Consider the following 1153433-nt stretch of genomic DNA (forward strand, 5'->3'; position numbering starts at 1 on the left):
AAATTTCAGATGGGTACAATGTTGTATGACTGAGTAATTGTCATTCAAATTGTGAGAGCACCGAAAGCTGAAAATTGGTCTGGTGATTAAGGGGGTTTTCGTGCCCAGTGGTCAAGTGGTTAAAGCAAATGTTCAGCTGTGTATATTTACCACCAAATTCATTTAAAAAGCATTCTGTACTACATATGTATAAAACAGATAAGTTACTTCAATTGCAGAAGACAATTCTTCTTTCTTGTGCTATGGGACTATAAATGCAACAGTGAACACATTTCATTAACTTTAGAAACACAGCCTAAAAAGGGCTGGAAGGTTTTATTTCCCCTCGAGTCACTTCTCTTACTATTGAGGGACATTTTCTGATGTGTTGAATGTGCAAATCTAGAACTTTACAAGGTAATATTCCTGTTTTTGGTATAATTTCCTATACTTTTGCATTGGCTCCCTTAAAACCAATAACAATTAAACTGCCATTTTAGTTCCAGAATAGGTATTTGAATTTGTATATGCTCAGTAAATGTCCGTACGCCTACAAATAAAAGGACATAATTTCTTCTTCCAAGTAAATGGCGTAAACGGTATTGATCTTCAGTACAAGGTTTACTGTGCTGAACATTCATGTCCTTTGTTTGATGTGTAAATACGTCTTTGATTTATTTTTGAACCTCATTCAACATTTGTAACACAGTATTCTCATTTTTAAGGCTATTTGATACCAAAAGAACCAGGGTATATCCTACGGATGGAACTTTTCCATGTTGTCTCTGGAATAAAAAGGAATAATCTTCTGAAAAGAGGTTTTCTGTTTCTATGATGTCTGGAACTAAGAGGTAAAACATTAGGAAGGAAAATCCTCACATCTTCAAAGGTTTAGCAAAGGAAAATGAAAAAAGGTAAAATAGTTAACAAAAAGAAATGGATAACTTCAAAGTATTCATGTGATGTTGCTTTTGTGAATGCTTTTCAAAATCACAGACATGGTACCAAAATAATAGATCAGCACACTTAAACTAATTTCAGCACATTGTTGCAGGCTTTCAATATTTGGTATGTTTAAAATTCATTGTTGCAGTTTAATGTAAATTGTTTTTATTAGTATGATAATATCCTTTTGTTTCCTATACAGACAAGTGGATTGTGGTATATATTCTTGAAAAAATTGCTGTAGCACAGTGGGATATTAAGAGTGTCACAATCTATTACTCAATAGAGAGATTGATTTTGAAGATAAAACCACTCAACCAAGTCAGCAGCTCAAAAATTTCACAGATTTACAGGGTAACAATTTGCTTTCCTAAAAATAGTCAGTTTTACTATTTTAGTATGCAGAATTGTAAAGTGCATGTTATTTGCAGGACATAGCAATGCACTACAAATAATATGTACTTGAAATAAAACGCGTTGGGAAAAAAGTCAAGAGTTAATATTGCTTTGTTGTCTGGAGTTTCTAAATGTCACTTTTTTGTTCATCTAGAAAACTAAAAGCGCTTATCAAAGTTAATGTTAGCTTAGTGTAGAAAACTGAAACAATGCTTAATCACTCGATATGCAATTTTAAAAATGTGCCTGCACATGGCTGGGTATTCAAAGTAATCATGGCTTTATTTTTATAATATTAGTTTACTGTGCCTAATGAAGACCTTGTTAAATTAACATCCTATACTACTTTTGTCCATCAATCGAATTATGTAGGTGCTAATGCATACTCTGGGGTAGATTCAGGTAGCTACGCTATAATTTACGGCGGCGCAGCATAGTGTATTTACGCTACGTCTCCGCAACTTACAGGAGCAAGTGCAGTATTCACAAAGCACTTGCTCCATAAGTCGCGGCGGCGTAGCGTAAATGGGGCCGGCGTAAGCGCGCGTAATTCAAATGGGGAAGGGGGGCGTGTTTTATGGTAATATGTGATGACCTGACATGATTGACGTGATTTACGAACGGCGAATGCGCCGTCCGTGTACATATCCCAGTGTGCATTGCTTCCAAGTACGGCGTAACAACGTATTGGTTTCGACGTGAACGTAAATTACGTCCAGCCCTATTAGCGAACGACTTACGCAAACGACGTAAATAATTCTAATTTTGAAGCGGGAACGACGTCCATACTTAACATTGGCTGTGCCTCCTAATAGCAGGAGCAGCCTTACGCAGAAAAAGCCTTTACGCAAACGATGTAAAAAACTACCGCCGGGCGCACGTACGTTTGTGAATCGGCGTATCTAGGAAATTAACATATTCTACGCCGACAACAACGGAAGCGCCCCTAGCGGCCAAAGTTATATTGCACACAATTCTACGCCGCCGCAATCAAGTTACGTCGGTGGAGGAAGCCTATTTTTTCAGCGTAACTGCCTTTGAGAATCGGCATAATGCTACGCGGGCGCGAATTTCAAATTACGGCAGCGTATCTGGAGATAGGCCGCCGCAAAAGGTATGTGAATCTACCCCTCTGTCTTTTGTTGAATAAGGCACACAGAAATGTGCACAGTAAATCAGCCTCTACAGATTTAAATGCTTCCGGATAGCCCCACATTCATTTATTGCAGCAGGGCACAATAAAGCGACAATTTTGAAAAAAATTCAATATTTTTTACTTTTTGCTATAATAAATATCCCCCATATATATATATATATATATATATATATATATATATATATATATATATATATATATATATAAAAAGTCCTCAGTTTAGGCCAATACGTATTCTTCTACCTATTTTTGGTAAAACAAATCGCAATAAGCGTTTATCGATTGGTTTGCGCAAAATTTATAGCGTTTACAAAATAGGGGATAGTTTTATTGCATTTTTATAAAAAAAAATGTTTTACTACTAATGGCGGCAATCAGTGATTTTTTTCCATGACTGCGACATTATGGCGGACACTTCGGACAATTTTGACACATTTTTGGGACCATTGTCATTTTCACGGCAAAAAATGCATTAAAAATGCATTGTTTACTGTAAAAATGACAATTGCAGTTTGGGAGTTAACCACAAGGGGGCGCTGAAGGGGTTAAGTGTGACCTCATTTGTGTTTCTAACTGTAGGGGGGTGTGGCTGTAGGTGTGACATCATTGATTGTGTTTCCCTATAAAAGGGAACACACGATCAATGACGGCGCCACAGTGAAGAACAGGGAAGTTGTGTTTACACACAGCTCTCCCCGTTGTTCAGCTCTGGGGACCGATCACGGGACTCCAGCGGCGATCGGGTCCGCTGGTCACGCGGTCACAGAGCTTCGGACCGGGTCGCGCATGCCCGCAACCCACGGCTGGGCACTTAAAGAGGACGTACCTGTACGTGTTTGTGCCCAGCCGTGCCATTCTGCCGACGTATATGTGTAGGAGGCGGTCCTTAAGTGGTTAAGGTCAGATTTGTCCACCGCAATGTTGCAGTCCCGCTAAAAATTTCAGATTGCCACCATTACCAGTAAAAAAATAAAAGTCCCTAAATCTAAGTTTGTAGACGCTATAACGTTGGGATTTTTTTTAGCCAAAAGTATGTAACAGAATACATATTGGCCTAAATTGATAAAGAATTTTTTGTTTTACTTTTTTATTTAGATATGTATTATAGCAGAAAGTAGAAACTATTTATTTATTTTTTTAAATTGTTGGTATTTTTTTGTTTATTGTCAGTTAAAGCGACACAGTGCCGCATCATAAAAAATAGCCTGGTCAGGAAGCGGGTAAAACCTTGCTGAAGTGGTTAATTATAAAACAAGTAAATCTAACTAAATGTATTTTACTTTTTCCTTTCCATATCAAAGCCAGAAATGTTGTTTTAAGTCTGTAAGCACAAAAAGGACCCCTCTCTTAGTTGAGGGACATGAATACCTAGAAGGATGCTTAAAGTAGAACTAAAAATTGCAAGAAACTTTTTGTTCCACACTATCAATTTTTAGTTTCAATGTACATAAGCACGTGCCATGTACATTCCAGATCACTCTTAGTAAACTGTGAAAAGAGACACATTTCAGGGAAATGTAACTCTTGTGAACATGTGCAGGAGTTACATCATCAGTGGCTGTCTTCTGACCAAACTGTAGCATCAGAGGGACCCTGTTAGAAGCAGCAAGAAGATGGTGGCTTTGTCATACATAGAATGTAGAATGGCAGCTGTTGGAGGAAGCACTGTGTGAAGTAAGTATGCCATTTAGTGATGGGCATACAGTATCTACCCAGGTTCAATTAATTAAGGATCCAGTGAAACTGGTTCAAACCTGAACTTTGCAGGGAATCCTATTAAGTCTATGGGAAGAATACCTTGTTGTTAAATTCTGGTAATTTTTGGGTTAAAAGGCAAACTATTGGCAAAAAAAACCTTCCCACCTAAGCAAATTTAAAATTTTCTTTCCGACATGTAAAAGTCTGTATTTTTTTGCTCAGAACCCCCAAACATATTTTTTTTTTATAATGTATAAAAATGGGGGTCCATTTATTGCAGCGTCAAAAGTAAAATGAAAAAACAGCACGCCTTTAAATTACATGCTTTTGAGATGCCTTTAAGATGTACAGTATGTGATATCACTGAAAAATACAGACGCGCCCTGCTGGCCTGATTGGTGCCGTGGTGCGGCGTCTCCGTGTAACCACAGAGACATCGCAGAGAAGGGCGGAGGGGTAGAGGAGAGGCAGTGAGAGGGACGCCTGACGTCACCGCGCTTGAGACCTCTACCCCTCCGCCCTCCTTGTACGTCACAAGCGCGGTGATGTCAGGTGTCCCTCTCACCGCCTCTCCTCTACCCCTCTGCCCTTCTCTGCGACGGAGACGCCACACCACGGCACCAATCAGGCCAGCAGGGCGCGTCTTTGCCCCCGCCCATCCCTGTACACCCATTGAGCTATTTAAACCCCCACTGCTGCCTAAAATGACAGTCTTGGCAGTCGGTGGTGGTGATCATTTGTACACTCTCTACACCAGGTACAGTAGGTGATATTGTGTCAATCTCGCTCCCTTTCTCGGCGAGATTGACCACCTACGAGCCCCATCGCGGGAGCCAGCGCCGAGCTGGCTTGCCGCGATAGAGACAAAGCCGTCATAGAAGCGACGGGAGATCCGACTTGGATTCCCGCCAATTCTACACGTGTGCTGCGTTTGTTATGAATCCTGAGGGGGAAGTCCCCGCCGGATTTTAAATAAAAATCCGGCATGGGTTCCCCCCTCAGGAGCATACCGGGCCCTTAGGTCTGTTATGGGTTGTAAGGAGAGCCCCCCCTACGCCGAAAAAACGGCGTAGGGGGTCCACCTACAATCCATACCAGACCCGTATTCAAAGCACGCTACCCGGCCGGCCAGGAAAGGAGTGGGGACGAGCGAGCGCCCCCCCCTCCTGAGCCGTACCAGGCTGCATGCCCTCAACATGGGGGGGTTGGGTGCTCTGGGGCACGGGGGCACACTGCGGGGCCCCCCCACCCCAGAGCACCCTGTCCCCATGTTGATGAGGACAGGGCCCCTTCCCAACAACCCTGGCCGTTGGTTGTCGGGGTATGCGGGCGGGAGGCTTATCGGAATCTGGGAGCCCCCTTTAATAAGGGGGCCCCCAGATACCGGCCCCCCACCCTAAGTGAATGGATATGGGGGTACATCGTCGGATCTCCCGTCGCTTCTATGACGCGCTTGCTGGAATGTGCTGTCACCATTCAAGCGAGTGCGAGATGTCGGCACCCTGTCGACGAGAATCAGCGCGATGCTGTCGTGCAAAAAACACATTCTCGGCGGCAGGTACTGTATGTCCATTTCTTGTATTATCCGTATTACAGACAATGCTTGGCATTCCTGCTCCCTGGTCAAACTAATATGTTTAATACCTGCCCACATACTTTTGTCTCTTACAGAGTATGTTCAAACATAGTGCTTTTACACTGAGGTTTCTTCTGACCCCTTTTGGCTGTATCTGGTACATCCTTTGCTCCACTGCAGGTATGCAGTTCCATGCATTGTTCTTTTTTGTATACACTGAGAATGTCAGTGCCTCTTGGCTTATCCTCATACATTATGTCCAACATTTTTTGTGATATTGCATATCCTTTATATATATATATATATATGTATATATATATATATATATATATATATATATATATATATATATACCTACTTACCCCTTTATATGCATTGTCTTTTGCTCACACAGGAGCTCTGCATATATATTTTACACCCCAGATTGTTTGCCCCGGGTTTGCCGCACGGTGATTGGGACTCCATCTGTGTCCTTTGGTTGTTCATGTTTTTCAAACTCAGGAATTTAGTACATCCTTCGCTCCACGGCAGGTATGCAGTTCCACGCATTGTTTTGTTTTGTATACACTGATAATGTCAGTGCTGGTTTGGCACATTTGGCTTATCTAAATACATTATGTCCAATATTTTAATTGTTACTTTGTATATATATACCTACTTACCTCCCTATATGCACTGTCTTTTGCTCACGCAGGAGCTCTGCATATACATTTTGACACCCCAGATTGTTCGCCCCGGGTTTGCCTCTAGGAGATTGGGACCCCATCTGTGCCCCCTGGTTGTTCCTGTTCTCTATCCCAGGAATTTGGTGTCACCACTTTGGTGCTCTCCGGTAGTGTTGCTCACGAATATTCGCATTGCGAATATTCGACTCGAATATAGCATATTCGAGAAATCGCGCTATATTTCGAAATTCGCGGTGAATATTCGCAATTCCGAATATTCGATTTTTTACAATTTTTTTTTTTAATCAGATCACATCCTAGATATCTCCATCGACGTCTAAAAGCATTGCTGGTATCATTAGAGACCCTGGGCCGAGTAGCTGAAGCGTTCATTGAATTTTCCAGAAAGATCGCAATGCGATTATTCGGCAAACGCAATATCGCGCGATTATTTTCCTCGCCCCGATCTTCCGCATCAGAGCGATTTTTACAGTTTCATTTTTAAAACAGATCACATCCTAGTGATCTCCATAGACGTCTGAAAGCATTGCTGGTATGATTAGAGCCATTGGGCCGAGTAGCTGAAGCGATCATTTTATATTGCCGAATATTCGCAATGCGAATATTCGGCAATAGGAATATTGCGCGATTATTTGCTCCGCCCTTTTGCATCAGAGCCAATCAGAGTTCTCCTTCCACACTCGTCACAGGTTAGCAACCAATAGGAACCTGCCTGCATGGACATTATATAAGCTCACTCCCAGCACCATTTCATTGCAGATTCAGAAGCTGGCTATAGAGTGTGGAGGCTGTTTCTGTGTTCCTGGTTTCCTGTGTCTTTGTTCTTGATTGATTTAGATCATCACCAGCATTGCTATTTAGTGATTCCAGTGGATCTTTTCCAGTATATCAACTGCTTTTTTCAAAGCAATAGACCCAAGAGCTTTTTTCAAAGCTACGTTTTGTGCTGTTTTGTGCTGTTTTTTTCATTTGTGTTACTGTTTGATCCTGCAATCCTCCCTGTTCAGTTATATTTGCAAGAGATTTCAGAACACATTTTGCTGAGCTTTATAAAAGAGCTTTTCTAAAAGCTAAGTTTTGTTCATCTTGTGTTACTGTTAGCTTTTGCAGGTTCGCTGTTCAGTGATATTTGATAGGCATCTCAGTTCAAATTTTGTTTAGTTTTCCCTAAAGAGCTTTTATAAAAGCTAAGTTTTGTGTTCAGTTTAGTTAAATTTTGTGTAGTAAGTGTACACACTGTTAGTGTACATTTATTTCATCTAGCTTAGCTTAGTGTGTGTTTAGTGTCTGTGTTTTGTGTTTAAAAAAAAAAAAAAAAAAAAAAAGTTAGTGTTTGTTTAGTGCTTTTTTTTTTTTCTTTAATTTTGTAGTCCTTGTCTGGTGTACTACTTTTCTTATAGTTTAGTAGCTGTCTGTGTACGTCTTTGTCTGCGTGCCTGTCTTGTAAAAAAAACACAAAAACACATTTTGTTCACATTTTCCCCCCCCAATAAAGTTTACCCCCCCCACACACATATCAGCAATAATGAGCGGCATCCGTGGCCGTGGCAGCAGGGGTAGGGGAGTTACTCCCAGTGCTGGATCGCTGCCAGCACGGGGTACCTCTCGTGCCCCTACTAGTGGTAGAGGATCGGGTGCAAGGGGAGTACGCCTGATCCGGGAGTTCTTCCCATCGGGCAGCCGCCCGATATTGCCATCTCAGGCTCAAGTAGTGGTGGACTACATGGGGCACAGCAGTGCCACTGAGTCGTCGGTCCCGACTCACAGTAGTACCACCATTACACCGTTGCCTGTACTACCCCCCCCCAGCCCCCAAGAGTCCAGCATCTTACTGTTCGACAGCGACAGTGATAGGGATCTCTTGGGGGAGGCCATGCATCAGGCAGACCTCCAGCTCTGTCCTGATGGTCAGGACCTTTTTGAAGGGATGGATGAGGAGGATGGGATACCTGCTGGCAGTATCCCAGAGACATCCCTTCAAACTGGTGCTGCTGTTTTGGTGCAGGAAACAGCAGCACCTAGTCAGACCCAGGCGTGGGTGAGGGGACAGCGGAGCCAGGCTAGAGGCTCCATGTCACGTGGTTCCCTCAGACCAACACATCTCAGCCCTTGGTCTGACATCTCTGGGGGCGAAGAGGGTGACCCATCATGGTTGCCATCTGACGCGTCGGCTCACTACGTCAGTGACGACGGGGAAGGTAGGCACCCTGGTGAAACGGTGCGCCAGGTCACCACCAGGGAGACCATCGTCAGGGTCTCCACTGGTGATGGCAGCAGGAGGTGTCAGGAGGAGGAGCAGCAGCAGCAGCAGCAGCAGCAGGCAGCTCCACCTGTGCGCACCGAATCCCAGCAGGTGCAAGTAAGCGTCACCCCATCTGACAGGAGGGCGGTGCTGAAGTCACCTGTCTGGAATTTCTTTACCCTGGTGGCAGACAACCCTACCGTGGCCATCTGCCGGATTTGTAAAGTGAGGGTGAAGAGAGGGAAGTGTTTGGCTCGGGTGGGTACCACAGCCCTGAACCAGCACCTGAGGATAAACCACTGGGCGTTGTATGACGAGATGAAGCGTGGTGGTGGTAGCAGCGCCACCACCACAAGTGAGCAGGGTACAGCAGCCCCTGCCACATCTTCATCTGTTTCCAGCAGGTCATGCCCCCCCGCTCCCTCTAGTAGAGGTACTGGTACCGGCAGCCAGACCTCTACTTCCACAGCACCCTCCACGTCTGTGTCCCGCACTGCCGTCCGGCGCCAGGCGTCGATTTCAGACGCCTTTGACCGCACCACTCCCTTCCCCCCTGGAGACCGACGTGTGCGTTCCCTCAATGGGCTCCTGGCAAGGGTTATTGCCCAACATCTGCTGCCCTTCAACATAGTTGACAGCAACCCCTTCAGGCAGATGTTGGAGCAGGCCCAACCCCAATGGCGTGTCCCCAGCCGCCATTTCTTTGCCAGGACTGGTGTCCCTGCCCTACACCAGCACATTGTGCAGAATGTAACCCTGTCGCTGGATCACGCTGTCAGCGACAGGGTTCATCTGACAATGGATGGCTGGACCAGCAGGCATGGGCAGGGACGCTACATCAGCTTCACGGCCCATTGGGTTTCCCTCCGAGGCGTCGGTGAGGGATCGTCGGCAACCGATCTTGTGGTGCCGCCCCGGGGTGTCCAGGGGAGAACTGCTGGTCTCCCTCAAGCCACTGTCTCCGCAGCTGCTGAGCCTCCCAGCAAGCGCCCCCGTAGCTACTCAAGTGTGGGGCACGTGCGCTGTCAGGCCGTGCTCCAGCTTGTTAGTTTAGGGGACCGGAGACACACTGGAGAAGAAGTGCTGAAAGCACTTCAAGCTCAGGTCCAGAAGTGGCTGACACCCCGAAGGCTCCAGCCAGGTATGGTTGTCTGCGATAACGGCAGCAACCTACTCGCCGCCCTCCATGCTGGCAGTCTGACGCACGTGCCCTGTCTGGCACATGTCCTCAACCTGGTGGTGCAGAAGTTCCTGCGCACTTATCCAGGGTTGAGTGACATTGTGGCAAAGGCGCGTAGGATTGCCAGCCACTTCAGGCGCTCCCCAACCGCTACCGCGTCCCTGTCCAAATTGCAGCGGAAGTACAATCTGCCCCTTCACAGGCTGATTGTGGACAGTGTGACGCGGTGGAACTCCACCCTCCACATGCTGAAGAGGTTGTGGGAGCAGCAAAGGGCGGTGAGGGAGTACCTGATGGAACTAGGCACTGAGAGGGCTTCACCACAACTCCCTTTCATCGCCTGTGCGCAGTGGGGGCAGATAAACCAGGTCTGCCAAGTGTTGTCCTCCTTCGAGCAGGCGACCAAGATGGTCAGCAGTGAGCAAATTGGCCTCAATAGCGTGCTGCCAATACTGTTCATGCTGGAGAGGACACTAGATCGCCTGCTCGAGGCTGGGGAGAGTGCCTTGGTGGAGCAGGAGGAGTCAGCAATGCTCCACCGAGACCAGGGCCAGGACGAGGAGGAGGAGGAGGAGGAGGATGATGATGAAGAGGAGGAGGAGGTGGTTGCTGGTGTCGTCCCGGAGTCAGGGCCTGGTCAGGAGGGAGAGCCGGTGTTGGGGGCACCGATAGTCCGGGGGTTGGGCATGTCTGAGTTTGACCAGCAGCGCCTCAGGGATGAAGAGTCGCACCTCATTCACCTGGCCAGCATTGAGGAGTCACAGCGGGCTGTGCTCTTCCCCATGGCTGCCCACATGCTGAGATGCCTCAGGAGGGACCCCCGGGTTAAGACCATCAAGACGAGGGATGATTTCTGGATGGCCACCCTTTTGGATCCCAGGTGCAAGGGGAAACTGGAGCAGTTCATCCCAGCCAGCCGGAGGCAGCACCGGATGGAGGAACTGCAGGCAGCCATTGTCAGACGGTTGGAGCAGGAAACTCCCCGGCCTCCAGTTGTCCCCCCTCATCTCACCCAGCAGGTGGCTGCACCCAGCTGCAGCCGAGCAGGGGACCTAATGGAAGAGATGAGGATGTTCTTCCAAACCGAGCGACCCAGTACCACCACCAGCAGCAGCAGCAGCAGTCACCACCAGCGGCTGGCCCACATGGTGGCAGACTACATGGCGTCCGTCGGTGCTTCTGACAGTATGAGCACCGACGACCCCATGGAGTACTGGGTTGCCAGATTGGACACCTGCCGCGAGCTCGCTCAGTATGCGCTGGAGTTATTGTCTTGCCCCCCCTCCAGCGTACTATCTGAGCGGACATTCAGCGCGGCAGGTGGGGTGGTCACGGACAAGAGGACCCGTCTGTCCACAGACTCCGTGGACAGACTCACATTCATAAAGATGAATGAGTCCTGGATCGGCGGTGACTTTCTGGCACCCGTCGTCGGTTCAGGGCGCTGAAGGGTCCCTTGCCATGCATTCCCTGATGAAGCCCCGGACCTGATGTATTTACAGTGCTGAATATAACTATTTCAACATCAGAGAAAATCAATGTTAATATTTGGTACAGTAGGCTTTCTTTGCAATTACAGCGGTCAAACATTTCTTGTAGTTTTACACCAGCTTTGCACACACTGGAGGAGGGATTTTGGCCCACTCCTCCACACAGATCTTCTCTACATCAGTCATGTTTCTGGGCTATCGCTGAGAAACACGGAGTTTGAGCTCCCTCCAAAGATTCTCTATTGGGTTTAGGTCTGGAGACTGGCTAGGCCACGCCAGAACCTTGATATGCTCCTTACAGAGCCAATCCTTGGTTATCCTGGCTGTGTGCTTTGGGTCATTCTCATGTTGGAAGACCCAGCCTCGACCCATCTTCAAAGCTCTAACTCAGGGAAGGAGGTTGTTGCCCAAAATCTTGCAATACATGGCCCCGGTCATCCTCTCCTTAATACAGTGCAGCCACCCTGTCCCATGTGCAGAAAAACACCACCAAAGCATGATGCTACCACCCCCATGCTTCACATTAGGGATGGCGTTCTTGGCATGGTACTCATCATTATTCTTCCTCCGAACACGGTTAGTGAAATTATGATCAAAAAATTATATTATAGTCTCATCTGACCACATGATTTTCTCCCATGACTCCTTTGGATCAGTCAAGACAATTATGTCAGCAGTTATTTCACACCCTATATACTCTTATTAAGACTGCTGTACATCATGGCAACTCCTGCCCATGTGATATGACTCTGTATCAACTACTACTGTTAATACTACTACTGCTGCTTCAGCTGCTGCTGCCGCCCAGTCAATACACCTATGTCAGCAGTTGTTTAACACTCTATATACTCTTATTCCTACTGCTGTTCATCATGGCACCTCCTGCCCATGTGATATGACTCTGTATCAACTACTACTGTTAATACTACTACTACTGCTGCTTCTGCTGCTGCTGCTGCCGCCCAGTCAATACACCTATGTCAGCAGTTATTTCACACTCTATATACTCTTATTAAGACTGCTGTACATCATGGCAACTCCTGCCCATGTGATATGACTCTGTATCAACTACTACTGTTAATACTACTACTGCTGCTTCAGCTGCTGCTGCCGCCCAGTCAATACACCTATGTCAGCAGTTGTTTAACACTCTATATACTCTTATTCCTACTGCTGTTCATCATGGCACCTCCTGCCCATGTGATATGACTCTGTATCAACTACTACTGTTAATACTACTACTGCTGCTTCTGCTGCCGCCCAGTCAATACACCTATGTCAGCAGTTATTTCACACTCTATATACTCTTATTAAGACTGCTGTACATCATGGCAACTCCTGCCCATGTGATATGACTCTGTATCAACTACTACTGTTAATACTACTACTGCTGCTTCAGCTGCTGCTGCCGCCCAGTCAATACACCTATGTCAGCAGTTGTTTAACACTCTATATACTCTTATTAAGACTGCTGTACTTCATGGCAACTCCTGCCCATGTGATATGACTCTGTATCAACTACTACTGTTAATACTACTACTGCTGCTTCTGCTGCTGCTGCCGCCCAGTCAATACACCTATGTCAGCAGTTATTTCACACTCTATATACTCTTATTAAGACTGCTGTACATCATGGCAACTCCAGCCCATGTGATATGACTCTGTATCAACTACTACTGTTAATACTACTACTGCTGCTTCAGCTGCTGCTGCCGCCCAGTCAATACACCTATGTCAGCAGTTGTTTAACACTCTATATACTCTTATTAAGACTGCTGTACTTCATGGCAACTCCTGCCCATGTGATATGACTCTGTATCAACTACTACTGTTAATACTACTACTGCTGCTTCAGCTGCTGCTGCCGCCCAGTCAATACACCTATGTCAGCAGTTGTTTAACACTCTATATACTCTTATTCCTACTGCTGTTCATCATGGCACCTCCTGCCCATGTGATATGACTCTGTATCAACTACTACTGTTAATACTACTGCTGCTTCTGCTGCTGCTGCCCAGTCAAGACACCTATGTCAGCAGTTATTTGACACTCTATATACTCCTATTCCTACTGCTGTTCATGATGGCACCTCCTGCCCATGTGATATGACTCTGTATCAACTACTACTGTTAATACTACTACTGCTGCTTCTGCTGCTGCTGCCGCCCAGTCAATACACCTATGTCAGCAGTTATTTCACACTCTATATACTCTTATTAAGACTGCTGTACATCATGGCAACTCCTGCCCATGTGATATGACTCTGTATCAACTACTACTGTTAATACTACTACTGCTGCTTCAGCTGCTGCTGCCGCCCAGTCAATACACCTATGTCAGCAGTTGTTTAACACTCTATATACTCTTATTAAGACTGCTGTACTTCATGGCAACTCCTGCCCATGTGATATGACTCTGTATCAACTACTACTGTTAATACTACTACTGCTGCTTCTGCTGCTGCTGCCGCCCAGTCAATACACCTATGTCAGCAGTTATTTCACACTCTATATACTCTTATTAAGACTGCTGTACATCATGGCAACTCCAGCCCATGTGATATGACTCTGTATCAACTACTACTGTTAATACTACTACTGCTGCTTCAGCTGCTGCTGCCGCCCAGTCAATACACCTATGTCAGCAGTTGTTTAACACTCTATATACTCTTATTAAGACTGCTGTACTTCATGGCAACTCCTGCCCATGTGATATGACTCTGTATCAACTACTACTGTTAATACTACTACTGCTGCTTCAGCTGCTGCTGCCGCCCAGTCAATACACCTATGTCAGCAGTTGTTTAACACTCTATATACTCTTATTCCTACTGCTGTTCATCATGGCACCTCCTGCCCATGTGATATGACTCTGTATCAACTACTACTGTTAATACTACTGCTGCTTCTGCTGCTGCTGCCCAGTCAAGACACCTATGTCAGCAGTTATTTGACACTCTATATACTCCTATTCCTACTGCTGTTCATGATGGCACCTCCTGCCCATGTGATATGACTCTGTATCAACTACTACTGTTAATACTACTACTGCTGCTTCTGCTGCTGCTGCCGCCCAGTCAATACACCTATGTCAGCAGTTATTTCACACTCTATATACTCTTATTAAGACTGCTGTACATCATGGCAACTCCTGCCCATGTGATATGACTCTGTATCAACTACTACTGTTAATACTACTACTGCTGCTTCAGCTGCTGCTGCCGCCCAGTCAATACACCTATGTCAGCAGTTGTTTAACACTCTATATACTCTTATTAAGACTGCTGTACTTCATGGCAACTCCTGCCCATGTGATATGACTCTGTATCAACTACTACTGTTAATACTACTACTGCTGCTTCTGCTGCTGCTGCCGCCCAGTCAATACACCTATGTCAGCAGTTGTTTAACACTCTATATACTCTTATTAAGACTGCTGTACTTCATGGCAACTCCTGCCCATGTGATATGACTCTGTATCAACTACTACTGTTAATACTACTACTGCTGCTTCAGCTGCTGCTGCCGCCCAGTCAATACACCTATGTCAGCAGTTGTTTAACACTCTATATACTCTTATTCCTACTGCTGTTCATCATGGCACCTCCTGCCCATGTGATATGACTCTGTATCAACTACTACTGTTAATACTACTGCTGCTTCTGCTGCTGCTGCCCAGTCAAGACACCTATGTCAGCAGTTATTTGACACTCTATATACTCCTATTCCTACTGCTGTTCATGATGGCACCTCCTGCCCATGTGATATGACTCTGTATCAACTACTACTGTTAATACTACTACTGCTGCTTCTGCTGCTGCTGCCGCCCAGTCAATACACCTATGTCAGCAGTTATTTCACACTCTATATACTCTTATTAAGACTGCTGTACATCATGGCAACTCCTGCCCATGTGATATGACTCTGTATCAACTACTACTGTTAATACTACTACTGCTGCTTCAGCTGCTGCTGCCGCCCAGTCAATACACCTATGTCAGCAGTTGTTTAACACTCTATATACTCTTATTAAGACTGCTGTACTTCATTGCAACTCCTGCCCATGTGATATGACTCTGTATCAACTACTACTGTTAATACTACTACTGCTGCTTCTGCTGCTGCTGCCGCCCAGTCAATACACCTATGTCAGCAGTTATTTCACACTCTATATACTCTTATTAAGACTGCTGTACATCATGGCAACTCCAGCCCATGTGATATGACTCTGTATCAACTACTACTGTTAATACTACTACTGCTGCTTCAGCTGCTGCTGCCGCCCAGTCAATACACCTATGTCAGCAGTTGTTTAACACTCTATATACTCTTATTAAGACTGCTGTACTTCATGGCAACTCCTGCCCATGTGATATGACTCTGTATCAACTACTACTGTTAATACTACTACTGCTGCTTCAGCTGCTGCTGCCGCCCAGTCAATACACCTATGTCAGCAGTTGTTTAACACTCTATATACTCTTATTCCTACTGCTGTTCATCATGGCACCTCCTGCCCATGTGATATGACTCTGTATCAACTACTACTGTTAATACTACTGCTGCTTCTGCTGCTGCTGCCCAGTCAAGACACCTATGTCAGCAGTTATTTGACACTCTATATACTCCTATTCCTACTGCTGTTCATGATGGCACCTCCTGCCCATGTGATATGACTCTGTATCAACTACTACTGTTAATACTACTACTGCTGCTTCTGCTGCTGCTGCCGCCCAGTCAATACACCTATGTCAGCAGTTATTTCACACTCTATATACTCTTATTAAGACTGCTGTACATCATGGCAACTCCTGCCCATGTGATATGACTCTGTATCAACTACTACTGTTAATACTACTACTGCTGCTTCAGCTGCTGCTGCCGCCCAGTCAATACACCTATGTCAGCAGTTGTTTAACACTCTATATACTCTTATTAAGACTGCTGTACTTCATGGCAACTCCTGCCCATGTGATATGACTCTGTATCAACTACTACTGTTAATACTACTACTGCTGCTTCTGCTGCTGCTGCCGCCCAGTCAATACACCTATGTCAGCAGTTGTTTAACACTCTATATACTCTTATTAAGACTGCTGTACTTCATGGCAACTCCTGCCCATGTGATATGACTCTGTATCAACTACTACTGTTAATACTACTACTGCTGCTTCAGCTGCTGCTGCCGCCCAGTCAATACACCTATGTCAGCAGTTGTTTAACACTCTATATACTCTTATTCCTACTGCTGTTCATCATGGCACCTCCTGCCCATGTGATATGACTCTGTATCAACTACTACTGTTAATACTACTGCTGCTTCTGCTGCTGCTGCCCAGTCAAGACACCTATGTCAGCAGTTATTTGACACTCTATATACTCCTATTCCTACTGCTGTTCATGATGGCACCTCCTGCCCATGTGATATGACTCTGTATCAACTACTACTATTAATACTACTACTGCTGCTTCTGCTGCTGCTGCCGCCCAGTCAATACACCTATGTCAGCAGTTATTTCACACTCTATATACTCTTATTAAGACTGCTGTACATCATGGCAACTCCTGCCCATGTGATATGACTCTGTATCAACTACTACTGTTAATACTACTACTGCTGCTTCAGCTGCTGCTGCCGCCCAGTCAATACACCTATGTCAGCAGTTGTTTAACACTCTATATACTCTTATTAAGACTGCTGTACTTCATGGCAACTCCTGCCCATGTGATATGACTCTGTATCAACTACTACTGTTAATACTACTACTGCTGCTTCTGCTGCTGCTGCCGCCCAGTCAATACACCTATGTCAGCAGTTATTTCACACTCTATATACTCTTATTAAGACTGCTGTACATCATGGCAACTCCAGCCCATGTGATATGACTCTGTATCAACTACTACTGTTAATACTACTACTGCTGCTTCAGCTGCTGCTGCCGCCCAGTCAATACACCTATGTCAGCAGTTGTTTAACACTCTATATACTCTTATTAAGACTGCTGTACTTCATGGCAACTCCTGCCCATGTGATATGACTCTGTATCAACTACTACTGTTAATACTACTACTGCTGCTTCAGCTGCTGCTGCCGCCCAGTCAATACACCTATGTCAGCAGTTGTTTAACACTCTATATACTCTTATTACTACTGCTGTTCATCATGGCACCTCCTGCCCATGTGATATGACTCTGTATCAACTACTACTGTTAATACTACTGCTGCTTCTGCTGCTGCTGCCCAGTCAAGACACCTATGTCAGCAGTTATTTGACACTCTATATACTCCTATTCCTACTGCTGTTCATGATGGCACCTCCTGCCCATGTGATATGACTCTGTATCAACTACTACTGTTAATACTACTACTGCTGCTTCTGCTGCTGCTGCCGCCCAGTCAATACACCTATGTCAGCAGTTATTTCACACTCTATATACTCTTATTAAGACTGCTGTACATCATGGCAACTCCTGCCCATGTGATATGACTCTGTATCAACTACTACTGTTAATACTACTACTGCTGCTTCAGCTGCTGCTGCCGCCCAGTCAATACACCTATGTCAGCAGTTGTTTAACACTCTATATACTCTTATTAAGACTGCTGTACTTCATGGCAACTCCTGCCCATGTGATATGACTCTGTATCAACTACTACTGTTAATACTACTACTGCTGCTTCTGCTGCTGCTGCCGCCCAGTCAATACACCTATGTCAGCAGTTATTTCACACTCTATATACTCTTATTAAGACTGCTGTACATCATGGCAACTCCAGCCCATGTGATATGACTCTGTATCAACTACTACTGTTAATACTACTACTGCTGCTTCAGCTGCTGCTGCCGCCCAGTCAATACACCTATGTCAGCAGTTGTTTAACACTCTATATACTCTTATTAAGACTGCTGTACTTCATGGCAACTCCTGCCCATGTGATATGACTCTGTATCAACTACTACTGTTAATACTACTACTGCTGCTTCAGCTGCTGCTGCCGCCCAGTCAATACACCTATGTCAGCAGTTGTTTAACACTCTATATACTCTTATTCCTACTGCTGTTCATCATGGCACCTCCTGCCCATGTGATATGACTCTGTATCAACTACTACTGTTAATACTACTGCTGCTTCTGCTGCTGCTGCCCAGTCAAGACACCTATGTCAGCAGTTATTTGACACTCTATATACTCCTATTCCTACTGCTGTTCATGATGGCACCTCCTGCCCATGTGATATGACTCTGTATCAACTACTACTGTTAATACTACTACTGCTGCTTCTGCTGCTGCTGCCGCCCAGTCAATACACCTATGTCAGCAGTTATTTCACACTCTATATACTCTTATTAAGACTGCTGTACATCATGGCAACTCCTGCCCATGTGATATGACTCTGTATCAACTACTACTGTTAATACTACTACTGCTGCTTCAGCTGCTGCTGCCGCCCAGTCAATACACCTATGTCAGCAGTTGTTTAACACTCTATATACTCTTATTAAGACTGCTGTACTTCATGGCAACTCCTGCCCATGTGATATGACTCTGTATCAACTACTACTGTTAATACTACTACTGCTGCTTCTGCTGCTGCTGCCGCCCAGTCAATACACCTATGTCAGCAGTTGTTTAACACTCTATATACTCTTATTAAGACTGCTGTACTTCATGGCAACTCCTGCCCATGTGATATGACTCTGTATCAACTACTACTGTTAATACTACTACTGCTGCTTCAGCTGCTGCTGCCGCCCAGTCAATACACCTATGTCAGCAGTTGTTTAACACTCTATATACTCTTATTCCTACTGCTGTTCATCATGGCACCTCCTGCCCATGTGATATGACTCTGTATCAACTACTACTGTTAATACTACTGCTGCTGCTTCTGCTGCTGCTGCTGCCCAGTCAAGACACCTATGTCAGCAGTTATTTGACACTCTATATACTCCTATTCCTACTGCTGTTCATCATGGCACCTCCTGCCCATGTGATATGACTCTGTATCAACTACTACTGTTAATACTACTGCTGCTTCTGCTGCTGCTGCCCAGTCAAGACACCTATGTCAGCAGTTATTTGACACTCTATATACTCTTATTCCTACTGCTGTTCATCATGGCACCTCCTGCCCATGTGATATGACTCTGTATCAACTACTACTGTTAATACTACTGCTGCTGCTTCTTCTGCTGCTGCTGCCCAGTCAAGACACCTATGTCAGCAGTTATTTGACACTCTATATACTCCTATTCCTACTGCTGTTCATCATGGCACCTCCTGCCCATGTGATATGACTCTGTATCAACTACTACTGTTAATACTACTGCTGCTTCTGCTGCTGCTGCCCAGTCAAGACACCTATGTCAGCAGTTATTTGACACTCTATATACTCCTATTCCTACTGCTGTTCATCATGGCACCTCCTGCCCATGTGATATGACTCTGTATCAACTACTACTGTTAATACTACTACTGCTGCTTCTGCTGCCCAGTCAAGACACCTATGTCAGCAGTTATTTCACACCCTATATACTCTTATTAAGACTGCTGTTCATCATGGCACCTCTTGCCCGAGTGATTTGACACTGTATTGTCAATGTCTACTACTACTATTACAGCTCAGTCAAGACACCTGTGTCCCAATTTTTTGGTACACTATTGACTACTATGACCACTACTGATGCTGTAAAGTATTCCCCAAGTGTTTTTATGCTATGTATTACTATTACCACTACTGCTTGTAAATCATGCCTGTGTGATACTTAGTGGGAATGCTTTAATAAGCATTCCTAGTATGGATACCCGTAAATGTATTAATCTTAATTAGTGTGAATGCTTTAATAAACATTTCCAGTATTGATATCCGTAAATTTAGTAATCTTATTATTCCTTACGTTTTTTGGTTCTGCGTAACTTCGGCATACTTTCAGCTATTGAGACCATTCAACTGTAAAAATGTTCGTCTCTTTCAGCAAATGATGGGACTTGTTCAAGTTTTTTCCTACTTTTTACACTTTTATAAATTTTTTGCTTTTAAGACCGTTTTTTTAACAATGAAGTCAATGAGAACATCCTTTTCCCCTTTGAATTCACATGCCCTGCCAAAAGTTTCAGCTACTTCATACTTTCACTTACAGACACTGAAAAAACTGTAAAGCGGTCACAAAATATTTAGCTATCCGGCTATGACTTTTCAGATCGTTATCGTTTACAATTTTTTGGTGAAAACGCAATTTACGTTTTGCGAATTTTTCACAAAAATGCGATAGGTTATAATGTAATCCTATGGAGGGGATTTAGAGTCTGTCATGTGACCTTAACATTCTAGATCTTTGTAATTAAAAATATCTTTACAAAAAGGGGAAACAAATTGTTCTCACGCCCACAAGATCTACTTTTCATACACAATTTTTATATCAAAACGTAGCTATGCTTGTCTGGTTTATGGCAATGTGATCAAGTCTGCGATACGTATTTTAGTTTTAGTTATTGGAGCAACAGCCAGAAATTATGTCTCATAGACTCTCATGTTAAATTATCTAAAAAATGTTGCTGCAGAACTCACAAAGGCGCTCTTTTCTAAATCGCAGACATGGCCACATTTTTAAGTTTATCTACATAAATTTCATATCGATGCGTTTACAAGGGCCGTGTATTTCAAACGGTGTAGTCGTTGTATCAATTGCATGTACGTTTGAGGATTTATTAAGCTTTGTTTGGAGGCTTAAATCATGTATTAGATCTGTGAATTAAAAGCGTTTGTAATGTTATTTCTTTCTATAAATCACTTTCCTGACCTCAGTGCAATATTCCTCCTCACTGACCTGGGGGGGAGGGGAAACCTATTGAGGGGGGAGGGGCGACCAGGAAGTCAGCATACGCTATACTTTGCAGATAGAGAAAGAAGCTGTGTGTCCTAAAGATAGTGTAGTGGTTATGGTGAATGTCTTTGGCAAGGGGCTCACCAATTAAGCTATTCAGCATTCCCACTCGCATTTTCCTCAGGAAATGCATTGTCTAGTTATATTATATTTTAATACTCCTGCTGCTGCCTCCATGCTGAGTAAAGCTTCATGACCTCTCTGGCACAGCGGATCCACCAACAGCCTCCGCTACAAGCTACCAGACCGGATCTAAACAGCAAGTGTAACTATAACAATGAACCTTATGTTAAACACTGTTTTGCGGCATTTATACTGCAACCATTGGGCTGTCTGCAAGAGCTCATCTGCATTCTCTCTCTTTCTTGCTCTCCCTCTCTCTCTCTTTGTATATATATATATATTGTTGCTTTTGTTATGTTCATTTTTCAACTGTTTATTTTGTGTTCGTCGTGTCTGTGTCGTGTGCTTTAGTTTGTCCTAGGTTACTGTTAAATAAAATAATAGTATAAAATGTTTTTGCTTATTATGAAGTTAAATGTGTTGATGTTGATTTGTTTGATGTTAAGTTAGATGTGTTGAAAAACCTACAAATCTATCTCAAAAAGAAATGAAACATTTCCAAAAAATAATATTTATTAATAAAAACATAATTTCAGATATAACTCTGATTGAGCTTCTGAAGGCGCTCCAGCTTCTCTATATTTTTTAATTGCTGCTGCTCCAGCAGCACATTTTGCTGAATAAGGTAGCGGATCTGGCGCTGATTTGCCTGGATCCTCTGGTGGGTTGTCTTTATGAGCGCGGTCTGCCTCCTCATCTTTCCTGATACTGTTAGGATATAATAAAAAAAAAATTTGGATTTAAAATAACGTTACCAAATAAATAAAAATTTTTTTTTGCTTATTAATCAATCATTATCATGTGTATACACTTGTTATGTGTCTAACACATCCCGGGAGTGCAGAATTATTAGGCAAATGAGTATTTGGACCACATCATCCTCTTTATGCATGTTGTCTTACTCCAAGTTGTATAGGCTCGAAAGCCTACTACAGATTAGGCATATTAGGTAATGTACAACTCTGTAATGAGAAGGTGTGTGGTCTAATGACATCAACACTCTATATCAGGTGTGCATAATTATTAGTCAATTTCCTTTTCTTTGTCAAAATGGGCCAAAAGAAGGATTTGACAGACTCTGAAAAGTCCAAAATAGAGAGATATCTAGCAGAGGGATGCAGCACTCTTAAAGTTGCAAAGCTTCTGAAGCGTGATCATCAAACAAAAGAAGCGTGTGGAAAAACAAAGGTGCAAAATAACTGCCCATGAACTGAGAAAAGTTAAGCGTGCAGCTGCCAAGATGCCACTTGCCACAAGATTGGCCATATTTCAGAGCTGCAACATCACTGGGGTGCCCAAAAGCACAAGGTGTGCAATACCCAGAGACATGGCCAAGGTAAGAAAGGCTGAAAGACGATGACCACTGAACAAGACACACAAGCTGCAACGTCAAGACTGTGCCAATAAATATCTCAAGAAAGATTTTTCTAAGGTTTTATGGACTGCTGAAATGAGAGTGAGTCTTGATGGGCCAGATGGAAGAGCCCGTGGCTGGATTGGTAAAGTGCAGGGAGCTCCAGTCCGACTCAGACGCCAGCAAGGTGGTGGTGGAGTACTGGTTTGGGCTGGTATCATCAAAGATGAGCTTGTGGGGCCTTTTCGGATTGAGGATGGAGTCAAGCTCAATTCCCAGTCCTACTGCCAGATTATGGAAGAGACCTTCTTCAAGCAGTGGTACAGGAAAAAGTCACCATCCTTCAAGAAAAACATGATTTTCATGCAGGACAATGCTCCATCACACGTGTCAAAGTACTCCACAGCGTGGCTGGCAAGAAAGGGTATTAAATAAAAAAAAGTAATGACATGGCCTCCTTGTTCACCTGATCTGAACCCCATTGAGAACCTGTGGTCCATCATCAAATGTGGGATTTACAAGGAGGGAAAACAGTACACCTCTCTGAACAGTGTCTGGGAGGCTGTGGTTGCTGCTGCACGCAATGTTGATGGTGAACAGATCAAAACACTGACAGAATCCATGGATGTCAGGCTTTCGAGTGTCCTTGCAAAGAAAGGTGGCTATATTGGTCACTGATTTGTTTTAGTTTTGTTTTTAAATGTCAGAAATGTGTATTTGTGAATGTTGAGATGTTATATTGGTTTCACTTTTAAAAATAAATCATTGAAATGGGTATATATTTATTTTTTGGTTAAGTTGCCTAAAAATTCTGCACAGTAATAGTAGTCACCTGCACACACAGATATCCCCCGAAAATAACTAACACTAAAAACAAACTAAAAAATACTTCCAAAAAAATTCAGCTTTGATATTAATGAGTTTTTGGGGTTCATTGAGAACATGGTTGTTGTTCAATAATAAAATGAATCCTCAAAAATACAACTTGCCTAATAATTATGCACTACCTGTATACTTCTAGCATCAATACCATATTATGGTTCTACAATCTGACAGGTGCGCTTTATATGTTGTCCATTTTTATATCTACATTTTATTGTTGAAATGTTATTAATCATTGTGCACATATTTACCTTCCTGAACGAGGCTCACAGGACCGCTCTCTTCCTCCTGCTCTTCTGCTTGAGAAGTTGGGGTGGTGGGGGGGGGAAGCTCCTCAGCTTGCTCCTCAGCAGGAGCTGGGGTTGGGGAGTGGGAGGGCCCTGGCTGCTCCTCTTCATCCATCTCCTCCTCTGCCGCATCCTCCTCTGCCGCATCCTCCTCCTCCTCCTCATCGGCCTGGCGCCTTCTGCGCTTGGCGCGGATAACTGGCATTGGAGCTCCTATAATAACACAATGTTCATATATTATAAAAATGTTTTCTAATGACGTATGCAAATTCTGTGTACTCTGCTGTATTGTATATGAATACAAATTGATTTATATAGACAGTTAACCAATGGGACAATGTTATATTAAAGGGTCTTGTGGGCACTACAGGGGACTGAGCGTGAGCTGGGATGCAACCATGTTAAAATGAGCTGTTTTTGTCTCCTTTGTTTTGTTCAGACCATCTCATGTTAAAAAAAGGGCCTGATGGAGCACACGGGATTACTATAACAACCCCACTCCTAACACAGGAATTTAGTGGTAATCTATATATATAAAACTCAACGTGTGTGTGTGCATAAATGTATGTATGTATGTATGTATGTATGTATGTATGTTCCAGCATCACGTACAAACGGCTAAAGATATTTATATGAAACTTGGCACACAGGTTACTTATATGTCAGCCACAAACATAGGATAGGTGGTTTAAACCTTACCCACCCCCACTTGCCATGGTCGGGGTTTTTCTTTAAAGTCCCATGCAAAGCAATGGGAAAATTATGTTCCCACATAACTTCTGTGTTCCTGTCTGCTGTCCCATGTCTTTTTTCAACAGTACTATGAATACCTTGGCTGGTGGTGATATATGTTAGCACAACATGGCATCTTGGTTAACAACATCTGACCTTACATGAATTACATATGACCTTACATAACTGTCACCAAAGGAGCTGCGGTGGCTCCACACGATTGCCACTGCACTGACAAGTGATTCACCTCTGCAGCTAGGGGTTCGGATCCCGCTCTCGGCTACCTGTGAATTGAGTTTGGTGGTCTCAGCCCCGCCCCTGGTGGGTGTGCTATGCGAGGTTGGGTTGGGAGGACCCCCTCACACCCGCCATTGCCAACCGGGGCATGGAGAAAGGTGGCAGATTGCCTCTGGGGGAGGCCTCCCAACTCCTGCAGGCCGGCTCCTCTCTCTTTCGAGTTCACGCACAAAATACACTTTTTAAAAAAAAAACATAACTGTCAACAATAACTTACCTGGATGATATTTAGCCCGAAGACGTCTGACCTGATCCATTTGGCGCCTCTTCAGGTCAGACCACTTCTTAACAATTGCCTTGTGGTCATGTTGGCCGCCAAAGTCAGCGATTAGGGCGCTGACCACAGCCCTTTTCTCTGGCTGCCTCTGCAGCTTATCGTATCCTGTTTCCAGGAACTTCTGCAAGATGAAGAACAAAGTATATTGTAATACTTCTGTTGACAGCCTTATGGATATATGACGTAAATGTATGCTATTCAACAATTGGAAGCATTCTCGCCTTATTAATCAATGACAGGGGTAACATGAAAGATTTTATATCCTGCCATTTCGGTCGCCACCTTTTTTGCATAAATATAGCAGCCATTATCATTTGCATAATTATGAATATATTATTAACAACACAGGATACACGTATAGGGGAGATATGCGTTGCTAACTCTTTTCCCTGTCAGGAGCCTAACGCCCCGGGGGGTCAGAGACGGGACCTTTTTCGGAGGACCACTGACGTATGTACCCGTCGCAGTTTTTTGTGATGTCACTCTTTAGGTGTGTGCACATTTTTCACTGCATCCGGGTGGAGTTTTTGGGTTGTGTTTTGCACGCCACAGGCTTTTCAACAGGAAAAAAACAGCTGGAGGCAGAATGGTTGCAAAACACTACGTGTTTGTTACTTAACTCTGGGTTTCAAGACCAGTCCACCTCCAGCTGTTGCAAAACTACTACTCCCATCAGCCACGGTCTGTCAGTGCATGCTAAGAATTTTACTTTTGCTGCATCTAGGGTGCCACAGTTTAGAGACCCGTGCATAAAGGCCTGAAAAATGGGGGCCTGCAGAACTTACAATACTAGAAGTGCCAGCATTCCCAGGCATGCTGGAAGTTGTAGTTCTGCAACATCTAAAGGGCAATATGTATTCGAACGTCCTTGGGCCTTGAGGACACTGAAGTCAGGACGTTCGCATACGTCCTATGTCCAAAAAATTTTTAAATTCATTATGCTAAATAACAAGGAAAAGTGCCTAAATACACATTTGCCAACCAGGGTGTCTGCAGCTGTCCAGGCATGCTGGGACTTGTAGTTTTGTAAAAGCAGGAGACACATTTTTTGTGAAATACTAATATATGATCATATATACTAACTTTTAAACTAGACTAAAATGCTGGGCTGGGCTGGGACTTGTAGTTTTGTAAAAGCAGGAGACACATTTTTGGTTAAATACTAATATCTGATCATATATACTAACTTTTAAACTAGACTTAAATGCAGTTGAAGATGATGAAATAACAGTGGTCAAAATACTTACACAAATCAGCAACTTTTCCTCAGACTTAGTGAAATTGCTTCCAACCATGTTGCTGTAATATTGCGCTGCGATCATAAGTTGGAAACTGGCAAGGCTCCAGGAAATGGTCGCGTGTTGTTCGCGCAATTGCGCATGCGCGATCGAAAAATCGCAATCGCAATATGTATTTCGGTTAAAATATCATACATATTCGATTTCAGAGTGCTGCTACAGCAGTTTTCGAAATATCTGCAATCAATTTCGCATTCGCATGTTGCGATATTTCGATAAAATATCAGGAATATTCTGAGCCAATCAGAGCGCTCCTCCAGCATATCTCGAAATTGCGCAATAAATATCGCATTCGCATGTTGCGATATTTCGATAAAATATCACGAATATTCTGAGCCAATCAGAGAACTCCTCAAGCATATCTCGAAATTCCGCAATAAATATCGCATTCGCATGTTGCGATATTTCGATAAAATATCATGAATATTCTGAGCCAATCAGAGCGCTCCTCCAGCATATCTCGAAATTCCGCAATAAATATCGCATTCGCATGTTGCGATATTTCGATAAAATATCACGAATATTCTGAGCCAATCAGAGCGCTCCTCCAGCATATCTCGAAATTCCGCAATTAATATCGCATTCGCATGTTGCGATATTTCGATAAAATATCACGAATATTCTAAGCCAATCAGAGCGCTCCTACCGCAGTTATTAAAAAAAAATCGCAATTATTTTCGCATTCGCAATAGTGAAAAATCGCAATCAATTAATTTCGATAAAATATCACGAATATTCGAATTTAGCGAATATATCTCGAATATTCGAATATATATTCGAGATATATCGCGAAATCGAATATGGCATATTCTGCTCAACACTACTCTCCGGTCCTCCATGGTTCATGTACGTGGTGATGGGTACGTTATGTGTATTGTGTAGATTTTACCTCATGCTCTTTCTGTTATGTACCATGAACACTTTTTTGTAATATGCTTTATTGTATTTTCTATTGCATACAGTACAACCCCACACAGATTTTGCCCCTGAAGAAGGGACTTTATTCCGAAACGCGTAGGGCCTGAATTTATCCCTGTGGATGAGTCCATCACGTATCTATGCACTTTGTTCTTAAACAAACTGTTTTTTTTCATATTTTGTGTATTAAATTATATAATACATTTTATTGAAATCACATGTTGCCTTAATTAACTGTTACTGTTAAAGCCCCACCCTGGGGGAATTCCCTTTTTTCCTATGTAACTCAGGGGTGTTGGTAACCTATTAGGGTCTCCCCTTTAGATACTTTCCCTTTGCAATTCCTCTTTGCAAAAGGGCTTCAACTTTATATGGTCCTCTAACTCATTTAAATATTTAGGAGTACATATAACTTCCTCACATAAACTCTTATATAAGGCTAACTATCTCCCTCTCTTCTCCCACATAAGATCGTAAATCAAAATTTGGTCCCCCTACTATATCCCCTTTTTAGGCAGGATTTGTGCCTTTAAAATGAATATCCTTCCCAAGCTCCTATATTACTTTAGAGCACTTTCTATCAATGTTCCTAAAACACATATAGAAGCCCTTCAGCGGGAAATTAATAGATTCATATGGAATAACAAAAAACCCAGATGTAGCTACACTCTCATGCATAACACACAAAACAAAGGTGGTATGGGACTCCCACATCTCTGGCACTATTTCCTAGCAGCCAGACTCACACATATGGCACAATGGCACTCCTCTGATGCCCATATCCCCAGGCTCAATTTTGAGTCCTCATCTATTACACCATTGTTTCTGAAGGGTATACTATGGTCTAGCACAAAACCTGACCACACTTTACTCATGATTGTGGCCCACTCTATACAACTATGCAACAAAATTAAAGATTCTTATAACCTCACATCGGAAACCCCCCCCATTAGCTTCATATCTAGGAGACCCTAGATTCCCTCCCACTTACTCGGACAATACTCTTTTCTATAACTGGATTCAAAAATATCTGATCACTCTTAGATCTTTAGTAATAAATATGAAATTCCCCTCTTTCCCTTCGCTACAATCCATATTTAAACTCCCCTCCTCAGAACTCCCTCAATATCTTCAAATCCAGGACTTGTATGCTAGCCATTACTCCCTGAATACCACTCCCCCTAGTACTGTATTCGAACACATCTGCATTTCCTCCTCTAGCGACAGGGGACTTATCTCACAAATATATAATTTCTTAAATAACCTTCATCAACCAAAGAAATCTGCTCCAATGCTACATTGGGAGGCAGATTTAGACTGTTCTTTCCAGATAGAAACTTGGTATAAGATGATCTACACAAAAGCAATATTGCTGCAGATTTCAGAGAATCCCCATTGAAACTGGTTACTAGATGGTAATGACACCTGTCAGAATCCACTCTTTCTACCCTACAGCTTCCCCTGCCTGCTTCAGAGGGTGTCCTGACGAAGGTAATTACCTTCATATCTTTTGGAGCTGTAAACTTCTAAAACCCACATGGCAGGCAGCTACAGATAGACTAGAATTCTCTTTTAAAAGCAAAATGACCCTATCTCCACAAATCTGTATACTATTTGCTGAAGCGCCAGATATCCCCCCCACCATGCAATAGACTGCTTCACTCGTTGATAAGCTCCATACAATGGATGATAGTCTTGAACTGGAAGTCACATAACCTACCTTGGTCCCAAGTCTTATCCACAATGGACTCTCTTAGACTATCTGAAATGATCCATCATACACTCTCAGACAGTATGCAAACCTTCAATAAAAAATGGATCTACTGGACTCTACCTCAACACTAATTCCCACATCTTACGTAACTCATCTTACGGCTTCTCTTACACATTTCCTTACTATTATACTGGCTCTTATTAACAAGTTGTCTTATGCTAGAACACCTATATGTATAGTCTGAATTATTTTGCCTTATACCTCATCCTGTACCTCTTATTATCATGGTAACATACCGATTGACCAGTGTTTGATGCCTTTTTCCTGCATAACTCTTGTACGACACCTCATCAATATATATAATGTATCTCTGTGCACTGTTAACTTGTCATTTTCCTGTCTTCCAAATAAAACTTTTGTAAACAAATATATATTGGTATCAGATAATATTACTCCTCACTCTTGCACACCACAACAGCAGCAGTAAAAATCAATGGCAGAAACCTGGGAAAAATATAAAAAGCACAAAAAAACTTAGGAAAGCTCAGGCTGACTGCAGTCTAGCTGTAAAAACACTTAATCTAACTAGAGACACTTCAACTTAAAGGAGTTGTAAAGGCAGAACTTGTTTTATCTTAATGCATTCTATGCATTAAAATAAAAAAACTTTTGTCTGTAGAAGCCCCCCCCCTAGCAACCCCCAAATTACCTACCTGAGCCCCTTCTCTCTAGTGATGTCCACGATCCCCGTAGCATCAGGAAAATCCTCCTGATTGGCTGAGACAGAGCAGCGGCGCCATTGGCTCCCGCAGCTGTCAATCAGTCAGCCAATCAGGGGAGGGGGGGTGTTGTCAGGTCGGGACTCCATGTCTGAATGGATACACGGAGCTCTGACTCGGCTTGGCTGCCCCATAAATAAAAGTACATGCACATCTTTTTGCAGTAATTTTTTTTTTTTTTTTTTTTTTAAACAGGAGCCTGAAAAGCATTGCACCCACAATCAGCAGATCTTGGGTGCAATATCAGGCTCCTGCACACACCGCCTACAGCTCTGTTGCCCATAACTCTGTATGGGCTGTCATTGCAGAGCTATAGACAGTGTGAATGAACTACAGGCATGTTGATCAGTGCACCCACAGTTCATTCAAACTACAAGCATGCCTACTGTGATGGATGACAGTACTTGTAGTTTATTTATTCACAGTATTCGGGTCCTCCTAACTCTCTTATATTGAATTGATTTGTAACTGTGAAGTTCTTCTTATTTTGTAAACTGGTAACTATTGGCACTATACTGTACAACCCCTGTATAATAAGAAGAGCAAAACTATTAGTAGATTCTAGCAAAGTGGAAATTGGGTTAAGCCTGCGAGTGGAGTTTCTGCTTCAATTAACTGAGATAGAGAAAAAGACCCATTCCAATGATTCACACAAAAAATATGATTCGTCTAATTATCTCACTTAAAGAAAACATGTACTGTGGAAGCTGTTCCCAAAAGAGGCAAGCAGAGGACAAAGAATTAGTCATCAGTATTGCCTAAAAGGCTCCTGCAGCTGATCTCATTCCTATTACAGACTTCCTATGCATACTATGCCTCTCTGTAGAGACAACCATCTTGTTAGATGCTGGACTTTGCATTATCATATCAAAGCTTTCCCATGATAACTGCTGATCTGATGACATTATGGTGGTAACAATCAATATGCAGCATCAGAGGTGGAGAAAGCACAGATTCAGATGGACAAAGCAGAACCAAAGAAATCCTTGCATGATGGGAACCCCCTTACTTTAGGAGGCAGATGTCATGCCCAGAATGACTCTGATCTCTCCTTCTCCCCCCTCCCCTGTCCGAGCCAGGAAGTGCTGAATAGCTGAGCTGGATGCCGGATGGTGAGCCATCCCTGTAGTCTGACTGTGGCGGCTGTTGGGTCGGTTGGTCTTCCCCAGCTTTTCCCCCAGCCGTGCATCTCCTCTGGCCGTGCTTCTCCTCCCTCCTCCCCCTTGGCCAATAAGATCGCTTATTCTATATATATATATTTTTTGCAACTCTATTCTATATTTGTGGATCATAGACCCACTATGGATAACATACTGAAATAGGGTGCCCACGTGTCCCGGATTGCCCAGGACTGTCCCGCAATCGACATATCTGTCCTGGGTTCCAGGCACCTTCATTCCGGGACAATACAGTGACCCAGAAAAAAATTGAGGACACAGCCACCCCCTACTAACTAGTAACTACATTTCCGGAACTGGTTGCTAGGGCCGACGCTGCCTGGCGTCTTGCAACCAGTGACAATTTACTCTCAGACAGTGAGGCCTGCGCCTAGTGCAGCACTGCTGTCCCCACCCACCGCGGCACTTCCTCCTTCTCCGGCACCCAGCGGCAAGCAGCAGGGACTGGTGTGATCTTTACTCTTCAGATAGTGACTCCACTTCTTTCCTTCAATGCAGAAGGATGGCTCATGCAGAGGGAGTGACAGCAGCACTGTATCTGGTGGCAGGCTATGGGTGGCAAGCGGCACTGCATCTGGTGGCTAGTGGCACATTCACCTGACAACTAACCAACCGCCAAATTCCCCATCAACCCAGACGATACATTTCCCCCGCCCCCCTCCTCTTTTTTTTGAGAAGGGGAGAGAGAGGGAGTGTGTCCCTGAATGGCAGTTTGCAAATGTGGTCACCCTATACGGAGATCCAAATTTATATAATTCAAGTCCTGTGCAATTAACGATTTACCCAATTTTTTGTAATAGCCTGATACATAGTGATTGCACATCTCAATTTTGTTGTTTGAGAAGAACTATATTGCTAAAGTAGTGAAGTCATGTGACCAACTTCGCTGTCAGAATGAGGTTTGAGCCGCATACACCCGCTTCCTTTGCTGACGCTTTGAAAGTATGGCAATGATGTAGCAGTAGTGTGTTGTCCACCCCGGTATCATACCAAGGCTTGACCGGCACGCACGACGTGGTGGTAGCATGTTGTCCACCTCAATATCGTAGCAAGGCTTAACCCACACACATGATGTAGCGATCAAGTATTGTCCTGCCTCTGTATCATAGTGAGGCTTTACCGGCGTGCATCTTGTTGACATCCAGGTAGTGGATGAGGAATACAGTAGGTGAACCCGATTTTGTGTCAATCTCGCTCTCTTTCTCAGCGAGATTGAGCACCTACGAGCCCCATCGCGGGAGCCAGCGCCGAGCTGGCTTGCCGCGATGGATACAGAGCCGTCATAGAAGCGACGGGAGATCCGACTTGGATTCCCGCCAATTCTACACGTGTGCGGCGTTTGTTATGAATCCTGAAGGGGAAGTCCCCGCCGGATTTTAAATAAAAATCCGGCATGGGTCCCCCCTCAGGAGCATACCGGGCCCTTAGGTCTGTTATGGGTTGTAAGGAGAGCCCCCCTACGCCGGAAAAAACGGAGTAGGGGGTCCCCCTACAATCCATACCAGACCCGTATCCAAAGCACGCTACCCGGCCAGCCAGGAAGGGAGTGGGGACGAGCGAGCGCCCCCCCCCCTCCTGAGTCGTACCAGGCTGCATGCCCTCAACATGGGGGGGTTGGGTGCTCTGGGGCAGGGGGCGCACTGCGGCCCCCCCCACCTCAGAGCACCCTGTCCCCATGTTGATGAGGACAGGGCCCCTTCCCGACAACCCTGGCCGTTGGTTGTGGGGGTATGCGGGCGGGAGGCTTATCGGAATCTGGGAGCCCCCTTTAATAAGGGGGCCCCCAGATACCGGCCCCCCACCCTAAGTGAATGAGTATGGGGTACATCGTACCCCTACCCATTCACCTGCAAGAAAAGTGGTAAAAACACAAATAAACCACACAGTGTATTAAAATATTTAATTTTTCTGCTCCGGAGGCCGCCCCCTGTCTTCTTTATTAGCTCTTTTACCAGGGGGGGCTTCTTCTTTGACGTCTTCGGGTGGGTGGGGGCCGCCGTCTGGTTCTCTTCCACCGCCGGGGGGGGGGGTGGCTTTTAAAAAAGCCCCCACCCCCCCGGCGGGTTTCCTCCGGCGTCTTCGGCGGGGCTCTTCTTCTTCCGCTATCCCGACGGGTCTTCTCAACTCTCCGGGGTTCTCCTTCTGTCTTCGCCGCTCTCCGTTGTTGACTCGGCGCACCCCGGTTCTTCGTCTCGCTGTCCGGTGTCTTCTTCCGTGATGTACGTCTTCTCCTTTCCGTGCTGTGATGAGTTCTTCTTCCGTGCTGTGACGTCATGTTCTTCACTTCTCTCCTTCTCCCGATGTTGCCACGCCGGTCCTCCTCGCTGAAATGACGGATGCGCGCCTTGCATCGGACCTATATAGGCCTCACAGTCCCATCATGCTCTGTACCTACCCATGTGATACCTACCCACGTGGTAGGTATCACATGGGTAGGTACAGAGCATGATGGGACTGTGAGGCCTATATAGGTCCGATGCAAGGCGCGCATCCGTCATTTCAGCGAGGAGGACCGGCGTGGCAACATCGGGAGAAGGAGAGAAGTGAAGAACATGACGTCACAGCACAGAAGAAGAACTCATCACAGCACGGAAGGAGAAGACGTACATCACGGAAGAAGACACCGGACAGTGAGACGAAGAACCGGGGTGCGCCGAGTCAACAACGGAGAGCGGCGAAGACAGAAGGAGAACCCCGGAGAGTTGAGAAGACCCGTCGGGATAGCGGAAGAAGAAGAGCCCCGCCGAAGACGCCGGAGGAAACCCGCCGGGGGGGTGGGGGCTTTTTTAAAAGCCACCCCCCCCCGGCGGTGGAAGAGAACCAGACGGCGGCCCCCACCCACCCGAAGACGTCAAAGAAGAAGCCCCCCCTGGTAAAAGAGCTAATAAAGAAGACAGGGGGCGGCCTCCGGAGCAGAAAAATAAAATATTTTAATACACTGTGTGGTTTATTTGTGTTTTTACCACTTTTCTTGCAGGTGAATGGGTAGGGGTACGATGTACCCCATACTCATTCACTTAGGGTGGGGGGCCGGTATCTGGGGGCCCCCTTATTAAAGGGGGCTCCCAGATTCCGATAAGCCTCCCGCCCGCATACCCCGACAACCAACGGCCAGGGTTGTCGGGAAGGGGCCCTGTCCTCATCAACATGGGGACAGGGTGCTCTGAGGTGGGGGGGGCCGCAGTGCGCCCCCCTGCCCCAGAGCACCCAACCCCCCCATGTTGAGGGCATGCAGCCTGGTACGGCTCAGGAGGGGGGGGGGGGGCGCTCGCTCGTCCCCACTCCCTTCCTGGCTGGCCGGGTAGCGTGCTTTGGATACGGGTCTGGTATGGATTGTAGGGGGACCCCCTACGCCGTTTTTTTCGGCGTAGGGGGGCTCTCCTTACAACCCATAACAGACCTAAGGGCCCGGTATGCTCCTGAGGGGGGACCCATGCCGGATTTTTATTTAAAATCCGGCGGGGACTTCCCCCTCAGGATTCATAACAAACGCCGCACACGTGTAGAATTGGCGGGAATCCAAGTCGGATCTCCCGTCGCTTCTATGACGCGCTTGCTGGGATGTGCTGTCACTATTCCAGTGAGTGTGAGATGTCGGCGAGATCTCGGCACCCTGTCGCCGAGTATCAGCGCGACGCTGTCGTGCTAAAAGCACAATATCACAAACACCTACTGTACAAGTATTTGTCATATTTCTTATATAAATGCAATGGCAGAGACAGTTTGATACCTCAGATGATCTCTGTTTAAGACTAAACGCGTCGGGTCTTAGTCTTAGAATATTCTGATATGCACTTATATATCTGCTGAAATGTGAGTGTTTTACATTATTTAAATTAAACTCCTGCCTATGATTTTACACCATGTCAAGCCTTCTGTTTTTCCTCCTTAGATTTATGTGGTAATGGAATGATGGTGAGAGGATTCTACCTCTGAAACTCACCTCGTGGTCCTGCATAGCTGTGTGTAACTTTTCTGCAGCGATTACGATGGAAGTCGATCATCCCCCCAAGCGGTTTAAAGTTTGTCCAGTGACAAGTGGAAGGGTGACTCTTTACTAGGTGTTTATACAACCACCTGTAAGGACCCATTTAGTATAAGCTAATTGGATCCACATGTTCCGGTATGCCTTGTTGGTGGTAGACCCTTCCACTGTGGTGACTCTTTATCTTCTGGTGTTATTCCTCATTTCTCGGATTACCATTTTTGATCATCTACCTCACACGCCTAATTGGACTTGTTCACCTTATCTTTTACATTTTTGGACTGTAGCTCTTTTAGCCCACACATCTTGTTAGCATGTGTGATAGTCACTCGCTCATGATCAGTTATTCACAACTTTTGAGTCTTACTATTCACATAAATATCACTATTTTTCTTGTTTTATGTGTGTTATTACACTGATTTTCAATATTTGTGAGCACTATATAGTCACATTTTATTGTGTGTGTGTGTGTGTATATATATATATATATATATATATATATATATATATATATATATATGGATTTTCTAATTTATGTGAATAGCGCTGCACTGTTTTTCAACACAAGTTGCCCGTTGTAGTTGCCCACTCTTTATTAGAACGCAAACATGGAATTTTTATTGACTTTTTTTACTACATTACTGCACTTCTCCTTTTCGCTATACTCACAGAACTGGGTGGGCTCGGAGCGCAGTGCTCTGAGCCCCGGGCCCACCTTTTTTTGAAGCCTATTAGAGTCCCTGGCTCTAATAACATGCTTTAAAAAAACACCCCCCCCCCCATGAAATCCATGCATACGGCACCATGCATGTAGATTAGGGGCCGGACCTATGGATATGAGGGGCGGCGCCTGTGCACCCCTAATAGACTAGGCTACTAGGCCCCAATAACATTTTTAGATGTCACCTTTAAGATAGCAAACCTTAAATTTTTTAGATCAAGCCCACTTTAATAAATATCTACAAATACTGTAGCTCTATATTTTATGGATCACTTCTGATACTTGTTGCCTTTAATAATGAATGTCAGGAAATATTTCTTCTCCTAAACTCTGCCAGGCCTATCAAAATTTGTTACTGATGATTTTGTGATGCCACAGTACTCATAGAAAAATTGCTTTATATAAACGATCTATTCTATATTTCTATTTTATGATAAACTCTGACATTGATGTGCTGCTTTGAAGATAACACAACACTGGAAAAATCTTTATAAAGAGAAATGTTCTTGCCTCTTTTTGAAATGATCTGCTCACAGAGGCCATGTTGATCCATAGGTCCTTAAATGTCTCCTGGCTCAGAGTCAGCTTTGAAAAAAGTTTTGTCTATAACACAAATACATTTAGATGTTTGATATTTTTAACATCATATTTGAACTGTTTTTTTTTTTTCTCTTTACAACAGTGCCAAGATCTTTCACGATATATGATGATTATATGGAGCATTAAAAATAATTCAAGTACCGGTACATGAAAACGTAACCACTAAGAACACATGTAAGCTGTTGGCAGATTTAAAGTTGTTTTCAATCTTTAAAAATTGCAACTTTGATAAAAATAATAACCTGGTTAATTTGCCATGAGTGTCCTTGTATGGGTATTTCCTGTTATGATGTCTCACAGTTGTACTAATGCTTTGTCACCTTGTCACATGTACGCCTGATAGGAACTACAACATGCCATGCAACTTGAGAAAGAGTTACATTGTGGGAGGGAGAAGGTAAATGGTGTGCGAGGAACCAAAAAAAAAGCATGGCTAAATTGCACTGAATTTTAAAAGACAGCTTAACCACTTCAGCCTCGGACAATTTGGCTGGCCAAAGACCAGAGCACTTTTTGCGATTCGGCACTGCGTCGGTTAAAAAATGACAATTGCGTGGACGTGCGACGTGGCTCCCAAACAAAATTGATGTCCTTTTTTTCCCCACAAATGGAGCTTTCTTTTGGTGGTATTTGATCACCTCTGCGGTTTTAATTCTTTGTGCTATAAACCAAAAAACGCGACAATTTTGAAAAAAAAGCTATATTTTTTACTTTTTGCTATAATAAATATCCCCAAAAAATATATAATTTTTGTTTTCCTCAATTTAGGCCGATACGTATTCTTCTACATATTTTTGGTAAAAAAAAATCGCAATAAGCGTTTATTGATTGGTTTGCGCAAAAGTTACAGGGCCAGATCCACATACATTTACACTTGTGCCGCGTATCAGAGATATGCTACGCCGCCGTACCTTACCTGGCGTACTTTCAAATCCACAAAGATTTTGCGCCTTAAGTTATGGCGGTGTAGTGTATTTCTGGCGGCGGAATTCAAATCGGCGATCAGGGGGCGGGTTTCATTTAAATGAAGCGCGTCCCCGCGCCGAATGAACTGTGCATGCGTCGTCCAGAAATTTCCCGCCGTGCTTTGCGCGAAATGATGTCGCAACAACGTAATTTTTTTAACTTAGACGTGAGTTACGTCCATCCCTATTCACGGACGACTTGCGCAAAAAAACGTACTTGCTCTGTGGATCTGCCCCACAGCATCTACAAAATAGGGGATAGTTTTATGGCATTTTTATTAATATTCTTTTTTTACTAGTAATGGCGGCGACATGGGACTGCGACATTATGGCGGACACATGGGACACTTTGGTGCTATTTTGGGACCATTCACATTTACAAAGCGATCAGTGCTATAAATATGCACTAACTGTATACTGTGTAAATGTGATTGGCAGTGAAGGGGTTAACCAGGCGGGACGCTGAAGGGGTTAAGTGTGTCCTAGGGATGTGTTCTAGCTGTAGGGGGGTGGGCTATGTGTGACACGACACTGATCACCACTCCCGATTACAGGGAGCTGTGATCAGTGTCCTGACACTAGGAAGAATGGGGAAATGCTTGTTTACATTAGCATTTCCCCGTTCTTCCTCGGCGTGAGACGATCGTGGGTATCCCCGCAAACATTGAGCCTGCGGGACCCGCAATCAAACTCACTGAGCTTACGGCGGGCGCACGCCCACAAAGTCGTGTCTTAACCACTTAAGACCTGGACCATTATGCAGGTAAAGGACATGGCCAGTTTTTGCGATTCGGCACTGCGTCACTTTGCACTCTTCCTGGTGTGTGGATTCACCTTCTGGTTCTACACCCTCATGACCCTGCCCCTAACCACCCACGAGTGTAGGAATCTTCCACTGATGAGCAAGCCATAGACACTCTGCTACAGACCAAACTGAACCAGGGGTTCATGATCGGCCCCTTTTCTGCATCACCATTCAATACCTGGAGAGTCAGCCCTATTAGCTTGTTAAGAGTTCTCCAATAAACGTTACTTGGTTTATGATTTGTCCGCTCCTCATTCTTCCCACATTCCTAGTTTAAAGTGGAGTTCCGGCCACAATTTCACTTTTTAAATAAAAATACCCCTATAATACACAAGCTTAATGTATTCTAGTAAAGTTAGTCTGTAAACTAAGGTCCGTTTTATTAGGTTATTACAGAATTTTGAAAGTTTATAAACTTGGCCGGTGATCGACCATGATAGTTGTACATAAGTGGAGAAGCTGTTGGTTTGTTGCTACTTCTTTCTCCCACTACACTAGCGTCCTGCTCAGCCGCCCCTCTAGACACGACTGGCCAATAAGAAAAATGGGAGGGGGTGGCTTGGGCAAATCTGTGTATAGCAAACTACTGCCACTCCCACTTCCACTCTCAGGGCTCTCGCCGCGGCGGAGGAGATCCATATAACTAAATAAAACTGTGAGTTTAAAAAAAAAAAAAAATAATAATATGCCAAATGTGTTTAAGGGGACAGAGCAGCAGGACATGACGAGGACTTGAAAAAGAGTGTGGAACTCCACTTTAAGTTCATTAATTCCACCTGAGGAGTTCTCCCTTAAGTATGCTTCCGTTGACCTGGCCATACAGTCCATCATTAACATAGGCACGGGCACGTGGCTGTCCAAGACAAACATTTTGGATGCCTTGAAACTATTGCCTAGCAAGCTATCCTTGTGGCAATGGCATGAAATCAAATGGAAAAGCTTGTACTATTTTGCCACTAAACTGACTTTTGGCTCAAAGAGCAGTCTGTGCCTTTTCAACGCTTTCGCTCAGTCCATCACCTGGATCTTATTCGACCAGGCGCAGTGCCAGAAATTCATCCACTACCTTCATGACTTCCTACTGATCGAACGGCCCGGCGAGTCCCCTCAGATCTGTATATGTTAAGGGTAGTGTTTGGCAACCTGAACATGCCCATAGCAGAGCACAAAGTGGAAGGTCCGGCACAGTCCATCACCTTCTTAGGCATTACTCTAGACATCCACTCAATGCAGGTAAGCTTACCTCCCAACAAATTGTCCTGGATCAGGCCGGTCATCCATGCCTTCACCCATTCACGAGTTTGTACAAGGAGACAACTGCAGTCCTTTTTAAGGATGTTTAATTTCACTGTGAGGATTGTCCATCAGGGGCATTCCTTCATTTCACGCATACTGGTTTTCCTATCACAGGCACAGGACCCTGACCATGTCCTCAGGCTGGACCAAGCAGCAACCGCCAATCTAGCAATGTGGGACGGGTTACTGGAAAACTGGAATGGCATGTCCATGTTTATCCCAGTAGCATTGGCCTCGTCACCTCGGGTAGTGACAGATGCAGCGGCCTCCACAGGGTTTGCAGCAATTTTTGGCCCTCACTGGTTCACAGGACCATGGACACAAGATATTCTCCTAATCCCTGGGTTTAGCACGTTGTCCTCCTTATTTGAGTTCTACCCATCATTGCAGCAGCTCAGGTTTGGGGCACCCTCTGCTACGTCACTGGGGAAGCCCAGTCTCCCCCTTGCTTCAGAGAGGGTGCAGGGTCACGTGACGGCTGGCCCCGCCTCCCCTATATAAGAAATGTCAAAGCTCCAGCCGCGTCATTCCGCTGGGCTGTGTCCGGCTGAGAGAGGCGGCCTCCTATGCTGTGCTCTGGAGCTCTGGATACCGGAAGATCTTCTCATCGCTGGACCGGAGAGGAGATCACCCGTCGCTGGATACAGACAACGTTGGAGCAGGAAGCTGGGACCGAGTGGATTACCACCGCTGGATTTTTTTATTTATTTTTTATTAATAAAGGACTTTTTTCTACGGTGTCTGTGTGTGTTTTTTCCAACTATTTACACTTCCTTCATGAAATGGTAGGGGTACAATGTACCCCATTACCAATTCACATAGGGGGGGCCAGGATCTGGGGGTCCCCTTTGTTAAAGGGGTCTTCCAGATTCTGATAAGCCCCCGGCCGCAGACCCCCACAACCACCGGGCAAGGGTTGTGGGGATGAGGCCCTTGTCCCCATCAACATGGGGACATCCTCCCCATGTTGAGGGCATGTGGCCTGGTACGGTTCAGGAGAGGGGGGGGCGCACTCTGTCCCCCCTCTTTTCTGCGGCCGGCCAGGTTAACGTGCTCTGATAAGGGGTCTGGTGTGGATTTTGGGGGAAACTCCACGCCATTTTTTTTTTAATTTGGGGTGGCGTTCCCCTTAAAATCCACACCAGACCTGAAGGGTCTGGAATGGATATTTGGGGGGAACCCCATATCATTTTTTTTTTAAATTGACGGGGGGGTTCCCCTTAATATCCATACCAGACCTGAAGGGCCTGGTAATTGAATTTGGGGGGACCCCCAGGCTATTTTTTTTTTTTTAAGAATGAATCCTCTCTGAATTGCCAGAGCCGACAATTCATTATAGCCGAAAGTCCGGTTTTAAATGTATTTTTTTCTTTCAGAAATGACACTTTGTGCAGTGACAGTTCTAAGTACGGGGAAAATGCGATATTTCACATGCTAACTTTACACCCCACCTTGGTACGAAATTTAAAGGAATATTTCACTTTTATTGTTTCACTTTTAGCATTATTAAAATCACTGCTCCCGAAAAAAACATCAGTTTTAAAAAAAAAAAACTTGCATTGATACATGTCCCCTGGGGCAGGACCCAGGCCCCCAAACACTTTTTAGGACAAAAACTTGCATATTAGCCTTTAAAATTAGCACTTTAGATTTCTCCCATAGACTTTAACAGAACACCCCAAATTGTTCGTTGTTCGCCGAACAGGCAAACAGGCAATGTTCAAGTCGAACATGAGTTTGACTCGAACTCCAAGCTCATCCCTAATCAATACACAATCACCATATAGAATGACTGGAAATCTGTTTCACTAATTCCTTGTGTAAACAATAGCTTAAGCTCAGGTTATATGAAAAGAAAAGTGTCACATCCCTGCCTATCCTGCAACATAGCAATGCCACCAATCTAATGCCTCTCCATTTGTTTCCAATTAGTTGTTGATGTAAACACCGAGCTCCTGCTGCTGTAAAGCAGACAGATAATAATGTCCAATGATACACTTAAGTACACCAAATACAATCTAGTGATGAAGGTCAAGCTTTAAGCAGAACTATTATTTTGTGTTAAATGTTACTGAATAGTCAGTCAGAGATGCTATACATACAGTTGTGCTCATAAGTTTACATACCCTGGCAGAATTTATTATTTCTTGGACATTTTTAAGAGAATACGAATGATAACACAAACACTTTTCATTCACTCATAGGTAGTTTTTGGCTGAAGCCATTTATTATAAATCAATGGTGTTTACTCTCTTTAAATCGTAATGACAACAGAAACTACCCAAATTACCCTAATCAAAAGTTTACATACCCTGGTGATTTTGGCATGATAACATGCACACAAGTTGACACAAAGGGGGTTGAATGGCTATTAAAGGTAACAATCCTCACCTGTGATCTGTTTGCTTGTAATTAGTGTGTGTGTATAAAAGGTCAATGAGTTTCTGGACTCCTGACAGACCCTTGCATCTTTCATTCAGTGCTGCACTGACTTTTCTGGATTATGAGTCATGGGGAAAGCAAAAAAGAATTGTCAAAGGATCTGCGGGAAATAGTAGTTGAATTATATAAAACAGGAAAGGAATATAAAACGATATCCAAGGAATTGAGAATGGCAATCAGCAGTGTTCAAACTCTAATCAAGAAGTGGAAATGAGGGGTTCTGTTGAAACCAAACCTCAGTCAGGTAAACCAATTTCAGCCACAACTGTCAGGAAAATTGTTCGGGATGCAAAGAAAAACCCACAAATAACTTGAGGTGAAATACAGGACTCTCTGAAAACGTGGTGTGGCTGTTTCAAGATGCATAATAAGGAGGCACTTGAAGAAAGACGGGTTGTCAGAAGAAAGTCATTACTACGCAAATGCCACAAAGTATCCCTCTTATAATACACCAAACAGCACAGAGACAAGTCTCAATCCTTCTGGCACAAAGTCATTTGAAGTGATGATACCAAAATTGAGCTTTTTGGCTACAACCATAAACGCTACATTTGGAGAGGAGTCAACAAGACTTATGATGAAAGGTACGCCATTGCTACTGTGAAACACGAAGGTAGATAGCTGATGTTTTGGGGATGTGTGAGCTACAAAGGCACAGGAAATGTTGTCAAAATTGATGGCAATATGAAAGCAAATGTTATCAAAAAATACTGGAAGAATTTTTGCATTCATCAGCCAGGAAGCTGCGCATGTGACGTACTTGGACATTCCAACATGACAATGATCCAAAACACAAGGCCAAGTTGACCTGTCATTGGTTACAGCATAATAAAGTGAAGGTTCTTGAGTGGCCCATCTCAGTCTCCTGACCTCAATATTATTGAGCCACTCTGGGAAGATCTCAAATGTGCAGTTCATGCAAGACAGCCCAAGAATTTACAGGAACTGGAAGGTTTTTGCCAAGAGGAATGGGCAGCTTTACCTTCTGAGAAGATAGAGAGACTCATCCACAAATACCATAAAAGACTTCAAGCTGTCAAGGATGTTAAAGGGGGCAATACATGGTATTACTGTAAGAACTGGGGTATGTAAACTTTTGATCAGGGTCATTTGGGTAGTTTTTGTTGTCATTATGATTTAAAAAGAGTAAACACAGTTGATTGATAATAAATGGCTTCAGCCAAACACTAACCATGAGTGAAAGAAAAGTTTTTGTGTTATCATTTATATTCTCTGAAAAATGGCCAAGAAATCATAAATTCTGCCAGGGTATGTAAACTTATCAGCACAACTGTATAATATTTCTTACTTAGTTTTATGAATGCTAACAGTATTTATTACTTATTTACAAATGCAATTAGAGATGTATTACTATATACTGACAAATAATAATTTTTAACCAACCAATATTCAAATAGTTAAAAAGGGGTAGACTTTGTGATTTGTTTTCTCATTGCTTTTTTAAAGGCAACTGGGCCAAGTCGGAAGAATAAAGCTAAAGAACAAAATCAAATATATCCTTGTGTGTATTGGCAAGTCTTTCATGTTCTTATGCTTCAGCTTGTGATGAAAACTTCTAAGGAATTGTTTATTTAAAATCGACTTCTTTGAAAAAGTGTAAGAGGATAGTAAAGGGGTGGACTGGAAAAGAGAGAGAGAAACTGTCTTTTACTATTTGTTTTGTAATGATAACACATGTTCATTGCTACCTTTCTGGATATAAATAAGTTTTGTATTATTTATGACATACTGTAAATACTATTGGCACTGTGGCTTGACTAAACCAAGTAATGTTTAAGACCCCTTTTTACACTGAAGCGTTTTTACAGCGTTTTAGTGTTAAAAATATCGCTATTAAGACGCTCATAAAATGCTCTCCATGCATCTCAATGGACCCTTTTACACTGAGTCCTGCAAGCAGCATCTTTGGAGCAGCATTTGGGCGCTGAAAAAAACGTTCCAAAAACGTCTCTCTCCATTGAAATTAATTGAAATCGCTGTAAAAACGCCTTAACCTTTCACACTGAGGCGTTGCACTGGCGGGGAGTTGAGAAAAGTCCTGCAAGCAGCATCTTTAGAGCAGCTTTTGGGCGCTAAAAAAAATGCTCCAAAAACGCCCCTCTCCATTGAAATGAATTGAAAGCGCTGTAAAAACGCCTTACCCTTTCACACTGAGGTACTGCAAAAATGCCCGAAAACGTTAGGGTCTAAGACCCCTTTCACACTGAGGAGTTTTTCAGGCGGTACAGCAATAAACATAGCGCTGCTATACCGCCTGAAAAGCTCCTGCACTGCATACTCAATGTGAAAGCCAGAGGGCTTTCACACTAAGGCGATGCGCTGGCGGGAGAGAAAAAAATCTCCTGCCAGCAGCATCTTTGGAGCGGTGAGAGGAGCAGCGTGTATACCGCTGCTTCCCATTTAAAACAATGGGAAACCGCGGCAATACTGCCAGCAATGCGCCTCTGCAGAGGCGCATTGCGGGCGGTATTAACCCTTTATCGGCCGCTAGCGGGGGTTAATACCACACCGCTAGCAGCCGAATCCCATGGCAAATCCGACGGAATAGTGCCGCTCTTTTTAGCAGCGCTATACCGCCACCGCGCCTCCTGCCCCAGTGCGAAAGGGGCCTTAGCGGTGCTTTACCAGCACATTGGGATTGCAGGTGAGACTTCGCTCGAATAACGCTCAAACAACGCCTGAATAACGCTCGAAAAACGATTGAATAACGCTCGAAAAATGCCCCAGTGTGAAAGGGGACTTAATATTGTTATTTCAAGGTCATAATATATATTACATATGATGGATGCTGATAATTCCAAATTCTCAACTCGTACAGAGCAACCCAACTGCATTCTACACATGAATATCCTATAGGCAATATTGATCCCTCAGCCAATACAACATGAACACACCACGAATAAAGCATCTAGCTTCTTAGGTGTATCAACCATTTGATACAATACTAAGGTATGAAATCAGCCTGCATGCTAGAGATAAGAAATGTACGTGGTAAGTCAAGGCCGCACTCAGATAGTCATGACTAAGCACCAAATTCAGGTGTGAAACGCGTTAGCTGCTTGCATCCCCCCTTCCTGTACTGTATATATTGACTGTCATGTGCTCGATTTTACTACAATAAAGTTGTTGCATCAGAGTGCGGATGTCCAGGTTTACTCGTTTGTCTTCTGATCCCATGCAGAGCCTGCACCTGCGTGCTTCATAAGGATGTGTACAGGCCTGGATTTCCCACAAGGCCAACAAGGCCAGGCCTCGGGGCGGCACTGTGTGCTGGGTCGGCGGAGAAGACAAGTAACTTTTCAGCAGTGCGGGCCGTGATTCTCTCATTGCCCGCACTGCTGTTACAACTTCCGCCCTTACATACAGGCTGCATGACACAGAAGAGAGAGAATGACGTCATCTCTCACCGCCCGCTCTCACTCTCCTCTCTTACTCTCATCTCATGTGCCTCTGTTTCACAATTCACCTGCAGCTAATTTCCCCGCGTGGGAGGGGAGAGGCTGACAGCGTTGTACCTGGCTGCAAGTACTCTGTAATGCTGGTGGGGGGTTATTTTACATGCAATTGGTGACAAACTGTTTTTTTTTTGGGTGGCAGCCAGGTAACTATGGCAATCCCCATCTGGTGGCAGGCAGTGTGGCAAGTGACATTCCCATCTGGTGGCAGGCAGCATGGCAAGTGACATCCCCCATCTGGTGGCAGGAAGCATGACAAGTGACATCCCCATCTGGTGGCAGGAAGCATGGCAAGTGACATCCCCATATGGTGGCAGGCAGCGTGGCAAGTGACATCCCCATCTGGTGGCAGGCAGCGTGGCAAGTGACATCCCCATCTGGTGACAGGCAGCATGGCAAGTTAAATTACCATCTGGTGGCAGGCAGCGTGGCAAGTGACATTCCCATCTGGTGGCAGGCAGCGTGGCAAGTGACATTCCCATCTGGTGGCAGGCAGCGTGGCAAGTGACATCCCCATCTGGTGGCAGGCAGTGTGGCAAGTGACATTCCCATCTGGTGGCAGGCAGTGTGGCAAGTGACATTCCCATCTGGTGGCAGGCAGCGTGGCAAGTGACATCCCCATCTGGTGGCAGGTAGTGTGGCAAGTGACATTCCCATCTGGTGGCAGGCAGCGTGGCAAGTGACATTCCCATATGGTGGCAGGCAGCGTGGCAAGTGACATCCCCATCTGGTGGCAGGCAGTGTGGCAAGTGACATTCCCATCTGGTGACAAGCGACGGTGGAAGGTGACACACTCAGGGCTCCCACTCATTCTGCTTTAAGGGGAGTTGAGCTATTTCATTTTATATTACAATGTAATGATGGAAATAATGCTTTTTAATCATCCTGACACCCTAAAAACCATGGTGCCGGAATGATTGAAGCACTAACACCAGTCATTGTCTGCGAAAAATCGCTTACCCACTTTGCGTCGCTCCCAGCCCCCCTATGTGATGATGGGTGGGGGGGGGCGGCATTGAAGGACCCGGCCTTGGGGCGGCAAAAGGAAGTAAATCCGGGTCTGGGTGTATATTTCACGGAACTCATGCTTTGAGAGCGGCAATCTCCCTCTCTTCTTCGCTTCAAGTAGAGCTGTGTTACAGGAAACCCAGTTTTTCTAACTGCTAAAATTAAAGTATATGTGTAAGGTATAAGTGGCTTTAAGGGGTTGTAAAATCAAAAGTTTTTTTTGTATCCTACTGCTTTCTATGCAGTAAGATAAAAAGCCTTCTGTGTGCAGCAGCCCCCTCAGCCCCCCCCCCCCAACACTTACCTGAGGTCCCTCTCTGTCCAGCAATGTCTACGGGTGTCTCATCTGTCTGAGATTCTCCCTCCTGATTGGGTGAGACACAGCAGTGGTGCCATTGGCTACCACTGCTGTCAATCAAAGTCAGCTAGCCAATCAGAAGAGTGAAAAGAAACATAAGGTGCATAGACCTAGCACATTATCCTCAACCAGAGATATTTATTTGAATTAGACATGTGCATTCGTTTTCGTCCATATTTCAGGTATTTTCGTTATCGTTTTAACAAACGATAACAAAAGCACAGAAAACGAAAAAAACAAACAAAAGATCCGACATAAACAAATGCTTTATTTTCGTTTTCGTTACGGTCGAATGTGCCTAAGCTTAACTCTATTAGTCCAAAATTGTTCTACATAAAGAGAAAAGATTTGACATAGAGAGAAAAGATTCGACATTATGGAGACATGAAGAAGAGTCGACATAGAGAGAAAAGATTTGACATAGAGAGACATTAAAAGCCAAATTTCTTTTTAAGCGTGACATGTTGGGTATCATTTTACTCGGCGTAACATTATCTTGCACAATATATAAAAAAATTGGGCTAACTTTACTGTTGTCTTATTCTTTAATTAAAAAGAGTGATTTTTTTCCAAAAAAAGTGCACTTGTAAGACCGCTGCGCAAATACGGTGTGACAAAAAGTATTCCAATGATCGCCATTTTATTCTTTAGGGTGTTAGAAAAATATATATATAATGTTTGAGGGTTTTAAGTAATTTTCTAGCAAAAAAAACTGTTTTAGTCCTGTAAACGCAGAATCTGAAAAACACCCAAGGTTTTTAAGTGGTTAAAGAGGTTAAGGTCGAATCTTCTTCTTTTTTTTTTTCTTAGAACATTCGACAGACACCATAAGCCTTCAATGACAGATTCAACCTTAATTTGGATTTTCGGACGAATGCATTTTTTTTTAACGAAAAACAAAATAAATAAAAACGAATTTCGGGAGTAACTAAATACATTTATTTTTCGGACGAAAACAAAATTACGAAACAAAATATTTCAGTGTGCACATGTCTAATTTGAATACGAAGGTAGGTATTATACTCACAAACAAAGATGTGTTAAAAGCATGTCTTATTGGTCCTCCACATCAGTCGGTGAGACTGTCTCTGAGGAAGAGAGATTTCTCGAAACGTGTTAGCCAGTCTACGCATCCACAGAGATAGTCCCATGTGATGTGGACAGTCTCACGGACTGATGTGGAGGACCAATAAGACATGCTTTTAACAGGTCTTTGTGAGTATAATACCTACCTTTGTATTCTAATAAAAATCTCTGGTTGAGGTTAATGTGCTAGGTCTATGTGCCTTCTGTTTCTTTTCTTGTTCCAGTGTTTTGGATTCCCCAGTCTACTAAGTGTAAAAAGAAAAGAGCTCACAGCTGTACAGAGGCACACTGCACAGTGCAGGAGATTTATTTGTGTGGTTTTTGGATGAGCCAATCAGGAGAGAGAGGGGGCAGGGTCAGGTTGGGGCTCCGTGTCTGAATGGACACAGGGAGCTGTGACTAGGCTTGGGTGCCCCCATTACAAGTTGCTTGATGTGGGGGCACTGAACAGGAGGGAGGGGCAAGGAGCACCAAAGAGGGACCCAAGAAGAGGAGTATCCGTGCTGTTTTGCGCAAATCCACTGCACAGAGCAGGTAAGCATAACATGTTTGTTATATTTATAGGAAAAAAATAGACTTTACAATCACTTTATTAAAATGTACACCCAACCACTGCAGTCTTTTTTAAAGTGGATTTTTTCCATTAGAAAATGAGCAGGAAGGATTTTTATTGCGAGAGAGATTTTCTGTCAGGATAATTCATTAAGAGTGCCTCTGATACTCTATATAGAATTTTGATGTGCTTCTGCAACACAAATGTAAGTGCAGGCGACAAATAATGTATTTGTTATAAACAGGTACCTGAATTTGGGGCAAGCACCACATGTGGAGACACACTGAGAAGCAAATATCTATATAACCTTTCTGCCCTCAGTGCGGCTGAGCTTTCTCCTGCCACTGTATCCATCAAAGATTTTTAAAGCTGGGTGGACAGAGCCTGTTGGGGATTCACAGATCCTAGTTATCCATGATTAGGTCTTAACCCCTTTAGATTGACAGCAGGCAGTGGACAGATCCACAGTCAAAAGGCAGCCTGCTATTGGCTATAGAATGTGCCCACTGCCTGATGTCAATCACAAGGAAAGAGTGGACCTGTTGGGTGAACTAGGGTCTCAGTCTCCCCATCAGACTTTGCTCACTGTCAGACTTACTGGTTACTAGGTATGGGGGCCTGGGTAGTGCCCTGGGGGACATTTATCAATAAAACTTTTTTTAAAGTTTTGCCCAATCAGGGTGCAGAATGCACTGTGCAGCGCTCAGTTCATTGCAGGGTGTTCGTCGGGGCGAACACCTGCAAATTCTGGGTTTGACGAACAGGCAGATGTTCGGTCTAAACTCATGCTCGGGTCAAAACGTTCTCCCATCCCTACTGGTTACTAGAAGGCTGTTGGTTGTGAGATCAACAGTGTTTTTAACAGCCAGTAGCAGGTGGGAAGGAGGAAGTAGTGTTGAATATGCTGTCTGCTACACAGTGTACAGAGACAAGCACGCTGCCAGTCTCTGTAAGCAAACTTAGAGTTGGTTCTAATTACCTCCAGTTTCATTAAAGTGATTGTAAACAATAATCCTTTAAAAAACAACCCATTCAAATTAAAAATAAATAAACATTATAAATACCTTTTTTATAAGTGATCTCATTCCCTCTGTGCTCAGCTGCATAAGAGCTGGTAGAGGAGAAGCAGCAGCACACTGAGCTTCCGAGTGAATGGCTGTGCAGCAGGTGGGTGTCAAGACAAATCTGATCATTGGAGGAGGGTAAACTGAGTTCCCAGCATAGCTAGAGAACTGACCATGGTGTGCTCTCATGCTTAGTGTGGTCAGTTTTTAATAGGAAAGCAAGGGGACTGGCAGGAACACCACGGATTTCACATAAAGGAAGAAATATAAAGAGAACAGGATATTTTATCATACAAGTACATGGTACAGCAGTCACATATCAGGAATAGGGTTGAGCGAACCCGAACTGTAAAGTTCGGGTTCGGTACGGACTTTGGGTTTTTCCCGAACCCGGACCCGAACCCAAATAATTGGAAAAAGTTCGGGTCCGGGATCGGAGTTGGGGAAAAAAAATGCGTGGAGGTCCCCGCAAATTCAATAACCAGACCCTTCTCTGGTATGGATATTAAGGGGAACCCCGCCGTCAATTTAAAAACAAAAATGACGTGCGGTTCCCCCTAAATATCCATAAGCAGACCCGTTATCCGAGCACGTTGACCTGGCCGGCCGTAGAAAAGAGGGGGGGACAGAGTGCGGCCCCCCCCCCTCTCCTGAACCGCACCAGGCCACATGCCCTCAACATGGGGAGGATGTCCCCATGTTGATGGGGACAAGGGTCTCATCCCCACAACCCTTGCCCGGTGGTTGTGGGGGTATGCGGGCAGGAGGCTTATCAGAATCTGGAAGACCCCTTTAACAAAGGGGACCCCCAGATCCTGACCCCCCCCGTGTGAAATGGTAATGGGGTACACTGTACCCCTACCATTTCACGAAGGAAGTGTAAAGTCTTGTAAAAAAAAAAAAACACACACACACACACCGTAGAATAAAGTCCTTTATTAATAAAAATAAATAAATAAAAAAACTCCAGCGGTGATAATCCACTCGTTCCCGGCTTCCTGCTTCAACGTTGTCCTGATCCTGCGATGGCTGTGGGTGATCTCCAGCGATGAGAAGATCCAGCGACGGGTGATCTCCGCTCCAGCGATGAGAAGATCCATTCATCCGGAGCGCAGCATCCCCGACCTCCTCTCACCGCAGGACACAGCCCAGCGAATGACGCGCTGAAGCTGTGACATTACTTATATAGAGGAGGCAGGGCCACCCGTCACGTGACCCCGCACCCTCTGACGTACCCTCTGCTACGTCACTGGGGAAGCCCAGGAAGAGGGAAGACTCTGGACTTCCCCAGTGACGTAGCAGAGGGTACGTCAGAGGGTGTGGGGTCACATGACGGGTGGCCCTGCCTCCTCTATATAAGTAATGTCGCAGCTTCAGCGCGTCATTCGCTGGGCTGTGTCCAGCGGTGAAAGGAGGTCAGGGGATGCTGCGCTCCGGATGAATGGATCTTCTCATCGCTGGAGCGGAGATCACCCGTCGCTGGATCTTCTCATCGCTGGAGATCACCCGCAGCCGTCGCAGGATCAGGACAACGTTGAAGCAGGAAGCCGGGAACGAGTGGATTATCACCGCTGGAGTTTTTTTATTTTATTTTTTTTATTAATAAAGGACTTTATTCTACGGTGTGTGTGTGTGTGTTTTTTTTTACAAGACTTTACACTTCCTTCGTGAAATGGTAGGGGTACAGTGTACCCCATTACCATTTCACACAGGGGTCTTCCAGATTCTGATAAGCCTCCCGCCCGCATACCCCCACAACCACCGGGCAAGGGTTGTGGGGATGAGACCCTTGTCCCCATCAACATGGGGACATCCTCCCCATGTTGAGGGCATGTGGCCTGGTGTGGTTCAGGATAGGGGGGCCGCACTCTGTCCCCCCCTCTTTTCTGCGGCCGGCCAGGTCAACGTGCTCGGATAACGGGTCTGGTTATGGATATTTAGGGGGAACCACACATCATTTTTGTTTTAAATTGACGGCGGGGTTCCCCTTAATATCCATATCAGACCTGAAGGGTCTGGTTATGGATATTTAAGGGGGAACCGCACGTCATTTTTTTTTAAATTGACGGTGGGGTTCCCCTTAATATCCATACCAGACCTAAATGGTCTGGTTATTGAATTTGCGGGGACTTCCGCGCATTTTTTTTTTCTAAAAGTCCGTGTCCCATTGACTATAATGGGGTTCGGAGTTCGGGTTCGGGTTCCCGAACCCAAACTTTTTTTTTAAGTTCGGGTTCGGACCCGAACCCGAACATCCAGGTGTCTGCTCAACTCTAATCAGGAATATGAAGTGTTAAAGTTACAAATGCTTTAACTATGTACTAGAGGTAATTATTTTTGAATTGGGTGCAGTTTCTACAGCCACATTGTAAAAGTAGAACTTTTAAAAACCACCTGAATCTGTCATTAGAGCTACCAAAATGGGCAGCAGGGATTTTTCATGCCATCAGAAAAGGGTGACTAGGACTTTATTGAATTTGACATATGTGTCTTCTGCAATGAAAGCTTCTAAGCTGCTTGTTTGCAAAATTCTTTAGAATGTAAACTGTGCTTTGCATACCACAGGACGGCAGAAGATGTCGAATCCACAAGAAGACCAGGCAAAGATGTCAGCAGTGGCAAGGGAGCTTGCCAACATTGTATGACTGGATGAGAGATAAAGCAAATGTTATGCCGCATACACACAACCGTTTTTCAGGTTCTAAAAAAATGATGTTTTTTTAGAAAAAAATAAGTTTTTTTCAACCCGATCATTAAAACGGCCTTGCTTACACACGATCGTGGAAAAAAATGCTCTATCAAAGCGTGGTGACGTACAACACGTACGACGGCACTATAAAGGGAAAGTTCCATTCGGATGATGCCACCCTTTGGGCTGCTTTAGCTGATTTTGTGTTAGTAAAAGATGACTTGCGCTTTTCTGTCTGTTACAGCTTGATGAATGTGCTTACTCCATTACGAACTGTAGTTTTACCAGAACGAGCGCTCCCGTCGTTAAAGCCCACACACGATAATTATTTACAACCTTAAAAACGACAATGTTAAAAACGTCGTGAAAAAATAGAGCATGTTCGTCTCACCGATTTAGATGGTGCCATTGCCGGTAATTGTAACGATATTGCGCACTGGACATGCAGTGGCCATGTTTGAAAACCATACAGCAGCCATGTTGTTTGAAAACAGTGTAGCCGTAGACATGAACTCACTCCCTCCCTCCCTTATGCTCAGGAATTCATAGGCTTCTACTTCAAAGGAGTTGTTATCTCCTCAGAGAAACAGAACCAAGCTAGGTCCCTGGCAGGGTTCCTGGCCTGTCGTAAAACTGTCACCCTCTCCCCTCAGAGAATCATCAGACCCTGGTTGTAAATGCCTTCCTACTCATTAAGCTTTAACTAGGGAAATAAGTATGAGAATTGAGCATGTTTCATAACTTCAAGCTAACTCATAGCACAGCCAAACAACGGACATTTTTAGTTTCCTCAGATAATGTGTAACGTTTCAAGCCCAGACATAAATATGATCAATTATGTGGAAGGCCCCTGGCCCCATTTATTCGTCCTAGGTAGAATAACCAGGGCATACTTGTCATGTTTGGACTTTTCTTAAAGCAAATATCACGCTGAACAATAAAACGGATATTGGTAGTCTGTAAACGTTAGAGCTGCAGAAATATGAATATGTATCACAAAAGTGTACCTGGGATATGGGCGTGAATGTGGACCCCTCCCAGTAACCAACCCCTAAATAAGATGACCAGACAATTGGTCACTGGTCGTGTCAACGCCCCTTTTGATCTGACAGAAAAGAGGAGATGCCAAGTCAATAGGGAGTTCTCCTTTTACCATCCAAGCAGGAGCATCTGCCAAGTTTGAGAACCGATTACCCAGTTCATCAATCGAACTCTGATTAACCCTTGGACATTAATTGCAAGTATTCTTCTTCTTCAATTCTACCTTATTACTTTGTGGCTGTATATTGTCGTGATCTCTTTAAAACATATTATTCTGTAACACTTTATTGCACCAAGTTTGCCCTTTTCGTAATAAACCCTTTATGTTGAAAAGTGTTAACCTTGTCTCTAAAACTCTTAATGCAAGCTATAAACGAACCTCTGCCTCGTGAAGGGCGCTACTGTTGTAGAGTAAGGCCTCTGAGAAGACCTGTCTGTGGTGACAGTGTGTGCTGCAGACGCTTATTCTAAAATCATAATTGGTATTGCTAATTGACGGGAGTACCAACAATCCATTATCAAATGTTGGTGGTGGCAGTTAAAGGGTTAATTGTGTCATTAGCCCAGTGACAATCGCTCTCAGGCTACTAGCACTTAAATTGTGGTCCCGCAAGCTGGAAAATCTTTGTGCTGGGAGCAGCTGAGAGTGGCATTGATACGTAAGTGACAGCGTGGTGTGAGGTCGGCCTGTCCTTCGTCGAAAGTTAGCGCGGAGGGCGGAGATCTGACACTCGCGTTCGTCACAGTAATAGCCGCTGATTTGACATGCGATTTGACATGTCAAATTGCATGTCAAATCGCATCAATGTGAACCTAGGCCTTAAGTCATCAGATCCTAGGCCATAAGTCATCAGATCTCCATCCAGGGAGATTTATTCCAGTCACACCAGCCAGCACAATGATATCACATGTTGCTCAAAAGTAAAATATAAACAAATATAGTTAAGTAATTGTTTTAAAAACGCTCTCTTCACCACAGGAATGTGAAAACCCACTGTGCGCAATTCATATGTGCAAAAGCACACAAAACAAAATCCGCCACCCTTACAGAGTGCACACTCACCACACACATGTGGTGTCAAAGCATATTTCATCAGGATAAGTGAAAATGATGGTAAGACTTATTCCTCTTCATCAATCCAGGTTCTTCCACTGTTCCACTCTCACAGTAAAAAACACCCCCCAGGCAGACCAAATAAAATTCCAATACCTGTATAGTGTAGTATTTATTTAACAACCACCATAGCACACATAGATTTAAACTTGCCTGTAAAACACCAATAGGCGACCCGCATATACAAATGTAAAAAACAAGAATCAGCCATCTGAAACTTACATCACCGGCTGCCACTCTGAGCGAATGGATGCTGTGGTGTGACAGACTGCTTTGGCATAGACCAAACGTGTTTCTCACAATCGTGCATCCTCAGGGGATGCACAAGCTGTTTGGTCACACTGCACAGCAGCCACTGCACATATTTGAATGGGATTAAGTGTCATGTGCACTGGGTCCCTTGAAAGGTTTGATAAAGCATTTAAAGGGTAACTCCACTTTCGCGGGGAAAAAAATTGCAAATAAAGAAAAACTAATATAGCGTATTCAATTGCGAGACAAGTCATATTGTAATTGAATATTAATAAAATTGACCTTTCCTTTTTAATCTGCAGCCACTGTAATTTTCTGTCAATACAGTGCAATGTGGATACCTAGAGTTGTTCTGTACACAGAGTGTGTACTGACCACCCCCAGAAACATAATTTCCTGCTTGTGTGATTGGCTCACCAATTTTCCCAGAAGTCTGTCTAAGATACAAGTCAGATTTTAGGCATCCCTTCCAATAAAAAATGCATTTTTGGTGACATAGTCCCTGTAGGAACACATCTAAGGCTGGATTCCCACCTATGCAGTTTTAGTGCTTTTTGCATTTTGCAGATTTGCACTACAGTCCACTTAACATGTTTTTTTATGGAACACGTTCTGTAGTGCAAATCTGCAAAATGCAAAAAGCACTTAAAATGCATAGGTGTGAATCCAGTCTTAAAAGAGGAAGGTCCAGCAGATTTCCTCATTAGAGCCCTGCAGGTGCAAACCTGATAGATAATTATGAAACCACTCCCATTAGACCCACTGCACACAGAGGCACAGACAAACACACATGGATTTCTTCAGAATAAAAAAAGGTAGGATTCTGTAACAAAGGTTGTTATAATCCTTGCAATGTACATAGATCACCCAGAGGGGAATGTTTTTTTCTCAACAAAAGTGGAGTTACGCTTTAAACTTCTGATAATCCTTTTTTTTTTTATAACATTTAAAAAAAAAGTTTTTAATGATACTTCTTCTTTACTATAATTGTGAGCACTCAGATAAGGATATTGAGAGTTTCAGGAAAGACATACCCTTTTAGGAAACACAAGATGTTTAAGTTTACCTGCATACCTATTCCCAGTATTACATTCATAATGAGGGGGCCACAAAAAAAATCTGAATGCTCATGTTAAAATGCAATTTCATTTTTTTTATTTGACCAAGAATAATTAATTAATAAAAGTGGTGCAGAGTCAGCAAAGAAATAAATAAAAATAAAGAGTACTTAGCATTTTAAATGTAGTTAAGTCTTACTTGTAGAGAGTACGATTTTGGTTACACTTCAATACAATGAAAATAAACCAATGTTAAGCAATTCGGGATGCTTCTTGTAAGGTGGACATTTTGTGGAAAGGAGCATTAATTGCTGCAATAGCTTTAGGTGTTGTATTGTGCTCCAGGGAATTATGCACCATACTGTTTCTGAATGACACAGCCATTTCTGACTCCATTAATATGGAAGATTTCAGCCAAATGCTTTTAAACGATAGCTTCTCCTTATTTGTAATTTCAGACTCTATTGATTTCCTTCTGTTCCCTTCATTATGATTTCAATTGATTACCTTGGCAACTGCAATAGCAGTGATTGCACTTGACACTGTCTGATACTCTTGAGATGGCATTTGAATAGAAATGGTATGATTTTGGGAAAAATGCCTGCAAGAACCTGACATTAGTGTTGGGTGACCACCTGTTCATTTTGTATAAGCATTTGCATGTTTTTCTGTATTGTTTATTTCGATCATTTTTTTTTTCCCAAACTTATTTCTATTTAAAATCAAGATAACAGCTAAATATCTATTCAGAGGCACATCAATACTTAAGATAAGTATCTACAGAGAACAGAACAACAAATAAAAAACATGCAAATCAAGTAAAGAAACAATAATATAAAAATTAGAACAAACACTGAAAACGGCTCTAAGCTCTTGGAGTAAATAATACAATATATTATTTTAATAAACTCCTGGTGTATGTTATTCTGCTTTTAAATAAAGAACATTAGAAAATGGGCGCCAGTTTGTAAACAGGTACATTTAGGCTAAATGGATTTTATGCTGTGACAATCAGACAATGCTTTACCTGGGCATACCTTATTTCGTCAAATGTACCATTTCACTAAATTGGTCATGGGAGAAGGCAGACCATCGTAAAGCAGTATTAAACCCAAAAGCAAACATTTATTATATTGGAGTTCACCAATTCTTATGCCTTGTACACACGACGAGAAAACTGCCATTTTTTATATTGGTCGTGAAAACCGGTCGTGTGTATGCTCCCTAGCAGTTTTCTTGACGAAAAAACTGCCTGCAAAAAATTGAAACCAGCTCTCTTTTTTCCCGTTGTGTTTCTCAAAAGCAGCCCAAAGGGTGGTGCCATTTGAAAGGAACTTTCCCTTTATAATCCGTTGTACGTGTTGTATGTCACCACGCTTTGGTCGGACGATTTTTTGCATGAACGTGTGTATGCAAGTCAGGCTGGAGAGGAATCAAGTCGGGAAAAACGTTGTTTTATTTCCTGACGAGAAAAATGGTCGTGTGTACGAGGCATTTGATGTGGTGGCAGCATTCGTTTTTTACTTTTTTAGGTTTTCTTTCTTCTATTTTCATCTGGTGATAAAGTCAGCAAGTCTGTTGTTTTTTTTTAACAGCACAAACTCCCAAGCAGAATGTATTAGTTTACATGGATGAGACAAACCACCACGGAAATGCAAACATTTTAGTAAATATAAACTGCTAAATACCTTTTCTCCTCAGCAGTTAGAACAGTCTTGTGACTTCTATCAGTTCCTGATTAACTGCTTAAGGACCGCCGCACGACCTTTTACGTCGACAGAATGGCACAGCTGGGCAAATGGGCGTACAGGTATGCCCCATTAAATTTGGCACTGTGTGGTCGCTCGCGCACCGCTGGCGGCGTGCTCGCGAACCTGTGGCAAGCTCCATGACCGTGCCTGTGGGACCCGTGGACTCGATGTCTGCCGGTGTCTGGCGATCAGGTCACAGAGCTGAAGAACTGGGAGCTGTCAGTGTAGACACAATATCCCCCCGTTCTTCATAGTGACATGTCACTGATCGAATGCTCTCTATCATCGGGAGCAGCGATCAGAGACATGTCATTTGTGACACACCCCCTAATAGTTAGAATCACTCGCTAGGACACACTTAACCCTTTCAGCGCCCCCTACAGGTTAACCCCTTGACTGCCAGTGTAATTTTTACAGTAATCAGTGCATTTTTATAGCACTGATCGCTGTAAAAATGACAAAGGTCCCAAAATGGTGTCAAAAGTGTCCGATGTGTCCACCATAATGTCGCAGTCACGATAAAAAATTGCTGATCACCGCCATTACTAGTAAAAAAAAATATTAATTAAAATGCCATAAAACTATCCCCTAGATGCTTTTGTAGACGCTATAACTTTTGCGCAAACTAATCAATAAACGCTTATTGCAATTTTTTTAACCAAAAATATGTAGAACAATACATATCGGCCTAAACTGAGGAAAAAATACGTTTTTTATATACTTTTGGGGGATATTTATTATAGCAAAAGGTAAAAAATATAGTTATTTTTTTCAAAATTGTCACTTTATTTTGTTTATAGCGCAATTATCTTGGGCTCCCCTTTGTTAAAGGGGCTTCCAGATTCCGATAAGCCCCCTGCCCGCAGACCCCCACAACCACCGGGCAAGGGTTGTGGGGATGAGGCCCTTGTCCCCATCAACATAGGGGCATCCTCCCCATGTTGAGGGCATGTGGCCTGGTACGGTTTAGGAGGGGGTCCGCTTTCTCTTTCCCCTACGCCATTTTTTTTTATAATGGCGCGGAGTTCCCCTTAAAATCCATACCAGACCTCAAGAGTCTGGTATGGATTTTTGGGGGAAACCCCACGCCATTTTTTTTCAATGACTTTCAATAACTTTTATCTGTATTGCCGGGACCCGACAATTCATTATAGCCACAAATAGTTTTAAATTACTTTTTTCCTTTAGAAATGTCATTTTGTGCAGAGACTGTTATAAACATGGCAAATATGCGCTAATTTACAGACATACCATAGACACCCCCAAGGTACGAAATTTAAAGGAATATTTCACTTTTATTGTTTCACTTTAAGCATTATTAAAATCACTGCTCCCGAAAAACAGCCTTTTTGAAAACTTTTTTTGCATTGATACATGTCACCAAGGTCAGGACCCAGGTCCCCAAACACTTTTTATGACAATAACTTGCATATTAAACTTTAAAATTAGCACTAGATTTTTCTCATAGACTTTTAAATGGTATTCCGCGGCTTTTCGAACTTCCAGCAAACACCCCGAATTGTTCGCTGTTCGGCACCCTGGTATCTGTGGTCCTATCTCTAGCATATGAGACTCTTAAGCTAACTATAGGACCACAGATACCAGGGTGCCGTGACAAGGCTCTGTGGCTTACACATGTATTTGCAAATGTGTGCAGACTAAACCCCTGTTTTAACGCATACTGTTAGATTTTCTATTTATCTTTTAATTCATACATTGGGAGACCCATTGACATTGAAGAACCCAGATACCTACACCATTAGCAGCAACCCCTCTCCACGATATCAGGAGCACGGACAACGTTTGGAGAGGTAAGCGCTCTGTGAGCATTTAGGATTAAGAAGACGCCCCATATGAAGATTTGTTTGACACATGATTTAAATCATTGGTGACACTTTCTAGAAGACTTTTTGAACATTGGGACAGACAATTATCCACCCCAGCATTCCCATCTTATTTGGATTTATTATCTATGTGGACTTATTTTGCACTTTTGTTCACTTGACTAGTGTTGAGCAGAATACGCCATATTCGATTTCGCGATATATCACGAATATATAGCCGAATATTCGAGAAATATTCGCTAAATTCGAATATTCGTGATATTTTATCGAAATGAAATCTTTGCGAAATTTGGCTATTGCGAATGCGAACATAATTGCGAAATTTCGGTAGGAGCACTCTGATTGGCTCAGAATATTCTTGATATTTTATCGAAATTTCGCAAAATGCGAATGCGATATTTATTGCGGAATTTCGACAAATGCTGTAGGAGCACTCTGATTGGCTCAGAATATTTGTGATATTTTATCGAAATTTCGCAAAATGCGAATGCGATATTTATTGCGGAATTTCGACAAATGCTGTAGGAGCACTCTGATTGGCTCAGAATATTCGTGATATTTTATCGAAATTTCGCAAAATGCGAATGCGATATTTATTGCGGAATTTCGACAAATGCTGTAGGAGCACTCTGATTGGCTCAGAATATTCATGATATTTTATCGAAATTTCGCAAAATGCGAATGCGATATTTATTGCGGAATTTCGACAAATGCTGTAGGAGCACTCTGATTGGCTCTGATGCAGAAGAAGGGCGAAGAAAATAATCGCGCGATATTCCTATTGCCGAATAATCGCATTGCGATTTTTCGGCAATATAAAATGATCGCTTCAGCTACTCGGCCCAAGGTCTCTAATCATACCAGCAATGCTTTTAGACGTCGATGGAGACCTCTAGGATGTGATCTGTTCTAAAAATAAAATTGAAAAAATTTGAATATTCGGAATAGCGAATATTCACCGCGAAATTCGAAATATATCGCGAATACTCGAATATGCCATATTCGAGCCGAATATTCGCAATACGAATATTCGTGAGCAACACTACACTTGACGTTTACACATGTTATTCACTAGTTGCGCTGATCATTATTTATCTTTAACCTTAAATAACATTCACATGTACTAGGGCCAATTTACCTACAATCATGTCTTTGCAGTGTGGGAGGACAGGGAGAACGTGCAAACTACATACAGGTAGTGTCACAGTTGGGTTTTAAACCCTAGTGCTGCCAGGCAAAAGTGTTAATCGTTAAGCCGCTGTGCTTCTCCATATGGAATATTTTTCAGAATTTCCTTACATTGGACTGAAGGGCATTCTTTACATAGAAATTATCACTTTTTAGCTCCTGACATTTAATTAACTAGGTGTGAGAAGCAGCATAACATTTATTTTGTCACAATCCTTTAAATCTAGTATATAAATTCTAGTAGGAAACCTTACCCTTCTCTGCACTACAGAAACATAGATTTTTTCAGTCTCATAAAAATGTGATGGAGAAGCAGACAAAAAAAAGCATTTAGAATTTAACAGATGTATGGCTTCAGATAAAAACAAAGGATGACTGATCAACAGTTCAATTTTTTTCTTCAAAGATGTAATAACTGGATTTTAATCCAAGTAATATGTTTTAGACATAAAGAGATTGAAAACGGGATTTCTAGATATGTAAACATTTTTGAACAACAGCTACAATTTCACAAGCCATAGAAATTCAGGCTTCTTAATTCCCAATATCACTTGCCAAAATTATTTTGTTCCAATAAGACATATATTTTCTTTTTTTCTTTCAAAAAATCTTTATCATAAATCTGTTTTAAGCCCACTTCAACCATGTTTAACCAGTTTTTGTTGTCTACAAAGGATGGGCCCGATGTCGAATGTAAGTCTAACATCGGGTGTTCGAACAAAAAAACTATCGGGGTGCTCGTGGTATGTTCACCCGCCGATGAGCACCCCATAATGCACTGCAAGTGCACTACAGTACACTACAGTGCAGAGTATATAACACAGTGTAGTGCGGTGTATATAACACAGTGTAGTGCAGTGTATATAATACAGTGTAGTGTGGTGTATATAACACGGTGTAGTGCAATGTATATAACACAGTGCAGTGTGTAGAATACAGTGTAGTCTGGTCTGTATAACACAGTGTAGTGTAGTGTAGTGTGAATAACACAGTGTTGTGGTGCTACTGAAGTTGGTGTGTACAACACTTCTGTCACCACTAATTCCATTTTTTTCATTAAATATATATATTTATTTTTTTGCAGTATCAGGTTTTGTTGGTGCATTATTAGTACTCCCCCTTCTGTGTCGCTGGTGTTATTCCTTCTGCATCAGCACAGCAAAGCAGTGGAAACCTTTTTTTTTTTTTGGATTTTTTTTTATTGGCAGCGTAGCAGCGCCAAGAATATTTAGGGCATAATTCCTGTTCCCCTTCTACGTCGCAGGTGTTCCTCTTTTTGCTTTAGCAGTGGTTCTCTTCTCTTTTTGGGGCGCTTTTTGATTTTTTTATTCAGCAGCAGCAAGTCGCATGTGGTCTTCCTTCTGCGCCATCACCGTTTTTTTGGCCTTTCTTATTTTTTTTTACATTTCTTTTATTTTAGTTTTTTTTTGCAGCACATCACCCAGTGGGACTGCCCCCTTCTGACATCATGTGACATCATGTGACATCAGAAGGGTCGTGTCATCAGGTGACGTAACCGGGTGGCACTGCCCCTTGCCTATAAAAGAGCTGTCAAAGCAGAGAGGAGGCAGATGGCCGGTGGCCTCCAAATTGATGACATTGGGCTTTTTTTTCTTTCTTTCTTTCAGAGCCCCCCCACCCCAAAGCACCCACCCCCCCATTTTGAGGGCATGGGGCCTGGTATGGTTCAGGTATGCCTGGGGCCTGGTATGCTCATTCCCCCCTTTTCCTGACCTGCCAGGCTGCATGCTCAGATAAGGGTCTGATATGGATTTTGGGGGGACCCCACACCAGTTTTTTTTTAAATGTTGGCGTGGGGTTCCCCTTAAAGTCTTTACCAGACCTGACAGTGTTTTAGGCAAGACTGTGTTTTAGACAAAGTTAGGTTAATATGTTTAACCACTTATCGACCACTCGACATCGTTATACGTCAGTATTTTGAAAAGGAATTTCATTGTTATGACAGCAGCTAGCTGCCATAACCCTGGTGTCCTCTTCTTCAGCAGGCGGACTGCTTCAAGATAAAAGTGGTCTCAGTGGCGGATTCGCCGCGAGATCACTTTTATCGGCAGCGGGAGAGGCCCCCTTCTCACCACACTCTGGTGCCCTCCCCAGGGACGGAGGCGATCGGGTTGTCTTCCATTTGTGGTATTTAGCTGAGTGAGGGGAAGATGGCCCCCACCTAGCTCCATACCAATGCAGGGTGGAAGCATCATCAACGCAACAGTGTAAAAAAAAAGTCAAATAAATAGGAAAAAACAAATAATAATTTTCAAAAGCGCCACGTCCTGCCGAGCTTGCGCGCAGAAGTGAAATCTGAAGTGAGTAGTGCCCACATATGAAAATGGTGTTCAAACCACACATGTGAGGTATCATTGTGATTGTTAGAGTGAGAGCAATAATTCTAGCCCTAGAACTCATCTGTAACTCAAAACATACAACCTGTAGAATTTTTTAAACGTTGCTTATTTTTAAGGGTAAAAATTTGTCACCATTCCACGAGCAGGCGCAACTTTGAAGCATGACATGTTGAGTATCAGTTTATTCTTCATAAAATCATCTTTCACAATATAAAAAAAAATGGGCTAACTTTACTGTTGTCTTATTTTTTAATACATTTTTTTAACTTTACTGTTGTCTTATTTTTTAATACATTTTCTTATCATTCAAAGTGTATTTTTTTCCAAAAAAGTGCGCTTGTAAGACCGCTGCACAAATAACAGAAAGTATTGCAACAACCACAATTTTTTTCTCCAGGGGGTTAGAAAAAGTCTATATATAATGTTTGGGGGTTCTAAGTAATTTTCTAGCAAAAAAAATATTTTAACTTGTAAACAAGTTTGAAAAATAGACTCGGGGTTGAAGTGGTTAAAATTGCTTACTTGATCTTTTCTGTGCTACAGTTATCTGATGTTATTTCTTTAACCACTTCAGCCCCAAAAGAATTGACCCCCTTCTTGACCAGGCCATTTTTTGCGATACGGCACTGCATCTCCTTAACCACTTAAGGACCCCTTCACGCTGATATACGTCGGGAGAATGCCGCCGGCGCGTGCACGCGACCCGGTCCAAAGTTCCGTGACCGCGCCCGCGGGACCCGATCGCCGCCGGTGTCCCGCGAGCTGAAGAAAGGGGAGAGGTGTGTGTAAACACACCTTCCCTGTTCTACGTTGTGGCAGTGTCATTGATCGTGTGTTCCCTGATATAGGGAAACACGATCAATGACGTCACACATCCAGCCTCGCCCCCCTACAGTTAAAAACACATATGAGGTCACACTTAACCCCTTCAGCGCCCCCTTGTGGTTAACTCCCAAACGGCAATTGTCATTTTCACAGTAAACAATGCATTTTTATAGCATTTTTTGCTGTGAAAATGACAACGGTCCCAAAAATGTGTCAAAATTATCCGATGTGTTCGCCATGTCACGGTCATGAAAAAAAACGCTGATCACCGCCATTAGTAGTAAAAAATAAATAATATTAATAAAAATGCAATAACACTATCTCCTATTTTGAAAACGCTATAAATTTTGCGCAAAACAATCGATAAATGCTTATTGCGATTTTTTGTTTTACCAAAAATAGGTAGAAGAATACGTATCGGCCTAAACTGAGAAAAAAAATGTTTTTTATATCTTTTTTGGGGATATTTATTATAGCAAAAAGTAAAAAATATTGTTTTTTTTTTCAAAATTGTCGCTCTATTTTTTGTTTATAGCGCAAAAAATAAAAACCGCAGAGGTGATCAAATACCACCTAAAGAAAGCTCTATTTGTGGGAAAAAAGAACGCCAATTTTGTTTGGGAGCCGCATAGCACGACCGCGCAATTGTCAGTTAAAGCGACACAGTGCCAAATCGCAAAAACTGGCCAGGTCCTTAACCTGCATAAAGGTCTGGGTCTTAAGTGGTTAACTGACAATTGTGCGGTGGTATGAAGTTGTACCCAAACAAAATGTACGTCCTTTTTTCCCACAAACAGAGCTTTCTTTTGGTGGTATTTGATATCCCACAATTAAACGTTTTTTCCCCTCAGTTTAGGTCGATATGTATTCTTCTACATATTCATGGTAAAAAAAGTAATTGCAATAAGTATATTGATTGCTTTGCGCAAAAGTTATAGCATCTACAAAATAGGGGATAGATTTTTGCATTTTTATTATTATTATTTTTTTTAACTATTAAGGGCGGCGATCAGCGATTGCAGCGGACAAATCGGACACTTTTGACACATTTTTTGGACCAGTGACATTTATACAGCAATCAGTGCTATAAGAATGCACTGATTACTGTATAAATGTCACTGGCAGGGAAGGGGTTAACACTAGGGGTGATCGAGGGGTTAACTGTGTTCCCTAGGTGTGTTCTAACTGCGGGGGGAGGTGGACTAACTAGAGAGTTTACACACACACACAGATCTCAGGTTTTCGCTCTGTAACAAGCGATCACGGGTGCCAGGTGGTCATCGCGCCCGCCGAGCACTCGCGTCGGCTCCAGGGACATACAGCTACAACGGCTCGCGCAGGGGAGCCAACCTGCTGCAGTATAACTGCCACGACTGGTCCGGAAGCGATCAAAGCAACAGAGTATGGACAATAAGATTCACATTTAATTATTCAAAGAAAGGATACAGACAAGGGGATAAAAGGAACCAAAAAGCAACACACTTAATTAGTGATGGAAAAGCAGGTGAGCCTTTTAAGGACAGATGATTATTGCAGGACTCACTTCCATTAAAGTCCAAATAAGGGGTTTAATCCTTATTTTCAGTTGAAATAAATGTCTCTATAATATCAAGCTGTGTCTGTGCTGTAAACCATTGGTTCTGTGTGCTGTTGGTCACATAAGCATAAAGGAACGATTTAAGAAAGTTGCCAGACCCTATTTATGAACTGCTCCTCTCTGATTTCACCCTAACAGGCTTAGCCTTACAGATCTGTATGACTAAACCCATACAGGTGTTACATGCCAGTCGGGAATTTCAGGCAGGGGTTGGCAACATGGTAGTCTGGCTGAAAAAAGTTTTATACAACGTAGTGATGTCATCAGTGTGCAACCCTCTGTTTTTTTGTATCAGTAGTGCATGCAATGTGGATGGGATTCCCTGGCTGGCACCTTTGAACCACGGTTTGGTAGAACAATGAAGTTTTGGAGAGGTGATGTTTCTTCGCAGTTCTACCAACTGTAAAACTTCATGTTCTCAACCATCATATATATTTTTCAAGCATTTTGGTCAAGTTAGCTTCCCTGTATAATATAGTATAGGACAAAAAAAAAAGCTGTAATCCATGTGAAGAGTGTTTAATCACATGTGTAGGGCCCAGAAAGAAAAGGATTATTTGTTTTGAAAAAAAAAGAAAAAAAATGCATTAAGGAACTGCCTAAAGGTGAACGAATGTTTGAAAAGACTGTGGTGTCATATCTATATTGTAAAACATTAAATTCCCATCATTCACAGCACTGCAAGTTAATGACCTGTTAAAATCAAGGTGCTTTTTGTGTGCCTGAAATAGAATTTTCCATCCTACTTTTCTTATGAAATGCCTATAAACTGTCAAATAAATATTGAAAATGCTTTTTAATCTGAGAATGAAGTTATCTGTAAAAGATGGAAAAGTTGGAAAAGTACAGACTTTTATAAATATATAAATATGAAATGATTTCACATTTCCTCAGCCTGTAAAGAAATAATTATGTTTAGCTGCAGTACTTTCAAGTCTTTTGGAAAAAGACTTTTTGTGTGATCTGGTTTTGTAAAGTATAATTATCACTTTGTAATTAAAGATAGTGGGCAATAGGAGATGTATTAAGTATAATAATAGTTCTCTCCAAAGAAGATCTTTCAGCCACAGTAAAAAAACTTAAAGGTCATTATAGTTATTACATTAATAATGACTCTCTTTGGTGTCTGCATTGCTTTTAAGAACTTGTATTTGTTTTACACAAAGATAATGTTGCTTCCCAATGCTGATTATATGATTAGGCACTAAAAGTGCTTCATTTTTATCTGAGCAATGATCTGTAATCTATGTACTGTAATAATGTTTTTTCCCTATATTTTGATGCAGATTTTACAGCTTTTGGAGTTTATTTACTGAAGGCAAATATGCTGTTTACTTTGCAAGTGAATTTTCCCTTAGCTTAATAGGGAAATTAACTTAGCAAGAATACCCAATAATGTGCAAGGAAAAAAAATAACATGTATAATTAGAAGATGAAAGTCAGTAGAGCTTCACCTCATTCACTAAGCTAGGGAAACATTTTCTTGCAAAGTGAACAGCCTATGTGCCTATTAGTAAATCAACCCCCATTATTACAAGTGAGAAGACGGGTAACCGCTCAGATAGACCAAAGAACTTTCTCACTGGATCCAAAACCCAGGGTGCCGGCAATGCAATGACATGCAAAACTGAAGAGGAAGACTAGGACAGCCGCACTCCAAAAAACGTTCCTTTTTTTAATAAAACTGGTCACAAAAATAACATGTCAGAGCAAAAATGAGGGAAAAAGCTGACGCGTTTCACACTGTCATACAGTGCTTAATTATAGCTCTGATTAAGCACTGTATGACAGTGTGAAACGCGTCAGTTTTCCCTCATTTTTGCTGTGACATGTTATTTTTGTGACCAGTTTTATTAAAAAGGAACGTTTTTTGGAGTGCGGCTGTCCTAGTCTTCTTCCCCATTATTACAATGTGCGCATGTACAGTGGGGAAAATAATTATTTGGTCCCCTGCAGGTTTTATAAGTTTGCCCACTTACAAAGAAATTAAGGGTCTGTATTTTTTATCATAGGTGTATTTTAAATGATAGAGACAGAATATCAACCAAAGACCCAGAAAAAAACACATAAAACAAATTATATGAATTAAATTGCAGTTCAGGGAGTAAAATAAGTATTTTATCCCCAAGCAAAACATGACTTAGTACTTGGTGGATCAAAACCCTTGTTGGCAAGCACAGAGGTAAGACATTTCTTCTAGTTGGTGACCAGGTTTGCACACATCTCAGGCCTCGTACACACGACCGTTTTCCTCGAAAATACATCAAGAAAAATGCTGGCAGAGCATTTTTGCCAAGAAAAACGGTTGTGTGTATGTTTTTCGTCGAGAAAACTGTCGTGGATCTCAACGAGAAAAAAAGAGAATATGCTCTCTTTTTTTTCGTCGGGAGTCTCAATTTCCTCTTCGTGTTTCTCGTCGGGCTGGTCTACAATGAGAAACACGTTCGTGTGTATGCTTAGAAACCCACGCATGCTCAGAATAAAGTATGACACGGGAGCGCACCTTTGGTAAAAGTAGCGTTCGTAATGGAGATAGCACATTCGTCACGCTGTAAAAATTATTGCATCTTTAGAATGGTACAAAAATGAACAATAATGAACTTCTGACTAGTTCTGACTAACTTTTTGTAACATTTTTCATGCTGATCTCATGAATAACTTTGATTTATTTATATAGCAAGATATTATTATTTATTTTTTTAACCTCCCTAGCGGTATTATTATTTCAGATTTTAGGTGCTGAAAGCGGTACCATTATTTGCAAGGAAATTTGGCGTTTTTTACTGTAGGCCTGTAATTCTTGGGAATAACTCACTTAAATCTGACCAAACAAGAGTCTAGTAGGCATCCCGGGTATGAAATTTTTTTAAAAACAAATTTATAAATTATAATATAATAAATAATTATAACAAATAATAATATAATTATAATAAAAATTATTCAATAATGTAATCAACTCAAAATCACTGAAATTTGCTCAGTTGCAGAATTGTCGCTGTCATTACTTTTATTTTTTTATGATGAATTTCCCCACAAATCGCTATCGCTCAATTCTGCAAGTGATTTATTATAATAATTTATTATTGCTGTTATCTAGCTGATCTAAAACCATTTTTGACATAAAGGGACACTTTCGGTTGCTATGGACAATCTACAGTTTGCAGGCAGAAAGAACAGTTTTTATTATATAAAAGAACATGTAGAGCACTGGGAAGACCACTAGGGACAAGGGGGGTGTGTATTTTTTACATACAGTACTGTAATCTGTAAGATTACAGTATACTGTATGTAAGGTGTTTGTTTACCTTTTTGAATTTGGCGCCGTTTTCCACCCCCCGTGCGTCGTAACGTCGCAGGGAACGGAGATCGGCGGCACACAGAGGCACTGTGTGAATCGAGCGAGCACCCGCTCGCTCACACACCTCGGTGGCATCGCTGGATCCAGGGACAAGGTAAGTAAACACTGCCTGTGGATTCAGTGAGGCGAGCCCGAGTCTGACTCGGGGTTACCGATCACAGCACAGAAATGTAACCCCGAGTCAGACTCGGGAATACCGCCAGGGGGGTTAAATACAGATCTTATTATTTAATTTCTAGTCATCTCCATGATTTTATTTTTTAATTTTGTTGTGTCAAGTTACCACAATTTTAACATTATTGTTTGGTGTTATCTGATCTGTCCCTTTATAAATAGACCTTTTGTAGTTTTTTTAAAGTTAATCTGCCTACTCACAAGCTAAATGTTTGGGTTGATTAAAAACACATAGGCAAGTATGAACTGTAAAACAAAATGACCATTTATTCTGGTAAAGAATATAAATAAAATAAATAGAAGGCAGCACTGGAGAACCTGCTGCCATTTGTGCAACTCTCTGTGGACACTAACATTGGGACACTGAGAAGCACATACAGGAGGGAGCCCAATCTGGTCCTGGACTCCCAGAGTTCAGGAACAGCAGCAGGTGAGATATATGTCCCAAGTTTGTGGTACTACAGCAGGCTGCCTTCTGTCAGACCACCTTGAAGCAAGGCCATCACTTCTTGGTCTTCTTGGTAGCCATCCCTGCAGTCTTCTTTGCTGCCTTCCTTGCTACCTTCTCTGCAGCCTACCCTGCAGCCTTCTCTGCATCCTTCTCTGCAGCCTTCCTTCTCCGCGTAGCTTGAGCCTGTGCCTCTGGAGGTGTACTCATGCCAGGAGGAGGAGAAGAAGGTGGAGGAGGAGGAGGTAGAGGAGAAGAAGGTGGAGGAGGAGGAGGTGGAGGAGGTGGAGGTGGAGGAGGTGGAGGTGGAGGAGAAGAAGGTGGAGGAGAAGAAGAAGGTGGAGGAGAAGAAGGTGGAGGAGAAGAAGGTGGAGGAGGTTGAGAAGAAGAAGGTGGAGGAGGAGAAGGTTGAGAAGAAGCAGGTGGAGGAGGATGGCCGTGGCTACAAATGACCGTGTCCTTGGTAAGTGCCCCCGTCACCCCCTTTTTCAGCAAACTAATTAAGAGGGGCTCAAATATGAGGCATTGGTCCTCGGACATCTGGCTAATTTTGGCCATTACGAGGGTGCCATAGCCCTCTTCAGGGGTGGTAGGCTGCTGGAGGGTGGCCTGTGCCTCTTTAATCAGGGCCAGTGCTGCCTCGCTCACCCTCCTATCCCTCCTGGCCCTTCTTGTTGTAAGGTGGATGGGAGGCACCTGGCACCTTGTTCTGCCACTTGGCCCTGCCACCTCCTCTGTGCCACTCACTCCTGCCACCTCCTCTCTGCCACTCACTCCTGCCACTTCCTCTCTGCCACTCCCCCCGGCCTCCTCCTGCCTGACACTTTCCAGACCCTCATCCTGGCTGATGTCCTCCTGTGTATAAAAAATGGACCGTTTGAGTTTTGGGTTAAAAAATCACACACAATTTTCAGCTCATGACTGTTGCAAATTGATTGAAAATAAATAGAAAAGACAATCATTCTGACCCCAGCAGTTTTCATTCTTTTCTCCCCAACTTTTTGGGCCACTACTGTCTATTGATATGGAAAACACTTTTAGATCAAACATTATATATTTTTTACATATTAACATCTATTTTACAGCATTTTCTTTCCACAATAAATACATTAAAAATACTGTACCTGGCTCCAGACAGCCACATCCAGGTCTTCCTCCAGGATGGAAGGCTCCTCTTGCTCCTGAGAAGGATCAGCTTGGCTGCAGGGAAGGCTTGAGGGTAGGCTTGAGGGAAGGCTGGAGCTTTTTCTGGAGGGAAGTCTGGGGGGAAGGCTGGAAAGTGATGGCCTTGATTCAAGGTGGTCGTCAAGAAAGGACAGTCTGCTGTAGCACCACAACGACGGTACATATACCTTCCCTGCTGCTGCTCCAGACCTCTGAGAAGCCAGAACCTTGTTACGCTCACCCCTGTATGTGCCTCTCAAGGTCCCAATTTTAGTGTCCAGCTGTTCAGTGGTTACATGGGGCATGCGAGTGTGCACAAATGGGAGAAGGCTCTTCAGTGCTGCTGTCCTTAGGCCTTTTTGCCAGTGGATGGGGTCTTTTGTCGCCCAAAGAGCGGGCAACTCCCTTAATCTATCAATAAACTCACTAAGGAACTCCCTCTCGTTAAATGGATTCATATTTTCTGCAAGACAAGATAAAAGACAACTATACTAATGTCAATCACAGTCTATAAACTCTAGTAATCTTTATCCCCATAAAGGCCTTCAATATCTTTGCAGTAGATGCCACTGATGTCCCAAGTCCTAATTATACCTTCGTTCACACGTTCCTCGCTTTTACGACTTCCTCCGCACACCGAACGTAGGCACAACACATGTGTGTTATGCTTTATATACACTATGCATGCGTGACACTCCGCACACGTCACCCGCACATGACGTTCTTACTCAATGTTTCCCCGCCCCTTCTCTTTTGGCGCGCAAACGACATGGCGGAATCAGATGAGCAGGTGTCTCCAATTAGGCCTAGTTCATCCAATAGCGACGACGTGGCGGAGTCTGGTGAGCAGGTGTCTGTAATTATAAATTTGTCGAATGACGACACAACAAGCCCCGGAGCCTGATGGGGAAACGTCACAAACGAGGAGCAGATACAAGGCATCTAACATGTCCTACGTGGAAATGGTGGACATATTGCTAAAGTCTGATTATGATGCCAGGCATGGGCCCTATACCCACCCTAATTTAAGGGAGGCCAAAATTATGGAAAAAGTGGCAAAAAGTCTGAGGAGACATTTTGGGGTGAAAAGATCAAAGGAGCAGCTCAGAAAGAGGTGGTCAAACCTCAAAATGAGGGAGCCGGAACAGTTAAGGCGCATTAAGAGAATGCTTGAAAAAAGTAAGTACTTCTCCTGGGTCCCTATTATTATTGTTTTTCAGAACTTGCATGATGCTCCATGTTGTTGCTTTTGAATATAGGACCTTAGAAAATAACGGTCGTTTAGACACATCGTTCGGCGATTTACCTTTTTGTTTGTATTTGGTTTAGGGGATGAACATGTGGCTAAAGAAAGGTCTCGATTCTCCCATTCGAGGGCCCAAAACATCCTCCTCCAAATCAAGGCGTGCAGTAGGGAGTTGTACGTCATCAAACAAAAAATGGCCTTTATCGAGGAAACATTTAAGGACATAATTGATGACTTTGGGGGAAACTAATAAGACCCCCTTTTTTTTCCTCCTATTTTTTTTGCACTTTTTCAAACAACCCAAAATTTGAAGATGCACACAGTGCAACATGTGCTATCTGCCATCTCGGGATATCTAGATTTTGCACCCACAAAACACGTCCATTGATCACCCATGATTGCAGATAGCACATGTTGACAATAGGGATCAGGAGGGAAATACCCATTTTTAACCCTAAAAAGACTGTGTGCATCCTCAAATTTTGGCTTGTCGAAGGGTGACAACAACCCATCTTATTATGGGCAGGTAGACAATTTAATAAAAATGAGAATGTCTGAGTTATTGCCTAGAGGTTTACATTTTTGTATTTTGTGGTATGTTATTTTAATATATATATATTTTTTATTTGAAGCTATACTTTAAAACACATTTTAAGGGGGGGGGGGTAGATGAGTTTGGGACCTCAAAAAAAAAGGTGAAGCTATACTTTAAAACACATTTGGGGGGGGGAGGATAATGCGCTACAATGGATCTTACAAAATACATTGGGAAGTGACTAGGCTAGGTGTGTTTGGGCTCAGGATAGCATACTGGAGAGGTTAGTGAAGGGAAATATGCATGTAGGCCAAAAAAGGAGCATTAAAAGCTTACAGCATGCATGGGGGAAAAGGGGACATTCACAGCATATTACAATCATGGTAATTAGAGAAGGAGGAAATAAATACAATACATTAGCATACATTAAATACATTGAATGTGATATTAAAGGAGAAAACTTACCCTCATATAGTCCTCCTGCAGGACTTGTATAATGGCAGAACAGGTATCTGGGATTATGAGACCCAGAGCCAGGGGGGAGATGCCTGTCGTGAACTTCAAGTCCTGCAAGCTTCTCCCAGTTGCCAGATAGCGTAACATGGCAACTAGCCACTGCTCAGCACTGATGGCTTCCTGCATAACGGTGTCCTGCCTGGTGATATAGGGAGACACCAAAGCCAAGAGCTGCTGGAAAACGGGGTCAGACATCCTAAGGAAATTCCTGTAATCATCAGGATTATTCTCCTGGATCTCCCGCAGCAGAGGCATATGAGAGAATTGGTTCCTACGGAGCAACCAATTCTTGGTCCATGAACTCCTCCTCACCCTGTTCATGGCCTCATCTAGGTCTAAAACAATAAGACCAACACAAACCGATTGCACAACATGAACGAGCAGGTGCATGCAACATGACTAGAAAACGAAAGTCTAATCCAGTGGTTCCCAACCTTTCTAGTGCTGTGACCCCTTGATAAAATTTCTCAAGTTGTGGGGACCCCTAACAGTAAAATTTTAATAGCATGGGTAATTGTCAGCACCCAAGGCAAGACAAGGAATTTGCACCCCTGACCCACGGATATTTAGCCCCCGAGTCCCTTCCACTCGTACAGTATTAAAACCCCTTATGGTACATAACTGTTCTTTTTTCTTTCCCTTTTATCTCCCTCTATCCTAATCCCCCCCCATTTATCTCTCTAGCCTTCTTTCTTGTTCTCTTATTCTTTCCCTTTTTCTTTGATCCTCTCCCCCACTTTTCCTCTCCCTTCCATGTATTCTCTTTTTATTCCTTCTCTTATGCCGCGTACACACCATCACTTTCTGCGATGAAAAAAAACGACGTTTTGAAAAACGTCAATTTAATTGACCGTGTGTGGGCAAAAACGTTGTTTTATGTCTTTTAAAAAACGACCAAAAAAAATTGAAGCATGCTTCAATTTTATGTGTCGTTTTTGGCCCACGTCGCTTTCTGTGTTCTAAACATTGACCGTGTGTACGTAAAAAAGTCGTTTTAAGCACGCGCATGCTCAGAAGCAAGTTAGGAGACGGCAGCGCTCATTCAGGTAAAACGACTGTTCAGAATGGAATAAGCACATTCGTTAGGTCTTTTTCAGCTTATATACAAGAAAAGAAAGCGCTTCTTTAACCCTTGCTTTTAACTGCTACCCAAAAATGGACGTTTGTTGCGGCTGATCTTGTTACATAGTTATGACAAGCTTTTAAGTATTTTCTTTCTTGTTTGATAATGTTTATGTTTGTGTTCTGTTATTTAGTTGTATCTTCCATCTTCAAAATTTGAAATATATATATTGGGCAACCTTTTTTTTTTTTTGATTTTTTTTTTGTCACCAATTTTAGTGGAAATCTCTATTTTGTGTTGATTTGGGAGTGTGTGAAGTGGCTGCAACAACATAATTTTTTGTGGAACTCACCCACAAGCATGTTTTTTGACCTTGTTAATGTTTCCAAAAACTTTTCGGGAATGGGTCTGCCCACTCACTAATGATCTCTCAAATCTACAAAAAAGAAACATGGTCAAATTTGGCTCATAACTCAAAAGTGCATTTATTCTGCACAAAAATTAACAAATAAAATGGTGACAACCCAAAAACACAACTTAATAAAAACAAAGATGCCAAGGAAGGCAGCACTTTAGAGCGTGCTTGAACTTTGCTGAAAACAAGGGTCCCCGAAGCCACCAATTCAGCCTGTGAGTCAACATAAAATTCCATCAGGGGCACCGTTTTATTTTTTGGGCTTTTTCTTCCCAGCAGCCTTCCCTGCAGTCTTCTCTGCAGTCTTCCCTGCAGCCTTCCCTGTAGCCCGAGTCCTTGGGGGCTGGGTTCCTGGAGGCGATGTAGTGCCAGGAGCCAGAGCAGCCTCATGAAGAGGAGGAGCAGGAGGAGCAGCAAGGACAGGAGGAGCAATCCGCACAATGTCGGTGTCATCATCGAGCTGCCCCAGGGATGCCATGCTTATGGCTTTGAAGATGAGGAGTTCGCAGCGCACACGCTGGCTCTGCTCCAGATTGTGGAGCTTGGCTGCAATGAGCGCTGCGAACCCCTCTTCTTCACTGGGTGCCTCTCGGATGGCCGCAGTAGCTTGGCGAAGCAGGCCCTGGGTCTCCTCCTCCATTTGGCGCAGACTCCTGACCCGTTTAGCGGGATTGCGGAATGGAGGGATCCGGCAGATGGTATCCCGCCGGCGTGCCTCCTGGGTCCCACTGGGGCCTGCCACCTCCTGGCTCCCAGTGGGTTCTGCCACCTCCTGCCTTGCAGTTGGCCCTGGATCCTTCTGGCTCCCTGTGGGCCCTGGCTCTTCCTGGCTCCCTGTGGGCCCTGGCTCTTCCTGGCTCCCTGTGGGCCCTGGCTCTTCCTGGCTCCCTGTGGGCCCTGGCTCTTCCTGGCTTTGGTCTGCCTGTGTATCAAAAAAAGGAACATAGTTTATTTGTGTTTGTCATTAATCACACACATTTTTAAAATCATGAGTGATGCAAATTGAATGTCAATATATATTACACACAGGGTCGCCATCCCTAATTATGTGGCCCCTTACACACCTTCAGACATGGTCCCCCTGGAATTATGTGGGTTGTTGCAGACCTAATTTTAGAAATAAGTGGCCTTTTCCCCCAAAAATTAAGTAGTCAATTTCGTGTCAACTAGATTTTACTCAAAAAGGGTGTTTTCCATATGGGACCCCTTGCAGGTGTATTGCGTTACCCCCCCCCCCCCTACTGGCCTCTCCGAAAATGCCACCCACTCCTTCAGAAACATTATTAATTGGCCAATTTTGGCCCCATCCTGTTTTGCCACTACTGACTATTGATCTTATCCCAAAACTTTGGAGATTCACTTAGAATTTCGAACAATAGTAACAGAAATTTAACATTATTACTAGACTTGTCATATACTAACTAAATTCAGACAAAAAACACATACCATGCTCCATGGGTCACAATTGGGGTCCTCCAGGAACTCGTGCTCTTCCTCCGAGCTTGCCTGCTCTTGTCTGCAGAGAAGACTGGAGGATTGGCTGCTGGGAAGCTGGGAGCTACCTCTTGGGGGAAGGGTAGACAGGGATGCCCTGGTCTCAATGTGGTCGTCCAGGAACTGCAGCTGACTGTAGTACCACAGGGTTGGTTTGTAGATGGAGTCAGCTGCAGCCCCAGACCTCATTGAGGCCAGGACTTGGACCCGTTGGGCCCTGTAGGTGCCCCTGATGGAATTAATTTTGCTCTTCACTGTGGCTTTTGTGGCGTTGGGGACCCTTGTTTTCAGAAATTCAAGCATGCTCTCTTTTGCTTTTTCCCTGGCATCTTTGTTTTTATTGATGGTATTTTTGGTTTGCCACAGAACAGGATGTTCCTTCCATTTTTGGATAAATTCTGTCAGGAACTCCGCATCCTTGAAGGGATCCATTCTTTCTGCACATGAAACAGAAGCCAAAACCTAATGTAATTAAAGCCACTAGCTTACTTCCCCTAACTAGCCCACAAACTCATTCCCTCTTCACTATAATAAAGTCGTAAAAAATAACTTGCGTATCGTCGTTAGCAAAGATCGTGACTTCCGCCTTCTTCAACAGACTATGCACGCCGTTTACAAACACGTCCGATCCCTTTTTACACTACGCACGCGTGACGCTCTGCACGACACCCCGCCCCTGACGTTCGGTATCGTCCTTTCCACGCCCCTTCTCTGTCGTTTGGTGAGGGAGAAAAGATGGACAACATGGAGGTCTATTCCAGCTCAAGCCAGGAGGCAGGCCAGGCCCAACCATGCCGCAGATTCAGATGCAGAGCCTCCAACATGTCATTCAATGAAATGGTGGAGATGGTCACCATATTGAGGAGGGAGGACTATGATGCCAAGCATGGCCCATACATGCATCCAAATAAAGTGAAGGCAACAATAATGGAGAAGGTTATCCGTAGGCTCCAGCGGAAGTTTTGAAGACGCAGGAGCAGAGAGCACCTGCACAAAAGGTGGTCAGATTTAAAGAAGAGGGAACCCCACCAACTCGCCAAAATAAATAGGGTGATTCGAAGAAGAAGTACGTTTTTTCCATGTGTATTAATTATTTGGGTGTGTTCTTTGTGCCATGTGGTGTTTTTTTGCAGGTTGACCAGAATTAATATTATGAATGTGGACGCATGATTCAGTCGTCGTAGTCGTCGTTCATTCGCTGACTTTCAATAATCCAATACCATATTAGTGCGAAATGGCATCATGCCTAGTTTGCATGTGCAAAGGGGAGTTGAAGCACTGTATCATAAATAAAAACGTAATTGTAGGAATTGGGGGCGAATGAACGACGACTCCTAGGACCAATTATTCTACACAAACATGAAATTTGTGACATTTTTTGGGGTTAAAGGTGTCTTCAATTCTGGTATTGATGTAAATGTGTTTCTGCTTATTTTTGCCCAAAATTAAATACCGTGAGATACCGAAAAAGGAGCGTTTGCTCTGCATTTTTTTATTGAACATGTGTACTCAGTAGCACAATTGTTTGTCACAATCACAACCTATGTTGGGTGACACACAGGGGTGAGCAGATCCAGGGGATACTTGGTTAGCTTACATATAGAAAAATACACCAATTGTACCCAGATTTTAAATTACTTTGTGAATGGATTAAATACTGGTCTATCTTCTTTGAACGCTTTTTAAAAACAACAATATTGCCATATTTTCTTTTCTTAAAAATATTTTTGGGTCCTTTCAGGCCGCTCTAATGTTTTAACCTCCTGTTTTCCCTTTCTTCAATCTCGTAGGGCACAATGAAGCAGCAAGGCAGGAGGCACAAGCCAACCAAGCCACACCCCCGAGGGATGTAGATGTAGATGAAGGGGAACCTGCCAGTAACATATACCACATTTTCAGGGAATATAGATATAGGCATACAATCTTTTAACACATGTTTTGGTTCCACATTTCAGGAGGAAATCGGGCTGGTCAGGGACTGGACACGTATAGTGCCCAGCTCCTCATCGCCGAGGTTCTGACATGCAGGGCCCAAGTCGAGGACATACGTCTGGCCTGCCGGGAAATTCGCCACAAGGCGAAGACGCTGGAACGTCAGCTCAAAAATTGTATTAATGTTTTGGGGAGGGTTTAATTGTTTGTGGTCCTTTTATTTTGTTTGTGAAAAAAAGGCTTTTAGATGTTAAAAAAAGAAAAACATTATATTTTGTACTAATTTAAAAAAAAAAAAAAATATATATATATTTTGTACTAATGAAAAAAAAGACAAAAAAATAATACAAAAATTCTATTTTGTACTAATTAAAAAAAAGACAAAAAAATAAAAAAAAGATTCTATTTTGTACTAATTAAAAAAAAGACAAAAAAATAAAAAAAAGATTCTATTTTGTACTAATGAAAAAAAAGACAAAAAAATAATAAAAAGATTCTATTTTGTACTAATTAAAAAAAAGACAAAAAAATAATAAAAAGATTCTATTTTGTACTAATTAAAAAAAAGACAAAAAAAATAAAAAAAATTGTACTCCAAAAAATGTGTGTGTAGTTATTGGTATCAATGCTGACTCATTAAATTACTCAGGCATATTTGTAGAGTTATGAAGATTTACACTCATGGGAATTTAGGACATCCCAAACACATGGCTGGATGAGAACCTAGGAAAAAGAAACAATACACAAAATAAAAAAAAAATATGATACAAAATAAATTAACACTGTTTAATCAAGAAAAAAGAATATATTTTTTTTTAATGAAGATCGGGCATTTCAATGGCCCCCCTCCCCATAAAATAGTCAACATAGGATTGACGCACTGCACGTGCGGTTTGGGGGGCCAAGCCTCTATGGCTAGCCTCACGTCCCGGCTCCGGAGCCACAACATCTGCCTCATCAGGCAATACCGTGAGGTAATTGTGGGAATGTCTTTTTAAAAAATTGTGGAGAATGCAACAACATAAAATAACGTGATTCCACTTGTATTCCGCAAGGTTGATTGCTGTTAAAAACAATCGGAATCGGCTGGCCATGATTCCAAAGGCATTCTCTACCACACGTCTTGCTCTGGCCAGCCGATAATTATAAACCCTCCTCTCATGGGTGAGGGTGCGTAGGGGAAATGGCCTCATGAGGTGGGGACCCAAAGCAAAAGCCTCATCTTCAACAAACACGAAGGGCAGACCCTCTTCGTTCTCCTCCGCAGGTGGCAAGGCAAGGTTCTCCGACTGAAGCCGTTGGGCGAACTCCGTCTCCGCAAAGACACCGCCGTCCGACATCCGGCCATTTTTCCCAACATCCACATACATAAACTCATAGTTGGCAGAGACCACCACCATCAAAACAACGCTGTGGAACCCCTTGTAGTTGTAGAAATGGGATCCACTATGGGGTGGGGGCACAATGCGGATGTGCTTGCCATCAATGGCTCCTCCGCAGTTCGGAAAGTTCCAACGCTGGGAGAAGTCCGCTGCCACAGTCTGCCATTCCTGTGGCGTGTTGGGTAACTGGATAGAAAGATAAGAAAAAATACATTCAAACAAACATTGTGAACAGAATATATCTACAATTTCAAGGGATCCCCCCAAAAAATGAAAAAAAAAGGTTAAGATTAAAAAATAACATGTGAACACTAAGCATATTAATCACCCCTCTGATGTTCAAAAACTATAATTAGGGGGAGGGGGGGCCCAAGATGAGTTTGTCACCTGAGAAACCTTCCCCAAAAAAACTAACAAAAATAAATCAAAAATAAATATTAGTATGTAGTCAAACAATCTGGGGGGGGGGGGGTTTGGACAATGGAGGCCACAAATAAAGGGGGATATAGGGACACACAAAATGCAGCACTACAATGGAGGCCACAAATAAAGGGTGATATAGGGACACACAAAATGCAGCACTACAATGGAGGCCACAAATAAAGGGGGATTAAGGGACTATGCTAGGTGGGTTTGGCCACAAAATAGAATGATGGACAGGTTGGCTAAATACAATAAACATGTAGGGCTTTACAAATTGTGTAGAACAGCATACATGGAGACAAAGTGAACATTCTGAGCATATTAGAAACAGGTTTTTTTTTTTTTTTTGGGCCATAGTTTGACCATTGAAAGAACACCACTTACCTTAACATAGTCCTCCTGAAGAACCTGAATGATGGCCGAACAGGTATCCGGGATTATGAGGCCCAGAGCCTGGGGGGGGATGCCCGTCGAGAACTTCAAGTCCTGCAGACTTCTCCCTGTTGCAAGGTAGCGCAACGTAGCAACTAGCCTCTGCTCAGCAGTGATGGCTTCCCGCATAACGGTGTCCTGCCTGGTGATATATGGCGACACCGAAGCCAAAAGCTGCTGAAATACGGGGTCAGACATCCTAAGAAAATTCCTGAAATCATCAGGGTTATTTTCTCGGATCTCCCGCAGCAGAGGCATATGGGAGAACTGGTCCCTGCGTAGCAACCAGTTCTTGGTCCACAACCTCCTCCTCACCCTGTTCATGGACCGTCGCCGGGATGCAGCACACATCCTAACAACAAGCACAGCACGATCTCGGCGACGAGTTCGTACCCGCAACATGGCTAGAAAATGGTTGTCAAATCAGATCAGACTAAAAATTACGCCCTGAAGTACAGAATGGCCTCTGAAGAACGACCTGCTAAACAGCACTGTGCACACAAAAACGTAATGCCAAAACAAATGCGTCCTTAGTACAAGCACTGTATCACAGATCCGACGACAAATACACAAACTGTACGACAGAAAACGAAATTTAAAGCACAAACACTGAAAATCACGAATCGTCTCTCACCAAACTTTTACTAACACGCAGCAACACGATATCAGCAAAAGAGGCCGTCTTCCGCATGGAAACGACCCTTTATAGTGACGTCGTGCGTGATTGACGGAACTGCGCTTTGCTAGAGCGTTGTGAAAAAGTGATGGTGTGTATGCTACGTCGTTGTTCAAATTGAAGTTTGAAAAATGTCGTTTTTTTCAATCACATAAACCGTCGCATTTTTTCATCGCAGAAAGTGATGGTGTGTACGCGGCATTACTCCTTGGTGAGGGGAAATGTGATGAGTGGTAGTGGGCAGTGCTGGGGCGGGGGGGAAGAGTTCTGATCAGCCAACTTAGGTGCTCTTGATCAAGGTCACCTGCTGATCTGAGAACTGTAGTGGGGACTTTTAATGGCACTTCTAATCACAGGTAGTGTTGCTCACAGTGTCTCCAGCTCTGTGGTGAAAGAAAGAAAGGGTTGGGACTTTAAATGAGATGCGTGTTGATGCAAACAGTATATATAAGTAAATAAGTAAAATTGTATAGCGTAATAACCAGGCTCAAACTTACCAACCAAATTGCAAGCCGAATTCAACTGACTAACTTCGTATGTTAAAAACAGAGGATTGGTTGCACACATTTGCAAATATATGGATAAGCCACAGGCCGCTTACAAGGCTCTCTGTATTACTGTGGTCCTAACTAAACCAGCTCTGTGGTGTCTCGCAGCAGTGACACCTATGCCGAAATCAGGAGATACGGTCTCCTCCAGCCTCTCCCACTTCACATGCCGCACCAGTCAGCTGACCTCTAGTCTCTGCCCCATGCTGTGAACTGAATGGGCAGCTGTGAAAAGCTCCAGGAACAGCCCAGGATTTGGTGACCCCTGGCAAATAGTCATTCGACCCCTGGAGGGGTCCCGACCCCCAGGTTGAGAACCACTGGTCTAATCAGAACAAACTAAACAGAACGCACTGAATAACAGCAAGTCCTATGAAGAACGACATGAAAATCAGAAATGAGCGGACAGGAACGCACTGTAAAACAAATACGACCTGACCACACGCCCTGAAAGACAAGATACAAACCCACAAGCACAAACTGAACCGTAGAAAACGATCTGAAAGCACGAAGACTGAAAAGCGCGAAAAGTCTCTCACCAAACTTTTACTAACACGTGGTAACACGAAATTAGCAAAAGCAGCCCCAAGGGTGGCGCCAATGGAATCGAACTTCCCCTATATAGTGCCATCGTACGTGTTGTACGTCATCGCGTTTGAGAACAACGAGATTTTGTTTTGATAGTGTGTATGCAAAGAAAGCTTGACAAGATTCTCGACAAGCTTGACAAGAACCTCGTCGAGGAAAACAACGTTTCTTTTACGACGAGATTCTCGGTCGTGTGTACCAGGCCTCAGGAGGGATTTTGGTCCACTCTTCTTTACAGATCTTCTCTATATCCTTAAGATTTCTTGGTTGTCTCTTGGCAACTCAAAGTTTCAGCTTCCTTCAAAAATGTTCTATAGGATTAAGGTCTGGAGACTGACAACTCCATGATCTTAAAGTGCTTCTTCTTGAGCCACTGCTTTGTTGCCTTGGTCGTAGGTTTTGGGTCATTGTCATGCTGGAAGACCCATCCACAACCCATCTTCAGTGTTTTGGCTGAGGGGAGAAGGTTCTCATCCAAGATTTTATAATATATGGCCCTCTCCATTGGTCACTCAATGCGGAAAAGTACCTTTTTTCGGATAATGGTCTTAAAATAGCATCAAAAGTGTCCGATGTGTCCACCTTAATGTCGCAGTCACGAAAATTGCAGGTCGCCGCCATTACTAGTAAAAAAAAATTATCAACAAAGATGCCATAAAACTATATGCTATAACCTTTGTGTAAACCAATCAATATACGCTTATTGCAATTTATTTCCCCAAAAATATGTAGAAGAATACATATCGGCCTAAACTGAGAAAGAAATTTGTTTTTTTATATATATATATATATTTTGGGGATATTTATTATAGCACAAAGTAAAAAATATAGGGCCAGATTCACAGAGCAGATACGACGGCGTATCTCCTGATACGCCGACGTATCTGTTGTTCTACCTATGCGACTGATTCATAGAATCAGTTACGCATACTGTAGATAGCCATAAGATCCGACAGGTGTAATTGTTTTACACTGTCGGATCTTAAGATGCAATACAGCAGCCGCCGACCAGCGTCGGGTATGCAAATTAGGAGTTACGGCGATTCCCGACGGTTTTTCGTGTTCGCTACGTCGCCGCTAGTCTAGCTTCCCTTCGCAAAGTTAGTCTGTTTTTTTGGTGCCTTAACTTTACACAGCAATCATATTGCTGTATAAAGTATGGCCGTCGTTCCCGCGTCGAAATGTAAAAAATAACGTCGTTTGCGTAAGCCATCCGGGAATACGGAATTACGCTACGCGCGTCGCCGTTCGAAAAAATTATGTCACTTCGCGCAAAGCACGGCGGGAGTTTGGAAACGGAGCATGCACGGTAGGTCACACACGCCCATTTAAATTGGCCCGCCTTGCGCCGGAGGCCGCCGGCGTAGGTTTTCATCGCAAGTGCTTGGTGAATCAGGCACTTGCGATGAAAAATTGCGGCGGTGTAACGTATCTACGATACGTTACGCCGCCGCTCTTCTATGTGAATCTGGCCCATAGTTTTTTTTAAAAATTGTCGCTCTTTTTTTTGTTTAAAGCGCAAAAAATAAAAACCACAGAGGTGATCAAATACCACCAAAAGAAAGCTCTATTTGTGGGGAAAAAAGGAAGTTTGTTTGGGTGCAACGTTGCATGACAATTGTCAGTTAAAGCGATTTTTCAAAATTGTCGCTCTTTTTTTATTTATAGCGCAAAAAAATAAAAACCACAGAGGTGATCAAATACCACCAAAAGAAAGCTCTATTTGTGGGGGAAAAAAGGAAGTTTGTTTGGGTGCATGAAAATTGTCAGTTAAAGCGATGCAGTGCCGAATCGCAAAAAATGCTCTGGTCTGGAACGGGGTAAATTCTTCCCGGGGCTGAAGTGGTTAAGGGGCAGATCCACAGAGAGAGTACGCCGGTGAATCTACTGATACGCCGGCGTACTTTCAAATTTCCCGCGTCGTATCCTTGTTTTGAATCCTCAAAACAAGATACAACGGCATCTGGGTTAGATCCGACAGGCGTACGGCTTTGTACGCCTTCAGATCTAAGATGCAATTCTTCGGCGTCCGCTGGGTGGCGTTTCTGTCGTTTTCCGCGTTGATTATGCAAATTAGCTATTTCCGACGATCCACGAACGTACGAGCGGCCGTCGCATTCTTTTACGTTGTCTCTAGTCGGCTTTTTCCGGCGTATAGTTAAAGCTGCTGTTTTGTGGCGTATAGTTAGACTTGCTATGTTAAGTATAGCCGTCGTTCCCGCGTTTAATTTGAATTTTTTTTTTGTTTGCGTAAGTCGTCTGTGAATCGCGGGATAGACGTAATTTACGTCCAAGTCTAAACAATGACGTCCATGCGACGTCATTTAGCGCAATGCACGGCGGGAAATTTAGGGACGGCGCATGCGCAGGTCGTTCGGCGCGGGGACACGCTTCATTTAAATGAAACACGCCCCCTAGCCGCCCAACTTGAATTCCGTGCCGTTACACCGCTTGAGATACACTACGCCGCCGTAACTTACGGCGCAAAATCTTTATGGATTCGAACCAAAGCCAGGTAAGGTACAGCGGTGTAGCGTATCTCAGATACGATGCACCGGGGTAGATCTTTGTGGATCTGCCCCTAAGGATTTAGAGAAGACATGTTAAAAAGAGTGGACCAAAATCCCTCCTGAGATGTGTGCAAACCCAGTCACTACAAGAAACGTGCTTACCAACAAGGGTTTCTCCACCAAGTCATGTTTTCTTTGGGGATCAAATACTTATTTTACTCACTGAACTGCAACTCAATTTATAAAATTTGTATCATGTGTTTTGTCTAGATTTTTGGTTGATAGTCTGTCCCTATCATTTAAACTACACCTATGATAAAAAATGATAGACCCTTCATTTCTTTCAAAACAATAAAACTTTGGTCAAAGAAATAATAAAATAATTCGGCCAGTTGCCAGCAGCAGTGTGAATGTGAGCTGACTAGCAACACTGTAATGGTGAAGTAATTAAACACTGCGCATAGCTGGTACAAAAATCATACATGTTAACATAAATTGGTGAATCAAACATTCTATTGTAAGCGTCCCACAATTGTGAAATAAAGTGCTCGTGCATTGATAAGTAATCGGTGCTCCAATGCTCAGTGTTCAGACAGAAGTTCCCCACATGGATGTACACTAACCCTAGAAGTTGACCACCTGTCGCTAGAGTGGTCACTTGCGCTTTGTGGGGAAAAGACCCCTGGATGATATATTTCAAGATCTGCTGTACTTAAGATGATCCTCCATTTCTTTGTAAGTGGGCAAACTTACAAAATCAGCAGAGGATCAAATAATTATTTTCCCCACTGTATACACTGGGAGAGATTTACTAAAACTGGAACACTGTGCATGGTAGCAAATCAGCTTCTTACTTCAGCTTGTTCAATTAAAGTGGAGGTTCACCCGAAAAGTTAATTTTTAACATTAGATTGAGGCTCATTTTGTCAAGGGGAATCGGGTAGTTTTTTTTAAATCAAAGCAGTACAGTACTTACCGTTTTAGAGAGCGATCTTCTCCGCCGCTTCCGGGTATGGGCTGCGGGACTGGGCGTTCCTATTTGATTGACAGGCTTCCGACAGGCTTCCGACGGTCGCATACATCGCGTCACGATTTTCCGAAAGTAGCCGAACATCGGTGCGCAGGCGCCGTATAGAGCCGCACCGACGTTCGGCTTCTTTCGGCTACTCGTGACGCGATGTATGCGACCGTCGGAATCCTGTCAATCAAATAGGAACGCCCAGTCCCGAAGACCATACCCGGAAGCGGCGGAGAACATCGCTCTCTAAAACGGTAAGTACTGCTTTGATTTAAAAAAAACTACCCAATTCCCCTTGACAAAATGAGCATCAATCTAATGTTAACAAAAAAATTTCGGGTGAACTCCCGCTTTAAGCTTTGACAATAAAACCTGGACGATGATTGGTTTCTATGCAGAGCTGCTCCAGATTTCACATGCTCCAGTTTTAATAAATCCCCCAATCCTCCCTATGTATTTGAGGAATAGCAGAAGCACTCACAGACAAATACTATGGCATTTTTTAAGCTATATCAGATACATCACAATTAATTGTTGAGTAGCAGAGCACATGATCAGAAGAGGTAAATTATCAATAATAGACAAACTCATGTAAAAGATTTAAAAAGTCTACAGCATACTGTACTTGTTGAGACGCTGTCTGTGATAACCATTGGGATTCCAGTTTTCATTTAAAGCAGGTTAGATGCTTGATGTTTATGGTGGAGGGTACCATGATTTCTTCTTTTTGATCTACAGTACTTGTTGGTCTGCCTCAACTTGCAAATTACTGCTTTGTGGGAAATCACTTTGGGGCTTGATATTGAGACCAGCATAAAGATTTCTTAAATGTGTGATGTTTTTGATAAACTTTTCCTCAAATACGTTTTCAGATTAAATGCATTTGGTCGCTAGACATTGTGTACCACGGTTTTCAGGTTTAAAACCTTTATAGAAACCTACATTACTGCCGCTTGGAGAAATTTATAGCAGAACAATTAAGTAAACTGGGACATCAAGGATTGCTTAGCAACCTTAATGTGCATTGCTAGGTCAGTCAGGTTTTATTTTATCAAAATTGGACCTAGTATGTATGTTCGCATGACAGTGATAGGTAGCTGTTCCAATAAGCCAAGCTCTGGATTGAACAGTTCTATGTAATATACATTTATCGGCCACTTTATTAGGTACACCTTGCTAGTACCGGATTGGACCCCCCTTTGTCTTCAGAATTGACTCAATTCTTTGTGGCATATATTTAACAAGGTGTTGTAAGCATTCCTCAGAGATTTTGGTCCATATTGACATAAAAGCATCACACATTTGTTGCAGATTTTTCGGTTGCACATCCATGATGCACATCCCAAAGGTGCTCTATTGGATTGAGATATTGGGATTGTGGAGGCCATTGGTGTATAGTGAACACATTGTCATGTTCAAGAAACCAGTTTGAGATTATATGAGCTTTATGACATGGTGTATTATCCTGCTGGGAGTAGCCATCAGAACATGTGTACACTGTTGTCATTAAGGGATGGACATGGTCAGCAACAATACTCAGATAGTCCTTGGCATTTAAATGATGCTTAATTGGTACTAAGGGGCCAAAAGTGTGCCAAGAAAATATCCCACACACCATTACACCACCACTACCAGCCTGAACCAGTGATACAAGGCAGGATGGATACATGCTTTCATGTTGTTTATGCCAAATTCTGACCCTACCATATGAATGGCACAGCTGAAATCGAGACCCGAATCAGACCAGACAATGTTTTCCCAATCTTCTATTGTCCAATTGTGAGCCAGTATGAATTGTAGCCTCAGTTTCCTGTTCTAAGCTGACAGGAGTGGCACCCGTTGTGGTCTTCTGCTGCTGTAGCCCATCTGCTTCAAGGTTCAATGTATTGTGCATTCAGAGATGGTATTCTGCATACCTTGGTTGTAACAATCGTCATATGAGTTACTGTTGCCTTTCTATCATTTTGAACCAGTCTGCGAAAAGAGAACTGGTTTAAATTTTTTGGGGGGCAGTTTTTTCGTTGAGAAAACTGCTAGGGAGCATACACAAGACCGGTTTTCACGACCAATATAAAAAAATGGCAGTTTTCATATGTGGGCGGGACTTGCGTATGCGTTTGCTTCTGTGTGCGAGCACACAGGGACAGGGGCACTTTATTTTTTATTTTTTATTAATTTTATTGTAAAAATTTTACTTTGACACTTTTTAAAACATTTATATAATTTGATCACTTTTATTCTTATTACAAGGAATATAAACATCCCTTGTAATAGGAATAAGCATGATAGGTCCTCTTTACAGTGAGATGTGAGGTCAATAAAACCCCACATCTCACCACTAGGCTAGGAAGCCTGAAATAATAAAAAAAATGATCACCCCCGCTTCCCAGCCAAGGCAGCGCTGTTTTTTTTAATGCAGAGGCCGGGCGTGACGTCATAACATTGCGCTCGGCCTCCGAACAATCATAGCGACTCTGGCGACCATCTGGTCTGCCAAAAATCTCTATGGTAGGCAGCTGGGGGCCAGTGGATCTGTTCTCCGACTCACCGGTACATCAGTACCATAGAAGCACCGGAGTGCGTGGGAGGGGGGTGTCCCCTCTCGGCGCCTGTAAGAAGGATTAAGCAGTGGAACAGCCGCTATGATCATTCTTACGGTGAACAGAATCGCCAGCTCTAAAAGATGATATCTGAATGATGCCTGTAGCTGCAGGCATCATTTAGATATCGCAGCTCAAAGTCAAGGACATCCATGGACGTCCTTCTGGTACGAAGTGGTTAATGACCAGGCCATTTTTTGCGATAAGGCACTGTGTCGCTTTAACTGACAATTGTGTGGTCGTGCGATGCTGTACCAAACAAAATTGATGTCCTTTTTTCCCCACAAATAGAGCTGTTTTTTGGTGGTATTTGATCACCTCTAGGTTTTAATTTTTTTGCGCTAAAAACATAAAAAGACCGACAATTTTGAAAAAAATATATATTTTTTACCATAATAAATACCCCCCAATAAAATTAAAAAAAAATGTATTTCTTCATCAGTTTAGGCCAATATATATTATTTTACATATTTTTGGTAAAAAAAATCAGAATAGCGTGAACTTTGAAAAAAACACAATATTTTTACCTTTTGCTATAATAAATATCCCCATTTTTTTTAAAAAAAGGGAATTTTTTCTCAGTTTAGGCGATATGTATACTTCTACATATTTTTGGTAAAAAAAATCACAATTAGCGTATATTAATTGGTTTGTACAAAAGTTATAGCATCTACAAAATAGGGGATAGATTTACGGCATTTTTATTATATATATTATTTTTTTACTAGTAGTGGCGGTGATCAGTGATTTTTAGTGGGACTGCAACATTTCGGCGGACATATCAGATACTTTTGACACTTTTTTGGGACCATTGACACTTATATAGTGATCAGTGCTATAAAAATGCACTGATTACTTTATAAATGTCACTGGCAGGGAAGGGGTTAACACTAGGGGGTGATGAAGGGGTTAAATGTGTTCCCAGGGAGGTATTTCTAACTGTGGAGGGAGGGGACTGACTGTAAGTACAGAGAGATCGCTGTTCCTGATCACTAGGAATAAACGATCACTCTGAACTCCCCTGTCAGTACGGGTTCTCTTTGTTTACATTGACAGATCCCCTTTCCAGCACTCTGTGGAGGAATCGCGGGTGGCCGGCGGACATTGCGGCTGCTGGCCACGCACATCGGCTCCCTCGCCACTGTAGCTGTTAAAGGGACTGCCGTACTGCTATGGCGATTTGCGGGAATGAGCCGACCTGACACCGTATAATGATGGGGGCTGGTCGGCAAGTGGTTAAGGCGGCACAAAGATTTACGAAGAACAGCCTGGAATTAAAAAAACTGTCAAAGGAAAACAATTTTATTGTAAGAACAAAAACCCACCCACAGATTGCCTAATTTTGAGATGAGAATTTAGTTAGAAAACTGGACAGATTAGCCTGTGGGAACATGCTGCAGGTGTGATCCAAGAGCCTTTTTCAAGCTGATCAGTTTTGGACTGGCTAATAAATATCTTACTTTTTTGGGGCTAGCTATAACATCAATAAATCTAAGGCCTTTTCTGGTCTTAGAATTATTTAGGACTAGCCTAGAAACTCTCATGTCTCGTACACACGACCATTTTTCTTGGCAGGAAAAAAAAAACAAAGTTTTTCCTGGCGTGATTCCTCTCTAACCTGACTTGCATACACATGTTAATGCAAAAAACATCCGACCAAAGTGCGGTGCGGTGACCAAAGTACGACGGGGCTATAAAAGGGGAAGTTCCTTTCAAATGGTGCCAGCCTTTGGGCTGCTTTTGGGCTGCATACTTGATTCTGAGCATGCGCATTTTTTTCCCCCTGGAAAAGCATACACACGACCATTTTTTGCAACGAGAAAAAAACTGATGGGAAACACGTTGAGAAAACAGAGAACTGGTTTCAATTTTTTTGCGGCCAGTTTTTTCGTTGAGAAAACTGCTAGGAAGCATACACATGACTGGTTTTCACAACCAATATAAAAAATGGCAGTTTTCTCGTCGTGAAAACCGGTCATGTGTACAAGGCATCAGAGCAGCAAAGAAACAAATAGAAAATGAGGTTCTAAATAAGCATGCCTCATAAGGAGAAAAACAAACCATATTTCGAGATATTTCATAAACCTAGCAACATTTCTGTAGTAATAGGTCTTCTCTTATTCAAAGATTAATGAACTTTCCTATCCTATCCTTATCCTTCATTGCCTGACGTATTGAGATAAAACTAAAACAGGATGGTAAAAAATGCAATTTCAGAAAAAATGACACTCCCGGCAAGATTTTACTTATGTGAGACCAAGCATGTTTCTTAGTCATTAAGTCATTCAAAAATAATAACTTTGGTTGTGTGAATTAAGAAAAGATAGCCATAGCCACCATGATGTAGTATAGCCTGAACATGTAGAGGGTGCCAAAGAATTGACAATGTTGTCTGTGACTAAACTTTTGGGGCCAGATTGAGATACAAATGCGGCGGTGTAACGTATCCCCTTTACGTTACACCGGCGCAAGTTTTCAGCGCAAGTGCCTGATTCACCAAGCACTTGCGTGTAAACTTACGGCGATGTAACGTAAAGCCGTCCGGCGCAAGCCCGCCTAATTCAAATGGGGCGTGTACCATTTAAATTAGGCGCGTTCCCGCGCCGAACGTTCTGCGCATGCTCCGTGTGAAAATTTCCCGACGTTTTTTTTGAACGGCGACATGCGTTACGTTGTTTCGTATTCCCGGACGTCTTACGCAAAAAAAAATTGAAATTCGATGCGGGAACAACGGCCATACTTTAATATGGCTGTTATAAATATAAGCCATGAAAAAGCAGTCCTAAGTTTGCGACGGCAAAAACCGACTAGCGACGACGTAAGAGATTGCGCGTATCTTCGTGGATCGCCGTAATCAGCTAATTTGCATACCCGACGCTGGAAAACTACGCAAACTCCACCCAGAGGCTGCTGGAAAATTACACCTAGGATCCGAAGGCGTACGAAGCCGTACGGCTGTCGGATCTTAGCCAAAAGCCGTCGTATCTTTTTTGTGAATTACAAATAAAGATACGACGCGGCAAATTTGAAAATACGCCGAAGTATCAGTAGATACTCTGGCGTATTTCCTCTGTGAATCTGGCCCTTAGTCACAGACTAAAAGTCTTTTATTCCTAAAGTGAACCCCCCAAATTTCAATAGCTAGAATTATGGAAAAAAATTACAATAACACCACATTTTTAAGCAAGCCCTTAATTTTCCAATGTGTGTTTGTCAAATTGTGGCAAAACCCAAAGATCCTGCAGAATCCATAAACAATTGAAAATCCTGATCTAAAATTAAATCTTCATGACAAACTGATCTCCCATTAAAATCTACTTAAAACTTCTGCCAGACCAATACATCTTCTTTCATGTCTTGCGACATCCTTATATGAGAATAAGGATTCTTAAAACCTGAAATAGACAGGTAAAGCCTTCTCAAAAATATATGACCTATTGGAAGTACCCTAGTTGCAAATATGAGGAGGTCTAATAAGTTCTGCATAACTTTCAGATAAACTTTTTTTGAGCGAAGAATACTAGATATTAACTGCTTGCCGACCAGCCGCCGCAGTTATACGGCGGCAGGTCGGATCTGCTGGGCGAGATCATGTAGATCTACGTCATCTCAGCGTTCAGCCAATATGGGCGCGCATGCGCACCCCCTGCTTGCCCCTGACGCTGATGCGCGTGCCGGGCGGGCGCGATCACCGCCGGGCACCCGCGATCGCTCATAACAGAGCGAGCACCGGGAGCTGTGTGTGTAAACAAACAGCTTCTAGTCCTGTCAGGGGGAGAAATGCCTGATCGTCTGTTCATACAATGTATGAACAGCGATCAGTCATTTCCCCAAGTCAGTCCACCCCCCCTTCAGTTAGAACACACCCAAGGAACATACTTAACCCCTTCCTCGCCACCTAGTGTTAACCCCTTCCCTGCCAGGGCATTTTTATAGTAATCAATGCATTTTTATAGTACTGATCGCTATAAAAATGCCAATGGTCCCAAAAATGTGTCAAAGTGTCCGAAGTGTCCATAATGTCGCAGTAAATTACTAGTAAAAAAAATATATTAATAAAAATGCCATAAAACTATCCCCTAGTTTTGTAAACACTATAACTTTTGCGCAAACCAATCAATAAATGCTTATTGCGGGTTTTTTTTACGAAATAGTATTGGCCTAAACTGAGGAAAACATTTTTTTATATATATTTTTGGGGGATATTTATTATAGCAAAAAGTAAAAAATATTATTTTTTTTCAAAATTGTCGCTTTATTTTTGTTTATGGCGCAAAAACTAAAAAACCACAGAGGTGATCAAATATCACCAAAAGAAAGCTCTATTTGTGGGGGAAAAAGGATGCCAATTTTGTTTGGGAGTCACGTTGCATGACCGCGCAATTGTCAGTTAAAACAACGCAGTGCCGAATCGCAAAAAGTGGCCTGGTCTTTGACCAGCAATATGGTCCGGTGCTTAAGTGGTTAATATGCAGATTTTATCAATCTTTTCTTGATGAAGTCTAAACTCCATAGCCATGGTATCGATTGTTATACCTAAAAATTCTAGGCATTTGGTGGGAGTACCAGTTTTATCATGCTCCAATGGGATGCCAAAATTCTTGCATATAACAAAAAATATATGTAATACACTGTAAATCCTCACAATTAGCTGAATCTGCTGGACCTAAAAATAAAAAATCATCCAGGTAGTGTAATATATTGTCTGTATGTGCTACTTTTGACCCCTCCATTCAATAAAGGATGAAAAGCTCTCAAAATACAAACAAGAAAGTGAGCATCCCATTGGCAAACATTTATCAAAAAATGTTGACCCTCAAACTGGAAACCTAGGGAGCTGAAGCTATCCGGGTGAATGGAAAGGAGTCTAAAGGCTGACTTTATATCTGCTTTTACAATTAAATCTGCACGACCGAGCTTCTGTAATTTAATAATAGATTCCTCAAATGATGTATAAGAGACTGAACATAAATCATCTCCAATCTGATCATTACGGTGATGATCACGTGGATATGACAAATGATGTATAAGTCTATAACTCCCTGGATCTTTTTTAGGAACAATGCCCAGCAAAGATAGACGAAGATCATCAAATGGAGGGGCATCAAAAGGGCCAGATATCCTACCCTCCTGTAGTTCTTTACAAATATTCTTCATAACAATGACTGCCAAACGCATCAACCAATCTCAAACTTTTAACAAATGCACAACCAGAACCACTAAATTTAGTAAATTTAAAACCTTCTCGAAATCCCTTATGCCACGTACACACGATAATTTTTCGGCATGAAAAAAACTTTTTTTAAAAATGTAATTTAAAATGACCGTGTGTGGGCTTCACATCATTTTTCAGGTTCTGAAAAACGAAAAAAAAAAATTCAAACATGCTGCATTTTTTAATGTCGTTTTAAACAATGTCGTTTTTCAGGTTGTAAAAAATGATCTGTGTGTGGGCTAAAATGATGTTAAAAACCTGCGCATGCTCAGAAGCAAGTTATGAGTCAGGAGCGCTCGTTTTGGTAAAACTACCATTCATAATGCTGTAACAGACGCTGGAAAACTACGCAAACTCCACCCAGAGGCTGCTGGAAAATTACACCTAGGATCCGAAGGCGTACGAAGCCGTACGGCTGTCGGATCTTAGCCAAAAGCCGTCGTATCTTTTTTGTGAATTACAAATAAAGATACGACGCGGCAAATTTGAAAATACGCCGAAGTATCAGTAGATACTCTGGCGTATTTCCTCTGTGAATCTGGCCCTTAGTCACAGACTAAAAGTCTTTTATTCCTAAAGTGAACCCCCCAAATTTCAATAGCTAGAATTATGGAAAAAAATTACAATAACACCACATTTTTAAGCAAGCCCTTAATTTTCCAATGTGTGTTTGTCAAATTGTGGCAAAACCCAAAGATCCTGCAGAATCCATAAACAATTGAAAATCCTGATCTAAAATTAAATCTTCATGACAAACTGATCTCCCATTAAAATCTACTTAAAACTTCTGCCAGACCAATACATCTTCTTTCATGTCTTGCGACATCCTTATATGAGAATAAGGATTCTTAAAACCTGAAATAGACAGGTAAAGCCTTCTCAAAAATATATGACCTATTGGAAGTACCCTAGTTGCAAATATGAGGAGGTCTAATAAGTTCTGCATAACTTTCAGATAAACTTTTTTTGAGCGAAGAATACTAGATATTAACTGCTTGCCGACCAGCCGCCGCAGTTATACGGCGGCAGGTCGGATCTGCTGGGCGAGATCATGTAGATCTACGTCATCTCAGCGTTCAGCCAATATGGGCGCGCATGCGCACCCCCTGCTTGCCCCTGACGCTGATGCGCGTGCCGGGCGGGCGCGATCACCGCCGGGCACCCGCGATCGCTCATAACAGAGCGAGAACCGGGAGCTGTGTGTGTAAACAAACAGCTTCTAGTCCTGTCAGGGGGAGAAATGCCTGATCGTCTGTTCATACAATGTATGAACAGCGATCAGTCATTTCCCCAAGTCAGTCCACCCCCCCTTCAGTTAGAACACACCCAAGGAACATACTTAACCCCTTCCTCGCCACCTAGTGTTAACCCCTTCCCTGCCAGGGCATTTTTATAGTAATCAATGCATTTTTATAGTACTGATCGCTATAAAAATGCCAATGGTCCCAAAAATGTGTCAAAGTGTCCGAAGTGTCCATAATGTCGCAGTAAATTACTAGTAAAAAAAATATATTAATAAAAATGCCATAAAACTATCCCCTAGTTTTGTAAACACTATAACTTTTGCGCAAACCAATCAATAAATGCTTATTGCGGGTTTTTTTTACGAAATAGTATTGGCCTAAACTGAGGAAAACATTTTTTTATATATATTTTTGGGGGATATTTATTATAGCAAAAAGTAAAAAATATTATTTTTTTTCAAAATTGTCGCTTTATTTTTGTTTATGGCGCAAAAACTAAAAAACCACAGAGGTGATCAAATATCACCAAAAGAAAGCTCTATTTGTGGGGGAAAAAGGATGCCAATTTTGTTTGGGAGTCACGTTGCATGACCGCGCAATTGTCAGTTAAAACAACGCAGTGCCGAATCGCAAAAAGTGGCCTGGTCTTTGACCAGCAATATGGTCCGGTGCTTAAGTGGTTAATATGCAGATTTTATCAATCTTTTCTTGATGAAGTCTAAACTCCATAGCCATGGTATCGATTGTTATACCTAAAAATTCTAGGCATTTGGTGGGAGTACCAGTTTTATCATGCTCCAATGGGATGCCAAAATTCTTGCATATAACAAAAAATATATGTAATACACTGTAAATCCTCACAATTAGCTGAATCTGCTGGACCTAAAAATAAAAAATCATCCAGGTAGTGTAATATATTGTCTGTATGTGCTACTTTTGACCCCTCCATTCAATAAAGGATGAAAAGCTCTCAAAATACAAACAAGAAAGTGAGCATCCCATTGGCAAACATTTATCAAAAAATGTTGACCCTCAAACTGGAAACCTAGGGAGCTGAAGCTATCCGGGTGAATGGAAAGGAGTCTAAAGGCTGACTTTATATCTGCTTTTACAATTAAATCTGCACGACCGAGCTTCTGTAATTTAATAATAGATTCCTCAAATGATGTATAAGAGACTGAACATAAATCATCTCCAATCTGATCATTACGGTGATGATCACGTGGATATGACAAATGATGTATAAGTCTATAACTCCCTGGATCTTTTTTAGGAACAATGCCCAGCAAAGATAGACGAAGATCATCAAATGGAGGGGCATCAAAAGGGCCAGATATCCTACCCTCCTGTAGTTCTTTACAAATATTCTTCATAACAATGACTGCCAAACGCATCAACCAATCTCAAACTTTTAACAAATGCACAACCAGAACCACTAAATTTAGTAAATTTAAAACCTTCTCGAAATCCCTTATGCCACGTACACACGATAATTTTTCGGCATGAAAAAAACTTTTTTTAAAAATGTAATTTAAAATGACCGTGTGTGGGCTTCACATCATTTTTCAGGTTCTGAAAAACGAAAAAAAAAAATTCAAACATGCTGCATTTTTTAATGTCGTTTTAAACAATGTCGTTTTTCAGGTTGTAAAAAATGATCTGTGTGTGGGCTAAAATGATGTTAAAAACCTGCGCATGCTCAGAAGCAAGTTATGAGTCAGGAGCGCTCGTTTTGGTAAAACTACCATTCATAATGCTGTAACAGACATTACGCTGTAACAGACAGAAAAGCGAGAATTGTCTTTTACTAACACAGAATCAGCTAAAGCAGCCCAAAGGCCGTCATACATGTTGTACGTCACCGCGCTTTGCTAGAGCATTTTTTAAAAATGATGGTGTGTGGGCAACGTCGTTTTAATGATGAAGTTGGAAAAACTTTTTTCATGCTGAAAAATTATCGTGTGTACGCGGCATAAGTGATTAATTGGGCCATCATGTGGTCTGGATACAGTCGCTGGGGTGTTGGCTCTTAAGAAAGAAATTCTTACTCAGCTGATACATATTCATTGATGATTTTTTAAAACATTTACTGACCGGATGAGGCCCTGAACAAAAGGGCACACTCATGCAGGAATCTACAAGAATTCGGCCATTTGCACTGTGTGTCATTAAAAGAAAAGCAAATGCCTTTCTTATATGTACCTGGCGGATATGAAGGTAACGTGTTGGTTTGGACTTTCACACAAAATACTTGTATAAGTAGAAAATGCCTGAAGCAAATTATTAAATGTTCTAGCAATTGGCTTTCTTTTGTCATCCTCTCCTTTATCCTTATCCAACCTAGAATAAAAAAAAATTGTGAAGGGAGTAATGATAAAATGTCCATATATTCCCCATGCCAAATCTTCTCTTTAGTGCTGGCTGGCAAATGAAAACCCAATGGGGACAATATGCAAGGCTCTTTCCCACAGCTCTCACGCACCTTGCTTAGTGTAGAATAACTCTGAGAAAGTACCTGTGCTGGATAAAAATCAATCATAGCCTAATTTGCAATCTTTCCAAAATCAGCAGCCCCCGAGTTACCTGCCCACCCAGAAGCTGCAGCATCTTTGTCATTTGACCTTGAGGTGTAACTGCAGATAGATTAGAAACCAACTGAAAAAGAGTAGAAGACAAAGAGGACAATAGACTAAATTGATCAGACTCAAAAGCAACTTCTGGTATCCCGCACACTGGATGGCACAGAGCCCTGCAGCAGCTGGGAGTAAGGACACTGAATGCACTGTTTTGGCTAGAACCCATGCTTCTGACAGCTGCGCCAGTATCCCAGGTTGTCCAGATGACGATCGACCAATCTGTGCTGCCGGGTGGGGCCAGCTCTGATCAGGCTCTGCCCTCTCTCGGCTCATGTTGCTGAATCTCTTCTGGTGGACGGAGACAGCCACCTCTTCACTCCCTCCAGTTCTCCTGGGGGAGGCCGGTGGACTGTACAGCCCCTTCTGGCTTCTCCTTCTCTGTTCCCACCTCGTGACCTTGACAGCTCCTTCTCTAGCAGCTCCTTCATGCCGACCTGGAACCAGAAACTCTGGCATCTCTTCCTGCTCCGTCCGGGGGGACTCCCTATGCTTTTCTCCTGCTTCAGCCGTTGCTTGTTCCGCAATAGGTTCACTGCCGCTGTCCTCCAGAGCCTCTTAACCCTCAGGTAGGGCAATGATATTATCTTGATCCAGCCCTTGCCACCTTCAGCCTCAGCTCCAGAAGCTGCCAAAGCAGGGTCTTCATGCCATCTTAGGAGGTATTATTGTTGCGGGATCAGAGGGGAAGCTCTTTTGCCTGAGCCCCTGCAGCTATACCGTCCACCAGCGATTGGCACTAGACCCTGTATGTACCCCCTTTATATAAGACCCCTAAGGGGTTTCAGAACCTTCCATAAATTTTCAAGGCTCCTCCAAAGCCACGAGCCCCTGACATGAGGGGGACTTTAAACTCCTACTGATGTTCTCCCACGAGGAAAAGGGGGCCCTTGAAATCCCGTTTCCCTTTTTCCTCACATTTAGACCCCTTTCACACTGGAGCATTTTTACAGCATTTTAGCATTAAAAAAAGCGCTCATAAAATGCTCTTTATGCATCTCAATGGACCCTTTCACACTGAGGCGTTGCGCTGGCAGGGCGCTGAGAAAAGTCTGAAAAAAATGCTACAAAAACGCCCCTCTTCATTGAAATGAATTGAAAGCGCTGTAAAAACACCTGAATATCGCCTATAATCCACTCTGAGCTGTAGAAAAGTCACATGATCTCCCAAAAATGTAAACATGCAAGCAAAAAAAAGAGCATCTACAACAGCAGGACTGAAATTGCCCATGCTTCAATAACGCTGTAAAAACACTGTTAAGACGCCTGCATCGTTGCGTTAATTTTACTGCTAAAAACGCGGTAAAAACACAGTAATATCGCTAAAGGCGTTTTAGGACGTTTTTGCAGCGCCTCAGTGTGAAAGGGCCCTAAGAAAACCATGTTGAAAAAGTCTGATGCTTCTAGACCATAGTAGCTTAAAGTGGAACTCCATGTTCCGCTTTAAGTCCTCCTCCCCTGCCACATTTGACATGTTAGTTTTTTGGGGGCAATGGGTACCTAGTTTTGATAGTTACCTGCTCATAGTTCCACTCAAATTGCCCCTTCTTGGAAAGTATATAATCTAAGGTATTTAATAAGAGTATTGAAGAGTATTGAAGTTGTAATTTTTTGTCCACATTTTTGGGGAAAATATTAAATAAAAAACAATTGTTTTCGTTTTTCCACAATTTTTTTTTTTTTTACATACTGTCACCAGAGCAGTACAGCATAATCATATAACTGGTGTTGCAGTGATCAGGGACACTGACTGGTGACAGTTTGTAAATAATAATAATAATAATAATTTCCAATTTTTAACATTTTTTTTGTTTTTTATTACAATTTTCTTGTAATACATTGTACTGCTGGGTACAGCAAAGGTGAAACTCCCCTTTCTCTAAACCATGGCTCAGATACGTGACTAACTTGATCCTTCTGGCTCATCAGGCAAGCATGTAGTAATAGTTATATGTTTAGATGTTTGTATGGTGTCTGTATGTCAATACACATTGCCTACTATGTAATATATACAGGTGATATTCGAAAAATTTGAATATCCTGCAAAAGTTAATTTATTTCACTAATACAACTTAAAAAGTGAAACTAATATATGAGATAGACTCATTACATGCAACGCAAGATAGTTCAAGCCGTGATTTGTCATTATTGTGATGATTATGGCTTACAGCTCATGAAAACCCCAAATCCACAATCTCAGAAAATTAGAATATTACATGCAATCAATAAAACACGGATTGTACATAGAACAATATCGGACCTTGATAGCTCAAGTGGGATATGCGATTTTAAGCGATTCACGCCAGTCCAGAACTATATTTAAGGGCCTGGTAGCCCATTTTTATTAAAGGCAAAAATAAAAGTCCAAACAAAATAATGACTTCAGCCTCCTGGCTCACACATGCAAAAGGAAATGCCAAGCCACCTGGCTCTCTTCAGCAGTAGCACCACTGCTCAGCATAAAGCCCTCCTGACGCCTGTCAGCAACCTCAGATTTAGGTCCTCGGGAGGGTGGAGCCCAGAATGCTGGTCCTGAGTCTCCTATCAGGCCCACACACACCTGCACAATCAGAGTGCTGATCAGCTCTAAAGCCTGAACTCAGGACTGGGGATTTCATCCCACCCGGATCTCTGCGAAATCCCCGGGCTCCAGGTCCCAAAGTGGATTTTAGTAAATACAGAGGAAACTGAAAAGCCAGTTTCCTCTCAAACCAGCAAATACCCTGAGCCCCTCAACCTGCCTGGTTGAGAATCCTGGGTCACCACACCCCTGGGGTACGACACTACTACATATCTCCCCCCCTTGTTTCGACCCAGAGGGCGGAACACACCAGTACAACCTCCTCACTTTGGCATAACCATGCAAGCTGCCACCCACATGGGCCAAACCTTGTCCCATCCGGTGACTTTCTCTGCGTCCCCCTGCTACATTTACTCGGGGTCTGCAAAGACACTCCCATGCCTTTTTACGTGTACGCTTCCAAAAGCGCTGCCCTTCCATTTCCCTTGGACCTACACTAGCTTCCTTATCAGTAGGGAGTTTACTATTCTTGGCACCTTTTTGCACCCAAGGCTGATTTCTGAGCTTTGAGGGTCCGATACCATTAAGGTTACCAAGGGCTCCCTCAATTTCCGAAAGACCACCCCTTTTCCATTTATTTAATTTGTAAGGGATCAGATTTTTAAACCCTTTAGCGATAAGCGAGGGCTCTTTTATTGGGGTGACACTGGTCCCTCTCTGAGCTCCCACTTACTGTCCAAACTTGTCGTCACTTGTTTCCCCATGTACACTGCATGCTTCATTCTGTCAGTTTCATCACTAACACCCTCATAAGACTGCAGCCTCGTCCTAGTCTCCCTCTGAAGGACATCCTGACTGTCTTGCCACTCTGAGGTTTCTAAGTCATGTGACACCTTGCTGCGCTTTGGGCTATTTCCTTCCGACCATTGTTTATCAGGATCCTTCTCAGATCCTAGAAGCTCCTCAAACCTTCGGAAACCTTCCCCAGAATTACCCTTCTGAACCTGTAGGGGGCCTAATTCTGCTTTAGCTTTTACCTCTGTGTCAAACCTATCTGTCTCACTACAATTTTCAGGGTTTGCTACAACCAGATCAACTTGACCAAGACCATCAGGTCTACCATTATTTCTGTTGTCACCCATGGTAACCAATCCATCAAAAAATCGCCAACATGCTGCATTTTTCATCATGGTCAGAAATTTGAATGCATGTGTCATATTTAATTTCACCCATGTTTGGCAGGGCAGTGTCTGGAGAGGAACTGCACCCAGCGGAGTGGTTATCTATGGCAGCTTCGGTATACACAAACTCCATTGGCATGAGATCCTCTGCCAGCAACTGTCCCGACCTCTGAACATCATCGCATAACACAACATTTGGACCTTTGACTACAATCACTTCATTTATTGCTGTGCCATCTGGCACTTCCACCAACATTAGCTCATTTGGCACGGCACCATCCATTACCACATCATTAGAACCTGTGTGGATCACAGACATGACCTCTTCTGTGCGTTCGCCGTTACTTGGCGCTTCCATCTTGTGAGCAACATCATCTGCAGCAGCAAATGCACCATTGCATACAAGTTGCTCTGCAGGTCCTTCAACTGGCACTGCAGAAATCATGTCTGCTCCACTGTTACCAACAGAGGCCTTATCCAACAAAGCCAACAGGCTTTTTGCCCATCTGTCCCAGTCTATTATTTCTGCGCTATCAGAGGGACAGAGTGGCTCAGTAACAGACACCTTGCACATGTCACTTTTGTTTAAACCAGACTGAGGCAATACATTTTGAACCAGAGCAGACTGCAATACCACACTCTCACCTTCTGGTGGCGCTTCATTAAATGCATGAAGACCTTCACACCTGTCATTGCCATACTGCATTAACCCATTTCCATCATGAGTGTTTCCAAACATATTAGTTTTAGCATTTAACATTTCGATATTACTATGATCAGGTACCGTCTTATCCTTCAGAGTGGCACCATAGCTGTCCCAGGCAACCTCCGGCTCCAAAACGCAGAGCTCCCTGGGGGTTTCTAGGGACACCTCTGTGGCATTCATCACGGTTGCTAGGGGAGATAACACATCTTTAACTGCATTCATAGCAACATTTATATCTCTAGTGAGCTGCACTAGCCCATTAGCAGCTGGGACATCAACTTTAGCCAACACAATATTATCAGTTTTACCCTTCACATTGTCATATTTAACTTTACCACTTGCCTCCCCACTGGACAGGGCACTGCAGCGAGGCAAGTCCTTTTCCACACAGACAGTGGATCTCCCATTTGGGGTCATTTCAACTCCAGTGTGCACATTCACATAGTCAATGGTTTCCATGTATTTACCATCAACAGTCTTACCGATCACTGTAACAGGGGCTGCCATGTTCATTTGAGTACGTTGTCTATCCTTTATCGCACTTTCACTGGCCAACTCTCCCTGGTGGCCATGGGATGAAACTGCAGAAGCCACTGCTGACTCCTTAGCACCCCCTGCAGGCACAACAGGTACTTCCTCACTGTTGCCAGAGGGGATTGCAAACATGCTTGCGAAAAAATCTGGGCTTGCAGACAAAGACTTGTACCCAGTAGCCATATCTTCAGCCATGTTCCATAACCTGGAACAAGAAAAAATGCCATGCCCCAGCTGACCACATTCAAGGCATGGTACATTTTTGCAAACATCTTTAGTGGGACGCCTCTCCACATCTCCACTGTAGCTCCTCCTTCCGGTTACTATTTGATCTCTCGTTGCTAAGGGAGACGGCGCTCTTCCAGCTGTACTTTGCTGACTCTCCCAAACGCAGCGACTTTGCGATCCTTGACGCATTGTTGCTTTCAACTTACTACGCTCCTCTGTCCGCAATACGTTTCTCACGTGGTTTGCAGACTTTATATCACCACCGTTGCTACGGGCAACCACATACCTCTCGAACTTCGAATTCCGATTTTTGGACACTCCTGGCACTCAAATTAGGTTTTCCAAACATGGTCGCAGACCTTTGTCGGGCCATGCCACCTTGTCTTGGCGACTGAGACAAAGGGCACTTGGAGACAACATGCCCCCACTCTCTGCACCGCAAACAGCGCTCTTGCTTCAGAGCCTTAGCAGAATGTCCCCAACTGCATCCTCTTGTAAGTATGGGACTTTGCATATTAACAGCTGGCCTGCCTGCACCAGCGTTGCCAGGGGCAATCACATGCACTTCCCCTTTAACTGGCGTTGGTGTAGCAAAAAACTGTCTGCAATAATCTCCGGCAGGCTCAAACCCTTGCATCATCTTTACAGTCACTCCACCAAACTTTTGCGCCGTCAAACAAAAAAAATGAAGCACTGTCACTTCATGCAAGCTCTCCTCAGCTGCACACAGATTGTGCGGTCTCAAGCACACAAACACAGTTCATATAACAGATGAACTTACATTTCCAGGGATCTCCAGTTCTGCCAAGATTCTCCTTTCACAGGTACAGAACCTGCAACGTGCAATGCCTTTTGCCTGGCTGCACACAGCCAACAGTTCCTGACGTGAATTCACTGTAGAGCAAGGACCCGGATTTCACCGTCTTGTGCCCGCTGAATCCACCACTTGTAATATTGGGGTGTTTAGCTCAAGTGGGATATGCGATTTTAAGCGATTCCTGCCAGTCCAGAACTATATTTAAGGGCCTGGTAGCCCATTTTTATTAAAGGCAAAAATAAAAGTCCAAACAAAATAATGACTTCAGCCTCCTGGCTCACACATGCAAAAGGAAATGCCAAGCCACCTGGCTCTCTTCAGCAGTAGCACCACTGCTCAGCATAAAGCCCTCCTGACGCCTGTCAGCAACCTCAGATTTAGGTCTCTGGGTTTCACAGTGCACAACTGCACTCTACAGCTCTCTAGCTACTTCCTTGCACACCTGCACTCTCTGAGTTCTCCCTTCCAAACCTGGACTCCTCGGGAGGGTGGAGCCCAGAATGCTGGTCCTGAGTCTCCTATCAGGCCCACACACCTGCACAATCAGAGTGCTGATCAGCTCTAAAGCCTGAACTCAGGACTGGGGATTTCATCCCACCCGGATCTCTGCGAAATCCCCGGGCTCCAGGTCCCAAAGTGGATTTTAGTAAATACAGAGGAAACTGAAAAGCCAGTTTCCTCTCAAACCAGCAAATACCCTGGAGCCCCTCAACCTGCCTGGTTGAGAATCCTGGGTCACCACACCCCTGGGGTACCACACTACTACAGCATGCATATGTACTCAGTACTTGGTTTGGGCCCCTTTTGCAGAAATTGGCAGACAAATTTCTCACAGCTCCAGGTGAGCCCTGTAGGCAATCAAGGGCTGTTGAACCACCAAGGTGCTGGCAATGCTGATGATAGCAAATGGAAGGATAAAACTGGATAGCCGCACTCAAAATCACTTAGAAATAAGTAGTCTTTATTTTTCAACCGTACACACAGTCACTGCAACCAACAAAGAACAGTATGGCCGACGCGTTTCGCACTTACATTTAGTGCTTAGTCATGCCACTGCCTCAATGCGGCGTGGCATGGAAGCTATCAGCCTGTGGCACTGCTGAGGTGTTATGGAAGACCAGGATGCTTCAATAGCGGCCTTTAGCACTTCTGCATTGTTTGGTCTCATGTCTCTCATCTTTCTTTTGGCAATGCCCCATAGATTCTCTATGGGGTTCAGGTCAGGCGAGTTTGCTGGCCAATCAAGCACAGTAATTCCACGGTCATTGAACCAGGTTTTGGTGCTTTGGCAGTGTGGGCAGGTGCCAAGTCCTGCTGGAAAATGAAATCAGCATCCGCAGAAGGAAGCATGAAGTGCTCCAAAATCTCCTGGTAGACGGCTGCGTTGACCCTGGACTTAATGAAGCACAGTGGACCAACACCAGCAGATGACATGGCTCCCCATATCAACACAGACTGTGGAAACTTCACACTGGACTTCAAGCATCTTGCAGTGGGTGCCTCTCCATTCTTCCTCCATACTCGGGGTCCTTGGTTTCCAAATGAGATTCAAAATGTGCTCTCATCAGAAAAGAGGACTTTGGACCACTGAGCAACAGATCAGGTGTGTTTTTCTTTAGCCCAGGTAAGACGCTTCTGACTTTGTTTGTTGGTCAGGAGTTGGGTGACAAGAGGAATACGACATTTGAAGCCCATGTCCAGGATCCGTCTGTGTGTGGTGGCTCTTAATGCACTGACTCCAGCCTCAGTCCACTCCTTGTGAAAGTCTCCAACACTTTTGAATGGCCTTTTCCTGACAGTCCTCTCCAGTCTGTGCCGTCATCCCTGCTGCTTGTGCACCTTTTTCTTCCACACTTTTCCCTTGCACATAACTTTCTATTAATGTGCTTTGATACAGCACTTTGGGAACATCCAACTTCTTTTGAAATTACCTTTTAAGGCTCTCCCTCCTTATGGAGGGTGTCAATTATGGTTTTCTGAACAACTGTCAGGTCAGCAGTGTTTCCCATGATTGTGATTCCTATGGAACCAGACTGAGAGACCACTTATGGCTAAATTAGCTGATTAGAGTGGCACACCTTGAGCCTAGAATATTTCACCTTTTCACAATATTCACATTTTCTGAGATTGTGGATTTGGGGTTTTCATGAGCTGTAAGCCATAATCATCACAATTATGACAAATCACTACTTGAACTATATTGCTTTGCATGTCATGAGTCTATCTCATATATTAGTTTCACCTTTTAAGTTGCATTAGTGAAATAAATTATCTTTTGCACGATATTCAAATTTTTTGAGTTTCACCTGTATTGTAATACTATGTATACTTATGGTTATCGTTTCATTGTTTTTAATTTTGTGTTAGCACCTACCCAATAATGTCTTGATGAAGCAGTTTGCAAAACGCTTTGACAAGAGCACATGGAAATTTATGGACCTTATCGATTGATATATTTGTACAGTATCTATGTCCACATGGATTAAACCAATATTCATATTTCCATGTTTAGCTTATTGGGTACTTGTTGAGCCTGTCAGTCAGTTAGGTGTTTTTGTCTGTTAAACTTTATTTTAATTAGCATATTTTGTAATAAAGATTTATATTTTTAATAATTCAGTCTCATGTTGTGCCCATAAAATCTTTTTTGTTTTGTTTTGTTTTTTGTTGATATTTCAATCCTTTTTCTATAATATTGGATGTTGGCACAGTGGGGGTCTTCCCTTTCTATGCGACCAATCACAGAGATCAACACAATACTACAGATGGCACAAAACAAGTTATTAACATTACAGGAATTAAAAAATAAGAAGGAAATCATACTGATTGATGAATGGCGGTACATGCAATTGAAGCATTTTTTTGAAAGTCTTCCACAGCCGATTAGGTCAAAATCAAACCTCCGGCCCTTTGAAAAACTATGTGTAGACAAGACTGAAAAGGAGACAATTTCTAAAATTTATAAAATCTTGAACTTGGCAAAATTACAGAACGTACTACCATTCATCAAGGAATGGGAGGAGGAGTTGGGCTCATCTGTAAATGAACATGAGATTAGGCAGTTAATTAAAAGAGTACATGCGACATCAGTAAACAATAATACTATGGAGCAGAACTACAAATGTTTGGTACGATGGTATATCACAGGATTCATACGAGCTTAGGAACCACAAAGCATCTTTGTTGGAGAGGATGTAATGAAATTGGTACAATGACCCGCATATGGTGGACTTGTCCCAAAATCAGAGTATATTGGAAAGAGATAAGACAAAAAATTAGAGAAATATCAAACCTAGATCTCCCAGATGACCCGTGGGTCTGTATTTTACACGGAACCCAAATGTCAACCAAGGAGTACCTGAAGACATTATTCCCACAGTTCCTAAATGCAGCAAAGAATCAAATATCTAGTAACTGGCAACAATCGGAGAGATCAACAATGATAGGGTGGTCCAAAAAAATAGACGAAATTTATAGTATGGAATATTTGAGATTTAGTGATGGAGGAAATTGGGCGGAATTTGAAGAGAAATGGAAAGGGTGGAAAGGGTTCAAATCAACAATGGAATATGCAGAGATGTTGGATGCTTAAAATAATACACTATAAACGATAATAGTTAACACCCATAAGGGCTAGAGCAGGTGAAACCCGATGACACGGAGATAAGAGAGAGGCCGGGGGGATGGATGGGGGGAGGGAGATGGGGGATGGGAGGAGAGAAGCGAGGGGGTAGGGAAGGGGTGGAGGGAAGGGAACCAGACTGTAAAAGATACTGGTATATGAATGATCCATGTTTACTCTCCCTTTCCAGAGACAAAAAAAAAAAAAGTAAAGAAATAAAATAAAAGGAATAAGAAATAAAAAGAAAAGAAGTATAAAGATAACTATAACAAGGAAAAGGGAAAGGAAAAAAAATAACCATATATGATGCGAAACCATGAAGGAGAAGTGGCGGGCAAATGAATGGCAGGCAAGACTCGCTACCTTCTTTCTGTCTATGGTTAAGTCTGAAATGGGAAAAAAAAACCACAATACTACAGAATGAATGGTATAAAGGAACCCATCCATTGTGTACAATTGCCATGTGATCTGCTGTGATTAGTCACAGCGATCACATGGCACTGGCAGCAGGTCGGTACACTGATCTGTCGGTGACAGATCATGCCAGACCATGGGCTGTGGGGTGTGTTCAAGGTGTGATCCTGGAAGGGCGTCATTAGATTTACAGTATAGACATCAGTTTCAAATCTCATATTCATAATTTATAAAACAAAAGTGACCCAAAAGCTTTATAGTTCCAATTTTAAATATTATAACAACAAAATGTACAAGATAGTTCAGCCTGTAGTTCAGATTGTCATTTTTATCTTTTCTATAACAATAATTTGAATTCTTGTATTCTAGCAAAGATTTCTTTATTTCTCACACAGTTTTCTCTGCCAAACTGCTAAGTGAAGCAATAATTCAAACTGAAGGTAAAAGTAACTGAATAATAATTTTACACAAGACATTTAACATAAGCTAGCATTGGTATAAACGTTTTAATGACTTATACATAGGCTACTACAGATTACTATAAGGCCCATCAGCATTACCCCACTCAGATTATGAGCATTTTTGTGAAGACTATGTTAGCTGCAACACAAGCAATACAATGTAAAACTAGTAGAATTGTAATTGTCAATATTATTGCTATAGCAATACTCACCCAAAGAAAATATAATCAAAAATATACAACATCAAAAAGGACAGTATGATATATTAAAGTGATATTAAAAATAACAAACGTATTTTCCTTAACTCCTCTGTACAGTGGTCTTGCACAGATCAGCCCAGATCCTCCTTTTCTCAGGTCCCTTCCTGGTGCTCCTGGCCCCTCCCTTCTGCCGATTGCCACCACAGCAAACAGCTTACTATGGGGGCACCCGAGCTTGGCAATGATAATTCAGAAAATGTGTCTATTTATGTTAGCTAATGGGAAGTACAGTGAGGCAGCAAGCAATTAGACAGTTGCCTGCCCAAAAGAAACAGAAAAACTGCAAAACTTTTTTTTTTTTTAATAGAGTGGAGTGGGATTAGAACACCAGTCAGTATTTATCGCTGTCTGTGCTCCTGCTTGCCAGTTATCATTGTCAGAGAAAGTTAAAAAAAATCCCAAATTTTGGGTTGACACCAGAACAGTAATATAAGGGAAGTATTCCAATGGGTACACTAGTCTTGGGGGCTCTGGTGACACCTTGGGATTCCCTCACTTTCTGTTTTGGCTATGAGACCCGAAGTGAAGAGAAATTTCCTGAATGGGAAAAAGAAAGCAAAAAAATTACGGGGTAAGAACCCTCCCTTTACCGTATCCAAAATTAAACAAAAAATGTTGCCTTAAGTTCTACCTTAACCATTTCAATTCAAGTAACATTTACCCCCCTGGCCAATTTTCAGCTTTCAGCGCTGTCACGATTTGAATGACAACTGCACAGTCATGCAACGCTGTAAACAAACTACATTTTAATTATTTTGTTCACACAACTAGAGCTTTCTTTTGGTGGTATTTAATCACCTTTGGATTTGTATCTTTTTTTCTAAATAAACAAGAAAAAAATGAACATTTTAGAACATTTTGCGAATAAATAATTGTTCTTCATAGATTTAGGTCAAAGTGTATTCTGGTTACACTTTATTTGGTGGAAATAACCAACATCCGTGTATATAATTTAGTCTGTGTGAAAGTTAAAGAATCTCTTTTCTTGAGACCACAAAATGCCAGGACAGTACAAACAGCCCCCCCCCCCAATGACTACCTTTTCAAAAATAGACAGTCCAAGGCATTTGGACATAGCGAGCTTTCTGAAGTTGTAATTTTTTTGTCAGAATATTTTGGAAAATTAAGAAATTAACAAAAAAAATCATATCATTTTTTTACATACTGTCACCAGTGCAGTACAGTATTATCATATAACTGGTGTGACGGTGACCAGGGACACTGGCTGGTGACAGTGCAAAAAAATAATAATCAACTTAGTACATTTTTTGAGGAATTTTAATTTTTTTTTAACACTGTGACCAGAGCAATATAATGTTACTATAGTAACATTGTACTACTCTAGGATTTTTTTTACACATTATGATTGCTTAGTTGTTATACTTAGTTGTTATAGCCAGTGACAGATCACGCCACTACTGACGTCCACCTAGATTGACGAGAAACAAAATTTAAAACCAAACCATTTTTTTTATTTTTAAATGTGTGGGGTCCCCTCAAATTTCATATCAGGCCCTTCAGGTCTGGTATGAATATTAAGGGGAACCCTGCACCATTTTTTCTTTTAAAATGGCATAGGGGTCCCCCTCAAAATCCATACCAGACCCTTCAGGTCTGGTATGGATTTTAAGGGGAACCCTGTGCCAAAATAAAAAAAATTGTCATGGGTTCCCCCCAAAAATCCATACCAGACCCTTATTTTGGCGTGGGGTCCCCCTTAAAATCCATACCAGACCTAAAGGGTCTGGTATGGATTTTGAGGGGGACCCCTATGCCATTTTCTAAAAAAAAAGGTGCAGGGTTCCCCTTAATATCCATACCAGACCTGAGGAGCCTGGTAATGGAATTTGGGGGGATCCCCACGCATTTTTTTTTGGTTTGGGGGTTTCCCTTAATATTCATACTAGCCTCAAAGGGCCTGACAATGGACTGGGGGGAACCATGTCATTTTCTTCAATGACTTTTATCTGTATTGCCGGGACCTGACAATTTATTATAGCCGTGAGTAGTTTTAAATGCCTTTTTTTCCTTTAGAAATGTCATTTTGTGCAGGGACTGTTATAAACACGGGAAGCATGCGCTACTTTACAGGCATACTATAGACACCCCCCAGGTACAAAGTGAATTTGAACTTTTATTGTTTCACTTTAAGCATTATTAAAATCTCTGCTCCTGAAAAAAAAACTTCAGTTTTTAAAACTTGTTTTTGCATTGATACATGTCCCCTGGGGCAGGACCCAGGTCCCCAAATACTTTTTTTTGACAATAACTTGCATAATAACTTTGTCCCATAGACTTTAGCAGTGTTCGCGTGTTTAAACAACTTTTTTGCCTGTTCGCATGTTCTGCTGCAAACCGAACCGGTGGGGGGGGGTGTTTGGCTCATCCCTAATCATAAATCATACAGTATATACGGTTTACATACATTTCACTATATCCTGCAACAGTAAAACACCAAAAGTCAGAAGGAGGAAGCTCTTGCTTTTTTTGTAAGCTAACCATTTTCCCTTGATTTTGTAGCCAAAAATCTATTGTGAACCTATTATCAGTTACAATGCATGAAGGAATTCATCTGCTAATCAAGACTGTAACATTGCTCGTACAGCATTATTACAAAATGCAAGGTCCGCACACAAAGATTTTGTTTACAAATTGTTGTACTAATGAACATGAAGTATCGCTACCAGAACTAATGTAAGCTGTGAGATTGAAATCCTCCCTATCATTATATGACATTGCAAAAAACTACATTGTACAATATAATATCCATTTTTATAAATGGCCACTTTAAATTTGCTAATATAGAATGCTATTGATGAAATCATGAGATTTTGGTATGTAAGTGTTGCGCAAATTTTATTGAAATTGATGAGATTTAAAGGCTGCCATTTTTCATTAAAAGTAGGTAAGCACAAAGCATTATATGTGAATAATGTTTTACATTTTTTTTTTATAATTAACTAATTTATATGTCCTTTTACAGGGTCAGCACTTGGAGGCTTCATTCTAATTTTTGTTTGTGTATTTTACATAGTATATATCAGTTGCCGCCAAGGACTTTGTATCAAAAAGATAACATTTCTTCTTTATTGAGCTCCATGTAATGACAGGCAAACCATCTGTTCAAAGCAGAAAAATAAAAATGTGTTCCATTGTATAAACATGCAAAGTTTTGGTTTCTAGCCAATTTTTTTTCAAGCCTGGACTATAAAAAACAATACAAACAAAAAGCATATTCAAGAAATAAACGGGCATTCACAACATGATCAAAGATTACCAACATTTTTAACCACTTGACCTCTGGAAGGTTTTACCCCTTTATGACCAGGGCGTTTTTTGCTATTCAATAATGTGCTAATTTAACAGGCAATTGCTCGGTCATGCAACACTGTACACAAATGAAATTTATATTTTTGCAATTTTTTGTCACAATTGTTTGGAAAACTATTTTTTTTTATAAATATTGCTTTGTATTTCACATTTAAAAAAAAAATACAAACTGTCACCAGTGCAGTACAGTGTCATCATATAACTGGTGTGGCAATAATTATTTATTACATTTTAATAATATATATATATATATATATATATATATATATATATATATATATATATATATATATATATATATATATATATATATATATATATATATATATATATATATATATATATATATATATATGAAAAACTTTTTTTACTATTTTTTTACATAGATTCATCAGAGTAGTTCAGTGTCACCATAGTGACTCAGGGGGTCATCAGGGATTTTTTTACACTTTAATTGCTGTTACAGTGATGATCTGTGGTGATGGGTTACATTCATAACAGCTACGATTTACTATCGTGTGCTCTGATTGGCCCACAGCTATCACATTGAACAGGGTGCTGTGAATGGCCCAGATACCATATGATAGCTGTGGGTCTATTACAGCATCACTATAGGATACACAGCTGTTATTAATGAAACAGCTTTGTTGACGATGTGATTGTATGATAGCATAGAAATTACAAATCGCTCAAAGCAGCCAGGTACTGGGAGACGCAATTAGCTGTTTCCGATGCTGCCGTGCACCTCTAACCCAGCAGAGGCAGGATGAAATACGTGTACGTGATCCTGCCTGCCTGTGCCGGCCTACCACAGTAAATATATTGTGGCTGAGCAGCAAGCAGTTAAGCCCAGCTGGCCATTTGTGTTTTGTCTGGAATGTAACTGTTTGAAGTAGGACTGCCATCAACTAAAGAGTGGATGTCTTCATTATCTTGTTTATTTTTCCAGCAATGCTTCGGTCCAACTAGACAGTGAACTTGAATTGATTGCCATGTTCCTGTAACTGTTTTTGTTTGGGGACCCTTCCTGATTTGGGACTCTAAGCAGACTGATTTCTTTTCAGGGGTAGTTTGAAAGGGACACTTCTTGCCCCTGGAAACATCATAAAGTTGAGTTAGCAGACTTCTTGTGTGCTGTTGGTTTTACTTTTGAATTGTGCTATGGTGTTCACAGTTCTAACACTAACTGTAGTGGTAAAATATTTTCCAATAGTTTGGTGTAGTGGCAGGGACTACAAATTTAGTTTTGGAAATTAAACTATTCAGGAGATTCAACTTTTTACTTTTGGGAGAAACATTTTTATTACAATAATGTGATTGAAAAGGGGAGTTTAAGTTGTTTGGTAAATAATGAGAATGTCATCTGGAAATTGGTAAATTGGGAAGATGCTGGGCTCATACTAATGATCGGGTACCGGGACTCCAGGTTACTAAATACCTAATCTGTGATAGCTTCCGATTGACTGTCATTAACAAGTCCTCCCTGTAACTTATTTTTTTACCTATTGATCCTGCTGTTTTTTTCAACTTCCTTTAACAGACCAAGCTGTACAGCAAAAGTAGAAGTTAGGGAGTTGGGACAAACCATTTAACACTGATAGGCAGGCTTTCTTTGGTAATCACTTATGTAAAGTTCATCTAAATTTACTAGTTCTTCCAACACTACCCTCTCCAGACAATTATATATTTAGCCACTTCACCCCCGTAAGAATTTGCTGCTCAATGACCGGGCCATTTTTTGCGATTAAGCACTGCATCAATTTAACTGACAATTGCGCGGTTGTGCGAAATTGTACCCAAACAAAATTTACGTCCTTTTTTTTGCCACAAATAGAGCTTTTTTTGGTGGTATTTGATCATCTCTGTGATTTAAATTTTTTGCGCTATAAACAAAAAAAGAGTGCCAATTTAAAAAAAACACAATATTTTGTACTTCTTGCTATAATAAATATCCCTATATGTATTCTTCTACATATTTTTGGTAATAAAAATCGCAATAAGCGTATATTGATTGGTTTGCCCAAAAGTGTCTACAAAATAGGGGATAGATTTATTGCATTTTTATTATTATTCATTTTTAACTAGCAATGGCAGTGATCTGTGATTTTCATCGGGACTGCGACAATATGGTGGACACATCGGACCCTTTTGATAAATTTTTGGGACCATTGGCATTTATACAGCGAACAGTGCTATAAAAATGCACTGATTATTGTAAAAATTTTACTGGCAGGGAAGAGGTTAACACTAGGGGGCGCTCAAAAGGGGTTAATTGTGTTCCCTAGTGTGTTTCTAACTGTGGGGGGATGGGACTGACCTAGAGGAAATGACAGATCATGGTTCCTAGCTATTAGGATCTCACGATCTGTCTTTCCTCACAGAACAGAACAGGGATGTGTGTGTTTACACACACACGTCCCTGTTCTGCCTCTCATGCCCACAATCGCAGCAGGCACACGCACGCCTCCGATGGTGCGCGTGAGCCTGCTATCCCACTTAAAGGGACCAACGTACAGCTACAACGGTCCTCAGGATCATGGAACTTCAAAGTTACCAGAATGGATGAACGCTAGTTATCAATATGTGCTCCTAATCATCAAACTCTATAAAACAAAATAAAATTCAAAGAAAATGTATGTTGTTATACCAATTAAAATAATACTAATGCTCAAAAAAATTATAAATGTCCGTAAGTGTCCATAAGACAAAAGTTCATACAATGTGCCCTTAATAGCATCTCTGCTCCCCACAATTCATGCAAAGTACTCTGCAAATGGTGCTCTTCAGTGATTTACACCCCCCTTATACACTGAGACTCACCAGACTTCTAGACTCTGGGTTTAGGTGGGTCTATATATGCTTGTGTTGGTTTCCGGATCAGGATAACTTTATATCCACATCCCTTATGGTCCCTTTCTCTGCCTTTCTGTGCAACTCAGGGATAGAATGCCAAACACAGGATAATTGTGCAACCGGTTTAATAAAATTAGTAAATCTTATACAGGGGTATAAAAGTTGACTAACGTGCTACAGTGCCTCCACCAACACCCAGCAGAATCCATCAGTGTAATATTCCAAATAATACCAACTGCCGCCCTCCCAATTTGGCAGACATTTTATCACCGCCTCAGCGCATTTTGCAAGCTTCCTGATGATGCTGATTACCACTAAACGCGTTAAAGGAGCCTTTTTATGGAAATATTGCATTGGTAGTCAACTATATAACTACTGTATAATATTATCCCATGATATGACCTTCATTTTAAATACCTTTTTACAATCCTCCACATTTTATTTTAAACAATCACCCACAAATTAAAATCTGTTTTTAATTAACCATTTCAGGGAGTTTATATATAATAGTTTCTATTGTTCTCCCCGAACACAATTTCAGTTCACGGCTTCTTAATTAATTGAATTAGGTCTGTCACTCTGATATAAGGAGACATTTGGGGAAAATCTATTAGTGTGTCAATGAAATAAACCATTGCCATACTGATAACTTCAGGTGTACTTTTAGGCGTGCATTCTAATAACACAGTGTCACATATCTGGAGGTATCACTGGCACAATTGTCCAATAAACATATACAAATATGGCAACCAATTCATACCATTCAAGCTAAGGCTGGCCAAGTTCAAAATAATTTTCATTTGAAAATCTGAAATTTTGTGCGTTTTGTGATCCGATGGTGCCACCATTGATTTCGAAATTCGACCAATCGAGCCTTCAATTTCATTTCTTGTTGCTACATATAATAATTTTCCTGGCTGGGAATCTTCTTTTCTTTCCAGAAATGTTATTTTCTTGCACATGCACATTTCTTCTGAGCGAGTGGATGCTTGCTCGATTCACACAGCGTCCTCCTGTGCCGCCGATCTCTGTTCCCTGCGACGTTACGACGCGCGAGAGCGGAGAACGGCGCCAAATTCAAAAACGTAAACAAACACATTACATACAGTATACTGTAATCTTATAGATTACAGTACTGTATGTAAAAAATACACACCCCCCTTGTCCCTAGTGGTCTGCCCAGTGCCCTACATGTCATTTTATATAATTAAAACGGTTCTTTCTCCCTGCAAACTGTAGATTGTCCATAGCAACCAAAAGTGTTTCTTTATGTCAAAAATGTTTTTAGATAAGCTAGAAAACAGCGATAATAAATTATAATCACTTGCAGAATTGTGCGATAGTGATTTGTGGGGAAATTCGTCATAAAAAAAAAAAATGACAGCAACAATTCTGCAACTGAGCAAATTTCAGTGATTTTGAGTTGATTACATTATTGAATAATTTTAATTTGAATTATATTATTATTTGTTATAATTATTTATAATTATTTATTATATTATAATTTATAATTTTGTTTTTAAAAAAATGTCATACCCGGGATGCCTATTAGACTCTGGTTTGATCCGATTTAAGTGAGTTATTCCTAAAAATTACAGCCCTACAGTATAAAACGCCAAATTTCCTTGCAAATAATGGTACCATTTCAGGATCTTTTTTCTGAAAGAATCATACCGCCAGGGAGGTTAAATTTGATTGCCGCACGGAAATTGGCTGTTGCAGCAGCCCACTAATGGTGCGAAATTCGAACAAAAATTATTAGAAAAGATTAAGTCTAAGTCATGTGAATTGTGTTGAAATTTTATTTGACTTTAGTTAAGTTTTTTGTTATGTTTATTAATTCAAACTCTGGCCTTATCTTCATGATGTATTAATGTGATGTACATAGCTCCGTTTTACAAATAAATACACTAGGGAATATTTATTAACCAAATTGGTGAAACAATTAATCACAAGTTAGGCTGCGTATCTTTTAACAAAGTCTCTTTATGAGTTTTACAGACATGTGTGTCTGTAGTCCTGGGCAACCAAGTGTGACAGTTTGAATAGTTCAAAGATACATTTATTAACCACTTTAAGCCCAGGCCTATTTTTCAAACTTGTTGTTTACAAGTTAAAATCTTTTTTTTTGCTAGTAAATTACTTAGAACCCCCAAACATTACCATATATACTCGAGTATAAGCCGACCCGAATATAAGCCGAGGCACCTAATTTTACCACACAAAATTGGGAAAATGTATTGAGTATAAGCCTAGGGTGTCCATCTGCATCACTTTGCCTCACTGTGTCCATGTGCATGCCTCACTGTGTCCATGCCTCACTGTGTCCATGCCTCACTGTGCCCATGCTTCACTGTGCCCATGCCTTACTGTGCCCATGCCTCACTTTGCCCATGCCTCACTGAGTCCATGCCTCACTATGCCCATGCCTCACTGTGTCCATGACTAGACTGACGTTTAACAGGGAAGCCCGGCTTTGAAAAAATCGGTGCTCCCAGCTGTAGGTCCCCCAGACAACAAACTTTGCACACTTGTAGAGAATGGGGCTACATGTGTGCCAAGTTTCGGGTTCAGGGGACCTATGTCTGGCCGGTACCGGGTTCCCAAATTCACAGGAGAAATTAAGGTTTAACATGGGAGTCTATAGAAGGGGTTCCTTAGCATTGAAAAATCTGTGCTCCCCGGCTGTAGGTCCCCCGAACAACAAACTTTGCACACTTGTAGAGGAAGAGTGAGGCTACATGTGTGCCATGTTTGGGGTCCAGGGGACCTGAGGTCGGCCAGTACCAGGTCCTCAGATTCCGGGAGATCAGGCATAAAAAGGTTACTTGAGTATAAGCCGAGGGGCATTTTCAGCACAAAAAATGTGCTGAAAAACTTGGCTTATACGCGAGTATATATGGTATAAAAAAAAGACACATTTTATTCTAAAAAGACATCAAATTAAGAAGACTTCAGGGCCAGGTTTCATTCAGTTGCAAGTGCCACTTTAGAGTAGGCAAAGGAGAAATGTATGACTCAAGCCTATAACCTTGTAATTAATCTTTCTTTTGATATATCTCACTACTCCCATTTAACATTGTTTTGCCTTGTGGCAGGATTGATAAATGTCCCTAATTCTCTTTAATATGTGCACATTATTACACTCTTAGGCCCTCTACACACGATCAGTCCAAACTGATGAAAACGGACTGAAGTTCAGTTTCATCGGTCCAAACCGACCGTGTGTAGGCCCCATCAGTCTGTTGTCCTTCGGTCCAAAAATGTAGAACTTGCTTTAAAATCGGACCGGTGGACGCCTGACCGATCTGTCAAAACAGATGGTTAGTACGCAAAAGCATCAGTTCCAAACCCGCGCATGCTCAGAATCAAGTCGACGCATGCTTGGAAGCATTGAACTTCATTTTTATCTGCACGTTGTGTTTTACGTCACCGCATTGGACCCGGTTTTTGAACTAATGGTTGTAGTGATATAATAAGGTGTGTTTCCAATAAATGTATTGATATAGATGTATAGTATGATGACTTATAAATTACAATGTTTGGCAGCAACACACAGGCTCTCCAGAGAACGCAAATTTAATTAACTTCCAATAACCTACAAAGTCCAAAGTCCACAGACGATACAAATCCAACAGAGTATATAATTCCTAGACATGTGCCACATTTCTCATTGAAGACCAGACTGAATGCCAGCTTGACTGCCTCAAATGCTGGTCTCACACTGGAGGGAGTGGTTCTCTGAATGAACACTTCCCTAAGTCCAATTACCATCAATAAACACTTCCTTATGTATGTAAGGAAGTACCAGGCAATCTCACACACCTAGTCTTAGATAATATTACACATCAAAGGGTCCTCAGCTGTTCCTTTGATCTGTGTTTGACCACTAACCCTTTTGGTCAGCAAACACCTTTTGATGTGTAACCTTGAATGTCTGTATATAACACATAAATACCATGCCATACACATAACACAATATTTTAAATACCTACACATATATATTAATATTACAACAATGGTGTGTAGGCACATCAGACCTTCAGTCTGCTTCATCAGTGAACCAATGAAACTGAACTTCAGTCCGTTTTCATCAGTTTGGACTGATCGTGTGTACAGGGCCTTACCCTCCAGTGTACTTTTCCCCATCAATATAAGGGCTTGCCTGTTCACTGCCATTTTCTCCAATCTTCTTATGGGTTCAGAGACTTCTGTCTCCAAGTATTGATCATCAATGTTTGACGTAACACCTGTTCATCTGGGTAAAATAATGAGATTGCAAACTACACTATGAATGTGAACTAAAAAACAACAATTGCTCCACGCTTACCAAAAAACAAATATAAATGTGAAAACATATAAGTGGTGCAGCCAAGCACACACGTGTGTTCCATCACCTATAAGCAAAAACCTCAAATAAAGTGCAGCGCAACCACAACCATGCTACAATGACATAATAAAAAATCACTAATTGTCTCCACATAAAAAAATATGGTGAAGCTTGGTAATATATATACCTGTACAGAAAAAAATATAGTCTACAATATGTGAATATTTTTATAATTGTATACAGTATCACACTCAATGTGTTTTTGTGCATAAGTCCTCAAGTGAAATGTATAAACAATGATCTTGCAAAGCAATGGTGCTCCAATAAACTTCAACAAAGTCTTCCGTGAAGGAAGCGCTTTAAAACCAAACTCTTGCACCACAGTGTATCACCACCTCAAACTCTGGCCACTTACCTCACATTTAGATCTGCACAATGGTAAGGTCTAAAAGCGCTTGTCCCAATAATGGGTATAAGTCCACAGATATCTGCAGCCCCACTGGTATGCTGTATATACTAGTGTAATCTGAAATAAACCAATGAAAAGTGCAAAGTCCATATGAGTGGATGAATCGTAGAGAAAATCAAAAGAAGGCAGAAAATTCTCCAAATGGGTGAAAAGTATCCTGGCAGTATCCCGTGAATCTGTAAGACAGATGAACGTGTCCTCCACCAGTATATCCTAGCTGCTTACCAGATAAATGAAATAATCAAGCATGTAGCCAAGTAAAACCAAGACGGTTTCCAGGATCTCCAGGGTACGTTTTCAATTTCATAAATCAGACCACTCAATCTCCATAGCATAACCCAAAAGAGAGAAGGCTGACATAGTGTATTACCGTAAAAAGGGTTTTTAATAATAAAAAGTGTTGCACTTACAATTATGCAGTTAAAATCGTGCGTGTGATATATTTAGCCGGCCGGCTGTACTGTCCGCTCGTCCTTCCGGATAGACAGCGCAAATCGTGGTGACGTCAGCACGCCGCTCTTCCCAACGCCGTTTCGTCCAATGACTTCTTCCAGGGGTACGAGCGGCGTGCTGACTCGCCACTCTTTTAAAGCAATAACAGCGTCCGGGACCGCCCAGCTTTGAGCTTCGGATATCGCGGGCGCAAGCCGCCATATTTGAATTGGGATCCTTGCCCTTATTACGCGGCAATAAAGGAAAACTCAAAGGCAGACATTAAAAAACCATAAGGTATATTAATACCGTATAATTCATATAGTTTGAACAACTAAATGCTCAAAAAGCTAATTGAGAAGCTAATTAAAAAGGGGATAGGTTAAGTAAAAATTAGAACATTTCACTTAATGCCCAACCCCAAAAAATCAAGAGGAAATATGGAAATATAAAGTAAAAAATTAATTTTATAATAAAAAGAAAGAAAAAACACAAAAATGTAAAAGGGAAATACTAAAAAATATTAAAATAAACCCTATATGTATTATCCATCACAGAATATACAACATTGTTGCTAAATAGAGAGCAGTTAGAATACTGCCATCTTGTAGCCACAGCGATAAGTTAACCACTTGCCGTCGCCGCACCGTCATAATACGTCCACAAGGTGGCTCTCCTAGACGAGATCACGTATTATGACTTCCTGCCTTTTAGCCGCCACTAGGGGCGCACCCTAGCGCCCCCCGCTCGCCCCCGACTCCCGTGCGTGTGCCCGGCGGGCGCGATCGCCGCCGGGCACACGCGATCGCTCGGTACAGAGCGGGGAACGGGAGCTGTGTGTGTAAACACACAGCTCTCGTTCCTGTCAGCAGGGGAAATGCTTTTCTTCGGTTCATACAATGTATGAACCGAGGATCAGTGTTTCCCCTAGTGAGGCCACCCCCCCCCCCCACAGTAAGAACACACCCAGGCATACTTAACCCCTTCCCCGCCCCCTAGTGTTAACCCCTTCACTGCCAGTGGCATTTTTATAGTAATCTAATGCATTTTTATAGCACTGATCGCTATAAAAATGCCAATGGTCCCAAAAATGTGTCAAAAATGTCCGAAGTGTCCGCCATAATGTCGCAATACCGAAAAAAAAATCGCTGATCGCCGCCATTACTAGTAAAAAAAATATTAATAAAAATGCCATAAAAATACCCCCTATTTTGTAAACGCTATAACTTTTGCGCAAACCAATCAATAAACGCTTATTGCGATTTTTTTTTACGAAAAATATGTAGAAGAATACGTATCGGCCTAAACTGAGGAAAAAAATGTTTTTTTATATATTTTTGGGGGATATTTATTACAGCAAAAAGTAAAAAATATTCATTTTTTTCAAAATTGTCGTTCTATTTTTGTTTATAGCGCAAAAAATAAAAACGCAGAGGTGATCAAATACCACCAAAAGAAATCTCTATTTGTGGGAAAAAAAGGACGCCAATTTTGTTTGGGAGCCACGTCGCACGACCGCGCAATTGTCTGTTAAAGCGACGCAGTCCCGAATCGCAAAAAGTACTCTGGTCTTTGGGCAGCAATATGGTCCGGGGGGTAAGTGGTTAAGCATTAAAACTTTTCACATGGTGATAAAGCCCTGGAAAATCAAAAAATTGGAACCTCTAATTTAGGAGGATCCAAAAAGTTATCATTCAAGGTATATTATTATTCTCATTAAAGATTATTTGAATCTAAATGTCCCTGGTATACTTAAGGGCAGATTATTGAATGAATGAATGAATGAAAAATTTATAGAGCGCAACACATGCGAACTGAATCGCTTCTGGGCGCTAGTTGTCTGTGACTCATGACCTCAAAAGAGCAGAGTTTTGATCCGTCTTCTGAAAATCAGGTGGTTTTCCTCCAACCGAATGCTGGTTGGTAAAGCGTTCCATAGTCTAGGACCCTGGAAAGCAAACCTTCTTTCTCCTTTGGACTTGTATTTAGTTTTTGGTATCCTGACCAGATTTTGGTCGGTGGATCGCAAAACGCGATTCGAATTGTGAGGTTCTATCTTGTCGCAAAGATATTGCGGAGCCTTCCCATGGATGCACTTATGTGTCAGGCAGAGTGCTTTAAATGCAATTCTGTCTTTTACTGGCAGCCAGTGAAGGGTTCTCAGCGAAGGTGAGATTGATTCCCATTTTTTTTTCCCAGTCACCAGTCTGGCGGCCGTATTCTGTACGACTTGCAGGCGGGAGATTTGGTACTTTGGGAGTCCGAGGTACAGTGCGTTGGCATAGTCCAGTCTGGAGTTTATGATTGTTCCCACCACGACTGCTACGTCTTCTTTAGGGATAAATGGAATAAGTCTGCGTAGTAGGCGCAACAGATAGTGCGCTCCGCTGACTACTGACCCTATTTGTGCGTCCATTGTCATGAAGGTGTCAAAGATGACCCCGAGACTTTTGACTTTGGAGCTAGGGTTGATGATTTGCCCCAGAATGGGCGGTGGAGTCCAAGTTGTTACCACTTGACTCTTTCGGCTGGCCTGAAACACAAGGAGTTCTGTTTTAGAACTGTTGAGTTTAAGATGGCTATTGGTCATCCAGTTGTCAATCAAAGCAAGACATTTCTCTAAACTTGGATGATGATTCTTTTTGTTGCAGATGCGAAAATACAGTTGCGTATCGTCTGCATAAGAGTGATAAAGTAGTTCTTGGCTACTGATAATATCAAAGAGAGGGCGCAGATAGATGTTGAAAAGCACCGGTGACAGGGGGGATCCTTGGGGGACTCCACATGACACCGTGCGCCTCTCAGACGTGAAAGAACCCAATTTAACTGTTTGTGAACGGTTTTCAAGAAAGGAAGAAAACCATGGTAAATCACCTTCTGCAACTCCTGCTACCGAAGCTAGTCGCATCAGTAACAGTTTGTGATCTACCGTGTCAAAGGCTGCGCTTAGGTCCAGCAGAATTAGGAGACAAGATTCTCCTTCGTCTGCGGCCTCGAGGGCGTCGTCCCATATTTTAAGTAAGGCCGTTTCAGTCCCGTGTCCGGGACGGAAGCCTGATTGTAATGGATCCAGTAGGTTGTGGGTATCTAGATGCTGTTGCAGCTGTTGTACCACTACTTTCTCCATTATCTTAGAGAGAACGTTTAGGCCTGTTATGGGGCGGCGGTGAATTGGGTCCTTGGGATCCAGATTCGGTTTTTTCAGGATGGGCTGGATTATGCCCTCTTTCAGCATGGATGGCACTATGCCTTCCTTAAAAGATTGATTTATAAGCTGTGTGATGGGTGGTGCCAGAATGTCGGCACAATCCTTCAACAGCTTAGTAGGGATGATATCATTGGGCGATGTGCTGTTCCGCAAGGCAACGATGATATTTTTTGTGGTGTCGCTGGAAATAGGCTCCAGAGTGAATTTTGTCGAGTGCAGAAAATTTCTGCGGGAATTTTGTGGCTGATTGATAGCCGGATTGAGGTGGGTATTGTTTTTCAGAATACTTTCCCGGATTCTTTCAATTTTACTAATGAAGAAATCCGATAGTTCATTACAGAACTCTTGGGTGTCTGAGTTGGGGACTTCAAGACATCCCGGATTCATGGTCTGGGTGACCATTTTGAATAGTTCGCGGGGGCGATTTAGGGAACTGTTAATTGCCATAGAAAAATGGTGTTTCTTGGCTTTGAAAATTTCTTTGTGATATCGTGTTGTTATTGCTCTGTAGGAGATAAGATTATCCTCTGCAGGGTTTCTTTTCCAGGCGGCTTCCGCCCTCCTGCGTTCTTGTTTCAGAAGCGATAGCTGGTTGTTATACCAGCCAGACTTTTTCCTGCGGCTACCGAATTTGCGTTTCGGTGCTACTAAGTCGGCTGAGTGTAGTAAGGCTGCGTTTATGGCGTCCAGTGTATCAGCGGCTGTTTGCTGAGGCTGGATTGTTTTGATTTTGTTTCTCAAGGTAGATTTGAAGAGTTCCGAGCGGAGCTTCTTCTGAGACCTAGCCCAGTGTATTGTGACCGGTTTTGGTGCTTTTGACACTGGGGGGATTTTGGAGATTATGAACTTGATTGCATGGTGGTCTGTCCATGGCAATGGTTCATTTTCTAGAATGCTTATTTCCAGATTTTGTCTGAAAATTAGGTCAAGTGTGTGACCTGAAGCATGAGTGGGCCCGCATATAAGTTGCTGTAGTCCTAATCTATCTAGGTGCTCAATGCAGGCGTCCGCAATGGGATCCTGTGTGGAGTTAGCCCACAGGTTGAAATCCCCGAGTAGCAAAAGATGTTTGCTGTTGAGGGTATAAGTGGATATAAACTCCGTTAATGATGGCAAAAACTGCGATTTAGGCCCAGGTGGCCTATAGCAGAGGAGAATGTGAACAGTCTCCTGGGGGGAGGTTTGGAGCTGAAGAGTAAGGGTTTCCATGAATGGAAGAGGATTTTGCAGGGCTGGTTTAGTGATTGCGATGTGATTCTTATGGATCACGGCAAGGCCTCCTCCTCTTTGCCCTATTCTGTTTTCTGTTATTAGGTGATAGTTTTCTGGCACCAGTTCATCGAGAATGGTGTTACAGTCGTCTGAGAGCCAGCTTTCTGTAATAAAGAGGCAGTCTAGATCGTTTTGTAGTAAGAAATCGTGGATTTCTGATCGGTGTTTTACTGCCGATCTTGTATTAATCAAAACACATGATATGTGTTTTGGCTGTGTCAAGTGGTTAAAATTTTTTTTTTTTTTGATGATCGATCGTCGATCGACTCTCCAGAGTTGGTCTATTTTTAAGGCCTTTTTGGTGACGGCTGGTAATGTAGTTGCGAATTGTCTCAGATCACGAATGGAGTCCGCAGAGTAACGCAGATTACCCATTATTGCCTGTCACTGTGGGGGGGTTGATGATTTAAGTTATAATTGGAGGGAGGATTCATAGAGTCCTTCCTCTTGATCTTGGTCCGGAGGAAGGCGAAAAAACCCCTGGCAGAGCTGAGCCAATATGCTGTCACGGGGAAAAATTCCTTCCTGATCCCTGAGGGGCGATCGGCTGCAAAGCCCTGGACCAAGTATCGTAGGGTAGAGGGAGGAGAGGAGGGCGACAGGTGTCCCTGTTCTGAGGGGGTACCAAGCCTCAGATTTGTCTGGGTAGTGTTAGCTTTTTCTTTTATTAAAAAGCAAAAAAACACTGCTGATTGCTAATCCCGGGAGGACGGGGTCCTCCAGGGATATGGGGGGGGGGGGAGTTTCTTTCCTAGGACTAGCGCATTTGTTCCTGGCTGCGGCGCGCCGCTAGGCCGCGGCTGAAGCCGCGGTGTTTCCTGATTACGGCGGCCGCGAAAGAGTCAGGCCTGGCGCGGATGCGGAGAAAAACGGCCGCCCACGCAGTGCAAGAGACGTGCGAGATGCGGGGCGATCGTGGGTGGTTGTATGGGAACCAATGTGGGTTGCAGTAAGCAGTGTCCACAGTGTCCACAGTTGGAATCGCTGGGGTGGCTGTCCTTACAAGGACGGTTCTCAGTGATTCCAGGGGGATAGCCCTGAGAAGCAGGGATAGAGTCTTACCAGTCTTACCAGTGAGAGAGCTGGTCAGTCCAAAAGCTGCAGGTGGGAAAACGGCAGCAAGGCAGCAAGGTGCTGGAAGCGAGCGGAGGCGACGGAGAGGAACCCCTGCCTGTCTGGGACCAGGAGCCACACGTCCTACTACTAGGGCCGTGCGCCGATTACTGCTGGCCCAGTTCTAGCCCTGGGGAGGAGTCAGAGTCAGAGTGCTTCTGCTTCTGCTGATTGCGTGGGGGAATCAGACTGTGCAAGTTTAGGAGAGTTTATTGAGAGAGTTTATTGGAGAAGGGTTATGACCCTTTAACCTTAGATAACACCTATAATGAAGTTGCTGCAATCGATAGGAACACACTGTTGACATCTGTTGCTAAGTCGAGTGGGGATAGACCTCTGGTACCATTTATCACTACTTATTCCAGCCAGCACTACGCCATTAAATTTTTTTAAAAAAAAACATTGGCATCTGTTATCCAATGATAAGATCATTAATACCTTTTTACCAGCAAATCCTCATGTGATTTATAGAGGTGTACCCTCACTGCGGGACAAGATAGCCCCCAATGTTGTGGACCCTCCCACCGAAAAGGTTTCTTTTTTCCAACGGGACATTAAGGGCTACCATCAGTGTAGAAACTGTACAGTTTGTAAGGTGAACAAGATTAAATCTAAGAAAACCCTATCCTTTGTTTCAACCAGCACTTTGAAAGAACACAAGATCGAACCTTTCATTACGTGCAGCACGACGGGTGTTGTGTACCTTCTAGAATGCCCATGTGGGTTGCAATACATTGGCAGGACCAAAAGACCGATGAATGTTAGATTGGGTGAACATATCACCAATATTAGGTCTGGATTCCTACAGCATTCAGTGTCCAGCCATTATGATCAATACCATAACCGCAGACCTGAAGGCACTCTTTTTATTGGGATCGACAAGTTCGACCCCCATTGGAGAGGTAATTCATTGGTGAGAGAACTATCCAGGCTAGAAATGGCCTGGATATATAAAACCCGTACATATGTCCCATTTGGATTAAATATAGAGACTGATGTTAATGCCTTTATAGATAATGGTTGATTCCGATATTTATATTATTATCTCTTGTAAACCAGCTCTGAGTTTCGGTACATCTGGGCTTTTTTATACCTTATATCTTTCTTCATGGTTTCCTTTTAATTTAATTTTTTCTCCAAGATTCTATCAAGGATACGGATATTTATATAATCCAATTTTCTATTAAATATACCTTGGTACAGGGACATTTAGATTCAAAATAATCTTTAATGAGAATAATAATATACCTTGAATGATAACTTTTTGGATCCTCCTAAATTAGAGGTTCCAATTTTTTGATTTTCCAGGGCTTTATCACCATGTGAAAAGTTTTAATGCTTAACTTATCGCTGTGGCCACAAGATGGCAGTATTCTAACTGCTCTCTATTTAGCAACAATGTTTTATATTCTGTGATGGATAATACATATAGGGTTTATTTTTATATTTTTTAGTATTTCCCTTTTACATTTTTGTGGTTTTTCTTTCTTTTTATTATAAAATTAATTTTTTACTTTATATTTCCATATTTCCTCTTGATTTTTTGGGGTTGGGCATTAAGTGAAATGTTCTAATTTTTACTTAACCTATCCCCTTTTTAATTAGCTTCTCAATTAGCTTTTTGAGCATTTAGTTGTTCAAACTATATGAATTATACGGTATTAATATACCTTATGGTTTTTTAATGTCTGCCTTTGAGTTTTCCTTTATTACCGCGTAATAAGGGCAAGGATCCCAATTCAAATATGGCGGCTTGCGCCCGCGATCTCCGAAGCTCAGAGCTGGGCGGTCCCGGACGCTGTTATTGCTTTAAAAGAGTGGCGAGTCAGCACGCCGCTCGTACCCCTGGAAGAAGTCTTTGGACGAAACGGCGTTGGGAAGAGCGGCGTGCTGACGTCACCACGATTTGCGCTGTCTATCCGGAAGGACGAGCGGACAGTACAGCCGGCCGGCTAAATATATCACACGCACGATTTTAACTGCATAATTGTAAGTGCAACACTTTTTATTATTAAAAACCCTTTTCACGGTAATACACTATGTCAGCCTTCTCTCTTTTGGGTTATGCTATGGAGATTGAGTGGTCTGATTTATGAAATTGAAAACGTACCCTGAAGATCCTGGAAACAGTCTTGGTGGTTTTACTTGGCTACATGCTTGATTATTTCATTTATCTGGTAAGCAGCTAGGATATACTGGTGGAGGACACTTTCATCTGTCTTACAGATTCATGGGATACTGCCAGGATACTTTTCACCCATTTGGAGAATTTTCTGCCTTCTTTTGATTTTCTCTACGATTCATCCACTCATATGGACTTTGCACATTTCATTGGTTTATTTCAGATTACACTAGTGGCTTGTGCATGCAGCACCTATTTATATTGACTGTCATGTTGATAATTTTTCACATTTGCAGCACAGCTTTTTTCTAAATCATTTGTATTTATGTCCATCTAACATATGAGTTGCAGCAGCTTGTTTTTTGTTTTTCACAGTTATTTTATTTTTATTATTTTTATGTTTTTCACCCAATCGTGGATGGTCTCATACCATTTATGTTTGAATTGACCAGCGCAGTATTTATTCCTATATACATGCTGTATATACTCTCTTTAGATGGCGGAACTCTCATCAACACAAATACATGGGGAAAAAAAAAATGTTATTTAAAAAGGGGGTAAAAATACTCACACATGTAGTGTACTAGTAACATACAGTGCACTAGATGATACACATGTCACAGTAATAATGAGATGAGAGTCCCCTTAAGGATGAGCATCCCTGGATGGATGCTGGAGTTGGCTGAGAAGCACACGAACAAGCGTACAGACATCATGTGGCCCTACCTCCTGGTGCATTTCTTCGCTTATCCTTAATGGTACTCTCATCCCATTATTGCTGTGACATGTGTATCATCTAGTGCACTGGATGTTAATAGTGCACTACATTTGTGACTATTTTAACCCCTTTTTTTTATAAAATAATTTTTGGAGATACTGCACGATGATTGCCTCTGCATTTTTCCATGTTTTTGTGTTGATGGGAGTTCTGCCATTTAAAGAGAGTATATACACCATACCAGTGGGGCTGAAGATATCTGTGGACTTATACCAATTATTGGGACAAATGCTTTTAGACCTTACCATTGTGTTGGTCTAAATGGGAGGTAAGGGGCCAGAGTGTGCGGTGGTGGTACACTGTGGTGCAAGAGTTTGGTTTTGGAGCACTTCCTTCACGCAAGACTTTGTTGAAGTTTATTGGCGCACCATTGCTTTGTGAGATTATTGTTTATACATTTCACTTGAGGATTTATGCACAAAAGGACATTGAGTGTGATATTGTATACAGTTGTAGAAATATTCACATATGGTAGACTATATTTTTTTCTTTACAGGTATATATGTTACCAAGCTTCACTATATATTTTAGTCTAAGCTTAATTTAACTTTACCAGCACAACTTCTTCCAATATTTTTTTCAATGACATTAATATTTGAAAATAGAAAGAAGTTAAAAACTACATAATTAAAATAATTATTTTCCATGGCCCAAATAACATTTACAAATCTTAAATCTTTCTATTTGTAGAAATCTACGTATTGTTTGAAAATGCAAAATGACAAGTTGCACCTAAAAAAAAAAATCCTTTGTCTCAGAAGGTTAAATGTGTCACACTGTAGAGAAAAACAAAGTGATTACATGAATATTAATAAGTTCTCTGCACTGATGCAGACTTAAACAAAATGGTGACGAGGCACAGTCTAACTAATAAAATAAGTATTTAAAGATAATCAAGAGTCTTCAAAGATAGCATTCATCTTCTTTATAGCTGATTTTTGTGCACTGAGTTCTAGAAGGTGGTTAAATTGGGGAAGCTTCATAATATACCTAACCAATTCTATTACAAAGAGAAATAAAGTAAATGTCTTCATTATAAACTGTATCAAGGGATAATAGTAACTATTACAGCTAATGATTTCAAATAAATTACTCCTTTTAGATGAAATTTTCTTAAGGAGAAATAATAAGATTGTATATGAGAATGACATAAGCGTTTTTCATTAAATGAAATCATTAAAAATACTTCTTAACCATTTCAGGACCACTGCCTGATCTATTTGTTGTTAGTGTCAGGAGCCTTCTGGTGATAAAAACTAATGTGTATAGTGTGACTGACCATTTTTTTCCAAATTCCTGGCTGTATCTAGTAAATCAAAGCCCCTAATACTTAACCTTCCTTTTCATATACTGTATACAGTATATTGTATGTAGGGATCTGCTGCCCTCTGCTCGCTGTATGTGTAAGCTAAGTGTCTGTGCTTATTATTTACCACAGAGTTAGTTGGTTATAGGTACATACTTACTGTCCCTGTTTGCTGGGTCAGAAACCTTGATTGAAGGATTGAGATTTTTTATTTTACCGAGAATTAGAGACAGAACTGAGCCTTTAACACAAAGGGGCTGCTGCTGTATTTCACCCAGACTAGAAGCAGAGACTATTTGGCAAATATTCATATGTTCTAATAGTTTAACTGCAGGTGCCCATAACTTCTTGAGTGTTAATTATCATATTTGTGATAGCTGTATCTCTGTCCTTTTGTTAGATAGTGTCAGATAGCTAAATCTGTGCTACTGTATATGTGTACTGGTCTCCTTCCAGTATATTAATGGGTGGATCTATTTATTGTAATAGAGTTTATGTGCATTCCATATTGTTTTAGTTAGCCCTGACCCTTCTGGACTGGGTTTCTATAGCTAGTTTTAGCTAAGGGTTCAATAATCATCATAGCCTAGAGCCACGTTAGACATCCAATGGCAACTTGAAAGTTAGGTCCGGTTGCATGACACATAAGAAGCTACTAGGGACTAAGATGCAGAGTAGATAGACTAACCCTGAGTTCCACTGCCACACCACAGTTTCTGATAGTGAAGCCTCGTACACACGACCGAGAAACTCGACAGAATCCATCAAGATACTTGGTGGAAGAGCTTTTTTGCTGAGGAAAACGGTCGTGTGTACGTTTTTCATAGAGGAAACCATCGAGGAACTCGACGAGGAAAAAAAGAGAACAAGTTCTCTTTTTCCTCGACGGGAGTCTCAATTTCCTCGTCATGTACCTCGTTGGGCTGGTTTTCGACAGGAAACTCGAGCGTGCTAAGAAAACCGCGCATGCTCAAAATAAAGTATGAGACGGGAGTAAAAGTAGCATTTGTAATGGAGATAACACATTTTTCACGCTGTAACAGACTGAAAAGTGCAAATCGTCTCTTACCAAACTTTTACTTAACACGCAGTAATATGAGATTAGCAAAAGCAGCCCCAAGGGTTATACCAGTGGAATCAAACCTCCCCTGCCATTGTATGTGTTGTACGTCACCGCGTTTGAGAACGAGGAGAGTTTGTCTTGACCGTGTGTACGCAAAGCAAGCTTGTCGAGTTCCTCGACAAGCCTAACAAGGAACTCGTCGAGGAAAACGAAGCCTGAGAAGCTGCATTCCGAGCTGGTTGGACTTTGATTGGAGGCTCTTCTCATCACTGTTGATCTTTTCTTCAGGTCTCTGACGCCAGGATGGACATAACATCACGATAATTCTTGGAGCCCCTGAAACTGGATTTTGCTGAAACATTCATCTATATATGTGCACAATTTCACCAGGACTCTTGCTGGGCCATTTGATGTTTGTACATGAATGTATGTATTATTCAAAAAAAATCTTATATAAAGCTTCTATTATTTCCATACTGGTGTGCATCTTAATGCTTATTGTTAATATGATATGCTGGCTTCAGTACAGTGTTAATTGCGTTGACTAAAACATTTTAGTCGACTATCTTAATACCATTTTAGAAAAAATGGCCTAGACAAACAAAGGGAGGTGGCTGCTAGTACCACCTATACCCAAAAATGGTTGCCCAGAAAAGTAATTGGACTTTCTCGGTACTGATGACAAAACAAATAACAAAATGAAATAAAATGATTTATTACACATAAAAATATACAAATGCTAAAAAGAACACTTGAGTCCAGCCCCACAATACAGTTGTAACTGACGAACATCACGTCAAGTGACTGTTGCAGTAGAGAAAGGCCAAAGAACCTCGACCGGTTTCGTGGGAAAACCGCTTCTTCAGGAGGAGTATCTACATAAAATAATGAACAATAAACACAAAACTTGCAAAAGAAATTGGTTGTTTACACAGAAATATATAATGATTACGTATATTGTATGCAGTCAAATGTCAAATAAGGTATGAAAAAAAAATTGCTCACCAAAATAAGTCCATGACCAGGACTACAGCTCGAAAAAGACCCCCCTCAGCGGACCAGGGGGAATGCAGGTCATTCTCTAATAAGGTAATTATATACTGGTAAAAAATTGAGCATATAAAGGATTGCCAAGAAAAGGGATCACACCACGTGATTGGGAAAACAAGGATCACCCAGGTTGTGTGGAGAAGAGGGGGGGCAGAGAGGAATGGGGGGAGGAGGGGCAAAGGGGGGGAAAAGGGGGAGGGAGGGGGGAAGGAAGGTAGGGAGGAGGGGGAGGTGGGGAGGGAAAAGAGGGGGGGAGAGAAAAGGGAGAGAAAGAGGGGAGGGGAGAGGAGAAAGGGAGGGGAGGGAAAGGGGAGGGGAAAAAGAAAGAGGGGGGAAAGAAGAGGGATAGGGAAGGAAGAAAAAAGGGGGAGAGGGAAGGAGGAGAGGGGAGAGGGAAAGGGAGGGGAAGAAAAAGAGACATAGGGGAGAAAGGGGGGAAAAGTGGGAGGGGGAAGGGGGGAAAAGTTAGTGATGGAAAGGGTCACAGGATGGGGATGAAGGTGAAAGATGAAAACCAAAGCTGGCAATGTAGGGTAAAAATCCACCACCTACTGTAATGGGTAGAGACTTACCAAAGTAAAAAATGGATTAAGTAAACTGTGACAAAGCTGTAGCAATTGAGGGCGGAGAGATGGAAATACTGAGGCAGGCAAAGTATAGTGGCATAGGTAGTGCCAAAATACAGCACAGACACAGCAGCCTATGAGGCGACCCTGCCTCTTATGACGTCCCAGTCCCGGGGCATGATGGGACTGTAACATCATAAGAGGCGGGGTTGCCGGGGGACTGCGCCCCATGCCTATATAAATCGTTGCGCACCGCGCACACGGCATTACAGCGGGAGAGAGCATCGTGTCAACATCGGAAGAGGAGAAGAGGGAAGAAGACCGGGCCACCGCTAGTAAAAGAGCTGGAAGAAGATAGCGGAGAAGTCCGGCATAAGGTAGAAAGCACCGGATAGCAGGAGTAGAACCGGAGAGCGGGAGAAGAGGCCGAAGAGAGCGGAGAAGTCGGAAGAGACCCCCGAAGTTGGAAGAAGACCCCCAGAGCTGCCTAATAAATGACTTTAAAAACATGTGTAGTGTGTATAATGTACCCCATACTCATTCACATAGGGTGAGGGGCCGGGATCTGGGGGCCCCCTTATTAAAGGGGGCTCCCCGATTCCGATAAGCTCCCTGCCCACAGACCCCGACAACCAACGGCCAGGGTTGTCAGTAAGAGGCCCTTGTCCTCATCAACATGGAGACAAGGTGCTTTGGGGTGGGGTGCCCCAAAGCACCCACTCCCCATGTTGAAGGCATGTGGCCTGGTACGGTTCAGGAGGGGGGGTGCTCGCTCGTCCCTACCCCCTTTCCTGACTGGCCAGGCTGCGTGCTCAGATAAGGGTCTGGTATGGATTTTTGGGGGACCCCCACGCCGTTTTTTCAGCGTAGGGGGTTTCCCTTAAAATCCATACCAGACCTAAGGGCCTGGTATGCTCTTGGAGGGGAACTCATGCTGTTTTTTTATTTAACATTTGACGTGGAGTTCCCCCTCATGATTCATACCAAACACAGTGCCTGGCATTATCTGTATTTAGAGAAATAGTACCGGGGGGCGCATGCGCGGCACAATGCTAATGGGACCTGCCTGAGACCAGCTCTGTCGTACCCGGTCCTCTTAGACAATATCCCCAGGGCTATTCAGCACGGATCTCGGCGAAACACACCAGCATCCCTGAGGGAACATAGCGTGCATGCCATCCGCCGGAAAGAAGTGGATTCGGAGACCCCAGCACAGCCTTACAAACTTTCTCCTGGACATGGAGCAGAGGAGCGGTAAAGCGGCCCAAAATGGCGCCTGCAGCCATGCGTGGGGAGAAGGAGATCTTGTCTCACAGCCTCCTAACAGCCAGGACAATCGTGAGTACAACCCTCCCCTCTCTAAGGCAGACTTGGATGAGAGTCTCACATCAATCTATATTAAATTGGTAGAAAAATTGAGAAAGAAGTACACAAATCCACAGCTGCTCTCTCACATGAGATTGCTAGCATTGCCAGCCACACCGATCTCCTTGAGACCAAACATGATGAACTTTCACTGGCCCATAATGACCTGAGAAAGGACTATGAGAACCTTGCTGACAACTTTGCCTTTATGCAGGCCCAGGTCGAGGATTTAGACAACAGAAACCGCCGACAAAACATCAGGGTGCGCGGCGTCCCAGAGTCAATCACAGATTTAATGCCTGCAGTGTCTAAAATCTTCCATGATCTTCTCCCAGACAAGCCAATATCAGCATATGCCTGTGACAGGATTCACAGAGCCCTCTGCCCCAAACCCACCCCTGATAACCCCCCCAGGGATATCATTATGTGCATGAAAGATCTTTTGGTGAAGTAAGACATCATGCGTGCCTCTAGACATACTCCCAACATCTCATTTGAGGGCAAAAGAATCCAGATTTATCCTGATATTTCACCTGCCACCTTGGATAGGAGACGCAGGATGAAAGAGGTCACCTCCGTCCTACAAGCTGACAGGATAAGATATCGCTGGGGATTCCCCTTTAAGCTTACCATCCCACACAATGGCTCCACATACACAGTATTCAATGTGATTGAAGGCAAGGAGCTCCTGATAAAACTGACGCATGACTACTGACGCATGACCCTCATGCTCGCCGCCCAGTCACACCAAGACCCTCACCAATCTGGTCTACCCCTTCCACCAGGCGCAGCCAGAGAGATCAGAGAAGATTGATTAACTCTTTTCAGAATCAACCCATATGACTTAGCCTGGGTCCTACCAGGCTTCCCTCATACATTGTTTGATTTTTTATTTTCTCCTGATAGATGGACCTCCACCTGATCTGCTAATAGCAGTTCTCGTTTTTATGCATCTCACAGGGACTCTCCCATTAAAAATTCATTTGAAGAAGCACTTTATATTTCTTATGGACGTTGCCCCTTTTTTTTCTGTTTTGGTATCCAGAACTATCCTATTCCCTCTTCACCTGCTCCAGGTTGTATCACGTTTTACCACAACCTCCAGGATCATATCCCAACATCCCCTAACCTCACAGAGTCATATGTACAGAAGAATGTATGTAGGAATCCTCTGAATGAGTAGTTAGTTGTGATAATGCTTCTAGCTATTTTCATATGCATTTCTAACAGATATGTCTCTGCATTATCTTACCGTGTTTCCCCGAAAATACACCCTACCCCGAAAATAAGCCCTACCTGGATTATTGGGGTGGGCTGCAATATAAGCCCTACCCCGAAAATAAGACCTAGTCAATCTCCGTGAATTTTTTTTTAAATGCTTGTTACTGTTTGCCTTTTGCTGCTACCGGTATAAATAAGAAAAACGTGATTGCACCCACTGCTGCCCCGCCGGAGGTCCTCTTCTCTCCTCCCGGCTGATGCTGCCTCCTGTGCGCGCATCAGCCAGGGATCTCAGCTAATGGGAGAGCTACCGCCAATCCCCAACGCCCTCTCCAAGCCTCGTTCCTGCTCTGCTTTCCTGATTCGGCGAGACGTCCCGACCAGGAAGTTGCCGGTGCACACGTGAGTGGAGTTAAACTACACAGCGGAGCGGAGATACCACCGAGCCCTCCACAGCTTCGGTTCCCCCTTCCCATCTGTCTCCCGTGGACCGGGTAAGAATGTCATAGCACAGACGTGCTGCCTCTGGGCTCCATACGCCCCCTCCCTCTGCCAGTGGAGCTGTGCCTGTGGGTGACAGGTGCTGTACACTGCAAGGTAGATTGACTGTGTAAATTTCATCACTACACTGATCCTGTTGTCAGTTACATTATTTACAACACAGAGTATTGCTGGAATTTTTACGTGTTCATAGCAATAAATATTACTTTGTTTTCACTATTGTTGTTCTGCTCACCATTTTCACATGACTCCTGATGTGCCACACCATTTAGCTGCTGATCAATGCCTGGCAGAATCTTCCTAATTATTGCAGCCAACCATCGATTAATTTTCTCGATTTTTTTATTGTATAATTACTTTTCCAGTCTTTGGCGACAAACTTGTTTTGTTGTTTATACGGTACCATAAATAAATAAGCGCTACCCTGAAAATAAGCCCTAGTGTGATTTGGTGACTAAAATTAATATAAGACCCGGTCTTATTTTCGGGGAAACACGGAATTATGATACCATGCACAAGAGAAATTATATATATTTGAATCTTTCACCTCCTAATGACCGGGAGCGTCCGCCGTTGTTTGACCCCACACCTGCTTATGGGATCAGCTGTACCACTATTTCTAATGGTGTTCCACCCAAACCTGCTGCAGGATAAGGACTCTTTTTTTGTCCTTTGTTTTTTTTTCTTATTTACATTGTTTGTTTGACAGGTATTACCCTGTACCAATGTTTCTGGTATTCACCAGTATAGCTACTCTTAACTCTTTCAAGGCTATGTTGGCCTGTCAGTATATGACAATTAATGTATGCGGTATTTTAAACATATCTTCACTCAATGGTATTTGCACTTCTCAATGTTTGTGTCCTCCTATACTCAATAATGGTGAATTTGCTATGACTGCTATGCTTTGTGATGGACCCCTGTCAATGTCTCTGCCCATTGCAATTGTGATTATCACTCAGAGACATGGAGGGGAAATGTCTTTTCTTACTGTTTCTATGCTAATCGTTATGTTAGATATTGTACTGTCGATAGCACACTTTAAATCGCAAAATGGGTCTTAAAATAATCTCACACAATACAAATGGTTTCAACTCTCCCCACAAGTGCAAAAAAGCGTTCCAACAGTATAAAAGACTTGGATCGGACATTATTCTGCTCCAAGAAACCCATTTTGCGACCTCTAACCACCCTAACTATTTCCATAGATCGTATGACCAGGTCTACTTCACCACTTTCACTAACAAAACTAGAGGGGTTGCTATATTTATCCGCAACTCAAAAATCTTTGACATCCACAATATTTTTAAAGACCCCGATAGTCGTTACATTATTCTCAAAGGGATCATTAATAATCGTGATATAACTATTGCCTCTGTCTATGCCCCGAACGATTCCCATACTTCCTTTTTTACCAAATTTTTTTTAATCCATAGACAAATATCACTCCCCTCATTGAGTGATTGGTGGCAACTTTAATCTGGCCGCCCACCCTGTTTTGGATAGAAGCAAGGTCTCTCCTCACACCAAATCCTTCTCCAAGACTATAAACAGCCACATCAACAAGATGCAGCTGATTGAGTCTTGGAGAGCCCACAACACAGACATTAAGGCTTACACCCACTACTCACATCCACATGATTGCTACGCCAGGTTGGACTATATATTCTGCACTCCAATCCTCCTGGCTAACTCCACTCAGGCTCAAATACACCCATGTCCCTGGTCAGATCATAACGTTACATCATTAGATACATCCTACATAGGCCTTGCCCCTTCCCCCTACAATTGGCGCCTTAATAACTCTCTCCTAACTGACCCTATAAACAACTCGACTATCTCCACTCATATAGAAAATAATTTTGCAGACAATGTAAACGAGGATACAATGCCTACCTCACTATGGGTAGCCCACAAAGCGGTCCTAACGGGCCATATCATCAATCTAGCAGCGACTAAAAACAGAGAGAGACAAGCTGACATTAAACGCCTTACCACTTATATAACAAACTTCAACATTCCCCCAACCCACACATCACCCAACATATACAAGAGAAATGCCAAGCTCTTGATCTGATACTATCTGCAAACGCAGAGAAATCCCTCAGATTGTCCAGGGCCAAATTCATGCTCCACAGTAACACTCTCCAGGCAATGTTTGCCAGAAAATGTAATCAGGATTGTAAACCCACTCATATTTACAAGCTCAGAGATAGCAATGGCAGACTAGTTACTCACCCACAAGAGGTTCTGGAGATTTTCACCTCTTTCTATAAAGACCTTATGTCAAGCCCCAAAAACCCACCGGGGACTGCCTCCAAATCATGATTGGAGGGCCTTCACCTCCCTTCCCTAAACCAACAACAAATAGACTCCCTCAACTCCCCCTGTACAGTTGAGGAGATAACCCAAATTATAAAATCCCTCAAAACCTCTATAGCCCCTGGCCCTGATGGCTACACATCCTCATACTACACAAAATTTGCCCCACTTTTAGCCCCAAATCTAATGAACCTGTTTAACTATATTTTAGAAGGTAACAACCTCCCAAACGAGATGTTATTGGCTAATCTTTCCCTTTTTCCCAAGCCTAATAAGGACCACACCCTTCCGCAGAATTTCCGCCCGATATCGGTATTGAATAATGACCTTAAGATATTCAGTCGGATTCTTGCGGACAGACTTGCAAAGGTTATATCACCACTTATACACATCGATCAATCCGGCTTCATTCCTAATAGACAGATCACGGACAACATTAGGCTAGTATCCAACATCATTCAGGATGCCAACCTCCACTCACGTCAGGCCTGCCTACTCAGCCTGGACATTCACAAGGCTTTTGATAGCGTCAGCTGGACATATTTGAATCATCTCTTACCTAGATTTGGAATCTCAGGCAAATTTTTACAAGGTTTTAATGCCCTTTATCAAACCCCTCAAACTCGCATTAGGATTCCTGGTAACAACTCAGAATTCTTCCGTTTGGGTAGAGGAACTAGACAGGGCTGCCCCTTATCCCCACTCCTATTTGCACTGGCCATCGAACCCCTTGCACAAGCTATAAGATCAAATCCTGATCTTCTTCTTAAGGAATTGAACCTCTTCCATGATATCTCGGGTCTCAAAATTAATCTAAATAAATGCTCAGCTCTACCCATCAACATTTCCCAAAACACCTTCAACCTTCTCCAATCCAACTTCCCTCTAACCTGGAACTCATGCTCGATAAAATACTTGGGTGTCAATATTACTCCTAATCACAACTGTTTATTTAAAGCCAACTACATTCCCCTCTTTACCCACATTAGCTCACTCCTAGGTACCTGGTCCACCTACCATATATCTTTCCTTGGCAGGATATGTGCAATCAAGATGAACATTATTCCAAAACTCCTATACTACTTTCGCACTCTCCCCATCAACATTTCAAAATCTAAATTAGAATCCATTCAAAGGCTTATCAACAAATTTATCTGGGCAGACAAAAAACCTAGGTACAGTTACGCACTACTACATAGGCCCCAGTCTAAAGGTGGTCTGGGCCTCCCTAATCTATGGAAATATTTCTTAGCTGCAAGAATCTCTCAGTTGTCCCAGTGGTTTTCTTCCTCTCAGGATATCCCTTGGAAAAGATTTGAATCTACTTCAGTTAACCCACTCTACCTCCAGGGGATATTATGGTCCAATTATGTCCTATACTGTAACCTCCTTAAACGTAATATAATTGTTGCCCATTTATTTAAACTATGGCTTAAGATAAAAGACTCATTTTTATTATCCTCACCCATTTCACCACTCACCTCATTTTTGGGTGACCCCAGACTCGCCTCGGCATATAATGATAGATGCTCATTTTCCTTCTGGGTGAATTGCAAAATTACCACCCTGAGTTCATTACAATCCAGATGGAAATTTAAACCCTTTGAATCTCTTCAGAGAGAGTGTGATCTCCCTTCCTCTGAATATGAGAGATACTTGCAAATTAAATCTTTTTTTTCTACATACTTCTCACTCTCCTCCCACTCCACCATCACATTATTCAAGAGAATATGCCTGTCTTCTTCCAGAGACAGGGGTATGATCTCTAGTTTATATCACTACCTTAACAACATTTCCATTCCTGACAAATCTCACACAATGCTCCAATGGGAAGCGGAACTAGGACTTACTCTCCCTCCTGACACCTGGTACTCCATGTCAGAGAACCTTCGGGAATACAACAGGGCAATTTCCTTCAGGGAGACCCCGATGAAGCTGTTTTCTAGATGGTACCTCACCCCATCCAAAATCCATACCTACTATCCATCAGTATTCCCTAATTGTTTTAGAGGCTGCCCTGTAGAGGGCTCATTACTACACATATTTTGGAGCTGCCCGCATTTAACTCAAATTTGGATTGAAGCATCGGACAGATTCGAAAGATCCTCAAAACACAAATTCACTCTCACTCCCCAGATCTGCCTACTGTATGCTAAAATTCCAGATGTCCCTCCCCCTGCAACAGATTGTTTCACTCTCTTTGTAGCTCCATCCAATGGATGATAGCTCTCAACTGGAGATCAGATACTGTAATATGGTCGCAGGTACTGGAGAGAATGGAGTTGCTGAAATTATATATTATATATTATATTATATATATATCAATGGATCTGTATACAGTATAGTACAGTACACTAATTTTCTTGATTGTATATATGATTTGTCTCTATTATAGTCTTTTGACTAGTGGTGGTCTGCATATCCCCTGAAGAAGCCAACTCTGTAAATAAACTTATAAATTCATAAGAATATAAATCCTGTATAATAATAATAACAATAGTAATATGTTTTATACTTAAATTCTCACTATTTATAATCCCACAAAATATCCTGTTGTCCAATAAATATTACATGGGGATGAGGTGCCGGATATAACACTGTCACCCAGCTTTAAGCTTGTTTAATATGTAAAATATTCTTCTAACAACAAATTAGATTTTTATGTTTATTTTTGTGTTGCAAAATTATGGGTGTGATAGATTGCATAGGGCAACACAGAACTCTCTATTTACTAAACATTACATAAATCCTGCCCTATATGTTAAAAAAACAAAAACAAAGCAATCAACCATTTGTAAACGGAAAATATTAAATAATATTAATATTTCATTGTATACCCTTAAAGGGTAACTCCAAAAATAAAAAATTGCAAATAAAGAAAAAATAATATAGCGCATATAAGTGTGATACAAGTCATATTTTAATTGAATGTTATTAAAAATTAGATTTATTTTTCAATCTGGATCCGCTGTCATTTTCTGAAAATGCATTGCAATACGGCTACCTGGAGTTTTTCTATACACATAATGTGTACTGGAAACACCCCAGAAACATAATTTCCGGCTCACCAATTTTCCCAGAAGTGTGCCTATGATACAAGTCAGATTTCAGGCATCCCCTGCAACAAAAACATCATTTTTGGAGAGATACATTTAATAGGAACATGTCTAAAGGGATGCAGGCCCAGCATATTTACTCATTTGTGCTCTGCAGCTGCACAACTGACAGATAATTATGAAACCACTCCCATTAAGCCCACTCACAACAGAGGCACAGATTAACATACAGGGATTTCTTCAGTATAACAAAAGGTAGGAATCTGCAACAAAGGTTGTTATAATCCTTGCAATGTACATTGATCACCCAGGGGAGAATGTTTTTTTTTCTCAACAAAAGTGGAGTTACGCTTTAAGTATTTTTATATCTGTGATACCTTATATAATTTGTACATATAATTTATAAAAGGTGAAATGAGCAGATATAAAAGGTCATAATGTAATCCCCTTCATTGTCTGAATCTACTGAATCTTTTTGTCTGCCTCCTGTAGTCCAATGGACAGCAGCTTCCACACTAGGAAGGGGATGGGCAGGATTCTAAGCCAGCTAGGTTCTGCTGAAATGCTGTTTTGTCAGTCTAACTTTTAGAACGAAGGATCTAAGCTTTTTGAAAGAAGGCTGGAGCAAAGTAATGATCTATCGCATCAGTGTGCCATTGCTTCTTCAGTGCCTGGTTAGAGGCTGGGGAGGTCCTAGAGCAGACTAAGATTCTCAACTCTATTTTGTTTACAAGGATGACTCAGGGCAATGTAGAACCTGGATGTTTATGGCAGGATTATCTGGGTGGCATGATGAATTAAAGATTTCACTTTTATATTTTTTGGTAATGTTTGGGGGTTATTTAGCTTAAGTGTAAAGCTTACCAGAGAGCAGAGTTAAAGGAAAATAAAAAGTACAACAGAACAGTTGGTCACGCAGGGGTATCCACCATCAATTCAAAATCATGTTTAGTCTCCTGGCTCTCTTTAGCAGCACCACTGCTCAGACTTTATGCCTTGCACCTCTTGACCATATAAAAGAGTCTTGTATTCCTGTACAAACACTGTACATGCTTAGCACTCTTTTTTCAGCTTCCTTGCTGCTCCAGCCCAGAGGCTTGGGCCCTCTGCACACTTGTGGCTACTCCCTATTTCCACATGGTCTCCTTGGGAGGCTGGAGCCCAGAACCCTTGTTCTGACTCTCACAAAAAGCCCCACACCAACCTGCACAATCAGTGTTCTGGCTATTCCCAAATCCTGGTTCCAGAACTAGAGATTTTCTCCCACCCAGATGGATATACAAAATCTCCAGGCTCCAGGTCCCCAAATGGATTTTACCAACCATGGAGAAAACTGAGAAAACAGTTTCCTCCAAATAAAATAAGCATCTCGGAGCCCCTCAACCTGCCTTGTTGAGAATCCTGGATGACATACACCATGACAGGGAACCGTATTGTCACAATATCAAATGCATAATTACCTGTTTGAATTTTACATACACTGTAAACCTGTGTATTGCCTGTTTAACATGCTGGAAATGTAAAAATAATATAATAATAATAATAATACATGACTTGCTATCCTTTTTATTTTGATTTGAAAAATGTGCAAGTTCTGTGTAACTCGTTGTATTAAATGTGAAGTCCATTTCAGCAATGTAATTGTGTTTCACAGAAAAGAAACACATCCAGGCCCCTATGCACCTGTTTGATTGTCCAGCTGCATGAAATGAAGAAATGCAAATTATTGGACCTTGTACCACTTATAAGCCCAGAAATAATATGTATAAATCCCCTTTGTTGGAATGAAAATAATACTTGGCAGTGTTCTGACAACCAGCTGTATATGTAATGTTTTAACTTTTTTGTTACTAATGGTTGCACAGACTCTATAAAATGTATTGCATTTTGGCATGATCCGAGTCCAACTCATGACACACAGTAAAATATGCTCCTAATGCCTAAATGATGTGGAAAATGTACAGAAATGTAAGTTGATGTCACTATCTGCACATAAACACTGACAATATTAAAGCATAACCTAACCATAAAGTTCTAATTTCTCCATATGCGCACACAAATTTGTGAATTTATTTGAAAAAATTGGAATGCATGTTTTGTTCTTGAAATTGACAGTGGGCATAATTAACACATGTGCAACATAACTACTGAGCCTTTTTTAAGAGGTCACTATATCGGAGGGTTAGAGCACACATATTGCACCCAGAAATGAAAATGTAGATTATGTTTGCTTTTATTAAAAATAAAATAATGTATAGATTTGCACCACACCTTTGCAAAAATGGCAATGCACTGTAATAAAATGCAAACATTATTGGCCAATGCAAAGAACTAAGGGCCGGATTCAGATACATTGGAGTATCTTTCGGCGGGGCGTAACGTATCTCAGAGCACTCTCAGATACGTTACGCCGCCGTAAATTAGGGCGCAAGTTCCGTATTCAGAAAGAACTTGCGCCCTTAGTTACGGCGGCGTAACGCATGTGGTCCGGCATAAGCCCGCCTAATTCAAATGTGGATGATGTGGGCGTGTTTTATTTAAATTCACTGTGACGCCAGGTATTGGACGTATTTTACGAACGGCGCATGCGCCGTTCGTGAAAAAATCCCAGTGCGCATGCTCGAAATTACGCTGCAAATCGTCATTGCTTTAGACGTGAACGTAACTTACGTACAGCCCTATTCGCGAACAACTTACGCAAACAACGTAAAATTTTCAAAATTCGACGCGGGAACGACGTCCATACTTAACATAGGATACCCCTCATATAGCAGGGGTAACTTTATGCCGGAAAAAGCCTAACGTAAACGACGTAAAAAAATGCGCCGGGCAGACGTATGTTTCTGAATCGGCGTAAATACCTAATTTGCATATTCCTCGCGGAAATATACGGAAGCGCCACCTAGCGGCCAGCGTAAATATGTAGCCTAAGATACGACGATGTAAGACACTTACGCCGGTCGGATCTTAGGGAAATTCTAGCGTATCTTGCTTTCTGAATACAGAAAGAAGATACGCCGGCGCTTCGTAGCACTTACGCGGCGTATCAATAGATACACCGGCATAAAGGCTATCTGAATCCGGGGCCCAAGTGTGAATCAAAAAATCAATAAATAAAATTGGATCTTGGCTCAACACCCTTCATTGGAATATAAATGTGTAGCGCTTAAATGATAATCAATGCTAAAAATCAAATACCAATAAATATAGAAGTATAACACACAAAACAATAATGAATAAATTGTGTTTGAATCATATATGAGTCCCTTTCCATAGGAACATGTTATGCCTGTTGGCTGATGGCCAGACACAAAAGTTGTTATGATCAACTGTTATTAAACAAAAAAGTTCATCAAAAAAGTCAATCAAGTGAATAGGTGAATGGACGAAATAAAGTGACTTCTCCAATGTGATAATCCCACCACCAAAAGCAATGCAGGCTTACCGGAACTCGTTGACCTACGATGACATATGCCACCGAAAGTCAAATAAAGCTTGATATGACTGATGTCATGGACGGTCCTTAGCAGAGTCGTGTATTAACCGGACGTCATGTCTTCAATAAAATGGATATATGGAGACCAACTAGGAGATATGCTTGAAACTGGATCCCCAGGCTGATTGACTGGGAAGCTGACGAGTGCCGTGACGCTTGGCCTGCAGCTTCCCAGTCAATCAGCCTGGGGATCCAGTTTCAAGCATATCTCCTAGTTGGTCTCCATATATCCATATTATTGAAGACATGACATCTGGTTAATGCACGACTCTGCTAAGGACCGTCCATGGCATCGGTCATATCAAGCTTTATTTGACTTTCGGTGGCATACTGTATGTCATCGTAAGTCAACGAGTTCCGGTAAGCCTGCATTGCTTTCGGTGGTGGGATTATCACATTGGAGAAGTCACTTTATTTCGTCCATTCACCTATTCACTTGATTGACTTTTTTGATGAACTTTTTTGTTTAATAACAGTTGATCACAACAACTTTTGTGTCTGGTCATCGGCCAACAGGCATACCAGACCACTTTGCATCACGTACCAGCGGCACAATTTTTGTTCCTATGGAAAGGCACTCATATATGATTCAAACACAATTTATTCATTGTTGTTTTGTGTGTTATACTTCTATATTTATTGGTATTTGATTTTTAGCATTGATTATCATTTAAGCGCTCCACATTTATATTCCTTTGTCTCCTTTGCTTTCCTCATACGAGCCGTGTTAGCAGCTACCATCTATTTCATATTGGCAGCGCAGGGTATTCACCTTTTTTCAACACCCTTCATTCCCTGTGTCATAAACATTCATTAAACCGATCCAATACCACAGATGAAGATGAAGGATCCAGGCCATTGAATATTCAAAATAGATAATTGTTAATGGTCAAAAAAATAAACATCGACCAGTTATCATATAGGTTTGCAATCCATAGAAGCATTTGTTTTTCAACTTGTATCCAGTATCAATACAGGTGTATCTCCAAGTAAAAAAAGGAATTATGTTGACTACAAATGATGGCTGTAAAGTGCTCAACAGCCTCTCTAAGAATATGGATAGAAGATACCAACTGAAAGATTTTCAAAATTGCTTCTTAACAGGGCCGAAATTATCATAGGGGCTATTGGAGCTGCAGCTCCAGGCCCCTTTCTTAAGATAGGCCCATTTGCCCAAAAAAAATGTTGGGGTATGTAGCTGAAGGTCTACCCCACCACTGGTTAAAATATGGGGCTGCTATCATTTATGGTTCCAGAGATATGGGGCTCCTTGCACAGCCTGTCAGAAGCTACATACAGAGCGGCCAGTATAAATACAAACTGACACACTCTGCAGCAAACTGAGAGGACAAGCTCATAGTGCTAATACAATTTTTTTGTATATAACTTACTTATGGTAATTAATCCCTTGCCACCCAGGTCAATTCTGACACTTCTCCCCTACGTGTATAAATCATCATTTTTTTTTTGCTAGAAAATTTCTCAGAACCCTCAAACATTATATATACTGTTTTTGCAGACACCCTATGGAATAAAATGTTGGTCTTTGCAACTATTTATGTAGCACGGTATTTGCACAACAATTTTTAAACTTTTTTTGGAAAGAAACTGTTTCATTCATAAAAAATAAACACTAAAGTTAGCACAATTTTGTTTTTTGTATACTAAGTGATGCTTTACATTTTTTACAGGTTACATGTTTAGAGAGCCTACCCAGCCACTGACTAGTATCTCTTCCCATCCTGTCCCCACACACCCTCTCACCTGCTGACCTATGGATGGGGGAATCACTCCTGCAGTGTTATTGTGTACATACTGCTCACTGTCATACCCTCCACATTACTCTCCTATATATAGTGCCCACTGTCATAACCTCCACACTCCTTTTCTGTACATACTGCTCACTGTCATACCCTCCATACCCCTCTCCTATACATAGTGCCCACTGTCATACCCTCGACACTTCTCTCCTATACATAGTGTCCACCATCATACCCTTTACACTCCTCTCCTCTACATACTGCTTACTGTCCTACTCTCCACATTCCTCTCCTGTACATACTGCCTACGGTCATACCCTCCACACTCCTCTCTGGTACATTCTACCCTCTATCATACCCCCCACACTCCTCTCCTGTACATACTGCCCACTGGCATACCCTTCACACTCCTCTCCTGTACATAGTGCCTTCTCCCATACCCTCCACATTCCTCTCCCTCACCTGCACATACTTCCCACTTTAAAACCGTTCATACTCATCCCCTATGCCTCTTACCCACAAAAACAGTTCTTTAAAATTATACTGAATATCCTCAATGTTACCAGCTCTAGAATGGGCACATTTTTGTTAGTTCAACTAAAGGAAATCTCATTCCTCAAATGTTTTTCTGCCCCATTATTAGTACTCATTTAATTTTGTGATTACTATTGTGATGTATGAAGGAACATAGGGGATCTCAGCTACTCTAAATATAGCACTTGTAAAAAACAGTGTCCCTGAGGGGCGTGGCTTGGATGGCAGCGGGTTCGGACGTGCATTGCTGAAGCTCCTCGCCTGGCCTGCCTGCATAGCCTTCTTTAATACCGCCCGCCTGCACGATCATGAGCAAACCCAAAAAACAAAAGGACCCCAAGCCTCTGGGACACAAAACCAGGTCCTCCTCTGCATCTCCACCGCTCATCACGGAGTACTTTGGTCCGGAATCACCGGCGGGACACCACGAGGCCAAGATGGCACCGGCTTTGGCCTCCAAGCCTGCTTCCTCTATGCCTTTCTCTCCGGGAGCCGGGACTTACAGGTATGGCTCGGAAGGGGACCTCACGGCCGCCTCCACTCTGGACACCACCTTCCGCCCTCAGGCCAGATCCCCCACCTCCTGCAGCAGCCATCTCCTGGGCAGTCTCTCCCAGCCATTCCCCCCTTGTCTTGTGGAGCCCATGACTGTCACACCATCCTCATCCTGGAACTCCCCCACCCCTGATTGGGACCCTCGCTCTCTACCGCAGCGCTCCCAGCCACACAGGGATGGAACACAGCGTCCCCAGACACACGGGGATGGAGCACAACGATCCCAGATGCACAGGGATGGAGCAAAGCTCCTCTTTTTGCAGCCTCCCCCCAGCTCCAGCAAACTTCGGGGCCCCTGGGGACTCACTCCCACCCAAGGTATGTGCAAGACACCCCTGCACAGACCAAATGTCAGCAAACTACTCCCTACCATCCATCCCTGGGAAACTATTCACTGCCTTCAGCCTGCCCGGCTCCTGCATGGGTTACCCTGCCCGTGTTACCCCTGCCCATGTTGCCACTGACTCGGATGCGGACCCTGAGGCATATAACTCATGGCATGACTATGTTCGCTGTATGCCTACTAAGCAAGATTTCCGTATGCTCATCCAGGAGGTATGTGAGACCTGCAGATCTGAGATCAACATGCTGCGGTCTGACCTTCATCATCTCTCTACCAGAGTTACATCTCTAGAGGAAGAGGGGGGCGACATTAAGCACGAAATCTCCCAAATCCACTCCCAACTAGCCTCACAAGCATCTACCCTCCGGGACATTCACTGCCATCTTGAGGACCTGCATAATAGAGGCAGACGCGAAAACATTAGGGTCCGAGGCCTCCCTGAACGACTCAGGATGAAGATCTACCTGTTACCCTACAAGCCATCTTCAACAGAGTCCTTGGCCACCCTGAACACCAAAAGGTTAAGCTGGACAGGGCTCACCGGGCCCTTCGTCCTCGCGGGCCAGGATCTAGACCTCGGGATGTGATTTGTAGAGTCCACACCTATGTCCTCAAAGAAGAAATCATGAGGAAGGCTTGCAACATGCGCACCATTGACTTTGATGGTGCCCCCATACAGCTCTTCCCGGATCTGTCGTAGATTACTCTCCAACAACGGCACTCCCTACAACCACTTCTTACCCTACTGAGGGAGCACGACTTCCGCTACCACTGGGGTTTCCCCTTTAGTCTAATAGCAATGAGAAATGGGAGGTCCACCACACTACGATACCCAGACGATCTTCAATCCTTTTGCAAGGACTTGGACATTCCGGTTCCGCCTACCTACGGCTGGGATCCTCTGCCACTTCTTCCGCCGAGTCCGGCCCCTTGGATCCAGGTCACCGGGAGGAAATGTCCCTGGCCCCTTTCCTCCGGCACCTCTCCACCTCCTTCCCAGCACTAACTCCCTACTTCTGCTGGGTCCCTCCATCTTTGATGGTCTGATGCCTGATTTTCCTCCTCTCCCCCCAGTTTGGGGTCTCTAGACGAGATCTGGTTACTCTCCATTATTGGTTTGTACTGTATCTACCCCTTGTAGATCATCCTACTACAGATGATATCCCCTTCCCTTTTGTTTGTTGTGACCTTCCCCCCCTGGTGCCCCCTTAGGGGTCGCCGGGTCAGGGGACTCGCCTATGTTGATTGTTAAATTTTGGGTTCTCCTGTTGCCATTTATTCCAGAGCGAATGGCTCGCTAAAATGTTCTTGGGTTTGAGTTAAGTTGCGGATATGTATGTTTATTAAGTGCAGGTTTCTCACCAGCTCCTCTCGCAGGCAGGCCTGGGAGCGGCTAACTCCTCCCCCGGTCACGCATCCCCCCGGGGCTCTCCGAATGGTTAACTACTTGATCGTTCTGTTTTGCTTATGGTCCGATGACCGGTTCCTTTTTTCCACCCCCATTGAGGGGGGCTTTTTCGGAGACTCCTATACTCCCACCTTTTTTCGTTGGTTATACTGTGAGATATTATTAGTATCTGAATGTGTGTTTTTTGATTTTGACATGTGTGTTTTATTTGTTACTTTTTGCCTCCTCCTCTGCACCTTTCTCTGGTTTCCCCCTTTTTTCTCTCTTTCTTTTTCTCATCTACCTCCCCCCCCCCCCGGATGCCAACCACCTCCGGAGGGTGGGCTCTGGCTACCTGACCCTGGCCCTCCAACCCGAGAACATTCCTGGGAATCAATTGGCAGACCCTCTGAAGATCCGGTCATTGCCTTCTAGGATAGGTAAGCAAACACGTCTCTTATTTCTGTATGCACCATGATTGACATTCTGTCGTTAAACGTGAAAGGCCTCAACTCCAATATAAAGCTTAATTTGGCCCTCCGTGAGTTTAAATGGTCCGTAGCGGACATTATCTTTATCCAGGAGATGCACCTTGCTAAATCAGGCTCTATGGCGTTTGCTCTCAAGCACTTCCACCAAACAGGCAGGCGTAGTGATCCTCTTTAAACAGGGATCCCCCTTTCAATTGCAATCCCTGTATGCAGACCCTATGGGCCACTATCTTATTCTCCGAGGCTCTTGGAAGGGTGCCATCCTTACTCTATGTAATATTTATGCCCCAAACGTTAACCAGCACTCCTTTTTATCCAAAGCATATAAACGCCTATTTGCAGCCCCCCATCAATATCTGGTTATAGGAGGAGACTTTAATTTGACCTACTCCCCAAGTCTAGATAGGCTCTTAATGGGTCCAGGAAAATCCTCCCTAGCTGCTGATAGGAAATCCACCCTTTTCCACCAATTAACTAGGAAATACTCCTTATTTGATGCCTGGCGCACCACATATCCATCAACTAAGCAATTCACCTTTTACTCCCACCCCTACAAATCCCATTTGCGTCTTGACTTTTTTTTTGTTAATGCCCCAACCCTGAGAGCCTGTACTGGCTCGGATATCCAAGCAATCGCTTGGTCGGACCACGCTCCGATTAAACTCTCCTTAGCACTCTCTCCTGGATCCTTTCGAGTCTGTCACTGGCGTCTAAATGAGTTCCTGCTTAAGCATGATCTCTCCAAAATCGAATTGGAACAAACTTTGAAGCGGTACTTCGCCGAAAACAATTCCCCTGAGGTCGCATCTGCCTCCTTATGGGAAGACCATAAAGCAGTTTTCCGTGGTCAGTGCATATCACTCTCTTCTGCCCTAAAACCCAATAACAATGAAGCCAGACGACTGTTGCTGGACCGGCTTCGTCAGCTGGAGATACGCTTACTGTCATCCCCCTCCCTGCGTACGCTGAGGGCACTAGTGAGCACTAGGACCAGTCTGCGAGACATAGACCTGGGGAAAAAAAAGAAAGCCCTTCTCCGACTGCGCCAATCCTTTTATGACAAGGCTAATTAGTCGCACACCCTCCTAGCAAGACAACTCCAGGACAACTCACCCACATCTATTAAAGACGCAAATGGCACTCTCCACTCCCATCCATCTAACATTGCTCAGCTCTTCCCCTTCCTGATTTATCCCAGGCCATCCACTCCTACCTAGCAGACTGTGACCTTCCAACTCTTTCCCCTTCCGCCCTTACTAGCCTTAACTCCCCTATCTCCGAAGAAGAAGTAGTTGACATGGTTAAATCTCTCCCGAATAACAAGGCCCCTGGACCTGAAGGTCTACCATACCTCTATTATATATACTCCTTTATGACTAACACACCAATCCCGAGGGACATGCAGACCTCTTTTCTCACAATGATCCCTAAGCCAGGAAAAGATCTTACTTTGTGCTCGAACTACAGACAGATTGCACTTTTGAATGCTGACTTAAAGATTTTTACTGAGATACTAGCTAACAGATTGAATGACTTTATGCCGTCGCTGATCCATAAAGATCAGGTGGGGTTCATCCCCCTCCGACAGGCTGGGGACAATACTCGGAGAGTAATTGACCTTGTGGAGGTAGCGAGGCATTTGAGCCTCGACACGGAAAAAGCTTTTGACAGGCTGGTTTGGCCTTTCCTCTTTGCTACTCTCCGCCGAGCCGGTATAAAGGGCCCCTTCCTATAAGCCATCACTCATCTGTACTCATCCCCTTTGACCTTAGTCAGGACTCAGTTTGCCTCCTCGTCCACTTTACCTATCTCCAACGGGACGCAACAGGGCTGCCCGCTATCCCCTCTCCTCTATGACCTATGTATCGAGCCCCTAGCAGCTCATATTAGACAGAATCCAAACATTTACGGCATCCCGGTCCGTACTAGGGACTTTAAGATGTCCAGCCCCTTATCTCACTTCCGAATTTACATGTAGAATTAGATCGCTACAGCACTCTTTCAGGTTATAAGATTAATAATTCTAAGACAGAAGCCCTCCCCCTTAACATGACCCCTCAGACTTTACCTCCCCTCTCCCAATCATTTAACTACACATGGAAGACGTCCATCCTAAAATACCTAGGTGTCCATCTTACGCCCTCTTTTGAACCCCTATACAAAGATAACTTCCCTCCACTATATAAGTCTATTAAGGTCTCCCTAGAAAAATGGAAAACCTTAAAGCTATCTCTCTTTGATCGTCTGGTGACCATTAAGATAGCGATCCTACCTAAACGCCTCTATCTCTGTGAGACCATTCCTATCCCTATTCCAGCCATGCATTTCAGATCCCTTCAGGGTGACTTGCTCAGGTTTTTTTTAAATTAGAAGAGGCACAGGATTGCTAGATCAATATTGTACGCCCCCCGCGGCCAAGCCGGTCTTGCCTTTCCCAACATAGCCAAGTACTACCTGGCAGCTCAGTTGTGCCCGGTAGCTTCTTGGTGTACCCTTCACGCATACAATAGATGGACACAAATAGAGAAGCTGTGGTTGGCCTCCACCCATCCCAACTCCATGCTATGGAGTACAGATGTGCCTCTCGGTAGGTCCCAACTATTAGGGCCGATGGCACTGTTACGGACGCTATGGCGACGTGCCAAATCGACATACCCGCTCACCTCCACCACCTCCCTGGTCACCTCCTTTTGGATCAGTAGGGCCTTGTATCGGTAAGGTCAATTGGTGGATACCAGAACCAGAATCCTGAGGTCCTTCCAGGATCTGAAAGACGCCTTCGATCTACCTAGACAGGCCTTCTTTAGCTTCCTTCAAATTTGCCATTTTGCGCAGTCTCTGGCGCCAAATTTACAATTTTCCCCCCTAACCGAGTTTGAGAAAATATGCTTAGAAGGTTCGTCCCCTAAAGGTATGATATCGTGCACCTACCAAATCCTGGTTACGGATATGTCACCAAATGCACCTCGGCATGCTTATATGCGCAAGTAGTAGCAGGCCTTGGATGAGGATGTACCCTTGAAGACATGGCAAATAATATGGTCACAGGCTCCTAGGAGTTCTGTCTGTACCCTTTACCAAGAAAACCAATACAAAATATTACTTCATTGGTACCAAAACCTCGAAAGAACTCTTAGTCCAGGTACTAACGGCCGGGAGATGCCTGGTAGTCCTGAAATAGAAAAGGAAGGAACCTCCTTCTCTGTTTGAGTTGCACTCCAGTATTAGGGATGTTAAGCGGATGGAATATATGACAGCCTCCCTGAATGATACCCTTGATAATCACAACCAAATATGGGAATTGTGGGACAAGCCGGAAGCCCCTAATGCTGGCTGACGCACGGTTGGCGCCCCCAGGTGGCGAGGAGGCCCTGGGTCAAGTGGTTGTCCTCTCTTTTTCTACCTTCCAACCTTTTCTGCCCTTCCCCCTTCTCCTCTTTCCTACCTTTTCTCGTCTTCTTGGCTCTTTCTAGCTTTTCTTTACTCTTCTCTCTTTTTTTTTTGTTACTGTTATTGATATGTTTCAGTACTAAGTCGAACATAGTGGTAATATTGAAGCCTTGATGCTAACTTCATTGCCCGGTTTTGACCATACTCAGCTTTTTGCATATTTGTTTCCTATACATCAGCTCTGTTTCCTTTTATTTCACACTGTACGTGGATAGTTCACCTGTTGCCAACCACTTATTACAAAATGTGCCTTTTTTTTCATGTATGTTTTGTTGGTCTTTTGCTGTTGGAAAATATGCAAACTCAATAAAAATTGTGTCCCTGAAAATATTTTTGAAATGTTGGCAACTATGCACTTAGGGTCACCGGGTCAGTAGGGGGCCCCATGAGAGGCTCCTGGGATCCTGTGATAATAAAGCGGTAGTAAACTTTGCTAACATTACTACTTTTTACAGGCCCTGAGGTAGGTTATGCCATAATGTACTAGTATGCACAGCATACTTAGGGTACACTTACCTGTCAGACTGAGCCCTCCAGTGCTGCGCTATGTTCAATCCGGTGGGGCCTGGGCGCTTCCATCTTTACCTGCTTTACCTGGTCTTCCTTTTGGGTTCTGTGCCTTTGGTCACTTGCCATGGCCGGGCTGCGTTGATGTTATTCCCACGCATGCTCATGCACATCCTCTCTCTCATCCCCCTTTCTCTCTCATCCTCCCTCTTTCTCTTTAATTTAATTTGTTATAACAAAAGGCCAAAATCCTCAGCACCAGGCCCATGATGTTCTTAATTTGGCCCTGGTTCTTAACAGTGGTCTGGAGCAGGAGCATGGGCCAGCTATTATTGTATAGTGTCAGTTCACAAAGAAGGAAACCATCACGTGAAGTCCTACTCCAAATCTCTCACACCGTAAATATACAATTGTGTGAAAAAGTATTTGCCCCTTTCTGATTTTTTTTTTTTTTTTTGCATATTTGTCACAATTAAATGACTCAAATCATCAAATTTATTATTACACAAAGAGAACCAGAGTAAATACAAAATGCAGTATTTAAATGATGGTTTCATTTATTAAGGCAAAAAAGCTTTCCAAACATGCCTGGCTTGTTATGAAAAAGTAATTGCCCCCTAAAACTATTACCGTTAACTGGTTGTGCCACCCTTGGCGGCAACAACTGCAATCAAGCATTTGCGATAACTGGTAATGAGTCTTTAACATTGCTTTGGAGCAATTATGGCCCACTCTTCTTTGCAGAATTGTTTTAATTTAGCCACATTGGAGGGTTTTCCAGCATGAACGGCCTTTGTAAAGTCTGTATACAGCATCTCATTTAGATTTAAGTCTAGGCTTTGACTAGGCCACTCCAAAACCTACATTTTGCTTTGTTCGAACCATTTGTAGGTGGACTTGCTGTTGTGTTTCGGATCATTGTTCTGCTTCATAACCCAAGAGCATTTGAGCTTGAGGTCACAAACTGATGACCGGACATTCTCCTTTGGGATTTTCTGGTAGAGCTCAAAATTCATGGTTCCATCAATTATGTTAAGTTGTCCAGGTCCTGAAGCTGCAAAGCACCCCCAGACCATCTAACTGCCACCACCTTGTCTGACTGTTGGTATGATGTTCTTGTTATGAAATACTGTATTCATTTTATGCCAGATGTAACGGGACGCACACCTTCCAAAAAGTAAAATTTGTGTTGCATCAGTCCACAGAATATTTGTCTAAAAGTCTTGGAGATAATGAAGATGTTTTTTGGTAAATGTGAGATGAGCCTTTTTGTTCTTTTTGGTCAGCAGTGGCTTTGGCATTATAACTCTCCCATGGATGCCATTTTTGCCCAGTCTCTTTCTTAATGTTGAATCATGAACACTGATCTTACCTGAGGCAAGTGAGGCTTGCAGTTCTTTAGATGTTGTTCTAAATTCTTTTATGACCTCCTGGTTGAGTCGTTGTCATGCTCTTGGAGTCATTTTTGTAAGCTGTTTCTAATCTGTTCTTGATTTTTTTTGATTGTGGTATGATGTGTGACTTTTTGTGATCTGTTAGCGTGCTTCACTTTGTCAGACAGCTTCTATTTATGTGATTTCTTGATTAAACAGGTCTGGCAGTAATCAGGCCTGGGAGTGGCAAGTGAAATCTAACTCCGTTTTCTAAAAAAAATATGGTTAATCACAGTTCATTCATGAGTCAGCATGGGAGGGGGCAATTACTTTTTCACATAGGGCCAGGCAGGGTTAAACAGATTTTTTCCCCTTAATAAATTAAGTAACAATTTAAAAACTGCATCTTGGATTTACTCGGGTTATCTTTGTGTAATATTAAAATTTGTTTGATTATCTGAATCATTTAAAGTGGAGGTTCACCCTATAAAACATTTCTAACACTACATCCAGCCCAGTTCTGCAAATAAAATTACACTGACCTTTTTTTTTTTTTCGCCGTAGATAGCGTTTAGCCTTAGAATTCACCGCGGCTTCCAGTTAGGGAATCCCGCGGGAGTGGGCGTTCCTATTGACATGCAAATTGATTGACATGCTAAACGACGGCACACACATCGCGTCACGACTTCCCGAAAGAAGCTCGGGTCGGCTCGGCTCTATTTGGCGCCGGTGCGCAGGCACCAAATAGAGCCGAGCCGGCCCAAGCTTCCTTCGGGAAGTCGTGACGCGCTGTGTGCGCCGTCGTTTAGCATGTCAATCAATTGGCATGTCAATAGGAACGCCCACTCCCGCGGGATTCCCTACCCGGAAGCCGCGGTGAATTCTAAGGCTAAGCGCTATCTACGGCAAAAAAAAAAAAAAAGGTCAGTGTAATTTTATATGCAGAACTGGGCTGGATGTAGTGTTAGAATTTTTTTATAGGGTGAACCTCCCCTTTAAGTGTGAGAAATATGCAAAAAATAAAAAATAAAAATCAGGAAGGGGCAAATACTTTTTCACACAATTGTAGCTATAATCAATAGTGTGCCTTTTCCATGGCTATTGTTCTAAATTATTCACAATTCATATGGTCCAAAGGAGGGGATGAGATCTGTAACGTATAAGGTACCACAACAAAGAGTTCTGGTCTCAATCACCCTCCCTTGCACAGCCAGCAGAAGTATTATCAGTAAACTGGTTGTATTGCACCATTGGTAGACATAATTATATTCAGAATAAAAGAAAAACACCAAGTCCACACTGATGTACCAAGAAGAGACTTCTTCATTAGCTGTAGCTGTATGTGCTGGTAAGAATATGAACTTAAACTCAATTATATATAATGTACATTTTTGTCAGGAATCCCACCCTTTTTAAAGGAGCAGTGTTTAAGGGGAAACATTTGACTTGAGCTTTGTCTATGTTATGGCAGCAGTGTAACATGGGTGCACCAGTCTATAGATCTCAGTACTGCTGTGTAAAAGGGAGTATGAACGTATCGTGTATATTAAATATAAAAAAACAATCATAAATAACAAATAATTTTAGTGTTAGGTGTAATAATGCTTCTGAATTACAGTATATATCTTTAAAATATTTTAAATAAAAGCAAAACATAATGCTTTCTAAGAAAAGAGAGCAGAAGTACTCATTCCATTAACCTTGTTTGCAGGAATTACAAAAAATCTCTACAGGCATACTAAATAGACATTTTGCCACAAGAGAATTCCTTAAAAACAGTTTAATAAGGCCACTAAATATATTATGTGGTGTTTTATGGCAAAAAAAATCTGTTTGTTTGCTATCCCAGTGTGATTAAAAGCTCTTTTTTAATATTCTGCTGACTGAAGCAAACGGATTGCAATTTTGGTTCAAAGGCAGTACGTTTAAAACCCATTTACAAAATGATCTCTATTCATGGTAATGTCTTATTTGTACGTTGTCATTTCAACTTTCACTATAAACAACCGAGCAGATGTTCTTCTTGTGTTCAGTCCTGCGGCTTAAGACAGACATGTTTAATTTTTCTGCAGTTTCACTGCTTGAATACACTGAAATACGAATACATGCCCACTTACGAATCTACAGGTATATGTTTATTGTCAAGCAATTAAGTGAGTGTATAGGGTAGTGTGGTATGAGAGAACAGTACAAAACAGGAGATGTAGGTCGCTCATCTGATGCCTTGTTGTTGCTATTAAAGGACATGTTCTCCTAAATTGTTCTGTTGAATTGTTCTGTTCTGTTGCAATTTGTGAGAAGCCATGTGGGGGACACAGGAAACATGTGGAAGAAGGTTCTCTGGTCAGATAAAACCAAAATGGACCTTTTTGGCCTAAAAGCAAAACGCTATGTGTTGCGGAAAATTAACACTGTACACCACCCTAAACACACCATCCGCACCATGAGCAATGGTGGTGGCAGCATTGTGTTGTGGGGATGCTTTTTTTCAACAGGGACAGGAAAGCTGGTCAGAGTTGATGGGAAGATGGATGGAGCCAAATACAGGGCGAAGGTTCACCTTCCAGGAGGACAAAGACTCTAAACATTCAACCAAAGCTACAATGGAATGGTTTAGATCAAAGCATATTCATGTGTTATGCCGCGTACACACGATCGGTCAAACCGATGAGAATGGTCTGATGGACCGTTTTCATCGGTTAACCGATGAAGCTGACTGATGGTCAGTCGTGCCTACACACCATCGGTTAAAAAAAACGATTGTGTCAGAACGTGGTGATCTAAAAAACGACGTGCTGAAAAAAATGAAGTTAAATGCTTCCAAGCATGCGTCGACTTGATTCTGAGCATGCATGGATTTATGGTTAAATTAAAAACAAGATTGCTTCTTTTTAACCTATGGATAAATAACCGATGGGGCCCACACACGATCGGTTTGGTCCGATAAAAACGGTCCATCAGACCGGCATTAGAATGGCCAGTCAAAGTTCAGACCTAAATCTATTTGAGAATCTGTGGCAAGACTTGAAAATTGCTGTTCACAGATGCTCTCCATCCAATCTGACAGAGCTTGACCTATTTTGCAAAGAAGAATAGGCAAAAATGTCACTCTCTAGATGTGTAAAGCTGGTAGAGACATCTCAAAAAGACTTGCAGCTGTAATTGCAGTAAAAGGCGGTTCTACAAAGTATTGATTCAGGGAGGCTGAATAAAAATGCACGCCACACTTTTCACATATTTCTTTATAAAAATATTTAAAAAACATTTATCACTTTCCTTCCACTTCACAGTTATGTGCCACTTTGTGTTGGTCTATCACATAAAATCCCAATAAAATACATTTATGTTTTTGGTTGTGACAGGACAAAATGTGGAAAATGTCAAGGGGGTATGAATACTTTTGTAAGGCCTACATATACTAATATATATCTATATATATAGATATATACTGTATGTAGCTTTAGCTATAATGTGAGAGGGAGGCTGGTCAAGTTTCCTTAATATATTTTGGCCAAAGTTTTTTTTTTTATTATTGTGTTTTGCTGTATTTTTAGGCGATTCATAATAATTTCAATACAAAAAAAATGTATATGGTTTGTGATATGTGAATCCTAGGATATACAACATATTGATCGATTTTTCATAATAGGTTTTTGTGAATTTGAGTGTGAGCCTGGTTTTTATTGTTTTTTGGTGTTGACATATCTTTATACTATTGTGTTTCAATAATTCCTTTACGATCAATTAAATTCAGTTGAATTAAAACAGAATATGGGATTTTATCAGCCGTGAAAAGGAAAATACAGTGCCTTACAAAAGTATTCATATGTGATAGACCAACACAAAGTGGCACATAACTGTGAAGTGGAAGGAAAATGATAAATGGTTTTCAAATATTTTTATAAATAAATATGTGAAAAGTGTGGCGTGCATTTGTATTCAGCCTCCCTGAATCAATACTTTGTAGAACCACCTTTCACTGCAATTACAGCTGCAAGTCTTTTTGGGATGTCTCTACCAGCTTTACACATCTAGAGAGTGACATTTTTGCCTATTCTTCTTTGCAAAGTAGCTCAAGCTCTGTCAGATTGGATGGAGAGCATCTGTGAACAGCAATTTTCAAGTCTTGCCACAGAGTTTCAAATAGATTTAGGTCTGGACTTTGACTGGCCATTCTAATGCCGCGTACACATGATCGGTCAAACCGATGAGAACAGTCTGATGGACCGTTTTCATCGGACCAAACCGATCGTGTGTGGGCCCCATCCGTTATTTATCCATAGGTTGAAAAAACAAAATCTTGTTTTAAATTTAACCGATGGATACCTAACCGATAGAACAAAACCGATCGTTTGTAGGCACGTTCATCGGTTAAAAATCCAGGCATGCTCAGAATCAAGTTGATGCATGCTTGGAAGCATTGAACTTCATTTTTTTTCAGCACATCGTTGTTTTTTACGTCACCGCGTTCTGACACGATCGGTTTTTTAACCGATGGTGTGTAGGCACGACTGACCATCAGTCAGCTTCATCGGTTAACCAATGAAAATGGTCCATCAGACTGGTCTCATCGGTTTGACCGATCGTGTGTACGCGGCATAACACATGAATATGCTTTGATCTAAACCATTACATTGTATCTTTGGTTGAATGTTTAGAGTCTTTGTCCTCCTGGAAGGTGAACCATCGCCCTGTATTTGGCTCCATCCATCTTCCCATCAACTCTGACCAGCTTTCCTGTCCCTGTTGAAAAAAAGCATCCCCACAACACAATGCTGCCACCACCATTGCTCATAGTGCGGATGGTGTGTTTAGGGTGGTGTGCAGTGTTAATTTTCCGCAACACATAGGCCCGGATTCACGTACGAGTTACGCCGGCGTATCTCCAGATACGCCGTCGTAACTCTGAGTCTGAGCCGTCGTATCTATGCGCCTGATTCTTAGAATCAGTTACGCTTAGATTTGTATTAGATCCGACCGGCGTAAGTCTCTTAAGCCGTCGTATCTTAACTGCATATTTACGCTGGCCGCTAGGGGCGTGTACGCTGATTTACGCCTAGAAATATGTAAATCAGCTAGATACGCCAATTCACAAACGTACACCTGGCCGACGCAGTACAGATACGCCGTTTACGTTAGGCTTTTCCCGGCGTAAAGTTACCCCTGCTATATGAGGCGTAGATGCGGCGTGCCAATGTTAAAGCGGAGTTCCGGCCACAATTTCACTTTTTAAATATAAATACCCCTGTAATACACAAGCTTAATGTATTCTAGTAAAGTTAGTCTGTAAACGAAGGTCCGTTTTGTTAGGTTGTTACAGCATTCAGACACTTTATAAAATAGAAATTGACTGGGGCCATCTTAAGTGTGGGCATCATGAAGCCAGACTGTATGACTTTCTAGATTTCAGCCTTGCAGACCTCGCACATGCTCAGTGCTGCACAAGCAGTGTCAGATCAGGTTTCAGCACCTGTGCTGTCCAAGTCACATGATTCTTTGAGACTGGGGAATGCACAGACTCCTGGAAAGTTACACCCACTACATTCCCAGGAGTCTGTGCGGTGTAGGTTAGGAAGCTTAAGCACCTAGGTGCAGGAAGTGGGAAGATTAACTATTCTGCCTAGCAACAACACTTTGAAGACATCTAAAAAAATATATATTTTTCGTAAAGGACTAATGACATTTTTTTAAAACTACTGATGTAATGTTATATTTATGGGTGGAACTCCACTTTAAGTATGGACGTTGTTCCCGCGTCGAATTTTGAAAATTTTACGTTGTTTGCGTAAGTCGTTTGCGAATAGGGCTGGGCGTCATTTACGTTCACGTCAAAAGCATTGGCTTCTTGCGGGTTAATTTGGAGCATGCGCACTGGGATACTTTCACGGACGGCGCATGCGCCGTTCGTAAAAAGCGTCATTTACGTGGGGTCACATAAAATTTACATAACACACGCCCACATCTACCACATTTGAATTAGGCGGGCTTACGCCGGCCTATTTACGCTACGCCGCCGCAACTTTCGTTTGAGAATATGGCACTTGCCTGTAAAAGTTGCGCAGGTGTAACGTAAATAGGATACGTTACGCCCGCACAAACATACGCGATTCTACGTGAATCCGGGCCATAGCATTTTTCTTTTAGGCCAAAAAGGTCAATTTTGGTTTTATCTGACCAAAGCACCTTCTTCCACATGTTTCCTGTGTCCCCCACATGGCTTCTCACAAATTGCAAACAGGACTTCTTATGGCTTTCTTTCAACAATGGCTTTCTTCTTTCCACACTTTCATAAAGACTACATTTGTAGAGTGCATGTGGAGAGATTCTCCCACCTGAACTGTGGATCCCTGCAGCTCCTCCAGAGTTAACATGGACCTCCTGACTGCTCTGATTAATGCTCTCCTTGCCCGGCATGTTAGTTTAGGTGGACAGCCATGTCTTGGTAGGTTTGCAGTTGTACCATACTCTTTCCATTTTCAGATGATGGATTGAACAGTGCTCCATGAGATGTTCAAAGCTTGGGATATTTATTATAACCTAACCCTGCTTTTTTTAACATGACAAAATGTGGAAAATTTCAAGGGGTATGGAGACTTTTTCAATGCACTGTAAATACTTAATTCCAAATTGTGAATTTAAATTTAATATCTCTGTCATTTTTCTTGGAACTATATTTCACAATACTAACCTAGATCTACCAGGAACTTTACAAGTCAGCAGGAATACATTTTTCACATGTCATTAAACACTATACAGCCACAGTATTTAAAAACTGAACATTTAAAGCTTTAAGTTATATTAAACTTTAAATGAGATGCGATTTGATGCAAACAGTAGTACTACTACTGTTTGCATCAAATCGCATCTCATTTTAAGTCCCAACTTCTTCTTTTTCCATTTTCGGAGATGAAGGCATGTGTCTATATGCCTCATTCAAAGTCCCAAACCATGTTCTATGTCGTTAAGTTATATTAAAGGTTTCAGTTTTTTTTTTTTAAACAAACATGTCATGTTTACCTGTGCTCTGTAATAGTTTTGCACAGAGCAGGCCTGATCCTCTTCTTCTCAGGTCCCCTGTCGGTGCTCCGCTTTTTACCCCCCCCTGGTAGAAAGATGCTTGCTATGGGGGCACTGTTGCACGCTTGTACTGAGCCCCGTGCCCCACTCTCACCCCATTGGCTCACTGTCTGTGATTGAATGCAGTGGCAGCCAATAGCTCCTGCTGCTGTGTCTCAGCCAATGAAGAGAGAGAGACCCAGGAAAGCTGAGGCAACTCAGCATCGCTGGATCAAGAGGGGGCTTAGGTGAGTATTGGGGGGGGTATGGGGAGAGCAGCATACAAAAGGTTTTTACCTTCAACCTGTACTGTACTTAAAGTTTAGCCTAATTTACAAACATAAAAATCAGCACAAGGAAACAGTAACTTAAATTTAGTATGATATGTCCTTTGTGCTGATTCTTCTTGGTTAAGGAGACATTTTTATCTTTCCTATTCTCCCACCAAAATATTTCAATGCAGCAGGGGTAAATAAAATAAATTGTCAAGAAACTCTCTTCAAAGATCTTGATTCTGCCCACCCTTTTCGCTGCGGTGTGCCATTCATAGAAGCCGTACTACAGCTTCTATGAATGACCCATTTTCTGAATGGGGGACAGGAAGGTGATTAATAGCTCCACCCCCTCCATTGAGAGATACTGAGCCATTCAGAAGCTGTAGTACAGCTTCTATGAATGACACAGTGGGGCAGAAAGGGCATGCATAGTTGAGCTCTCTAAATGAGTGGTCCTGACTGCCCCTCAGTTGTATTAACACCCGTTGCCCTGGATGGGCCAAGAGGTGTGAATTAGGAAAGACAAAAATTTCCAATAACACAAGAAAAGTCAACACAAGGGACACATCTTATTTAATGCAAGTTATGTCCCTGGTAACCATTTTATGCTTGTAATTTAGGCTAAACTTAAACTTTAAATATAAAAAAGCATTTCTTGAGCTCAAAATATGTAATAATGCTGCCGAAACACCGACTTGTGACCACTCATGTTCTATTAGCAACAAGACTTTTGATTGCCAAAAAATGTAAGACGAAAGATGCCCCTAGACTCACAGAAGTAGTCACCTTGGTACAAACTCAATATACCTATGAAACTATCCTATCTCAAAGGAAATCCACATCCACTAATCTAATGAACCTCTGGAATCCGTGGACCCTTTGGTACACAAACAATTACAATAATTGATGACTTCATGACATATACTATGATCTCCTGATGGTGCTCTCCCCCCCTCTACCCTACCCCCTCCTCCCCTCCTTCCTTCCACTTCTTAGCTCCATTCTTGCTGTTACATATGCATTTTGTTACTTACACAACTTACTACCAGTATAGTCTCAAACGGGAATGCACGCACCATGAGAGGTGCTCGCCTATTACATGTTTAATGTTCAATTTCAATACATTGCCATTTCTATATTGTTTATTGCATTTCATTACTGTACTTGCATACCTGTACACTTACAAAAATTTCAATAAAAAAATATGTAATAATGCTTAGCCCCATTTCCTCAAGCTCTTATCTAAAGAATATTGGTACAATGATGTCATAAATTTTCTGCAGGCAGGAGGAAACATTTATTCAGTCTTACTTCCCTAGGAATCACTAAGCTAAGCAGCTTACAGGGTAATATACAGATGTATAGGGTTATCTCTGTTATGACCTTTAGACTGTGATGGAGTTTTATACACACAAATGTCACCCAACATACCAGTTCAACAGAGAACTTTAGCTATATGCTATAATATGCAGCAAATAGTGACTTTCATAGTGAATTATATACAGTACATACTGTAACAATACAATGACATGCCCTGGTGAAAAATTACAGTTAGAGGTTTGGCAGGTGAGACTGGATTGCAGGATCATAAAATGTAGTAGTTGTCACCTAGGGTCTCCACCTATTCAGCTTGAGGGGCTCCAGGACATGTGTTGTATGAAGATAAAACATGCTTGTTGGTTTTCTATTGGCCTGATAGGTCCTGGTTTGGGTCCTGGAGCTTGGAGACTTTGTAGAGGCTTGAAAGGGATAAAGCCTCCAACCCTAGGTCCACATTTTGTGATTAACTAGCTGCCATTGATTGTGCAGCCCTGCACAATCCTTTTTAGTTTTGGAGTGACTATGGATAAGGGTTCCACCCTCCCCAGGTGCATGTGTGCACAAGAGGGTTTGAGTACTGTCTGGAGGAACACCAAAGGCCTAAGCCTGTGGGCCAGAGCAGTAGCCCCCTGAAAGTGCATGCCAGGAGGCTGAAAACCCTTGTGTGGTAAGCCCATAAGTTTTGTGAAACATCTTTTGCTAGAAGGTAAGCAATTAAAAAGTATATTTAAGGGAGTGGTTTATCATTAAAGCTTATCATTTGTAGTTAAAGGAGAAGTCCAGCCTGAGCTTGTTTGTCTGGGATTTTCCTGTAGGTCAAAGGTGTGCAATTTGTTTTGCACTTCTGTCACCCGTTTTTAGCAGAGTGGTCTGAAGTCTCTGCTGATGTCACTGGAATCAGTCCAGGCACCATGTCATCATGACAATAAAATATGGACTGATGCCTGTCTTAGCCTCTCAGCGAGCCACTCAGAGACTGAGACGGCCGCTCCCCGCCCCTCCACAGCTCAGCACTCCAGTGAGCGTGGAGGAGCAGAGAGGAGACCTTTTTTAATGTGTACAACGAATAAAAAAATTTAACAAAAAGGCATGAGGTTGCCCCCAGATTTTATACCAGATTGTTATCTGGCCTGTTTGGCCAGAAGGAATGAAGGGAAGTGAGCATGTGACCCCTATCTCTACCATAGCATGTCACAAGAAGCCCCCAGATAACTGCCCCCTTCCAAGAGAATAAGTACAGGGGTAAATTGGTAGGCCATATGTCAGGGTGTTATTCAGAATAAAAATGCGCATGTGCTGAAAAGGAGACAGAAGAATAAAAATGTGCAGGTGCTGAGGGAAAGACCTGGCATAGACAGGGACCCCGTGATGAAGTCGGATATGATGAAGCACATCTGGGCATGGCTATGCGGCAATTGGATGTGAAGCACTAACGTTGGGAGAACAAGTGGTGAGGTCTGTACAGTGGAAAAGAAAATGTAGCGCCCAAAAGTATAAAAAGACCCCTAAAAAGGGTGAATATGGTGTGTACCCTGAAGGTGGATGACTTAATAACTAAGCCTAGTACCTCTTAATACACAATGGTGAAATTGTGAGGTGAGCATTGGGAGCTGTGATGTGAAAAACTGCTCCTGTATAGCAAGCTTACATACAGATCCGTGCTATAAAAATCAACAAGCAAATATACATATGTGAAATAACTATGGTGTGATCACCATGCATGTGTAAAAAAATAATTATGTACAACAAAGTGATAAATAAAACTAAACTGAATGTTTAGTGATAAAAAGAAAAAGGTCAGTGATAGAGACAGTCCTCCAAGGCCAACGTTCCACTGTTGATCAAGTGTGCCTTAATATTAAAGGCGTAAACACAATCCTGCAAATATCAAGAAGTCTGCTGGGAAATGTGGAGTCTAAATTGTACATATAAACTTCCAATGTTGGGTGGAGCAGATATCTTCAATACCAAAAATCTTCAATGCTGGACACGTAAATAAATAAATGGGTGGGTACCCTTACCAGAACTGGTGGACCCTCTCAACCACCATACGGTGGGAGGGTCGTCAGGGCTTGTATAGACCGATTGTCTGGGTCCAGGGGTCCTCACTCCGCGTCTCCAATCCAGAAATGGTTAATGAAGCACTTGTTCTTCCAAGATAAATAGCCAAGGTTGGTTGATCGATAGTAGCTCAAAGCACCCAAAGTGGTAAAAAAGGAAGGAAAAATATAGAGGTGCTCCTCATAGTGTAAAAACATTTAATAAAAAAGCATTGCAAATACACACACGTGGCAAAGAATGCAGTAAAAATATGAAAAAACTTCAAATAGCCACACAAGAAATAGATCACTCTGCTAGCAATCAAAAGAAAAAATAGCAAAAGTAAAAATGTAGCAGCAAGCTCCCACCTTGGATAAAGGTGTGGGGAGTGTTCCAACAAAGTTGAGAGTGCAATGGGGATGCAGTGGAGTAATCACTGCATTACTCCACTGCATCCCCATTGCACTCTCAACTTTGTTGGAACACTCCCCACACCTTTATCCAAGGTGGGAGCTTGCTGCTACATTTTTACTTTTGCTATTTTTTCTTTTGATTGCTAGCAGAGTGATCTATTTCTTGTGTGGCTATTTGAAGTTTTTTTCATATTTTTACTGCATTCTTTGCCACGTGTGTGTATTTGCAATGCTTTTTTATTAAATGTTTTTACACTATGAGGAGCACCTCTATATTTTTCCTTCCTTTTTTACCACTTTGGGTGCTTTGAGCTACTATCGATCAACCAACCTTGGCTATTTATCTTGGAAGAACAAGTGCTTCATTAACCATTTCTGGATTGGAGACGCGGAGTGAGGACCCCTGGACCCAGACAATCGTCTATACAAGCCCTGACGACCCTCCCACCGTATGGTGGTTGAGAGGGTCCACCAGTTCTGGTAAGGGTACCCACCCATTTATTTATTTACGTGTCCAGCATTGAAGATTTTTGGTATTGAAGATATCTGCTCCACCCAACATTGGAAGTTTATATGTACAATTTAGACTCCACATTTCCCAGCAGACTTCTTGATATTTGCAGGATTGTGTTTACGCCTTTAATATTAAGGCACACTTGATCAACAGTGGAACGTTGGCCTTGGAGGACTGTCTCTATCACTGACCTTTTTCTTTTTATCACTAAACATTCAGTTTAGTTTTATTTATCACTTTGTTGTACATAATTATTTTTTTACACATGCATGGTGATCACACCATAGTTATTTCACATATGTATATTTGCTTGTTGATTTTTATAGCACGGATCTGTATGTAAGCTTGCTATACAGGAGCAGTTTTTCACATCACAGCTCCCAATGCTCACCTCACAATTTCACCATTGTGTATTAAGAGGTACTAGGCTTAGTTATTAAGTCATCCACCTTCAGGGTACACACCATATTCACCCTTTTTAGGGGTCTTTTTATACTTTTGGGCGCTACATTTTCTTTTCCACATTTTTTACCTTACATCCATTTGGTATGTTGGCAGCCTGATCTACGCTAAATATTTGGTTTGCGCATTATTATATATACACTTTTTTTCAGGTCTGTACAGTGGTCACACCAGTGTGGAAATGATGATATGACTATAGGACTGATACTGGACTGCCTTTTTTACTTTCATTGCTGCATTTTAATGTTTTAAATGTGAGTGGATATATGTGGATATCTTTTATTTAAATAAATTACTTGGTGTTGAAGTAATTTACTTGATGAGATTTAAAGTTATAAGGAAGGCAGAGTGACGAGCTGGTTTCCCTATAAAGGAGTAATAGCATCTACTTTTAGCACTATTGCCTACCCAAGAGAATGGGTTAAAATATGGTCTGGTGAGTTATGTTCCTAAGGGAGAGGTGCTCACAATATCACTTGTGGTGGTGGATTCAAGGTTGTTATGTTTACATTTAAATTCATATATATATCACTACATCCATATACGTGCAAATCAAATAACCAATATACAAATAAAAAGAGCCGCTGCTCCAGGTGTATTATGATAACCTGAGGTGGAATGTCTCGTAGAGTGCCAGCCTCGGCCCGACTCCGTGGGAAACTTAATGGCTGCACATCCAGGAATTCCGATTGCATTTTATTGTTCAAAGTGATAACACCAAAGACATCAGCACAAGGTCACGTAGACGCGTTTCACACAAACCAAACCAAATAACCATATAATCAAAAAAGTGGTAAAAACTTAGTAAATACATATTCAATTATAAAATGTCCAAGTGCTTTCAAAGTGCTCAGTGTTCCAAAAATATATAAAGTGCTCCAGTGCAATTAAAGGTACTCTTTAAAAACATATAGTTTGCCTCTTACCAAACAGGGGAGATCTTAAATTATAGAGATCAAATTGTGCTAAAAAAAAATCCTGGATAGAAGAAGCTATCACCATCAGGCATCAGATTAGCTCAGTGACCCATCAGTAAGATGTAGCCACAGTGTCCCCACTGCTGGAGTGTATGCCCGGTACCTTACTCTACATCAAGTTAATAGCCATGCATATTTACATCTTAACGCCAGCTCCTCCCGACACTATAAGATGTTTATGATGCTGGGAGACAGGGTGGGGCTTATGAGCACAAGACAGCAATTCACACAAATATGCGGCCCCTCTGCGCCAAGGACCAGGCGTGGAGAGGCCACATGGTTAAATGCAATCCCAGAAAATGGCAGTTGTGGGAAAACAGAGTGTGACGTCACCATGCACAAGCCTGCCGGATGGTCCTGTGGCCATGCTTTGTTACATTGCATTTGAGTTTCTGAAAACATATAAGCACAATAAAAAAAATGTAATAAACAAAGATTCAAGCTGTATAACGCTATGTGTCTTCTCCTTCCTTGAATTTTATTTGCATGGCTACTGACTGTTTGGAAGTAGAGTAAGGTACCATGCATACACTCCAGCAGTGTGGCTACATCTTACTGAAAAGGTCACTGAGCTAACTGAATGCCTGATGGTGAGAGCGTCGGCTATCCAGGAGAGATTTTTAGCGCAATTTGAACTCTATAATTTGAGATCTCCACTGTTTGGTAAGAGGCCAACTATACTTTTTTATAAGAACCTTTATTTGCACTGGAGCACTTTATATATATTTTTGAGCACTTTGAAAGCAGTTGGACATTTTATGATTGAATATGTATTTACTAATTATGGACTTTTTTGATTATATGGTTATTTGTTTTGCACGTATATGGATTTAGTGATATATATATATGAATTTGTTGGGACATGATGCCTTGCAAGAAAAATGCTTTGCCAGAAAGGAGGCTGAGAGCTGCATGCTTGATGCCCTCCTTTTCCTGGCCATCCAGACTGAATGCATGGATAAAGGTCTGATTAGAATATTAAGAGAGACACCATGCTGTTTTTTTTTCAATTTTTTTTTAAATGTCAATTTTAAAGGACTACATTGTACTGTTCCATAACAGCATTTGCAGTCTTAAGGTATCCTCCAAAGATATTATTTAAAATATTTGTGCATTTTTAATGTTGCCCCTTAGGCCGTGGGATAAGAAACAGCATTTCTAAAAAATGTGTTTTGCATTGGTACATGTTCCCAATGCCACTGCTTAGCTACCCGCGAATTTTTTTTAACAAATCGACTCCCATAAACTTCAGTGAGGTTCAGGGAAAAGTTTGGGGTTTGGGGAAGTGTGGGGGTTTGCAGACCAAATTCAGCCTGGTTCACTCACATCTATCTTTTGCCTTTAGTACATTTTTTGGCCATAAGCCCCCCCAGCCATTATAATGTCTTGTTGCTGGACACAAACAAACAAACATAAAAATGTAATTATAGGTGGCAAAATGGCTGGGACCAGCATTTGGCTATCCGCTCCATCAAAGGTCAGATTTTTGCATATTCAATCCTTTTCAGACAGTTGGCTTCTTGTTAAAGGGTAACTCCACTTTTTGTTGAGAAAAAAACATTCCCATCTGGGTGATCTATGTACATTGCAAGGAATTTAACACATTTTGTTGCAAATTCCTACCTTTTGTTATTCTGAAGAAAAAAAAAAAAAAAAATATATATATATATATATATATATATATATATATATATATGGAGTGGTATTATAAATATCAAGCAGCTTCTGCACCGGCGGGACTCTGAGGAAATTGGCATGGTCTGCATCCCTTTAGACATGATTTCCCTTTGGGAGTATCTCACCAACAATTATATTTTTGTTGCAGGGGATGCTCAAAATCTGATTTGTATCTTAGTGCGGAGTTCTGTGAAAGTCAGTAAGCCAATCATTCAAGCAGGACATTATGTTTCTGGGGGGTTTTCTGTACACCATTTGTGCACAGAATGCCTCCAGGCTGCCATATTGCATTGCATTTTACAGAAAACTACAGCACTGCAGACTGAAAGGGGTAAAGGTAATTTTTAATAACATTTGGTTACAATATGACTTGTGTCACAATGGTGTACACTATACTACAATTTATTTGCTATTTTATTTCCACAAAAGTATAGCTGCCCTTTAAATAAGGCCTAACCTGGTTCCCCCTGCTCTTCAGAAATGGTATTTTCCACTATTAGAGACCTCTCTCTCTCAACTTCCTTGAAGCTCAAAATGAGGTTTCTTTCACACTATCATACTTTAGTTTTTATCTCGCTTAATGTTTGTTTCGATAATGGATATTGCCGAGGGGAATATTACATGTGCCACATGTTGTTTTTAAAGGGGCTGTGTGTAGCAAATGGTAAAGCATTGCTTTTTGTAGGGACTGTAATAGCATTGATCTCTAGCAGTCTTGTGTAATGTGTATCCAGACTTTGGAAGTCTTCTGAAGTACATCACGTTCTGTGTAGCATTAAGTAAATATTATGTGTGGCTGGTTGGTCATTTTAGGGCCCCTTAAATGAAATGAGTTGGCCACCACTGTTTACTTCTCTGACTGGTAATCTTTGTAGCCATCACCTCTGCATTGTGAGTTTCTGAGCTGGTAGCCATATCTTGCAACCAACACTTTTTGCTTGGGACAAAGTGTTGAGTTCTAGGACTTCCTTCTAGTCCAAGGTAGTACCTAGTCTGCATTGCTGTGCTGCCTGTGTTTGCTTGAACAGCTCAAGGACAGCCTCACATACTAGTGGATGGCAGGGATGGCCTTCTGTTCATAATAATGGCAGCTGGGGAATGGCCTTCTGGGAAAAATAATGACCTGACCCTGTGGTGCAGCATGGACCACAAACTCCTGGAAAGAGGTATTTGGCAAAGCAGGCACTAAGACGCTGGTCATAGAGTTGGGGGCAATTTTTTCTACTGCTGCAGCAACAGATACGTTATTAACCACTTCAATACCGGGCTTTAAAACCCACCTCCTTCCCGGGCCTATTCTGGCACTTCTCTCCTACATGTACAAATCGTCATTCTTTTGCTAGAAAATTACTCAGAACCCCCAAACATTATATATGTTTTTTTAGCAGACACCCTAGGGAATAAAATGGCGGTCATTGCAACTTTTTATCTTGCACCGTATTTGCGCAATAATTTTTCAAACGGCTTTTTTTTGTAAAAAAAAATGGTTTCATAAATTAAAAAATAACAAAACAGTAATGTTAGCCCAATTTGTTGGTAAAATATGAAAGATGATGTTACGCCGAGTAACTAGATACCTAACATGTCACGCTTTAAAATTGCGTACACTCATGGAATGGCGCCAAACTTCGTTACTTAAAAATCTCCATAGGCAACACTTTAACATTTTTACAAGTTGCCAGTTTAGAGTTACAGAGGAGGTCTAGTGCTATAATTGTTGCACACGCTCTAACGCACGCGGCGACACCTCACATGTGTGGTTTGAACGACGTTTACATACGTGGGCGGGACTTACGTGTGCGTACGCTTCTGAGCGCAAGCTACCGGGGACAGGGGCATTTTAATTTTTTTATTATTAATTTTTATTTTACTTATTTCTTTATTTTTTACACTTTTTTTTACACTTTTTTTTTTCAATCGCTTTTATTCCTATTACAAGGAATGTAAACATCCCTTGTAATAGGAATGTGTGTGACAGGTCCTCTTTAAGGAGAGATGCGGGGTCAATAAGACCCTCACATCTCTCCTCCAGGCTGGAAAGAATGAGATCGTGAAAAAAAATTCACAGATCTCATTCAAACTAGCCGCAATTGCGGTTTGTTTACTTACGGGGACCCGGGCGTGACGTCATCACATCGCGCCCAGGCCTCCGACGGTCATAGAGATGACTGGTGTCCATCTGGTCACCAGTCTTCTCTATGGCAAACATCCGGCGGACGGCGATCATCTCTCCGGGCCCCCGGTGGGACGGGGGAGCCCGGAGAAGCACCGGATGGCGGCGGGAGGAGAGGGATGTCCCCTCCCGCCGCCTGTAAGAACGATCTAGCGGCGGAACCGCCGCTATGATCGTTCTTACGGTGCGCAGGATCGCCGCCGCTAAAAAATGATATCTCAATGATGCCTCTGGGTGCAGGCATCATTGAGATATCCCCCCGCAAAGCCCAGGACATCATATGACGTCCACCCGGGATAACAGGTCCCCGTTTTGGACGTCATATGACGGCGTGCGGGTGTCAAGTGGTTAAAGGTCCCCAAAATAGTATTTTGGATGGGTTTTGGTAATAACAGTGATCAAAAAAGTGCTTACAGACAGTTAGTGGGGCTATGGCAGGAGTAGCAGAAAAAGAGGTGCATAAGCAGAACTTGAAGACAATGGTTGCAATGCATCTTTAACCAGTTGCTGACAGCCCACAGTACATATACAGTGAGAAGCAGCTACAGGCTAAGTGATGTAGTCATGACGCTACATCGGTTGCCGTTGCCCAGCCACTTTGATTGGCTAGGGAATCACGTCAACAAAACTGTTATGAATGAAATCATTCATAACAGCGGTGTTTCCTATGCTGTGATTAGCCCTCAGCTATTACATGTAATGTGGGCCAATCACAGCACCCTGTACCATGTGAAAAGCTATAACCAATCACAGATCACTAGTAATCACAGCTGTTATGAATGTTACCCATTCATGACAGTGTATAACATTGCTGTAACAGTGATCATCATTGTAACAGCAATCAAAATCCTGGATTGCCCAACCCCCCCCCCCTTCCCAGTAGTAAAGTGTTACTATGATGACACTGAATTAGTCTGATGAAAATATATAGTTAAAAAAAGAAAAAGAATGTTTAAAAAAATTTACTGAAAAATTATCTTTTTTTTTAAACTTTTTTAACATACATATTGTCACTAATTAAAGTCCCTGATCACCAACACGACACCAACATGATGTTGCAATGAACTGGTGACAGTATGTAAAAAAAAAAAAAATGTATGTAAAAAAAAAAATTATGACATAAAATTAAACTTTAAAAAAACTTGCCATGCCTCTTTCTAAATACTAGTGTTGCTCACGAATATTCACATTTCGAATATTCGTTACGAATATGGCATATTCGAATATTCGCTAATAACTCGAATTTCGCGGCCAAAATTCGCTATTCCGAATATTCGTATTTTTTCAAATTTATTTTTAAAACAGATCACATCCTATCGACGTCTAAAAGCATTGCTGGTATGATTAGAGACCCTGGGCCGAGTAGCTAAGCTGAGGCGATCCTTTTATGTTGCCGAATATTCGCGAATACTTTCTCCGCCCTTCTTTTGCATCAGAGCCAATCAGAGTTCTCCTACCACAGTTGTCAAAATCTCGCAATCAATTTCGCATTAGCGAAATTTCGATAAAATATCACCAATATTCGATTTCCGAATATTCGCGAATACTTTCTCCGCCCTTCTTTTGCATCAGAGCCAATCAGAGTTCTCCTACCACAGTTGTCAAAATTTCGCAATCAATTTCGCATTCGCATTAGCGAAATTTCACAATTTTTTTTTTTTTTTATAAAATATCACGAATATTCGATTTTAGCGAATATTTCACGAATATTCGTCTATATATTCGTGATATATCGCGAAATCGAATATGGCGTATTCCGCTCAACACTACTAAATACCTAAGACTGTCAACTTGCAAAAAAGGGGTATTAGGGAGTATTTGTACAGTCCTGTCATTTCAAGGGCCTCAAGAAATGAAATTGGATAGCCAGTACATCAGAGCTGATTGATTTTCCAATATATATATATATATATATATATATATATATATATATATAAATAAATAAATTACACTTTGCTACAATCTAAAGCAGTGAGTGTACAGCAGTGAGTGTAAATGTGTTGTCCCCTCAAAATAACTCAAGACACAGCCATTAATGTCTAAACCGCTTACAACAAAAGTGAGTACACCCCTAAGTGAAAATGTCCAAATTGGGCCCAAAGTGTAATATTTTGTGTGGCCACCATTATTTTCCAGCGTTGCCTCAACCCTCTTGAGCATGGAGTTTATCAGAGCTTCACAGGTTGCCACTGGAGTCCTCTTCCACTCCTCCATGATGACATCATGGAGCAGGTGGATGTTAGAGACCTTGCGCTCCTCCACCTTCTGTTTGAGGATACCCCACAGATGCTCAATAGGGTTTAGGTCTGGAGACATACTTGGCCAGTCCATCACCTTTAAGTGTACACACGACCGGTTTTCTCGGCAGAATACATCTCCCATCCAGTTTCTGGCTGAATTCTGCCGAGAAACTCGGTCGTGTGTACGGGGCCTCAGATGCTGGTGGAAGGCAAGAAGAAAAGAGACAGGAAATGACTTTTTAAAAGCTGGATTACTCTAATTTGGAGGGGAAACGGAAGGACAAGGTAAGTGATATTGTAATGCACTAGCTTACAGCAAGCAATTTAGGCAATAAAAAACGAACCTTTAGTGTTCCTTTAAGGAAGAAGAGCAGAACAATGGTGCATTAGCAGCACTATAAAGGTAAGTGGCTTCAATACATTCTTGGGGGAAAAAAATAACATTACCAGCAGTGTAAAATAAAGAGGATGCTCTGTTGCCTTGAGAAGGAAGAAAATGGTGCATGAGCACACTTGCAGGCAATTGGAAGTTATTCACCCTTGAGGAGGAAGCAAAGTAAAACGGGTGCATGGGCAGCTATAGAAAGTAATCTGGCTGCTCTGCACCCTTGAAGAGGAGGGCAGATTATTACCCTTTCAGGCCAGTTGCTGCTCTGTGCCCATGAGGAGGGTTGAAGAATGCATCAGCGGCCCTTACAGGCAAATGGCTGATTTGCACACATGAGGGTAAAAGAGTGCAAGAGAGCAACACCTGTAGGCAAGTGGCTGCTTTGCACCTGGGAAGAGTAATAAGAAAAAGTCTTTGTCAACACAAAAAAAACAACAGAAAAACAGGTTCACAAAACATCTCCAGACTGCCTTTCTCATATGATTGAGTGTTTCCGATGTCTGATGGACTTTTTTCATCAGAAAATACGATTGTGTGTGGGCCCCATCGGACTTTTTTTTTCCGTCGGTGTTTAGAAATAGAACATGTTTTATTTTTTTCCTCTTGAAAAAAAAATGTTAGGAAATTCGATCTGTGTGCAACTCCAATGGAGAAAAACCCACGCATGCTCAGAATCAAGTCGACGCATGCTCAGAAGCATTGAAATTCATTTTTCTCGGCTCGTCGTAGTGTTTTACACCACCGCATTTTGGACGGTGTGTATGCAAGACAGCTTGAACGTAATTCCGACGAAAAATTCCATCGGATTTTAGGCCATTGGAAATTCTGATCGTGTGTACGGGGCATAAGAGGACATGATGGTGGATGAGCAACAGCACAAACCACTTACAATCTCCACATGCATCACCTCTATGTCTCCTTTTATACCTGCATTTAAAATGTTTTGGTAAGTCCTGATTTAACCACTTGGAGACCAAGCCTTTTCTGGCACTTTTTGTTTACAGGTTTAAATCCATATTTTTTGTGAGAAAATTACTTATAACCCCCTAGAATTATGGGCCAGATTCTCAAAGGACTTACGACGGCGCAGCGCCATGTACGCCGTAGTAAGTCCTAATCTGGCTCGTCGTATCTATGCGACTGATTCTTAGAATCAGTTACGCATAGATAACCATTAGATCCGACAGGCGTAAGTCTCTTACGCCGTCGGATCTAAACTGCAATTTTTTTTTGCCCGCTAGGTGGCGCTTCTGTTGATTTCCGCATTGAGTATGCAAATTAGCTAGATACGCAAATTCCCGAACGTACGCGCGGCCGACTCAGTAAAGTTACAACGTTTACGTTAGGCTTTTCCCGGCGTAAAGTTGCCCCTGCTATATGAGGTGCAGCCAATGTTAAGTATGGCCGTCGTTCCCGCGTCGAAATTTTAAAAAGTTACGTCGTTTGCGTAAGTCGTCCGTGAATGGGGCTGGACATCATTTACGTTCACGTCGAAACCAATGAGGTCCTTGCGACGTCATTTGGAGCAATGCACACTGGGATATTTTATGGACGGCGGGTGATTTACGCTACGCCGCAGCTGTACAGGCAAGTGCTTTGTGAATAAAGCACTTGCCTGAATAACTTGCAGCGGCATAACGTAAATCGGATATGTTACGCCGCCGCAGAGATACGCCCAATGTACCTGAATCTGGCCCTATATATTTTTTTAGCAGAGACCCTAGGGAATAAAATGTCAATCGGGAAAAATACACTTTAATGAATTAAAAGAAGACAAAACACATTATATACCCTATTTTTTGTCAAAATTTGAAAGATGCTGTTACACCGAGTAAATAGATACCTAACATATCACGCTTTAAAATTGCGTACGTTCATGGAATAGCGTCTGTGACAAACTCAACCGGGACAGGGGCTTTTGGAGGGGACTAGGGGCTAGCTTTTATACCCACTGATTATGGCCCATGAAGGAGACCATGGATTTTGTCTGCTTCTCCTAGTCAGAGCATTGAAAAGAGCTCAGTTCAGCCTCTAGTGAGATGTAGTCTCCTTACCGAATCCACTGACCGTTAAAACAGCGGTCAGTAAGGCACAGGGATGATTATAGTCTTCCCAATCAGACTTTCTCCAGCAGGTGGATGAAGGGCAGATCCTCAGCAACAGTCCCCAACACATGGAATAATATGGCTCATATATAGTGGAGAAATGAACAAAAACACTCCATAGTGAAGTCCTGCAAAATCGCGGGTTTAATAAACCCTCTCCTCGTAAGCGTGATCACGTTCCACGCAAAATCCGTCCGGATTTTGCGTGGAACGTCATCACGCTTACGAGGAGACACACACACACACGCGGAAACCAGCTGACAGGACTGGATCGGACGAAAACGCCGCTTTCTGTCTATCCCATGCCGTTTTAACTCAACTTAATTGTAAGTGCAACCCAAACTTTTATTAAACCCGCGATTTTGCAGTACTTCACTATGGAGTGTTTTTGTTCATTTCTCCACTATACATGAGCCATATTATTCCATGTGTTGGGGACTGTTGCTGAGGATCTGCCCTTTTCATCCACCTGCTGGAGAAAGTCTGATTGGGAAGACTATAATTATCCCTGTGCCCTACTGACCGCTGTTTTAACGGTCAGTGGATTCGGTAAGGAGACTACATCTCACTACCTGGGTGTCCCTTTTTGGTGGAAGAAGATTTTTTCAGTGCACCTCTCTTCTCTTTTCAAAACCATTAACCACTTCACTACTTGGGACTTTTACATTGATATAATATTGGTTTTAAACGTTTGTTTTATATCATCTTATTCACTTTTTACTTTGAATTTGTCACATTTTTCACGTATTTTGGCTATCATCACTCAATATTTTAGCGCTGTACCTTTTTTGTATTTTATGTCTTTTTTACTTTGGGTATCTTGAGTAATAGGTACTGGCGGCTTCTTTAATTAGGTTAATTTATATACATTTATTCACGTGTTAGCGCAGTGTTTTTTCCCCAGACAGATGACAGATTACACAAGTTAAGTTGGTTAACGAGATTTGGACAGCCCTGGGTCTTCATTCTGGGGAACTGGTGCACAACTGTCCGGGCACTGCCCTGAGTACCCATTCTTATTTGGGTGACTAGTTGTTAATTAGCTTACTGTGTAATTCGATTACTGTTTATGTATTTGTTAGCTGACATGAACGGTGAACCCTATTAAAGTCTATGGGACTCAAAAAATCAAAAGTCTCAAATTTGAAGGCTTTTATGCAAGTTATTGGCCATAAAAAGGGTATGAGGGTCTGGGAGCAGTGATTTTGCTTAAAGTTAAACAATAGAAATGAAAAAATCCTTTAAATATAGTGCCTGGGGGGTTCCCTTAGTCTGCCTGTAAAGTGGCGCATCTGTATCGTGGGTAGGACATGCTGCAGAAAACTGACATTTCTAAAGGAAAAAAATGAATGAGGTGACATTAAAATTTCTGACAATACCATTGCCGGCAATAGAAACATGTTAAAAAAACAGCGTGGGGTCTGGTAAGAATTTTAAAGGGAAACGTCATGCCACAAAAAAACTGTGCAGAGTCCCTCCCAAAATCCACACCAGACCCTTATCTAAGCATGTAGCCCGGCAGGTCAGGAAAGGAGGGGGATAAGCGAGCGCCCCCCTCCTGAACCATACCAGGCCACATGCCCTCAACATAGGGGGGATGTTTTTCGAGCAGGGGGTCTGCCCCCCCACCCTTTTTTTTATCCTGCCTAAAACACACTGGGGCAGATCCACAGAGTGAGTACGCCGGCGTATCTACTGATACGCCGGCGTACTTTCAAATTACCCGCGTTTTATCTTTGATTTGAATCCTCAAACCAAGATACGACGGCATCTGGGTTAGATCCGACAGGTATACGTCCTCGTACGCCTTCGGATCTAAGATACAATACTTCGGCGTCCGCTGGGTGGCGTTCACGTCGTTTTCCGCGTCAGGTATGCAAATTAGCTATTTCCGTCGATCCACGAACGTACGAGCGGCAAGCGCATTTTTTCCGGCGTCTCTAGTCTTTTTTTCGAAAGTCGTTCGTGAATCGGGATGGACGGAATTCACGTCTAAGTTAAAAAACGACGTCATTTAGCGCAATGCACAGCAGGAAATTTTGAAACGGAGCATGTGCAGTTCATTCGGCGCGGGGACGATTTGAATTCTGCCGCCAGAGATACACTACGCCGCCATAACTTACGGCGCAAATTCTTCCAGGATTCAATTTAAATTCAGGTAAGGTACGGCGGCGTAGCGTATCTCTGATACGGTGCGCAGGTGCAGATATCTGTGGATCTGCCCCATTGACATTCTAATTGAAAACATTTTTTTTTTTTTTTATCCAAACCAAAATATACTGACCCTGACCTGTTACCATGTCATTGATCTTTGACCCTTATCTCAACCCTAACACTGACCTACATCAAACCTTGATCTAGCTATTTTATTCTTGATTTTTGTACACATGTTTGTTTACATTTCTCTCTCCTGGAAAGAAGAGAAAAAAACACATGGGTGGGCTAATCACTGTAATAGAAATTTAGAGACTACCACAGTGATCAGCTGATCAGGAATCAGGATTCTTGGTTGTTGTTCATTAATAAAAGAAGGCTTTCGGTGAGAGCCTGATCACTGTGACTGGGAGCACGTTGTGCAGTGGAGAGAAAGAGGGTAAACATCCAAGGTATGGGATGATAGAACACTGTTCCTGACATTGTCCATACAAATCGCACTGTTTTGTAAAATCACATACAGCTTAAAAGAAAGTCATTTAAAGGATTGGTGTTTTCCCATAACAGCCTCAAAAATTATATTAAAAGGAGAGCCCTCTCCCTGATATACAGTAATTGATACAATTGTGTTGCATTTGTGCATGTTCCCTATAACAGTACTTCAGTAATTTTTGACAAACCTTGCCTATTAGCTTTAAAAAATAGTCAGAATGTAGTACCAAGGTTTGTCCCATGGGCTTCAATGATGTTCAACTTTAAGTTCAGATTTTTCAGACTTCATGCAGGATTCATATGAACATATTCGCCAGCACACCACGGATCGTACAAAACGTCCAAAAGTTTTAATGCAATGAAAACATCACAAGGATTGCAACGTTTCGAGGCCACGCAGGACCTCTTCGTCAGGCAAGTGATGAAGAGGTCCTACGTGGCCTCGAAATGTTGCAATCCTTGTGATGTTTTCATTGCATTAAAACTTTTGGACGTTTTGTACGATTCGTGGTGTGCTGGCGAATATGTTCATATGGTTTGTTGTTCCAGTGCCCAGCTGGTGATCGCTTCAGCTCCCATTTTTGTAATTTTGAGCCGTTTCTCCAGAAAGGTGTGCAATTGGAATATTAACTAAGATTCATGCAGGATTCAACTAACCCCCCTGCAAATTGAACCCAGGTAGATTTGCTTATTCCTAATTATGAAATAAAATTAAAAGATGATAGAAGTGACTGTTGCAAAATGGATACAATAAAAGTGTTCTTCTTAGCAAGAATTTGAATTTACATTTTTACAAAAAAAATGATTAACAAAATAACAGTTTCCCAATAAGTATTCACAATTTTTGATATTAATAGAAAGAAATAGAAGAAACTGACAAAGGATGTACATATCTAAAATTATACTGGTTCACCCATGTAATTACATCTGTAACCAAAGTGGCAGAATCAAATTAAAAAAAGATAACCAGGACTGCATAACACTGACATTTTTATTAGAATTCATTTGTAACAAATGGAACTTGTGTCAGCAAAGAACTGATTTTCAGACACACTTCTTTCGCCACCGATGTAACGAAGTAAGAAAATAAAAAGCACGCCTTTCATCTTGTAAAACATTTACGCGTACTACTAAGTAGAGGTAATTGTATTTTTAACAAGCCATTTTACAAGTTTATTTTTTATAACTTTTTTTTTTCAGTCTATGCATCCAAAACAAGAGCAAAGAACACAATTTGTATTATTCTTGTATAGACACTCCAAGCTTCAATGGCAAAGCCACAAAACATATGTAAAAGGTGGAATTGTCAAACTTTTCTTGAATTTTTTTTGGAGTATCGGGAAGATGTTTTTTTTTGTTAGCAAGGCTTGCCATTGAAATGGAAATAAAGGGAGAAAAAAAGCATCTGCACTTTTCTTAACACAAAACCATATTTTTTTAACGTATTGTGTTATTTACACAGATGTGGATTCTATAGCACAATTGGTTGTTTTTGTTGCTGTTTAAAGATGGATTCAAGTAATAACATTACTGGGTGTAGAATCAATAGGGCAGTGCATAGTACAAAGTTTTAGAAAGTGCAATTCTCCCCAAAGGGCCCACCTCAAAGTCCTCATCTTCTTCAATACTAACCAAGTGTTAAAGAAAAAAAAAAAAAAGAAAAAGAAATTGAGAGCTATAATGTAGTTCTATACAAATTGTGTTTATGTTTTCTTTCAATGTAACTAATTACAAAATTATACATAACTCTACTAATATAGGTAAATTATAGCACCGTACCAATAATGCTTAATAAATGCATTTCTGCTTTAGATGTATTTTGCAGATAAAGATGCTTTTTTAATTAAGTATCATGATAATACAGACAATACACAGAAAGTGGAATGCACATCAATGATTTTAACTAAATCTACATTAAGTAAATGAGAGAATGGGTCTAAGCAAAAACAAATGTTTTTGTAACACAATGTTTTAAAACATTTCGTTCTGTTGCAGTGACTATAAAAATATGATCTATGCAATAATAAATATTTAAAGAGATGATATAACTTCTATTCTTGATTGCAATTGCTTAACAAACACATTTAGAACAATTTCATGAATATTGTTCAGACAAGAAAAATAATAACAAAGATACCCCAAGAAAAGCACATTCTTTTTTTATGTTGCTTTGATATATGTCTTTGAATCCGAGGTAGCCTTCCATTATTATTAACAATTACAAAAGTGCTATGACAACCCTTCACAGAGGCTATTTTTCAAAATGACTGCCAAGCATGAAGTGAGCACGTGTGGATAAAAAAGAAAAAAAAACTGCACCTGTAATGAATCCAGAAATGCAAACATTCTCAAACCTGCTTGATAATACTTTGTTTTACATTGTTTATTTCATGTAAGACAGCTGGCTAAAATGAGCAGTGAGTCAACACAATGGCACAACATATTTTATGTAAAAAAGAAGTTACTGTAATAAAGTGCCTACTTGTGCTATTTAAATGGCAAGTCTCATTCCAAAATGCACTCCAAAAAGTGCTCTTTTTTGACTTCACACACTGGAAGCAACCATATTTTTGGATGAGTTATTAATCATAAGAACACACTTTACTAGGACCCACTTATGCTGCGGCCAACCAATATTCTGGGCAGTGCAGCCAATCAATTCATTAGCACCTAGTGATATCACAAAGGCACACCGATTACCAGATCATTTTCCAGTTGCTAGATACTACTGAAATGATAAGCTACATTAAACACTATGCAGGTAGCAAGTAAAGTGTTGTGTTTGATAGCTGAAAGATGATTGAGAAAAGAGCTCTTGCTAGTGTAGAAGTGCTAATAATAATTACTCATCTCTTACATACTGCTTTCACTAAGAAAAAAATAAATGGTTAATGTGACATAAAAGAAGTAATTTAAAAATACATATTTCTAAAATAAAACAGATATGACATTATGGAAAGCGAACCGAGAAGTCCAAAAAAATAATGTAGCTTAAAAGCATTAAATATAAGGCACTCTAAATGCAAAAAGAAAAAAAAAAGCATTTCAAAACTGCCATGATGCAAAAATCTACATTATTTCTAAGCAGAGCAGTGATTTTTGGCTTTGCCCTTGTGTGATTTTTTTAGTTTTTCATTTTTTTTTACATAGTTTACAAATTATATCTTTAATTATATAGCACACACAGTAAATGATTTGATACAATTTGCATGAAAACTCTTTCATACATCTTATAATACAATATATTTCTCTTCCATAAACACTGACCTTTCTTGCATGCACATACGCTGTATAATATACAAGATGGTTTATTATTGCACTAAAGGGATAAAAATATAAAGCGGTTTCATAAAATACATACATTGGTGAGCACATAGAAATGTGTCTATCATCTTTTGGGTGGCGAACCTAGCATATCACTGATGTGCATTCCTCATTTCTTTCCAAATAAATGCCAAAAAGAAAAAAAAAACATTGAAATGCAACCTTCAGGTTGACATGAGATGGTCTTATGGATTGTAAAAATCTCCAGACTGATTAACAAAACAAAAACATGGAAGAACAGATATATATGTGTATGTGTATATATATATATATATATATATATATATATATATATATATATATATATATATATATATATATATATATATATATTGTGTGTGTGTGTGTGTATTTATATACATATACGGTATATATAATTTTATATATAATCAGGTTTACAGCAGCTTTATACTTTGCGACTCCCTGTTGATTCCAAGCAAAATGAAAAAAAAATAGCTTGTCTTGTTGCAAAAATAGATATGTTAAAAATGTCATAAAGTAACTGGAAATAGAGGCTGTGATTAAAATTAAAAAAGGGATGAAAGGGATGATTTCATGTGAGGGTGCACAAGAATGTGCATAATTTTCAATGTTATAGTGTCTCTAATGAGAATTATTACATATAACAGTTCTACCGCATAAAAAAAAATAATACAATTCTTGATCGAAAATTAACAGTTATGCAATGTTTTTATTTACTTCTTATAAATTTTTTGTTAAAAAAAAAAGAAAAAAGAAAAGAAAGTTTACACAGTTAATAATGAAGCACAGGTCAGCAGTATCTTTACAATACTAAAAAACTAAATAAATGACTTTGATTTTCTTTAGACACTTCCCACCCATTTGTTTTACTAATGCGTCATCATGATTGTTGATAGAGAAGGGTTGATATCGCTGCAAAGACTGCACTTGTCTTAGGAAGGCGAAGCTGACGTATTTAACATCCTGCTGTTGTATTCCTAAGCTTCAATCTTTGAACACTCATGCGGTCTCAGAGAGAATAATGTTTCTCATTCCACTTCTTTCCTTCCATAGCATTTGATTCCTTGAGACATGTTGGTGAAATGAATCCTTCAGCTGTTTCACCAGTCTCAAATTTTACATTTGCTTAGGTTATTGAACTGTGTATTCTTGGTCCACCCCAAAAATAGTTTGTATTTTTCTATTTTTAATTTATTTTTTGTCTGGTTCCAATTATTGTAATTGGTCTTTACCTAGGAGTTATCAAACACTTCCCAAGCACACTTTATGGCTCAGAGGAGGCTCTCTGGATCTTGAAGGGCCTGCAGGTGAAATCCAGCATGGGACGAAACTTCTACGTTGCATAGTGATCAAAGCTGCCCAAATACTCAAGCCCTGCTCGATAACAGAACTGATACTGGTCCTACAAAAGAAGAAAATGCTTTTGAAAACAGCTGACATATGAGAGAGAGAAAAACAAAGGATGTCATAGTTCAGAAATTTGGCTTAACCAGAGCATAGTAGGTTAAACATGTCAAAAATAAATCACTGCTGACTGTCTTTGGATACTGCACTTTTTATATTCTATTCAACTATAAATGTTCTGTAATGTCAGGGCTCTCTTTTGTTGTTATAAATGTGTTCCTTGCAGTTGTTCAGAATACATAAGAGAAAATTAATACCAGAAGTCATGACAAGGGTACAAATTGTAACATTTGCAAAAAATCTAAACAGGCAGACTAGCCCATAAATTAAGATATTAAGGGCCAGATTCAGAGAGAATTACGTTGCTCCACAACGGCGTAACGTATCTGATTTACGTTACACCGCCGCAAGTTTACAGCGTAAGTGCCTGATTCACAAATCTCTTACCAGTAAACTTGCGGCAGTGTAACGTAAATCCGTTCGGCGCAAGCACGCCTAATTCAAATGGGGCGGGCAACATTTAAATTAGGCGCGTTCCCGCGCAGAACGTACTGTGCATGCTTCGTCTGGAAAATTACCCGACGTGCATTGCGCTAAATGACGTCGCACGGACATCATTTGTTTAGACGTTAACGTAAATGGCGTCCAGTGCCATTCATGGACGACTTACGCAAACAACGTGATTTTTTAAATTTCGAAGCGGGAACGACGGCCATACTTAACATTGCTTAGAACACCTAGGAGGCAGCCCTAACTTTACGACGCGTATCGCTACGGAAACAACGTAAATTTAGGTCGACGGGCATCGCGGATGTTCGTGAATCGCCGTAACTAGTCATTTGCATATTCTACGCCGACCGCAATGGCCTCGCCACCTAGCAGCCGGCCTAGAATTGCATCCTAAGATCCGACGGTGTAAGTCAATTACACCTGTCGGATCTTAGGGCTATCTATGCGTAACTGATTCTATGAATCAGCCGCATAGTTAGGACGGGCGGATCACAGAGATACGACGGCGTATCAGGAGATACGCCGTTGTATCTCTTTTGTGAATCTGGCCCAGTATTTCTGCATACATCTGTAATGACTTGTGTGGATCTTAATCTTAAAACTGTGGAAATGAGAGGTACGTTTTCCAACTGTATTTCCCTTGTCTTTCCCAAAAATGCAGGTTTGCTGATTTCTTATAAACAACTGAAATCCAGGCAAACTGTCAAGTACACAGATGAAATACATATATAAGAGCTGGTTTAGCTGTCAAAGAATTAGCATTTCTGAGATTCACAAGGCAGGAGACCTGATAGATCTCCATTTCAGTTAAGAAACACTTACATATCTTGTCCCCCTCCTAGTCTGTGACTAAAGAGTAAGAGAAGAAACAAAAGGGCTTGTCTGTCTGACATTCTCCTTTCCCCTATCAGCATGTGCACATGGGCACTGCAGCACAACTGACTGGTTCCTTAAACTGCTTCTACCCCTCCCAGTCTGACTTTTGCAATACAGTGAATTGTGGGAAGCTGATAGCAAGTATAAGTGAACTGAAATGAACAGCTGGAAAAGTCTAATACTGGAAGAAAAACAATAATATTTCAAAGGAATAGAAAAAGATTTGGAGTGGAATCTTTAGTCGTTGTTTGGTGTTTTCTCATGTGGACTAATATACAAGTATGAGTATTATTCAACAGAACAGAAAACAAAGGGCCAGAGGAGATAATGCTTACATTGTAGAATACACTGTACTTTTAATGCAAAAAAACAATGTCAAAAGTGGGCATTTTTGTTCATTTTCACAGTGTTTAAACAGAACCTCCAGAGAAACGCTGATTTGTATTTTCATAGCGTACATCAGAGTCCACTGAATTGTAAGGAAATAGGCCTCATTTTGCAAGCACTTGCAGTTTTATAAAAACAGAAAGTATTTCAAGACTAATGGAGTTTACAGGTCAAGGTTTTCATTAAACATAACTTGTCGATCTCACTTGATTATCCATCCTGAATTGGTGTTCGGTGATAAACTCACTACATTAATTCAGTAAAGCTTTACAGCTCGGGATGAATATGACTTTCTGTATCAACAAGTACTTTGGCAAATATGCAGTAGTGTCAATATCCAAAAGGTACTAGCCTGTGCAGTGCAGTATAGTTTCTCTGGAGGTTCTATCTAAATACTGTGAAAATGAACAATGTGCACTTTTGACATACAGCTTTAATGCAATAAAAGTATGGTGTATTCTACAATGTAAGCCTTATCTCCTCTGGGCCTTATGTTGGCAAGGAAATACATTCCAGGAACCCATAGTTGACAGTCCTGATGCCATTCATAAGATGTGTGGTAGGTGTATGACATGTCCTTAAGGCACGACAGAGGGAGAATGACATTCCCACAGAAGGTGGTAAAAAAGCCCTAGGTGAGAAAAAAGGACTGGCCTCCAGGATACTTTGTTTATATGCTACATAAACTAGAGAGGTCCCAGGAAGAATGTAGAGAGAGCCAAAACAGAACTAGAAGAGGAGCTGTGGTGGCTCAACGCGATTGGCACTGCGCTGACAAGCCATTCACCTCTGCAGCTAGAGGTTCGGATCCCGGTCTCGGCTTCATGTGAATTGAGTTTGGTGGTCTCAGCCCGGCTCCCGGTGGGTGTGCTATGCAAGGTAAGCCTGTGCTTAGTACCCCCCTCCCACAAAAACCACCACACCTACACACGCACTCTAAATTGGGTTAACACACTCACATTGACCATGCGGTCTCTAAAAGAGAGGCGAAGGACTAATGGGGCTGGTTGAGCGGGCTAATCCTCTCACTCCCTTATAGGGAGTCCCTCTGCCCCGTTGGGCTTCAAAGCGGAGCAGGTAGGGTGGGCTGTGTGGGAGGACCCCCTCACACACCCGCCATTGCCACCCGGGGCATGGAGAAAGGTGGCAGATTGCCTCTGGGGGAGGCCTGCCTACTCCCAACTCCTGCAGTCCGGCTCCTCTCTCGAGTACACGCACAAAAATACACTTAAAAAAAAAAAAAAAAAAAAAAACAGAACTACTGCTGTTAGGGATAATGGAGGTGAGAAGCTCTAATAGCTTTAATAGCTATTGAACACCAAAACATCTGGTAACAGATGATAGGACACCAGAAGACCCATATGTCTAAATTCCAGCACTTCATGCTCTTGACAGCATAAAATAACACTGCTATTTCAATAAAACAAACAGTTAAGAAGAGACATTAAAGCGGAGTTCCGGCCACAATTTCACTTTTTAAATATAAATACCCCTGTAATACACAAGCTTAATGTATTCTAGTAAAGTTAGTCTGTAAACTAAGGTCTGTTTTGTTAGGTTGTTACAGCATTTAGACACTTTATAAAATAGAAATTGACTGGGGCCATCTTAAGTGTGGGTATCATGAAGCCAGACTGTATGACTTCCTGGATTTCAGCCTTGCAGATCTAGCACATGCTCAGTGCTGCACAAGCAGTGTCAGATCAGGTTTCAGCACCTGTGCTGTCCAAGTCACATGATTCTTTGAGACTGGGGAGTGCACAGACTCCTGGAAAGTTACACCCACTACATTCCCAGGAGTCTGTGTGAGAAGTGGGAAGATTAACTATTCTACCTAGCAACAACACTTTGAAGGCATCTAAAAAAAAAAAAAAATTCGTAAAGGACTAATGACATTTTTTTAAAACTACTGATGTAATGTTATATTTATGGGTGGAACTCCACTTTAAAGAAAAGATGCACAATAAATGATGGCAATAAATCTCATATGGGCATTGTTAGTTAGCAGCCCACTCACCTCTGTCTGTACCATTGCAGGTCGCTGTGTTCTCAGCATTTTGACAGTCTGGAAGATATCTACAACACCTTCATATCTCATCCTTTCCAATACAATACTCAGAGTTATGAATACTCCAGTCCTTCCTACACCAGCACTGTTACAAAAACACAAGAATGTTAATAGATTGTCGGATGAAAAGTGTTTAATTTAATTACAAGCAAAGCAAAAGGATTACAAGATAATATGTGACTTATTTTACACATTAATGATTTTTTTGTTCAACTCATACTTTAGCTTTTTTGAACAACTTCTGCTAATTGCTTAACATTTGCTAAGAAGATTCCAAAATACTGAAGATAACAGCAGAAGTTGAAAGGAAATACATTCTTAAAAACAGAAAAAAGAGCTTTAATACAAGCCTCCACTGACCTCTGTAGCTGCAAGGAAATTCATATTTAAAGGCACTGAAATTTCAGCTTTCCCCCCCTTTTTTCTGGCAGCAGGGACATGACAGTCTGCCAGCCTTCTAATGTAAACAAACAGCAGGTGCTGTAAGCACAGACTAAAATCTGATTTCAGAGTCTTTTGTGATTTTGAGGATACTTTACTCCAGATTGTCTACAGCTACAAAAGTCAGGGAAGGCTTATTTTAACCACTTAAAGACCGCCTCCTGCAAATTTACGTCGGCAGAATGGCACGGCTGGGCACATGCACGTACAGGTACGTCCTGTGCTAGTACCCAGCCCGCGACCCGGTCCGAAGCTCCGTGACCGCGGGAGCCACGGACCCGATCGCCGCTGGAGTCCCGCGATCGGTCCCCGGAGCTGAAGAATGGGGAGAGATGTATGTAAACACAGCTTCCCCGTTCTTCACTGTGGCAGCCGCGGCATTGATCGTGTGATCCCTTTTATAGGGATACACAATCAATGACGTCACACCTACAGCCACACCCCCTACAGTTAGAAACAGACATGAGGTCATACATAACCTCTTCAGCGCCCCCTTGTGGTTAACTCCCAAACTGCAATTGTCATTTTCACAGTAAACAATGCATTTTAAATGCATTTTTTGCTGTGAAAATGACAATGGTCCCAAAAATGTGTCAAAATTGTCCGTCATAATGTCGCAGTCATGAAAAAAATTGCTGATCACCGCCATTAGTAGTAAAAAAATAAATAATAAAAATGCAATAAAACTATCCCCTATTTTGAAAACGCTATAAATTTGGCGCAAACCAACCGATAAACGCTTATTGCGATTTTTTTTACCAAAAATAGGTAGAATAATACATATTGGCCTAAACTGAGGAAAAAAAATGTTTTTTTTTATATATTTTTGGGGGATATTTATTATAGCAAAAAGTAAAAAATATTGCATTTTTTTCAAAATTGTCGCTATATTTTTGTTTATAACGCAAAAAATAAAAACCGCAGAGGTGATCAAATACCACCAAAAGAGAGCAAAACATAAAACTGGTCCATTTACAAGTCTTCAGCTTTAAGAAATACCTAATCCGTTTTTCAAAGAAAATCAATTAGCTTTCACACGAGGCGCTTTACAGGTGCTATAGCGCCTTAAAGAGCCTCTCCTCTCACTCCAGTGTGAAAGCCCGAGTGCTTTCACACTGGTGCGGTGCACTGGCAGGATGCCAAAAAACCCTGCAGCAGCATTTTGCAGGTGCTTTTAACCCTTTTATGGTCGTTAGCTGGGGTTAAAGCCGCCCCGCTAGCGGCCGCAAAAACAACCGCGGACACGCCCCCGATGCCCCAGTGTGAAAGTAGCTTAAAATCAATGAAAATTTTCACACTTCCACTGTGGGCTCAAAAGGACAAACTCTCACCTCCTTAGTTGGACCTTTAAATTATAATAACTCAAATTGGGAAGGTCCTCCTTTAATTAGCCAGGATAGAGGAATATAAACTCTCCTTTTCTTCAAAGCCATCTCCATGACCAATGTAAACCAGTACCAAACAGAAAGAAGAACAAACCAGTGCCCTCACATTTGCATAATAAAACCAAATTTGTATCAAAATACACTCACATTATATAAAATGTAACAATCGCTCTGTACAAGTACACAGGAGCAGGGATTCTCCCTGCTGCTCAACGCTCTAATGAAACAGACTGACAGCTCACGATCCTTCGTATTCAAGCAGGACTGCTGTGAGCGATCTCTCTTTTGCAACTCAGTGTAGAAACAATGTTATGGAAAAGTTAGGAAAAGGAGGGGTATACCGACCACGACTGTATTGTTAGTAAGATGGAGCAGAACGTGCCATCGTGGCTAACAGAGGCCGAGTCAAGAAAAGACTAGAAATGCTTAACACAAATAAATCTCCAGGACCAGATGGCTTACACCTGAGAGTCCACAAAGAACTCAGCCAGGTTATAGCTAGACCAGTATTCATAAACTTTGGAGACAGCATACGGACCGGAATTGTACCAGCTTATTGGAGAAATGCCAATGTGGTACCAATATTCAAAAAGGGGCAGAGACATATTCCTGGAAACTACAGGTCAGCATAACATCAAAAGTAGGTGATTGGAGGGGATGATAAGGGACTATATCCAAGAATTTGCTGATGAAAACAGTATCATTAGTAATAATCAGAATTGGTTTACGAAGGGTCGTTCCTGCTAGACCAATCTGTTAACATTCTATGAGGAAGTGAGCTGCCATCTAGATAGAGGGAGGCCTGTGGATATGGTGTTGTCAGGGACATGTTGGCCATAGTGCCACGGAAGCTCCTAGGCAGAGGCATATATGCATGCGCAGACGTGCATCTACAGGTGGCCGCCTTGCCGGGCACAGGCTAACGCATATGCGCATGCAGGGAAATATTAGCACGGCCTTGCAAACGCATGCGCATGTTAGCCATCAATGCTGTCGCCAAATGCCCTATAAGGGCAGCAGCTGCTTATCCTGACCACACTTGCTCTCCTCCTATTCTGACCTCGGCATGCCTTACAGACTTTGTTAGATCTTCCACCAGCCTGATATCCTGTTGCCAACCTCTTTGCCAACCTTGACCATTCTCTGCCTGCTGATTATGCTGATACCTGATCCCCTGTTGCTAACCTGGCTTGTCTGAGTCTGCATCCAGTTATCCATCTGTCCTGCTCTGCATAGTGCCTGGGGATACTGGTCCTACATCTGCATAGTGCCTGCATCTGCTGTTCCTGTTGCCATCCAGCCCAGCTCAGGTGACATACCTGCCACACACTTCTGCAACCAACGGAAGATCCTGCAGGCACTCTTACCTCTCCGTGCTCTTGCGGTCACTGTTGCAACTCCAGTGGTCCTTGAGCTGGGGCTGTACGAGAGGTTTTCCTCTACACATCAGGCTCTGCTATGAGGTACGTGACAGGTGTATTTGGATTTTGCAAAGGTATTCGATACTGTTCCCCATAAACACTTAATCTACAAACTGAGGTCTGTAGGCATGTACTATAGAATTTGTTCCTGGATAGAAAACTGGTGACAGGGGCTTGTCCAAAGGGTGCTGATAAATAACATGTACTCAGACTGGTCGTGAGTGGTAAGTGGGTTACCCCAAGGCTCTGTCTTGGGAACAATTTTGTTTAATCTATTCATAAATTATATAAATATTTGCAGACGACACAAAAAAAGCAGGGCAATAACTTCACAGAATTTTTACAGAAAGACCTAAATAGAATAATGGAATGGGCAACTACATGGCAAATTAGGTTTAATGTGGAGAAATGTAAAGTAATGCACTTGGGGGCTAAAAATAAATGCACACTACTCACTAGGGGGAGAACCTCTGAGGGAATCATGGAAAGAGAAAGATATGGGGGTCCTAGTAGAAGACAGACTAAGCAATAGCATGCAATGTCAAGCTACCAAAGCTGGCAGACTATTAGCTTGTATAAAAAAGGGGATACACTCCAGAGATAAAACTATAATCCTGACACTTTATAAAACTCTGGTCAGGCATCTGGTGTATTCCATCCAGTTCTGGTCACCAGTCCTCAGAAGGGATGTGCTGGTGATGGAGACAGTCCAGAGAAGGGCAACAAAATTAACAAGTGGACTGGAAGACTTCAATTACGAGGAATGGCCACAAGCACTAAACTTATTCTCACTTGAGAATTTGCTTGAGAAGGGACTAGATAGCGATTTACAAATAAAAATCCCAGCATAGGAAAAAACTATTTGGTCTCAGGTAGTGTAAGAGAACCTGAGGCCACACAATGATATTGGAGGAGAAGCAGTTTAACCTTAAGCTGCATAGGGTGTTTTTCTAGGTCAGGGCGATACGGATGTGGAAATCCCTTCCACAATTGGTGGTGTCAGCAGGGAGTATTGATATTTTTTGAAAAGACTCTTGGACGTGCATCGACATACAAGTATATGGGAACACTTACACAGGTTGAACTGGATGGACTATTGTATTTATTCAACCGTACCTACTATGCAACTATGTTATGCACTACACGTTACGTCATCAACTTCTTGAAGTCTTGAATTTAAAGGTGCAACTAGAAAGGTGAGAGTTTGCCTTTTTGAGCCCACGGTGCAGGAGTGAACATTTTCTTTTTTTTTTTTTGTTTAATCTTTGTTTTTTATTAATAAAGTATTCAGAATGAAATTAACATACACGCCATCAAGAGGCACCAAGTTGGTAGTTACAGATATTTGTACAATACTAAGACATAACAACAGGAGTGAACATTTTCATTGCACTGATTGATTTTCGTTGGAAGGGGGATTTAGTATTTCTTAAAACTAAAGACTTGTAAATGGACTGGTTTTGTTTATTGCTCTGTGTTTGCCACCTTCACAAGCACTATTCATTGCCCCTTTCCTAGCAGTTAACGCATGGACTATTTTCAAGTTTGCTGTTTGGGATGAGATCATTTATGTTGTAACTGCTTATTAATCCATGACGTTGGTTCAAATAGTCAACATTTTCATTGCAGTGCAACTTTGCAAAGGTATTGTTAACCTAGCGTAATGTATAAGCTAAAGCTGTTATTGGTTCAAAAATCAAACATTGTTAAAGAAAAAAACATTTTTTATTTTTTTTTGCAGAGGTTTGGGTATTCAAAGTAAACACTGCTTCATCATATTCACTTTACTAAATAAACATTCTATATTCCTCTAATAAGTCAACCCCATTGAAATTTTTAAAACGTTAATAAAACCTGTAATTCCCTCTTATAAATGGCTAAATAATAATTGTTTCACTAAACAAAAGCGTTAACAAAAAACATATAATCTCCAGAGTGTGGAATGATGCCTACGAAATGGTATCAAACAATTAATTTGCACCCAACAAAGTATTACATGCTTCTGTTTTAATTAAAGAAGGAAAGCATGTCAGTTCCAAGACATTAATAATTTACCCACAAGCTACTGTCCAGTCTAAGTCAAGAGATAACCAAAGTGATTTATGAAGCCAGAGAGAATAAATAACCAATGTTTCCAGTAGACAATATAAATGTTACCTTTGATTTCTTTTACCAACAAAAGCAAATCCAGAAAGAATTAAACTTGCCACTGGCTGTTTCTCTAGCAGACAGAGCAGTTCTATCATGTGTGTTATGTACCGTTTTATGACTATCTCACAACCTTGGCAACACCTTTCAATTGTAAGACTTACATGTAAATCTTACTTTTTATTATAGGAAAAACTTTATTAAGACTGTGTGATGCTCCAAATGTACATTCAGCATACTTTTAATGTAAACCAAGCATATTAAATGTGCACCTTTCTGTGTTATTTAGCAGAACAAACATTATTTTTCTGGAGTGTAACGAAAATAAATAAGTAAAATGATCTACTCATAGAGATTTAACACTATGCATTCATTAAAAACTCAGAAAGCACCTGATGCAGAAGATACTGGTGGCATACAGACGGGGGGCTTGTACATTATTCTAACCTCTGTTCCCTAGTTATTCCAATCTATAATTAAAAGTCCTAAATAATTTTTTTTCTTTGATATATCTAAACCCAAGCACAAAATGTGATGTACTGCAGATTGATGGTCTTTAGACATGGAGGCTTTATTTTTCTCCTTTATTTTCACCTGATGATCATGCAAAAGACACACATTCTGTCTTAGGATGATAATGCTCACCCACTGTACTGGACCTATGAAGAATAGGACTACAAAACAGTTGCCCATTCTCCATAACATAAAGGACAGGGGTTATGTATGCCTAAAAAGAATTGAGAACAATACTAATAGCATTTAGTACAAGCTGAGAGTGCAAGTTATTAGCTGTAAAGATTTCTTGCAGGACAAACAAACATTGTTTGCACTTATTGAACATATATAACAAAACGTTATCAATAGTATATTTCAAAGACCAAAAGGGAGGAAATAAAATAAGTTTAATGTTAGGGTTTACATATACTCTAAACTATTGGTTGGCACTTTGACATTTTTGGGTCTTTAATAGTTTTATTGGGTCCACATCTGTTAAGAGAAACCTGAAAGAATTTGAAGACTGCCCTGTAATACTGAACCATTAGCTTCAGTACTTTGTAAAGCATCGACCAGGACAAGCATGCAGATCAAGAGCTCTAAAGTGGCCTTTCAAAGAATCATGGACAATGATGAGGACAGATGGACACTTTTAAGCATAATCTCTTCTCCCTCCTTCTAATTATCTATATTTGAATATAAATACTCATATATATATAGTATAAGGGGTCATTGTATATAGCAGAAACATGCATCATATATATTTAGATCCTTGGACCGATTTTACAGAAAGGGTAAATTTAATAAAGGAAAATAGAGTTTTTACTTACAAAGTAAACATTAACTTGGCTTAGTAAATAAGCTGTGTTCTCATCAGTCATCCAACCATGTGCAAGTAAACATTTTTTTATTTTTACTTTTCTTTGGTTGACTGTGCTTAAGCTATGTGATTGTTTACTTTGCAAAACTAGCATTCTCTTCATATTTATCACTATTTGACACAAATCTAAAGAAAAGTTAACTAAATGATAGAAATAGATGAACAGTTTTTGTCTGAGTTATAAGTAATGTAAAAAAAAAATGCATATAACCCATATCACACATTATTGTATATTCAGAGATGCCTCCCTGTTGGGTTAGTTGAATGTAAGCTATCTGGTTCCTGATCACAATCTGTAGATAATGTTCCCATGCACAATGTGTTGTACTTATGATGTGTTAATCTATGTCATTCCTTTGAAAGCTGCCAGCCAAATGTGTGAAACTGATAGCTGTCAAACCTGGCTGCCAATGACAATTTTGGTTCCTACTGACAATCATGTGATAACTTTGTCAGCAATGATTGCAGAGACCCCTATCATCTGTAGAAGTCAATGCACCTTTGTTTAATAATATAAAGTGTCTTTCGCGCTATTATGCACTAATAATGATATGAAACCAAACAAAAGGTGAAAATGCAGAAAAACCTAAAAGTGTTTACAATACACAAGTGGAAAATTATTGGAATAGGGGTTTTCCGCAAAAACAACACGCTATCAAAAATAAGTGACGGTGATGAGTATTGCTCAATCAAAAACAAACGAATGATAAAGTGTGCAAAATTATATACATGGATATAAATGAACTCTAAAAAATAAATAAATATAGTGAGGTGAGTAAATAAGTGATATGTGTCCCATAAAATAAATTGCAGTGACAAGCTGCCAAAAGGGGTGCTTGTCACCCCTTTTGAGGTGCCCCAGATGAAGCCAGGTGACCGTGTCGTAACGTGTAGGGATTGGACGGACGTACACCTGGAGTGACGTAAGCAGGCGCAGAGGACGTTTATGTTATTGCACGATTTTTTATATTTGATGTAAGTGCAGGTTTTTCTATAATAAATTCCCCCTGGGTTTACTTACTTCACTATTGGAGGCTCTTTGTTCTCTCTCTCTCTCTCCCCCCTCCTCTGGACCAGAGTGTTTATTAGGGATTGATCGAGGTGAAGCACCATTGAAGTGAGACAGGTGGGAAGACACTTTGGCTGCAAGGAGGTGGATGACACTAAGGATATCTTTGATGCTCTATATTTATGTCATTGAGGTGAGAGTTCTGGGAGCCCTTTTATGGATAATACCATTCATCTGTCTGTCATTTACATACACCTGGCCTAGTGGACATTCAGCTGCATCTGCACCCCTTTTGGCAGCTTGTCACTGCAATTTATTTTATGGGACACTTATCACTTATTTACTTGCCTCACTCTATTTATTTATTTTTTAGAGTTCATTTATATCCATGTATATAATTTTGCACACTTTATCATTCGTTTGTTTTTGATTGAGCAATACTCATCACCGTCACTTATTTTTGATAGTGTGTAGTTTTTGCGCAAAACCCCTATTCCAATAATTGTCCACCTTTGTTTAATAATGTAACTGTCTGATACAATCATAACATTGAAAAAATATAAATATAATTTTTTTACCTTGTTGTTTATTTGTCTATACTTAAAACAGGGCCAGGTATTGATTTAAACATTGTGATGATGAAATAATTATATATATTTAACAAAATAATAAAAATGATTTAGATAAGCAAATCAGTTATAGTAAATTTAACCAATACATACTGATGCTTTTAAATTTGGCCTGGCTATAATCCATGACATATATGAAGTACTCCTGAAACATACCTGCAATGGACAGATATTGGCCCATCCTGACCAAACTGTTCTTTTGTTTTATGCACTTGTCCTATGAAGTCGATAAATCCTTCTCCAGACTTTGGCACTCCTTGTTCTGGCCAGTCAGTGAACTGAAACTGTCTTACTGTCCGTGACTGGCCATCCTGTAAAAACAAGTTTATTTTTCATTAAAACTCTTTAAGAAACCTCAGAATGGCCATACAGACTATCTATTGTATTACTATATTGTTTCTTATGCAAATTGTCAGCAAAATCTGTTAAGCAAATAATATAGTGTATTTTGAAGAATAAGTAGACATAAAGAACTATGGCCAAACTAAAATGTTTCCAAAATGAAGAAAAACAGCAGAGTGTATCTGTAAATAACAAAATTAGTTGTTGGATTTAGATTTTATTTATTTAATAAATTAGTTCATATTTCATCTCTTTTATTGAACTCACAATGTTTACTTAATTTTGAAAAATTATTAATTCTTGTAAACCCAGTATACTGCTGGCACATATTATATATATATATATATATATATATATATATATATATATATATATATATATATATATATATATATATATATATATATATATATATATATATATATATATATATATATATATATATATATATAAAAACATAATTAGAATAATGATTTAAGATGAAAAGCATAATGTGGAGAACTCCACTTGAACTACTTCCAGATCAACTTATGTACATTGACCTCAGCAATTTGAGGTGTTATTCCATGATGATGCCTGCAGCCCGCTGTCAGCTGAATATGGGTCACAGGAGTGCAGAACTAAGCTTTGGCCCTTCTTCCCCTTTAACTTGTTGTAAGTGAACAATATCATGCATATTATTTTCAAATAGCATGTTACAAAACTGTGGTGTTATTTTTGTATTACAACAAAAAGATGCATACTATAGTAAAATTATAGTACACAGAAATTTAATATGAACACTATTGTACTATTATTGATTTACTTTAATAACAATTAGCTCCTCATTTTGTTGAAGTGAGCAGAAATGAGAATTTAAAATTCTAAAATGCATTGTGCAGTAAATACAGAGCAGAATGAGTGAAGGTTTGAATCAATAATATTTTCTTATTAGGTTGGCCTTTATAATAGGGCAGAGTCAGGTACCAGTCACATAAGGTGAAAATGATTACAGGTTTTGCCGCATTAAATGTAAATTGGTTGGGAATACAAGAAGATAAGTCTTAGATTATTTCCGAATGGACAAAAAGAAAGTTAGAACACATCAGAAGACAAACAACAAACACTCACACTTTCTGCTCATGAAAGAGAAAATATAGTATTTAGGATATTCCCTACGTCCCCCCAAAAAATAAAAACTGTAACTGGATGTTGACATAAAGCTATCAATTATGTTAAAAAATAAATAAATTTAAATAAATTTAATAAGGTAATCTGGTATTGCAACAAATGTTAATCTTAAACTTATTTTTTACTTTATAGGACATACAATGTAACCTAAGATACAAAATATAACAAGGTTAAAACCCTCACCATTACCTCAACTGATGTAAAAGAAAAATATACCTGCAATGGACAGATATTTAATTACATTTTTCTAAATATTCTCCAAATCAATGGCTCACCAGCAACTGATTAATCACCAGAAGTTAAATAGGATGTCAGTGTTTTAAAGAATTATACTTTGGCAACAGAGTCCACGTAAAGGGAAAGAGTGTCTAGCGCTAATTCTCATGGTGTATAACAACCTTAGATTCTTTATGTTTTAGTATAGTAATTGTAATTTTCAAGGAGACGAAAAGGTGCTCCATTCTCTTAAGCCTGTTACACATACGCCAAATATTGACTGGTGTCAGCCAGTTCAACAGAAACCGGCCGACATTCAGCCCATGTGTACAGCAGCCTGTCCGACAGAAGCCGGCCGAATGTGCGGAAATGCCCATTAACATACTGTAGAAAAAGAATGTGAGAATAAGTGTTTGCAAAAATGTGCGCAAATTAGCGCAAAATTTTGCGAAGCATATGCACGAAAATACACGCAAATACATACAAAAAAAAAACACCTGAAGGAGTGGATGCTCAAACGGGAGTATCATGTGAAAGAAGCCTAATTGTGTTTAACATTTGATTTCTGTTCCCCAATATATCATATGAGAATGTATGGGAACATGTGAATTCATACAGGCATTATGGTACGCTGAAGAGCAGACTGACAATGTATGTGCTTTGGGTTGCTATACAAAATGAATAGCATTGAACCACACCACACATACACATTCTGCACATGTGAAAAGTGTGTAAATTAATAGATTAAACAGTCTGTCTATTAAGCACATTGGAGTGAACATGTATTGTAAAATGTCATTGTAAAATTAATTTTCTTTAGGTAGAGAAATGGATAACATTTTTTTTGTGTATGTGTTCCTTTGCGTTTTGGCAATCGTATCACTATTAATAACAGACAGATTGGATGCTGGGTTTGATCCCACTGCTGCGGAGAACCAAAGCTGGCAACAGGTACAGCTAAGTAACTGAGTAACTGAATAAGTATGATAAACATGAAATTCCATGACAATGAGAACATTTTGGGTTCTGTGTGTAAACTGAGTAATCTAGTTTTCCAGCCAAGAAGTTCAACATGTGGATAAGTGAATGAGGAAATGTCTCCAAGACACTGCTACAGCCAGAATCAGCAGTATACACTGTAAAGCTTGTTAGTATTTAGTACAGAATGTCATGTGTGGGTTTTAAATCGTGCAGTTCTAGCTTACAGACTATACTGAGCCTGTTTGTATAAAATGTACACATTCTGACAAAACCAAAAAAGGCTGCCTATCATATACTGTGTTTCAAAGTGTCCCGATTTCTGTAATTTTTGTTGCTAAAACAAATGAACAGTATTTATTTTTTCATGCAGCAAAGATAACTTACCCGAGCATCTGTTACTTTAAATTCTCGGAGGATGTACTGAGGCATGTTATATTCTGCCATTGGATCCACCACAAAGTACTGATACCGAGCAGACCGTTCTGCGGGCCAATACTGATGGCACTTTTCCTGGAAACACGTAAATTCATTATGTAAAGGATATAAATAATAATAACACAAACCATTATATGTTAAACAGAACCTGTACTCCCCATACTTTGTTTTAACATTTAGAAGTCCTGTCTACAAACAGATACTACATGATGCCTGCTGTTAACTTTGTTAGCTAGAAAAGCCTTGATATTTTTGATCCTGACTCCTTAAATTTAACATACAGTATGTCTATGCTATAGACTTTTAAGTGTTTACATATTTTTACATGCATTAAGTGAACCTTAACCACCCCAGGGCCTTCCTCAAACAACAGAAGAAGAGGAAGGAGGAGATTGGATGAATTTAATGGATTAATCCATTTACTAAATTTCCCAGGCTGCAGCAGATGGAGGCTTCAAATCAAGGTAGAGGGAAGGGTTCAAGCACTGCTGACTAAAGTTTTGTGGGATCGTTTTGGGAGGAGTCAAAGTACCACTGAATACCAATAAATTAAGGGAGGGGGCATTGGGGTATTTAAAAAGTTCTACTGACCACCAATGATTGTGGGACTGCTTTGGGGGGTGAAGTGTTTTGTGTCCATCCATGACATTTAGTCATTGCACACAATGCAATGTCAGTGCAATACAATTTCATTCCACGGGTTACTTTCTTCTTTTAATGAAAGATTTGCACTTGACTTTAGTGGGCAACTTTTAAAAGGCTAAGCACACCTTAAAGTAACATTTAAGGCTTTTAAAAAAAAAATAACAAATATGTTATGTTTACCTGCTCTGTGCAGTGGTTTTGCACAGAGCAGCTCGCATCCTCCTTTTTGTGGGTCCCTCACCGCTGATCTTGGCCTCTTCCACATGCTGAGTGCACCCAGAGCAAGCAGCTTGCAATGGGGGCACCCAAGGAGGCTCGTCCTGAGCTGCAGCCCTGTGTGTCTATTCACACACAGAGCCACTGCTCGGCCCCGCCCCCTCTTTTTCCTCATTGGCTTACTGGCTGTCATTGACAGCTGCTGTCTCAGCCAATTAGGAGGGAGAGTCCCCGAAAAACCAAGGCTCTTATGCACATCACTGGATTGAGATTGGGGTTAGGGCAGGTATTAGGGGGGCTGCACAGAGAGGGTTTTTTACTTTCATGCATAGTTCTGTTATGAGCAATAAGTAAAAACAGGTACTCACTCTGCCCATTTCTCTGAGCTTTGTTAGCATAACAACAATGGTTGAGTTGTGTTCCCATAGCATTCTCCAGAAGTCTTCCGTTGTCTCTGCCAGGGGACCTTGTGTCGCTATATAGGCTTTTTGTTGTCTGTTTGAACAAAATATATTGGTAAAAATGTCTTAAAGGTACAGATGCCTGTATAATATCATTAACAGCTTCAACAGAAATCCTTTACTGTGTAAATATAAACAGTATCAAAGGATATCAGTGACTCCTTCAGTCACGTGACAGTGCTCGAGTCTATTGATTGGTGGCTAGATCAAAGCACAGTCACATAGGGAAAGGTCACATTCTCCCCCATACCCAGAAGGCACAGTAATTGCCCCTGGCTGCTATGCAGAAAGGTGAATCAAGGGAGCACTGGTAAAGTGGAGCAGGGGGTGGGGGAACCATTACAAGGCCACTATCACTACGCCCTAAACGAAAGTGGTTAAAGTGAAAGAAAAGTTTAGTTTTAAAGACAAAGGTGATGGGCAGATAAATATATATATATATATATATATATATATATATATATATATATATATATATATATATATATATACAGTACAGACCAACAGTTTGGACACACCTTCTCATTCAAAGAGTTTTCTTTATTTTCATGACTATGAAAATTGTAGATTCACACTGAAGGCATCAAAACTATGAATTAAAACATGTGGAATTATACATAACAAAAAAGTGTGAAACAACTGAAAATATATTTCATATTCTAGGTTCTTCAAAGTAGCCACCTTTTGCTTTGATTACTGCTTTGCACACTCTTGGCATTCTCAAGAGGTAGTCACCTAGCGCAACACCCCATCACTCTCCTTCCTGGTCAAATAGCCCTTACACAGCCTGGAGGTGTGTTTGGGGTCATTGTCCTGTTGAAAAATAAATGATGGTCCAACTAAACGCAAACCGGATGGAATAGCATGCCGCTGCAAGATGCTGTGGTAGCCATGCTGGTTCAGTATGCCTTCAATTTTGAATAAATCCCCAACAGTGTCACCAGCAAAGCACCCCCACATCATCACACCTCCTCCTCCATGCTTCCCGGTGGGAACCAGGCATGTAGAGTCCATCCGTTCACCTTTTCTGCGTCGCACAAAGACACAGGGGTTGGAACCAAAGATCTCAAGTTTGGACTCATCAGACCAAAGCACAGATTTCCACTGATCTAATGTCCATTCCTTGTGTTCTTTAGCCCAAACAAGTCTCTACTGCTTGTTGCCTTTCTTTAGCAGTGGTTTCCTAGCAGATATTCTACCATGAAGGCGTGATTCACACAGTCTCCTCTTAACAGTTCTAGAGATGTATCTGCTGCAAAAGGTGGCTACTTTGAAGAACCTAGAATATGAAATATATTTTGAGTTGTTTCACACTTTTTTGTTATGTTTAATTCCACATGTGTTAATTCATAGTTTTGATGCCTTCAGTGTGAATCTACAATTTTCATAGTCATGAAAATAAAGAAAACTCTTTGAATGAGAAGGTGTGTCCAAACTTTTGGTCTGTACTGTATATACATATATATAAATGTAAATTGTAAATTTTCTTGTCTCACGATTCAGCACAAGACTAGTCCATGACATGTGATGGACAATTAAAAGTATTGTGAATAACTTTTCAGTTGAAAGGTAAACATGACATCTGAGTTAACACATAGGATGCAACTGGATATACTGAAAACAGCTATAGGGGTTGATTTACTAAAGACAAATAGACTGTGCACTTTGAAAGTGCACTTGCTCCAAAGCTTAGTAAATGAGGAAGGGGCGTATGAGGATGGGGATCTCTGCTGACTTCAATCAACTAGTCATGTGGAAGCAACAATTATGTTTTTTTTTTCTATTATTTTCCTTTCATGTGATTAGGTATTCTTTGCAAAGTGAAACATCACCCTAAGCTCTGGAGCAAGTGCACTTGCAAACTGCACAGTCTATCTGCCTTTAGTAAATCTTAGTTATAGTGTCTGGGTACACTAAAAAAATCGAGAGAACATACCAAAATACCAACCAATTAAATTTGTTTCTTAGATGCATTTAAAAACAGTATAATATTTAATTTTATACATCTTTCATCCATTTAGCTTACACTAACATAAGCTTTAAATTACTTAGGCTAGACATGCTTTAATCTAATGCATATGCTTAATGCTGATGCCTTAAATGCAATTCAGGTCACATTATTCTGCTGGCAAAATCAGACAGTACAAAATATAACCAAGAAGAAAAGAATTGCTGAATTACTGTACTACTATATAAACATTTTAAGTGCAAATGTGCCCTAATCGTGACTAAACCTTTCCGGATATAGCATTTGAGCCATTTTTTTAAGTATTTATTTCTCTGCAAGTAGTTCACTGTGTAATCATGATGCCAAAGACCAACACAGGACCCATTTTCTTAAATGCTTTTCACTTGGGTAATTAGGATGTTTGGTGCACTGTTCCTAAAATCTACTCATAAAAATGTAAAAGTTGCTTCTGTCTTCCTTTTCCATGTACATAACAGTTTCATGAACACAAAATGATAATTTATAGTTAAAGGAGGAGACAGCAAGGCTCATACTGGAAATCTCTCAACTTTGGCATCCGCCAAAAGAAAGGAACTGGAACTTGTGGGCATTAGCCTCCCTGGCAGTATTCCCGAGTGTGGCTCGAGGTTAAATTTCAGTAACATTAGCGGTAACCCTGAGCCACACTTGGGATTGCATTGCAGGATCGTGGTGCAGGTTACTTACCTTGTCCCTAGGATCCTGCGATGTCCCCCTGCTGTATCCGGGGGCTGTGTCCACCGCCCGATGCCTCTGTGTGCCAGGCTCCATTCCCTGCGAGCGTTGCAATGCATGGGGGTGGAGCCTGGTGGCAAATTCAAAAAGTACTAAATTCATTATACATACAGTACACTGTAATCTTACAGATTACATCACTGTATGAAATCATTTCACGTCCCTTTTGTCCCTAGTGCTTTGTCCAGTGCCCTCGATGCAGTTTGATATTATATATACTGTTCTTTCTGCCTGGAAACTGGAGATTGCCCATGACAACCAAAAAGTCTCCCTTTACGTCAAAAGTGATTTTAGAACAGCTAGAAAACAGCGATAGTAAATTAGAACACTTGCAGAATTGAGCACTAGTGAATGGTGTGTAAATACATTTTATTATTATTATACATTTTTTATAATTATTTATAGTTATTTATTATATTACAATTTATGATTTAGTGTTTCAAACTTTATCATACCCGGCATATGTACTACACTCTTGTTTGGACAGATTTAAGTGCGTTATGAATAAGAATTACAGGCCTACATTTAAAACGCCAAATTTCTTTGCAAAACAATTGTACCGCTTTGAGTCGCAAAAATCTGACATAATCATACTGCCATGGTGGCTACAGCACCAGCTAAACAGATAAACAGAGGAGTTGATTTACTAAAGGCAAATAGTGCTCTTTGCAAGCGCAGTTGCACGCTGCACGTGCAATTGCCCTCAGTTTCCTTGGTAAATATAATGTGTTAAAGCTTCATTTTGTAAAGAATACCCACTCAGGTGCAAGGAAAATAAAAAATAAATAAATACATTTACTTGTACATGATTGGATGATGGAAATCAGCAGAACTTTACCACATTTACTTAGCTCTGGGGAAAATGAGTGCAACTGCACTTGCAAAGTGCACAGTCTATTTGCCTTTAGTAAATCAAACCCAAATAAATACCATAGATCTTTACTCTTTTACCTTTGTAATTCATCCACTTGTTTCAGCAATTGAGCTTCCTCTGCCATCTCTCACCCTCAGACACTGTCGGTAGACAGTCATTAGACAGTGAATCAGTATCATTACCTCTGCCAGCCAGAGGGGAGCTGGTTCAGGAAGTGGTAATATAGTACAGTAATACCTTGGTTTGCAAGCATAATTTGTTCCAGAAGCATGCTTGTAATCTAAAGTACTCTTATATCAAAGCAATTTTTCCCATAAGAAATACTGGAAACTCAGATAGTTTGTTCCAATGCCATTTATTCATATAAAAATTATCAAAATATGAGAAAAAGCTCATAATACTACTGTACAATACTGTAGTAGGAATACTGTACTGTACCTCTGTGTTAAAAATAAATAAATAGAAGAAGCACAGTTACACTCACAATGTTAATGAGTCTGGCGCTCATCCATGCAAAGCCACTGTGTATATTACAGTAAAACCGCTGGTGTACAGTATTAAGCGCTATATGTGGCCAAAAGTTCAGGGGCGATGCCTCCCATCGCTTCCTTAAGAACTTGGAGACACTCGGGAACTGTTAACATCACTTCCGGGTGGTCCAAACGCACATTACGTCCGCCCCATCAAGCTGGGAGTGTCTCTGGGTGTCTCCAACAGCTTTACTGTACATATACACACCAGCTTTACATGGATGAACACCAAACTCCTTAACACTGTAAGTGTAATTCTTGTTTTTACAATAAAACTACTGCTCGTATATCAAAAACACAAACAAAAATTAAAAGCAACCCTGACATACATGTTAATGCAAACGTGCACATAGAGAGTGCATGTGTATACATACAAACATTGCACCACATAAGTGAGGTGTAGCAGCAAAATGGGGAGCAAGAGTAGTAATTCTAGGACCATTCACGGTAACACTGAACAGATAAGCTGTAAATGCTTTTAAAGCATCACCTATAGACAGATTTGGACCATGTATATTTCTGCAATTTCAAAGGCACTAGCAATTTTAAGGCTTTAACATGTTTGGTATAACCTGTTTACTGGATGCAACCTCATCTTTATATTTTACCAACAATTTGTATTATATTGTGTTTGAGTATTTTAAAATTAATTTTAGTCTATTTTTTACAAAAATATGTGCTTGTCTTGTACACAAGTTAAAACGGAACTGCGGCCTCGCCTGTTTCTGTCCCATCAGCTTCTGTCTCTTGTACTCATTGAAAAACTGTACAGCATAGAGGAATGCCTGGTTCACACCTATGCATTTTTTAGTGCATTTTCAATTTTTGAGAAACCCACTACAGTCCATTTAAAATGGTTTCCTATGGATCACGTTCACATCTGTGCATTTTATGGAAAGGGCCAGGGAATTTTTTTCTGTTTTTTGGTTCCATAGACTTCAATGGATCAAAAAGTGTGTTGAAAAATTTGAAATGCACCTAGAATATGCAAACTGCAACCAGCATAGGTGTGAACCAGGCCCAAACGACACCTGTTTCTCTCCAGTTTTAAGTTATAAAACCTCCGATCAAGGTTAAAATAATAGCAAAATGCGGGTTATGAAAATATATATTGCTGCATGCTGAAATTTAGCATTAAACATTGATTTAACACCAGCAAAATTGTATAAATTATACAATTTTTTTCTAGATAATAGATAATTTCTAGGCCTTGCATCTCAGATTTTTACCAGTTTTTTTTGTTCACAGTCCTTATCTAAACCTAATCTGCGCTTACCAAGAAAGAATTTCTTTCTACATTGCATTCATAATCGTTTGCATTAATTATATTGCTGATGTTATGATTTATATGATCATGCTCATGTTCCTGTTACTGTTAATGGAAACGACTCTCAGTTCTACACTGTTAAAAATTGTGTAATAAAACACTTAGCTGAAAAATGTTAATAACTGTCTGCACATCAATCATAGTTTGCTAGTATGGAAAAAACAAACCATGTTAGTAGCTGCTGAAATAAATCACTTTTGTGAAACATAAAATAAACTTTTTATTCCAATTATCTCCTATGAGAGCCAAGAAATAGAAATAGATACTGATTGAATTATGTCATCTGGCATCCCTAGAGCTAGCCAAAACCTGGACAAGTTTTAGTCTACAACACTGGTAGCCATTAGAGTCATTAGTCTTGTAGAGTCCAGAAAGAAAAGACCCTGCAACCTTGCAAGATCCAGTCACCTAAGCAGCATTGATTTTAAAATGCTGTACTACAGAGCTGATCTGCACCTACACATATACTCTGGCATTGCCATGTGTCTCACATGTATCTACCTTCGAGTAAAAGGAAAATAACAAAAACAAGGTTATTGGGTAGATGACCTGGTGAGACCCAGCAGTGACAGTGAGTATGACATAGAAGATGTAGCTCATCTGGAACACAGCAGCCAGGCAGAAGCAAGAACTTCCACACAATTACAGCTATCCACCACAGCTTATTGTCATCTCCTTTTCTTCCTAAACCTTATTGGCATTCTGTAGCAGGAAGAAGATAGTGTGAGTAAACTGCAGCACAGGGGACATAAGGAACACACTTACAGTGTGCAGTAAAAGTTATGGAGGTCTTCTACAGTCTGCTTGACTGTGTAAATATTATTTGCCTAGGTACCTTGAAATGTGTTTGGTTAAAATGGATTGTTTTCTCTGACCCTCGAGAGATCTGTGTGCACATTGCTCATGTGTAAAATATTTCACAGTCAGACAGACTAGTGAATTGCTTTTTTAATTCAACTGCCTACATGCACACATACTTGCCTAATCTGCAGAGAATCATTCAATTTGTCCAGTGCAGGTACATGTGGTGACCAATAGCTCCCAGTACCCTTGTTACTTATTGACGTCTGCATTTCTATGTACCCTGTGAGGGGGGGGGGGGAGTGGCGCCTGCAGTGTTAAACCAACTACAGTTTAAGCAAAACTGTAGTGCTATATAACAAATCATATTTAATCACTCATCAAACATAACTTGTGCAAAAGAAAAAATATATATATATTTAGATATGGGCCATAAAAAGTCCCCTGGGCATTTGTTTCTATATATCTTGCTTATATGTGTTAATGTGCCCTTCATACATCAACACCAAACGTCATCCAAATAGCTTCACCCCTACGCATTTTGTCACCGGGACATGTAATCCCAGAGGAAGTTACATGCCCGGTGATGAAACATGTAGGGGAGGGGCTGTCTGGATGACATCATCGTGTACATAGATTACAAAGAGTGTATTGTTTAATATAGCAGCAATCTGCCTTTTGTTGATGCCTATTCATTGTGGTGAAGTGTACGCACAAAGTTAATGTGGGTGACATTTTATGTGAGTGGAGTGAATAAAGTATTTTACAAGGTAAATAACTATTGCCTGTTTTCTTTTTTCCTTCTTGATGCTGTATTGTGGATGAGAGCAGCATGAGTGGCATATCCAGCCAAGCACACAGAATTTATTTTAAAAGGGACTGGTGCTGTATTGTGCTGAGGGTGTGCTGGTGCTGTAAACTACTGGACACACTGAATTCCATTTAAGTAAGACTGGTGTTAGCATCCAATGAGCATATAGGATTCCATTTAAAGGCGACACAAGATAATTTTGACCCTTGCATTTTTCTGGAGGTCATATAAACCAGGTGAAAGCACAACTGGTGGTGTTAAAGCACTCAAGTTGAAGGAGTGGAAGAGTGGACATGGTTTGGTGTTGAAGTATGAGCAGCACATTAAAAGATATAAAGAAAAAAGTATAGAGACTGATGCATGTGGGTCTTTTTTAGTCCCAAATATCTAATATATATTTATTTTTTTCCCACAAGTTATGTGTTGTGTGTGTAATATTGATTAAATATTATTTGTTCTATAGTCCACCATTTTTATGTAACTTGTAGTTGGTTTAACACATATGGGAGTGTTACAAGGTGGGAGTAGCTTGTTTCACATGAATTGATGTCCTTGTGAAATAATGTCCTCAGGATGGCCTCTGCTTGGGGCAGCCTAAACAATTGCTGCTTTGCAATATTGTTTTGAGCGGACAGACTGACAGCTGTTTAGGACACTTATGGGCACTGACAGGCAGCATTGACAGGCGGCACTGACAGGCAGAACTGATGGGCACTGATAGGTGGCACTGATAGGCAGCACTGATTGGCACTGACAGGTGGCACTGATGGGCAGCACTGATGATGAGGTACTGACAGGTGTTACTGATGGGCACTGAGTGGCAGCTGATGGGCACTGATTGGAATTGTTGTGTCACCTCTCATGGGGGCTGCTCTGATAATCAATGTGCTGATTATCAGCGCAGACCCCCTCCTCTAACAGGGAGAGCAACTGACTGGCTCTCCCTATCAGCATGAACTGAGGAAAGCCATTTACTGGCACTTCCTGGTTCACTCTGTAATCAGCTGTGATTAGTCACAGCTGATTACGTGGTAAGGAGCCTTCGTCAGAGGCTCCTTACCACGATCTGGGTTGCGGTGTGTCAGAGGCGGGCGCCGGCATGTTATCCTGCTGGATGTCATATGATGCCCAGTCAGGATAACTGAACGACCGCCGGGCCATCATTCTGCTATAGGCCGGGCGGGAAGTGGTTAAATGATTGGGTTTAAGTAAATTTTTTGTAACTGGATATTGAATTTTCTCACTAATATGCCCCAGACTGTTAAAAATGTAAACCACTACTACCTAACACTGTTCCTTAGTACAGTATGTACAAGGTTGAGTAATAAATCCCATTATGTTTTATTTGTATACTTATGACTGTGTTTCCAGATATGAGTCAAACTCTGTAAAAAAGTTTGCAGGTGGCATGATTATTATCGGAGAAAAAGGGAAGGCAACTAGAACGCAAATAGGCAAGAGATAAAGAGTTGTTAGGTTGGTTTAAGAAGAATAATCTTGAGCTTAGTGTGAGTAAAATTAAAGAGCTGATAAAAAATTTAAAAGATAAGAGGAACTTTTTATGCTCTGGTCTTTATAGATATGAGGCAAATGTTTGTTTGGGAACAATTACAGAAGAATTATCACAGTCAGTGCATATATTTTCTCTGGTTGTTAAAGCACACCAGTGGTTATCTTTTTTTGTGAAGCTGAAAAGGACCAGGTTTTCTAAGCAGTTCTGTTTAGCTTTTATATGGGTCTATGGACATGTGATGACTTACCATGTCACTTTGTGACAGAGTATGTGCATAGTCCAGGATTTGAAAGCTCTACAGAGTGATAAAAACTGCACAAAAATTCATAAGTGTAGCTTTCCCTAGTATTGATGAGCTTGGGGAAATGGGGTGTCTTCAGTAGGCCCACAATATTGTGGGAGATATTTCCCATTCAAGTAATGCCTTGTTTAAGTTGTAACCATCTAGTAGGTGGTACAGGAGTATTGTCTACCACACGACCAGATTACAAAATAGTTTCCCCGCTTGGCAGTATAATTGCTGAATTCAAGAAACAAAATAACATGGACGCTTAAGCATTGTTACCCTTTTTACTAATGATAAAGAGCAAGCTTTAGTGCGGTAACTATAGTGTAACTGTGGTGTTTGTTGTTGCTGTATATGATTTGTATGGCTATACATGTATTTATGTGTAGCAGTGAATGAGATTATATACAGTCTTACAAAATGGCAATACATTTCTTTTGAATCTTTAAATATTTGAATCATGGTTGTCTGGATTTGTGAATTAAATGCTTCAACACAGATCAGATCTGCATGGAAAAAATATACATACTGAATTGTGCCCTAAAAGACAATCTTTAAGCTCACCAGAACTATGGCATGGCTCACTGGACAGGGTTGATCAAAGATGTTGTATTGAGCTAGAGACCGATTTAAGTGTAATCTGTACCTTGTACCTTGGTTCCATTCTGTATAAGAAGTACAAGCAAGCAACACATCATCTGCTGCCTGCATATATACACACATTTATCTGCTTGCAGCCTGTGCCAGTCTAAGTACAGCCTCTATTTAAAAATCAGGCAAGATATTTTCCTGTTAACAAATTAATGCTAGATAACAGAAAAAAAATACTCAGTTATACAGTGCTAAGAGTTTCTGCATATATGGTTTCTTGCTATACAATAAAGATCATTTTGCACACTGGGAGGGAAAGAGGGTTACTTTAGGTACAGTGGAGGGTATCAGGTGCGCTGGGGGCCTGCCATTAACAACTTCCCTTACAATGAGGTGTAAGGGGCAGGACGTAGTGACCTGTGAATGCTGATGGAGACTGTGTCTCCAAAAAAACAATAAACAGGCTAAAACATCCCCTCAAAACCCCAACATTTGGGATTACCTATTGGATTCATTTGCACCTTGCCCACAGCACTTAAAGCTGTGTCATGCTTACTTACATCGCAAACAATTACAAGTTAAATTTCATGGTAAGATTATGAAAACATTTTTGCTAATGGTCAATAATATAGCTTGTGCAGAAATCATATTTACCTGTATCCATCAATAAAACTTGCATTGATATAGTCGGAGCCCTCCACACCGCGTATTGGCTGAAGACACACCCTTGTGGACTCATATGGCATAATATTAACAAGGCGATTTTTAAATTTATTACATGGAAGATTGGCACTGATAAACCGTGACGTGTGAGCTTTAGAACTAGCGAGGCGCTGTTAAAAAAATAGTAACACTAGAAATTAACATCTGTCTATCATCCAAAACATTTTACATACTGGTTATAGTGTATAGCCAAAAGTTAAAACAATACAAAGAGTGGGGAAGGGTTAGAACTTCTGTCAGGTTTTTGTATTGCTGGTGTGGGTGCTACATTTAAAATTTGTAGGTTTTCACATCTCAAAGTGCATTAACTCGGGATATGCAGCTTTCAACTTAAAAAGACAACTAGGTGGTGTTTCAGGCAAAATATATATGAAATACACAAGAAAGAGATTTAAACCAGCAGTAAAGTCCACATAAGAAGGTCCATTGATTGGGGAAAAGTTTGTTAAATAGACAGTTTTTTTTTTCTTATTTGCATTTTACCACTGGTTTAAAGCTCTCTTTGCTTTGTAAGTCACTGAATTTTATTGAATGAAAAAATGGTACTACAGCGCTACTACTAATAAAATTCACAAGAGAAAAAACACACAGCAAAAATACCCAAATTATAAAGCTGCAAACACAGGGCGGTGTACAAACCAATATAAAATTAAAACATAAGGTGCTGCGCTGATACCAACAATTGCTATTGTGAATACAAATAGTGCTAATGATACCTCGTACACAACCTTCTCAGGAGGTATCAATATATGCAAATAAATTGCATGCAAATGAAAAAAATGTGCAAATAGGCAGATATGTGCAAATAACAATTAAATACCTGACCAATAGGATGGAACAGCGTCCCTCCTAACTCAACCTTGTGCAAGTGCATAAACCAAACCAAAGAATAATGGCACACTAAATCATGGAAGTCCTAAATCAGTCTATGGACAATGCACACACAGACAGGTTGAATTGAACCGAAGGGATCAGTCCCAGATTAGCTTGATGGTACTCTGATGTGATACAACAAGTGATCATCCATTCATCCATCCAGATTTGACAGCTCATGTAAATAAAGGAAACAAAACATAGTGCAAGACTGTATGCGATAAAGGTAGCAGAGTATTCGATACGATAACCCACGCTCAGCGTTGCGATCTCCTCATTCGGACGGATCTCCCGTCGATCGCGTCACTAGGCTCCTTCCCCACGCGTTGCGTCACTAGGCACGTGACTTAGTCATGGGTGCTAGTCACTAGGCATGTGACTAAGTCACGTGCCTAGTGACGCAACGCGTGGGGGAGGAGCCTAGTGACGCGATCGACGGGAGATCCGTCCGAATGAGGAGATCGCAACGCTGAGCGGCTTATTCAAACATTGCCTTGCTGAATGCTGTGATTGATCGGGGGGTTTCGTGAGTGTTGAATCGTATCGAATACTCTGCTACCTTTATCGCATACAGTCTTGCACTATGTTTTGTTTCCTTTATTTACATGAGCTGCCAAATCTGGATGGATGAATGGATGATCACTTGTTGTATCACATCAGAGTACCATCAAGCTAATCTGGGACTGATCCCTTCGGTTCAATTCAACCTGTCTGTGTGTGCATTGTCCATAGACTGATTTAGGACTTCCATGATTTAGTGTGCCATTATTCTTTGGTTTGGTTTATGCACTTGCACAAGGTTGAGTTAGGAGGGACGCTGTTCCATCCTATTGGTTAGGTATTTAATTGTTATTTGCACATATCTGCCTATTTGCACATTTTTTTCATTTGCATGCAATTTATTTGCATATATTGATACCTCCTGAGAAGGTTGTGTACGAGGTATCATTAGCACTGAATTTTATTGTTGCCTGTGTCCCCACTGGTGACCATTGTCTTGGAAAGACAATGAGGAAAATGTAAACATTTTGTCATTGAAACAGTAGGTGAGGGTAAATCTTTCAATTGAGTTAATTTCCCCTCACTTTGGAGAGATTTTCTCAAATGTCCTGCTGTTTCCAGAACAGGAAATGCAATGTGTAAAAACTGACAGGGTTTTAACCATTCATTGCTCTACCCAAAACTATTATGGCTGTAGATATTTTAAGACTGATTAACTGGACACACAGAATTTCAATATGATTTATAGTAAATCCAGTATGGCCATTTAAAAATAAAAATTGTACTGCATGACAGAATAAAAATTAGTAACATTCACTTTATACAATTTATTTTATTTACAATTTATAGATAGTAAGAATAATAAATATGTCATTTCAAACTCATTACTGTCAGAATTTTACCCATATATTATTATCGTAAAAATAGGAAAATAGACTTAACTGTAAATTTCATATTATGGAGTACTGTACAGGACATAGGACTTCTGTTCATAGACCATGGGTTATATGCAGGCTAACTTCAGGTGATTGGACATTGCAAAAAAACTTGCTAGGGCTGCCCCTAGTGCACACTCATAAAACTCTGCCCACACCGGCATGGGATGCCAATCTGTCAACTTCAAGGATGTGGACGGCCAAGTTTCTGGAATGTACGTAAGCATGTTTTTTCTAGGGCAGCTTGACCTCTGATGCCCCCTCATGGTGTGTGTAGGCCACTCCTGTGGCATTGTCTGACTAAACCCTGACTGGCTGAACTTGCATTCTTGCAGAATTTTGATTGAGCTTTAACTCCTCTAAAGACCATGTTCCCCTGCGTCTCCTCTCCTTGAGTCTCCTCCCTCCTCCGTGAAGCGTAGCTTCTCCATTCGGCTAATCGGAAAATGGGTCTCAGATCTGCTTCCTGATTGGCTGGGAGGAGAATAAGTGTGACACTAGTAAATATTCATTAGCTAGTGTCACACAGCTGGGTGGGCTCGGCGTGCAGTGCTCTGTGCCCCCAAGCCCACACTATTTTGAAGCCTATTAGAGCCCCTGTTGTTTAAAAACCAACAAACACCCCCCATTGGAATCCATGCATCCGGCACTGGACGCATGATTAGATTATGGGCAAGATGCATGGATGGGGGTGCGATGCCCATGCACCCTTTATGGATGGGCCACCACGGGTAGGATGTTAGCCAGGTAGCCTGCAACATAAATGCCATGGGTTTTCTGAAAAGCCAGAAGTGGGTCAAGCACCTTTGGGTGAAAACTAGAGTGCAGAGTATAGCCCAAATAGTATGCCACAAATTGTGGAAGTGTTGATTTCCCACAGCAAAAAAACAGAAAATGTTGACATAAAGGAATGATGAGTAAGTGCAGGTAGGCATCTTGTATGCCTACTGATGCTGGTAGTCACCTTGTCTGAGAGAAGCAGTAACTGATCTAATTGATTCCATCCAGAATTTGGTACATAAAGAAGTCTGTTTAGAGATATTATGTCCAGTACTGGGTGGATGATCCCATATAATTTTGGGATAGTAAAGGTTGGAATAAAAACCTTGAAATCCTTCATGAAAATAAACTGATACATCCACTCTTTGTGCTTGACGTTAGTGTAAGACGGAGTGTGAGGAGAAGGCAGGGAAAGAAATTCTATTTAGTACCCATTTGAAATGACAAATTGTACCCAAAAGCCTATGATGTTTTAGATCCAGACTGGCACAAACATCAACAGATGTCCCCCTATTCTGAGAACTGGGGATGCTCCTTCATTGTGAGAATGGCTTCTGGGTAGGCTTTGTGGACTTAGCTGGGCTTGTAATGAAAGGAAGTGAGAAACCCTTAGTTCTGAGGCGTATTGGGGGAAAGCGAAAATACCCCTTTCGTTGAGTAGAAGGAGAAGCGGTAGGAGTAGCAGATTTAGTTTTTTTCTTGTGGGGTAGGAATCCTTTAAATAGGGAACATCCTCAATAACAGAAAGGTGTTGATGGAGAATAGAAATGTCAGGATCGTCTACCATAGTAGCCAATATCCTCTAAAGATCCTTTTTCAAAGGATACATTTCAGCAAAACGCTGGTGAGGGTTAAGTCAGTGAAGCAGGGACTTGCTTTGTCTGCAAAGAGTCAGGTGCTGTTAAGCAAAAACTAATTCACACCATGTCAGTTAATGTGTCCACAGTAGAGAGCACTAGGCCTGAAGCCATAACCAGTGCTTCATAAAAAGCAGGGGAGGGAAAATTCTCTTTTGTCCTCGCTTCAAAATCCAGGTCCTCAATACTTTTCTCTATAATATGCTCAAAATGATTTATAAACCGGATTATGGGGAATAGAAGATGTGTAGTGGATCTGGTCTCTAGAAATGGAAGTTACATTATCAACAATTCTGGGCCTACTAGAGTCAAGGCTTCCCTGTTATGAAGAGCATACCTACCAAGGCATCTTCAGGGACTTTGAACCATAGATACTGACCACCGCTCTGGACTTTTATAACACCCTGTGGATAACTATACACATTGGACTTAGTGCCAAGGTGAGCATCTAATGCAGGATCTACTGCTCGAAGCAAGCATTATAGGCTGGCCCCCCACAGTGGGATCTGAGTTGGCCCCCAAGGTAGACATCAGGGGTCACCAATTAGAAAACTTGATAGCACAGGGCAATCAGATCTTGGAAGCATCAGATACACTGAATGGTTTAAAAAAGAAAAATAATTCTCCAGAAGACAACAGGTCCCTCACAAAAAACGAGTATCTCAAGGAGTGGGTGGGGTTTTATGAGTAAATACTATGGGTGGGCCTAACAATTTTTTACCAGTGTCCAATCACCTGAAAGTAACCATGGTCTATGAATACAAGTCTTCTGTCCTGTACTGTATGATTAAGGTCATCTGCTCACATTGGTGATGTGCAGGTAGCACTACTACTACACCTTTTCACTGGCTGTGCACTGCTTATTTCATTCACCACCTTAAAGCCCTCCTTATTGTTCTTAAACATAATCATACCTCATTCTGCCTAGTTTGCCTTGGGCTGGACTTTGTATTACAGGCTGAATCGCCAGCTTTTTATATACAATACTTAAGTACCTGTATTCAAACTTGCATTTCCATAGAATGTAATGGGCAAACTTTCCACTGGGATGATGAATATGAAGAACTTTGCTTGTTCAGGCATTTGAGTGGCAGACTTTTAGTTCAGTTGAATGTCAGATATAGTAGAGGTTTTTATACCATTACCATATATAATAGCTTCCTTATTCATCTGTCAATGATTGTTAAGGAGCAGAGAATGCTGCATTTATTTTCTGCCACCCAGACAGATGTGGTTGACAATTAATTTACATTATGTGACATTTTTGGTCTTTTTTTTTTTATAAAACACTTGTCAAAAAGTGTGGTGTCTTCATTTGCATTTTTTTTGTGAATGAGTAAGGGTTCTACATACCCCTTACGCATTATTTTCTTTGTAAATGTCAGTTTCGATGTAGTAGGTTACATACATCCTATAGTTGCACCACTTGCCAGGTAGGTCAAAGACCTCCTTTAGGCATGTTATTTAAAGGAATTTTGCATTTTGCCCTTTAAATGAGAAGTAGGGGTATTTATTTTTTCCTCCTCATTCATACTCACATAGGTGGATGCAGCATCGGTCTGATGCTGTATCTGTCCCCTGGTGCCTCTACACTCAGCGATCGAACACCGCAGATTGCTCGGTTTTCAGAGCTCTGTGAGCAGAGAGCTGTAGACTGTCAGCCACAGCTCTGTGCTCATCTCCCTCCATGCTCATTGGAGCGCTGAGCTGTGGAGGGGGCGGAGCAGCTCGCTGAGAGGCTGAGACATGTGTCAGTCCAGGCACCTGGCGGATCCAGACGTTTTCGGGATGACATGGTGCCTGGACTGACATTGGTGACATCAGCAGCGAGCAGACTTCAGTCCGCTCTCTGCTAAAAATGGGTCATAGGAGTGCAAAATGAATTGCAATCCTGTGATCCATAGGAGGAGTCCAGCCAAACAAGCTTTGGCTGGACTTCTCCTTTATGCATGAATTAAAAACCCTGGTCCCTTACAAATGGAATAAAAAAATGTTTTTGCTTTGGTACATATTCCCCAGTCCCCAAGCTATTTGTTTGACAATTCCTTGTCTACTACCCTAGAAAAAAAACATTACTGCTTTTTAACATTTAGCTGCAATTGATTTTAGTAAGGTTCAAATTTGGTGCCTGAACTTCAATAATGTTTGGCAAACTTGCCCCCTAACCAAACCCAGGTACATTTGGCTCATCTCTACTCGTCGCATGCTTTCATTACAAAGGAATTTCACCCTAACTACAACAAAGTCACCTTTAAAAATGTTTAGTCATGGCAAAACACAGTTGGTTATAGATAATTGCAGACTTTTAATTATTTGCATACCTTATTTTTATTTTCCTCCATAACTTAATCAAAGTAGCCCTTTTTACTAAATGGCAGATGAATCTATCGCCCTTCCTGGAACTCTGGGTCTGCCTCTTGGAACATGTGACAGTACACTTTATCTAAGTAATGTAGCCTTCTTATGATGTAGCTGTAAGACCAGGGCTACATTACCAGTGCCTCACTCAACCAAGAAGCAGAAAAACAGTAATTGTAAGTAAAACAAAACATGTTTTTAACTTATGAACGTAAGATGAGTTCACACCAGCATGCAGAGCCACATGCCTATGTATTTTAAACGAAAGGGGGGAAAGTCTGCTTTAAGGACACCATAATTATCTAGGGACGAGCAGTGTAGTTTGGAAACTCAAGAATAGTAGAGAAAAAAATTGAGCTGATTCTCATAAGGCAACCATCAGCCTTGGCAAAACTGTGTAGTGTAAGATGGGGGAAGGTAGTGAGATGAATTTTTAAAAGTGCACTTACACTTTTTATATGGTAGCATTCAACCTAAAAAGATATGTGCAAGAATGTATGTAGAGGTAAGAGAATGTTCAAAAAGGATGCTTTAAAAAGAGTTGTGGAAGGTCTGCCTAAGTAAACATCCATTTCTGTGACTTGGATATAGATGGAAAAAAAACAATGGTATATATTTGTTGTTTTAAGCTGAAGACAATAGAATACTTGTACACATAAGCATAGACTATCCATAAAACTAGCATTCATATTTTTATTAAATTAGTTTAAACTTTCTCTGCATGTTGAATGTTTTTGGTTTGTCTTCAGGCTGCCAGTAAGCTAAGTTCAAGTCAAACAGACTCACCTTAAATTCTAACTCCATCCCCGTGACGTTTTCTCCCGCCTCTATCTGTGTCAGCTTTTGAATATATGCATACAAGTTTCTAGCTGGCACTTCGGTATTTCCACAAGTCACTGCCTCTAGCAGTGCATCATGGATAAAGATATATTGGTCCTCTGTTTGAACCATGTAATTTCTCTGAGCTCTCATTAAAGTTACATGACCATAAATATCTACAGTTTTTTCATGTCGTATCCTCTCCAGCATGGCATCTATTACGATGAAGCAGCCCGTTCTTCCCACTCCAGCACTAGAAAAATAAGAGAATACAATTATATTGATGGTAAAAGCCTTTTATACAGAAAAAAATAAACATTAAACCAAAATACACAGTGATCCCCACACATGGCTAATGTGTAAGGTAAAGTCCACAGGCTTGGTAATCAGTTTGGAAATGTATATAAAACTGACTAAAAGACCTTATTCAGGGAGTATTGGTTAATAATTCTTACTCTGAATGGTCTGGGGTTGTTAGTAATGTACCCCAAGGTTCGGTGTTGGGACCCTTACTTTTCAATCTCTTTATAAATGATATAGGGTCTGGGATTAAAAGTACTAGTTCAGTGTCTGCAGATGACACCAAGCTATGCAGTGGAATAACATCCTTACAGGATGTCTCCCACTTACAAGCCAACCTCAATGCACCGTTTAATTGGGTAACTGTGGCAAATAAGGTTTAATGTTGATAAATGAAGTTATGCACATGGGGGGGTTAAGAATATGCACACATCATACATACTAAGGGGAGTATAACTGGGGGAGTCAATGGTGGAGAAGGACCTGAGTGTTCTGGTAGATCATAGGCTTAATAATAGCACGCAATGTCAAGCTACAGTTTCCAAAGCGGGCAAAATTATTTCTTGTATTAAGAGAGGTATGGGCAGCAGAAAAGGGGTATAATTTTACCCCTGTACAAATCATTAGTAAAACCTCATCTGCAATATGCAGTTCAGTTTTGGGAAACACTTCACCTAAAGCAGTGATGGCGAACCTTAGCACCCCAGATGTTTTGAAACTACATTTCCCAGAATTCTCTTGTACTCTGAAGTGTAGATGAGCATCATGGGAAATGTAGTTCCAAAATATCTGGGATGCCAAGGTTTGCTATCAGTGACCTAAAGATATAGAGGAACTGGAAAAAGTGCAGAGAAGGGCAATCAAACTGATAAGAGACATGGAGGAGCTCAGCTATGAGGAAAGATGAGTTCAACTGTATGTAAAACAACAAGGGGGCCAGGCGCATAGATGTGTCCAAAGATACCTATATACTGTATGAGGTAATATTAACCTTCGACCGCTGCTCCCAGACTCAAGAGACCAAATTAGATAAATGAAGAAATGAAGGGGAGCTGTTCCGGTAGGTTAGTTGAAACAAGTGATACAATTGAAAAAGTTCCAATCTTTAATTGCAGACAAAACAATTTGTATATCAGGAAACAAAATATCACGTGTTATGCAGAGGGAAAGGAATGTGCCCTGTGAGCACAGTAACTGACGGCATCTGTGGTGTCCTCCGCAAAGCCAGAAGGGAAGGATGACTGTCACAAACCCTAGTGCTGTGTAGGAGGGATGGTGAGCCGGGAGAGTGCAGGCTACACTCCCGGGTCTTAGACAGTGCCGGTTGGAAGAAGACTGTGGGAAGTCCTGGAGCACCTGGGTGGGGGCTGCAAGCCCAGGAGAAGCACGCTCCGCTTCCGGTGGTCAGGGAGGTAGTGCAAGCCTAATCGGTCCCGATCAAGGGGATGACAGGCGCAGACAGAGGAGCTTGCTGCTGGGTCCGTGCACACAAAGGTAACGGCAATCACAGGCAGGCTCTGGACGGTCACCTGTCCACAGGGCAATGGGATGGGAGGTGGATGGTGTGGGAAGATGTCGGAGCTCAGTCAATCTCGCACTACATGTTTCGGGGATTAACCCCTTCGTCTGGCCACGTGATCTGAGCCGGCAAGAGATAGGGATATAAATACCAATACTAGGGGGTGGGACAGCCATTCAGCCCCATACACACTACCATATGTACATGCAATTGATAGAAAAATAAAAGGCATTTCTAACACTAACTGTAAGAATCATTATCAGATTGCAAAGTCCACAGTCTATTTTATTTTAGTAAATCCACTCCACTGTGTCTTTCTCTGCTTGCTAGGGGAGAAAAAATGTAATAAATCATAGTTTGTGTAAAAAAAATAATAATAATAATAATAAAAGGAAACACTAGAGCAAGCTTGGGCCCAAAGGACAAGGTTGGTATATTTTAGGTAGAACTTTAAAAAGAAAGTACCGTATTTTTAAATTAGTCAGTGTGTTTCAGGTAGTATATAAAAAAAAGAAAAATGTGCACTATTGTTTCTGAACCCTACTACATGTTTTGGGTTGTATATATATATATATATATATATATATATACAGTATATATATATATATATATATATATATATATATATATATATATATATATATATATATATATATATATATTTATATATATATATATATATTTTGTTTTTTATTTAGGGTCAGTTTCCATACCAGTTACCAAATGAAAGCTCAAGTTGTCCAAGTGCCACTTGTGAAAGTTGGAAAATTATGTTTTTATGCATTATAATTTGTTTTACCCTCATGAAGTGGTTAAAACAAATATATTTGTGTGGTTAATTTAAAGCACTGTACTAAATGACTTTGATTGCTTTAAGTAACAACCATTAAGTGCATCTTCAGATCACAGCACATACTCATTGTTAGGGAAATAATCAGTTGATCCCAGCTGGATTTTTATGGCCGATTACAATTTTAACTCTCAAGATAAGACTAGAAATGCAGATCTATAGTATGTTCATTGTATAGCCATGCACATGTAGGTAATGCAACTGTGCATGTTTATTCCATTTACCTGACAATAAAAAATTTAAGTGCAAAAATATGGTACAGTTCAGTGATTGGCTCGAAAATGGATACCTGACTGATACATCAGACTAAACAAGATCAGGATCTTTACTTAATATATTTAGCAAAAATTCACTTCAATTATCCAAACATGTAAAATACTAATTCCTGATATTTTCCTAATTTCTTTAGCAAATCAAAATCCTTATGTCTATGGTCACCTTTATAAATAAAGCTTTCCTATTTCTTGTGTAATATGGAATGCGGAAAGTTAGAATTAGATTTGCTGTTATAGTAAACAACAATACATTCAATCAGACTCATGGAGCGTGAGTATCTTGTAAACACCAGTAGTTCTAGTGTTTTATTCTAACTGACTTATAGCAAGAAATCAAATTTCAGTTTGCTGTATTCCACTTAGTTAAGAGATGATTTCCAGTTGGTTACTCTGGGCTTGTAGATTTTTTACATTCTTACTGCTTTGTAAGAATAAGCGAGAATATCCTTTGTTCTGTCCCATGGCATATTTTTTAATAACACATACTTTTTGGCTTTTGACTAAATTGTGTTGAATAATAAAAGACAGGAATCCAGCTCAAGACAGCGGATCCCAAAATAGTCTGCATGCAAGCCAAATGTCTTTACAAATAACTCTACAGAGTCTGTATAAACTATGCATTGTGTTATAATAAGCAATCTTGATTTGCATATACAAAAGGGAAGAGACACATTGATATTTAAGTAATATCTTGATAAAGATTGCGTAGGTAATGGGCTATTACAATACCCACAGATTTCCTTGGGCATTAATTATCTATTAGATCTTCATAAAACATATGGCCAGGAATTCATTATTCAGACACAAATACATGTGGAAATGACTGTTAATTCTTGGTAGAAGTTTCAAAGCTAAATACTACTTTGTGTTACTTGCCCACTAAAGAGACTAATCAAACGATAACAGGAGCAGAAAAAGAATAGCATCTTAATTAAGTGCAGATCCTCGGAGTGCTTTAATATGAATTCACACAAGTCAGTGTCATAATTAAGACTGCTTGGTACAGCCATGAAAATGCTAACCGATACCTTTGCTAATGGCTTCAAGGAGATCTCACATAATAAGATGTGACATACCAGTATGACATTTACACTTTTTCCAAAGTAACCCAGAAATGGCATTAGTCACTGTTATCTGATCATTAAGAGGAAAACCACAGGGATTGTGGTTTCAAATTACTGTTGCTTCACACGGTAATAATTATGAATATGTTGTCTCACTAATGTCTGGCATGCATAGAGATGTTTCACTCTGTAGAAGCAATACTATGTTTTCCTATGAGCAAAATGTGTGGTTTTGTCCTCATGAGCAAGTGAACACTATTGTGGCACATCAAAAGTAGCAGTGTAATGTTTTTTTTATTATCTTGAGGCAAAAAAAATGTACAAAATTAACTAATTGAATATTTTTTTTGTTTGAATTATAATAATGTGTTAGATTTAAAAGTCTAAGGCTGATGACACTTTTCAAAGACATTAATTGTTACTACAAATTTATAAGGTCAGCGATTATCAGACATTTGTATATAGCGATTCAATCGCTAGAGTTGTTGGCAATTTGCTGCAGTATTGGACTGTGCTTTGCTACAATTTCCTCTCCTTCAGCAATTCGTAGCTAAGCATACTGAAGCTGAAACATTTAATAGAAAAGCAATACAGTATAAGTAAAAGCAACGTTATATTTTTTTACGTTTTGGATAGAGTGGAGAGGGATTAGAAACCCTGACAGGTTTTATTGTTGTCTGTGTCCCCGTTACAGAGATTCCCCTCTCTATTTTTCCTGTTTACCATGATCATTGATAATGTAAGTAACAGAATATCCTACATTTTGGGTTGACATCAGAACAGTAAGGGCTAGTTTACACCTGCTTCAAAACATGGCGTCGGACACGCTTTGTTAAAGCTCCCTGAACACCAGTCAAAGCTCCTGTCACAAAATAAATTGTTTAGCTTACTGTCCTGTTTACACCTTGCTTTTGCTTGGTGCTTCGATGAAGCTTTGGTGGAGCTTAGATGGGGCTTAGATGAGCCTTTGGTGGGGCTTTGATGAGACTTCAGTGGGGCTTCAAGCGAGCTTTGCCATATACTTCTATGGAGGCTTTGAAGAAGCTTTGAAGCACCACTAAAGCTATATGGGGTATAATTTTTAAAGCAAAAGCAAGGTGTAAACAAGACTGTAATCTAACTATTTTATTTAGTGACAGGAGATTTGCCTAGCGTTCAGAAAGCTTTAACAAAGCCTGTCTGAAGCCTTGTTTTGAAGCAAGTGTAAACTAGCTGTTAATGTGTGTTGAAGCCAAAGCAAGTGTAAATGAGCTCTAATAGAGAAAAAAATCTTCCAATGGGGACACTAGTTCTGTTGACCATGGAGACACCCCAATATTCCCTCACTTTGGAAGGATTTTCTCCCACTTCCTGTTTTGTCCGTGGGACAGGAAGTGATGGGAAATCTTCCCTATGGGACACCGATGGCAAAAAACAAAACCAGACAGGGGTCATAACCCTCCCTTACTCTACGCAAAGTTTTAATAACACTTTAAGATCAATTCTTGCTAGCACTGATGAACTACGATTTCTAAGTGTCAGAGAGACAAATCGCTTTAAAGCTGAATTCCAACTTTCTTTTCACTAGAATGGAATGGAATAATCTGTACAAGCATAGATCATACCTCTGTATCATGTTACTACATTGTCTGCAGATCCCCTAACATTCTGAGTTTAGTTGTGGCTTTGTATAATGTGACACTCTGTATATCCTGCTGATAGACTTTGTTCTTTCCACAGCCACTTACTGCAGCATGTAGAATTTATAACACAACTCTTTGTAGTCTTTCCGATGCAAATTGTGTAAATTCATTCACATTTCTGATGGTGGGTGGGATTGTATACATCCTTATTCAATCACACCCAGTCACATCTACAGCAGGAGTCCAAACCTTCCAATCCCACCTCCCAGCATTATTCAAGAAGGAAGTTGAGTGCACATGCTCAATGTCATACCCAGAGGTTGTCCTTGGGAAATAGACGTATGAGTGCTGCCAGCATTTCTACAGAGGTTTAAGGGGTGGGGGCAGCTTGTCAGTGCTCAGACCATACACTGCACATTGCATCAAATTGGTCTGCATAGCTCTCGTCCCAGAAGGAAGCCTCTTTTAAAGATGATACACAAGAAAGCCTACAAACAGTTTGCTAAAAAAAAGCAGACTAAGGACATGGATTACTGGAACCATGTCCTGTGGTCTGATGAGACCAAGATAAACGTATTTGGTTCAGATGGTGTCAGGCGTGTGTGACGACAACCAGGCGAGGAGTACAAAGACAAGTGTGTCTTGCCTACAATCAAGCATGGTGGTGGGAGTGTCATGATCTGGGGCTGCATGAGTGCTGTCGGCACTGGCGAGCTACAATTCATTGAGAGAACCATGAATGCCAACATTTTCCATGACATACTGAAGCAGAGCATGATTCCCTCCCTTCGGAGACTGGGCCACAGGGGAGTATTCCAACATGATAACAACCCCAAACACACCTCCAAGAGAACCACTGCCTTGCTAAAGAAGCTGAGAGTAAAGGTGATGTACTGGTCAAGCATGTCTCCAGACCTAAACCCTATTGAGCATCTGTCGGGCATCCTTAAATGTAAGCTGGAGGAGTGCAAGGTCTCTAATATCCACCAGCTCCGTGATGTCATCATGGAGGAGTGGAAGAGGACTCCAGTGGCAACCTGTGAAGCTCTGGTGAACTCCATGCCCAAGAGGGTTAAGACAGTGCTGGAAAATAATGGTGGCCACACAAAATATTGACACTTTGGGACCACTTTAGACATTTTTATTTAGGGGTGTACTCACTTTTATTGCCAGCAGTTTAGACATTAATGGCTGTGTGTTGAGTTATTTTGAGGGGACAGAAAATGTATACTGTTATACAAACTGTACACTCACTACTTTACATTGTAGCAAAGTGTAATTTCTTCAGTGTTGTCACATGAAAAGATATAATAAAATATTTACAAAAATGTGAGGGGTCTACTCACTTTTGTGAGATACTGTAGGTCTTGCCCACATATGTAAATGGAAATCATCACAAATGTTAGCACTAGAGAAAAAATTCCAGGGCCAGACCTACTGTCAAACTCTGAACTGGTAACATGTAAGAGCTTTTAAAGCGTCACCTACGGATAATTTAATATTGTAGTTTGTCACTGTTAAACAAGCGTCCATGATTTTAAAGCAAGACATGTTTAGTATTTACTTAGCGTAACATAATCTTTTATATTTTACAAAAACATTGGGTATTATTGTGTATTTGTGTTCACTAAAATGTATTAATGCTTATTTTTTTCCAAAAAAACACTGCACAAATATTGAGTGACAAAAAAAATCGCCACATCCGCAATTTTATTCTCCTTAGTGTTGCCAGCCTAACTAAAGTTTGAATTCTGGCAATGTTGTAGATTAGGCCCTACCTAATACCAGGTAAGGTCTTTTTCACAGTCAACATAAAATATATATTTTTTGGTATGTGTAGGCTGGATGTTAGTTCAACTGCATACTAGGCCTTAATGCATTTTCCTGGTGTTTGGTAAGCATAATGTAAGAAGTTACACAAGTCTGTCAAATGCTGATAAAACTGGAAATAAAAAGAAATGGGTTGTTGGCTGCTTTGTAAGCTTCCCATTACCAGTTTGCTAACCAATACTGTTTATAATACTGGTGCAAGTTAGAGGATCACAACTAATTAACAACAGCTGTCAGATATGCAAACACCATGAGCGATGCCCATCTGACTGCATGAAAACTAGCTGCTGATCAATCACCTGTGTATAAACTGTGTGCTTACCGCCTAAAACACCAACCTGGAGCACCTAGCCTTAAGCCATGTACACACGATTGGTTTGTTTTCCATTGGTGAAAAAAAATAGAACATGTTTTACAATGTTCCTATGGATAAAAAAACGATAGAAAAAAATGATCGTCTGTGCGGAAGTCCATCGGTCAAAAATCCATGCATGCTCAGAATCAAGTCGACGCATGCTCGGAAGCATTGAACTTCATTTTTCTCAGTACGTCGTAGTGTTTTACGTCACCGCGTTTGGACACGGTCGGATTTTTGACCGATGGTGTGTAGGCAAGACTGATGAAAGTCAGCTTCATCGGATATCCGTCGAAAAAATCCATCGGATTAGATTCCATCAGATATCCGATCGTGTGTACAGGGCTTAAAGCGGAGGTTCACCCTAAAACATCTATGTACCATTAAATCCAGCATACCTCCGACATGTACAGTATGCTGGTATTTTTTTTTTTCGCTGTACATACGTCTTATAGTTCTTTTTCACCCGGCTTCCGGGTTCTCACTACCGCCGGGAGTAGGCGTTCCTATGAAAAGGCATAGATGATTGACGTGCGGATAAGGCGCTTCATGCATTCCGGAAATATCCAAACTGGGACTCAGCTCTATACGGCGCCTGCGCAGTCAGCTCTACACGGCTCCTAGTCTGTGCGCAGGCGCCGTATTGTGCCGTATAGAGCCGAGTCCCAGTTCGAATATTTTCGGAACGCGTGACGCGCCTTAGCCGCACCTCAATCATGTACGCCTCTTCATAGGAACGCCTATTCCCCGCGCGAGTGAGAGAAGAAAAAAGCTATAAAACGGTATGTACAGCGAAAAAAAAAAAATACCAGCATACTGTACATGTCGGAGGTATGCTGGATTTAATGGTATATAGATGTTTTTTTTAGGGTGAACCTCCGCTTTAAGAAAGATCTTTGCCTGCCAATGGGTGCAATCATCTAAGCTGGACATGATTTTTTGGAGTGGCTGTTCCTCAGTATCTGTCTGTGTTCATCTGTCAGTATGTGTAAGATGATTTTTGGTATATAAGAAGGAATAACATCCCTAGAGAATGTTAAGAGTCACCTCAGTGCTTAGTGACCTAAGAAATACATTCGGCCTGCAGCCCTGTTCATTTATATGGTGACTGAACTCCTTAGCGAGTCCTGATGTCCTTATATTTTCCAGAGCATGGTGCATTATTTAATAAGTCCATTTAAAAGAAAAGCATGTTGAAATTCAGATTCAAGATGTGGCCCATTATTTTGCTACAGTAAGTAAAAATGGGTTGTCTGTCCTGACCAAAGCTTTCCTTACTAACCCTAAAGCTTTGAATTCAATAATATTATATAATATTGGAGATTGATAATGGAACTGTGTTTTCTCTTCAGCTGCTTATTGCTTATCCTCTTTCAACTAACGTAATGTTTTATGCCACAGACTAAGAGATGCACATTTCCACTAAAATAAAATGCAGAGAGAAAAAAAGCAAAAGGATTTCAGTGATCAATAACGCTCACACATTTTATAAGATAGTCCCAGCTGTATTTTTGAAAAAAAAAGAAAACTACAAAACACTTGAATGGAGTGACTGAAGCACCAGAACATTCAGCAATACAAAAATGTGTGTTATATAGCAGAAATGTATTTTGTGGGAAGTGTGTGCATAGCTGAAATAGCAGTCTTGGGTTGGTGGTTACTAGAAATGGTTTAGTGCACAGAATTACTTTTTTAGCCTTGTGACACAGATGCTTGATCTATTAAAAACAAGATCTCTGGGCAATATCACATGGTGAGAAGCATCTTCAGGATCAAATGAAGCATGTGCACAGTTATGACGCCAGAAGAATAGAAGAAAGATTCTCCTAGGGCAGTAAATCTCTGCATTCTGTGAGATAGTGAGAAACATGTAAAGATGGAATCTGGGAATTGCAAATCTTGAGTGATGGCTGAGTCAATATCAAAAGTTGCCAAAGAAAATCAAATGAAGATAAATGCCGAAATATTTTATACATCTTTGTCTTTTATGGTGGGAGGTTGAATAATTGTGTCAATTCATATATGGTATTCAGCTAGAGGGTATTCTAAGCTTTTCTTCTCCCCCTTACTCAATTAGTTAAGTGTGCAAAGCCAAATTGGTAAGATGACCTAGATACACACCATACATAATAATGTTGCTAGCTTTGCCTTGGTAACAGATGTGTGTACGTTTTTCTCATTGCATGTGGCAAACTCGATAATTCTCATTTTATTTATCCAATAAACTTCCACAACTAGCTTCATAATATCCTTTGAGTCCCAAAAGTCATAAATCACTAACATTTCGTTGGAGCCTTGCTGTCAGTCAGAAGTATACTTCCTCCACATTTCCAAACGGGTTTTCCCCTGTGGTGCATTTACTGCTAGAGTAACCTGGGAATGCTCAGCTTATTTATTACATTTTAAAGAGCCTCCCAGTCCAGCACTAACATAGGTCTGTCTATAGGCCTTTGAGGGAAATATTTTTAAAATAAAAAACTTTTTGCTTATTTGATTTATTTCTTTCAGTATTTTTAAGGATCACAATATCCACCAGCTGCTGTTAACTTGGTTACCAAATCTTAAGTGGTGTTGTTTTTATGCAATTTAATATAGCTGAATAATTGCATGATGATTATTTTTGTTTAACATAATGACTTGATTTTGGTTTCAACCCAAATATTTTCAATCCCAGCTGAGCATGACATGTTTCAGGATATTGTATCTACACAGAATATATGTGTAAGGGATATAAGTACAGCTGGAAAAGCTCAGCGTTACCCCTGTCCAGATCACCGTTATTGGGTTATAAAAACATTTTTACATTTCCTGCAGATGGTCAAATTCTTTTCTTTACCAGTAATGCTCATTCAGAATTCATTATGGACAGCTGCTGGCTTTGATATAACAGAATTGCAAGCACACAAAACTCTTCAACAGTCGCTTATATCGCTTCTGTCTTATAGGAATGCACTATGAGTAAACAAAGACCCGCTGATGCAGTGTGTGCCCACAAATAAAATAACTCATTATGTGAATTTATGTGGATAAAATGGCTTATTATACATCTAATAAAATAATATAAGGAAACTGAAAGCAGCTGTTGGAGGATTGCAAAGTGTAACTACAGTGCTACAACATTTATCATAAAAGACTGATTCCTGATGTAGAAGAGAAAAAAATCATAACCTCAAAATATAAAACATATTGCCTGCTTACACATCCTACCATGTATCTGCAACCGCCCTCTGCATACCATACTGGGGTCCTCAGTTGGTCTAAGGATTTAAACTCAATGAAGACCCAGATCTTCTTCTGTTGCTAAAGGCTAAATTTCCTTACATCATTTTACAGGAAATTCTTTTGCTGGAATAACATATTTTAAGTTGCCATTGTTACTATAATTTTTTCTACCAAACCACTATATATATATATATATATATATATATATATATATATATATATATATATATATATACACAGTGGGGCAAAAAAGTATTTAGTCAGCCACCAATTGTGCAAGTTCTCCCACTTAAAAAGATGAGAGAGGCCTGTAATTGTCATCATAGGTATACCTCAACTATAAGGCCTCGTACACACCACTGTACACACCATCAAACCGAAATCCCCGCGGACAGAGAATGTGGTGACGTAGACGACACCTACGTTCTCTATCGCGCAAGTTCAATGCTTCCACGCATGCGTCGAATCAATTTGACGCATGCGCGGGATTTCGGTCCGCTGGTTAGACGTACTAACCAGCGGACATGTCCGACGGACAGCTTTCCAGCGGACATGTTTCTTAGCATGTTAAGAAACATTTGTCCGCTGGAAATCTGTCCGCTAGCCTGAACACACGATCGGATCTGTCCGCTGAAACTGGTCCGTGGACCAGTTTCAGCGGACATGTCCGGTTGTGTGTACGAGGCCTAAGAGACAAAATGTGGAAACAAATTCAGACAATCACATTGTCTGATTTGAAAAGAATTTATTTGCAAATTATGGTGGAAAATAAGTATTTGGTCAAGCAACATTTCTAGCTCTCACAGACCTGTATCTTCTTCTTTAACCACTTAACCCCCGGACCATATTGCTGGTCAAAGACCAGAGCACTTTTTGCGATTCGTCACTGCGTCGCTTTAACTGACAATTGCGCGGTCGTGCGACGTGGCTCCTAAACAAAATTGGCATCCTTTTTTTCCCACAAATAGAGCTTTCTTTTGGTGGTATTTGATCACCTCTGCGTTTTTTAGTTTTTGTGCTATAAACAAAAATAGAGCGACAATTTTGAAAAAAATGAATATTTTTTACTTTTTGTTATAATAAATATCCCCCAAAAATATATATATATAAAAAAAATTGTTTTACTCAGTTTAGGCCGATACGTATTCTTCTACATATTTTTCATAGAAAAAAAAATCGCAATAAGCCTTTATTGATTGGTTTGCGCAAAAGTTATAGCGTTTACAAAATAGGGGGTAGTTTTATGGCATTTTTATTAATATTTTTTTTTTTACTAGTAATGGCAGCGATCAGCGATTTTTTTTCAGTACTGCGACATTATGGCGGACACTTCGGACACTTTTGACACATTTTTGGGACCATTGGCATTTTTATAGCGATCAGTGCTATAAAAATGCATTGGATTACTATAAAAATGCCACTGGCAGGGAAGGGGTTAACACTAGGGGGCCGGGAAGGGGTTAAGTATGTTCCCTGTGTGTGTTCTAACTGTAGGGGGGGTGGACTCACTAGGGGAAATGACTGATCGCTGTTCATACATTGTATGAACAGACGGTCAGGCATTTCTCCCCTGACAGGACCGGGAGCTGTGTGTTTACACACACAGCTCCCGGTCCCCGGGTGTAGCTACGTGCTCTCGCCCAGCAGAGCCGACCTGCCGCCGTATAACTGTGGCGGCTGGTCGGCAAGCAGTTAAGAGGCTCCTCTGTCCTCCACTCATTACCTGTATTAATGGCACTTGTTTGAACTTGTTATCAGTATAAAAGACACCTGTCCACAACCTCAAACTCCACTATGGTGAAGACCAAAGAGCTGTCAAAGGACACCAGAAACAAAATTGTAGACCTGCACCAGGCTGGGAAGACTGAATCTGCAATAGGCAAGCAGCTTTGTGTGAAGAAATCAACTGTGGAAGCAATAATTAGAAAATGGAAGACATACAAGACCACTGATAATCTCCCTCGATCTGGGGCTCCACGCAAGATCTCACCCCGTGGGGTCAAAATGATAACAAGAACGGTGGGCAAAAATCCCAGAACCACACGAGGGGACCTAGTGAATGACCTGCAGAGAGCTGGGACCAACGTAACAAAGGCTACCATCAGTAACACACTACGCCGCCAGGGACTCAGATCCTGCAGTGCCAGACGTGTCCCCCTGCTTAAGCCAGTACATGTCCGGGCCGTCTGAGGTTTGCTAGAGAGCATTTGGATGATCCAGAAGAGGATTGGGAGAATGTCATATGGTCAGATGAATCCAAAGTAGAACTGTTTGGTAGAAACTTGTCATGTTTGGAGGAGAGAGAATGCTGAGTTGCAACCAAAAAACACCATACCTACTGTGAAGCATAGGGGTGGCAACATCATGCTTTGGGGCTGTTACTCTGCAAAGGGATTAGGATGACTGATCCGTGTACATGAAAGAATGAATGGAGCCATGTATCGTGAGATTTTGAGTGCAAACCTCCTCCCATCAGCAAGGGCATTGAAGAAGAAACGTGGCTGGGTCTTTCAGCATGACAATGATCCCAAACACACCACCCGGACAACAAAGAAGTGGCTTTGTAAGAAGCATTTCAAGGTCCTGGAATGGCCTAGCCAGTCTCCAAATCTCAACCCCATAGAAAACCTTTGGAGGGAGTTGAAAGTCTGTGTTGCCCAACGACAGCCCCAAAACATCACTGCTCTAGAGAAGATCTGCATGGAGGAACGGGCCAACATACCAGCAACAGTGTGTGACAACCTTGTAAAGACTTACAGAAAACGTTTGACCGCTGTCATTGCCAACAAAGGATATATAAGAAAGTATTGAGATGAACTTTTGATATTGACCAAATACTTATTTTGCACTATAATTTGCAAAAAAAATCTTTCCAAATCAGACAATGTGATTGTCTGGATTTGTTTCCACATTTTGTCTCTTATAGTTGAGGTATACCTATGATGACAATTACAGGCCTCTCTAATCTTTTTAAGTGGGAGAACTTTCACAATTGGTGGCTGACTAAATACTCTTTTGCCCCACTGTATATACACAGACTTCAGTAAACATACCCTTTCCCAAGGCAAATTCTACTCAATCCACTGTTTTTTCTTTTTACATTTCACATGCCTTGTTTACTGGTACCCATGGTTTGCCATAAGAAAGATCTACACTGAGCAAAATCAAAAATCCAGGCTGCACTACGGGAAACCTACTGGTAAGTTTATTGTGTGTAGCTGGCTGTTGACACAGTCCCCAGCATTAGGCCACGCCCCACCTTGAATTATATGCCCTAAAAGTGGGGATGGTGTCAACAACTAGCTACTCACATTAACTTATCCCAGTAGGATTTACATGGCGTGCGGCCTAATTGTTTGATTTTGCCATGCATATTTAGCTAGATGACTTGCAGTGGTGCAGTCTTTCTTTAGGCATCTACACTCACCCATTACTATAAGGTCGGGAGACCCTCAAGTCACTTACACATCACTGGATTGAGATCGGGCTTAGCATTAGGGGGAGCTGCACACTGAAGATTTTTTACCTTCATGCATAGAATGCATGATGGTAAAAAACCTTCAGCCTCTACAATAAATTTAAGGCATCTAATTTACCTTGATAGAGAGTTGAATGGGTTTGAGGTTTGCGTAAAGGTATGACTGCATATTAGAGACTTTAATAAAATATTGCTTACTCAATGTGTGGTAAGTAGTCTAACTTCACTAAGGGACCAAGATGGCACATTTCCTGCCAGGATCACACTGAAAAGGACATTCAAATGCCTGCTGCAGACCCACAACAATATAAAACATTTTTTTTCTTTTAGTCTGCATCTTAAAGTGCATTTAAAACCCACATTTTTTAAATTAGGTTTTGGAGGTGAGGGGTCTTTGTGATGTAAATAGTTCAACTGAAAAGAACTGCTTTTTATCCTCATAGCAGCAGAAGTTACACTTTAGTTATAGCTACCCTCCTTAGTGGAAATTATTTTTTTCCACTGAATAACAGTTTTAAAGTGCATCATACCTGCAATGGACAACCATCGGTCCTGCATCTGGAGGATTACATGTTTTCACTCTTCTTAGGAATGCTAGAAAAGGTGTTGGGTGTTCTGGTACGCCGTGATCTGGCCAGGCTGTAAACTGAAACTGTCTGACTTCTCGCTTTTCACTTGATCCATTCTGTCAAATAGAGAACTTGGCTTCAGAACAATGATTTCCCATAAGCATATCAGTACAATGAGTAATGTTTTTTAGAGGCCTCACAGTAAGCATGACATGTTATTGTTGCAGACTGAAAGTATTGTGGATATTTGACACAAAAATACAGTGTCTATCGTGTGTAGGGTCTTGTAACGTCTGTCCTGTAAGTGTTTTTACAATATATTTTCATGTATTTTATGACATCTTTAAAAAAAATTGTATGTGCTGTTTGAATTGCATGCTATACATCTATGACACTAGACATCCATCGTTTTTATAATTATAGGCTTTTCAAGAGTCAATTATTCAAAATGTAACATTATTTCCTACATTAGTATTTTCAGGAAGCTATAAAACTCAAAATGATTTCATTGTTTTGCTTCTTGTTTTCTTGATTGTGGTACATTTTTCTTAACTGATTAAGTTGCTGCGAAAGTCATGAAAAATAGGAGGACAATTTAAATGGGTACTTTGTTAGCATTTGGAGGAAATCACATCATGTGCCTCCTGTGTGATTATGTTAGCATTTATTTTTTTAAATACAACAGAGAGAATGTCTAGTTTGATCAAACTGTTTTGGTAAATTAAGCTAATAGCTTCAGGAGTGACCAATAGAAGCTTACTATACGAGTTTCCTCTAGGAAAGTAAAGAGAGAATCGTATCTCAGGTGGCATGCTCTAAAGCCCCATACACACGTCAGGAAAACTGCGTGGAGAGCTTTTGGCCGGGAATCCCGGCCTTGTGTATTCTTTCTCGCAGTTTTCCGACAGGAAAACTGCCGGGAATCCCAGTGGGAAAATAGAGAACCTGCTCTCTATTTTCCCACTGGGATTCCCGGCGGTTTTAAACCCAGCAGTTTTCCTATGGGGAAACACTACGAGGGAGTATACGCATGGCCGGGATTCCTGGCCAAAGCTCTCCCCGCAGTTTTCCCGACAGGAAACCTGGCCTTGTGTACACGGGGAAACTTACTGAGCAGGTTCTCAGGTTTTTAACGCCGAGAAAACCGAGCATGTGTTGTGGTAGTTTAGTCATTGCTTGGTGAGCATTAATATGCCAAATACATTGCCAAAGACAATGGGAATGATACTGGGCAGTCAGATCTATAGAAAACTTTTATTTTATTTGATTGATTTTATTAATGTTGTTTAGGCAGAACAGTATCTGTATACAAGCATGTAGCTAGTGATTACTGCTTTAATCTCATGTAAGTTATAGCCTTTTCTACTCTGCATGTTTTTTTTTCTTTATAAGCCAGTTTACACTGTAATAAGCTGATGTTTTTCAGAACTGGAACCCTCTGTTCAATTTAATCAGTCCTTCCCCTTTCTAATATTTGACAGCCAGGGTCCTGATTTGTGCAGTAAAGCTGCCACCATCAGCTCTTTCAATGATGAGTGCTACAGAATCAGTGTGTGTGTGTTTTCTTATTGATACATTAGTTGTGGCTGTGAGAAGCAGCTAATTACCACAGCTTTCTGAGGCTGTGTTCACAATTAGCATATAAGAAATCAAGGGCAAAAGCGATTCCAGATTGTGCTAAAATCACAGCAAAACTCAAAACAAATGCTCCACACCGAAAATGTGCAGGAGCTTCTTTGGCAGCTCATTCAAGTGAATAGGCTGCCCTATGCATGAAACATGTTAAAATTGCACAAAAGATGTGAGCATGTTAATAAAAATCTTTATTATATAACCCTGGTTACTTATAACATGCACTAATTAACGCCTCCATCTTCCTGCTCTCTTCCATTTCTGATTGACATTTTGTACAATCATTATTATTATTTTTTTAAGCTTTAGAGATAGACCCTAAAGCCCCTCAACCAAGCAACACATTTGTAAGCTGAGGCACTTAATTGAACACATCAGTTTGTGCTTGTTGCAAAACGCAGCATGCACACGTGTGAACCGGGCCTTAGTACATTAGCTCTAACAACTTGTTGAATCGATATCCAATATTCACTTTCTAAAACATATGTTTTCTAAGATGTCTAAAAAGATTTACAAAATTTGAAGGTATGTGCTATTTCTGATAAACTCCTTCTAAGTTTAAACATATACCTTGTATAGAGCAAATGTCCTGACACAGTAAGTAGCGAGCTCAACTGTGTCCAGTAGAGTCACTTGAATAAGGCCATATGTTTCTGTTCCTCTGCTTGGCCAGTACTGATCACACTTTATCTAGAATATAAGAAATGAAAACCGTTAGCACAAATGAAATATATCCTATAAACAAGGTAAATCCAAAGGTTCTTAAAAAAATATTTTTAACTCTATTAAATATAAAAAGTGCAGAATTTTTTTGAAGACCCCTCATATTTATATTTATCATCCAGATGCAGATATGAAGAAAAAGAAATACAAAGGGACATGGTAAACAAGAGGGAAAACTCATACAAAAACCTTCTAAATATTGACATGGTATTGTACCAGCATAGCAACAGTGGCTGGTCAAACACAGGAAAAGGTAGCCTCATGATGCTACTAGTTCTAGCAAAAAACAATGAGAGCCAAACAGTACAATAGGCGAGCTGGTTTGCTTGTGATACAAATTCAGAGTCACTGTTCACAACATATGCAGTGCTGACACCACACATTGTGGAATTTAGATATGGGTTCAAAATAATCATATTATTGTGAATGCAAAGACTGTAACTTTTTTCAATCCATCCAATTATGAACTGTAAAGAGTCCCAAAACCACACGTATTGTTACTATTATTTCACAGTCAGACCAGGCAGAGTAAATAATACATTTTAACCCCTCATGCAACAGTATGAGTACAGCTAAATATTCATGAAATGACTGTCAAGAAGATGATTAGTCCATAAACAAAATAGACAAAATGCCTCTGTCCAGTGGCCAAATAACAGTAAGTACTTGTCTGCCAAAAAACCCATAAAATGTTTCATCAAATCAACTGAAAGACAATGAAAAGGACTTAAGGAAGTCAATAAATGGTAATGAAAAACATCTATAAACAATGCTGCCAACCAAAGTACTTATGTACACCAATGAGAATGCAATTACCAAAATCTAAACTGCTCTCCGAGTCCATAATAATAAGTATTTTTTTTCCTATTGAAAGTATTGGCTTTGAGAGATGTATTGAGGATTAAAGTGACACTAAACAAAATCTTTATTCTCCAAAAATAATCAAGTATAAGTATAGTAATGGCCCTGTAATCTATTTTTCATCACATTATTTTCTATTCTGTTGTTCTGCTTCTCTTTTTCCCCTCTAACTTCCATTTGTTTGGCAGGAGCAGTGGACTTTAGTTGTGGTCATGTGTACTTCTCTATCCAAACTACAAAATCCCAGAGCCCATATTCCATTTTGGGAGCCGAGCAAAAGAGTGTGACTATGTTTCAACATACAGTGGGACTATGGAGAACAAATTTAGCCACCTTCTAACAGGAAGTAGGATTTCAGCAGCAAAAAAAAAAGGGAATTTGTAGGAGGCTGAGAGCAATAGAGGGTACTTTTGGAGTTAGGAATACATATTTGAATAGAATTTATTTTTTAACCAAAGTTTTGTGCCACTTTAAGATAAGAATGTGATATTAATCTCTTCAACATTTTCAACAAATAAAATTAAAAACATGATATCGTTTTAGCTAAAGAAGCTTTTTTTTTTTTAACAGCATTATTTCTGTACAAACTTGTAATTAAAATTTTTGTAATTTCTAGCTTTAAATCTCAGGGATACAAAAAAAAGTGTGTTAACAAAATGACCTTGTTTAATAAAACTGCCAGTTTCTAAGTATTGGACGTTCAAATTGTTATTAACATGCAGTGTAAGTGGAAGCAGCATGCATTTTTTACACATGCCTATTAATAAATAATGTGCATAAAACATTTTGCAAAGTAAAAAAAAAATGGGAAAAATCCTTTCACCACATTCCCAACATGTGATAAGGTAAAAAGAAGGTCAGATGCTTTTTGTTGTGTTGTGGTATGTGTAAAAAATGAGTTGAATATTATGAAAACTATGTATAATAAACATTTTGTTGCTCAACAAAAGAGTACATTAGCTCAAAAGGGATATTTCAACTGTAAGTAGAGACTGTCAGGCTAGGTCACCACATAGTATAGACTTTCTCAAGAACAAGTTCTGGCCAGCTCAGTAGATCACTTTAAAAAAAAAAGAAGAGCTGGATGCATTCCTAAGGCTGGGTTCACACTGCTTGCTCTGGCATGAAAGTCCCACAACTTCTGATCCTACTTCGCCCTGCAACATCAGTCAGACATTGGTCAGATATCAGTTAGACTTTATTGAACAGGATCCGACTTGGGTCTGGTATGGATTTTTTTTTTATATATATATATTTTGCAATGCTAACATTGCCTCTGAGCACAAGTCACATATCAGAAGTTGGATCAGTTAAGATGCTGATCCGACTTGGATACAACTTCAATAATATTCAATGGGCTGAAACTGGACCAAAGTCAGACCAAAGTAGTGCAGGAACCTTTTCCAAAATCAGACCAACACAAGTCAGACCAGTTACAATAAGATGGCTCTCATAGGGAATCATTGATTTACACACATCATACGACATGGGCTCTCAAAGTCAGAGGGTATGTTGCACCAGTGTAAACCGGGCATAAATGGATGAAATATAACTAGATATTAAAGTGGTATTAAAGCCAAACTCTTCTGACATAAATGCTTTCTCCTGCCTGTCAGCTGTAATGTACACTGTGCCCAGCTCAGCGATGTGACTCCTGTGCACATGCATAATATCATTGTGGCCTGGCCATTAAAATGGCCGAAGACACAGGACCTGAAAGGGAGAGCGGATGAAGATAGAAGTGCCGGAACCAGCCTAATCGATCACAGATTAGCGCTGGAGGGCTCAGTTTGACAGGTAATGTACCATAATATGCTAGTACTGCTGTGCATACTAGTACATTATGGCATAACCCACCTGGGAGACCCTAAAAAGAAGAAAATACAACAGACTTTATAACTACTTTAATATTTATAGGTAATAGCACCGGGATTGAGAGAAAATCTGATTGCCTCCTTGAAGATCAAGAAGGAATTAACCACCTCCCCCACTGGAGCAAATTGGATCATGTTTTATTGGGGTTTCTATTGACCTTCCTTTGGATTAACTGTGTGCATAGGATTGTGAATATGGAGGTTTTGTATTAGTTTGTTTTTATTATTGGTTGGACTGGATGTCTTTTTTCAACCTGACTATGTAATTATATAGTTTCAGGAATTATGGCAGCGAAATTGCCCTGCCACAGTTCTTGGCTCAGTTTCACTCCACCTTGATTCAATTCCCACTTCTCTTGGTGAATTTCTACGACATCAAATAAAGTCCAACAAAAAAGTGGGTCCTGTCCCGGCCACGGCAGATAAATGTACATGAACACTCAAAAACAGACATTTTAACACTTAAGCCCCCAAACAATATAAGGAACTGTTAAAAGAATATTCCAGTGCAAAGGGAAAATGAAACAATGAGATCTGTACAGGAAGCTTGACTGAAGCGCATCGAGCCTGCATCGAGCCTGTGTCAAACCAGCATCACTCCTGGCATCTCTTACCCAGCCTTATGCAGGATACACAAGAGCAGGCTGAACAAAAAAACTAAAAAAACTAGTGATCTCCATACTAACGCAAGCGATGTTAGTGCAGTGATCTCCCCCACTGTGCTATTGTGTTCTGACAGGTTGACTGCTTCACCCACCAGAACACACTGATCAGCCAGCGCTCGCACCATTATCATCACTATATAAATGCTACTAATAAATATATTACAAAATAAACTACAGCCAAAACATTGCTTTAAGCTTTGGACAAAATATGTGCTAAAACAGACGTGTCATACTTAGATAAAACAGCGAGCTAAATGGATTGAAATAAATCTTTAAGGTCCATGTTATGTCTTCTTATGCCTACATAGTTCCAAAAAAGATGATAGCACACACTTTATCCCCAAATAAAGGAGATATAAAACATGTCTTAAAGTACTGAGCGGCAAAACTATGTAGGGCAATGTAGTACTTATCAACTGGACATATGCTGGGGCCTCATTTATTGAAATGTAATTAGAACTGTAAAGAAGGAGTGTGAGAACGACATGTGGTCCAAAAAATAAATAAAAAATCAGTTGACATGCCATGGTTAGAACATGTGTCACGATATTTTTGCTTACTGGGGAGATTTCCCATTACTTCTTCTTTGCAGAGGTATCTTGTTGCAAAATGTATATAACAAGAACCTCTGTTTTAAACTTTGAGGACTCACATTTTTGTGTTGCGGCAACATGTGGTTTACTGTGAATGACACCCCAACACAATGTACAGTAGAGGACAATGCACAACACACCACAATATACATACTGAAAGTGAGGACAGAATTTAAAACCATACAAACGTTTTAAGGCTTTCCTGCTATATCCAAAATTTTGAGAGCATTAAGCTATTTGTTAAAATTAATAATAACAAAAACAATCTATCATTTAATAAAGGGGATTTCTGATTGTAAATGAAAAATAATGCATATGGTTGCTAAAAAAAATCTTTAGTGACAAAAGTGATGCTTTTGCAACTGCAATCACAGCATGCATCACATTTTCTAAAGATTTCCATGTAGCAAAAAAGATGACAATAAAACCACTATTTTCACTGCAATCACCGTTTATTGAAAAAAAAAAGATTATTACTGTTATTATTACATCACAAACCATTATATAAAGAAAATGAAAATTGCTAGTATATGCAGAAAAAAGCTGATAGGCGTCTTAAGATTCAGTTAAAAGCATGGCTAGGCAAACACATATAATTCTTCCATTTTAACGCTGACAACTTGGCACATCAACATTTGGGTAATGTGTTCATGGGAAGAATAAGTTATGCATTTATAATGAAAAATGTCTGTCTAGAATATTGAATGGCATTAGCTATTTCAGCCTTGTTACGCTTTTCTGGATTCAGCATTTGACAAACGTTTTTGTGCATTTGATTTCCATTCATATAAACCCAATATTTTACAGCTATAATGTATACTTCTGTATTAAACTGCACAGATAAAGCAGGTGGCCATAGGAATAATGCCATCTACATACAGATAAAACTGCGTATTACTAATGCCAATGAGTCAAGCAGTAATACAAAAATAATAGTACTGCAAGTGGGTCACATGTGTACAGAGAAGGGGACAGAACAGCAGAAACAGACCTTCACAATTTAATTTCACAGGACCAGCTGCCATAAAGGCTCCAGAGCGGTGTGGCTGTGAAATACAGCATTTAAGGTGTTTTGGTATATCTGTTTGATAGGTTAAACGGTTAATATTGACAGAAATCTTGTGGGCTGACAACTTCTTGCGCTCTCTGCCTCTAATGACTGCTATAAATCACATTGTTCTCTGAGGACTACAGAATTGTGCCCCTCTATTTTATGGACAATATGAGAGGTGTGCGTTTCTGTAGTCTTATCTTGTTTCTGACTGTAAAACAAGGTGGTGGCATCTTGAGGCTGCAAGTGTGTTACTGACAGAATCCCCATGTAAATATAAAGGAAAAAACTTGAATAGAGGATAATGCAGTCACCACATGTATGTACTACTAAGCTGCAATATATTATATTTTGGTATTTTCCATATGATAATAATAATAATAATTATAATAATATTTTTTACTTTTGGTTATAGATATTCATGATCATGACAGAATCATTTTAGTTCCCTGTCTAACATACTGAAGCTTTGGCTCGAATACTTTCTGAGTTTCTCACCTGGAATTCTACAAAAAAAATAGTGCAGCGCAAACCACTTATGATAAACCAAATGTCATAAAACAACTCATGTAAATAATAATATACTGATAGACTGTGTATCAATAGCCCAACTCAATAAGACGTGTACATAACAACATATGAATTACATAAATACCTGATAAACCCAAAATATAACTTAAAGGAGATGTTCAGCCAATGCTAATTTGGCTGGGCTTCTCCTATGGATCACAGGAGTGCAATTTGTTTTGCACTCCTGTGACCCATTTTCAGCAGAGAGAGGACCAGCAGAGAGCGGACTGAAGTCCGCTCTCTGCTGACGTCACAGAAATCAGTCCAGACACCGCGTCATCCTGACAATGGGAGTCTAGATCTGCCAGGTGCCTGAACTGAACTACACAAGGCTGGAATGGGTTACAAGGCCATCACCAAGGACTTGATGAAAAGGTGACACCAGTTGGTGAGATTATTCACAAATAAAAGAAACACAAATCTGTCAATCTCTTTCGATCTGGGGCTCCATGTAAGATCTCACCTTGTGGAGTTTCAATAATCATGAGAATGGTGAGGAATCAGCCTAGAACTACATGGGAGAATCTTATCAAGGCAGCAGGGACCATAGTCACCATGAAAACAATTGGTAACACACTACGCAATGAAGGTCTAAAATCCTTCAGCGCCACAAGGTCCCCCTGCTCAAGAAAGCACATGTACAGACCTGTCTGAAGTTTGCTAATGGACATCTGAATGATTTAGATGAGAACTGGGTGAAAGTATTGTGATTAGATGAAACCAAAATCGAGCTCTTTGACATCAACTCAACTCGCCATGTTTGGAGGAGGAGGAATGCTGCCTATGACCCCAAGAACACCACCCCCACCATCAAACATGGAGGTGGAAACATGATTTGGGGGTGTTTTTCTCCTAAGGGGACAGGACAACTTCTCCACATTAAAGAGACGATGGACAGGGACATGTAACATCAAATCTTGGGTGAGAACCTCCTTCCCTCAGCCAGGGCATTGAAAATGGGTCGTGAATGGGTATTCCAGCAAGACAATGATCCAAAACACATGGCCAAGGCAACACAGGAGTTGCTCAAGAAGAAGCACATTAAGGTCCTGGAGTGTCTATACCTTAATCCCATAGAAAAAATGTGGAGGAAGCTGAAGGTTCAAATTACCAAACGTCAGCCTCAAAACCTTAAAGCGGGAGTTCACCCGAAAAACAAATTTTAACGTTAGATTGAGGCTCATTTTGTGAAGGGGAATCGGGTGTTTTTTTTTAAATCGAAGCAGTACTTACCGTTTTAGAGATAGATCTTCTCGCCGCTTCCGGGTATGGTCTTCGGGACTGGGCGTTCCTATTTGATTGACAGGCTTCCGACAGGCTTCAGACGGTCGCAAACATCGCGTCACGAGTAGCCGAAAGAAGCCGAACGTCGGTGCGGCTCTATATGGCGCCTGCGCACCAACGTTCGGCTACTTTCGGAAAATCGTGACACGCTGTATGCGACCGTCAGAAGCCTGTCAATCAAATAGGAACGCCCAGTCCCGCAGCCCATACCCGGAAGTGGCGGAGAACATCGCTCTCTAAAACGGTAAGTACTGCTTCGATTTAAAAAAAAAACACCCGACCCCCCTTCACAAAATGAGCCTCAATCTAATGTTAAAAATTGAGTTTTTGGGTGAACCTCCACTCCACTTAATGACTGAGAGGATCTGCAAAAAGGAGTGGGACAAAATCCCTCCTGAGATGTGTGCAAACCTGGTGGCCAACTACAAGAAACGTCTGACCTCTGTGATTGCCAACAAGGGTTTAGCCACCAGGTGCTAAGTCATGTATTGCAAAGGGGTCAAATACTTATTTCACTCATTAAAATGCAAATCAATTTATAATTTTTTTGAAATGCGTCTTTCTGGATTTTTTTGTTGTTTTGTTTCTCACTAGTAAAATACACCTACCATTTTAATAATATGCTGATCATTTCTTTCACAGTGGGCAAACACACAAAATCAGCAGGGGATCAAATTTTTTTTTCCCTCACTGTATAAATATACAAATAATTGTAAAATTATATACAAAGCCACTACAAATGTGTGATCACACTCAGTAGTGAATGAATACATAAAGTAACCATGTGACGTCATTATGCCCAGAAGTTGGCGAGAGGCCATCTTAGCTGTTCTCTCTATGGATGTCCATGTTGATGGGAGCAATTTCCATGCAACTTAAACAGGTGATTTGTATTCAGTGCACTAGATTAATTAGAATGTGCACCTACTTTGGTAATTATTTTTTTAAATAAAAAAGCAAAGTGGGTTTACATACTACACCATGAGAGTTTTTATTCTATACATCCCTTGCTGAGTTGGAAGGCAAAAGTGGAGTGTAACCTGGTTCTGGAGCTCTTGGAGTGTCTTTTGGAGTATTCCGGCAATGCTAATACCCAGGGATCTGAGAAGGCTATGTCTGACCCTACCATTGGGTCTTTCCATGAGGTAAGAAGCACCTTGAACAGGTGGTGGAGCACAACGGTGGAACACTTTGTCCACACATGCAGTTGGATTGAAGCATGCATGTCTTGATGCAATTTCCTCAATTGTGGTTGATATTGACAATATTAGTGGACTATTATTTGCAATTATAATTTATTTATATATTCATTCACTACTGAGTGTGGTTTTGTATGTAATTTTACAATTATACATTAATTTATATATTTATTTGTATTCACTGTAGGATTTTAGAAAGTCATGCATTTTCAATTGTTGATCACTGATATGAATTGCAAAAATATTTTTTACATTTATATATAGTTTTGGTTAGTTGATATGATTTTATATTGATATTAATTTTGTTGCGGCAACTGAACATGCTTTTTGCACATTAGTATCACTCACTCATGTGTATATGTACAGTATATATATATATATATATATATATATATATATATATATATATATATATATATATATCAGTATTTTTAATTTTTAGTGCAGTGGTTTTTGGTTTTGTCTGACTAAGCATATGCCTCAGCAATGATCCACGAGTTTGTCACAGGCTACTGGCTCCCCTTTCTTACAACACAAACAATTGATGTGAAGGCAGAGCTCAGGAGTGCAATCCAGACATGGTTTCTCCTCACCTGGAATTCTAACACTCATTTATAGTATGCATGTTCTAGGTCTTTGACCCAAAAGTCTGGCAACTAGCTTTTTAAAAAGATGGCCAGCAATGGGAGCTTCAATACTTTTCTCATGCCAGAATAAATTTTAAACTGAAGTTTAGGTATAACTATTTTTGCATAGTTACATTGGTCCAGCTCATAACTATGCATGTGCCATATATGTGGAATCCTCATGGAAGCTGGGAATCACTGTAGTAGACACTCCTATTGCAGTGATTGTTGCTTACTTCTGGGTTTTGTACCAAGTGGCTGCCCCGCTGCTTAGTGAACACCAACAGGTCACTCGTTCAGCAGGGGTGTCATGTAAAGAAAATGTTGCATTTCCTCAATTAATGTAAAGCACTCTCTGTTTGGGTATGGTGGAGAATATGATGTCACCAGCCCACTTCTACATCAGTGGTCATCAACCCTGTCCTCAGGGCCCACTAACAGGCCAGGTTTGCAAGATAACTGAAATACATCACAGGTGATATGATTTGCTGCTCAGTGATTGCAGTATTCTAGTCTGCATCTCCCCAAGGTAATACATAAAACCTGGCCTGTTAGTAGGCCCTGAGGACAGGGTTGATGACCACTGTTCTACATGCAATCAGAAAAAACCTTTGCATTCATTGAGAAAGGGGTTTCTGAATGCCGTGCCAAGTGAATGAACTCCTTTCTTCACTAAGCAGTAGTGCAGGCTTCATGGAACATTAGCATGGGACCTGGAAGCTAGTGGAGATCACTGTAGCAGTGTTGTCTACTATAGTTTCCAGCTTTCACAGGGACCTCACAGGTATAGCAAATACATAAATACATTGGTCCAAGCTTTAAAAGGTTCTGTAGGTCCCTATTTATACTGGACTGTGCTCACTCCTAGATATGTATTGAGAACAACAGTGGCCAGCACAGTCTTCTAATAATGTACTACACATGTGCACATATAGTACTGGTTCCATGATCAGTTCCTGCATTAGGGTCTGATAAACTATAAATAAGATTATAAATAAGATTTTAATTTGTAAGATATGTTTTTGTCACTAACTGCATCAGTGATAAGCACAGCCCCATTACTAATCTCATGTAATCTGAAAGTGTGTTTTCAGATCTTGAGTAAGAAACATGAGCTGGGGCAAATCGTTTTTACCACAGATTAGAAAAACAAAAACATTTGGTAGCCTACCTTGGAATTTACAATTTAACTTAAAATTAAATAAAATAAATTAAAAAGCATGTGCACACACTTTCACTCCATTTCCTATATATTCTGTGGTCTTGTACAGTCACATCGCTGTGAATACTTTAGCATATATGCTTTGTTTATTCCACTGTAGGGGAACCCCAAACTCATTCCCCTTAGATCATGTAGGAAATTGTTCTGTTCATAGATATCTAAGCTCAGGATATAGCATTTGCAGAGCTGATCTAACAGAAGTCTGTGTGGACAGAATTGATCTGGGCTTTATAAAACCCACTGGGGAATGTTATCAACATTATGCAAGGAGGGATAGCTGAGCCTGAAAGGCTTATCACAAGCCACATACTGGCTCAGACTTTACCCAAGAGAAAGCTTTGGCTAGATTTTTAGCTGCCATTCATTTATGGCTGTTGGAGAAGAAATAGTTAATCTTCGAAAAAAATCCACTGCTGATATTGAACAATAATATGGAGTCACACATCCTCCTAACATTTGCAAGCTAAAGTTATGGCCATTATTAATGTAGAAATGAAAGTGACTGGAGCATAAACTAAATAGTGGATAAAGACGGCATGCAATGCAGCACATTCACTAATGAGAGTAATGAGAACATCTCACATAGAAAGTGACCTTGCGGTGGAATGAAGCTTGCCATCCACAAAAAAAGATTGATGTGTGATGTGATTAATGAATTCCTTACTTTTACATTCCTTTGTCACCAACAAAAACTGCTGAGTAAGCAACATCTATGCTTTAACACATATTAACTGGAACTGTAGCCATATGGCTAAATGCCAGGTTGAAGCATGCATATATTGTATGTGACTCTATTATAGTGGAAATAAGCCTAAAGCCCCGTACACACGGGCAGAATGTCAAAAGACAAAAAATACCAGCCGACATTCTGCCCGTGTGTATGTCGGATGTGCATGCTGAAGCCGAATGACTCCTGATCAGCACTCTCAGGCAATGGCAGAAAGCAGGGGAGATCCCTGAGCTAACCTTGCATGGTTAGTACAGCGGCTCCTGACCCAAGGTGTTTTTTTTGTGCAACCTGTGGGGTTGCATGAAAAAACAAATTGTAGTGTGTACCAGGCTTAATTGTGGCCAGTGTTGCTGTTTAGGTCAAAAATAGCTTGAAGAAAAAATATTTACCTTTGAGAAAACCTTCCTTGCTGCTTTGCAATTGTTTTAATGCCCTTCAATCTACTCCTAGCAACCAATCAGTGACTGGCATGCCACATAGTATTAAAAGTTTTAATAGCAGTGCGTGTGGGGAGTTGTGGTGCAATAGTTAGATAGTGACAATAACTAGGCAAAAAAAAAAAAAAAGAAAACCTGACAACACATGGACAACGAACAGGCAACTGTTACTATATACATGTTAAAATATGTACCCAACAAATAGGCAACTGTGATAAAACGTAGGCAACAACTGGACAGTCATGAAAGATGAAGATTTGACAATATGCAAACAATAAACAGGCAATAGTTACAGCTTCCCTAATATACAAGCACCATTAAAAGATAATTTCACCCCTTAACCACTTGAGATCCGCGCTATAGACGAAATATGTCCGCAGCGCGGCTCTCAAGTGCCAAGTGGCCGTTTAAAAACGGCCTTTGTGTGCATTACCCGCGCGCGCCACTGGGTGGCGCGCGGCGGGTAAAAACTGTCCCGACGCATCGCCGAAGACCCGATGCGTGTACCTGGCGGCCGCGATGTCCGCCGGGTACACGCGATCGTCGGTGACACGGTAGGTGACAGCAGGAACGTGGAGCTCTGTGTGTAAACACAGAGCTCCACGTGCTGTGAGAGGAGAGGAGACCGATCTGTGTCTCTTGTACATAGAGACACAGCATCGGTCCCCTCCCCCAGTCACCCCCCTCCCCCCACACAGTTATAACACACCCAGGCTACACAGTTAACCCCTTCCTCACCCCCTAGTGTTAACCCCTTCACTGCCAGTCACATTTATACAGTAATTAGTGCATTTTTATATCACTGATCGCCGTATAAATGTGAATGGCGCCAAATTTGTGTCAAAAGTGTCCGATACGTCCGCCGCAATATCCCAGTCCCAATAAAAATCGCAGATCGCCGCCATTACTAGTAAAAAAAAAAATAATAAAAAAAATCATAATTCTGTTCCCCATTTTGTAGGCGCTATAACTTTTGCGCAAACCAGTCGCTTATTGTGATTTTTTTTTTTTTTTTACAAAAATACGTCGAAAAATACGTATCGGCCTTAACTGAGAAAAAAAATAGTTTTTTTAAAAAAAATTGGGATATTTATTATAGCAACAAGTAAAAAAAATATATATTTTTTTTAAATTGTTGCTCTTTTTTTGTTTATAGCGCAAAAAATAAAAACCGCAGAGGTGATCAAATACCACCAAAAGAAAGCTCTATTTGTGGGGAAAAAAGGACGCCAATTTTGTTTGGGAGCCACGTCGCACGACCGCGCAATTGTCAGTTAAAGCGACGCAGTGCCGGACGCTGAGATTTCGCCTGGGAACGAAGGGGGTTTATGTGCCCAGTAAGCAAGTGGTTAAAGAAAAAAAAATACCCTAAATTGTTATGCCTACTTACACCTAACTAGCTTTAATACTTGCTGATTGGCATGATTTCACAAAAATGTCTGCAGATTTTTCCATGAAATTTTAGCAAAACCCCTCAATTTAATTTCTTCCAATTAATCACAGGTCATATAGTCATTCCATCTGTTTAGCTCAGGATCTTCCTCTGTCACCTCCTGCCTTCAATCTCTCACTGGTTTAAAAACAAGTATCCTTTTTGTCCTATACCCTGTCTTATATGCCCACCTAAAGATCTCTTCCAAACATAGTCCCTGAAATAAGTTATTATTAGCACACTTGCACGTTTAGATTGGTTTTTGACATGAGGGGAATATAGAAAGTTAATGTAATGCTATACGAATAGTTACAGTGTTTAAATATACATTATTTGTATATGAAAAGCTAACTAGAGTAAACTGTGCTTTTAATATTTGCTTTGAGTTTTACTTTATCCGCTTGCAAACCAGTGCACGATGATGTACATTGACACAATGGCACGGCTGCGCAAATGGGTGTACCTGTACGTCCCCTCTAAATCACGGGCTAGTGCGCGCACGCACGGAGAAGCAAAACGGGGAGATGCCTATGTAAACAAGTAAATTCCCTGTTCTGCCTATTAACATGATAGGGATCTACTGCTCCCAGTGATCGGGAGCAGTGATCTCTGTCATGTTCTAGTAAGACAATCTCCCCTACAGTTAGAACACAGTGAGGGAACACAGTTAACCCCTTGATCGCCCCCTAGTGTTTAACCCCTTCCCTGCCATTGTCATTTACATAGTAATCAGTGCATATTTCTAGCACTGATTGCTGTATAAATGCCAATGGTCCCAAAATAGTGTCAAAAGTGTTCGATATGTGCACTGCAATGTCGCAGTCATGATAAAAATCGTAGATCGCCGCCATTACTACAGAAACATTATAATAAAAATGCCATAAATCTATCCCCTATTTTGTAGATGTGATAACTATTGCGCAAACCAATCAATATACGCTTATTGCGATTTTTTCCCAAGAATATGTAGACGAATAGTCATTGGACTAAACTGAGGAAGAAATTTGTTTTTATATTTTTTGGGGGATATTTATTATACCAAAAAATAAAAAATATATATTTTTTTTTCAAAATGTTTTTTTTTTTTTGTTTATAGTGCGAAAAAACGCAGATGTGATCAAATACCACCAAAAAAAAGCTCTATTTGTGGGGGAAAAAAGGATGTCAATTTTGTTTGGGTGCAACGTCGCACGACCGCGCAATTGTCAGTTAAAGCGACGCAGTGCCGAATTGCAAAAAGTGCTCTGGTCAGGAAGGGGGTAAATCCTTCCGGCACTGAAGTGGTTAACAAATAATTATTTATACAGGCAGTCTCGGGTTACAAACAAGACAGGGACTGTAGGCTTGTTCTTAAGTAGAATCTGTTTGTAATTTGGAACAGGTACATTTTTTAAGTGTAGCTCCAGACAAAGAATCTATTGTTAAGCTTTTTGGATAGCATAGGGAAGAGTTATCACCCCTGTAACATTTGTTTTGTTGTCTGTGCCCCTGTTCAGAAGATTTCATCTCACTTTTTGTCCCAATGACAATTGGATTTTGAACATTTTGGGTTTTTAGGGAAACAAGGATTGGTGATAAAGCATCAATGGAGACACCATTTTCCCATATTAACTCTTAAGCCTCGTACACACGATAGGTTAACCAGAGGACAACAGTCTGAAGGACCGTTGTCATAGTTTAACCAATGAAGCTGACTGATGATCCGTTGTGCCTACATACTATCAGTTAAAAAATGATCGTGTCAGAACACGGTGACGTAAAACACAACGACGTGCTGAAAAAAACGAAGTTCAATGCTTCCAAGCATGCGTCGACTTGATTCTGAGCATGCACGGGTTTCTAACCGATGGTTTTGTATACTAACGATCGGTTTTCCTCTATCGGTTAGCAATCCATTGGTTAAATTTTAAAGCAAGTTGCCATTTTTTTAACCTAAGTTTAAATAACCTATGGGGCCTACACACAATCGGTTTGGACCGATGAAATGGTCCTTCAGACCGTTGTCCTCTGGTTAACCTATCGTGTGTATGAGGCTTTAAGCCTCGTACACACGATCAGTCCATCCGATGAGAACGGTCTGAAGGACCGTTGTCATAGTTTAACCAATAAAGCTGACTGATGGTCGTGCCTACACACTATCAGTTAAAAAAACGATCGTGTCAGAACACGGTGACGTAAAACACAACGACGTGCTGAAAAAAACAAAGTTCAATGCTTCCAAGCATGCGTCGACTTGATTCTGAGCATGCATGGATTTTTAACCGATGGTTGTGCCTACTAACGATTGTTTTTTTCCCATCAGTTAGGAATCTATAGGTTAAATTTAAAGCAAGTTGGCTTTTTTTTAACCTGTGGTTAAATAACCTATGGGGCCCACACACGATCGGTTTGGACCAATGAAAATGGTCCATCAGACCATTGTCCTCTGGTTAACCTATCGTGTGTACGTTGCCTTACAGGAGAGAATTTCACTTTCTAGGGGTAGATTTCCTCTCACTTCCGTTTGTAAGTAGGAGTCGTTTGTAAATTGGATGTTTGTAAATAGGGGACCGCCTGCATAGTGACATATTTCTTTCAGGTTCTTGCTCTGTTAGATGATTATTACGACAATCCAGCTTAGAAATAATTTTTTTCAATTATTGTGGTAGGCACATTAGACCGTATGCTCATTTGGGCGGAGACTAATAAAAATAATTTTTCATATTCAAAAAATATATATAATTTAAACTGGTATATACTGTATTTCGTATTCCAAAGCAGAATCACCAGTATGCCCTGAATGGTGAAAATATACTCTTCTACTAGTGTTATATTGTGTGAGCCACTTGCATGTATAATAAGTGTTAAAAATACAATGGAGAGGTTGGTGGTCACTGATTTATATATCTATAAACACAAGGTGTGTTTTGAACTGCGAAACTGTGAGCTGCCTCCAAAATCATGCAGACACATAATTTTTTATAGTCATAAACACCGTGGGGATGTATATACTGTAAACACACATAAATAAACGCATGACTAGACAGATTAGAATAATAAAACAATTTACCCTTGATCTTTCTTCCAGTTTGGTCATCATTACGACTGTAGCACTGCGTTGCTCCCACATCATTCTCCAGAAATCTCCAAAGGTTTCTGGAAGAGGTCCTTGAGTTGCTATATATGCATTCTGTTTTCTGTAACCATCAATGTAATTGGAATTGATGTAGTCACTTCCTGGTATGCCTGTAAAACAAGGACAGCAGCAGTATGGGTTATAATGTCCCATAAGAATTTCTTGTAAAACAAATGTTTTATTTTGTTATAGTTTCATATTTCCTAGAATTAGCTTAAGATGGAAAATGTGTTCCATGCTCACAAATCATTCCTATTATTGTTATTTATTTAGACTAAACACAAGCACACACATAGCTTATCTAGTTTAAAATTCCACAAAGTAAAATATCAGGCAAAGGTTTACAATACATAGAAAGAAAAATAATATGTCTAGTGTTATGCAAATAGTAGATATTAAGGCCAAAACACAAACTTAGTGATTATTCCTATTTAAAACTTGAAATGCAGCTATGGCATTTTCCAGAAGGCCTGGCATATTGCAAAACAACAAGATTTACTGCGGCCAAAATGCATTCTTCTCTTGATCTCCAGATAGTATATTAAAGTATACATACACTTGGTACCATTTGATGCCCTGTACACACGATCGGTTCATCCGATGAAAACGGTCTGATGGATTTTTTCATCAGATATCCGATGAAGTTGACTTTCATCAGCCTTGCCTATACACCATCAGTTAAAAATAACGATCGCATCAGAACGCAGTGACGTAAAACACAACGACGTGCTGAGAAAAATGAAGTTCAATGCTTCCAAGCATGCGTCGACTTGATTCTGAGCATGCGTTGATTTTTAACCGATGGACGTGCCCACAGACAATCGTTTTTTTCTATCGTTTTTTTAACCATCAGAAATTTTTAAAACAAGTTCCTAGTTTTTTCACCGATGGATAAAAAACCGATGGGGCCCACACACGATCGGTTCGTCTGATAAAAACGGTCCATCATGGCGTGGCATTAGAGTATCAATACAGAATAAATAATTCTCTTAAGGATCTAGAAGAGCAAAAGTCTGTGGAAAAATCAGTACTTATTAAAAAATATTCTCTGCCTGAAATTTCCAAGCACGCCAGTCAGGGTGATACAAGTAAAATTCTGCTGATTGCCTTCTAACTGATCATCTGTTCTCATTATAGTGGACCCTGAAACTAGAAGCATTTTACCTACTTCTGTCCAACAACGATGTCACTTTAGCTATTTTATAATTATGTAAATGTTAGCTTTAACCTCCCTGGCGGTATGATTATTTCAGATTTTAGGTGCTGAAAGCGGTACAAATTTGGAGCACAAATTTTACTGATGGCAAAGCCAAACGAATGGCTCAATGGGAATAGGAGGTGATGGACCTCTGCAGCGAGATCATTGATCCACACTGAGAGAAAGGGTAATTTTCTACAGCATGCTGGCAGGGAAAATGTTTTTTTTTACAGGCTGTGGCTGCTTTCTAAAGAAAACAAACTGTAAGACCTTGCACATCTCTTGTTTTGATGCACCTGGAATAGATTTAGCTGGTTTTTTTTTCCATTAGCTGTTTTTATCTAAACATTTTATTATCCTTGTGCAGGCATGCTAACATGCAAGCGGCAAAACCATGAGGGGATTGACACTTTCCTACGTGTCCCCTGGGTGTAATTTGTTTTAGAAAAAGCAAGAAAAGCTGTCTTGGATGAGTTGCATTTCATACAAGCTTTAAAGTGATATTAATGTCTTGTTTTTTTTTTGTTTGAAAATAACAAACATGTTAAACATGCGTACTTGTTATACACCTGCTCTGTGTTGTGGTTTTGTACAGCACAGCTGTACAAAACCTCCTCTTTTTGGGTCCCTCGCCGGTGCTCCTGGCTCCTCCCTCTTGCCGAGTGCCCACACAGCAAGCAGCTTGCTAGGGGGTACCCGACACAAAGTCGTGGCTTGGCCATACCCCCTCTCTTTCCTCATTGGCTCACTGACTTTGATTGACAGGCACCCACTGCTGTTTCTCAGTCAATCATGAGGGAGAGTCCCAGACAGCTGAGGATCTCACGCAACATCGCTGGATCGTGACAGGGCTCAGGTAAGTATTAGGGGGCTGAGGGGGGCTGCTGCACACTGAAGGTTTTCATCTTAATGCATAGTATGCATAAAAAAACTTCTGCCTTTACAACCACTTCCCATACATGTAAAAGTATATTATCAATCAGTCTTAAATATGTCCATTCCAGATAATCCCTCAGTTGAAAATGATCATTAAACTTTTGAAAGTCTTATGAAAGTCTGACTTATTCACATTTGTCAAATTTTCCACGGAATCCAATATTTTTTCTCAATTAACTAGGTAATATATGTACTGGATCATCTATTTACTGAAATTAGCTGTTGAAATATATGATTCCTTCATTAAAAAAAATCATTATATTGAACAATCATAATGTTACAAATAAGGACAGCATAACTCTGCTCACTTCACATCTTTTTAATGATCAGAACAAAATAATACAATCGGTTAAAAAACCTTGTTTATTTTATTCACTGTGCATGTTGTACTTATCTGTCAGAATGCATTGAATAATCACAGACCAGTATCTGATTTTCATTCTAGGGCTGTCTATTTACAAAACAAAACTCAAATTTGGGTAAGCTGTTTGTGTGCTTTCCAATCAATTGCAAGTTAATGATTTTTGTCTATATATAATGTATAATTGGTTTGTAATAAAAATCACCCCATGAGTTATGGTAGATCTAAACAATACACTTATCTTTTAATCAATAGATCGTTAAAGGAAGGTCTATAGCTGTAAACAACAGTTATTCTCATGCTGATTATTTGTAAAAATATTCCTGGCATAGTGAAACTATTTACTGGCAATGCTGCTGGAAATGCACTGAATTACTAGGGTAATGGAATTGATAGTTTTTTGTTTCAGAGAGGTGCCAGAAAGCAGTGTAGGTTATCAATAGTATCATTATTTTAATTCTATGCTTAAGGTGCTAGACAGGTGTTTCTAGACACATTAACTTCCTGAGCTGGAAACTGGATAGTCAACGTCTATGAAACCTCTAATGCTGTGTATAACATTACTAGAAGACAACAAAAAATAAATACTTTTATTGTGGCAAACAGGATTAAAATTGAACAGTTAAAAACAGATTTACTGATGTATTGCTATAAACCCCTAAGGTTTTCTTACACATGCAAGTGTTGGAGGGCTGAATGAATTGTACAAGATGGCTGCACACATTTAAAGTGATCTATGCATGAAGGTAAAAATACGTCTGTGTGCAGCTCTTCCTGCTGCAAAACAAAAACCTTTAATATCACTTTAAACAACCCTGTTGTATTTTAGTATGTATGGGAAAAGCACAATTGCACTTTTTGAGTTAAAACAATACCAATTGTTTTAGCACAAAAAATAATCAAATTTTTACCTGTAGGAGGGAAATGTCAGAATTGGTCCGGCGGGCTAGTAAAAAGGTATGCACTTGAAAAACTCAAAATATAACACAATAAAATTCCCTTTAGAAAGGTTAAACCCTCTGGATGATTTTTATTGTTATCTGTGTTCCAGTTTTCTTACTTTTTGGAGCAGGACTTTACCAAAAAAATCCACTTTTGCAGTTAAATAATAATAAAAAAAAAAAATCCCACTATAAAGTATGTTAGTTATGTATTCAGATTCACAAAGCATACCATTTTTCTTTTCAACATTTGTTTTTACTTTATGGTTGACCTCAAAAATCTTTTTTTTTTCAATAGATTTTTATTAGGTTTTAATACATGTCAGACAGACCAGGTACAGATTAACAAATTTCAGTGGTCCACGTAACATGTATGCACAAGAATGAAGCATGTATCATTATACTAGCATATCCAGGATTTCCACTGTTTAAGAAATCTAGGAAATCTGTTGTTTCTAAGAGCCAATAAGCATTCATTCTTGAAATTTGTTTTTTAGAATCTCTAGTTTCCCAAGGGTTAGATGCTTGCTTCCAGCTTCTAGTGAAGGTAGTCCTAGCCGCAAATACAATGTACAGTGCATTCAGTGTAGACTATATATACAGCGCAGGCAGTCTAGTATATATATATATATATATATATATATATATATATAGAGTGCAGTCAGTGCAGAATATATATATATACAGTGCAGAGTATATAATATAAGTGGTTAAGGTGAACCCTATGACAGAATAAAAAAAAAAACGACATGAGGCCCCCCGAAATCCATACCAGGCCCTTTGGGTCTGCTATAAATTTTAAGGGGAACTCCATGCCAAAATGTTTTTGAAAAACCGAATGCGGTCCCTCCCAAAATCCTTACCAGACCTTAATTACGCCGCCCTACGGACCCCGAAAAACAGAAAAAAAACAGAAAAAACTCTGCCTCCATGGGAGGCCTCCCAGCGACTGCTGTCTCTTGGCTGTGACAGCTGTTATATAGGCAGGGGCAGGGCTACCTGGTGACATAACCGAGTGACTCTGCCCCCTTCTGATGTCATGTAACATCAGACGGGGCAGGGTCTTTTGGGTACGTCAGTGGGTGGCCCGCCCGGGTGGCCCGCCCTTGCCTATATACCAGCTGTCAAAGCCAAAAGACAGCAGTCGGCGGGAGGCCTCCCATGGAGGCAGAGGGTTTCTGTCTGTTTTTTTCTCTTTTTTGAGCCCGTCGAGCAGCGTGATTGACAAAGGATGTACATCGCAGGACCCTTTTTTTTAATAAAGGAATTGGCAAAAACTGTCTGTTGTGGTTTTAACTTTTTGACACTTTTTTTGGTGAAAGGGTAGGGGTACAATGCACCTGATACCCATTCACATAGGTGGGGGGCTGGGATCTGGGGGCCCCCTTGTTAAAGAGGGCTTCCAGATTCCAATAAGCTCCCCACCTGCAGACCCTGACAACAAATAGCCCCCAAAGCACACTCCCCTTGTTGAGGGCATGTGACCTGTCCTCCAGGCTTCTTGATCAGATAAGGGTCTGGTATGGATTTTGGAGGGGAACCCATGCCAATTTTTTAAAACATTTTGTCAGGAAGTTCCTCTTAAAATCCATACCAGACCCAAAGGGCCTGGTATGGACTGGGGAGGAAGGGGACCCACGCCATTTTTTTCCTTTATTTTTTATCTATATTGCAGGGAGTCGGCAATACAATACAGCCACAAGCAAGTTTAAATTACATTTTTAACTTTAGAAATGTAATTTTGCTGTGGCACTGTTCTACACATTGCACATATGCACCACTTTACAGGCAGAATAAGGGGAACCCCCAGGCACGATATTTAAAGGAATATTAAAATGTTATTGTTTCACTTTAAGCATTATTAAAATCACTGCTCCAGAAAAAACTGTTGCTTTAAAAACTTTTTTTGTATTGATATATGTCCCAGAGGGCAGTACCCAAGTGCCCATACACTTCTTATGGCAATAACTTGCATATAAGCCTTTAAAATTAGCACTTTTGAGTTTTCATGTTCGTGTCCCATAGACTTTAATAGGGTTTGCATGTTCGCTCCAACTTTTTGCCTGTTTGTTCTGGTGCGAACCAAACCAGGGGTGTTTGGCCAATCCCTAATGTTGACAGGTCAGACTCCCATTGGAGCATTGCATAATTCTTGACAAAAGTTAATTTATACTGTCAGGCCCCGTACACACGACAGAGGAACTCGACGTGCTTGGCACGTCGAGTTCCTCGTCGAGTTTTGGGATGAAGCCGCCGAGGAGCTCGGCGGGCCGGCTTCTCCCATAGAAGAACGAGGACAACGAGAAAATAGAGAACATGTTCTCTATTTTCTTGTCGAGTTCCTCGGCGGCTCCATCGAGCCAAAACTGTACAGACGACAGAGTTTCTCGGCAGAATCCGGGTTTTGACCGAGTTTCTCGGTGAATTCTGCCGAGAAACTCTGTCGTGTGTACGAGGCCTAAGAGGTTCTATAAATAGGATGTCAGTTTATTAGGGTGCTCATTAGACGACAGGGCTGTCCAGACCTTATCAACCATGTGAGTTCTGTAAGGAGAGCACATAAGGCATGGGTTATCTGCTGGTATTGATGTCTTTCCTTACATAGGAGCCTACATTTTTCCTGAATGTTTCCTAAATTTTAAGTTTATTATTGGAATATAAGTCTAAGATATTCTTAAGACTTTGACCATGGTTGAATGGTGAATAAGGTAATACTGAATTCCATAGGTTTTATCAGGAATGGTAATAAATAGATATGGGTCGCTACATGAGAATTGGTTAGCAACGTTCTCCATGCTAGAAGGCTGCTATGGATAGTGGGCAAGAAAGTTTTCAGCTTTCAGTGTTTCCAGGCACAACAAGGAATGATAAAGGTTTCCTCTGGGAATAAGTGTAGGCTCGGATGGAACCAACTTCTGAGCTGTCCTAGACAGAGAGCAACTAAGTAGTCTGCAAAATCAATATAGGCAGCTCCTCCTGCACATCTGTGTTTGAGAATAAATGAATTTGATGCTCTAGACCAGTGGTTCTCAACCTTTCTAGTGCCGTGACCCCTTGATAAAATTTCCCAAGTTGTGGGGACCCCCAACAATAGAATTATTTTCGTAGCGTGGGTTGTCAGAACCCAAGGTAAGACAAGAAGTTTGCACCCCTAACCCACGGATATTTAGCGCTCCCAGAGTCTCTTCCACCCGTACAGTATTAAAACCCCTTGTGGTACATTTTACGTGTACCACTCTCTCTCTTTGTTCTCCTTTCTTTCCCTTTTATCTCTATCCTAATTTCTTGCCCCCCCATCCCTCTCTAGCCGCCTTTCTTGTTCTTTCTCTTATTCTTTCTCTCCTTTTTATTTATTCCTCCCCATCTATTCCTCTCCCTTCCATGTATTCTCTATTTGTATTCCTTCTCTTACTCCCTATTGGATGGGAAGAGTGGCAGTACTGGTGGAAAGTTGGGATCAGTGGCAGCACTGGGGGGAGTTCTGATCAGCCAACTTAGGTGCTCTTGATCAAGGTCATCTGCTGATCTGAGTAGCGGGACTTTTAATGGCAACTATAATCACAGGTAGTGTTATTCAATGTGTCTCTGGCTTCCCTTTGTCTCTGACTTTGCGGTGTCACCTATGCTGAAATCAGAAGATGGGGTCTCCTCCAGCCCCTCCCTCTTCACATTCCATACCACTCAGCTGACCTCTAGTCTCTGCCTCCCAGCAATGGCATGAACTTAATGGGCGGCTGCGGGCTCCAGGGATAGTCCTGCTGGGCGGTCGCGTGAAGCCTGGGAGAGCGGTGCGAGCTTCAGGAACAGCCAAGGATTTAGGGACCCCTGGCAAATTGTCAATCGACCCCCAGGTTGAGAACCACTGCTCTAGACTTTTTGTCATTCCAAAAGAATCTTTTATAGAGTCTAGTAAGATTTGCTAAATATTTTGGGTGTACCAGGATTGGAAGTGTTCTGAATACATACAACATTTGGGGTAAAATCTTAATTTTGAACAAGGTTTGTCTTGCCGTCCACGTCAAATTAAGAGTTCGCAGTCGGGTAAGTTCACTAGTAATTTTCGTGGTTCTGGGAGGCCCAAATTCCAAGATAAGAGACTTTGAAAAGTTCACCTTGTAGTAAGATACAGTGCTAAACATTTGCAAAACCTGATGTTCATACGGGAGAGTAGTATGTGGATTAGTTAGTAGCAAGATTACATCATCAGCAAATAACTGAATGGTATGTTGTAGTTGCCCAGTGTGGAAATCTGAGATTTTTGGATTTCATCTGATCAATCCTGCAAATGGTTCAAAAAGGTTCAATAATCAAAAAAGGTTTTGACAACATTTCTGATGTGTGGAGATTAATTTGAATAGAGAGTATGAATGGCCTGATACAAACACCCTTCTCAGCATCAATTGATAACAGCAAAAATGTATCTGAGCAGTTTTGGCATAGTGGATGGCATTACATTATAAATCTTGTGGTAGCTGAAGACTAGAAAATCCAGACTAGCCAGTCCTTATCAGCAGAGGAAGTATCCTTATAAGGCGCTGTGCTATTCATTTGGCATATATTTTCACATCTAGGTTTAGCATCGATACAAGGCAGGGATTTTGAGGGACTGTCTTTACTGGGATTCAGGTTAGTTACTATGTGTGCTCTGGGCATTTCTGGTGAGAAATAAGAGGGGGAGGCCGCTGCATCAAATAGGGACATAAGGTGTTGTGCCAGAGTATGCTAAAAAGTTTTGTAGTACTCAGACACAAAGCCAGTAATCAGTCCCAGTGACTTGCCATTAGAGTATATATAGTTTTCAACATTTCCCTCAGCGTGAATGTCAAGTTAAGATCTTGGAGTTGCATGGAGAAAGTAAGTTCTATCTAGGAACTCTATTACTGCTAAGTCTGAAGGTTGGATAGTGGTTGGATAATTTGTCTTTCGAATTCTATAAAGAGCTGTAATAACTGGCAAATGGGTCTGCAAAATCCTGTGGGTTGCCTATTTTATTGTTATCTACCGAGTGATATAGGAAATACATTTTTGCTTTGGGACTTTGAGTTGCAAGTCTTTTTGCCAGTAGTTTACCAGCTCAATTCCCCGAGTTGTAGTAATTAAGTTTAAGAACTCTAGTATGACATTCATAACCCTCCATCTTGTACATTATAAAGTGAGGGGTCTTGAACTACGATGGTCATACACACACTACCTCTTGGGGATCAGGTAGAAGCTGTTGTAGATGTAGCAGTCCGACCGCCAGATGATTTCTTGGCAACTTGCTATTCTACCGACAGGTGAGTAGCAGGGGTAGGTCCTGGGCCAGAAGATGAAATCTCAGGGAGGATACCCTTTTGCCTAAGGAATCATAGTCCCTCTTTCAGTGTGGAGAGATTAATTGTGTTGTTCCATTGAAGGTGACCAGCGGGTGGTTCGGGTATCTTCATTTGAATGGAATATGAGAGTTATGGAGAGCCTTGCTCACTGTAAGCATATTTTTCCTCAGCTGCATGATATAGCGGAAGAAGTCAAGAAACATTTTACAGGCTGCAGATAGTGAAGGCACAGACTGAGGACTTCTGAAGAGTTACAGAACTTGCTCCTTAATGTGGAAGAAATGAAATCACGTCCCTCAGGATGTTGTCAGGAAAGTGGGACGGTCTTGGGAGACAATTAATTCTGTCCACAACTAGTTCTGTTACAGGGATGTTAGGGAGGATGGAGTGATGCATCTGTTGAATGTATGTGAGTAGTGGATCCTGAAGCAGAGACTCAGAAATTCCCCTTATTTTTACGTTGTTCCTCCTGGATCTGTCCTCCAAGTCTGCAAGTTTAGCTTTTAGCCATGCAGTATTCGAGTCAACCAAGGCATTGAAGGAAGAGGAAAATTCTTAAATTTTTGTCTCTACATAACCCATCCTTTCATCTAGGTCATCTACATTGTCTCTGACCCTTCTCAGGGAGGAGGTGATGTCAGCATGTAGAGAACCCCGCAGAGACACCAACATTTCTTTCATTGAGGAGTGAAGTATATGGGTGTTGGTGTTAGGGAAGTCAACTCTGGGATCTCTATGAGGATGGCGTCCTCCATATGGTGCTTCCCTTTGCATGGCCAAAATTGGTGCCTTCATTCACGGCTTTGATTTAACTAACAGGTCTCCTGGTGGAAGGGGTAAAGGAATCCAAATTGGTCGGTGATGCTGCCATAGAAGGCCAGTGGCCCTGCTGTAGTGAGGCCGTAGATGCCAAGGTAACTGTGCATGGCATGCAGTTGTGGCCATTTTGTTAAAGCCCTATGAGTTTCGCCACAGGCACCATTTTGGTATGGATTGTGGCCAGCAGGCATGAAGAAAACAGACACTTTCTGAGGCTGTGCCCGGTCTTTCCACTTTCGGGACATCTCCACAGAATGAGAGATGGGTAGCAGCTTATTGACAGTGGTAGTGTTGCCAGATCAGGATCAGGATCTGGAGTACCCAGTGATGGAGTGGAACACTGTCAATAAGTGGTCATCTCGACTGCTTTCGCCCCCCCGTGCTATGTGAATGAGAACATTTATCTGGCTGTAAAAGTGGAAATACACTTTGGAGCAAGTTTAAAAATAAATGTATCTTACTATAAAACCATAAGTTGACAGTAACACTTAACCCCCCTTTAACGCTCAATCCTAACTCTGAACGGTCTTTACAAAGTTTTGCCTGAATTTAATTTTAAATACACATCCTTATATGTAACCTATTACTTAAAGTATAGTATATCTTTGCCCAAGAACAAAAATACAATATATTGGAAATTACTGGTCCTTAGTTATGGTAGCTACATTGGTTTCCTTTTTCAAGCCTTAAGCCTCGTACACACGGGCCAGAATCTCAACAGGAAAACAATTTTGTTTTTCCTGACGAGATTCTTGAAAATAATCTCTTGCCGACCGAGTGTACAGACTCTCCTTTTAAAAAAAACGTGGTTCTCTTGAAAGGCAAGAACACGGTGACGTCATCGCGTACGACGAACATGCGCTCGTCACATTTGATGCTGTCGCCGCCATCGCCGCCATCTTGCTGCACCCTACCTATGCCTAGGAAACTACCGCACATGCGTCAAAGTAATTTTGAGCATGCGCAGGTTTCCACGGCGACCAGGTAAGTATACACGCTCTCAGTTTTTTTGGCAGGAAAACTGCAGAGAATCTCATGACGAGAAAATAGAGAACATATTTTTCTTATCTATGATTCTGGGCAGTTTTCTTGTCGAGAATCCTGAAAGCCTCGTACACACACTCTGTATACTCGGCAACAAAGCTCTGCCAGCAGTTTTCTTGCTGGTTCTTGCTGAGTAAACCGAGCATATGTACGAGGCCTTTGTTTTTTATTTTCATCTGGTTATCCTGTCACCTATTTTCCGTCCTAAAATAACAGCATTTAATCACTATACTGTATCTTTGGAGAAGCAGAGCTGTGGCCATAGGGCAGGAAGCCCTACAGCACTACAGAACACCTCCCCTTCTCCTCATCTCTAAAACGTAGAAAAGAGGTGCTCTGTAGCCCACAGACAGAGCTGCAAACAATGGTAACTGATAACAGTGCAACAATAACAAACAGAAGAGTAAGCCATGATTTATGCCATGATAAACAAGTATTTTTTTGCACTCATCTAACAAAAGTTTTAAATAATTTATTTAGAGTCTAAAGGGAGCAAATAAGAAAAGTTCACTGCTAGGGTTCACACACGTGTTTACTCTTTAAAAACTACGTATAACGCTTAACCTTAACCACTTCAATACAGGGCACTTATACACCTTCCTGTCCAGACCAATTTTCAGCTTTCAGCGCTATCACATTTTGAGTGACAATGCGATGTTGTACCCAATATATTTTTTATAAAAACAATTCACACAAATAGAGCTTTCTTTTGGTGGTATTTGATCACCTCTAAGGTTTTTATTTTTTACGCTACAAATAAAAAAAGACTGACAATTTTGAAAAAAAAAGTTGTTTTTCATTTTTGTTACAAAACTTTGTAAATAAAAATGCTTTCTCCTTCACTGATGGGCACTGATGAGGCTGCACTGATGGGTACTGATATACAGCACTGATGGGCACTCATAGGCAGCACTAATGGGCACTCATATGTGCAACTGATGGGCACTCAAAGGTGGCACTGGAGGGCGCACGTATAGGCAGTACTGATGGGCACTGATAGATGGCACCGATAGGCAGCACTGATCAGATGCACTGGCAGGTATCACTAATGGGCAATGATTTCCATCCCTGATGGGCTCTAGTGGGCTTACCTGGTGGTCATGGGTGGGCATCCCTGCTGGCCATGGGTGGGCATCCTCAGGGGGGCTGCACTGATAATCGTCTGTCAGGGTGAGTGGAGGAAAAGCTGATACATGGCTTTTCCTGTATACACTGTGATCAGCTGTGATCCGTCAGAGGCTCTTTACCTCGATCTGAGATGCAGTGTGTCATACTGACACACCACACCCCCGATCGCCACGCTTGTGGGTGCGTGATCACGGCTTATCATGCTGGACGTCATATGACGCCCAGTCAGGATAATGAAACCAAGTGTCACTAAACTCACATAATAAACAACTATCAATAAATGGTGTATTATATGCTGTTGATAATCACTCAGTCACCATGGGATTTGTTGCCTGTAATACTCAGTTTTCAGTGAGTTTCTATGCTGAGCATTTCCTCCCTATCACATCTGAGCAGCCCATTTGACTATAGAGTCACACAGGGGGGTCTATACATAGTGGTAAATGGCAGCCCACTCCCTCCTTCCTCCCTCCTTCCTCCTCCAAGCTAAACATAATGGGGGTGGGATATTACATCTTGATTGATGGTGGCTTCTCCTCCCAATTATTCTAAGGCACAGGCTGGAGGGGTGTGGCACAGCTTATGGCGGGCCAAAATCTCCCACATTTATTGTTAACAGGGAAAGATTTAACAAAAGGCATTCAAGGTCTGTGCATCTAGGTGCTAGTGTAGCATGTTTGTTTATTCCTCTGGTAATATAACATTGTGTTGACTCCGTAACATGGCCTTACTATAAACAGGCTTTTAGCTCTTTGGCATGGTATAACAAAGCTTAATTCACATCTTCCCCTAACAGTATGACTGTTGGGTGTTTTTTTTCTTTCTACATTTTAGTAAACTTTATTGGGCTGAGATTTATGTGGTTTAAGGTATGATACAGTGATTGCCACCTCATAGTTTTCCTGCCTATAGGCTCCTGATACCCAAGCCAAATGAAAAACACACATAATAAATGGATAAATAGAAAATGGGATAACATTTCAGCTTCAACTTGTTTTGAAAATGATTTGGGGCATGTAGAAGACTGAAGAATTGCTCAGCTATTCTGTCTTTCCCATGTACAAGAAATCAACTGTCTCAGTTTAGCTGAATGATCTTCTTTAAAGATGGATTAGTTACTGGTGTAGGCAGTAACATCACCAACCTTGCATATTGCTTTAGATTTGCAATATGCATAATTCAGGAGTAAAAAGAATATTCATTTTTCATTCCTGGTATCACAGATTCAGTGATTAGCAGTCAATCACTTACAGAAAGCTATCATGCAAACAATCATGAGAAACCCAAGTCAAACTAAGATGCTTTTGATTTAAGCAGCAGTGGATATATATCAAACATTATTCTGGCAAGGAATTGTACAGATTAGAAGAATAATGAGCAGATGACCTTGGTCGACTTGGTCCATGGTTGATATATAGACAGAAAATATGACGGAGCTTTCCAAGTATAGGCAATAAAAGACTCTAAATAAATCATTTTTGCATTTACAGTAAAGACGTGATGTGGTTTGTGCAGGTTTATATGAAAACTAATAACACACGTTTTAAAGAGCAGGCAATATGATAGCTCAGCACATTATTTGTATAAACTTTAAACCCATTTAGTAGGCACCGAGTGTAACGGGATTGCATTGGGAATGTCAGTGACTGTACAGCACATAGACAAGATGATTACAGACTAGATTATTGTGAACTAGTTTTGACCTCCATGCTTAACTCCTTCATTGTCAGGCAAAATGGTCATATATATACACAAGTATAACAAATATACACTACAACAAAGCATAAATTGTCAGGATAAAAAACATTAACAACACATTTTTACTTCATAAATCTAAAGGCGTAGTGACACAAATCAATAGGATGCAGCCTTATGAAAATGTACAGGATACAAGGACTTATGCCGCGTAATTGAGTGAGTAACTTGTATAGCGCAACAAATGCGAACTTAATTGCCTCAAGGCGCTTTGCATCCAGTGTTATCCTGATCCATTAGAAGAGGTGGGTCTTTAGTTTTTTCTTAAAAGCCCAATGGTTTTCTTCCAAGCGGATGGCCGTGGGTAGAACATTCCAAAGCCGGGGTCCTTGAACTGCAAATTTACGTTCTCCCATAGATTTGTAGCGGGATTTAGGGATTTGGAGAAGGTTTTGGTTGGCTGACCGGAGCATGCGCTTGGTGACGTAGGGTTTAATTTTCTCGCTTAAGTATTGAGGAGCGTTTCCTTGTGTACATTTGTGGGTGAGGCAGAGCGTCTTGAAAGTCACCCGGTCCTGTATGGGCAGCCAGTGGAGGGACCTCAAGACCGGAGCGATAGATTCCCACATTTTTTTACCTGTTACCAGGCTGGCTGCCGTGTTCTGGACGACTTGTAGATGTGAAATCTGGTATTTCGGTAGTCCTAAGTAGTCGAGTCATGAGTTGATGATGGTTCCAACCACTACTGCTGTGTCCTCTTCCGGTATGAACGAGATGAGTCTACTTAGCATGCGGAGAAGATGATGAGAACCGCTGACTACTGACCCTATTTGTGCATTCATAGTCATGTCTGAGTCAAAGATGACTCCAAGACTTTTGACTTTGTTGCTTGGCGTGATGGTTTTGACCCGCCAAATCCATTGGAAAAAAATAGAACGTGTTCTATATCTAAAGTCTGATGGAATTCTCGGAATTTCTGATGAAAAAACTCAGATGGGGCTACACACAATCAGGAAATCTGATGGAAAAAGTCCATCTGACTTTTTCCATCGGAAATTCCAATCATGTGTACGGGGCATAAATAATCATTAAAAATCTGCTGAAAGAAAAAATATTATAAAGCATCAGAAGTATTTGGCTTATTGCTTGTTGTTTTCTTTTCAGAGAGCAAAGATGAGCTGGGCCACATGATTTATTGCCTCTGTGGTACATGTCTGTCCCTCACTGAATAGTGAATGTGGGACTAAGTATAGAGTTGCAACTTTTCCTTCCTAATTAAAATAGCAGGTTACAGAAAGGGGCAATATGCTGGACTGTGTTTAAATGACAACTAAATAATAAGAAATCTAAAGGCAACATAATGCACTTAGGTTGCATTCACACTTTGGTATTTTGTGAATGTCCGTAAAATCGTGTGATTTGTGAAATGCCTGAAAAACACTTGTCATGCTCGCATTGCCATTTATTGTTAATGGTAACCCAAATGCAGGAAAAAAAATAGCTTTTGGTGTGAAAACAATTTTTGTGCGAAGGGCAACTCATTGAAATCAATTTGCCCTATACCTAAAACACCAAAATGTGGTGAATTCACAAAACGCAAAATGTGAATGCAGCCTTTAAGACTTGGACTGCAATTGTATATTGATGGATACCATTCAAATTTGGTGGGATACAATATGATATGATATGCTTTTATAGTGTAATATCGCTTGTTGTGCAACAAGATGGATATATGATGATGCTACATTACAGCCCTTTAACAGGATCTGGTTAGTGTGTCCATAGAAGCCCAGACACTTACTGTATATACAGTTGTGCTCATACGTTTACATATCCTGGCAGAATTTATAATTTATTGGCTATTTTTCAGAGAATATAAATGATAACACAAAACATTTTCTTTCACTCATGGTTAGTGTTTGGCTGAAGCCATGTATTATCAATCATTTGGGTTTACTTTTTTATATAATGACAACAGAAACTACCAAAATTACATTGATCAAAGGTTTACACACCCTGGTGATTTTGGCCTAATAACATGCACACAAGTTGACAAAAAGAGGTTTGAATGGCTATTAAAGTGGTTGTTAACCCTTAGTGGAAAAAAACCTGCAAGACAAAGGCATAATGAGCTCCGGCGGCCGACATCTCACCCGGGAATTACTTCCGGGTGAGAACTGGAGCTGCAATGATGTCACTCCCGTGCATGCGTGCGGGAGCTGCAGGTAACGCCACACAGACTGAAGCAATGGCACATACGTGCCATTGCTTCGATTTGCCCCAGTGCGCATGTGCCAATGACATCGGCACATGCAGGGGACATTGAATATCTCCTAAACCCTGCAGGTTCAGGAGATATCCTGGGTAGCTACAGGTAAGCCTTACCTGTAGCATAAAGTGGTCTGTAAGGGTTTACAACCACTTTAAAGGTAATCATCCTCACCTGTGATCTGTTTGCTTGTAATTAGTGTGTGTATAAAAGGTCAGTGAGTTTATGCACCTTTCATCCGGTGCAGCACTGACATTTCTGGACTCTGAGTCATGGGGAAAGCAAAAGAATTGTCAAAGGATCTGCGGGAAAAGGTAGTTGAACTGTAGAAAATAGGAAAGGGATATAAAAAGATAAACAAGGAATTGAGAATACCAATTAGCAGTGTTCAAACTCTAATCAAGAAGTGGAAAATTAGGGGCCTGTCGAAACCAAACCATAGACAGGTAGACCACTAAAATTTCAGCCACAACTGCCAGGAAAATTGTTTGGGATGCAAAGAAAAACTCACAAGTCACAAGTAAAATACAGGACTCTCTGAAAACATGTGGTGTGGATGTTTCAAGATGCACAATAAGGAGGCACTTCCACCTCAATATCATTGAGCCACTCAAAGACAGCCCAAGAATTTACAGGAATTGGAGGCTTTTTGCCAAGAGGAATGAGAGCCTCATCGACAAATACCACAAAAGACTTCAAGCTGTCAAGGATGTTAAAGGGGGCAATACACGGTGTAACAGAATGACCCGTGACACCCAGAGACTTTGGAAGGATGGGGGGTACTCCTGTGCCAGTGTCACTAATGACTCTTGGGTCAAGGGTCACCCTGTGCCCCTTTTGGGCATAGGGTGACTGAGAAATATTAATTATAAATTACATGAGATGGGACATTACTGATAATTCATGTATTGCAGGAAATCTGGACATATTACAGGTGATTTCATTCTGACCCCCAACCGGTCAATAAGAGTGTCACCTTTAATGCTAATACTGTTTTTTTGTGAAACGTCTATTGATGATAGAGGTGTTGTGAGTTAGCAGTCTAAAGGTCAGATGTCTCCTTTCAGGGGTAGGAAATTAGAATGTCAATTATGTTTAGTAAAGGAATGTGACTTGTCAAGCTGTAGTAATTAACCCCTCTAAATGCAGAGACGGGACGTCTGGGGGATGACTAATGATTAGCTCAACTGGATGTCATTGTCTAAGAGAAGGTGTATTAAAGCCCCACCATTGTGTGCTGTGTGGGTGGAGAGTTCTTTGTCCCTGTGATTAACTTTAACATGCTGTACTGTATATAAGAAAGTTAAGATACCATTAAAGGCGTTCATACATTTTGAAACCAGGGAAGAGAGCGTATGTCTCGTTTATTCTGGGGAAATCCATATGGATCGTGTCTGCTGGATTGTAGATTGTCGGATAAGCTGTCGTGGTTGATGGAATGGGAATATCGTAAACGGTGGTGACCGTTACACACGGTATTAAGAATTGGGGTATGCAAACTTTTGATCACGGTAATTTGGGTAGTTTCTGTTGTCATTATGATTTAAAACGAGTAAACACAGCTGATTGATAATAAATGGCTTCAGTCAAACACTAACCATGAGTGAAATATTTTTTTTTGTGTTAGGATAAGAAATCATAAATTCTGTCAGGGTATGTATACGTATGAGCACAACTGTATAACTGTCCAGTGCACACATTCATTGGATGTAATAAGGAGGACATATTATTCTACATACACACCCTTGATTTATTCTTCACTCTTAGATGTGTTGCAAGTGAGCAATTCATTTGACATTATAGACCTTCTATGCATGTTTATTTAGATGGATTAACATAGGTTATGCTCACTGCATTCACACAGAGCTCAGAAGAGAAAGTGATATGCTCTCTGAACTTTACATCTGGGATTGTTCCACCATGTCAGCAAAGTGTGTCATTTTCAACATACAGAGAATAATTGATGGATGGAGAATGGATAATCTACAGTGCCTTGAAAAAGTATTCATACCTCTTGAAATTTTCCACATTTTGTCATGTTACAACCAAAAACATACATTTATTTTATTGGGATTTTATGTGATAGACCAACACAAAGTGGCACATAATAGTGAAGTGGGAGGAGAATGATAAATGGTTTTAAACATTTTTTACAATTAAATATGTGAAAAGTGTAGCGTGCATTTGTATTCAGCCCCCTTTACTCTGATACCCCAAACTAAAATCCAGTGGAACCAATTGCCTTCAGAAGTCACCTAATTAGAAAATAGAGTCCACCTGTGTGTAATTTAATCTTAGTATAAATACAGCTGTTCTGTGAAGCCCTCAGAGGTTTGTTATAGAACCTTAGAGAACAAACAACATCATGAAGGCCAAGGAACACACTAGATAGATCAGGGATAAAGTTGTAGAGAGGTTTAAAGCAGGGTTAGGTTACAAAAAAATATCCCAAGCTTTGAACATCTCACGGTGCACTGTTCAATCCATCATCTGAAAATGGAAATAGTATAGCAAAGCTGCAAACCTACCAAGACATGGCTGTCCACCTAAACTGACAAGCCGGGCAAGGAGAGCATTAATCAGAGAAGCAGCCAAGAGGTTACACTAGAGGAGCTGCAGAGATCCACAGCTCAGGTGGGAGAATCTGTCCACAGGCCAACTATTAGTCGTGCACTCCACAAATCTGGCCTTTATTTAAGAGTGGCAAGAAGAAATTCATTGTTGAAAGAAAGCCATAAGAAGTTCTGTTTGCGTGAAGCCATGTGGGGGATACAGCAAACATGTGAAAGAAGATGCTCTGGTCAGGTGAGACCAAAATATAATTTTTTGGCCTAAATGCAAAACGCCATGTGTGAAAACTAACACCACATATCACCCTGAGCACACCATACCCACAGTGAAACATGGTGTTGGCAGCATCATGTTGTGGGGATGCTTTTCTTTAGCAGGGACAGGGAACCTGGTTAGAGTTGATGGGAAGATGGATGGAGCCAAATACAGAGCAATCTTAGAAGAAAACCTGTTAAGCCCTGTACACACAATCGGATATCTGATGGAATCTAATCCGATGGATTTTTTCGTCGGATATCCTATCCGATGAAGCTGACTTTCATCAGTCTTGTCTACACACCATCAGTCAAAAATCTGATCGTGCCAAAACGCGGTGTCGTACAACACTACGACGAGCCGAAAAAAATGAAGTTCAATGCTTCCGAGCATGCGTCGACTTGATTCTGAGCATGCGTGGATTTTTGTCCGATGGAGTTCCACACAGACGATAAGATATTTCTATTGTTTTTTTATCCATAGGAAAAATGTAAAACATGTTCTATTTTTTTTCACCGATGGAAAAAAACCTGATGGGGCCCACACACGATCGGTTTGTCCAATGAAAACAGTCCCATCTGTCTGTTTTCATCGGACAAACCGATCGTGTGTACACGGGTTCAGAGTCTGCAAAAGACTTGAGACTGGGGCAGAGGTTCACCTTCCAGCAGGACAACAACCCTAAACATACAGCCAGAGTGAAAATGAAATGGTTTAGATCAAAGCGTATTCATGTGTTAGAATGGCCCAGTCAAAGTCCAGACCTAAATACAATTGAGAATCTGTGGCAAGACTTGAAAATATACACTCTCCATCCAATTGACAGAGCTTGAGCTATTTTGCAAAGAATGGGCAAAAATGTCACTCTCTAGATATGCAAAGCTGGTATAGACATCCCCAAAAAGACTTGCAGCTTAAGGTGATTCTACAAAATATTGACTCAGGGTGGCTGAATACAAATGCACGCCACACTTTTCTATTTGTAAAAGAAAATTGAAAACCATTTATTATTTTCCTTCCACTTCACAATTATGTGCCACATTGTGTTGGTCTATCACATAAAATCCCAAAAAGATACATTTATGTTTTTGGTTATAACATGACAAAATGTGGAAAATGTAAAGAGGTATGAATATTTTTTCAAGGCACTGTACTTTTCCTGATTTACATGTGTTACTATATGTGGGATACTTACAGAGTTGATAGAATGTTTTCTAACTTCATAGTGTGGATATCATTATTGTGAGTGATACTTGCTGAAGTTAAGCATAGTACAGCAAGGAGGTCCAATAATAAGTGCTCTATCATTCGAGCTATTGCTACATTGTATTGCACTTAGTTTATGAATACGGATTTTAGGGAACAGATTGTTTGGGGGAAACTGTTTTATCTCTTGTAAATCATAGGGCTGATTTACTAGAGAGTGCAAAACCTGGTGCAGCTGTGAATGGTAGCCAATGAGCTTCTAACTTCAGCTTGTCCAAAAAAAGCTTTGATCAAAAAAAAAAAAGAAAGCTGATTCGTTTCTATGCAAAGCTACACCAGATTTTGCGCTCTCCAGTTTTAGTAAATCAACCTCCATGTCCCCCCCCCCCCTTTTTTATATTGTGCATGTGGAATAAATAAGTACAATAAAACCTTAATGAAAGTAGAAACATCTGAGTATGCAAGCATCCGGGTTAAAGCTATCCACATAGACCGTCCTCCGCACCGCCAACTCTCACTGCTGTCAGTCTGCAATCGTGACCGGGAAGCCTACCCTGCAGTAGAGCAATCTGAAAGTGAGGCTTGAAGTGTTTCTGGAGCGCAGTGTGAAAGGGATGATGTCGATGGCGATGCGTAGGGTGGTCTATGTGGACAGCTTTACCCCGTATGCCTTCAAACTTAGATGTGCCTGTTTTAACCCCCTTCCTGCCCAGACCAATTTTTAGTTTTCAGCGCTGTTACACTTTGAATGAGAATTGCGTGGTCATGCAACACTGTACCCAAACTAAATCTTTATGTTTTTTTCCCTCCACAAATAGAGCTTGCGTTTGGTGGTATTTGATCATCTCTGCGTTTTTTATTTTTTGCGCTATAAACAAAAGAAGAGCCACAATTTAAAAAAAAAACACAATATTTTTTACTTTTTTATTTAATAAATATCACAATTTTTTTTTACAAAAAACATTTTTTTTCCTCAGTTTAGGCTGATACGTATTCTTCTACATATTTTTGGTAAAAAAAAAAATCGCAATAATCGTATATTGATTGGTTTGCGCAAAAGTTATAGCGTCTACAAAATAGGTGATAGATTCATGGCATTTTTATTTTGTTAATTTTTTTACTAGTATTGGCGGCGATTTGCGTTTTTTTTACTGTGACCGTGACATTGCGGCGAACACATCGAACACTTTGACACATTTTTGGGACCATTCACATTTATACAGCGATTAATGCTATAAATATGCATTGATTACTGTGTAAATGTGACTGGCAGGGAAGGGGTTAACCACTAGGGGGTGCTGGAGGGGTTAATATGTTTCCTAAGGTGTGTTCTAACTGTAGAAGGGAGGGGACTCTCAAGGGGAGGAGACCGATGTGTGTTCCTCTGTACTGGGAACACACATTGGTCTCCTCCACCGCTGACAGGAGGTGGATCTGTGTGTTTACACACACAGATCCATACTCCTGCCGTGATTACAGACAATCGCGGGCACCCGGCGGCAATCGTGGCCGCCGGGCACCCGCGACATCATATGGACCTGGATCGGCGAGGGGTTCCTGCCGCCGTCATTTCACAATGACGCGGTATGGAAGTGGTTAATCAAAAAAATTAGTTGGTAAATGTTGTACCTTCATTAAATGTAACTAGATTGCTACACATTTAGAGGCGCTTCTCTTCTCTTTTATACTCAGTTGTGACATGACGCTACTTGTATATCAAGACATCGATTGTTTACCAAGTCAAAATGTATATACAAAATTTGCTTGTCTTGCAAAACACTCTCAAACCAAATTACTCTCAATCCAAGGTTTTACTATAAACTATAAGATGAAGCAGCTTCACCGCCGGTGATTGTTATTATTCATTAATATTGTTTCATGAAATCAGGAGATGACTTATAGAGCCCATATATGATGTGATAATTATGATGGGCTCCTTGTCACTAAATACTGACAATCTATGTGGTGCTCTGTGAGACTTTGAGGCAGCAAAATATTTTTTTAGGAAGAATTCTGTCTAAGCTATGCCTTATATATCACTGAAAAATATCTTTTATTACATATATAAATACTGAATAATAAAATTTAATATCACTATAAAAAAAATATTAATCTGTTCACAAAGTATCAGAATAAACCATTTATGCTGCCTGCTGAGCATTTGACTGCTGGATTCTGTGCATGTGAAATAATTGGTGAAAAATGGATAGTATCTTTATGCACTCCTATACATGGCTTAGAAGCCCCCTCTCCTCAGGCTAATGTTCTCAGAGATTAAAGAAAGACACAACTGGTTTGTTACTAATGACCTAGTACAGCTGAGATCATTTGTTTTGAAATAATGGAATAAGATAGCAGTGGGACTTTTGTCATGTGTGCCTGATGCAAGGAAATGAGAAAATATTTAATACATTTTTATTAGATTTTTGCATTGCCTTTTTCTTCCTTAACATGCATCAACAGAAATGCTATAGATTTAAAATGTCACATCTTTTCCAGGACTTTGAATTCAGTTGCACAGTAGTACAAACACATCATGGCTGACAAGGGACATTTAGAACCTAATTTATTATCTATATTCCGAAAATATATTAAACAGATTCTTTGCTCCATTATGATCTCAAAATATATGGAAATTCCTTTGGAACAAAACAAGTAGCTTCTTGACTTGTTTTATTATGTGTAACTCAATTTGCACTATTCCCTGCTGGACACATTACAATACTTTTTCCCCCAAGGTGCTAAACTGTTCTTCATAACACCATCCATAAAATTATATATTAGGGATATGTTGTGTGAATGGATATTTGCAAATACCCATTGTTAAAAGCATATTTGATGATGTTTGTTAGAATGTGTTTTATTTATAAAATAGGGTAACCCATGGAGCAACGACAAGATGGCAAACAAGAGTGGGCAAATAATCTGAAAATTAATCCTACATTATAGACTGTCACTACAGAGTATATAGGCGACAAACTAATACTTTGTGTGCAGTGATTTTAAGCACTATGACATCGCCGGATTTGGTATTTTCTCAAACCTTTTTTAAACATCTTCAGGGTTTCTATAAAAACTCATGAAACTTTTACATGTTTAGTACTTATATATAATAACAGATATTGGCCCAGATTCTCGTACGAGTTACGCCGGCGTATCTCCAGATACGCCGTCGTAACTCTGAGTCCGAGCTGTCGTATCTTAGCGCCTGATTCAAAGAATCAGATACGCCAAAATTTCACTAAGATACGACCAGCGTAAGTCTCTTACGCCGTCGTATCTTAACTGCATATTTACGCTGGCCGCTAGGGGCGTGTACGCTGATTTACGCCTAGAAATATGTAAATCAGCTAGATACGCCAATTCACGAACGTACGCCCGGCCGACGCAGTACAGATACACCGTTTACGTTAGGCTTTTCCCGGCATAAAGTTACCCCTGCTATATGAGGCGCAGATGAGGCGTAGCAATGTTAAGTATGGACGTCGGAACAGCGTCAAATTTTTTACGTTTTACGTTGTTTGCGTAAGTCGTTCGCAAATAGGGCTGTGCGTCATTTACGTTCACGTCAAAAGCATTGGCTTCTTGCGGGTTAATTTGGAGCATGCGCACTGGGATACATTCACGGACGGCGCATGCACCGTTTGTAAAAAGCGTCATTTACGTGGGGTCACATTAAATTTACATAACACACGCCCACATCTTCCACATTTGAATTAGGCGGGCTTACGCCGGCCTATTTACGCTACGCTGCAACTTTGATTTGAGAATACAGCACTTGCCTGACAAAGTTGCAGAGGCGTAACGTAAATAGGATACGTTATGCCCGCACAAAGATACGCACTTCTACGTGAATCCGGGCCATTGTACTTAAAGCAACACTAAATTGGTTTACAATCATTTTGTCATGACTAAGAAAAGAGCATACAAGGAGATGCAGTTATCACATTAGATTTGTGTCTATTGCAAGGCGAGGCAAACAACAGATCTTCAAGGTGAACACATGATTTAGTATATTCAACCTTACCACTTGAATTCAATACTAAAAGTGAACAGCAGCACTAAAGTATAAATGACATGATAAATGACGTTATTGCTTAATTACAAACATGATGCATAAGGACTTTAAAATATTTTCAAAAGAGTGTCAAAATATTACAATTACTACAGTGTGAAAAATAAAAAAAATGTGTGGAAAATCTATAAAGGATGAATAAGGTCCACAAAATAAACAGTTACAAAGTGAGGTAAAACAGATGCCAAAGTGCATGGAAGCGGTCCTCCAAAGGGTGACAATATCTTTAAACAACACCATAAGTGTATCAGACACCTCTCCTCATTAGTTGTAAACTCACTGGAGCTATTTGCCCCACACTCGCGTGTTTGGCATAAGAGCAGTTACCCCCTTGGGTTTACTATCTCCAGCACACCGCTCTCCACTTTATGTAGTCATGGTATAACACACTCATAGGAGAGAAGAGACAAAAAAAAGCTCCACTAGTGTAATATGTCTAAAACTGTAATCCATTTATTAAATAAAATCTTCAAACATTGCACTTACAAATTCCACATATAAAACGAGCATTGAGTGTAATAAAGCCCAGTGTGTTGTAGCGGTTACAGTCAAATAGCCAGCAGGCAATGGCTCACTGAGCTGGGAACCTCACCGGAACGTCTCTCCCGATAACCTAAACGTCCCTTCTAGTTGCCAGCCACATCCCGACATGTTTCATCATCACGACTTTGTCATGGGATTCCCAGGACAAAATCTTGATGATAAAAGCTGTCGTCATCGGGATGTCATGAACCTGTAATTCATTGTGTTTGTAATTAAGCAATAACGTAATTTATCATGTCATTTATACTTTAGCACTGCTGTTCACTTTTAGTATTGAATTCAAGTGATAAGGTTGATTATTTTATGTATTGTAAGTCGCGGCTTTAATTCACTGATTGTTATATGATAATTTTTTTCATTCTTTGGCACAGTGGTAAATGAGTGTTTTTAATTTGGTGGATCATTTGTTTGCATAGTATTTTATGATTCAGTATAAATTGTTACATTTTTAGAACTGTATCTTATGCTGCTTCCATTACAGATCAAATGCAGCATACTAAAACACGGTCATCATATAGAATTAAACTGTGATAAAATGTAGCCTTAGTATAATTGATCTATCACAGGCATCTTTTGGCTCCCTACTAATTGCATGCTCATTTCTCTTACAGAAACACTTTAAAGGGATATTTAAACCAAAGAACAAAAATGTATATATAGTAGCTTACCAGTCCCTGACCCTTTTTTAAAAACACAATGTATGGAACCACATGGTGTGCGGGTGCCAATGCATGGGGGTGCCATTAAGAATGAATGACACCTCTGTGTGTCTGCTTAACAGTAGTGGGGTTGATTTATTAAAAGCAAATAAACTGTGCTCTGCTAGTGCAGTTACTTCAGAGCTTAGTAAATGAGGTAAAGCTTTGTTTGTGCAAAGAGTACTCAATCATGTGCAGGGGAAATAAAATAAAAAAACAGCATCTTTGCTTGCACATGATTGGTTGATGGAAGTCACCAGAGCTTCTGCTCATTCTCTAGTCTCTGGAGCAGCTGATCTTGCAAAGCGCAACTGCTCTTTGTGTATTTCTGTGTGGTTAGGGAATGCATGTAATTATGCATGCATTCTTGACCCTCACATATGTAAACCTAAAGACTGGTGCACACTATGGGCCCTTGCATCACATAGTTAAGGGTAAATCTTAAGGAAATTGAATTAGAAAATTGTATAATAGCTTATGAATTGTATAATTCAACCCAGCAAGTTTAAGGGAAAAAAACGGTCAGCTCCACCGCTGACCTGTTGAGTTCTGACAAGGGGACAGTCTCTCCGCCAGAACACTCCGAGCGCTGATCGGGAGCCGGTCAGCTACTGTTTTTTCAGCATACTCATCCGACAGAAGCCGGCCAAATGGCCAGCCTCTTTTGGACCAGTTGCTATACACATGGGCCGAATGTTGGCTATTTTTTATTGAACAGGCCGATGTTGCCTGGCATTCGGCCCGTATGTAGGGGGCTTAAGCTCAGTGGTAAGTTCTAGTGAATTTAACTGGTATAGCAAACAATGTTATCTTCCTCCCAAGCAACTGCTCCTGCGTAATTAGGTTGAAGAGAGGATTTTGTGTGTTTTCAGTTCTGTCCTACAGAGACTACCGAGGCTCCCTCCACAGATAACGTTAGGTGAGTAAGCACAGCCACCATAGGCCAGAAAGTGTGTTATTCTCAGGATTGCCAGGTAAATATAAATGAAAAGAAAACTATAAAAAATAAACCAATGCCGATTCCACATCTATGGACTGATATTTTGCAATAAACCACAATTTCAGTGTAGATACACTTAAATGCATGTAAATTACTGGTAAAATGACAATCAGACAAAATATATACTTAAATATGATGCATTCAGATTTGGAAAAAAAGGTATAAAATTCAGCAATCTCAGTCAATTGTTCATTTTCCACCACTCCTTTCACTTCCACAAGTGAATAACTTTTGTAAAGTGATAGGTTTGTGTAACTCAATAGACCTTTGTCACTTTGCATCTCCACACTGCAAGATCTTAGACTGGATTCACACCTATGCATCTTTAGTGCTTTTTGCATTTTGCAGATTTGCACTACGGTCCATTTACCATGGTTTTCTTATGGAACGAGTTCTGTAGTGCAAATCTGCAAAATGCAAAAAGCAATAAAAAGCAATAAAAATGCATAGGTGTGAATCCAGCCTTATTTGGCTGACTATAGCAAATGCTTAAAGGCTATGTTTATTTGTATGTAATGTTGCCCAGATCAAAATGTATATAAGAACTCACCAGTCACTGATTAGCTTAGTAGCAACAGAAAAATATAAATTAAATCTACTGATTTCTAATGTCCTACTACTTGGAGACGTGGTTAGGTTGTAGCGTGATAGCAGACATTTTTGTGAATTCTCTGGAAAATGGATTTGTATACTTTAATCTCTCTGACACTTGACTTGGTCCGGCTCAGCTTTATGGAAACAAATAGTGTTACCACATAGCTGCTCTGTACAAAGAGGAAGTGGCTGGGGCTGCTCTGATCTAGTTCTCTATTACTTCCCAGTGCATCCTGGGATACATAAACCTACACTGTCTCTCCTCCAATGCCCAGTTAGTACTTTATAAATGCTTTGCTAACATGCCATAAATGCTATAGGTGATGTTAACGTATGGCCACTGAAATCAATGGAGGTAGCTGATTTTTAACACAACACAATGCTACTGCTCCTGTGTAGCGCCACTGTAATATTCATGGCGGGCATTAATGAGGCTTTAAAATGCTGAATAAATGCTGCATAAACACAGGGTATTGACGCACATGTGAACGAGCCCTAAGTCCCAAATTATGAGTTTAACAGAGTTCAAAACTCTTTAGCTATCTTCTTCGGAGTACCCAAAGCTAACTGTTTAACCACCAGCTCAGCATGTAGACACAGAACATAAAATGCAAATCTTGATAGAATGACTAACTGAATGTTGCAAAGCAGCTGTTTGTTAAATGATAATAAGTTAATACTGCAGTTACTGAGGGAAGAAGCATTACCTTACCTTCAATAGCTGAAAGCAGAACACGTGAGTGATCATATGCAATTACATTTGCATATCTGTTCTTTGGTTTATTAACTTCTAGGTTTGAGTGTTCCCATGTGAACTGTTGTCCTGGGTCAATAGACTGTAAATGAAACAAAAGGCAACATAATGGAACACATAATGGATTTGTTATTTTAAAAAGATTTTAGCATCAAAAATGACAAACTGTACCAATGCAATTTCTTGTAAAAAGCATACTATTCATGGTTCAGTAATTAACATATTCTAAAGACAGATCACAAAGATATGCATAGAAAACAAATCTTTGGTTGAAAAGAAATTAAAAAGTTGTCCTAAAATAGCTTTCACTGGTGTGTGAACAACAACACCATTTTAACTGTTTTACAATTGAGTGTACTTGTTTTTACTGAGATGTAGATAAGTTTATTTAATGTTAAAAGTCCATAAATCGTGTACAAAAATCCTTCAGTGTAATAACTGAATGTAAAAAAATGCATTATAATGTGATTGATGTCATTGTTTACATTAATGTACAGTGCCACCTCAGATTACGAGCATAATCCGTTCCAGGAGAATGCTCGTAATCCAAAGTACTCACATATCAAAGTGAGTTTCCCCATTGAAGTCAATGGAAACAAAAATAATTTGATCTGCATTGACTTCAATGGCATGCAATACCGCATGCGGCCACAGGTGGGGGGTGCCGCAAAAGGCCCAAGGACAGCTCGGCTGACCTTGGCAAATATCGGAAAGGTTCGGGAAAGGCGTATTTCCGAGTCTTTCCGATCATTTCAAAAATGCTCCGAACAGCGCCAATCGGCTACGATCAGCGTGGTTCAGCTCCTTCTGCCCACCCACCTCAGGCCAAACGTGGTACTGCACACTGCTTTGGCTTGAATCCAGCTCGTTTTGCGAGACAACACTCGCAAACCGAGTTAGGATTTTAAAAAAATACAGTGCTCGTCCTGCGAAATGCTCGTTAACTTTACTTGCAATCCGAGGTTCCACTCTATAAAAAAATATCAGTCACAGTTAGGGTTTATGCACCCTGGCTTAAAAAAATGCTGTTTTTACAGTTTTGCCTGTAGAAGCATCCGAATGTTTTCCTATTTGTCTATGCACATTAGGACTGCCAAATGCAAAAATCTCAGGGTGCAGGAGAAGCTCTGCTATTTAACAAGCGGGGTTGGGATTATGAGTTTTGAGGGGACCCTTGTACAGTCTGGTACAACAATTTTTTAGGGGTTCCACTGAAAATGAATTACCTTAGGCACCCATTTGATCATGACAGGTTCACCTTTTTAAACAATACTATGCAGATATCATATTGTGTGATGATATACCGGTGTGTATTGCTTGTATTGTAGTACGTTCATATTACAATTCTAAGCAAATTTGTGTGGATTTCCAATCTTTTTTTGCCCAAACAAATCAATATTTACAGAAATTTTTTTTTTTCCAATTATAGCATTGTCGGTTACATATATCATATTCATATGCAAATCTTACTGCCTATTCTCTTATGTAAAGCCATATTCAGATTAAATAGCCATTTTAACCTATAGAAATAATAAATACCATGTTTTACATAAACTATCTTAATACAGCCATATCAAAATAAACTGTATGTGCTTAGCCTTTGTCCTGTAAGTACTGGTGATAATATTTTACTGCACGTGGATGCACAGGTGCTCCCACTGAAGTATTACTGCCCATTAATCTTTCTCAATGCTTTTACACAATAAAACAGGTTAAAACATATTATTATTGCAGCTCAATAATTATGGTAAAAGATGGATTAGCCTGGTGCCATATTCAAGTTTCACAATTCATCCTTCAGTCAGTGCAAGGAGAATGATGAGTAACTCATAGCAAGTAATCCGATTTCAACTTTGTTTAAAAAGTCAGAACAAAGAAAGGAAATTGATTGATATGATGGGTTACACAATTTTCCATATAAATTGTTGAGTTACCTATTTGCCGCTAGGCCCAGAATGACTACCTGACTACTTGGCTATTGCCGCAAGGCTTCTTGTGTTTCAGATTATTGCTGATTTGTTTTAAACTCCTATGCGCTGCTCAGAGTGCTTCAGATTAGAAAATAGCATTATTCACTGCAGGTTACCCATGTTGTGAGCTCAGCCTCCATAAACGAGCCTATGCATGTATGCGAATACAAAAGTTTCTAAAGGATTTATTTATGTTTTCCTATTTATCTTTACTTTCTTTGTCTTCAGATTTGTCTGACACTGTCAAATATTAGATCTCAATACCTAAAGAAAGGTGAATAACTACAAGGCAACTTTAGTAGACATGTGCATTCGTTTTCGTTAGAATGCATTTTCATCCGAAAATCTGTTTTTTTCATTATCGTTTTAACAAACGATAACGAAAGTGCAAGAAACGAAAACCAAAAGATCCGACATAAAAAATGCTTTATTTTCGTTTTCGTTGCAGTAAAAATTCGATATAGAGAGATTCGACAATATAGGGAAAAGATTCGACATCATAGAGAAAAGATCCGACATTATAGAGAAAAGATTCTATATAGAAATAATAGATTTGACATTACAGAGAATAGATTTCGATTTATGAGAAAATAGATTCGACATTATAGAGAATAGATTCGACATTATTACTAGTCATACAACATTAGAATTCTTGTAGGCAGAATATTCGAACAGAAATGTACGATTCAATGTAAAGATTCGACGTTCCGTCGAATCGTTTGAACAATCGATGGAAACTACAAATATTCGACGTTCCGTCGAATATTCTTTTAACCATTTGACAGAAACCAAGTATTATTGGATTTTCGGACGAAAGCTATTTCCCAACGAAAAACGAAATAAATCAAAACGATTTTTGGGAGTAACTAAATAAATGTATTTTCCAAACGAAAACGAAAAAACGAAACAAAATATTCCAGTCTGGTTAAGGATTTACATTGTAAGCTCCTTGAGGGCAGGGACTGATTTAAATGTATAATATATATATATATATATATATATATATATATATATATATATATATGTAAAGTGCTTAACAAGAGTGAAAAAGTATATATCCAAAGCAATAAGCTAACGAAAATTAAAATGAATAGTAAAGCAAGTTATATGCAACTGTGAAAAAAATTAACATAATATGTGAGAAGTCCATCCAATACGTAATCTAAAAGTGTACTATGGGCTCACCAAAGACATCAAAATATCACCCTCAGTGGTCCTCACCTTCTGACCGCACATACCAGGCCAATGTGAGTACTAAGGGTTGCTATTTGTCGGCAATTATCCCATGAAACGCGCCAGGCTTACACCAATGCCACATGCTCCACAGATGATTATATATGTTTTTACTGTAATTACTACAGACTATACTACAATATGTTGTCCCAAGTGGTACAGTATGTTTATGTAGAGGATAGTCTCTTTCATTGTACTATGTAATATGTTATGATATTGCTGACATGCAGCACCATTACACACATGGCTTTGCTATACCACACTTTTCCATGTTTAATACTATTATATTTTTTGCTATTCATGGTTGTAGAATAATAACATACGTTTTTTCCTACTTTGACTGCTTGCTAGCCTTGACTTCATGCCTCATCCAAAGTCCCAAACCTCTCTTTTCCTTTAAGTGTACTATGCACTGACCAAAGACATCAAAATATCAAGCAGAAAGTGGTATTCACGAATATCACCAAGATCCGCAATGAATTTCTGTGCAAGTAAACCTCCTCCTAAAATATGCACTGACCAGAAATGAGACATACAAAAGCTCCTTGCATGCCATATCTTAAATATATGTAAATCGCTGCCTAAGTTTACTATATAGGTACATGTAAAAAATAAATAATTGTATCATGGAAATCAGCAGAGCTTCACCTCGTTCACTAAGCTAAGAGAAAAGTGCAAATTAACGTTACCAAGTAAACAGCATATTTGCCTTTATCAAACCAACTCCTATGTAAGTTTAGCCTGTTGATGAGAAGCAACTGTCAGCTTCAGGTAACCTCCGATCCATGATTTTCAAAAGTTGTAAAACATTTTATAAGTATTTTTCCTTAAATGTATTAATTGTATTAATTTTATTTGTAATATTACTTCCCATACAGGAGGCACATTTGTATTTGAACTAAAAAGCATAACAGGAAGTCAACCAGTGCTTGAAGATGAGGAAGATTGGCTTAAAAAGATAACACTAAGTACAGATATTATGCCTTAACCCTTTCACTGACATGCCCTGCTCTCTACTTTTAACCTCAGGTAAGTATAAGGGAGTGGTGATACAATTACTAGGTTATTTTTACCTTAATAGAGAGAATGCATTAAGGTAAATCCAGGAGCCTGCATTCACTATATCTGGTCTCCCACAGTACACAGAACATGGAAATGCAATTATTTTAGTAAATATAAACTGCTAAATACCTTTTCTCATCAGCAGTATATAGCAGTCTTCATTCTTCTCTAACTGTCCTATGAGGCTGCAGGACCACTGACTCTCTGTCTGGACAGTGCTGATTGGCCTTGTGCCAATCACATGCACCCTCCCAAGAAAAAAAAATATTTCTAGCAATACACACCATACTGAGCATGTGCAGAGTGACTCCAATGCTCTGTCTTTTCAGAAGATGGACTGGGGGCAATGGAAGAAGGGGAGGATCAGAGAACATAGGATCAAACAGCCTTTTTACATAATGCAGATGATTAACCCCTTGGGTTCCAAAGTGAGTATAACAAGCATGCTTTACTGCATATACAGACTGATTTTACTGTTGTGGGTTTAGTAACACTTTAATGAGTAACACATATTGAAAGAAGTTAAATTGTGTCTTTTTGTGAAATGGTAAAAATCACAGGTATGTAAAGCTGTAAATAGGCAATTTATATTAAATACACAGTGCTATGTATGAGCTATGTTGGTGTGCATTTTGATAAAACAATGCAGGCATCCATTTTATCACAGTTTAGTGCATTGCAATGTGGGGTATTGCAGTGGGCTGCTATGCACGGAGTTAAATAAATATTATAAAAAAAACACAACAACCGTGATGCATTGCAGCAAAGCACTGTGCACCAATAATCTGCTGTGAGGGGATACATCCTGTATAGGTGGGGGGAAATCCTGGTGATTGCAGGGCAAGATACAGAGATGGAAGGCGCAGAGAGGTCTATCGGAAGGCACAGAGAAGCTGGGGGGAGCATCTGGGATCTGAAGTGCACAGAGGGGGTGAGAGCAGTGTGGATCAGAGGGCAGAAAGGGCAGGGGAAAAGCCTTAGAGGGATTGGGAGGCACAAGGAGGTATGGGGGGGGGGGGGGGAAACAGCAGGCAACAGAAGGTACATGATGGACACACGGACAGACAAACTGTCACAAGTAGGGCACAGAGTGGGGTAGCTGGTGGTGGTGTTGTGTGTGTGTGTATGTGTGTGTGGGGGGGTGTTAATAAATGTTTTTGATCAGGAACTTTTCAGCTCTTTACCACAATTATTCATTATTGAGCAAAGTCAGGGCGACCCTTCTGTTATAAGCTCATGGTTGTTGAATTAACCATGAGCTAATAAGCAGATGAGAAATCCAAGAATGTAAGGCTTACTTAGCTAGTCAACTGGAAGTATTTTTTTCAACAGAAACCTTACTTCCTTGGCAGCAAAAGGGTTCAAATTAAACCCGGAAATATACTGTTACTATGGATGTAAAACAATGTGTGAGTTTTACAGATTTCATCAATAATTATTCTAGAAATATTTTAAATGCTTGTGATACATTATCTTCCTAATTCATGCTCCTGCATAAATAAGCTCAATAACAGTACACCTGCCCCATGCCTGAAATACTAGAACTTACAGATACTTATCACCTGGCACACCCGACCCTACCAATCAATGACCAGTAAATCAATAAAGGTCTGACAATAGTTTCTGATGCTGTGGCCTGCTAGTTTCCAAGAGCGTGCAGCTGGCATACTATTGACTAGACTAGTAGCCAAACAGAGCAGTATTTTAAATGTGCTAGCATTTGTTAATGGAGAGGGAGAGGTGTCAGGAAAAGCAATATTAAATGTTTTAATAGTTCAGTCATGGGAGGGCTATCTGCATCACTGCACTGGTACTCAAATATGTCTTGTGCTGCCACTCTTTCTCTTAGCTGTTTTTCATGAGCTGTCTATATGAAAATATTGTTGTATTATACATGTCTAATAAAGATAAAGGGTCATGCTGTTATTATTGTATACATGACAGATTTCGCCAAAGCTATTGAGAAGCTTTTTAAAGCTGATGCCTTATAGTAATTATTTCTTTATGGAGTTTGTGGGCTTCTAGTGGTTAGAACAGTGGGGGATCTAAGGTTGGCCATAGATGTTAATAATATTTATTCTTTACACCATGGGTGGAAGGAAAGAAAATCTCTCAATTCCCCCATTAATACAATCATTGTTGATGGGGGAATGCCTCCCACTGTTCTATTGTATTCTGCCAGTGGGGGGGGGGGGCATGGGGAGCATTCTCGACAGGCAGAATACAATGGTTACTGGTAGCGGGCTATAGACGTTGGCAGTAATCGCATGTAGAAAAATCCAACATGCTGGTTGTACACAAGTCAATCAATCAATCGCCTTAGGTACAATCAGCCTGACCATGGATTGAAATTTGGCCAGTCCATGCAGAACCAGCCAAATTTCAATTTATGTATCCATGCTGGCTTAAGGGAACTTTTTTTTATACATGTTTACAATAGAAATGTATTATCCACATGTGCTTCAATATTCAAGCATTCTGTTAGTGCATGTACATATTTTAAGCCAGAGAAAGTAGCCCATTCAAAATGATATGAAACCATTATTACGGACTTGTATCAATTCAAAATATATTCTAGTTAAAAAATACAAACATTTCCTACCAGAATATTTTTCTACTAGCCATAAAATTATGCTTGGAAACATTTCTGGCTTAATCCACATTTTTATGACTTGATAAAGGTGACTCAAATAATCATTACTTGATGAGGGAGCAATGTAATCATACAATCAATGAGGCTGGCAAGGATGTGCGTCACACAATCAGCATTCTCACAACGCACTTTATTTATTTTTATTTTTTGCAAACTTGAAATGCAGGTTTGTGCTCTAGTCCAATACCGATACATGCCATGTCAAATATACTCCTAGCTACAACAGTGGCGGCCCGTCCATAGGGGGCGCATGGGCGCCGCCCCCCCTCTCCCCAAAGCCAGTAAAAAAAAAAAAAAAAAAAAAAATGAAAAAAAAATTTTTTTTTTGGGCCCTTTAAGAAAAAAAAAAGGTCCTTTAAGACGGTGCATGTTCAGGGTGAGCGCCGGTCAAAGACTCAGAGCACTGCTATAGCATCATTGAAGCGTCATGCCAATGCAGCAGGCAAGACGCTTCATTTGCAGTTTTTTTTTAAGCTCTGTGGCTATGTGCTGTGCGCCATGAGCCAATCACGCTCCAGTGTCTCCACTCTCCTCTCTAATTGGGTCCTGCTGCTTCCTCACTGCAGAAGGAAATGGGCGGTGCTTTCCCCAGGGCAGTGTTACTTCGCTTTTGACTCCAGGAGGAATCAAGGTAAGAAACTTTATTAAAAACACTTTATTTGTCTCATTGTCTGTCCTGTCCAGTGTCCCTGTCCACCCCATCCATGTCCAGCACCTTGTGCTGTATGCTTAGCCTGTACTGTGATCGGACTGAGAGAGGACAGGAGGAGGGGGAGGGTGCCGTGCTTCACATCTCCTGTCTGTGTGTGAGGGCTTAGAGTACCTGCGTCCTGCAGCTGTGCTTTACATATCTCTTATCTCTGTCTGTCTATCTAATCTATCTGACTGTCCTGCCTGTCCCCTATCTCTCTCTCTCTCTCTCTCTCTCTCTCTCTCTCTGTCTCTCTCTCTGTCTCTCTCTCTGTCTATCTGTTTAATTATCTATCTATCTCTCTATCTATCTATAGCCATATCTATCTATCTATCTATCTATCTATCTATCTATCTATCTATCTATCTATCTATCTATCTATCTATCTATCTATCTATAGCCATATCTATCTATCTATCTATCTATCTATCTATCTATCTATCTATCTATCTATCTATCTATCTATCTATCTATAGCTCTATCTATCTATCTATCTATCTATCTATCTATCTATCTATCTATCTATCTATCTATCTATCTATCTATCTATCTATCTATCTCTCTTTCTATAGATCTATCTATCTATCTATCTATCTATCTATCTATCTATCTATCTATCTATAGCTCTATCTATCTATCTATCTATCTATCTATCTATCTATCTATCTATCTATCTATCTCTCTTTCTATAGATCTATCTATCTATCTATCTATCTATCTATAGCCATATCTATCTATCTATCTATCTATCTATCTATCTATCTATCTATCTATCTATCTATCTATCTATCTATCTATCTATCTATCTATCTATCTATCGCCATATCTATCTATCTATCTATCTATCTATCTATCTATCTATCTATCTATCTATCTATCTATCTATCTATCTATCTATAGCTCTATCTATCTATCTATCTATCTATCTATCTATCTATCTATCTATCTCTCTTTCTATAGATCTATCTATCTATCTATCTATCTATCTATCTATCTATCTATCTATCTATCTATCTATCTATCTATAGCTCTATCTATCTATCTATCTATCTATCTATCTATCTATCTCTCTTTCTATAGATCTATCTATCTATCTATCTATCTATCTATCTATAGCCATATCTATCTATCTATCTATCTATCTATCTATCTATCTATCTATCTATCTATCTATCTATCTATAGCTCTATCTATCTATCTCTCGATCTATAGATCTATCTATCTCTCTCTATCTATCTATGTCTCTATCTATCTATCTATAGCTCTATCTATCTCTCTCTCTCTCTATAGATCTATCTCTCTCTCTCTCTCTCTCTATAGATCTATCTCTCTCTCTCTCTCTCTCTCTCTCTCTCTCTATCTATCTATGTCTCTATCTATCTATGTCTCTATCTATCTATGTCTCTATCTATCTATCTATTAGCTACCTCTGTCTAATTATCTATCTATTTATCTATCTAATTATCTGTCTGTCTATCTATATTTATCTGTCTGTTTAATTATCTATCTATCTATCTATCTATCTATCTATCTATCTATCTATCTATCTATAGCTATCTGCCTAATTATCTGTTTATCTATCTAATTATCTATCTATCTATCTATCTATCTATCTATAGCTCTATGTCTCTATCTATCTATCTATCTATCTATCTATCTATCTATCTATCTATCTATAGCTCTATATCTCTATGTCTCTATCTATCTATCTATCTATCTATCTATCTATCTATTTGTCTGTCTATCTAATTATCTATAGCTAGCTGTCTGTCTGATTATCTATCTATCTATCTATCTATCTATATCCATCTAATTATCTATCTATATCTATATATCTGTCTGTTTAATTATCTATCTACAGCTCTATCTATCTATCTATCTATCTATCTATCTATCGCTCTCCCTCTCTCTCTCTCTTTCTCTGTCTCTCTCTATCTGTTTAATTGTCTGTCTGTCTATCTATCTATCTATCTATCTATCTATCTATCTATCTATCTAATTATCTATCTATATCTGTCTGTCTGATTATCTATCTATCTATCTATCTATCTATCTATCTATCTATCTATCTATCTATCTATCTATCGATCTATCTAATTATCTATATCTATATGTCTGTCTAATTATCTATCTATCTAATTATCTATCTGTATGTCTAATTATCTATCTATCTAATTATCTATAGCTCTATCTCTCTCCCCCTCCCTTCATCTATCTATCTGTTTAATTATCTATTTATCTATAGCTCTATCTAGCTATGTCTCTCTATCTATCTATCTGTCTGTCTGTCTATCTAATTATCTATCTAATTATATATAGCTCTATCTCTCGCTCCCTCCCCCTCCATCTATCTATCTATCTATCTATCTATCTATCTATCTATCTATCTATCTATCTATCTATCTATCTATCTATCTACCTAATTATCTATTTATCTATCTAATTATCTATCTATCTATCTATCTATCTATCTATCTATCTATTTGTTTTATTATCTGTCTGTCTATCTATCTATCTATCTATCTGTCTCTCTGTCTGTCTGCAGGTCCCATTGTCTGCGAGTGGCGGGGGGGGGGGGGTTGACTGGGGTTTTGTTTGCGCCCCCCCAAAAAAATAGAGCACCAGCCGCCACTGAGCTACAATCAACTAAAGAAGCTTAGAAGTATAACAAGTCAAGCAGATGTCTTTATCAGCCATTCAGCAGTTCATCTCTGTACTAGGGCATGACCATCAGCATTTTATGCAACACTGTATATTTCTATAAGATTAAAGTCCAGATGGTCAAATCTACTGAATATATCTAAAGCCTGCAGGGAAACACAGTGGAGTAAGGTACTAAATATTAAAATACTGTCTGTTGTATCTATATCAATAAATGCACTACCAATATATTCTAAAAATGAAACCAACAGCAATGAGTAAAATATGAATATATGCTTAGATTAGTCTCTCAGATGTGGCAGACCTATAATCCATCAGCAGGTAGCTCATATTAAATATATAACAATAAACTACATTTTAATGGGCTAATCTTTAAAAGAGATCAGCGGAAATCAAATGTTGCAGCTGTCCCCTGCCGACACAACAATAACTAAGCTTTCAATGACAGCTGATCAGTTACCACTTTGTGCTCTGCCTCTCCAGCGATCACTGAAGAGCTGGGCTATGGAAGGGGAGGGAGAGGCTGGCTCAGGCTCTAGGCCAGGGTTGGCAAACTCAAATTCATTGGGGGCCGCATTAGCAGTATGGTTGCCCTCAAAGGGCCAGTTGTATCTGTAAGACTATGTGTCCACTATTATCATAAATAATTGTCACTGCATTTGTTTATTACTGGTTTTATGGAGCGCAGGGTTCAGGAGTTTACTGCGTACGAAATGCAGGATACAGGAGTATGCTATGGACCGTGTGCAATATCTGACCTCTGCACCCTCCACTCTCCTTCCATCCACACTGGGATGGGGTGGGGTAGGATGAGATGGGATGGGGTGGGGTAGGATGAGATGGGATGGGGTGGGGTAGGATGGGATGGGGATGGGGGTGGATGGGATGGGGTGGGGGGTGCCGTAGGATGGGATGGGGGTGGAGTGGGATGGGATGGGGTAGGATGGGATGGGGGTGGGGTAGGATGGGACGGAATGAGATGGGATGGGGTATGGTGGGGTGGGATAGGATGGGATGGGCTACCTGACATACATGGACCTACTTGGCATACACAATGACGTCACCTACCTGACATACACTGACCTCACCTACCTGACATACACTGACCTCACCTACCTGACATACATGGACCTACCTGACATACAAAGACCTACCTGACATACACTGACTTCACACGTTTCTAGCTCTTTTTTTTTATATGTTACTTTTGACTAGACTAGTAGCCAAACAGAGCAGTATTTTAAATGTGCTAGCATTTGTTAATGGAGAGGCAGAGGTGTCAGGAAAAGCAATATTAAATGTCTTTATAGTTCAGTCATGGGAGGGCTATCTGCATCACTGCACTGGTACTCAAATATGTCTTGTGCTGCCACTCTTTCTCTTAGCTGTTTATTTAATTCACAATAGAAATTAGAAAACATATCAAATGTTTAAACTGAGAAAATGTACTATTTTAACTACTTGACCTCCTGAAAATGTACCCCTCTTCATGGCCAGGGCATTTTTTTGTGATACGGCACTGTGTTACCTTAACTGACAATTGCGCGGTCATGCAACACTGTACCCAAATTAAATGTATGTTCTTTTTTCCCACAAATAGAGCTTTCTTTTGGTGCTATTTGATCACCACAGGGTTTGTTTTTTTCACTAAAAACATAAAGGTTGACATTTTTGCAAAAAAAAAAAGTTTTACTTTCTGCTATAAAACATCCAATACAAAAAATGTAAAGAAAATCTAATTGTTCCCATAAATTTAGACCAATATGTACTCTGCTACATATTTTTGGTTCGCGTAATTTCAAATTTTGCGCATCGTATCTTTGTTTTGTATCTACAAAACAAGATACGACGGCATCTCGGATGGATCCGACAGGCGTATGTCTTAGTACGCCGTCGGATCTTAGGTGCAATTTTTCGGCGGCTGCTAGGTGGCGTTTCAGTCGAATTCCACGTTGAGTAGAAATTAGCTAGTTACGGCGATCCACGAGCGTACGTCCGGCCGTCACATTTTTTTACGTCGTTTGCGTTCGGCTTTTTCCGGCTTATAGTTAAACCTGCTATTATGAGGCGTACTCAATGTTAAGTAAGGCCGTCGTTCCCGCCTCGCATTTTTTAATTTTTTATGTCGTTTGCATAAGTCGTTCGCGAATAGGGATTTGCCTAGAATGACGTCACTCGTTGTAAGCATTGGCTTGTTCCGGTTTAATTTCGAGCATGCGTACTGGGATACCCCCACGGACAGCGCATGCGCAGTTAAAAAAAAAACGTTGTTTACGTCGGGTCACGACGTATTTACATAAAGCACGCCCCCATCACATCTATTTGAATTCTGCGCCCTTACGCCGCCAAAGATACACTACGCCGCCGTAACTTATGGCGCAAATTATATGAGGATTAAAAAAAGTTATGGCGGCGTAGTGTATCTTAGATACGCTGCGCCCGGCGGAAAGATGCGCCGAGGTACGTGAATCTACCCCATAGAGTCTACAAACTACAGTATGGGATATATACTGCAATTTTTTTTATAGTAGTAAAGGTGGCGCTCAGTGACTTATAGCAGGACTGCAATATTGTGATGGACAGTCTGACACTAACTGACACTTTTGACACTCTGTGGGTACCAGTGACACACTGGCTGGGGAGAGGGTTAAACATCAAGGGCGATCAAAGGATTAAATCATGTTTTGTAACCAGTGTTTTTATGTACTATGAAAAACTAAGGTGATTTTGAAACTGATGGCAGCAAAATGTCTCATAAAAGTTAGGACAGAGAACAAAAATCTGGCAAAGAAAGTGGTTCCTAACAAGGAAGAGCTTAAATAAACATTTTTAACATTAACTAATTAGGTTAATTGGTATCAGGTCAGTAGTATAATTGAGTGCCTCAGAACTAAAATTGCAAATACTTTAAAGGCTAAGTTCACCTTTTTGCCTTACTTCCTGGACAGACTTAGGGCATGACACAGGAAGAAGTTAACCAGTTGACCTCATTAGCACACACCCTGCTTCCTCTACCTTCAGCCGGTCAACTACTTTCTGTGCCATGACCTAAAGTCTGTCCAGGAAGTAAGGGTGAAGTATTTTCAAACAGCCATGAGCGCAGTGAGGTAAGTGTGTGTAGAATATATATATATATTTTTTTTGCAAAATAAGTACATTAACCACTTAAGCCCCGGACCAATATGTTGGCTAAAGACCCAAGGTGTTTTTACAGTTCGGGACTGCGTCGCTTTAACAGACAATTGCGCGATCGTGCGACGTGGCTCCCAAACAAAATTGGCGTCCTTTTTTCCCCACAAATAGAGCTTTCTTTTGGTGGTATTTGATCACATCTGCGGTTTTTAGTTTTTGCGCTATAAACAAAAATAGAGCGACAATTTTGAAAAAAATTCAATATTTTTTACTTTTTGCTATAATAAATATCCCCCAAAAACATATATAATTTTTTTTTTCCTCAGTTTAGGCCGATACGTATTCTTCTACCTATTTTTGGTAAAAAAAATCACAATAATCGTTTATCGGTTGGTTTGCGCACAATTTATAGCGTTTACAAAATAGGGGATAGTTTTATTGCATTTTTATTTTTTTTTATTTTTTTACTACTAATGGCGGCGATCAGCGATTTTTTTCGTGACTGCGACATTATGGCGGACAATTTTGACACATTTTTGGGACCATTGTCATTTTCACAGCAAAAAATGCATTTAAATTGCATTTTTTATTGTGAAAATGACAGTTGCAGTTTGGAAGTTAACCTCAGGGGGCGCTGTAGGAGTTAGGGTTCACTTTGTGAGTGTTTACAACTGTAGGGGGGTGTGGCTGTAGGTGTGACGTCATCGATCGTGTCTCCCCTATAAAGGGGATGACGCGATCGATACGCCACCACAGTGAAGCATGGGGAAGCCGTGTTTACACACGGCTCTCCCCGTTCTTCAGCTCCGGGGACCGATCGCCGCACTCGAGTGGCGATCGGGTCCGCGGGACCCGCGGTCCCGGTCCCGGAGCTTCGGACCGGGTCGCGGGAGCGCGCCCGCGACCCTCGGCTGGGTACAAGTACAGGACGTATATATACGTGCTTGTGCCCAGCCCATTCTGCCAACGTATATGTGCAGGAGGCGGTCCAGAAGTGGTTAAAGCTATAGTGGTACATAGGGGAGACGGCATTTGGAAAAAAAAGTGAACAAAGGTGAACTTAGCCTTAAAATATATCATCTTCTATAGCACATAATATCATCAAAAGATTCAGAGAATCCAGAGAAATCTCAAGGGCGCAGGGGACAAGGCCGAAATGCAATATTGGATGCTTGTGATCTTTGGGCCCTCAAAGCATTGAATTAAAAGCAGGTAATACCTGGATGTGCAGAGAGCTGTTAACAACTGGGGGCACTGGTGACCTTCAATTATAGTGAACGGTTTTGATGGCTGCACCTAGATGCTCAAAGCAGCGGTACAAAGCAGAAGATTCCTGTCGCTAAAATTCGCTGGTGTGAATGTAGCCAAACAGAAATTTCTGACATAGGAATGTGAAGATATTTGACTACAGGCTGTGTGTACAGAGCAACAGATGAAACTGTGAAGTAACATGATCAATGCAGATAAAACCACAAGGTATAGGTAAAAAGGTTTATAATGTTTTTAAAGAGAAACTTTATTCCCTATGCTTTTTTTAAAACCCCATATTACCTATTATTTAGAGTTGTCCTCGATTCACATATTCACCTGCTGATAAAGCACATAAACAGTAAGTAGGTGAAGCCTCTGTTTATTCCTAGTGGGACTAAACAAAGGCTTCACCTACTTACCTTTTGTGGGGGAGTAGTATCTTATAACATTCCAAAAAAAAAATTATGTATTTATAATATTGATTTTGGACTGAAGTGTGTTTAGCACAAATCGGTGACTCATGCAGGAAAAATATATTTTGATGGGAAATTACTTTTGAGATGGCATATATAATACAAAAAAAAAAACAATAGGGACAAAAGATGTTCCATTAAAGAACCACTAGTCAGCACAGGTCCTTTTAGGAGCAGCCATTTAAAAAAAAATACTATAAATAGAAGCAGCTTACAGAATATTTGCCATTTAGGGGGGTATTTTGGCTTCACAGGATAGGTTTTGGTGCACAATCACTTCAACATGGGGATACATTTGGTGGGGAGGGGTTTTGATCAGTCTGGCTAATTTCCTAGATCAGGGATAGGAGTGATTAGTATACTGCAGCATAGGACAGTTTTTGGGTCCAGTTAGAATAGGAAGATTAGGGACACTTTTCCAGGAGTGCCTTTGAATAGAGAGGAAATTTAGTGGCAGGTAATTCTGAGATCTGCCCAATATACTCCTTCTAATTGCTACAGTGTAGATAGAGGTAACCAGACGGAGAGGAATGTTTTGAATATACCCTCTCTATAAGTGAAAACGCACACATCCAACAAATCAATCTAACAAAGTCCTAATAATCTTTAGGCATCGTCCCTGGGTCTCTTGGTGTGTGGGCATCAGGCTTGCTATGGGGACACCCAAGCCAAGTCACAGCTCCCTGTGTCCATTCAGACACGGAGCCCCGACCCAGCCCCATCCCCTCTTTCCCCTGATTGGCTAGCTGACTTTAATTGACAGCAGTGCGAGCCAATGGCGACACTGCTGTGTCTCAGCCAATCAGGAATGAGAATCTCGGACAGTTGAGAAACTTGCAGATTTTTCTGGACAGAGACAGGCCTCAGGTAAGTGTTAGGGGGAATGAGGGGGGGGGGGGATCCTGAGCAGAGAAAAATAAAAAAATATAAGCCTTTAAAACCCCTTTAACATTTAACAATGCATGACTTTGTACATTGGCTTGTGAATTTAATTGACAGCAGCAGGAGCCAATCGCTCCAGCTGCTGCCTCTCTGTGCTGGGAGTAGAGAGAGAGCGGAGAGAGAAGTTGCTCTCTGGCACAGCGCTGGATCAAAATCAGCCTCAGGTAAGTACCGGTATTTAGAGGGGCTGGGGGGGATACTGATCACAGATTAAAACCACTTTAACATTTAACAATGCGTGACTTTGTTCATTGGCTTTTGACAACTGTATATATACTGTATAACCTGTAATACTTATAGTTCTTATATTTTTGTTAACACTTATGCTTATCCTGATCTAAATGGTGTTATCACAGCATTATTCATTGTATTGGCCATTATTGCCCACCTAATCTGACCTTGCAGAACAAGATTCTGATATCTCACCAAAATACTATTCTTTGAAACAGGTATTAGGCAAAATGGAAAATGCACTGCATTGTTCCAAATACAATAAAAAGCCGCTAATGTGTTAGAAACCTCCAATTTAATTTTCCTAGTAGGAGCATACTTGTGACTATTAAGATAAATGACAGAATGATACTAGTAAGTTTATATCACATTAGGGACACTAATGTAATTAGCAAATCAAGGGGAATGTAATGAATGAATTAAGCTTAATGGTAATCGCAGTAATGCATTTTGCTCATCAACACAGTAATAGAGTAGTGGTGTTTGAGAAAGAGTATTGAAAATGCTAAAGGGTGCCCATTTTAAAAGAATAAACATAAAATTAGCATCATCTTGATTTCTATATAATAAAATTAAAGATTCCTGGTTAAATTGGAACTTCATCCAAACAGCTAAACACAGAGTTCAGATACATATATATGAACAGTGTTAGTGACCACAATGTTAGAAATTCTGTGCAGCCTTATTATTCAAGTACTATGTCATATGTAAATCTTCATTAATTTTGTAATCATTGACAACCTTAGCATAGAATAAAAAATAAAAAAAATAAAATAGTTTTTTTGATTAGCCAGTCTGTTTCTTAGAGTATGTGACACTGATCTTTAGCAATTACCATGGGCTATATGCAGCTACCTTCAGGTGATTGGATACTGGCAAGGTTGCAGGGACACCCCCCTATACAAGCCATTCTTTTCACAGTTAGCATCCATTCTGTACCAAACAATAGGAAGATCATGTTAACAGAGGGTTAGATCTAGGTTCTGTACCATACTCCTATTTTCTTGGTCTTAAAGCACAGGCCTGACACAGCCCTGCAAATCTGAGAATAAGATGGTTGATGCTAAAAGCCCATGAAGCACTAACAGATCTGTGTCTTCATAGGGATGAGAGGCCAGGGAATCGTCGGAAAAATTCAATCAGACGTGGTTACCCTGGGTGACGTTCAGGTATTCTGATCAACATTCACAACTCGATACGGGATGAGATTGTTGTCTTGGCTTTGATCATTTCCTTTTCACTCTTCTTGGTAGGTAGAAGACATTAGATGGTCCGTTCACTACGGTGTCTTTGGCCCCCCCTCTTTTTCTTTTCCTCTTTTTTTTTCTTCTCCTCTCTCTCTCTCTGTTTCCTTTTTTCCTAGTATTAGCTAGTAGCGGGTAATAGCCTAGATAGTGATGTTTTCCTTTGCTTTTCTTTGTTATACGATATAAAAGTTGCTTACTTTCAGAGTATGTATTTGACATGTTTTGACAATGTGCTATTGTGTGGTACTTAGGTGCCCTGGCTGTAATTTGTACTCTGATTTTCCTTTTCTCTAATAAAAAAATGGATATTCATAGAGATGAGAAGAACCCTAACTTTCAGACTATAGGCTTGAATTATGACTTGTCTAATTCACCTATAAATGATGGAGTGCAAAAAGGGAGTCCCCTTCAAGTGTTCTCTGGAATAACAAAAAATAAATCTGCCTAAAAGAGGCCATGGCTGAGAGATATACTATAACAGAGCATACGATGTCAAAACAGTTGAGAGAAATGTCCTTTAGATGTTCCAGAGCAGGACAAAGAGAGTGAAAAACAATGTCTTTGTTAGGATGGAAGGAAGCGACCATTTTGGGGAGGAACAAGGCTTTAGGCCTCAGGACAACATTGTCCTTGTGTAACACTAGGAAGGGCAATTTACAGGATAAGGCTGCTAACTCAGAGACCCTGCCTTAGAGTTTTCTTTGATTTTACAGAAGGCCAGATGCTTATCTAGACAAGACTGGAGGAAGGAGGCCAGATGCTTATCTAGACAAGACTGGAGGAAGGACAAGATGCTTCCCATGGAGTAACTCCAAAGATTAAATTTGCTGGACTTGCACCACAAAAAAATAGGCTTTCAAGGTAGACATTGACTTCCCAGGCCTCAGTAATAGGGATGGCAAAATGTGATAGCCTCTGTCCCCTAGAACTTGAGCAACAGTCATGTCTTTAAAGCAAGCCACTGAGAAGCAGGATAATGGACCGATCTTTGATACAGAAAGTCCAGAAGAACTGCAATGACCCATGGAGAGTCTGCCAGGAATCCGAGTATGCCCAAGTACCACTTTCTTCTGAGCCAGTTCATTGCAATGAGTATCACCAGAATGTGCTCCATCTCACTTCTGCAGAGCAAACAAGGGGAAAGCTAGAGTGGAAAAAAGGTATAGAATTACTGGTTCTATCTGATCCTGCAGAGTAAACATTGTGAAGGCCTGAGGGTCCCTGGACCTGGCAAACTTGTTGAGTTTGCTGATTCTGGATGCCAGGAGGTCCACATCTGATATCCCCCATCTGTGGCAAAGGGCTTGAAACCCTTCTTGATAGAGAGCCTTTCCCCCTGGATTTAGATGCTGATAACTGAGAAAGGCCACCTGAAAATCTTCCACGCCTGAAATGTGGATGGGGGGCAGGGACACAGCACAGTTCTGCCCAAGAGAGGATCAACTTCACTATTTCTTGAGTGGTGAAGATTCTGGTGCCCCCTTGATGGTGCCCCCTTGATGGTTTATGTAGGTCATGGCCATGGCATGTTCAAAATAGATTCTCATCAGGAGTCCTCCAACGTACTCTGAGTTCCAAGATATTGATGGGAAAATCTGAAGACCAAGTTCACTGCATTAAGGACTCCTCCCCAGCCCAACAGGCTAACATCAACTGCAAGCACTTTCAACATTCTTGACGAAAAGATATTTCCTGACTCCAATGCTGAACTGGAAATACAACACGTCAGAAGGAGTCTGGCCTTGTGGATCAGATGCATGGTGCTGTCCAAGGACTGGGTCTGTTTATCCCATGCTGCTAAATTTTTGTGTTGCAATGGTCAGGAGTGAAACTGGGCATTTGGCACAACCTCGAAGGAGACAACCATGACAACTAAGGCCCCGTACACACGACCGAACATGTCTGCTGAAACTGGTCCACGGCCACCATCCCTCGCATGCGTCGAATGACTTTGACGCATGTGTGGAAGCATTGAACTTCCAGGGCCGCGCACGTCGCTGCGTCATAGTCGCGGTGACGGCGCGGCCTCGTCACCGCGTATCGTGTACGCGCGGATTTCTGTATGATGGTGTGTACAGCCATCATACAGAAATCTCCGGGCGGGCATGTACGCTGAAAACGGTCCGGCGGACCGTTTTCATCGTACATGTTTGCCCGTGTGTACGAGGCCTTAGATTCTCATGCAGGTATGAAGTGAGGGTCTCCTTTGGGCTTTGAGGGGCTGGACACAAGTTTAGAAGGGGCAACGTGTCGAAAGATACTGGGCAAGGTTGTGTTTAACATCAGGCCCAAGAATTTCAATCTCAGAAAAGATTCCAGAGACTTTCATTGAAAATTGGCTCACAAAGATATGAAGGGCTGATTATTTAGTAGGAAATTGTACAGGTAACCCACACTGTGTATCTCTTGGAAGCAGTGCACATAAAACCAGGGCAAACTCCTTGGTGAAAACCTGGGGCCTGTGCACAGACCAACGTGTTGATGGGAAGTCTTGTAGGCAGGAATAAAAGGGGGCTTTGCATTCCAGGTTAAGCATACTCCCTAAGGGATCTTCAGGGTCATAGCTCTGTCACCGGCAGACCATGGCCCTGGACCTGTATAGCATCCTATGGCTAACTTCAATATGATGCCAAGATGAGCACCTAAGCAGGATCCAGTGTTCTTATGAACATTAAAGGCTGGCACCAAATTTTCAATTTAGCAGGGTCTAGGTGTGAAACCAATCCGGAAGCTGCAGTAGATGCCGCAGCAGCTATGGTGCAGCCAGGGATCTTGAAAGACAAACAATCTTGATTATCATAGAAAAGAGAAAAACTCCATAGGATGAAAACAAGCTTCTAGTACAGAGACAAGTGTCCATCAGCCAAAGACATTAGCAAAATACTGAAGCTACTGTAGGTGGGAATGGCAGGGCTTATTTAGGGGGATGTCCCTGAAGCCTTTGCTTTTTGGCAGTCTTTAATCACCTGAAGGTAGCTGCATTTAACAAACTGTAATGACTAAAGATCCTGTGTCCTGTACTGTATGACTAATAAATAAATATAACTAATGTGCACCTATTTTTTTTATAAATTGTTATTTTAAGAAGAAATAAAGATAATACCTCATACTCTTGAGAAAACTTTAAGTTGTCATTAGCTTTCAATCTTTCGATGTGATCAGCAAGTTCTAGTATAGGTATGGGAGGATGACTGGCCATGCCTAAAAAGGAAAGGGGATACAATTTGAAGAAAAATGCACATGTCAAATCATACACACATACAAGGCACAGTAAAAACAGCAACATGATTATTAATGTGTAAGTAGTAAATGCTGCATGTGTGAGAAGCAGGCAGATAAGTTTGGTTACTTAAAGCTGGACATGCTCTGGAAGGATAAGCTTTGATGCAAGACACATTACTAGAGATGAGCGAACCAACCGATAGATTTCAGGATTTGTCGCAGATAAGGTTGATTCATAACTTACAAATATCCACAAACAATTCTACTAGCCAACCCACTGGATTCATTCTTCTGATTTTCAGTTTGCACTCTCTTATAAGACATCAGACCAGCACCTCAGGCTTACAGGTTGACACACCTATAATTAGAGGTGTAAACCCCTGCTATGTCAAGTCAAACACTTTGTCATTGTTAAGAACCCCTAATCCAAGTAGTAATCAGCAATCGTCCCTTCTGACCCACTGTAGGATTGACAATGGAATCCAGAAGGAGTTTTATATTCAATTAATGGTCTTTGCTGTCCTACAATGCATCTCCTACTTAAAGCGGAGCTCCACCCTAAAGTGGAACTCACGCTAATCGGAACCCGCCCCCCCTCCGGTGTCACATTTGACACCTTTCAGGAGGGAGGGGGGTGCAGATACCTGTCTAAAGACAGGTATTTGCACCCACTTCCGGCCACACGCTCGGGCAAAAGACGGGTTTTTCCTTACTTCCCGTCTGTCCCCCGTTGTGTGCTGGGAACACTCGGCTCCCAGCACACAGCGTGTGAGCCAATCGGCGGGCGCAGCGCGACTCGCGCATGCGCCATAGGGAACCGGGTAGTGAAGCCGGAGCGCTTCACTTCCTGGTTCCCTCACTGAGGATGGCGGGGGGAGCAGCAGAGAGACGAGCGATCGCTCATCCTCTGCTGCGGACGGCGCTGGACTCCAGGACAGGTAAGTGACCTAATATTAAAAGTCAGCAGCTGCAGTATTTGTAGCTGCTGGCTTTTAATATTTTTTTTTACTGGCACATCCGCTTTAAACAACCTGTTTACGGTTGAAGCTGAAAGCAACACTGTAATAGAATGTTTATTACAGTATGAAGTCATTCAGAAAGCCAACTTGTGAACTCTGGTGAATCTCTATTAGATTCAATCATTTTGGAGCTGTAAGTTAGTTAGGGGAAGAAATGTAAGGTACCTATAATCTCAGATTTTTTAAGGAATTGAAGACCCATTCTATTGGCTATTTGGATTATTTTTTTCACAAAGAAGTGAACAAAGAAGGGAATAACTTTTTGACAATTCTATCCTATTATTAAAATTATTAAAATCTGTACCATCCCAGGGGCTTTTTTCTCCTACAAATTTCCAAATTTTGCCGGGATGTGATTGTGATTCCTTGGACAACTGATCTAGCTTCACTCTTTTTTCTTTAAATAATTTTTTCCCTAACCAGATGAAAACCTATGAAATATCTTGTACATCCCAGAGCCTTTCCCAGCTGACCACATGCCCTACATGTAGCTAAGGCAGTGTTTACCAACTCCAGTCCTCAAGGCACACCAACAGGTCATGCTTTCAGGATTTCCCTCAGATGAAACGGCTGTGGTAATTACTAAGGCAGTGAAACTGATCAAATCACCTGTTCAAAATAATGGAAAGCCTGAAAACATGACCTGTTGGTGTGCTTTGAGGACTGGAGTTGGGAAACACTGAGCTAAGGGACCTGCTGTCAGACTGTTATCCTTGTAGCAGAGCTGCTATAGAAGCATTAACACATGTTGGAAGATGCATGTTTTACAGTGTGAGTACTTGTAAAAAAGTAAACAAAAATTGATACTATGGGGTTGATTTACTAAAAGCAAATAAACTGAGAACTTTGCAAATGCAGTTGCACTCATTATCCCCATAGCTTAGTAAATGTGGTAAAGTTCTTGCTGATTTCCATCACATTTTTTTCCCCCCTTACACCTGATTGGATATTCTTTACAAAGTGAAGCTTTGCCACATTAACATTTTTCAAGGAAAATTAGTGCAGCTGCACTTGTCAAGTTCACAGTCTTTTAGCCTTTAGCCAATGTAGTTAGATGCAGCTCTTAGCAGCAACTAATACTACGTTTTTTAAACTTGATTCAATTACTAATTCATTATCAATTAAAACATTGCTATCCTTTACTATCCCTTCCTAACCCCTACTCCCCCTGCCCTCTTTTACTATTTTGTTTTGGCAACTTTTTTATACTGTCTTATGAATATGCTTTCTTTGTTTTCATAAATTTTATTGATCTAGTTATTTGTAGTGTATTCCTTTGTCAATAGCTTGGCCCCATTGCTCTGTACTATAAATATAGTATGTAGAATATTAATAACCAACTCTTGAAAGACAATACTACTAAAAAAAACTGTGTTTGATATTGCTAAAGATAGTTGCCATAGAAAAATGGCCCTGGTTTGGATTAGGTCATTTTAAATAAGTTTTTTTTTTCTTCACTTCACTTTGCATTTGGTGAATGTAAAAGAGGAAAGTGACTCTTTTATTCATTGACTAGAGATAGGAATTTCAGCCTAGGTAAACTGAACATAACCCCCCCCCCCCCCCAAATCCCACACCATATAATGAGTCTTATTATCACCATACTGGTGCTTTAGGGCACTCTTATTTTTGAAATATCTGCCCAATGCTCAAGAACATAAAAGTGCCATGGTATTAGCATAGAAAAGCAACCATATACTTGCAGGACATTTGCTGTGGGGATGACAACTTCTAAGCCTGATGTCCTGGAACACTCTTTTACTTGGTAAGGCAATTCTTTTTTTATAAAAAAAAAAAAAAAACCTGACTGATGGAATCTAAACAGCTTGTGGAAACTATGTTATGAAATTCGTTCATCTCCAGTGGTCACCAAGAGTATTCCCAAAGCCAACTCGCCTAGCTTGAAGACCAATATTGTGCATTGAATCATGACGTTAGCTAAGTAAAGGAATGTGATACAGTTAGACCACAGGTAGAGGCATTTATTTTACATTGTTTCAAACCCTTTGTTCTGCACCAAATGATATGGAAACTTTGATTAAGTGGTGAAAAAGTAGGGAGCTAAGAGAACATGAAAGCCTCTTAAAAGAGAAGAAAAGGGAGAATTGACATGACTAATGCATAATGAATGAAACTAACTTGAAGAATGGAGGTTACCAGTGTAACCGGCGACACCTGAACCTGAAAAGCAAATGAGTGTATAAATAAAAAACGGGATAATGTTATGAAAAAATTCAGTGGGAAACCTATGTTGTTTTGATAAAATGAAATACTTCAGTTTTGAAGACATTTGTAAAGCAAAGGGGTGATATAAAATTAAAATGTGTTAATGGAAAGACAAGTGATTTTCACATTAAACCAGTATTATAGTGTGGGACATTAACATGCAAAACACTCATAATTTAGCATGCACAGTAGTTGTGTGATAATAGTTATTAGAAGAAAACAATGATAATCAAAAGCCTATTTTTTTTCACTATTAGCAGATTGTAGAGTGAGGGTTACAGCTATGGACACAGAAAAAAAGGGTAGTTATTCTTTAAAAATTATAAGCCCCGCCCCTGAAAAATGTCTACAATATACTTCAGGTGTAAACATCTTTGTCTTATTAGGACAGAAACACACAATAAAGTGGGACTACAGCAACCTGCCAGCTCCAGACATGTTCACTTGCATTAACATTACACAACACTCAGTATAGGTGTTTAACATTTTCAAGGAGACACAAACTGACCAAGTATCATTTGTATTAGGTTCAACAACAGCTGGAGGCTGGAAAAGCACACCCATGACATACCACAACCCAACCACATCACATAATGGTGGAATTACTGGCTAGAGGATTTGAATTAGCACATCTCAAATAATTTGTTAGCAATGGAAACAAAACACTGATCAATTTTGGGGGCTTAAAGTGTATTTTTAATGGTAAAAAATCCACCATGATGCAAATTTACTCTAATAATGTATTTTATTTCCTAAATGACTATTAAAAAAGTGTCTACTGAACAATCGGAAATCTGTAACCTGAATGGCTGTATTCATTATAAATTTATGAAGCGGTGAGCCAGGTACCAGAAATGCATTTAGTTGGGATAACAACTGGGTGCTACAGCTACATGGAAAAAAAGAATGCATCATGCTAATCCAGATCAAGCACCCCTATAGAGAAATGTGGGTTGTGCATAATCAATATAGGACAATAAAATACTTTTTAAAACTAATGGTTGATTGATGTGAAGGATGTGTACTTGTACAGCAGACAAAGATGTTTAGACCTTTTTGAGCGAATCATGGGAGAGAGTTATTATCATATAAATATTAAGTGGTAGTTTGACTAGAGGGGGAAGACACAGAGCCAATCAGGGAGGCGTATGGGACTGAATTACTGTTCAAAGCTGTAAATAGCAATAGCCAATTGAAGACGGGAAACAAATTAGTGACAACAGTAGAATCAGATTGTTAAGCACAAATTCACAGACACAAAATCATGCACATACAGTGATGTGTTACATGACTAATAATATTAATTATATTACTTTAACAAAATCATGGCGCTGCCTAATGAACAAAGGATTTGGCTTTTTCATATCAAAATGTAGGCGTTACAAAGAGACTCAGGGCTAGATTCAGAGAGGAGATACGCTGTCGTATCTCCAGATACGCCGTCGTATCTCTGAGTCCGGACGGTCGTATCTATGCGCCTGATTCATAGAATCAGTTACGCATAGATTTCCCTAAGATACGACCAGCGTAAGTGTTTTACACCGTCGTATCTTAGGCTACATATTTACGCTGGCCGCTAGGTGGCGATTCCGTATAGTTAAGCAAGGAATATGCAAATGAGCTAGATTCGCCGATTCAGAAACGTACGTCCGGCCGGCGCATTTTTTTACGTCGTTTACTTTAGGCTATTTTCGGCGTATAGTTACCCCTGCTATATGAGGCGTATCCTATGTTAAGTATGGCCGTCGTTCCCGCGTAGAGTTTTGAAAATTTTACGTAGTTTGCGTAAGTCGTTCACGAATAGGGATGTACGTAATTTACGTTCACGACGAAAGCAATGATGTTTTGCGGCAGATTTTCCAGCATGCGCACTGTGATTTTTTCACGAACGCCTCATGCGCGGGGTCACAGTTAATATACATAAAACACGCCCACATCATCCACATTTGATTTAAGCGGGCTTACGCCGACACAGATACGTTACACCGCCGTAACTAAGAGCGCAAGTTCTTTCTGAATACAGAACTTGCGCCCTAAATTACGGCGGCGTAACTTATCCGAGATACGTTACGCCGGGCATACAGATAGACGAATCTATCTGAATCTAGCCTATACTGTACAAGTTGGCATATGTGACCCACTCCAATGCTTGTACTAAGTGGGTTTGTTATGTTATGTAGTCCCTCGTGGGTCTTTATACCATAAACTACAGCTGGGAGCATAATGTTAGTAATGTGGTTTATTTATAACATAAATGCATTTTATCGACTTAAAATGAGGCCTAGATTAAAAATAAAAATACATCTAAATTCAAAAATATAATGTAATACTCCAAAGTTGATCCAGCAGACAATATAAAGCTGAACTTTAGGCAAATATAAAAGACACACATTAATACAGCTCTGTAGTCATTAATGCATCACTAGGTGTATTTGTCAACTGTATGCACATGAAATCCAATTTACAGCACATCTCAGACTAGGAGAAACCCAGTAAGGAGTCAGTGAGTTGTGATACAGTGCCAACAAAAGACATACTGATAGGAGGAGAGAGCAAGGTGAGACAGAGAGATGAGCTTATCAGTGTGCAGCATCTCCTTTAACTGTCCAGTCACACAGGCTGGGGGGGGGGGAACAAATCCAGAAAGTGTTACTTCACCGCAACAGATGAAAATCAGGCCTTGGCAGATGGGAATGTGATATGTGGCTCAGTTTTTTTTAAATATCAGGACAGGATAACAGAAATAAAAACCCTTTGGCAGGAGAACCATCCTTTTAATTATTTTGAGTATGTATTTAGCTTTTTGGGAAAAAAGTACATAGTTCTAGTTCCTTAACCATTACATTATCAGGTCTTTTTGCCTCTAAACCTCCTTAAATCCAAGAGCATTTTTTCATTTTTGATAATGTCTTGATTATATTTTAAGTGTTTTTAGTCTATCGTAACTTATTATACACTTTTTTGGGGCAGAAAAGGCCTAATTTGGTAGCACATTTGGATATATTTATCATTTTTTCCTGGTTTTATTTTGAGAACCCCCATATGTATACCACAAAATATAATTAACAACGTTTGCGAATTCAAATATAATAATGTGTACATTTTATGTAATGCAGAGGGGTGGTAAAAGCAAAAATATATGTTTTACTTTAGGATAGCTTTATTCCCATTTCGATGCTACACTGTGATGCAGGTAGCAAATACTATTTGTATTTATTTTTAGGATATGTGCTTTTAGGATATCCGTAAATGTGCTTTTAGGCTATCCGGAAATAGTTTAATGTCTCATTCCTTTCGATGTAAACATAGGGCCTGATTCCCAAAAGAGATACGCAGGCGTAACTGCTGTTCAGTCTGTGCCTACAGTAGGTGAACCCGATTTTGTGTCAATCTCGCTCTCTTTCTCGGCGAGATTGAGCACCTACGAGCCCCATCGCGGGAGCCAGCGCCGAGCTGGCTTGCCGCGATGGAGACAGAGCCGTCATAGAAGCGACGGGAGATCCGACTTGGATTCCCGCCAATTCTACACGTGTGCGGCGTTTGTTATGAATCCTGAGGGGGAAGTCCCCGCCGGATTTTAAATAAAAATCCGGCATGGGTTCCCCCCTCAGGAGCATACCGGGCCCTTAGGTCTGTTATGGGTTGTAAGGAGAGCCCCCCTATGCCGAAAAAAACGGCGTAGGGGGTCCCCCTACAATCCATACCAGACCCGTATCCAAAGCACGCTACCCGGCCAGCCAGGAAGGGAGTGGGGACGAGCGAGCCACGTGGGTAGGTATCACATGGGTAGGTACAGAGCATGATGGGACTGTGAGGCCTATATAGGTCCGATGCAAGCTGCGCGCCGGTCATTTCAGCGAGAAGAGCCGGCGTGTAAACATCGGGAGAATAAGCGAAGTGAAGAACATGACGTCACAGCACGGAAGAAGAACTCACAGCACGGAAGGAGAAGAAGACGTACAGCACGGAAGAAGGCACCGGACAGCGAGACGAAGAACCGGGGTGCGCCGAGTCAACAGCGGAGAGCGGCGAACATAGAAGGAGACCCCCGGAGAGTTGAGAAGACCCCCCGGATAGCGGAGAAGACCCGTCGGGATAGCGGAAGAAGAAGCCCCCCCGCCGAAGACGCCGGAGGAAACCCGCCGGGGGGTGGGGGCTTTTTTAAAAGCGACCCCCCCCGGCGGTGGAAGAGAACCAGACGGCGGCCCCCACCCGAAGACGTCAAAGAAGAAGCTCCCCCTGGTAAAAGAGCTAATAAAGAAGACAGGGGAGGCCTCCGGAGCAGACTAATAAAATATTTTAATACCCTGTGTGGTTTATTTGTGTTTTTACCACTTTTCTTGCAGGTGAATGGGTAGGGGTACGATGTACCCCATACTCATTCACTTAGGGTGGGGGGCCGGTATCTGGGGGCCCCCTTATTAAAGGGGGCTCCCAGATTCCGATAAGCCTCCCGCCCGCATACCCTGACAACCAACGGCCAGGGTTGTCGGGAAGGGGCCCTGTCCTCATCAACATGGGGACAGGGTGCTCTGAGGTGGGGGGGGACGCAGTGCGCCCCCCTGCCCCAGAGCACCCAACCCCCCCATGTTGAGGGCATGCAGCCTGGTACGGCTCAGGAGGGGGGGGGGGCGCTCGCTCGTCCCCACTCCCTTCCTGGCTGGCCGGGTAGTGTGCTTTGGATACGGGTCTGGTATGGATTGTAGGGGGACCCCCTACGCCGTTTTTTTCGGCGTAGGGGGGCTCTCCTTACAACCCATAACAGACCTAAGGGCCCGGTATGCTCCTGAGGGGGGAACCCATGCCGGATTTTTATTTAAAATCCGGCGGGGACTTCCCCCTCAGGATTCATAACAAACGCCGCACACGTGTAGAATTGGCGGGAATCCAAGTCGGATCTCCCGTCCCTTCTATGACGCGCTTGCTGGGATGTGCTGTCACTATTCCAGTGAGTGCGAGATGTCGGCGAGATCTCGGCACCATGTCGCCGAGAATCAGTGCGATGCTGTCGTGCTAAAAACACAATATCACAAACACCTACTGTAACTTTGGAAACGATCCTCAAAAGGCTTTTTCCAAAGTTAGGCAGAAAATCTGACATGTGTAAGACACTTACACGGTCAGATCTTAGGATGCAGTACCGCATCCGCCGCTGGGGGCATTTCTCATGGAAATGCAGCTTTGAGTATGCAAATGAGGACTTAAGCAGATCCACAACGCTTTTCATCAGCTTTTCAGCACTGTGATTTCTGCGTAGGTTCCCATTTGCTTGCGCAAAACTAGGGCTGGTTTTACAATGTGGAAAGTTAGTCACACCTTGTAAAGGCCCATTCAAGCGACGGCATTTGGTATGCATTCCTGAGGGAGAACTCCACGGCAATTTTTAAATTCAAAACCGGCATGGGTTCCCCCCTCAGGAGCATACCAGGCCCTTAGGTCTGGTATGGGTTGTAAGGAGACCCCCCCTACGCCGAAAAATCGACGTAGGGGGTCCCCCTACAATCCATACCAGACCCGTATCCAAAGCACGCTACCCGGCCGGTCAGGAATGGGAGTGGGGACGAGCGAGCGCCCCCCCCCTCCTGAGCTGTGCCAGGCCGCATGCCCTCAACATGGGGGGGTTGGGTGCTCTGGGGCAGGGGGGCGCACTGCGGGCCCCCCCACCCCAGAGCACCCTGTCCCCATGTTGATGAGGACAGGACCTCTTCCCGACAACCCTTGCCGTTGGTTGTCGGGGTCTGCGGGCGGGGGCTTATCGGAATCTGGGAGTCCCCTCAAATAAGGGGGCCCCCAGATACCGGCCCCCCACCCTAAGTGAATGGATATGGGGTACATCGTACCCCTACCCATTCACCTGTAGGCAAAAAGTAAAAGTTATTAAACACACAACACAAGGGTTTTTAAAATAATTTATTATTCTGCTCCGGAGGCCCCCCCTGTCTTCTTTATTAGCTCTAATACCAGGGGGGGCTTCTTCTTCCGCTCTCCGGGGGTCTTCTTCCACTCTCCGGGGGGGGGTTTCTTCTTCCGCTCTCCGGGGGGGGCTTCTCCGCTCTCCGGGGGTCTTCTTCTATCTTCGCCGCTCTCCGCTGTTGACTCGGCGAACCCCGGTTCTTCTGCAGCTGTCCGGTGCCTTCTTCTTCAGCGCTGGCTGCCTGCTATCTTCGTGTGTTAGCTCAATTACTAGCAGGCAGCCATCGCGGTCTTCTGTGACGTCAGGTTCTTCTCTTCTGTTCTTCTCCCCTCTTCCGATGTTGACTCGTCGCCTCTTGTCACTGCAATGATGGAAGCGCGCCTTGCATCCCATTTATATAGGCATCACCGTCCCATCATGCTCCGGCAGGTACCCACGTGGTGGGTGCCTACCCACATGCACCCACCACGTGGGTACCTACCGGAGCATGATGGGACGGTGATGCCTATATAAATGGGATGCAAGGCGCGCTTCCATCATTGCAGTGTCAAGAGGCGACGAGTCAACATCGGAAGAGGGGAGAAGAAGAACCTGACGTCACAGAAGACCGCGCTGGCTGCCTGTTAGTAATTGAGCTAACACACAAAGATAGCAGGCAGCCAGCGCTGAAGAAGAAGGCACCGGACAGCTGCAGAAGAACCGGGGTGCGCCGAGTCAACAGCGGAGAGCGGCGAAGATAGAAGAAGACCCCCGGAGAGCGGAGAAGACCCCCCCCCCCCGGAGAGCGGAAGAAGAAACCCCCCCGGAGAGTGGAGAAGACCCCCGGAGAGCGGAAGAAGAAGCCCCCCCTGGTATTAGAGCTAATAAAGAAGACAGGGGGGGGCCTCCGGAGCAGACTAATAAATTATTTTAAAAACCCTTGTGTTGTGTGTTTAATAACTTTTACTTTTTGCCTCCAGGTGAATGGGTAGGGGTACGATGTACCCCATATCCATTCACTTAGGGTGGGGGGCCGGTATCTGGGGGCCCCCTTATTTGAGGGGACTCCCAGATTCCGATAAGCCCCCGCCCGCAGACCCCGACAACCAACGGCAAGGGTTGTCGGGAAGAGGTCCTGTCCTCATCAACATGGGGACAGGGTGCTCTGGGGTGGGGGGGCCCGCAGTGCGCCCCCCTGCCCCAGAGCACCCAACCCCCCCATGTTGAGGGCATGCGGTCTGGCACGGCTCAGGAGGGGGGGGGGGCGCTCGCTCGTCCCCACTCCCTTCCTGACCGGCCGGGGTAGCGTGCTTTGGATACGGGTCTGGTATGGATTGTAGGGGGACCCCCTACGTCGATTTTTCGGCGTGGGGGGGTCTCCTTACAACCCATACCAGACCTAAGGGCCTGGTATGCTCCTGGGGGGGGGGAACCCATGCCGGTTTTTTCTTTGAAAATTGGCATGGAGTTCTCCCTCTCAGGAATGCATGCTGAGCGACGCTGTCATTTTTTTTATAATTATTTGTTTTCCCGGCGCATATATTTTTTTTCACCCGTCGCAACTTTAGTGTCCCGTCGCAATCCACAAAGCCGCCCGGCGTCAATTACGTTCGCGCGCTGCACGTCGGGAAAATTACGTCACACGCATGCGCAGTACGGCCGGCGCGGGAGCGCGCCTCATTTAAATTTTAAACGCCCTCCCGGAGAGGAGGACCGCCTTGCGACGGCGGCACTTAAGTTACACGGCCTGAAATTTCTAGGTAAGTGCTTTGTGGATCAGGCACTTAGGTAGAAATTTTAAGTCAGTGTAACTTAACTGCTGAAAGTTAAGTTAGGCAGCTTTTTTGGGAATCAGGCCCATAATGTGGAAGAACTACGTTCACAGCAATCTGCTACAGGCACTCCTATGGAGCACTGTATAGCAAGATCAAAAGTCCAAAAAATGATTGTTTCAGCTCCTTGGCGTAGTGCTGGACCCCAACTATAACGAACAGTTGTCGTTTCCAGTGCCACTGCCAATGGGGGCTGCAGAAACTACTGAGGCTGGGTGACCATTTCAAATGGCACTGGGGTGGCTAGAGAATATATCGTCACGCTCGCTGTGCCATTTTTAAATGCTGTTGTGGACTCCAGTGGTTATTAAATACAATTTAATTTTGTAGGCCTATTCTCATACCACAACTGGTTGACAGTCATATAGGAACAGCCATGTCAATACATCTACTCTGTGTGATGTAACCATAAATATATATGTTTGCAGAAATTTCAAAGCCTTTTAGGCAACTATTGAATAATCGGCTTACCTTATTTCCTACTTTATATATATTCAGAGCTAATAGACATAATGCCCTTTGTGTCAGGTCATTCCATGTAGTTTAATAACCCGTTGAGTCAGTAAAGACTGCTAAATGAAAGACCAAACCATCTCATCTATTTAAATATTGATGCAGCCTAATTAGCCATTCTTACCTAATTAATAAACACTGAAAGCTGTTATTTTTATATATAAATGTATACATGGTTTCATGGCTGGAGGATAACTAATATGTTTAGGCAATCACCTTGAAGTCTCATTGATTAAGTAAAAGCTTTCTTTTTGTGGTTTTAAATGGGCTTTAACATAGATTTATGACGTCTAATAACTGTAGTCTTATGAGGTTCTGGAATAGCAGTGAAAATACTTAAAGGCACTGCAATTTTTAACAGTATTTGGAAAGGCAACGGTGCTGGCCAATATTTTAATAACCCACTACTACTATTACAACTAATTTATAATAATATTCCCAGATTGTATATGCTAAATAAATTAAAGCAGTTTCTCCAGCATTTTATACAGTAGTTAGAAATATGACACAATTAACCACTTCAGCTCTAACACTTGAATCCCCCCTTTAGACTAAAAATATATTGTTTTAAAGGACAAACACTGCATCCTTTTCTGGTAAAAACAGTGTTCAGCTGCATGGTTCTACAAAGTCATAACCGGAAGTGTAAACCTAGCCTTAAAGTGATCATGCCATACCTCAAAAACACTAAACTTTAGGTTGTTTGGGGAATTTATAAGAAAATACTGAAAAACAAAAGCCTAATGTTAGATTTATATTTTTAAAATATGTGTATCAAACATAGTACAGTATGTCTCATAATAAGTATTTCCAAATATGTAAAAGACAAAAATACTCCATATTTGACATACATACACAAGTTTTGGTTTACAATATAAAAATAGACTTAAATGATCAGATTAAAAAAAAGACTTGGGATACTTTCATTGTAAAGTAGGGGTTTCCAAACATTCTAAAGAAAGGGCTGGTTTATTGTCCTTCAGACTCTAGGAGGGTCGGACTATGGCCAGCGGGATTGGAAAGTTTCCTGGCATAAGTGGGAGTAAGCATTGACACATTTGGTATTAGGGGGAGGAATAGCGCCCAGTCCTTGGTATCATATGGGGGAATAGTACCCTATTTTTGGTGTCAGTGGGAGAAATGGTGCCCCATTGTTGTGGCAGAATAGTGTCTTGTATAAGTGGGAGGAATAGTGCCCAAAGGGCCGGAAAAACAGAAGCAGAGGGCCACACCCGGCCCTCGAGCCGCAGTTTGGAGACCACTGGTGTAAAGTAATGATTGAGAATCATACTACTCACCTGGTGTCTGGAAATTAAGACGCCTGAGTTCAACAGGATCAGTGGGATGATGGGATGGGATCTCTTTATTGTTAGGCAAACTGCTCTTCCTCGAGTCTGACTCCGTCCTTTTCCTGTATAAGAAAACTTACAGTAAAAGACAATCTGCCAATGTAGCTTGTGACATTACAACAGTATAGGTACACGATCATATAAGTGCAACAAAAATATACAGCACCAGTAAACCTATATATTAATATATTAATGATTTTTACTAAAACTATTAAATAAATATATTTTGAAAAACCAAATGCTATTAATTAAAAAATGATCAGGTGTTTAACCCCGTCCCGCCGACCGTACACACATATGTGGCCTCGCCTTTAAGGGGTCATACTGGGATGATGCATGCAGCTGCATGCATCATGCCAGTACCGTTTTTTAAAAAGGGCGTTTGGCTCTTCAGAGATAACAACCGATGTGGATAAAAGCCACTCGGCTGTTATCCTGAAGGACCGAGAGGAAACATCCCTCCTCCCGTGGCCTTCTGCCGCTCTCTCCTGTCCTATTGGGAGACCCGATCCATGATCTGGCACTTCCGCCAGCTAGAGTAAGACTGGAAGGAAGCCAGAAACGGCTTTGTTCCGGTCTTCTTTCTAGAAACACGGAAGCAACATCACAACGTCACTTGCAGTTTACTCGGCTGCCAATGGCACCATTTTAAAAATAAACTGCCACCACCTATTACTGTCACAAGGGATGTTTACATCCCTTGTGACAGCAATAAGTGTGATCAAATATTTTTTTAAAGTGACAATGTAAAAAAATAAATAAGAAAACTTTTTTCTTTTAAAGCGCCCCGTCCCTGCGAGCGCCCGCATATGTAAACTGTATTTAAATCACACATGTGAGGTATTGTCGCGATCATCAGAGTGAGAGCAATAATTCTAGCACTAGTCCTCCTCTGTAACTCTAACCTGGTAACCATTAATTTTTATGGAGATTTTTAGGTACTGTAGTTTGTCGCCATTCCACGAGTGTGCACAATTTCAAAGCATGACATGTTAGATTTCTATTTACCCGGCGTAACATCATCTTTCACATTATACAAAAAAATTGTGCTAACTTTACTGTTTCTGTTTTTGGTATTCAAGAAAGTGTATTTTTCCCCAAAAATTGCGTTTGAAAGATTGCTGCGCAAATATCGTGTGACATAAAATATTGCAACAATCACCATTTTATTCTCAAGAGTCTATGCAAAGAATATTAGCACACTAATGAAAATGGACACAGAATGGACTGTTTATGAGTTTGCTTTATTATATTATATTTGTGACACACATTTATTATGAATTGCCCCCATTGTAGCTATGGCACAGAAAGCACTTTACTGAGCACTTGAAATTTGTTAGTATTTTCCCCTAATTGCACTTTATTAATTTCACACTATGAAGATTATAGTAAATCATTTATTGCACAGGCACAGTATTTATTTTTATTTTTAACATTTTAAAATTTCCTTTTAACCACTTAAGCCCCGGACCATATTGCTGCCTAAAGACCCAAGGGGTTTTTACAGTTCGGGACTGCGTCGCTTTAACAGACAATTGCGCGGTCGTGCGACGTGGCTCCCAAACAAAATTGGCGTCCTTTTTTCCCCACAAATAGAGCTTTATTTTGGTGGTATTTGATCACCTCTGCGGTTTTTATTTTTTGCGCTATAAACAAAAATAGAGCGACAATTTTGAAAAAAATGCAATATTTTTTACTTTTTGCTGTAATAAATATCCCCCAAAAACATATATAATTTATTTTTTCCTCAGTTTAGGCCGATACGTATTCTTTTACCTATTTTTGGTAAAAAAAATAGCAATAATCGTTTATCGGTTGGTTTGCGCAAAATTTATAGCGTTTACAAAATAGGGGATAGTTTTTTTTTTTTTTTTTACTACTAATGGCGGCGATCAGCGATTTTTTTCGTGACTGCGAGATTATGGCGGACACTTCGGACAATTTTGACACATTTTTGGGACCATTGTCATTTTCACAGCAAAAAATGCATTTAAATTGCATTCTTTATTGTGAAAATGACAGTTGCAGTTTGGGAGTTAAACACAGGGGGCGCTGTAACATTTAGGGATCACTGTGTGTGTGTTTACTAGTGTAGGGGGGTGTGGCTGTAGGAATGACATCATCGATCGGATCTCCCCTATAAAGGGGATCACCCGATCGATGCGCCGCCACAGTGAAGCACGGGGAAGCTGTGTTTACACACAGCTCTCCCCGTTCTTCAGCTCCGGGGAGCGATCGCGACGGAGCGGCTAAAATAAAATAGCCGCGCCGTCGTCCCGGATCGCTCCCCGAGCGGACCCGACCTCCGCATGTACCGGGGGGGGGTCCCGATCGGACCCCCCACCCACGTCTAGCAGAGGACGTACAGGTACGTACATGTGCCTGTCCGTGCCATTCTGCTGACGTATATGTACATGAGGAGGTCGGGAAGTGGTTAAAGGGCCAGGAGATGGTTGGCGGGAAGGAGTTAAAGCTGGTAATGCAATAAGGTAAATATCTTTTGAGTTTAGAGCCAGAACCATTTTAAAGTAATTCTGGCACTTGCTAAACTAAGTAGACAATTGTTTTAATTTAAATCAATTTACTTGAGTGAGTTGCTATTATATCATTTACTTATATGTACTTAGAAAACAAAATTCTGAAACTGTTTTATTAACCACTTAAGACCCGGACCATTATGCAGGTTAAGGACCTTGCCCCTTTTTGCGATTCGGCTGCGTCAATTTAACTGACAATTGCGCGGTCGTGCGACATGGCTCCCAAACAAAATTGGCGTCCTTTTTTTCCCACAAATAGAGATTTCTTTTGATGGTATTTGATCACCTCTGCGGTTTTTATTTTTTTGCGCGATAAACAAAAATAGAGCGACAATTTTGATTTTTTTTCTATATTTTTTACTTTTTGCTATAATAAATATCCCCCAAAAATATATAAAAAAACATTTTTTTTTTCCCTCAGTTTAGGCCGATACGTATTCTTCTACCTATTTTTAGTAGAAAAAAATCGCAATAAGCGTTTATCGATTGGTTTGCGCAAAATTTATAGCATTTACAAAATAGGGGACAGTTTTATTGCATTTTTATTAATATTTTTTACTACTAATGGCGGATATCAGCGATTTTTTTCGTGACTGTGACATTATGGCGAACACATCGGACAATTTTGACACATTTTTGGGACCATTGTCATTTTCACAGCAAAAAGTGCTATAAAAATGCACTGATTACTGTGAAAATTACAATTGCAGTTTAGGAGTTAACCACTAGGGGGCACTGTAGGGGTTAAGTGTGACCTCATATGTGTTTCTAACTGTATGGGGCGGGGCTGTACGTGTGATGTCAGTGATCGTCTTTCCCTATATCAGGGAACAGACGATCACTGACACTGCCACAATGAAGTACGGGGAAGGTGTGTTTACACACCTCCCCCCGTTCTTCAGTTCCGGTGACCGATCGCGGGACACCGGCGGGTCCCGTGCTCGCGACCCCATGGCTGGGCCTTAAAGAGACACGTACAGGTACGTGATTGTGCCCAGATGTGCCATTCTGCCGACGTATATCGTAGGTAGGGGGTCCTTAAGTGGTTAAAAATGCTGCATGCTCAGATGACCTTCTTCAAAATATGATTCCTTTTTTATGGACATTTATCCAGAATTTCATTGGAACTGTGTCTCAATTTTCTTAAATGTATAGTAGATGTCAGTGAGAAAAGTATTACTTTTTGTTAACAGACCACTGGCAAAGACAGATGGAGGCCTACAATAGCATATTAGCTCATTTATATGTTGTCAATTTACTAGGGTTTTTCATTTGTGTTAAGGAGCCAAGACTATTGCTTTTTGTAAACATATGGCTAATTGTTTTCTGGACAACACTGACTGATTCCCCTTGCAATTGCTTCTTTGGCTTTGCATGCTTGAAATCATCTACCACCTTTTGGATGAAGAGAGTTACAATGAGCTCAAGCCATGGCTGAGTTGTTTAATGTGTGACAAAGAACTCATCAGTTTCCTATCTTAATAAAATCTCATGCCAGTGCCATTTTCGGCAAGCATTTTCTGTGCACTTTTAGCATAACAAAGACGAGGAGTTTATTACCTATACAGAAGTATTGGAAACATTTAATTATTTGTAGGTGACGATATCAGCAAGCTGAATACTAATTACAGAAAGTAAGCCCCGACAAGTCTTGCAAGTGAGCTCAAGAAGAGAAAATTAATAAATTCTGTGACTTGCCGGCAAGGTCTTCACTTCGAATAACAAAGCTAAATTAGAATAGGAATACTGAATAATGGTTTGGTAAGTCAGCTATAGTGTATTTGTTAGCATTACAAAGGTTTCTTGTTTATTTTTCACCCACAGAAAATATGGTTCAACTATATACTAGTCTCAGTTGCTCTCTAACAACATGTTTTTACATTTTAAATAGTAAAACATTTTTAACTTGTACTCTTAGACATATACACTGTATTATGCAGATATTCTAAAATGTTATTTTTTTTACAGCCAGAAGAGTATGGCATTTATTGGGATGCACTTATAGTTTACAATTCTGAAGAACCTTCTTATAGTTTTTATTCATTGTTGAAGATGAGCAGCTAAAATGTCTTGAGCTGTAATATAGGCTCTGAGCCAGAAATCTTAAATAGTATCATGAGTGAGTAATAAAGAAAAACGTATAATAACGCATGTACAGTATGTGCTAAGTGTGCATGATAAAGTTATGTACATGAAGTCATACTGCATATGATATTTTGTGGTTTCTCAGTGTTTCTCTGTACAGTGTCTGGGTCCCAGCCATTTCACACAAAGGCAAAGAAGAGAAGTATGTTATAAATATTTATCTTTGTCAGTAGATTTGTGTGCAGTGAGTCAGTTTGCTACGTAGTCCTCCAAACTTCCTTAGGGCATAGACCCAGGAACATCCGGTAAAAACCTAAATGCATATATGTATATACAGTATACACAAACACACACACACACTGGTCAGTTATTATACTACTGTGAAACAATTCTCACCTGTCTGGTTTACTGCTCCATTTTAAAGAAGCACAAAAGAAAGGGTTAAATGTTAGATGACAAGTAAAGCTCCAACACACAGAGATTGCTACAGACTCTTATATTATGTGCAAGCAATTAGGCACAAATAAAATCAAAACATAATGAACCTGAATATTCCATTATTATGCGTTTTAACAGAATTTTCACATATGCTGACCATAATTTCCCTTTATGTACACAACCACAATTCACTGGTGGGGAAAGTATGTTGAAACTATCTACAAACTTAAAGTTCTAGACATATAAATTGTAGCGCTAAATGGTAACCCAAATAGTGAATAACTATAAATGACATACAATTAAACATATAATGGGGTATGTGAAAATCATAATATGTTGCATCATCTGGGGTATTGGGGTCTGGGGTATACCCCAGACGATGCAACATATTGCAAAACATGTCGGGAGACTCCACTGCTGCTGTGTACATTTGATCAAGCGCTAATTGCCTACATTGATGTAAGTGTTTCCATCTTTATTAAAACACTCATTGCCTACCGTTTTACACTATGTGCCTCTTCTTTTCCTATTTATCTTTCAACATCATCTGATTTACTGTTTGACCGCCTGTGGGTCACTACCTCCAAGCACGTTCATCGGCTTACATTGATCGATATCTTTGGAGTTATCTGTTTATTGCTGTTGAAGATCTGGTCTCACATGTGATACATCCAGGGATTTTATCAAGCTCTGTTGACCCTCTGAGCGTATGCTCTTTAGGGTTCAACATTTCTGGTAAGCCTTTCTGGTAAGCCTCAGTGTATTTGGTGGCGGTCCATTCACGGTGTATGGGAATACTATTTGGCTTCATTGTCTACATAGGACTATTCACTCATTGGACGTTCATGTTTTCCAAGCTATATGGTTATATAGGATTTCTTTATTGGACATTCACCTACTTATGTATAATTTTTTCACATCATTTATTGTACACCATTCACATGGTGATTTTCACATACCCCGTTATATGTTTAATTATATGTCATTTATACTTATTCACTATTTGGGTTACCATTTAGCGCTACAATTTATATGTCTTGTTTGTTTCTTTCCATTTGTCTATTGGTTTTTGTAGCTGCTCATATATTTAGGATAGCGCGGATTTATTTTGTTTTAAACTTAAATTTCTAACCCATGATTTGCCATGAGCCACCTTAGAAGCTGGCAGCAAAGCAGTCTTGTCTCACAGAGAGACAGTAGCTGGTTGGACTGTGAAAGAGCGTGGGTAAATATTGTATGATTCTAAATGGTAATGCTCATAACAGCAGGAAAAAGCAGTGTAACTAAAGTACACTTTTGACGTCAGTTCAACTTGAAGTGTTAGCATTGAAAAAAGTTATTTAAACACCAAAGTGAAAAGGCCAAGGTGCATTTGTACATAGGCAGTTGGTTTTAAAACTCCTTCACTACCAATAAAATGAGCTGTGAATCTGAATAAGCTAACATAGATAGTCTTCATTTATAATATGAATTTGAATATTATTAGTATATTAGGTTACACTAAATGTGAATGTACTGACGTGATCTTATAAAGCATATACATTTAGAGGAGAGGATCACTGCTATTCCTGACTAGCCCAGGTGAATAAATGATAAAGAACAACCTCAACCTACCATCCACAGCTGCACCAGATTCTGTGTGCACTAGTTTTAGTAAATCTCACCCTCTATGTCACTTTTGTACAAATACCAATAAAATTATGCTGCATGAACTCCAGGTGTCACTTTTATTGCGCACAATTACACAAAAATCCAGTAAAACTTACCTCTTATAAAGAAGAATTGCTATGACAATACAGATGATAAAAACCACAGCGAGAACTGGTCCCACTACCCATATCAATCCCTCTTCTTCATCTGTCATTGGCTGTGGATCAAGTTCCATCGAGACAACTGGATCTGAATAGGGGCTTGTGGCATACATGGTCTGAAAATATGTAGTTATGTATCAGTATCTAACAGTTTTGTTTATATCAGCTTATATACAGTGATAATACTATAAAAGTTCAATGCAAGTAAAATTTATGTAAATAGATCAGTATATTCTCTTGTGAATCAAAAGCATGGTATCCCTCCTTCCACCACTTCCTGTGCTTTTGAGCTCCATAGAGAGTTTCAATCAGAGAAAAAGGCTACTGCTGTGCTTCCTCTTTAGAGAACCCAAAATACTTTCCCCAACTGGTGTCATGGATGCTCCCAGTACTACAGGTTTACTTGCAATTTTATATAATTCATTAAAGCATATGTAAAACATCTATTTAAAAACTTGTAAACTTAAAGTAATCTTGTGCTTTGCCCAAACAGGGGAAATAAACAAGTAAACATTGCTGCCAGCCCCCACATCATATTATACTCACCTTTCCCTAGTTCTCCTTCTGGGGAAATCCAAGTTCATGGGGGCCAATGGGGCTTTCTTTCCTCACACATGATAGCACTGATGCTTAGCGATTAGATGCTTAGGTAGGCCATCATTACATGGAATAAGTAGAGTCATTATCCTTGTGTGGGCTCTAACTAAGATTGACTTGGGGCTATGCAGGGCTTCTTCCCCACACTGCCAGCAACAGGGAAGTAAATTGAAAATACATATAAGCCATTATGGGGTCATAGTTCATCTTTACCAAAAAAAAAAAAAAGATTGTCTATTTAGGTAAGGGGTGTCTGTAGATAAAAACAAACTATGCAGCTTTGATCCACGTTAATAATACCCTTGAAATAGGTGTAGGTAATTTATGTACCTCCTGAACCATGACTGAAAAACTCCCAGAGAAGGCATCAGCCCATCCATCCTGCCTTGTTGCTAGGATATTGCTAAGGCACTACCCACTGTTACCGTTCACCCCCAACATCACAGGAGTAAGCTCTAAAATGCTAAGCTTAAAGTTACTACATCAGAAGAGAGAAACCACATGTGAGGGTGTTTAAAATAGAGAAATAATTGGTTCTGTGATGAACAGTAACAGTCTTAGCAATGTCCTAGCAACATACCAGGATGGGGTGATACCATCTCTGGGAGTTTTGCAGTCAGGCTTCAGGAGCTACATAAATGACCTACTTCTATAGCAAAGGCATTATTCAGCTTTGGTCAAAACTACAGTTTTATTTTTTCTACAGACACCCCTTACCTGTGTAGGCAGTTTTTCGGTAAAGGTTAACTATGTCTTTAAAGTGAACATGTTTTTTTACCATGAATATGCAACACACAGATTCATCCTAAATAGTTAACCACTTAAGCCCCGGACCAAAATGCTGCCTAAAGACCCAAGGGGTTTTTACAGTTCGGGACTGCGTCGCTTTAACAGACAATTGCGCGGTCGTGCGACGTGGCTCCCAAACAAAATTGGCGTCTTTTTTTACCCACAAATAGAGCTTTCTTTTGGTGGTATTTGATCACCTCTGCGGTTTTTATTTTTTGCGCTATAAACAAAAATAGAGCGACAATTTTGAAAAAAATGCAATATTTTTTACTTTTTGCTGTAATAAATATCCCCCAAAAACATATATAATTTTTTTTTTTCCTCAGTTTAGGCCGATACGTATTCTTCTACCTATTTTTGGTAAAAAAATCGCAATAATCGTTTATCGGTTGGTTTGCGCAAAATTTATAGCGTTTACAAAATAGGGGATAGTTTTTTTGCATTATTATTTATTATTATTTTTTTACTACTAATGGCGGCGATCAGCGATTTTTTTCGTGACTGCGACATTATGGCGGACACTTCGGACAATTTTGACACATTTTTGGGACAATTGTCATTTTCACAGCAAAAAATGCATTTAAATTGCATTGTTTATTGTGAAAATGACAGTTGCAGTTTGGGAGTTAAACACAGGGGGCGCTGTAGGAGTTAGGGATCACTGTGTATGTGTTTACTAGTGTAGGGGTGTGTGGCTGTAGGAATGACGTCATTGATCGTGTCTCCCCTATAAAGGGGATGACGTGATCGATGCGCCGACACAGTGAAGCACGGGGAAGCCGTGTTTACACACGGCTCTTCCTGTTCTTTAGCTCCGGGGAGCGATCGCGGCGGAGCGGCTATAAACAAATAGCCGCGCCATCGTCCCGGATCGCTCCCCGAGCGGACCCGACCTCCGCATGTACCGTGGGGGGTCCCGATCGGACCCCCCACCCACGTCTAGCAGAGGACGTACAGGTACGTGATTGTGCCTGTCCGTGCCATTCTGCCGACGTAAATGTACATGAGGAGGTCGGGAAGTGGTTAAGATTAACCATTGGGCTATAAATATAAAAAAATATTTTTGCTACTGAAATAAAAAGCTTGTTCAACAAGTGGTTGAATCTTTCAGCAGCAAATACATTTAAACAACTGTGTAGTTTTAGACTTGCAAATCACTATAATATAGACTCGTCAGTATATAACCATCTACATACATTGGCAATGGCCCCTACTCAGTGCATCAATGCTCATGATACTATAATAGACAGTAAACATAATTTCCAGCTAGCAGCATACAGCTATATGGATAATGAACAACAAATATGTGATAAAACAAGGAAAAACGCATATATGGAGTCCGTGTGCCGCGCACCCCGAAAATGCAAAAACATAAATATAAATGGGAAGGTCCCCCAGTGGGGTTTTTTTAGCGGCATGATGTTCTCAATAAATAAGAGTGGTTGGATGATATTGAAGTTAAAATCTTTACTTGGTTTCAACATTGAATTACAATAAAATGTACAACATGGTTGGAGCATTTGTAAAATAATGTAGATAATATACATATAGTACACTCTGATTATACATGAAAATAAAAATAACAGTGGCAAAAATCAACAACAATACAATACACGTTACATCATGATTCAATTGTTTCCATATGAGTACCCCGACGCGTTTCGACCTAAACTGTCACGGTCTTCTTCAGGGGAATTGTACTCACTCAAGGGTTAATGAATTAATATGTAATCAGAGATGGTTGCTGAGAAGTAAAATGATCCGAAGACCCCCATAGCAAGAGAAACCCCCGTTCCGCTTGACGGGAACCCACCAAACCGGGCTTACAAGGAGTCACAAGTGTGGACCATAGGGGGGAGGAGACGACCGGAAGACACATAGGCTCCATCCTAATGTATATGTGGAGGGAGCTGTCCCAGGATCACAATGTGTATTGTATTGTTGTTGATTTTTGCCACTGTTATTTTTATTTTCATGTATAATCAGAGTGTACTATATGTATATTATCTACATTATTTTACAAATGCTCCAACCATGTTGTACATTTTATTGTAATTCAATGTTGAAACCAAGTAAAGATTTTAACTTCAATATCATCCCACCACTCTTATTTATTGAGCTCACAAATATGTGATATGGCTCTACAATAATAAAGAGAAATAAATTATCCTAAATAAATTTACTGACATCAGTCATTATGTTATTACACCTGCATGATTCAATTCTGCACTCTAGCCATATGTTTAAATCCATATAGGCACAATCATTATTTTGAAAAGCTGAAGTGCTCAGCATGTCTGTATAATGCAGTTTTATTCACATGTTTAAAAAAAAAATATATATGTTGTGCGCAAACAAATTAGAGTGCATTCTATGTTGAATCTTTTCCCAGAAAGCTGTAATTTGCTTACATATTAGCTATAAATTTCCAGAATATAACTTTCCGTTCATGTCTCTTATCATGTGGCTGGAATGATGTTCGCCCGTAAAAGCTATTTATTCATGCAATCCCCAGACAAAGCAGGAACCTTTCATTTTCCACAGACATTTTAAAATATATAACTGCTGGAAAGTTCATGCCTCAGTACTTTCTGTAATAATCTCTGAGAGGAAGGTCTATCAATTGCAGAGCATCTCTGAACAGGAAATGAGGAAATTGGTACCACTCTTCACATTTGCAAGAGTCACACACCATTCAGATATTATTCAATACACTGCTAATTACATTCTTAGGTATTACAAGTGGAAAAATAGAAGGTTAATGCAAGTCATATCTAAGGTAATTAGAAGTAACACAAGGCAGGTTTTAATCTATAAAGCTAGAAGATTCAATGAAACATTTTGCATAGTATCAACAGTCAAGGAAGCTATAGGAATTGTTTTCATTGGAGCTATTTTAAGCAGTTACACCTGGTTGGAGAGCCTTGAACAGACTCAGAACATGCTTTTAAGAGTAAATATCCTACTTGGTCTAGGAAAGTTCTGGAATCTTCCAGAGGGAAATAAGCCCAGTACCTGGTAGTCTGGACTTGCCTGCTCAGTTTGCTTGCCAAGAGCTCTAGCCCCACTAGGACAATCACAACAAAAAAGTAAAAGGTAAAGCAAGATTTATGATATGCTAATTACGTTTAAGGTATATGTAAAAGCCATTTTCTGGGACAGAAAATGGTAGGGTTACAAACTGTCTGTTCTTTTTTTGTTTTTGTTTTGCCATCTATGTCCCATTATTGAGGCAATTTATTAAACATCCCAATAGAGACACAACAAGAAGTGAGAGGGAATCTCAGCAAAGTGAGGTATTCCTCTTTTATAAAATTGTTACTACAAGTACCTCCATTAAAAGATCTTCCCTCTATTTCTGTTTCAGGGACAACTTAAAGTTTAGAATTTCCACTGTGAGGACACAGGCAGCAATAAAACCTAGGAGAAACTAGGTACACTCACTCTTCTACTGTATTTATGGAGGAGCAACATAGCCACCCTTGGACAGCCACATTGTCCACCATGGAAAGGGTAGGGATAGATGGACTGGTAGATTTAGATGGACCTTACTTAAGTGAATAACACTTTAAAGTCTAACTCTAGCTATAATTTTTTTAAGCAGTTGCAGCAACGGTTTATTTTTCACTTTGGGATAAAGATTTTAACTATCTTAATAAAGGTCAATCATAGTAAGCATCATGTCAGTGTTAAATGGTTTGTCTTAACCTTATAACGTCCATTTTTGCTGGACGGCATGGTCTAATTAAAGACTGGTACACACGATGAGATTATCAGATTAATTGCCATTTGTTTTTTGTTTGTTTTTTGCATTCTAGTCTCCATATTGAAAATAAAGAGGTTACTAAAGTTAGAAAATTCTCGTATGACAGAATAAAAAAATTGAAGTTATGTAATATATTGTATTTTCGGACGAAAACTGTACTGATTAAATGAAAATCGTATAATCTGGTATCACACTCGAAAATGTTTAGTGTTTGCCCCTACAGATAATTTCGGATGAAAGCTGCGTACTAACGATCAGATTATTATACGATCGATTCGAAAGCTGTGTTTTTTTGTAGGATTTTCTGATTGTGTGTACGAGCATTTAGCAAGTAGAATCTTAAAAGACTTACTGTCAAGATCAACAGATAATAAAACTATGATACAGGGAGGACTCAGAAAAAAATCCTATGCTAATGCTGTTGACAGACTGTATCATATATTTCATTTTTAATTTTGCCCATTAAGAAAAAAATAAATGTGGCGCTACCTAAAAATAGCTAATACACCTAGTGCCCACAATAATTAATATTGTGCGAAGCGCCTGTAAAGCACCTCTCCTATCACTCCAATGGGAAAGCCCAAGTGCTTTCACACTGAATCGGTGCACTTGCGGGATGCAAGTAGCATCTTTGAGGCGTTTTAGGAGCGGTGTATACTAACTGTGCAGTAACAAATAACTTGTGCTTCAGAAAAATAATAAAAACTATAACAAATAAAAATTTTAGGAGGGAAGTTTCAGGATAAAAAAGAATAAAAAAAAATAATAATTTTGAAGCAAAATAAGGGTCAGTGCCCATCAATGCAGCCTTATCAGTGCATATCTGCAGCCTTGCCATTGCCCATTAATGAAGTCTGATCAGTGCCCATCTGCAGCCTCGCCATTGCCCATCATTTCAGCCTAATCAGTGCCCATCTGCAGCCTTGCCCATCATAGCAGCCTGATCAGTGCCTATCTGCAGGCTTGCCATTGACCATTAATGAAGCCTGATCAGTGCCCATCTGCAGCCTCACCATTGCCCATCTACAGCCTCGCAATTGCCCATCATTGCAGCCTGATCAGTGACCATCTGCAGCCCTGCCCATCATTTTAGTCTTATCAGTGACCATCTGCAGCCTTTCCCATCATTGCAGCCTGATCACTACCCATCTGCAGCCTTGCCCATCATTGCAGCCTGATCACTGCCCATCTGCAGCCTCGCCCATCATTGCAGCCTAATCTGTGCCCATCTGCAGCCTTGCCCTTCGCTGCAGCCTGATCACTGCCCATCTGCAGCCTCGCCCATCATTGCAGCCTAATCTGTGCCCATCTGCAGCCTTGCCCTTCGCTGCAGCCTGATCACTGCCCACTGCAGCCTTGCCCATCATTGCAGCCTGTTAACTGCCAATCTGCAGTCTTGCCCATCATTGCAGCCTGATAACTGTTTATCTGCAGCCTTGCCATTCCCGGAATATACAGAGCCTGATCTCCTGTGTACTCGGCTCAGCTCACAGTCACACCCAGTCCAGCCCCTTGGCCCGACTCCTATGATGGACATAACACTGTCCAATGCCGGGACCTCAAAGCTAGGAGCTGTCCACGGGGCGTGACTATGAGCTGAGCTGAGCACACAGGAGATCCGGCTCTGTCTATTTCGGCAGTGCTCGTTTCATCCGAGGAAGCCCTATATCGGCATATAACATGCACACACAATTTGCCCACCTATTTTAAGGGGGAAAAAAGTGCGTGTTATACGCCGATAAATATGGTAATTAAAATCTCTACCAGCAAGCTTACATACTTCTCCACTCCTCTATTCAACAATGACCATTGGAGAAGTATAAGAGCTTTCTGGGAGAGATTTAAGACCCCTTTCACACTAAGGCACTTTTTGCACTAAAATAAATTGCCTCTTCTGCAGCCCCAGTGTGAATGATCAAGTGATTTCACGCTGGGGCGGTGCACTTGCGGCATCTTTGGGGTGGTGTGGGAGCGGGGTGTACACCGCTCCTCCACTTCCCCTGCTCATTGAAACAAATGGGTGCCGCTTTCATAGCACCTTAAAAGCACTTTCAAAGCAGTGCTAAGCAGCCAATTTTAACCCCTTCTAACCCTTTCTGGGGGTTAAAAGCACCCCACTATCAGCACCAAAGTGCCACTATAACAGTGGTAAAGCGCCCCTAACACTAGCGGCACTTTACTGCTAACGCCCACACCGTGTGAAAGGGGTCCTAATTACCTCAAAATTGCCTCATTCATCAAGGCACTGCTAGACCCTTGTGGTCTCTTCTTGAGGTGAGCTACTAGTACTCACTGGGTGAACTCTGGATTGTGAAAAGAATTGTGACCACATTACCCTGGATGGGAAAAGGAGTGTGACCACAACACTTTATTCTGATTCTCGTTTTCATCGGTCCAAACCGATCGTGTGTGGGCCCCATCAGTTATTTATCCATAGGTTAAAAAAAAACAATCTTGATACCTAACCGATAGAAAAAAAAAGATCGTTTGTAGGCACTTCCATCGGTTAAAAATCCATGCATGCTCAGAATCAAGTCGACGCATGCTTGGAAGCATTGAACTTTTTTTCAGCACGTTGCTGTGTTTTACGTCACCGCGTTCTGACATGATCGTTTTTTTAACCGATGGTGTGTAGGCACGACTGACCATCAGTCAGCTTCATCGGTTAACCGATGAAAACGGTCCATCAGACCATTTTCATCGGATGGACCGATCATGTGTACAGGGCTTTACAGTCTTCATGCTTTGCCCTTACCCTATCTGCCCTACAATGCCCAATGAAACAGTTCTTGTCACCACAATCACCACCACCACCACCAAACCAAGTAGTCCATTAAAAATGCATATAATACAAAAATTGTGACTATTGGGATATTTAAATTAGTTTGCCACTAACTCCCAATTGGCTTAGGTGGAGATTGTGATGACTTCTTACCACCTTTCCACCTTGGCAAATCAGAGGAAGCCTTGCATTAATTGAAAAATTACAAGGTACAACCGACTCTCTATATATCTGGCATTGTGATGCCGGAAAACAGCTCTGCACACAGTATGTAGCATAAGCAACTACAGTATATTACAGCCATAGCAGCAGTCAGTCCGTTCTGGCTTGCAGATAATTTGTTTGATCTGCGCTGGGCCAATTTATTTTTAAAGTGTGAGACAGCCTGGGATTTTCTTTTAAATATACAAACCTTATGTTTGGCAAATATTTTCCAAATTTTATTATCCAGTCTTTTAGCCCTCAAATTCATAGTACTCCCTCTGCCCCATGAATCACTGTCCTGCACATACAATACATCCATAAACAGATAGATATATAGATAGATAGCCATTTCAAACTAAAATTAGATTTAACAAAGGCACCGCTATCCATTTGCAGGTGCTATCAATGTGCATTCCTCCTGTGAGCTGGGAACACCAAAAGCCAATTTTTCCATGCAGGTTTACCATCAGAAATAGATTGTGATAACAGGCTGGTGGCATCAAAACCATTAATAATATGCAAGCTTGGGACATCTCACTAACTGCTTGACTGATTTCATTTTGACTGGACCGGTATTTTATAAAATTACCCAATAAAAGCTTTTCATCATGTTTGTTATTATAGGATAATTTAGTAGAGAATCACTAGTCCAGCAAGAATGCACTTGCTTCAAATAAAGAAAAAAAAATGAATCCTAACTTGAGCTCAGTGAACCTTTACTAATTTACCCCTTATATATTCTTTAGGTATTTACATTATATTTTGCCATAATAGTTCAATAAGAATTTAATACTACTCACCATTTCAGTGTTTTCTATGACAGCTAGCACAAAGAACACATATTCTTGTCCATTCTGCAGTGGCTTATTCTCAAAGCTGCCATAGTGTTTCTGATCACCCAGGGTAAACTCCGTTGGAAGAATATCAAAGTGAGCTGCAATGTAGGGTTTTGAGTCAGCTTCTCTCTTGAAACGAATACTTCTTCGCCTCCGTGAAATGTCTTTCAGCAGCTGAAAACAGTCAAGGAAACAGGAATATTACGTTCAAAGTTAAGATACGGTATTGTCCTTCTGTGCATCCACCCTTTGAGGTATATCCCTTATATCCATTATCCACAGAAATGGATGAACAGTAAGGCAGATAACTTCTTAACAGGCTTACCTGGCAAAATCAATGCCCCAATGTGGTAGCACAATGCCAGATAGGAAAATAAATAACTGTGCAAAAACAAAAGGCATCAGGGGCATCACTAATGCATTAAACATGAAACCTTGAAATGAATAAAAAGAGTGATCCACTCACAAGGGTTCCATGGAAAACATACCTATCATTTCCTTAACATGTTGCTATGGGATACAGTAATCTGCCATTCAGTACAAGGACCATCATCACAACTGGTCTAGTAAAGCATGTGAAAACTGCAGTGTATTAAAAGCGAACAATGTATGTAGTAAACAATGACTGAGCCCATTTATTTCCAGAGGTAGAAGTGCTTGTAAGTGAATGTAGAAATAGCAGCCTGCTGTGGCCAGTGTACAGTCTGTGATCAAGAAACAGTTTTTTCCAGTAGGCCGCTGTAGTGTTGACCTGCCAAAAGATAGCATGGAGAAGTGCCCTCTCAGCTGTGGAACACGCACAGTGTCTGCTTCCGAGTCTGGTTGCTTAGGTGAACAGTTTTGGGATCACTCTTTTTCAAGCCTCTTTTGGACTAAAGCACCATCATACACAATGTTTGGGGGTTCTGAGTAATTTTCTAGTAAAAGAAAATTATTATTTTTACATGTAGGAGAATAGGCCCGGTATGGAAGTGGTTAATACTAAAGGTAGTAAAAGATCTGCCTTCCATCTGGTCCTGACTCTAAGCAACTAAGAGCACAAGCAAGCATAAGCAAAGAGCAACCAAGATATATTCTACCTGTATAGATTGAATGTGGGGGAAAAAAATAAAACAGAACATACAGTATGTCTTTTTTTGTAAATACAACAGATTTTAAGACAACCCAAAAATCAAATTCTAAAGGAGTTACATAGGGGTTGGTTTTCTAAAGGCAAATAAACTGTGCACATTGCAAAGTGCAGTTGCACTCTACATGTGCATTTGAGCTTCTGCTCATTTTCTAAACTCTGGAGCAACTGCACTTGCAGAGTGCAACTATACATTCTATTTGCCTTTAGTAAATCAACCCCTTGGTGCCAGGGCTGGTAACTATGTGTCAGCACCAGACAGTCCAGTGGCTCTCCTCTGTGTCATGTAGGCATATGTTTTATTTTCATATTTAATTTCACAGATCCTTTAAACTATACAGTTTATTTCAACCCCAACTTCAGGAAATTTTTAAATGAATTGCTTGTTTGGCCTATGGGAGAGGAGAAACACTTGTAGCCTCACTGAAAGGGATACTTCTTTAGTTGCTTGGATTTGGGTCTTAACGACAAGCAGGGAAAGTGTTAAACATAAAAACTGAACAAGAAAAGTGTTAAACAAAAAATTAAAATTAAAAGGGAAATATTTAAAACAGGAAAAACAATGTAATACCCAAATAATTTTGAATATAAAAACCAAATAAAAAATATCTTTTTTATTTAACTTATAATCTAGCAATAACTCTCCTCCATGATATAAATAATGTATTCAAATTAATGCAGTTGAGAGGTTAATTGAGGAACTGGTCTCTAGCTAAATCAACTGCAATCCACTGACTGCCAAGAAGGAAACAGCATATTAAATGGTACATTTTGAAGAGAATGAAGTAACATGACTGAGACATCTTAACAGTGTTAAAGTAGTACTTGTCTTGGGAAAGACAAAAAGATAAACTTTCATTTTAAAACACTTAGGGGGTTATTTACGAAAAGGCAAATCCACTTTGCGACTGCACTTTCAAGTGCACTAAGTGCAGTCGCTGTAGATCCGAAGGGGACATGCAAGGAAAATAAAAAAACATAATTTTAGCTTGCACATGACTGGGTGATAAAATCAGCAGAGCTTCCCCTCATTTCAGATCTTCCCCTCAGATCTACAGCGACTGCACTTTCGAATGCACTTTCAGTGCACTTGTAGTGAAAAGTGGATTTGTCTTTCGTAAATAAGTTAGTTTTCCCTAAATGTACATTAGCATCCTCCCACTTCCTTTGTACCACTTCCTGTTAGGTAGTGCATACACCTTACATTATTACTATCTACCATAGCATATTCTTCAGGACTACATTTTTCATTATGCCTAGCGCAAATGTGCATGAGCCTCCCAATTACTGATAAAAGTTTGTAGGGATGCGGTCTGCACCAACATACAAAAGCAGAGGAAGGACATCATAGGGTAGACATGCCTCTGCTCTTCCTTGCTTTTAAAGTGACAGCTCTGCCTCTGGAGCCATTGCCAGTCATACCAATGTCACTTTGTAGTCTGATGATGGGAACACGCATGCAAAGATAAGCCCATTCAAAGAAAAGGGGCCACCCTAACACTGTAAAGTGAGGCCAGCACTATAGGGACCATTTGGGGCAGGGGAATGCACTCTTCACAACACTGAAAAGCAGTGTATAATATAAGTTGGCATTAGCAGTAGAAATATCAAAAGAACATGTAGGGCCAGATTCACAGAAAAAGTACGCCGGAGTATCTGCTGATACTCCGGCGTACTTTCAAATTTGCAGCGTCGTATCTTTATTTTTAATTCACAAACAAAGATACGACGGCATTTGGCTAAGGTCCGACAGGCGTACGGCTTTGTACGCCTTCGGATCTTGGGATGCAATACTTCGGCGACCACTGGGTGGAGTTTGCTTCGTTTTCCGCGTCGGGTATGCAAATTAGCTGTTTACGGCGATCCACGAAGGTACGCGCGTTCGTCGCATTCTCTTACGTCGTCGCTAGTCGGTTTTTCCCGTTGTAAAGTTGCACTTGCTATTTAGGTGGTGTAATATTAGACAGCCCATGTTAAAGTATGGCCGTCGTTCCCGCGTCAAATTTTAAATTTTTTTTTGCGTAAGACGTCCGGGAATATGAAAGGACGTAACGCACATCGCCGTTCAAAAAACACGTCGGGGCGCCGTAATTTCGCGCAAAGCACGGCGGGAAATTTCCTAACAGAGCATGTGCAGAACATTCGGCGCGGGAACGCGCCTAATTTAAATGGTACACGCCCCATTTGAATTAGGCGGGCTTGCGCCGGACCGATTTACGTTACGCCACCGCAAGTTTACAGGCAAGTGCTTTGTGAATCAAGCACTTACTCTTAAAACTTGCGGCAGTGTAACGTAAATGACATACGTTACGCCGCAGCGCAAGTACGTGAATCTGGCCCGTAGACTTTAATATCACTTTAAGGAACTAAAAGGGTATTTATGGTACTAATGTGTTATTTATGGTAAAAGAAGAAATATGTTTTCCATTCACAAAATGTTTAAATGTTTTATGTGATAAATGTACGTAGACAATAAATATATATATATATATATATATATATATATATATATATATATATATATAAAAGGACTCTGGGTTTATTGAGAATCATTTTCATTTTCCAGTCAATGCATATCTTATTTCCTCCACCATTAATTCTACAATGAGGCCTCAACTCTCAATTATTCTGGTACAAAGTGGGCAGCAACCCATTCTGACCCAAAAAATTCTGAATTAATAAATGTTCTTTATCAAATCATTACACACATTAACGCACCACAAAGTACAGAATGATTAAAATGGTCCTTTGTTATGGGAACCAGCTTCACATACCCATACAATGTAATTTCCACAAAGTTCAATGTGACTCCTTTTTATTCCTTTGAAACTTTATATTGTAGTAGAAATGTTCAAGGTTATACCGAAGCGTTTGTCTCACAATGTTTCTGGATATTAATAGTGTTTGAGACTTTGTGTGTTATTATAAAGAATGTTGATGTACAGTATGTGGGTTGTTTAGCGATTTATATTTGATGGGTTACCCAGGGTTAAATAATGTCTTTAATTTGTAATACTGTAGTGTGTCTTCAGCATTTCATCATAGTATTAGTAATGTGCCTTATAATAGTTTATATTTAATCATCTGCATGATTTGCTTTACTTTTATCCATTTCACTTCTTTTATTATTTAGGAAACAATGTGGTCTTTAGTTACCTAGGATAAGAAGATACTCATCCCCATTAACCCCCTGCCTGATCTATTAAATTGGGTATTTGCTCACATTTATATCAAATGTTATATCCTTAAACATTTTAGCCTAGTTCATGGTATAAACTGCTGGTAATGATATTCTGACAGCAATAATAATCCATGATATATACAATGCCAGTCTACTGAATAGCAGATATAAATCGTTCCACTCTGAACATGGGAAATCCTCCAAAATTGCTTTATAGTGATAAATGTATACAAAACATTTTTTTAAAGCCTAAACAAATTGTATGTGAAAGCCAATATGTTTCCCTGGTGTTGTAAATATATACATTAAAGTTGACGTTTGCTGGTGTAGATAAAGGGGTAGATTTACCAAAACTGGAGAGTGCAAAATCTGGTGCTGTCTGTGGATGGTCACCAATTAGGCCGCGTACACACGGTCTTTCCAAACCGATGAGAATGGTCCGACGGGCCATTTCCATCGGTTCACCGCTGAAGTGGCCTGATGGTCTGATGTGCGTACACACCATCGTTCCAAAAACCGATCGGGTCAGAACGCGGTGACGTCAAACACACGACGTGCTGAATAAAACGAAGTTCAATGCTTCCAAGCATGCGTCGACTTGATTCTGAGCATGCGCGGGTTTTGAACCGATGCTTTCTGTACTAACCATCGGTTTGGACCGATCGGGCAGCAGTCCATCGGTTCGATTTTGAAGCATGTTTTAAAATTTTGGACCGAAGGAAAACAGACCGATGGGCTATACACACGGTCGGTTTGGACCGATGAAACTGAACCTCGGTCCATTCTCATCGGTTTTATCCGACCGTGTGTACGCGGCCTTAGCTTCTAAGGTCAGCTTGTTTAATTAAGCTTTGACAAATACAAAAAAAATTTAAAATGGAAGCGGATTGGTTTATGCAGAGCTGCACCAGATTTTGTATTCTCCAGTTTAGGAAAACAACCCCAATGTCTTTCAACTCTCCTCAAACAATATCTTCAAGCTGCTACAACCGAGTAAGCTTTAAAAAATATTTTTTTCACACCGAACCGCGTCAGATGTGAGTGTAAAAGATATGTGGTTATATATAGATATGTATTGCATGTATTTTAACTCTAGGGTTCTGTACTGTAGGGTGTCGATATTTTACTTGTACTTATCTTCGCCATAGTTTTCACTCATCGACATGTCATCATTGAATAATCAAAGTGCAGAAGTCAATGCTGGCTTGTTTCATATCTCATGAACTGCCTGGGAGTGATCAGCTTTATCAAAATCACACAGAATTATGAAGGCACATATTAATAAGATACCTGATAAGCTTTTGTGAAGTGTTGTTATGGTTACCTTCTATTTGTGTAAATAATAGGATCCTGGCAGGCATCATCATCATCTATGTGAAGGTTAACCCGATGCCTGCTATTGCTCCCTGCCTGCTTTATAATATCATAAAATGATTTTTTTTTAACAAAATGTTAATTATTTTAAACTTGTGTTTGTTTATACATACTGTATATACAGTGCCTTGAAAAAGTGTTCATACCCTTTAAAAAGACACATAAGGACAGATCTGTACTAGAAGTTTGTATTACTATACAGTTTTTCACCCCAATCTTCCTACATACCCCCAATTTATTACACCCAAAGCTTTATCATCTGACACAGCAGCAGCCAATACTGTTAAAATGGAAGCTCAGTCAAAAACTAAAACCCACTAATCAAAAATACAAGTTCCAAATAATGATGAAAAATTGGGCTCACCTGACAAACCATTTTTACGTGACTTTAAGAAAACTGAACACTAAAGCCCCATACACACTATCAGTTTTCCTGCTGGTTTTCTCTTCAGGTTTACCAAAACCATGTAGTAGAAGGGCCTGCCTGATTGCATTCAAATTGAAATGCTTAAGGTTTGACCTCAAATTAGATGGTTTTGGTAAACCTGAAGAGAAAACCATCAGGAAAACTGATAGTGTGTATGGGGCTTTAGATCTGGGGCTGCCCTGTTTGCTACTGTTGCCTAATTGTGCCCTGCTGCCTCTTAGCAATTTTCAAACTGGATCATAATGCTTCCTCATGTCTCTGCCTGTAATTGTAATGCAACTCTGTCCTGGCCAGACATGCTGTTCTGCTGGTGGGCAGAGCCAAACATTTTGTACTCTGGCTGTCTGGCCATCTAAAGACTCCACTATTGACTGACACAAGGAGACTGGGCAGTTACATACTACATGGGCAATTCTTTTGTAATCCAGGAAAAAATTAACTGTAGTGACATCACAAGTAGGAACTATTTGATATCCTACATTGTGCAACCCAAACTTTGAAGTATTACAGCAATTAAACCACTAAACTGCACTTCAAATAATTTCTAAAGTTTTGTATATTACTACCAGAAACTATTAAGCCGCATACACACAACCATTTTTCATGTCATGGGAAAAAACGACGTTTTTCTCGACGTGATTCTTGTCAAGCCTGCCTTACATACACACGATCGTGAAAAAAATGCTCGAGCAACACGTACGACGGCACTATAAAGGGGAAGTTCCTTTCGGATGGCGCCACCCTTTGGACTGCTTTTGCTGATTTTGTGTTATTAAAAGTTTGGTAGGAGACGATTCGCGCTTTTTAGTCTTCGTGCTTTTCAGTCTGTTACAGCGTGACGAATGTGCTATCTCCATTACAAACGCTAGTTTTACCAGAACGAGTGCTCCCGTCTCATAACTTGCTTCTGAGCATGCGCATTTTTTCCCTGTCGTTAAAGCCTACACACGACCATTTTTCACGATGACATGAAAAACTACATGAAAAATTATAGCATGTTCTAAATTTTTTATACCCATTTTTCACAACGAGAAAAATTCTCCGCAGCCTACACGGTCGTTTTTAATGACCAATTTAAAAAATGGCATTTTTCTCATCATGAAAAACGGTCGTGTGTACGCGGCATAAGGCTTGATTTTTTAAAATAACCTCACATTTTTCTTTAAATTGCATTGCTTAAAAAAGATTGCATAACTGTTACTGTTCATAATATAAGAGAAATGACTATCAGTGCATTACAACCGTATCTTAGTCTGATGACGATCGAGCTGATTTATGCTTTACAAAACATTATTTGGAAAACATCTATGCCAGTAAGCACAATTATGCCAGCATACAAATAATGTCCAACGTGTGCACTGAATAATTGTTAACTCACAATATATACATATAGTTCAAGTATTCATGCGTAAAACTGTACAGGCAGTTCCTGCATAAGCATGTTTTCTGAAGCAGGTCGAAGGAAACCAAACCAGGTGTTAGCAGCAATTTAGACCAGATGTTCTGGAAATCATGATTGATATCTCTATGCCGACACATCAACTCTTTAAACTTTAATATCAGGTTAACATAGGATACCCAATGTCTCATAGTAGGATGAGATAGCACTTATTTCTGTATTATTCATTTTTGCACCAGAAAAAGGCATCTGGTCAGCACTTTATGGATGTGGTCGTCATAGTCTGAAATACAATAAATATCCAGTATGCAGGGTAAAGTGCCAGCATCAAATGAAAGAGAGCTATAGAATTCTAACCCCATTATATAGTGCAAGAATTATCTCTCAGCCTGGAGTATGCAGTAATTTTGGTGTACTGTACAGTGAGGGAAAGTTAGTTAAGCTTTGGAAATGGGAGCTAGAAGCGGATTGATTACAAAGGCAGTACTTGTAGGGTTTCTTACTGTTTGCCTGTTTTAGGAATCAGTTCTGCATTTCACTTTGCTCTTATTGGGGGTATTTTGCTAAACAGTTAAAACATATCTGTGCAGAACAGTTGTTCTTTTAACTTGTACACTGCATTAAGAAAATCAGCAGTTAGGTTTCCTGACTGAGCTTGGAATGCATGATATAACTCTAGGTATTAAAAATAAATAATTTCTGTACTCTGCATAAAATCATTTCTTTGGAGTTTATTGAGGGACACAGGAAGTCATAGACTGTTTGATTACACTGCTGTCTACAGGCACATTGGACACAGGCAAACCATTGTGTCCCAGCTCAGGCTAACCCCCTCCCTTTGCCAGCACTAAGCAGTACCAGACAGAGCATTATCATAAAGACAAAGGGGTAAGACCTGTGTCTCTTATTGGACTCCAAGAAAAGGATTTTATGCGAAATACTAAAATCTTTTTTTCTTTATTGTACCTTGAGGGGCACAGGAAATCATATACTGTCGGGACATCCAAAAGCAGTCAAACTCAGAAATGGGCAAAAACAAATAACCGTGGATAAGCTAAACATAGAAGCTTACGCCTAAATCTGCCACTGCATGAGACCAAATTTAGTAGGAGGATGGCAAAAGTTGGTGATAAAATCTTTTGAACTAAACTTCATGTCAGAGACAAGACAATTCACACCAATCAGCTTCTAACTTCAGCTTGTTCAATTAAGCTTTAACAAAAAAAAAGTAAAAAAAACTGAAAGCTTATTGGCTTTTATGCAGAGCTGCATCAGATTTTGCACTTTACGGTTTTAATAAATCAACCACACAGTATGAGAGGAACCCCTAAACCAAGACCATAATGAGGAACTGGTCAATCATTTCAAAGCAGGATTTGGGACAAAAATAATACATTTTCCAACAGGGAACAACTCACTAAGCATGAGAGACATGATGAGGGAACACCTTTCCAAGGACTGAGATTGGGCACAGAACTGACTGTCCTAGCAGAGAAAGGCTAGAGAAGGCTCTACACCTCAACTGACCCCACGATCCAAGGAGAAGTGGAACAACAATTAGGAGTCTTATCGTGATGGGAAATAACATTCACCTGATTAAACCCAAGTCAAGGTAGCAAGGCCTACACCCTAGTGGTCCTATTTAGTTTTTAGGGCACTCCCTGTAACAGTCAGAGGATACCTGCATCAAAAAAACTAATTTTTTAGTATGCAGATGAACCAGGGTATTATGGGGTTCACCTCTGACATCATCCATCTACAGCACACCTTAGTGTGTGGACCATTTTCCCATTTACAGAAGTTGTAAGGAGCTTGCCCTCTGAAGACCAAACTGAGTAGAACATGATTTCAATCAAGTCAGGAACCAAAACAACTGCCTCAATACAAGAAGAGCTCATGTTCCTTCTAGTTGGTAAGGGTATGTTAGGTCAGGAGACCTGCTAAGGTAATTATTCCACCATGTAAAAGGAACTACCTTTTCTGGGAATCCAAAGTATAGTCCAGGAGATGGGCATTCTCAAATGGCAGGAGCTTACCAAAAGTGGGAAGCCTTAGAACTGGGGACTGGTTAATCAGCCCAGGGACTACCTCATCCTCAGAAGTACTCCATGGATACAGCATCTGCCTCCCAGCACCTTAACCAGAGTGATCTCTGCTTTTGTATGCACAACAGACCAATATAGGACACAAATATACATGCTTCCAGCAGGTTATCACAGCTGAAACATACAGCCCCAGACATCTTCTTACACTCTGCTTTAAAGAGGCTTCTAGCTGCTGGTTAGTAGAATCCTTAAAAATAAGGCTTTTGTCAGACTGGCATTTCGATCAGGTCTGCTTTTCAGTTTTTCAGGTGAACCTGATAGGAAGGTCAGTTCATCCTTATGGACAGGTTGGTGTAAACAGACTTGTGTCCACTTACACCTGCCTACTTCCGGGTCCAATGAGACACACTAAAAAAAAAATGGAAGAGGACTCCGTCCTCTTCCGTTTAGACTGAGAAAATCGGAGGCAGCCAGGTGTAAACACTCAGTGTAGTCTGTTTACTCCTAACCAACCATAAATCAGAGCAGGTTCTACCTGTGTCTGCAGACACTGAGTGGACATGGTTGTGTCATCTGCCCGCTCTGCTCCAATCAGCAGGGGACCAGGTCAATGATTCACTGCTGATCACAACAGAATCTGGCATGTGTGGGATCCTAGAAAGCACTGTACTAGCCTAGTTGTTTCTCTACTAAGGTGGGCCGCTGGCAGATTCACAGTTGATATTTTGAAGTTCTAGTCCAAAGAGGAACAGATTCAGCAATTGCTCAGGGGGGGTACAAGCCCCCCCCAGGGTGCTTCCAATCCTTCAAGAGGAATACCTTAAATAGTGAGTACAATGAGAAGGTCTTTGTAGCTGTAGGAACCCTTAAAAGGCCCATGAACGGAGATAGCATGCTGACCCTCCAGATACAGAGTAGTACATACTCTTGCTAGGGAAGACTCTGATGAAGTAGACCCTATAATCACAGAGCAACTATATTTCAGATTAAAGACACCAGTGCTTTCAGATGCACAGGGTAAATATCCCTGGAATTGTCAAGAGAGTAGGAGCTAGAGTCACCCACTGCAGCGGGACTGACCCTTCTGTCTTTAGATACATATTGTGACCATATGAATGAAAGGAAAATCCAGATGACTGAACACCAAACTGAGATCCAAATGCCTTTATTCGCATAAAACCATGAAGAACATGAAGAGCACTAAATGTACAAGCAAGGGAGGGAGCATGATCAGGGAACATGAATACCCTGCAGTGAGGAAATCATGCTGTTGGAGCTGGCTCATTAGTGAGTAGCGTGGGTGTTTTGTTTGTTTTGACCATATGAAGGTGATGCAACTAACCTCAGGGTACAAGGCAAGGCATCAGGCCTTTGGTAGCTGGTGAGGATCTGGCCTGCATATTTTATTTTTTTGCCAGTGTTCAATCCTCCTATAGGCAGCATGACCTGGCAATTATGACTTTTGACTTCCTATTTTTCTCAATGGATGAAAAGGAAACAACATTTACAAATGACAGGTTTTGTGGGAGGGTATAAGTGACAGATACACACAACCTTCTAACATATAGGCAACCACAAAATATACACCTCCCATTCACTTGCTGCATGTAACCCTCGCTGGAGAGGCATGCTAGGCAGTTCCACAGCTCCAAGCTGTGACAACATAAATACACTGTGCCATGTTACAAAAGACTATACAGAGGAACATAAGGTGAGAGACCTATGAAAAAAGCAACAACTGAGTTTAAAATGCAGCACAGAAATGTTTCCCCGCTATCACGTTACCACAGAAGTATCACATCAATGGACAATTGATTGCAGGATAGAGAGGGCTTTGTTATGACTGTTACATAGTTTGCAGGTTTGTTTTATATTGATTTTTTTTTACTTGTTTTCCCAACTTTTACCAACTAACTTAATTGTTAGTTGGTAAAAGTTGCTAGGAGGTTCTACAATGTCTAATATCTGTGTAGTCTAAGATAACAGTACATAAGTGATCATGATCTTATTCAATTATTTGGAGAGGCCTTAATTGTTAATACAATGTAAATTAAAGAATGATTTCTCCAAAATGAAAACTCTGTGAATTGTACGTTTTAGTAAATAGTATACAAACAATCTCTACATATTTTTTTTAAGGTGGGGCATTCTTTTTACAGGCCTTATACATGTTATACATTGCATTACTCAGAGGTTTTTCTCTTTTTAAAGGATACTATTTGTATTATTATTTTTAGGATAGCTACAGTAGGAGAGATTATTATAAATAGGAAATAAAGCAGAGAAAAAGGGGTTGCAGGCAGTATATCCTGCTAATGCTGGACTTTAATGGCATGACTATAACTATCCTGTCCCTGACCTGACAGGACCCTTAACATCCCTTATCCTACACATCTGTACATTGACCCCTTCATCTTCAGCCCTCTATCATATGTGACCTGCACATTAACCATTTCACTTCCTGATGCCTCTGTATAAAACCTGTAATGTACCCTTGCCAAGTGTCATATTTTAACCCCACTAATTCTGGTATGTTTTTTCATTTGAAAAATATTGTGTCACCTTGGGGTGACTACTTTACAAAAAGGGTTAATTTTTTAGTTTTTCATATTGACCTGCCATTTTTGTTTGCTATTAACCAGTTCCAGACTTTCCACTGCAGATATACTGTAGCAGCCGCTCTGCAATGGATCACTTACCTAGTATGTGATCCGACACTTCTAGATCTGTGGCATACATGCACTCCACCGGCGACCCGCTCCTGCAGTGATTAGACACAGCAGGAGCTGATCTGCAGGTACCATAGACTTGATGTACGCCGACACCCGTCGATCATTAGGGCAGAGTGCCAGAACAGCAGTCTGCCTATGTAAACAAGGCAGATCGCCATTTTGTCAGTAGGGAAGGCATTGATCCTGTGTTCCTGCTAAGTAAATGCACCTATCACACAGTGAGATAACACTGGTTAGGCATACAGTTAACCTTTTAAATGTCCCTGCTGTTTAACCCCTTCTCAGCCAGTGTCATTAGCATAGCTCCCAACTGTCCCTGATTTGGAGGGACTGTCCCTGATTTAGAACAATGTCCCTCTGTCCCTCTTTTCCCCTCCATTGTCCCTCATTTTGGTCTGATCTATAGACTGTATATAAAATGCACTTTTTATCTTTCAAAAAGTGTTTCTCAATGCTAAACCTTTCATCCAAATTCTAAATGGTTGCATTTGTAAATTTTAAAAGCCAATATAAAGGTATAGTAGTGGTAAAAAAAAGCCCTTATGGTTTTAATTAAAGTGGTTGTAAACCCACATTTTTGACTTTTACCTACAGGTAAACCTATAATAAGGTTTACCTGTAGGTATAAAGAATATCTCCTAAACCTGTACGGTTTAGGAGATATTCCCCCCGCAATGCGCCACTGATTGCAGCGGCACATGCGCAGCGGGGATCCTCGGCTAAAGGACCGGCAGCCGCCGGATCTTGCCGAATTAAAGTCTCCCGCGCGCATGTGCGGGAGTAACGTCTTTGCCGCTCCAGCTAATCACAGCGCTGGAGCAGCGATACCCGGAAGACACGCCGAGTCAAGATGACATCTCGCTCAGCGTGGACCAGGTAAGTTCCTTTCACCTTGTTCCGAGGTAAGTATTTCATAATGAGCTAATATGCAGTGCATACTTGCTCATTATGGCTTTTGCCTTTCAGGTGAAAAAAATAAATACAAATTAATCGCGGGTTTACAGACGCTTTAACCTTTTTTTTTATTAATTCTCCTTTAAGGGTGTGTGGCAGAGGGCGTGTCCTATGCCTACGTACGTTTTCCAGTAGGTGTCCCTCATTTCCATCTCAAAATGTTGGGAGGTATGCATTAGTACAGTGACAGAGCATATTTTTAGCACTGATCACTGTAATCGTGTCACTGGTCCCCAATGTGTACACATCACTGAAACTGAAAAATGATCTAGTAATGACGGGGATGAAACATGCTGATACTAAAGTGGTAAATAATCCCACTGATGGGTTGGCAAAAGCGATTAAGCCAGCAAGAGAGGTTGACATTATTTGTTTCTGCCTAGGACAGTAATATAGGCCTGCGAATGCTATACTGCGTAGTGCAAGCATTAACACATTTTAGTTCATTTTTCTAAATGTACCCTGAAAAAAGATTTCATAAGCTTAATCATGTGGTTAATAAGATGATGGATTCTACCATCCAAACCACAAAGTCACATTTGTTTCCTTGTAACTTTTTAACCATGGCGCAGACATACCAGGAACATTAGTTGGTAAGAAAAGAACCACAAAGTGCAGGTCAAAAGTTAAACTGCATTGCAAATTGCAATTTAGCATTTGTTTCAGATTTAGCCGATTCTACTAATGAACCCGACCTTTAATGGAGTTCATATCCATAGAGATTAAGCCATTGCTGTATAATCATTTCACCTCTTTGAACTTTAACATCTTTCTTTGCATTGAGCAAAGAATAAAATATTTATTACAAAGAGAGGAGATCAGGACATTTTTGTGCTTTAATTTAAGTAATTAAACATTCTGTCCCTGCAGGCGTACAACACAAATTATAAGTCCAGGCTGCAATTCATATTGATGTTATGTAGAAGTGGCATATGGACAGTGCCAAGAATCTTCTTTTAATTTTAGCCAAAAAGACTGTAAACAAACTGCTTGAAAATCTTCAATAAAACAATGGATTTTGCACAACAATAAAATAAAAAATGCATATTATTCAACATTACCTCATCTAGTTCCATTTCGTCTGGACTCTCCCATGGCTTAGTAAACTTTCCACGGGATTTCTTCAAAGGTACAATAACAATGTAATAGCCTCTGTAAGAAAATAATAATTATTCAATAAATATATAAATATGATGAACCAATGAAAAATCAAATAAATCACGTTTATATATAACTTTTACAGATACCAATATTTACGGGTTACGGGTTTTACGGGTTCTCCTTACTCAAAGGTCAGGTCTATTGCGCACAATACAATGGGGATCGAAAGTTTGGGAGCCCCAGGTAAAAATTTGTATTCTTGTACATAACGAAGCTAAGGAAAGATGGAAAAATCTCCAAAAGGCATCAAATTACAGATTAGACATTCTTATGATATGTCAAAAAAAGTTTGATTTTATTTCCATCATTTACACTTTCAAAATTACAGAAAACAAAAAAATGGTGTCTGCAAAAGATTGGGCATCCTGCAGAATTTATAGCATGCACTGCCCCCTTTGCAAATCTGAGACCTGCCAGAGTCATGGATTGTTCTCAATCATCGTCTGGGAAGTTCAGGTGATATCAATCTCAAAGGTTTTAAATGCCCAGACTCATCTGACCTTGCCCCAACAAATAGCACCATGGGTTCTTCTAAGCAGTTGTCTAGAAAACTGAAACTGAAAATAGTTGACGCTCACAAAGCTGGAGAAGGCTATAAGAAGATAGCAAAGCGTTTTCAGATGTCAATATCCTCTGTTCGGAATGTAATTAAGAAATGACAGTCATCAGGAACAGTGGAAGTTAAAGCAAAATCTGGAAGACCAAAAAAAATATCAGACAGAATAGCTTGCAGGATTGTGAGAAAAGCAATTCAAACCCACGTTTGACTGCACGATCCCTCCAGAAAGATCTGGCAGACACTGGAGTTGTGGTACACTATTCCACTATAAAGAGATACTTGTACAAATATGGTCTTCATGGAAGAGTCATCAGAAGAAAACCTCTTCTACGTCCTCACCACAAAAATCAGCGTTTGAACTTTGCAAATGAACATATAGACAAGCCTGATGCATTTTGGAAACAAGTTCTGTGGACCGATGAGGTTAAAATATAACTTTTTGGCCGGAATGAGCAAAGGTACGTTTGGAGAAGAAAGGGCACAGAATTTAATGAAAAGAACCTCTGTCCAACTGTTAAGCATGGGGGTGGATCAATCATGCTTTGGGGTTGTATTCCAGCCAGTGGCACAGGGAACATTTAACGAGTAGAAGGACAAATGGATTCAATAAAATTTCAGCAAATTTTGGATGGTAACTTGATGCCATCTGTGAAAAAGCTGAAGTTAAAGAGAGGATGGCTTCTACAAATGGATAATGATCCTAAACACACCTCCAAATTCACAGAGGATTACATCAAGAGGCGTAAACTGAAGGTTTTTTTTATGGCCTTCACAATCTCCTGACCTTAACATAATTGAAAATCTATGGATAGACCTTAAAAGAGCAGTGCGTGAAAGACAGCCTAGAAATCTCAAAGAGCTGTAAGACTTTTGTAAGGAAGAATGGGCAAAGATACCTCAAACAAGAATTGAAAGACTCTTGGCTGGCTACAAAAAGCGTTTACAAGCTGTGATACTTGCCAAAGGGGGCAGTACAAGATATTAACTCTGCAGGGTGCCCAAACTTTTGCAGACGCCATTTTTTTTGTTTTCTGTAATTTTGAAAGTGTAAATGATGGAAATAAAATCTAACTTTTTTTGACATATTATAAGAATGTCTAATCTGTAATTTGATGCCTTTTGGAGATTTTTCCATCTTTCCTTGGCTTCGTTATGCACATTAATACAACTTTTTACCTGGGGTGACCAAACTTTCGATCCCCACTGTACACAGCTGTCATGTACAAATGTTGGAAATGCAGGAAAGATTTCCGACCTAGCTCAATATGTTAGAGGGAGTAACCTGCTTAGGACTAAGAGCCTGTGATGAGTAACATTGGTCATAGGACTCATTTTGAAGCACAGCTTGGGCCAGGCCACATGACCCATTTCTACACCTGTAAACGTAACAACTGACCGCATCACTAGGAGGAGGGGGGGCACATTTAAAGCAGAACTTCACTGTATATGATTACCACAAAACAAAAATGCTATTTAATTCATTTTTAATATTCAAAGCAAACTCACCCATCTATCCATGATGCAATGCTATATTTTGTTGAAAAATCACTTTGAAAAGACCCCCTAACATCTCTGGCCGTTGCCATCTTAAATGAAGGAAGATGATTCATGTACCATTTACTTCCTGGAATACATCTGCCTTTAGCTTAGGCATGCAGGCAAGAGGGAGTGCTTAGGTAAGAAAAAACCCTCCCCCCCTCCTGAAGACTCCTGGGATGTATGACATTATTTTCCTAGGCATGCAAACCAGGAAGTAATGGAAGAATTTTTTTTAAAAAAAGTTTAAAACAAGTATGATATAATTTCCTATCTTTTTACTAATGTTAGCAGCATAAGGTTTAAAAATAGTCAATGATGATTTAGAGAGTGAATTTCTGCTTTATGTTGATTTAATACATGCTGCTTTTACCAAAATATGCCTAACATTTCAATATATTTTTCACCAACCACAAAAATGATGATTTTTTTTTTAAATATTATTAATAATAATAATAATAATAATAATAATAATAATAATAATAATAATAATAATAATAATAATAATATCAAAAACGTAATTTAAATAAACTAAATGTCAACATTCCTTTAATCAGCTTCAAATGTCTGTTGTTTCATTCTTGAGTGGCACATGAACAATTTACATTTTGCTCTATATTACCATAAATTAATTCTTTGAATTAATTACAGACTTAGCAGTTCTTCCGCTACAGCACACCTTTAGAAGCAAACGTATGAATAAGGAATTACTTTTTTACAATGCACCACAGGCAACTACTCATTAATGCAGACAACAAGCAACTGCATTTCCAGTGTTTACGTTTACATGTGACTTTTTTTTTTTTTTTTAAACACAACTTGTATACATTAGCATCTATATTTAGCCTTACAACTTTCACAAATTGTATTTGGAAATTAAATAGATGTTGCCTCTTCTATTCCTATATGCATACATGTAACCTTAGGCCCGGTACACACGAGCAAACATGTACGATGAAAGCGGTCCGTCGGACCGTTTTCACCGTACATGCCTGCCAGAGGGCTTCTGTACGATGGTTGTACTAACCATCGTACAGAAGTCCGCGCGTAAACAATACGCGGGGCGTGTCCGCGTCGTCGCCGCGACGATGACGCGGCGATGATGCGGAGACGTGGGCGGGCCTGCCATTTAAAGGCTTCCACGCATGCGTCAAAGTCATTCGACGCATGCGAGGGACGGCGGGCGCTCGGACATGTACGGTAGGTCTGTACTGACGACCGTACATGTCCGAGCGGGCAGGATTCCAGCGGACGGTTTTAAAACACGTCCAGGAATATTTGCCCGCTGGGAAAAGGCCCGGCGGGCAAATGTTTGCTGGAATTCGGCCCGCTCGCGCCTACACACGACCAAACATGTATGCTGAAACTGGCCCGCAGACCAGTTTCAGCATACATGTTTGGTCGTGTGTACGGGGCCTAATAGTTAGCATATTAATGCCAAGATGCATACATTGCACTTGTTTCTTTCACTAATTTAACTTTCAGTGTCATGTTGTAAGCAGCTGTCCTATCAACAGCATATTAAAATAATGGTGCTGCTTGATGCAGGTATCATAACGTTACCTATTACCACCTTGCCACTGCTCCTGAATCATAAACATTGCAGCGCTTTTGGGTATAGGGCAGACACTACATAACTCTCTGCCTCTCACAATATAGTTTGTGGACAATTGCCAGGATCAGGAGTGATGTTATGTGGGATGTAAGTTCATATGCTTATATGCTTAGCCATATGCAAACTTTTTCAGAAAACTAGCTTTTTGGAGATCTGGAGTGGTGGGCCAGGTGAGACGAGTGCTGGCAACGTAGAAAAGTAGGCATCTAAGCAATACTGTTATTTTACAGTGCTTAATACAATAATGTGCCAGCATAAAATAGTACACTTGTACAATCTGGCGGGTTAACTTCCTAGTCTGCTCTCCTCAAACACTGATAGCTCTATGCTCTCCCTCACTGTTCCATCTGAATCCATCTTCTCCATCAGTTCGCCATGTACAATGGTTTCTCTCACTTGGGAGACAATGAGCTGGATACAATGGGCCAGATTCACGTAGGGAGCGCGTATTTGTGAGCGGGCGTAACGTATCCTATTTACGCTACGCCTCCGCAACTTTGACAGGCAAGTGCAGTATTCTCAAAGCAAAGTTGCGGCGGCGTAGCGTAAATAGGCCGGCGTAAGCCCGCCTAATTCAAATATGGAACATGTGGGTGTGTTTTATGATAATTTATTGTGACCCCACGTAAATGACGCTTTTTACGAACGGTGCAATGCGCCGTCCGTGAAAGTATCCCAGTGCGCATGCTCCAAATTAACCCTGCAAAAAGCCAATGCTTTCGACATGAACGTAAATGACGCACAGCCCTATTCTCGAACGACTCACGCAAACAACGTAATCAACAGAAAATTTGACGCTGTTCCGACGTCCATACCTAACATTGGTACGCCTCATCTACGCCTCATAGAGCAGGGGTAACTTTACGCCGGAAAAAGCCTAACGTAAACAGAGTATCTGTACTGCGTCGGCCGGGCGTACGTTCGTGAATAGGCATAGGCATATCTAGTTTATTTGCATATTCTAGGCGTAAATCAGCGTACACGCCCCTAGCGGCCAGCGTAAATATGCAGTTAAGATACGACGGCGTAGGAGACTTACGCTGGTCATATCTTAGAGAAATTCTGGCGTATCTGATTCTTCGAATCAGGCGCCAAGATACGACGCCTCAGACTCAGAGATACGACGGGATATCTGGAGATCTCCTACGTGAATCTGGGCCATACTATATAACTTTCCTTTAGATTTACCTTTAACTATGTAGTGCAAGGGCCTGTCTGATTGCAAATTGAAGGTGTTTAGGTTTGACTTTATATTATATGGTTTTGGTAAATCTAAAGGAAAAAATGGAAAGAAAGTTGTATAGTGCGTATCCAGCTTTAAAGGCCTCTGGAGTTACATTGTCTCAGCACCTGGCTAGATTCTTAAAGATGCAAAACAAAAAAAACAAAGGCTAGTGCTGCACCTGAAAAATAGATATAAAGATAATGGGGTAGATTCAGGTAGGGGCGCGCACTGCTACGGCGGCGCAGCGTACCGTTTTTACGATACACCTCCGTAAATTACTGGAGCTACGCTTCATTCACGAAGCATTTGTTCCGTAATTTGCGAAGGCGTTTCGTAAAAGGGGCAGGCGTAAGCGCGCGTCATTTAAATGATCCCGTAGGGGGCGTGGATCATTTAAATTAGGCGCGTTCCCGCGCCGAACATACTGCGCATGCTCCGTTGGGAAAATTTCCCCATGTGCATTGCGGTAAATGACGTCGCAAGGACGTCATTTGCTTCGACGGGAACGTAAATGGCGTCCAGCGCCATTCACGATCCACTTACGCAAACAACGTAAATTTCGAAAATCGCGACGTGGGAACGACGTCTATACTTACCATTGGCTGCGCCTCCTAATAGCAGGAGCAGCCTTACGACTAAAGCGACAAACGCAAACGACGTAAAACACGACCGCCGGGCGCACGTACGTTTGTGAATCGGCGTGAGTATGCAATTTGCATACTCTACGCTGACAACTACGGGAACGCCACCTAGCGACCAGCGTCAGAATGCAGCCTAAGATACGACGGCATAAGAGCCCATAAGAGCAGTTCATATGTAAACAGATGAAATAAAGACCAGTATCCATTTTGCTTGTAGATAAAAAGGCTGGAGGTGAGGAAAAAAAGATAGTCCTTTGCACTAGATGAGATCCTGATTTCACACCCAGGTGAAAATAATTATATCCTGCTTACCAGAACTCTGTGACCACTAAATAATGGTCTCACCAAGTGCAGGGAATAGGGTCTCCATAGGAACCTTATCTCTTGCTAGAATCCCCACTGCTCGTATGGATCTCGGAAGATGGAAAGCAAAAAAAAAAAATGCTCCTATAGTGCAGTCCTTCAAATGTCCAAATTTAATGGTATGTAAGTTTGCACTTACAGAATAAAAGGCTTCAAAACAGCATGTGTAATAGGAGAAGTTTGGAACCACCAGGACTCTTCCTAGAGCAGGCCACCCGGCCAAACTGAGCTATCGGGGGAAAAGAGCCTTAGACAGGGAGGTGACCAAGAACCCGATGGTCACTCTGACAGAGCTCCAGTGTTTCTCTATGAAGAGAGAAGAAACCTCAGGTCTGTATGGTAGAGTGGGCAGACGGAAGCAGACATGTTTTTTAGTGGCAGGAATGGGGAGACTAGTCAGGATCAAGGGAAAGATGAATGAAGCAATGTACAGAGACATCCTTGATGAAAGAGCGCTCTGCACCTCAGACTAGGGCAAAGGTTCATCTTCCAATAGGACAATGACCCAAAGCACACAGTCGAGATAAAAAAGAAGTGGCTATGGGACAACTCTGTAAATGTCCTTGAAAGGCCAGCCAGAGACCAGACTTGAACCTGATTGAACATTTCTGGAGAGTTCTGAAAATGGCTGTGCACGGACACTCTTCATCCAACCTGATGGAGCTTGAGAGGTTTTGCAAAGAAGAATGGGAGAAACTGCCCAAAAATAGGTGTGCAAAGCTTGTAGCATAATACTCAAAAAGAGGCTGTAAATTGTGCCAAACGTGCTTCAACAAAGTATTGAGCAAAGGCTGTGAATACATATGTACATAGGATTTTTTTTAGTTTTTTACTTTTAATAAATTTGCAAAGATTTCAAACAACGTTCTTTCACTTTGTCATTATGGGGTACTGTTTGTAGAATTTTGAGGAAAATAATGAATTGAATCCATTTTGGAATATCACTGGAACATAACAAAATGTGGAAAAAGTGAAGCACTGTGTGTTTATGGATGCACAATATTTACATTATGCACTAAGCATGAGCAACAGGCAGTGTACAAAAATGTGTGCAGTGCAGAAAAATTAAGCATGCTCCAACAAAACAACTCTTTGTCCAAAGGCATTCAACAAAAATGTGAGCTAAGCCAAGGTTCTGTTCACCTTACCCACACATCTCACTACACCAAAAGCTTCATAAAACTAAGGAATCTGGGCCATCAGGGTCAAAGGTTGTTGGCATGTAGGATTCAATCCACAGTTCCCATTTTGCAGAATTTTGCCATTCTGTCATTTTATCTAACAGTCATTTTTACAAACAGCATAACTTGAGAGACTCAGTGTTTGACCTCTGCAAAAGACACAGTCTGGGTACTTGATGCTCTAGCTATAACCCAATTCACTGCTGTAAGAATGTGCATAACTATCTTAAACTGGGTGCTAGCACACTCCTTAGGCTGCCTGTTCAAAATGGCTACATAGATGTCCTTGCAGGATGATTTATCAGTAACAGTATAAAGCATTTGATAGACCCTAATCCAAAACCTATACCCCTTTGGACAATCCCAACAAATATGTCAAGAAGAGCCATCCACATAACGTACATGCACATGTGGGGAACCATTAAGGACCCTAATCCAGGTGAGGAAATGGGGACCAAAGCCACAACATTGAAACATAAACTTCAGATAATTCCAACCCAAAGAATCAAATGTTTTTTCAATGTCCAAGGAAATAAACATTAACAGGCTTTTCTGTTGGCTGGGTATATGGAGCAGGAGAGGAAGTACATTATTGCTTGCTTGTCTGCAAGTGATAAACCCCAACTGATCTTTGGAAATTAGCCCTATTGATGCCTGGCTTATCCATTTTTTGATAATGAGTCTCCTGTAAGCAGACCACATCAGAATGACAAGACCTACAATAACGACAAGCTTTAACCCTATTTTGGAGGTAATTAAGACCCTGAGTATTTAGAGAGATTACGGTCAGGTGATCATTGACATTGTCAGGTGAGATCAGAGAGGAAGTGGAAAAGGCAGGAACAAAGGTGGAAGGGGAAAATTAATAAAATATAAAAAAGGGTTAACTAGTTCTGCAGGGGGCACACAGGGTCAAAAAGGCCTGGATAGAAAGGGGGGGGGGGGGGAAGTAGTAGAGCACTAATCAAAAGGGCATCAAATAGGCACCAATTATGGTAGTAACATGACAAACCAGATCGGGACAATGGAACACACTGCAGTGCTATAGCGTAAGTGTTGCAAAGACACAAGCTAATATAAGATAAAGACATAGGGCACCTATTGTTTTAAAAAAATATATAAAAGCTACCTTAAAGTGGAGTTTCCATCCCAATTTTTTTTTTCATTATTGTGCTCATTAGACCTAAAAAAGTAAAAAAAAAATACATTTTTTTTTTACTCAACTGGAAATGCCTGTTGCTATGCGGTCCCACAAAATCTGACTTTGAAATCACCTAGGATTCTGACATCATCTCCCTCTAATGCTCCTGGGAAATGTGTGTCATCATTTCCCAGGATGCAGTGCGCTGTCCAATTATCACTCCCCATCCAAGACTTCCAGGAAGTAAGTGCTTGTAAGCTTCACAATGCCCACAAGCAAAATGACAACGGTGTAGACATAGTTTTATAAACTATCTTTTTTGAATATCTATGCAGATCGGCAGCGGATTGTAAAATAGTAAGTGACCGGATTTATATTATAAAAACGCAGGATGAAAGGACATACATTTAAAAAATGCTAATTGTGGTTGGAACTCCACTTTAAGATTTCCAGTAGTAAGGGCTAAATATTCTAATAGTAGCGAAACAAAATGAATGAAAGCAAACTGGCAAAATGAAATGTATTACAGGTCTCTCTGCCATGGGAACTAACGTACACCAGGAAAAAACAAGCTCATGTAGCCTACAACTGCAAATGCACTATTATATTACCATAGGGTGGTCAAAAACAAGATAAGGTAGTTCCAAGAAACTCTATTGTGGTACACCTCCGCCCCCACATCAAGAATCACCAGTCAGGCTACCATATAAAATTGCTGAACACCCTTACTGCAGGGCTCCAACTGTAAACCCTAGTGCAGGAAGAATGTTCAAAATATGATATTACCTAAACGTTTGTATAAGTGGGATGACTCATACAAAAAAATATGTCAGCATAACAGAATGTTAACAAGTGGCCCTGCCATAAAGAAAATCCAGAACGTAGTCATATTCAAGTATAATACTCTGAGGCTGAGTGTCCATGGAGGGTAGGAGATAACTAGCAAAGAGACTGTCACAAACTATGGTGAACGTCAGTGAACCACAACTGCGGTTAAGGAAAGAATTCAATGCACCTCCCTATGTTATGTGAGATCTCAGTATCGGACCCCAGGCGTCACTCCAATCAGAACACAGGAGTTTGGGGGTTCACTACATCATCTTTCTCACATATAGGAATGCGTTGAGCTACTAAGGGTGGAGGTATTACAACATACCTTCAACCTCTTAGCATAGAAAATTACAATGCACGTTTGATTCCAATGCACTTCTCTATGCAGGTGATTATCAGTACGGGACCCCAGGTGTCACTCCAATCTGAGAACAGGAGTTTGGGGGTTCTCTACATCATATCACCATACATAAAGGAATGCATTAGGCCACTAAGGGAGTAGGTATATTAAATACCTTCTACCGTTAGCATAAAAAAGTTAAAGCGAACATGTTCAAAGATTTAGGGCACATACCCAGTTTCTTTTAACAACATATGTCAAGCACGTAGATAATAAGAATACTGTAAGCAAGTAATATTTGCATAAGAGAGGCAAGTGTAGCTCAGCTGAGTTGAGAGTATATATCCCGTTAAGATATTCCACAGCGAACAACTAAAGGCACAGTAATTGATCCCAAACAGTAGCTTAGTATTTAGTAAGCCAGATTTAAATAAAATACTACATAGAAGCAGGTAATTCTAGAGCAGTACAGTAGAAGTAAATGCTACTTATCCATTTGCAGAGGATGAGCTTAGCAGCAATGGGATCCTGTAGTGTAGGGTGTCCTGGAGGAAGATATATTTTAGGGTGTCCCCAGCAATGGCAGCATGGATCCAGTAAAGGCAGGGTCTGCAGATTGGGGATTGATGCTGTTGTTAGTTTGTAGCGTGGCAGGCTACGGCTGACATGGATAGTAGCTGTAGCTTGTCTGTAGCCAGGCCGGCTACGGCCGACAATAATAGGACAGCGTGTACTATGCACGCTGTCCTGTTTATAAGAGGGAGGCAGGTGTAGTGCATAAGCACTAATTTGTGGTGTACTTCCGCGTTCCACGGTGGAACGCACGCGGCGCCGGGCGATGACGTCATCGAAAAAGGGAGGGTTAACCTATTCACATCTATAAGAAGATGGAAGAAAAAACAACAACTTGGCTTAGACTGAAACATGAAGACCACCAGTAGTTCAGGCATACTCATCCTGGTTCTGTTAGATCAGCCACTGAGATTGTGAATCAGGAGAGTGAGATCCTTCAGACTAAGATGGTGTACCCTCCGAGGGCAGAAGATTTAAGGATTCCAGGAAATGATAGGCCTCATGATCTGTCGTAAGACTTGCCATCGTGCAGAAATTGTAGTTTGAATGGGAACACCCAGTGATACATTTCTGATTAGATTGTAGCACTTGCAGGATGGGCTTGAATTCACTCCTACTAGCCATAGTAGCCGGGGAAAGGTCATTGAACAATTAGTATGTGTGTCCCTGGAACTCCAGAGAGGACCGGCACTCACTAGTATGCTAGAAGTGGAGGCACACAATTATGGTTTATGGGGGCCATCAGCAGATAGTCTGATGGGGCCCTGTGTATCCTGTCAAGTTCAGATTTTTTGATTGGCAGTTCAGGGGCCAGCTTTTGAAACAAAGCAATCATTAAAAACTGTAAATGCACTATTGTTTCCCAGGAACCTGGTTTTGCCTTTTCTCCATTGCGCTGGATACACCATAACGGTCCCGGAGTGATGCAGGAGTGTTCTCATCTCTGGTTGAGCAGACAACGCTAGCGAATCAATCATCTAGTGACCTGTGTGCCTGCTTTTCCTTACATTCTGGTGTGGAGCTGATTATAAAGCATCTACCATGGTCAGCTGCGTGCATGAACCACATGCCAAGAAAAAAAAATGTAAACGTTTTGTTCTGCTTAAAGTGGCACAAGCATTAAAAAAAGAAAAAAAAACCCTCAAGATTACATGTAGGGTAAACAAAAAAGTATATTTTCATCATACAGCACAGGACACAGGCAAGTGTTCATAGACCCTGGGTTACAGGCATGTTCCTTGAGATGATTGGACACTGGCAAAGCTTTTAGGAAGACACCCCCTGGTTTCCTCCCCTAAAACCATATCCCTCCCAATAGGATCCTCAGTTTTTTGCTGCTGTCTTAGGGGATGGACTGCTTGTTTTTCACAGATAAATTATTCTTAGCCTAACCTTTTTATTTGTATGTATTATTTTATCTTTGCCTTCTATTATATTGCAGATGGAGCTTAACACATCAAGCTTGTAATTGTGCAGCTTGTTTCTCCTCTATCTTACATTGCTCCTTTGGGTACAAAGAGACATGCTAAATCTTTCAAAATATTCCCTGCTCATAAACAGATAAAATGTGTAGTATATGACTATTGGATCACTCCAGGCAGGTTGAATTACCCCAGGGAGGATTTCCTTCCAGAAAAGAAAATTATTTGGCTCAGAACCCACACTAGATAATTGAGATCAAACAGTGATGCCAAAATAAGATTTTTCATGAGCGTTACAGGCCTCATGGTAGCCTTCTTCAAGAATGTACTATTTGTCCAATTTTAATCAAGAGCTCTGCAACACAACATCCTGTCAACCTGGAACAGTCCCTCATGGTCCAGGGAACATGGTCACCAGTGGAAACCAAGCTCCCAATCAACACCCTGGAGCTTAGAATAGTTCAATCCTCTAGCCCCAGTCTGTGATGCCTTTATAATTCCCAGGTCTCAGTTCAGGCCAATCTATACCTTCCCTCCGGTATGAATTCTGCCTCATCTGCTCAAAATGATAGCGCACAAGAGGAAAATGGTGATTCTAATTGCACCAAACTGGCCTAAAATGATGATGATGGGAGTCAGTAGAGCTTCACCTCATTCACTAAGCTAAGGAAAAATCACGTTACAAAATGAACATTTTCTATGCAGAGTGAACAGCCAATTTGCCCTTTACTAATTCAATTCCATTAAGTCAACACCTATTTATTATGTACAGCACATTACATCACCAGAGAAAACTAAACACATTTAACTATAACTACATAGAAGAGACTTACTTTATTTTATGGTTGGCAGGGACTTCTGGTAACTCCACAGTTATCATGCCATCAGAATTGGTTTTCCCTATAAAAACAGGTTTTGTTCTTAGGACATCAGGAGCTGTTCTTGCTGCCACTCTGTGCTGTAGTCCTCCTGCACTGTTCCCCCGATTCGTAAGAACAAATGAGTATAATGTTTCTGGTTTTAGGTTTTTGATGAGCTTCTGGGTTGCCCGACCATCCACTTCATCAGCTTTCTTTCCATCATCGTAAAGGATCTAAAAGGTGAATTATTTGTTAGATTATATAGCTGGCAGAGCATAACCCTTTTTTTAAACAGCATTTCTATGTTTAACTAAAAACAAGTTACGCTCTGTGCTGGAGGGAGTGTGGGGCGGTGGGGAATATTATGCATGTGTTCTGGTCTTGTAAGCACTTAACCAGCTTTTGGAACAGCATATTCCGACAGATCTCCTCCATTACAGGCATCTTTACAGCTCCAAACCCTGGGCTGGCTTTTTATTAAACCTGGGTGTTGAGACTTTCCCTCCATACTTTTGCACTGTGGTCACACATATACTATTAGCAGCCAGATCACTAATAACAAGAAATTGGAAATCCAATACAGTACCCAATGTATCTGAAGCCCTCGAAGCCGTGCAGTCTCACTATACTTATGAATCCTTACTGACCAACAATTGTGGCACTAGAAAGAAATTTGACATGCAGAGGAAAAGGCTTAATACAACCAACTGATTTGTTTGGACTGATTATGTTTCACTACTGATAGCTATATTTTGATTCAGGTGCCTTCCTCTACTCAATTGAAAGCTTAAGAATGTCCATCTCAAAGTTACTTCTATTATATTTTTATTACTACTTTTATCATACCTCCATTTCGCTTACATTTCCTTTTTCTTTTTTTTTTTCACTTTCATTTTTATTATTTGATTAATACTCTATTACTATGGCTAAATGTTCCCTGTACATTTGTAATGTTACAATTGACTCTGTTATTTATCTTTTGGAGATTACCACTTCTCTTGTACCTTGTATGCAGTTGTATACTCTGTTTTAAATTGTGAAATTTCTCAATAAAAACAATAATAAAAAAATAAAAAAAAACAAGTTGCCCTTTGACCTCTCATCCATATAAATATAATTTTTAGTACTATTTAGAAATTTAGAAACAGTACTATCCCATTTTGCAGCTATATCTGTTTAATATAGAGGTGGTAGGTGGTCCATTGGAAAACAATGATTGTAGTTTGCTTGGAAATAGTGAACAGTGAAGTTTGTAGAAGTGTGGGACACAAGGAAGAGAAATCCTAAATGTTATGAAGTAAATATAATTCAGTAAGGCCACTTTAAAGCCTTGATGCTAGCCAAACCCTTTTATAGCGAAAAATAACACTTTATCAGACTTAATAGGTTATATATAACTTTTTTTGAAAGAGCTGTGATGATTTATTTAACCACTATGAGAAGAGCAGGGGGAGGCTGCAGAAAGACATTCTGGTCTATGGCTGTAAGGGAATCACACAAGGCGCAGCAGTAAACTGTTCTATGATATGATTACACAAACCCTGTTCATTCTGAATTGATATATTGACTTAAAACATTTCAGCAAAACACACAAACACTGTTTCTGTTATAATCATAACCGTTAAACCCTACATATTTACGCCTGGCTTTGTATGGCCAATCACTGTCTGACATTTTTTAAGTCATAATGTACAAACAATAGATGGTATAGATGGTCTTAAAATGTCTGTGTACATTTCTTTATATTTCCGAATTGTTTACTTGTAAAAATTGTAATGACAATCTTCTCCATTTCAACATGTCTGACCCACTGGACTAAAATATAACAAATTGTTGACTGCAGTTTGGCTTCAATTTGTTTGGTGCATCTAAATCTGCTAGTTCATCTAACACTCCCCTCCTCCCAGACTGAGAATGCTGCTGTCCAAAGGTGGTCCTGTACTCCTTCATCCAAAGTGTAAACACTAATACAGGAGGTGTGTTACTGGTAGGGATGAGCCGAAAACACCCCCCCCCCCCAGTTTGGTTCACAGCAGAACATGCAAACAGGCAAAGAGTTTGTTCGAACACACAAACACAGTTAAAGTCTTTGGGACACAAATGTGAAAAATCTATTTTAAAGGCTAATATGCAAGTTATTGCCATATAAAGTGTTTGGGGAGCAGTGATTTTAATAATGCTTAAAGTGAAACATTAAAAAGGAAATATTCCTTTAAATTTCATGTCTGGGGGGTGTCTATAGTATGCCTGCAAAGTGGCATATTTTTCCTGTGTTTAGAACAGTCCTGCAGCAAAATTACAGCAAAATTAATTTCTAAAGGAAAAAAGGTAATTTAAAACTGCTAGCGTTTGGTTGGGGGAGGGGCAGCTGTGTGATGGAGTGAGCAGGCCCCAATGGTGCTGAGAGAGTAGCGGTCCGATAGGAGTACGTCTGGAATAGAGAAACAAAGTAAACCCCCGAGAAGCCCTGCGAGCCCCCATGGAATGACATTGGGAGCTGCTTGTGTAGTTGCGCGTACAGTAGGTGAACCCGATTTTGTGTCAATCTCGCTCTCTTTCTCGGCGAGATTGAGCACCTACGAGCCCCATCGCGGGAGCCAGCGCCGAGCTGGCTTGCCGCGATGGAGACAGAGCCGTCATAGAAGCGACGGGAGATCCGACTTGGATTCCCGCCAATTCTACACGTGTGCGGCGTTTGTTATGAATCCTGAGGGGGAAGTCCCCGCCGGATTTTAAATAAAAATCCGGCATGGGTCCCCCCCTCAGGAGCATACCGGGCCCTTAGGTCTGTTATGGGTTGTAAGGAGAGCCCCCCTACGCCGAAAAAAACGGCGTAGGGGGTCCCCCTACAATCCATACCAGACCCGTATCCAAAGCACGCTACCCGGCCAGCCAGGAAGGGAGTGGGGCCGAGCGAGCGCCCCCCCCCCCCCCTCCTGAGCCGTACCAGGCTGCATGCCCTCAACATGGGGGGGTTGGGTGCTCTGGGGCAGGGGGGCGCACTGCGGCCCCCCACCTCAGAGCACCCTGTCCCCATGTTGATGAGGACAGGGCCCCTTCCCGACAACCCTGGCCGTTGGTTGTCGGGGTATGCGGGCGGGAGGCTTATCGGAATCTGGGAGCCCCCTTTAATAAGGGGGCCCCCAGATACCGGCCCCCCCCACCCTAAGTGAATGAGTATGGGGTACATCGTACCCCTAACCATTCACCTGCAAGAAAAGTGGTAAAAACACAAATAAACCACACAGTGTATTAAAATATTTTATTTTTCTGCTCCGGAGGCCGCCCCCTGTCTTCTTTATTAGCTCTTTTACCAGGGGGGGCTTCTTCTTTGACGTCTTCGGGTGGGTTGGGCCGCCGTCTGGTTCTCTTCCACCGCCGGGGGGGGTGGCTTTTAAAAAAGCCCCCACCCCCCCGGCGGGTTTCCTCCGGCGTCTTCGGCGGGGCTCTTCTTCTTCCGCTATCCCGACGGGTCTTCTCAACTCTCCGGGGTTCTCCTTCTGTCTTCGCCGCTCTCCGTTGTTGACTCGGCGCACCCCGGGTTTTTCGTCTCGCTGTCCGGTGTCTTCTTCCGTGCTGTACGTCTTCTCCTTCCGTGCTGTGATGAGTTCTTCTTCCATGCTGTGACGTCATGTTCTTCACTTCTCTTCTTCTCCCGATGTTGACTCGCCGGTCCTCCTCGCTGAAATGACGGATGCGCGCCTTGCATCGGACCTATATAGGCCTCACAGTCCCATCATGCTCTGTACCTACCCATGTGATACCTACCCACGGGTATCACATGGGTAGGTACAGAGCATGATGGGACTGTGAGGCCTATATAGGTCCGATGCAAGGCGCGCATCCGTCATTTCAGCGAGGAGGACCGGCGAGTCAACATCGGGAGAAGAAGAGAAGTGAAGAACATGACGTCACAGCACGGAAGAAGAACTCATCACAGCACGGAAGGAGAAGACGTACAGCACGGAAAAAGACACCGGACAGCGAGACGAAGAACCGGGGTGCGCCGAGTCAACAACGGAGAGCGGCGAAGACAGAAGTAGAACCCCGGAGAGTTGAGAAGACCCGTCGGGATAGCGGAAGAAGAAGAGCCCCGCCGAAGACGCCGGAGGAAACCCGCCGGGGGGGTGGGGGCTTTTTTAAAAGCCACCCCCCCGGCTGTGAAAGAGAACCAGACGGCAGCCCCCACCCACCCGAAGACGTCAAAGAAGAAGCCCCCCCTGGTAAAAAGAGCTAATAAAGAAGACAGGGGGCGGCCTCCGGAGCAGAAAAATAAAATATTTTAATACACTGTGTGGTTTATTTGTGTTTTTACCACTTTTCTTGCAGGTGAATGGGTAGGGGTATGATGTACCCCATACTCATTCACTTAGGGTGGGGGGGCCGGTATCTGGGGGCCCCCTTATTAAAGGGGGCTCCCAGATTCCGATAAGCCTCCCGCCCGCATACCCCGACAACCAACGGCCAGGGTTGTCGGGAAGGGGCCCTGTCCTCATCAACATGGGGACAGGGTGCTCTGAGGTGGGGGGCCGCAGTGCGCCCCCCTGCCCCAGAGCACCCAACCCCCCCATGTTGAGGGCATGCAGCCTGGTACGGCTCAGGAGGGGGGGGGGGCGCTCGCTCGTCCCCACTCCCTTCCTGGCTGGCCGGGTAGCGTGCTTTGGATACGGGTCTGGTATGGATTGTAGGGGGACCCCCTACGCCGTTTTTTTCGGCGTAGGGGGGCTCTCCTTACAACCCATAACAGACCTAAGGGCCCGGTATGCTCCTGAGGGGGGGACCCATGCCGGATTTTTATTTAAAATCCGGCGGGGACTTCCCCCTCAGGATTCATAACAAACGCCGCACACGTGTAGAATTGGCGGGAATCCAAGTCGGATCTCCCGTCGCTTCTATGACGCGCTTGCTGGGATGTGCTGTCACTATTCCAGTGAGTGTGAGATGTCGGCGAGATCTCGGCACCCTGTCGCCGAGTATCAGCGCGACGCTGTCGTGCTAAAAGCACAATATCACAAACACCTACTGTAGCTGATCATAGACTTTGCTGGGACTGTGTGCGCCCCTGGATACCCCTGTGAGGAAATTTAACAGGACCGCTCCCTTTTGCCCCCCTTAAAAGAGTCCTCACCTGCTGGGATACACGGACCATATTACCGCTCTAACCACCGCTGAGACTTCCCGTGCATGGGCAGACGTCGGGCGGGCTCCCACGCTCAGACACCCGGCGGATGAGGGTTGAGCTGGCTGAGGAGAGGAGAAGCGGTGACCGGAGTGGGAGGCTGGAGATCGCCGTCAGAAGAGAGGGCAGCCCTCGATGATAAACGCGGCGTGTGACGCTGAGACCGAACAGGACACTGGGAAGTGTAGTCTCTGAGACTTGTGGAGAAGGTCCCCTGTAGTGGAAGGGGGGCAGCAGAGTCTCACAAGTGTTGATCCCCTGCGTATAGCGCCATGTCTGTGAAAGGAGTCTGAGAGAAGACCCAGAAAGACCGGAGGATAGAGACCACGGAGGGGGGCAAGGTGAATGACAACATCTATTCCCATATAGCCATCTTTGCTTAATTAAAAGTGCAACAAAAAAGCTGCTGTATGGTCTTTGAAAAAGGACAAGTAATTATTTAATTCTGTAAATGACACAGGAGAGACTTAATGAACTTAATGAACTGTTTGAATCACTCTGACTGAATTGTAGGATTATATTTAAAAGAGCATACTTTTTCAAGGAACCTACTGTGCATAATCCCTGGTCCCTAGGTTTCTAAGGTATACAGGTATACAGGAGCTGAATTCTTACTGTGCACATACTAGATATCTGAACGTCTGAATCTCTTTGACCCCCGGACCTCTTGAGACCCCCTATATGTATCTGTCTTCAAGGGAGCTTAAAGCAGAGATTCACCCTAAAAAACATGTATATACAATTCCATCCAGCATACTGCCGACATGTACAGCATGCTGTTTTTTTTTTTTCGCTGTACATACCGTTGTATAGCTTTTTTCCCCCCGACTTCCGGGTAGTGGCTCCCGCAGAAGTGGGCGTTCCTATTCAGAGACTAAGTGATTGACGTGATGACAAAAGCTTCCCCCCGGCGCAGAATGCACGTCACCAGTTTCCGAAAGAAGCTGAACGTCGGTGTGCAGGCGCTGTATAGCGCCATATAGAGCCGACTCGCAGTTCGGCTTCTTTCGGAAACTGGTGACGCATATTATGCGCCGGGGGGAAGCTTTTGTCATCATGTCAATCACTTAGTCTCTGAATAGGAACACCAACTCCCGCCGGAGACACTACCCGGAAGCCGGGGGGGGGGGGAATAGCTATACGAGGGTATGTACAGCGGAAAAAAAACCAGCATACTGTACATGTCGGCAGTATGCTGGATGGAATGGTATATACATGTTTTAGGGTGAACCTCCGCTTTAAATACATGGAGGATTAAACTGATTTGAAGGGCAGTGAAGGTAAACTAACAAACAGGCCCTCTGCTTCCTGGGAGAGTTGCCCATAAAGCAGCTCGTATTTTTGCTTGGGTAGATATTACTACCACCAATCTCACCATCACCGTTACTACAGCATATTACCGTTCATGCAAAGGAGGGGGAAGAGGGGGAAGAGCAGGACAAGTGGGACTCTCTCAGGAGTATCAGCCCACACCTACCCTACCCGTTATATGTCGGGGAGACAGGATCCCCAACAAGACCTCTGTCAGGAGGTGAGGAGAAGCACAGGAGGAGACAGGGTTTCTTTGATACGGGAAGCACTGCCAGAAGTCTCAGCATTGGCACAGGCGATCTCTCTCTCCCAACAGGTGCAGCAACCGCGGAGTGGAGTAGCTTCGGAGGCAGGAGAAGCTCTAGTCGCCATGGATGAGAATGCAGAACAGGCTCAGTGGACCCCCTCAAAGACTCAAAAGAGTGCAGAGCTTGACATACAGGTATGCCTGACAAATGCCCAGGATAGTCAGCAAACTGTGAAAACTGAACATGATGGAGAAATGGATATCAGAAAACTTTTTCAGCTTATTCAGACATTACCTACTAGGAAAGATATACAAGAGATTATGGTCAATCTAACAGGTACACTCCATGGGGAGATAGAGGAGGTCCAAACCCAGGTAGGGCGGGTGGAGGACAGGATGTGCAAAGTGGAGAATGAGAAAAGCACAACAGATATGCGTCTTAGGATGCTGGAAAATAAAGTCTATATACAAACACAGCAGTTAACTATGCTACAGCTCCAAGCGGAAGAAAGTAAAAATAGGTGTAGGAGAAATAATATCCGCCTCAAAGGGGTTCCGGAGAATCTGGACGGCCCAGAGCTAAGAACTGTGGTGATGGATATTCTGAATCAATTATTATAAAACAAAACAAAGACTCATATTGAGATAGATCGAGTGCATAAAGTGCCCACCACAGTGAATCGCACCCAGAGTAATCCACGAGACGTCTTATGTAGGATACATTTTTTTCGGGTAAAAGAAGACATTCTTAGAGCAGTATGGCAAGTGGAAACATTGGAATATGAGGGGGGGCAGATACAATTTTTCCAGATTTGTGTAGACAAACGAAAATGAGGAGACGAATGCTGAAACCAATTTTGGATTATATATTATTGAATGGTGGTACATATAGATGGGGTCACCCGTTGGCTGTGCTTGTGAAAAAGGAAGGACGGAGCTTTAATTTACGAGAACCTGCACAGCTTCCTGAATTTTTTAAATACCTGGGGGGGAGGGGGGCCCCTCGAAGTACCCAATTGGCTAGGACTACCAGAACGGATGGAATATGCCCCACGCCCGTACAACAACTACTCCGTTTAGGAGGCCAGTGGATAGAAGATAACGGAGCGAAAGAGAACATGCCAGAGGGAGGCCCCAGAGTGTTGGGGGGCAAATCAGTAACATAAGAAGAACACAGACTATCAAAAGAAAGGGAAAGGGAAAACATTCTCTTTTTTTTTTTTCCTTTTTCTCTTCCCATCCGGAGGAAAAATGTGTTTAATAAGAAAACAGGGAGACAATAAAGAAAAAGGGGGGTGAGAAGGAACATTTTTTTTTTGTTTTTACCTACCTCCCCCTACCTCTCCCTTGACTCCATCATCTGCTTAAGAGGGGTGTAAGTGGAGAGGGTGGATGGGGGATTGAATATTGTTTTTTTTGTGTTATGGGGGGGGGGGGGGGCTAGGATAGGGGACAGATGGGATAGGGGCGGCTGGGACAAGGACAAAGTAAGCATATTGGAGAGTTCCCTGCAGCAGCGAGTATAGGGGGGGTAATGTTTTTGTATAGACACTGTACCACACATGATAATATGGGTGTGTGTTTTTTTTCTGGGGTACGTTTGGCACACTAGGGTAGGAGGATACCACCCCCTACAAGGTGGAATACACATACACATAAATAGACTAAGGGTTAAATTAAAGATTGGGTAGGAAAGGAGAAATAAACTAAGAGAGGAGGGCAGGGGCCCATTGGAAGCACATGGGGTGAATGCGGCACACATAGCTTACACGTGGGTAGGTACCGGAGCATGATGGGACTGTGACATCATAAGAGGCCTATATAAATCAGTGCGAACCGCGCACCTGGCATTACATCGGGAAGAAGCGTTGTGTCAACATCGGAAGAAGGCAGAAGAAGGCAGAAGAAGAGCGGGCTGGCCGTCGCTAGTAATTGAGCTAACACGAAGATAGCGGTGGCCAGCCCTGAAGAAGAAGGCACCGGAGAGCGAGCGGGAGAAGAACCGGGGAGCGCCGAGATGACAGCGGAAAGCAGAGAAGATGGAAGAAGACCCCCGGAGAGTGGAGAAGACCCCCGGAGAGCGGAGAAGACCCCCTGAGAGCGGAAGAGAACCAGACGGCGGTGAAGACCGACACCCCCCCCTCGCCGAAGAAGAAGGCCCCCCCCTGGTAAAAGAGCAAAAGAAGAGAGGGGGGCCCCCGGAGCTGACTAATAAATTACTTTAAAAACCCTTTGTCGTGTGTTTATTTTCTTCTACACTTTGCCTCCAGGTGAATGGGTAGGGGTACGATGTACCCCATATTCATTCACCTAGGGTGGGGAGCTGGTATCTGGGGGCCCCCTTATAAAAGGGGGCTCCCAGATTACGATAAGCCCCCCGCCCGCAGACCCCGACAACCAACGGCCAGGGTTGTCGGGAAGAGGCCCTGTCCTTATCAACATGGGGACAGAGTGCTCTGGGGTGGGGGGGCCGCAGTGCGCCCCCTGCCCCTGAGCACCCAACCCCCCCATGTTGAGGGCATGCGGCCTGGTACTGCTCAGGAAGGGGGGGCGCTCGCTCGTCCCCACTCCTTTCCTGACCAGCCGGGCAGCGTGCTTTCGATACGGGTCTGGTATGGATTTTTCCGGCGTAGGGGGGTTCTCCTTACAACCCATACTAGACCCAAGGGCCTGATATGCCCCTGGGGGGGGAACCCATGCCGGTTTTTTATTTAAAATTTGGCGTGGAGTGGTCAATCTCGCCCAGTGGTCACCCACTCTATCCCTATCCCTATGTCGATGGAAAAATATAAAAATTAATTGTTGAGACATTTGCTGTCGACAGCAAAAGCATGCATTCCAGCTCTTTGGAAAAGTAATGTGTCTCCAAGCAAAGCACAGTGAATGGCAAAAATATCAGAAGTCCAATTAATGGAAAACCTCACTATGAGTATGAAAGAGCAGGAAGACAAGTATCTGCAGATCTGGGCTCCATACCTTGCATACAGGGAGCGGGAGAGATGAGGGGAGGAACCAACAGGAAGGAAAGAGTTAAGGAAAGAAGGAGAGGGGAGGAGAGGGTAATTTCTCTTTTTTTTTTGTGTTTAACTATTCTAAGATTAAACTGATATTTTCACAAAGAAATAACTAAGGATAGTATTAAAATAATATAAGCTTAAAGATAAAGTAGAAACCTGGGAGAGGAGTAACTAACAGTGTGGAGAAGTAAAATAAGTAGAATGTATGTATAAGATGGTATATCTGTAAAGATGTATTATGAATATCTTTGTGAAAAAAAAAGGAAAAAATATTAAAATAAAGAATCGAAAAAAAAAATGCTAGCGGCTGTAATGTTTTGTCGGGCCCCGGCAATATATATATAAATCATTGAGAAAAACTCATAGGTCCCCCCCCCCCCCCCCCCATTGGATCTGGTATGGATATTAAGGGGAACCCTGCACCCAACATAAAACTGCATGAAAAAAATCACTATGAAAACACCAAAATTAATGTTTGTACTATACACTGTGTAATGTGTGTTTTTATGTTACATTTTTAGGTTTGGGGCAGGGTTCTACCAAAAAAAAAACAGATCTTACATTATATCTGCAATGTAATCTGGAATATCTGCATTAAATCACCAGCACATTCAAATTCAGGCTTCATCTGAACAATGTGTACCAATTCATTCACAATTATGTATTCCTAGTTTGGTGTGTGGAATACAATATTCCACTTTATGACCACCTTAAGTTTAAAAGAAAAAAAACTTACTTTAAATGGTAACGCAGAATTGTAATTTTCTGGAATTTCCCATGATAACAACACTGATGTCTTCATGACAGCTTTCACGTGGAAATTTTTTGCGAACACTGCTGGAAAAGTATAAAAACGGTATTTAAATGTTCTTTTTTTAAACAGAACACCCATCTGCTTCTGAACCATTTACAATTATGCACACCACTCCTGAAATAAGCTGAAGGAGAAATGGGTTGACAAGAACCTGCAGTATGGTTTTCGTGGCTCCACCTAAGTTAAAATGTTACCTTACCTGAAAGAGTTACGCAGGAAGTAGCGATACAATGAAAAAATGCCTTTAAAATGTATTAAGCTTGTTGTACTTTACCTTATGGAATTGTAGCCCTAATAACATAAGAAGTTTCTCCAGGATTAGCAAGCACTTCCATACCCAAGAAAATAAATTCTGCTAAGGACAGAGACTTAAGCAGACAAATCCTACCTTGATCTACTGGCAGCGTCCTGAATTGGACACTTGGACTATAAGGACCAGGACCCTTGCTTGTGTAAGCACGTATTTTAACATCATAAATGGTATCAGGTTTTAAGGTGGTAAGAGTCACAGTTGTGTCAGCAGGAACAATGGGCACTTCAGCTGGATGATATGGATTGTTGATATCCCTGTACAGGAGAATGTATTTTGTGATTACACCATTCCTTTCTGCTAGGATGGGAGGTTGCCAAGTTATCTGCACTGAAGTTGATGACATGCTGTCACAATGCAGGTTTTGAGGAAATCCACTTGGAACATCCTCTGGTATAGTAATTTCTTGTATATTTTCTTCCCCAAAGCCCACTTTGTTTCTGGCTGATAGCTTAAAGACATATGATGCTCCTTTGTGAATTTCTTTGGCTGTGAAGTGATCTTCTTTGTCTGAGAACTCTAGTGTAGTGAGAATATCCACATCTTTGCGACCATATTTCAGACGATAGCCCATGAGAGGACCAAATGATTCCACTGGGGCATACCACTGAACGAGAGCAGTATTCATCTGGGTGTGGTTAATGACAAGCCGAGGTTTGCCTGGAACTGAAAAAATAAATAAACATTGTTTAATTCAGGCATGCTAACTTAGCACAGTTCACTGGAAAAAAATGGCCATACAAGTCAGTTGAGTTTGTGATGTCAGTGACATGACAATCATAAGTGAAACAATCTGTATGGAAACTTTCCCCATAATAATAATAATAATAATAAAAAAATAATAATAATAATAATAATAATAATAATAATAAAAGCTTTACCATTAGTAGATGTGTTTTTCAAACAAGGATTCAATTTGTTTCCCCATTTAAATAACAATTCAGAAAAATATGGATTTTTTTCTATGGCATGTACTAAAAATAATGTTAGCTTTCTAGATTTCAGGGTAGCACATTCTAAATATTGCCAGTATTTGCAAATTCAGTATTACCACAATTCTTATAGAAAAACTAAGTACCTCTCATAGTAGTGCTAAACATCATTGTAAAACCTTCATATTTCTTACAGACTTTAGAGAATCAGACACACTTCTACTAAGATGTAGAAACACATACCGTTAAATATCTCTCTATACCTGTGCCAGCGGAAGTTTGCTAAAGGTAAAACATTACAGCTTCTCCCCAGACAATTTGTCCATTTACATGCAGCTGCTGGATTACAGAGGCAAGAATCAGCAGATTCTTACTGCTGGAATGACCAGGACATGCGATCCGTTTAAAAACTAATGGCAGTGGCCATCGCTCACTAGTACAGGCCTTAGTCATCTCACGCCTTGACTTTTGCAATGTTGTATACCTTGGACTACCTATTAAATGGCTCTCCAAGCTGAAGCTGGTGCAGAACCAGGCAGCTAGGTTGATTACGGGGACCTCAAGATGGGACCATATATCACCCGTTCTCAGACTACTTCATTGGCTCCCATGCGCAAGGAGGATCGAATTCAAGGCTTTGTGAGTTATGTTCAGGGCCTTCAAACAACATGGCCCATTGTTCATTAATAACATGGCCATACATTACCATCCCCCCAGGGCACTGAGATCGGCCGATCAGGACTTTGCTGCCATCCCTCCAGTAAGGTTGATTTTGTTCGGTGGCCGATCCTTCAGAGCCAGAGCCGCCTCGCTTTGGAACCTTCTCCCGTTGCCTTTGAGGAAGTCTACTGTTCTTATTACCTTCAGAAAGGCTCTGAAAACGTTCCTCTTTGGGGCAAGTTGATTATGACCACGCCTAATTAAACTGACCTGGCCCCTCCTCCCCTTGTCCTATGTCCCCCTCACTCCAAACCCCCTGCTACCGTTTGTTTTTATTGTTGATATTTTACATGGTTTCTCTTTTCTTTTATGTACACAAGCTATCTGTTCGTCTATGAAGTCTTTTTTCCTTTCTTTTCTTGGATTGCTTTTTGGTCCAGAATAGACCAGCGGACCTCCTTCCAGCGCTTAGACACACCCTTCAGGGTGTATGTGGCGCTGTAAAGAAATATTAAAATCAATCAATCAATCGCTGTTCACATGTAGTCACACAGAGCGGATACCTACCATGAGGGGCAGATGTCTGAGCCTGACCGCAGCTGACTGCATGTAGGACTGAAGATCTGTGCCTAATTGCAAGTAACTGCCTTGTGTGTGGCTACATGTGAACATCATCGGCCATTGTCAGCCTGTGCTGTTAAATAGGCTGAAGGGCTGTTGCTATTCACATGGCCCTCTCATACCAGCTGCAAGAATACACTGGTGTTTGCAGCTGGCATTTAGTGGCTGCATGTAGATGGCTGTGTGAATGTGACTTAAATATTTACCCTACATAACTGATGTCACTTTTCCATACTAACATTTTTCACTACACATTTTCAGAAAAGGAAGCAGTCCCAGGATTATACTGTTGGGAATACATATGCTAATCTATTAAAGCTACTTATTCTGCATTTTTCCATTATTTCCTGTTATTGTTGACATATACCTGGCACCACAAAGCCATGGGACCACTAAACTTGAATTCACTGACTGTATTTCTAAATTGTTTGTTATAACTTCTAATAGACACATCTATCATCTTAGAAGATCTGCAGTTTGAGTTGGCAGACTGGCACATGCCAATCATATTTTAATAATAAAATCTGTTATCAGCTAATAGTAATCAATGTACAGATTCTTGTCTCTCATCTTTTATCAACCTTGTAGGCTCTGTATAACAAACGTAACTGTCACTCATTATAGCTTGAGGCTTTATCTAGAACAACAAAAATATCTGTATATTTCCTGTTCCTAACACTTTATACAATTAAAAAAAAAAAAAATCTCAGGGTATATTTAAACACCTGCCTATACGGGTTGGCCCAAAGTTGAGAAAAGATACAGATTGTGTGTCACATGATTTCAAATAATTAGACTGAAGTATGATAAACAGAACTATAGGGCTCTTTAATTAGTTTATTAGGTTTGTAATTTACGGTAACTTATGCTGCCTTTCCTTGTGACCCATGCTATTGCAGTTATACTATTTGTATTAGCCATTGCTATTACACAGTTTATATTTGGCTTCACTAAAATAAAAGGAAATAGTAAAAAACTTTAAGGAAAGCGTGTTTAGAGAAAATAATTCCCAGCTTTATTCTTGTTATGTGTTCGAACCAATATTAAAGCCATTGGAGCATAAGCAAAGCAAGGAGAGTCCACAGAAATAGAATAATAACTCCTTCAAGTTTCCAGTGAAGAGATTGCTAGAAGCTGTCACTAAATTATATATGTCATAAATTGCTTTTATTCTAGCAGCAGCCCTCACATTGATGACAATTTTTTTAACCTTGATTGGTAGTGCCTTTAAAGAAAATAAGAAATACAGCTGAACTTCCAAAGAATTACATCAGAAACGAGTTTGTTTATTAAAAATAAATAGCTTTGTCTACCTGGCGGCAAAGTGAAGTGTGTATCCTTGATATTTTGAGCCTGGCGTGTAATAAAGTGCATGTAGGTAGACCCAATTAAACCAAAATACAATAGTGACTGTTAAAGATCACATATTTAACTGTACAATTCCTGATGTCTTTTTTGGACAAAATATGTTGGGCAGACAGACCCCCAGTGACAGATTAAATTATACTATATATATATATATATATATATATATATATATATATATGTCCAAAAGTTTTAGGCAGGTGTAAAGAACTGCTTTGAAGTAAGAATGCTTTAAGAATATATATTTTAATGGTTTACTTTTATCAATTTACAAAATGTAAAGTGAGTGAATAGAAGAAAAATCTAAATCAAATCAATATTTGGTGTGACTACCCTTTGACAAACCATCATCAATTCTTATGCCGTGTACACACGATCAGTTTTCTCTTCGGGAAAACTGTCATGTTTTCTCTTGGATGAGAAAACCAGCCGTGTGTAGTCTCTCCAGCAGTTTTCCCGACGAGAAAAACGCTTAGAATCACAACGGGAAAATTTAGAACATGCTCGCCAGGGAAAGCCTACACACGGCCAGTTTTCTCGACCAAGAGAAAACCTGTCAGGAAAACCGGCCGTGTGTACACAGGGAAAAGGGACCAAGCCAGTCCTCGGTTCTCCTGTCGGGTTTCTCGGCGGTGTTTTCACCACCGAGAAACCCGATCGTGTGTACGCGGCATAACACTTGCAAACTTTGTACACTTGCACAAAGTCAGGAATTTTGTAGGATTAGGGTTAGGTGCATAGTTAATCAATTATACCAAGCGGGTGCTAATGATCATCAATTTCATATGTTGGTGGAAACACAGTGATTAACTGAAATATAAACAGCTGTGTAGTAGGCTTACAACTGGGTGAGGCACAGCCAAACACTGCTAATAAGGTGAGGTTGTAGAAGACAGTTTCAAGTCACAGGTCTTCCACCATTGCAAGACTGAGCACAGCAACAAAACACAAGGAAGTTATACTGCATCAACCTCATGTGAGGTTCAAGGGTACCACAAGAAGATTGGGGGGAGGGGATTTCTGATGGGAGGGGGTGGCAGGAGGTAATAATTGTTCTAGGAGGCACAATTTGGAGAGGTGTTCCAGAAGTGTTGATTCGGGGGGGGGGGGTGTTGGGAGATGGGTGACATTATGTTTTTGCTAGAATGGGGTATTTGGGGGGTTTGTGCTTGAAAAGGCAATATGGTGGGGGAGGAGGGATTTGTGCTAGGAATTTTTTTTTTTTGGAGGGGGATTTGTGCTAATTGGGATTATGGGGGCATTTGTTCTGGGGGGGGGGGGGGGTTTGGGTAGAGCGGAGATTTGTGCTAGGATGGGGGTTGGGGAAGGGGAATTTGTGCTGCGAGGGGGAATTTGGAGTGGAGGGGTTGTGCTCGGAAGGGTAATTTGAGTGGTAGAGAATTTGTGCTAGGAAGGGGGATTTTTTTTGGAGGGAGGGAATTGTACTGGGAGCATATGTGGAATCAGAGGATTAGAGCTAAGCAATTTTTGGGGGGAGAGGATTTTTGCTGACACATAATGCTTTTTTTAAGGGTGCAGAGAACCTTTTTTACTTACGTGATCCCCTGTTCCCCCAGCAGATGGTGCTCCCCTGTGCTCTGGCAGTGAACTGTCCCTCGGTATCAACATGTCCAATACAGGGTTATTGACCCTTTTGTCAGGATGTTAGACAGATGAAACGTGGGGGGATGCTGAAGAGACTGATCTAGCAGCCTGGAGTAGCAGAGGATCAGGTAAGCAAATCTTCTTTTCTGTGTCCCCTAAATTTAAACAAGCTATTAACCCCTACAATGTGGTTGCTTTTTTAAAGAAAAAAAATAGTTTGGATTCACAAAATATGTAAAGTGATGGGGCTTTTTTTTAGCACACATTTCCTTTATTAATGAGATACCAGAATAATCGTGAGTCACTTCTTGAAACTTGGTGTTTCACTACTAAAATATTTGCAGCTGGTGCATTGATTTCACATACCTGGCATTCCTTTCTTATTTCTACATTTCTAAAAACACAGGTCATTCTAAGATCTAGTGCAATGTACTGTATATGACACCTGATCATAAAGGCAGGGTTTTTGAGATATAGCTGTCTGCTTCCCAGGTTCACATAAAATAAAATATTACTTGAATGCATTTTTTTGCAGATGGAAGAGGTTTCAGGGTGTAGCTATATGACAAGAATTAAGTACTGAGAGCTTTACCTGCACCACTTGTAGTCACAACTTTAGGCTTGCTACGAGCACCATCCCCTTTTGTTGTATAAGCTGTCACAGTGATGGCATATGCTGTTTCAGGCTGCAGTCCAGAGATTAACATTTCCTGAAATTGGGTAAAGGGAAAGGGAAAATTCACTGTCAGTATGCTTATTGTTGTTTTCTTCTTTTTATTACATTCTGAGTACTGTTTTGTTCTTATTTGTGTACCTACATGGAAAATATTCCTTCACAGCAATTAAACAAATGTACTTAATTTATCCTATTAATTTTACATACTAGTAGTTATAATAATAGTTTTATCTAATCGTATGATTTTCTAACAGAATAATTATAATGGGGTTTGGTTGGTTTTCCTTTTTTCTCTTTACAAGTTTTTCAATCTATGGTTTATGAGTTAATTATTAGCATATTTTTTTACAAGAATAACTAGGTATAGAATACATCCATGACAATTAGTTTGTAAATTAGTTTGTAGTGTGTTGGTTGAACGGGATGTATTTTTTCAACCAAACTAACTATGTAAAGGGTTCTGGGCTTTTTGTGATTGGTGTCAGCTTGTGGGAATTTACCTGGTCAGAAAGAAAACAAAATAAATAAAACATAGTCCAATACATGCTGAATAATGAAAATCACTCTAAATGTATTTGACTATAAATATACAAATATATAATTTCTGTGGATAATTAAATACAGTATTTTATATAAAAAAAAAAAAAATATATATATATATATATATATATATATATATATATATATATATATATATATATATTGTACAGGACACCGGGGGTGGGTCCTGGACGGGTGCTATACGGCACCACTGTTTGGACTATGGTCCATTTAAATAGAGGTAGAAGGTTCAGGGGGTCACCCAAAAGTGGGTGAAAAGTTCCAGGCAGGCGCTAATTCAGAGAGGACTGGCTCGCAGTTTGGGGCCTGGAATTTTGGAGGCTCCAAAGTGTTATTTGGGTGGGATGGAGCCTCCACTCCTAAACCCTGGAAGCCAGCGCACAAGGGGTTAAAATCTCACAGACAACCACCCATTAAAGCAGGAAGTGATGCTGGAGGGAGTGAGTGAGTTGGGAGAGTGCACCTGTGAGGACAAGATGGAAGTCTGCTAGCTGCTCAGAGAGGACTTTTGAGTAGTTTCGAAGTGAAGCTGTGTCTGCAGGGAAGGTCTGGAGGACTTCTTACTAAAAACGTATGTGCCTTTCTTTTGGTTGTTTTTTCTGAAGAAAGACTTTTTCCTAATTTATGCTGGAAACAAGCAGGACTTTTGTTGTGACGTTTTGGATGCTGAAGAAAAGCTTTATTTTGTTTTGTTTGGTCACCAATAAAGACCCTTTGCTTTACTGACACGGTTTTACGCACTTGTCTCGCGGAGCTTAAAGACCCCCAAAGTTTACAATATATATATATATATATATATATATACATTTATTGTGAGGTCACACTAAATTTTAATGCAAGCTCAAGCTATGTAAATGACCTGGTCTCCCATGCCTTCTCTTGCTCTTCCTTGCTAAAAACTAGCAATAAAAGGCCCCTACCTTCCTAGTTACTGCTGCGAGACTGAACTAGATTCCAGCCTACATAATTGTAACTAAGATGTAGTGGGTCACCAATAAATAGATACAGCCTGATCATTAGTTATAAACCTATAGGTTCTATTATCGTATTATCGATTGGCATAACTAGTTAGGTGCCAAGTAAGGAGGAATTGAAATCCCAATCAGTTACAAACTTTTGGTTCTCCTTAATTCATTTTTTTTTTTGGGGGGGGGGGTGTGTTATGTTAATGCCAAACATTACAATATCACAATATGTTGACAATAAAATCCTTGTTAATCCTCTAGTTAACTTGAACAAGTCATGGTCCATAAGGGTGAGTTTAAATTGAAAGTTCCTGTATTTATCTTGTATTTATCTTGACCTTAAGCTATGCATATGCAATCCATTTTTTCACAGATTTCAGCATTCTAAATTGTAATCACTGAAGGAATTGCTTTTGATGTACTGTATATATGTAAATAAAAAAAATATGTAATTTGTCAAAGCTAACTGTTATAGGTTGCAAGTTTTACTCCCTACTTTCAAGGCCAACTAATATTTTACTATAGGAGTTTGCAAACATTTTCAACGTTGAGTCATAAAATATGTAAATGTTTGGTGTGTAAAGCAACACATTTTTGAGTGAACTCATGCATCACTCAGACTGCAAGAATAATAAAAAAAAACACATAGCTGTAGAACTGAACATTAAAATAAAATTGTATCATTAATGCATATCAATGGTCTTCTTACTGGAGATGCAGCCCAATAAAGCAACATTAATACAAGCCATTCAAACAGCAGCCATTTAATCAACACTGCATATAATAGTTTGTTGTTGTCACTGTATTTATTTTGGCTATTTTTATAAACATGAACTTCATGCCAAATCGAAAAAGTCAAACATAAAACCAATGTGGAATGTTAGCGCATGCGTCTGTGCAAATAACAGAAAAAAAAAGTAAAAAAAAATACACACAGCACGCTGAAAATAAACACCTTAAAACCAGCAAGTCCTCATTACTCACATGTTCAGTAGTATCATCATATTCCCACTGTTTTAGAGTAAAGGAGGTGGAAAAGAAAAAATAACAATAATACAATTATGAAGAGCTATCTGTGCAGTTTGGGGATTTTAAAGAACTTTTATTTCCCTATCTATCAAAAAGGAGTATAATAGTAAGCTATTTCAAATTATAGCATACATAGTATAGTGATGTTAAAGTGATTGTAAATTAAATGTTCTTTTAAAATAACAATGTACTTACCTGCTCTGTCAATGGAATTGCACAGAGCGGGCCTAAACCACCAATTTCCAAGTCCCCCCGCTGACGCTCCTGGCTCCTCTTCTTCATGAGTGCCCACCATAGTAAGCTGATTCTTAGGGGGGGCACACATATGGGCTTGCTCCTAAGCCCCTCTGCTTGCATCTATAGACACAGACAGCGGGGCTCAATCCCACCCCTCACTCCCTCACTACTGGCTTTGATTGACAGCAGCAGAAATCAGTGGCGCCCACTGCCTCAGCAAAGCCTGTAAAAACCAGAAAGTGAGGGGAGAGCTACTGTAGCACAGTGCTAGATTGAGTGAGGATACTACTACTTAAATATTTCTTACCCTAATGCAAAGAATGCATTAAGGTACAAGATGTTTAGGCTTTATAACCAATTTAAAGTACTGTGTACATGTTTACAATTATCAAAATGTCAAATTTTTATGGAACAAAATATTTAGGAAAAAAATTTAAAAAAAACTATGAAGGGGAAGAGGAGCTTTCATAGAAACAAATTCCTTACAGAGTACAATAAAATAGACTTATATTCTAGCTAATAAAGTAAATGAGCCAGCATTATAAAAAGTACAAACAAATGGCAACTGCCCCACCTATATCTGGCCTTTGCCGCAAGGAGCACATGGAAGGGTGACGTACAGTTAGGTCCATATATATTTGTACAAAGGTGGCATTTCGTTTTTCAGGTATTTACCAAAACATATTCAAGCTATGGTTATTTAATGGATATGGGGGAAAGTGCACACTCTCAGGTTTAATTTGAGGGTATGTACATCCAAATCAAAAGAAGTGTTTAGGAGTTACAGTTCAAGGGACCAAAAGTAATTGAACAGTTGAATCTAAAGCTGTTTCATGGCCAGGTGTGAGGGCTACTCATTTGTTATTTCTTCATCAGATAAAAGGTCTGGAGTTGATTCTAAGTGTGGTATTTGCATTTGGAATCTATTGTTGTGAACCTACATCATGCGTTCAAAGGAGCTGTCCATGAAAGTGAAACAGGTCATTGTAAGGCTTAAAAAACAAAACAAATCCATCAGAGAGATAGCAGCAACATTATGAGTGGCCAAATTAACAGTTTGGTACATTCTGAGAAAAGAAGAACACACTGGTGAGCTCAGCAACATAAAAAAGCTTGGACGTCCACAAGATAACAGTAGTGGATGATCACAGGACCCTCTCTATGGTACAGAAAAAAAAAACATTTACAACATCTAGACAAGTGAATGACACCCTCTAGGAAGTGGGGATATCATTGTTAAAGTCTACAAATCAAGAGAAGACTTGACAAGAGCAAATACAGAGGGTTCACCACAAGGTGTGAACCATTCATAAGCCTGAAGAATAGAAAAGCCAGATAACACCTTACCAAAAAAACATCTAAAAAAGCCAAACCAGTTCAGGAAAAGCATTCTTTGGATGGATGAAACTAAGATTAATCTGTACCAGAATGAAGGAAAGAAAAAAGTGTGAAAAGGCTTGGAACAGCTCATGATCCAAAGCACACAACGTCACATATAAAACATGGTTGAACTTGCAGTGTGATGGCATTGGCATGCATGGCTTCCAATGGCACTGAGTCATTGGTGTTTAATGATGTTGTGACAGAAGACAGAAGCAGCCGGAGGAATTCTGCGGTGTTTAGAGATATACTGTCAAAACAGATACAGCCAAATGCAGCAGAGTTGATTGGATGGCGCTTCACAGTACAGATGGACAATGATCCAAAACACACTGCAAAAGCAACCCAGGAGCTTTTGAAGGAAAAGTGGTGGAATATTCTGCAATGGCCGAGTCAATCACCTGATTTCAACCAATTAAGCATGCATTTCACTTTCTGAAGGCAAAACTAAAGGCAGAAAGACCAACAGAGAACAACTGAAGACAGCAGTAGTTAGAGCCTGGCAAAACATCAGAAAGGAGGAACCCCAGCCCATAGTAATGTCCATGGGTTCCAGAGTTTAGGCAGTCAAAGGATTCTCAACAAAATATTAAAACGGAACATTTAATTTATGATTATATTCATTTGTCCAATTACATTTGAGCCTCTGAAAATAAGGGACTGTGTATAAATATGGTTGCAGTTCCTAAAATTTGTACTTGATATTTATGTTCAACCGATTGAAATAAAGCTGAAAGTCAGCACTTCAAATAAATTTGGATTGTTTCATTTTAATTTTATTCTGGTGGCATACAGAGCCAAACATATTAAAATTATGCCTGTGTCCAAATATACAGTATCTCACAAAACTGAGTACACCCCTCACATTTTTGTAAATATTTTATTATATCTTTTCATGTGACAACACTGAAGAAATTCCACTTTTCTACAATGTAAAGTAGTGAGTGTACAGCTTGTATAACAGTGTACATTTGATGTTCCCTCAAAATAATTTTAGTCATTTTCCCTCCCCGGTGTCATGTGACTTGTTAGTGTTACAAGGTCTCAGGTGTGAATGGGGAGCAGGTGTGGAAGTTCAACATGGCACCTCAGGGCAAAGCACTCTCTGAGGATCTGAAAAAAAAGAATTGTTGCTCTACATAAAGATGGCCTAGGATATAAGAAGATTTCCAAGACCCTGAAACTGAGCTGCAGCATGTGGTGGCGATTACATGTCTTGATTGCACAAAAATAACAGCATAAATGTCAGTACTTGTGGTTAACTTGTGTATTCGTAATATAGCATTTTTATATCCTTATGGTTTTATTTCAGATATTCTGTTCCTAGCTGTCTATATATAAATGATGATGCACAAGAAAGCCTGCGAACAGTTTGTTGAAGACAAGTAGACTAAGTACATGGATTACCGGAATAATGTCCTGTGGTCTGATGAGACCAAGATAAACGTATTTCGTTTAGATGGTGTCAAGCGTGTGTGGTGGCAACCAGGTGAGGAGTACAAAGACAAGTGCTACAGTAAAGCATGGTGGTGGGAGTGGTCTGGGGCTAAATGAGTTCTGCTGGTGTCCTGTCGAGTAATGCCCCTATCGAAAAATGCCCGGCCAGAACTGCGCATGCGCCGCGCATGTGCAGAACGGACCCTCAGAACAGCTGAGTTTACATTAGCTGTTGTCTCGCATTGCCAAGGCACATTCAAGTAGGAGGGGGCAGATATTTACATGAAGGGGGTGGATATTTACATGATGGGCAGTGCTGGGGTGGAATTTTTATCGATGGCCAAACAAATCTACTAAAGAAATCTTTATCTAATATAGAAAAAGCTGCCCTTCAATTCACTAAACACGCCCTGCAAGCGTTCAAAATTAATAGCAGATAAAGATTTCTTTGGCAGATTTCGTTGGCCATCAATAAAAATTCCGCCCCCAGCACTGCCCATCATTGAAAAATCCGACCCCTGCAAGTAAATATCTGCCCCTCACCTACATGAACGTGCCTAGGCCATGCGAGACAACAGCTGATTGTAAATTCAGCTGTCTGTGGCTCCGTGCGGAGCATGCGCTGTTCCCTTGGGCACTCTTCGATAGCCGGGCACTTCTTGACAGAACACAGTCACTGGGGAGCTACAGTTCATTGAGGGAACCATGAATACCAACATGTACTGTGACATAATGAAGCAGAGCATAATGCCCTCCCTTCGGAGACTGGGCCACAGGGAAGTATTCCAAAATTATAACGACCCCAAACACACCTGCAAGACAACCACTTCCTTGCAAAAGAAGCAGAGGGTAAAGGTGTTGGACTGGCCAAGCATGTCTCCAGACCTAAACCCTATTGAGCTTATGAGAGGCATCCTTAAACGGAAGGTGGAGAAGCTCAAGGTCTCTAACATCCACCAGCTCCGTGATGTCATGATAGAGGAGTGGAAGAGGACTCCAGTGGCAACCTGTGAAGCTCTGGTGAATTCCATGCCCAAAAAGGTTAAGGCAGTGCTGGAAAATAATGTTGACCACACAAAATATTGACACTTTGGGCCCAATTTGGACATTTTCACTTGAGGGTGTACTCACCTTTGTTGCCAGCAGTTTAGACATTAATGGCTGTTTGTTTAGTTATTTTGAGGGGACATCCAATTTACACTGTTATATGAGCTTTACACTCACTACTTTACATTGTAGCACAGTGTAATTTTTTCAGTGTTGTCACATGAAAAGATATAATAAAATATTTACAAAAATGTGAGAGGTGTACCCACTTTTGTGAGATACAGTTTATGGACCGAACTGTATGTCAAACAAAAAACAATGAAAATTCTCAGCTCAACTTACTGACCAGTCTGCAACCAACCAAGTTATCCTGTCTAACAGTATGTGTTAAAAACAGGGATTTAAAGCGGTAGTTCCCCCTCAAAAAAAATTCTAACAATACATTCAGAAGACTGGCTACACTGCGGGTAGGCTGGTCTTTTTTTATTTTTTCCGTACATACCTCGATATCGCCGTTTCATCCCTCGGCTTCTGGGTATGATTCTTGTTGGGCTGGGCGTTCCTAGTTGATTGACGTTCCTCCGACCGACGCATACTTGACATCACGACTTTCCGAAAGAAGCCGAACGTCGCTGCGCAGGCGCCGTATAGAGCCGACTCTATACGGCGCCTGCGCAATGACGTTCGGCTTCTGTCGGAAAGTCGTGACGCGCAGTATTCGCCGGTCGGAGGAACGTCAATCAACTAGGTTCAGCAAGAATCATACCAGGAAGCCGAGGGATGAAACGGCGATAACGAAAAAAAAAAAAAACAGCCTACCCGCAGTGTAATCAGTCTCCTGAATGTATTGTTAGAATTTTTTTTTAGGGGGAACCTCCACTTTAATTTGCACACATTTTCAAATACATACTCAAGCTGCAGAGCCACTTCGGGGGGCCCCAGTATTATCTGCAGTCCTAACTCTACATTTTGAGAGCCTTAACAAAGCATCATAATGCATGTACTTCTACTATGGAGACTACAAATTTAGAGTTAGGACTGTAGATAATATCGGGGTGCTGTGAAGTGGCTCTACAGCTTGCACATGTATTTGCAAATGTGTGCAAACTAAACCCCTGTTTTTAACGCATACTGTTAGACAGAATATGTTGGTTGGTTGCAGGTTGGTCAGTAGGCTGGGAATTATTTTTGGTTTTAGTATTATAAAAATTGGGCGTGCTATATAGCAGGGATATGCAATTAGCGGGCTGTTGCAGAACTACAAGTCCCATAGGGCATAGCAAGACTCTGATAGCCACAAGCATGACACCCAAAGGCAGAGGCATGATGGGACTTGTAGTTTTGCAACAGCTGGAGGTCCGCTAATTGCATATCCCTGCTATATAGTATAGAAAAACATTACCCAAACTTGAAGAAAACCAAATAAGTTCTGGTGAACATCATTATTGTCCTATCTTTGCACATCTCACAAGATTGTAATATAATAGCATCTGGAGAACTTGATGCTGCTTAGCCCCTTTGGTGCTACATAGTCATTAGTCTAAGTATTCCAATCTGCTATCAAACTGCCCAGTGTATTAATTCCTTTATTACAGAAGAACTGAAGGTCTCAACACACCTTGGGGGTGTGAAAACCAAATGGTGGAGGTATAGGGCTGAATATATAAAAAAAATAAGAATTATTTTTTATTATTGAACTTGTAATTTGGCTTGATGCGTCAGATGGTGTGTGAGTTACATTGTCAATGCCTCAATTACATGTCTTGATTGCACAAAAACAACAGCATACATGTCAGTACTTGTGGTTAACTTGTGTATTCGTAATATAGCATTTTTATTTCCTTATGGTTTTATTTCAGATATTCTGTTCCTAGCTGTCTATATATAAAGTAAAAAACACAACTATTGGTATCTTTTAAAATCATAATGGTACCTAACAGAACTTGTGATGATAATGATTTTTTGACAATCTGTTGAAATGGATGTGGAGACATATTGGCCAATCCACTGGGACTAAAAGGTTAGGAATCCCTGGTTTATTGGTATGGTATTCTACAGGGCTTTTAGTAAATTATGGGGCACCATATTTTTTTTATTATTTATTAGATTGAAATGGTTCATTAACCACTTCAGCCCCGGACCATATTGCTGGTCAAAGACCAGGCCACTTTTTGTGATTCGGCACTGCGTCGCTTTAACTGACAATTGCGCGGTTGTGCGACGTGGCTCCCAAACAAAATTGGCGTCCTTTTTTTCCCACAAATAGAGCTTTCTTTTGGTGGTATTTGATCACCTCTGCGGTTTTTATTATTTGCGCTATAAATAAAAATAGAGTGACAATTTTGAAAAAAATGCAATATTTTTAACTTTTTGCTATAATAAATATCCCACAAAAATATCTAAAAAAACATTTTTTTCCTCAGTTTAGGCCGATACGTTTTCTTCTACATATTTTTGGCAAAAAAAAACCACAATAAGCGTTTATTGATTGGTTTGCGCAAAATTTATATAGCCGGATTCACGTAGAGCGGCGCATCTTTAGACCGGCGTAGCGCATCTAATATGCGTTATGCCAGCGTAAATCAGTGAGGCAAGAACATTATTCACCAAGCACTCGCCCCCAAACTTGCGCCGGCGAAACGTAAATTGGCCGGTGTAAGCCCGCCTAATTCAAAGTAGGAAGGTAGTGGGCGTGATCTATTAAAATGAAGCGTGACCCCATGTAAATGAAGGGCCGAACAAACGGCGCATGCGCGCGCATGCTCAGAATCAAGTCGCATATACTCCCTAAGATACGACGGCTCAATGCCTACGACGTGAACGTAACCTACGCCCAGCCCCATTCAGGTACGACTTACGTAAACGACGTAAAATACGAAGGCTGTTCCGACGTCTATACCTTTGCATGGGATGCGCCTCCTATATCGTGGTTTAACTTTACGCCGGACGTACGCCTTACGTAAACGGCGTAGATTACTGCGACTTTTGTGAATCGGCGTATCTTGCTCATTTACATATTCGACGCGTAAATCAATGGAAGCGCCCCTTGTGGCCAGCGTAAATATGCGCCCAAGATACAATGGCGTAGGAGACTTACGTCGGTCGGATGAGGCCAAAATTCAGGCGTACCTTCTATTAAGAATTAGGTGCAGAGATACGACGGCGCATCCGTGCATTTACGCGGCGTATCAGAAGATACATTGGCGTAAGTGTCTGTGAATCTGGGCCATAGTGTTTACAAAATACGGGATAGTTTTATTGCATTTTTATTAATATTTTTTTTTTTTTTACTATTAATGGCGGCGATCAGCGATTTTTTTCATGACTGTGACATTATGGCAGACACATCGGACAATTTTGACACATTTTTGGGACCATTGTCATTTTCACAGCAAAAAATGCTAGAAAATCCATTGTTTACTGTGAAAATGACAATTGCAGTTTTAGAGTTAACCACTAGGGGGCGCTGTAGGGGTTAAGTGTGACCTCATATGTGTTTTTAACTGTAGGGGGGCGGGGCTGGACGTGTGAAGTCATTGATCGCCTTTCCCTATATCAGGGAACAGACGATCAATGACAGCGCCAATGTGAAGAACGGGAAAGGTGTGTTTACACACACCTCTCCCCGTTCTTCAGCTCCAGGGACCGATCGCGGGACTCCGGCGGCGATCAGGTCTGCGGGTTCCGCGGCCACGGAGCTTCGAACCGGGTCACGCCCGCGACCCACGACTGGGCATTTAACAGGTACGTGATTGTGCCCGGCCGTGCCATTCTGCCGACGTATATCGGTGTTAGGCGGTCTCTAAGTGGTTAAGAGGCCATAGATATTTCATCATCACTGACACAGATTTTTGCAATTTAAAAAAAATTATAATAACACAAACTATTATCGGTCATGGAACAATATCTAAACAATAATTACTTTGCAGGCATTTATCTATTAAATACTGTATGTTTTTTTTTTTTTTTATATATATATCTATGTCAAAAATCTTATCATCTCAAATCACATAGTTAGAAATGTTTTTAGATTTTGCAATTGGCAAAGTGCATGATTGACCCTAGTAAAAGTGACCACTGAATGCAATATTGTGCTCTACCGTTATACAAAGGCAAAGAAGCAATATGTCAAAACAGAAAACCAGATTAAAAAAAAAACATTTTTATAATTACTAATGATTTGCTGACTTCGAGCTAGGCTATAGACCAGAGAGTAAAAAGAGAAAAATGTATTTAATCACTAGTAATAAGCTACAGGAAAACATGTGTCACTGAAAAGGAAAATCTCACATCTTGGATTTGTAGTTTCCTGTGTAAAGGAAATCAATTTCCAGATGTATGGGGGCTGCTACTGCTAATCACTGTTGACCTCTCCTGAAACTTCTATAGCATCAGTATTTTGTGGGTCACTGACAAGTATAGAAATCAGAAATTGTAACTTCACTTTTTCACTTTCTTATAGCATGCTTGTACCAAGCCAGTAAGTCAGTGACAGGTATAACATTTTCAGGAGGAAGTCAGCAATGGCAGCCACCTTATTTCCCTTGGTTTATGTTGTTACTACATGTTTAATCAATAAATATTTTTAAAAAGTGCATCACAAAATTATTTTTTTATTTTTTTAAGCTGTTAAAAAATGTTATGCCGTGTACACACAACCGTTTTTAATGTAAAAAACGTTTTTCTCGACGTGATTCTTGTCAAACCTGTCTTGCATACACACGATTGTGAAAAAAATGCTTGCGCAAAGCGCGGTGACGTACATCACGTACGACAGCACTATACAGGGGAAGTTCCATATGGATGGCGCCACCCTTTGGGCTGCTTTTGCTAATTTCGTGTTAGTAAAAGTTTGGTGAGAGACGATTCACGCTTTTCAGTCTGTTACAGCGTGACAAATTACATCTTCATTACAAATGCTAGTGTTACCAGAACGAGTGCTCCTATCTCATAACTTGCTTCTAAGCATGTGTGTTTTTTTTTCCGTCGTTAAAGCCTACACACGACCGTTTTTCACGACGTGAAAAACGACAAGAAAAAATAGAGCATGTTCTAAATTTTTAATGCCCATTTTTCACGTCGAGAAAAATGCTCTGGAGCCCACACATGATCGTTTTTAATGACCAATTAAAAAAATGGCATTTTTTTTGTCGTGAAAAACGGTCGTGTGTATGCGGCATTACATGTGTTCAAGTACTAGGAGAAGAGGAAGAGAAATGCATCAAAAATATTGGTTGCTCACTTAACTCCATATATTAAAATTGCTTGCTGGAAATTTCTGAACTGATTAAGGACTGATTTTAAATTTTTTAAGCAAAATCGTATCCCCCTGTGCTGCAGGATAAAAATGATCCTACTCCCTTCATGATCTAGTTACTACTTAGCATAGGTGTAATATATATATACATCTATGATGGCTACATGGAAATGCTTTGTTTTGAACAAAATTAAATCTACAAATCTCAGTTTTGAGGATTTTTTAAAGGTTTGTGTAATCTTTTTTGTAGTGGTTTAACTGAAATTAGTTTTTCTACACTAATAATATTCAGTTAACAGAACATTTTGCATATAATTTAAAATTTTCATTTCTGAATGGATATATATACAGTATATTATCATTTTTAAGTTACGAAAACCTGTAAACCAAGGAAGTACAGCTAAATGTTTGCCAAAGAAATGTAACAAATTAAACATACCATAGATTTTCATGTATATGCCTCAAGTGCATTGAAAGGAGTGTAGTTGTGTGTGGTTGTTAGAGAAAATGCTGGCTTCTCTTATTTTTTTCAGGAACTCCCGTGGCAACACATTTTCAACAAACTTCCAAATTTACCCAACTGCTTTAGTCATTAAAAGTGATTGAGTAACTGTCCTTGTTGGAGGGGGAAAAACATACTTTTGGAGAAATCTAGTCCTGACAGTTAGTACACTGGTACCTAGGCAAGATGGAGGAACTCTACAGAGATAAATAGCCAGATTCAGTAAGACTTACGACGGCGTATCAGTAGATAAGCTGTCGTAAGTCCGAATGCGCACCGTCGTATATTTAAGCGTATTCTGGAAACCAGATACGCTTAAATTTGGCCAAGATACAACCAGAGTAAGTCTCCTACGCCGTCGTATCTTGGCTGCATATTTACGCTGGCCGCTAGGGGCGTGTACGTGGATTTACGCGTTGAATATGCAAATAACCTAGATATGCCGATTCACGAACGTACTTGCGCCCGATACGCTGTTTACGTAAGGCTTTTTTCGGCATAAAGATAAACCACCAAAAAGATGGCGCAGCCCATGCAAGGTATGGATGACGGAACAGCCGTCGTATTTTACATCGTTTGCGTAGGCTACGTGAATGGGGCTGGGCGTAGGTTACGTTCACGTCGAAAGCAAGAAGTATTTGCGATGTGATTCTGAGCATGCGCGCGCATGCGCCGTACCAATGGCCTTCATTTACATGGGGTCACAGGTAATTTCCATGGAGCACGCCCCCTACCTGCCTATTTTGAATTAGGCGGGGTAACGCCGGGCCATTTGCGCTACGCCGACGTTACTTAGGGAGCAAGTGCTTTGTGAATACAGTACTTGCCTCACTATGTTACGTCGGCGTAGTGCAAATGGGATGCGCTACGCCGGCATAAAGATACACCGCCATACGTGAATCTGGCTAATACTCTTTAAACTTTCATGGCAAGGACTTCATTATCATGCATGTTACTGTTGTTCTGTGGTAAGTTACACACTGGGCTTAACCACTTAAGACCCGGACCTTTAGGCAGTTAAAGGACCTGGCCAGTTTTTGCGATTTGGCACTGCGTCGCTTTAACTGACAATTGTGCGGTCGTGCGACGTGGCTCCCAAACAAAATTGGCATCCTTTTTTTCTCACAAATAGAGCTTTCTTTTGGTGGTATTTGATCACCTCTGTGGTTTTTATTTTTTGCGCTATAAACAAAAATAGAGCGACAATTTTGAAAAAAATTCAATATTTTTTACTTTTTGCTATAATAAATATCCCCCAAAAATATATAAAACATTTTTTTTCCTCAGTTTAGGCTGATACGTATTCTTCTACCTATTTTTGGTAAAAAAAAATTGCAATAAGCGTTTATCGATTGGTTTGCGCAAAATTTATAGCGTTTACAAAATAGGGGATAGTTTTATTGCATTTTTATTAACTATTTTTTTTTTACTACTAATGGCGGCGATTTTTTTCGTGACTGTGACATTATGGCAGACACTTCGGACAATTTTGACACATTTTTGGGACTATTGTCATTTTCACAGCAAAAAATGCATTAAACATGAAATTACATGCATTACTGTGAAAATGACAATTGCAGTTTGGGAGTTAACCACAAGGGGGTGCTGAAGGGGTTAAGTGTGACCTAATTTTCAGGGTTCCATCCAATCTGGATGTGGCGTTGCTCACCTTCCTTTGGGAGGCTAGTACAGGCGCACCGCCAGTCGTCAACCTCGGGATCCACTTCATAGTGGCTCATCATGCTGACAAACCCGGCGAGGGCTGTTCCACATGCTTTCAGGCCCTTTTCTATCCCCTCTTATCTTCTTTTTCTCTTCTGTTTTTCATCTATCTTAAGCTATCTCTCTTCTCCCCCCCCCCCTATTTCACTGTTGGTTGAGTATCTGTTTTTTTTTTTTTTACTGTTATTGCTGCTGTATTACATTTTTGCGTGCGGGACACGGTGGTGTCTTTCTATTTGCATTTTTGGGGCTATTTGCATTATTTGGGCTACCTGGACGGCCTTCAGGTTTCTGGTCGTCTGGGTACTTCAAATCTTTATTGTTGCTCATTCATATGGGGGCCATGTTTGTCGCCGCCCTAGGGCCGAGCGTTGGGACATCTTGCCCTCCTTCTGTTCGGGGGGAGGCCTGCCCACATGGATCGAATATCCGGGCCAGACGGACGAGGTGCCCCGGCGTTTGGACGCTGTTTCCGGGGGGTTTTCCCCTGAGTCGTGAGATGGCTGTCCATGCTTGGACTAAGCTTATACACCCCCCTGGGGTTCCTGCCCCCCTCATCACCCTCCCTCTACCCCCCTCATTACTCTCCCTCTACTCCCAGACCCCTTGTCCTTACCCTGGTTTCCTACCCTTCCCTTCCCTCCCTGGTTGTTTTGGCTTTGTTGTGAAGTCATGCTATTCTGTTTTATTTTTTCTGTTTTGTCTTTCTCCCTTGTAATGTGAAAAAGGAAAATTAAGATTTAAAAAATAAAATAAAAAATGTTGTGTCCAGGGGAGGGGAGGGATGTACCTAAGTAAATCTTTCACTATGGCCTGTATAAGTACTTTTAAACTGATTTGGGATAAAACCATCAGGGTGCTTTAAAATTCTTCTTTTATATATTCATTAGGGTTTCACAATACAGTTTTTTTACTGATGAGTATGAGTACCATGCAAATGCTTATTATCAGCACCAATACTGATACCGGTATCGTTGTAACCTTAAAATTCATAAAAATAAACCAGACACAATAGGTAAACAATCATATGCTAGCTAATAGTAAGCTATTGCTATAAAAATATATGCAAACACTCATATTAAGACATCTTAATATGCAGATAAAAAGCAATTACCTGTGCATCAGCCAGCATGACATCCTTTAGCATGGGTGGGCCTTTGGATTCTCCATTTTCCATCCTCACATAATGAACTTGGTATCCACGAATTTGACCATGTTGCTTGTTAGGCACCGGGGAGCGCCAGAACACTTTAACAGATGTCGAATTCACAGCCTCTACCTCGACTTTGCGAGGAGGACCACTAGGAACTGGAAGAACATCATTTGATAAAAACAAAATTATAGCCACCAGTCCCACCCATTGAATAAAAAGCTTTTGATGCAACAAATAAAAATTCAAAACTATTATTTTCTACTAAATAGTGAAAAGATCAAAAAACATGACTGATGCAAAAATGGAAGAAAAAGGGTATCTGGATAAGAGAAAAACATGTAAAAATGTAAAAAAGCCAAGGAAGATGCTTTGAAAATTCAAAGCACTTTAAGTTGAAAGGTTGTACTGATCAAAATAATAAGACAAAAACAAAATGTTTAAAAAATGATTGGTTTTCACGTAAAAAGTTGAAAGATTACTAAACTTCTTTTTTATTCTTTCTGGTAGTACAATGATCACAAAATACAAAAACAGGGTAGAAAAGAAAAAAAAAATCAAGAGGAAAGGAAAGATTGAGACATTTCAAAGAAATCGAAATGTCAAGATTAGTATAAAAACTGAGGTGGGAGAAAACAAGAAAATAAAAACAAGAAAAAAGCCAAGAATGTAGGAAACGGGAAGAAAAAAAATGTTTCCAGATATTTTTAGTCAGTAGAAGACGAAAAATGAAGATTGCCAAAAGGCATTGTAAAAGAGAAAAAATAAAGTGTTGAAAAAAAAATCTTCCCATTATTTAATGGAAATACAGAGGCTTGGAGAGAAGCAACAGGTATATACTGATTGAGAGGAGGAAACATACCATCTTCATCTGTCCGAACCAATACGGAGGCACTCTCTGGGCCTTGTCCAACATCAGTGTAAGCGATCATAGAGATATGGTACTGAGTCCATTTTTCCAGCTGTTCCAATAGGTACTCTCTAGTTTCTGAGGAAATGCCTGTAATTTCATGGGGGTTGTTATCTTCTCCATCAACTCCAGTGTATTTGATGGAATAAGCTGTGATTGCACCATTCTGCTTGTCCTCTGCTGGTGGTAGCCAACTTACCAAGATGCTGGTAGAGCTTTGGCTGTTACATCTTATGTCTTGTGGAGGAGCTGATGGCTCTGATTTCAGTAAAGCATTACAGGGAAGTTGAAGTGTATAGAAAGGAATGATCCAAAAAAAAAAATGAGGAAGAAAGGAAAAAAAAATAGAAACAAAACCAAAAAAAATAATAACTAAATTGGGCAACAAAATGATAAACCAAAATATAATATTTTAGGGAACAAAATGTACCTTGGCTTGTTAAAACGAACAGACTCAAATAAAAATAAAAATGGACAAAGGGGACAACGTGGATGAGGACATATGATGGTGAAGCCTGACATTTAAATTACCTACCTGTACAACATATTCTCCTTCAATAAATAACCCTACTAAATTCCTTCCAGTATCTAATACTGGAAACAATTAAAGCATGTTACGTTCAATGATATTAGGTAGTCTGTTTTAAATGACTACATGAGTGAACACGTACTTTCAATTACAAAAATTGAGTTTTAGGCTAATAAGTAGTGATTTAAAAACATGCTTTAAGTGTCAAACCAGCAGGAAAAAATTACTGAAATTAAACAGAACTTTTACATAAAACAACCCATTTCTCTATAGGCTTGTTGAATCCCAAATAACAGTGGAAAACAATCACTGAAAATTGGATCTACGATAAGCATGCAAACTTATTTGTGTAATGAAAATCTAATGCAAAAGGTTACCTACCAGCAAAGAGAACGGCATTGTTGGTTTGGACTTTTTACTTCTACTTACCAAACTCCATCAGTTGCTATACCAGCTCTCAAGATTATTGTAATTATTAATATATATATTTTTTTTTATATTCAAGGGGACATTTTTGCTAACAATAAACATCTACTGCCATGTCTTTTCATAGTATTGAAACAGTGATATCATTAATTTCATTTAGGTACTGAACTATTAACCAGAGTTACTGTTAAAAAAAAAAAAAAAAAACTCGACATCATTTAAAAAAAAATATATATAATTATAATCAAAACTCCCTGTACAATGAAAAATCTTGGTCAAGGGCAGGAACTATAGGGTTTAGGAGAAATTTTTATAGGTCCTCGCAAAATCTGGATGGTTATTACCCATGCAGTGGGAAATTCTAGTGTTTTAATTAAGAATGCCAGGAAGGTGGAGAATTAGACTTGCACAAAGATGCAAAAATATCCAATTCAAACAGCTAGAAAAGCTAAACAAGTATTTTTTTTCCCTCAATCTGTTTAGCTGTTTGCAGTTATCTTGGGACATTAGTCAGGATTATTCTTAATAACTCATGCCTATAGTTTCCAGACCAAACTGATGTGACCATTGATTGCTAACAATTGCAACCTTTTTGACAATGGGCAAATAAAAGGATTTCAAAGACCCCTATAGAATATTTAACGTTAACAAGATCACCTGAATTGTCAAAGGATATTGATTTGAATAAGATTATTAACAATACATTGTGACACTTTGTAATTTGCATGGTATGAAACTTAAACTCTTTAACTTGGATATTACATTATAGATATTTTCTGCATTTCCTATGCTGTATTAAATATTTTAAAATGATTTCTAAGGAAATTATGTAGCTGAGTTTGTATGTCTATTCTCACCACGTAAAATACTGTCTTGTGACAAACATTGAGAAGGATACATGCAAGCATGGCTTGTTTATTACCCTAGTTCAACCGCTTGCCGTCCAGCGCAAATGGGCGTACACATACGTCCCCTTTAAATCATGGGCACGTCGCCAATCTGGTGCACGCCTGCAGCCCGCTGCAGGAGCACACCCGCGGGTCCCACAGACACGATGTCCGTGCTTCCTGTGAACACAATGTCCGCCGATGGCCCGCGATTGTGACATGGAGCGGTAGAACGGGGAGATGCCTATGTAAACAAGGCATTTCCCAGTTCTGCCTAGCAACATGACAGGAATCTACCGCTCCCTTTGGGGACCAGTGACACTAATACAGTGATCAGTGCTAAAAAATATGCACTGTTACTGTACTAATAACACTGGCAGGGAAGGGGTTAACATCAGGGGTGATCAAAGGGTTAAATGTGTTTCCTAGGAGTGATTGCTAACTGTGGGGGAGGTGCTTTGACTGGGGGATTGTAAAGATATGTATTCCTTCTTAGCAGGAATACAAGATCAGCACATTTCCCTCTCACAGAACGGCAATACACCTTGTTTACAGAGGCAGACCGCCATTCTGCCTTTCTCCTGAACTGATTGGCTCCTGCTGTGTCAAGATCTTTTAGATCATGTACTGTACCATTGCTTTCTTCATAATGTTTTGTTACAACTTAAATGGATTGTCTTGTAAGTAAAGCACCTGTGTGATTAAAGCATATCTCCAAGCATGTTCTTTTCCCAGTCCCTGGTAAAAGAACATGTCTCCCCTGGGGAAAGAACAGCCTCCAAGCATGTTCTTTTCCCACACCAATGACATCCCTCTGTCATCACACAAATGGCAATGACATATTTTTGTCTACCTTACCCCAGCGCCCTGTAATATACTTTGTAATGGCCACTGATGTCATCAGCCACTCCACTCATTCACAATACCGGTAGGTGGCGTGGGATCCACAGTGGACTCTGCATCTCCCAAGTGTCATGATAACAGGGTAGGCATAGTGGGCAGTAGATGCTGGATATGGTTGGGCAGAACTGGGTAAGAAAAATCATTGCTAATCTACTTAAAAATCTCCCATTAAGAGCTGACGTGATGACGTCAGTGCTGCCTGAAATTAAACTACAGGTGAATGTTAAAGCGACAGGTCACCTGGAGCATAAACATCAGGTGAGATGATTGTTCTTCTAAAAAAGGAAATGCTAGGATTACACTGGGGTCAATTTACTAAAACTGCTGCACTCAGAATCTTCTGCAACTGTGCATAGTAGCCAATCTGTTTCTAACCTCAGCTTGATCAACTAAGTTTTGACAATAAAACCTGGAAGCTGATTGGTTTCTATGCGGAAGGGACCCTGATTTTGCACTCTCCAGCTTTAGTAAATAAACCCCACTGTTTGAAGACTATGAATAAGGATAGCTGAAGTTTGCAGTAGAAGATCTACAATATAAAAACACATACTACAAAGGCGAGAAATGTATTCAAATGTTGGGAAATTCAGGGCAGCACTTCAGTATATCTGGATTCACTGCCACAGAGCAGAATATGGAACATGGGTTAGGGAATCACACAGATGTTTCTTGATCATTTGGATTATGGCTGCTCTTATATTGCTCCTAAAATGTTTTGCTTATTTATAATGACTGTATAATAATAATATCCAAGTCTAGAGTTTATACATCAGTCATGCATATCCAAACTTCCTGTGACTTTCAGGATTTCTGCATTTCTCAAATTACCCAGTCCTTTCACATCCTTCCATAAAAATAGTTTGCATACTAGTTCACTGTTTTAAAGTAGAGCTTTAGCAAACCTTGTTATTGTATTTTATTTTATTTTAGATAGAGTAATGGAGGGTTATAACAACTGACATATTTTTTGTTTGCCCTCTGAGCCCATTTTGGAGATTTACCTTCACTTCCTGTCCAATAGGCAAACAGGAAGTGAAGTCACCAGAACTAGTGTCCTACATTGGAAGACTTCCCTTCTATTACTTTTCTGGGGACAACCCAAAAATGTATGCTTTCTTTTACTTTCACTTTCAATGATAATGGCAAACAGGACAAATAGAGAGGGTAAATCTTCCTAATAGGGGCACAGACGGCAATACAAACTGACAGGTGTTCTAATCCCTCTCCCCTCTATCTAAAACAAAAAAAAAGTTTTGGCTTTAGTTATATTTTAAGTAAGGATAATTTTCTAAAAAGATGTGAGGTAAATTTATACAATGCCTGTTAACCCAAAACCAATGAATCAGAACGTTAAATTGTTTTGTTTTCACAAATGAATGACTTATACCTTAAAATCCAATTACATCTTAAGAACTTGTGCACAGTAACAGATTAAAATTGTGTAATCTGTTCCACAGCAGTAATCAGACCAAATGCAGATTTAATTTTACCACACAAATGTAATATATAGATCTGCATCGCAATCCAAAAGTATGCAAATGAGAAGTCTGTTACACAGAAGGTTCTATACACCTGCTAACATCTGCAACCAATCATCGGTTAGCACAGTTAGAAAAGAATGCACACCATACAGGTCAAAAACAGAAAAGCCCACACACCTTACAATCTGAATGTACATTCTTGTTATGTAACAGGAGGGCTTACATGACTGATCATTTAGGTAGGCCCTCAACACAGTTTTTGGTAAATCTCAAAGAGATTTTACAGAGATTGTACAATCTAATTGTAACATAGGAGGCCAGTTTAATCATCAACCCAAGATAAATGTTCTTTATCCTGAAGAAAAGTGACATTGCTAGCCTCTATTAATATCAGATATTAACTGATTACATAGAGAACAAAAACAATTCAGGAAAGACACCTACTTGACTGCAAGGTTTTGGCAGAAATTTCTGTAGTTGAGGCGCCAAGGCCTAGCGGAGCACGAGCAGCTAACCGGAAGTAGTACAAAGTATTTGGCTTCAGAACTTGCAATCGATATGAAGAGCTTGGATCAATTGTGATAGATAACTAAAAAACAAACAAAAAATAATAATTCAGGAGACAAAATCTGTAGAAGGAACCCTGTAAACATTTACTTGCTCCCACATAAACACAACAACAGCTACCAGGTGAGAACTTTAAATGTAATCCATTAAAGCAAACTGTATGTATCATAAAGCTCCAACCTACTTCTAGGTGATCAAGCTTAAAAAGGAATACATGCTACAAGAGTTGTTATATCGCTGCTAAAAAATAAATAAAGACAAAGTTACATGAAGTCAGTACAACAGGCATATTTTAAAGTTCAACAAATTATTAAACAATAGTTTGCCATTTTATTTCTCTTGTTTTTTTTTTAGCAAACGGGGGAGATTTACTAAAACTGGAGAGTGAAAAATTTGGTGCAGCTCTGCATAGAAACCAATGAGCTTCCAGGTTTTTATTTTTCAAAGCTTAATTGAACAATCTGAAGTTAGAAGCTGATTGGCTACCATGCACAGCTGCAACAGGTTTGCACTCTCCAACTTTAGTAGGTCAATCCCAATATTTATTTTAGGCCCCTTTTAAACCTGCGCCTCTGTGTAGCGTATTCCGCTTTCTTAGCGGGGGATTGCTCCACTGATCCCCACTGAACAGGCAGACGACTGGTCAGTGTCCACTCCCCTGTGAAGAGCGGACACGCACACAGTCCCGCTCTCTTCTATATGGAAATTGGATGGAAACGGACCGCCATCTGTTTCCATCCGATAAACAGGACGGATGGAAAATAGGACCACCATCTGTCTGTATTTTACAGGTAGGATTGGACCGGATGGTGGCGGGTGTCAGCTGACACGTGGGTTCGATCAGGTCTGCCTGAAAAACTGACAGGCAGACCTGATCAGACAGACTGTGTGAAAGGGTCCTAAAGCATTCCAGTTAGCAAACATAAATGTCCCTGACATAATCCAAAATGAAATATAACACAACCCAACTCCATTGACCACATAACACAATAAAGAACATAAACCAGTATGGGTCATAAAGGAGCCAACATAAAACAAGATTTTCTCAAAAAGAGATGCTGACATTTAGAAAAAACCTTTTAAAATGTTTATATCTAAATTTGACTGTTTTAATACTCCTATCATGTGGATCATCCAAAGAAGCTTTACATATGAACTGCCTGCAGGTATAAATGCTGATTTTACCTGTGAAGGAAATAGTTTACGCACTTATTCAGTGCATCTAAACCCCAAAAATTGTAATATAATGCAGCTTTTCAGTTTTGAGTTATACAAGCTGCATTTGTTTTTTATATGCAGGTGTTTTTCTTTTCCTTTTACCTGGTGATCCTACCAGTAACACACTTCTTGTCCTTGAGTGATAACACCCACTTACTGTACTGTGTCTTTTAAGAAGCAGCATTGTCACCCAATGCTGCATACCTGTGATTCAGACTTTAGAACACCTCCACTTCTTCCTATCTCCATCACATTGGGGGAAAGTTTTCTGGCTTGGAATTTCAGTGCAACACAGGCATAGTGCACAGAAACATAGGACCCAACTAGAAATCTGGTAAGATCAAAAAGTATTTTTCTGCACTATTTAAAGAAACACAAACTACAGAAATGCTCATGTATTAGAGAGGTCTAAAGAAATTGTCTTTTTTAACACAGCCATATATTCTAACTTTAAAGTCGTTCTAAAGACAATGCTTTTTAATAAAAAAAAAAAAGGTTATGCTTACTTGCACTGTTGCAGAGCAGTTGTAGTTGCAGAGACAGATTTGGCCCTCAGCAAGCCGCATGCTATGGGGGAACCACTGTGGGTACCCTTCGAAGCCAGGCTGTGTGCACCCATAGATGCACACAATGTGGCTCAGCTATACCCCCTGCTCCCTCCCCACAGGATTTGACTGACAGCAGCAGGAGCCAATGGCTCCCACTGCTTTCAGTGTAGCCCTTGAGAGTAGGAAGAGGGGAAAGAGCGACTATAGCTGGACACAGTGCTGAATTGATAGAGGTCTAAGGTAAGTGTGTGGGGTGGTGGGTGGTTAGTGAGGTGTGTTTAACCTAAATGCAGGAAATGGATTCAGGTAAAAAAAGAAAACAAAAATTTACTTTGGAGCCACTTTAACCATTTGCCAACCACCACATGTACATCAGCAGAATGGCACGGCTGCGCAAAGGGACGTACCTGTATGCATCCCTACCGCGCGCGATCGTCTCACGGAGCGGCAGATCGGGGAATGTAAACAAGGCATTTCCCTATTCTGCCTAGTGACAGAACAGTGATCCACTGCTCCCTGTCATCGGGAGCAGTGATCACTGCCATATCACTTGTAGCCCAGTGCCCACACAGTTAGAATCACTTCCTAGGACACACTTAACCCCTTTCTCGCCCCCTAGTGGTTAACCCTCTCCCTGCCAGTGTCATTTACACAGTAATCAGTGCATTTTTATAGCACTGATCGCTGTATAAATGACAATGGTCCCAAAATAGCATCAAAAGTGTCTGATGTGTCCGCCATAATGTCGCAGTCACGATAGAAATCGCAGATCGCCGCCAATACTAGTAAAAAAATATATATATATATTAATAAAAATGCCATAAATGTATCCCCTATTTTGTAAGCGCTATAAGTTTTGCGCAAACCAATCAATATATGCTTATTGTGATTTTTTTTACCAATAATATGTAAAAGAATACATATCAGCCTAAACTGAGGAACAAAACATTTTTTTTTATATATTTTTGGGGGATACATATTATAGCAAAAAGTAAAAAATATTGATTTTTTTTTTTCAAAATTGTCCCTCTATTTGTTTATAATGCAAACAATAAAAACTGCATAGGTGATCAAATACCACCAAAAGAAAGCTCTATTTGTGGGAAAAAAATGACGTCAATTTTGTTTGGGTGCAACGTCGCATGACCGCGCAATCGTCTGTTAAAGCCACACATTGCCGAATCTCAAAAAATGGCCCGGTCATTGGGCAGCCAAATCCTCCGGGGCTGAATTGGTTAAAGTACTGCTTATTGTTCTACTGACTTGTAAGGCTACAATATTTCTTTCTTCTTATGGTTGTGTAGCTATGTTTGCACCAAGCACACGTTAGGTAGTTATGCTTATAAGTTACAATACCACATTTCTTTAAGATACAATGTATATAAGCTTGATAAGACTTAATTTCTCAATAAAAAGAAGCATCTGTATCTTAACAATCCATAAATTACCTCCTCTGCTTGATCTCCTTCTTTGTAATAGAGCTCATAGCTGGATATTGTGTCTGACCGTGGGGGGGTCCAGGATAATAATATACTTGTTTCTGACTCTGCTTCAGCTTTGAAGTTGAGTGGCTGACTGGGAACTGAAAGGATAAAAGTTGTATTACCTCTTAAAACACAAGCATTAATAGATTCATTTACTAGAATTTATTATGTAACATTATGCTTTTATTTTCCTGTCACTATGGATCAATTACTACTGAAGCGGTGAAACATTTTTAAGACTATATGATGACACATTTTTTACTAAGCACAAATAAAAGCACATAAGCCTCAGGAGAACTTTTTTTCCTGAAAGAAATACGTTCATGGGAAAGGATGGAGACATATACTTTTCATATACTTTTCCAGTGCTACAAAATATCATGACATGCATAATCTTCCTCCTTGTAATAAAAAGCAATATTTATTTTAGTGTCACTAGAGCAGGGTGTAATATTTCAGGGTTCAACCAACTCCCAGGCGCCAGGTTGCCCTTGGCCACTAGAATTGGCGACCTGGCACCTGGGCCATCCTGTGTTTCCGTGCGCCCCCGCCATGCGATCGTATCGGCACGCGCCAGTCGGCCGATAATTGAGGCCGTGGCTTTGCGGCCTTCTGCATGCCTATGCTTTCTTTTTTGTGATCTTGCGCCATTTGGTTGTGGCCATTGGAATGACAACACAACCAGCAGTTCTAATGGTGCTTCCCCTGTCTGTTTTCACTACCATCTCCTTCCATCTAATTAGAATCCCCAAACATTATATATATATTTTTTATTCTAACCCCCTAGAGAATAAAATGGTGGCCGTTGCAATACTTTCTGTAACACCGTATTACCCTCTTACAACAGCACTTTTTTGAGAAAAAATATACTTTTTTTAATAAAAGAATAAGACACCAGTAAAGTTAGCCCATTTTTTTTTATATTGTGAAAGATAAAATTACGCCAAGTAAATTTATACCCAACATGTCATGCTTCAAAATTGCGTCCGCTTGTAGAATGGCAACAAACTTTTACCCTTTAAAATTTCCATAGGCGACATTTAAAAAATTCTACAGATTGCATGTTTTGAGTCACAGAGGAGGTCTAGGGCTAGAATTCTCTACCAATCGCGGCGATACCTCACATGTGTGGTTTGAACACCGCTTTCATATGAGCTCGGCGGGACGGGGTGAGTTCCTGGCTCCTAACTTTTTTAGCTGGCTCCTAGATTTCAAGCAAATTTGTCAAGCCATGTAATATTTATTATTGCTTGCAATATTGGTTAGTACATGGGAGATGAACAATGAGTAATGGTCATTGTAAAGTGTTGTAAAATCTGTAGCATGGTTCAGAAAAATGTATGGTAGTGTAAGCATTTAAACAAAAATATACATTATTGTATATTGGTCAGTGTTACAGTACTGTGGCGAGAAAAGGTCGTCCAGTGCCCAGGGCAAAGATGGCAACCTATCCTAATGGTGTCACTGGAAAGAAACATTTCCCTGTGTCAGTGCTGTCACTGGAAGGAAAAACTTTCCCTGTCTTGGTGGTGTCAATAGAAGGAAACAGAAATTCCATGTGTCAGTGGTGTCACAGGAAGGAAAAAAATGCCCATGTGTCAGTGGTGTCACTCGAGGGAAAAAATGCCCCAGTGTTGGTGGTGTCACTGGAAGGAAAAATGCCCCTGTATCGTTGGTGTCAATGGAAGGAAAAAAATGCCCATGTGTCATGGGTGTCACTGAAAGGAAAAAATTACCCTGTGTCAGTGGTGTCACTGGAAGGAAAGAATACCCCTGTGTTGGTGGTGTTACTGGAAGGATAAATGCCCCTTTGTTAGTGGTGTCACTGGAAGGAAAACAATGCCCCTGTGTTGGTGGTGTCACTCGAGGGAAACAATGCCCCTGTGTTGGTGGTGTCACTGGAAGGAAAAATGCCCATGTATCGGTGAAAATGGAAGGAAACAAATGCCCCTGTGTCAGTGGTGTCACTGAAAGGAAAAAATGCCCCTGTGTTGGTGGTGTCACTGGAAGGAAAAATGCCCCTGTGTTGTTGGTGTCACTGGAAGGATAAATGCCACTGTGTTAGTGGTGTCACTGGAAGGAAAAACATGCCCATGTGTGTCGGTGGTGTTACTGGAAGGAAACATTTTCCTTGTATTGGTGGTGTTGCTACTACTGTCACATACTACTACATCAGTGTCAGTGGGGGGAAAATGTGACTGCATTCTTGGTGTCAGTCTGGGGAAGACTAATTGGCATCTAAGTTTAAGGGATGAATAAAAGAAAGGGGAGATGGGATCTGAAGGGGGGCTTTAAAGGAGTAAGGGGCTATTGGCCTGAAAAATTATCTGGGGCAGATGACTTTTCAGAGGGCATTTGACAGGTGGTGAGAAGGTGCTATGTCACCTACTCACTGCTTGTTTTAACACTGAAAATGCTGACCCACTGCACTGCAGCCATGTGCACTGCACATAGTTGCCACATGGACCCATTCTGATAAATTTTTGCTGTGGTGGCATGGTTGAGGGTTCATAAAATTGAGGCCAACCACTTTCTTTAACTGCCCTCCTTCTTTCCATGTGAATGAGCCCTAAGACTGCAGCTGAGGGGGGAAATAAAAACAGGTGGAGAAGCAGAGAGTAGAATCCTCCCTCCAGCAACTATCAGCCCCTGCTCTTTCTGACAAAAGTGATGCTGTGGTCACTCCTGTCAGTGAGGAGCAGTGCAAGCAGCTAAATTCCTGTTGTGCACCCCTTCAACACAGTGCCCAGGGCAGGTGCCCCGTCTTGGTTCACAGAGAACTGAATAATGCTGGCTGACATTAATGTCAGAAGTGAGAAACAACCAGACACAGTGGAAGAAAGCACTAGGAAGGGTGCAAAGTGAAAACATAAATAAAAATTATTCAGGAAAACACCAAGGGACAAATAAATAGACAACATTTTCAACTGAAGCTCCACACCACTGCTAAGAGGTCCAGATAAAACTCTGTTCCGATAAAAGTCAGAGGTACAACCAAAAAAGTAGCCAACTTATTTTGGGGGTCCAAGAGCGCTGTCTTCACCAGGGCTTGATTGACAATATGAACAAACCAGATGTGAGCTAGACCCACAATTATACTTTTAGCAATGTTAATTACAAGCACAGGTCTTTTTAGCAGCTTATCTGGCAGCCAATGAGACTGTGGAGATTCTATGGGATGTAGAAGCTGTCTGCCCAGGAACCAGATCGTTTATATAAATACTCTTATAATAATACCAGCATGGTAAACCTACTGATCCGCTGCTACAGTAGGTGAACCCGATTTTGTGTCAATCTCGCTCTCTTTCTCGGCGAGATTGAGCACCTACGAGCCCCATCGCGGGAGCCAGCGCCGAGCTGGCTTGCCGCGATGGAGACAGAGCCGTCATAGAAGCGACGGGAGATCCGACTTGGATTCCCGCCAATTCTACACGCGTGCGGCGTTTGTTATGAATCCTGAGGGGGAAGTCCCCGCCGGATTTTAAATAAAAATCCGGCATGGGTCCCCCCCTCAGGAGCATACCGGGCCCTTAGGTCTGTTATGGGTTGTAAGGAGAGCCCCCCTACGCCGAAAAAAACGGCGTAGGGGGTCCCCCTACAATCCATACCAGACCCGTATCTAGGGGTGCAACGGATCGTCACCGATCCGTGATCCGAACGGGTCACCCCGTTCGGATCGGCACACCATGCGGTCCGCGGAACGCTCCGGAGCCTCGGCCGTAGGAAAGTCCCCGGCTTCGGCCTAGCTCCGGAGCGGCGGCTATCTTGCTCCACCCCCGTGTGCTTGTCAGAGCCCAGAGCACAGCGTGACACGCCTCCCCGCCTCAGCGCGCAAATGGAGCGGACTAAAGCAGACAGCGCAGGATCATCCACCGGCAGCTACAGGAAAGGTCCAGGGGCTGAGAGGATCATTGAGGCGGGCGGTGTATAGTTACAGAGCTGTGAGCAATCTGCTATGGGCAATGGTGACCTTCCCCAGTGTGCTGCGAGTGTCTCTCTATTGAGAATAAGCCAGAGAGAGAGGACACTGCGATCACCTGCCAGCCAAGGAGCTCAGAGTGATAGGGGGGGGGGGGGGAGATCACCGGGAACTGTGTCCATCAACCCTGACATCTGGGAGCATCCCTGCAGAGGAGATCAATGTGTCATCTGTACGAGGATATTCCACAACCCCCCCCCCCCCTCTTTTCTATACAAGAAACCCCCCCTCCCTGTGCGATTGAGGATGGATATGCCCCCTGCTTTTTTTCCTGTGTGCACTGTACTAATCACAGTAATGATAGTTATTAGGGGGGCAAGTGGACACCCAACAGAGTTTTAGATTCAGTTATTTTCATCACAAACTGAGCTTATACGCTTAAATACAGTTTTTGTAAATCCGACGGACTGTTTAAATGTTAAATTTAATGTGAAAATCAGAGGTGTTCTGTCACATTAGCAATAAACAGTCTGTCGGATTTCCAAACACTGTATTTAAGCACATAAACTCCGTTTCGTGTTGAGAATAACTGTGTTATCTAAAACTCTGGTGGGTGTAACAAGATTTGTGTTTATTTTTATTTTTTTGTTGATCCGAAAATGATCCGATCCGTGACTCCTGATCCGAGGATCGATCCGATCCGTGAGTTTTTTGATCCGTTGCACCCCTACCCGTATCCAAAGCACGCTACCCGGCCAGCCAGGAAGGGAGTGGGGACGAGCGAGCGCCCCCCCCCCTCCTGAGCCGTACCAGGCTGCATGCCCTCAACATGGGGGGGTTGGGTGCTCTGGGGCAGGGGGGCGCACTGCGGCCCCCCACCTCAGAGCACCCTGTCCCCATGTTGATGAGGACAGGGCCCCTTCCCGACAACCCTGGCCGTTGGTTGTCGGGGTATGCGGGCGGGAGGCTTATCGGAATCTGGGAGCCCCTTTTAATAAGGGGGCCCCCAGATACCGGCCCCCCCACCCTAAGTGAATGAGTATGGGGTACATCGTACCCCTACCCATTCACCTGCAAGAAAAGTGGTAAAAACACAAATAAACCACACAGTGTATTAAAATATTTTATTAGTCTGCTCCGGAGGCCGCCCCCTGTCTTCTTTATTAGCTTTTTTACCAGGGGGGGCTTCTTCTTTGACGTCTTCGGGTGGGTGGGGGCCGCCGTCTGGTTCTCTTCCACCGCCGGGGGGGGGGTGGCTTTTAAAAAAGCCCCCACCCCCCCGGCGGGTTTCCTCCGGCGTCTTCGGCGGGGCTCTTCTTCTTCCGCTATCCCGACGGGTCTTCGCCGCTATCCGGGGAGTCTCGCCGCTCTCCGCTGTTGACTCGTCGCACCCCGGTTCTTCGTCTCGCAGTCCGGTCCCTTCTTCCGTGCTGTACGTCTTCTTCCGCGCTGTGACGTCATGTTCTTCACTTCTCTTCTTCTCCCGATGTTGACTCGCCGGTCCTCCTCGCTGAAATGACGGATGCGCGCCTTGCATCGGACCTATATAGGCCTCACAGTCCCATCATGCTCTGTACCTACCCATGTGATACCTACCACGTGGTAGGTATCACATGGGTAGGTACAGAGCATGATGGGACTGTGAGGCCTATATAGGTCCGATGCAAGGCGCGCATCCGTCATTTCAGCGAGGAGGACCGGCGAGTCAACATCGGGAGAAGAAGAGAAGTGAAGAACATGACGTCACAGCGCGGAAGAAGACGTACAGCACGGAAGAAGGGACCGGACTGCGAGACAAAGAACCGGGGTGCGACGAGTCAACAGCGGAGAGCGGCGAGACCCCCCGGATAGCGGAGAAGACCCGTCGGGATAGCGGAAGAAGAAGAGCCCCGCCGAAGACACCGGAGGAAACCCGCCGGGGGGGTGGGGGCTTTTTTAAAAGCCACCCCCCCCGGCGGTGGAAGAGAACCAGACGGCGGCCCCCACCCACCCGAAGACGTCAAAGAAGAAGCCCCCCCTGGTAAAAGAGCTAATAAAGAAGACAGGGGGCGGCCTCCGGAGCAGACTAATAAAATATTTTAATACACTGTGTGGTTTATTTGTGTTTTTACCACTTTTCTTGCAGGTGAATGGGTAGGGGTACGATGTACCCCATACTCATTCACTTAGGGTGGGGGGGCCGGTATCTGGGGGCCCCCTTATTAAAGGGGGCTCCCAGATTCCGATAAGCCTCCCGCCCGCATACCCCGACAACCAACGGCCAGGGTTGTCGGGAAGGGGCCCTGTCCTCATCAACATGGGGACAGGGTGCTCTGAGGTGGGGGGCCGCAGTGCGCCCCCCTGCCCCAGAGCACCCAACCCCCCCATGTTGAGGGCATGCAGCCTGGTACGGCTCAGGAGGGGGGGGGGCGCTCGCTCGTCCCCACTCCCTTCCTGGCTGGCCGGGTAGCGTGCTTTGGATACGGGTCTGGTATGGATTGTAGGGGGACCCCCTACGCCGTTTTTTTCGGCGTAGGGGGGCTCTCCTTACAACCCATAACAGACCTAAGGGCCCGGTATGCTCCTGAGGGGGGGACCCATGCCGGATTTTTATTTAAAATCCGGCGGGGACTTCCCCCTCAGGATTCATAACAAACGCCGCACACGTGTAGAATTGGCGGGAATCCAAGTCGGATCTCCCGTCGCTTCTATGACGCGCTTGCTGGGATGTGCTGTCACTATTCCAGTGAGTGTGAGATGTCGGCGAGATCTCGGCACCCTGTCGCCGAGTATCAGCGCGACGCTGTCCTGCTAAAAGCACAATATCACAAACACCTACTGTATCTTTCCACCTTCCTCTACAAATAAAGGGACAACAGTGTGAAACCACCAGGCTCCTTGCATTGCATAGTGCTGTCTATTTAACACATAAGAGTTTGCTTACAAAAGAGACAAGGGTGACCTGTACAATCAACATGGGTAGCCACAAACCATGCAAGCTAAAGAAAAACCTTTTTCTATAGTCAGAAGTATAAATATTATAATATATACTGTAAAAAAAAATAAAAAAATTAAAATATATATATATATATATTATTTCTACAAATCCGTAAAGGGGTGATGGACTTAAATGACGATATTTTGCAACAATAACAATATAGCTATGATTAGAAGGTGATTAGGATGTGTGAAAAAAAAAAAGTGTTTCTGACATGGTTTATTTTGATGTAAGTTTTTTTTTTTGTTTATTTATTTGAAATATTTTATTTTAGAAGAGAAAAGGGGGTTCCATCCATTAGAAAATACATATTTAAGGTACAATAATACAGGACAACAAACTCATATCCAACAAGTTGGAGTTGGTTTATCAAAAAATATAATAATTTGTATCAACATATTAGTCGAAAATATCAGCCCGGATTCACAAAGGACTTACGCCGATGTATCTCGAGATACGCCTCGTAAGTGTAACTATGCGCCGTCGTATCTATGCACCGTGCCCACAATCTGAGATACGCCTAAAAATAGGCTTCCTACGACCGACGTAACTTGCCTAAGCCATCGTATCGTGGGCGCATATTTACGCTGGACGTATTTGCCGCTCCTATTGATTTTCTATGCACATATGCAAATGAGGGAGATACGCCGATTCACGAACGTACTTGCGCCCGGCGCATAATATACGCGGTTTGCGTAAGTCGTACGTCCGGCGTAAAGTTATTCCCCATATATGAGACGCAACCCATGCAAAGGTATGGACCAGGGAACACAGCCGTCGTATTTTACGTCGTCTACGTAGTACGTGAATAGGGCTCGGCATAGGTTACGTTCACGTCGTAGGCAGTGATCCGTCGTATCTTAGGGAGTAGTTCTGACGTGATTCTGAGCATGCACACTGGGATACGTAAACGGGACGACGCATGCGCCGTTCATTTTAAGTACTTGTATGGCACTCGGCCCATCATTTGCATGGGGTCACGCCTCATTGGCATGGCTCACGCCCACTTCCACCTACGACGGCTTACGTCGAGGGAACCCAGCGCAGTTTGGGAGGCAAGTGAGAATTCGGTGCTTGCCTCTCTGCGCGACATCTGCATAGCGTATATTAGATACGCTACACCGGCATAAATATGCGCCAATGTATGTGAATCCAGGCCATCTTTCCCATCTTGGTCATGAAATCAAAACACAATCTAGACCCAGAATCAAAGTACTAGGGTATCACAGGGGTACCTCTATTTAATAAAAAAAAAAGTGTTAAGCCATCCTCTCCCTTCCCTTTTTCTACTCTAAAAAGCAAGACAAAAGAAAATGGGGGGGAAAAAAGAGAAAGGGGGGGGGGGGGGGACAATTCACAATATTTTTTTCAATGAAACTCGAAGCAAAATAAATGTATTGGTCCTTTTATTTTTCTTTAAGTTTCATAGAAAGAATTTTGTGAATTTGGCAATAGATAACCATATGGTATTTTTTTTTTTTTTATTATTATTTCAAACATGCTTTTCACTGACCTAAATTTGAAAGAAATCTCATCTATGCTTTCATTTTTTTTTTATTATTATTATTATTATTATTATTATTATTATTATTATTATTTGCACTACACCATTTTTACTTTATACATGGTAAAACCAATGACTTAATGTATTTTATCTAAGGTATTCAAAATTGTTCTCACATCTGTATGTAAACACTGAAAGAAAAGTAATAAATGATAAACAACAATTTATATTTCCAAATGAACTCTAGGAGACTGTAAATATAACACAACTAGTAACATAAAGTAGTACCTACCTCCTGTCTGCGTTATGACTTGTATTTCATTAGAAAGGGGTCCATCTCCAACTGAAGTAAATGCTAAGACCTTCACTGAGTATGTTTTTTGAGGCACTAGATTTCCTATGGTAGTAATTTGACTGTCAGCCACATTGTATTTAGTCCAACTATTTATGTGTTGTGTTGGCTCCATAGTGTAATAGACTCTGTAACCTTGTATCTGTCCATTGGGTTCTTCAGGTTCTTCCCACTGAACAAGTATGGTGGTTGAGCTCAGCATGCGGGCCTGCACATTCCGAGGAGCACTGGACGGAGCTTGTTCTGAAGTCCTTGTTAGGACAGGTTCACTTGGTGGACCGCGTCCAATGTTATTGACTGCAACAACTCTAAACTCATACTCTGAATATGGACTAAGACCTGCAACACTATAGCGTGTTGTTGCTACACCATCAATTTCTTTATATGATTCTTCAGAATTCTTCGGCTTATGCTGGATGATGTAGTAGGTGACAGGTTCAGGATTTCCAGAATCCCAAGTTAATGTGATACTTGTAGCAGTGCTTTCAGTTACCACAGGAGTTCCAGGTGGCCTTGGTAAGGCTTTAAATAAAATGAAGACACTAGGGTTAAATAATGCACTATTGCGCTTAAAGCAGAAGTTCACTTTCTTTGTAAACATTGACTATTTTGTAATCCTAAAGCTTCATGCACACTGAGCATTAAAATGCGGCTTTTAGGGGCGTCTGGCATTTTTGTTCAGTCTCTAAACGGGCTTCCTTGTCAGACTATGAGTCCATGCACACACAGGTGTTTAGAGCCCAAAAAAAGAACAACCAAATGTTGGATGAATGTAAACGTATCTAAACGTGCATTATGGCTAGACGCACTTGAGCATTCATTTATTTCAATGGTCAGAATAAATGCGTTTACATGCATTTAAGAGAAACACCTTGTGTGCATAGGGCCTTATGCTGCTAGTATTAGCAAATAAGAAAGTATATCAGGTTATTAGTAAAAAAAATAACAAAGTATATCATATTATTAGTAAATAAATGAGAATATATATCATATTTACTTGTCCTAAAAAAAATTCAGGAGGGGATGACGGGTTTTCTCAGCTAGGCACACCCTACTGCCTAGATACCTGAGCTATGGGCAGATGAACTCCAGGAACACAATGCTACATTAATGAACTGCCCTTACTCAAGATGGCCATAGCCAGAAATGCTAGGGAATGTTTTCAAGAATGAGGTTACAAACAGGTAATGGGTAAAGTAGTTATTCCTGCGCTACAGTGGAAACTATGTGTGCAGAGGGTAAAGGTGCAGCAACGACTGTATGGGCCAACCACTACCCACAGTGAGACATGGAAAAAATCAAGAGATGGTGTTGCACTCCAATAGCATAGAATGGTGTAAGTGGTAAAATGTATAAAAGACCAAAATAGTATAATTAATAAATAAATGTGCAAATATGCAAATAGACTGACTGAAAGATAAAAAATCACTATAAATGCTAAGATAATGTGCATCAAAAGGTGAACTGAATGAATGTGCAAACAGTGCAGATAAGGTGACTTTCAGTCAGTCTATTTGCATATTTGCACATTCATTTATCAATTATAATATTTTGGTCATTTATACATTTTACCACTTACACCATTCTATGTTACTGGAGCGCAACACCATCTCTTGATTTTTTACAAACAGGTAATACAGCACGCCCAGCTTAGAAACTGTGCAAGTAGTGACATTTCAATTCCTGGTTTAGCTGTTGCACTTGCATATTAAAAATCATGCATAAGCATGATTAATAGGTTGCTTCCAGTCTGACAGTGTTTCCTGCACAAGACTTTTGGTGCAAATACATTGCTAAATTTTCCTCTTTATGTTTATGGTTAACGTGGCTTTCTATTTCAATGAAAAAGTGTGTACATGATTGACATTGCAAGTAGAATTCTAAATTATTTCTGCAAGACTTGCAATGTCTTTTAAGCATAAACCAGATGTCTTATAGTACTCTACTCGGCCCCCTCTTATATGACAGTGTGTTATCTAAAAAGTAACATTTAATCTGCTTAAAGCACACAAGTGTACATGCAATGAGAAATGCATTTCTGCTTAGAAACAGGGAAAGGAGTACTGACATATGAGGCTATTTTCCATTAAGAGTGACAAACCCTGGTAGAATGTAAGCAGAGTGCTATCTGTAACTACAAATTTACATTACCTTTAACGGTTATTTGTGCTATTGCTTCTATAACACCAAGGGTTGACATTGCCACACATGTATAATTAGCCGATTGTCTGACATCAGTAAGCTCAAGTACATTTCGTCCAATTGGCATATCATCCTCAGGTGTAAGATCTTCTGCACCCAGCATCCATTTCACATACGGCATTGGTGACCCTACTGCAACGCAAGTTATATTGACACTTCCACCTGGCATGATCTCGTGATTGGTGGGTGGGATAGAAAACCTTGGAGCAATTCGACGAACTGAGCAAAATAAAGAAAATAAATACATGACAACATATCCAACATAGTATATGAATCTTTAGCATTATGACATGCACATCAGAGAGACATATTTGAATCTCAAGGTTTATATCACATAATGTATATAACAAGTATATACACACTGATTCTTCTAAAAGAAAAAAACATATTACAATATACTGAATTCAAGACATTTAAACACATTTACTTGCACCTATCAGGCCCCAACAATTTACCAACTACTGTACAATACACAGACACCATGCAAATACATATGTATATATACATATACATATATATTCAATAAAAAAACTGGAGGATTGCCAGCATGCTTGTATTCCATAGCCTCAAGTGCTGAGTTGCTTCCAGTCAATGTGGAATAATGTGATCAGCCACATTGTCACATCACAGCCCTGACTCAGTGCTGAAAGTTTCGGTGAGCTCACTTTCAGTCTCAAAACTGGATGCAGCCTACAGGCCTAACACTAACACTAAAACATGAATTAATATATACAGAAAGACTGATCATCACAAGGCAAAGCCAGTTCTGGACTGGACTTAGTCATGCATGCAAGCAAATGACCGAGGTCTAGGCAACCATGCTTTGGGAGCTGTTTTTATCAATAAAAATACCATTGATTTCTAAATAACTCCTTTATTTCTTTTCTGGATTAATAAAAAAGGAATATATGTGTGTGTGTGTGATACTATAATACACGGCTAAAACACTGACTAGGACAAGAGTTGGGTTTTAGAGAAAGAGAGGGTAACACAAGAGGGGCAGTATTATTAGATTAGGATTAGTTTGTTAAGTTGTTAACATGTAACTATTAGACATGAGCGAATCAATGTGCTAAGATTACAATTCAACATGCACTGCAGAGATTTGTACATATCATTCAAATCACCACTAATCTGATTATATTCAAACTGCCAGCTTCCTTTTCCAGAGTTTTCCTAAAGTTTAAGCAAAACATAGTGGTATTGATTTACTAAAGGAAAATAAATATGCTCAATTTGTAAAGTGTATACTTCTCAGTAAATGAGGAGAAGCTGTGTTCACATCAATTATTAAATCATGAGCAAGTAAACTTACAAGTAAAATTAGTTTTCTGGAGTATGATGCAGGACACAGAATCATCAGTTTTAAACCATGGGATGCAGCCCCCTTTAGGTGATTGAACACATGCATAGGAGAAGCATCCCCTATATAGTTCCTCACACCCCTAGATAGCCTCAGTTTTGTAGCAAGCAATAGGGAGAGTCGAAAAAAAAGGGGAGGGGCCCGTGTTTTTTACTATACTCTAGGATTTTGAAAGTTAAAAATCTTATTTTCCTAATTGTACAGCACAGACCACATGGTCTTTAGTCTGGAATGTCCAAAAGCAATCCAACTGATTGGTGAGCAACACAGCAAACAATGCCAACAGGTCCACCCATGTCACAGGTCAAGACAGGCTCGACAGACTCTGACAGCAGCAGCTTGTAGTACCTTTTACTTGAAACTGCCATCAAAAGAGGCTTGAGCATTCTCCTTATAAAACTTAACAAATGTGTGAACTAAAGACAAGGTGGCAACCGTGTAACTATGACAAACAGGTGCCTGATGCTTATATACAGTACCAATGAAGCATTAATGGATCTGGTAGAGTGCACCTTAACAGGTAAGGGAGGAACCCTATTCTTTACACAATAGTCTTGAATAGTGACTTGTTCAATCCACCTTAGCTATGGTACAGCGAGAAGCAGGCAACCCAAACAGGAAATCTGATTGTCTACAATAGGCTGTGGCCGAGTAGTAGACTGTCACAGTGAGAACTGCATCAAGACAATGGAGAGGAATTGAATTAGGATGTTTCAAAGCAGGACATAAGTAAGGAAGAACAATGCTCTGAGTAAGGTGAAAGGTGGATTCTACCTCAGAGACCTTCTGTACAGAGGTGACAGCGGCAAAAAGGCAATCTTGCAAGCAAAGTCAAATAATGGAATATACCTAATGTATTAGAAGGGTGGCTTCAGGGGGCCTAGGGAACTAGATTGGGGGTTTAATGAAACTAACCAGCATTTAGGCAAAAAAATGATCTGCATATGGACAGAGAGAAGCCTCATCCCGAATACATGAGTGTATCCGCCATGGTGTTAATGCAGTAACATAAGGTATTGGGTTAAAGTTCTAATTGGTGGTGTACAGAAGGATCTGATAGGATGGAGCTAGGGTCTTAGTACAAACAGCAATGATCCCACAAGCTTCCAGGGAAGCAACAACTACAGGGACCATTTCTTTTTTCAGGAAACTTTCTTCAATAGGATAATGTGAGCAAAATATTTTGGAGAAGCAAATAATTTTTTCAGGGTGAGGCCAGTCACAATATAGTACAGGCTCTAAAAGCAATTTGACTGGGAAAGTCTTAGCAGGCTTGGGCAATTGAAGGGATTCCCTCAAGGTGACTCTGGGGTGAGCAGACTCAAGCTGCTCTAATGCTAAACACGTGTTTATAAGATGTCAACAAGGGTAGCAATGGTATTCTAGTGTGGATGAAATTTCAGCACCTCATCCTGATCTGAATCCTCAGAAGAAAAGGGGGTTTTCCTCAGCTACTTCCTCTTCAGGGAGTATGTCTGTCTCAATTCACAAGGGTAGACTGAAGAGAAAGGCTTGTGACCCCTGTAATCAAAGGCCTAAGAGTCTGCCCATGAAGTCAGACACTGAGGAGGAATCTTCCTTTCTAGATAAATAGGTGGAAATAAAAAGCCAGCTGAGTGTCCAGAGGAAAGAAGAGAATCAGACTAGGGGAAACTATCTAAAAATAAGACATAGAGCCCCTGGAGATAGACTACCACCACCTAAAGAACCATGTACTTATTCTGAGCTACCTAACCCTTGTCCCTTGCACTGGTGATCTGTAATGTGCAATGCAAAAGTTGTCATCGGAGGGGTACTCACAACCTCCGCTGATGTGAGAGAGGTGAAGGCCACTTGTGTCAGGCACTGTAGGCCACTGATGATTCCGGATACAGCATTCTGATTGCTGTACCATGCAAAGTTTTAACTTGTTGCTGGTGTCCAATCACCTGAAGGCAACCACATATAACCCATGGCTTAAGACTAATGGTCCTGTTTCCTGAACTATACAATTAAAAATGCTGTTATTTTTTTTTTCCTCTTGTAAATATTTACTAAGCCAAGTGAACATTTGCTTTGCATTCATTATGGTAAGTGATCTTCCTTTAGTTATTTAGTAAATCAATACCAGTGTGTATTGTGTATTATTCTCCAAAAAAAATCCAACTTGGCACACCAGGCATATGGACTGGTCCCCCTGCTGATCAGAGGCTGTGAGCACACAGCTACGCTGAAACCAGCCTTTTTGTTCATCAGAGGCTGTGAGCACACAGCTACGCTGAAACCAGCCTTTTTGTTCATCTGCACTGGATCAAAGTTTGAAGAGAGAGACCTACTTATTCTAATGTTTTCAGAGGAGACTCAGCTACATGCCTGGTAATGTAGGCTGGTATCTTTGGGGCACACAAAACACTTTAAATCTAAAACTTGACTAGAAATAGATACAAAAGAGACAGTGTAGCAGTGTTAAATACAGCCATATCAGTGGAAGCAAACCCAGAAAGAATAAGAGCACTGATTGGTCAGAGTGACCGAGAAGCACATTTTTGGGTACTCGCTCATCTCTAGGCACTATGATTGTGAATGTATTGAAAAGAGGAGTATGGCAGGGTAACATTCGTAGTTTAGTTACATCCAAATCTTATAGGATAAGGATCATCTACCAGGAACATTGGATTACTAATAAGGCGTCCAAGGCATAATGTATGATGGAAACTAAAAGGTTAAAAGTAGTTATGGCAAGCATCTGCAGGACCTACACCAGTACACTAAAAGAGACATATATTCCTGCTTCAAAAATTCAGCTGGATATTTAGATATATGGATAATGTTTCACGCAATAAACTTATGGTAATTTGGATACATTTAAATGAAAAATAACATATGTTAAACAATAACGTTGCCCAAAAATGTTTTAAAAATTTGGAGAGCATATCCCAAAATGTTAATGGCAGATCAAGACTAGTCCTGATATGATGAGTCAATGCCCACTTAAAAACGTTCACATTAAGTTTAATATGACAGCAGGGGTGGGGTGTTTTTGGCATTTCAGTTCATGGTAAACTGCATTGCCCATTTTCTGGCTAATTAATGGAAAATTTAGTTACATAGAAAGGTTATTTAATATCAAACGTCTGCCAACACATACAGTATTCAACTAATCACAACATATCTTCGATCATAAAAGTGCAAGGTAAATTAAAGAAAGCAAAGATGTGATTAGGTCCTGTATGTTGGAGCAACAACACATTTGTATGCATTCAGGGCTGTTTTTTTATATATATAGTTACACTTGGCACGTGTCTGTATCATAAAAAATACATGGACCTATATTACTTTCATATTCAGCTGTTTGCAATTACATCTTTTCTTTAATCAAGGCCAACACTGCTATTATTTGTCATGTTTAATCACTGCAAACCAGATTTACTCCTATAAAATAATCCAAGAAGGGATGAAGGCAGAGGCAGGAAAACCTGGGATGCAGATGCATAATTTAAGAGAGAATCGCTTAAATATCAAATGCTTGTAGATTTTCAAACTACAGCCCTGCATGCTAGTTTATTAAATAAACCTTTGTTTATAGCCAGCAACACCAACCCCCGCTGGATCGAGAAATTCAATTTATAAGGGTAGGCAAGCAACTGTTGCATTAAAAAGAAAACTTGCCTATATTTAGCGTGAATTATTGAAGAAGGTAAATATATGATGATCTTGTGAAGGTGTAGCAGGCAGGAGTGTGGGGAGAGCAAGAACATTACACTACCACAAGACAAGCAGTAACTAAACATGCAAAGACACTACAGTATTTAGGTATATCTTAAAAGCAGCCCTTAGAATACACAGCATGTTCCCATGCCTGACCAATATGCACTACATCATTACTGTGTATGGCAAAGCAGCAGTCTAAACAGGCATTAAACTGATATCAGAAATACTACTGTATGAAAGGTTGCCATGCACTCAAGATCATTCTCGCATGCATCGGAATTAAATAACAGCAAGCATAGAAGCACTTCCAAAAAAAAAAGCTAAGTAAAAAAAATATATATATATAAAATAAAAAAACACAATGCAGCTACATTCATTTCATTTGTATTCTTTGTTATTGTTGAATTATTATTTTTGTATGGTGGGTAAAAAGTAAAAAACACACCAACCTTCTCGCAGCTCTGAGGGATGTAGGGGTTTGATGCAGAACACAATGAAATGAGGAAAGGAGAAAAACAAGGGAAACACAGAGAGAGTAAAAAGGCCATATCAAGGCTTTCAACTGCTAATTGAACATCTTTTACTTATTATATCTCCCTATACTATAGCATTGCTCCAGTTTAGACACAATAGCTAGCCATTGTTTTTAAACTCCATACGTGTTCCATTAAGAGTCCTCTGTGGCGCATCAAATCTGCTTGTATTTTGAATGAAAATAAGGAAATAGTAATAGCATATGACTATGTTACCTAGTTTTGTTCCAAAAACTGTTATCACTACAGCAATGAGCTGACGCAGGTTAAACTTTGGGTAGTCCGTTTCATACGCTGACATTAAGGACATGCTTTATTATTATTTATTGCTTTTGGTCTGAACAGAATCCTCACTCAAAATCATTACAGCAAATTTGCTTTTTCTTTGTAATGATTAATAATGATTACGGTAAAATGCTATCGGAACGCAGCCTCATAAATCATGTGAGTTACCAGTATATTTTGATGCAAGTCAGTTCATTACTGTAGTTTAAGGGGTTACTTCTATCAACAAGTATGTGAATTAATAAAAAATAAAAAAAATATATAAAGAAGAAGCAAAGTAGTAAAATAAGAGTGATGAATATACAGTTATGCTCTTTAAGGCTCTTTGAGGTTAGAAGGTTATCTCACTACACACTGAAGTGAACATTTGAATCCATCATGATGCTTTAAAACTGCAACCCAGTAGAAAATCAGCACAAATGCTATTAATCTGGGATTAATAATTAACTATGTTGTCAATACATAAAATAACTATAGAAAACCCCCAAAAAGTAAAGCAAGACACACATGTAAAGGCAAAAAACAACAGTTTTAGTGTAAATATACTTACAACCCATAGGTAAAGACCTATACATTTTTTTTTCGTGGATATTCATTGATTTGCTCTTCACTTTTTTATTGTCATGGCAGTGACTGTGAACATCCTGAAAATAAAAGCCCCAGTGCTTGCAGAATGGGGACACCAAGGGTTTGTCATTCCTACCTCTTACATATAGATTTGCAGGGGCAGAATAGCGCGTCCCAGCACTGTTGGTCGCAACACACTCATATTTGCCCTGGTCAGATTCTTCGCTCTGCTCAATTTGAAGTGCACCTGTTCAAATATAAAATATACAGCCAAGAACAAAGTCAGAAAATGATGACACTTATCTCCCATCAGACATTACCAACACAGAAAACCATGACGGTCCAACCAACGACGATTCTTGGTAAGGATTGCACATAAAGAGCAATGCAATGGTAAAATTAACATTTTGGTTTATCAACTGCTATTTTAAACTAAAAAGTACATATAAAACAGGCATTTATTGTTAATTTTTAATTAAAATGGAAATGAGTGAAACTGCTTCAAGAAAGTATGGCTTTGAAATAAAAATATATCCTATGTTTCGTCAACACAATTTAATTAAATGTGTTCATATAAAATAGGTGCATTTAATCAAGCAGGGGTAAATTTAAGAAGTGTCAAATTTCATCAAACAGGGATAGATCGTTAAGAAATTTTTATTTTTAGGGAAACTAAAAAATGTGCAGCAAGATCAAAAATGCTGCTTTTCATAAAAGAAAAAAAAAAAGATTTATTAAATGACAGTATCAGTAAAAAGATACATACTTCAAGAAACAAAACTCCTTTAAGACATGCAGACTCTAAAGAGAATCAGTTCAGCCCCACTTACAATTTAAGAATGTTAGCTGGAAAACAAAGAGTTAGAAAATAAAATGTAGAAAAAAATGGCTGCTGCCAAGACCAGAAGAAACCAACCAAACACTGCTTGAGGTCCTCAGTAGGCCCCCTAAGACACCCATCAAAATCCACAGGTGGGATTAGCAGTGTGGTGTCACAAAACCCAAGAAAAAAAAAAAAAAAGGGAACAAGAAGAGTTGTAAAACATTGCTTTAACATATTGAAAAAACAGTACTACAAGCATTTTTGTAAGATATAATGTTGTAAACCTGGGGTTTCCACCACCTGGAGAATCGATGATCCAAAAAGTCAGTGAAGAAATTCAAGAATATTTAAGTGAAAGGAAAAAACAATATTGTGAAATTGCAAGAAGATATGTCAACTTTTTTTTTTTTAATTGTGCTACAAGAAAAAAAAGAAAAAAAGAAAAAAATAGAAGAACAATACAAGACCAAAACCAAAAACATCTCTTTATTACAAGATCAAAAAGACGTTATTCCTGGTTGTCTTCTGCATGTCTCCAACTGTTCCCTAGACCAAGTGGCTTAGGTCCAGAACATGAACAGCTAAGGAAGAAAAAAATTATTTCTTTCCTCTCCAATCAGTCGGACAAAAAAAGAAGAAAAAAAAAAAAAAAAGAAGAAGAAGAAAAAAGAGGGACAAATGGAAAGCTGTGACTGGGCTTTGGCCAAAGGACCTTGATATGCTTTCTTTGAAGCATATCACAACTTAAAATTATTGTATTAAATGAAAACAGAACTGATGAAAAAGACACATGAACCAGTGGTAAAATAATACATAATAAAACTACATTGTTTTTAATGATAAATAACTGATACAGGAATAATGGAAAGACAAAAAAAGAGTGAATAAGATCATTCTGCGACTCTTAGTTCAGCAATCTTACCTCTTATTGGTGTACCACCTGGGTGGATAATATGAATGCAAATAAGATTAGAAAGAAGAATCATTAGTACCAGAAGAAGGAGGCTAATGTTTTGGAAGAAGAGTTAAATTAGATTTACAGAATAGAAAGGAAAACAGGAGTATACTATGTGCCTATAGCACTGTACCACAAAAAGCAAAGGACCCAAAGCGGCACTAAGCTTCTTCAAGTAGTACAAAAAAATAGACTACTGGGGGCTTCATACTATATTTTTAATCTTCAAAATACATTTTCATAGCGGTTGGTACTATTTACAGGACTTTTGTTTTTATATTTAGCTAATAATTATGTGAAGGAAGATTGGGTAACAAACACTGTGGTACAGGTTAAGGAACAACATCTATTTTAGGATAAGTGGAGCTAAAGGACAATTCCTTGAAGAAAGGTGTTGGATAAGCTTGCTACGACAACAATACTTTTGTGAAGGTGTGCGCAACACTACAAAGGTCTTGTGACTACACTGGCTGAAAGTTGTAAAATGCATGCCATGCATTTTAACAGTATTATAAATACTAGGGCTTGTCTAAGCATGGAGGCTGGTGGAGGAGTTTAGTGCGTTGGAAGACTAAGCACTTACCAATAGATTCTGTAGATTAACATAGAAAGAAGAAAGACAGCATAAAAATATGATTATATTCCTTGTTTCGGCACTTTTTTTAAAGCTCTATCATTCTACTTTATCTATGTCACATTGTGAATATATTAAAATTTGACACTGATATGTAAACACAGGCTCTGCTCACAACAATCTTAACAAGACAATTTAAACAGCACAGGACATTTTGGAAGGCCATACATCTATCAGTATTTTTAAATTTGGATTGTTTTGTTCATTTTTTTTCTCATTTTATTTCTCATCTACAGCTACATTGATTATTAAATTAGTGTTTACAATGCTGAGATAAAGTTTACAGAGATCTAAAATGTTGATAGTAAGGATGAGAATAGACAACACAACGTTCTATTTGCAATTGATGCTAGTGATCCGAGCATCATTTACAATATATGTCCATCTGTGGCCTCATTGAAGGCAATAAACACTTGTTATCCTATTTGGATATTTTGATATGTGTTAGAAAGTAAATATTCAGCATACAAGGCCCGCAAACATCAGCTGAATGGTGCAGCGAATCCCAGTGCTGGAATTATGAGTTTTGAGGATACTGATTGTTGCACAACATGCAAGGGGCATAGCATGCTGCAATCCCATCGGACAAAGCAATAGTAATTTCCTTTAGGAAACCAGTGATGCCTTGTGCACACAAGCGGAATTTCTGACGGAAAAAGTCAGATGAAAGCTTTTCATCGGATATTCCGTCCGTGTGTATGCCCCATCAGACTTTTCTGTCGGAAATTCTGACAGAATTACATAGAGAACATGTTCTCAATTTTTCTGATGAAATTTTTTTTTTCGTGCGTCTGGATGCAATTCTGACGGACTAAAAACCTTGCATGCTCAGAATCAAGTGGACGCATGCTCGGAAGCATTGAACTTCATTTTTCTCGGCTCGTCGTAGTGTTGTACATCACTGCGTTCTTGACGGTCAGAATTTGGTGTGACCATGTGTATGCAAGACAGCTTAAGCAGAATTCCATCAGAACTCCGTTGGAAAAACCGTCTGAGTTTTTTCTGACGGGAAAACCGGTCATGTGTACAAGGCATTACAGATGACACAGAGATATTTTTAGCTGACTTCTGTTCTTGTTACCTGATTGAGACAGGATGAGAGCAGAAGATAGTGCATATGGACCATCTGCCCAGCACTGACCAAATAGTTAAGTGAAAAGGAAGGTCCCAAGGCTCTGAGTGTTTCCCAACAAATAAATGGCCCTGTATAGGACCAGGATAAGAAACATATATTATCTGATTTTTTTTTACTTGGTAACAGGTACCCCTTCTCTGCATTTTTTATATATTTTTTGATAAAGGATTCCTTTTATAAGGGACAAGGAATTTTTATATGTAAGCCAAACTAGGTGCAACCGTATAATTAAAGCAAGATCAATCCCAAAACGAAACATGTCATATATTTCAGCTTACCAATAATTTGTGATCTTCATTCCCCGTTTTCACCTGGTGATCTAGACCAGTGATCATCAACCCTGTCCTCAGGGCCCACTAAAAGGCCAGATTGTATGTATTACTTTGGGGAGAGGCAGACTAGACTACTGCAATCACTGAGCAGCAAATGATATCACCTGTGATGTATTTCAGTTATCTTGTAAACCTGGCCTGTTAGTGGGCCCTGAGGACAGGGTTGATGACCACTGATCTAGACAGTAACAGACCACCTGTATTAGAGTGCCTCCACTCAGAATGAATGAACACAGGGGATACCTTTGAACGGCAGCATTGTCAGTCTTATGGGAAGGGAGTGTCAAATGGACTAGCAAATTTAGATAATTAACAAACTGAAGCTGAACTCAAGCTCACACTTTACAAGCAGTTAGAGCAATCGTTGATTTTCCTTTTGGGATAAAGGTTTTACTAAATAAATAAGAGCTGACTATTGTAAGCAACCCTGCCAGTCGTAAATGGCTTGTTCAATCTCTGTAAATGCTACATCTGCAGCGGAGTATGTTTTTTTTTTTTTTTAAAACTGATTTACTGGCTAGATCAACACGTGGAAAAAAAAAGAAAGAAAACCTAAAAAAAAAATGGTGCACCCACCATATCCAAAAATTGGTAAGTTGCAATATAATAAATGTTTGCTTTTGGGGTTAATACCATTATGGGCCTCAATAGTCTTTGTCTTGTCTACAAAGAAAAAAAAATAGGACTCAAGAGTCCTCCTGCCTACAGGATAATTTATCTGTAGTATAAGAAAAAACTTACTTGGTAATTTATTAGGATAAAATTAATGTATATCATAGTATATATAGTATTTACTGCTATATCAGGGTTTTATGTTAATGTTTAGTATGCCACAGTTAGTTAGCAACATAATATGAGTCTCAGGATCTGTGAGGAAGCTGGAGGTTAGTCGAACATGGGTCTATATATTTAACTACAGTAGTGTGCTGGCACTGGTGTGAACAGTGCCATTACTCCTACATTTTGTGTAAACATGCCTACATTTCTAAATAAATGTTTACTAAAGTGCGCTGGTATAAATGGCCCCTTAAGGACTCCTGCAGTGTATATGTCACATCTTCCATAATGTTTTGAACTAACAAAGAAAAAAGGTAAGTCAGGAATAACATGAAAAACACTGAGAAAGTGCTATAGGTTCAGAGAATAGAATGTGAAGCCATATGAGGCTAGGGCACGCACAATTGTTATTACATTAATTATTTGTTATAAATGTTTTTTAAAAAGTATGTCTGGGCAAGAAAGAAAAAAACAAAATGTAGTACATCTCTGCAACACATTTCCATTTCCCATGTGCTGTCTGTTTCAAAGTCCAACATGGGACAACTGGAAAGGGCTGACAACAATGTTTGGGATTTCAGTGCAGAGCAGCTCACTAAAGAAAATTAGAGGCTTACGAGATTTTGACAAGATGTGCAGGTCTTTTTATGCCTTTGCAGCATTTTTACATTGGAAAAACATGAAGAAAGGTAAATTTGTTGCAGAGATTTACTGAATAATAGTTTTTGTGTCTTATCTTTTTTGGAGTACATTACATGACACAAGATCCTTCATTCTTATATGTAATGCAGCTACCTTTAGGTGACTTGACATTGGCAAAACAAAATCATTCCACTCCCAGCTAGCCTCAATTTTGAGGCTAGCCTCAATTTTGTTATCAAGAAATAATAGGAGTGGACCAAATGAACATAAGAGAGGGAACCTGTGCCTAGTAATGTACTCAAGGAAAGACTTTTACAGGTAAGACAAAAATTAAATTTTCCCAATTGTACATTACAGTACATTAGACCAGGGGTCGCCAAACTACAGCCACGGGTCAGATGTGGCCCTTTGATTTCCTTTATCCAGCCTTTAGAGCACTATTCCTCCCATTGACACCAATGATTGGGCACTGTTCCTCCCACTGGCACCAGTGATGTAAACATATTTACTTATTTTTACCACCAAGCCCATAGCATTGTTTACTCCCACCAATGCCAGGGCATTTTTTACTCCCAATGGTCATAGTCTGGTCCCCCTAAAGTTTGAAGGGGGAAACTGGCCATTTGTTTCAAAAGTTTGGAGATCCCTGCATTAGACCATTGGGACATTCAAAAACAGTCCAACTGAGGGGTGGGCAACACAGCAATGAGACACCAATGATGGGGCACTATTTCTCCCACTGACATCAATTATGTAAATGTGTTTACTCCCAATTACCACCAAGACCATGGCATTGTTGACTCCCACTGTTGCCAGTGCATTTTCTACTCCCAATGGTCATAGACTGACCCCCTTAAGTTTGAAAGGGAGTAAACTGGCTGTTTGTATAGAAAACGAATGAAGTAGGAATGGACTTGAGAGCAGCTTATAAACCAAACTTGCACCAGAGGAGACTTGATCATCATGGTAGATCTTAAAGTTCTTGAGTTCAAATGTTTTTTTTTCCCTACCTTAATGCATTCTCTGCATTAAAGTATAAAATGACCAATTATTTTTTCCTAGCCCCTCCCGCCTCCCTTTCAATAAACACTTACCTGGATCTTCTTATTGTTCCAGTGCTATCTCAGGTGCAGTACTGCTCCCCTCACATCCATCTCACAGGACACTGAGGGAAGTTGGGCCAAAGGCTCCTTCTTTTGTGAAAGACTTGTGAGGGGGCATGGCTTACCGGCACGGTGTACGTCTACACAGGAAGGGGGGTTTAAGCAACACCCTGTATAAATGCCTTTACCAAGGAGTTAAAAAAAAAAAGATTGGCAAAGTAGGAAACCTAACCCTTGAAGTTATTTAAGGCTAGCCACCGATCAAGGAGGAAATTCAGAATTTGTGCTACATAGAACTTTCTGGTATGGAAGTCCCAGGCTTCACACAGGAGAGGTAAGCTTTCCAAGTGCAATGATAGACTTTGTGAGATCTCAATTTCCCAGCTTTTAAAAGCATAGGGATGAACCAGTCTGGTAGGCCCTTGTATTTCAAGACCTGGGCTTCACCAGCCAAGCCATTGAAGCCAGTGACCAAGAAGCAGAAGAGTAAACAGGTCCTTGGGACAGAAGATCTGAAAAATCCGGGAGGGCCCACAGAGAACATTTAACAAATGTCTCCTTTTGCTTTGGGAGATGTAAGAAGAATTAAATCAATTTTAAACCCAGATTCAAAATACTATGTTGAAGTTTACCAATCCCTAAATGTGGTGTCTGCGTTAGCTGTCTTTTTAGGATATTTTACTTTGTCATCTGTTGATCCTGCCAGTAACACACTTCCAGTCTTAAGGTGTATCTGCTCCACTGGAGGAGAAAAATTAAACACCTTTGGACAGCAGCATTGTCAGTCTAGGGAGAGGGTAGTGTTAGATTTGCCCAAGCACATTTAGGTGGAATTGGCTAACAAATTAAACTTGAGCTCCAACTAACATTGGCGATTACAGCAACTGTTTTAATTTTGGTACTTTTGGCATCAAGGTTTTACATACACAAATAAAAGCTGATCAATATAAGCACCCCAGTGCCAGTGTTAAATGGTTTGTCTCAATGTTCTTATTGTCACTTTTGCTGAACAACAAGGAAGATAGAAAAATACTTACTGTCTAGATCAACAGGTGAAAATAAACAACAGACCCTAAAAAAGGAAATTAATGCAGCCAGTCATCACATCTAAAAACTGAAAAGCTGCATTTTACCTCCTGCACAAGGAGCTATGGTATGACAGCATGTAGAGCCGCCACTCTTTGTAGAGAATCTGTCAGGTTGGAAAGCATGAATGGATATGGTAGCAAGGACCAGAACTCCAGTTTGTAGTCCGTGGATGGAATGTTCAGAATCAAAGCATTAGAGACATCTAAGATCCAAATGGACAAGAAGGCCGACATATGCCCCCCCCCCCTTTTTGACAAATGGAGGCACCACCTCACTGTTGCCTTCCTTGGCCAGTTTGGAGAATCAAGTCATGTGGCAGAACAGAGTACCAAGTCTTAGGCTTAAAACCTAAGAGCTGAAAGAAACAAAAGGAATACTTATTGGTCAATGGCGTTGAGGCTTAATAATAACATATCTTGCCTCCGTTTTTCCAAAAGGTTACTCCTGTGCTCCCCGAACTCACCAAAAGGGAAAACCTATTAAAGGGCTTCACAAAAGATGCTTCTTGCAGGTGAGATCAGCAGACCTACATTTGAGCTAAAGGGTGCCCCATACATAAATTTAGAGACCCATTCTAGAAATCTAGTGAAGTGTGCTAAGCCATCCATACACTAATGAAAGGCCATAGCTAGGAGCGAAAGTTGCTGGGAAGCAGAAAGATCTATACCAGGGTACCAAGGTTCCTGACCGATGGATCTTGAACAATCAGTAAAGGTCCAACAGCCAGCAGCTGTAGTTTGTATGGCAAAGTTTGTCAGAGAAAATAAATCCTTAAAAGGGGCTTCCAGCCTTTTGTCCACTTTTTAAGGATAGTCTACTTTTTAAAAGAACCTTTCTTCATAGGATATTGCTGTGCAAATTGTTTAGAAGGGGTTGAACCTCTTCTTCAGGAGTATGAGTCCCTGAACAGCACAGGCTTTAATAGCAAAGCAGTCTAGGTCAAGGCACTCGCTCACTGCCTTGATAAAGACAGCAACAGTATCCCTGGGAATTGGAGAAATTACTGTGGGTTGGGATTCCTTCTGCACTCCTTCTGAGGAGGAACCATCTACATCCTTTCCTTCAGGAAATGCAGAAAATAAGTCTCAGATATTAAGGGTGAGGATGATGGGGCCCATTTGTAGCCCCTGTTGTCTGATGCCTTCAAGGTCTGAGGCAGACTGGGGACAGCACCTGAGGTATTAGGAGTATATCCTGAAGGAAAAATAGCATGATACCCTTTTAATCTGTGCTAGGGGCACTAAGTACTGTTGCTTCAGAGCAGGAATGTTTAAATGTTAGCAGTCATTTGTAAACTCACAGGTGCATCCAAATATTGTGATGCCAAAGCCAGCAGGGAGCAGAGAAGGAAAAGACAGGTCAATGGCATGCACAGAACAGTGACTAAAGTGAAGGGGTGTGCAGTAGCACTCCTGGTCCTGGCCCTAAGGCTAAGGAAAAAGGCATCAATTTAAAGATGCAATGCAGTCAATCTGCTTCCACCACCACTTTTGGTCATCAGTCCCCACTCACCAAACTGGCTAACTCATCGTATTGCACCACATGCCAAAGTGAGAACCTTTACGCGGGATTAAATTGCATTTTCTTTCAGCCAGAGTCCAGGTATAGTGTACCCAATCTGCACCATAGAGTCAGCCTATTGGAAGCTGCAAACAAGCAGTAGTTGCTATGTAGCAGTCAGGAAACCTGACAGCAGAATCAACCCGAGATTCACTGAGGAGTTAACCAATCCAGAAGTTACAAAGATGCAGTAATTAATATATAGCAGCCAGGAAAATTGACAACAAAGTCATATTAAGAAAAAATCCAAGAAAAAAAAAAGGAAGATTGTTTTTCTGACATCACTGAGAAGATGTCTCTTCACTCAAGAACACTAGCAAAAAAATATGTGGCTTGCTGGGAGTAAAAGGTGCCACACAGGGCTGTCCTTACAGTTTTATTATTATTATTATTATTATTATTATTATTATTATTATTATTATTGTATGCCAGTGTCAAATCACCTGAAGGCAGCTTGACTTACTTAATGGCCTAGGAATTAGAGGAGATTGTGTCATGTATTGTACAATTAATAAATGTTGTTTTTTTTTTTTGCTCAGTTTTAAATTTAAGCAAACTACATACAGTAGTGGAAACTGTATTGGCTGCTATTATTTTCTGGCTAACAAAAACATGTACATGTGCCTATGTGTGAAAACGTTTGTGTAAAAGATAATGTAAGAGCACATTTTTAGGTGTACTGTTAAATGGCTGAGCATTTTTCTTGCTGACTAATCATTTGTTTAGCATTGGGAAATTACTATACTATATACTTCTAATTTCTAAATGAAGTACAATGTTAGAGTAGATTTGTTGAAATTAAAGAAGAAAGAAAGAAAGAAAGGAAGAGGAATGGATCTGTCAGCGCATTAGAGCAATAAAATAAATGAAAGGTATTGAAGTACAGTCACAGCAGTGGCGAATGAGGGTTAAACAGAAGCTGCAGAACACACACACACACATCCGCACACAGATAGACTTTGGTTATGACAACACCACAGACATGGAAAACACACTTAATAAGACGCCAGAAGAAAAGGAGGAAGAAAAGTCTTTACCTACAAATAAAAAGCAAACAACAAAGTGAGAGAAAACAGCTTTTGGGGTTAGCAGCACTGAAATCCTACCTGATCTCAGTTGTTTAATACGCCCATTACTGTTGCTCGTATCCACAGGTAAGTAATCTTTGAACCAAGTAATTTCAGGGTCAGGGTTTCCACTGGCTGCACATAACATGGTGGCTGTACGTGTTCGTTCCACCACTTTTAACTGAGGGCCCATGTCTATTGTGGGAAAACCACGTGGTATTTGATCCTCTGAAAACAGAAATAAAAGAATATTAGCAAAAATACGAAGGAAACTTGGACAGCCGCACTCCAAATATTTTCTTTTAATTAAAATCGATCACAAAATAAACATGCCACAGCAAAAAAAATGGAACAAAAGCTAACGTTTCGCACTGTAGCTTCATCTTGAGACCATTGAATAAATATGTCCATATCACAAAAATTAAGTGATTATCTTACAATATGAATGTTACTACTGTGACACTCTGTTTTTGCTATTTAATCAAGCATGGCTCTAGTAAAGTCAGCTACTTACTGGAAAGGTCCAAGCATCCCTGCCCATTGGTAATGCCAACTGCAGGTTGTAAAATCTCCTGCCCAAAGTCCACTGGACCAAGAATGACAGCAGGCTTCCAGGTTTGGACCTAAGCCAGGTTTCCGAATAAATGCAAACTTAATTTGAAATTATCGAAGGTGCTGAATAACAAAAAATGTAAAGGCTGTGAATGCTGAATTTGCAAAATATAGTAAATTACAGTAAATAAGATAAACCTATGTTCACTTTGATAACCCAATTATATGTGAGAGATTTCTGCTAAAACATATTTGACTGAAGTGAAAACAGCTTCATCCTATTAAAGAATCTCAGTGAACATTTACTTCTCTAAGCAAACAGGTTGTATTCCTTTATCAAATTAAGTCCATAATGTATGCATGTATATACAAATATACTCATACATTTATCTTGCAAAACTACAGTAGTGTTAGATGTAAATCATTTCTCGTTCTTGTTTTCTAGAAAGGGCAATTGCATAATTTTTTCCAAATGTATATATTATTTATTAGTAAATACAGTGCTATATTATATTGTGAGAAATGTAATACTATAGCTATAAACTTACATCTAAACCAGCTTACCTAATCTTCAAGCTACATATTTTAGAGAGGGTTCAGTCAACTTGGTCCCATTACTACTTATTCAAATACTGAAAGTGCACTCTATACATGAATGATAATGTTCTACCCCTCTTAGGATTGTAAATTACCTTCCATTACATCACATGTAATTTACCATGCACCAGATACTGGAAAATGTATTTTAGAAGAGTGAAGGATGAATTTCACTATATACTTACATCCTATCGGTTTTTTTTTTTCCAAGAAACCTCTGGAAACATTGGCTTTCGCTCTGTAAAACCCTGCTATTATGCTTAGATTCCATTGGAGAAATGCTGGGGAAAAACACTATAATTTTCAGTATTATACTACCTGTCACTGAGATTACAACACCTCTGCTATCTGAAGTATAGACCATTGCTATTGTGAACTGGGCTGGATCAATATGTTCTGAAGGATTAAATAACAGCAGTGTGCAATACATGCAGGTACCAATGAACAGAATGAAGAGCTCCTCTTTATTCAGCTCACCAATAATGTGGACATCAGATCTACATTGTACCAAGATAAAAAGTAGACAAGAATAAGACACCAGTGATCTCCCATCTGTTATTACACAAGGTGCACACTGTATACGCTATACCACTATCCAATAGCACAATCCAACCTTTCCTAGGTAATACAGTAATACCTTGGTTTGCGAGCATAATTCGTTCCAGAAACATGCTTGCATGTCCAAAGCACTTGTAGATCAAAGCATTTTTTTACAGGGTATACAAGTGAAGAGAAGCACTTCTAAGGGTAGCAATAAGTTGCTAAATGTTGTACCATCATTAAATGTAACCATATTGCTACACTTAGAGGCTCCTCTCTTCTTTTTTATATTCAGTTGTGATATGACGCTACTCTTATATCAAGACATCGCTTGTACATCAAGGCAAATTTTATTAAAACATTTTGCTTGTCTTGCAAAACGCTCTCATACCAAGTTGCTCTCAAACCAAGGTTTTACTGTATCTGTTCATTTCTGTTGTGCTAGCTAATGTTTTTACCGCTGTTAAAATCATATTTACATGTCACATGCCTTTATTGTAATAGCTGTTTGGTTTCGTAACTTTTTGAATACAAATATATTTTTTTCAGCTCAGCATCACTTTTTTTAGAGGAAATAAGCCATTAAAAGACACAAACATAGCATTCTAACAAATCCTATGGCTGTACAATGTTGAATCTTGTAATTTTCGTGCGCCATTTAAAAATTTCCTTCCCCGCCCATAGTTATATGATGTCCACAGATGGGATATCCCAACCTGGGTGGGCATCATATGAAGTCCTCGGCTTCATGGCGGTATAGGGGGGGGGGGGCGCATACGCCCACTGCAACACAGAGGAGCTGATGTGCGTGGCCGCAATGTCTGCCAGGCACCCACGATCACTCGTGACAGAGGAGGAACATGGATCTGTGTGTGTAAACACACAGATCCACGTCCTGTCAGGGGAGAGGAGACAGATCATGTGTTTCTAGTATATAGGAACACTGATCGGTCTCCTCCCCTAGTCAATCCCATCCCTCTACAGTTAGAATCACTCCCTAGGTAACACATTTAACCCCTTGATCGCCCTCTAGTGTAAACCTTTTCCCTGTCAGTGACATTTATACAGTAATCAGTGCATATTTATAGCACTAATCGCTGTACAAATGTCAGTGGACCCAAAATAGTGTCAAAAGTGTCCGATCTGTCCACCCCAATGTCACAGTCACGATAAAAATTGCAGATCACCACCATTACTAGTAAAAAAATATATAATAGAAAAAATGCCACAAATCAATAACCTATTTTGTGTATAACTTTTGTGCAAACCAATTCTTATTGCAATTTTTTTTAAACAAAGGTTTGTAGAAGAATACAGATTGGCCTAAACTGAGGGAAAAAATACAAATATTGTGTTTCTTTCAAAATGTACGCTCTTTTTTTTTTTGCTAAAGCTCTATTTATGGGGAAAAAAATGCTAAACATTTCATTTGGGTACAGTGTTGCATGACTGCACAAATGTCAGCAATGAAAGCTGAAAATTGGCCTGTGCAGGAACGGGGTGAAAATGCCCGGTATTAAAGTGGTTAAATAGTTCTATGTATATGTTGTATTGTGTTATAAAATGCCAGTTTTCTTTCATTTTAAAAGCAAAATAAAAAAAAAAAAAAAAAAACAAGGCTAAAAAAACTAGTTATGAGACGTGTTGCTAATTTTTGAATCTTTATCTACTAAAATATAATGCAATATTATTATTTTGTTACATTATACTGTATTTAGCAAGATCTAACAGAAATGTGCTAAGTTATCCAATCTGCATTTATAATTCATTCTCTGGATCTCCATAACAATATTGCTTAATTTCAATAGACCACTATAACATTAAAGCTGAACAAAAATAACTCTAGGCCCTATGCAACAAAAAGGTCTTAACCTCCCTAGCGGTATGATTATGTCAGATTTTTGTAGCTCAGTACATTGTTTTGCATGGAAATTTGGCGTTTTATATTGTAGGCCTGTAATTCGTAGGAATAATTCACTTAAATCTGTCCAAACAAGAGTCTAGTAGACATCCAGGTATGATAAAGTTTGAAACAGAAAATCATAAATTATAATATAATAAATAACTATAAATAATTATAAAAAAATATTAATATAATAATAATAATACATTTTATTCAATAATGTAATCAAATCAAAAACACTGAAATGGCTCATTTGCAGAATTGTCGCTGTCGTCACTTTCAGTGTTTGATGACAAATGTCCCCACTAATTACTATCGCTGCAAGTCAGAACTCCAAGGGTGACCATGCTTGGCTACTGCTCCATACAAGCATCTTCATTGTTTGTTTTCACATTCTGACAACTAAGATTATAATGCTCACTTGGCATCATTGGTTTATCTGCATTTCAATAGTTTATGCTTCGGGTCTGATTGGGCATTCATTGGCATTCACGTGATTGTGGTGATTGTTGCCCCTTACCTGACCTCCGGCTGAAGGCAGAAGAGCCCGGATGTGGTGCTACATCTTTTGTCTTTAATATAACCCCTGAAGAAGCCCAGAGTGCCGAAACATGTCAGGATAATTATCTGATTGTCACCCCGAGTGACTAGATCAAAACATTTCTGAAGATATGTTCCCATGTTTATGTCTACCTAAAGCATAACAATCTTTTAAATTATGTGTTGTATGTAATAATACCATTTTTGGCATATACTATACTTTATTAGTTGCATTCACTGTTTAGTGGCACCCCAAAAAATCTCACAAAAAAATCCCTCTGTCCATACTTCAATTCTGCAAGTGTTCCAATTTACTATCGCTGTTTTCTAGCTGATCTAAAACTGCTTTTGACATAATGACCAGTAAATATAATATAAAAAGTGCATGCAGGACACTGGACAAAGCACTTTTTGATTTGCAGCCGGGCTCCGCACCCGCGCATTGCGACGCTCGCAGGGAACGGAATTCGGCACAGTAAAGAATCGAGTGGAGTACACAGCCCACAGACACCGCGGGGGCACATCGCAGGATCCTGGGGTCAAGGTAAGTAACTTTACCAGGATACTGCGATGCAATCCTGAGTGTGGCTTGGAGTTACTGCTTTTAGTAATAAAAATTCACCCCGAGCCACACTCGGGGTTACCGCTACGAAGGTTAAAGGAAGGACCTGTGTAGCCCACAACAGTCAATTTCTTCTTCAGTAACAAGACAGACAATCTCATATTGTACGTGATATGTAAAGTTATCCTTCACTGCCAAGCTTGCTACCACCGTTGTTTTCTCCCAAAGCTCAGGTGCCAGGCTGAAGGCAGATGTCCATGTTCCAAGACCGATACAAGGCAACAAACAGGTCACACTCTGATGATGTCAAACACAGTTGATCTTTACTGCAAAAAGCCATAACAAAAAGTTCCTGCCTCAGGACAGTTCACCCTAATGCATTTCAATTATCAGTGCTTTTTTGTAGATGATTATGCCCTGATTGATCAAATACATTAGATTGGGTGGTCCCGAACCTGGGACTTGTTATTGTGGCTTTGTGCAATAAACATTAGCTGAACATGACATCATCAGAGTGAAGCCTGTTTGTTTCCTGGCCAAAAAATGGTAGTGAGTATTTAGATAATAAGAACAGTATTGCCTAGCCTATACATCAAGAATTCTAACATTTACAAGATTAGGAATACCAAAAAATAGTTTTGGTCTGCTTTATTTTAAAAGTTTAGGAAATTTATATTTTCAAAATATGTTAATCCCTTTGTGGACAGCCACTCATTAGTAAATACTTGGTTAATTTTCATCTTGCCTTAAAGGAGTTGTAAACCCTCATGTTTTTTCACATTAATGCATCCTATACATTAAGGTGAAAAAAATTCTGACACTGACTGGACCCCTAGCCCCCCGTTTTACTGACCTCAGCCAGTTCGTTCCCTTGGCAGAGACGAGTTTTACCTCTCTGCCTGGGGTTCTCAGCTCTTGATTGTATAAATTGATAGCAGCGCAACCATTGGTTTCTGCTGCTGTCAATCAAATCAAATGATGCGGGCACCGGGGGGCGGGGCCGAGTCAGGCATTCTGTGTCTATGCACGCAAATGCTGGACTAGGGAGCACACCTGCAAGATCACCCGCAGGGAGAGCACTTCTCCCAGGGGGTTTACCAATGCGAGGAGGAGCTGCAAACACTGCTGGGGGACCCCAGAAGATGAGGTTTGGGGCTACACTGTGCAAAACAAACTGCACGTAAGTATGATATGTTTGTTATTTAAAAAAGGGGAAGGGGCCACATGTGACGTCAACCGCGATCGCCGACCTAGACTGAAACCCATGCTCTTATGGATGTTTTATGCTGTTTCGCTGCACTCGTTTGAGAGTGCTTATACAGTGAGTGTATTCGTTTTTTATTCTTAAATAAATGTATTTTGGCTTCAGAGAGCACTAGATTTCCTCTCCTTTGTTTTTTATGCCCTGATTGCCATGTCCTGATCCTGAGTCTGACTGATATCGTGGTTCTACTGCTGCATTGCTTGCTGTCCTCTGAGAACAGGTGGTTCTCTGATTATGCTTTGTGACCTATTGCAGGTCGAAGTTGTAAGGTGAGAGGCCATTCCTGCTATTTGGTGGAGGTTCCTTCTGGATATCACCCTTTGGATTTTTTGCACTATTATATTCCGATTTGGATCATCTTTTTGCACTTGAGCACTTTACATGGACTTTATTATATAATTTTTAATTATATATCATATATCATATGTTTTAACTTTCTGTATGTATAGTTTAAAATTGTTTGTTTTGCGCTGCACTATTATTATTTTATTTAAAAAAAAAACTAGGGTTTACAACCCCTTTTAAAGTGGTTCTAAAGTCAGAAGTTTTATTTGTATCTTCTCTGTGCAGCAGATCCTCTAATACTTACCTGAGTCCCATCTCGATCCAGCGATGTTATATGAGAGTAACAGCTGTCCAGAACTCTCCCTCCTTATTGGCTAAGGCAGTCAGTGAGCCAATGCAGAGAGAGAGAGGGGGGCAGGACTGGACCATAGCTCCGTGTCTAAATGGACACACAGAGCAGTGGATCGACTTAGGTGCTCCTATAGCAAGCTGCTTCCTGTGGAGACATGAGGGAGGGGCCAGGAGCACCAGAGTGGGGCCCAAGAAGAGGAATATCTTGGCTGCTCTGTGCAAAACCACAGCACAGAGCAGGTAAGTATAACATGTTTGTTTTACATTTAAACAAAAAAACGAAGGGCCAGATTCACATACAAATGCGTTACACTGCGGCAGCGTAACGTATCCCATTTACGTTACACCGCCGCAAGTTTACAGCGTAAGTGCTTGATTCACAAAGCACTTACCTGTAAACTTGCGGCAGCGTAGCGTAAATCCGCCTAATTCAAATGGGGCGGGGACCATTTAAATTAGGCGCGTTCCCGCGCCGAACGTACTGCGCATGCTCTGTCCCTAAAATTTCCCGACATGCATTGCGCTAAATGACGTCGCAAGGACGTCATTGGTTTTGACGTTAACGTAAATGGCGTCCAGCGCCATTCACGGACGACTTACGCAAACGACGTGAAATTTAAAAATTCGGCGCAGGAACGACGGCCATACTTAACATTGGTTAGACCACCTAGAGGACATGCTTAGTTTTACGCCGCATATCTCTACAGAAACAACGTAAAATTACAGCGACGGGCAAAGCGGACATTTGTGAATCGGCGTAACTAGTCATTTGCATATTCTACGCCGGCCGCAATGGACTCGCCACCTAGCGGCCGGCCTAGAATTGCAGACTAAGATCCGACGGTGTAAGTCACTTACACCTGTCGGATCTTAGGGCTATCTATGCGTAACCTGATTCTATGAATCAGGCGCATAGATACGACAATCGTATTTCAGAGATACGACGGCGTATCAGGAGATACGCCGTCATATCTCTTTTGTTGAATCTGGCCCTAAGACTTTAATATCACTTTAAGCTGGTCATATATTATACAATTTTCTAGTTCAATGTTCTTTAGATTTATCTTCAATTATGAAGTGCCTGATTGCATACAAATTGAAAGTGTTTAGATTTGACCTCATATTATATGGTTTTGGTAAATCTAAAGGAAAACTGTACAGGAAAATTGTATAATTCATGGCCAGCCTAAGTAGAAATGTGAAAAATAGAAAAAAAACTCAAAAGGCGGGATTTTCAAGGCAACAAGAATTAAACTCAAAAAATCATAAAAAAGTATAAATGTATTACATAATATAAATACAAATTGAAAATATCATGATGTACAAAGTAAAATATGAATAAGATTCAAATTGGAGATGTAACAATGATACTGTCCGTCATTAAATACATGTCACCAGACCAACTGATGACAAGTAAAGGAGGATAATCCTGAGTAGAAATGTTCTGCTCAATTTTAGCTATTTATATTTGTAATATTCAGGTTAAAGGATAAGTTTATCTTTGGAGCATGTTACATGTTACAATCATACTTAGGGTGTAATATGTAACATACTCCAAGACTCACCCCCCCTTCCCTGTGACAGTGGGCAGGGGTTCCTCTCCCTGCACTCCCTGTCATATTTAAAAAACAACATGGTAGTGTGGGGCTCCACCCTTACAGCCACATCATTTATTCACAGAGATCTGTGATTGAGAAAACATGACAGGCAGCTTGTATTTCTTAATGAACTGTACGGATGTTGTTGAGCATCCTCGTAGCTCATTCACAAGCCAGCAGCTTTTAAAATGACAGCCCCATCTACTCATTGCTGCTGCAATGCTTTTGCAGAATCATTGGGGACAAAAATTGAAATGCACTTTTTTTTCTGAAAAAAATTGCGCATTTATTATTTTTTCCCCAAAGTTGAACTTAACCTTCCCCTAAAGTTAAAATGATGTCTCTGTTAGGAAGGTGTTCTTGCTATTTGATATATTGGCATAATTAAAATATTCTATTATGAATAACATTAATAATAAGTGAACAGTGTAATGGAAATACATAATTCTGAGAGAACTAATTAGGGGTTTATCTAGAGAAGCATATTCTAGACAAAACATAAAAACAAAAAACAGTTGAGCCTGCACCTAAAAATATGATGTATGGAACACTTTACATATATAAATTATCCACAGTGGTGTGATTTGTATGTAGGATAAACATATACATCAATGGTGCAGCCTTATTATTGCGTTGTTGCGTGTTGCAATAAATTGGTTATAAACAATGCAGGGTTTCTATGAGCTAAGAAAATCATCTCCTAATGATGCTGTGTTCCTTTTCACATTGTCTATTCAGTAGGCAGTCATGCACTGTATCACGGATACTGGCTCTCCAGTGCATGCCAAGCTGGTGATGTCATCTTTTCTTCCTCTGTTTTTGTTCTACATTCACAATCCAAGTTCAGAAGAACCTGCTAACAATCTAATGTCTGTGTCCACACTTGGCACATCACTGAGAAACAGCAAACACATAAAAAGGTCTTTTAACTCGCTGTGAGTGACAGATCGGGAATAGCGTATAGCCTACAGCATTGAGTCAGATTGTCTTTCCCAATTGAATTATACTAATAGTCAGTTCTCATGGTGACTTCGGCAATCAGTTGCTTTTGGCCATTGTTCAATATTTCATTGCTGCGCAACTGTTCATTATTTCATCTTTGTAAATTAAAGGGTTGCAGGAAATAGTTACTGCTTCCCATTAACTAAAATATACTGTATTCATTAGCTAAACTTCAAGCCCTGGCAAAGAAAACTGAGACATTTTTGTAAAGCCATTACTACTAAGATTTCTTTATCAATTTTTAAAATGTTCGGTTTTTAAGATTTATGATTTTTTACTCACCAATAAAATATATTTCTTGGAGTACAGTGCAGGACACAGGACCTTTAGTCTTTAACCATGGGTTATATGCAGCTACCTTCAGTGGGTTGTACACTGGCAACAAAAAAAAATGCAGGGACATCCCCTCTCCACCTCCACCCACTCCCAGCTACCCTCAGTTGTAACGCAAGCAATAGGGAGATCACACAGTATAGAGGAAAAGGACCTGTATCCTGTATTGCACCCCAAGAAGGAGATTTTACTGGTAATTTAAAAATCAATTTTTCTTTTTTTTTGTACAGTACATTACGCATGGTCTTTAGTCTTTAATAACTGAGGGTTGGGCAACAAAGCAAACAAATATCAGCAGGAACGGACTCAGAGAGCAGCTTGTAGCAACTTTTAGCATAATTGGCATCAGAGGAGGCCTCAACATCAATTTAGTGGAGATAAGCAACATTTTATAACAGGACATAATAAGTAAGGAAGGAGGAAAACCACCTTAGAGATAAAAGAAGCTTTAAGCTTCAGGACAACCTTGTCTTTGTGTAACAACAACAAAAAAATGATTTCCAGGATAGGGCCACTAAGTCAGAGACCCTTAGCACAGGGGGGATAGCAGCAAGAAAGGCCACATTGAGAGTAAGGTTAAATAAGAAATATCCCTGATAGGTTCAAAGGGCCAAAAGAAACAGGTTAACATCCCATAGAGTCACATGCAACTAAGAAATGAGAGTCCAAAAGTCTCTGGTACACAAGGCCAGATGCTGATCTAGACAGAATGGAGGATGGGCAAGACATGCCCCATGTAATACTTCCTAGAATGGAATTTCTTAATCTTGCAAAACATAAAATATGCTATCCAGTTGCAATGCTAGATATGCAAGATGGCAGGTTCCTAGACTTCAAGACGGCAGGGATGGAGGGCTTCAACAGGCAAATGAGAAGCAGTATAGTGTGCTGTCTGCTGGGAAAGAAAGTACAGACAACCCAGAAGGGCTCACAGAGAGTCTGTCAGGAGTCTGAGTTAGTCCTCTTGAGCCAGTCTGGTACAATGGAAAAAAAACAGCATGTCCTCCATCCTGAAGCTGTAGAAAAGGTGAGTGAGAAGCTGTAGAGACAAGAAGGCACCAATCTGGTGGAAAGAATACCACAGAGTCCCTGGACCTGGCAACAAACCTGCCCTATTTTCTTTTAAATCTGGATGTCTGAAGATACACATCCAGGATTCCCCATCTGCTTAAAAGGGTTTAAAACCCCTGCGGATGGGGGGCTATTTCCCCAGATCCAGATGCTAATGACTAAGTAAGTCTGTTGGTCAATTTTCTATGCCTGGGATGTGGGAAATTTCTGGTGCCTTCTTGATGGCCTATATGGGCCATGGCCATGGCATTGTCTGACTGGATTCTTTTGCAATTGAGGAATTTAGCATTAATGGGATTACACATCCCCTTGAGCTCTAGAATGTTGATGACCTTCCTCTAAGAACCAAGTATTTTATACCCAGGGGGCATGCATGGCTCCTCCCTATCCTAACAGGCAGGCATCCATCATGAGAAGGCTTTCCTTAACTCCAGTATTAGGTTGCTCCTCATACATGCAAGAATTGATGGGAGAACACGAAGGTATATATCCAATGTCGGGACAAGGTATTTTAATTGGTGAGTAAGGTCCAGTGGGGACTTTCAAAGTTTGAGGATCCAACCAAATCTCTGCAGGGTCCACACTGTCCACTGGACATTCCCTGACTGAGATAGGCAAGATTGATTCCTTAGTTAAAGACTGTCCAATTAATGATATGTATAATATGTAATATAAACATCATGATGAAACCCTGGTGGGACCATGGATAGGCTTAAGGGTAGAGTGATAATTTGGAAAAGCTGATCTCCCACAGAAAAACGCTGATGAGGCAGAAATAAAGGGAATGTGCAAGTAAGCATCCTGAATGTCTACCGAAGCCAGAAAATAACCTGGAAGGAGAGAGGCAATGACTATCTTGTCTAATCCCATGCAGAACTTTGATCTCACAAGGAATACATTGAAAGTCTTTAGATCCAAAATGGCGTGTCCCCCTCTATTTGGCTTGGGAATTTTGAAAACATTCCTAATGTGGTAAAGGGGTGATTACCCACTGTGACAGAAGTTGCTGAACAGCAACAAGTAGATTCACCTGTTGTGATGGGGAGAGTGCCAAATCTGGGAGCACAAAGCATGGAAGAGGCAGAGCCTGAAACTCCAATTAGAAGCCCCTGAAATGAAATCCTGGACACATGTTCTAGTGCCAGAATGTTGAAAAGGCTGACAGACATCTCCCCACTCTGATAAGTGTGTGTTTGTGTGTGTGTGAGGGGGGGGAGGGGGTCATTGAGAAGGGGACTTGAAGCCAGGGTGGCTTAGAAGACCACAGCTTCTGGCAGAAATTGGAGATGGAGGTCTGAGAGGGGTAAATGGAAAATTTCCTGGCCTCATGGAAAGAGACCTGCATATGCCCAAGTCTTTAGTAGGAGAATAATCTTACCCCCTGTGATCTCCCAAAAAGGGACCAGACATCTGTTCTCCCTCAAAGAACAGGCATTCAAGAATTCCTCATATGGGAGTTTTGCTGACTAGCATTTAAGCTAAAGAATCCTCTGCATATGGACAAACAGAAAGCACATTCTGGATATCTAGTAAAGCATATCCACCGAGCTGCTCAGGTGGAGGAGTAGGTAAAAGCTAGTTGGTGGTAAACAGAGTGATCAGTTAAAATGGAGCTAGAGCCTCAGGATCTAAAGATCTGTGAAACTGCCATTGAAGCAACAGCTGGTTGCATAGTGGGGCCTGCTAAGAAAAAATTGCCTTAAAAAGGGCCTTTAACCTTTTGTGCAGTAGGTCCTCGTCCTTGTCCAGTAGGTCTACATGAACTGTAAGCACTGTATGCAATGTTTTGCAAATCTCATAAATCCATTTTATTCATAATAGAAAATAGAAAACATATCAAATGTTTAAAATGTACTATTATGAGAAAAAAATAAGGTCATTTTAAAATTGATGGCAGCAACATGTCTCAAAAAAGTTGGGACAGGACAACAAAAAGCTGGGCAAAGTGGTACTAAAAAAGGTACTATAAAAAAAGATACAAACTTTGTTGGGAATTGGGCATAAAGTTTGTGGACTGGGAAGGTCTTAGCAGACTTGGACAATTTTATACTCCAGCTGCTTTAATGCTAAACAAAAGTCTACACTGTCAATAATGGTATCCTTAAAGAGGATCTTCACCCAGTAAACAAGAGTTTAAAAGGCAGCTGCTACAAATACTGCTGACACTTACGTAAACTTGAAACTCACCTGACCCAGCACTTTGCTATTTTTTAGGTGCAGGCGCCGACTGCGCAATTGTGAGTCCCATGAACGGTCCCACAGTTTCCTGTGACATGTCCCAAGAGGCTGAGGGGGAAGGGGGAGGGCAGAACTTCTGCTCAGATCGTCTTGGCAATCCGACAGGCAGTGGGAGCAGGTACCTGCCATAATCAGATACCTGTATTCAGCCCACCTGAAGTCTTTTTAGGTATGTGTCTACTAGCTTTGCACATCTCAAGAGTGACATTCTTCTTTGCAAATTAGCTGAAGCTCTGTCAGATTGGATGGAGAGTCTCTGTGAACAGCAGTTTTCAAGTCTTGATACAGATTCTCAATTGGATTTAGGTCTAGACTTTGACTGGGTCATTCTAACACATGAATATCCTTTTATCGGGGGCGTGGCCTGCAGCCGAGGCGGATGGCTGTGTAGAGGAAGAGCTCCAGAGACCCTCGAGAATCCAGCTCCATCCAGCGACTATCCGCAGCATTCCGGGGCACCAAAATACCTGGCTATACTCCTGGGCACCCGAGTGAGACGATGGGCAAACGAAAATCCGAAAAAGGCCCGAAGAAACTGACGGATTTTTACCCGTCGGCGAGCACGCCTAGGCCGCAAGATGGCGCCGAGGCCTCGGACTCGCGGTCGGGCCCGCGCCGCGACGGGAGCGGAGGCTCCACACCGCAGCACAGACAGGACACCTATCCTTCTCAAGGAGCCAGCGGAGGATCTTCGCCAGACACATCTCCCATAAACAGCCCACAGAAATCGGCGCAGAGGAGATCTACAGCCCACACATATGCAGGTGAGCCTGGGGATGGGTGCAACTCACAGAACAGTACTAGTGTCTTTATTGAACAGCTAACCGAGTTCCCCACCACTGGACAGCCCCTCAGTGATACCACCATGAGAGATATGTTGATTACCCTCAGGGGTTCCCTGCACAAGGACATGCTGATCTGTGTAAACCAACTAAAGGGTGATGTGTCAGCAATAGGAGATAGAGTATGCCACGTGGAGGACAAGATGGGGGATTTCACAACAGCTCACAATGAGCTAGTAGATGCCCACAATGATGCAGAGAATGAAATGCAGGCTATGAGAGAGAAATTAGCAGATTTAGAAGACAGATCAAGAAGAAATAACATAAAGATGAGAGGTGTAGAAGAAACAGTGACCCCGGCGGAACTACGCCATTATGTTCAGGACTTCATTGCTGCCCTACTTCCTGACACCTCTCCCACAGAGGTGATTGTGGACAGAGCACACCGTCTCCCCAAACCTAAATACCTACCAGAGGGGGTCCCGAGGGATGTCATAGCCCGCATCCATTATTTTCATATCAAAGATGACCTCATGCGATACTCCAGGAAGAACCAACCACTACCCGGGCCATACTCTGGCATCTCGGTGTTCGCTGACCTCTCCAAGCATACCATGCTAGCACGTAAAAACCTATCCTCCATGACCAAAATTCTCCAAAACCACAAAATACCCTACTCGTGGGGATTTCCTACTAAATTGCTTATAACGAAAGATAACCGCACCTACGCTATTAATAATATTGATGATGGGATTGCCCTGGCCAAAAAATGGAACCTCATTCCAGAGGAATCTACGGCTCCACCGCTGGACCGACACCCCGCAAAGATTGCCCCGGAATGGCGACAAAAATGATTCCATGACACTGTCCTATTTTACTTAGCCCAACTTCTAGCATAGCTGGATATGGGTCTCAGGGAGTAACTCCCCCCCTCAAGAAAATGGCGAAAATACTCGCACATAGTGATGTCTTTCACTTTACATTTATGTTTGTGTTTCTGTTACTTTTTACGTTCTTTTTTTGTGTTTTAAATGCACCAAGGGACATCTGCATCACAGGAAATATGTCTACAAATTTACTGAAAACCACCAATGCCTTCAACCTCATAAGAATATGGATCTGGACTTTTGGAACAACAGCACCACCTTCAGGTAACTTTAACTTACTACACCTGCTTACTGGAATCATGCTAGCTAGAATAAAGCAATCCCATAAACACCTAAAATGACCTTATCGGTTATATCCATGAATGTGCATGGTCTCAATAGCCCCTTTAAAAGGTCCTCTATGTGGAGAGAAATGACCAGTCTCAAGGGAGATGTCGTTTGCATACAAGAGACCCACTTTATGTCATCTAAAACACCCCGATGCTCTCATAGGGCGTACCCACATATTTTCCAGGCGAACGCTCCAGTAAAAAAAAGAGGTGTCATGGTGGCCATCAAACACTCTGTCGCATTCCAACTCCATGACCTCATTAGTGACCCCAATGGCAGATATATAATAATGACTTGCGACCTAAACAACGCCCCATACACTTTGGTCAACCTTTATGCACCAAACAGAAGACAGCCCAAGTTTCTGAACTCTTTGCTCAAAAAGGTAGAACGGGTCAAGAAGGGATCTTTACTCATGTGCGGTGATTTCAATGGCGTCCCAAATCAATCTATGGACTGCTCTTCACCCCCAGTTCCTCGAAGACTCGAACTTAGCTCCCTAATTTCCAATCACAATCTATATGACACCTGGAGGTGCCTCCATGCCTCAGAAAAAGACTACACCCACTACTCGTTCCCGCATAGAGCGTACTCCAGGATAGACTTAATTTTATCGGACCTACCTCTATTGCACAGAACACTATCAGTGTCTATCCACTCAATAACTTGGTCGGACCATGCTCCGGTGTCTATAACCCTACAAGACCGGAACTCAGCATCTCCAGCCTACCTGTGGAGGAACAATGTGGAACTACTGTCTAATGCCGCCCAAGCGGATAAGATTACTTTACAACTGAAAGAATTTTTTATGTTTAATGATACTGTTGATACAAATATAGCATCCTTGTGGTGTTCACACAAAGCATTTAGCAGGGGTATACTAATCCAAGCAGCGGCTAGGGAGAAGAGGAGGAAGGCAAAGCTGTTGAGTGGATTGCTGGAGGAGCTTAAAAAACTGGAACTTCAACACAAACACCATCCATCTCCTAGTTCGGAGTCTAGCTTATTTTCCTGTAGACATACACTTCGCATGCTATTGATCAATACCCACCAAAACCACCTTAGAAGAATAAAAGCGACATACTATGCACATGGTAACAAAGCAGGGAAAGTCTTAGCGAAGTACCTGAATAAACGCCAACAACAAGCTAAACTTACCCATATCATAGACCCCCACTCACATACCCTAGTACACCACCCAACACATATTGCTAACGCTTTCATGAAATATTACAGAGACCTATACAACCTACACGTAGATCCCAATACCCCACAACCCACTGACTTCAGTATTAATTCATTTCTTAGCAAACTTAACTTACCCAAGCTTCAGGAGGATCATTTATCCACACTAAATGCCCCGATCACTCTTAAAGAAATAGTAGACACCATCCAAGCCCTCCCAAACCAAAAGGCCCCTGGTACGGATGGATTTTCCTCAGAGTACTATAAAACCTTCTCACAAATCTTGGCTCCATATCTGTGTACCCTATTCAACAGCGTTGCCTCCTCCTCCACATTTCCTGAAGAGATGCTGCAAGCTACCATTGTAACCTTACCTAAGCCGGGGAAAAAACCTGACTCCCCACAAAACTTCAGGCCGATTTCACTTCTGAATACGGACCTGAAGGTATATGCAAAGATTATCGCCAATAGACTGGCATCTATTACCCCTTACCTGGTCAGACCAGACCAGGTGGGGTTTGTAAAAGGGCGACAAGCCCCAGATGGCACAAGGCGTCTATTGAACCTAATGCATATTCTAGAAAGTAGGAAAACTCCAGCGGTATTTCTGGCACTGGACGCGGAGAAAGCCTTCGATAGGGTGCACTGGGGCTATCTCAGGGCAACCCTGCAAAAATTTGGCATACAAGGCACCATTTTGTCCGCAATCTCCGCACTCTATACCTGCCCCTCGGCTAGGGTCTTCTCGTCCAGTGCCATATCTGACCAATTTTTCATAACTAATGGCACGCGCCAGGGGTGCCCACTTTCCCCCATAATCTTCACCCTTGTAATGGAACCACTGGCCGAAGCCATTAGAATGGCTGAAACAATCTCAGGAATCCCTATAGCAGGAGAGGACCACAGAATAGGCCTTTTCGCAGACGACGTAGTTCTAACACTGACCAACCCAATCTCCTCCCTAACGGCAGTACAGGATATTTTACAACAATTTGGAGAGGTGTCGTACTATAAACTAAATATCACCAAATCATGTATCTTACCCATAAATATGTCTAGGAATCTAACTGCAAAACTCAAGGCAAGATTCCCATTTCAGTGGATGACGGAATCACTAGCCTACTTAGGTATAAAAATAGCTTATCCCTCAGCGAAGACTTACGGCATTAATTATGACGCACTTCTTCACACTATTAAGTCAGACTTGGCGCATATCACGACCCTAGAATTATCTTGGATAGGTAGAATAGCAGCATTGAAAATGACCCTACTACCGAAGCTGATCTACTATTTTAGGACCATCCCGATCACAGTACCGGACACATTTTTCTTAACAGCAGACAAACTATTTCGTAAATTCATCTGGCAGGGCAAAATGCCTAGGATCACTTTTTTAGCACTCCAAAGACATAGAACTGTGGGAGGGCTGGGATTCCCAAACCTACGAAACTATTATAGGGCAGCGATACTGGACCAAATGAAAGCCTGGTTTGATCCTGGCGTAACTAAGCTATGGGTCAAAATAGAAAAGGCAACCATTAAAGGCAGGGACTTGCCCTCTCTTTTATTGGCAAAACTGACAAACTTGCCTCTGACGGACTGCGCATTGCCTTCGATAGAAGCCACACTCTCTGTATGGGGGAGTGTCCAGCCTGATATAGATATTACCACTAAGAATAAGCGTATGATCACTGACATCTTAACTGTAGAACACCTAATCCCAGACCTACGGACTGTCTCATGGAAAAAAGACAATCTGACTACTGTCCAGAAAGTATTACAGAACCACTCAACTACACATTCGTATTCATATACACAACTGAAACACTTTCATCGGACACACTCAACGACACAAATTGATCTACCAACTGATGTGTGGTCCTACCTTACCACAAAACATGACAGGCCTAAAGGATTATCTTGGTTCTACTCCTTACTACAGTATTCCAAAATCCCTTCCAAAACCTCCCACATGACTAACTGGGAAAAAGACTGGGGTACCACCTTCTCCATAGGTGAATGGAATGCAGCGATTCGTCTAACATATAAACACACCCACTGTACTAACCACTGGGACAATATGTTAAAAATATTACATAGATCATACCTTACCCCGGTTAGATTGTCAAAGATTTTCCCATCAGAATCCCAACTCTGCTGGAGAGGATGCGGCTCTAGAGGTCACATCACTCATGTGTTGTGGGACTGTAGAATTATACGCAACTTTTGGACGGAGATCTTTTGTCTAGTTTCCTCCATCACTGGTCAACCTATACGCCCCGACCAATCACTAGCCCTCCTTAATTTAAATGCTACCTGTATCCCACCTCAATTAAGAAGCATGTCCATACACATATTCATAGCAGCCCGCCTAACTATCACCTCCAAATGGAAATCCCCACAAGTGCCTAAAATTGATGAAGTTATCCAGAGAGTTTGTACCCAGTATTCCTATGAGAAATATTTTGCTATTCAATCAAACCAGTACCAATCTTTCCAAAATCAATGGTTACCTTGGTGTATTAAATTTCCTGAAAAATGAACTCTATTTGTTCTCTCACTAACCACGGATGGTCATACTTGGTGCAGATGTTGCTGAGAAGCTAGATGTGTGCATTCTTTTTTCTCTTTTTTATTTCATTTTATTTTTATATATTTTTCTATTTCTCTTTTTTTTTTTTTTTATGTGTTATTACAGTTACTCAGTATTCTGATGTGAGGAGTCCTGTTGGGACTCCATTAAAAGTTCCCATGCCAGTGCAGGCCTGCGGTGTGGGGCTGGCACCCACCTTGGATCCGTCTGCCTATGGCGGGGTCCTGGGTTGGGTGGCTGCCGCACGCTTTGCGGGGACAGTTATAGGTGGCAGGGCGTGGAATTATGGGAAAGGTCCTTCATAGGGTACATGTTGTAACAATACATTACTAGATAGGGGACCGTGGCTCCACAATGTGTAGTAGGATGCGCGGACCCCGACACACGACTCTTTCCTTCTTGAGTTCCCTCAGCATGTGGTGAGAAATGTTGGACTATCTAGTCTCATTGTATTACTGTTTCCACGTTCAAGGTCATATGCAAAATGTACCTAATTGCTGTATCATTGTCTACCTATGTATGTGGCATAAGTTTAATAAAAACAATTGAAAAGAATATCCTTTTATCTAAACAAATCCATTGTAGCTCTGGCTGTATGTTTAGGGTCATTGTCCTGCTAGAATGTGAACCTCCACTCCAGTCTCAAGTCTTTTGCAGACTTACAGGTTTACTTCTAAGATTGCCCTGTATTTGGCTCCATCCATCTTCCCATCAACTCTGATCAGCTTCCCTGTCCCTGCTGAACAAAAGCATCCCCACAACATGATGCTGCCACCACTATGTTTCCCGGTGAGAATGGTGCGTTCAGGGTTATGTGCAGTGTTAGTTTTCTCCCACACATAGCGTTTTGGTTTTAGGCCAAAAAGTTCAATTTAGATCTCATCTGATCAGAGCACCTTCTTCCACATGTTTGCTGTGTCCCCCACATGGCTCCTTGCAAACTGCAAACGGAAATTCTTATGGCTCTCTTACAACAATGGCTTTATTCCTGCCACTTTTCCATAAAGGCCAGATTTGTGAAGTGCATGACTAATAGTTGTCCTGTGGACAGATTCTTCCACCTGAGCTGTGGATCTCTGCAGCTCTTCCAGCTTTACCATGGTCCTCTTGGCTGCTTCTCTGATTAATGCTTTCCTTGCCCGACCTGTCAGTTTAGGAGGACGGCCATGTCTTGATAGGTTTGCAGTTGTGTTTACTGATGGATTGAACAGTGCTTTGTGAGATGTTCAAAGCTTGGGATACTTTTTTTTATATAACCTAACCCTGCCATAAACTTCTCCACAACTTTATCTCTGACCTGCCTGGTGTGTTTCTTGGCCTTCATAATGCTGTTTGAGATTAAATTACACAAAGATGGACTCTATTTACTAATTAGGTGACTTCTGAAGGCAATTGGTTCCACTAGTCAAGGGGGCTGAATACAAATGCATGCCCCACTTTTCAGATATTTATTTGTAAAAAAAAAAGTTAAAACCATTTATAATTTTCCTTCAACTTCACAATTATGTGCCACTTTGTGAAAGTCTATCACATAAAATGCCAATACAATACAATACATTTACATTTGTAGTTGTAACATGACAAAATGTGGAAAATTGTAAGACGCCGTATATATATATATATATATATATATATATATATCAATATCAATTATTATTATTATTTTGGTTTTATTTATTTAAGGTTTATAAGGTGACATTATATTACTTAATGGTTTTCTGGAGAATGGAAGAAAACTGCAAGACATTAAGACATGTTTGTCATTCTGCTGTGCTAAGTCAGCACATTAATTTTAGGCATTCTAATGCACACTAAAATGCATGTGAACCTTTTATCGAATGCAATGCATCACAACGTCTGCCATGTGCACTCTTGTGTGATTGCGTTGCCTGCTACAGTGGTAGTGTACAGGGGTGCCATTAAAAATAAATGATATCACACCATATAGTGGTTCACATGTTACTGTTGCAGTAAAATGTAAGCTTACCATGTATTATCCCAATGCATAAATTAACCTAAAAGGGTCACTGCACAGACTAGTTACATTAACAACACTTGTGTTAAATGTGAGGTTCCATTGGGAGAACAGAAAAGAGTACCAACCTAGGTAAGAGATACAATATAATAAAACCCTTTTTTAAAAACTTAAAATAGATTAAAAAAAATAATATATATATATATATATATATATATATATATATATATATATATATACATATATATATATATATATATATATATATATATATATATATATATATATATATATATATATATATATATATATATATATATATATATATATATATATATATATTCTTTAGTGATGCCTATGTATATGTTGAACTTTCTGATGACAAAATGTTATGTAATTTAGGAAATTAAAAATATGAAATATACTACCGTAGGTAATCTCTCCATGGTTTTGTGCTTACGGGAAGCATATTATGACTGGTAAGCTCTGTTGAAATGCATCTGTGCCCAGAACTCACTGAAAGGCTATTAAGGACAAAATCAAAGTTTGATGATATTCACAAATGTCTTCTAAATCCTACATTGAAAGTAGAATCAGTACAGAGAATGACAAACCATAATGAAGCAAATGTGTACCTAAATATATACTGAAAATGTGTATTCATTCTTTGTAAACAGCTTTTTTTTTTTTTTTCTCTGTCACCACTAAGCTATTTTTCAGGGAGAACAAAGATTTTGCTTTCATCTCTCTGAAGACCTTTTGATTCCAGCATTGAACGTATCACCTGCCTAGAAATTGGCAAAATGATTGCCACAGACAGCTGCTTGAAATGGCTATAAGCACAATGATTTTGAGAAGATGACTCTTGACCTTTGACAAAGTAAAACTAAGGACCTCAAAAGATAAGGTATTCTCTTCCTGATGGAAAAGGTCAATGTAATATTTCTAAAATGAATATTGCAATTTCAGACCACATTGTTTTGCTATTGTTATTGTTAGGATTCACAATAGTTTTTAGAAGCCAAAATAAAAGTGCAGTCATTATCTCCAGATGAAGCTAAAAACTGAAAAAAATACAATAGAATTAACCATATGTTGGTATAGGAAAAGTGTGTATATATATATATATATATATATACAGTATCTCACAAAAGTGAGTACACCCCTCACATTTTTGTAAATATTTTATCATATCCTTTCATGTGACAACACTGAAGAAATTACACTTTGTACAATGTAAAGTAGTGAGTGTACAGCTTGTATAATATATAATATATAAGTGTAAATCTGCTGTGCCCTCAAAATAACGTAATACACAGCTATTAATGTCTAAACCACTGGCAACAAAAGTGTGTATACCCCTAAGTGAAAATGTCCAAATTGGGCCCAATTATCCATTTTCCCTCCCCAGTGTCATGTGACTTGTTAGTGTCACAAGGTCTCAGGTGTGAATGGGAAGCAGGTGTGTTAAATTTGGTGTTATCGTTCTCACTCTCTCATACTGGTCACTGGAAGTTCAACATGGCACCTCATGGCAAAGAACTCTGAGGATCTAAAAAAAGAATAGCTGCTCTACATAGAGGCCATTGCTCAAAATTTCAAGTCCTGAGCTACTAGCCAGGCCTCAAGGGTTACTCGCCACCAGTTGCCCCACCCAGCCCGACAGACCCTAATTTCGCCCCTAAACACACCCTCATTAATCTCATGAAATGGCACTTAAATGTTTTATGCAGAATTAAGTTTTAAAATAAATATTATCAACAACTGTATCCGTGCCCACCAATGCAGGCTTCATATGCCCACCAATGCAGCCTTGTGTCCACAAAATGCAGCCCATGTTCACCAAATGCAGCCCGTGTCCACCAAATGCAGCCCATGTTCACCATGCAGCCCGTGTCCACCAAATGCAGCCTGTGTTCACCATGCAGCCCGTGTCCACCAAATGCAGCCCGTGTCCACCAAATGCAGCCCGTGTCCACCAAATACAGCCCGTGTCCACCATGCAGCCTGTGGACAGATTTACAATGAGCGTGTTGTGGAGATGAAGAGAGAGCAGGAAACTTTCCAGCTAGAGACAGACATACAACGTGAGATGGATGAGAACTAGAACACTTCGGAACAGCTGTGTGTATTTAGTTTCCTCCCCCAAGCAGGGGGACCCGTATTGTTGCATTGTTTCCTGTGCACTGACACCTCTAACCTGTGCACCTTTCTCGTCCCTTGTTCTGAAATGCAGCCTGTGTCCAATATGCAGCCTACCTGGTCCCTGTGTGCAGGGGAGGAGAGGAACAGGAAAGCCGCCCAGGTGATCAGAGCGCAGCGCAGGGAACACAGGATAACAGTTTTCAATTTATTTAGCGTATTCCCGCCGCTCAACGTCATATTCAGCCCCGCCCCCTGGCCGGGAAACTTTGATTGACAGATCACCCGTCACCAGGATTGGACGGGGGATCTGTCTATCAAAGTTCCGGGACCAGGAGCACGGCAATTAAAATTAAAACTGTTATCCTGTGTTTTCCCCGCGTTGCGCTCTAAAAATCCGGGCGGCTCTCTCTCTCTTCCCCCTCCTCGGTCACTGGGAGAAGGACTCCCATTACACACAGGCTGCCGGCGGTGCTCGCCCCCCGGCTCCCAGGCAGCCCTTCCTCACCAGACCTCAAAATCCACTCGCAAAATACGAGCAGGCGAGTGGATTTTCTAAGGGCTGGTCTAGGCTATAAGAAGATTGCCAAGACCCTGAAACTGAGCTGCAACACAGTGGCCAAAACCATACAGTGGTTTAACAGGACAGGTTCCACTCAGAACAGGTCTTGCCATTGTCGACCAAAGAGGTTAAGCATACATGCTCAGCATCATATCCAGAGGTTGTGAGAAATAGATGTATGAGTGCTGCCAGAATTGCTCAGAGGTTGAAGGGGTAGGGGCTCAGCTTGTCAGTGCTCAGAACATATGCCACACTGCATCAAATTGGTCTGCATGTCTGTCTTCTCAGAAGAAAGCCTCTTCTAAAATAATGCACAAGAAAGCCTGCAAACAGTTTGCTGAAGACAAGCAGACTAAGGACATGGATTACTGTAACCATGTCCTGTGGTCGGATGAGACCAAGATAAACTTATTTGGTTCATATTGTGTTCATATTGTGTCCAGCGTATGTGGCGGCAACCAAGTGGGGAGTACAAAGACAAGTGTCAAACATGGTGGAGGGAGTGTCATGGTCTGGGGCTGCATGAGTGCTGTCGACACGGGGGAGCTACAGTTCATTGTGGGAACCATGAATGCCAACATGTACTGTGACATACTGAAGCAGAGCATGATCCCCTCCCTTCGAAAACTGGGCCGCAGACCCCAAACACACCTCCAAGATGACCACTGCCTTGCTAAAGAAGCTGAGGGTAAAGGTGATGAACTTGCCAAGCATGTCTCCAGACCTAAACCCTATTGAGCATCTGTGGTGCATCCTTAAATGGAAGGTGGATGAGCGCAAGGTCTCTAACACCCACCAGCTCAGTGATGTCGTCATGGAGGAGTGAAAGAGGACTCCAGTGGCAACCTGTGAAGCCCAGGTGAACCCCATGCCCAAGAGGGTTAAGGTAGTGCTGGAAAATAATGGTGGTCTCATAAAATATTAACACTTTTGACCCAATTTGGACATATTCACTTAGGGGTGTACTCACTTTTGTTTTCAGCTGTTTAACCACTTGCCGACCTGCTCACGCAGAAATACGTTGGCAAAATGGCACGGCTGGGCAGAACAACGTATATAAATGCCCTTTAGGACGTGACATTGCGCCTGTTGCGAGCTCTGTGAGTCCTCTTCCACTGAGCTGGTGGGTGTTAGAGACCTTGCGCTCATCCACCTTCCATTTAACACGTGACATTGCACCTGTTGCGAGCTCCGTGAGTGTGGCCGCAGGTCCCACGGACTCGATGTCCGCGGGGATACCCACGATCGTCTCACGGAGAGGAAAAACAGGGAAATGCTGATGTAAACAAGCATTTCCCCATTCTTCCTAGTGATAGGACACTGATCACAGCTCCCTGTAATCGGGAGCAGGGATCAGTGTCGTGTCACACGTAGCTCCTCCCCCTACAGTTAGAAGCACTCCCTAGGACACACTTAACCCCTTCAGCACCACCTACAGGTTAACCCATTCACTGCCAGTGTATTTTTTACAATAATCCATGCATTTTTATAGCACTGGTCGCTGTATCAATGACAATGGTCCCAAAATGGTGTCAACAGTGTCTGATGTGTCCGCCATGATGTCTCAGTCACGAAAAAAATCGCTGATTGCCATCCATTCCTAGTAAAAAAAATGTTAATAAAAATGTCATAAAACTATCCCCTATTTTGTAGATGCTATAACTTTTGCGCAAACCAATCAATAAGCGCTTATTGCGATTTTTTACCAAAAATATGTAGAAGAATACGTATCGGCCTGAACTGATTCAAAATTTTTAATTTTTTTTGGTGGATATTTATTATAGCAAAAAGTAAAAAATATTGGTTTTTTTTTAATTGTCGCTCTATTTTTGTTTATAGCACAAAAATAAAAACCGCAGAGGTGATCAAATACTATACCAAAAGAAAGCTCTATTTGTGGGGAAAAGGGATGTCAATTTTGTTTGGGAGCCACGTCGCACGACCGCGCAATTTTCAGTTAAAACGACGCAGTGCTGAATCACAAAAAGTGCTCTGGTCCTTGGCCAGCCAAATGGTCCAAGTCTTAAGTGGTTAAACATTAATAGTTGTGTGTTGAATTATTCTGAGGGGACAGCAATGTTACACTGTTATACAAGCTGTACACTCACTACTTTACATTGCAGAGAAGTGTAATTTCTTCAGTGTTGTCACATAAAAAAGATATAATAAAATATTTACAAAAAAATGAGGGAGTGTAATCGATTTTGTGAGATACTGTATATGGAGCAATCTTCATTGCAATAATTAAATGGTTACTGAGTCTAGGCATAGAGGAATAAGGTATAATAGTTGCATTATTCCTTGCTCAGGAAGACTTCCTACACCATGTGACTGGTCCTCTCAAAGCCTCTTTACTTCAGCACTTGGCTGGCGGTCACATTTGGACATCAACAAGTGCAATGCATTCCTGCATTGTACAGGAGGATGGTAAGGTACCGCCCACGTCCTGGAGCACTGGAGAGAGGGGGAGAGTGTCAAAATGAGGAATAAGGTATGTATAACAGCTTATACCTCTACCCCTAGACTTAAAGGGATTTTAACCCTTGCAGTAGGGCCCCGTGATTTTGTTTTTCAATTTTGCATGGCGGAACTTCTACGATCAGATTTTGTTGGCGGAAATTCCGATGGAGCCTACACACGGTCGGAATTTCCATTCAAAAGCTCACAACAAACTTTTGCTGTCGGAATTTCTGATTGTGTGTACTGGGCATTCGACCTTTTTTTTTTTTTTTTAAATCATGTTGGTGTAAATGTCTACATATGTATATTAACATTTTTTTATGTTATTTTAGAAATAATTTCAGCTGTTGCATATAGCTATAAATTAAGTGCCCATCCTTAAGTGTCCCCTTTTTACTAATTTGTTGTGGGCCTTTTAATATGTCTAGCATCTGAGGAAGGACAATGTGTGCCAAAATCTAAGTGCTATACAGTATCTGTGATACTATTACAACAATAAATGGGATAGTCCCATAATGAAGGAAACTACAGGAATGTATCTTACGCCAAAGGAATACTGCCAAATGGTTCTTTATCTGAGCATTTGAAAAAAAAAATGCAATTGTGCTACAAGAGCCCTAGCAATACTGCATGTCTGACCTAAGACATTAAAAGTATAAGTTAAGTATTGCACAGCACATAACCAAGTGACATGAAGCAATGTTCCCTGGCTAGCATTCGAAGTTCACCTTGCAATTTCATCAGTATTGTACATATAAGGAGGGCTCAACATTGAGAAATAGTGCATGAAATGAAATACAAGGTAAATCTTAGGAAACAATGGTCATATCTGGCCCAGCAAATCTGAATTATTGTACTGCAAAATGTGTCTTGTTCTACTTTCAGCATAGGTATTTTCTCTTGTAAAGTTTACTTTGTTTTGAACAGTGTTGATGGATAAGTCTGAGGCATCACTTGTGGCAATTCCAATAATACAAGGATAATTTGTTAACATTCTCCTCATCATTTATAACCTATGAATGTTTTCCCCTTTAAGCCCGAGATAGTGATAGGATCAATACAAATATGCTTCTAAAATATATATCTCTGACCCATGTTTGTTTTAAGCTATATCATTTATAATGGTGATGGATTGGTTATGCTATTCTTTTTTCTCTGCACAAAGCACACAGCATCAAAAGAGCATACATTTTATGCCCAAGGTCAGGAGAAAATTAATGGATAAAGAACTAGATACAAATGGAGTTCAAGCTGAATGGGCTGAGTGCTCTCTACAGGGTAAAGCCAAAGCATACCATACAAAGTCCATTATATTAAATGCTCTTGAAGCATTTCAAAAGTGTAATTGTTTCCATGGGCAAATACATAAAAAAAGCAATCTTTAACATTGCTGTAATACGATAGCCTCCAGGTGTCGGACAGGAGAGATTGTTGCACAATGTGTTTAGCATATTCCATTTGTCATGCACAACCCTGAACTATAAACAGATTGCAAGAGTACTATTTAAAAGATCAATAAACCTAAAAAAAAAATGCTACTAAAAACAGTCATAATTATATGAGTGAAAACTGTCATGCCTATAGTGATTTTGGAATATTTTATATTATTTTATAGGTATATTTTTTTTTTTTTATACAAAACTTTCATTTTGTATGAAACTTTACTATTTATATCACACAAAAACGGTGCATGTGCATAAAAAAATGTTGTATACATTCTTACAGTTTGTTTTCTTAAAACCAAGCCTGCCCCCCTACCCATATGTTGCAGATAAAAAGACCCTTAATCTCTGTGGAAAAGCAGTGGTCCTTTCAGCTATCAAACTTGCCACCCTCCACACCCCCCACAGCAGAGATAATATTCCCTTTTGATTGGAGAGCTCTAGCTCTGGGCAAAGCAGACCTCTGCATAGAGACCACTTCTTCTGCTCAAGACGTAATGGTCCTTCTTTGCATCAGGCTGGCAGGGGACTGATTTTTTTTCTTGCAGGTGATTGGTTTTTCTTTGCAAAAAACATTTTTTACCCTTGCAATATGAACAGCTTGTATGCCTTTAGAAAGTCAACTCCATCATGTCTAATTAAAAAAACAAAAGAGAAAAGTTAAGCCTAGCGTTTCTAACCCTTGACTTTAGGTAAAGAGAAGTCCATAGAAAGAAGAATGTTATCTGCTAAAACAACAAATCTTGTGGGATTGTAATGGATGTGAAGGTCCACATAGGATAAAATGCAATGGATGCAATGGATAGAGGGGAAATACCCTTAAAAATATTAAGGATGCTAACTCTGAATACCCATGAAAGAAAAGGTTAGTGTGATCAACCATACTCACATCAAACGATAAGGATATGCCATAACCCAAACTGCTGTACAAGAACACCAGGACCAGAAGGATAAGTGGGGTGCCTTCTAATCAAAACACATAGGTGTTTCTGGGGCGTGATAGTCACAATGTAAACCTGCCTAACCATTTACCATTCATTTGATTAAAAAAAAACACCCAACCTATCCTTATAGAGAGCAGAATTCTCCATCGAGAAGCAAGGGCTGAGAACCCTAGTAGCAGTATTAGGAACAATTGCATGATAGAGAAAAGGAGGAAGGAAGGAATCTCCCTCAAGACCACCTCAGAAGGATGTAGCCTGGCTTCAGAAAGAGAACCTAACTCTTCTCAGTCTACAAGAAACTCAAACATGGAAAGTTGCACAATGAGGCCAGAGTAATAACAAAATGATGAGAAGCAACAATTGAAGGAGGTATCTGACCCAAGAATCTAGAGTGAAGACTACAGGGAAAGACCTGAGCACCTAACTGAAAAGGTCTAGTGGATAGAACAAACAGCCCCTCACCTAAAGAAGTGGGGATGCACCTTCATGCAGAAAGCTGAGCAAAGTTGCTCTGGCTTTAAGTTCATTGGCTAGATGGTGAAGTAGACTTTTCCCCATCCACAGACCTCCTAAGTTTAAGCAGGAGCACACTGACCATCAGTGGCATAGTTGATGAGTTTGCAAGATTCCAGTTGAAAAAGGTAATTATGCTGGGCTCCAGACATTTCTTTCAATTGCAACATACGATGAGGGCTTGCCTTTGTATTGGAGAGGTTCTCAAAGGAATTTGATCCATAATTACATGGTTTTACAAACGATGGGCCAGATTCATAAAGAATCGCGGCGGCGTAGCGTATCGTCTTTACGTTACACCGCCGCAAGTTTTCCTTGTAAGTGCTTGATTCACAAAGCACTTGAGTGTAAACTTGCGGCGGAGTAACGTAAAGACGTCCGGCAAAAGCCTGCCTAATTCGAATTGGGCGGGGACCTTTTAAATTAGGCGCGTTCCCGCGACGAACGTACTGCGCATGCTCCGTTTTGAAATTTCCCGCCGTGCTTTGCGCGAAATGACGTCGCCCAACGTAATGTTTTGAATGGCGACGTGCGTAACGTACTTTCGTATTCCCGGACGTCTTACGCAAAAAAAAATTGAAATTTGACACGGGAACGACGGCCATACTTTAACATGGCTTGTCTAAAGTTAAGCCATGAAAAAGCAGGCCTAACTTTGCGACGGGAAAAACCAACTAGCGACGACGTAACGAACGCGCGTACCTTTGTGGATCGCCGTAAAAGCTAATTTGCATACCCGACGCTGGAAAACGACGCAAACTCCACCCAGCGGCGGCCGAAGTATTGCATCCTAAGATCCAACGGTGTAAGTCAATTACACCTGTCGGATCTTAGGGCTATCTATGCGTAACTGATTCTATGAATCAGCCGCATAGATACTCTCAGAGATACGACGGCGTATCAGGAGATACGCCGTCGTATCTCTTTTGTGAATCTGGCTCGAAAGTCACAGACATATAAGCAGTCCAACTGCCTATTAGTGAAATCCTGAAAGGTGAGAAAACCATAAAACTGTTTAGTTATAAGTATGTTATAGTGAATCCCTGGAGCATCTTCAGTAGGTAAAGGGCACTATAAGTTTCCTCTTCAAAGGGTAAAAGTTCCATCACATTCTTCAAGAGAAGTGTATGATCCTACAGGTGGTTTCTAGTCTTTATATTGGAGTGGCTTAAACTCCAGGAAGATCTTTGGAGCTGAAAGGGCTATAAAAGACTAAAAAGTCTAGAACAGCAGTCCGTACTGCATCACTCAGGTCAGAATCAACAGCTTGTGGATCTGAGTCATATTCAGTTTCCTGAAAAACAGAGATTATAACTGAGCACACTTTGAGATGGAGGCCCAGAACAGTCCGAGCTGTCAAGCTTTAAGCATCCGTAAACAGATTTCTTTAGCCACTGGGCACACAGGTCCTTGAACATTGGTGAGACCTTGGAGCTGAAGAAGCCTGAGATGTTGACTCTTCACAGGACCCTTGTAAAGTGCCCCCAGAACCAGTAGGAGAATATAGGCTGATGGCAAGAGGTGACCAATTGACAGTACGCAGGCAGTGGAATGAGATCAAAGACTGGATGATCCAAGTGGTGCTTCAGGAACAGGATCAGCAACAGGATGGTGCTTCCTCTGAGCTGAATGACAGGAGAAAAAAACATGAAGCAAGTGCACATAACACTTCACCTAGGGTGTGAAGTCAGCACTTTGTTCCTTCAGCCTTGGCCAATAATGTTTGTGAGATGGTTGTGACAAGAATTTTGAATAGAAGTCCAAAACTACCAACTGTTCCAGTGCTCCAGTGAGTCTACAGAGATTGGGTCACACCAGAGGCTGTACAACAGCTCTGGATGCAGAAAGTGCTCTACAGCTAACAGAGTATACACAGATCTACCGAATGCTACAATACACAGCCCAGTGCCTGAAGATTACATTTTAGGCTAACCCCACCCTCTTTGGTCCAGCAGGGTTTGGGTACAGCCTCCAAACCTTTTGCTGAGGATATGCTGACCACAATGTGAAATTCTTGAGTGAAGTCACAGTAAAAATATATAAGGTGTATGGAATATTTTTATTGCGGTCAACGGAGGAGAACAAAAAGGCTACCAAAATTATAGGTAGACGTTTTCCAAAGATCTGAGGATAAGCCATCCAACTTCCTAGGATATTAGCAAAAAACGAAAAGCATGATAGTTGGAGGCAATTTTTTTTGTCAATATTCTTTATTAGAAGTTTTTCACATACATTGTTAATAATACATGTAGTAATTTGGCAGATGTTCCAACCGGCGCATAAAGTTAAATTCAACTTGTGTAACATATTCAGAACAAGTAGCAAATTAGACAAGTTCAAACTAGGTTGCAGGTATAGATTACACCTGGAGGTATTAATGGAAATGGCTCCAGAAGGGGTATAGGGGTAGTTTGAAAAGGGGGAGGGGGGAGTACCAGCATATTTATCAAAACTCAGTACAATTCAACAAGAAACATTATACTGTAACAGTGCATGTAGAATGGGATAACTAAGAGGACCATTTAAAGAGAAACCTGTCCATGGTCAAGTTCTTCCTGGCTACTATTTTTTCCATCCCACATTGGAGATTGAGGTCTGCAAGAGTGGCCGCTAGAGAAGAAGGATTTGTAGTTTTCCACTGTCTGGTGATAATTAGCTTTGCTAGACGTAATAGTTGTATTATTACTACTCTTGATCTGGGTGGAAATGTTCCTATACCCAAGTTGAGTAGGGCCAATTCCAGAGAGGGTTTTGAGGGTATTTGTGAGATAGATGAGATTAGGGAAAAGATTTGCCTCCAGAAGGAGCTGAGGGATCTGCAAAACCAGAGGAGGTGTGCTATAGTACCCATTGGAGGCAGGTTTATATAGAGGCTGGCTTCAACATTTTTTTTTTTACCAGTGTGCCAAACTCCGGTAGGCAATAGTATAACCCAACTCTTAAAACAATTATTGAATCTCTATGTTGTTCAATGAATGATAAACAAAATAACCTGCACTAAGCCTATAATTGAGAGTGCATGTAAGGTAAATATAGTAGAAAAAATAAAACAAAACACAGGCATAAATTTTCTCACACAATTAATGCATACATAACTTGCTTTCCATGAAGAATCTGAATTATTAAGTGCCCATGAAGCTAAACAACTCCGAAAAATTATCGCATTGTCAATGTGGCCCTGCATGGGGCTGTTCAACAACAGAGAACACTGCCAGAAAATGAAACACACAAATGTACTGCTAAACAAAAATACAATTTACTACAGGTAATTACCCGATAATGAGTCATTTTATGAGCCTAATGTACTATAAGTTGGCTGCTTGATTCATAAATTTACTTCTCTGCTGCTAAAAAGAACACTGTCAGTTGAAAACATGTTCCTGACCACTTCTTAAAGGACGGGTATCAATTAGTAACTTTGCATGAAAACATTCCTGAAATGTCACAAATAGAGCAATGTTAATGCATAATAATAATGTGTATTGTTTTTATAAAACAAAATACAAAAATCTTGAACTCTGAAAGTCTGAGAACAGCATCCTGAGAGCACGGTAGAATAATCAGAAATAAACATTTCACAACCACTGACCAGTTGGCAAGTTAAAGTGTATTTATGGTCAAAATGTAAAATCATAATTTAATTTCCATGTAAAATTCAAATTACTTCCTTCCACTCCTTAGGGTGTTTTTATAGCGTACCAAGTCTATATTTACAGACTGTTGGTTAAACATGTTTCCTTCCTCTTCCTTTTTACCACCGCCTTTTCCTTCTCCCCCTTTTAACTTACTATGTCCTTTATCCATGTTAGAATTTTGTAAAGACTGCCTGCCTACTTCATGGGCTAACACTTTTACACTTGGTCTCAGATTCACAGAGATCGGCGTATCTCTGTGCGGGCGCAACGTATCTCACTTACGTTACGCCGCCGCAAGTTTTTCAGGCAAGGGCTTTATTCACAAATCACCCGGCGGAATTCAAATTCGACGGGTAGGGGGCGTGTATCATTTAAATGATGCGCGTCCCCGCGCCGAACGAACTGCGCATGCGCCGTCCCTAAAATATCCCAGCGTGCATTGCTCTAAATGACGTCGCAAGGACGTCATTGGTTTTGACGTGGACGTCAATTACGTCCAGCACCATTCACGGACGACTTACGCAAACAACGTAATGTTTTTAATTTTTGACGCGGGAACGACGGCCATACTTAACATTGTCTGTGCCTCATAGACCCAGGGGCAACTTTACGCCGGGTAAAGCCTAACGTAAACGTCGTAACTTTACTGCGTCGGCCACGCATACGTTCGGGAATTTGCGTATCTAGCTAATTTGCATACTCGACGGGGAAATCAACGGAAGCGCCACCTAGCGGGCAAAAAAAAAATTGCAGTTAAGATCCGACGGCGTAAGAGACTTACGCCTGTCGGATCTACTGAATATCTATGCGTAACTGATTCTATGAATCAGTCGCATAGATATGATGGCGCTAGGCAGAGATACGACGGCGTATCTGGAGATGGGCCGTCGTATCTCTTTTGTGAATCTGGGCCTTGGTGTTCAATTTTGCCCCATTTTTTTTTTTTTTTATTTACAAATAAATAAATACATTTATTATTTCTAACCTACACCTGTTATTGTTTTTTAAAGAATCCCACATTTTTACATTCTTGAATTATGTGACACATATTCACCTTGGTGAGGAAAAGTTGTATAGTGCAGATCAGTGACCAGACTTGAGTCTTTAGCGCTTCTCCAACTGTGTTTATCTGCCCCATATTGTCACTATACAGTGCCTTGAAAAAGTATCCATACCCCTTGAAATTTCCAACATTTTGTCATGTTATAACCAAAAACATTATTGGGTTTTTATGTGATAGACCAACACAAAGTGGCACAAAATTGTGAAGTGGAATGAAAATGATAAATGGTTTTCAATTTTTTTCACAAATCAATATCTGAAAAGTGTGGCATGCATTTGTATGTATCCCCCTTTACTCTGATACCCCTAACTAAAATCTAGTGGAACCAATTGCCTTCAGAAGTCACCTAATTAGTAAATAGAGTCCACCTGTGTGTAATTTAATCTCAGTAAAAATACAGCTGTTCTGTGAACCTTAGTGAACAAACAGCATCATGAAGGCCAAGGAACACACCAGACAGGTTGCAGAGATGTTTAAAGCAGGGTTAGGTTATAGAACAAAATATCCCAAGCTTTGAACATCTCACAGAGCACTATTCAATCCATTATCCGAAAATGGAAATAGTATGACACAACTGCAAACCTACCAAGACATGGCCATCCACCTAAACTGACAGGCTGGGCAAGTTATCAGAGAACATTTATCAGAGAAGCAGCCAAGAGCCCTATGCTGACTCTGGAGGAGCTGCAAAGATCCACAGCTCAGGTGGGAGAATCTGTCCACAGAACAAATATTAGTTGTGCACTCCACAAAGCTGGAAGAATGGCAAGAAGAAAGCCATTGTTGAAAGAAACCCATACAAAGTCTTGTTTGCAGTTTGTGAGAAGCCATGTGAGGGACACAGCAAACACGTGGAAGAAGGTGCTCTGGTCAGATGAGACCAAAAATGTACTTTTTGGCCTAAAAGCAAAACGCTATGTGTGACAGAAAACTAACAGTGCACATTATCCTGAACACACCATCCCCACTGTGAAACATGGTGGTGGCAGTATCATGTTGTTGGGTTGCTCTTCTTCAGCAGGGATGGGGAAGCTGTCAGAGTTGATGGGAAGATGAATGGAACCAAATACAGAGCAATCTTAGAAGAACACCTGTTAGAGTCTGTAAAAGACTTGAGACTGGGGCAGAGGTTTTGTCTTCCAGTAGGACAACTACCCTAAACATGCAGCCTAAGCTACAATGGAATGGTTTAGATCAAAGCATATTCATATGTTAGAATGGCCGTCAACGTCCAGACCTAAAGCCAATAAAGAATCTGTGCCTAGGCTGGCCGATACAAGCACGCTAACAGCCGCAGAGTTTTATATGTCATGATGTTCCTATATTCCTGTAAGTAGACTACAATAAATACTGTATGTTTTACCTTTACAGGCTTCGCTTTTATTGTTTCTCTCTTCATACTGGGTAATTTCCCATAGATGATTGCACAATATACCCACTTGGTCTTGTGAGTCCTAAATGACTCTTTGGTGTAGGCCAGTGTTATGGTCCTTACGAGATGGTATATGGTTCTAGCACATCTTGCAAGGCTATTTTCGACCCCCTTACCTTCATGTTTCCGGGGCTGCCATTCCCTGGGTACCATACAGCACGTTTGGTGGGAATGCCCTGAAATCAGGGTCTTCTGGAATAAAGTTTTTGTGATAAAACGGAGAGTAACAGATATACCTGTTCCACAGCTACACTGTATAGCTCTATTAAATGAAAAGGTTGATGACAGTGTGCACTCTACTCAAAGGTTGATACATGTTATGCTATTAGCTGCCAAACTTGCCATAGCTTGATCCTGGAAGAACCCCTCAGTTCATATTGCTATGTTTAGGCGGAAAGTTTCCTGGATTATGTTCAATGAGCACCTGGCAAGTAAGCTTACCAATTTTGTGCCTCAAATTCGAAAGGTATGAGAACCATGGGCTAGTTATGTCAACATTGATCTGAAAGAGTCTTCCTATTCTATGTATCATGTTCAGGACCTACTGGTTCAAGATGCTTTTGCAGGTTCTGATTCTAGGTCTCCTCTTCTGTTTCCCTGTCTTTTTCCCCCTCTGGGACCTGTAGTCTGGTCTCCTGACTGGGCCCGCTTTTCCTTTTCGTTAGCTTTTTTCTTCTCTTCCTTTACAATATTGGAGTATTTGCTCTCATGGTTGGGTCTAGTTCCTGCTTTTTGCTTTAGGTTAGCGTAAGTTCAACAGGATGGGCATTTTTATTTTATTTTGTGATCCTGTGGACTACTAGTTTTTATGTGCTTATTTACTCATGAAGTGTCTAAGTATCTGATATTATGTGCTATGTTCTGATGGAAACAAACATTGTATTTACGCTGTATTTTGGCTGGGACTTCAGCCTGTGCAACCCTTATTGTGCAATGAATATTTTGTGTTTTGACTTTCTTTGCATAATAAAAAAGATTTCAAGTGAAAAACATAAAGAAGAAGGAAGTGACCTCAAAGGAAATGCAAGCAGACAAGCCCCTAAAATGCAAGCAGATAAATCCCAAAATGCCTAGGGAAAAATAATCAGCATTAAATGCGCGTTGACGTATAGGCAGAAACGCATGGCTTCTGGTGTGAATGGGCCCTAAGTGTGCATGTGTTTCAAATGGAAAAAGATATAAACATGGCAGAAATTACAGGCTTGGTGGTTGCAAATGTAATTTAAGTAATCCTTTTGTGCTTTGTGTGCATTTGTTCATTCTTTGGTGGGATGTTCCTAAGTGTGTAATTAGTATGTCACCTAAAGAAAGTTTTATGGATGTTCCTTTATCCAACTAAATGTGCATGCTAGTTATTTGCATGGAGAAATCTTGTTACCTCACATTTCAACCTCTTAATTCTTTAGAAAGAGTTCCTTTCCAGCAACACGAGCAACAGAAGTAACAACATCTTCAAAGTCCACAGGAGGGTCTGAACCTGATCATGTACAGTATGTTACTATGCTCTTATTCTACTCTACTCTTCTACATTTGCCAACTACTATGAGCCCCCAAAGGCAGCCCATAGATGAGTCTGTTTTTTTTTTTTTTCGTTTAACCAGTAGGTTGAACAAAAAAAAAAAAATTAATTCTTCCTTTTTTTTTTAAATTTTCCTTTTTTTTTATTTCGTTTCTTTTCCAAGAAAACAAAAAGCAAGAAAGTGATACAGGAAACATAAGAAGAGGACTGAGCATAGTCCTATACATCAACATATATATGAGAATTATATTTATTCTCTCTCTTCAACTCTATTTACTATTCATAGTATCTGTATCACTACTAGTTTCAATCCATTCCTCTATGATAGACCAAATACTTTCTACTTCTAAACTAATTTTCAGACTACCCGAGTATTCCATCTCCCACTAAGTATCCATTTATTCTTTATCTAAAGTACTAATTCCCTCCTTAGTCCCGCAGCACTTCCTTCCTCATTTTATCCCCCCTTTCCCTCCCCCCTCATCCCTACCTCTAGACCCCCTTCTTCCCCCATTCCCCTCCTCCAGCCGTCTATCCTCAGGCCGGAGAGAAGAATTAGGAGAAGAGGAAAAAAAAAAAAAAAAAAAAAAAAAAAAAAGGGGAAGAAAAATTTTTCTTAACCAGACAATACAAAACACCCCTCCTCTCCTCCGCTATCCTCCATCCGTGCGCAAAATGTTCTCTCTCCTATTTTCCTTCTTTCATCCATCTACTGCCCTTTATCTTATTCTCCTATTAACTTTTTACCTTCCTCCGACTGTAAAAATAATTCCCAAGGTGCCCATATCATTTTAATTTGCTCTTTCTTATCTATTGTTTTTGGGAGGAGTTTCTCCATTATCCCTATTTTCCTTACTTTTTTCAGCCACATAGATATTGGAGGTGCCTCGGGATCTTTCCATTTTGTTGCAATGCAGCTTTTCGCCGCATTTATCAAATGACACATCATTGATCCCTTATATCTCACCGGATATATTTCAGCATGATGTAGTAGAAAAAACGATGGGTCAACTGGAATATGATATTCCGTAAATACTTGTGTAATTCTCCGTACTGTTTCCCAGAATTGTTGTATTATTGGACATCCCCAAAATGTATGTAGCATTGTCCCTTTCTCCCCACAGCCAAAATTAATTCTTCCATCCACACACTGTTTGTGCATGGGGGAATCCTGCTTGCTGAGATTTCCCCACTGTCAGAATACACTGATCACCATTGTAGGCAATAGCCTGTAGTGCTGATCGAGCGGGGGAAATCCAACAGGGCGGTTGTACAGAGATCATTCAGTGCCATCTGGAAAGAAAAGGAAGGGAAATCTCACCAATTCAATAAAACATGTACAGCTTTCCCAAGTTTATCAAAGTGGAAAAAGGAAACAAAATAGGTTTTGGTGGGAATTCCTCTTGGAATGCTGCAGGTTTGCTTTGCAGTGATGTGCAGAAAAGTTTAACATTTGTGATTCCTGTATATATAAAAATATGTAAAAAAGATCTCTATGGTATTTCCGTTTAGTCAGTATGCCACTTTTAAAGAATGTTTTACAAATGATTCTGCAGACATTCTATATATTGTGAGTTTATCAGAAAGCACACCTTTACAGATTTTGCTCTGCAACCCTGATTTATCTTTGTGAATATAAATTGACAGCTGTCTCTAAACATTATTAGCTGGCACACATAGATTTTCTTATTTTTTTTGATGAATTCTAAAGAGGATTAAAAAAAGGAAAACATGGAGATACCGCTGCATTATTTTTCCTTGGTCTTGTGAGGATTTCAGTTCTGTTGAGTCAGGTCGTGGGTGTTCAGCACAAACCTGTATCAAATTGCGTTCTGCTTTTTATTTCCTATCCTATCAAGGAAAAAGAGACTCCCTTCAGTACAATGCGCTGCAAGACCTAGCAGCACCACAGGGATTAGCCGACACTCTCCAGCTCAGTCTATTTAAGACAACTGCTGTGAGGATGTATGCAATATACAGAGTAGCAAGTTATTTATTTTTGTATTTAAATCCCATGCATTAGGTTTAGACTCAGAGGTTCATTTTCAAGATTATGTATGAGGGATTAGCTACATAATTCCCATTACTCTTAAAGGGAATTGCAAACCTAATCCTTCATTCTCCAGCCCTGCACATCACATTGAAAAAAAAAAAAAGCTTGAAGCACTAGCCTTGCTTAATAAGGATTCAGAGAATTTTAATACAGTATTCTCATACAATATTTAGGTTGCCACATCACTGGCGTAATACATAATGGTGGAATACATAATGCACAATATTGAGGACCAACTGACAAGGTAGTAGGGGCATGCAGGGGATTTTTATTTTTTTTCAAAAAGTCATGCCTCTCCTATTGTTCACATTGGCACTGAATAAAAAAGAATGCTGCTAAGCAGGGGGGCCTTGTAGAGGGGATCAGATGAACCACACTAAAGTGTTAAATCTGATGCTGCATGTGTGTTCATCCTGATGTGGCACAACCCTGTGCAAGTATGTTCAACAGACAGCTTCCCTGTATGTGCCAGTGGACTCAATACATTTTATGCCCTGGGCCATAGGTACTTGGTTGGCATCGGAAATACTTCAAATGACCTATTTTGATCAATGTATGCTAAGTTCCTAAGGCCTCATTCAGACATTGTGTTGTGGGAACGAGTGTTTTATTTTTTTTTAAAGTGATTTCCACACATTTTCACGTTTCGTACATAGGGGAAGCCTATTCACTTCAATGGGTTGCCCTATGGATGTTTGTCGCTCAAAAGAATCTCCTGCTTTTTTTGGCTGTGATTTTTAAACAGAATCACACCATGTTTGTACTGACCTACGTGGATGCAACATTGATCTGATGCTGCATCTGTCCCCCACTGTCTCTGTAGTGAGAACTGAGTGATCAATCACGATGATCACTCAGGTCTCCCCTACCGCGCTGAGCAGAGAGCCGTGACTGTCAGTCAGCATCCCTCTGGTCTCCCCTCCAGCACTCACTGGAGCGCTGGGCTGTGGATGGGGTGGATGGGGCTGACTCTGGCTCTCATTGCACTGAGAGGCTGAGCCAGGCACCGGTACAGGCATCTGGGCAGATTCTGACCATATGGTCGGGATCTTTTCAGACCCTGGACTGAGACAAAGCCATTATTCTCTGTAGCGCCACAAGTTCAGAGACATGAAGAGGACAGGGCATACCTGCAGTGAAAATATCTACAAGATTCAGCTGCCAACACAATGTAGCATATACTTTATTACTGGTAAGCTAGCTCACTAAAGCAATATATTTTTTCAGCAGAGAATCCCCAGGTATGTACATATCCTTAAATATTACTGGCATGCTCCCTTTTTAAGGTCATAGGAAGGAGGTTAACTGAATTAATTGAGCGGTGATGCAAACTGAGAGGACCACTGTCCTATGCCATGAGGTTCATTCCCTCAATTTCTCTGGCATCACCATCACCATAATCAAAGCTCCTTTAAAGCCATGTCACTCTAGCGATCCTATCGCTGGTAGCAATTTTCCAGCAACAACATTGCTAACAGAACACGTACCTGCTTTATGTCACCCACCCCAGCAGAATTTTGTTCTGTTTCTTCTCCCTTCTTTGGTGAGTGAGATTCTGCAGTGGTTTGGATATGATACCGCAGAAGCCGGGTGTGCTCTCTGTAAAGGTCATCAATGTGACATGGCCCTTAGGCTTAGGCTTCATGGTGGCACAAAAAGTATCAGAATCAGCACCATTTTATTTTATCGTGGAATGTACTACAGCCCAGAGGAACTTTATCAATCAATTGGTGCCTGATATATATATTAAGACTGCAGGCTCCAGGGCAATATAAATGGTAAGGCACATTGAATAGGAATAATAATTCCTACAGCTGAAAAAAAATGCCTTGACTTGATTTTTATTTTTGAAACTCTATAATAACCATGTCCAGGCTGAATGTAAAAAACATAAGTATAACAGATTCTTATGATTTATAGCTTCTATTAATTGTAGAGAAATAGGCTTTTTTACATTATAAAATCAATTGCTACATGAATAGGCAAGAGATTTTCTGATTACTTCCATTAATTACCAAGGGATGGTGATGAAAATATCTTTTTTTTTTTTTATATTTTACTTTAAACAGCTTGGAAAACACTTTACAATTTCTGCTTAGGCTAAATGAGGCCTTAGTTACCACTGCACCACTGAAGATGATCTGGGGACATCATTGAGGTCAGAAGTATTCCCACAATTAGTGCTGCCTGATGCAGAATTTAAAATGCCAGTTAAACAACTCTTCTGCTTATCTCTCGGGATGATGGCTCCCTCTTGGCATTTCTACCCCCTGGCTAACTAAGCTGTTCTGGGCATATGCCCATGTCTTCTCCTAGATGCATGCAGTACAGCAGATGGGCACAATGTCCAAGAGCATCTTAAGTTAACCGGCAGCTAGTTTTAATTCAGTTCCTTACAAAAAGGTTCCTGTCACTTTCAGTAAGGTTTTATATTGTATCTGTTCTGACTGATATTCTGGTTGGATTGCAGCCTTTTTTAGAAACTGTTTGCCTGTCTCAAACCCTCAATATCTTCAGGTTCCCAAATAAACCTGCCTGCAACATGTCTTGAACTTTGAATTGATCTTTCCAAAATGTGCACCTTACAATTTGCTATGTAAACTGATCTTCTAACCATCTATCAGCTCACCAGCAAGGCACACACAAAGACCTTTGCTTGGAAGTTACTGCACAGCCAATTAAATTCTCCTTGCACAGGTAAAGGGTACAGACTGGCCACTCCCTGGACTCGCTGTGAACCCACATCTACTCTGGAGATATGAAGGATTCTTCAGTATCCCTTACATATACCAACGACATGACCTACTATCCATGGAAGGGTGGTTTGAATATTATGCACGCTTAAAGGGGTTGTAAAGGTTTATTTTTTGTTTGTTTTTTCTAAATAGGTTCCTTTAAGCTAGTGCATTGTTGGTTTACTTACCTTTTCCTTCCATTTCCCTTCTAAATGTTTTTTTTTCTTTGTCTGAATTTCTCACTTCCTGTTCCTCCTCAGTAAGCTGTTCCGGTTGACTAACCCCCAGGGGATGATGGGGGCAAGCTTACTGAGGAGAAACAGGAAGTGAGAAATTCAGACAAAGAAAAAAAACATTTAGAAGGGAAATCGAAGGAAAAGGTAAGTGAACCAACAATGCACTAACTTAAAGGAACAGAAAAAACAAACCTTTACAACCCATTTAATAAACAGCACAGCTATGGGATAATGGAGTTGATTTAATAAAACTGGAGAATGCAAAATCTTGTGCAGCTCTACATAGAAACTAATCAGCAACCATGAACAAGGTATAATTTGAATTTATGTGCAACGTGTGGCAAGAATTCACTATATTCCTGCAGTTGTATTTACAGGTGGATGGAGATAGCTGATGCTGCTCTGCCTGTAAAGAGCAATGACCTGTGATTATAGACAGGTGACCGCCCCTGGACGCAAGCTGTTTGTGTCTAAAGACGACCATGTGTCCCTACAGCAGGTAATCACTCCATCTGCGATTGCATCTGAACACTCATGAAAAGCTGTGGCCAATATGAGCGCTTTCTACAGGCTGCACGGCAGCAGCTATTTGCATCCACCTACGAATCCAGCAGCAGGATTATACTGGCCTATTGCAGCAGTAAACACAAAAATGTCATGTAAATGAAGTCTACATTTTTGGATGGTTTTAAGATGGTGCCACAGTTATTTAATAAATACTAAAGCTTTGGCACCCAAAAATAGTTTCCTCGGCCTTCAGCTTGATACAGTGAAGCATTTATATTCTTATCAACACATTAGACTAGCTATATACCACTCTGACATTTTTATTTGAACATTGCAATTACTATAAATAATAGGCATCAATTTTAATCAAACCCTGCAATTATTAATGGAGCTGTGAAATAGAAAAGGACAATTCCCAGAATGCACTGTTTCAGAATTGTTGCTTGAAGAGTTTTATTTATCCCGTAGTTACTAAAGGCTTTTGAAAATTGTATTGTGGATGGTCGAAGGTCCCTACGTTAGCATTTTGTTCATGCACCTATGTATGAGGGGAAAAAAGCAATAATATGAAAAAAAAGAAAATCTAAAATTGATGGGTAATAAAGTAGAGGAAATGTTGTAGGGATGTCATTTGCAACAGAGCTTGATCCAGATCCCATTTTGTTTTATGGCCCTGTGTTCTTGTTGCCAAATTTCATGAAAATGAGCTAAAAAGCCATTTAAAATACATCAAATAAACATTCTTTTTATTACAGGGAAATGCAAATATCAAGCCTTAACAAGTAAACCTAAGGTCTGTAATTTTAAAGCGGCAATAACAATAACCTTAGGGGTATGTTTTCATTTTGTGGTGGTGTTTATGAGAAACAACTGTTATTTTTGTCAGTCAGCTATTTGAGTGAAACATTTGCATTCCCACGATGAGTTTAAAGACTGAGAAATGTTTTAAAAGGGAGGGCAGATTTTCGTTGTGTAGACAAGCAGGCTTAATTAATAAAATCCTAGACAGCATTCATGCTTTTGCTATGCTAAACTAGGTATGATCAGAACCATTTGTACAAAGATCTGTACTCCGCCATTCCACACGTTAGCCCACATCTCTTCCGTCTATTTTATTTCTATTTTTATCATGCACTCTCCTTTTTTTTTGCTACCTTGCTACAGTCAGTTGCAGTTTTGTTGTGCAGCTCTATTTGTAAGTGCATCAGTCAAATGTATAAGTCCTCCTATTATCTTTTTTTTTTTTTTTTTTTTCAAAATATGTTTATTGAGTTTCATAGAAATAGAAATCAATACAGATAACAAACAAATGGCAAGTTACACGTGTACATGGTACTGAGACTGTATACATATAACCTAGACATCCCATCTGGGTGGACAGATGGGCAAGAAAACAGCAAAAGGTAACAAAGTCCAGAATACAACAATACAATTACCCTAAAGGTTTGGGAACAGGTTGGATCTGGACATGGCTGAGGGAGATGGGAGCCTATGCTCAACTGGTGGATGCCAGACAGGTATGATTGATTGGAATCGGATGGCACTTGGCCTGACGGGGAGGGGAGGGGGGGGAGACAGAAAGAAGGAGGGGGGGGGGGGGGGGGGCGCTTCAAGGCAATAGAGACAAAAGGGGGGGCCTGTGGAGGCCTTGCACAAAGTTCCGGGGGGGGGAGTAGGGTGGTACATGCGTGTTTATGTTGAGAGTCTATCCGTAACAAAAGCAGGAGGGGTTTGAGGGGGGGTCTCCTCCATTGAGTGAAGTCGGCCTGGACTTTGCAAATGAGAATGAGAATTGTTCGAAGGTGTCCAAGTCGGCTTGAGATAGGTTCAATAACATAAAAGGTTTCCATATGGATAGAAAGCGAGCTTTCGCAGTGGCCTGATGGAAGTCTGTGGTGGCCCGTTCCTTATAAAGGAGGAGGAGGATGTCTCGTTTGATCTGAGAAACAGACGGGGGGTTAGGAGAGATCCAGTTTCTCAAAATGGCTCTTCGTGCAACAAGGAGACAGAGTAGGGGCCAATCTTTAGGTATCCGTACGGAGGGTGTGGAGGTGGTGGGGGGAGGGTCGATGTGCCGTGACCATTGTAGCAACAGAGGATCCCAGTAGCCGAAAATGAGGAGAAAGGGGTCCTTAGGCAGTTTCAGCAGGGTGACTTCGAAAATGTATGCCAGTACTTGATCCCAAAAGGTGGAGATGAAAGAGCATGCCCAGAAACGATGCGTCAGGGAAGGTCGTGGGTGGAGACATAGCGGGCAGTCGGAGGACCCTGGCACCTGAGCGGAGCGTAGAAAGGGGATGTGAGCCCGATGAAGTATCTTGAGCTGGGTTTCCTTCCAGATTTCGTTGGGAGTCAGTTTTTGTACGGCATTGTATCCTTGTAGGAGTTTATGTACCAGGTCATCATCCGGGAAGTCCTTGCCCCAGTTAGCCACTGAGGAAAAGGACAAGGAAGGGGAGGTCTTGAGTAGCAAAGGTTTGTATATGTCTGAGATCTTGTACGTGCCTTCCAAGAGCAGCCGATCGGTAAAGTTAGGGGAGAATCTTTTACTACCCTCATTGCAGGTGGTTCGAAGAAAATTGGCGCATTGCCAGAAATGGAAGACGTGGGATTGTGGTAGAGCGAAGAGTTTGGCTACTGAATCAAAAGTCAAGGTGCGGCCAGATGTAGAGTCACACAAAGAGGTGAAGAGTGTGAGCCCCTTCTCTTTCCAGATTTTGAAGGGTTCGTGTTGCAGGCCCGGGGTAAAACTGGGGTTGCCTTGGATCGGGAGGTGTCTTGATATGAATGGGGAGAGTCCAAGGCTTTTTCTGCTTTCCCTCCAGGCGATGACAGTGTCCCTGAGCAGCAAGTTGTGTTGAAGTGCGGGGGCGATCGATTTCCACTTGCAGTGGAGGAGGGCCGCCAGGGAAAAGGGGTGTACCATGGCCGATTCAAGAGAGTAGTTTGAGTACCGTGAGGATTGTGTTAACCAGTCCAGACCAAACCTTAATAAACAGGCTAAATTGTAGAGTCTGATATGCGGGAGACTAACACCCCCCTCGCCTCTGGGAAGACACATCTTTTTTAGGGCTATACGAGGTCGCTTGCCGTGCCAGATAAATTTGGAAATAGCCAATTCAAGCGTTTTGACATCCTTGTGCCGTAGGAGTAAAGGAATAGTTTGCATAGGGTACAGTAATCTGGCAAAACTGACCATTTTGACCAGGTGGCATCTTCCCAAAAGCGAGAGAGGCAGATCCAACCAGTTCCCCAGCTCACGAGAGATCTTTTGTATCAATGGGGGATAGTTCAGATGGTACAGTGAGGATGGCAATTTACCAATCTTAATGCCAAGGTAAGTGATGTGGGAAGTGGCAACTGAAAATATGGAGCGAGATGTCCAGGTGGGGGATGACGAGGGGCCCAGGGGGAGGATCTCACTTTTGCTATAATTAATCCGAAGTCCGGAGCAGGCGCGGAAGGTATCGAAAACGTTCTTGACGGTCAGTATGTCTAATGAGGGGTTCGACGTAAAAATTAGGACGTCGTCGGCGAAAAGCGAGGAGCGGAGTTCGTGGACACCTGCCCTGATGCCGTGTAACGGGGCTACCTGATTGAGATGTCTGGATAATGGTTCTAAGGCTATGTTGAAAAGGAGTGGGGAGAGGGGGCAGCCTTGACGGGTCCCCTTGTGGAGGCGAAATTCCTCCGAGAGGAGTCCCGCTGCGACTAGTTTCGCTGAGGGAGAGGTGTACATGGCATTGATAAGGTGGCAGAAGGGTCCGGAGAAGCCCATTTTGGCCATTGCGAGAGAGAGCCATTCGAAGCTGACATTATCAAATGCCTTCTCCGCATCCAACGTGATTATGGCAGAGTCACCCTTGGGGTGTTGTTTGGCGTGCTCTAGGGCTAGCATTACTTTTCGTATGTTAAGAGTGGCCGTTCTACCTTTCACGAAGCCCGATTGTGCTGGATGGATAAGGGAAGGGATGACGTCAGAAAGCCTATTTGCTACGATTTTGGAGAGGATTTTGACATCTAGGTTTAACAGAGATATTGGTCTATAGGAACCGGGTTCTAGGGGGTCTTTTCCCTTTTTGGACAGTAGTTTGATGATGGCCTGGTTACCCGAGGGAAGGTATGATCCACCGGACCATATGTCTGCGTAAACCGTTTGGAGAGTGGGTTCTAAGATGTTTTGTAGTGTCTTGTAGAATTCTCCCGTGAAGCCGTCAGGGCCCGGGGCCTTAGAAGGGGCCAGTTTTCGGATGGTGTTCGATATTTCTGCAAGGGAAATGGGGGCGTTTAGGGATTCTAGTTGGGAAGGAGTGATTTTAGGCATAACTAGGCGGTCTAGAAAGGCATCAGCCGTTTGTTTATGGATGGGGTCGGGGGCGTATAAGGCCGAATAATACTGGAGCATCGTCTTATTAATCTTTGGGGGGGTGGTGTGTACGTTGCCGTTAGAGTCCCTCAGGGAGGTAATATGAGTGGGTTTAAAGGTGCCTTTACATAGCCTGGCTAGTAGTTTGCCTGATTTATTGCCAAATCTATGAAGGGTGGCATCTAAGTTAGCTTTTTTGACCGTCTCTAATGTTTCTGCCCAGGTGTCGAAGGAATTCTTGGCAGCATGCCATTCGTTCCTGTTCTGTGGGGAGTCAGAGGAGTAAAGGGCCCTTTGTGCCCGGTGTAGCCGAGTACTTGCTAGTTTGTATTTGGACATAGTGTTCTTTTTGAAGGAGGCTGCATAGGAGATGATCCGTCCCCTGAGGAACGCTTTGCCAGCGTCCCAGAAGAGGTTCGGGGCATTAATGTGAGGGGCATTGGCCGTGGAATATTCCAGCCATTCCCTCTCTATGTAATGTTGGAAATCGGCATGTTTGTGGAGGTATGAGGGAAAACGCCAGAGCCTAGGGTTTGGAGGGAGGTCAAGGTTGACAAGAGAGATGGAGACTGGGGCATGGTCAGAGACAGCAATATCAAGGATATCGGAGGCCGAGACCATAGGGATTAGATCATCAGAGCCAAAGAAATAGTCTATCCTGGTAAACACAGAGTGGGGATTGGAGTAAAAGGTAAATTCTCTATCTGCGGGGTGAGCTAGCCGCCAGAGGTCGCTAAGATGGAGGGAGTCCATAGTGGACGCAAAAAGTGAGGGGCAATTCGGGTCTGGGCAGGGATGTAGGTGCTTCGGGGAGGACCTGTCATCGACCTGGTGGAGGGTGTCATTAAAGTCACCGCCGATCAGGTGAGGAAGGTGGGTGTTTTGGAGGAGCCATACAGAGAGGTCGTTGTAGAAGGACTTGCCGGGGCTGTTGGGGGCATACACATTGGTGATGACCATCTCTTTAGAGCCTAGTCTGACCTGGGCCGATAGAAGTCTACCCTGGGAGTCTGAATTCACCGCGAGAACCGTGCATGGGAGATTTTTGTGTATCAGTATGAGAACGCCCGCTTTCCGGCCTACGGCTTCAGAGCCTATGACCGTTCCTACCCATAGTTTTTGCATGCGGGAGAAATCAGACGCGGCGAGATGGGTCTCCTGTAATAGTGCGATGTCTGTTTTGAGCCTTTTCAGGTGTCTAAGGATCTTCATCCTCTTATTAGGGGACCTAAGTCCCTTCACATTCCAGGAAATTATTCTCATGGTGGGGGGCCTATGGGGGGAGATTTGAGCATCAGGTCGAGTGGCAAATCGAGGGGTGTGGGGTCGAGGGGGGTCGCTACGGTAGGGGGTGAGATGTACCGAACCTCGCGGGGGGGTGGTGGTATATAGGGCGGGTGTATGTGCATGCGCCGGATGGGGGGGAGATATGAGGGTGTAGGAGTGGAGAGGGAAGAAGGAGGGGGGGCCTGGAACATAGGCAACAAAGACAGTAACAACATCAGTAGGAACTTCACTTTTTTCCGCATGGATTCGCCGTACGAAACCAGCCCCCATGTCACGAGCCTGACGACATGTTGCCCGGGAGCCCAGAACTAAATGCCGGGTCCAGATGGCATGTAGCCAGACACCGAGACGGGGATAAGTAGTAGGGTTTACGTACAGTGGAGCCAGACGGCACAATACGGCAGTCAATACATAGCAGAGCAGTGTAATTTTGAATCTGCGGGTGGACAACAAATAATGCGATGCACAGCAGTCATAATAATCAAAAGCAAGAAACGAGAGAAAAAATAAGAAAATAAAATAAAAAAATCAAACAGCTGGAGCATCGTTTAGAGCCAACTACCCAGGGCGTAGCAAGCAGCCTTAAAGGAGTAACTATACCTGATCTCACGGTAGGTTATCAGGGGTCCCCCCAACATGGGGAGGAATTCGGTGAAAGGCTCAACAGTCAGAAGGAACAGGACCAAGCCACATGGGGTATGGTGCGGATTGTGCCCCTAGGGGAGGGGGTCAGATAGATGGAGAATGGGACAAACAGTTGGTCAGTTCTCAAGAGGAGTGTCGAGGAAATTCCTGGGCCGATGCCCTGAAGCGTTTGGGAGAGTCTTTACGGGGGCTCCTCTGATCCAGGGGCCTGTTGAGAGGGGTAGCCTTGGAGGGTGTATGTGGATGCGGGTCCGCAAGGCGTGACCGCACAAAAGCTTCCGCTTCAGCGGGGTCTTGGAAGGTCAGTTGATCTCCATTAGGTGCTTTGAGGCGGAGGATAGCCGGGAAGGCCAGGGAAAATTTTATCTGCTGCTTAAAGAGTTCCGAGCACACCTGCTGGAAGGCCTTCCTCTTCTTAGATACCTCTATTGAGTAATCTGCAAAAACCAGCACTTTTACACCGTCGATTTGTAGTTGGCGGGCTTGCCGGAATGTTTGCAGGATAAGGGACTTGTCCGCATAGTTGAGGTATTTAGCGATAATAGGCCGTGGGGATTTTCGGTCCGAGTTAAAGGTCCCCATGCGGTGTGCTCTTTCTACCATGCAAGGGCCTGTGAGGCCTAGTGCTTCTGGGACGCGGCGGGAGCAAAACTCAGATAGGGCGGATGATTGGAGTGATTCCGGTACCCCCACGAAGCGGAGATTGCTCCTCCTGGACCTGTTTTCTAAATCGTCTAATTTCTGTAAGACGTATTGGTTAGTTTTATCCTGGGCCTGCTCTATGGCCTGTGCTTGGTAAAGCTCGTCTTCTGCGTTGGAGAGACGGTGCTCAATATCATTGAGCCGTTTACCGTGTTCCCCCATCTGGGCCTTAATTTGCGCCATGCCTGCATTTACGGCCTTCTCCACTGAAGCCGCAATCATGGGGGATAACAACGCCGCCACGGCCTGGGCAATGCGCTCGGTGGTGTTGTCCCCCGTCTGCTGGGGTTGAGGTGTGTGTGGAGATGGAGGGGGGGAGGTGCTGTCGCTTACCTCCATGTCCGCCTGTGTTGTCGTAGGCCGCGGAGCGGAGTAGGCCGCGACCGGGGCCTCGATTTGGGAGCGCGCCGCCGGAGGTGAAGCCGCCTGCGCCGTGGTCGTACGGGCGCCCGATTTCTCCACGAATCGGTCCATGGATTCCTGATGGCTCGTCCTGGTGAGTGGTGGGCTTGGTGGGGCTCTCTGGCAGGTTTAAATGCCGATTTGTGGCTCGTGCTGCAGGAGCTGAGGAGAAGCGCTGCTAGTCCATGCGGCGCCGGAACCGGAAGTCTCCTATTATCTTAACTATGGTTGTGGTAATTTTAGTGTATATTACTTCCTAACCTCTCTTATGTTCAGGAATGTTATTCTGCCTACCTTGGTTGTACGGAGTGTTTTTTTTTTAGTTACTGTTGCCTTTCTATCGTCTTGAACCAGTCTGTCCATTCTCCTCTGACCTCTGACATCAACAAGGTGTTTGGTCCTCACACTTGATGCTCACTGGAAATGTTCTCTTTTTATGACCATTCTCTGTAAACCCTAGAGATGGCTGTGCATGAAAATCCTAGTAGATCAGCAGTGTTTGAAATACTTAGAACAACCTGTCTGGCACCAACAACCATCTTACGTTCAAAGTCACTTAAATGTCATTTCTTCCCCATTCTGATGCTTGGTTTGAACTTCAGCAAGTGGTCTTCACCACATCTAGATGCCTAAATGCATGAGTTGCTGCCATGTGATTGGCTGATTAGCAATTTGTGTTACTAAGCAATTGAACAGGTGTACCTAATAAAGTGCCGATTGACTCTATATCACAAATACATTTTGCGCTTTTTTTTTTTACATATTCATGCAGTGTAAGAACTCTAAACTTGACTTGGTATTAGACTTTTGCAGTGTACTTAACAGTTTGTACAGCAGAGCTCAGAGAGAGGTAGGGAAAAACAGCACAGGTAACCAATAAGGTGTACTGCAATTGTGATAGGAAAAGAGAGCAGCGTTACAAAGGTATTAGATCATTGCTGTGCTGCTTACAGTGTGGGGATGCGACCTGTGATGCCGCGTACACACCATCACTTTATGTGATGGAAAAAAATGACATTTTCTGTGAAGTGAAAAACTACGTTTTTGAAACTTCAATTTTCAAAAACGACGTTGCCTACACACCATCGTTTTTTCACAATGCTCTAGCAAAGCGAGGTTACGTTCACCACTTTTTTCCATTGAAGCTCGCTTCATAACTAGCTTCTGGGCATGCGCGGGTTTAAAAACGTTGTTTTAAACGTTGTTTTTTGCTACACACGGTAAATTTTTGTGAAACAAAAACGACGGTTTTAAAAAACAACACAAAAAATTGAAGCATGCTTCAATTTTTTTTGTCGTTTTTCACAAGACATAAAACAACGTTTTCCCCCACACACGGTCATTAAAATTGACGTTTTAAAAAATGTCGTTTTTTTTCATCACATAAAGTGATGGTGTGTACGCGGCATGAGTCAAAGTGAAACTGCAGCATATAAAGATTAGGTCCCCTCCCCAACCAGACTAGACTGTGAAGGAGAGCTGTGTAAATCTCAGGACAAGATGGGCAGAAATACAAATCCTTCCCTAAAAGGCAAAACAACTCTCCTGTATGTATTTCATATGTGTATTTAGTTGTTTGCCTTGAGTTCAGCCTAAGGCTGGGTTCACATATGAGCATGCAGCGTCTCACAGCAGGAGTCCAGTGTGTCTTTATTCACCATTTCAGATCCGATTTTAGCCCAAATTTTGGGCTGAATTTGGACCTGAAACGGACCAAAAGACGCTAGGCGTTCCTGTGCAAATCGAACCGGAGCCGCTGCAGAGATATGTGAAATGGCTCCATAGAGAGCCGTTCACAATCTCTTGCTTTTTATAAATTGGATGTGGAGAACCCACATCTAATTTGCACTAGTGTGAACCCAGCCTTAAAGAACACAAAATTCTGCAAACAAGGAATGTATGAAAACTAGGTTCTGGCTTTTTTTCAGTGATGGACACATGTTTTTGGAAAGATACTCCACTTCCTGAACCTATAACACCTCACTCACCCATACTGAATAAAGTGAAACTCCACACAAAATCTAAAACCACTCTACAAATACATCATCTTTTCATTCATACAACTGTTTATGGCATCATTGTAAGATTCACTGGGGGAGATTCAGATAGAGATACGACGGCGTATCTCCTTATACACCGTCGTATCTCTGAGATCCGACGGTCGGATCTATGCGACTGATTCATAAGAATCAGTTACGCATAGATCTCCCTTAGATCCGACAGGTAACGCTTCGGTTTTTTACGCCACGAATATGCAAATTCCGATTTCGGCCGATTCAGAAACGAACGCCCACCCGTCATTTTTTTTACGCCGTTTGCGTTCGGCTTTTTCCGGCATATACTTACCCCTGCTATATGCGGCGTATCCAATGTTAAGTATGGCCGTCGTTCCCGCGCCGAGTTTTGAATTTTTACATTGTTTGCGTAAGTCGGTCATGAATACGGATGGACATAATTTACGTTCACGCCGAAACCAATGACGCCGAAATCCTAGCGACGTCATTTGGAGCATGCGCACTGGGAAAAATCACGCCGGCACAGGCGCAGTACGATCGGCGCGGGGACGCGCCTGATTTAAATAATACACTCCCCCTAGCCGCGAAATTTGAATTCCGCCGGGGGGGTTACGATCCGCCGGCGGAAGTTTCGAGGTAAGTGCTTTTTGAATACAGCACTTGCCTCAAAAAATTGCACTGGCGGATCGTAAATAAGATAGATTACGCGGATCTAAAGATCCGCTGATCTATCTGAATCTAGCCCTCTGTGTATAAAAAGTTTTACACCTATTAATCCCTACCTTACTTCCTGTAGAAGAGCATGAATAGTGAAAAAGGCATAGCTGAATTAGAAGTTCTGCTGTCAGCCATTCAATGCGTCTGCCCAGTCACGAAATCCAATTGCACCTGAGCCCTTCACCTAATACTCTTGACCAGAGAGGAAGCAACCCAACTGTGGTATCAATGGCCACGTGACTATTGTAAATCAATGCTAACAGTAATTTGCTACTTGAAAAGGGCTTTAAATCTTCACCCTTGATTATCTTTCTGCACATATCCTTGACACCCACGTTAAGTACAACGCCACGTCAGTAAATAGAAATGCAATCTTTTACATTTGTTTTAGCTGCATATGTGAAGGAAATAAGCTTAATGTAAACAATCGTATTAATGTGCATTAACAAATTAATCTTGTTTCTATGTATAGTTTGTAATTATCTGAAAACACAGGGGCAGCCGAGTTTACTCAGTTCATATACAGGCTCTGTTTCCGTTGTGTTGATCCTCTTTTCCTACTGCAAATAGACTAGGCAGGATTTATCTGGCAGACAACAAAAGAATCTGCAGTCTCTAATAATTGGTAGCCAGAGATCATGTGATCTAGACTGCCTAGGCTGGGAGCTTATAAGCAGCAGAATTGTATTTATAACAGGGGAGAGGCATTTTTTGCTTTCCTAAAATCAAGTGACACAGTAATGCTGGCATATGCCCTACTGATTTTATAAATTGTGAACCTTAATGACAGGACCACTTTAAGGTGGACTAAGCTGAAATGTTTACACTCAATAAATCATTAGCGAAATTTGGTTGCAGGGTAATATCACAAATCCCTTTTTACCTGCTTTGTACGCATCTGTATCTCACTAAGAGTGGATGTTTGCACTAAAAATACTCAGAAGGGGAAAGAAAACGTAGGGATATAGAAGAAGAAAAAAATGAATTACACAGCAATCCCAGCCAGCTGAGGCCAAACAAATCCATATTTATTGCTAAACGCACAAAATAAGCTGTTAGCCTTTTACCTTTTGCTTCCTTTATCTGAAAACAAAATTTGTATTAACTCTGCCAATCAGATTTGTTGGCTTACATTATTCACACTTTTAGCTGAAGAATCCAATCGAAAAAGATTTCATGCCAATTTGTGCCTTTGCAACCTTTATCCTTCCAGTCAGCGAAAAAGCCAACTTATCACAAATGGGGAAATTACAGCAACATAACAATTGTTCACCATCGCTACTTGTTTTTTCTTGGATAACTCATTTTTCTGAACAATAAAAATGTCCACAATCATTATGCAAAATACTGAGCAGAAAGAACAGTAAAACATGCATTAAACTAGCTTAATTTAAAACATATTACTTTCTTCTTTATTACTGGTCGCCACATATTTGAAAGTAAAAAGTGTAGATGGGAAAAAGATTATTCTTATTTTTATTCTTAGTAAACAAGTCTGCTTTGTTTCTTATAGGAAGAACAAAGTTAGCCAGCAGTTTCCATCATGCTCTTTAATGAAGAACATAAAGGAATATCTGCTTGACACTAATTGCTTACTTTTCAACTACCGTATTTATCGGCATATACCACGCACAGGTGTATAACACGCACCCTAAGGCCCCTTTCACACGGGGGCGGATCAGTAATGATCCGCCCCTTGAACCTCTGCTTGCTCAGCGGGGATCGCTCCGTTGATCCCCGCTGAGCTGGCAGATGACAGGGCGGTCCCCGCACACTGTGCAGGGACCGCCCTGTCTTTTCTCCGCTCTCCCCTATGGGGGGATCAGATGAACACGTACCATCTGTCCGTGTTCACCCGATCCAATCTGCCAGACGGATGGAAAAGTAGGTTTTTCCTCCGTCACACTTTGGCGGATCGGAGTGGGTCGGATGTCAGCGGGCATGTCACCACTGACATCCGCGGCTCCATAGAGGAGCATGGAGTGCCCGTTCAGGTCTGCCTTAAAAACTGTCAGGCGGACCTGAACGGGCCAAAATTTTGAATTTTCTTTTACTTTCACTTTTAATGCTAACAGTAAACAGGACAAATAGAGAGGATGAATCTCACTAACAGAGGCACAGACAGCAAAACAAAAAACTGTCAGGTATTCTAATTCTTCTCCACTCCAGCCTAAATGAAAGAAAATGTTTTGCCTTTAGTTATACTTCAAATTCCAACTGTGGGCTGCTTTAAAATATACCTATGTACCTATGCAGTTGGGTGTCTCCACACTGCAAGGGTTAAAGTATTTTTTTTAACTAAAATAACAAACACTCCAGGCCCCTCCTCTTCAGCAAGTGCCCCCAGGGTCACTTTTTCTGAGTACACCCGTGTGTGCTCGCTCCCAAGCCATTCAGTCTGCATCTTTTCACACTGGCTGGGTGACTCTGTCCCGCCCACCACTCCCTTGTGATAGCATTTGATTGACAGCAGTAGAAGCCAATGGCTGCCACTGCTATGAATATGTCCATTGAGGAATGAGGCTGAGGCGAGAGCTGGCGCTCTTGTGCACATCGCTGGATAGAATCAGGCTCAGGTAAAAATGGGGGGGGGGGGGGCTGGGGGGCACCTGCAGCACAGAAGTTTTTTTTTTCACATTAATGCATAAAATGCATTGAAGTGGTTGTAATGGCAGAAGGTTTTTCATCTTAATGCATTCTATGCTTTAAGATAAAAAAAACTTCTGTGTGCAGAAGCCCCCCTCAGCCCCTCTAATTCTTACTTGAGCCCCATCTAGATCCAGTGATGTTGCAGGAGTGTCTTGGCTGCCCTGGACTCCACTCCCCATTGGCTGAGACAGTAGTGCGGCGCCAACCACTGCTGTTAACCAAAGTCAGTCAGAAAAAGAGGAAATACAGGGGGCAGGGCTGCAGCACCGTGTATGGATGGACACAGGGAGCTGTGGCTCAGCTGCCCCATAGCAAGCAGCTTGCTGTGGGGGCACTCAACAGGAAGGAGGAGCTAGGTGCACCAAAGAGGGACCTGAAAAGAGGATGATGTGGGCTGCTCTGTGCAAAACCACTGCACAGGGCAGGTAAGTATAACATGTTTATTATTTTTAATTAAAAATTACATTTTTTTTTAGCATCACTTTAAGGTAAAGATCATTGAGGCTTTACAACCACTTTAAATGTTTGTATGGCTTGGGGGGGCATGGATATTTACTCCCTTGTTTTCTCGGCAGCCAGAGCTCCTCCGCTGTTTAGTGCTGATTTTGGATGTGCATTTGCCATTGTCTTGTACAGTGCAGGACTGCTGGTTATATACTGTAGACATTCATTGTATATGTTGTCTGCAACTGGCCAGGCAGTAAAGTGAAGTGGCTTCAGGGAAACAGTTGTTCAAGGAGGAGGAAGCCTGTAGGATTTTTTTGACCTACCGTAAAATCCTTTGCTTTGAGTTCATTAAGGGACACAGAGTAGTTGCAATTGTAAGACATTAGGTTATTCTGCGGCCCATAGGAGATGAGAAACTGGCAAACAAAGCCGTAAGACAGCCAGGTATAGCAACAACTGCTCCAAACAAGTTCTATGAAAACCAATATTAGGATTGGATCCCAAGAACAAATGACGATACCTGTGTCCCCTATTAGGAAAATTATGGTCAAAATATAAGTCAAAAATCCTGTTTTTCTAATCATTCATTAAGGCACACAGGGTAGAAGTATTTCTTAAACACTGGGATGTCCAAAAGCAGTCTAGCAGATGGGTGGACAGCACAGCAAACAAAACACTAATGCCTAGGACACACGTTCGGTTCATCCGATGAAAATGGTCTGATGGATTTTTTCATCAGATATCCGATGAAGCTGACTTTCATCAGTCTTGCCTACACACCATCAGTTAAAAAACCGATCGTGTCAGAACGCTGTGACGTAAAACACAACGACGTGCTGAGAAAAATTAAGTTTAATGCTTCCAAGCATGCGTCGACTTGATTCTGAGCATGCATGGATTTTTAACCGATGGACGTGCCCACAGACGATCGTTTTTTTTTATCGTTTTTTTAACCATCAGATAATTTTAAAACAAGTTCCTAGTTTTTTCACTGATGGATAAAAAACCGATGGGGCCCACACACATTTGGTTCGTCTCATGAAAACGGTCCATCACACCGTTTTCATCAGACAAAACGATCGTGTGTACGCGGCATTAGAGGCCCACCAGTAAAGAACAGGTAATAGTGGAGCCTCAATAAGGCTTAAAGGCGTCACCTAAAGGACCTTATGACCGAAGATAGCATCTAACATTAACTGATCTAGTGTAATGCTGTCATTCACTCTATAGGCTTGAATGATGAATCCCTATAGGGACCCTCAGGAATGAGGAAAAGCAAGTCCCTGTACTATAATATAAGCTATAGCTGAGTGACTCAATCAGCACATGCCACATCTGGACAATGGATGGAACAATAGTGTCCCTTATTAAAGGATTATGAAATCTGTATCTGTACTTATTCCCAGTCCCCCCTCCCACAACCAAATAAGCATTTAGCATGTGCATTGATGGGGAGTCCCTAGGTGTAATGAATAGGAGGCTTTAAAGAGGTTCTAAAGGCAGAAATTGACTTTAGATTTGTATGCTTCCAATACAGCCCTCTTTCTAGAACAAAAGGTAAGAATTGCAGTAAATAATGGGTGCAAATAGCCAATTATACCCATCTGGGTGCAAATGGACAATTATATTCCCACTTTTTTTCATATTTTAATCATGGCTAAAACTGGTTTCTGTATGAGGGAGTCAATAATTGCTCAGACAGAGGCAGCCAAATATTGCCTTACACAACCAGACCTCAACCATGGCTCAGAGGTGGAGGTGTGTCTACACACAGGCCTAGGCACATAGAAAAACGATGTGGAGAATGGTGCTTATGTCTCAATGAGTTCTATCTTTTTCAGCATAGGGACCATTACTACAGGGAGACGAGGTAGAGGAATGGTACTTTGCATAGCCAACCAAAAGATACTGGGAAAGGGTTTGTATGAAAAAAAAATAAGTATGTTTGAGGGAGCTGGGGTTCCAATGTGTATGAATATTAGGTGGTGTTGGGCTGCCTCAGGGACTACCGTCACTTAGGGATATATTGTTCCCTGTGAGATTATTGCAGAAATGTACTGAAATAATAAGCATTTTGTGAAAATTCATGCAATATTTGTAACTGCTGAATTCCAGCCAAACCAAAATAGACTTTCTTTTGTGTTTTTACATTTTTGGCTTATCTAATAAAGTAACTCAAATGATTTATTTGCAATAACCCATGTGAACCAATTCGATTTCAGCTTACTGAAGCCAGACCAAAAAAAGTTAATTGTAATTGGTAGCTGCTACTCATTACATAGTTCTTTGCCTTACTAAATAAGCCTATACATAATTCACACTGCAAATTCTCTTCTAGCTCTAATGTTGACTATACACTACATCTTGTATATGTTTATTTAAACACCTTATTTACATGTGGATCTGTGCAATATTATTGATATATGTGATTAACCTAGTGAGAGGTAAATCCATTAATGTGTGACTGAGGCAATATTGATTGTTCTTTAGCTACAAGGGTTTGTCACAGATTGAAGTGAGGTGATTTATGTAGCCTTAGTGAAGCATAAGTAGTAACACTTAACATTGTGCCACCAATACCTATACACGAAAAAGATCAAACATAGTACGTACATTACCCCATAGTAGCCACAGAATGTTGTGAGATAAAATTGCTTTAATCCTGCTGATTTTTTTTTTCTAGCAAAATAGCAATAATAGCTCTCTTTCACACAAAACAAGCTGCAAAATCGAATCTCTGAGTAATGTTTTAGAGCAGAAAAATAATATCACCTTCCAACAAAACATTAGGTATATTTTAAAATGATATAATCATTAAAATGCAGACAATAAACTACATATGCATGTGTTGCATTACAGGACTCAAAAAACAGAAAATAGATTTTTTTTTTTCCATTTGAATTCTTTTTGCTAGGTTAGCAACAAGCTGATGAGGCAGTGAAAAGGTTAAGCCTTGCATACAACCCATGTTAGTGGCAAAGCATGGGACAAGGTAATTGCAGAAGATGCAGGCTATGCTAATTACCAAACATCTCATGCCTAAGCGACATAGTGTGCAAGCACATAAAGCGGGGACGTTTTCGAAATATTATTCTGCGTACACGTTTGATGGATGGATTTCAAGCAATTACACAGCATGCTTACTATTTTTGTTTAATTGAAGCACTAATAAGTTGCACAATGAGCTAATTTAAACCTATTAACAACTTTACTTAAGAAGCCAATAATTTGATGGGCAAAAGGGCTGAATTAATCTTTTCCCAGTAGGACTACAGAGGTTAAGGCATGTTGGCAGAGTCTTCCTGGAAATTTCAATTTTATGGCTCTAAATTATCGAGCATTTAATTCTGCCAAAGCCCCTGCCAAACAGTAATCTGGGAAAAAGCAAATGGTTAAATAGTAACATAACATATTTTCCATATTTACACAAGCAGCTGAAGTATACTATGACATTTTGATTTGCTGCAAGCAAATATCTTTACTGAACACTCTGGGCCAGATCCTCAAAGAAGTTACGCTGGCGTATCTATTGATTTGCCGCATAACTTCTAGTTTGCTCCGGCGTATCTTTGTCTTGTATCCACAAAACAAGATACGCCTGAAGCTGGGCTAGATCTGACTGGCGTACGTCTTAGTACGCCGTCGGATCTAAGGTGCATATTTACCCTGGCTGCTAGGTGGCGTTTCTGTTGATTTCCGCGTTGAGATGCAAATTAGCTAGATACGGCGATCCACGAACGTACGTCTGGTCGGCGCATTTTTTTACGTCGTTTCCGTAAGGCTATTTTCGGCGTATAGTTACCCCTGCTATATGAGGCGTATGGACGTCGTTCCCACGTCAAATTTTGAAAATTTTATGTTGTTTGCGTAAGTCGTTCGCGAATAGGGCTTTGCGTAGAATGACGTTCACGTCGTAAGCATTGGCTTGTTGTGGGTTAATTTCGAGCATGCGCACTGGGATACCCCCACGGACGGCGCATGCGCCGTTCAAAAAAAATGTCATTTACGTCGGGTCAAGACGTATAAACAAAAAACACGCCCCCATCACATCCATTTGAATTGCGCGCCCTTACGACGCAACAATGCGCCATGCTACGTTGATCTAGCCCAATGACTTTGCTTAGACGAGGGTTGAAGAAGCTTTGAGTTGTGCAGGAAACTATACTGTATGGCCAACAAAAGTGAGGCTCTCATATGTCCTTTTGGTATTCAGTGACCAACTGGATATTGACCCAACACCCTAGTTCTCTAAGGCCCCTTTTTTGGCGCTATTCGGCAACTAGCAGGGTGCTTTTACCCTCGCTAGCGGCCGAGAAAGCGTTAAAACCACCACAAAGCGCCTCCACAGAGACGCTTTGCCAGCGGTATAGCCGTGGTGCCCATTGATTTCAATGGGCAGGAGCAGTGGATCAGCGGTAAACACACTACTCCAAAGATGCTGCTAGTAGGACTTTTTTTTACCGTCCTGCTAGCGTACAGCTCCAAGTGAGAGCCCAGCTATTTTTAGCATTATAGCGCCTGCAAAGCGCCCCAGTGTGAAAGGGGTCTAAAGAAAGGTAACTGGTTGGAGTGAACAAAAAGATAATTTTTTTCTATACAGTATATTACACATATTTATCTTCAAGATTCTTATGATCAAAGCTGACCTTTATCAGTTTGATAGACAAAATATGTCAAGTTAGTGTGTTGGAGTGGGGACCAGACTGGTGCCTACAATGGAACAAAGCAAGGACCACCCTGCCACATCTTGGATCTCATAGATTTGGATACAACCCCAATTCCAAAAACCCTCTGTAAAATCTACATAAAACAGAATGCAATGACATGCAAATCTCATAAACCCATATTTTATTCACAATGGAAAACAGAAAATGTTTAGGACCCATTCATACCTGTGAGACTTGTCGTGCAACTTTTTGACATGTCAAGTCGCACGAAAAGTCACAGCCTGTTGTTTGCAATGCCACCCTTTCAGATCGGTGCGGTTTTAAGTTGCATCAATTTTGAAAAGGTACTACTTTGGTGTGAAATTCAATGTGACTTTGTTGCAGAGAATATAAAGTCTGATCAAAGTTACACCAAAAGTCACATCCAAATTTTCACTAAAAAACTCTCAATGCTAATGTGAATGGAGCCTTAAAAGAGTTGTAAAGTCTCAAGGTTTTTCACCTTAATGCATTCTATGCATTAAGATGAAAAAACGATTTGTGCAGCAGCTGCCCCCCAGAGCCCCCCCCCCTTTTTCTTACCTGAACTCAATCGTTCCAGCGATAAGCACAAGCCCAGCATCTCCAGTCTTGGGTCCTCATTGGAAAGATTGATAGCAGCAGGAGTCATGCTCCTGCTGTTATCAATCTATCCAATGAGGACCCGAGACTGGAGATGATAGGCACACAGGAGAAGGGGTGGGGCCAAGTCCTGCTGTCTGTGTCAATAGACGCAGCAGCAGGACTCGGGTGCCCCCATGGAAAGCAGCTCTCCGTGGGGGCACCCAATAAAAGAAAAGGAGGATTGGGGCTGCTCTGCGCAAAACCCTTGCACAGAGCAGGTCCAGAAAAGGAGGATTGGTGCCGCTCTGCGCAAAACCCTTACACATAGCAGGTAAGTATAACATGTTTGTTATTTTTAAAAAAAAGTGAAAAAACTTCTGGCAGTGACCAGTGACCAAACAAGCTTTGGCTAGACTTCTCCTTTAACCTAGACTGCCTCTGCTATTCTTCATGACACCTCTGTGTGAGTTTGCACTACAGTATGTGAAGAGTATTAAAACAGATGGTAGTTGAGCATACAGAAATATGTATAGCCCCAGTTTGAATATCTTCAGTGCAAATAAACCTACTACTGACACTTTTAACCATTCCTAAGGATTTCAAATGTTATAAGTTCACTACTATATAACTTGTCAACAACTAATATTTAAAACCACCAGATGAGTTTGAAATAAGTAAAAATTTAAAGCGGAGTTCAACCCCCTTACATGCCACATTTGGCATGGAATTTTCTTGGGGGGGGAGTGGGGGCTTCGGGAGGAGTGGGACTTCCTGTCCCACTTCCTTCTTCCACCTACGGGCTCCCTAGGCGGGGCCTCCCTCTAGGCGATCTCCTGGGACACGTGACAGGTCCCAGAAGATCGCCTGTCCACTCCTAGAGCGCAGGGCGACTCGCACATGCGCAGTGAGTGCCCGGCCGTGAAGCCGAAAGCTGTCATGACCAGGTGCCCACAGTGTGAATGGAGGCACCGGCGGAGATGGGGGAGATGAGTGACGCATCGCTGGACCGTGGAGCAGGTAAGTGTCTGTTTATTAAAAGTCAGCTGCTACACTTTTTGTAGCGGCTGACTTTTAATAAACCTAAAAAGGCTGGAACTCCCCTTTAAGTAAGTTAAAATCTGTCAATCTATCAAAAGGTATAAAACCTTTAATGAACCCAGAATATGAAAGTAAAACTAAAGGTAAGACATTTTAGTTTTGGATAGAATGGAGAGGGATTAGAACACCTGTCAATTTATGTGCCCCTCATTGAGGAGATTCACTCTCTCTATTTGTCCTGTTTGCCATTATCTTTAAAAGTAAAAGAAAATCCCATATTTTGGGTTATGCGCAGAAAAGTAATAGAAATCTTCGAACAGGGACACTAGTTCTGGTGACCTGGGGTGTCTCCAAGAAATTCCCTTAATTTTCAGGGATTTCCTCTCATGTCCTGTTTTGCTATGGGGCAGGAAGTGAAGTAATATCTACGTAATTGGACACAGGTGGCGAAAAAAAAATCTAACAGGGGTTATAAACCTCCTTCCACTCTATCCAAAATAATTGTATTTATTTTTAAAATAAAAAGTTCTGCCTATAGTTCTACTTTATAAACAAACAAAAAAAATGTCTGCAAATGTTTACAAACTCAATGCAATTTGTGAAATGTTACCATTTACAATGTTGCTATTGTGTAGTTGTAGTTAACATACAATTACTAAGGCTGAGGTAACCAACATACCTATTGGTTCAGGCTGTAATTACAAAACCTCTGGGTAGCTTGGCATACTGGGACTTGTAGTGCCCCAGAAACTGGGATGCTATGGCTTTTCCAGCTTTCCTTACTGCTATTCATTTTTAGTGTCTCTAGTTTGAGCTTTTTACAGTATTGTGTCATTCAGCATTGTTTGGATAGGAAAAGTCTGTTCAATTATTTCATCTTAATAAAAAGTAAAACTCAGTCATTTATGGATTATTTCAAGGAAAAGGCACTGCAAACCTGGTAGGATTTCTATTTTTGAATTCTTTTTTCGTTATTGCAGTCATTTATAACAGAGAAGAAACGTCTTTGTGTTATTGTCACTCAGCTGTGCTCTTTATGTTTGAAGCCGGGCTCACCAGCAGAGATCACTCTATAGCATAAACAGCAAACTGCTATTTTCACAGCAGGCATAACTGTGTTCATCTTCAAAAAAGCAACATTAATAAAAATGGTACTGTAATAAACATGGTAATTCTGGTCAGAGGTTACAAATTGGCAACACAACCGTTTGCTTAAGTTGTTTCATAAAATGGATTTCATGAAACAAAAATGGAAGAGTTACATTATTCCATTTTTTTTTAAGGAATATACTTTTTTTTTTTGTCTTTTAGGTTCTCACTCTGTACCATTCATATAAATATGGGCACATAGGAAAAATGGTACAATGGCAATTCTTCTTCTAAAGTGCAATGTTGGATGCCAAGTACATTACATAAATGGATGCAGTATCATGGTATCACGTACTGTTCAAAGCCATACCACTGACTGATCAATGACTATTAACATCAATTGGCGCCCTAAATGCAGTGATTAAAGATCACAGACTTAAAATGCCATCAAAGAAAGGCACCACTTTCAAAGCCTGGCACTATAAAGTATCCACATTTCTTCAGGCTATGCTATTATAGCCCTGTTACTGTCACCTAACTGGACTTAAAGCGGAGCTTCACCCTAAAGTGGAACTTCCGCACACCGGAACCCTCCCCCTCTCTGGTGTCACATCAGGCACCTTTCAGGGGGGAGGGGGGTGCAGATACCTGTCAGGTATTTGCACCCACTTCCGGGAAAATATTCTGCGGGGACCTGCGGGCAGTGCGTCACTCCCCCCCCCCCGATGTGTTCTGAAAAACACTTGGCTCCCAAAACACAGCGGGGACCAGTGAAGACGCGCAGTGCGACTCGCGCATGCACAGTAGGAAACCAGGCAGTGAAGCCGCAATGCTTCACTTCCTGATTCCCTCACTGAGGATGGCGGTGGGAACAGCCGGGAGACGGGCGGTTGCTCGTATTCTGCTGCCGACATCACTTGACTCCAGGACAGGTAAATGTCCTAGTCTTCAAAGTAGTTGTAGCTGCTGGCTTTTAATATATTTTTTATGGCGAAGCTCCGCTTTAAAGTGTTACTACACAGGACTCTGCATTCACTATATCTGGTCCCCCAAAGTACACAGAACATAGGAATGCAATAGTCTTAGTAAATATAAACTGCTAAATACCTTTTCTCACCAGAAGTTAGAGAAGTCTTGTGACTTCTATCAGTGTCTGGTTAAAGCGTGTAGGAGGAGTTTTCATTTTGCTCTTACTGTCCCATAAGACCCCTGGCCCTCTGTCTGGACAGTGTTGATTGGACCTGTGCTGATCACATGCACTCTTCCAAGAAAAAAAAGCGTTCTAGCAATATATAGTAAACTGAGAATGTGCAGCTTGTCCCTTAGCCTTTGTTCTATCAGTTAATGGTTTGGGGACTGTGGAAGAAGGAACAGAGAAGATAGGGTCAAACAGCCTTTTTACACAATGCACAGGATTAACCCCTTAGGTTCCACAGTGAGTATAACAAGCATGCTTTACTGCACTGAAGATGCTGGGCGAATGCTCATTGCTGGAACGATTGGGTTCAGGTAAGAAAAAGGGGGGCTCTGGGGGGCAGCTGCAGCACAAAGAGTTTTTTAACTTAATGCATAGAATGCATTAAGGTGAAGAACCTTGAGACTCTACAACTCTTTTAAGGCTCGATTCCCATTAGCATTGAGAGATTTTTGGTGCAACTTTGGATGCGACTTTTGGTGCAACTTTGATCTGACTTTACTGCATATACAGACTGATTTTACTGTTGTGGGTTTTAGTAACACTTTAGTAACACTTCAAGAATAAGCAAAAAAATAATTAAACATCTGTATCAGATATATTCAATTAGCTGACCTCCAGCTGTTGAAGAACTACAAGTCCCATGACGCATAGCAAGACATAGCATGACTCTGATAGCCACAAGCGTAACACCCATAGGCAGAGGCATGATGGGACTTGTAGTTTTGCAACAGCTGGAGGTACGCTAATTGCATATCCCTGATCTATATAATGCTAACTATATTCATTGATTTTTAGTGTCCTACCTGTATATATAAAAAAAAAAAAGAAGCTAGATATGCAACCCCAAAGTTGGCATAGGATCCAAATCTTTGTTAGCATTCAAAGGTAAAGCTGTGTCACAAAGCAACTGCTCTAGATTCACAGATGCCTATTAAAGTTTCCTCCTATGAGTAGGTCTGCCTTTGGCTGGCTTTAAAATAGTTAGGACATGGCTGCCCATTATAGTACCAGCAGCACAGGAAGGCTCACAACAAATGCACACAGGCTACACAGTTGTAAATAATGTATCTTATTGTATTCACAGACTTATTTATAGTTGGTAAAGTAGTCCATAAAAGCTTGATTTCTGGCCTTTTCTTCTGAAACCAAAAAGCCATACATGTAAAACAAGTTGTCAAATACTCCCTTTCATGCTGCCGGCATTAATGAACACTCCAATTCTGACAAATCTTGTGCAAAATTCTGAAGAGAATATGATACTTCCGAGGTGTGTTAATCCCCTAGGTCCCCACCATCTCTCAATGACTACCCATGCTAATCTCCATGCAACTGATGTGACCTGTAATGAGCGGAAGTCAGAGTGAGGGACCAATGAGAGCTGTGGGAGACCCACAATGGGGGTCCAGGACCCCTGGCCCGGATATTCCTGGGGTTTAAAGATATTTATTATAGCAACAGGGTCACTTCAAGAAGGCAATGTTACTGTTTAGAGTTAAAGGTACTGTAATCATTTTAAAGACTCCAAACACATGGAACAAAAAATACACACATTTTAAGAGTTTACTTGAGCCAGCTTTATATGGTCCATGACTACCAGTATCAAAATATCTTAATCCATTATTTCTAGGATTTATTTCTGGAAATAACATTTCTTACCAATCTTGTTTTCCAAAATTTGACTAAAAATGGCTATAATATGGACATATTTATTCTGCCTTCTAATGCTTTCAATAGTATTCCTATTAGTCTGCCAATAAAGTTTACATATTTTAAGTTATTTTATAGAAATATTTATCACAAATTCTGAAAATACTTTTAAAATGTGTACAGCAACAGTTCTAGAATATTTTTTTTTCTTACCCCGTAACACTATGAGCCGCGTTGTTACACTAACTTCTCCAACACTATTGGAAGCAACACATTCATATATTGCCTCATCTCTTGGTGTTCGTAAAGGCTGTATTCTTAGGACGGAACCAGATCCATCATCAAACTCTATTACCTGTGGAAAGAAAGCAAAGCTGTCACAGGTGTTGTTGATACTTCCAATCACTGTGACAAATACTGAAGAATGATTAAAGCAAAAATTGAAATTTTATGATGTCAGCTATACACCCAACATGAATGTCCTTACCTTATTCTTCTTTGGCTTTAAAGCCTTTCTCCCTTAGAAATCATGAAAGTGGTACTCACCCAACTCATGGATGGCAGCATGAAAAAAGAGGCTTCTCTTCTCCTTCTCCTCAACCTGCTATTTGGACCAGGTCAAATCTGTGCTCTACCCCTCCGTAAGCATGTTCACCATGTTTTAATGAATATATTGTATAACTACTGTATATTAAGGGATATTTTCATAACTTTCTCAAACTCCACTTCAATCAGAATGAATAGTGGAGCAGAAATGAAGTGACGGAAACAAGGAAATTCACTGAGGGCAGTAGTTTCAACTTTATAACACATATAAGGGAGGCATAATTTCTCTGTTATGTATTCCTAAATCTCATTAGATTAGCAATTTAATGTTTGAAGTGTAACATGGATTCTAAGTGTGTTTGGGTCCTGTATGTATATGTAATGTGTGTTTGTCTCAGTGTTGATGTATTGCCCAACCTGAATGTCTCATATATAATACAGAAGAACCTAAAGGAGAGAGAGTTCCTAATCTCATCTTGATCCAGATAATGATACTCAAGAACCATTTCAGGGTTTATTCATTGTAGAAAATATGGAGTTCAGGGGACCTCATTTACCCCCTGCAATATGGTTTCAAAAATCATTGTTTCCAACTAATATGTAATAGATATGTAGCGCCTGTGTTCTTTCAGTCCAGGTGCTATCCTAAATTTAGAGGGGGATGAGAGAGTTAGTTAGCTCTCATCCAGGTAATTTCTGTAAATTAAGCCTTTGTTCAGCTGGGCTTTACTGTTGGTTCATTCTGTGTTCCTGAGGTGCTTTGCCACCCCGGGGCGACAGGTGGCGCCGGTGGAGCTTAGGTGGGAGTGCCTCTTGCCAGCAGCCAATCAGGAGGGGTTTTCCCTTGCGGGGCATGCTGGGGGAGGATACCTTAGAGGCGAACGCCATTTTGGCGGGGTGGTGGTTCGTTTTGTTCTGTTCCAGGTGTGGCACCCACCTTCAGGGTGACCACACATCTCGGGCAACGGCAATATGGCCTACCAGGCCAGGGCGCACGTGCTATGCGTTGTCCTTGGTTCCGGGACCCTATCGGCCCGGAGCAACTGAAGCTATGGCAGGACCCTAGCAGTCGGCTGGGTCCCCACAATCTACAGAGGAGATGCCAAGCGAGTTGTGCTGTTCAGTGGGGAGTCAGTCTGAGGAGAGCCAGAGAGGCAGGCAATCCAAAAGGGCCTAGACGATCCACCGGGGATCAAGATGACCAGACACTGAGAGGTTGGATGTCAGCAACCTGTCAGTCGGTGACCAAATAAGAGCTACCTGAGGGAGATTCAGGCATCAAATTCACTGAGGAAGATTTACTTCATAATTCTACGTTCGGGGGAAGGGCCTGTGGCAGAGGTTCTTCCCATATTCATTTGCACCAGGTCTGTGGCAGAGACTTGTTTCTTTCTCCTCAGTGCTCCGAGTGATACCCTGGCTGCCAGGTCGGTGTGAGAGGCCTGTCCAGGTACTCTATACCCACTCCAGCTGGAGTGGCGACGAATTTAAAGTGTCGCTGGAAGCAGGATTGTTTCCGTTCATTAATAGGCCTGAATCTGCAAAATTTTCCTCCTCACCCATCTTTACCTACCTACCTCAAGTTTACTTTTGCCGTGTTTGGCAGTAATAAAAGCACAAGAAAGACACCTGCTGATTGGACATTCCATTATTGCTGCTCTCAACTATCTACCCCTAGACGCTCATAGAGGTAACACGCCATCCCTATCTATAACCAGCGGCTCCTGCGGGGGTAGCGCTACAGATACATTCATAACTGTCTACAGGAGTGATAACCCTGGGATGACTAGCGAAAGGAAATTCAATTCTGATTTTACCACTTGACTGTATAAATGCAAAACAGAATGCATAAAAAGCAGAATCTCAAAGTGGTGAATTAAGAAAAATAAAATAGCAAACTAAATTGTTATGGTCTAGTGATACCAAAACGAAGGGTGCTTCAACCTGTGATGAAGCCCACTGTGTTTAGCAAGCTCATACATTTAGAATTGGATAAAAATACACCTCAATGCATGAAAAAAAAAAATCACAAAGCGCTTGCTTCTTTGTATTGTGGTGTGCTATAGCACAGAGGTGCACTACAGTGGATTGCTGTGCTGTATACATGCATCGAGGCAGTGCACCACAAGACACATATACAGTGCATTTCCATAACACACATTATAAGGTTTATGTGCATTATGCTTGTAATAAACCCATTAAATTAGCATTAACAAGCTAAGATGCAGAATTCTGAAAACTGTAGCAAACTAACCATTCTGCCCCAATAAAATAGGCCTTTGGGGTTCTGTATCTCTAGGTACATAATCATACAATACAATAGAACACTGCACATTTGCATTACTTCATCTAATGATGGCATTTGCAGTGCTGTTTGCATATACACACACTTGTGGACTTAACCTGTCTAGCACCGCTGACACACTGAATGAAAAAACAAGACCAGGTTACAATTCTTGGCGACTGATGAGAGTTATTTTTAGGACAGCCATAAAATGAGAGAGCCTTGATTAATAGGTGGCACCACTTTACATTCTCTCCCCTTGTTGGCCATCTGTCTGTCAACTTAGTTATGACACCCACCTGTTGGTTCTATACCACTTGTTGTGGCTATGTGGTCCTTGCTTATATTATAAGAAGCATGTGCATTTGAACCTGTCCTTGTGAATTATAACCTGTCTGCCCCAGAGAGTCAAGTTTATTACATTTGCTACAATGTTATTCCTGACTGCTTCCTGACCTAGCCAGTGTTGTTTACCCTGATGCCAAAACTTGAAACAAACAGGACCACCCAAGCATGAGTGTTTTTATCCTACACTTTCACTATTTTTCTTAATGATTCATTTATTTATTGATATACAGTATTTATACCTGTTTGCGCATGATTTACAATAAAAGGCAAAAACAGATTCCAAAATATAATACATCACTGAGTAGTTTAATTTTAATTTGGTATATTTTTCTATAAAGTTAAACCCATGCTCTCCTAAAAAAAAATCTTGATTTTTGTCAACTGACCAGGACAATTTGGTCTAGTGCGAATGGCAGCAGCAGGAAACTGCTGATTACTACAACTGTTTTTATCACCTGTAGCCGCCGAACCAGTGCACTTTGCTGACAGGCGGCAGCCGCAGCTATCTGTGGCTGTTCACACAGCTACAAACATTCTGCTGGATGCCCTTAGTGGCAAAAACAGCAGCAGGAACCAGCTAAATCCTGACGTGGCTATTAACATTGGGCAAAATTGCCTGTGTGAATGTATGAGTGAGTGAGTGAGTGAAAAACTTATATAGCGCAACACATGCAAACTGAATCGCCTCTGGGCGCTGTAACCATTCCGTGGGTAAAACCCTTTGACCTCAGAAGAGATGGGTTTTAATCTTTCTCCTGAAGGCTATCCTTAGAAATCAGGTAGAAAAGCACTAGTTGACTTTAAAAGCATGAGCTTGAAAGTTATTTACCAACATAAATATGTATTCTTAATTATTTCAGACAATTAAGCATTTAAAGAGGAGTTCCAGGCAAAAATGTAACTCCTTAGAAGCCAAAACCACCCCCCCTCATTTTTGTAAATGTTTTAATTATTTATTTTTTTCATGCCTTTTTCTTGTATTTTCTTTGGGACTTACATCCCACAGGGCCACAGCGCTGAATGTCACTTCTGTGTTTTTTTGTTTTTGGCCCTCCTCCTTCCCCTTCACCTTCTGGGACCTGTGTGTGTCCCAGAAGACGACGGGACCATTCAGAAACCGCCACACGACTCGCGCATGCACAGTGGAAACAGGCTGTGAAGCCACAAGGCTTCACTTCCTGTTTCCCTTGGTAAGGATGTCGACGCCTGTACCGCCATTGCGGGCTCCCTGGACCGATAAGTGTCCTTATATTAAAAGACAGCAGCTAAAGTATTTGTAGCTGTTGACTTTAAAAACAAATTCATCCAGGCTGGAGCTTCGCTTTAACCCCCTTATTTGGAAGGGGAATAGATAGATAGATAGATAGATAGATAGATAGATAGATAGATAGATAGATAGATAGATAGATAGATAGATAGATAGATAGTGATATGGATATGTATACAAAGTAAACTGACCAAACATGAAAAAGGTAAATTCTAAATGTATACATTGCCACTGTGACATTCAGGCTGTTTAGCGCTAACCTAATATGCAATAAACAAGATTTTTTTCATCAATCTACCTACTTACTACAAGAAGTCTGTGCGATAAAGCAGATCCTTCCTTCTGATTGATGACTGTGAGCATGCGCACAGCGGTGTCATATAGTACATGGCAGGGGGTCCCAGTATTTTTTGAAACCCTAGTACATTTTATACTACCTCGTCATCAAGAAATGTGCTTTAATTAGCTTTCACTTGAAAGATATATGAAAATTTGTAAACCTCTAAAAGTATTAATTCATAAATAAGAAATGTTGAGATTTTTGAGCAAAATTGTCACCAGCAACCCAAGTAAGAGGCACATGAGAATCAAAAGATTGTTCTCAAATTAAGTTCTTTACTTTGACAAGCTCATAACCAGCTTTGCAGTTCTGTGAAGCAACCAATAAGATTTCCAATTCCTTTTCCTCAAGGGCAACAGGCAAGGACGAGCAGAAGACTGTAACGCTATTAGCGTTAATTTGTGTACAAGGAGCGCAGCTTTACCTACTATGACAGCTGCGCTCCATTCACGAAGACATCCGCGTCACTTCCGGTACGCGGACGTCTGCGCTCCACGCTGGAACGCGGAAGTGCGTTCCAGTGTGTGGCGTTCGGCGTGCATGGGAGACCGGGCTATTTAAACCTCCAGCACTGGCGGCAGGTTGTTGGAATATTCCTGTTGGACCCTGCCGCCACCTGGAGACCCTCCACCAACCCATAGCAATCTTGAAGTTCACTTGTGGGACACTTGCATCCAGATCTCATTACTATACTGGATAGAAGGATCACCAGCTCTACACCTGTGCTAACTTTCCCAGTCTAGACTACCTCCTAACCGCAAGTATATAGAGCATATTACTGCATGTTAGGATTACCATCTACTCCTGTGCAAACAGACCTGGTCCACACTACCTCTTAAACTGCATAAGTATATAGAGCATATTACTGCATATTGGGATTACCATCTACTCCTGTGCAAACAGACCTGGTACACACTACCTCTTAAACTGCATAAGTATATAGAGCATATTACTGCATATTGGGATTACCATCTACTCCTGAGCAAATAGACCTGGTCCACACTACCTCTTAAACTGCATAAGTATATAGAGCATATTACTGCATATTGGGATTACCATCTACCCCTATGCAAACAGACCTGGTCCACACTACCTCTTAAACTGCATAAGTATATAGAGCATATTACTGCATATTGGGATTACCATCTACTCCTGTGCAAACAGACCTGGTCCACACTACCTCTTAAACTGCTTGTGTTTAAAGACTATTTTGCCACACAGATAGTGTTGCTACCCATACTCTGGGCTATCTCCTTCTCACTCTCTCAGAAATGCATATTAACTGTTGAGATACTTGCTCTAATCATATTGGGACTTCTTTCTATATGTTATATCAAGAGTGCTAATTTTCTCTATGACTCAAATTCACTACCTATATATTCAGAAAGCACCTACTAAAGACTTATCCTTGTTATTTCTCTAGATAAAGGTAACAACATAGTTTAACAAGTATTAAACTATTACTACATGTTTTGCTCCAATCAGAGGATATGATGATATAGACCCCATACTCTTATAGTTCAGTGAGAGTGAGCTGGTGGTTAATTCTGATAGGCCTCTACAGCTGGAGTCTAAACTTGAGACAGAGTGTTCTCAGAATCAGGGTCGTAACAAAGACTCTGATTGCCATGGGCATTTAGTTCTTTTTTAGACATTTTGATAAACAAAGTCCATTGCGTAGATACCTATAGTTATTTTATATGCATGCAACAGAATTGTGTATTGTCCTATTCCTGTCTGCTATGGCTTTTGCTCAAGGACCTTTCTAAATAGTCAAACTCCAGCCAACATTTTAATTTCCTATTTTGATGAGAAAGGGGAAGAATTACAATGTTGATTAAGGTTTTTTTTCTGACTGTGATCCCACTGGGGAGTTTTTCCCCCAATATTCTGTTCTTGTAATGCCGCGTACACAAAACCGTTTTTAATGGTCTAGAAAAAACGAAGTTTTTTTCAACCCCATTATTGTTAAGCCAGCCTTGCATACACACAATCGTGAAACAAAAATGCTCTAGCAAAGTGTGGTGTAGTACAACACGTACGATGGCACTATAAAGGGGAAGTACCATTCGGATGGCGCCACCCTTGGGGCTGCTTTTGCTGATTTTGTGTTAGTAAAACTTTTGGTGAGAGACGATTTGCGCTTTTCAGTCTGTTACAGCGTGATGAATGTGCTATCTCCATTACGAACAGTAATTTTACCAGAACGAGTGCTCCCGTCTCATAACTTGCTTCTGAGCATGCGTGTTTTTTTCACGTCGTTAAAGCCCACACATGACCATTTTTTACAACGTTAAAAACGAGGCGAAAATTTAGAGCATGTTCTAAATTTTTAATGCCCATTTTTTACATCATGAAAAATGCTCTGGAGCCCACACACGATCGTCTGTATGGAATTCCGATAGAGAAAAAACATGCATGCTCAGAAACAATTTCACGCATGCTCAGAAGCATTAAACTTCATTATTCTAGGCTCGTCGTAGTGTTGTACGTCACCGCGTTTTTGACAGTCGGAATTTGGCGTGTCAGTGTGTATGCAAGACAGCTTGAACGGAATTCCGTCGGAAAAACCTGTCTGAGTTTCTTCCGACGGGAAATCCGATCGTGTGTACGGGGCATAAGAGTTAAAATGGTGACAGGGGAAGGAGTTGCAGCTCTCAGCTCTGTTCACATTCCATTCAACATGCTGGTTACCCTCTTAGCGCCGGTGCCTCCCTGCCCTTTAAGAGGTTTATGATGCCGGGAGGTGGAACAGGGCTTAGGATCGCGGTGGTCGCGTGATTCGAAAACTTCCAATTGCAGGGAGCGATTGGGAGCTTTCGGTTAGGTGGCGGTAACTGTGTTGGGATTGCGCATTGCGCACACTTTCAGGACAGGTGTATTGGCTGCAATTTGCGGCCTCTCGGTGCTAAGGACCAGGTGCCAAGAGGCTGCATATTTGTGTACAGCTGGTGCCAAGGGGTTATAGTACACCCCAATGAAAGACCTATATATTATTATTTATTTTATATTTTTAATTATTTTAATACAGGATTTATGTCTATAAAGCCCCAACAGTTTGTGCAGCACTTTACAAAATGAAATTAAACAATACAGTTGCAATACAATTCAATAAAAGAGGAATCAGCAAATATAGCATTATTTGTCTGAAAAACAACTACAAAAATGTATTTAAAAAAAAAATAGTTCTAAACATATTAAAAAAATGCAAACAATAAATATTAACATAGTTTATAAAAAAAAAAACTGTAAAATCCTGTTAAATTAAGATTTTGTCCATACCAAATGTTTGAGTACCTAAGGAGAAGCTATGTTTACTTTTAATGCCTAAAGGGCCACATGATTGAAAAAGGCCAAACAGAATCCGACCAGAGTGTTCTGGCAGTCCCCCTGTCAGAACACAATAGCAAAGCAAGGGAAATTGATGTACTAACATTGGACTATTTTTTTTGTTCAGCCTACTGGATTAAACCCAAAAAACTTCTAGTGTGTACTAGGCTTAAGCATGTGCAGGTGATATTAAAAACAGTTCAACATTTACTTTGCAAAATATTCCTTTTGTAAATCAACCCTGGTTGTCATTTAGATGAAATCCTGCATAACTATACAAAACATATAAAGCAACTAGATAATGATAAAGAGCCAACTCAAAGCATAGGTTGGTTTCCGTAAAAAAAAAACAAAAAAACAATATGTATTTAGAAATGTGTACTCTGCTGCCATACTCTGACAAAAATAAATATATTTTAACATTGTTTTAGCATCTGCTCTAAAATGTATTGGCTCACACTGGCAGCTATTTTAAACAAACAGAGGCTAACCCAACATGACCAGAGATTTGTAACAGATGCCACCTACTGAATATCATTTTAGACAGGTAGTATTTAAAGGTTAAAGACCAACACAAGCATTGAAAATGATTGTTATTGAATCTAGAGATTTCCCATCACGTTGGATAAGAATAATTCATTTTTCCTGAATAAAGTGAAATTATCTTTTCGCTGCACATTCATTGGTGAGCTTCCCAAGTAGAGGAGGCACAAGCTGTAGAAGATCCAGCAGTCTTAGCACTGATGACTACAGCTCTCATGCTGTATATGTCATCCTAGAGCAGGGGTGTCAAACTCAATTTCATTGTGGGCCACATCAGCATTATGATTTCCCTCAAAAGGGCCGGCTGTATCTGTAAGATTAGATGTCCAGCACATCCCCTCCTCTTTACATTAGATGTCAAGAGTCACCCCACCATCAAAAATTGAGTCCCCTACTCTCCTTTACATCACAGTGCACCCCCTTCCCTTATGTTGCTGCTGGGAAGAAGCTGGATGCATTGCTTGAAAGCAGAAAGTAAGGGTCTGCAGTATGACCAGAGGAGGGCTGGAGCTTTCCTGCAGCTGCAGGAGAGGTGCGAAGGCCACATGAAATGTCCTGGAGGGCCATATTCGGCCCGCAGGCCTTGTGTTTGACACCTGTGTCCTAGAGGATCAATTGGCTAAATAGGTAGTCTAAAAAGAGCTGACTGCACTGTGCTTTAGTAGGACTACTGGATGGGAAGTGACTTGTATATTTATATAAAAGTCCTTAAGAGTGTGAGTGTGTATCATTGACAGCTCTTTTACATATTCCAACTTATGTTTTCAGCTTCTGTAATACAGATACATCAATGCTGCCAACATTTAAAAAAAAATTCCAGGAAACATTTTACATATAAGATTGATATTAACACACAGTACAGCCATCACCCATAACATTATGACTACTGACAGTTAAAATGAATAACATTGATTATCTCTTTAGAATGGCATCTAAAAGTTGAAAGCGACTGTTGCCATGTTGTCCCTGAAGTTGATGTCTTTAAAACAGAAACAATGGCCAAGCGTAAGGATTTGAGCGACTTTGACAAGGGCCAAACTGTAATGGGTATGAGTATCTTCAAAACTGAAGCTCTTGTGGGATGTTCCTGGTCTGCAATGGTCAGGACCTACCAGCAAACCAGAAAAAGGGTCATGGGCTGCCAAGGCTCACTTATGCAAGTGGCAAAAGAATGCCTATGTAATCAGATCCAACAGAAGAGCTACTGTAGCTCAAATTGCTGAAAAAGTTAGTGCTGGTTCTAATAGAAAGGTGTCAGAATACACCGTGCATCTGAGTTTGTTACGTATGGGGCTGCATAACCACATATGGTTCAGGGTGCCCATGCTCAAAAGTGCCTACAATGCACATACTACGCCATGAAGCAATGGAAAACAGTGGCCTGATGAATCACATTTTTTTACATCATGTGGATGGCTGGGTGCCTGTGCATCACTTACCTGGGGAAGTGATGGCTCCAGGGTGCACTGCAGGAAACAGGCGAGCCAGCAGAAGCAGTGATCTGCTACTGACTGCTTGAAGGCAGATACCAAAAAATACCTTCAGATGTCTAGTGCAGCCCATGTCTGAACGAGTAAAGACTGTTTTGGTGGCAAAAGGGGGACCTACTCAATACTATGTGGGTGGTCATATGTTATGGCTGATTAGTATATATATATATATATATATATATATATATATATATATATATATATATATATAACTGAAATGTTAATATACATTTAAAATGGCATTTAACAATCAATAAATAAGCATTTTACTTGTGTGTATGTATATATATATATATATATATATATATATATATATATATATATATATATATATATAACACTGACATATTAATTTACATTTTAAATAGCTTTTCATAATCAATAAATAAACAATTAATTGCTCAGGCTAAAAACTGGCAACATTTCATGGAGAAATACAAATCTATGACTTTCACTGGAAATCACTGACAGTTGGCAACAACATACCACTATACAGTAAGCAACATGCAGGGAGCATACATTAACCATTTTGCAAGCAGTATAGTCCCAACGTGCATTTATAATGCTCACAATATAATTTGCTTGAATTTAGCTTTATCATATGGGTTTATTTGTGACTTGTAACTAGTGGCTCTTAAATTGCTATGCAACGACAACTTCTGTTGTAAACTGACATTAAACTGCAATGACAAGCATAGAGCCTTGATAAAGTTTGTGTTATATCATGAAATGCTTACAAATGGGACAAGCTGACACAAATGCATGCATTATCTTTGACGGAGGAACAGAACAATGGACCTAATACCTCAAATCTCTGGTTGCTGACTTTCTTTCCCTTTTTATTCCATACTATTTTTGGTCTCGGGTCTCCTGTAGCTTGACATATAAAGGATGCAACTCCCCCTGATACTCCTGATTGATCAACAGGGCTTCTTGTAAACCTTGGTGGTGCTAGGGGGAAAAAAAGGAAAAGCATTAGTCATTTCACTTTAAAAAATAAAATAAAATAAAAGCATACCGTTGTGGAATCAATTTAAAGTGTCGAAAAAGTTTTGGCAGTGGGAGATTTAAATATTCAAAAAAGGTACATTAACAACATATTGTACAGATTGTGTAATTATGTTTTCCCCTTGTCCACTCACATCTCTAACAATAACAAATTGCTTTGATTTCTCCAGCCAAATGACTGAAGTCAATTAGTCAGACGCTTTTTCCTCCAATTTTGCTGACACAGACTGGCGAAAAAGTAGAATAGTGTGAAGTATTAATTTGACATGTGTCCCTAGTAATTCATGAAGCATGACATACTGTAAAAAAACACTTAAGTAGCGCAGTCACATCACAGTCAGAATGTCACACACAACATTAAAAATGAAAGGATGGAAGAAACACACACATGCTGCTATTGCTTTTTGTCATTCGCTGTATGCAGCTGCTAGCAATGTCAAGAGAGCAGTCTATTGTATTTCACAGCAACAACTGGCTACAGACATATGGATCAATCTTCTGAGGGATATTGTATCCTTAAGAGACATGAAGTGTTTACTAAAATAGTGCTCTATTAGGCACTTGAAAATGAGAGCAGCTATATATCGGCCAGTAAAAGAACCATGAGCAGACAAGCTATGTCCAAGCTTGTCCTAAACTTTCAGAAAACCAGCAAAGCTTTTAATCCAGACCAAGAGTATTGCTTACAATTTGAGTCATTTTCATCAAAGTCGGTCTACTAGGGCAGTTATAGTCAGTTGTTATTGCACAAAATATATGAAGCCTCGTACACACGACCGAGGAACTCGACGGGCGAAACACATCGTTTTCCTCGTTGAGTTCCTTGTTAGGCTGTCGAGGAACTCGACAAGCCAATTTTCTCCATTCCCGTCAAGGAAATAGAGAACATGCTCTCTTTTTGTCTCGTCGAGTTTCTCGACAGTTTCCTCAACGAAAATGTACACAGGACCGGTTTCCTCGGCAAAAAAAAATCTCCCAGCAAGTTTCTTGCTGGTTTTTGCTGAGAAACTCGGTCGTGTGTTTGAGGCCTAAAGCCTCGTACACACGACCGAGGAACTCAACGGGCGAAACACATAATTTTCCTCGTCGAGTTCCTTGTTAGGCTGTCGAGGAACTCGACAAGGCAAGTTTCTCCATTCCCGTCGAGGAAATAGAGAACTTGCTCTCTTTTTGGCTCGTCGAGTTTTTCGCCAGTTTCCTCGACGGAAATGTACACACGACCGGTTTCCTCTGCAAAAAAATATCTCCCAGCAAGTTTCTTTATGGATTCTGTTGAGGAAACCGGTCGTGTGTACGAGGCCTGAGACTCGTTTTGTTTTCTGCATGCAACAAAATGTCAGGATTTGCACACCTTCTCTATTCAACTTTACTTTAAGGGCCCATTCACACCAGAAACGACACATGTACGTGCATTTTGCATGCATTTGTGGTGCATTTTTTCTAAGGTTGCACTTCTATTGAGGTTACTTCCTTCTTCTTTTTTATTTGGGTTTATATGTGCACTGCATTGCTTTGCAGTGCATTTCCCTGCATGTACATACCGGTACATTTAAATGCATTTCTGTTCATTTGCAATGCAGCCTGTTGTCCTTTTTGTTTTAAATGCACTGCACCGCTCTACAATAGTGTGAACAATGTCCATAAGATAACTTAGGAGGAAAGGGCCCTTAAGACGAATTCCAAGAAACATGGAAAGGCTATCTTATTAACCACTTGCCTACACTTACACCCCCTTCCTGCCCAGGCCATTTTTCAGCTTTCAGCGCTGTTTTTACAAAAGAAAGGGACCAAATGTTTGAAAAAAATTATGTTTTTTTTACTTAGTTTCTGTCAGCAAATTGTGTAACTAAGTAATTTTTGCCTTCACTGATGTGTGCTGATGAGGCGGCACTGATGGGCACTGATAGGTTGAACAGGTTGGCATTGATGAGGTGGCACTTATGGGCAATGATGAGGCGGCACTTATGGACACTGATTAGGTGGCCCTGATGAAGAGGCACTAATATGTCGCACTGATATGTGGCACTGATGAGCACTGATAGGCGGCACTGATGGGCACTGTTAGGTGGCACAGATGGGCACTAATATGCGGCACTGGTGGGCACTGATAGGCGGCACTGATAGGCGGCATGGGTAGGCGGTACTGATGGGCACTGATGGATGGCACTAAAGGGCGACACTGATGGGAATTGATCGACAGCAGTGATGGGTATTGATGGGCAGCACTTATAGCCAGCACTGACTGACATTGCTAATGGGCACTGATTGGTGGCACTTGTGGGCAGTGGTGGGCACTGATTGCTGCCACTGGTGGGCAATGGTGGGCACTGATTAGTGACCCTACATTTCTATACTGTAATCAGGGCACTGATGATCAGTGCCCTAATTACATTCCTAGATGTCCCCCATATTTTGGTGGTTGCACCATAAGCCTTGTTGTCTCACTGAGCAAATACCCATTTGAGTCATCTCACTCCGGTAAGCCTCCTCACTAACCGGTGGTGGTTCTATTGTCTGTGTCCTCACCTCAACATTGATGTCACGTGGAATCCTACTTCTAGTTACACAATTTGTTGTCACAGTTTATTTAAAGACTGTTATGTTTATGTTTTAAAACAACTTTTGTATGATGGCACACAGACTTTAGTTTGGGTGTGAATTTCACATCTCATTTTCATTATTATTAGTTTTTGTGGTCATTGCACAGTGTACATTAGTTTGTATACATATGTATTTCCATGTTTTGAGCGCTGCACATAATTTCACTTGTTTCATTATATAGGAGCCTTTAATTGTACTTTATGTATTTTACAGCTGTGAAAAGCAAGCATTGTCCTAAGCTGAATAAATACTTAAAAGTTAAAATGGGAATGCTTTACTTTATTTTATTAACAATATAAAACTGTGCAATTTTTTTTTTTATTTTTGCCATGGCAATGTTCAGATAGCATCCATTTGGATTATCTTCTGCTCTATTAACCTGTCACCCACAATTGAGGGTCAGTACGTTTATGGAAAGTACTGTTTTTTTAAGCTTTTACATTTGCTCTCAAGGGGCACAATCTGCTATTTCTCAATAAAATCTAATTTCTAGTTCTTCTACAAATATAAGCTAACTGATTATTGCTGCTAGTATGATTTATGAAAATATTCTTATACCAGGTGTCACAGTGTGTGGAAAAATTGATTTAAAATTAGAGATTTTAAGAAGACGGTGATGAAGCACTTTAAGGCACTGTGAACATAATAAGCACACAACTGCATACAAACACACTTATTTATTTCCAGGTAATTATTCTACATGATGTACCCAAAGGTTTAATACTTAATACATAAGTATGGTATTTCCAAATCTTACAAAATCTAGAAATAGCAGTAATGGCAATGCTATAGATATCAAAGAATATGAGAGAATGAGAGTTTTTGACATTTACCAGTACAGGATTAGCAGATTGGGTGGGATGAAGAAATATTATTTACACATGTATTATACAGGTATAATTTCCTGAAAAGGAAAACATTTTTTCTCTTTAGAAAATCAGGGTTTTTTCAAACTGCATGTATAATGAACAAAAAATGATCAGTGGTTACTTTCAGTGAAAACATCATGTCAAACTAATTATTCAAACAGCTTAGTACAGGTACAGCTTAGTACTCACTGAAGTCAGTTGCACTGACTTGTGTTAAAGTGCGTAGGCAGGGCTGCTGATAAGGGGGGACCACCAGCCCTCCCATACAGGGCCCTAAGTTGTCATCTTAGGAGGGGGGGCAGTGGTAGAGCGGGCAAGGACTCCCAAATACTTTCTACCAATAAGCTCATCCCCCGCTGTGCAGCTATTTAGAAAACAAACATCTTCCGGCCCCCTGTGTTCAGTTGGAGCCGGAGACAGTAAGCGGACTATTTTTTCATTTTCGGTTTGAGGAGGATTAATCCACTGCATCACGCTATACAGTTGAAGCACGGCCACTTCAATATGAATACACCACGGCCGGCCGTACTAATCTGCCTCAACCCAAAAATTAAGAAATAGTCTGCTTACTATCCCCCGGCTCCTAGTGAATACAGGGGGCCCAGAGACGTTTGTTTTCTAAATAGCTGCACAGCAGGGAAGAGCTTATTGGTGGACAGGATTTGGGAGTCCCCGCCTACTCTACTTCCAGACCCCCCCACCCCTAGTTCCCTCCAGCTCCAGTTGCCCAGCTCGGTGTGGAGGAGGTGAGGCCCTGGTGTACCAGCAGTACTCAGCTGGTCCCAGGCTCCCAGCTCCTGGAGAAACCACCTGCAGGAGAAGCACTGCACCTGGACCCCAGGTAGAAGAAGCTGCCCAGACCGGGGGGGGGCTGAACTCTGAGGTAATACCAAGCACATTTGGAGTGACACATCTAAGGGCATTGCTGTAGATTTGGGTACACTAGCGTTGCCCTCTGAACCACAGCGGATCACTTTTTAGAGGGTGTTTGACAGATGGCAAGGAAGCATCTGTCAAACACCACCTGTCAAACACCACCTTGCTGTAACTGTGTACCTTGTACATGGTTGTGAGGCGTCCCCATTCAGTGGAGTGGAATGCATTTGGCCACTGAACGTGATGGGGGGATATTTTTGTATATCCTCATTTACTGCCATTGCCTTTACCCCCTCCTAACCACTGCATTCCGTACATTACATATCCCAGACCCCTGCATTTCATTCATTACCCACTCCTGACCACTGCACTCTGTATATTAAACACTCCTGACCCCTGCACTATGTACGTACACTGTACTTCTGCAAAATGTACAGTACATACTCCTGAAACTACACTGTGTAAGTTACATAGTTCTGACCCCTGCACTCTGTACACTGGATATTCTTGACACCTGCATTTTGTAAATCTTATAAATACTCCTGATATGTGCCCTCCCACTGTGCAGTGCAGTTTTGCCACATCCTTATTCTCCAAGGCATACAATCCTCCTTTTTCTCTGCTTGCTGCCTGCGGACTAGGGGGAACGGTGGTTGGGCTCAGGCCCTAGGCCCTGTCAGTTGGGGGGGGGCTCTATCAGGTAGGCTGTACTGGGCCCTGTGATCTCTAACAGCAGCCCTGTGCATAGAAGACCACATTCACCTGAATGTTGTGTAAAGAATGTAAAAGTAAGACAGTTCTGCAGCATATCTCAGCATTCACAATATGCACAAAAGTTTCACCCCTGTGCTTAATGAAGTTTACATCAATGCTAGCTGTTGTAATGCTAATTGCTAATAATGCACAAAATACCAGAACACTGCAGATCCTAATATTTCCCTTTAACCAATCCCTGTTATCTCTTGCATCGGTTTTTGAACACATAGCAAAAACTCATGACTGAGAAGTGATCATTTTTTTTTTCCTCATAGAAAAGAAAACAATTAGATTACCAGTTACCCAAGCTAAAGAGAAAAGTCACAGTGGGTCAGTAAACTGCATCCAGTATAGACCGATTACCTACTATCCTATTGTTTTGACAGAGCTGCCTCTGTACGCAAAGTCAGACCTTGCTCCTTATCAGCCAAAAAATAAGATTCATCAAGGTAACCTGCTTAGTTGTTAAGTTAAAATGAGCAAGCAAACCCTGCTACTTCTCTCGATACCCCAAGCACCGGCTGACACAAATGTCTGCAGTACTTAATCTTGCTGACTCCGTTGCTCACATCCAGACCACAGCTGCTACGATCTCTGGTGGCAAATACAATTACTACTGTCATGAGTTTGCCTATTAACATAAGGGCATTCCAAAATGTGAACCGGCAACTATTTATAATTTCCCCAGACACAGTGTAGCATGCGAGCCAACAAAAACTTTAAGGCACACTTCATTAAACAGGGCCTGACATTAACGTGGGAAACTTCCCAAGAAGTGAATGGCATCACTAAGGAAGCAATGTTACTGACAGGACAACGTGACATGCAATGACAACCTCCCAGTGCTGGCCAATTTCTGCCTTATATAATGAGGCCTGAAGAAAACAAAAATCATAAAGGAGATTTTTTCAGTTTTATTTTCACAGAGCAGCGTGTGTTTCAGCAGGTAATACAAATAATTAAAACTAATCTCTGTTAATACTTATTAACTGAAATAATACTTTTAATCATTACAAAAAAATAATAATATCACACTGTTTAATGCTGCCTCATCTTTGATAGCAAGAACACCAGTGTTCAGCAACATTTCATAAAAATGATACAATGTCACTTAACCACTTCACCCCCGGAAGGATTTACCCACTTCCTGACCAGGTCATTTTTTGTGATACGGCACTGTGTCGCTTTTGTGGACAATTGCGCGGTCATGCGACAGAGTACCCAAAAAAAATGATGTCCTTTTTTTCCCACAAATATAGCTTTCTTTTGGTGGTATTTGATCACCTTTGTGGTTTAACATTTTTGCACTGCAAACAAAAAAATTCCGACAATTTTGAAAAAAATATATATTTTTTTTATTTTTTTGCTTAATAAATATCCAGAAAAAAAATTCTTCATCAGTTTAGGCCAAGATGTATTTTTCTACATATTTTTGGTTAAAAAAATCCCAATTAGCATATATTGATTGTTTTGCGCAAAATGTAGTGTGTTTACAAAATAGGGGATAGATTTATGGCATTTTTATTTTTACAAGTAATGGCGGTGATCTCCCATTTGTAGCGAGACTGCAACATTGCGGCGGACAGAACGGACACTTTTGAATTTTTTGGGGACTTTTAATGCAGTGATCAGTGCTAAAAATATAAACTGATTACTGTATAAATGACACAGGGGCGATCAAAGGGTTACATGTTCCCTAGGAAGGTGCTTTCTAACTATGGGGGGAGTGTACTGACAGAGAGTAGAGAGTAGAGAGACTTGCTGTTCCTAATCACTAGGAACAGAAAATCTCACTCTACTCCCCTAACAGAACGGGGATCTGTTTGTTTACACTGGCAGATCCCCATTCTGCCTCTATGGGGAGCGATCATGGGTGACCGGCGGACATCGAGTCCCTCACACGCTCATTGGCTCCCCCGCTAGCCTCTGGCAGTGCATACACGCCCATAGGTCACCTTGTACGTGATTTGAGAGTAAATGTAAATAATGTGGGTCACTATTTCAGTAAAAGTATTATTATTAATTTAACCTTACCATTAAGTCAAGTAAAAAGAGAATTGAACCTTACAGCATTTTACAAATGCTTACCATATTTATCTAATATAACGGACACATTTAATTTTAACGCACAAGCACATCCTCCCTAGCCTTCTAAACACACAGGTGGTTACTTACATTTGCCTGACAGGTGCATCTTACCATTTTTAGTGTATCCTAGATCAATATGTCTTTTGGAGCTGCCAGTTCCTGTGCAATGATAACCTATAGACTTGAAAGGAGTTGAAAGGAGTATAGCCGCAATTCAATTCTAAGCAGAATCACAGCACAGTCATGGACAGTGCTTAAAAACTTTTAGGACCCAAAAACATTGTATTATATCAGTTTCTAATGTACTGTATACAATGTTGTTTTTACAATTTAACATTCAATGAATTAAAAATTATTCCAGGAGCACTATAGGTTAGCTAGAGAGACAGAAGATGCTTCTTGCTTTAAGGGACACCTTGGATTTGGATCCAGGAGGAATATGTTTTTTACTTCTATAAACAATAGATTATTTTAGTATTGTATTAGTAAGAATGCAACACTAAACATAAGAAGGACACTAAAGCTTCACTATACGGAATAAAATGATTTGCCTTGACCGTAGTAGATAAGAAACCACTATACATTCCCTTTAAAAGAACAAAATGTGCAACATTGCTTCTATTGTTGCAATATGAATGATACAACAAATAGAAAGAACAGGGAAGTACCACTTATACTGGTTGGCAGGAGTGGAAAAACTGCTAGTATGGACATCACACCCTAAAATAATGCATTCAACACTATAATATGGCATCCTATGCTTTCATGGCTGCCACTGATCAATAAACTAATTTGAAAAATGTACAATATACATTTAGGTGAAAAAAGTCCTGGTTAGAGAAGATACTACCCTATATAATTTATTTACTGAACAATGTGGGATCATTTGTATTTGCACCGCTGTTTGCTGATTTATTTATTAATCCTAATTTCATCACATAAGCAGCAAAACTCATTAGTGAAAGTTATCATTTCTGTTCATCTCCAACCTGCCCTCACAGGTTAGTTAGAATTGCATTGTGCAAGACTTGATTTGTTTCTAAAGTGGAAAGGGAAATGCTAGCCTACACATTTCATAGCATGTTATAATCGGTTCCGATGAAGAAAGTGTGAACATACTCCTAGACGTGTTTGAACATCGTTTGGGGGGTGTAGACGCAAGAAAACACTGCCATTACATTTTTATAAATAAGTAAAGTAAGATCAGAATGTGTAGTTAAAAATGCACAAAAGCAAAACACTGCAGTATGGGATCTAATTAATATAGTGCTGACAGTTTTACGCAGCTCTTTATACATACTGAACTTTGACATCAGCCCCCCCCCCCCTCCCCTTAAAGATCTTACAATCTAAGGTTCCTACTGACAAATGTGGGTGGGGTAAACTAAAACACTGCAAAAGTGTCTGGATAAAAAACAAAAAAAAAAACTAAAGCTGGCTGTAGATGGGCTACCTTTTTTTTTTCTCGTTCAGCCAGCAAGCTGAATGAAAAAAAAAAATGGATGACGCCCTCCATCCACACAAGCAAGGTGGATGAAGGAATAACCCCCACCAAGGAATTGTATTCTGACAACGGGATTTGCCTCTGCAAGAATACCGTTCTGTGTGTCCATAAACACTCAGGAATGCGCTCAGAACGTTTTTTTTTACCTTAATGCAGAGAATTTATTAATGTAAAAAAAAAAACTCCAACCTACAACTCAGTTCAAACTGAAATATTTAAGGTGGAGGAAAGTACACATTTTAAATAAAATAATATGGTTGCATAAGTGTGCACACTCTTAAACTAATACTTTGTTGAAGCACCTTTTGATTTTATTACAGCACTCAGTCTTTTTGGGCATGAATCTATCAGCATGGCACATCTTGACTTGGCAATATTTGCCCACTCTTCTTTGCAAAAACACTCCAAATCCGTCAGATTGCGTGGGCATCTCCTGTGAACAGCGCTTCACATCACCCCACAGATTTTCAATCGGATTCAGGTCTGGGCTCTGGCTGGGCCATTCCAAAACTTTAATCTTCTTCTGGTGAAGCCATTCCTTTGTTGATTTGAATGTATGCTGAAAGATGTTTTGTGCCAATATTGTCTGGTATTTGAAACTGTTTAGAATTCCCTCTACCTTGACCTTGTTTCCGCTGAAGAAAAACAGCCCCAAAGCATGACAATGCCATCACCATGCTTCACTGTGGGTATGGTGTTCTTTTGGCGATGTGAAGTGTTGTTTTTATGCCAAACATATCTTTTGGAATTATGGACAAAAAGTTCAACCTTGGTTTCATCAGACCATGACACATTTTTCCACATGCTTTTGGGAGACTTCAGATGTGTTTTTGCAAAGTTTAGCAAGGCTTGGATGTTTTTCTTCGTAAGAAAAGGCTTCCATCTTGCCACTCTACCCCATAGCCCAGACATATAAAGAATATGGGAGAATGTTGCCACATGTACCACACAGCCAGTACTTACCAGATATTCTTGCCTGAACTTTATTTGGGGTTAATCAGATGCGCATTAAATGATGGCAGGTGTGCACTGACTCCTATTTAACATGAGTTTGAATGTGATTGCCTAATTATGAACACTACAGCTACATCCCTAGTTATAAGAGGGTGTGTACACTTATGCAACCACATTATTTTAGTTTTTTCATATTCCCCCCCCCCCCCCTAAAAGATTGTACAGGTGGAAGAAGTTCTGAAATGATTTACCTTTGTCTTGTTTTTGTACATCATAGAAACCTGACATTTTACTAAGATTTCGGAGACTATTTATATCCACTGTAAGTTATCGTGTTTTCTAGAAGACAGTTTAAGCATTTCCTTTTATTTCACTGTTCTCATAACTTCCAAAGGAAACCAAGTTACCTCTTGCTATCATAGTGCATAGGGGATGTACAATATGAAAGCCATGGCAGGCCGAGGGCATATACCCTTAGTACCTTTTTATTGGGGCCCAGAATAAGAGGACCAATGATAATGAAGCTACAGTAGTCTAACAAGATGGACTTGTGTGACCTCTATGAAAGTCACCTGTCATCCTCCAGTAATTTGATGATTTCCCCTCATAAAATGAAATTTCGCCAGACAAGACAACAGCGTTCTGTCTGGATCAATCTGTGGATCATCCAGATTAATTAACGGTGTAAATGGGACCAACAAAAATAAATATCCGCTGAGATAAGACCTGTAACTAGATGAGAAACAATATGATGGCTGCTTGTGACCATGACTCCAAGCCTTTCATTTTCCACATGTTTGTAATCTAGATGGGATAAATCTACCTGAATGAAAATAGAGACTTGCTGGATAATCCAGTCCTAATCCTTCATCCCGTAGCAAATGAAAAGCATAAAGCCTCTTGAATGTAAAAGGTTTGTGACGTGCACACCCCCCTTTATCTCGGTGGAACATTACCTAACCATGTCATATCCACTCATTTCACAAGAGGATATTCTGCTTCAAAGCACTTCACTGCTCCTTTTCAAAGTTTAATGACTGCAGAAAGACTATGAATTATTTGGTATCTTCACATGTAACACAGATTTTTAATCTTAAAGGAAGGTGCACAAGGCCTAAATGAACAGACAAGTGATCTCATGCAGAATAACAGAGGGGTTGGAAAGTAGAGCATGTACAGTAATTGAAATATTAGCACTTCTAATCTGTATTAAAACATAAAGTTGTCAGTTTATAAATTAAGAATGCACAGTGGATCTAAGGTAAGAAATAATAATAATAAAAAAAAATGGTGAAGGCACATCTAGGGCATCAGTGAGATCAACTTTCATATATCATATAATCAATATCAAAATCCATCCATGTGAATTATGAGTAAGAAATTGACAATGAAACAAAGCGGCCTTATTAGTATAGCACACTATTTTCCATTTGGAAAGTAAATAAAAACAATGGAGTTTTATAGGATAAGTACGGTACACCTTTTATTAATGTCCAGTGGTCTATTCTATAGTATCCCACATATAATTGCATACCATAATTGAAATACAACTTTGCCCAGGTCATGTGAAGTTCTGACCCAAAGAAGGGAGTTAAACACTCTGCCTGAAATTGTTGTATTTGGAACAATACATGTAAATGTTCGTATTTTTATGGAGTTATAATACATTTTAAGTGCAGCAATCCCTGATTGCTTTGCACTGAAACAACTCTGTTTGGCATATATATATGAGTATACCCCTCACATTTTTGTAAATACTTTATTATATCTTTTCATGTGACAACACTGAAGGAATGATACTTTTCTACAATATAAATTAGTGAGTGTACAGCTTGTATAACATTGTAAATGTGTTGTCCCCTCAAAATAACGTACCACATAGCCATTAATGTCTAAAACACTGGCAACAAAAGTGAGTACACCCCTAAGTGAAAATTTCCAAATTGGGCCCAATTAGCCATTTTCCTCCCGGTGTCATGTGACTTGTTAATATTAGGCCCCATACACACGACCGAGTTTCTCGGCAGAATTCAGCCAGAGACTCGGTCGGAGCTGAATTCTGCCGAGAAACCTGGCGTGTGTACACTTTCGGCCGAGGAAGCCGACGAGTTCCTCGTCGAGCCAAATAGAGAACATGTTCTCTATTTCCTCGTTGTTCTATGAGGAAAGTTGGCTCGCCGAGATCCTCGGCGGCTTCACACAGAACTCGACGAGCAAAACGATGAGTTTTGCCTGTCGAGTTCCTCGGACGTGTGTACGGGGCCTTACAGGGTCTCAGGTGCACATGGGAAGCAGGTGTGTTAAATTTGGTGTTATTGTTCTTACTCTCTCATACTGGTCACTGGAGGTTCAACATGGCACCTCATGTCAAAAGACTCTCTGAGGATCTGAAAAAAAATATTATTGCGCTACATAAAGATGGCCTAGGCCAGGGATATGCAATTAGCGGACCTCCAGATGTTGCAGAACTACAATTCCCATGAGGCATAGCAAGACTCTGACAGCCACAAGCATGAACCCAGAGGCAGAGGCATGATGGGACTTGTAGTTTTGCAACAGCTGGAGGTCCGCTAATTGCTTATCCCTGGCCTAGGCTATAAGAAGATTGCCAAGACCCTGAGCTGCAGCATCCTGGCCAAGACCATATAGTGGTATTAACAGGACAGGTTCCACTCAGAACAGGCCTTGCCATGGTCAACCAAAGAAGTTAAGTGCACTTGCTCCGTGTCATATCCAGAGGTTGAATTTGGGGAAGAGACGTATGAGTGCTGCCAGCATTGCTGCAGTGGTTGAAGGGGTGGGGTCAGCCTGTCAGTGCTCGAGACCATACACCGCATGCCTCTTCTAAAGATGATGCACAAGAAGGCCCGCAAACAATTTGCTGAAGACAAGCAGACTAAGGAAATAGAATACTGGAACCATGTACTGTGGTCTGATGAGACCAAGATAAACGTATTTAGTTCAGATGGTGTCAAGCGTGTGTGGGGGCAACCAGGTGAGGAGTCCAAAGACAAGTGTGTCTTGCCTACAGTCAAGCATGGTGGTGGGAGTGTCATGGTCTGGGGCTGCATGAGTGCTGCCGGCACTGGGGAGCTACAGTTCATTGGGGGAACCATGAATGCCAACATGTACTGTGACATACTGAAGCAGAGTATGATCTCCTCCCTGTGGAGACTGGGCCGCAGGGCAGTATTCCAATATGATAAGGACCCCAAACACACCTTCAAGATAACCACTGCCTTGCTAAAGAAGCTGAGAGTAAAGGTGATGGACTGGCCAAGCATGTCTCCAGACCTAAACCCTATTGAGCATCTGTGGGGCATCCTCAAATGGAAGGTGGAGGAGTGAAAGGTCTTTAACATCCACCAGCTCTGTGATGTCGTCATGGAGGCGTGGAAGAGGTCTCCAGTGGCAACCTGTGAAGCTCTGGTGAACTCCATGCCCAAGAGGATTAAGGCAGTGCTGGAAAATAATGGTGGCCACACAAAATATTGACACTTTGGGCCCAATTTGGACATTTTCACTTAGGGGTGCACTCCCTTTTGTTGACAACTGTTTAGACATTAATGGTTGTGTGTTGAGTTATTTTGAAGGGACAGCAAATTTGCATTGTATCAAAGTGTAATTTCTTCAGTGTTGTCACAAAAGATGGAAAAAAATATTTACAAAAATGTGAGAAATGTGAGGGGTGTACTCACTTGTGTGAGATACTGTGTATATATATATATATGTGTGTGTGTGTATATATATATATATATATATATATATATATATATATATATATATATACACACACGACTATGTATATATTATAAGTATATTAATTATAAGCAACAGGTCGCAAATTAAGTTTATTAACAACTTTTGCGTAACTTCTGCAAGCTTGTATTTTACTTTTTGCATATTTTTGTTGTAACAGTTAGCTACCAAATCACAGTGCCTGTGTAATCAGCAGGCGATAAAAAAAAATGCTTCACCGATAATACTTTAAGATTGCTTCGAGTAAACTGCAAGTAACTGAACACCAGATAATGCAGAATCAATAATGCATTATACTTAGTTTCTTGAATAAATCCTGCAGATCTTGTTAACTGGGCACCTATAGTTTCAGTAAAATATCTTTACTTTTAATGAGGTTCATTTCCTCATTCACACTTCCAGCTCAGGTCTGCAGATTTGTGTACAGATATATTATTTTAATTGTATCACTACAGCTCAGAAACTTCCCATGTTTGCACAGCTTAATTATCTGATAAGCTACACCGCAGTTGGCCCTGTCACATCAATGTAAGGCTAGTTGTTAAATAATTCAAATGCTTGCGTTTAGATAAAGTGCATTTAGCAATATTTCCCTATTAATTACTGTGCCGTAATTTTGGCTTTAACCCAAATACAAAGCCTATCATTATTAAACTGTTAACATGCATAGCCTTTTTGGGTTAAGAATCAACAACATTTAACTATACACTGGTTTTAAAACATCAAAAGAAATACAAACTACAAGCCCTTTTACTTTGCAGGAAAGGTACCATGGAAAATGAAATAAAAGAAAAATTAGAATAATGTAGATTAAAGCATTAGATGTTTGTACAGATGCAACATCTTAATTCTGGCAATGATCAAAGGTTCTTTCCACTATAAAAATATATTTTTCTAAACACTACAGAACAGACATAGTTAACATGTAAACTCCAGCCAATAGTTTTCTTTTTTTCCTTTTTAGTTTTGGATAGATTGGGAAAGGGTTACAATATCTATCAGAATCTTCCTCATGTGTGTGTCTCTGATGGGGACGCAGGCAACAATAAAACGTGTGGTTCTCACCTTTCCCTACTCTACTAAAAAAGTGTTTTCTGATACCAACATGACAGCATACATATAATATAGCCTTGCTCCTATATCCACCCACAGGACCTGTCCTATACAAGTCTGACTGAGCAACCTCCCCCATTTTCCTTTTTGTCCTCAAGATAAACACTGCAAGACCATGATGTAGTGATAAGTCCCTACCTGCCGACTGTGTCTGTGTCCGTCTGGGTTCAGCCTCTCCCAGGCGCAGCCCCACATCTTAGGTTGCTAAATGCACCAACAAGGTGGGAGCCCCTTCTGGTGGTCTTTTGGGGCTGAGGAGTTCTCTAACTAGAGACGTCATAATATCATGTGGTGCACACCAACAATAAAACTTGAGGTTCTCACCTTTCCCTAGTCTATTAAAAGGGTGTTTTTATTCTGTCTCTTACTGGGACAAAGAGTAAGGAAAATTCTCCAGAGAAAGTACAAACTTAATGTGTATTTCCACTTTTGCAGTCAAATTGGGACAACACCTACTTTATATTTCTTACCTTGTTTCCATTCACATAGCCTAACTTTAAAAAATAAATAAAAAATTGCAGCTTACCTTTTTTAAGAGGCTCTATTTGGGACCCTGTAGCAAGGAACAAGCCTGCATACTTCTCTTTGTTTATGTGGGGCTGGGCAGCTGTGTTTTCTATACTTAATTCTTTCTTTATTGTGCAGGCAGAACGTCATTATTACCATAATTATAACTAGATTTGAATATTGTCTGTCCTACAAAAATGTATAGGTTTAGGGGCTAGGCTTCTTCCATTATATATTAATGAAGACAGACTTGGGACAGACTCACTCTGACACTGTTCTAAAAACCTTGCAGTGAGCTATGACTTGGTCTCCTAAGAAACATCTAAAACATAAGAAATATGTATATATATATATATAGAGAGAGAGAGAGAGAGAGAGAGAGAGAGAGAGAGAGAAAGAGAAATATATATATATATATATATATATATATAGAGCTAGAGATATCTCTCTCTCTCTCTCTCTCTCTCTCTCTCTCTCTCTCTCTCTCTCTCTCTCTCTCTCTATATATATATATATATATATATATATATATATATATATATATATATATATATATATATAGATAGATATATTTGTTACACGCATGCTGCATGAGGGGGATTACATGTACATAACAAACATTTAGTAGGGTTTTCTAAAATGTGACTGCAAAAGTGGAAATATGCTTTATGAGATGTTTAAACTCTTCCTTGCTACATCCAAAATAAAAGAAAAATGTCTAGAATTCCACTGTAGTAACTGATTACTTATCCTTCATCTAATGGTAAGCTAGTTGTATTATGGAGGGCATAGCAGTGTGGTTTTTAAGGAACATGAGAACTCAAAATTGCCAAAACCAATCAACATTGTGGCCTGACACAAAGATGCTACACTAGTCAGCAAGAGTTCTATAGACATTGGCTGATTGTCACACACAGAAACAGACTATTTGACATTTTCCAGTATTTGGCCACAAACGACAAGCTTAATTCTATGGTTCAATTGTACAAATGTAATGGATAGGCAAGTTACCCAGCACCATTTCTATCTCAGCACTGACAGAGGAAGCCACCACAGCATCAATAAATGATATAGCAAATGATGGTTTATTATGGGTAGTAACTAAGAAGGCCAGCCATTCAGTATTTTACTGACCAGGCAGGTAAAATGGGGCTTGTTACCAATGGTAGTAATAGGAAATAGATCACAGGGCTGGAAATGTATTCCTATAAAAGGTGGTAATCGTGGTAGTAACCCATAGTACCCAATGACTTTTCACTTCAACAGATCAGCTGCCTGTTGACTGGTTGCTATAGATGTTTGAATAATGTCAAAGCATGGATAATTAATACATAAATCACAAAGTGCCATGTTGCTTTTATCAAGAAATTATATTCAAGCTGTCGTTTACCGAGGGCAGGTGAGAAAATTATAGCTGGATTATAATTGTTTGAGCTACTCAAACACCTTTATGACTTTTTTTTTTTATAATCTATGCTGTTATTTCCAGCACAGGGAGGCCTTTTTTGCTACTGATCTTACTAGATGGCTTTTAGTACTCTGATCTGACATTGAAGGCAGTTAACAGAAGTGTGTGAAATTCCCTGCAGTGCGATGCAGAAAACATTTTTCACTCGCTACCCTGTTTGACAAAGTGGTCCTGTACTATATATCCTGTACTTGGCACATGAATGTGATCTGTAAATGCCATTTAAGATGCTGGTGCTGATCTTATAAAAAAAGAAGACAAATTCAAACTGTTCCAAACCAATCTGCTTAGAAAACGATCACCAAGGGCCTATTTGTTACAGTTTGTGCAACTAACTCAGATTTTAGGGATCAAAAAGATTACAGTGTTGCTATTTATTATATAACAAAATGATTTTGTGTATAATGCAAGGCATCACAAATGAATCTGAGATTAATGCTTACAAAAAAAACTTTACAGCACTGTGATAAGTAGTAAAGCTTTGCAGATAACTGCAGTGCGATTAATGTAACACATTACCGCGCTAGTAAAGATAAGTGGCATTAAGAAAAATAATGTGCCTAATTCAAATTAGCAGCATCCAGTTGATGGATCCACCATGTACAGGATTTGGAGGATTGTCAAGGGCATAATATCACAGCACGTTGGAATAGAGTGCCATCTGCATGATTTAAGAAGTGCGGAATTACAAAGCACGGCTTGCTTTTTTTACAGTGCACTGCTATAAGGAATGAGACAAACACAGGTGCTAAGCAATGTCACTATTGAAGGCGCACAATAATCAAAGACCTACACCTATGGAAAACCAAGGTGATATTATCAGATGTATTTATCTAAATGACAATGCCTAACATCAGCTGAGATTTTACCATTTTATCTAGCTCAGCTTAATGTAACTAGAGCTGTTAATCTGTGTTTTAAATTTATTTCAATAACATGACAAAACTGAAATATAATCGATACATATGTCTTACATTATAAGCAAAAAATAAATAAATTAAATGCTGCACTTTAACAATTGTTATACAGTAACTATATTGATAAAAAGAGGGTACCATATTTAACCTAGATAGTACATCAGTGATCACAGATCCTTTAAAGAGCAAAAAAATTTTTGTTATATATATATATATATATATATATATATATATATATATATATATATATATATACAGTTGAACATCATATTTTATTTGTTCCGGACTGACTTCAATGGGATGCAATACCGAATGCGGTCAGAGGTGGGGGGGGGGCACCAGAGAGTGCCAAAAACGGACGAAGAGGCCCGTGGACACTTTGGCTCATTTCCTGCACCCCGTTCCTCCGGCCAAATGAGGAACTACATGCCAATGTTCGGCTTTTCTCCGGCTTCGGCGCCCCCTTACCTCAGGCCAAATTAGGTACTGCAGGCCTATTTTCGGCTCTGCTTGGCTTCTGTGCCCCCGTACCTCAGGCCAAATGAGGTACTGCAGGCCTATTTAGCTTGAATTCTGCTGAATTCTGCTCGTCTTGCGAGTCAACACTTGCAAACCGAGTCAGATTTTTTTTTTTTTAAAGTTGCTTACAAATCACAACGCTCTCAAACCAAGTTACTGTTAAACCGAGGTTCCACTGTATATGTATATTTATATATATTGAGAAAAAGTTAAATATTTGTCAGATTTCTATATTCTGTCAGTGATCTTACTAGTGAAACCAGTGCCTAAAGTTATTGCTATTACCGACTTTCCTAGCAGAAGAGAACCTGACCTCAGGCTCTAGCCCTTCCCTGCTCTATCCAACACAATATAAAACATGAAAAAAAAAACATAAAAAGATTATCTTGGGCATTATTGAATACATCACTATGGGCACAGCAAACTATGCCCTATCTCTGGTACCCCTAAACTTGCAGGCATTACAAAGAATAGTTGCGGTTTTGTAGTTGCACATGTGGCCAAACTTCTACAGACAGACTACAATGGATTAGTTAGGGCTTAAAAAAACTGAAGTATTTGGGCTGTCATTGCTGGCTTCCCCTACAGGGAGCTTCCCACTTTCATACTAATCCAGTATTTTTTGATTCACTCACCTAAAAAGATTACCAAGGTCCAAGAGACATTTATTTTTATTCTTTTTATATGGATTTATTTTAAATGTTTTAAACACCGGAGGACATAGAACAGTGATGGCAAACCTTGGCACCCAAGATGTTTTGGAACTACATTCACCATAATGCTCAACTACACTGCAGAGTGCATGAGCATAATGGGAAATGTAGCTCCAAAACATCTGGGGTGCCAATGTTCGCCATCACTGGCATAGAATAACAAATATCAAATGATATCTGTATTTTGCCGTAGAATGATATGTCTATCTAACAACAGCACTTAAAGAGGAACTGTAATTTGCTCACATAAATTGTAATAAAAAGCATATTTGTCATTCTGAAGCTTCCCTCCAACCACTTTGCATATTATTTTATATATACTGTGATTCTGTGCTTGCCAAATATGCTTCAGAAATCTCCCTCCACTGAGTCTGGCTGCAACCATTTTAACTGTGGGCAGCTGAAGCTGCTGCCTGTTCACTTCCTGGTTTTACACAGACACACAGAGGCACACACCTCCAGCTCTCATTGGCCCTCTTATGACTCACCACCCCTCCATTCCTGGCAAACTCTCATGAGAGTTAGAGAGAGAGATGTGCATGATGTCATAAGCCTAGGCTTTTTACCAGACAAGAAACAGGAAGTGGGCTGTATAAGGTATTTACTGGCAGAAAAAACAACTATAGCAGAAGATGGAGAGTTGAAAAAATGAAAGTTCTGCTTTAACAAGCCTTTTTTTTTTTGGTCAGGTATAAATTTACCTATACATAATTTTGATTACTAAATGGCTTATTTAAAGTGTATGTAAAGCCATTTTCTTTTTAGTTTTGAATAGCCTTGCTTTCCCTCTTGGGAGATTAGCCTCTCTATTTGTCCAACTGACTAATGTTACTAGGACTGGAAGTAAGAAGAAATCATTCATTTTTATTTATCACTGTGAGTGCCGGCTCACACAAGGGCAACATGACTTCCAGCGCGACTTTGCGAGACGACTTCAGCGTGACTTGGATCGACTTATAACGCGACTTCAAGTCGCCTCCAGGACAGGCAACTTTGCCAGTGGTCAATCAAAGAATAATCAGCTCTGTGGGAGGGAGGGGTTTGCCTGAGAAAACTATTTTCTCTTCCTGTAAAGTTGCTTCAGTTAAGACAGTGATCCGATTTTGGAGGCGACTTCCATTGAAATCTATGGGTACAAGTTGCCTAGAAGTTGCCTTGAAGTAGTACAGAAACCTTTTCTGAAGTCGGAGCGACTTCAGTAGTGTACATTAAGACGGCTCTCATTCACTTCCATTGAATTTCTCATGTCGCGTGACTTGGGGCACCACAATTCGGATCCCAAGTCGCTCTAGTGTAAACCGGCACTTATAGGAATTGAACGGTTGTGTTGACAATTGACAGAAAGTAAAAATAAATCTTGCCAATGGACCACAAAATAGAAAAAAAAATGAAAAGGGTTTAAATTCTTCCCTACACTATCCAAAACAAGATTTTGGCTTTAGATATACTTTAATTATGCAAAAATACTTTATATGAGCACTCGCAGTACTAAAAACTAATTTAGAATTGGTTGGTATGGCTTACTGAACATCATAGATTAATGTTGTTTAAATAAAAGGCAGCTAACATAAAAGAACCTGAGTAAACAATATCTTATCTGCTCTTATGCTACAAGCTCATAAAATAAAGCATACCTGTGAACTAACGTTTTATATTATATAATAAAGTCTAAAGCATATGATTTCATAGAGTATTTGGATCTTTACTGCTATGCAAATTGCAAAGGAAATCTTATTTTGTGCTTTAGACAGGTTCTTCTATAAAATTAATTTGTGCTGATTAGCTCTTTGTGCTGGATGGCCTCGGAATACATTGAATATTTCTTAAGCACTAAAATGGCTATTCATTGTAATACGTTATGCAGACTTTAATACATGTCAAGTGCTGATGAAGGTAGGCTTCCAGGGAAATTGATCCAGGTAAAACACACAATACTACAAGCTGCATGATGTTAGTTTTATGTCATATTTTATTCAACATGCAAATATTGCTCTAGAACTGCTACCTTCTGTTTGAAGGACTGTCTAAATGAAACTTCAACAAACATCATTTTGTTGCACTGGTGTTTCCATGTATATTTAAACTACTCTGCCAGGGACATATGCTAACATTTACTATTGATGCCTGCAGTGTTAGGTCATAAAGAAGTTTACAACCCATTCACATGAACTGGTCATAAAGCTTCTTAATGATGCTTGGTATATATGGTGCTGAGAAGCTGCGCTCTTACATAGTAACCTATAAATGTTCTTTTTATTATCTGCAAAACAACTCATTTATTGTATATTTCAATTGCAGTTTTTAGATTGCTACACAAAGCTGTATCACATCTTGGGCTGCATTTTGGCTTTGCAACAGTGGACTACTACAGTCAATAAACATGGCTCCTACATAAATCTGCTATAGGTGATATGTGATTTCTTGTGTTTCTGCAGGTAGGTACTATGGAAATTAAATATATAGTGATATAAAGCTATTTTTAATTATGGTTTTGTAATATGACAATTTAAAGATGAACTTTGTTGGGTAGCTCTGTAACTAATACAGTTAAGCGCTACCAAGATGTAAATACAAATGTATCATAAACCAAAATCAATTAAAGTGCAAACAGTGTCAAGTGTGACAATATAAAGTCCCGAGGGCAAATACACAATCAAAATCCAGTGTAAATTGTGAAATCACACTCTTATTATGATTCAGTCCTCATAGGGTGAACTCCCACAACACTCCATGGCAGATCTCCCCAGAGTATAAGCATATCTGCTTAAATCGGAGTTTCACCCAAAAGTGGAACTTCCGCTTTAAGCACTCCTCACCCCCTTACATACCACATTTGGCATGTAATTTTTTTGGGGGGGTGGGGGCTTCGGAAGGAGTGGGACTTCCTGTCCCACTTCCTCCTTCCGCCCAGCGACCGGGCCTGGCGACGTCTCTTCTCGCCTTAGGCGGCCCCTCCCTCTAAGCGATCTCTTGGAACACGTGACAAGTCTCAGGAGATCAGGAGGTCCACTCAGGGAGCGCAACACTGCTCGTGCGTGCCCGGCCGTGAAAGGAGACGCCAGCGGAGAGGAGGAGAGAGGAGCGGAGCTCCAGGCTGCCGCATCGCTAGACCGTGGAGCAGATAAGTGTCTGTTTATTAAGAGTCAGCAGCTACACTTTTTGTAGCTGCTGACTTATAATAAACCTAAAAAGGCTGGAACTCCCCTTTAAAGGTGCAATAAGACCTTTGTAATGAGGCTCAATGCATAAGAGGCTTTGAAATGAGGGGGAAAAGTCCTACCTCTACCAAGATGGCTCCCTGCACAGAGAAACCAGACAGAATAAAGCATGCAGGTGAGAAATACCAGTGAGCTTCTTACTTTGGGGAGATCTGCAAATAGACCATACCCTTAATATGATCCCATGAGGGGACAAATGCACTTTTTTTTACCTCATTTTAACATCACGATCAATGTTGCAAGGTGACCAGTTTGGACGTCACAGGGTGCAGTGCACCATCTGAGGATTGAATCCACACAAGAAGAGTCTGATTTCACAGTTTACACTTGGGACTTTGGTTGTGCATTTGCGCATATCTGAAAGGTCACTATTGCACTGTGACTTGGGAATTTATTTGGTCACATATGACACTATTTGCACTTTTATTTACTGTGGTTTATGATACATTTGTATTTATGTTTACACCAGGGGTTGACAAATTTGCTTGGAATCTAGGAGCCAGCTAAAAAAGTTAGGAGCCAGAAAACGAGCCCCGTCCCGACGAGCTTGCACGCAGAAGCGAACACATACGTAAGCAGCGCCCGCATATGTAAACGGTGTTCAAACCACACATGTGAGGTATCACCGCTATTGGTAGAGCGAGAGCAATAATTCTAGCCCTAGACCTCCTCTGTAACTCAAAACATGCAACCTGTAGAATTTTTAAAACGTCGCCTATGAAGATTTGTCGGCATTCCACGAGCGGACGCAATTTTGAAGCGTCACATGTTGGGTATGAATTTACTCGGCGTAACATTATCTTTCATAATATTAAAAAAAATGGGGATAACTTTACTGTTGTCTTATTTTTTAATTTAAAAAGTAAATTTTTTTCCCAAAAAAAGTGCGCTTGTAAGACCGCTGCGCAAATACGGCATGACAGAAAGTATTGCAATGATTGCCATTTTATTCTCCAGGGTGTTAGGATAAAAAATATATATAATGTTTGGGGGTTCTAATTAGAGGGAAGAAGATGGCAGTGAAAATAGTGAAAAATTACATTAGAATTGCTGTTTAACTTGTAATACCAACGGCTCACCACCAGATGGCAACAGCTCACAAAAAAAAAAAAAAAAAAAATTTTTTTTTTTTTCCCTTCTTCCAAGCCAAGTCGCCAGGACCCTAATTCTAGTCGCCATGGCGACCTGGCGCCCGGGATTTGTCGAGCACTGGTTTACACAGTGGTAACGCTACACTATTATTAGTTATTGTTAGTTGCTAGGAGGAGTGTTATCTTCAGTAGTGTTAGCGGGCTCCCACTAGATATGCAAATTTGATATATTATTTTTTCTGAGGTTGTGCAGGTTGATTTTGTTTTTGCTTTTTTTCAACTACAAAATCTGCTTCGTCCCGAAAACACTGCTAAGCACCAGATGCCGATGGTCCAATACATCTAACATTTTCTTTGGTGTGTACAGTGTGCAGGCTATGCTATGTACATGTAAATGACTGATTGTCACAGAAAGTTTTTAATTCGGAAAAAAACTTAGTGACTACACTCATGCTCAGTGAATGTTGCCTCTCGTGTGAACTGCTAAAGAAAATCAAGTAATGTAAAGCAAAACAAAATTTACAAAGGAGCAAAGGTACAAAAAGTAAGTAAATAGCTTTTAGATTTACAGCTGCTAAAAGCTGTATCCTGACTGGCTTCTGATAATGAACATCATTGCTCTTTGCAGTGTGATTAAATAGGCCAAATGTCACAAGGTATGTTTCCCACTTGCCATTACTGACAGTTCCTCTGTCAGCTTGGAAAAATATGCTAGTGCAGAGTTTTAATACACTGATCCAAGGAAAATTTGCATACAGTATGCATGCTGTATAATTATAAGGAATAGTGATGTGTAATTTACCTGTCCATGTGTTTTCTTCCAGCTGCTGAAGCTGGAATAGCAGCTCCAAAGATTATGGCTGTATGTGTAATGCTATGTTTCAGGCAAGACATTCTCTAGGCATAAATGTCTAGAAATCATAATTTCTCAAGACTTTCCGTAAAAAAAAAAAAGCTACTTTGAAGTTAAAGCTGAATTTAGCAGTGCTCCCTCTCTTTTTACCATTAAAAATACTTGTACTTATTCTCTTTTTACCATTGAAAGTACTTTTACTTCCCCTATCCTGCACTCCTGCAGGCTCCTCTCCGTGAAACCGGTCCCCTGAGGGAAGAGGAGAGCGCTTACTGCCAGGAGAGCGGGGGCTAAGGTAAGTAAAACCCAAGCAAATATGAGCATTTAACCCTTGCAGCACGGTGAAACCCTTGCTGCAAGGGTGTTTTTTATTTAAATTTTCTCAGCGTTCAGCATTAAAGACGTGTACATTTCCTATTTTATCTTTTTTCTGAGAATCAGTATATGATATTGAATTTGTTTGTGTGTATATGGCTTAGAAAAGAACTGAACAGAATTCAAACAAGTCCTACAGAAATCTTTTTAAGAATATTGTATAAAGAAAATAAAAAATTGTACATAAGCACATGAATTTTTCCAGCAATTCTCCCCTTTTTAAAGCTGTAGCAGACTAAGGCCATTAAAACCACGGATATGACAAGAAATTAATAAGCATATGTAAACTGTTCGGTTAAAAAATGCCAAAAAGAACAGTAGATCCAAAGGGCCAGATTCACAGAAGAAATATGCCGGAGTATCAACTGATACTCCGGCATATTTTCAAATTTGCCACGTCGTATCTTTAGTTTGAATCCTCAAACCAAGATACGACGGCTTCTGGCTTCGATCCGACAGGTGTACGGCTTCGTAACCCTTTGGATCGTAGGTGTAATACTTCGGCGCCCGCTGGGTGGAGTTTCCCGTTGTTTTCCGTGTCGGGTATGCTAATTAGCTGTTTACGGCGATTCACAAAGGTACGCGCGGCCGTAGTATTCTCTTACGTCGTCGCTAGTCGGCTTTTCTCAGCGTATAGTTAAAGCTGCTATTCTGTGGCATTTTTTTTTTTTTTGCGTAAGTCGTGAATAGGAAAGGACGTAACTCACGTCGACGTTCAAAAAATCACGTCGGTGCGACGTCATTTCGTGCAAAGCACGGGGGGAAATTTCAAAACGGAGCATGCGCAGTCGGTTCGGCGCGGGAATGCGCCTAATTTAAATGATCCACGCCCCATTTGAATTAGGCGGGCTTGCGCCGGAGGGATTTACGCTACGCCGCCGCAACTTTACAGGCAAGTGCTTTGTGAATCAAGCACTTGCCCGTAAAACTTGCGACGGTATAACGTAAATGCTATACGTTACGCCGCCGCAAATGTACATGAATCTGGCCCAAAGATATTATAATGTTGACAATTTATATGAAAATCTGTTTTCTGATAAAGGTACATAGTTCCACCCATTTTGCATGCCAAACCTTTCTACTGATCTGTAAAATCACCCATCACATTTAAGATTTAAAAGGTAGACTTGATATAGGGCAGTGCCAAACTGAGTTTTGAAGCAGTCAAAATGTGCATTTAATTTTAACTGCCCATAGATCAGAAGCTACCACTCATTTATCAAACTACTAATTTATCTCATGGATTTTACTGAATGTAAAGAAACCTTGTCACCAACTTCCACTTTAAGCACTCCTCGCCCCCCACCTTTGGCACGTAATTTTTTTTGGGGGGGAGTGGGGGCTTTGGTAGGAGTGGGATTTCCTGTCCCACTTCCTACTTCCACCTAGGGACCGCCTAGGCGACTCCTCCTCTCGCCTTAGGCAGCCCCTTCCTTTAGGCGATCTCCTGGGACCCGTGACAGCTCCCAGGACTAATAGAGCACAGCGCGACTCACGCATGCGCAGTGAGTGCCCGGCCGTGAAGCCGAAAGCTGTCATGGCCGGGTGCCCACACTATGAATGGAGGCGCCGGTGGAGGGGGGGAGGAGCGGAGCTCCAGGCGGCCGCGCGGCTGGCCCGCGGAGCAGGTGAGTGTCTGTTTATTAAAAGTCAGCGGCTACACTTTTTGTAGCTGCTGACTTTTAATAAACAGTAAAAGGCTGGAAATCCGCTTAAACAAATGCAGATATAAGCACATGTAGTACCCTCCTAGTATAGGATGCTGGGTAAATTAAGTTTGGCGCACTCTGTAATCAAAGGAGCAGTGATTGGTGCTTTGGTCTGCTCATGGTTTCACAGGCTGAGGATTTGTTCCCCCCTGTCTCTAAAAGAAGCTTCCAGAGCTTAGGGTAGGACAATTCTGACCTCACATTCAGGATAGCAGTACTCAGCAGCAGTCCCAGATTTTTTTTTGTTTATGTCTACACAAAGAAGGACCTTACAGGTAAATGGCATGTCTAAATATAATGCACTAACATGGGGAAATATCACTTCTGATGCTTTGGAACTGCACCTTAACCACTTGCCGTCGGCGCGCCGTCGAAATACGTCCACAAGGTGGCTCTGCTGGGCGAGAGCACGTAATATGACGTCCTCTCTCCCAGCCGCCACTAGGGGCGCGCGCGCCCCCCGCCCGCCCCCGACTCCCGTGCGTGTGCCTGGCGGGCGCGATCGCCGCCGGGCACACGCGATCGCTCGGTACAGAGCGGGGACCGGGAGCTGTGTGTGTAAACACACAGCTCCCGGTCCTGTCAGCAGGGGAAATGCTGATCTTCGGTTCATACAATGTATGAACCGAGGATCAGTGTTTCCCCTAGTGAGGCCACCCCCCCCCCCCACAGTAAGAACACACCCAGGCATACTTAACCCCTTCCCCGCCCCCTAGTGTTAACCCCTTCACTGCCAGTGGCATTTTTATAGTAATCCAATGCATTTTTATAGCACTGATCGCTATAAAAATGCCAATGGTCCCAAAAATGTGTCAAAAGTGTCAGAAGTGTCCGCCATAATGTCGCAGTACCGAAAAAAAAATCGCTGATCGCCGCCATTACTAGTAAAAAAAATATAATAAAAATGACATAAAACTACCCCCTATTTTGTAAACGCTATAACTTATGCGCAAACCAATCAATAAACGCTTATTGCGATTTTTTTTACGAAAAATATGTAGAAGAAAACGTATCGGCCTAAACTGAGGAAAAAAAATGTTTTTTTATATATTTTTGGGGGATATTTATTATAGCAAAATCTAAAAAATATTCATTTTTTTCAAAATTGTCGCTCTATTTTTGTTTATAGCGCAAAAACTAAAAACCGCAGAGGTGATCAAATACCACCAAAAGAAAGCTCTATTTGTGGGAAAAAAAGGACGCCAATTTTGTTTGGGAGCCACGTCGCACGACCGCGCAATTGTCTGTTAAAGCGACAGAGTCCCGAATCGCAAAAAGTACTCTGGTCTTTGGGCAGCAATATGGTCCGGGGGGTAAGTGGTTAAACTCAGTGTAATTGCAAGGTGCATTTATGGCACACTTGTGGTGAGTGGCAATAGAAGTGAGTGGAGGCGGTTGTGAAGCATCAACGCCTGCAGAACTCTGCAGACAGTGTTTATTTTGCCTAGTCACATGTTAGGCAACACCTCTCTATTCTCTGTCTGTTTTAAAGTGTTACTAAAACCAGAACCCAACATTCACTATATCTGGTCTCCCACGGGAAACATAGAACATGGAAATGCAATCACCATTATTTCTAAATGTATCATTTTTTCTGTTAGAATCAGATCCACAGGTCACTGCAGCAGTTTCCCCATTGGGCCGACTAGACAGCGCGGGAGTTCTCCACCTTTTTTGTTTTTTGTTTGGTTATGGAAATGCAATAGTTTAGTAAATACAAACTGCAACAATACCTTTTCTCATCAGCAGTATATAGCAGTCTTGTGACTTGTATCCCTGTCTGCTTTAAGCTTGTAGGAGGAGTTTTCATTTTCCCCTGATCCTCTGTCTGGACAGTGCTGGTCATATGCACTCTCCCAGGAAAAAAAAAACCTCTCTAGCAATATACACCAAACTGAGCATGTGCAACCTGTCCCCTAATGCTCTGTTCTATCAGAAAATGGTCTGGAGTCAGTGGAAGCAGGAGAGGATCAAAGAGGCAGGATCACACAGCCTTTTTACACAATGCAGAAGATTAACCCATTAGGTTCCACAGTGAGTATAACAAACATGGTTTACTACATATACAGACTGGTTTTGGGCTTATTAACACTTTTAACAGTTTTTAGCGGCATTGCTAGGCAGTCAGGAAGCAGTAAAAACGTGACCCGACTGCCTATTTATGTAAACTACATTTTTTTTGCCAACCTACACCCCAATAACTTAGCATTCTTGTCTCCTGGTACAGAAATAGGAGGAACATTTCAAATGAATATCAGTGATGTGTAGAGGATATTGGGGAACAACACAACCAATGGCATCCTTGTGTTCTACCCCAGTGATGATGTTATTATTACGATGAACCTGTTCAGGGAAAACTACAGTGGTATGGAAAGGAATGTACCACCCATATTGTTTTTAATTTTACTAACAAGTCTTACCATGTGTTTCAGCTCACATTATTTCTCATTAGCTTCTGATTATAGGAAGAAGCGTAGGAACATTCTGTGCTCATTATTTATTAATGCTATTCAAAGACCTAAACTGCTTAGTGACCACCTTATAATGACACATTTTAGACTCTTTGCTTGACATTGCCAAATAATATTCTTTGTAAAGCACAGTTTTGTGCATGGAGTTTTTACTCATTAGCAAAAGGCAGACAAAATATATATTGCTTTCAAGATAATTCATTTTATATTATAATGTTCTTTTAAAATCCATTGGGGAGAACTAAGCTGGATTTTATACATGGTGAAGCATAGAAAAGCTTCATCCATAATTCCCTTTGAAAGCAGTGTCTTGACTGCTATGGAAATCCTGACACTCTACTGGAATATTATCTTCTATCCACTTATACTATTTCATGGTGTTATGTACTGACTGACAGTTAGCTTCTCTCTGACTTGTTTAATTGCTTATTTTAATTGTATTAACCAAGGCCAGCAAGTTAAAATCTATTACAGCACTAAAAAAAATATTTAAAATATTACTAGCTTTTGGGATTTAAGAAAACCTTTCCTGGGAGAAATGCATAGGCTTTCAATACTGAAAATGCTAGTTGCCTGACTTTCATACCAATTCAGTAATTCTTATGAATAACTCACTTAAATCTGTCCAAACAAGAGTCTAGTAGACATCCTGGGTATGATAAAGTTTGAAACACAAAATCATAAATTATAATATAATAAATAACTATAAATAATTATAACAAATAATAATGTAATTATAATACAAATTATTCAATAATGTAATCAAATCAAAAACACTGAAATTTGCTCAGTTGCAGAATTGTCGCTGTCATTATTTTTAGTGTTTGATGATAATTTTTCCCCACAAAACGCTATCGCTCAATTCTGCAAGTGATTCAAATTTAATATTGCATGTTTTCTAGCTGGTCTAAAACCACTTTTGACGTAAATGGACACTTTTTGGTTGCTATGGGTGTGTGTAATTATTTCATACAGTACTGTAATCTGTAAGATTACAGTATACTGTATCTATACTGAACTCCGCCCCTGTGCATCGCTCGCAGGGAATGGAGCTCGGCACTCGGCAGTCACCAGTGTGAATTGAGCGAGATGACAGCTCGCACACACAGCAGGGACACACCGCAGGATCCAGGGACAAGGTAAGTAACTTCCCCTGTATCCTGCAATGCGATCCCGAGTCTGGCTTGGGGTTACCGCTTTTGGTATGAAAAATTCACCCCGAGCCTGACTCGGGAACACCGCCAGGGAGGTTAAAGTTGAATTATAGGCAAAACTTTTTTTTTTTGGATATAGTAGGGGAGGGTTATAACTCCTGTAAGGTTTATTTTTGCCATTTTTGTCCCATGTGGGAGAATTCAATTCACTTCCTGTCCCATAGCAAAAACAGAAAGTGAGATGAAATACCTGCAAATTAAATCTCTTGGGGACCCCCAGGTCACTGGAACCAGTGTTCCCTTTGGAATATTTCCCCTCTATTTCTTTTCTGGGGACAACTCAACATTTGGGCTCTTCTTTTACTTTCACTTTCAATGATAATGGTAGTATTTAACCTTCAAGCCTTTGGTTACGTAACCTCTCTGAAAGGACCACAGTACTGGAACTGCAGCCTTAAGCCCCATACACACTATCAGTTTTGCTGAAGGTTTTTCGCTTCATGTTTACCAAAACCATCTAATATGAGGTTGGTCAAACCTTAAGAGTTTAAATTTGTATGCAATCAGGCAGGCCCTTGCACTACAAGGTTTTGGTAAACCTGAAGAGAAAAACCTGCAGGAAAACTGATAGTGTGTATGGGGCTTTACACTTGAGCTTAAAGGCTGCTCAGGCCCCATCTGTGGTGTAAATTCTTTCCAGCCCAAACTAGCCCTGCAGAACCACTATAGCTTTTGGAAACAAACATACTGTGCTTGTATTAAAAGTGTGTAATTGTATAGGGTATTTTTCTACTATGGCGATTTGCATTGTAATTGTCAGAACACCCCTGGAATTCTGCCTGCAAGGTTGAATTAGCCCTAAAAAGAAGGCAGCAGGACTGCTCCAGAACCTATTCAGGCAACAATGAGCAACCACCAACAGGAGTGTCCTAGGCAGCCTCTGATTACAAATGTGCACACTGCCAGCCATGTTGTGGCCTAGTCTACATTTCTAAAACTTACTGTATATCCTATAAAAATTGTGGGAATTTTTGACTCAGAAATGTTTTATTAATTTTTTTTGATGGCTATATGACTGAGGGGTTCAATGTAACATAAATAATAAATACACCTCTAATTCTTTGAAGAAAATGGCCCTTCAAATACACCATTCAATAATGGTTTTAAAGGACAAATGACAGGTAAGGAGGAGAAGGCATTACACTTTAGTATTATCAGTATGAAGAAAAGGTTGAAAAACAAAGATAGTGGAGATATACCGTATATACGTGAGTATAAGACGACCCGAAAATAAGCCGAGGCGCCTAATTTTATCACGAAAAAATGGGAAGACGTATTGACTCGAGTATAAGCCTAGGGTGTCCATCTACATGTCTCACTATGCCTCACTTTGCCTCACTGTGTCCATGTGCATGCCTCACTGTGTCCATGCCTCACTGTGTCCATGTGCATTCCTCACTGTGTCCATGCCTCACTGTGCCCATGTCTCACTGTGCCCATGCCTCACTATGCCCATGCCTCACTGTGTCCATGACTAGACTAACATTTAACATTGGAGTCTATGGTAGGGGTCCCCGGGTTTGAAAAATCAGTACTCTCCAGCCGTAGGTCCCCCAAACAACAAACAATGCACACTTGTAGAGAATCAATGGGGCTACATGTGTGCCAAGTTCCGGGTCCAGGGGACCTATGACCGGCCGGTACCGGGTCCCCAAAATTACCAGAGAAATTATCTTTTAACATTGGAGTCTGTGTAAGGGGTGCCCGGCTTGGTGTTCCCCCAGTCGTAGGTCCCCCGGACAACAAACTTTGAAAACTTGTAGAGGAAGAGGGGCTACATGTGTGCCAAGTTTGGTATGGGGTCCCCAAAGTCCGGAAGATCAGGTGCAAAAAGGTGGCTCGAGTATAACCCGAGGTGGGCATTTTCAGCACAAAAAAATGGGCTGAAAACCCGGCTTATACTCGAGTATATACAGTATTCCACTCCTTTTATATGTTTCATACAAACGCATTAGACTGTAATCAGCCTTACATCATTTTTGTTTTGTTTGTTTTTTTGTTTGTTTTTTACCAAAGTAACTGCCGCATAAGGACAATTTTGCAACAGATTACTTCAAAATATTGCATATTTTTAAAATGAGGCATTTGAAAAACTTTCAGGAACAAATACAAAGCCTCTATGCTGTTTTAAGTGCAAGTAGCCCAGCTGTAAAATGCATCGTCTCTGAAAACAGAGCTGACAGGCTTGAAACTAGAAGTACAGCAGCAAAACATCAATCAGGTGTGCAAATTGATTACATACTGTTGACTTCAGAAGTGACTAAAAGCATTTTATAGCGCTATAGAAAAGTCATTAGCTAAGACGTAGAATGCTGTGAATGACATTATCCAGTAAGTTCAGGATGATCCCTTAAGTTGCTTAATGTGGTGTTTGCTCTGATAATTGTGCAAAGTAGTACACAGCCTTGCCATTTTCAGGCACTGTGGATGTTTAAGGCAGAGGTACACATACAACACAGTAACAGCTGCTGTATCAAAACATGAGTAACCAGAAACAAAATGTTATCTACACTTGATAGGGAGTGTCACTTCTAGACTGCGGTGTCAGAATTGGTAAAAGTAATATAAAATCTGTACCTACTGCTCAAAATAGACTACATGGTTCAGGATGAACGGGGCCGGGATTTATCCCTCAGGGACCTTTGCGTGGATGTCTTTCCCCGACCCTGCTCTCAAAAAAGGACCATTCTGGCTTTATGTCAAGTAGTAGTGTGCTTTTCCCTGATCACTTTGACATATATCTCTATCCTGTAGGGATGTATTTGCTTTATACCAAACAGCAGCATATTCTATCCAGCTTGATTTTACATAAATGTCTGTCCTGTAAAAGAGGTGACATTATAGTACAATCGTATCCATCAGATCTGGCATGTCAAAAATTACCAAAGAATAACTGACAAGGAGCAAAGCAAATATGCTACTAACTGTAATCTTTGATATCTACAAAGGTCCTTTTCACACATGGTCAGACTATACCATGATTATACTAAGATAATTTCTATTATGCAACACATCTGCTGTGTGGTATGATGATCTAGATCAGGGGTCTCAAACTGGCGGCCCTCCAGCTGTTGCAGAACTACAAGTCCCATCATGCCTCTGCCTTTGGGAGTCATGCTTGTAACTGTCAGCCTTGCAATGCCTTATGTGACTGGTAATTCTGCAACAGCTCGAGGGCCACCAGTTTGAGACCCCTGATCTAGATGATGACATGGTAATCTTACCCATTTTGATCAAGGAGAAAAGAACATAGGAAGCCTGGGATGCATCTATAATTTCTCAGGTTCCTAAATATGTTTTGGATATCTTGGATGGGAGAAGGAGGCAACTGTCTTTCCACTCCAGGAACTAACTGGCTGCTTGTGGCACAGCAAAAAAAAAGCCAGGGTATTTCTTGGTCTCCCTGAATGTAAGCCATGTTTTTACGATGTAACTTCAGCTGTGAGATCTTGAAGGCTACATGGAGCATTGATGGTGACACTCTTTCTTAAAGAGGAAGTAAACCCTCTGACACTTTTCAAGAAAAAAAAAACCTGCAAGACAAAGGCATAATGAGCTAGTATGCATAGCATACTAGCTCATTATGAATGACTTGCCTGAGAACGAAGCCCCCGCAGCTGTCCTCGGGCACGTCTTCTGTCGTCGCTATGTTACCCGTCTCCATTACTTCCGGGTATTGCTGCTCCGGCGCTGTGACTGACCGGACAAGCGATGAGGTCACTGCTGCAAATGTGTGCGGGAGCCACCACTAATGGCATGATGCCGATAATAGCGGCATGCTCAGTGCGCCTGCGCTCTGTTGTCAACAGCGCATGCGCCGTAGACATCGGTGCTGTATTTCTTGCAAATATCTCCTTAACCGTGTAGGCCTAAATTACGCCGGCTCAATGCTTAGTCGACGTGAAGGTAACCTACGCCCATCCCCATTCACGTACGACTTACGCAAACGACGTAAAATACGACGCTGTTCCGACGTTTCCGACGTCCATACCTTAACATGACTTACCCCTGCTTTATGAGGGGTAAAGTTACGCCGGTCGTACGCCTTACGTAAACAGCGTATATTAATACGCCGGGCGCAAGTACGTTCGTGAATCGGCGTATATAGCTCATTTGCATATTCGATGTGGAAATATACGGAAGCGCCCCTAGCGGCCAGCGTAAATATGCACCTAAGATACGACGGCGTAAGAGACTTACGTCAGTCGTATCTTAGACAAATTCTGGCGTATATGATTCTTTGAATCAGGCGCCGAGATACAACGCCTCACATTCGGACTTACGACGGTGTATCTGGAGATACGCTGTTGTAAATCCTTTCTGAATCTGGCCCTACAAGTTCAAAGTGCACTTGAAATTGCACTGAATGTGCACTTGGAAGTGCAGTCACTGTAGATCCGAGGGGGACATGCAAGGAAAACAAAAAACAGCATTTTAGCTTGCACATGATTGGATGATAAAATCAGCAGAGCTTCCCCTCATTTCAGATCTTCCCATCAGATTTACAGCGACTGCACTTCCACGTGCACTTTTAGTGCAATTTCAAGTGCACTTTGCACTTGTAGTGCAAAGTGGATTTGCCTTTTCGTAAATAACCCCCTATGTCTACTATCCCTTTTGTGGATGAACCCCTACAATCAGTACACCCAAATCTGTTGGCAAATAATAATTCTAACAATGAATATCCATCCATAAAAACGTACATTTTTTTTACAAACTAATGGTAATAGTAGCATATTTCCACTGCCAAAAAAAATCTAATTTCTGTAATGCCATATTCAGCTAGGTTTCTACTTCCATGTAGAACCAAGATCTTGTAAAACACGTATGCAGGTTTCTGTTAAAGTCAGAGTCCCAAAGGTTTTGTTTGTTGCTGAGCAGGTTTTAACATGGTTATTTCCCATGCTGGGTATCATTTCATGCTGAAATGGAGCTTACAGCTGAGATAAGCTCTTTTTATTAGAGCATTAAGCTTTTTTTTTTTTCTTAAAATGATCTTGAAGTGTGTTATATATTTCAACATTGCAATAGATTTCAACAGTAAAATTATAAAAATACAATAATTTATAGAACATTTTCTGCTCTGTAGAATGTATTATAAAAAAGGAGCAAAAAGAAACAAAGCTCTTTTGTGTAGTGAGACTGCTGTGCGTAAAACTAGAATTAAATTAAAGCTTGAATTAATATGGAATAATCAGTGGGAAAAGGCTCAGTTAGTTTTGGCCACACTACTATGCCTCCTTACTCACTGGAGGGTTTAATAATTCATAAGTTTTATTTTTTTAATTCATTGATGTATGCTATGTTTAAACAGTAGAGAAGAGATATCCTAATACAAAAGGCCCCTGACCCCAACCCATTCCCTCACGAGGCCTCCTATATACTGTATGTTAAGCCAATCTCCTATTTAATATACTGTATATTGTATAAATAGTGAAAAAGAGAGTAATGCCACGTGGGATACCGCATAAAGTCAGTAAGATATGCTAGAATTTCAGCAAAGCTAGGGTGGAGCTCTTGAAGACCAAGGAAATTGCTGAATCTTCCATAATAATGCAAAAGACGCTTCAACATATACAAACACATTACGTTCATTATTTGTAATAAAAGCGTCAGAAGCGCCAATATCCTAGATAGCAATGATAACTTCCCACCAATTTATGGCAAGTCTCTAGCTAGAGCAAAGTTGCAGTAGTGAGTGTACAGCAAGAGCTCTGCAAGTCTACAGCAAAAAAACTCAACCACAGTGACCCTTGTGGTGGGATGACTAATGCACAACATAACTGAACCAGAACTTGCAGCAGACTTGCAGAATGTTTGCAAAGAAAGTTAACCTAGAGTCGTACAATGTGGACTTGCTGCAATAGTGCAACAAACTTGTGAAGCCTGGCAAATCTAGCAATAGCTTATAGCAAGACATTTTCAAACTTGCAGCACAATTGCTATCTGGGATACTCTGCAGAGCCTTCCATTTAGTAGAGAGAAAAGGGTCCCCAAAACCGTATGATACATTCTACAATTATATATAATTTCCCCCCTATTTGCAGGACACTACATGTTTTTGTCCTATTATCCAACCCATGTTTACCTATCAGGACTGACTCGTTGGATACCTTAGATAAAATGCAAAAAAGGGCACAGAAAAATCTAGAAGGCCTAAGACAGATGAAAATGATGGTGAGTGCAAAATTGTTGTATGGTATACCACTATACGATATACCCTTGTTTTATTATACAGGATTTATATAGTGCCAACAGTTTACGCAGCGCTTTCCTTTTTATACAAGCAATGTCATAAAATGATAAAGCTGAACTCCAGGCATAGACATTTTTATAAAATCTTTTTGTGGGAACAAAGTTACTTCAGCTAATTTGAAGTAAAGGTCCAGCTCTCTTCTCTCTTCTATAAAATTCACATTTGTATTTTTAACCGTAGTTCTGGAAAATTAAATGCATGAGAGCTGTGGCTCTTATATAGGCAAGAGACAGTGGGGTAGATTCAGATAGATTAGCGGATCTTTAGATCCGCGTAATCTATCTGATTTACGATCCGCCGGCGCAAGTTTGAGAGGCTAGTGCTGTATTCAGAAAGCACTTACCTCAAAACCTGCGCCGGCGGATCGTAAATCCCCCGGCAGAATTCAAATTCCGCGGCTAGGGGGAGTGTAGTATTTAAATTAGGTGCGTCCCCGCGCCGATTTAACTGCGCATGCGCCGCCGGCTAAATTTCCCAGCGTGCATTGCTCCAAATGACATCGCTAGGACGTCATTGGTTTCGACGGGAACGTAAATTACGTCCATCCGTATTCGCGACCGACTTACGCAAACGACGTAAAAAATTCAAAACTCGGCGCGGGAACGACGGCCATACTTAACATAGGATACGCCGCATATAGCAGGGGTAACTATCCGCCGGAAAAAGCCGAACACAAACGACGTAAAAAAAAAAACGACGGGCGGCCGTTCGTTTCTGAATCGGCGGATCTCCTCATTTGCATATTCGTCGCGTATACAAATGGAAGTGCCACCTAGCGGCCGGCAGGAGATTGCAGCCTAAGATCCGACGGTGTAAGTCACTTACATCCGACGGTGTAAGTCACTTACACCTGTCGGATCTAAGGGAGATCTATGCGGAACCTGATTCTATGAATCAGCCGCATAGATCCGACCGTCGGATCTCAGAGATACGACGGTGTATCAGGAGATACGCCGTCGTATCTCTATCTGAATCTACCCCAGTTGGTTATCTGCCCCCTGTCCATAAAAAAAAGCCTTGCATTCACACAATTCAAGATGTTTGGTGAATGGATAAAAGAGGATGGGGCAATAAATGATACTGTTGCCTTTCCGTATGGGAACTGCAGCTCTCATACGCATAGGGGGTTATTTACGAAAGGCAAATCCACTTTGCACTACAAGTGAAAACTACAAGTGCAAAGTGCACTTTAAAGTGCACTGAAAGTCCACTTGGAAATGCAGTCACTGTAAATCTGAGGGGTAGATCTGAAATGAGGGGAATATCTGTTGATTTTATTATCATGTGCAGTTTTTTTTATTCTCCTTGCATGCCCCCCTCAGATCTACAGCAACTGCACTTCCAATTGTACTTTCAGTGCAATTTCAAGTACACTTTGCACTTGTAGTTTGCACTTCTAGTGCAAATTGGATTTGCCTTTAGTAAATAACCCCCATAGTGCGCCAAAGGTACAGCGATAACTGTACTTTTCGGCATGAATACAAAGTTGCTTTTACAGTAAAGAGCAGAGAGCTGGACCTTTACTACACATTAGCTGAGGTAACTTTTTTTTTCCACACAATAATTTATAAAAATGACTATGCCTGGAGTTCAGCTTTATAGGATGCTTTCCCTGTACCAAAATAAACACAGATTGCATTCAATTACACTGCCATAATAAGAAATAGAATCAATGACATGATTTTGCTCAGCTGGAGAATAAATGAAATGCTTTGTTCTTAGATTGAGCTGGAAGGCAATGTTTGTATTTACAGATTTTATGTTTATGGGAAAGCTTCCTCTCATTGTTGCATGAGAATTTACATTAGCAGATGAGCCCTCATTGCATATGTGGTTTTTATGGTGTTGCCTTTTTACTCATTACAAGCGGAATATACACGTATGGATATGTGTGGAGAGTCTGCACATTAGGGGAAAGATGACACATGTAGCGCTATTGCTTTTCTCTGGATCTTCTGTTTAGCATCAATTTGCAATGCATATTTTTTATGCTAGTCATTAAAATATACCACTGTGGAAAGGTTTTAATACTACCTTTTCTTCCAGTAACCTCACGATTTGAGTCATGGTCACATATTTCACACACTATAAGATTCTCTGTGGACATGACGAATATCAATGTTATGCATAATATGCATGAAACCAAGGGAAATAAATAAATTGGAGTTCGAATGTAACATTTCAAAAATGGATATAATGTAGCTGGATTATTTTTTTAATTAATTCCCTTGTTATTTATTTTACTGGCTTCATGTTCTGTTAAAAGAATGGTTCCTATCAAGCTTTCCTGGCAGCAGAGTAGCAATTAGGGCACTTGTCTGAGGGAAGGATTTAAACCAAAAACATGTTCTGCCCAGAAATAGGGACATGCTGGTAAATACAAGAGTTTCTATACACAGTGGCTACAGACATTTCATTGCTGCCCTGCTTGGACTGGCAATACAAGAAGCCGCAAGTTTTTCCACAATGGAAATATCTAATACTTACAGTAAAACCTTGGTTTGAGAGTAACTTGCTTCAAGAGCGTTTTGCAAGACAAGCAAAACTTTTAAATTAATTTTGACTTGATATACAAGCGATGTCTTGATATAAGAGTAGCGTTATGTCACAACTGTGTATAAAAGAGAAGAGAGGCGCCTCTAAGTGTAGAAATATGATTACATTTAATGAAGGTACAACATTTAGAAACTCACACGGTTGATAATTAAAACAGGCACATCTAAGTATGCAAGGGGGTTAAGCTGTCCAAATAGCCATTGATGTTGTCCCTTCCACGAGCGGTTCAAGCCTCACTTTCAGATCGCTCTACTGCAGGGTAGTCCTCCCGAACATGATTGCAGACTGAAAGCGGTGAGAGCCGGCGGTGAGAAGGACGATCTATGTGGACAGCTTTACCCTGGATGCCTGCATACTTAGATGTGCCTCTTCTAATCATCAACCATTTGAGTTGCTAAATGTTGTACCTTCATTAAATGTAACCATATTGCTACACTTAGAGGCGCCTCTCTTCTCTTTTATACTCTGTAGTTCCTGCTGGATTTTGCTTCTAATCCCCTTGGGGAGACTTCCATTTGTGGATGGACATTTTATGGTTACACAATTTTATCACATAGCTGTAATCTTTTTATATGGACTTTAAAATGAATGACTTATGAATAAATGGTTGTGGAACGAATCATTTGAGTTTCCATTATTTCTTATGGGAAAATTTGCTTTGATATACAAGTGCTTTGGATTACAAGCATGCTTCCGGAAGGTATTATGCTCGCAATCCAAGTACTGTAGCTCCCACCCATCCCAGGTTGTGGTCAACCTTGATATCAATACACTGAAAATAATAAAGAGGGAAATATGTCTACAGCAGCCCCATACCTCTTGTTTATATCATTAAAATGTGTTCTTAAATACTTTTTAAATATAAATATTGTGACAGTGCTACACCCTCTTACAGTGTTAGAAGTCACCAGGGTTCTCACGTATGCAGGCTGAGGGTCTCTTGGATGTCTGTTCTAAGTAAAGAAAATGGGTTTTGCAGTTTTCTCCAGAATTGGTAACTCCTGGATTGGGTCGACAGCCCTTTTAGTCTAGGGACTGTCTACGATTCCCTGAAGGCAAGCTGTAACACGAGCAATGTGTATGAATAGGTACTGGGAGACTGTCTGTTCTGGCTTTAAGAAAGGATATTAGTAGGTGTATGTAATTAGACAGGAGCATGTGCAGATCAAGTTGGGCAGTTTGTTTATCACAAGGCTGAAAGTGGAAGTAAAGTCCACTTTTTAAATTGTACCTACAGGTAAGACTATAATAAGGCTTACCTGTAGGCACAGTGAATATCTCCTAAACTTGCACTGGGGGATATTCGCACAGGATGCAGCCAGTAACGACATAGGAGATATTCACACAGGATGCAGCTGGTAACGACATAGGAGATATTCACATGGGATGCTGCAGGTAACGTTTGAAGGGACAGCATACCCATCACGGCCCCCGCCATTAATACCCAGAAGGAGGAGGATGGAAGCTCCAAGGAACCATGACAACGCTGCTCTGGAGGGCTCCCTGTGCAAGTAAGTCTGTTATACTGTAATGTGTTAGTATGCAGTGCATAGTAGTACATTAAAAATTAAACCTGCCCCATTTTTATTTTATTTTTTTATGGCGGCCTGGACTGAGTCTGTGACATAAGCTGAAAATGGTTCACAGGACTGCAGAACTAACTATACACTTCTGTGATCCACAGGAAAAATATAGTCAAAAAAGCTTGGGCTTTACTTCTCCTTTAGGTACAATGAAGCATTTTTTTCTTTATCGGGTCCTGTACTATTATCATGTTAGTACATAGTCTCATGATACATATCATACACTGTAGTGCTACCTTTGATAGTAAAATAGCTTTTTCTTCCAGCAAGGATATCATGGTTATGACCAAAGTCTGTGAAATAATTGTCTTTATCAGTAGGTGTGTCACTCCTAAGCATAATGTGGTCCATTGAAAATGAGTTCCATTCAGCGTGTTATATTTGAGTTTCACATGCCTGATCTACCTACAACACTGACATCAACTAAGCAATTATATTGCTGCAGCTTCCAATGGCTATGCAATGTTTAAGGCCGTCCATACACGGTTTGAATCTCGTCCAGTTCAGCAGGAACTGGCCAAGATTCAAACCATTAATGAGCAGGCTGAATGTTGATTGATCATTGCCGGATACTCTTAGGATCATCGCCATAGCCATCGATCATAGCCACACCACAGATCCCATAAGCTTCTGATGACGCCCAGTGGGAGGGGCGAAATGGATTAAGCTATCTGCGAAGGTGGCAAGGTGGCAAGGTGGCAATCTCTGCATGATTTTATGTAAGTGTAATGATTTAAAAAAAATTGAAATAAATAGCAGTATTACACTATATGCTCTTTCCACCAGTGTGGATTGTTGCTGATCGAGTGAGCCTGAGGGAACTTCATTATCGGGAGGAGGCCAGCAGAAACCTATATTCCAAGGCCAATTACAACAAATTCCGTGGACGGACATCGCCATCTCAATACAGGCACATATACCATTTCCATCTGGTGAGTGGGGACCCAGGAGAGGAGCACGGACAGTGAACTGAATTTTTGATTTTGAAGTTGTCACGGAAAGTCACCTGAATATTTGAACTTGTCACCGGCTCAACATTTCAATATATATTTTTTTTTTTATGGACTTTATTGATTGCAGTCATTTTGCACTATACTGGCATTGAGTTTGTTTATATATACTGGAGGAATCGTGTGCATTTCTTTCCTGCAACCAAACTGGCACTGTGTATGTACTAATCAAAATGTGTACATTTCTATAAAAGAGAGGTCTGCTTTCCATGTGAGTATAAGACTGCTGGTAAGATCAAAAATGGCCTAGATGGCACTGCTGCCATTTTTCCCAGCCATTCCTTGCTAGAATAACCCTTTAAAGTACTACATGCGCTCATACATGCCAATTCTTCCTCACTTCTGTAAAATAAGGGTCAAGGCTTCTGGCTCATGTGCAGTTGCACCTCATGAAACTTCAGGAGTTGAATGGCTGGATTATAAATTCTAAATATTCCACAACTGTACAATTTTTGGGGGATTTTCTTTCAATTCTGCAATGATGATCAAGCCAAAGTTAATTATTCTGCTTACACTGTATGATTTTAACTATTTATCAAGTGCCAAAAAATCAACAACTGCAAGTTATGTAATGGGTTTGTATTCCTACTGCATAAACCATTATGTTAATCACATGAACCCCGCACTACTTCATCTGACAAAATCGCATTAACAAATATTCATTAATACTAAGAATATGCTTAAAAGCATACTCCAGAACGGGTGCAAAAATTGCTGTGGGACAAATCAGAACAAAATGATTAATGTTGTATGATTAATTTGCACCTTGATTTTCTAGGACATCTCTTTAAAACATTGCTTTACAACTACAGCTGCATATAAGCTTTGATTAGAATGTTACAGATGCCTCTGGAAAGATTCTATGCAGGCTAATATTTAAACTTTATTCATTTAATATTCACACATTCGCAATGCCTTTTGCATGTTTTGAATTTGCATAGTAACAGCTGTTTCGCTCATAATTTAATAGCTTTGCCAGGTAAGTAATTTTAAAACTGCTTTCTGTGTTTGTCACATATCTTGGTCATGACAGATCCTGGAAAGTGGAGAAAATTACAAGTCGTTCTGTCTGAAATGTTTCAAAGTCAGCATTCCAGCATGTGCTGCACCATCTCCACTGGGTTACATATTTTCCAAGTCCATACCGTGACATCCAATAGGATATTTCCATGCTTAATGTAAGATACATTGTAGCCTAGTTAAAAATGGATTGTCAAGTGCAGTGTAGTCAGTTTTATCTATGGGAGTTTTTTTTTTTTTTTGACAATGTCTTTTTTTTTTTTGCATTTACACACAATAGCATTCACCTCTTTTGTATTCTGAGAGTAGTGGTTAATGATTCCTACTCTGAATGGTCTAGGGTTGTTAGTGGTGTATCCCAAGGTTCAGTGTTGGGACCCTTACTTTTTAATGTATTTATAAATGGTATTGGGTCTGGGATTAAAAGTACAATTTCTGTCTTTGCAGATGACGCCAAGCTATGCAATGAATAATATCCTTACAAGATGTCTCCAACTTACAAGCCAACCTCAATGTACTGTCTAATTGGACAGTAGATAGATGTAGATAGATGTAAAGTTATGCATTTGGGGGCTAAACATATGCAAACATCATACATACTAGGGAGAGTACAACTGGGGGAATCAATGGTGCAGAAGGATCTGGGTGTTCTGGTAGATCATAAGCTTAATAATAGCATGCAATGCCAACCTAAGGGATCCAAAGTGAGCAAAATAATTTATTGTATAAAAGAGGTATAGACTGCAGAGAGAGGTATCATTTTTCCCCTGTACAAATCATTGGTAAGACCTCATCTGGAATATACAGTTCAGAAAAAGGATATGGGGGAACTAGAGAATGTGCAGAGAAGAGCAACCAAACTGATAAGCTATAAAGAAAGATTAGCTCAAATGAATTAATTCTCTCTTAAGAAGAGGAGATTAAGGGAGGATATGATCAACATGTATACATAAATAAGTGGTCCATATAGTGATCTTCGTGTAGAGTTATTCACCTTAAGGTCATCACAGAGGACAAGGGGGCATTCTTTACGACTGGAGGAAAAGAGATTTCATCTCCAAATATGGAAAAGTTTATACACAGTAAGAGAGGTGAAAATGTGAACTAGACTCCCTCGAGAGCTAATTCTGGCAAGCTCAGTAGATTGTTCTAAAAAATGTCTGGATTTTTTCCTAAATGCACACAATATAACTGGATACTAATATTAATTGGTCAAGTTAATCCAGGGAATATCCGATTGCCTCTTAGGGGATCAGGAAGGAATCTTTTTTTCCCCTGCTGGAGCAAATTGGATCATGCTTTATTGGGGTTTTTCTTGCCTTCCTCTGGGTCAACTATGGATATAGGATAGTGTATATGAAGGATATTTATTTGTATTTGTGTGTGTTTTTTTTTTGGGGGGGGGGGGGTCAATTGGATGGACTTGTGTCTTTTTTTAACCAGATTACATTATGTAACTTTGTAACTCCGATACAGTCAATAAAAAACTATGTTTTCTCATTTCATATTACTCCTCTAGCCACAGCTGCCATTTTGTAAACAGTCAGAAAATTATCAAAGAAATGCATGTAGAAACCCATATAATTTACAGAGAGTCACAAAAAAAAAATATATATATATATATATATATATATATATATATATATATATATACACACACACACACACTATAACAGCTTTGACTCTTCTGGGAAGCAAGCAAGGTCCATAAAGACATGGATGAGCGAGTTTGGGGTGGAGGAACTTGACTGGCCTGTACAGAGTCCTGACCTCAACCCAATAGAACACCTTTGGGATGAGTTAAAGAACAGACTGCGAACCAGGCCTTCTCTCCAACATCAGTGCCTGACCTCACAAATGCACTTCTAGACAAAATGGTCAAACATTTGCATAGACACACTTCTAAACCTTGTGCATATCATTCACAGAAGAGTTGAAGCTGTTATAGCTGCAAAGGGTGGGCCAACTCAATGTTGAACCCTACAGACTAAGACTGGGATGCCATTAAAGTTCATGTGTGTGTATATACACAGCGGAAATAGTTGGCCCAGATCACTCCAATATTTTCTTTATAGTCAGTAACATCTCCCTTCATAGTGACAGCCTTAACGGAAGAAGCAGTTCAGCTATTGGCTCAGTCAGGAAGTGATGTTGTGTTTAGAATGTCACAACAGCCTGGAATTCAGGACATTGGGGGCATTGGGGAGGTAAATTAAAATTATGTTTAGGCACGACTAGTTTTCAGCATTGTACTGTTTCAGTCTGTCCTGTGTCATTGCAGTCCTGACAGACTTACTTTAAATAAGGTTATGTACCCTTTTCACACATTTGTACTAGAAACTTGTAGGTCAGACCCAAAGCTCACAGTGTGGGTAAATGGTGTTTACTAAGGAAAAAGATCATAAATAGGGTTAGCACAGTCAAAATGCATCATGTCTGAATTCACAGTGTGAAGAGGGCCTTAATCAGGGTGGTCCAACCCTTAACCCTGATCATGTTTATTCATAATTTAGCAGAAGTTTCTGAGAAAATAATATAGACAAGTCATGGCCATAAATCAAAGTTTCCCTAAGTGAGTAACTCAAAGAACAATTATAATAACAAATATATGAACACAAAGGTGTCAATGTGTCTTAACCTCCCTGGCGGTATGATTCTTTCAGAAAAAAAGGTGCTGAAAGCGGTACCATTATTTGCAAGGAAATTTGGCGTTTTATACTGTAGGCCTGTAATTTTTAGGAATAACTCACTTAAATCTGATCAAACAAGAGTATTGTAGGGATCCCGGGTATGACATTTTTTTAAAAACAAAATTATAAATTATAATATAATAAATAATTATAAATAATTATAACAAATAATAATATAATTCAAATAAAAATTATTCAATAATGTAATCAACTCAAAATCACTGAAATTTGCTCAGTTGCAGAATTGTTGCTGTCATTATTTTTTATGACGAATTTCCCCACAAATGCTGATCAACTATACCACAACATCTTTTTCCAAGCTACAAATGTAACTGTTATCTATTACTTTCAAGTGGACCTTAATTTATAGTGCAATATCATTTAAATGAATAGTTGATAACTACCGTAAGTGCTGTATGGGTGTTTGAGAGAATATTGGGCATGATAGGATTTTTTTCTACCAACAACGTTCTATGCTACGTTTTAGAGCTGGTGGTAGAGGAAGTAAGTTTTCTCTCACTCTCTTATCTTGACTGATGAAAAATAATTTAGTTGGCCAGCCAGTGTTAAACATAAGGTGACAAGAATGGAAATATGCACCACTTGAAGACAATTTGTACACAAAAAAATTCTCACAGACACAAACACTAATGCCCTGTACACACGATGGGAATTTCTGATGGGATAAAATCCAATGGAATTCTGTTCAAGCTGTCTTGCATACACACTGTCAGACCAAATTCCGATCATCCAAAAAGCGGTGACGTAAAACATTACGACAAGCCGAGAAAGATTAAGTTCAATGCTTCCGAGCATGCGTCGACTTGATTCTGAGCATGCATGTTTTTTTTCTCCGTCGGAGTTCCACACAGACGATCGGAATTTTCGATGAAAAAATTCTGTCAGGTTTTTTTCATCAGAAATTCCGATCGTGTGTACAAGGCATAAAGAGAGCACACAAACTACCTATGCTACTTCTTGGAGGAGGTTGTCATATTTTGGCCCCATGACCATAGCTTGGACAACCTTTTCACAAGTGGCATCTTGGTATTTTGTAATGAAGTCCTGATTACAGTGCTACTTCAAAAGGTCAGCGACCTCCTATTGACTGTAGCAGGTACTCCTGACTATAAGAATACTGTATGTAATGAAACTATGCAATTTTCCAAATGGAACATATTTTACAGCCCAATAATATTTCATCACAGACATTTAATAGATGCCTGGAGTTTCCTTTAAATAAATTCCCATTAGTGATATCAGTTCAGCTTTGTCATTCACTCTATTCTCAATTTGGTCATCGGTTATTTCAGCTATTGTTGTTCAAATAATAGATCTCGGTTTCAGACATCTTCGTACATTACGGTCTTAAGACTATTGTGATGTGCTCACGATTAAAATGAGAGATCTTGTGACAGGCACAATGGCTTATTGTTGCTGTCGCCACAATCCTTTCTCTTTCATTTTATGGCCTCATAAATTATTGTATTTTACTGTTTTTAGGTCATCCGTAACAAGACAATCCGGCCACTGTGTTGCTGCAGCAAATAAGAAATGGGAGAACACTGAATGAGATAACCAGAGTAAATTAAAAGAATCTAATGATGCAGACAGCTTCTTCACCTTCTTCCCTCTGCACATTTATATGGCTGTGTGTTTCACATAGATCTCTCTCTAAAAAAGATCTTGCTTTCTTTCACAATGCTTCATTTATAATTCATTCAGGACAACTTTTTACTGGAGAGTTAAGAGCTATTCAATTGATGATACACTTGGCTCATCATGAAAATCTGCATTTTAGGTCAGCCAGAATTAAAAGCTCTGCAAAGCTTTTTGTTTCTTTCTTCAGTGTCTAAACACCACACAGTCTTGTCTGCCAGCATCGTACAAAATCAAGTGTATGAAAAGACCTTGAATCAATAAATGGAATGATTCTTAGGATCGGTATATGTATCACATCAGTAAATGGAACGTCTGATAAATCCAGCTAGAGTGTAGTGTTTGTATTAGACTTTAATTTTATTAAAATCTCTGATATCTTGTATTTTCAAGGGATGATAAGAAACCACAGCCATAGCTACAAAAGTTCACAGTGACAGAAGGTTAAATACTTTGTTCTGTTGACTAGAGAAATGCATCTATATTAACTATGCTGTATTTTGTTTTATGAAAGGCTCTTAGTTACAAAAAAATCTTGTTTTGCCTTGTGCTAAGGTGCTCCGAAGCACCAGTTATCCTTTACACATATAAATACCATTTATGACAAAAGCATATGATACTCATTAGACTTTGGTGACCACAAATGATATTATATTGTCACCTAGTAGTAGACAAAGTGTACCCAAATCTCAGAAAAGTGTGGCTACTGTGTTTACCAGAGAGACCAATGGTCTTTGCACTGGAAACTGATGGATCTTATTTAAGGGTAGAAATATGGAGATGTAAAAGATCAAAAAGGAAACTCCAAAACAGTGTAATTTTTTATGTCATATAACAAGTATTATTTTTGGTTGCAAACCTGAAAAGTATTAGGGTGTCATACCAGATTATACCAGCACATACTTGTCTAATAGAGCTAATATCTAACTGCGTGCTATGGCAACACAAACCAATATGCTTCAACTAACATACTGTACATACAATTTAGGTCACAATAGCCAGAATTAAAACTATGAAAAGATACTTTAAATCATAGGCAAAATTAAATAACATTGATATTATGTATAGCACTGCCTTCATTGCAAGGCACATCATTGCATTGAGAACAGCTGTAGCTAAAACCTAAATATCCCCAGCATTGAAAAGAAAACAAATTAAACCATACATTTTTCTAAGCATTCTTTCTTATAATGTGAGCCTGAGAGCACAAACCCGGCACAAAACGTAACAGTTTTGATACACTTTAGATTACCTAAATTTAAGCAAATCGTTCTTCATTTACTGCAGGTTGACTTCAAATTACTTAGTCAAAGTATTTAGTCTATACGGATCAAATGCATTTTTTCCATTTTGAAAATGAGTTCACAGACAGTGAACAGATGCACTGTGGTTATTCTGTTCTTAAATCCCATTTCTTTTAATCCTTCTCTCCTCCCTTTAAAATCAGCAAATTCAGCTTCAGATATCCACTATAAACCTAGGGTCAGCTGCTAATGGCAAAGACGCGCTATAGGGGTGCACTTATTTTTCTAAGCAGTCAAAGAGATAATACACATACCATAAAGCCTCAATTACGATCAGCTTACGCTTTCATTTAGGAAAACAGATTGTCAATTTCATTTAGCCACAGCCACAAAAATAATAATAAAATCATTTTATAGATTGTAATTACAGAGAGCTTTTGATTTCCATGATACCATATGCTGACAAAAATGGGAACGAACATGAGAACGACTATTTCCTCAATGTTCGCTTTAAAAACAATTGCATTGATGCTCTGCTGCTTTTCTCAAGCATATTTTGGGAATCTGCCTTATGCTTTGAAGAACTTGCAGAAAATGCAAAGACAAGGGGAATATAAAGCTAAATTAAAAACATGTGTCAAATTGTTTTTTGTGACAGCTGCTTGCAAACCAATTTATGAAAAAAGGAGTTGAAAGAAATGGATATGTGGTCCCCATGCTCATGTTTTCAGAAGAATTGTCTATCAGCCTTGTAAGCAAATTTAAAGTTGGCGTAAGCACTTTAACAAACAAATACAGCCTTAATTCACAAACATTTGTAAAATTATATTTACAGTCTAAGAACAGGACTAGGATTCTGGTCAAATACAAATGGAATGTAAAGATGTTCTCCAATATGTTAAAGTCTAGAAACTATCATTAATTTGCCATCTGAAATGGCCTGCAGTAGAATACCCAACTATGGTTTCCTAAACAATCCTAGGTTTTGAAGACTTTTTTCTTCAAAATTGCCGTGACTGATATTATGCCTGGTTTTCAGGGATATCACACAGCACTGGCCAAAAGCCTAATTATGTGACTTTCTACATTATGTGGTACATACATGGGAAATCTAAACTTTACTGTCCAAATAAAAGCAAACAGATAATATGTAAAATATAGTTGCACAATGGTCATATCATTGTATGTGTGTGAGGCCATTAGATATGACTAGTGTCTGCTACACAATCCAGGAAGTTAGCTTGGGTGAAAAACACCCACATCTGTAAGATTTGGCTAAGTGTTTGGAGTGGTAAATCTGTAAAGAGCCCTGACTAACCTTGGTTAAGCCACACGTGTATGGGCACCTTGGTAAATACAGTGCCCTTTCGCTAATTAATTTCCCATACTACATCCATGATTAAAATGTAAGATATATCTGTGTTTATTCACAAAATATTTCAATAATTTCTCAATTATGAATATCTTTTTTGGTATATGGAGAGAAACATTAATCCCATTCTTGTATTTTGACACATACTGGCAGCTCTAAAAAAAAATATGGACATGCAATCTGAAATTAATTTTATTTGATTGCCAGCATATGTTTAGCAAGTACATGCCTGACAAATAGCAGAGGACACAAAATGATCTCTTTCCCACCAATTCTATCCCTTTCTCATCAGTTATATCCGGTGCTGGGATGCCAAAGCCTCTTATTATCAGGGTGTGCTCCAGAAGGAAACACTTACAATTACACAGAATCTCATGTTACCTAAAGATATGGACTACAACTTGCTGTATGGTTTATTTACTTTTTTTAGTAACTAAGACACGTAAATATCTATCATGTGGTGCTCTGATTACAGCATATGTAAAGGAAACATTTAATAAAAGTGCCAATAAATAACTGCCCAAAAGATAATCAATTATATTCTCAAAATAACAGCAGGAGCTGTGAGCCTCTAGGCCTGGGCATAATTCTTACAACAATCTAATATACTATTCCCAGTTGAAATACAGTTCAACTGAGGTATTCCCCAAGAGAGGATTAAGTAATGTCTGCGCCGTAGTCTTCTGTGAATCACCAGCTCTGCACATTTGCAGCATTTTGTGGAATAACAGAACATTCACTTGCATCTTGGAGAAAGCTAAAATCCTCACTGGCTAGTTTTCTCTATATCGGCAATTGTTTAAAATTAAAAGCAAATGTGTATTAAAGAAAGCCTAAACATTTCTGTAAGGGTAATCTCAATTGCAGACAGTATTCCCACTGCTGTGCTCTAACCTATAACCTGCTTAACACTCTGCCAGAAGGTCCAGTCTCCCTCCACCTGGCAGCATCTGAACGCAGCTGAGAAAATTATGTACTCTGTCAAAGAACTGGGGGATGTCAATTTGCATGCAATATTAGTGCCATGTGACTATTTAGATAAATTATTAATAAAATTAAGATATAATTCTTTATTATCTCATGGTACAGTCGTTTAATATTCTAGGAAAGTTTTACATTTTTTTGCAGAGGCCCATTTCCTTTACTTGTGTTTTCTGACAGTTTTGTCATATGCAAAAGTACAGCATCGCATAGCCATTCATGTCGACGACAGGCTTTACACTGCATCTGGACTGCCTGGGCAGAGGAACGACACTGATAATTATGCTGAATGGTAAGAGGCCTAGGAATTTTTTCACAGTTTCAGAATTCTTAGGCCTCTTTCACATTGATGGTCGAGGAGCTGCAAAAAAATAGGGAGTTGTGAAACGATTTTAAAGTAACACTAAGCCCTGGTTCACATTGATGCTACTTTGAAATCGTGCTACTTCACATGAAGTAGCGCAATTTCAAAGTAGCAAGGTCAACGCAATTTCAGCTGCTACTTGATAGACATCTGTGTGGCCTTATACACAGATGTCTATTGAAATCGCACCTGAAATCAGCAAAAGTAGTGCAGGAACTACTTTTGCAAATCGGTGCAGCACCGATTGGAACAGTGCTATTGCCTCCAATAGGCTGCGACTTATCATGCGATTTGATCTCTCATTTCCCAGCTGCCTGCCAACCACCTTCTGAAACTCAGTTCAACACCTTTCATTGGGGTGGCAAGGGATGCCATTAATATGACTGAGTCCATAGTGTGTCTTCATTGATCTCACTCTGGTGCAGTGTTATAGCCCATAAAAAAAAATGAGATAAAACAACAAAAAATAATAAATTAGGTGCTAAATTAAGTAATGTCTCCATCATAGTCTTTATATAAGGCATGTTGTTAATGAATTGACTACACCTGAGATAAATGAGTTACTTTAGGGCAAAACTTTACATTATGAGGCTTTTGCATTACTTAGAAACTTAATTTAGAATTTGTTTACACTAGGTCCATACCTGTGTAGGTGGTGCCACAGTGGGGCCGCACATATTCCCACAGCTGCAACCACCCACACACGAAACGCGGGTCCTGCGGGTGGGTGCAACTAATCCTAATGGCACTGGAAATCGCACACTGGGAACCGAGCTGTACTCGCAGACTTCTTCTCTGCATTTTATGGGGCACGGGAAACCATTCAAATGAATGGGCTGTCATGCCTGAGAAAACGTGGGCCGCATGGCCCACACAAGTGTGAACCTAGTCTTAGGCCCCGTACACACGACAGAGTTTCTCGGAAGAATTCAGCGAGAAACTCGGTCAGAGCCGGATTCTGCAGAGAAACTCTGTCGTGTGTACACTTTCGGCCCGATGGAGCCGCCGAGGAACTCGTCGAGAAAATAGAGAACATGTTCTCTATTTTCTCGTTGTTCTATGGGAGAACTCGGCCCGCCGAGCTCCTCGGCGGCTCCAGGACTGAACACGCCGAGGAACTCGATGTGTTTGGCACGTCGAGTTCCTCGGCCGTGTGTACGTGGCCTTAGACTCAAACAGAAACCTTTAGTTATACTTAATTATTCCGATTATTGCAAAAAGCTGAACAGATTCTCAAAGAGATTGGCTAATCTCTCCCTATAGTAACACTGTTAAAATCCTGGAAAGCTAAGCAAAATCATTTAGGAAGCACGGCAGATTTAATGGTTGTCACAACTTGTGGTACTGACTTTTTGCACTCAGTTTCTACCAAAAAGCATATGCATGAAGTTTGTAGGTTCTTCTAGGACATGCACAGCTTTCCTCTGGGAGAACCAGCTTCCTTTCACAACCGCAAAACACGATGGTAATTTACATGGCTTCTACATAAATGGACTGTGAGATGTGTTTGAGATACATTAGACTGTAGGCTTCACTAGGCAGGAGCTGATATGAATGATGATCATGACCTCTGTAGAGTAACACTGCAGAATGCCAACATTATATAAACTTGGCAAATAAAGAACTATATGCTCATATCTCATTTGGTGTGGCTATATGTCTGCAAAACAGAAACATTGGAGGCAACACAACAATTTATCCCTGGGCCAACACCACAGTGTACAGTAAGATTTGCATTATTGCAAAAAAAAAACTTTAGGTAAACAGGAACAGGAACTACTATGCAGTTTTTGAAAGAAACTAAAAGAAATCTGCTGCCACGGACTACTATTTTCATGAAAAAAATGTGTACTGAAAATATACAGAATTATCTATGCCATCTACTCTTTTCTTGATATTATGCAAAATTGAAACCTAGGTAGAATGCAATGGTGGTTGTTACAGTTATACAACCTGTTCCTGTTAAAATAATAAAATGAAAGATAATAAGAAGTCCATACACAATAAAAGTGACACTTTCTTACTCAATGTTTATTTAAAGTTTGATTCTGTGCCCTCAGTACATCTTATTTCTGGGCCATGTTTTTATAATACTAGCAATTTACTAGAGTTATAATGCACGTGAAGCGTTTATTTGCCTTGTTTATTCCTGCTATGCCTCCTGAATTCCACTACAACAGATTACAGTATGACATACGACTGCTTCACTTTCATTCATTTGCTGCGTTCACAATGTTGCAAACCGCTAATACATTTTACAATAAGTATTTAACTGCCACATTTAATAGTCGCAAACATGAAACTAATGTTGAATTAATGTGAAGCAATAACTGAAAAGGTAAATCACAAATATTGGAATGTGTCTACAACTCGGCTGTTCTTTGCCATAGTTTACAGCAAACTGCAGCTGACTTCACAGAAATCCAATACACTGAGAATATGTCCTTGGTTTTGTGCAGTGCCAGGCAAATAAAACATCTTAATCACTTTCTGCATTGTCAGTCTACGTTTTGAAAGATGTGCCCATATTACTAGAAAAGACAACTGGATTATGGTATTTAACACTTCTGCGAATGGCATGTATAGGAGGGCTTCTTCCCACTGAAGGAAAAGTTTGCACCAATCAAAAATGTTAATCACTATAAGCCTCCTGATGTCAAAACAAATAATACAGATGTTGATTCAAACTACTTAAAGAACCCCTACTGGAATAAATGGTGTTATAATAACTGCTGGTGGTTAATAATTATTAATCTGAAAATCCATTATTTACTTTTTTTCACATCCCTTTATCTACAAGCAGACACAGCTGACCAGAAAAGGTAACAGTGGCTAGGATAAGCTGGAACACTGGCAAATGTGCTTGCAATGGTCACCTATAATTCTTTAATTTAACAGACGGTAATAATATGCCCATGTCCCAAAAATGAAAAGAGTATTCATTGTTTATGGTGCATACAGCTGTATCAGGCTATTTGGACATCAACAGTGCTGTGTATGGAAACCATGGCTTCAGAGCTTGAGCCCCAATGACACAGTATAACCATGCAAGTTCTGGTAAAAGGGAAAAAAAGGATTCAAAAAGCAATACAACTTAAATTAGAGCCTTCTTATGCCTAGTACACACGATCGGTTTTCCTATTGGGAAAACTGCAGTGTTTTCCTTTGGCTGGGAAAACCGACCGTGTGTATGCTCCTTAGCAGTTTTCCCCACAGGAAAACTGCGGTTTTAAAAATGAGAACATGTTTTCTTTTTTATCGCCGCAAATCGCGACTTTTTTTTTCCCCCACAGTTTTCCTATGGGAAACACTGCGGTGGAGCATACACACGGCTGGTTTTCCCGACCAGAGCTCTCCTGGCAGTTTTCCTGTCGGGAAAACCGGTCGCGTGTACAGGGAAAAAGGGACTGAGCCGGTTCTCGGTTTTCCCCTCTGTTTTCCCGGCGGTCTTTTGACCGTCGGGAAAACCGATCGTGTGTACTAGGCATTAGAATGTGTCTCATTCTATCATATATCCCAAAAATAAGAGGATTGTTCTACATTTCAGGACAGTGGGTGAAATCATTCCTTTCTGCCCCAACCACCAAATGCACCAAATGCACATCCACAACCAAAAATGTGTATAGTGCAAATATAGCCTAATATTACAGAGTCATTTATAACAGACTGCATACAGCTGTCTAAGGCTTTTTGGCCATCATCAGTGTAGTGTATAGAACAATGTATTTTAAGAAGTAAGAGTTTTACTTTATGCTTGAAGTTTGTTAAATAAATAAAAATTGCTGCAAAAGCTCAAACACCTCTGGTAAATGAGAACAAATTAATACATAAGCTGAATACTATCATAAGGTTTATCCATGTTAATTATCAGAATACAATATTTAATATTTAATTGTGAAGCTCCTGTACACCTTGGGCCAGATTCACGTAGGGCAGCGGCGGCGTAACGTATCGTTACGTTACGTTACGTTACGTTATCGTTACGTATCGTTATGTTACACCGCCGCAATTTTTCATCGCAAGTGCCTGATTCACCAAGCACTTGTGATGAAAACCTACGCCGGCGGCCTCCGGCGCAAGGCGGGCCAATTCAAATGGGCGTGTGCCATTTAAATTAGGCGCGCTCCCGCGCCGGACCTACCGCGCATGCTCCGTTTCCGAACTCCCGCCGTGCTTTGCGCAAAGTGACATCATTTTTTGAACGGCGACGCGCGTAGCGTAATTCCTTATTCCCGGACGGCTTACGCAAACGACGTTATTTTTTAAATTTCGACGCGGGAACGACGGCCATACTTTACACAGCAATACGATTGCTGTGTAAAGTTAAGGCACCAAAAAAAACGACTAACTTTGCGGCGGGAAACTAGACTAGCGGCGACGTAGCGAACGCGAAAAACCGTCGGGGATCACCGTATCTCCTAATTTGCATACCCGACGCTGGTTTACGACGCAAACTCCCCCCAGCAGCGGCCGCGGTATTGCATCTTAAGATCCGACAGTGTAAAACAATTACACCTGTCGGATCTTATGGCTATCTATGCGTAACTGATTCTATGAATCAGTCGCATAGATAGAAACAGAGATACGACGGCGTATCAGGAGATACGCCGTCGTATCTCATTTGTGAATCTGGCCCTTAGTTCTGAGATGCCTGAACTATAATTGATGAGGAGTTAAATATATATATATATATATATATATATATATATATATATATCACCTCATCTGCACCCGCCACCTCTAAGACCGAGAACTGGGTATTCAAACACCACTGATCCCTCAGCTATTGGTCTTCAGGTTGCAGAGAGATGGTGATTGTCAGTCAGCAGCTCTCTGCTCTGCCCCCCAGCACTTACTGGAGTGTTGGGATGTGGGGGGCGGGATTGGCTGGCTCAGGCTCTTAGCGGCCATATGGTCTGAATCTTTTCACGGCCTGAACCGGCTCTCTGATGTGAGGCTTTGCTGTCGGCTGAAAATGGGTCACAGGGGTGCAGAACAAACCGCGATCTATAGAAGTAAAGCCAAAAAAGCTTTGGCTATACTTCTCCTTTTTACTGCTACCATGCTGTCACATTCCACTTTTTCTGTGGAAGTATACAGTGTGGTAAAGCTCAGGCACTTTTGGACAATCTTTTTAGCCATTGTTTTTTATCACATAGTTTAGACAGAAAGTGGGGTTTCAAACATGATAGCAGGCTTATACTGCTACATTCACTCAAGGTCAAAAATCTATTGCTTGAAGGTGCCTCATTACCAGGCATCATCGACAGGGGGCACTACAGGCGCGGTCTACAGTTTCAGCTAGGCCTCTTGAAAATGGGACAGTGCAGGAGGGTGATAACCTATCATTACAGTAAGGCAGAAATCATTTTAGAAGGAAAAAGAAAGAGAACCTTTCTAAATGATATTTAATATCAAAAGCTTAAATTCAAAGGAAGACTTTCCCAACAAGAGACTATATATACACAATTTTATATAAATATATATATATATATATATATATATATATATATATATATATATATATATATATATATATATATATATTCACCATCTTGATAGCAATTATAAAAAATAATGGCAGCACTCAATAGAGTGTGATAAAGCTGAAAAATATTGCTTTTCATGAAGTTGAGATATATTGCAGCTCTGTCAAGCCTGAAATAAAACTCAGTACTAATATCCTCAAGAATGCAGAGGTCAAACCTTCATTGAAAACATATGTAGAAAAATGGAAACAAGAGAAAAGAGAATAGGAATAGAATCTATACATGCTGTCACAGTCCCTGGCCTCAACCTATTGCATGATATAGGTGAGCGATAGTTTGATTAAAGAAAGAGCCCTCAAAGCATAAAGAGGACTCCGTTTCACATGTCTGTAATTCATCACAGAAAATAACTTGTTTTTTGTGCCTTGGGTATATGGACTGTAGGTTTGTATGTCTATGTTCTGTATAGAATCCATAACAAACAGCAAAGGAAATGTTAAAACTAAGTGAAGCATGATATGCTATGGGAACGCAATTAAATATTTAACTTCCCATAGGAAAACTCTTAATGAAGTAATCTGCATCTATACCAAGCCCATAAACAACTTCAGCAAAATGTAAAAAAAAAAATGTGGCTGTAATGGTCATGGCACAAAAGCAACTTTATGGCAAATAATTAATGTGGTCACAATTATCTCTGATTAGTTTTTATGACAATCTGTAGTTACTAGAGCTGCTGCTAAAGCTGGCTACAATATACACTATATCACCAAAAGTATTGGGATGCCTGCCTTTACATGCACATGAACTTTCCAGAAAATGTTCTGGAAATGCATCAAAAACACCATAAAAAAATGCATATGCATTTTTGACACGTTTTTAACGGAGCAATGTGAAAGCAGCATGAATGTGATTTACTAATTAAACATGTAAATAGTACTGTATATTAGTACCGGTAATGTAAACCTTCATATTTAGGGAGCAAAAAGGGGCAGTTGGGCAAACATGATCGTTTAACATTCTAAGGGGATGCAGGTAAAGGTTGTGACTAGAGTGATGATCTCCTGCTGCTGTGTCAGACCTCTGCACATAGACCACAGCTTCCACACTGACAGCAAGGGTATTTCTCTGCACAATGTTAACAGGGGACAGACTTTTTTATTCTGGGTGCAGTTGCTTTATAATAAAAGCAATCAGTAAGACTTTACACACACATTCTGTTCTAAAGCACCTGGAATATATTTAGTTGATTTAAACTGCAACTTTAAAGGCATATTTCACCATCTGTAAAAAAAATTTATAAATGCACCCATATTGAAAAAATAAAAAAAATATTTTATTTATTTTTTGCATTATAGCCTATAAAGCACAGCGACCTAGATTGTGGAATAATGCGTGTGCAGTGCAAATACTGGGGTATACAGTTTCTGAAGCCCCAGGTCTATATATGGGGGTATAAACCTTCTATTATGGAGCTAGCAGAAGTAATCAATGTACTATGAGTACAATGACATCATCTTCCATGACAGCAGATAAGACTTTAAGTATTGTGAATGAATTTTTCAGCTTTTCAGGTGGAGCCACACACAGCCATTCTAGATGAAAAGAAATACAGTAGGGGGTCTCTAAACTGCGGCTTGCAGGCCAGATGTGGCCCTTTGCTTGCCCTTATCCGGCCCTTGGGGCACTATTCCTTTCACTGATACAAGGCACCTTTCCTCCCACTGACACCAATGATAGGGAACTAATTTTCTCACTGACACCAGAGATGAAGCATTATTCCTCTCACTGAAACCAATGATGTAATTAGTTACTCCAACTGACTACCAAGCTTATGGCATTGTTTACGCACACCTATGCCAGGGCATTTTGTACTCCTATTGGCCATAGTCCGACCCCCCTAAAGTTAAAAATTTAGTAAACTGGCCCTTTGTTTTGAAAGTTTGGAGACCCCTGAGATGCAGGATGCTTCGGGGAGAAGAATCCTGCAACTTTGGAGGATGTGGAATGTGACTATGTTTCCTAAATATTGGTGTAACGTAATACATGGTTCCCTTAAGGGAACTGCTTACCCTTGTTTTTAGATTGTATGACAATGTTGTCCTATTTTTAAATCAGTTTGTTTTGCACAATCTACTTGCTACTCTTTGATTAATTTAATTGTTGAAATATTAATTTTTGTAATTAATAAAGTCTTTTTGTATTCATCCAAAGTGTTTTGGTATACCCACTTGAGGGAACTATATTCTGTCCTTCTGTTTATGCGATTTGGGTCTACCTCAACTGCGTCCCTTGGGCCCCCTTGTGGACAAGTTTTTAATACTTAATGTACCATTACTCCCCTATATTGTAGATTAAGATGTGGTGGATCCAGGCACCCCCCCCCCTTTTTTTGTGTAGTAAACTGGCCCTTTGTTTTGAAAGTTTGGAGACCCCTGAGATACAGGATGTTTCGGGAAGAAGAATCCTGAAACTTTGGAGGATGTGGAATGTGACTACGTTTCCTAAATATTGGTGTAACGTGATCCACGGTTCCCTTTAGGGAACAGCTTAGCCTTGAGGTTTTCTGTTCACATTTCCATATGGCAGAGCTAAGAGCAATTATAAAGATAAAAGTGCTGTAACCTACAGCAACAAAAGAACTGTCTGCTTTCTACATATTACTTTTGACCTCATGAAAGCCTGTTAACCTTTTGATAAATTTGGAATTTGTTAAATCTTAAGGAAATTTGTTTGAAATCCTTGCACTGACAGTATTCCTTGTCTAAACTCTGATTAACAACAGCATAATACCAAGTGCTGGGCTTCTTGCGTTATCATCTAAAGAACCAGGGATGAATTTAATCATGCCAATGTCAATTTCTATGCAAGTAAAAAAACACTCTATTATATATACTGCATATTTTGCTTCCCTATCATACTGAACATGTATGAAAATTCATACAACGCATATCTGCAGCATGACTTTTGCTAAACGTGCTTCATACAGCAGGTCTTTACCGTGTTCTGAAAGACAAAAGAAAGCTCATCTCAGCTTAAATACTGTTCTTGTCACGGCAGACGAAGGTACTCTTTAAATGATCTTGATGTGATGATAGGCTAGGGACCAGCTGTAATGTGCAGCAGGCAAAGGATGTCATCCAAGCAGCTCTGTAAACTAATAGATACTTCAAAATGAAAATATGCAGTATCCCTGTGCAGAATGTATCCCATTGAGAGATTTTAATTTTACCAGATCAACAATTCTGCCACCCCTGAACCAAAATCCAGATGTAACCGCGACAGTTACACTTTAATGATAAATGTGTCTGATTTGAAGGGTCTTTTTATATTAAAACAAAAGCAACTTGCATAACATATGTTTGTGCTTGACGACACAACAAATATTTACTGTAAATCAGTACGAGCGGATACTTCCGGCGGCTAGAGACATACTGGAACGAAGCATCGGCTTCATTCCAGTCTGTATGTAAACACATGGAAGCGACGTCACAACGTCACTTCCGGTTTACTTGGCTGCCAATGGCGCCAGTTTTAAAAAAAAATGACAGTATTCAGAATCGCTGTTTTTAGCAATCTGAATACTTTGAAGTGTAAAGGAGGGATTTGGGGTCTTTTAGACCCCTGATCACTCCATAAAGAGTACATGTCACCGCCTATTACTGTCACAAGGGATGTTTACATTCCTTGTGACAGCAATAAAAGTGATCAAATATTTTAATTTATTTTTAAACACAATGTAAAAAAAAAAAAAAATTGAAAAAAATATTTTTTTTTTAAAGTGCCCCTGTCCCTGCGAGCTCGTGCAGCAAAGAAAATGCATACTCAAGTCGCTCCCGCATATGTAAACAGTGTTTAAATCACACATGTGAGGTATGGAGATTTTTAGGTACCGTAATAGTTTGTTGCCATTCCACGAGTGCGTGCAAAAAGACACTCACCTGTCTCACAATCCAGCAACGTGGCCACCCGAACCCTCCATTCTCTCCCCCGCCTGTCCACGGCGCTGGCAATACTACTGTAGGCATCCGGCTGTGACAGTTTGCAGCTTCACAGCCAGGTGTGCATGCCTCACTGCACTGTCCTGCATAGCCGGGCAATCTTCTGGGACCTGTGATGTGTCCCAGAAGATTGCAGGGAGGTAGGGCCGCCTAGGTGGCCCAAGCGGAAGTGGGAGCATTACTAGTAATCGCAATGCATCACAATCGAATCGCTTACCAGATAATCAAATCGAATTATGAGATCAGTAAAGCTGCGCACCCTTATTATGCATACATGATTTTTCTTTTTATGATAACTTATTTCCCCCCTTTGTTGATACTTAATTTATGCTGCTACCAGCTCACATACACGTGCTTATATGTGTATGCACCTAAAGCGCATGTTCTTGACGCAGATTTTTTTAAATCTGTGTTACACATCTGAAAGCAGCTCGTTTTTACGCACCTATATAAATGACTTCTTTGAAAACAATGCAGCCACATTCAGACTCGAAATCAAAAAACACTAAATGCATTTTTTTACAGCCATGTAAATAAAGCCTAAAGCCTAAAGTACCAAACACGCTGCAGTACTATAGTGCAGGCACAATATATTCTGATGCCTTGTTTATTGCCCCAAATTACAGGACAATGTAATATGCTAATGATGATATTTCCTCGTAGTGCTAAGATTCAGACCATCCCCTTATATATGCTCCTATTGCCTATCATGTTTAGAGGTGGTCTTGTTATCTAATGTTGATGACCCATTTGTTCTCTATTTGAACTTTCCTTTTCTTGGTTCTTATTGTGTTGTGGTATTTTCTTCTTAGGGCACCTTCACACTGAGGTGCTTTTCGGCCGGCAGCAGGGTGCTTTTAACCCACACTAGCGGACGAATAAATGGTCAAAAACGACCGTGGCGCTTTGCAGGCTATTCGGCCGCGATGCCCGTTTATTTCAATGGGCAGGGGTGCTTTAGGAACGGTGTATACACTGCTCCTAAAGCACCTCAAAGATGCGTCTTTCACACGGGAGTGACAGTAGAGGCGCTTTACACGCACTATTTTTAGCGCGATTTTTAGCGCTATAGCGCCAGTAAAGCACCTTAGCGTGAAAGTAGCATTAGGGAGCTGTGCAACCTTGGGAGTTACAAGGAAAAGTAAGACCATTTCTTTAACTGTGGAACTCACTTGAAGCTTGAGAGGCATCAGTAATGGAGTTTGATGACACATCACTCCAGGGTTCAAGCACAGAACACACCGCATAACATTGTGTGCATTTATTCTGATAGTTATGACCCTGTGCCAGCCTTAAATGTTAAAGGCCATTGTTGGCTGCTCAAGCCACAAAATTATTTTCTGGCATAAAGCAAAACCAACTTGATCTCACTTTAAATAATCTAAGAGCTCTATCTTCTTCTAGATATTACCTGTGAATTCATTCAGACCTTCAGCCTACTTTACTGTAAAGCTATCTTTCTTTCTCTCTCACATTAGTTTATATATAACCATTCAAAAAAATAATAAGTGGAAAGAGTGATGTCATCCTTTCTCAATAAAAACCTAATGCATCTATATTTACCGTAAAGAATTATAGCTCTCTAGCAATAGCAAGATATTATCTAATTTCTAGGAGCCCAAACAGCTGTTGCACACTGTCTAGAACTTTTATTGGAACCAATCTTGTGTATTTAAACCTCCCAAACTATTTAATACACATGGACAGAATATTGTGCAGCTTTGCTACATATTTTACCAAGCTCCCAGGGGGGAGTGCTGTCTATAAATAAGCTCACAGCGAAACTGTAACTTCTACAGAACATGCTGCTCAAAAGAAAAAAACTGTTATATATATGATATTTCGTGTAAAATATAAAGCTGTCTACTCTTGGCAAAAAAAACACCAGCATATATATATATATATATATATATATATATATATATATATATATATATATATACACAATTTTGGGTCAAGTATGCATGAGGTTGAGTAAATAGTTAAATAGTTATCAAAATTGTCAACCAGCTGGCTAATTAAAAAAAAACTGATATCTCCATCCATATACTCAAGGTAGATGAAGGAATCCTCCCTCATGCACTATTGTATTCTAACAGCAGGGATTCTTTAGCTGTTAGAATACACTGATCGCTGCAGTGCTGATCAAGTGAAAAATCTCCAACAGTCTTGTTCATTAGGTTGACTTCTCTAGAGCAGGAATGGCTATAGATGAATTGAAATACGGCCGGTCCCTGCTGAACCAGTATACTTTGGATCCATCTATGGCCAGCTTAAAATTCATATTCCTCTACAGCTCATCAGTTTTAGAGTTAACAATAAATGTTGGCCCTAGAATTTATGTGCTTTCGTATGTGCATGTGGGAAGGGGGGCTTTTAAAAGTTTTTGCTTGATTTTGTAAAGAATATCCGATCAGTTGCAAGAAAAAAATAAACAAAAACATTTTTGCTTGCACGTGATTGGATAATGGAAATCAGCAGAGCCTAACCACATTTACTAAGCTCTGGGGAAAAAAGAGATTTTTAATACAGCTTACCTGTAAAATCTTTTTCTTGGAGTACATCACGGGACACAGAGCGGCATTCATTACTATATGGGTTATATGGAGTACCTTCAGGTGTAGACACTGGCAATCTCAAACAGGAAATGCCCCTCCCTATATAACCCCCTCCCATAGGAGGAGTACCTCAGTTTTGTAGCAAGCAGTATGCCTCCCAAAATGGTCCTCAAAAAAGAGGGGTGGGAGCTCTGTGTCCCGTGATGTACTCCAAGAAAAAGATTTTACAGGTAAGCTGTATTAAAAATCTCTTTTTCTTTATCGTACATCACGGGACACAGAGCGGCATTCATTACTATATGGGATGTCCCAAAGCAATGCTTACAATGAGGGGAGGGAGAACATCTCCAAGACAAAAGGATTTAATTTAGAGATATACTCAAATCATAATAAATCCAACTTAGTTGAGAAAAATAATTTTAAATTTTAAATTTAACTCAAAAAAGAGGAGCCCCCGGAATCCGAGGGTCTCAAACTGCAGCCTGCAGCACTGCCTGCCCGAAGGCAGTATCAGTATTCCTTCTTACGTCCAACTTGTAGAATTTTGTAAACGTGTGGACAGAAGACCAGGTTGCCGCCTTGCAAACTTGAGCCATAGAGATCTGGTGGTGTGCTGCCCAGGAGGCGCCCATGGCTCTAGTAGAATGTGAGGCTACGGCAGTATGCTGAGCCTGCATGGGATAGAGCAGAGGGAGAAGTGGGCTGCCGCGCTCTGGGGTAGTAACAGCCTCTGATTGGTCAGCTGCGGCAGCCCCCTTCTCTGATAGGTCCGTTCGCGTGAGGTAAAACCTGCACTGGACGAGCCTATATAAGGGAGAGGCTGAGGCGATTTGCTCAGTCACATCTCCTGACAAGCAGCATCGCCCGCCTCTCCCTCTCTCTCAGGATGAAGCGCGCTGTGCAGGACAGCCGTGAGGAGCTCTTATGTAGACTCCTAGAGAAGGCGGAGAGCAGGGGAGGTGAAGAGTGGCTGAAGCGTTGCCTGTCTGAGGAGAGTGGCTCTGTTTTATCTGTCAGCCCAGCTGCAGTACCAGAGATGAGCGTGGGCGCCCCCAGGAAACAGCCTGGAAGAAAAAAGAAATGTAAGACCAATAATTTAGCTCCTCAAGCTGAGGGAGCTGCAACAAGAGGTGCTTCTTGCCAGCAAGGGAGCAGCGCTGCCTCTTCCCCCCCTCCTGGGGACTTGGGTGAGCATGTTTTACCTGAAGTTGTTTTCAGTAATGTTAACCAGTTATCTGCATTTTCTAGTCTAATTGAATCTTTGTCTGTCATTGTGCAGCAGTTCAAAGGTATACATGATGCGGATTTTACATCACAAAATGTAAATATGTATGTGCAACCAGGTGAGAGTCTGAGTACTCAGGCATGCACAGTAAGTCAGAGTGCACAGGAGACTGGTGCTGGAAATAGCGATAATGCTATTGATATGGAGGAGGTTGGTGTGGTGTGGCATGAGGCTGGTCATCCCTCTCTGCTAAATAAGGATGTTACTGTCAGATCGAGTGTGAGGTGTCCTGCTGTTAATAATACTTTACCCCTCAGATCCTCGGCTGCTATGGTCAGCGAGTCTTCCTTTAAGGAACCCCTCCCTTGCAGTTTATCCCCGCTGGGTTTTCATCTGTCTAAGTCAGTCAAAGAAAAAATTTGGAGGGGTGAATATCTCGATATATTATCACTTCTCCCTGCTTCTAAGGAGTTTTTGGCTAAATCTGACAGGCAGTCCAGCGAAAGAACAGAGGAAGATAGGAGGAGAGCGGTTCCTAAGACATTTCAAAACTGGCTGCAAGCGTTCTGTATCTATTCAGCAGTTATGGGAGAACGCTTCCCGGGGAAGTGCTCAGGTTTATTCCAACACCTGGATATTATTGCGGAGGCCTTTCGCCACTTTGGCGGCTCCGCATGGTTCTCATATGACGAGAATTTCCGTCAAAAACTAGCTGTGCACCCATCGCTGCATTGGGGGGCTAAGGACGTTGGTTTATGGTTAAACCTTATGCTGCCACCTAGGCCCCAGTTCACCCCTCGCCCCGCTTCAAATGGTCAGAGTCCAGTCAGGAAGGGTGTATGCTTTGCATTCAATGAGGGTCAATGTAAATTCTTATTGAATTGTAGATACAAACATGAGTGTTCTTATTGTGGCGGTACTCACGCGGCGAGCAGATGTTTTTGTAAAGCTGCCGCTAGTTCCTCTCATTCAGGACCCAAGGACACACATGGGAAAGGCCCCGACTCCGGTGAGCCTGGCAAGAATGCGCCCATGGCTCGAGCGCTATCCAGACCACAGGATGGCGGCTCTGCTAACTGAAGGTTTTGCCAATGGTTTCTTAGTGCCATCCTTTACTGGTTCAGGGTGTACACCAGTTAAAAATTTACTATCGGTATCCATGCACTCTAACTTAGTGCTTGAGAAAATTTGCAAAGAATTGTCTGAGGGTAGGGTGGCTGGCCCCTTTAATGACCCGCCATTCTCTAATTTCCGGTTGTCCCCTTTGGGCATCGTACCCAAGAAAGAGCTGGGTGCGTTCAGACTGATCCACCACCTATCTTACCCACCGCATTCGTCACTCAATGACGAAGTTGCCTCTGTGGAGGCTCCAGTCTGCTACGCCTCATTTGATGAGGCTTTGTGTCTTTTGAGGCAAGCAGGGCAAGGGGCTGTGCTAGCAAAGGCTGATATTAAGTCGGCTTTCCGCCTTCTTCCCGTGCATCCACAAGGCTTCAATTCTTTGGGTTTTCAATTTTTGAATAAATATTATTTTGATAAATGCATGCCAATGGGGTTTTCTATGTCATGCTTTTATTTCGAGGCTTTTTCCTCCTTCTTACATTGGGTCGTGTCAGTCGTTATCCCTCAAGGCCTTATCCTACATTATCTAGATGACTTCTTGTTTTTAGGTCCCCGGGGGTCATCAGTGTGTATGGAAGCTTTACAGGTTTTCTTTGACGTTTGTCATGACTTTGGCGTGCCTCTGGCCCAGGAGAAAACAGTTTTTCCCACGACAGTTATTGAATTTTTGGGGATCACGGTTGACTCCGAACGAATGGAATTCAGATTGCCACAACAGAAGATACATAAAATGAAGTCTATGATTGCAACCTTTCTTGTCAGTAAGAAGGTGTGCTTAAAGGAGGCACAATCTTTGCTGGGTCTTTTTGCTTTTGCAGCCAGAGTCATCCCTATGGCGAGGGTATTTTCGCGCAGGTTCTCGTTAGCCATAAAAGGTATGGTGAACCCTTACGCTCATTTCCGAATTTCAAAAAGCATCAAGGATGATCTAAGAATTTGGGATGCTTTTTTAAATGAGTTTAACGGTTCCTCGGCCTGGCAAATGGACTTTATTAATAGTTCTCAGTTGGAATTCTTCACCGATGCAGCTGGCTCTGCTGGGTTCGGGGCTTTCTTGGATGGGCGCTGGTGCGCCCAGTCCTGGCACCCTGATTGGCTCCAGAAGGAGATACTTCAAAATCTAGTTCTGTTGGAGCTCTTTCCAGTGATTGTGTCGGTGGTTGTGTGGGAAGACATCTTTAGGAATCGTAGAATCTTAGTTCATACGGATAATAAAGGTGTCTTTTTTGCCATCAATACTCTGTCCTCTAAGTCTGATCCCGTTCTGAGGTTATTGCGTTTCCTTGTACTTCATTGTATGAACTGTAATATATGGTTGAGAGCTGAGCATATTGCAGGTAAAGAAAATAACATAGCAGATTCTTTATCTCGTTCACAGTTCAAGAGATTCCGAGAGTTGGCGCCATCAGCGGATCAACATGGCACCCCTTGCCCAGACTTCCTCTGGGGCTTAATTTGGGAATAATATTCCGGAATCTCAAGGCTTCAGTAGCGGAAAACACCTGGAGGGATTATAGGCTTTCATGGCACAAATGGTGCTCTTTCTGTCAACCATTGGGTTTGGATCCACTAGATGTATCTTCTTACGTGGCTTTGTCTTTTTTGTCCTTTCTCATTCAGTCTAATCTGTCCCCGGCTTCCATAGGTAAAATATTGGCTGGAGTTTCTTTTTTCCTTAAGTTTGCAGGCCTTCCTGCTCTTACCTCTTTCTTTCAGGTTCCCATATCTATCCCCATTTTGATCGATCTTCTTCAGATCCTTCAAGATGTCTGCTCATCCAATTTCGAATCTTTGCTTTTTAAGGCTGCTTTCTCTATAGCATTCTTTGGAGCCCTTCGGTTAGGTGAGTTTACTGCAGCAAATAGAAACGCTTTTTCATTTCTCCGTTTTTCTCATGTTCAGTTTGACGTCGGTTCTGTCCGTCTGTTTTTGTCCAGATCAAAGTCCTCTCAGGTTGGCCAGTGGTTTTCTTTATCCAGTTCTCCTAATGAGGCTATCTGTCCCGTGTTTCATGTTCGTAATTATCTTTTGGTCAGACCATTGAGTAACGATTCCTTTTTTATTCATGAAGACTTGTCCTCTCTAACTAGGTACCAGTTCTCAGCTGTTTTGGCCTCCTGTTTGAAGCGCTTGAATTTATCTGGGTACCAATTTTCTTCCCATTCTTTCCGAATTGGCGCTGCCACCACAGCTGATTCTATAGGTTTTTCAGAGAGTAAGGTTAAAAAAGTGGGCAGGTGGGGCAGCAATAGATATAAGTTATATGTTCGTCCCAGTCTTCTAACTTTATGATTCTCTTTCAGATTTATCCAGGAATATCGCTTGGGTCATAGGTCACTCCTACGTGTTCTGGGCTTACAAGCACTCCGGATCCAGATCATACTCTGCTAACCTGGGGCTTGATCCTGATTTATTTTTAATTTTATGGTCAGGTGTTAGAGGTATGCGGTGGCGCAATTTAAAAGACCACCTAGCTTATTTGTCTTCTGTGTGGCCTCAACCCCAAGTGATAGTTATCCACGTGGGGGCTAATGACTTGGGTAAATTCAACACATGGGACTTGTTATGTGAAATGAAAAGGGATCTCTATTCCATAACTCAAATGTTCCCAGGTTCAGTGTTAGTATATTCTGAGATGGTTCCCAGGCTGTTATGGTCGCCGCACGGCACCCTTTTCTACGTGGATAGAATCCGCAGACGGCTAAATAGGACGATTCATAGTTTTATGCCTTCAATTGGTGGCTCTTCCTTTCGTCATTCCGAGTTAGAGGGTTTTTTGCCTGGGTTGTTTCGGGTTGACCAAATTCATCTGTCAGGCATTGGCCTGGACATTTTTAATATGGGTATCCAGTCCATGATCGAATCAGCCACGGTGGTGGGGGGGCCTCGGCCAACAGCTTCGCGGTTGGCCCCGGCCGGTGGGGAGTAGTCGTCCAGCTTTTGCTGGATGGACAGAAATTAATTTGATTTTAAAGTTTTAAGTTTAGCCAATTTGGCCTTTTGTAATTTAATTTATTTATTGAGAAAATTTTTGTAACCCCGCCCCCACATTTTATGGATGACACCGTGGCCAATTTTACCAAAGTTAAATAAAAATGTTGTATCAAATTGTTGTTTGGTCTCCTTATTCAATACCTCTGTACTAGCCCATGTGAGGCTACGGCAGTATGCTGAGCCTGCATGGGATAGAGCAGAGGGAGAAGTGGGCTGCCGCGCTCTGGGGTAGTAACAGCCTCTGATTGGTCAGCTGCGGCAGCCCCCTTCTCTGATAGGTCCGTTCGCGTGAGGTAAAACCTGCACTGGACGAGCCTATATAAGGGAGAGGCTGAGGCGATTTGCTCAGTCACATCTCCTGACAAGCAGCATCGCCCGCCCGCCCACCCTTACCTGTCAGTTTGTCATAATAAGTCATGGGGTCGTCTGTATGGGGGGGAGTAGTCGTCCAGCTTTTGCTGGATGGACAGAAATTAATTTGATTTTAAAGTTTTAAGTTTAGCCAATTTGGCCTTTTGTAATTTAATTTATTTATTGAGAAAATTTTTGTAACCCCGCCCCCACATTTTATGGATGACACCGTGGCCAATTTTACCAAAGTTAAATAAAAATGTTGTATCAAATTGTTGTTTGGTCTCCTTATTCAATACCTCTGTACTAGCCCATGAGCCTTTAATGATACTGGAGGAGGCAACCCTTTCAAGCCGTAGGCCTGAGTGATTAATTGCTTAATCCACCTAGAAATGGTGGACTTTGCAGCTGCCTGCCCCTTCTTGGGCCCATCCGGTAGAATGAACAGCACATCTGTTTTCCGGATCTTCTTTGTAGCTTTAAGATAGGCCTTCATGGCCCTGACAATATCCAAGGTATGCAGCAACCCTTCCTTTCTGGAAGTAGGTTTAGGGAAGAAGGATGGTAATACCAAATCCTGGTTCAAATGAAAACTGGATATGACCTTCGGTAGGAAGGATGAGGGCGGAGAACGACCCTGTCCTTATGAAAAACAAGATATGGTTCCTTACAGGATAAGGCCGCTAGCTCCGAAACTCTTCTTGCGGAAACTATGGCAACCAAAAATACTAACTTCCTTGTCAGTAGAACCAAAGGAATTTCAGCCAACGGCTCAAACGGTTGTTTCTGTAAACTTGACAGAACAAGATTTAAATCCCACGGACAAAGCGGGGATTTAACTGGAGGTCTAATACGTAAGACCCCTTGAAGGAAGGTCTTAACCAGCGAGTGGGTGGCCAGCGGCCGCTGAAACCACACTGACAGAGCAGAAATCTGTCCTTTGATTGTGCTTAATGCCAATCCTTTATCCACTCCTAGCTGGAGAAGACTTAATACTCTATCGATGGTAAATTTGCGAGAAAGCCATCGCTTGGACTCACACCAGCCTACATAGGCCTTCCAGACCCTGTAATAAATCACCCTAGAGACCGGTTTCCTGGCTCTGATTAGGGTAGAGACTACTTTCTGAGACAGACCTCTACCCCTGAGAATCAGGGATTCAGCTTCCAGGCCGTCAAATTTAGATGCCGTAAGGCAGGGTGGAGGATCGGACCTTGCGATAGCAGGTCTGGCCGTAGAGGAAGAGTCCAAGGGTCTCCCACTACCATCTTTAGGATGAGTGAGTACCATGCCCTTCTGGGCCATGCTGGAGCTACCAGGATGACTGGTATGTGTTCCACCCGGATCCTGCGCAGCAGGCGGGGTAGTAACTGGAGCGGGGGAAACGCATAAAGAAGTTTGAACTGATGCCAAGGGCAAACCAACGCATCGGTTCCGCAGGCCATCGGATCCCTTGAGCGGGATATGAACCTGTCTAGTTTCTTGTTGAGTCTCGATGCCATGATATCCACGTCCGGCACTCCCCATCTTTGGCAGAGTGCTTGAAAGACTTGTGGATGCAGAGACCATTCCCCCGGCCATAGAGTCTGGCGGCTTAAGAAGTCCGCCTGAAAGTTGTCCACTCCTGGAATGAATATTGCCGATATGCAGGGCACATGCGCCTCTGCCCATAGGAGAATCAAGCTCACCTCTCTCTGAGCGGCTTGACTCCTGGTTCCCCCTTGGTGATTTATGTATGCCACGGCCGTGGCATTGTCTGATTGAATTCTCACCGGGAACCCCTGCAATTTTGACGTCCAAGCCCTGAGGGCTAGTCGAGCAGCTCTGAGCTCCAAGATGTTGATGGGCAACTGCTTCTCTGGCTTTGCCCAAGTACCTTGGCGAGTGCAACCATCCAAAATTGCTCCCCAGCCCGTCAGGCTGGCATCTGTGGTCACTATCTTCCAAGCCACTGGGCTGAAAGACTTCCCCTTCAGTAGATTCTGAGGGTCTAACCACCAACACAGACTTTGTCGGACTCTTGATAAGAGCGGCAACGGGATATCCAAGGCCTGTGGCCTTCTGCTCCATGCTGACAGGATGGCTGCCTGTAGGATGCGAGTGCTTAGAACCAGTAGGATTAATTCCTTGATGGCTTTTACCTTCCTCAGAGGTAGGAACACTCCTTGTTGTTCTGTGTCTAATCTCATGCCGAGATATTCCAACTGCCTTGTGGGCTGGAAAGCTGACTTTTCTCGATTTAGGACCCAGCCGAACCTCTCGAGGTATTGGACCGTGAGGGCCACTGCTCGCTCCAAGCCGGGAGACGAGTGGTCTATGACTAGGAGGTCGTCCATTTATGCTAGGATCGTGACCCCTTGGATCCTTAGCTTGGCTAGGATCGGAGCTAGGACCTTCGTGAACACCCGGGGGGCCGTAGCCAACCCGAAGGGAAGCGCCACGAATTGGAAGTGACGCGAAGCCACCATGAAGCGTAGATATCTTTGATGTGGCTGATAAATTGGAACATGAAGGTAGGCATCCTTTATGTCTATGGACGCCATGAAGTCGTCCTTCTGGAGTGTGGCAGCTGCTGACCGCACGGATTCCATCCGAAATGAGCGGATCTTTAGATATGCATTTACCATCTTTAGGTCCAAAATTGGCCTGACATCTCCATTGGATTTTGGGATGATGAATAGGTTGGAGTAGAAACCCAGCCCCTGTTCCAGGTCTGGTACCTCTACTATTACTTCCTGGGAAAGTAGATGATCTAATGCCGATCTTAATGCGGCTCCCTTTTCCGGATCGTTTGGAATCCTCGACTTCTGGAAATGAGGAGGAGGAAACCTTAGGAAATCTAATTTGTAGCCTGTGGCCACGGAAGACCGTACCCACTCGTCGGGAATGCTGGCTTCCCAAATCTCTGAAAAGAGTCGCAGCCTTCCCCCCACCTTCGTGGGTGGGGGCGCCCCTTCATAAGGTTGGCTTGGGGGCTGGTTTTGCTGGTTTGCGAAACCACTGCCTTTTGCCTCTAACAGCCTGTCCTTGTGATTTGCTGTTGAAGCCGAAGTTTGCTTTTGCAGGAGGCCGTCGATACTGCTTGGCATTAGAGGGCCCCTGCCCAGGGGAATACTGTCGTTTAAACGCAGGCCCCTGAACCTTCTTCTTAGTTGGCAAGAGAGTACTCTTGCCGTTTGAAATGGTCTGAATGTATTTATCTAGGTCTTCTCCGAAGAGTCGTCCTCCATGGAAGGGGAACCCTACCAGGAGCTTCTTGCATGGGGGCTCAGCCTCCCAGCTTTTTAACCATAAGAGTCTTCTCATATGGATAAGGGATAACGATAAACGTGACGCTTGCTGGATAGAATCCTTGATTGCGTCTACCGTAAAACATATGGCCTTAGGGACATCCGAAAATTCTTCTGCCTGCTGGGCAGGAATAAGTTTAAGCATCTGCTTAAATTGATCCGATAATGCTTGAGCGACCCCAATCGCAGCCACAGCTGGCTGTACTACTGCCCCTGCAGTAGTGAAGGAGTTCTTAAGTAGTGCTTCCAAGCGCTTATCAACTGGATCCTTGAACACCTGTATGTTTTCTACAGGGCATGTTAACGATTTGTTAACACATGAGATGGCTGCGTCCACTGCAGGAGTAGCCCATCTTTTGGAAAATGTTTCTTCCATAGGATATAGGACAGAGAACTTCTTAGGTGGTAAGAAGATCTTATCTGGCTTGTTCCAATCTTGGAACAAAACTCCCTCTAATAAAGGATGGATCGGAAACACAGCATTGCTTTGAGGCGCCCTCAGTGAGCCCAAAGCTGAAACCGTCGATACCTGGAGATCTGGTACTGGCAAGTTGAATGCCCTATGGACCAAGTCCGACAATCCTTGAATCCACCAGCTCTCCCTCAGGGAGACTGCCCCAGACTCCTCTGTATCCGGATCCTCGATCCCTGAACCTACTTGGTCCTTGTCCAAGAGGTCGTCCAATTCCCCTGAGGAAAGGACCTCCTCTTCTGAGGGTCCGCGCTCGGGCGACGGAGATCTATTCCGCTTACTGCCCCGCATAGCTGCGGCTATCATTTTACCCATGCTTTTCTGCATCTCTTTTAAAGAGGTGAGTAATACCTCCTCCGTGACCATCTTAGGGTTGGACTGACCCGCGTCAGCTCCAGCCCCAGATCCCGATGGCCCCAAGGCTCCCTGTGGGGAAAGCAGCGGCATAGCTTTGTCCGAGACCTCAGACTCTCTGGGGGAATCCCCACCTCTTGTACCCTTGTTTTTTGATGCCATGGTACAATACCGAGGTACACCTGCTACTTATTGGTACCTGGGACTTATAAATAGTTAAATGCCCAAACACCTGTTTGGGGGATAAAAAAATGCTTCCTCTCCCCTAGATGACACTTTTTTTTTTTTTTTTTTTTTCAAAAAAAAATCTCTTTTTTTTTTTTTTTTTTTTTCAAATCTAGGAAAGAAAAAACATTCTGTCCCCCTGAGTAGTATTGCAAGAAAAACTATGAGATGGAAAAGAAACAGCCTATTCCTAGGCTTGAAAACAGTCTTTCTGAAGACTGCAATATTCTTTCTGGCCACTGTGTGTCCTCGGCGCCCCGTGCTTGCCGTTCTGGTCTTTCCTCCTCAGTTCCAAAGTATTGAATGAGCTATATGGAACAAACAAGGAAGGGCCGCCCCTTCCTTAAGCCACTGACCCGCCCTTCCCCCCCAGCAATCTCAAACAGGAAATGCCCCTCCCGACAGGGGGGGGGGTGGGGTTGGGAGGAAGGGACCTCTCTGCTCCAGCAAACTGCAGCCTGCAGCCTGGAACCATGAGGAGGTCAGCGTTTTGCCTGCTTTGCAGGCCGTGAGGAGGAAGACTGAATGGAGCATCGCCTGGAGGCTTGCAGGTAAGCACAGCTCTCTGACACACACATATACTTTTATATCACACAGGCCCCACTCAATGCTTTTCCAACACTACAAGGGAGGTCACATCTTATGGGGAATAATACATATAGAGCCATCCTATCTTTATGATATGTGACTAGTTTGCCAGATGCAGTGCATAACTTTAGGCATGTCCCCTGTGACCCCCCAGAAAAAACCTGCTAAGAACCAAGTTCCGCAAGTTTTCCCCTCACTTACCTGCTCCATGCCGCAGGACTTTGCCAAGCAAGAGGCCCAATCTTCCCCCATCTCGGTGGGGATGTCTAGACCTTCAGGCCCTGGGTTCCTATGAAGGATCCACTGTCCTGGGCCCATATAGCACTCTGGCAACAGAAACATTAGGCACCCAAAGGTTTCTAAGTTCTGGGCCCAGGGTCCAGCTCTCTAAAAAGAAAAGCATTATGGGCTATACCCCAAGGGTTTGGGGTCCGGTTACTGACCACTTTAGCGCTGAGGCTTTTTTGGACAGAACCGGTTAGCTCACCTAATCCCAAGGATGTGGAGGCAAGCTAAACCATGACTAACACCTAAGACACTGGCGGAAAAACTGAGGTACTCCTCCTATGGGAGGGGGTTATATAGGGAGGGGCATTTCCTGTTTGAGATTGCCAGTGTCTACACCTGAAGGTACTCCATATAACCCATATAGTAATGAATGCCGCTCTGTGTCCCGTGATGTACGATAAAGAAATGAGTGCAACTGCATTTGCAAAGTGCACAGTCTATTTGCCTTAAGTAAATCAACCCCTTAATTTCCCAGAAAATCGCACCCTGGATTCATTTCAGAGGTATTTATTTTTATTTGATATGTTCTATAACAGAGTTAGGATTTTTGTCTTTTTTTCATTCTACATAAAAAAAATAATAATAATCAAGTGGTTTTAAATTACCACCAAAGAAATCTATATGGGCTCATTTATACTTGCGGTTAAGGGGCAGTAAAAACATTCTATTGGGCTTCAAAGGAAGCTGGACAGGGGTTCACACAGGAAAACTGCTCTGTGGTTTCCAGTGAGTGGGGTTGCTATTGAGGGATAATAGCACCCCACACACCTACTTAAAAGCAGCAATTTTTTGATGCAGCTGCCTGTGGGAAAGGGAAGGCGTGAAATTGCATGCCTTCCTGCACCCACAATAGTATGAACATAGCCAAAACAAGCCCTATCTATCTCAAAAAATGGTACAAAATGAATCTGGGTATAGCATTGCATGACGGGGTAATTATCACTCAAACTGTCTCAGCACTGAAAAATGAAAAATGGCCTGGTAATGAAGGGGTGTTACAGACTGGTACTGGTACTGAAGTGGTTAACCCAAATGCTGTGTAAACTACAAGCATGCTGAGAATACAGCCAGAAGTAAATGGAAAATTAACTCAACTACAGGGGATACACAACACATTAACAATATTACTGCTAAAGTGAAAATTCCCATTATTATCGTCACAGTGTCAATAATAATATGGCATCTTCCATACTCATTCACCCAATTTGCAATTTACAGGATGCAATGCTTTACATTCTGTATGATATATTTAATGGCCTCTAACTTTTGGAGTTTGGGATTTTTTTTTAGCAAAGCATATTTGGTCCTCACTCTAAATACCGTAGCTAATTTTAGGTTGGTCGGAGAAAGTAAGGATCTGATTGTCTGCTACTTGTTAGTCTTGCATGCTGCATACCTTTAGAATGATATTCGTTCTGAAAACTGTATAATCACATAGAGTAAACTAACATTGATAGCACTCTACAACAATACATCACTTAGATTAATATGTTTGAAAGGCTTCCATAATACAGTCTCTGAGATTCTAATAGTGGATATTGAATGGAAGACTCAGTAATGGCAAGTCAATAGATCAATGTCTAGTTTTCTGGCGACTCCTGTTCCATCATTGACATTAGAGATTATATTAGAAAATCTAATTTTCAAAATTGTTACAGAAAAAATATATAGTTCTTCATAATCAAAGTATATAGTATTGATTTAAAAGCATTTTATCAAGATTAGGCAACCAGTCCTGGTAAGGACAGAGGAGTCTTTAAATTATTGATGGGAAAAAAGTTATATTGTTATTATATTATTTTTTTCGCTCCTGGTTTTTTGATTAGAAGACCATACATTGGCTTTACTAGTCAAAAGTACAGCAATAATATATTTTTTGTGTCATATGACATCTCTGAACTGTAAAATACACATGGGTATAATGAATAACTCTTCATATTGCTTTTTTTATTAAATTATACCCTGTGTTAATATAGTTTTCACTCATATAATTCCTCCTTAGACTATTACCATAGACTGAGGGCAACAGTACACTTTTAGATATGAACTTCATTAGCTTCTGTGGTACAAGAAGCTTTGATATTCTATTCTCCCCGTACAAATATTATGTACTATATAAACAACACTATTTCGACTGCACACTAATTATGAAATCCATTTAATAATTAAAGTGGGTCAATGTCATGCTAACATCTATCCAAATATTAAAGAACATATTATGTCAATTTGCCAGGCCAAGCATTTTTTCCCTGAAGCTGGCAGTACAAATCCATGTATTTAAAATCTATACTACATTCTAAAAATATTTTAAACATAAATATTGTAAACTGATGTGGTGATAAAGCTTTATGTTGATAAAGCTTTAAAGTTTAAATTACGATTTTGAAAACCTAATACAGCGGGGTCAGGTGGTATGGTTATTCAGGCCCCACTTACCTATGAAAGCTCATGAATAGTCACCCACTGACCTTTGGTAAATATAGTACTGTGTAGAAAAATGGGAACTAAACGGCTCTCCAGAAACAGATGTCCACTACCATTTTTTTTTTTAATACAATGGTAGCGGAGTGGTTAAATAAATCTGTATGGGAAAAATGTTCACAAGCATATTTGGTAAACAATACAATGCATTTTCACTGCTGAAATCCCTAAAAATGCAAAGTGTATGTAATAATTAATGGAAAAAACATGTCTTGCTAAATAAATATTCAGTGATATAATAAAAGAATTGATGTAGAAACATAAACACCCATTATTAAAATTTTAACTTTCCACTTCCTGTACTAGTATAACACTAAAATTGTAAAATCCCACAGAGTAAATATGACTTAGAATAGTAGCTTTAGAGTCCCATCTTTTCCTAGACCTGTGCCTTTATATCCATGGGGCATGACAAGACTGACCTCCAGATTATATTGCCTATCCACTGAATGGCTGAGCAATTTGATTGCCCGTCCTTGATCTACACTCTTTCAGAGTGACAGATAATGATGTGATGTGTAAAATAGACTTGTCTGTATGCACCGCATATATACCGTGCCACACATATTAGGCCCCGTACAGACAAGGGGACATTCCTGATGAAAACGGTCCACGGACCGTTTTCATCGGACATGTCCGCTCGGAGATTTCGGTCTGATGGTTGTACACACCATCAAACCGAAATCCCCGCGGACAGACAGCGCGGTGACGTAGCGGTGACGTTGACGCTGCCACGTCCGCAAACCAGGAAGTAAAATACTTCCACGCATGCGTTGAATCCATTCGACGCATGCAGGAGATTTCTGTCCGCTGGTTAGGTGTACTAACCAGCGGACATGTCGGACGGACGGGTTTCCAGCCGACAAGTTTTAAAGCCCGCTTTAAAACTTTTGTCTGCTGGAAACCTGTCTGCTAGGCTGTACACACGGTCGGATCTGTCCACTGAAACTGGTCTGCGGACCAGTTTCAGCAGACATGTTCGGTCGTGTGTACGAGGCCTAACACAATATATAAAATACATACACATATATATTAATATTACAACACTTATCTCAGGACTAACAACCTCCATGCCCAGTAAATGTTACCTACTCTTCCCCCACTTAGATAATCTTGCAATTAGATATTTTTTTTAAATAACTAATGTCCCAAATACTTAAATCTGCAGTCACATGACACACCAAGTCCGAGTCTGTGTTCTTCTGCACTGTGACAATCACATGATCTCAAAATACACTGATTGGTTCTTGACCATTGGTTGAGTTTGGAGCCAATCAGACATCTAGCAGTGCTCTAGCTGTCAAATGTGGGGAGACCCATGCCTGGGATCATCACTAGGAAGCCTAGTGGTTAAGATTACTACTTTTCACATTCGGTAATCCGAACATTTTAAGTGCAGTACTGATTACCTCTGCTAATTTAGTGTAGCAGTTTTATTTTTCTAGATCATGCATTTCTGCAGTTTTCTCTGCTTGTGTTTTGGCTCAGATCTGCAGATCTATGGAAAATCCTTTAACACCCACAGAGAAGGAGCTGGAGGACTAGAAATGACAAATTTCTGCTGTCACCTCCACTCTCTTTACTGAAATCTGTTTAATGCAGGGCACGTGTAGTGGCTACTTCTTTTATCGAAATAAATCTTTTTGTTCCTCTTAACATGTCTACTGTTTACAGACTTTGCTTGTCAGGACATAACTGCAACATAATAACACATAAATATTAACAGACTACTAAGCAACTGTCATCACTCAAAGTGGAACATTGATTAAGCACATGCACTATATATTTATAATATGTTCACATTTGCTTAAAAGGTTCTTTATGCATACCTATGGACTCTTTTTAAACCCATCAAATCAATAACATATGCAATAATACAGTGTTCTCATTTAAAACCAGTGCTGATTTGCCTACAAAAACAACCAAAATGAACAAATATTGCAGTCTACAATGTTCCTAATTCAACAATAGTTGTCTACCCTTTGTCTATTGGCACCATGTACTGCATTTTACGTTTTCCAAAGCCTAACTTTGTAGTGGTAAGAAGCAAATACAACAGCATAGTAGGGGGAATGCATTTCTGTGGTTAGCCCAGCAGAAATACACAAGGAGTCACATAAATAGTCTTTTTTCAGAAGGTGGGTTTGAGCCAGCGAAGATCCCACAGTGTTTTTAGCATTCTCTCATAAAGAGATTCTGTTCAAAGACCCTCGACTGCTGCCAAGCAAAAACAAAACTGCTCATTATGGTCAAGAACTCAAACAGAACAAAGCACTAAACTTACTTTCAGCATCAGCATGGAGTAGGAAGCACAGAAGAACCAGCACTGGCCTGGCAAAGTTCATCATCTGACAGCTTGGCACCTGCATGTTTAGGAAGGCTTAATTTCACTGGCTTTCAAAGCCAATGGGTGTCTACCCACTTCAGTGTTTCAGTGCAGCGTTGTCACAGCCTGTTGAAAAAGACAAAATAAACAAAGAACATAGTTATTTAGGTGCTATAACAACTTAAAATCTATCATGCAAATCCCTACAGGGAATACATTACATATGACATATTTTTCCCATTACAGTAACTGGAGTACATTACAAAGTTTGCATTGCTGCCAACATGCATGATGCCCAGAAGCAGCTTGGCAGAGCTAATAATGTATTTCCCCGTATTAGCACAAAGTAATCCTCAATCCCAGATGGTTTCCTCCCCTGGTCAGATCATCACCCGAATAATTTATCATCATAATTAACTGTCTTTTTAGTAAAGGTAGCAATATACATTACAAGACAATGATATACTGCAGGATCCTGAATTATGAAATAAAGCAATATGAAATCCCCAAACTACACATTCTCAGAGCAAGTTTTCACACAAAGTTGTCTTTACTTCTCTGGCAGAACAAAAGCACTTGCAGTGCAGGTTGTTGGGCTTTGCACAATACACCCTTAGAATGTGCTTTCAACTATGGGTTTTAACCGTAAAAAAGCCTAATCCAGGAAAGGTATTATAGGAAAAGACAACAGAAGCAGGAAAATACAAGAATTCAGTTAAATAATGCTATATATAAGTTTGTATCTGGCTTTACACAAAAATTAGACCACTAAAATGAATTGTCCTAATTTGCTGTAGCATATGTTTTATTTCAATAGCTGCAATATTTCCAATATTTTTTTTTTTTCAGTATATTCAATTAATCTACCTACTTGTGGTATAGGTCAGCAGTTATTATTTTGCATGCAATAGTTATTTAGCTATTACAAAAATGATTTGGTATTATGTTCCCAAAAATCAAACATTATTCTGTCAATTCCTTTTCACCTGTTTCTCAGAACCGAACAATGGCAATCAAAGCCATTGTAACAAAAACATACAAAGCACATGGTTATATATTTATAGTTATATATATATATATATATATATATATATATATATATATATATATATATATATATATACACATACATACATATAACTATAAACAAAACCGAAATAAAAAAAAATGTCAGGCCGAAAACCGAAAATTACTTTTCTTTTTTCCTCCTATTTCTATTTTTTTTTAAATAATTGTATGTATTACATGAGACATTTTAATTAGCTTCATTGATTTAAAATAACCAGAATTGAAAAGCTCCAAGTCAATATAATAAAATAACCAAACTTTTATTTAAAAATTGGACACAAATACATAGTATATTAATATTAATATATAAAACTTATTGTTGCAAAACAGGAACAACAAATCCAGTAATAAACTCAAACAGCAGCTCTAGACTTAAATTTGTTTCAGTGTAAATGGGCAAAATACCATTGTGTTTATTAGCAAACCTGCTATTGGCTATTTCAAAATGCAATAGCCAATCGCTTGTTGGCTATTGTACCCGCCCACTGCCTGCTGTCAGTCAGCAGAGGAGCGGAACCTGAAGGAGAACTTACTCCTTCAGCAGGCAGCGGGTGGGTCCAATAGCCAACCTGCGATTGGCTATTGCATTTTGAAATAGCCAATAGCAGGTTTGCTATTTTCAGTTACTGCGGTACGATCTTACCTCCGTTAAATGGTATATGGGAAGCGAGCTGGTAGAGGCCCCAGAGTGGATCGGCCAGCAGGAGATGGTGAGGTGTGACTGGGGGGGGTCTTGGGAATGGGGTGATGTGGGGGAGCGGAGATACCTCCGCAGTGCCTCAGACGTCCAGGCAGCTGCCGGCCGCAAGATTATGCCACCGGGAGCTGATTGTAAGCACATCAAATAACTGCAGCTTAGAGGTGTGGGCCTGAAGGAATTTAGCTGTGCCGATCCCCCACCACTCCCTCCCTCATTTTCAATGTGGCCATCTATTGATATACCTGCACTGTACCGGAGAATTTCCGCTGCTCGCACAGAAGGTCAGTCTGAGTGGGGTCTGGGCAGAGTCACAGCAGGTGGCGGGGGCTTCAGATTGGTGGGCAGTGTTTGGAGTTTGTACTGTGGGCGGGCGGGGGAGGTGGGTCATTATCGGCAAATTTTTTGTTGTTTCGTCATTTCCCCAAAAGAGCTATTTCCGGACGATATGTATCGGTCTCTGATATATCGGTGCATCCCTAATATATATATATATATATATATATATACTGTATATATATATATATATATATATATATACTGCAAATATAAATACTCCAATAAAAAGGAATAATGTGTGTGTTAAAAAAAAACAAAAAAAAACTCTTCATCCATAATATAATCTTTTGTGAGTAGGAATTCTTTTTGATAGATTTTACAAAAAAATGCGCAATGGTGCACTTTATTACTGTTTAGTGAATTTGTCCACTGGTACCTTTTGTGCGTACAAATTATGTTGAATGTACTGGACAAAAGTTGACCACAGACAGATCGAAATTCAGCTGACCGAATTTCAAGCTGTATTTGGCTGCTCTAGTTTGACAGATGTTGATTGTTATTTGGACTTCTGTCAAACTCTCTAGCAATGCTCATCAAACTGAGTGACTCCTAGGGCTCTGTCCTATCAGGAGATAGATTGGGGACAGTGGAAAAAGGGGAGGATCAGAGAAGACATGATCATACAGCCTTTTTAAACAATGTGCAGGCTTAACCCCTTAGATTCCACAGTGAATATAACAAGCATGCTTTACTGCATATACAGACTGATTTTACTATTGTCATTTTTGTAACACTTGAACCACTTGCCGACCAGCCGCCTTCATTCTACATCGGCAAGTCGGCACGATCCCACGAGCCGTCGTAGCTGTACGTCGATTCCCTTAAGCAGGATAGCAGGCGCGCGTGCCCGCTGCACTACGGGGGTGCAGATGCTCGTGGCCGGCGGTCGGAATGACCGCCGGCCACACGCGATCGCGGGCACGAGAGGCAGAACAGGGACGTGTGTGTGTAAACACACACATCTCAGTTCTGTGAGGAGAGGCAGATTGTGAGTTTCTTCTAGCTAGGAACCACGATCTGTCATTTCCTCCAGTCAGTCCCCTCCCCTTACAGTTAGAGCACACACACACATGAGAGAACACAGTTAACCCCTTGTTCACCACCTCGTGTTAACCCCTTCCCTGCCAGTGACATATACACAGTAACCAGTGCATTTTTATAGCATGAATCGCTGTATAATTGTCAATGGTCCCAAAAATGTGTCAAAAGTGTCCGATCTGTCCGCCAATAAAGTCGCAGTCCTGGTAAAAAAACGTAGATTGCCGCCATTACTAGAAAAAATAATAATATTAATAAAAATGCCATAAATCTATCACCTATTTTGTAGACGCTATAACTTTTGCGCAAAGTAATTAATATATGCAGAAGAATACATATAGGCCTAAACTGAGGAAAAAAATTGCTTTTTGAAAAAAAAATGTGGATATTTATTATAGCAAAAAGTACAAAATATTGTGTTCTTTTTCAAAATTTATGCTCTTTTTTTGTTTATAGCAAAAAAATAAAAACCGCAGGTTCAAATACCACCAAAAGAAAGCTCTATTTGTGGGGAAAAAAGGACGCCAATTTTGTTTGGGTACAGCGTCGCACGACCGCGCAATTGTCAGTTAAAGCGTTGCAGTGCCGTATCGCAAAAAATGGCCTGGTCATTGAGCAGCCAAATTTTCCATGGGCGGAAGTGGTTAAGTAACACGTGAGGAACTGAAAACGTCTGTTATAGACATGGTGTTCAAGCAGGTTGGAAATGTATTCTTCATGTGATGTATGCTTGTGTTAAAATGCCTAGGCAAAGTTAGTTTCTCAGTTATTAAAGTGTTACTAAACCCACAACAGTAAAACTCTTTTCATATTACTGGATTTAGTAAGACTTTAAGTTTTCTATTGGTCACATACATTGATCACATAGTATGGGTATACCCATGCAGGGTCCCAGCACAGCCATACTGGAAATTCTATATGGGTATACCCATACTATGTGATCAATGTATGTGACCAATAGAAAACTTAAAGGGGAGTTCCACCCACAAATTCACTTTTTAAATATAAATACCCCTGTAATACACAAGCTTAATGTAGTCTAGTAAAGTTAGTCTGTAAACTAAGGTCCGTTTTGTTAGGTTGTCAGAGCATTTAGTTAGTTTATAATCTAGAAATAGACCGTGGCCATCTTAAGTGTGGGCATCATGAAGCCAGACTGTATGACTTCCTGGATTTCAGCCTTGCAGATCTCGCACATGCTCAGTGCTGCACAAGCGATGTAATAGGTTTCAGTCAGGTTTATTTGCAAGGACTACTGGGATACATGATGCCTTTCCCAGAAACCCTTGCGAATAGCCTTGTGACTTAATAGCTTAGGCTAATAAGGAGGAGGAAGTAATGAAGGACTACAAAATAAAGGTATTTACAAGCAACAAAATAAATAAAAATTGTCCATTCTGAACACTATGAGATTAGGGCATGCAGCACAGACAAACATAAAAAAATGGGTGGAACTCCACTTTAAAGCCTTACTAAATACAGTAATATGGAAATAGTAATAAACTGAATGAACAATAACTTATCTGCATACTGATAATATCAAATAGTAATTTAAATAAAATAAATACTGCAGGTTCTATATCAGATTATTGTTATTAACCATTACTATGCTTTTTCTGTTTTAATGGTACACGTCTCGGTAGTAGAATTCAATTCACATCTACAGTTGGAGAGCAAGAATCCTAAAATTAATTTTGCTAAAGGGCTCTTTCAGGTATTTATCATGCTGCAATCAAGAACGCTTAAACTTTTATTAGCATCATAATAGAATATACTCCATAAAATGATAAGAAGTCTAAAAAAAGATTATCTACAATGTTGAAGTTACTTGATGAATGTTCTAACTATAATCATTCAGCCCACACTTCTTCAATTTCAGCATCAACATCACATTGTTTGATATATACGCTACAGTTGCCGGTGGTAAAATGACAGGCTGCCAAATAAATGTCGAGCAAAGTTCCTGTGTTAAACCATTGGGATTTGAAAACTTCCTTATTTTAAAGTATTTAAATATGTCGTTTGTTACATTAAATTGTCAGAAAGTGTGCCATGCTGCTGCTTCTAGGAATATGCTGAGGAACACAGAAGGCTGAGTTTTGGCACTTTTCAGCGCTCAGTTTATTCCAACAACTGTTCTGTTTCAGATCTACCCATAAAATGACATTTCATTCCATGCTAGATTTTTTCTGCTACATGTCCAACTTCTTCTAAAATTCAGTTGCAATACCTTTTTTTGATATTTGTAGCACAGCAATATAAAGATGACCTTTTCGAGAAACACTGAAAACACAATGGGGTTGATTTACTAAAAGAAATATAGGCTTTGCACTTTGCAAGTGTAGCTGCACTCATTTTCCCCAAAGCTTAGTGAATGTGGTGAAGCATTAAAGGAGAAGTACAACCAAAGCTCCTATGACTGTACTCCAGTTGATTCTGCACTCCTGTGACCCGTTTTCAGCAGACATGGGGCTGAATCCTGCTATCACCTGACATCACAGAGCTGGTCCAGGCTCGAACAAGATCGCGACCATATGGTCAGGATCCGCCCACCTGTCTGGACCACCAACCAGCTCAGCCTCCCGTCCCCTCCACAGCCACAGGGGGGAAGAGGGGAGAGCAGTGACTGACAGTCACCAGCTCTCTGCTCAGGGAGCTGCGAGTATCAAGCGATCGGCAGTGTTTGATCGCTCATTTCTCAGTGTATAGCCTCGATTTGAATATCCAACGGGAATTGTGTGATGACAGGCTGTTGTCGGAAAATCTGAGTTGCCCAAAGGGTGGCACTAAGAGCTGTTTGTTGGCCGACAATTCTTTGCCGTTTGTATGCAATGCAAGTTCACAGCCAACGCCCTTTGGACCAAAGTCCTACGCTTTGTCGTGTGTACGAGGCTTTAGAGCCGGCAGGGGGCAGATACAGCATCAGAGTGATGCTGCATCCACCTAGGTAAGTATGATTGGGGAAAAATAGAAACCCCATACCTCTCATTTAATCTGTAAAGAATACTAAATCGATTGCAAGGAAATGTGATTGGGGATGGAGATCAGCAAAGCTTCACCGTATTCACTAAGCTCTGAGGAAAACAAGCACAGACGCATTTCCAAAGTGCACCGTCTATTTGCTTTTAATAAATCAACTCCAATCTATTTAACACAAAAGTGCTACCAATATCAATATCATTTATATCAGGCGTCTCAAACTGGCGGCCCTCCAGCTGTTGCAAAACTACAAGTCCAATGAGGTATTGCAAGAATGACAGTTACCAGCATGACTCCCACAGGCAGAGGCATGATGGGACTTGTAGTTTTACAACAGCTGGAGGGCCACCAGTTTGAGACCCTTGATTTATATGCATACACAAGTAAAATGAATAGAAATATATTAAAAAAGTAATATTTAAGAAATATTTTAGAAAAAGGTTCTGGTCATAGGCCGACTTATTAAAAGTCATAGAACTTGCTTCTTGAACATGGAAAGATATTTCAGTGTTTTTTGGGTTTTTTCAGTGTCCGTAACTGGTCTTCCCCAGCAGTAATGCCTTTTCACCACTAGATGTTGTCAGTCTTCTAGGCTTCATGATGGCTAAAGTCATTTTCAGCCCACTTAGGCCCCATTCACACCTGAGACATTCTCTGCTTGAGCCCTGGTTCACACTGGTGCGATTTGACCCATCTGTGATTTCAAATTTCAAAAAGTAGTTTCTGTACTACTTTTTGCGATTTCGGCCCGCGATTTACATTGACATCTGTGCAGAAACCTGTAATTGCAGCCAAAATCAGGACTGACAAGCGGGAGTGAAATTATGTGAGTTCAGCTGAAAAAAGTTATAGCGTCTTCAAACTAGGGGATAGTTTTATGACATTTTTATTAATATTTTTTTTTTTTTTACTAGATCAGCAATTTTATCGTGGCTGCAACATTATGGCAGACACATCGGACACTTTTGACAACATTTTGGGACCATTGTCATTTTTACAGTGATCAGTGCTATAAAAATGCACCGATTACAGTACTGTAAAATTTACACTGGCAGTGAATGGGGTTAACCTGTAGGGGGCGCTTAAGGGGTAAAGTGTGTCCTAGGGAGTGCTTGTAACTGTTAGGGGGCGGGGCTCTCCGTGACACGTCACTGATCGTTGTTCCCGATGACAGGGAACACGATCAGTGACAGTGTCACCTAGGCAGAACGGGGAGATGTTGTGTTTACACTAACATCTACCCGTTCTTCAGCTCTGTGACCCAATCGCGGGACACCGGCAGCAATCGGGTCCGTGGGCGCGATCACGGAGCTCACGGCAGGGTCGCAAGTGCGCCGGCGGCGGCGAATGCGTGACCAAGTGGCTCGCAAATTAAAGGGGATGAACCTGTATGCCCATTTGCGCAGCCGTGCCATTCTGTCGATGTACATAGTTGTGCGCAGGTCGGGAACCAGTTAAAAAGCTAAAATACATAGCAACAAATGATGCAACAGATAATAGTTTTCTCTATTGGCTAATAAACGACAAAGCCCAAAAACGCTGCATACAAACACGCACAAACACGTGCCAAAAACGCATGATAAAAGGGCGGAAACGTGCTCAAAGACGCTACACCCAGGTGTGAATGCAGCCTTACTGTAAGCCAGGGCTCGACAAAATCCGGGCGCCCAGTGGCAATTGCGACAAGAAATTGTGACGCCCGCGTCCACCGGTAATTGAGGCCGCGGCTTTGCGGCCTACAAGGTTGCAAAGCTGCGGAGTCAATTACCGGCCATTGCGGCGGGGGAGGTGGGGGCGCACGGAGGCACAGATCCTGTGTCTCCGTGTGCCCTCACCTCCCCTGCCGCGGGATCGCGGCAGGCCTGCGACGGCCGGTAACTGAGGCTGCGGCTTTGCTTTGCTTTGCTGAAGGCCCAAGCATCCTTCTGTGACTTGGCGCCATCTGGTGGTGGCCGTTGGCATTACAAGTAAAACATCAGCTCTAATTATTTTTTTCACTGCCATCTCCTTCCCTCCAATTAGAACCCCCAAAACATTATATATATTTTTTTATTCTAACACCATAGATAATAAAATGGCGATCGTTGCAATACTTTGTCACACCGTATTTGCGCAGCGGTCTTACAATCACACTTTTTTGGGGGAAAAATACAGTTCTTTTTATTAAAAAATAAGACAACAGTTAAGTTATCCCATTTTTTTTTTATATTGTGAAAGATAATGTTACGCCGAGTAACTTGATACCCAACATGTCACGCTTCAAAACTGCTCGTGGAATGCCGATAAACTTTTACCCTTTAAAATCTCCATAGGCGACGTTTAAAAAATTCTACAGGTTGCATGTTTTGAGTTACAGAGGAGGTCTATAGCTAGAATTATTGCTCTCGATCTAACGATCGCGGCGATAACTCACATGTGTGGTTTGAATACCGTTTACATATGCGGGCGCTACTTACGTATGCGTTCGCTTCTGCGCGCGAGCTTGGCGGGACGGGGCGCGTTTTCTGGCTCCTAACTTTTTTAGCTGGCTCCTAGATTCCAAGCAAATTTGTCAAACCCTGCTGTAAGCCCAGACCATCCAGGACATTAAACCACATTGAGCTTACAGGAGAGATTGTAAGCTCCTTGAGGGCAGGGACTGATGTGAATGCATATTACATATGTAACGCGTTGCATAAATTGACCGGGCTTTATACTGTAGGTAACTGAAATATATAAATACATGCCGTGGAGGGTTACAGGGTGCCATTCTCTGAAGCATGTATGACCAGTGTATGTAGGCATACGAAAATTTCTGGGGGATGGAGAAGTGGAGAGGAGGCAATGACTGTATGGTGGAGGATGGGTTAAAACTGGAATTGGTCTTTAACATGGAAATGACTGTGTGCTCTGGGTCGCTTTTTAGCCTCTCCTTAATCTGAAATGACTCTAATATAAAATGAGCAGCTGCACAGCAAATGCTAATATAGTGTAAAAATCTCAACTATTATCAAGGTGGAAAATCTCAGCGCTCTAGAAAGTGTTAAGATTTTATTTTTATTTTGATTAAAAAGACCACATAACAGCATTCATGTGACATGCATAACACCGGAGAAAATATATAGAATGTTATATTTGATGACTTTACAGTAACAAATATATATTCACTCCTCCTAGGTATAAGGAGTGTGTAAAAAAACAGCCCGATCCATTATCTTCATGATGCAGTCTAACAGTCCCCAAGGTAAATATGCTTTATTGCAAACTAAGTGGAACATTTATAATGCACGAATAGAGTAGTAAAATATGTTTAGCATAGAACTGTAAAGTGGAATCTAAAGGGCCCTACCAGTTAATATTTATAGGTGCTCAAATTAAATTATATTTCCACTTGCTGTGCCATTTCATAACAGTTATAGGCTCATGCTGCATTTGTTTGCATGAAATAAATGTATATTTAGAACCATTTAATGAAATCAACTGACTCTGGAATAAACATTAGCATTTTAGTGTGTGCTCACTACAATATTAAGTCAAATGGTAAGAATGCTGCAGAGATGGATACAATAATTACTAGAAATATATATATATATTTTTTGTAGTTTCCATTTAATACTGTTTTTGTAAGCTTTAGGGACCTCTTTGTTTTTTGCAAATCTACAAATATGCATATTTATTATTCACATAGGGGCTTCCGATTAAAGTAAAACTATAGGCAGAATTTTTTTTCACTGTGGGTAGAGTAAGGGAGGGTTATAACCCTTGTAAGGTTTATTTTTGCTCTTTTTATCCCACTGGGGAGATTTACCTTCACTTCCTGTCCCATAGTCAAAACAGGAAGTGAGAGGAAACCCCCACAAATTGAGGAATCTCTTGGGGGCCCCCAGGTCACCAGAACTAGTGTTCCCATTGGAAGATTTCCCCCTAACTACTTTTCTAGGGACAACCCAAAATTTGCAATTTTCTCTTATGCCTAGTACACACGATCGTTTTTCCTGTCGGGAAAACTGCCGTGTTTTTCTTTGGCCGGTAAAACAGGACGTGTGTATGCTCCTTAGCAGTTTTCCCGACAGGAAAACTGTGGTTTAAAAAATGAGAACATGTTCTGTTTTTTCTTGCCGCGAATCGCGGCGTTTTTTCCCCCGCAGTTTTCCTATGGGAAAAACTGCGAGGGAGCATACACACGTCCGGTTTTCCTGACCAAAGTTCTCCTGGCAGTTTTCCTGTTGGGAAAACTTGCCGTGTGTACAGGGAAAAAGGGACCGAGCCGGTTCCCGGTTTTCCCGGCAGTATTTTGACCGTCGGGAAAACCGATCGTGTGTACTAGGCATAACTTTCACTTTCAATAATAATGCTAAATGGAACAAATATAGAGAATTAATCTCCCTAATGGGTGTGTTCTGTCCAGTTCTCCAACCCATCAGAAACTCCAGTAATTGGAGTTGTTGACAAATTGGTGGTTGGACACAACGCTGGCAACTGAATAGAGTCCAGTGCAGGATATTATGAGTGGAGATTCTTACTCTGCTCCGATACTAGCCAACAAAATGGCCACCCCAAGGTGGCGACAACTCTGTCCTTGTTAGCCTCTGTGCTGTTAAAACAGCTCAGTCTTCCTGTACCGGACTCTATTCGGTTGTCTGTGTTGTGTCCAACCACCAAATGGTCAAAATCTCATATTACTAAGGTTGTAAATAAACCTGAAGTAACGTGGTTGGTGTTTCTGATGGGTTGGGGATATTGACAGAACAGTTGCACAGACAGCAATAAAAACTGACAGGTGTTCTAATCCCTCTCCACTCTATCTAAAGCTAAAAAAAAAGTTTTGCCTTTACTTATACTTTAAGTCTCGGAATAGTCAGAGGGTCACCACTTCTTAGAAATGTAATATACCTTGGTAGTTTCAAACTTAGTCTAGCAGCAATCTAGAGGGACCCATGAGCATTTAAACTCCAGACAAAGCCTTTTTTCTGTGGAAAGAGCAAAGGAATCATCCGAACACCTGTGTGGGCCCAGATAAAAATAAAAACCTGACACTGGTTCTGACCCTCTACGAAAAGTAAAAAAAAAAAGTTTTGACTGTAGTTCAGCTCTAATGACTTGCTCTGTATCAACCTATGGGTACTAGCACTACAGGCTGGGTCAGAAGTCTTCAATAAAGCACCGATGTCCTTTGTGTAAAGGTAACATTTATAGCACACATACCCTATAAACTACACCAGGGAACTTACAAAGTATTAAATGGAACTTGCAAACGATTCCTTTGCAGAAAGATAGTTATTGGGGAGGCATGTTACTTACAATTTAGCTCATTTTTCTGCATCTAACACAAAGCCAGAGGGTGGTTGCTTCCATTTGAGTTTTTTTCATTTAGGTATTTTTGTGAAATGTTTTCCTTACATTTTTATTATATAAAATCAGGAATCAAATTCATAAAAATACAAATGCTGATAGGAGGAATGAAGGATGTTTGTAAATCCATATATTTGACTGTATGTGTATATATTTTTAATCATGATATAAATTTTGTGGAAATGCCTCTGCTCCACTGGCGGAAAAATAATGAAAAACTATGTTACTGAAGTCAAAATGCTGAAATGTATTTTAAATAACAGATAAATATAGCTCACAATGATGACACCTGTCTTATGTTAACAGAAGTTGTGTTTTAGAAGCATACGCGGCCTTCATCTTGTTTCATCTCATGTGCTATTTATCCTTTGATACCATGTACGGAGCTCCTGAAATGAATGAAAGCCATAGAAATCATAGTAGGCCGTGTGCTGAGGGCACCAGCTCACTCTTATCATCATAACCATCTTCATGCCAGCATTTCAAATAGCAGCAACATCCATAAGACATCAGTCCTGTCGGACTCAATTTGTGTCTGTGCAAGCGTATCCGAGCCAACTGCTACATAATGACTTTGATGCTATCACAGAGATGGAGATATATAGAATGTGCTCTCGGAGGGAGAAAAGGTTGCTTTGTTTTCTTGTGCTGATCCACGTAAACACAAAGATTCAGAATCAAACTCCACAACCAAACAAATTTCAAGCCTATTATTACAGAGTCAGTCAAAGTCAGTGCAAAGAGCAATGATTATGAGCAAAGTGCAGAAAGCAGGTAATCAAAAGTCATATCTTAACTGATCTGGATACAGTAAAATCTGTTTGGTTGCTACAGTTCCTGCACTTAGTATAGTGTGCACGGATCACTGTTTTACTTTACTGCATAACTAAGATTAGAAAGAATTAACCACATACTACTCCTGTTTTAATAGACAGATAGGATGGGGTAGGAGCCATTAAAGGTCACCTAAAATTAAAATACATGCAAAGGTTAAGCTGCTTTAGAATTGTTATTTCTTCTTCCCCACATGCCCACTGGATATATAACCTTGTAATCTAAGGCCGCGTACACACGATCGGTCAAACCGATGAGAACGGTCTGATGGACCGTTTTCATCAGACCAAACCGATCGTGTGTGGGCCCCATCAGTTATTTATCCATAGGTTAAAAAAAAGCAATCTTGTTTTAAATTTAACCGATTCGATACCTAACCGATATAAAAAAAATGATCGTTAGTAGGCACAACCATCGGTTAAAAATCCACGCATGCTCAGAATCAAGTCAACGCATGCTTGGAAGCATTGAACTTCGTTTTTTTCAGCACGTTGTGTTTTACGTCACCGCGTTCTGACACGGTCGGTTTTTTAACCGATGGTGTGTAGGCACGACTGACCATCAGTCAGCTTCATCGGTTAACCGATGAAAACGGTCCATCAGACCGTTCTCATCGGATGAACCGATCGTGTGTACAGGGAATAAGTGTCACAATGGTTGGTGAGCACTCTGTAATACTTGTCATGATTAGCCATTGTTGCAATGACATGGCTGGCAGCCTCTTTTATTAGGCAGTGATCACCCAACAAAAGCAGTGTTGCATAAATATTATATCTTCCTGTCTTTGTGCCTTACTGGTAAAGGGCAAGGAGGTGCACTAAAGCACTTTGTATCTGACGAATACATATAAAATAAAATAAATCTAGTTAAAGCTATACTAAAGGTTCCTGTAAAAAAAAAAAAAACATTGCTTATACAGTAGGTGTTGGGCATAACATTGTGTACAAACACATTATTTAATTAAGTGGTTTATTCATCTTCTCAAACTTTGGGTCACATGATGCAGTTTCCTGGACTGCTTGTCGCTAACCTGGCCATCTATGGATATTTTCTCATCAGTGTTTGGTTGTTTCATGATATTACATGCAATGCAATAATGGTAAAATCTTCTTTACTGGCAGTCAAGGAAAAGGATGATGAGCCAGACTGAACATGGCTCAGAGCACATGTGTCAAACACAAGGCTTGTGGGCCAAATCCGTCCCTCCAGGCCATTCCATGTGGCCCTCGTGCCTAGGGCTTTTTTTTTCAGCTGGAACATGGCAGAACTCCATTCCAACACCTCGAGCTCTCGCCCTTCGCTCCCAACTACAACTTGTAAACACAGAAGCCTTCTGTGTTTACAAGGACAGCTTTTCCCCGATGGCTCTCACAGACACCTGCCTGTCCTACACTCACAGCGGGGGTAAGGGAGATGCAGGTGCAATGTGGGATGGGTCATCCTACACTCACAGTGGGGACAAGGGAGATGCAGGTGCAATGTGGGATGGGTCATCACGTAGTAAGCTACACTGTGATCCCCATCTCTGCACCCAAGCAATTATCTCCATTCAAGAGAGGCAGAGCTGCCTACACTGCGTTGAGGTACTCGAGTTGGGAGGGGGGTGGAGAGGTAAGAGCTGTGGAGGAATGTGTGTGCACAGTTGGGGATGGGGGAGAATGGTGCAGAGGTCAGTGCTGAGGAGGGGTGGAAGTGAGCTGTAGACCCTTCATTCTGTATATGGCACACACCTCAACCCTGCACTCTGTACACAGCACACTCTTAAACTCTGCATTCTGTGCATAGGGCACCCCTGAACCTGCACTCTGTACATCCCTGAAGTCTGCACATTACGCACTACTGGAATGTATTGCCCCTTTAAGACTCTCCCACTGTTAATGCAATTTGGCAACACACACCTTTCGATTTGGTTTGGCGTAGTTGCGTTCCCACATTTATTCTCTGAGAAAAAAAGCCCTGGATAAATGTATATATTCTTACAGATATAACTTGCCCTTTGAGGGCAACTGTAAATTTGATGTAACCTGCAATAAAATTGAGTATGACAAGCCTGGCAGAAGGCACAATACAGTCACTGATAGAGGGTTGAAAACAGGATGGCCCCAGAACTGTTGTTTTTATTTCTTGTAAACCTATCATTATAGAACTACAGGGACTGTCACTGTTGATCGTCTTCTACAAATGCTAAATGCCTGGCTGTTGTGCAGGTCATTTTGCTACTTTCTGAATCGCTGCAGGAAGATCAAGCTCTGAAGCCTCAAGGGACAGCAGAGTCAAGTCGCGTAAAGCAGATTGTTGCGTGAGCAACATCTTTCATTACACAAGGCTACCATTTTTAACTGTTGGGTTTAAGGCAGTGAAGGGCTTCAGTTTCTCCACACCCCCTCCAAACTCCATGCTTAGCCACAAAAAGCATTGTTCTTATTTCATGGAATACCAGGCATTCTGTGATTGAAGGATGAGAAGTCCTGGGTATCACCATGCCTTCTCTCCTGTCCCCCAATCATTGAACACCTTGCATTCTGTGAAAAAAGTGCAAGGCTTTTTGTGACTGAGCATGGAGTCTGGAGGGGGTCTGGTTTACCCACTGCTCTCATGCCCACAGCAACTGGAAATCTAGTGGAGCCAGTTTCTACTGAGGTATGATGTTACTATTATACAGCAGCACTACACACAGACACCATACCTATTACTACCTAATTCCATTATAGCTGGTGGAGAATTTACAATAATATTTTTTATCAAAATTGGGCTTTACATTTTGATTGCCACCTAGGTCATCCCCAGGCATAAAGGGGTTGAAGAGTCTGCAAATTATCAGAGAGAGATTAATATACAATTTCTTCCAAGCAGTATCAAGATTTATACCACATTTGTTCTGGTCTAATAGTTCCATATCTGTGTCCAATTTGGCCACAGACATGCATTGGAAAGGCGGATATAAACTGGAACAAAATGCTAGTTCATGATTTTCAAGATAGTATTCACATATAAATATCTAGAGCAATCAGAGAAGATTTTTGTACACGACTGCAGAAAAAATATCTAATGAGCGAAGTTTAGGGTTTGTCTCGGGACCACCTGGTCTCTGTGTCTAGGCTGAAGTGCACACATTTACATTGAAAGAGATGTATCTGCATATTTACTGCTAATGAGCATATTCTACATCTTGTTATACTTATCCCCTGCCTGCTGATTTTCTGCAGTACTTGGCTTACATAATATTGTTCAAAAGACTGAAATTGCTCAAAGCGTTGCAATAACAATGGTAATATACTGTGTATATGCAGTATATGTCTTCTGCAGAAATCCAGCTACAATGAAATAAACATCAAGCTAAATTTGTAACAGTAGGTAAACATTGTTTTAGTGTGTAAAATAGTTCCTAAACCAGATTACTGTTAACTTGCAAGCCTTGGTTTAACATTGTGACAAATGCTGAAGTGTATAAAACTGAATGCATCCTAAGCACCAGCTGAAGAAATAAGCCTACAATGCTTCAGTCTTTACCTTCTAAAGCCATCTGATACAGCAGTAAAAAAAGCTTTCCTTATGGCAAAATGCAATTTGATTAGCTTAGCAGAGCCCAGTGCTTCTCCAGTGGTATGAAGCTGTAAAGCTTGAGCCCAGTAGACTACTGGATTCTATTACAGGTCCACACAGAGGCTAAAAAACACATTTTCTTCTGTGCAAATGGAGAGCAAGATGTCACCTGAAGAAAAAATGCACCGTTTATGCTGTTACAGCTCCTAAAATTTAACAGAGCCATTCTGCTTATATATACAAATACCTACAAAACAAACATCTGTATACTGTGTATGCTTATTCAACCATCCACCTGTAGATTCTAACAGCATATGCAACCTACTGTAGCACACTAAGGGACCACACAAGGACCTTACATTTCTTTAACTCTGCCACACGTGTAAGGCCCCTTTCACAAATGCGGAACGTATGTCTGCTTTTCCATCCATCCGTTTACGGATGGAAAAGGGACATACATTGATCCCTATGAGATTGCGGGTATCAGCGGATGAACACTCATTCTCATCAGGGTCTGCAGACGGAGGAAAACCCTATTTTTCCATCCGTCTGCGGATCGGATCGGGTGAACACGGACAGACGGTCCGTGTTCATCCGATCCCCCCATAGGGTAAAGCGGAGAAAAGACAGGGTGGTCCCCGCACAGTGTGCAGGGACTGCCCTGTCATCCGCCGGCTCAATGGGGATCAATGGAGCGATCTCCGCTGAGCAAGCAAAGGTTCACGGGATGGATCATCACGGATCCGCCCCGTGTAAAAGGGCCCTAAGACTGATTATGATTGTTAAGCATTGTTTTTGACCAAAATGCTTATAGTTTTTATCAGAACTTGCACATTCAAATGTGGTTTGTTTGGATACAAATTGTGCCTAATGGAGTTCCTTCCTGAGAAAGCAAAGTGCAGTAACCTATAAAGCTAAAAATAACCGTACCCTATACTGAGCTAATTACAGCACAATGAAAGCTGATTAACCTGGTTGGTAAGGGTTACTGGACATCCTTGCTTGGTGCTCTGTTGGATCATCACTTGATACATTTTAATATCCATTATAAATAAAAGAGTTGGAATATGACTGAATGGTGGTTGTGAAAAGCCAACTTTGATTTTGAATTATCAGTCATACATCTGCCCAACAGAGCAAATCCCAACCAAAAAAGAAAACATCACATTTTGACAACCTGTCTCTGCGAGGCATGATGAACGCTTGTTTATCAGTAGGGAAGCAATACCTTCCTATAGATGTACTGATCTGAAAGGAATGCTAAGCAATGCTTTCAATAAATAATTACTGAACGCAAAATTCAATCTCAAGCCCTTCAAAATGGTAATAGTGGGCTTGTGTTGGCAGTGGGCCCTTCAATGTTATTATGCACAAGGAATTTATGCTTTCTATCAAGTGGGAAAACCATACTGTACATGCAGAAAGAGAAATTTTATAATGTTAAATACCAATTTACTTATACAATAAAATAAACTTTTTCAATATTTGTTCCATCTCACAAGTAAATGCATGTGTATTTTGCCAGCCGTAGTTTACTTTTATACCGGCTTTTTTTTTTTTGGTATCCAACTCTAATATCCCTCGATTTTTTCCTCTAGGTACTGCTGATTTATGACAGAACATACAGTTATTTAGAAAACACCCCTCAGGATTTACACTGTTTATTCTTTTTAATTGTATTTATTTGCTGTGCTGTACAAAATATCCCCAACACAAATTTTACATTTTGGTTGATATAAATGTTTCCTGTTACAAGAGAACAGCAAATTGTGCATAGCATACTGATGATTTGTTTCTGAAAACTGACGCCTGAAGAAAGCACTGTCTTTTTGTCCATAGCAACCAGTCATATTCCCCAATCATATACTGAAGACATAATTGTGGGTACCTGGTTAAATCAGCAGTTTTGGCTGCTATTGGATAGCTAACACCCTGCATTAGAGATTGCAAAGATAGACACGTATCCACTTGAGCAAATCTTGCTAACATAATTAAATAATAAAGTGAACAGATCACCAAGAATCATGCATGTAGAAGCATCTGAAGAAAAACTGTCTATATCATGATGCTATGAGTGAGGCCTCGTACACACAACCGAGTTTCTCGGCAAAAATCAGCAAGAAACTTGCTGGTTTTTTTTTGCCGAGGAAACCGGTCGTGTGTACACTTTTCGACAATGAAACTGTCGAGGATCTCGCCGAGCCAAAAAGAGAGCATGTCTTCTTTTTCCTCGACGGGAATGGGGAAATATGGCTCGCCAAGATCCTCGACAGCCTGACAAGGAACTCGACGAGCAAAACGATGTGTTTCGCCCGTCGAGTTTCTCGGTACGAGGCTTAACAGACAATTCTTCCTTTAGATATTTTCATACACAAGGCACATGTTTTTACTTATGTATGTATATAATTACATTTAATTTTAATATTTTATCTATATATTATAGTAAGTCCTCATTTAGAATTGCGGTTGGAGGGTGGCAAAAAATGCATGGCTGAGACGCTAGTTTGCTGGCCACCAACCTCCCCCCTTAGACAGCAATAGACACTGGACAATGGTGTTTACATGCTGTGGCTGTGATGCTTCACACAAATAGCAAAGTTGACCCAACTTGTAACGATAGTGGACAGCAAGCCTGCCGAACGCTACACATTCAAGTCAATAGCAAAAAAGCGCTGCAAACGCCCCACAACTGCATACATTGGATTTGTCGCAAAAAATGGGGTTAAAACAGCGTTTGGTTCGGCTACTGACAGGCAGTGAGAAAGCAAAGTCAAACTTCCTTACTGCCTTTCAGGAGCCTCTGGAGGACGATTTGAGCATGAATTGGGTTTTAGAGGAAAGGGAGATTTAGATGCTAGTTTTTATCTACAATAAAAGAGATTGTGCCTCTTCATTCTTCAACCCTGGACAGTCCAAATGCTTACTATTCTGATAACATCCACAAAGCTTTACACACAGTCTGTCATTTCCGTTGCCCCAATGTGGGCCTAAATTACACCAGGCAAAAAAAAATAGATTCATGAACTACCAACTAAAAGAAAATATTGTGACTGTTCCTACATCTTGAAGCCCACTTAATTTACTTTTATTTAATCCTGCAGCCTTATGTCACCTGATGCTGAGCGGAGCAACATCCCTCTCTGAGAATTTAGCAAAACCAGGCCAATATTTTCAGGACCTTTCAGACACCAAGGATCATGAGAGCCATGGGATTACTGAAAATCCAGGTGCAGGATATGTCAGGATCGGAATTACAGTCAATTAGCAGACAGCACACTAGTCATTGCTTTAGTAAATTACATCAAAGTGAGACTTTTAGAAAATAATAAGTACAGATAAACCTGGTTTATTAATCAGTGACACGCAAACAATAGCTTTAACAATACATTTTTTGCTGCATTTTGGTCAGAATATCATATTCTAAATTATACAGGAGAAATCCTATGCCTGATGGGGAAAGACACAGAAAATGCACCATCAAGCACTGCGAAAGCTGTAATGTATGATGCTTCCAAATCCAGACAGAATTAGGTATTCAGGCAATCTTGTGCATAATTCATTGTGATGCCTCTTAACAGACAGAACTGCAACTAGGGATCTAGACCACAAAACAGAGAAAGTCTTTGACTCGTACAATATAAATTCATTTGGCGATAAGGCTTATATTTCTGTAATCTCTCAGGGCTCGCTTCTTTATTCTGCGCCGAGGACGAAGCTCAATAATAGGAAGAAATAAAAAAAATATATATCCTTCAACTGTGTAACAGTTGTGTTCTAGGATTCCTTTTTATTAAATGCTGCCTGGCGTCCTCCACGTGAACAAATCATTAGGTAAATAAGCTCACCAAAAAGTGTGTTTACGTTGAAGTCAGGATGACAGCGTCCGCTCACCCATCATGTGGACAGCTGAATGAACTGCACCAATTGAAAGCCTCCTTAAAATGAATGACCTGCTACAGCATCATGACTGCTTAGGAAGGAAATATTTATAGTTTTTCTTCCAGCTTCTGACCCTTGAAATTAAAAACACTTTCTTCCACTCCTGTAGATCCAGTTAACCCTGAGGACAAATGTCTTGAGTACGCAGAGGAAGTAAAAGACGGAACAGATTAAAAAATTGCCACTCTCTTTAAACTAGTTACGATTTGTTTCTTCCAAATGTCTAAACCATTAACAAGGACAGGACCAATTGGCGCACTGTAGAATTCCAATATACATAAGTGCCAGGCTCTGTATTCTTTGGGAAGAAGAATCTTTTTCTTAAAGCTTTTGTGTCTGTAGGGCAAAATAAATAAATAAACATACAAGATGTGTCCTATTTTGCTAGATTACCTCTATTCACAGTGTAGAAGGCATATGCTCTATTGTGCCTTTTTCTCTATTATGCACTGCATGATATTTTCACACAATAGAAGCAGCAGATTCTGTATCTCAATATGCAGCCCTCTTTCAACCAAAGAGACTTGCTAAGCCCTGCAACACAATTCCCTGCAAACTCTACCGGCAACAAAACCCCTGACTCTTTAAATGTTAAGTAGTCAAGTATACAACTGTCTACTGATTCAAATAAAGGGTTAAAGGGCCAGCAAGTAATTTCAAGTTGGTTTAAATGCACGTTGATGGGAAAGTAGTGTATACGTTTCAGAAGATTATCAGAAATATGGAGAATAAGGTGGTATTGTGGTTGCCAAATTTTGCTAAACACAATACAATTCTCGTTTTGTAATCCATTTTCTAAAAGAACAATTGACACCTGTTACTAATTGCGGGGAATACTCCCTAGGGCACACAAATGGAATACATAGTAGTAAATTGTGCTACAGTGAACCTGTATGTCCATTACCTGTATTCTACTACCAAATCTGGGTCATTGGGGGGGGGGGGGCAGTCAAGTACAGGCATACCCCACTTTTAAGTACACAATGGGGTTTACTTACTAGAGCTGGAACGCGCAAAATCAGACTCACTTCTGCATAGAAACCAATGAGCTTATAACCCCAGCTTGTTCAATTAGGCTTTGGTAATAAAACCTGGAAGCTCATTGGTTTCTATGCAGTAGTGAGCCTGATTTTGCACTTTAGCCCAGGTTCACACTGGGTACGATTTGCTTTGATTTGAGATGCGATTTCACATGTGACGTCACGAGTTCCCGAAAGTAGCCGAACGTCGGTGTGCAGGCGCCTTATAGAGCTACACCGACGTTCGGCTTCTTTCGGCAACTGGTGACGCGCTGTATGCGACCGGCTGTCAATCAAATAGGAACGCCCAGTCCCGAAGATCATACCCGGAAGCAACGGAGAACATCGATCTCTAAAACGGTAAGTACTGCATTCGTTTTAAAAAAAACACCCAATTCTGCTTAGTAAAATTAGCCTCAATCTAATGTTAAATTTTTTTTTTTGGGTGAACTCCCTCTTTAATAGTGGGATATGCCTGTATAAAGGCACTGTGGTCAGTTTAGCAATTTCCTGATACTTTACATATTACATAGTAAAAGGAACAGTCAGATATGTTTTACGCCACTGGGTGCTGGGTAAGTCCCTACCCAGATAGCAAGGATAACTTGCCACAAATTTGTGGCAGTGTTGCATTGTAAGTCTGTTACCTTGCTGCACATTTTCACTGGGGAATTGTACAATTGCAGGGCACTTGAAACACAAATTCTAGTAGAAACTTTTCCAATTTGTATCGAATTTGCGTGAAAAGTTTCAAGCAAGAGCAAAGTTGCAGTGGTGAGCGTACAGCAAGAGCTCTGCAAGTCTACAGCATGAAAATTCAGCCACAGTGACCCTTGTGGTGGGATGACTACTGCACAACATAACTGAACCAGAACTTGCAGAAGACTTGCAGAATGTTTGCAAAGAAAGTTGATCTGGAGTCAAGCAATGTGGACTTGCTACAATTGTGCAACAAATTTGTGAAGCCTGGCAAGTCTAGCAATAGCTTATAGCAAGACATTTTCAAACTTGCAGCGCAATTGCTTGCTATCTGGGTACTGATATGCGCGTCTTCTAAAGATTTTGTTCTTGGTAAACTAATAATGCTTTGAAAACCTCCAGACACTTGATGTGCGATGACATAGAACAACACAATACAAATTTAGGGAAAAGAAGACCTAAATATTTTAAATTCTGTGAAGGTCTGAGATTGTTTTATGTGCATATATGTAAACGTTATCAGTGTCTCTTCTGCATAATCAAGCTTCCTAATTTGTTATCGGTCCTTTCAAACCATGCTGTAAAACTGCAGTTTGTAATTTACTTATCATCAAATTCAGAACATCGCTCGTACAATTAAGCAGTCATAGGAGCTGCGTTTTGCTATTATCATGATGAAAATTCATAATTAACTATGTGGGTATAAATATCATCACGTCAATAACCTTGCTTTGGGGACACATGAGCTAACAGCACAAGGTACAGACATTACAATGCAAATCTCAACAGTTACAAGCTACACAAAAACCTTGTAAGGATGATAACCCCTGGTGGAGATGTACGACATTACAAGAGAAATGTGTCATACAGTCTGGCAGACATAACGTTTCCCATAGAGACCTCTATTTTGACTAACAGCTTAACAACACATAGCGTAAGGAAAAAAGTCGTAGATAAAACAGCCATTAAAAGGTGCAATCAGTCAGTTATGTATAAAAAAATATATATCTGCTGTGAATCTGAAAACTCACTGTCACGGAAACCAAGTTCTTAACACAACAAGCTTTGTAGAAATTTCCTGAAATTCAAGAGAATGTTGAAGATTGAAAGGAAAGCCCTTTGTGGTATTCTAGATTCATGTCAATGGAAGAAATGTGAAATTACTAGAAAAAGCACAGCATTTTATGTTTGCATGCCTCAATGAAAACGTGGGTAATTTTTATCAGGTAATCCCCAACTATCCTTTTCAGAGAAGTCTTAGGCCCCGTACACACGTCCGAGGAACTCGACGGGCAAAACTCATCGTTTTGCTCGTCGAGTTCTGTGTGAAGCCGCCGAGGATCTCGGCGAGCCAACTTTCCTCATTGAACAACGAGGAAATAGAGAACATGTTCTCTATTTGGCTCGACGAGGAACTTGTCGGCTTCCTCGGCCGAAAGTGTACACACGCCAGGTTTCTCGGCAGAATTCAGCTCCGATCGAGTTTCTGGCTGAATTCTGCCGAGAAACTCGGTCGTGTGTACGGGGCCTAATAATGCAAGACAGGATGAGTGATTAGTCAACTTTGCAAAATACACACAAGGTGTTACCTACTCTATTTATTTTGTAATACTTTCAAAGTAGTTGCAGAAGTGGGTCAAATTAAGGGTGGGGTTATGGGTTAAGGGATGGAGGTCCTGATTTACTACACCTCTTCTGGGTGTTATTGCATGTTGTCATGGGGATCATGTAACTACAGCAGTATTTGCAGATTGATGCAAGCTGACAACAATTAGAAGAAAAACATTTAACTGAGGCTCCACTATATTATATATATATATATATATATATATATATATATATATATATATATATATATATATATATATATATATATATACCTTATTCATTATAGATCCAATTCAATTACATGTACTAAGAAATGCTAATATTGGTGCCTAAAATGTAAATATGTAAATATATATTTGGTCTGCATTTCCCTGCCAAGCATAAATAACACTCAGGAGTGCATTTTTTTTTTTTTTAACTGCATAGCTGTTCGTCCATCAAAACTGCATGCAAATTAGTTTTGTCCAAATTGGGTATAAGTGAATGTTGTCAGACTATATTCCCTGCTATTCGATGGAGCTTAAAGTAGAACTATAGGAAACACATTTGTTTTCATTTTAAATAGAGTAAGGGAGGATTATAGCCCCTGTCAGATTTTTTTTCCCCACCTGTGTCCCATTGCGAAGAATTCCCTTCACTTCCTGTCCCATAGCCAAACAGGAAGTGAGAGGAAATCCCCGAAAATTATGGATACCCCCAGGTCCCCGTTGCAAGAGTTCCCCTCTATTACTTTTCTGGGGACAACTCAAAATTTGAGATCTTCTTTTACATTCACTTTCAATTATAAACAGGACAAATAGAGATGGTGTCTCTCCCTAACAGGGTCAGCGACAGCAATAGAAACGGACAGGTGTTCTAATCCCTCTCCGCTTTATTCAAAGCTAAAAAAAAATGTTGCCACTTGTCTGCTTCCTCCCCCCCTCCGCTGCCACAATTGGCACCTTTTGGGGGAGCGGGTATTTGTTTTTGTCAGGTACCCGCCACCACTTCAGGGAGACCTCACCAAGGAAGTTTGGCCCCCTTCTCCTTCCACCGATGGGGTATTAAGAAAGCGCAGCGCACTTGGTGCATGCGCTGTAGAGACCCGGATGTGAAGCCGTAAGGGATACCTGGACAGGTAAGTGTCCCAATATTAAAAATCAACAGCTACAGTATTTGTAGCTGCTGACATACAATTTTTAGAGGGGGGGGGGGCAGGAGTTCTGATTTAAGTGCATGCCATCTAGTGGCCGTAATGCAATATTTTCCCCAAATTATATATGTTTTTAAGCAGAGAACATAGGGAACAAAATGGCGGCCATAGACACTTTTTATGAATTACAAAAGAAAAAAACTGAGAAAAAAACACTAAAGTTAGCCCAATTTTTTTATATAATGTGAAAGATGATGTTGTGCCGAGTAAATAGATACCTAATATGTCACGCTTGCAAATTGCTCACACCTGTGTAATGGCGCCAAACTTCTGTACTTAAAAATCTCCTTAGGCAACTGTAGACATTATGCAGATAACCATCCTTATTAGTGCCATCTAGTGGCCATAATGCAATATTTTCCCCATTTATACATACAAACTGCAGAGAATACAGCCCGAGAACATTTAATTTTGCCCCACTTGAGAGAATGTATATGTATTTTGGTTATTTTTTTTTTTTAAACACCTCTAAGATAAAGCCCAGTACTAAAATTTATTGCCAGCTAAACACATTTTAAGACATGGGAGGCTGAAGGAGATGTTTGGGCAGTTTTTAAGAGGAAGAAACAAACAGAGGACATCACAAGTGTGATTATGCATTTTTAGAGTTTAATGAGCATGCAGCTGACCCAGCAACATAACTACCCTCGAGATTTTTAAGTAGGGCAGTTATGTTGAACATGACCATGTCTGCTCAGTTATGTCACAGGACCCTAAAGGGCTCGGGATGAACTATGGGGCTATGGGGGGACATTGGCACCTGCTGCTTCCTTAACCACTTCCCGGAGGGCGTACATGGACGCTTCAGTGGTTATACTGGGATGATGCCTGCACCCACAGGCATCAACCCAGTATCATTCTTTTCAGCCGGTGATTCCCTGCACCGTAAAAAACAATCATAGTGGCAGTTCAGCCACTTGATTGTTCTTACTGGCGGCGGGAGGGGACGTACGCCACCCTCCGGTGCTTCTAACGGCTCGCCCGTTAAATAGGCGAGCCGTATAAGTAATCCACCGGCACCGGAAGTTGACCATAGAGATTTTAGAGCAACAGATGGTCCCCGATCATCTATATGATGCTCGGAGGCCCGGGTGCGACGTTATGGCATCATGCCCGGCCTGGCAGTTGTAAATACTGCCATGTACTCAGCTGCAAAGCCGAGATCGGTCTGTTTTATTTATTTTTTTAATCTCAGACTTTCCAGCCTGGAGGAGACATTTGAGGTCTTATTGAGGACCTGTCATGCATTATTCCTATCCTAACAAGGGGTGTTTACATTCCTTGTAATAGAAATAAAAAATGTAAAGGGAAAGTGTAAAAATGAAAATAAAAAATACAATAAAAAAACATATATAATGTTTGGTGGTTCTGCGTAATTTTCTAGCAAAAAAATGATAATTTTTAAATGTAGGAGGGAAGTGTCAGAATTGGCCAGGATGGGAAGTGGTTACCAAGCAGAAAAAGGAAGCTTTCATACACCTCACAGAATCAGGAGAAAAAAAATCACTACTATATACAATGTTCGGCTCCTGCTGAACATGTTAAAAGTCCAGCATTCAGACCAATGTTAAAACAAGCAAAGTCCAGTCCAAACCTGTGTTCAGACTGCACCAGGAGCTTATGGACTATTAATCTAATACATACAGTAGATCGTGGTAATGCTGATAATACAAATGGTGATGGTACATTGCCATATTTATAAGGCAGCAAACACCTCATTATTATGGCAATCATGTACCATCTACATTTTTACAAGTGCTATTGTATTTTCTTTATCTTATCTTAGAAGTGTATTAAAGGTCCCTGACAACTGACATAGCAAGATAACATATACGGTGACAGAAACATGCATTTGTACACACATTTGTCACAGCCTTTAGCTGCAGATACATGTACACTGTTAATGAAAATTGTCAGTAATGTAATTGTTATAAACTTGAAGGGCTTAAAATAAATTGATAGGTAACCAACGGCTGCATAAGTGAGGTGCTGCAATGGATATCAATACCGCAAACAGGCTCCCTATACTGACAATAACTTAGACAATAAATGTGTTTTTAATAATGAACAGCAGATGCAAACATAATTTTTTAACAAGATTTAATATAAAATGTTTGCTGATTAAATTTTCATTGATTTAGGTCACTGCATCTGTCAATACATGATAGTTCTCAAATGTAGGTAGATGGGATTTAATTAATAAAGTTCATATTATAATGTGACAAATGCATGAAATCCTGGTGGGGATCCATCTGGGTTTGGTAGACTATTGTTCAGTGTCACTGGAAACTGAAACTGGAGAATGCAGCTGTAAAGTTTATGTCGTAATATGATCTACGTCTTAAGTATGCAACACTATCTAACAGTGACTTTGAGCTATAAAAATAACTCGTAACCACATGTATGTTATGTTAGTCTTGGCATTTTACATTGGATGGAAAACAAAGAAAGAGCAAGTCTGAGCAGCAGATGCTGGTGGGACACTCAAGAATGATTTCAATCAAGAGACCTTGTCTTTGTTGGTGAGATGAATTTTTACTTCATTCTGTAGTTTGTACTAAATTGAACCTGCATTTTATGGAATATTTTAATCCTGTTTTCTCACTTTTCAATGTTACATTACTTTAAAGTGTTACTAAACCCACAACAGTAAAATCAGTCTGTAAATGCAGTAAAGCATGCTTGTTATACTCACTGTGGAAGCTAAGGGGTTAATTCTCTGCATTGTGTAAAAAAAGTCTGCTCCTCCCCTTCTTTCCCTGTTCCTAATCCATCTCCTAACAGTACAGAGCTTTGGGAGCACTTTGCACATGCTCAATTTTGTGTGTATTGCTAGAGAGTTTTTATTTTTATTTTTTCTTAGTAGGGTGCATGTGATGAGAGCAGGGCCAATCAGCACTGTCCAGACAGAGGATAAGGGGTCCTGCAGGCTTATAGGAAAGTCTGAAGTAAATGAAAACTCTGCCTACAAGCTTTAACCAGACACTTAAAGAAATCACAAGACTGCTAAATACTGCTGATGAGAAAAGCTAATTAGCAGTTTATATTTAGTAAAGTTTTTGCATTTCCGTGTCCTGTGTACTGTTGGAGACCAGATATAGTGAATGCAGGCTCCTGGGTTTAGTAACACTTGTTTACAGAGGTCAGTGCAATTAAATAGATCTAGGCTTTGCAATTCAATGAGCTAGACATGGCATGGAGACCTAGAATCTGTCAAAGATGGGATTTCCCCTCAATTTGGAGAGAATTTTTCTCACTTTCTGTTGTGTTTCAGGGACAGAGTATGAAAGAAAACCGGTGACAAAGATTGCAAGAACAACATGACTGCCATTCTAACCCTTCCCCAAAACAAAAAAAAAAGTTACCATTATCATGTATGTACATCCATTATATATATATATATATATATATATATATATATATATATATATATATATATATATATATATATATATATATATATTGTGGTAGTGTGGTACCCCACCAGTGTATGAATACAGGATTCTCAACCAGGCAGGTTGAGGGGCTCAACCAGGAAGTTTGGGAGCTTTTCGGTTTCCTCATAATTTACTAAAGTCCACTTTGCGATCTGGAGCCCCTGGGGTTTTATTAGAGATCCGGAGTGGGGTGAAATCCCTAGTCCTGGATCCGGGTTTTGAAACTCACCAGCACACTGATTATTCAGGTGTGTGTGGACCTGATAGTGTAGTCAGGACCAGGTTTCTGGGCTCCACCCTCCCAAGGAGTCTAGGATTGCAAGGAAGAACCCAGAGAGTGCAGGTGAGCACTGGAATAGCCAGAGAGTGCAAGCTGCACTGTAAAAGCCAGAGTGTGCATGTGTGCACAGTGAAAGCCAGAGACCCAAGTCTGAGGGTCAGAGCAGTGAGGGGCTGCTATCTATACGGACAGTGTTGCCAACGGAATAGTAGGAGACAGACGAGAGCCTGAAGTGGAAGGCCTGAGCAGCACTACTGTATGTATAAGCCAGGAGGCTGAATTTATCATTATTTTGTATGGATGGTGGAAACCCCCTGTGAGGGAAAACCTGTGATTTTGTTTTCTTGAACTTTTAATAAAAGTGGCCCAACAAGCCCTGAAATTGAATTTCTGGAGTGGATTGTTCTTGTGCTACACTTGAGCTAGACATCCCCCAATGTCACTTTATATATATATATATATATATATATATATATATATATATATATATATATATATATATATATATATATATATATATATATACACACACACACACACACACACACACATTTATCTGGTTTAGGGAATAGGGGAGGGTTATTTTATTTTATTTTTTCAGTGACTGGCTGGCTGATTTCCCCTTCATTTCCATAAGCATACCCAACATAGGCAACGACTTCCAAGAAAGGGTTATAACGACCCCCTTCGTAGGTTATAAAATGATAATAGCAAAATGTTTCTAGTGTATCCTAAATATTCATATTTGAGAGCTGTATCATTTAAATTAACAAAAAGAAACCTAAATGGCTGTCTTCCCATCTTAGTTTTAAACTTGTAAATTACCATTTTTTCCAGAGATTTCGGATTGGTTCTGCAGTAATGTGGTGCAAAGGGAAGATCGGTTAGGGAAAAGATGAGAAATGCTGATATTTCTGAAGCTGTGTTAAGAAAAACATGCTGTGCAGGATTAATCTTTTCTTGAGCTCACACAATATTTGACAGACCAAATGTTGATGCCAAAAGCAACTGCTATTTTAGGTCAGTGTGCAAACTGTGAAATACCATGAAACCCTATCAAAGGCTATCCTATGTTTGTTTGTAAGATGCGTTTATGTGGATCCCTGGCTTAGCATCCAAATCACATCAAATAGAAGGGAAAGAATGGACCCAAAGCCTGTAGTCAGTCATTTTTTTACTCTACATTTAAATCCTGTGAAATCACCTATATTATTCTTAAATGTGGATAGATGTTCTGTTAGGCCATCATTATTTAAATTAAGATAAAGTAAGTGTTGACATACGTTGCATATGCCAGCAATAATTAAATGAAAACCATGTGTAAGAAACCCACAAAGCACAGATACAGAGTCCAAGAATAAATCTAAGTATTCTGCGTGCTCGAAACCATCCTCTATACCAGAGATATGCAATTAGCGGACCTCCAGCTGTTGCAGAACTACAAGTCCCATGAGGCATAGCAAGACTCTGACAGCCACAAGCATGACACCCAGAGGCAGAGGCATGATGGGACTTGTAGTTTTTCAACAGCTGGAGGTCCTCTAATTGCATATCCCTTCTCTATACAGTATAACTAAATGATGTTTCACCCAGTTGTATCTTCCTAGAATAGAATGACATTAAACTCAAAGGGAACATATTTTGTTTTTCTAATGTTTGAGACTTGGTGCACATAAAGGATACGCTCCCATTCACACCGGTGCGACTTGTCATGTGATTTTACAGGTTCAAATCACAAGTCTCGCCCTTTTGTTGGCAATGGAACTGTTTAAATTGGTGTGACGTCGCACTGATTTAAAAAAAGAAGTTCCTGCACTATTCGGTGTGAACAGGGGCTAAATGTACTTAAAATAACCAAGGAATTTAAACCGATTAGAACTATATGACCAATTTGGATTCTTTTGGTAGTAAATGTGTTTGTAAATACAAAAGAAGGATTTCAATTGACCTAAATTAGGTATATTTCAATTAAGACGGCTCAGGAAATAGTCTTTGGCATTGGTCACATAGGGAATATGTAATTGGCAGTTTATTCCCTACCAAGATCAGAGGAGTTAAGCCTGTCAGTTGCCATGAAAGGATGTCTTCACGTCCTCTTTTAAGTTTAAATGACCCTTCAATATGCCATCATCTGTTAACATGGTAAAAAGTACAGGTCGCATGCCCTCTATGTAATCATTCTAGGGGAACAGAGGTCATTGAAAGTCTAGTGGAAAATATACAATGACTGCACTGCAGTGGTTAGAAAAAGAAATAGTAAAAGAGTTAGGTATTTGACCACACTGTGGCACTACAGGGGCATAAGAGGCTTTTCCTCTAGTGTCATCTGGATGTAAAATGACACATTATCTATAGTGGCATAGTGGCATTTTCTAGATGTAATTACAAAAATGATTACCAGTGTTCTTTTCCTATCCAATGTCACTGAGTTTTTGTAGACTATTGGCAAGATTTTGGATGGTTGTTCTGTTGTCATAATATGTACAGTAATACATTGCTGGGCTTTCTTTAAATAAGTTTAAGTTAATGGCAATTTAGACACAAACTGACTTTCCATTATTCTTTCTGGGTGTATGAGCAAACAGAAGAACTACATACAGTATCTTGGGAGCAGTGGAAATGAAACATTGGACCCTACTGCTGCTATTGTAGAGTGGCAACCCAGTAACCACCATACATACTGTTGTCATGTCCCCCCTTGTAGATACTTTACTAAACCTGGAGAGTGCAAAATCTGGTGCACCTCTGCATAGAAACCAATATGCTACCAGTTTTGTCAAAGCCTAAGGGAGAAGTACAGCCAAAGCTCATTTGGCTGTACTTTCCATGTGGATCACAGGAGTGCAGTTAATTCTGCACCCCTGTGACCCGTTTGCAGCAAACAGTGGGCTGAAGCCCGCTGTCACCTGACATCACAGAGCCAGGCCAGGCTCAGGTGAGATCGCAAAATGGATCGGCATCCAGTTCAACCTCTCAACCTAAGCCGGTCACTCCTACAGCCCAGCACTCCAGTGAAGGGGGGCAGAGCAGACAGCAATAGTCACCAGCTCTTTGCTCAGGGAGCCCTGAGTACCAAACGATTGGTGGTGTTTGATTGCTCAGTTCTGGGTGTTAGAGCAGGCGGTTGACAGATGGAGCATCGGACTGATGCTGCATCCTCCTAGGTAAGTATGATTCTTACAAAAAAAAAAAAAACACATAGTTCTCTTTTAATTGAACAAGCTGAAGTTAGAAGCTGATTGGCTATCATGTACAACTGCACCAGATTTTGCACTTTTCAGTCTTAGTAAATCAACCCCACTATGTTTTATAAAAATTAATTTGTCAAAATATTAGGCATGATATTTACAGTAAAGCCCTGTACACACAGTCGGACCTTTGTCCGACCAAAATCACATCGGAATTTCGACATAATTACATCAGAGTAAAAGAGAACTAAACTCCGATGGAATTCCTCGGAATTTCCAATGGAAATAATCCGATGGGGCACAAACACGGTCGGAATTTCCGATGGAAAAAGGTTTTTTTCCCCAAAAATTTGGTGCAGTTGTGCATGATAGCCAATCCATTTGACTTTTTCCATCGGAAATTCCGATCGCGTGTACGGGGCATAATTTGTTAATTCAAGGGCAGGATAAAAGTAAAAATGTTTACTAGACGAAAGGCATGGTAAGGGACCATTTATCTTACAATTGCTCCTCTACTACCATGATCACCCAGCTGAAGCCCCTCTCCCCTGACATCACTGTGAAAGTCAAGGCTTGCATGTAACTAAGGATCCTCTGCCCACCCAAGTCAAATGTGCCTTGGCCTGACTACTAACCACTCAGGCTACATTGTAAGCAGAGGAGAAACTCACATGCTCCACATAGCTATAAGTACTCGTTTATTTCTCTAGGAGAGCAAGCAAAGCAAAGGGGGAACATACCAAAGGTAAGTAATCGGAAGTGATGTCATGTGTTGTAATGTATTTTTACCATCCTATGGGGTAAAAATGACCGCACCAGCCAAGCAGACTCTGGCTGGAAAAAGCGCCCAGAGGCGATTCAGTTCGCATGAGCAGCGCTATACAAGTCATTCATTCATTCATTCATTTGTACTGTATTGTATTTTTGGCTGACAAATATACTGACTAAATGAAAATTGTACGATCTGGTAACGTACAAGGAAAATGTTTGTGCTTGTCCGATCGAATAATATCAGATGAATTGTTGTGATTGGCTCTTGAAAGCTCTGTACTAACGATCCATTATTATACGAGTCTTCCTCGGAGGCCAGTTTTCGTATGATATTTGGATCGTGTGTACGGCCCATAAGGGTCCTGCCAGCTTGGATCCTATTATTTTGGCCTTCTCTGCACTTGGCCACTACATAGAATACTTTTATGACTCTGAATCCAAATAAACATTTCTTTGTTACATTATATGATTAACACAGGACACTCTGGGAACATGTTACTTTGTTTAATAAGTGAACTTCTGCATTGCCAACTTTCCTTTGTGAGTGGCACACTTTGAATAAAATACACAAAATGCATTAACAACATACCATAATGCCGCGTACACACGATCATTTTTCAGCATAAAAAAAACGTTGTTCTTCAAAAACGTCATTTAAAATAATCGTGTGTGGGCTACACATCATTTTTCAGGTTCTGAAAAACCACAAAAAAAAATTCGAACAATTTTTAACGTCGTTTTAAACGATGTCGTTTTAAACTATGTAGTTTTTCGGGCTGTAAAAAATTATCGTGTATGGGCTAAAACGACGTTTAAAACCTGTGCATGCTCAGAAGCAAGTAATGAGATGGGAGCGCTCATTCTGGTAAAACTACCATTCATAATGGAGTAAGCACATTCATCACGCTGTAACAGACAGAAAAGCGCAAATAGTCTTTTACTAACACGGAATCAGCTAAAGCAGCCCAAAGGCGAATGGAACTTCCCCTTTATAGTGCCGTCGTACATGTTGTACGTCACCGCGCTTTGCTACATCATTTTTTTAAAACGATGGTGTGTAGGAAACGTCGTTTTAATGATGAAGTTGGGAAAACTTTGTTTTTTGGACATGCTGAAAAACAACGTTTTTTTTTCATGCTGAAAAATGATCGTGTGTACGCGGCATTACACACAATAATGTATTTTGACATTTAGAATTTTCAAAATCTGTGGACAATAACCTTAGAATTGAAAGCTGATATAACTACAAAAAAAAGCTATATACGATGTGTTTGGAGTGATTCTGTAACAATGTCAGCTGAGTACTTCTCAGTCTAAATGTATACGGCAAGGAATTCCTGCAAGGGTTGTAAACCACTGCATTAATGACAAATCCCCCTCACAGTGCCCCTCAGCCCTTGGAATTTAACTCCTCTCACATTACAGTATTTATTGAATTTTCAAGCCAAACTCTGTTCTGCTCCATAAAATTCTGACAAGTGGACTCTGCCAAGCTAATAATGGCTTCATTCTGCTGAAATCAACTTATTTCACTGCAGCAAACAGAATGACATGACCTCAAAAGGTTATTATTAACAGGGTTAATGAGAACCAACAAAGTGTTCTCTCAAGACTAGTCACTGCTGCTATAATAAAAGGTGTGATTATACTTTTAGGAAATCAGCTGCAGCAAACGCTATCTACAAAATAATGTACTAGGCTGCCCAGATGATGAATTTAAGACACTTAAAATGGGTGTGTATGTAAACCGTGAACTTCCTCAGCCTGCGTGAATACTGGTAGCAAATAAATAAATTACCGTAATGCACTTCTTTTTTCTTTTTAACCACTTCAATACAGACACCCTAGGGAATAAAATGGCAGTAATTGCAACTTTTTATCTTGCACGGTATTTGCGCAATAATTTTTCAAACGGCTTTTTTTGTAAAAAAAAATGTTTTCATGAATTTAAAAATAACAAAACAGTAAAGTTAGCCCAATTTTTTTGTAAAATATAAAAGATGATGTTACGCCGAGTAAATAGATACCTAACATGTCATGCTTTAAAATTGCGCACACTCATGGAATGGCGCCAAACTTTGTTACTTAAAAATCTCCATAGGCGACGCTTTAAACATTTTACAGGTTACCAGTTTAGAGATACAGAGGAGGTCTAGTGCTAGAATTGTTGCACACGCTCTAACGCACGCGGCGACACCTCACATGTGTGGTTTGAACGGCGTTTACATACGTGGGCGCAACTTACGTGTTCACTTCTGAGCGCGAGCTACCGGGGACAGGGGCATTTTAATTTTTTTTTTTTTTTTTACATTTTTTTTCGATCGCTTTTATTCCTATTACAAGGAATGTAAACATCCCTTGTAATAGGAATAGTGTGTGACAGGTCCTCTTTAAGGAGAGATGCGGGGTCAACAAGACCCCACATCTCTCCTCCAGGCTGGAAAGAATGAGATCGTGAAAAAAAAATTCACAGATCTCATTCTTACTAGCCGCAATTGCGGCTTGTTTACTTACGGGTACCCGGGCGTGACGTCATCACATCACGCCCAGGCCTCCGACTGTCATAGATGGTCATCTCTATGCCTCCCATCCGGCACACGGCTATTATCTCTCTGGGCACCCGATGGCACGGGAGAGCCCGGAGAAGGACCGGATGGCTGCGGGAGGGGGGATGTCCCTTCCCGCCGCCTATAAGAATGATCAAGCGGCGTAACCGCCGCTATGATCATTCTTATGGTGCGAATGATCGCCGCTGGAACAAAATGATATCTGAATGATGCCTTTAGGTGCAGGCATCATTCAGATATCCCCGCACAAAGTACAGGACGTCATATGACGTCCACCCGGGATAAGAGATCCCTTTTTGGACGTCATATGACGGGGTGCGGTTTTGAAGTGGTTAAACATACAGTATATGCACTGATCAGACATATTAAACATATAGTATATGCACTGATCAGACATATTAAACATACAGTATATACACTGATCAGACACATTAAACATACAGTATATGCACTGATCAGACATATTAAATATACAGTATTTACACCAATCAGCCATAACTTTATCACCACTGACAGGAAAAGCGAATAACATTGATTATCTCGTTACAACGGCATATGAGAGTAAGTGAGACTTGTTTGGACAGCAAGTGAGTGAACATGCTGTCCCTAAAGTAGATGTTGAACGCAGAAAAAATGGGCAAGACACATTGCAAAAACAATTTGAGAATGGTTTGAGGAACACAATGAGTTTGCGGTGTTGACTCGGCCTCTAAATTCTCCAGATCTCAATTCATCATACGCCTGTGGGATGTGCTGGAAGTCTGATCCATGGAGGCCCCACCTCACATTTTACAGGACTTAAAGTGGTTCTAAAGGCAGAAGGCTGTGTATATTAATCCATTCTTTGCATTAAGATAAAAAAACTTCTGTGTGCAGCAGGCCCCCTAATAATTACCTGTGGGCTTACCTGTAGGTAAAAAAAATATCTCATAAACCTGTACGGTTTAGGAGATATTCCCCTCGCAACTAGCTGCTGAATGCAGCGGCGCATGCGCACTGGGGATTTGTGGCTTAAGGCCCGCCAGCCACCGGACTTTGCCGGAAAGAAGTCTCCAGCGCGCATGCGCGGGAGTGACGACATCGTGGCTTCAGTCACTCACAGCGCTGGAGCCGCGATACCCGGAAGACACGCCAAGGGGAAATGTCATCTCCCTCTGCGTGGACCAGCAGCGGTACCGACGCCTCGCTCCAAGGTAAGTATTACATAATGAGCTAGTATGCGGTGCATACTAGCTCATTATGCTTTTTCCTTTACAGGTGCCAGAAAGTATAACATGTTTGTTGTTTTAAACCAAAAAAAAAAAGCAAGACTTAAGTATCACTTTAAAGGACCTGCTACTGACAGCTTGGTGCCAAATACCACTTCATAACTTCAGAGGTCTAGTGGTGTCCATACCTCAACTGGTCAGGGCTGTTTTGATGGCAAAAGAGGGGACCTACTCAATATTAGGAGGGTGGTCATAAAGTTATGGCTAAACGGTGTATAACTACGTTTTTTTTCCCCCAGAATAACACCTATGGCTGCAATTTATGCATTGGCAGTATTAAGATGGATTAACGTGAGTCCGCCAAATTTGTTTTCTTTATAAATTAAATCATGTTTTCATTACTGCAAGCTAATCAAAATTCCTTATTTTCATAGTTTTAATGAACTGAGACTGAGTAAGAAAGGGATTACCAAGATGTCATCATTTTCCAACGTGTTTGTCTTCAGGGCATATCTTTTAGCCTTGAGAGTTACTATTCTTCAACTACATTAACCAACATTTGAATACATGTCAAGAAATTCTCTGTGGTGTATTATGGAAATGTTTACACAAAGGCCTATTGTTTATCAGCTTACTTTACTGTTGACATATCCAATAGTGAAAACAGCCGAGGCAGAGCAGGTTGACTCTAGCTAAAAAGAGTCTGATAATCTTGCCAATTAAACGTATAATGGGAGAAACTACACATTACTAAGTATGTGTGACTGTTATTGTTTATTTTGCAAACTATAACATCACTCTGTCGTTGGGGGGGAGACGGGCAAGCTGCTTCAGATATGAAGTACATGCCTCCAAAGTAGCCATCTACCACATGTTCTTATTTGGTTGAATCTCAGGGAGCTCTTTAGAGCAAAGCTCCTGCCAAAGCCTATTTGCCCTCTCCACCATCCTGCACATTTTAATTGGCCTGTGAGGTTGCCCATCACAGGAATGAGCCTATAGCCTGTGTGGGGACAGGGATTGACAGCAAGCTCCCAGGTATCCAAGCCAGTCACACCAACCTGGCATTCAGATACTACAATGACAGAGTCTCTTTAGAACAAACATCAGAATATGATACATACACCACAAGCAGTTGTATTATCATTATATGTATACGTATACAACACTGTGACACTGGTATTTTTATTTGAGTACAAAAGAGATCAGTATGCACATAGACTACTAGAAAAACTTTCCCTCAGCTTTTTTAGAAAGTATCTGACAATAAAAAGTCAGATGTGCTGATCACACAAGGGCTTCTTGGCATTTATGGGGAAATGCCAAGGTTTACCTCGGGGTCAACCTTAGTGCGAACAAAGTGGTAAATTGAAGTTTAGTACGCAAGACTGAATGTGAATAACTGTTTTCACGCTCTTTCATGACTCTTCTCCCATGAGTTTCTCACTAGTCTTGAAAGGCTCTGAGCCAACAATTATAGATATGTTTCCTTGTCTGTCATGTTACCATCTGTACTTCCAGATACTCTGTCTGTTCACACATATCTTATGAATTATTTTCAGCTGCAATGGTTACATCCATTGAAATAAAAAGATTGTTGCCTTCTATTATATCTCAGGGGTCTAATGCCGCGTACACATGATCGGAATTTCCGACAAGAAATGTTCGATGTGAGCTTTTGGTCAAAAATTCCGACCGTGTGTAGGCCCCATCGGAATTTCCGACAGCAAAAATTTGAGAGCTGGTTCTCAAATTTTCCGACGGTAAAAGTTCTTGTCGGAAATTCAGATTGTCTGCATGCAATTCCGACTCACAAAAATAAACGTCATCTTTCTCGGCTCGTCGTAGTGTTATACGTCACCGCGTTCTTGACGTTCGGAATTTCAGACAACATTTGTGTGACCGTGTGTATGCAACACAAGTTTGAGCCAAAATTCTGTTGGAAAAAAAATCCACGGTTTTGTTGTCGGAAATTCCGACCGTGTGTATGCGGCATAAATGTTTGTTTCATGTCCATGTTTGTAGTTTGAGTTTTTAGCCAACACATTTAAACCACACAGTGATGATTTGATTTTTCATGGAATTGGGGTGCACACATATTTCAGCAAATTACAGTTCTATGTGTCACATCATTTTTTTTGCACTTTGACCCATGTTGCTGTCCTAAATCATGTGTAATTACTTCTATTATTTTGGATGGAATAGGAACACAGAAAAAGGAAAGCAAAATGGGGTTTTTAAGGTGCCAGAATCCTCAGAGAAAGCAGTCACAACTACAACATTATAAAAATATGAACATTTTATTGCGTACAAAGGCTAAAATCAAATCCGATAAAACAAATGGTAAGAGGGGCGTTTATTGTAACGCCATTGTGACCCTCTGCTGACAGATCAGACCTGCTGTTAGGGGTATTTAACAGTATCCAAATAAAATTATTCATACACAAATTATTCAGACTCAAAAGATTTCAATGATGGGCGATTCTACATCTGTGTAATGTTCACGGGGGTTTCCAGAGGTCCCCACATGTTTTGTGGCCTATCGCTTCCTCAGGAGACCCTTGGATAAAAATAGGATATGTCTGAAAATAGTGCTGCACCTTAAAGGGGTTGTAAAAGTTCTTTTTTTTTTTTCTTAATAGGTTACTTCAAGCTAGTGAATTGTTGGTTCAGTTACCTTTTCCTTCAATTTCCCTTCTAAATGTTTTTTTTCTTTGTTTTCTTTGTCTGAATTTCTCACTTCCTGTTCCTCCTCATTAAGCTGTTCAGTAAGCTGTTCTAAATGACTTTCCACCGCTCGGATGATGGTGGAAAGCTTACTGAGGAGAAACAGGAAGTGAGAAATTCAAACAAAGAAAAAAAACATTTAGAAGGGAAATCGAAGGAAAAGGTAAGTGAACCAACAACGTACTAGCTTAAAGGAACCAATTTAGAAAAAAAAAGCCAAACCTTTACAACCCCTTTAACCGGAAATGGCCAGTACACCTCCGTAAAACTGCAGTAAAAAGAGTGGGAAAGAGAGAGTGGATAGCAAGGAGCCCACCCTAGGGGCAGACAAAATTCACATAGGTTGAGGTCACCAAGATGGCTGCACAGAGTTAAGAACTCAATGTAATGCCCACACCAAAAAAACAAAAAAAACACAGGATGTGTTAAAAAAATAAATCTTACACCCAGGACATAAAAGAGACCACACACCTACAGATCTAAGTTGTGCAGTTTGTGAAATCCCCACTAATACTAATTAATTATAATATAGGAAATTTACTTTTTGCACATGACTTCAATGCTTTTTCCCCATCCCCCCTCTTCTTTCCCCCAGCCCCCCCCCCTTTACTTTCCCTTCTTTTTCCCCCTTTTCTTTCTTCCCTCCCCTTTTCCCCTTTCACTTGGTCCTCTCCCTTTTCCCTAACAATTTTCTTTACTTCCCCCCATTGCCCCTTGTTCTATGTGTTGTATTTTTATATATATATATCCTTGTATTAATATGAACTTCTTGTATAAAAATTTCTTTCTAGTTGCCATTGAGTGGCCTAGTAAATCCATCATCTACCCAGTCCCTCATGTCCGCCACAGGGACAATTCGGTGATATCGCTGTCTGGCCCCTGGCCTCTCTGTAGGCCTGCATCGGTAAGCAATTGCATCTCTTTATTCCCCCATTTATTTCTTCTCCTTGTGTATATATGTATTATATACTGGTCGTTAACATCTTCATCCTATTCCTCTAATTTTAGATTTTATTTATGCTGTTGCTCCTGAAGAGGTTAAAGACCACAAAACATGTAGAGGATGTTCGTGCACTAAGGAATACTACAGCTCCTATGTTCTATCATGGAGTTTACTTAGTATCAGTGCAACATATACTTTGAATGGTTTTATTTACATGTACAGTTCCGGTTGTATATTGTATCTGTATACGTTATTATTTTAATGTCAATTTTGTACCAATAAAATATATATTCTTTTATTTGATGTGTAAATTGTCCAGAGTACTGACATAGTCCATTGTTTTTCCTTCCCTTCCCATTTTGCATTGGAGATTTCTCATGTGGAATAATCTCCTTGCACCCACTCATTATTTCAATGCTAAAGGAAAATGTGTATTAAGAAAGAATTTTGTTTCTTTGGTTTAATATCATTTATATGTGCAGAATCAAATATTGTAAGTGCCCAACTAGACCCTAGGTAGCGTCTATAACAAAAAAAGTCCAGCTTAGTAAAATAAAAAAAACTGTTTAAAATGCTTCAAATGAAGATGAAGTGCTGTCAATTCCTATCATTTGCTTTATGTTGAATTATTGCCATAAAGCGTCCCTGAGGAGCTTAACACTATATGACTTTACAAATACCAGATAAACCATTCCATTCATAAAATTAATGTTTCAATGTTTTATTTACAGAACAAAGGTGTCTTTCTTCTCCCTCACAGACTTCTATTCAAGTATGCCGATTATAAATGGCTATGATTTCAAGGTGCAAGGTGTTTACAAAATATCACCCATCAACATTTTAGCTGAGTAATCAATCCCCTGTGTCCTGATCTCTGCACTCACCACACTGTGCTATTCTCACTTCCCAACGCCACAGTGATTTTACTCTGCCAGCAGCTGCTTATTGGCACTGCATATACTCCCTGTGACTAATTCATTAACTTGCAATAATGTCTGTTAGAGCGCTAATGCTAGGAACTCCCAGAATCCTTATGTTTACCAGGATAACAACACAATCCCAATTAGTTGCTGCATGTCTGTATTTCCTTTGATGTCCATTACCAAACTGTAAACCCGACAAATACAATATCTTAAAAATTATTGAGAAGTTTATAGGTAAGTTCAAACAGTAGCTATAAATACAGCTGATAAGTGAGATAGAAAAGCTGTTAATGCTGAACTCCAGGAATTCAACAACTTCGGAAAATGTGTTGGATTACTAGGGGTTAAGTCAAATGAGGCGCATTAACATTTTTCCGGAGCACTGGAAGTATAGCTCCTGCTATAGTTACTGCATTCCAATGCTGGACCTTCGGGTCTCAGCTCAAGCAGCTGTCACATGCAGTCACTGTGTCCCACCCTTCCCTCACCCTGCCCAATCACAGAGCGCTTTGGTTAATGTGAACTCATTCACAAATTACAAAGGCTCCTGTGAATAGGCAGCAGAGGGGAGGAGTGAGCAGAGTTGCTATCTGTGAGAAGACCTGCCCTCCTGTCAGAACTCTGGGGGTGTAGCAACATTTATCATTTTTAAAACATTGGGATATTATATCACTGCAGAGATAAACAAAGCACAGCTTAAGGTGGCCAAAGATGGATTGAAATTTGGGCGTTTTAGCAGGGACCAGCCGAATTTCAGGCCATGTGTGGCCACTGCAGCTAAATAGATGTCAATCTACCAATCAACTTCTGTTCAACTGGCCTGGTGGATAACAGCCGCTCAAACAGTGATCTGTTTATTCTTACAATAGACCAGCGGGAAGGATTACCCCATCTACTTCGAATGTGCAGATGGGGGAACCAGTTCAGAATTTTTTTCATTCAGCTTACTGGCTGAACGAAAAGACCTGAACCATCTATGCCCTGCTTTACACACATTGCCATGATCATCTTTAAACTCCTGAGGCAAAACAAACATTTGGGAACAATAAAAAGGGTCATTTTATGTAGCAGAGATTTTCCAACATTCTTGGAAATCTCAATACACAATACAAAAGTGGCTGATCCCATCGCTAAGCAAGATCTACCAAATAAAATTTATAGACTTGTCTGGATAAAAAAAAAAAAAAAATACTGACAGCTAGTGACTGATTTCTGTTATCTGATATAGGTTTCTATATGGATACTTGCAATATGTATTGTAAACTGTTGACTTTTCTTCATGTGTATGTCCAGCCCCATTGTAAAGTATCATAACCACAATGGCATAAAATTAGATAGTACAGCGACTTGGAATCCGACTTGTGTCGCCCCAAGTTGCGCAACATGCGAAATTCAATTGAAGTGAATGTGAGCCATCTTAATGCACACTACTGAAGTCACTCTGACTTCAGAAAAGGTTCCTGTACTACTTCTAGTCAACTTGTACCCATTGATTTCAATAGAAGTTGCATCCAAAGTCGGATCACCATCTTAACTGAAGCAACTTTACAGGAAGAGAAAATAGTTTACTCGGGCAAACCCCTCCCTCCCACAGAGCTGATTATTCTGTGATTTGCCACAGCCGAAGTCGCCTGTCCTGGAGGCAACTTTAAGTTGCGTTGTAAGTTGCTCCAAGTCGCGCTGAAGTCACGCTGAAGTTGCGCTGAATTTGCCTTGCAAAGTCACACTGTAAGTCAGGTTGCCACTGTGTGAACCAGCTCTAAGGAGTTAGGTGATTGATGACCAGATAAAGCCCAGCTTACCACACACAACTCTTTGGTTTACATGCATAACACGTACCGATTTACACTTTTTTTTTTGTTTGTCTGTTTATTTTTTTTAAACAGGCTACCGATTTTGTTCACTCAGCAAAAAACATATGTCAAGGTCAGGTTTCAAAATGAGAGCGGATTACAAATTTGCAGCTCCAGCATCTTCCCTCTGACCACAGTTTAAATACTGCTTGTTGCTTAATCAGTGGGGTTGATTTACCAAAGAAACAGAGCAAATTTCACTTTGCAAAACACAAAAACTTCTTTACCTAATTTAATAATCTGAGTGAACATTCACTTTGCTAAGTGAACAGCCTCTACTATTTTAGAATATCAACTCCAACGCATAAACTTAATGAGAGGTAGGGTTCTTCTCTTGTGCAATACCCATTTTTTACACTATGTAGTCACCAGCCCATTAAAAGCTGTGGGGTATGTGTATTTGAAAGACAACTTCTAAAAAGGAACACAGAGCACACAATGAAAACTATTACCAATTGCAGCTGTGTAAACGGAGATACATTGACATGACAAGATCACACACAGAGGCAAGACTTGATCCCATGACCTTAAAAGATACATGGATCTTCATGTCTGTTTCCACCTTCTTACACCATCTTTGTTGAGCAGACTAATATCATATTCGGAGCAGATGTTTCATGTACAAATAAATGACACGTGCTAACATTACAAAACTGTAACAACAAAGTCCTGGATTTACAGTTTATGTAATTGTTCCTGTGCCTGTTATGTTGAAGAAATCTCATATAGTAATTTGGTCAACATCGTAAAAGAGAAGAATAGACAAAATGTTTTTGGTCTTTTTTCTTTTAAAGGTCACAGGAGTACATTTACTTTTGTTCTCCTGTAATCCAGAGTCAGCTAATAGTGGGCTACTGTCCACTATCAGCTCATGGGGCAGACCTCCACCAAGTTAAGGAAGGATCCTGACATTATTCCCTCCCTGACTGACAGGTGGTGGCTCCACTGAGTGTGTAGTGACCGTCACAGGACTGAGCGTAGGTGCCGGCATCCTTACTAAGGAAATCAGGAAGTGAAGCCTTGCAGCTTCACAACCTGTTTCCTACTGTGTATGTGTGAGTCGCGCTGCGCTTTCTGAATGGTCCCACTGTCTTCTGGGACCTGTGTGTCTCCCAGAAGGAAGTGGGGGAGGAGGGGCCAGACATTGTGTAGATTGCTGCACAAAACTGCGGCGATCTTACCTGGAAGTGGCAGCGGATACCTGGTTGTGACAGGTATTCCCCCCCCCCCGGAAAGGTGCCAAATGTGGCACAGGAGGGGGGAGGAATCAAACAAGTTAAGCTCCGCTTTAACTTACTTTCTTATTTTACCTTACGTAAAAATGACACTTTTCCCTATGGGATAAATACCCTATAACAAGTCAAAGATAGTCCATTCGCTAAAGGTAGTATATTCTCTAGAATCTTCCTTTTTTGCTGGAATGCTTGATCCAGTACTATTTTTGTACTTCTACAATCTACATGGTACTAATAATATAGGGCCAGATCCACAAAAGAGATACTCCGACTTAACTGCTGTTCAGTCTGTGTGTAACTTTGGAAACGATCCTCAAAAGGCTTTTTCCAAAGTTAGGCAGAAGATCCGGCATGTGTAATTGAATTACACTGCCGAATCTTAGGATGCAGTACCGCATCCGCCGCTGGGGGCATTTCGAGTCGAAATGCCGTTTCTAGTATGCAAATTAGCACTTAAGGCGATCCACAAAGCTTTCCAGCTTCCTTTTTGCGCCGTAAGTGTTATTTTGCAAGTGTAAAATTAGGGCTGGTTCTACAAAGTGTAAACTAGTCACACCATGTAAAAGCCCATTCCAGCGACGGCATTTGGTATGCTTTCCCGAGGGAGAACTCCACGGCAATTTGTAAAAACAAAACCGGCATGGGTTCCCCCCCAGGAGCATACCAGGCCCTTAGGTCTGGTATGGGTTGTAAGGGGACCCCCCCTACGCCGAAAAATTGACGTAGGGGGTCCCCCTACAATCCATACCAGACCCGTATCCAAAGCACGCTACCCGGCCGGCCAGGAAAGGAGTGGGGACGAGCGAGCGCCCCCCCCCCTCCTGAGCCGTGCCAGGCCGCGTGCCCTCAACATGGGGGGGTTGGGTGCTCTGGGGCAGGGGGGCGCACTGCGGGCCCCCCCACCCCAGAGCACCCTGTCCCCATGTTGATGAGGACAGGACCTCTTCCCGACAACCCTTGCCATTGGTTGTCGGGGTCTGCGGGCGGAGGCTTATCGGAATCTGGGAGTCCCCTCAAATAAGGGGGCCCCCAGATACCGGCCCCCCACCCTAAGTGAATGGATATGGGGTACATCGTACCCCTATCCATTCACCTGTAGGCAAAAAGTTAGTTAGTAAACACACAACACAAGGCTTTTTAAAATATTTTATTATTCTGCTCCGGATGCCCCCCCTGTCTTCGTTATTAGCTCAATTAGCAGGGGGGGCTTCTTCTTCCGCTCTCCGGGGGTCTTCTCCGCTCTCCGGGGGGGGCTTCTCCGGACTCCGGGGGGCTTCTTCCATCTTCTCCCCTCTTCCGCTGTTGACTCGGCGAACCCCGGTTCTTCTGCAGCTCTCCGGTGCCTTCTTCTTCAGCGCTGGCTGCCTGCTATGTTTGTGTGTTAGCTCGATTTCAAACAGGCAGCCGGCGCGGTCTTCTGTGGCGTCAGGGTCTTCTCTTCCTTTCTTCCGATGTTGCCTCGTCGCCTGTTGTCGCTGTAATGATGGAAGCGCGCCTTGCATCCCATTTATATAGGCATCACCGTCCCATCATGCTCCGGCAGGTACCCACGTGGTGGGTGCCTACCCACGTGCACCCACCACGTGGGTACCTACCGGAGCATGATGGGACGGTGATGCCTATATAAATGGAATGCAAGGTGCGCTTCCATCATTACAGCGACAACAGGCGACGAGGCAACATCGGAAGAAAGGAAGAGAAGACCCTGACGCCACAGAAGACCGCGCTGGCTGCCTGTTTGAAATCGAGCTAACACACAAACATAGCAGGCAGCCAGCGCTGAAGAAGAAGGCACCGGAGAGCTGCAGAAGAACCGGGGTTCGCCGAGTCAACAGCGGAAGAGGGGAGAAGATGGAAGAAGCCCCCCGGATCCCGGAGAAGCCCCCCCCGGAGAGCGGAGAAGACCCCCGGAGAGCGGAAGACCCCCGGAGAGTGGAAGACCCCCGGAGAGCGGAAGAAGAAGCCCCCCCTGCTAATTGAGCTAATAACGAAGACAGGGGGGGCATCCGGAGCAGAATAATAAAATATTTTAAAAAGCCTTGTGTTGTGTGTTTACTAACTAACTTTTTGCCTACAGGTGAATGGATAGGGGTACGATGTACCCCATATCCATTCACTTAGGGTGGGGGGCCGGTATCTGGGGGCCCCCTTATTTGAGGGGACTCCCAGATTCCGATAAGCCTCCGCCCGCAGACCCCGACAACCAATGGCAAGGGTTGTCGGGAAGAGGTCCTGTCCTCATCAACATGGGGACAGGGTGCTCTGGGGTGGGGGGGCCCGCAGTGCGCCCCCCTGCCCCAGAGCACCCAACCCCCCCATGTTGAGGGCACGCGGCCTGGCACGGCTCAGGAGGGGGGGGCGCTCGCTCGTCCCCACTCCTTTCCTGGCCGGCCGGGTAGCGTGCTTTGGATACGGGTCTGGTATGGATTGTAGGGGGACCCCCTACGTCAATTTTTCGGCGTGGGGGGGTCTCCTTACAACCCATGCCAGACCTAAGGGCCTGGTATGCTCCTGGGGGGGGAACCCATGCCGGTTTTTTCTTTGAAAATTGGCATGGAGTTCTCCCTCAGGAATGCATGACGCTGTCATTTTTTTTTTTCCCGACGCAACTTTTTTAAGCCGTCGCGATCCTCAAAACTCGGGTAACGTAACTTCGCGCATGCGCAGTACGGCCGGCGCGGGAGCGCGCCTCATTTAAATGGGACTCGCCCCATTTGAATAGGAACGCCTTGCGCCGGCGGAATTTTAGTTACACAGCCTGAAATTTCTAGATAAGTGCTTTGTGGATCAGGCACTTAGGTAGAAACTTTAAGGCAGTGTAACTTAAATGGGATTTTTTAAGTTACGCCAGGTTTTTGTGGATCTGGCCCCTTGTCATTACAATCAAGTGATTGGCTAGTCCATGAGCTCTCTGGCATATTCTGAATAGCAACTGAATAAACATAAGACACACAGGTGCTATATACACACTGGAATTCTATGAATGTGTCGTGTCTAGCCTGGGTCATTGGCTAAATCAAAAAAAATTGTTTTTACCACAAAAAGTTTCTGTTAATCATGCACAGTTTAACTGTCATGTTTTTGTCATAGCTATTCATTTAACAACTGTTTCCCAAAACAGTTACATACAAGGCATACTGTGAATAATAACAATTACAGTTGCTTGTGCTCTCAACCAACTGTCAAGCCATCAAATGGCTGGTGTCATAACTGATCACACGTGTAGTACCATGGCAACTGCAGATGAAAGAGAGGCTAAAATGGCTGTTTTCTTGGCTGTAAACGATAGGAGGGTTTCGTTTCACTTTAAGGTTAATTCTGTATGAAATCAACATAGTGCTTGTCTTGTACTTTACACTGGATGCTTTTCCAGCAATTAGCCGTTGTTCAGTGTGCTTTATAAATCAATATTTACAAGCAGAGATTATGTAAAGTACAACAAGAACATAAGTACACCCAATGGTCACATTGCACTGAGTTGGGTATTCACACTTTATCATATGCATTATGTGTTTGAACCAAGTTGCACATCTGAAAGACATCTCTGAGAACAGATTAGAAAGCACAACCATTTTCACATCAAAGGAACACAAAAAAAGTCTTTTATTTTTGCAGACACTGTTGAGCAGGAAAAAAACGCTTACATTTTTTTTCCAAGCAGTCATCACAGATTCTGCAACCATAGCATTTTCTTTTTTTTCTTTTTGTTCTTGTTGTCAGTAATTCTGCTGCTACTGGAGTGGTTACTGTATTAGCCAAGGGATAAACTGACTATTTTTTTATTACTGAAACATGTTTTTATCTGTCTTATTGCTGACTTGTACGTCTGTTTTAAAGGACCATACGTGAAATTAACTTCCAAATTATAAAAGCACAATAGAAACAATCACAACACCGGTTTTATTTACTTGCATTTAAGGGCTTGCAGTTATATTAAGAATTTCTGTAGGTGATTGTAAACCATATTAAAGTGACACTAAACTCTGGCTATTGAATAATCAAGTAGTAAGTTGTGTATAACTCAGTACCTTGTATTGCTCTCAGCCTCATCCATATCTCTTTTTTGCTGCTGTGACCTGACTTCCTGATAGACCTGGCAACGCTCACTCTCCATGGTCCCACTGTATGTAGGAACATAGCCACCCTCTCTTGCTCACTCCCAAGAAGGACTATGGAATGTGTAGAATTCTTACTGCAGTGCATATGAACACAAACTAGTGTGCACTGCTTGTTCCAAGCACATAGAAGTTAGAAGAGGAAAAGGAGAGGTTCGGAAACTCAGGAAAGACATTATAAGGATGCAGAAAATAGTAAAAAAGAAAAAGTAAGAAATAATTTTATGAATAACGGAGTACAGGGCCATTAAAGTGGTTGTAAACCCTTGGGGACCAGTTACACCTACAGGTAAACCTAGATTAAGGCTTACCTGTAGCTGCTTGCAATATCTCTGAGACCTACACTGTCTCAGAGATATTTGTAATTTCCCAGAGTGACGACTTCAACCGAGCATGTGCCGTTGTCATAGGGCATGCTGTGCCATTTCAAGCCGGTGTCATGCTGTGAAAAGAAGCCCCAGAAGAGGGGTGAAGATGGATGCTCGCTGCCAGCGTGGAAGACGGTGACATTGTGGGCTTCTACTGCAGGTAAGTGTCACATAATGGGCTACTATGCATGCCCATTATGGTTTACCTTTGCAGGAAAAGATATAGGAAGTAAACTCCATTAGGGTTTACTTCCTCTTTAAGTAGTGAATGTGTATGAGCATTTTTTAGATAATAAGGATATTGTTTTTTTTTTTACAAAAGGCAAATCCACTTTACACTACAAGTACACTTTCAAGTGCAGTCGCTGTATATCTGAATGGAATATGCAAGGAAAATAAAAAAAACAGCATTTTTTCTTGCACATGATTGGATGATAAAATAAGCAGAGCTTCCCCAACTTTCAGAGCTTACCCTCAGATCTACAGTGACTACACTTACAAGTGCACTTGCAGTGCAGAGTGTATTTCCCTTTAGTAATAAATCAACCCCTCTTCATAAACTTCTCAAATTGAATTTTAAGTGAAAATTAAGTGAATCCCGGGTGAAAAAAAATGATAAATGTAGACCATCTAGACCAGGCGTCTCAAACTGGAGACCCTCCAGCTGTTGCAAAAGTACAAGTCCCATGAGGCATTGCAAGGCTGACAGTTAAAAGCATGAATCTCACAGGCTGAGGCATGATGGGACTTGTAGTTTTGCAACAGCTGAATGGCCTCCTGTTTGGGACCTCTGATCTAGACCAAGGATGTCAAACTCAATTTCATTTTGGGCCGCATCAGCATTAAGGTCACTCTCAAAGGGCAAGTTGTATCTGTAAGACTAGATATCCAGAGCACCATACCTCCCCCCCCCTTTACATCAGATGTCAAGAGTCTCCCACCCTCCCTTTCATTACAGTACACCTCCCTTACCATGTATTGCTTTGAAGAAGATGGGAACTGAGCTTGGGACAGAAATTGAAGGGTCTGGAGCAGGCTCAGAGGAGGGCTGCAGTCAGCTGCCGGAGTCTGCTGAATGCTGAGACCAGACGAGGGGGTTCTGCCGCTACACAGAGAGGTGCAGGATCTGGTGGAGGAGTTCTGTCCACCTCTCTGCTGCTGACTGTTGAGACAAGGTGGGGCGAAAAAGTGCGAGAGTGCCACATGAAGTGGCCTGACGGGCTCTATTGTTTGACACAAGTCTAGACCAATGTCCAGTATTATTTAAAACGTATTGCAAATTGTTTTAGTAGGAATGTTGATCTCTTGGTAGGCCTCACACAATTTAATTGATCACACTCCAAGTAGAACTCACTTTCATTTATCCATTGGGCTGCAATGGATCAATGCAAATGGATATAAAGTAACAACATTAGCAACTAAGGTAAATGATTTCCTAGTCCCTCCCAGTCAGGGATACAGGTATTGTGCATAAAACAGAAAGTTAAGATAGTGTCAGAGTAGTAGTCTGGCAAAACGACAAGCCTCCTAATAAAGCAAAGAGTGACTGTATAAGCCCACCACTGAAATAAATAGGTACTGCTATTCCCCCAGAAACTTTTGAGAGGATTATCAATACCAGAAAAACATGCAGTGTTTAGAATATAATTATTTCTATTACAAAGAAGAAAAATCGTCTTTCAGTTCTATGGTGAGCTGATGCAATTCAGCAGAAAGCAGACTGAGAAACAGTACTTGTGCAATGTTTTCTGACATTTCACTTTGGCGAGCCGGTCACATTACTACTGTCGCTTACTGTTATTCAGACATTTGCAGTGACCTAATTTGATTAATAGAGCAAACTTGCCACTAAAAGGTTCTTCCCAAAACACATTTTCCTGTAGGTCCTTTTATCCTGGCAACCTTGATGCTGCAGAATTTTTTTTTCTTGACTAAGGCAGACCATAGACATCGCAAATTTGCCCAATCACCCCATTAACACAGACAGTGTTGACAGGGGAATCCCTCCTGCTGAGCAATTGTCTTCTCCTGGTGGTGAGGGGAGGGCGGAAGAAGGCAGGGGAAGCCTTCCCTACCGAGAGAAGTCAGTGATTATCATTGGCAGCTATAGCTGCTGCTTTCCATAATCTATGGAAATCTCAGTCAGCTTCCGACCAAGCTGACTGATCGATCAACTTGGTACATTCAGCCTGCTTATTAAAAATCTTGGTCGGTTTGTACATTCAGCCTGCTTATTAATAATCTTGATCGGTTCCTGTTGAACTGGTCGAAATTCGAACCGTGTATGGCTGGCAAAAAGTAAGGCTTAATTACTAAAACTGGACAGGCAAAATCTAGTACATGTAAATAAGCCCCCAGGTTTTATTGCCAAACCTTAACACAACAAGTTAAAAGCTGACTGGAAGGTGCATAGAGAAACTACTGGTGTACAGTAGCAGCTGAAGATGGACCAAGAGTGAGCAGTTTTCATGTTTTTTTTTCTAATTATTACAATACATGTATCTTCCTTTCTATAACCATCCTTCTATAATCATCTTTAAAGCTAAACTTAGCTGCAAAAGTTCCAACCCCCTGTTTTGCAGGAGTTAATTGTTCCCTTTGTCTAGGTAGAAAGGAATAAAGCAGGCCATACACTATGCAACTTTCAAGTTTCTTTCCTTCCATGACAAGTGGAAGGAAAGAAAATTGCTTGATCCCCCCGGCAGTGCAATTGTGGTCTGCCGGCAGGAAGCCTTCCATGCTGGTTGAACACAATGATTAGTGTTGTCGACTAGCGCTGGCGGCACTAATCATTCAGGTAAAAGCATAACAGGTTGGTTGTACACAAGTCGATTTCCCTGCTGAACCTGACGCATATTAGTCTATGTATAACCGACCCAAGTAGTAATACTTATCTTTTTGCTTACGCCACCAGTCTCTGACACTAACCGTATGTTAGCAGGCTCTCGGGATTGTATCGTGCATAATGATGTCTGAGACAGACAAAAAAAAATAACTTAACCCCCGCAGTGTATGTGTACGGTGGGTGGAATGAACATTTTTATTTTTTCAAAAACGCCTTGTGAACATTTAGAATGTTTACAGCTGGCTGCAGTTCAGCTTTAAGAACAGCTATCTAGCTGCTGTATGCCAAAGAGGCCTAAATGTCCACTGTAATCTTATGCAAGAAAACAATACTGATTACGTCACGTCCAATATAATGTTACATCAAGGGAATATAACCGCTCCTATAAAGTGTATAATGGCAAGCAGTGACCAAATAATAATAATAAATTGCTTAGTGTTAAAGTATCCCAGAGTTCATTCTACACCAGCTACGAAGTGAGGAACCTGTCACCAGATTAAAGCAAATACCAACTAACATTTCTTCTCCCACAGCCAAGAAATACTTGGCACAATATCTGTTTAGCGGTTGAGTTTGGGTCCTTGGGCAGTATCTGCCAATTTATCCTGTTTCAACAGTGAGACTAATTCCCAGTCCTGGCTGACACTGTGCCCCGATCTCAATGCATCCTGTGGCTTGTGGCCTTTAACGCTGAAACTCTGATGTGGCCCAATGCTCTGCAATCAGCTGAAAGCACTTACAGGAGCTGCCTGCCTATCCCATGATATGCTGATCACAGAACAATTCACAGCATCTCTTTTCTCTCGCTTGGACAAGGATGAAGAATGAACATAAAAACAGCAACATTTTAAAAGAAGATGAAACGCAGCTTCCACACATTCATTTAATCTTGTCCTAAATAGAAATGCTGCGTTATTATTTGTATCATCGTCTATAAAAGGAGCAAATATGTAACCTTGCTGTTCTTACTCATTAGAATACCTAGGACATCTCAATTCTGAGAAAAGCAATAACTTTGTTTTCACAGGTCAAAACTAACCGGCAGATTAGAAAATAAAACTGGGAAAAGAAGAACCCTACTGATTAATAATTTCAGCTCAGGAAGTGTATTAATACAAGTACGCTTGCTAAAATTTATTTTTTACTGATTCCATACTGACTTCTTGGCATAGAAAATGTAACAGCTGACCACATCTTAAATGTTGTACTCAAGATGACAAAAAGCTATTTGAACTTTACCCGTTTCAGGAAAACAGCTGAATATACTGCCTAATTACACACTTATCATCTTACCTGTACATTTAAAGCTCCACTTTCGGGATAAAAGTAACTTTCTACTACCCCTCCTTCTCACACACCCCCTCTTACCTATGGTGACAGTTTTCTTTTCCTGCCTGACATGTGAAGCCAGAAATAGTCACCCATCCAGATCCCTTACCTCCACTGCTTGTAATGCGGGGAATGCTAATCCAGCATTGCAATGCCCCCCTGAAACCACAGTCCCCTACTGTTCCCCTGTGATCATGTCAGTCCTCTTCACTCTCCTGAAAAGAGCCCTTCATTGGTGACGTGGACCTATGGAAGGACCCTAAAGCTGGCCATACAATATACAATTTTCCTTTAAATTTACCAAAACCCTATAATATGAGGTAAACCCTAAACACTTTTCAGGTTTTGTGCAATCAGGCACTACAGAGTTGAAGTTTAATCAAATGGAAATTGAATAAGAACTTTAACCCTGTGATTTACCAAGTGATAGTGAAGCTGTGATAGTTTGACTGAATATTACTTACAAAGCCATGCAACACTGTACCCAAATGATTTTTTTTTAATTGTTTTGAGATGGATAAAGCTGAATTTTGTTAATATTTTATAATTACTGTTTGTTAGATGTTTTGTTACCACATAAAGGAAAAACACCAAAATTTTTAAAAATCAAATGTTGTTGCTGCATATTACATTTCCCTAGGCCCTAAAATGTTCCTAAATTGTTTAGTTAGATTACTTTAGTTTAGTATATGACTTATACAGTGCAGCAGTCACAGTGAAGAGGTCAGGACTATGTGATGCACAAAACAACTTGCAAATTTTAGTGGTCAGAATTTAATGCACTCTTTTTATTTATTTATTTTTATTATGCTTTATTGCATTTTATACATTACATAGAATAGCAAGCCACACAGCGTGGAAACAACCGGCCACAAAATTTACCGGTACACATTACATAGAACACAAAATGTATCACACAAAACTTGTGATACTTCCAACTCCACCCCCCCCCCCAAAAAGAGAACACCCCCCCACTTGGCTAGATAGGTACACAGATGTCATGGACCTCCAGCCCAAGGCGGTCCGCTATAACTCAGGGATACAGTCTCGTGACTCTCATCATAGTCTTATTGAATAACTCTCAGGAAAGCGGTTCCTTCTTCCCCAGTCCCCCCCACCCATATAAAGAAAGAACTGACGGAGAGGAAGCAGTCCCCTGTCCCCAAATGTTCAGTATATAACTTCTCAATAACCCCTTAATCCTCCGACATTACTTATATGTTCACCGTCCTATGGCAGAATACCTAAAGAGGGTCAGCATGTTATACCTTGCTGTATTCAATCAGTGGCCGTATCCATGGAGGCCATCCAACCCCCCCAAACCTTGTCAAATTTAGTCAATGCCCCCCTGCTCAAATAAGTGGCCTTGTAAAAGGGTACGGCCTTGTTGACCAACGTCTTCCAAGCCTCTATAGTCGGAGTCACAGAACTCTTCCATGATAGGATGATGCACTTTTTAGCATAAAATAACAATAGGGTAAGTAGAGTCAGAATTTAATGCACTCTTATGATGGTGGTGAGTGCCCCTTTAAGTGTTGGTGGTAATGGTGTGTGCTCCTTTAAATGGTATTGGTCACTGGCGAGTTTCCCATAATTATTGGTAGTCAGGTACCTAAGGAATGAGCCGGGGGGGAGGGGGAGATTGGGGCCAGGCCAGTTACTGCCCAGGAAACTTGTGGTCAATAATTGCTTAACAGAGTGTCCAGTTTTAAGAGGTCCTGCTTTATGAACATGAGAGAGCTTACACAACTTTCCTTAAAGTGGAGCAGAGTGGGTGACAAAAAAAAAAAGAGTGCCAAGGCAATGTAGCCAGCCAGTACAGAAAATATTTCCTGTACTGGACTTCCATAAGATACAAAGAAAATGGAAACAAGACAACATTTTTTTTTTTTTACTCAAAGACCCAAGAATTAATTATTTATACTGCTATCAATAAATGTTAACAAATTGCAAATGATATATTATTTACTATTTATTAAATACATCATGCAGGAAAGAACATGAGAAAAATCACAAAAGGACATCACAAACATCTTGCCAAGAAGGACACTGACTGCAAAATTGTAATTGGTGGTTGGCAAAGATAAACATTTGTCATTATGGCCTGACAGCGTGCAGGAATAAATACTCCCTGGCTGTGTCTGGATGATAGGCATCATATTTCCACCTGCCATTTTAATAACAGTTCACAGAACTGTTTAGGCAATGCTGTGATTTTCAAAATTTATATTTTATAAACTGCTCATCTTGCTCAGATCGCAGAGTATAAAAATAATATTTGGGAGCGGAATCTATATTTCTAGCTACTGTTTATTCATCTTATGGGAACAGCAGATGAAACACATCCCACAATATCTTCATCGAATCTTATTAACTTGCCATATGTAATAATCAAACAAACACATCAGATCTGCCTGTATTTAGGCTGCAGTTGTTCAAATGTAACAATGTAAACAGTTTCAGGCATTCCCTGGCCTTTCAAGCAGGTTAGAGAATTCCTAAGACCTTACCCAAACAGGTGTATGAATTAAAGCTCAAAATATGCTGGATTTTTTTCTGCCTAAATAAACCTTTGAAGCGTGTTCCAAACTATTGCCTGGACTCTGTAAAGTAGGAGGCAACCATGGATAGCCCTCCTATTGTATTTGCACGCTGTTGATAATATTTGGATGCACAAGCGATGCTACACTTCTGGTTTTCATGAAAAAGTAGGAGACAGGGGTTTTGTTGTACTAAAGAAGTAGAGACTTCATTTTGCAAACTGAGTAATCACTAAACTGTGTTAACTTTGAATACATAATTATGCAAGGGAAATAAAATAAATAAATAATAATTCCGGCTTATTATTGAAATGTACGGAGGTTCGCTTTATTTATTAAACTGTAAACATTTACCGTACTTTATACAGAGAACACTAACTTGCTAAGTGAATAGTCTCTACTTCTTTACTACACCAACCCCAGAGAGAGGCCACCATAGACATATGGTTATTAAAACAATAACAAGGTGGAAGTAGAAGTGTGCAGAACCCAATAATAACCAATAAAATATGGATGTTTCATTAATTCAGATCAGAAAATAGAAATTGAATGGTAAAGGTTACATTCCAGTTTGGCTTCCTTGACATTTGCTCTCATATGCATATTATTATATGGTAATGAAAATATACAGAAACTAAAGTTACCTTTAGTGAAATCTACACATCAAGAAGGTCAGTAGATCCATAGAAATAGGCAGCTGAATTTAAACTAAATCTCACGATCCTTAGCTCCACAGAATAACAGACCAATATAGAGCCTTTGGATGCAGAACAAAACATTGTCAGAAAAATGAATAATAAATAGAGGTAGTTGTGGTGAGGCACCCTTTGCAACTTTCTTTTTTTCCTTTCGCTTTACTTTATCCTGCCCTTTCCTTCCAAATGCTCCATCCCTCTATTTTCTTCTCCTCCCCATTCCCTCTCTACCTTACCTCCCTGTTAGCCAATTTCCAAACAGGTCTTCCTTAGCTTTATTCCCACCATTGACACTAGTTACATGGGCTTATGTCTCCAAATTTCTTCTGCAACCTAAAAACATAATGGTAGGTCCACCCCAGGGGCGGTACAAGGGATGGGCGGAGCAATTTATTGAAGGGGGCGCAGAGCTGGCAGTGTACTGTTAAACTTTCTGGGTAACAAGTGACTCTGACTACTGCCAGCTACCCCTACAACACTGCAGAGCTGCACCTGTTTACAAAGACCCGGTCTTTGCTTCCCTACCAGGCGGAGCCGCAGAGTAATCTCCGCCCAACAGGTGTTTCCGAGTCAAGGCGTAACGTCACCGAGAGATTTCCGGGAGGAGAGAGGACAACAGAGAGCAGCCGGGTGAGAGGAGGAACCAATCAGGCAGTAAATAACAAAGTAAGCAGACGGTCATCTATGACCGGTACAGCGGCGATATGAGCTGTCAGTGCGGGGGATCGCTGGACTCCAGATAAGCAGGACCGGCGGTGGGGACCCCAGTGCAAGTTCACCTGTGATCTTTGCCCTGGGCACCAGATGGTCTTGTCCCGGCACTGGTCCACCCATTTTAAAGACATACACCTGTAAACATCTTCAGGTGCAGAACTGTAAAACATGGTTTTATGTATTCTGCAAATAATTTTATATGTTTTCCCCACTATATAAATGAATGAATGAAAACAAAGGTAGCACTGAGAAACATCTTTATGCGTATCAACTGGTCTGAAAACCCAACAGGTAAGATAGATTTGAAATACAAAGCCATAATAGTATGATGTAGAAGAGTGATGGCCAGTATTTAGTTCTATACTACTGTGGACTCTTACTATGTAATAGTATGGGCATCACATCCTATTTGTTGTTTTGTACTCTATTCTGAAGTGAAAAGAAAACACTGATTACTTAAATCGTCTTCATGTTAGAGCTGAATGTTCAGACTTTGTAGCTCATTTCTAAAGCATTAAGTGTGTCCTCTGGGGTCAGTAACTTCTATGTGCCACCATGCAACCATGATAAACCAATATAATTTTTAGGAGAAACAAGTAAAACCGCATGCAGCAATGCCAGTAAAAGACAACCAAGGCACACAAAATATTTTAAGTCTAGAAATAGTAAATATATGTTGATACTGCTTACTCAGAGAACTGAAAGTCAGATGAAGAGGTGGAAATTATGTTTGTTATTTTATTAGATCTAGTCTCACAGAGTCTAAGCATCGAACAAGAGTTTCACCATTCCAACAAATAACACAAATACAAATTAAAGGTGCCAGATAACCAGCTAGGGAGTCAAGGAATGGTAGCAAGGCAAACATTTGTGAGAGAAGGTAGCTATAAAATGGGAGATTGAACTGCATACTGCACACAGGATTTCCATCTTGAATAGTGTATGCTTGGCAGGAAAGAATATAAGACATGAGTATAGAAAACAATGTATATATAGGGCACAGTGTACTAAAATATATAGAGGGTTATTTTATGCCTTTGAAACTGGTATGTACTGGGGATATTTCATTTTTATTTTTTTTTATTCATTTTAAGTACAATAGAAAAACAAAAAAATATAATTAAAGTGTTCGTTACCCCAACTTTTCATATTTCTGATATGTGCCTGCTATGCCATGTACTTCTACGAGAAATTATCCTGTTTTTTTTGTATCGCTTCCTTTGTGGGAAATCCCTGGTGTCCCTGCCAGTCCATCTGCTTTCCTATTAAAAACTGACCATGCTAAGCAGGAGAGCACAATGTGGTCAGTTCTATAACTATGCTGGAAACTCAGCATGCTCTCCTCCAATGATCAGACTTGTCCTGACACGCTTCCCCTGCACAGCCTTTTACTGGGAAGCTCAGTGTGCTGTTGCTTCTCTTCCCCCCAGCCCTTATGCAGCTGAGGGAACACAGGGAATTTAACAATTTCCCCAAAAAAGGAAAAATAAAATATTCATGTTTTTTAATATCTATAAACAAATGTTTTAAAGTTAATGGATTGTTTTACAAATTGATCGGTTACAATCACTTTAAGGAGAAACATTAAAAATAACTCATATACAACACAAAAGTAAGGGAATGACTAACATAAATAAACAGGTGTATTCCTAAGTCCCCCAAAAAGTAAAAATATTATAAGAGCAGAAAGAAAAAAGGCAGTCCCCTAATTAAAAAAATAAATGAAAAATATTGGTCTGCCTAAGCCTCTCTTAGGCCCGGTTCACACTTGTGCGAGTTCATAACGAATGCGATGCGTCAAAACCACTTTGTCATTGTTTTCGAAGACGGTCGTTCACATACATGCGTTGCGATTCCTCTACGAATGTGATGCGATAAAAAAAAGGGTCTTGTCCGACTTTAATGCGTTGTGTTGCAAATTTAGTCTCCATAGACATCAATGTAAATCGTTCTGGAATCGCAATGATAGTTCACATATGTGCGAATTTCACCACGCGATTCTCCACAAAAAACAGGAAGTTAACACCTTTTTTTTTTACACTATGATTTCATTGGCTAGAACCTTAATCACAGCTATGTTCCACTCCTGAAATTCACTTTAAAATCTCGTTGAAATCGCAGTAAAATTCGCACAAAATGTACAAAAAACAGACCAAATTCACAGCGCATCAGTGTGAACCGGTCCTAAGAGAGCAATCAAACCTACCAGACCTTACTTCCTAAACAACAACTTCCCTTTATTTCTCCCTTTCCACCTCCTTCCCCCCGTCCCACCATTCCCCAACCTCCTTCTACTTTGTGAAACGTGACCATTCAAAAAAATTGCTATTGTGATAAGCTGAAAAATGCAAAAGGAAGTACATAAGTGGATAATTTCCAAGACATACTGCTAAAGCTTTGTTGATGGCTAGCAGATTGACAATAATTAAATGAATAAACAGAGAAGAGCTAACGAGCCCCTGTGTTCAGACTATGGATATTAAACTAGTTACAAATTTTTAGAAAGCAATAAAAGAGCTATAAAAGCAAGTCCTTACTGACTGCTATAGATGCTTGTAATGTAAAGTAGTTAATTCTCAAAGATCACAACAAAAACTCTGAAGTCGGCTTCAATCAGTATCTAACAGCTGTGTTTTACATAAGAAGACAGGTAGGTTGCCAAGATTCTGTTTCCATGGAAAAGGATGTTATTTCAGTGCCTTTGTTGCAAATGTTGAAGGTGAATTCCCCCACAATGTCTTTATCTACAAAGGGTAATGATGGTTTGTTTTAAAGTGCTTTTACTATGTGATCAGAACCTATACTTTAATGTGCAAAGTCTGGGCACGTGTTCACTTTAAAGCGGGGGTTCACCCTAAAAAAATGTTTTTTCTAACATGCCATCTAGCATACTAGCGCGAGCTACAGTATGCCTTTATTTAATTTTTTTGGGCCGTACTCACTGTTAAATTGCGTAGTCAAGTTTCAGTCTAGTAGGCGTTCCTATGAGAGAGAGAGAGAGAGAGAGAGACTTGTAAAGCGCAACACATGCGAACTGAATCGCCTCTGGGCGCTGTATCCATTTCATGGGTAAGGAACCCCTTGACCTCAGAAGAGATGGGTTTTAATCTTTCTCCTGAAGGCCAAGTGGTCCGACTCCAGTCGGAAGGTGGTTGGTAGTGCATTCCACAGGCACCTTGAGGTCCCTGGACTGCAAATCTTCGATCTCCTTTGGACTTGTATCTGGCCTTGGGTATCTGGAGGAGGTTTTGATTGGTGGATCACAGAATGCGATTGGGGTTATGGGCTTTTATTTTTTCGCATAGATATTGGGGGGCGTTGCCTTGAATACACTTATGTATTAGGCAGAGTGCCTTGAAAGTGATTCTGTCTTTTACTGGCAACCAATGAAGGGATCTCAGTGAAGGTGAGATTGATTCCCATGTTTTTGGTGATTTGGTATTTGGGGAGTCCTAGATAGAGGGCATTTGCGTAGTCGAGTCTGGAATTGATGATTGTTCCCACCACGACTGCAATGTCCTCTTTCAGGATAAAGGGCGTGAGTCTGCGTAGTAGGCGCAGCAGATGGTGGGATCTGCTGACTACTGACCCTATTTGTGCATCCATTGTCATGTAGGTATCGAAAATGACTCAGAGACTTTTGACTTTGGTGCTAGGGGTGATAGTTTTACCCAGAATGGGTGGGGGAGTCCCTATGCAGGGGGAACATGATTGACGGCCGGCTACGGCGCGTCATGCTTTACGGAAATAGCCGAAATAGTACTTGGCTCTTCACGGCGCCTGCGCAGTCAGCTCCTAGTCTGTGCGCAGGCGCCGTAAAGCGCCGCGAAGAGCCGAGTCCTACTCGGGAAGCGTGACGTGCCATAGCTGGCCGTCAATCATTGTCCCTCTGCATAGGAACTAGACTGAAACTTGACTACGCGATTAAACAGTGAGTACGGCGCAAAAAAATAAAATAAAGGCATACTGTAGCTTACGCTAGTATGCTGGAAAACATGGTAGAAACTTGCATTTTAGGGTGAACCACCGCTTTAACACAAGCCCCTCGTGCAACACTGCCCAACAAAAGTCTTTCTCAAATGGACATTTTGAACTGAAAACTACAGGTCCTACAAACTGAAGTTCCACACTAATTATTGGGAAAAAAATGAAAAGTGCTGGAAATTAAAAAAAAAAAGAAAATGAATGTAATTCAAAACTGAAGTTCAGTGTATGTCTGCTGACTGCAATTTGTTGGTATGCCGAATCACTCCACCTAACCAGTTTGTTCTAATGAATGCTTTAATCACTATAATCAGACAAACAAAGCAACCGAAAATTAAAACAGAATTACACTAGTATTTAAAAATATAGCTCTGCCATTCAATATCTAATTACATTTAAAATTGCTTGTGATGTCCAAATGGCTGCATAAGACAATTGTGATGGGTGGATATTCAGTAATGTAAAAAAAAATATTTTGACACTGAACAGTTATCTTGAACAAGCTGCTACATTATAGCATCAGTGTACATAAGAGCTTATTCACACTTTCTCAGCAGCCAGCAACATCACATATACACAAACCAGCATGTGGTGACCCAAACTAAAATAATTTTAACAGATGGCATTAGTGAGAAGACACAAAACAGCACTGAACAGGCTATTGCAATCCAATCCCATTGAAATTTAGCCATTGCATTAATATTACTATTCTTCTCAGCATAAGTTGTACAGATATATAGAGCAAAATATTGCTTCCCCCTTCCCAACAATACTATATTGTTGCCATCTGTTTGAATATGGCCAGGACTAGCTGCAGACAGCTTGTCGACATGCTGTGTATCTGTATTCCTGTAACAGATGACTGGCTAAGTCCATCACTGCCAACATTTGAATACATATTTCTGAGGAAAATCACTGCTGGATAGGTATATCGTACTGTGTAGTAGAAGAGAACACAGGTCAATAAACCCCTAACATGGCATGACCTTTGTGCTTTATAATCATGCATCCTTATTGAACTTCAAATGTTCTCAATAAATTATAAACTCGCCAGCACACAAAAAAAAGAAGTTAAACACTGTCAATACATTTTATTGTACAAGCAATAAAGTGTACCTGATATAAATGATATTATTTATTAACAGTATGCAAAGGACATTGATAAATACTAACTTGCAGCAACACTGGCAGGTCAGCTTTTAGCAGTATAATAGACATAATAATAAAAGATGATTGTGCCTGGTTGCTGTCATACAAGTGTATGGGCCTCATAAATTCAAGTGTTAAAAAGAGGAACTGTCTGTGTTGATCGCAGGCTGCAGTTAAGACGTTTGCATTGATAGTGCACTCGTTGGGTAGCTATGGGCAATGCAGAAACAATTTAGGGACAAAAAAAACAGGCATCAAACAAGGACATTTTGTGCACGTTCCTGTTGCCCTGGACAGACTTATTTTTAAGGTGTGGGGTTAATTAATGGGAGATTAAATCTTTTTTGCACCCACAGTAATTTGGAATAGCGAATATTCTCATGGATATAGAATGCCCATATTGGACCCAAATGGGTTATTATGAGTAAGGGAGGGAGGGAAGGGGGGATGGATATGGGAGCATGGTGTAGGAAGGGAAGGGTAGAATCGAGGTGGTAGCTAAGAGCAGCTCCTCCTTTCCCCCTAAATCATCACAAATAGTTTTCTATATTTTTTTATTTTCTTTTTCTCTTTTTTGTTTCCATTACTAACACAGGAAGTAAGGGGTGGTTGGGGAGTTGGAAGGAGATTCTTCCCCTCCTTTTTTGGGGAAGAAATATGATAAAGTCCTAGGGGATACACCATGTTGTGGTGTCTACAAAACCCATATGGTTTTCTATTGTCTTTCTGCTTATTTTAAGAATGTTGCCTGGATTTATGGTCTTTGTTACTCCTACTCGTTCTTTAAAATAAATAAAAATAATCTAAAACAGAATAATTTTTAATTATTAATGATTCAATTATGCAAGCATGTGACTACTTTGCATCAGGCTACATTATCTTTCTCCATTTACACTGCCACCTCCGTCTCCTGAAAGTCTCCTCAATGCACTGAATTTCAGCCCAATGTAGGGACTTTCAAGAGGTGCATGGTAGGTCTAAGCACTCAAATGTGCACACTAGAACTTGTATATATGTATGAAGCCCAAAGTTACTAAATGAACATTTTAGAAAGTTGGTTTTGTTAAGAATCATATTGATTCTGACTTGGTAGTGTGCTTTTGGGCACACTGCAAACCTTCTGTAAAAACCCAGCAGCCAGCATTACTAAGAATCAATAAAGCTACAGTTAAAGAACATTATTAGTCTGATCAGTAAAGCGCTTCTCAGTTGATCATTTCTAATACCTCGAACACACAAGCGGTTTTCCCGATGAGAAAACTGCTTTTTTTTAGATTGGTCGGGAAAACCAGTCGTGTGTACAGGGCATAAGAGATGCATCATGTCACCTTTTCCAAAAATGTTGGTTCTCGTTATGCAAAAGAGGCTTGAATTTTTATTTATAGATTCTTTTTTAAAGATTTGATAGATGGGTTCCTGTTTCTAAAACAGGTTCCCCTTAATCTGTAGAAAGAGCACTACAGAAGTGGCATCACATCTGTAGACTCTGCTGCAGCAAGTAGGCAGAGGCCAGCTGTTAAACCCTACATTCATTCTAATTGAGTCAGTATTAGCTGTATGATCAGCCATGTTTTATAATTTACCATGACAGGTGCTGAGGAACCAGCTTTCCCTGCCTTATTTTTCTTCCTTAAAAAAAAAAAAAAAAAGAGCTATCGTGCGCTTCTACTGCTCGCAAAGAATATCAAGGTCACTGTCTAGATTAAACAGAAAACAGACCTTCCATCAACAGATGTCAAAACAGATAAGTCCAGATTTGACATACACTTGTGGAACTGTAGCCTATTATCAATGCTGCTGTGACAGCTGTGTGCGGCAAAACAACACTAGCTGTGCACTGTTTTCTAAGTGTGCCTCAGCAGTATTAACCTTTGCTTTGCTCCTCTATTGCTCCTCCGGTGCTAAAGCTCAGTACTAAGCTGGCAGTGGGCAATTTAAGTAAATAATGATGCTCCTTTATTGCACAAGCCATGAGAGCATGTTTTATACCATAGCCTTATGCCATGATTTATCATAGCAACCTTCAATTGAATCTCAAACTTATTCACCTGTACAAGAGCAGGATAAAGAACATGCAAATGCAGGCAGGCCAACCATTATCCTTTTAATTAACAAACAATGATAATTTGTACTTGCAAGTGGACCAACACTTTGAAAAAAAAGAAGAAAAAAAAAGATGTAACCGAAAAACATATATTTGTCCTGGAATCCATGCATATCTTCATTCCTGTGATGCTGGCATATTTTTTGAATTAGGAACTGTAATGTTTGCTTTTGTACAACGAAGGTAAAAGGTTTGTTTATCTTTAGCACTTGATGGAAAAAAATATTCTCTGCAGCAATTATATCTACAGTAGATGCCAATCACAATGACAACTCATTTACCTTAAAAACGTGCTTAACCCTCCATTCTGTTATACTGCCTTTCAGATCTATTTTCAAAAGATGTGCCCATCAAGTTTGTATAATCATTGAATTGTGGGACATGCAGTTTGATTACCGGGCACTAGTAGGTAGGCATTTTGAATGATAATTTTTTTTTGGCAACAGTACAATAATTAATAAGCTACTTGGGAAAATACGATGCACTATGGGGTAAATTTTCTAAAACTGGCAAGTAAAAAATCTGATGAAGCTGTGCATTGTAGCCAATCAGCTTCTAACTTAAGCTTGTTCAATTGAACCCTTGTTTACACTGTCGCAGCGTCAAAGTCATGTGACTTTGAGTCCTATATCCCTGCGTGACTTCATCGCGGCTTGCATATGATGAAAAGGTTCCTGCACTACTTTTGGTGTGACTTCAACACGACTTGTATTGATTTCTGTTATGTTAAGTTATATGCAAGCTGTGATGAAGTCACACGACTTTGAGTCTGAAATCAATGCATGACTTCATTGTGGCTAGCATACGACTTCTTTAACAGAAGTCAATGCAAGTTGTGTTGAAGTCACACTAAAAGTAGTGAAGGAGCCTTTTTCAAAGTCGGTTGAGACTTGAGTCACAATGATTAGAATGGTTCCATTGCCATTAATAGGGTGCGACTTCGAACTCTCAAGTTATAGGACAAGTTGTGGCAGTGTGAATTGGGGCTGAAGGATAAGTTCACCTTTCATTCCATGTAACAGGTAATACCCATATTCAGGGTGTAACTTGTAACACATTACAAACAGACCGACACCAGCACCTAGCAGGGGGGAGAACCCCACTAGTTGTCAAAATTTAGTAAAAATTTGGCTGAGAGGGGCTCCGCCCACCCGGCTGCATCTCTGAGTGACAGGGCTGTGGAAAACAGTGGTAGGTTCATTCATGCTTCCGGTCAGATTGTATCTGCTTACGCGAGATGTACGGGCAAGCAGATACGTTGGCAGATCTGCTGGAGACCTGCTGTGCACCAGCGATCTGCTCCAAAAAGCCTGCAAAAAAAATGTGCATTTACATTTTTTTTCTAAAAGGTAACCAATCCTTAAAACCTGATCACCTGATTTTTGCTGCAACCACCGCCCGCTACCCCCCACCCATGGCAGTAGACCGGCTAGAAGTTCCATGTACTAGCTGCCACAGTCTAAAAAAGCTCTGTGTGTCTGAATGAACTACAAGCCCCGACATCCTTTGTGGCAGTCGGCTTGTAGTTGTAGCTGTGGAGCGCCATGATACTTCATTCATGCTTCCTGTCGGGGAGTATCGGATAACCTGTATGGGATGTATGGGTAAGCAGATACACTGACAGTGTGCAGGAGATCTGCATGGCATCAGAGATTTTTTTTTTGTGGTTGGACTGGATGGAATTGTGTCTTTTTTCAACCTGACTAACTATGTAACTATGTAACTATCACTGGTGCAATGCTTTCCAGGCTCCTGCAACAAAAAAAATTAAATGCACATTTTTTTACCTAAAAAAATGTGCATTGATTATTATTATTATTTTAAAAAGGAACTTATTCTTTAAGCTTTGACAAAAAAACAAAAAACTGGCAGCTGATTTCTGCAGAGCTGCACCAGATTTTGCTCTCTTTAGTTTTAGTAAATCAACTCAAATACGTTTTATAAATGTGAACTCTTTGACAACTGACCCAGCACAGAGAATGGCTTTCTGGTCAAGAGGACCATTATATCTTCAAGTGCAGTTTCTGCCCACTGGGAAAACTGTAAAAAGAATACTAGAAGAAGTTTTTCCTGTTTATCAGGGGAAGATAGAGGTTGATTATCTCAAGGGCTGGCTCCCTTGTGTAGCGGTCTGAAGTTGGAGTTCACTTTGCCTTCTAAAAAAAAAAAAAGCATCATCTTAAAATAAAATACAGTAAGTCGTACTGCAAAAAAAAAAAAGGTCATGCTTCGCTCTTTAGATGCTCTGGAGCTACAGAGAATGGAAAGGCACTGTTTAGTCCCATGCTCACCGGAGATCCATATGTTACCTTATGTCCTTTGCAGGACAATCATTCTTGCACAATGTACACGCTCAAGGAGAAAATGTTGAAGGCATACATAAACAATGATCTGGGGTTATGAACCTAAATAGCATAATTCATTATCCATTATATATTATTCATATAGTCACTGCAGCGGGGAAAGGATCACTTCTTTGCTAGTTACATTAATTAACAATCCAATAAAAAAGGTTTACTTTCTGCGTAGCTGAAAATATGTACTTCAACTCAAAGGGAATCAAGTGTAAGGTAAGTGATATATAAAACGAAGAGTTTAGAGCTGACTGGTGACTATCTCCACTTTAGTACAATTTTTTTTTTTTTATCTAAACCCTTGATGAAGAATAATCTTTTTAATTTTATTCTAACATGTATGATGATGTCATTAAGCATATACTGATCTTCCTAAGTCCTTCCTGAGTCTATTATGCAAAGCCACCCAAAATTAGATAGAAATGAGCAGTAAGTTACATGAAGTGCTTTGAGTTCACTGTTATATTTTAAATATTTTAGTTCATGTAGTATTTCAAGCTGATTTAGTGAGTGCAGCCCCAATTAGGCCTGAGAATGTATGTGGACAGGAATGTGACAAAGATAATTCCAGTGTAATTTGTGAAAATCATTGCACATAATAGCCTTAATGATGAGAATAAAAGAAAAGAGGATGATCACTATAAATATTGAGAGGAGTACAATGATTTCTTGTCATAGGTAGAGATACAATGGACACTGTGTCTCTAGAGGCTAAATGACTGCTAGAAAGTCACAATGATAATTTGCCCAGCAGATTGTTCCTGTACAAGAATCTGTTGCTATATGCCAAAGAAAATCAAATCCATGTACCGGTAATACATTTTCCACTACTTAAAGCAGAATATTTGAACAGCTAAATGCACAGTTGATACATGTTTACTATTTTTCTGCCAAAGAATATGTAATTCTGTTCAGTGTGTCTTGTGAATTACATATACATCTGCCAAACTGGACAGCCAGGCAGGTGAGACCACTATTTCTTGGTTTTGTAATTGACTTTCCTATGTCAAGGTTATTTACTGGGCAATTAATTAACACCATTCAAGGGGTTGTAAAGTCGTTTTTTTTTTTATCTTAAGCACTTGCCAACCAGCCACTGCAGTTATATTGCGGCAGTTTGGCTCGGATGTGCGAATCACTGTAGGCATACGTCGGTTCGTGCACAAGGTTCTGTGGGCGCACGTGTGCCCAATAGCCAGCGGGGGGGAGCCAATCACCGGGTCGGGCAGACTTGATGTCCCACGATCGTTCCCGCAGAGACAGAACGGGGTTCTGCCATAGTAAACAAGGCAGATCTATGTTCTGACAGGTGATCACATAGAGATCTTGTCTTCCTGCTATGCAGGAAGACGGATCTGTGTGTTGTCCCAGCCCATCCCCCCACACAGTTAGAAACACATTGAGGGAACACCCTTGATTGCCCCTGATGTTAACCTCTTCCCTGTCAGTGTAATTAATACAATAACAGTGCATATTTTAGCACTGATTACTTTAATAATGTCACTGGCTCTAAAAAAAAAGGTCAAAAATGTCAGCTAGGTGTCCGATCTGTCCACCGCAGTCCTGTACTAAGGCAACGCAGTTCCATGTTCTGCAAGTGTTTGCTTTCTTTCTCACCTCTCTTTCCTGGACCATGTTCTAGTGTAGGAAGGGGGGAGAGAGAGATAGAAATCACAGCTGTATTCAAATCACATAAAAAATTATAAGAATCGCATTTGAACCACATCAACTCGCACTGCAGCTGCTCCATGATATCACACTGCAAATCGGATTCACTTTGCACCGCATCAGTGTAAACCTAGGCTAAAACAAGCCCTCACTGACCCATGTAGCTGCAGGCCCAGCAATGTTGCCGGTGCTCTTTTATTTTTTTAAACTTGAAGGTTGGAAGTCTGCCAAGTCACTGTTGAGAGAGCGAACAAATAATCAGATAAAGCTGCTAAAAATCCAACTATAACCCAATCAGAGTGCCTTGTTAAGAGCTTTGAGCGATAACTGGTCAGTGGAAACATGTTTTAAAGCTAAATTCCAGGCAGATAAAAAAGACACAAATCAATGCAGCTCTATAGTCATCAATAAATCATTACATCTATTTTCCAATCAGTTTAGGTATCCAAACTTCACTTGGTATACATTGCTTGCAGTCCCTGTATAGCAGAGCTCAAATACAGGGAGAAAGAAGCAGTACAATAAGCCAATCAGGTGTGCTGCAGTGCAAGGAACAGATAGGAGGAGAAAGCAGAGTGACAGAGTGGCAAGCTTGCAATTGTGTTGCTTCTCCTTTCTCCAGCCATCATTTTACACACCCCTGCCAGTGGTTAATGATCTGTTCCATCCCTCTAACTGCAAGAGAGCTTTTCTGTTAAAAAAAAAACACACCAGACGTACTGGCTGGATCATTAGATGAAATAGAAGAAAGAAAGGAAAACCAATGCATCCATCAAACTAAGAATGGGTAAGCTGCAACATAATACATGTTTGCTTTTGGGTTTAATACTGTTTTGTGAACTGCAGAATAAGAAAATATGTTTATTTGTTCAATTTAGGATAATACAAATTATACCATGAAATGTCATTTATTTGAGACTTTACTCAGAATGTGAACATAGCTCTGTTAACAGAGCAGACATTAGGAAAAAAAAGTCTATATTCTGACCCCTCAGCTTTCCAGAGATTATAGAACCCCAAACAACATTTACAAAATCAAAGTCTCCTTCCACACCAGGCGGACTTCGTCGCCATCACCACTGACATCTCAGCATGAGACCGAACTGGAGCAGCTGCAGAATGGTTAAGTACAGCAATTTTTGCTTTACAGGGCTAGGTAGATTAGTCTTATAATGTGGCATAGGGTAGGATTAGAGTTACGGTAGTTAGTTTTTACCTAAACTTCCACTTTTTCTCAAACTTTTTAAAGTGTTGCTGTTAAGCAACTATTATACTTTTACTCTGTTGTGGAGTCCTCAATTGCAGTGTGATATAAGTTGCTGTAATATGATGAAAAAACATGTTTGTTGCATGCCTCCCCTTGCAGCTCTTCCATTCATGTCCAACTGCGATGAGGCCTAATACCACGTACACACGACCGTTTTTCGGGTTGTAAAAAATGACGTTTTTTTTAATGTCATTAAAAACTATCGTTTGTGGGCTCCAGAGCATTTTCACGATGTACAAAAATGGGCATTACAAATTTTGAACATGCTCTAATTTTTAACGTTGTTTTTAACGTTGTTGTTTTTAACGTCGTAAAAAATGGACGCGTGTGGGCTTTAACGACGTGAAAAAACGCACATGCTCAGAAGGACGGGAGCGCTCGTTCTGGTAAAACTTCCGTTTGTAATGGAGTAAGCACATTCATCACGCTGTCTTTTACTAACGCAAAATCAGCAAAAGCAGCCCAAAGGGTGGCGTCATCCGAATGGAACTTCCCCTTTATAGTGCCGTCGTACGTGTTGTACGTCACTGTGCTTTGCTAGAGCATTTTTTGTTCACGATTGTGTGTTAGCAAGGCTATTTTAACGATCGGGTTGAAAAAAAACGTTGTTATTTCTAGACCATTAAAAATGACATTTTTTACAACCCGAAAAACTGGCATAAGCATTGACCAAGAATAAGCTGGAATGGTTTTATCTCCCAAATTACCTTGGAATTTCTTGGATTCCAGTTAGCTTAAACAGAGCAAGTCAATGTCTGGTTGAAAAGGCATACCTACTGATTCTGTAACCACCTTAGAATAAGTGGATTGAAAATGATGAAGACGCATACTATTGTTTATACCCTTATTCACAACACAGATTTTATACTATAGAACACAAGATCAGCTTAAGTTTACATGAAAGTCTTCAGCGCTACAAATGCAGCCTCTGACATTTTCACTGTTCCCAGTAAGCATAACCCATTACATCCTTATAGCTTTTCTGTGTCGGTTGAAACGAAACACTTGTAGGCGATGAATGGCACTGGAAACAAGGAACAAAGCTGACCCTTAGTTTGATCTAGCTGACGAAATGCCAACACAGACGTATTGTTTCTGGGTACTAAATAGTATTAGGAAGCATTCCTATGGAAATTCATTCTCCACTTCACCCTAGTAACTATAGCAACAAACCAAATCACGCTTCTTGACTAAAGCTGTGTGACCTTCTGTTAGCAAGGTGATAGAGTATGCTTGGCTGTAACTTGACTGGTAGCTACAGAAGTTTGTACTAGGTTTGTTATTTTAAGTCTTCTGAGTTTATGTGAAAAAATGAAACTATTCATGGCAGGATCCCTAAAGAACACTTTGGGTAACACCTTGGGTTATACCAATATAACACTACCAAGCTCAAGAACAATTGGTGCATTTATAGGCAAAATATGACAAGCAATCAATTACACATAATTTTATATTCTACTGTCATCCAGCACTATTTCATTTATTGCACACTAATTACTCTTGTGAACTTTCTGACTTCTTTGGGCTGAACGTCTTTTTTGGGACATGCCACAGAATAAATCAGTTTGCAAAGTTTTTAATAAGATAATTTGTCTTAGGTGGACTTTTTATTATTTTTACCTTACACATTATTCGATTTTCTTTCTATGAGAAGATTTTTAATGTAATTTCATTTGTTTTGCTGGGCTTTTTATGTTGGGAAAAAACGCTATTACGCTCATGAATCAATGCTGAAAAATAAAATGCTGGTAATACCGAGGAAGCAGTAATATAATTTTTTGATATTCCTTTATCTACAGTTATATAACCTTATAGTAACTTTTTAAGGTTTGGTTTATTTTTAGGTGCAATTACTTGTATATGATAGCATTTAATGTATTTGTGTCCATATTTCTAGCTACATTTCTACAGTAAATTACAGACAAAGAATTAATAAAATATTGTTTCAAACTTTTAGACGTTTATCAGAGATAATGAGTTAATATATAAAATGTTAAAATAATCAGTAAAATAATATATTAGGCAGTACAATTTGCTACCGTCAACTTCCTGTCCTGTAATCCTTTCAAAAGCATGCTGGTTAAGTGATTAGCACTGTAGCCTGTAATGCGCAACCTATTGGCTTTGTATAAATGAATAAAATAACCTGTAAATTTTAAGTCTCCTTTAGCTAAGATAGACAGCGAATAAAAGGCTGAAGAACAAAATTATATAAATGTTAAATATCAGGTTCTCAGTGCAAGTAGGCGTATTGCATATTTATCCATGGTAATAGTACCTGTCTAAAAATTAACTTTATGTGCCACTGAAAATAAATCCTTAAAGCCCAACTGAGCTTTCAACAGTGCTCTCTTCGGAAAGGTCCGACATACTACCGTAATGAGTAAAAGCTAAAGCTCTCCAAACTACAAATCAGATGCCCACTCCTGATTGGAGATCTGTAGCTAATTTATCAAGGGTTTAGAGAAAGTGTTATGGACCTCTGTAGAAAGATCACTACACAAAGAAATAAAGGGGCTGCACTGCACAAAATGTGCTGTTAGCAACAGTATTTTCTTACAAGCACATGCGAGGAGCTTGCTGACCTATTTCTGATTTATCTGGCTGTCTTTGGCTGCAACACTTTCTGAAATGGTGACCCACAACAAACATTGCGCATTCCCCATGCATGATTTTTTTTCCGTGTGCGATGTAAATGCATTTCAGTGCATCGTGCGTTGTGCATAGGGCATCTCAATCACTTGAATGAGCGGCTCTATTTGTGTTTTTAATGCCAGAGAAGCTCACATAGAAAATTGCTGGCACTGATTCAGGTGTGTTTGGGCTTAATGTCGAGTGACAATTGTGGCAAAATCGCACTGCACTAGCAATTCCCTTCCATGTTGTCTGTATTCAAGCTTTTAAAAAAATAAAGAAATGCTGAATGCATTGAAGGGAAGAAAAGCATTTTTTGTAGGTGTATTTCTGCATTGTCTCTCTCAGGGTAAAAAAGAAAACCCCTGTTGAAATCAGATGTTACTAAAATATATAATGACTGAGGATTTGATGGCTTTTAGCTAATGCACCTGACAGGTAGAGAGTCATCACCTTACCTTTTCAACAAAAACATGCTTCCGCTTTCAAATAAAGTGCATTGCCTGAAGCAAATTGAAAAGTAATGTTAAGATCTTCAACGCAGACAGACTTCAAGTTCTGGGCAGTTTTTATGATATAGTCCAACATGGCCCATTTCATCTGATGTACAATACTTGCATGTTGAAAAATGTCTCTCTATGGTTTAAAGAGGCTCTCTAGTGACAAAAAATGTGATAGATGTTCAAGAAGAGCCTGCGCTCACAGTTAAAAACATTCCAGGGAAGCACAAAAATTCAGTGTACTCCCTTTTCATCCTGCCCTCAGCAACAAAAAAAGCCCAGCTTGCCTTAAAGGAGTTGTAAAGGAAAACAATTGTTTGCCTAAAATTAATGTCTGCAAGGTAGACAGACAGAATAGTGTAAAGATTCTGTTAAAAAACGAGTAAATACCTATTAAATTCCTTCATCTATATCACCTCCGGCGTTCTAGTTTCTGTTCTCTCATTCACTTCCTGGTTTGCGGTGCTCGTTCATGTAAGAACTACATTTCCCAGTATGCATTGCGGCACGCCCAGTAATTCACACCTCCTTGAAGTCTCTGAGGCCCCGTACTCACGACCAAACATGTCTGCTGAAACTGGTCCGCAGACCAGTTTCAGCAAACATGTTTGGCCGTGTGTTGGCCCGAGCGGACCATTTCCAGGCGGAGCGGACAGGTTTCCAGCGGACAACTGTTTCCTGGACTTGCTTTAAAACAGTCCGCTGGAAACCTGTCCTCCCGGACATGTACGGTCGTCTGTACAGACCTACCGTACATGTCCTGCCGCCCGCCATCCCTCGCATGCGTCGAATGACTTTGACGCATGCGTGGAAGCATTTTAAAGGCGGGCCGCCCACGTTGCCGCGTCATTGTCGCGGCGACACCGCGTCATCGACGCGGCGACACCGCGGACACGCCCCGCGTAATGTTTACGCGCGGACTTCTGTTCGATGGTGTGTATAGCCATCGAACAGAAGTCCCCGGGCAGTCCCCGGCCAGACATGTCCGATGGAAACGGTCTGCAGACCGTTTTCATCGGACATGTCCTGCCGTGAGTACAAGGCCTGACACGTAGAGAGCGTCCTATAGTTCCCAGGAGGGGGCGAGCACGTCACTGACCACCGCAGTAAAGCCTCCCTTCACGGTGGTGAGTAAAAATCAGACAAGGAGGAAGTGAACAGAACAGAGAAGAAATAGAGCAACTTCTGAGCAAAAACAAACAATGAGGAAGTGAAAAGAGGAATGTCTGCAGGTAAAGGATGCTAAATATGAAAAAAAAAATTCCTTTACAACCCCTTTAAATGTGGCCAACTCTGTCAGAATAATGGAATAAATGTGTGGGTGAAGACGTAACGTAAGACGTAACGAGACATAAGGAGGCAGAACACTAACTGAGCACAAGGTTACCGATACATTAAAAATTGTTAACATAGCAAAATTAACATTTATTTCAGAGTACTAAGTCACATGCGAGGAACAGGATTTATGCTACTACCTGATTAGATGATTGAAGTGAATATAGCCACTCCATTAAACTCAGAGAACACTGGGTTAGCAGTCTCTACTCTTTTAGTAAACCAATCCTATTGTGTATTCTAAAGGTTAAGTTAGTCATACATAGCTTGGTTTTCTTTTGTTTTGCCTGTGGGCTGAATGAGAGAAAATTATTTAATCTGCTCCCTTGTCCATGATAATAGCATGGATGGAGGAATCTCCATTGCTGGCTACTGTAATTAGGCAGTCACGGCACCCACGGCTGCCTGAATAGATGCTGAACAGTCATTACACCTTATAGGATGCAGTCACTGTTCTGGCAGTTTTATTCCACCTGGCTCAGTCAGTTTTTTTAAATAGATTTTTCTCAAAGTAGGTGGTACTTGTAAGTTCATGGTTCAAATATAGGCCAATTTAGCAGGAATCAGACAAAATTCTAGCTGTCTATGGGGACCTACCAGAATGCATGTGACAAGAATGTTTCTTATTATTGAATAGATATTGTTACATACAACTGCCATTGAAACAGAGCCACAAATAGATGTTTACTTATCCAGTAGCTATCTACTGCAACTGCACACATTACAACCATGGAGGACTTTTATGCTATATCATATCTAAAGTGGCAGGAGTTTAGTGTTAATCTTTAAGGCATTAAAACTGAAGTGCAGTAATATGGTCAGCAGGATTTAGATTTCAGCATATACCAGGGCGCAAGATCCCTTAAATATACCTTTATAAATAGCTACTGTATGTACAAGAGCTCTGTTAGATTTTCATATCAGTATGATTGCAATGTTAGTACATTAAATGGAAAGCTGTGAGAGCCTTAATACAGGAGCTGCCAATGCCAACATAAAAGGTACATGCTCGACCTGGAATCAACATCTAATGAGTCATTGACCTACGAATAAGCATAATGCCCTGTACACACGATCGGATCGTCTGATGAAAACGGTTTTTCTCCCATCAGTGAAAAAAAATAGAACCTGTTTTAAATTTTTCTTATGGTTAAAAAAACGATAGAAAAAAACAATTGTCTGTGGGGAAATCCATCAGTCAAAAATCCACGCATGCTCAGAATCAAGTCGACACATGCTCGGAAGCATTGAACTTAATTTTTCTCAGCACGTCGTAGTGTTTTACGTCACCGCGTTGGACACGATCGGATTTTTAACCGATGGTGTGTAGACAAGACTGATGAAAGTCAGCTTCATCGGATATCTGATGAAAAAATCTATCGGCCCGTTTTCATCAGACGAACCGATCGTGTGTACAGGGCATTATGCCAGTGACGTCTGAAAGTCCGAGCTACTGACCTACATGCTTCTTCCAGATCAGTGACTCGCTAGGAAGTAAAATAAGGATGAAGATAACACCCACAGAACCTGCATCTTTAAAACAAAAGGCAGTTATGGCAAATCACAGATTGTCTTCACATGTTCATTGTAATTGGTACCTCTTAGGCCTTGTACATACAATCAGTCCATCCGATGAGAATGGTCCGACGGACCGTTTTCATCGGTTCACCGCTGAAGCAGACTGATGGTCTGATGTGCGTACACACCATCAGTTCAAAAACCGATTGAGTCCAACGCGGTGACGTAAAACACAACGACGTGCTGAAAAAAAATGAAGTTCAATGCTTACAAGCATGCGTCGACTTGATTCTGAGCATGTCCGGGTTTGGAACCGATGCTTTTGCGTACTAACCATCGGTTTTGACCTATCGGTCAGGCGTCCATCGGTTCGATTTTAAAGCAAGTTCTCTGTTTTGGGACCGAAGGACAACAGACCGATGGGGCGTACACACGGTCGGTTTGGACCGATAAAACTGAACTTCAGTCCATTTTCATCGGTTTGGAGCGACAGTGTGTACGCGGCCTTAGATAAAAAAAGTGAATAGAAAATATATGATGTGATTTCGGTTCACAGATAATATAGATATCACAAACATAATATTAGCATTACATCCCAAGAGTTTTCTCACTGAAGGTTTATTCCTATGGTGAAAGAAACCTTTAGTCTTTAGATTATAGAGTGACAATAAATGCCTGACATCACCTTCTCTTCTGCCAGCCAATTTATATTCTAGACGTGCAAACAAATACTGTAATTGATTCCGACACTCATCTGTAACTCACATTATACAGAAGACAATCTGACATTAATAGTTTCACTGTCACGTAGTGCTACCACTTTGTATAAGATGTGCCAGCCAGGCCATGAATACATATACATGATGTAATGTCACCCATCAGGAGCGTGCCTAGCCATTCTGCTGCCTCAGGCGACAACTGAAAGATTCCATTACATTGTCTTACTGTATCCATTGCTTATGGTAGACGAACACTAAGACTTTGAATGCGGTCAAATCTGCACAGGAGAGGGAGCCATTAGTGTCTTTCTGTGGAGGTTGTTCTGTTTTTTTGTTTTTTTTCTGATAAACAATACTGATCCACAAAACAAAAACCTTTCCCCTTGATAAAACTGCCCCAGTTTGTCATTGGCCCATTCTTGTGACCAATAAATAGAAATCTTGTTGCACACGCTCAAATTGTGTCAACCAATGTGAGCAAGTGGAGCTTTTTTTCTGTTGATGTCTAATTTATATATGTAAAACGATCTGTACATAGTTTTAAACCTATTTTAGATCATTTTTGTATTGTCCACAGATGTTAAAATTATAGAAATGTTGCCCGTTTTAATGATAACACACCTATTTCAATGCAAAGGCACCATTTCCTAATAATTTCGATAAAACAAGGTCAATATTCTTATTATTGTATATTTAAAAACCTTATTGTTTGTACATTTGTACACTTTAAATAATACAAAAACGTTACCTCTAATGAAGTGCACCCCATCTCTGGCTGCTCCAGTATGTTATTATTTTATGTTTATTCATATCGCAGTTTCCAGCAGACTGCGGGGAAAATAAAAGTACGAGTTTGTACAAATGCTGCAGCAGCAGAGATGTGGCACACTTATTAGACTCTTTAGTGGTAACTTATTTTTCTGAGAAAATATAAATTTTGACTATATTTCAGCTTTAAAGCATATATTAATTTATACAGGAACAAGAATATTCAAATTTGTGGCTCTGTTTCAGGCTAGCATTGTGCTTCACAAAACAGGTGCTATGAGGCCTACCGGGGCCTGTCTCATTCGCCAAAAGCATGCACAATCCCCAAAAACACAGTCCGCAACGTAACTTTCCATCACATTCATTTGCTTCAATGCAACAACATTCTGGACACACTGAAGGTTTGTTGTTGCTCTGAAGTGAATAAACCTTGTTGAAAAAGTAAGTAGCAGTGGTGCAGACAGTTTCTTTGGATCCATTTATACAGACATCACGTTAACCAAACAACTCCCTTGGAATTCATAAACATAATGCTTTATGCATTTAAAAGATTTAGATTTGTTCAAAGTAAAAGTAGTAATAGGTAAAACACTTCATGTGGAGTTGGTTTATCTTCAACATGAGAAGCATGAATCTGCCTAAGACAAGAAATGCATCCATTTGTTTTCCGTAATGTCTGATCTTTTGTTTAAACTTTAAGTTGAATTAGTCACATGGTTATTTTTATACGGATTTCAAATCAAAGGATGTACATTAAACGTAATAAAATTGACAGCAAAACTCTCTGGGTTCCTTGGCGGGTGAATTCACAGCCCATCCCAAGGCGTTTTTGTTCTTTAAGCATACTGACTGACCTTTTCACATTTTTTTACATTTAAATGCCACCTCACCGATAATGACATGCAAATTTACTTAGCAATTCTAAATCTGGGACTTGTGCTGACACTAGGCCTTATATTACCCTAGAAGACCTCCATGTACTGTTGCTAAATATGATCATCCTAGTTCATCCTAGTCCTATGAAACCAAACTATTGAAATAGCATTCATAACATACATATATTTATCTTTTTTAAGAGGCAACCCAATTTAATTTGTGAAAAAGTGGAATAGTGAAGTAGTATAGGCGTAGTATTATATGTGAGTGTTTAAATGGCAATTATAAAAGTGTCTCCACTTTACCTTTTGAAAGTCCCACTACAAACATCTTCAAGACCTGAAACATGTATCTTCATTTTCTCTCTTATAGTAATGTGCTAACATTTGTTACACTAATTATCCAGCATAAACTGTTTTCAGGTCATTTCTACACTATACCTTCAATCTTTATGACTCAGTTTATGCTCTTTTTTATTGGAATGACATCCTTTAGAAACTGCATATCCATCACCAAGGATCGCAGTGCCCAAGTTCAAATTTATTTGTTCCAAAAATGCCTTTATTATTCTTTTGTGATGCTTCAAAAAGATTATTCTGTTTTCACTTGACTGTGAGCCAAACATTTTCATGTATGGAATGATGTATAATAATTTTTTTTTTTTTTTTAAATATTGGTAAAATATAAATGTAAAATATATTTTCAGTTACAGCATGTTATGAGTAGTTATTGCATTGAAATGGCGAAACTCTTGCTTTACGTATCAAAAACAACAGCTCAATGGCCAATTAAAACACTTGTGTAATTGTTTCATAGCTACTATAAAAAATCAAAATGGTGCCAACTGTTTCTCAGGAGACCTTTCTTCTGTAGTAGACTGTTTTTATAAGTGGTTATAAGGCAATGCCTATGCTTTTCTGTAAATGCCTGGTGTTATATTATCCCGTCTAAAAGGTAAGCTTCCTCTGCCTACTGCCTTGTCAGACTTTTTCCTCAATTCTATTATTCACCACCAGTAGATGTAATTTAATAGAAGCATGGATACAACTGAGCTGTGTTTGTCTCTCATTCTTAAACCTTGTTAGCCCTGTCAGTTCTTCCAATAAATTAAATGGCAAAACTCTGATTAAACAGACTCCACTTCACATAAGGGAAATCTGGACAGTGTTTTGTAGTGTAGTAAAATCACTAGTTCAGCTTTTCAGGTAGGCCTCTTCATCATCAGACCTTTGCATAATGATTTTGTACGATGTACCTGACTAAGTTGATTGAATTACTGGTAATTATTAAAACAAAGTTATTAAAATATAACAGACTTTTGATGATAAATGTAATAATAATTTATGGTAATTTGCAGAGCAACATTCATTTCTAAGATGTTTCAAAATTAACTATTAAAAAAAAAGTTCATTTTTTTACAACCATGAATTCCCTTTAGAACCATATGTCTGTGTACTATTGTAACACTATACAAAAGCCCTGAAGCAACAATTTTTCAAAAATAAACTCTTGCAAAGCTTGAGGGTGGGTTCACATTAAAAATGTATGCGGCTGACGGCAGGGGTCCGGTGCACCCCTGTTTCTGTTTCAGGGACGAATCAGACCCAAATTTCTACCTGAATTCAGACCTAAAATGGAGCCAAAAACTCACAGGATCCCTGTGAAATCCACTCCTCAGCCTCCCTGGAGATATGTGAACCGACTCCATTGAGAGCCGGGCACACGCTCCTATCATGCAAATTGGATGCGCAAAACCCACATCCAATTTGCACTAGTGTGAACTCAGCCTTAAGTTTGTTTTTTAAATTGGAAATCACCTCTCATACCAGGACTCTGGTATTAGTGGCAATCTATACTGTGGGGGAGAACTAATACAAAGTCTTAACTTTGTCCCAAATGGGGTGCAGCCCATCAGCATGAGAAGAAAAGACTCAGTAGCTGGCTAATGTAGGCTAATATTATATTCATGCTCTCTGTATCTTCAGCTCATTGAAGTCTAACTTTAGCCAATAATGTGTATTCTGTTTGGATAGAATGGGACAGGTTAGTTCCCTTGTCAAGCATTTAATGCTTTCTGCATCCCTAAAAACCTTTCCCCTTGATAAAACTGCCCCAGTTTGTCATTGGCCCATTCCTGTGACCAATAAATAGAAATCTTGTTGCACACGCTCAAATTGCGTCTACCAATGTGAGCAAGTGGAGCTTTTCTTCTGTTCATGTCTAATTTATATATGTAAAACGATCTGTAGGACAGGCAACTTTGCCAGTGGCCAATCAAACAATCATCAGCTCTGTGGGAGGGAGGCGTTTGCCTGAGAAAACTATTTTCTCTGCCTGTAAAGTTGCTTCAGTTAAGACAGCGATCCGACTTTGGAGGCAACTTCCATTGAAATCAATGGGTACAAGTCGCCTTGAAGTAGTACAAGAACTTTTTCTGAAGTCGGAGCGACTTCAGTAGTGTGCATTAAGATGCTCTCATTCACTTTAATGTAATTTCTCATGTTGCGCGACTTTGGGAGACACGAGTCGGATCCCAAGTCGCGGTAGTGTGAACAGGCACTCAACAACAGGTATGCAGGCAGCATATTTGTAGAGAGGTTAAGAATGGTTAGACATTTTCACAATATTGTTATTACTCTCTGTGCTTTCCTGTCACAGTGACAACTGTAGCCCTCTATTTATTTTCCTATTGTCACAGGGATAGGGGGTGAAAAGTTATCCAAAAGGGTAAAAGAAATAAAAACCAGACATAAATTCAAACTCTTCCCCACATTATTAAAATCTAGGTAATAACAGTCACCTACTAATGTAATCAAAGCCTGCCATTAAGCAACATAAAACTAGAAATTCAGGGAACACTCATTGATCTTTTACATAAAATATGAAAATGCGAATATCCCACTGATCAGTAAAATGGTCAAATATAAAAAGGTTAATTAATTTTGTCCAAAAGCATATGTGGCCAAATATTTCACATTTGTCCAAGCAGGCACCATGTCAAGCAACAATCTGTTAAAGCGTATCTAAAATCAAAAACAAAAATGTAATACATTGCAGTTTACATGCTGTGGATGCATTTATTTTCTTAATAAGATTTTATTCTTTATTTTCACCTGGTAATCCTGCCAGTAACACACTTCCTATCCTAGGGTGACAATGCTTACTCGCTGCATTGAATCTATGGAGAAGCAGCGCTGACACCTTAGGGCAGAAAGCGTGAAAGGACAGCAGGCTAGAACAAACTAGCTGGGAACAATGTAACTGAAAGTAGTAAGCACAGGAAGTTATCAGATGACAAGATTTCTGGCAAGATCAACTGGTATCTGTTGCAGCAACACTTTCAATGGTATATTTAACAGACCAAACAGGTGTAAATAATATAGGTTCATAGTTAGGGTTTATATACACTTTAAAAGAGAAGTATGAACTTAAAGCGGAGCTCCACCCTAAAGTGGAACTCACGCTGATCGGAACCCTCCCCCCCTCCGGTGTCACATTTGACACCTTTCAGGGGGGTGAAGATACCTGTCTAAAGACAGGTATTTGCACCCACTTCCGGCCACACAGCTTCGGGTTTTCTCCGGGCATGACGTCACCTCCCATTATGCTCTGGGAACACTCGGCTCCCAGAGCACAGCGGGAGCCAATCAGCGGCGCAGCGCAACTCGTGCATGGGCCGTAGGGAACCGGGTAGTGAAGCCGGAGCGCTTCACTTCCTGGTTCCCTCACTGAGGATGGCGGGGGGGAGCAGCAGAGAGACGAGAGATCGCTCGTCCTCTGCTGCGGACGGCGCTGGACTCCAGGACAGGTAAGTGTCCTAATATTAAAAGTCAGCAGCTGCAGTATTTGTAGCTGCTGGCTTTTAATATTTTTTTTTAGTGGCACATCCGCTTTAACAAATAAAAATCATTTATACTTTCCAGGTGGAAGCAGCATTTGTCCCCCCATGGCTCTGTAGTTATAACTAGGGAATCAGACATCACTAATCACTCAGTTCTTCCCCCTAGCTCTGAGCAGAGAGCCCTGACTGTCAGTCGTTGGCTCTCTGCTCTGCCCCCTCATACTCACTGGAGCGCAGGGCTGTGGAGGGGGCGGAAGGAGTTGGTTCAGCCTCTCAGCAGATCGCTGAGAGGCTGAGCCAGGTACTGGTTCAGGCCTCTGGGTGGATCTTGACCATATGGTTGAGATTTTTTCAGCCTGGACTGGCTTCAGTGACGTCAGCCGACAGCTGGCTTTAGCGCGCTGTCAACTGAAAACTAGTCAAAGGTGTGCAGAACGATCTGCACTCCTGTGACCTACAGGAGAGGTATAGGCAAAAAAGCATTGACTATACTTATGCTTTAATGTCAACTTCCTAATCTATTAATGTCCATTCATTACTTCTGATATTTTTATTCATCACAGTTTTTCTGTTCATTAAATTCTAATCTGAGCGGGTATTGACTGCTCACTGTGGATGTTCACATTAGCTGCAGTGGATGCTCTCAAATCCATGCATGCAATGTAAATCTTCATGTAAATATGAAACTTAAAAGCATCACCAGAAATATATTTCATTTTCTAAACATAGAGCAGATACATATAATCATTATTATCCTTGACTGGAAAAAAAACATGTGCATATAAAAAAAAAATCACGGCTTTCCTTGTCTTATTTATAGTGCTCTCTTTCAGCAATTCCATCTCTACATCACTGTCACTAGTGTCCTTCCATATATTTTACTCAATTTAGTTTCCTTTTTGCAGAGACCTTTACTGTGTTTTTTACAAATAAACCTGTAATTTTACTACCGATTGCCTATCCACCTCCAGTTTGAATGTTGATGTGTTGCTCTGGAGCTAGCCTTGATGTTCCCTTCTCCTTTTATATGTCCTACATCAATTTTCTGAGCGGCACCATCAGAAGACATCTCATCCAGCCTATTCAGAAACCTTACAAACAATTTATTACTCTGAACAATATGAGAGAGATGATGAATGGATGCCAGTGCTGACTTTTCAAAAGTACTTGTAATTCTTTTTTGCAGAAAATGTTATAGTGTATGTGCAAGACCTAATACAGATTTGTGGAGTGACCATAATATCTTGGAATGGGAGACAGTAAATCCTGCTTTGCTTGTAGCCTGCTGCTTCACTTTAGATATTCACTTGGATTACAGTGATGGGTCTTTGGAATGATACCTGGGGGGGAGGGGGGGGGTGCGCGGACATAAAATGCACCAGAGCTACAATATGGAGGGTGTTATTTCATGGACTGAGTTTATATAACGACCATACTGTAGCTAAAATAATTAGTCACAACTAAAACAAAATTGCAAGCAAGAAAGCACTAAGTGCAAACGACAGTGCCTATAACAACATATCTGAATTCTTTTTCTACAGGTCCGATTTAAGCAAATCTATTGCTGATTGCTGTAATGGACAGCCTTATTAGCCAATAGCGAGGTGAAAGAAGTGGTATAGCATATGTCAGACATAACTATGGCAGCTGATTGCATTGCAAAGCAACAAGGTTTTCCTGATGTAAAGGAACCAGGAAGTGGTAGTTTACGTTTGCTTTAAAAGAGAAGTATGGGAATCTTTTTTTTTAATCATACTTACCTAGGTGGATGCAGCATCGCTCCGATGCTGCATTTGTGACCCTCCAGATCTAACATGGAGAACCGAGTGATCAAATACTGCTGATCGCTTGGTTCTCAGTGCTCTGTGAGCAGAAAGCTGGTGACTGTTAGTCACTCTCTGCTCTGCCCACTTCAGCCCGCTGTCTGCTGAAAACGGGTCACAGGAGTGCACAACAAACTGCACGCCCAAGATCCATAGGCGAAGTCTAGCCAAAGGAGCTTTACTTATCCTTTATAGCCACAGGTTTTCTCAAGGTCTTGTTCACACTGGAATGCTGTGCACGCATTTAAATCACATCTTCTGGCACCTGATCTCATTGGTGTCCGCTATGCTCCGATTCTGCAGACAGAGGAAAATCCTATTTTTCCATCCGTCTGCAGAGCGGATCGGGTGAACACGGACAGACGGTCTGTGTTCATCCGATCCCTCCATAGAGGAGAGCAGAGATCTGACAGGGCGGTCCCTGCACAGTGAGCTGGGACCGCCCTGTCATCTGCCAGCTCAGCAGGGATCAGCGGAGCGATCCCCGCTGAGCAAGGGGATACACATGTACGGATCCTCGCAGGATCCGTACATGTGAAAGGGGGCTAGCAGTCTATAAACCAATGGAACGTTGATTGAGTTCACAACAGCCTTTGATCTATTGTGAACCTTTTTTTCATGATAAAACACATTAAATACATAAAGAGGCATACTATAATGTGAATCCAGTCATCTACCTTTCTTCTACAGTACACAAGAAAAAAGGCTTGAAGCACTTTTCTTTCTTTCCCATAATAGCTATCAATGTTTTACAACCACTTGCAGTAAAAATGTATTGTTTGTACACTGATTTTGCACTTAGTACCCTGTCTAAACAATTATTATTGTATTGAAATTATAAAAGTCAACACAGCTATGCATAATAAGCTCCAGTGGTTTTAATGATATGATTGCTGTCCAAATCAATAAACACTAAAAAGCATATTATTTAGTGTATTATTATTTTAAATGGTGATTAAACATGTCTTAAGGAATTTAACTAATCACTGAGAAATGTATAAATTAGCAGAAAAAGGCACTTCTCAGCAATTCCTGTACGATTCTTTTAAATGGATCACATTTACGTACATTTAGCCAATGTGTAATTGGGTTTTGATCTGTGCTCATTTAAATATAGCAATTCTAAAGTGAACTGAAGAGTGAATCCTAGAATGAATGTGCACATAAATTAAATGTGTCATGTCAATGCAAATTCAAGGAAAATAAAGCATTAAAATAAAAAATCTTTGCCATCCAAAATGAGCAATTTATGCATACGGTATACAGGTGTCACAAGTCAGGCAAACATAATTACAATTAATGATGAGATGTACACACAGAGCTACAGTAGTAGTATATTCACCAAAGCACACTGAATTCCTTTGTTTAGTTGTCTTACTCTGACACAAAATCTCGCAATGAAGATAGGCATGTTGGCACTGCACGGATCAGCATATGTCTAATAAATTTAATTTAAAGCTATGAACTGTCAAATGGCAAAATGAGAGGCAGAAATAAACAAGCAAAACTTACATGCTGATAGGATCAACTGCTGATAAAAGTATTCACAGAAGTGACAATCACCTATATCCGCAGTTGTGTTGTTAGATCTTCAGAAGAGTTAAAAATAAATAAAAGATACAAAGATATGTAAACAAGGGAAAGCTTCCTTTTACTTATGTACTATTTAGAAAAAAGGATTAAAGCCCAATTGTACTTTCATTTTAAAGCTGAACCCCAGGGAAAAGAAAAATTCTCCCTAAAATTGCCCCCACACCCCGGTCTACAATGATTAAATGCTTGTCTATATCTAGGGTTCCAGTAAAAAATAATTATATATACCTAATGCCTTGCGCCCGCAGGCTGTCTTCACTCTATGCAACCAGCTCTACAGCTTCATGTTAAATGTGCTCTGGTAGTCACAGCCACTCTGACATCATCAAGCACAATGCAGGGCCACTAGCCCTGTGTTGTACATGAAGACACAAAGAGTCTACATACAAACCAGAGCATCGGGGAGAAGAGCAGAGTGCCAACTGCCAGGAAACAAGGGATTAGGTAAGGAAAAGTCCTTGTTACTGGTACCTTTGGCTTAAACAAATGGTTAACCCTCGAAGACCAGAATTCTCCTTTAAACTGCCTAACACATTTGAGGGGCATATAAACAAAAGGAGAGCAAAGTCTCAAGCCCTGTACACACAGCCGGGAATCTCGTCAGGAAAAAAACGTTGGTTTTCCTGAAGAGATTCCTGGCAAGCTTTCTTGCTCGCCGAGTGTACATACACATACCATTCAAAAGAACCGCCGTTCTTTTGAATGACAAGAATGCGGTGATGTCATCGACTACGACGAGCATGTGCTTGTCACATTCGATGCCATCGCCACCATCTTGCTACACCCTACACTATGCCTTGGAAGCTACCACGCATGCGCCGAAGTCTCATCAAGCATGCGCGGGTTTCCATGGATAGGTAAGTATACACACGCTCGGGTTTCTTGACAGGAAAACACTGCAGAGAATCCCGACGAGAAAATTGAGATTCACGACGAGAAAATAGAGAGCAGGTTCTCTATTTTTCTCCTCGAGATTCCCAGCAGTTTTCTCGACGAAAAACCATACACACGAACGGTTTTCTTGGTAAAAAGCTCTGCCAGCAGTTTTCTTGCTGTTTCTTGCCGAGAAAACCGTGCGTGTGTACGAGGCCTCATAGTTTGTTTAAAAATCAACCACAGCCTAAGAAAAAAAACCTGTCCCCTGCCAGCAGATGCAAAGTGGAACACTTACTCTCTGTGGCATAGCAGTGTCCTCTTTGCAGAGGTCCAACATGCCCCTTGATGAGTCACAGCCACACTTCTCCAATCATCAGGAAGCATTAGTTTTGCTGGTTGTAAAACTATAGGTCTGACTCAATATGGGGCGTGACTTCTGCAATGAGACCACAAGGAGTGCAAATGTCCCACTCTACATCTCTCTTTAGAAAACAAACTAACACATTGCACACCTTTTATTTTGATACACTTGTAGAGTTTTTAGTTGATTTAAACTAATTGGGCTTTCCAAGATAATGCTGATTACAGGACCTTTTAATTCTGTAGAAAATCAACTTCATATTCAAGCTACATTGTTTGATAACATGTCCTAGTCTATGATGTGCCCATATACTCTTTGCTGATGGACCTAGACAAGCAAAACCTATCATTTTTTCTAATTAACTGGTATGGATGATTCCATTCTGAAAATTACTCAACACCATATCAGACAACACAAATATTTGTAATTTATATTTTTCCATAAGAGAGGACAACAATCAAGATATGTTCTATAGTAGACTTAGGAATGTTGGTGATCTCCTTTCTTAAATTTACCACAATATATTTTTAAGAATACCCTCTACAGTTTGAACATGTGCAACACGTCTATAGATTACTGGCTTGGTGAACAAGCTTACAATCTTACTCAATCAAGCCTAGTATGCAATATAATCCTTATTCTTTTTAATGGCCAACCCATAGGGAATGTGGATGTTTCTTGTGACTTCACACTGCTTTTGTTATCTCCTTGCATGTGTACTAAGACCGGGCTCCGCTCATTCATGGAATACAGGCATGGGAACTAGTGGTTTCTGGTGACCTCAAGATTGCAAGGCTTACTTACTTACAAATGCCACCCTTAGTAATTCTGAAACCATGGCAGCTTGAATAATGCTCATTAGTGGATTGTTTACTTCACCCTGTTCATTCAAATGAGCTAGTCATCACTGTCATTTTGTGATATATTTGAGGAAAGGGACCACGACAGAATTCTTAATTATGGTAATTTTGTGACAATTACACACGTTTTGAGTTTCTTAAGATTAGAACTCCTTTTTGTAGATAAAAATATGTTTAATGCTTTCTAAGATAACATTTTTCCGTTATAAAAATCCTGCAATGGAAATGTTGCAGAATAACTCTTCTGTACTTTTAATTCTAAGAGCCAAAAAGCTTGATTTAAAAATAATAAACTTTCAATTCTAGTGGATAGAGAAGGAATTGGTTACAACCAGTTTTTCTTTTATATATATATACCCACTGGGAAGATTTTCATTCATCCCTATCCCATAGATATAACAGGAAGTGCAAGAAAACCTCTCCAAAGAAGCAAGAGACCCCCCCCCCCCCCCCCACCTCCCAACACCTAAAACAGCTTAAAAAGAAGTTTCAACTGAAAGATTTCCAATCCCAACCTGATACTGCACTAACAGTATAATTTTGGATTTGCCCTAACTGTCGCTCTTAAAGCAGAGGTCCACCCGAAATGTTATTTGTAAAAGCCAGCAGTTACAAATACTGCAGCTGCTGACTTTAAAAAAATGGACACTTACCTGTCCAGCGTGCACGCAATGTCGGCAGCCGAAGCCGAGCAATCGCTCGTCTCTCGGCTGCCCCGCCGCAATCCTCAGTGACGGAATCAGTAAGTGAAGCGTTGTGGTTTCACTGTCCGGTTCCCTACTGCGCATTCGCGAGTAGCACGGCGCATCCTCACTGGTCCCCGCTCTCTCCTGGAACCAGTGTGTTTCCCAGGAGGCAGCAGAGGGGGGACAGGAAGTGGTGTGACTCCCACGGGAGTCTATGCCCGGAAATGCGTGCAAATGTGACACCGGAGGAGGGGAGGGTTCCGAAAAGCGGAAGTTCAATTTTTGGGTGTAACTCCGCTTTAATGGCAAAGGCCAGCAGGACATATATAAAGGGATGATGTTCCCAACAGTAAAAACCTGACAGGGGTTAACCCTTCCCCACTCTATTGAGAATGGATATGTCCTGCTAAACAAATGTGCATGCATTTGTACAGAACATAAAAAAAAGAATAAATATTTTTCTCTTCCTCATTGACATTTTTAAATTCTCCAAACTCATTTACACTGAGAAAATCTTAAACAGAGAAGCAGAGTTTTAATACATACACCTCTAAAGCTTGCAATCAAAGTTATCATTGTTCCTTCCTTACAACTCTACAGAACATGTCCATTCTAACACTATATTAGGCATGATAAATATTGCCATTTTTTTCTCATCTTTTTCAAGGCTAATTAAAAAGATTCTGTTACAAGAGGGCATGAGCGGCTGGGCACTGCCATGGGGGACATTTAAAAAAAATGTTCAGTGGGGAGAGGATCTTCAAATGCAGCTTAAAGGGAAACACTCACAAATCCTTTAAATAACATGCTTGAGAGATACATTGAAGCTATACACGAAGTAGCAGAACAGTACAAGTTAACCCTTTAAAAGGGACATTAAAAAAGAACATATATGGTCATTATGTCACCCAGGATCCCACAATACATCATTATATCACCCAGGATGTTCACAAATAGAGCCTGGAGATTGGCACCATTTTGTGGTGGTAGTGCGGCAGGGCAATATTGTCAAGCACCAGGTCATTGTGGTGGCAGCACATTGGGATTAATGCTGTATGTATTCTATACCACTGGACCATGCAACTGATGATCAATCGATTAAAGGACTTTTTCAGAGTGTGTGTGTATTTATTTTATTTCTGTTTCATGAGGAAATTAGTGAAAAGGGGTACTAATGTAGGTGCGAGAGGCCTGGCTGCACCCCCCCCCCCATTGCAAGGTACCCTACTAATGTTTAAAGCATGTGGCCTGGTATGGTTTAAGAACATGGCAGCATACTCACTGCTTGCCTATTCCTGGCCACCTAGATAAAGACCTGGTATGAATTTTAAGAAGAGCCAAACATTGTCCCTTTCCCTTTTCTCTTAATTGCAGAATTTGTGCTAGAAGCAGTGCAGGACTTTTATCAGAATCTTGAAGCCCCATTATAATAAGGGGGTTCCCAGAAATCAACTTCTCCACTAGAAGAATCAGTAGAGGCTACAAAGGGTTCCCTTTACTATATATTAAAAATATATATATATTGAAAACCAATAAAGACACCAAATAAAAATAAAAAAAGACAAACAATAAAATTCAATTAAAAAGTAAACAATTTTCCACAGTATAAATTCATTGTCGTGTCATCCAGTCATATAGATCAAGCACCAATTGTCATAGCCTGACACCATGGCAACCTGCCACTCAACGATGTTACCCTGTTGCCACACTAACCCAGTACCCTACAATATTGCTCCACCATGCAATGACAGATCCCCAGCCAGCTTCTGTTTGTAAACAAATCAGCCAGGGTTGCTGGGTGACATCATAAACCAAATATAATCATTACTATATTTGGTCAATGACATCACTCAGGGTCCCAGCTAGTTTGTTTACAAACAAAAGCCTACCATAGACCTTTTATTTAGCATTGGTAGTGCTAACACTGCTAAATGACAGACCCACAGCCAGTTTGTTTGCAAACAGCAGTCGGAGACCCAATCTGGCAAACAGCCCAAAATTGGCCAGCTTTTTCGCCAAACTGTGAACTGGCTGGGTTCAGCTTGAATGTAAAAAGCTCATCTCTTCAATAAATACATAACAAGAAAACTTAGCTCCAAGCATTAGAGATATGCTAATTACAATAACTAATACTGCATGTAAAGCAAATATACGTGTAACAACTTAATGACCAAATGTATAATATATACGGGTAATTATTGCTTTGTTTACTAGGCTTTAACAGAAACGATTCAAGCTTATTTTAAAGAGGTACAGTGTTTTTTTTAGATTGCACAGCAGCAATATTCCCTTGACCTTAATTAAATTGCTTTATTTTCATATTGTGCAATGTCACAATGTTGACTAGAGCCCACACACTTCTTACTGGCAATTGTGCACAGATTGCAAGTCCATTGATAAAAAAAATGAACATCCAGCATTCCTAAAAATGTAAGACTTATAACAGAAGGTAGCCCAGACAGATAAGTCATTAAGAAATGTATCCACCAAAAGCCCCTATTTCAGTAGAACTATACACACATTTTCTTGGATAAGAGTGGAGTACATGCCATAATCTTCAATACAGCTAACAGCCTTTTCCTGCAGCCAATATTTGGTGTCACTATATGCTGCCACCACTTATACTTCAAAAATTGCTGTTTGAATTTGGATAGCAAACAACTAGTAGCTACAAGGCATGTTGGAAATGTTGGACTTTCTCTTTTGATGGTTATCTATTATCTTTGCGGCGGCGTAACGTATCCGATTTACGTTACGCCGCCGCAACTTAGACGGGCAAGTGCTGTATTCTCAAAGCACTTGCTCCGTAAGTTGTGGCGGCGTAGCGTAAATCGGCCGGCGTAAGCCCGCCTAATTCAAATGTGGGACAGGGGGGGGCGTGTTTTATGTTAATCTTCTGTGACTCGACGTGATTGACGTTTTTCACGAACGGCGCAGTGTGCATTGCTCCTAATACGCCGCAAGGACGTATTGGTTTTGACGTGGACGTAAATTACGTCCAGCCCAATTCACGGACGAGTTACGCAAACGACGCAAAATTTTCAAATTTCGTTGCGGGAACGACGGTCATACTTAACATTGGTACGCCGCACTTACGCTACCATATAGCAGGAGTAACTATACGCCGGGAAAAGCCTAACGTAAACGGCGTAAATGTACTGCGTCGGCCGGGCGTACATTCTGGAATTCGCGTATCTTGCTGATTTACATATTTCGATGCGTAAATCAGCATACACGCCCCTAGCGGTCAGCGTAAAAATGCAGTTACGATCCGACGGCGTAAGAGACTTACGCCTGTCGGATCTAACAGATATCTATGCGTAACTGATTCTAAGAATCAGGTGCATAGATACGAAGGCACAACGCAGAGATACGACGGCGTATCTGGAGATACGCCGTCGTATCTCCACTGAGAATCTGGGCCTAAATATAAAAGTAGAGCTTTAATTTATTAATATTTATATGACTGTACCCAAGGTAGATATAAAAATAAATAAAAATTAAGGCAGCTAGGTATTTATTCATAAATAGTTTTAAAAAAAAATCATTTTTAATGCAACCAGTGTAAAGACGGGTACAAACTGACAGCTCAGGTCGGAGCCACTGTACTATCTATGTGAGGTTAGGAATGCATTGTTATCTACCTGGCAGGGCTATTTAAATGTCAGAAAAGAATGGACAGAAATTCCTCTGGCAGGTTAAACAATTCCCATAAATTAATTTCATCTGCTTGTTTAGCAGTTTGCCTGGAATCCACCATTAAGATTGCTTAAAATAAATGATTAGTATACTCTCACACAAAAATGTACAGACATAAGATTATGGATAGAGCAAATGAAGCAAGAAGATGAGAATCCCTATCCGAGAAAAGAAAAAAGAAATATTAAAAACATCATATTTTCCCTTCCCACATCAGTCGCATATTTTTAGCGACCACCTTCCAAATCTGACTTAGGAATCTAGGAACCTCTAGAAACTTGTGCAAGGAATGTCAGCTCTCTCATGTTATGCAATAGCCATAGATAAGAAAAGCACAATTACTGCATGTACGGTAATCTCTCTGCATTGCTACTGAACCGTGTTTCCTGTAATCACCTCAGAGTAAATGTTCTATGTCAGTGGTATATTTGCGTTACATTGTTTTGACCATATAATGGTTGTCTTGTTCATATCCTATTGCTAATTTTAACATATTTCAAACAAAACACATTGGTCATATAATACATAGGTATAGATCCCATATATTTTTTTTTGTCAGGTTATCACTCCTTTTTATAAAATAAATAAAAGCAGATTGTTCTAGGTAAAGTCTGCGCAAGCACCACAGAGCATTCCAATTGAGGCATCTGGGGTGATTGTAAAAGAATGATGCCAGTAGATACCAATCAATAACGTGTTTATTATTCTGCCTATAAGTCCTGTTATAAAAAAGGAAAAAAAAAAAACACCATTAAATATAGGCTGAATTAATGACATACGCCTATAGTATTCTTTCATGATTAGGTATTTTAACTAGGCCCCAAAATCAATAACTATAAAGATGTTATGTGAGATGTGAGTAGATGCACTAGGTTTATTGGAAGCTGTTATTAGCTCAATGAAAAGCTGTGATGAATGCATAGTGTCTTCTTGGGAATGACCCTGCGGCGCTGATACAAAGCATTAAAGCCATACCAACAAGAACACAAGAAAAATAAGGTTATAAAAAGTGGGATGATTTAATAAAAAAAGGAAGAAAGGTAAAATGTTTGATCATACATGCAGGAAATAGCCATCTTCTTAAAGTGATACTAAAGTCTTGTATTTTTTATAAAATACAAAAAACATCAATTACCGCGCTATCTAATACTAAGTAAATGGAGCAGCTAACACAGCAAGGAAGATCAAATTGCTATAAAGTACAGTGGAAAAAGTGTAGCGCTAGTGATGATTAAATTTCAGTGAAAAAAACGTAAAAATAAATGAATAAACAAAACTTCATGCACAACACCACATGTGGGTTGATAGCGTGAACACTAATTAGAGTCCAAAAACCTCCAATGAATGGATATAGATGGTGATAGAATCTGGACAATGCCAGAAAAATTAAAGTAGATAAAAATGTTCATAAAGAAAACGTTCATAAATAAGAAATCCAGTGACTAGGTGAATATACAAAATCCAGCGGTGATTGCTAGATAGGAGATCCACCACCACTTATGACAGGGGGCTTACCGGATAGATTGGAGACAGAAGGGCATATACCCACTAGGCCAATCAAGCTTGTAAATACGATACACTTCAAGGGTATACCACAGATGTCTCAAAGCCAGGAATCATTGATAAGACCTCAGGCAAGGAAATCCAGGGGTTCACACCAGGTGATGGTTTACAGCAAATCCCAGAGACGGCACATCACATATCCCAATGGAAAAGAAAAAATTGGAGTGCACATAGCATAATTCCGTAAGGGAAGGACTGATGTCGTCATTGCTACCCTGATTTTATGAGCTCGTTTTTATCACTGTAACATGTGAGTTTCTTTCTTTTAATAAATGTTGTGTTATTTATTTTGGGGAGAAAAATACTCTTTTTTTTTTTTTTATTAAAAAATAAGACAACAGTAAAGTCAGCCCAAATGTTTTTATATTGTGAAAGATAATATTACGCAGAGTAAATTGATACCCAACATGTCACGCTTCGAAATTGCGTCCGCTCGTGGAATGGCGACAAACTTTTACCCTTTAAAATCTCCATAGGCAACGTTTAAAAAATTCTACAGGTTGCATATTTTGAGTTACAGAGGAGATCTATGGCTAGAATTATTGCTCTCGCTCTACCAATCACGGCGATACCTCACATGTGTGGTTTGAATACCGTTTACATATGCAGGCGCTACTCACAAATGCCTTTGCTTCTGCGCGCGAGCTTGGCGGGACGGGGCGCGTTTTCTGGCTCCTAACTTTTTAAGCTGGCTCCTAGATTCCAAGCAAATTTGTCAAACCCTGCCCTATTGGATGCACCCTTTCATTACATCGCACCCTATATCCGAGCAGAAGCAAATCCACGGAGGCACTCATTTCTAATAAATGTCCTATATGATGTTCGGTTCTCATCACATTAACTTCCTTCTTCATAAAAAATGACAGCCACTGCACCAGCCATCAGCAGGAGGAAGAGCCATCTCATTAATGCTCTGTGAAATGTACACCTGTGCCAATGTATATATTTGTATATTCAACAAAACTGCTAGCATTTCGGTCTAGCAAAATAACAAAAAGCTTTCTCGACAAGATAATTTGCATACGCTAATTTCGTTAAAATCGTTCTCTAAATGACAGCGTTTCAGAGAGGCCACATTCCATTTTCTCTTTAGTGCTTTTCTGACAGTTGAATATAAGGAAAAGTTATAATTTACTTGTATCTATTTCCTGCATTGCTTGTGTCCAGTAAAATAATTCAGAGAATGTGACAGATAAAAGGCAATAATGAAAATTGTTCTCAATCTACAGAGAGTCATAATGTGCAATGAATGCAAACAGTGCTTTATAAGGTAAAAAAAAAGGCCATATGAGAAACATAGGCAGACAGCTTCCAAACATAACTGAGATCTCATTGATGGAAATGTTATGTAAAGTGATGTGCATTGATCCAGTAATCCCCAAAGCTTCCAAACCATCTTTAATTTACCTTAACAGAGAAGTGTATTGTGAACGAAAAGGAAAATCTCTCAAGACCCTGACAAACACTTACTGTAGGAAGCAGCCTATTTTGTAGTCATACAAGCAGAACAAAGAGATGTCAAGAAACAGGACCATTGGCAGATAAAGAAGCAAGGAATAGGACTCTGAGCACCAAACAAAAGCCTTTTACACAACTTGTTATACAGTGTGCAGCTCAAAGAGTTTACGTAGGATAAAACTATATGCTGTGTATACTAGTTGGCACTGCACAAACTATTAGTTTCCATCACTCTGAATAAAAAAAGCTTACAGAAACACCAACTCCTGGTAGAGCTGCACGATTACTCATTAAAAATCGAAATCACACTCCCCTCCCAATCTTAAAACAGCATTTCTCGATTCTATATAACAAGTGCAGAAAGTTCTTTGCTCACTTCTGACAGCTGACAAGAAAAAAAAATCTGGGCAGCCTGCCAAGTTTATCTCAACATTGCCGATAAATATAAACAAAGTAACATTTTGTTCTTAGATCAAAGGGATTAACTTCGGTCTGTAAATGAGGTCTGTTTACCACTTAAAGACTAAGGGCCAGATCCACAAAGAACATACGGCGTTGTATCTTTGTTTTGTATCCACAAAACAAGATATGCCTGAATGTGGGCTAGATCCGACTGACGTACGTCTTAGTACGTCGTCGGATCTTAGGTGCATATTTACGCTGGCCACTAGGTGGCGCTTCCGTTGATTTCTGCGTAGAGTATGCAAATTAGCTAGATACGCCGATTCTCAAATATAAGTCCGCCCAATGCATTTTTTTACGTCATTTACGTAAGGCTTTTTTCGGCGTAACGTTACCCCTGCCTCTATGAGGTGTACGCAATGTTAGGTATGGACGTCGGGACAGCGTCAAATTTTCCATCATTTACGTTGTTTGCGTAAATCGTTCGCGAATAGGGCTTTGCGTAAGTTACGTTCACGTCGAAAGCATTGACTATTTGCGACGTGATTTCGCGCATGCGCACTGGGATACGTCCACGGACAGAGCATGCGCCGTTCGTAAAAAGCGTCAATTACGTGGGGTCATACCAGATTACCATACAACACGCCCACTCCAAGCCTACTTTGAATTACGCGGGCTTACGCTGGCAGATTTACGTTACGCCGCCCCGCATATGGGAGCAAGTTCTTTGTGGATACCCTAGGAGCCACTCTGATTTACGACGGTGTAGCGCATATGAGATGCGCTACGCCCGCCTAAATATACGCCCGTTTTTGTGGATCTGGCCCTAAACCTTTTTCTGACACTTGCTGCTTACAAGTTAAAATCAGTATTTTGTGCTAGACAATTACAAACATTATATATATATATATATATATATTATCAGAAACCCTAGAGAATAAAATGGCGTGGATTGCAATATTTTATGTCATACTGTATTTGCGCAGCGGTCTTGGAAAAAAATACACTTTAATGAATATAAAAAAAATTAAACAGGAAAGTTAGCCCAATTTTTTTGTATAATGTGAAAGATGATGTTACACCACGAGCATCGTGATCTTTATTCTAAGCAAAAAAATTGTGATTCTTATTTTAGCCAGGATCGTGAAACTCTAAGACCCCTTTCACACTGAGGCGCTTTGCAGGCGCTATAGTGCTAAAAATTGCGCCTGCAAAGCACCCTGAAAAAGCCGCTCCATTCACTCCAGTGTGAAAGCCGGATGCTGGCAGGACGGTAAAAAAAGCCCTGCTAGCCACTCCTAAAGCGCACTTGCCCATTAAAATCAATGGGCAGCACCGCAGAACCGCCGGCAAAGCGCCAATGCAGCGGCACTTTGCAGACCATTTTAACCCTTTTTCAGCCACTAGCAGGGTTAAAAGCGCCCCGCTAGCAGCCGAATAGCGCAGCTAAAACGACAGTAAAGCGCCCCAGTGTGAAAGGGGTCTGACTCCTGGAAGTAAATAATTATTCGGTTGAGGTTACAATGATGTACAATATGTAACAATACATAAAACAAAGCATTTTGTAAAAAAACATGCATCTAAAATTTTCAGACATCTAAAATGTTCAAGTGAACATATTTTTACAAGTATGACTTTTTGGCTGTTTTGACCCTGTAATTGCACGATGAGTATACACACAATATGAACGAGAATGATGGCTTGAGACTTCAAGCACATGCATTCACTAAAATCAAACACCCATCCCCATGGTCATAATTACTATTTCCAAGAATACATCTATTTGAAGCACAGGTAGGAACCAACTATTTTTATATCAATTTTAATGAAATAGTAAGGCTAGGTATTTTTATTGCTATTTCGTTTTATTTATTTTTAAAAAAAAATTAGCAAATGCGTCGGTTGAATATCAAAAGGTTCACCTTTTATTTACCTATACTTCTGCAAAACTTACAAAAATAAATATCAGAATTTTTTAGAACATTTCAAAGCATTTTATGATGCTCAGAATATGAACAACGTTGTTATGCCATTAAAAGACATATTGATGCAATAATATTTCAATATGTATACTGTATTTAGCAATGTAATAGATATTTTTTTTTTATTTTTTTTATCAATTAAAGCGTAGTTCCACCCAAAAATGGAACTTCCACTTTTCAGAATCCTCTCCCCCTCCGGTGTCACATTTGGTACCTTTCAGGGGGGAGGGGGGGAGCAGATACCTGTATAAGCCAGGTATTTTCTCCCACTTTTGGGCATAGATAGCCGCAGTATCTGCGGCTATCTATGCCATGTTCGGCCTCTCCTCTGTCTCCCCCCCCCCCCCCCGCTTTCTTCTGGGAGAAAATAAACACACGTCCCATAAGACAGCAGGGACCAATGGAATCGTGCAGCGAGACTCACAAATGCGCAGTAGGGAACCAGGAATTGAAGCCGCAAGGCTTTACTTCCTGATTCCCTTACTGAAGATGAAGGTGCCTCCACCTGAGAGCCTAGGGACAGATCAGCTTCAAGTGCCGACATTGCGGGCGCCCTGGACAGGTAAGTGTCCATGCTGAAGTCAGCAGCTGCAGTATTTGTTGCTGCTGACTAAAAAAAAACTCATTTCGGCGAAACTTTAAGCAGCAGTACTGAGATGTGCCACAAGTTCACTAAGCACAGCTGTCTTTGTCCCTGCAAATGCTTTAGAGCAGGGGTGTCAAACTCAATTTCATCGTGGGTCACATCAGCATTATGATTGCTCTCAAAAGGGCCAGTTGGATCGGTAAGATTAGATGTCCAGAGAATCCCCTCCCCTTACATTACATGACAAGAGTCACCCTACCATCAGAAGTTGAGTGGAGGAGGACCAGAGGAGGGCTGGAGCTCTCCTGCAGCTGCAGGAGAGGTGCGAGGGCCACATGAAATGGCCTGGAGGGCCAGATTCGGCCCGCGGGCCTTGTGTTTGACACCTGTGCTTTAGAGCATACTGTATGTGCAAGGGTAGACAAGTAAGTAGAACAGATTTTTCCAGGGGAGAATAGGAATCACATTAAAACTCCCCTGTGAATCAGTCTGCCTTAAGTAAATCAGTCCGCCTTTAGTAAATCAGTCCCATAATGTTGGGGATGTGGTTCCAGTACATCTACTGAATACTGCTAGGGCTACTTGTTCCATACAGAAAATGTGGTAATGACTAACAACAACAAAGTTTACGACAGAGGTGCATTCTGGCAGAGGGAAACCACATCACTGATGTCATTGTGCACAAAGCCAAAGGATTATCAATAGAAACAGGTAATTAAAACCACATCGTACAGAACATGTATTAGATCAATATCACAAACTACAATTCCCTATGCACAATATCTGTACTAAACTGAACCCTATATTCACTAAGTAGCTTCATAATGATATCAAATATTTTATTTGCTTTTCATCTACTGCCAGACGTTCAGGTGAATCTGCCAACGTTTTTAAACATTTAAAACTAAAAGTAATGCCTTGTACACACGACCGGTTTTCACAACGAGAAAACTGCCATTTTTTATATTGGTCGTGAAAACCGGTTGTGTGTATACTCCCTAGCAGTTTTCTCAATGAAAAAAAAATTGAAAACAGCTCTCTTTTTTCTCGTCGTGTTTCCCGTCAGTTTTTTTCTCATCGCGAAAAATGCTTATGTGTATCCTTTTCCAAGGGATAAAAAACGAGCATGTTCAGAATCAAGTATGCAGCTCAAAGGGTGGTGCCATTTGAAAGGAACTTCCCCTTTATAGTCCCGTCGTACGTGTTGTACGTCACCATGCTTTGGTCGGATGTTTTTTTGCATGAACGTGTGTATGCAAGTAAGGCTGGAGAGGAATCACATCGGGAAAAACTTCTTTTGTTTTTCCTGACAAGAAAAATGGTTGTGTGTATGAGGCATAAGAGCAAGCACCAGGTGCTATCACATTCATTTACACATAACTCTGTCCTACTTGCTCCTCAGAATCTGTCTCCCTGCCTACCTGGCTGTACAGTCTCCAGTTCTCCTAATGGCCACTAAAGTGCTCTACTCTAGATCTGCCTTGTGTATCATGTCCTCAGTTTCTCTCTGTCTTCTGTGACACGTCTCCAACCAAACATGTCCACAGTGTCGGCACAACATGAACAATATGCATGACCCTTTGGCAATGTCATTGGCTGCAGCCGAAGCTCCTAATACCTTACAAGTTGACAACCACAGCTCTACACCATCCATCAGGCTAATAATTAGAAAAAGACAAAAGCAAAAAGTTCAACGCTGATGGTACACATTTGAAAATGTTATGCATTTTAAATATGTTCTGTTACAAATGCCTTTTTTTTCTTCTTTCCTTTACCATATTCCTTACATCCTCAACTACTGTACAAGGCACAGTATCCAATGTTTCCAAATGTGAAAATATTATTATTATTATTATTATTATTATTATAATACAGGATTTATATAGCGCAATCAGTACAATTACAATACAGTAGGGCTGCCTAATGATTATTTTCATAATTGATTAGTTGGTCGATTATTGTTTCTACTAATTGTTTAATTGGAGAAAAACCTAAAAGTTTGGTGTATATTTAGTATCTAAAATTTAATAAAATACAATTTTGATTCCTTCTCCTGCCCAGGACTACATGTCCCACAGGGGATTGCTTCTCACAGGTTCACACGTTCTCAAGCACTTACTGACATGTATTGATGTGTGGATGACATATATGGATGGTGTATGTGTGCTGCACTGTATTTTCTGATATGTAAACAAATAATGTTTCTAAATGCAGGCCAACGAATCGTCGGACCTACTATTTTTTTATGAAAATAGTTGACAACTATTTTCATAATGGATTATAATCAGCCCTATAATACAGTTAAATACCGAAGGAATGGGAGGGCCCTGCTTGTGGAGCTTACAATCTAGTCGGGGGGGTGGGGGGAGTGGTACAAAAGGTAATAGCTGAAGGGGATGATCTTATAGAGGTGATTTGGGTACAGTTCTTAGGTGGAGGTGGGGTAAGTTTCCCTGAATAAGTTAGTTTTCAGGGATCACCTAAAGGCGGACAGGGTAAGAGCTGACCGGACATACTGGGGTAGGGAATTACAGAGGATGGGAGAGGCTCTGGAAGAAGTCCTGGAGGCGAACATGGGAGGAGGTGACAAGGTAATTAAAAAGCAGGAGATCTTGGAAGAAGCAGTGAGGACAATTTGGCCAATATCTGCAGATGAGGTTGGTGATGTAGCTGGGGGCGATGTTTTAAGTGGCTTTGTATGCTGTGGCATTTTGAATTGTATACAGTGGGAAAGGGGTGGCTAGTGAAGGGATTCACAGAGAAGGGGGGGGGGGGCAGTCACACATCGGTTAGTAAGGTGTATTAGTTTAGCAGCAGCATTCAAAATAGACTAAAAGAGGATAGACTGTGTAATGGTAGGCCAGTGAGGAGGAGTGAATAAGTTATTTTGTGATGTCGTTAGTCAGGCGGGGGCAAATTTAAAGTTTAATGGCCAGATTCAAGTAGAGCGCTGCATCTTTAAGGCGGCGTAGCGTATCGTATTTACGATACGCCGCCTTAAGTCAGAGAGGCAAGTACTGTATTCACAAAGTACTTGCCTCCTAACTTACGGCGGCGTAGCGTAAATGTGGCCGGCGTAAGCGCGCCTAATTCAAATGAGGATGGGGGGCGTGTTTTATGTAAATTACTCGTGACCCGACGTGATTGACATTTTTTACGAACGGCGCATGCGCCGTCCGTGTACATATCCCAGTGTGCATTGCTCCAAAGTACGCCGCAAGGACGTATTGGTTTTGACGTGAATGTAAATTACATCCAGCCCTATTCACGGACGACTTACACAAACAACGTAAAATTTTCAAATTTCGACGCGGGAACGACGGCCATTCCTTAACATTGACTAGGCCAGCTATTTGATGGAATAACGTTACGCCGGAAAACGCCTTACGTAAACGGCGTATCTTTTCTGCGACGGGCGCACGTACGTTTGTGAATCGACGTTTGTGAATCGACGTTTGTGAATCTACTGATACGCCGGCGTAAATCTTTCTGAATCCAGCTAATAATGTTTACCATTTTCAGCATAAAGTTTTGAAATTACATCTTTATAAAAAGCAATCATAGACTATGACATGCAGCTTTAGGTGTCCATCATAACATAAAAAAAAAATGTGTTTATGAACTCTGAAAATCGACCAATCAGAACACAATGATATTTTCTCTAGTGCAGGCTATAAAATGATAACAGAATTTGTAAGGGTTAGCACAGGTAACGTCTCCATTTTCCCGTCTTTCCTTGAACAACCCTGTGTTAGTCCACATCCAGCACACATAAGAAACACTCAGACTAATCTCATCTCTTCATCTCCGACAAAACTATGAATCACTTTGCTGGATGAAATGTGAAATATTTTCAACAGTTCTTTTTTTTTTTCATCTGTTTTCTCATGGGCTACGAAGTACTACCATATGTCTACTGCTCCAAAATATCATTACACCATACCGCCAAAAAGGCTATTTTATTGAATGCAAAAGGATGTCTGAAATACAGCACATTTAGTCATAAACATAATATGTAAGCTGTCTTACACATGTGCCAACTTTGTCTAAGATATAAGTGGAATGCTGACTAAGCTGTGCGGCTATTAAATTACTTTTTTCTTTTTTTGCTTTTTCACTAATGAACAGGATGAATTATTTGACCACACAGTGACATTTTTATCTGGTAATTGAATTTTTGGCAGACTGTCATACCACCTTCTTGTCCCTTTGAAATAAGTACCGTATATGATAGTAAAATGAATTTAGGTGCAGAGATGGTTCTCGCTCTGTAGCGCCAACAACATTCTTAAATGTGTGCTATAAAATATATAACACAAGAGGTTGCATGGCTATAATTCATACAATACAGGGCCTGAAATAGGGGACAATGCAGCATACTATTCAAATACATCAGGGCTGTCACATTCTCTTTATGCCTCAGTTCTGTTCCAGAGCCAAAGCTCTAACTATCGTCATTTTTAGACATGATTACACTCAGCACTCCCATGTCAGGCCTGCGATTGCTAGCAATTCCAGACCCTCCCTCCTCTTAAAATCACTAGCTCATAGCTAAAAATCGACATTAGCCATGTGAGAATTGACTGAATGAGAATCTAATACCGAAGGAGGAATAAAGTAACACTAAGGCAGGTCTCTTTATAATATCATTTGACTCGCCCGCATAACCATCTGTTTCCACCCAGCATTTCCACATATGGATGTAACTTCGTTAAGCAATTTGAAGGGTGGAAAGCTGCAAACAGTCCCAGAAGAGCAATATACAAAGAATGACATCACTTTCTAGTTCAAAAAAGGGATAGAATGTAAAATATACTGTTTTCTAAAGCTTTACAACTGAATTGTAGATAAAAAGAATTTCTTTAGAGAGTTAAATGCAAATAAAATGCATGTCTAGTTAAAATTGTTCTTCTTAGTTTTGGATAAAGTAGGGAAGGGTACAAGCCTCTGTCAGGTGTTTTCTGTCCTGCTGACAACATACAGCATGGGTGCTCAACCTGTGGCCCTCCAGCTGTTGCAGAACTACAAGTCCCATCATGCTTCTGCCTTTGGGAGCCATGCTTGTAACTGTCAGGCCTCGTACACACGACCGAGTTTCTCGGCAAAAAACAGCAAGAAACTTGCTGTTTTTTTTTTTTGACGAGGAAACCGGTCGTGTGTACACTTTTCGATGAGGAAACTGTCGAGGATCTCGTCGAGCCAAAAATAGAGCATGTATTATTTTTCCTCGACGGGAATGGGGAAATTGGCTCGCCGAGATCCTCGACAGCCTCACAAGGAACTCAACGAGCAAAAAGATGTGTTTCGCCCGTCGAGTTTCTCGGTCGTGTGTACGAGGCCTCAGCCTTGCAATGCTTCGTGGAACTTGTAGTTCCTCAACAGTTGGAGGGCCAAAGGTTGAGCACCCATGACATACAGGATAGGAAGTTAGAAGGCATCTCCAACTACGATAGAGAGAAAATGTTTGTTTTTTGTATTTTTTGTACTGCCAAATTTTCAATAAAAATTCAAAGTTAAAAAAAAAGAAGAGTACGGGGAGGTTGCAACTCCTATTCAACTTTTCTTCTATCCATTTCTGTAAATTCTCCTTCACTTCTTGCCTTGGGAACCTGCTGTCGGCAGGACAGGAAATTAGAATACATCTCTCTAACAGAGCCCTGGATAGCAGTAAAAACTTTACAAGAGTTCTAATACTTTCCTGCCCTATTCAAAACGAGTAATAATGTTTTTGAGCTTCTTCAAGATTTGAATGAAAGTCCGTGGGCCAGCTAGAGTAAGTTTCTAGACTATAAGCAACTATTGAGTCAATCACAGGCGAAAGGGACACCCCAGAATTCAAGGGGTATCAGTAACATTGACTGCTGAAACCAAATCTATTCCATTTACCCTATCACAGGCAACTTATTGTAGATGAACTGGAAATCACAACAAGCAATGATGAAAAATGTAACATGACAAATACTACATGAAAGTGAGCTGAAATTGATTATTTAGGCCTCCAATAAAGAAAACCTCCAGATTCAAGATTATATAGGCATTTACAAGGTGGGTAACATGACAATTAAGGCCACAAATGCTGTTTATAAAAGCTCCTTTGGCCATACTTCTATGGAACACAGTTTGTTTTGCACTTCTGTGACCCGTTTTCAGCTGACTGCAAGCTAAAGCCATGGGCTGACGTCACTGAGATGCTCCAGACTTGTTGGGATCCACCCAGATTCCTGAGCAGCAGCTGGCTTAGCCTCTCAGTGTGCCACTGAAAGCCTGAGCCATATGATCCCTCCCCCACCACAGCTCGGTCACCTGCTCTCTGCTCACTGAAGACTGAGAACTGAGTAATCAGCTCCTTTGATTGCTCAGATCTAGGTCTTAGAGGAGATGGGGGACAGATGCAGCATCGCAGCGATGCTGCATCCACCTAGGGGAGTATTTGTGTTTATTTTTTTTTATTGTTTTAAGTACAAAAAATTCAAAGCAGTTAGCACTGGTGCAAGTACATCAAAATCAACAGGGGCTGGTGTACCATGTAGGCCAGGGATGCATTCCTTTACAGCAGGGGTCTCCAAACGTTTTAAACAAAGGGCTAGTTTAATGTCCTTCAGGTTTCAGGGGGGCCGGACTGTGGCCAGTGTGAGTAGAAAATGTCCTGGCATCAGTGGGAGTATCAGTGGGAGTAAACACTGTCCGTTATTGGTTTTAACAGGTGGAATAGTGCTCGATCAATAGTGTCAGTGGGAGGAATGATGCCCCATCGTTGGTCTTAGTAGGAGAAACAATGCCCCATCGATGGTGTCAGTGGGAGGAATGATGCCTCATCATTGGTCATAGTAGGAGGAACCGTGCCTCAGATGTTGTCAGTGGAAAGAATAGTGCCCCATCATTGGTCTTAGTAGGAGGAACAGTGCTCCACTGATGGTGTCAGTGGGAGGAATAGTGCACCATTGATGGCATCAGTGGGAGGAATGGTGCCTCATTATTGATGTCAGTTGGAGGAATAGTGTCTCAATGGCTGTATAGAAGCAAGCAAAGGGCCGCAGTTTGGAGACCACTGCTTTACAGGACCAGTGAGTATGTCTTGGAAATGCAACACAATACAAAAATGTATACAGGTAGATTTCTATATGCGCCTTTCATGAAGTGGAATGCAGGACGCAAATCAGTTGTAAAACTAAATCAAATGGTATAAAAGTCAACTACAGGACTGTGTCTTATTGATATGGATCTCATAATTTTCTAAATTTAAAATCAGTGCCAGTGTGACAACAGTAGTACCAGAGAGGCATGTTACTCACTGAGCAACAGGTGAAAAAAGATCGCTGAATAAGAGATGAGTGTGTTCCCTGTGGAAAATGCACATCCCCAAGGAAAGCAGGAGTGTTGCTTATACCAAACCTGAACTTCAAATAAACAGTGTTCTTGCAGAATCATGTTCATAGTATTGTGGCAATTCAGCTATTTGTAGCAAATCTAGGAAAAAAGCTGACTTATTTTTAGTTTCAGTCACTGTCCCAGCTTTCATGATTTTTTTTTTTTTTGTAACATATTTTATTTAAGAGCATTAAGTCAGTTAAAAAGAAATTATTGCCCTATAGCTAGTTATGAGTAACAGATAATAACATGTCAGAGAGATTTACAACCAACATCATTCAAGGTTCAAATGTTAACATTAGCAGAGATACAGAAAGAAAATAATATAAAGAAAGAAAAAAAGAAATAGATAAAGTAGGTAAGATATAAGAAAATGTGACTATAATATGCACATTTTATTTTTATGACAGTATTTGCCCATTAACTAAGTCCAGGTTTATATACTAACTAGGTGACAGTTAGTCCCACTGATATACTAATTCCATGCTTTGCTAAAACCTTGTATATAATCGATGAGGGATATGTGTAGACTCTGGCAAGGGTGTAAACATTGTAGACCTGCTGTCATGCAATATTCAAAACCTGACAGCTTTTAGCACATGACTCAGTAGACAAGCAGACTGTTCACTTAGCAAAATGATTGTCCACTAACTTATGCCGGCCTTAGATGATACGATTTTCTTCCTTCCACCATGGGTGGAAGGAAAGAAAATTGCTTGACTCCCCCATCAACCCAGTCATTGTTGATGGGGGAATGCCTCCAGTTGCGCAATTGTATTCTGCCAGCGGGGAGGTATAGGGAGCATTCCCAGCCAGCAAAATACAGCTATAGCCTCCTGGCAGTAACCATTGTATTCTTCTGGCCGGGAATGTTCCCTGTGGCTATAGCCGCCTGGCCATAACTATATGTACAAAAATCCAACATGCTGGTTGTACCCAAGATGATCAATGATCAACCTTGGTACAATCGGCCTGTCCATACATGGATCGAAATTGCTGCTGCCAAATTTTGACCCATGTATGACTGGCTTTAGGGAACAAAGTGGCTACAAAGTAGGTACAAGGAAGTAAATATAGGTGAGCAATTTTAAAGTGGCTCCCCTGGACAAGAACAATATCACTGTCTGATTATTCCTAAACACCAGAGTGATTTTTTTTGAGTAAAGAAACTTGACAAAGTATGTACAGAAATACAGCAGAATGAAAACATTGTTTGAACTGCCCCACACATAACCTGAGCTGCAACATAAATACCCTGCTAAAATCAGGTATACTCTATCTGCCTGTTCGTGGAGTGGATTAGGAAAACCAGGGAATAGTGGAAAATAAATCATAAGGATTACTAGAACCTTTGCAAGGGGCAGCCACTTGGGACTATATTCAATAAATGTGGGAAATCCAGAGATATGAGATAGATATGCAAAATGCCAAGTTAGATAGTCGAGGTGAATTCTTAGTCCCTGGGACAGGAATTAAGGCATTTGGATGAATGAGTTAAGGGGTTAGTTCCCTTTTACTGACTTTTTCCATAAGGCTCCCTATGCATGCCAGTGTCCCATTATATTACCATGCCACACGTTGCTTTGTAAAATAAAGCTTAAATTATCAGGTGCTCATTTCATTGCCCTTTCCTTTCCATTCTGCCATCTGCAGTATTCTTTTAGAAAACAAAGCACTGCATGTTAATGTACTGAGGACACTGTAATGCATATGGAGGTTTGTGGCAAAAGGTGAACTAACTCTTTATTTTAAAGGATGAAGGTAAATCTGTGGTGTGTCTCATTCAAGCCCACAACAGATCTGAGATTTAAAGGTGCCGGAAGGAACCTAGAAGGTAGAGTTTACGAGTGATTTGGCATGGGGTTTAAAAACGAAACCTCTAAAGCACGATCGGAATTTCCGATGGAAAAAGTCTGACTGACTTTTTCCATCGGAAATTCCAACTGCGTGTATGCCCCATCGGAGTAATTCCATCGGAAATTCCAACTGAGTGTATGCCCTATCGGAGTAATTCCATCGGAAATTTCCGATGAATTCCATCAGAGTTTACATAGAGAACATGTTCTATTTTACTCCGAATTCCGATGTGAATTTGGTCGGACAAAGGTCCGATCGTGTGTACATGGCATAACACTTCCACAGAAGGCTTGGGCCTTCCCCAGTCTGATCCTGTTCTGCTTTTCCTTGTTTTCTAGTTCCGTCTGCTATCTATGAAGTGTAATCTACACCTGAAGCCTAAAATGTTCATCTTGGAATCTCGAAGATTTTTCTATTGTTGGCACTCAACCACTGTGGTCTGTTAGAGCTGCCATAAAATGTATTGACTGTTTATAAGAGCACTTCCTGAAAGCCATAGGTCATTTTGATATCATTTCAGGGCTTCGTGTTAAAACCTCATGGTGGTGGAATCTTGTTGCAGATCTGGGGCAGGTTCCCTATTGGATCAGGTCAATCACTGTAAAAACTCATCTGTATTTTTATCACGAGAAAGTATGGTGTGGAGGACATACCATGGACCATTAGAACTATGGACAGGAGAAGCATATGGATCTTGTCAAATGTGAGCTTTTAATGAGGACAGTGGGTCTTGTATATGACATGAGACATACATGCTCATTTTGGATGGTATTTAAGAAAAAAAACATTTATTTGTTTAGGAAATAACCTGAATATTAATCACAATAGAATGCAGCAATTTGTAACAGAATTAAATAAACATTTCCAGATAAAAAGCATTTCCACAGAACTCAAAGCAGAAACAGCACATTCACCGTGCTGGCTAGAGTGGCAGATGGTTATTGGCTGCATGCTGTTTTTTTCTTATCAGTGCTCTATGCTTGGAATTCAAGGCCCTGCATTCCAAACTCCCTGATAATGTATGCAAGTAATTTGGGCAACAATAGCTTTTGATTACTGAATTTAGAACTAGAATAAATGAAAAGTTAAGATCTCTAACCCTATAATTTCATGATATTAGCAGGCATACACAGTAAATTTGAAGAAATTGTAGAAAGCCGAGGGCCGCTTTGATTTCAAAAACATGAACACTTTTTTTTTTTTTGTTCCTTTAGGTTTCTTGTCCATTCCTTGTGTAAACAAGGTTTTTAATGCTGAATTTTGCATGAAAGAACATGTACTGCATATAAAAAGCCACTCCAGCTGCGCAGTTTTAAACTTGTCCAGAAGTCACCAGCCTGGAACACTTGCTTTTAAAGTGCCAAGAGGAGGAAGAGTTTCTTGGCACAGCACTGGCAAATCATTATTTGTTACAACTTGTCTACACTTATTTACAAACTTTGTTGCAAAATTACTTTTTACTATCTAGTTTTCTTGTGTACTTTCAGCCTAGTTTCAGAGCTGCCTCAGAAATCTAATGGAGAACAGGGTATTGATTTCAAAGAGGAAGCTGTTAAAGAGTTGTTCCACATCACGGGTAAAACATACCACACACAGAAAAATAATAAATCACCAAAATTACCTATTTATCATTTCTGGGGTGTTTTGTCCTGTTCCAACTCAAAGTTCCTGTCAGCAGAATAGCTGCTTAAAAATGCCTATTATTGCGGAATTTGACTGGAATTTGACTGCAAACAAAACTCAGTAGCGTCTCATAGGAGTGACAGATGGATCTGCAACAACCTGATACTATATATATTTTTTTATATATATATATATATATATATATATATATCAATGAAAGCACATCCAGCGCATAGAGACGTAAGGGTACACGTAATTTTCCCTGAACTGGTTATTTTTATTTATTTTTTATTGCATTGGGGTTGTGATCTGTCTCCAATCACAATGTATTAACGAAAACTATCAGTGTGACTCTACAAGGATCTGTAGCCTAATCATTTTTATGACTTCTCATATTGGAAGGATAACGAATCTCAGTTGTCTGTAGAAACCGAAGTAAATGCTGTTGATTTGACAGATGAAAGAGTTTTTGTTAGGTCATTTTGTGTGGCCCTCACAGCATAATGTATACCGCATAGACCAGTCACATTGTATAAAACTTCATATATGCTAATACTTTGCTAATACAATGGCATTATTAGAATTGCACTGTTGTGAATGAAACTGAATTTTCATGAGCTGACCAATCCCACATATTCTGACTTCACTGTCTGGGATCTATTTGCATGGAGCACCATTGGTTGTATGCCTGTGCATTGGAAAGTCAATGGAGAATAAACATGCATTTCACACGTGCGGACCGTATGTCTGCTTTTTCATCCATCCGTTTGCGGATGAAAAAGGGACATATATTGGTCCCTATGAAATTGCGGGTGTCAGCGGATGAACACCCGATCTCGTCCACCTCCGCAATGATCCGATTCTGCAGATGGAAGAAAACCCTATTTTTCCTTCCGTCTGTGGATCGGATTGGATGAACACGGACATACGGTCCGTGTTCATCCGATCCCCCCATAGGGGAGAGCGGAAAAAAAGATAGGACAGTCTCTGCACAGTGTGCGGGGACCGCCCTGTCATCCGACGGCTCAGTGGGGATCAACGGAGGGATCCCCGCTGAGCATACCGAGTATACGGAGGCGGATCATTACTGATCCACCCAGTGTGAAAGGGGCCTAAGGTATAAACCTAGACTTTGGAAATGGGAAAAGAAAAAAAAATGTAGGGAGGACGAAAGGAAAAGATAGAAAACAAGGGGGGGGGGGGTAGAAAGGAAAACAGGAAGGAAGGAAGGAAGGAAGAAGAAAGAAAAGGTTTTACCCCCTCCCCGACCATCGACCTAAAGTCTAAAAAACAGCTGGAGGGGCCTGTTCACATGACACATTGCATTGCAGCAAATTTAACAAACACCGCCTGTCAAACTCGGTGATGCAAGTCAATGGGGCAATGCCACATGTGGATGCAATGAATTAGTCCTAGCGAAAACAGGCATTCAGGAGGTGGCAAGTGGCTGCTTACTCGCATTCTGAAAAGTAATTCACTGTAGATCCCTTTCCAGAGCATAGGCTGGTGTGAACCTAGCCTTATGCCTCGTACACACGATCGGTTTTTCCAACAGGAAAACTTCCATGTTTGCTTTTGGTCTGGAAAACCGGTCGTGTGTATGCTCCATAGCCGCGATTCTCAGCGTTTTTTTCCTCGGCAGCTTTTCATATGGGAAACACTGCAGTGGAGCATACACATGGCCAGTTTTCCCAACCAAAGCTCTCATGGCAGTTTTCCTGTCGGGAAAATCGGCCGCGTGTACACGAGGAAAAGCAACCGAGCAGGTTCTCGGTTTTCCCCTCAGTTTTTAGGAAAACCGATTGTGTGTACGAGGCATTACAATTTACTTTGATTTCAAAGCCCTGTGTTTCCATCCTTTTATCCAATAATTTAAAACTATATTTATTTATGGGAGAAGTTATTATTTTCTAATGATATGTGGTATTAATAATGTAGCCCTCTCTTATTCACATGGCCATGTTTGATCCCAGTCGATTACTTAAATACCTTCTGGCTTTGCACAAGAGTAAATCTCCTTAGAAACTGCAGTACGGTGCACTCAAGTGCCACCCAAAGCTCTGTCCGTATGAACCTCATGCCATGTAAGGTAATATTTAAACGTACAGGATGCATGGGTAAAGCAGGTGTTAAGTGGAGACAACATAAATCACGTCAGCTTAGGGGGAGGGCATGTCTCCACTGGCACTATTTCATTCTAATTACACTGCAGCAAGTTTGCTTCATACACATGGCACTTAGACCAAATGTTTTTCTTATTGAGGCTTCTGGAAGTCATATCTTTTCAGTGTCAAGATCTGCAGATAGATTTCCTGCTTTTGTGCTATGGTTCTTATAACAGTAAAATGTCTGACAAACAAAGAAAACGATGTAAATGACCACTGTTTAATCAGATTTTGTACAATATGACCGATGTTACATTTGTGAAATGGATGGAAACCACAAAACTAGACAGCTATTTGGAGCATAAATACACTGAATGAGAATAGGTGAAAGATGATTATTTAAACAGCCCTGCTTCAACTGACAAGGGTTTTCTAAATAAAGACTTTGGACAACTGCCAAGGAAGCTGAGCTGATATTTGTCTTCAAGGGGGTTGTGCCTGGCTGGACATTACTACAATGGATCTTGTTTTTGGCCAAAGAATTTGTATTGAAATATTTCAACTGATTACATTTGTTTAGATGAGTTCTTTATTTCATTGTATATATGAAGCATTGGAAGGTCACGATATTATCCAAAAGTTTGGGAAATCAAGACAAACTCCTGTATCTATTGCAAGACTGGCTAAATTCCAACACTGACAATTCCTAGAGAAACATTCACTTTTTTATGATACATACATTATATTTGAATTGCTTGAAGCCCAAATCTAGGCAAGGTTTGCCTTGTAGTGGGCCTGCTCGTTTTTGTCTAGAGCAGGGGTCTCAAACTGGCGGCCCTCCAGCTGTTGTGAAAGTCCCATGAGGCATTGCAAGGCTGACCTTTACAGGTAGGAGATATATTTACCTAATCCTCCGATCCTAACCCGCACAGGACTGGTCAATGTGGGTGCCCCCCACGCACGGTCTAGTGGTCTAGTGCAGTGGACTGTTCCTGATGTCATCAAGCCTATAGACCTGCTCTGCATGTGAGTCCACCAATGGATCGTGGGGGAGCATTATTTGTTGCTGGAGCAGAGGATCGGGTGAGTATAAGCTTTCTGATCACCCCTGGACAAAACAAGCAAATCATCCATGCAGTGCGGGCACAGCCCCACTGAGTGGGGAAACTTTTTTGTCCAGAGTTGGGCTTTTAATTACCGTATTTATCGGCGTATACTGCGCACTTTTTTCCCCTTAAAATAAGGGGGAAATCGTGGGTGCGCAATATACGCCGATACCCGCTTCCCGCACTGTGTTTGCGCAGTACACTCGGGTACACTCGGCCAGGTTCGGCTCCGCTTGGGTCACGCACTGTGCCGCCTCCTAGCCTTTATGCGAGAGGAGACGAGCATGGCCGAGCGTGCCAGAGTGTACTGCGCTCGGTATATGTCGGCGACGGCGTTCAAACACAGCTAGAGAAGCGGGGATCGGCTCAAAAACAGCGCGGGGAGGACACCACCAAGGCCACAGACGAACGCCGGACCGGACAAGGCCGCCGATGGACGCCGGGCAAGACACCAACGAGGGGCATTCAAACTGTAAGTATTTTCTTTTTTTTTTTTCTGAAATTTCCCTTCTAGGTTGGGGGTACGCGCTACACGCCAGTGCGCGCTATATGAAGATAAATACGGTATATCTAAATACACACTGCATCTAAAAATTTCTTAGATGTGGGGACTGCATTTGTTTTCTAAAGCAAGCTATTGTCAAACAAAAGACATGGGAAGCCAGATAATGCCATGGTGGCCAATATCAATGCAAAAAATAAAAACAGTATCCCCCTTACATTGAATAGAAAACTTTCACTAACGGCTCCAACCCACATTGATAGTATGGCTGTCGTGAGCCTACCCATTTTAGAAAGGAGGCAGGGTTATCTATTCCTTCAAATCACTGGCTCTTGTGGCCCTGCTGACCAGGACCAATGGATATGTGCTGCATTATACGTTGTTCCTTATGCCGCGTACACACAATCATTTTTCGGGTTGTAAAAAATGATGTTTTTTTTTAATGTCATTAAAAACGATCATGTGTGGGCTTTGGAGCATTTTTCGGGTTCTGAAAAACTGGCAATTTTTTTTTCGAACATGCTCTATTTTTTAACGTCGTTTTTCGGGTTGTAAAAAATGGTTGTGTGTGGGCTTTAACCTCCCTGGCGGTATGATTCTTTCAGAAAAAACATGCTAAAAGCGGTACCATTATTTGCAAGGAAATTTGGCGTTTTATATTGTAGGTCTGTAATTTTTAGAAATAACTCACTTAAATCTGACCAAACAAGATTCTAATAGGCATCCCGTGTATTACATTTTTTTAAAAACAAAATTATAAATTATAATATAATAAATAATTATAAATAATTATAACAAATAATAATATAATTATAATAAAAATTATTCAATAATGTAATCAAATCAAAATCACTGAAATTTGCTCAGTTGCAGAATTGTCGCTGTCATTACTTTTATTTTTTTATGACGAATTTCCCCACAAATCGCTATCGCACAATTCTGCAAGTGATTATAATGTATTATCGCTGTTTTTTAGCTGATCTAAAACTATTTTTGACATAAAGGGACACTTTTGGTTGCTATGGACAATCTACAGTTTGCAGGGAGAAAAAAAGGTTTTTATTATATAAAATGACATGCATGACACTGGGCAGACCACTAGGGACAGGGGGGGTGTGTTTTTTTTACATACAGTACTGTAATCTATAAGATTACAGTATACTGTGTGTATAGTGTTTGTTTACCTTTTTGAATTTGGCGCCGTTCTCCGTCCCCGTGCGTCGTAACGTCGCAGGGAACGGAGATCGGCGTCACACGGAGGCACTATGTGAATCGAGCGAGGTCCTGCTCGCTCACACAGCGCGGTGGCATCGCTGGATCCAGGGACAAGGTAAGTAAACCATGCCTGTGGATCTAGCGAGGCAAGCCCGTGACTGACACGGGGTTACCGATAGTAGCAAGAAAATCTAACCCCGTGTCAGTCTCGGGAAGACCGCCAGGGAGGTTAATGACGTGAAAAATCTGCGCATGCTCAGAAGCAAGTTATGAGACGGGAGTGCTCGTTCTGGTAAAACTAGCTTTCGTAATGGAGTAGGCACATTCATCACGCTGTAACAGACAGAAAAGCGCAAATCGTCTTTTACTAACACAAAATCAGCAAAAGCAGCCCAAAGGGTGGCGCCATCCGAATGGAACTTCCCCTTTATAGTGCCGTCGTACGTGTTGTACGTCACCGCGCTTTGCTAGAGCATTTTTCTTTTCACGATCATGTGTAGGCAAGGCCGTTTTATTGATCGGGTTGAAAAAAACGTTGTTTTTTCTAGAGCCTGGCAAACCTGTAACGTTTTCAACCAAATGTTCGAGATTAGCGAGCAACACAAATCCCAGGAATTCACCCCAGAAACATGGTAGTGGTGATGAACCCAAACTTCTTGCCTAGTTATTAGCGGGAAAGAAAAAATGCTTTCAGCTGCCTTTGCTGACCTACTTATAGAAGTGCTAGTTCCTAACCGGGGAAACTGAACCTATCTCAGTAATGCTTTCTGAGTCACCCACCTGTAACAAACATGCATCCAGTGAAGTCAGGATCTGCATACTTGCTCTAAGTCAGTGACTTACAAAGTATTGAAGCCATGACAACCCGGCAACTAGCATTTGAAGAGGGGGAATTGGCTTTGCGGTCCCTGTATGGCTCTTGTCACAGATTTCTATCAGTGTAGAACCTTTCATCCAATGCAACTAGCAACACAATTCTTCAGTATGCAGTCAGTCTTCATTCCCTTACAGTAAATGCTTACGAGTCATGCTGAAGCCCACACCGGGCTTCTTTGTGAGCCAGATGGTATCTAGCTATATGGCTAGAAGGGACATATCTTTTTTTATTTCCTTTCTAAAATCTTGAGTAATCTACAGGGACATCGGTATGGGAGTTCTTCGTGTGATGTGTTTAATAAAAAATGAATTTCTCATGTCTTAGCAGAGGTGATGCTATGCTTGGTTTTTACTCAGCAATGCTACTGTACCGATCATGCTGGCATGAAGACAAGACACAGTAAATTCCAAGCCTCCATTAGCAGCATTGACCTCACAGCTAACTCCACAACTGGCTACAGGCACTGAACATCCATCATTGCTCCCAAAACATAAGCTTTCAGGCAAGGACAGCTGCACTGAACTTTCTAAGATACACACACTTCTTTTTTTTCTATTCTTAATGATATAAAAGAAGCTTTGAGACCCTTTGTCCTGTGAATTATACACTGTGGACTGTGGGTTCAGTTTAATGTGGCTTGCAGTTTCCTTCAACATTCAAATCAGAGCCAATATTTCAGTGCATAACATTCTCTTTCCTTTTGCTCATTCCTGAACTCTAACACTTGCCAAAAGTATCCCTTGTGTTTAAACAAGAAACCTAAACTATTTCTGAGAACTTTTCTTTTTGCGGCTCTTTATGCCAGCGGAAGAAAAACTGAAGATGGATTTCAGCACAGAGGTGTTCTATATGCTGACCTTTGCAGAGCGATTGGGCAACAGGCTAAGATTGTATACAAAGAGTAAATGTAACAATTATTATTGCCTTACAAAATAAACTCGTACTAAATGATTATAAAAAGGGCCATAAGGGCCACTCTCAAGAGGACTTAGTAACTGCAGTCTGCTCACATAATTTGTAATAAAAACATCTTTGCCATTCTGAAGCTTCCCTCCAAGCACTTTGCATATTATTTTATATATACTGTGATTCTGTACTTGTCAAATATGCTGCAGGAATCTCCCTCCACTAAGTCTGGCTGCAGCCATTTTAACTGTGGGCAGCTGAAGTTGCCTTTTCACTTCCTGGATTTACACAGACACACATAGACACACCTCTAGCTCTCATTGGCCCTCCTATGACTCTTCTTCCCCCCTCCCTTCCTGGCAAACTCTCACAAGAGTGAGAGAGAGAGCTGTGCATGATGTCATAAGCCTAGGCTAATGACCAATCAAGAAACACAAGTGGGCTGTATAAGGTATTTACTGGCAGAAAAAAAAATGTTTTACTATCCAAAGATAAAACAACAAGGGCAAAAGATTTAATAAATAGAACGATGAAAAAATTACTGAAGTTCCACTTTAAGGCTTCATGTACGCTGCTGCTGTAAATGGACATTTAGGAGCAGTTGGGCATTTTTTTCAGCTGCCCCTGAACTTTCCTCTGTTATCTTATCTGTAGATGTACACGGGGTCATTTATAATCGTTTATAGGCAATAGAGTTTAGAAGCATTTTTTTAAATACCAAATGCCTGTAACAGCTTGTAAACACTTGTAAACATGGTAACACGTGTTTACCTGCATTCTGTTTACAGCTATTTTAAAATTTTGACGACTAGAAGAAAAAAAACGATCCTATGCAAACGCAGCTAAACGTGGCATGTAAACGCGGCAAAATTGAAGTTTTTAAACGTCGGTTACTATCTGTCAAGTAAACTGTTCAGGAGAGATTGTAAAACGTCCCGTGTACATTAAGCCTATGAAAGCATTTTTACCAGTGCTTATTGTTTGCAATAAAGCAATTCACGCTCCTGCGAAATTTCTGTGTTAGGCTTAGCACTTTTGACTTGGTTTTGACATAAGATGGTTATACACTTACATTTTTTTTATTTCAGCCAGGATAACAAACAAACACTAACAAAAAATAACAAAAGCCTAATACACACAGGCCGATAGTCAGGTGGCATCAGCCGGTTCAATAGAAACTGTCCGACATTCAAGCCATATGTACTGCAGCCAGTCTGACTGAAGCCAAATGACTGAAAAAAGGGCTCTCGATCAGCTGACCGAAGTGTTGAAATGACTGAAAAAAGGGCTGCTGATTGGCTCCCGATCAGCTGACCGAAGTCTTGTGGCCGGGGGGTTGGAGGTGTCCCCCTGTCAGAACATAGTGCATCACATTACAGTGGCTTCTCCTGAGCTGTCAGTTTTTTTTTCATTCAGACCTGCTGGGTTGTCCAAAAAAAAAACTAGTAGTGTGTAACAGGCTTAAAGCTTCTTTCAAATGGGCCTGATCCGGCTTCGTTCAGCAGGTGATCCTGCTGAGCTAAGCTGCCGGATGAAAGGTCTGTGTCAGCTTCACTTATGCAAAGCTGGCACGGACATAGCCTGCTCTGGAGAATGGAGGGTCCAATCAGGTCTGGCTGAAAAATGAACAGCCAGTCCCTATTGGACTTCTTCTATGAAAGAGCCCTAACAGATTCTTCCATCCACACAAATAAGGAGGATGAAAGAATCTTCCCTGCCATAATGTTATTTTCTGAAAGCAGGACCTGTAGCTGTCAGAATACAATGGTAAGAAGCTGCAGCCAATTGGTTTCGGCCTGTAATCGACAAAAGTTTCCCATCTTTTCCGATGGACAGAAGTCAATCAAATGATTGACTTCTGTTAAGTAGGGAAGGCCACAAAGTGATCACAATTCAGTCGGTCCCTGATGAACCTGCCGAAATCCAATCAGTATATGGCCAGCTTTAGACATTTTGATAGGTGTCCTCCAAGAATGCCTACTCCTGTGAAGAAACCAGAAGTATCTTCTGACATTAAGTCCCTGTGAACACCCATACGATCCGAATCCAGTGCGAGGAAAAAAAAGTCCCTGCACCTTTTTTGTGCGAATCCAATGCGAGTTCAGTCATACAAACTGTATGGCTGAACTTGCATTGAACAGACATTGCGTGTGATTGGCACAGCAATGCGGGTGCGAATCACATGCAATATATGTGTGAACCCAGGCTGAAAGATCATCTTTAGTGAGACAGGAAGTCATTATTAATATTATTATTGAAAACAAATTGTACTTAACAAACCCAAAAAAACTAAAATACATTAAATACGATCTTGCCACTTTAGGCACTCCAATATTAACCTTTTCCATTACAAATGTCTTGGTTGGGTAGTCCTGAGTTCCACAAAATGACATTCGCATTGTCTGAATATATTAAATGAATAAAACAATAAACATTCCTTCCAGAAGTACCATCACAAAATTGTGGAAATATGTATGATGTCATGCTGAAAGCACACAGCTATATCTAAAACATTTACCACTTGGACATTCATTAGTTCTCCTAAACAGATGTCATAGAGCTCTAATGAGAAACATACCATGCAATGTAAAAGTGATATGTTCCGGACTGTGCAGTTAAGGTTCAAATCATGACATCATCTTGGATTCACTGGTATATTTCATCTTACATGGATTTACAAGCTGAAAAATGTGGTTGCCTCTGATTTACTCCATATATGACATTTTAAATCGTTTTTCTTCGGAACTAAAAGAGATGTCATTCGACTCCGGGGCTAATTCACTAAAGCAAAATGAACAAGAGCTTTGGTGTGTTTGCCTTTTGCAGTTGCATGAGCACACAAATGCTAACCCTTATCTTAGTTTGTAGTAAAACATCCAAAGTATGCTGTTTTTGTGCTTTCTATTGCAATAACGTGCATTAAAGAATGGGTGTGTCAACATTCTACCCTGAAAAATACATTTTAATGTGACAAGCACCACAATTGCTCACTAAGGTATGAAAAGTGCACATGTCAAGCAAAAGGGCAGCTCCAAAGCACGTGTACACTGTGCTGATAGAGAAAACTACAGTTTATGTTGGAGTAGTTATCACTGAAACCTTCATTTCAAGCAGCAATGTATGAAATTATGTATTCATATCTGTAGTGTTTAATGTCTGCACTTCTGAGCATGTGTACTATTGTATTAGCATACGCATTAATCTACACCTTGCTCTGCACCGACATTTTCAATAGTAGTGTTTTTCTAATCATCCTATATCAGTGTGCACTTCTCATGTGATTGTATTCCCATGAGTTACACAGTATGTAGACAGGTCCAATCGTATACAGCAGCATAGGCTAGTACAGGGATATGCAATTAGCGGACCTCCAGCTATTGCAAAACTACAAGTCCCATCATGCTTCTGACTCTGGTGTCATGCTTGTGGCTGTCAGAGTCTTGCTATGCCTCATGGGAATTGTAGTTCTGCAACAGCTGGAGGTCCGCTAATTGCATATCCCCGGGCTAGTATATGTTCAGACACCGACGGATAAACTCCTTAGCATTTGTTAGTGAATTTACAATGTGTGCACTATCATAGATATGTGCATTGCAAATACATAGTAAATTATGTAAGAATAACACAGTATCTAGTTATGCCTATACAATTAATGAGTCATGGTATGCTTAAGTCTGGGTATACAAGCCTTTTCGTTTTTTTGTTCAACCAACTGGTTGAATAAAAAAAAAAACTGACAGATGCCCACATACATACACGAGATGTGAATGCAGGAATCTCCCTGGCTGCTCTATTGTTTTCTGACAGCAGGGACTCCCTCCCCCAGTCAGAATACACAGATGAGCGCTGCAGCCATTGGCTGCAAGTGCTGATCGAATGCTGATTTCCAGCATAACTGTTCAACAGAAGCCAGTCATTAGACCAGCTTCTGTTGAACAGAGAGGAGAACATAAATACCGAAAGTTGTCCAACTTTCAGTAAATGTGTACGCACACTACGCAGCTTTAGTAAATCTCACTAAATGTCAGGCTCACTAATGCCCCATTCACACCTAAGGCCCCGTACACACGTCCGAGGAACTCGACGGGCAAAACACATCGTTTTGCCCGTCGAGTTCCTTGTGAAGCTGCCGAGGATCTCGGCGAGCCGAAATTTCCCATTGAACAACGAGGAAATAGAGAACATGTTCTCTATTTCCTCGCCGAGATCCTCGTCGGTTTCCTCGGCCGAAAGTGTACACACGGCCGGGTTTCTCGGCAGAATTCAGCTCCGACCGAGTTTCTGGCTGAATTCTGCCGAGAAACTCGGTCGTGTGTACGGGGCCTAAGTGTTTTGTAGCTTGAAGCTCTAAAATGCCCAACAATAAAATACCATTGTTTTAAATGGTGCCTGAGCGCTCAGACGCCTATTACTTGAAAAAGTACAGGAGCTCCTTTTCAGGCAACCTCTTGGAAATTCAATAGCAGCGCCTGAGAATTTGTACAAAAATTCTCAAAATGCATGTTTTTCAATTGCTCCCAGTCTGGGGGGAGAATAATATGATCCTGCTCCAGTGAAGTTCAAAGCAAATTGCTGCTAAAATGTATGGCCTCGTACACACGACCGTTTTCCTCGACAGAATCCATCAAGAAACTTGGTGGGAGAGCTTTTTTGCCGAGGAAACTGGTCGTGTGTACGTTTTTCATCGAGAGAACTGTCGAGGAACTCGACGAGGAAAAAAGAGAACAAGTTCTTTTTCCTCGACGGGGTCTCAATTTCCTCGTCGTGTTCCTCGTCGGGCTGGTTTTCGACGAGAAACACGATCGTGTGTATGCTAGGAAACCCGCGCATGCTCAGAATAAAGTATGAGACGGGAGCGCACCTTCGGTAAAAGTAGCATTTTTACCTCAATGCATTCCCTACATTAAGGTAACAAATGTTTCAGTATGTGTATCGCCCCCAAAGCCCCCTTATACTTACCTGAGCCCAATCTCAATCCAGCGATGTGCCCGTCTGTAGCAGCTCTGTCTTCTCTCCCCACTCTCACAGGCTTTGCTGCGGCAGCAGGAGCCATTGGTTCCTGCTGCTGTCAGCTAAAACATGTGATGAGGGAGTGGGGGCATAACCAAGCCTTGCTGTCTGTGTCTATAGATGCAGGCAGCAAAGGAAAGGATTGAGCTTGAAGGTGTGCCACGGTTGAAAGTAGGTTCCTATGGTAGCACACTGAGAAGAGGACGAGCCAGAAGGCCCAGGGCACCAGAAGAGAAGGATCAGGGCTGCTTGGTGCAATTCCATTGCACCGAGAAGGTAAGTATAACATGTTTGTTAATTTAAAAGAAAAAATAAACCAACTTTGCAAACTCTTTAATGTCTTGTCAGTTGAGAAAAAGAGAGGGACACCATTTTGTGCTGTGCTTCAGGCATCAGTTTCCCTTAATCCAACCAATGATGTATTTGTAAGGCTGAGTAGAGACATTAAATTGCAAGTATTGTAGGTGGTCTCTGTAAAGCTCTAGAAAATGTGCCAGCTCCATCAAATTGTAGACACAATTACAAAGGCTAGGAATGCTAATATTTACGTTGTGTTCTCCTTAAATACAACGTAGAAAAATGTTACCATCCATGCTGGAGAGGTGCTGCAAGTTGGCCCTATACCATCCTACTTAACGGGGTTGTAAATGTTTGTTTTTTTATTTATATTCAATCTATTAGAACAATATCATCAATTTGCTGCAGTCAGGAAGAAGCATTTCCTCAGTCTGCCCTCCCCCAGTAATCACATTTCTGGATGATAAAAGCTAAGAGGCTGCAGCAGCAGGGGACTGCTCTGTGTGAGACATGTACACACAGCAGAGAAGGAAAAAAGCTATCACAGAGGCACCAGAATTGACATGGTTGTATCATCCTGTGAGAGATGGGGGGGGGGGGGGGCATATTTTGGCCAGGAAAAAGATGCAGAACTTGAATGATGCCAGGGCAAAAAAGATGGCACTGACCTTCTAGGCAGTGCTCAGCTAAGTGAGAGCTAATACATACCGAAGAGTCCAACACTTACACATTGATTAGTCTGCACATACGATACCACGAAAAACTATCTCTGATGCTAGGTCTGTCACCAAATCAATACAATATCTTACAAGAGCCAGCCAAACATAGTTTTCCTTCGTTCTAAAAAAGAACATGAAATCCGAAAAAATTTTGCACTCTTTTACTATTATTATTTTTATTTATTTTTTATATAGCACAGCACTGCACCCATGAGTACTACAGCCATAGAATTTTACCACAAATAAAAACATCAAATGCTAGAAGTAAAAAAAAAAACATAAAACAACTATAATCTTTGCAAAGCAAAACTTAACACACACGCACACTTCTAAGAAATTCCTTTGAACATTATAATCCTGGTTGGCAATCAAGCAACAGTTACCCAAGAAAAGCATCATTAGAAGTTCCCCTTACACAGTGCAGTTGTGTGATGCTTCAGACTGCATTCAGTTTGCTAATTAAGTCAATTTTTTTTTAAAGATAAGATATGAGCATATATAATTGTGCAGCAAAGGCCATAAAAGCCATCTTACATTATTACCGTGATACGCCAAAGAAAAGATTAATGAAAGTGGATTTCCAGTCACTAAGTCTAAATAATTGGCAGGGTGCTGAAAGGGGTATAGGTAAAGCTTTGCACAGACATCGGCAAAGCAATGTCAATGGGATCAGAACAGGCTGGCAGGCACAGAGAGAAGAGAATTCTCGGCATTCCTCTCCTGAGAAGCCTGGCCTACTACATGCCTGGCCAATTCATGGAGGTCTAACTTACACAAACCACATGTATGAACAACTAAAGCATTCACATCAAGGACAAGGATGCCACAAAGCCACCGCTCCTGTCACCCATTTCCTCTGCGTCTTTCAGTGTAAAATAAAGTGTAAAATCTGTGCACACAATAATGCATGCAGTAAAGATGCATTTCTAAGATTAGTACATGAACACTGCAGACACTGATCTTTTAAACCCCCCCTCCCCCCACAGCACACACCGCCAATCAAGCTTAGCACCAAATGTTTTTACTTTGTGAGTCTATAAAGGAATATACATTAGTATATAACTATTGCATTTTCAATCTGCCCTATACCCAAACAAGTAATTTGCTCCAAGCTGGGACGGAGAGCTTAGATAGAAAAATGTTTACAATGCTGCGCTTTTCTCGGATAAAAAAAGTCGATAACAATTCAGTTTTTTTGCACGTTAAATCTGCTATTTTAATTGCAATGCAAACAATAATAAAATCAGGATGTACATTGTATATAAAAGTAACTCTGAAAACAACCCATTATCTCTAAATTGAAAAGCCCACTGCTTCCAAAGCAATTGCTGCATTCAAAGGGGTATTTCTCCATTAATTACAATCCATGTATACGGCTTTCTTAATGATACAACCATGTGAACAAAAAATAAATAAAAAAATCTCTGAAAAATGTTTTTGTTCCTTGAGATGATAGGAAGGCAAAACTGTAAAATAAATCCAAAGGATATGGTGCCTAATTATCTTTTTGACCATATTTATTTATTAAAAAAAATAATGACAAGGCATGTGAAAGTGATATAAAACCTGTATGCCAACTATTGTAGTAAAAAAAAAGAATAAAAATATATATATATATATATATATATATATATATATATATATATATATATATATATATATAAATAACATGATCTCAAATTGAAAAAAAATAAAAAAAGAAGATTTAAATTTGGCTTTTTGTTGAAGCAAATAGATTCCCCGTCAATCATGAACATTATTTACAACAAAGCATCTTAACAGCCAATAAGTAATATCCACAGTAAATAACACAACCTAGTGTAATCCAAACTGAATGAACAAAAATCAGAATCATGAAGTGTGTGTGTGTGTGTGTGTGTGTGTATACATATATATATATATATGTATATATAGATATAGATATCTATCTATATCTATAGATAGATATCTATACCTATATATATATGTATACACACACACACATATATATATATATATATATATATATATATATATATACAAACACTATTTATATATATATATATATATATATATAAACACACACACACACAGACGCTATATATATATATATATATATATATATATACACATATATATATATATATATATATATATATATATATATATATATATATATACAAACGCTATTTATATATATATATATATATATATATATATATATATATATTTACACACACACACACATATATATATATATGAATATATATATTTGAATTATTAAGGCTTGTTGGAACAATATATGCCGATATACACCAACATACACCAACATGTCTTGTAAAAAGACACCCAAGGTTAAGACAAATGTTCTCATTTTCTTATTACCGTGAAAGGCAAATATCATTTGGCAGTCCAATGGTTGCAAGATCAAATACAAATTACATTCAACGTGCAAAAGCGACAAAAGACGCCGCCCGCATAAAAGCATCATCATACAAAACATATGCCGAGCATACCACATAAGTATCTTAACTCCACAAGATACTGTAGACAACTAAGGCAGTTTACCGACCCAACTGAAGGGTATGATCTAAAAAGGACTATAGCAGGGCTTATATCGGCAACGGGTGTTTGGCCTATCAAAAGTATTTTATTAATAACGATGATGGCCGGCTTATAATTACATATTGACTATAAGGGATCTCCATGAATTTAACTGTGTGCATTACTGCAAGAATTGTTTTGATATGTACCCCATGAATGTCTTCCTATTCAACTGCCTACCAAGGAGAATTCGATATGCAAATGTCTACGTCCATGCACTTTTACAAATAGACTGCCTTGGCAGTTGGAAAAAAGGTGCAAAAAAAAGGAAAATCAACAAAAGGAACCATGTAAGCATACTTGACCTCATTGCCTAATGTCTATCAAACTGGCTGTGCTTGGTCGATTCTGAATTTGTGAAACTGACAGTCAAAACAGAGTGGTGTATCTTCAATTTGTGTCTTTCGAATGCTGACCACACTCCTGCTCGGGGAACTGATCTGTTTATCCTTGCAAAACTGTCTCAGTCTTTAGACAGCTCATTTCAATATATAATGAGCTTGGTTCTTTGGGTATTGTTGTGTTCGCGTTACCGCTTGGAATCAATGAAGTTAACTTCCTTTAACCCCCCCCCCCCCCCTGAAATGTGCAGGAAGTTATTGCTGGCAGGCATGCAGGGTTAAGCATGTAGGATTTGTACTGCACATGAGAGAAGGAAGATACAAGGAAGATCCTAGAAAAGAAGTAATGTTAGACTAAAGGAAGTTGACTATCCTAGGTAAGGTATATAGCTTATGTTTTGTCTATATGCAAAAGCCTCCATGCATGCTAAATGGCTTAGCATCTGTCTAGCAGTTGTATTTACTGCACAAGTGCAGTTTCTACAGGCCCCTAGTGGCTTAACATACACCAGCAGGGAGAGGGAAATCCCACTCCCATCATTAGGTTAAGCAGTTCCTTAGCATGTCATATCACACAAACATGGCTGTGTGCTTCTTGCCAGTGAACTCTGCCTCTGATGTGGACTAACATACGGGAAGCCTTCGAAATGAATGCTTTAATTAAAGTAACATATCACCTAATACTGACATACGATTACCAGTCCCTGACCTAACCCAAGCTGGCTTTTCCTTTCAGACTACACTTTGCTGTGGTTGTTTTTAATTGCCTGAAACGCACAATAATTCATTTCGGCATGCTTTGTGTTTTAATAAAGACTGGATTGAATACTATAATTTGGAAGATCTCTTCTTCTATTGCTTTTTTTTTTCCCTTGCGTAAACACACCTTGTGGGTTACACCTAGATTTAATGCGAAGGAATGCCTACGCCTCTGGGCATAAAATTAAAGCAAGGTTCGTTATTATGCAGCTCGGTTTATTGCATATAAATCTAAATTAAAAGGGAAAGCTGAATCCTTTTGAAATAAGCAGGAGGCATAAGGCACATTTTTATGTTCTTGAACAAAAAGTACAGCAGCTAAAGTATTTGCCAACATAATGGGGGCAGGTGTTGCTCACACTCAAAAGCTCTTCTTCTTTTTTTTCAGTCTAAATGTGTCTTCTCACTCCTACTCACTACACCCCCAATAATATCTCCACCCCTACATCCAAAGGCAAAACTAAAATTGGAAAACCAAGTCGAGATAAAAAAAAAAGGTGGCTAATTAAATCTCCAGCCCCCCCCCCCCCCCCACTTGTCTACCTCGCCCTATCCTACTGAATAAAATAAAAGCTGCACAGGCTTGCCTCTCCAGAGAACCCCCCCTCGTTGGCACATTTACAGCTCTCTGCTATTTAAACTGGGCACAACTTGACAGCTGAATTTATGAAACTGCCCAACCTGTCAATTTCACACTTAAAAGAATACAATAATAGCAATTCCCATGGGATACAATTTCTCAACAAACAAACTGTCACCAAAAGCATTTGTCTGTTATAAGTATAGAAATGGTGTGTATGGGGGGGGGGGGGGGAAGAGACGTTTACCTTTTCTTTTTTCTCTCCTTTGTTGCTGTTTCTACAAAATAGGCAAGTGGGAATAAACTAAGTGATTGCTCTTGTACAGTCAATCATGATCTGCGGTAACGTGCTTTGTGCTTCTAAGTCGCACCGTTCAGCGCGAGAGCGAGAAGTTCTGCTCCTCTGAAACCCAACAGAACCATTGAAACCAAAGGGGGGAAAGTTACATACAAGTAGACCGCCAATGAGGATACTAGAGGAGCAGCGGATCGCCAAACTGCGCCTTGACAGTAGAGTAGCGTTAAGATTTGCAAAATGGATGTGTATTAAGGTGTTTGCTCCTATCAGTCTCTGCCCTCCTTCATTTATTATAGACCCATTCCCCTTATAGAGATGGGGCTATACTAAATTAGGAGAGAACATACAGTGAGTAAAGCTGTTGGTGCTGTATAAATACCAATAAACCGCCATTGTTGAGGTGGGCAATGAAAGGGAACATCCTAAAAGACTTATGATAACTTTAAATGATCTCCTTTGTGTGAAGACAACAGCAAACCCTGGCTTTCCAAAGACAAAAGAAAGGAAAGCTTGTAGTAAAGCAGAAAAAGTGTAAGCTCATATTCCATTCATAGGTCACCGAAAGATGCTCTCTCTTTTTTAATAACCAGGAGGGATGTTTTATTCACCAGGAGGGACATTTGTAACTAACGGTCACATAAGTATCTACAACGGACTGATGCTTAAATCTCAGCTTCCCCATCAGCCACCGGAACAGTCCCCAGTGTCCAGCAAGGGTAACCCTCCTGACACCAGCACAGCGACCAGACAAAACAATAGGGGGCACTGGAAATGAATGACTACTTCTATGCCATCAATAACAAAGTGGAAATGTTTCATCTATTTACAAAGAGATCACATTATTTACCAAACACAAGTCATAACAGTTCTAACAAAACAGTGCAGACATTCTAAGAACACGGAAAGCAAACCCTTCAAACTGGCTCCGATTTGAAGAGCAGAAGCCTACATTTGGGGGACCTACGGGCAGAACCAAGTGGTCCGGTACAAAGTAAAGTACCATGGCACTGGACCTTTGAACAAAAATTCAATTGTTACGTCTCAAACTTCACTTTTTATCCACCGTTAGAACATCAAAAACTAAGTTCCTTTTTGGTTTATTTCATGCAAATCTCCAAATAAGAGCTGAGGACCTGGCCCAGACGGGGAGGTCTCTATCTGGCAGTATTAGATAGACCCCACTCTTCTTGTGCCAAGTCAAGAAGATGGGGTCTTGTGAGGTTCCTCCTGCCCAGATGTGCTCTTGTGAGGTTTCTCCTGGACAAATGTGCCCTTAAGAGGTTCCTCCTGGTCAGATGTGCCCTTGTGAGGTTTCTCCTGGACAAATGTGCCCTTGTGAGGTTCCTCCTGGTCAGATGTGCCCTTGTGAGGTTTCTCCTGGACAAATGTGCCCTTAAGAGGTAACTCCAGGACAGATGTGCCCTTGTGAGGTTCCTCCTGGACAGATGTGCCCTTGTGAGGTTCCTCCTGCCCAGACGTGCTCTTGCGAGGTTCCTCCTGCCCAGATATGCCCTGGCAAGGTTCCTCCTGCCCAGAAGTGTCCTTGTTAGGTTCCTCCTACCCAGCTATGCCCTTGCGAGGTTCCTCCTGCCCAAACGTGCCCTTAAAGAGGTTCCTCCTGCCCAGATATGACCTGGTGAGGTTCCTCCTGCCCAGATGTGCCCTTGTGAGGTGCCTCCTGGACAGATGTACCTTTGTGAGGTTCCTCTTGCCCAGGTGTGCCCTTGTGAGGTTCCTCCTGCCCAGGTGTGCCATTGTGAGGTTCCTCCTGCCCAGGTGTGCCCTTGTGAGGTTCCTCCTGCCCAGTTTTGCCCTTGTGAGGTTCCTCCTGCCCAGATGTGCCCTTGTGAGGTTCCCTCTGCCCAGATGTGCCCTTGTGAGATTCCTCCTACCCAGCTGGGAGTATTGATCAAAGATGGCATAGGTAGTCTATAGAAGGTGTGCCATCCCCCTTCTCTCTACCCGCCTTCCACTCCCATTGTCTCCCCATTCTGGAGGTAAGAAGAGAAGTAAATAAAAAAAAGAGGATAGCAATACCTGCTCATGCTAGCCGCCTTGCTTGTGCCGCCTTGCGCTCCCAGCTTACATCCCAGGTTGGTAGAGGTAATCCAGGATAGGTGTGGTGATGAGTGTCCAGGGGTGGTGGTGGTGGAGAGGAGGGGGGGGTGGTCTGGTCCAGCCAAGAAGTCACTAGGCACAGCAGACTCCTCCTGAGCACAGCATCCCAACTCCCAGGCAGCACAGGGCACAACTCCTCCAGCCTGGGACTGACTACAAAGTGCTGCCAGTCTTTCTCCTCCTCTCCCTCCCTGTGTGTGTATGTGTGTATGTGTGTGAGAGAGTGCTGCTTTCCTTCCCCTGGCTCTGTGCTCCTCTCCTCTCTTAAATCCTCTTATGCGCAGTCACATAGACAGGCATGCATGTGGTGTCCATACATCTTACACACAGGCTGAGAAGTCAGGCTGAGCGCTGCTGTATAATCCCGGGAAAGTGTTCATCCTGCCAGGCTCCTTCCTTCCCTCTTTCTTTCTCTCTCTCTCCTTGCTGCTGCTGAAGCTGCTGCTGGACCTGTGTGTGTGTCTTGTCTCTGTCTCCCTCTCTCTCTCAGGGGCGTGCACACACATACATACACACTAAGCTTAGCACTGCAAGCTTCTGCCAGAAAGACACTGGGCAGCCTCTTCTCCCGCCCACTCCGCCCTGACTGACAGCCGTCTCCGACCAATGGCAGCGCACACACGTCACTCCTTCATCCCAGACAAGAAGTAAGCTGGGCTCCCCGTAGTCACTCATGTTCCACACACACATTCCTACAGAGCGGGACAGCCCGGCCTCAGGGACCTTCCATCTCTCAGTGTGATTGGAGGCGCATTAAAGCTCTACAAGCTAATATATCATTTAAAGTCACACTAAACTCTGCACACTTTCATGGGAAAAGTATATTCTTTTGCTCACAGCCTCCTCCAATATTTGTTTTCCCTTCTGTAATTTGACTTTCTGTGATGCCCAGTGTCAGCTGGTGCTCAATTTTTTTGGGGGGGACGCAAACAAACTGAAAGATTCTCAAAGAAAACCCCCATCAATTGCACCCTCACATGCCATCAAACGCAGCCACTGTGGCATCAATTGCCGCCACTGTACCCATCAATTGCCACTGTGCCCATCAAACGCAGCCACTGTGCCCATCAATTGCCACCACTGTGTCCATCAAACGCAGTCACTGTGCCCATCAATTGCCGCCACTGTAGCCATCAATTGCCACCACTGTGCCCATCAAACGCAGCCACTGTGCCCATCAATTGCAGCCACTGTGCCCATTAAATGCAGCCACTGTGCCCATCAATTGCAGCCACTGTGCCTATCAATTGCAACCACTGTGCCCATCAATTGCCGCCACTGTGCCCATCAAACGCAGCCACTGTGCCCATCAATTGCAGCCACTGTGCCCATTAAATGCAGCCACTGTGCCCATCAATTGCCACCACTGTGTCCATCAAACGCAGTCACTGTGCCCATCAATTGCCGCCACTGTAGCCATCAATTGCCACCACTGTGCCCATCAAACGCAGCCACTGTGCCCATCAATTGCAGCCACTGTGCCCATTAAATGCAGCCACTGTGCCCATCAATTGCAGCCACTGTGCCTATCAATTGCAACCACTGTGCCCATCAATTGCCGCCACTGTGTCCATCAAACGCAGCCACTGTGCCCATCAATTGCCACCATTGTGCCATCAAACGCAGCCACTGTGCCTATCAATTGCCGCCACCATGCCCATCAAACGCAGCAACTGTGACATCAAACGCAGCCACTGTGCCATCAAACACAGCCACTGTGCCCATCAAATGCAGCCACTGTGCCTATTAAATGCCGCCACTGTGCCCATCAAACATAGCCACTGTGCCCATCAAACACAGCCAAATGTTCGCACTGTGCCCCATCAAATGCCCCCACTGTGCCATGAAATGCTCTCACTGTGCCATCAAATGCTGCCAGTGTGCCCCTCCCCCCCGTGGTGTCCGGCAAGCGGTGTCCTCCATGCTCCTCAGTGTCTTCTCCCGTCAGCTCTTCCCATCCTCTGCTACATTTGGACGTCTGGCGTCCAAACAGCGCCTGTCGTTTCAGCCAATCAGGTGATGGGTTACAGACCCAAGGACCTGATTGGCTGAGAGGCGAATTCAGTGTTCGGAAAGCAAATAGTCATTTTCTTTCCTAACACACCTGGGTGAAGCATGGCGCTGTTTACCTTTTTTGACATCTATTAGAGCCTATGGCTCTAATCAGGTGCTTCAAAGACACCCCCCGCCGCTATAATTCAGGCACCCGAAAAGGGTCCGGACGCCTGAATAGGTGGTGACAGCGGCTGCCATAAATAGATTCATGCAATGCATGAATCTATCTATTGGTAAAAAGAGGGGGTGGCAGGAGAGAGGGGGCGGCGCCCGTGCACCCTTATGGATGCACCACCGCTGGTAAGGCCCATTCACATTTGGAAATTTGGGATTGCGGGCAAAATCGCTGAAATCCCAAATTGTTTGGTGACCGTTGCACAACACACGTATGGATACCATTAACCCTTAACCACTGCAACTCAAGGACATGCATGGACGTCGTTGAGTTGCAGTCAGTGGCGTTGCTATGGGGGTGACACCAGGGTTGCCAACCATCTGTGAAAATATGGCTGCAGGACAACATTGGAACTGTGCAGTTACACAGCTGACTGAACTCGGACATGCCCATCTGTTATTGGCTGGGCAGGAACATGTGCAGTGAGTCAGCAATGTGATGGCGCTGCCTGGCACCATGTTTAAATCAATGGCAACATGGCAGACTGCATCCTGGCCCACCATACCACTATTATGGCACTGTGAGCTGCACAGACATGGAGTCCATGCATGGATGCTGGAGACTCCCACAACACCACTGGGAACACGGCCACACGGAGTCCCAGAGACTGGACCCCCGCACATTGCATCCATGCCAGATTGGAGACTCCCCCAACATCACTGGGAGCACAGCCACACAGAGTCCCAGAGACCAGACCCCTGTACATTCCACCCATGGCTGCTGGAGACTCCCACACCAATGTGAGCACAGCCACACAGAGTCCTCCCAGAGACCAGACCCCTGTACATTCCACCCATGGCTGCTGGAGACTCCCACACCAATGTGAGCACAGCCACACAGAGTCCTCCCAGAGACCGGACCCCCACACATTCCATTAAGGGCTGATGGAGACTCCCACCACACCACTGTAAGCACAGCCACAGCCACAAACCCAGAGACCAAACCCAAGCCCATTCTATCTATGGGTGATGGAGACTCCCACACCACTGTGAGCATGGCCACATGGAGTCCCAGAGACCAAACCCAAGCCCATTCTATCTATGGGTGATGGAGACTCCCACACCACTGTGAGCATGGCCACATGGAGTCCCAGAGACCAAACCCAAGCCCATTCTATCTATGGGTGATGGAGACTCCCACCACACCACTGTAAGCACAGCCACATGGAGTCCCAGAGACAAAACCCAAGCCCATTGTATCTTTGGGTGATGGAGACTCCCACACCGCTGTGAGCATGGCCAGCAGTCCATGAGACCAGACCCCCGTACATTCCATCCATTGCTGGAGACTCCCACCACACCACTGTGCGCATGGCCACACAGTCCCAAAGACCGAACCCCCACACATTCCATCTATGGCTGCTGGAGTCTCCCACCACACCAATGTGAGCACGGCCACACTGAGTCCCAGAGACCGGACCCAGCACATTACATTCATGGCTGCTGGAGATTCTCACCACAACACTGTGAGCATGAACACATGGAGTCCCAGAGACTGTACCCTGCAAATTCCATCCATGGCTGCTGGAAACTCCCACCACACTCCTGTGAGCACGGCCACATGGAGTCCCAGGGACCGGACACCCGCACATTCCATCCATGGTTGCTTGAGACTCCCACCACATCACTCTGAGCAAAGCCACATGGAGTCCCAGAAACCAGAATCCCTGAACATTCCATCCATGGCTTCTGTAGACTCCCACCACACCACTTTGGGCACAGCCACACGTATGCCAGAGACAAGACCCACGCACATTCCATCTATGGCTGATGGATACTTCCACACCACTGTGAGCATGGCCACACTGAGTCACAGAGACCACACCCATGCACATTCCATCCATGGCTGCTGGAGACTCTTACACCACTGTGACCGTGGCCACACGGAATCCAAGAGACCAGACTCCCGCACATTTCATTCATGGTTGTTGGAGACTCTTACACCACTGTGACCATGGCCACACGGAGTCCCAGAGACCGGACCCCCGCACATTCCATTCATGGCTGTTGGAGACTCCCACACCACTGTGAGCATGGCCACATGGAGTCCCAGAGACTGGACCCCGCACCTTCCACCTATCGCTGCTGGAGGCTCCCACCACACCACTGTGAGCACAGCCATACGGAGTCCCAGAGACTGGACCCCCACACATTCCATCCATGGCTGCTGGAGACTCCCACACCACTGTGAGCACGGCCATACGGAGTCCCAGAGACTGGACCCCCACACATTCCATCCATGGCTGATGGAGACTCCTACCACACTACTGTGAGCACGGCCATACGGAGTCCCAGAGACTGGACCCCCACACATTCCATCCATGGCTGCTGGAGACTCCTACCACACTACTGTGAGCACGGCCATACGGAGTCCCAGAGACTGGACCCCACACATTCTATCCATGGCTGATGGAGACTCCCACCACACCACTGTCTGTGAGCACGGCCACACAGAGTCCCAGAGACCAGACCCAATCACATTCCATCCATGGCTGATGGAGACTCCCACACCACTGTGAGCATGGCCACATGGAGTCCCAGAGACCGGACACCCGCACATTACATCCATGCTTTCTTGAGACTCCCACCACATGGAGTTCCACATGGAGTTCCAGAAACCGGATCCTTATACATTCCATCCATGGCTGCTGTAGACTTCCACTACACCACTGAATGCTGTGTGAAAAAACTGTGTTCCATGCCTGTGTGATCTGTGGGTATCAATGCATTCCTATTGACACCCCAAATGTAGATCGCAAATGCAGTAACATGCAATCCAGTTGCAGTGACGTTTTTAAATGCACTACTTTTGGTGTGATTCGGTGCAATTTCAGCCCATCCAATGAATGGACTGAAAATTGCAGTGCATTGAATCGCACAGGAATCGATCCAGGTATGATCCAGCCCTCAGGGTGGCTCCTTTCTTATGTAGCATCCTCTAGAGCAGGGGTCTCCAAACCCCTGCCCGCGGGCCACATCCGGCCCGCTTGTGTGTTTTATCTGGCCCGCAGTGTAAACATGCTGCCACACCGTTTTTTTTTTTTTACAAGAGAAGCCAAGGCGCGCCACCTCCCCTCTTCCCTCCCGCTGTTTGAAGTTACGATCCTTCCACAAGTGACGTCACAGGCGCGGCACCTCCCCTCTTCCCGCCCGCTGCTACACTCGTGGAAGGATCGTTAATTCAAACAGCGGGCGGGAAGAAGGGAGGTTCCGTGCCTGTGACGTCACTCGTGGAAGGATCATAACTTCAAACAGCGGGCAGGAAGAGGGGAGGTGCCGCGCCTCGGAGACGGGAGCTGCAGAAGAGCTGAAGTCGGCTAGTATGGAGGTCAGAGGCTGATTATGTTATTGTGTTGCACAACGCTGATAAGCATACTACAGGGGAGATTGCTACATTGCTGTGCTAATGGGGATATTTCTGGGGACATTGTTGTGCTGATGGGAACATTGCTGGGGACACAGCTGATGGGGACACCAGTGTCTTTATCAGCCGTGTCCCCATCAGCGATGATGGAGACAACAGCGCCCCCATCATCAGCATCCCCATCATTGGTATGCCCATCAGCAATTATGGGGACACAGCTGATGGGGACACTGATGAGGACACCGCTGATATTTTATACATAACTGATTTTTTTTTCCGGCCCCCCAATACTTGTAAAATCTACAATGTGGCCCTTGTGTTGAAAAGTTTGGAGACCCCTGCTCTAGAGCCACCCCTTCATGCCGGGACTTACCTCACTGCAGCATGTTGCAACACACTGAGTCAAATAAAGTGTCATTTTGTGACATTTCAAAAAGTAAAAAATAAGAAATAAACAATGTATAGCACCACATTACAGCATACAGGATGGCCTGAATGAGCCCTTATTGGTCAATACAGTTAATCTAGGTTAGATATCTGTGTTTAGGAACAATGGGCCAAATCCTCAAAAGAGATACGCAGGCGGATCTGCTGTTCCGCCTGCGTATCCCTGTTTCTATCTTTGGAACTGATCCACAGAATCAGTTTTCCAAAGATAGGCAGAAGATCCGGCATCTGTAAGAGACTTACACTGTCGGATCTTAGGATGCAGTACCGCATCCGCCGCTGGGGGCATTTTGCGTCGAAATGCCGCCTCGGTATGCAAATTAGGACTTACGAAGATCCACAAAGCTTTTCAGCTTTGTTTTTTCTCCGTAAGTTTTAAGTTGCATGTGTAAAATTAGGGCTGCTTTTACAAAGTGTAAACTGTTTACACCTTGTAAAAACAGACCTTTTTTTCGATCGCCGCGATTTTTTTAAAATTTTGATTTTTTATTTTCGCGCCGTAACTTTTTTTTTACCCGACGCAACTTTATTGTCCCGTCGCAATCCACAAAGCCCGGCGTAACGTGATTTCGCGCGATGCACGTCGGGAAAATGATGTCACGAGCATGCGCAGTACGGCCGGCGCGGGAGCGCACCTCATTTAAATGGGAATCGCCCCCATGAAATGAGGACCGCCTTGCGCCGGGAGAATTTAAGTTACACGGCCAGAAATTTCTAGGTAAGTGCTTTGTGGATCGGGCACTTAGGTAGAAATTTTAAGGCAGTTTAACTTAAATGGAAAAAATTAAGTTACGCTGGGTCTTTGAGGATTTGGCCCAATGAGAATTCTATATGTATGTATTTCGATTTATAGACACCTTTGAGCTGTTTTTTCTCCATATGGATTGTGTTTGATGATTGATCTGTTGTTTTTTCTGTACGTGAATTGTGAGAGTGATGTTGTTTGGCAGGCAGCTCCATTGATGTGCCTCACCTCTGCTCTCCCCTCCTCCAAACTTTCCCTCAGTCCTGTGCCCTTCCTTCCTCCAATGTACAGGCATCTATTACTCAACCTTCCTATTCCACAAGCAGTGCAGTGCTGTATACCGTACATGGAAGATTTCTCAGGAAGTCATGACTTTGCCCTTTTTCCAGTTCTGTTTATTACTGGATTCAGAGGCATTAAATGTTATCACAGAAATCTGCTTCTTTAGAATGCGGAACACCATGCTGAATTCATTTATTACAGATATTTATACAGCACTAGCACTTTACGCGGCGATTCACCCTCTCTATTTGTCCTGTTTACACTCATCACTGAGCGTGAAAGAAAATCCTACATTTTGGGTTGTCACCAAAACAGGGACAGAGGGAAAATCTTTCAATGGGGACACTAGTTCTGGTGACAACCAGGGATTCTCTCACTTTGGGACACAATGAAAATAAAAAAGTTTTTATTTGTTCCTGTTCAGACTTGTACAATCAGAAATTCAATGCTCTGCATTGTATTTTTAAAAAAGTGCATAAGCTTTTAATTCGTTTATATGGGTGTTTTTGCCCTCATAGACTTCAATGAGTGCCCGTGTAAATGCCAACACAAGTTTTTGTACCTGAAAAGCTCCTCTCCTTCTTGGACTGGAAGAGGAAATAACCGATTGAAGCTTGATACACACGCAAAAACACACAAGCTTGTAAAATGGCTGAAAAAAAATAATGCTTTAACCCCCTAGGCACCTACAGTACGCAAATATGTGGCCTCTCGGTGGGTGGGCCTTGGAGCAGAGAGGCCTCATATTTGGGTACCAATTTGCAGTCACATCTGTGCAAGGAGCGCACGCCTTGTCTGCTCCTGCTACAGTTACCTGGGGCTAATGGGAAGCTTCCCATTGCTTTTTGCGATTGGGAGCTTTCTGATCGTGTGACCGCCATGACAGCCAATCACAGCAGTCAAATGATCATAGACCCCTCCCGGCATCTGAAATCCCTGAAAGGGCCAGAAGGATCTGTTACAAAGGGGTTAAAAACACTGGGAACATGCTCTGCTCAAGTGAGAATGCAAGGTCAAGTTTACCACACACATTACAATCTGATTGTACAATCTCCCAACAAGAATGAATTTCAGGGACCTACCTGTTTGGATACTAGTTGATTGAATAGTTCAAGTAGGTCCTAGCATTGCATAGTTTTGGTGAATCGAATGGTGGCCATACATGCTTTCATTCTTTTATCCAGTCGATGTGTGATTCGATCATAACGATCAAATGTACAAATATTTAAAACTTTCCTTTGGATTGCTTTAGCCTCAATTTCGATAATCCAATTTGGAACAAATATTAACAGTTATGCATCATTTATATCATAAAGCACTGTTGGCGCTATATCAATTCTGTATAATAATAATCAGTCGGCAGGACTGAGATGCTTTCTTTATGAATACAATAATATTTGATTGATCAGATTATGAGAATACATGCTTGAAACAGATGCGATTTATAACCTATGATCATAAATTATGACCAAAATACACTTCCCTGTGTGTGGCATATTTATCAAATCGGTTGTCAACTATAGGTTGATTCTATGTAAAGAGATTGAATGAAAAATAAATAAATAATTTATCGCAGTATGTATGGCCACCATAAGGTTTCTTAGTATTGAGACTGTACAATCAGATAGTAATGTGTATTGAGGCCTTTATGGTGGTCCTACACACTTCGATAAATGATTCATTCTCTTCTGATAGGAGTAATCTATAGTCAACAATCCCTTCGACTAATACGCCACTCATGGGAAAGTGGATTTTGATCAATTGTTTAAACACAATAAGAAATTATAATTGTAATTTATTGATCCCATGTCGTTTTTCATAATCTCATAATTTGATTGAACACAATACTATCATTTTCATCATTATTATTATTATACAGGATTCATATAGCGTCAACAGTCTACGCAGAGCTTTACAACTTGAGGGTAGACAGCACAAATACAACAGACAAAAAGAAAAAGTTGCGCTAATAAACGTGATACAGACTGCACCGAAGGCAGCACAACCAGTGCAGTGAAAAAATGTGATAACAAACCAGTGATCTACACGTGATAAAAAAATAAGTGTCCAAGGCAATCATAGACTTCATCACACTCCAAAAAAAAAAAGGCCCAATAGAGAAATTAATCAATTCCAATGATCTCCCAAGTGCTTATTGGTCCACCATATCCAAAAAGGGGTGACGATAGAGACCTCCACCACAATCACACACTGCCTCTTACCGGAAGGCCGTGATCTCTTAATTATAGGAGATCATAAACGGCATATAATAGATGGTGTCTTCATAGGTATCTTCAGGGAAGGGACCGTACGATATTGCCTCATATAATATACCTGGTGAAAGCAGCCCACTTTCTAGTAAATACTTGACTGTACATACCAACATTATGGAGAATGCCGAGTAGCTGATACTGGACACTCTTCACTTTTGTTTGGAGACATGTTGTGTATGGTAGTCTTCACTCAGGCAACTCAAGTACAAATACAATACACTTTAATACAGTAGAAAGCAGAGGGTCCTGCTCGTTAGAACTTACAATCTTTTTCATGAACAAAGTATTTCAGTGCTGCCAATCCAATCCAGTCTAATGCCCCGTGCACGTGATCTGAAATTCCGACAGCAAAAGTCCGATGCAAGCTTTTAAACGGAAATTCAGAACGTGTGTATGCTCCATCTGACTTTTGCTGTCGGAATTTCCGCCAACAAAAGATTGAGAGCTGCTTCTCAAATTTTCAGACGGGAAAAAATTCCTATCGTCTGTAGCAATTCCGACGCGCAAAATTCCGACGCATGCTTCGGAAACAATTCGGCGCATGCTCGGAAGCATTGAACTTAATTTTCTCGGCTTGTCGTAGTGTTGTAGGTCACCGCGTTCTTGACGGACGAAAGTTCAGAGAACTTTTGTGTGTTCGTGTGTATGCAAGCCAAGCTTGAGCGGGAAATGCGATCGTGTGTACGCGGCATAAGGCTTTGTGTACATGGGACGTTGTTCAACCTCTCCTGAACGATTTAGCTTGACAGCTAGAAACCGGCGTCTAAAAACGTACGATTAGCCCCTTATATAAAGGGCGATTAGTCGTGTCTGCGTCTAGAAGCTTTTTTTGTGATTAAAATGAAAAACGTCTGTAAACGAAACGTGTTTGGCACTTAACTGTCTAGAAACGACTATAACCGACCCTGTGTATATGTACTGATAAGATAACAGAGGAGAGTTCAGGAGCAGTTGAAAAAAAATGCCCAACTGCTCCTAAACGTCCGTTTACCAGTGTACATGAGGCGTAAGTAGATCGACTTACGAGTTATGGCTCTTTGATCATTTACTGATTCGATTGTTTTGTTTGAATCGCATAACGACCAGATAAAAAAATGTAAGCACTTTTTTTCAAATACATAAAAAATAATGAAAAATTAAAGCATATATGGCCACCAAAAGTAATTTTTTTGCCAGTTTGTGTTGACTCCACCATATCCAGTTATCGTGCCTTTTTAAAGCGGGAGTTCACCCATTAATCTATTTTTTTAAACAATCCCCCTAGATTAATGCTTGTTTTGTCTAGGGGAATCGGCTAGTTGTTTTAAAATATGAGCTGTACTTACGGTTTACGAGATGCATCCTCTCCGTCGCTTCCGGGTATGGGTCTTCGGGAGCGGGCGTTCCTTCTTGATTGACAGTCTTCCGAGAGGCTTCCGATGGTCGCATCCATCGCGTCACTAGTAGCCGAAAGAAGCCGAGCGTCGGTGCGGCTCTATACTGCGCCTGCGCACCGACGTTCGGCTTCTTTCGGAAAATCGTGACGCGATGGATGCGACCGTCAGAAGCCTCTCGGAAGACTGTCAATCAAAATAGGAACGCCCAGTCCCGCAGCCCATACCCGGAAGCGACGGAGAGGATGCATCTCGTAAACCGTAAGTACAGCTCATATTTTAAAACAACTAGCCGATTCCCCTAGACAAAACGAGCATGAAGCTAAGAGGAAAAAGTATATTGTACGGGTGAACCTCCGCTTTAGATGAATATAGGGTAGGGTGAAAAGGACTCCTCTCCTAAGTCATCCCTTATATACTCTTACCATGTTGTAAATATCATTTATTGCCGTGTTATGCTAACACTCTTATGACTAATGAAAAAATCTCTGCAGACTTGGCATCATCATTCCTTTGAATACAATAAGAGTCTAAAAAAAAATGACACTTTCATGCCAAAAGAAGCATAATGAATAATTTGGCAAGGGACTGTGGTATTTTAAAACACTTGATTTTGGTTGAAGGTGACCTTCGTTTTCTTTTTTTTTATCCATTCAATTAAGCATATTGCAAGCCTGGTGAACGTATTTTTCCTCTTTAATCAGAGTCATTATATTTAGAGTGCAGGCATAAGGAAACATTTGGACATCTTCCTATTGCCATTCACATGATGAAGTGAGGCCAAGAGGCAAATGCATGCCCTGCTCCCGCTTCCTGAAAATTTCCACTGATCCTTTTATTTGATCCAGCTTTCTCATTCAGTCTGTAATCTCCAAGCCAGGCGCTTCAATCCGCCTGCTAACACTCCACTTTCTTTGGAAAGTCTGCAGATTTTAGCGTGTCTCTTTTGAGTTACAAGCGTGAGACTAAGTTTGGCTTATCACACAATATAAGTTTTTTTTTTTTTTGTTCATAGTTTTATACACAGCCTGGTTTTCTGCTCTCAACCCCCCCTCCCTCCCTATTGCCAACATCACAGAACAAATCCGAATGAGGCAGCTTCCTCCCCCCTTTCCACAAGTCAGTACAGTGAATTCCTCGGATCAGATTTCAGGCTTTTGCTGTTGTAAGAAGGGGCCCTAACAACTGTTCCAAAGACTGATGTGATCATTCATTTCTTCTACTCCATCTCCGAGTTGCCTTTTAGACATTTTTTTGTTCATTATATGTTTTTCTCATGAAGAGTTGAGCATGTTCGTTGCATCTTTTATTAATGTAAATTTAAGAACTCTTAGAGGACTATTTGCTTTAGATGCTCTCGGGTTTTTAAAGTTATATTAAACCTTTTTTTTAAGCACTTTCAGCTGATGCCATGACCACTGCCCCAGCTTTCCTGCTTTTGATTGTGGCTTATTTCTTTTAAAGCATCAACCTTAAAGTGAAGCTCCAACCCCCCCCCACCAAAAAAATTAAAGTCAGGAGCTACAAATACTGCAGCTGCTGACTTTTACTATCCGGACACTTACCTGTCCAGGGATCACGTGGTGTCCTCACCCAGGATGATTCTTAAATCGGCTTCTGAGTGCTGGTGCCGCCATCTTGGATAAGGGAAACCGGCAGTGAAGCCTTGCGGCTACACAACCGGTTTACTACTGTGCATGTGCGAATTGCATTGCGCTTTCTCAATAGGTGGTGAGGGCCGAACTTCCAGCTGAGTTCGCCAAGTGGGAGCAGGTACCTGTCTGTCAAAACCAGGTTCCAGCTGCCCCCCACAAGGTGATCAAATGTGGCACCGGAGGCAGGGAGGAGGCAGATAAGCAGAGCTTTTCCTTTTGGGTGGAGCTCCTCTTTAAATTGGCTGTACATGGATGGTTCAGTTTTTTTCATTTAGTCAGAACAAAACAAAAACTGCACCAATTCCCCCATCCACACATTCGACATGGATGAGGGAATGGATGGCGGCACCAGCACTCGGAAGCCGATTCAAGAATCATCCTGGGTGAGGACAACGTGATCCCTGGACAGGTAAGTGCCCGCTGTGCTAAAGTTTTCTGACAGCAGGGAGACTCTCTCACCCACTGTCAGAATTTACAGATCAGCACTGTAGACAATGGCTACAGCCACTGATTGAGTGTTTTTTTTATCTGACAGGGAGATGGAACAGAAATCAGTCAGTCAGTAGATTGACTTCTGTTCAACTGCAATGGCCACATGTGGATCAAAATTTGGCTGGTTCAGTAGGGACCTTAAGGCCCCTTTCACACTGAGGCATTTTCAGGTGTTTTAGCTCTAGGAATAGTGCTTTCACAGTGGGGCGGTGCGATTGAAAAAGTCCTGCAAGCAGCATCCTTGGGGCGGTTTGGGAGCGTTGTATACAACGCTTCTCCACCGCCCCTGCCCATTACAATGAATGGGCAGCTCTTCCGCACCGCATGAAAAGCACAGTTTTAACCCCGTCTTTGGGGTTAAAAGTGCCACACTAGCAGCCGAAAAGCGGAACAAAAGCGATGCTTAGACAGCAATAAAGCGCTGCTAAAACAAACGGCCCTTTGCCGTGAACGTGGCCACGGCCCTAGTGTGAAAGGGGTCTTAGACTGCACATAGATGAATATTTTTTTTTTTTTTTGCAGCAGCAGCCAGCAGGCCAATCCAATAAAAAAATATTAATAATTGATTCACCCATCCACACAAGCAGGGACCACCAGCAAAATTTGGACCCCGTAGCTTAAATGGTTCCAAAACTATCTATATAAAACTCCACAAATGCACTAATGCTCATGTAATACCTTATAACTGTACCAAGTAATAATAATGTTCTTTTCCTTAAGCGGTGTATTTGTTCTGCTATTCATGACTGCTTTGAAAAATGTTTGTATACTAATTGTACTTTTTAATAGCAACCAAAGTTACCTTGTCTTTACACGCCCATGTATTGTCGGTTTGACTAAATTCAATAAAAATGATTGAAAGTAAAAATATGGCCTGTTCAGCATCTATGACCAGCTTCAGGTGGTGCAATGATCATCACCCTATGCTTGTTATTTTTGGGGGGGCTCCTTTCTCTTGATGCATCCAATGGATCCACCCTTCCATGCAGGGACTAGAGTTGTATCTCACTACTCTGTGTGCATCAAGAGAAACAAACAGTCCCATAGCTTTGGGTGGCAAAGCATTTCCCTTCTCCCCCTCCACTAGTCCACTATCACTTATAAGGCCTCGTACACTTGACCGAGTTTCTCAGCAAAAACCAGCAAGAAACTTGCTGGGAGATATTTTTTTGCCGAGGAAACCGGTCGTGTGTACATTTTCGTAGAGGAAACGGTCGAGAAACTCGACGAGCCAAAAAGAGAGCAAATTCTCTATTTCCTCAACGGGAATGGAGAAACTTGCCTTGTCGAGTTCCTCGCCAGCCTAACAAGGAACTCGATGAGGAAAACGATGTGTTTCGCCCGTCGAGTTCCTCGGTCGTGTGTACGAGGCTTCACACTTTGCTATGAAGACCAGACGTTCAAGTAAGCTGCATTGGTGGGGGGAGGAACCAGCAGCATTTAAAGCTGTAAACTACAACTGCTAGCAAGAGATATGTACCAAATTGTTTTCTGAGGGAAATTGATTTTATTGTGCTCAGTGTATTAAACAAAAAAAATACTGATGGTTTACTACTACAATATCTGCATATTGAAAAGAAGAAGCAGTCAGATATCATCTGTATTTATACAGGTTACCTTTACTGTTAACAATAATAGTAAAATAATGGATCTGTGAGTCATGAGGCAGGCACATTGACAGGAAACAGTAGCTAGGAATGTGACACATACTTCAAACATTTAGGTTTTATTAAAGGATAGGTAAGCTATATTTGTATATTACACACTACCTATGATAAATCATTTGCTATTGGCACTATAAAAGCCTGGTGCAGGGACTGTAAACACTGCATTGTTGTAGGGGCTCAAGCACAGGGGAAAGCTGTACACAGATTAGCATGACTGCGGCAGGTAAGGACATGTGTTTTCCAATCAGCCCCACACATAAAGACTATGCAAATCAATGACAGGCTGACATTGTTTGTGGCTGTCTGCAGCTATTCACAGGTAATCACTAATGGAGAGATTTGGGGACTGATCTGAGACCCTGGACAAGTAAGGTCTATGTCCAGCAGCACACATCTATCCCTGACAGCAGGTAACCACACCCTGTACAATTACTTGTGGGCAGCAACAGGTAGGGCCTGCCTTTCTAGGATTTGTACAGAGCTGATTGGAAACACCTGGCTGTACAAACCACAAAATACAATGAGATGGAGGGTGTATGGCCCTAAAAGGCCCTGTGCATGGACCATAAGAAGTTTTAGGGGATTGGTTAGAAAAAGTAATGAGTTTAGGCTTAATGAAAGATTAAGAGTTAATATGGGTTAGATTTAAGCTAAGGGTTAAGTCAGAGTGGTTAGGTCAAAGGTTTAAGAGCTACCCAATGGTTGGAGTAGGGTTGGGGGAGCAATGTGGAACTTAAGTCAAAATGTTGTTTTTGTCATTTTTGTAATGAAAAAAAAACAAGGTGCTGCCAGTATAAATAGAAGGCATCTGGAGATGACTTACACATACCTGAAGCAGCTTTTAATACCTGTTCTTTGCCTGACTACTGATCAGACAAATCTTCAACATTTCATGGTGATGTTAGAGCTTGCTCACTCCTTCCCACCTCTGTATAGTCTGCCTAACTGGCTAATAGTAATGTGTGGGAGGTGGGAAGGAGCACATCAGCAACAGCAAAACAGTCAACTACTAAAAATTCACCCGATCAAGACAGATGTGAGCAATATATGTATATATATATATATATATATATATATATAAAAGTTCTGTTTAAATTGTTGGCACTATATCAGTACCTGTAATAAACACAGCAGTGTGGGGGTACAAAAGCTGTGCAGGTATGTGTAGGCATTTATCTGTTTCTCTTGTCTGTTAAACTATTTTTAAACACTAATAGCTGGATTTATGTACAGTTACGACGGCGTAACTCCGAATCCGCGCCGGCGTACATTTAAGCGTATGCTCAAACTGAGATACGCTTAAATGTTGCTAAGATACGACCGGCGTAAGTCTCCTACGCCGTCGTATCTTAGCTGCATATTTACGCTGGCCGCTAGGGGCATGTACGCTGATTTACGCCTAGAATATGTAAATCAGCAAGATACGCCTATTCACGAATGTACGCACGCCCATCGCAGTAAAGCTACGCCGTTTACGTAAGGCGTAAAGATAAACCACCAAAAAGATGGCGCAGCCAATGTTAAGTATGGACGTCGGCACAGCGTTGTATTTTTCACGTTTTACATCGTTTGCGTAAGTCGATTCAGAATAGGGCTGATCGTAGGTTACGTTCACGTCGAAAGCATTGACTTTTTGCGACGTGATTTGGAGCATGCGCACTGGGATACGTCCACGGACGGCGCATGCGCCGTTCGTTCGAAGCCTTATTTACGTGAGGTGACGAATAATTTCCATAAAACACGCCCACCTCTTCCACATTTGAATTAGGCGGGCTTACGCCGGCAAATTTACGCTACACCGCTGCAATTTACGGAGCAAGTGCTTTGTGAATACTGCACTTGCCTCTCTAAATTGTGGCGGCGTAACATACGTTACGCCAGCACAAAGTTAAGCCGTCGTACGTGAATCTACCTATAAGGGTTTGTTTTTCTAGCTTTAACGGGCGTTGGCATGCAAGTCAATAGAGGCTTAATTGTTAGGTTCATGCTAAGGGTTGTAGATATGTTTATATTAGAGACATGATGCAAGCATTTTTATTTGCATTTTGTGCTGGAAGCTCCACTTTAAGAAATTACTGTGTTTGTGGCAAAACACAAACAGACAATGGATGGTGGTAGGTAAAACAGTCCAGAAATGTACCAAATGCATGACGGACATGCTGTGTAAAATGGGTGTTTTAAGCCTTGTACACACGATCGGACCTTTGTCCAACCAAAATCACATCGGAATGCCGACGGAATTCCATCAGAGTAAAAGAGAACATGTTCTCTATGTAAACTCTGATGGAATTTATCAGAATTTCCGATGGGGCATACACACGGTCGGAATTTCCGATGGAAAAAGCCAGTCGGACTTTTTCCATCGAAAATTCCGATCGCGTGTACGGGGCTTTAGAAGACTGTAGAGGAGAGAGCTGCAGATAAACAGTAACAACCTATGTTCAGCTATGTGTATCATGTGACACCAGTCAGTAAGGACAAAAACAAAGGTACAAGTATAGGGTGACATGCAGAAGTCTCTCAGATACAGCCAAAGAATTGATTAAACAAACTGATAGACATACCCATGACAAGCTCTACAGAACCAGACATACACTAAAGTTTTTTTTTGGGCTAATCCTATTTGGTTGCAACCAGGAAAACCTCTGAGCAAATCAGAGAGCGAACCTAATGTATTAAAGGTTGGGGGTGTGGGGCCCTTAAAAAAACAGCCTATAGGGGATGGTATCTCTATTGGGGAGCATACTTGGGGTGATAGAGAGGAGGGCCAAAAGGGATGAGAACGTAATATAGAATAGGATAGAAAGCAAATGTTTTTTTTTAATATACTTGCTATGTAAAAATAATCTACCTGATGCTTGTCCCATGTGCTACTTTTGCATTCAGGTTCTTTTTTTCAGCCTATACAGCACTGTAAGAACAATACCCGGAGCTGAGACTGACATTTCTGGCTGTAGTGCACTAAATTCAAGTCATTCTGTAAAAAGGAGGGTCAGATGAACATCATTATCTCCCCTCATCCAATCATAGAACAGCTTGTATTCAGTGAAAAGAATATAGGGAATTTCTTTAATAGATAAAGTGGAGAGAAAGCGACCTGCTATGAGAGATGTACTACAGCAGAAACTGTTATGCCTCGTACACACGATCGTTTTTTCCGACGGGAAAACTGCCATGTTTGCTTTTGTTCGGGAAAACCGGCCGTGTGTATGCTCCATAGCAGTTTTCCCGACAGGAAAACTGCCCACAAAAAAAATGAGAACTTGTTCTCTTTTTTCCCGCCGCGATTCTCTACGTTTTTTTGCTCGTCAGTTTTCCTATGGGAAACACTACAGTGGAGCATACACACGGCCGGTTTTCCCGAACAAAGCTGTCATGGCAGTTTTCCAATCGGGAAAACTGGCCGTGTGTACACAGGAAAAGAAACCAAGCAGGTTCTCGGTTTTCCACTCGGTTTTTACCGGTGGACTTTTGACCGCCGGGAAAACCGATGGTGTGTACGAGGCATACGTTTTAGCTCTATATATTCAGTGCTTACCGTACTGTACAGACTCAAAGCAGCAGCCACACATGGGACAGGCATCAGTAGATATAGTTTATAATTACTTAGTAAATCTAAACAAATCAATTGTTTCTGGTGTTCAGCTTTAAATACATGTGCCAGATGCCCTGAAGCGTGTGACATCTGGGTACAATATCAATTTTATTGACAAAACTCTACTGTATACCAGACTCTCAACTTTTTGCAGTATGGAGAAACCCTGAAAATAACAATCTGGCCTCAGGAAACCCCTGCTAATAATTGCTATATCTACAGCACAAGGTACATCAGTATGCTTGTCACTAGAAAAAATGTATACTTGATTGCTCAATGCTTATGGAACCCCTAGCAACCTCATGAGGAACCCCAGGATTCCATGGGATCCAGGTTGAGAAAGGCTGCTCTATACAGTGTTTCTGTAAAAACGAAATGCACCCTCATGGTTTAGGTAGAACAGGGTTGTATAGGCACTTTACAGTTTCAGCAGTGCCCTGGCCCTGAGTAGTAAGTTGAGTAAAATCTATTGAATTAAATTGCAAATGGAAGGAAAATTATATCTGGGATTTTTCATTGTGGTATTGGCTTTCTCGGTTAAAACCGACAGTTTTAGATCTTTGGAAGGCTTTAACAGCGCATTATTTTATTTCTTTATACAATGTTGCAAATCACTACTGAAAGGCATATGTTGGCTTACTGAACTTGTCAATACTTCAAACATCAAGCTAGAGAATTCACAATTTCTTTTCATACTTCTTTTACGAGACAAGACGTGCTTTACTTCATAACTCATCCCCTTAGGAAGAGAAAGTGCACCTTTGGCAAACCCTCATGAGACTGACCTTGATAAAATATTGGCAGTGCATTTATGACAAAATTATGCTTTTAAAGCTTGCATTCATTGGAATAATGAATTTCACAGGCTATTAAAAACCCTTTTACACCCTGTAATGGGTAATGGCAGGGTATAAACTCTCAGGCTCATTTTAGAAGTCTAAGCATATTTTGGACCTTCTCCGTGTTGGGATAAATCCAATATATCAGCTTTGACATGATGCATTTTCCTTACATTTTTGGTGTGTCAGATATAGTGTGTTTTGATGCAAAGAATACAAATACTACCAAACACCTAAAAAAGGTCCATGGACCCAGAGAGATACTGCAGTATTAGCAAAATAATACATAGCTGACAGCAAGGTCCTTTATTACCATCCATTAAATGGAAAATGAAAGGGGGGGGGGGTCTGAATAAAGAAAACTATGAAAACACTTAAAAGTTTGGGGAATTCTGACAACGTTATAACATTCCCTAGAATAGTTGTTGACTACGTGCTAGCTTAAAAAGTAACCCATGTATTAAATGCCTCATGCTAAATATACCCAAAAGTGTAGTTCGATCTGCCACAGCAAATGATGGCAGCTCATATATTCAATTTTTTGTGGCTAGATCTCAATGCTGGATTTTCAGGCCTGCCTCTGATTGTTGAAATTAAATGGTCTGTGCCTTCATTAGGTACTGAAAATACCTTCACTCAGCTGTAATGGCCAAAGGCCACATTGCCCTAGAAAAGCCGTACAGTTGTACACATGGTATTAACTATGGATACGCATATAAGTGTGGGTATGAATCATGTGACCTCTGCCAATCATTACAGTTTACTGAGTAGAGGGTTTTCCATCATCTTGCTTTTGAACCCCTAAACTCTTTGTAATTAGAACCCTTGAAATATAACTTTTAACAAATGCATATGAGGTTCTAGTAACCCACTGCCCACCTAATCCTTAAAATGTTATAGGTGTCAAGTTTTCTAAAATTCCATGTGCACTTTTTTATTTTTTAATGCAGAACATATGCCCAAAAGGCATGTCAAATTTCAAAGTGACTATGGACAATACAGCTATAATTATCACCACAAGATGCTTAATTCAATGAATTTATTGTACCCATTACATTGTAATATGAATCTGTCTCCTTTAAGGCAAACCTGTCCATTCATTTGGACTTTAGTCACTTTCTGCTTTCATTCACCATTTATTGTGTTATCAATCACAGTTTGTGTTTTTTCACTTATTACGTTTATGGTTAATCTATTCAGTTAAGTCCCACTGAATATGGTCACGTGGTGATACTTTGTTACGATTGAGGTATTATAAATACATAGAATCAGTTTGGATTATCTACTAGATGTGGTTCACTTCCATATTTATATACAATTATTACATTCTTTTTTCCAGGGCAAACCTGTATGGAAAATCAACATACTAAGACAACCTAATGTGTTAAACGTAGGCACCATCCAGTGCCTACAGACTGTGCTAACTTAGGCTGCATTCACACTATAACGCAGCATACGCTGCGTATATTGCCGCGATTTGTAAACTTTTTTTTTTTACAAAACATTTACATTGATGTCTATGCCGAACGCCGAAAGCCGCCTGAAAAAAAGGGTCCGGGACTTGTTTTCAGGCGGCAGGCGTACGGCGTTTCAGCGTTCAGCATGAGATGTGAACCATCTCATAGACATCAATGTTAAGTCGCCCCTCCAGCGGCACGAGCGTCGGGCGTAAATACACCTAGGTGTGAATGCAGCCTTAAAGTAGAACTAAAGTCAAGATCTTATGACCCACGTCAGTTTTTTTTCCCATTAACATCACATTGGGTAGATTTCCCTTCACCTCCTGTCTCAAAGCCAAAACAGGAAGCGAGGAAAAAAAAAACCTCCAAAGTTAGGGAATCCCTTCCTGTCACCAGAACTAGGGCGAGATTTCCACTTTTTTTCCTGTTCTGGTGCAAACCCAAAATTTGGGATTTTCTTTTGCTTTTACTCTCATGCCGCGTACACACGATCGGTCAATCCGATGAGAACGGTCTGATGGACCGTTTTCATCAGACCAAACTGATCGTGTGTGGGCCCCATCGGTTATTTATCCATCGGTTAAAAAATTTAAACTTGTTTTAAAATTAACCGATGGATACCTAACCAATAGAAAAAAAAACGATCGTTTGTAGGCACGTCCATCGGTTAAAAATCCATGCATTCTCAGAATCAAGTCGACGTATGCTTGGAAGCATTGAACTTCGTTTTTTTCAGCACATCATTGTGTTTTACGTCACCGCGTTCTGACACGATTGTTTTTTTAACTGATGGTGTGTAGGCACGACTGATCATCAGTCAGCTTCATCGATTAACTGATGGAAAAATCCATCAGACCGTTCTCATTGGATTGACCGATCGTGTGTACAGGGCATCAGTGGTCACCAGGACACCAGAATTTCCTTGATGGTAGCAAGGACAGCAATAAAAAACAAACAGAGGAACCAATTGTGCATCAGTGTCATGACAATACAATGTAACTATGTATATACAAGCAGAAAAAGCATTCATGCCTGCTGAAATCACCCTTGCCTACTGAACCTCCCAGACATGGGGCCAGAAAGAATGTATTGAGTTAATGGCTCAAAACTTACTTAGTTTATCTATTGAAAGACGCAGAACTCTTTCTGGATGTTTTTTTTAGGGTAAACCATCATGCTTTTTTTTAATTACCCCTGTTTGCAGAAGCATAAACTCACCTTTCCTTCTCTCCCCTGCTGATCCATTTACGCTTTAATACTCAGTGTTACTGTATGGAGGAGACTCATTCAATAATATGCCTAGTTTACACATTAAGAATATTGGACGAATGATAGTCCTTTTTTTTTGCATGCTAGTCTCATATCAAAAATCAGTAGGTTACTAAAGGTACAAAAATTCTCGAACAGCGGAATACAACTTCGGATGTGATTCAATGTTTTGTAATGCATTGTAGTGTATTCTTTCGTTTCCGATTATATGTGGTCTTGGTCACACGATTTTTTATCATACGAATACTATAGAAAATTCGCTCTTACCATTATCATATGAGAAAAAATGTCTGGCTAATTTCTCATGAATTGTCATGATCAACTCAAAACCTGTGTACTAATGGTCAGATTATCAGACGGTCGCTTGGAAAGCAGTATTTTTCGTCAGATTTTCTTATCATGTGTACTAGGCATTACAATGTTATGCCTAACCTCAAAGCTCCATAGATCTGTGTAATCTATGACTCTGGTTTCTCTTAGCTTATACAGGCTGAATGGAATGGCGAGGGAGGGGGGAGTTAAGTATATGCATCTGTGAAGTTCTGCCTTAAAGTGAACGTGTTACTTTTCTCAGCACGGGCAAAGCACAGATTTTCTTTCAGAAGGGAAAATCTTCACTGCCGTATTTAAAACTGTTGATGTGTTCATTATGTATATGCCCTAGAGACCTTGTCTTTATCATTAGGATTCACTAAAAATAGGTAATGTTCTTTTCTGGCTTTCATCCAAAAATTTGAGAAAATGTTAACAAGATCATACTGCCTCGTATTGTCTCCAGAAAGTGCTACAGGCTACATTTTTAAGCAAGCTGCTACAACATTTTTTTTTGCTTTGTTTCTTTTTACACATACAGCACAGTGTCAGGAAGAGCTTTAAATAATTGCTAAAGAGCAGATGATTTCTAATAATTTCCAGTAGTCTAATTCTTATAGTGTTATTGTGTGAGGATCAGGGATAACTAGAGACAAAGAATCTGCATGAGAACAATAGACAAAAACACAGACTATGCAAAACCAATAGATGTTCAACTTTGCTTTTTGAAAAGAAGTGTTCGGCAGTGTGGAGCCACATACATTTTGGGCCAGGAGCACCATAACAAAAATAAATAAATAGATTATTGTGGTACCATTCTGCCTTTTAATGATGTGGACCTAAGTTAGTCATTGCATGCAATAATTTCATCATAAAACAACCTCACCTATTCTCCCTCAGGTCCCTTATTGCAATTTTTCACTAATCTCAATATTCATATATGTACCTTGTATTATAAAGTGCCCATTCATTTATTATTTATAATATATAGCACTGGTTAAAAAAAAAAAAAAAAAAAATATAGCACTGGTTAAAGGGCATTTAAACCCAAAAGCAAATATTGAATATATTGCAGCTTACCAGTCCTTACCATGCATAAGGGTCCCCACTCAGGCTATCAAAGTCTGATGAGTTATAATCATTATAATAGTTATTACAATAGATGTGGTCACTGTATTCATTTTCTTTTTTTCTTTTCTTTTCACCTGGTGATCCCGCCAGTAACACACTTCCTGTCCACTCTCTGTACTGTATCAGTAGAGGATTAGCATTGTTACCCTAGGCTGCACTCCTGATTTGGAGTTTAAACATCTCCCATCTCCTCATCTCTATTGCATAAAGGGGAATTGTTTTGTAGATAGCTGTCAAAGCTTATTACATTGTTTCATATATCAGTTCTGTACGCAGTGAATTATAGGGATTTGGCTTTCTGACAATTTTATTTCTGTTTTTCCAGAAAATGTACTTAGCCTGAAAAAAGATAAATGATGCAACCTCCACATCTAAAGACTGGTAAGCTGCAATACAGTATATTACATTTTTATTCTTGGGTTTATATCAGGGATCTTCAAACTACAGCCCTCCAGCTTTTGCGGAACTACAAGTCCTATGAAGCATTATAAAACTCTGACATTCACAGGCATGACTAGGCATGATGGGAATTGTAGTTCCTGAACAACTGGAGGGCCCGTAGTTTGAGGACCCCTGTTTTATATTATGTTGCAGGTAAGTGTGTCACCACCAGACAACTTCTACGCCAGTCTTTTTGAGGGGAAAACAGTAGTTATCACAAATGAGAAGAGATAGCCTCACCCGACCCAAGTGGTTAATCATGGAGATGGGGGTCTGCATGCTGACACCAACAGTCCCTCATCATCCTGATTAACCTTCGGGGTAGGGAAAAACCCTTGGGTTGGGGACGTGGCCTGGATGACTAGAAATTAGTTAATAACTTGGGTTGTTAAGGTGTGCGGCGGCCAACTATATCTTCCTTTTGCTGCAGAGTGCTTTGGATCTGAACGGAGGTCTACTCAACCTGCACCCACACTTGTCAGTGGCATCCAACTCATCGGACTTTGATAGCCTGAGTGGGGACCCTTAAGCATTTATCAATAGTTATCACAACCCACAATGTCTACTCTTATAGTGTACGCAAACCCTAACAGTAAATGTATCTTATATTCTACTCTTTGGTATGGTTAAAACATATAATATTTAAAGCATTATTGTATACCTGTTTGGAATTACATGTCTTGTGTCCTGTGCACACCTTGTGTTTTATCTCAAGGAGTCTAGTTGGTCCTTCCAGTTGTTAAATTGGCAGTAAAGCCCACCTTGTTTTCTCATACCTACACGTAAGCCTATGATAAGTCTTACTTGAGGGTACAGTAAATTTCTCCTAAATGTGCATGGTTTAGGAGATATTTACTAAAATAGCAGCCTGTGATGTCACTGGGTGCATAAAAAGACAGAACGAAAAGTGCCGCTAAGTGTGGCATTTATTTAGACATGGCAAGGGTAACAATATAAACTCACAGAAAGGAGATAGAGTATCAGCTGATCTGTAAATGAAAGCGTCCCGATGAGGGAAAACCAGTGTTGCTGCTCCAGAGAGCCCAAACCCGCTGTGTCACAGGGAAGTAAGGAAGCTGGGTATGTGATGTCACTGGTCCAAAGCCCGCAAACCCAGAAGGAAGACCAGGTGAAGATGAAAGCTCTGTCAGTGGTGGCAGCACACACCTGGAGGGCTTTGTTCTAAAGGTAAGTGTTTCATAATGTGCTAGTATGCGATGCATACTAGCACATTATGCTATTATCCTGCAGGGGTCCATTTTTTATGTTATTTTTGTGGGTATTTTTGTGTGGTTTACTACTGCTTTAATTTGGAATTTAGAATACTTAGTATCTATGTTGTAGAGATGCAGAGAGTGGGGAGGGGCGGTTGAGTACTTTAGCAAAAGACAACTGGGCAGGGCTAATACCACTTAATCCACAAAAATGCTGTATGTTGTCATCCCACAAAAGGACCTTAAATGCATCCTCACTGCATCTGAACACCACAAACCAAAAATGTTATTTAATTAATTTTTAATATTCAAAACAAACTCCCCCATCCATCCATGTCTCTAAGCATTATTTTGGTGAGAAATCTGTTTGGGACCCCCCTCCCCCTAGCATTTATGGCCGTGGACATCTTGAGTAAGGGAAAATAATTCATGTATAATTTACTTCCTGCCCTAAGCTCAATTATGCATGCAGCAATGTGTGCTTAGCTGATAAAAAAACATCCTCTTCTCCCTCCCTACTGAAGACTCCTTGGATAGATAACATCATTTGCCCAGGCAGAAAACCAGAAAGTAACTGAAAAAGCGTAAAAAAAGAGTTTAAAATAAGTAAATATAATATACTTTCCTATCTATTTACTCATGTAAGCAACGTAAGCATTACAAATAATTAATGTTGATTGGGAGAGTGAAGTTCCACTTGAAGCTAGTTATACAGTTTTATTTGTTCAGCTTGCTGGATAATAGATTCCTCCATCCACACAAAGAGGATGGAGTTATCCCCCTTACCCAGAATATGTCCCAGTTCTGACAGTGGAACCCGCTATATACTTTAACCTCTTAAAGACCAGCCGCGGCAGTTGTACTGCGGCAATGCGGCTGGTATCCGCGTATCGCCGTCATTGTACATCAGCTCGTATACAGCGATTTTTGGGCACGCCCACTGACCAGAAGTGGAGCCAATCAGCGGTTGGGGCAGTTGGGACGGACTCGATGTACGCCGGCCACCCACGTTTCCTGCAGTGACAAAACATGGATTTAAACAAGGCAATTCTCCGTTCTGACAAGGGAGATCACACAGATCCTGTCTTTCTGCTAAGCAGAAAGACAGATCTATGTATTTCCCCAGTCCCCCATACAGTTAGTAAACACACTGAGAGAACACATTTGACCCCTTGGATCGCACCTAGTGTCAACCCCTTCCCTGCCAGTGTCATTAGTACAATATCAGTGCATATTTTTAGCATTAATTACTGTAATAATGTCACTGGTTCTCAAAAAGTGTAAAAAATGTCAGTTAGGTGTTCGATCTGCCTGCTGCAATGTCGCAGTCCCGTTAAAAATCACTGATCACCACCATTACTAGTAAAAAAAATTATACAAATTTCATAAATCTATTCTCTATTTTGTAGATGCTATAAATTTCGTGCAAACCAATTAATATACACTTATTGTGATTTTTTTTACCAAAAATATGTAGAAGAATACATATTGGCCTAAACTGATGAAGAAATTCATTTTTTTTACATTTTCTTTTGGATATGTGTTATAGCAATTACATTTTTTTTCTAAATTTACGCTCTTTTTTTGTTTATAGTGCAAAAAAAAAAAAATACAGAGGTCATCAAATACCACCAAAAGAAAGCTCTCTTTGTGGGTAAAAAAGGGAATTTTGTTTGGGTACAATGTCGCACGACCGCACAATTGTCAGTTAAAGTGACGCAGTGCCCTATCGCAAAAAATGGCTTGGTCATTAAGGGGGAAAATCTTCCAGTCCTTAAGTAGTTAAAGTAAGTTAAGTAGTTAAAATAAGACAGAAATCTCTGGCTTGGGAATGTGGGGCCAGATCCTCAAAAGAGATACTCCGACTTAAGTGCTGTTCAGTCTGTGTGTAACTTTGGAAACGATCCTCAAAAGGCTTTTTCCAAAGTTACACAGAAGATCAGGCATGTGTAATTGATTTACACTGCCTAATTTTAGGATGCAGTACCGCATCCGCCGCTGGGGGCATTTCGAGTCGAAATGCCGTTGCTAGTATGCAAATTAGCACTTAAGGCGATCCACAAAGCTTTCTAGCTTCCTTTTTGCGCCGTAAGTGTTATTTTGCAAGTGTAAAATTAGGGCTCGTTTTACAAAGTGTAAAGTTAGTCACACCTTGTAAAGGCCCATTGCAGCGACGGCATTTGGTATGCTTTCCCGAGGGAGAACTCCACGTCAATTTGTAAAAAACAAAACCGGCATGGGTTCCCCCCCAGGAGCATACCAGGCCCTTAGGTCTGGTATGGGTTGTAAGGGGACCCCCCCTACGCCGAAAAATTGACGTAGGGGGTCCCCCTACAATCCATACCAGACCCGTATCCAAAGCACGCTACCCGGCCGGCCAGGAAGGGAGTGGGGACGAGCGAGCGCCCCCCCCCTCCTGAGCCGTGCCAGGCCGCGTGCCCTCAACATGGGGGGGTTGGGTGCTCTGGGGCAGGGGGGCGCACTGCGGGCCCCCCCACCCCAGAGCACCCTGTCCCCATGTTGATGAGGACAGGACCTCTTCCCGACAACCCTTGCCATTGGTTGTCGGGGTCTGCGGGCGGGGGCTTATCGGAATCTGGGAGTCCCCTTTAATAAGGGGGCCCCCAGATACCGGCCCCCCACCCTAAGTGAATGGATATGGGGTACATCGTACCCCTATCCATTCACCTGGAGGCAAAAAGTAAAAGTTAATAAACACACAACACAAGGCTTTTTAAAATATTTTATTATTCTGCTCCGGACGCCCCCCCTGTCTTCGTTATTAGCTCAATTACCAGGGGGGGCTTCTTCTTCCGCTCTCCGGGGGTCTTCCGCTCTCCGGGGGTCTTCCGCTCTCCGGGGGGGCTTCTCCGGACTCCGGGGGGCTTCTTCCATCTTCTCCCCTCTTCCGCTCTTGACTCGGCGAACCCCGGTTCTTCTGCAGCTCTCCGGTGCCTTCTTCTTCAGCGCTGGCTGCCTGCTATGTTTGTGTGTTAGCTCGATTTCAAACAGGCAGCCGGCGCGGTCTTCTGTGACGCCATCTTCTCTTCTGGTCTTCTGTTCTTCCGATGTTGCCTCGTCGCCTGTTGTCGCTGTAATGATGGAAGCGCGCCTTGCATCCCATTTATATAGGCATCACCGTCCCATCATGCTCCGGCAGGTACCCACGTGGTGGGTGCCTACCCACGTGCACCCACCACGTGGGTACCTGCCGGAGCATGATGGGACGGTGATGCCTATATAAATGTGATGCAAGGCGCGCTTCCATCATTACAGCGACAACAGGCGACGAGGCAACATCGGAAGAACAGAAGACCAGAAGACCCTGACGCCACAGAAGACCGCGCCGGCTGCCTGTTTGAAATCGAGCTAACACACAAACATAGCAGGCAGCCAGCGCTGAAGAAGAAGGCACCGGAGAGCTGCAGAAGAACCGGGGTTCGCCGAGTCAAGAGCGGAAGAGGGGAGAAGATGGAAGAAGCCCCCCGGAGTCCGGAGAAGCCCCCCCGGAGTCCGGAGAAGCCCCCCCGGAGAGCGGAAGACCCCCGGAGAGTGGAAGAAGACCCCCGGAGAGCGGAAGAAGAAGCCCCCCCTGGTAATTGAGCTAATAACGAAGACAGGGGGGGCGTCCGGAGCAGAATAATAAAATATTTTAAAAAGCCTTGTGTTGTGTGTTTATTAACTTTTACTTTTTGCCTCCAGGTGAATGGATAGGGGTACGATGTACCCCATATCCATTCACTTAGGGTGGGGGGCCGGTATCTGGGGGCCCCCTTATTAAAGGGGACTCCCAGATTCCGATAAGCCTCCGCCCGCAGACCCCGACAACCAATGGCAAGGGTTGTCGGGAAGAGGTCCTGTCCTCATCAACATGGGGACAGGGTGCTCTGGGGTGGGGGGGCCCGCAGTGCGCCCCCCTGCCCCAGAGCACCCAACCCCCCCATGTTGAGGGCACGCGGCCTGGCACGGCTCAGGAGGGGGGGGGGGGCGCTCGCTCGTCCCCACTCCCTTCCTGGCCGGCCGGGTAGCGTGCTTTGGATACGGGTCTGGTATGGATTGTAGGGGGACCCCCTACGTCAATTTTTCGGCGTGGGGGGGTCTCCTTACAACCCATGCCAGACCTAAGGACCTGGTATGCTCCTGGGGGGGGAACCCATGCCGGTTTTTTCTTTGAAAATTGGCATGGAGTTCTCCCTCAGGAATGCATGCCGCTGTCATTTTTTTTTTCCCCGACGCAACTTTAAGCCGTCGCGATCCTCAAAACTCGGCGTAACGTAACTTCGCGCATGCGCAGTACGCCCGACGCGCATGCGCAGTACGGCCGGCGCGGGAGCGCGCCTCATTTAAATGGGACTCGCCCCATTTGAATAGGAACGCCTTGCGCCGGCGGAATTTTAGTTACACAGCCTGAAATTTCTAGATAAGTGCTTTGTGGATCAGGCACTTAGGTAGAAACTTTAAGCCAGTGTAACTTAAATTGGATTTTTTAAGTTACGTCAGGTTTTTGTGGATCTGGCCCGAAGTGTCTTTGGAAGTAAACATAATCATCAATGTTTATTGGAGTCCTAGGTTTACTATTTGGTTAGGGTCTCCCTTTTGACATTCATATTTATTCAAACTAGACTTTTCAAATTTCTGATGCATTTGTAAAAGAAATAACAGACTTATGTTTTATATTCATTGGGAAATGTTTTCTTTTGTCTGGCAGCATCTTAAAATGATGGAGATATAAAACATCTTGCTGGTTTATAAGTACAAGTGCACAGCTATTTGACTAGCAGATAGCTGTTGTAATAGTAGCATTTGTTCAAATGCCTGCATATCACTTATTTCTTACTGTTGGATGATCTCTGAGAAAAGAATTGCTGACTACACAGCCAAGCAGACATTTATTTAAACTAAAATATGATCTGAATTTTGAGTCATATATCGCAGGCCACGTTGCTTTACTATTATCATCAATATAGTGCTAGACCACGTAAATTGTTGACTTTAAATTAGACCAAGCCTATACACAAAGGCAAATTACTGCATGATACAAACAAGTTTTGTCCAATCTGGCTACAGTCCCATAAAATCTCTAATGGGAACAACTGTGATAGATCACTGGCAAGCTTTGGAACATCATCTGAATGTTAAAAAAAAAAAAATGGCCTATTTACTGCTGTTCTTTGAATGATGATGCAAGACTCCAAAGTAAAAATTTAAATTTTGCTTTTATCACGTCAAATATCAATTCTGACGCATCTTTATTTATAAAGGCACTCACACCAAGAAAATGGTGAGATTTTAATTACCCCTTTTTATAAGCCAGTCTCACAAACTCACAAGTCTTAGTAAAAAATATACTAAATATTTTGGATAATCGGGAAGTATCTGGATACCTGGAGGTGTTTTTAAGGACAAGCAAGGCAGTGTGTCTAAGCAGCTGAGCATGCTTACACACGTTCAGGAGAGCTAGACACACTTCACAGAGCAACGTAGGAACAAACGTAGAGATGTCACTCAAAGCAGCTCTCTACTCTTTCACATTCTGGAATTCTGCAGCTCAGTGTGTTACCTGAGGCAACAATATGGGTGGCTATACAAACCCTTCCCTTCCAAACTCAAAAATCTTGAAGTGATTGGATTAGGATTGAGCTGTGTAGGCCATCCCTGGGGGTAATATTGAATGCTTCCAATCACTGGGGTCATTTGTTACTGTACACAGTTTTTTTTTAACAACGACCTATCCATGGCCAACCTGAAATTCTAAAGATTTGCTTAATTAAGCACCGATGCTCCTGGCTTAAATCATAGCCCAAGGGCACTTGCTTAGACATGCAAATTGAGAAGGAAATGTCTCTGTGTGAGTGTACAATACATAGGCATTAGGGAACTGACCTACACATAATTGGCTGATGTAAAAAAGAGCAAATTACATCCTTACAAGATCAACGTCTTCTTAGCTAAAAAAATATTGGAGAAAAATATGCAGATTCACCATGACTGTAAGTCCCTTGCCAGACATTTTTTTTATCAGAGACCCTAGGGAATAAAATGATGGCCATTGCAATTTTTTATGTCACACGGTATTTGGGCAGAAGTTTTTCAAATGCATTTAAAAAAAAAAAAAAAAAACACTTCAATAAGTAAAATTTGTTGGTATAATGTGAAAGATGATGTTATGCTGAGTAAATAGATACCTAACATGTCACACTTTAAAAATTGCGCACACTCGTGGAATGGTACCAAACTTCGGTGCTTAAAAATCTCCCTAGGCTACGCTTAATTCTTTTTTTACAGGTTACCACTTTAGAGTTAAAGGAGGTCTTGTACTAGAATTATTGCTCTAACTCTAACGTTCGCTGCAATATCTCACATGTGTGGTTTGAGCCCCGTTTACATATGCATATGCATATGCGGGCATACACTATGTATGCGTTTGCTTCTACGATTTCAGACTGTCCAGTTTAAAAAACTGCATTTTTACATATGCTGGCGCCTGACGTGACATCATGATGTCGCTTCAGGGCTACGAAGGTCATGGAGATGACCGGGGACCATTGATTGATGGCTTGTGTGCAGTGTGATCGGTCCAAGATCAGCACAGTGATGATAATGCACTTGATCTTGGCACATCAGTCTGTTTTTTTTTTTTGTTTTTTTTTATGAACTTTATTGAGATGTCACACAGACATCTCATAAAGTTCAAATGTCAGCCACATTACTTTTTTTTCAAAGCTTGCAGCCCATAATTGCCCTTTTTTTCACCTACACACCACAGAAACACATTATTAAAATCTCTGTTCCTTTCCAAACTGGTATATGTTCACCAGGGTAGAGCACATCACAGCACCCCCCCCCCCTTCATGCCACTGGTTTGATTTTGCTTTGACTATTAGCTACCGCCATGCCACTGGTCTGACTATCCCGTGACTATTAGTCTACAAAATGGCCATAACACTCTTTTAACATCGACTCCTGTGGGGTTTGGATTCAGCACCTAAAATTGTATAATGTTTGCCAAATCCACCTCAGACCAACTGCAGGTACATTCAGCTCATCACTCATAACCCCTCTGCTTGAAGTCTTTATGACCTGGTAGAGTACCTGCTGAATGCAGACTCAGGTAAGAGGTGGGAATATTTAATTTTCTTTTAATTTGTAATCTAATTAGGCTAGAGGAGGACTATATGATGGGTAAAGTTTAGTGTGGGGGTTACCAAAAGATTAACTTTCAGACAGTGGTAGATCACAACAATGTTTTGTTCATCCAAGGTATTGTTAAGTGTATTTAACAGAGTACTGCCACCTGGTGGCAACATTATCATATAAAGTACACTGTAACATGTCTGCAATTTAATATGAATAATCCTTTAAGTTACTAATATATTATACAAGCATGACTATTATGAAAATTATTATTTTTATTATTATCAGTTTTATCCCAAAATATATACATCAGTTTTTAGTTTTATGCCTAAGACCATGCAGCGTTTTTAATTCTGTGTTGTCAGGTTTGCATTCTTGACATGCTTGCTTAAGATAATATAGTCTTCTCTAGGCTTTGTTAAAAGGAGTTAAATTAGCTTAAATGATTGCAATGAGAAGCACTTTCACATTTTTTCCTATAGTCTACAATTTGTTTCAATATTATTGACACTTCCTTCAAATCATGATTGATTGTGTGGAATGTACATAGGTAAGAAAATCACAAGCACCAGTTAATCAAGGGTGTTTGCAAAGCGTAGCTTGCGTTTATGCACATAGATGTTTGCCAGAATCCATTATGTAAATGCTGGATTGATACCCAGAATTTATTGAAACTGCAACAAAGCACTGTCTATGCTCAAACAGCATTAAAACACGTGTGAAAATCTGTAGAGCAGTCAATTAAACTATAACTGACAATGGAAACTGATAGTGATGCAAAGACCAGCTAACAGTGTTGTTTTTTCTTTGTAATTAAACAATTTTTCCTGGAACATCCCTGTGCCAGCCCATATGGGTTGGGTTCTAAGCACAAAACCTGAAACTAGCGCCTTTAACCTAGCCTATAAAACTCACTTCATACAAAATGGACCTGTTTTTTTGTCCATTCAGACCTTGAATTGCCCCTTAAGTAGATTACTTTATTAGGTTATTCTTTAGGTTTTTGTTTTATTTGTTTGTTTGTGTCCACCTGGGTTCTCATCTCTCCTAGTGTGATGACCCAGCTTACATTCCTAAATGGGTATGAAACGCTTCAGACCCATTTGGCTTCATAAACTTTTGGCTGGCTTAACTAAGCTGTCATTATGGCACCCGCGGGACCTTGTTCTTTCCTGTTTCTTTCTTTCGTCAGGTGACATCTGATGTAACTTTCAGTCTGACCACTCTCATTTCTTGGCATATGCAACTTCCACCTTTCCTCTGTGTTTGATTAGGTGGGGAGCAGGGGATTGGCAGCACTCACAACAGTCTATTTAAATTGCAATTTGTGGCAGCGGGAACAACCTCTACTTCCTCGCTGCCTGCTTGTTTTTGTTGATCAGCCTCGACAGGTATGAATTCTCTTTTGTTTAGCTGAACATGACAGACATTTCCTCCACTTTCTTTCTTTCTTTCTCCACCTATGCCTATGCACCACCAGCAATGGCCTTCAGGGTCAATGCAGGGATATAGTTCTTTTTTCTATCCCACACTTTTCGATGGGCAACTAAAATAATTTAGTAACTGTCTTCCTTCGTGTTCAGTTTTAGCCTTTCTAGAGGGAGGAGCTTGAAAAGAAATTAAAATTCCAGGAGTTTATACCATTTACCACATCTAAAAGCATACCTATTGAGTCTGTAGGAAAACATGGATCTTCTTATAAAAATAAACACTCCAAAAATGTAGTTTCAGGGTAATGTTCACATTATAAAAGTGACAACTCTCATAGAGGAAGGCCTCTTTACCATCCACTTGAACCACTTCAGTTCAAAAACTGAGATCTTCAATTCAACTTTCCGTTTTGCATATGAATAACTCAGAAAAGGAAGAAAGATAGATTATTGAACCTTGTGCTTTTGACTTTGCATTGGTCCACTCTTTTATTGAAGCCATTAACAATTTTATGTTGTGGGTAGTTGTGGTGTGGCACCCCAAAAAGATTAGGAAGTATGATCCCCACAGGGCTCTGTGGTGTAATGGATAGCGCATTGGACTTCTAGCTGGTGTAGTAATTCAGAGGTTGTGGGTTCAAGTCCAACCAGAGTATAGTCCTTGTTCATAGTGATAATGCTATAAAGTAATAGATTCCATTTATAAGGTAGCTGTAGTGAAGCAGATTTACCATACAAGCTAATGATAGAGCCTAGTGTTTCAGGCTTCCATTTGGAATGCATTAAAAAGAGAATTACCTCCAGGAATAAGGTGATAATTCTCCCACTCTACAAGACTTTGGTCAGGCCTCACCTGGAGCATGCTGTCCAGTTCTTGGCACCAGTCCTCAGGAAGGATGTACTGGAAATGGAGCGAGTACAAAGAAGGGCAAAGAAGCTAATAAAGGGTCTGGAGGATAATAGTTATGAGGAAAGGTTGCGAGCACTGAACTTATTCTTTCTGGAGAAGAGACGCTTGAGAGGGGATATGATATATATTTACAAATACCATACTGGTGACCCCCCAATAGGGATAAAACTTTTTTGTGGAAGGAAGTTTAATAAGACACCGTAAACTGCGTAGAGGGTTCTTTAGCGTAAGAGTGTCAAGGTTGTGGAATTCCCTTCCACAGGTGGTGGTATCAGCAGGGGGCACCGATAGTTTAAAAAAACTATTAGAGAAACACCTGAATGACTGCAACATACAGGGATATACAATGTTTTACTGACATAAAATCACACACATAGGTTGAACTTGATGGACTAATTTTTCAAATTTCCTGTGTTGTTGCCAGAAGTGAAAGAGATTGTGGAAGATAGCACATTCAGAGATAAATTCTCTTCTCCCAGTTATACCTTTGCCAAGAGATGTGATCTTTCCATCGGATAATGCAAGCTGAGCAAAGTCTTTCCTCTATACCCTTTGAAGGGCAAATGTTTTTTGGTACCCCTCTTTGGAGGAGACTATTAAGCAATCCTTTGACAGGAGAAGGTGTGTCAGAGATAAAGACATCAGAACTATTTGATCAGGTTAGAGTACCTTAGAACCCTGTGGATGTCAGCTCAATCCTCTTTTTCAAAGAACTCATGCTTCAAAAGCTACAGAGAAAACCTTCCGAGATGAGGCCTGCTCAGTCTCTGCTAGTGGGACTAATGCCCTGTACACATGATCGGTCAATCCGATGAGAACGGTCTGATGGATTTTTCCTTCAGTTAACTGATGAAGCTGACTGATGGTCAGTCGTGCCTACACACCATCAGTTAAAAAAACGATCGTGTCAGAATGCAGTGACGTAAAACACAACGACGTGCTGAAAAAAAAAAGAAGTTCAATGCTTCCAAGCATGCGTCGACTTGATTCTGAGCATGCATGGATTTTTAACCGATGGACGTGCCTACAAACGATCATTTTTTTTCTATCGGTTATCGGTTTTCTTATAGCACTACAAGTGCCACAATGGCTACTTATCCGTTTGCAGGGCTTCAGTGTAGAAAATAGGAATTCCGAGATGTTGGGTGTTCAGCAAGGAAGGCCTCAAAGGTTGTCCCCAGCAATGGCTTTCTGTTGCAGTAGATGTAAACAGCACTAAAGTAGTAGTTGCAGGCTGGAGCGGTGTTACAGCATGGGAACAATGGCACCAATATGAGTAGCGTGGCCGAGCTACGGCTGACAATAATAGAACAAGGTTGTATGAGTAGTGAATGCCTTTATAGGCAAGGGAGAGATGTCGTGCATAGCACTGATACAAAACAGGTGTATTAAGACACAGCGCCGATTGGCAGTGCACTTCCGCATTCCAAGCTGGAACGCACGTGGCGCCGGGCAATGACGTCATCGCGCGAGCACCGTATGCGTTCCAACATGCATCGCATTACGGCGCTGAAAGCGCCTGTTATTACAAGTAACAGGCGGTGCGAGGAGCGCCTGTTACACTATCACAATGGTTTGTGGGCAACGTGGAATAAGGGACACCTGCAGTTGACCTTTCTTCATTAGTGTATCTCTCTCCCAGACAATCTGGATTGAACATGTGATGAAATTCGTTTATACTTGTGGATGGTTTTGGCCAATCCTTCCAGGGGCAGGCCCTTCAGAAGACTGGGTCAGTTACTATGAGTAACAGTCTCCAGGGGTGGGGGCCCATTGTCAGGGCAGGCCAGCTTAGGGATATGGAGAGACAACAAAGTGTTATTCTCAAACATCCTAGAATTGACAGCAGCTTTTCTGGGTCAGATGGCTTTCGAGCCTGTCCTGTTAGATCAAAAGATCATATTGAAGATGGACTATTCAATGGCAATTTTGCACATCAAGAGACAGGGTGGTACTTAGAGTCTGTATTCCTCTACAACTTACCAGGGTTCCAATGCTATTTGCAGAGTACTTTTATTTTGTGCTATAAAATGGATGTGGCAGGTTTGGCTAATGCTCGCTTTGGTGCTTCTGTTCTTACTTCATTTGTTGATAATGTATACTGTAAAACATTGGATAGTGTCAGCACCCTGCCTTTGTTGAATAGTTATTGATACTCTATTGCCGCGTACACACGATCTGTCAATCCGATGAGAACAGTCTGATGGACCGTTTCCATCAGACCAAACCGATCGTGTGTAGGCCCCATCGGTTATTTATCCATCGGTTAAAAATGTTGAAACTTGTTTTAAAATGTACTGATGAAAACCTAAAAATGCTCAGAATCAAGTCGACGCATGCTTGGAAGCATTAAACTTCAGTTTTTCAGCACGTCATTGTGTTTTACATCACCGTGTTCTGACACGATCGTTTTTTTCATCGGTTAACTGATGGAAAAATCCAACAGACCGTTCTCATTGGATTGACCGATCGTGTGTACAGGGCATATATCCTATATGTACCGACATAAGGATTTTCTAGGATTTTTTTTTTTTATCAAATACTTACCATAATTTTCCTTTTCTGATACATATTTATATGGACACAGATCCCTTCCCAGGCTGCCTGTACTAGTTATAGGTAACATCTTCTGTCTGAAATTAGTTTGTTTTAATAAATTAGGCTGTCCTTGGATCTTGTGAGTCACACTTTTATTTGCTGACATGGGTATATACCAGGAAAGGAAAATGATGTTTAGTGTTTTTTATAACAATTTGCTATATTTCTTCATTCTCTTGGCTACAGAATGTAGGATGCACTCAATTGGAAATCTATGCAGAATTGTGTATCTTGCAAAAAAATCATAGGGGAGATAAGAAGTGTGTGCTTTTTATTCTTTTCCACAGGTATACATAGTAAATTCCTGTAGACCAAAACAGGAAACATCAGAATTATGCACCAAAGATACTTTGAGATAATCCAATGCAGTGTTATTTGCCTCCTGGCTGTTCTTTTGAAGAAAATGACATGCAGGAAACTGTGACAAATGGCAATACCTAATAGAATCCCCAGCAGACCTGATATATCCACTTGATGGCTGAACACAAAAGCACACAAGACATCATAGTACATGCAGAATTTCACTTTTGGCATGAATCCCTGTGGAAAAAACAGACCATTGAAAAAAAGAAAACAACCCCACCTATTATCTATGGAAAAAAAAAAGCCTTTTTTTTTTCTTTTTTTTTTTTAAGCCCTGAGGTTACACTGGTTGTTGGCTTGGACCCAAGCATATCATTAGTTAGTTAGAACTATTTAATAAACAACAAGAGGATAAAATTAATTTACCTTTCTCATGTAGTCAGTGTGAACTATCATGCTTGTGTATTGTAATTATTTCTAATTAATATGACAAGCTGTCTTTGGAAATTAAGTAAGTCATTTGTCTAGCAGCTCCAATAATGCAAAGGTTAAATAAGGATTAGAAAGTGATTAGAAGACACATTTTGTGCTCTCATTTTATGCCATAAACCTGTCCATTTCCATCATCTCTTTTTAGAGACCATTTATATTCTGCTATTGCTATTCATTCCTTAAAGGGGTTGGCAGGATTTGAACACTATTGACTGTCAGCAGGGCCGCCATCAGGAATTATGGGGCCCATTTTTTACAAAAAAAAAAGAAATAAAGAAATATATATATAAAAAAGGGGGGTAGCCATCCGGGGCCCTGGGGACCTCTGGGCCCTTTAATAATAATAATAATAATTAAAAAAAAAAAAATATATATATATATATATATATATATATATATATATATATATACAAAAAAAAAAAAATTTACATTTATAAAAAAAAAAGGGGGGGTTGACATCCTGGGCCCTTTAATAATAATAATAAAAAAATATATAAACAAAAATAAACATTTATAAAAAAAAGGGAGTTTGCCACATGGGGCCCTGGGGACCTCTGAGCCCTTTAATAATAATAATAATAATAATAATAATAATAATAATAAATATATATATATATATATATATATATATATATATATATATATATATATATATATATATATATATATATATATATAAAAAAGAAATAATAAAAAAAAAGAAATAAAATAATATAAAACAAATTAAAAAAAATTATAAAAAAAGGAGGGTTGGCATCCGGGGCCCTGGGGACCTCTGTGCCCTTTAATAATAATTATATATATATATATATATATATATATATATATATATATATATATATATATATATATATATATATATGAAATAAAAAAAGATATAAAACATTTTTTTTTTATAAAAAAAGGGGGGTTGTCATCCGGGCCCTGGGGATCTCCGGGCCCATGGAGACCCCCGTACCCCTAAAAAATATATATATTGGCCCTTTAATAAAAAATAAACTAAAAATATATTAGAAAAAATATATATATATTTTTATTTTAAAAAAAAGGGGGGGTTGCCATCTGGGGGGACCTCCGGACCTCTAAAAAAAAATTGTCCCTTTAATAAAAAATAAAATAAAAATATATTCAAAAATTTTTTTTTTATATATATAAAAAAAAGGGGGAATTGCCACCTGGGGCCCTGTGGGCCTCCGGGCCCCTGGTGACCTCCGGACCCCTAAAAAAAAAGGGGGGGTGTCATCCTGGCACCTGGGGACCTCCGGGCCCCTTACAGGTGTACTTCCTGTACCCCCCTGATGGCGGCCCTGACTGTCAGAACTATTACTCCTCTTTATTTGTATTACAATTTCTAAAGTGTGCACACGATCAAATAATCATTATTTGTTTCCTAGGGACAGGACACAGATCAGTTCAAAAATATATTTCTGCATACTGAAAAATCTAGTTGGCTCAAAGCTTGATAAGGTTGTTCCGTAGCCCAACTGTCTTTTTCTCCTACATGATGCTTGATTTTGTTATATTAAGCTAGTTGCATACAGTGTGTATCACCGTCATAAGGCTCTTTAATACAGAAAATGTATAAGTCTTGTCAGACACTTGCCTTCCTATGTTGAAACAAGGGTATTAGGGAGAACTACAAATTAACAACTCGCTCACCAGTGGGACCTTCTGCAATCCTCCTATCAATGGGGTTAATGAATGAACATGCCAAATTTGCAATATAAGCTTTAATTCCATGAGAAAGGTATTGATCAGCTTATGGTTGAAGGTACATTGTACATCATAGTAAAGATTTCTGTTCCGATTGACACAACTAATTCTCCAAAGAAATGTATCACTTGCTTTTATATGGACATGTGTGGTCAGCTTTGTTTCATGCATACCAACCTACATTTAGCCTTGTCCCAAATGCAGGACAGGTCAGGTCAGTTATGCTGTCAACATACATACAGGATCTACAGAGAAGTGTCATGAAATTGCTGATTTATAGACAGATTTGTACCTTGGTGACAGAATTCCTTTAAAGAGGAGTTGAACTCTGGACACTTTGCCCAAAAATGGCAGGCAGAATGCAAAGGACTAGTCACCAGGATTGCCTGGGGTCTCCCTAAAGCTAATATTTCCCCACTGCTGGCTTAGCATTACCTATTTTGTGCTGTGTCTCTGTATGAAAGTTGCCATTTTAGTAAAAGCAGTTCTTTCCTTTCTCATGTCAGAGCTTCCTTGGAAGAAGAACAGCAAGCAGCACAGTATTGACACCATTGATTCCCACTCCAAATCTGATTATACCAGCACTTAAAGTGGTTCTAAAAGCTTTCTTTAAATAAAACCAAAAAAAACAAACATACTTACCTGCTTTGTGCAGTGTTTTTTTCACAGAGCAGCCCCGACCCTCCTTTTTTGGGTCACCCGCCAGCGCTCCTGGATCCTCCCTCCCGCCGAGTGCCACCAGAGCAAGCCGCTTGCAATGGAGGCACCCAAGCAGGCTTGTTGCCTAGCCACGGCTCTGTGTGTCCATTCGTGCCCCCCCTCTCTCCTTATTGACTCACTGGCTGTGACTGACAGCAGTGGCAACCAATGAGGAGGGAGAGTCCCAGGAGAGTTGAGACTCTTGTGCATATCGCTGGATTGAGATGGGGCTCGGGAGAATATTACAGGGAGCTGTTGAACAGAGTTTTCTTTTTACTTCCATGCATTAAATGCATGAAGGTAAAAAACATTGGGCCAGATTCACAGTGGAGATACGACGGCGTATCTGCTGATACGCCGTCTTATCTCTGTTTCTATCTATGCGACTGATTCATAGTATCAGTTACGCATAGATAGCCATAAGATCCGACAGGTGTAATTGTTTTACACTGTCGGATCTTAAGATGCAATACCGCGGCCGCCGCTGGGGGGAGTTTGCGTCGTAAACCAGTGTCGGGTATGCAAATTAGGAGTTACGGCGATTCCCGACGGTTTTTCACGTTCGCTAGGTCGCCGCTAGTCTAGTTTCCCGTCGCAAAGTTAGTCGTTTTTTTTGTAATCGTTTTTCAGCAATCGTATTGCTGTATAAAGTATGGTCGTCATTCCTGCGTCGAAATTTAAAAAATAACGTCGTTTGCATAAGCCGTCCGGGAATACGAAATTACGCTACGCGCGTCGGCGTTCGAAAAAATGACGTCACGGCGCGCAATGCACGGCGGGAGTTCGGAAACGGAGCATGCGCGGTAGGTCCGGCGTGGGAGCGCGCCTAATTTAAATGGCACACGCCCATTTAAATTGGCCCGCCTTGCGCCGGAGGCCGCCTTGCGCCGGAGGCCGCCGGCGTAGGTTTTCATCGCAAGTGCTTGGTGAATCAGGCACTTGCGATGAAAAATTGCTGTGGTGTAACGTATCTATGATACGTATCTATGATACGTTACGCCGCCGCTGCCCTACGTGAATCTGGCCCATTGAGCCTTTACAGCCATGTTAAAAGCAGCACTGCCTTAGATCTCACACTGCAGATTCACATTTATTGGGCTGTAGGCACAGAAGTGCTTAGGCACCCTCACATACCAGGAGATGCAGTAATATTTTCACGAGAATTCAAGACAAATAAAGTAGCTTTTTCAGAGTACATGCTATGCATAATTAACCTTTCCAGATGTTTCCTATAATATAGCATACATTTATTTGTAGAGTCCAGTTCCACTGAATATATTTTATAAATAAGCCCCATCCCACAAGGAAAACATGAATTCTTACACTAGATTTATAGATTGTTTCCTTAGCATTTAAAGAGAATTTATGCAAAGTAAAAACAAAATCAAAGATATCGGTGCCATAGGGGATATATGTGAACTGTCCTTTTTTTTTGATACATGGTAAAAAAAGTAGCGCTCTACGATTTTAGGTCTGTAGCAGAAACAAAAGCCTGCATGGACCAACTTGCTGCAGCTGTGTGTTGTGGACACAGGCGATACAATATGCATGGGTTAGTGTGTCTTAGCAATTCATCTTCCCTATTCAGCAATATATTGGGATGCAGGAGGTTGTATGCTTGTTCTCTCTATTTACAGGCGGGGATGATAATTGTTTGGAATTAGGTGGCCCTCCGATAATTGTATAGTACAGGTATGCTCTAAGTATACTCTAGCATGTTGTGCTGGACTACTGTCCAACAGCAACTTGGTTTTACTATTCACACTATTACTTTAGGTAGCAGCAACATACCGGCATACTTAAGATTGTTGTGAGGTTGGACTCAAAATACATTTTAGACTGCCTCCCTTGCACCCTAATGTGTATATATGTTTGTATAACCTAAGGGCAATGACACTATGAACCACTGTGACTCATTCACCTCTGCTAATGAGAGCAGTACCACAGGGTGTGCCTACATAAACAGAATTCATGACATCTCAAATACTGGAATGACACATCTGTCATATAGTCTGTCTAACATTTTCCCCTCTGACTTTACTGTCTTAGGAGCAAACCCATCTAATTGTGTTGATAGATGCCTATTTCGTCATTTTCAGGAAACACATGAATTTACATGGAAATACTGGCCACTAACATGCTGGAGTGAATGTTTTAAACTTTTTGAGATTCAGATCTCACAAACTTTACTTAGCTTGTAAGCCACAATCAGCTATAGCTAATGGTGCACAAAACTAGTCTCCCAGTCAGTTTAAGAATAAGTCCAACTGTTGGTACTACCATAAATAAATATAGGAACCACAGAGGTACCTTGAAAGGAAGTGGGCTTGCTACTATATACTTCAAAATCCCTGCAAAAGTTCAACTCCAAATTCCTCAATTCATGCAGTTCCATTTAAAATGTTCCTCTACCCTAAAGAATATGTTACCCCACCATTTCATATTTGTGATATATGCCTATTGTACCATGCACTTAAAAAGTATCCTGTTTTCTTTGTATTGCTTCCTAGGTGTGAAATACCTAGTGTTTATGCTTTCCTATTTCAAACTGACCACTCTGGGCATGAGAGCGCATCTATTCCAGAGTGGTACGTTTTCAGGCTGTGCTGGGAGATCAACCTGCTTGCCCTCCAATGGCCAAGACTTGTGCTGACACACCCCCTTGCACAACCATTCACTGGGAAGAACAGTGTAATGCTGTTTCTCCACTCCTAGCTCTGTTAGCCCCTTATGCAGCTGAGAACAGAGGTTATTTAGAGCTGCACGATTCTGGCCAAAATGAGAATCACAATTTTTTTGCTTAGATTGAAGATCACAATTCTCTCACGATTCTCATGGCGTAAAATCTTTTACATTTATACAAAAAAAAATGGGCTAACTTTACTGGCTAGTTTTTTTTTTAAATTCATTAAAGTAATTTTTCCCAAAAATGTTCCCAAGAATTTAAAACCTTCCCAGCCAGTGTCATTAATACAGTGACACTGTATTATTAGCACTGATCACTGTATTAAAGTCACTGCTGGTTTTAGTGGCAGTTATTCAATGACCACCAGTGCCAGTTAGTGTCAGATTGCCCGCAATACTGTTTAAGTCCCAGTATAAGTTGCTGATAGAGTTGGGCGAATGGTTCAGGCCGAACTTTTGTTCGGCCTGAAGATAGCCTGGTCGCCTGTTTGTTGAACACCCAAATTTGTGTTCGCAAGCCAATCGCGAAAACAATGCACTGCATGCTGCACAGTACACTCCAGGGCCCTAATTGGATGAAGCCTTTGCATTGGCAATTAGGGCACAGAACACTGTCAGAGCCCTGATTGGACAAAGTGACGATTACTTTCACATTACATAACATTTAGTGCTTTATACAATGCCGCGTTTTGCTTTTTGGTTGCTGTGTGTTTTGTTTTATTATTTTTTGTCTTTTTTTGCCCCTTTTATTTTTTCTGTCAGCATCAGTCCTCAATTTAAAGTGCACCAAACACCACTTTTCATTAAATCAAGTGCATCCAATCACAAATTCCACAGTTTCTAAAAAATTTGGTTAATAAACCCCCCATCATAGCTACTCCTGCCATATATAGGAGTCAGCTGTTTAATTAGAACACAGCGTCAGCCACTTGCTCCTTGATGATGCACAGCCATTACTTGATTCTGATGTTGGCTCTGAGGTAGAGAAAGGGGGTAACATGAGCATACACAGAGAGGAGAACACTGATAAACAACAAATTGGCAGTCATGTTCTCTCAGCCACAACCTATTGCCAAGTCGGCGCCAGTAATGATGAGGGTGGAGGGGAAGATGATGACGAGGTCTCTGACGTGACCTAGGTGTCGGATAGCGCAGAGGAGGAAAGTGATAGGGAGGCACAACTCAAACAAGGCAGGATGTCCTCCAGGGGCAGCCATCATGGAACAAAAGAGCACTTTTACCCTATTCCATCAGATTGTGGAGCTGTTATTCCCTGGTCCACTTCTCACAGCTTAGCTGTGTGGGCCATTTTTAGCTTATATGCAGACGATCGCACTGTTGCAATTTGCAATCTTTGCCGCAAGCAGATCAAGGGTTGCCAAAAAAACACCAGCCATTTGGGTACCACATGTTTGCAAGGCATTTAACCTCCCACCACTCAGCCTGTTGGCAAGAGCACCTGAAAGCCACACACAAGGGACACAATTTTTCTCCACCTCACTCGCTATTTTTCATGATCTCTCAGCAGCCTCCACTGACAGGGATGACGGTATAGCAAAGGGTGTCACAGGTCCTTGAAATACGTCTGCCAGGAGAACACCACCAGCTGTAGAGTATAGCAGGCAAATGTTTCTGCCCCAACTGCTGCATAAAAAATACACTCCCTGCCACCCATATGCCCAGCATCTAAATTCCAGCTTGTCCAAAAGAAAGCTTGCAGGGAAAATCAATATAAACGTATTTTTTTTTCCTTAATAAATGTCAATTTTACTGCAGCAGGCTCTATAGGTTCTAAGGGGATCCCCCAGGCACTATATTTAAAGGCATTTTTTTTATTGTTTTACTTTAATCATCATTAAAATCACTGCTCTTTTAAAAACCATATTTAAAAAAAAAATTGCATTGGTGCATGTCCCCCAGGGCATTACACAGGCCCCCATATCCTTTTATTGGCCAATAACTTGCATATAAGCCTTCAAAATGGGGACTTTTGAAGTTTGGGTCCCATAGACCTTAAAAGAGAAGTAAGTGATTTTTTATCCCATATTCATACTTACCTAGGTGGATGCAGCATGGGACCAATACTGCATCTGTCCCCCGCCCCCTCTGCAGTGAGAACCGAACAATCGAACACCACAGATGGCTCGGTTCTCTCACCTCCTCGAGTGGAGAGCTGCTGCCTGTCAGTCAGCATCTCTCCTGCTCTGCTCCTCCATGCTCATTTGAGCGCTGAGCTGTGGAGGGGCGAGGAGCGGCTGAGAGGCTGAGACAGCCATCAGTCCAGGCACCTGGCGGATCCAGACTTCCGAAGTCAGGATGAAGCAGTGCCTGGACTGATCCTGGTGACGTCAGCAGAGAGCGGACTTCAGGAGTGCAAAATGAATTGCACTCCTGTAACCCATAGGAGAAGCCCAGCCGAATAAGCTTAGGCTGGACTTCTCCTTTAATAGGGTGTTCAGCTCATCTCTAGTCGCTGATCACAACCATTCATAATGTATAAAAAAAGAAAATTCCAATATATATCCCATGGTTTGTAGACACTATAACTTTCACGCAAACCAATCAATATACATTTATTTGGATTTTTTTTTTTTACCAAAGACATGTAGCAGAGTACATTTTGGCCCAAATTTTATTTTTTTTCTAATTTTTCGGTCTTTTTTAATTTATGTTGCAAAAAATAAAAACCCAGTGGTGATTAAATGCCACCAAAAGAAAGCTTTATTTGTGTTAAAAAAAATTACACAAATTTTGTTTGGATGCAGCGTAGCATAACCATGCAATTACCAGTAGTGCAGTGCTAAATAGCAAAAAATGGCCTGGTTGAGAAGGGGGTGAAACCTTCCAGAGCTGAAGTGGTTACTAATGTAACTGGTGTAATTCATCTGATACGTTTTCATCCTGGCTATTCTGTTAAAAGTGCTTAATTTGACCAAATCTGCTTCTTTTAGATTACATGCATATTTACAGTTCGAAAGGCTTTGCTTGCAAAGTTTCTAGCAACATTTTAAACATCTTCATCCAAAACTTATGCTATATGAAATGCTTATAATACTTCTGAGAGGCATGATGTGACAGGCATAGGAGCTGAGCAATTCACATGTGTTCACAGGAGGTCATGTGATTATTAAGTGAGCAAGATGTAAGTAATTCAACAGCTCAGCTCTGACATATCCAAGGAAAAATGAGTATAGTTCTTAGAGACAAACCACAGTGTATTTTCAGTAAGTACACATTCTGAAGTATTATTGCAAAGTTTGCCTGAAAGTAGCTTTTGATGTGACTTTCCCATTTTACTTGCTTGCTGCGTTATCTTTCTCTAATTGCTATTCTGTATCCGTGACGCTGCAGTTAGTCCCCTTACCACTTGCTTGAAAAAAATAAATAATCAAAAAATAATATATATATATATATATATATATATATATGTGTAAATTACAAGATATGAAAAGAAAGTAAATAAAAACACATTTGACTATTTACATGTATGAATGGCATGACCACACTAACTTACATACAATACATTAAAATGTAAAAGGCTAGAGATTCTCTTCAGACTGTCCAAACCCAATACCTAAAATTTCATATGTTGATGTCATTTCAAAAGATGTCATCAATTTTTTTTTGGCAGGGAAGGGGTTAACTCCTGGGGGGAGATCAAGGGGTTAAGTGTTCCCTAGGGTGATGTTTCTAACTGTAGGGGCAGTGTACTGACTGCAGGAAGAGAGAGGTCGCTGTTCCTGGTCACTAGGAACAGCAGATCTCTCTCTACTCCCCTGTCAGAGCGGGGATCTATTTGTTACATATACAGATCTCCATTCTGGCTCTCTGTGTAGTGATCGCGGGTGGCCGGCGGACATCGGAGCACCGGCCACGCGCATCGGCATCGCGTCACGGGCACTCACCCCCTATCGCTCTTTAAACAGCCGACGTACACCTACGGCGATTCAGGCAGCCATGCCAACCTGCTGCAGTATAATGACGGCGGCTGGTCGGCAAGCGGTTAAGCTATGCTATGTGAATGAGGACATTAAACAAATGTAAAGTGGGTGTTATCCCAATTTGGGTGCAAAAGTGTAAATGCACTTTAAGTTTGATCAGTTTTTATTAAGATAGATGAATGTATTCATCCATTTCATGTTTTGTTGTCAATGTTTTTAAATATGAATCTTGGTACTTGGTTATCCTACCAAGAAGTCCTTCAAACATTTCCTGTTATGGGTGAAAACTGTATCCCAGTTGTGCTCCTGAAATAACACACTTTCACATGTGCCCCAGATTGAGAATACAAATGGCTGTGCTGACCATGCACAGGCATGGTCCACCATTGTTACTTTTGGTAAACCAAAGCTGATCAATGATGTGGGGCTGATGCTGGAGCACATGTAAACAGGAAGTGGCTGAATAAGGGCTGGAGGTTGTGGACAATGGACATACTGCACTCATCCGAAATTCATTGAAGTACACAGGAAATGTAATATATCCTGTCGTTCTGTTCCTCTTACGCTCCCGCTGTTTACAAAAACAAGAGGCATGTTGTTTGAAAATTGTAAGGTTATACTATACTGAACATGTTAGATAAGGAATATAATATACACTGAATATGAGACAATCGTTTATTATTGAGTTGCAAAGTCTAATCATCACCTTTCATGATAGCAGAGCTTCTAATGCCGCGTACACACGACCGTTTTTCATGATAAAAATGCCATTTTTTAAATTGGTCATTAAAAACGATCGTGTGTAGGCTCCAGAGTATTTTTCTAGATGTAAAAAATGGGCATTAAAAATTTAGAACATGCTCTAATTTTTTTCGTCGTTTTTCACGTTGTTGTTTTTCACGTCGTGAAAAACGGTCATGTGTAGGCTTTAACGACGGCAAAAAACACGCATGCTCAGAAGCAAGTTATGATACGGGAGCACTTGTTCTGGTAAAACTAGCATTTGTAATGGAGATAGAACATTTGTCACGCTGTAACAGACTGAAAAGAATGAAGACTGAAAAGCGCAAATCGTCTCTCACCAAACTTTTACTAACACAAAACCAGCAAAAGCACCCCATTCGGGTGGCGCCACCCGAATGGAACTTCCCCTTTATAGTGCCGTTGTATGTGTTGTACGTCACCGCGCTTTGCTCAAGCATTTTTTTTTCACGATCGTGTGTATGCAAGGCAGGTTTGACAAGAATCACGTAGAGAAAAACATAGGTTTTTCCATGACATGAAAAATGGTCTGCTAAAGGATGTTTACTAGACATGTGCACAGAATTTTTTTTCGTTTTTTTTTGTTCTGTTTCGTATCGTTCCGTAGGTTCGTTTCTGTTCGTTTTTCGTAAGACGCCCGTTTTCCTGTTCGTTCCCGTTCGTTTTTCGTACGACGAGATTTTTTCATATTCCGATCGTTTCGTATTTTCGTTACCGTTTTATTTTCGTACATGCGGGATGGTTCGTTATTCTGTTTAATTCATGTTCGTTACTTGTTAGACAATAATTTTCGTGAATTTTCGTCAATGATTTGCATTCTGTGTTTTGGATTCCTTTTTCTGTTCGTGTTTTCGGTCGTGTGTTCGTGTGACATCTATGACAATTTGTTGTGGATGTCATGTGGGCATGCGACTGAAGATACGAACAGAAAAAGGATTTTCGTCATTTTGTACTTTCGTAAATATATTGCGGGATTCGCGGCACTTTCAACACGCGGCTCATCCATATTAACGATTGTTAAGCCCCATACACTTGGTCAGACTTTTTTAACGTTTTTTGTTCGTTCTCAGAAAATTTGTTCGTTTTTAAACTCCATCAGAAAACCATTTTTGGGTTCAAAAGTCTGGCCAACTGATCTCCCTTCAGATGAAAATCCACAGAAAAGTTTATTTGGCTTTACTGTACTACTCAGCACAAAAGAGAAGCTGCTTTACTAACTACACTCACTGCCCATTCAAAAAAACGAAAATTACATCTGTGGCAAGGGATTTGCATTCTGTATGTTGGGTCCTTTTTCTTTTGGTGTTTTCGGTCGTGTGTTCGTGAGACATCTGTGGCAAAAGATTTGCATTCTGTTGAATCCAAAATACGAACAGAAAAAAGGAATTCAAAATACAGGGTGCGGGTCTTTTGTTGTGGATGTCGTGTGAACATACGACTGAGGGTGCGAGCAGAGAGGGGATTCAAACAGGATACAGAATGCAAATCTTTTGTTGTGGATGTCGTGTGAACATACGGCTGAGGATACGAACAGAGAGGGGATTCAAACAGGATACAGAATGCAAATCTTTTGTTGTGGATGTCGTGTGAGCATGCGACTGGGGATGTGAACAGGGAAAGGATTCAAACAAAATGCAGAGTGCAGGTCTTTTGTTGTGGATGTCATATGAGCATACGACTGAGGGTGCGAACAGAGAAGGGATTCAAACAAGATACAGAGTGCAAATCTTTTGTTGTGGATGTCGTGTAAACATACGGCTGAGCATACGAGCAGAGAGGGGATTCAAACAGCATACAGAATGCAAATCTTTTGTTGTGGATGTCGTGTGAACATATGGCTGAGGATACGAACAGAGAGGGGATTCAAACAAAATACAGAATGCAAATGTTTTGTTGTAGGTGTCATGTGGACATGCGGCTGAGGATACGAGCAGAGAGGGGATTCAAACAGGATACAGAATGCAAATCTTTTGTTATAGATGTAATTTTCGTTCTTTTGCCGTTTTCGTTTTGTCGTATTTTCGTCAGATCGTTCGTTCGTGTTCGTTATGCAGCTCATTCGTAATCCCGTTGTTTTCGTATTTTGGTGCTTTAATTTTTTCGTATGTACACATTATTCTGCGGGTACGAAAATGAACATTTTCGTACGAAAATAACATTCGTACGAACGGGAATGCACATATCTAATGTTTACTTGGCAAAATGAATGTTGATTCACATTAGTAAGAAATGTAAAGCTGTGTTCACTTCAATCACCTAAACACATACGAAGCAAACTCCTATTTTTGAAATTCCCCTGCATATGACTGGGTAAAATAAAACTGGCTTCAATTTATTCACTGATCTAAGTGAACATTCTCTACTCATTTAGTAAATTAGTGGCATCACCTCAATTTGGAAAATTCTCTTTTTAAATGCTTCCTTTTGGAGTAGATTGTCCAGATTTTCCCAGCATGGTTAAACAGTTAACCAGCCAGCAACATTACTGATTTTTCTTGCTTCTGAACATTTTTTTCCTGTACTCAAATACAGAGATGTTTACATTTTTAGTGTAGTTTCTCATTTTTAGTAGCGTTAATAAAATTGCAGGGTATAAAGGCAATTGTTAAAGTGTATGTTAAATCACAAGCCGTATTTTTTTGTAGCTTTGGATGGAGTGAGGAAAGGTTAGAACCCTTGTCAGCTCTTCTCTCCAGGGCTCCTTGGTGGAGACTAAAGCCTCGTACACACGATCTGACTTTCTGTGGACAAAGCCTCAGACTTTTGGCCATGAACTTATGTTTCATACAAACAGCAAAGAATTATCAGCCAACAATCACAAAACTATGTGTTTTCTTTAGCTCTTTAGCGCCACCCTTGGGAAACGTCTGCTAATGTTGTGTTATGGTGAGCCTTGTTTCCAAGCATGCGTGCTTATACTTTGGAGTTTTGTCCAATGGACTTGTGTACACACGATCGGATAATCTGACAACACACATTTGTTGGCAGACAATTTTATCTCACATTTGTCCACGAAATATCCAACAACAATTTGTCCGATGGAGCATACAAATAGTCAGACTTTCTGACAACAGCCTGTCATCACACAATTCCTGTTGGATAACCCTCACTTCTTGTCCAAATGACAATGATTTAAAGACAGAATTTATGTCTTTCTTTAGTAGAAATGGGGAAGGCTAGAACCCCTGTCAGATTTTTATTACTATCTGTGTCCCTGTTGCGGATTTTCCCTTACTTTTGTTCTGGTGAAATCAATGCCAACAGGACAGGAAGAGACGGGAAAATCTCACCAAGGTCTTTTTCATGTGTGAATATATATATATATATATATATATATATATATATATATATATATATATAAAATGTTCATATTAATAAAGCTTCCCAATCACTTTACAAAGCAAATGATTGTTTACATAATAAGCCAATGGCCTATTACGTACAGTAGCACTTTTGGGGTTTTCATCCTTATTTTGACCTTTCCTGCAACATTTGGCAGATGTTACAAATTACAAAGCTTCACAAATGCTCCTATTTAAAGTGGTACTCAACTGCCCTCCATGTTTTTTTTCCTCTTACCTGTTCTACTGGGTTCTCTTCAAAACACATACTGATGCATAGTGATCTGCTTGTTTAAGTGACATGCACTATGTCCAATGTTGCCATCTTGGTTGTCTTCAGCTGGCTGCCTTTTCCATGGCAGGTGGGTCCAACCTTGACATGGTGGGTCTAACCAATGACCATTCTATGTGCTTGATCCTGAAGCCTTCTGGGAGATGGCTTCAGGCATGGTGGGTTCAGACCTAATGATGACATGGTGGGTCCAACCCATGACCATTCTATGTGCTTGATCCTGAAGCCTTCTGGGAGATGGCTTCAGCCATGCTGGGTCCAGACCTAATGATGACATGGTGGGTCCAACCCATGACCATTCTATGTGCTTGATCCTGAAAGGAGATGGGTTGTAAGGCCTTGTACACACGAGAGGATTTCCGCTGGAAACGGTCCGCCGGACCGTTTCCAGCGGATAAATCCTCTGGCGGATTTTGATCTGATGGCTGTACACACCATCAGATCAAAATCACAGCGGATCGATCCGGTCGTGTGTACGGGGCCTAAGTGTCCTAGGAGGATGCAAAATCAGGCACATGTCATTCTGGCCTAGACCAGAATGACATGTGCCTACTTCGGGAGGGTTAATAAAAGAGAACTAATTTTTGGAAATTACGTTTTTAAAAGCAAATTTTTGGAATCATGATCCTTCTAAAAAGCTACTAGGCATTTGACATGCATTTGCAGAATGCTACAGCAGGGCTGTTTTCATTGTATTCCTCCCCCCCAAACAAAACAGACATTCAGTGCCGTTTGAGTCTCAACTCCTATGTTAACTTAGCCTGTTAAAGCACTAGATAGCATTAAAAATCCAAAATGAGTTCCAATTGTACCCTACTTTACCAAAAACTGAAAAAAAAAAAAGTTTTTTTTTGGCTTGATATGCACTTTATGTTCTGACACACATTACTATTATTATTATTTAAACCAATTCTAATGATATGAACAGAACATCGTATGTATTATTCCAGATTTTACCCATTGAGCTCTGTTTCCTATTCTGTATGTCTAGCCACACTTATTTACGGAATTTAATAAAAAGCAGTCTATTGTGCAGTGTTGAAAGCATGTACAGTATATTCTGAAGCCACAATAATGTGTTTTTAAACAGCTGTTCCCTGCAAGCTATGGATTCACAGTGGCATTTACAAAGCACATGAAAAAATCTGACCGTGCTTTGTAATTCCCTTCATTTTTTAAACTTCTGTGTTCCATCAGTAGTCAGTGAGACCTTGGACACAGATCTAGAAAGCTATCTGGAAACTGCAAACAGTTATTGATCTATCTGTCAAACGTGGAGGAAATATCTGGCTTACAAATAGTCTTCATATTGTGGAGACATTAGCTCCTGTTATAAAATACTGCTCATTTACTCAATGCATTCCACAGGAGCTATTTTACTTAAAAATGAATTGTTAGAGAAGGTTTGTAGAGAAACAACAGCTGCTATAGTCTCATAGGCAGACACATGGTGAAAGGAAAGAGACAAGCATTGCTGGAGAACAGTTATGGTTATATACAGTATATACCCCAAAATATATGATGTTGTGATGCTGTTGGTGGATTGTATCATGCTCTCATAGGTGGCAAGTTACATAAGATTTTCTAAATGTAAATCCCCTTACAAGCAAAAAGATTAAATTCAGTAGCCTAGATTTAAGTTTGTTGGACTGGAAGACAACCAATAAATATAGTCTAGAAAGTGGCCCTGTCTTGCCCCTCTTTCTCTAGTCCCTATCTCTCTCGAGCCTATTATTTCCCGACATTGTGTCTAATTTAGTTGGAGAAGTCGGAAGATATAGGACTGGGGATGATGTGTATGAGATAAGGGGATATGTCACTATAAGAATAGCAATTAGTATAAATATTAGCTACATTTTATGAAGGGGCAATATTGAGACCGTGTATGTGTGTTTGTATTACTTGTGTCTTTTTAAATAATGTGTATTTATTTATTTGTTTGTAATGTTGGAAAAAAATTAATAAAGAAATCTTAAAAAAAAAAAAAAAAAAAGAAGGTGGTGTAGCAATGGAGTTTGTAGTTTTCCTAAATCTAACTACTACAATTTGAGGTTAGAAGAAGGGAGGTTTAGCCTAATGCTGGCCATACACTATTCGAAAAATCGGCCGAACCCATTTTCAAAAAACGAACATTCGGCTGTGAGCGCAAACGATAGTGCCATCATGTTATGACCGATAAATTGTTCAGTGGACATAAATGAATATATATATATATATATATATTACACACATTAACCTTTCAATTTATCGTTCTTTCGGCAGAAAATTTCCAAACTTGTCCTTAGTTTTTTCAGTTTTGTGCCCATTAACGAGAAAAAACGAGCAAACTGTCTAAATGACCGAATTTCGGCCGATTTTTCCTATAGTGTATGGCCAGCATTAGATGATGGAGAGGGTTCTTTAATGTTGCAGCACTTATAATGTGGAACTCTCTCCCCGAGAGTGTCAACAACTTAAAAAAACATTTAGATAAGAATTGCTGAGGAATAAAAATTGTGCACACATACACTGGATGGACCAGTGTTTCTTCGACTTTATAAACTAGTATCCACTGTATATAACTAGTAAACTTTCTTTTGCTTTTGTTGGAAATGTGCATTGTTTTCAATTTAGTAAAGTTAATAAAATATATATATATTTTTTTTTTTAGGAAATACTATTTCCGAACACATATGCTTCAATTTTACAGTATATATGGCACGCACAATTAAAACTAATATCCTTGTAAAGGTGGTAGTAGTTAAAGAAAAAGTCGGTTAGAATTAGTATTGTTCTCCGCTGTTACAGGTTGATAAGCTTATGCAGTAAATACATAAAATGAAAAACAAAAATTTAGAAAAACTTTTTACCGTTTCAGAAGCTCAATTCTGGCAACTTCACAAATAGTTCTCTTTATTTACGAGGGGGTTGGGGAGCTGTGTTTGCCATAATTAATTCCATCTGTACTGTGCAGGTAGATCTCAATAGCAATTGTGAACTAGATTTGAACACTATCCGTCCTAACAAAGAATTCAAGATTTAGAAGCATGGCTTCTCTTTTGTATGTTAATGAGAAGAGGCTAAGCAAGTCCTGTGCTTATAAAGTTACTCTGAACTTGTTCAGAAATGTCTGCAGTCTTGCCTGTTTCACGAATCAAAAGAATCAAATATTAGTTATAAGAAAACATTAATTCCACCATTGATAAATGCCACAAATGACTGATACCAAATACCAAAAAACTGGCTAAGTACAAGGAAACCAGACATAAAAGAATGGTTCGAAAGGGTGGAAAACTACAATAAACTGGAATACCTATGTAGTTGTGACAAGGGCCAACTCAATATACACAATAAGAGATGGAGACAGTGGAAAGATTTTAAATTAACGGAGCAATATTTGTGAAAAATAATAGTAGACAGTGGGTAATTAAAGAAGACTAAAAGTAAAGCAAGGGACAAACCATTAGGGGATAGGGATGGGCAGGGGTGGGTACGTTTTATATTTTCAATTAAATTAGATACGTAAAATAATTAATACAATGAAGTAAATGATAAATACATAAAATAACATTCAAAATACCACAAATGATGTGAAACCAAAGTAGAGACGGAATTAATGAATAAAATCATGAGCAAGTCTCTTGCTGTGGATGAGTCTGAAGTGGTTAAGGAAAAGATGCCATGATGCCTTCTCCTAACAAAGATAAGACTTTTTTTTTAAGGTGCTGTGTGGATGGGAACACATAACAACCATACGGTGGGGTTTTCTAACGTTGAACTGCAAAAGTGAAAATACACCTTTAGGACTTGTTTACAGTAGCCCTCATGTAAAATATGTTTGGGCTGGTAATCGTTTTGTAGAGGTGGTGCATTGCAATGTTACAATGCACGTCACTGTTTACCTTTTTTTTAACTTTTTGAATTGTCACAAAATGATACTTCATTCAAGTCTATGCATCTTAATATGTTTTTAAGCACTGCAGCGCAATGACATGCGGTACAGTGAGTTGCACAGTGAAAAAAAAGAATACAAGGGCTGTAGTATGGGACCATGTCAATGCCCATCCCACTCTCACAATGCAATTGATTTTGAAGGGCACTAGAAAAAAATAACACTTATAAATAATATAATTGCAGAAAAATGCAGCGTGTCTGCATTTTTAATCAACTGACCTCAATCCACCTCAGCACAACATTGTAATGTGAACAGGGAAAATGTGCTTTTGCATTAAAGTGTATAGTATATAGAGGTAATTTTTTTAAATTAAAATAACAACCATGTTATACATACTTGCTCTGTGTTTCTGTTGCACAGATTGTCCCCGAAACTTCTCTTTTGGGGTCCTTTGCTGGCTCTGTCGGCTCCTTCCTTTGTGTAATTGCCACCATAGCAAACCACTTGCTATGGGGGCAGACGTGTGGGCTCACTCCTAAACCAGGCTGTGTGTGCCTATTGCAATTGACAGCATGGCTCATCCCACATCCCCGTTTCCCGCTCACAGGATTTGATTGAGAGCAGCAGGAGCCAATGGCTTTGACTGCTGCCTCTGTTAGCATAGAGAGAGAGTAGAGAGCCACTGCCGTGCAGACAGGCACAGCTCTAGATCGAGATAGGACTCAGGTAAGTATAAAGCTCGGTGAGGGTGCGATACAAACACTGGCTCGTTTTTTAACTTAATGCAGGCAATTCATTAAGGTAAAAAAAATGTTGAGGCTTTAAGCCTGCTTTGGTCTGTACACATCAAAACAACTTAACCGAGAGACTGTAAACTAGCCCTAAAAACAATTCCTGAAGTACTGAGATGCAAAATTACATGGGAAAGTTTAGCTAATAGGAACTTGAGAACAGCTTGAGCCTATTTCAATTTCAATGTGGGCCGCAACGAAGGAGTGAGAATGGAATTTTGGATAGCATATACTTGTAACCCAATGCCAAGGCAACTCACAAAAACGAAGAAAAAAATCCACAAACACTTTTTGACTTACTTTATTTATATTAAGTCAGTGACAATGTTTAAACGCAAATCTGATTGTGTGTTGGATAATTGCCATTAGCATAGGGGATTTTGGGAGTAATGCGGTTTAAAGAAGTAGTAAGTCAAAATCAGTGTAAACGATAAAACCAACAGTCTCAGTACCGCCCTCGGCTTATTTGAAATCTGAAATGGGATAAACAGATATATGTCACTGCTGCAAGAACTATGTAGTATGAAATTAGGAGTGGGTTTTTTCAAAGGCTAAATATTTTTAAGCTCATTTAACAGAAGTTTTTAATAGTGATGTAGGGGGACGCCTGTGACGTCATCGCGTACAATCAGGAGCCAGCCAGCCACTGGTGAACACAGGGCTGAGGATCTGCAAATGCTTTAGTGATCTGAAGGGGAGCTTTTCCTCCTTATTGTGTGCACCAGGGTTAGTGTACCTGCAAATATAAGTGTAACCTTTTATTTCGAATAAAAGACAGATGTTTTTATGCAGAGAAACACTATGGGGGTTATTTACGAAAGGCAAATCCACTTTGCACTACAAGTGCAAACTACAAGTTCAAAGTGCACTTGAAATTGCACTGAAAGTGCACTTGGAAGTGCAGTCACTGTAAATCTGAGGGGTAGATCTGAAATGAGGGGAAGCTCTGCTGATTTTATCATTCAATCATGTGCAAGATAAAATACTGTTTTTTACTTTCCTTGCATGTCCCCCTCGGATCTACAGCAACTCCACTTCCAAGTGCATTTTCAGTGCAATTTCAAGTGCACTTTGCACTTGTAGTTTGCACTTGCAGTGCAAAGTGGATTTGCCTTTCATAAATAACCCCCTATGTCAGTTTTCCCCTTACTCTCATGACATACATGTATGAGGGATACCATACAAGGGAACAGGAGTCCATGAACCAACAGGGAAGTTACAGACACCCCTAAGTGGAAGGTGCATTTAGGGTCTCCTCGGGAGGTGAGTGCATAATGTGACTGGTGGAGGGCACTTCTGATTTGCTTGGTAGCACACAATTATCAGGGGATCTTTCACCATGTGCACTAATTAAATGGACTGGATGGTTTATTTTTGAATATATATTATCACTTTTCATCGCTAAATGGTTATAATGGACACTTTGGTAGTTTAATTGTTTTGAAAGCATATTTTAGCATTTTGATTTATACAGTCACCTGAGACCCATTTTCGGGGTCAACATTTATATTGTCACTTATATGTGGGGATTATTAATTAACCACTGATTAGAGTAATTTGTTATTATATACCCTGTGGGGTCAGGACACTTGGTGAGATAGGGCTTCACTTATTTATTATTTACTTTAATAGTGTTGTGTTGGGCCGATCTAGGACATAAGCTATAAAGTGCTCATCGTCCATTCCAGAAGCAATGCATGATAGCCATGATTTCCACAACTGAGACATTATTAGTAGCAATGATGGGAGATGATCACCAAGGCAACTGAACAGAAAGTTATCTGAACTCCAAGGGCAAACCGAACTTGAGAGTCCAATTACCAAATCACCTTTTAGCCTAAACAAAGCTATTAGCTCTTTAAGTGAATGTTTTTTTACGCTTTCCGGATCACCACTTTCTGATATTCCTATGCTATATCTTGATATGAAAGAGGGCAGCTCTACATTTGTCATATGAGTGTGGGAAAAACAATCAGTTTCCAAAAATGCAGCATGCCAAGTTTAGAATTAAAATGTTCTCCTCCATGCTCACCCACCACTTATGTTTTTAATGGAACTGGAGAACAGTGGCCTATATTACGTAAATCTACAACGACTAATAAACTTGGTTAACAATGTTGTTGCATTTGGTCCCGTCTCATTTTAATTTAATGATGTCATAAGTACAGTTATTGGACAATGATGCTGACTTGTTTTGAACTTGTTTGGTTGAAGAGAAGAAAACAATCCACTGCAGATGAACTTGATGTATCGCAAACCTTATTGTAGATCAATATATGCTGCTACTTTAGAGATACTTATCTAGGCCTTACCAGCATTTTCTAAAACCAACTGCTACAACGGAATCTGCTTTTTCTCTAACCACCTAATCATTCTTCTTTTCTTTTTAATATAACTTTTATTTCTGCTACATCGAAAGTGCAGCCAACAATAATTTGATTGACATTAAAGTGGTGTTCCACCCAAAAGTGGAACTTCTGCTTTAAGCACTCCTGACATGCCACATTTGGCATGTATTTTTTTTTGGGGGGGGGGGGGTGTCCTCTTTTTAGTGGGACTTCCTGTCCCACTTCCTCCTTCTGGGTCCTCGGCCGCCTAGGTGACTCCTCCTCTCTCCCTAGGCGGCCCCTCCCTGCCAGCAATCTTCTGGGACACAATACAGGTCCCAGAGGATCGCTGGCCAATGGCCGAGTGCAGCGTGGCTCGCTCATGCGCAGTGCATGCCCGGCCATGAAGCTGTAATCTGTCAAGGCTGGGTGCCCACAGTAGATATGATAGCGCTAAGGAGGGGGGAGAGGAGCGGGGCTGCCATGCGGCCGCATCGCTGGACCGTGGTACAGGTGAGTGTCGGTTTATTAAAAGTCAACAGCTATGCTTTTTGTAGCTGTTGACTTTTAATAAACTTAAAAAATGGGTGGAACTCCGCTTTAGTCAATTGACTTGGGCAGTACACTGTTCAACAAAAGATCAATTTTTCATATACTGTATACCAAAAACATTTAATAAACTATGGATAATATGAAAATTAGGGGGTGGTGGAGAAGACAATAAAGAAAAGAAGGCAAACATGCAGATTGGCATAACAAGCAGCAACAAGTACGATTGTCCCTGTTCCAAGTGTTTTAATAGGAAGTTGTAACAACATTATATTAGGCCTCGTACACACGACCGAGTTTCTCGGCAAAAAACAGCAAGAAACTTGCTGGGATTTTTTTTTTTGCCGAGGAAACCGGTCGTGTGTACATTTTTCGACGAGAAAACTGTCGAGGATCCCGTTGAGCCAAAAAGAGAGCATGAAATAAGGGGGGAACTAATGCGCAAACCAACCTAGCCAAGATAAACCAAATAATTAAAATATATAATCAAATGCAGCAGCCACCACCAATAGTGCTCACACACTGACAGTAAATGATAAAATGGGGGATGAGGTGGCGCTTGCAACAAACAATCACTAATATAGTAATGTAATAAACTCTGCCTCCTGGTACTGATTAGCAGTGTATCACTCTTAGACCGAAATACCATCCAACAAAAATAACCATAAAGTGGAGGATATTGAGAGTGAAAAAAATATAATGAAAAATAATATGTGACCAATGTGCTAGTGACAGCACAGTAGTCAATAGATAACAAACTTCAAACTGTGTATATAATAAATCCTTCAAGTAATAATAATCCAAACAGTGCTTCATCCATAGATAGTGCAATGTGCAACTAAGCAAATAAATAAATAAATATATATCCAATCTATAACTGTCCACAAAAATGATGCAATTGATGCAAGTAAAGGTGAGTGAATCCGTGGATAAAAAACAATTCAAAAAAATGCAAAAAAGTGAAAAAATATTATATATATACAAATATAAAAATATAAAATCCACACGAGAATCCCTGTGTAAAAAAAGTACCAATAAGACTATAGGATAAAAGTCAGTATCCAGTGCACAAATCGTGCAAAAGTGAAAAAATCCAGTGGCTAATAAATAAAGTTCATAAAGTGCATCTGTGCTCTGGTTTAATGTGACATGCAGAGTAGTTGTGATTGCAGTCAGCCAGATCCTCCACGGTGACCAGAAAATAAGCGTGCTAGCCCCTTACCTCAAGGAGGCTAATAAATAGCCTATAGAAGTGGTTTCCCAATAGTATCTCCCACCATCAACAGAACGATCCACTCCAGTATATTTACAGGCTCAGCGCGATGACTTGTGTGTTCTATGAGCAATGAGATCAGATCCGCATGACAGGACACACCTCCTGCTGCTTCACTCTGCAGCCTCTGCGCTCTGCTCGGCGATAATCCGGATTATCGCCGAGCAGAGCGCAGAGGCTGCAGAGTGAAGCAGCAGGAGGTGTGTCCTGTCATGCGGATCTGATCTCATTGCTCATAGAACACACAAGTCATCGCGCTGAGCCTGTAAATATACTGGAGTGGATCGTTCTGTTGATGGTGGGAGATACTATTGGGAAACCACTTCTATAGGCTATTTATTAGCCTCCTTGAGGTAAGGGGCTAGCACGCTTATTTTCTGGTCACCGTGGAGGATCTGGCTGACTGCAATCACAACTACTCTGCATGTCACATTAAACCAGAGCACAGATGCACTTTATGAACTTTATTTATTAGCCACTGGATTTTTTCACTTTTGCACGATTTGTGCACTGGATACTGACTTTTATCCTATAGTCTTATTGGTACTTTTTTTACACAGGGATTCTCGTGTGGATTTTATATTTTTATATTTGTATATATATAATATTTTTTCACTTTTTTGCATTTTTTTGAATTGTTTTTTATCCACGGATTCACTCACCTTTACTTGCATCAATTGCATCATTTTTGTGGACAGTTATAGATTGGATATATATTTATTTATTTATTTGCTTAGTTGCACATTGCACTATCTATGGATGAAGCACTGTTTGGATTATTATTACTTGAAGGATTTATTATATACACAGTTTGAAGTTTGTTATCTATTGACTACTGTGCTGTCACTAGCACATTGGTCACATATTATTTTTCATTATATTTTTTTCACTCTCAATATCCTCCACTTTATGGTTATTTTTGTTGGATGGTATTTCGGTCTAAGAGTGATACACTGCTAATCAGTACCAGGAGGCAGAGTTTATTACATTACTATATTAGTGATTGTTTGTTGCAAGCGCCACCTCATCCCCCATTTTATCAAAAAGAGAGCATGTCTTCTTTTTCCTCGACGGGAATGGAGAAACTTGCCTTGTCGAGTTCCTCAACAGCCTAACAAGGAACTCGACGAGGAAAACGATGTGTTTCGCCCGTCGAGTTCCTCGGTCGTGTGTACGAGGCTTTAATAGAATATAAGCCATTTTGGGCGAAGATCCTCTATAATAAGGGTTTTAGTGGCAGGGGAAATGTAAGTAACGGGCATATTTTTAATGTACCGAGCCACAACTTTCCCTATTTCTTTAGGTAGGAAGATGACATTTGGCATCTTACTGAAGATAAAGCTACTCTTGTTAAATAATCATGTATACAAGTGAAAAATAATTGTGGAGTGCTTGGTACACACATGTTGTTAAAAGAAGAGAAAAATTAAATTTTTTTTTTTTTTTTAAATCACAACTGGCTGCAGATGAAAATAGAAAGGTAATTATTAATAATATCGAGATGCAGAATGACTCTTGTAACAATTATATATACATAAAGGCACCATTGTAATGAAAATGTATTGAAGTTATTTTCTATATTAAAGTGTCTGCAATTCAAACCACTTTATTGGAAAGTGAACAATGGACATTTTCTTTCAAATATTGCCCTGATGATTCTATTAATGTGGGTCAGGGAGGGGATGACATAAGCTAGCCTGAATAAAAGATTTAATTTTCTAATCAATGGAAAACTTGTTTTTTATTAACAGGTCAGATTTTCTGCTGCAGCGTGTGAAATACTTTTTGAGGTTAGTTTCAGTTTAAATTGCAGCAGTCTGCTTTTAAAATTGAATACGATTCAAAATATAGTCACCATGTTTGCAGCAGTGTAAAAAATAAATATCTGACCCAGAAAAGCTGTTTTTGCTTAGACGCCAATTCTGGCATACCTGCTTGTTATTTTCCGTGTTAATGGGATGTTTTATAGAGATTGTGCATAAGCAAAGCTTTAAAACATGTTTGGCATAAAGCCTCTGTACTTATTAGGTTTCAGAAGCCAGCCCAGCACAATTTCTGAAATATTCCGTGCCAGGCTCTTTGCATTTCATGCTGGACATAGACTTTGTAAAGATCAGATGGGCTTCCAGAGGCGTGGGGATTATAAAGGAACATTCCTAAACCAGCAGATGCAGCTAAGTTGCTTGGTAACAGCGTGTCAGTAAACTTTTTATAGTTCACAAAATTTAAATCTGACATTTATTTTCGGCGTCCCAAGACAGCCTTTAATCACAAATTGTGACACCTTTTGCATAGGCTGGACACACAGGTTTGTTTAAATTTAAAATTTTAAATCAGAAAAAAATACCATTAATTAAATAGTGTAGATGTGGATATAAATGAAACAAACCTCTTTTTGTTGTCCTGTGTTCCACCCATTACCCTATTTCTCCTTTACATTGTAATCGACCAAACCCTTACATTATATAATTGGAAATTCTCAACGTTTGAGTGTAAGGCCTCGTACACACGACCGAGTTTCTTGGCAAAAACCAGCAAGAAACTTGCTGGGAGATATTTTTTTGCAGAGGAAACCGGTCGCGTGTACATTTTCGTCGAGGAAACTGTAGAGAAACTCGTCGAGCCAAAAAGAGAGCAAGTTCTCTATTTCCTCGACGGGAGTCTCAAATTGGCTCATCGAGTTTCTGGTTGGGCTGGTTTCCGACGAGAAACTCGAGCGTATGTATGCTAAGAAACCCGCGCTTGCTCAGAATAAAGTATGAGACGGGAGTAAAAGTAGCATTGTAATGGAGATAACACATTTGTCACGCTGTAACAGACTGAAAAGTGCAAATCGTCTCTTAACAAACTTTTACTTAACACGCAAACACATGAGGTTAGCAAAAGCAGCCCCAAGGGTTTAGCCAGTGGAATCGAACTTCCCCTGCCGTTGTATGTGTTGTATGTCACCGCGTTTGAGAACGACGAGATTTGGTCTTGACAGTGTGTACGCAAAGCAAGCTTGTCGAGTTCCTTAACAAGCCTAACATGGAACTCGACGAGGAAAACGATGTGTTTCGCCCGTCGAGTTCCTCGGTCGTGTGTATGAGGCCTCAGTAAATGGTAAACTTGAAATACATATGTACGGACTGTATTATCTACCGAACAAATATGTGTTTTCATTAAGCCAGTTATCTAATCCAGACACCCCTACCAGACGCTATACAAAGCCTTCACTTTATACTATTCTCCACTGCAATCAAAGCAATATCTCTATTGTGTACAATATCTTGTACTGTGATTGAATAATAAAAAAAAAACTGAAGAAGCTAATGAGGCCCTATATGTGTTCTCTACTCCATTCAGCAAGCTGCATTTGGTAACTTTACAGCATTGGGTAACAAAGTAAATTCTGATTGACTTATACGGCTGCCCTTTTTTTCTCTGTTTTATTTTTGATGTTCAGTGGATTATAGAGGGCCACTACATAGACAGACCAGAGGGTACCATTTCAAAGTACATTTAAGGTGGAACTACACTTCATTTTAGCATCACAAACCAAAAACGCAATTTAATTCATTTATAATATTCAAAGCAATGCCCCCATCCATCCATGTCTTTGGGCTTTATTTTTCTGAGAAATTACTTTGAAAGACACCCCATAGAATTTCTGGCCGTGGTCATCTTGATTAAAGCGGAGGTCCCACTAAAAAAAAAATATTAAAAGCCAGCAGCTACAAATACTGCAGCTGCTGACTTTTAATAAATGGACACTTACCTGTCCAGGGTGCCCGCGATGTCGGCAGCCGAAGCCGAGCAATCGCTCGTTGTGGCTTCACTGCCCAGTTCCCTACTGCGCATTCGCAAGTCGCACGATACGTTCTCACTGGTCCCCTCTGTCTCATGGGACCAGTGTGTTTCCCAGAAGACAGCGGGGGTGATGTGAAGGGGCGTGACTCCCACGTGAGTCTATTCCCGGAAGTGGGTGCAAATACCTGTATTATACAGGTATCTGCACCCTCCTGAAAATGCCAAATGTGACACCGGAGGGGGGGAGGGTTCGCTTCGCTGAGAAAGCCCCTCCTCCCCTCCTGAAGACTTCTGGGATGTATGACATCATTTACCTAGGCATGGAAACCAGGAAGTAACTGAAGAAAAGTTTTTTTTTAAAAACAAGTAAATATGATATACTTTCCTATCTGTTTACTAATGCTAGCAGCAAGATGGTCAAAAATAGTCAATGTTGATTGAGAGAGTGAAGTCCTACTTTAAGTTTGTTAGTGACCAAATAGGATTAAATTGTTGTATTTTATGTCTGTTTAGAATTATACTTGGCACAATCATATTACGATGCGCGTGAACAGCTTTGAAGTGAACCTGTGCTTTACCCATGGGGGCAAAGCTCCTTTGACTGTACTTCTCCTGTAGATCACAGGAGTGCAGTTCATTCTGCACTCCTGTGACACATTTTTAGCAGGCTAAAGCCCGCTGTCGGCTGACATCACAGAGACGGTCCAGGCTCAGGCAAGATTGCGACAATGATTTCGGGATCTGCCCACATGGCTGTTTCTGAGCCTTTCTGAGGGTTTCTGAATGCAGCCGAACGGTCTCGGAGTATTTCCGAGTCTCCTCCGATGCCCCCCAACTTTGGCCACATGCGGTATTGCATGCCATAGAAGTCAATGTGGAACAAATTATTTTCGTTTCCATTGACTTCTATGGGGAAATTTGCTTTGATATGCGAGTGCTTTGGACTAAAAACATTCTGCTGGAATGGATTAAGCTCGTAATTCAAGGTTCCACTTTCCCTCTCAATATATTAACAGGACCCTGCCCAGGTATATGCCACATCATCAGTATCGCTGCTCTGTATTCTAGATTTCTGGTGTGCTAAAAAAGTTACCGCTGCCCATGTATATGCCACATCAATATCGCTGCTCTGTATTTTAGAATTCATAGATTTCATCATGCAGGATAGTATAACTCCTAATGCCTGGTCACACCTTTATCACCCTGTGTGACGCAGACTCCCCCTGTTTAGACTCCTGATATTTCACCAAAGCACAGGGCTCTTTAAAAAAAATAGTAATAAAATAATTCAAACCATACAATTGTAAAAAGTAAAATAATAAAAATAAAAACTACTGGCACCATTCACTGCCTTCTTGAAACCAATATCTGCCCCAATGACACCATCCACCACTCTACTGACATCGTCAGTAAATATACACATGCACACACACGCGCGTATTTAAACTTTGGGGTGCACACCCTAATGCAATAGACTGTGCACACCTATGGTCTGTACTTGTCTCCAGCTGTAGATATGAGAGCTGCGTCTCCTATTGATGAAAGTACTAGCATCATTTATGCACCCCCTACGCTTGGCCATTGACAGAACACTGCGTATTCTATAACTAGTTCACAAAATACGTGCGGTTCTGTGAGTGGCCAAGAAGAAAATAAGGGTTGATAAATGATGCTAACACTTCCGTCAAATAGGGCTGCAGTTCTCATTTCTGCAACAAGACACAAGTATGTCCGGAGCTGTGCTATCTTGCATGATGAAATCTATGAATTCTAGAATACAGAGCAGCAATACAGGTGTGGCGTTTTCTTTTTACAGACCAGAATTTACAAAAAAAACCTCTGTGCCTGGATTTATTTTTTAAAGGGGTCGTAAAGGTAATTTTTTTCCCTAAATAGCTTCCTTTACCTTAGTGTGGTCCTTCACTTACCTCATCCTTCGATTTTGCTTTTAAATGTCCTTATTTCTTCTGAGAAACCCTCACTTCCTGTTCTTCTGTCTGTAACTCCACACAGTAATGCAAGGCTTTCTCCCTGGTGTGGAGAAAGCCTCTTGAGGGGGCGAGCAGGAGGGTCAGGACAGTCTCTACTTTGCAGATAGAGAAAGGAGCTGTTTGTTAGTGGGTGTCCTGACTTGCCTGCTTGCCCCCTCCCCCCTCAAGAGGCTTTCTCCACACCAGGGAGAAAGCCTTGCATTACGGTGTTGAGTTACAGACAGAAGAACAGGAAGTGAGGATTTCTCAGAAGAAATAAGGACATTTAAAAGCAAAATAGAAGGATGAGGTAAGTGAAGGAGGACTGCACTAAGGTAAAGGAAGCTATTTAGGGAAAACACATTTTTCCTTTACAACACCTTTAAATGCTAGAACAATGTTACCAAACATTCATAACTTTAAAGTGTTACTTTTTTTGATAAGTGAAAAGCAGAACTGATCCATTTATCTGAGAAGTGTTTTTACCCCATACAAAGAATGTGTTTTGTAGTAATTATAAGAACACAAGGTTGTGAAATCTGAAGCGTGTAACATGCACAGAACGATGCAGCAAGAAAACAGATCAATACATACACTGTTAAATCCCAGAGTACTAGTCATTGTAGCACTAAAAAAACAACGCGTTTATGTATCATGGTGAGCACTTGTTCTGATATAGTAAAGATGAGCTTTTTTGTCAGGAGAAAAAACAGTATCAAACTGAGAGAATTAAAGGTCTGGCAAGCCAACATAGGTAATAATTCCATTGCTTAACCACATTCACAGAGGCTAGCAGCAGATGCAAGTATACCCTGGAGCAATTTATACAAGTGCAACCTCTAGCGAAACCATTCACATATATTATTCCACTTCTGCGAGTAGTACACTTCCTACATTCAGTGTTGCAAGCTAAATTACAAGAAGCGTTAATCCAAATGCGAAAAACAACAACATTTATGTGCATTACTAAGTCAGAATGTATTTGGTGAATTAGTTATAGAGGCCATTCCATTTAAAATAGATGAGCACACATATTGAGGTGAGTATACAGACTCTTATGGAAGTCAAATGATTTAGAGACAGCCTATATATCTAATAACTGTCATTATGCAGGCCATTTGAGCTCAAGGAAATATATGAGCAGGGGCGGACTGACTATTCGGGCACTCAGGCACTGCCCAAGGTCCCCATGCCACTAGGGGGCCCATCAGGGTTGCCAGCCTCAGTAAAACCAGGGACAGTATGTAAAAATCTGTGGCCCAGATTCTCAAAGGGCTTGCGACGGCGCAACGCAATGTACGCCGTCGTAAGTCCTAATCTGGGCCGTCGTATCTATGCGACTGATTCTAATGCCGCGTACACACCATCACTTTATGTGATGAAAAAAAATGACGTTTTTAAAAACGTCACTTTAATTGACTGTGTGTGGGGGAAAACGTCATTTTATGTCTTGTAAAAAACGACCAAAAAAAATTGAAGCATGCTTCAATTTTATGTGTCGTTTTTCAAAAGTGCACTTTTTACTTCACAGAAATTGACCGTGTGTAGCAAAAAACTTCGTTTTCTAAGACGTTTTTTCATCCACGCATGCCCAGAAGCTACTTATGAAGCGAGCTTCAATGGTAAAACGTGGTGGAACGTAACCTCACTTTGCAAGATCATTGTGAGAAAACGATGGTGTGTAGGCAACTTCGTCTTAGAAAATTGAAGTTTCAAAAACATCGTTTTTTACTTCACAGAAAGTGTCGTTTTTTTTCATCACATAAAGTGATGGTGTGTACGCGGCATTAGAATCAGTTACGCATAGATATCCATTAGATCCGACAGGCATAAGGCTGTTACGCTGTCGGATCTTAAATGCAATTTTTTTTTTGCCGCTAGGTGTCGCCTCCGTCGTTTTCCCCGTCGTGTATGCAAATTAGCAAAATACGCGAATTCCCGAACGTACGCGCAGTCGACGCAGTGAAGTTACGACGTTTACGTTAGATTTGCGCGGCGTAAAGTTGCCCCTGCTATATGAGGGGCAACCAATGTTAAGTATGGCCATCGTTCCCGCGTCGAAATGTAAAAATTTACGTTGTTTGCGTAAGTCGTCCGTGAATGGGGCTGGACGCCATTTACGTTCACGTCGAAACCAATGACGTCCTTGCGACGTCATTTAGCGCAATGCACGTCGGGAAATTTTAGGGACGGCGCATGCGCATTACAATCTGTGCGGGAACGCGCCTAATTTAAATGCTCCACACCCCCTACCCGGCTCATTTGAATTAGGCGGGCTTGCGCCGGGGGATTTACGCTACGCCGCCGCAACTTTACAGGCAAGTTCTTTGTGAATAAAGCACTTGCCTGTAAAACTTGCGGTGGCGTAACGTAAAGCATATACATTACGCCCGCACAGTTTTACACCCAGATACGAGAATCTGGGCCTGTGTTTTTAAAAAAAATACCAAGATTATAGCTGTCCCGCCTCTCCAGTACCTTTTCAGTGTGTGTATGTGTATTCTGTGTGTATATATACAGTACTGTGTGTGTATACTGTATGTGTATATTGTGTGTATACTGTGTATGTATACTGTATGTGTGTATGTGTATAATGTGTGGCCCCATAATCTATTGCCTGGGGGCCCCATAATCTCCCCATAATCTCCTATTGCCCAGGGGCCCCATAATATCCTATTGCCCGGGGGCCCCATGAGTTGTCAGTCTGCCCCTGTATATGAGAAAACCTATACAAGGTAATTGAATGCAGTTTACCACTTTACCACTGAATTGGATCATGCTTTATTGGGTTGTTTTTGCCATCCTCTGTAGGTATAGGATTGTGTGTATGGAGTTTTATTTTTATTTTTTTCTATTGGTTGAACAAGATGGACTTGTGTCTTTTTTAAAATCTAACTAACTATGTTTAGGAAAGTAATAATAACAGGGTTTTTGCATGCACATGATAAGATGATTGAAGGGAAACAAGTTTCATAGGCTTTACTAAGGTAAAGTGGTTCTAACAGCAGAGTGTTTTTTTACCTAAATGCATTATAGCGGAGGTCCACACAAAAATGGAACCTCCGCTTTTCGGAACCCTCCCCCCCTCCGTTGTCACATTTGGAACCTTTCAGGGGGAGGGGGGTGCAGATACCTGTATAATACAGGTATTTGCACCCACTTCTGGGCATAGACCCCCGCGGGGGTCACACCACTTAGCGCCCCCCTGTTGTCCTCTGGGAAACACACAGGTCCCAGAAGACAGCGGGGACCAGTGAGGGCACACAGTGCCACTCGCGCATGCGCAGTAGGGAACCGGGAAGTAAAACTGCAGCGCTTCACTTCCTGATTCCCTCACCGAGGATGGCGGCGGGGGCAGCAGAGAGCCGATCGATTCATCGGCTTCGACTGCCGACATCGCGGGCACCCTGGACAGGTAAGTGTCCATTTATTAAAAGTCAGCATCTGCAGTATTTGTAGCTGCTGGCTTTTAATTTTTTTTTAGGCGGACCTCCACTTTAAGGTGAAAAACCTTCTGCATGCAGTTTCCTCCAGCCCCCTTATACTTATCTGAGTCTCAGATGCAATGTTCACTTTAAATAATTAGGCACAAGCAACGGAAAATCAGCTGATCTTGTTTGAATGGTTGAGATGGACTCAACTACATATTGCTAAGTTCAGTGAACGTTCACTCTACTTCTTTATTAAATGACCCCATCCATAATCTTTGTAGACAGTCAAATCTTTGCATATTTAAGTCATGCCCCGTACACACGACCGAGTTTCTCGGCAGAATTCAGCCAGAAACTCGGTCGGAGCTGGATTCTGGCGAGAAACTTGGTCGTGTGTACACTTTTCAGCGAGGAACCCGTCGAGGAACTCGTCGGGCCGAAAAGAGAACATGTTCTCTATCTTCTCGTTAGTCAATGGGAAAAGTCGGCCCGCCGAGTTCCTCGGCGGCTTCCACACTGAACTCGACGAGGAACTCGATGTGTTTGGCACGTCGAGTTCCTCGGTCGTGTGTACGGGGCCTCACAGGTTCACTTTAATGTCTGCATCCCAGGCAGCAGACACCTTTTCTTTAGTCCCTGATGCTCCATTCAAATGCAGTGAGCAAAGAAAACGCCTAGTACTTCCAGATAAAGAACGCCATGTTACTCACTCTATGTTCTCTTATATGACAGTGCTGGTGATTGGTGATTGGGAGAGGGGAAAAAAATTAGGAGGAGAGTTTAGGATATGATACATGTTTTTTTACGTGTTAAATACATTCATTTTCTTTTTTAGTTACAATGCTCTAACATTGAGGGAGGGGGTCCTTATCTCTGTGTAGGCTATGACTAGAGAGAAATCAATCAGGGTTTCATTTTCTTCCTTCATAAAAAGCAAAGGATATAAAAAAAAAATGGTGAACTAGTACTGCTGGGGAAGGGGCATTCAAGTGAACTCATTGGGGTTTATTTGCTAAAAAAAACCTGAATGTTGATTGTTATATGCAAAGCTGCACCAGATTTTGCACTCCCCAGTTTTAGTAAATTAACCCCGCTGTGTTGTCCAGCTTGGGTAAAGCACTGGTTAGTTTTATTTTATTTTATTTATTTATTTTCGCTATGGTTTATACATTGCACTGCATACACATTTTATAAGCCTTTGTTTTTTACTGTCTTGGATTCCCCAATTCTCTTGGAACCGGTATCTGAGCAGCCAGCTCAGTAAGTGGTGATATGGGAGAGAAGAGTGAAGGGATTCTGTGCTCAGTCAGAACAGGCCCAGAACCACTGAGTGGAAAGTGCTACAGGGCTGATGTTTTATGCTTATATAGCCTTTGCTTTTGACCTTTCTAAGTTGAGGTCAGTTGCACTCTGGTGGGTGCATTTTATATCAGTGCTGGAGGTGAATAGCTTTATATTTTACTTGGAGACAAAACAGTCTCTGTGTATTGGAGAATTTTTACAGCTGTTAATATTTTGGACAGTACTAAGCAGCTCATAGAGTGAAGCAGCCAGAAACGTTTTATATGAAACGTTTTCACATTAATATTTTAATATATTATTTAGTAAGACACAGTTTTTTTGTATTTTAATACATGACTTATGGCCCATACACACGATCCGGAAATCGGATGAAAAACACTGATTTTGACGCGATCGTATGATATTCGAATTAGTACAGAGCTTTTCAAGAGCCGATCATGACAGGTCATCTGATATTATCCGATGGGACAAGCTTATCTTGGAGAGCTCTGGAATCTCATTGATGCAAAATGAAGGAAAAACGTTCTGGACACTCCAAAAATAAATTGCTTTTATTTCAAAATCAAAAAACACACAAAAAGCATGCCACAGCAAACGGGGTAAAAATCTGACACATTTCACACCAAACTTTAGTGCTTATTCATAGCTTATGCTATGGCGTAAGCTATGAATAAGCACTAAAGTTTGGTGTGAAACGCGTCAACTTTTTACCCCGTCTGCTGTGGCATGCTTTTTGTGTGTTTTTTTATTTAAAAATAAAAGCAATTTATTTTTGGAGTGCGGCTGTCCAAAACGTTTTTCCTTAATTTTGCATCATTCATGCATTGCCAGCACCCGTGGCTTTGGATCAGGTGAGGACACTTTCTGATTAGTATCCTAGAGCGGTGATTTCTTATTTTCATTCTGGAATCTCATTGTTCAGCTCCCCCGGCCCCTCGTATGTGTCTATTAAGGGCACAGGTTGACGGGGACTAATCAGACTCACTGTAAAACCACACTGAAATATTGTATGTATATATATATATATATATATATATATATATATATATATATATATATATATATATATTGTATAGTGTCTCATATACTGTTGTAGACTCTTTGCTAGATCGTGTGACTGTATCCCATTGCTCTATTGTTTGTATCTGCCTTGGGAGCAACCTATTATGGGATGTATATATGTATATGGATTAGCTGTGAGGAGGGAGGGGGAATTCCTCCAACAGCTCTCCCTGCTGATAAGACAGTCTACTGATGAGAAGTTTGAATACACCTGAGTCATGCTACTGGTAGAGGTAAAGTCTACTCCGCCCTGTGTCATTATGCAAAGGAGGGGGGATTGTCCTCTGAGTGTATATCTCTGTGTGCCTCTGTTCAAATAAACAGTTCATGTTCCAGCTTGCCAGACAAATGAGTCCTGCCTAGTTCTTGGTTGTAATTATGCTATAATATCTAATATCTATATTCAGACTGGAGGAAGCGGTATATGACAGAAGCACTCAAGTGGAGTGTGGGACGTTCCGTTATACAGTGTCGCATGACCGCGCAATTGTTACTTAAAGTAACGCAGTACCATACCGAAAAAATGGCCTGGTCATAAAGGGGGATAAATCTTCTGGAGGTCAAGTGATTGAAGCACACCTTATCCTAACCAAATATACTTTAACACTAAATTGCTGAAATGCTGCAAAAACAAGAAAAGTTCAATACAAGTGTTTCTTGGGTTACTTTGTAAATTGTAAAGCATTGTAAAGCGATGCGTAAACTGCTGGCGCCATATATAAATTGTGTATAATAATAATAATAATACTTGTGTTAAACATCTAAACTAAAAAAAAAAAAAAGGATACAATGAGCATAACATTATGACACCCATAACACTATGCTTGCAAGTTAGTTAACAATATCACTTATCAGAACTGACTCATTTTCATAGATTTGCTTGTTCATTAAACTACTTATATTAAACAGCCAAGCTGTAAAATTTACAAGAAATGTTGTCCACCTTCTTGACCTTTGCCTGGACAGATTTTAATCATCACCAAGTGCATGCTCTAAGAAGACTTTTTTTTATAACCTGCTTATCTAACTTTCCAAAATAACAGCATTAACATTAACAAATCAATCTATCGTCTTCCTGCAGATTCTGAAAATGCCAAGTGCACATCACCAGCATGTTAGAACTGTGTCAGTTCAAAAAACAACTACTGCTCATTACACAAGCTCCTGAGTGCTTTCATGTAAAAATAACCTTCTGAAGCTTTCCATGCAGAAGGAAAACATTACTTTTGAGAATGTCAGTAATAGCTGTCACGTAGAGAATAGTATTTCATTGGCGCTAACATACAGTCTTTCAATTAAAAGGGAACTATAACTTTATCACAGGATTGCAGAACTCCTGCTCTTTCTTTCGCTGGAGAAAACATGCAGTCCTTGATGAAAGATTCATAGAAGATGCGTTATAGTTCAAAAGGTTTCTGTTGCATAGTGTTGTACCTTTTATAATTCACAGGGGGCACTGTTGGGACTGTCTTGTAGTACAGGATGTTTCAAAATTGTTTGCTTTTTTAGCTGATCCTGTTACCATGGGAGGACTGGGAACCATTAGCCTGGGATTAAAGTACAACCTTTTATGGTGGGTGCATATTTACATCTCACATCCAACATTGGCTTCCTTTGCAGCCCTTGGCTTCCCTCTGTCATACCATATCATGGGCATGGATGGGTAGCTTGTAGCTATACAATGGACAACATGTATCGATGACTGATCTCTGATCAATGTCTGACTCCATGAGCCTCCAGCTTAACATACATTATTAATACAGGTCCATGGGGAAAATCCCTTCTGTCCACCAGCCTAGTCTTCGCCTGCCTTTTACATGGGTTCTAAAATTTTACTCTACGTAACAAGTGCTCCTATAGTATATAAGCATTTGTATTTCACTTAAAGTGACAATAAGCATGTATTCTTTAAAGTGGTTGTAAACATAGTTATACCACTTGTCCCTAAAGGGTAAGCTGATAATAAGGCTTACCTGTAGGTACTGTAAATATCTCCTAAACCTGCACAGTTTAGGAGATATTTACTATATTTGCTATGCGCATTGAAGAAGTGGCTCGCTAGTGTGATGCATACTAGCTCAGTATGCCTTTGACTAAAGCCAGCAATTGTAGCCACTGTGCCCATCAATTTTCGCCACTGTGCCCAGCAATTGTAGCCACTGTTCCCTGTAAAATGCTGCCACTGTGCCCTGTAAAATGCCCCCTCCCTCTCCCCGCCTGGCACTTTCCTTTCTGGGGTCAGCCATCCTGCTTCTACCGTCCCTCGATGTCTTCTCCCGCCCTTGATGACTCTTCAGCCAATAAGGTTACCGGTAACCAGAACCGGTGAACCTGATTGACTGAGACGCTTGTCAGTCTTATCCAAGGAACGCACCCCCTGTGCGTCTCTTGGATAAGCATCTGGAAGCCGGAGGGCTGTAATCGGAAAGCCTATCAGAGCCGCTGGCTCTGATAGGCACTTCCACAGCCAACCAGATGCCGTTATTCAGATGGCCAGCGCTCGCCAGGGGGCCAGCCATCTGAATAGTAGGCGGCAGCGGCAATACTTAGATTCATGCAATGCATGAATCTATGTATTGCTCACTCACAAGATGGACTATGAGAATTGTAGTGTGCATAGAGCTAATGTGTACTGTTTATACCAAGCAAATATCAGTGAGAAAGAAGAGAGGGGGTTCAGAAGAGGACAGTACAAGGAGGCAGAAAAACACAGTTATTTCATTGAAAATAGATTACATGGTCATTAAAGAGGTTGTAAACCTCAGGCATGAAATATGAGAAAAAGGGCATCCTTCTATACTTTGTACTTGTTTCTTTCCAAAGCACTGAGCATCATTTGTCCCTGCTGCCTGGTTCCTCAGTTCTCTTCAAGCTTTTCCAGACACCAAGCGTTATAATGGTGATGGGCGAGGGAGCTGCAGCACTCAGCCTGTGACTGTGATCCACAGCTGTGCTTGCTCTCTGTACTGTGTGAAGGAAGCTGTGTTCCTTCCCTTCAATCAAGGCTCAGAGCTGTCAGCTGTGTAAAGATTTCAGATCCTGCCCCCCTGCTCCTGGAACTAAAGAGAAATCCTTTCTTCTATGTGTTTTCAGAATGATTAAGGGCCAGTTCACACCAGACGCAATTCCGTACAGTTTTGTGTGCGTTTTTTTCTGCACTAAAAATGCATGCACAGTGTTTTTCATATATTCCAATGGCTCTAGTTCACACCATGCAGTCAGTTTCCAGTTAGTTTCCGGTGCAGAAACTGACCAGAAACTGACTGCATGGTGTGAACTAGAGCCAACTAGAGCCATTGGAATACATGGAAAACACTGTGCATGCATTTGGTGCAGAAAAAAAGCACACAGAACTGAACGGAACTGTGTCTGGTGTGAACTGGCCCTTACAGAAGAAATGCAGATGCACAGCTACAACTTATGTAGGAGGGTTTGTTTCATCTCAATGTATCATCTAATGTTAGTCACTTCACAGAGTACATGTGAGGGTTAAACCACTTTAAGTAATTGATATGTATGAATTATTTTTGGAGTATAGGGAAACCATGTAGTGTCACTTTAAGAAGTCATAATAAAACAACAGAAAAACATGAAACATGATACTGGCTAAAATGTGCTTTTCAAAGCTCTTGAGAAATATGAACTGGAAGGTAAAAGAAGCCTGGGGTAGAGTGCCACTGAAATAGATGCCAATAAACTACACTGGCTCCTTACTAGTTAGCCCTTAGCAAAAATAGTGTGATTGTTATTAGATCTCCCAGCAAGCTGTAGACCCTTACAAGTCAATTCTTAATTGACATAAAGTTTGCTGTCTCCCAAACATACTACCCTGGGGGCCGATCTAAGATTGCCTTTTTTGTTCACATCACTGACCAAACTTCTGCTTTATTTGTTCGCTTTGAGGGGCTCTACGAGATCGAATAATGACTGTAGCATTATAAAATCCATATACTGTTGTCAACAGGGGTATTTGTAGAAGTATACTATATCCCCTTTAAATTAGCACAAAAGTCCTGTCCTCTACAAATTTAGCAACATAACAAATTAACTGGAAACCATAGAGTTGATTTACTAAAGGATAGAGAATGTTCATTTACCAATGCATATGTTTAGTTGACTTGAGCAGAGAGGGACTTGTCATCCGCCGGCTCAGCGGAGATAATCGGAGAGATCTCCCGCTGTGCCGGTGGGAGCTGGCGGACTCCGTCGCTACGGAGTCTGCCTCATGTGGAAGAGGCCTTAAAGTCAGGCTCCTTCAGGAAAAAAAAATTAAGTCAGCATCTACAAATAGTATAGCTACTGACTTTTAATATTAGAACACTTGCCTGTCCTGGAATCCAGTGGTGTGTTCACCCCAGCCGATTTTTCAATCATCTCTCCGGTGCTGCCGCCGCCATTCCTTGTAAGGGAAACCAGTAGTGAAACCTTGTCGGCTTCCTACTGTGCATGCGCTTTGTGATTGGCCCGTGGGGGAAGGAGAAGGGGGGCCGAACCTGTCAAAACCAGGTACTCTCCCCGAAAGGGGCCAAAAGTGTCAGAGGGGGAGGAGTAAACAAGCAGAGCTTCCCCTTTTGGGTAGAGCTCAACTTTAATAGAGTGAAACCCTGTTATGTTTAATACCTAATTATACATGGGGGGGGGGGGGACTTCATGCACTTAACAGGATAATTGAAATAAACATATATATAAACATATATATGTATATATATTTATATAACAAATATTATTTCGCCTTGCACATGACTGGGACATCTTTGTAAAGTGAAACCTTACCTAATTTTCTAAGCTCTGGAGCAAAATCACGTTCAACTGCACTTTGCAAAGTGCACAGTCTATTTGCCTTTAGTAAATCAACCCCTAGGTATCTAGGATGTCAAGCACTATGCAGGTGACGAAGCACTGTGTTTATGTGTTGCCATTAAAGTTAAATGGCAATTTAAAGAATATATAGTATCACATTTGTGCATAAAGGCTTATTACAGTGAGGTGTGATTAGGCCCTAAAACGTTTTGTGTATATATACAGATATATATATATATATATATATATAATGCATTAGGTGCTAGAGAGGTGTGGCCACATTTTATCACTTAAGATGCTCAATTGACTTTCTTCACCCTACTAGAAAACTTTTGCACCATTGCAAAATAACTTTCACATTTTAATTTTAATACTCTTCACAATATATATATATATATATATATATATATATATATATATATATATATATATATATATATATATATATATATATATATATATATATATATATATATATATATATATATATATATATATATATAAATCAGAGTTACCGTGTGGCATCATCTGGGAGCAATGGCCAAATGGACGATCTTACAACTTTAGTTAGTCATACTAGCATTGATGATAATTTATATAATTTTCTTACATCAAATAAAGTGACTGTTGCTAAATGTAATTTTCCCAATTAAAGCTTTATCTGTAAAGAAGAATGTACAGACGACTCTCGTATCTCTTCTGCTGCCTGGGCAGAAATCTGAAATCTATGCAGAAGCTGACACTTCTGGGAGTGTTGGATTCCTGGTACCATGATGTGCTCCGGTGTTTCCTTCCATTGACTTCTATGTCACTACTGTGTCTTGTACGTACAGTATCTCACAAAAGTGAGTACACCCCTCACATTTTTGTAAATATTTTATTATTTCTTTTCATGTGACAACACTGAAGAAATGACACTTTGCTACAATGTAAAGTAGTGGGTATACAGCTTGTATAACAGTGTAAATTTGCTGTCCCCTCAAAATAACTTAACATAGCCATTAATATCTAAACTGCTGGCAACAAAAGTGAGTACACCCCTAAGTGAAAATGTCCAAATTGGGCCCTAAGTGTCAATATTTTGTGTGGCCACCATTATTTTCCAGCACTACCTTAACCCTCTTGGGCATGGAGTTCACCAGAGCTTCACAGGTTGCCACTGGAGTCCTCTTCCACTCCTCCATGATGACATCACTGAGCTGGTGGGTGTTGGAGACCTTGCGCTCCTTCTATTTGAGGATGCGCCACTGAAGCTCAATAGGGTTTAGGTTTGGAGACATGCTTGGCCAGTCCATCACCTTTACCCTCAGCTTCTTTAGCAAGGCAGTGGTCTTCTTGGAGGTGTGTTTGGGGTTGTTATCATGTTGGAATTCTGCCCTACGGCCCGGTCTCCAAAGGGAAGGGTCATGCTCTGCTTCAGTATGTCACAGTACATGTTGGCATTCATGGTTTCCTCAATGAACTGTAGCTCCCAGTGCCAGAAAAAGGGAAATGGCTAATTGGACCCAATTTAACATTTTCAGTTAGGGGTGTACTCACTTTTATTGCCAGAGGTTTAGACATTAATGGCTGTGTGTTGAGTTATTTTGAGAGGACAGCAAATGTACACTGTTATACAAGCTGTACACTCACTACTTTACATTGTAGCAAAGTGTCATTTCTTCAGTGTTGTCACATGAAAAGTTATAATAAAATATTTACAAAAATGGGTGTACTCACTTTTGTGAGATACTATATGTGGGGGTCAGCAGGAGGAACCATAGAGTGCTGCAGGAGGCCCAGGAGATTTGTCACTTTTCTGCACAGACTTTAGCTGGCAAATTCCTGTTGATCAAAGTGGTATTTGGCTGTGCAGGCAGCACATGTATGAGACCCTCACATTTATTCTATGAACAATTACAGACTCAGGTACCCATAACAATAACCTTTACATGTTTAGGTAGTGAATGAACAAAATAAAGATATCTGAGCATGCTGTAAAGCAAATCTAATTTAAAAACCTGGGTCAGTAAAATTGCAAATTGGCAAGGCTACATAGTTGTCTACAAGTTGGGATACACAACTGATTAGATAATTGGCATTTATTGTCAGATCATCATTAGATATGTCACAGGAGGAATGTGCCTAACCTACTATGTATTGCAACATTGTTGTTAAGGACCTGCAACAGTCACTCAAGTTATATATGTTTATAAAAAGTACAGTACATATTATCAGAAAGCACATTCCAGCGTACTGAATGGATGTCTCAAACACATACACAAACACCTATTATTATTGACTTAACATACCCAATTATTATTATTGACTCACAGCTGTAAACATGACCACATACATCCCAGCAGCTCTGACTCGCTTTAAGCGCTGAAGTCCTGCTGGTGGTTTATATCTCTAGAGCTTCAGGCTTTTCTTTGTAAACATTAATAAGAAGACAAATACCTTTTAGAATGTGTTGTATGCTTGCCAGTTTGTCTTTTTATAGAACCTCTCCAGACTGTAAAATATCTTGGGTATTGGTTACTTCCTTGCCCACAGCACTTGTAATACAAATGTATTACATTCACGAAAAATACACATCCGTATTGTTTTACTAATTAAAACAATGTATCTGTGTATAAACGTGAACCAAATTCCTTGGGGTTCTCTGTTTCCAGTAAGTGATGAAAAGAGACTTTGACCTCTGCGTAAGTTTAATTGTTAGACAATATCCAGAGAAATGCTGCTGGAGTCTTATTTCATTCAATACGCTGTCATTAAAGTAGAAGCCATTTGCCCTGAAGCCTGGGTGTCTGTTGTCTAAAATGGGGCCAGAATGGGACCGCTGCAAATTATAGGCGCACTTAGATGCATTAAAGCTATTATGTGATAAAAGAAATAGCAATATGCTAAATTAAGTAATCCACTGTAACCAACCACCTTAAAAACATGACTGTTTTTTTTGTTTTTGTTTTTACTGATTTATATTTATTTATTATTAAGATTGCATTTTGAACACAACTAAATAGAAGGATCATCACATAAATATAGTAGTAAAGCTTAATGAAAACATCCAGAACGTGTAATGAGGTGTATGCTACCTCCTGGATTGCTGGCTGTTCTTTATTTAAATTTTTTATTTCAGGTACTTATATAGAGCCATCTTTACAAATTGAACTTTTTATTCATGTAGAGAAGTATGGTTTTTGCTTTACTTCTAGTGCTCCAACAGGGGAGTGGAGCCGCACTTAAAGTTGAGTCACGCTGTCCAGTCTTCCTCTTCCCTGTCCATTAACAGAACACATTTAATTTTGTGAATGAGTACATAGAATACAAGTTGTTCTGTGAGTGGATAAGAGGAAACGTGATGGAAGTATAACAAAAGCTATATCTTCCGGCATAAATAAAAGTGTAAATTGTAAAGTACAGCCAGCAATCTAGGAAGCGGCATACACATTTCAGTTAAGGATTTACTATTTAGCAAATTTTAAATAAAGCTCTTTTCCCCAAGAGCCCCAACTGCTAGTAGTTTGGAGAATTCATTTGTAAAGGGGATGTAGTTGTAGTCATTAGCAGTTTCATGTACAGTAACCAAGTCCCCAACTGTTTCCTGTTCTTTGTCTCTGATGTGGACCAATTGGCCCCTCCATTCACCTCTAAGTAGTGGTGTTCTACCTCCAATATGATCCGCTAAAAAGTATTGTGGGATTTGTCCGTGTCCACTCTGCATATACAGAGCAGACACGGACATGCCATCCACCCACTCCGCTCATTGTGGCCTGCGACCGATTACCAAGTCCAGTGGCCCTCGCTCTTCAAAAGGTTGGGCACCCCTGATATAAGCAGATTAAAAAGTAACTCCACTGTTGTTTAGAAAAAAAATATTCCCCTCTGGGTAATCAATGTATATTACAAGGACTTTGTTGCATATTCCTACCCTATGTTATTCCGAAACGATAGCCATTTGTTTCACTGGGGTAGATTTACTAAAACTGGTGCTGGTACAGCTGTGCATGGTAGCCAATCAGCTTCTAACCTCAGCTTGTTCAATTAAGCTTTGGCAATAAAATCTAGAAGCTCATTGGTTTGACTTTGCACTCTCCAGCTTTAGTAAATAAACCCCTCTGTGGAAAGTAAATCTAATGGGAGTGATTTTATAATCATCAATCAGCTTATGCACTTAAAATGTTCTAATGAGGAAATTAGCAGGATCTGCATTAATTTTTTCTTTTTAATTGTCTATTTTTTCTCCCACAAAAGTGAAGTTACTCTTTAAGCATATACTGTGGATTCTAGGGGAAATGAACATCTAAAAACTCTTATATATTATATTGCCACAGAAATTAGATCCAGTGGCTGTCATAGGTCTGCAAAATATCCTAATTCGCATCCATTTTCTTACATGTAGAAAAAGACCAGGCTAAATAGAAATTGATGAAAAGCACATTGCTTCATCTTACTAACATCTCATTGATAACATTCATGAATGAAAACAAAAGTGCAAGGAGAGAGGTAAAAACACACATATTGTAGTCTTCCATGAATTCTACCTGGCTGTTTAAAACTGGCATAAAGAAAAAGGTTTAAGTTTTCTTTGAATGCTGAAAACAGAAACAGGAATCTATTTGGGGGGGAATAATACATTGAAAGAAACCCATTTTAGTGCCTGCAAAATCCTGCTATTATGGCCTCACAGAGTAATTTCAGAGCATAATAACTTGACTGTAACATCTATCAAAAGCTGGAACTTTTGAGATGTCTAGGTTAAAAGTTACATTATTCATGTGTAAAAATGATTTCCTGTTGTATTATGCATAGGTTTATAATTCTGAGCTAATAACTGGTATACTTGGAAATGGGAAGCACACTTTTTCACTGGTTAGTCCTAATGCATCTGGTGATTTTTGTCTACTTGATTGATGATTGATGTGGAGGGGTCAAATGCAACTGGGTTAACACATTATAAAGCTAGAGACTAAAGGAGTTTATTGGTAATAAAATTGAAACGTAACACTATAAATAAACCTGAACCCCACTGAAAACCTAAAATAGAGAAAACATTGAATGTAAACTCTGCAAATGTTTATTGTAATACTTAAATGTTTGTTACGAATGGCAGAAGTACTTATGGTTGTGCTCAATGGTTGAGGGCTGCTTGTTTATGCTCTATGACAGGGGTCTCCAAACTTTCTAAACAAAGGGCTAGTTAAATGTCCACCACACTAAAGACTAACTTTAGTGTGGTGGCCAGTAGGAGAAAAATAGTGCCCCGTTGTTGGTGTCAGTAAGAGTAAAGACAAATGACCCATTGTTGGTATCAATGGGAGAAGTGCCCCAAGGGCTGTATAAAGGCAAGCAAAGGGCAGCCACATCCACCCCATGGGCTGCAGTTTGGAGACTTTTGCTCTATGATAATGCCATAAGGTCTGCTTGTAGACCTAAAAGAGCAAGTGTAGGATTCAAATGCATTCAAATGAACTCTAGGCTTCTTTCCTACAGGCCACTAAGTGTGGCTATCAAGATAAAATCCTCTTGCAACAATCCTTTAAACAGGACTTGCTATCTATGTTTAAAAATTACAATCAATCAATTCAGTTATGTTAATATACAACAATTTAAAAGACCATTGAGTCCAGCAGTGTGTCCTTTCTGGCTGATTTTGTGCCTTCATTTTTTGATTTGGGAGCAAATCCCCCCCCTCCCCCCCAAAAAAAAACCACACCCAAAGAATCTCATAGGAAGCTCTACTAATAACTGACACCCTGTTCAAGGCAATTAAAGTGATTGTAAAGTGTAGTTTTTTTAAAAAAAAGAACAAACATGTTATACTTACCTGCTCTGTGCAGTGGATTTGCACAGGGCAGCCTGGATCCTCCTGTTCTCGAGTCCCTCTCTGTTGCTCCTGACTCCTCCCTCCTGTCGCGTGCCCCCACATCAAGCAGCTTGCTAAGGGGGCACTGAGCCGAGCTGCAGCTCCATGTGTCCATTAAGACACGGAGCTGCCATTTCACCCAGCCCCCTCTCTCACCTGATTGGCTAACTTTACCTTTGCTTGACAGCCGCAGGAGCCAATGGTGCCGCTGCTGTGTCTCAGCCAATTTGGAGGGAGAGTCCCGGACAGTCAAGGGATTCGTGGACATCGCTGAACAGAGAGAGGGCTCAGGTGAGTATTAGGGGGTGCTGGGGAGGCTGTTACACACAGAAGGCTTTTTAGCCTAATGCATAGAATACATTAAAATAAAAAACCTTCTGCCTTCACAACTTCTTTAAGGAAGACATTCATTAAAACTACTTTCAGCGTTTTGACTAAATGGTAGGTTGGTGTTTAAAACTTAGTAACCATATTTTATTATATAATTCCTTTTTCTAGAGCAAGCACTTTATTCTTTTATGTACTGTATTTAAATGTCCTTCCACAATCTAAATGTTTGGGGTTTATTACATACTGTATACACATGTAGTCAATAATGCAATAATGCATTAAAGAAAGTTTTCTTATGTCAGTAATGGTAATGTACAAGGCCCTGTTTATTTTCCATATTATTTAATTCTGTGCTCCACATATAGACCTATCTTGTTGGTAGTGTACCAATTTCAGAGGTGGCATTGGCACATCAATTTAAACTTGCAAAGTGTCACAATTTGCTTCTTAAGTGATTTGCAATCTTTTACAGAACACATTTTTATTGAACAGCTAAAAAGCTAGGAATGTTTTATGCATTTTCATATTAAATTTGAGGTATAAAGGGATAGCCATATTAGGAAGCACTTTGAACAGGTTAACTGTGAATAATTTAATTTCCAGAAGGGTAAATAACCAATTTGATGGATTTATTCACTAAGCATTTCTATTACATTATGCCTGACACATAAGAAAGACTATGAAAGCACACTCTGTTGGCATATTACAAATATATAATCATACTAATACGCCAAGGATAAATAATTATTAATCCAAAGACTACAAATACTTAATTACATTACTGGAGAGAAGGGCATGACAAAATGGCCATATGACTTTATACAAAGAACAACTGTGCAATAAATGAATATTAACACTGTATTAGGAAGATATTAACATAATATTAGGTTGATTTAACAGAATTAACTCAGTATTAGAATAATGTTAACACAGAATGAAGGTTTCCTTTCTATATTTAGTTTGTGCTTCTTGCAATTATTTTACCTCATTTGTACTCTACTGGAACTCGAACCAATGCTGTAGACACATTTTGCAGGTGCCCTTGAGCTGGTTAAAGTTCTGCCCAGTCAGAGTGAGTCAGTGGGGTTGAAAGAGGGTGGAAAAGATATAAATCACGCTAAGAGCTTTGGACTGAGACAAGTACATATTATAAACAGGTATGCTTTACTCGTTTTTAATTTCAGGGGTTTATAAGCACTTTACACTAATGTTTGTGTAACCCACTGTAAACTAAGAACACACCCCTATGATGAATCATAAAGTGGGCAGTAGCAGTGTACTTCCTGGAGCCTACACTGTGTACCTGCTTCCTCTTGGTTTTCTCCAGCACCAGTCACATTCAGAAGACAAGTCTGAATTAGATTGATGGCTGTGAAAAATGCATACCATATTTTTACACCAAGTTTTTGTATATGAAAGGTAACAAAGGGTCAGCATGTGGGTGCCAGCTTTGCTAGCTGGTGTGTACCAGGCTCACCAGATTGCAGACAAAAGTTTGGCCCCCTTCCTCCTTCCCCTGCCGCTGGACCATTTAGAAAGCGCAGCACGCTTAACGCATGCACAGTAGGGAACTGGCTGTGAAGTTGCAAGGCTTTACTGCCGGATACCCTTACTACAAATGGTGGGGGCAGCACCCGAGAGCCGATAGAAACATCTGGTGTCAACATTGTTGGATTCCAGGACAGGTAAATGTTCTAATATTAAAAGTCAGCAGTTACAGTATGTGTAGCTGCTGACTTATTTTTTTTTTGCTGGGGGGTAACTACCCTTTAATCAATGCAAATAAAATCCTACCCCTAACCCAACCCCTACCCTGCCCCACCCCTAAACATGCCCTCATAAATTATCTCATGAAATTACACTTAAATGTTTTATGCAGAATTAGGTTATAAAAATAAATATTAACAGCAACTTTATCAGTGCTCATCAGTGCAGTATCCATTAATGCTGCTTCACCTATGCCCAACAATGCAGCCTAACTGTGTCCATCAATGCCACTTCACCTGTGCCCAACAATGCAGCCTACACGTGTCCATCAATGCTGCCTCACATGTGCTCTATAATGCAGCCTACATGTGTTCATCAATGCTGCTTCACCTGTGCCCAACAATGCAGCCTACCTGTGTTCATCAATGCAGCTTCATTTGTGCCAAACAATGCAGCCTACCTGTGTCCATCAATGCAGCTTCACCTGTGACCAACAATGCAGCCTACCTGTGTCCATCAATTTATCCTCACCTGTGCCTAACAATGCAGCCTACTTGTACAGAGGGAGAGAGGAGTTGAAGAGGATTGCTGGCCCGATCATCAGAGTGCAGAGGAACATCACTGTAACAGCTTTCACTTAAATTGTCGTGTGTTCTCGTCGCTCGCTGTCACATAAAGCCCCAACTCCTGTCCTGGGGACTTTGGACGAGTGTTCTGTCTATCAAAGTATCCGGGCCAGGAATCAGGGCTTTATGTGACGGCGAGTGACGGGAACACGCGACAATTGAAATTAAAGCTGTTACAGCGATGATTCGTGCTCTTATGATCCGGCTGCCCGGCTCACTCTTCTCTCTTCCTTTGACGATCACTGGAAGAAGAGCTCCCATTCAACCCCACCTGCCGGCGGTGCTTGCCTCCCCCCTCTCTAAATCAGCCAGCCCTCATTTTCCACTCGTAAAATGTGAGTAGGTGAGTGGAAAATTTGAGGGCTGCTTTTAAATGTGTTGAAAAACAGCATTTCTACAATGATAAAAAAAATAAAAATAATAATAATACTTATGGATTAAAACACAATGCGAGAAAACTAATTGTAGATTATGAAGATTTAGTAGTCAACATACTTGGAAACTGGTTTTCGAGTAGTATTTACTGCAGCGTTTCGTTCTTTGCCTTTTTTTTAACCACTTAACGCCCGCCGCACGACTATTTACGTCTGCAAAATGGCACGGACAGGCAGATGGGCGTATATATACGTCCTTGCCTTCTAGCGGGTGGGGGGTCCGATCGGGACCCCCCCGCTGCGTGCGGCGGGCGGCTTACCTCGGGGAGCGATGGCTATTCGTTTATAGCCGCTCCGTCGCGATCGCTCCCCGGAGCTGAAGAACGGGGAGAGCCGTCTGTAAACACGGCTTCCCCGTGCTTCACTGTGGCGGCGCATCGATCGTGTCATCCCCTTTATAGGGGAGACACAATCGATGACATCAGACCTACAGCCACACCCCCCTACTGTTGTAAACACACACTAGGTGAAGCCTAACACGTTCGGCGCCCCCTGTGGTTAACTTCCAAACTGCAACTGTCATTTTCACAATAAAGAATGCAATTTAAATGCATTTTTTGCTGTGAAAATGACAATGGTCCCAAAAATGTGTCAAAATTGTCCGAAGTGTCCGCCATAATGTCGCAGTCACGAAAAAAAATCGCTGATCGCCGCCATTAGTAGTAAAAAAAAAAATAATAATAAAAATGCAATAAAAATATCCCCTATTTTGTAAACGCTATAAATGTTGCGCAAACCAATCGATAAACGCTTATTGCGATTTTTTTTTACCAAATATAGGTAGAAGAATATGCATCGGCCTAAACTGAGGAAAAAAAAAATGTATATATGTTTTTGGGGGATATTTATTACAGCAAAAAGTAAAAAATATTTAATTTTTTTCAAAATTGTCGCTCTATTTTTGTTTATAGCGCAAAAAATAAAAACCGCAGAGGTGATCAAATACCACCAAAAGAAAGCTCTATTTGTGGGGAAAAAAGGACGCCAATTTTGTTTGTGAGCCACGTCGCACGACCGCGCAATTGTCTGTTAAAACGACGCCGTGCCGAATCGCAAAACCTGGCCTGGGCATTTAGCTGCCTAAAGGTCCGGGGCTTAAGTGGTTAAATAAACCTGTTTCTTCTAGTTAGCATGAAGTCTGAAAGTGAAAATCTTTCCAGCTGAAAACAGAACATTTTACAATAACACAACGCCTTATCACTTTCCGCAACATCTTATGTTTTAAAGCACAAAAAAGATCAAAGCACATGTTCATCCAACCCTAATACTATTCACAATTCATTAGAAGTACATGTAGTTTGGCTCTGTATCACCATCTGTTTGCCACAAGTGGGACCAAAACAGCTGTACTGGAGCTCTTTCAAAAATTGATTGTTCTTTGCTTGAATAGCATGGTGAAAACCTCATACACTGAAGATTACTTCTAATAACTAATTATACCCTAGCTTTTATTTCCATAAACTGGTATTCATTTCCATCTTCAAACGAGAAAAAACAAAAAACGCTGAATTCCAGAATTCAAATTGGTAGTTTTTATTGTGTCTGATTTTACTCAACAGACACATAGGAAGTAAAATACACAGTTGAAATATAAAAGAAGCTGCTTGACTGCAATAACTAATTTGGTGCTGTGGGCTAATTATTACAGATTGATTATTTTCTTGTTGGAAATTGTGGGCTCTCATTCTGCCAAGTGTTCATATTCAAATGTATGCTTGGAAGTTGGACAACTGCCATATCTTTGTATGGAGGGATGCTATGCCTGCTTTTGAGTTGCAGAAAGTTTGTTTAGAATGTAATCTGTCCAAATAGCTGTGATTATGAGCACAATTAACTATGGGCCTTAGCATATTTAAAACCAATAATGTTAAGAGATGATTGTAATGCAGAGATGTGCAACGAAAAAGAAAGGAAAGCTTATTTAAATGTGACTAAAATAGGAATTGCTCTAGGTGATCCAAGATTTGATTTTATACTGATTAATGAATATTGCGGATGTACTGGAATTGAGAGTATAAAGACAGCTAGAGCCAATGCAACTTAGGCAACTGGTAGGGGCCATAGCCAGAGAAGGCCTGGCTCATTTCCCAACCTCTCTCCCTTTTGCTGCTTGCTGTGTTGCTCAGCTGCCACTGGACTCTACTTATGGGGATTGGAAATGTAAAGCTTAACTAAGGTCCTCTACCTTTGTCACTGCATGTTGTTAGGTAATGCCCTCATGCTGCATTGCTGACAGCGCTAACAGCTACACCCCTCAGAACATATTCATGGAGACTCCATCTTGGTGAAACGCACTGAAGCGCATGCTGATGTCATTTTCAGGTTACATCCGGTTCCCATATCGGGTGTTTGAAACACCCGCTGGTTCATGCGAGTGGGACAAAGTTGTTTTTACTTTCAAATGTGAGTTATCTGTACTTATATCTATGGCATTCGCGTTTGACAATAAATATTACACAATGGTTTAATTCACATTTTTGGTTTGTAGCGGAGTTTTGGAGCCAATAGAAATTGCTGGTGGAAAGTGAAGGAGAAGTAACTAAACCCACTCTGATTTAAATTATATTGAAAAAAGGCTCTTTTGAACTTCCTTAACCATGGGTCAAAAATTGTGGTGAGTGCACATTTTATAAGCACACGTGGTGAAGTGTATAGTGGAAGAAAATGTTTATGCAATGGTATCTACATTAATAGGGTTGTAAAGGTACAATTTTTTTCCCAAATAGCTTTTTTACCTTAGTGCAGTCCTCCTTCACTTACCTCATCCTTCCATTTTGCTTTTAAATGTCCTTATTTCTTCTGAGAAATCTTCACTTCCTGTTCTTCTGTCTGTAACTCCACACAGTAATGTGAGGCTTTCTCCCTGGTGTGGAGTATCGTGCTCGCCCCCTCCCTTGGACTACAGGAGAGTCAGGACGCTCTCTACGTTGCAGATAGAAAAAGGAGCTGTGTGTTAGTGGGCGTCCTGACACTTCTGTAGTCCAAGGGAGGGGGCGAGCATGACACTCCACACCAGGGAGAAAGCCTTGCATTACTGTGTGGAGTTACAGACAGAAGAACAGGAAGTGAGGATTTCTCAGAAGAAATAAGCACATTCAAAATGGAAGGATGAGGTAAGTGAAGGAGGACTGCACTAAGGTAAAGGAAGCTATTTAGAAAAAAAAATTACCTTTACAACCCCTTTAAGTGGTGTTGGGCTTTTATTTGGACACTTGGAATTTTTTCTCACCTTTAAATAAGGTGAGAAAATATTTGTACTTGTTTTAAGCATTGAAAAAAACCTTACCACAAATTATGATCTAATTATATCTACCAACAGTCCTACATTTTATTTCAAGACAGATTTAACCACTCTTCAGTACAGGATGTGTCCATCCATTCTCCAATATCCTCTGCAAAGTGAGAACCTGGAAGCACTTGCTAAGAGCACAGCCAAGTTTAGAACTGTCAAAATTCCAGCTGTATTGGGCAAGGTAAACAGTGGATCAAGCCCAGTTTGTGCTCAAATGGCTGGAGCAGAAAGGCAGAAGAGACATTAGGTGTCTAATAGACCCCATAAAGTATCTTTCACCTACCAATGCTAACACACAGAAGTCTTGTTAGGCCGCTTTTGATAGCATGAAATGTAAATGAAAATAGATAGTATAACAAAAATATAATAAAAAATAATAAAATAAATAAAAACGATAAAAAAAAGGATAAGCACCCAGCTATTCCATGCACACACATAGGAATACAAATGTGTGCAGGGCATGCAAGTGAATAAAAGCAATGATTTTGCAACACATTTTAAGTATTGCCATGCACAGTGGAGTGAAAGAAGTAATTCCAGGTCCCTCAATTATGATTAACTCCAAACTGATGAGCTGCATATGCATTTAAGGCATCACCTCTTGATAACTATGGGTACCATACATTTTTTGCCATGTTCCAGGTACGCACAGTTTTGAGTTTTGTTAATTATTGGTCCCATTATGATATAATTACATTATCCTTTTTTAACATGATTTGCAATTTATTTCATATATTGTATATTTATAATATTTACATAGATATGTAAATAGGTGCATTGGATAAGCTGTATTGATGCAACTTGGTAACTGAGTCAAATAAATCAGTTTTGTATAGATTGTTCACAAGGATAAACAATGTATTGTACAACAAACAATATGTACTTTCGGTAACGTACATGTTTCTAACATAACAGAATGCACATTTCTTTTAGCAAAATGTGTGTAAATATAGAAAATCTAACTAATATTTTTTCTTGCTTTCTAATATTGATTTTGCTTCCCGGATATTTACAGCAAAAAGTTACTTAATTCCACAGGGTGTTCTTATGAGCACTGTTGGTTTAACATCCTTGTATCATGGTTCCCATCCTATCTGATGGCTTACAGCTGGGAGCTTTGCTGTTAGTGAGGTTCTGGAAGCCCATTGCATCTCCCTCATCTGTCACATCCTCTTTCATAAGGAAGCTGTGAGAGGTTGGCTGTCAGTCCATCACTATTGCTGAATCTACTGTCCTAATGGGTCTCAGGCTGTCAACATAATACAGTACACTGACAGCCCATCTTTATTGTCAGGGGAGACATTCTAATGAGAGGTTGGAATATTTACTGACAAGAACAGTTTTACTGCCTCTTCCAGTTCATTCGCATTTGCCACCTGGGACTGCAATGGCAGTCACACTCCATTCTGTAGTCCAAGCTTTGGTTTTGGAAGGTTAGTAAACAAATCATATATTGAAAAATGGCATATTGGTACAGGAAGAAAAGGCTTATCATGCCAATATGATTCTTGTCTTTTAGAGTACTGTGTGGGGAGCTACAGAATCCTTACTAATTATACTATAGAAGAGCAAATACTGAGAAGAATCTTCTACAAACGATGCTGAATTTGTGATCTGATAACCTCTGATAAAATCTCAGAAGAAGTAACAATACCCATATCTGCCCTGGTGCCTGCTCTGGGGTCTGGGGGTCGAAGGGAAACACATTAGGGGATTCTTAAGGCAATTTTAAGACTTAGGCTTCATTTCCACTAGCGTTTTTACAGCCACTTTTCTGAGCGTTTTTTACAGCTTAAAAACGCCTGTCCATGTTATTCTATGGCATCATACCCACATAGGCGTTTTTGAGCTGCAAATGACATAGGCGTTTTTGAGCTGTAAAAAAAACGCAGGGCCAGGGCGTTCTGAAGCTCCAGAGTAGAGCTGTAAAAACGCCAGACGTTAAAAAACGCTCAAAAACGCGCGAAAACGCTCAAAAACGCTCAAAAACGCTACCACAGCATTTTTAAAGCTGCAGCTCACAAACATTTTTTTATTTTTTTTTAACAAAATAAACATGGACAGGCGTTTTTAAGCTGTAAAAAAGGCTAACAACAGTGGCTGTAAAAATGCCAGTGGAAATTAAGCCTTACTGTATAATTAACCTGCAGAAGGCATAACCTTAATGTGCTACGACAGGGTGACCCTAATGCCATTTGCAGCACATATGCTTCCATGGTAGTCAGTACTTCTGTGCTGAGAATAAAATAAATTCTATGAATAATGGAGCGCTAATTCCAGCATAAAATAAAAATTAAATGAATTTAAATACAAATAAAAAAGTGCTAAATCTTATGAACCAATGAATCAATTCCTCATCATATCTCTGTAAAAAACTAAAGATAATAACAAATACATATAATAAACATACATGTGAAAGGATCAATGATTATATAATAAAGTGAAGTCCACAAAATAAAATAAAATTGGAAAAAGATGAAACTGCAGCCACTCCAGTGAAGATGAATACAGTTCAATCCAAAAAGTGCCATACAGCAATTATCAAATAAGTGATTTGCAATCCACCACCGTCACCTCTGGGTGCAATGCCTGCTCACCTCAAAGGAAGACCCTCAGGGGTCAAACCACACCTTTAGCCCTGTACACACGGGCAAAAATCTCGTCAGGAAAATAACTTTGTTTTTCCCGACGAGATTCTTGGCAAGAATCTCTTGCCGCCCAAGTGTTAGTAGGGATGAGATTGGTGTCAGTAGTTTTTTTTTATCTTATTTTGTTATTTTTTTAAAAATGTAAAAATATTTTATTTCGTAATATTTTTTTAGTTTTATTTTTTACAATGTGGTTGAAGCCCCATTGAGGGGCATTGGTGAAATAGCAGAGAAAGGGACTGAGGACAGAGATTCCCCAGTCCCTTTCTCTGTAGCCATGGGGGTTCAACAGGGGGAATGTGCACTGTACAAGGTGATTAGGGTGTGCCCAGGCACACCTGACACACCCTGTGCGCACGCCTATGGTGATGGTCATTATTAACTACTAAACCAGCTAGCTGGAACACACTGATGACCCCGATGACACCAGGATGACAGAGAATATAAACTGACCATGTTAGCATGGATCAGCTTCTGTGCTTAGCGTGGTGTGTTTATTACCAGGAAGAGAGGAACTGGCAGGATCAGCCAGGTAATATAGAAGCACTCTAAGGACAAATACACCATTAATATTAAAAAGCACATAAGAATACATTAAAGAGATTGATACATGCATTTTTTTTTTAGATTACAAACACTTTATGGATAGATCTTCTGCCCAATGTTTTCCACAGCCTAATTTGCCCTATTTCTTCCCTTTATATATGGACCTTTTTTTTTTTATAAATATGGACCTTAAAAAAAAAAAAATAATTCAGGTAAGTATCTGAATTTGAGCCCTGATAGTCCCAGTTTTACTCCTGTAAGATATACTCTTATACGTTTTAGTGACATTAAGCATAATTGAAGCATGATAAAAAAAAAAGCTAATGTACTAATTGTAATGAGTTCTTTTGTAAATGATACCCAAGAATAGAGCTACATTTCCAAAGATTCATTAATAAAAGTTGCTTATCTGTTTTTCATTCTGTTATTTCTAATTATTTTAATATATATCTCACAAGTATCTTAATGGATATTGGCTTAATGGTTGAACACATTTATGGATCTGGAGTATACTCAATTGATTTAAACTTGGTGGCTCATTGGGCTATATGTGTCATTGTTTATTAGTATTCTCATCAATGAACTAAAGTTCACAATAAAAAAGTTTGACGGAAAGCACAGAAAATGTCTCTGTACATTGTATTGTATTACCCAGATATTAGGTTTCTTTGATTATTATTCCAATTCTATTATTTTTTAATTGTATATGAAAAATGGGATATCTATTAAAATGTGTCTACAAGATGGTTAGCCTCATGTATTGAGTGTTAAAGTGTTTGTTACCCTAAAAAAAAACTGATCCTGTCCCTTTAGCCACTTCAGCCCTGGGAGGTTTTACCCACTTCCTGACCAGGCCATTTTCTGCGATACGGCACTGCGTCGTTTTAACTGACAATTGCGTGGTACCAAATAATTGTATCCAAATAAAACTGATGTCCTTTTTTCCCCACAAATAGAGCTTTCTTTTGGTGGTATTTGATCACCTCTGCAGCTCTTATTTTTTGCACTATAAAAAGACAACAAATTTTGAAAAAAATATATATATATATTACTTTATGCTATAATATAAATCCCAAAAATATGTATTCTGCTCCATATTTGTGGTAAAAAATACCAATAAGCATATATTGATTGGTTTGCGTAAAAGTTATAGCGTCTACAAAATAGGGGATATATTTCTGGCATTTTTATTTATTAATTTTTTCTTGTAATGGCGGTGATCAGCAATTTTTAGCGGGACCTCAAAATTGTGACGGACAGATCAGACACCTAGCTGACACTTTCGACACTTTTTTGGGAACTAGTGACATTATTACAGTAATCAGTGCTAAAAATATGCATTGACACTGTATAAATGACACTGGCTAGATCAGAGTGTCCATGCCTTTGCAGGCGCTTTAACAGAACTGCCCATTCCTTTCAATGGGCAGGGCGATTTGGGAGCGGTGTATACACCGCTCTCGCACCGCCCCAAAAGAGGCTGCTTGCAGGACTTTTTTTCCCGTTCTGCAAGCGTATCGCCCCAGTGTGAAAGCAGTTGGGCCTTCACACTGGGGAAGCAGGAGAGGCGCATTTCAGGCGCTTTACAGGCACTATTTTTAGCGCTAAAACGCCTGAAAAGCACTCCAGATGGAAAGGGGTCTAAAGCATCGCCTATGGAGATCTTTGGATATTGTAGTTTTCTGTGATATCACGGGCGCACACTATTTTAAGATTTGCCATGTTTGATATCATTTTACTCAACACAAACTCATCTTTTATATTTTACCATAAAGTGGTTAGTATATTGTGTGTTTGCACTAAAATTCATTTTATGATATATTCTTCTGAATTTTTTTTCTAACCACCTTATCCCCCGAAGATTTTACACCCTTCTTGACCAGAACACTTTTTACAATTTGGCACTGTGCCGCTTTAACTGTAATTGCACGGTCATGCAATGCTGTACCCAAAAGAAATGTGTGTCCTTTTTTTTCCCCCACAAATAGAGCTTTCTTTTGGTGGTATTCGATCACCTCTGTGGTTTTTATTCTTTGCGATATAGACAAAAAAATTATATTTATTATATTTTCTACTTTTTATTATAAAAAAATACAATAAACTCAATTTTAGTAATACATTTAGGCCAAATTGCAATCAGACACATGTGTTTTTTATAACAAAATTGTCACTAAATTATATATTGCTCAAACTACATTCTAGTGCTTCTGCTGAGTATGGGGATACCACATGTGTGGGACTTTTTGTCAGTCTAGCCGCGTACAGGACCCGGAAAACCAATCACCGCCTTCAGGCTTTCTAAGGGCGTAAAATGGTGATTTCACTCCTCACTGCCTATCACAGTTTTGGAGGCCATGAAATGCCCAGATAGACCCCCCTCCCCCAAATGATCCCATTTTGGAAAGTAGACACCCCAAGCTATTTGCTGAGAGGCATGTTGAGTAATTTGCAGATCTCGCTTTTTGTCACAAAGTTTTGAAAATTTAAAAAAGAGAAAAAATAAATCCTTTTCTTTCTTCATTTTCAAAAACAAAAAGCATTCCATCATGCAAAGACTAGTGAAAGACATGCACTGTTAGCTCCAAAAAAAAAAAAAGTCTCTAACACAAGTCAGAGAATAATTACCACCTACACGAACGACCATGCCAAATTGGTGCAAATATGCAAGAAGAATTGGCACCTTTTGACATCTGATCCCACCATAGGACCGTTTGTACCTCCGGCTCCAACGATCACCTATCTCAGTGGGTGATTTACTAGTCCAAAGTGAGTTCTGTGGCCAAAATCGAGGAGATCCATGTAAAACAGTGGAAACTTTCCCCTGTGGGTCTTGTTCCTACTGTAAATATATGGATCGTAGAAAAATCATTTACTTACCAAATGGAATGTGATTTGTTCCAAAACATTACTTAAATTGTCAAACGAAGGGTGTGGTTTACCTCATATTGTGCAGCTGCGGCTGTTTTTATGTAGGAAAAACGATCCACAAACTTTGGCAAAGACTGTATTCACACATTTGAGCAATGGAAACAGCCAACCCTGATTTACTATTAGGGAGACATGTGGCCCAGACCCACAATGGTATCTGTCCTAGGGTAACAGTCCTAGTCCTGGATCGAATACATTCCAGTGTACGGGGCGGAGACTTCAATAAATATCTCCTACAACGAGAACTTAGGTGGATATCAAATCTAAATGCCACCTTTCCACCAGGTTTAAATGAAGCATTTAATCTAAAACCATTCTTACCAGGCTTTGTAATAGGAGGTTTTGATAAAGAGCTATAGTCTCTTCTAGACTAGGTTCCCAATCTCCTAACCTCAAACTTTTTATTCCTTAGCTTATTTTGTATTATTGCTTAGGAATAGTCATCTTCTACATCTCATAACTATTCTTTAAGTACATTGTTATCCAATATAACTATCAGTTGTACTGACAAGCTGTTCATACAACAACATTTGCCAGTTCGCTTTTCAGAGTCCATGTCCCCTGATCCAGATCCCCTATCCCCTATGTATATGTGATTGTGTTTTTTCTACATGTTAGCTTTATTATGCAGCAACCTACTAATCAACATAGTTTATTTATTTATACTATCTGTCTGTCATTATAAACATGGCTCACTTGTTTTCCTTTCTCTTGCAACATGTATGCGCACCGCTAGGGGACCTAGTTGCCCCGCGGATGCTCACTGGCTTGTATCCATCTTGCCAATAGTTGCCGCCCACTTCATGTGTCGACTATCATGTCAACGTCTGGTGCCATTACGTCATCGATGCGCTGACATCGGACACCGTGCTGGCTGAGGAGTCACCAGTGGGTGGGCACCTCCACCCTATCACTATGAGGCACAGGTGTATGCATACCCCTATTTACTTTAGGTGTTTCAGCGGTATTTCTCCATCAAGTGATTACAGCACCAATGGACCCTAGGATTGGTTGATAGACTTTTACCACTCCCTCCCCCATAAGGTATTTAGTATTGCTGCACAGCCATGCCTGTTATTCCCAGTTGTATGAATTTTAGAAGAGCCTTTTAGGTACGTTTTTGCAGACGTACAAATGCTGATTACTTCTACCTTCACTCGCCTCCCGTGCTCATTTGCATGGTTTGCTATTAACCCTCTGGGAGCTGACTGTCTCCTTTTTAAGGGCATAATTACCTTTATGGTAACTTATGTTACCCTGAATACAAATTTAACTTCTATGTCCATTAGATCTGTCCTTCAGTGTTTTCGCTGGTGACCCCTGCAAGCTTTGGTCTGCTGCTACAGCCGCCTGACCGGACCCGCTTTTGACCACCCTCTTAAAGTTTGGATTTGGATTTATTACACCCAGCTATCAATAGGAAACAAAGTGGGAGGTTACAAGCTCCAAAGTTGTCACACTTGACATAATTTCCATTGGGATTTAGTGAACCGCAGGACTAAGAGTCCCATCTAACTACCTGCAATGGTGATGTGCAATTTTATGCTTTAAAGGAACATTAAACATGTGAGTATATAGCACTATAGATTATTACTATGCAGTTTTAGCCATTTTTGCAAACTAGTACTGTATTTAAAATTAAAATACTATTAGCCGGATTCACGTAGAGCGGCGCATCTTTTGGCTGGAGTAGCGCATCTCATATGTGCTACACCAACGTAAAACAGAGAGGCAAGAACAGTATTCACAAAGCATTTGCCCCATACGTTGCGCCAACGTAACGTAAATTCGTTGGCGTAAGCCCGCCTAATTCAAAGTAGGTTGAAGGTGGGCGTGATCTATTAAAATGAACCGTGATCCCATGTAAATGAAGAAAGGGGTAGAGAAAGGAAGCGCCACCTAAGTGCAGTATTAAAGAGGTTCTTTTAATGACACATTGTAAAAAACACACTTACAAGAAGGTAAGGAAAGAAGGCTCATCTGTAACATCCTGTAGTCCTCATCCCGGATCCATGGGCTGCTTTAGAAGTGAAGAAAGCAGATTGTGTGGAGTCTTCAGGCCTGTCCTGTGGCCTTCAGGATGTAGTCTGTTCCAGCCTCACAGGTCACGTGACAGGTCACGTGATTACTTCCCAGGAACACTTCCGGGAGGAGGGTCAAACAGGGAGAACAAAGGCTGATTGGGCTACGCGCTCGGAGCCACTGCTCCTTCTATTGGCCATCAGGCATAAATCAATGGAAGCGCCCCTTGCAGCCAGCGTAAATATGCGCCCAAGATACGATGGCGTAGGAGACTTACGTCGGTCAGATGGAGCCAAAATTCAGGCGTATCTTATTTTTAAGCATCAGGCGCATAGATACGACGGCGCATCAGTGCACTTACGCGGCGAATACGATAAGTGGGCGTTAGTGCTTTTTGAATCCGGCTATATGTTTACAAATATCAATATGTTATATATATATATATATATATGTAACTCCCTTTTTCCTTACTAGAAATACAACAGTATGCTTTTTCGTTAAACCCAAAAAGAAGGAATAAACACGCCAGAAACTTCCTATGGCGTTATCCAAAACATGTCGGTTATTGTGACCACAACTCTTACCTGACTTTATGTCCTTAAGTCGTTTGTGTTAGCAATCATTAGCAGCTGTAACTATATGTTTTTTTTGTTCCATTCAATGTTTTAAACATCCAGGTGTATTTTTGTATATGAAAATAAAATTCTGTACTATTTTTTATTAAATCATTATTGATTACCTAGAAAGAAAAAAACCGCGCTAAGAAATATTAAAAAACACTAACAATAAATTGCTAATAGAGCTGCAACAGCGAAGTGTTAATACAAAACACAACAGCATAGAACAGAGGAAAAAAGGTTGTTGCGCTAAAAATAATAAATCTAAACAGTAATTTGAAAAATATACAGTTCTGAAGCCAATATCTAGATTTGATGTGATATTAAAAAAAAAAAAAAAAAAAAATATAGTTGCAGTCCCAATACATCCACCGAAATAAAGTTCATATAGGAGTGGCAGTGTTGAAAAACAAGTATAGAAAAAACACCTGGAACCAGTAAAAAATTGGGAGGCTTACCAGATGGCAAGCAGTATGTGCTTGCGACTGCAAACCCCAGTCAGGGCCTTTAAAGTAGTCCTCACAGGGGAAGATGGAAAAGGGAGAGGATTCTTGAAGTCTCCACCGAAAGCCAGATTAATGAGCCATATCATAGGAAAAATATTGCAATGGTGAAGTACGTTTGATCAGCACACATGTAGAAAAAAAGTGACTTTTAGTACCACCATCACCAGCACCCTATATATAGGAGGCTTACCAGAACGAATAAGAACAACAGCAAGTGGCTAAAACCCTAGCCTGGGCCTTTAATTCCTGGGCTGTGATGATAGTCCTACGTGTTCTCCGTATTCAGTGGGTACATAAAGGGAGTGATAGAGCCCACATAGTGAAGTAAGTTCAAATAATGCGTTTAATAGTAAAAAGGTTGCACTTACAGAGTAAATGGGAATAAAAACAGAGAGAAGCCGGCCGGCTCGGAACAAACGCCCGTCCACTCTACACAACACGTCCTGCGTCAGCACGCTACCTTCCCAAAGGGAAGGTAGCGTGCTGACGCAGGACGTGTTGTGTAGAGTGGACGGGCGTTTGTTCCGAGCCGGCCGGCTTCTCTCTGTTTTTATTCCCATTTACTCTGTAAGTGCAACCTTTTTACTATTAAACGCATTATTTGAACTTACTTCACTATGTGGGCTCTATCACTCCCTTTATGTACCCACTGAATACGGAGAACACGTAGGACTATCATCACAGCCCAGGAATTAAAGGCCCAGGCTAGGGTTTTAGCCACTTGCTGTTGTTCTTATTCGTTCTGGTAAGCCTCCTATATATAGGGTGCTGGTGATGGTGGTACTAAAAGTCACTTTTTTTCTACATGTGTGCTGATCAAACGTACTTCACCATTGCAATATTTTTCCTATGATATGGCTCATTAATCTGGCTTTCGGTGGAGACTTCAAGAATCCTCTCCCTTTTCCATCTTCCCCTGTGAGGACTACTTTAAAGGCCCTGACTGGGGTTTGCAGTCGCAAGCACATACTGCTTGCCATCTGGTAAGCCTCCCAATTTTTTACTGGTTCCAGGTGTTTTTTCTATACTTGTTTTTCAACACTGCCACTCCTATATGAACTTTATTTCGGTGGATGTATTGGGACTGCAACTATTTTTTTTTTTTTTTTTTTTTTTTTTTTTTTTTTTTTTTTAATATCACATCAAATCTAGATATTGGCTTCAGAACTGTATATTTTTCAAATTACTGTTTAGATTTATTATTTTTAGCGCAACAACCTTTTTTCCTCTATTATTGATTACCTACCCGTAAAATCCCTGGGGCATTCCACATACACAATTTTGGGGTGTCTACTTTCCAAAATGGGGTCATTCGGGGGTGGGGGGGCGGGGGGTTGTGCTATCTAGACATTTCAGGTCCATTTTGTGAAACCACCCACTAATCAAACCCAGGACACAATCACTGGTTCCTGGACCATCCAATATTTTAATGTTTTATCTTTGTCAGACACACTGAATTAGAGATATTGTGATGGTTTTGTGGTAATCTAAATTATTTTTTATTTAATCAGTTTTTAGTTTAAAGTTTTCCTTTTCTATATAATGTACTGTATATACCATCTTTGTACAGAAAACCAAAAAAATTATCTATACAGTATGTTATATAGTTTTAAAGCCAATACAAATTACATAGTGCAAATAAATCGAACAATATCAATTAAAACTGTAATATACATAAAAAGGCCCTCCTTCTCCTTTAATGTGTCAGTCTTTGCACCCAGTTTATCATCGTTGTAGTGCGAAGTATGCCATGATTTGTTCTTCTGGCTTCACAAAGAACTTTATGTTATAAAAGCATAACAAATCAACTGAGAATGCTTTAGACACATAAATCTGGTCAGCGTTTAAGTCATAATAGACAGGCTGTTTGGGTCCTTGACTTATTTTAATATTTAATTAATGCCTTGGCGTTAAGATAAAAATTGAACTTCTTCAGTTGGGATGTGATTAATGTTCTGTGTCTTATAATGAGAAATACTAAAATCAGTAAGAGTCAGCAAAAATGTCTGTGTTATTACTGCATGACTGTTGATCACATGTTATAAACATTTTTCACTGTATACATTTAAATATGAAATATTGTTTAGGGTTGCCATGTATGGATTAGATTAGATTTAGTATTTTTTATATGTCAGCTTATCCATATTTTATTAGCTGAAAGCAACTTGGAAGGGCACACAACTTTCCAACTTGGCATATTTACTCACAGTTCAATACTGGTCTGGCAATGTTCTCTGTCTGGGTTATCTGTTCTCTTTCGATTATTAAAATTTCATTCATTGTATTCAAATAATTAAGCTTGTGCAGAGGTAAGGGCAGCTGTATTATTATATTATAGATTCTGTTGTTCCCAGTGAATTCTAATATTACCTAGATCTTTTTAGAATTTACCATATTGCTAGATTAGGCAGTGGGTCTTATGTTATAGCGCAGGTTTAGGCAGCCCTAGAGGTGTAAAAATCTGTCTAAATAACATGGAGGAGATCAAAGATCAACAGGGTGCAGCCTACTTTTGTTATAAAGGTGAAAGTCTAGCAACGTCCCATTAAAAAGTAAGGACATTTTTAGGAGCTCAGGGGTCAGCAATAGGTAACACAGAGTTCAGCAGTCATGCGACACAGAGTGTTGTAAGTGATGCAGTGTGCATAGGACAGAGGGTAGTAGTATATAATGCACAATGTAGGGGTCAGGAGTGCGTAACACAGAGTGTAAAAGTCAGTAGTATGTAATGCACAGTCAGAGGTAGGTGTTGCAGAGTTCAGAGACCAGGATTATGTCATTTACATTGTGCCTTCTATTCCTTTATGTGGATGACGGTACTGTAATTATGTTAATATTATTAATAATAATAATAATAATAATAATAATAATAATAATAATAATACAAAATAATACATTTTAATAATAAAAAAAAATCTAAGTACCTTTTCCTAATTAATATACAGCTGTCACATGACCCAGCTCTTTCCTAGTCTGCCTGCAGGGAAACATAATTAGGAGGAGCTTCTAGTTCTCTACTGCAGGTCACATGTTCAAAATAAAAAAATTCCTTTGGAATACAGAGTAATACTAAATAATATCCATAAACTGTTTTAAATTGGCATACAAATAAATGTTTGGAATCAAATCTTTATTATTTTTTGGGTGTGGGCAAATTCCTGTCAATTACAGGCTCCTCCAGCCTGTGTCTTAGAATAATAAGAAGGAGGTAAAGCCACCATTAACCTACATGCAATATCCCACCCCCATTGTGTTTAGCTAGTTAGTGGGCATGGGGGAGGAGGGAGGGAGTGGGCTATTATTTACTACATCTGTGACTCTATAATCACATGGGCTGCTCAGATGTGATAGGGAGAAAATGCTCAGAATAGAAACTCACTTAAAACTGAGCATGTGCAGAGTTGCCACCACAGCGGCAAAATCTCTAGCTGAATTGGGGACATGAACAGAAGGTGGAGATAGCGAGCAACAGGATCAACTAAGTTTCTTTTTTTGCAGAATACAGTAAACTAATCTCATAGTGACTGAGTGAGGCCTTGTACACTTGACGGAATCCATCAAGAAACTTGGTGGGAGAGTTTTTTTGCAGAGGAAACCGGTCGTGTGTACGTTATTCATCGAGGAAACTGTCGAGAAACTCGATGAGCAAAAAAGAGAGCAAGTTCTCTTTTTCTTCGACGGGAGTCTGAATTTGCTCGTCGTGTTCCTCGTCAGGCTGGTTTTCGACGAGAAACTTGAGCGTGTGTATGCTAAGAAACCCGCGCTTGCTCAGAATAAAGTATGAGACGGGAGTAAAAGTAGCATTTGTAATGGAGATAACACATTTTTCAAGTTGTAACAGACTGAAAAGTGCAAATCGTCTCTTAACAAACTTTTACTTAACACGCAAACACATGAGATTAGCAAAACCAGCCCCAAGAGTTGTGCAAGTGGAATCAAACTTCCCCTGCCGTTATTTTTGTTGTACGTCACCGCGTTTGAGAACGAGGAGATTTTGTCTTGACCATGTGTACACAAAGCAAGCTTGTGGAGTTCCTCGACAAGCCTAACAAGGAAAACGATGTGTCTCGCCCGACAAGTTACTCGGTTGTGTGTACGAGGCCTGACTGTTCGTATGTAATACACCATTTATTAATAGTTTTTTATGATGTGGGTTTAGAGACACTTTAAGAAGAGCACTGTTACGACTGTTCTCTCTTACCATAAACATAAACTGCTGTTGGGGAATTTATGGGATCTCTGACTAATTACGTTTGCTCCAACCTTTTAAAAAATGTACTGATTTTTAAAACACAGTAGCGTTATCCAGCACTGGCAAACTAAAATAAACATTTATCAATATATTTTTTTTTCCTTTAAAATGATTATACTATCAATCTTTAGTAAGCTAATGTAATAATACACAGAATAAACCAGCTATTTATTATATTTCCAGCATTGTCACACCATATGCTATACAGTAAGCCATTTAATTAACTATTATTCATCTCCTGAATAAATTACACCCATGAATTCCCTGTCTTTTGGTAATTGCATGCATGCTATAGAAAGGAAATATAAAAGCGAGTAAAAGTCATATGCCACCATGTATTTTTGCTTGTTCATCCATGCATTTCAGATTTATATTCTTAATGGGACTGATATCAGCATTAATCTCAATGGGCATTAACCATAGGACATATTTAAACTCTGTTGAAGTACATCCCCAAGGAAAGCATTATCAAATAAAATGAAATAATAATCCCTCAACCCCTGTTGCTACTTGCCGATGAATGCCATGCTCTTGTGGTTGATTTGCAACTTTATGTCAGTTCTCAAGTCTATGGCCCCGTACACACGACCAGTTTCCTCGGCAGAATTCAGCTTCCGACCGAGTTTCTGGCTGAATTCTGCCGAGGAAACTGGCCGTGTGTACACTTTCGGCCGAGGAAGCCGACGAGGACCTCGGCGAGGAAATAGAGAACATGTTCTCTATTTCCTCGTTGTTCTATGGGAGCTCTCCTCCCGCCGAGGTCCTCGGCGGCTTCAGGGCTGAACTGGCCGAGGAACTCGACGTGTTTGGCACGTCGAGTTCCTCGGCCGTGTGTACGAGGCCTATGATGATTATGTTGAAACTGTGACCAAAACAGGACTTTGTCATTATAATTTAGGGAGAAGGTTTGGATGAGTTTTATTTGTTTATTTTAAAAATACAGTATATATATATATATATATATATATATATATATATATATATATATATATATATATATATATATATATATATATATATATATATATTTATCTTTCATTGAGTGATGCAGGAATCCCTGCTCCAAGCCTCCTCCACTGCAGAGCTGATCGAGTGCTGGTTTATTCAGCCTGTAATGCTTGGCTCAGTAAATTCCTATTTAGCCATTCAAGCAACACAACTCATCCCCTCCTGGAGACTGTAGAGAAACACAATCTCTGTGGGAAGAGGATGGGGGGTGGTGGGTGAAACCATGTCAGAGAAGGGTGGTCTCTAGATGGAATTAATTGTGTAGCTTGTATGGCTGAAAACAAAATGTACTGAACTAAGTGTGGTCATCAGTGTGCAGCTTCTCTTTGTGTATCAGTATATATACAGTACAGACCAAAAGTTTGGACACACCTTCTCATTCAAAGACTTTTCTTTATTTTCATGACTATGAAAATTGTAGATTCACACTGAAGGCATCAAAACTATGAATTAACACATGTGGAATTATACATAACAAAAAAGTATGAAACAACTGAAAATATATTTAATATTCTAGGTTCTTCAAAGTAGCCACCTTTTGCAGCAGACACATCTCTAGAACTGTTAAGAGAAGACTGTGGAAAACCCCCCCAAATTTTTTATTACAATCACACAATACACAATACACAATCCCATACCCACAGTTGATCCAATTTGCTCCAGCAGAGGAAAACAACCCATCTTGATTCCTCAAGAGGCAACTGTAAGCCAATTAGCTGTGCGTATATTTCAGCTCAAGCTACTGAGATATGCAAATAACATTTTTTTTACAACAAGCTGTTAAAGCGGTTTTCCGCCCCCCCAAAAAATAAAAAAGCAACAGATACCGCAACGGCTGGCTTTTAATAATAAGACACTTACTTGTCCTGGAGTCCAGCGATATCGGCACCTGCAGCTGATGTTTCCATCAGCTGTCGGGTGCTGCCGCTGCCATTGCGGGTAAGGGTACCTGGTAGTGTAGCCTTTTGTCTTGACGCTGGCAACCCTACTGTGCATGCGCGAGGCCTGCTCCTCTCTCCTACTGGCTCGGCGGCCGGGGGAGGGAGGAGGTAGCCCCAGCTGTGACATCAATATCCGCGGCTGAGACTCCCGGGAGTGGGAAAGGATACTTGTCCCCCTTCCTCCCGAAAGGTGCCAATTGTGGCACCGGAGGGGGGAGGAATCAGATAAGCGGAAGTTCCACTTTAGGGTGGAACTCCGCTTTAAGATAAGGGGAAATGTGAAAATTTGCCTCCACCTGCTGGCTAAAAGAAACAAATAAAAAAAAACATGAATATGTGAATGCACACTATGTTATGCATACGTGGCTGCACAGAAGCCAAGTCCTGACAGTAGTAAATAAATAAAGAACATACGTACAAACCCACTATGCATTCCTAATGATCTTAGTGTGATAGTCCCATACCTTTTTTCTTTCCGTGAATGCTAGCATACTCTGCTATGTAAATCATACATTCTTCAGATTTACTGTCTGTTCCTTCCTTCCCCTTGGGATTTTCTATTTTTATATCATTGTAAAGCCAAACTGGCCAGTAGTATGTAATAAAAGACTAGGCTGTTTATCCAGAATGCGGGTTGAATTGTGTATATTAGAATGCCCTTGAAATCAAGAATCCCAGGGATCCCAACAAGAAAACTAGAGCAATGTACAGGCACCTGGAGACACAGATTGCATATTACATTCAGAGACACTTTACTGTCTTTTGGATAACTTCAGGTTCACTTTAGGAAAAACTAAGACTTTTATTTAGGTTCATAAATGCTGTATTAGTGAATGGTCTGAACTAATTCAGCTCCATTACGGATTGTCCAGATGGGGTTAGCCATAAAACCATAGAAAAGGGAAATTGAAATTGATTGTATAATTTCATAGCAGTTTACATTTTTGATGAGCCATATTGAATATAAGGCCTTGTACACACAACCGTTTTTTTCAGCAAAATCCATTAAGAAAACTACTGGCAGAGCTTTTTTGCCGAGAAAAAAAATGGTCGTGTGTATGTTTTTCGTAGAAAAAACTGTTGTGAATCTCGACGAGAAAAAAAGAGAACTTGCTCTCTTTTTTCTCGTCGGGAGTCTCAATTTCCTCGTCGTGTTTCTCGTCGGGCTGGTTTACAATGAGAAAAACTTTTGTGTGTATGCTTAGAAACCTGCGCATGCTCAGAATAAAGTATGAGACGGGACCGCACCTTCGGTAAAAGTAGCGTTCGTAATGGAGATAGCACATTCGTCATGCTGTAACAGACTAAAAAGCGCAAATCGTCTCTCACCAAACTTTTACTAACACGCAGTAACACGAGATTAGCAAAAGCAGCCCCAAGGGTGGCGCCAGTGGAATCGAACTTCCCCTTTATAGTGCTGTCGTACGTGTTGTATGTCACTGCGTTTGAGAACGACGAGATTTTGTCTCGACAGTGTGTATGCAAGGAAAGCTTGATAAGAACCTCGTTGAGAAAAACAACGTTTCTTTTACAACGGGATTCTCGGTCGTTTGTACGAGGCCTAAGGGCTATTATATTATAAATGACAGGAGTGACAATAGATAACTTAGTATAAAGGATATGGAATATATTTATATTATCTACACAATATAATATATTTATATACCTATATATATATATATATATATATATATATATATATTTGGTCTAGACCAGGGGTGTCAAACTCAATTTCATCGTGGGCTGCATCAGCATTATGATTTTCCTTATATCTGTAAGATTAGATGTCCAGCACATCCCCTCCACTTTACATTAGATGTCAAGAGCCACCCCACCATCAGAAGTTGAGTCCCCCACTCTCCCTTACTTCACAGTGCACCCCCATTTCCTTATGCTGCTGCTGGGAAAAAGCTGGATGCATTACTTGAAAGTAGGGGTCTGGAGGAGGACCAGAGGAGGGCTGGAGCTCTCCTGCAGCTGCAGGAGAGGTGCAAGGGCCACATGCAAGGGCCACATAAAATGACCTAGAGGGCTGGATTCGGCCTGCGGTCTTGTGTTTGACACCTGTGGTCTAGACTATTAGGATGTGGCACCCTTAGAGAATTTAATCACTGATACAAAACTTCTATGTTTCTATAGTACATCACCTTTTGAAGAAATTAGGGAACAGCACATTGAGTGCCATGTTATCATAAATCAGAGTAATAGTTAATGCTCTATTATGGGGTGAGTAATAGAGAAAGATAAAGCTTTTAGAACTAAAATGTGTAAAAATACACCTTGTCTATTCAAACAATTTCGATTTTTTTTCTAGAACTGGGTAGAATTCTGCGAAAAAAAAAAAAAGTAACTAGTCACATGCCTAGGAGCTTTGCACTAAGTTCTTTCCACTAATTTATTGATTTTCTTGGCTACGACCTAGGCTACTTTGTGAAAAGTATACCAAATAAAACTGGAATATGCAGTTGCATGGCACCCAATAAGAATTCATCTTACTTCGCAAATTTTGGGGGAATTCGGGGAGTTGCTAACGAAAGTAATTTTGGGCTAGGTTCACACTTTTCCGCCTCAATTTTTATGCATTTTTGTGTGCATTTTTTATGCCTTTTTTATGTGCATTTTTTATGCCTTTTTTTGTGCGTTTTGAGCTGCCATTGGAGCCCATATGTTCAAAAACATATGTTAATACAGCAAAAAAAATTGTAGTACTTTTTTCTGATTCACAGATGTAAACAGGACCTATATAAAATTAAATTCCCATTGTTGTGTGTTTGTGAGGCCTCATACACACGACAGAGGAACTCGTCGTAAATGAAACATCGTTTTCCTCGACGAGTTCCTTATCAGGCTTGTGGAGAAACTTGACAAGCTTTCTTTGCATACACACTGTCAAGACCAAATCTCCTCGTTCTCAAATGCGGTGACATACAACACATACAACGGCAGGGGAAGTTCGATTCCACTGGCACAACCCTTGGGGCTGCTTTTGCTAATCTCATGTTACTGCGTGTTAAGTAAAAGTTTGGCAAGAGACAATTTGCACTTTTCAGTCTGTTACAGCGTGACAAATGTGCTATCTCCATTACAAACGCTACTTTTACCGAAGGTGCGCTCCTATCTCATACTTTATTCTGAGCATGCGCGGGTTTCTTAGCATACACACGAACGTGTTTCTCGTCGAAAACCAGCCCGACGAGGAACACGACGAGGAAATTGAGACTCCTGTAGAGGAAAAATAGAACTTTTTCTCTTTTTTTCTCATCGAGTTCCTCGACAGTTTCCCCGATGAAAAACATACTCACGACCGTTTTCCTCAGCAAAAAAACTCTGCCACCATGTTTCTTGATGGATTCTGCCGAGGAAAACGGTCGCGTGTATGAGGCCTTACACGTTGGGCTACACAGATTACATTGCACAGGTGTGAACAGGGACTTAGCTTTGCTAAAGTTTTGTTTGGTTTATTGACAGTATTCCATTCTCTACCGTTTTGTAAACAGACCTGTCTGTTGAAATGGAAAGTTTAGTTCCGTGAAATTATCTTACATTCCTCTACTACTAGAAACAATACGTATGGTAGCTTTCACTATATGCTCAGCTTTACAAGTAAATACTTGTTGTTTTGGTACACATCTTAAGAATTTTTTTTTTTTTTTACTACAGTCATTAGATTGCTGTTGATTAAAGATTTCACAGTTATTTTCAATACACACTAATGGATAAATAAAACAGCTAAAAATAATAAATTCCTGTTCACTAATTTGAGGGGAGTTGCATAACTAGTATACCAATACATGTTTTTATTCTCAAGAATAGTATTAAATATAACAATTGACAAAACTGCTTGTAAATGCTTATGTATGTTTAAAGTGGCTTACATGAAATGCTAAAACATAAGCACAACTCTACCTAAACACATGGAACCAGCACAGTGAGATTAATATGCTTTATTATTTCAGGTTAATATTTGCTGCCCCCTATAGTCTAAGATGTTGGTGCTTATACAGAATAGCAGACAGATATGCAGAAACCTATTTATTACAATACAAACAATGTAAGGGTATACAGCATAATGTGTGTGTGTGTGTGCTTGTGTGTTTAACATTTGCCATGAAAGAAGATTTGTTTCTTGCATTGTGTTTATGATTATGGCTTCTTACAAATTCTAGGCACATACAGGACATTACTATTGTTTCATGTATTGATATAGTATTGTCAATTATTATAATGAAAACACTTTGAATTAAAACGCTACTTAAACTTGATTAATTGTTACAACATTGTTCTTAGTCAAAGTAGACCCCATGAACAACCTGTAAATGTGCAATCTATTATTTGGATATATTGGTTTTAAAAGGTGAGTGGAAATGATGAAAATAGCATTTTGCGGATAAGCAACAGATTCAGTATATTATATTTCTCTCAAAAGGATCAATAATGAACTCATTCAACAACATGCAATACATCATTCATTATTGAGTTCCCAAAAACTAGTCAATTGTTGTGAGTAGATTTTTAATAAAAGCTGAACTCCAGGAAAACATGCCAAGACACAGGCAAAACAGCCACAGTTTGTATACATAAAGAGGGAGATTTACTGCAACTGGAGCACTCAGAATCTGGTAAAGCTGTGCATGGTCAGATTATAACTGCAGTTTGTTCAAATAAGTTTTGGCAATAAAATCTGGAATCTGATTGGTTGTTATGCAGAGCTGCATCAGATTTTTCACGCTCCAGTTTTAGTAAATCTACCCAATTACTGTTTTACATGGCATATGATTTGTCATTTAGTTAGCCATCGTTGTCATACATGCACCCTTGTCAGACATTCTGGTCCATGCAGACTACACTGTCGTTAAAGTGGAAACCTAACTAGCCTTACAAATGTAACCTCCCCATTACTATTTCTTTTGTTGGCTAATCTGTGTAAAAAATATGCATATAACATACCTATATTTAGCCTGCTCTGATCCAGTCAATTGATCCTCCGTATCAGCCAGTGGTGGCTACAGAGGAGAGGTAAAGTGCTCAACAGCAACTTGTAAAGCCTGAAGTGCTGATGTCACCCATAGGCTCCTATGACCCATCTGTTGTCAGTATCCTATCTTCTTCCCTGCAGCTGCTGCTGGCTGATATGAGGAAGTCAGATCACGTGACCGGATCAGAGCGGGCTGAAACTAGGTATGTATATACTGAACATTTTTTTTACACAGGTTAGTGAGCATAGGTGTTAGGAGGTGTAGGGGATATTTTTAAGGCTACTTAAGTTTAGGTTGGAATATTACTTTACAAAGTAATGACTGCTGTCTTGGAATGACCAGCCCTTAGCTAAATGATATCTGGCATGATCCAAAAAAAGGGAAGCAGATACAGCACTAAGGTAAGCAATGATCTTTTGATGGGGAGGGTTGTGACTAAGGATGAGCTCCGGCGTGTACGCACAGTCCACGTACAGAGCCCGCCAGGAAGTCGGCACCGCACTGCGCTAATCACAGGCAGGGAAACATTGTCCCGATGCTTGGCTGCAGAGATCAGTAAAATTTCTCACTGCCTATGATTAGCGCAGCGTGGTGTCGGCTTCTGCACGTGGACTGTGCGAACACCCCGGAGCTCATCCTTAGTTGTGACATACATTATGTAGACCTAAAGTGTATCTTTATGCAACAACCAAGGTTAAATTATTTTTAAGAATCCTTTTAATATGTGTAAAAATATTTACAAATACATTCTTCTCTACAACACCTTCCAACAGCCCTGCACCATATATACCATTAAAGGAACGGGTATACTTTATCAACTATGTGTTTTCTTTATTGCTTCCTGGAAAGGTCACAATATATACAGTAGATATAATAGAGTCGCTCTGTAGACAGTAACGCTCCCAAAACTTTGAATTATTTTTACGTTTTTTATAGTAAACTAGTTTTTATGAGATGAAACAATGTTTATCCATATTCTCCTCTTTGCACCACAACGCTATCATATGATTTCCTCTACAACAGCATCAGTAGTGGTTGCAGAAGAGTTAAATGGGTTGTAAAGGATTTTTTTCCCCCTAAATAGCTTCCTTTACCTTAGTGCAGTTCTCCTTCACTTACCTCATCCTTCCATTTTGTTTTTAAATGTCCTTATTTCTTCTGAGAAATGCCTAAGGCCAGTGTTGATGGGCTTTTGTTTACATACAAACTACTTCTCTTTTTTCCCATACAAGTCAATAGGAATGAAAAGCAACCGAAGCAGGTCAAATGCAGGTCAGAAGAAGGTGACCTGTCTGTTGTGCCTGAAATTACTTCTGAAATTACTTCTCAAAAGCCTCTCAAATTGATTTTAAAAGCAAGTTGCATTTGCAGCCCAGAACCTGTCAACGCAGGCACTTACTCATTTAGTAAGGCAGCAAATAAATGGCTTATTGCAACATTATAGAAATTATTACTAGGAAAGAGGTCCGTGTATAAAAGATTGGTCTGTCATGTCCATTATGTATTTTGAAGAAAAGAAAAACCTTGGTGCATAAATGCACGGTATACCCCTCATGGACTTTACAGACAGACCAGTATTTATAGTAAAAACATTATTTTATTGTACATCACGTTGTTTGTGCAGCTCTGCCCTCACTCCATACTCCCACCGACCTTCATTCAGGGGGCCTTTTTGACGCATTGCCCTATCCAGCAGAGACCATTACACCTCACCTAGAAACCATGTGCACTATATTCATTTGTATTTGAATTTATATTATCCATTTGACAAAACCTCTGAAAAAGGACTCACAATTAGTCTGAAACATGTCAGGTGTCTACGCAACTATGTATGTCAGCTAGCCCAACATCTTCCCCCTGCTTTGTGCGCTGTCAATGGTATCATATGCTATGTATTTGGAAGTTCTGTACACTAAATCTAAATACTGTATTGTTATACTGCTCTCTTTCTCTCTCTCTTTTTTTTTTAAAGATACATTTTTATCTCTCTCTCTCTCTCTATATATATATATATATATATATATATATATATATATTAACGTAATGCACAATAAAATAATGGGGGTTATTTACGAAGGGCAAATCCACTTTGCACTACAAGTGCAAACTACAAGTGCAAAGTGCACTTGAAATTGCACTGGAAGTGCACTTGGAAGTGCAGTCACTGTAGACCAGAGGGGGGACATGCAAGGAAAATAAAAAACAGCATTTTAGCTTGCACATGATTGGATGATAAAATCAGCAGAGCTTCCCCTCATTTCAGATCTACCCCTCAGATTTACAGCGACTGCACATCCAAGTGCACTTTCAGTGCAATTTCAAGTGCACTTTTCACTTGTAGTTTGCACTTGCAGTGCAAAGTGGATTTGCCTTTCGTAAATAACCCCCAATGTTTTTACTATAAATACTGGTCTGTCTGTAAAGTCCATGAGGGGTATACCGTGCATTTATGCACCAAGGTTATTGAAACATTATATTGCAGCAGACATAAGGGCCATATTCTTGTTCAGAACCTAACCTATTCTTTTGTCTGTAAACCCTTATAAGATTCTTATGAGGATCAATATTAAAGGGGTTTTCCACCTTTTTTTTAAGTTTATTAAAAGTCAGCAGCTACAAAAAGTGTAGCTGCTGGCTTTTAATAAACTGACACTTACCTGCTCCACGGCTCCAGCAACGCGCCGGCCGGCGTCTTCATTCTTAGTGTGGGCACCCGGCAGTGACAGCTTTCGGCTTCACGGCCGGGCACCCACTGCGCATGCGCGAGCGGCAGTGCGCATGCGCGAGCGGCGCGGCGTCATCCGATTGGACAGGCACTCGCCTACAGGAAGGGGCTGTGAAAAGGCGATTAAGCTAATCGCCTTTCCTGCCCCTCGGTGGAAGGAGGAAGTGGGACAGGAAGTCCCCTTCTCCTGAAGCCCCCACTCCCCCCCCAAAAAAATTACATGCCAAATGTGGCATGTAAGGGGGCGAGGAGTGGGTTAAGAGGAAGTTCCATTTTTAGGTGGAACTCCTCTTTAAGGGGTTCACTGAAGCACTGCTTTCTATAAACCATTTTTCGCTAGTTAGATCTGCACAAGGATGAGCGAATCTTCAACTACCGAAGCTCTTATTTTTCTTGCTTTTCCTGTAAGATTTTTATTGTTTGTTGAACTTTATTGACTCTGTGCACAAACACCCAAGCTATTGTATGCTTATATATCTGCCTTATTGTAATGTTTAAAAAGCAATAACGTATATGAGGCAATAAATGAACTCATCAAAATGTAAACTGCATGAAAATAATACAACCGTAGGATAAAACCCTGAGTGCATATAAAAGCAAATATGATTTTTTTTCTAATTCATTGTATATTCAAAACCTGATAAACATTTTTATTACAGACTTGAGTGCATTATTAGGAAAGACGGAAAGTGAAACTGACAGCCACATTAAGTTTTTTCTAGAATAATGTCTCCTTTATAGACCTTTAGGTTGGCCTCGTGCCTTCAGCATCTCCAGTGTCATATCTTTCTGTCTCTGTGCATTTGCGACTAAATTGTGTTGTGCATTAAAATCCAAAGCCAAAAGAGGGATGAAAAAAGCAGGAACATTTTGTTATAAGCTCGAAAATCACATCACCAGCTTGTCTTGTATTAATGCATTAAACCAATATTTTAATGCAAAATGATGTCATACTTACCAAAACAGCTCCCACAGTGACTTGCACCTGGCATAGATGTGTACTAAAGCAAAATGATGTAATCTCTAGGTTGGCAGACAAAAGCTGGATGGTATCAAAATGATGCAGTGGGTATCTGCAAGGTCTAAAAGTGTATTTCTTATAATATGCGTATTTTCTGCATAAAGTAACTTGGATGAAAAGGACAACTCAGAGGACAACTAAAAGAGCTTAGAGGTGCTACATACATACAATTGACCAACACACAACATACAAAATAGACAATTGTATCTTCTAACTTGGAAACACTAGCTCTGTCAGGCCACCCCCAATGCCTTTCTGACTATGTTGCCGAAGGTGTGCCAAAGATCTGACTTTCATCACTGGAGTCCTCGGGCTCTGTGGACACCAAAATGAAGTATGTTTATGCCCTTAGGGTTTCCTCTCACATGCATTGCTTTGCAAGTAAAAGACATAACATAAAGGAGAATTCCACCTTTTAAAAAAAAATGCCCAAATCTTGCAAAAAATAAATAAAAATGTGTGTTTATTTATTAATTTTGCATTTGAGCCTTCAAAACATTGCAACCATGATCAGTGCACCATGCTGGTGCAATGCTCTGGCTCCTGCAGACTTCTTCTAGCCCCTGGTCTGTACAGAGGCACAGACCTTTATCTATAAAACTGGAGGAAATATCAATAGACTACAAGTGTGGTGACATCATGGCACTTGTGCTCTATTGAGAACTACAGAGCCCTCTTCTCTGTGTTTTTGCATTCACAGATTCCTGTGAATGAATGAATGAATGAATGAATGACATGGCTGCGTGGACAGAGGCATGCACAGCCATGCCAATTTCAAAGATAATAGGAGCCTGCTGGGAGAAATTCTCCACAATCCTGTATATGGGAGGCAGGGGTGGTTTAGGGGTGGGGGGCTGTGCACACTGACCATATTTTATTACTCCCTCAACATGGGTGTCATATGAAACATGATCGGAAAGGTTGAAATAGCTTTTACATTTTTTTTTTAATCTGTAGATACAACAGGAGTCTTAAAAAATGCTTCTGTGGCCAGGGAAAATGTCAGTCAGATGACCCTTTGTTTTTAAAAGCACTGCTGGCATTAATGATGCTGCCCTGCGTCATGCATTGTACTCACACAGCTTAGACCTATGTCGATTTTTAACATACGTTTGCAAAGTAGCCTTAAAAATCCCAGAATCCCTCTATGTTGGGGCTTATCAGACTTATGCCGCGTACACATGACCGTTTTTCATGTCATGGGAAAAACAAAGTTTTTCTCAACGTGATTCTTGTCAAGCCTGCCTTGCATACACACGATCGTGAAAAAAATGCTTGAGCAAAGCGTGGTGACGTACAACACGTACAACGGCACTAAAAAAGGGAAGTTCCAGTCGAATGGCGCCATCTTTTGGGCTGATTATGCAAATTTCCCATCTCATAACTTGCTTCTGAGCATGCACGTTTTATTCCCCGTCGTTAAAGCCTACACATGACCGTTTTTCACGACGAGAAAAACAACGACGTGAAAAACAACGAGAATAGGTTCTAAATTTTTAATGCCCATTTTTCTCTTTAAGAAAAATGCTCTGGAGCCTACACATGGTCGTTTTTAATGACCAATTAAAAAAATTGCATTTTTCTCGTCATGAAAAACGGTCGTGTGTACCCGGCATTATTGTGTTTATCAAACTTCCTAGGATCCAAGCTTTACCCAGTTTGCTTATCCCTGCTGAAAAGTGGATTTTCACCACATTCACTAACTTATGTGAAAGTTATCTGGTAAAGTGAAAAAAAATATATTTATACAAATGTTTAAAAACTCTAAAAATCACAAAACGTTATCCGAAAGCGGTTGTTATAAAAACTGCAGTTTCATATCTTGCCAGTGTTTGAAAACAATGATAACCCCAGATGTCCGTAGGGAAATGATTCCTTAGGAAATGACTCCAATAAATACATTTCTAATAGTGGCAAAGCATCTTATCAGCTAGAGCGCTGTCCTTCCAAAGTATAAAAAGGCACCTGGTCTGTAGTCTCCAGTAATCCATATGGCAAGTATAGCTGCTCAAAGCACAATGCAACTCAAAGCAGCTATACGTGCCATGCGGATGACAGGGTGCCATTATATACTTTGGAAGGACAGCGCTTGTTTCGCCTTCACTCCTTAAATAGGGGAGCTTGTGAGTCCTTTGGCAACATTTTTTGTGTCTTCAATTTGCAGCATGGTTGGGTTCTCCTTGTTCACAGTGGGCACAGTCCTGAATTTTTGTGTGTAAGCTGCATATAGTTTGAGCATCTGCTGCAGATTTTTATGCCAGTTTTCCCTGAGGAAGCAGTCATTGTGCCACGAAATGTGTTGGAGACGTTTTTATGAATAATTTTCCTATTTTCCTACAGGCATCTGGGGTTATCATGGTTTTCAATCACCGGCAAGATATGAAATATCAGTTTTTAGAACAACCCCTTTCGGTTTATCTTTTTTTTTTTTTAAACAATATACATATATATATATATATATATATATATATATATATATATATATATATATATATACACATATATATATATATATATATATATATATATATATATATATATATATGTATATATATATATATACATACACACATATATACTAATAATATAAATAATGTACAAACTTTTAAATACAAATGCATACAGTACATTTGCCACATTTACATAAGGGCAAACCTACAGGCAAACGATCCTATTAACATATCATATTTAATAGCCACTTAGTAGAAAATAACTCACACTAAGCAGATAATAATTGTATTTAAGAGCCGGCGACTTTTATAAATGCATACGTTGATGTATTAAAATGATTTATCAAAAAGCCGCAATTTCAGCCCTGCTCATAATTTCCATATAATACGCACATGGTACAGATAATAAGCTCATAATATTTCCTCCTCTGAAAATTGAAGCTTACTGTACCTTTTATTGCAAATGCTGAAACTCTCATGCCAGGCACAGCTACTAGTTTATGTTAGAGGAAGAAAAGAACATTTCCTAAAGCACTGGTGAAAAAAAAGCATTCTATCAAACAATAACAAATTGTTCTATTGAGCTGTTTAATGAACTATACCATGAGCAGAAGCAATGGTTTTATTACACACTATAAAGAAATAGGTCTTATGTGACTGAATGAGAACTGTTTTCACAATGCTATTTTTTAAAATATGTATGTTCAGGACATTAATCTTGAGCAAGGCATCATTATAATGCAATAAAATGAAGTGTCAGTCTCAGCTGTTCAAAATTTCGGATTGCTGTGGAAGCATGGATGTTCTTCAACGAGAATATTTAATAACAAAAAGTTAAATCTGTTTATACACTGTACAGAAAATGGAAAAAATGTCAGCTTGCAAGGGTTGTATTATTTAAAAAAAAAAAAAAAAGCTATGGAATGAAAAATAATCCCTCACTGTACATTTTTGTTTAATAAAGAATGGAACGCTGTAGAACCAACACTTTTTATTTTAACGATATGCTTATTTTATATATTTTATATATGCAGCAGCCGAGGCAGAAGCAAGCAGTTCTATGGTGTGCTACAAGTCATCATCCATTTGGAGATCCATTTGTTTGTGATCTTATGGGTCAACCTATTATTCTGTGTGAACAGCACAGATCATTAAGCATTGCAGGGTATTTTATGCTTTTGGATTGCATACCAAATATGGCACCCTGCATGTTATGGCCTTCTAAAATGCTTGCTGATGAAAAAATAAATAAAAAACATCATCTTTATATTTTATTTTCTGTTGTTTTTTGGAGTACAATGGTTGGAGAACACCTAAAGAGAATCAATCAAAACTAGAATGCAAATGTATAAGAAGGCATGGTGTCTACATGCATATAAGAAAGGGGCATGGTATGATTCAAAAATTAACACCATGCCTCATTAGTGAGCTTACAGCAAAGTATTTGTGACAAAGTACAGTATTGCTGGAAGATGATACAGCGAGCTAGCCTTTAATAAAATGGAATAAGGTGCAAGAAGCCAATATAGGTACCCACATTTCACACTTTTAAAGAATAACCACTTGGATTTAAGAGTAAAAGAAGAATGTCAAAAAATGGCCAACCTATATGTCTTAGTCATGTCTTCTCAAACCACTGATCTCCCCTATCCTTTGCTCTTCGGGCTTATTCATTCAAAGGTTAGCAGAGAAGTATAAGGGAATTTCCTGGCAAACAGTTAAAGACACTGTAATCCAGAGGAGCTGAATTGGAAATTGTACAATATAAATTAATTAGAATGTCGCCTTGGATATGAGTCCAACAGACTAAAATCTGTTAGCATGTTACATATACAAATAGTTTCATTTATCATCATCTTTTTTTTCTGAAGCCTCGTACACACGACCGAGGAACTCGACGGGCGAAACACATCGTTTTCCTCGTCGAGTTCCTTGTTAGGCTGTCGAGGAACTCGACAAGGCAAGTTTCTCCATTCCCGTCGAGGAAAAAGAAGACATGCTCTCTTTTTGGCTCGACGGGATCCTCAACAGTTTCCTCGTCGAAAAATGTACACACGACCGGTTTCCTCGGCAAAAAAAAAATCCCAGCAAAAAAAAAATCCCAGCCTCGTACACACGACCGAGTTTCTCGGCAAAAACCAGCAAGAAACTTGCTGGAATTTTTTTTCGACAAGGAAACTGTTGAGGATCCCGTCGAGCCAAAAAGAGAGCATGTCTTATTTTTCCTAGAATGGAGAAACTTGCCTTGTCGAGTTCCTCGACAGCCTAACAAGGAACTCAACGAGGAAAACTATGTGTTTCGCCCGTCGAGTTCCTCGGTCGTGTGTACGAGGCTTCAGAGATTATGTGCAGGAACTCCCCCATCTTAGTCACCCCTTGTCTCTGCCCTCTACCCACCTCCAAGCATCTTTCCTTGGTTCCACCCCCTACCCAATCTCCCAGTACTGCCCATTTTAGAGAATAGAGAACCAAGTAACATTCATGGTATTAAGTAATTTGTATGCATTTTGTTAATTATAGAAAAAAAGCAGTAAAATAAACCCCTTGCAGCCCAAAAAAAAGAGTCCCCCCAGCAACAAGGAACCACCTGCAACAAAATAACCCCACTGCAACAATAGGCCCCTGGCAGCAACACCATATATACCCACAGCCATCGTCAATAGACCCCCCAGCATACAGGAGCAATAGACCCCTACCTTAACCGTACATCCCTTTCAGCAGCAACTGACCCCCAGCAACAATAGATCCCCTACACAATAGATCCCCTACCAGCAGCAACAGACCTCCCCAGCAACAATAGACCCCAAATCCCCCTTCAAAACTAGATCCCCCCTAGAGATAATAGATTTCTCTGCATCCAGAATCAAAGACCCTGCAGCACACCCCAGCAACTCTTGCTATTGCATACATTCAGTACTGGAGATGATGGAACCCATGTTACCACTGAAAATAGCCCTCTCTCTATATATAACTAGTGTTGCCTCTTATTGTTTCTACTGTTCTCTTAAAGAGACAGCAGTGCCACATCTAAGTGATATGGTATTGAACCACATTGAAAATGCTTTAATTTTTTATAAAAAAATAAAAATGTTCCTCTACTGCAATGTGGGTCACGGCCCAGGCTGACATCACCTCAGTTTTTTAAGGCCCTCCCTCAGGCCGTGCAAAACAGAGTGGTGTTGTCAGTCAAGAATCTGATCCACCTGCCAGCGCCTTTGGTTCTAATTCACTATGCACAGCCTGGAGGAGGGCCAAAAAAAGGTGAGGTGATGTCAATGGACATGTGACCCACTCCAGCTTAGCCCTGCCCCAACCCAGGATTTCCTTCACAGTAAGCCATGTATAGATATGGCTTATTTACATGGAAGTAGGGAAAAATGCACAGTGTGGTGGCAATGGTGCAAAGGTTCTTTGCACCATTAGATTGTTGCCACCATGCTAATGGTGACTACGGAATGCACCAGTAATTTATTTATACATAAAGAATTTTGAGTTAATCAAATGGCGCAAACACTTTGTTTTATTTTTTTTTGTTTTTGAGTTTAGTAACTCTTTAACATTTTGGAACATATTGGATATAATGAGGGTAGAAAGTGCAGTTATTCTCCTATACAGTGGGAGAGCTGAGACGTCTACTTTTAATTTTTGGAAAGAGTTGGGAAGGAATAAATCCTTTGTATACACATTTTTTGGGTTCATTTTGAGAAATTTCTACTCACATACTCTATTGGTGACAAATGATTTCACCAGACTGGAAGTGGGGGGAAAATTTGCAACAGATATATATATATATATATATATATATATATATATATATATATATATATATATATATATATATATATATATATATATATATATATATATATATAATTTCAAATCTGTCAGGGATTCCTCTATTCCTAAAAAAAACTGATTGATATTCTCTCACATCATGTTTAGTGATCAATTATTAGTGGGATAGTAAGTGAGGGTAAATCTTGCTAAATGAGCTGTAGGTAGCACTGGAAATATATTTCTTTCTAACTATAACCTAAAATAAAAAAGGCAGGACATACACTTTAACCTAGTAATCTGAGAACAATTATTTGCAATTCAGGAGAGCATTCCCAGACACACCTACTGGCGGCTCCCCTATACAAAAAAACTCACATACTGTACAAATGTAAAAGCTAATAATTTTGTTACAGACACCAATTATATTCAAACCTGCTTTAGAAGTTTGAATGTAATTGCTGATATATCAAATACAGAGAAAAAGGTAATAGGGACAGAAAATACTCTGCCAGTGACACAATGATAAGCCTGTATGTTGTGTTTGCAGTGGGTTACAGATAGCTAAGATAAGGTAAATTAAATGAACCTTATGACTTTAGCACAACTGCAGTGTTTCCTTACAGCATTAGTAGCTTACTGATTACATGGAAAATTCCTTTTAAAGTGCTATGTGCTTTCTACAGAAAAACTGCGTTCAGTCAAATCCCACAGTATGACAATGGACAAATAAGTGTATTTGAGTAAATTTTATACTGAGGAAAACCATAACTGTGTTTTGAGAGATTGACAGAGCTCACCTTTGAAAGAAGAATAGTAAATGTTCTTCATTCAAGTAAATGTATATGTGAATAGTAATGTTCTTCATTTAAGTAAAGGTATATTTGACTAGTAATGTTCTTCTTTTAAGAAAATGTATAAAAATAAATAAAAATGCACTGATTACTGTGAAAATGACAAGTGTGCCCTAAGGGAGTGATTCTTACTGTAGGGGGCGTGGCTGTAGGTGTGACGTCACTGATCGTCTTCTCCCTATAACAGGGAACAGACGATCAGTGACACTGCCACAGAGAAGAACGGGGAAGGTCTGTTTACATACACCTTTACAATCCAGTGTGAATCCAGTGAGGTCCCGCTCGCTCACACAGCGCTGTGGCATCCCTGGATCCAGAAACAAGGTAAGCCAGCGCGCTCTGCAGGCTCTGCATAGCTACCCCGAGCGTGATTCGGGGTTACCGATTTTGGCACAAAAAATCCACCCCGGGTCAAGTAAAGGTATGTTTGAACAGTAATGTTCTTCCTTTAAGTAAATGTAAATGCGAATAGTAATGTTCTTCCTTTAAGTTAAGGTATATATGAAAAGTAATGTTCTTCCTTTAAGTAAATGTATATGTGAATGGCTTCAATACAGTATAATCAGAGTTAATATTATGCCTGTGCAATTTCTAAAATGTCTAGATAAAACAGAAGATGTTTCAAGTTGACATGGATTGTTAAGAACACTCATAAAAACTGAATACTGCTCATTACGAAAGCTAAAATATTATTTTCATAATGGGTTTTAAGTGTCAAAATGGAAGAAACACATGGCTTATGCATAGCAACCAATCATATTCCATCTCTTGTTTTTTTTGTATTGTAATATTATTTTTAGGTTTTTAACAGGAAATTCAAGCATGTGTTTTGTTACAAATGGTTTTGCAACCAATATCAAAACGACAATGGAATTGATTTACTAAAACTGGAAAGTGCAAAATTTGGCGCAGCTCAGCATAGAAAGTTTAATTGAACAAGCTGAAGTTAGAATATAATTAATCAGATTCTAACTTCAGCTTGTTTAATAAAACTTTATATGTAGAGCTGCACCAGATTTTTCACTCTCCAGTTTTAGTAAATCAACCCTAATGAGTCAACAATTAAAGAGCAATGGAGGTTATTTACGAAAGGCAAATCCACTTTGCACTACAAGTGCACTGAGTGCACTGAAAGTCCACTTGGAAGTGCAGTCACTGTAAATCTGAGAGGAAGATCTGAAATGAGGGAAGCTCTGCTGATTTTATCATCCAATCATGTGCAAGCTAAAATGCTGTTTTTTATTTTCCTTTCATGTTCCCCTCGGATCTAAATTGACTGCACTTCCAAGTGCAATTTCAGTGCACTTGCAGTGCTAAGTGGATTTACCTTTAAATTATAACCTCAAATGTCTAGTAGGTATTTAAGTGTATCCAGAAATCTGGATATGATGAAACTTTATAATTCTCTATGCGTAAGCTCCTGTCCTAACCCTGAATTGACTATTGATGCCCATGCCACCCTTAGGGGACACCCTTCTCCTTCTCCGCTTCCCCATGTCCTACTTCCCTTCTCTCCCCTTTCTTCCCTCAGATGTCTTTCCCCGCTGATCCCCCACTATCCTTCAGTCTTTATGCCCTCCTTTTTTTGCTCTTCCTGCAGTCCTTTCTGCCTTGCTCTGGCCTCTAGGTAGGCTTTTCCCCTAGTATGCTACTACAGCTCACCCTGGACTACAGTCTCCCAGGACTCTTGGGCTTTTTGCCCATCCCCTCCCAGTGGTGTGCCAAAATATTACTTGTTGCTTTATTCTGCATGGTCATTTCCATGCTTCATTCTTGATGTACTCATCTCATCGTAAAACATTTACTAGCCACACTAATACCTGTATACTTGCTCTGTACTCAACTTTTTGTTCAATTAAATATTTAAACAAGTGCATCCAGGAATGTTTTAGTTGACATACAAAAAGTGTTTAATAAACAACAAGGCTGCACTATGAAAATCCCACTAATGCTAAATTTAATTTATAAACATATGCATGGCACAAGTATCAAAAAGTGACAAAAAATATATAAAAACATTGTAAAAACATATAAGTGCATGAAGATAATAAACCAAAAGTTCCAATGAAGTTAAGCAATCTTCTCTGTATAGGACAAGAGGAGGACTTATGTGAATCCCAACAGCCTCTGAGCTTTTCAAGGCTGGGTACCAGAATAGACACCACTGTGCATGCGCGAACCAGCTGCAGCCAACTTGGGTTATGTCAAACGGATTGTACATGTGATGTGAAGTGCCTGTTTACTACCCATCCATTGTAAGTGCATATAACTTTTTAAAACGGCATACTCTCCTAATGTACGCTATGAAAAGTGTTTCTCTGTCCTTTTATGACACCATTTCTAGATTGAGTCCAATTGAGCATTGAGCTGTGGGAAACATAGCGCTGTTGCTGTTCGGCAAGGTGCTTGACAGAAGTTGGACATCTCAGGGAGTATATATAGAGTATAGAGTATAGAGTATAGAGTGTATATAGAGAATAGAGTGCTGTTTGACAACTCTTTATTGGGGGTTATTTAGTTTTGTCAAGCTCCCCTCATTTAAACACTGAGGTAATGTGAAGTCTTACTGCTGGGAAGCTCAGAGGCTGTTGGGATTCACATCTGTCCTCCTCTTGTCATATACAGAGAAGATTGCTTAAAGAGGAAGTAAACCCTCTAAAACATTTCTTTAAAAAAAAAACCTGCAAGAGAAAGGTATAGAATACTAGCTCATTATGAATTACTTACCTGAGATCGAAGCCCCCGGAGCTCAGTGCCGTAGACAGTGCCGTAGACATCGGTGCAGTCTTCTGCAAATATCTCCTAAACCAGGGGTCTCCAAACTTTTGAAACAAAGGGCCAGTTTATGGTCCTTCAGACATTAGGGGGGCCGGACTATGATCACTGGGCGTAGAACAGGTCCTGTTGTCAGTGGGAAAAAAACAATGCCCTTTCTTGGTTAGAGCCCCATCATTGGCGTCATAGGAAAGAATTGGGCTCCATTGGTGTCATCGGGCCCCATTGTTGGTGCCAATGGTAGAAATTGGGCCCCATCGTTGCTGTCATTGGGAGGGATTATGCCCCACAGTTAGTATCAGTAGATGAAATGGTGCCCCAAGGGCCAGATAAATGCAAGCAAAGGGCCGCATCTGGCCCCCGGGCCGCAGTTTGGAGACCACTGTCCTAAACCGTGTAGGTTTAGGAGATTATTGTTGCACCTACAGGTAAACCTTAATCTAGGCTTACCTGTAGGTTAAAATGGTCTGTAAGGGTTAACAACCACTTTAACTTATCTTATGGCTCTTCATTGGGACTTTTGGTTTATTATTTTCATGCACGTTTTTACATCTTTTTTTTTTGTTGTCAATTTTTAATAATTGTACCATGCATATATTTAAAATTTGAATTTAGCTCTAGTGGGATTTCCATAGCACTGCACTGTTTTTTATTATATTTCATGTATTGTGCCAGCTGCTATTAATTGTTTCACATTTTGGAGTCCTAGCACGGTTTTCTTTAGCATACAAAAAGCGTTGCATCTTAGGAGCAAGTATTCCCAGATTTAGTTAGGAAAGAGGAAAAAAAGGAGAAATAAAGAGGGAGAGGTAAATTTAGGGAAGGTGGAAGGAAGAGGAAAGGGTATGAAATGGGGTGCAGATTTCGTTTTGTCATTAGGGTCTTCTCACACGATGCACTTTTAATGCACTTGCACAGCTTTCGGGCACTTTCACATTGATGTGCTTTTTTGATATGTCCCTATTGACTTACCTATTTGCCATTTTGGTGTGCTTTTGAAAAACTGCTTCAAAGATGCACCAAATATAAAGCATGCAGGATTTTTCAAAAGTCAGCGCACCTGCAGTGTAAACAGTTACTGTACATAGGATATAAAGAAGAATAGTTTTCAAGTACTCTTCATCCTGGAGAAGTTTAGCAAAAGCATACCAGTGTGAAAGGGGTTCTAAGCTATCAATTCCCAGGCTGGGAATTATTCAAAGTGGGTATGGAGAAGAGGGGGGGGGGGGTTAAGATTTTTTAAAAAGTATTAAACTCCATGATTTTTTTTTTTAATGTGCACATTATGGTATAAACCTGTAGGAGGGCCATTTGAAAAAAATAATATCGTGGAGTTTAATACTGTTTTAAAAATCTTACCCCCTATCCACTTCTTCCCCATACCTACCTTGAATAATCCCAGCCTGCACCACTTACTAGCACATTATGGCAGACCTATTTATTAAAGGATGCCCTCCAGTGCTCCATTGTCAGTGCTCAGACACTTCCAAAATCTCCCGGTTTTTATTCTGGGTTCACTCTATGCAGCCACTTGAATGGCCAGGCTGTGATGACATCACTCCTACGCATGAATATGGGAGTTATTTCATCATGGCACAGAGCGTTGTTGTAAATATACTCTGAGCTGCACATGCGTGGCTCAGTGTACATTACCACTGACTGTCAGGGTGAAGCACTTTTTACAGAAAAAAACACTAGGATCTCTTCTGTCATATAAACCCTGCCTGTCGGTGTTTTTTTTAAATCGTAATACCACTTTAAGGGCATATTGTTAGGATGTGCAAATATCTCTTGTTTTATTAGTTCAGATTGGTTGCTTTGCTCATTTTCTCCTTGTTTACCTTCTTTCGGTTTTTATATACACACCATTCATTTCTTAGCATAACCATAGACGGAACATAGGAGTTCTTTGCAGAGGCGCTAAGCTTCACTAGCTTGGCCATTATAAATAACACAGACTCAATGTCTAAAGAATTCAACCAATCGGGTTAAAAATAAATGGTTTGTAAAGCTTCTGTCTTCTAACTGGTGATAACTCGCAGTAATTAATAGTATGTATTAGGTAAAAGAAACCCAAGTAGCAGGTGGAAAAAATGACTGTAGACGTTAAGAGGTTTTAACAGGTTTAGAAATGTGTTTCCTTGAATCTGCTGCAATCTATTTCTTCTTTGCCATTCCACTCCATGCACAGTTAATGTTTATACTCTAATCCACTGAATAATCTCCTGTCAGTTTGTGTGACAAGGTATTAGCTCTATGTCATCAAATTCTACTCTTCCACTACAAGCAACAACAAATTGTTTCTAATTTACACTTCAGGAGACACAATATATTGAAAAAGGTACAGCTTTTGAACAGATGTTAAAATATACATCAATTTGCGGGGCAAATAAAAAAACATGGTGAATGTGGTTACAGCGTCCCTGTCAAATAATTTCTGCTGCCGGGAGCGAAAGCTGATTTGTGCATTTGCGTTTGTGTACATCATCAGCTTGAGAGAATCAGATCAAGACTAAAATGCACTGACAAACATGTACAAGATTATAGGTCAAGAAAGGTGGATGACCACTTAGCCACATGTTCAGGAACAAGTGGTGAGTAAGTATCTGGCTGTTAACTCTTTCTATGTACCCTGCATTGCACTGTTACTATATATTCATATGTGGTGTTATAGATCTACTGACCTCCTATTGCTTATTAACCTACCAGAGAGTTAGTGCACATAAAATAAAGAACTGCCTACATAAAAGGATTAACATGCAGGTAAATTAAAATGACATACATTTTTCAAAATATTAATGGGAAAGGCAATAATTTCAAGCAAATATCACAAAATAGCACAAAAACACACAAAAAAATTAGCAAACAAAATACTACAACAATATGGGGTCTATTTAAAAACAAATAATAATGCAAAAGTCCCAGCATTTGAACAAAAGTCACGAATAATACACAAATGGGTGGATTTACTAAAGCCTGGTACACACTACTTTTTTTTTTTTAAAAACAAGCTCAGGTCAGAGCCACTGTAGTGACAATTCAATGTTAGTACAGTGATCTTTCCTGCTGTGCTATTGTGTTCTGACAGTGGGACACCCCTCCGCCAGAACACTCCGGTCAGTGGTCTCAGTCATTGGCTAAGATCGCTGATTGAGAGCCATTTGGCAGACCATTTTTGGTTATGAGTCTTCTGTACTGAAAGTAAGGCCCAGAGTGAGTGAAAATAAAATGAAACATAGTACAGGGCCAGCATGACAGCGTGAGAAGGGGAAGCAACTATAGGGTTAAGGATTGTAGGTGGAGGATGGGGGAGAGGTGGATTGGTTGGAGCAACAGGAAGAGGAGGGGTTTGTGGTAGTTAGTTAAGGGATAGCTGGGGTCTCCTGGACAGCAGAGAAGGGACAGGTAACAAGCAGGCAGTTTCCCACCCACTCTCTCTGTGTTTTGTTTTGTTTGCTCTATCTCTTTTTAGGTGCAATATGAGCAAAGGATGTCATGGCAGCTGATCGTGTGGCGGTGGTTGGTCTTTTGACAGTGGAAGAAAATACAGTTGAGATGGAAGTGTGGGGGGCTCATCGGTGGCATGTGCCCTTCTGTTATATTCCAGTTACTAAGGTTAGCTGGAATACGGTAATGGTTGCACTGCGGGTTGTCTCAGAGCTGGTGTGTCACGGCTCGAGGTCTGGTATGGCAAAAGGTCCTGCAGTGTTACAAGTGGAACAAGTTGGAATTCTGGGTGCCGTCATAAGACCGACAGGCTAATAAGTTGTTTTTGTTAATAAAAAGGCTACTATGGTCATGTGTGGTCTCATTAATTTAGTTAATAGCAAGGGGGATGGTGAGTACTCATGGTCAGGCAGACACAAAACAAGGTGGAAAATCTTATCTACACTGGTCATGTCATCCGGTTTCTATTGAACCGGCCAATGTCATCTGACATTCAGCCTGTGTGTACTAGGCAAAATCTGGTACAGCTGTGCATGATAGCCAATCAGCTTATAACTTCAACATGTTCATATAAGCTTTGAAAAAAAAAAAAAAAAGAATCTGATTTTTATGAAAGGCTGCACCAGATTTTGCACTCTTCAGTTTTAGTAAATCGAAACCATAATGTTTGCGATATTTGTAAAAGGTCAGTTTATACAAGTCGCCTTTGGCAGGGCGAATATAATATTCCCTAACATTGGATACCAAGAAAAAACAGCCTTAAAAACATACGTTTAGGGAGAGGAAATACTATGAGGGAGACCCCTACAATGTAAAACAAGGGGTGTTAGCAGAGTTATTGAATCTATAAAAATGCATGTCATTTTGTTTTTTGTGAATGGGAGCAAACATGAATTTTATGCTATTTTGCCTCCAGTTTGAATGTTTTTTTCTATTGCTAAGAATAGGGTGAATCAGAAAAATGACATATTATGACCACTAGATGGAAATGATGATCATAGTAAATTTATATTTAAACACTTGCCTACTGGGCACATTTAACCCCTCCCTGCCCAGGCCAATTTTCAGCTTTCAGTGCTGTTGCAATTTGAACGCCAATTGCGTGGTCATGCAGCACTGTATCCATATGCATTTTTTATAATTGTTCACACAAATAGAGCTTTCTTTTGGTGGTACTTAATCACCACTGTGTTTATGATTTTTTGCTAAACAAATTAAAACATACCAACATTTTTGATGGGCACTGATGGGGCTGCACTGATAATGAGGACACTAATGATCAGTTCCCTGATTATTAGTGCAGATGTCCTCTTTTACATTAGCTGGTTACCGGCTCTCTCCTGTTCTCACACTTTGACAGTGTTAAGAAAGGAATGCCGATAAACGGCATGTGTGTTTACATCATGATCAGCTGTGAATGGACAAAACGAATCAAGAAGTAAAGAGCTGCTGTGATTGGCTCTTTCCCCTGATCTGTCATCAGCTGTGTCCAGAAGACATAGCAGTCACAGAGCGCACCTCCTGCATGCCGCAGCTGGCACGCTGCAGGAGCGCTTATGGGAGGACACCACATGACACTGTCCCAGAACTGTCCGAGCGCGTTGTAGCCGTCATTATGCTATAGCATGGTCGGCAAGTGGTTAAGTGTAATAAATCAACTACTGCAAGCTGGGGAAAATAATATTGCCTATTGTAATGCACATCCTTTTTTTGGCTACATATTCCACTTCTTTTGATAGAATGGCCTTATATTCTGGGTTTCCATATAGAACAGGTAATTATTGAGCAATTGCACATGCCTGTTCCACTTCCCAGTCTTCATGGCCGATTATGTATATATTCCATCATCCTTCTCTTGCCCTCTACCTCTATGCCTAAGCCCCAGTGGACAGGGTTAAGTGTGTCAGAGGGCGTGGTCTGCAGAGCAGCATTGGCTGAGGCTGCCACATATACACACATCAACTAAGATCAGGTTGGGCAAACAATGGCTCCTTTTCTTTATGAATTCTGTAGAGCAGTGCTGTGCCTGATTTATTACACTGCCAGTGGTAAGCATCAGAATCTCCAAACTCTTTAACAAAGGTTTTTCTCATATTATTTTCTGTTCTGGTGAAATGTTCTTAACCTAAGTGTTTAGCTAATTTATATATTGGACAAATGTTCTTTATCTCTTCTGGTTGAATTTTTTAGGACTATTTTCTCTTAGGAGCAAATGGTAGGGAAAGTTACATCTGCCATGCTAGGCAACAAATGGATTTGTTCTCACAAATTACAAACATTACAAGTAATATTTATGACATTTTCTCGAAAGCTAAAATATTACATAGCAATTTTATTTATAAAAATTAACCCCTATTAGTCATAAGACACCTGGGGTCAAACATTTTTCAAAGAAAAATGTTCATATACACTGCTCAAAAAAATGAAAGGAACACTTTTGAATCAGAACTCCTGGGATATTGATCTGGTCAGTTAAGTAGCAGAGGGGGAGGGGTGTATACAGAGGGGGTTGTTAATCAGTTTCAGTTGCTTTGCTGTTAATTGAAATTAAAAACAGGTGCACTAGATGGACCCATCAGCAGGACCGGTATCTGCTCCTTTGTTCAAGGATGAACAGGATGAGCACTGCCAGAGCCCTACACAATGACCTCCAGCAGCCCACTGGTGTGAATGTCTCTGACCAAACAATCAGAAACAGACTTCATGGGGGTGGCCTGAGGGCCCAACGTCCTCTAGTGTGCTCTGTGCTCACTGCCAGGCACTGTGGACCGCGATTGGCATTTTCCATTGAACACCAGAATTGGCAGGTCTGCCACTGGTGCCCCATGCTTTTTTCACAGATGAGAGCAGGTTCACCCTGAGCACATGTTACAGACGTGAAATGGTCTGGAGAAGCCGCAGAGAACTTTTTGCTGCCTGTAACATCGTTCAGCATGACCGGTTTGGTGGTGGGTCAGTGATGGTCTGGGGAGGCATATCCATGGAGGGATGCACAGACCTCTACAGGCTACACAATGGCACCCTGATTGCCATTAGGTATCAGGATGAAATCCTTGGATCCATTGTCAGACCCTACGCTGGTGCAGTGGGTCCTGGGTTCCTCCCGGTGCACGACAATGCCCGGCCTCATGTGGTGAGAGCATGCAGCCAGTTCCTGGAGGATGAAGAAATTGATACAATTGAATGGCCCCCACGATCACCTGACCTAAATAAAAAAGAACACCTATGGGACATTATGTTTCGATCCATCCGTAGCTGCCAGGTTGCACCTTAGTCCGTTCAGGAGTGCTGCTCTGGTCCAGATCTGAGAGGAAATACCCCATGACACCATCCGTCGTCTCATTAGGAGCATACCCTGATGTTGTCAGGCATGCATACAAGCACTTGGGGGCCATACTAACTACTGAGGACAATTTTGAGTTGTTTCAATGAAATTTCAGCAAAATGGACTAGCTTGCTGCATAATTTTTTCACTTTAATTTTCAGGGTGTCTTTGAATTCAGCCCTCTATAAGTGGATAATTTTCATTTCCATCAAATGATGTGCCATCCTTTCATTCCTAACACATTACCCAGTCCATACCAGTATAGATATCCAGCATGAGATTTCCTTTATTTTTTTTGAGCAGTGTATATAGTAAAATTATTCTTGCAGACCAATTTTTCTGTAGATCTGCATTTGGCTGCCATTTTCCCATTGGATGAATTCCATTTTTGTGAATATATAAGTTTTCTTTCCTTCATTGAATTGTTTGTGTATGGAAACACAAATTCGTCTAACACTATGTTATGTTTATATAGCCTATTGGATATAATAGAATAGAACAAAATTGACTTATAATTATTCATGGAATAAATACCTGCCAGTGCCTCCATAGCAGTGATGCCCAGCAGTGCCATCTATCAGTGTCCATCAGTGCCATTTATCAGTGTATATCAGTGCCACATATTAGTGCCCATCTATGCCCTACAGTGCCCACCTATCAGTGTCCATCAGTGCCACCCATAAGTACCCATTAGTGTAGCCTTTCAGTGCCCATCAGTGTCACCTATGAGTGCCCATATGTGCCACCTATGAGTGCCCATCTGTCCCTTTCAGGAGTGCCCATCAGTGCTGCATATCATTGCCACCTGTCAATGCCCATCAGTACCACCTATCAGTGCCCATCAGTGTTGCATATCAGTGCCCATCATCAGTGCCACCTCATTGGTGCCACCTCATCAATGCCCATCAGTGCCCATGAGTACCGCCTTATCAGTGCCCGTCAATGCAGCTTCATCAGTGCCCATCAGCGAAGGAGAAAACATACTTATTTACAAACTTGTATAACAGAAACAAAGAAAAACAGTTTTTTTTGTTTAGTAAAAATAAAAACCCCAGAGGTGATCAAATACCACCAAAAGAAAGCTTTATTTGTGGGAACCAAAATATATAAATGTTTTTTGGGTGCAGTGTAGCATGACCGTGCAATTGTCATTTAAACAGCGACAGCGCTGGAAGCTATGAATTGGCTTGGGCAGGAAGGTGGAAAAGTGTCTGGTATTGAAGTGAATACATATTAAGAAATAATAATATTCTCAAATGTTGAAAATTGGTATTCCTGGGAAGAAAATTTCCACCTTTGCTTTTAACATTTTAACATAGCCAGAAAAGTCTCTACTGTGTGAATGTATCAATTACCTCTGATACCATAACAACTACAGTATAAGAATGGAAATTTCCCAGAATACAATAGGCTCAGTAGTTAAAAAAATAATTGAGAAATTGAGAAATAAAGGCATATTGGTGGATTGGAAAGAGGCCAATCATTTGAATTTAAACTTAAGATTTTAACTTGTTCTTACATTTTTCCTTAAATACTGTAGAAGCTACAAGGGCTCCCTCACTTCACTGTAGAGCAACTCTAGTCACATAAACAAGGCACTCATTTACTCTGTACAGGCCACAGTGCCCATACAAAGGACCCTTAATGATTTCCATAAATATATCATGTATATTTAAAAATATAAGTATATATGAATATAGTTATCCCTTTGATTCAGGTCTCTGTTTAGCACAATTGCTAATGAAACATCAGCAGTTATCTGCTTAGCGCTCCATCAATGTGCTACAGATGGTAAATATCCATATGCGATATTTCTTAATTTGCTAAAATATTTTCATTTTTATTATGTAACATAATATAAAATAAATAAAGAATGAAAACAATTTTTTCCTTTAAATATTTTAAGGAAGAGGTATGTTTTTGTAACATGTATCAGACTGAGACACTCATAATATAGAACTCTAGCTCTAGGCTTCTAGATAATGTTTGAAGCACATGCAAATACACTCTGCCACACTGAGTTGATATGGATTGTGTCACTTTTATGAGAAATTTGACTGCTGTATACAGGGCTGGAAAAACACCATGGTTGCAAATGCTAGCAACATAATTTATGGTCAGAAGGAATTCACTTTTGGTATGCTATTCTTTTCAATTATGGATATAAATGCCTTTAGTTCATTAGTCTTTATTGACTGTCCCCACCCCATGCTCTTACCTGCATTCAATGCCATGGTTAAATATAGGCTGTGAGTAATGTATCACAGAGATTTTACATGAATTAATTTTCTAACCCTTCACAGTACTTAGACAGCCTCTTTTAATGCAGATTTTTCAAATCTCCAAAATGGAAACTACTTTACATAAAGAAAGAGATAAGTTGCCAATGTAATGCAATACCTATGCACTCATTTAGTAATGTTCAGATTCATATTGCAAAAATAAAATGTAAATAATGGTTCAATTTTTATTCCTAATATAGAAGAATGATAACCCAGTTTGGTAACATTTCTTCTTCATTTTGTTTTACAGTAGGATAGTTCTCTTTGCTTAATCTTCCGGGCTTCTGTTAAATTATTCTTCCTAGCTAAAAAATTAATACAACGTATATAAAAAAATTGTTACACAAGTTATCTCATGATTAAAAGGTTAATAAAAAATTACCTTTCCATTTCAAACTGCTGTTAACTACTATATTTGTAGGGACTCTAACTGTTTTGTCCCTAACTAAATGTAGTGTGTTGTTGTTTAACTTATTTTCCATAAGCTTAGCAGGTTTCTTCTGCTTATTAGCCTGTGTATACACTAGCTGAACTGAACTGAACAAAGACCACATACACTATTAGAAAAAAATCCATCCCTCTCCTTTAAGTGTTCTTGTCACTGTGGTTCAAAACGAACATCTATTTGATCCCACTAATAATTAGAAAATGAACAAACATTCTTACAACGAAAAATGTCAAACAAAATTCCCCTAGTGTATACTTAGCTTTATTGTGAAGGAGTAATTGGAGTGGGAAGGACAATCACTAACTAAACCCAATCTCCTAAATTTAAGTTCAGCAAAAATATAAAAATATAAAGTGACTGGGGCCCAACTGATTTTCCATCCCACCATACACCAAAGACCAGACTCTGAGATTGAAATCTTAGCCTGCCACACTACTTAGGGTGTCATTTTTCACCACATTTACTTTATTGAAGAGACATTTTTTATGTATCAAGAGAACAGAACAAGGTAATATTCTATATATACAGTATATTATTTGGATCCCAAAAAAGCGTCACCTTAAGTCTAGAAGCTAGCCAACTACTAGATTTATTCTCCCAGATTTGATTCTTCTATATTGTGTGAGTGTCTCAGGTTTCAAATTTAATATCAAAACTGTCCTACAACTTCACATCATATTAAAAAATAATTCAAATTTATATCATGGCTGTCATGATCTAACTCAGGGGTGAATCTAAAGGTTGTTTTAAGGCAGTAAAGATTAAAGTCAAGTTCTCAACAGTGTAACTTTCAAAAGGACCACATCAAATCAATCAAATTTGATCATCATACATGCTTACAACCAAAACGTAAGAATCCAGCCACCTGGCAACTGAATCTTAAAATAAAGATCATACAAAGACTGTATACATCTTATCCAACATTTTCATTCTAAATATTTTTCATTTTACCTATTTTTAATTTCAAATAGGGAGATTAAAGGCAGTATACATCAAATATTGCTATTCTCCTAAAGTCATTTTCAAAAAAAATCTGAATAAGTTTATTAACAACCTTTAACAGTACAATAAACAATGCACATACTGAAGTATTACATTTATGCAATACCTTCACAGAATACAAAGTAGAATAATGTTCTTGTAAAGAGCCAAAGCAGGTTTATAAAACAATTTGAACCTGAGATGTCATTGGTCGTTATATCTCACAGTTTATGCATCCCTAGAGAGGGTTTAGGAAGACATTCTCATCATATCTCTTCCTCAATACTTTAAATTAAACTCACTCCAAGGGTGAGGACACACTGAGCGATTGGGTTCCCATGTAAAGTCAATAGCCTATCAAGAATTAGGTCTAATGGAGCAAAGCCAGGGGTAGCTAGCCAGCATCACAATATCTTATTAAACAGGGTTGGGCTGCCTCTATGCTGATATATCAAGTGCTCATATCTTAAAGTTAATCCCATGTTGGCTAACCACATCCCTAAAGTTGGAGAGGTTTAAAAGATCCAATGTTGCAAGATCAGCTTTCGAGCTTGGAACAGTGCTCTGAACACCGCCTCTCTCACATATTTGTCCATTATAATCTTATCCAGTATACCCAATAAGCACGGTTTAGGGTCAAGAGAGATGGTTACTTGAGAAGTTTTGTTGATGATGTTTCCTACGCCAGTCCAAAAGTGGCGCAACTTTGAGCACCACCAGAAGAGATGTACCAGGTCCCCATTAGCTCCCTTGTGTCCCACATACATTTGGTTTGGGCGGAGTCCAAGAGTAAACAATTTAAGTGGGGTACGATGAACCCGCAATAATATATATAGTTGGGACAGTCTTTGGATTACACTTAAAGAACAGCCATTGTTTAAAATGTGATGGAGGTGAGTAACACCATATGCTCGCCATCAGCCTGCACAATGCAGCTTTGCCAGTTCCGGGAAAGTATTGTTATTCCAGATGGGGCTGTGACTAGTAAATCCTGACACTCTTTGTAGTTGTTTTGCATTGAACCAAATATTATGTAGTAACCTATACGTGGGGTACCTTTTGTAGGACTATGTACATGTACTTTTGTTGGACTATGTATACCTATATGTACAGTTTAACAAACAACCATCAATCAGCTTTGATTATTCTTGTATTTCAGCAGCATGAAAAGTTAACTACTGTTTGTTTGCCATCATAAAAAAACTGTATATTTATTTTTCAACTATAATATTAAGCAAAATTATATACCAGCAGTGTGTTATTATCATAGTTTTGCTTTGACCTGTCTAATGGAAGAGAAATTATTAAATGAATTTCTCATTAATTTTGTTTGTCGGACAGAGGTTCATATAGTTAAACAGATCTACTAGTTAGATGTTCAAATAAAATGTAGTAAGGTTAATTGAATCTGTGTTTGATATCCTCAATATTATCATAATAATCTATCCGTGTACACAGAAATGCTCTCATCCCAGTATAAGGATCATGTCATCTTTACTTAATCCTTGCTAATTAGCATGAAATAAAATAGAAATTACTGAGATTTGTTAAGAGTCAGAAGGCTTAGAGATACAGATTTCAACTGGTTTGATTAAACATGTTGTCAAGCCTTATAAGCAAAAAACCTCAAACACCACTATCACCCCACTGAGTTGGGTCAAATTAATTTAAGCATTCATTTTGGAAAGAGTGATTGCGGTATTAGGGCCATGTGAGTTTTAAATGTAGTGATCTCTTATATGTATGGTCTACCATCAACAGCAAATCTTTGCTATTCTTCAAACCAGCCTTTTCTGACTGTCAATTACAATATTGTCTATAAGAAAAGCTGCAGATCTTAACACACCAGCTAACAGCAACTCCCTTTAACAAGGGATGTTTGGTAGGGGAGGTTTTATTATAAATGGTAAGGGAGGTTTATAAACGTTTTATAAATGTTTTTGATTCTTAAAAATAAATATATGATTACTACTTGAGTTTCATACATGCGCATTCAGTATTTCTGTAAATGAACAAATTGAACTTGATTATATTTAATTAAGGAGTTGTACAAACATTTTACAAACATACAGTATTCATTTCTCCTCTGTCATTTTGTGTTGTACTGTAACATTGAGAGACGAAAAAACAAAACTCAAGGGCTAACCTTGACTTTGGGCATTACCCAAAGTTATGTGGTATCCTTGTACTCAGATGACTTTTTTGATAATAATTTGGTTAAATACTTGTGGTTGTGATAATATTGCAAAGTAGCACTCTGAAAAATTACTGGAAATGTAAAATCTGCTACCAAATTAATGTTCTCTCTGTCCAAAACAAGAATCTACATTTCCATTTACTTTTTATCCTTGTGATCACATAGGACATGAGGAGAAAGCTCCTCAACATTGTCACAGATAATTATAAAATGTGAACTGAAATTCATACCATTCCCCTTACTTTCCAAAAAAAAATAAAAAATGATGGCTGGTATTAAATTGTGGTGCAGGAAACATATGAGTCAGATGTTATTCCATTGTGTAGACTGGATATTGGAACATTACTTTTTCTTTTTCCAAGCAGGGCATCCAAACTAAAGGTCAGCGTGGCTATTTACATACTGTATATATTACTAAATATTGTGTGTGCCTGGAGTTCTCCTTTAAGTGGAAATGATGTGCATACTGTATGTATTATACACAGTGTTTTTATAATACATACATATTTATAGAACTAGATAAAGGATCCCTAGCAACATTTAACCTTAGAAAGCATAGTTATATTTTTGATTATATTGCACTTTTACAATATTATTATTTTTTGGTTGCTAAGCATTACAGTAAAGAAATCGTTGTGCACAGTTTTAATATAAAAAAAAAGCATATTATTTTGATAATAAAAATGTATTTGTATATTTGGTTTCTCTTTCTTTGTTGTTATGAATATTTCCCTGCTATGAATCAGTCCAGAGTCAAGCAGTTTATTGCATACTTGACGTTAAAGGGAAGCTATCTCAGTTATGATTTCATAGTAAGGCAGAAGGTAATTACACAATTTCCTTTCTTGCTATGCCATAGTTCCATGGACATATTTCATGTATAGAATTCTCTTTGTGTATGCCAAAAAAGTGTAACCACCATCCTCCATAAACATCTGATGTCAGAGAATCAGAGAATAAAACCAAAGCCTGAGAAGAGTGTATTGATTTGGGGGCAAGTATACTGGCAGAGCTTTAACCATAGACTTGCAATAAAATGCATATTTAATGGGCCACACCATGTTACCTATAGATGGAAATACATTAATTGTTTTTAAATATAAATAATTACATAATAATCTATACTGACGCACACATATTTGCACATAAATATATGTATGTAAACCTGAAGCTTCCATTAACCACTTCAGTCCCGGAAGGTTTTACCCTCTTCATTACCAGGTCATTTTTTGCGATATAATGAAATTAATATATTACAGTGCTCGCAATAGTGCAAATGATGTATCAAAAATTAAAATGAAAACAATTCAAAAGTAAGTGAATGTCCATATATTGGTGAATGATGTGCTCCAATTCATAAAGTTCGATCGTGCTCCAAACTCAAGGTGCGCCACTCTCCCTTCTGTGTCCCCACTCGCCGGATGGAATAATCCTCCAGCTTTTCAGTCTAGGGGTCTTTTCAGGCTTAGAGTGTTGGCCAGGGATAGCTATTCACATCAGGATACCAGGGAAATCTCCAATGCTCATGACAATCAAGTGTGGATCATAGTACCCAAAACGACATAAAGGAAGAGGACTATAGTGAATTACTGCTTGGTAAAGGTATTTATTGCACAGATCAAAATGGTACTTACAAAATGAAGGTTAAAACAGGCATAAACTTAGCAAAGGATTGCAATGAGAAATGCCACTGCTGGCGTGCATTCCACTGAAAACCAGAAGTGATTGTTGTGCTGATTTAAAACCGGAAATTGAGTCAATGCATTTCGCCCTCACCCCGGGGCATCATCAAGGACCTACCTTCCGGTTAGAAGAGCTATCCTTATATACAAGCAAATGGTAACCTCCCCCCTAGTCGGCCAATCAAATACCACATGGCGGCCATTTGGTTGGTTGGGCACACATGTCTCCTTGACCATAGTTTAATCACCATAATGGAGACTGGTGGTCATTAAATTGGTTTGCTATACATTCCTCACTTAGTGAAGCTGGCTCCCTCGGTTTTAATAATTAGTCCAAAGCACGTCACTCCAAATGAAACATTTCATCACATGAAACTATTAGGGCCAGTTCACACCAGACGCAGTTCCGTACTTTTTCATGTGCATTTTTTCTGCACTAAAATTGCATGCACAGTGTTTTCCATGTATTCCAATGGCTCTAGTTGGCTCTAGTTCACACCATGCAGTCAGTTTCCGGACAGTTTTCAGTGCAGAAACTGACCGGAAACTGACTGCATGGTTTGAACTAGAACCAACTAGAGCCATTGGAATACATGGAAAACATTGTTCATGCATTTCATGTAGAAAAAAAGCACACAGAACTGAACGGAACTGGCCCTGCATCTGGTGTGAACTGGCCCTTATAGTTTTATTAAAAAATGCAGTTATATTAAAAATTGATTCCACACATATAAAAGATAAAATAACCTACAAAACAATATTTTCAAATAAATAACCTGGAAAAATAATATAAAAACTTTTTTTTTTATTTAATTATAACTTAATTATAAAAAAATTCAATAAATAAAAATGAAAAATAAAATAAAAATGAAAATAAAAATAAATGCATTGACTCAATTTCCGGTTTTAAATCCACCCAATGTCACTTCCGGTTTTGGGTGGAATGCACACCAGTAGCAGCATTTCTCATTGCAATCATTTGCTAAATCTGCTAAATATGCCTATTTTAACCTATGGTTTGTAAGTACCTTTTTTATCTGTGCAATAAATACCTTTACCAAGCAATACTTCACTATAGTCCCCTTCCTTTATGTCGTTTTGGGTACTGTGCTCCACACTTAATTGTCATGATCATTGGAGATTTTTCCCTGGTATCCTGATGTGAATAGCCATCCCTGGCCAACACTCTAAGCCTGAAACGATCCCTAGACTGAAAATCTGGGGGTCCATACCATCCGGTGGGTGGGGACACAGAAGGGAGTGTGGCGCAAACCTTGAGTTTGGAGCATGATCTCACTTCATGAATTGGAGCACATCATTTACCAATATATGGTCATTCACTTACTTATGAATTGTTTTCACTTTATTTTTTCATACATCATTTGCACTTACGAGCGCTGTATTATATTAATTTCATTGTATTTCTTGAGTGTATAGCACTTTGTGTACAGCAGCTGCAACTTTATTCATATTTTTATTTGGTTTAACATATTCATATTTTTTGATTACACCCTAGACATGCTAGGTGTCTGGGCTAAAGTGCATTTTCTCTATAACACACTGGTATATGGTGGGATGAGGACTATTCTCTATTTAATGTAAATGTGCCCTCACTCATCTCTTATAGGTCCCTATTGTTTATTTTTATGGAATATTGTTTTTTTTCTTCTTTTTAATTATAACATACAGTGAGAAAAACCACAATGACAAGTTTGCTCATTGTAGGATGGAAGAGGGAATTAAAACCTGCAGCAAATCTTCCTCTAATAATCTCCAGCCATCTGGTCACTTCCTACTGGCAAAAGAAGAAAGTGTTCATATTGGCATGTTTCATAAAGATAATTCTCTAACTACATCTTTTTAAATATGTGTAACATACATAGCATGAGTGTATGACAACTGCCACTGAAGAAGAAGAAACCATCTGCATTGAATGTATTTATATGAAAGCATGCATTGTAATGAATAATGACATTGTTTTATTTGATTTTGTCCATGGGTTTTACTACAACATCATTACTGGGACAAAAAAGGATGGAGCCCTATTATCAGTATCATTATATTTTTTCAGTAAATCAAAGAGCCAGTGACATATTTAGATATTAAATGGCAAAATGTGCTCTGGGGCACATATTGACAGCCCTCTCAATGATCTTTCTTTTTATTGTACCGCTTTATTGTTTTCCCCTTCTGTACATTATTGCATACTGTAGAAAAAAAAATAATTCCAGCTAAAAGGATACTTCTTTTAACTTTGGATAGTGCAGGAGGCAGTTGGAATCTATGTTTTCTGTTTTAATGATTTTGGTTCTATTGAAAATAGTTTATTGGGACAGTACATTAGTGGAATTCTGAAAGGGTTCCAACAGCAATAAACACACTTAATTTTAGTAGTGTAACGGAAGGCTAGATCCTCTGTAAGCTTTTTTTTGCTGTTTGTGTTTCCCTTTGAGATGTTCTCTAATTTTCTGTCATGTTCAAAACTCTAACATCAGGACAGTAAATGAGGGCTTATCTTCCTTGAAACGGCACAGTGAGCAATAGAAAACAGACAGAAGTTCTAATCCTACTTTACTATATCCTAAATAAAGAAAACAAAAGTGTGCCAAGCAGAAAGTTGCACTACTGGTACTATGTCAGAGTTGCTGATGATTGATGTAATAAATCTAATATATGCATCTCTTTAACTTGAACATGAGATATGTGATGTTATATGAGCAAATAGGGAACAACAGGAACAATGTAACTGTATCAGAAACCTGTTCTTTAACCTCTTGGCGCGGACAGTACGTAAATATGCAGCCTCTCGGTGGGTGGGACTTGATGCAGAGCGACCGCATATTTGCTGTGCTGAGAGCGCTCAGTTACCGGCGGCTAACGGAAACACTGTGACTGCCAAACACGGCGGTCACGTGATCATAAGCCCTGTCCTACCTTCCAGCATCTGAAACCCCTTAAAGGTTTGGGGCACGGGCACCAAGGGGTTAAACCTAAACTCTGGGAAATGTAATACATTTATACATTAAATCAGGGCTGTGTCCAGTTAACTGCTTGTTTATTTTAGGGAGAGCATGTTTACTTACCCAATCCTCTGCTTCCCTGGCAGATAGAGCTTTCACATGGTCCGCCGGTAGACTGTTCCTAATGGCGTCATCACATTCAATGCAGAGCTATGGACTCTGCAAGGTCTTGATAAAGTCAGGATCTTAAACTGCTGGATTATGGAAGAGAGGATGCTGTGGGAACCAGTCTAGCAGCACAGAGGAGCAGAGGATGAGGTAAGTAATCCTCTATTCTATGCCCCCTAGGACTAAACAAGCAGCTAGCCCTTGCAGTGTTGATACAGTCCCATTGCAAGGTATAATTTAGACATTTTCCACAGCTGGACTTTCATTATTCAAGCTAATTAATATCTATTGATTATTATTATTTTTGGATGAGTCTGTCTGTTTCAACCACTAATTACAACTGACCATCAACAGACAGATAACTTTCCAAGACCCTTAAAAAGCTATAACAAACACGCATAACACCCGCATGATACAATAAACACTTGTGTTCGAAACACAGCGGCCATTACTAAATAGCACAACTCAGGGTAGTTATTCAATGGACTTGTTTTTTATGTCTTTATTACACTGAATTTGTGTTAACCTTACTCAGGGCTTTTTTTCTCAAACAATAGGTGCTGGAACTTAACCACGACCCCACAAACCCCTCCCCCTACACACACCCTCCAAATCATATCAAATAGTGGGTTTTGTTCAGTCAAATTTCACCAACAGTAGAAGGGTCTTAAAGGGGCATTAAATACCAGGATTGCATTACATACAGAGTGCAGGGGGGTTACACACAGAGTGCAGAGCTGTCACTTGTAAACACAGAAACCAGACTTCTGTGTTTACAAGTGATTGTGGTGAGCAGGCACCAAATGGTCTGAGCCAGAGGTGGTGGAACTGAGTTCCACCAAGTTCCCCCTAAAAAAAAGCCCAGCCCCTAACTGATGTTTTATCTTTCAGTAAATTTGCTATATATATATATTTGCTGGTTCTCTGTTGCATTTTGACAGAGTTAGGTGTTTGAAACACATGCCAGTTGTGCTTTGTGCTGTACTGCCCCTTGAAATTAAGGTAAAGCTCCACTGTTGCCTTTCCAAAAGCAAAATCAAATGTGTGTGATAATAAATCTTTCTAGTGTACAGAAAAGCTCATACTACCCACAAGCATAGTTTCGTAGATGCTTGATTGTTGTAAGAGAAACGTAGCTGTATTGGGCTGTACAGTATATGACCATCTTTAACCCAAATCTTCTGCAACAACAGCACTGCAATTGCAGTAGTTCTATGCCTACTACCAATAGTCACTGTTGCAAGATGACAGACTATGAATCAAAACCACTGGCTTATTTTTAACCTAATTACATGATTCTATTCTAGTAACCACAGTACATTATCTTTATTTATATATACATCTTATCTCAACATATGTATTCCAGTGCTATTAAAATGCCCCAGGGTGGAACAAATAGTAAAGAATCCCAGTATTCCTGTTTCTTTTCATGTGAGATGGAAAGAAGAAGCATGCTCACTAGTCTTACTAATCAATACCAAGTGAAAAAAGGTCAAGGATTCAATCAATGATACATAATCTTCTTGGATGGCTGATTAAGTGAGAAAACTACCTAGGGGTTTATTTGCCACTGTATAAAGTGAGCTCCTGATTATGATAAAATCTTGCATAAACTTTATTTAGATAAAATATTTTTTTGTTTTTACATGATAGCAACAAAAAACAATAGGATGGATCAGTTGATTTTCATGCTTGGATATTGGAGCTGGTATAGGCACATAGGCCCAGATTCACATACCTTGGCGCATCCTTATGCGGGCGTATCGAATATACGCTACGCCGACGCTGCGCAGAGCGGCGAGCACAGTATTCACAAAGGAAATGCTCCCAACGTTGCACCGGCATAACGTAAATTCGTAGGCGTAAGCCGGCCTAATTCAAAGTAGGTGGAAGTGGGCGTGATCCATTTAAATGAACCGTGACCCCATGCAAATGATGGGCCGAACGAACGGCGCATGCGCCGTCCCGTGGACGCTTCCCAATGCGCATGCTCAGAATCATGTCGGAACGAACGCCTAAGATACGTAGAATCACTGCCTATGACGTGAACGCGACGGGCGCAAGTACGTTCGTGAATCGGCGTATCTCAGTCATTTGCATATTCGAAGCGTAAATCAATGGGAGCGCCCCTTGCGGCCAGCGTAAATATGCGCCCACCATACGACGGCGTAGGAAATTTACGTCGGTCGGATGAAGCCTAATTTCAGGCGTATCTTGCTTTCAAAGTCAGGCGCATAGATACGACGGCGCATCTGTTACGCGGCGTATCTCGAGATACGTCGGCGTAAGTGCTATGTGAATCTGGGCAATAAAGTGTTCATAGTTGATGTAGATAGAAGAGGTGACTTAGCAAACAAGGGCTTATGTTTACGTCAAGAATAGTTAGTGTTAAGGTAGTTTTGAGCTACAGGAAGGGTTAGTGTGAAGGTTACAGAATTTTTTGTATGAGGGAGTCATATGGTAGGGTATCACTCTTAGCAACAGAAGATTTGTGACGGAAACTACCAGTAGTGAGCTGTTGATACTAAAGGCCCCCATAGATGCCTCGAAGTTCATATCAAGGGTGACTCTGCAAGCAAGAACATGATTGGCTGAACAGTGACTGCATCCTGCAACACATATACTGTAGTCACTGTTCTGCAGAGCCACTGTATTTTAGGCAGCCACAGATTCCTAAATGCAATAGTCAGCAATGGAGATTCTCCTCTCCACACGGTTAACATAGAACTAATTGATTTTGAAGTGAAATGGATTACAAAATCAAACCACATGTGGCCAGCTTAAAATACTGAAACAGAAGGTAAAAATATAGGAACAACACATCACTGATATACTAAATAACGAAACCTTGTTTTGATCTACAATGTGGCCAGAGAGCATTATATAGATCTGTGGCATTTACCTACATATCAGCAGATGAAACAGATGAAAACTGCAGAATAAAAATGTATTCTATGTCATTAAAAAAACTATGGAAATTAGCCTAGTTGAATGTCACTGGTAAGATTATATAGTTTAACAAAGCAAACTGAACTCTTAATTCCATACCATCAAGCGACGTCAGCAGCTCCATAGCTGCTAGTCTCTTTGTTATTTGCTTTTGACTAGAAATATATAGGCCCTCTGATCATTCCTGTATTAAATTGTACTGTAACTATAATGTCTTCCCTGATGTTGTAAAGCGCTGCGTAAACTGTTGGCGCTATATAAATCCTGTATAATAATAATAATAATAATATAGTGGTGATTTACCAAATCTGGAGCAAAATCTGGAAGAAATAGAACTGGAGTAGAGCAGTAGCCCAAAGCAACGATTAGTTCAATCCTTTAGATAAATAGTCTATTCTGGTATTTACATATTGTAAATATATAGTAAATATAATAAAATGCACATATCAAGTGGTTCTTTTTAATTATAAAAAAAAAAGATAAGATTCTATATCTCAAAAATATGTTGCTAATCCAAATAAACATGTAGAGAATCATGCAAAGAACACATACAGTATAATGAAATTACAGAAAGCCAGCAACTGTTTGCTCTTTGCAAGATATGACAGTCCTAATTTTTTAAAGTCCTTGAGATGTTTCATGCCTTCTGCACAGAACTGAAATGGAAAGCACGGTGAAAACAAGTAGCTTTTGATAATAATTTGTACTTGTCATTTCTGAGATTTATTTCTTGGACAAAAGCTAGTTCCAGGCTGCATTGCCCTCTTGCTAAATGACCCTTTTAAGGAAAATACTCTTGTAATCAAGTGTCCCCAGTCATTTTGGTCACACACTCTGCCCTTTGAAGATCACTAAGGGCATCTGTGTAACAATGTTCATGTTTTCAAAGAAAAAAAGTTATTATGTTTTAGAAATAGGTGATGAGATCTTCTAAAGAAGAATGGTAGTAGAGACTGTAATACGCTATTAGAGTTGAATTTTTGTTACATATACATTACACCAGTGTTGTCCATTCTATTTCATCTTCCTTTAATGTTAATGTTTTCAGAAATGTTTATTTTACAGGTTATAATATTTTGAGTTTAAGCAAAGTCCTCATTATTTTTTTATGGGGGGAAAAATCCAAAAATAAAGATTTTATTTATCTTAAGTTTTTAAAATGCTTTAGTATACAATCCATTTTAAGTGAACACATAACTTAGGATGTTATTACAATATTTTTTATTTGAATCTTAATTTTTTTTACATGCCACTGCTTCTATATGTTTGTCATCGTATAGTATATTAATTATGGAATTTGCATATCGGCCAATTAAACGGAGAAAACACAATTTTTTTTATAATTCTAAAATCAGAACTTCAATCTCTCAATCAACTTTGACTATTTTCAATCCTCATGCTGTTATCATTAGTAAATACATAGGAAGGTATATTATGTTTACTTTTTAAACCTATTTTTTTAATTTCTTTAGGTGCTTTTGGCCTAGACATATGGGGGCAGATCCACAGAGATCTGCACCTGCGCAGCGTATCAGAGATACGCTACGCTGCCGTATCTTACCTGGCTTAAGTTCGAATCCTGGAAGAATTTGCGCTGTAAGTTACGGCGGTGTAGTCTATCTCTGGCGGCGGAATTCAAATCGGCCGATTAGGGGGCGTGTTTTCATTTAAATGAAGCGCGTCCCCCCACCGTGCATTGCGCTGAATGACGTCGCTAGGACGTCATTTTTTTTAACATAGACGTGAATTACGTCCATCCCGATTCACGAACGACTTACGCAAAAAAATAAAAAAATTCAAATTAAATGCGGGAATGACGGCCATACTTAACATGGCAAGTCTAACTATACGCCGCAAAACACCAGATTTAACTATACACCGGAAAAAGCCGACTAGAGACGACGTAAGAGAATGCGACAGCCGCGCGTACGTTCGTGGATCGTCGGAAATAGCTAATTTGCATACTCGACGTGGAAAACTACGCAAACTCCACCCAGCGGACGCCAAAGTATTGCATCTAAGATCCAAAGGCGTACGAAGCCATACACCTGTCGGATCTAACCCAGATGCCGTCGTATCTTGGTTTGAGGATTCAAACTAAAGATACAACGCTGGTAATTTGAAAGTACGCCGGCGTACTCGCTCTGTGGATCTGCCCCATGATGCCATACATCCCAGAAGTCTTTAGGAGGAGAGGAAGGGTTCCCTCAACTAAATACACCCTGCTGCCAGCATGCCTGAGTGAAGGGCAAATGTTTTCCAGGAAATAAATGCTACATGAATCATCTGTCCTTACTCAAGATGGCCACAGTCAGAAATGCTATGGGGGTATTTTTCAAAGTGATTTCTCTAAATAAATAAATAAATAAAGCATGGAGACATGGGCTGATGGGGGAGTTTGCTTTGAATATTGAAAATAAATTAAGCAGTGTTTTCAGTTTGTGGTGCTCAACTGTTGAGATAAGTTATTGGCCACAAAAAGATTTAAGAATGAACAGTAAACCACAACCATTGTGTAGTGCTGTAAAGCAGAAAGAAGAGCCTGCCAATCCGCATATGTAATATATCTTGCCCAAAGTACAGCAGACATATAGTTACAAACTATACATAGGAAGCCTTCAGTCTTATACTGTACAGTGCCTCTTTGGGCATAAAGAGTGCAGGCATAATTATATTGATTTTTTTTAACTTTGGTTTTATTTTTTATGAAAATGTTCACAGGAGAAGCTGCTGTTACATATCACTTTACTGACAACTTTTTTATAACTGGAAAAATAAAAAAAAGCTATACAAATATGTTGGTCAATATACAGTATATCCTACAGAGAAAGACACATTTCAGGTTATCAGGTTACTACATTCATAAACAGATTGGCTAATGACCTGTATAGAATGAATTGCTTGTTAATTAGTACTTTCCGGCTGGAAAGCTTCTAAACCTTAGAAATTTTGAAAAATAAAATTTTTTTTTTTGTGTAAATAGCTATTTATTGCCTCAGAACATCAAATTACTTTTTTTGTATCATTTTGTATTTCATACATTTTTGACATTACTGGTGTTGTTTATATTTCCTGCACTTTGATGCATTTGTTGTGTTTGCTTTGAATCTATTTGGAAATGAGTGAGAGCACGCTCCCATGTCATTGCTGTGTAAAAGGTACCTATTATGTAGCTATGCTCATGAGTGCAAATAAAATGTCAAGTGAAGCTCCACCTCCTTCCCATAAGCCTGAATTCTTTGAAAAAGCTGCTTTACTGCTTTTGATAGCTAAACAACAGATAGCTAAATGTGACCAGCTCTTTAAGCAATGAAGTGCACATACACTAAACAAAGCATAAGGTCTAACTGTATGGCGTGCTGTCATAGGAAACATGTCAGTGTATGTAAGGGTATTTATTATTGGAATCTCTGTTGCAAGCACCAGTGTATGTAATTGGATATTCTGGCTGGCATATAGACAGATGATGCCTTATTAGGAGAAACGCATCGGGAAGGGCTCCGCTTATGCCACTGCGTTACTTTGATTTTATTCGCTTTATATGTCTTCTCAAATGTGAGTGACCATTTTATAATTTTAATAAATGTTCTCATTTTGAAACGGAATTACACTATGTGGCCCAATCTTTTTCCTTCTACTATATGTTACATTGGGAGGATTTATATGTGAAGTTCTGCTGCTCCATCCATTCATTGATGTCAACCCTGTGATATATCTCTGCCTGGTTCCATTGGAAGTCATACTTGTTTAATTTTTCCTGAGTGAGATACACCAACAAGCTCATCAGGCGTAAGCCTCGCTGGGTCCAACTCGTTTGGTAAGCCTTCAATCTTTACAGTGGTGGATTACCTACAGACAACTGATTATATAGTTATTTTCATTTCAGTGGAATTTTTTGGACTTTATACTCTATACTTGTTTACCAACACATTTGGTTTATTGTCACTTTGGTGTGTTCAATATAGATATTTATCTATCTCTTTGTACATCTATACACTTTGTTTATCAGGACTTTTGTTTTTTATTTTTTATGCACAATTAATTTTGGTTGTTTTTTTAATATAAATTTATTACCTTCTGTATGTATATTGAAATTAGCACATTCGTGCAGTCTGATGGTTCAGTTCATATAGACAGCACCCTCCTATTCACCTATTTATATATTTTTTGATCACATCAAAATCATCATATATATATACCACTTGACAGGGCGGTTTTCCTTATTTTCTTTTCTTTTCATATAGACACATGTGCATGGGAAAAAGTTGTGTATACTATGCAGTATACTGTGCAGTATAATACCTCTCCATGTAATTTTTTTTTGCATGTTATGTTTTTTTACAAACTCCTTTAACCACTTGCTAAGCAACGTACATAGAGTATGCATGCGGCCTGTCAGCAAGTGGTTATACCAAGATCACGGCTGCAGCACTAGCCTTAATCTTGGTTTGTTCTTTTTATAGCTGGTGATTGGCTGTCTTGTAAAAGTGATCTGGGAGGCTCTGCAGCTGCTAGATCATTTTGCCATACCAAGAAGATCCACCCTCTGCTTTTTGGCCCCTTGTGATAGTAATAAAGTTTAAAAATAATAAAAAAATGAATTCTAATAAAATATATAAAGATAGTTAAAAAAAAAGTAGTTAACAGCACCTCCACCTTTCCCTGTGTGTACATGAAAATGCAAATGTGCACGTAGGTCTTGCAAGGTTTGGTATCTATTTACTTGACACAACATCATCTTTTAAATGTTACCAAAAGTGGGTATTATATTGTGTTTTTTTTTTGCACTAAAAATTGTGTATTTTTTCCTGAAAATTTGTGTTTAATAAATGGCTGTGCATAAATTGTGAGATTTATAAAATGGCAGCTATCACCATTTTACTTTCCAGGGACTCTTTTGGCGAATATACAATGTTTGGGGAATCTGAGTAATTTCCTAGCAACAAATGCTGATTTTAACATAAAAAAATACCCTAGACAGTTAGTAGTTAAAGTGTATCTAACTCCCATTATCAAAACTGTAATATATTACAGCTTAGTACTCCTTGGTATGGTGGCGCTATTCATTTTTCCATTGCAAAATTATTTTGCTTTATTTACAACTGGTAATCCGACAAATAACATACTTTCTGGGTGGCTACATGTACCTTTGTATCTATGTAGGGAGCCATGGTGGTCACCCTAAGCTGCTCTCCTGATATGGATAACAAACATGTCTATATTTCTTCATTTCCATGACATGAGGGCAGGGCAATTGGTAGTTTACAGAAAATTTCTGGGAAGGGAGGTTTTCTCTGCTGTAGCTCACAGGAAGTAACAAAGGCACTGCATTTCTGGCTCAATCAACATGTATTTTCTTGCATTTGCTGAACATATGTAGCTTTGAATTTAAAAAAAATAAAACTACAGCCACCACATCTAAGGACTTAAAGCTGCAATATATTACATTTGTGTTCTTGGGTTTAGTTATCCTTTAATGATAATGGGATAGGATCTGGGGGTCCTGGTAAATTAAAGGCTCAGCAATAGCATACAATGCCAAGCTGTAGCATGCAAGGCCAGCATACTATTAGTATACATTAAAAAAAAGGTATTAATTACGAGATAAAACTATAATTCTACCACATTACAAAACTCTGGTTCAGTCACATCTTAAGTATGCCATCCAGTTCTGGTCACCAATCCTCAAGAAGGATGTCCTTGAACTGGAGAGAGTCCAAAGAAAGGCAGCCAAGCTAACAAGAGTGCTGAAGGAATGACTACAAATATTAAACATATCCACCCGGGAGAAGAGTGGCTTAACCTCCCTGGCGGTATGATTCTTTCAGAAAAAACATGCTGAAAGCGGTACCATTATTTGCAAGGAAATTTGGCGTTTTATACTGTAGGCCTGTAATTTTTAGAAATAACTCACTTAAATCTGACCAAACAAGATTCTAATAGGCATCCCGGGTATGAATTTTTTTTAAAAACAAAATTATAAATTATAATATAATAAATAATTATAAATAATTATAACAAATAATAATATAATTATAATAAAAATTATTCAATAATGTAATCAAATCAAAATCACTGAAATTTGCTCAGCTGCAGAATTGTCGCTGTCATTATTTATTTTTTTTATGACGAATTTCCCCACAAATCGCTATCGCACAATTCTGCAAGTGATTATAATTTATTATCGCTGTTTTTTAGCTGATCTAAAACTATTTTGGACATAAAGGGACACTTTTGGTTGCTATGGACAATCTACAGTTTGCAGGGAGAAAGAAACGTTTTTATTACCGTGTTTCCCCGAAAATAAGCCTGGGTCTTATATTAATTATGCCAACAAAAGACACAGTAGGGCTTATTTTCAGGGTAGGTCTTACATGTAATGTGCTGTCTTCTCTCCCCCTCTCCCTCCCTGCCTGTCAGGAATCCCCAGTGTGAACTGAGTTACAATGCTTGTAAAATCCTATAATCCACTCTATTACAGTATTATATAAATGTACAATGTGCGTGTTCCTGTAATATAATTGTGCCAAATACCTTTGTTATAGAGCCATTCTGCGCTTCTGTGACCCGCCGGAGCTCTCTTCCCCACAATTATATTACAGAACCACACACATTGTACATTATATACTACTGTAATAGAGTGGATTTTAGGATTTTACAAGCATTTTTAACTAGGGCTTATTTTCTGGGTAGGTCTTATATTGCAGCCCTCCTGGGAAATAATGCTAGGTCTTATTTTCAGGGTAGGTCTTATTTTTGGGGAAACAGGGTATATAAAATAACATGCAGGACACTGGGCAGACCACTAGGGACAAGGGGGGTGTGTTTTTTTTTACATACAGTACTGTAATCTATAAGATTACAGTATACTGTATGTGATGTGTTTGTTTACTTTTTTGAATTTGGCACCGTTCTCTGTCCCCGTGCGTCGTAACGTCACAGGGAACGGAGATCGGCGGCACAGGGGGACGCTGTGTGAATCGAGCGAGGTCCCGCTCTCTCACACAGCGCGGTGGCATCACTGGATCCAGGGACAAGGTAAGTAAACAGTGCCTGTGGATCTAGCGAGGCAAGCCCGAGTCTGACTCGGGGTTACCGCTCGCAGCATGAAAATCTAACCCCGAGTCAGACTCGGGAATACCGCCAGGCAGGTTAAGAGGGGATATGATTGCAATATACAAATCCTTAAATGGTGACTCTAGCATTTGGAGCAATGTATTTAACCTAAGGATTATAAAGAACAGATGCTGCCAAACAATGAAGTTGGATGAGAAGCAATTCAGTCCTAATCTGTGTAGGGGGGCCCTTTTCTATTAGAGTGGTGAGGATGTTGATTTCCCTTCCACAGTTGGTGGTGTCAGCGGGAAGTGTAGATAAATTCAAAAAATGTTTAGATGTGTTTTTTAGTGAGCGCAATGTATATCGATATGGAAAATGGTAGACACACACACCCACACACACTGAGGTTGAACTGGATGAACTGGTGTCTTTATTCAATCTTACCAACTATGTAACTATTATTGTGTGACCTTAATGCATTTTTAGCCCTGCATTTTATGCCACTGCTAACAGAGGTTTGCTAGACCTGAAAAATCACATTTTATTATAGGCACCATGCAGCTTAGCCATGATTTATTCAGTACTTTCCATAGCAAACCACACATGTTAGTAAATTCAGCATATGTACACTGTACTCTCAAGCACAAAGCAAATACCTTGAAAATATGAATTAGTTGTCCATGCACGGTCGATGAGCCAGAGTATGCATATATCCTTTAGTAAATCAAGCTCACTGTGTTTGCTTTTAATGATCAATAACACTTTATTATAAGCCAGGAGAACATTACAGGACATGCCTGTAAATATGGTAGGAGGATGACTGCAGATGGTAGGGGCAGGAAATATAATGACCTTTGACCTTTTGTTAAGCATCATGTATTTCACTGATTTTCTGGCACCTTTCAGAAATCTCAAACACTCACACAAAAAACACACACTAAAAATACTTTTTCTGTTGAATTAAATACCTTTCTGTGGTCACTGAAACTCACAATAGCTTTATTTAAAATAGGACATAAAATCCCCACTGTTTTCTGTTTACTCCTTGTGAAGCTACAGTCTGATGATAAAGAGGAGCAGATAGAAGATCAAGCCAAAGGACTGTAATCAAGAAAGTTCATCAGTGGAGACTCACATTATCTGCTGAACATTGAGGCATTTAGATGGAAATGAGCAAGGGTTTACACTGTTTTATTTACTTATCATGTTGTTATGCTCTTACCCAGCAATGTTTTAGTCAATCCAATACTGCGAATCACATGATGACAATACAATAGCATTTACATGGTCATTCTGGTCTATTTTGGGGGGTAATTTTTTATTTTATTCAAAGAAAATATATCTTTAGCAGAGGTATGTTAGTGATGTAAACACTTATCCTTAGATCTTTTTATTTAAAAAGAAGTGTCTTTTTTACAAATAAAATAATACTTACTGAACTACTTGTCATTTTCAAGTCAGATTATATTCAAGTCAGTGTGCTGAGTAGATAATAACACTGACACAACTGTTTTGGATAAATTATAGGCATTTGTTTTCTTTTGTTTAATAAATGTTTGTTAAGAGAACACAAAGAGTGTGCAACCTGTTATATATTGGTTTAGCACAAAGGTGTAAATCACACATTACTGATGACTGAAAAAGGTACAATCCCAGAGAGATAAATGCAAGGCGAGGTCTCAACATTTAGGAGTACCAGCATTAAATTTAGATTGGTAAGCCAACAAGTATATGCAATGCATAGTATAACACTTATTGCAGGTTAATGTGGGGTGGACATACTGTAATATCCAGGTAACTAAGAGTGAATTTAAAGGTGAGCCAACAAGCCCATACTATACAATAATGGGAAGGCAACGCAAGGTCAGGTTATGGGAATATGGGGTATTTCAGCCAGGGGTTTTCTTGGATCCCTTGGCCTGCTGGGAGAGACTATATATCTGGGTGGAGTCAGGTGATCTGTGTTCTGTGCCACCTGGACGGATGTCTGGGTGGACGTGTGTTGTATTGCCCAGATTGCTAGGCTGGAGATGGGGCCTATCCTGGGAACATCTGGATGCTAGTTTGTCTGAGGGCCTATCCATATGCAAGAGAGCAGCGCAGGCTTGGGACTGTGACTTGCAGTCCAACCAAAAGTGACGGTTCTGTTGGCCAGAGAACCTGTCATAGTTGGAGGTAGAAGCTGTCACCAGTAAGGGACTTTACGCCCTCGAAGCAGCAGATGACAGGGAATCCTGTCTCCTAGTGCTGCTGGACCTCAGTGCAGCCTTCGACACGATAGACCACATTGCTCACGCGACTCAAAGAAGTAGCCGGAGTCTCAGACTCGGCCCTACCGTGGTTTGCATCTTTCGTAGAAAATCGCACTCAGACCGTGAAACTTGGAGGCTTCACGTCAGAAACACGGACCATTACATGCGGAGTCCCTCAAGGATCACCCCTTTCACCTGCACTCTTCAACATCTACATCCACCCGCTCCTCAAAATCATCAGCAAACAGGACCTGCGCTACCACTCCTATGCTGACAACACGCAGCTTTACTTTCAAATCACCAACAAAAAAGACCAATATCATGAACTAGGAAAATGCCTCACTCTGATCACTCTAATTGGATGACTGAAAGCTCCCTCAAACTCAACGGATCCAAAACAGAACTCCTCATCCTTCACGCAAATCGGAAATCTGATTCTAGGACACCACCCACCATCCTCGGACAAACCATCGTGCCAAGCAACAAAGTCAAAAGCCTCTGAGTCATCTTTGACTCAGACATGACTATGAATGCACAAATAGGGTCAGTAGTCAGCGGTTCTCATCATCTTCTCCGCATGCTACGTAGACTCATCCCCTTCATCCCGGAAGAGGACACAGCAGTAGTGGTTGGAACAATCATCAACTCACGACTCGACTACACAAACTCCCTCTACTTAGGACTACCGAAATACCAGATTTCACGTCTTCAAGTCATCCAGAACACGGCAGCAAGACAAAAAAACGTGGGAAACAATCTCTCCGGTCTTGAGGTCCCTCCACTGGCTGCCCATACAGGACCGGGTGACTTTCAAGACGCTCTGCCTCACCTACCACCGTGAAGATTGGAGGAGCTCAAGGGATTCAGTGGCAGTGAATCAGTGGGTCTATTCAGCGACCGGGAGCTCAGTGTATTGAGGAACTACAAGGAGTGATTGTAGTGAAAGTAAAGGAACTGTTAAGACTTGTGTTTGGAACTGTTAAAGACTGTTGCCATAGGAGACAGTATTCCTACACATGCAGATGTGGCGTCTTTTTGGATGCCTTTCCCTGCATGGCTGTCCTCCTATTGAAGTCTCAGAGTCCGTCAATTAATCTTGCAACTACCTAAGGGTGTCCTGGTCCTAGCCCTCGCCCCCCAAAAAGGTTTGTTAAGAGAAATAAACTTTCTTTTGCATCCAAGAAGTGTCTGGCGCCCAATAACTTTAACAACCATACACCCACCATGCCTCAAAACCCACTACATACAGAACAATGTCAGTTATCCCTGGCCCTGGAGGTTCTCATTAGATCAAAGGAGGCCTGAGACCTTGCTACATAGGGAGTTAGCCGGATTAAATAGGTGTGGAGTAATGGATCATCTATATTGGCTGATTGGCTCACCTGTACATTGGAATAATACTGATCAGGAATTTTCTGACATTTTAGAACCTACTAGGGCCGCAACCTCTTCCCAAAATGGATAAAAAATGGGGCAGTGCCACCAAATGTTAGTGTGGGTTGCTCTCATGCCAAAGGCTCTCCAGCACATAAGGTATATGTCAAGGAACATATGAGAGGTCAATTTATTGAGCTTTTAACAAGAAATAAGTATCTTTATTTTCAACCAAGTGAGTGGTTGATTGATAAAAAATAAGCCTCTTTGTCCCTGTATTTTTGCTTTGTGAGTTGAGCCTGTTTCTCTGCTAGCCCTGTATATGCCCAACATTTTTGCTGCACCATGGCATGCTTTTTTGGTATGAGATTCAAAGCCCTGTACACACAATCGAAAATCTGATGGAATCTAATCCGATGGATTTTTCGTTGGATATCCGATGAAGCTGACTTTCATCAGTCTTGCCTACACACCATCAGTCAAAAATCTGACTGTGCCAAAATGCGGTGACGTAAAACACTACGACAAGCCGAAAAAAATGAAGTTCAATGTTCTATTTTTTAACACCGATGGAAAAAAGACCGATGTGGCCCACACACGAACGGTTTGTCCGATGAAAACAGTCCATCGGTCTGTTTTCATCGGACAAACCAATCATATGTGCACGGCTTAAGGGTACATGAACATTTTGCTTTGTCAAGTAACTACTCACTTAGACTTGCTCATCCATCCCTTCCTGTCCCCTCTGCTATTCACGGGACTTATACTTTTATTGTCCCACAATGCAACACTATCTTTGAATGGAAGAGGAGCCAATGAATGACACTATTTCCCCTGCCCATTTACCAAATGCATTGCATTGTGGGATAATAACACTGCAAGTTCTGTGAATAAAAATAAGGCAGAAAGGGAGAGGAAAGCAGCGCAAGCCCTTTACTTTCACAGCCATTGCTGTTAATCTCTGCAGCACCAGATAATTACCATTCTGGGCATAAGCTAGCGATAAAAAAGAAGAACAATTACTAGCTGTATAAGTTGTTTACAAAGAAAAAACAAACTCTTATGCAAATCATGCACAGCAAGTTTCTTAGCAATTTCAACCACCTTTGACCAGTTTTCAATAACCTCAGTATTGTACAGTAAATGCTGATCACTTAAAAGTGATTTTTTTTTAACGGGGAACAGCCTCTTGGGACTTAGCTAAATATGTTTTTCAAAACTTCAATACCATATTTCCAAAAAAGATGTGTAAGGGGAGAAGAAACAAAAGTAATTATTTGACCCGGTCAAATTTCTTACAGCACGGCCAAGAAAAACTGCTGGGTCAGTGTGTTTACAGCCCATGTGTTGATAGCATGCTTTAAAAGCTTTTTCCCTCGAGTACCTCTCTTTTTTTGCCATTAGGTCCAGGGGTATTAATATCCTCCTGATGTAGTCAAACATGTCTTCTCTTTAGATACTTGTCTCATTTCATTGTGTAGCTCTGTTGCTTGAGTGCTGTGGCAACCTCAACAACATTAAGTACGACATTATCAAAAGCGACTTTTTATTGAAGGTAATCATTTGTCTGATTTCCCCAGAGATACTTAGAAAGAAGAATATGCAGTCTAACATTATAAATTGCAGAGGAGACCTAACAGAAGGAATGTACTGACCATATTTCTGAACATGTCTTTCTCTTCTCCTGATGGGGATAATCATTAAGTAGGTCTGCAAGGTGTCCATTAATCATTGTCAGTGCTGGCTGAGCCAAAGTTCTCATTGGCTGCTCTGAATCAGTCAGCCGCTACTGTAGCTCACAAACCCTGTGGAAATGGCATTTCATTTTCTGTTAGGAATTGACTCAAATGGATTTTTTTCCCTTTTTACAAACTAAAGTGAAGTGTTCTTAAAGTGGCATTCTGCAAAAAAGGTTCATCTTATTGCATAGTACTGTTAGCCTTTGTTTTCGAAAGCATGGATTAAAAGCATAAAATGTTTTTAGGCTATCCCATCTAAGGAATCTATTCAGCTTTAAAATAAATTTACTGGAACTGCATAAACGTTATCTCCCTCATTTCATAGCATGGAATGCACTTCTAGATAGCTTTCAGTAGAATGCAAGATATTACATTAAAATGGAAACCCAGCCAAAGCTTTTTTCGTTTTTGGATAGAGTGGTGAAGGGTTGGGTCATCTGTCAAGTTGTTTTTGCTGCTTGTAGCCTTCCTGGGGAGACTTCACTTCATGTCCTAGTGACAACAGCAATTATGTTTATTTTTCAAGTAGGTTGGCAAGAATCAAGAACCTTTGGCAGCTTTTTTATTGCTCTTTGTGTTCCCGACTTGATATTTCCTCTCACTTTTTGACTCCTAATAACTTTTTTTTCACTGGAACAAAAAGTAAGGGAAAATCTCCCCACCAATACTACAGTCATAAAAGTCTGACAGATGATCTAAGCCTTCCCCATGTTATCCAAAAGTACAAACGTGTTGGCTACACTTGAAATCATTATCTAATAATTCAAACAGTCACATGCAGATTATTAACAAAGAAACCTGTGTAAATGCTTAGATATATCAGCATAAATAAAATTCCCCTCTCCTTCACCTCACATGTTAATGCAACTGTGCTCACTGGAACATCCCAAGAAAAGGTTGCTTATTTGGCTATAGAGATAAGTGACCTTTATGACAGGTCACTTTTGAAGAGGTACAAGTCACCTCTTCAAAATATAAATTTAAGTAATTGTCAGAGCTATTTATTGCTTTGTGTAATTTTGGTTTGACTGCTGACAGGTAAATGAAGCATAAAATAGAAATAAGCTGAACTGCACACAGATGGAGTTAATCATACCCATTAACACGTGTGATTATAGAATTTTTTATTCCAGGTGCTCTGTTATGTAAAAAAATCAGGATGCCTCATGATAAAGGTATTTTGTAAATATATAATAAATTAGCATTGCTCCAGGTGTAAGTAAAAACACTATGGGCCAGATTCACATAGGTTAGCGGACCTTTAGATCCGCGTAACCTATCTGATTTAAGATCCGCCGCCGCAATTTTTTAAAGCAAATGCTAATTCACAAAGCACTTACCTCAAAACTTGCGGCGGCATATCTTAAATCCCCCGGCGGAATTCAAATTCCGCGGCTAGGGGGAGTGTAGTATTTAAATCAGGCGCGTCCCCATGCCGATTTAACTGCGCATGCGCCGTCCGCAAATTTTTCCTGGCGTGCATTGCTCCCAATGACGTCACTAGGTTTCGGCGTGAGCGTAACTTGCGTCCGGCGCTTTTGTGAATCGATGTACGCAAACAACGTAAAATTTCAAAATTCGACGCGGGAACGACTTAACATTGGCTGCGCCTCATAGAAGCAGGGGTAACTATACGCCGGAAAAAGCCGAACGCAAACAACTTAAAAAAAGCGCCGGGCGGACGTGTAACACAGTTACACCTGTCAGGTCTTAGGCATATCTATGCGTAACTGATTCTATGAATCAATCGCATAGATACGACCGAAGTAAATCAGAGATACGACGGTGTATCAGGAGATACACCGTCATATCTCTATGTGAATCTGGCCCTATATTTGCATTCCCATCATGTGGCTGCTTTAGGGGAAAGTGAATGTTAAGCCACATACAAAGATTTTCATGTCCAAGAATATTATTTTCATGTCCAAGAATATTATTGCTCAGAAAAAAACAACCTGGAATAAAACTTGAATTTCATAAAAGGTAATCTGTAGTTATGAAAATTTACCTGTCAGTGGGGTTCTAATTGTGTTTATTTTCAATATCAAGGGGCTGGGAACAAGCAGTGATGTCATTTTGAACCAACAGGCTACTTTTGGTCAGTAATTTGGGATTTAAAAATACATTTTATTTTCAGTAAATGCTCACTGAGGGTAATATTTGTTTGGATTCCTGCTAGTCAACTGATTACAGCCTGCCTTTGTGACCTCGAAAAAACAGACACGTTATAGACATTCTTACATAGGGAACACTGAAATGGGCAATGAACAGAATAAAAAAATATTGATTTTTATTGGTGTATGAGCTTAAAGCTATGTTATGAAGAATGGATGCAGACATATAATCACATTAGAGGGTTTTCATACTTTTTAGGCTCCATTCACACTTGTGCGACTTGTCATGCAACTTTGGACATCAAGTTATTCCCCATGTTTTCCAACGATACCCATTCATATGGTCAACTTAAAATTGCAGCAACTTCAAAGTAGTTCATGCACAACTTTGGTCCAACTTTTATGCAACTTAAGGGCCATAGACTTCAATGTTAACCCTCAGAAGTTGCATGAAAGTCATACCTGAATGTTATACAATACAACCTGTGTGCAAGAGTTGTCCATTATCACTGGTCAAAGTCAAAGTCATATCTGAGTTGCACCCATCCAAAGATGCATTTAAAGTTGCATCAATGTTGCACCAAAGTTGCACTAGTCAGTACAACTTTGGAGCCATACAAGTGTGAAGGGGGCATAAAGATTTAAACATAGTGCCAAAAACAGAAGTACTGTAAAAACATTAATGGGTCCCCACTGGGGAAGTGTTATTTCCATTTTTGTGACTGACACTAGGACAAGGGATGAGGTGCAAGGGGTGTCACTGGCATAAGAAGATGCAGAGAGCAATAGCTCTCACAACAATAACTGTATTTTTATTGTGGTTTCTATCAGAGAGCTAGCACATCAATAGGACAAAAAAGTAGGGTAAATCTTCCAAGTAGGGACACAGACAGTTATACAAATGGAGCAGAGGTTTCAGCCCTTTCTTTACACTGTTCAAAACAAAACAAAACAATAAAAAATAGTGATCAATGACATTTAATGACGACTCCCAGGAGACCCCACCCCTTTATTTACTTTAGTGACAGGGAGTGAGTGAAGGTGATGGGAACAGATATAGGCATCATTTATTGTGATTGATGTAGATCCGTATTACTGGATAACATGATTGATGGTGGTTTTACATTGTGGGACTTTAAAAAAAAATGTTTTAATAAAAGACTTGTCAGAAACTATGTATGTTTGTTTACTTTTCACTTTTTGTGTAAATGAGTAGAGAACTCTGTTTCTCTTACTCATTCACATAGGGGGGTTATATCTGGGTGCCCCCTTATTGGTAATAATTTCAATGAAAATCCATATGGCCGTGTGGACTTTTCCTCATCCTCATTTTCCTCCTGGCAAGGTACCCAGTGTTCCCCCAAAATTGAGGGCATTTGGACTAGTATGGTTTGGGGGGGGGGGGGGTCTGCATGATAACCACTATTTCCAGGATTGCCAGGCTTCATGTTTGGATAAGGGTCTCGTATGGATATATTTGGAGGTGGCCACACGGTTTTCCTATTTTTCATGAAGTATGAGGGTCTGGTATATATTTTTAGGGGGAATCCTATGCTTGATTTTATTTTAGTGCGACGGTTCCCCATTAACATTTTCATCTGACCCTCAACTAGAATAAGGTAAAATGTTCTCCAATCATTTATTTGCAAACAGAAGAAGAGTACCAAAGCAATCAACTTGCCAGCAATTTAAAGACCATTTTTTTTTCTTTGTAAGGCTTTGTTACTACAGCGTATGTCCATGAGAGGCTGGGTTTATCTGCAAGGGGATAAACAAATGTTCCAGGTAGTCCCTTTGATGCCTATTGGGATGCAGCGTATAAAGGGATACAGCCATTTTTTTCCAATTTGACATCTGTGTGAGTGTCGGTGTGTGCACCTGCGCAGATATCAGATTGGGAGAAGCATCTGTGTCCATGCAACCAGTGTGTCTCAATTCACATCAAGGGAACTGCCAGACCAGGAATGCACTATACATAGCGTGTGGGTAAACAAGGCCCTTGCATGGGCATATGCTGTAATAATCCCTGTGTGAACAAGGCCTAAATGTCAGTTTTGCTGTATAAGTTGTATACATCATACGACTTCACAGGCAGGACCCCTCCCCCAGGCATATTGTTTAAATTTGGTTTGTCTGATGAAAACGGACCGATGGACCATTTTCACCAGACAAACCGATTGTGTGTGGGCCCCATCGGTTTGTTTTCCATCGGTGAAAAAAATAGAACATGTTTTAAAAATTTCCTATGGATAAAAAACTGATAGAAAAAAATGTTCGTCTGTGTGGAACTCCATCGGAGAAAAATCCATGCATGCTCAGAATCAAGTCGACGCATGCTCGGAAGCATTGAACTTCATTTTTCTCAGCACGTCGTTGTGTTTTATGTCACCGCGTTGGACACGGTCGGATTTTTGACTGATGGTGTGTAGGCAAGATTGATGAAAGTCAGCTTTATCAGATATCCGACGAAAAAATCCATCGGATTAGATTCCATCAGATATCCGATCGTGTGTACAGGGCATTAAAGCGTTAATAAAATCCAACCAAGTTGTTTTTTTTTATTACATTTTTTGCTTTGGCTCCCCAGAGCAGTGCCCATGGAATTTTTTTGACAATCCCTAGTAGCCTAAAAAATGACCATTACTGTTTTTAAACATTTGTCTCCCATTGACTTCACTGGGGTTCAGATTTGGCACCCAGACTTTACTCATGTTCTGTGAACCTGCCCAAAACGAACCCAGATCATCCTTAATGAGAAGGTTTCTTTGTACCTTTTACTTTAAAAGGCTTTCGTTTCATACATTTATATACTTCTGAGGCCAAAATATTTAAATAACGTGTTTAACAGAGGAGATAAGTAAACAATCTATATGCATATTTCTAGCTATTTCTAATTTGCTGAGTAAGATAATCTCATGGGAAGGAAAGAAAATGAAAAGCAGTCTTCTTTGCCATATTTGCCCACAGCCACTGAGACGTGCTCTAAGTAACCTTCTTTGTAAACATTTTAAGGCTTTAAATATACATGTCCCAATTTACTTGCACATGGGATGGAAATCACTGTTCCATTTTTAATTGCAGAAAATCTGTATTGTGTCCTCAGAACTGCAGCCACTCCATCACAAATAATCTTGCATAAAGCAAGCGTAGCACAAAGCTGTGCGAGAACAAAGGCAGCTAATTAAAGAAAGCATATAATTGTCTTTGGGTACAATTTAAAGTTCAGTTGCTAGGGTTGCACATGCCATATTTACGTGTCAACATTTCCAGCTCCAAACTCTTTGCCAACCAAGCTTGATGACTGTCTGTCTTTCAACTAGATTGTCACAGAAAGGTTAAACGGCATAAACCAGACATCAGACGCTATACGTAGGCCGATAGCATATCATTTTTTTAGGCTTACATTGATTACCATACTGATTTACATATGTTTGTAAAATGATCTAAAAACCTTGAATAAGTGTGATAATAGTTATGACTATGTATTTTGTATAAATAAATATGTGAAAAAATTATGCTTTTGATTGAAATATTAATATATATATATATATATATATATATATATATATACTGTAGATATACATAGATATAGCAGACTACTTTATTTTTTTTGTTTCAGGTTTAGGGATGTTAATATTTTGGTTTTGTCTGTAATTCAATTGCAAATTCATTTTAGCATTGACATAAAATCTAATCTTTGCATGCGCTACTTTTTTTTTTCCCCTTTGAAGATATTTCCTATTACTTCCTGTTTTGATGTTTGATTGGCAAACACCAGGTTCTGCAATATAGAATAATGTACCTAGGTTAACAAAAACTAAAATAATAGAAAAAAAAAGGTTAACTGTCTTATTGAAGCCGCAATGGGTTTTCAGGGCTAATGTATTTTTACCCAATAATGCTGAATTCAAACAGTTACATTAATGGTTAAATTAAAAATATGTGAACCGGTGTACTTTCAACAATATTTGCAATTCTGTTCAGGCAGTCTGGTGATTTGTACACTCTTGTCAGGCAGTATACACACATTGCTCACTCTGTAGTGTTTTTATGCAGAAAACACACTGCTGTTGAACAACGTAGACTTGTTTCGGCCTCCCCACCCTGTGACTGGCAAGTAAAAGATAAGCAACACACTAATGAGATCATCAGTCTACTCCTTTCTCTTGCTGGGGATTATATGAAGCTCATAGCAAGACAGATAATTATATAAGTATTATCACATTCAAAATAGACACTATCGTTTTTTTTTTTTTTTTTTATTAATTCATAACTTGAATAGTAGATCATTGATATCTTATAATAATACTAATAGTTGATAATAATTGACAGAATAGGCAGGATGGGTGCTAACTTGATTTGTGGGCTTTATGCCATTTTCATGCATGTCTTTACATTTTCGCATACTGATACACGTAAACAAAATGTAGAAAGAATACATTATTAGAAACCTACCAGAAGACAACTTGTAAGGTATGTTTCTTCTCTGTGCCAGAGGTTAAAGGTATTTAGTTTTTACAAAACTTCCCAGCCATACTTTCACATCAAATTTGTAATTTTTATTTTATTGTATAGATATTTGTGTGCCTTCCAGAAATGTCTGTGCCTGTTCTGCCTTTTTTGTAATAACAGTCATTAAGAAGACCGGTTAATCTTGCCCCCGTCTTTATACTGTAATTTCTTTGAATGATCTATTGGGAAATATTTCAAATGGTAAATCAGTGTGTGGGATAAAAGCGATGTGTGCCTTCCAAATTTCAAAGGGACTCATTTCATAGTAAAAAAATACTCATCTACAATTAATGACAGCGACTACCGAAAACTGTAATTGGGATCCAACATAAATTTTAAGGCGGATCTTTCTCGTACAGCTGTGTGCCATCTGTTGCATAGAGCGACTTTAAACCTGACATGCAAATTAGTAATGGGCTTGGTATCTAAGGCTGACCTCTGCTTTATAGCACAACATGGGCTTTCTTTTTTAAATAATGTTTCATAGATAAATACATGATTCAAATGATAACATTTTTCCTTGAAAATTTCTGAACTGGTTTAGCTTTTTATGGTGTTTTATTAACCCTCAACTAGTTTCTATGTTGAAATGAAAATTAAAACTTTGAGCATGGCACCAGTCAACATTCTATTGCAATTTTAAATAGTAGGTGTCCCAGAAAGTTGCATACATAAAACTGCATATACTGACATTGTCTTCACTCTTATACTGTTACATTCAGACCCAGATTCAGACAATACCTGTGACAAAGTAGCCTTCCTCTCATGTGTCAGTGCCCATTCTTAGTAATCTGCCAAGTGTTGACACATTAGGACAGGGGGAGAACCCCCAGCTCTGTGTAAGCTTCAGCTACAAGAACTTAGAACTCAACAAAGGCCTTTTTTCACCTTGCTATCATGAAGCATTGGGAGAGAGGGAAAGGTGAGTATTTGCGGCTGGAAAAATGCATGAGAAAAACAATGTTTTGCCCTAATTTGTGTGTTATAGCCACTAGTTCCTTACTGACAACAATACTAATTCTCAGTAAGAATGGCCAAATTACTTAAAGTGTTACTAAACCCAGAACCTGCATTTACTATATCTGGTCTCCCACAATACACAGAACATGAAAATTCAATTATTTTAGGAAATATAAACAGATAAATACCTTTTCTCATCAGCAGTATATGTGACCTGTATCACTTCCTAGTAAATTTTGTGGGAGGAGTTTTCATTCTCCCCCGACCCTCTATCTGGACAGTGCTGATTGGCCCAAGAAAAAAAAGAAACTCTCTAGCAATACACATCAAACTGAGCATGTGCAGCCTGTCCCCTGGCTCTGTAACTATCAGGTTATTTTTTGGAGAGAGTGAAAAGGGAGGATCAAAAAAATTATACACAATGCAGAGGATTAACCTCTTAGGTTCCACAGTGAGTATAACAAGCGTGCTTTACTGCATATACAGTCTGGTTTTACTGTTGTGGGTTTAGTAACACTTTAACACGCATAAATATATTTAACATTATTTACACAAAAATATAGAACCATTCTTATATTTACCTTCCTGTCACACCCACATAACTAACATATGTAAACAATATGTCACGCTTATTACAAGTCTGCACTTCAATAAAAAGTAAACACATTGATTGAATACATAGTAATGCATACAGTAAGTAAGATGATTAATTAATAATATACGCAAGCTGTGATATATGTCATTTGAACAGATCAGCTGTATTAGGATAGAAAAATTCCATACAGCCCAGCTTGATAGTCTGTAATTAAAGAGTCTCAACAAGGTGGGAATTATGGAACACGAGAAGCAATCAAAGATTCCAGGGAGCTTGAAAAGTTTATTTTTAAATGAAAATGATAATTAACCTTGAACCATATTTTTTTTAGATATACATGTGAACGTATCCTATCTGTTTATTGTACTGTTTTTTACTTGTGTGTAGATATAGTAGATATACAGCATAGGTATAGTTCATAAAGATAACTGTACTAGTTATTAGTGGACATTCTGCTTAGTGATGTTGCACAATGACTTTGTACGTCTAGAGGTCAGAAATGACCTGACAAAAATAAGATTTATTATACATTTAAGATAAACTGATTTAGGCAACCTTTAAAGTTGACTTTTCATCAGAAAAATCCTTAAAGTGTGAAAAGAAAAATATGGATTGCATTTGCTGACTTCCATCTGGAAATTACAGTTGACTGTCTGTTATGCTGACCCACTAGCATCAATACTTTTGCAATCAGTGACCTGGACCAAGCCTGCAGATCAGGAAAGCCAGAACTCCCTATCTGTGTATGTTCTGGGTCAGTGATGGAAAATTTTGAATCAAAATGACCAGCATGGGACCCAGACAATGAGCACCAAGAACAGCTTAGCTATGGCATGGAATTCTCTGTGTTTCCCCCATGACTGGTTCATGATGGTACATAGATGATAATCACATTTTCTCATATACAGTATAGATGACTACTAGAGGCAGCGTTTGTAATTCTTTATATGAAATAATCAAAATATGGACAAGGCGAACAAATAAAATGTGAAACTGCGTCAATAATTATTTTCTGATAAATGTTCTAACACCTCACTATTAAGGCTTGCTGAGTATACACTATTATTTAGGGTAAACAAATGGTTAATAAACCATTAGAAACACATTTTATTAAAACATTTTTTCTGCTTGTCAGGTTACATTAGCTGACATCATGAATCATCACTTTGATCTTCAGATTAATGAAACAGAGTGGATACAAAAGTAACAATGTTGACCACATAAAAACTTCTAGTCCTGTCTGTCTATGAATAAGTGCTTTACTAACTTAGGGCTCATTTACACTTGTGGCAGTCTATGAAAAGCAAGCTATGGTGGATCACTTTTCAGGAGCCGCTGACAGGCACAAGAGAGGCAATATTGTCCAGTGAATAACACATATATGTGAGCTGTCGGCGCTGCACACCCTGATTGGTTATATGAAATAGAAAATCCCTCAAGGGGTTTTTTAGCAGCAAAAAAAGTATATTTTTCTTGAATAGCAATCGATTTTTGTAAAAGTTTGTTCATTATATCAAAAAGTACTTTATAAATACATGAGAGTTGTAAAAAAACAATCCTGGCTTGTATATAGAGTACACAACCCATCAACAATAGAAAAAACAACACATTTTGGTGCTGTGCTTACACAGGGCTTACAGCTTAGGGCAGGCAGGTAGGGGGAGAGTAGTTATGCACACTGGAGTAAGTGGGTTTTATTAGGGGGAACCTTTTACCACAATTTTTTTTTTTCAATTAAAACCAATAAGGAATCATCACTTAAGGAGAACAAAACAAAAGATTTTTTTTAATAAAGCTGGTATTGTGGGTATTATATATATTGGGTGGTATATTCTGCAGACACATAGAAGCTGACCTCCTGTCCTGTAATTCCCACAGAAAATGTCAGCTGTCACTGCTAAACTTCTTTTAGCCTGAAATGATGGATATCATAGAACAATATACTGAAGTGGCCAGCTATGTTTAAAACTGAGGTCTTTGACATTGTTTTCAATAGTCAAGGTTTTGTAATATACTCATTTGAAGGTATTATTAATAGCTTTGTTCAATGTAGCATGCTGCATTTCAAGCCACCAGCGGCTTTTCACCAAATCCTCCATATCATTTACACGGCACTAGTATCTGAATGGTAAAATAAATAGTTGAGAACATTTGTATTTTTCATGGAAATGCTGTGAAAAGCCAATATCTCTCAGTCTCACATCCTCCCTAGCCAATCGTTTTTGCAAGTTTATATTATCTTGATTAAGGGTCCCCTCTGATACCATCTGTACTATATTTAACCTTTTAATCACAAGGGGTCACAATGAGTACACTCTGAAAGATTAATTTCAATCCCATCTTGCTAGCAGTCAACATAAACAGATTAAAAATGGGGAGATAGGTAACTTCAGCTGATTTAAAGCTCTCGGGAAGATGTGATGTGGTGTTTCTATGATCTCTCCTCATGACCATATTGTGTAGAAGTGGCTCCCAGTGACAAAATGGTTTCCAATAAAGGAAGAAAAAAAATCAATATTATCTGAAGCAGCACATGGCACCATCATCTTGAGAAGGTTAGGGAATGATAATAAAGTGACTAAGGTTTATACTGAAAGACCTTTGCAGAAATGTTATTATCAAATCTTTTTTTTTTCAGCGTTAGCACAGCCTAGATAAAACATGGGCTTTCTAGCAATATGGGATGTGTGCTAAACTATTTCAGATCTAGTGTTCAGTTCAAATAATCGTGCTTATAGGACGTTCATAGTTCCTTAGATTCACTTGCATATAAATGGGAATTTTAAATGAAACGTAAAATCACTCATTAGTAATACACCTCCATTGTTGTGGGCTGATTCATCAAAAAGGTCAAAGGTAAACTCCAGCCTCGTCTTTAGGCTTGCACAGTTGTACAGGCTTCTCTCCTGTACAGAAATAGCCTACACTGATTTCAGGGCACAGTTTGAGCTTCCCACAGTGTGCATTAGTAGCTGCAGCAAGTCATATAGAACCTGCCTCATTTCCTGGCTAGAGGATGCCCAACATCCACCACTCCTCCAAACAGACATTCAATCATCAAGGCATTTTAATATTTGCATAACTGCTCTCTCTCTTCTTTCACTAGATATGAATGCTTGTAATCTGCCTGCATTGTATGGAGAAGCACAGGGACCCAGTGATGATGTCATTGGTTCTAAAAGAAAGCATGTAGAGAAAATGGAAAGGTTTTATTTAAATAATTCATTAGAATGACCATGGTTGAGGAGGGGCAGGGGAAGCAAAATATTAGCAGATTCAACCTCAGCTTTAAATTGGCATAGCCAATAACACACAGGGATATTTGGGTGGGAGGAAACAATCCATTTGCAGATTACAGTATGATTCGCCGTGTTGATAGTTGGTAAGGTTGAAAAAAGACAATAGTCCATCCAGTTCAACCTGTGTAGGTAATACCCATGCTTGTGTGTCAGTATGCATGGCCCTGGCACTTACTTTGCTTCAAAGACAAGGTAGGACACTAATGCCCCGTACACACGATCAAAATTTCCAATGGAAAAAGCCAGACAGACTTTTTCCATTGGAAATTCCGACCGTGTGTATGCCCCATCGGAAATTCCGATGAATTCCATCAGAGTTTACATAGAAAACGTGATCTCTTTTCCTCCAATGGAATTCCGTCGGAATTCCGATGTGAATTTGGTCGGACAAGGGTTCAATCGTGTGTACAGGGCATAAGGCTCTAACAGAAAATTTCCAACGTTGCTTATAGTTTTCTTCATCATGTGATAAAGGTCTGCTGCTGTCTCAAGTACCCAAGGAGGTTCCTAAAACACACACAGGCACTATTCACTCAAGTCTGCTTTAATTTAGTTAAGGGGAAAGATTTGTTTCCTTGAAACACAATTGGCCTTCCATGTTAACAGTTTTACGGTTTGCAGGGTTGATTGGATGCTTTTGCCCCAAGTATTTGAATTTTATCTAGAAATCTGTTCAAATAGAATGACTACTTTACATATGTCATGGTGATTTCAGATCTAAAATTAGCTTAACACACTTACTGAAAAGTAAATCCTCAAGTATAGCTACATTAAAATAGCATAAAACAACCACAAAGTATGCTTGGTAATTATTTATGCCCCTTGGGTAATGGATTTCATTAAGTGTGTTCTTGCCTTTTTTCAATCTCATTCATATTCAACAGGGCTTTTAGTCTGTCATCTCAGTACTATCTCTTACATTTTGTTAAACAAAACACAAAGAAACAAATCATTGGGCTACAAATATGTGACTGTCCACTGACACCTCCATCGAAACATCAGATATTTGGTCTTTCGATAGCCACAAGGGTTTTCAAACCTGTACCAATAGCCAACATTTAATTCAACCAATTCCTAAAAAAAGGCATTCTTGTTTCATTCACCCTAGACTAGATCTCCTTCATTTAATTCTCTCTCATTTGTAGGCAGTCTATATCACAGGGACCATTGGAATACATGAGTCCTCCCTTTTCTTCAGAAGACATTATGAAATGTCACACGATGTTCATTGTTGACCAGAAATCAATCATCATCCTGTCTGGGATATCGCAAGCTCCTGGACTTAGAAACAACCCTTTGGGCACAATTTTCTAAGTATGCAGCTAACAATACCAAACTTGCATGTAATTCATCACTACGTATCTTATTCCTGCTTCATTTGCTTATAGTACATGGTAAATTCCCATTTAAAATACCCATAAAAGGGGGTTTCAATCGAGATAACCTGACCCTAACAGACCCCAGACATGCTAGTTGAATTCACCCTATGTTGTGAATAGAGGTGTTCGTTTATATCTGCACCATCATTTCACGACAACAGTGAGCTAACTCAACATTTCCATAGTGTCAGCTCATGCTGTAAGCCACTTATATCTATACTTTGTTGGAATTTTGGAAAACTGGTCTGAAATATTGTATATTGTGTAGACTATAACTTCACATGAGAGTACCTTAACTGATGCCTGGACATATCTTGGGTTCTTTGCATCACATAGTAGTATTGTTATTGTATATATTCTCCTATCTCATGTTTTTCTGTGATAGTATTTATACCCAAAACTTCTGATTATTTTGGAACTTTCCGTAAATGTACTTCCATTGTTTACTGCATGTCAGCCTGGTAAACTCCCCTTGGGCAGTAATGCACAACGCTTGTTATTATCCAAACTAACAGAATGTAGCTACAGCTTTCCAAAACCCGCCACTTAAAGTGTATTTCTACTTTTGCAGCCAAATTGGGACAATACCTACTTTATATTTAATACATGTTCCTTTTCACATAGTGTAATGTTAAAAAAAATGCTACTTACTTTTAAAACTTTCTAAAAAACCCTATTTTGTTTTCCCCCTAGTGCAATGTTATGGAGGGAGCTGGCAAGTTATTTTTACCATAAATAACAATGTCTGCACTGTTTCTGGCAGATATTAATTATTTGTTGTAAACAAGATGTTCACACTATCATACAAAAAGGGGTTAAAGATCTCCTGACTTGGGTTGTACACTGTATGTTAATGCACTTTTATAAAAATATTTGCCTAAGTTGTTCCCCTAATTGCGTATTGCAACTATTTTAAACAATACCAGCTTCCTATGGGGGTTATTTACAAAAGGCAAATCCACTTTGCACTACAAGTGCAAACTACAAGTGCAAAGTGCACTTAAAATTGCACTGAAAGTCCACTTGGAAGGAGTCTTGTGTATAAACCTGTTCCAAAGAAACAACTAAAAAGGTCAGGTAGGTTTTTTAAAAATATTTTTAAGAAGGCTGTGTGAATAGGAACACATACACTCCTGTGTAAAAGCAAAGGTTGTATACACTGTTTAAAGCATCATTGAGAAATACACTATACTACCAAAAGTATTGGGACACCTGCCTTTACATGCACATGAACTTTAATGGCATCCCAGTCAATATTAAGTTGGCCCACCCTTTGCAGCTATAACAGCTTTAATTCTTCTGGGAACGCTCTCCACAAGGTTTAGGAGTGTGTCTATGGGAATGTTTGACCATTCTTCCAGAAGCGTATTTTAGAGGTCAGACACTGATATTGGATGAGAAGGCCTGTCTGGCAGGCTCCGCTCTAATTCATCTCAAAGGTGTTCTATCGGGTTGAGCTCAGGATTTTGTGCAGATCAGCCAAGTTCCTCCACCCCAAACTCGCTCATCCATGTCTTTATGGACCTTGCTTTATGCACTGGTCCAAATCATTTGGTGGAGGGGGGATTATGGTGTGCAGTTGTTTTTCAGGGGTTGAGCTTGGACCCTTAGTTAGAGTGAAGAGAACTCTTAAGGCATCAGAATACCAAGACATTTTGGACGATTTCATGGTCCCAACTTTGTGGGAACAGTTTGGGGATGCCCCTTCCTGTTCCAACATGACTGCGCACCAGTGCACAAGGCAAGGACCATAAAGACATGGATTGGGGTGGAGGACTTGACTGGCCTACACAGAGTCCTGACCTCAACCCGATAGAACACCTTTGGGATTAATTAGAGTGTAGACTGCGAGCCAGGCCTTCTTGTCCACACCAGTGCCTAACCTCACGAATGCACTTCTGGAAGAATGTTCATAGACACACTCCTAAACATTGTGGACAGCCTTTCTAGTAAATTTGAAGCTGCTATAGCTGGAAAGGGTGGGTCAACTCAATATTGAACCCTATGGACAAAGACTGGGATAACATTAAAGTTCATGTGCGTGTAAAGGCAGGTGTCCCAATACTTTTGATAAATTATTGTTACGTGGCATTTACCCTGTTTTATTCATGTGCAGATAAAATAAACGCCTTGGATCTGCATATGATATCTGTTAACGCAACCTTCTATTGACCTTTAGTTAACTGTTGTTTTCCCTAATTAACTATTTCCTCATCTTAGCTATCATTTTTTGGTCGATATTTTTCTTGTTTTTCATCACTTTGTTCCTTTTTGATAGGTGCTGTGGCTGCTGAGATAACACAGTGTACCACCTTCTCCCCTCACCACTGTTTGACCATGCTGCTAGGTGGAGAGGAATACCTAATTACCTATAATTGACAGAACTAGTCTCCTAAATCAGGCAGTTGTCAGAGACCAGCACCATCACTAATCCTGCAGGGGAAGGGGTGCATCACTGAGACTGCCTGTAACACATCTAAAATAGTGAGGCTCACTAAAAGCAGAGGCAGAAGGCCTCTATAATTGGAGTGCGCACAAATCAGGCTTCTGGCAGAGGAGGTGCTGTCATGGGGTTAATGTGTAAAGAAGTGAAAAAAAATGTTATTTTGTGTTGTGTACCAGAATTATAGTTTTAGTGTCATCATAAATAGGACATATTATAAAATAAAATGTATATTTTGTTTCCACGACAACACTCGTTGTTTTAAATCTAGCATTACCCAAAGTAGAATTTTTTTTTTATTTTGTTTTGTTAAAGTGGTTTTAAGGGCTGAAGGTTTTTATTGCCTTAATGCATTCTATACATACAGGTAAACAAATCTTCTGAGTGCAGCTCTCACCTCAGCCCTCAGAAGGCTCTCTTTCGTCTTAAAGGCTCAGAGACAGCAGCAGGAGCCATTGGCTCCCACTGATGTCAATCACAGCCAGTGAGGAGGGAGCAGGGGCAGGGCAAGCCTGCACGAGTGCCCCATCACAAGTGGCTTGCTTTGGTGGGCACTTGTCAGGTGGAGAAGCCAAGAGCACCGCCATGGGACCCACTAAAAGGAGGATTAAGGCTAAAGGTAAGTATACCTTAATTGTTATTTAAAAAATAAATAAGGATTTACAATCACTGTAAGTTTTTTTTGTCTACTGACTGCATAGAAAATAAAATACATTTTGCAAGACAAAGAAAAACTTGTTTGTCCATAAAAATACCATTTATGTGTTACTTTATTAGTTTACATAATGACAAAGTTGTTGCAGATCCAACTGGTCCATTACAGAAATGTAAAAATTGCTCTGGCCCACCAGGGATATATAGGTGTGATAGCTTAATTGGTTGGAAGCACTCCACTGGCTTCAAAGGCCAGTGGAGCGCTATGCACATTTTTACATCATATCAAAGATCTTTATAATTGTGCATTTTTTGTCTACAAAGGCATGGCAGTGGTAAGTCAATACGGATGCTTTTTAAATGCCATCCTTAGTAGTATCTGCCTCTGTATAGTTGCACCAGTAGGTCTTGACCTGATATTTAGTAATGGAAAAACCAGCGTTGTGTGAGCCATGCACTGACAACATGTGGCATATTAAAACAACTGTTCTGAACAATACAAGTGCTAGAGGGATATTTCCCTCAGCATCTCCTAGCTTAATACTATAGATCACTGGCACAGCTGTCGTGCAAGCCACAGCACCAAAATCTGCCTATGATACCGAAGATAAATCTTTTTGTCTAAGGGCAAATTTATACAAAGGTTTGGTTGGTAAGATGCGCTTTTAGTTTTAGATAGAATATTGAAAGTGATAGAACCCATGTTGGATTGTTTCTGTCAACTGGTACTTTGCTAGAAAGATTTTATTTTACTTACTGCGCCAGTGACAACAGTCTCACCAGACTGAAAGGTTCCGTTCACACCTATGCAGGTGCGGAATGAGTGCATTTTTGCAAGATTTTGCTTGTCGTTTTTAAAGCAGTCCATTCATTTTAATTGACAGCTTTATGGGCAATAAATTCACAAAGAAGTGAATGATCCTTTTAAAAAAATGATGCCACACCCATGTACATTCATGGTACTTTGTTACCATCCATTTTAACCAGTACAAATGCATACAAAATCACACATGTTGGAAAGGTGCATGGGGTGCCATTAATACATTTTTTTGTGCCAGGGTATGTGTGTGACTTTGTGCTTTTTTGTGAACCTAGCCAAAGTGAAGTTAAAATCTGCGACAGATTAAATCTCTCTTTTGGACCACTTTGCATTGTCTTAGTGAATTGTATTTTAATATCAAAACCTAATTGTTATATATATACATATATATATATATATATACATATATATATATATATATATATATATATATATATATATATATATATATATATATATATATATTTAAATGTATTTACTAATGCAATCATTGAATATAACAATTGTTTACATGATTTCTTACAATAATTTTTATAAAACCAAATTAACCAAACAATTCTTTTTGACATAATCAGTTTTGAGCAAATGATCATTCCTATGCTTAATTGATGATCAATTTTGTTTTTACTCTACATGTATGGCTTGGAAAATAAATTTACTTCAGAGTGCTGGGGGGCTGAATGGTGCACTTTAAGCTTTTGGACTCATTGGAGGAGTAATAACCAATCATATTCTAATTCCAGCGTGTTCAATTGGGCTTTCACTATAAAACCTAAAAGCTGATTGGTTATTATGCACAGCCGCACCAGATTCTGAAAGCACCCGTTTTATTAAATCTTCCCCATTGTGAGTTGTAATATTCAAGAGATTTAACCCATTGTTGAATGCACCACATCCGCAAAAAGCATAGAAAAACAAAAGACAAGAGTAGTGGACTTCAATGGTTACCAATTGTAACCCCAATTAGGAAAAAAAAAGTACTCAGATCTATGTAAGGCTGGGTTCACACTTTAAATTAATGCGGCTGACAGCAGGGTCGGGTGGGTCCCTGTTCTCCATTTCAGGGATGAATTAGGCCCGAATTTCTGCCTGGATTTGAACCCAAAACAGAGCCAAAGATGCACAGGACCCCTGTGCAATTCGCTCCCCAGCCATCCTGGACATGTGTGAACTGGCTCCATTCAAAGCGTCCCCAATCTACCATCATGTCAATGGGATGCGGAGAAACCTGCATCCAATTCGCATAAGTGTGAACCCAACCTAAATATATACAAAATGTATTTAAACAACATGGTTAAAATCACATAATGAATGTGTCACCAAAGACATTAGGAATCTATAAAACATTCTCCCATAGGCTAATTGGCTAATATAATGTGTACAATAACCTGTCTGGTTGGCCCACTTTAAAATACCTTAAGTGGATGAGAGAGTCAGATGAAAGACTACTTCCTTATATGTAGCCAAACACCGGAGTCAATGTACCATCACCAGTAGGAATCGCTACACATTTCGCCAAAGTCTTCCTCAGGGTATCCTAATGGCATTATTCCAAGGCTCTCATCTTGGCTTCTTTTGTATAATATTATTATGATCCCTTGAGGAAGCCTTTGGTGAAACGCGTAGAAAATCCTACTGTTGATGAAACATTGACTCCTGTGTTCAGCCAGATATAAGGAAGATGTCTTTCATCTGACTCTCTCATCCACATAAGATCATTTAAAGTGGGCCAACCAGACAGTTGTGTTGCTCATGTACACATCATATTAGCCAATTAGCCTATGGGAGAATGTTTTATAGATTGCACATGTCTTTGGTGACACATTCATTATGTGATTTTAACCATGGTGTTTAAATACATTTCGTATACTTTTACAAAGATCTGAGTACTCCTCTTTCTTTCCTAATTGGCATTACAGTTAGCAACCATTAAAGTCCACTACTCATGTCTTTTGTTTTTCTCCCCCATTGTGAGTTATTTACCAACTGAGCAATTTTAATAATAACCTTTCTTCACTTCAAATATCCAATCAGTGTCAGGGGAATTTAGTAAAGTATATAAATTTCCTCCTGTAGAAATGAGAAAGTTGCAAAGCAAAACTGTCATCTGCCAGTCAACCCACAAGTGCATCTTGTCCATCCTATCTGTAAAGTGTAGAAATTCTTTGACAGTAAGTTACTGTTTTAGTCTTATGAGGATTAGACAGGTGGCTCACATAACACTTTTTAAACTGTACAAATAGGTTAGATTCAAGGACAGAAAGACCGATGGCTGATCTCCTTAGCAATTTGCTTTTATTGATATTAATAAACGGTGGCCATGTAGGCTAGGACCATAAGAAAGCATTACATGCCAACACTTCTTTGTCTGCCAGAAGAGGACCTCCTCCCATGAAACACTGCATATCTGACAGCATAAAAGCACATGCCATTGACTTTACAAGAACATTTTGCTGTGATATTCATGCAGCAATTTTCAATTAAGAAAGTCACTGGTATGAAAAGCTTTTGTTTGACCTAATCCTTTGTCAATCAACCTTATTATGTTAAGGTTTGTTTCTTAGCCCTGATTAACTTAAACGTCTCATGAAAATTTAGCGTAAAAAGTTAACTTTTTTTAAAGGCTTGGACTATTTATTTTTTGGTAATGTATTTTTAACTTGTAGGCACAGCTGAGAAAGTCTAACATTTCAAAGGCATGGTATATATTTTTTTATGTAAGGCTTGGGTTGGAGGCAGCACAGAAAACGTAACTACAGATGAATTTAGGATAACAACAACTTAGTCAGTGTATCCTTTCCACTACTCCTTGTAAAATTTCATAGAAGTTATAAAACTTAATAGCTACTCTGTGCTATTTTAACTGAGCAATTTAATAGGCAAGACTGTAAGAAGAAGGTGTGAAAGTATTAATTGATTTTCCATAAATGTTGCTCTGCTCTGTGTTTGCCTTGGCTCAGATGACCAAAGCTTTTGCTATATGAGTAATGGGAATCTAAATTATACGCCTTTACTTTAAAGAAAGCATGAAGCTTTAGTACTGGGACTCATAGCATTGATACGCATTTACTCAGTGCTTTCATACTTACAGTAGTTTAAACTAATGGAAGAATGTCCATAAACCAATCAGAAACAAAGTGAAGGAAGCCACATATTGTTAAAGTGGTATTAAAGGTTCAGCTTTTTACAAACAAAACAAAAAACAAAACATGTCATTCTTACCTGCTCTATGCAGTGGTTTTGCACAGAGTAGCCTCAAACCTCTGCTTCTACGGTACCCCGTCGGCACTCCTGGCTCCTCCCTCTTGACCAGTGCCCCATTAGCAAGCCGCTTGCTACTGGGGCACTGGTGGGTGCTCTGCTTTAAGACACATAGGGCCGTGGCGCGGCCCTGCCCCCTCTGTCTCCGTATTGGCTCAGTTTCTGTGATTGATAGCAGTGGGAGCCAATGGCTCCCGTTTATGTCTCAGCCAATGAGGAGAGGAAGTCTTGGGGCAGCTGAGGCTCCCGTTTCTGTCTCAGCCTATAAGTAGAGGAAGTCTTGGGACAGCTGAGGCTCTCAGCTTGATCGCTAGGGGGCTCAGGCAAGTATTGGGGGGGACTGTGGGTGTAACAGCACACAAATGTTTTTTTACCTTCATGCATACAAACCTTCAGCCTTTGCAACCACTTTAAAGATATCAGGTGTATTTGTTGAATATATACAAAGACTAACTCAACTATGAATGGATCTGTGGTATATGTGAAAGTAAGGGAACACTTGCTGCATCACAGATATAAATAAAAAAAAAACACAACAAAATCATTCTTGCAAACTTTCTAAAAAATTAGGCTAATTTAGACTTTAATTCTGACTTGGAGTGAAATTAGAGTCCTGTATACAGGATGCCTAGAATCCAGGGACACCCATAAACATAAAGAAATGTATCTAAAGTGCAGGTACTTGCTCTAGCTCTGAATCTTTAGATACTGCTCAAACCACAGCCCATTGTGTCCCCAATGCTTAGGTGACAGGGGCACCTTTCTCCATCTACTGTGGGCCTGCCCAGCTATTCAAGCTTATTGGGAGCAAATTATTAATTTTTTTTATGACTGCATGGGGTCCCTACTCCAACGAGACCCTAAATCGTGTATACTTGGCCTGCTTCCAGATTTTGACGCAGACAAGCTTCTCTTTTTTTTACATGAAACCCTTTGTAGTGCCTGCTTGTGGTGCGTCACTTGATGCAGGTTGTCCCTTCTACCTTTCAGGCCTGGTTAATGGAGGTGAATTCCACACTTCCATACAAGAAAATGGTTTATGTCCACAGAGGTTGTCCCTTGAAATACAACAAAATCTGGTATAGGTAGTTGCAGCAGCCTGATACCTGTGATGGGTGATACTCTGCTGATGGTCTTATGATGTGACTTGAAATTTGCTTGTAATGCCTTACTATATTACCTTGCCAACATCCAAGTATTATAAAAAAGGATTGAGAAAGTGGACTAGACCTTCTCAAAAAATTGCAGATTTTATGGGCACAACATGAGGCAGTATATGTAAAAAAATTTACTTTATTACAATCATTATTAAAAACAACACCCGTCTACTTAGAAGTAGTTGAACAAATACCCAATTACAAACATGGAGGCATGGATCCAATCAGATAAGCATAGAAAGTCCATCAAAATCTAAGAAAATTTGTATAGATATCAAAACAGTCAGGTCAATAACTCCTCAATGCGTGCTTGTCAACGCGTTTCACAAAATACTTGCTTCCTCAGGACATATTGGGTAGGTGCTACTGAAAATTCAAATCTTATTGACCACGAAAAGGTAACAGGTGGGCAGAAACAGATCCAGAGAATGGACAATGGGCCTCCAAGTTGGGACCCTAAATTGCAAGTTGATGCAAGGCATCCAAAACCCAAGGATGGGCCAACTGGAGGACACCTCCCAGGGTGGCCAATGAATGTTATATAATCTAGCCTACCGAGTGATTGGATAAGCTCTACTTTTAAACTCCCAAATGGGGGACACTCCCTTTGTTTGGTGGGACTTCATCTTAACAAAGTACTTTCTTTTCTTCTTGCCTGGTGACCAACAAGCCTCACTAGTGACCAGACTATTACTTCTGGAGGAATGCTTTTCTATGTCATAGCCATGTTATTATAAATCCCAATCTTGCGTGGATGTGTTTCAAATATTTTTGTACGGCTACCTCTACTATCCATCGACTTCTACTGGGCCCTTTTTCAGATATTTAAACTATAATTGGGTTCACCTTTATATATCTCCCTTTGAACCCATATCTATGTCCGTGCCCTAATAGAGTGGCTAGATGATATAACATTCATTGGCCACCCTGGGTGGTGTCCTTGTCGGCCTAGCTTTGGGTTTGGGATGCCTTGTATTATCTGGCAATTTAGGGTCCCCACTTGGAGACCCATTTGTCTATTATCGGGATCAGTTCCTGCCTGCTGTTTACCTTTTTAAGGTCAAGCAGATTTAAATTTTAAGTAGCACCATCCTACCCAATATGTCATGAGGAAGCAAATCTTTTGCACAAGCACGCATGGAGGAGTTATGGACCTGACTGTTTTGATATCTATACTAATTTTCTTATATTTTGATGGACTTTCTATTCTTATCTGATTGGATCCATGCCTCCATGTTTGTAATTGGGTTTTTGTTCAACTACTGCTAAGTAGTCGGGTGTTATAGTGATTTCAATAAATGTGTAGTTTTTAATAATGATTGTAATAAAGTTTATTTTGTTGTACTTATACTGCCTCATATTGTGCCCATAAAATCCGCTATTTTTGGAGAAGGTCTAGTCCACTTTCTTAATCTTTTTTTATTTATTATAAATAAAAGGTGCAGGTACTTGCAGGGACCACATGCTGCCTGTGCTTTACCTGTAATGTTACTGTAGTTTATACACTTTGTTGGGCAGGATTGGTTCACTTTAAAAAGCATTTTAGACAAACATATATGACCCTTTTTAAAATAAATGAGAAAATGCACACAGTTGAATGCATAATAAATACTGCTTTAAAATGTGTCTTCCAAGTAAATGAGCTTTAAATATATTCAAGTACAAAGAAGAATGTTAAGTGCCAGAAATGATTTTACATTAAAATACTGAAGTACAGCAGAACTTCTCATAGATTTTCTCTACCGGTGTATTTATATTTAAACAATATCCACTTAATGCACCATTCAAGTGGTGACAAATGATCCTGCCAATTAAATAAATGTACATATTACTAGCTTTATATTCATGAATGGTAATTCTAACCTATTAATCAAAGCAATGAATCGTTCCTTAGAAGGCTCAGTGAGTGCTACTATTGTTTCACAAAAAAAATAGCGATATTTAATAGGACCGTGACAGTCCTAGATAAGAAAAGACATTTAGGTAATCCCATTAATTATGAACTTGACAGAAATAACGCAAGATGGCTTTGCTTAAGAAAATCACTATGAATGACAGAACCAGGTGATATATAATTTCCCCCTCCCGCTGTATAAGAGGTTTATAGACATATTCAAGGGTTTTATAGATGCATACTGGGTCATTAATCAAGTGTTTGCAATCTGTCATTGTGATTTTACTGATGTGATCCACACACAATGCCTTTCCTGGCATCACTACCAAAAAACATTACTACGGAACGATTCAAAGGTAAATTCCGCTAAGTGCTGAGCTGGCTGATTTTCAGACTCCATCTGGGCTCATGTGTTTATAGTCACTGGGACTAATTTCCAAAATCTCAACGCACATGCTCCCCACAGCAACCAATGAAACGTTGTTTTTGGTGGTAAATGCTGGTTCTAGAAGAAACTTTTCATCAGTGTTTCTAATTAAGTTAAAATTTAAGTGATGCTACAGACTGTTTTTTTATTAAAATAAAAAAAAAGATGTTACACCTACCTGCTCTATGCAACAATATTGCACAAAGTGGTCTCTTACATCCTCTTTGGGGGTCCCCCACTAACGCTGACCGCTCTTTCTTCTGCTGGGTTCCCCCCACAACAAGCCGGGTGCTAAGAGGGCACCCATGCAATTCCTTTTCTGACCAGGGCTGTGTATCTCTAATGACAAACAGCACTGGTAAGCCATGTGCCCACTCCTTTTTCATAGGAGTTTAACTGACAGCAGGAGCCTATGCCCAGCACTGCTTTCTGGGTCTCTTATGAGACCAGGAATTGAGAGGAGCGCCCTTCAGATGGGACAGCTCTGGATTGTGAGAGGAGTCAGGTAAGTGTTTAGGGATTGGTGTGGGTAGGATAGGTAGTGGGGAATGTTGTACATGAGAATACATTAGGGTAAAAAAAAAACATTTTGACTTTAGAATCATTTCAAAACCAAAGCATCAGAAATATAAAAGATGTGTAAAGCATCATTTAAAGAAATTAAAGGCCCCTTAATTCTGTAAACACCAAAAAGTTATCCTATATAAAGCATGCAACAACTACAATTTATCTTAGCAAGATTTTCATGACTTTGGAAAAAAACATACAATTAATGCTAAAGGATTCCTAATTCTGCTCAGTTAGCAAATTCACATAGACAGGGCAAAGAGGTTGGTGACATTACTATTTACTACAGCAGCTATGTAAGATAACCTTGACACCTCCCTACCCTGTAAATGGACAGTGAAGAAGCAAACCTATTAGGTAATTTCCCTCTTTGCTCTTCACAGGACACCCATTTGACCCCTAGTGATATCCCTTCCTTCTGCCAGTTCTACTGTACAAGGCAGATCCAGATACTTACGTTTAAAGTGTTACTAAAGCCATGACCCTGCATTCACTATATTTGGTCTCCCACAGTACACAGAACATGGAAATGCAATTAGTTTAGTATATATAAACTGCTAAATACCTTTTCTCATCAGCAGTATATATCAGTCTTGTGACTTCTATCAGTGTCCGGCCAAGCACTGGTTAAAGCTTGTGGGAGGAGATTTCATTCTACTCTGACTGTCCAATAAAGCTGTATGGCTCCTGACCCTATGTCTGGACAGTGCTGATTGGCCCTCTGCTGATCACATGCGCCCACCCAGAAAAAAAATATATTCTCTAGCAGTACACACCAAGCTGAGCATGTGCAGAATGCCCACAAGGCTCTGTACAATAAGCAGATGAATTGGGGAAGTAAAACAAGGGGAATGCTCTTGCAGAGTACAACTGCTTTTTTAAAAATGCAGTGTATTTGCCTTTGGTAAATCAACCCCTTACTGCATATATACTAATGTTACTGTAAAAAGTGCATCCTGTCACAATTAAAGTGTTATTAAAAAGGACAGAAAAAACCCTTCTATGAAGATGGGAACCTCACATTTTCCAAAACAATTCAGAACCTAAGTTCTCTGAATCCTAACCCAAAACTGACAGCTGTGCACATATCCAACTGAATATATAATTTATTTGTGTACAAGTGTGCCTGACGACTACATCACGGCTGACCTGAATTTTGGTTGATGTCCTCAGCTAACTGTCTGAAAAAAAATGTTTCTTGTTTCACAGAATTTAAAGAAATAGAGATGAGAAATTCAGTGTTTAAGCCTTGGATTTATTTACTGTATTGACAGGTTTAAAACACAGTGCTAGAACAAAGGATGCTTTGATAAAAACCCAGCCGCTCCTGTATTTCAGCACCTTGATTTTCCTGCTTTAACACCTGACCTCCTAAAGACAGGAAGCCATTATTTCCAATGATGCCAAAACGGAAGGAGCTCAAAGTAATCTGACTTTTCTCTGCTGGTTCTTTACTTTCCTCTACAAATCTTATCATACATGGTACTGTTTGTGGCAAGAAATGATATGCCGCACAAATCTAATATATGGCTTGTTTTCCAGGAATGTAAACCTTTTAAATACATTAACGCAATTGTGCTCATTCCACAGTAAAGCAGTTGATGAGGTCCTACATTTATTATCAACCCAAATATGAGAAATACATTTTTGCATTGCTTCATAAAGTAAAGGTTTGCTACTAATCAGCTTAAGAAATACTGAAGTGCTGTGCGCTGCTCTCATACAAGGACCCTGAGGCTGGATTGGGGCTGACCTACAATTATTACTCCTGTAACTGCCAATGTTTCAACTTACACAACTACAATAAGAGTTTATTAGAAACCACTCCATGTCCAGGAACAATGTGTAAAAGACTGTGGTATGATGCATAGTCAAGTATAATGACAATAGTAAAACAATATATCTGAGCACTGAAAACATTTCCTGGTTTATTAATGAATCAATTCTGGACCTTGGGCATAGGAAATATGCTCTAGAAACTTTAACCAATTTCCTAGGAGTTTTTTCTACTCCAACATCATGTTCCCTCACAAAAAAAACAACCAGGACTTGCTCTGTATTCCAGCAGTGGCTTTAGCCTCAGTGTAGTAAAATTTGGTTTCCAAACAGCGTTCAGAAGCTTCATTAAAAAATACGATGCGTTAACAATATTGCTACATGAAGACCTGCTTATGATCTGCATAAAACATCAGGAACAAACAACCTTATGCCGCGTACACACGATCAGAATTTCTGACAAGAAAAGTTTGATGGGTGCTTTTGGTCGGAAATTCCGACCGTGTGTAGGCCCCATCGGACATTTTCTGTCGGAATTTCCAACAGCAAAAATTTGAGAGCTGGTTCTCAAAGTTTCCTACGGGAAAAGTTCTTCTGTATGCAATTTCAACGCACAAAAATCTTACGCATGCTCAGAATCTTTGAACTTCATTTTTCATGGCTCGTTGTAGTGTTGTACATCACCGCATTCTTGACGTTCGGAATTTCCGACAACATTTGTGTGACCGTGTGTATGCAACACAAGTTTGAGCCAACATTCCACCAGAAAAAAATCCACGGTTTTCTTGTCGGAAATTCTGATCGTGTACGTGGCATCACAAGGAAAGTGAGATTACTGAGCCAGCTGCTCCTTGCAATACAATTAGCTGAATACTTACCTCTGGGGTAGGCTCTGTTACTATCAAGCACTTCTGCATGTGACTTTAACATGTCCCCTCTGGGGTGCTGTGGTTACTCTAACTGGTTGCAAATACCACAACAGGCCTACAAGAGGAACCAAGGCATCCAGTGGGGGACATGCTTTGCAACACGCCCTTATAGCACATCCCCCATTCACTGCAGTGGACCCTCCCACAGGATTTCACTTGCTGCCCACCAGAGAGATAAATATTCAGCCTCTTGTACTTTAAGTTAAATTGAAGCCCTCAGGCCTCGTACACACGACAGAGTTTCTCGGCAGAATTCGGCGAGAAACTCGGTCAGAGCCGGATTCTGCCGAGAAACTCTGTCGTGTGTACACTTTCGGCCCGATGGAGCCGCCGAGGAACTCGTCGAGGATATAGAGAACATGTTCTCTATTTTCTCGTTGTTCTATGGGAGCTCTCGGCCCGCCGAGCTCCTCGGCGGCTTCAGGGCTGAACTGGCCGAGGAACTCGATGTGTTTGGCACGTCGAGTTCCTCGGCCGTGTGTACGAGGCCTAAGACACAAGCTATCCAGTCACCACTTCTTTATACCCCACTTAAATGCTATTAATATACTGGATCTTATTGAATGCTTATTTCGTTTTCTCTGCAATTATATCTAAACCTGGTCAACTTGACCTGACTGAAACTGCACGCAAATAATAGCTGGCATCAATACACATAGAAATATACACTAGAAGAGCATACTGCTGCCCTACTCTGTACAGAGTTTAGAAAGGACAAATTATAGTACACAATACACTATTTCAACATTACTGTACCCACAGGTAAAGACTTTTAAGGTTAGAAGGTTTATTGGGAGTTTTTAATTTACCAGTGTTTACTTTTTTCATAACTAACACTTATTGCAATTCTACAGTTTCACAGTAAAACTCTTATATCAGATAAGTAGACTTTGTATTTAGACTACTCCTAATACTATTACAACAATAACAACAAAATACCACAATTCTTTTCTTTTTCTGTTTGTTTAACTCTTAAATCATCTAAAAAAAACACTATGTGGCCAAACACAGCTAGAAATTGTTTAAGAAAAAATTACAAACAAGCAGCGTGTCCTACCTTGTGATCCTTTTTCGGTATGCTGTTCTCCAGTCCTGCAACCTAATAAAATAAAGATTACATAGATTTAATATTTTATGATTTTTAAATGATAATTTATACATATTATGGTTTACATTCTTGGAATATCATTTCTTGGGGCAGGAGGGTACTGACAGAGCCACCCACCGCCCAAATTTCATTTCATACATTGAGCAAAATTTGCTCAACGTATGGCCAGCTTAAATATGTTGCAAAGGCTTTTGCTCCTTTAAACTGCCATCAGACTGGTGATACTCTTTGAGAAGTTTGTTCCGGAGAACAAAGAATGAAGGGATTGGAGGTGTTGTTACAGCTAAATTTGAGCAAAAATACCAGTTCAAAAGAAATACAATTTGTATGTTTTTTATTTTTATTATTGTATAGAGTGGGAAATTACGGCATCCCCGGTCACATTTTTTTTTTGCTTCTTAATAATACATCTTGCACTTTCTCCTTGAAAGCCCACATGCACGATGAGTGTGCCAGACCTCCAATGATACAGTCCAAAAAACTATCCTGTAAAGCTTTTTTATTCAAACATGTCGGTGGGGAAAATTTTAAATTTTCACTGGAACAGAAAAGAGGGAAACTAAAAGATGGGGAAATCTTTAATTGGTGACACCACAGAGCAACTTTCACTGGAGGATTTCCCTCACTTTGGAGAGACTTCTGCTGCTGTTGAGCGCCGGCCATCTGAATAACAGCAGTGGGTGTGTTTTGGAAGTGTCTATGAGAGCCAGCGGCTCTGATAGGCTTCCCGATTACAGCCTGTGGGCTCTAATCGGCTTCCAAATGGTTAACCAGATGGCGCACAGGGTGTGCGTTCCCTGGTTAACACTGACACGTGTCTGACACGGGTCTGGGGAGCGTGGAGGAGGATGGCTGACCCGAGAATGGTAAGTGCCGGGCGCGGGGGGGCAAACTGGTGGTATTTAATGGGGCAATCTGACGGCATTTTACGGGGCAAACTGGCAGCATTTTACAGGGCAAACTGGCGGCATTTTACGGGGCAAACTGGCAGCATTTTACGGGGAAAACTGGCGGTATTTGAGGGTGCAAACTGGCGGCAATTGATGGGCACAGTGGCGACAATTGATGGCACAGTGGCGACAATTGATGGGCACAGTGGCTGTGTTTGATGGCATTGTGGCGACAATTGATGGGCACAGTGGCTGCGTTTGATGGCACAGTGATGAAAATTGATGGCACAGTGGCGACAATTGATGGGCACAGTGGGTGTGTTTAATGGCACAGTGGTGACAATTGATGGCACGGTGGCTGCGTTTGATGGCACAGTGGCGACAATTGATGGCACAGTGGTGACACTTGATGGCACAGTGAGGCTGCAATTGATGTTTATTTTATTTTTTTTGTTTGTTTGCACCCCCCCCCCCCAAATTTTTTAGGAGAACCAGCCGCCACTGTCTAGTATCATGGAGCACCATCACTGAATTGTTATTGATGTAAAAAAAGAAAACATTTCCTGCATGGAGTAGCATGGTGCACATGATGCACACACTGCACCTTAGGCTCACTATCTACATTCAAATCTTATAATGCAATTTCCGCACAGCTAACAAAACTATGTAATATGAGGACCTAAACTAACCAATCAATTTATATCCATCAGTTGTGTCCTTTGCACTACACAGTTGTTGGTAGCTCTAAAGGATATTGTACAACCAGATTGTTATGTCTAAAGATTTCTTACCTCCTTTAATAAATTGGCTTCAATGTCTTGGAGGCAATTAACTTTGCACCTAAGTATGCACACTTTTACCTGAATGTGATTTGTGTCTTAGGCCTCGTACACACGACGGGACATGTCCGATGAAAATGGTCCACGGACCGTTTTCATCGGACATGCCCGCTGATTTTGATTTTGGTCTGATGGCTGTACACACCATCAGACCAAATTTCCCGCGGACAGTGAACGCGGGAAACGCGTGGCCGCGCCGTTGCGGCGGCGATGACGCAGCGACGTGCGCGATCCTGGAAGGTCAATGCTTCCACGCATGCGTCGAACCACTTCGACGCATGCGAGGGGTTTCGGCCGAGCGGACATATCCGGTGAGTCCGACGGACAGGCTTCCAGCGGATATGTATCATAGCATGCTATGAAACATTTGTCTGCTGGAAACCTGTCCGCTAGGCCGGGAATCCGGTCCGGTTGGCCGTACACACGACCAAACATGTCCGCAGACCAGTTTCAGCAGACATGTTCGGTCGTGTGTACGAGGCCTTAGAGTATTTTCATATATATACACTGTAGGCTTCACATACACAGAATCTGATACTGGGGCTACTTCAAAACAGTTACTGAGGTCAAAGTATAAGTTCACCTTTCAGAGTGTTAAAATATGTTAAATATTACACCCATAATTTGGCTGTAACATGTAACATGCTCCAGATCTTCCCCTTGCACCTCTGATTCCCCCCTGTAACAGTGGGCTGGGGTTCCTCTCCCTGCTTCTTCTGTCACGTATTGAAAATAGCGTGACTGTGTGGGGCTCCAGCGATCTGTGAGTACTTTTAGCCATTGTGGCGAGCGCTTGTGGCCTGTGAGGATGCTGGTGAGCGCCCTTTGTATTTAACTCACAAGCCCTGCAGCTTGTAAACAGTCAGCCCCTATCAGAAGTATGGGCTGAAAGTTGCAGGACTTGATCCACTGATCACGGGTGCAATGCTTTGCAGACTTCTGAGGAAAATAATACAAATGCACTTTTTTTTTCCTACACAAATATGTGCATGTCCTCTTTTTTCCTATTAAGGTGAACTTAGTCTTTAAATTTGGTTGGTGAGCCACAAAACATGGAGAGTGGTGGTTACACAGCACAAATTCAGAAAGCAGATCCACCCACTCAAAATATGAAAATCTTACTGGAACCTGACTGAAATTAATTACATAGAACAATTCCCTGACTGTTTCACCCTTTTCTATGGTTGTTCTTTAACCACTTTAAACCCACACGCCGTCATATGACGTCCAAAAAGGGGATCTGTTATCCCGGTTGGATGTCATATGACGTCCTGTGCTTTGTGCGGGGATATCTGAATGATGCCTGCACCTAGAGGCATCATTTAGATATAATTTTCTTCCGGGGGCGATCCTGCGCACCATAAGAATGATCATAGCGGCGGTTCCGCCGCTTGATCGTTCTTATAGGCGGCGGGAGGGGACATCCCCCCTAATGCCTAAGCATTTTCTGTGAGAAAATATTTGCTTACATCTCTTACGGGAGTTTCTGAGAGGCTGTTGCAGGTACGCACAGGCAATAATTTCATTTTTTTCCCTCAGGACAAAGACTTCAAAGGTGGAGGGCACAAAAACTTTAGCAACAAATGATCATTCTTTACAGTGTTGCCAACCGTCTGTATTTTTACGGACAGTTTGTAAAAACAGGCACTTTTTCCCCCCGTTCGTAAATGTCCGTGGTTGCTTCGGTGGCACCGCAGAGGGGGGTGGAGGCATGGGGCAATGGAGGCAGGGGGTGATTGGAGGCAGGGGGTGTTGGTGGCACCGCAGAGGGGGATGGTGGCACGACAGAGGGTGGGGGATGGAGACAGGGGTTGTTGGTGGCACCGTAGAGGGGGATGGAGGCAGGGGATGATGAAGGCAGGGGGTGATTGGAGGCAGGGGGCCTGAGGGAAATTGGAGGCAGAGGGATATTGGAGGCAGAGGGAGATTGGAGGCAGGGGGAGATTGGAGGCAGGGGGAGATTGTGGAACCGCAGAGGGGGTGAAGGCAGGGGGTGTTGGTGGCAGAGGGGGATGGAGGCAGGGGGTGATGTGACTAAATAATTTGCCCTTATTATATCAAAAATAACAAAAATATGTTTTTTTACACTAATATCTACCTCAAATCACATTGCTATTTGCCTAGCATACTTGTTTGTAGCCTAAATACCGAAATTTGCACCTACAAATTTAATTTAGTAACTTTTGTGAAATGCCAGTAAAAACGTGGCTGCGCCAGTAAATTTCGGGTGTCGTGCCAGTAAATTTCAATCTGGTGGGTTGGCAACACTGATTCCTTAGTGTCTCCTTAAGGTAAATGCATATTCTCTGCTCTCAGTACTACTTTTTAAGTTTTAATAAATACAAATCATGGCTATTATCAGAATAAATACCGTAACCGCAATATTTTATTTGCAGCAAAACAAATGCACATTTTAGTGATATGATAATGCACATCTGAAATGTTAAATCCTCTGACACTGCTCAGCCTACCTCAGAACACCTCCACGTTTTTATGCAAGACATCATTTGGTGCTAGAGCAGAAAATAATTGGCTCTGCAGAGAAAGTTGATAAGGAATAGAATGAGATGGCTGCCAAAGCAAAACTCTGTCTGAAATGACACTGTCACCAAAGGTTTCTCTAACCTGATCTTCATTTTGGCTTATCATTTTCAGAAACTGTAAAATGGCTTTAGTGGTCTGAAAGCGAAGCCTGTGTTGCAGGGGATTGATTTGGTTGCCAAGCGAAAATGGCCTACATTAACCTGCCACCGATATCTAAATATGTTGATGGGAGTGTGCTGTGGAGAAAATTGTCTTAGAAAATTGTCTGATCTCTTATTTCTGAATCGCCTTTTTCCTCAGTAATGTGCCTGGTGAGGTTTCTGTTTATTCCTGTTGGGTATATAACCTAGCTTGGTTGATTTCTCTGCTCAACAAACAACTAAATACAAATCACGGGACAATATGATGCTGATTGTTCGTGCACTTTACAGCAAATGAAAACTGAACAAGTAGTGAGTTTAAGAAGAAAATAGATGCCTTAAAGAGCAATTTAGTCTTCTGTATTATTCTGCAATTTAAAAAAAAAACAGAAGATCAGAAAAGCAAGATTGTGTACAATTACGGCAAAAATGGAGCTATGCTACATTATGCTTAGTCTGCAATGTTTTAATGCATACATTTACAGCATATGTAAAATATACATACACAGTATGAGCAAACAAACATCTCAAATACATTCAAGGCAGTGGCTATGATTACCTTGCCAAAGAAGCTATGCACATTACAATGCCTCCCCACTGTCATGACATCTCAATAAAACCCCCCTCCAGACAAAACATTTTTCTGTTCAATCATTATTATTTATAAAAGAAGGTTTTCAAAGTTACAAAAGTTGTCTGAATCATTTTGCAGAGTGAAAAGTACAATTATACAGCAAATAAGGTACACTTACTCATAGCATTGTGTTATTGCAACTTGAGGATGAAACGTAGAATAATAGTTTTTAAACTGCCTGCATGCTAAATGCTCCTTTTTAGAGTGGAAGCAGCTGTCAATTTTTGCCTGCAGTGAGTGTCTCTGAGGGGGCAATGTGATGTGCATCCTACTGTTTTTTTTTTGTTCACACAAAGGCAATAATTCATTCATGTCTCTGCACAGCAGCACAGTGCATTGTAATGTGGTGACGTGCAATGCCATCCAGTGAGCTGCAGAAAAATGTAGCATGACTGTATTTTTCTACACTGCACCACCCCGCACATCACACCAATATTGTGGTGTAAATGGGGTACATGAGAAAAAATTCATTTTTATGTGCCCTTTCAAAGACTGGTGTTTATCTAGTGTGGAAAATGGGAGTCACTGCATGTGGTGTGCTCAAGCCCTATGAGCAGGAATGTAGGGAGGGATGGAGAGAGGTCGTTCGCTAAATAGAGGTATGGTATTCATATCAAAGTTCAAGAAGGCACTGGTCGAAGTCAGCAGGCAAAAAAACTGAGACCCAAGGTTCCCAGATTTCTTTGAATTTGACCATGTTGCTTTGGAGTTATGCTGCTAGCTTTTCTTGGACAGAGCCCTGTGCAAAATAGTTTTGATCACAGACACGCAAAGGGTGTCAGACAACCACGCTTTAGCAATTGTTTGTAAGGACATGAGTCATAAGCACAAATTGGTACTTCTAAATGTCCGCAGGTTTTATGCTGAGGAGTGTCTCGTTGGGGTTTGAGACTGGGGAGTTTCTACACCAGCATGTGTAAAAGTCAGTAGACCTGTGAACCCAATTTCTGTGCATTGCTCTGGCTAGCAAAAGCAGTGTGGGAAGTGACCAGGAACCGCACAGGCTAATTAACTAGGTACCATGTACCACTGAACCTAGTCATACTCTAAATTGTTCCTTTTCGGAGCACCCTAATTTGGTTTCTAGATCCATCTCCCATTAGACACGTGCATGACGAAAAAATTTGTTTAGTTTAGATTCGGTAATCTAGTTATTTTGTTTTGTTAAATTCAGTTGATTCGTTCAATTCATATTTGGGATTCGTATTCAGAATTTGTATGGATAGGGATAAAGCAGTTACAGTTCTGTTTTGTCTCTCCCTGCAGCAGTAGATCACTGCTAGAGCGATCTATTGCTGGCTTATTGCACTAGATGTGACCTGTTGCTTATTTATTTTTAGGATATATATATATATATATATATATATATATATATATGTGTAGCGCTGGGTTACTTCTAAGTACCGGTGCTGACGAAATTTAAGGGGGTGATCAGAGTGTAGGTGACTCTGATTTCAATTTGAATTCTCACTATTGTGACACAATTTTAATCAGCAGACTTTGTTTATTACATTTAAGGATAAATATATGGAGGTGTGCAAATGAAATACATGTTGTGTGGGAAAAAATTACAGGAACGTGCACTTTGTTTGGCTTTTCTCTTTTTTATGGAGAAGATTTAAAGACAAAAGCCTTAACATAGCCTTTAAAAAGTAATAGAGGGTAGATATCCAGGGGCAAAACTTTGTACCAAAGCCCTGTATTTCCAAGGTATAAAGCAAATAGAGCTAGGACAGGGAATAAAAAGCTTTTTTGATATCTAACATTGACTTGATAAGCAAAACATTTCTTTAGTTCAAAGCTTCATCTAATAGTACGATTTTTGCAAATATTAATGCTCGCTTTTCTAGTTGGCAAAAAGCCAACCTTACCCTTGTGGATGAAGCTTCCTATATCTTGATTCTGCCTGTTGGGCAAAACTTTAGCTGGGAGTTTGAGTTTAATATCCATATTAAGCATGAAGATTGTCCAAAAGTTGGACCAGTTTGGGTCATCCTCATTTCCTTATTGAGTTTAGGGTTCATGGTTATTGCGTCAATTAAACTCTGGTTGGAAGCAGTATCAACTGCGGAAAGTTTCCTGTAGCAAATGTAATATAAGATGCACATTTTTTTATTGTAGGTAGCTTTTAAGCCATCTGGACTAGGTTGGCAAAACATTGTTAAATTATGGATATAATGGGGAAGAGTTAGAAATTCTATAAGCTATTTAAATGCTATCTGTGTCCCCACTGGAGAGACATGTCCTCACTTCCTGTCTTAGTGATACATGAAGAGATATCTCCCCATTAGAGAACAACAAACATATTTGTATTAAGAAGGGCTAGGATTGGAACCTCCTTCAGCTTTTGATTGCTGTATATGTTTTGTGAGTTTTGGCTGGAGGTGGACTTTAATCTGCACCCTTCCATATAAACCATATGAACATGTAAACATAGTGGTACCTTGATAATTCATTAGCTTTATCCAACATGCTCCTTTGCCAAACATGTGTAGCATAAGAAAGCTAAACAGCACTCTAATTAATATGCACTTGATAAAGGTGGCCATGCCTCTTAAATGCATTGCATCAACTGTGGTCCACAAAGATTCTGCATTAGCCACTGACAGGCACAGAACATGCTGTCATCTCCCCAATGTTTTTAAAGTTTAAGTTAGATCAAACAGGCATGGGAGAGCCTTTATTTATATCCAGCTGGTGTTGTTTCTTTCTACTCATGATGGATGGTTTCTGTCCAATTCACTGCAGATTTACAAGCTCTGTCAGATTTCACCTATTACTTGAAAGATGACCTGTACTTTCATCTAAATGTGAGTGCAATAATTTTATTGTTTTTTTATTGACTGTGATAAAAAAAGAATTTACTGAGCTGAGTGTCTGTGTTTCCTCTCTCTTTTTGTTTTTACATTAAAATTATAAAATGGTCTTACACAGGGGATGACTGGGAATCTTCGGCTTGGGGATCAAGTAAAATTGACATTTTCAATTGGTCTGTATCTTAAAAAAGTGTACCATGCAAAATGTGCCATAATGTTACAATTATTGGTGGCCATTTTAACAAGCATTTTCAAATTCAGCTTCTATGGTATTCAGTCACATCATGTCTCTGAGGATGTTGGTGCTAAAATATTTTCCTCTGCCTTAAAGTGATTGTAAAGTCAATCTTTCACAGGGCAGCCAGGATCCTCCTCTTCTCTGGTACATCTTCACTGCTCCTGGCCACTTCCTCCTGTCGAGTGCCCCCACAGAAAGCAGCTTGGTATAGGGGCACCCGAGCTGAGCCACAGCTCTGTGTGTCCATTTGGACACAGAGCTGTGGTTCAGCCCACCCCTCCCTCTCCTGATTGTGGCAAACTGACTTTGATTGACAGCAGTGGGTGCCAATGGTGGCGCTGCTATGTCTCAGCCAATCAGGAGTGAGAGATGGTCGAGGGACTCGTGGACATCACTGGACAGAGATGGACCTCAGGTAAGTATGAGGGGGGCTGAAGGGGTGCTGCACACAGAAGGCTTTTTATCTTAATGCATAGAATGATAAAAGATAAAAAACCTTCTGCCTTTACAACCCTTTTAAGCTGTGATTGCAGGCGGCTATATAATGCTCACCATGTGTACCTATTGACTGTGGTTACAACCCTGATTGATGTCTGAATGGTGTATCTCCACCCGGGGCCACCAGCTAAACATGGCCTTATAAGGACTGAAGGACCCCCTACCCCTTGTTCAAACCTTCTCTTTTCCCGCTTAAATATAAAACTATACAACATTTTTCAAAATATTATAATGCATAGTTACCTAGATAACACAACACATACATGTACATATACGTCATTTTAAAATGCCATTTACTGAGATTGAACAGAAAAACGCATTTTAATGTTATGACAAACAACAAATAAGAGCAAATGGTACTACAAGTATGTATACAGCAGATTTAAGAATGTGTCTTGCACAGGAATTCTAGCGTTATCTTGTTACAGCCTGCGCTTGGAAATGTCCCTGTATTATAGAGGCTTATGTCTTCACGCTTTGAATTGACTGACACATTATTTTCTCTGCACCCCAATCTATTTTCTGCCTTGCTAAGCTTATAAAACTCTGCATAAATCCTTCTCTTATGCCATTCTGTCATACTACAGTCTTCTTCTTCATTCTTGTTTCTCACGTACCCCAGTGGTTCTGTCCTGTCTCCTAGTTTTAAAGTTTCAATGATCACTGAAGGTTTAATGACCTGTCAATTGAATGGTACTGCCTTGTAGGTTGCGACCTCGGCTCCAGTAGTAGAATGTTCCGAGCCTGGGCATATTTATTTTGAAGTCTTGCTAGTTTTGGCAATAGATTTCAAGATTTAATCTAGGTTACAGAGGAGCATTGCTGACAGTAATACTGATGCAAACATGACAGATTGGAATCTTTTCCCAGTGTTATCACTGGGAATGCATAAGCAAGTGGGATAACATTGGAAATGTAGGCAATGTGCATATAGCACACTGTCATTGTGGAATATATATATAAAAAAGGCACGGATTAGGTTTGAGACTCAAAGAAGAGAGCATTACAGAAAGTGTAGATTATTATTTGTTTTTAAGCACAGATCACTATAAGAAAAGTGAGACTGCATACCTCTCTAATGAATGAAACAGTATTAAGCAGGTGCTAACACACTGGGAAAATGCTTACATAAAAATAAAGTAATAGGGCTCATTCAGATGGCAGATTTGACAAATTAGTGCAGTCCTCTGTGCAGAGCCGCTGGCAGATGTGTTTGCGTCTACCTTGGAGCTTTGTGCAGGCAGCCCATAGAGGTGAATACACATGTAGCACTGGCACGGACACAATCACATGTCAAAGTTTGACATGCGGGCGGGAACAGGTAAACGGTCTGAAAATAGAGGCTCGGCAAGGAAGACGGCACTAATCTTTAATCCAAACAAGCCTATAAAGTTACTTAGATTCTCACTCAGAAAACAAATCCAATAATCACAAAGATGATTATTCATAATAAAACATACATTTTAATTTTGCAATGTAAAATAGTGAACACATCCAAAAATACTATGTGTGTGTGTGTTAATACAAGTGCTGGACTGTTTTTTTATTGCATTTCCTTGTAAATGATTGGGTATATAAAGTGGAAACAGCTACATTTGCATGGCTGGTGGGAGTTGAATTGACTACAGTGTGGTCAGTTACTCAAATAACTAATTAAATACTCCTAAATAGCTTATTTTATTACCAGAAATGCTAGAATTAGATGTCGCATCAGCTTTTTAGTCAGCAGCAACATGCCAGATAAAGAAACTTAATGTGTTTTGATAGCTTGAATCACTAAAAGCGAAAGTTAACCAATAATAGATGTCACCTAATTGCTGAACCTCCTGCATGGCTGGTTATATTACACACTACACACACATTACTACACACTCTTTTAATCAAGATATACATTGGTAATGTCATGTTTCCCACATTATTTCATAAGCCATCATTTGTTGCCTAATAAAATGCTATGTTAAGTTTTCATATTTCTCCATATTATATTATGGACAAATTATGAGATTCAGATCCTTTTAAGTTATGCGCGTGCATAGCTCCTATTCAGTGCTTGTTAGGCATCTTTGCATTGCTCCCAATAGATTGTACAGTGCAGAGAACTTCATCAGCAAAGAATATTTGAATATTGATCAAAATTTCCCATCTAACTGAATAATTTGAAATGGCAATTGGTCTGAGCTCCACTACTGTAATTGTTTTATCCCAATCCCAGAGAGAATATTTGCCGATTGTGCTGAATTTGTTTGTATCATGCGATAATCTCAATCTTAAACATTCAATGCAAGCATAAGACCTCAAACAATGCCACCAGAACTAAAGATATTTCAGAATGACTTTTATTCATGGTGAAGGCATTTTATTCTTATCATGTACATTATGTTTCCTGTCAGTAAGCCTATTAAAATACACTACAGGGAGTCTTTGCTGAAGATCTGCTTTCTGCACAGAGGACTGATTTAAATGCCTTGCAAAAGAATTTAACAACAGGAAAAATGCACTCATGCTTGGGTTTCTGGAACAGTCACAATCCAGAAGGATTAAGATGGTCATACGCATTAGATGGTCAACAATTGTTAGGTTATGTTTTGATGAAAAATCTTTTTGAACATAAACACACCCTTGCATGCTCGGTTTGCTTCATGCACATTAACCAGGTTGTGAATCATTGAGCTAAGTTTATTCATATACCAACAGCAATGAATAGTGGAGAATCAGAAGGCATGGTGTAGCAGTGCTATTTATTGTATTTATTCTTAGCACATGCACTTCCCATGTAACAGCCAAACCACAACTGTAAGTACTGATTATAATGGTGACATAAGGGTCATTCCAAAGTCTGTCTGGGTTCAAATCTGACTTTAACCAAAGTATTTCTTGCTTTTGGATAGAGAGGGAGAGGCTACAACCTCTGAAAAGTTTAAATTGAGGTCTCTGCCCCCACTCCACTGGAGAAATGTCTTCTTACTTGCTGACTAGGTGATAACAGGAGATTACAGACAACAACAACAACAACGATAGATTCTAAAGCCTACCTGATCCAAACAAAATGAAAAACAAAAAAAAGTTTTTTACTTGTTGTTATGTTTAGACGTTATGCTAATCATACATAAATGATCATTATTTTTCTAAAAATTCGACAAGTAATACCCCATAATGACAATGTGAAAGAAGTTTGTTAAAAAAAAACGAAAAACTAAACAAAAAACACACGTACATAAGTATTCACAGCCTTTGCCATGACACTCAAAATTGATCCACTGATTTCTACAACTTGATTGGAGTCCATCTGTGGTAAATTCGGTTGATTGGACATGATTTGGAAAGGCACACACCTGTCTATATGTCCCACAGTTATCAGTGCTTGTCAGAGCACAAACCAAGCCAAGAAGTCCAATTAAGTGACAGGATTGTTTAGAGGCACAGAACTGGGGAAGAGTACAGAAAAATGTCTGCAGCATTGAATGTCCCAATCAGCATAGTGGCCTCCATCATCCGCAAATGGAAGAAGTTTGGAACCACCAGGACTCTTCCTCGAGCGGGCCCCACTAAACGATTGGGGGGAGAAGGGACTTAGTCAGAAAAGTGACCAAGAACTTGATGGTCACTCTGACAAAGCTCCAGCATTTCTCTATGGAGCAAGGAAAACCTTCCAGAAGAACAATGTAATAAATATAGGTAGATGGCACATGATTAGAAGAGCATAATCGATAATCAGTAAAATTAACACATCATAAGGTCCATGTCAGTAACAAGAGAAAACAAACAGAAAGGGAATATTAAAATTAATGAATAAATGAATGATCATCCAATAATAGTCCAATAAAAGTCCAATAAAAGTCCAATAACACTAGCGGCAGCAAAATCCTGAAGCAGAAGCGAACTCTGAAAGATATATACAAACAAGAAGGAAAATGCGCCAAACTAAGTGCAGTAAGTAAGGATTTAATTAAAAGTAATTTCGTAAACAGTAAATTGGTTACTCACAAACACAGTGATAACACAGGCAAAATAGGGCAAAAGGCTGGTCCGGTGTCACAGCGTGTCATCTGCAGCTACCTGCTCCAGCTAGCTGAAGATGACACGCTGTGACACCGGACCAGCCTTTTGCCCTATTTTGCCTGTGTTATCACTGTGTTTGTGAGTAACCAATTTACTGTTTACGAAATTACTTTTAATTAAATCCTTACTTACTGCACTTAGTTTGGCGCATTTTCCTTCTTGTTTGTATATATCTTCCAGAAGAACAACCATCTCTGCAGCACTCCACCAATCAGGCCTGTATGGTAGAGTGGTAAGACGGAAGCCACTCCTCAGTAAAAGGCACATGACAGCACACCTGGAGTTTACCGAAAGGAACCTGAATGACTCTCAGACCATGAGAAACAAAATTCTCTGGTCTGATGAAACAAAGATTGAACTCTTTGGCCAGAATGACAAGTGTTATGTCTGGAGGAAACCATTCACAGCTCATCACCTGGCCAATACCATCCCTAGAATAAAGCATGGTGGGGGCAGCATCATGCTGTGGGAATGTTTTTTAGTGGCAGGAACTGGGAGTCAGGATCAAGGATCAGGATCAAGGGAAAGATGAATGCAGCAATGTACAGAGACATACTAGATAAAAACCTGCTCCAGAGTGTTGGAGACTCAGACTGGGGCAAAGGTTCATCTTTCAACAGGACAATGACCCTAAGCACACAGCTACCATAACAATGTCCATGAGTGGCCCAGTCAGAGCCCAGACTTGAACCCGAATGAACATCTCTGGAGACTAGTTCTGAAAATGGTTGTGGACCAATGCTCCCATCCAACCTGATGGAGCTTGAGAGTTCCTTCAAAGAAGAATGGGAGAAACTGCCCAAAAATAGGTGTGCCAAGCTTGTAGCATCATACTCAAAAAGACTTATGGCCAAAGGTGCTTCAACAAAAATATTAAGCAAAGATGGTAAATACTTATGTACATGTGCTTTTTTTAATTTTTAATAAATTTGCAAAAATTTCAAACAAACTTTTTTCATATTGTATTTATGGGGTATTGTTTGTAAATTTTTTAGGAAACTAATAAATTTAATCCATTTAGGAATAAGGCTGTAACATAACAAAATGTCAAAAAAGTGAAGTGCTGTAAATACTTTCCTGATGCACTGTATATATATATATATATATATATATATTAGATTATTTGTCACATCACTCCAAAGCGTTACAGAATTTTATCCTCAGCACCATGATAAGCAGTGGATAGGTTAGTCTATGACTTCAGCTTAGGGGTGCAGCAGTATTGCATCACAGCATTAGCATCAGTATCTTGGACTGGGTAGGGAAGTTGATGATGATTATTTGAACAAAGATTTTGTTGTTATACTCTATTACAGGGATATACAATTAGCGGACCTCCAGCTGTTGCAGAACTACAAGTCCCATGAGGCATAGCAAGACTCTGACAGCCACAAGCATGACACCCAAAGGCAGAGGCATGATGGGAATTGTAGTTTTGCAACATCTGGAGGTCCGCTAATTGCATATCCCTGCTCTATTATATATATATATTTATAAACTTCAAAGCCATCGGACAAATTATTATTAAAGATTTAGAATTTAATGAATTTTGATGTCACCACAGCTGTATTTATTAGGTATGCCAACACTATATTAAATTACCATCATTAGCTAGCAAACCCTCAACTGGACTGAGAGGCAAACAAGTTTTTTTTATGGGGTGAACAATGCCAGACAATGCAATGTCATTGATTTCCAACTTCAGGGGCAGAGAAAAAAATGCAAACAGATATTGTTTTGCAATGTCTTAATGTCTTGCATCAGTGCATAAGCAAATAGTTATGAACATCCAGCCTAGAATGGTCAGGGAGTCCAATGTTTTGGAAATGGTAAAGGCTGTTAGTAATGTACACTATAAACTGTACAACTCAATTAAAAAAAAATAATAATAATGTGGTTGCATAAGGGTGCACACCCTATTATAACTGGGGATGTAGCTGTGTTCAGAATAAACAATCACATTAAAACTCATGTTAAATAGGAACACAGTGAAGTAAGTCATCATCAAGTGGAGAACATATGGCACAACAGTGACATTACCAAGAACTGGACGTGCCTCCAAAATTGATGAAAATATGAGAAGGAAACTGGTCAAGGGGGCTACCAAGAGGCCTACAGCAACATTAGATTAGCTGCAGGAGTATCGGACAAGTACTAGCTGTGTGGTACATAGGATAGCAATCTCCCATATCTTCTTCATATGGCCTATGGGGTAGAGTGGCAAGATGAAAGCCTTGTCTTACCATGAAAAACATCCAAGCCCAGCTAAATTTTGCAAAAGCACATCTGAAGTCTCCCAAAAACATTGGGGAAAATATGTTATGGTCGGATGAAACTATGGTTTAACTTTTTGGCTATATTTCCATAAGATATGTTTGGCACAACAATAACACTGCACATCACCAAAAGACCACCATATCCTCACAGTGAAACATGGTTGCGGCATCATGCTTTGGGGATGGAACAGGGGCCGTAGTCAAGGTACAGTAGAGGGAATTATGAACAATTCTAAATACCAGCCAACATTTGCACAAAACGTTCAAACTTCTGCTAGAAAGCTGAACATATCTTTCAGCATGACAACGACCCAAAGCAGACATCCATCAACAAATCAATTGCTTCACCAGAAGAAGATTAAAGTTTTGGAATGGCCCAGCCAGAGCCCAGACCTGAATCAAATTGAAAATCTGTGGGGTGATCTGAAAAGGGCTGTGCACAGGAGATGTGGAGACAGATTTGGAGTGTTTTTGCAAAGAAGAGTGGGCAAATATTGCCAAGTTAAGATGTGCCATGCTGATAGACGCATACCCAAAAAGACTGAGCACTGTAAAAAAAATCAAAGGGTGCTTCAACAAAGTGTTAGTTTAAGGCCCCGTACACACGACCGAACATGTCTGCTGAAACTGGTCCGCGGACCAGTTTCAGCAGACATGTTCGGTCGTGTGTACTGCCGATCGGACAGGATTCCAGCGTACATTTGCCCGCCAGACCGTTTTCGAGCTGGCAAATGTTTCTAAACTTGCTTAGAAACATGCCTGCTGGAATCCTGCCCGTCGGACATGTTCGGTCATCTGTACAGACTTACCGTACATGTCCGAGCGGCCGCCATCCCTCGCATGCGTCGAATGACTTCGACGCATGCGTGGAAGCATTGAACTTCCAGGGCCGCGCACGTCGCCGCGTCATCGTCGCGGCGACTGCACGGCCTCGTCATGTACGCGCGGATTTCTGTATGATGGTGTGTACAGCCATCATACAGAAATCTCCGGGCGGGCATGTCCGCTGAAAACGGTCCGGCGGACCGTTTTCATCGTACATGTTTGCCCGTGTGTACGAGGCATAAGGGTGTGCACACTTATGCAACAACATATTTTTAGTTTTTTAGATTTACTTCCCTCCATCTGAAAGATTTCAGTTTGTTGTTCAACTGAGTTGTACAGTTTATAGATCACATTAAAGGTGGAAAAAGTTCTGAAATCTTTGCCTCATTTTTTTAAATCACAGAAACCTGACATTTTAACAGGGGTGTGTAGACTTATTATATCCACTGTATATTTATCAGTGTAGAACATGGTAGGATAAAAGGGATTATGCTTTTTTAGTACACCAAGGTGGGACAAAAAAAGGATGACTTTTATTCAGTGTATTGCAGTGGGACAAGAGATGTCAACCTAGTTATAGTAGTGAGACAGAAAGGATGATGTTTTTCAGTATACAATAGTGAGAATAAAAAAGGATATGTATTTTTGGTGTACAATGGGGAGACAAAAAGATTTCACTTTTACAGTGTATAGTGGTGAGCGCGTCCAAAAATGCGATAATTTTTACTTAACAGACAGCAACAATTACATAAGCTTTTATCAATAAGAATGTAAAGCAAAACATTTTAAGATCACTTTAGGCATTAATGGTACAATTATGAGAGAATCAAGCTTATCAAATAACTCAAACCGCTCTGAAAGACTACGTATTAATTGAAGACATGCCGCGATCTGAAAACAGTGAAGTAGATAAATTAATTTTATTAACAAATTTTACTACATTACCCAGGCATATTTTAAGATTGCCTTTATTTCTCTGCATGCATTTTCTTTCAAAATTAAAATAATTATCATTCTCATAGATGGAGTTTTATAGACTTTCATTTCCATAAACAGTCATCCCATTACAAAACATCTAATTAATTTACATTAACACACTTTCTAGAACAATCATTTCTGAATGCACGGTAAATTACTAAACTAGCCTGTGGAGTTACTGGGGAGACTGGAAGAGACAGGACATAGATTAAAATGCAAGGCAAGATAAATGGTCTGTTTTAGTTACCAACATTCATAGTCATTTTTATTTTGGGGGGAAAAAAAACAAGAAACGTTTTTTATTTTAGGTTATAGCTCCTAAACAAGATTTTTGCTTTTTAATTGTGGAAAAAATGTTGATGTTAATATAGTTATATGTATATACTGTATAGTTCTATGGTCTACAATCCCATTTTGAACAGGGTTTATTTCCCCTAAGGAAACTAGCACAACTTTGTAATAGGAAATGCTCTATGTATTTAAAGTTACCGTGTATATCTGTCCACTTGTTATCTATGTATCTACGTACACAAAAATAACTATTGTTATATTTTATTGACTTGTATGGCTACTGCTGAATAATTGGAATAATCCAGCAGCAAAGTTGAAAGAGGAAGGGGTGCAGGGATTGCATAGAGAGGGCATAAGACTGCGTGTAAGAAAACACAGGTTACTACTGTAGTTAGAGCATAGGCGTGCGCACGTAGGGTGTAAGGTTTGTCTGGGCACACCCTAATCACCCTGTACTGTGCAGATTCCCCCTGCTGCCTGGCTGCAGAGAAAGGGACTGGAGAATCTCTGTCCTCAGTCCCTTTCTCTGTCTCAAAAGTTAGACATCAGGGGTCTGTTTAGACCACTGATATTTTCACCAAAGCCCCCAAACAGGGTTTTTTTTTTTTTTTTTTTTTTAAAGAATAAAAAAAAATTGTAAAATAAAATAATAATAATACAAATAAAGATAAACTACTGACACCGATCTCTGCCCTGCTGACAAAGCCCTACTGACTTGCCCACTGCCATATGTGGTATATTACACATGTGTGTGTGTGTTTGAGCTTTGGTGTGCACACCCTAATGCACACTTATGAGTTAGAGGACTGTACAGTCATACATAATGACTACATCAGACCAAGTATTCTAGAGAAATAAACACATGGACAGTAGGTCATTGGAGGAATATTTCTTTGGCTATTTCTTGACTGAGATGGTTGATATCAACCTTAACATTACAGTTCTAAATGTTCAATACCCAAACTATTTCATGGACTTCAAAATCTCATTTTATTGAGACCCAATCTCTACACATTAGTGTTCCTAGCCAGGTAACAACTCACCACACAAAATCAAAAATAAACTCTTTAACTTATTTCCTAAGTGGTTCATAATATAGTAAAAACAGATATGTCTTTACATTTTACAATTATAGATTATTTCCCAATGAGTAATGTGTTTAACAGTTTCCGCAATGATGTCTTATGCCCTATACACACGATCGGACCTTTGTCCGACCAAATTCACATCGGAATTCCGCTGGAATTCCATCAGAGTAAAATAGAACATGTTCTCTACGCAAACTCAAATGGAAATCATCTGAATTTCAGATGGAATTACTCCAATGGGGCATACACACGGTCGGAATTTCTGTTGAAAAAAGGCTGTCAGACTTTTTCATTGGAAATTCCGATCGTGTGTACAGGGCTTTAGTTTGGTCTTGCCTCTATATATAATGAGTGCAGGACCAGCTAAGAGTGTCCACTTACATTCCAGCACTGTAAAGAAAAGAACCAGATTGCTGTCTGTTATGAGATCATAGTATAAGGTAAGATCTTGCATGTGTTAATGTGCCTATGCGGTGATATTTTAAGTTATTCCTCAAATTTCCTCTGTGTTGCTCTAACTTTAAGGTCTGCCAATCCTTGCTTTGAACTTTAGAACTATATGCATTTTATGAAGTGCATGCCTGCACAATCTGCTGATGAAATAGGGACTGCTGTTCAGTAAGGTCACCAGGAGAAGTCTGGGCAAGGACCAATCACACTTCAGTCCTTGATGACTTAATGGGGATCCATGAAATAGCCTAAATATGAATCAGATTAGCAGCGTAGCATTGGTAATGTTTTTCATGCTTGTTGCTTAGTGCCTAGAGCCATTAAAGTTTTTCTAAAAACTAATCATTGTTTACCTTAATGCATTCCTTTTACTTATTTGGGCCCTCATTCGATCTGGAGCTCTTCTCTTCCCTCACTTCCGGGTCTCTCAGGCTTTTCTAGGGTACTAGGAACTATGGGCTCCCAGTGATGGCAATCAAAGCTAGTGACAGGGGAGTGGGGGGAATCCCCACCCACCAAAATTTTTTTAACATGACATTCAGCCGAGTTGTCAGAATGACAATCTGCTGTTCTTTTTTTTTTTCAGTGCAGCACATACCGTATTTTCACCGCCGCTTCCGGGTATGTAATCTGCGAGACTGGGCGTTCCTAAGTGATTGACATCCTTCCGACCGGCGCATACAGCGCGTCACTAGTTGCCGAAAGAAACCGAACGTCGGTGCGCAGGCGCTGTATAGAACCGACTCGCAGTCCGGCTTCTTTCGGCAACTAGTGACGCGCTGTATGCGCCGGTCGGAAGGATGTCAATCACTTAGGAACGCCCAGTCCCGCAGATTACATACCCGGAAGCGGCGGTGAAAATACGGTATGTGCTGCACTGAAAAAAAAAAAAAAACAGCCGATTGTCATTCTAACATTTTTTTTTTGGGTGAACCCCCGCTTTAAATAGCCTTAAAACAAATCTTTAAAGTGAATCTTGCTTTACTTTTAGTATGTACAGTGGAACCTCGGATTGCGAATAACGCGGTAAATGAGCGCTTCGCAATATGAGCAATTTTTTTTTAAAATCCTGACTCGGTTTGTGAGTGTTGTCTCACACAACGAGCAGGATTCAAGCCTCTGCGGTGTGCAGTACCACATTTGGCCAGAGGTACGGGGGAGCCTGAGCCGATTCAGAGCCATTTGGAAATACTTGAAAATGCTCGGAAACACTCAAAAATACTCGTAAGTACTAAGTTTCCGAGTGTTTCCACCAAGTGGTCTCCAAATATTTCTGAGTCTCTCCGGTGCCCCCCCACCTCTGGCCACATGCAGTATTGCATGCCATAGAAGACAATGTGGAACAAATTATCTTTGTTTCCTTTCACATCTATGAGGAAACTCGCTTTGATATGTGAGTGCTTTGGATTTCAAGCATTCTCCTGGAATGGATTATGCTTGTAATCCAAGGTTCCACTGTACACATTATTACAGGATCTGCCTAAATTTTTTTAAAGGCGTTTTTTAAATTTTGAATTGCTTGTTGTTCTATACTTTCATGTTGCTATTTAGGTTGGGTTCACACTATTGTGAATTGGATGCGGCAGGATGGCTCCCTTGGGCGAGCCGTCGTAGCTGAACATCGTCCTTTAAAATAATGTAGCAGGTGTGCGCTTCTGCAGTGTGCCCCCAGAGGCAATGCGAGTGCCCGGTGGGCACTCGCAATCGTTTGTGACAGAGTGAGAACTGGGATATAAATCCCAGGTCTCTCATGGGAGAGGCGACCGATCGTTTGCTCCTACTTTGTAGGAACACAATATCTCTCCTCCCCTAGTCAGTCTCATCCCCCCACAGTTAGAACAAAACCAGGGAACACAGTTAACCCCTTGATCACCCCCTAGTGTTAACCCCCTTCCCTGTCAGTGACATTTATACAGTAATCATAGCACTGATCGCTGTATAAATGTCACTGGTCACAAAAATGTTTTAAAATTGTCCAATTTGTCTGCCGTAATATAGCAGTCATTAATAGTAAAAATAATAATAATAATTAAAATGCCAATATAACGGACTAAACTTTATTTTTTTAATTGGGATATTTATTACAGCAAAAAGTAAAAGATATTGGGCCAGATTCAGGTACATCTGCGGCGGCGTAATGTATCGCATTTACGTTAGACCGCCGCAAGTTTTACGGGAAAGTGCTTGATTTACAAAGCACTTGCCTGTAAAGTTGCGGCGGCGTAGCGTAAATCCCTCCGGTGCAAGCCCGCCTAATTCAAATGATCCGGGTAGGGGGCGTGGATCATTTAAATTAGGCGCGTTCCCGCGCCGAACGTACTGCGCATGCTCCGTTTTGAAATTTCATGCCGTGCTTTGCGCGAAATGACGTCGCACCGACATAATTTTTTGAACTTCGCCGTGCGTTACGTCCTTTCCTATTCACGGACGACTTGCGCAAAAAAAAATTTTAATTCGACGCGGGAACGACGGCTATACTTTAACATGGCACGTCTATCTATACGCCACAGAATAGCAGCTTTAACTATACGCCGGGAAAAGCCGACTAGCGGCGACGTAAGAGAATGCGACGGCCGCGCTTACCTTCGTGGATCGCCGGAAAAAGCTAATTAGCATACCCGACGCGGAAAACGACGCAAACTCCACTTAGCGGGCGCCGAAGTATTGCACCTACGATCCGAAGGCGTACGAAGCCGTACGCCTGTCGGATCAAAGCCAGAAGCCGTCGTATCTTGGTTTGAGGGCTCAAACTAAAGATACGACGCGGCAAATTTGAAAGTACGCCGGTGTATCAGTAGATACTCTGGCGTATTTCTTCTGCGAATCTGGCCCATTGTGCTTTTTTCAAAATTGTCGCTCTTCTTTTATTTATAGCCCAAAAAATAAAAACCGCAGAGGTGATCAAATACTATGAAAATAAATCTCTATTTGTGGGGAAAAAAAGGACGTAAATGTTGTTTGGGTACAGCGTCGCATGACCACGCAATTGTCAGTTAAAGCGATGCAGTGCTGTATCGCAATAAATGGCCTGGTCAGGTAGTGGTTAAATAAGAACATCCTGCAATAGATTGCCAGAAAAAAAATCAACTGGAACTGGAATTTTCAAAATAATTTGCCTTTTTTATGATATTTTGTTTAGAATGCAATAGACATATGTTCTTCCCTACCTGGAAATATCATTTCATTATTGGCTGGCAATGTCTCATGTGCATTTTGAGAACACACAATTTTCTCTGTAAACAAAGTCATTAGTGTTTATGGAACAATGGTTTGTACGAAACTGTACAACTGAGGAAAGAGCCACATGTCTAATGAGCACTGTATTATATCTGTGGATAGACTTGCTGAAGAACTGCTGATAAAAAGAATATAAGCAATGTATATTAAGTGGAACCATTCTAAGCATTCTGAAATACTTACATTAAAGAGAGGTGAACAATTAAAGTGGATTGAAGCTCAAGAACATATTACATTTACATATTACAATATGTTGGCTTACCAGTCCCCGTTTTCTTTTGTAGACTTTTCTCATTTCTTCGTTAATGTGTGATCTGGTTCATAATAAACCTTCTGTCTTAGGGTGGATATGCTCATTCCTCCTCTATCTGTATGGAGAAGCAACCCTTGGAGGAGCCAACCTTGGACAGCAGAATTATCATTCTGGGGAGAGGGCAGTGCTAGATGCACTGACAAATTTAGAGGTACTTAGAGGTACTTAACTAACAGATAACTCCAGCTAGCACTTTTTCATCAATTACATGAAAAGGCTTTTTTCCTTTTGGTATAAGGCCTCGTGCCCACAGACATTTTTACAGCCACTTTTCTGAGCGTTTTTTGCAGCTTAAAAACGACTCTCCATGTTAGCCAATGGCCTCATGCCCACCATGACATTTTTGAGCTGTAAATGGCTGAGCCGTTTTTAAGCTGCAAAAAAAAAACAGGACCAGTGCATTCTGAAGCTCCAGCGTCAGAGCTGTAAAGACGTCAGACACCGGCAAACGTGATTTAACAAGGCTTAACACTGTGTGAATAGAGGTCGCACCAGAAGTCGGATCAACATGATCCGACTTGCGGGGCGACTCGTGTGCGGAGAATCTTAAAGGAGAAACCCCGCGAAAAGAAAAAAAAAATTGCGTGAGGTTCCCCCCAGGATGATATCAGGGCCTTCGGTCTAGTATGGATCTTAAGGGAAATCCCCACACCGACATGTGGGGGCTCCCCAGGATCCATACCAGACCCTTATCCGAGCGCGCAGCCCGGCAGGTCAGGAAGGGGGGCGAGCGAGCGCCCCCCCCTCCTACATCGTACCAGGTCACATGCCCTCAACATGGGGGGGCAGTTGGTGCCCCCAAAGCACCTTGCCCCCATGTTGATGGGGACAAGGGCCTCTTCCCGACAACCCTGGCCGTTGGCTGTTGGGGTCTGCGGGTGGGGGGCTTATCAGAATCTGGGAGCCCCCTTTAACAAGGGGGCCCCCAGATCCTGGCCCCCCACCCTATGTGAATGAGTATGGGGTATGCTGTAATGCCGGGTGTGCGGTGCGCGGCGATTTATATAGGCCTCTTATAACGTCACAGTCCCAGCATGCTCCGGGTGGTGACGACATAAGAGGGTGGGTTTTTTTATTGGCATTTTTCTTCCACCAGGTAAATTGGTAGGGGTACGATGTACCCCATACTCATTCACATAGGGTGGGGGGCCGGGATCTGGGGGCCCCCTTATCAAAGGGGGCTACCAGATTCTGATAAACCCCCCACCCGCAGACCCCGACAACCAACGGCCAGGGTTGTCGGGAAGAGGCCCTTGTCCCCCCCCATGTTGAGGGCATGTGACCTAGTACGGTGTAGGAGGGGGGCCGCCCCCCTTCCTGACCTGCCGGTCTGCATGCTCGAGAAAGGGTCTGGTATGGATCCTGGGGAAACCCCATGCCATATTTTTTGTTGTGGGGATTCCCCTTAAGATCCATACCAGACCTAAGGGTCTGGTATCATCCTGGGGGGAACCTTACGCAATTGTTTTAAAATTTTCGCGGGGGTTTCAGTGTGCATCAGCCCCCCTCAGCCCCCCTACTACTTACCTGAGCCCCATCTCTATCCATGTTGCCCAAAAATCTCGGCTGTCCTGGATTCTCCCTGCTGATTGGCTGAAACACAGCAGCGGGCACCATTGGCTCCCACTGCTGTCAATCAAAGTCAGTGAGCGTATGGGGAGAGAGATAGGGGCGGGGCCAAGCCATGGCTTCCTGTATGAATGGACACAGAGCAGTGGCTCAGGTCAGAAGCCCCCATAGCAAGCTGCTTGCTGTTGTGGCACTCGGCGGTAGGGAATGGCCAGGAGCGCCGGCAACAGACCTGACAAGAGGAGCATCTGGGCTGCTCTGTGCTAAACCACTGCACGGAGCAGTGAAGGAGAAACATTACTTTTGGTCCTTTTTCTTTTTTTTTTCTTGTAAAAAAAAAAAAACCCAGCAATGATTAAATACCACCAAAGGAAAGCTCTATTTGTGTGAAGAAAATGATAAAAAAATAATTTGGGTACAGTGTAGCATGACCGCGCAATTGTCATTTAAAGTGTGACAGCGCTGAAAGCTAAACATTGGCCTGGGCAGGAACACTTTCACATGTACAGTATACCTAAACTCTTTACTTCATCATAGTTACTCTTGATATCATTTGATTTTACTCCACTACTTCATTGGGGCTGTAAGTAAGTTAATGCCTAACAGACTGTACTTAATAAGATATAACGGTCACACTTTTCCATTGATGAAAAAAAAAAACATTCCATTATGCTGGCTTCATCAGATCTAGTGATTAGCAAAAACGAGTTTTGAGCTTCAGTCAAGTGTCAAAATATGTCAGCAGAATGACTTTACAATTACTCAGCTACTGTAATGCATGTCTGTGTGATGTAAAAATAGAATAGTACTAAGCAAAGAATACATTAGTGGGCTGTGTACTATCACTTGCATTTTTAACATATGACAAATCATGGCATGCCCAGTCTTGAGAATCCTTAACAAGATTATTTTGTTCCGCTCTAAGTGAAGTCCTGTGTTTATAAATAGTTCCCCAATCACATCAAAGATCTGCCAAGTCTTTCTTCAAAACCACAGGAAAATGCAAAAACCCAAGTACCTGGAGTCCTTACAATACATATATTAAAAGTGATTCTATTGTAAGTAAAATTCCCCCAAAAATTTTTGCATGGAAAGAACATAGTTGACATGGGGGTAGGTGGGATGAACCACAGAGTGCAGAGAAGACTTGGAGGTGAGGGGCATTTCTCTTTAATTGAATGGTGTTTAGAGGTGCAATGGGAAATTTAATATTCACGTTATTCTTTATAGTTAACAAGTGTATTTGAAATTGTAATTAAGCCTTAGGCTGGGTTCACACTATCTGCGGGGTGTCCGCTGCGTCCTATTCGCCATTTCAGGTCCTAATTAGGTTTGATTTTTTGTCTGCATTCAGACCTAAAATGGATCCAAAGACGCACAGGACCCTTCTGCAGTGCGCTCCACAACCACTCTGAAGATGTGTGAACCGGCTCTATTGAGAGTCGCTCACACTCTTTTGTCATACGAATTGGATGCGGAGAAATCCGCATCCAACTTGCATAAGTGTGAACTCGGCCTCATAATCAAGTTAACAGGTTTTATACAGTTGGATAAGCATCCTCTCTGATTCAAAATCTAAATTAAATGTATGCACATAATATAAATAGGCCACTAACAACATCAGCGGTATACATATATAGAAGCTTACATGCAACTGAAGCAAAAAAATATATCTTTGAAAAAAAAATTGGTTTTGATAAACTAGCTAAATGTTTAAATATCTCAGTTACTGTACTGGCATTAGGATTTGTTTTTTTACCCTTTTACCTAATATATCAGTCATCTAAAAAGAAAAGGGCAATCCTGCATCCAGTGGGTAAAGCCAAAAAATATTACCACTACTAACTTCATTCTAACCTTACTACATTCTAATAACATTCTGTTTTAAAAATATGATTACCTCCAAACTATTCTTAAAAGGTTCCAAAATTAATAGTATTTGGTAATAAATATAAATATAAATAATATAAATGATGAAGGTAATCACAGGGTTGAATAATGTATTAAAAGAGAAAAAGAAAGAAAGGGCGCACCAGCATAGTGCATTATCCTTCGGATGGATTTTATTAGAAAAAATATTTATAAGAACAACTCACAAGTGTAGCAGAAAGGTTCACAATATAAAAATGTCCATAGGTAGCAGCAATATGTCGAGCCCAAACGCACTCCAGATGGTCATAGAGGATGTGATAAGGACCACTGCTGGCTGAGGCGTTTCGAAGAACAACCTTCTTCTTCAGAGCCCAGGCTGGGCTCTGAAGAAGACGGTTGTCCTTCGAAACACGTCATCCAGCAGTGGTCCTTATCACATCCTTATCACATCCTCTATGACCATCTGGAGTGCGTTTGGGCTCAACATATTGCTGCTACCTATGGAAATGTTTATATTGTGAACCTTTCTGCTGGGCCCAGCCTGGGCTCTGAAGAAGAAGGTTGTCCTTCGAAACGCCTCAGCCAGCAGTGGTCCTTATCACATCCTCTATGACTATCTGGAGTGCGTTTGGGCTCGACATATTTCTGCTACCTATGGACATTTTTATATTGTGAACCTTTCTGCTACACTTGTGAGTAGTTCTTATATATATTTTTTCTAATAAAATCCATCCGAAGGATAATGCACTAGGCTGGTGCGCCCGTTCTTTCTTTTTCTCTTTTATTTTTAGGATACCCCTATCCCTGAAGGGCAGCAAGGCCAGTGACATGTATCATCACAAAATATTGACTGTCTGGTAATCCACTTGTGCGCATGAGTGTTTGTTTTCTGTTATCAAAAGTACTTTGAATAATGTATTACCCACAATCACCATTCGGTCCCATATTGGAGGTATCCTTTCACTTCCTGTCCCAGAGCCACAATTAGAAGTGACAGGAAGTTTCTCCAAAGTGAGGGGCAATTCCACATTTGGCCAGCCATACATGTTAAGTCAGGGGAATCACTTGATTCCCCCATCAATGGTGAAATCTATTTTTGGAAGTATTTCCTCTGTTAACTGCTGTGTTCAGACAACTGCAAAACCTAAGGATGTCTAAATAACCGAGCAATAACTACATCTGGTGGAATGGAGTCACTACTTGGCTGACAATTTTCCACCCAGTTTAATGATATTTTATTACAGTTTGTCAACCCTGGTGGTACCAACAGGGCCACCCACAGCTCAACATTTCAGCAGATTTCAGCAGCAATCAGATGGGATTAAAGCCATGTATGGACAGCATTAGACAGTTGCATGCAGAACATCTGGCCTCATAAGATATTCCCTCATCTCCCTTTCTAGTGACAAATGTAACATTTTTTGATTGCTCATAACTTTTTTGTAACAGTAAAAATAAAAGTCATTAGGAATAGACAGGATGAATCACCGCAATGGGACCGAGTTAGCATCAAAACCTGAACATTTCCAAAGTTTTGAAGTTATACTTTATCCAAATGTTTGTCTCTACTGGTTTGTACTGCCTTAATCAACCACTGTCCAAGTTTGGCTCCTTTTTTCTAGCCAACAAATGGCTAATGATTCTTGCACAGGACAGAATTGAATGAGGCTTTAGTGTGCTTGTGTACAAAACAAAGTTCTTGTACCTTTAAACTAAAGCTCATTGTCTAAGGCCCCATACACACGAGAGGATTTATCCGCGAATACGGTCCAGCGGACCGTTTCCGCGGATAAATCCTCTCGAGGATTTCTGCGGATTTCCATGCGATGGAGTGTACACACCATCGCATTGAAATCCGCGCCGAAATCCTCTGGCGATGACGTGTCGTGCCGTTGCCGCAATTATGACGTGGCGACGTGCGCGACGCTGTCATATAAGGAATTCCACGCATGCGTCGAATCATTACGACGCATGCAGGGGATCCCTTCGGACGGATGGATCCGGTGAGTCTATACAGACCAGCGGATCCATCCGTTGGGATGGATTCCAGCGGATAGATTTGTTTAGCATGTCAGCAAATATTTATCTGCTGGAATCCATCCCAGGGGAGAAATATCCGCGGAAACAGATCCGCTGGAGTGTACACACCATAGGATCTATCCGCTGAAACCCATTCGCTGGGATTTTTCAGCGGATGGATTCTATCGTGTGTATGGGGCCTAACACATTGAAAAAACATATGCTTGTATATAAAAGGTACAGTAGATTTGAGTTTACACGGTGCTGTTTCTTGGATTGGATTTGTCTTTCTTATGTTAAAATGTATTTCTAAATGCAGCAGAAGGTATTATTTATTTTAATACACGATCATCAGAATTGCAAAACACATCATGGCTGGTAATTATATTAAAAATGATAACCATTTGTTTTTCAGCGGAAACAATTCCTGTATTCATTATAATTTTCATTTTACATATTATCTAAAAGTACCATATATATTCTGGTAACAGCTTCCTTTTCTCAGTTATAGTAAACAAATCTAGTAACTTGGGAACTGGGTAAGTTATTACCACTATTCATATCCTTGTGGGTTCCATTTACCTTGATACAAATGCAATGCTGACGCTTAACATTTATTCTGTCTGAAACTTTGACTTGAATTAGAACAATTTTAACCTAGCTCCGGTTGATTCAGGGGAGGGCTGGCAGGGGGGGCAGGGTGGAAATCTCCCCCCAGGCTGGTGACACTATGCACAGCCACCGGCCACCACTACCAAATGCTGTTTTTGCAGAGCAGGAATATGCCTGCTGGAGCTCTGTTAACACAGGTCACGGCCGCTGCTCACCTCCCACTGTGAAGCCGTGCCTGTGTCAGCTCCGAGGTAGATGGCTGCAGAGCTGAGCTGTGTCTCGTCTCACACATAGCTCAGCCTCAGCGCACACCAGTGCTGACATCCCCTTCTCTCTCTGCACAGACACGAGAAAAGATAGAGCTCATCTGCTCCTTCTGAGTCTGCCCTGCCCACACTCCCCGGGCATGTGTGGGCACTGGACAGGAAGTTTGAACCCAAAAAAGCATCAGACAGCCTGCCTGCGCCTCAGCCTCCATACTGGAAAGCTCACCCTCTCTAGTCTCTCCTGCCTCCCAGTGTATAAAAAGGGGTGCTCTGTGGACTTTGTTAAAGGGGAGGGGCGCAGGCTTTGGTGAGCAGAGACCCTCTTTACACAATAGTCCACAGCATGCACCCTTAAATTAAGTTTCCCAGAACACCCCTTACATTAGATCTGATGTATATGGGGTCTGTGCGGACTCTGATGTAAGGGGAGGCCTTTGCGCGGACTCTTGTGATCATGAAAAATCTTAGACTGTTTTCCTCGATCCATCACTTTTCCACGCTCTATGGGCCATTTGACTGGACTTGCCCCCCAGGCCTAAGGCTGCCAGCCCTCCCCTGGGTTGATTAGTTTATACAAGGGTTGGAAGCAATTTTCACAATTCGTAGATGTCACATTGTCAAATAGCAAATTGACAGAGTACTTTTAAAACATGTCTTGCAACAGGGAGCCTTGCATGTAATGCCCTGTACACACGATAGGTTAGGGCCCTTTCACACGGGGCGGATCAGTAATGATCCGCCTCCATGTGTCTGTCAGCTCAGCGGGGGATCCTCCGTAAAATCCCTGCTGAACCGTCGGCTGACAGGGCGGTCCCTGCACCTGTGCAGGGACCGCCCTGTCTTTTCTCCGCTATCCCCTATGGGGGGATCAAATGAACACGGATCGTGTGTCCGTGTTCATCCGATCCGATCCGAAGACGGAAGAAAAAATAGGATTTTCTTCCGTCCGCAAAATCGGATCTTTGCGGAGGTGGGTGATTACGGGTGTCAGCGGATGTTCATCCGTTGACACCCGCAATCACATAGGGACCAATGTATGTCCCGTTTTCATCCGCAAACGGATGGATGAAAATGCGGACATACGGTCCGCACATGTGAAAGGGGCCTTGGTCTGATGAAAACGGTCTGATGGATTTTTCCATCAGATATCCGATGAAGCTGACTGATGATCAGTCGTGCCTACACACCATCAGTTAAAAAAACGATCCTGTCAGAACGCGGTGACGTAAAACACAACGACGTGCTGAAAAAAAGTTCAATGCTTCCAAGCATGCGTCGACTTGATTCTGAGCATGCATGGATTTTTAACCGATGGACGTGCCCACAGACGATCGTTTTTTTTCTATAGGTTTTTTATCCATCATATAATTTAAAAACAAGTTCCTATTTTTTTAACCTATGAATAAATAACCGATGGGGCCCACACATGATCGGTTTGGTCTGATGAAAACGGTCCATCAGACCGTTTTCATCAGACTAACCTATCGTGTGTACGCAGCATTCCTTGTGTATTTCCAGCATGTTAAATAACTCCTTCCTTGTGTATTTCCTTCATTGTGTATTTCCTTCCTTGTGTATTTCTTCCTTGTGTATTTCCAGCATGTTAAAGAACTCCAAGGCAAAATACCAGAGAAAATGGATTTACATAGAATTATACTAGAATGCTTATTCATCATAGATATACATCAACATTATTTCACTAATGTATTAGTTAGGTTCATATGATATGTAGCTACTGTTTTCTCATATTAAAGTAGGTGTAAACCCAATCATTAAAATGTCATATTATCTTTACCATGGTAATGTAATCTAAAAAGTCATTTTCAATTATTTCAAATCTACAGCTTCTACTACAATATTACCTGGTGATAATGTGATTAGGTCCAACGGCAGACACTTGCTCTCATAGCAATGCTCTATCCCTGTATCTTAAATAATCTCTTGCATTGTCACCTGTCACATGTGCCTCTGATGGAGACCACAAGGGGCCATTTCAAACACTCACTTTGCAGGGTTGTTTCCTTCTTGTCACTATCAGGAAACTCGCCGGAAGAAAAAACATGTAGTCATTGCTGTAGTTCAATCATTCAGACAGTATGTGGCTGCAAAAAAGGCTGCATAAGATTAGCAGCACTGAGATGCAACAAATGAAAGCTCAGTCCCCTTTAACTCCATGTCCCACAGCTTCCTGGTTTCCTGAACATGTAGAAGGAGTAAAAATGCCTAACTATCTCTCCCTCAGCAGCTCAGAGAAGCCACATTTGATGAGATAAATATACCTTGGCAAATGATCTGTTGACAGGTAAGGGGCCCTCCACTGTCAGAACTGGCATATGGGCAATTAGGCAGAAGCCCAATAGCACACCATTTTTCTGGAAACCCCAGTTACTGTGGGGATCCCCTCCCCGATTGCTACCAGGGTACACCATTTCTATTGGCTTGGCCCCTTTTGCTTAGGTCCTGGATCCCTCCAGCTATTCACCTGTGTTACCAGAGCTAGTCTGGACTTCGTTGGGAGAGCCAATGTATGTAAGGACTGGGCTGAGAGGCAAATTAGTCTAGCGCCCCCATAAAGTGGCCACACTGCATCCAGTATTTGGGCGTCTGACATTCCGCAACTGTGGGGGGGGGGGGGGCGTGTTGCTTCTAATTTTGACTGTCCTATCATCCTGGACCACAAACCTTCCTCACTGTGCTATATGTTTTCTGCTGTACCATTGACATGGTTATATCTTCTTAGTCTTCTCCATACAGTTATCAGAAATTTGTGCTTAACCACTTAAGGACCGCCTTCTGCACATTTACGTTCACAGAATGGCACGACTGGGCACATGCACGTACAGGTATGTCCTGTGCTAGTACCCAGCCGTGGGTCGCGAGCGCGCACCCACAACACGGTTCGAAGCTCTGTGACCGGGACCGCGGGACCCGTGGACCCGATCGTCGCTGGAGTCCCGCGATCGGTCCCCGGAGTTGAAGAACGGGGAGAGCTGTGTGTAAACACGGCTTCCCCGTTCTTCACTGTGGCGGCGTTATCGATCTTGTGATCCCTTTTATAGGGATACACAATCAATGACGTCACACCTACAGCCACACCCCCCTACAGTTAGAAACACATATTAGGTCATACATAACCCCTTCAGCCCCCCCTTGTGGTTAACTCCCAAACTGCAATTGTCATTTTCACAGTAAACAATGCATTTTAAATGCATTTTTTGCTGAGAAAATGACAATGGTCCCAAAAATGTGTCAAAATTGGCCGAAGTGTCCGCCATAATGTCGCAGTCACAAAAAAAATCGCTGATCGCCGCCATTAGTAGTAAAAAAAAAAATAATTAATAAAAATGCAATAAAACTATCTCCTATTTTGTAAACGCTATACATTTTGCGCAAACCAACCGATAAACGCTTATTGTGATTTTTTTTCCAAAAATAGGTAGAAGAATACGGCCTAAACTGAGGAAAAAAACTTTTTTTTATATATTTTTGGGGGATATTTATTATAGCAAAAAGTAAAAAATATTGAATTTTTCTCAAAATTTTCACTCTATTTTTGTTTATAGCGCAAAATAAAAAAAACGCAGAGGTGATCAAATACCACCAAAAGAAAGCTCTATTTGTGGGAAAAAAAGGACGCCAATTTTGTTTGGGACCCACGTCGCACGACCGCGCAATTGTCTGTTAAAGCGATGCAGTGCTGAATCGCAAAACCTGGCCGGGTCCTTTAGCTACCTAAAGGTCCGGGTCTTAAGTGGTTAAAGCATGACTATAGGCAACACTTTTTTTTTTTATTTTGGATAGAGTAAAAGAGGGTTATTTTTTATCATCCTTCTCCCATTGCAGAGATTTTCCTTCACTTCCTGCCCCAGAGCCAAACAAAAAGTGAGTGGCCCTCAGGACTAGTGTCCCCACTCAAAAATTTCAGGGCGGATCCTAAACAGCAAGGGGCGTGGCCTTGAAAGAAAGGGGTGGGTAATATTCAAATTAGGAGGTGCACAAGTTTAGTCAGGCCTGGGGCAGCACAAAACCTAAATACACTACTGTATATTCATACAATGACAAGTAAAAAAAAAAATCCGAATTACTCTTTTATGGTTGGTTTGAAAAGAGTAAGAATGGGTTTAGCCCCAATATTCTGGAGCCTCACGTTGTTCAGTCTGTGTTTCCTCTTGAAGAAAAGCTTACAGAGATGTAAAAGTATTTTAAAGGCTACAAAGATTGGTTTATACACTTCCACAGGAAATACCTCATCTGTCATTTTGATTACATTTCTTGATTTTCAAGCACAAATTAAACTTAATTTTTTTTAATAATCTTGTATAAGACAACGACTCTATGTTCTGTATATATTTTAATATCTTATATTATTAGTACTGTATGTTTTTATTATAGTTATGATAATGTGTGATAGTAATTTTCACACACAGCTGATATCCTGTTCATTTATCCAGATGAATGACCCTTTAGGCCCCATTCATACTAGCAGCATGTAACTGTATTAATGTGCAGAGTACTATAATAAGTGTAATGATAATACCTTAGTTAGCAGCTTCTCAGCTTGATATTACTGAAAACATAAAATAGTGTACTATAACTAATCCAAATTGTATTTTAGCTTTACTTGCCATTTAGTTATGTGATATCCTAAAAATACTGTATTGTAGGAATTATTGTAGAAATGATATGTTGTAGAGAATGTGTAGAGATTTACATTGTTTTTTAATAATATGCTATTATTATTATTATTATTATTATTATTATTATTATATATCATAGGGAAGACACAAAAAAAATATATTGTGTAATATTTTACATTAGTTAGGTTAATATACATTATTCCTTATATGGATATTTTGGATTTTTCCAACCATTAAGTACTGCTCTAGTCTCTTTCTTACTGTTTTCCAGGTTATTGTTACATGCAGAGGCGTAACTAGAACCTTCATGGCCCCCGGTGCAAGAAACCATGATGGGCCCCCCTGACCCCCCCCTCTTCCATCTGAACCCTGGGCTTCCAATTTTTGGAGGGCGTCCATGAACATCCTCCCAAAACCCTGCCTCCCGTGTGCCCCCTGGTGCGTGCATCCAGTGCACTCTGTGACTGCTGTGAGCTGCATTTGATCAAGGACGCACACAGGAGGGGAGGGGCGGGGAGAGAAGGAGAAGATTGGCTGTCTCCTTTCCTCTTCATGCAGAGGAGGAGGGACAACTGTCAATGCTGGCTCTGAGCTGTATGAGAGAGATGCTCTCAGTTCAGAGCCCAGAGCCCCTACAGTGGCGGAACACCAGGGCCCGGTCGCAAGTGCGACTGTTGCAACCCTGGTAGTTCTGCCAAGTGGTTTGCTGAAAAATGCCTATTATTTAAAAAGCTCAACAGATGACGCTGACATTTAGGCATGCACACACACCTTCTGATAGAACAATGACAGAATCTCTCTCTCTCCTAAACTGTCCACTTTCTCTCTCTCTCCTAAACTGTCCTCCTTACCTGCCTGTTCTAGCAACTCCATACATACTTAAAGCGGGGTTCACCCTATTAATAATAATAAAAAAAAAAAAATTTCCTCTAGCATAAAATGAGTCATAGTAGCGCAAGCTACAGTATGCCTGTCTTTATTTTTTTAGCCCGGTACTCAATCTGCAATCGTAGAGAGAAGATTCCGACTCCCCGCGGGGAATGGGCGTTCCTATGGAGAGGGAAGGTGATTGACGGCCGGCTCTGGCACGTCACGCTTCTCCGGAAATAGCCGAAATAGGACTTGGCGCTTCACGGCGCCTGCGCATAGTCTGTGCGCAGGCGCCGTGAAGAGCTGAGACCTACTCCGGCTATCTTCGGGGAGCGTGACGTGCCAAAGCCGGCCGTCAATCATGCTGCCTCTGGATAGGAACACCCATTCCCCGCGGGGAGTCGGAATCGTCTCGCTAGGATTGCAGAGTGAGTACCGGCCTAAAAAAATAAAGACAGGCATACTGTAGCTCGCGCTACAATGCCTAATTTAATGATAGAAAGTTGTTAATAAGGGTGAACCACCGCTTTAACTGGTTTACGACCAGCCTCCGCAGTTATACTGGGGCAGGATGGCTCCCCTCGGCAAGCCATAATAGCTGTACGTTGGCTCTCTAAGACGCTGTAGGAGGCACGCACGTGCGCCCGCAGTGTGTCACCAGAGCCAATGTGAGTGCCTGGCGTAATGACCATCGGGCACCCGCGATTGCTCGTGACAGAGCGAAAACCGGGATCTTTGTGTGTAAATTCACAAATCACAGTTCTGTCAGAGGAGAGGAGACAGAATAGGAACAATAATCTCTCTCCTCCCTTAGACAGTCCCATCCCCCCCACAGTTAGAACACACTGAGGGAACACAGTTAACCCCTTGATCGCCACCTAGTGTTAACCCCAGCCCTGCCAGTGACATTTAACCACTTAACCACCAGCCGCCGTCATATAACGGCGGCAAGGTGGTTGCTTAACTGGGGGTCGCCGTTATTTAACGGCGCCCACCAGAAGCAGTAATGCGCGCCGCCTCGGGCGCGCACACTGAAAATTCTGTGCGCGCCGGGTCTATGAGACCCGGCGCTACACAGATCTCGGTAACTGACCGACAACAGCGGTCTTTTACCATGTGATCGCGCCGTCCAATGACGGCGCGATCACAGGTAAACAAACCGGCGTCATTTGATGACGCCGGTTCCTCCCTCCTCTCGCTGTACCGATCGGTACAGTGTGAGAGGAGAGCGCGGATGGCAGCAGCAGTGTGGGATGGATCTGTGACTATTGCAGTCACAGATCCATCCATCCCTGCTCAGCCATCCCTGCATTAACCCCTGCAATACTCTGCCTTCCCTGTGCAATACTCTGCATTAACCCCCTGCAATACTCTTCCTTCCCTGTGCAATACTCTGCATTAACCCCCTGAGATACTCTTCCTTCCCTGTGCAATACTCTGCATTAACCCCCTGCAATACTCTTCCTTCCCTGTGCAATACTCTGCATTAACCCCTGCAATACTCTGCCTTCCCTGCGCAATACTCTGCAATGCTCTGCCTTCCCTGCGCAATTACTCTGCAATACCCCCTGCGCAATAATCTGCAATACCCCCCACGCAATACTCTGCAATACCCCCCGCGCAATACTCTGCAATACCCCCGCGCAATACTCTGCAATACCCCCGCGCGATACTCTGCAATACCCCCGCGCGATACTCTGCAATACCCCCGCGCGATACTCTGCAATACCCCCGCGCGATACTCTGCAGTACCCCTTGCGCAATACTCTGCAATACCCCCGCGCAATACTCTGCAATACCCCCGCGCAATACTCTGCAATACCCCCGCGCAATACTCTGCAGTACCCCCTGCCAGTACTCTGCAGTACCCATTGCGCAATACTCTGCAGTACCCCCGCACAATACTCTGAAATACCCCCCGCGCAATACTCTGCAGTACCCCCGCGCAATACTCTGCAATACCCCCCGCGCAAAACTCTGCAATACCCCCCGCGCAATACTCTGCAATACCCCCCGCGCAATACTCTGCAATACCCCCCACACAATACTCTGCAATACCCCCCACACAATACTCTGCAATACCCCCCACACAATACTCTGCAATACCCCCCACACAATACTCTGCAATACCCCCCACACAATACTCTGCAATACCCCCGCACCATACTCTGCAATACCCCCGCACCAATACTTTGCAATACCCCCCGTACAATACTCTGCAATACCCCCCGCACAATACTCTGCAATACCCCCGCACAATACTCTGCAATACCCCCCACACAATACTCTGCAATACCCTCCACACAATACTCTGCAATACCCCCCACACAATACTCTGCAATACCCCCCACACAATACTCTGCAATACCCCCCACACAATACTCTGCAATACCCCCGCACCATACTCTGCAATACCCCCGCACCAATACTTTGCAATACCCCGGCCAATACTTTGCAATACCCCGGCCAATACTTTGCAATACCCCGGCCAATACTTTGCAATACCCCCGCACCAATACTTTGCAATACCCCAACACCAATACTCTGCAATACCCCAACACCAATACTCTGCAATACCCCAACACCAATACTCTGCAATACCCCAACACCAATACTCTGCAATACCCCAACACCAATACTTTGCAATACCCCGGCCAATACTCTGCAATACCCAGAAAATACTCTGGGGAAAAAAATGTGTTTTAACCACTTCCCGCCCACGTCATATGAGGTCCTTGACTTTGTGCAGGGATATCTAAATGATGCCTGCAGCTACAGGCATCATTCAGATATCATTTTTTTCAGCCAGCGATTCCCTACACCATAAGAACGATCATGGCGGCTGTTCCGCCTCTTGATCGTTCTTATGGGAGGCAAAAGTGGACGTCCCCACTCCCTTCGCCCTCCGGTGCTTCTTCTGACTCACCGCTGCGATCGAAGCCAGGATCGTTTTTTTTGTTTTGTTTTTTTTCAGGCTTCCCAGCCTAGAGGTGAGATGTGGGGTCTTATTGACCCCATATCTCACTGTAAAGAGGACCTGTCATGCTATATTCCTATTACAAGGGATGTTTACATTCCTTGTAATTGGAATAAAAGTGATCAAAACATTTATTTTTGGGGAAAAACGTGTCAAACTAAAATAAATAAAGTAAAATGAACAATAAAAATAAAAAAATAAATATTTAAAGCGCCCCTGTTCCCGCGTGCTCGTATACAGAAGCGAATGTGTACGTAAGTCCCGCCCACATATGAAAACGGTGTTCAAACCACACATGTGGGGTATCGCTGCGAACGTTAGAGCGAGAGCAATCATTTTGGCCCCAGACCTCCTCTGTAACTAAAAACATGTAACCAGTAAAAACATTTAAAACGTCGCCTATGGGGATTTTTAAGTAGCGAAGTTTGGCGCCATTCCACAAGCGTGTGCAATATTGAAGGGTGACATGTTGGGTATCTATTTACTCGGCGTAACTTCATCTTTCATATTATGCAAAAACATTGGGCTAACTTTAATGTTTTTTTTTTTAAAAAGCACAAAACTGTTTTATTTCCCAAAAAAATGCGTTCGAAAAATTGCTGTGCAAATACCATGCGCGATAAAAAGTTGCAACGACCGCCATTGTATTCTCTAGGGTCTTTGCTAAAAAAGCATATATAATGTTTTGGGGTTCTATGTAATTTTCTAGCAAATAAATGATGATTTTTACATGTAGGAGAGAAATGTCAGAACTGGTCTGGGTGCTCCAGAACGCCTGATGGTGCTCCCTGCATGTTGGGCCTCTGTATGTGGCCACGCTGTGTAAAAGTCTCACACATGTGGTATCGCCATACTCGGGAGGAATAGCAGAATGTGTTTTGGGGTGTATTTTGTGGTATGAATATGCTGTGTGCGAGAAATAACCTGCTAATATGAAACTTTTGTGGAAAAAAAATAAAAATAAAAAAAACCTTGATTTTGCAAAGAATTGTGGGAAAAAATTACAACTTCAAAAAACTCACCATGCCTCTTTCTAAATACCTTGGAATGTCTTCTTTCCAAAAAGGGGTCATTTAGGGGGTATTTGTACTTTTCTGGCATGTTAGGGTCTCAAGAAATGAGAAAGGCCGTCAGTACTTCAGATGTAATCAAATTGATAAATTTTCAGTAATTGGTACCATAGCTTGTAGACCTTATAACTTTCACCCAGACTAAATAATAACCCAATTTTTTTTTTTTTTAACCAAAGATATGTAGCAGTATACATTTTTGGCCAAATTTATGAAGAAAAATTCATTTTTTGCAAAATGTTATAATAGAAATGAAAAAAAAATATTTTTTTTACAAAATTTTCATTCTTTTTTCATTATTAGCGGAAAAAATAAAAACCGCAGAGGTGATCAAATACCACCAAAAGAAAGCTCTATTTGTGGGAAAAAAAGGACAAAAATTTCATTTGGTTACAGTGTTGTATGACTGAGTTATTGTCATTCAAAATGTGAGAGCACCGAAAGCTGAAAATTGGTCTGGTTATTAAGGGTGTTTAAGTGCCCAGTTGTCAGGTGGTTAAATATAAAATATGTAGAAGAAAACATATTGATAAAAGCGGAGTTAAAAAATTTTTTTTTTTTTTTTTTTATGTGGATATTTCTTATAGCAAAAAGTAAAAGATATTGTGTTTTTTTCAAAATTGTTGATCTTCTTTTGTTTATAGCGCAAAAAAAAAAAAACACCAGAATGGGGAGAAAAAAACACCAAAAGAAATCTCTATTTGTGGGAAAAAAAGGATGTACATTTTGTTTGGGTACAGTGTTGAGCGAACGCTCATTTGTCAGTTAAAGCGACACAGTGCCGTATTGCATAAAATGGCCTGGTCAGGAAGGGGGTAAATTCTTCCAGGGCTGACGTGGTTAAGGTGCTTGTAAACCCCCGGACATGAAATATGAACAGAGCATATCCCTCTATATTGTGTACTTGTCTCAATTAAGAGCACTAAGTGTAATTTCTGTCTGCTGCTTCGCTCCTCTGCTATCAGCATGAGTCACTTCTGATCTCCGGGCCTCAGAAAGCTTGTCAAAAGTTATCAGGCTGATAACAGAGGAACGGGGCAGGGCAAAGCTACGAGACACCGTAAAGAGAGATAACAAAAATACTGCAGATAAATGTACCCAGCTCAAATTTCATGAATCGGATTTACATCCACTTTAACCACTTCAGCTCCGTACATTTTGCTGGTCAATGACCGGGCCACTTTTTGCGATTTGCCACTGCGTCGCTTTAACAAACAATTCGTCGTGACTCCCAAACAAAATTTACGTCCTTTTTTCCCTACAAATAGAGCTTTCTTTTGGTGGTATTTGATCACCTCTGCGGTTTTCCTGACAGGAAAACTGCCAGGAGAACTTTGGTTGGGAAAACCGTCCGTGTGTATGCTCCCTCGCAGTGTTTCCCATAGGAAAACTGCGGGGAAAAAAAAACATGTTCTCATTTTTTAAACCGCAGTTTTCCTGTCATACACTGCTAAGGAGCATACACACGGCCAGTTTTCCCGACGGGAAAAACGATTGTGTGTACAGTGTACTAGGCATGAGGGATTTATTTCCATGGTCACATGATAAACATACAGCTGTATGTTTATCATGTGACTGCAAAAATAAATCCCTTTTGAGGAATCCTTTGGATGACATTTTCTTCACTTTGATCATTCATGGTTTGCCACCTTTGGCCATTACAGCAGCTAGCATTGCTGAATAGCCAGTTTCTTTAATGTGTGCGTGGGGAATATTGCACTTGCACTGTGTCAGCCAATTACATTGATCGCATGATTGGGAAGTGCCCAGTTATAGGAAGAGGTGAGAAGGGGTTAAAGTGCACTATAAGACCAAAAGTATGTGGGCATCCCTCCAAATCCATTCAGTGAAGGATACTGTTGATTGCTACCGTATACAGAGATATTTTAGACAATTGTGCACTTCCAACCTTGTGGCAACAGCTTGGGGATAGGTGAGTTTGACAAGCTCGATGTAAAGCAACGTGAGTGGCCTGCACAGAACCCTGACCTCAGTCCTCCTTTTGAACACATTAAACTAGAACAAAGATTGCAAGCCAAGTCTTCTTGCCAATTTCCACAGACACAATTTAGAAGAGTGGATTCTAATAGCTGCAAAAGGGAGGCTGGTGCATAATAATGCTATAGCTTTGGAATGGTATATCCAACAAGCGAAGGTGTCCACAAACCTTTGGCCTTAGTTTATACTAAGTTATTGCATCTTGTTCTATTGCAACATTTCACATACATATTTTAAATATTTTTCATTTTTTTTTCTAATGTGATATTTTACACCCCCCCCTACCATCTTCCAACAGTCTCCATTTGCTGCCTACTCCTACTTTTCATTTTTGTTATTAATTACAAAAGTGAGTACACCCCTCACATTTTTGTAAGTATTTTATTTTTTCTTTTCATGTGACAACACGGAAGAAATGACACTTTGCTACAATGTAAATTAGTGTGTGCACAGCTTGTATAACAGTGTACATTTGCTGTCCCCTAAAAATAACTCAACACACAGCCATTGATGTCTAAACCAGTGTTTCTCAACTCCAGTCCTCGAGGCGCCCCAACAGGTCATGTTTTCAGGATTTCCCTCAGATGAAACGGCTGTGGTAACTTCTAAGGCAGTGAAACTGATCAAATCACCTGTGCAAAATAATGGAAAGCCTGAAAACATGACCTGTTGGGGCGCCTTGAGGACTGGAGTTGAGAAACACTGGTCTAAACCACTGGCAAAGAAAAGTGAGTACACCCCCAAGTGAAAATGTCCACATTTGTGCCCAATTAGCCATTTTCGCTCCCCGCTGTCATGTGACTTGTTAGTGTAACAAGGACAATAATAGGAAGCAGATGTGTTACATTTGGTGTTATCACTCTCACTCTCCCATACTGGTCACTGGAAGTTTAACATGGCACCTCATAGTAACGAACTCTGTAAAGATCTGAAAAAGATAATTGTTGCTCTACATAAAGATGGCCTAGACTACAAGAAGATTGAAAAGACCCTGAAATCGAACTGCAGTGCGGTGGCCAAGACTATACAGCGGTTTAACAGGACAGGTTCCACTTAGAACAGGCCTCGCCATGGTCGTCCAAAGAGGTTGAGTGCATGTGCTCAGCGTCACATCCACATCGCATGTCTTTGGAAAATAGACTTATGATGCTGCCAGCTTTGCTGCAGAGGTTGAAGGGGTGGGGGTGTCAGCCTGTCAGTGCTCAGACCATACGCCGCACACTGCATCAAATTTGACATCCCAGAAGGAAGCCTTTTCTAAAGATAATGCACAAGAAAGTCCGCAAGCAGTTTGCTGAAGACAAGCAGGCTAATGACGTGGATTACTGGAACCATGTCCTGTAGTCTGATGAGACCAAGATAAACGTATTTGGTTCAGATGGTGTCAAGTGTGTGTCACGGCAACCAGGTGAGGAGTACAAAGACAATTGTACACTTTGATTAACTTCCAATAAATACCTTGATTGTGAAAAAATAAATAAACAAAGTCAAGTGTCTTGCCTACAGTCAACCATGGTGGTGGGAGTGTTATGGTCTGCGGCTGCATGAGTGCTTACAGCACTGGGGAGCTACAGTAAAGCTCTGGTGAATAATGGTGACCACACAAAATATTGACACTTTGGGCCCAATTTGGACATTTTCACTTAGGGGTGTACTCACTTTTGTTGCCAGCAGTTTAGACATTAATGGCTGTGTGTTGAGTTATTTTGAGGGGACAGCAAATGTACACTGTTATACAAGCTGTAAACTTACTACTTTACATTGTAGCAAAGTGTCATTTCCTCAGTGTTGTCACATAAAAACATATAATAACATTTACAAAAACGTGAGGGGTGTACTCACTTTTGTGAGATACTGTATACTGCTTTGCACTGGGTGTAATATGAGCCAATGGGTGAAATACCAAGGCAAAGTTATTAATTACGATTGGCCCATCTGTTCTTATGGGTCTCGGGAAAGCTGAATTCTCTTCACCTCCTTTAGCTACATGCTAACATCTCATATCAAAAGAAGATTTATTAAGAAGCTTTTACATAAAAACAGCATACATTTTGCGCTCCTTGACATAAGATTTTAAAATAGCTTACTGTGATAAGAACAATGGCATCCAAGTAGTCTATTTTAAAAGCTTAATTCCTAATACTATGTTGAAAAGCCATACTAAATGGAAGATGTGGAGAAAAGCTGAACATCGCTCTCCTAGAGCTCAGGATGTAGCCATCTCACGAATATGATCTCATTTTGATAAGACGCATGAAGGAAGGAAAAGACTTTGGGATTGCTGAACTTTCTGACTTCTGTCTTACAACAGAAAAGACTCACAGCTAGAGAACAGAAATAACTTCTTATGCATAACAACAGCCTGTGTTAAAGAGGAACTGCAGTCTACTCACATAATTTGTAATAAAAACATCTTTGCCATTCTGAAGCTTCCCTCCAACCACTTTGCATATTATTTTATATATACTGTGATTCTGTACTTGCCAAATATGCTGCAGGAATCTCCCTACACTGAGTCTGGCTGCATCCATTTTAACTGTGGGCAGCTGAAGCTGCTGCCTGTTCACTTCCTGGATTTACACAGAGGCACACCTCCAGCTATGCATCTCTCATTGGACATCTAATGACTCACCCCCCTCCCTTCCTGGCAAACTCTCATGAGAGTTAAGCCTCGTACACACAATAGATTAACCAGAGGACAACGGTCTGAAGGACCGTTTTCATCGGTCTAAACTGATCGTGTGTGGGCCCCATAGGTTATTTAACCTTCGGTTAAAAAAAAGACAACTTGCGTTAAAATTTAACCGATGGATTGTTAGTATGCAAAACCATCGGTTAAAAATCCACGCATGCTCAGAATCAAGTCGACGCATGCTTGGAAGCATTGAACTTTGTTTTTTTCAGCATGTCGTGTTTTACGTCACCGCGTTCTGACACGATCGGTTATTTAACCGATGGTGTGTAGGCGTGACGGACCATCAGTCAGCTTCATCGGTTAACCTAAGTCAACGGTCCTTCAGACCGTTGTCCTCTGGTTAACCTATCGTTTGTACGAGGCTTTAGAGAGAGCCTTGCATGCTGTCATAAGCCTAGGCTTTTTACTAGAAAAGACGACACAGGAAGTGGGCTGTATAAGGTACAGTATTTACTGGTAGAAAAAAAAATGTTTTACTATCCAAAGTTAAAACAGCAAGGACAAAAGATTTAAAAGATAGAAAGTAAAAAAGAAAAACCTGAAAGTCCGCTTTAAAGTGGTTGTAAAGGTTCGTGTTTTTTCATGCATCCTGAGCCCCGAATCTCATCCGATCCCGCGTTGCTTTCCCCCTGGTCATGTCGGCTATTTATTGGATGATTGATAGCAGCGCAGCCATTGGCTCTCTCAATTGTCGATTGTATGGCACGGGAGCGCGCCTGCAAGCTAACCCCCTTGGAAGAGCGCTTCCCAGAGGGGGTTAGCTCTTGCGGGGAGGAGCACAGTGGAGGTAAGTATGACATGTTTTTTTGTTTTTTTACTGTTACAGCACCATTTAAAATGTAGTTGAAATGTCACAAAATTATATTTCACTACAGCTTGTTGTGCCATGGTGTATTGTATGCTGCATTCTGTTAAAACGCAGCATTTCATACTTTTTTTTCAGTGCACACCAGCACTGCAGATTGGTGTGAACTGAACCAATAGGACATAAGACAAATTGCAGCTTTGCAGCTTTGCCCAATGCAGCCCGACACATATGGTATGAATGGACCCTTATGAGTACATTATCAAGTAAAGGTCTTGAAAGTAACAAAGAAATAATTAAAGTGCCCATAACAAAAAGATATGTACAGTAGGTGAACGCGATATTGTGTCAATCTCGCTCCCTTTCTCGGCGAGATTGACCACCTACGAGCCCCATCGCGGGAGCCAGCGCCGAGCTGGCTTGCCGCGATGGAGACAGAGCCGTCATAGAAGCGACGGGAGATCCGACTTGGATTCCCGCCAATTCTACACGTGTGCGGCGTTTGTTATGAATCCTGAGGGGGAAGTCCCCGCCGGATTTTAAATAAAAATCCGGCATGGGTTCCCCCCTCAGGAGCATAGCGGGCCCTTAGGTCTGTTATGGGTTGTAAGGAGAGCCCCCCTACGCCGAAAAAAAACGGCGTAGGGGGTCCCCCTACAATCCATACCAGACCCGTATCCAAAGCACGCTACCCGGCCGGCCAGGAAGGGAGTGGGGACGAGCGAGCGCCCCCCCCCTCCTGAGCCGTACCAGGCTGCATGCCCTCAACATGGGGGGGTTGGGTGCTCTGGGGCAGGGGGCGCACTGCGGCCCCCCCACCTCAGAGCACCCTGTCCCCATGTTGATGAGGACAGGGCCCCTTCCCGACAACCCTGGCCGTTGGTTGTCGGGGTATGCGGGCGGGAGGCTTATCGGAATCTGGGAGCCCCCTTTAATAAGGGGGCCCCCAGATACCGGCCCCCCACCCTAAGTGAATGGATATGGGGTACCCCTAACCATTCACTTGTAGGAAAAATGTCAAAGTTAATAAACACACCACACAAGGGTTTTTAAAATAATTTATTTTTCTGCTCCGGAGGCTCCCCCTGCTCTGTTTACCAGGGGGGGCTTCTTCTTTGACGTCTTCGGGTGGGTGGGGGCCGCCGTCTGGTTCTCTTCCACCGCCGGGGGGGGGGGTCGCTTTTAAAAAAGCCCCCACCCCCCGGCGGGTTTCCTCCGACGTCTTCGGCGGGGGGCTTCTTCTTCCGCTATCCCGACGGGTCTTCTCCGCTATCCGGGGGGTCTTCTCAACTCTCCGGGGGTCTCCTTCTATGTTCGCCGCTCTCCGCTGTTGACTCGGCGCACCCCGGTTCTTCCTCTTGCTGTCCGGTGCCTTCTTCCGTGCTGTACGTCTTCTTCTCCTTCCGTGCTGTGAGTTCTTCTTCCGTGCTGTGACGTCATGTTCTTCACTTCTCTCCTTCTCCCGATGTTGACACGTCGCCTTTCCTCGCTGCAATGACAAGTGCGTGGCTTGCATCGGATTTATATAGACCTCACAATCCCATCATGCTCTGGTACCTACCCATGTGATACCTACCCACGCACATGTCATTGCAGCGAGCATACGCTTAAAGTTGCGATGGCACGGATTCGAACTTACGATGGCGTATCTACTGATACGCCCGTCGTAAGTCTTTCTGAATCCGGGCCACAATTTACAAAAGTTTTTACATCTATGGTGAATCAGGTGCAGTATTCAACATTGTTCTACAAAAATGATGGGTGGCAAAACCCACACAGTTTGTTATGTTTGTTAGAATAATTCAGCATTTTAAATAGAGAACCGGAAAACAACTCTTGCCTTTTGTAAAATTGCTTAAGATGGCAGAACAGGCAAATCTAACTGAAACATTACTCCAAGCATAACAAGAAGTTGCAAAAACTTGCTAAAATATGTCCAGATTTAGAAAGTTCATTACAAGGACTTAAAAGTGTTTTATAAATCATTAATGCTTCACTGACAAAATATCGGCACTGCGGTCTTAAAGTTTTGGATGTGATACGGGTTTACATAGCGCATACTATTTAAAACAAACAATCCCTGTTTCCTAGCAGCAGGTAAATGTCCTGATCATGAATAAGTCACTTGCTGAGTTTCTCTGTAGGTGTCATAATTAGGTAGAAGTAGTATAAGCACAGTGGGGATCATTTTGGAATGTGATTTTCAGAAATCTACAAAAGCCAGGAATTATAATAAGCTATTAAATGTGAACATTTTTGCTGTACATTATTAAATCAACTGCTAAAACTACATTAAAATTCACATTTAAGTAGATATTGCTAAAACAAGCATTATGCTTAGGAAGGAAGATATGTTGTTTTATGATATCTATCTACTCAGCCATTACTGCCCCTTACACAGCATCTCTGTCATGCCCTGTACACACGATTGGTTCATCCGATGAAAACGGTCTGATGGATTTTTCCATCAGATATCCGATGAAGCTGACTTTCATCAGTCTTGCCTACACACCATCAGGTAAAAAAACGATCGTGTCCAACGCGGTGACGTAAAACACAAAGTCGTGATGAGAAAAATGAAGTTCAATGCTTCCGAGCATGCGTCGACTTGATTCTGAGCATGCATGGATTTTTAACCGATGGATATGCCCACAGACGATTGTTCGGTTCCTTAACCATCAGATAATTTTTAAACAAATTCCTAGTTTTTTCACCGATGGATAAAAAAACGATGAGGCCACACACGATCGGTTCGTCTGATGAAAACGGTCCATCAGAGCGTTTTCATCAGACAAACCGATCCTGTGTACACGGCGTCAGGCTTTTTAGGGTTGTCTGTGTCCCTGATGGGGAGATCCATGCTCTCTATTTGTCCTGGTTGTCACAGTCACTGGGCCAGAAAGTCATAGGGATTACTTAATTATGAGCTGTCACCAGAACAGGAATAGGGGGGAAGTCCTCCAGTGAGGACAATTGTTCCTGCCTTCTCCTATGCAAACTAGCTATTATTCTTCTACCTCTTGTACCTCTAGTTCTGATCCTTTGTCAGTAACAGACCCTAATAGGGACCCTATCCCAAATGATTTATTGTTAATATGAAGTAGTAAAACATAAATTCTGTATTGTCTAATGTACCTATGCCATTCTGAGTTAAAGTTAAATTAGGAACATTTTATGTCAAATAGTAGTGTGGATTGATAATTAGCAAATGTACTGTGAGTAAATGAACAACAATATAATGATGATGATGATACCAGCTTCAAGTTTACTGTGTTTGTCATTGATAATAGGGGCTGTATGCACTGAGAAGTTTCCAACATCAGTGCACTCTGTTATGCTATTAGAATGTTTTTTCATAAAGAATGACACTGATGACATAACTGTGCAGGTTTGTCTCTAGAAAAAGGTAGTCAGGCACACGAGAACAGGGTAGGTCATTATAGACAATGCCAGATTAATGCTGCATGGGCTCCTAGACAGAGTGATAGTCTTATCGTATCCCCATCATTTCCTTACTGTTATGCTTTTAGAATGCTTTTTCATAAAGAATGCCACGGATGACATATCTGTGCAGGTTTGGCTCTGAAAAAATCTAGTCAGGCACAGGAGAACTAGGTAGGGCATTATAGACAATGCCAGAATAATGCTACATGGGCTCCTAGACAGAGTGATAGACTTACTTTATCCTCATCATTTCCTGACTGTTATACTATAAGTATACCCTAGGATGACTGAGAGTACCTTGTAAGCAGGGCCGAATTAGTGTACCCAAAGATTGGGAGGAATCACCACACAAAGTTATTTAAACATTGTGGGTCGGATTCAGATACATTGGAGTATCTTTCGGCGCGGCATACTGTATCTCAGATACGGTACGCCGCCGTAACTTAGGGCGCAAGTTCCGTATGCAGAAAGAACTTGCGCCCTTAGTTACGGCGGTGTAACTTCTGTTGTCCGGCGTAAGCCCGCCAAATTCAAATGGGGATGATGTGGGCGTGTTTTATTTAAATGAATGGTGACCCCGTGTATTTTACTTTTTTTTACGAACGGTGCATGCGCCGTTCGTGAAAGAATCCCAGTGCGCATGCTAAAAATTATGCCACAAATCGTCATTGCTTTAGACGTGAACGTAACTTACGTACAGCCCTATTCGCAAACGACTTACGCAAACGACGTAAAAATTTCAAAACTCGACGCGGGAATGACGTCCATACTTAACATTGGCTATGCCTCATATAGCAGGGGTAACTTTACGCCGGAAAAAGCCTAACGTAAATGACGTAAAAAAATGCGTATCTACCTAATTAGCATATTCATTGCGTAAATATACGGAAGCGCCACCTAGCGCCCAGCGTAAATATGCAGCCTAAGATACGACGGTGTAAGACACTTACGCCGGTCGGATCTTAGGGAAATCTATGCGTAACTGATTCTATGAATCAGTCGCATAGTTACGACACCGCACACTCAGAGATACGACGGCGTATCCGGAGATACGCCTTCGTATCTCCTTTCTGAATCCGGGCCTGTATGTATTGTAGAAATTGAATAGGCACAAATATGGCAGTAATAGTAATGGTACTACATATATTGCAGACCATGCAGGTCTTCAGGCAGAGGAAATAATGCTTATCAGCAAGGAAGTTTTCCAGCAGTGTATGATACATGCTTGCATATCACAAGATGCCAGAGAGGCTTTTCTCATAGGGGGATTATGATATTATACCTCGTACACATGACCAGTTTTCCCGTCGGGAAAACTGCCATGACAGATTTTGGCCGGGAAAACTGGCTGTGTGTATGCCCCATGGCAGTTTTCTGACAGGAAAAATGCCGGGAATCCCGGCAGGGGAAATTAAAACATGTTCTCTTTTTTCCTGCCGCGATTCCTGGCAGTCTTTTTCCTGGCAGTTTTCCTATGGGAAACACTGCGGTCGAGCATACACATGGCCGGGTTTCCTGGCCAAAGCACTCATGGCAGTTTTCCTGCCAGGAAAACCGGCCGTGTGTAGGGGAAAAATCTGCCGAGCTACTGCTCGGCTTTCCTATCGGGTTTCCCGGCGGTAAAAAGTCATGTGTACGGGGCATTACTGTGTCATACTGTGATTCCCAAAAGTCCCTGCAGATAACCAGCTGCCAGTGGGAGACTGTTCTAAGAAGCTGACAGAGGACACACCCTATTCTTTCCCTCCTTGATAGATACCTCTCTCTAATATTTCTCCAACTCTCTCCCTAAGCAGCGAGGGGCTCTGTCCATATCTTATTCCCACACTGTGGCATACCAAACTACACCAAATAACACAGAATCTCCTATTTAACAACTTCTGTGTCAAGATGGCTCCTCAAATCTCACAGGAGTTTGATATCCAACAAAACATGCCTTCCTCCAAAACCTGCAGCCCTAGGAGGGCTTCTAAGTTGGGTGAGATTAAAGCCCAATTTAACCTTCTAAATACTGTATATTACTGTAATGTAGTCAGGAAATGTATGCAATAAGTACACTGTAATGGCAGGTTTTCTCTGTGTTGCTGCAAGGGTTAAAAAAGCAACAATTCTAGTCTCCAGTGGTGCAATACATACCCCTGTACAATGCGTCAAACAACAGTGCTCTTGCTGGATGCCATCGGTGTGTGTGTGGGGAGAAGGGAAATGGGGTAGAAACATGTTGGATCACTGGGAACTCGGGCAAATTCTACCTTTGTGAGATCTGCAGTTTAATTCTCCAAATATACTGCCAGCATAGGGTCTTTTAATCATTGTTTGCATCACTAAGCAACTAATGAACCCCAAAACCGCAGCAAATGTATAACTGTATTTACATATTGACTTCATTACAACAATAAATTATAGATGGTTTGATTGGGCTTTAAATCAGCACATTGGAAGAATTAGGAACTCGTTACGAAATAGTACTGAGCATGTTGATATTTATCTAGGCCATTACCAATGCTCTTTTACCACTACTGTTGACACCATTTCCAGTTTTCTGATATCATCTTGTCTGAGGGCAGATTATTGCAGAACATGAAATTAAAAGATAAGTATGGGGTTTAATTTTTTCTAGAATCATACTTACCTAGGAAAGATGCAGCATCGGTCCGATGCTCCATCTTTCTGTTGCTGGCTCTAACACTGAGAATAGAGTGATCAAATACCGCCACACTGTCAGTCACCAGCTCTCTGCTCTGCCACCCTGCACTTACTGGAGCACTGGGCTGTGGAGGGGGTGGGTGTGGTCGGCTCAGGCTGAGAGGTTGAGCTGGGTGCCGGTCCAGGCATGTGGGCAGATCCCAACTTCATTGCCGCGATCTTGCCCGAGCCTGGACCATCTCTGTGACATCAGCCGATAGCGGGCTTCAGGAGCTTCAAAATGAACTGCATTCCTGTAATGCACAGGAGAAGTACAGCCAAACGAGTCAATTAAATTCAAAAACGTTTTGATAATAACGATCTTCAAGACTGAGGAAGCCTTGTGATCAAACAAGGTAAGTAAAAGCAAAATAAGTTATCTTACTTAGTAAATCCATCCCAAGGTCCAGGCCAGCATATTAATAGATTATTATTTTTTTTTCATTAGAACGAAAATTCTTGGCAAAGTAATTTTCCGGGCCGCCCCTCGCACTCTGCATTTTCATTCATGCAATCTAAACAAAATATACTCACTACAGCTTTCCTATGTACTTTTTATGTTACATCTCAATTTTTTTCTCCAAAAGGAAAACAAAGAAATCTGAGTACTTTTTCAGACCTTTCTTACCACTTTATAAATCAAAAGTTTCATAGTGAATGAACAAAAGAAATCTACCATGAGAACTTTTATTTTTCTCTCTGCCAGCTTTGTGAAGATTCATATTGTATAATGCATAGCATATCATAGCACACATTCCAAATGCTAATGGAAGCAATATGCAATATATATTCTTTAGTAATAATGCGTTGGCATTGCTCGCTCCTTGAGGAAATGAACAGATCAGTAATTATAAGCTTGTTATTGTGCAGAGGAAAGGCATGTGCGGCTGCATTGTTTCCAAGATGCACACATCTGCAAGACATTATATTCACTCTGCCTAAGAGCAACAAGTACATCCTACAATTGGAGAATGGGAGCCAACAGAATCTATTGAGGCCAGACAAGTTTTTGAATGTGTTTAAAAAGCCACTACACTAATGCCGCGTACACACGATCGGTTAAATCGATGAGAATGGTCTGATGGACCGTTTTCATCGGTCAAAACCGATCATGTGTGGGCGCCATATGTTAGTTAACAATTGGTTAAAAAAAAGGCAACTTGTATTAAAATTAACCGATGGATTCCTAACCGATAGGACAAAAACGATCGTTAGTAGGCACAACCATCGGTTAAAAATCCATGCATGCTCAGAATCAAGTCGACACATGCTTGGAAGCATTGAGTTTTGTTTTTTTCCAGCACGTCGTTGTGTTTTACGTCACCGCATTCTGACACGATCGTTTTTTTAACCGATGGTGTGTAGGCGCGACGGACCATCAGTCAGCTTCATCGGTTAACCGATGAAAACGGTCCATCGGTCCATTCTCATCGGATGGACTGATCGTGTGTACGCGGCATTAGCTTTGCAGGGGCATATGTGTTTCACCTACCTGAAAAAAAAAAACAACACTTCTTCACTCCTAAGAAACAATATTACTTTTATAGTGGACTTTTATTTCTTGCTTGCTTTTTAGTGAACTCCCAATTTAGGTTTCAGGTACTTCTCAGTCACATGATTACTGTTTTTCTTAGTGTATGCTAGACTCCTCCATCTTGTGTTCATGTGTATGCCATTAATTTATGTGTTGATGTCTTTATACCATGTTGCCAATGTCACCTTCTGCTTTTTAAAAACATAGGCCCGGATTCTCAGAGACTTACGACGGCGTATCTCCAGATACGCCGTCATAAGTCTGAATGGCCGCCGTCGTATCTATGCGCCTGATTCATAGAATCAGTTACGCATAGATTTGGCCAAGATACGAGCGGTGTAAGTCTCCTACGCCATCGTATGTTGGGGTGCATATTTACGCTGGCCGCTAGGTGGCGCTTCCATTGATTTCCGCTTCGAATATGTAAATGAGCAAGATACGCCGATTCACGAACATATGTACGCCCGTCACAATTAGTTTAAGCCGTTTACGTAAGACATACGCCAGTGTAAAGATAAAGCTGGTCTCTAGGTGGCGCAGCCCATGCAAGGTATGGACGTCGGAACAAGCGTATCTATTTACGTCATTTACGTAAGTCGTACGTGAATGGGGCTGGGCGTAGGTTACGTTCACGTCACAGGCATTGAGCCGGCGTATCTTTGGGCGTAAATACGACGTGATACTGAGCATGCGCGAGCATGCGCGCGCATGCGCCGTTCGTTCGGCTTAGACGCTCACTTCACAGTGGGCATTTGGCGCCTAATTAAGCTCAAAAATCAATCAATCAATCAATCATCTACATGGGGTCACGCTGAATTTAAATACAACACGCCCACGACCTGCCTACTTTGAATTACGCGTGCTTACGCCAGCCGATTTACGCTACGCCACCGTAACTTAGGACGCAAGTGCTTTGTGAATACAGCACTTGCCTCTCTAAGTTGCGGCGGCGTAGCGTAAATAAGATACACTACGCCTGCACAACGTTATGCCGCCCTACGTGAATCTAGGCCATAATCTGTATATCTGTATAGTTTAGATTCTCATAGCCTTAACCAAAGCAAGCACTGTCTGGTTTATGCAAAAGAACCATCTGAAATCAAGTTGTTGATTACACTCATGCCGCGTACACACAACTTGATAAGTTTACCTGCAGATATGTTGTTTGGTATCATTATCACCTAAACCAATTACAACTTGACTTGACCTTTGGTGTCAGTTACTATTTTCTTCTTCTATTTGGTTATTACTGGGTATTTGAAATTGTTTAAGTTCTAGATGCTGTAAACTGCTTGTTGCTTGGCCTGATCTTTTACCTGATTCTTTGACTAGGTTTGTCTGCCACCTGTAGTTTACAACATGGCACAGTGTATGCAGTGTATGCTTGTTTATGAAGCAATGAGTCCCTAGGTAGCTGCTGGAATTATTTGTGGTTTTCTATCTGTTTCTGGCTACCTGTCCTGTATCTGTACTTAACAGCTCACTGAAAAACCTCTGACAATAATCAGGCTCCAGATCATGGGGATCTCATTCATATGCTGTGTCGTTGTCCAAAACTACACAGATATTGGGAATATATTCGTACCACCATAAATAAGGCATCTCAGACCACTCTTTCTCCTGATCCCAAGCGCTGCATACAGGGCGTTATATATGATATGGTGATGAATACGTTTACTAGGGTAGAGGTTTTTGGGGCTTTGTTTCAGGTGCGTAAAGTCCTGCTGCTTCATTGGACTGCTTAATTTCCTCTCCCAAAACCATATCTCTGAACAGGACCAGCGCTACAGCCACCTAGGGTCCGCTGCCGCCTAGGGCATAACCATGACCACTGGTTTCCCCAGGCCATGACAGGATGGGGGCACAGGGGGAAGTTGCCCTGGATGCAGCAGTTTCATAGGGAGAAGGGGGCCAGTGGACATAGGGGAATTTACCATGGCTCCCCTGCCGTGCTTTGTTACAAGTGAGCTGTGTTGCCATTGTCTGTTTTGCATTTTGCTAAGGACGAACCTGGGAGTAGAACAAGAAGAGGTTTCCTCCCTCCCAAGCTCCCTCCCATTGAATGCAGCAATTATCCAGACATTTGGATCTCCTGGTCCCAGCACCCTGATAGACATCTGGCTTGCGTGATATGTGCTGGGGATTGGATGTGGGGGATTATTATCTATGTGTAGAAGTGTGGAGCGGGGGGCGGCTGTCACTCAGCAGCCTGCTGGATCCCCTACCTGGAGATTATTTGTCCTGGAGCAGTATGACATGCATGTCCAATGCTTAATCTTCGCCCTGACACTCCAATCTCTTGGCTGGATCAATTCTATTGGATTGGAGCTCTAGCCTACTCAAAGCTAGCTGAGATCTCCACACACCAACCCTGCTCCCTGCAAGGAGGACATGTGGCATGGGGCACTGGGGGGCTTCACCGTGGCTGCATGTGCAGTGCTTGGGGATCAGAGGCGGGGGACACCTAACATGTGTATTGCTGGGTGATCAGAGGCTGGGGACACCTTACATCATGTGTACTGCTGGGTGATCAGAGGCGGGGGACACCTAACATGTATTGCTGGGTGATCAGAGGCTGGGGACACCTTACATCATGTGTACTGCTGGGTGATCAGAGGCTGGGGACACCTAACATCATGTGTATTGTTGAATGATCAGAGGCTGGGGACACCTTACATGTGTATTGTTGAATTATCAGAGGCTGGGGACACCTTTCATTTGTTTTGCTGGGTGATCAGAGGCTGGGGATACCTTACATGTGTATTGCTGGGAGATCAGGGGCTGGGGACACCTTACATCATGTGTACTGCTGGGTGATCAGAAGCTGTCAGAGGAGATCTTGAAGGTGGGGGTATATTGAGACTGCATTTTAATAACCTGGAGTGAGGGTTCACTTTTTTGGGGTGCATGCTGTTTTAGCAATTACATAAATTAATATGTTCTTCAGGTACTAGCCTGCCCCATTCGACATGTCATGACTGAAAGGGCCTTCATCGCAGTGGGGTGATTTAATGAGTTGCAGTAGTAGAAAAAGTGTAGCGCTAATAAAAAGACAACTGATCATTAGAAGTTAACTTCTACACGCTACGAATGTTTACATGCTGTTTCCTTATCAGAATTGTGTACGTGCATCCTTTTATCCTTTTGCCAATAAATGTTTTATCGTACTGCACTATAAAGGCACCTTCTTTTCTTTTGTTTCCGAGAGTTGCTGGAGCAGTGTGAGCCATTAATGATCGGAGGGAGATCTACTTCCCCAATACTCTGTTTGACCACCTGTGATTCAGTGGTCAATTTTGTCTAATAAGCAGCTGATGTTATCTGTGTGGGGTGTGGAGCATGACCTTTTTGGCTGTGAATTTTAATCTAACATCACAGATTTCTTCACTTGTCTGTTACCTTATCACGGAGCACTGAGAAGAACTGTATCGTGATTAATTTGGACATTTTATTTTCACATGCATTATATCTAACTAGTAATGCTTCAATTCAATGAACAGTGGTGAAATCATCTCTTGCCAAACCTTTCTTAATCTATTATATAATCAGAAAATATATTCTCCTGCGCTAGTGCGGAGGGACATAGTAAAGGTGATAGTATTTCCTGGTGATATAAATGTAGAGTGATCATAGATGCCCCGCTGCGTAGGCTGACTAGGGCGAGTCCAAAATGCTAAGTACGAAGGAAGAAGGAAGGGGCGTGGCCTGATGCATGATTCGTTACAAGAAAGTTTATTATAAAGAAATTGGTATATACAGAGATAAATACTACATATTCGTAAATATGAATAAATAATAATGTTATCATTCGATCGAGTAATAAAAAATTATGCCCATACAAGGGATAAAATGAATGATTGGCTAAAACATTTCGAAGGGGCTTCCTTTTTATCAGAGCCTTGGAAAACCAAAACTGGTCTGCGTGTTAAAGTATGCATATATAGAGAGAGATGACTGGATGGTATAGCACTCAATAAGTGGTATAATCTTACAGGTGGATTCTCCTTTACTGTAGTGGTTTTCCATTACAGTGCACTCAGCACCGTAGGGGGATATATATACGGATGAAGTTGTCTGTTGTTAATTGTTGTTGGTCTTGAAGACCCAACCGCTGGTTAACCACTTGCCGACCGCGCACCGTCGAAATACGTCCACAAGGTGGCTCTGCTGGGCGAGAGCACGTAATATGACGTCCTCTTTCCCAGCCGCCACTAGGGGCGCGCGCGCCCCCCGCTCGCCCCCGACTCCCGTGCGTGTGCCTGGCGGGCGCGATCGCCGCCGGGCACACGCGATCGCTCGGTACAGAGCGGGGACCGGGAGCTGTGTGTGGAAACACACAGCTCCCGGTCCTGTCAGCAGGGGAAATGCTGATCTTCGGTTCGTACAATGTATGAACCGAGGATCAGTGTTTCCCCTAGTGAGGCCACCCCCCCCCACAGTAAGAACACACCCAGGCATACTTAACCCCTTCCCCGCCCCCTAGTGTTAACCCCTTCACTGCCAGTGGCATTTTTATAGTAATCCAATGCATTTTTATAGCACTGATCGCTATAAAAATGCCAATGGTCCCAAAAATGTGTCAAAAGTGTCCGAAGTGTCCGCCATAATGTCGCAGTACCGAAAAAAAAATCGCTGATCGCCGCCATTACTAGTAAAAAAAATATAATAAAAATGACATAAAACGACCCCCTATTTTGTAAACGCTATAACTTTTGCGCAAACCAATCAATAAACGCTTATTGCGATTTTTTTTTACGAAAAATATGTAGAAGAAAACGTATCGGCTTAAACTGAGGAAAAAAAATGTTTTTTTATATATTTTTGGGGGATATTTATTATAGCAAAATGTAAAAAATATTAATTTTTTTCAAAATTGTCGCTCTATTTTTGTTTATAGCGCAAAAACTAAAAACCGCAGAGGTGATCAAATACCACCAAAAGAAAGCTCTATTTGTGGGAAAAAAAGGACGCCAATTTTGTTTGGGAGCCACGTCGCACGACCGCGCAATTGTCTGTTAAAGCGACAGAGTCCCGAATCGCAAAAAGTACTCTGGTCTTTGGGCAGCAATATGGTCCGGGGGGTAAGTGGTTAAGGTGTTGCAGCCTATGATCCGCGACTGGGCTATCCCGGCGGTCCACCTACTGTGATGCTGTGCGGTGTCCACTGCACGGCTGCAATCTAGTGGACACTATGATGCAGCCATGACTGGCCATTCTACACCACCTAGCCACAGTTCAAAACAATCATTATTATTAACTGCTATAGACATGAACAGTCATATACGTTTGCCATTTTCTCAAAATGAGAAATAAGTCACATACAGGTGGTTCTCAAAAAATTTGCATATTGTGATAAAGTTCATTATTTTCTGTAATGTACTGATAAACATTAGGCTTTCATATATTTTAGATTCATTACACACAACTGAAGTAGTTCAAGCCTTTTTATTGTTTTAATATTGATGATTTTGGCATACAGCTCATGAAAACCCAAAATTCCTATCTCAAAAAATTAGCATATCATGAAAAGGTTCTCTAAACGAGCTCTTAACCTAATCATCTGAATCAACGAATTAACTCTAAACACCTGCAAACGATTTCTGAGGCTTTTAAAAACTCCCAGCCTGGTTCATTACTCCAAACCGCAATCATGGGTAAGACTGCCGACCTGACTGCTGTCCAGAAGGCCATCATTGACACCCTCAAGCAAGAGGGTAAGACACAGAAAGAAATTTCTGAACGAATAGGCTGTTCCCAGAGTGCTGTATCAAGGCACCTCAGTGGGAAGTCTGTGGGAAGGAAAAAGTGTGGCAGAAAACGCTGCACAACGAGAAGAGGTGACCGGACCCTGAAGAAGATTGTGGAGAAGGACCGATTCCAGACCTTGGGGGACCTGTGGAAGCAGTGGACTGAGTCTGGAGTAGAAACATCCAGAGCCATCATGTACATGCGTGTGCAGGAAATGGGCTACAGGTGCCGCATTCCCCAGGTCAAGCCACTTTTGAACCAGAAACAGCAGCAGAAGCGCCTGACCTGGGCTACAGAGAAGCAACACTGGACTGTTGCTCAGTGGTCCAAAGTACTTTTTTCGGATGAAAGCTAATTTTGCATGTCATTCGGTAATCAAGGTGCCAGAGTCTGGAGGAAGACTGGGGAGAGGGAAATGCCAAAATGCCTGAAGTCCAGTGTCAAGTACCCACAGTCAGTGATGGTCTGGGGTGCCATGTCAGCTGCTGGTGTTGGTCCACTGTGTTTTATCAAGGGCAGGGTGAATGCAGCTAGCTATCAGGAGATTTTGGAGCACTTCATGCTTCCATCTGCTGAAAAGCTTTATGGAGATGAAGATTTCATTTTTCAGCACGACCTGGCACCTGCTCACAGTGCCAAAACCACTGGTAAATGGTTTACTGACCATGGTATTACTGTGCTCAATTGGCCTGCCAACTCTCCTGACCTGAACCCCATAGAGAATCTGTGGGATATTGGGAAGAGAAAGTTGAGAGACGCAAGACCCAACACTCTGGATGAGCTTAAGGCCGCTACCGAAGCATCCTGGGCCTCCATAACACCTCAGCAGTGCCACAGGCTGATTGCCTCCATGCCACGCCGCATTGAAGCAGTAATTTCTGCAAAAGGATTCCCGACCAAGTATTGAGTGCATAACTGAACATAATTATTTGAAGGTTGACTTTTTTTTTTATTAAAAACACTTTTCTTTTATTGGTCGGATGAAATATGCTAATTTTTTGAGATAGGAATTTGGGGTTTTCATGAGCTGTATGCCAAAATCATCAATATTAAAACAATAAAAAGGCTTGAACTAATTCAGTTGTGTGTAATGAATCTAAAAATATATGAAAGTCTAATGTCTATCAGTACATTACAGAAAATAATGAACTTTATCACAATATGCTAATTTTTTGAGAACCACCTGTATGAGGATGAACTAATGCCGCGTACAGACGGTCGTTTTTTGTGATGAAATAAACGACGTTTTATATCATGAAACAAAACGACGTTTTTGAAACATCAATTTTAAAAAACGACGTTGCCTACACACCATCGTTTTTTCAAAATTCTCTAGCAAAGCGCGGTTACGTTCAGCACTCTTTTCCATTGAAGCTCGTTTTAATACCTTGCTTCTGAGCATGCGCGGGTTTAAAAACGTTGTTTTAAATGTCGTTTTAGCTACACACGGTGATTTTTTATGACACAAAAAACGACGTTTTGAAAAACGTCATAAAAAATTGAAGCATGCTCGAATTTTTTTTTTTTTCGTTTTTCAGAAGACATAAAACAACGTTTTCCCCACACACGGTCATTTTAAATTACGTTTTTAAAAACGACGTTTTATTTCATCACAAAAAAACGACCGTCTGTACGCGGCATTAGGGTCCAGGTTGACCGTGAGTTCAATTCGAACACAAAGTTCATCCCTATATGTGACTTTTGTGCTTCTCCGTTTGGCATACCCTGCATTGACCTCCTTTTAGCATTGTACTAGTCCATAAAAGGCTAAAAGAAGAGTTACTGTTTTTCTTTTTAAAGAAAGCGTGAAATAAATTTTTACTTGAACAAGTAAAAATATTAACCAAGCTATGGGATAGACAAAATGGGATCCTACTGTATCTGTTTTATGTGAGTGTAAACTTCTTCAACCAAGGACATAGAATTGTATGTGTATATACCATTCAATCAGATATGAATGTACAAACTGCTATTTTTCACAATGTATATGCTCCTTTATATTCTTCACCCCTTGTCACCCTGTGAGTCATCATGTGCTCAAACAAAAGAGGAAGACTTACAGGATATATGTCTTTTTTTAAAATCAAAGTGTCTTAAAATGAAAAAAAAGAGCCAAGAACCTGCTGCGTCTGGAATACTATACACTAATACTTCTAAAAATGTGTTTGGGAACTTTTCGAATATGTTTCTTTCTGTTCTGCTAGTCTCATCTGTCAGCATCTAAACACACACTGGCATTAACTATAGAAAAAACTGTCCTGCTGGGTCCTTTTCTGAAATGTACTTTGTGTTCATCTATTGTTAAAATGAGAATGAAAAGCTAGATAAAAAGCATTATCGCTCCAAGTCGGCTGTCCTAGTCATAAGAAGCTGCTCATAATGAAAATCTTCTTGTGATAGAGAAGAATTGTCCTTGTCCCTGTTTCTTCATAACAAAACCAACGGCATTTGCTTGTATCACGTTTTAGCACTAGGAAACTTTATTTTTTTCCTTGGCCTATATAACCTAGTCTTTTTATAGTACAATTTACTAGTGGGTTCGATTTGCCAGGGGTTCAGTGAATCTAGTAGGAAAGTTGGTAAAGTTGTAGGAATAACGGGTGAAGATGGAAGCCCTGTCACCAGTGACACTGGAGGCTTTGTTTTAAGGTAAGTCTTTCATAATTTGCTCTTATACGGTGCATACTAGCACATTATCACATTAACTTGTATGGGAACATTTTTTTTCCCTAGCGAACATGCAAACCCTATTAAGGTCTATGGGACATGAACATGAAAAATCAAAAGTCCTTATTTTAAAGGCTTATATGCAAGCTATTGCCATTAAAAGTGTATGGGGTCCCGGGTACTGCCATAGGGGACATGTGTCAATGCAATAAAACGTTTTTAAAACTAATGTTTTTAAAGGAGCAGTGATTTTATGTTCAATGGTTTTTATTGAATTATATTGCAAAGAACAAGATGAAAACAGTATCCGTCATACATTGACAATACATTAATAATCACTTAAAGCGGAGGTTCACCCTAAAAACAAGTATATACCATTCAATCCAGCATACTGCCGACATGTACAGTATGCTGTTTTTTTTTTCGGTTTACATACCGTAGTATAGGTATTTTCCCCCCTGGCTTCCGGGTAGTAAATCCCGCGGAAGTGGGCGTTCCTATTCAGAGACTAAGTGATTGACGTATGACAAAAGCTTCCCCCCGGCGCAAAAGGCGCGTCACCAGTTTCCGAAAAAAGCCGAACGTCGGTACGCATGCGCCGTATAGAGCCGACTCGTAGTTCGGCTTCTTTCGGGAAACTGGTGATGCGCATTATGCGCCGGGGGGAAGCTTTTGTCATACGTCAATCACTTAGTCTCTGAATAGGAACGCCCACTCCCGCAGGATTCACTACCCGGAAGCCGGGGGGTAAATACCTATACTACGGTATGTAAACCGAAAAAAAAAAAAAAACAGTATACTGTACATGTCGGCAGTATGCTGGATTGAATGGTATATACTTGTTTTTAGGGTGAACCTCCGCTTTAAGTACGTACAAGTGACAGAACATGGTAATAACATGTTAACGGTAGGAAGATATTATTGCTACTCATCAGACAAGGGTATTGTCCAACCCCCCCAGACACCCCATATGGGAACAAACTGTCGAGGGGGAGACAACATCCCTCACTGTCAGTGTTATACTTTTTATAGAAAAAAACAGAAACAAAACAAATTAAAGTAATACAGAGACAAGAGATAAAGTATATTAAGAGGGTGAGTAACAAGAGACACCTGATTGAAATGGAGGTATTATAACCTAGGGCCCTTATTTTGTCGTCAGTAAGAGCATACTAAAATAATCGTACAGGACCCTTATGTGGGTAGATAAGGTGCATTTGAAAGGATAAGTAAGGGATGAGGGAAAGAGAAATAGAGAAAGAAAGGGGGAGGTAGGAAGGGGAGACAGATGACGGAACAGGATAGTCACCATATGTTAGACATTAAGATAGTGCATGGACTTTGTTATAGTAAGATCATACTATACAAGTTATCATACTTTGACTGTGCATTTCAAATTGGATAGCCAAATGTCCCATTTAGTTCTAAATGGCACGTGCTTAAGGTCAGTAATTGCCAACAATTTCTCTATTTCACACTGGTGATTAAGAGTGAGGATGACATCAGTAGGAGAGGGTGAGCCCGATGTCTTCCATTGTCTTGTGATTGTAGGTTTCGCTGCTAATAAAAGTTGTGTAACCACTACTCGTAAATTGGATGGGAATTAGTGGATAGTTAGGTGTAGAATGTCTAATTCGCGATTTGGGTCTAACCATTGGTCGCATATATCTGATATTATATAGAAGATTTTGTTCCAGAGGGATCGTATAGATCTACATGGCCAAAGGATGTGTTAAAGAGCAGTGATTTTAATGATGCTTAAAGTGAAACAATAAAAAAAAAATATTCATTAAAATATTGTGCCTGGGGTATCTGTCTGTAAAGTGGCGCATATGTGTGATGTGTAGAACAGTGTCACAGCAATAAAGAAATTTCTAAAGGAAAAAAAATGTAATTCAAACTTGTTCTCAGCTGTAATTTATTGCCTGCTTCCGGCAATATAGATAAAAAAAAAAAAAAAAACGGTGTGGGGTCCCCCTCCCAGTCCATACCAGGCCCTTTGGGGATGGGGACAAGGGCCTCTTCATGACAACCCTGGCCGGTGGTTGTTGGGGTCTGCGGGGGTGGGGCTTATCAGAATTACTAATGGGGCCCCCAGATCCCGGCCCCCCCCTAAGTGAATGGGTAGCGGGTACATAGTACCCCTACCCATTCACCAGAAAAGTGTCAAAAAGAAAAAAACACAAGAGACAGTTTGTGACAAATCCTTTATCATATATATATATATATATATATATATATATATATATATATATATATATATATATATATATATATATACATATATATACATATATATATATATATATAAATAAAAACAGTATACCGCAATTCGGACCAGAAAAACACCAGCTAGCCATACCAGTGCCAGTCCCAATGTTACCAGAGCCAGTGTAAACCAGCCACAGTATCCCTGATCACTAGTTACCCCAGTCATAGTGTCACCGGCCAATGTTAAATTCACAACAGCATGACAGCATCTTCAGACTGTAATCTGAACCAACCAACTAGATTTTATTTTCATTTTTTTTTAAGTTGTTCACACCACCTCCCATGACACCCTGGAGGATTTATCTAATGTTTTACCTATACTATGGAATGCTCTTCCATGTATTATTAGGCTGCACACTAGCAAATTAGTTTTAAGTGCTCGATGAAAATACATCATTTTAGGGAAACAGTTTATATTCTTCATTCTCTCACTTTTCCACTAAAAGACATCTCAGTGTGTGGCCAATTAAAAGCAATTCCTAAGGCTAGCCATAGTCAAAATACAGTACTCACAGACTTGTGAAAGATATTTCATATGTAAAATCTTTCCAATGACAGTAATGATCTTATCTATAAACATTTTTTTCCACAAGCAGCATACACAATGCAAAAAAGATTGGAAAAAAGTTTCAAACTACAGAAAATATGTACTTAAATTATCTACAGTTGTTTATTCATCTTAAAGTGGATCCATCATGAGATATATATTATTACCTATTGAGTGCATTATTTCAAAGTGTATGTAAAGCCTAACAATACACTTAATTGCTCCTTTTTGTTCCACTAAATATACATTGAACATGTTTTGTCATATCTGTTTTGTAAGTATAAAATAGGTACATACATTGATAATTTCAGAGCTGTCCTTCATCTTGTGCACACTTTTTGTGTCATTTCAAGGAGAGTAATTATTCCTCCTAGTTTGTATCTTGGAATGCAGAATGATTAGCCTTTATGTTGATTTATAAGTTTTGAGAATTAGAAAACTGGGCAGACCTGACATCATTTAGGCCACAAATATTCTACAGAGGGAATTCCCAATGGGTGTCGTGTAGTGTACACTACTTCCTCAGTGAACTCCTTAGCTAATGGGTGCTCAACCTGTGGCCCTCCAGCTGTTGCGGAACTACAAGTCCCACAAGGCCTTGCAAGGCTGAACAGTTACAAGCATGACTCCCAAAGGCAAAAGCATTATGGGACTTTTAGTTCTGCAACAGCTGGAGGGCCACAAGTTGAGCACCCATGCCTTAGCTCCTCAGTCACTACACCTGTCACACTGACAGGCACATGACTTCAGAGTGTTGTAGTAGGGATGGGTTGAGCCTGACAGAGAACTGAAAGAACATTTCCTATCTGGTCCACTTTACTTTTGATTGACAGCGTGTGGCAATAGTTGGATCTATGGCTGTTATTCAGTTCAATAGTGTCTTTCAAATATGTCCACTGCCATGTGCCCATCCAGTGACATGTCATTCTCAAATATGAGCATTGCCAAATTTGGGTAATGACATCACTACTATTCCTGAACCCTTTATATACATTTATCGTTTGGCCATGAAGTCTCCCAGCTGACAGCTGAATACAGTACTGATATGTACATATGACAGTTTCCCAGCACAGACATGCCCCACTTGGAGCACTGACATAGCTCTTATTTCCATCAGTTTCCTAATTTAAAAGCTAGAGGTAGTTACTTAAGAATCTGTCGATGTCTGAATTTGTCACACGTGTCTGTATTCTTACTGACGCTGGGGCAAATTCTTGCCTTAATTGGGTGCAGGTAGTTCTTAAGCTGGGTACATACTACAGCTGTGGTTGGAGCCACTGTATTAACCATGCAATGTTAGTCCAGCCATCTCCCCCGTTGACATGTTGTGTTCTGACAGGGGACAGCCCCCCGCCAGAACACTTCGATCGGGGAGCCGGTAGGATGCTGGTTTTCCAGCATTCACGTCCGACAGAAGCCAGCTGAATGGCCGGCTTCTCTTAAACAGACCTACATACACACAGATTCTGCCCGTGTGTATGGGGCTTTAGGGAAGCTATCAACAGGAATGTGTTGCTATAGTTTTATTGAATTCCCCTGACTGTGTGTTGTCAGCACACAACAGGATTTAGGTTCTCAGCACACAATAGGATTTAGGTGCTGATTGCATTTCAATCAAATCAATGGGTATTTTTGTGCATTTATGTATGCATTGCAGAGATGTACTGAATTCGTTTTTTTTTTCTTATTCTGTTTTGACATACACTTTAAAAAATGAGTAATTCTAACACTCACATGTATTTATTACCTCTCACATAGATCCCAGTATTCCTTTGCAGATGATGACATTTCTGTTCTGGCACTATCCAGGACCAACATCTACCTGGACTGAAAATCTATCCCATACTATATATAACATTGCTATGCATATTTTGGTGCCTGTGTAATTCATTGCTGTGTTCAGCTCCTTGCTGTAGCCTTCCATGTTGTAACTTTCTAGGTTGTTACAATGTTGCATTCTGACAAGAGGGGAAGAGGAGATGCTTATCCTAACTGCTTTTCCTAACTGCAGTAGATTGATACTCAGCCTTGGCAAAACCCTATTTTATTGATCTTTAATGAAAAAGTTACAGTATTCTTAGAAAAATCGTCTGTTTTTGTATATTGTTTCACGTTGAGAATTTATTTAAAGGAGAAGTCGAGCCTGAGCTCCTTTGGCTGGGCTTCTCCTATGAGCGGCCGTCTCAGTCTCTCAGCGGCTCACTGAGAGGCCAAAACAGGCATCAGTTCAGGCACCTGGCGGATGCAAACTTTATTGCAAACTTTATTGCAAAACAAATTGCACTCCTGTGACCCGACTGAAGTCCACTCTCTGCTGACGTGGCAGGAATCAGTCCAGGCACCACGTCATCATAACAAAAAAGTTTGCATCCGCCAGGTGCCTGAACTGATGCCTGTTTTGGCCTCTCAGTGAGCCGCTGAGAGACTAAGATGGCCGCTCCCCACCCCTCCACAGCTCAGCCCTCCAATGAGCGTGGGGGGCAGAGCGGAGAGATGCTGATTGACAGTCAGCAGCACTCCGCTCTTGGAGATGTGAGAACCGGGCCATCAGCAGTGTCTGATCGCTTGGTTTTCAGTGTAGAGGCGACAGGGGACAGATGCAGCATGCTGCATCCACCTAGGTAAGTATGATTATGGGATAAAAAAATCCCATACTTCTCTATTAAGTAGACATGTAAAATTAATGAAAGACAAACAATGGAAATGGAAATGGCCAAAATTTCCAACTTTTCCAAGACAATTTACATATGAATATTTGACTGAAAACATTAACATATCAGAAACATTACCTTTAAGCCCAGCATTATGTTTTCTTTATTGCAATCAGCATCTTTACCTACTACTCGTACAAGGTTTTAGAATACATTGGCACTTAGTATATGAGCTGTAGCAATAGAAAAGAAAACATATTATAGCTGACCCGAGTCCCTGTCTTTAATACGGTATGTGCTGTGTTTCTCCAGCAAACATCATAAATTACAATTATGTTTAACTGACGTTTGGGAAGATTGTTGGTGATCAAATGCATCATTAATGATATTCAAATACCTCCTTTTACCCAGAAAAAACAGACACTTTCCTTAATGACTGCAATAAGAAGATTAAATATGCCAAATCACAGAGATACATTCTACAGCATTTTACAGGACTAACAGGATATCATTTTTTTTTATTAATCATGTGCTTTTAGCAATCATTAGACCCAGTTGTGACTATTTAAAGCAATTTATAATTTATATACAGTATGTATGGTATATTTGTATACATATATATATATATATATATATATATATATATATATATATATATATATATATATAAATTTCAAAGTGTGCGTTTATTTTAAGACTACTGCATTCATTCATGTACTTTAAAACTGTCCAGAGTAATAGTGATTTTAAACAGTGTTTCTAACTTGTGCAATTGTGTCTTATTTATTAATGATTGTCCTACTTTCCAGAAATAACACATTTTATTTATGGGATGCTAAGTACATTATGGGAGGAGAAGTCCCTTTAGGTTAAACGTCGCCTATAAACTCATGTAATGTCAGGTTCTGAGAGTGGAGAAGGGGAGACTTGACTTATCAGCTGAGTTTGAGATCCAACTTGAAATAGGCCACTTCACATATGTGGGTATCCTTTTTAGATTTCAAATGATTTATCATGGGTTCTCGGTAGGGCTGTGGAAATTAACTATTAATTCATCGATTAATCTTTAATTTTTTTGATCGATCAAATTTCTTTTGATTGGTACTCACCTCTCCGCCGGCTTCCGGGCTTTCAGGGTGTTCCGTCGGAGATCCAGTGACATCACGGACACCGGAGGGGCTTGCCATGTCCATCTGAAGGGCTCTTTTGTTGTGCCTTCATATCTGCATGCTGGCGAGACCTTAGAGCCCATTCACACCTTGGCGTTTTGTCGCCTGTAGCGCGACGCGCACAAACGCCAGAGGGACCAAAATACATGTAAGGCTATGGGCATGGTTCACATCTGCACGCTGATGCGCCTGACGCGCATCGCCTGTAGTCAAAAGAAGTTCCGGACCCTTTTTTGTCGCGCAATACGCGCGATATGCGCGTATTTGAGCGTTTTTGGTTTTCCATTGAAATCAATGTAAAACGCCAGATACGCGCGTATTGCGCGACAATAAGCGTTTGCTACGGGCGTTTTGTCAATAGAACTTGTCGCCCATGCAGAAGATTAAAAAAATCTACCAACATAGCAACAAGTGATGAAAAGATGATAGTTTTTTCCTATTGGCTAAAAAAAAAAACGTCTAAGTACAAAAACGTCGGACAACGCTGTATGCAAACGCGCATATTAGCATGAATACGCGTGACAAAACGCCGAAAAAAAACGCCGATAAAAACGCCGCTATTGCCTACGCCTAGGTGTGAATGCAGCCTTACTATCTGCCACACGCAAGTGCTGTTACACTTCCCTCTATCACTTCCCTCTATCAACCTGGGATTCTTATGCCATCCACTGGGAGTTGTGATAGTTCCCTTCACAGGACATCTACATGCCAACGGACTGATGTTAACCCCTCCTCATCTGGATTCAGCAGTGGTATCGTTGTACACAATTTTATACCAGTATCATACTTAGCTACATGTTTTTATGACTGCTTTTGCTACCGTTTGGTATTACTCGCACCATTTTTACAGTTTATGTAGCTACATCGATTTTATCTTCAGTGCAATATTTATTTTATTACCTACTTGAAGTTTACATTACATTAAAAGTTTTAATGCTATTCCCATTGAGCGCTGCCTTTGTGTGTGTTTTTTGTATCCTGCTATCCATTTTTCCAGTGGGTGGTAGCTGCACTGGGAATCAGCCTGCAAGGAGGAGATCAGCTAAATGTAGTTGGATCTGTATGTGCGTTATAATTAATCGAAATTAATCGATTAAAAAAAAACGATTAATCGAACACAAAAATTTTGATCAGTAACAGCCCTAGTTCTCGGGTGTTTTGCTGTATCTTTGTAGCAAGAACGCACCATTGTCAATTAAAGTAATGAAGTGCCATTTAGCAAAAAATGGCCTGGTCATGAAGGGGGGTTAAGTGGTTAATTCTGCTGCTGTTCTGCAGTGATAACAGGCTTCATATATTATTTCAAAGGGTATATTCCCTAACGGTTGCTGACTGCAGTTTTGTTCACAGGCCTTTTTTTAATGGTGACAACAGTGGACAACAGTGGTTCTGGTGGTCTTTTTTGTACCTTGTTCCTGCACAGTACTCAGTGTTATAGCAGTCAGTCGGTCTCACCTGCTGAATATTATAATTAACGGCACAGCTAGTCCCTGCTCAGCTTGGCTATTTGTCTCTCAGTTATGTTACAGCTAATTAGACTTATTAGGCCACGTACACACGGTCGGTCCATCCGATGAGAACGGTCCGAAGGACCGTTTTTATCGTTTAACCGATGAAGCAGACTGATGGTCTGATGTGCCTACACACCATCAGTTAAAAAAACGATCGAGTCCAACGCAGTGACGTAAAACTCAACGACGTGCAGAGAAAAATTGAAGTTCAGGGCTTCCAAGAATGCGTCGACTTGATTCTGAGCATGCGCGGGTTTTGAACCGATGCTTTTGCGTACGGTTTTTACATCGGTTTTGACCTATCGGTTAGGCGTCCATCGGTTAAATTTTAAAGCAAGTTCAACATTTTTGGACCGAAGGATAACTGACCGATGGGGCGTACACACGGTCGGTTTGGACCGATGAAACTGAACTTCAGTCCGTTTTCATCGGTTTTGTCCGATCGTGTGTACAGGGCCTTAGAGTTTCTCAATTCCCCTCTTTTCAGGTTGCACCCAATCAAAAAGGCTTCCTCTTTCTTTGTCTATTTGAACTCAGTGCAGATCTTGGATCACTGTCCAAGCCATGCTTTTGCAAGTTAGCTGCTGAGTTCAGTACATATCTGTTGTCAAGCCTGCTACCTACTCTGACCCCTGGCTTCCCAAGCAGATTTAGTTATCCTTGGTGATAGCAAAGGAGTGTGCTTTGCCTAGTGATTCTGAGTTAATAGGTGCTCCTTTTTTCCATCTTAGAAGATTGGGAGGTATGGGGACGTTGCAGTTTTTTGTCATCATTGTTATTGTTAATTATGTAAGGCCTCGTACACATGATAGGTTAAACAGAGGACAACGGTCTGATGGACCGTTTTCATCGGTCAAAATCGATCGTGTGTGGACCCCATAGGTTATTTAACCATCGGTTAAAAAAAAAGCCAACTTGCTTTAAATTTAACCGATGGATTCCTAACCGATGGGAAAAAAACGATCGTTAATAGGCACAACCATCGGTTAAAAATCCACACATGCTCAGAATCAAGTCGACGCATGCTTGGAAGCATTGAACTTCGTTTTTTTTAGCACGTCGTTGTGTTTTACGTCACCGCGTTCTGACACGATCATTTTTTTAACCGATGGTGTGTAGGCGCGACGGACCATCAGTCAGCTTCATCGAAAATGGTCCATCGGTCTGTTCTCATCGGATGGACACGGTATAAGTCATATAGTGCAGCAAATGTACTCTATGATTAATTAAACATTGAAGAGTAAGCACCAAGAGAACCTGAAAATTTGCTATAATGATAACCTTGGAAAAAATCTTTTGCTTTTATTGACAGTAAAATATAAAAATTGGTCATAAACAGCTAACACCTTTACATATACTAGCAAACATACTTTATGTGCTTAAACATCTGAAAATCATCATAATTTCTGGCGTGTTTTTAGGATTAAACAAACAAAAAAAAAAAAAAAACAGTGCTGTCAATATTTTGTGTATGTTAACACTAAGAAATGCTGTACAGCTACCATATATTGAATGAATGTAAGCTTTGAGATCTGACATATTGCATACCATGCACAAAATTTTTGCTGAAAATATTGTAAGCTTGTATGTCAGTTTAAAAATATTTTATGGTCCAAAAGGCAGATCTATTACAGTACACTTAACATAATTATATATGCAAATGACTTCAAAAACCAGCTACAGCATAATTCATACAGTATTAATAGCTTCCTGGAAAAAACAAAATCCCACGGCTGCAGGTTGATTCCACTCCGGTGACAATTATGTTCGGTCTGGAGAAATGACAAATGGTCTTGTAGGGATGGGCCTGCCTTATTGATCAGTGCAGTTCTAGATCAATTGAAATAAATGCCAAATGATGCAAAACACCTACAGCACTTGCACTATATTATGTCACTTCTCGCTGCAATTAAGTGCTCTGAAGTCTGTTAAAGAGGTGCTGTTTATTGAGTAGGTTGATTATATAACATTATCACTGTTTCGATTATATAACCATTGCAGTTTTTCTCAGAAGCGCCTAGGATAACATAAATGGAGTGTAAATGGCTTCTGCCATTAGGTTTTTACCATGTTTACAGTCATTTTTTTCACGTGGGACATTGTATGAGTCTACAAACCTCCTGGAACAACTGAAGTTATCATCTTAACATTGTGTATTGCTTTTATCAGCTTTTTGACAGTAAGAGTAGCCTCTATTGTCAGCTTTCACTGCTTTTTTTTTCACTGCTAGTTTCTAAAGTAAGTAATAATGTTAATAAAAGAGTAGATTTCATAGTTTTACTAATAAAAAATACTGTATGTGGTACTGAAATGGGGGCCCTAACTGCAGGGCAACTTTACACTGATGCATCATAAGATCTGACAAAGCTGAGCCAAATATTTAAGCTATAGTAATATATGAGTTTTTCATTTTTGTTCACTTAAAATGGTTGTAAACCCTTACAGACCACTTTTACCTACAGGTAAGCCTAGACTAAAGCCCCATACACACTATCAGTTTTCCTGCTGGTTTTCTCTTCAGGTTTACCAAAACCATGTAGTACAAGGACCTGCCTGATTGCATTCAAATTGAAACGCTTAAGGTTTGACCTCATATTAGATGGTTTTGGTAAACCTGAAGAGAAAACCAGCAGGAAAACTGATAGTGTGTATGGGGCTTAAGGCTTACCTGTAGGTACAAGAAATATCACCTAATCCAATACGGTTTAGGAGATATTTGCAGAAAAGACTGCACCGATGTGGTATACTTATATATGCTCTGTAGAACGAGATGGGGAGTTTAGAAGACTCCTGTCTCCTGTGTTAAGACAGGAGTCTTCTAAACTCCCCATCTCGTTCTACAGAGCATATATAAGTATGCCAGTCTCCTCCTCCCATTAGATCTGATGAAAATGCGGAAACATTGAAACGCGTCATCACTACGAGCCCCTGTCTGACGTCACTTCCTGTCGCCGAGAGCCGTGTGCACTCCAGGCTGAAGCTCGTCGGAAAAATAGAGAACCAGCTCTCAATCTTTTGTTGGCGGAAATTCCAACAGCAAAAGTCCTATGGAGCATACACACGGTCAGAATTTCCAACCAAAAGCTCACATCTGACTTTTCTTGTCGGAATTTCCGATCGTGTGTACGCGACATAAGAATTTTACATCTCATGGCAGCTACAAGTCACTCATAGCCAGGGTTTAATTAACTGTTATACTACCCACACTTTACCCCTAATTTAATGATTCCTGCAGATACACATCAGCTGGAATTACTATTGAACTACGCCAAAATCTTGTACACATGTCAATAAATGTTTGTAAAATATTCAACATTCTACAATGATAAATGCAATATAATAGTGTACAATGTGGATTGCTTAAGCTTGTGGTGGCCAGCAGGTCCTCTCTGCAATGGTTAGAAGCCATTGTGCTCTCAGATAGTTATTCCGAAAGTGGATGTGAACCCTCACATATACCCAGTGAAGTGAGCAGCCTCAGATGATACACAGGGATGAAACAAATCTCCCTACATAAGTTTTACATGTATATCTGCGTCAGCTTGCTATTTTCTTTAGAAAGTGAACATTTTGTTAGAGATTTTTTCTCCTTGTTTACCACTTGGTGTGGATTCTTGGCATACAGCCAAGACAGCTGATTTGAGGAAAGGCACCCCCCCCTCCACATAGGCAAAGGAAGGAAGGAATGTGCAGAGCTGTGCTGTGAATTGACCATCTCTCTGCTAATCTATTTATAACACCCACCCGACATATATTTTAGGCTGGTTTTATCTCGGTTGTCAGAGAGCTTATCAGACGTTATCATGCTGATAACAAAATAATGGAGCCACAGAAAGACACAGACTCAGGCCCCGTAAACACGAGAGGATCCATCCGCTGAAAAATCTCAGCGGATCGGTTTCAGCGGATAGATCCCCTGGTGTGTACGTTCCAGCGGATATTTATCCACGGATATTTCCGAATTCCAGCAGATAAAAATTTGTAGACATGTCTACAAATCTATCGGCTGGAATCGGAACCAGCGGATCGATCCAGTGGTCTGTACAGACTCACCGGATCGATCCGTCCGAACCCATCCCTCGCATGCGTCGTAATGATTAGACGCATGCGTGGATATCCTTATATGACAGCGTCGCCGCGTCATCATCGCGGTGACGGCGCAACACGTCACCGTGATGGGATTTCGGCACAGATTTCGATACGATGGTGAGTACATTCCATCGGATCAAAATCCGTGGAAATCCTGTCGTGTGTACTAGGCCTCAGGGCTTTGGAGAGAGATAAAAAAACACTACAGATATATGTGCTTAGGTCAAATTTCATGAATCAGGTTTACATGCACTTTAAGTAAACAATGCCTCCTCCATGTCTTTATTTAGTGTTTTATTTAAATGACACTGCTACTAAGAGACCCCAACATTCTCTTTTCTTTTCTGTTGCCAGTGTATGGTAGTAGCCAGGTCAAAAAAATGGCATGCAAGTTACTGATGATTGGAAACACTGTTGCTGATGATGGGGAATAATAAGCATGATCCCCCTATCCTCCAATACACCTACAATGTGTATCTGAGCATTTGGTTGTAACAAACCCTGGAAGACAGACATCTCCTGTGTTCTGTAATGATTTCATATTTTTCACATTCTGTCAGTTTCCACTTTTACAAAGGGTAGGAAACAGAAGAATAGTTTACAGGTCATGCATGGACCATAGGGAACACTGGATTTTAAAGCAATGCACAGGAAGATAGTAAAACAGCAAACTAAGCATGTGCTACCAAAAGTTTGTGAATTTCCATCTACAGTGAATCAGCGTGAATCAGTTTGAGTGAATTTATTTGCTTATCGCTACGTACCATGTATAATCTACTATTTCTGAAAAGTATTAGGCATCACTGTAGGCAACATAGGAAACTCCCTAACTAAAAAAAAATAACTTCATTACTGATATAAGTGCATAGTACTTCAATTTTAAAGTTTATTTACCACTTCCAAGATTTATTTTTTATACTGGTGATCAGTTTTACACTGGATTGTAAAACCTTTTCCACCCTTTCCTACATTAGTTAGTTATTGCATCTTTTAAACAAGTCAGTCGAGGACATTGCTGCATAAACACTTAACCAGCCTATCACAGAAAAGGGAAATCCTCCCGGTTCTGTGCATAAAAATGAAATTGAATCAGTAAATTGTAGACCTCCCCCCTCCGTATTATTTCACACCCCATCTACCAGCTTGCGTACATTGTTTATTCAGTAGAGTTCATGAAATTCTGCTAACCAAAATGCTTTGTGATAATGCTATAGTCTGCAATGCAGATCATTTAGATCATTAATATTTAGTCCAACACAAATACAGAGATAAAGGCTTGAAATATAAGTTTGTATCTTCTTTTCGGTACATAAAATCTTTCTAAATGGTTAACCTTTTGACATCATTAGTCCCTAAAGATCAGTCAAAGTTGGCTTTCAAATTCTTCATTTTTTTTAACTCATTTAAACATTCCAATGCTGGGCACATTTTGAAAATCCACAATACATTTACAGGATCAGAAAAAAAAGCAAACTGGCAGCAGTAACATGCTGTAAAAAAACATACACATTTATATAGGCGTGTGTCTTGGGGTGGTAGAGGCTGGAATGGGCTGTTGTCCTGCAAAGATATGTATTTGTCTACACAATATTTACTACAAGGGAATAGGTAGAAATTATGTCAGTTTCTGTGTGACCCACAGCTTGTCTCTTAAACATCGTCAAAACATAGGTTAGAGACTGGGGAAAGATTCAGGGAAGATCGTAACAGCATAGGACAGAACTGGTAATCCCACAAAGAATGCTATAAATGGACATCAAAACCTTATAGGAAAGGGAAGCATGCTGTGTCTCTCATCTCTCTTTCATTTCTTTTTATAACTAAAGCACGATGAAGAAGAGACGGATTTGAAAAGCCTTTTAACGACCATGTCTACATATTTTTCTCATCAACCCAAATGGCAGAGAAGGGTCTCGATGCATTCATTGTAAGGGGAGAGAATGAAAAGATCTGTTAGCCATGTCCCGGCTTTTTCCGGATTGAATGGGACCTTGAACCTTCTATGTTGCAGATGTTGTCTAAAATAAACCATGAGTGCATTTCTGTTGGCACGTGGTAGCTGGTATGGCATGGACTAGAGCTAGTATGTTGGCAATTGCAGCATTTTGACATAAAACTGGGAAATATAATAGCACTTATGAACCTATATGAGCTCCTTAGGAGTGCTCAACTTAAAGCAACAACATTCTAGCCTATACGTACAGTAAACATTTACTAGGTTTACCCATTTTTTTTAAAAGGAAGACATGATGCATTTAAAACATTTTTGGGAGGTACTGACTGGCAAGATTGTGCAAGGTAAATGTGTGTCACCTAGCTTTCTCACCTCCACAGGGTAATGGGCTCCAAGATTTATGAATGTAGTAGAGAGAACAAGATGTTTGTTTGCTTAAATCTTGGTAGGTTTGAGTCCTGGGTCAGAATGAACCAAGACAGGATGAGATAAGTTGTGTTACTCTGTATAATGCTGAAGCCTCTGCATGGAAAATCCCTAGTAGAACTTCTTTAAATAAACATATAAAAGAAACCAAAGGCAAAGACTGTGGAGTCAACTGCGCTCTCCCACAGGAGTTGTGTGTTAATTACATCAATTGACCATGTGTCTCACTGGAAGGAGAATACTTATTTTTAAAGACACAGTGAGAATAAATTGTCATGCACAAAAAAACAACAATAGCATAAAAAATAAATAAAGATCGGACATAGCCCTAAGTGGCTAAAGGAGTCTGGGTGGAAGTGTACCCTTAAAAAATAAAATTATAATAAAAGCGATGGCTGCTACTGGAGTTGCCGAAGCAGCAGGAAAAGATGACAGGAGCCGCCGGGGTCCAGGAACCATCCAGAAAAGCACATGTAGTACACTGCAATACTCCCCTGGTAACAGGGACACATTTCAAAACAATTCAGCTATTTTATTAACCTCCTTGAAAAATAATCAGGATTTCTTTGAAACGCCTCCCTGTTACCAGGGGAGTATTATGGTGTCCTACAGGTGGTTTTCTGGATGGTTTCTGGACCCCTGCGGCTCATGTCATCTTTTCCTGCAACGTCGGTATATCTAGCAGCAGCCATCACTTCTCCCCACCTGTGGCCAAGATGGGTAGTCAGACATTCCTTGCATGGACCTCAAATCAGCTCCATTATCCTGCTTTCCACCGCATCCCCTCTCTCATTGTTTGTGAGTGTAATATTTTGTTGGTAAGTTTGTTTGAGTGCCCCTCAGCCAGCAGCTTGCTACATGGGGCGACCAAGCCGAGTTAGAGCTCTGTGTATCCATTCAGACACGAAGCCCCAACCTGGCCCCACCCCCTCTTTCCCCTGATTGGTTGACTGACTTTGATTGACAGCCATGGGAGCCAATGGCACTGCTGCTCTGCTCCAGCCAATTAGGAGGAGTGTCCTGGATGGCTGAGGGGATCGTGGACATCTCTAGAGAGAGAGAAGGAGCTCAAGTAGGTAATAAGGGGGGGGGGGTGCTGGGGGGGCTGCTACTCGTAGAATGCATTAAGATAAAAAAAAACTTCTGCCTTTACAACTCCTTTAATAAAAAAAATTAGGAAGACAAGCTAAGTTGTCTCTACCATTGTACAAACAGGACCACTTGTGTTGCTACATACTAATTCCACAAAAGTAATGAGTTCTAACACACCATCACTAGTGCTCTATTAGAGCTGCTTAAGTTTGGCCAGATACAGAAATCGTTGTGTTTAAGCAATTCCCTTTATTGGCTAACCCATGTTTTTAAAGAGCTTTTGGGATGCCTCAGATCCCTTCTTCTGGCTTTACACATTTCTGAAAATGGTTCTGAAACTCCATCTCCCTTACCCATCCCCAAAATCATACCCTAACCAACTCGCCCCACTTCCCTTCCCCCCATGTTTTTTTTAATAGGAATATAATTTGTTCTTGATTTTCATTTTCTAATACTAATGAGCAACATTCTGTGTATAACTGAATAAATAATAATAATAAAAATAAATGTTTCTGAAACTCACCTATTAACCTCCCTGGCGGTAAACCCGAGCGTGACTCGGGGTTGGTTTTCAATGCTAAAATCGGTATCCCCGAGTCACGCTCGGGGTGGACGTGCAGCGGCGCGGCTTACCTTTCGCTGGATCCACAGGCAAATTACTCACCTTGTCCCTGGATCCAGCGATGCCACCCCGCTGTGTGAGCGAGCGGGACCTCCTCGCTCGATTCACAGTCCCCGTGTGCCGCCGATCTCCGTTCCCTGCGACGTTACGACGCACGGGAGCGGAGAACGGCGCCAAATTCAAAAAAGTAAACAAACACTTTACATACAGTATACTGTAATCTTATAGATTACAGTACTGTATGTAAAAAATACACACCCCCCTTGTCCCTAGTGGTCTGCCCAGTGCCCTACATGTACTTTTATAAAAATAAAAAATGTCATTTCTGCCTAAAAACTGTAGATTGTCCAAAAGTGTCCCTTTATGTCAAAAATGGTTTTAGATCAGCTAGAAAACAGCGATAATAAATTATAATCACTTGCAGAAATGTGCGATAGCGATTTGTGGGGAAATTCGTCATAAAAAAAAAAAAATAATGACAGCGACAATTCTGCAACTGAGCAAATTTCAGTGATTTTGAGTTGATTACATTATTGAATAATTTTTATTATAATTATATTATTATTTGTTATAATTATTTATAATTATTTATTATATTATAATTTATAATTTTGTTTTAAAAAAAAAAATCATACCCGGGATGCCTACAAGACTCTTGTTTGGTCAGATTTAAGTGAGTTATTTCTAAAAATTACAGGCCTACAGTATAAAACACCAAATTTCCTTGCAAAATAATTGTACCGCTTTTGGTACGTAATTCCAGACAGAATCATACCGCCAGGGAGGTTAATACACAGTTACAAGGAGAGGCAATAAAATATGCACATTTCACATTCATGGATACTCTTTAGATGTTTTTTTTTGTTGCTTACTCTAGCCTTGAATGTCACCTTCTTTATCCCTTGCAGCCCTGGCTGTATTTAATATTTTGTATTTAGACAACATGCTGTCCTTAAAGTATAAGTTCACTTTTTTAGAAATAAATAATAAATGCACAATTTTTTGCAGGTAAAAAAAATATGCATTTATTATTTTAGTTTTTCGAGCCTGTAAAGCATTGCACCAGTAATCAGCAGATCGTTGGTGCTATGTAGGTCTCCTCCAGATCTGTTACATCCTGAATATGGGTATAATATGTCACAAAAGGTGAACTTATCCTTTCAATTATGACACCTTATACTAACTCTGCCCCTTGTATCATGTGAATATTTTAGTAAATAATGTGCTATTGGGGTCAACATGCCGTCTGTTTTAATTAATACAGAGCTACTTTTCAGCTGTACAGACCAAATGAGAAAACAATTGATGGTTTCATGTTTCCTTGATAACAAGCCGTCTGACTCTTTGGAATTTTCCTTGTATCCTTTCAGTTATCTCTCTGAATTGAACCAGTGATGAACAGAAGAGAGGACCAAAAAAAGGAAAAGTTATCACAATTTGTAAAGTTGAGGTTTGAAGCTGTCCCCTATAACCCTGCTGCCCAAGGCACTGGCCCACAATTGTCGTTATTGTAAATACAGCCCTTTACGCAACTACATAGCACAGCAGGGGTTGGGCAGATTACAAGAGCATGTGAATATCATCTGTAAGATTTATTTCACATTCAGCAGCATTTAGCTAGAACTGATTTTTAGGCTTGTGCAGCCTCCACTGCACCTAGACGCATTACTGTTAGTAGGACAGTGCACTCTATACCAACATACCAGATTGTAGAAGATGGAATCATCTACTATATTTGAGCCTTTCTTAGCTCACATAATTATCACTTGTCTAAAGCATACAACAAATGGCACTTATTTTTACATTCAGCACACTCAAAACACATCAAGTAAAATTCAGTCAAGTACCCATTCAGAGCACAACACAAAAACAGACAGTCTTTAAAGAGAGAACCATAAACTAAAATAACCCTCTATGAACACAGTGCCTCTCTATATAAATGAGAAATCAATGTATTGATGGCTTCATGGCTGCAACTGTTACCAGAGACCAGTAGAGCAAGACCACCCTGATGGTTAATAAATTACGTATATATGATCTCTGGTGCATCCTTTTCATTAGGGATGGGCTTGCTAATACAAATGACATACACATGTTGCACAGATTTTGTCATGTAAATTTAGATCCGCTGTTTTCCATTTCTTAATCGTGTATATTAAACTAGCGAATGTAAAAGTCAAATCATTATGCAACAACATACATTTTATAAATTAAATTGTTTATTGTCAATGTTAAAGTCTGCTGCATGAAAAGGCTAGATCAATATTTTACAGACCATTTGCTTGTGATGATGGTAGAAGCTTAATGATTTTGTGTGTCCTTGCCCATGATATAGTATTGTTTATCCTGGTGTGATTTTGTTTAAGCAAGAATATTTTCACCTTTTCATTTTTAAGGCCAACTCCAAGACAAGTAAACATTCTCCTCTGTAGTAAAGCTTCACCTGTACAGCAAGGGTTAAATGCTTGGTAAGGTCTAGGGGACACAAAGATTAGTTTTACATACCCAATCCTCCACTCCCCCAGTAGATGGTGCTCCCCTATGGTCCAGAGTCGGTTTGTTCCTTGGCCTCCCACATCCAGTGCAGGGCTATGGTACCTGCATTGATCTTGATGAGGTCATGGACATGCAACCACCAGAGCATAGGAGACTGTGGGGACTAGTATAAAGGAGGTTGCAGGAGCATAGTATTGAGTAATTAATACACCTTTCTTGCCACCCCTAGACCTAGACAAGCCTTTAACCCTTGCTGTTTGGGGGCAGCCCCATCAGGTTATGCTTTTCCTTAAAGCTCCACTCAAGCTAAAACATTTATATATGTGTATAGAATGGAAAAGGGTTACAATGTCTGTCTAACAATTTTATTTTTATCTATACCCTATTTGGGAGACTTCTACTTTCTTCCTGTTGCTTGGTAGAATAGGGTAAATGGGGAAAGTAAAGGGAGAATTCCCCATTGGGGACATATAGTGCCATAAAGACACATTTCCTGAAATTTTTTGGTAGAATGGATAGAAGTAAAGGGGAACTTCCCCATTGGGGACACAGAAAGCCATAAATACACATTTCTTAACATTGCTTGTTAGAATGGATAGAACTAAAATGAAAATTCCCTGTTTGGGTACACATAAAGCCATAAAGACACATTTACTAACATTGCTTGTTAGAATGGATAGAAGTGGTAATTCCCCTCCGGGGACACAGAAAATCATTGACACATTTCCTAACATTTCTTGTTAGAATAGGTAGAGGTCAAAGGGAAATTCCCCATTAATAACACAGAAAGCCATACAAATAACAGGGGAAAGGATGTATAGAATCTCTGTTAGCATTGTATTAACATCTGTGTCCCCATTAGGCAGATTTCCCCTCACCTTTTGCCAGAAGTTCCTGTCCAGGACACAACTGTCAGACAGTAGGGAGTGATGACATTTCTGTGTCAAAGGAACTCTGTACTTAATCTATGTCAGAAAAATCTCCTCCATGGGTCACAGGCAACATTTTAAGACTGACACTACCCTATTTTAATATTGTCAACGCTTGAGTAATATGCTATTTAATGACAGATATAGATACAGTGCATCATAATTTCCTATACAATATAAACTGCCCTGGCATTTTTAAAATTCACAACTACTTGAGTGAAAATTGCTGCTGATACTAAAAGATGTAAATCAATATCATATAGGCTTCTTTATACAAGTGGACCGATTGGGTCTGCCTATTTTTCAGGGGGACTCAATCAGACCGCCAATTGTTTTTTATGTTTTTACATGTGTCCGCTGACACCTGCCACCATCTGATCCAATTCTCTAAAAATAAATGGATGGAGATCCGTTCCCCATCCGAACTTGAACGTGATACCTACCTGCTCAGTGGGGATCTGAATAGAGATTCCCCACTGAGCAGGCAGATCAGCTGGATGGAGTCTGCCCCATCTGAACGGGACAATAGTATAGAATTCTGTGACCTGAGATTAGTATTACAGCATTGTCAAAAATATTTGTGGTAATGAGTGATCATTTGTGATAGACTGTAGGACACATACATGTGTTCAACAAGCCTTACTGATCGACTGAGACACTATTTCCATTGTGTAGTAGCTCTACTGACAATGTATGCTTTTTCTCCCTATGTATGGGTGAGGTAAGACACAATTATATCAGAAAGCAAAATAAAATATACACTAAAAACAACAAAACTTGTTGCCAAATGGAACAAAGAGAAAAACAAATATTTTACCACCAATGAAATTCATGCAAACACATCCGCCCTTTTTTCATTTGAACATACGTGCTAAATGTGGTTGCCGATTAATTCTGTGAATAAATAAAGCAGACAAACTATTTGTGTGGCTTGTTGAACCACAAAGTAACTACAAAAAAACATAGTCTGGTGTAATTTTAGTGAACTTTTTGTACTGTGTGTGAGCTATAAAAGAAGCACACAGGAACATAAAGAATTTAAACCAGAAATGTTTTTTTGTGTAAGAAATTAATTTCACAACTTCAGACTTATTTTTGTAATTATGTTACTAAGGCTATTTTTTTTTTGTTGAGATTTTGTTATAATGTTAGTTAAAGAATGTCCCATTTTTTTCAGCATCTGTTTTTTTTTTTGTTTGTTTTTGTTTTTGTTCAAGGTTTAAAGCTTTTTGGACTAAGTTAAACACAGGGAATAAAATGCTGACCACTATACTAAAGAATACGTGTATTATAAATTATTATAATGCTTTACTATAAATAATTCTTAAAAACGACTATGTGTCGAAAGATCGACAAATAGTAGTAAGAACAATAGGTTTATTTCTCTGAAGGTTTTATTTTTTCCAGATCATGCTATAGATATTAATAGTGATTTATATGCAACTGGGCTAATTCTGTAATATTGTAATATTGAGGCTGTTTCACCACTCATTCAAGTGTCTTCTAAATTCTAAATAGCATCAGGAACATACCTCATCCACCTTGACACATTCCATGAAATCACTGTGATTGTTTGGGTCATCCCAATGGTTATAAATGTTGGGGTAAAATCCTGACACACATTAGAACTAAGATAGCCATTTGAATTAGTGGTAGGCCTTTAGTACACAAGAACAGGTACAGCTGAATGTGACTCGACTAATACTAGCCTTTCTAGCCTTATCAGTATATTGGTAATTGACTGATGCTTTGGTTAAGTTACTTTTGCAGCTCCAGATTGCCAGCTTTGAGTTGCAGAGCATAGCAACTAGAACAATCTGCCTTGGAATACCTTGCTCTGGATCCTATGGCATTTCTGGGTGCATAAAACCTGAACAGCTGAGGTGGGAACATATAAGTCTTCCAACTCAGAGCTTAGTTTGACCACGTTGAGCATCCATGACGTGGCAGGGCCAGCTACGGATGCAGATGTACATAGCCATGATAAAGATGACCCATGACAGAACCATATGGAGAAATGACAACTAGTGCTTGGAGAAAAGGATGAATGGTATGGTCAAAAATCAAGAATGCCAGTAATATTGTGATTCCCCAGAGAAGCAAACCTAGAGAGAGCATAGATATCAAATTCAGTAAGTACTTAGAAATCAGCATTTTGGCAGATCACCTTAAACATTCCACTGGTGAACTGGTTAAAAATCAAAGTGTGGAATCATGAATACAGATGAAGAAAATTGGAGTACACAAATTGTGAAGGATAGCATACTTAAAAACTAGAAAAAGGCTGTGTGTGTCAAAAGTCTAAAGATTAGTGACTCCTCAGGAAAACCTTGCATAAGAGACTTAAAAATATTACATTTATAAAAGGTACATTTTAAAATAAGACTTAATAGGAGTCCCGTCAGAGTATTAGAGAGGAAGTTATTAAAAGGATGCAGAGAAAATATCTTTCTAGTAAAAATGAAAGCGAGAGAGATAAAGTGTGAGAGAGGCAAAGCTTGCAGAATAACTGAACTAGCAAAGTTCATATTTTCTACAGTTTGTTGACACAGATAATCATCTCATCTGTGCAGAAAATATTCAAAAAGCGAAGAATCTACTCAGGTTTACTGTCTTCATTGCGATCTTCAGCTGTGTTAAATAAGCAAAATCAAAATTCTAAAGCTGAACTGTGCATTTCCTTACCTCTGGTGCCCAGGAGGAGGTACAGGATTTGGGAGGGGGGGGGTGGGCTTCCAAAAAATACTAAACCATTAAACTAAAAAAGTAAACCATAGAAACTGCAATGGGGTGCTACTATCTGTGATGAAAGTGAGGTCCGGTGAACTCCAAAACAGCAGCTGGAGGGGTGGCAAAAACAGGTGGTTGATCGATGGTTTCACATTTACTGCATTCCAGCAGTATGCCAGGAGCCAAAGACCCTGCCCTTTTTTCAAGCCAAAGAACAGTGGTGCCTAACAGGTCTCAGCACAGAGAAAGGCAGACTGGCTGATAAAAGCACAGGTGTGAAACTTCTGAATAAAGTCTGTTTCGCTACAAGCCTCATTTTGAGCAGGCACGGCAGCCCATTCATTTGAACGAACCTGCCGTGCCTCCTAAAAATGCAGGTAAAAGGTCCCTGCTGTATTTTTTAAATCAAAGCCTGCACGGAAACCACAAGTGCAGTGTGGTTCCCAGTGTGGGAAGTGGCTGCTGCAATTTTCAGTGCGTGCATGTGTCATTGCACCAAGCATCAGTCATTTGATAAGTTGTGAGCTCATTTACACCTATGCATTGCTGTTATGTGCATGATGTATCATGTGTCACTGCAATGCATGTTGACCTGCAGACTGCCATATGTTGTGGTGCTATTTGCACTGAATGGCACCCCCAATTTACTATGTGAGTAACAGGCAAGGCACTCACACTGTAGTTTACCATGATGCACATCCAGGTGCAGTTCTGAGTGTGTTAAGTTGCTCTGCCATCCTATTTAAAATGTAAGTTAGTCATACAGTAATACAACACATGAGTGAATTGGCCTTTAAAGTGATCAAAACATCATTAGCTAAACAATAAGCATTTTAAGGGTAGTTGCTGACTGCACAATACACTTAGGGCCAGATTCTCAAAAGAGTTACGCCGGTGTATCTACTGATACACCGGCGTAATTCGAAATTCCCGCCGGCGTATCATTGTTTTGTATTCGCAAAACAAGATACGCCGGAATTAGGCTAGGATCCGACTGGTGTAAGTCACTTACACCGTCGGATCCTAAATGCAATACAACGCTGACCGCTAGGTGGCGTTTACGTTCAGGTCTCATTTGACTATGCAAATGAGCCTGATACGCCGATTCCCAAACGAATTTGCGGCGCGTACTTGTCGTTTACGTCGTTTCTGTAAGCATAAGGTTACCCCTGCTATATGAGGGGTAACCTTACGCCAGTCCGCCGTATGCCATGTTAAGTATGGCGTCGGGTCCGCGTCATCTTTTTCCGTCGGTTACGTCGTTTTCCTAAGTCGTTCTTGAATACGACTTTACGTCAATGACGCTCACGTCGGCGTCATTGACGTTTTCCGTCGTGAGCTGGAGCATGCGCACTGGGCTATTTTTCAGCCCGGCGCATGCACAGTTCAATCGGCGCGGGGGCGCGCTTAATTTGAATACAAGCTGCCCCCTTTGAATTATGCGGCCATATGCCGGGCCATTTACACTACGCCGCCGCAAATTACGGAGCAAGTGCTTGGAGAATACGGCACTTGCTCCAGTAAGTTGCGGTGGCGTAGTGTAAATGGCTTACACTATACCAACGCGGGATCTTGGAGAATCTGGCCCTTAGTGCTTAAAGGGGTTGTAAAGGAAATTTTTTTTTTTTTCATAATAAGCTTCCTTTCCCTGCAGACATCCTCTTTTCACTTCCTCATTGTTCGTTTTTGCTCAGAAGTTGCTCTATTTCTTCTCTGTTCTGTTCACTTCCTGCTTGTCTGATTGTTACTCACCACCGTAAAGGGAGGCTTTACTGTGGTGGTCAGTGACTTGCTCGCCCCCTCCTGGGAACTACATCTGTGTGGCAGGACGCTCTCTACGTGTTAGAGACTTCAAGGAGGTGTGAATTACTGGGTGTGCCGCAATTCATACTGGGAAATGTAGTTCTTACATGAACGAGCGCCGCAAACCAGGAAGTGAATGAGAGAACAGAAACTAGAACGCCGGAGGTGATATAGATGAAGAAATGTAATAGGTATTTACTTGTTTTTTAACAGAATCATTACACTAATCTGTCTGTCTACCTTACAGACATTCATTTTAGGCAATTTTTTTTTCCTTTACAACTCCTTTAAGTTTGAAATAGTTTCTGTTGTGAAAAACCTTAAAGCAGCATTAGGCTGGATTAATATACCTAGGGATGAGGTTTGGGTTCAACCTCACCATGGGTTCAGGGTGAATTCTGTGGTTTTGAGATTCACACTCTCAGGCCCCATACACACGATAGAATCCATCCGCAGATAAATCCCAGCAAATGGGTTTCTGCGGATAGATCCTATGGTGTGTACACGCCAGCGGATCGGTTTCCGCGGATAAATCTCCTCTGGGATGGATTCCAGCAGATCGGATATTTGCTGACATGCACAACAAATCCATCTGCTGGAATCCATTCCAACGGATGGATCCGCTCGTCTGTACAGACTTACCGGATCCATCCGTCCAAAGGGATTCCCCGCACGCGTCGTAATGATTTGACGCATGCGTGGAATTCCTTATATGACAGCGTCGCGCCCGTCGCCGCGTCATAATAGCGGCGACGGCGCGACACGTCATCGCCAGAGGATTTCAGCGCGGATTTCAATGCGATGGTGTGTACACGCCATCGCATAGAAATCTTCTGAAATCCTCGAGAGGATTTATCCGCGGATACGGTCCGCTGGACCGTATCTGCGGATAAATCCTCTCGTGTGTATGGGGCCTCAGTGAATCTTATATCCAGATGGCCTTAAATATAGTGTAGAAAGGCCTTGGTTTAAGCTAGCCCCCTAACTATAAAAGGAGGGCACAGAGATGTGATAGTGTCGGCAAATTAGAAGCTGTTGTAGAGGAAGCATAGGAAAAGCTAACAAACCACATAGTAAGAAACAAGAGCAGTTAAGAAACTGTACTTTAAAACTGATTGGTAGCTCTTTTGGCACTTCGTTCATTGGCGTTTTATGTGTTAATTTTTTTTTTGTTGTTGATTTGAGGTCACCCGTCACTTTTAGCCAAATATGTGCTGTTTAGGCTGTTGCTGTGATTGTCCAGAAAAGTTGCACTATTCATACTGTATATAACTACGACCCAGATACCAAGCAAATGTGCTGCAAGTTTTAAAATTACTTGCTAAGCTATTGCTAGATTTGCCAAGTTTGTTGCACAATTATGGCAATTTCACATTGCATGACTCCAGATCAACTTTATTTGCAAACATTCTGCAAGTTCTGGTTCATGTTGTGCAATAGTCATCCCACCACAGGGGTCACTGTGGCTAAATTTTGCAGAGCTCTTTCTGTAGACTCACCATTGCAACTTTGCTCTTACTAGAGACTTGCCATGCAAATTTGCTGAAAATTGGAAAAGTGTCAACTATAACTTGTGCTTCAAGTGCTCTGCAAGTGTAAAACTTGCCAGTGAAAATGTGCAGAAAATTAACAGACTTACAATTCAACATTGCCACAAATTTGTGGGAAGTTATCATTGATATCTGGGAAGGAATCACCTATGCATGTTTGACAATTGTTTGATTATTAACTCTACACATGTCTAGAATGTTACAGTACGATTTGCCTTTATACACTAGACTTTAATGGGATTCACCTCTAATGCCGCATACCCACAATAATTTTTCGGGTTGTAAAAAAACAACATTTTTTAAAAATGTCATTTAAAACGATCGTGTGTGGGCTTCAGAGCATTTTTCGGGTTCTGATAAACGACAAAAAATAAAATTTGAACATGCTCCATTTTTTAACAACGTTTTAAACAATGTCGTTTTTCGGGTTGTAAAAAATTATCGTGTGTGGGCTTTAACGATGTGAAAAACCGTGCTTGCTTCAAAGCAAGTTATGAGACGGGAGCGCTCTCGTTCTGGTAAAACTAGCATTCGTAATGGAGTAAGCACATTCATCACGCTGTAACAGACAGAAAAGCGCAAATCGTCTTTTACTAACACGAAATCAGCAAAAGCAGCCCCAAGGGTGGCGTCATCCACATGGAACTTCCCCTTTATAGTGCCGTCGTACGTGTTGTACGTCACCGCGCTTTGCTAGAGCATTTTTTTTTCACTATCGTGTGTAGGCAAGGCCGTTTTAATGATGAAGTTGAAAAAAACTTTGTTTTTTCTAGAGGCTGAAAAACATTGTTTTTTACAATCCGAAAAATGATCGTGTGTACGCTGCATAGGTTCTAAATTTCAAACAGTATTCTCTGAACCTTTGGTAAATTGAACCCAGGCAGAATCGTCCCTTTAATAATTTTAACAACTTAGTAAGAAAGGAGGTGCCAGGACCGAGCGATCGCCGTTGGGGACCGACATCGTGGGCGACTAGGACAGGTCATTATTATTAAAAGTCAGCAGCTACAGTGTTAGTAGCTGCTGCCTTTAAAAAAAAAACTGCGGATGGAATCTCACTTTAATGACTTCCATACCAGGCACTTACGCACCTTCCTGCCCAAGCCAATTTTCAGCTTTCAGCAGTCATGCAACACTGTACCCAAATGACATTTTTATCATTTTGTTCCCACAAATAGAGCTTTCTTTTGGTGGTATTTGATCACCTCTGCGATTTTTATTTCTTGCGCAGCTAAAAAAATGCCGTAATGTTTGAAAAAAAATACGTTTTTATTTTTTTCTGTAATTTTTTGGTAAATAAGTAAGTTTTCTTCTTCAATTATGGGCACTGATATGGCGGCACTGATGGACACCGATGAGGTGGCACTGATGGGCACCGATGGGCACCGATAGGCAGCATTGATGGTCATTGATAGGTGGCGCTGGTATGCTGCACTGATGGGCATTCATAGGCAGCACTGATGGGCACTCATAGGCGGCACTGATGAGCACTCATAGGCGGCACTGGGCACTCTTTGGTGGCACTGATGGGCACTCATGGGTGGCACTTATGGGTGGCACTGATGGATACTTATGGATGGCACAGATGGACACTGGGTGGCACTGATGGACACTGAGGGGTGGCACTGATGGCATTGCTGGGCATCATTTTAGCCAGTGCCCATGTTGCCAGTCAGTGCCTATTTGTGGGCACTGATTGGCATCAATTGTGTTTTTTTTTTAATTGGTGTTTTTTTTAGCACTGGGGGCACTCCCTGGTGGTCCAGTGTTGGCATCCGAGGGGGGGCTGTGCTGATCAACAGCTCTTCCTGTTTACATCGTGATCAGCCGTGATTGGCCGGAGGCTCTTTACCAAGATCGGAGATGCAGGGTGTCAGACTGACACCCCGCATCACCGATTGCCGCGCTGCGTGCCCCCACGGGCTCGCGCCGGCATGAAATGCTGCAGGACGTCAATAGACGTCCAGTCAGGATTTCACAACCACTTCCCGGACTTCAATATGCTATTGACCGGGCGGGAAGTGGTTAAACAATGCCCTATCTTTCTCTGAGCTCAGAAAGTTTGAGGGTATTTAGAATGACTGATGGGCATCCTATTTTGATGCCCATGTTGATCCAAATGTTCTGATTCAAAATTGAACATGTTCCAATGTAGAATTTTTTTTCTTTTCAGTTATCTCTTTCTCACTTAACAAGCTATAAATTCATAAATTGTTATTAGTAATTTATTTTTTTGTCTTAAATATAAAGCATAGAGGATATATCATATTGTCTACAATTATAATGCTAGACTGTTATCTGTCCTATGACTATTACTGTGATGTTCTAAGTCTGATGTCTCAGAGTTGAAAGTGAATAATTGCTTCGATCATGATAACATCAGTTTTTCTTACACCTGGTGCAGCCTGCATGAGTAAAAATATAATATTTGATCTTTGACAATATAAAACAGTAATGTGTGTAAAAGAGGTATAAACAAAAGAGGCACAAATGTCATGAAGCATGAAAAATAACTTTTGCGTGATGTTTTGTCAGGTATAGTCCACGACATGTTGAACTTTTATTAGTAAACTATTTTACACAAGTTACATAACTTCTGACTTACGTATAGGCTTGCGCAGTGCTCTTTAACTAAGATCCTTGATGATACAGAAAATAGCAGCACCCAATTCATTTAAAACTAGGATGGAACATTGACAATGGGAGGGATAGTTTCCCTTGTGCACAAAAATAAATACAGTCAACACCAGCATTCAGCCCTAAACACTATTAAAGAGGGTCTATACCACCAGTCTGTAGTTTAACTTTCTCGTGTCCATGCTATAGCTGAATGCCGGCTACAGCATGAACCTACATTGCCGGAGCGCCGCCATATGACATCCTCCCCTTTGCACGCTCTGTGTTTACAGAGTCAATGAGACTTGACTGATCACAGATCAGAGTAGGGGGCTGAACCTGGCCCCTTACCACGTGATCAGCTGTCGGCCAATGACAATTGATAACGTGATGTAAACAGAAGATTGGCAATCGTCGAAAAAAAGCTGATCACTGGCTTCTGTGAAAGGGACATTGGTCCCGGAGAGGAAGAGCCACAGCCACCTCATCCGTGCCCACCAGTGCCACCTGCCAGTGCATATCAGTGCCACCAATCAGTGGCACCTATCAATGCCCACCAGTGCCACCTATCAATGCCCATCAGTGGTGCCAATCAATGCCCATCAGTGCCTCATCATCTGTGCCACCTAGCAGTGCTGTCTATCAGTGCCCCCTACCAGTGCCCATCACTGTCACCTTTCAGTGCCCATCAGTGCCACCTATCAGTGCCACCCATCAGTGCCACCCCTCAGTTCCACCTCTCAGTGCCACCCCTCAGTGCCACCTCTCAGTGCCCACCAGTGCCACCTCATCAGGGCCCACCAGTGCCACCTATGAGTGTCCATCAGTGCCGCCTTAGTGCCCATCAGTGCAGCCTATCAATGCCCATCAGTGCAGCCTCATTAGTGCACAAAAAACATACAATTTAAAACCCAGCAGTTATTAAATACCACAAAAAAACAATAAAAATGTCATTTGGGTACAGTGTTGCATGAAATGTGACAGCGCTGAAAGCTGAAAATTGGCCTGGGCAGGGAGGAGGTTCTGTTCAGCCAACTTAGATGCTCTTGATCAAGGTCATCTGCTGATCTGAGAACTGTAGTGGGGACTTTTAAATGGGAAACTATAATGACAGGCAGTGTTACTCACTGTGTCTCCGGCTTCACTATGTCTCTGACTTTGTGGTGTCTCGTAGCAGTGACACCTCTACAGAAATCAGGAGATGGGGGCTCCTCCAGCCCCTCCCACTTCACATTCCTCACCAGTCAGCTGACCTCTAGTCTCTGCCCCCCCAGCCATGCCGTAAAACTGAATGGGCGGCTGCAAGGAGGCTGAGTGGGTGGCCACGGGCTCCAGGGACAGCCCTGCTTTGTGACCCCAAAAAAGGCTGGGAGAGAGGTGCAGGAACAGCCCAGGAATTGGTGACCCCTGGAAAATCATCATTTGACCCCCAAGGGTTGAGAACCACTGCTCTAAGGCTACTTTCACACTGGGGCGGGGGGTGTTATCGGTAAAGCACCACTAGTTTTAGCAGCGCTTTACCACTGTAATAGCAGAACTTTTCGTCTGTTAGCGAGCCGCTTTTAACCCCAGTTAGCGGCCAAATAAAGGGTTAATAGTGCCCGCAAAGTGCCGCTGCCGAATCGCTTTCCAGGCGCTTTGGCCATTGATTTCAATGGCAGGGCGGTGGAGGAGCGGTGTGCACGCGCTCCCGTACTGCCCAAAAGATGCTGCTTGCAGGACTTTTTCTAAAGGGCACTCTCTCGTCCCTCCTCTTTTCCTGCGGCCTGACAAGTTGCGTGCTCGGATAAGGAATTTTTGGGGGAACCCCACGCCATTTTTAAAAAAAAATTGGTGCAGGGTTCCCCTTAAAATCCACACCAGTCCTGAAGGGTCTGGTATGGATTTTTGGGGGAACCCAACGCCATCATTTTAAAAAAATGGCACAGGGTTCCCCTTAATATACATACCAGACCTGAAGGGCCTGATATAGAATTTGGGGGGGACCCCCACGCTTTTTTTTGGTTCATTTTTTTCAATGACTTTGATCTGTATTGACAGGACCAAACAATTCATGAATAGCCGCAAGTAGTTTTAAATGACATTTTGTGCAGGGACAGTTCTAAACACGGGAAACATGTGCTACTTTACAGGCATACTATACACACACCCCAGGTATGAATTGGAAAGGAAAATTTCACTTAAATCACTGCTCCCGAAAAAACGGCCGTTTTTTTAAAACTTTTTTTTGCATTGATACATGTCCCCTGGGGCAGGACCCAGGTCCCCAAACACTTTTTATGACAATAACCTGCATATTAGCCTTTAAAATTAGCACTTTTGATTTTTCATGTTTGTGTCCCCATAGACTTTAACGGTGTTTGCGTGTTCAAACAAATGTTTTGCCTGTTCGCATGTTCTGGTTCACTAGTGACTATTACCATGGATTTTAAAAATGCAGTTATCAATTTGAAGAGACTTAAAGTGTTACTAATGCCTCGTTTCCACTGAGCAGATCGGTTCGGTTCGGTACGGTTCGGTTCGCTTTTTTGGGTGTTTCCATTATGAAAGCGTGCCATAAAAGCGAACCGTACCGGACCATTCTGGGTCCTGCTTCAGATGTGGGGCCATAGAGAATGGAACGGTTCCATTAGGGCGGACCTACAAATACATCTCACTGATTGGTGGATGTGCTAGGCTTTTTTTCTAAACCTTGCATGGTCCCGGATGGTCCGATTTGCAGTGGAAATGCTCTGCAGAATAGACCGGTCCCATTCTAACCGCTCCATTCTTTCTGACCCGAACCGATCCGTGCAGTGGAAACAAGGCATAAGAGAGGGTGGTGTTTGATGCACAAGCAGATTTACATGGATTTAAACTAAAGCCGGGCCATTCATGGATCAAATTTTGATTCATGTATTAGCACCCTGGTTGTACAGAAGTTGATATGTCGATCAACTTCTGCCTGTCGATCAAAATGTCTGCCTAACAAATTTAATTTGAACTCTAGCAAACACTATTTTTTTTTTTTTTTTTTTTTTTTTTCACGTCAGACATAACCACAGCAAGAGACCTGCTCATGATTTTATTCATGATTCCGTCTCTATTTCAGGTATAGCATCATTTGTGGTAGTTTATTTTCTTATTTTTTTTTTTTTTATTTTTTTTGCTTGGTTCTATATTTGTTATTCTGCTATTTGCATATTGTTTAAATTTTTTTTTTTTTTTTTTTTTTTTTTTTAAACATAGCTTCTTTCAACCCTTTAACAATTTAAACGGGCTAGAGCGTTCCTCATATATACGAGGTCCAACATGCTATCATTACGTGATAACGTGGCGCAACACCCCATCCTAGTCCCTTCCCTCCCCTCCCCCCCCCCCCCCCACTACCCTTCCCACCCCTCCCGGACCATCTCCCGACTCCACCTAGTATTTTTATTTCCTGTAATGCTGCATTCTTATTCCTCTCTCATATTTTCTGCGTATTTCCGAGACTTTTTGAAAACAATCCATGTTTCCCAGATATCCTTATTTCCTGCCTTGTTCTTTTCGCCACTGTATTTTACTTTCTCCCTCCTATAAGTACCCTCTACGGAGTCGATCCACTCCCATATTTGCGGGCTTGCCGGGTTTCTCCATTTTTGGGGTATCAATCGTTTCGCAGAGTTCAACAAATGCAGAATTAGTGATCCCCTATATTCGTTCACTGGCGTATCTCCCCCATGAAAGAGGACTATCCAAGGGTTATTTTCCAATTCTTTTTTAGTTATCTCTTTTATCAAAGCCAAAACTTTTCCCCAGAACGTTTTGATTTTTACGCAGTCCCACCACAGGTGGGCCATCGTTCCTCTTGCCTCACATCCTCTCCAACATTCCTCTGACTCCCCTACTCCGAATTTGGCCATTTTATCTGGGGTATTGTACCATCCTGTCAGACACTTGAAGTTCATCTCGGCGGTTTTTACATCAACCGCCGAAGTATGAGTCAAATTAAGGATTCTCCCTATGGTCGTCTTCCCCCTTGGGACTCCTAGGTCTCTCTCCCATTTCTGTATGTAGTTTAGCGTATCCGACTCGTCTATTTTCTGTAAATATTTATATACTTTGGAGATATTTCCTTTTGAGCTTTCGGTACTACACATCTGTTCCAGTGTAGTGTACTCCTCTCGTGACCTCAATGGGTGTGGGAGGCACTTAACGAATGACACCAACTGGAGGTATCTCCACTCGCTGAGTGCCTCCATTTCAATCCTGATTTCGTGAAGGGTCATAATTTTGCCCTCTAGTGTTATGTCTTTTAACTGTGTTCTATTTTTAATCCACTTACCACCTATCTCTTTAGTCCCAGGTGCAAAATATTCGTTTTCTTTTAAATCTATAAGGGGTGAGTTGAATTTAGTTTTTAATTGTTTGTGTAATCGATCCCATATCCTTAAAGCGTTATGTGTAATTGCGTGTGTTGACGTGTGTAGGGTTCTACAATGTGGGGGGTTCCAGATTAATCTCCCTAACTGTGCCCTCGCTAACGTGCATTCAATACTTATCCACCTTTTATCCTGTGACTCTTTAGCCCATTCTATAACCCGTGTGAGGACCGAAGCGTTATAGTATAATCTAATGTCAGGTACAGCCAGGCCGCCTTTTTTCTTGGTTCGTTTTAGAATTTGGGCAGAGACTCTGTGTTTTTTATTGTTCCATATGTATTTCATTAGAAGGGAGTTAATTATTTTAATATATGACGGAGGCAAATAAATTGGGACCATTTGGAATTTATACAAAATTTTGGGGATAAGTACCATTTTTACCACATTTATCCTCCCGAACCACGATATTGGTCTGTTGTATATAGTTTTAATTTCTCTTTTAATTTCATCGAGAAGGGGGATAAAGTTTATTCTATATATTTTTTTCAAAGTATTTGCCATTTTTATACCCAAATACTTTATCTCTCTTTGCCAGGAGAAATTATATTTCTTCCGCAAATATAGTTCTTCGTCTTTGTGGATATTAATATTCAAAATCTCAGTTTTTGTTGTATTCATTTTAAAGTTTGAGACCTCGCCATATTGTTTTAAGGTATCTATTAACTTCGGGAGAGTGACTCTTGGGCTGCTTATGTAGAATAATAAATCGTCTGCGAAGGCTGACAGTTTATGCTCGTCTTCACCTACTTCTACCCCATAGATTTCTGGGTTTTGTCGGACCATTGCCAGGAGGGGTTCCAATGATAGGACAAAGAGGAGGGGAGATAGGGGGCATCCTTGCCTAGTCCCATTTTTCATCTCAAAAGGTGCGGAAATGGATCCGTTAATTTTGATCCTTGCACACGGGTGATGATATAGGGTTTTGATCCTCCTTATCATCCCTGGGCCTATTCCTATAAATTCTAAAGTTTGTATCAGGAATCCCCAGTCTACCCTGTCGAAAGCTTTCTCAGCATCAACCGACAGGAATAGACCGGGGGTCCCACTTTCTTTAATCTGCTCAAGGAGGAGGAGCGCCCTCACGCCATTATCTTTTCCCTCCCTCCCAGGTATAAAACCTACCTGGTCTGGGTGGATAATGGCAGTCATCACTCCCTTCATTCGTTCCGCTAAAATTTTTGCATATAGTTTCGTATCTGTGTTCAGGAGTGAGATCGGTCGATAACCTGAGCAAGTCGTATTATCCTTTCCCTCTTTTTTAATCACTGTAATCGTTGCTGTTAAAGCCTCTCTACTCATGTCATAGTCTATTCCAAGACCATTAAAGTATTGGCAAAGTCTGGGGATTAAGATGGTGCTGAACTTTTGTAGGTAGGCAGATGTAAAGCCATCTGGCCCGGGACTTTTCCCCTTAGGAGTGTTTTTTAAGGCCTCACTTATTTCCTGTTCCGTTATTAAACCTTCCATCTCTTCTACCTCCCCTTCTTCTAATTTTGGAAGATTAGCTATTTGTAATATTTCCCTATTCTTATCTATTTTTTCGCGTGGACATCTGATCTTTTGTTGGATACCGTAAAGTTCTTCATAGTAGCTCCGGAATACTTCTGCTATTTTACTTGTCGCGTATACCAAGTCACCATTTCTGTTCCTGATTTTTTCTATAAAATTCCTAGTTTTCTTTTTTCTTACCATTCTGGCCAAGTTTTTACTAGGTTTGTTTCCCCAGATATATCTTTCTCTCTCTATCCGGTCTGTATATTTCTTAGTTTCTTGTTCCGCCAGAGCTCTATATTCATCCCTTCTTATACGCAACTTATGAAGTATTTCCCTCTTTTGCCCCTGTGATTTATGTTCCTGTTCCAGCCGATATATCTCCTCCCTTAATGTTTTTAATTTACTTGTTCTTATTTTATTTTTCCTTGCCCCTTCTACAATAAAAATTCCTCTTATATATGCTTTATGGGCATCCCAGAGGGATGCTCTTGAAATCCCCTCCTTATCGTTCTCCTGAAAGTAACGTTCCAATTCTTTCTGTATCCTCTCCACTACCTCCTCATCCCCCAACAGACTCTCATCCAATCTCCATTCTGGTGGTATGTCTTTTTGTATAGAAGTTTTTATTTTTAAGGTTATAGGGGCGTGGTCAGATAACGTCATGATCTCACACCTTGCTTCTATCACACTCTCCAGAAGTCTGTGGTCGATGAGGACGTAGTCGATCCTCGAGTACGTCCCATGCACCGGTGAAAAAAACGTGTAATCGCGGGCCCTCGGATTGAGGATCCGCCATACATCCACCAATTGATTTTGTGTCATTTGTTTTATCAATATCTTTAGTTGCTCACGATTTGTCCCCTGTACACAGGACGTACTATCGAGGCTTGGGCTCATGCAGAAATTGAAATCTCCCATCAAGACTACATGGCCCTCTTCAAATTCTTTTAATTTTCTCATGATTTTTCTAATATATTTAACCGAGTTCACATTGGGGGCGTACACATTAGCCAGGGTATAAACCTCTCCTCCTAGTTTTATTTTCAAGAACAGGAACCTCCCCTCCGGGTCTGTTTGTCTATCCACCAATGTGAACCGGATTCTACGAGCAAATCCAATAGCGACCCCGCGGGATCGCGATGAGATTGTATCCCCGTAATACCATATCGGGTATTCTGATGAATAGAGCTTTATATTGGACTCCAAGGTAATATGGGTCTCTTGAAGGTAGGCGATATCAGTTTTATACTGTGTTAATTCACAGAGAATTTTATGTCTCTTCATATGAGAATTTAGCCCTTTTACGTTATATGAGAGAAACTTGACATCTGTCATATAACTTTTTTTTTTTTTTTTTTTTGTTTTTTTAAGCGTTTGTTTTTTATGGAGTCGGTCAGATGGTCTCCCTGCCTCCCCCTACCCCCCCGCCCCCCCCATTCCCTCCCCCTCCCTCCTCCCTCCCATCCCCCCTCCCTCCCTCCTCCCCCGTCCCATCCCCCCTCCCTCCCTCCTCCCCCCAGGCCTATTCTTGGCCTATGAGCCTTGGAAGGGCAATTCCTCGCCTTCACCCTCAACTCCTCTGATTGTGGTGGTGCTCGGGCACTCCCTTGACTCCCCCCCTCTCCCTCCCCCCCCCGGTCCATGATCCCGGAAATCCAGGTAATTCAGAGCCCCACTAATCCACCCAAGCCGATAAGTCGGGGGGTTCTAGCTGCATTTTAGAGCAGAAATCATTCAGTTCTTCTGGAAATCTTAGTCGAGCCGTTTTACCTCCCTTAATGCCTATAAGGCATGCCGGGAAGCCCCATTGGTACTTTATATTTTGTGCCCGCATCAGCTCTAAGAGTGGTTTCAAATGTCTTCTCCTTGCCAGCGTTTCCTTAGATAGGTCAGAGAATATTTGTAAGTCAGTCTCTCTATATCTCAGGGGGGGTTTCCCCCTAAGTCTTCTCCAGATTTCTGCTTTATCAACAAAATTCTTGAACCGGACAACAACATCTCTTGGCCCGTATCTATCTATCATCTGGGGACTTCCCACTCGATGCACTCTTTCAATTTTGAGGGGCTTCATTTCTGCTGGTCTCTCAAGTAAAGGGCAAAAAATTGTGTTCATGATCTCCATAAGGTCTTCCTCCTTTTCCTCCACTATCGCTCTGACTCTAAGGTTCTGTCGCCTGTTGCGATTCTCCTGGTCCTCTATCCTGTAAGCCGCTACTCTCTGGCTCTCGGTCAGGGCCCTAACCTGCCCTTTCAGGGTGTTTATTTCTTGATCCTGTTCCTCTAATCTCCTCTCTGTCTCTACTACCCTTTCTCTGAGACCTCCGAGGTCCACTCTCACCTTATTGATCTCTGTCTTTATGACATTTTCCATCCTTAATAGCATAGCATTCATTTCTGCCTTTGTGGGAGGCTGTGAGTCCTGTAAGTCTGGGACCAACACTTCCGTGTTATTGTGATCTTGCTCGCTTTCTATTGTAGTTTCACTTTTAGAGCTCTCCGCGCTATTCGCTCCCTTTTTTGATTCATTCTTTCTTTTTTCAGTCTTTTTTGCGAGACCCGGACTTTTAAGGCTCCCCTCTTGGGTCATGTATTGCTGTATAGAGCTATTCCCCGAGTTATTCTTAGTGGGTTTTAAGGTGACACCTCTCGTTGACCTATTCATTCTATTGGAGGGCCTGATTCTCTTCCCCAGTTTGAATGCGGATTTTTTCCAGTCTACTATTGATTCTTTTCTTTTTTCTCTTTTCTCTCTCCCTCAGCCTTGCCTTAGCTCTTCTTTATGGGGATATCTATTCCCCTCTTGCTACTCTCTCCCCTCCCCTTGAGGGGAAGAAAAAAAAAAAAAAAAAAAAAAAAAAAAAAAAGGGGCAAAGGGGGAACGGGCTCCAGCAAAACAAAGGATATGGCCAGGAGCACCAGAGAGGGAAGGACACACAGGGAAGGAGTTCCCAGTATAGTACACAGGAAGAAGGGGGGACCAGACGGAGAATAAGGAAGATAAATAAAGGACCCGGAGTAGGGGCACCTCCTCTCCGTCCCCCTATTGACTCCCGTCCACTCCCCGTCCCCAACCCAGCTTAATTATTACAATGGACAGACCAACTGTTGTTTTATCTTCTTGTATCAGAGCTGTCTTCCATATGATTTTAGTATTTGAGCTGCGGTATTTTCTCTGGCTTGCCCTCCTAACCTATAGGGGCCTTTCTTCAGGTTGGATTTCCCAAGCTTCTAGTAAGATTTTATATACATGTCTATGGTTAGGGTGAAGGTTTTTGCGACTCTTTACCTACACTGCAGAAAATTCTGAATGTTATCTGGCAGGATGCTGGAACCTTCTATAGGCACCTGGTGGTTAAGCTCTATTCAGCGTTTCTTGATGTGCTATTACCTCCAGCCTATGGTTAGATTACCGGACTAGTTATCCTGTCTGTCCGCGTTATCTAATCAATACGGCCCTTTTACATATAAGGGGGGTCCTGCTCCTTCATAAATTGATTTATATACAGGCTTTTTGTACGTATGCAGAAAATAGGGCTCAGACCAGTATATCTTCCCTGGTCTGACTGTCCCTCAAGTTACTGGCTGCTAGGTATGCTTACCCCACTGCCGAGATACACGCAGGGGGACCAGGAAGGAAAAAGACACCGGTAACAGAAGGAAAAAAAAAAAAAAAAAAAAAAAAAAAAAAAGGAGAGAAAAAATAAAGAAAAGAAACATGTATCAAAATCTGCTCCGCATCTAATAGGACCTCTGTCACAAGTCTCTTTCCTAGACTGCAGGCAACTTAAGTCTCTTACTCTTTAGAAACACTTATCAGCTTAATGCTTATTTAAAAAGGAAAAATCACCCATGCACATTCAACCTCTTGCTTTGGTAATCATAGATGGCAGTACTTTGATAATAATGGTAATGGTCCTGTTATCTCAGTGCACCAAGATTATAACTCAGTCCTTTTTCCTATATGTACAGCATTAGCTCATTGCACATATAGTACTAACACCATCTAATCCAATTTTCCTTTGTCTCCTGGGCTGTGGCACCTGTAGAGAGTCCCAGCATAATAAACACAGTACCGGGGGGATTGGGGGGGGGGCCCAGGGAGGAGGGGGGGGGGGGTGCGGGATGGCACCCGACCCTGCTCGGCTCTACTGAGCGTCTCACCCAACCTCAGGACCTCCTTGACGACCTGTTGCTGCCGCTGCCAGTGCTGCTGGGGCTCCGTTTTCCTTCCGGCATCATCCTCTATCGTAGCACCGCTTCCTCCGTTCCCCAGCTGCTCCCGGCGTAGTGCTGACCAATCGCATAGCCTCTTCCAGTCACGTGGTATCCCTCTGGGTCCCGTTTGTTTAGGGTTTTTTTTTTTTTTTCATTGAGCCATGCAGGGCGGGGGTGAGTCTCCGACTTGGTCGCCGGGGGTGTCAGCCTCTCGTGCTGGCATCCACCGGTCCGCAGCTGGATCCGTCGGCTCTCCACTCTCCTCTCCCGCTACCGCACGCCATGGAGTACTCCGGCACCTCCCACCTACACGTGCGCGCGCGTCACGTCCTCATCAGCCCGCTCCCGATAAGGCTCTTCTAACGCTAACACTCTAGCAAACACTATTTAAACAGTTATAGCAAGAGTTTTTTTTTTAAAGTGTTACTAAACCCACAACAGTAAAATTAGTCTGTATATGCAGTAAAGCATGCTTGTCATACTCACTGTGTAACCCAAGGGGTTATTCCTCTTTTTGGCATAAACAAGCTGTTTGATCATGTCTTCTCTGGACCTCCCCTTCTTCCACTGCACCCAATCTATTTCCTGATAAGACAGAGCCTTTGGAATCACTCTGCACATGCTCAGTTTGGTGAGCATTGCTAGAGAGTTTTTTTTTTTTCTTGGGAGAGTACATGTGATCAGCACATCAGTACTGCCCAGATTGAGTGTCCGGGGTCCTGCAGTACCATGGAACAGTCAAATAAGAATGAAAACTCCTCCTACAAGCTTTAATCAGACACTGATAGAAGTAACAAGACTGCTATATACTGCTGATGAGAAAAGGGTATTTAGCAGTCTATATTTACTAAAATAATTGCATTTCCATGTTCTGTGTAGTGTGGGAGACCAAATGTATTGAATTCAGGGTTCCTGGGTTTAACAACACTTTAAAACAAGCAGTAACCCAAAACAATCTTTCAGGTTGCAAACGGCAGACTTTTTAAATTAGCCCCTTGATGAAATGATTTAAGCTTTGTGATCCCTATGCTAATTTGGATCTGATTTAGCAGCTGTCATTTATTTATTTTTGCGGTGTGTTGAACATGCCAGAGAGGTCTTCAATTGCTTTAGACTGTAGATTTATTGTGAGTTACTATACCATAATTAAAAATGTAGTATCCACTAGGTAAGTCTGCTGTCGGTGTATTTAATCTACCATTGTTGGCACTCCTATAGATTAGCATAAGGTTGCAGGAGATGCCTTGAAGCTTCCACAATATATTTTGAGATGTATTTAATCTAAATCTATTTTTAAAAGCAAACAAATTATTAAATACCCTCTTTTTGCTGGTTAGTTGGACTTAGTGTGGGTATTGTTGTATTTTGTATTTGGCTCTGCAGGGACCAACGATATGTCATTTATGTGTAAAGGTATATGAAGTAGTATCAATTAGAACCACAATATCTCACTAAACTGTATGTTAAAGAAGGACAGAACACACTCCCAACTTCTTGGTGACCAAGTGCAATAGGAAGCAGGAGATCGTAATAAGCATGAAAACAGAAAAATCCCCAGGTAACAACAATTTTCCTATAAATATATGAACACTTTCCTAATATGTTTACCTGTAAACACAAACTGCTACTGCAGTGCCTAAAAACTCAGCACAGCATGTGCCATGTCCATTAATATCATTCTGAAAGAACTTTGTATTTGGTAGATTTTTGCTTCTTTTCAGTCAGTGAAACCTTTACTATACTGTACATGTTTTTTTTTTTCCTTTTGTTAAAATGATGGAAATACATAATTAAATTAAACCTATTAAACAATGCTCTAGCAGATTTAATCTCAGAGTAATTTTAACAGTGTATTCATGGCTTGTACATATTTGAGGAATATTATGGGTTTAATTTGTTTCTACCTTTTATTTACTTGTTGCAATTTCTTTAACCAGATCAAGAATTTTGTAGATTTAGGAAAAAGGTAATAAGTTTGTCTGTTCTGATATTTACTCTGCAGTCACAATATACAGTAAGGCACACAAATTTCTTATCTACGTTAAGAAAAACTATATATCATTGTTTGTTTAACCACTTGGGCCCTGTCATTGTTGTGGTGCCCAAAGCAGCTACCTCATACTTGTCAACTATCCCAGGCCAGTTTAAATTCCCTTGTCTCTCAACGTTTTAGTCCTGTGCTGTGTTCTGATATCTCAGTATGAAGTGCTGTTACTAATGCTGCCCAGCTCTGCCCTATTGTTGTGTACAGATGACTCACCTGCTGAGCCTGTGTTTACATGTAAATAACCGGCATTGATATGTAAATAGCGGCTGCATTCATATGTAAATATCCGTGGACCGACGGCATTCATGTGTAAATATGCCCTCTTGAGGTCATATTCAACATCACCTATACTGAATGCTGCCCACTGGGGAGATAAAGGTGCATGCTTGAAAGTCCTGCCTACGACTGTGGTCATTCAGCCTAACATCAGTCTATTCTGCAAAGGTAAGAAAATTACTAGGGGGGAGGGTAGTGTGGGGTGTGCAGAGGTAGGCAGAGAAGACATTACAGTGTGTGTGCACAGGTGAGCCAGGAGGGGATGTATAGAGGTAAGGAGGGTGGGGGAAAAAATTAGCAGAGGAGGCGGGTAGAGTGAAAGTGGTGGAGGATTGGAATGGAGAGGATGGGGTGCAGAGGTTAGCAGGGATTTAAGGATGCAAAGGTGTACTGACAGGGTGGATAAAGATGTACATCGCCTGTAGGGAAGCCCAATTATTTCAATGGGCTTCTCTGTGCGCTAGAAATGCAGAAGAAAATCCCTAACAGCACATGTCAGCAGAAGCGTGAGGTTGTCAATAACAATTAATGGCACTGCTGTGTATCTGCTAAAGGGTAGCACATTTCTGTGGTGTCAGGAAAGCGCTTTTTAATATGTTCCCGACACACACAAATGTGCACGCTGACTAAATGGCTCAGTTACATTGGTGGTCAGTGTAAATCTTCTCAATACATTGGGGCTTGTTGTAGAATCCTTTCATTCACACTAGTGGCCAGTGTGAAGGTCCCCTTTACATAAGTGGTCAGTGTAAATCCCTCCTTACATTGGAGGCTACTGTGAAAGCTCCTCTTATGCCGCGTACACACTATCAGTTCGTCTGATGAAAACGGTCCGATGGACCGTTTTCATCGGACGAACCGACCGTGTGTGGGCCCCATAGTTTTTTTTCCCATCGGTGAAAAAACTTAGGGCCAGATTCAGGTACATTTGCGGCGGTCTAACGTATCCCATTTACGTTACACCGCCGCAAGTTTTAAGCGCAAGTGCTTGATTCACAAGCACTTGCCTGTAAACTTGCGGTGGCGTAGCGTAAATGCGCCTGGCGCAAGCTCCGTTTTGAAATTTCCCGCCGTGCTTTGCGTGAAACGACGTCGCACCGACGTAATATTTTGAACGGCGACGTGCGTTATGTCCTTTCCTATTCACGGACGACGTACGCAAAAAAAAAAAAATTGACGCGGGAACGACGGCCATACTTTAACATGGTCTGTCTAAATATAAGCCATGAAATAGCAGCCGTAACTATACGCCGGGAAAAGCCGACTAGCGACGATGTAAGAGAATGCGACGAACGCGCGTACCTTTGTGGATCGCCGTAAACATCAAATTAGCATACCCGACGCGGAAAACGACGCAAACTCCACACAGCGGGCGCCGAAGTATTACACCTACGATCCGAAGGCGTACGAAGCCGTACGCCTGTCGCATCGAATCCAAAAGCCGTCGTATCTTGGTTTGAGAATTCAAACTAAAGATACGACGCGGCAAATTTGAAAATACGCCGGAGTATTAGTAGATATGCCGGCGTATTTCTACTGTGAATCTGGCCCTTAGAACCTGTTTTAAAATTATCTGGTGGTTAAAAAACCGATAGAAAAAAAATTATCGTCTGTGGGCAAGTCCATCGGTTAAAAATCCACGCATGCTCAGAATCAAGTCGACGCATGCTTGGAAGCATTGAACTTAATTTTTCTCAGCACGTCGTTGTGTTTTACGTCACCGCGTTCTGACACAAACAGATTTTTAAATGATGGTGTGTAGGCAAGACTGATGAAAGTCAGCTTTGTTGGATATCTGATGAAAAAATCAATCGGTCCGTTTTCATCGGATGAACCGATCGTGTGTACGTGGCATTACTCTTACATTAGTGGTCAGTGTAAATCCCGTTTACATTGGTGGTCATTGTAAATCTTGTCATTACATTGGGTCTTGGTGTACAATCCTTTTATTTACACTAGTGGCCAGTGTGAAGGTTCCCCTACTTACATTGGTGGTTACTGTGAATACTTCTACTACATTAGTGGTCAGTGTAAACCCCTATAACATTGGTGACCAGTGTTGAAACTCATCTTTATATTGGTAGTTGGTAAAAAAATAAGCATTGCCATTGATCACCCATTATGCTGCGTACACACGATCGTAAATCCTGTCAAGAAAAAAGTTTTTTCTTTGCAGCAGAATGTTCGCTCAAACTTGCGTTGCATACAGATGGTCACACAAATGCTGTTGGAAATTCCGACCATCAAGAACGCGGTGACGTACAAGACGTACGACGAGCCAAGATCAATGAAGTTCAATAGGCAGTTTGGCTCTTCTGCTTGATTCTGAGCATGCGTGTTTTATTGCGCGTCAGAATTGCATACAGACAAGCGGATTTTCCGTCGGAAAAATAGAAAACCTGCTCTCAATCTTTTGTTTTCAGAAATTCCGACAGCAAAAGTCCGATGGAGCATACACACGGTTGGAATTTTCGTCCAAAAGCTCACATCGGACTTTTCTTGTCGGAATTTCTGATCGTGTGTACGCGGCATTAGAGTATTTGGCCATTATATTAATTATTTATATTGTAGCTTTGTACATACATGTTTAACCTTATGCGCCACAATAACATAACAGTCAGATTAAGTACAGTACATAAAAAAGAAAAAAATGGTGGTATTGTTTCCAGATCCAATTGACATTAACTCACAATCCCATAATTAGAAGCAATAATTATGCTGCGGCAATCTAAGGCCCCGTACACACCATAGAATCCATCCGCAGATAAATCCCAGCAAATGGGTTTCAGCGGATAGATCCTATGGTGTGTACACGCCAGCGGATCTTTTTCCGCGGATATATCTCCCCTGGGATGGATTCCAGCAGATCGAATATTCGCTGACATGCAGAACATATCCATCTGCTGGAGTCCATCCCAACGGATGGATCCGCTGGTCTGTATAGACTCACCGGATCCATCCGTCCAAAGGGATCCCCCGCATGCGTCGTAATGATTCGACGCATGCGTGGAATTCCTTATATGACAGCGTCGCACACGTCGCCGCGTCATAATCGCGGCGACGGCGCGACACGTCATCGCCAGAGGATTTCGGCGCGGATTTCAATGCGATGGTGAGTACACTCCATCGCATTAAAATCTGCTGAAATCCTCGAGAGGATTTATCCGCGGAAACGGTCCGCTGGACCGTATCCGCGGATAAATCCTCCCGTGTGTATGGGGCCTAACAGTACAGCTTCCCCAGCCAATTATCTATATATGGATATGGATATATTATTATGGACATTCAGTATATTTGTTTGCGTATGTCTGCTAACGGATTATATACGTAAACATATACAGGGTACCTTACTATTACTTTGTATTTTTTTTATAATTTACAGACTTCTTATTGGTTACCGGGGTCTCCACTCGCTTTAGTATCTGCACATCTTACGACTGAGTGGATCTGGCTTCCACTGGTCACTAGCTTGGTTATCCTTGCTCCTCGCGCCGTTGGGACCCTCTGGGCCACGTTCTGACATTTTTGGTTCAGTCACTAACAGAATTGGTGAGCACACAGATATTATGTTCTTCCTGACAAAAAATGTATAATGTAATATACTGTACTAATTTGATGTGTATTAATGGCGTATTTTTACTGTATGTCACACACAGACCACTTAACCCAAAAAGAAAAGTTGCAAGGCCCTGACGAAGCACCATTGTGCAAAACTTGTTGGCTTTCTGCATACTAATATTTATCCAGCTTTTTGTAACTATTGTGGTCCAATTCATGTTTATAATTGTTTTTATGAGTTATACATATTAAAACTTTTGATATTTTTGTAAACCTTCTGTGTTTGGTGTACTTACCTTTTTACAACAATTGACACTTCTAGATTTAGGAAAAAGGTAATAAGTTTGTCTGTTCTGATATTTACTCTGCAGTCACAATATACAGTAAGGCACACAAATTTCTTATCTACGTTAAGAAAAACTTTATATCATTGTTTGTTTAACCACTTGGGCCCTGTCATTGTTGTGGTGCCCAAAGCAGCTACCTCATACTTGTCAACTATCCCAGGCCAGTTTAAATTCCCTTGTCTCTCAACGTTTTAGTCCTGTGCTGTGTTCTGATATCTCAGTATGAAGTGCTGTTACTAATGCTGCCCAGCTCTGCCCTATTGTTGTGTACAGATGACTCACCTGCTGAGCCTGTGTTTACATGTAAATAACCGGCATTGATATGTAAATAGCGGCTGCATTCATATGTAAATATCCGTGGACCGACGGCATTCATGTGTAAATATGCCCTCTTGAGGTCATATTCAACATCACCTATACTGAATGCTGCCCACTGGGGAGATAAAGGTGCATGCTTGAAAGTCCTGCCTACGACTGTGGTCATTCAGCCTAACATCAGTCTATTCTGCAAAGGTAAGAAAATTACTAGGGGGGAGGGTAGTGTGGGGTGTGAACCTTCTGTGTTTGGTGTACTTACCTTTTTACAACAATTGACACTTCTCATTCAAAAATCCCTATATTTGGAAGAGGGTCTCTCTCTCCCAAATTGTTCTCTGTTCTTTTAAGTACAGTACATGTATTTGAATTGTACATGGGCTACTCCCAATTTATGTTTAGTTAAGATTATAGGAGGCAGCACTTTAACTTTCATAGCCTGGGCTAATTGCTGTGATTTGCTTTAAAAGAGTATTTTTTTCTAATGTTTTTTCTTTTACATACTGTACATAACTTTGCATTATAAATTATAAACATTTTTATTAACACACTCAAGCAAGGAGGTTAAAATATGTTTGCTGTTTTTTGTTTTTAACACATCTTATAACAAATAAGTGTCTTGCATAGCAACAGAATGTCCTCACATAATCTAACAATGGAATGTGAGCAATTGCATGTGAAGAAATAATTTGAGGATTAAGATCTTGGATATTTTATGGTATTTGAAATCATATAGGTATTTTTCAGTTCCAGTCCAGTAACATTATATGTTTTCGTAAGCATAGCTATTACGAGATAACATTGTCAGCGGAGCCTACTGAAAAGATTTCATACATTTGAAAGTACTGACTCCTACTACATTCCTTGGAAGTAGTGATGTGTAGAGAAATTCGAAGTTTAAAGACTTACTATGACTTATTATAATATTCAAAATGCCATAAAAAAGGCTTAGGCATTAAAATGCAGGAAAATAATAAAGTACAGAATATATGTAAACATTCGTTAATCTTAATATGTGACTATCTTTATGAGGTTGTAAAGAACTGCTCTATGGCGACTTATTGAAAACGTACCTGCCGGTATACAGAGTGAGTCTGGTTCTCACACAGTAAAGTGAGGGAAAGGCGAATGGATCCGCAGCACTTAATCATAGGCATGGCAACTTTACAAAATAGAGCCTCAATTATCCAAGATTGGAAGTGTATATGAAAACAAGTTTACTTCACTGAGCTTCAGCTTGTAGGCCCAATGATTTCTCATTCTGTGTACTTTGCAGCTTACCAATCCTTAAATGTGGTAGCTGCATTAAAGGGGTTGTAAAGGTTGTTTTTTTATTTTCTAAATTGGTTCCTTTAAGCTAGTGCATTGTTGGTTCACTTACCTTTTCCTTCCATTTCCCTTTTAAATGTTTTTTTTCTTTGTTTTCTTTGTCTGAATGTCTCACTTCCCGTTCCTCCTCAGTAGGTGAGGAGAAACAGGAAGTGAGAAATTCAGACAAAGAAAAAAAACATTTAGAAGGGAAATGGAAGGAAAAGGTAAGTGAACCAACAATGCACTAGCTTAAAGGAACCTATTTAGAAAAAAATAAACAAACCTTTACAACCCCTTTAATTTTCTTTCTTCAGACTTTTTTCCTTTCATTTCAGTTGGTGTTCTGGCCATTAAACCACTTCATGTATTGGGGAGTCTCCACTCTGAATGAGGAACAACAGAGATACCTTTGGACAGCAGCACCGGAGTCAGTCTGGAGAGAGGGTGGTGATAGATACACAAGCAGATTTACATGGACATCACTAAAGCCATGGATCAAATGTTGATTCATGTATAGGCACACAGGTTGTACCCTGTTTGAACAGAAGTTGATTTACTGATCAACTTCTATACAACCTGTCTGTTTTGTTTTTCCCAAATGATCGGTGCAGTGAATTAAAAAAAAATGGCTGCCTAACAAATTAAATTTGAACTCTAGCTAACACTTTTTAAGCAGTTATTTTTTTAAGTGTTACTAAACCCACAACAGTAAAATCAGTCTGTATATGCAGTAAAGCATGCTTGTTATACTCACTGTGGAACCTAAGGGGCTAATCATCTGCATTGTGTAAAAAGGCTTTTTGATCCTTTCTCCTCTGATCATCTCCTTCATCCACTGACTCCAATATATTTCCTGAGACAAGCCAGGGGACAAGCTGCACATGCTCAGTTTAGTGTGTATTGCTAGAGAGTTTTTATTTTCTTGGGAGTGTGCATGTGATCAGAACAGGGTCAATCAGCACTGTCCACACAGAGGGTCAGGGGTCCTGCATTCTCATAGGACAATCGTGGGAGAATGAAAACTCCCCCTACACGCTTTAACCAGACACTCATAGAAGTCACAAGGCTGTTATATATTTAAAATAATTGCATTTCCATGTTCTGTGTGCTGTGGGAGACCAAATATTGTGAATGCAGACTCCTGGGTTTGGTAACACTTTTGAGATAAAGATTTTATATAAATGGATAAAATGGTTTATCTCAACCCTCTAACAGCTGCTTTGTCTGGAGAGCTTGATCTGTTAAAATAAGTTGCAAAATAACCGACTTACCAGCTGATCACCAGGTGAAAAGAAAGGAAAAAATACCAAAATAAGAAAACAAATCCAGCCCAGACATGTAGGAATTGGTAAGCTGCAATTTCATACAAATTGTTGGGGTTTAATACTGCAATTTTTAACAGAGGGAAGCAGGAATCACCCTACTATTTTCTATCCTGCCTGGCCAATGCTTCCATTTTCTGTTTGCTTGTTGCACTTGATTGCATAATTCCAAAATCAAACTGTAACAACTATAAATTCCATTACCTTTTAAACAATGTAAATGATATATCTTGTGGAGAAGCACTGAAGGAACTTTAATAAATGGCACTGGGGTAGCCAGTTTAGGCAGGAAAAGTGTGCCTACAATTCTGGAACAGGAAGCCCAATTAAGTAGTCAATTAGGGGACATGTTGGCTTGTCCAGAAAAGCAAGAGGTACTAAGGCAGCATGAAAGAAAGACCAATCTGTATGAGAAAGGACAAGAGCTCTGGCTGAGAGAGCCAGAGATAGAGAATGAGAGTTGATGTTTGTTGGAGTAAACAGATGGTTATAGACATAGCCAGAAGGTTTAACTTTAAGTTTGCTGCATCCTAATAAATATATTTCTGCAGTGGAAATTTGCATTCAGTTATACCATTTGCAAAACAAACTGGGCTGAATGCCCTGAAACTTATGCAGGTGAGTGACTAGACCTTCATGATGCTCTCCATGTTCTCTTCATTTATATTTTATGTGTAGTACACTAGCCTGTTTAAAGTTCAGCCAGATCCAAAAACAAAACATTTTATATCTTACAGCTTAACAATCCTTGGATGTGGTAGCTGCATTCATTTTCTTTAGACTTTTTTTTATTTGTTTTACTTCCACCTGATGCTTTTGCTAGTAACTAGGGATGAGCCGAACACCCCCCCGTTCGGTTCGCACCAGAACCTTCGAACGGACCAACCGTTCGCGCGAACATTTAGAACCCCATTGACGTCTATGGGACTCGAATGTTCAAATTCAAAAGTGCTCATTTTAAAGCCTAATATGCAAGTTATTATAAAACGTATGTGAGAACCCGGTTCTTGCCCCAGGGAACATGAATCAATGGAAAAAAAGTTTTGAAAACGGTCGTTTTTTCTGGAGCAGTGATTTTAATGATGCTTAAATAAAAAAAAAAAAAAAAAAAAAAAATTCCTTTAAATATCGTACCTGCTGGGTGTCTATAGTATGCCTGTGAAGTGTCACATGTTTAGAACTGTCCCTGCACAAAATGACATTTCTATAAGAAAAAAGTCATTTAAAACTGCTTGCGGCTTTAATGTAATGTCTGGTCCCTGCAATATGGATGAAAATCATTGAGAAAAATAGCACAGACACAGACAGTACACACACTATGTAGCTTTAGGTGCACACTGCAGAGGACACAGGCAGTACACACCAAGTAGCTTTAGGTGCAAACTACAGAGGACAAAGGCAGTACACACCACGTAGCTTTAGGTACAAACTGCAGAGGACACAGGCAATACACCATGTGAGAATACTGCAACTAGCACAATCACCTGCCTGCCAGTAAATTAGGAAGAACTGATCTAGCTAAACTATACAGTGTATAAATATATATACAACACCTGGGATGCATATATATCCTCTACACACTGTAACTTTAACTGACTAGCCTGCCTGCCTGCCTGCTCTATCTACCTACTAAAAATGACACTCTCTCTCTCTGTCTTCTCTATTTTAACCACCGCAACACACTACACAAGGCCGACCTGCAGGTGGCCTTTTATAGTGTGGGGTGTGTACTAAACCCCTTGAGCCATAATTGGCCAAAGCCATCCTGGCTTTAGCCAATTATGGCTCTCTGTTTTTTTGCGCGCTGTGATTGGCCAAGCATGTGGGTCATAGTGCATGCTTAGCCAATCATCAGCCAGCAATTCACTGCGATGCCGCAGTGAATTATGGGCTGTAAAACGTAACTCGAATTTGGCGCGAACGGCCCAAAACGTTCGTAATTCAACGAACGATCGAAAATACGATATTCAAGTCGAACATGAGTTCGACTCGAACACGAAGCTCATCCCTACTAGTAACACACTTCCTAGTTATGGAGAAGAAACATAGCCACCATGGAACAACAGTACTGATAACCTGTGGAGATGGCAGTGTTATGCCTTGTACACACGATCGGAATTTCTATCGGGATAAACCCAGACGGATTTTTCAGACGGAATTCAGTTTAAGCTGTCTTGCATACACACTGTCACACAAAATTCTGACCGTCCAAAACGCGGTGATGTACAAAACTACGAAAAGCCGAGAAAAATGAAGTTCAATGCTTCCGAGCATGCGTTGACTTGATTCTGAGCATGCATGTTTTTTTCTCCGTTGGAGTTCCATACAGACGAACGGAATTTCCGATATAATTTTTTTTCATCGGAAAAGAGAGACACATGTTCTCTTTCTAAGTCGTCGGAATTTCCAATGAAAAAACTCTGATGGGGCACACACACGGTCGGAATATCCGATGAAAAAATTCTGTCTGACTTTTTCCATCAGAAATTATGATTGTGTGTACAAGGCACAAGGACTAGTTCTTTTAGATGGACTTTTGGGATAAAGGTTTTAACCCAGGGGTCCTCAAACTTTCTAAACAGGGGGCTGGTTCACTGTCCCTCAGACCCAGAGGGCCGGAATATAAAAAAAACTATGAACAATTTCCTATGCACACTGCACATATTTTATTTTGAGCCCACCCTCACCGTCATTTCAGACCATCATTGCAAGCCCACCCTCATCACCATTTCAAATTCAAGCCATCATTTCAAGCCCCCCTCACCATTGCAAGCCCCTCACGATCATTGCAACCCTCCCCGTCATCATTGCAAGCCCCCCCCTCACAATCATTGATTGCAAACCGATCATGATCATTGCAAGCCCCCCCACCTCACCATCATCATCATCATCATCCCCTCATTGCAAGCCCCCCTTGCCATCATCATTGCAAGCCCCCCCCCACAGCCTTTACTTAGTGTGCCAAACTGCTGTCACGGTCCCGCTGTGTCACGATCCCGCTGTGTCACGAAGCTCACAGTGTTGGTAACAGTTCTGGCGCACTGTGATTAATGTCCCGCCTTCCTCCTCCTAGACCAGCTCGTGTGATAGACAGAACACTGGCTCTATCACACGAGCTAGTCTAGGAGGAGGAGGGCGGGGCATTTATCACAGCGCGCCTGAACTGTTAACACTGTGATCTCTGTGACACAGCGGGATCACTGTGTTACAACCTGCCGTGTAACCGGCGTTGCCTGTCAGGGTCAGGTGGGCTGGTTAAAAGTTGTCCGCGGGCCGCATGTGGCCTGCGGGCCGTAGTTTTAGGACACCTGTTTTAACCAAATAAATAAAAGCTAAATTAACCAATAAATAATAAACAAATGTGTAATAAAGTACTTGGTGCAAACATAATAATAATAATAATAATAATAATAATAATAATAATAATAATAATAATAATAATATATTCAGAGTAATGAAAAAAATGTGTTGAAACAAAAAAGTGACCCCCACGAAAAAATATGGAAAACTGAATACCACCCATCTCCTGTAAAGTGCTCCTGTGCCTTTAAGAGACCCCTTATACCTTAAAGTTGTCCTACTGGAGCTAGTGCTGACCAAATTATGAAAAATCTGAGATCCATATTTGTCCCAGAAGGAGATGCTGTTTCTCTGGTCCCCTGTTCCTGTTTTTTTTCCTGTTTTTTTTTTGTTTTAATGCATTTTTCATTACTCTGGAATTATATTTGCACCAAGCACTTTATTTGGACTGTTTTTCATGAACGTTATTACACTTTTGCTGGACAGCTTGGTCTGTTGAAGGAAGCTGAGAAATACCAGACTTGCTGGCACTGGCAAAAATAAAAAAGACTGGTGTATTAATACTATTGACAAGTTACATCAAATATGTAATTTTCGATTTTTCCTATAGTTCAACTTAAAGTCATATTCAACTCTGTTATTTAAAAAAAACATGTTATACTTACCTGCTCTGTGTAGTGGATTTGCACAGAGCAGCCCCAATCCTCCTCTTATTGGGTGCCTCATCGGCGCTCCTGGCCCCTCCCTCCTGCCAAGTGGCGCCCACTACTGTGTCTCAGCCAATCAGCAGGGAGAGTCCCAGAGAGCCGAGGCTCTCGTGCAACATCGCTGGATTGAGATGGGGCTCAGGTAAGTATAAGGGGGGCTGCTGCACACAGAAGTTTTTTTTATTCTAAATGCATTAAGATAAAAAAAAAAGTCTGCGTTTAGAACACCTTTAAGGTTAAGCTCTGTGTTCAGTTCGAACATACGTTCAGACTGAACATTGTCTGATCAGACAATTGTTGTAACTCTCAATGTTTAGAACAAATGTGACTGCTTTTGGCTGTCTCCTATAATACATAACAGCCACTTAGGACCTTTGAGGTCTGGGTGCCATTTATTTTGTTAAATAAAGAAGCCAAGAGAGAGCTGCCAATGTCAATACTTAAAAACAAAACGAAAAAACACTGCTCTCGGCAGCATGGAAATTGCATTGGTACAATGCTTCTTTATTTTTACACCCCCTTGCCTATTAGCCCATTTTTTTTTTTTTTATTGGGCATATTTGACTTCTATTGATTTCAATGGGGTTCGGATTCAACTTTCAAACTTCTTTGAAGTTGGCTAAACTCTGTTCGACCCAAACTTAAAGCAGATCAACACAGCACAAGTTCCACTTTCTGATACTTTATCAAAATGTATGAGGTATGTGCAACATTATATGTGGACACATGGGCAATTAGATAGATAGATATTGTAGATAAATAGATAGATAGATAGATAGATAGATAGATAGATAGATAGATAGATAGATAGATAGATAGATAGATAGATAGATAGATAGATAGATAGATAGATAGATAGATAGATAGATAGATAGATAGACTGTTAAAAGTCAGCATCTACAAAAAGTATAGATGCTGAATTTTAATAAACAGACGCTCCACGGTCCAGCTCCTTGGCCGCACGGAGCGTCGCTCCTCCCCCTGCTCCTCGGCGCCTCCATTTACATTCTGGGCACCCAGCTGTGACAGCATTCGGCTTTACGGCCGGGCACACACTGCGCATGCGCGAGTCATGCTGCGCTCCCCTAATGGACAGGCGGTCTCCTGGGACATGTCACATGTCCCAGGAGATCGCCTAGAGGAAGGGGCCGCAAAACAAAAGAAAGGATTTCTTCTGGATAGCCGCATTCCGAACAAAAAATTGCCTTTATTGTAAAAAAACAGCACTACAAGTCACAGCATGTCGGCAGAGCTTTTTCTTTAGAGGGAGGGGACGCCTAGGGGCAGAGGAGGAGCCACCTAGGCAGTCCCTAGGTGGAAGTCGGAAGTAGGACAGGAAGTCCCACTCCTACCGAAGCCCCCACTCCCCCAAAAAAATTACAAGCCAAATGTGGCATGTAAGGAGGTGAGGAGTGCTTTAAGCGGAAGTTCCACTTTTGGGTGGAACTCCGCTTTAAAATCAGGGGGAAATCGTGGGTGCATGTTATACACCGATCCCTGCTGTCTGAGGGAAGAGGAGCGAGCGCTGCTGAATTACATAGAGCCGCGATCTCCTATGTACACAGCACCACGCCTCCTGGCCCTGCATTGTGCCACTGTTCTGTCTATCATATGAGCAGGGCCAGGAGGCATGGCTGTGAGTGATGGAGCGCCGGGTACACAGGAGATCGTGGCTTTGTGTAAATTCAGCGGCACTCGCTCCTCCTCTTTCCTCAGAGACAGCAGGGATAATCTGACACTGGCAAGGCTGCAATGATGAGAAAGGAGTGTTTATAGGCTGCAGATGGGCACTGAACAGGGTGCATTTTTGGTGAATGTATAGGATGTAGATGGGCACTGAACAGGGTGCATTTTTGGTGAATTTATAGGATGTAGATGGGCACTGAACAGGGTGCATTTTTGGTAAATTTATAGGCTGCAGATGGGCACTGAGCAGGGTGCATTGCTGGGCAATTTAATGGCTGCAGATGGGCACTGAGCAGGGTGCATTGCTGGGCAATTTAATGGCTGCAGATGGGCACTGAGCAGGGTGCATTGCTGGGCAATTTAATGGCTGCAGATGGGCACTGAGCAGGGTGCATTGCTGGGCAATTTAATGGCTGCAGATGGGCACTGAGCAGGGTGCGTTGTTGGGCAATTTAATGGCTGCAGATGGGCACTGAGCAGGGTGCATTGCTGGGCAATTTAATAGCTGCAGGTAGGCACTGAGCAGGGTGCATTGTTGGGCAATTTAATGACTGCAGATGGGCACTGAGCAGGGTGCATTGTTGGGCAATTTAATGGCTGCAGATGGGCATTGATTAGCTGTGACCCTCATTTTTCTTCAAAGTTCTTTATTTAAAATGTACATTTTTTTCCTCAAACTTCCCTCCAAAAATTGGGGTGTGTGTTATAAGCCTGTGCGTTTTATACGTCGATAAATATGGTAGGTAGGTTGATAGATACTGTAGATAGATACTGTATGGGTACAGACTTCAAACTAATAAGTGCTGACACGTTACTATCCATGAGATAGCTTTAAAAAAAAAAAAAAGCAAATCTTGTGGCAAAGTAACCTATGATTACAAGGATATAGCAGAACCTCTTCAGGACAACTTGACCTTTATTTCCTTGTTGCTTACACAACCTTATTTTATATCACAATAACACACTACATTTTATTACTGGGATCAATAAAACATGTCAGCACTAAGCAGTCTGCTTTTTATTTTCCTGTTGAAAATAACATGTAAGATAAATAAAATGAGATGTTTCTAATAGTACAACTCCTTGTCTGCACTTCTGAAATGTCAAGTACATCTATTCTAACCGCTAAAAGTCCGTTGTCATCAACAGCTGTAATCAAGTGTAAAAGATCAAACAACAGCAATTCTAATCAAGAACAAGAGGTTAAAATCACATGGGATAACACAATAAAACACTATTGGAGTCTTGATAGTTTAAAAATATAACATTTTGCTAGATTATTAATTAGTTGCTTTTGAGTGGGGTACAATGATTTTGGTACTAAAAGATCTAAGTACAATGTCTCAGCATTCACGCAAAAGTCATGAATAATACCAGTAATGCTTGTAATATGTGTGTCATTTCCATTTCTAATTGCTGCCGATTACCAGACAAGCGTGACTTTCCCTAACATTTGGTCTTAAGAGAAAATAACCTTAAACTGTATCGCTACCTTTATATCTAAGAAATAAAAAAATAAAAAGATTATTAGGAAGTAGTTACATTTTTATTTTTTAGGTATATAGGTGGAGATACCCTTTAAAAACATTCGATGAGATGAGTTAAAGTGGTTGTAAACCTCAGGCATGAAATATGAACAAAGCATATTCCTCTATAGTGTGTGCTTGTCTCTACCTCTGCTGCTTCATTCCACTTCTGACCAGTTTACCTGACACCAAGTGAAAAAAGGTGACAGGGCAGGGGTGCTCCAGAACACAACCTGTGATTGACAGCCTCAGCTATGTTCCTGTGAACAGCTATGTTGTGTGAAGGGGGTTGTGTTTCTTCTCTCCAATCAGCTCTCGTCACTATGCTCTGCGAAGTGTAATTTCAGCTGTCCATCCCCTGTTTTCTGACAGCTCAGGCACGCTTTATAAACTCTGGACTTTGAACAGATTTAGAGAAGAGAAGCTTGCATATAAACTGGTACAACTTATGTAGGAGGATTTTTTTTCATCTCTGCTTATCACCTGAGGCCAGTCACTTCACTGGGTATAGGTAAGGGTTTACAACCACTTTAGAGAACATTCAATCAATAGAGAAAGTAGCCTAAGGCCCCATACACACGAGAGAATTTATCCGCGGATACGGTCCAGCGGACCGTTTCCACGGATAAATCCTCTCAAAGATTTCCGCAGATTTCGATGCGATGGAGTGTACACACCATCGCATTGAAATCCGTGCGGAAATCCTCTGGCGATGACGTGTCGCGCCGTCGCCGCGATTATGACGCGGCGAAGGGCGCGACGCTGTCATATAAGGAATTCCACGCATGCGTCAAATCATTACGACGCGTGCGGGGAATCCCTTTGGACGGATGGATCCGGTGAGTCTGTACAGACAAGCGGATCCATCCGTTGGAATGGATTCCAGCAGATGGATTTGTTGTGCATCTCAGCAAATATCCGATCTGCTGGAATCCATCCCAGAGGAGATTTCTCCGCGGAAACAGATCCGCTGGCGTGTACACACCATAGGATCTATCCGCAGAAACCCATTTGCTGGGATTTATCTGCGGATGGATTCTATCGTGTGTATGGGGCCTAACACTATGGGGGCGAAAAATCGTTAAGAAGAGGAAATTATATGAGGGAAACATTGGCACTGTGTACCAGTGTATGGGGATTCATGTGCTCTCTTGGGAGGAGCTGCAGGTTTGTCCATTGTTTGGGAGGGTTGGTGAACATACTAAATAATAGGCGGATTGGCCAAGCAAACCTCCAGTTACAGTGGAAAATTAGACATTTAGCAGCAATATTACTAGGACAGCCTTCTGCTCAGGGCTCCTGGTTGCAAGGGAGGTGACATCTTTCAGAATTTTTACAACCAGTGAATATAAACAAAGAGGCAGGGAGAGTTTAAAAAAAGTCATGACGTCCTCACCAAATTCATGTGAGGTCTTTATCCAAGCATGTAGCCTGACTGACAAGGAAAGGTAGTCTCTTCCTGAACCATACCAGGCCACATGCCCTAACCATGGAAAGGTACCTTGCCATTGGCTTCCTAACAACCAGAAACCTCGAGCAGGGAGCTGTCATATTTGGCCGCGGTAGTAATAACACTGCTAAATGTTTCACTCCCCACTGCAGCTGGGTGTTCACTCAGCTGAACACCCATTCATTGGTCACTCACAGAACCTCTCAAACAACCGTAAAACCTGCAACTCCTCCCTAGAGAGCACAGGAGTCTCTATACACTTTGTAGAAAGTGCAGAAGTCCTATTATTTTCTCTTCTGGTCTAATGTTCTTAGCCTATAATGTTAGGCTATTTTCTCTAATGGTTGAATGTTCCCTAACTCTTCTGGTCAAATGTTCTAATAAGAAGGTGAAGGCTGATCTAGTCCAAGTACCTAGAACTAGTCCAAGGCAAACAAATAAATAATAAATCCAGGGGCGTGGCCTGCTGTGGACCGGGATGCCTAGAGTTCAAGCTCCATCCCACAGCCTGGATTACGTCAACCCGCCTCAACTATTCTCCCTGCAACCTACACTGCCAGATCAGGGAAGACATAGGGACACTTCGGTCCGAAGCACCGTGACCGCGGGACCCGATCGCCGCTGGAGTCCCGTGATCGGTCCCCGGAGCTGAAGAACGGGGAGAGCTGTGTGTAAACACAGCTTCCCCGTTCTTCACTGTGGCGCCGTCATTGATCGCGTGTTCCCTTATATATCAATATATAAATGACGTCACACCTACAGCCACACCCCCCTACAGTTAGAAACACAAATTAGGTCACACTTAACCCCTTAAGCGCCCCCTTGTGGTTAACTCCCAAACTGCAATTGTCATTTTCACAGTAAACAATGCATTTTTAATGCATTTTTTGCTGTGAAAATGACAATGGTCCCAAAAATGTGTCAAAATTGTCCGAAGTGTCCGCCATAATGTCGCAGTCACGAAAAAAATTGCTGATAGGCACCATTAGTAGTAAAAAAAAATAAAAAATAAAAATGCAATAAAACTATCCCCTATTTTCTAAACGCTATAAATTTTGCGCAAACCAATTCGATAAACGCTTATTGTGATTTTTTTTTACCAAAAATAGGTAGAAGAATTTGTATCGGCCTAAACTGAGGAAACATTTTTTTTCATATATTTTTGGGGATATTTATTATAGCAAAAAGTTAAAACTATTGCATTTTTTTCAAAATTGTCGCTCTATTTTTGTTTATAGCGCAAAAAATAAAAACCGCAGAGGTGATCAAATACCACCGAAAGAAAGCTCTATTTGTAAGAAAAAAAAGGACGCCAACTTTGTTTGGGAGCCACGTCGCACGACCGCGCAATTGTCAGTTAAAGCGACGCAGTCCCAAATCGCAAAAACTGGCCAGGTCCTTTAGCCGCCTAAAGGTTCCGGGTCTTAAGTGGTTAAGCTTTGACAAAAAACCTGGAAGCCGATTGGTTTCTATGCAGAGCTGCAGCAGATTTTGTACTTCCCAGTTTTAGTAACCCACCCCCTATGGGTATTACTTGTAACTTTGATATGAAAGCTGAGGTTTTTGTAAAATGGAGTTGTAATAGATAGACCCCAAGGGGTTATGTCCAAGGTAGACTGTAAGATATAGATTTAATGTGTCCGTATCCTACATATTTAATGTAAAAAAGTCAAACGTTACACATCAGATAGACCATTGAACCTTTACAACTATGTTTGATGAATGTCCAGGAGCATAGACAGTGATACTCAACATGAACTATGGCCTATTTTTCCTATTTCTCAAAATATACCTTAAAATATCTGAAGTATGAGGTGAGAAGAAAATCTAATAGCACTAATTAATTAATGTCACATTGTTCTAACTACCTTTTCATTAGCCATCAATATATTCTTTTATCCTTTCATTTCAGAATATATGTTCAGCACTGTTTTAGAAGCTTACGTTATCAAAAGTCAAAAAAGGAAACGTCTTAACTAATCTGCTTTCAAAGATTTAACTGATTTTTAATTCTAAATACCATTGTATCTAAAGAGGAAATGTGAAAAGTCAAATTGTTTTATGTTAAAGTATTCATTGGCTGGAACCTTCAGATATAAAACATCTGGATCCACACAGATGGAGATTCTTGCATGATCCAAGCAACTGAATTTATATTGTAGACTGAAAAAGAATAGGTTTGCGTTTGGGAAATTAATGATAACAAAAGATATTTGGAGTGTCACATCATGATTAAAGGAAAGCTGTTAGGCTGGAAAATTTGGTGACTCCCTGCCGTTCTGTGTTGGTTCTGCAGAGATAATCCTGTAGCATATGTTATTCACAATGGGAGCTTGCCCAGCATACTCTGAAAATAGGATGCTTTTTTCAGGTAACAAGACGATTTTATGAGGGTCAGATCTGAGTGATAGTTTGACTCATGTTTGGCCAGCCATTGCCTCTCTAGCTCTTTGAGTGCAGAGTTGAGTGTTTCAACTCTGCACTCAAACATCAGATCAAACAAAAGAAAAGAAAATGGAGCAAATGTTAAAAAAAACGTTGTTATTAAAAATACAGATCAAGTCACCAAAAGATTTTGATTATCAGATATGGTTGCCAAATCCCACATATTGCATTGATATCAATGGAAGCTGTTGTATGAGAACCTCAATCATAAGCCAATGTGACCCTCATATGACTACAACTTGCATACCTGTTGTTTATTATCTGTTTGGATATCTGTCGGCCTTGAAAGTCAATTGACACGTCATACAAGGACACATTATTGGCAAAAAAGGCCTACAGCTTTCTTATAATCTGCCTGTGCATGTGTACATTCAGAAATGTCTTAAAGCGGATGTCCGCTGAAAAAAAATAATTAAAAGCCAGCAGCTACAAATACTGCAGCTGCTGACTTTTAATATTAGGACACTTACCTGTCCTGGAGTCCAGCGCCGTCCGCAGCAGAGGATGAGCGATCGCTCGTCACTCTGCTGCCCCCCACCATCCTCGGTGAGGGAACCAGGAAGTAAAGCGCTCTGGCTTCACTGCCCGGTTCCCTACGGCGCATGCGCGAGTCGCGCTACGCCTGCCAATTGGCTCCCGCTGTGTACTGGAAGCCGAGTGTTCCCAGAACAGAACGGGGGGGGGGGCTGTCGGGACGGGAGGTGACGTCATGCCCGCAGTCTGCCCGAGACTGTGTGGCCAGAAGTGGATGAAAATACCTGTCTTTAGACAGGTATCTGCACCCCCCTCCCCCTGAAAGGTGTCAAATGTGACACCGGAGGGGGGAGGGTTCCGATCAGCGGGAGTTCCACCTCAGGGTGGAGCTCCGCTTTAAAGTGGTTGGACACCTTGCTTTGTGATTTTTACCTATAGGTAAGTCTATAAGTCTATAATAAGTCTATGTAAAGGCTTACCTGTTGGTAAAATGAATATCTCCTAAACGTGCACCGTTTGGTAGATATTCACCCTGCATACAACTGCTAACATCAGCTGCACATGCACTCTGAAGATCCGGAATATCATGCTGGAACTTCAGAGAGCTTTTTTGCGCATGTAGGGGAGTGACGTCATTGCGGCTATGGCCACTCACAGCACCGGAGCCCGCAAACCCAGAAGAAACGCATAGGGAATATATCAGTCCCCTTAGCAGTGACCGGGCGCCACTGCTGGGCTTTGTAATAAGGTAAATATTTCAGAATGTGCTAGTATGCAATGCATACTAGTACATTATGCCATTGTCTTGCAGTTTTTTTTTATTTTTGTAATTCAGTGGTTTAGTACCACTTTAATGCCGCGTACACACGATCATTTTTCAGCATGAAAGAAAACGTTGTTTTTCAGCATGTCTAAAAAACAATGTTTTCCCAACTTCATCATTAAAACGATGTTGCCCACACACAATCGTTTTAAAAAAATGATCTAGCAAAGCGCGGTGACGTACAACACATACAAGGGCACTTTAAAGGGGAAGTTTCATTCGCCTTTGGGCTGCTTTAGCTGATTCCGTGTTAGTAAAAGACGATTTGCGCTTTTTTGTCTGTTACAGCGTGATGAATGTGCTTACTCCATTCAGAACGGTAGTTTTACCAGAACGAGCGCTCCCGTCTCATAACTTGCTTCTGACCATGCGCAGGTTTTTTATGTCGTTTTAGCCCACACATCATTTTTTACAACCCGAAAAACAACATTGTTTAAAACGACGTTAAAAAATGCAACATGACGTTTTTTAAAAACAACGTTTTTTTCATGCTGAAAAATGATCGTGTGTACGCGGCATAAGGGTCCATGTATAAAAACATTCACTGGACAAATTTCACACACATTCTTGCAGATTGGACACATTTTGCCAGTATTTTCTGTAATAGGTTAATTCTTATGGTTATCAGCTCCATCTAGTGGCCAACATGCAATATATTTTTTCAATAAAGCCGAGTTCCACTGGTTTTTGAGTTTATTAAAAGTCAGCAGCTACAAAAAGTATAGCTGCTGACTTTTAATAAACAGACACTCACCTGTCCCACTGCCCAGCAATGTGGCCGCCCGAAGTCTCCATTCACTCCCCCTCCTCTTTGCAGCGCCGGCATTGTAAGTGTGTGCGTCCGGCTGTGACAGTTTGCGGCTTCACAGCCAGGCACGCACTGCGCATTCGCGAGCCGCGATGCACATCAGCCTCCTTGTGACAGTTTTCAAACCTGGTGGCACTGATATGCAGCACTGATTAAGCATTACTGATAGGTGACAGTGACTGATAGGTGGAATGCGCTGATGGATGGACACTGATGGGTGGCACTGACTGGCTGGCACTGAGTGATGAGCACTGATAGGTGGCACTGGTTATGCAGCACTGATGAGCACTGATGGGTGGCACACACTGATGGCTGGGCATTGATAGGTGACATGCACTGATGGGCACTGATAGGTGGCAGGCACTGATGGGCACTGATAGGTGGCACGCACAGGTGGCACGTACTGATGGGCAATGATAGGTGGCACCCACTGATGGGCACTGATAGGTGGCATGCACTGACGGGAACTGATAGGTGAAACACACTGATGGCTGGCAGTGGTACTGGCTGGATGGGCACTGATGGATGGCACTAACATATGTCACTGATTGATGGCTGGCACTTATAGGCAGCAGACTGTGGAGAGGGTTAATTTTTCTATGCTGCCTCTGTGACACCCATCTTGGTACACCCTGCACTCAGCCTCAATAAATCAGCAGTGGACATCTTGTTACACCCAGCCCGAACTACATGGGCTGGGTGTAACAAGATGTCTGCTGCTGGCATACTGTGGCCGAGTGCAGGGTGTACCAAGATTTTTGCAGATTTTCAAGCACTGACAGTGTACCGGCAACACGGAGCATCACTTCCTTTAACGAGTGTGACGGCTCCAGTAACCGATGGATCATGATGCGGCTGCATCCTGAAAGCTTACCCGCCTGAGTACTCACAAGTACTCGCGCAAATGCTCGGTATCGGTCCCGATACCGATACTAGTATTGGTATCGGGACAACCCTAGTTATAACCCCCCCTTGCTCTATCCAACATAAACAAAAAAGTTTACCTATATTTCTACTTTAAATTATCACTACACCAATGTATGCAGAAGATGCAGAAAGCACATGCTCAGCTCAGTGTACATTGTACAGGAGAATGTAGGTAAGAGAGAAAGTTTTGTTGAACAAAAGACTTAATATGTATTTTCTGAAGGTTCTACTTTAACTGCATTGTGGAAAATTGAAGTCACAGACCTTACTATACTGTCTGATGGGGATGCCTGAAGCAACAATGGCTGATCTAAATTACACACATTTTGGAGGGTAATTTTTAGCTATGTGTGTAGCTGTGTGTTTGGAATTCCACTTTAATTTCAGCCTTGCAGAAGATTTTCATTATCCAAAGGCAGTAAACAGTTTTTTTTCCCATTTGTTTATTGTATAATTGCACATGATTCCATTGCACATCTTGCTTTCATTTGCCATTACTAGAGCAGTATTTACAGGAAAACATGGAAATACAGTACTGTAAAGTTGATATATGGATGTGTAGATATAACTCAGCACAAAGTAAATGTTCTTCTTAGCAATGTTTATTGTGGAAATAGCCCAGCCGTTACTTAAACATGATTGTGCAGGTTGTGTCTGCTTTCATATGGGGGATTTAAATATGAATCTCATGGTTGTATCCTTAGATACACAAACCTACACATATGCATTGTAATGTGCTACCTCCATTTAGTGTCTGCAGTTTTCAGGAACCATTCAAGACAAATAACCCGTCAAACAGTTAAGTAACAGCCTGCATTGATATCTACATAATTATGGAATAGTCACATATTTCACATATTTCCTAAGCTAGCTCAATACATTACAAATCATGAGTTTTTTTTTATGTTTGAAGTCTTTTTATGATATCATGGCTTACAAATGTTGCCAAACAGTGCTGAGTTATGTTAAAGGAATGCAATTTGTGGTCACCATATGTACAAAGTCGAATAATTGCTGGCTGGTGCTAAGAAGAGAATTGAAAGCAGTCCTGCTGATTATTTTAGTAAATTATTGTCTTTGTTTAACAGGGAAGTGTAATGTCAGCTCTGATTATGTTCAGCAAGGAATTTAAGACAAGTGATGAATACTAGCCTACCCAAGGGCTTTCCAGCTTCATGTACATTCTCTCTCGACGCATACTGACTACATTATTTATTTACATACAGAATCCCCCGGTTGTCTGTACTGTGCCCACCTTAGATGCAGAAACAAGACGTGTTCATCTGACCTGAAAACAGCTGCATCTTCTTTCCTTGTAAAATAGTATTTAGTTCCTGTTATCCTACAGTACATAACTTACACAATCAAGTTGTATTCCATATTGCTTATTTAGATCTGAAAAGGTAAAGTCAAATTTAGACTGCACCTTAAATAATATGCTATTCTTGTTGCTTGTTATTAAAAGTCATACACTGTTTCCTAAGGCTCCTAGAAAATCGTTTGCATCTTTTCCCCTCTGTTACCATGTGAAAATATGATGGATTGTTCATTATCCGGTATTTGATTTTTCTAGAACGATAACTCAAGCTGGGTATGAAGTAATTCTGGTGGAAGAGATAGGCTGAAAAGCTGTATGCTGGGATTTATAAGATGCCAATTTACTTAGATAGGTATTATTCGCAACATTTCCAACTTTATAATGTATTGTAATCTATTACACTGATATACTCAGTAGATGGATCATTTATGTCACATATAATACAGTATAGAGCTACTGGCAATTTTTTTTGTTTTTATTTTAATGAGCAGCTCTTTTAAAAAAAATGCTGTTTCTTTTGTAAGTCATGGGAAAACATGCCGTTGTTGACCTATTACGTAATTGCTAGTAGCCTGGCTTTCACACTGACCTGATTGCTTCCATGCTTCAGATCACTTAACCGATTATGGTGATTATGTGGCTGGTGAAAACTTTCCAGTGGTAAAAGTGCTTTGCTTTTTACAGCATGGAGTAAAATACTCATCTGCCTGCATGTGTTGCTCCTTCACCAACTGGAGGAGTGAGGTGGTGCTTGCTCAGGTTTTGCTGCATTTCTGGCAGTAAGAGAGTGAAACCTCGTACACACAACCGGTTTTCCTGCCAGGAAAACTGTCAGGAGAGCTTTTGGCCGGGAAAACCAGCCGTGTGTATGCTTCCTCGCAGTTTTCTCGACAGGAAAACTGCCGGGGGTCCCGGCGGGAAAATATAGAGCCTGCTCTCTATTTTACCGCCGGGATTACCGGTGGTTTTAAACCCGGTAGTTTTCCTATGGGGAAACACTGTGAGGGAGCATACACACGGCCAGGATTCCCGGCCAAAGCTCTCCCCGCAGTTTTCCTGGCCGTGTGTACACAGGGAAACTTACCGAGCAGGTTCTTGGTTTTCCCGTCAGGAGTCCCGGCGGACTTTATACCACTGGGAATCCCGGTCGTGTGTACAGGGCTTAAGACCTCACTGTAAAAGCCAAGGAGGGATTAACACATACAAAACAGTTATGTGTCTTTCCTATATTTACTAGAAAACTTGTCACTGGCAATTTCACTAGTAGCAGGATCGCTAATATGACATGGGCATCATTGATCTTTAGATCACTGAACCAGGACCTGGTCTTCATACTTGTTCCAATTAGGTTACTCAGAAAGTAGTGATGGTAGTGAATCAGCATGCCATCACTGCAAGTTGTATTTTCAAAAAGACATTGGCAATAGCAGCCCATGTGTTTCTCTCAGGGCCAATTTACAAAAGTATTCAGATAATGCAACCAATTTACTGTATTTTTAGCATACATGCCTGACTCTATCTTAAAATCTGCCTCCTTGTACTGCAGCACCCTAGTGGGTGAGGCAGCACTAGCAGCAATCAAGCTCTTCTGCATGCATATGTTCTGCCGGGGACTATGCTTATACAAGGGGAGGTCAAAATGTAAAAAGTTGATCCTGCTCCTTCTCAGTCCAATCAGCAAGATACCTCTGTATTCCTTGTGTTATCAGAAAAATATGTGTCACCTTGGGTGTACTGGCTCAGAAGATTTTAACAAGTGGATTAGCACCCATATCAGTGATATCTCACTTGACTGGGGGCAGGTATGTATAAGACATACAGGGGTTACTGAAGAAAGAGTAAGCATCAGTATATTTTGAATCGCAGCAAAGGTGTCGTGACTTTTAAAAAGGAGTGCTTTGACTATGTTTTAAGATTTTTTTATATACAGTTAATGGATCCTGTTTGACAGTATAAATACGTTCCAAATCCAATTATATATGATGCACGGCCCCATATTGTAAATGAAAATCTTCTTACATTCTCCCACTGAGTCAAATGCCCCATTATTTGTGTCTCACACACTCCCCCTGCCAGACACTGCAGCTTACAGTAGGAGGGTTTCAACAACAGAGGCAGTGCTGCCAATCCAGAAATTGGTGAGTAGGACTAGATGTGGGCAAATGTTGACCGACAAGCTACAGGCTTTGGAATCAGTAATGACAATGCTAATAGCCACACCTCATGTAACATTTTTTCATCCCACCGTACTGCAAACAGGTACAGCCAACATGCTTTGAATTCAGAAGCAGTGTAGTACTGTTCACACGCTATCACAGAGGCACCATCACAGAGGCGCCATCACAGAAGCTGCATTCGGTCAGTGTACAGGTATTTGTGGGACTTTGCAGGTGGTCTAGGAGAAAACTTTAAATGCAGATTCACTTATTATGTGCTGTAGCATATGTTTATAACAGACCAAAGTTAAATGTTTAGGGTAATAGTAGATGACCTTTAAAAAAATAAAAAAGTTAAAGTTTTTATTGTGCACGTGTGCATTTTTTTCAGTCAAACACTAGTTTTTACACTGAATGAAAAAATATAATAATAATCAAAAGGAATACAAGGAATAATTTTTTGAAAATTATCTTTGTACTTGAACTTTTTGTTTGTCTTAAGTCCCTAATTTATTAAATCTTTTCTGAGATTGTTTTCCTTTTCCCTTTGCCTCAAAATAAAAGCTGCAATTATACAGTTCAATGGCTTAACTGTCTCCACATATGCAGCAGATTATGAATAAAAAGTACAAATACACAAAAATAGAAAACGTCTTTTTAGAGCATGTCCTCTTTTGAAAATCATGCATATTTTTATAGAAAATTTGATCATTTACACTGATCATGCAGATTAACGCTAGATATTCATAGGTATAAACACATTTATGCTCTCTTTCATATGACTCAACAATAGGTAAGCTGATGTTTGGTTTCTTGTAAGTAAACACTTTTCAAATATTTTCAAATACAGTGGAACCTCGGTTTAAGAGTAACTTGGTTTGAGAGCAACTTTTTTTTTAAATTGTGACTTGGTTTGCGAGTGTTGACTCGCAAGACGAGCAGAATTCAAGCTAAATAGGCCTGCAGTACCTCATTTGGCCTGAGGTACGGGGGTGCAGAAGCCGAGCAGAGACGAAAATCGGCCTGCAGTACCTCATTTGGCCTGAGGTACGGGGGCGCAGGAGCCGAGAAAAGCCGAACATTGGCCTGCAGTACCTCATTTTGCCTGCGGTACGGGGGCGCAGGAAACGGGCCGAAGTGTCCTCGGGCCTTTTCGGACGTTTTCAGCGCTCTCTGGCGCCCCCCACCGCATTCGATATTGCATCCCATTGAAGTTAATGCGGAACAAATTATTTTCGTTTCCATTGACTTCAATGGGAAAACTTGCTTTGATATGCAAGTACTTTGGATTATGAGCATACTCCTGGAACGAAATATGCTCGTAATCCGAGGTTCAACTGTATATAAGTTATGACTATATCTGGTCAACGATGACAGCCAGCATCCCCACTCCTTTGTTTATATTCAGCTGTCAGGAATCTGTCAATTGTGATGAGAGTCCTTTGGGAGGACCAACAAAAAAAGATCAACAACTTGGAAGAAGGTAATTGGCAGGATCAGCGCTCTTAATGATTGATATTCTACATCAAGGCACCCTTAAACTTATAGACACTCTCAAGGCACCCTTTGGACAGTTGTGAGGCACCCTAATACAAAATGTAAAAAAAATATTTGAATCGTTTTACACTATGCAGCAACATCCACACGTAGGACACCCAGCGTTAGAGGTGATTGATTCTTCCATACAGATACACTTTTGCACACTGGTACTAGCTAGTTTTTCTTCTCCCTCAATTTCTCTCCATCTGTAAGCTAATATCACCCCAGTGTTGTGGGAGAGAGGCATAGGAGGGTCAAACAATGATGCTGTGGAGAGGTCAGACATCCTCAATATCAACTGATGATGTCATTGGTTGTTAGGATGCCAGTGTCTAGAAAGTCATAATGGTGCATAATGAAAACCAATGGCTTTTTCCACATACACATGATCGGAACCGACAAGAAAACCAAGGATTATTTTCCAACTGCATTTTGGCTCAAACTTGTGTTGCATACACACGGTCACACAAAATTCCGACCGTCAAGAACGTGGTGACATACAAGACTACAACAAGCCGAGAAAAATGAAGTTCAATGATTCCGAGCATGTGTCGAATTTGAGAACCAGCTGTCATATTTTTGCTGTCGGAAATTCCGACAGAAAAAGTCTGATGGAGCCTACGCACAGTCGGAATTTCCGACCAAAAGCTCACATCAAACTTTTCTTGTCGGAATATCCGATCGTGTGTACGCAGCATTAGTGTAACTAAAAGGCATGCTTAATCCACCTGCTGACTTGTATACAATTTTTGATAAATTTTTAGGAATTTTGCCAAGGCACCCCTGAAGAAACCTCAAGGCACCCTAGTTGAAAAAGGCTGATCTAGAATAGATCATTGGGAGTAGTTTTTAAAAAAATTACTGTGTGTGTTTATTTACGTTATACATTTTTTGTGAATTAGTAGACAGGGTGCGATATACCTACTCATTCAAGCAGGGGGGATGGACATGATATCTGGGGGCCTTCTTATCTTAACTTGGTATTACAGATTCTGATAAGTCCCCTGTAAGAGAACTCCACAACCACTGGGTCAAGTGTGGGAATAAAGCCATTGTTCCCATCAACATCAAGACATTGTGCTTTGCCAGGGGCATTCTTCTCCAAGGTACCTTTCCCCTGTTGAGGGCATGTGGTTTGGAATGCTTGGGAAGGTGCACGCTCTCTGGCCCCTTTCCTGACTTGCCAGGCTGCATGCTTGGATAAGGGTCCAGTATACATATGGGGGAGGGCCTTCAATTTTTTGTTTATTTTTGCATGAGTTTCCCCTTTAAAATCGACATCATATAAATTTGGGGGGTTCCATGCATTTAAAATAAAAAAACGAACAAGCTGGCAGAAAATTATTATTCAATTTCAAATGTTTTTTTTTCTTTCTAAAACATTATTTTTTGCTGTATTACATTCTACAGGTGCATGTCTTCAAGGCTCCTCCCCAGGCATCCTATTTAATACAATTTTGTATTTTTAATGTTTCACGTTAAGATTTATTAATAGAGCTGCTTCCCACTGAATTCTCCATGTTCTAGATACAGATCTTGCCAATAGCACCCAACATAGAACTAGTGGTAATGGACACGCCATGTGTAAAGGCAGTGTGCGACAAAAAATGGCAAAAACGAACTAAAAAATTAATGAGAAAATAAATTATTATAAAGTTCAGATTTGTCAATGCCCCTTTTGTCCAAGTTTTAAGTAGATGGATAGACCTAATAGGAGATTGACACATACAACAGTGCTTCAAGATCCAAATCCCAAACCACTTTATAAATAAACATTGTTTGTTTGTGTATGCCCTGTTTAAATCTATGCAATAAATATACCCTGCATAAAAAGTGTTCATGCTAATTTTATCACTATTAATTATGTTTACATGGCATCGGATGCTCTTTTATCAAAAAATCAATCTAGATAATGTTTTATATCGTAGAAAGGCCCATTTTCTCCCCTTCAATTTGTGAGCAATGGTAAAGTAATCTTTTATTTGTGATGTTGGTAATCTGAAGAACTGTCTGGCATTTTAATGAAAAATTAATATTAATCTCCTGGTGCTCGGGAGCCTAGAGGCACAATTTCAGCCTTCACTATTTCATTTAGTGTTATAGTGTAAGTAATTGACTGAGTCAAGAAGTCAGTGCTCGTGTAGTAGAAAGAGACAGATGCATCACTCTGTGCTTATGCCTTCAGCCTCATTAAGAAATCTGATAACAAAACACTGCAATGAGGAAATTATATAACTAATTTAGAAACTGCGCCGCTTCCACCTCTGTAAATCTATTCAGAAAAATAGCATGTGATGGAACATTTGTGCCCTGAATTATAGTCCATTATACTGCTCTTTCCCCTTGAGATGCAGAGCTTTAAAATTTAAAATTTCCATTTTAATGCTGGTAATAGCTTGCAAATTTGTATACACTATACCTTTGTATACAGCAAACAGTGGAATATTTATATTGGAATGAATGAATGTGCTATAGAGAAACTCTGCACAAAATTAATTTCTCCACTTTGAGTCAAGATGGGATGAATTGGTTTTAGAAACACGCTTGGTCATGCTTGGGTTTAGAAAATGCCTAGTCCTTAAGGGCTCATTCAGATTAAAGTGTTCAGTTGTCGCACATTATCGCACATGTGCTAGTATGTACTATGGCACACCCAAACATGCCTTGCATTAGGGCAGCCCATTCATTATAAATGGGCTGCCAATGCACTATAACAGATGAAGAATTGCACTAAAAATAAAAAAATTCGAAGTGCAGAACAACATAGTGCATGGTATATAGGTTGTGGTATGCTGCTGTACATTGTGCATTGGATTGTTCATTAATAAGTGTGTTTTAGCATATGTTTAATAGTCATTTAAGGATATCTTTATTGTTGTAAAATGATCATTCAATTTATCCCTCTCCCTGTTTTAACCCCCTCGCCAAAGTCTTAGGGCCAACTCACATTACGGTGGCTTGTGATACATTAGGCATCCCTTTTAAAATGAATGAGCTTCAAGGCAACTCAACGCACAACATTTTAGAGCAGGCTGCATTTTTTCACCATGTGTATCATGGTTTGCTCTGGTGTGTTGTAGTGTAGGTGCAACGTGGAAAGCACTGCAGTACCACAAATAGAGCTTTCTTTTGGTGGTATTTAACCACTTCAGCACCGGAAGAATTGTCTGCTCAATGACCAGTGACACTAATACAGTAATCAGGGCTAAACATATGCTACAATGCTACAATGACAATGGCTGGGAAGGGGTTAAACATCCAGGGCAATCAAAGGGTTAACTGTGTTTTTGCATCCTGTTTTTGCATCCTGTATGTGGTGCTTTTACTAGTGGAAGAGATTGATTTTTTTCCCTGATTCACAGGGACACAAAATCCATCCCTTCCCCCCTGTGAGTACAGAGATCTGCCTTGTTTACATAGACAGATCTCCATTCTGTGTGTTTTGCCGACGATCTGCGGGTGCCGGTGGGCATCCAGTACTCGGCATCCGCAGATCGAATTCTGCTGTGAATAATGTGTGAGCCCCCTGTAGGTGAAAGTGCAGAATCACGTATACTGTATATATATATATATATATATATATATGTGATTCTGCACACAAGGGCCTCCCTTTAGCAGTAAACCTGCTATAGGATGGTCCGGAAGTGGTTAATGTACTTTTCACATTTGTTAATGTGCTTTATAGGACATGCTAGCAACTTGCACATCTAACCACACATCACCCACCACACTCCAGATCCATGCTGTTTGGCTATCTGATTACCGCTGTTGGTTGGAGCACTGTACAGGTGGAACTGCTGCTGGACCTCTGGAGACCTGGACTCTGTGTGAGAGCAGCATTCCAACTTTCCAATTCACTGGTGGCACAGGCCAACTTTTACAGTACAGAGTATACACCTACTGTAAAAGTAAAATTCTTCTCCATATTCACGTGTTATGCAGCTTGACTGCTGAATTAGTATAAAACACAAGGGTATAGGTTTATCATGGGAGAGAGGATGATTTAGCATGTTTATTACATTTACAATGATTTGCGCTGTCTGCAAGCTTGTAAATTATGGTCTTTATTTTCTGTTTGTGCACTTACCCTGTTAGAATATTTTAAATGTGAAAATAATCTCATCATCATTCTCTGAGTAGTTTTCCCATGTACAGATGTGCAAAGCACTCTTTGTCAGGCACTTTATTTTGCTGGCAGCCTGGGCTGCTTCAGGACACCTATCAAATATTTATAGTGTATGCTCTATCTTAGGCTGTAAATTCATGATGTAAAATGTACAAGGGACACAGTAACTTACATAAGACATCAAAAGCCAGGTTGAATTAGCAACTAGTTTAATTAATCTTCTCCTACTTGACTACATGTTATGGCTTATAAAAGCGATGAAAAATAAAATGTCTTAAAGCGGCCCTATAAATTGATTTAGATAATGAGCTATGACGGGGAATGTATAGTATTTTTTAGATACATGCAGATTAGCTTGATGCAAATAGTGTTACTACTGCATGTTGATTTTCTAGGGACATATTTTGTACAGGCAGGGGAGCAGCCATATTTGTCCATAACCTACGGTTACCTACTTTTCAGTGTAGCATAATGGTTGTGCTTTACTTAAAATGCAACTTATTGCAAATATTGACCTTCTTATGTGGCTGATATCGTCTCAACAACTATTAATGCACTCTCAGTATTTTTCTGCACTGGCAGCATTTCTAAAAAGGCAATACTTATGCAGCGTACACACGCTCTGAATTTCCGACGACAAATGTTTGATGGGAGCTTGTTGTCAGAAATTCCGACAAAAATTTGAGAGCTGTTTCTCAAATTTTCCAACAACAAAATCCGTTCTCGTAAATTCCGATCTTGTGTAGACAATTTCGAAGCACAAAATTCCACACATGCGCTGAATCAAGTACGAGACGGAAGTGCTCGGTCTGGTAAAACTAGGGTTCATAAGGGAGATAGCACATTTGTCACACTGTTACTGACTGAAAAACAGGAGAATAAAAAGCGTGAATCGCCTCTTACCAAACTTCTACTAACAGGACTGGTATTGAACTTCCCTTTAATAGTGCCATTGTACGTGTTGTACGTGTTGTACGTGACCGCGTTCTTGGAGATCGGATTTTCCGACAACATTTGTGCGACCGTGTGTATGCAAGACAAGTTTGAGCCAAAATCCGTCGGAAAAAAATCCACGGTTTTGTTGTCGGAATGTCCGATTGTCTGTACGCGGCATTAGGCTTCATGGACGTTTTTACAACCTCTCCTGAATGATTTAACTTGACAGATGTTTAAAACGTCCGTTATTTTTTAAATGGCCAAAAACGAAAAACGCCTATAAACGAGACGCTGCTAAACACGGGTTACCGCATTTAGCCACGTTTAGAAGCATTTGGCGCCTAAAATGCCTCTAAACTCAGCATCTGAACTATTTTTTTTTGCTTTCCAAAAAAGGCAGTTGCTCTAGAAGCAACTGCCTAGAAACGACTATAAACAACACTGTGTACATGTACACATAAGATAACATGGAATGAGTTCAGGGGCATTCGAAAAAAGCGTCCAACGGCCTCTGAACATCCGTTTAGCCGCAGCAGTGTACATGGGGCCTTAGGGAAATGTGCATGTAATGCAAAGATGTACTGAATATGTTTTTTTTTTATATGGATAAAAGGTAGTGATTGCAATTTGAGCATCTGATCTACAGCCTTGATTGCAGGTCTACAGTAGAGCCTTGACCTAGAAAAGCATAGTACAACTGAACTTTATCTTTTAAATAAATCTTTCTTATGAAAAGAAAAGCCTGGAACTTTTAAAGGGTGTTGCTGTGCTATGCAAATTAAATACTTTTTTTTTAATCACAGTGAGTCAGATTGGCATCTATATTGCGGGGGGGGGGGGGGGGGAGGATGGGGCTGGGCATTATCTATGCTGTGTTGGGGTTAAAACATTAGATGGTATGTTTGTTTTAAATCTTTTGTTGATTGTCATAACAGCTTTATTGATTTTTTTTTACCTAGCCAGCATATACTGTCCCTTTATAATGTAAGACCTTAAAGAGGTTCTTCAGCCAGGTTCCAAAGATTACAAGTCAGCAACTACAAAAGCTGTAGCTGATTTTTAAACATCCACTCACCTGTCCAGGGATTCAAGCTCCGTCCTAACTTGGGCTGGTTCTTTGCCAGTTTTCAACTTCCAGCACCGGCATGTTAACTGTTTGAACCCGGCTGTGACTCCTTGTGGTGTCACAGCTGGCTTCCCATTGTACATGCATGAGTCGTACTGCACCCTTTAAATGCTTCCATAGCCTCCTGAGAACTCCATGTTCCAGAAGGTTGCAGAAGGAAGGAAAGGGGCACATTTTTACTCAGATTGCCTGTCAAAACTAGGTACCCACTCCCTACAAAAAATGATGTGTCAAAAGTTGTAGGGGGGTTTGGTGTAGTCAGATGTCGTATGCTGCTCATAGTTAGGAAAGCTATTCAGGACTCATTCAAGCTATTCAGGACTCATTCACAAGGCTGTTTATGACTACAAACTACCCAAATTAACATATTCTTTTAGAGGATACAGCGAGATGTTAAGGTGCAGCCGCTTAGATGTTTAGCTGCAGAGCCAGCCAGGGACTGAGCTGGTTAGCAGGGGTGGAGCTTGAGAAGTATCTGGTGTGCCAAGCTAGGGACCCAGCAGGAAAGCGTGGGTGACGCTTGAGGGAGATACCATGCAAAGCTTTGAGGAGCTCCAGGGATTCAGAGTCAGTGAATCAGAGGGTCCTGTGAGAGACCAGAAGCTCAATGGGCTGAAGAACTACAATTAGAAGTTGAAGTGAAGCAAAGAGGACTGTAACGATTTGTGTTAGGAACTGTTAAAGACTGTTCCATAGGAGACAGCAATCCTGCACGTGCAGATGTGGCACCTTGCTGGGGGCCTTTCCCTGTACAACTGTCTAGTCTCGGAGTCTGCCATTTGAAATTGCAACTGCTTAAGGATGTCCTGGCCCTAACCCTCTTTCCCTCGCAAAATATAAAAAGGACTGTTAACTTCCATGGCGGTTTTCCAGAGTGTGGCTCGGGTTAAATTTCAGTACCATGAGCGGTAACCCCCGAGCCACACTCAGGATTGGATTGCAGGATCCTGGTGCAGTATACTTACCTTGTCCCCAGGATCCTGCGATGACCCCCTGCTGTGTCCGCAGGCTGTGTCCTCTGCCCGATGCCTCTATGTGCCAGGCTCCATTCCCTGCGAGCATTGTGTCGCACGGGGGGGGGGGGGGGGGGATTCAAAAAGCACTAAATTCATAACACATACAGCACACTGTGATCTTACAGATTACATTACTGTATGAAATAATTTCTCCTCCCTTTTGTCCCTAGTGCTTTGTCCAGTGCCATGCATGCATTTTTATATTATATATACTGTTCTTTCTGCCTGGAAAATTGAGATTGTCCACAGCAACCAAAAAGTCTCCCTTTACGTCAAAAGTGGTTTTATATGAAGATAATTGCGCACATTTTTTTCCTTAACAATAACAATAGCCTTCTATAACCTTATTGTAAGTGATTTCAGTTATTAAATACCAGAGGTATATAGTGACTAAAGTGAGCACTACAGTAGAAAAGGTTCTCTCTGAACTATATATAATGCGCTCTCTCTGTGCTCATGTTAAATGATCAATATTTTATCACAACTGGGGAATTTTTAACAAGAAAGTCTCCGGTCTTCTCCTTGTTACAGAAACCTATGACTTTTTTATTACAAAAATAGAAGATATACCTGAATTCTGTATTAATGGTCATTTAGATCCTACAAGGCTTCCGAGTCACATTTACCAGAAATGTAAATGGAGGTGACCTGTCTCTAGGGACAATGCAGTTGCAGCACTATGTGACCCATGTACAAGCCACATCATTTACATTTACTGTAAATGTTAAATTAACGTAAAATAAAAAGTAGCCAGGTCTTCTTGAGGCATAATGCATTTATATTTCTTGAATTTATCAAAAATGCCACTAAATGTAAAGATTTTTTTTTTCTGAAAATGTGAGCCAAATGCATTGCTGACTTAAATAATTTGTGAAAGGTACATGCCAAACTTTAAATGCTACCTTGAGAAATACCCTGGGAAGACAGTGTACCTGCTCAATACTTTAGTTTTACATTCACTTCACCCTGTACTCCCTTATCAGTAATCTCGTGATCTTGGAATGTCTGTGTCTTGTGAAACACAAGATGAATTTCCAAACATACTCAATGAAAGTCATTTTTTCTGTCTCATATAAAAGGTATGGTGTCAACATTGGGCTGTTTTTAATGCCACCACTCAGATTGAACCTTGCCTCTGAAGTCTGAATATTATTGGTGATACAGGAAGCAGAGTAAGAGGAGATGTTAAACAACATAGGATTCGGGTACATGTAAACCCAATCACTAAAATATCATACGACTTCTTATTGTAATTTCAAAAGTCATTCTTAACCTTTAACAACTCCAGCTTTCATAAAAAAAAAAAAAAACTGTCATTCGATTTTTGGTTCGGGCACTTCCTGCTATGGCTTGAACACTGTCTTACAACTAGACATGTGCACACTGAAATATTTAGTTTCGGAATTTCGTTTTCGTCCGAAAAATAAATGTATTTAGTTACTCCCGAAATTCATTTTTATTAATTTTGTTTCGTTAAAAAATGCATTCATTCAAAAATCCGAATCAATTAAGATCGAATCTGTCATTGAAGGCTTATGATGTCTGTCGAATGTTCTAAGAAGATTCGACAGAGCAGCTAAACTGTACGACGCCACAATCGTACATTTCCGGTCAAATGTTCCGCCTACAAGCTATAGAAGAATTCTAATGTTGTATGACAGTAGTAATAATTATATTTATAAATTATTATTACTAGTCAACCAACATTCAAATTCTTCTATAGCCTATGGGCCGAGCATTTGACTGGAAATATACGATTGTGGCGTCGTACAGTTTAGCTGCTTGTCCAATCATCTTAGAACTTTCGACAGACACCATTAACCTTCAATGACAGATGCAATGTTTGTATGTTTTTTTTGCTGCTTCTTCGAACCTTCATTGTTTGTTGAATGGTCTACCCCAACACTGTCTCTATAATGTCGAATCTTTTCTCTCTATGTCAAATCTTTCCTCTCTATGTAGAATAATCTTGGACTAATAGAGTTAAGGTTAGGCACATTCGACCACAGGTTCGATAGACACATATCGCTATTGTCAGCATCATGTCGAATCTTCTATCTATATCGAACTGTTGTAGCAACGAAAATAAAGCATTTTTGTATGTAGGATCTTTTGGATTTTGCATTCTGCGCGTTCGTTTTCGTTTGTTAAAATGATAATGAAAATGTATTCGGACCAAAACGAATGCACATATCTACTTACAACTGTGCTCCTCCATTGCCACCCTTTCATAGGTGCCTTCAGGGAAGAATACAAGCAGTCATACCAGCACAAACTACACAAGCACGGTCCACTGTTGTCACCAACAGGAAGCCAACAAAGAACAATGACATGCAACTGCCACTGAGGTGAGTGCATGTAGACAGAAAGTGGCTGGATAAAATCAACAGCTCTGAGATACAACAAATTAAAAAAGAGAGAAATGTATTTTATAAAAGAAAATGCATGCCAATTTTTATTAAAGGAGTTCTCCAAGCTAAAACTTTTAACCCCCGCTGTGCCCGGGCTGTAAAACTATACAAAATAAACTTTCACTTACCTGCCTACGATCCCCCGTTGTTCCGATATCGCCGTCCCGTTCTCCGGTCCCGGTCTCTTCCACTTCCTGCGGGTCGGTGACTCACAGTGCGCTCAGCCTATCAGCGGCCGCAGCAATGTCCCGTCGCGGCCACTGATAGGCTGAGCGCACTGTGAGTCACCGACCCGCAGGAAGTGGAAGAGACCGGGACCGGAGAACGGGACGGCGATATCGGAACAACGGGGGATCGTAGGCAGGTAAGTGAAAGTTTATTTTGTATAGTTTTACAGCCCGGGCACAGGGGGGGTTAAAAGTTTTAGCTTGGAGAACTCCTTTAAACATTGAGGGACATTTACTAAAAATGGAGCAGACAGAATATGGAACAGCTGTGCATGGCAGCTAATCAGCTTCTAGCTTTGATTTTCAAAGCTTACTGAACATAGAAACTGATTGGTTACCATGCACAACTGCTCCAAATTCTTTCTGTCTCAGTTTTAGCAAATTCCCGCCATGTTGTTTTAAATATCATCCAGTTAGGGTTTAGATCTACATTTTCGAAAGTATAGGTCTGGTGATCATATAAAAAAGTTTTAATTTCACCACAGGTTCAGCAGTTGAAATCTAATTGATATCTATAGCTAAAAACATTTTTTTTACATTGTAAAATATAAATTCAGCTTATTTGTCACAAGAAAATCATTTTTGAGTTCAAAGGGAACCTCTGCCATGCAGGACAAAGTACAAAGATCACTTAACCTCCTGCCATGCAACATATACTCACCTTTCCTCCTTTGCTTAGGTAGCGGGGTCATCCTGACAGAGTCTAATGACAGGCCATCCCCGCCGGAACTTTATTTTTGCTTGTAAATATGTAAGATACCTTTAAGAAAATTATGCATTGTGGGACTTCAAGTAGCAGGAGATATGGACTCCATTGACTCTTAGGAGAAACAGACTACGCTTCCCACAATGCCCTCCATCATTTGACCATGTGACACCTCCGCACAGACTTATGGGGGAGGTTACTTAAGGAAAGGGTGTGGCAAGCTTTTGCTCTCTCTGGACCTGCATTCTTCTCCTCTGCAGAGCTGCTGACGCTGATGCAGCACAGCCGTGCTGCTAGGCCAGAAGCCTGGGCCGAAACCCACTGAGAGACCAGCCATCCAGAAGGAAGCAAGACTCCAGTATGCAGCCCGTGTTCCCGGAGATCGAAGAGGCAGCCCAGCTGACAACTGAAACAGTGGAGCACCCTCGTTCGGGATCCTTGTGCTGTGGAGCAGCGATTTACCAACGCGCCTTCTGAGGAGAACTCAGGCCGACCAGGCCTGTCGGGTGAGAGAGCACATGCTCAGCTAAAACTTCTCATTCTAGACAGACACTCTAGTGCCACCTCACAGACCGGAGACACATGTTGGGCCTTCAGTTAAAACTTAGAGGCCCCTTTACTGTTTGATAGTGTTATGCAGAAGTGACTGACGCTGACAAGCGATCAGTTCACCAACGTTTGCCATCTAAAATACTCTTGGTATAACTTCCTCTGATCGGTCACCACTTGTGGATTATAAATTTAACGTGCACCGACCGGCCGCAACGTGGACTTTAACTGTTCTGCAGGACTGCCCACTAGAGGGCGCTCGCAAGCATGGACTGCCTACCTTAGTTTAAGTGAATGGTACCATTCTTAGTTTAGGTCTTTTCATTGATGTTAATTGCTGATTCCTGCAAGGGCCCTTGCAGAATCATAGTGAGCCTTTACCTAACAGTTGTTTATTTGTGATTCAACTATATGATTGTTTCTTTAAGTTCACCCAAAGTAAACGTACCATTTCTGATTTAAATATATTTATTGAGTGAAGTGTATTTTCTTGTCTGGAGGGATCATTCATTAAAGCAGGTAATACTGTTGTTACATTATTACTGCATGTTGTGTGCCTGCTATTGTGACTCCAGCCCAGCGGGGGTCACAATACTTTACCCACCAGACTTCTGATGTGTCAAGGGAGGGTTCGAGCCAGTTAAATAGAGTAGATCCCAACAACAACCAGCGGCTCCTGAGGAGGTAGCGCTACACTTACATTTGCTTAGCTGACTGTGTAAACTTCAAAGTTTACACAAGGCAATGGACTCCTCCCCTGGTCCCTGGTCCCTGGCCCGTGTGACAGTGCTGGGCCAAGCATAAGGTGCCTGGTGCTGTCACTTGAGAGAAGGGGGTGAATCTTACTAATATCCACAAGAACTGGGTTTCAAATTGCCCCCGATATGCAAATGAACCTGTGTAGAAAACTAGATGACCACTTTCTCATGCTTATGTGTGTCTAGAGCAAAGTTACTTAGGACTTACACAATGCTTACAATATAATATTAGGACATGCAGAAAAGCCAATAGTAATTTGTAAAATTTTCTTCTATGTTCAATTAAAATTGTCTTTCCATGTCTAACTCTATTAGCCTTTAGATTTGTCTATATGTATAATCACTGTGTAATGGAAGGGTGCTCTATTTCTTTTCATTATTGATGGTTTAATATCGCTAACAGTAAAGTTTAAGACTGGAATCACTCTTAAAAGTTACAGTATAACCTTATTTGTACACCTATCACCAGTGGCTAAGACCACGATAAACGCGCTTTTAGCTGCAGTGCTTTATTTATATCATTCATTTTTATAGCACCAATAACATATTAAACACAGAAAGAACTGAACAGTGGATGTTAGTCATTGCTTATGAATGAGCCCACAGTCTTCAGTGTCACATACACCCCAGTTGTATGTGTTTGGCTGTTAAGTAAAAACATGAATACCTGAAGGAATTACCATGCGAGAGCATTTTTGATTTCCATTCATATGTTCACCTAGCAGAGATCAAACTCAGGATTTCAGGTACTTCAGTGTCATCAATATTAATAAAAGATGAGCAATTTGATCTCTGTATATCAGGATCTGACCTAGTTGGAATGATTCATCCAACAAAGATATCCACGACCTATTGGTGGCTTACAACAAAACAGTTTAACCTATTTACCGCCACAATTTAAGAATTACAATGGAACAAAATTTGCTTTGGAAAAAAGAGCTGTCAGGTAGGCTTTTTCTATGACAGAAGCTATTGTTTATGTCTTGCGTCGCTTTAACTGACAATTGCGCGGTAATGCGACATGGCCCCCAAACAAAATTGGCGTCCTTTTTTTTTCCACAAATAGAGCTTTCTTTTGGTGGTATTCGATCACCTCTGCAGTTTTAATTTTTTGCGCTATATACAAAAATACAGCGTCAATTTTGAAAAAAATTCTATATTTTTTTCTTTTTGCTATAATAAATATCTCCAAAAAAGATATAAAAAACATTTTTTTCCTCAGTTTAGGCCAATACATATTCTTCTACCTATTTTTAGTAAAAAAAAACGCAATAAGCGTTTATCGGTTGGTTTGCGCAAAATTTATAGCGTTTACAAAATAGGGGATAGTTTTATGGCATTTTTATTAATAATTGTTTTTTACTACTAATGGCGGCGATCAGCGGTTTTTTTTCGTGACTGCGACATTATGGCGGACACATCGGACAATTTTGACAAATTTTTGGGACCATTGTCATTTTCACAGCGAAAAGTGCTATAAAAATGCACTGATACTGTGAAAATGACAATGCAGTTTAGGAGTTAACCACTAGGGGGCGCTGTAGGGGTTAAGTGTGACCTCATATGTGTTTTTTAACTGTAGGGGGCAGGGCTGGACGTGTGACGTCAGTGATCGTCTTTCTCTATATCAGGGAACAGACGATCACTGACATTGCCACAATGGAGAACGGGGAAAGTGTGTTTACACACACCTCTCCCCGTTCTTCAGCTCCTGTGACCGATTGCGTGACACCGGCGGCGATCGGGTCCGTGGGTCCCGCCGGCGCAATCACGGAGCTTAGGACCGGGTCGCTTGCGTGGCGGTGCGCTCGCGACCCCATGGCTGGGCTCTTAAAGAGGATGTACAGGTACGTGCTTGTGCCCAGCCGTGCCCTTCTGCCGATGTATATCAGCGTGAAGGGGTCCTTAAGTGGTTAATGATGTCACCAGGATAGCTGCCCCTTTGTTTTGTGTGACATTAGAGTCGGGAATTATGGCAAAAAGCTCTTGGGAGGGGGGAGGCACATATTTTTATTTGGTCTGGTGGCTTAGTTGTACTTTAATGTTCCCCTTGCAAGTTCCTGGCAAGAGCACTATGTGGGACCAGGCTGCTTCTACTGCACAAAATATCAGGGATAGCATCTGAACTGTTTTTTACCCACCACCATTTAAAAATGGTTACTGCACAAAGCGCTCCCAGACAGCCATTGCATTCATTAATGGGTTTGAACTGAGCCATCATTGGACTCCTCGGTTGAATGAATCAGCAGCAGCTGTTGATCCACTTATTCAGTTTCAGTGACTGTAAGATCACTTTGACCCTTCATACACATCTAAGCTCCATCCTGTCTCTGATTGTGACCTGTATATATTACCCTTCATCTCCATTATCTGGCAAATCTTGATTTGCCCATTAAAATAACTAAGGCTTCACATGGATCCTTTTAGTTACAGTAAAAAATAATAATAGCTGTGTTTGGTATTTGAAACAAATGTAAAGAAGGACAGCAGTTTCCAAGAAGAAAACAAATATGAATTGTTCAGATCTCCTTTTGAGTGTGGAGTACATATGTGATCACCAGCCCTCCTGAGACCCATAAATACGGGTTTGAATGTGCAAACAGAGACCCTCGGTCACACCACTATTGAGGCAGACATACTGGAGCCTTGAGATGTATGTAAAGAAAGCAGAGGGTGACAACAATAAATTGTATTTGTTTATGAAAGCTTTATTGTGTTCAATACTTTCCGTGCTTATTTTCTGCCCACACATTCTATTGTAACTAATTTAAAATGAACATGTGTTTGCTGCATAGTTTTACTAATGTTCACTGTAGACATTGCGTGATTTACCCTCTATTATTAATACAGTGTGTTGTATGCTGAGCTCTCTAATTGTACAATATAGACCATTGTACCATTTTTGTTAGTAAATAGAAATCCTCTTTAGGTGGACTTATACATTGTAAGAACTTTATTAAACTTTTATCTTTTCTCAAACTGACTTCTGAATGTAATGACGCATACACACCATCACTTTATGTGATGAAAAAAAAACGACATTTTCTTAGGAATAACTCACTTAAATCTGACCAAACAAGAGTCTAATAGGCATCCCGGGTATGACATTTTTTTTAAAAACAAAATTATAAATTATAATATAATAAATAATTATAACAAATAATAATATAATTATAATAAAAATTATTCAATAATGTAATCAAATCAAAATCACTGAAATTTGCTCAGTTGCAGAATTGTCGCTGTCATTTTTTTTTTATGACGAATTTACCACAAATCGCTATCGCACAATTCTGCAAGTGATTATAATTTATTATCGCTGTTTTTTAGCTGCTCTAAAACCATTTTTGACATAAAGGGACACTTTCGGTTGCTATGGTCAATCTACAGTTTGCAGGCAGAAAGAACCGTTTTTATTATATAAAAGAACATGTAGAGCACTGGGCAGACCACTAGGGACAAGGGGGGTGTGTATTTTTTTACATACAGTACTGTAATCTATAAGATTAAAGTATACTGTATGTAATGTGTTTGTTTACGTTTTTGAATTTGGCGCCGTTCTCCGCTCCCGTGCGTCGTAACGTCGCAGGGAACGGAGATCGGCGGCACAGGAGGACGCTGTGTGAATCGAGCGAGGTCCCGCTCGCTCACACAGCGCGGTGGCATCGCTGGATCCAGGGACAAGGTAAGTAAACACTCCCTGTGGATCCAGCGAGGCGAGCCCGAGTCTGACTCGGGGTTACCGCTCGCAGCATGAAAATCTAACCCCGAGTCAGACTCATGAATACCGCCAGGCAGGTTAAACGTCGTTTTTTGCTACACACGGTCAATTTCTGTGAAGTAAAAACAACGTTTTGAAAAACGACACATAAAATTGAAGCATGCTTCAATTTTTTTTGTCGTTTTTCACAAGACATAAAACAACATTTTCCCCCACACACAGTCATTTAAAGTGACGTTTTTAAAAACGTCATTTTTTTTCATCACATCAAGTGATGGTGTGTACGCGGCATCAGAGTCAGTCTTCCTCAGGTGATCAGCTCCAGTTCTGTTACAGAAAAAGCTGCAGTGCCTGCATTCCTTCAGATGTTCTTCACCAAAGTGTATCACCAAAAATGAAACCCTTTCTGTAGGGATGTCTGCACAGTGCAAACGTATGAATCAACAGTGAGCCAATCACACAAGCAGGAAATGTGTGTTTTGTGACACTGCGAGAAAATAAATACAGATGCAGATTGAAATGGAAATGTGATTTTTTTTTTGCCTTTTAATTTCAAAATGGCTGATATGGTAATCATATACCGTATGTTTTATTTTTTTGCTAAAGCAGAGTTTTTTGTTTCAATAGTTAATCTTTTACCTATTAACCACTTAAGGACCGGACCAATACGCAGCTAAATGACCCAAGGGGTTTTTACAATTCGGCACTGTGTCGATTTAACAGACAATTGCGCGGTCGTGCAACGTGGCTCCCAAACAAAATTGGCGTCCTTTTTTCCCCACAAATAGAGCTTTCTTTTGGTGGTATTTGATCACCTCTGCGGTTTTTATTTTTTGCGCTATAAACAAAAATAGAGCGACAATTTTGAAAAAAATGCAATATTTTTTACTTTTTGCTATAATAAATATCCCCCAAAAACATATCTAAAATTTTTTTTTTCCTCAGTTTAGGCCGATACGTATTCGTTTACCTATTTTTGGTAAAAAAATCGCAATAAGCGTTTATCGATTGGTTTGCGCAAAATTTATAGCGTTTACAAAATAGGGGATAGTTTTATTGCATTTTTATTAATTATTATTTTTTTACTACTAATGGCGGCGATCAGCGATTTTTTTCGTGACTGCGACATTATGGCGGACACTTCGGACAATTTTGACTTATTTTTGGGACCACTGTCATTTTCACAGCAAAAAATGCATTTAAATTGCATTGTTTATTGTGAAAATTACAGTTGCAGTTTGGGAGTTAACCACAGGGGGCGCTGTAGGAGTTAGTGTTCACTTTGTGTGTGTTTACAACTTTAGGGGGGTGTGGCTGTAGGACTGACGTCATCGATCGAGTCTCCCTTATATAAGGGATCATTAGATCGATACGCCGCCACAGTGAAGCACGGGGAAGCCTTGTTTACATACGGCTCTCCCCGTTCTTCAGCTCCGGGGAGCGATCGCGACGGAGCGGCTATAAACGAATAGCCGCGCCGTCGTCCTGGATCGCTCCCCGAGGGAACCCGACCGCCGCAAGTACCGGGGGGGTCCCGATCGGACCCCCGACCCACGTCTAGGCAGGCACGTACAGGTACGTTGATGTGCCTGTCCGTGCCATTCTGCCGACGTATATGTACATGAGGCGGTCGGGAAGTGGTTAAAGGACATTTACTATGTTACTACAGTATATAAATTTAGGCAGATTTTTTCCGTATGCATGTAGATATATAGCCTATCCATCCAATTCATTTGAATAAAGCAAATAAATTGTTGGATAGTCAAGATGTTTACTGTTTTACTCAATAAAACAAAGGTATAGTCATGCCATTGATATTTTGTAATATGTAAGTCTTCCACAGTCACAGTCCGCTTAAGTGGGTTGTAAAGTCAGCAGATTTTTTATGTTAACTAGTTACCGACCGCCCACCGTCGTTATACGTCGGCACTTTAAAGATGGATACCTCGGTAACGGCAGCAGCTGCTGCCACAACCGAGGTATCCATCTCTTCAGTGAGCGGTCCTGTCAACGATAACGGCGGTCTCCGCAGCGGATTCACCGCGAGATCGCTGTTATCGGTGGCGGGAGAGGGCCCCCCCTCTCGCCGCTCTCCCGCGCCCTCTGCCGCTTACCGTAGACGTCGCTAGCGGCGGAGGCGATCGGGTCCGCTAGGCTGCTGACTGGGGATGCGAGTGAGGGAAAAATGTCCTTCACCCGTCCCCATAGCTCTGCTGGGCGGAAATGACGTCAAAACGTCAGTCCCGCCCAGCGTCTTAAAGAAACATTTTTTTTTTGTCATTTGAAAAAATTACAGTTTTAATTTTATTTATTTTTTTGCATTTAAGCCTAAATATGAGATGTGAGGTCTTTTTGACCCCAGATCTCATATTTAAGAGGACCTGTCATGCTTTGTTCTATTACAAGGGATGTTTACATTCCTTGTAATAGGAATAAAAGTGATAATTTTTTATTTTTTTTATTTCAGTGTTAAAAATTGTAAAATAAATAAAAATAAATACAAAAAAAAAAAAATTTTAAGCGCGGCGTCCCGACGAGCTCGCGCGCAGAAGCGAACGCATACGCGAGTAGCGCCCGCATATGAAAACAGTGTTCAAACCACACAAGTGAGGTATCGCCATGATCGTTAGAGCGAGAGCAATAATTCTAGCCCTAGACCTCCTCTGTAACTCAAAAAATGCAACCTGTAGACATTTTTAAAGTCGCCTATCGAGATTTTTAAGGGTAAAAGTTTGGCGCCATGCCACGAGCGGGCGCAATTTTTAAGCGTGACATGTTGGGTATAATTTTACTCGGCGTAACATTATCTTTCACAATATGTAAAAAAATTGGGCCAAATTTATTGTTGTCTTATTTTTTAATTTTTAAAAAAGTACATTTTTTCCAAAAAAAGTGCGCTTGTAAGACCGCTGCGCAAATACGGTGTGACAAAAAGTATTGCAATGACTACCATTTTATTCTCTAGGGTGTTAGAAAAAATATATATAATGTTTGGGGGTTTTAAGTAATTTTATAGCAAAAAAAAATGTTTTAGTCTCGTAAACACCGAATCTGAAAAACAGGCTCGGGGCTTAAGTGGTTAATGCATCTATGTTTTAAGAAAAAAAAGCCTTCTGTGTGCAGCAGCCCCCCTCTGCCCCTCTAATACTTACCCAAGCCTAATCTCTGCCCAGCGATGTCCACAAGTGTCTGAGCCATCTGGCACTCTTTCTCCTAATTGGCTGAGACACAGCAGCGGCACCGTTGGCTTCTGCTGCTGTCAATCTAAGTCAGATAGCCAATCAGGAGAGAGAGAGGGGGCAGAGCCAAACTGCAGATTTGTGTATAAATGGACACACAGAGCTGCAGCTTGGCTTGGGTGACTCCATGGCAAGCCGCTTGCTATGGGGGCACTTAACAGGAGGGAGGGGCCAGCAGCACAGAAGTCGCACCCAAGAAGAGGAGGATCTGGCCTTTACAATCACTTTTAATTTTAGCCTTGTTACCACAGGTGGCTAAGAGGAAGCAAAAACAGGCAGTTGAGGTGCATTTTACTACTCTCTGGCCACTGTGCCAAAAGTTAACATGGCCAGTGTTGCAGTGAAGATGATAAAACGTGTTGCATTTGCCAGGCAGAACTGCTGCCACATGTGCCTCATTCAAGTGCATGGGACCACACTGCAACCAGTCTGTAAGAGCATGTAATGCATATGGTTGTGGTGCAGTAGTACAGGCTTTCAATAGTTAATAGACATGTGCAATTCATTTTAGTCTGAATATAAATGAAAAATTACTTAAAAAAAACATAAATATTTGGTATGGATTTTGTGGGGGACCTCATGCAATAATAGTAAAAAAAGAATTTAATACTATAATACATTGCAATGTTTGTTGCTGCATCACAGGAAAGAACCATGGAGAATCAACTCAAACCTCGTACACACGATAGGATATCTGATGGAATCTAATCCAATGTATTTTTTCGTCGGATATCCGATGAAGCTGACTTTCATTAGTCTTGCCTACACACCATCAGTCAAAAATCCGACTGTGCCAAAATGCGGTGACGTAAAACACTACGACGTGCTGAAAAAAATGAAGTTCAATGCTTCCGAGCATGCGTCGACTTGATTCTGAGCATGCGTGGATTTTTGACTGATGGACATTGTTTTTTTTTTATCCATAGGAAAAATTTAAAACATGTTTTAATTTTTTTTTTTTTTCACCGATGGAAAACAAAACAATGGGGCCCACACACGATCGGTTTGTCCAATGAAAAAAGTCCATCCGTCTGTTTTCATTGGACAAACCGAGCGTGTGTACAGGGCTTAACAGTTTTTAACCTGACTGATATTTTGTCAAACTGCCCAGTGGTCATCAGTTATGATTGTTGATGCCACAAACACTATCGTTTTTTTTTTTTTTTAACAGGCCACCCATCTTTCATGTCAAATGTACATCAACTAATCATTAAAAACAAATGAAAAATCTATTTGAATTTTTTCATTTATCTCTTATTTTATTTTACTGCAGTCACCAAAAAAAAAGCTAAACTCCCATACTAAACTCACATCTACTGTAGGGTTAATGTTTAAGATTCAGTAGCCAACAGAGTAACTGCAATATTTTATCTTGGTTAGGCAAAGTAATTAGTGTATGGCAGCATGGGATCCTCCTTGGATTTTAAGTTTTATGAATCTTTATCAGACTGAGACAAATATGAAGTTCAGATACAGTACATTTTTAAGTTATTTTATTCTTTTTACAAGGAGTTTTTTCAAGACAATTATAGAAAGAAGACACAGACATAGATTACATTTTTATGTCTTTAGATTACATTTTTGTGTTTTCTTTTGAACTGGAAAAGTAGAGAGAAATGGCAAACCGCCGTAGGTGTACATCGACACCTTTAAGGGCGATAGCGGGAGATGACCGCCAGCCACCCACAATCGCGGGCATGAGAACCAGAACAGGGTAAACACACATCTCCATTCTGACAGGAGAGAAGAAACATAGTGTGTTTTCCTACTAAGAAGGAACCACAATCTGTCTCCTACCCCAGTGAGTCACATCCTCATAGAGTTAGAATTGCTCCATAAGGCACACATCACTGCCAGTGACATTTATACAGTAGGCTATTTTTAGCTCTGATCGCTGTATAAATGTCAATGGTCCCAACAATGTGTCAAAAGTGTATGATCTGTCAACCGCAATGTTGCAGTCCCACTAAAAATTGCTGATCACCACCATTACTAGTAAAAAAATAAAAATAATAATAATAAAAATGGCATTAATCTATCTCCTATTTTGTAAAAATACGTAGAAGAATATATATTGGCCTAAACTGATGAAGACATTTTTTTTGGATAGCTATTATAGCAAAAAGTAAAAAACATTATTTTTTTTTTAAATTTATGCTCTTTTTTTGTTAATTGCACAAAAAAATTTAAACCTCATAGATGATCAAAAACCACCAAAAGAAATCTCTATTTGTGGGAAATAAAGGACGTCAGTTAAAAAGACACAGTTTCCTATCCCCAAAAATGGCTCGGTCATTAAGGGGGAAATTCTTCCAGTCCTTAAGTGGTTAATTGAAACAATTATTTTTCTAATAGGGAGATAGAGAATTCTCAAAATGGAAATAGAAAACATAAGACAAGAAGGATAAATGATTAGCAACCTCAAACCACATGGACTTTTGGACTTTTATGACAAACATCAGCCTCAATGCAAACAAAAACAAAAAAGACAGTAGACAGTGAAGACAGATGCTCTCAGACATTATGGGAACGATGAACCTGACGTAAAGGTTTAGAGGTGTCTAGAACATAAAGCATGCACTGATCTGAACTGTATCCATGTCTCCAAATTCCTTTGCACACACACATAAAAAAAAAATATTTCTTAACTAAAAATGTTTTGTATGGAATCAACAAATTGATCATTATATATTCAAAATGTAATTCTGTTTATTTTTCAAGAACTAAACTTGTACCATAGTGCACTAGTAAGGACCACTTTAAAGGTAGGAAGAAGAAGGTGGCAACTTAACACAAAGAGATAATGTAAACATGATGTCTGTTAGCATTGGATATTGACGTTTTGTTTTGAGGACACTGATCTGAATCCTTACTTTCGCTCCCCAACAATCTTACAAGCTGGTAGGGCTTTAGCTTGTGTACCTGTTGAGCTGGCCTGGTAGCTGCTGTGGAGCATCTCAAGTGTTTGCAGAAATATGATATCGTATAATATGCAGAGTCAATGTTTGATTCTGTTTTGGGTGAATCAATTGAAAATCTGAAAGAAAATCTTTCATGAGAGAAACTCTCTTTCAGAAAAAAAATACTTCAGTTCAATGCCAGCCATCGAAATATCTCTTATGAATGATTTACGTTGGCATAGTTGAGGTGCTAAGTGTGCTGTATGTTTGCTTCTATATTGCAAGTGCTGTTGTGTAACTACTGAAATGTTTTCTGCCCAGTCATTTCATATTAACAAGCTACCACATTGTACTGTAGAAAAACAAAATGTGGTACATGACTTTTGCAGAAAGATAAGAGTAGCAGAGAGCACAATGTTGATAATGGGTTGCTATCTATAAGATTAAACTCAATGCAGTCCATAATCAACATACTTGGCTACCGGCTTTCTATGATGGATATAACTGTAGCTCTAGCAGATTAGAGTGTTTCGGAAAGTCAGGGATGCAAGTCTCTCCTGGTCCCCTGCCTTCATGGTAGAGTCAGGTCAGTCTGAAATGAAGGCTGCTTTTCAAGGAACATTGTTTTTGAGGGGCTGCGTTTGATCTCCTGATGGGAAATACTTGGAATTTTCCAGGCTCTGGCTATAATTCATTCTCTTTAGCACAAATTATTGTAAGTAGCTTGAATTGGGCTGTGCTAAGGACTTCTGTTTTTTTTAAGGAGTGCCTCATATGGAATGCTGGCTAGGAAAAGCCTTAGGACTGTACATATCAAATTATATTTGGTTTCAAAAGGTTGTACTATTAGGCATAGCCACCAAATTTGATTAAATATGTCTAAGTCAGGGCATCCTGGGACTAACTTTTAAAAAATAAATACATTAATTAAGCATACATTCCATAAAATGTTGCCAAAGGAGCACAGGATCATCATAGGTTTTGTAGAAACAAAAGTTACTATGTCAGAGTTTCTCTTTTACAGATAAATGAATCAAGCTTAGACATTTGAGGATACTGGTTTTGGTGAAGGCAGTTCACACTCAGTGTGGAATTATAGGTCATTTTATGGTGACTGAGATTTCTCTAGCATACAGGGAGAAGAAAGACACAGAAAAGAAAAGCAACTCTCGCTGCAGACCAATGGATCGTCAAAAGCTGAAATCATTAAATACAAGAAACTGACAGATAAGGTCACACTGTGACTAGAGCTTGTGTAGAACTCTGGATAATGGTTTACAAGACACAGCCTAATGCTTCTTGTGGTGGAATTAGAATTCAAATGCCAGGAACCGATTAGCAGCAATTTGTCACCTTTTGTAAATATTCCAAAATAGGCTTTTGACATTTATTAAAGAACTGCAAATAAATTTGAAAATGCTTCATTTGTTATGTCAACTGGAAGACATTAAGTGGTATCTAAAAATCAGTTAAAGATTTATTGATGTGAATTAAAATACTCTTTCAAAGTAATTTTCAAGTAACTTACCCTTTCAAGTAATATTGTCATCAACTATCAGAAGGAAACCTTTTAAATATCTCATAAAATACTATGAATGTTATCTAAATAACATCTGCTTGTTCAAAAGTACAAAGATTTTAAACTCTACAGCATGTTACATGACCAATAATTAAACAACATAAATCAATTGTCATCCTTTGCAATGGGAAAATTATGAAATACGCATTGTGTTTATTTTTTTCTTATCAGAAATATAATTACTGTATTTATTGGCGTATAACACTTACTTTTTTACCCTGAAAATAAAGGGTAAACTGTGCCTGCGTGTTATATGCAGGGGGTGGTGGAAAGTTTTTTTCCTGAAACTTCCCTCTTAGGCCCCGTACACACGACCGGTTTTCTCGGCAGAATTCAGCAAGAAACTGGATGGGAGACGTATTCTGCCAAGAAAACCGGTCGTGTGTACACTTTTCGCCGAGAAACCTGTCGGGAAACTCGTCGAGCCAAAAAGAGAGCATGTTCTCTATTTCCTCGTTGGGCAATGGGAACATTTGGCTTGACAAGTTTTTTTACAGCCGAACAAAGAACTCGACGAGCAAAACGATGTGTTTTGCCCGTCGAGTTTCTCGGCCGTGTGTATGTGGCCTCAAAGTTAGGGTGCGTGTTGTACGCACGTGCGTGTCATACGCCGATAAATACGGTATATGATTTTTAAGAAATCTGCTGGTTTTCCTGACCAATAGGTTACCATGCTGAGCACAGGAGGTGTCACTGTTCTCAGAGGACCTACACTCCTGGGAGGATGGGCGACCACGAATAGCTCCTACCAAATTTGGTAGCATGTAAAATTATAATTGATAACAGCCAATAAAGGCATTGTATGATGTGATGATCTCAACGTGTTTAATCAATGTATGTCTGTCGCCATTTTTTTCCCTGTACGCTCAGGAGCAGTTGCCCTTGAATTAGTAAAGCTGAGTGTTGCCTCTAGAACCACTGAATATCTACCTCAGCACTAGTGATGAGCGAATCTGCTTGAGTTTAGTTCAAGGGCATGTTGGCAATCATATCCAAAATGTCAAACCTTAATGCAGACCGAGTTGAAGTCAATGGGAAGCAAATCTTGAAAATTGATTCTGACCATTTTTTAGGGCTGATAGTCAAACAGTTGTCAAGCAAAGGGCATAGGGAGCTGGAGACTGCCCCGAGGGGACTTTTACTACCAATACAAAAGAAGCAGGCACTTTATTAAGGCTTGTAAACCTTTACATGTACCCAATGAAGTGACTGGTCTCAAGTGATACACATAGATGACATACATAACCCTACATAAGTTATGCCTGTTTATCTGCGATATTCTCTTCTCTACATTCATTCAAAATCCAGAATATATAAAGCTTGTCTGAATTGTCATAAAAAAGGGGCAGATAACTGAAATTGCACTCTGCAGAGCTCAGTAAGGAGAGCTCTGAGAGCTGATTGGAGGGAAGAAATACACCTCCTTCACAAAGCACACAGGAACAGAGCTGACACTGTCAATCAGCTGGAAATCCCTCCCCTGTCACCCTTTTTTCTCTTGGTATCATAATAACTCGTAAGAAGTGATTCATACTGATAGCAGAGGAACAAAGCAGTAGACAGAAATTACACTTAGTGCTCTTACTTGAGATACGTACACACTATAGAATTATATGATTTGTTCATATTTCATGTCTAAGGTTAACAACCACTTTAAATAAAATGCTTGGGGAAGTTTTAAACTTGCCCATGAGGTGTTTTTTTCTGCAGAATGTACTACAGCAAAAATAAAATTAAAAAAATAAAACATTTGTCACTAAATGCCATTTACCTACCCCCAAATGAAATAAGGGGTATGGGTAGCTGGGCATTGCCATTGTCCTGACATGAACTATGCAAACATTTTTTAGTAAAGATATACCGCTCAACTGCCACATTCATATTTGTTGTGCAAATACCAGCTCTTTATAAAAGAGTTAAAGGGTAACATTAAAAATATATAATCCCTTTGAAAAAAAGGTTTGGAAGATGCCTTAAACCTGCTTGTGAAGTGCACCTGTATAATGTACTAAGGCAAAAGTGATATTTACAAAGAAAAAAATACAATTTAAATTGCTGTCCTCTAAATGACATTTCATTTGGCCTGGGTATGGTATGGATTTTAAAGGTGGTACCAAATGCAAAAATAGTTAAAAAAATTACCCCCCCCCCCCCCCAAAAAAAAAAACTATACCAGACCCTTATCCAAGCATGCAGTCCTTATCCAAGGGCAGTAAATATGTTAATGAAGACAAGGGCCAGTATTGCAACATTCCTAGCTCAGTGGATGTAGGGGTCTATGGGGAGGACATATCAGAGCCCCTTTAAATAAGGGGGGTGCAGATATCTGCACCCCCCAATGAGTAAGGTGTACATAGTGCCTGTGGTTACCCATTCACATGCAAAAATTGCAAAGAACTGTAAATCAACTCCGACTTTCATTACTCCCCCTAAGGCCCCATACACCCCAGACTGACTTTTTCCATTGGAAATTCTGACCGTGTATATGGCCCATCGGAGTAATTCCATCGGAAATTTACATAGAGAACATGTTCTCTTTTCCTCTGATGGAATTTGGTCAGACAAAGGTCCGATCGTGTGTACAGGGCATTAAAATAATCTCTTGCTAAACCTCAATCATGTCGTCCAGCGATGTACATCCACATCAACCATGAAGAAAGACTGAGAAAATGCACACTAATCTACAAACATGATCCACTCCTAACTCAGCCCTTGCGGCAAATGACTTTTTCATATCCCCACAGCTATTTGTAAACAAAGAGGTGGAGGATCATTGGTGATACCATTGCCAAATTTTGGCTAGGACCATCCCTCTTAGTGAAGTCAAGGGTCGCACTGGTAACACAGGTGAACATCTATAGGGATCAAGGACCAAGGACAAAGGACCACCCCAGCAGAACTGGAATACTCTAAATTGGAAAGGGCTGAATCTTCAGGAGAAGATGAATACTAGTAGGCTTAAAGTGTTACTAAACTTACAACAGTAAAACCAGTCTGTTTATGCAGTAAAGCATACTTGTTATACTCACTGTGGAACCTAAGGAGTTAATCCTCCACATTGTGTAAAAAGTATGTTTGATCCTGTCTTATCTGTTCATCCCCTTCTTCCACAGTCCTCAATCCATCTTCTGATAGAACAGAGGCTAGGGGACAAGCTGCACATGCTCAATTCGATTGTATTGCTAGAGAGTTTTTTTTTGTTTTACTGGAAGAGTGCACGTGATCAACACAGGGCAAATCAGCACTGTCCGGGTAGAGGCTCAGGGGTCCTGCATCCGATAGGACAGTCAGAGCAGAATGAAAACTCCTACAAGCTTTAACCAGACACTGATAGAAGTCACAAGACTGCTCTAACTGTTGATGAAAAAAGGCATTTAGCAGTTAATATTCACTAAAACTATTGCATTTCCATGTTCTGTGCACTGTGGGACACCAGATATATTGAAAGCATGTAGTTCTACAAACCCAGGGAGTTATGGGTGTTGTAAAAAAATGATTCATTATAAAATTACAATATACTATACAGTATGTACTCTGCAGGTTGGTGTTGATAGGTTAGTAGTGACAGGTTCTTAATATTATAGAATATTGTTAATACATTTTCTGTATAATACTGATTGTGGTTTTATTTGAAATGACAAGCTTTATTGAGCAATGTTGTGAAGCAGCTATCTACATTGATATGTTAGTTTATCATATTATTACTTGAGCATATCATTTTATTATTATTATTATCCATAGTTTAAGTATGTTAATATTTTAGTGGGCACACAAGGTCCACATCAGAAGTTAACCATTTTATTTATTACTCCATCCGACAGTGAGGCTCAGCATTGTTTCCCACTAGCAAGCCTAAAATAGCAGTTTTTAAGGGATTTGGAGAATACAGACAAAATTTGGAAGAAATGATATGACAGCAGATATGTTGGGAACTGTTTGCCTAGGCTGGCAGAAAGACTGTATTTTCAGTAGAGTGAAGCAGGCATTTCCCTACAGGTGCCTCAGAGATAGAGAACACCTTGTTGTTTTTCACTATTGTAAAAAAGAAGCGAGTATCTTAAATGCATAAGCTTCATTTTCAAAAATAGTCTATGAAAAAATGCATAACAGATCCATCTAAATGAGTAGTGTGGCATGTTTTGAGGGAGTCACAGGCTCCATTATGCCAATGTATATACTTTCTGCTAGTAAATTTGATCTGAACAGTTCCTGCTGTTAAAAATCACAGCAGGAGTGAGCCGGCGGCGGCGTGCACTCATGCCCAAAACCTGGAAGTGCAGGTTCATGTATATATACTGTATGTGATTCTGCACAGTGCGGCCGCCCTGTAGCAGTAAATGTGCTTCGGGGTGGTCGGCAAGTGGTTGTCAAATAATTGAAAATGTAACAGTCCTAAAGCATCTAACCTTTTTATTACTACACTGTCATGATGAGTAAACTAATCTACCTGAACAGGGATTCAAACTGGGTTTGGCAGACTTGAGAGAGGATGAAATTCATGAATATTTAGTATTCAGCTTCTAGCAATTCCCCTATCCCTGAAGTGTTGATGGGGCTCATGGAAACACTTACCAGTTCAATAAAATCCTGTTAGTCAAAGTAAGTGAGCCAATGAGGAGAGAGAGGGATGGGGCTGGCCCGCAGCTCTGTGTCTGAATGGACACACAAAGCAGCAGCTTGGGTGCCCCCATAGTAAGCTGCTTGCTGTGGGGGCACTCAGCAGGAGGGAGGGGCCAGGATCACAGAAGAGGCACCCGAGAAGAGGAGGACCCGGGCTGCTCTGTGCAAAATCACTACACAGAGCAGGTTAGTATGGCATGTTTGATTTTTTAAACAAAAAATACTTTAATATCACTTTAATTCAAACACAATTGTGTGATATATGCTATTTTAATGTTGCACAATTATAATGATGCACAGTACACTAAGCTGACCTAATAAACACAGAGAGCTATGAAAACCCCATTTACCAGTTCAATTCTCCCTGGACAATATATGACCAGATTTCTAGAGTTGGTTTGCTTAAAGTGGGGTTCCAACCACAATTAGCATTTTTTAAATGTATGTCCTTTCATCATGCGTTTTTATAATATAAATCCGGTCACTTACTATTTTACAATCTGCCGCCGCTCCGCATAGTTTTTCAAAAAAGATAGTTTATAAAACTATGTCCACACCATTGTCATTTTGCTTGTGGGCATTGTGAAGCCCACAAGCACTTACTTCCTGGAAGTCTTGGATGGGGAGTGATAATTGGGTAGCGCACTGCATCCTGGGAAATGATGACACACATTTCCCAGAAGCATTAGAGGGAGATGATGTCAGAATCCTAGGTGATTCCAAAGGCAGATTTCGTGGGACTGCATAGCAACAGGCATTTCCAGATGAGTAAAAAAAAATATTTTTTTTATGTTTTTATTTTTAATGTCTAATGAGCACAATAATGAAAAAAAAAATTGGGATGGAAACTCCACTTTAAAACAGACATTCCCTTCCTACTCCTCTCCCTATCCTTTTTTCTTTTTTCTGCCTGCCACCTTCTCTCCTGCAGCCCCCTTCGATATCCCCTTCACATATTTCAGGAGTCTGCAGATGTAGGGACTCACAGCAGTCAGTGGACAGAGCTGGTACACATTATCACGGGCTGGTTGCCAGAACCCGGAAGAGGCAGCCTGTTTGCAATGACTGAAGAGGACCAAGATGGTGGAATGGGACTTTGGCTGTAACACCTGAGCTGTGGATCACAACAGGGTCACGTGGATTCTGCTGGGCAGCTGAGTATGTGAATTTAGGACAATGCTGCATAACAAGTAAGGAATGAAGTTGCCTGAAGGATCTGTTCTTCTCTATTAGTTAAAGCAAACTGAAGCTTTGCTCATGTAGGGCAAACCAGCAAGTTCACCTTTAATGCTGGCTCATGCAGCAGCACATACTCACCTTCTATTTACTACCCTGCTCCTCCATTTATCTCAATTTAGGAGAGATGGAAAATACCTGCTTCTTCAGGTATAGAGTAACATATCAATTACCAGTACTAATGCTTGCTGACTGGCCACTCAAAGCACCTTGCACTATTAGGTGGGGGGGGGGGGGGATTTCTTAGCCTGTCTATAACTCTGGTTGCAGCTTGTAGCTTACAGAGAGCTTCCTATCTTCCTTCCAGGAGACCAAACCAAGCACTGAATAACGAGAAAGGAAGGCAAGTATATGTACAGTACTAGCAGGGTTGGTAATAAACGTGGTAGTAAAGCCTGCTTGGTCATTTCTACCTACAGTTAAAAAGGCTTGCCTGTAGGTATAATTAATTTCACCTAAACCTGCACCGATTAGGAGATATTCACCCAGCATGCAGCCAGTGACATCATTGGCGCATGCGCTCTGAAGGTCTGGCATACTTTTGCTGAATCTTCAGAGCTTTGTGATGGAACTGAGTGCATGCGCAAAAGCGACATCATCACGGCTCCGGCCAATTACATGAGCCAGAGCTTGAGAACCCAGAAGAAAGATAGGAAACATGTCAGCCCTCTCAGCAGTGACTTTACAGACTGGAGGGCTTTGTTCTAAGATGAGTACCGTATTTATCGGCACCCTAACTTTAAGAGGGCAGTTTCAGGAAAAAAACTTTCCATAGCCCCCTGTGTATAACACGCAGGCACAGTTTACCCTCTATTTTCAGGGTAAAAAAGTTAGTGTTATACGCCAATAAATACAGTATTTCATATTGTGCTAGTCTGCAATTTTTTTTGAGCATGCGCAGTTTACAACCACTTTAGCCCTGGAAGGATTTGCCCCCTTAGTGACCAGAGCATTTTTTGCGATACGGTACTGCAGGGCTCAAAATTTCAAGTCCTGAGCTACTAGGCAGGCCTCAAGAGTTACTCGCCACCAGTTGCCCCACCTAATTCATACACTGCCCTGCGCCTAATTACACCCGTAAACACGCCCTCATAGATTATCTCATGGAATGACAATGTTTTATGTAGAATCAAGTTACAAAATTAAATATTACCAACAACAGCTTTAACAAAATGGGACAGGACACTGGGGGCAGACCAGAGGGACAGGGCACTGGGGGCAGATCAGAGGGACAGGGCACTAGAACTGGGTCTCTTCCCCATTCTCTTGCTGTCTCCTCTGCAACTCCCATCCATCCTCTCTCTCTCTCCCATTCATCTCATCATCAGGAGCCTGTGTGTGCGGCGCCACGCTTGCATGTCCCCACTTCCCCTTTTATTCAGGCTGGCAGAGAGGACAGGAGCTGCAGACCAGCCTGTTCACAGTGCTCAGGCTAAACTGTTGGACACTTACATAGAGCACAAGGAGAAGAAAACTGCACAAACTAGAAGGCTGCCGCTCTCATGTCAGGGCAACTTTCAGTGAGCGCTGCACCGGAGTGGTCATTTTTGCAATTCTCCACCTCACTCATTACTTTCTGCTCTCCAGCTACATTGGTCGGGGCCCAGGGGAGGGGGCAGGCTCAGAGAGGTCATACTGTTGGGTCCCATGGCTTAATGAGAATTGTAAGTAGAGCACCTGTGTACTGCTCTGCCTGTGCGCGGCTCACCAGACTACTTTTCCGGAGCATGCACCTTTCCTCTTCGGCCGCCAATCTCATCGGGAGTCTAAGTGTAGGCACAGATTGGAGGGAGATTGGTCATGCAGCCCTGTCATCACTCGCCCCCAGCTTAAATCCACTCGCCAAATGCTAGTAGGCGAGTGGAAATTTTGAGGGCTGTGGTACTGCATTTTTTTAATGGAAAATTGCGCCGCCATGCAACGTTATAAACAAACAAAATTGACGTCCTTTCCACAGATAGAGCTTGCTTTTGGTGGTATTTGATCACCTCTGCAGATTTTTTTTTTGCGCTATAAACAAAATGTAGAAATTTCGAAAAAAAAAATTAAAAAAAAAGGACTCTCTGCTATAAAACATATAAAAAAAAATATAAAGAAAAACGTATTCATCAGTTTAGGCCAATATATATTCTTCTATATATTTTTGGTAAAAAAAATCGCCATAGGCGTATATTGATTGGTTTGCGCAAAAGTTATCATGTCTACAAACTACGGGATAGATTTAGGGACTTTACATTTTTTTTATTGTTTTTACTGGTAATGGCGGTGATCTGCAATTTTTAGCAGGACTGCGACATTGCGGCGGACAAATCTGATCTCAAATTACACTTTACGGGGGACCTGATCACTGATCAATGTAACAATGACACTGGCGCGAAAGGGGTTAACACCAGGGGGCGATCAAGTGTTTAAGTATGTTCCCTCAGCGTGTTCTAACTGTAGGGTATGGGCTTACTGAAATATGACAGAGGTCCCTGTTCCCGATCACTGGGCACAGTAGATCCCTGTCATGTCACAACGGGGAAATGCCTTGTTTACATAGGCAGTTCCCCGTTCTGCCTCTCCTTGCCGCGAGCCAATCGTCAAGTGGTTAAAGTGAACCTGCATGGCAATGAATACAGGTAAAGATATAAACATGGTAGCTGTTGTTTCTAAATTGCAGGAATGAGCAAATCAGTTTAGAATCCCAAAAAATCAGCACATTTTAAATGCTTTCATTATTCTGACACTCTAAAGGATTGCCCAGTTTGCAGACAATCATATCGTTTACGAAGCATAACTAAATTGTGTGATTCTCCGCTGATCATACAAATCTACATACAGATCTTTAGGAGATTTGATCTCCCTTTCTGCCTTTTTGATGAAGGATCCAGTACTGTGATTTTGAGCCTTGTTATACAACATACTGAATGATTGACAAAGAACAAGCACAGATAGCTAGATTCAGAAAGACTGCCTTAACTTTGCGGCGGCTTAGTGTATCGTGTTTACACTACGCCGCCGTAAGTTAGCGAGGCAAGTACATGATTCACAAAGTACTTGCCTGCTAAGTTACGGCGGCGTAGCCTAAATCGGGCTGGCGTAAGCGAGCCTAATTCAAATTCGGCTGAGGGGGCGTGTTTTATGTTAATGAAGGGTGACCTGACGTGATTGACGTATTTTACGAACGGCGCATGCACCGTCCGTGTACATATCCCAGTGTGCTTTGCGGCAAAGTACACCACACGGTTCTATTGGTTTCGACGTGGACGTAAATTATGTCCAGCCCTTTTCACGGACGACTTACGCAAACGACGTAAAATTTTCAAATTTCGACGCGGGAACGACGGCCATACTTAACATTACTATTCCAGCTATTTGATGGAATAACTTTAGGCCTGAAAATGCGTTACGTAAACGGTGTATATTTACTGCGTCGGGCAAGCGTACGTTCGTGAATCGGCGTAACTACTCATTTACATATTCTAGGCCGACCGCAATGGAAGCGCCACCTAGCGGTCAGCCTAAAAATTACACTTTAGGATACGACGGTGTAAGACACTTACGCCGCTCGTATCTGAGCCTAATTTAAGCGTATCTGGTTTCCAGAATACGCTTAAATTTGCGTTGGCGCAGATTATGACTTAAATCTTTCTGAATCTGCCTAAGAGTCTCTAAAACCAAATTCTTATTTTGCATGCTTTTTCAGTGACTCACTAGATAATGAGGCCAGGATGATAGACCCAAAGCCTATAAACAATGGCAGCTCTCATTTTTCTATTCTAAAAGGAATGTGACCAGCTTCAGTTAACAAAATATTTCTGTATCTCAAGAAAAAAAAAAAAGGAATTGTTTCTGTTAACACCAGTAATTAAATTTAGTGGTAACATTTCTAAGATGATCTATTTTTATTTTTCAGACAAAAAAATGCCAATTGCAGGTCTTACATTAAAGAGACAGTGATTTTCAAAGCACTCACAATAAAAATAAAACTGGCGTAATATTATGTCTCTACTCTAACCAATTACTGCATATTTATTGCATAATAAACATCCATTAATATTACGTTGCTATTATTTCTCTGTGGTCATAAAGCAACGATTAAGCGTATACATGTGTTGTGTGGCTTAATGAAATGGCAACGTGCGCCGCAATGCTGCTTACCTTTTAGAAGGGCATTTTTCCTTTAATGCTTATACCATAACTTGAAAACACAAAGTAATATTGTACAGACACTGGAACATACAAAGCATGTGCTCAATGCTCCGTTTATTTTGTGAGACTTCAATAATTGTTCCGTGGGTGAGCACACCGCGGTGTTTCACTCTGGTGTAGGGTCAGTGGCAGACTATATGACTTATTGGATGTCTGCTTCCTTATTTTGAGCTCCAGTGCTTTCAGACAGTAGTGGAATCTACCTTTTTGAACTTTTTGAAAATTATTTATAAAATTTGTTCTCTCTCAGGTTGAGTGCTCACAAATCTAATTTTTGTGTCCATGAACCAGAACAGCTATGTTAGACCCTGTGATAATCAGGTGACTGGAAGGATAATGTAAGATTTCAGCTTCCAGATATTAGATTTATAGTCACAGTATGTTCTGTTCTTTGCTGCCTAATACATTAGGAACAGGGGTGAATAGAGAATATATATATAAAAAAAAAAAACATAAATGTATTCTCTGTTGTTGAAACTGTAAATAATTCCTTTGCATCTTAACGGATACTTGAAACTTATTTATAGGGACTGACTCAGCGCTTATCACATATAATGGTCCTTGAGCTGTCATTGGTAGATTTTAAATAAATCAGGGATGTTAAGCTGTATATTGTGCAATGGTTGAATATTTACAAATATATAGTAAAATGCAGTAGGTGACAGAACTTGCATTAAAACTACACCTCTAAAAAAAAAAAAAATAAATGTGCGCCACAATGCTGCTTACCTTTTAGAATGGCATTTTTCCTTAATGCTTAAAACATAACTTGAAAACTCAAGTTGGCTTTATTTACTCTTTCCTTTCTCTGTCCAGTTTTTGCTCAGGTACCTGCTCTCAGGCTAAAGATTCTGGGCCAGATTCAGGTATATCTGCGTCGGCGTTACGTATTACATTTACGTTACACCGCCGCAAGTTTTTTGCGCAATTGCTTGATTCACAAAGCACTTGCCTGTAAACTTGCGGCGGCGTAGCGTAAAGCCATCTGGTGCAAGCCCACCTAATTCAAATGGGGCGTGTATCATTTAAATTAGGCGCGTTCCTGCGCCGAACGTACTGCGCATGCTCCGTTTTGAAATTTCCTGCCGTGCTTTGCGCGAAATGACGTTGCACCAACGTAATTTTTTGAACGGCGACGTGCGTTACGTCCTTTCCTATTCACGGACGACTTACAAAAAAAATAAAAAATTCAAATTCGTCACGGGAACGACGGCCATACTTTAACATGGCTAGTCTAAATATAAGCCATTGAAATAGCACTCGCAACTTTACGACGGGAAAAGCCGACTAGCGACAACGTAAGAGAATGCGACGACCGCGCGTACCTTCGTGGATCGCCGTAAACAGCTAATTAGCATACCCGACGCGGAAAACGACACAAACTCCACCCAGCGGGCACCGAAGTATTGCATCCTAAGATCCGAAGGCGTACGAAGCCGTACGCCTGTCGGATCTTAGCCAAATGCCGTTATATCTTTGTTTGAGAATTCAAAATAAAGATACGACGCGGCAAATTTGAAAGTACGCCGGCGTATCAGTAGATACACCGGCATACTCTCACTGTGAATCTGGCCCTCTGTTTTTCTCCTTACAGATGCTGAGGACAACGTCTCCCAAGAGGACAGTGAGTATACCCCCCTTGTTCGTAACAAGGGCTTTTATGCTAAATTTAATTTTTGGCTGGGTGGTAGTCAGCCCAAGCTAAGTGTACAGTTTTTTTTCTTCCCTAAACTCAGTAGGGCTGTGATTTTTCATTGTTGCTAGTAGGTGTCACTGGTATAACTGGCCATAGCATGAGATTTCATAAACAGGATTGAGCTATGAATAATTATATTTCCTTCATCCAATCCAGTAAGATATTTAGGTCACTTGTGAATTCTATATAGAATAGAATATGGCATAATATATAAATATTTGGAAAAGGCCATGTGCCTGCTCTCTTCCCTTGGGCTGAGGGCTGGGTAGTAGGTGCTACTGGATGGAGCTCTGCTGGTAGGTCCTATAGCCTGTTTGGGGCTTAATGTGTGCTAAAGTGGTCCTGAAGCTGTTCTGCCAGGACCAGTTTCCACGGACATGTTCGGTCGTGTGTACGGCCGACCGGACAATTTTCCGGCGGATCGGACAGGTTTCCAGCGGACGAATGTTTCTTAGCATGCTAAGAAACATGTCCGCTGGAAGCCTGTCCGTCGGACATGTTCGGTGGTCTGTACGACTTACCGGACATGTCCGCTCGGCCGAAAGCCGGTGGTCTGTACGACTTACCGGACATTTCCGCTCGGCCGAAAGGACATGTCCATTGACCTTCCAGGGTCACGCACGTTGCCACGTCATCGTCGCGGCGACGGCGCGGCCACGTCACCGCGTATCCTGTCCATGCGGATTTCGGTTTGATGGTGTGTACAACCATCAGACCGAAATCTCCGAGCGGACATGTCCGATGAAAACGGTCCGCGGACCGTTTTTATCGGACATGTCCCCTCGTGTGTACGAGGCCTTATGCATCTCTTTATAGAAATGAATGGAGATTTTTCTGAAATAAAATCAAGATTCCAGTGTAGAGAATTGCTCTGTGGACTCTCAGGCCCCGTACACACGACCGAGTTTCTCGGCAGAATTCAGCCAGAAACTCGGTCGGAGCTGGATTCTGCCGAGAAACTTGGTCGTGTGTACACTTTTCAGCGAGGAACCCGTCGAGGAACTCGTCGGGCCGAAAAGAGAACATGTTCTCTATTTTCTCATTAGTCAATGGGAAAAGTCGGCCCGCCGAGTTCCTCGGCGGCTTCCACACTGAACTCGACCAGGAACTCGATGTGTTTGGTACGTCGAGTTCCTCGGTCGTGTGTACGGGGCCTCAGTGGTCCACAGAGCAAAAATCACAGAATATCAGGGATAGACAAGTCAAACATCTACGTAGCCAAAATGTTAAAATAATTTATGACCACATCCAAAATAAATACCGTACTATTTAAACTAAACAAATATGGATTTGTTTTCATTTTATTCACTCATTTCTGTAGACATGCATTTCTATTAAAAACCCATTATTTGTATTTTTGAACATTTCTTCAAACAGATTGCCTTAAACATAAATTCTATATGATGGTATAGTTTGTTTACATCAGTGTTTGTACTGCTTGAAACAAATGCAGCAAAAAGATATCTACTAATAATTACGCCAAAACAAAGAGTGGGTACAATTCATTCCTGGTAAAGGTAGTAATAACTCAGAATGCCTCTTGACATCAATATCTGCTATGGACTGCCACTAGAGTTAATAATACAGCACATTACCAAGCTCTGCGTCTTGATCCAAACTGAATAAAGCACATCAGCTATTAATAAGAATAAGGATAGTCCAGGATGAGTTTCAGCAAAAAAAGCTTTCATTTTCTGTTGGAAGGAGACAGCTGCTGCATCTCCACAAGACATGAATGGATTGTGATGCAAATTAATAGGGAAATAATATTACTAGTGTTATAATCAATATCTAATTTTGCTTACTGCAAAGTGAGGTTTATATTTATTGTAGTAAAATGATTAGCTGATACAACCAGTCAATTTGCCGGGCCCTTGAAATAATTTGTGCATTTGAATAGGTCTACTTAAATGATGGTTTTGTTTATTGTTGTTATTATATTTTATATTTGAGTGACTACTGTTACGTGTCAGTATGATTTTTGTGTAGAACTTTGAGAAGTTCAAGCAGTCAAATAACTCCATTTTCCAGAGGACCCTGAACTTTCTGAGGCCTTCTATGTGATCATTAAAGGGGTTGTAAAGGTGCGTTTTTTATTTTCTAAATAGGTTCCTTTAACCACTTCCATTCCAGGCACTTACGCACCTTCCTGCCCAGGCCAATTTTCAGCTTTCAGCGCTGTCGCAATTTGAATGACAATTGCGCGGTCATGCAACACTGTACCCAAACAATTTTTTATCATTGTGTTCCCACAAATAGACCTTTCTTTTGGTGGTATTTGATCACCTCTGTGATATTTATTTTTTACACAACGAATAAAAAAAGACCGAAAATTTTGAAAAAAAAAGTTTTTATTTGTTTCTGTTAAATTATTTTTTAATTTAAATATGTTCTCTTCTTCAATGACTGCCACTGATACGACTGCACTGACTGGCACTGATAAGGTGGCACCGATGGGCATCAATGAGGTGGCACTGATGATGGGCACTGATAGGCGGCACTGATGGGCACTGATAGGCGGCACTAGTATGCGGCACTGATGGGGACTCATAGGCAGCACTGATGGGCACTCATGGGCGGCACTAATGGGTACTTATGGGTGGCACTGATGGGTACTTTTGGGCAGCACTGATGGGTGGCACAGATGGTCACTGATAGGTGGGCATGGATGGGCACTGATAGGTAGGCACGGATGGGCACTGATAAGTGGCACTGAGGGACACTGAGTGGCACTGATTACTGGTGTGTGACATCGCTGGGCATCACTGTTTTAACTACTGTACTGTTGTGTCAGTCAGTGCCCATTTGTGGAACATGTGGATGGCCATGGGGGATGTACCTGGCCATCCACATGTTGAAGGCTTCCCTGATGGTCCTGGCGGCTTCCCTGGTGGTCCAGTGTGGGCATCCAAGGGGGGGCTGTGCTGATGAATAATCAGCCCGAACCCCCCCTGTCAGGAGAGCCACTGATCGGCTCTTCTCTACTCGCGTCTGTCAGACACCAGTGAGGAAGAGCCGATCAACGGCTCTTCCTGTTTACATTGTGATCAGCCGTGATTGGACACGGCTGATAACGTGGTAAAGAGCCTCCGTCGGAGGCTCTTTACCGAGATCAGTGTAGCAGTGTGTCAGACTGACACACCGCACCACCGATCGCAGCGATGCGCGCCCCCACGGGCGCGCAGCGGCTGTTATCCTGCAGGACATCAATAGACGTCCAGTCAGGATAACAGAACCACTTCCTGGACGTCAATATACTATATACTAGTGCATTGTTGGTTCACTTACCTTTTCCTTCGATTTCCCTTCTAAATGTTTTTTTTTCTTTGTCTGAATTTCTCACTTCCTGTTTCTCCTCGGTAAACTTGCCCCCATAATCTGAGCCGTTCTGGCTGGGGGTTAGTCAGCCAGAACAGCTTACTGAGGAGAAACAGGAAGTGAGAAATTCAGACAAACAATGCACTAGCTTAAAGGAACCTATTTAGAAAATAAAAAACAAACCTTTACAACCCCTTTAATAATGCAGCTCAATTGCACTTTCAAAGCCTCTCAGGGATTATGTGGATGTTCACTGAAAGAATATCCATAATCAGCTTGTTTCTTGTTACTTCTTACAATACAAATTTCTCCCCAGTGTGACTCACTTTAGCTTTGTTGTCAATAACAATATAGATGCAACCACACCGTATATTGAAAATGAAAACATATCTTTACTCACATGTTAAAGTGGTATTAAACCAATTATAATGCCGCATACACATGATCATTTTTCGGGTTGTAAAAAATGACGTTTTTCAGGCTCTAGAAAAAACAAAGTTTTTTTCAACTTGATCATTAAAACGGCCTTGCCTACACACGATCGTGAAAAAAAATGCTCTAGCAAAGCGTGGTGACGTACAACACGTATGACGGCACTATGAAGGGGAAGTTCCATTCGGATGACGTCACCCTTTAGCTGATTTCGTGTTAGTAAAATACGATTCGCGTTTTTCTGTCTGTTACAGCGTGATGAATGTGCTTACTCCATTACGAACGGTAGTTTTACCAGAACGAGCGTTCCCATGTCATAACTTGCTTCTGAGCATGCGCGGATTTCTCCCATCGTTACAGCCCACACACGACCATTTTTTACAACCCGAAAAACGACAACGTTAGAAACCTCGTGAAAAAATAGAGCATGTTCTGAAAAAAAATTGGTAATTTTTAAGAACCCGAAAAATGCTCTGAAGCCCACACACAATCGTTTTTAATGACGTTAAAAAAAACTTCATTTTTTAGAACCCGAAAAACTGTCGTGTGTACGCGGCATTAGATTGTGGTTGCTGTATTTGTTTTCTTTTTTTCCCCCCATGACATAATTTCTGACTAAGTATGTAGGGCGGAGTCTACATCTGTGATGTCACCGATTTATGTTTACATTGACTGTTCACAATCCATCCTATTGTTATGTTGCCAGCAGCTTTTTTGGTTTCACTTGTGCAAAAACGTGGTGGTTTATTTTCTGATGGGAAGTCCATTGCCCTGAGTGACATGTACCAATGACAAAAATAAATAAATAAAAAACAAATAAATAAATAAAAAACAGTACAATGCAGAGTTTGGGCCGGATTCAGAAAGAAGATACGACGGCGTATCTCTGAGTCCGGCCGTCGTATCTATGCGCCTGATTCATAGAATCAGGTTACGCATAGATATGCCTAAGATCCGACAGGTGTAAGTGACTTACACCGTCGGATCTTAAGCTGCAATACCAGGCCGGCCGCTAGGTGGCGCTTCCTTATCTTTTACGCGTCGGATATGCAAATTAGCATTTACGCCGATTCAGAAACGAACAACCGCCCCGGCGCTTGTTTTTTAAGTCGTTTGCGTTCAGCTTTTTCCGGCGTATAGTTACCCCTGCTATATGAGGCGTAGCTAATGTTAAGTATGGCCGTCGTTCCCGGCCGGACGTAATTTACGTTAATGTCGAAACCAATGACGTCCTTGCAATGTCATTTGGAGCAATGCACGCTGGGAAAAATCGCGGATGGCGCATGCGCTGTTGGATTGGCGCGGGAACGTGCCTGATTTAAATTGTATACGCCCCCTAGCCACGGAATTTAAATTCCGCCAGGGGATTTACGATACGCCGCCGCAAGTTTTGAGGTAAGTGCTTTCTGAATTAAGCACTTGCGGCGGCGGATCGTAAATCAGATAGGTTACGCGGATCTAAAGATCCGCTAACCTATCTGAATCCGGCCCTTTGTCTTTTCAAGCAGCTTCGAGGATTACACAGAAAATACATTTCCTTTAACTTAAGGGTTTTCTTAAAGCCGTATGTGATGTTGCAGAACAGGAATATATATTTTTTCTTGTCAACAGGCTTGATTGCATACATCGAGCACCTTAATCTGATTAATTTCACTTAAAAAATGTTTGTTTAACCTCCCTGGCGGTATGATTCTTTCAGAAAAAAAGGTGCTGAAATCGGTACCATTATTTGCAAGGAAATTTGGCGTTTTATACTGTAGGACTGTAATTCTTAGGAATAACTCACTTAAATCTGACCAAACAAGAGTCTTGTAGGCATCCCAGGTATGAAATTTTTTTAAAAACAAAATTATAAATTATAATATAATAAATAATTATAAATAATTATAACAAATAATTATATAATTATAATAAAAATTATTCAATAATGTAATCAACTCAAAATCACTGAAATTTGCTCAGTTGCAGAATTGTCGCTGTCATTATTATTATTATTATTATTTTATTTTTTTATGATGAATTTCCCAACAAATCGCTATCGCACAATTCTGCAAGTGATTATAATTTATTATCGCTGTTTTCTAGCTGCTCTAAAACCATTTTTGACATTAAGGGACACTGTTGGTTGCTATGGACAATCTACAGTTTGCAGGCAGAAAGAACAGTTTTTATTATATAAAATGACATGTAGGGCACTGGGCAGACCACTAGGGACAAGGGGTGTGTGTATTTTTTACATACAGTACTGTAATCTATAAGATTACAGTATACTATGTAATGTGTTTGTTTATGTTTTTGAATTTGTTGCCATTCTCCGCTCCCGTGCGTCGTAACGTCGCAGGGAACGGAGATCGGCGGCACAGGAGGACGCTGTGTGAATCGAGCGAGGTCCCGCTCGCTCACACAGCGCGGTGGCATCGCTGGATCCAGGGACGAGGTAAGTAACTTTGTCTGTGGCTGCAGCGAGGCAAGCCCGAGTCTGACTCGGGGGTTACTGATCGTAGAACAAAAATCTAACCCCGAGTCAGACTCGGGAATACCGCCAGGGGGGTTAAGTCGGTTTATTAGCAGCACATGCTTTTTCATCAGGAGGTACTAAGCCTGTTTTGACTGGTAGAAGTAGCAGCTACAACTAAATAAAAAGCCATGAGAAAGTGTTTTTTGAAAAAATTACAGCTAAAGAAGGTTTGTGAGTTCTTTTATATCATAGCACCACCCTGTATCACATTTTAGAACTGCATGTCAGTCTATTTTAATTTTTTTGGAGGTGATTAACATTTTGAATATGGCAATACAGTGTGGTATTTTGTTGTACACTAATTACCACAAAGCAATGTGGTGGTATACTGTGGACAAAAAACAGCACCAAGGACAGATGGTCAGCTTTAGATTTTAAGCTCTCATGAGTAATGATCGGGCTTTTGCCTAGCCAAATCACATCACATCGGAATTCCGATCGTGTGGATGCGGCATTACACTCTCTCATGAACCACTTTCCTGTATAGAATTGTATTGTAACTGCATTGTCTCCCTTTATTTTGTAAATGATACATGTGCCTGTATAATATTCCATTTATGATTATTATTTATGTATTTATTTATTACAGGTGCTTATATAGTGCCATCAGATTATCCAGCACTTTTACATATATATTATTCATTCACATCAGTCACTGCCCTCAGGGGAGCTTACAGTCTAAGTTCCCACTGTGCTGCCCACAATATGATTCACTTTGAGCTTTTCAAATTTAATCAAGATAAAGAAGAACATCTGTATATTCATGCATACACATACTAGGGCCAATTTAGAGAGGATCCAATTAATTTACCAGCATGTCTTTGGAGTGTGGGAGGAGACTGGCGTACCGGTACGAAGCTCCGTGACCGTGGCCACGGGACCCGTGGACCCGATCGCCGCTGGAGTCCCACGATCGGTCCCCGGAGCTGAAGAACGAGGAGAGCTGTGTGTAAACACAGCTTCCCCGTGCTTCACTATGGCGCTGTCATTGATCGTGTGTTCCCTGATATAGGGAAACACGATCAATGATGTCACACGTCCAGCCCCGCCCCCTACAGTTAGAAACACACATGAGGTCACACTTAACCCCTTCAGCGCCCCCTAGTGGTTAACTCCAAAACTGCAATTGTCATTTCCTTTTTTATATAATTTTTTGCTGTGAAGATGACAATTGTCTCAAAAATGTGTCAAAATTGTCCGATGTGTCCGCCATAATGTGGCGGTCACGAAAAAAAAATGCTGATCGCCGCCATTAGTAGTAAAAAAAAAATTATTAATAAAAATGCAATAAAACTATCCCCTATTTTGTAAACACTGTGGCCCATTCTCAAAAAAACGCCAATCTTTAGGCGGGCGTAGCGTATCTCAGATACACTACGCCGCCGTAACTTAGAGCAGCAGGTCCCGTATTCAGAAACATCTTCCACTCTAAGGCCCCATACACACGAGAGAATTTATCCGCGGATACGGTCCAGCGGACCGTTTCCACGGATAAATCCTCTCAAAGATTTCCGCAGATTTCTATGCGATGGAGTGTACACACCATCGCATTGAAATCCGCGCGGAAATCCTCTGGCGATGACGTGTCGCGCCGTCGCCGCGATTATGACGCGGCGACGGGCGCGACGCTGTCATATAAGGAATTCCACGCATGCGTCAAATCATTACGACGCGTGCGGGGAATCCCTTTGGACGGATGGATCCGATAAGTCTGTACAGACGAGCGGATCCATCCGTTGGGATGGATTCCAGCAGATGGATTTGTTGTGCATGTCAGCAAATATCCGATCTGCTGGAATCCATCCCAGAGGAGATTTCTCCGCGGAAACAGATCCGCTGGCGTGTACACACCATAGGATCTATCCGCAGAAACCCATTTGCTGGGATTTATCTGCGGATGGATTCTATCGTGTGTATGGGGCCTAAGTTCCAGCAACGTAGTGTATCTGATACGGCGTAAGCCCGCCTAATTCAAACTAGGCTGGTAGGGGGCGTGTTGTATGTAAATGTTATGTGACCCCACGTAAATGACGCTTTTATCGAACGGCGCATGCGCGCGCATGCTCAGTATCATGTCGAATTTTCAAATTAAATTGCGCCCGCTCAATGCCTAGTCGACAGGAATGTAACTTACTTCCAGCCCCATTCACGGATGACTTACGCAAACGACGTAAAACGTGAAAAATTTGACGCTGTTCCGACGTCCGTACCTAACATTGGTACGCCTCATGTACGCCTCATAGAGCAGGGGTAACTTTACGCACAAAAAAGCCTTACGGAAACAACGTAAAAAAAAATGCGCCGGACGCACATACGTTTGAGAATCGGCGTAACTAGCTCTATACCATATTCGACGCGTAAATCGACAGAAGCGCCACCTAGCGGCCAGCGTAAATATGCAACTTAGATACGACGGCGTAAGAGACTTACGCCCGTCGGATCTAAGACAAATCTATGCGTAACTGATTCTAAGAATCAGGCGCATAGATACGGCGCCTCACACTCAGAGTTACGACAGAGATACGCCGGCGTAACTCCTACGAGAATCTGGGCCCATAAATTTTGCGCAAACCAATCAATAAACGCTTATTGCGATTTTTTTTACCAAAAATAGGTAGAAGAATACGTATCGGCCTAAACTGAGGAAAAAAATAACTTTTTTTTATATATATTTTTGGGGGATATTTATTATAGCAAAAAGGAAAATATATTGATTTTTTTTCAAAATTGTCGCTCTATTTTTGTTTATAGCGCAAAAAATAAAAACCGCAGAGGTGATCAAATACCACCAAAAGAAAGCTCTATTTGTGGGGAAAAAAGGACGCCAATTTTGTTTGGGAGCCACGTCGCACGACCGTGCAATTGTCAGTTAAAACGATGCAGTGCAGAATCGCAAAAACTGTCCGGGTCCTTTACCTGCATTTTGGTCCGGGTCTTAAGTGGTTAACTACTACTATATAATGTATTTACATAGTCTATAAGCAGTTAAAACACAGCATTTCAGAAATACATTTAGAATAACAAATCAATCGCTGTAAAATTCAGTAATTAAATTGCAAGCAATTCTAAAGATTCTAGAATGTGCTCAGTATGTTCCATCACTTCAGCACACCTAATTTCCTTTCAGCCTTAGGCACACTGATATTGAAGGAAGCCATTTTTTTATGTACGTTTTCTAAAAAACATAAGCTATGACAATAAGGAAGGCATTCAAAGTTTGTTATTGTAATGTTAGTTTTACAAGCGCTCTAGATTTTAATGTTCTGTTGTAAATATTTTAGTGAAGCCCTTTAAAAAAAAAAAAAAAGACATATTGGGGGAAATTTAGTAAGCCCCCCTTCACACTACAGCAACCCCATTGTCCTGTGATTAACAGTGCAACATGCTTGCAACTCAACTGGGACTTTACTTACAGAAGTTGCATCAGCATAGATAAGAAGCATTCCTATGCAACTTTGATGGATGTGTGTTTTTTTAACCCTCATCTCTCCTCCTTAGTCATCCTTGCTGCCTAAAAAACGTCCTACCAATCGCATTCCATGCACACCTGAGCATAGAGGAAACACGCGTTCCCGGTAGCATTATTTTTCCTGTTTTTTAAGTGTAAACGTGCATCACACATAGGGCAGCCCATTCACTTGGATCTCAATTAACATCTAAAAGTAGCTCACTGGTGTTAGAGTGTCACATGTCTTTTTCAGTTTGCGTTTTGATGCATATGTAGCATGTTTTGTCGCATGGCAAAACATTATGACATTGTCATTAACAATTAGGCTGCATTCACATCTGCATGTTTCTAAATGGGTGGCAACCCATACAGAAACCGCATGCTCTGCCGTCCCTCTCAGAAATGTGCTGCAACCACACATCACACTTGCATCACCATAATGGCAGTGCAAGTGTGATGCATGTTTCCAAAATGGGAGGCAAAGCACGTGTATTCTGTGTGGGTTGCCATGCATTTGGAAAAGCGCAGATGCAAATGCAACACAAGTGTGGCATGTGTTTGCAATGCTTTAGGGAACCCGCAGATGTGAAGGCAGCCTAAATGGCAACACAAGAGCGACATGTTCAATGTTGAATAAGAGAAATAGCTACACCGTCTAAGTTCGAAAATGTATGTTTAAAAGGAGAGTCAGTGAAACATGCAATATCAACATTATATACTTGGGTGATTGAGTTGCAGACACCTCAGAACCTTGGTTTCATACAGTCATGGGAAAGAGAGATGGGGGTCACTTTTTCAGAAGTACAAAAAAATAAGATATTTAGGTCTACACATAAGGTGTCAATAGCAACTAGGTATCAAGAAGGAAGTTATAAGATCCTGAGCAGGTGGTACAGAACTCCAGAAGTACTCAAGCGGATATATCCACAGACTTCGAATCTCTGCTGGCGGTGCCAAGAGACTGTGGGCACTATGATGCACATCTTCTGGGAATGTTTAAAAATAGGGAATTTTTGGCGAATGGTTTCAGATACAATAGAAGAAGTGATAGATGTATCACTTGGAGATAATCCAGCTGCCTTCCTGCTCTTTGATATACCCCTGTCTGCGGAAAAATATAAAAATATAAAAATTCTCTATAGAGACATCTGCTGCTGTCGACGGCTAAAGCATGCATTGCAGCTCTCTGGAAAAGTAATGTCACGCCAAGCAAAAGCACAATGGATGGCAAAAATATCAGAAGTACAATTAATGGAAAATCTTACTATGAGTATGAAAGAGCAGGAGGACAAATATCGACAGATCTGGGCTCCTTACGTCGCATATAGGGAGCGGGTAGGGTGAAGGGAGAAGAGAGAGCAGGGGTAGGAACCAACAGGAATGGAAGATTAAGGAGAGCAAGGGAGGGGAGGGGCGGGAGAGGAAGAGGAGAGAATGGGTCCCCCCCCTTTTTTTTTTGTTTAACTATTCTAAGATTAAACCAATACTTTTGGTTTATTTCTTACTTGAGGGGGAGGGAAGTAGGTAGTGGAAGGGCTAGAAGGATAGTCAAATTACAAGGATATAATTAAGGATAGAATTAAAATAATATAAGTTTAAAGATAAAGTAGTAATTAGGCGGACAGAAGAAATTAAATGTGTTCAAGAGAAACATAAGCAGAATGTATGCATACATTGGTTTATCTGTAAAGATGTATTATGATTATCCTTGTGGGAAAAAAAAAAATCAAAATAAAGAATTGAAAAAAAAAAAGAGCAACATGTTTGTTACTAGGGATGAGATTTATGTTCGGGTCGAACATGAGTTTGACTCGAAAATTTGCTGTTCGCCTGTTTGGCGAACAGCAAACAATTTAGGGTGTTTGCGGCAAATTTGAAAAGCCGCGAAACACCCTTTAAAAGTCTATGGGAGAAATTAAAAGTGTTAATTTTAAAGGTTAATATGCAAGTTATTGTCATAAAAACAGTTTGTGGACCTGGGTGTTGACCCAGGGGACATGTATCAATGCAAAAAAAGTTTAAAAACGTCAGTTTTTTCAGGTGCAGTGATTTAATAATGCTTAAAGTGAAACAATAAAAGTGATATGTTCCTTTAAATTTCATACCTGGGGGTGTATATAGTATGCCTGTAGCACAAGTAGCGCATGTTTCCCGTGCTTAGAACTGTCCCTGCACAAAATGTAATTTCTAAAGGAAGAAAAGTCATTTAAAACTACTCGTGGCTATTCATGAATTGTCGGGTCACGGCAATACAGATCAAGGTCATTGATAAAAACAGCATGTGTTCCCAGCAGTCCATTATCAGGCCAGTCCATTATCTTCGTGGGGGTCCCCCCCAAATTCAATATCAGGCCTTTCAGGTCTGGTGTGGATATTAAGGGGAACTATGCGCCATTTTTTTTTAAATGGTGTCGGGTTCCCCCAAAAAATCCATACCAGACCTTTATCCGAGCATTTCAGAGAATTTAAATAATGTTGTGAATTAAAGGTGAATATGTCTAAATAAAAAATAGCCATGTCTGTTTTAAAAATGAATAAAAATCACCCACAAAAGCTCTTTTTTTTTTACAGCCGATTCTGTAAAATATCTATCATTTACAGCTGTTATAAAAGTATAAGAGTTCTAGCCAGCAAAAAGAATGGAGGAAAAAAAAACCACTAGATCAACAGTTCAAATCTCTTCAATGAATGCAGAGTTTCGGTATCTGCAAAAATTTCTAGTCCATGCACTGATTTAGTTTCTTGCTTTGTTTCACTCATTAGCAACAGTAGTTTTGCTTCCAGAAGCACCAAAATAAAGGATGTGGCTGAGACAGCGGCCTAGGGCTAATAAATTTCATAACAGCAGTAGCAGCTAAATTCAGTCAACCTTGAGACCTATAGGCATCTGCTTCCTCATTGGAAAGCTTTAACTCTTCAGCTGTCTCTTCTTACAAAAAAAATAAAAAAATCTCATTATATCTTTATTGGATGTTCATGGTCGAGTTACACATTTTTTTTTTACTAACAGCACCCTGCTCAGCATTATAAAACTCACTTTGTATAAAGAAGACATGGGAAATGTTATAAAGCATTGTCTCAACATACTGTACCAATGAGTCTGATTTATGAATTTATTACTTGAACTTATTGTTTATGGTAAAGGAACACTGTTCACTTTGAAATTTAATTCTAAATAAATACATAAGTAAAAAAGAAACAAAAAAAAATCTCAAACTAAAATTATACAAAACTACATGTACTGTAGCATATTATTACTGTTCAGTATTTCCAAACTCTTATAAACTCAACTCATAATCATTTGTATTACAAAGTCAATAATTACAATCAAAAGCACAATCTTCACATAATGTTTAACAGTTGTAGCTACAGGGGAAACTTGTATTGATATGGAAAAACAAAATTCTGATTTGCTAAGTGCTAAAGCAAGTTTTATATTAGAAAAAACTCCAATTGATCCATAGCTATCAGAGGTGCAGGCTTGGTTGCTTTGCTGTAAACATATACAAAATACTACAACAGTAGTTGCTAAAACTGTAATCATAGCTAGAACTATATTGGTAATCACTGGCATGTCTAAACATTCCAAAACAAGAATACTTATTTTTATGCTTAAAAGGAGTACCACTGGCTTAGCAATCAAGTTTTGTGAATCCATGCCCTTAGCACTTCTACTATTCTTTATAGGTATGCATAAGCAGCTGTATTTTTGTTAATTTCATTAATTTTAAAAAGGGAAGCCCAAAAGCATTGAATTCAAAGGATCAAAAGCGTTTGTTAACCCCCCTCCTTTAAAGCATGTTATATGACAGTGCTTGTCCTGTGCCATTTGGCCCCCTGTAACACCTAAAAAACCTGGCTGATCCTGCCAGTTTCTCCCCACCCCTCTGTAATCTGACCACAGTGTATCATGGCTGCTGAGACCAAGCACTGTGGTCAGTTTACGTGCCATCAGCAGTCTGCTATCTGCTCTCCTCTCTACACCTTACCCATGTGTTTATTGTCTCAGCAGTTGCTGGTTGCAAAGTATTTTCTATTTATTTAAATTAAAGTGGACCTTCAGTAATTTTTTCAAATTTCCATCTATTAAATCTTCTGCCCTTGTTGTTTTAACTTTGGGAAGTAAAAATTTTTTTTTTCTGCCAGTAAATACCTTTTAACAGCCCACTTCCTGTTTCTTGTCCGTTAAAAAGCCTAGGCTTATGACATCATGCACATCTCTCTCTCTCTCTCACTCTCGTGAGAATTTGCCAGGAAAGGAGGGGGTGAGTCATAAGAGGGCCAATGAGAGCTGCAGGGCTGTAGAGCTGGAGGTGTGCCTATGTGTAAATCCAGTGAACAGGTAGCAGCTTCAGCTGCCCACAGTTAAAATGGTTGCAGCCAGATTTAGACCGCGTACACACGGTCGGTCCAAACTGATGAAAAAGGACTGAAGGGCCTTTTCATCGGTCCAAACCGATCGTGTGTGGGCCCCATCGGTCAGTTATCCTTCGGTCCAAATTTTTGAAACTTGCTTTAAAATTTAACCGATGGACGCCTAACCGATAGGTCAAAACTGATAGTTAGTATGCCAAAGCATCGGTTAAAAACCTGTGCATGCTCAGAATCAAGTCGACGCATGCTTAGAAGCATTGAACTTTATTTTTCTCTGCACGTCGTCGTGTTTTACGTCACTGCGTTGGACCCGATCGTTTTTTTAACTGATGGTGTGTAGGCACATCAGACCACCAGTCTGCTTCATCGGCTAACCGATGAGAACGGTCCTTCAGACCGTTCTCATCGGATGGACTGATCGTTTGTACGCGGCCTTAGTAGAGGGGGATTTCTGCAGAATATTTGGCAAATCAGAGTATATACAAAATAATATACATAGTGGTTTCAGGGAAGCTTCAGAATGGCAAAGATATTTTTATTACAAATTATGTGAGTAGACTGCAGTTCCTCTTTAAGGTTTTTTTTTTTAATGATCCTTTTGAGTCTTTTGCACACAGTAATAAGGTGTGTTTTGTTGTATAGAAGGTCTTTGGTACATGCAGTGTATACAGTGAGTAGGCTTAGACTTTAATCTCTTAAGCCATTTCCCCTGGCATGCATGATCTGTCCACACTGACTTATCCCCACAGCATCCTAAACATGCTGTAGAATTCCTTTCTTCAGTGTGCCCTTAGGTACTCCAGACCTTTTGCAAACCTACCAAATTGTGTATTTCTATTGAAAAATGTTTACAGCCCCGCCCACAGAACAGCTAGATTAATAACACCACATTCTCTTTTAGAGTTATAAACATAAGCTGTAAAAAGGAAATTGTGCTGCTGTTTCCTGACAATCAGATTGTTGACAGGACAGTGAAAGAGCAGCAGCAGACCATTAAAGGGGTTGTAAAGGTTAGTTTTTTTCTAAATAGGTTCCTTTAGAGCCCATTCACACAGGGGCCACATGACTTCTAGCACGACTTTGGGAGGCAACTTGGACACGACTTGAGTATGAATCATCAGGCAACTTACAAGGCAACTTCAAGTTTCCTCCAGGACAGTACAAGGCAACTTCAAGTCATCTCCAGGACAGGAGACTTTCCAGTGGCCAATCAAACAACAATCAGCTCTGTGGGAGGGAGGGGGAGGGAGGGGTTTGCCTGAGAAATGTATGTTATCTTCCTGTATTGTTGCTTCAGTTAAGACAGTGATCCGACTTCTGAGGCGACTTCTATTGAAATCAATGGGTACAAGTTGCCTAGAAGTCGGATTGAAGTAGTACAGGAACCTTTTCTGAAGTCGGAGTGTGCATTAAGACGGCTCCCATTCACTTCCATTGATTTTCTCGACCGCGCGACTTGGAGCAACTTGGGGCGACTTGAAGTCGGATCCCAGGTCGCCCCAGTGTGAACCAGCTCTTAAGCTAGTGCATTGTTAGTTCACTTACCTTTTCCTTCGATTTCCCTTGTAAATGTTTTTTTTCTTTGTCTGAATTTCTGACTTCCTGTTTCTCCTCAGTAAACTTGCCACCATCATCTGAGCGGTGGTTAGTCAGCCAGAACAGCTTACTGAGGAGGAACAGGAAGTGAGAAATTCAGACAAAGGAAGAAAAAAAAACATTTAGAATTGAAATTGAAGGAAAAGGTAAGTGAACCAACAATGCACTAGCTTAAAAGAACCTATTTAGAAAATAAAAAACTAACCTTTACAACCCCTTTAAGATCATCTCTGCCTATTCTGTTCTCTCCTGCAACACACCTGATTGGCTGAAGGTGGTACCTCTCCCTACTCCAGTCTGACCTTTGCTGTACACAGACTGCAAGGTATCAAGTCAAATTTAGGTACTTACGAAGCAAAAAAGCCACATTTAAAGTGTTACTAAACCCAGCACCCTGCATTCACCATATCTGGTCTCCCACCATACACAGAACATGGAAAGGCAATAGTTTTAGTAAATATAAACTGTCAAATACCTTTTTTCATCAGCAGTATATAGCAGTCTTATGACTTCTATCAGTGTCTGGTTAAAGCGTGTAGGAGGAGTTTGCATTCTACTCTGACTGTCCTATCAGGCTGACCCTCTGTCCGGAGAGTGCTAATTGGCCATGTGCTGATCACATGCACTCTCCCAAGAAAATAAAAACTCTAGCAATACACACCAAACTGGGCATGGGCAGCTTGTCCCCTAGACTCTGTTCTATTAGGAGATGGTTTTGGTAACTGTGGAAAAAAGAGGGGGGGCAGAGAAGCAGTTTAACCCCTTAGGTTTCACAGTGAGTATAACAAGCATGCTTAACTACATGCATTATACAGACTGAGTTTACTGTTGTGGGTTTAATACCACTTTAAGGTTTATTATTGACTACAGAACTCCAATAATGTGTGTCTTTTATGTCTACCTAGAGTTCAGCTATAAGTCCCAGAGGCCTAATGAAGTCTAGAAATGTTTAAAAACTTAAAACTATCTTAATTAGATGCCAAAACTGTCAAAAGTGGGTTCATGTTTTGCCTAGCTACAGTATTAATCTTTTTATTTAATTATTTTTTTCCCTCATATTTATATTTAACAAGGCAAAGAGTGTTCTGCAATGCACAAGGAAGCATCTATACTAGTTACTTTAAACCAGTGAAACCAGACTGGATTCTCAGGTCTTCAAACTGTATCATAATTTAACTTAATAAAAACGGCATAAAGGAAATAGTAAATTTTTATTTCAACTAAATGTCATTAAACAATTGTGCCTATGATATAACCAAAAGCTCAGCTAAGACTATTTTATTTTTTTTAAAGCTTCTTTCAACTGATTTCTTTTCCACAGAATTGGTTTTCAAATAGTACATCCGATAACATCTCAATTTCTTCCCCTCAGGATGCAGACTTGAAAGGATCTTAAATCTGTATTTCTTGTGATTTCCAAAGGTCTATTAGATTGACAATCTGTGTGCCAGACACAACCATGCTAGGGAGATAACTTGTTCCCAACTCCAAAACAATGGTCAATAGTATACTATCTTTCCATCTGTCGGTTGTATTAGCATTCCATTATTGGTTACAATCCTTAGGTAACAAAGTAGTAATAGTTAGCCTTTATTTTAAGCTAAGAAAAATAGTTTGTGTGTCTATATTGATGGAGAGCAATAACCCAGATAATATTGTCAGGAAAAATGGAAAGCAGCAATATACTTAAAGGTTACAGAAGATGAATGCAGGATGCTTCTTGTTGTGTAACACAGGTTCAGAAATTACTTATGCTGTCCGGAGACTTTAATGTCCTTATATTAAAGAGTTGAATTTACTAGTCGAATAAAATGCTTACTTGTGCTCATTTTAAATACCCAATCAGGTACAGGGTAATTAAAAAAATAATAATAATAAGGGGTTACCTTGTGTAAGATCAGATGATTGAAGCAAAAATACATTTACTGGATTAAAACATCATAAATACATTACATGGCTTATTATAAATATGGATTTATAAACGAAAAATATAAACGATTAAAAATAGATAAAAATCAATCATATAATGTACCTGTAGTTTCTAGTTTTGTTTTTGCATGTTGTTTCCTGCCTCTCTGCTGTACAGAGCCACAGAGCCAATACAGGGCAATGATGGTTTGGAAAACGAAACTGATTGGTGCTGAGGGGTTTTAGACACACAGGGCCGGATTCAGAAAGAAGATACGACGGCGTATCTCCTGATACGCTGTCGTATCTCTGAGTCCGGCCGTCGTATCTATGCGCCTGATTCATAGAATCAGGTTACGCATAGATATGCTTAAGATCTGACAGGTGTAAGTGACTTACACCGTCGGATCTTAGGCTGCAATTCCAGGCCGGCCGCTAGGTGGCGCTTCCGTATCTTTTACGCGTCGAATATGCAAATGAGCATTTACGCCGATTCAGAAACAAACGACCGCCCGGCGCTTTTTTTTTACTTCGTTTGTGTTCTTTTTTTTTCCGGCGGAAAGTTACCCCTGCTATAGGGGGGGTAAGTGCGGCGTATCCTATGTTAAGTATGGCCGTCGTTCCCGCACGGAGTTTTGAATTTTTTACGTCGTTTGCGTAAGTCGTTCGCGAATACGGCCGGATGTAATTTACGTTAACGTCGAAACCAATGACGTCCTTGCGACGTCATTTGGAGCAATGCACGCTGGGAAAATTTGCGGACGGCGCATGCGCTGTTCGATCAGCACGGAGACGCGCCTGATTTAAATTTTAGACGCCCCCTAGCCGCGGAATTTGAATTCCGCCGGGGGATTTACGATACGCCGTCGCAACTTTAGAGGCAAGTGCTTTCTGAATAAAGCACTTGCCTCAAAAACTTGCGGCAGCGTAACGTAAATCTAAAGATCCGCTGACCTATCTGAATCTGGCCCACAGTAATCACAATTCCTTGAAGTTAGTGACCACAGAGAGAAAGCTCCCAGTACTGTGGTTATCAGGAAACAGACAACCAGGAAGTCGGGAGATCAGAGAAGAATTACAGCAACTTGAGCGCAAAAACGAATAATGAGGACATGAAAACAGCACTGCATTAAGGTAAAGGAAGCTATTAAGATAAAAAAAATCCTTTACAAACCCTTTAAGCAGAGAAATGTTGATATTACTGTACATCACATAGCTGATAAGCAATAGCAAGCAGCAATCATATTTAAAATCATCAGTAGAAGCTGCCTCCATTGTATCCCCATATTTATGCTCCTGGTCTCAAGGTTATAAATTCAGTTTCGGAATGTGTGAAATAAACATTAGTACCAATTAAATTTCATTTATGTGACATGAATTGTTTAATTTTTTTTTTTCAAAAACTACTATTTTATTTAAAGGCTAACCAGTTTTTTTTGGCTGTGAGCTTCATGGTCAGTGATACCAAATAACATCAGCTTGTTTACAAGATACATTACCCTTTTATTTGTAATGCTATAGCACATAATTGGAGGAATGCATTTTTTTTTTTAAACTTCAACTGGAATCCAGCATTTTCTGTGTATCGATTTTCTGAATAGATTCTCTCTTCCAAATCACTAAGCATACTGTAGCAGTTTGGATGCAATTTAATGTAACATCAGATCATATCTAATTGTTGGCCCTCTTAATCATCAGCCACAGTAATTTAACATTTTTTCATGCTGCATAGTCATGCAGATGTAGCGTTACAGTGGGTAAGAGTGCCTGTAATAAGTCTGCCAGTGAGATCTGGCCAGTTAATTGCCTCACAGATGCACGGGTACAAGCATGCAGTTAATATCTGTGATGTTATCAAACTGTAACTGAGCAGTGACTAAGATGCTTGAAGACCTTTCAGACCTTAGATAGTCAGAGGTGCTTTTCTTTAATTAGCATTGATGGCAGAAAATAATCAGAGTGCTAATGAAATCTACAGGATATTATTAAACTTTTTGCTTTGTCCTGGATGTCATCCAGCAGCACCTGTTAATCAGATAAAATATGCACAATGTATTTCACAATTATGACACAGTGAAAAAAAAAGGAAAATACACATTCTTAATACAGTGTTTACATTGATATCTACTTTATATTGTCCTGTTATAAGTGTCATTTTCAAGCAATTTTGGTAAATTTTCATCCCATTTAACGTAAACATTTATCCAGTTTGGGCTAGATTCATGTACCTGCGCTTCTTCTTACGGCGGCGCAGTGTATCGTATTTACGCTACGCCACCGTAACTTACAGGAGCAGGTGCAGTATTCACAAAGCACTTGCTCCGTAAGTTGCGGCGGCATAGCGTAAATGGGGCCGGCGTAAGCCCGCGTAATTCAAATGTGGAAGGGGGGGCCTGTTTTATGCTAATGTGTGATGACCTGACGTGATTGACGTGTTTTACGAACGGCGCATGCGCCGTCCGTGTACATATCCCAGTGTGCATTGCTCCCAAGTACGCCACAACGATGTATTGGTTTCGACGTGAACGTTAATTTACGTCCAGCCCTATTCGCGAATGACTTACGCAAACGACGTAAAAAATTCAAATTTCGAAGCGGGAACGACGTCCATACTTAACATTGGCTGCGCCTCCTAATAGCAGGAGCAACCTTACGCCAAAAAAGCCTAACGTAAACAACGTAAATAAATTGCGCCGGCCGTACGTACGTTTGTGAATCGGCGTATCTAGGTAATTTGCATATTCTACGCCGAAAACAACGGAAGCGCCCCTAGCGGCCAACATAATATTGCACACAATTCTACACCGCCGCATTCAAGTTACGTCAGCGGAGGAAGCCTATTTTTTTAGCGTATCTGCCGTTGAGAATCGGCATAATGATACGCCGGTGCAGATTTGAAATTATAGCGGCGTATCTGGAGATACGCCGCCGTAAAAGCTACATGAATCTACCCCTTTGTTTCTACTTTTTAACTACTGTAATCAAAATATTTTCCCACAATTAAGTTAAAGTGATATTAAACCTACAGCTTTTTAAAGTAGTATTACAGTTTTTTTTTTCTTTTTCCAATATTTTTATAGAGAGAAGTTTAGACAAAACATAAAAAAACTGAGATATAGAAACAAATATCAAGCAATGGTTGGTAACCAAACAATGTAAAAATCTGGCACGTCCCAGTCATGGGAAAAACAAACTATTTAGGAACATCAATACACGACAGGATAAGCCCAAATAAGTTGCACATTTGTCATCTGTAATTGAGAGCAACCATAAGTGCCCAAGTACATGAACACATAAAACAGTATGTTTTCAGGACATCACAATATCATGTTTTAGATCTGCTCCATATGTGTTATTCCAAATAGGTCATGACGTAGGGTGCTATAGGAGGATATAACACTTCAAATACCAAATAGTGACTATTAAAGCTTTTTCAATGGTTTTGCACAGAGCAGCCCTGATCCTCCTCTCCTCGGGTCCCCTGCCAGTGCTCCTGGCTCCAAAACCGACTGGGCTCACATGCTGGGATTCATTCAATCCAATGCAACACTGGAGCATAGATAAAGTAATTAGCACCATTACACAACTGAAAACAATAACAAGAGGGGAAAATATTGAAAATATAAAAAAATAAGGAAACTATAGTTCAGCTTTAACATTTTGGAATCCTTTGGGAATAAAGTTGTCAGTCATGGGAAGATAATATTATAAAAATTCACCGTAAGAGCTGTGAAAATGTGGAATAGACTCCCTCCACAAGTGGTTCTGGCAGGCTCAGTAAATTGCTTTTAAAAAAGGTCTGGATTATTTCCTAAATGTACATATTATAACTGGATACTAACGTTTATAAGAAAATTTGATCCAGGAAATATGATTTCCTCTCGGGGGATCAGGAAGGAATTTTTTCCCATGTTTGAGCAAATTGGATCATGCTTTGCTTGTTTTTTTTTCCTTCCTCTGGATCAACTGTGGGTATAGGATTGTGTATAAGGGATTGTAATTTTTTTTTCTTTTATTGATTGAACTAGATGGTTTTGTGTCTTTTTTCAAACAGACTAACTATGTAACAATATAACTGTGATATAAAGACAAAAAATAGAAGCATATTTAACTTCGTTTTCATCCGAATGCATTTTCGTACGAATTTCAGGTATTTTCCTTATCATTTTAACAAACGAAAACGAAAGCGCAGAATACGAAAATCGAAAGATCCAAAAAATGCTTTATTTTATTTTTCGTTGTGACAACAGTTCGATATATAGATAGGAGATTCGACATGACCCTGACAATAACAATTTGTGTCTATTGAACCTGCGGTCGAATGTGCCCAACCTTAACTCTATTAGTCCAAGATTGTTCTACATAGAGAGAAAAGATTTGACATAGAGAGAAAAGATTTGACATAGAGAGAAAAGATTTGACATAGAGAGAAAAGATTTGACATTATAGAGAGAAAAGATTCGACATTATAGAGAGAAAAGATTCGACATTATAGAGAGAAAAGATCGCTGCTGGAATTGGGTGGGGGAAGTAAAATAAAAATAATGATGATGATGAATGTTACTGGCTGATTGTAACCAAAGAGGAGGAGCAGTAAAATAGCTAGAACTAACTTGACAATTCAACATGAACGACGAAGATTCGACAAAGCATCGAAAAACATACAAACCTTCGAATCTGTCATTGAAGGCTTATGGTGTCTGTCGAAAGTTCTAAGAAGATTCGACAGAGCAGCTAAACTGTACGATGCTGCAATCGTACATTTCCGGTCAAATGCTCGGCCCATAGGCTATAGAAAAATTCTAATGTTGGTTGACAAGTAATAATAATTAATAAATATGATTATTATTAGTGTCATACAACATTAGAATTCTACTATAGCTGGCTTGTAGGCGGAACATTCGACCGGAAATGTGAGATCACGGCGGCGTACAGTTTCGCTGCTACGTCGAATCTTCTTTGAACATTCGACCGACACCATAAGCCTTCAAGGACAGATTCGACCTTAATTCATTCGGATTTTCGGACGAATGCAATTTCTAACGAAAGACGAAATAAAAACGAATTTCGGGAGTAACTAAATAAATTTATTTTTCGGATGAAAACTAAATTCCAAAACCAAATATTTGTCTCTTAATTTCTAATAGCTGTATATTTTTAATCATTCATAAAGTTTTCATGTATGTGGCTTATACTCTGAGTGTACAGTAGAACTCATCCATGTCTTTTTAAGGTGCAACTTGAATGAAAGTTATTGTCTGTTTCTTGATTTCTGATAAATGTTTTGAATCAGTTTTGGGGGCGCATAAAAATATCAACTGTACAAAAATGTTCCTAGTAAATAGTTGAAACTGCACTCAAGTGACAAGATAAGCACCCTGCACAATATGCTTCTATTGCTGTAAAATGGCAATCATTTTTCTTACATGAAATGTTGATAAGATGTGCTTTTCTACTCCCCACTCACAGGCAATCATTTTATATTTTATTTTATTTGAAAAGAGCTTGATTATTTCTCTTTATATGGAACTAGATTGATTCACAGATACCTGTCAGCAAGCACTCTTCCCATATTATGGCTGCTACATGATCTAAATAATGAAAGTTTATTTTCAATGTTCCATCAGGTGAAGTAGAGGCAAAGATAATCATTATTTCAAATCATATTTTCTAGGTGACATGGTCATAATATTGTCCCCGGAATGTAATGTTTCTAAAGGAACAATAAATATGTTGGTCAAAAACAAAAATCAAACAAAAAAACAAGCCACTATATAAAAGAAAAACAAAACCAAATAGACTGAAATGAAAGTTCTCCCATACTGCTTTATTACTAAAACAAATAGCTTGTACCAAAGCTTACCTGTAGTTAAATTAATATTTCTTAAACGTGCACCATTTAGGAGATATTCTAGTGAGCAGCAGCCAGTGATGTCACCCGTGCATGCGACCTGAAGCAATAGTATACCCATAATTCAGAGCTTTGTGTTATGGCATGACTCCCACACGCATGCGCGGCAGTGACATCATCGCGGCTCACCATTTAAGTGGCCACAGACCGCAAACACGGAAGGAAGACCTGATGAAAAGCAAAGGTTCTGCTTCTGTGATAGGACGTCACACGAGGGATTCATTTCAAGGTAAGCCTTCATACTGTGCTAGTATGCAATGCATACTAGCAAATAATGCTTTTGCCTTGCAGGGAGAATTTTTTTTCTTCAACATTTACTACAGCTTTAAGTCTGCCTGTTTACATGAAGCACTTTCTACTAGGTTGTATAAATGGTGATGTTAGTGTTGTCTAAAGAGACCGATAGGGGGTCATTAGGAAGATGGATCCTCCAGCACATGGGAACTAATTGGGGTGGTCAGTATACATCACCGAAAATTGGTGTGAATGGCAAGGCTGCATTGCCCAGATGATTATAGAAGGCTGGTGCAAGCTGCACAAAATGACCTGGATGATGTCAATGAAGGTGAATTCTGCTTTATTACTGTATATTGTATTATTATTATATTTTATATTTTGGTCTGTGGCTGAAGTTAAGCCTTAACTGGCGGCACCCATAGATATAAGATGCACGTCTCCTGGTCTGGCTGATTTTAAATTAGCCTGTAGCTAAGGAAGCCATCTATCTTGTAATGTATAAGTTAGGGATAGAAGACACAGTAATACTGCTTTACCACTTCATAGATTTTTTTTTTCCTTTTAGTGAATGGATAATGTATGGCGGTGATGGGACTTATAAATGTTATTATTACAAGATAAATATTGACACTGACTTCGATCTAATCACATTATGGATACATTTTTTCACCCAAACCAGTCATTGTGACCATCTACATTTGATTGCATTTCATATTTCTCTCCTACACATGTGTAAATCCAAATAATTTACTAACCAGTGATAGATTAGAATAAATGGGCTGTAACAGTCAGGTATACTATGTGTGGACATGCATTTGCAACTGCTGGTATTTTGTATTGGTGACACAAGATATAAAAGCTCTTATGCCGCATACACACCATCACTTTATGTGATGAAAAAAAACGACATTTTCTGAGAGGTTAAAAACAACGTTTTTGAAACTTCAATTTTCAAAAACGACGTTGCCTACACACCATCGTTTTTTCACAATGCTCTAGCAAAGCGAGGTTACGTTCACCACTTTTTTCCATTGAAGCTCGCTTCATAACTAGCTTCTGGGCATGCGCGGGTTTAAAAACGTCGTTTTAAACGTCGTTTTTTGCTACACACGGTCAATTTCTGTGAAGTAAAAAACGACGTTTTGAAAAACGACACATAAAATTGAAGCATACTTCAATTTTTTTTTTTAGTTTTTCACAAGACATAAAACGACATTTTCCCCCACACACGGTCATTTAAATTGACGTTTTTAAAAACATCGTTTTTTTTTTCATCACATAAAGTGATGGTGTGTACGCGGCATTATACCCAAGCTATGACACTCCTAGCTTTGAAATAGCATTTGAGGGTATATAGTGGATACTCATGTCAGTTAGAGGAATTTTTGGGCAGTGTCATATAGATCATATATTAAGTGAAAAAAGGATTGGGGATAGAGAGGGAAGAGAAAGGAGGGCTAGAGGAAGAGAAATCCTTTTTTCACTTAACCTCTTGACCACTGGGCACTTAAACCCCCTTCCTAACCAGACCCATTTTCAGCTTTCCGTGCTCTCACAATTTGAATGACAATAACTCAGTCATACAACATTGTACCCGTCTGAAATTGTTGTCCTTTTTTTCACACAAATAGAGCTTTCTTTTGGTGGTATTTGATCACCTCTGCGGTTTTTATTTTTTGCACTATAAAAGAAAAAAGACCGAAAATTCTGTAAAAATTGCAGAGTGTGGGGGGTATTGCAGAGTGTGGGGGGGTATTGCAGAGTGTGGGGGGGTATTGCAGAGTGTGGGGGGGTATTGCAGTGTGTGGGGGGGTATCGCAGAGTGTGGGGGGGTATCGCAGAGTGTAGGGGGGTATCGCAGAGTGTAGGGGGGTATCACAGAGTGTAGGGGGGTATTGCAGAGTGTAGGGGGGTATTGCAGAGTGTGGGGGGGTATTGCAGAGTGTGGGGGGGTATTGCAGAGTGTGGGGGGTATTGCAGAGTGTGGGGGGTATTGCAGAGTGTGGGGGGTATTGCAGAGTATGGGGGGTATTGCACATAGTAGGGGTGATATTGCAGAGTATTGCGCAGGGAGGGATGGCTGGATCTGTGACTGCAATAGTCACAGATCCAGCCCACAGCAGCTGCTGCTGACACCCCGCGCTCCCCCCCCCTCCTCTCACACTGTACCGATCGGTACAGAGAGGAGAGGGAGGAACCGGCGTCATTACATGACGCCGGTTTGTTTACAAGTGATCGCTCCGTCATTTGACGGAGCGATCACATGGTAAACCGCCGCTATCAGCGGCGATTTACCGCGATCTGTGAAGCGCCGGGTCTTCTAGACCCGGCGCTCACAGATGATTCCGGGAGCGCGCCCCAGGGGGCGCGCGAGTGAAGCATTCTGGGAGGACGTCCCAGGGACGTCGTCCCGGAATAACTCCACCGCGCTGTAGCAGTAAAATCGCTATGGCGCGGTGGGGAAAAGGTTAATATAGATCATATAGTTACATAGATAATCGGGTCCATCCTGGTCAACCAATAGAGCAAAAAAAACCCACACAAATAACAAATACAAAACCTCCATATACAGGCGGTCCCCGGGTTACAAACAAGATAGGGTCTGTAGGTTTGTTCTTAAGTTAAATTTGTTTGCAAATTGGAAAAGGGACATTTTTTAAGTGTAGCTTCAGCCAAAACAATTGTTTTTAAGTTTGTTTTGGATAGCATAGGGAAGGGTTATCACCCCTGTAACATTTGTTTTGCTGTCTATGTCCCTGTTCAGAAAATGTCACCTCACCTTTTCTCCCTATTACAAGTGGATTTTGAAAAATGTGGGTTGTTGTGGAAACAAGTATTAGTGATACAGAGGAGACACCCTTTCCGCATATAAAAAAGGGGGAAGGGGTACTAATGCGCAAACCACAAGGGTTAAGGAGTAGCTACAACTAGCACAGCAGCTGCCAACATAAAGTGTTTTCACACAATATCATAAAAGGTAAATATAGGGAATGTGGCGCTTGCTAAAACTAATAATAATTAAATAAGTAAATCATTAAATTAATGAGCTGAAATCCTAATAAAAATGGAATCCAAGTGCAAATTAGCAATTCAATCTGTGCAAAATGCAGCAATAATATGAACAATGCAGCAATAATATGAAAAATGCAGCAATAAATATAACAAATAATTGTGCAAAAATTGCAAAAATGTGCAAAAACGATTGTGCAAAAATAGCAAATACTGTAAAGTGCAAGAAAAATTTTTATCCAAAAAGTGCAAAAAAAGTGTAAAAAAGATCCAAAGCTATCATCAGATGAAAATTTGTGCAAAAGAATCAATATGCCAGAATGAATAAATAATGAATAAAATATAAAGTAGTTCAATATAAAAGTGGAAACAAGTTCCATACACGGTGCAATAACAATCCAATTGTGACAGTCACTTTAAATGTGTAATGAAATTCATCAGATATAAAGTGCAAGTGCCACCGTCCAGCCAATCTCCAGTGTGTGTGGTAATGTTTACCCCAGCCTCTCACCTTATAAATGAGAGCAATAAGCCTCACTGACAAGTCCACACTTCCGGATTCGTCCCCAGAGTATTCAGGTATAATCAGGCTCCCCAGATAATATCGCTCCTATGACAAATCCCTTTTCACTCTGACAGGTCTATCCACAGGGCATTCAGAATCTCAAGCCAATGCCGTTCAGTGTCATGAAAAGGAAAGGGAGGACTCCATGGTATAGTATTTAAGTAAATCAATTTAATAAAAAAAGTAGTAAAACTTACAGTTATTTAATAAACAAACAGCATAAAACATGTGTAGGCTTCCGATCTCAGCCACGACCGGTAGAAAACGTCACCCGGCAATATTCCCTTTCACTGTCCACGTGACTTTCTCAAAGGGTTCAGAGTCGGGTGCACAGCAGTGACTTAAATAGTGGGACCGCTGCCATACTAGCACTTGTAACAATGCGAATAGCTAAAAAACATTATTAGTTTCTAGAGTACCACCTTGATACATACATTTTAAATAACAGGACATAATTTAATCAATTAACCATTTGATTATGGCATAACTCCATCTAGTGGACGAATATGTAAATTGCTTCTCCATGTTATTAAGCATCTAGTGGATATAATATATAACTGCCATGTGTACATTCAAAAGCGCCATCTAGTGGATAATTTAATAAATAACATTAAATTGTGAATATGGCATACTCAATCTAGTGGACAACTAAGTTAATTACTTCTCCATGCTAATAAGCGGGTAGCGAGGACATCTAGTGGATAATATATAACTGCCATGTGTACATTCAAAAGCGTCATCTAGTGGATGATTACGTGAATAACATTAAAATATGGGTAGGTAAAAAAAGAGAGGAACGGAAATGGCAATAAATTAATAATTGGATATAACTTGGCAAAAAAACGCTGCCACGATACACATTATAGCAATAAATACCTAAGGGAGCTAAATGCACATTCCTATATCCACCTTAGTAGTTTTCCTTATGGGCTTGCTTAAATAAAGGTTCAAAACATCCACAATATATTCCAGTATAAAAAATGCAAATACTGTGGGTAAGATTGGCATAACTCCATCTAGTGGACAGCAATGTAAATTCCCCTCAAAGCCAATAAATAGGTAAAATATATTAATAGGTACAACTTAAAGCTGCCATGTATAAAATCAAGGGTGACATAAAATAAAAAAACAGTAAACCAAGCAACATTAAAAAAGAGGAAGGATATGATGATAACAATTAATAATTAGATATAAAACAATTAAGATCAAATTCTACATTGTGTTCTAGCGGTGCTAAAGTAAGGTGCTCATGTATCCACGAGATTCTGACTGATTCGGTTTTATTACTTTATTATCACCCCTCCAGTGTGGTTTGTATTTCTCAATCCCGCACACAAGTAAAGAAGACTGATCTCTCTTATGGTACTGATTGTAATGTCTAGAGAGGCTATGTTTTGAAAAAAAAAAAATTATATTTTGTGTGTGTTCCCTCAATCTTTTCCATAGCTCCCTCTTTGTTCTTCGAATGTATTGGATCCGGCAGGGGCATTCTAGGAGGTAGACTACCCCTCCTGTTCTGCAGGAATTATTATTAGTTATTTATTAAATTAATTATTACTAATTAATATTAGGAGGGGCTGGGGGGAGCAGCATATGGAAGGTTTTTACCTTCATGTATAAAATACATGAAGGTAAAAAAAACCTTCAGCCTTTACAACCTCTTTAAGACCAGGCCTTTTCTGACATTTTTTTTTCAAGTAAAAATCTGTATTTTTTTGCAAGAAAATTACTTAGAACCCCAAACAGTATATTTTTTTATCAGAGAGAATTAAATGGCAAATGTTGCAATTTTTTATGTCACATGGTATTTGCGCAGCAGTTTACTGCAAAAACAACAAAATACAAATTTTGGGGTAAAATATAACAGATGATGTCACATTGAGTAAATAGATGCCTAACATGTCACGCTTTAAACTTGCGTACGCTCATGGAATGGTGACAAACTACGCTACTGAGAAATCTCTCTAGTCAACTCTTATTTTTTTTTTTTTTACAGGTTACCATTTTAGAGGTACAAATGAGGTCTAAAGCTAGAAGTATTGCTCTCACTATAATGTTGGAGGCAATACCTCACATGTTTGGTACAAACACCATTTACACATGCGTGTGCTATCTACGTATGCGTTCACTTCTGTGTGCAAGCACGGAGGGGACAGGGGCACGTTAACATTTTTTAATAATTGTTTGTATTAAAAATGTTTGCACTGTCCATTTACATTTGTTTATCACTTTTATTGCTATCACAAGAAATATAAACATCCCTTGTGATAACAATAAAGACAGGGGGGCAGATCCACAAAGAAAGTACGCCGGCGTATCTACTGATACGCCGGCGTACTTTCAAAATTCCCGCGTCGTATCTTTGTTTTGAAAAACAAAGATACGACGGCATCTGGGTTAGATCCGACAGGCATACGTCTTCGTACGCCTTCGGATCTTAGATGCAATTCTTCGGCGTCCGCTGGGTGGCGTTCCCGTCGTAATTTGCGTAGAGTATGCAAATTATCTATTTCCGACGATCCACAAACGTACGAGCAGCCGCCGCATTCTTTCACGTTGTTTCTGTTCGGCTTTTTTCGGCGTATAGTTAAAGCTGCTATCTGGTGGCGTACGCAATGTTAAGTATGGCCGTCGTTCCCGCGTCGAATTTGAAAAATGTTATTTTGTTTGCGTAAGTCATCCGTGAATGGGGCTGGAGACATTTACTTTCACGTCAAAACCAATGAAGTCCTTGCGACGTCATTTGGAGCAATGCACCCTGGGAGTTTTGAGGGACGGGGCATGCGCAGTTCGTTCGGCGCAGGGGACACGCTTCATTTAAATGAAACACGCCCCCTAATCGCTGCATTTGAATTCCGCGCCCTTACGCTGCAAGAGATACACTACGCTGCCGTAACTTACGGCGCAAATTCTTTCAGGATTCAAACCAAAGCCAGGTAAGTTACGGCGGCGTAGCGTATCTCAGATACGCTGCGCGGGTGCAGATCTTTGTGAATTTGCCCCACGCTCTCTTTATGGAGACATCTAGACCTTAGATATCTCCCTTACCCTTGAAAGTATCATATGCAAAAAAAATAAAAAAGAAACAAACACATTGATCTGATGCTTTCTTCCCTCTAAAAATGCAGTGTTTACATCTGCCCTAACCTGGAAGTGATATTATGACGACCTTCCAGCCTCCTAGATTATTATAGGAGGTGAAAGAGATGATCTGGACTCTCTTCACCTCGATTTCCAGCCACGCAAACTGCTGGATCAGATTCCGGGCTTCACAGTGAGATGAGTAAGCCTAAGAAACACCGGTGAGTGGCAGGAGGGGGGAGACCGGCTTAATATGTTAATACTAGGGTTGTGGCTGACAGCTGCCGCCATAACCCAGGTAAACAACTTCAAAACCACAATGTATATACAGTATGTGTAATCCAGTATTGAAGTGGTTACGTCGTTTTCAGCTGCCTCTGGAAAGTATTACATTGCTTTAAGGAGGTGAATTTATTATCATCACTCGAATGTCAATCTACAGATAAAATTAAGATATTGTTTCTTTTACATCCTCTCTAGCCCATTTGATTTTTATTTACAGCCATTCAGTAGATACTTATCTCTCCCACCTCTTATGCAGTAGTTGGGTTTATTATTAAGGTTTGTAGCTACTGAGAGTCAGCTATAATTAGGGCATATAGACTGAACCATGCTATTGTAATGTTTTGGAATTGTATGTGTTTCTAAGTGATTAATGTTTTATGAATTTGCAGTTAAGTTCCAGTGTTTTTCAACAATATTCTATGGTCTGCAATAAATTGAAATGGTTAATCTAATCAATGCGCCTTGTATATATTTCTCTGCTAAATCTCATTCTGTTCTCTTATTGCATGATAAGCCTCTGGCAATAACTAACTCAACCCACAGTGTGATTCAGTCCATCTGTATGGCAGCAAGATTAAATGTAGGAGAGAAAAATAAAAAAATCAGCATCCTTGTAGAAATTGAAAGCTAAAAATCAAACTTCAGAAATGTGCCTATTGTAGATTAGTTTGACTGTCCATTTTTAAATTGTATGTCCAGGCATTATACAAATGTACCCAAAACAACTCTCTTTATTCCCATAGAGCATGTACCAGCCTTATTTATTTCTTTGCCTTGCTCCTGTAGCCGGGGAGAGCTTTTGCTACTTCCTGTAACATTATTACCCGACTTGTAAAATTCCAGCTGGAAACTTAACTCCTATTGATGTAGACATGCATCCAGAAAATGTAATCTCCCAAACATCTTTTACCACTCACCGAATGACTTAAATTCAAAATACTAACAACAACCTACAAAGGTGTCCACAACTCTGCCCCTGGCTACATCACTAACCTAGTCTCAAAATGCCAACCTACTCAATCTCTTTGTTTGTCAATTTTTAGACAAGCCCTGAAAACCCCTCTCTTCAGAGAGGTCTACCTTGCCCCACCTAATAACTGTATTTCCACTTTCTCCATCAGTTCATCCCCCCACTTAAGATCTTTGTATCTGACCCTCCCACTTGGATTGTAAGCTCTAATGCCTTGGGAATTTCCGATGAAAAAGGTCAGGCGAAATTTTTTCATCAGATTTTCCATTGGAGTTTAGAAATAGAACATGTTTTATTTTTTTCGGAATTCCGATCGTCTGTGTGGAACTCCGACGGAGAAAAAAACGTGCATGCTCAGAATCAAGTCGACGCATGCTCAAAAGCATTGAACCTAATTTTTCTCGGCTCGTCGTAGTGTTTTACATTACCACGTTTTGGACAGTCAGAATTTGGTCTGACAGTGTGTATGCAAGACAGCTTGAACGGAATTCCGCAGAAAAATTCCATCGGATTTTATACCATCAGAAATTCTGATTGTGTGTACAGGGCATAACAAGCAGGGTCCTCTGATTTCTACTGTATTAAATTGTATTGTAATTGTACTGTCTGCCCTTATGTTGTAAAGTGCTGCGTAAAGTGTTGGTGCTATATAAAGCCTGTATAATAATAATAGTTCAAAGGATAAAATATGGGGAAAAGTGAATGCATAGGAGATGATCATCATCCTTGTTTGCCCTGACATACATTTATATAACATATGATGTCAATTGCAATGGGATCCATTTGTTAACTATATATAAATATATATTTATATATTTAAAACTACAACTTTTAGCTGGGATATATTTAAATATCATACTGCCCTATGCATACCTTTATAATGATGCCTTTTGTACAAGAGTTGTCTGGTAAGTCATATGGTTATTTCAGAAAATAATTGCTGGCATGTTTTTTTGGTGAAGATAGCATGGAGTCTGTTCAATATGCACAGCTACTTATTTACTGTATGGGCCACCATACGGTATGGAGATAATTTAACATTTAAAGAGCCTTCTGAGAAAGAGTCTTCTGAGCCTTACCCATGCAAGGGAAAATTACATTATCTCTGCAAAGGGTCCTACCTGACTCACTTAGGCCCCGTACACACGGCCGAGGAACTCGACGTGTCAAACACATCGAGTTCCTCGGCCAGTTCAGCCCTGAAGCCGCCGAGGAGCTCGGCGGGCCGAGAGCTCCCATAGAACAACGAGGAAATAGAGAACATGTTCTCTATTTCCTCGCCGAGGTCCTCGTCGGCTTCCTCGGCCGAAAGTGTACACACGGCCGGGTTTCTCGGCAGAATTCAGCCAGAAACTCGGTCGGAAGCTGAATTCTGCCGAGGAAACTGGTCGTGTGTACGGGGCCTCATACTCACCTTGTCTGTGCTTCCCAACATTCCTTCCTCTGAAATCACCAGAATCAGTGACCAGTGGGATTCCCAGGTACAAATTGGAAAAGTGTCAACTAGAACTTGTGCTTCAAGTGCTCTGTAAGGCCTCGTACACACGATAGGTTAACCAGAGGACAAAGGTCTGAAGGACCGTTTTCATCGGTCCAAACCGATCGTGTGTAGGCCCCATAGGTTATTTAACCTTAGGTCAAAAAAATGGCAACTTGCTTTAAAATTTAACTGATGGATTGCTAACCGATAGGTCAAAATCGATCGTTAGTACGCACAACCATCGGTTAAAAATACACGCATGCTCAGAATCAAGTCGACTCATGCTTGGAAGCATTGAACTTCGTTTTTTTCAGCACGTCGTTGTGTTTTACGTCACCGCGTTCTGACACGATCGTTTTTTTAACTGATGGTGTGTACGCATGACGGACCATCAGTCAGCTTCACAGGTTAACCTAGGACAACGGTCCTTCAGACCGTTGTCCTCTGGTTAACCTATCGTGTTTACGAGGCCTAAAGTGTACAAGTTGCCAGTGAATATATGCAGCAAGTTAACAGACTTACAATTCAACATTGTCACAATGTTGTGGCAAGTTATCCTTGCTATCTGGGTTGGTAAAGTCACTCTTTTGGTCATTTGACGGGACTTGGGCATAGTGATTGGCTGCTAGATCTAGGCATTGTCATAGGAGATGGGGTCACATATTTCACCATACCTGGAAGTGCTAGGTAGTTTTGTTGGCTATGACAGAGGAAGGAGCACCAGAGCACTGCAAAGATGAATATAGGTGTGTCAATTAGGTCTCTTAGGAGAGACACTGTCATTTTCCCTTGAACTGGGTAAGGGGACAGTGTCTATTTAAAGTGCAACTGTGGTTTTAGAGATGTTGCACTAATTGGTTTCCAATGCCCATCCTCCACTTCCTCTACAAGGCTCATACACTCTGCTGGGTGTCTTGCTTGACTTTTCACCACCTTATCTTCAAATTCTTCACTCCCGTATTCAGGTCCTTCTACACGTGATCTCAGCAAAATTATGACAGATAAGTATCAAGCTGGCCATAGATTGTTAGTATTTTTTCATTCAGCCAGTGCGGCTTAAAAAAACAACTGATTCCTCTATCCACACAAACAATGAAGGAATCCCCCCCTGCTGGGACACTGTATTCTGACAGTGGGACTTTCCACTGTATGAAATGCACTGTAAAATTCAATGCAATATGGCAACCAACCTAGAGGTTTTCTGTTGCTATACAGACCTTAACCAGAAATGTCATTTCCTGTTTGCCTAATTGGCTCACTGATTTTCCTAGAAGTCTGCACTAAGATAAAGAAAGACATCAACTGGGGTGAGTTGATGTCTTTTGAGTGAGAGGAGACACTCTGTGGTTCCGGTTCCCTCAAGTCCCCGACTGGGATATAAGCGCAAGTGATCCACCACTGTAGGGTGAGTTGGATCCATATTGGAGGGTAAGAGTATTCATTTCTCCCCCCCCCAGCCCAAAGGTGAAGGCACTCCCAGGTGACGTTTCCGACTAGCATACCACTCTGCTCATATAGAGACCAGTTAAAGTTTCCGATCATCTTTTCACATTGATTTGGGACATTCTACTCTTTGGACACTTACTGTAAATCCTATGGTGACGGTTGTCACGGAATATACTTTGGACTGTGTCTATGTATTTTAGTGATTATTTAGTGATTATTTGATTCACTTCTTTATTGCAGTGTTTTATATGTCATTTTTGGTTATTTACACTAACCCTTTATGCTGTTCACCATCACAATCAGCAGTGTTTTATGAATTTATGTTGCATACATATATATGATATTCTTTGTATGGGTTTAGTGTGTACACACTATTAATATTTTTCATGTTATAGAGGGGGGCATCCCATCTCTTCCTACACTTATCGCTACACTTTATCACTTTTACCACAGTCTATTACCACTCACAGTAAAGGCTATACACACACTATAAGAAAATTGGGCGAACATTTTCATCCAAAGAAATTTCGTACGATTTTTGTATTGTGTGTACACAACTTTCGACGCCCGATTCAAAATTTTCATACAAATTTTTCCGAAGGGACTAACTCCAAAAATGTTCTCGTATGGAAACAGAACGAACAATTTTAGTTTAATGTACCCTATTTATCGGGCTATAACGCACCCCGACGTATAGCGCGCACCCCCGAACTTGAAGGAAGATTCCTGCAAAAAAAACAAAAACTTACAGTTTGGATGCCCCTCGTCGGTGTCATGCCCGTCGTCCATCGCGTCCTGCCTGTCGTCCATCGCGTCCATCGGCGGCCTCATCTGGTCCGGCGTCCTTCTGCGGCCATCCCCACTCGATCCCCGCTTCCCGCGCTGTGTTCGAACCACTGCGCCGACGTATACCGAGCGGAGTACACTTGGGTATAGTCGGGCGGGCTCGGCTCCTCTCGTGTAAAGGACGTATAGGATGCACAGGACGTGACCGCGAGAGGAGCCGAGCCTGCCTGAGTATACCCGAGTGTACTGCTCTCTGTATATGTCAGCGCAGTGGTTCGAACAAAGCGCGGGAAGCGGGTATCGGCATATATCGCGCACCCACGATTTTGATTTTCAGGGCAAAAAAGTGTGCGGTATACCCGGATAAATACGGTATACTGTTTCGTACAGTTTTCGTATAAAAAAAATTAGAAAGAAAGAATGCGCACGATCAGAAACAATAAACAACACAAAACGTTGTTGTCCTACGAGAATAATTGTTAGAATTTACGTACAAATTGTATTTTATCGGTTCCGATTTGCTGCGAAACATAGAGAAAAATCAGACGAACGTTCACCCAATTTTCTTATAGTGTGTACCCCACTTAAGAATAGCTACGAACAAAAAATGGACTTTGGATTTTTTTCTTTTCTTATTTATGAAGGACTTTGACAATGTGTTTGAGCCTTTTAAAAAATGTATCTTCTCCTTTGCAATATTGTACTGACTGCCAGCTGAAATATTTTTAGATGCAATTATTCCTTATAACAAGATTCAGTAGGTGACATTTGCATCGCTGCTTGATTATGCCGGCATGTGACTTCATAATATTAGAAAATAACAACATAGCTAATATACATGTGCTTTGGATGGAGAAATCATTGTGCTGACCTGTATTTTTATCTCTCAATCAATAGGATGTGACAGGCAGCATATTTTCACTAAATTAGCATTGGGTGGAACACAGATGTGGATATCTGATTAAGCATGCAGAATGCCAGTCTACCATATTTTAAGGTGCAGCAGGGTTCACACTGTGGTTGTAAAAGCCCCAGCTGTTGAGCGAGAATAAAAGATTGTATTAATTAAAGGGAACTAAACAGATTTTTACTAAAAGGTGTATGAATAGCCTTGATTATTAATGTTAGGTTACTACAAATGTATAGTTAAATGATTTAATATTTTTAACAGTAATTAAAAACAGCATTTTTTTTAAAACTTTGAGAGCAACATGGAGACTGTCATTGCTGACCTCTCCTTCTGAAAATCCCAGCTGGCCAACATGATGATCCTTTTGCCTCAGTACTATAAATAACTGATTGATCACACCACAACACGTTATAACTTACAGTACATAACAGTGACACACAGTAATTAACTGTATATGTGTGTCGTACTTGCAGACCAAGGCACATATATAGTGCACTTTGTGCTGCAGCACACCTGCACTACAGCACACTACATTAAACAGATGCAATGCCTTTGGTCCTTGTATTGTAGTGCACTGTGATTTGAAAAATAGAGCAGAACCATTTTGTTTTTGTGCATTGAGGTGTGCATTGTAGTGCGTTGAATAGGCTGCATATAATTTATGGAAGCTAATTGTTCTGTATACACAACCTAAATAAGTATACTGTAGATATCTATTTGCACATTGGTTAGGGCTGTTTGACTCCATAAGGCTGCTTTCACATTGGGCAGCGGAGGTGCGGTGATGGTATAGCCGTGCTATTTTTAGCGCTGTTATACCGTCGTATTTACCGCGATATTCGGGCGCTAGCGGTGAGGTTTTAACCCCCGCTAGCGGCCGAAAAAGGGTTAATTCCGCCCGCAATGCTCCTCTGCAGAGTCGCATTGCGGGCAGTATTACCGCGGTTTCCCATTGATTTCAATGGGAAGGCGCGGTATAGGAGCGGTAAACACCCCGCTCCTATACCGCTCCAAAGATGCGGCTAGCAGGACTTTCACATTGAAGCCTGCAGGGCAAGATTTATTCATGCGGTATAGCAACGCTATTTTTAGCGCTGTACCGCATGAATAACGCCTCAATGTGAAAGGGGCCTAAGAGCCCATTCACACAGGGGCAACAGGACTTCCAGCACGACTTTGGGAGGCAACTTGGACACAACTTGAGTTTGAATCATCAGGCAACTTACAAGGCAACTTCAAGTCGCCTCCAGGACAGGAGATCTTCCAGTGGCCAATCAAACAACAATCAGCTCTGTGGGAGGGAGGGGGAGGGAGGGGTTTGCCTGAGAAATGTATGTTATCTTCCTGTATTGTCGCTTCAGTTAAGACAGTGATCAGACTTCTGAGGCAACTTCCATTGAAATCAATGGGTACAAGTTGCCTAGAAGTCGGATTGAAGTAGTGCAGGAACCTTTTCTGAAGTTGGAGCGACTTCAGTAGTGTACATTAAGACGGCTCCCATTCCCTTCCATTCATTTTCACGACCGCGCGACTTGGGGCAAATTGGGGCGACTTGAAGTCGGATCCCAGGTCACCCCAGTGTGAACCGGCTCTAAGGATGACCTGTTTTTCCTCTGTATAAAAAGTTTAATATTTTTAATTGCAAACAAAAATTGGGTGCAAAGGTGCATTTATAGAGGTTATTATCTTTATTTAAAAAAGTTGCACAGCTATTAATCAAATGAAACTGAATGAAAATGTATTTATTCTGGTCAAGACAAAAAAAAAAACTGAAAATAATTTTTGTTTTTAGTTAGGTTACTATGAAATATTGTATATTAACCACTTTCACACAGGGCACTTACACACCTTGCTGCCCAGACCAATTTTTAGCTTTCAGCGCTGTTACACTTTGAATGACAATAGAGCTTTCTATTGGTGGTATTTGATCACCTCTGGGATTTTAATTTTTTGCTAAAAAAATAAAAAAAGACTGAAAATTTTGAAAAACAAATGCATTTTTTTTTCCGTTAGAAAAAAACTTTGTAAATAAGTAAGCTTTCTCCTTCACTGATGGGCACTGATGGGGCTGCACTGACGGGCACTGATAAGGCAGCACTGATGGGCACCGATGAGGTGTAACCAATGAGGTGGCACTGATGGGCAATGATAGGTGGCACTGATATGCAGTACAGATGGGCACTGATAGGCGGCATGGATGGGCACAGATAGGCGGAACGGATGGGCACAGATAGGCAGCACGGATGGGCACGGATAGGCGAACGCGGATGGGCACATATAGGCGACACGGATGGGCACAGATAGGCATCATGGATGGGCACTGATAGGTGGCACAGATGGGCACTGACATGTGGCATGGTTGGGCATGGATGGGCACTGATAGGTAGCATGGATGTACTGTATTATATTGTACTGATGGATGCCAATCAGTGCCAAAAAATAATGCCTGCCAATCAGTGATGCCCATTGTGGGCACTGATTGGCATTCATTGTGGGCACTGATTGGCATCCATTGTGGGCACTGATTGGCATCCCTGGTGGTCTAGGGTGGCATACCTGGTGGTGGGCATCCCTGGTGGTCTGGTGGCATCCCTGGTGGTCTAGTGTGGGCATCCTCCGGGGGGCTGCGCTGATAATCGATCAGCACAAACCCCCCCTGTCAGAGGAGCAGCTGATCGGCTCTCCTCTACTCGCGTCTCACAGGCACGAGTGAGGAAAAGCCTATAACCGTCTCTTCTTGTTTACATCGTGATCAGCCGTGATTGGACACGGCTGATCACGTGGTAAAGAGTCTCCGTCAGAGACTCTTTACCTAGATCGGTGTTGCGAGGTGTCAGACTGACACCCCGCAAAAACGATTGCCGCGATGCGCACCCCAATATCCTGAAGACGTCATATGACGTTGGGTCAGGATATTGAACCACTTTGCCGCCGTCATTTTGTAATAGGGCAGGCGGCAAGTGGTTAAACACTTTAGCTCTCATACCTGTATACCCCTTATGAACCAGAACAGTTCTTACATTTACACTATAGGCCTATTTATTCAGGAAAAAACTGTGTCATTACTTAAGATAACAAAGAAAGATTGACATTTTATTTATATTTATTTTTGGGGGGGGGGGGGGGCAATACTTATGGCAGTATTGTTTTGCAAAAATTATTTTATGTTGTATGTGTATATGTACTGTATACATTTTGTTTTCCGTTTAATCAGTCTTCTAAGTAGTTTTAAACAAAAACATATACAATATACTTTATAATTTGTTCCATTTAAAATTTCAAAGCTTTAATAAACGTTATTTGCAAATGAAAATGAGCTTTTTTACATTTTGTGTATCTTCTTTTTGTGTCACTCAATATATTCCTATTGCACACTTTCTTTAAGAAAGCCTGGAGTAGGGAGTGCTGTAGCAACAACCAGCTGGTTAACTGGTATAGCACCGAAGAGAACATATGTTGCCAGCACATCATGAATCCTCAACATATAGTGCAAATATTTCAAGGCAGCCAGGACCCCTTCACCAGGCATGTAATACTTGATAAATTGGTCCTGTGTGGCATTGAAATGCTGCACTGACACTGATTCTGATGTGATTGCTTCAATAAACGTTTGCACCATGTGTTAGGAATTTATGGTGTGCTTGTGACATATGTTCTGTTTTCTTTTTATGTGACAGTGAAAAAATATAACAAACAAAATGAATAAATACAGAAAAGACTAATGCCCTGTACACACGATCAGTTCATCCAATGAAAACGGTCTGATGGATTTTTTCATCAGATATCCGATGAAGCTGACTTTTATCAGTCTTGCCTACACACCGATCGTGTCAGAACGCGGTTGATGTAAAACACAACGACGTGCTGAGAAAAATGAAGTTCAATGCTTCCAAGCATGCGTCGACTTGATTCTGAGCATGCATGGATTTTTAATCGATGGACTTGCCCACAGACGATCGTTTTTTTCTATCGGTTAGTTAACTATCAGATCATTTTAAAACAAGTTCCTATTTTTTTTAACCGATGGATAAAAAAATGATGGGGCCCACACACGATCAGTTAGTCTGATGAAAACGGTCCATCAGACCGTTTTCATCAGACAAACCGATCGTGTGTGTGGCATAACAATCAATGGTAAAAAAAAAATAAAAATCAGCAGAAAAAAAATAACTAAGGGGAGGAAGGAGTTAATTAGGATGACAAGGTTAACTATGTGATAATAAGGAGTTAAATAGGATTACATTTTATCTTTTACAAAAAAAAAGATTTTTTTTGTTTTGGATGTAAGATGTCTATAACTGCTGCATTGATGGGCACTGATGGGGACTCTTTACAAACATAGACTCTCAAATTGACACAGAGAGGACCCGCACACACGCATGCGACATCATTATGTGTTGCATCGCACGCCTCCACGCACTGGGCCTGCTGCAAACCTTCTAGCACTACCAACTAAGATAGGGCAAAAGCCATTGCCTCCCTCCAAGTCCCTCCTTTGCCTCAGAAAACAGTGCCCGGAACACTGGAAGAGGAGAGGACACACCAGCCAACCACAGCTAGGCCAGGGTGTGAGCCACCCACACCAGTAACCCACCCACAGCAAGGTGCCAGCCAGCCAGTCACCCACCGTAACCCACCTACACATTGGAGCCAGCTAGCCACAGCAGGGTGCCAACTAGCCACAGAGGATGCCACTTCTACAGTAGCCATAGTTAAGGTAAGAGGAGTGCTACACAGTGCCAACTGTATTTCTACTTTGTGAGAGGTTGGGGCAGGGGTGAGAGTCATGGCACAATAAGGGGGTCCCGTGAGGACCAGAGTGAATGAAAATGTTAACTGTACATTCTGTTAGAAAGAGCCCCCCCCTCCAGGTCCCATTATACCCCTTTGTAGTCTTTAATGGGAGGGACCTGGGGAATACTCTTTCTAACAGATTCTATAATGGACACTGGAAGGGCCTCTGTTAGAGAGACTCCTCCAGGTCCCATTATACCCCTTTGTAGTCTCTAATGGGTCCTGGGGAGTCTCTCCCTAACAGAGAATCTCTAATGGAAACTGTTAGAGAGAGACCCCCCCCCCTCCAGGTCCCATTAGACTCTGTTGTAGACTTTAGTGGGGCCTGGAGGGGATGCTTTCTAACAGACTGTATAATCGACACTGTCAGGCCCCGTACACACATCCGAGAAACTCGACGGGCAAAACACATCGTTTTGCTTGTCGAGTTCCTTGTGAAGCCGCCGAGGATCTCGGCGAGCCAAGTTTCCTCATTGACTAACGAGGAAATAGAGAACATGTTCTCTATTTGGCCCGACGAGATCCTCGTCGGTTTCCTCGGCCAAAAGTGTATACACGACCGGGTTTCTCGGCAGAATACGTCTCCAATCGAGTTTCTGGCTGAATTCTGCCGAGAAACTCGGTCGTGTGTACGGGGCCTCAGAGAGAGACTCCCCTCCAGGTCCCATTAAAAAAAACACAAAAGGCAGAATTTGTACTTTGTGCAAAATGTAAGGGCGGATTCAGGGGTGGATCATTGGCAGGGACCTGGTAGGGGACCCTTGCTTTATTTAGTCTGGGGGCCCTGAATGTTGTCAGTCCACCCCTGGTGGAAAGGGAGCAGTATTTGAGTTAGACTATATGGCAGTTAGAGGCTGCCATATAGTCTAAGGCTAAATACTGTATCCACAACCTGGTCATGCCTACCACTGGTGGTCCAGTAATATGTGACTATTTTCTAAATCAAAGACCTCACTAATATAGCAGAGCTCAGCCAGCAGTTCTCATCCCTTGATAAAAAGAACTCCATTGTATATTTTCTTACTGACATGTAAAATTTGCATAGAATTTATATAATCAACATGCTTAAACATAATGTATGAAATCTGTCACTAGTGGACATTTGGTAAAATTAATACTAAGGCATATGCCTAAAGAAAGAGACTAAAGCCTCGGAATTTCCGATGGGATAAAATCCGATGGAACTTCCATCAGTCTTGTATACACACTGTCAGACAAAATTCCGACCGTCCAAAACGCGGTGACATAAAAAACCATGACGAGCCGAGAAAAATGAATTTCAATGCTTCCAAGCATGCGTCGACTTGTTTCTGAGTATGCACAGGTTTTTTCTCCTTCGGAGTTGCACACAGATGATAGGATTTTCCTATCGTTTTTTTTTTCCATCGGAACCATCCATCTGACTTTTTTCATCTGAAATTCCGATCATGTGTAGGTTCCTTGTAAACAAAAGTCTCTGAGGCATGCTAATATGAAGTACAACAAGGGCTTCTGGGACATTGTGTGTTGCCAAGATTTCCTTTATTTGATATTTATCTTTAAAATGTTTACAGTGTATTTATTCCTTTCCATTTAGAATGAAGATTTTTAACTTCATGGGGATGCTTTAGTGTAACCAACACAGTAGAAAGCCTTGCCTTATAAAAAATATGTATTAATGCATTGAAACTGTTGGATGATTTACTATATGGAATGAAACAGAAACTTCACTGAGCTTGCCTATAGATTTACATTAATTGGAAATGTAATTACAGTAATTAGATATAGAGAAAATGCTATTTCCCTAACTGCCTCTATAATTTGTGTGAAATCTATATATACCAATATTACAATTGGCAAAGAGGGACACTTCACATAGAGGCATAAATTAACATACAACATAAAATGCAGGATTCAAGGTCACCCCGTCAGTGCTTACTATTTATCGTCTATCTATCTATCTATCTATCTATCTATCTATCTATCTATCTATCTATCTATCTATCTATCTATCTATCTATCTATCTATCTATCTATCTACAGTATCTATCTTTCTATCTATAATGTAGAACATTGACACAAATTCATGCAAATCTGATGGAACAGTAGAGGAAATTATCTTATCATCAGACTGAATCAACACATTTATGATGTTGCCAACACCAAAACAATATAATAACAGGAAATTGTAATTATCTAAGATATACTTTTTGTTGAAGTAATGCCCCATGCACACGATCGGAATTTGCGATGGAAAAAGTCAGACGGACTCTTTCCGACGGAAATTCCGACCGTGTGTATGCCCCATCGGAGTAATTCCATCAGAGTTTACATAGAGAACATGTTCTCTTTTCCTCCGATAGAATTCCGATGTGAATTTGGTCGGACAATGGTCCGATCGCATGTACGGGGCATAAGACCGAAACCAAGAGACAATTAGTAGCTGATTTGATAGCAAATAGGAACTATGGATGTATTTAAAGAATAACTCTTCTAAGCAACTAAGGGGCAGATTCACGTAGAAAGCTGTTACGCTGCGGCGGCGTAATGTATCCCATTTACGTTACACCGCCGCAAGTTTACAACGTAAGTGCCTGATTCACAAAGCACTTACCTGTAAACTTGTGGCGGCGTAGCGTAAATCCGCTCGGCGCAAGCCCGCCTAATTCAAATGGGGCGGGTACCATTTAAATTAGGCGCGTTCCCGCGCCGAACGTACTGCGCATGCTCCGTCCGTAAAAGTACCCGACGTGCATTGCGCTAAATGACGTCACAAGGACGTCATTGGTTTCGACGTTAACGTAAATGGCGTCCAGCACCATTCACGGACGACCTCCGCAAACTACGTGAAATTTAAAATTTCGACGCGGGAACGACGCCCATACTTAACATTGGTTACACCACCTAGAGGGCATGCTTAGTTTTACGCGACGCATTTCTACGGAAACTACGTAAATTTAGATCGACGGGCAAAGCGGACATTCGTGAATCGGTGTAACTAGTCATTTGCATATTCTACGCCGACCGCAATGGAATCGCCACCTATCGGCCGGCCTAGAATTGCAGCCTAAGATCCGACGGTGTAACACAGTTACACCTGTCGGATCTTAGGCCCCGTACACAACTCGGTTCAGAGCTGAATTCTGCCGAGAAACCCGGCCGTGTGTACACTTTCGGCCGAGAAAGCCGACGAGGACCTCGGCGAGGAAATAGAGAACATGTTCTCTATTTCCTCGTTGTTCAATGGCAAATTTTGGCTCGCCGAGATCCTCGGCGGCTTCACAAGGAACTCGACGGGCAAAACGATGTGTTTTGCCCGTCGAGTTCCTCGGACGTGTGTACGGGGCCTTAGGGCTATCTATGCATAACCTGATTCTATGAATCAGACGCATAGATACGACAATCGTATCTCAGAGATACGATGGCGTATCAGGAGATACGCCGTCGTATCTCTTTTGTGAATCTGGCCTTCAATCTCTGTACACATGGGCAGAATGTCAAGAGACATTAGCCAGTTGAAAATAGATATTGACACTTTTTGTTTTTTCTTTCGGAAAATAGATATATGACTGACATTCTGCCCGTGTGTATGTTAGGCCGAGTACACACGATAGGTCAAAACCGATAAAAACGGACTGAAGGACCTTTTCATCGGTCCAAACCGATCGTGTGTGGGCCCCATCGGTCAGTTAACCTTTGGTCAAAAAATTTAGAACTTGCTTTAAAATTTAACCGATGGACTGATAATCGATAGGTCAAAAATCCATGCATGCTCAGAATCAAGTCGACGCATGCTTGGAAGCATTGAACTTCATTTTTTTCAGCACGTCGTTGTGTTTTACGTCACCGCGTTCTGACACGATCGTTTTTTTAACCGATAGTGTGTAGGCACATGAGACTATCAGTCAGCTTCATCGGTTAACCGATGAGAACGGTCCTTCGGACCGTTCTCATCGGGTGGACCGATCGTGTGTACGCAGCCTTAGACGTGCATGTTGGAAAACCAATGGCAGAGAGCGATGATTTGAGTGTTCTGGAAGGGGGGGTGGTGGCCGCCAGTCAGAACACAACAGCTCAGTGGGGAAGATCACTGGACTAACTTTGCACGGTTAGTACAGCTGTCAGTTTTTTTTCATGCAACCTGCGCTGTTGCACAAAAAAAACTGCAGTGTGTACCAGGTTTAAGAGCTGAGAACACGAAATAATCCCAATGTAATCTGAGAGAAAAAAGTGCCCCCCAAACCCATTGCACACATGCTAACACATTTACAAACTCCACAGTGGGTAAAGCCATTACCAATATATGGGGTGTATAAATTACACAAATGTTCCAATCAGAGTAAACTCCAAAGTGCCCTAATTAGAGTTAAGGACACAAAATGGGAAAATAATGTTTATACTGTCTTATAGAAGTAGTGCTTGTAAAAATTGCACAAGGGGATATTGTAATGGCTGTGCTGATGGAGATGGGTTGCTAGAACAATTGTCTCCCCAAATTTGTACAATAATGGTTGAGTACCATGACTGAACATTATACTAATTCAACAACCAACTCACCATAACCAGATGCAGGCTCAGACCCTTTTAATTATATTTCCTACACCTCTCTAGGTTCATGGATACTCACAGGAAAGATAAGTTCCACACAATAATAAGCAAACAATTACTTGCACTTCAAAGTTTATGAGCAATGTTGACTTTAAAAATCACAGTATTTTCAATCCTTTAGGATCCTAAAATGCATCCCCTGCTGCCCTTTCTCCCTAATTGGACAAGGAAGACTCACATGCTATAGAAGACATAAATCAAGGGCCCAGGCCAGACTTACCATTTCACTTCCCATCTGGCTACAGAAGACTGTCAGGCTTTTTACACAGGCTTGTGATATGGTGCTCCATTCCTGTATTTTTGTGAGGTTAGCTTGTGCATTGCTTTTGTTCTTATGTGTTCTTTAGCATGAAGATGATTCCTCAGCTTCTCTCATCAAGAAGCTCAGGGAGGCCATGCTTGAAGAGGCAGCAGAAGTTTGACAAGTGATATTCAGTCAGGTGAGTAGCTCTTCACTGTGAGGAGCAACAAGCAGGCAGCTGGGAAGGAGTCTAATGAAACACAGCTTTTCAAGAGTATGGCCCCGTACACACGGCCGAGGAACTCGACGTGCCAAACACATCGAGTTCCTCGGCCAGTTCAGTCCTGGAGCCGCCGAGGACCTCGGCGGGCCGAGTTCTCCCATAGAACAACGAGGAAATAGAGAACATGTTCTCTATTTCCTCGCCGAGGTCCTCGTCGGCTTCCTCGGCCGAAAGTGTACACACGGCCGGGTTTCTCGGCAGAATTCAGCCAGAAACTCGGTCGGAAGCTGAATTCTGCCGAGGAAACTGGTCGTGTGTACGGGGCCTAAGCTACTTTGGGGAGTACCAGCCCTATTGCTACTATATTACTACAGTTCCAGTGGGGTGGTCCTTTGTCTTTGATTCCTCCAGCTGTTTGCCTGTGTTACCAAAACTACATTGGACTTCACTGAGGTGGGAAGCTATTTATGAGGATAATCACAAGTAGATGTTTATAGTCTGAAATATTCAACTAAAGTAGTGTCTCTCAGCTAGATTCTTGGTGGATATAGAGTCCTACAGAGACTATACTATGCAGCCACATGTCACCCTGTTTGAGCCACAGAGACATTACTGGGAAAAGTCCATGTTTGTACAACGTTCATAATCTGTTTTGTATTATTCTCCATTGTATGCATACTCTTTGCCATCCTAAACCTGTTTTGCATTATTGTTTCCAGCTTTCCATAGGTTTAGTAAATTGCAAGGTATAGTTACTAGCAGTCAAATCATTTGTCCAATTACCTGTTCTGAAAAAATACAAATTTAAACAAAATGACACACTTGACAGTGGCTCAGATTTGCTTGACAAAACAATATACTATTTTATAATTCCACAGCCACCAAATATAGTAAAAAAAAACTATAAGACATAAAAAAGTAATATTGTACTATATAAAGAAATCACTTGAATATGTCTACAATATGCCTTACTTTAACCCTAGGTGCCCCCTTAAGGTCATGATGGTGTAGTCATATGTCCTGTTGTGCTTGTCATTAAGATGTGATTTAAATGTTGCCATCACTTTAATGGATGGAAAATCCTCCAGTTTCACTGGTATGAGGCACATATTTCTTAGAAGGACACTGGAGAGGTGCACTATGGGTGATTACTGTTGGAGTAATATGGGAGAATGTAAGGGGACCATAGGAGCACACACGGGGAAACTCCAAATATATTTTTTAGGTTTAATGTTTATTGTTTGCATTAAAAATTGTTACTGTAGTTTGCTTCTGGTTTCGTGGCTTACACATAATTTCAAATATAATATGATACAGCAAAACAGCAGTGACTTGAGGAGTGAAATAACAATTGTATGTAGATTGATTGATGTTGGAGTACATAATGAGTTGATATAAAGGGGCACTAGAAGTTTATATTAGGAGCATTACAGTGGGAAATGCAGGATGTGGATAAGAAGGGTAGAAGAAGGGAGTGATGGAAGCCATTGACAGCAGTATAGAGGAAGCTGGTAGAAGAGATGAAGAGCAATACAGATGGTGAAAAAGTACTTGGGGTGTTGGAGGCAGGTATTAAGAACATTACATGGAGAACCATAATTAAATTTGGAAAGTATAATATGCAACAATAGACAAGCATAGTTTTGTACACTCTGCTCTTTAGGACCAGTAATTATCTCATCAAACTAAATACAATGGGGTATAAGGTAGCAGACTAGAGCAGCTGTACAGAGCTGAAGCACAGATTTGGTACAGGGGATCAGTGCATAGGGAGAATATTGGATGAGATACCAGACCTGTTGCTAAAATCTCTAAACCTCCTATGACCAAAGACGCACATAAAGCTTATGAGCTAGATTCACGTAGCTTGGCGTACCTTTTGGCCGGCGTAGTGCATCTCATATGCGCTACACCGGCGTAAATCTGGGAGCCCAGAACGGTATTCAGCAAGATCTGGCGCCGTACGTTGCGCCGGCGTAGGGTAAATAGGCAGGTGTAAGCCCGCCTAATTTAAATGTGTAAGGTAGTGGGCGTGTTGAATACAAAGTAGCCGTGACCCCATGTAAAAAAAATTCACGAACGAACGGCGCGCGCGCGCATGCTCAGAGTCATGTCGCATATACTCCCTAAGATACGTCGGCTCAATGCTTTCGACGTGAACGTAACCTACGCACAGCCCCATTCACGTACCACTTACGTAAACAACGTAAAATTCGACGGCTGTTCCGACATCCATACTTTAACATTGGCTGCGCCTCATATAGCCGGGGTAACGTTACGCCGGACGTAAGCCTTACCTAAATGGTGTAGCGGGTGCAAGTACGTTCGTGAATCGGCGTATCTAGGTCATTCACATATTCTACGCGTAAATCTACGGGAGCGTCCCTAGCGGCCAGCATAAATATGCACCCTAGATACGACGACATACTAACACTTACGTCGGTTGGAGGAAGCTATAATTCAGGCGTATCTAGCTACCAGAATGGCACGCATAGATACAACGGTGCATCTTTCTACTTGCGCAGCGTATCTATAGATACGCCAACGTAAACCTATGCTGAATCTAGCTCTATGTGTGTCTGAGAGTTCATCTATATATAGCTTAAACCAGGCTATATACATTATTCACCCCAGAGGGCTTTTTCTGCTCTAATAACTTTTGCCAATCATCAGATTTTAGATACTGACAATTCTGCTCACTAATACACAACAGTTCCAGCAGTTTCTCTGTCAGATAGAGAAGTGAGGCCCCGTACACACGACCGGTTTTCTCAGCAGAATTCAGCCAGAAACTCGATGGGAGACGTATTCTGCCGAGAAAACCGGCCGTGTGTACACTTTTCGCAGAGGAAACTGGATCTCGTCGGGCCAAAAAGAGAACATGTTCTCTATTTCCTCGTTAGTCAATGGGAAAAGTTGGCTCGCCGAGGAACTCGACGAGCAAAACGATGTGTTTTGCCCATCGAGTTTCTCGGACGTGTGTACGGGGCCTAACCTAACTTCTCACTCAGTTGCAAATTGGTTACATGCCAGTAGGCAGGACCAGCAACTAGCATTTTCAGAGGAGGGACTCAGCAATGGCAGCCCTCAGAACAGGTGCTTTAGAACATTCTGGTCCTTGATAAATAAGCTTACTGAGGTGCTGCAAACAAGCTGATCTGCAAATTTTGGGGAATATCTTGTTCTAATTTTACTGTTGACACTATTTGCTTTCCAGAAAAATGATCCTATATCCAAAAACGTTATTAGGATCAGCTGTCTTGTAGTAATCAATACGATTACAACATTAGATGTTCAAATATGTGCTTTTATGGGAAAAATGCTATTAACATCCTATTAAATGAATCACAAAGCTTGTCATTATTCCGTTAAACCTTTACACATAAAATTACGTTTTTTTAAAACATATAAAGCCAAAAGCTGTATATTAAAGTTGTATTGGAGCTGTCGTGGTTGGACAATTAGAAGAAATCAGCTAGGACTGTACAATTCATCAATTAATACACAGTGGTTTTGCCTCTCATAGTAGGGGGTAATTTACTCTAATGGGAACTTAATATCTCTTATTAAACAGCTCACTAATATTTTATTTTGCTTACAGTAAATTGGAGCCAGTGATATTCTTAATTACTTACTTAAAGATAAAATAACTGAAAAGGAAAAAAAAATCCAATTATTTTTTGAATGGATATCAGCTTAAAGATGAATTCTTGATGTGTTTCAAAATCCACATTTTGTTTTTCTGTTTGTGATTTAAACAGGAAACACGTTTTTGTATCTTTCAGCAAAAGGATGCATAAACTTTATCACTATTTGTTATAGGGGAAATTTCTATATCTGCTTCGCTTCCTTTAATGGGCTCTATGATACAGTTTGAAGCTTTGTATATTGATTTACATGACCATTAGGTTTACATACACCATGGCTGAAATGGTGCAAAATAATATTCTTCTATGCTGCCCATAGAGTCCAATCTGAATAAAATGTAATAGAATTCAACCCTTTGAAATTCAAGGACAGATTAGATGATAAACACAAAAGGATCATCAGATATTATGGGCAACACAGGCAGACATTTCTTCAGACATGTTTAAATATTTTTAACATTATAAACAGTAAGGTATAGATGTCTGCAATCCATTAAAAAACATGTTTTCAGAATACCAACCCAGTGGTTCACAATGATCATATTGTACCATGTTTTGGAACCATGCAGGACCTCTTCATAAGGGATGTGATAAATACAATGAGAGATATAAAACTATGAAAAACAACCATTCGCCTAGACAAAAACACTCCTCTTGTGATGTAAACAAATGTTAAGGCGCAAAAAACACTGACAGACAAAAAAAAACATATTAACAGGCAATTAAAAGTTAAACCTAGTCAATTTTAACAAAAAACTAAAACCAAGAACAAATTCTTAATTGAAATAATTGGTCATTTTTCCTGGTCAAAAATATTTTCGTACTGAAAATCGCCATAAAAAAACTTTGTAAAAGAAAGGTATAGGTATTCTGTAGGTGTAAAAGTGGAAGGATCAGAATGACACTTAACCAATTAAGACCCGGACCAATATGCAGGTTAAGGACCTTGCCCCTTTTTGCGATTCGCAACTGCGTCGCTTTAACTGACAATTGCGCGGTCGTGTGACGTGGCTCCCAAACCAAATAGGCGTCTTTTTCCCACAAATAGAGCTTTCTTTTGGTGGTATTTGATCACCTCTGTGTTTTTTATTTTTTGCGCTATAAACAAAAATAGAGCGACAATTTTGAAAAAAATGCAATATTTTTTACTTTTTGCTATAATAAATATCACGTATTCTTCTACCTATTTTTGGTAAAAAAAATCGCAATAAGCGTTTAACGATTGGTTTGCGCAAAATCTATAGCGTTTACAAAATAGGGGATAGTTTTATGGCATTTTTATTAATATTTTTTTTTTACTACTAATGGCGGTGATCAGCGTTTTTTTTTTTCATGCCTGTGAAATTATGGTGGACACATCGGACAATTTTGACACATTTTTGGGACCATTGTCATTTTCACAGCAAAAAGTGCTATAAAAATGCATTGATTACTGTGAAAATGACAATTGTAGTTTAGGAGTTAACCACTAGGGGGCGCTGTAGGGGTTAAGTGTGACCTCATATGTGTTTCTAACTGTAGGGGGCGGGGCTGGACGTGTGACGTCATTGGTCGTCTTTCCCTATATCAGGAAACAGACGATCAATGACAGTGTCACTGTGAAGAACGGGGAAGGTGTGTTTACACACACCTCTGCCCGTTCTTCAGCTCCTGTGACCGATCGCGGGATACCGGCGACGATCGGGTCCGCGGGTCCCATGGCCGCGGTCACGGAGCTTTGGACCGGGTCGCGTGTGTGCGCCGGTGGCACGCACACGCGACCCACGGCTGGGCTCTTAAAGGCGTCGTGCCATTCTGCCGACGTATATGTGCAGGAGGCGGTCCTTAAGTGGTTAAAGGCAAAAAAACTGTACACTTTTGCACTAATTTTCCAAAAAGCTTAGTGAATGTGGTGAAGCTCTGCTGATTTCCATCATCCATTCCAGTAAAAATGCTGTTTTTTTTTTGTTTTTTTTCTTTACAGTAGGTGCACGTGATATTGTGTCAATCTCGCTCCCTTTCTCGGCAAGATTGAGCACCTACGAGCCCCATCGCGGGAGCCAGCGCCGAGCTGGCCAGCCACGATGGAGACAAAGCCGTCATAGAAGCGACGGGAGATCCGACTTGGATTCCCGCCAATTCTACACGTGTGCGGCGTTTGTTATGAATCCTGAGGGGGAAGTCCCCGCCGGATTTTAAATAAAAATTCGGCATGGGTTCCCCCTAAGGAGCATACCGGGCCCTTAGGTCTGTTATGGGTTGTAAGGAGAGCACCCCCTACGCCGAAAAAACGGCGTAGGGGGGTCCCCCTACAATCCATACCAGACCCTTATCCAAAGCACGCTACCCGGTCGGTCAGGAAGGGAGTGGGGACGAGCGAGCGCCCCCCCCCCTCCTGAGCCGTACCGGGCTGCATGCCCTCAACATGGGGGGGTCGGGTGCTCTGGGGCAAGGGGCGCACTGCGGGGCCCCCCACCCCAGAGCACCCTGTCCCCATGTTGATGAGGACAGGGCCCCTTCCCGACAACCCTGGCCGTTGGTTGTCGGGGTATGCGGGCGGGAGGCTTATCGGAATCTGGGAGCCCCCTTTAATAAGGGGGCCCCCAGATACCGGCCCCCCACCCTAAGTGAATGAGTATGGGGTACATCGTACCCCTACCCATTCACCTGCAAGAAAAGTGGTAAAAACACAAATAAACCACACAGGGTATTAAAATATTTTATTAGTCTGCTCCGGAGGCCTCCCCTGTCTTCTTTAGCTCTTTTACCAGGGGAGGCTTCTTCCGATTTCCGGGGGTCTTCTCCTGCTCTCCGGGGTCTTCACCGCTCTTCTGTGACGTCTTCTCCGCTCCGGGGGTCTTCTCAGCTCTGGGGGGGTCTTCTTCTATGTTCGCCGCTCTCCGCTCTTGACTCGGCGCACCCCGGTTCTTCCTCCCGCTGTCCGGTTCCTTCTTCTTCAGGGCTGGCCGCCACTATACTGGCGGCGGTCAGTCCGCTCTTCTGTGACGTCATCTTCTTCTCTTCTCGTCTTCCGTCTTCTCCAGATGTTGACACGCCGGCCGGCTCTTCTCGCTGCAATGACGAGTGCGCGGCTTGCGTCGGATTTATATAGGCCTCACAGTCCCATCATGCTCTGGTACCTACCCATGTGATACCTACCCACGTGGTACCTACCGGAGCATGATGGGACTGTGAGGCCTATATAAATCCGACGCAAGCCGCGCACCCGTCATTGCAGCGAGAAGAGCCGGCCGGCGTGTCAACATCTGGAGAAGACGGAAGACGAGAAGAGAAGAAGATGACGTCACAGAAGAGCAGACTGACCGCCGCCAGTATAGCGGCGGCCAGCCCTGAAGGAAAAGGAACCGGACAGCGGGAGGAAGAACCGGGGTGCGCCGAGTCAAGAGCGGAGAGCGGCGAACATAGAAGAAGACCCCCCCAGAGCTGAGAAGACCCCCGGAGCAGAGAAGACATCACAGAAGAGCGGTGAAGACCCCGGAGAGCAGGAGAAGACCCCCGGAAATCGGAAGAAGAAGCCTCCCCTGGTAAAAGAGCTAAAGAAGACAGGGGAGGCCTCCGGAGCAGACTAATAAAATATTTTAATACCCTGTGTGTTTTTTTTGTGTTTTTACCACTTTTCTTGCAGGTGAATGGGTAGGGGTATGATGTACCCCATACTCATTCACTTAGGGTGGGGGGCCGGTATCTGGGGGCCCCCTTATTAAAGGGGGCTCCCAGATTCCGATAAGCCTCCCACCCGCATACCCCGACAACCAACGGCCAGGGTTGTGGGGAAGGGGCCCTGTCCTCATCAACATGGGGACAGGGTGCTCTGGGGTGGGGTCCCCTGCAGTGCGCCCCCTGCCCCAGAGCACCCGACCCCCCCCATGTTGAGGGCATGCAGCCCGGTACGGCTCAGGAGGGGGGGGGGGGGCGCTCGCTCGTCCCCACTCCCTTCCTGACCGGCCGGGTAGCGTGCTTTGGATAAGGGTCTGGTATGGATTGTAGGGGGACCCCCTACGCCGTTTTTTCAGCGTAGGGGGTGCTCTCCTTACAACCCATAACAGACCTAAGGGCCCGGTATGCTCCTGAGGGGGAACCCATGCCAAATTTTTATTTAAAATCTGGCGGGGACTTCCCCCTCAGGATTCATAACAAACGCCGCACACGTGTAGAATTGGCGGGAATCCAAGTCGGATCTCCCGTCGCTTCTATGACGCGCTTGCTGGAATGTGCTGTCACTATTCCAGTTAGTGCGAGATGTCGGCGAGATCTCGGCACCATGTCGCCGAGAATCAGCTCGATGCTGTCGTGCTAAAAACACAATATCACAAACACCTACTGTACCTGATTGGGTATTCCATCCAAAGTAAAGCTTCACCTCAATCTTTAATCCATGAGTGCTCAACCTGTGGCCTTCCAGCTGTTGCGGAACTACAAGTCCCATGAGGCATTGCAGGGATTACAGTTGCAAGCATAACTCCCACAGGCAGAGGATACTGATGGGATTTGTAGTTCCGCAACAGCTGGAGGGCCACAGGTTGGCACCCATACTTTAGGCTCTGAAGAAAATCAGTTTAACTGCACTTGCAAAGTGAACAGTCTATTTCCCTTTAGTAAATCGACACCAATAATATTTAACTGTGTTGCTCCTATAATCTTGTGTTTTAGACTTTTACTTGGGAGATTGCATGCAATAAATCTTACAAGTTCATTGCAATCGTGCTATTTAGACTATATAATCACATTATAATTAGATGGTGTGTAATATATTGATTGCAACAGAATTACTGTGGTGTGCTTCCTATATTTATTATATTCTTTTTGTTTTTCTAGACAGGATAATTGTATTAGCATGCATATAGCTCTTCCCCTTGATGCTTGTTGTTGCATATGGTGTTTCATGACACACCTCAATGTTTATGCAGAAGATTTCCCATAGACTGCAAGAGTCAGATCCTCAATACAGCAGTAGTAAAAGGTGGGTAAGCCTTGGATTTAGGTAGTGGTCACATCTCTTTTCAAATACCCAAACTAATGCCAAGGCAAAGGATGTTATTCTTTTCAATTACTGTATAGGTGAAGGGTGACAAATATGAGGGCCAATTCACTATGATTTTTAGTTTAAAAACGTAACTAAAGTAAAATGTATATGTGTGGAATCAGGGGTCAAGTCCTGGGGAAAAAAGTGTGGGAACTCCCACCCAAGGTCCCCTCCCCCATTGATATGCTCATATGCATAATTACTAAACTGAATGTTGTTGTTTTTTTCGATCCACTGTACCTTAGTACATCAAGTTAAACTCGCGGCAGATCTCCGCAATGTCTCCTGGGAACAATGACAAAAGCTCCCAGGAGACATTGCGGCATCGAGGAAGTGACTGAATACCCACACTACCCGATGAATCCATATACAAGAAGCGGCCAGTAACATAAAGGATTACTAAGGTTCGCCTGCCTCTGACAGTGACTCGAGCTGGGTATTGCCGCTTAGCCAATAACAATCCATCTGTACCACGTCATTAGCTGTGACCAATGACAGCTAATCACAATAGTAAACACTGAATGAATAGATTTCCGTCAGAAAAAAATAGTTGCTTATAACTATAGGGTTAACTTTAAATAAGGGACCAAAAAATTATTTATCTCACTCCAGCATGCTCAGTGATACATAATATGTGTGGCTCAATTGTTTACATGCACCCCATGTTTTATGTATGTATTGCATTTGTGTGTGTTTGCGGGACAACAGGAGTGTGTTTATTTTTTTAATACTGTATTTTACATTTTTAACACTTTTTACATTGTTGAACTTTTTGGGGATATCAGAGATCTATTAGACCCTTAATGTATTCGCTGCCCCATGCACCAGCAGATTAAGCACCGTAGAACTGCACAAATGTTCCCTGAGCTCCTTCCACTTGCCATTCTGACAGCAGTTTATGTGGATCTAGGGTCCCAATAGCAGTGCCGGGACAAAGTGATCCAGCGCTAGGGTTGTCCCTTTACCACTTTTTTAAGACCGAGTACAAGTACCGATACTTTTTTTCAAATACTCGCCGATACCGAATACCGATACCGAATACCGGTGTGTCAGTATGTTTTTTTTTTTATCTTTTGTTTTTAATTTTTTACATTGTATTCTATTTTTTTTATTTATAATGCTTTCTTTATTTTTAATGGGGGGGGGGGGGGTTGGCCGTGTGTTTTTTCTTTATTTTTTTTATTTTCTACAATCATTTTTTTTATTCTGTTGTTTTTTTATTCTTTATTTATTTATTTATTTATTTATTTATTTTTTCAGCCCTGTTGGGGGGGCTTTGGTGAGATATCAGGGGTCTTAACAGACCTTTGACATCTTCCCTTTGAGACAGGGAAAGGGACAAGGGACACATGTTCCCCTGTCCCTTTCTCAGCAGCAAATGAAAATGAATGGAGTGAAGACAGCGTCTTCTCTTCATTCATAAACTGAAACATTTATAAACACAGGTTACAATGTTTCAGTTATGTGAATGGACAGAGTCAGCCAGAGACAGCCACTTTAAGTCACACGCAAAACACTGGATTTGGTCATGTGGGCTATGCTAAATATCAAGATCAGTTTATTTGAACTCTACTTCCTTTCTTGAACAGGCAGCACATGACCAAAAGACCAAGCTTATAAACCAGAAGAAGTTTTAGATCTGGAAATGTAAGAATTTCAGCAATTTTTTTCATTATATATCTAGGCTAATGTTTTTGTACTCTTTAATAAATAGAACATATTAATTTAGCAGTCATATTTACTGCAATAATTTATATGTAAATGAATATTCTTCATAACAATTGTACAAATACTAACAAGTGTGCTCTTATATTCCATAAGATATTTCATTACATGATAATATCAATTTTGGCATGTTTTATTTGCATTGAATTCTCTAACAAAATAGTGAAGACGGTGTTCATCTAAACTGTTTTCTTCATTGCATGATACATCTTTTAACCACTAGCCTGTCAGCAGCCATCATTATACTGTTGCAAGTCAGCTCTCCTGCGCAAATCGACGTAGCTGTTGGTCGGCCCTTTAAACAGCTATAGCAGGCGGCGGGGGATCCCATGCGTGTGGCCGGCGGGTGCGATGTCCAGCGGCTATGCACGATTGTGGACATGAGAGCCAGAACAGGGATGTGTGTGTAAACACACATCCCTGTTCTGACAGGAGAGGAGAGACAGACCGTCTGTTCCTACTAGTTAGGAACAGAGATATGGCTCCTCCTCTAGTCAGTCACATCCCTTTACAGTTAGAAACAGACACAAAGGAACTTATGTAACCCCTTGATCGCCCTCTAGTGTTAATCCCTTCCCTATCAGTGAAATTTACACAGTAATCAGTGCATTTTTATAAAAAAAAAATGTGTCAAAAGAGTCCGATCTGTCTGCCGCAATTCGCAGTCCAGCTAAAAATCGCAATCGCTCGGTCCTCGGCTGCTTCACCCGCCATCCTCGGTGAGGGAATCAGGAAGTGAAGCCTTGCAGCTTCATTGCCCGATTCCCTACTGCGCATGCGCAAGGATCGCGGCACACCGTCACTGGTCCCCGCTCTCCCCTGGGAACATTGTTTCCCAGAAGACAGCGGGGGGGGGGGGTGACATAACGAGCCTGGACTCCCGCGGGAGTCAGAACCCAGAAGTGGTGCAAATACCTGTCTCAGACAGGTATCTGCACCCCCCTCCCCCTGAAAGGTGCCAAATGTGACACCGGAGGGGGGGAGGGATCCAAAAAGCAGAGGTTCGCTTTTTGTGTGAATCTCCGCTTTAAGACTCAATGTGAATCATGTGTCATTTCCACAGTTCCAGAGCTTCGCACTGTCACAATGTTTATAAATCTTTTTAGAATCTTGTTCTCACTTATACCTATGTACTTATATATCTATATTTTGGCAGTCATATTTGCTTATTTTGCTCATTCTGTAATATATACACTGTCTGCTTCACAGTATTTTACAATGTTTGTCACAATGCAAACCTATGAAACAGCTGCCTCATAAAAAACAATCTACTCATAATGTAGTTGATATCTTATCTCAAAAGTTCTCAATAGGAATACACATTGCACATAGCCACAAAAGCTCCCTCTAGTTGCTCATCTGCAAATTCTTATATGTAAATCTCATCTAAACTTTTAGTTTAAAATGAACTAAATACACCTGGGTGCAACAAAGCAAAAGATCTTCAATGTCTTACAGCGCTTGGGCTTTAACTAACTAAAAGCATGCTTGTAAAATCTTTGCAGTGCACATTGTAATTTGTAATATACTCTAAAGGGCCTTTCACACTGGTGCTTTGTAAAACATGATATGCCATTTTTGAAAACACGTTTCGTGTTTAAATGCATTTTGCTAAAATTTTACCCAACACACATGTATTTTAGATGCATTTTTGCATGCATTGTCATCCCTGGTCACATAGGAAATAAGTAACAAAAAAAAAAGTTAAAAAAATGTGTCCACCAGTGCCCCAAAGATGAAGAAAGCAGGAATTTTCAGAAAGGCATCACATTTTAAAAAACGCAGCGGAAAAATGTGATCAGATAGAATTTAAAGGAAACTATTTTGCATGTGCTTTTGTTGTGTTGGAAAGGTGCCTTTTAGTGTGGCAAAAGCACCCCTGTGTGAACAGGGCCTAAATGTTACGTTTGGTCATACTACATTTGGTTAGAGGGTAATACCTTTAAGGCCTCATGCACACTGGACGTTTTTCCAGCTGCTGTTTTTGGCTTTAGATGTTTTTTTTCTACAGTCAATAAACTCTTCAGCATGTTATCCTATGTGTCCATGCACATATAGGATGTTATCAACTGTTTTTGGCTGGGGTGTTTTTTGGCTGTAAAATGAGAGGAGTTTTTCAGCTGTAAAAATTCTCTAACGTCAAAAAACGCAACGCTCAAAAACACAGCTCACCAGTGTTTTTTCACATTTTTATCCCTTACTAATAGCAGAGAGGTGGTTTCTGCCAAAAAATGCAAAAAAACGCTATTGCAAAAAAAAAAAAAAAAATTTAAAACTCACTACAAAGCTACTGGCATTTTTATAATGTTTTAAGAACGTCCAGTGTGAATGAGGCCTAACTGCAGTATATTTCATGCACGCTTCTAAGGCACAAGGCTCTTTCGTTGGAATGTTAACCAACTATCAAGCTGATGATGCTTCATCTCACCAAATATTCTCTGAATATGAAATGTGAATATCATTTTTTTTAATATTTCTGAATATAGTATTTAATTGAGCAAGTTGTGTTTTTTAGCACATATTGTGCCCTGATTGGTAATGGATAGGAAAACTAATTATATTCAATGTGCAACCCTTGCTTTTTCTCTTTTCCCTGTTTACCTTATTCATTGCTAATGCTAATTGTTCATTGAAAATATGTCTCTTTTTATAGTTCCCTGTACCTTACAGAAAAAGTACTGCAGACCTCTTGCACTTTAACACTGCTGTAATCTAAACATAATGGCAGCCCTGGGAAAAGCTATCAAGTATCAAAGATCAATTATGTTCTAAGCAATACAGACAAGCTTGTAACCTGCTTTCATTTACAAAAAGCAACGCAAGTGATTTGTATATATATGATGGATGTAAACTGGATACATGTAAGGTACAAAGTGAGTGTGTGTGTATAAATATATATATATATAAAACACGTAATATATATATATATATATATATATATATATATATATATATATACACTATATTACCAAAAGTATTGTGATGCCTACCATTACACGCACATGAACTTTAATGGCGACCCAGTCTTAGTCCGTAGGGTTCAATATTGAGTTGGCCCAAACTCTGCAGCTTCAACTCTTCTGGGAAGGCTGATTGTGAAAATGTCTTTTCATGTGGTATAATAGTTGATGATCCCAGTATAGCTCTCAAAGGCAAACATGAGAAAGGTCAGTGCCTAACCTCACACATGCTCTTCTGGAAGAATAGTCAAACATTCCCATAAACACACTTCTGAACCTTGTGGACAGCCTTCCCAGAAGAGTTGAAGCTACAGCCGTCCCAAAAGAGTTGAAGCTATTATAGCTGAAAAGGGTGGGCCAACTCAACACTACATATTAAGACTGGGATGCGATTAAAGATCATGTGCGTGTAAAGGCAGGTGTCCCAAAACTTTTGGTAATATAGTATCTATATATATGTGTGTGTATGTACAGTATATACAGTATGTGCAAATTAGTGTGATACCACTGCAAGAATGCAATCATCTATAAATTTGTGACATCAAATGCAACATAACAAACCACTATATTTAGGGTTCATATTTTAAAAATGATGTGCACCTCAGCATCTGTACAAATCAAGACAAATCAAGAAAGCGTGCAAATACATCTTTTCATCTTTTTCCTTTCACCTGTTTGCCTTTGAGAGCTATACTTGGATCATCAACTATTATACCACATGAAAATACATTTTCACAATCCTTGGGTACCATACTCCTGCAAGCAAGTTCTGAAGCCTCGTACATACGACCGAGGAACTTGACGGGCGAAACACATCGTTTTGCTCGTCGAGTTCCTTGTTAGGCTGTCGAGAAACTCGACAAGCCAATTTTCTCCATTCCCGTCAAGGAAATAGAGAACATGCTCTCTTTTTGGCTCGTCGAGTTTTCCTCGACGAAAATGTACAGACGACCGGTTTCCTCGGCAAAAAAATATCTCCCAACAAGTTTCTTGCTGTTTTTTGCCGAGAAACTCGGTCGTGTGTACGAGGCCTGACGAGCCAAAAATAGAGCATGTTCTCTATTTCCTTGATGGAAATGGAGAAAATTGTTTTCAATCTGAATTTTATTAAGTTTTAGTAGTATCCAAGTATACATATATTACTACTATAGTCATAACATCCAAACGTACCGATATGTAGTATATATTATCTTGACAGGCACATCTAACAAACTTACATACATAAAAGAAGGGAGAAGGAAGAGAGAAAGAGGGAGAGGAGAAAAAAAAAAAAGAGGGATATAATCCACTAATAATAATCCCCCCAGCATGGCTACTCGTCTAAATGGTTCCCTTTAACCCAGTTTGAGAATTCATCGGACTTTCGAAATTCAGACCATGCAGTCCATGTATGGAAAAACTGCTCTTCCCTCCCCGTTTCCCGGGCCAATAAGCTTTCCAAGTCCCTAGAGCGTTCAAGTTCCTTCGCCCATTCCCCCAGGGAGGGCACTAACCTTGTCTTCCAATATCGCAGAATAACTACTCTAGCTGCTGAAATAAAGTGTCCAAGCACCTCTTCCCTTGCCTTTTTTAAGGAACATGGGGTCATGTTTAGGAGAGCCACTCTGGGTGATGCGCAGATTACTATACCCTCCAGTTTTCCATATAAATCAAAAATTTGTTTCCAGAACTTTTTCACCGGTGGGCAATCCCACCAAACATGTAGCATACTACCTTTTGCCTCATGGCAACGCCAACAGATGTCAGGTATATCTTGATTAATTTGATGCATTGGCTTGTCGAGTTTCTCGACAGCCTAACAAGGAACTCGACGAGCAAAACGATGTGTTTCGCCCGTCGAGTTCCTCGGTCGTGTGTACGAGGCTTAAGAGTTTGACAAGGATCAAAAAAGAATACTCTTGTTTGAAAGAGTTCCAGGGATACTGTCATATACAATATGAATTGAGAACATTGCTTTTTTCCTCTCCTCTTGGCACACTCGTTTTGTACTTGTTTCCAGATATTGAATTATTGAATGTATGTGTTGTACATGAAATTAGATGTTAATGACATAAGTGAATCAGCCAGATATAAAGATATGAGCAAGCTATATATATATATATATATATATATATATATATATATATATAAAAGGTCCACATGTATTTAAAGTCATCTTATGAGTTTTATAAATAGAAATCTATGCAGAAACTTTTAGGCCCCGTACACACGAGAGGATATCCGCTGGAAACGGTCCGCCGGACCGTTTCTAGCGGATAAATCCTCTGGCGGATTTGGATCTGATGGCTGTACACACCATCAGATCCAAATCCGCGCAGAATACATCCGCGGTGACGTGTTGCGCCGTCGCCGTGACGATGACGCGGCGACGTGCCTGACGCTGGAAGGTAAATACTTCCACGCATGCGTCGAATCATTACGACGCATGCGAGGAAGGGGAGCGGACGGACTGATCCGGTGAGTCTGTACAGATGACCGGATCAGTCTGCTGGACTGGATTCCAGCGGATAGATTTCTTAGCATGCTAAGAAATTTTTATCCGCTGGGAATCCGTCGGCTGGATTTTTATCCGCCGGGAAATGTCCGCTCGGACGTACACAGGACCGGATCTATCTGCTGGAACTGATCTGCGGATCAATCCCAGCGGATAGATCCGGTCGTCTGTACGAGGCCTTACATTTGGGTCTAGAAAATGTTGCCGTCACCCAACAAACATAATACATTTTCTACAAGGCTAATGGTATATCAGTGGTTATTAGGAACGTTGATATAATTTGGTTAGCAAAATTTAGGTGATATCATAGAGAAAAAGGTATTGTGGCTCTGCTCAGATTTTAAAGTGGATGTAAACCCTCCATACACCCAGTGAAGTGAACAGCCTTAGATGATACACTGAGATGAAACAAATCTCCCTACATAGGTTTTACATGCATATATATGCTGTCTTCACATTTATTTACTGTTTAGAAAGTTCAGCTCGTGTTAGGAGATTTTCTCTTCCTGGTGATGTCTGGGCATACAGCCAGAGTGTGATGTCTGGGCATATAGCCAAGATAGCTAAAATTGCTGATTGGAGGAAAGGTACACACCCCCCTCTCATCATAGGCAAAGACTCTCAGAGGTGTTTTGTAACAGGACCAGCTCCCTGCTAATCTATTTATCGCAACCTCCCCGGACAGAAATTTCAGACTGCTTTTATCTGATGTTTCCGAGAATTTGTCAGGAGTTATCAGGCTGATAACAGAGGAACAGTTCAGGAGAGAGCTACGGGACTTGGCTCTTTGAAAAGAGATAACAAAATACTGCAGATATATGTGCCCAGCTCAAATTTCATGAATCGGGTTTACATCCACTTTAAATCTAGACATTCTTCACTTTGCAACTTATAACAGATTTGATATTATGACATCTAAATTGGTGTTTAAAACTTCTGTTTCATCTTCCAGTTGATGACATTAACCACTTAAGGACTGCCGCACGATGATATACATGGACAGAATGGCACGGCTGGGCACAAGGGCGTACATGTACGTCCCCTTTAAGAACCCAGCCATGGGTTGAGAGCGCGCAGTCGGCGGAGCACTCGTGACTCGGTCCGAAGCTCCGTGGCCGCGCCCGCGGGACTCGATCGCCGCCAGTGTCCCGCGATCGGGTCACAGGAGCTGAATAACGGGGAGAGGTGAGTGTAAACAAACCTTCCCCATTCTTCTCTGTGGCAGTGTCAGTGATTGTCTGTTCCCTGTTATAGGGAACGACGATCAGTGACATCACACATGCAGCCATGCCCCCCTACAGTAAGAAACACACATGAGGTCACACTTAAGCCCTACAGCGCCCCCTAGTGGTTAACCCCATCACTGCCATTGTCATTTTCACATTAACCAGTGCATTTGTATAGCACTTTTCGCTGTGAAAATGACAATGGTCCCAAAAAGTTTTAAAAGGGTCCGATGTGTCTGCCGTAATGTCACAGTCACAAACAAAATCGCTGATCACCACCATTACTAGTAAAAAAAAAAATATTTATAAAAATGCCATAAACTATCCCCTATTTTGTAAACGCTATAACTAAGCGCTATAACTAAGCGCTTACTGTGATTTTTTTTACCAAAAATATGTAGAAGAATACGAATCCGGGGGGATATTTATTATAGCAAAAAGTAAAAAATATATATATTTTTTTAAATTGTCGCTTTATTTTTGTTTATAATGCAAAAAATAAAAACCGCAGAGGTGATCAAATACCACCAAAAGAAAGCTCTACGTGTGGGGAAAAAAGGACGCCAATTTTGTTTGGGAGCCACGTCGCACAACCGCGAAATTGTCAGTTAAAGCGACGCAGTGCCGAATCGCAAAAAGGGGCCAGGTCCTTAACCTGCATAATGGTCTGGGTCTTAACCAGTTAAAGTGATCAAATCATTTATCTCTGCCACATGTTGGTGAGCAAGGACAGTTCTGGCGTTGTTGACTTTGCCATATTTCGTTTTCATTTCAATAAACTCAAGAATAACATCACTTACTTATCGTTGGATGCTCCTCAACTGTTACAGGATCTAGAATGAAACAAACATATTGCATTCAATATAACGTTTTGCAAACAATTTAAGAGCTAATGCACAGTCTTTTATCAGTTTCCGATGAGGACAGAGAAACAACATTTTGAAACATTATGAAAAAACATTCTATCTTCTAAATAGACCAAACAAAAAGATCCAGTCAATGGATTACAATGCAGACATTTTGGGGCAGATCCACAAAAGAATTACGCCAGCGTATCTATTGATACGCCGGCGTAATTTTAAATTTCTCACGTCGTATCTTTGTTTTGTATCTTCAAAACAAGATACGACGGCATCTCGGGTCGATCCGACAGGCGTACGTCTTAGTACGCCGTCGGATCTAAGATGCAATTTTTCGGTGGCCGCTAGGTGGCGTTTCCATCGAATTCCGCGTTGAGTATGCAAATTAGCTAGTTACGGTGATCCACGAACGTACGTCCGGCCGGCGCATTTTTTTTACGTCGTTTGCGTTCGGCTTTTTCCGGCGTATAGTTAAAGCTACTGTTATGAGGCGTACTCAATGTTAAGTATGGCCGTCGTTCCCGCGAATAGGGATTTGCGTAGAGTGGCATCACCGTCGTGAGCATTGGCTTGTTCCGGGTTAATTTCGAGCATGCGCACTGGGATACCCCCATGGACGGCGCATGCGCAGTTAAAAAAAAAACGCTGTTTACGTCGGGTCACGACGTATTAACATAAAACACGCCCCCATCACAGAGATTTGAATGGCGCGCCATTACGCCGCCAAAGATACACTACGCCGCCGTAACTTACTGTGCAAATTCTTTCAGGATTCGAAAAAAAAGCACAAAGTTACGGCAGCGTAGTGTATCTTAGATACGCTGCGCCCGGCACAGAGGTACGTGGATCTGCCCCACTGCGTTTACTGGGACACTCTGCTTTATAGTAATTGAATGTTGCTATGCTTGGAGACACACTGTAATACATTTTAATTATTTGAGTTGAATACATTTTTTGACCTCTTATATACTACCTGAATACATTTATATTACATTAAACAGCTGTTTGGATGCAACTGTATACAAATCCCTTTCTCTGCCTTTTCGTCTTCTATACTGCTCTAGAAATGAATTTGCCATTGTGAACTACAGTGAAAACTTAAGCAGGACATAGAAAATTCTTGTCACTTGAAAGTGAACTGATTTTCAGCATAACAGGTTTTGGGAGCCCCCTGCTGAGGAGAACAGTGTTAGATAACCGTGATATTTGTTGATAGACGTCATGCCAGTCCAGCTGTCAGGAACACAGCTGTTGTGTTTCCTTCTGAGTGATCAGTACTGCCAGTACCCTCCAGCTACTGTGTTTTCTGATAAGGTCCAGTGGAGAGTTGAAAAGGAACTGAACACTTGGCTTCTAATGGTAAAACAAAGATTTCAGAACAAAATTGCATTTTTGTCATTGCCCCATGTCGTACAGTGGGATTGGCTGCATTGGTTCAAGTACACTGGCTGAGAGGAAATCACAATTGGAAATGCTTCTCCTGGTGACTGCCAACCTAGAATTTTCACTTTAGTAGAGAAGTGCATGTCGTGCAGACATTCCCTTGCATAATTTATCAGAGCACAGAAAAAAAAAAAAAAAAAGACCGAAAAAGCAATGCTTCTGCTTCGTTTTTTTTTAAACAGCATGTTTATTAAAAAATGCAGAGGATGCAAATTCTTTGTGCTCTGGTTCTGTGCACATTACAGCTGAAAATGTGATCATCAGGTTGATTACTGCCAAACAAGACATAAGGATGATATGAATGTTTTCAAACATATTCATTTTGGTGTTCAATGATTGGTTTTAATGTAGAATTGTGAGTTAAAATAAATAGAGCAAGCCAGAAACACATAACTTTATTTTTTTTTCTTACTACTTTAAATGGTAGATCATTACTTTGCATTATTTATATTGTAATAATAATAGGTATTCTAAAATACATATATATATATATAAGTGTACATTTTAAAATAAAAAGCAATAATTTTTATTTTTTGCTATAATAAATATCCCCAAAAAATATATAAAAAAAGTTTTTCCTCAGTTTAGGTCAATATGTATTTTTGGTAAAAAAAAAAAACACAATAAGCATATATTGATTGGTTTGGGCAAAAAAGCTTAAGGCCCCTTTCACACATGCAGACCTTGGGCCAGATCCACGTAGATCGGCGTAACTTTCAATGGGCGTAGCGTATCGTAGTAACGCTACGCCGCCGCAACTTTGTGAGGCAAGTGCTGTATTTACAAAGCACTTGCCTCTAAAGTTACGGCGGCTTAGCCTAAATCTGTCGGTGTAAGGGCGCGGAATTCAAATGATAAAGATGTGGGCGTGTTTTATGTAAATTCTACTTGACCTCACGTAAATGACGTATTTTTTGAACGGCGCATGCGCCGTCCGTGGGGTTATCCCAGTGCGCATGCTCGAAATCACATCGCAAATAGTCAATGCTTTCGACGTGAACATAATTTACGCAAAGCCCTATTCGCGAACTTTTTTACGCAAATGACGTACACAACGGAAAATTCAACGCTGGCCCGACGTCCATACTTAACATTGCGTACGCCTCATAGAGCAGGGGTAACGTTACGCCGAAAAAAGCCTTACGACGTAAAAAAATTTGCCGGGCGAACGTACGTTTGTGGATTGGCGTATCTAGCTAATTTGCATACTCGACGCAGAAATCAACAGAAGCGCCACCTAGCGGCCAGCGTAAATATGCACCTTAGATCCGACGGCATACTAAGACATACGTCAGTCGGATCTAGCCCAGCTTCAGGCGTATCTTGTTTTGTGGATACAAAACAAAGATACGCCGGAGAATCCTAGATGTTACGCGGCGTATCAATAGATACGCCAACGTAACTCCTTCGTGGATCTGGCCCCTTATGTCCGCTTTTTCATCCATCCATTTACGGATGAAAAAGGGACATACATTATTCCATATGAGATAGCGGGTGTCAGCGGATGTTCCGATCTCATCGGTGTCCGCTGTTCTCCGATTCTGCAGACAGAGGAAAATCCTATTTTTCCATCCGTCTGCAGAGCGGATCAGGTGAACACGGATAGAGGGTCCGTGTTCATCCGATCCCCCCATAGAGGAGAGCAGAGATTTGACAGGGCGGTCCCTGCACAGGGCGGTCCCCGGCTCAGCGGGGATCCCCGCTGAGCAAGCAGATGAGACATGTATGGATCCTCAGGCCTCGTACACACGCCGAGGAACTCGACGGGCGAAACACATCGTTTTGCTTGTCGAGTTCCTTGTGAGGCTGTCGAGGGACTCGGCGAGCCAATTTTCTCCATTCCCGTCGAGGAAAAAGAGAACATGCTCTCTTTTTGGCTCGACGAGTTCCTCGACAGTTTCCTCGTCGAAAAATGTACACACGACCGGTTTCCTCTGCAAAAAAAAAAACCTAGCAAGTTTCTTGCTGGTTTTTGCAGAGAAACTCGGTCGTGTGTACGAGGCCTCACGGGATCCTTACATGTGAAAGGGGCCTAAAGGTATATTTGCTTTCTTTGCAACGACTTAAACATCATCAACACTATATGGAAACTCACTGACCAGTGATAATATTCCCAACTGAGTTTCCTGTTGCTTTTCATTTAAAAATACTGCTGATGACACTTCTCATATTGGCGGTTCATACTGTGATTTATGATAAATGTGGCTTTGTTACAAGATAAGACTTCACATATGTATGCCTAAATAAAGAATAATGGGTTCCTTTCACTTGTGAATTACTCAGAGTTGGCATTATGCAGAAAGTGGAGATTGAACATCCAGGCATACATATACAGTGCTAAAACTGTGACAAGAAAAATGACTTAAAACAATGCTCATACTGTTACAGAGAAGAAAAGAAAAGCCCCGTTGCTCAGCATGACATGAAAACAATATTGTGTATGGCATATTATTATCAGCATGGAAGCATGGTTATCTGTTGTATGTGGATGCCCTTTAAAAGTGACAGTCACCAATAACGCTGTATGGGAATGTTCAAGGATACCACAGCTCTAATAAGGGTGAGGGTATGTGTCAGACAAGACTCAACCGAGGCACATGTTTTCAGAGTATACAGTAGATCAAGATAAATATCATTTTACCACAAGTGACAGCAAAGAGTTTCAAACAATCGTTCTGCACATTGACGGATAATATATTTATGGCATGACTCACAACTGAGCAGTGACATGGACATTCAATGTAGCCATTTATTATTTACTGATCACTAAAATTAGATTGAAACAAAAACAATGTCACAGCTCTATTAATTCCTCTTTTTAGATAGACAAATTGCTCATGTTGTTTTGAATTTTAACTGAATTTCAGGTTAATAAATTAAGAAAGTATAAAAGTAAACATGTTACGAGTCATTCTTTCTTATTAATTATATATTAATTTAGATAAATAAATACATATCTCAATATTTAATGACTGTTATTAATTGAGAGGGCTGATGTCAAGCCAAATCATTATAGATTCATCTTTTATTTATTCAAAATGTTCAATTGTCCCTCCCCCTTAAAAAGGAATACAAAGCAATGCTGGAAGGAGAATGAAATGATAAAATGCATTCCATTTACCACTAAAGGATTTTTAAAAAAGCTGTTTCTCATTTCTGACAGTTGTTCATATACTTTCCAATATATTTTGTAATATTCTACATAAACATTGAATGAAATATTTATGGAGATACAAATGTAATTGCCATTTTGCCAAAGGCTTTATAGATAAAAAATATTTCACTTCAAAATAAATATGAGAAACTATTAAAAATTAAATGAGGTTAAATATATGCTAAAGTTTGCAGATGCAATGCTTGTGAAATTATGCATTTTTTTTTCTATCTGGATCTTTGATATCTAGTTTATTATTGATTTTTGTAAATTAAAGTGCTTTCAGAGCATAGTACCCAGACATATAACTAAAAATCGGGGTTTATTTTTTCTAAAAAAGTACAGTGGCTTATTATGCCAACAGCCTCAATATATTAGGACACACATTGTACAAAGTGCGCTGCCTTTCAAGTGTTAAATCAAAATAGTGCACACGTCATTGTGTTAGTCCAAAATGATATATGTGAAGCTGCTACTAGCATTAGTATGTGGTCCTGCGTAGAGATCAAGTATAATGTAACATATGTATGATACCGCTCTGTTGTATTATAATGCTAGGGTGCCTATAACTATCAATACTGTATACTAATAAGTGCACTTTGATTCTAAAATGCTCCATGCTCCATCAAATAAATGAGTAACCGTGAATCCTAATACCTACAATACATAAAATTGATTACCACCTATGCAACATAGAACAAAATAGTCCCATTGTTTAAAAAAACGCAATAATAAGTCAAGTTTAGTTTAGTATTCCCCACCACTTCACTAATGGTGTAAATCTTGTTTAAAAAAAATAACCAGCATCCCAATCTCTCAATGCTTCCTGTGCCTTTAAATTCCTCACATTGTGTGTCACTGTAGTGTTTTATGCTCACAGAACTCTCACCTCCTGGTTGATGTTATATACCATGTATATTATAATCTTCCGAGATAATGATAAAGACCAACTCCTCTTTCTCCTCTATACCTATAGGGTCTCTCCGTTTGGCCTTCCTGTGAGTTTGAATATAGGGGTATGTGGTACTTTTAAGGATCTATTTATTCATGCTGCCATAGTGCCTTGTCCATATGTGGGGAGAATACCAGAAACAGAGCCGCCCTATGATGGGACCGGGTGGTACCATGGGTACCAGGCGGCACTTTTAGGGGGGCGGCATACGCCCGTTCAGCCCGCTCCGCTGCCTGTGAGGAGCGCAGAACCGGGCTGCCTGAGAGGACACTTGCAGAGGGGAGCAGTCAGCGAGTGAGCGGCGCAGTGAGGAGCCCGACGCCGCTGCTGTTAGTGGTAACAGGAGCGAGCGGGCAGAACACTGAAGGCAGGGGGGGGGCGGGGGATGAGGAGCAGTCAGCGAGTGAGCGGCAGGGGAGCAGAGAGATGATGTAATTTATCACTGACCGCCCTGCAGCACATCAGTTCTGCCCTCACTGTGCACTGCAGCTGCAGGCAGCAGAGAGATTACAACATCTCTCTGCTGCCTACCTTTATTCTGGGACACAGCAAGTGACAACCGACAGCGTGTGGCAGGTAATGTCATGAAAATCGGCAACGTGTGGCAGGTGGCAATCCGCAACATGTGGCAGGTGGCAATCCGCATTGTGTGGCAGGTGGCAATCCGCAGCGTGTGGCAGGTGGCAATCCGCAGCATGTGGCAGGTGGCAATTCGCAGCGTGTGGCAGGTGGCAATCCGCAGCATGTGGCAGGTGGCAATCCGCAACGTGTGGCAGGTGACGTAGTGGCAAGTGACAATCCGTAGCGTATGGCAGGTGACGTGGCAAGTGACAATCCGCAACGTGTGGCATGTGATGTGGCAAATGACAACCTGCACCGTGTGGCATGTGATGCGGCAAATGACAACTCGCAATGTGTGGCAGGTAATGTAAGTGACCATCCGTAACATGTGGCAAGTGACAACCCACAACGTGTGGCAGGTGACGTAAGTGACCATCCGCAACATGTGGCAAGTGACAATCCGCAACATGTGGCAGGTGACAATCCGCAACGTGTGGCAGGTGACAATCCGCAATGTGTGGCAGGTGACAATCCGCAACGTGTGGCAGGTGACAACCCGCATCTGGTGGTGGAGTCTGAAGCAAAACTATAAGTACAAACACACATCACAAGTTGTATGAGACATGAGAGTCTGAGAGGGACTTGCCTTGCCCAGGATTTGCCCACTTAAAGACCGGCCATTTTTTGCTATATAGCACTGTGTCGCTTAAACTGACTATTGCGCGGTCGTGCGGCATTGTACCCAAATAAAATTGATGTCCCTTTTTCCCCACAAATAGAGATTTCTTTTGGTGATATTTGATCACCTCTGCGGTTTTAATTTTTTTGTTTATAAACAACAACAAAAACGACAATTTAAATAAATATATATATATATATTGTTTTACTTTTTGCTATAATAAATATTTTCTTCAGTTTAGGCCGATATGTATTCTTCTACATATTTTTGGTACCAAAAACCACAATTAGCATACATTGATTAGTTTGCACAAAAGACATTGTGGCCGCCGGCAATTCACAGGTCCCTTTATACTCCTGGATACATATAGAGCCCTGACAGGTCCTTTTATACGCCTATATGCATGTATAGAGCCATGACATGTCCTTTATACTTCTTTATACATATATAGAGCCATGACATGTCCTCTTTATATTCCTTTACATGTAAGGAATCATGACAGGTCCTCTATATACATGTATAGAGCCATGACATGTCCTCTTTATACATGTATAGAGCCATGACAGGTTCTCTTTTTACATCTATAGAGCCATGACAGGCCCTCGTTATACTCCTTTATACATGTATAGAGCCGCGACAGGTCCTCTTTATATTCCTATATACATGTATAGAGCCATGACCGGTCCCCTTTAGTTATCATGATATAAAATAATGAATGTGGGGGCCTTTTGGTTGGCGTGATTTTTTTTTGGGGGGGAGGGCAGCATTTCATTCTTGGTCCCAGACAGCACAATGTCTTGGGCCGGCACTGACCAGAAAGCCTCTTATGGTATAGTATGATGGTAAGATTTTATTTAACCGCTTGAGGACCGCCGCACGACGATATACGTTGACACAATGGCACGGCTGGGCACAAGGGCGTACATGTACGTCCCCTTTAAGTTCCCAGCTGTGGGTTGCGAGCACGGCGCCACCGGTGCGGTCGTGACCCGGTCCTTTTCTCCATGACCGTCCACGCGGGAACAGCGGACCCGATCGCCGCCGGTGTCCCACGACCGGGTCACAGAGAGGAAGAACGGAGAGAGGTAAGTGTAAACAAACCTCTCCCTGTGCTTCCTAGTGAGCCTGTCACTGATCGTCTGTTCCCTGCCACACCCCCCCACAGTAAGAATCACACATTAGGGCACACTTAACCCCTACAGTGCCCCCTCCTGGTTAACCCCTTCACTGCCAGTGTCATTTTTACAGTAACCAGTTATAGCACTGTTCGCTGTAAAAATGACAATGGTCCCATAATAGTGTCAAAAGTGTCTGATGTGTTCGCCATAATGTCGCAGTCACGATAAAAATTGCAAATCGCCTCCATTACTAGAAAAAAAAATATTAATGAAAATGCAATTAATCTATCCCCTATTTCAGCCTAAACTGAGGGAAAAAAAATTATATATTTTTTGGGGATATTTATTATAGCAAAAAGTAAACAATAATGCATTTTTTTTTCAAAATTGTCGCTCTATTTTTGTTTATAGCACAAAAAATAAAATCCGTAGAGGTGATCAAATACTACCAAAAGAAATCTCTATTTGTGGAAAAAAAAAGGATGACAATTTTGTTTGGGAGCCACGTCGCATGACCGCGCAATTGCCAGTTAAAGCGACTAGTGCATCAGGAGAGTGATGTTCCACTTTAAATTATGAGTAAGGGATAGAGGTTCATCCTTACTTCTATCTTCAGTGAGATTAACATTGGTGGTCAGTGAAAAGAATGCACTGTTTCACTGTTAGGGAAGACTATTCCCATAATAGTAATGGTCAGTGAGAGGAATTCAGCCCTTAACCCCCCTGGCGGTATTCCCGAGTCTGACTCGGGGTTACATTTTTGTGCTGCGAGTCAGACTTGGTTTACTTGGTTTGGCTTGGTTTACTTACCTTGTCCCTGGATCCAGCGATGCCACCGCGCTGTGTGAGCGAGCGGGTCCTCGCTCGATTCACACAGTGCCTCTGTGTGCTGCCGATCTCCGTTGCCTGCGAGGTTACGACGCACGGGGGCAGAGAACGGCGCCAAATTCAAAAAGGTAAACAAACACCTTACATACAGTATACTGTAATCTTATAGATTACAGTACTGTATGTAAAAAATACACACCCCCTTGTCCCTAGTGGTCTGCCCAGTGTCATACAGTGTACTTTTATATAATAAAAACTGTTCTTTCTGCCTGCAAACTGTGGATTGTCCATAGCAACCAAAAGTGTCCCTTTATGTCAAAAATGGTTTTAGAGCAGCTATAAGACAGCGATAATAAATTATAATCACTTGCAGAAATGTGCGATAGCGATTTGTGGGGAAATTCGTCATAAAAAAATAAAAGTAATGACAGCGACAATTCTGCAACTGAGCAAATTTCAGTGATTTTGAGTTGATTACATTATTGAATCATTTTTATTATAATTATATTATTATTTGTTATAATTATTTATAATTATTTATTATATTATAATTTATAATTTTTTTTTTTTTTTTTTTAATTCATACCCGGGATGCCTACTAGACTCTTGTTTGGACAGATTTAAGTGAGTTATCCCTAAGAATTACAGGCTTACAGTATAAAACGCCAAATTTCCTTGCAAATAATGGTACCGCTTTCAGCACCTTTTTTCTGAAATAATCATACTGCCAGGGAGGTTAAAGATAGCTAAATAGATCACTGATGTCATGCTGCTAGCGTTGCCAAATGACTATGCAGGCACCACCAGATGGGTGGTCAATCCACCACTTCTCAAGAAACCTCTGGAGGAACTCTAGGGTTCCGCAGAACCAGGCTTGAGAATAGTTTCTCTAGACGCTGCTTTTGGCACTGCATGCTGTTAGTCTATTGTCTATCAAGATGTCTGGATCCTTCTTTACCTTTGATTCACCTAGTTTTACATTCCCTGGATCAGGCATGTCAAACTGAAAGAAATGGGCTAAATCGAGCAAAGAAATAAAGTGTACAGAGGACCACACCCATGTAAATTCAGAAAACAATGATAGCATCTTGCTAAAATTATGCAAGGATATGTACTTTTTGTCACCCAGGGAACAGTAAGGTCTCATTAAGTTTAAATTCTTAAACCAGTTGGGGGCCACAAAAAAGGAATGAGAGAACTACAATGGGCCCAAAAAACATGGCTGACATGGATTGTATAATGCTTAAAGTTTTTCTTAGCTCCCAAGTGCAAAAATTTACATTTATCAGTATTTACTCAACATTAACATAATTTTCCATGTACAACGAATTTACACAATTCAAGGTTTTTAGTACTTATTGACATGAATAACATATATGATGTTTTGGCAAAATGGGCTTTCTAAGGTCTAAACATACAATGTACCTAGGGCCTACAAGCACAAAGATCTGATCTCATTCCTACCATGTATTGATTTTATTTATTTTTACATTTTCTGTTTACTCACAAATATAGTTATAAAATGCCCAACGTTTTGGTAAATATCTTTAAGATACTTAAACGCCATGCTGTGGCATTAACAGCTAAAGGTTTGTAACTTCCCAAAACCTCACCCAGCATTTACACTTAAGTGTGTCATTTCCATTTTCTACAGGGAATCTCTTTTCCTTTGCTCTTTTGACTTCCTGTCCTGGAACAAAGCCTCCTCCTGTGTATTTCAACACTTTTATATTGTACAGCTATTGTGAAACACAGCAAGATGCCTCCCTGAATGTTCATGAAGTTAGGAATTCAAAAGAAAATTACTTTCTTTCAAGTAGTGCATGTAGCTCACGCAATTATCATATGTATGTGCAATTGCTAAAAAGGTGCTATACATACTGCTTGCTGGTCTTGATTTCAACTAAAGTTTTCTTATAATTCATTATCTGTGATAGTTTACGAGTAAAGAAAAAATAAGAATCAACATCATGAAACGAGGAATCTGATCTGAAATAAATTATCTCCCCTGCTGGAGTCTCTTTACAGAAAGGTTATCCTCAGTTCATGCATAGTTACACCTTAGGAATGGTCACAAATAGAAAGTTTGGTCTTAAAAAAGCTCCTCTCACACTGTGCATATATAAATACAGATTCTTGAAGTCTGGCCTCCAAGTTTCCATCTCAGCAGGTATTAAAGTTTGAATAGTAGAAATAGATCGGCTGATCCAACCTAAAAGTGAAAGGATCCTGTTTGTATAGACTGTAGATGACATGTATGTTGGATAGCTAATGTGCTTTCATTTGAATAAAAAATGTACCTCCACACTTTCTTACCGAGCAATTCGCCAGATCAAACTACAACTCCAGAACCTGACACTCCACGATACCTGGAGCACCTTATTCCCAAATGACAAAGACTACACCTTCTTCTTCCCCCACACGAAAAGTACTCGAGAATTTACTATGTCTTTCTCTCTCAGACCGACCTATCATTCCTCACTTAGGCCACCATAGAACCAATGTTTTTATCCGATCACCACCCAATATCTGTAATGCTCACTTTCCCTGAAGTAAACAAAACAACCAAAACATGGCGTCTGAACCCCTCCCTATTAAAAGACCCAGAAACAGTTGACCAGATTAGATCCCACATTCAACTTTATTTCCAGGAAAACTCCAACCCGAATATTACACCAGTCACGTTATGGGAGGCACGCAAGTGCGTGTTGAGGGGGAAATTAATTTCCTTGGCAACAAACACCAAAAAGAGGAACCAATAACTCATTAGGGCACTTATTAAAACAATTAACAGACTTGAATCATCCCACAAACAATCCACTTTGCAAGCTACGTTACAGGATCTAATACACACTAGATCTACACTTCTAGATGAGCTAGGGAAACGCACAAGGAGACGCTATGTCCTTCAACAAAAAGTGTTCTACTAGCACGGCAACAAAAGTGGTAGAATGCTGGCGCGCACAATACAAGCTGCTAAGCTCACATCTAGGATTCACCAAATACGAGACAAGCAAAAAACGAAGAGATAGCTGGACACTTCAAGAATTTCTACTCTAAACTAGACCACCTGCCCCAAAACGACTTAGAGTGAACAAAAGCAACCCAGCGTGCTTCCCAAATAAGAGAGTTTCTAGACCAGTATTGTCCCAAACCTATCTCCTCCCACCAGGCGGAAGCTATGGAAATCCCTCTTTCCAAAGAAGAACTTCACCTAGCCATGAAGCAAATGAAAGTCGGGAAGAGCCCTGGCCCAGACGGTTTCCCATTAATATACTATAAATCTTTCCAAGATACACTGACACCCGTGTTACTTAAGATGTATAACTCCCTATCGAATCCACACACCTTACCAGGCAGGCTTTTAGAAGCCCATGTAACAGTTATACCAAAGGAAGGGAAAGATCCCTTACTAGCTTCCAACTATAGACCCATCTCTCTACTCAATGTAGATATCAAATTATATGCTAAGATACTGACTAACAGATTACTCCCCCTTATTATCCCTGGCCTCATAACATTGGATCAAGTGGGATTCGTCCCAGGTAGGGGGGCCAGGGACAACACCATATGCACTTTGAACATACAACACTGGTTGCACACAATGGGAACTAAAGGCTTTTTTCTATCCCTTGATGCTGAGAAGGCGTTTGACAGGGTGGCATGGGACTATATGTGGGAGGTACTGAGGGGAATAGGACTATTGCCCGGCATGGTAACATACATCAACATCCATTCTAACCCCTCGGCGAGGACGAAGACTAATGGCCTCCTGTCAAACGCCTTCTCTATTAGCAACGGAACACGCCAGGGATGTTCCTTATCCCCATTGATTTTCGTCCTGACACTAGAACCCTTGTTAAACAGATTGCGCAACAACACAGACATTCAAGGTGTTATCATAGCCTGTAGAGAATTTAAAGTTGCCGCTTTCGCAGATGACATCCTGCTTTCCTCGCAATCTCCCAGAATCATCCTACCCAGCTTATTGAAGGACATAAATCAATTTGGAGAACTATCGAACCTCAAAATTAATTACTCAAAGTCACATGCTTTAAATATTTATTTTCCCCCAGATGAAGTAGCACATTGCCAAGACTCCTTCCCATTTCAGTGGAAAAAGGTAGCCATTACCTACCTTGGCACCCAAATTACTAGGAAGTCGGTAGATCTTTATAGCCACAATTTCTTGGCTGCCCTCTCAAAAATTCAAACAGACTTAAAAGAATGGACCAATTTAAATGTATCCTGGTTTTGGCCGTGCAGCCATAATTAAAATGGTTGTACTCCCTCGCCTGCTATACTTGATGCAGACAATCCCAATCCATGTCCCCTTCCTTCTTTGTGATGTACAGGAAAGCATGTACAACCTTCTTATGGAAAAACAGCCCCCCACGCATTAAATACTCTACCTTACTCTCTCTAAAACCTTGGGTGGGATTAGCCTACCGGACCTTCACAAATACTATCTTGCATGTCATCTGACTAGAATTGTGGACTGGAAGGTACATCATCTGGGGAAAGCTTAGGTTACCATAGAAAAGCACTTCATACATATCCCCACACACATACTCCCTTGGCTTCCACCCCATCTATGGCCCCAATCACTTAAGTCACATCCACTGATATACCCCTCCCTAGTGGCCTTTAATAAAGCAGTTTCTCTCCACAAACTTTCCTCAAAACATAGGACCATTGACCACCCTGAGAGGGAATCCGGACTTCCCTCCCGGAGGCTCTTCTACATTCCTCCAAAAGGAATGGCCACACAAAGAAATTTGTGCACAACACTTTTTCCAGGGAGGTAACATCCGATCTTATGAGGACTTAGTATCCGAGTCGCGTACACAGACATTTCCCTTTTGGTCATACAGACAACTGGGAAACTTTCTCATGTTTAAAGTTCCAAATGCGACATGGACCAGACAACTTACTCCATTTGAAACTCTCTGCTTGTGCCTCACACCACAAAGACATCTCAGTCATATCCTACATTTATACTCTTCTCCAGGATGACCCCCCCCCCCCCCAGTGACTATGCATACACACAATTCGTGGGGAAAAGATCTGAAATTGACTCCTAATGATGAAGACTGGGAAATCATTTATACGCTAGCCCATAAGGGATCGATGAACGTCGCGATCCAAGAAAATGGATATAAAATTATAACCAAATGGTAGAGGACTCCATCACGCTTGCACACATTTTCGCCCGCAATCCCAAACATCTGCTGGGGATGTAAGGAAGCAATTGGCTCCATGATCCACATCTGGTGGGAATGCAGCTCCATCCAGCCTTTTTGGGCTGAGGTTCACTCCATCATAAAAAGTATTACCACCTACGAGTGGTAATGCATCACACAACTCTCTCTAAACATGACTATCACAAATCGCTAGCCATGCACATGGTTAATGCGACAAGACTTTGCATACCAGTACACTGGCGATCTACGGACACACCCACCATTAGAGAATGGCTGTCTAGAATAGCCAAGATAGCAGAAATAGAGGAACTGATTTACACCTCTCAGGAGCGTTTACAGAAATTTACACAAACCTGGGCATGCTGGACTCACTTCAAAACATCAGACTGCTATTAATCCTATTTCCCTTCTTAAATCTTGAAATTCTTGTATAACTTAGAATTCCCAACTGTAACTTCTACCTCTCCCTCAACTTAAGATACCTCAGGGTGACGTGATCGAGGGGCGGCCCCTATTCCCACCCCTTTACTTTCCCTTTCTTTTCCTTCTCTTTCTCTCTCCCCCATTTCCTCTCCGTCTTTCCTATGCCATCCCCCTTTCCCCCCCGAAATCCCAATTCCTCACTCATTACTTCCTTTTCTCTTCCCCCCCTTTTTTTTCTTCTCATCCTCCCCTCCCCCATCCCCAAGATTTCCACACAACGACAGTGGACCTTTCCTTAAGAGATATGTCATTTGTCCTTTTATATTCTATAGGATGTAAAGATTACTATGACTGTATTAGTCCCTAACTGTTCTGTTTTTCATAACTTTTGTTGTAATACCCTGTTCGATGTATTTACTGCTTGGGTTTGTCACAGAAGCCCCTTGTCTTTCTTGTTCTTTTCTTGTTTACTCTGACAAACGTACGACAATGTAACCTTGATTTTGCCTTAATAAATTACTTTTTTTTTGTGGAAAAAAATAATAATTCCAGCAAGAATGAATATTTACCAAAGCAATACTTGTCAAAATGTTAAATTGGTGGCTTCACTTTGCATGTGCAGCCAAACTCGCCAACAGCTACCCAGTAAAGGCTGTTATAGCTTCGAAGGGTGGACCAACTCAATATTGAACCCTACGGACTAAGACTGGGATGCCATTTAAGTTTATGCGCTCAAATTTTGTCTGGAGTGATACCTTTTCCAGCCCTCTTAAGGCACTGGACCTATCAACATTGGGCCCTACCTCATTAATTAGCCTTTTCTGTAACTTTTATTTTGATTTTGAAGTGTATAAGAACTGGTATTTAGATGTATAAGGAATCACATGCTACCATCTAGACATGGTAACATCTACCAGTATGCTTTGTGTGTAGGGTTGAAAACCTTTAAGGGGGAAGGCCACACATTTTTAACTTTACAACAACTAAAAAAAATCTAACAAAAAAGTTACAGAAGTTTTCAGCTGGGAAATTCAATTAATCTACTGACTGTTAGCTACTTTCAATTTTAAAATTCTGGGAAATCCAATACACTTATAGTTAGTGGGGGCCCCCTTTGTGCAATGTCATAATGGCTTATTATTGAACATTACTACATCTATATTTAACATAAATAGAACACTGTTGGTTTCTCCTTATTGTTATACATTTTTTTCTCCCAGGAAAAATACAATTATAATGTATGGTCTTTCGAGGGCTGTCTCCAAGACCCCAAAACAGGGTTGATTGTCCACCATGGATTATAGATAATGTAACTATATCAGGTACAACATTAGACTGAAGATACCTTATAAACAAGTGGCTTATTAAATAAGCCTTAGATCTCAACAAGCAGAACATAAAAAAAGCTCCTCATTACTTCACAGTAAGTTATACATTTCTACCAAACAAATTGCAATGTTCCTTAATTTTCCTTTAATGAATAATATACGATTCCAAATAATGACTGTATTATTATCATTTGTTTCCTGTATTGCATTCCTATTAAGCAAAATTGGAAACAATCTATTTTTTAAGAAAAATGAAAGGAATAAAGTACTAATAAGCATAAACCCCTAGGTTAAAAAAAAATATATATATAGAAAATGCAATGTTATCACAACTAGTTCATATAACCATTCACTTTTTATCTTCTGAAGCAAGAAACAGTTATTAACATAGAGCCATTTTAAAATTGTGCCTTTTGGCTACAATTCAAAATCCTCTCCATTGCAGGATGCTTTTTGATCTTAGAGGATTTACCAAGCAATCTCAATGATGGTAATAATAATAATAATAATAATAATAATAATAATAATAACAATAATGATAATATGTATAATACCTGCCAATGTGGTTGTATAGCTTAATCTAAGAAAAATAACAAATATGCTTAGGTCTATTATATACAGGCATAGCACAAGATAATGACATTTTTTTAAATAGATGATTCATGTGAAAATTTGCTGGCCAAATTTACTGACAGCATACAGTAACACAATTTTTTTTCTATGGAACTGTAAATTACATCTCTGAAATTAAATAGCTGATGGGGTGGGAGAACTCCCCAAATAAGAAGCTATACCAATTCTCCGGTCTTTCCCACTTTAGATTGGGGGCCCTTCGTCTAGAACCCATGTTGCTGTCTGGTGACATAGACACTTCCCACTTCCTGTTCAGGAACAGGCATCCCCATAAGTTATAAAGATTCCAGCAGAGACATGATGACATTACAAAGCGAGACAGTGACAAGACCAGTTGGCATTGAGCCAGGACTGCACTGCTGGATTATTGGTCCCAACTAAGATAAGAGGCACTAGGAAAGGGACTGATATGGCACAGTCAGATAAGTGAAAAAAGGGCTTTGGAGGCTTTTAGAAAATTGTATTTTTTTTGGGGGGCTACAAATGTGCTTTCTGGGCTTAAAATCTGCCAAAATCTTCAATTACTAATTTAAAACTCATTGTGCTTGCCACTACCCAAATACCAATTTAGTAGTCTTAAGCCAATATCATTGCCTGCATTCCAGTGCTCTATGGACTTAGCAAAGCTGTGTAAAATACAATTCTAATATGATAATATAGGAATATGCTCTTGCCTACTGGGGTTTATGGTAACACTTACCTACTGTGGGTTGTTTACTCTGTGACTGAAGATCAGTTTTTGGAGGCACCTACAGTCTCTGGTAAATGAGTTGGTAAGGAATGCAAGGGACATTTTACCAGTTCATTAAGTAGTTTTGCCATAAATATAAGGCATGTCTGTGATCTGTCTACCTGTTGGACTTATAGCTGCAAATTGTAGTTTAAGTAAATAGACTTGCACATGAATTATCCACTCGATACTGTTCCAACGTTTAGTGGATGCTATGGGGGTAATCCACAAAAGGGATACGCCGGCGTATCTACTGATACGCCGTCGTATCCCTGTTTCTATCTATGCGACTGATTCACAGAATCAGTTACGCATAGATATTCCTAAGATCCAGCAGGTGTAATAGTTTTACACTGTCGGATCTTAGGATGCAGTACCTCGGCCGCCGCTGGGGGCATTTCTCGTCGAAATGCCGCTTCGGGTATGCAAATTAGCACTTACGGAGATCCACGAAGCTTTTAAGCTTTGTTTTTTCTCCGTAAGTATTAGTTTGCCGTCGCAATATTAGGGCTGCTTTTACAAGGCCTAAACTGTTTACACCTTGTAAAAGTAGACCCTTCTATCCCGCGTCGCTGTCATTTTTTTTTTTAAATGTTTTTTTTTCCCGCCGCAACTCGTTTTTTTTTTTACGCCCGTCTCGATTCTCAAAACCCGGCGCAACGTAAAACCGCACAAAGCACGTCGGGAAAATGACGTCGGGAGCATGCGCAGTACGTCCGGCGCGGGAGCACGCCTAATTTAAATGGGACTCGCCCCATTAAATTAGGAACGCCTTGCGCCGGACGGATTTAAGTTACACCGCTCAAAATTTCTAGGTAAGTGCTTTGTGGATCGGGCACTTAGGTAGAGATTTTGCGGCGGTGTAACTTAAATGCCAAAAGTTACGTTGCGCTGGGTTTTTGAGGATTAGGCCCTATATTTCTTAGGAATTGTCAGATTTTTTTCAAAATCATACATTAGAAAAAAAAAAAAAAAACAGGGTAAAAATAGCATATAATGCCATATGGTTCCATAATTTAAAGTGCACAGAAAACTTAAATTCATACAGCAGTTCAGCAGCGAGCTATCAGGCTGCTCATGATACTGAAGGTAAACAAACTACTGTTGTTTGTCCGATTGGTTACCTCACTAAGACAGAGTTTAAAAACCGGTCTGATTGTATGCAGAGTTTCAGTGCTGGATTCACTTCTATATCCAGCACTGTGTATAGTAAGCATTACAGCAGCTGCTCTGAATACCAATAATAATAAAATAAAAATGGCTCATCTACAGTCCAGATGGCAAACCATTTCCTCCTACAATTATTGCTAGGATTGCTGCTAATAATACACTTACTAGTATGGCCATTAAAGATGACTAAACTTTCATAGTGTAAAGCAATTTAAGTAGATTGGACAATTATATTTGTAAAGAAGCTCAAAGACAGATCATACTGGATTTTCCAGTGGTGTGATATGGGTAGCATACAGGACAAAATTGCTGCCGTTTCTGTGTCTTTAAACAGTCAACTTTCATTATTATTTTTATTTCATAAAACAGCATTTGAAGCTTGTTTTAACCTCCATACCTGAGGCAGGCTGTATCTGATTTAAGCTTGGAGTGTACATTGCTCTTGGCACATTTACCCACGAAGCCAGCAATAAAATTTCAACCAGTTGTAGTTTTCACTCAATTTAATTGCTAATGGTTTCTGGCCATCTTCACTCAGTCTGGGAATGTGGACATAGCTACAGCACATCTAACTCAGTATTTAAATTTGATTACATGCATAAAGACATATATTTTAAATGACAGCATTTGGAATACTTTAAGGAGGATTCTTTGCTTAGAATATCATGATTATCCAAGGTACTAGTCAAACTATGTATTTGGATAGTAATATGTGTGGATGCATTAGTGCCCTTTTATATATGTGTTCCTAATAGGAAGATTCACCCTCTCTGTTTTACATTGTGACCACTGAAAGTTCAACATTTCAACATCTCCAATAGTCACCAGCATAGGAAGAGAGAGGAAATCATCCAGTGGGGGCCCTTATTCCAGTGACAACTGTTTTGGAGGGGATTTCCCTTACTGTAGAGATATTTACCTCACTTCCTGTTGTGCCTACAGGACAGGAAGCAAACTATACTCTCCCCAATGGGTGGCAAAATAATCTAACATGGATTTGGGCCCTTCCCGAATCTGTCAAAATTCTAGCTGTAAAATTATCATCAGTCTGAAAACTGAATTATTGGGGTGGGTGCAGTACAAATTATAACAGTGCCTCATTATAGTTACATAGTTGGTAAAAACGGTCATAGACAGATCGACAGATAGAAACTCTTTCGTTCAGCAGAAACTGATCGTATTTCAATCCATACATGAGCAGGCTGGTTGTATTGAAGTTGATCTGTCAATTGAGCGGTCCTGCATGCTGACGTCATCACGTCCATACTGATCCCCCCTAGTGTACAGATTGGCGTGTATATTATTTACATATGTAAGTGAAATTTGAATGAACAAATTTTATACTATTGGAGCATATTTTTCCTTGCATACACTGGTCCATGGCATCTGGTGTGGCCGGTCTGGAGACAAGCAGTGGCGATCAGTTTTCATAGGGTTGTATCTTTATCTGCAATACCCCATAGATAGTTATGATTACTGCTCAATTGACCTCTCTAGAGATAAAGGGTCAACAGGATCTGGTAAGCGTCCCTAGTATTGGAGGCGGGGGTTCCCACAGAAGGAGTTTATATCATTGTTGGCGTTGGATCTCTTTCAATGAGTTTTTAATGAGATTTCTTCACTCACTTATTTATGTGGACTTCATTTGTGTAACATTTCAGTGTTATACTTGTTTGAATCTTTATTTAACGTATTCATACATTGCACAAGTGCAGGTCTTTCTTGTATTTGCATTTTCTATGGTTATATCATATGGTTGAGTCACTGCTCTGCACACATTATTTTGGACAAAATTCTGGCACTAGCGTGGTTCCTGAATAAGATTTACAGTACAACCAGCCTGTTCGGTTTTTCTTATGCATTCACTGTCCACGGTTATAGAAAATTGTATAATCTGTGGCTTGCCTAATGCCCTGTACACACGATCGGTCAATCCGATGAGAACGGTCGGATGGATTTTTCCATCAGTTAACCGATGAAGCTGACTGATGGTCAGTCGTGCCTACACACAGACCATTCAAAATGTTCAAAGTCCATCCAATTCAAAATGTGTGTGTGTGTCACTACCATATTCCATATCCCCATACATTTCATTAGCTAAGAAACACATCTAAATGTTTTTTTTGAATTTGTGTACACTTCTCGCTAACACCACCAATTGTGGAAGTGAGTTCCACTTGCTTACAGCTATAACAACGAATATCCCCTTATGTAGTTTAAGAGTGAACCGCTTCTAGCCCAACGTCATTGTGTGGTGACATGTTCTTTTTAGAAACCTTATGTTAAATTGTTTCTTTCCAATGCTAGTGTCACCATATACAGATTTGCATATTGTGATCATATCCCTTCTTAAGCTTCTCTTCTCCAGGAAGAATAAGTTTAATGTTTGTAGTTGTTCCTCATAACTGAGGTCCTCCACCCACCTTATTAACTTTGTTATCCTTCTGGACTTTCACTAGTTAAAGTGCATCCTTCCTAAAGATGGGTGACCAGAACTGGACCACATACTCAAGATGTGACTGATCCAAAAAGTAAAGTGGTAGAATCCAAGTTTTATTTCTTGAGTAAATACCTTATTTTAATGCATGATAATATTATGCTAGCCTTTCTTGCTGCTGTTTTGGCATTGCATGCTATTGTTTGTGATCTACTACAGCCTCCATATTTGTTTCCTCACAGAGATCCCACCTAGCAAGTAACTTGCATTCATATTTTTAGCTCCCACGTGCATTACTTTACATTTTTCAATATTAAACCTCAACTGCCATTTAGCTTCCCATCCCTCAATTTTTTGAGGTGTTCTTGTAAAGTGTGTTGTGAAGTTATTTCCCTGCCTAACTTTGTATCATCAGTAAACACTAACTTTGAACTATTTATTCCCACCCCTATATTAATTATGAACAAGTTAAACAGAATCAGTCCCAGGACAGAGCCGCTCGCAACTCAAGAACCATTCAAAAAATATGCTATTAATCACCACTTGTAGATAATATTATTATGACTTGGAATCCGAAATGATCAGATATTTAAAATATTTTATTCAATGCTTTTAACATGAATTGAAAAATATATATATATACATTTTATTTGATGTTGTAGCGTAAGTTACTGGCACCTGAAATATCTTGCGGGGCCAAACAGATTTCCTCTGACCAACTTAATCCTGTTTTATATAAGTGAGTAAAATACATCTGACTGGCTTCATGAGACAACACAAATAGTTCCTATTTTTGACACTTTAATTATACAACTATGCCGCCCTGGTGTGTAATCTGTAAATATTCTATACTAGCTTCAGAAAATCACATGGATTTGATTTTCGTTGGGTACAATGAATGCAAACATCAAGAGACTATACCGACAAAAATGAGCATGAAGCATTAAGAATGCAATAATTTATCATTATCGTACAAAAAAATCTGCCAACAATTAGGAAAAAAGTGTAATGTGATTGTGGATATCTTAGGATATGGTAGAATGTCAGCCATAGCTGAGTTGTTCCCTTCATATATTTAGCAGTAGTGCAGTGCCATCAGTAATAATTAGCAATGTTGTTGATCATGCAGTGAAAAGTATTGTGGGTGACACTTTATGACTATGCAGGCAGAACAATTTAATTAATTCAAGATTCTCAACTAACAAGACTACCATGAATGGTAAACTTTTTATCTTGTTACTGTGTCCTTTCTACTAAAAAAACACACACTTACATTTTTATGAAATTGAATTTATCATAGACTAGTTCATTTTTGCTGGCCAGTGCTGTGGGATTGTCAGGATGTGTTCTTGCTGGCACGTTTCCATGTAACTACTCCATAAATCATATTTTGGTATGTAGGTCATTTACTAGTGAGAATAATGGATTTTAAAGGAAGACTAAAATTCAAACTCTGTTCCACCAGGGATCAAGATGATTAATAACGTATGCTTTCAGAAATAATTCAAGAATTAGGAAAAAAAATATGAAAAATGCATTTGTTTCAATAGATAAATGTCAGCTAAAAGACCATTATGAAGTTAACCATTTACCGAACATCTTGTAAGCTTGAAGAAATATATGCATTATCACAGGAAAGATAATGAGGGACATTTTCATTTTCACTTTTTATTGCTTGTGCACATAATCTTAGTCTATGATAAACTGTCTAGTATCTACTCGCATACAAGGCCTTTATTTATAATATACATGAAAACATTGAGAACTCCATCTAGTGCACAAACACGATATTACATTAGGAAATCGATTAACTGAGTTTATTTGTATACTGTATGGCAGGTGGTAAGCAGCCTTGGAGAGGTGGAGATCTACTTTAACCACTTAAGACCCGGACCATTATGCAGGATAAGGACCTTGCCCCTTTTTGCGATTCGGCACTGCGTCGCTTTAACTGACAATTGCGCGGTCGTGCAACGTGGCTCTCAAACAAAATTGGTGTCCTTTTTTCCCCACAAATAGAGCTTTCTTTTGGTGGTATTTGATCACCTCTGTGGTTTTTATTTTTTGCGCTATAAACAAAAAAATAGTGACAATTTTGAAAAAAAAAAACAATATTTTTTACTTTTTGCTATAACAAATATCCCCCAAAAATATATATAAAAAAAGTTTTTTTCCTCAGTTTAGGCCGATACGTATTCTTCTACCTATTTTTGGAAAAAAAATCGCAATAAAGGTTTATCGATTGGTTTGCGCAGGGGGTTACACACAGAGTGCAGAGCTGTCACTTGTAAACACAGAAACCAGACTTATGTGTTTACAAGTGATTGTGGTGAGCAGGCATCGAAGGGTCTGAGCCAGAGGTGGTGGAACTGAGTTCCCCCAAGTTCTCCCTGAAAAAAAGCCCTGCACACACCTCTCCCCGTTCTTCAGCTCCGGTGACCGAGCGCGGGACACCGGCGGCGATCATGTCCACGGGTCCCGCGGGCGCAGTCATAGAGCTTCGGACCGGGTCGCGAGCGTGCCGGCGGTGGCACGCTCGAGACCCCACGGCTGGGCTTAAAGGGACACGTACAGGTACGTGATTGTGCCCAGCCTTGCCATTCTGCCGACGTATATCGGCGTGAAGGGGTCCTTAAGTGGTTAAGAAGCCACATTGTCAATAATAAAATATAGTCACTGAGTTTGGGTTCTAGACTATTTTGGAATTGGTTACTTAAGTCGAGAAGGAAGGAAGGAAGAAAAACCTTTAGTCTTCATTATCTACAGTATTTTTTATCTTAAAACACATGCATTGATATTTAGTGTTTGTAACCAACCACTTAAGGACTGAGCCTCTTTATGAGATTTGGTGTTTACAAGTTAAAAACTGTTTTTTTTTGCTAGAAAATTACTAGAAAACCCCAAACATTATGGCCCGGATTCAGAAACAATTTACGTTGGCGTATCTATTGATACGCCACGTAAATTCTAGGATGCGCCAGCGTATCTTCTTTCTGTATTCAGAAAGCAAGATACGCCAAAATTTGGCTAAGATACGACTGATGTAAGTCTCTTATGCCGTCGTATCTTAGTTGCATATTTACGCTGGCCGCTAGGTGGCGCTTCCGGAGATTTATGCGTAGAATATGCAAATTAGGTAGATACGCCGATTCAGAAACGTACGTCCGCCCGGCGCATTTTTTTACGTCGTTTACGTAAGGCTTTTTCCGGCGTAAAGTTACCCCTGCTATATGAGGCGTATCCAATGTTAAGTATGGATGTCGGGCCAGCGTTGAATTTAGCGTTGTTTACGTTGTTCGCGTAAGTCATTCGCTAATTGGGCTTTGCCTAAGTTACGTTCACGTCGAAACCAATGAGGCTTTGTGGCGTAATTTTGAACATGCGCACTGGGATACGTCCACGGACGGCGCATGCGCCGTTCGTTAAAAACGTCATTTACGTGGGGTCACACTGAATTAACATAAAACACGCCCACATCTTCCTTTTTTGAATTAGGCGGGCTTACACCGGCCCTCATACGCTACGCCGCTGTAACTTAGGGCGCAGGTTCTTTCTGAATACAGAACCTGCCTCACTAGGTTACGGCGGCGAATCTGAGATACGATACGCCCGCACAAAGTAACGCCGGGCTTTCTGAATCCAGGCCACAATCTTTTTTTTTTCTAACACCCTAGAGAATTAAATGACAGTCGTAGCAATACTTTTTGTTCGTATTTGCGCAGCCGTCTTACAAGTGCACTTTTTTTTGGGAAAAAAATCACTATTTTATAAAAAAAAAAGGGACAACAGTAAAGTTAGCCCATTTTTTTTATATATATATATTGTAAAAGATAATGTTACGCAGAGTAAACTGATACTAAACTTATCACTCTTGAAATTTCTTGTGGAATGCTGATAAACTTTTACCCTTAAAAATCTTCATAGGCGATTTTTAAAAAATTCTACAGGTTGCATGTTTTGAGTTACAGAGGAGGTTACCGTTTAAAAAAATAAATAAAATTGTGTCACTTTTATTCCTATTTCAAGGAATGTAAACATCCCTTGAAATAGAAAAAATGCATGATAGGTCCTATTAAATATGAGATCTGGGGTCAAAAAGACCTGCCAGCGGCTCCGGTAAGCGGCGGAGGGCACCGGAGAGAGTCCACTTCAAGAGTATCTTGAAGCGGACCGCTGCTCTTGAAGAGGATACCGGGGTTATGGTAGCTAGCTGCTGCCATAACAACGATATTCCTCTTCAAAGTATCGGCATAAAATGGTGGTGAGCGGTCCGGAAGTGGTTAAGTGGAATTAAATGGACAGTTTTCCTGTCAAGTTTTAAGTGCACTGTGGCACTTATGGGTGACTATTTTACTACACATGCATTTTAGCATGTGAGTGTTCAACCAGGTAAAAAATGTACCTAAAAGCAATACCAGAAAATATATGTAAATGCAACATTAGGGTACAGGAATGCAACATTAAAGCCAATGTGAACTTTTAATTAAAATCAGCTAAAAATTTTCCAGGTGCATTAAAACAAAAGGTGTGCTAAATCTTACAGTTCACTTTCTTTAGCCAGAACCCACAGCTTGAGTAGAAAGGTATTTTACCAGTCCACATGCCGCAAAGAAGGACACTTACTTTCTGTGTAGAAGCAGTGGTCCCTCTGAAAAAATCTGGCATTACTCCTGGCTGAGTCAGACTTATAGCATTGCAATCAGAAAAGCATATGCTTAGGGATGAACACATTGAATGATATTGAAGTCTATGGGAGCTGAATCTTTTCTGGCATTTTCAAGGCTAATTTAAAAGCTGTTGTTCTAAAAAAATAACATAAATAACTGGCCACTGCCGTAAGCAAAATGTACCACTGCAAGAAAAAATACTGACACTAAATGACAAGTCCCTAACTGGCTTCTGTTTGTAAACAAACCCACTGAAGATCTGTCATTTAATGGAAGTAGCACTTCTACTATTAAATGACAGATTCCTGGACAGGTTCTGTTAGCGAACTGAATGACATCCTTGACCAAATATGGCCATGACCATATTTGGCCAATCCCATCACAGAGGATCCCTGGCTAATTTGTTTACAAACATATACTGGCTGAGGATCTATCAGTATGCAGTGTTAGTCCAGTAGCGTTAGATCATTAGATAGTGGGTTGTGGTGGAGGTAGGGCAACAGTGGCCAATCCTTGTGGTAGCAGGTCATTGTGATTGACACTGGATTCACATGGCTGAATGATGTGATTGACCTGTCCAAAAATTGAACTTCCGCTTTTCTGTCCCCCCCCTCCAGTGTCACATTTGGCATCTTTCAGGGGGAGCAGATACCTGTCTAATCCAGGTATTTGCTCCCACTTCCGGCGACAGATTGCTGCAGATTCTGCAGCTATCTACATCATATGCAGCCCCTCCTCCGCCCCCCCTGCTGTCTTTTTCCGAGACACACAGGTCCATAGAAGACAGCAGGGACCAGTGAGGACAAGCAGTGCGACTCGTGCATGCACAGTAGGGAACCAGGCTGTTTCCTGATTGCCTTTCTGAAGATGCCAGACGCCTGTCCCTGGGGGCCGAGGGACAGATTGGCTTCGGGTGAGGACATTGCGGACGCCCTGGACAGGTAAATGTCCTAATATTAAAAGTCAGCAGCTGCAGTATTTGTAGCTGCTGACTATTAATTATTTTTTCCGGCAGAACTCCGCTTTAATGCTTACTGTCCTTTAAAAAAATAGGGTCCCTGTTAACATTCTTTTCAGAGGCTTATTCAGGCATGCAGCCTGGTGGCTAGGAAAAGCAACAAATGTATGCCTCTCTATTGAACCATACCTATTAGACCACATGCCTTCAACACTGAGAGGGTAGCTTGCAAGGGGGGCGATGAAAACTCACCCCTTGTGCCTCACCTTATCCCCATGTTAAGAGAAAAAAGGCATTATTCCCACATTTAATCCCCCAAAAAAGTGTGGGGTTTATGAGTAGGAAAATTATCAGAATAATAAAAGGTCCCAGATACCCCCCCCCCCAATATTAGGGCTGCAGTAGTGCCACCAATACTAAATGACAGTTGATATCCAAACCACTGGTGTGTGAGCACTGAAGCACTTTATTTGTTACTGGCTGAAGCACTGTATATATATATATATATATATATATAAGTGTTGCCAATTTACACTTTTAATTTGAACTTGAGGGGCCAGATTCAGGTAGCTTTGCGCTTTTCTTACGGAGGCGCAGCGCACCGTTTTGCCGCTGCGCCTCCGTAAATTACCTGCGCTACGCTTGATTCACGGAGCAGTAGCTCCGTAAATTGTGTGGGCGCTCCTGAAAAATGCCCGGCGTAAGAGCGCGCAATTTAAATGATCCCATAGGGGGCGTGGATCATTTAAATTAGGCGCGTTCCCGCGCCGAACGTAGTGCATTGTGGTAAATGACGTCGCAAGGACGTCATTTGCTTCAAAGTGAACGTGAATGGCGTCCAGCGCCATTCACGATTCACTTACGCAAACGACGTAATTTTTCAAAAACGCGACGCGGGAACGACGGGTATACGTAGCATTGGCTGCCCCTGCTAATAGCAGGGGCAGCCTTAAGCAAAAACCGACGTACGCAAACGACGAAAACTGCGTACGCAGGGCTCGCGTAGGGTTGTGAATCGGCGTTAGTATGCAATTTGCATACTATACGCTGACCACTACGGCAACGCCCCCTAGCGGCCATCGTAAGAATGCAGCCTACGATATGACTGGCATAAGAGCCAAGTAAACGCCAAGTAAGCAATTGCGCTGCGTAACTATGGTTACGCAGACGCAATTGCTACCTGAATCTACCCCGAGATGTTTTATAGGGGTACACCTTTTTTGATAGATGCTCAGAGATTTTTTGAGCTATACTTACCAGTTTAATTAGGCGCAGCTTTTTCTATTTTATGATCCTGCCTTCAAGGAGCTTACAATCTAAGGTCAATATCTGACATGCACACATACACACATACTAGGGGAAATTTAAATGCCAGATAACCTACCAGGATGTCTTTAGAGTGTGGGGAAAAAAAGGGAGAACCGAGGACCCTTGTACTGCAAGAAGTGTTAACCACTATGCCACGGTGTTGCCCATTCATGATTATATTTGGTCAATGACTTCAGTCCCTGGGAAACCGGAAGCTTCATTTAGTATTTTCATCACTAAATGAATGACTTCTTCCCATTGCATCTGGAGGTTTCAGTGAACAAAGTAGAAAAATCTTGGAGTTTGGTTTGTCTCTTTGGCAAACTGTGAACATCATGAATTTGTGTTGAACACATGATTAACCTGAATGTGAAGCTAATCCCTAGTTAGGACTGGTTCTGGATCTTAAGGACCTTTGAATTCTTGTCGGACCAAACTGATGAGTTTTTAAAAAGGTCAGATGTCAGTTATTTATTTACTGTATTTACTAGAGGTTAAAGTGGTTGTAAACCCACTATTTTGACTTTTACCTACAGGTAAGCCTATAACAAGGCTTACCTGTAGGTAAGGAGAATATCTCCTAAACCTGCACGGTTTAGGAGATATTCCCCTCGCAATGCGGGCGGCGCATGCGCAGGGGGGAATCCACGGCGAAAGGACCGGCATCCGCCGGACCGTGACGATTTTAAATCTCCCGCGCGCACGCCAATCACAGCGCTGGAGCGGCGATACCCGGAAGACACGCCGGAGAAAGATGACATCCTGCTCGGCGTGGACCAGGTAAGTGGTGGTCACCTCGTTCCGGGGTAAGTATTTCATAATCGGCTAGTATGCGGTGCATACTAGCCGATTATGCCTTTTGCCTTGCAGGTTTTAAAAACATCCAATGTATTTTGGTGATTTTGCAAATATCCTTTCTTTAGAGCTAATGGTTGCAACAAAAGAAATAAACAATATGCATTTATCAAGTGTTATGTTGTCATTTTTTAACTCCTGCTTTAAAAAATTCCAGAATAAGAGTCCAACCTTCAGTAGCCAAAATAACTGAAGTTACGTTTACACATTATTCTTGAAACTTTGGCTCCCAAATATTTACAATAGATGATCATAACATTAATGTTTAGCATTCTTTGAAGCATCTTCTTTACTTTTTTTTAAATATGCCTAACTTCTCCAGAACCAAACCGGAATTTCAGTATTTCAAGCTTTGCTTGTTTGACACATGCTGTGATGTTATTAATAGTTTGAAAGCTGTTTGTCCTGGGGCTCAGAGTGATAAAATCATGTGGTGAAAGAACATCGTATTGATATTTTACAAGATAACATCATTTACAGAATTGCTCATTGTTACCATTACATGGGGTAAAAGATCTCCATTGAGCCTACTTAATTCGCCAATGCAAAGAGAAAAAATGGTCATACATATAAAGAATTTTCTTTTTTTTTTCTCTCTCTAGAACAGTTAGAACAATTAACAATAATTGCTGAGTGATTACCACAGGTTACTGCATTTACCCTATTAAACTAGCTTATATTTCTATAGTTATGTGTAATTATTATGTTGGGTCTTAGGACCTGAAAACACGTTTTGTTCTTTTGGTAATGTGAACACAAGAGGGCACCATATTAAATGTAGGAATAAGAAACCTTTTTTTAGATTAATATACAATTGGCAACTCACTAAAACGTTTGAAAGTCAGAACTATATTTCCATTTCCCAGCTGGTGGAGATGATGGAACACTCTTGGCTGAAATAACAGGCCCCTGGAGCACATCTGAGCTGGCAGCTTAATAATATTCATGATAAGCACTGACTGTCATCCTTTTGAGTGAGTTACCATGGCCTTTTTTATCTAATAGAAGTTTCCTTTTGCTACACTTAGTTTGGTGCCCTCTTGTGTTCCCATTAACAAAATCCCAAAGCTTGTTTTCCGGTCCTAGGACCCAACATAAGCACTGCACATAATTTTATAAACATATGGTAATTTAATAACGTCCCATCGGTCTGTTGTCCTTCGGTCCAAAAAAAGAGAACTTGCTTTAAAATCGAACCAATGGACGGCTGACCGATAGGTCCAAACCGATGGTTAGTACACAAAAGCATCAGTTCAAAACCTGCGCATGCTCAGAATCAAGTCGACGCATGCTTGTAAGCATTGAATTTCGTTTTTTTTCAGCACGTTGTGTGTTTTACGTCACCGAGTTCTGACCCGATCGGTTTTGGAAACGATGGTGTGTACGCACATCAGACCATCAGTCTGCTTCAGCGGTGAACTGATGAAAACGGTCCGTCGGACCATTTTCATCGGAATGGACTGATTGTGTGTACGCGGCCTTACAGTTCAAGTAGGAATCACATTCATTACTCAATGCTCATATTACATTTCTATTTTAGCTCAGTGCTATTAAAAACTAAAGAACATAAAAAACCTCTTACCAGTTTACTTCAAATATAAAGTGTAAACCCCCAATGTGGTGGTTTTGCTAAAAAAAGAGCTTCCAGGATCAGTGGCCGGTCCACAAGCACAAGAGGCCTATGGTGCCACCCCCTAGCGTGCACTATCTGTGTGGCCGTGTACTGTGTGTGGTGACGGACCAATAGGTTTCTACCAGGTCCGTCACCCCCTCATAGGCATGTGGCCACATCCGAAGGCCCCAATTGGCCTATATTGTCCTTGTGGCGCAGAGCATTGAGCCCTGAGCACTACCACTATGCAATGCCAGCAAATTAGCATCGGCTTCCAGCTTCCCAGCCATTCAGAACCCGGATGAAGACAGAAGCTGCGACATCACACAGTCCAGGGGATTTCAGCCATAGGGCGAGTGCAGACCTGGAGCCCTGCAAAATCCTCCAAGCACCAGCTGCCTCCTGCCAGGATTATTAACTGGGAGCTTTATGAAACATACTGTAAATGTTAGGTACATGGATACTTTCTATTGATGATCAATAAACTGCAGAGCCACAATGATTGAAAAACACTTTATATAATGGATACCTCAAGTTCTGTGGAGGAACGAATCTGTGCTTTAGAGCTCATAAACATCTGTGATTGTCTATAGATCTGCTCTATTACTTGTTATAAAAGATTCAGAAGTTTAAGAGAAAAAATAAGAAAAGTACATCTAGAAGTAAACAGCTGTGAGTTACACATTTGTGTCATATAGTAAGTGGTTTCTAGCTGAGGGAAATCATTGTATACTAACCATGGATATAGATATAGGTAAACATCAATTCAGACACATTCCAAAGATAAATGTCTGTATGTGTAATGGTGGATTGTTGGTTGCTTTGAAACTTGCACTACACCTGCTTAACTGCTGCTGAAGTTTTATGGGCATAACACAAAAATAAAGTAAATTATATTATGTACCATGTGTCAACTTCATATTAAAATGTCAGAACCTAAAGGTGATAAAACAGTGGGACTGAAATAATGCATTTCTTTTATCTCTATGGTAAAATATCTGTGAAATAATTATGTATCTTTCCAAAGGTTGGATTGAATACCTATTTGATGCAGTCTCAGATACAATGTCAGTTTTATGAATTAATGTACTTCCTTTGATAATGAGAAAAAAAAAAGAAATAAAATGATGCTAGTTTTAAATCTTGTGAGGATGAACTCCAATAAAATAGGGAGAATATAGAGCCGTGTTGATGCTTTTAAACTCTCATATAAACAAAACACCCATATGCATTATGCTTCTAACAGCTGCTGCAAGCATGAATCTATCATGGCAGTTGGCCAATAATCCACAACACAGCACCAGCTAATTTACATTTTAGTGCAATTAGATCCAGCATAATCGCTCAGCTTTCAGGCAGCAACACAATGAAATTTGTTGTTGAAGATTATGACATCATCCTAAACACTATGATACAAGTTTTAAAATAACATTAGGACAAGGGCCTGCAAGAGTAGGTTCTGTTTATTATAACACCTATAAAATAGTCAGTTGAATTTTGGGTACAAACAATATTGTTGAGAAATGAAATAAAAATGTGTTGATTTTAAAGTGAACCTGCGTCTTTCAAATTCACTGTCTAACTGAATCAGTAGGACAGCTGTCAGTCTGACAGCCTTGACAAATTGCATACATAAGTTGAGGGGGAAAAGGTACCTCTTTATTGCCATGAGTAAAGACTATAATACTCTAGGAGAGTTTTGGCTGCCATCATGCACACATATAATTAAAAACTTGTCAAATTGATCAGAAGATGATACAAACTGCTGAACGTATATATGCAGATTTTGACTCATCAGACTTGATCCCCTTTCCCTCCATGCCACCATATTGATTTAATAAGTATGAGGTTTCCCATAATATCAAACAACCAATAGGGGTAGTTGAGAGATGGAAAGAGTCAGGGTCAATCTCAACATTTGAAAAAATGGATTGATTTGCAGATAACTTCAGCTGCCTATTTCCTTCCTCCAACTGTTTTTCATTATATGCTTAAGTTACAAAAAGAAAGCTATAGTTCCTCAAAAGCAGTCATAACTGTGCTCAATAACTGTGGGGATGACTAATAATGGAAACACATTTGATTCAGAAACTACATTTTTCTTCTTATTTCAGATGAGGAATGACACCGATTTTCAATCAGGTTAGTGCAAACTTATCACAATAGTATAAAGTAGCATATACAAATTGTATGTTACTAAGTAAAATCATTCTGTTAGCAATATCTTTCAGGAAACACAAGCAATTTGAGTACTGTTAATTAGCATTACTGCACGCTGAGGTTCTTAGCCCTCCAAAAGGAGTGTTCTAGTGGCCTCAGATGGAGTATGAGCACTTAATACATATATTTGTACTTACCCTTACATTAATTTAAATGGAACTGAAAAGCCAATTTATGATACCTTGGCCAAATGGCAGTAGACCCAGGAAAGAGCATGTGCACTTTCCAAGGTCTATGCACCACTGTGAATTTGAAACCACCTGGTTGTCCTAGAGTTCCTGTCTTTATTTTTTGTCACATAGAGGGGCGAACAAGGTCTGACACCAACTTGAAGGGTGGGTCCAGCAAGTAGTATTGGAGCAAGCTTCTGGCTCAAGTACAAGTCAGGGTGCTATTCTTCCCCTACTAACTGGAGCAAGAATGTTTCCAGTATTAGCTCTGAAGCATCAATTTGCACCAGGATCTCTTGGGGCTATAAGGACTGATTCCTGGCACAAAGCCTTCTTCAATTGGCAGAATGCTGTTTCTGCTGTTTTTGCTCCTACATTTTGCTCCAATATAGTTTTTCCTATACTTCCTTAACCACATTCAGTAATCCATGGGGGTGTCTCCCATAAACCAACTCAAATGAGAAACAACACATGAGACAATAAACAATACCAATGGATTATGACCATCTTTTTTCAACTACTTTCCTGAGTATCTCCTAGGGTTTTGTTGAACTGTTCCTCTAAGCCATCAGTTTGCAAATTATATACAGAAGTCTGCAAGTGGTTAATTTTAAATAATTTGCTGAGTTCCTAATAACCTTAGACACAAAAAGGGGAGGCCTTGACATTTAGCAGGCCTGAGCATGAGCCAAGCACATGAACATGAGCCAAACGTAAAATTTTGTGTCTAAAAGGTTGACGTACTACCAAACTATCATTCTATTTGGTTACTCTGTACAACATGTCATCATTCACAGCTAAATAGGGGAACTGCACTTCCACTCCAGGTTGCTATGGCTCACTATTTAAAATGATTACTTAGAGTGGGATACTTCTCTGATAACAAAAATGTCTCAAAAGATCTCACAATTGGACAGGTCTGGCTCAGAGGATGAAGACTCCACTTCTAATCCTGCAAGCACACCCAGAGGACCCAGTTACGTCAATGTAGGTTCACATTTCTGTTCTGACAAAAATCATCCTTGTGGTATTAGTTACTTCAACAGAGGGTTATGCTTTTTAAATTTTAGGGGAGGTTTCTGGTCCCTTCAATTTCTGTTAATATAAGTCCCAAAATATCGGGCGATCTCATATTATCAACAGGTCATGTTGCAACCTTAGAACGACCTCAATCTTTAGCGAAGCAGTTCCCACTAGGGTGGACAGGGTTACATAGTCCACAGAGTAGTCTTTAAAATTGCCATGCACACAGATGACACCCACTTGACTTCCAGCCATTACCTTTCCCTGAAATGTGTTCAATTAGGGCAGGGTAGCAACCTCCTGTGTGAAAATCTCATTTACTTGCACCACACTCTTGTGCTGATTTGCACTCTTAGTAGTACAGGTCACCTACACATGCATAATGTGGTGCTGGCTGCTTGCCCTGATTCGGGCACTGAGTAACCCAGTTGGTGGACGTTCCAGCAATAAACTTCACATGATCCTCAATTCAACCTGCCAGCTCTTTTAAGAGTTTGATGCTGGGGTACTCTTGGCAGAAATAATTACAGTATGTACCTGGGCTAATACATTTCAGCCATCTGCTGACATCTTGACACTAAAATGCACCTCTTTACTCCTGAGAATCTCTCTTGCTCATGAAGGGCCCCCAATGAAGCCCCCTGCACAGTAGTAAGCTCCACAATCTTAGTGGGGTCAGCTCCTCCTATCTGATTGTAGCCAGTCACAGAGCAGGTACATTAGGCTACAAAAAATGTGCATGGGCAAGTTTAGCCTTGTCAAAGACACAGTTCACTCTCATAGTAAGAGTAGTAGTCAAGTGCTAATTCCAGGGTCAAGTCAAAGTATGCTTGTTGGGTTTCTGCAATCAGAAAAGGTGCCAGCACATCCACCCAGTCTGCCTCAGGCATCCCCTCTCTAGTGGAAATCCACTCAAAAAGCACCAGATACACTTCAACACTGTCTGGTGATCATCTTTTATAAAACAACCTGCATGAGCTTCAAGACTCATGCAGGGCTAAGCAAAGGGTTCACTTTAAATTAACCCTCCCCAGCAACATATACCTCTCTTCCTCAGACTGAAACTGGAAAAGAAGGAAAATTGCAATTAATTGTAATCATAGCATACATAGGGTCTATTTCACCTTAGGGTACCTATTAACAAGCACTGTGCATAGCAATTTACAGTAACATTTTGAAACATAGTACATTTATACTGATTGTTTCTGAATATTATCAGCATACTCACATGGGAATGTGTACAATATCTTACTTTTTTTTAATTTGATTACCCAACTATTGTTCCAAGCATTATTTTTCATAGTTGTTTTTCAAAGACTATTTTTCATAGTCTTTGGCAGAAAGGAAATTGTTAGTTCCCTTATGACTTATAAATGACAATTCATTCTTCACATATTGATAAAACACACAATCAGCATGCCTGGATGTGTTTGCTGGCATGTGAAGAAATATAATTGTGATGTTCATATTTTTAAGCAGTAGATATATAGTAAAGCACTGATGGCATAGAAATGGTGTACATATATTCACTTACGAGCTATCAATTTTGGAATTATTTATGCCTTTTGGACACCTGAATTGATGGTACAGTGCTTCCCACTAGGTTAATGGAGCACAAGAAAACAGCTTCAAATACAACTGGAATCATGAAGATAAAACAATTCATAATGTACATTGTGTGCTGTTACAAGCTTAGGTCAGTATAAGGTACATAGCCACTGCAGAATCTGTCCTAGGGCTATGCGGACATAATATTATGTGTGTCACTGGTTGAAGTGAAATAATGTAAGTAGCATTAGAAAAGTCAGTCAGCATGTCTTCATTTATTTCACTTGCCACTAATAAAATGACCTTTGTGGTACACATCCTCGGAATAATTTTGTTTCCTCTGTTACTAAAATTTAGCTACGTTGTGCCTCATTTGATAATGCCACAAAATATCTGAGTAGCTCAAAGCAATCAGAGGTGAGTACCGTAATATATATATATATATATATATATATATATATATATATATATATATATATATAATATTGTATAGGGTTAATCTTTATTACTTGCTTGTTAACAGATTGTTATGCCTAACCTTTCAGATATGTGGATGCAGTGTAATCATTTAAAGGAGAAGTGCAGCCAATGTTCCTTTGGCTGTACTGCTCCTGTGGATCACAGAAGTGCAGCTCGTTCTGCTCTCCAGTAACCTGTTTTTAGCAGAGGGCTGAAGTCTGCTGATATTACAGAGCCTGTGCAGGCTCGGGGAAGATCACAACAATGGAGTCGGGATCCACCCACATGCCTGGACCGGCATCCGGCTCAGCTTCTTAGCGAGCAGCTTAGAGCCTGAGCCGGCTGCTCCCACCCTCTCCACAGCCCAGCACTCCAGTGAGCGCCGGGGGGGGGGGGCAGAGCAGAGGGCTGCTTATTGACAGTCACTAGCTCTCTGCTCAGGGAGCTGTCAGAACTGTGCAATCAGTGTTGTTAAATTACTTCTCAGTCTTAGAGGTGCCAGGGGCTGATGCGGCATCCACCTAGGTAAGTATGGTTATAAAAAAAAACAAAAAAACATCCTTCTCTTTTAAACAACACAAAAGTAGTATAGCAATAATTAAAAATTAGTTAGCTTGGTTTAAATATATATTAAAGATGATAAAGTAGGTAACTACAACATTATACTAGTCCAGGGAAGCCCATAATTTCATTCAAGATTTTTTCTGGGTGACACTGCTCTTTTCTCAGGCACTTTGACAAGGTCTTGGGTGAACTCAACTAGTTTTTGTCTGCCACATATATATATATATTGTGACAGTAGGCAGGTTAAATCCCCTGGTTGCATCCAAGATGCTGTATATATATCTCCTAGGTTCAGGCTTTATGCCAGTTTGTACCTATAGGGGGAGTGCTGTGGGGACTTGATGAGCCCAGCTGAATTAGGTGGGCTCATTAGGTCCTCTACAAAAACTCCCATCATGCACAGAGAGATGCTCCAACCTGGAACCAGATCTGTGTGATTAGTCTGGGGAGTGTGATGTCTGTGCGGTGAGACCAAGCCTGTGTGGCTATTGCTAAGAGATTTAAACAACAGGGAGTCAGGGACTGGGGCAGCATAAGGCTGTACCCATTTGGTAGTTAGGGACACCAACGTGTATAGCGAGTAGGTCAAGTTGACCAGGATTTATTTTTGTATTTATTTCGTTTTCTGTCATATTTTTTTTGTATATAGTTCAAATAAAACCGCACCTTTTTGTTTTCCTCCTACCACTGTCTGCTGTGCCTAACTTTTTTTGTGGGCTGAACCCTTCCAGGGGGTCACACACACCCGCTGCCAGGCTAACCCCCTCACAGTTGGTGGAGAATGTTGGCAGTTTTTTTAAAGGCCAGCATGGAGGAGATACTGAAACAGCTGTCTCTAGCAAATGCCAATCAACAGCAAACAAATGCAGGCAAGAGCCTTGCATGGCAATGTTTACCATGTTACAAAAAAACAGACACATATTTAATCCAAAGACAGACAATGAATGCAGACAAATACACACTTCGTAGCCAGCCTAAAATGTTTTCCCACCTCTTTAGCATAGATAAATATAACTAGCTTAAAATTATGACAGGGTAAATAACAAATAACTGGGTATTTTTTTATTTATTTTTACTTTTTGAGAGTGTTATCTTTGGAATCATTTTGCCTATGATCTGAATAATAACTTTAAAATAACGTGCTTATTCCTGGAATGACTTTTGCCTCTAACACTCAGGAAATGTCTTTCTGATAGACAGAAGGGCCATCAGTGAGGGAAACAGACATATATGTGGTCTGCATCATTTTGCACATCAACATTTTTATTTAAGATTAAAAAAGAAGGTTGATAGCAAAAATTTGATCAGGTAGGCCTCTAAATAATAAAATGTGTGACTTTTTTAAATTCTCCTTCATGGCATAATGTTAAATATACACGAGATTACCATTTTTACATTATTATAGAACCTTTTAAAAAGAATACATAGACAATATGGGCCAGATTCACGTAGAATTCTGGCGGCGTAACGTATCCCATTTACGTTACACCTCTGCAAGTTTTCAGCGCAAGTGCTTGATTCACAAAGCACTTGCCTGTAAACTTGTGGCGGCGTAACGTAAATCCGTCCGGCGCAAGCCCGCCTAATTCAAATGGGGCGTGTATCATTTAAATTAGGCATGTTCCCGCGCTTAACGTACTGCGCATGCTCTGTTTTGTAATTTCCTGCCGTGCTTTGCGCGAAATGACGTTGCACCGACGTAATTTTTTGAACGGCGACGTGCGTTACGTCCTTTCCTATTCCCGTACGACTTACGCAAAAAATAAAATAATTCAAACGACGCAGGAATGACGGCCATACTTTAACATGGCTAGTCTAAATATAAGCCATTGAAATAGCATGCGTAACTTTACGACGGGAAAAACCGACGTAAGAGAATGCGACGAGCGCGCGTAGCTTTGTGGATCGCCGTAAACAGCTATTTAGCATACCCGACGTGGATAAAGACGCAAACTCCACCCAGCGGGCGCCAAAGTATTGCATCCCAAGATCCGAAGGCGTACGAAGCCGTACGCCTGTCGGATCTTAGCCAAATGCCGTCGTATCTTTGTTTAACCTCTTGACCACTGGGCACTTAAACCCCCTTCCTAACCAGACCAATTTTCAGCTTTCGGTGCTTTCACAATTTGAATGACAATTACTCAGTCATACAACATTGTGCCCATCTGAAATTTTTGTCCTTTTCCCCCCACAAATAGAGCTTTCTTTTGGTGGTATTTGATCGCCTCTGGGTTTTTTATTTTTTGCGCTAAAAAAGAAAAAACACTGACAATTCTGTAAAAAAAAAAAAAAAAAAATCTTGTTTCTGTCATATTAGCTGGTATTGCGGAGTATTGGGGGTATTGCAGAGTATTGGGGGGTTATTGCAGTGTATGGGGGGGTTATTGCAGTGTATGGGGGGGTATTGCAGCGTATTGGGGGGGTTATTGCAGAGTATGGGGGGGCTATTGCAGAGTATGGGGGGGCTATTGCAGCGTATGGGGGGGCTATTGCAGCATATGGGGGGGTTATTGCAGCGTATGGGGGGGTTATTGCAGAGTATGGGGGGGTTATTGCAGAGTATGGGGGGTATTGCAGAGTATGGATTTTATTGCAGAGTATTGCGCATGGAAGGATGGCTGGATCTGTGACTGCATTTGTCACAGATCCAGCCACAGCAGCTGCTGCTGCCTCCGCTCTCCCCCTCTCCTCTCACACTGTACCGATCGGTACAGAGAGGAGAGGGAGGAACCGGCGTCATTACATGACGCCGGTTTGTTTACAAGTGATCGCCCCAGGGGGCGAGTGAAGGATTCTGGGAGGACGTTCCCGGACGTCCTCCCGAATAACTCCACCGCGCTGTAGACGTCTTTTGTCTATGGCGCGGTGGGGAAGAGGTTAAGAATTCAAAATAAAGATACGACGTGTCAAATTTGAAAGTATCAGTAGATACGCCGATGTACTCTCACTGTGAATCTGGCCCCATGTGTATAATGTGGAGGACATGTAGAGAGAGAGATATTATGAAATTCACTGATTTTATAGACTCTCTCACTGTCAGCTCTACTGATCATTTTAATTGTCTGCAGAAGTTCCCAGACATTTTAATAACTAACAAATTGAAAATCATGTAATTGTATTCTGCATGTAAGAAATGAAAACATAATATGATTACTCAAAACAAATTCATCACCCACATTTATTCTTTTTTGTTTGCACTTTACACTCTTACTGATATATGGTATGGAAACTAGAAGCTACAACTATAAAAAGCCTACCAGAAGCATTTTTTTGCCACATTTACTGAATTTGGATTATTGAGCATTGTAGAACATCCAGCTATTAAGAAATTAGGGTATTTATGTGCCATTTGAATGCTTAGTTAAACTTGGTGCAAATCAACTTGAAAAGCTCTGTAAAAAATACCCTATTTACTTTTTTTTTCACATTCTTGATCCCCTCTATCCCCATTGATTGGACTTATTTATTTTTTTGTGTTCAGCTACAAAGTTAACCGTTCTTGCCATCTGAGAAAGGAGGGGTGATGTCATGTATCCAGCCAGACTGTAAACATCAGCTTTATGCTATCTACTGTAGGTACTTTTAGTTGGAAAAGCAAGAGAAATAAAAGAGTTTGCTCTCAACTAATTAGATTTTTGACTTTTTGAGGGTCGCTGTAGAACTGACCCCTATTAGTGGTATAGCTCAATTTTTTTCTAATTTGTTTTTTAATTCTCTTTATTATTATTTTTCTTTAAACATCCAAAAACGATTACAATTATTACAATTACAATCAAATATATCACAATCTCTCACCATCGTATACCATCTTAACAGTAGCTTTAAAGAAATTTCTGTCATTTTCAAGTCAACTGTAGAGAACCACGCCAGTTTTAATATTTTTGTCCTCTGGGATGTGTTTAATTCTATGCCCAAGTCCTACTCCCAATTCCTTAAATACAGGGGGATTTTATAAGTTCTGCCAGAATATGGTACACCTGAGATATACTGTATTTATTGGTGTATAACACTCACTTTTTCACCCTGAAAATAGAGGATAAACTTTGCCTGCGTGTTATACGCAGGGGGCGGTGGAAAGTTTTTTCCCTGAAACTTCCCTCTTAAAGTTAGGGTGCATGCTATACGCCTGTGCGTGTTATGGTACTATGGGACTTGCCAGCAGGAAAGCAAAATAGCTTTTCTATGGCAAACAAATTTTCCCCATGCCATAATGGCTCTGGAAGTGCAGTTACAAAGTATTGAATTTGTGCATACCTTTATTTATCTAGAGGCATTGTAAACCATTTTTGCCTTAATTCCTGAAGTGTGCATTGTGTATTTCCCATAATTACATCCCTGCAGTGTTATCTCTTTCACCCAGCTAATAAAATACAAGTAGTCATCTTTCCTCTATGAAAAATAATTTGTATTATTCAAAGAAATCAAAGGTGAGTTACATATCCAATTAAACTGCCTACACATCCTGTCCCATACCTTAAGCACATTTTTAGTTATTGGATAAGTGATTCTTTATAACTCTCTAAAACTTTGTAGACTCCATATCACCTTCTCTAGATCTGCTTTACCTTGGGCCACTTCAATCCCAGTCCAACTTTTTTTCTTTCTATTGTGAACCCAATCATCATACGTGAAATATTTACTTTTGTATAAAATCAAGAAAACCTTTTTTTCCTTCCACTTTTGCCTTAGCCATCACAGCATAAGGGATCATTGGGCACTTATGTGGCCATATAAATTTCAATATAATTGATTTCCTAAAATAAATCTGTAGTAATGCTATTGGAAGCATCTAGGGTTTAAAAAGTATCTTATAAAGTATCTTGGGGAGTATTTTCATTTTAACTGTGTTGATTCTAACCAGTCACAAAATTGATCTGAGGGAAATGTCTGGGGGAATTCAACTCCTCTTTAACTGAATTAAGTAGTGAAATGTAATTAAATTCATATAAGTCACTAAATGAAATTGTCAGTTTTAAGCCTAGGTATCTGAGTTCCTTCATATGCTAAGTGAAGGGGAATGCAGATTGTATCACCTTCGGTCAATTTCTTGAGCTCTAAGGCCCAGATTCACGTAGAATCGCGGCGGCGTAACGTATCATAGATACGTTACACCGCCGCAAGTTTTCATCGCAAGTGCCTGATTCTCAAAGCACTTGCATGAAAACTTACGCTGGCGGCCTCCGGCGTAAGCCCG

At 40.8% G+C, this 1153433-nt stretch overlaps 1 protein-coding gene across 49 annotated transcripts; it reads right to left on the bottom strand.

Annotated features, from left to right (window-relative positions):
* Positions 1-182036: 182036 nt before the first annotated feature.
* On the bottom strand, positions 182037-703794 carry PTPRD (protein tyrosine phosphatase receptor type D). 49 transcript variants are annotated; one of them, XM_040357810.1, is made up of 38 exons: positions 703240-703794; positions 576385-576552; positions 498150-498295; positions 487410-487551; positions 421933-422121; positions 414138-414146; positions 413522-413539; positions 411913-412023; positions 410841-410852; positions 405288-405557; positions 403077-403658; positions 394349-394482; positions 391012-391156; positions 386294-386599; positions 385396-385589; positions 372655-372681; positions 370061-370178; positions 364364-364951; positions 363898-363995; positions 353381-353640; positions 341022-341112; positions 326684-326893; positions 317701-317861; positions 315893-315904; positions 310824-310936; positions 301201-301242; positions 297924-298021; positions 277233-277356; positions 249807-249982; positions 234061-234180; positions 231820-231974; positions 216742-217027; positions 209583-209761; positions 199381-199507; positions 198101-198226; positions 195164-195318; positions 186549-186684; positions 182037-182756 (listed from the first exon to the last, which is right to left on the bottom strand). In XM_040357810.1, exons 2-38 carry the CDS (start codon positions 576467-576469, stop codon positions 182688-182690), a joined length of 5814 nt encoding a protein of 1937 aa, XP_040213744.1. In that variant the 5' UTR covers positions 576470-576552; positions 703240-703794; the 3' UTR covers positions 182037-182687. The 49 variants fall into 49 exon arrangements, with proteins under 49 accessions (XP_040213744.1, XP_040213726.1, XP_040213735.1 ...); XM_040357792.1 differs by having other exon boundaries at positions 315893-315907; XM_040357801.1 differs by having other exon boundaries at positions 363898-363998.
* Positions 703795-1153433: the final 449639 nt, after the last annotated feature.

Source organism: Rana temporaria, chromosome 1 (assembly GCF_905171775.1).
Source record: "Rana temporaria chromosome 1, aRanTem1.1, whole genome shotgun sequence".
Taxonomy (NCBI): Eukaryota; Metazoa; Chordata; class Amphibia; order Anura; family Ranidae; genus Rana; species Rana temporaria.

Excerpts from the sequence above, each read along its gene's own strand:
- PTPRD (XM_040357784.1), bottom strand. The coding sequence starts at position 576,469 with ATGCAGGTGCCAAGCTGTCAGATGATGAACTTTGCCAGGCCAGTGCTG. Across the intron at positions 403,659-405,287 it reads AGCACAAATAACCGTTAAAG|CCTTACCAAGGCCACCTGGA; the intron begins GTAATGTAAATT and ends TTTTATTTAAAG. Across the intron at positions 385,590-386,293 it reads GGTTCGGACAGATGAAGATG|TTCCTAGTGGTCCTCCTCGC; the intron begins GTATGTTTCCTC and ends ATGTTCTTCCAG.